Source organism: Schistocerca nitens, chromosome 3 (genome assembly GCF_023898315.1).
Source record: "Schistocerca nitens isolate TAMUIC-IGC-003100 chromosome 3, iqSchNite1.1, whole genome shotgun sequence".
Taxonomy (NCBI): domain Eukaryota; kingdom Metazoa; phylum Arthropoda; class Insecta; order Orthoptera; family Acrididae; genus Schistocerca; species Schistocerca nitens.
In genome coordinates this window covers 612,247,089-613,203,142 of record NC_064616.1, presented here as the reverse complement: position 1 = coordinate 613,203,142, position 956,054 = coordinate 612,247,089, and the positions used below count along the sequence as shown (strand labels likewise).

At 42.9% G+C, this 956,054-nt stretch overlaps 1 protein-coding gene, 2 non-coding genes and 2 pseudogenes across 3 annotated transcripts; 2 read left to right on the top strand and 3 right to left on the bottom strand.

Moving 5' to 3' along the window:
* Window positions 1-26,739: 26,739 nt before the first annotated feature.
* On the top strand, window positions 26,740-26,857 carry LOC126249968 (5S ribosomal RNA; annotated as a pseudogene).
* A 54,180-nt stretch (window positions 26,858-81,037) lies between these two features.
* LOC126249360 (monocarboxylate transporter 10) lies at window positions 81,038-560,292 on the top strand. Its single transcript, XM_049951013.1, has 7 exons — window positions 81,038-81,260; window positions 376,200-376,348; window positions 428,589-429,005; window positions 479,037-479,177; window positions 516,520-516,745; window positions 543,252-543,500; window positions 559,747-560,292. Exons 1-7 carry the CDS (start codon window positions 81,038-81,040, stop codon window positions 559,875-559,877), a joined length of 1,536 nt encoding a protein of 511 aa, XP_049806970.1. The 3' UTR covers window positions 559,878-560,292.
* On the bottom strand, window positions 427,578-427,661 carry Trnas-gga (transfer RNA serine (anticodon GGA)). The gene is given in 2 exon segments: window positions 427,578-427,612; window positions 427,622-427,661. It is a non-coding gene; the product is annotated as a tRNA-Ser (tRNA).
* On the bottom strand, window positions 533,103-533,220 carry LOC126250275 (5S ribosomal RNA; annotated as a pseudogene).
* A 113,864-nt stretch (window positions 560,293-674,156) lies between the features above and the next one.
* Trnas-uga (transfer RNA serine (anticodon UGA)) lies at window positions 674,157-674,231 on the bottom strand. The gene has a single exon. It is a non-coding gene; the product is annotated as a tRNA-Ser (tRNA).
* Between the last annotated feature and the right edge of the window lie 281,823 nt (window positions 674,232-956,054).

Sequence of the window (956,054 nt, the reverse complement as noted above, 5' to 3'; positions counted from 1 at the left end):
ATTCATCTTGAGCCCAGGTTCTTTTGGCTACCTTGGAATAAAAGTAGCAAGACCATTTAAAGTTGGGGAAAAATTCTGCATATTTTGATCTATGACACAACTTGTGATATCACTGAATTCAGTCAACAAGTGAAATTGTGAACGAACATTACAGTAGAAAATGGGTTTATCAGTGTTGATTGCAATCCAGTCAAGTGAGCAACCATTATTCCAACCCCACCATAACTCTGGCCATGTTCCTGTATTTTCCAAATCTTCCATCTCCTAGACCAACAGCTGTGACATAGTGAAGTATTGAGGAGATCTGTGAGAAATTACATGCAACAGTTACTTAATTCAGAGCAACTATCTTATTTTATTCATGAGTGTGTTTGAAACAGAAGCAATTAAGGCATTCTGTATTAGACTTTCGCTGCTGTAAACGTAAAAGAACGTTCTAAATTATGTTTCAGATTTTTTTTATATTCACAGAAAAGATGTACAAATTCAAGAATTGAGTTTATTCATCTTTTGCTTATTAGAGCATCCTAACAGCCACTTGTTGCTGTTGTAAAGATGCACATTGAAACGTCATATACAAGAGTTCTAGTTATGATACATGATTTGCCACTCAGCGGTACAATACCCAACGATCTCCGTTTCTTAGCTTCCTGACAGTAGTAGCATGCCTTTGTGATGGTTATTATAAGCTGTTAAGGCTGTTTACGGCATTGTAATAACATTAAACTAAGTATCAAGTGTGTCATTATTCATTTACCTTAACAACATGTACGTTTTCTGCAGCACCAGAAAATAAATTACAAAGTTTAGCCTTTATAACCTTACATCAGGGCCAGCAGTCGGCTCATGGGGGGACCTGATGGCTGGGGTTGATAAGTAGCCATGTTTCCCAGCGCTCCAGCTGCCAATTATACAGGCCATTCAGAGAATATCTCTCCTAGTCTGAATCGTAACTTACAGTGAATGAAAACTTACGATTTAGCTGAGAATTATGAAGTCAGCAGCGCTAATCCGAAAATGTTGCATAATATCGCTTTTGTCAAGACGTGTAAGGAATGTTTAACCGTTAATGTTTCCATTAGGTTAACTTTTGTTTCCAGTTCATGCTGTGTCTACCTTGCTTCCTCTGGATGGATCCCACTGAGAGCTATTGTTTTTGAGGCAATAGTTTATAAGTGATGTAAATGTTGCATTTGGGGAAACTGCTTTTAGAGCTGCGTGTTAGACTGTGTACCTATTAGCTCAAGCTTCATTGCATCTGCAGCCCTAGAGAGAGCTTTCTCAAAATTCAGTTGAGATTAGTCGTGAGTCATGTGAAGTTTTGGGACCTATTCGAAACACTTTATTAAGTATTTTAACTAGCATAGCTTATTCACTCATGCCTAGCCCACAAGTAAGTGCACTGAAGCTCAGAAAATGGTACATGGGATCCATAGGAACAGTTTTTATTTGAAATCGCATTTTCTGCAATACCTGTGATGAAATGGTTCTCTCTTTGCATCGAGAAATTTAGGGTTATCAAATGACTGATGCTGATCACAAAACCGGATCGAAGAGTCCTCTTAGAACCACAGACATGCTTGTACTCTTCCCTAGGTATCTATAGAAATGTTTTAATTTTGTGGCAGGGTAAGTGTTAGTAGTAATAGTAGTAGTTGTAGCAGTAGTAGTTTTATTCATATGTACATATCTTTTACACGGATGTTGGGCATGTCTTTGAATTACAATTTTACGTGTGGGACAGGTAGTCAGCTGTAGCCTTATAGTAGGAACCATCCCAGCATTTGCCTGAAGTAATTTAGGGAAACTATAGGAAACCTAAATCAGGACTGCTGGATGGGGACTGCAGCCTCAAATACAGGGTGCGACCTGGAACTTTCCCATGATGTCCCAAGTTGAAATTTTGTCGAAATAGACGCTGGGTAGCAATAACAGAGTTGTAATCCTTGAAATAAATTTCAACAGCAAAGGCACAATGCTGTGCACTCCACCGCTCCATATTACTGTCACACTCGGAATGGCAGCCCATTAGTACACGAATGCAGCATGAGCTGTTGCGCATTCCTGCAGTACGTCATTGTACTAAGCAAGTCAAATTACGCTATGAACGCTGCCGCACCCTGTACAAGACTACTCTGTTTAAAACTGTGCGGCCTCATTTGGTTTATTCCTACTGTTCAATAGTGCTATACAAACGAGTTATTTCAAATGGCTCTGAGCACTATGGGACTTAACTGCTGTGGTCATCAGTCCCCTAGAACTTAGAACTACTTAAACCTAACTAACCTAAGGACATCACACACATCCATGCCCGAGGCAGGATTCGAACCTGCGACCATAGTGGTCACGGGGTTCCAGACTGTGGCGCCTAGAACCGCACGGCCACTCCGGCCAGCGAGTGAAGTTACATTTACAGAATAAATCTGTATAATAAATTGATAAAGGAGATGAAAGAAATTTCTAAAACAAATATATTTAAAAACAGCTGTTGGAAAGTACCTGTTAAGTAATACATTCGATACATTGAAGGATTACTTTGACAACATAGAGTATGGGTTTGGTAAAAAATGTAAATCAAGTACATACTACTAAACTAAACTCCACCCCCATTGGTCATGAAGACCCAATGATAACGACCAGATGCCGTGTCATCCTCAGCCCACAAGTGTCACTAGATGCAGATATGGTGGCATGTGGTCAGCACACCAATCTATCAGTCGTATGTCAGTTTATGAGACCGGAGCCGCTACTTCTCAGTCAGTTATCTCCTCAGTTTGCCTCACAAGGACTGAGTGCACTCCACTTGCCAATAGCACTTGGCAGACGGGATGGTCATCCACCTAAGTGCTAGCCCAGCCTGACAGTGCAAAACTTCGGTGATCTAACGGGAACTGGTGTTACCACTGTGCCGAGGCCATTGCCAAACACATAATAATAACGATAATAAAACATACATCACTCCACATAATACTGTCACACGATATTTTACCCTTCTTTCCTTCATTTCTGGAAAAACATACTCTCAGAGCTATACAATCGAAACCTTATCCTCTTTTTGAGGTCAGCATCTCGTTCATTATAGAGGGAAGCTGGCTCAGTTTTTCAGGTTAGCAAAAGGGAAGTTGCAGAGCACGAAATGGTCCTGACATTAGCTGACAATGTGTGCAGTGCTATGAAACAATGTTTGCATAATGTGTTTAGTGCTGCAGTGACTGGAAGTGAGTAATGATAAGTGTAGCATTAGCCTTTTACTTTATGAAATAGTCGTTTGCTGGCCAGGGACTGATGACCTCAGATGTTAAGTCCCATAGTGTTCAGAGGCATTTGCACCATTTTGTAACTTCACTCCAGATTTTTAACTAACATAGTGCAATTAAAATACACAGTGTTTTGAACAGATCTTTACAGTGAGCTTCACTACGATTTTTGGTTATTATTCCTGTGGCCGTTTTCTGGAGTTTGAAATTTGTGTTAATATTTCATGCATCTGTTACCCAGAAAAGAATGGCACACCTAAGGACTGAGTGTACATATTAATGGGGTGTAACTAACAGATATTGGCTGTTACACACGGATTACGTGACTCTAAGGGCACAATATACTGATGACATGCAGTTTGCAGGTATCTGTATGTGTTCACACAACTTCAACTGAGAATTAATGTTTATTACCAGAAAATATACATTTGTTTCACACTCTATAGGGGTGCTATCTACATCTAATTTAATGGTGCCATTTCTTCTCTTCAAACTGGAATTCATGACATGAGATTTCTATATGTTCCATGTTACTACATTGCTTATTGGTCCACTGTAAACTTCTTTAAGGGTTTTATTTGCATTTTCTGCAAGGAGTCCCCTTGTTTTCTCAGTGACTATAATGTTGCTGTCATCAGCAAAGACAATTTTTTCCTCATAGCAAACACTACTGCAAAAGTCACTTGTGTATATCAGAAACAGTATTGGTCCTAATATGCTACCCTGAGGAACTACTATATTAATGTGTTTTGGTCCTGGAAAGTGTTTTACTAAAAGTTTAGACTTATTTGAGGTGGGTGTGATCTCTGCTCTTTGTACCTTATCTGCCAGGAATGGTGAGCACCAGTCATTAGCTACCCCTCTTGTTCCTAATAGTTGTAGCTTATTGAGTAGAATAGTATGGTCAACAGTACCAAAAACATTAGAAAGATTTTAAAATATGCCCATGACACACTCATTTTTGTCAAGAACACCAATTAGTTTTGCTCTGGCTGATTTCGTATTTCTACCACTTCAAATGCCAAACCGTAGTTCACTTAAAAGTTCACCTTTATTCAAGTTATTAACTAATCTGCCATTCATAATTGATTCTAATTTGTTACAATGGTGACAAGAGGGAAATGGTCCAGTAATTTTCTATGTCTTTGGGATTACCCTTATTCAGTAGTTGTACAAGTCTGGAAATTTCCTGATGTGAAGGATTCATCTATTATGTTTGTAAAGGAAGCATTTGTACTCTCTGTGCTTTGTTTCAGTACACACATTGGCTCTTTATATAAGCCTACTGACTTTTAATTTTTTAATTTTTGGACAGTTTTACTAACTTCATGTTCTGTGATTGGTGGTAACGCCATTGTACTTAGTTAATTACTATTAAAAACAGTCTTGATCACAATTTATTTAACAAGGTGACCGGTTTCAACCACTACTGTGGTCATCTTCAGACCATTGAGTAGGAACCTCTTTCTGTTGAAGAATCACTACTTGAGTAGTGATTCTTCAACAGAAAGAGGTTCCTACTCAATGGTCTGAAGATGACCACAGTAGTGGTTGAAACCGGTCACCTTGTTAAATAAATTGTGATCAAGACTGTTTTTAATAGTAATTATTTAAGAGACATTGATCACTGCTGTGCCCATATGTATTCAAAAGTAATTGTACTTAGTGTCTAATTATTTACAGGTGCTATATTTATTGTTAGCAATTCTTGTTGTAACTTCCCTGCATTGCTTGAAATATACTCATACACATAGGTTGCCAGTTGGTGAGCATCACATATTATGGTCTCCCCCTTCCTTATCAGGATATTATTATATCTTTGTTTGTCTCATCCTACTTCCTTTTTTATGACATACCAGATTGAGTATGCAAACAGTAACCTTACATATTGATTTATAATAACACTAATGCAAACAATGCACAGTGGCATGCTCAGTCAACAATAAGCAGTTGTGAGTTATCTGCGATAAGATTGGAAATTGGGATCTGCTGTGGTGAGCTATGGTTAGCCACAAAGCAAGGTGATCCTCATTAATGGCATACAGTATTGTGAATTAAAATGTAATATTAGATGTGAAATTGATTGAAAGTGAACTTGTATGAACAAATCTTCTTTAACCTGTACATACTGACTGATATGGTAGGTCTTGGAACCTGATTCTTTATAATTAATATTGTTGATCAACAAAACTCAGTACTACAATCAGAAGAAGTAAAATCAAATCATCTAGGATTGTTGCGGTGTCATGGGCAATATAGTTACAACTGTGATGCTTTTCTCCTCTATTTTGTATAATATTTTATTATTTGCAGCCGTCAGCATCTTCCTATAAACCTATTTTACCTGTGATAGTTTAAGAATCCTGGTGTTATTTTTATTCTTCTCCTCAGAACTAAAGTCCTTCTTTTTTTAGAAATACTTTTTGAAAGTTCAATTTCAGTAATGTTGATAATTTAGAGAAGTTCACTTTTACACTGGTTTCTCTATATTCTATACACTTTATCCCACATTTTATTTGCTAGTTCTGTAGAAAATTTCGTGTTTTGATTTCTGACAAATGTCTTTTGTAGGCCTGCAGTTTAGGAAATTTTTCCATACCGGATTTCACTGTTATTATTTGGCAGAAATGGTCTGATAGTCGAAGACATTTCGCAGTTGTATCACACTTTTCCCCATATTTGTGCCCACATGGTCAATTACTGATGGAGTAATCATAGTAGCCTTGTGCTGTTTACCAACAGATCTTGCCAAAACTGAAGGACATTTATGAATGTGCTATGGTACTAGTTTAATTTATGATATTTGTGTTTATGTTTATGCCTCTACACAAAATTATGTTGACTTTTGTACTTACAAATGTATTTAGCATTTACGTTATTGAAGAAAGAATCAACATTACCACTGGAAGATCAATACACACACAAAATTATTTATTTCTTGGTGATATCAAGCCCAGTTAATTCAACAGCTCATATTTTAAAGTGTTTGTCTTTACTTACTATATTGAGATAATTTCTTGACTTGAACTGTTTTCGTTTTCTGATATAAATGCGTGATTCTCCACTCTTTGAAGTAGTCCTACATTAAGAGTCTGTCATTTCATACAGTGATAATAGCCGGCTGCAGTGGCCATGCGGTTCTAGGCGCTTCAGTCTGGAACCGCGCGACCGCTACGGTCGCAGGTTCGTTCCTGCCTCGGGCATGGATGTGTGTGATGTCCTTAGGTTAGTTAGGTTTAAGTAGTTCTAAGTTCTAGGGGACTGATGACCTCAGATGTTGAGTCCCATAGTGCTCAGAGCCATTTGAACCATTTTTTGTCATTTCATACAGTGATAATGTTTCATACCAGTAGTATATAATAGTTGAATCCATGGACGATGGCGGGCCACGCACGTCCGTGCAGTGTAGAGGCATGGAGGGGAATTGCAGTGTTGCCAGTTGCCAACAACAGCTGCGATATGCCCATAGAGATGTAGACCCAAATAGTTGGTAAGCTTGTGTTTAAGGGGTAACTGGGAGTGGAGAAAGTTACTTAGTGAATTTTTATTCAGTTTGTTGCGATCTGTCAGAAAGTTAAGCTCCCACCACCACATGAGTACCACTGTGAGATATCCGGATCTAAAGGAGTAAGATGTGCAATGTCGTCTGGCACAGCAAGTTGCGATGCTTTGTTCCGAGCATCTATGTACAAAGAAGTTCGTATGCTTGTGTCCAATGACAAAACTGAAGTTTATCGATAATCATTTTAGTAAAACACTAAAAAACTGCTCCCATGTGCAGGGCTTAACTACTTCCAACATGGACAGTCTACCACAAATTACATGATATATAACATTCTGAGTGGAATAATTTTAATATTTTATGTAATATTGGAAAATGTTCCGTCTTTGCAACTGTGATAAACGTTTGATTAATACCAGACGCATTTCGCGTTTTTAAAAGTACCTCAATTAAAACAAAGTTGATAAAGTATACAAAGTCAGTTATGGACTCATAAATACATGAAGACTAAAATACTGTATACAGTGTGTCAGTGAAGAGCAATGTGGAATAAACGAAGTTATCTGAGTGTGTCTGTCACACACAAACAGCAACAATTTGCTAAAATGTAGATCAGTCGAGACAAACTTTGAATGCGATCTTACATTCTTAGTGTGGCAGCGTAGAAGCCAAAATACTGTCTGCTGAAGATGCTTTAAAATAAAGAAAAACGCGTTTAGTGTAAATAAAACTTTTATTACAGTCGTAAAAGACAGAACATATCTCAAAATTACAGGTAAAACAGCAACTGTGGGAAGAGAAGCTGTAGAAAAGAAAAGACAACATGAATATTGTACGTGTGGCTCATCTTTGATTGTTTTCTATAGCTGAGACCGTCGTCATGTACATCGCCACAGTTCGTGTCAGTGTCTGACTCTTCTGGACTTAGAGTGATCACGATGGGATCAAGCAGATTATGAGTTAAAATTTCCCTCTCCATGTCGTCCCTCTGTGGCTGTTCTGCATTCCGAACACATTCAGTCCATGCTGAAGGAGTGATGCTGTCAAGTGCTTTATGCAAAAGCCTCTGTGTGTCATCAATTTTAAATGTCGTGTTCCGTTCTGCGACTCACCCTTTCACTTGTGCCCATATGAGCTCCGTCAGATTGCACTGGCAATGTTGCAGTGGCAAACGCAAAACTGTATGTCCATGTTCCTGTGCAGTACAATCGATTTCATACGCTTTTAGACGAGACTTATGAAGCCCTACAAGATTTAACAATTCAGCCCGAGTTTGACTTGCAGTGTGCTGTATCTTTTTACCTGTGGGCCACAGCATGATACTGGCTTTTTTTGTACTTGTTGTGGGAGCCTTGTCAACAACAACTGAGTGATAACTCGCATTGTTCATAATAATCGCTGAGTTTTCATGCAAGTAAGGGAAAATCTGTTTCCTAAACCACAATGTAAATGTCTCTGAGTTAATTTCAGAATCGTAATCACCTGCATTACTCATTTTTGCCCAGTCCACTAATTTGCTTTCTGGAATGAATCCGGAAACAGCACCAGCTTGAAGCACAGCTATTTGTCCCCCTTTACAACTCGATACTTTAAAACCAGCTGAACCATCACCTGGTTTCCAACACGCTTTCCTTGTATGATTCTGGTTTACCCATGTTTCGTCCAAGTAAATCTGACTGCCAGGTTTCCTAATCACCTCGATGATGCTGGTACGTTAAATCAAATCTTCCCTCCTTCCTTGCACAGGTGAGCAGTGAACTAAGAGGAAAGCGACTGTAATGTGGTTATCAGTATCAAGTTTCGTTATTTGCTCATCAGCCATAATTTCCATATTTTCTGATATTTTCCAAATTTCTTACATGTATTATCATGCTGAAAAGTAATCCCTCTCAACTGCTTAAATAAAAACTGTTCATTATCATCAATGTTCTGCCTAAAGGGGGGTTTTCATACGGTAACTCTCCATGCTCTCCTGTCTTCTGCCATCCTCTTCAGTTCCATGTAATTTCCACGTCCCTTTATGTCGTCTATCATCTTGCATCTCCTCTTTCCTCTCAATCTCCTCCCACGAACTAGACCTTCCAAAGCGTATTTTAAGAGGTGTTGCGTCTCATTGAATGTTCCATCCAGTTGTTCTTCCTTTCTCATATAGCCTGCAGCAGCCTTCTCCTCTCACCAATATTTTTCAATACTCTTTCGCCACTCACTCTTTCCGTCCAGCTTATCCTCTCCATTCTCCTTCACATCTGCACCACAAATGCTTCTAGCCTTTTCTCATCCTCTCATTTCAGTGCCCATATTTCTGCCCCATAGAATGCTACACTCCAGAAAAAACACTCGCCAAGTCTTTTCCTTAGATCTTCATCTTGTTTGCTACATAATAATCTCCTCTTTATATTAAATGTCCCCCCCCCCCCCCCCACCCAAGAACCATGGACCTTGCCGTTGGTGGGGAGGCTTGCGTGCCTCAGCGATACAGATAGCTGTACCGTAGGTGCAACCACAACGGAAGGAAAATGTTGAGAGGCCAGACAAACGTGTGGTTCCTGAAGAGGGGCAGCAGCCTTTTCAGTAGTTTCAGGGGCAACAGTCTGGATGATTGACTGATTTGGCCTTGTAACACTAACCAAAACGGCCTTGCTGTGCTGGTACTGCGAACGGCTGAAAGCAAGGGGAAACTACGGCCGTAATTTTTCCCGAGGGCATGCAGCTTTACTGTATGGTTAAATGATGATGGCGTCCTCTTGGGTAAAATATTCTGGAGCTAAAATAGTCCCCTATTCGGATCTCCGGGCGGGGACTACTCAGGAGGACGTTGTTATCAGGAGAAAGAAAACTGGCGTTCTCCGGGTCAGAGCGTGGAATGTCAGATCCCATAATCGAGCAGGTAGATTAGAAAATTTAAAAAGGGAAATGGATAGGTTAAAATTAGATATAGTAGCAATTAACGAAGTTCGCTGGCAGGAGGAACAAGACTTTTGGTCAGGCGAATACAGGGTTATAAATACAAAAGCAAATAAGGGTAATGCAGGAGTTGGTTTAATAATGAATAAAAAAATAGGAGTGCGAGTAAGCTACTACAAACAACATAGTGAACGAATTATTGTGGCCAAAATAGACACGAAGCCCACGCCTACTACAGTAGTACAAGTTTATATGCCAACTAGCTCTGCAGATGATGAAGAAATAGATGAAATGTATGATGAAAGAAAAGAAATTATTCAGGTAGTGAAGGGAGACGAAAATTTAATAGTCATGGATGACTGGAATTCGTCAGTAGGAAAAGGGAGAGAAGGAAACATAGTAGGTGAATATGGATTGGGGCTAAGAAATGAAAGAGGAAGCCACCTGATAGAATTTTGCACAGAGCACAACTTAATCATAGCCAACACTTGGTTCAAGAATCATAAAAGAAGGTTGTATACATGGAAGAAGCCTGGAGATACTGACAGGTTTCAGATAGATTACATAATGGTAAGACAGAGATTTAGGAACCAGGTTTTAAATTGTAAGACATTTCCAGGGGCAGATGTGGACTCTGATCACAATCTATTGGTTATGAACTGTAGACTAAAACTGAAGAAACTGCAAAAAGGTGGGAATTTAAGGAGATGGGACCTGGATAAACTGACTAAACCAGAGGTTGTACAGAGTTTCAGGGAGAGCATAAGGGAACAATTGACAGGAATGGGGGAAAGAAATACAGTAGAAGAAGAATGGATAGCTTTGAGAGATGAAGTAGTGAAGGCAGCAGAGGACCCAGTAGGTAAAAAGACGAGGGCTAGTAGAAATCCTTGGGTAACAGAAGAGATATTGAACTTAATTGATGAAAGGAGAAAATATAAAAATGCAGTAAATGAAGCAGGCAAAACGGAATACAAACGTCTCAAAAATGAGATCAACAGGAAGTGCAAAATGGCTAAGCAGGGATGGCTAGAGGACAAATGTAAGGATGTAGAGGCTTGTCTCACTAGGGGTAAGATAGATACTGCCTACAGGAAAATTAAAGAGACCTTTGAAGAGAAGAGAACCACTTTTATGAATATCAAGAGCTCAGATGGCAACCCAGTTCTAAGCAAAGAAGGGAAGGCAGAAAGGTGGAAGGAGTATATAGAGGTTCTATACAAGGGCAATGTACTTGAGGACAATATTATGGAAATGGAAGAGGATGTAGATGAATATGAAATGGGAGATACGATACTGCGTGAAGAGTTTGACAGAGCACTGAAAGACCTGAGTCGAAACAAGGCCACGGGAGTAGACAACATTCCATTAGAACTACTGACGGCCTGGGGAGAGCCAGTCCTGACAAAACTCTACCATCTGGTGAGCAAGATGTATGAGACAGGCGAAATACCCTCAGACTTCAAGAAGAATATAATAATTCCAATTCCAAAGAAAGCAGGTGTTGACAGATGTGAAAATTACCGAACTATCAGTTTAATAAGTCACGGATGCAATTTACTAACGCTTATTCTCTACAGACGAATGGAAAAACTGGTAGAAGCTGATCTCGGGGAAGATCAGTTTGGATTCCGTAGAAATATTGGAACATGTGAGGCAATACTGATCCTACGACTTATCTTAGAAGATAGATTAAGGAAAGGCAAACCTACATTTCTAGCATTTGTAGACTTAGAGAAAGCTTTTGACAATATTGACTGGAATACTCTCTTTCAAATTCTGAAGGTGACAGGGGTAAAATACAGGGAGCAAAGGGCTATTTACAGTTTGTACAGAAACCAGATGGCAGTTATGAGAGTCGAGGGACATGAAAGAGAAGCAGTGGTTGGGAATGGAGTGAGACAGGGTTGTAGCCTATTCCTGATGTTATTCAGTCTGTATATTGAGCAAGCAGTGAAGGAAACAAAAGAAAAATTCGGAGTAGGTATTAAAATCCATAGAGAAGAAATAAAAACTTTTAGGTTCGCCGATGACATTGTAATTCTGTTAGGGGCAGCAAAGGACTTGGAAGATCAGTTGAATGGAATGGACAGTGTCATGAAAGGAGGGTATAAGATGAACATCAACAAAAGCAAAACGAGGATAATGGAATGTAGTCGAATTAAGTCGGGTGATGCTGAGGGAATTAGATTAGGAAATGAGACACTTAAAGTAGTAAAGGAGTTTTGCTATTTGGGGAGCAAAATAACTGATGATGGTCGAAGTAGAGAGGATATAAAATGTAGACTGGAAATGGCAAGAAAAGCGTTTCTGAAGAAGAGAAATTGGTTAACATCGAATATAGATTTAAGTGTCAGGAAGTCGTTTCTGAAAGTATTTGTATGGAGTGTAGCCATGTATGGAAGTGAAAGATGGACGATAACTAGTTTGGACCAGAAGAGAATAGAAGCTTTCGAAATGTGGTGTTACAGAAGAATGCTGAAGATTAGATGGGTAGATCACATAACTAATGAGGAGGTATTGAATAGGATTGGGGAGAAGAGGAGTTTGTGGCACAACTTGACTAGAAGAAGGGATCGGTTGTTAGGACATGTTCTGAGGCATCAAGGGATCACCAATTATCACTGGAGGGCAGCATGGAGGGTAAAAATCGTAGAGGGAGACCAAGAGATGAATACACTAAACAGATTCAGAATGATGTAGGTTGCAGTAGGTACTGGGAGATGAAGAAGCTTGCACAGGATAGAGTAGCATGGAGAGCTGCATCAAACCAGTGTCAGGACTGAAGACCACAACAGTAACAACAACATATTAAATGTCTCCTTCGTGACAGCAATGCTAGTTTTCACCTCTTGATGGCATCTCAAGACTTCAGTAATCGCACTTCCAAGAAACTTATATGCTCTTACTTGGCTAACAACACATTGTCCAATCTTAATATGTGCCAATCTTCTTCCTTTGTTGACCACAATACTCTTTGTTTTTTCTGTATTGATTTTCATCCCACATTCAACACGAGCATCATTCACATCTTTTAGCATTTCATTTATAGTTCTTTTACTTTATGCCACTAATAATATGTCACTAGCAAATTGTACAATAATCTCCTCTGGATATTAATTGAATAATAAAGGTGAGAGGCAACGCCCTTATCTAACACTCCTTCCAATGCTGCTTCCTTCCTTCAGATATTTCATTTCCAATCCTTACACTTACTTTTTTCTGTAAATATAAGTTCTGTAGCAATCGTCACATCTTGGAATCTACTCCTTTCTCCTTCAAAATATGTCAGCTTGTTTCATTGTACTCTGTTGAAAGCTTTTCCCAAATCAATAAAACAGCATAAATTTCTCTATTTTTTTCAATGTATCTTTTCTCTATGATGAGGATTATAGCATCCCTTGTTTCCAGAATGAGATTTTCACTCTGCAGCGGATATGGAACTTCCTGGCAGATTAAAACTATGTGCCGGTCCGAGACTTGGACTCGGGACCTTAGCCTTTCGCGGGCAAGTGTTCTACCATCTGAGCTACCCAAGCACGACTCACGCCTCCTCCTCACAGCTTTACTTCTGTCAGTACCTCGTCTCCTACCTTCCAAACTTTACAGAAGCTCTCCTGCGAACCTTGCAGAACTAGCACTCCTGAAAGAAAGGATATTGCGGATACATGGCGTATTCACAGCCTGGGGCTACCTCAGACGGTAGAGCACTTGCCCGCGAAGGGCAAAGGTCCCGAGTTCGAGTCTCGGTCCGGCACACAGTTTTAATCTGCCAGGAAGTTTGATATTAGCGCACACTCCGCTGCAGAGTGAAAATCTCATTCTGGAAACATTCCCCAGGCTGTGGCTAAGCCATGCCTCCGCAATATCCTTTTTTAGGAGTGCTAGTTCTGCAAGGTTCGCAGGAGAGCTTCTGTAAAGTTTGGAAGGTAGGAGACGAGGTACTGGCAGAAGTAAAGCTGTGAGGAGAGGGCGTGTGTGGTACTTTGGTAGCTCAGATGGTAGAGCACTTGCCTGCGAAAGGCAAAGGTACTTAGTTCGAGTCTCGGTCCAGCACTCAATTTTAATCTGCCAGGAAGTTTCAGCATCCCCTGTTCCTTTTCCTCTTCTAAATCCGAACTGCTCCTCCCCAGTCCATCTATCCAGCTTCCCACATAGCCTTTGGGTCAGCACTCTCAGCAGTACTTTAGCTGCATGAGAAATTAAACTGATAGTCCTGTGCTCTTTTCATTTTTTGGAATTTTTTTCCTCAGCTGATATCATTACCATTGCAAGGAAGTCATCAAGACATTCCCCTTTGTCACATATCTCATTACAGAGGTAGACTATTTCCTTTTTTCCCCTGCTTCCCAAGCTCTTCAACACTTCTGCTGTGAGGTTGTCGATTCCACATGCCTTCCGATTCTTCATCCCCTTTAGCTCCTTTTGTACTTCTGCTTCTGAGATATTATACCTCTTTCTATCTTCTGGCACAAGATCCTCCTGTTCAAGCTTGATTTCCCTTGGTATTTGATCCATATTATAGAGACATTCTATATATTTTGCCACCTGCTTATAACCTCCTGTGCTTCTACAGCTACTGTTCCATCCAGTCTCTCTGTTTCCATGTCAGTCTTCCTTCTTTTACTTTCAAAAACTCTCTAGCTAATCTGTACATCATTTCATACTTTCACTCTCTCTGCACGTTCTCTATTTCCTCACATTCACCTTTCATCCATCTTTCTCTTGCTTCTTCATTTCTCTTCTTAATTCATTATTCAGTTTCTTGAATCTCTTTTTGCCTTCTTCATTTGCCACATTTTTCCACTTTCTCTTTTCTTCCATCTTTTTCAACATGTTTTCGGCTACCCATCCTTGTCTGTTATTTTTGGACCCTTTAATTCCTAGTACTCCTTTGACAGAGTCCATGAATCCTTCCCTCAGTTTTACCCATTCGCCATTTATATATTCTTCCTTTCTATCTCTCTCCCATTTTTATGTAAACCTGTCTTCCACCTCTGAAGCTTTACCTACCTCCTGAAGTAGCTCCAAGTTTAATCTTTTTTTGGCTTTTTTTCTCCACACTTTCTTCAACATCGTTTGTATTTCTTCCACTATGAGGTTGTGGCCGGAATTTGTGTCGGCTCCTGGGTAAGCTTAACCTTTTTTGTATGAGAACGTAGTCCAGCTGATACCTTTCTCTACTCAGATTTGAGATCCATGTATAACACCTCCTTCCGTGATTTTCAAATAATGTGTTGCCCACTACTACTGAGTTTTCTTTGCAGAAGTTAATTAGTCATTCCTCCTCCTGTTCCTTATCCCTAATCAAAATTTTCCCACTGAATCTTTATCTCTTCCTTTGCCCACCACAACATTCCAGTCCCTCATAACGATAATTCTAGCATTTCTACTTTCTTTCCCGATAAACTCTTCAATCGTATAATAGTATTCTTCTACTCCTTCATCATATATGCTGGCTGGTCGACATGTATACCTGCATTAATACTGCATCTTTCGAACTACCATGCTGTCTTATTGTCATCAGTCTTCCATCAATATACTACAACTTTATTACCTTAGTTATTTAGTTTCTATCCTAACAGTATTCATACTCTGTTTTCACCATTCTTCATTTGATCTGAGTAGAAAATCTCCACTTTATACCTCTCCATTTGATCTCTTGCTTTACATTTTCCGGTTTTCCTGCTTGCAACAGTGTGTGGATATTCTATGTTCTAATCCTTTTTTTCCTTCCTTCATTATGGAGGGTCATACCATATACTGCTTGGGAAACTAATGTGGTAGTATCCTGTTACTTTCCACAAAGCCAGTAGGTTGCCCAGACTAAACCAGCTGCTCACTATGAGGCAGACACTGTCTGTAACCGCTCCTCTGGGGTACAGTCACTACTTGGTTCCATTTATCCGCCCAAAGAGTGAAGGTGCCTCTTCTGCAAGCTTCAAAGGCTCTTTCTCCGTGTCGCTGTCGTTAAGGTTTTCACCATTATCCTGGCAAGGGGCCCTTACATGGTTCTATCAACCGGAGCCCGTTGAACCAAGGTTTTTTGATCGGGTGTTGTATGTATTGTATTGTATGTTAACCGGGAACCTAGAAACGATGGAGAGGCTCCATCCCCGCCGCAGCCGCAGTGGTCCTCAACCCCACGACGACTACCGCAGTCCACTTCACCCCTCTGCCGCCCCACACCGAACCCAGGGTTATTGTGCGGTTCGGCCCCTGGTGGACCCCCCAGGGAACGTCTCACACCAGATGTGTGTAACCCCTATGTTTGCGTGGTAGAGTAATGGTGGTGTATGCATATGTGGAGAACTTGTTTGCGTAGCAGTCGCCGACATAGTGTAACTGAGGCGGAATAAGGGGAACCAGCCCGCATTCGCCGAGGCAGATGGAAAACCGCCTAAAAACCATCCACAGACTGGCTGGTTCACCGGACCTCGACACAAATCCGCCGGGCGGATTCGTGCCGCGGACCAGGTGCTCCTTCCCGCCCAGCAAGCCGTCCGCTAGACCGCACGGCCAACCGGGCGGGCTGATCAGGTGTTACTTCTCAGACTCCTCCTACCCCATTACTTGCAGAATGGGGTCCTGGGTAAGTGGAGTTTAAAAAAAAACTCTTAAAGCTTTTTAAATAAAACAAACGTTATTAACATTATACATCTTTATTCTTCATGTCTATATATTTATTTCTCAAACTAGTCACCCTGGTGTACAACACATTTCTCCCAATAAGAGACCAGATTGTTGATACTGTCACTGTATAATGTTTGACTTTGTTGACAGAGCCTTAAGCCCACCTCTCCTTACACTGCTTCATCCCTATCAAAGTGAAGACCTCGAAGGTGTTCTTTAAATTGTGGAAACAGATAAGAGTCTGATGAGGCCAAATTGGTACTGTATGGAGGAAGATAAATGACAGTGACCCTAAGGCATCAGATGTCGCAGTGCTCATGTGTGGTCTGGCGTTGTTATGTTGAAGGACAGGGTGTTCCATGTTTGCACGGACTCTTTGGGTTAGTGCTTTCAGTTTTCTGACGGTCTCTCATGCACTGACGTAGTTACCTTACACACCGCCATGTTATGCTCTACAATTTGGAGCTCTATAGCGGCAGAGGGCTGGAAATGTGTAGACAAGAAGAATAAAAACGTAGAATGTTAATAACGTTTATTTTATTTAAAAAACTTTGAGAGTTTTCACATTAAAAACTCTGAGCTTTACTTTTTAGCATGTCCTCATATTTTACTTATTTTTACCAAATTTTACATTTTTTTCCCATATTCTATCTACACTGAAGCGCCAAAGAAACTGGTATATGCATGCCTGTTCAAATACGGAGATATGTAACAGGCAGAATACGGCGCTGCGGCCCTCAACGACTATAGAAGACAACTTGTGGCACTGCTGCTACGATGGCAGGTTATCAAGGTTTAAGTGAGTTTTAACGTGGTGTTATAGTCGGCGCATGAGCGATGAGACACAGCATCTCCGAGGTAGCGATGAAGTGGAGATTTTCCTGTATGACCATTTCACGAGTGTACCGTGAGTATCAGGAATCCAGTGAAACATCATATATCTGATAGTGCTCCAGCCGGAAAAAGATCCTGCAAGAATGGGACCAAAGACAACTGAAGAGAATCGTTCAACGTGACAGAAGTGCAACCCTTCCGCAAATTGCTGCAGATTTCAATGCTAGGCCATCAACAAGTGTCAGCGTGTGAACCATTCAACGAAACATCATCGATATGGGCTTTCGGAGCCGAAGGCCCAACGCGTACCCTTGATGACTGCACGACGCAAAGCTTTACGCCTCGCCTGCGCCCGTCAACACCGACATTGGACTGTGGATGACAAGAAACATATTGCCTGGTCGGACAAGTCTCGTTTCAAATCGTATCGAGCGGATGGGTGTAGGCCTATATGGGTATGGAGACGACCTTATGAATCCATGGACCCTGCATCTGAGATTGTTCAAGCTGGTGATGGCTCTGTAATGGTATGGGGCTTGTGCAGTTGGTGTGATATGGGACCCCTCATACGTCTAGATATGACTTTGACGGTTGACATGTATTTAAGCATCCTGTCTGGTCACCTGCATACATTCATGTCCATTATGCATTCCGACAGACTTCGGCAATTCCAGCAGGACAATGTGACACCCCCACGTCCAGAATTGCTACGGAGTGACTTCGGAAACGCTCTTCTGAGTTTAAACACTTCCACTGGCCACCAAACTCCTCAGACATGAACATTATTGAGCATATCTGGGATGCCTTGCAACGTGCTGTTCAGAAGAGATCTCCACGCCCTCGTACTCTTACGGATTTATGAACGGCCCTGCAGGATTCATGGTGTCAGTTCCCTCCAGACGTTAGTCGAGTCCATGCCACGTCGTGTTGCGGCACTTCTGCGTGCTCGCTGGGCCCCACACGATATTATGCAGGTGTACCGGTATCTTTGGCTCTTCAGTGTATAAATGTACAGGAATATTTGTGCGCTTATTACCTTTATCACCAGTTCTATGTCATTCAGCAGTCATGGTAGGATGCACAGAGTCAAGTTTACAATAATATTGCAGGTTGAACTGTCGCATTAAAATGGATACTGTAAAACAAAAATAATAAGTCAGCCAATACTAGACCATATTACTATTACTATTGCTGTTGCTGTTACTGATACAATGTCGTTAGCTGGCAAAGATCAGACACACTGTGTCACATCTTAGCGATTATAAATTAAAACCATTACTAAAACTAAGATAACAGACAAGAAGCATTACCCAACACTGACTTAACAGCCAATGGTTATAAACAACAATTTGCATCTCTTAAATGTTTCCAGTTCATGGCTTCATATGTGATGGTATCATGTTGCCCAGTCTACAATTCCGCTTGCAGAAAAAAATTCATTTACAGAACACAGTGACTGTTGCTTGAGCACAAGCATCAAAAATGGTTCAAATGGCTCTGAGCACTATGGGACTTAACTGCTACGGTCATCAGTCCCCTAGAACTTAGAACTACTTAAACCTAACTAACCTAAGGACATCACACACTTCCATGCCCGAGGCAGGATTCGAACCTGCGACCGTAGCGGTCGCGCCGTTCCAGACTGTAGCGTCTAGAACCGCTTGACCAACCCGGCCGGCCCAATGTTGGTGTTGACGGTCCCAGGCGAGTGGTAAAGCTTTGTGTCGTGCAGTCATCAAGGGTACTTGAGTGGGCATTTGGCTCCAAAAGCATATATCGACGTCGTTTCGTTGAATGGTTCGCAAGTTGAGAAGGAGGGAGGAGATTAGTGTTTAACGTTCCGTCGTCAGCAAGCTGACACTTGTCGATGGCCGAGCACTGAAATCTGTAGCAATTTGCGGACGGGTTGCACTTGTGTCACTTTGAAAGATTCTCTTCAGTAGTCGTTGGTTCCAATACTGCAGGATCTTTTTCCGGCCGCAACGATGTCGGAGTTTTGATGTTTTACTGGATTCCTGATACTCACCGTACAATTGTGAAATGGTCGTACGGGATAATCCCCACTTCATCGCTACCTCGGAGATTCTGTGTCCCATCGCCCATGCGCCGACTATAACACCACGTTCAAACTCACTTAAATCTTGATAATCTGCCGTTATAGAAGCGGTAACCGATCTAACAACTGCGCCAGACACTTGTTGTCTTCTATAGTCATTGCCGACCGCAGCGCCGTATTCTGCCTGTTCACATATCTCTGTATTTGAATAGGCATGCCTATACTAGTTTCCTTGGCGCTTCAGTGTATATTGAGATTAAGGGCTGATCTGTTATCACACATTTGAGTTTCCGGAGGAGATAAATTAACCTCGAGAGCTTACACTTAAAACAAACATGAGCAGTGTGTTCATCCAATGTACACTATGGCTTACCCTTCGAAGTTTCTTTAGCATCCAACAGTGGTTTGGATTCCCCCACCAAGCCAGAGATAATCTACAAGGCATGTGCAAGATAATTTGTTCCTCTTCTTCTTCGTCCAAATGTCAACCCCGAAAAAAACATCTGTCAACACACAATACTAACTGCCGAAGTCAATGCATATATACACTGAAACTCACAGGAATCGCTGTGGAGTCGTAGTGCTGACTTTAGCTATCGTAAATACACATGCCACTGATTCTAACAAAAATTTCACTCCCTGGGCACCTAACAACGATGACATCAGTTTATACTTTCCCACATGCTAATAACACAGAATATAGTCCAGCTACAATTGTCAAACTTTGTACATACTCTGAAGATACAAAACGGAAATAATGTTCGGAATGCTGATCAACTGTATCTATCGAAACTTATATATAACTATACACTAAATATCCAGGATCTATGTATGTATCAGATGAAAATAATAATAATATTTGTGGAGCTGACTTTATCCTGTTGTAAATACGCGTAGCCCAACTGTGCCACATTCGGGAGGACGACGGTTCAATCCTCCGTCTGGGCATCCTGATTTAGGTTTTCCATGATTTTCCTAAATCGCTTCAGGCAAATGCCGGGATGGTTCCTTTCAAAGAGTACGGCCGAATTCCTTCCCCATTCTTCCCTAATCCGATGAGACCAATGACCTCGCTGTTTGGTCTCCTCCCCCAAACAACCCAACCCAACCCCCAACTGCGCTATATTGTATGTGTGCAAGTGACTGTTTCTCTTGGGGGCTCCCACTTTCCTGGGTAGGTTTGGGTAATATTCAGAAGTGGATCCATCCATGTTACGTGCAGTATAGCATTTAGAGGTGTATCCTCCCATGTTCTGGATCGAAAACTTAGTTGTGGTGCGATGTGTCCCAACAAGTGTATGTGCCTGCTGCTCTGTGCAAGCTAGTGTTCGATTCAGCACACAGTCTCGCTCATTTTGGTGGTAACAGCACGATTATAATGATCACAGACAGATATGTGCTGCCAAAGGTAATAAAAAAGACTCTTGCATGTGGGTTAGGGCATGTATGGCACGTGAGAAAGTAAGAATCAGCCGCCATGTACATAAACCAGTTGGTCGTTTCTCTGAGCCCTCACAGCGTTTTTCCTACATATATTGACTTAGTGGGCTTGCTACCTCTGGCAGAAGTTTTCTGAGATGTCTTCATGACAATCGATCGATATACACATTGGACTGAAGCTACTCCAATCACAGACATCTCTGCAGAGACTGCAGCTAAGACTTCCCTGACTTCTTGGCTCAATCACTTTGGATGGCTGGTATATGTTACAATTGATCAAGGTTGGCAGTTCGAGTCAGCATTATTTCACGAATTCGGCAGGCTGTGTGGTTTCCAGCACCACCACGTAACCATTTACGCTCCCTCTTGCAACAGGATGGTAGATTAGTGGCACGGGACACTTAAAGCGACACTCTTGTGCCACAATACTTCCTGGGTGACGGCACCACCATTAGTGCTGCACAGCCTCTACATCACAGTCAGTCTGGTTATCTGTGCCCCTTTGGTGGAGTTCATCTATGGAGAAACACTGAAGCTTCCATCAAAGCAACAACAGGAGCCTTCCAAACAAGACCTGTCATTTCTCCTACAGCAGATAGAATATCTAGTTTCTATCTTTTTGAAGTTTCATCCAGCACCAGCATCCCACAACAGAGATGCCAACATTTTTATTCATAAAAACTTGCAGAACTGTTCCCATGGAATGTTGAGGATGGACGCAGTTTGCACACAACTGCAACCACCTTACACCAGACCATATCATACTTTAGCATGCAATCAGCATATGGTGTAGATCCTTTTAAGTTATAAACCGATAACAGTTTTGCTTGAGCGGGTAAAACTCTCTTATCTGTTCCCCAAAGGCTACCTTTCAACTTAACACTGCTCCATTCGGACACCACCTGTGTTGAACGACGCCACTGACCTACAGATGGCAGCATAGCCTTCGCTACCATCGCCTGGTCTGGACATTGTTTGAGCTTCACTACAACCATTACTAGTTTCTACAAGTGTCAGTTGTCTGGTTCGCCATACATATTTCCGGAACTCCATTCTATTGGAGTGGAGGAGAGACTGTGTAGGAGTAAGAGTGTTTCGATTGTTGTATACAGTCATTGGCAGATACAGTGAATATGTCTGGAGTTCAGTACTCGGGTTAAGTGCTGTCTGAACATGTATGTTTCAGTAACACACACGTATTATAAATGCTTTTTATTAATTTACATTTCTGAAGTGGTCAATAAATATTACTACTACAGTAGCAGCATCATATGTGTGTCATTGGTAGTTGTTAAAATACAGTTTGTTTACTCACAGGCTCAACTTAGATAGACAATATAGCTGTTCACAGGTGCAATGATTAACAATTCCTGTAAAATTATTAAACAGCCACTGAGGGATTATTCTTAAATTCTTTTTTATCTACGAGGCAAATTGTATCTACTGAAAGAAGAAACCAGCAAAAGTACAGCTTGGAGGGGCAAGTAAATCCCATATCCTCTCAATCTGTTTTTAGTTGTTTCAACCACTGCCATCTCCCTCTCCATTCTTGAGTCGGCAAAAATTGGCAAAAATAGCACATTTTCGTCGGCACCCACTCGTCGACCTTTCAGATCCTACAACACCATAGCCAAGCAGCAGTAGCAAGCCAAGGGGTATGCAGGTCTGCCAGCGGCGTAATTGTGCAATTGGACACAGCAATGATGCTGCTGTAGCGTACTGAAATGCAGTGGTTTACCATAGCGATGGCTAGATTGCTACATTCTGTAGAAGAAGCATAGCCTCACAGCTAGCTACATGCTGAGAATCGAGCTCCTGTCACAACACACCCAGAACTGCAACAGTGTTTGCCCCCAGTCCACCTAATAGCTTCATTTCATCAGCACCGTGCGTTCTTCTGGGGCAGTCTCTGCCATTCATCAGTCTAATGTGCGGGCAAGCAGCTACAGCTTCATCTAGCGCCACTATCAGCTAGGAGAAGCTGCTGGTCTATGCCTGGTCAGCAAACCATGACGTTTCTGGGCTCTGATGTGGTACTGCTCAGGCGTGGCCTCTTATTGGGTGCCATCACTTGACACTATAGCCAGACTTTGGGAGTCCTGGTTCGACTCATGGCGTCGACATGTTCCTGCTATTCCCCCTGGGCTGTGGGCAAACTGTGGCAGTCCAGCAGTTCATTGTGAGGTGGAGCAGACACCCATCTCGCATCAGCAAAGCTGCAGTCGTCGCCAGTCACTATCACACAGTATCAGCATCCTACTGCCTCAGCAGACTCACACACACACACAATCAGCACCTGGGCTGCAACCAGTTAGCTACTGTAGGAGAAACGCCAGATGATAAATAAAGTTTTATTGAGCCAGTATTCTTGACTTTGCACTCACCTTGCTACTGGATGATACCATTCCCACAGCCTACCGCAAATGCCATTCTGGGTACAGAAGAGGCCGTCCTTCAACACTGGTGTCAGTGTAGCAGTCAACACAGACATTACACAATTAAATTGTTTTGGCTACCCTTTGTACTCAGGTAATTATAGTTGCTACAGCTTCCTCATGGTCGCTGACAGCAGTTTCATTGTAGACATTGTAATGATTCTGTGACTGGTGAACTAAAACTGGATATTAGGGAAAAGTGGTGCAAGCCTGTGTCATCCGATACTTCTACGACGTTTCCATGCCCATATATGGACATGGAAACGCCTGCTACAGGTTAGAGGACGTAATTGGCGGAACCGTCCCTGGCAAAACACTGTAGTTTGAAATTTAAATGTGATCATAATATTATATCATTCTATACATCTTAAATCTAACTGGAAGAGAAGTAGTAATTTATATTTGGTTAAGAAATATTGAAATGAAATATATTTCTGCATCTCAGGCCGTAATAAATGCCTAAATAAAGTAGGAGAGATACGATGCTGGCTAAGCGTAGGGAGCCAATGGGCTGCCTCGATTATGTCGCGGTAGAAAACTGTGTGGATGTAAAGCGGCCAAGATAGAGTTCTCCATACGTAAGTGCTCTACAATATATTAAAGCCAACGGCCTTGCCACTGTGGTAACAATGGTTCCCATTAAATCACCAAAGTTAAGTGCTGTTGGGCTTGGCTAACACTTGGATGGGTGACTGTCCAGTCTGCCGAGCGCTTTTGGCAAGTGGAATGCACTTAGCCTTTGCGAGGCAAGTAGATGACCTACTTGAATGACAAGTAGCGGCTCTGATCACGAAAGCTGACAACGCATGGGAAAGTGGTGTCCTGACCACATGCCCCTCCATACCTGCATCCAGAGATGTCTAATGGCTGAGGATGAGAAGGCAGTCGGTCTTTACCAGTGGACCTTCTGAGGCCTGTTTGGATGTAGTTTAAAGTTTTATGAGATATTCAAGCTATCTGGAATATGTTGATAATTCTTCATTTACAGAATTTTATGAGAGGTAAAGGTCTATATATTTTTAAAACTAGTTATGCAATATGTGAAAAATTAATCCATACTTCGTCAGCCATGAACCTTGGAACATGTGATACTTGCAATTTAACTTAGTTTTCTGATATAAGTTCGTAGGCTTCCATGGCCTGTGTCATTCTGAATAAAATAATTTTGGGTATTACAGCGTGTCATTGTAAGACGCTAATGCAACTAAACTGCCGACGTTTTGACCGACTGACTGTGGTCGTTTTCAGGGAAGTTAACTCCCAGATGCTGGTGAATGTCTTCTCCTGTGTACTGTCTATTCCGGTTATCTGGTAGCTGACGACGCCACATATCTAGTATGTCACTTGACAATCTGAAGAGAGGTTTGCTGTAGAGAGGAATGGCTGGCTGTATGGTGAACTACTGCCTGTGTTACTATGGTGGCCGATTGGAAGGCTAAATGGTTGTGTCCAACAACTTGGAGACCATTTGCAGCCATTCGTGGACTTCATATTTCCAAACAAAAATGGACTTTTATGGGTGACAATGCATCAAGTCACTGGGTCACAATTGTTTGAAGAACTTCCTGGGCAACGAAGCGAATAATTTGGCCATCCATGCTAACCGAGATAAAGCCCATCGAACATTTATGTGACATAATAAAGAGATAAATTCGTACACAAAATCGCTGTTGTGGACGGCTATAGAGGCAGCATGGCTCAATATTTCTGCAGGGGGCTTCCAACGACTTGTTGAGTCCATGTCACGCTCTAGTCGCTGCACTATGCCGGACAAAAGAAAATGTGACATTATATTAGGAAATATCCCATGACTTTTGTTACCTCAGAGTATGTTAGCTTGAAACATGTTTGCACATTTGGAAAAACCTCAATTTTACTGTGTAATTTTTGTAATTTCAGAAAAGGCTGCAGCACATAAGAAGAGAATGTCATGATTTAAAAATGGATTAAGAAAATATGTTGAACTTCTATTAAGGGGTGAACTTCTAGAGGTGAAATTTGCAAAATGTAAGGTACAACACTCTCCCCTCTATAGATAGTGTGAAACGATAAGGAAACGCATTTGTTAATGGGAAATAAGTTTGTGAATATAATTGTGAAGAAATGTAATTTACAAGCAGTTTGAAGATTGTGGAGCAATATGTGTATGGTAGCCATTAGTAGCACATGGTAAACGAATTTCTTTGTAGGCAGCTGTAAATAAAAGTTGGCTACTGTGCAAACTGAATGAAAAAAGGTGTGCAGATAAGCTGCATGAGTGTTCTTAGACTGAGGCGCCCATAAGTTCGTTGTATGTGAATTAATAACTCTGTTTAATGTGAGCGACTTTCATCATTTCAGAACAACTATTAAATGTATTTCTCTATACACTGAGGTGGCGAAAGTCATTGGATACTTCCTAATATAGTGTCGGACTTCCCTTTGTCCGACGTAGTGCAGCAACTCGACGTGGCATGAACTCAACAAGTCGTTGGAGGTCTGTTGGCATAAATACTGAGCCATGCTGCCTCCATATCTGTCCACAATTACGAAAGAGTTGCCCATGCAGGATTTTGTTCGTGAACTGACGTCTCGATTATGTCCCATAAATGTTTGATGGGATTCATGATGGGAGAGTTTGGTGGCCAAATCATTCGCTCGAATTAACCAGAACGTCCTTCAAACTAGTCACGAACTATTCTGGCCCAGTAACATGGCACATTTTCACCCATAAAAATTCCATTGCTTTTTGGGAACATGAAGTCCATGAACTGCAGCAAAAGGTCTCCAAGTTGCCGAACATAACCGTTTCCAGTCAATGATCGGTTCAGTTGGACCAGAGCATCCAGTCCATTCCATGTAAACGCAATCCACACCATTATGGAGCCACCAACAGTTTGCACAGTGCCTTGTTGACAACTTGGGTCCATTACCTTGTTGGGTCTGCGCCACACACTCTTCTCAACTGCAGTCGGGCTCATCTGTCCAGGCCATAAATTTCTAGTCGTCTAGGGTCGAAACGATATAGTCACGAGTCCTGGAGAGGCGCTGGAGGCGATGTCCCGATATTAGGAAAGACATTCACGTCGGTCGTCTGCTGCCATAGCCCATTAACGCCAAATTTCGACGCACTGTCCTATCGGATACGTTTTTCGTACGTACCACATTGATTTCTGCGGTTATTTCACGCAGTGTTGCTTGTCGATTAGTATTTACAACTCTACGCAAACGCCACTGCTCTCGGTCGTTAAGTGACGACTGTCGGCCACTGCATTGTCCGTGGTGAGATGTAACGCATGCAATTTGGTTTTCTCGCACAATCATGACACTGTGGAGCTTGGAATACTGAATTCCCTAACGATTTCCGAAAGGGAATGTCCTATATGTGTAGGCCCAACTACCATTCCGCGTTCAACATCTGTTAATTCCTATCGTGCAGCTGTAATCACCTCTGACACCTTTTCAAATGAATCACCTAAGTGCAAAGGACAGTTTTGCCAATGAACTGCCCTTTCATACCTTGTGTGCAAGATACTACCGCCATCTGTAAATGTGCATATCGCTATCCCACGATTTTTGTCACCTCAGTGTATGTCTAAGACGTTGTGCATAGGTTTGTTTACGAATGTGGTTAAATTCTACAGCTCCCTCCATATCTAATGTGACGAGCCCTTTTAACTCAACTGATTGCCATGAAGCGCCAACGGCCTTGTCGTAGAAGTAACACCGGTTCCCGTCAGATCACCGAAGTTAAGCGCTGTCGCGCTGGGCTAGCACTTCGATGGGTGACCATCCGGTCTGCCGAGTGCTGTTGGCAAGCTGGGTGCACTCAGCTCTTGTGAGGCAAATTGAGGAGCTACTTGATTGAGAAGTAGTGGCTCCGGTCTCGCAAAGTGACATACGGTCGGGAGAGCGGTGTGCTGACCACATGCCCCTCCATATCCGCATCCAGTGACGCCTGTGGGCTGAGGATGACACGGCAGTGGGTCTGTACAGTTGGGCCTTCATGGCCTGTTTGGGAGGAGTTTAGTTTTTTAGTTTTAGATTGCCATGAAGTAGAGTGAAAATTTTTATTAAAAATATGAATGAAGTGGGAGGGGGTGTTTACAATCTTTTTCTGTACAAAATCCGACAGGATAACCTCCAGCTTCCTTTTCAGTCAATGGTCATATTTTATCCAAGGGATTAGCGAAGCTTCTTTATAAGGCACACAACAGCAAGACACCCCTATCGTTGTTACAGTCCCTTTTTGCTCCGCGGCTTCCTTAATACATCAGAATTTTTCCATATGGCCCAAGTCAGAACAATGGTCAGTCTCATACAGTTGAAGTGCATAGTTCATGTGATTTGGTTAAATAATAAATTAAAAATGTATTTTAAAATCACAATCAATTTACAGAATTAATTTATCATTAATATATGCTGACAGAAATGGAAAGTGTAATACCATGAAGCACTATTTTCATATTTATTAAACATTGTGCAGATATTCATCATGTAATGGGTCCTAAATGATTAAACTCTCTTTTCATTTGGAAATGGTGCTCATTGTTAACTTTAATGTGAGGTGTGCTTCCCAGAGTTGAATATACTCTTGTATTCGTTATAATATGGAAGAAAACAACGTCTGAATGTCATCTTGGGGAATTTCGTGCTATGTGTGAAAAACACCGTGTGTCAGTTCACGAAGAATTCTGGCTGGAGGCTCACTTGACCATATATGCCTGGCAATGACATCCAAGACATGTCCTATGAGTAACAAATATACATTGTGTGATCAGAAGTATCCGGACACCTGGCTGAAAATGACTTACAGGTTCGTGGTGCCCTCCATCGGTAATACTGGAATTCAATATGGTGTTGGCCCACCATTAGTCTCGATGACAACTTGCATGGTAGCAGGCTTACGTTCAGTCAGGTGCTTGGAGGTTTCTTGGGGAATGGTAGCCCATTCTTCACCGAGTGCTGCACTGAGGAGAGATATCAGTGTCGGTCGGTGAGGCCTGGCACGAAGTCGGCGTTCCAAAACATCCCAAAGGTGTTCTATAGGATTCAGGTCAGGACTCTGTGCAGGCTACTCCATTACAGGGATGTTATTGTCATGTAACGACCCCGCCAAAGGCCGTGTGATTATGAACAGGTGCTCGATCGTGTTGAAAGATGCAATCGCCATCCCCGAATTGCTCTTCAACAGTGGGAAGCAAGAAGGTGCTTAGAATATCAAAGTAGGTCTGTGATGTGATAGTGCCACGCAAAACAACAAGGGGGGCAAGCCCCTCCATAAAAAACACTACCATACCATAACACCATAGCCTCCGAATTTTACTGTTGGCACTAAAAACGCTGGTAGATGACGTTCAATGGGCATTCGCCATACCCACACCCTGACGTCGGATCGCCACATTGTGTACCGTGATTCGTCACTCCACAAAATGTTTTTCCTCTGTTCAATCGTCCAATTTTTATGTTCCTTACACCAAACGAGGCTTCGTTTGGTATTTACTGGCGTGATGTGTGGCTTATGAGCAGCCGCTCGACCATGAAATCCAAGATTTTTCACCTCCCACCTAACTGCCGTAGTACTTGCAATGGATCCTGATGTAGTTTGGAATTCCTGTGTGATGGTCTGCATAGATGTCTGCCTATTACACATTACGACCCTCTTCAACTGTCGGCGGTCTCTGTCAGTCAACAGACGAGGTCGGCCTGAACGCTTTTGTTCTGTACGTGTCCCTTCACGTTTTCACTTCACTATCACATTGGAAACAATGGACCTAGAGATGTTTAAGAGTGTGGACTCTCGGGTGCAGACGTATGAGACAAGAGACACCTAGTCACCTGACCACGTTCGAAGTCTGTGAGTTCCGCAGAGCGACCCATTCTGCGCTTTCACGGTGTCTAATGACTACCGAGGTCGCTGATATGGAGTGCCTGGCAGTAGGTGCAGCACAATGTACCTAATATGAAAAACTTATGTTATTAGAGGTGTCCAGATACTTTTGATCACATAGTGTATATAGATTGTGCCACATTCACAGGGGTCTTCATACATACTGGACACACAAGGAGCTATGTTGTGTTTAACAGGGCACAGCATTTTGCGTATCTCGGTGGCAGGCTGAAAAATTGGTCTCAGTCAATGTCCCTGCAGCACACGTCCTAACTTGCTGCTCGTTTCCTCACAGTATGGCAGGGAAGCAGCTCGCTTAGCCTCTTCTGCTGATTCACAAGGGATCTTTCAGCAGTGGCATCTGAAAGCGTTTGCAATGTCTCTTTCTCTCTGAACATGCGTCTCAAGTGCGGAAATCCACACTGTAGGTGGTCAAGCCGGCTGCTTTCCAATCATACTATGGGCAACAAGTAGCAAGTTATGACTTGTGCTGCAAGGACATGGGTTAAGACCAGTGTTCTGGCCCGCCCCCCAAGATTAGTGATATGCTATATTCTGTTAAAGACGACATGGCTTTTTGTGTGCCGAATGTGTCTGGTGTCCCTTGTATATGTGACGGCATCTATATAGGTCAGGCACGTCACGTAGTTGCAGAACATTGTACCGAGCACAAGCGACACACCAAACAAAAGGAGTTCGAAAAGTTGACCACAGCAGAGCATTGCCAGGAAAACGGACACAAAATACAGTTTGAAAACACAAGAGTCTTAGCTCATGCATCAACATATTGGGATTCCATTATAAAGAAGGTGACTGAAATTAGAATAAACAGCAACAACTTTAACAGAGACAATGATTACACACTTAATAGGGTATGAGAACAGGCTTTGGATATCGAAAGGAAGCAAAGAAGGATGCTTGACGCCTGTAGGGAGCCGGGAGGCGCAATTTCAAACGTTCGAAGCCTCTCCACTTGGTCCTGCTGCGGGCCGAAGCTGCTATGAGCCGTCCGACTCATCTTCTGTGCATTTGTGCACACATCATTTCAGCCCCTATGTGACTGGTGCCAGAGGTTGTAATCGCGCCTATATAAGTGGAAAAAGGCGCTACCCCCGGCAGTGGGTGGTTTTTACTCCTGATGGCGATGTTGGAGAAGCAATCAAAAGCTCAAGAATTTTGCTCCAATTGATGCAGGTTGAAAACCAAGAAGATTTGATTCAAATATTGACTTTTTAAGTCACAACTTTTTGCATCACGTTACAGAAAGTGTAAATTCTTAAACTTTGTAGTTAATAAAACACAGGCGCGCGCGCGCACACACACACACACACACACACACACACACACACACTCACACACACACACACACACACACATACAATCACAAACACACACACACGTCTTAGTACTTATTGTATGCATCAGTGGAGCCACTTGCTGCTAGCGAACGAGAGAGAGATATACATACAGATTGATAGACAGAGAGAGAGAGAGAGAGAGAGAGAGAGAGAGCGAGAGAGAGCTTGTTGAGGCGAGTACAGAAGGTTGGGGCATCTCCTCATATCTCAGTTGCTAAATGAGAGACAATGATGTCTACTTGCTAATTTTGTGTTGCATGAAGCACAAACAATACATTACAGAGGAAATGGGAATGAAAAACAAAAAATACTCTACATACAAAATTGATTATAAAATGTTTTACATTTCCACACAATGTGTTTACATACAATGTTTTTACATTCAGTATTTTTAAGTTGTTCATATACTGTTTTTATATGCAGTGTTTTTACTTTTCAACAGTTATAAAAGAGTTTTTTTAAATGCAATATTTTCATTTACATTTGACTGATGAAGTGATCTGTTTTTAAGGTATGTGGCCATTCAGACTTGGCATGTATTAATTTCTTGGAAATGCCTTGTTCGCTAAATATTTATGATGCATTTCGAGTACTCATCATCATCTATCGGTGACCAGACTAAAGACAAAATAGGAAAGCTTTACATATTTACCACAAGATCAATGTAACATCACAACAAAAGTACACATTGAGTATAAGTACTTACAGGACGCTTAGGAAAGCTCATACAAGTGTACAATACAAGAACAATGTATACTCTCATGTACAATTACCGTTAAGCATATTTACAAATGATGTTACTTTGAGACATCACATGCCAGACGGGAGACAGCAGTCTCAAGAAACATATTACTTCAACTTGACGCCATAAGGCGTCGATCTCAAGGACTGAAACTTACCAGGAAATAGTGTTACAATTTACAAAATTTCGTGAATATTCCTTACCACATTACATATGTTTTTTACAATAAGTGTCACATCATAAATGAAAAAAATAACAACATAGCATACAGTATGAATAAAACTTACCTTGGCACATATACAAAGAATGTACAGCACAGTAGGCACAATGTCCAAATACTCCAACAACAAACACAATCTCAGGGCCATCATTATAAAGGAGGAAAATATGCAGTTAAAAAAATGTTTTTCAAACAAAGAAAGCAACTGTAACCTGTTGAGACCGCAAATGGATCTTGTGAAAACAAAAGAAATCTCATCATAAATAACAAACAAAAAAGAAAATAAACATGGTCACTAATAGAATTTTAAATATTTTTATGTTTATTGTATAACATTCAGTGATATGTATCATTGGTGTACAATTCAACCCCATTCCTTTTTTGTTCTGCCATGTCTCTTCATGCTACCCTTCCTTCCAGATCCTCATTCCTTCAAAGTCCCCCTCCTTTCCCATCCATCCATTTTCCTACTCTCTCCCTCCCCCCCCCCTTACCCCTGTCCCCCCAACCATATCCTACTTCCGATGCATCTGGCCCCTAACTGCCCATTGTGTCCCCCGCCCCCCTCCTCTGACTCTATCTATTCCCATTCAATCCTAACAGGTTAGAAAATTTGTTTTTTAATGTAAGATTTTATTTGTATCGACATGGCCCGTTGGTGGTCTCAGTAGGTTCACAGTTGCTTGCCTTGTTTGAAAAATAAGTAAAAAATGCGAATTGTCTTCCTTTATAATGATGGCCTTTACATTGCTGTTTCATATTGGAATATTTGGACATTGTGTCAACTGTGTGTATGTTCTTTGTATATGTGCCATGATAGGTCTTATTAACACTGTATGCTATGGTGTTATATTTTTTCATTGATGATATGATGCTTATTGTAAAAAACATGTGTAATGTGGTAAGGAATATTTACGAAGTTTTGTATATTATAATACTAAGTCCTCGTACGTTTCAGTCCTTGAGATGAAATTCATATGGCGTCAAGTTGAAGTAATATGATTCTCGAGTCTGCTACCTCCAGTCTGGCACGAGATGTCTCAACGTAACATCACTTGTAAATACACTTAACAGCAATTGTACATGTGAGCTTACACTTTTATTGTACTGATCACTTGTATGACCTTTCCTAAACATATTGAAGGTACTTATACTCAATGTGTACGTTCTTGTAGTATTTATATTAAAGCTTTTCTAATTTTGCCTTTGGGTTAATTTTGGTCACATGTAGCTGGCGATGATTACTCGAAATGCGTCATAAACGAAGTATTTAGCGATCAAGTCGTTTCCATGGAATTACTACATGCCGAAGTTTTTACATTTCCGCAAAGACCGTTGCATACACTCTAGCTACAAAACAGGATATTCAGACTTTAAATTTTTTAATATTGTTACGTATTTCACTGTCTGAGCAATGACGATAGGTCACAAACATACTAAATTTCCGCTGAAAGTAACACGTCTCACGAAGTCAAGATAATGAGAACATGAGTTTAATATGAAAGTAGTATGTGAATTCATATCAGCTATAACTGTGCTAGTGACCTCAAGCTATTATCTACAACTACAATCTACAATTTACAATTCTCAGGTTTTTGCAATAAAATCAGTCATCACCATTTTTGATGCAATATTGGTGCCAAGCAATTGTATTTATGTTATTTGTACATTTGAAACTTTTGTCATTCTATGTCGATAAAGCTAGTTTATGTTGTTTAGTAGTAGGAACAACACACCGCTTTGACAGAATTATGTACTGCAGAGTCATTTGTTCTTCCAAATCCTACGCACATTGTTATCTTCAATGGTTAACCTATTAACAGAAGACTGTTTTATACTTTTTCTCTGTATATTATATGTCCAGACTCAATCTAAAGACCGCACAATTTTGATTGTAGATAGACAAATTCTCAAATGGGTTCACGATTCAGTTTGGCCGACATTGATCCAAAAATTTTTTTATTCATCAGAAGAATATTGTACTGTTAATGGCAGGGAAATCATAAATATCAGACGTTGCATGAACAACATTCCTGATATTCTCAAAGATATTTGGAGTCCTAATATGATAGAATACGACATAGATACATGTGTGACACACTTTTACATTATTTGCCTTAAACTTTTTAAATCTGTATCCGTGAAAAAAGTCGATAAGAACGGTTTTAAAATATCCAGAATGGTCATTCCTACTGCAGCGGGTTTATCAAACACTATAAGGGGCGTTCAAAAAGAAATGTATGTTACAAGTATTGACGCTCGCTGTTGGAACACTTGTCCCACTGTGACACAAGGTGGTGAATGGCTATCTCATGAAATTCCCGGGGCTGTGATGTTAACCAGTTCCGCATGAACAACTGGACATCGTCGTTCGAGATGAATCGTTTCCCCTCAGAGCCTTTTTAAAGGAACTAAAAATGGCGTAATCACAGGGGCAGAGGTCATGACTGCATTGAGGGTGACTGGCAACATCCCATTTGAATTTTTTTATGTAATTTATTAATAATTTGCTCATGTATATTTAGAACTTAACATACAAAATTTATGGTTACTTTACTTTTTTTTACTTCCATACTTTACAAAGACCTTCAATACTCTGTATTCTATTTTCAGTTGTTAATCTATGTGGATTAAGTGTATCAGTAAATTTTTTACACTTAAAGCAGCAGATGTAATTATTATTGTTCATTAACATAGAAAAACAATTAAATTTTTTCATGAAATATACATAGCTTTACATCAACTGAGACAATTTTAAGAGAATGTTTTAATCTTACAGTTATAAAATTTGATTTGTGCACTCATTTGATGGACTGGAGATCAGGAGTTAGTTTTTAATGTTTGCCAAGAACACTCATCAAAATATCATAATCATTAAATGTTAAATCTCTGTTTATATTTTCACCACCAACAACAACATTTTTAAAATTAAAATAATATTCAAAAAAATTGTGCATGTTTCGGTCTCCTCCTGTCATAAAAGTAAATCCAACAAATTGTTTATCATATAGTTTGTGATAAAACTTTCTTAACTCTCTTAAGTATGAAGGTAAATCTATTTTTGAAATAACTTCTTTAATTTCCTTTTTTGTGAACTATTTACTTAGGTGTTTAGTAATATAATTATGGAACTGTGTTAGAATAATTGTGTGTTTGGGTTATGTAACAAGATTTGAAAACTCATTCCGCAAAAATTCTTTGTTCACTACATCTTTTGCATTTATTGGAACATTCAAATTCGGAATTGTTCTACCTTTAAACCAATATAACCTCTAGTTATACTGAAAATCGCATTTAAGTATTTCTGAAATTGTTTAATTTTTCTTTCTTCTGTTAATTGAATATTTTTGGTTTTTGAATGAATATCTTCAAATTTTGCAAGGGCCATGAGAAACTCTTCTCAGACTTCATTATTAATTTTTGATTCTAATGACTGAAAATCTTTAATATTTTCTAAGTTGTTATTCAGTTTAGCATGTAACTTTTTTCCAAAACTATCATCTATTAAATTTAAAATATCATTAAACTTATAATTCATACATTATAGTTTTAAAACAAATAGACACAAATGCCTACAAGATATTTCATTGAAATTTTGTATTCTCTCGATATAGAGTATTTGTTTCCCAAATAGTTATCTGGTTGTTTGGTATATTTTCTTCATATGATTACAAAAAACTTATATCTTTATTCTTATAATAATATCAGTGAATACAAGCAAGATCAAAATATCTAAAATACAATTTCACATTCTATATTTTTTGGTTCATCAGGTAATTCACCACTCATAAAAGCCCCACGAAAATATTTAATTTGTAATTGTTTAAGTAATTCTCCTATGTCAAAATTAGATAAAGGATTATTAAATTTTTCGATTACTTTGTTCAATGTGGATTACCTTTCTTTTCCATTGACAAATTGTGTCTGTTTTGTTCTTGTATTTCTGTATCGGTTATTTCCTTGTTTATAACTGTGGTAGCAATTACTGCAGAACCACCAGCTAGTGAACCAATAGCAGTAAAATATTGTAAAGCTGCCAATAATAATAAAATAAATCAACTTTCACGTTTTCTTTCTTTTTGAGATGATGCTCAATTATTTTTTCACAATGGGCATGGCTAATATTATGGGTAAATTTCCATCAGTTTTCTTTTCTCTCTTTCTTTTTTGAGCATCAGTTAAAGTTGATTAATACTATGTGATTGAGGCTTATGGGCTTTAATTTTCTTTTGCCTTAATTCTGCCAGTAGGTAGCAAGTATAATTGATTGTAAAGTCATTCAGTTATATAAATCAAAAATTAATAAAGAATGATTTACAAACTTCACTTTTCAAAACCCCATCCCAGTTTTCGTTTTCCATACATTATTCCCCTAACTGCAGTTGAAGCCATTATTTCTCTTAATGAAGCATAAGAAGCTTGCATTCTTTCTTTTGCAAATAATTGAACTTTTTTATCAGTTGCTTGTATTTTTCTAAATCTTTCTTACCTCTATATTATTTTCTTTACATGCTTCATGGAAGAGATCACCTCTACCAATTTTTTTTCTAATTTGGCCCCCAGATCACAAAATTAATAGCCTGGAAGATGCATTTCAAATGATGTGTGGTAAATTATTATATAATGAGATTAAATTAGAAATTCCTTTTTGTTCATTTACAATACAATACTAATTTTTAGTTAACATTTAAAAACATTGCAATTTTTTGATTATGATAATTTTTATTTGCAGCTAATTCTTCTCCATGGATTGCTGCCAAGCCATCGATTAATTGACAAGGAAGATCAATCCAAACATATTCAACTGGTTTTTCTGATTATTTTTGTACTAAACCACCAACTTTCCCAAATGAAGTGTCAAGATTTCTTTCTGAAAAAATACGGAAATGTTCTTCCACAATTGTTTTTAAGAAATAATTACAATTATTTCATCTACTTGATTTAATTTGATTTTGATTTTATTCATTATATACAACATCAGAGTAGAATAAAATTGTAGCATAATTCTGTAAATCAGAAGAATCAAATTCTGTTGCTAAACTATCCATAGTTATTTGTTTTTAAAGTTAAAAGGTTCATTAAAACCATCTGTACTTCATATTATTTTTAAACACCACCATTGACTTCTACTGTTAATTTCACAAGAAATTTAAATGCACCAAAAGTTCTTAATGCAAAACTGTATCTTCACTATGATTGGTAAATTTCAACATTCTTTCACATATATTATTATTTAAACATCTTTGTCTTTTAATTTCTTTCTTTTTTATAATCCTGTAACATTTTTTCTGTTTCCCTTTATGTAAAATCTCTTTTACCATAATCATATTGTTTAATTGGTTTTATATCGTTTAATTCTTATAAATAGTGTCGATTATAAGAAGCCATTTCTTTTCAACTTCTCTATTTTCTTCAATTGCTTTCTATACTTTTTCTCCTGATCTTTGAATTCCTTGGTTAACTATATCAATTGTATTGATAACTGTTTTATCTTCGTTTTTAAATTTTTCATATTCGGTTCTTTCAATTCTTCCATTACTCTTCGAATTTATCTGGATTTTTTAACTATTATATTTTTCAAATACTAATTAAGTATAAATAGTGTGACGTCATTCTTAATTTACACTCAATGGTTATGTTCAACATTTACACTCACTGTTCATGTTCAATGTTTACATTCAAGATTTATTTTTAACGTGTAATGAACTGTTTATCTTCTCTCTATATTATCCCCTTTATTAATGTTTCTCTTCATATCTATTGCAATAAAACCAAACTCTTCTTTATTCCAATGTTTAGTACATATTGTCTAGATTCATTAGTTTAAATCTCTGCAAACAAATTAACGAGACATATGATTTAAATTTGAATCATCTTGCCTAGAAATATAAAAATTATCTCTTACTAATCTTTTGGTGTTTTTATATATGTCGAGTTTAATAAAAGAATCTGTCCATGTATTTCTACATCTAGTAAACTATTATCAAGCTATATCTTGATTTTCAAGAATTAAGTCATAAAGAACTACATCTGAATTATCTAAACATTCATCTAATGAAATTGTATCATTAGTATTTTACATGAATCTAGCATATCATTCTTGATTTAATCCTCGATTTTTTCACCATTTTATAAATTGTTGATATTTTATTTGATCTAAACTTTTGGATTAAACAAACTAATGATTCAATTTCTCCAATTTAACCTTCTTGGAGCTATAATACAATTATCAATCATTAATGCTGTTTTTCCTTAACCACTTGCTCCTATGATTACATATGAAACAGAATTTTTTTTTTTTAAATTTCTATTCTGGAAATCTTATTTTCGATTCCCAATCTGTCGTTTATATACATAATTGTTATTAATGTAAATGAGTAGATTATTTCGAATGAGCGATAATTCATCTGTTCCAAAAATATTAACTATTCCAATAAGAAAAACCTAAGTCTTCCTAGCAAGAAAAAAGAAATTACTATTAATATTGGTGATGTCTGGATCATCCTAATTGTGCACATCTTTGTATGACATTTGCTGTTATTCATATAGATGGAACAGATTTTTCAGCAATCAGTGGTAAATCGAATATTAAACTAATTGATAATTATGTTTTAAAATTGTTTGATGTTATTGTAATTAAAAAAGGGAGTATGTTTGATCTAGAAAAGAATGACCATTTATTTCTTCATCAAATCTTATTCAATTAACTTCAACCCTATCAAATGAATTAAATATGGAAGGACATATTCTTAGGAATGGTAAAATTAAAACTTAACAAAATAAAGTTCTGTATCTTTTGGAATTATTTGGTTGATTTATTAAATATGATAAAGAAATTATGTGGAGAGTGGTTAAACCATAATTTTAACCTGGAGTTCTAGAAAAGATCAAGAAGATTGTATTCTTCATTGGACTACTGATAATGATAATAGTACACTTCCAAAGAAGGTAAAACTGTTGTGAAAAGTATGGAAATTCGTGTTGCTGTTGGTAAATATGTACCAGAATATTCAGTTGAAGTAGAACAAGAAAGACTGAAGAATTCAAAAATTCAACTTTTTTTCCTTGAACTATACTCATTGGAATTTGCTGGATAACATGGGAAAAGATATTTTGAACTAGATATTACTAATTTCCATAATTCTGCAGAATTTAATAATACCCTACTTTGTTTTTGGTGTTTTTCAAACTAATAGATAAAAAATCAATTAAAAGATTCTTCTTAATTCAGTAATGTTAAATTAGAAAATATCTGACATCTCGTGGAAATCGGGTTTTCTGCCAGATATCAGCGTCTTCCAAACACAATATTTCGACGTCATTACTTGACGTCTTCATCAGGTCACACGAAGCCAAAAAGCAGAAGCCCACTAGGGTACTCAATGGGCAAAGAGATTTTGTGCCCTACGCCTACTTTGCTTTGTTTCATAACGTACTAGGATAACCAAATATTTTTTTTTCCTATATTGTTATTTCATGCCTTAGATGAGGCGGGCCGGCAGCAGCCTACATACGCCGCTCTTCGGCCAAGAGACACAACAGATAAACATAGAAGACAGAGAGCATAAAAAGCATGGTAATACATGATGAACATTCCATTATATATTTAATGCTGTTTGACGGAAGGCACGGTACACAAAGGGTGTCACCAGTAGAGCAGATGAAGACATCCAGATTGGAGATGCGAACATAGGAGAACACTGATGAAAACACTGTAGCACACAACGGAGGAACACTGACGCACAGAAACACTGGTGACGATCATCGGCAAAGCACTCACAAACACACCGATGAAGGGAGAGCCTGCCTCCAGGTTGAAGAGAGAGGTAGGAGGGCAGGAACGAAGAGGGTGGAACCAGTGGGAGAAAGAAGGGAGAGTGGGGGGACGGGAGAGGGGAGGGGTTGGGAGCCCAGGGAGTGGCGTGGAAGTGGGAGATGTGGGAGAGAGGAGGGGGAAAAGGAAGGTGAGGTGGGAGAGAGGGAACAGTGGGGGAAAAGGGGGGATGGGAGGAGAGTCAGAGCTGGTAGGAGAGGTAGATGGATGGAACAAGGACATCATCATGGAGGGGGAGTTGGCAGAAATCACCTAGGGCAAGGGTATGGAGGGTGTGAAGATGGAGAGCAAGTGGGACGCAAGAATACAGGCGCGGCAGCTGGCTGGGATGGGCGAGGGTGGGAGAGACAGGCAGATGTGGGGGATTGAGATTGTGGGAGGTGTAAAGGATTTGTATTCGTTCAAGAAAAAGGAGAAGGTGCAGGAAGGGAATCAAGTAGTATAGGATCCATGGGGGGGATGGGAGACAGATGTGATAGGCGAAGCAGAGCGCGTGGCGTTCAAGGATTTGGAGGGACTTATAGTAGGAGGGAGGGGCGGAAATCCAGGCGGGATGCTCATAGCAGAGGATGGGGCGGATGAGAGATTTATAAATGTGGAGGACGGTGAAGGGGTCCAGACCCCATGTGCGGCATAACCAAATAATGCCTCATGTATTTATACCTAGCCTTGCATGATGATTTATGTCGAGAACAGTAGGCATTTGCCTTACTTCCATACATTAGTCGCTCTAATCCAGTAACTGATTATATCCTACCTATTCATGGAATGTATGACCAGACTATATAATTTTATTTATTGACTCTCAATATGTTGCTTAAATGGTTTCTGTGGGAGACATATCACGATGTATGTAAAGCCGTCTAATGGTTAAGTTGTTATGATCAGTGCGTGCCTAATAACATCCTGGCGGCTGACCCAACAGAGGGCGCTGATCATTGATCTGTCTTTTTTCAGCTGTCATATAGACATTTTATCGTTCATAGGTAATTTATAGGTTGCTACAGGAAATGTACACTCCTGGAAATGGAAAAAAGAACACATTGACACCGGTGTGTCAGACCCACCATACTTGCTCCGGACACTGCGAGAGGGCTGTACAAGCAATGATCACACGCACGGCACAGCGGACACACCAGGAACCGCGGTGTTGGCCGTCGAATGGCGCTAGCTGCGCAGCATTTGTGCACCGCCGCCGTCAGTGTCAGCCAGTTTGCCGTGGCATACGGAGCTCCATCGCAGTCTTTAACACTGGTAGCATGCCGCGACAGCGTGGACGTGAACCGTTTGTGCAGTTGACGGACTTTGAGCGAGGGCGTATAGTGGGCATGCGGGAGGCCGGGTGGACGTACCGCCGAGTTGCTCAACACGTGGGGCGTGAGGTCTCCACAGTACATCGATGTTGTCGCCAGTGGTCGGCGGAAGGTGCACGTGCCCGTCGACCTGGGACCGGACCGCAGCGACGCACGGATGCACGCCAAGACCGTAGGATCCTACGCAGTGCCGTAGGGGACCGCACCGCCACTTCCCAGCAAATTAGGGACACTGTTGCTCCTGGGGTATCGGCGAGGACCATTCGCAACCGTCTCCATGAAGCTGGGCTACGGTCCCGCACACCGTTAGGCCGTCTTCCGATCGCGCCCCAACATCGTGCAGCCCGCCTCCAGTGGTGTCGCGACAGGCGTGAATGGAGGGACGAATGGGGACGTGTCGTCTTCAGCGATGAGAGTCGCTTCTGCCTTGGTGCCAATGATGGTCGTATGCGTGTTTGGCGCCGTGCAGGTGAGCGCCACAATTAGGACTGCATACGACCGAGGCACACAGGGCCAACACCCGGCATCATGGTGTGGGGAGCGATCTCCTACACTGGCCGTACACCACTGGTGATCGTCGAGGGGACACTGAATAGTGCACGGTACATCCAAACCGTCATCGAACCCATCGTTCTACCATTCCTAGACCGGCAAGGGAACTTGCTGTTCCAACAGGACAATGCACGTCCGCATGTATCCCGTGCCACCCAACGTGCTCTAGAAGGTGTAAGTCAACTACCCTGGCCAGCAAGATCTCCGGATCTGTCCCCCATTGAGCATGTTTGGGACTGGATGAAGCGTCGTCTCACGCGGTCTGCACGTCCAGCACGAACGCTGGTCCAACTGAGGCGCCAGGTGGAAATGACATGGCAAGCCGTTCCACAGGACTACATCCAGCATCTCTACGATCGTCTCCATGGGAGAATAGCAGCCTGCATTGCTGCGAAAGGTGGATATACACTGTACTAGTGCCGACATTGTGCATGCTCTGTTGCCTGTGACTATGTGCCTGTGGTTCTGTCAGTGTGATCATGTGATGTATCTGACCCCAGGAATGTGTCAATAAAGTTTCCCCTTCCTGGGACAATGAATTCACGGTGTTCTTATTTCAATTTCCAGGAGTGTATTATGTATATTATTTTTTGACCATAAATGCACCATAAAAGGGTCGGACCTATTCTCTTCATATATTTCCTTTCAATAATTTGATATGGGTAACTGTATTTGTCTTTTAATGTAAAACAATTGGTTTCTATGATAGTTATCAATATTTAAAAGTCTGCTACATGTATTTTACCTAATGTGTTTTTATCAGATTATGTTTTTTGCGTAAATCATGACTACACATAAGCCCACAGTAACGACATCTTGTTAAGATGTAGGCAAACAGATTTTTGATAGCTACTGTACTTCAGTAGCCAGATGCAATACTGACTGTGTGGATGATGTGGCGTATTCTGCACCTTATTTTAGATCTATGTGACGATGCTGTGCTGATTATATTTATATGTTTTGACGACGCCATTATGGCCTTATAACTTTAGGACATGGTGTAGAAAAGATGCGTATTACCGTATTTTATCTGTACATTTCCCTGGTTGTATGATTGTATATTGTGAGACGTATTGCTATATTGTGTTGAAAGACGCACTGCGCATTAGGTGTATATATTTGTAATTTGTAGATCTGAGGATGGTCATTACGGTCTGAAATCGGTCACTGTCAAAAGAATTGATATTGTGATCAAAGACTGGAATAAAAAACATTTGAAATGCAATAGCATCTCTCACTGAAATTGACCGATATGAACTGAGGTGCTACACTAGCAATGAAGCAGTGTGGCGTACTTTATGATAGCCAACCCACAAACGAAATACAATAGTTGTTCATTTGCCAGCGCACCTTGAAATTGGAGTGTCGTCGTGACTGCCGTCTGCGTCACGTCTGCTGTGCAGCGAGCTACCTTAATTTAACTATCAACTGTATTTTTCTTACTTGTCACTTCTTCTTCCGCGTGTTTTTGCTTTTAGGAAGCTTTAATTTTCGAGTGCTACTAATGGTGTTCCATAGATTTCGTGTTTGTTTTGAATACAGTCAGAGAGAGTCCCTTTAGTCAGCTGCAGTGCCAGTAGTGCTAGTGTTTGTTTTGAATACAGTCCAGAGACAGGTAGTGATATTTTCATTGTTTTCAAAAACAAGTGTCTAGTAACCACAGTTTAGTTAGCTATCAGCCGCCTTTAGTGAATTAGCAGTCTAGTTAAAAGTTGATTAACTCTCTACAGTAAATTGTTGATTTCTCAGGATGGATAGGATGTGTGAGTACTGTGTGCGGACGCAGGAGGAGCTGGTCACTGTTCGCGAACAGCTGAACGTGTTGATGGCCGTGCTCAGCCGTCTTCAGGCTGCTGCCTCGGAGTGTAGCGGCAGTGGGGAGTCTGGTGCGTCGCATGGTACACCCCAGATGTTACATGCTTCACCCACGGTCCCTGCTGTCGAGACATCTTCGTGGGTACCGGGCGCGGTTGGGCCACCCTCTCCCCAAGGGGAGTGGCGGGTTCAGCGGCGTTCGCGGCGCATGAAGCGGAGGGTCAATGTGGAGGCTGGCCGCGTGGCATCGCCCACTCGGCCTGTGAGTGGACATGGGGCCGCTCCTTCAGCAAGGTCCGAGCAGGCACACGGGGGGAGGGGTTTATTAGTTATTGGGAGCTCCAACGTAAGGCGGGTGATGGATCCCCTTAGGGAAACAGCGGAAAGGTCGGGGAAGAAGGCCAGTGTTCACTCTGTCTGCTTGCCGGGGGGTCTCATCCGAGATGTGGAGGAGGCCCTGCCGGCGGCGATAGAGAGCACTGGGTGCACCCGACTGCTAATTGTTGCTCATGTCAGCACCAATGACTCCTGCTGTCTGGGTTCAGAGGTCATCCTCAGTTCATACAGGCGGTTGGCCGAGTTGGTGAAGGCGGGAAGCCTCGCAGGTTGGAATCTGAGCTAACTATTTGTAGTATCGTTCCCAGAACCGATCACGGTCCTCTGGTTTGGAGTCGAGTGGAAGGCTTAAACCAGAGGCTCAGACGATTCTGCGGAGATCTGGGGTGCAAGTTTCTCGACCTCCGCTATTGGTTGGAGAAATGTAGGGTCCCCCTGAATAGGTCAGGCGTGCACTCCACGCAGGAAGCGACTACAAGGGTAGCGGAGTACGTGTTGAGTGCACATGTGGGTTTCTTAGGTTAGAGAATTCCCTCCCTAGGCCCTACAAGACGCCTCCTGAGACGCGGCAAGGTAATAGTAGGCAAAACGCAACAGGGAATAACAATATTTATGTGGTAATAGTGAACTGCAGGGGCGTCTATAGAAAGGTCCCAGAACAGCTCTCATTAATAAACGTTCACAATGCCCACATAGTACTACGGACAGAAAGTTGGCTGCAACCAGTTGTAAACAGTAATGAAATTCCAAACTCAGATTGGGATGTATACCGCAGAGACAGGCTGGACAGTGAAGGGGGAGGCGTGTTTACAGCTATAAAAAGTGCGATAGTATCGAAGGAAATTGACGGAGATCCGAAATGTGAAATAATTTGGGTGAAGGTCACGGTTGAAGCAGGCTCAAACATAGTAATTGGATGTCTCTATAGGCCCACTGACTCAGCAGCCGTTGTGGCAGGGCACCTGCAGGAAAAATTGGAAAATATTTCGAGTAGATTTCCCCACCATGTTATAGTACTGGGTGAAGATTTTAATTTGCCGGATATAGACTTGGAGATTCAAACGTTTATAACGGGTGGCAGGGACAAAGAACCAAGTGAAATTTTTTTAAGTGCTTTATCTGAAAACTACCTTGAACAGTTAAACAGGGAACCGAATCGTGGTGATAACATATTATACCTTCTGGTGACAAACAGACCCGAACTATGTGAAACAGTTAATGCAGAACAGGGAATCAGCGATCATAAAGCGGTTACTGCATCGATGATTTCAGCCGTAAATAGAAATATTAAAAAAGGAAGGAAGATTTTTCTATTTAGCAAAAGTGACAAAAAGTAGATTTCATAGTACTTGGTGGCTCAACACAAAAGTTTTGTCTCAAGTAAACATAGTGTTGAGGATCAGTGGACAAAGTTCAAAACCATCGTACAATATGCATTAGATGGGTATGTGCCAAGCAAGATCGTAAGAGATGGAAAAGAGCCATCGTGGTACAACAACCGAGTTAGAAAACTGCTGCGGAAGCAAAGGGAACTTCACAGCAAACACAAATATAGCCAAAGCCTTGCAAACAAACAAAAATTCCGCGAAGCGAAATGCAGTGTGTGGAGGGCTATGCGATAGGCGTTCAATGAATTCGAAAGTAAAGTTCTATGTTCTGACTTGTCAGAAAATCCTAAGAAATTTTGGTCTTATGTCAAAACCGTAGGTGGATCAAAACAAAATGTCCAGACACTCTGTGACCAAAATGGTACTGAAACAGAGGATGACAGACTAAAGGCCGAAATACTAAATGTCTTTTCCAAAGCTGTTTCACAGAGGAAGACTGCACTGTAGTTCCTTCTCTAGATTGTCGCACAGATGACAAAATGGTAGATATCGAAATAGACGACAGAGGGATGGAGAAACAATTAAGATCGCTCAAAAGAGGAAAGGCCGCTGGACCTGATGGGATACCAGTTCGATTTTACACAGAGTACGCGAAGGAACTTGCACCCCTTCTTACAGCGGTGTACCGTAGGTCTCTAGAAGAGCGTAGCGTTCCAAAGGATTGGAAAAGGGCACAGGTCTTCCCCGTTTTCAAGAAGGGACGTTGAACAGATGTGCAGAACTATAGACCTATATCTCTAACGTCGATCAGTTGTAGAATTTTGGAACACGTATTATGTTCGAGTATAATGACTTTTCTGGAGACTAGAAATCTACTCTGTAGGAATCAGCATGGGTTTCGAAAAAGACGATCGTGTGAAACCCAGGTCGCGCTATTCGTCCACGAGACTCAGAGGGCCATAGACACGGGTTCACAGGTAGATGCTGTGTTTCGTGACTTCCGCAAGGCGTTCGATACAGTTCCCCACAGTCGTTTAATTGACTATCAGATCAATAGTGTGATTGGATTGAAGAGTTCCTAGATAACAGAACGCAGCATGTCATTCTCAATGGAGAGAAGTCTTCCGAAGTAAGAGTGATTTCAGGTGTGCCGCAGGGGAGTGTCGTAGGACCGTTGCTATTCACAACATACATAAATGACCTTGTGAATAACATCGGAAGCTCACTGAGGCTTTTTGCGGATGATGCTGTGGTATATCGAGAGGTTGTAACAATGGAAAATTGTACTGAAATGCAGGAGGATCTGCAGCCAATTGACGAATGGTGCAGGGAATGGCAACTGAATCTCGATGTAGACAAGTGTAATGTGCTGCGAATACAAAGAAAGAAAGATCCCTTATCATTGAGCTACAATATAACAGATCAGCAACTGGAAGCAATTAATTCCATAAATTATGTTGGAGTAGGCATTAGGAGTGATTTAAAATGGAATGATCATATAATGTGGATCGTCGGTAAAGCAGATGCCAGACTGAGATTCATCGGAAGAATCCTAAGGAAATGCAATCCGAAAACAAAGGAAGTAGGTTACAGTACACTTGTTCGCCCACTGCTTGAATACTGCTCGCCAGTGTGGGATCTGTACCAGATAGGGTTGGCAGAAGAGATAGAGAAGATCCAATGGAGAGCAGTGCGCTTCGTTACAGGATCATTTAGTAATCGCGAAAGCGTTACGGAGATGATAGATAAACTCCAGTGGAAGACTCTGCAGGAGAGACGCTCAGTAGCTCGGTGCGGGCTTATGTTGGAGTTTCGAGAACATACCTTCTCCGAGGAGTCAAACAGTGTATTGCTCCCTCCTACGTATATCTCGCGAAGAGACCATGAGGATAAAATCAGAGAGATTAGAGCCCACACAGTGGCTTACCGACAATCCTTCTTTCCACGAACAGTACGAGACTGGTACAGAAGGGAGAACCGATAGAGGTACTCAAGGTACCCTCCGCCACACACAGTCAGGTGGCTTGGGGAGTATGGATGTAGATGTAGATGTAGATGGATAGCACGTGTAGTTCACAACAGAAGATGCACATGCAAGAATAATGTCACCACCGCCAATGTTAACTGCATTTCCCGCATTGTGTAGGGATGATTGTTTGCTAAGACGCTACTTTTCTCTAAGGTGTCAAAATACTACACGTGGATTACCACATCAAACAAGTATCAACATGGCAAACAAGTTAAAGAAGCTACAGGACATCCCGATTTATATTCGACTGAAGCGTTAGGCCATCTGTACACAGTCACCCACATTATGCAGATTTCTTTTGTTTGCGATCACTATTAATTATTGTACATCGAATGACATCCTTCCAAGAATTAAGAACGGTAAACAGTCACATATATTTCAGTTATCGAGAAGCTTACTACGAATTAAATCTTATGGAAAACGTTGCAATTGAGCCACTTCACTCGCTGATGTACGGAATACTGCTCAAACACCGCAAATATTACGTTACTTGCAATTATACTGACAATGTGCTTCACATCCAATCCAAAAGACTTTCGGAAAAGAAAACAAAAGGATAACATTACGAACAATTGAAATTGGAACTATCACATTGAACTGTTGTGGGGAAGGCGAACCAAAAACTGCATTTTATTGGCAGAACACTTAAAAGACGCAACAAATCGGTTGAGGTGACTACCAAGACTGCTCTTTTCCGTCCTCTGCTGGAGTATTGCTGTGCAGTATGGAATCCTTACCACACAGGATTGACGGAGAACATCGAAAAAGTTAAGAGAAGTGAAATCGTTTTGTACTATAGCCAAACACAGGCGTGGGAAGGGTGGGGGATTTGTCACGGATGTGATAAGCGAGTTTGGGTGGCAATCATTAAAACAACGCCGTTTTCCGTAGCGTCAGCATCTTCTCATAAATTTTAGTCACCAAATTTCTCCTTCGAATGCAAAAATATTTTGTTAGCACCCACCTACATATGGAGAGATGATAACTGTAATAAAATACGAGAAAACAAGGTACCCCACGGAAGATTTAGGTGTCTCGGTTTTCCCGCACGCTGTTCGAAAATGGAACGGTAGAGAAATAGTGTGAAAGTGAATCGATGAATCGTCTGCCAGGCACTTAAGTGTGAATTGCTATGTCTCCATCGTGTAGATGGAAACATGAAAAACTACATAAGTGATGATATCCCAAATCATATGCGTGTTAGAAATCAAAATCCAGACATTCAGTGCATACTAAACGTACGTAAAGAAGCATTGGTTTCGATTGAGGACATACGTTTGGCAATCGCTTACAAACCGCTAGTAGACTCTACATTTGGGAATGGTTGCGCCGAACAGACCTATAAAGTACCTTTCGGCCGTGATTTGTTAGGAGAATCACACTTTGATGTCGACAAATTAGGTCATATGTTCAAAAGAATCTCCTGAAATTGTTTCAGGTACAGCGCATAGCGTGTGACGGAATTATGCGTGCAGTTACAAGCCAAAGTGGCGGATTGTATTTTCTGTATACGCCCGGAGACACAAGAAAACCTTCTGTCATTTTATTTATTTTGGTAACCATACGATCAGGAAAAAATATTGCACTAGCAATCGTATCACGTGGAATTTGCACAACGTTTTCGGACGGTAGCCAAACAGTGCATTCAGCACTGATATTTCCGTGAATATTCAGATCACTGGGACATCAACAAATGAGGTCTGTTCGAAAAATCCAGCAACATCCGTTATTTCGCGCCAATGGTGTGTTGGAGCGAAATGCGGTTGGCATCCCTGTGCACATCTGTGTTTAGTGTGTAACTGTCGGAAGTTTCATTATTGTTTGTCCGTTAGTTATTGTTAAGTGCTGTATTGAGTACAACGTTGTGTCGCACGGTTTGTGAATTTCAAGACGGCAGAGTTAGAGGAGCAACGCGTGTGCATGAAATATTGTGTGAAAATCAAGAAAACCTTTACACGGACACACCAAATGTTGAAGGAAGCCTAATGCTGAAGCCGTAGTCAGTGAACGTTTCACAAAGTTTAAAAATGGCCGGAAGGAAGTTAAAGATGATCCTCGTTCGGGATGCCCTATCTATCGACGACGCTCATGTCAAGAATAGCAGCGGAACTGTGCGTGCCAATCGACGAATAACTGTCAGAGAGATTGTAGAAGAACGTGACATTTCATTTGGATTATGGCATGAAATCCTGACACAGCTTCTTTGAATGCTTTGAGTTGCCGCTAAGTTTATCCAACGGTTCATGAGTCAAGACCAGAAAGACCTTCGCCTCGCAATCTGTGAAAGCTTTCGGATCGAGAAGGAGATGTTGCTTAAGAGAGTCATAACTGGTGATGAGACGTAGGTCTACGGTTACAATGTTGAGACTAAGGTTCAGTCTTCGCAGTGTGTCGGGAAAGACCAAAAAAAGCTCATCAGGTCAGATCAAATGTCAGAGCCATGCTAAGAGTTTTCTTTGACTTTGAAGGATTAGTTCATTATGAATTCATGCCACAAGGACAAAATGTCAGTTGATGGTACTATCGGGGCGTGTTACGAAGCCCGCGAGAAAATGTGAGAAGGAAACGGCCGGAAATTAGACGATTCATAGCTCTTGCATCACGATAAAGAACCTGCACATTCAACCCTGTTAGCGCGCGACTACTGAATAAAAAACGAAATCACTGTGCTGCCTCGATCTCCGTACTCTTCAGACCTGGCCCCTCCGGACTTTTTTATTTTGAAATTTGAAAACCCCGTTGAAAGGACGAAGATTTGCAACGATAGACGACATAAAAGAAAATTCACAGACGGTGCTTCGCGCGATCCAACAAGAGGCGTACCAAGACTGTTTCCAGAAATGGAAACGGCATTGGGAGTGGAGGAGAGTATTTCGAAGAAGACTATGCACAATAAGTAAAAGAAAAGAAATTGACGCGTTTCATCGTAACCTAAGAGATATGAGACGAAATAAACAGCTTTGTTTGTTGTTTTGTGATTTTCGACAAAACGTGCCAGTTATACCGCGTTCGACAGCCAATAATGAACCTAATGTTGTGTCTAACCCTATGTTTTATGGTGACATGTACAGAAATTGATTATGAAGACTAATATGAGCCGGAACAATTAGAGAATAGTTTTCCATACAAGCTACTTAGCATTATAGCGCCCCCCGCCCCCATCCTCTCCCCCCTCTCTGCCCTTTTCCCTCATACACATTCACCTTTCTATTTTCGCTACGAACTTCAGCTTCATCCAGTTTTTGAGCAGGACAGAGTGCAGTAGACTCGTAGGGACAACTTTAAGGCTAGGTAGGTACATGAGTCAAGTAGAAAGAAAAGAGTCCTGCTACTAGGTAATAATCATTGAGGGGTGTAGGCCAAATTCTTCAGGAAAATCTAGGTGTGGAATACCAGGTCACAAGCATCATCAAACCTAATGACTAGCTTAGCCAGGTGGCAAAGCAGATAAAAGTCTTGTGCAGGGATACTTACAATAGGAGGAGGAGGAAACACCCATGTTAGGAAATTAAGGGAGTTGTATTAAAGATGCCAGGAGAAGCACTACCACACACTCATGTGATGTTTTTGGAGGTTCTGCAGCGCCATGAACACCCATTGGTTAATGCAGCTGTCAGCTGTGTAAACAAAGATCCAAGTGGATTGCTTTTAACTGAAACAAAGTCTCATACCTTTGTTGTACATGTTGCTACAATTGGGAAATGGGGATACACAAATCATGGGTTGCACCTGAATAGGAGAGGGAAGGACGAATTAGCTGAGCATCTTGTATAAAATGTATGGGTGGGCGCATGAACACAAGAGGCTAATTTCATGTGGTTGGTGGAGTCAGTGGGGAACATGCTTTAGATTAGAATCAGGTTATGGATAGAAAGTCTTGAAAGAAATTAGAATGGAACCAGACGATAATACACATAACAGTTTCCAGAAAAGTAAAATTACATTGTTTCATCAGAACATTGGGGGCTGATAGATGAGCTTCTTGTGTGTCTATAAAATGTGGAAAATTCTGAAGTCACAGTTGTTCTCTCTCTGAACACCTTGTAACCACAGAGACAGACGAGTTTAGGGATTATAGACTAGCATCGTTTTCGTTGTAGGGCGAACATGGAAAAAGGAGAAGTTGCGACATATGTAAAAGTTGGACACAAAGTTAGAAATATTGATAAATGAAAGCTTTTCGTAGACTGTAAGCTAGAAACATGTGCTTGAGATATGTTAATTCAAAATATTTCTCTTGCAATAGTAAATGTCTCAGGTTTCCTACAGGAAACTTTCAGGTATTTATGAGACATGTAGATGCACCATTAAACTATCTGTCAGACGAGAATAAACAGTTATTGCTTTATGAAGATTTTTAACGTAGCTTTTTTAAAAGATTATGACAGAAAATACCAATTGGAATCATTATTTGGTTGTTTAAATCTGATTTCAGTGGCAAATATCCCAACGAACATGCAGAAAGATAGCAGGATCTTGACCAGTAACATTTATGTAGACAGTGCTTAGGTTGAAACAATTAATGTATACCCAGTTGTTAATGAACTACCTGATTATAATGCACAAACAGTGGAAATAAAGTGTAAACCTTACACGTCTGAGGCATTTTCATACACAGCAGTGAGACTTATTAATGAGCACAGCGTACAATGTTTTAAGAATAAGTTTGAAGCTGTAATGCGGGATGAGGTATAGACAGAAAAAGGTACTGATGTGCAATTCAGTACATTCGACAGTAAATGTGTGTCGATGTTTAAAAGTAGCTTTCCTAAATACACTCCTGGAAATTGAAATAAGAACACCGTGAATTCATTGTCCCAGGAAGGGGAAACTTTATTGACACATTCCTGGGGTCAGATACATCACATGATCACACTGACAGAACCACAGGCACATAGACACAGGCAACAGAGCATGCACAATGTCGGCACTAGTACAGTGTATATCCACCTTTCGCAGTAATGCAGGCTGCTATTCTCCCATGGAGACGATCGTAGAGATGCTGGATGTAGTCCTGTGGAAAGGCTTGCCATGCCATTTCCACCTGGCGCCTCAGTTGGACCAGCGTTCGTGCTGGACGTGCAGACCGCGTGAGACGACGCTTCATCCAGTCCCAAACATGCTCAATGGGGGACAGATCCGGAGATCTTGCTGGCCAGGGTAGTTGACTTACACCTTCTAGAGCACGTTGGGTGGCACGGGATACATGCGGACGTGCATTGTCCTGTTGGAACAGCAAGTTCCCTTGCCGGTCTAGGAATGGTAGAACAATGGGTTCGATGACGGTTTGGATGTACCGTGCACTATTCAGTGTCCCCTCGACGATCACCAATGGTGTACGGCCAGTGTAGGAGATCGCTCCCCACACCATGATGCCGGGTGTTGGCCCTGTGTGCCTCGGTCGTATGCAGTCCTGATTGTGGCGCTCACCTGCACGGCGCCAAACACGCATACGACCATCATTGGCACCAAGGCAGAAGCGACTCTCATCGCTGAAGATGACACGTCTCCATTCGTCCCTCCATTCACGCCTGTCGCGACACCACTGGAGGCGGGCTGCACGATGTTGGGGCGTGAGCGGAAGACGGCCTAACGGTGTGCGGGACCGTAGCCCAGCTTCATGGAGACGGTTGCGAATGGTCCTCGCTGATACCCCAGGAGCAACAGTGTCCCTAATTTGCTGGGAAGTGGCGGTGCGGTCCCCTATGGCACTGCGTAGGATCCTACGGTCTTGGCGTGCATCCGTGCGTCGCTGCGGTCCGGTCCCAGGTCGACGGGCACGTGCACCTTCCGCCGACCACTGGCGACAACATCGATGTACTGTGGAGACCTCACGCCCCACGTGTTGAGCAATTCGGCGGTACGTCCACCCGGCCTCCTGCATGCCCACTATACGCCCTCGCTCAAAGTCCGTCAACTGCACATACGGTTCATGTCCACGCTGTCGCGGCATGCTACCAGTGTTAAAGACTGCGATGGAGCTCCGTATGCCACGGCAAACTGGCTGACACTGACGGCGGCGGTGCACAAATGCTGCACAGCTAGCGCCATTCGACGGCCAACACCGCGGTTCCTGGTGTGTCCGCTGTGCCGTGCGTGTGATCATTGCTTGTACAGCCCTCTCGCAGTGTCCGGAGCAAGTATGGTGGGTCTGACACACCGGTGTCAATGTGTTCTTTTTTCCATTTCCAGGAGTGTAGTAATCTGGCAAGTTCATTAAGAAAACAAGTGAGACATAGATCACTAAATATATTAAAGTTTTGTGTAAGAGAAAAGGGAAATTTACACAGAAGCCAGAACAAGTCAATAACTGACATTATTTGAATTCTACAAAAAATACTGTAATACTTATGTTTTTAAGGAAGGCTGTGAATCGCCATGCCAAATGGACCGCTCAGGATTGGCATCACGTTCTCTTCATCGATGAATGTCGCATATGCCTTCAACCAGACAATCGTCGGAGACGTGTTTGAAGGCAACCCGGTCAGGCTGAGCGCCTTAGACACACTGTCCAGCGAGTGCAGCAAGGTGGAGGTCCCCTGCTGTTTTGGGGCTGCATTATGTGGGGCCGACGTACGTCACTGGTGGTCATGGAAGGTGCCGTAACGGCTGCACGATACGCGAATGCCATCCTCCGACCGATAGTGCAACCATATCGGCAGAATATTGGCGAGGCATTCGTCTTCATGGACGACAGTTCGCGCCCCCATCGTGCACATCTTGTGAACGACTTCCTTCAGGATAACGACATCGCTCGACTTGAGTGGCCAGCATGTTATCCAGGCATGAACCCTGTCGAACATGCCGGGGATAGATGGAAAAGAGCTGTTTATGGACGATGTGACCCACCAACCACTCTGAGGGATCTACGCCGAATCGCCGTTGAGGAGTGGGACAATCTAGACCAACAGTGCCTTGATGAACTTGTGATTAGTATGCCAAAACGAATACAGGCATGCATCGATGCAAGATGACGTGCTACTGGGTATTAGAGGTACCGGTGTGTACAGCAATCTGGACCACCACCTCTGAAGGTCTCGCTGTATGGTGGTACAACATGCAGTGTGTGGGTTTCATGAGCAATAAAATGGGTGGAAATGATATTTATGTTGATCTATATTCCAATTTTCTGCACGGGTTTCGGAACTCTCGGAACCGAGATCATGCAAAACCTTCTTTGTACAGTTCGCACCACAGAATAACATGAAGGCAGACTCGGCAGTTTTATGCAAGGAGCAATGGAGATGAGAAGGCAAGGGAAGCACAGCGGATATTGAAATTGCAGTTGAGCAGAAACTCAAGTCACTAGAACAACGAAATTGAGCAGAAATGAACGATGTTGTCGAGCTCCTGAGCAGACAAAAATAGGTTTTGTCAAACGAGCTGGAGCTGATAAAAATGGCAGAGTGCAAGCTGCAGGTGAGAGAACATGAACCGTCTTTTGTATGACAGTATGCGATCCCACAGTCACAACCTGAAGCAGTAGAAGAGGAGATACAGAAGGTACTAAGGATGAGAATTATCGAACGGTCGATCAGCCAGTATAATAATCTGTTATTTGTGGTAGAAAAACGAAATGGTTATCTCAGAATCGTACTGGATGCATACCCTTGAATAAGATAATAATTCCCAGAGGAACAGACCTGTAAATTTAGAATAAGTGGAGAGCTCTGATATATTAGCGAATCATGGAACATATTTCGGAAAGACTAATTAGAGGTCATAGGAGAGGGAGTGATTAATGCAACTGACAAAAACATTGGCTCTATTGAGGTCAGAGTTGAATGTGACAATGCAGTTATCTGTTCACGTGTAACAGATCTAGATGAAAGCAAGTTAATTGTGTAGTCCTCATCATTTCATCATTATAATTTGTGATAGTGGCTAGATTGGATTGTTTAAAAATTGGTCTGTGTAAAAATTGGGACTTTGCACGGGGGCTGATGACTGCGCAGTTGAGCGCCCCACAAACTAGACATCGTCATTGATACATGATGGTCCCCTGGACATTAGAAAAGGCGGGACATGGTTCTTAATACGGTGTGTAACCACCACGGACGGTAATGCATGCTCTGCAACGTTCTGCCCTGCGGGCCACAAGTTTCGTAAGGATTTCTTGTGGTAGGGCGTTCCATTCCTCTGCCTGCGCGTTCGACAACTGCTGAATAGTCGTTGGTGCTTGTGGATCTGCTGCAATACGTCTCCCCAACGCGTCCCACTCGTGCTCGATGGAATATAAGTTGGGGGAACAGTCAGGCCAGTCTATAAGCGGAATATCCTCTCGTTCCAAGAGTTCCCCACGTGCTCTGTCCGATGTGTTCGCACAGTGTCACCAATAAAAATGAAGTCAGGGCCAAATAACAAAGTTGACCGGTGAGTGAACCGTGTTCACAGAGTTGGAGGTCTGTACCTCCCATTCCATAACTCCTGGACCACGAAAACGATCATGTTCTACTCTGTTCCTCGATGCATCACATGTCCAATCGCTCACCATGTGAGGGTCCGTCCTGAATCACAATGCGGACAGGATCGGCTCTCATCCAAGGAGAGCACGTGACATCAGTCGTCGTTGGTCCAGTTCCTTTGCCCTTGGTATTATCGCAAACGTTGCCGCAGATGTGCGGGTGTGAACGAAGTACAACGCACTGATCTTCGGGGAAAGAGATGACTCCTGTGCAGCCGCTATCCCCTGTGGAACGTGAGACTGCGTACCACGCAGCTCTGTTAAATGTGGTTGTAATTGTACCCGCTGTTTGACGTGGATTCGTTCTTGCCTGTTGCGCAATGTAGCTGTCATTTGCTGCCGTAATAGACCGTGGACGTTCACCTTCTCTCCTTAGCGCCGCAGTTCCTTTGGTTTGGAACGCACCCCATTCACATGAAACAATGCTGTGAGAATATCAAACTCCTGGACTAACTCGTCACACTTCGTCCTTCGAAGCTTCCCGATGATTATTCCGCTGTGAAGTCACCCAAATGTTGTCTCCAGGCCATCTTGTAATGAATAACACTACCAAGGTACACTGTTAATACTCACTAATTGACACACACTGTCTTTTTCCCGTTCCTTCAACTGCCTCGTGTTGCAGATCGAGCCCCATTCGGCTCTGTAGTCATGCTGACCTCACGTCGTGTGATGTCCAACTTTCTGTGCACGACTGGGAGACCTCTGGCAACATGCTTCCGCACTTAATTTAATTTCATCGAGTAATTAATGATGTGTTGGCAGAAGAGCCAACACCGTATTACTAGTGGAGGCCGAAATGCACGTGTTTTAGCTCACGCAGGCTGGCGTGAGGAGGGAAGAACTATACTGATGTGAGGTCTGGAACAAGACAAGGAATTAGAATTCAGAAAGCGGACGTAATTAGTTTGATACTTAACTTTAATCCATTAATGATGAACGTCGCTCTTGACGGTACATGATTCACAATATTATCTGTTCAGATATAGTAATTATAGTAAGTGAATTTGGCGCCTTGCTAGGTCGTAGCAAATGCCGTAGCTGAAGGCTACGCTAAACTGTCGTCTCTGCAAATGAGAGCGTATGTAGACAGTGAACCATCGCTAGCAAAGTCGGCTGTACAACTGGGCCGAGTGCTAGGGAGTCTCTCTAGACCAGACCTGCCGTGTGGCGGCGCTCGGTCTGCAATCACTGATAGTGGCGACACGCGCGTCCGACTTCTACTAACGGACCGCGGCCGATTTAAATGCTACCACCTAGCAAGTGTGGTGTCTGGCGGTGACACCACACTTAATATGTTGTTTTAGTTCATCTATCTCGTCTTTAAATTTTTCAGAGCAGTGTATATAAATTGAAAAGTATGTTGCACTATAGGACTCATTACAATCATTCGACAGCTAATCGTTAAATGTAACACAATCATCCAACGAACAAAATGTTCGAAACCCATAATGACAAGAAACAATCAGATGTTTAAAAATGTGTCATGAATTCCAGTTTTTGGTGGATTTTACAGAAAATATTTTATCACGTAACCAAAGAACCATGGAAAAGTCGTCTACTGACAAAACAGCTTTGTATCTGCAATAAATTTTGAACCCGACACTTACACCAGGATCTTAACCACAAAGAAGATCCATAGATTTCCGTATGTTGTGCTTCACTCACTTACTCGTATCTTTCCTTTTTTAACCATTTCCAAGTCGGACACTACCACTCTACAGGGTGATTATAATTAAAGTTAAACTTTCAAACCGCCGTAGAAATAATACCACTGATCAGACTGACGTCAAATTGCGACGGAATATTATCGGAGAAGGGGGAAAACGTATGGCAGTAGAAAAATAAATAGTTACAAAATGTAGCAATAGATGGCGCTTTAAGCATCATAATTTAATAGCGGTCGACTACAAATGACAAATGAACCATACAACAATGCCTAAGTTGTACGTTTGACGTTAAACAAACTCTACTACTCAGTGTGCATGGGTGTACAGGTGTGATACTGTTAGTTACGTAAGCCCATCCACCACGCCGAGGTCATATCACATTGGATGGAAAAAAATCTGTTTTTGTCTTGAGGCCAAAAACCGCATAAAAAGCATCAATCAGAATCAAATCGGATTATTAATTTCCATGTGACTGGTGCAAAACGTGTTCAATATACTGACCACGGTTTTCTGCAACAAGTTGAAATCGAGAAACAGCGTGTTCCACAACTGATCGAAGTGTTTCTGGATTCACGTTCAAAATGTGTTACGCAATGCGTGCCTTCAATTCAGCTAAGTTTGCAAAGGTCTCTCTTGCTGGCAGGTCAACAGGAGGCAACTCGTGCACATGGGTAATTCTGAATGGATAGCAAAGAAGGATGTTTCGTAGGATTTTACGCACCGTGCTCACGGGTATGTCCAATGCCCGGGCAATTCTCTGTGCGCTACACGTTTGTCCACCACCACTCGCCTCCTCCTGTATTGCTGTGGCCACTGCTTCCACTGACGTCCAATCAATTCGCTTCCTCCCTGTACCAGGTTGCACACCAAAAGAACCCGTTTTTTCGAATTTCCGAATCATTTTCTCCAGACCCATGGCAGTCATCGGACCAACGCCTTTTTTTCAAACCCTTTAGCGTACGGAACTTCTGCAGAGCGAAGTGTGCACATTCATAATTTTTGTAATACAGCTTTAGAAACAGAGCGTGATCCTGCACTGTGACAGTCATGGCAAAATTCGCAGGTGCAAAAGAAGGAAAAGCCGTGTACTCGGTGCATTTATACCAACTTCAACGGGTCCTACGCATGACAGGTGTTTTCATTTACGTATTTTGACACATACAGCGCCATCTATTGATCAATTTTCACACTATTTTCTTTCTTCTGCCATACGTTTTCCACTTTCTCCGATAATATTCCGTTGCAATTTGACGTCATTCTGACAAGTTGTGTTATTTCTGCAGCGCTTTAAAAGAATTGTTTAAGCGCCTAAAGAAGTCTGTATTTGGAGTGTGAATGATGTCAGATGTACGAGATATAAATATTAAAAAACTTGCATACTTTGCTTACTTTCATTCTATTACGTCATATGGGATCATATTCTGGGGCAACTCATCAAACCGAGCAAAAGTTTTTAGGGTGCAAAAACGCGTGATAAGAATCATTTGTGGTGTAAATTCAAGAACATTTTGTAGAAACCTGTTCAAGGAACTTGGTATTATAACCACTGCTTCTCAGTATATTTATTCCTTAACGTAGTTTGTTGCAAGTAATACATCTCCTTTCCAACCAATAGCTCAATACATAGTATCAATACTAGGAATGAGAACAATCTACATAAAGACCAAAAATCACTTACCTTGGTCCAAAACCGGGTCCAATATTCAGGAATACACATTTTCAATAAATTTCCGGCAACCACTAAAACTTGGTTTCAGATAATGCATGGTTTAAACAGAGTTTGAAACACTTTTTAATAGGCAACCCTTTCTACTCCATACATGAATATCTTAACAGAGACTGTTAAGCCAGCTTAAGTAAAAATATCTGTTAGATTTCAGTTTTGATAACACTTGGTCACAACAGTCAAGATTAGGTACGTTGTCTACGATAAATTTATTAACAGTGCATAACAGTGTATCATTCTGACATCGTGTTAATTCTGGAAATATTAGCTTTTGCAGTTTACTGGATTATATTTACCTATTTCGACTATCTCCTGACAAATGATCAGGGTAGTAAGTATTATATTCAAATGTTTTATGTTCTTATGTTATACTTTCTGACATGTTCCACACCCATGAGATTCATCTCATTTTTTGGGTCTATGGAATGAAAACTGAATCTAATCTAATCTAATCTAATCTAACTTTAATTATAATCACCCCGTATTCCTGTGTACAGAAATTTTTTTGTAGAAAGAGGAATGAATAACTGCTAACTGCAGGAGTAAGCAGAGACTCACGTAGTAATGGCAAAAATCCACGGAGACCACATGATGTGTTCAGATGGTTACTATTCGAACATGTATAGCAGACCGCCTATGACACGATAGGTAAGGACCGCACTTCGCGAACGCACGATGCGACTTCCCGTGGCGACTTTCACACCTCAGGCATTACAAATAGCCGTGCACCTTGGAAGGCACGGCATCGAATTACATGGAACCGTTCACACGGGAGGGGTATCGTGCAACTTACAGAGTTGTTAAGGCTGTTTGCACACGGCTGCCACTTGTACTACGACCAGTACGCGATAGATCGATACCATACAAGTAGTGCGCTAATACAGTCGTGCGACTTCTCCTTCCGCACGGGTCACAGTAGCTGACACGCTGTGGTTTTGGCTAAAACAGATGGCATCGGTTGAAACTCATTCACTGAAACTGAAGCATTGCAGTCAACAGGAATGGGAACTATGACATGAAAACGGTTCAGAATTGGTGAATCACAACGTAACGAATATTTCGTGACAAATGGAAATTTGTGCCAGATCGGCATTCGCACCCAGATTTCTTGCTTGTCGCACACAATCGCCTTAAAAATTTAGAGCATCCGTGGAGATCTAATACTTTTCGGTACTACTGATTATAGCCTCCTATGGGATAACCTCTGCTTGTAGTTTTAGGACATGAGAGGACGAAAACATCAGTGACAGCGATGGTTTATTTCTATCCTGTCTAATTGGACTCTCTGCCTTTGGTAGTGGTAAAAATGGTTCAAATGTCTCTGAGCACTATGGGACTTAACTTCTCAGGTCATCAGCCCCCTAGAACTTAGAACTACTTAAACCTAACTAACCTAAGGACATCACACACATCCATGCCCGAGGCAGGATTCGAACCTGCGACCGTAGCGATCGCGCGGTTCCAGACTGTAGCGCCTAGAACCGCTCGGCCACTCCGGCCGGCTTTGGTAGTGATAGGATGATGACTTACTGAGCTCGGCTGTACATGTCAGTCAACGTCTGCGATGTGGTTAGTGGAAACACGTGAATTAGCTACGAGAAGGTACTGAACTTCACAGATATTGACATACAAGGTGGGTCACATAAGACTTAAAACCCGTTTTATTTCTTGAATATCGAAAGAGGATTTTCAGCAAATGACAGTAGGTAGAGAGACACGCAATTTTGTTACTCTGTTAATAATTGTAGCCGTCGTATCAAAAATGGTTCAAATGGCTCTGAGCACTATGGGACTTAACTTCTCAGGTCACCAGTCCCCTAGAACTTAGAACTACTTAAACCTAACTAACCTAAGGACATCACACACATCCATGCCCGAGGCAAGATACGAACCTGCGACGTAGCGGTCGCGCGGTTCCGGACTGAAGCGCCTAGAACCGCTCAGCCACTCCGGCCGGCAGCCGTCGTATCAACCAAGGCTCTGGAGCCAGTATTTTCGTAGTAATAGGGTATACATTTTTAACGGCGTACAAATGCTCTTGAAAAAACGAATACGATGATATAATAACTGTTAGTCTTGGCGATGAAACGTTCCGAAAAATAATCTGAGAAATGTGCCGACACTGCTGCAAGTCGGCTGAAATCCGTTATTGCTGTGTAAACACCGTCAAGTGTGGCTGTAATTCCAGGCTTCGTCGTTTCTTGCAGTTGTTTGCACCGCAATAGAAGACTCATGCTGCTTTACCTCATAATTACAGCACATTTTTAGATAATTTTGCAACGTGTTTCAACGACAGCAGTAACAAGCGCTTTATTATTGTACTCGTCCTTTCAGCAGCTTTCGATTGCCTTTAGAACCGTATACTTTACCATAAAAAGACGTACTTGTTTCAGTAGCTTCATTGATAGAAGAGCTACTATTATTAACCAAGTAAGAAAATTGATGACCCTTTGCGTACAGTCATTTGCCGAACACCTCGTCAATCCTTCACGATTTAGATGGGATGTTTCGTCCTATGAGAATCGCCCTGTATGATGCATAGATGTCACAGTAAAAAAAGTGTGAATGCATTCAATCTGTCTTTGTACATATCACTGTACAACCAAAACATCAAGATACTGAAATATGTTTAGAAGATCTAGTATATACGGTGCTTTGCAGTTTGCAAATATTGAAAACACATATACACCAACTTAAGCTGGCCAGTTGAGTATATTTTTTCTTTTTTTCTTTTTGTTGCCTGAGTAATATCAGCACATACTCATCTTCAGCAGTAAGTGGATCACAGGAGACATTATACCTTGTAGAATATGTTTACTCCAGCGTACAGTGTTACGTATGATCCCATGTGACGGCTATTTTTCCACATCCGATAATTTTACGTGCCATATATATATAAATTGCTGATGTTGTCCAGTTGGCAAAGGTGACGTACTTTAGAAAGAGAAAAATGAGATCAGGGTTTAACACCCCGTCGACATCGAGGTCATTAGGGACGGAGCACAAGCTCGGATGAGGCCAAGGATGGGGAAGAAAATTGGCCGTGTCCTTTCAAAGGAACCATCTCGGCATTTGCCTCGAGCGATTTAGGGAAATCACAGAAAACCTATATCTGGATGGCCAGACACTGGTTTGACCGTCACCTCCCGAATGCGAGTTCACTGTGCTAACCACTGCAGCACCTCGCTCGCTATGTGCTTTAGATTACGAAGATTGGAATATACCGTATGGTACATAATATTGTTTCGATTTTTTTATATGTGCCTTCGGAATATCTGGAACAAAGAATTGTGCTTATTGTCAAGAATACTGGCGAAATTTTCCACGATTATTTTCTTGTTCTTTTGGTCAGTCTGTTCATTCAAAATAATGGTTCAAAATGGTTCTAATGGCTCTAAGCACTATGGGACTTAACATCTATGGTCATCAGTCCCCTAGAACTTAGAACTACTTAAACCTAACTAACCTAAGGACATCACACAACACCCAGTCATCACGAGGCAGAGAAAATCCCCGACCCCGCCGGGAATCGAACCCGGGAACCCGGGCGCGGGAAGCGAGGACGCTACCGCACGACCTCGAGGTGCGGACTCAAAATAATGTCAAGATGTTTCGTCAAAGGTGTGAAAAGTTTTTGACGTGTGTGTTGAGAAACGAAAATGAACTACCACCATGAGCAGTTAAGCAAAGTCTTGAACTATTGAGCAATGCAGTAATGTATGAATAATTGTGTCCCAGAAAACATGTTAACAACGCGATATGACCACTAATCTTTAACAAAATAGTCACAAACACACATACTTACTTAATTTAGGCACGACGGTAATGACTTCTGCATAGCTAGATACCTAAACATCAAACAATAGGTAATTATTCATCAGAAACCTGTCCAAAATTTATATAATGTGTATGCTTTCAACTTATAGCCAAAATCTATGATGCCTCGTATCTGTAATCACTGAATTAGGCCCGAAAAGAATGTTTATTCAAACACTCTATTAAACCACATGATTCAGAATACAGTATAAGAACAGAATCACCATATAATATTGAAAGTAGGGAACCCCTCGATAGCATATGTTCCACAGAATATCTCACTTATATACCAGAACACTGTTTATTGTTTTCAGAGATCATAAGTCTTCCAGAACAGCATTTGACGAATTACCTTTCTCCACCTGTAGCCTTAAACCTTGTAAAGAACGTAATGTATATTTTTAATACTTTGCAATTGTACCATATCATAAATTCAGTTAATTATTCATGCCATATCTAAGCATATATGTGATGAGGCATACAGCAAAAAGTGTGAATAAGATGGCAGCAGATAGCTCCGTTACGTAACATAATAAATAAAATGACATGAGTTGACAAAACGTACGAAATATATCTATAAATATTATAAAAATGGATATATATTCCACATCTCCTCCTAAACCATTGGACCCATTTCAACCAAACTTGGTACACTTATCACTTACTGTCTAGAAAGAATCGCTGTACGGGTAAGAACCACTAACCTGTCAAGAGGATGTAGGTGTGAGTGAGAAAAGGAGTAGTCTATGAGGCGAGAATAGCCACACTTTACTTATCCAGTATCTGAGAATGACTAGACTTGGCTGCAACAAACTTTACTCATAATTTCTAATATTTACGGAACATTTTCTCACCAATCCCCCCAAAAAGATAAAAGGAGATAAGTTTATAACGAACTACACTTTTGCTGTTCACGCAGTAAAACTGTCGCGTAAGCATGACGTTTTAATTTATTACTTCTATACGACTTACTGTATTCGCAACACATTTTGCAGGGAATATCCAAATGTGTCACTGAATACACCTAGAAAAATATATCACTGTATGAAACATAGTTCAGTAGATGTGACGTCATAAACACTGATATGGGTGAAAAACAGCAGCATAGTGCATGACGTTTAAATGTATTACTTCTTTGATATTAACTCTATTCGCAACATATTTGTTATACAGTTTCCACATATACCACTGAATATACCTACAAAATTATATCATTGAGCGACACGTGAGCCAGGAGAGACTCAACTGGCCAGCTTAAGTTGGTGTATATGTGTTAATGAGACATGTTTTCAATATTTGCAAGCTGCAAAGCACCATATATACTAGATCTTCTAAACATATTTCAGTATCTTGATGTTTTGGTTGTACAGTGATATGTACAAAGACAGATTGAATGCATTCACACTTTTTTTACTGTGACATCTATGCATCATACAGGGCGATTCTCATAGGACGAAACATCCCATCTAAATCGTGAAGGATTGACGAGGTGTTCGGCAAATGACTGTACGCAAAGGGTCATCAATTTTCTTACTTGGTTAATAATAGTAGCTCTTCTATCAATGAAGCTACTGAAACAAGTACGTCTTTTTATGGTAAAGTATACGGTTCTAAAGGCAATCGAAAGCTGCTGAAAGGACGAGTACAATAATAAAGCGCTTGTTACTGCTGTCGTTGAAACACGTTGCAAAATTATCTAAAAATGTGCTGTAATTATGAGGTAAAGCAGCATGAGTCTTCTATTGCGGTGCAAACAACTGCAAGAAACGACGAAGCCTGGAATTACAGCCACACTTGACGGTGTTTACACAGCAATAACGGATTTCAGCCGACTTGCAGCAGTGTCGGCACATTTCTCAGATTATTTTTCGGAACGTTTCATCGCCAAGACTAACAGTTATTATATCATCGTATTCGTTTTTTCAAGAGCATTTGTACGCCGTTAAAAATGTATACCCTATTACTACGAAAATACTGGCTCCAGAGCCTTGGTTGATACGACGGCTGCCGGCCGGAGTGGCTGAGCGGTTCTAGGCGCTTCAGTCCGGAACCGCGCGACCGCTACGTCGCAGGTTCGTATCTTGCCTCGGGCATGGATGTGTGTGATGTCCTTAGGTTAGTTAGGTTTAAGTAGTTCTAAGTTCTAGGGGACTGGTGACCTGAGAAGTTAAGTCCCATAGTGCTCAGAGCCATTTGAACCATTTTTGATACGACGGCTACAATTATTAACAGAGTAACAAAATTGCGTGTCTCTCTACCTACTGTCATTTGCTGAAAATCCTCTTTCGATATTCAAGAAATAAAACGGGTTTTAAGTCTTATGTGACCCACCTTGTATGTCAATATCTGTGAAGTTCAGTACCTTCTCGTAGCTAATTCACGTGTTTCCACTAACCACATCGCAGACGTTGACTGACATGTACAGCCGAGCTCAGTAAGTCATCATCCTATCACTACCAAAGCCGGCCGGAGTGGCCGAGCGGTTCTAGGCGCTACAGTCTGGAACCGCGCGATCGCTACGGTCGCAGGTTCGAATCCTGCCTCGGGCATGGATGTGTGTGATGTCCTTAGGTTAGTTAGGTTTAAGTAGTTCTAAGTTCTAGGGGGCTGATGACCTGAGAAGTTAAGTCCCATAGTGCTCAGAGACATTTGAACCATTTTTACCACTACCAAAGGCAGAGAGTCCAATTAGACAGGATAGAAATAAACCATCGCTGTCACTGATGTTTTCGTCCTCTCATGTCCTAAAACTACAAGCAGAGGTTATCCCATAGGAGGCTATAATCAGTAGTACCGAAAAGTATTAGATCTCCACGGATGCTCTAAATTTTTAAGGCGATTGTGTGCGACAAGCAAGAAATCTGGGTGCGAATGCCGATCTGGCACAAATTTCCATTTGTCACGAAATATTCGTTACGTTGTGATTCACCAATTCTGAACCGTTTTCATGTCATAGTTCCCATTCCTGTTGACTGCAATGCTTCAGTTTCAGTGAATGAGTTTCAACCGATGCCATCTGTTTTAGCCAAAACCACAGCGTGTACTGGTCGTAGTACAAGTGGCAGCCGTGTGCAAACAGCCTTAACAACTCTGTAAGTTGCACGATACCCCTCCCGTGTGAACGGTTCCATGTAATTCGATGCCGTGCCTTCCAAGGTGCACGGCTATTTGTAATGCCTGAGGTGTGAAAGTCGCCACGGGAAGTCGCATCGTGCGTTCGCGAAGTGCGGTCCTTACCTATCGTGTCATAGGCGGTCTGCTATACATGTTCGAATAGTAACCATCTGAACACATCATGTGGTCTCCGTGGATTTTTGCCATTACTACGTGAGTCTCTGCTTACTCCTGCAGTTAGCAGTTATTCATTCCTCTTTCTACAAAAAAATTTCTGTACACAGGAATACGGGGTGATTATAATTAAAGTTAGATTAGATTAGATTAGATTAGATTCAGTTTTCATTCCATAGACCCAAAAAATGAGATGAATCTCATGGGTGTGGAACATGTCAGAAAGTATAACATAAGAACATAAAACATTTGAATATAATACTTACTACCCTGATCATTTGTCAGGAGATAGTCGAAATAGGTAAATATAATCCAGTAAACTGCAAAAGCTAATATTTCCAGAATTAACACGATGTCAGAATGATACACTGTTATGCACTGTTAATAAATTTATCGTAGACAACGTACCTAATCTTGACTGTTGTGACCAAGTGTTATCAAAACTGAAATCTAACAGATATTTTTACTTAAGCTGGCTTAACAGTCTCTGTTAAGATATTCATGTATGGAGTAGAAAGGGTTGCCTATTAAAAAGTGTTTCAAACTCTGTTTAAACCATGCATTATCTGAAACCAAGTTTTAGTGGTTGCCGGAAATTTATTGAAAATGTGTATTCCTGAATATTGGACCCGGTTTTGGACCAAGGTAAGTGATTTTTGGTCTTTATGTAGATTGTTCTCATTCCTAGTATTGATACTATGTATTGAGCTATTGGTTGGAAAGGAGATGTATTACTTGCAACAAACTACGTTAAGGAATAAATATACTGAGAAGCAGTGGTTATAATACCAAGTTCCTTGAACAGGTTTCTACAAAATGTTCTTGAATTTACACCACAAATGATTCTTATCACGCGTTTTTGCACCCTAAAAACTTTTGCTCGGTTTGATGAGTTGCCCCAGAATATGATCCCATATGACGTAATAGAATGAAAGTAAGCAAAGTATGCAAGTTTTTTAATATTTATATCTCGTACATCTGACATCATTCACACTCCAAATACAGACTTCTTTAGGCGCTTAAACAATTCTTTTAAAGCGCTGCAGAAATAACACAACTTGTCAGAATGACGTCAAATTGCAACGGAATATTATCGGAGAAAGTGGAAAACGTATGGCAGAAGAAAGAAAATAGTGTGAAAATTGATCAATAGATGGCGCTGTATGTGTCAAAATACGTAAATGAAAACACCTGTCATGCGTAGGACCCGTTGAAGTTGGTATAAATGCACCGAGTACACGGCTTTTCCTTCTTTTGCACCTGCGAATTTTGCCATGACTGTCACAGTGCAGGATCACGCTCTGTTTCTAAAGCTGTATTACAAAAATTATGAATGTGCACACTTCGCTCTGCAGAAGTTCCGTACGCTAAAGGGTTTGAAAAAAAGGCGTTGGTCCGATGACTGCCATGGGTCTGGAGAAAATGATTCGGAAATTCGAAAAAACGGGTTCTTTTGGTGTGCAACCTGGTACAGGGAGGAAGCGAATTGATTGGACGTCAGTGGAAGCAGTGGCCACAGCAATACAGGAGGAGGCGAGTGGTGGTGGACAAACGTGTAGCGCACAGAGAATTGCCCGGGCATTGGACATACCCGTGAGCACGGTGCGTAAAATCCTACGAAACATCCTTCTTTGCTATCCATTCAGAATTACCCATGTGCACGAGTTGCCTCCTGTTGACCTGCCAGCAAGAGAGACCTTTGCAAACTTAGCTGAATTGAAGGCACGCATTGCGTAACACATTTTGAACGTGAATCCAGAAACACTTCGATCAGTTGTGGAACACGCTGTTTCTCGATTTCAACTTGTTGCAGAAAACCGTGGTCAGTATATTGAACACGTTTTGCACCAGTCACATGGAAATTAATAATCCGATTTGATTCTGATTGATGCTTTTTATGCGGTTTTTGGCCTCAAGACAAAAACAGATTTTTTTCCATCCAATGTGATATGACCTCGGCGTGGTGGATGGGCTTACGTAACTAACAGTATCACACCTGTACACCCATGCACACTGAGTAGTAGAGTTTGTTTAACGTCAAACGTACAACTTAGGCATTGTTGTATGGTTCATTTGTCATTTGTAGTCGACCGCTATTAAATTATGATGCTTAAAGCGCCATCTATTGCTACATTTTGTAACTATTTATTTTTCTACTGCCATACGTTTTCCCCCTTCTCCGATAATATTCCGTCGCAATTTGACGTCAGTCTGATCAGTGGTATTATTTCTACGGCGGTTTGAAAGTTTAACTTTAATTATAATCACCCTGTAGAGTGGTAGTGTCCGACTTGGAAATGGTTAAAAAAGGAAAGATACGAGTAAGTGAGTGAAGCACAACATACGGAAATCTATGGATCTTCTTTGTGGTTAAGATCCTGGTGTAAGTGTCGGGTTCAAAATTTATTGCAGATACAAAGCTGTTTTGTCAGTAGACGACTTTTCCATGGTTCTTTGGTTACGTGATAAAATATTTTCTGTAAAATCCACCAAAAACTGGAATTCATGACACATTTTTAAACATCTGATTGTTTCTTGTCATTATGGGTTTCGAACATTTTGTTCGTTGGATGATTGTGTTACATTTAACGATTAGCTGTCGAATGATTGTAATGAGTCCTATAGTGCAACATACTTTTCAATTTATATACACTGCTCTGAAAAATTTAAAGACGAGATAGATGAACTAAAACAACATATTAAGTGTGGTGTCACCGCCAGACACCACACTTGCTAGGTGGTAGCATTTAAATCGGCCGCGGTCCGTTAGTAGAAGTCGGACGCGCGTGTCGCCACTATCAGTGATTGCAGACCGAGCGCCGCCACACGGCAGGTCTGGTCTAGAGAGACTCCCTAGCACTCGGCCCAGTTGTACAGCCGACTTTGCTAGCGATGGTTCACTGTCTACATACGCTCTCATTTGCAGAGACGACAGTTTAGCGTAGCCTTCAGCTACGGCATTTGCTACGACCTAGCAAGGCGCCAAATTCACTTACTATAATTACTATATCTGAACAGATAATATTGTGAATCATGTACCGTCAAGAGCGACGTTCATCATTAATGGATTAAAGTTAAGTATCAAACTAATTACGTCCGCTTTCTGAATTCTAATTCCTTGTCTTGTTCCAGACCTCACATCAGTATAGTTCTTCCCTCCTCACGCCAGCCTGCGTGAGCTAAAACACGTGCATTTCGGCCTCCACTAGTAATACGGTGTTGGCTCTTCTGCCAACACATCATTAATTACTCGATGAAATTAAATTAAGTGCGGAAGCATGTTGCCAGAGGTCTCCCAGTCGTGCACAGAAAGTTGGACATCACACGACGTGAGGTCAGCATGACTACAGAGCCGAATGGGGCTCGATCTGCAACACGAGGCAGTTGAAGGAACGGGAAAAAGACAGTGTGTGTCAATTAGTGAGTATTAACAGTGTACCTTGGTAGTGTTATTCATTACAAGATGGCCTGGAGACAACATTTGGGTGACTTCACAGCGGAATAATCATCGGGAAGCTTCGAAGGACGAAGTGTGACGAGTTAGTCCAGGAGTTTGATATTCTCACAGCATTGTTTCATGTGAATGGGGTGCGTTCCAAACCAAAGGAACTGCGGCGCTAAGGAGAGAAGGTGAACGTCCACGGTCTATTACGGCAGCAAATGACAGCTACATTGCGCAACAGGCAAGAACGAATCCACGTCAAACAGCGGGTACAATTACAACCACATTTAACAGAGCTGCGTGGTACGCAGTCTCACGTTCCACAGGGGATAGCGGCTGCACAGGAGTCATCTCTTTCCCCGAAGATCAGTGCGTTGTACTTCGTTCACACCCGCACATCTGCGGCAACGTTTGCGATAATACCAAGGGCAAAGGAACTGGACCAACGACGACTGATGTCACGTGCTCTCCTTGGATGAGAGCCGATCCTGTCCGCATTGTGATTCAGGACGGACCCTCACATGGTGAGCGATTGGACATGTGATGCATCGAGGAACAGAGTAGAACATGATCGTTTTCGTGGTCCAGGAGTTATGGAATGGGAGGTACAGACCTCCAACTCTGTGAACACGGTTCACTCACCGGTCAACTTTGTTATTTGGCCCTGACTTCATTTTTATTGGTGACACTGTGCGAACACATCGGACAGAGCACGTGGGGAACTCTTGGAACGAGAGGATATTCCGCTTATAGACTGGCCTGACTGTTCCCCCAACTTATATTCCATCGAGCACGAGTGGGACGCGTTGGGGAGACGTATTGCAGCAGATCCACAAGCACCAACGACTATTCAGCAGTTGTCGAACGCGCAGGCAGAGGAATGGAACGCCCTACCACAAGAAATCCTTACGAAACTTGTGGCCCGCAGGGCAGAACGTTGCAGAGCATGCATTACCGTCCGTGGTGGTTACACACCGTATTAAGAACCATGTCCCGCCTTTTCTAATGTCCAGGGGACCATCATGTATCAATGACGATGTCTAGTTTGTGGGGCGCTCAACTGCGCAGTCATCAGCCCCCGTGCAAAGTCCCAATTTTTACACAGACCAATTTTTAATCAATCCAATCTAGCCACTATCACAAATGATAATGATGAAATGATGAGGGCAACAGAAACACCCAGTCCTCGGGCAGAGAAAATCCCCAACCTGGCCGGCTCTGGCTCTGAGCACTATGGGACTTAACATCTGAGGTCATCAGTCCCCTAGAACTTAGAACTGCTTAAACCTAACTAACGTAAGGACATCACACACATCCATGCCCGAGGCAGGATTCGAACCTCCGATCGTAGCGGTCGCGCAGTTCCAGACTGAAGCGCCTAGAACCGCTCGGCCACAACGGCCGGCAACCCGGCCGGATATCGAACACGAGCCCTAATTTTTCTCGTTTTATCTCAATGTTTGTTGGCGGCGGCAGAATCGTTCTGCAGTTGACCTCAAACGCCGGTTCGCTTAAGTTCTGCAGTAGTACCTCTCGAAAACAGCGTCGTCTTCCCTCCAGGTATTCCAGTTTTAGTTGACGAAGCTTATCGGTGATACTTATGTGGTGACAGAATCTACCAGTAACAAATCTAGCGGCCACTCCCGCCAAGAGGTTTCGAGTCCTCCCTCTGGCATGGGTGTGAGTGTTTTCTTTAGCGTATGATAGTTTAATTAGTGTCTAAGTCTAGGGACCGATGACCTCAGCAGTTTGGTCCCATAGGAATTCACACACATTTTGAACAAATCTATCAGAACGCCTCTGAAATGCTGTTGTGTCTATTTTAATCCGACCTGGTGGGGATCACAAACATTCGAGCAGTACTCAAGAATGGGTCGCACTAACGTTCTATATCTCGTTCCTTTTATAGATGAGCTACTCTTTCCCAATATCCTTCCAATAAAAAAGTTGGCCATTCGCCTTCCCTATTACCAGCCTGACATACTCGTTCCGTTTGGTATCGCTTTGCAACGTTACGACTAGCTATTTAGCAGATGAGACTGTGTAAAACAGCACACTGCTAATGGTGTACTCGAACGTTACATGATTGTTTTTCCTACTCGTCTATATTAACTCACATTTATTTACGTTTAGAGCTTGCTGCCATTCATCGTACCAACTAGAAATACTGTTTAAGTCATCCTGCATCCTCCTACGGTCACTCAACGACGACACCACGGTGACGTAAACAAACAACCATAAATTGCTCCAGCTGCTCACCCTTCCGCCAGACTATATCTGGAAATTGAAATAAGAACACCATGAATTCATTGTCCCAGGAAGGGGAAACTTTATTGACACATTCCTGGGGTCAGATACATCACATGATCACACTGACAGAACCACAGGCACATAGACACAGGCAACAGAGCATGCACAATGTCGGCACTAGTACAGTGTATATCCACCTTTCGCAGCAATGCAGGCTGCTATTCTCCCATGGAGATGATCGTAGAGATGCTGGATGTAGTCCTGTGGAACGGCTTGCCATGCCATTTCCACCTGGCGCCTCAGTTGGACCAGCGTTCGTGCTGGACGTGCAGACCGCGTGAGACGACGCTTCATCCAGTCCCAAACATGCTCAATGGGGGACAGATCCGGAGATCTTGCTGGCCAGCGTAGTTGACTTACACCTTCTAGAGCACGTTGGGTGGCACGGGATACATGCGGACGTGCATTGTCCTGTTGGAACAGCAAGTTCCCTTGCCGGTCTAGGAATGGTAGAACGATGGGTTCGATGACGGTTTGGATGTACCGTGCACTATTCAGTGTCCCCTCGACGATCACCAGTGGTGTACGGCCAGTGTAGGAGATCGCTCCCCACACCATGATGCCGGGTGTTGGCCCTGTGTGCCTCGGTCGTATGCAGTCCTGATTGTGGCGCTCACCTGCACGGCGCCAAACACGCATACGACCATCATTGGCACCAAGGCAGAAGCGACTCTCATCGCTGAAGACGACACGTCTCCATTCGTCCCTCCATTCACGCCTGTCGCGACACCACTGGAGGCGGGCTGCACGATGTTGGGGCGTGAGCGGAAGACGGCCTAACGGTGTGCGGGACCGTAGCCCAGCTTCATGGAGACGGTTGCGAATGGTCCTCGCCGATACCCCAGGAGCAACAGTGTCCCTAATTTGCTGGGAAGTGGCGGTGCGGTCCCCTACGGCACTGCGTAGGATCCTACGGTCTTGGCGTGCATCCGTGCGTCGCTGCGGTCCGGTCCCAGGTCGACGGGCACGTGCACCTTCCGCCGACCACTGGCGACAACATCGATGTACTGTGGAGACCTCACGCCCCACGTGTTGAGCAATTCGGCGGTACGTCCACCCGGCCTCCCGCATGCCCACTATACGCCCTCGCTCAAAGTCCGTCAACTGCACATACGGTTCACGTCCACGCTGTCGCGGCATGCTACCAGTGTTAAAGACTGCGATGGAGCTCCGTATGCCACGGCAAACTGGCTGACACTGACGGCGGCGGTGCACAAATGCTGCGCAGCTAGCGCCGTTCGACGGCCAACACCGCGGTTCCTGGTGTGTCCGCTGTGCCGTGCGTGTGATCATTGCTTGTACAGCCCTCTCGCAGTGTCCGGAGCAAGTATGGTGGGTCTGACACACCGGTGTCAATGTGTTCTTTTTTCCATTCCCAGGAATATATATATATATATATATATATATATATATATATATATATATATATATATATAGAGAGAGAGAGAGAGAGAGAGAGAGAGAGAGAGAGAGAGAGAAAAATAAGAGCGGTTGGATCACACTTCCCTTGGGCACTCTTGAGGACATGCTTGGTCATGATGAACACTATCTGTCGAGGACAATGCACTAGGTATTATTACTTAAGAAGTCTTCGAGCCGCTAACGTATCTGGGAACCTATTCTGTATGCTCGGACCTTCGTTAACAGTTTGCAATGGGGCATTGTGTCAACCGCTTACCGGAAATCTAGAAATACATCTATGTTCGGGAAAGGTCAATCTCTGCGTAACGTTTTCCTTGGTGGAAGATCTTTCTCTTTCTGTCTTGCCCTGCTCAACTTGACTGAACGCAAGACCATGGAGGATTTGTTGTAGGCACCATGTGAATGGGCGCCTCCAGTGGCTGGAATTTTTCCTGCAGCCCGTCAGTCCGCCAGCGCATCTCTCAGGCAAGCAACTAAAAAGAGCAATTGGTTCAAATGGCTCTGAGCACTATGGGACTTAACTGCTGAGGTCATCAGTCCCCTAGAACTTAGAACTACTTAAACCTAATTAACCTCAGGACATCACACACATCCATGCCCGCGGCAGGATTCGAACCTGCGACCATAGCGGTCGCGCGGCTCCAGACTGTAGCGCCTAGAATCGCTCGGCTACCCCGGCTGGCTAAAAAGCGGAATTCCGTACCATTTGCGAGACAGTTATTTTTCATGCTACATTATTTACCAAAAATTGGTTTGTAAGTTTGGAAAATTACGAATTTAACGATATAAATGTGTTGGGTAAATTTTTCTCTGGAGGAGGGTAATGACCCAGCGCTTGGATCCGCGCCTGACTCCATATGCAAATAAAATGGGAAGAAGCCCTAATAAGTGCTAAAATGGGGAGTATTTATTTATATTTATTTAGTTATTTAATGCGATAGGATTAGGGTCTCGGGTCTCCAGGCTGGCTCTTACCTCGGACTTGGTTTCACTCATTCAGTATTTTTTTTATACAGTATCATTTTAACCTATAATACGTTAGTTATAACAACACTTTTAATATTCCAAATAGTAATAAAATAGAATTAAAATGGTTTTAATGTATGTAGAGACAATATGAATAAATTTTACTGACTAAGAACTAATAAAGTTGATACTAGTAGTGCTACTACTGCTGCTGCTGCAACTAATAATAATAATGATAATAACAATAGTTGTAGTGGCAGATACAAAATGTATTTATAGGTACACAAAAGAGATATTTTGTGCCATAGCGAGTTCTGCAGAAAATAAATGTAGGTAGACAGCACTAGCCAAGAGCAGTGGGAAATGAGGAAGATATGACTGGAAAGAAGGATGTAATGGAGTAACGAGTGCGTACAGGGACATAGGTAAACATTATTGTTGCTTCATTAGATATGTCATTAACTGACCTTTGAAGCTGGAGGAGATGTTATTCAGTTTTCTGATACAATGACAGAGGTCATTCCAGAGTCAGATACTAGAAAGGACTTCGAGAAAGCGGCTGATTGATAAAGGAGGAGGGAAAGGATTTTGCTCTGATGGAAACGAGTGGTTCTGCTATATTGCTAAGACAAGACTGTTGAGGTCGAGGAGAGATTTAAGGGACAGGGCACGTTGATAACACAGTAGACGAGACAGAGTGTATGGAAATGTCTGCGCTTTTTCTGTACATAGTCGGGATGGCTGTGCATAAATGATGGTGAAATATGATAAAGAGTTGGGTGTCACAGATATATCGAACGCAGCTGATCATCACCTGTTCCACCTACAGGTGCATACCAGCAACTGCTAGCAGCAGAAGAAACTGTATGCAGCAATTTAATTATTTTATAATTATTGATTATTGTTGTACAGTGCTAATGTCTTGACCGACAAGTTATTTAATTCCAGTGATGAAACCTGTAAAACTTACTGCAGTGAAAAACGATTGCCACTTTTAACATCCTCATCTGAAGAATAAGAATGTTTATATGTTTATGTTATTTGTAGTGGTTATTTGTAGCTAATAAATGTTGAGATTTATCGAAATTGCTTTATTAACAAAATAATTTTTATATAATTGTGATGTACAGGGTATATCAAAAGTTAAGGTCACTCCGTGATGAGATGATACACGACCTTATTTGCAACAAAAAAATTTAATAAAATTTCTCCGTATTCGTCACTCCAAAATGGGGAGTTTCTCTTTCTTTTGAATGCTAATATCAGTAAACGCTTTTCTCATCTTACTTGTGTGTATTGTCCTCGTACAGAAAAAGTGGTTAAGATATGGCTTGTTTGCACGCCATACTAAATGTCATACGTTGCCAGCCATCATGCCATCGCGTGATTTCCTTTAGCTGCCATTTGTGTACGCTTCTGTATCTAAGTACAGCATTAAATGTTACTAATGTTGTGTTTCTTTTGTTTAGCCTTGTGTGCTTCTGGACAAGACGACTGAAGCTATCATTTGCAAAAGTGAATTCCGTGTAGAACATCCACAACTTTTAGTAACGAGGAATACCGGAACTTGTACTTTGCTTACGGTTTCTGTAATGGGAATGCGGCTAAAACAGAATACCGAGAGAGATTTCCGCAACGACGCCATCCAAGGAGACGGGTATTTCAAGCGCTTCTTCAGCGCATGGTGGATACAGGACTGCTACAACCTACGCATCATGATGGTCGACCAAGAGATGTTCACGATCGTGAAGGAGAAATTCTTGATACTGTGGAAGCACGTCCATCTATCGGTATACAGAGGATCCTGGACTCCCTTAATCATCCGTTTGGCAAGAACTTCAGCGGCAAGGATTTCATCCGTACCATCTGAACACCGTGCAAGAATTAAAGCCACAAGATCATGGATATCGTCTCGCATATTATCAGCGGCTATTACAGCTGATTAATGACCAATCAGATTTCGTGAAGCACTTTTTTCGGACTGACGAGTCAAGACTAAAAAGAGATGGTCTTTCGAACGGGCATTACTTACACATCTATGTTGACGAGAATGGTCATGTAACTCGTTCCACCTCATTCCAAACAACATTCAGTGTTATGCGTGGGCAGGTACCTTCGGACGACAGATTGGGGTGCTGATTACCTGAATTTCTTAGAAGGTGTGCATCTGATAATACTGGTTGAAACGCCCCTTCCACAAGAAAACATCTATGGTGTCAACTAGACGGTGCTGCAGCACATTTCCAACTACAGGTACGACAGTGGCTGGACGACCAGTTTCCAGCTACATGAATTGGAAGGGGCGGTCCCATTTCTGGGCTAGCACGGTTCCCCGATCTGACACCAATGAACTTCTATCTCTGGGGTTTTACCAAAGAGCAAGCGTACAGATCGGAGATAACAAGTAAAGACGAGATCGTTGCAAAGATTCACACGGCGACAGAGGTGAATCGTCAGCAGGAATTTGGTTCAAAATGGTTCAAATGGCTCTGAGCACTATGGGACTTAACTGCTGTGGTCATTAGTCCCCTAGAGCTTAGAACTACTTAAATCTAACTAACCTAAGGACATCACATACATCCATGTCTGAGGCAGGATTCGAACCTGCGACCGTAGCGGTCGCGCGGTTCCAGACTGTAGCGCCTAGAACCGCTTGGCCACAGTAATCAGGCGGCCTGTGTTGCATACGTAACGCCAGAACAGTGACGAATACGGAAAATCTGTAGTAACATTTTTTGTAGATGATAAAGTTCTCTGTTATCTCATCAAGGATTGACCTTACCTTTTGATACATCCTGTTTTATATAACAATGTAATCGGCCAAATACCTGGGCAGCTCGAGACGAAATAAGCACAATAAAAAGAATCACTAGTTCTAGGCGCCGTGAGGTTTCATGAAAAATACGTTGCAAGATGTCATCGCAGTAATCAACAATAAGCCGCCGTATAAGTTTCTGTTTTACGTCAAAAGGAAAGAGCTATTTATATTTTTGTGGGGCACGGAGAGATGTTGATGCCTTCTCGGACATTCTACATCTACATCTACATCTATACTCCGCGAGCCACCTTACGGTGTGTGGCGGAGGGTACTTATTGTACCACTATCTGATCCCCCCTTCCCTGTTCCATTCACGAATTGTGCGTGGGAAGAACGACTGCTTGTAAGTCTCCGTATTTGCTCTAATTTCTCGGATCTTTTCGTTGTGATCATTACGCGAGATATATGTGGGCGGTAGTAATATGTTGCCCATCTCTTCCCGGAATGTGCTCTCTCGTAATTTCGATAATAAACCTCTCCGTATTGCGTAACGCCTTTCTTGAAGTGTCCGCCACTGGAGCTTGTTCAGCATCTCCGTAACGCTCTCGCGCTGACTAAATGTCCCCATGACGAATCGCGCTGCTTTTCGCTGGATCATGTCTATCTCTTCTATTAATCCAACCTGGTAAGGGTCCCATACTGATGAGCAATACTCAAGAATCGGACGAACAAGCGTTTTGTAAGCTACTTCTTTCGTCGATGAGTCACATTTTCTTAGAATTCTTCCTATGAATCTCAACCTGGCGCCTGCTTTTCCCACTATTTGTTTTATGTGATCATTCCACTTCAGATCGCTCCGGATAGTAACTCCTAAGTATTTTACGGTCGTTACCGCTTCCAATGATTTACCACCTATGGCATAATCGTACTGGAATGGATTTCTGCCCCTACGTATGCGCATTATATTACATTTATCTACGTTTAGGGAAAGCTGCCAGCTGTCGCACCATTCATTAATCCTCTGCAGGTCTTCCTGGAGTACGTACGAGTCTTCTGATGTTGCTACTTTCTTGTAGACAACCGTGTCATCTGCAAATAGCCTCACGGAGCTACCGATGTTGTCAACTAAGTCATTTATGTATATTGTAAACAATAAAGGTCCTATCACGCTTCCTTGCGGTACTCCCGAAATTACCTCTACATCTGCAGATTTTGAACCGTTAAGAATGACATGTTGTGTTCTTTCTTCTAGGAAATCCTGAATCCAATCACAAACCTGGTCCGATATTCCGTAAGCTCGTATTTTTTTCACTAAACGTAAGTGCGGAACCGTATCAAATGCCTTCCTGAAGTCCAGGAATACGGCATCAATCTGCTCGCCAGTGTCTACGGCACTGTGAATTTCTTGGACAAATAGGGCGAGCTGAGTTTCACATGATCTCTGTTTGCGGAATCCATGTTGGTTATGATGAAGGAGATTTGTATTATCTAAGAACGTCATAATACGAGAACATAAAACATGTTCCATTATTCTACAACAGATTGACGTAAGCGAAATAGGCCTATAATTATTCGCATCTGATTTATGACCCTTCTTGAAAATGGGAACGACCTGCGCTTTCTTCCAGTCGCTAGGTACTTTACGTTCTTCCAGAGATCTACGATAAATTGCTGATAGAAAGGGGGCAAGTTCTTTAGCATAATCACTGTAGAATCTTACGGGTATCTCGTCTGGTCCGGATGCTTTTCCGCTACTAAGTGATAGCAGTTGTTTTTCAATTCCGATATCGTTTATTTCAATATTTTCCATTTTGGCGTCCGTGCGACGGCTGAAGTCAGGGACCGTGTTACGATTTTCCGCAGTGAAACAGTTTCGGAACACTGAATTCAGTATTTCTGCCTTTCTTCGGTTGTCCTCTGTTTCGGTGCCATCGTGGTCAACGAGTGACTGAATAGGGGATTTAGATCCGCTTACCGATTTTACATATGACCAAAACTTATTAGGGTTCTTGTTTAGATTGTTTGCCAATGTTTTATGTTCGAATTCGTTGAATGCTTCTCTCATTGCTCTCTTTACGCTCTTTTTCGCTTCGTTCAGCTTTTCCTTATCATCTATGATTCGACTACTCTTAAACCTATGATGAAGCTTTCTTTGTTTCCGTAGTACCTTTCGTACATGATTGCAGCTATGTGTTCAGCCCAGTTTAGCGTTTCGCCTACTATTGCTCATGGACTCGTTGTTGAGGAAGAGCAGTTGATATTTATGTCATTCAGGATTAAAGATGGCACGGATTCCCGATATTTCAGGCTAATGAACATAGAATGACCAACCACGACCGCTTGGGCTTTGGCTGCCGTGCACTGAACAGTGATTCGCAGCGTTTAGATGTAGATATGTTGTTGTGGTCTTCAGTCCTGAGACTGGTTTGATGCAGCTCACCATGCTACTCTATCCTGTGCAAGCTTCTTCATTTCCCACTACCTACTGCCGCCTACATCCTTCTGAATCTGCTTAGTGTATTCATCTCTTGGTCTCCCTCTACGATTTTTACCCTCCATGCTGCCCTCCAGTGATAATTGGTGATCCCTTGATGCCTCAGAACATGTCCTACCAACCGATCCCTTCTTCTAGTCAAGTTGTGCCACAAACTCCTCTTCTCCCCAATTATATTCAATACCTCCTCATTAGTTATGTGATCTACCCATCTAAATTTCAGCATTCTTCTGTAGCACCACATTTCGAAAGCTTCTATTCTCTTCTTGTCTAAACTATTTATCGTCCATGTTTCACTTCCATACATGGCTACACTCCATACAAATATTTTCAGAAACGACTTCCTGACACTTAAATCTATACTCGATGTTAACAAATTTCTCGTCTTCAGAAACGCTTTTCTTGCCATTTCCAGTCTACATTTTATATCCTCTCTACTTCGACCATCATCAGTTATTTTGCTCCCCAAATAGCAAAACTCCTTTATTACTTTAATTGTCTCATTTCCTAATCTAATTCCCTCAGCATCACCCGACTTAATTCGACTACATTCCATTATCCTCGTTTTGCTTTTGTTGATGTTCATCTTATACCCTCCTTTCAAGACACTGTCCATTCCGTTCAACTGCTCTTCCAAGTCCTTTGCTGTCTCTGACAATTACAATGACATCGGCGAACCGCAAAGTTTTTATTTCTTCTCCATGGATTTTAATACCTACTACGAACTTTTCTTTTGTTTCCTTTACTGCTTGCTCAATATACAGATTGAATAGCATCAGGAATAGGCTACAACCCTGTCTCACTCCATTCCCAACCACTGCTTCCCTTTCGTGTCCCTCGACTCATACAACTGCCATCTGCTTTCTGTACAAATTGTAAATAGCCTTTCGCTCCCTGTATTTTACCCCTGCGCGTTAGTATTTTGCAGCTGTGACTTATTAAACTGATAGTTCGGTAATTTTCACATCTGTCAACACCTGCTTTCTTTGGGATTGGAATTATTATATTCTTCTTGAAGTCTAATGGAATTTCGCCTGTCTCATACATCTTGCTCACCAGATGGTAGAGTTTTGTCAGGACTGGCTCTCCCAAGGCTGTCAGTAGTACTAATGGAATGTTGTCTACTCCCGGGGCCTTGTTTCGACTTAGGTCTTTCAGTGCTCTTTCAAACTCTTCACGCAGTATCATATCTCCCATGTCATCTTCATATACATCCTCTTCCATGTCCATAATATTGTCCTCAAGAACATCGCCCCTGTATAGACCCTCTATATACACCTTCCACCTTTCTGCTTTCCCTTCTTTGCTTAGAACTGGGTTTCCATCTGAGCTCTTGATATTCATGCAATTGGTTCTCTTTTCTCCAAGGTTTCTTTAATTTTCCTGTAGGCAGTATCTATCTTACCCCTCGAGAGATAAGCCTCTACATCGTTACATTTGTCCTCTAGCCATCCCTGCTTAGCCATTTTGCACTTCCTGTCGATCTCATTTTTGAGACGTTTGTGTTCCTTTTTGCCTGCTTCACTTACTACATTTTTGTATTTTCTCCTTTCATCAATTAAATTCAGTATCTCTTCTGTTATCCATGTATTTCTACTAGCCCTCGTCTTTTTACCTACTTCATCCTCTATCCTCTGCTGCCTTCACTATTTCATTCCTCAAAGCTACCCATTCTTCTTCTACTGTATTTCTTTCCCCCATTGCTGTCAATTTTTCCCTTATGCTGTCCCTGAAACTCTGTACAACCTCTGGTTCTTTTGGTTTATCCAAGTCCCATCTCCTTAAATTCGCACCTTTTTGCAGTTTCTTCAGTTTTAATCTATAGTTCATAACCAATAGATTGTGGTCAGAGTCCACATCTGCCCCTGGAAATGTCTTACAATTTAAAACCTGGCTCCTAAATCTCTGTCTTACCATTATATAATCTACCTGAAACCGTCCAGATGTAGATATAAACATTGTGAATTGTTTCTTTTCTGAGAGTTCTATCTACAGCGCTAGGAGCTGTGGACGAATTTTTACCGAGTATCCAGTCACACATATTGTAGCGCTCGCAGGCAAGGAAGCGATGACCGGTACAGGTCGGCCAGTGGCGAGACGGCGTGCGGAAGGTCAGCCTCGCTGCCGCTCGATGCGCGCGCCGAGCGAGCCACGTGACCCGTTGGCGGGGGTGGGGCGAGAGGGACGGGGAGCCGACGGCCGGGAAGCGGCAGTGTGGTGCGCGATGGCGGCAAGGGAGCAGCTGCAGGTGGAGGCGCAGCAGCAGCCGCAGCACGTGCAGGCCGGCGCCGGCGAGTGCTCGCGCCCGCGCCCGCTCTTCATCGTCGCCGCCAGCTTCCTCTGCAATGGCATCATCTTCGGGGTCATCAACTCCTACAGCGTCTTCTACGTGCAGCTGCTCGCCAAGCTGGAGCGCAACGGCGTCTCCGAGGCGTCTTCCAAGGCCTGTGAGTATTCCCTCACTTCTGTCGTTCTTTTTCAGTTTTACCGTATTTCGAAGGCACAGCTGTAGTTGGTCGGCGGTATCAGGATCATTTCGTGCCTTCTCTCTACGTCGTCGCAATTTATCTCGTCTACTCGTTTATTTTTGATCCGGGCTCCTTTGTTTACGGTTCACCTAAATACACCGAAAAAACTGTCCGTTAGACAGGCAGGTCTGTGTTTATTTTATTATCTTATCGAGGAAGCATCCTCGTACACTCGTGACTATTTACACCAATTCTTTGGCTGACTTTCATCGCTTGCAAAACTACCGGCATACGCACACCTGTTACTCCGAATGTCTCCGTGCTGCTGTAAAAGTTCTCATTGTTTCAGTGTAACCAAAAACTTCCTATCGCGTGCTGCAGTTATGATTCAGTAAACTTCGTCGAGGAGAGATCACTCCGGCTGGCTTAAAATCTTGATATTTATGTACGTTGTCACCGGATTCTTCGCCAGTTAGGCGGGCCGGTGCGACCGAGCGGTTCTAGGCGCGTCAGTCTGGAACCGCGCGACCGCTACGGTCGCAGGTTCGAATCCTGCCTCGGGCATGGATGTGTGTCATGTCCTTAGGTTAGTTAGTTTTAAGTAGTTCTAGGGGACTGATGACCTCAGATGTTAAGTCTCATAGTGCTCAGAACCATTTTCTTCTTCGCCAGTTGTCGACAGTCTGTTTACATGTTTTACATCATAAGAATCTAGTCTGAGTACCATTCATGACATAACACATCTCTCTGTGCAAACTTAGTGTCTCTCCTGTTTAAAATATGTTTTCGTATATCTTGTTATATTACTACCTCATTTGCTTTTGTCTGTGGCATAAATGACTGGTTATTCTGTATACTAAAACATATGCTTCCCATTTGTGATAACTGAAAATTTCAGTAGGTTGTTAAGTAACGTACAGTGTGTTGACATCTTGATCAAATGATGGGCGACTAGTTTGATACTGGTGGGGGACATGAATGTATAAAATATTTTATCCTAAAGTTCTTATTGAATCGTATAATATTTCAGTATCATGCATTATAAGTAAAACTATTTATAGTGTTTTGTTAGAGGTCAGTAATGATGCACTATGAACAATAAAATGTTCATTCGTTTGAGAATCAGGCACCCTTATTTTTGTTAATTTTTCACCGTTCCAGAAGTGTAGAGCGCGTTAAGTATATCCATTACTGGCGCGTTGTGGCAAACAAGATATGGAGAATAGCCCAATATTGCCTATTACTCGGCGAGAAAATTCTGTATTAATGATGTAGGTTTGATTCTGCCGTCTTCGCGGTGCCATTTGAAGAATGCTTCTTAACGACAGTAATTATTTATTTATACGAGTCACAAACAGATAAAATACCTGGTAATTATCATCAAAACAAATGAAAGAAGGAATTATCAAGTTACACTACTGTTGACCAAATTCTTGCAACTTCAGTTGCGCTCAGAGCTGCAAGCAGATCTGCGCAAGATGCAAGGCATAGTTGACAATCCAGTAGAGAATTCCATTGACTGTGCTTCTCCGCAGTCTCAGAGTAGTGATATTTCTGGAGATAACTCCTGTAGCTTCCAACTTCAGAACGTTGGCGGACGATCCAGTTCTGTTCATGCCGAGGTGGGAGGATTTCCGAAGGGAGAGACGATGTAGAGTTATTCTCACGTCGAGAAATCCACTATTATTTCCTTGCCATTGCTGCTGTTGTTTGCAATGGCCTTGAGGAAACTACTTCTGGACCACAGCCTTGGGGCTGCTGGAATATGCTTGGCATGGATGGTTTTCCTGATGAGCCTGATTTGTTCTCTCCGCGATGGCAGCTACTTCACGATGAGTAGCTGGTGCTATGCTTAGGAGCTTGTAGAGTTTCGTTTAGCTCGTTGCAACTGTGTTTGATTGGGTGGATTTGCACCACACTGCGCACGCATACTCTGCAGCGCTGTAGCATGTCGCAGGCAAATCGACGATGGTGGCGACTCTGCAACCCACACAACAAAACGGCCATTAGGGCCCAGTAAGGCCTTTTTTAAACGTCAGCGATGGAGAACGGAGTATTTCAGCTATCTGTCGCTGTACCTATTTTTCTTCAGATAGATTTTAATCTACGTGGAAGCTAAGTCGAAATACCCGCGACAGAATATAAAGTAGTCTCCGCCAATTACGTAGATCGCAAACTCTTCTTAAAATCAGAATGAAGGTGAGGCTCGAATTTTTGCTGGAGCGAGTTATTCGATATCAGCCGGGACAAAAGAACCAGTTTACACAGGATGGGCGAAATTTAACTAGCGCAGAAAATTTTTACAATACGACTGACGCGAGATTAACCCTTGTTACTGTTCTGTGAGTTCGCATCCTCTGACAGGCATAACCAGGCCTCATCTGTAGAAACGAATAACTGAGGAACCCAAAATCCACATTCGACTTCCCTCACAACCACCGGGAGAACTGAACACGTGAACGCTCGTCCGGACATATTAACTCATGCACAAAATTTAATTTGTAAAAATACAGATGCTGGTCCATCTTGATTATGTTTCTACCCGACGATCTCTTAATTTCTACTTGCCACAAACAAATAGGATTGAGATTTCGTCGGACAGTATTACCGCTTTCCTTCACTCGTGCTGTGTTTTCTGGTGTTCGAACTCTTTTCGGATAGGTACGATTTCTATTCTCTACAGAGCCCGTTTCACGTTATTTTGCCACTAAGATTTGCCACAACACTTCCAGTCTTAAACCGTTGCGCCAACAGTTCCGCACACGTTTTCCACGATCTGTGCGTATCACGTAACACTGAAAACGAACACACGCTGTTTTATCGCTATCACCATTTGGCGTTGCGTTCGTCTGGTCACTAAACACGTCTGCTGCTCACACTCGCTCAAAAGTGATGGCACAGCCAAGCTCTCGGACAGATTATGCGGGTTGGTTCTAATGGCTCTGAGCACTATGGGACTTTAACATCTGAGGCCATCAGTCCCCTGACCTACTTAAACCTAACTAGCCTAAGGACATCACACACATCCATGCCCGAGGCAGGATTCGAACCTGCGACCGTAGCGGTCGCGCGGTTCCAGACTGAAGCGCCTAGAACCGCTCGGCCACTACGGCCGGCATTATGCGGTAAATGAGTCTGTGCAGACATGTGACAGCAACCGATTGGGGCACCGAGATCACGGTTTCCAGCATTTTCTGTGATTGGCATTTGTCTTGTTCATTATCAAAAGTCAGTTTCTCATGTCTCATAAACATTATCCTATTCAGCTTTATGTTCTCCTCCCTATAGATGGTAGTTGCACGACAAACGTCACATTGCATAACGCGCAGGTACGGCGCTATCCTCTCCCAGTACTTGTCCATGGATTGGGAAAAGAAACAGATGCAAAATCAGAGCAGGATAGGCAGCGTCAAATCGAGAAAAATTTGCCAAATATCAATGGTTGTAAGTGCACTTTTGCTGAGTTTCAGTTTAAAAAGGTACCAATTCTACGACGAGTGCACGGAAAAGTGTGTGCCTTTAAGCCAACTTGTCCACCGACCTGTTATGCTAAAGAGCGCAATTAATTATTCAATTAGCTCAAGAGAATATTATAATCTGAACAGTCAAAGCGAGGTAAAAATTAATTGCATGTCCCAGCTCCTTACATTACTCGCAGTATTCCTGCGATGTTTACCTTGACTATTAATTCAACTTCTGTGGAAGTAATGTAATGCCATTAATTTAAGACAGTAAGCTGCACTGCAGCAATGTACTGGCTTGTGAGACTGTAAGATGCCATGTTTCTAATCAAGGCATCTAAAGTCCACATGTTCCAGTTTTTGCTCTTGAACGGAGAGACTGAATAAATTTTCATCCTATCTGGTTGATCAGTAACTGGAAAGGAAGATTTTAATACAAGGGCTTGCTGAAAAGTAAAGCCGCCGATTTTTTTTTTTTCTGTTTCCAATATCGGTTTCCGTATGAAAAAAATGGTTCAAATGGCTCTGAGCACTATGGGACTTAACATCTATGGTCATCAGTCCCCTAGAACTTAGAACTACTTAAACCTAACGAACCTAAGGACAGCACACAACACCCAGTCATTACGTTTCCGTATGATATGTCGTGCATATTACTTGGTTGACTTTCCTGCTTCGCTGACGCAAGTAGCAACCCTCTGCCGCTAGAAGGCTCCGAGTTTTAGAGTGTAACGTGGTGGTGTGTAACGTAACTATGTCGGTGCGTGAGAACCCTCAGAAACCTGAAGGCACTAATTCGAAGCATGACAATGCCGGACCATACACGAGTGCTGCGACGTCTGCAACAATCCGACGCCTTGAGTTCACTTTCATAGATCATCCTTCATACAGTCCCGACTTGGCCCCATCCGATTTTCATCTGTTTCTAAAACTTGAAGAATCCTTTCGAGGACATCACTTTGATAGTGATGAAGTGGTGCAAGTAGATGTGAGGTTATGTCTCCGTCAACAAGTCAAACATTCTACTGAGATGGTATTAACAAACTGGTGTCTCGTTGGGAGAAATGTTTCAATCGCCAGAGTGATTATGATGAGAAATAAATACGTACACATGAAGAATAAAGACATAGAATGTCAATAACCTTCGTTTTATTTAAAATAGCTTTAACAGTTTTTGCAAAGAAATTCGAAGGCGTTGCTTTTCAGCACGCCCTCGTAAAAAAGACCTCAGATGATTTTAAATGTTATAGTTCTATCAAACAATAGTTTTTTTACAGTAAATGTTCGTAATTTTTGACTTCAACGCCACTACAAACTAGCCATTGTCGAAGAAATTATTGACCCACCCTCTCGAAAATACCTGGCGTGTTAGGAACGATTGCGAGGGGCCGAAAATTCTTGTAGCCTGCTCCTCACGGATGTTAATTGAAGTTTGGTAAATACTGTCCCTTAAAAAAAAAAATTGCTTCCGAAATGTGGACTAACACACTATGAACCACGTGCTCATAATATTTGGACCTATCGGTGTGTCGTGATTTGACAAGCTGTGCTCCATTCGTTGTCCCCTGTCCTGGTCTTCCCTTATCATCAGCTGTTGTTACATTCTATACGAGTATACTCCGTAACCGACTGTTCAGTGCACAGTGGAGGGCACTTCGTAGCGATGTTATCAAATATTCTATACATGTATGGAGACAGAAGAAATAATCTGTATGTGCCCTAATCTCTTACCTCATTTCCGTAGATACTATGCGCGATGCAAGATGTAGGCAGGAGAGGTGTTGCTCACTTTTACTTAGCATACTGGCTCTTGAAATATGCCAAGCAGGTAATCCCGGTTAGACTCTCTTTTCTTTCAAAGATACCTGTTCCACGCAAAGGCTGCATCGTGTCACACGAGGTAACAGTGACCCGTTTAATAATCTTATGAACAAACCTCAGTCTAAATCACGTTATTTTAACTGCTTTTTAAAAAATCGTGGTCTGGACTGGGTTTTAATAAAGGAAATACCATTCTATTTGCCTGAACTTCTCCGGTACACTTTAGAAATGACTGTTTTCAATCGATACGACCCTAGTAGCGCATTTCTGAAATCGTTCGGTGTCTGCCACGCTATTTGAATGGCACTTGTTGGGTTGATTTGGGGTTGTTGTTGTGGTCTTCAGTCCTAAGGCTGGTTTGATGCAGCTCTCCATGCTACTCTATCCTGTGCAAGCTTCATCATCTCCCAGTACTTACTGCAACCTACGTCCTTCTGAATCTGCTTAGTGTATTCATCTCTTGGTCTCCCTCTACGATTTTTACCCTCCACACTGCCCTCCAATGCTAACTTTGTGATCCCTTGATGCCTCAGAACATTTCCTACCTACCTGTCCCTTCTTCTTGTCAAGTTGTTCCACAAACTCCTCTTCTCCCCAATTCTATTCAATACTTCCTCATTAGTTATGTGGTCTACCCATCTAATCTTCAGCATTCTTCTGTAGCACCACATTTCGAAAGCTTCTATTCTCTTCTTGTCCAAACTATTTATCGTCCACGTTTCACTTCCATACATGGCTACACTCCATACAAATACTTTCAGAAACGACTTCCTGACACTTAAATCTATACTCGATGTTAACAAATTTCTCTTCTTCAGAAACGCTTTTCTTGCCATTGCCAGTCTACATTTTATATCCTCTCTACTTCGACCATCATCAGTTATTTTGCTCCCCAAATAGCAAAACTCCTTTACTACTTTAAGTGTCTCATTTCCTAATCTAATTCCCTCAGCATCACCCGACTTAATTCGACTACATTCCATTATCCTCGTTTTGATTTTGTTGGTGTTCATCTTATATCCTCCTTTCAAGACACCAAACTGCGAGGTCATCGGTCTTATCGGATTAGGGAAGGAAGTCGGCCGTGACCTTTCAAAGGAACCATCTCAGCATTTGCCTGAAGCGATTTAGGGAAATCACGGAAAACCTAAATCAGGATGGGCGGTCGAGGGATTGAACCGTCGTCCTCCCGAATGCGAGTCCAGTGTACTAAACACTGCGCCACCTCGCTCGGTTCAATGGCACTAGTGTCTTCTACGCCATTTACGCTTCTGCTGTACTTCACTTCCTCGGAATCCTCCCGATAAACATTTCTTCCATTCAGTTTCACTCCCACTGGCTTCATCGTCAGTGCTAGAATTTTTTCCTGCAGTATATTGTCACTCCTTTGTATGTGACTGAGCGTAATGGGGCAGTGGTAAAGCCTTCGGGAAGACGCCAGTTCAAATCCCCGTCCTATCATCAAAATTTAGTTTTCCATGGTGATCCTAAATCATTTAAGGCAAGTGTCCAGATTGTTCATTTCGAAAGGACACCGCCGATGTTCTTCGCAATCGCTCCCCTATCGAAGTTCATGCTGCGCGTCTAATGACATCGTCGACGACGGGACGTTAAATCCTAATCTTCCTTCTCCCCCTGTCTGTGTGAAATAGATGAATTTTTAACGTTAATCCATAAATTCTCCAACGGCTTCTACTCGAATATCTGCTCGAATCCGAGAAAGACAAGGGCCGTATTTAGACTGGAATGTCACAATGTGTTTACTTTCTCCGGACTGAAGACGAGTTAGCTTTTATGTCCATTTCTGGGAGAATCTAGGCTGGTTTACGACCTCTGCCTCCTTTAGTACAGATAATTCCACACACTACCACGTAATTCATTTGAGATATTGAGGTCAAGTTGAGTATCGCGACATATAAATCGTCACCAGGTCATACGGTTAGTAGGATTCGTGACAAGCGCCGACAATTTCTGCAGGAAATTTTCTGTAACTTATATTTATGGGGTCTTGTCGTCCTAACTCTACTGTTACACGTCCTTTAGTGACGCAACTTCCTCTCTTGTTAGTTATTTCTCGTTAATACTGGTGTTATTAGTGTTTCCTCTGTATATTTTATTTCACATCTCGACTGTGGAAAGGCCCTTTTGCTAACACAGATGCTGGATAACGACTTTTCGATTCCTGTATTGATTGTCTGTCAAGGATAAAGCGTCCATTCGTCGAGACCTTTTACACTATACACATTTTTCTCAACAAATAACAATTTTTTACATTAGCTTAGGTGCGTATGTAAAATATGCAATCGTTCGTTAGGAAAAATTCTTGCACATAGACAATGTTATTGCTGTTATTGTCTTCAGTGCGAAGACCGGTTTGATGAAACCCTCCACCATAGTCTTCTTCTTTTTTTTTGTGCCATTTTCCCACCTCGACGTAGGGTCGGCGTGGTTACTAACGGATTTGACATGGCCGGCCGCTGTGGTCGAGCGGTTCTAGGCGCTTCAGTCTGGAACCGCGCGCCTGCTACGGTCGCAGATTCGAATCCTGCTTCGGCCATGGATGTGATGTCCCTAGGTTAGTTAGGCTTAAGTAGTTTCTAAGCCTAGGGGACTGATGACCTCAGATGTTAAGTCTCATAGTATTTAGAGCCATTTGATTTGACATGGTTAGTTAAAGGGTAGTCGGATGACCCTCCTGCCGCCACCCCATTACCTCCTGAACAGAATATGTGTTCCCCAACTGTCAGTGTGTAGTGTTATTAATGTGGAAGTGATCGAAAGTTTTCGTAATGTTTGCGAATAGTGTAACTGAGGCGGGATTTTGGTACTAGCCCGGTATCCACCGAATGGGTGGGAAAAACCGCCTAAAAACCACACCCATGGTGGCTAGCATATCGGCCCTCGTCGTTAATCCGCTCGGTGGAACCAGTCCGGGGTCTGCGCATTTCCCCGTCTTGGAAACTGTGCTTTAACACCACGGCTATCTCTATCTTTTTTTTTCTCTCTCTCTCTCTCTTTTTACGGCTATCCGGATGGATCAACTCTCCTTTATAGTCTACGACATGTAAGTTTCTTTGACATTTAAGGCAAGGCCTATTTCCTGTCCTAACTTGTGTCTGTTTCTGGCGTCTTCTTCGTCGACGGGACGGTAAGCTCTATTCTTCTTTCCGTTTGAAAGATACAGCCAATTAATGCTACTTATTGTTAAGTCTCTCTTCGCCATTTTCACCCTCGCCCCTTTACCTATGTCTCGGGATATAATCTATCAATCTTTCTTACTTTTAGTAAAGCTGCATCATAAAGCTCGAAACTTAAGCTTCAAACAGCAGTTGGTTGTTTGTCGACTATACACAAAGAAAACACCGGCACAGTGAGAACAACGCCTTAGGTATACAACAGGTTATATTTTTATTTGTTGTTTGCCTAACCATGGATCTTGAAATCTAAGTCATGTCTGAGTATAACAGATTTTTATTTGCCCTTTATGACGCACACAATTCACATAAAATTGACAGAGTGACGTTCTTTAAAATCTCAATAGAAAGAACTCAAAATGACGCTAACAATGTGAGGGAGAGAGGGTTGGGAGGGGGTGGGGACCAAATTATACGGAAGAATGAGAAAACACAGCAAGATTTCATCTGGGCAGCTCGCGGATTTGTAATTAACAAGGAAAAAAAGAGACCAAAAACTATAATGAAATAGACAAGGCCGAGCGGTTCTAGGCGCTACAGTCTGGAACCGCGCGACTGTTACGGTCGCAGGTTCGAATCCTGCCTCGGGCATGGATGTGTGTGATGTCCTTAGGTTAGCTAGGTTTAAGTAGTTCTAAGTTCTAGGGGACTGATGACCTCAGATGTTAAGTCCCATAGTGCTCAGAGCCATTTTTTTGAAATAGACAACACAAGTTTTGTGGCAGAACTAAAGCTTCTCAGAATATGGATCGCATTATCGCAATTGGAACACATACATTTCTCCAAAAATCAGCACCAGATGGCGGCCGGGACAAAAATATCCCAGAATCTTCTTTTCCTGCCCTCAACTCGCAACATTAAAAAAAAAAATTTTTTTTCCTGCCCTCAACTCGCAACATTAAAAAAAAAAAAAAAAAAAAGCTCTGCTTTGCCAATGCTGTTGCCAATGTGCGAACCAGAATATCACTTATTTCAGGAAAAAAAAGGACTGCAGCAGAAATTTCCCACTCTTGGCATACAGAACGCACATTAAAACCAAAAGATTGGTATTCGCCTGGAGCAGTATCTCACCAATTGGTCAATCTCTTACGCACCAAGCGCAATGGTGCGGTTACTCATTCGATTGGAAACACCAAAAATTTTGAGCGAAAGCAACGAACTTTCTCATGCTGCTCGGGCGACACCACGGCATCCCATACTTAAATGTCCATACAGAAAGCCAGAAATGTCATGCTCAATTATTCTCTGGGGATGACAGTGGCGGCACAGCAGTCTCTGCTCTCAGGGAGGGCAGGCGCTGGCCCCAGCCAACAAAAGAAAGGAGTGGGCCACGAAACTGCTCAACTCCTTGGGGATGCCTGCCTCTAATGATATTCACTGACGGCCTTCTGCCGATAACAGCAATCAGAGACGACACTGAGGGCGCATTTTATCAACGAGAAAAATGGAAATCTTTCCTCTCAAGCAATGATGCCCTCTACTCTAAATTAAATAATCACGGAATTGTGGCAGCAAAGTGAAACAATATCATACAGCGATATGTGACAGTCATGCGACAATCTCGTTTTTCCTCCACTCGATTCAGTAAGTCTTTGTTAGCTATTCCTTTTCATCTTCAGCATTCTTCTGGAACACCACATTTCAAAAGCTTCTAACCTGTTCTTTAATCTACTCTACCATATAAGGCTACACCACAGACAAGTACTTTCGTAAACGAGTTCCTAACGCTTAAATTTATAGTAGATATTTTTCTTGCTGTTAACAGTCTGTATTTTGTATATCCATTCCTTTCGCCATCGTCAGTTGTGGTGCTGGTCAAATAGCGAATCTCGTCTATTACTGTTTGTGTCTTGTTTCTTAATCTACTTCCCCTGGCACCACTTACCTTTGTTCCAGTAGACCCCATTACCCTTGTTTTATTTTTATTAATTTTAATTTTTATTAATTTTTATTAATTTTTATTAATTTTAATTTTAATTTTAATCTCATGCCCTCTTCTCAAGACACTTTCAACTCCATTCAACTGATCATCCAAGCAAGATCTTTGCCCAGAACTGCTGTGCCATCGGTAGATCTATAACTTCTTTTTTTCTCCCAGAAGTTTAGTTCCTTTCCCAGATTTCCCATTGTTTTTCCTTACTGCTTTCTCAATGTACAGATTCAATAATGTTGTATGTAGGCTACATCCATATCTCACTCCCTTCTGAACTACTGACACTCTTTCGTGTCCTTCGCTGCTTATAACCGCAGTCTAGTTTCTGTACAAGTTCCAGATAACCTTTCGCTCCCTACGCCTGCTAGCTTTCAACAGATAGAGTAAGCACTAGAAACGTAAACACACAATGAACTTGACACGCAATTCTGATCGGACTAACAAATATTGTGTTGAATGTCCCGTTTCGTAGTATAACATTTAATGTGAGCACTGTATTCATTCCATAAAGAGTCACTGCCGGCATCGTGGTCGAAATTGGCAAGGACTGGGAATTTCGATATCGGGGAGCACGTTTCGTGAGATGCCAAGACAGGACTGTTTCACTGTACGAAACGAATGGATCTGTGAAAATTTATCAACCCAGTTGATTGATTCTTTCGTATGCCTTTGAGAGTACAGGTTTTTGTTCAGAAACAAAAAAGCGCAGTGACTGGAATACTCTACAAGTGTTCGTTTGTCTTATGGACTAGCTATGGCGTAAAATACGACAAAATGAAGCTATATTTGTTTCAGTCCACGGGAACTAGTGCAAAAGTTTATAAAATATAAAAAATACCAACACTTGTTTACCAAAGCACTATTATCAGTTGTGTGATTACACACGGAAGATACTTAAGTTTAATTGCAGCAGTAGAAAACATTCGAATAATGAGATTAGCTTACGCAGATAGCGATTCTGCAGTACACAGAAAACTGTGAGCTACATTTAACACGAAACTGCTCATACATACGCCATCTGCTTGTCTCCGTATTTTCACTTTTTGCGTGCCGTGTTTATGAGATAAAATCGGTAAATCAGTTCACCGTTTGTCTAAATGATTGTGCAGAACCGGCTAAACACCACACCACAGCCGGCATGATTGAGTATGTGTCGGCCATCATTACCGCCTCCATGCTTCGCACTAAACCAGAAGGCCAACAGCCAAGTAAGTAACCTACATGAAAATACGCAAGTATCATACCTGAGGCCATAACAACATATGTCCAAAACACTGTAGGCAACTGCTATCTATTGTTCGGAAAAATAAGCTGCCATATTTATTAACAAAAGTAGGATATGTTTTAAAGCTTTGTTTCACAAATTAAAAATAAGAGAATTACTATGTCAGTTAGATTTTTGTTCGAATCGAGAATCGTTTCAGGAACTTACACCACTCTCAAGTGCAGCAGTATCTAAACCTTCGCGCGCTTGCATCTGTGTGTGTGTGTGTGCGTTGTTATTTTGAGTTCTAGTGTAGTCGTTCTACATTTGTGCACTGCAGTCGGAATATAAGTGGCGGAGATCTTGATACTATGGGAAACTTGAAAAATGCAATTCTTAATGTTGATGGTCTATCCTATCTACAGCATAGTGAAGATGAATACACTATGCTATTTGTATTTTAAACAAACCAGCAACAACATATGATTTGAACATTTCTGACGACAAGACAAAAACAATGAAGGTTTGAAATAAGGTGGCTAGCAAGAATAATAATGATTACCGAAGTTAAAATTATAGAAGAAGTAAAACATTTTAAACGTATATGGTATTATTTTTCTATGATGACATAGACCTGGATGGAACACTGCACAGATTTAGAAGTATATGTGGTTGTATATCTGAAAACCTCAAAAATAAGACAGATGCATGAAATCTTTCAACACCGTCACTTTACAATTCTCATACGTGAAAATAAATGTAAAGTAGAAAGGGGAACTATCAAGACCAGAATTGAATTATTAAATGACACGCTAGGTTATATTTTATTGGACAGGCGAAGAACATTATAATGTACGTAAGAGCGGAGTAAAATAATGACGAAAAGCGTATGGCATGAACATTTGCGAAGTATGCTCGGATGCAGATACAAGAAGAGTGAGGAAGTAATGGGCACAGTAAAAAGATTTGTCCTGGCCAAATCCTTGAGGGGGAGGGGGAGGAGGAGGAGGAGGAAAAGAAGAAGAACTTAATGTTAAAACAGAAATTGTATCCTAATTTAGTTCTAGCTAAAAATCGTATAATCATTTCCTGGTTCAGAGACTGTCGAACAACCAGGATCATTCACGAACAGTTTTGCCACCGAATGGCAGGTCCAATATAAATAATTTTGATTGCTACTCCATGTAATGTGTTTTGAGATATAGTCGATTCTAAGCTATCTCGGACAACATGACATCCATACCAACCACCATGGATACTGAAAACAAACTCAGCTCGAGCTCATGTCGTATAATATCCGGAACGCAATGGGTCAAGGCAACGCAGTATTTCTTGACCACCGAAAAGAATTTGACTCAGTACAACATTGACACTTCTTAGCGAAAATACGATCGTACGGGGTAACGGGTTATCAAATCAAATTTGTGACTGAGTTAAAGATTTAATGCTGGGGAGAACATAGCATGTTATGAAATTTTTGTAAATGCCACGACAGTCACTGATCGCAGGTATTTGTTTATCCAGTTACCGGTTTCGACCACTTAATTATTTTTCACTAAATACAGATGTGTGCATATGTTACAAAAATGTACGTAATGGTAGGCTATCAACTGTAATGAGCAGTGTCGTAATATTCATAGACTGAAAATTGGCAAAATATACCTGCCTACATGAAGTTAATGGCGAAAGCATTTAAAATATGTAGCCATAAGTGGCATCGACCACATATGTTCCGTAATGTCGGGTTGTCGCTCGCGTACTGTTCTCACAACACCGGTACAAACAACTGAGGGGGCGTGATCGCAAGACGACGTTGGCTGAACGACGAAACGACGAAATGCAAAAATTGGAAATGCAATCTTAAACTACGTCTGCATACAACTGTATTGAATACATAAAATGTACTTAAAAGGAGGCTAGAGTTGTAAAGTAAGTGAAAGGGGAATTATTGGTTTACCTTCTGAAGGATAGCTGCAGATAAATGTATGTGCCATATGCAATACAGTTAAGTTAACAGACAGCAGCTTGTCAAACGATAAATAAGTCGCGGGCACAGTGGACATACTAAAAACAAATCTGAGGGACCACTGGCGGCAAGGGGCCAAAAGATAGTGAAAAACGACAGAGTGAGAAATAAAATTAATAAAAGCTTCAAGGCTAAACAAAAATATGGTAATGAACTATCGGTAAAATTATAAAAGATAGTGCCTAGAAGTAGTCTGTAACATGTGCAATACACAAATAAGCGAACTGAAAGCAGCATATCAAAACAGGATATAAAGGCTGCGGGCACAACAGACCCACCGAACCAGAAGCAAGAAATATGTGGGAGGTAGGGGGAGGCGAAAAGTTCTACCAGGATAAAAAATCTACAATAGCTTGTAACATAACGAAAACTAGGCATTGGGCTTAAAGTCATTCAGTTCATTAAGAAGTTTAGAGGGACAGCATTTCTTATTCCCATAAATCTCTATCTCCTCCAAAAGATTTAACAGACGTCCCGTAGGGGCAGTGTGTACAACATGCATATTGTGGTCTGAGTAATAGTATTTTTTTGCGCAGTGAAATGCTGTCCAAAAGCAGTTCTTTCTTAAGTACGTGCGTGCTCCTTGGACCCTATACCAAAATTCCTGCCAGTCTGTCCAAGATAAAACTTATTGCTATCGCTGCATTGTATTCTACAGATGACGAACTGTTACAGATTTCATTGACCCACGGGAGGGCGCCACGGAAATGATGAGAAATGAGAACTGGTCAATGCCTGAAGGTAGACATCAAGTATCCTACGAAATCCTACTTACGAAGTTTCAAGCAGTGAAGGATGAAGGAAGGGAATGCAGCCGCATACGTATCTTTCCCTTTGCGGTCGCGAAGACAAGATTCTTCTCTCACGCCACATGCGAATGCAAAGGAAAGAAACCCTAATATGTGGTACAATTGGGAATACCCACTTCCATCTACTTTACAAAGGTTTGGACAGTATGGCTGCAGATTTAGATTTCTTTCATGTTGTAAATACTGGTCTGAAACTTCCTGGCAGATTGAAACTGTGTGCCTGACCGAGACTCGAACTCGGGACCTTTGCCATTCGCGGGCAAGTGCTCGACCATCTGAGCTACCCAAGCACGACTCACGACCCGTCCTCACAGCTTTAGTTCTACCAGTACCTCGTCTCCTACTTTCCAAACTTCAGAGAAGCTCTTCTGCGAATCTTGCAGAATTAGCACTCCTGGAAGAAAGGACTGCTAGTTCTGCAAGATTCGCAGAAGATCTTATGTGAAGTTCGGAAAGTAGGAGGCGAGGTACTGGTAGAATTGAAGCTGTGAGGACGCGTCCTGAGTCGTGCTTGGGTAGTTCAGATCGTATAACACTTGCCCGCGGAGGGCAAAGGTCCCGAGTTCGAGTCTCGCTCTGGCCCACAGTTTTAATCTGCCAGGAAGTTTCATATTAGCGCACACTCCGCTGCAGAGTGAAAATCTCATTCTGGAATACTGGTCTGTCGTGTAACTTCAGTTTGTTACAGGTCGTAGACACTATTATTACATACAAAAGACAAGCTCATAGAAAAAAATAGATCAGTGTTAATCTACCTCACTGAAATTATATTTAAACAGCTGCAGGCTATGAGCATCTTCAATTGTGATGGGTTCAATTAAAAAAAAAAAAAAGATGCGTGCCAGCATAACGCAACGTCGACGTGTTGCAGTTCTGCTGACACACTTTCCAGTAGTTGAACAACAGGCTGCGGCTGGCTAAGCAATACTGCAGCATGGTCGCATTCCTGTGACATTGCAGTTCTGTAAAGGAGAAGCCAGAGACAGCATTACTGACAACGACTTGGGGGTGGTGGGGACTCGTTTCAAAATATCTGAACCGATGGACACAGGCTGGAACTAGGAGAACGACGGTTTTCTAGATAATATCGGGTGCCTTTGCTAATGGAGGTAACATCAAGCAGCCACCGTTTGTAGCGATGCCAGCAGACGATCTGTGACATACAGTTTAAAAAATGTTCCACGGAAGGGAAGACAGAGAAATCAGAGTGGAACTGAAAAACAGCTCAAGTCGCTCGAGAAAACAAAAGCCAGAGGACCTCATGGCGTGTCCGTTAGATTCCATACTGAATATACAGAAGAACTGGCGCCTCTTATAGCATCATGAAATAAATGAAATGTATTCGCAGTTGCAAATACGAGGAACCGTCAGCTGTATAAGGGAATGACGACAATGAAAATCTGTGCCGGATGGGGCCTCGAACCTGGATTTCCGGCTTTACGCGAGCGGCCGCATTAACCGCTTTGGCTGTCCGTGCTCGACTCACGGCCAGACCGATACTTCCATATGACATATTTGGTGCGTCGCCAACCTGTACTCGTACACACATTACTTTATGCCGGACAGTGGAGGAAATTTTAATTGAAAGTCGCTGCCTGGTGTTGGCGGATAAATATGTTACTGCAATGTCTGTGTCATGAGGAAGAACGATGCAATGTTATTTCGGACATGCTTGCATATCCGAATTTATGAATGATAGGCTCAAGTAATGGCCTAGAAGCACCCCTAAAAATGACAGAACCATCTCCGGCTTGAACTACGTCCTCCACAGACTGCGGATTAAACATCTCATTTGGCCATCGGTGCCCTCGACTTCTTCCATCATTTGAAAAGAGGCAAAATTGTGACTCCTCGGACCACCCTACACGTCTCGAGTCAGCTACTGCCCACTTTGTGTGCCGTCTGTCCATTAAGGGCGTGCGGCTTAATGTCCCGTTGTGAGCAAATACATTTTGCGAGGTACCCGACTCCATATGTCAACTTCACACATTTCAGTTCACAGTGTTTGCTCGGCAACTTGTTGAGATGGACCAGAATTCACTGACGGTGGCAGTTCCTGTCTGATTTGAAAACCGATTGTAACTCACAAGGCGTGACAATCGTCTCCGGCCCCTGTCGGTTGGGATGTTCCTACCACCACTATTATTTCACCGTGTTACATGGCTGCAAATAATACGCCATTCGTCGCAGACACGTTGCTCAGTCCACATAGATACGGCAGCAAATCTTCATCCACTGTAGGATCACGGCCACGCCAAACGCTGTAGCTGCTTTCTGCCATTTTTTCACATCTACGCGTCAACCCATCTTCCTGTGCTGATTCCATACAACCGACTGCCACATAAAAATCACTTCGCTGTCATGACTTACGTCAGAGGTGGAGTGGCACTGACCGCCTGATACTGTTCTGCACTACGTATAGCGCTCCAAAACGACCAGTCCGCTCTTTTAAAAAAATGGTTAATAGTATGTCCGTTGTGTTTATACTCTCTTCATGTGTAGTGACCAAGTTCCTTTTATGTAGAAATCAAAAAAGCTTCCGCAAGCACCAATCCTGTGAAACCCAGCTCATGAGATCCAGAAGGCGGTAGATAATAGAGCTCTAGTTGACTTCCAGAAAGCTTTCGATATAGTTCTGCGCCATCTCCTAGTAAACAAAGTACACGTATACAGGCAATCTGAAGAAATATTCCAATGGTATAAAAAGTTCTAAGCATCCAGAACTTAGTATGACGTCCTTAATGGGGAGGCAACGTCAGAAGCAAAGCTAGCCTCTGGAGCACCTCTAGATGGTGTAATTGAGCCACTGCCGATTACAATATGTTTATAAATGAACTGGTGAATACCATATGTGGTTCTAGATTCGCAGGCAACGCTGTTGTCTACTCTAAGGTGATTTCATGATACACTTTTTCTGAATGTAGAGATACTTCCATACCATCAGTACCTGGTGCCAAGTTTGGCATCTGACCCTTAACATAAATAAATGTAGCACTATGTAAGTAAATAAACGGAAACAGTCAGTATTTTTTAAGTTAGAGATCGCAAATTAGTTATTAGAATCGATCAAACTATTCAAGTAGCTAGGAATATCTATTTAGAGCAATTTAAGTTGCAACAAGCACAGAAATCTAGACGTGCTGGATGCTGATGTCAGACGTAGAAGAATCCCAAGAAACTGTAATTCACGCACGAAAGACATTGGTTACAAGAGCCTCGTTCGACCAATTCTTGAGTATTTTTCGTCAGTCTGGGCTCTTACCAAGTTGAATTACGAAACACATGGAAGATATTCAAAAAGGAGCAGCACGGTTTGTCACAGTTTTGTTTAGTAACTGTGATGGTGATAGTACTAAACAAAGTGTTTTGGGAGACGTTACAAGAAAGATGCTGTGCATCAGCGTTCCTTAATCCCGAAATTCTGAGGTCTATGTTCCAAAATAAGCCAAGAAAAATACTTCTCTCTCCAGCACACATCTCACGTAATGACCAGGACGATAAAAATGGAGAAATTCGAGTTCTTAGAGACGGGCACTGACCCTTCCACCCTGTGTCCCATTTGCAAATGAAACAGAAATGGGGGAAATGTTATCGATATACCAAATACCGTCCGCCACGCGCCGTGCAGTGTTTACTGAGTACAGACGTATATGTCAGGTAAAGGCTAAGCCGTTACCAAACCGAAGGTTAGTTTGAACACTACTCTGATAACCTTCCTCCGACCTTTGATCTGACTTACTAGCTATTAATGGAAAGACCTACAATTATAACATGGACTCTGAACCACAGTTTATCTTGTCATTTTTCTCGTTAACAAGTCATTGTCAGTGGTGAAAGAGGTGGTAACTTGCAAAAACAAACCCTTGAACTGACTGAGGATCGAACCTTTGATCTCTGGATTTGTGGTATAGCATACATCCACCGAGAAACCTAAGAAACAGATTTAAGAACGACAGAAGGAAATTTGCATAATAGCCTGCTAGGCCCAGCAAGGTACATTATACGGTAGAGTCTTAAGAATTTTATTGTTGAAAGTGTCTGATTTCCTTTATGCTTCTAGCCCAAACTGTAGAGCTGTTTGGAAAGTTACTATACAGTATAAAATTATAGCTTGGTTGCGTTGACTTTCATCCAGATTAGTCTGTTCAAGGGACTTCTTCCAATACATTATTAGTTTGTGTTGTATCATCAGTTTTCTCTGTTTCTGTCGATGCGGTGACGCATTTCAGGTAGGTAAGTTGCAGGAAGATAATCGGCCGTCGTCTAATTGCAGGAAGTCTGAGCGGAAACAATGGGAAACCGAAATATAGATGGGGCGATGGAGATTTGCAAACCGTTTCTCCCAAATTCGATTCCACTGCTTTAGAAACTGCACCATCTTGATAATAAACATGCAATATTACTGAACTGTATAATGTTCAGCGTAGGATAGCGTAACGCATTACTTACTATGTACAGGGTGACAATTATTGAACTATGTGAAAAAAAAACGTAAATTAGTTACAAACTACAGCGTGCACAGACTTTATTCAACATGTAAACGTTACTACAGATATTCGGATTTAGGTTATGACATGTTCGATATGCCTGCCATCATTGGCGATGATGTGGCGCGCACGAATAGCGAAATTCTGCATGACCCGCTGAAGTGTCGGAACATGGATGCTGTCGATGACCTCCTGAATGGCTGTTTTCAGCTCAGCAATAGTTTTGGGGCTATTGCTGTACAAATTGTCTTTAATACAGCCCCACAAAAAGGAGTCGCATGTGTTCACGTCCGGAGAATATGGCTGCCAATCGAGGCCCATGTCAGCGGCCTCTAGGGACCCCGTAGCCAGAATGCTGTCCCCAAAGTGCTCCTCCAGGACATCAGACACTCTCCTGCTTCGATGGAGTCGAGCTTCGTCTTGCATGAACCACATCTCGTCGAAATCAGGGTCACTTTGGATAATGGGGATGAAATTATCTTCCAAAACCTTCACGTAGCGTTCGGTAGTCACCGTGCCATCAAGGAATATCGCACCGATTGCTCTGTGACTGGACATTGCGCACCACATAGTCACCCGTTGAGGGTGAAGAGACTTCTCGATCGTGAAATGCGGATTCTCAGTCGCCCAGATGCTCCAGTTTTGCTTATTGACGAACCATCCAAATGAAAGTGCGCTTCGTTGCTAAACCAAGCCATACTGCGCATGCTAATTCCCATCATGTCCCGTGGCCAGCCGTGCAGTTTCAACGTCCTAACACAAACCGCTCAGAAGTTATGACGATTTTATTTCATATAGTTCAATAACTGTCACCCTGTATTTGCTCGTTTGTCTTCCTATTATCTAGCAGTGGCACTTGAGAAGCACTCGTTGAATTTGGGCACAGTAACAAAATGCTCTCTCCGTGTTTGGCAGAAGAACACAAAATATATTTCTGTGCAAAGTTGCAGTTGTGTACCTATGCGAGACTATGTTATTCCTACGCAAAAAAACTAGACGAAGCGTTAGAGCGAGCAGAGTGAGTAATAGAGTGCACAGAAAACTCTGAAAATTTGTCATGCAAGCTTGAACTGCAATGTTATTCAGAGGAACTTATATAATTAGTATGGGACTTTGACTGGGAAGGACGACAGAGACCCTAAGGACTTCGAGCACATATTCAGAGAATTGCAGCTAGCAACATCTTCGAATTGTCTGAAAAAGAGAATACACCTGGAGTACTTGTATAATCAGTGAAAGAGAAGAGGGTTAGGGATTTATTTTAATTTTACAATATTTTGCTCAACTTTACTTCTCCGGACCAATCATCTGACAATTTAAAGTAGTCTGTGATTTGACTTTTCTTGACATAAAGCTACAGAATTGACCTTCTTTGCTACTTACTTATTCAGTTATACGTCTGTTAAGTAAAATGGTCATCATTCCGAAGATTGTTTTAAATAGCACAGTACTTTAGTAGCCTTGGTCCTGTTGGAGGTGGTATACTGTTGCCTTCCTTCGACCTTTGAACTGACTTACCCAGCCAGTTATAGGGGGTCCTACAGTTTAAAAACTTGGATTCCGAACCACGGTGCAACTCGGCATTTTTCACATCAACACACATTGTCAGAGGTGAAAGACACATAAATATCCTAGAAATGACCGCGGATCGAATCCCAAACCTTTTGATTTGAGGCCTGACACTGTGCTACCGACCCAACGAGCCACTCCAGACATGTAAAGAAACAAATATAAAAGCCCTAGTTCATCGCTAGAACAATGGGATAAACCAAAAAAGTAGTATGTGGTAAATTAAAGCAAACTAAGACATGGGTTTGCAGCACTCACTCTGCATGATGGGGATGTGTTCTGGAAATGCACCAGGACTGCTCACAAGCTGGCAGTGGCTTTACCTGTAAGAATTATTGACTGTTCTGCCTCTAACGTTAATATTAGCTATTACTACCGGAAAGCTTCACCGTAATAACTCCCCGCATTGTTTCAAATTCTACAGTTTATCCCCACGTAACATTATGATCAAGGGCTTGCTTGATCGTATTCTACCGAAGTAAAATTCTTTTCTTATACTTATGATCGCTCTTGGTGACCATAGCTGTTACCGCAGATGTCAACGGAGCGACCAGATGTGGCAGGCGACGGTGTCGACAGAGCGGATGCCGTTTGACATTCGAGACCTGCGCTCTAGAGAGCTTCAACTAGTGCGACCTTTACCCAGCACACATCACAAATATCATTGTCACTCACATATTCCCAATGCTCCTGTTGCGACATTCGTCACTGCTTCTACTCGCATACAGCGCGAAGTCCTCAGGTGTCTACTGCTGCTACAGTTTTATCACTATCCCCATCATTCTAACCTAGTTATTCTCATATCGCCGCACTTTTCTTCTCGCCAGTAACCCCCGCAAGAAACAGCGTATCTGCTCTGTATCTTAATTTTTCCGCAGCTCCTTTATCAACCTTACCACCACGCCTAGCTTTTTTCTTTTAGAACTTTTCTATAGGCTCTTTGAGCCCTACACCGTTTCGAGACACAGAAATCATCAATGCAATGTTTTAAAGTTTAAAATATTTGATACAGTTTCTCAGTATCCTTCATTTCCAGAATGCACTGATATAGTTACGCACTGTTTCCTAATGAATTGAATATGAGCTAAGGGAATATCAGACCAGCTCTGTGACTGGGTTGAGGAGCTCCTAGCATATAGCGCACAATATGTTATTCTTAACGGAGAGACGTCTTCAGATATAAAAATAACTTTGGGCAAACACCAAGGGAGTGTTATGGGATTATTACTTTTCACAATATATATAAAGGATCTAATGGATAACGTCTGAAGTTCCATGTGGCTTTTCGGGGATGATTGTGTTATACAGAGAAGTTGCAACGCTAGAAAATTGTAGCGAAATGCCAGAAGACGGCAGGTGATTTACGTTTGGCACAGGGACTGACAGTTGGCCCTCGAGAGAAACAACTGTATCATGCTGAGCATTAACAGGCAAAAAGGCATATTTCTGTGTGATTATACGATTGCAGAACGATCACTGGAAGTGACCACGTTCATTAAATATCTAAGTGCACGTGCGTAGAGCGATTTAAGGTAGGACAACCACATCAAATAAATCGCTAGGAAGGCAGATGCCCGACTGTAACTCTAAGTGTAAGTGCAGTGTGCCCTTTTTTGGCAGAGGAAGTCTGACAAAAAATATTGGAATTAAAAAGGAACCAATCATCGGGTGCAGAAAGGATTCCAGAGGATGTTCTGCAGAGTCTTCCAGCGCCGACCAGTCCATACTTCTGTCAGCTACGTCTCTTACAGGTCAGAATATCAACATTATGGAAAAAGGCAAACGTGGCTGTTTTAAAGAAGGAAATAGAGTTATATATCAATACCTTCACCTACTGACCGGCGGTGTTATATATCAACAGGGACAGGTGAAAATGTGTGCCCCAACCGGGACTGGAACCCGGGATCTCCTGCTTACATGGCAGATACTCTATCCATCTCTCTCTCTCTCTCTTTTTTTTTTTTTAAATCTCATTTTGTTCGTTTTCGTTTGTTGTATGTGCTCGGGGCGGACGTCGCAAGACACCCGTTTCAGTTCGCCGTTGATCCTTTAACTAAGTGTTTTTATTACAGAGGATAGCTAACCCTCTGACCGAACACGCAGAGTTACCGTGCCGGCATCGATAGCAGAGAAGATAGTGCGACTGCAGGGGCTATCTCGCGCACGCCTCCCGCGAGACCCACGTTCTCATATGTCCGCACACTACATTCGTAGTGTCCCTATCCAACACACTCATTACTTGTGGAAGACATTCTTACCAAGTCCCGTAAGAGTTCGGGTAATATGTGTGCATCAGCACAGAAGAGGAAGGTCATGGCCGGTATTGCCAGAACTATATACTTATATGGATATGGATTTTGGACATGTCCGAAAGAACAGACACCATATCCATATAAGTATATTTTAAAGAAGGGTTAGGACAAAGATCGTATAAATCGTACGACCTACAGATCTATTTGCCTGCTAGACACCTTATCCAAAGGGCTGGAAGGATTGCTAGATAGCAGGTTGGTTGGTTGGTTGGTTCGGGGAAGACTAGACAGCTTGGTCATCGGTGTCATCGGATTAGGGAAGGATGGCGAAGGAAGTCGGCCGTGCCCTTTCAGAGGAACCATCCCGGCATTTGCGTGGAGTGATTTAGGGAAATCACGGAAAACCTAAATCAGGATGGCCGGACGCGGGATTGAACCGTCGTCCTTCCGAATGCGAGTCCAGTGTCTAACCACTGCGCCACCTCGCTCGGTCTAGATAGCAGGCTGCAAGAGTAAAGACTGCTGTATGGAATCAGTCTTACTCAGATTGGCTTTCGAGTCAACGGAGGATGTTGTAAACGAGGCAATAACTGTAGCAAGAACCTCTCAATGGAAATACGTAGCGGCCATAGTGATCGACATTGCCAGGGCGTTCGGCCACATTTGGTGTCCACCGCTGTTCGACCGCCTGAAGAAGTTATGTTGCCCCTAAGCTCTACACAACAGTCTGAAAGACTATTTGCAAGTCACAGGGGCAAGGTTCGCATACTCATGGGAACAATTAGACAAAAATATATCTAAAGGCTGCCTGCAAGAATCCTGTGTTCTGGAATTTCATGCTGGGTCTCCTACCAGGAAAGCTGCAAGAAAAGTGATTGCCAGGTCTGGTGGCGTATGCAGATGACGTAACGATTTTTGTGAAGGGAAGCAATTCAGTTCTTCAAGAGGTGCATAATTGTTGCTAAAGACTAAAATTATCAGTAGCACCCCAAAAAACTACATACATCTTGTTAAGAAGCCGCCTACTAAGAGGTACACACAAACGCGACTTAATATCACGTTCATAAAAAGAAAAACTGTATCCAGATATTTAGGTGTCTCTCTGGACGAGTGGTTCAGTTTCAGTGCACGTATAGAAAAAGTACATAAGAGATGCAGCAAAGTAATAGTAATAACAATGAAAACCTTAGTAAGCCGCGATTATAAACTGCCAATAGAGACAAATGGTTGTAGCACGAGGCTATTTTTACTGCTATTGTGAACTACTGTGCAAGTTTCTGTGCTTACAAGCCGATACTTGTCACACCAGGACAAGCAAAAAATAGAGTACAACGAGAAGCTGTCAGGTGCTGTTGGCAGTTTATCAGTGGAGACACTTCAGATGATACTTGGAATATGTCCACTTGACCTGCAAATGCAGCTATGTACTAGTTGAAGAGAAATGACTTTATAAATCGGGTCCTCTTCTGGCAGGAGTGCTGATATGACGTCAACAAACGAAAATGAACCTACAATCTCTTCCGAACCATGAGCAAAGTCTCCGACTACGACTTCTAACACACTCAAGGGGGACGATACACTCTCTGACGGCCCTCACTCCACATACCCCTTACGTATCAAAAGGACAGAAACAAATATGTGCTTGCAGAGAAGAAGGCACTACAGAGCACTACTGGGAATATCTTTTGTATGCGGACGTGACTACTGCTGGGTTTCAACGACTGACTTACTATTTATAAGTCTGGCAGATCTTCGACAACACTGATGACACTGTGTCCAAAATGGCTTGGGAGGCACGTTATCCGAACTACTACGCCCCCTTTAATCCTGGAACTGTAGCAGCGTTGCAGCACTGGTCTGCGCACCCCCATAATCTGCGATACCAGGATGTCATTGATCGTCATATGGGGACGGTCGAAACTGAATATCGCAATGCGTCCTTGGACCAGGGAGTGTCCCTCCGCAGGCTGCACAAGAAAAATGTGTGCTGCTGTCTAAGCTGAAATGGACGAAGAATTCAGATTACTTTACAGTTTCCTCTGCAATGCCCACGAAGGCTGCTAACCAGAGAGAACTGAGTGAATATAAGGAATCTCTGATGCAAAACTGTTAACTAAATAGTTTTCTGTGATTATACATCGTAGCAGTTGTAGATACAACAATGGTAGAAGCAGCATAAACAAAAACAAAAACATCAGGATCGCTGCCCACATACGAGATTGAATGCCACCTGGTGCCATAGCGGGCATGTGACGCAGCGGGGAAAGTATATAAGCGGAGCAGAGACATACGGAATCATTCATCATCTTCGCACCGCGAATGGCAAAATTCACTGACATAAGCGACCTTCAGAAATGGTAGATTATTATGACCCGGCCGGCCGATGTGACCGAGCGGTTCTAGGCGCTACAGTCCGGAACCGCGCGACCGCTACGTCGCAGGTTCGAATCCTGCCTCGGGCATGGATGTGTGTGATGTCCTTAGATTAGTTAGGTTTAAGCAGTTCTAAGTTCTAGGCGACTGATGACCTCAGAAGTTAAGTCCCATAGTGCTCAGAGCTATTTGAACCATTATGACTCGAGCCGGCCGGTGTGACCGAGCAGTTCTAGGCGCTTCAGTCTGTAATCGCGCGACCGCTACGGTCGCAGGTTCGAATCCTGCCTCGGGCATGGGTGAGTGTGATGTCCTTAGGTTTAAGTAGTTCTAAGTGCTAGGGGACTGATGACCTCAGATGTTAAGTCCCATAGTGCCCAGAGCTATTATGACACGGCACCTAGGAACTACCATCTCGGAACCACCAAAGTGGCTGTTGGGGTGCTACTGCCGTGACCACCAGTGGAAAGTGGTTGAAGGACGGCGAAACCACAAATAGGCGACAAGTTGTTGCGCGTCCACGCCTCACCACAGAACATGCTCTGTAAGGCAGGGTAGGTGACGGTATGTGGCAGATCTGACGTCAGAGTACAAAACTGATGCAGACACAAGTGTTTCGCAGCACAGCGTTCAGCACACTTTGTCGAAAATTGGGTTCCACAGCAGAAGTCCCCCATATTTTCCCCCGTTCACACGACGACTCAGTCATTTTCGATTTCCGTAAGCACGGGATCATCCCAATTGATCAGTGGATAAGTGCAAACGTTTCGTCCCGTCCGATGAATCGCGTTTCTTCTTACACCAGATCGATGGTCGTGTCCGGATACGCCGTCATCCAGGTGGATGTGTGCTCGAAACATGCGCTGCACCATTAACTCAGCCTACTGGGGGCAGTATTATGTTACTGGGAACCTTCGCCTGGGCTTTCGTGGGACCTGTCGTAGTAATCGAAGGCACCGTGACACGTGTGGATTACGTGAAAATTATTGCGGACCACCCGCATCCCTTCGTGTTCATTGTCTTCCTTGAGAGCGATGGCGTCTTCAAGAAGGATAAATGCCCCTGTCATAGGGTCAGAATCATGCTGCAGTGGTTTGAGGAGCGTGCTAATGAACAAATTTGCTGACCTAAAAGCGATAGGACACATCTGGCTCGCTAGGGGGCGGCAGCCACGCGCTCACAAACCACCGGCCCGTAATTAACGGGAATTGCGTTACCTGTGCATAGACATCTGGTACCACATACCTCCGGAATCCTGCGGAGGGCTTGATGAATGTCTGCCACGCAGGATCGCTGTTGTACTTGTTTTCCAAAGGTAGACCCATACGCTATTAAGCAGGTAGTCATAATGTTTCGATTCATCAGTGTATGCATACATATCAGCAGAAATATCGACAGTGTTCGTAATGGTATTAGCAGTAGTATTTATGACAGTAATAGTAATATTACATTTGCTGGATTTTTAACTGTGGCGGCATTATTAGTTATCTTAAAATGGATGCGGAAATGTAACTGCAGACAAACAATACGGATATTTGTAGAATACTAGGTAACAGGCTATATTTTAGAGCAAATAAATAAATGAATGATCCAACTGGCTCTAAAAGCTGACGACATGACGCTCTTCTCTAGTGGCCTGGGCACCATTAATTCCGTCTCCGTTTGCAGTCGGCCTGCGACAGTTTGTCACGCTAGGCAACACCGAAGCGCTTTCGCTTCACTAGAGGGAAGACACTAGCTATCGTCGTTGCCAGACTACCAGTACGTGCGGAACAATCACAAGTGAACGTCTAGAAAACCGCTTTGCTGTGTGGCAGCACAACCAAGTACGTGAGCGTTACTATCTTCCGTCGCCTATCATGGAGGTAACATGTTGAGCTGCTCTTCATGAGAGTAACAGGAAGGCTGCGAGTGCTGTAACCCTTCCCGAAACCGCTGTCCATTCTACCACCACAGCACATTATTCTCTACTTGGTGCATGGAGGCGGACGTCAGATGTCTGCAGTGCTGCTCTGTTCATCCTACACCACACTGGTGCGAGACTACTCACCAATTCACTTACAGGGAACCAGCCAGGTGCCTCTCCTTCATGAGAGAAATCCACAGATAGCGGGAGGTCTTGTACCAGATGACCGCGCAATCAGGAGACACGCACTAGCACACTAGGATCCGCTTGCGTCGCCTTGTCTCCAACCATTTCCGCAGCTGAAGACCTACCAGCAACCAGCGGAAAAGGCTTTGTAAATTGTTCAGTAACGGAGAACGTAACCTATGTGATGATAAAAAAAAGCAACAAACAAACAACAAGTTAAGATTGGAGGCACAGCCATAAATGCTTGAACTGCGCTACAAGTCGGGTAAGAGGGCCACCTCATAATAGATGTTGCGAGCGAGGAGCTCGCCTCGCTTGTGACTAATTTGTCTAGAACACAACAGACCTTCGGCAGACGACAGTGATAACATCTTCAACTTCATCTGAACTACGCTTACCATCCATACCTGGACTTCTGCTGTAGGCTTAGATTGATTTCGCCTATATAATGCAATACACGGTCTGGCCCAGATGGTGAACTGTGCTAAAGAGTCTCATGTCCTTCAACAGTAAATAACTGTCAGTTCATTCAGCGCAACACCGACGAAGTATTTTGTGGTATCGACATTGGCGGATACAGCTTTAGTGAAGAGTTAAACGAAATCTTTTGCTTGTGTAAACAAAACATTTAGGAAGTAACAAGGCCATATCTGTGACCAGGCAATGTTTTTGACTGGAGAACACTGACAAATTCCACTCGATTTCCGACGACTAAATTGTTTGGCAGCGCAACTGACGCAGATTGAAGCCAGAAATCCTTTGCTTAGTCGTAGATGTTTCCTCTCTTAGACCCTTTAGAGACGTATCGTTCGTTGAAATTTTGACTTGGTAAGAGCATGTTTCTACCGTCTGGTACATATCTTTGTGCTTTCATCACTTCTGATCATTAAAATTGCAACACCATGAAAGCGGGATGAAACAAAAATCAAATCGCTATTAAGTATATTTCATGCTTGGATATGAAAATTATTAGGATTTCAGAGCAACCACACAAAGTAGGCAGAGTAACGTCATTTACATTTTGTGTGTACCGAGTGAGGTGGCGCCGTGAACAGCACACTAGACTCGCATTCGGGAGGACGGCGCTTCAAATCTTAAATCGCTCCAGGCCAATGGCGGAGTGGTTCCTTTGGAAAGTGTAAGGCCGATTTCTCGCCCCACCCTCTCGTAATCCGAGTTTGCTCTCCGTCTCTAATGATCTCGCTGTCAATGAGTCGTTAAACTTCTCCTTCCTACATTTGGAATGTAATAAAAGACTGCCCAGCGGGTTTCTCATACGCAATCGCATGCGAACTTTGGTTGTTTGTGAGAAGATCACGTTATGCCTCGTGTATGGAGGAGAAACTTCTATCAAATTGTGTCACAAGTTGACAATGGCCGGATCGTGGCATATCGAAACTGCGGGTTTTCGGGTTAGTCGGGATACTGCGACTGTCATGTGAATATCGAATTCATGGGTTCAGTCTGAACGTACTCAACGTCATACAGGATCTAAACTGCCCCACACGACTAGGGCTCGAAAGGAAAGATGTTTTGTTCGATCGGCCCGGCAGGATCGTACAGTCACGTCACGTCACGTATCGGGTTTGATTGCACCAAGGCAAATAACCTCACGAACAGTACGGACAGTTCAGAAAGAAGAAATGAGACCTTAAATTTTTTCCAATGACATAACTGTGTCAGAGGCCGAAGAGGCCTTGGGAATTCGGTTGAACAGATTGGATAGTGTCTTGAAAAGAGGTTATTAGATGAACATCAACAAAAGTAAATAAAGGGCAACAAACTGCAAGGAAATTAGATTAGGAACTTAGAAGCAATCTAAGTGACGGGGTCAAAGTAAATACGAGATAAAATAAAGACTGGCGATAGTTAGAAACAATTTTTATCGAAAAAAATAAATATGTTCACATAAAATATGAATTTAAGTGTTACGAAATTTCCTTTGAAAGCAAAACGGGCAGTCAAATGAAAACGAGACAGATGGAAAAAAGTAAGTCAGCTGCTTATTAATTATAAAGTAATGACCATAACTGTTAATACACTTATCCCATGTCAGACAAGACGGTCACTGCCGTCATGGAAAAATTTTTGCGGTTGCATCTGGAACAAGTGTACCCATGCGTGCACCTCTTCGTCCAAAGCAAATCGACGGCTACGAACGTCTTTCTTCAGGGTACAAAAAAATATGGAAATCGCACGAGGAGAGATCAGGAGTGTACGCAGGATGTGTAAGGGTTTCCCAGCGAAACTTCTGCAGCTTAGTCGGAACAACGTAGGCAACGTGTGGGCCCACCTACATGGTGTCAAGGCTGTTTCGACTGCGCGGCAGAAGTTTCGATGGGAATACTCCAAACAGTCACGACCTCTCCCAATGCTACTTCAATATTTACATACAAATTTAGGTACAAGTCAACTGGGAGCAAAAAACGTAATGACAGAACTATCAAAAGAGAAGACCATGTCTGTCATTCTTTGTAAATATCAAGTGCTTCAGATTAAACGATTAGTTGAGAAGTGCAAAGGACATGGATTTTTAGCAGAAGCATCGTATCTGGTAACCTAAGTGCATTTTTTTAAAAAGAGGTGGAGCCCTCCACGCCCACACCGGCATGATGGCTAACTGAAAAGGTCTACTGCCATATCTGCATAAGGGTTAGTTTTCACTAAAGTGAGGTGTCGCAGGATGTGGGTACTGTGATGTTTGCGTACGTCTGGTTAAGGCCATTTATACGCGCTCATCTGGAGATAGATTGGGTCGAAAGTCGAACGAAGGGTAGCGATTTGAAGGGCAGAGCAAAAAAAGTGACAAGGTAAGAGCCCAGGGAAAAAACATCTGCGATAGTTAGGTCGGGTAGTAAGAGCAGTAGCGGATGGATGTCTTGCTGCCTGCGACAGGTCATGCAAGGGTTGGCTTTGTTAGTAGTGGGTATCGTGCATGTCGATACCTTTGTCGTTGTGCGGTGCTGTTACTCGGCGGCTGCCGCTGGGTGCCGGTGATGATCTCTCGGTCAGTGTCAGCATACCTATAACAGGTTCGTCATCGTTTTGTGTCCGATAGGTCATATGTCAGATGCACAGTTTAGGGTGATGTTGGCGATTAAGTGCAGAAACGGCTCGAGTTTTTATACAGTATACACACGCTCACCGTTTTCCTATTGAACAAAACAATGCGTGAGACATATTTTTTGCCTTAATACATTTGCCTCAGTTACAGTCTCTCTAGAAAACAATGCCGCATCCAGAACCACCATACACACTCTTCCTCACGTTAGATAACACTGTGCAGTCCAGAAAGTTCTCATTTGCTGTCACAGTATTACATACCAATTGCAAAATTTTAGTGCCTGGCCAGAAATGTAATTACACTTCCACAACGCAAACGCAATGCGTACCGTAAAATTGGACAGCTTTGTGACTTCGGTATTACTCTGTGACAACAGAAAACTGTACCTTTCCATTCGCAAGTGCTGTAACTCGGACCAACATTCAACAAGTGGCTCTGTTGCAGTGTGTGTTCTTGCATAGTGCTGTCATTAGTGATGGAAGCTACAAGTACATGCATTACACTTGATTTGGTCACAAAGTAGTTTTGTTTGCAGCTGCAAAAACGTGTTTGTCGATTTCTTGGAAACTTCCTATAAATTCGAGGGGCTGGCTAACCGAATGTATGATGATATTAATAAGTCATAGGTGCAAGACATTCTGTAAAAGAGATAAATTTTAGAAAAAATTTCTTCTTCCATTGAAAAGCAAAAATGTTACACCCGTAGATTATAGGGGTAACTTGTTGTGATAGCACACATATCTGCAGAAACACTACTGAAATGAGGGGTATTTGTGAATAGCTTAGTAGGAAAGACTAAGCTTTATTTTGCATTGCCACTTTGTTTCTAAATATAATTTACAGTTGCTCAGAATACTGGATTACATTACTTCTTACTGTCGTTATTTATAGATCCCCAGACTCCGATTTCACAACATTTTTGCTAAAGCTAGAGGAGGTTCTTGGTTCACTTTATAGGAAATACAAAAAGTTAGTTATATGTGGTGACTTCAATATTAATTGTATAAGTGATTGTGCAAGGAAAAGAATGCTGGTAGACCTCCTTAATTCATATAATCTTATGCAAACCGTATTCTTTCCAACGAGAGTGCAAGGGAACAGTAGAACAACCATAGACAATATTTTTGTTCATTCGTCATTATTAGAAGGGCATTCTGTTAGCAAAAAGGTGAATGGCCTTTCAGATCATGATGCACAAATTTTAAGTCTAAAAGATTTTTGTGCTGCAACACATGCTAAATATAGTTACCAACTTTTTAGGAAAGCTGATCCAGTTGCTGTACAGACTTTTGTAAACCTTATCAAGGAACAAGAGTGGCAAGATGTTTATAGTGCTGATACAGTAGACGATAAATATAATGCTTTCCTCAAGACTTTTGTCGTGCTCTTTGAAAGTTGCTTTCCGTTAGAACGTTCAAAACAGGGTACTAGCACAAACAGGCAGCCTGGGTGGCTGACTAATGGGATAAGAATATCTTGTAGAACAAAGTGGCAATTATATCAAAACGTTAGAAACAGTCAAAATCTAAATGCAGCAGCCCATTACAAACAGTATTGTAAGGTGCTTAAAAAAGTTATTAGGAAGGCAAAAAGTATGTGGTATGCAGATAGAATAGCTAAGTCTCAGGATAAAATTAAAACCATATGGTCAGTCGTAAAGGAAGTGGCTGGTCTGCAGAGACAGGTCGAGAATATAGAATCAGTGCATAGTGGGGATGTCCGTGTTACTGATAAGTCGCATATATGTACAGTACTTAATAATCACTTTCTGAATATAGCAGGTGAACTAAATAGAAACCTAGTCCCAACAGGGAATCATATAGCGCTCTTAGAAAAAAGTGTTCCGAGACTGTTATCTGAAATGCTCCTCCATGATACTGACAAGAGGGAGATTGAGTTAATAATTAAATCACTAAAGACCAAGAACTCTCATGGATATGACGGGATATCTAGCAGAATACTGAAATATTGTTCCACGTATGTTAGCTCAGTACTTAGCCATATCTGTAACTTTTCCTTTAGGAGTGGTCGGTTTCCTGACCGATTAAAGTACTCGGTAGTGAAGCCACTTTATAAAAATGGAGACAGGGATAATGTTGACAATTATAGACCTATTTCTATGCCATCGGTGTTTGCTAAAGTTATCGAGAGGGTTGTATATACAAGGTTACTGCAGCATTTAAATTCACATAATTTGCTGTCAAATGTACAGTTTGGTTTTAGAAATGGCTTAACAACTGAAAATGCTATAGTCTCTTTTCTCTGTGAGGTTTTGGACGGATTAAATAAAAGGTTGCGAACGTTAGGTGTTTTCTTTGATTTAACGAAGGCTTTTGACTGTGTTGACCACAAAATATTACTGCAGAAGTTGGAACATTATGGAGTAAGGGGAGTAGCTTACAATTGGTTCGCCTCCTACTTTAAGAACAGAAAGCAGAAGGTAATCCTCCGCAATATTGAGAGTGGTAATGATGTTCAGTCCCAATGGGGCACTGTTAAATGGGGCGTTCCCCAGGGGTCGGTGCTGGGGCCACTGCTGTTTCTTGTTTATATAAATGATATGCCTTCTAGTATTACAGGTGATTCAAAAATATTTCTGTTTGCTGATGACACCACCTTGTAGTGAAGGATCTTGTGTGTAATATTGAAACATTATAAAATAATGTAGTTCATGATATAAGTTCGTGGCTTGTGGAAAATAATTTGATGCTAAATCACAGTAAGACTCAGTTTTTACAGTTTCTAACTCACAATTCAACAAGAACTGACATTTTAATCAGACAGAATGGGCATGTTATAAGCGAGACGGAACTGTTCAAGTTCCTAGGCGTACGGATAGATAGTAAGCTGTTGTGGAAAGCCCATGTTCAGGATCTTGTTCAGAAACTAAATGCCGCTTTATTTACCATTAGAACAGTATCTGAAATAAGTGACATTTCACCACGAAAAGTAGTATACTTCGCATATTTTCATACGCTTATGTCTTATGGTATTATTTTTTGGGGTAATTCTTCTGATTCAAAAAGGGTATTTTTGGCTCAAAAACGGGCTGTTCGAGCTATGTATGGTGTAAGTTCGAAAACCTCTTGTCGACCCCTATTCAATAGTCTGGGAATTTTGACATTGCCCTCACAGTATGTATTTTCTTTAATGTTGTTTGTTGTTAGCAATATTAGCTTATTCCCAAGAGTTAGCAGCTTTCACTCAGTTAATACTAGGCAGAAATCAAATCTGCATGTGGAATGCACTTCCTTGACTCTTGTGCAGAAAGGAGTGCAGTATTCTGCTGCATCCATTTTCAATAAGCTACCACAAGAACTCAAAAATCTTAGCAGTAGCCCAAACACTTTCAAGTCTAAACTGAAGAGTTTCCTCATGGCTCACTCCTTCTATTCTGTCGAGGAGCTCCTGGAAGAGCTAAAAAATTAAGCAAATTCCAGTGTTACATTCTTGATTTTCTTTATTTAAACTAACGACTTGTCGCCTAAATATGTTTCTTATATTTCATTCTATCTGTTTCTACAATCGTGTTATAATTTCATGTATTGACTCGTTCCATGACCATGGAGACTTCTCCTAAATGTGGTCCCACGGAACAATAAATAAATAAATAAATAAATGACTTCTTTATTATCTTATACCACTGCACTTGGAAGTGGCTAACAGCTTGAACTATTTTAAATGTAAGTGTTGTGACCATATTTTTTTTCACTCTATTTCACTGAAAGATGTGTAAATAAATGTGTGAAAGTTTTGTTTAACTACCTTGCTTAATGCAGATTAGTTTTTGTTTCATTCTTATTTTGTTTCAACGAGGATAGGCTTATAATTAATTGAATATTAAGAACATTAGAAAATATATATATCTCACCAAACTGGCAAACTTTGCAACAGATGTTTTTCTGTGAAAAACTCATAAAAATGAGCGAATTAGTAACAAAGTTAAAACTGTGTGTCATAAAGAAGCAGTAGGTCAGCCCATAATTTTGACAGATGAATTTAACTCTACTTTCCCTATCTTAGATTTCGTTTCACAATGTTGTTCTGAGCTGGGGGTATCTTCGTAGAAATTAACATTCCACATTTTGAATACCACATTGCACATAAAAACTTTACTGCCATCAAAATTAAAGGATAAACGTTCTAAAAGCATATATGTATAAATTAAATATCGCGGTACATAGTTGTATAAGGTTATGAACTAAAAAGTGCCAAAAGTGTCACAATGCTGCGCAGTTTTACTGTAACGGAATTCAACGTCTCATTCCAAACTCTCGCGTCTGCGTCAATCTGTGTAACGAAAACGAAAGTTTGTGATTCTATTGTTTCTGACGATATTTGTTTCACTTTGTTAATTCTGTTGTTGGTCGCTATTCGGTGCGTTTGCGTTCACACCGTATACGAGTACCGAGACAAACGTGCGTTTCATGTTCTCTTACCGTCTAAGTTCTCATGTTATGTTTGCACTGCATTGTGGACTGCGCCTAAATGTCCACGCAATTCGATATTTAAAATTCTACCATTCAAACTGTGGCAAAATAAAGCATAACCGTCATAACATACCTTCAACAAAATCTTAATTACCCAGATTCCTTTCTTATTCGGTTGCTTTTTTTTTTGTCTTTTGACACTTCATCAAACTATTAAAATTCAGATACAAGTATGTCTGTTTATTTACAAAACATTTAAGCCACGAAGTTATACCATGAATCTGTAAGGAGCGTAAAACAAGACTATTGTGGACTTGGTTCACTACAGCTCTGTAAAAAGCAAAGGTATTCTAAGGGAAAGAGATCTAATGTCATCTGGTGGATGAAAATTTAACTCTGGATATGGTTCAAATACTAAATTGCAACATAACATGTTTTTACTATACCGTGGTAGGTTTTGTTGAGAAATAGCCACAAACTCTCCATTTATTTCAGTCTTAAAAAAAATTAAACGACCAGTTTCACTGCAAGTCACACACTTCATCAAATACGCCGAATACAAACCATTAAGTGTCGTCACAGCTCATCCTATAATCGTTGACGATAGCATCCCTTTGTCATGGAAACTTTGTGGAGCATGGAAGCAGCAAAAGTCTCTAATTGAGGCGATGAGACAGGTAGAGCACCAACTGCTAGCGCGAGTAGTAAAAGCCGATGAGGAGACTGCCGGAATGGATCGGTAGACCAACCGAAATCGGACAGCACGCCAAAGTCGTCGCAGCCACAGTTAGAAACCCACATGCGTAAATCAAACAACAGATATGGGTAGAATAACAGATACCGAGATGTCGCATTGTGAGGAGCTATATTCGCTATACTGCAGTGCGGGATGGCGAGCTGCGCCGGCTATTTAAAGCAGCTCCCCAGAGACGTTAGCAGTTAGCTCCCTGCAACGCTGGCTCGCTAGAGGTCGCTCGCAGCGTACACTACACTGGCGCCTCGCGTGGACGGCAACGAGAAAACGACTCTGCGTACGTCGCTAACGTCTCTGCTTACAGCTCCGAATCGATATCGGTTGTAGGATACAAAACTGATACAGCTCAAGAAATAATGTGTCAGGTAATGTGCAGATGCACGCGGTAGCTATGCAGACCAAAACTTCATAATGACAGGTGTATGTGGTGTAAAGTAACACATAGAAACTTTCCTGGATCAAAAACTGAGATCAGTAATTTTTCCACTGCCGTCCATAAGCTTTAGAAAGATCGTATTGTTAACGCAGGCTTATTAATAAACATCCTTCACCATAACCACAATGTCATGTGGCTAAGTGGCCGGGTGCAAGTGTTTCAATTGGACGCCACTTAGGTGACTTGCGTGTCCCTAATCTACTGCCGGCCGGCGTGGCCGAGCGGTTCTAGGCGCTACAGTCGGGAACCGAGCGACCACTACGGTCGCAGGTTCGAATCCTTCCTCGGGCATGGATGTGTGTGATGTCCTTAGGTTAGTTAGGTTTAAGTAGTTCTAAGTTCTAGGGGACTGATGACCTTAGAAGTTAAGTCCTATAGTGCTCAGAGCCTAATCTACTGAAGTTATCCAATCAGGGAAAGGGAATCCACAGTTAAACGTGGAATCCGAGCCATATGTCGATCCTAGCGACTCCTCACGTTGTTCAAAGATGAAAGCAGACTGAAAATTTCCGTGGATCCTCCAGGATTCGATTCCGCGAGCTTTAGGTTTGTAGGCACGCTCATTTACCTCTAGCTCGCCATGCCCGACACTGGAGTCATAATCTATTGGTTTGTGGTCTCCAAATCGCAGACTGGTCTAACGCGTCTCTCCACGCTAGTCTATCCTGTGCAAGCCACTTTATCTCTGCATACCTTACGCAATTTACAACCATCTGAACCTGCTTAGTGTAGTCAAACATTGGTCTCCCCCTACAATTTTAAGCCCTCAAATCTCCTTCCGTTACAAATTGACGATTCGATGGTGCCTCAGGCTGTGTGCCATCAACTGATTCCTTATTTAAGTCAAGTAGTGCCACGAATTTCTTTATTCACCAATTCTATGAAGTAGCTCTTCATTATTTATTATGTCTACCCATCAAATTTTCAACGTTCTTCTACAGCACAACATTCGAAAAGTTTCTATTCTTTTCTTGGCTGAACTGCTTATCGCACACGTTTCACTGCCATACAAGGACACATTGCATACACATAAGTTTTAGAAAACGTATTCGATGTTAACAAATTGCTCCTTTTCAGGCTGTTTCCAGTCTGTATTTTATATCTTCTCTACTTCGTCCATCGTGATTTATTTTACTACTCAAATACCAAAACTCGTCTTCCACTTTTAGTATCTCATTTTCTGATCTCATTCTCTCGGCGTTCCCTGATTTAATTCAACTATATTCCATTACCTTTGTTTTACTTTTGCATATATTCATCGTATAAACTCTTTTCAAGGCACTATCCATTCTGTTCAGCTGCTCTTTCGGGATCATAGGCAAACTGCAAAGTTTTTATTACTTCTCCCTGAACTTAAATTCCCTTTTGGAACGTCTCCTTGTTTCCCCTTACTGCTTGCTCAGTGTGCAGACTAACTAACATCGGGGAGAGGCTACAGTCCTGTCTCACCTCCTCCTCTGGCGCTGCTTCACTCCAAGCCCTTCGAATCTTATGATTGCAGTTCGGTTTCTATACATGATATAGATAACTTTTGGCTCTCTGCATTTTCATTTACTACTGGCAGAATTTCACATTGTGTTTTCCAGTCAACATTATCAAACACTTTTTCTAAGTCTACAAATACTAAAAAGCTATATTTGTCTTTCTGCAGTCTGTCTTGTAAGATACGCCCTCAGGTTTTTATTGCCTCATGTGTTCCTATGAGGGGTGTTCAACAGGTACTGCAACACATTTTGTTTCCCAGCCAGTTTCCGTTGAAAATAAGTGGACTTTGTTGTGAGACATTGTGAATTATTCCCGCTTCAGTCTCTATGGTTTCATGAAGATCCAATGTGTGGAGGCGCTATACATAGCCTTCAAAATGGTGACTGCAATGGAGGTGCATTCCAAGAAGAGAGCTGTCACTGACTTTCTTTTGAGGGGAAACCAGAGCGTTGTAGATATTCACAAGCGCTTGCGGAATGTCTATGGAGGCCTGGAAGTGAACAAAATCACAGTGAGTCATTGGGAGAAGTGCCCATCATCGTCGCAACAAGGTCGTGCAAACCTGTCCAATCTCCCACATACCAGCCAGCTGCACACAGCTGTGACTCCTGCCATGTTGGAACGTGCAGACAATCTCATTCCTCTCATTCATGGTGATCGACAGATCTCAATCAAACACCGCGCTGCACAACTGAACGTCTCTGTTGGTAGTGCTGTCTTTGTATAGCAGTTCGGAGAGTGACTTTGGTCTGCCAAGGGCACTCTGGTCACATGTCGGAAGCAGATGACTTGTGGCCGTCGGCTGCGGGAAAACATCTAGTGCTTTGAGGAGTACATATGGTGTTGTCTGTCTTCACATTATATGTACGAGTGCCTGGCAGTCGACAGCTATATGCATGATGCAAAAGGGGCGATTTTGTGCGGCACAGATTACAAATTGTATGTTTACTACATCGACACGGTATGCAGTGATATATTGCTGGTTTGGAGATCGGTTTCACACTCTAACATTCAAGCTTCCATTCTCAGTGACAGAGCAGCATAATTGAGCAAGTGTCTTTCTGTATTAACGATCTGTTTGTCACTTTTGCAGGGTTTAACTGTAAGTGCAATATGGCAATCTGTACAAAACAGTTTTTCCGCTGAAAGTCTCGCCTGCAGAAAAAAAAAAAAAAACAGACTGTGCTTCCACAATGGCAGCAGCAGCAATTTGGCGGGTAAACTCAGTAAGAGCCGATCAGAATGCTCCATTCATTTGTAAGACATCCTTTGTGCTGGGATGTAGGAGCCTCTACATTGCAGCGAGAACTGTTTCTGATCCGTATGTTGAAAGCAGGACGTCGCGATTTCCAGGAAGAGTAACACGTGCCTCATTAGGACCATCAGGAACACTGCAATCGGTGTTATTCTGGGCTATTTTCGTAAACATCCCCTGTTAGGACAAGGATTTCCATACAGACAAGCTGAGACATCACGAAAGCTCCTACAAAAGTGACCGTTAACTATTTCTGCAGCACTTTACTATTCTCGAGAGGCAGACTTGGCTTTTATTTACATAGACTTGTGACAGTGTAACATTGGGAACCTTTTAGCTTCATCTTTTTAGCTGCGTCTGTGAGGGTGAGTCTCTTGGAAACTAGGTCTTTGCTGGACCACAGGTATAGAGGCATCACAATAGCAATGGTAAACACATGCGCATCCAGCGGATGACTTGGCTCTTATTTACGTAGACATGTGATGTCAATAACACTCGAAGAATTCTAACTGTATACCTGAAAATGGATACGAGTTTCATCTGCTTGCTGTAGGCAGCAGCGGTGAGCGATGGCTCACGCTCCGGCGCTAACTTGGATCCGGCAGTTGCTTGCGGCGGTGTCGGCACATGTGCATTGTGGTTGACGATAGTTCAAAAGCGTCTTTTACATGCAATGTGTGTTTTTGCGCTGCATTATTTTCGGCTGTTTAAGTGTTGTGAACGTGTTTGCAGTTCCTTTTACATGCATTATTTTTTGACAATTTACGAGTTGTTTGCGTGTCTGTATATCAGTGTGCTGCATTATTTATGAGTAGTTTGCATGTCTGTAGGCTATGTACTGCATTATTTCGACAATTTACAATTGGCAAGCGTGTCTGCAGAGCGTTTTACATTATTTGTTTTGACAATTTACGAGTTGTTTTCGTGTCTGTAGACAGTGCAATGCTTTATTTGACAGTGAGCATGTCTGCAGAGCGTTTTACATGCATCATTTCGTTGATATACGAGTAGTATGCAGCTCTGTAGGATGTGCAATGCATTATTTCGGTAATTTACGAGTTGTTTGCGTGTCTATACATCAGTGTACTGCATTATTTCGATAATATACGAGTAGTTTGCAGGTCTGTAGGCTATGTAGCATGATCTCAAGAAAGTCAGGACAAGTGTTTTGTATCAGTGTAATAAATGACCTACGTGAAATCCATCTGTAAGGAAATTGTTCCAAAATAAATAAAGTACCCTCCTTCCTCTCTCCAGCAGCCCAGCACAGGCTGAGTCCTTTTCCTGCCAATTCCCAGGAAGAGGTGGCAGTCGGATGACTTAGCTTAGTGGAGGTAGCCCAAGTAACCTTTTGTACTGCCATTTTCTTAGGTTAGTGGAGGTAGCCCAAGTGAACTTTTTTCCACCAAATTTTGAACTTCCCACCATTTTCTGGGGGAGGGGATGGGGAGAGGAGGGGAGGGTGTTAGGTTACTGGAGGTAGCCCAATTGACCTATTTTCCCACCAAAATTTGAAGTCCTCACCATGACATCACTGCGATGTTGCAAAATCTGTCACCGCCATCTTCAATAAATTTGGCAACAGTGGGAAGTGGCTCGACGCTGGCTTTGCCTTACTACTCCTATCTTCTTTGGAATAGGAATTATTACATTCTTCTTGAAGTCTGATGGTATGTAGCCTGTCTGTTTTTTTTAATTAATGCAGTCTGTTTTGTGGGGTCAAAACCCTTATCATCAAGCAATCATGAAAATTCAAGGACATTGAAATATACAATGGTTTTTTCTGTGGTTTTATTATCTTACCATAAGGCATTTAACACCTTTTGCGGGTGAAATGTAGAAAACGTCTCATAATGTGTAATTATGTTCATGGTATGATGTTAATTCAGTATTTAGGTAGGCACTTATTGTGCCAATATTGAGTGCATTCCTCTGGTATACTCTATTTCTTTCATTACTGTAAGTAACTTGATTTTGGGGATTACTGTTTGCCGTACGCTGTGGGCGAGCAGTTCTAGGCGCTTCAGTCCGGAACCGCACTGCTGCTTTTGTGCGAGCTAATAAATTAATTTTTTTTGTGTGCAATGGAGGGTAGCAAACCCGACCAACAAGTGGGCGCACATCATAAGTAGTGAGGACAGAAAACGCCAATAATACGATGTAGATGGTATGTATACACTTATATGATGAGTCTTGATGTAAAGTTATGTAAGATTGCATTCAGTGTTTACAAACTGAAGTTTACATATTATAATACCTACCGATGTGGCGTCATTCCTGGGTACAGAATTAGCAGACAAGATTTTGAGGAAAACAGAAACTTTAAGCAAGAGAACTGTTTGAATAAGATCAAGAAGCCACGTGAGAGACTTACGACACATACCGTATTTCGAAGACGAATCCAGCGGGTAAGGGAAGCAAAGCAAGATTTGCCACAATACAGCGACCAAAGAGGACAATGGACTCTACGGAATTTCGACTTGGAAGAGACGATGTTTGCTTGCGAGGATGACGAACTTTCAATCAGTACCACATCAGTTGCGCGTAAAATGGGTGTCAGCCTCTGCACCCCGTTGAAACTGAAATACCAGCTACAACGTACCATTTACAGAAAGTTCAGGCTTTCACTCTTGCTGACCTCGAACCTGGCTTCGTATTGAGCAAAGGTATGTTGCAGCATTGTATGGCCGATTCTCCTCAGATCTGCATTGAATTTGTAAGCGGTATGATCTGTGATTGGTTAAAAGGGCGTCTCTGCTTCCTTCACTTGTAACTTTTCCAGTGCACGCCGTTCTTGGAAGAGACATACTCCCCCAGTTGTTGGAAGATACACCACTTCTAAACGCCTTTCGTTTTATATCGGTATTATTTTGTTAGAATATTCCACCGCGTCGCCTATACCCGCATGGCACATTACAAAATGAAATGTATGTTCGTTAATGTCCAACCTTTCTATGGTACATACTTTGCGATCACTCACTGTTCACACTGCAGCAGGTTGTATGTGAAAATTATTCATTAAGTAGGTAGCAAGGTGAGTTTCGAATAACGTCCCACATGCTCAGAAATACTCTCACAATATTGGCTCTGAGCACTATGGGACTTAACTTCTGAGGTCATCAGTCGCCTAGAACTTAGAACTACTTAAACCTAACTAACTTAAGGACATCACACACATCTATGCCCGAGGCAGGATTCGAACCTGCGACCTAGAACCGCTCGGCCATCACACAATATTCTGAAATTTCTTCAGGAAATAACAAATTGCACTGTACATTTGAAAAAGGTTGGTTACATGCTGTGGTCGAAACTAATTCTTGATCGTTCATTACTTGATGAGTTAAGATCAGAAAATTTTACAACCTAGTACCGCAATAAAGTTTGTAAATACTGGTGTCGTACTGTCAGTTAACACGTGGCAACCCAAGAGCCACAGTTCAGTCTGGCTGTGTTACATAAGTTTTTCAGGGATACAGTGTCTAATATCTCGATAATAATGTTATAGGTTCGCGTGCAAAAAAATGGTTCAAATGGCTCTGAGCACTATGGGACTTAACATCTGTGGCCATCAGTCCCCTAGAACTTAGAACTACTTAAACCTAACTAGCCTAAGGACATCACACACATCCATGCCCGTGGCAGGATTCGAACCTGTGACCGTAGCGGTCACGCGGTTCCAGACTGAAGCGCCTAGAACCGCACGGCCACACCGGCCGGCGGTTCACGTGCACAAAAACACTGCAGGTGACAGTACTTTTCCAGTTATTGGTGGGTACAGCACACTTCTATGAAAGTAGTTCCGTTCGATTCTTCACAGCATCCAGGCCACTTTCAACAAAACTTGTAACATCAGTAGAAGCAGAACGATTTACATTCCGTTACTGCACTGTCTCGCTACGGATGTAGCTCCCAGCACCCACTGTCTGACTCCCTTCCGTGCTGGCCACGAAGCTCAGTTCCGGCGGCTATGATTCAATTCAAATTACTAGCGCCGGAGCGTTAGTTAAATGTTCAGATACTGAGTAAAGTGGGATGACAGTACGCTCAAACAATTACTTTGCTTATCAAGCGCAACAGGAATCAGGTTGCAGATTACCTCAGACAACATGAGTCATTCATCTTTAAGACCGAAGATGTGAAATATCAGTGGATAAAATTCAAAATTATTTTACAATATGCCTTAGACATCTATTTGATGAGTATGGATGAAAGGTATGGGAAAGATTTCAAGTGGTACACTAGACGTACTAAGATGTTGCTACCAGGGTGAGAGCTTCAACACAGGTTTAAGCGAAGTCGAAGCCTTGTTGGCAAACAAAACTGTTCGAAACCAAAATGAGTGTAAGGAGAAGAATTTTGTTGATAATCTCCTCCCTCCTCCCCGCTCCCCAACCTCACACACACACACTCACACACACACACACACACACACACACACACACACACACACACACTCACACACACACTTGGTCTTACGTGAAGTCACCCAGTTCCACTGTTCAAATGGTTCAAATGGCTCTGAGCACTATGGGACTCAACATATGTGGTCATAAGTCCCCTAGAACTTAGAACTACTTAAACCTAACTAACCTATGGACATCACACACATCCATGCCCGAGGCAGGATTCGAACCTGCGACCGTAGCAGTCGCGCGGTTCCTGACTGAGCGCCTAGAACCGCTAGACCACCGCGGCCGGCCCAGTTCCACTGTGATTATACTAACACCGAAGAGGAATATGACTGAGGGAAGGCAGAAATACTACATTTGATCTTCCGAAATCGTTTCATTGCCTAACATTATAATACGATGTCTAGGTGGGTAGAACGGACAACTGCTGAAGAGGTACTGAGTCTAATTGGGGAGAGAAGAAATTTATGGCACAATTTTACTGAAAGTCATGATTGATAGGACACAGCTTGAGGCATAAAGAAATCGTTAATCCGGTACTAGAGGGAAGTGTGGAGAGGGGAAGTGGTAGAAACTATAGAGAGAAAGCCAGGCATGGCTACAGTAAGCTAGTTCAGATAGATGAAGTTTACGTTAGTTTTGCAAAGATGAAGAGGCGTGCTCAGGTTAGACTAGCATGGAGGTCTGCATCAAACCGGTCTTCAGACTGGAAGACAACGACAACAACAACAACAACAACAACAACACTTTCAATCAAAATGATAGATGCTGTGACAGTGATTGCTGAATATAAATATGAATACACATGTTAAATGTACATCTTGTCATTCTGTACTTGAGTCCTTACTTCTGAAATCACACCACAGCTCATGTGTTCAGACTTTACTTACTGCTGTTAGCAAGTGGTTTCTAGAAAAGGATATGAATGTCGAACTTCACCCGACACTGTATTTAATGAGTGACAAAGCTTAGTTTGACCTTTATGGCCGTGTTAATAGACGCCGAAAACCCTCTCATCGAATTTTCTTCACATTGCAAAAAATGGAGTTTGGTGAACAGTTTCTGGTTGTCGTTAATATAGGGGTCTCGTTCCAGATTCCTATAGTCATCAGGAGAGAGCCAGACAGGCTGTATTAGTGAGGTTATAGTTACACTCAAGAGCACCGAGAAAACGTCGTTGACAATAACACGTTAATTAGGCAGTAATTCAGGATTGTCTACCAAAGCGCTGCCCCACAACTGGGCTGGTGAAACAGTGCCTCATCAGTGGAGGAAAGCCAGTGTGCACTTGACTCACAGCAATATGGCCAATGTCGCGAAGCATCGGGTAGCGGCTGCTATGTCACAGGTGGCCGTCAACTGCAAAATCCGGCGGCCTCCAGCTCTGCATATCTATCTCCAAAGTGCTCTCATGGACGTCGGAAGATTTGCGCTCAGGAGTCTCAACACAAGCCCAGTATTCACTGCCTCCAGGGGTCAGCTCTCAGGCCCCGTTTAGGAGTCAGGAGCCAGCAGCATCAGTGTCTGCGACAGGAAGAGGACGAGCAACAGCGGCACTTACTCACTCGAAGGTGGATGACGGACAGTGTCCATGTCACACAGGTCAAGTCTTCAGCAGACTCGCAATGGCCTCGGAAGCTGGCCGTGCTGCTGGCAGGAGAAGTGTCCTTCCATCCAGACTCGATGTTCCATAGATGAACAAAGACAGCTAGGAGGGCCGAGGGTCAACTTCCGTAGCCTCCCCTCTCTCTGGATAACTGAAACTGACACAAGGGCTGAGATTACACATTAGGCAGTCAGTAATCAGCACTCAGCAATCAGAAAAGACATTTGTTAAGAAGGTTGGGATGTGCTGGTGCTTCCAGTGTGCTCTGCGGCAGTGGGGATGCCTATGACATAATGTATCTTTGTACGACCTCACTGTCAGCTCTTCTAGTGACGTCAGGCTTTCGCAAGTTTACCTTTCAGAATCTCTTTTCTGTTTCTTGACAACCTGAATACCTAAAGTAGCGTTATACCCAGCTTTTCTTACTCTGTTTTGTCACTAGTATGAAGGAATCCCTTGGCTTCCATGATGTCATTACGCTTCGATGGTAGACTTGGGCGTGCAGTCGTTATCCTGTTTTGCGATAGCTTCCGTGTTTGCCGCAACTTGCCCAACATCTCTCTCTGGCTGGCAGTCTACTGGTCATTGATACAGGCGATTCTCCTTCTGGCAGCTGCCACGGTAGAACTTGGACGAATTTTTAGTGTCTACCAGGCATACTGTCATTCTTTGGAACCACCATAAATGAAGATACTTATGTTCAGATTTTTCGGAACTTCTACTCACAGTTAAAGAAATACGGAAAGCAGTACTGCTTTGAAGGAGCTACTGCCACATGTCTCGATTTCCGCTCTCTCATATTCATGAAGCCTTGACAGAAGAACGCACGTTAAACAAAGTTCTGTGGCCGGCTTGGTCACTGGACTCATTTGCTTCTGATTTACACTGAGGTCTCAGAAGTCTTGGGAGAGCGATACAACTCAATTGCACGTATGGATTCACAGTGTTCTTTATTTACTTGGAAAGAAAGCTACTTGTCTTTAACGGAGTCCATGTGTTGTGGCACAAGCACTTCCATAATAGTCCACGTTAGCTTCACTGCTGGTGAAGTACAAGACCCGCTATGCGATGAATGACAGACGCCAAGCAGGAGTTCGAGTTGGTGCATCAGTGACTGAACTAGTGACTGAGCGACTGCGCTGGTGCCTAAGACTGACTGAGGCTGGGCCCTCCGGTCCGCGGCGGCGATCTAAATATTTGCGGTAGAGGGCGTTGCGGCGCGTTGTCTTTGGCCTCTCTCCTGATAGACGCGCTTGATCCAGCACCTACTATCGATCTTCTTGCTATATCTTTGCCGACTGGTGTGCTGGCGACAGCTTACGTCAGCACAGTACACATGTACAGATGACGGTATTATCTTGTACACAAGGTATAAAAGGGCAGTGCATTGTCGGAGCTGTCCATTCGAGGGCTGGATTCCCTCACTTCCTCCTAGAGGACTCGCACTGCCTGGGCTACTCTCAGGGTGTATCTTCGACGTGGAAGAGCCCCACCATTTCCTTGCCGTGCCGTCTGCTCGCCGTCACTACTACTCGCCGTCCGGTCCTCCTCGCCGCCGCCTGCCGGTGCTCGCCGCCGCCTGGTCGCCGCCTGCCGGTGCTCGCCGCCGCCGCCGCCGCCGTTCGGTCGCTGCCTGCTGCCGCCGCCTGGGCGCCGCCGTCGCCGCCTGCCGCCGCGCCGCCGCCGCCGCTCGGTCGCCGCCTGCCGGTGCTTGCCGCCGTCTGCCGCCGCCGCCGCCACCGCCGCCGCCGCCCTTCTCGCGCGCCGCCACCATGTCCCAACCCACCACTACTATCATTTTCACCTCTCAGTCCGCTGCTCCAACCACCATCACATGGAGCTCATCCTCCACCCCCTTCCCGTCCTTCCTTCTCTCCCTGTCCACCCCACCCCTGCGCCACTTTTGGCTGTAACCACCCCCAACTCCCCCTCCCCTATCACTGTCGCCCCATCGACAGCTACTGACTTTCCGCTGCTCCCTGCACCGCCTCCGACGGGCTCCAAGCCAACACGGATTCGGCTCGACGTTACACAGTCTCTGTGACACCCACGCGCCCTCCCTCTGCGTCATCCGCTGCCCAGGGTGGTCCTGCCCCCCCGCCATCTCCCCCTGCAACCTATCCCCCAGCCCCCTCTCTGCCCGGTCGTGACCACGAAACCTTCAAAGCGCCCGAATGTTGACCCTTCCCCCGAAATCTCCTCCAAAAAAACCCCCGATCCCCGTGACCCACCCACCCCCGTGGATGCGACCCCGACCCCCGCCACCACCACACCTGCCACCCACACCTTTGTCCTCTCCAATCCTGATCATCAATTCCTTGATGCCCGCTCCCTCACCCTCGCCATCTGGAAATACTACCCCAATGCCGCCATCTCCCTCCTGATTCCTCGCAAGGACTCGGTCCTCATTAAATCCCCCAATGCTTCCTTCCACACCGATCACCTCTCCCGCATCCCCCGTATCCAATTTGGCCGACGTGCAACCCTCACCCCCTACCACACCCCATCCTCTCCCCATCAACCTCAACCACCCCAACGTCCGCCGACCTTCACCGCTGTGATCACGAAGCTTAGCCCCATGATCACAGAGGCTGAGGTGTTGGCGGAACTCAACTACCGGCACGACATTGAAATCCGCTTGGCCCGTCGCATCTTCAATGATGCCGGGCCGACTTTTCTCGTGCGGATATTCATCGAATCCTCCTCCATTGACTGCCTCCTCACCGAGGGAGCCCTCATCTACAATCGCCGTCATAAGGTGTACCCCTCCTGTTCCCCAGTCCAATCCTACCGCTGCCAATGCTGTCTCACGTACAACGACCACGATTTCCTGGCCCACATTGACCGCACCTTCTCCACCTACGTGATTGCCGCCGACCTCAGTATCCACAGCCATGATTCTGCCGACCTCCAGCGGTGGCGTCAGTTTCTCACCACCCTCCAGGGAGACCTGGTTCCCCTGCCTCAGCACACCCGACCCGAATCCAACACCACTCCCGATGTGGTCCTTGCCTCTCCCAACCTCCTTGGGCGCAACACTGCAGATGTCCTTGACCTCATTGGCAGTGACCATGCCCCTGTTCTCCTCACTATCTCTAATGGTCGCCATTCCCGCAACGCTCCTCGCCCCGACGTCCCTCCTAAACTTGTCCATGATTACTCCTGTGCCAACTGGGATGCCTACTGGTACTCCATTCACACCCAGGTTGACGGCCACGACCTTACCCTCCAATCTCCTGATGACATCTGTCGCACTGCTGCCTTCCTGCACCAGACCTTGTCCGACGCCGTCACCACCCATATCCCCACCAAAGCCATCCACCCTCACCGCCCCGCCCTGCCTCCACAGGCCGTCCTGCTCCTTCGAGAGTCCCGCCGCCTCTACCGCTCTTTTCTCCGCACTCATGACTGGGATACACTTACCCGCCACCAGCAATTACAATGACACATCCGCAACCTGCTTACTCCGAAGAAACGCCGTGCCTGGCGCCAGACATGTACACAACTCAACACCACGCTCCCCATAAACTCTTCCAAGTATTGGTCTGCTTTCCACCGCCTTACTGGGAACCGCCCCACCCCCCAGTACCCTCTCCTCCTTAATGACCGTCCCTTTCCTGACAACCTCAGTAAGGCCAACCACTTTGCCTCTCACCTCTCCAATGTTTTTTCCATCCCACATGATCCCCACTTTGATTATTCCCTCTTCCCTGACATCATGGACCATACGAATACCTCTGTTCCTCCCCTTGCTCCTAGCTTCCAGTACTTGGGCCACACACCACCATCTGAACTTAACACTCCCATCACTACACAGGACATCAGCCTCCCACTCCGCACCAAATGCAACACTGCTCCCAGCCACGACTGCATTACCTACTGCCACCTCAAACACTGCCCTCCCTCCTTCCTTTCAGTTCTTGCCACCCTCTACAATGTCATCCTTGCCACTGGCTTCTATCCCGACCTGTGGAAAACCTCCCATATCCGGATGTTCTTCAAACCCAACATGCCTCTTCCTATCGTCCTATCTGTCTCATATCGGTGTTCAGCAAGCTCTTGGAATCCATCCTTTCCCGGCAAATCCATCACCACCTCCGCCAAAACCACCTCCTCCCCAACACCCAATGTGGCTTTTGACCTTCCTTCTCTGCTGATGACCAACTCCTCCGCCTCACTCATCTCCTCTCCCTCCAGCTTAACTCCTGTCGCTCTGCCATTTGTGTCTCCCTTGACCTCGAAAAGGCCTACGACCATGTCTGGCATCCCGGTGTCCTGTTTAAACTCCAAACCTACACCCTTCCTATCACCTACATCCATCTGATGGCCTCCTTCCTCTCCCTCCGCACCTCCTATGTTACCATCCATAATGCCAATTCCCACACCTTCTACCCCTCTGCAAGTGTGCCTCAGGGCTCTGTCCTCTCCCCTCTCCTCTACCTCCTGTACACGGCAGATATGCCCCAACCCCCCCCCCCCTCCATTACACCTCTTGCAATATGCTGATGACACCGCATTCATCGCCCTCGCTCCTACCCTCCAACAGTCCCAACGCCTTCTCCAGAATCACCTTGACCTTTTTGCTGCATGGTGTAACCAGTGGCTCCTGAAAATCAATCCTTCCAAGACCCAGGCAATCATCGTAGGTCGTACCACTCGCTCCTTCCTGCTCCTGGATTTCTCCCTTACTGTCTGCACCCGTCCTGTCTGCCTCACCCCCACCCTCACCTACCTTGGTCTCACCATTGACCGTCACCTCACCTGGATCCCTCATCTCCGCTCCATTCAATCCAAAGCCCACAACTGCCTCCGACTCTTCAAACTCCTCTCTGGCCGGACATGGGGGTTGCACCCCTCTACCATCCTCCACACCTACAAATCCTTAATCCGTCCCATCCTCTGTTATGCCAGTCCTGCCTGGATATCTGCCCCCCCCCCCCCCCCTAAATTCTATAAGTCCCTCCAGATCCTTGAGCGTCATGCACTCCGCCTCGCCTTCCGTATACGCCTCCCGTCCCCCACGCAGATCCTGTATGATCTCATTCCTTTCCCCCATCTGCTCCTATTCCTCGAACATATCCGCATCCTCTACACCTCCCGCCGCCTTGATCCCCCCACCCCCTGGTTGCTCCTCTCCTCTCCCATCCCCGCCCCCTGCCACGTCTTCACTGTTGTGTTACCCTACCCTACATCTCTACACCCTTCATCTCCTTTCCCAAGGTGGCTTCCATCAACTCCCCCTCCTAGATGATGCCCTCTCTCCCTCCCTTTATCCCTCCTATCAACTGATCCTCCTCCTTTCCTCTGTCATTTTCCCGGGCTCCCTCTCCCCCCCTTCCATCCTCTTTTTTCCCCACCTCCCCTCTCTCTGCCCCCTTCTCTCCCCCGAGTCCTTTTGCATTTCCCTCCTCTCTCTCCCTCTCGCGTCTGCCATGTCCCTCTCCCCCTTTATTAGTCCTCTCCCTCCTTGGTTCCCCCCTTTTCGTTCTTTTTTCCTTCCTCCCTCCTTGTTCTTCCCCCTCCTCCAGGTCCCCCCCCCCCCCTTTGCTTTTGGCTCGGGAGTGTCATCTTTGTGCCGCCATTTTCGTGCAGTGTTTTACAGTGAGTGTTTTACAGTGACTGTTCCGTGTTGCGTTTTTTGGAAAGTGTTGCGAACGGCCATCATACTGTCGCTGGGTGTGCTTTTTATCTCTTGCGAACAGAAACCAGATTGTCGCCGTGTTTTTTAATTGTGTGTGTACTACGTTACTTGTCTGATTCCTGTGTCTTTTATTAACATTGCCAACCCCTTTTGCTTTCTGTTTTACCTTTCCGCATTTTTCCGCCATTTTACACTTTACGTCACCGTTTTATCGCTTGTTTTTCTTGTTTATTTTCTTCTTCCGTTTTTAAAATAAAAGTCTGTAGGCTGTAGAGCAGCGTACTAAGTTGCTGGCAGCCCGCCCCCTTCGGGGGGAATTGAAAATCAATAAAAGAAAAAAAAAGCGGAACTATCATTTGTACTCTGGTGATTCATGCGAAAAAGTATCCGATTTGATTATGGCCATACCACGGGAATTAACAGACTCTGAACGCAGAATTGTAGCTGGAGCTAGAAGCATGGGACATTCTATTTCGGAAACCGTTAGGGAATTCAATATTGCGGGATCCACAGTGTCAAGAGTGTGTCAAGAATACGATATTTCAGGCATTACCTCTCAGCGCTGATAATGCAGTGTAGATATGAAAATAATATAACTTATGAAAGGTTACTGATACATTCAGGGAAAGAGAAAAACTCTAAAACTGATCATTGAAGTGTACCGTATGTAATTACTTTCCAGTTGCGTGATGACTGACACCTCAACTCGTGAGCCTTTCTTAGGGACACTCTGTTACCTATTGGAGAGATGCAATTTGAATCAATTTTCCGATTTTTATGGGACATCGCAACACGTTAATTAAAAAATATTATTATTTATGCATTAAAAAATTTTTAAAAGCCACAGAAAATGTTGGTAACCTGTAATTTATTGCCTACCGAATTGTAAGAAATGGTTCAAATGGCTCTGAGCACTATGGGACTTAACAGCTGAGGTCATCAGTCCCCTAGAACTTAGAACTACTTAAACCTAACTAATCTAAGGACATCACACACATCCATGCCCGAGGCAGGATTCGAACCTGCGACTGTAGAGGTCGCGCGGTTCCAGACTGAAGCGCCTAGAACCGCTCGGCCACTCTGGCCGGCCGAATTGTAAGATTATGTATTTATGCTCGCAAGGGAAATTTCCCATCGCACCTCCTCAGATTCAGTGGTAAAATAGACAAATGTATGTATCCTCAAAAACTGAACACAGATCAAGAATGAAAACAGGAACAAGGTGTACTGAATTGTGAAAAGAGAAACAAACTAGCAGCAGTGAACGATCCAAGCTCAAGATGTGCAACATCGAGCGACTTGCACCACGCGTAGTGTCATGATTGTGTGGTCACGGTGCTGGACTGCGAGGCGGGAAATCTGTGTTCAGACCTCCCCCGTGACCCATTTTTTTCCACGAAATTATGAACTGTTCGTCCGTTGATTGACGTGTCTGTTCTCCTTCTGTAGTCTTGGCAATTGTGATACTATACATTGTTTATAGAATAAGAGTCATGTGTTTTGTTTCACCGTCGCAAGTAAATGTGACGAATAGTTCGAGCATGCGAGATGCCTCATAGACCTCCCACAGAAATGAAAACAACAAATAAACGGGTGCGAACTACGTTACAACGAAGATATTCAAGAGTCAAAACTTTCAAAACGCAAGGACCGCATGTTAACTCCTCTTGCGTAGAACAAATAGGAGGTGCGTCACTGTTGCAAAAGGACGTTACACCACGATACAGACACAGATTTGAATACAGCGAACAGACAAGTCAATGAACGGGAGGGCAGCTCCAAATTTTGCCGACAAAAAAGAGAGTGATACATGAGGGAGACTTGAACCTCCATATGCCGCTGGGCAGTCCAACAACGTGACCACATGACCACGACGCCACAGTCAGTTAAGGTCGCTCGCAATTGCACATGTTGACCTTTGAACGTTCATTGTTTCTATTTTGCTTCTTTTTTCCACAGTTCAGTAGACCCTCTTCCTGTTTTCATGCTTGATGCCGTCAGTTTCTGAGGGGCCATCCAATGGGCCACCTTACCGCAAAATTTGAGGGGGGATGCGATGGGGAGTTTCCCTTGTCAGTGTCGGTGAAAATACAGCCTTAGAAAACGGCCCTTAAATTATTATCCCGACACGTAATCGGGAGCTGCCTGAAATGTCTGACGCGTGAAGCCATCTGAGACAGCATATATGCTGTCTGTGTTCGTACTCGTAGTCGGTATTTATTGGAATTTAGCTTTTATCAGTTTCTGTCTGAATTTAACACAGATATACAGGGTGTAACAACTAAAAGCGATTAAACTTTCGAGGTACATCCTTCACGCAGACAAGAAGAATTTACACTGCCCTACAAAAAAGTAAAGCATTCCGAAGGGGAGGAGGAAAAGAAATGAAACTTCACTGACTGAGAAGCTACGTTATGTTATTATAGTGTTAAAATCGAATCAAATTTACTACTAAATTGGAGGTATGAGCCCACGTATTAGTATGAGGTTGCACCACTTCTGGTCTGTACGTAATCAGTGGTTCAGTTGAAATGGGTGTCATAAAGATGTTGTATCCTCTTCTGAGGCTAGCTGGCGCACACACAACTGTTGTAACTCGTCCCTGATTTTCCGGATACTGGCTTTGGGACGAAGTTGACGTCCGAGCTGGCCCCACAAATATTCTGTTGGGGACAGAATAGAGAACTTGCTGGCCACGGAAGTACCTCACTGTCACGCAGTCAGATCGTAGAAACACGTACCATCTGTGGACGTGCATTATCCTGTTGAAAAATTGTGACGCGATACTGTCACATGAGCGGTAACACCTGACGATAGAAGATGTCCATGACGTACCGTTGTTCCGTCAGAGTTACCTCAGTCACGACAAGCCGTAACCCGAAGTCATACCCGACGGTTTCGCACACCATGACGCTAGGAGTAACACCAATGTGCCCCTCCAAAGCATTAAAAATTGCACCTCTCCTCAGGACTTCGCCAGACTTGCCGAAGATGGTCATCCAGGTTAGTACAGTACCGCAATTCATCGCTCAACACAGTGCGACGTCATTCGTCAGCAGTCCATGCTTCCTGAAGCAGGCAAAAGGGAATACAGGAGTCTATGAAATGAGATAGACGGTAAGTTGAAAATGGCTAAGCCGGAATGGCTAGAGGACAAATATAAGGATTTAGAAGCATCTGCCACTAGGGGAAAGATAGACAACACCTACAGAAAAATTAAAGAGGTCTTTGGAGAAAAGAGGAGCAGCTGCATGAATGTCAAGAGCTCAGGTGTGAAACCAGTTCTAAGCAAAGAAGAGAAAACTGCAAATTGGAAGGAGTATATAGAGGGTCTGTACAAGGGGGATCTACTTGACAGCAGTCCTATAGAAATGGAAGAGGACGTAGATGAAGATGAGAAAGGAGATACACTGCGAGAAGCATTTTGACAGAGCACTGAATGATCTAACTCTAAACAACGCCCCTGGAGTAGACGACATGCCGTCCGAACCACTGATAGCCTTGGAAGAGCCAAGCATGACGAAACTCTTCCATCTGGTTTTCAAGATGTGTAGGACAGGTGATATTTATTTATTTATTTATTTATTTATTTATTGTTCCGTGGGACCACATTTAGGAGAAGTCTCCATGGTCATGGAACGAGTCAATACATGAAATTATAACACGATTGTAGAAACAGAATGAAATGAAATATAAGAAACATATTCAGGCGACAAGTCGTTAGTTTAAATAAAGAAAATCAAGAATGTAACACTGGAATTTGCTTATTTTTTAGCTCTTCCAGGAGCTCCTCGACAGAATAAAAGGAGTGAGCCATGAGGAAACTCTTCAGTTTAGACTTAAAAGTGTTTGGGCTACTGCTAAGGCTTTTGAGTTCTTGTGGTAGCTTATTGAAAATGGATGCAGCAGAATACTGCACTCCTTTCTGCACAAGAGTCAAGGAAGTGCATTCCACATGCAGATTTGATTTCTGCCTAGTATTAACTGAGTGAAAGCTGCTAACTCTTGGGAATAAGCTAATATTGCTAACAACAAACGACATTAAAGAAAATACATACTGTGAGGGCAATGTCAAAATTCCCAGACTATTGAATAGGGGTCGACAAGAGGTTTTCGAACTTACACCATACATAGCTCGAACAGCCCGTTTTTGAGCCAAAAATACCCTTTTTGAATCAGAAGAATTACCCCAAAAAATAATACCATATGACATAAGCGTATGAAAATATGCGAAGTATACTACTTTTCGTGTTGAAATGTCACTTATTTCAGATACTGTTCTAATGGTAAATAAAGCGGCATTTAGTTTCTGAACAAGATACTGAACATGGGCTTTCCACAACAACTTACTATCTATCCATACGCCTAGGAACTTGAACTGTTCCGTCTCGCTTATAACATGCCCATTCTGTCTGATTAAAATGTCAGTTCTTGTTGAATTGTGAGTTAGAAACTGTAAAAACTGAGTCTTACTGTGATTTAGCATCAAATTATTTTCCACAAGCCACGAACTTATATCATGAACTACATTATTTGATAATGTTTCAATATTACACACAAGATCCTTCACTACCAAGGTGGTGTCATCAGCAAACGGAAATATTTTTGAATCACCTGTAATACTAGAAGGCATATCATTTATATAAATAAGAAACAGCTGTGGCCCCAGCACCGACCCTTGGGGAACGCCCCATTTAACAGTGCCCCATTGGGACTGAACATCATTACCACTCTCAATATTGCGGAGGACTACCTTCTGCTTTCTGTTCTTAAAGTAGGAGGCGAACCAATTGTAAACTACTCCCCTTACTCCATAATGTTCCAACTTCTGCAGTAATATTTTGTGGTCAACACAGTCAAAAGCCTTCGTTAAATCAAAGAAAACACCTAACGTTCGCAACCTTTTATTTAATCCGTCCAAAACCTCACAGAGAAAAGAGACTATAGCATTTTCAGTTGTTAAGCCATTTCTAAAACCAAACTGTACATTTGACAGCAAATTATGTGAATTTAAAGGCTGCAGTAACCTTGTATATACAACCTTCTCGATAACTTTAGCAAACACCGATGGCATAGAAATAGGTCTATAATTGTCAACATTATCCCTGTCTCCCTTTTTATAAAGTGGCTTCACTACCGAGTACTTTAATCGGTCAGGAAACCGACCACTCCTAAAGGAAAAGTTACAGATATGGCTAAGTACTGAGCTAACATACGTGGAACAATACTTCAGTATTCTGCTAGATACCCCGTCATATCCAAGTGATTATTAAGTACTGTACATATATGCGACTTATCAGTAACACGGACATCCCCACTACGCACTGATTCTATATTCTCGACCTGTCTCTGCAGACCAGCCACTTCCTTTACGACTGACCATATGGTTTTAATTTTATCCTGAGACTTAGCTATTCTATCTGCATACCACAGACTTTTTGCCTTCCTAATAACTTTTTTAAGCACCTTACAATACTGTTTGTAATGAGCTGCTGCATTTAGATTGTGACTGTTTCTAACGTTTTGATATAATTGCCACTTTGTTCTACAAGATATTCTTATCCCTTTAGTCAGCCACCCAGGCTGCCTGTTTGTGCTAGTACCCTGTTTTGAACGTTCTAACGGAAAGCAACTTTCAAAGAGCACGAGAAAAGTCTTGAGGAAAGCATTATATTTATCGTCTACTGTATCAGCACTATAAACATCTTGCCACTCTTGTTCCTTGATAAGGTTTACAAAAGTCTGTACAGCAACTGGATCAGCTTTCCTAAAAAGTTGGTAACTATATTTAACATGTGTTGCAGCACAAAAATCTTTTAGACTTAAAATTTGTGCATCATGATCTGAAAGGCCATTCACCTTTTTGCTAACAGAATGCCCTTCTAATAATGACGAATGAACAAAAATATTGTCTATGGTTGTTCTACTGTTCCCTTGCACTCTCGTTGGAAAGAATACGGTTTGCATAAGATTATATGAATTAAGGAGGTCTACCAGCATCCTTTTCCTTGCACAATCACTTATACAATTAATATTGAAGTCACCACATATAACTAACTTTTTGTATTTCCTATAAAGTGAACCAAGAACCTCCTCTAGCTTTAGCAAAAATGTTGTGAAATCGGAGTCTGGGGATCTATAAATAACAACAGTAAGAAGTTTAGCTCCACTAAATTTAACCACACCTGCACAACATTCAAACACCTTTTCAGTGCAGTACTTTGAAACATCAATTGACTCAAATGGGATACCGTTTTTCACATACATGGCTACTCCCCCACACCGCAAAGAGCTCCTAGAAAAGCTGCCAGCCAACCTGTATCCTGGTAAAGGAAGCCTCTGAATTATCTCCTTATTTAAGAAGTGTTCAGATATACCAATAATTTCAGAGTCAACATCTATAAGCAGTTCACTAACTTTATCTCTAATACCTTGTATATTTTGATGAAATATACTAATTCCCTCATTAATCGGATACCCAAGCTTTGTAGAAAGTGGTTTCTTTGTTAGAGAGACTTCCCTTAAGCAGGAATACCTATCAGCTGACTTCAATCTAAAAAAGGTACAGCTCTAACACCCACAACTACCGGAATTTTCCCATGAGTGATCCCACCACCCCCACCTATGCTGTCACCTATAAGTTTTGCCAACCTCCCCTTCCCATACCTGTTGAGGTGTAGGCCATGTCTAGTGAAACCCGTCCTGCCGATAGACTCCACCGACACCACTGAAATGTGACTCATGCCTTCTGTCATCAGCGCACCCCCAAGTCTCATGTTATTACGCCTGACGGCTGTATTAAGATGAGGCCGATCGTGACGCTGAAACAGTTCCACGAAATGCACATTCGTGTTGCCAGTCTGAGTGGCTATCTTTTCCAGGTCACCATCTATGTCATACTCCCCATCCCTATCAATACTATTACCAGCCCCACCCACAATCACTACCTGATCCTCTTTAGTAAAATCCCTACATAACCCCCCTATGTTAAAAGTCACCTGAGCCAATCCTGCATTAGGCTTCACAATGCTGGTGACCTGGTATACCCACAGAATTCAAGAAGAATATAGTAATTCCAATTCCAAAGAAAGCAGGTGCTGACAGCTATGAATATTACCGACTATCGGTTTACTAAGTCATTGTTGCAAAATACTTACATGAATTCCTTACAGAAGAATGGGAAAACTGGCGGAAGCCGACCACGGGGAAAATCAATTTGGATTCAGGAGAAATGTAGGAACACGCGAGGCAATACTGACTCTACAACTCCCGTTTTAAGATAGATCAAGGAAAGGCAAACCTATATATATAGCATTTGAAGCCTTATAGAAGGTCTTTGACAATGTTACGTGGAATATTCTCTTTAGAATTCTCAAGTTAGCAGGGGTAAAATACAGAGAGTGGAAGGCTACTTATACTTGTACAGAAACCAGACGGCAGTTGTAAGACTCGAGGGGCATGAAAGGTAAGCAGTGGTTGAGAAGGGAGCGAGACGGTGCTGTAGCTTATCTCCGATGTTATTCAATCTGTACATTGAGCAAGCAGTAAAGGAAACTAAAGAAAAACTTGGAGTAGGAATTAAAGTCCGGAGAGATGAAACAAAAACTTTCCCAGTGACACTGTAATTCTGTCGAAGACAGCAAAAGACTTAGAAGAGCAGTTGAAAGGAATAGCAGTGTCTTGAAAGAAGGATAGCAGATAAACACCAACAAAAGCAAAATAAATATAATGCAGTAGTCGAATTAAATCAGGTGATGTCAAAGGAATTTGATTAGGAAACTAGACACTGAAAATAGAATATGAGTTTTGCTATTTGTGCAGCAAAATAACTGATGATGACCAAGGTAGAGACGATGTAAAATGTAGACTGGCAACGGAAAGAAAACCGTTTCTGAAGAAGAGAAATTTGTTAATGTCGAATATAGATTTAAGTGTTACGATGTCTTTTCTGAAAGTATTTGTGTGGAGTGTAGGCACGTATGGAAGTGAAACATGGACGATAAACAGTTTAGACAAGAAAAGAAAAGAAGCTTTTGAAACATGGTGCTACAGAAGAATGCTGAAGATTTGATGTGTAGATCACGTAATCAATGAGGAGGTACTGAATAGAATTTGGGAGAAAAGAAATTTGAGGCACATCCCGACTGGAAGGAGGGATCGGTTGATGGGACATATTCTGAGTCATGAAAAGATCACCAATTTAGTATTGGAAGGAGGTGTGTGTGTGTGGGGGGGGGGGGGGAGATGGGGCGGTTAAATCGTAGAGGGAGACCAAGAGATGAATACAGTAAGCATATTTAGAAGGATGTAGGTTGTAGTAGGTATTTGGAGATGAAGAGGTTTTCACGGGATAGAGTAGCATGGAGAGCTACATCAAACCAGTCATCGGACTGAAGACAACAACAAAAACAACAAACAGGATCTCGTGAGATGTATGGCTTCATTCTTCAATTATCTAGCAGTTTAGATTCTTAATTTTTGCTGTTACTCTCTATCGCCAGTCAAACACGCCTTCACTCATCCACACTGGCCTTCTCTGCATACGTTCGATGTCCTCTATTAGTCTGACCTGATAAGGGCCACAGAAAAGCTTTGTATGCAATCTCTTTTGTCGACAAGCTGCCGCTTTTCGGTACACAATCAATGAATCGTTTTCCCATTTTCTTCCCAACTTAACCCCTCAACTTCTATCTTAGCGAATTCGTATCATACCAATGCGACGCTAATAAATGGAAGAATAACTGTTTTTCAGCGCCTTTGCCGATAAGTCCAGATTGTGTATGAAGCTACCAACGCTTCTGAAGTATGTTTCCATATCCTGAATGTTTCGGGTACTTCTAGGGTGACATAATGTTTGATTTTTTTCTGCCACGTAGAAATTTATTCAGATATTAAGGGGTTAAGCTTCTGCTTCATTTCTAATGGCATTGTCGTTGATAGGCTGTTAAATCCGTAACCATCCCTTTTCTTCCCTGATTAGATTTCCTAGAGGAGCATTCTTTCTGTAGAAGGTGTCGATCTAAAGCTTTTCGAAAGTCTAGAAACATCATATGAATATGTTTTCCTCTAAAACGGCTTAACAGAATGTCTGCAGTCATACGTTCACGATATTCCAAGAAAAGAAGAAAAACTCACGATGCTTTACTTGTTAACAATCGATTACCGAAGTATACATCCCTAGGTCAATGTTATCTACGCTTTACACAACTGATATCTCTGAATTTACACATCGTACACTCCAACACGCAGACGGTTTTCCTGCTTCGTATCAGAGAAGCATCTGTCATTGGAGTGGGGCACATGGAACCAATATTCTGTACACACAATATTCAGGGTGTAACAAAAGGGCATGGCCAAATTTTCAGGAGGCGTTTGTCACACATAGAAGTTGAAAATGTGTTCGTTGGACACGTATTTAGAAACATTTTAATTCAGTGTTAGAACTTATTTCTATAAATCTTCACAGTATATTAATCTTAGGAAACGCACATGAACTGAATTTAACAGCACACAACATGAAATATTCATAATGCCATCTGTTAGCATTGATAGATGTAATCATGCAAAACGCGGTCGCATTGAATTTCGAATGGGCTGACATATCGTTAGAGAATTACGTACGGTTTCTCAGCCTTTCACAATAAGCACACGAAGACACCTTGTTTCTTGTACCGTGGCTCCATTCAAAATAACTTACAAATGCTCCTCCAAATTAAAGTGTGATGGGTTTAGGTCTGGAGACTGTAAAAGCTAGGTAACTGGTCCGCCTCTACATATCCATCACTGAATCAGTTATTTGGACATTAAAAAGGCACTAACACTGAAATGAAAACAGGCTCCATCGTGCATAATGTACAAGAGGGATTTTTAACAGTTCATATGAGAGGGAGTTTTTTGTGGTATGCTGATACGTTCTAATCCTATCTGTGCCCTCGATTAATGTACTATGAAGAGATGTATAGGAGTTTCGAGACCCATGTCCATTTAATATACTCTGCCTGAAAAAAAGTGAACCACCCAAAAGGCAAGATCAGATGTCAATGTAACTTTGTACATGTACACACCATCAATGGGTATGTAAATGATAGGAGTTGCAGTTATATCTTTCAGATAGAATGCCCACCAACGTGCCTTAGTGCTGTTCATAGTTAGTGTTGTTACGAGGCCTGTTAGGATATATAAGGGCCGTTAACAGCGTCAGATGATGAGTGATCACTGTGAAGGATATGGAGATGCCACGCACTCATATGAGACAGCTTTATCAGCATCTGGCAGAGTATGATAGGAGCCGCATTTTAGGTCTCAATTTGGCCGGCTGGTCGAATTGTGGAATATCTAGATTTGTGAGGCATTCAGATGTCACAGTGGCTCAACGCCTGACTGCAAGGGGAAGTGAGGACAGGGAATACTCGTCGTCAAGGTTCTGGTCCACGAAGTCCGAGCACCACAAAGGAGGATCGATGTAATGTGCGCCAATCACATTGTAATCCCTTCACATCTGCGTCTGAGATCAGAAAACAAGTAATGAACACCTTGCAGCATTGTGTGTTATTCCGCACCATTGATTAGAGAGAAGGAGCAGCTGGACTAGAGATACAACTTCCCGTGCGTCGACTGCCGTTAACATCACAACAAAAACGACTGCATTTGGAGTGGTGCAGGCGATTTGATTTTTTTAGGCGTTTGTATTCCCTTTTGACTGCTTCATTTACTGCATTTACATATATTCTCTCCATTTATCAGTTAAATTCAGTATCTCTTGTGCAGCGGCACCACCGTTTAAAATGGGAAAAGGTTAGCTTCGGTGCAATATTTCTGAGTGCAGAAGTTACAACCAGGCGCTGACCTGTTGACAGTAAGTTACGTTACCAGCAGTTGCGAAGTAAAATGGAGGCCACAGGGCCATAGATCCACTGAAAAGAGTAAACACAGCAGTGTGCATGGCCCAAGTTACAGGCAGAAGGGGCCCACTGGCCCAACCCAGGAGTTATGAGTAGATGACTTGAAACGGTGCGTTAGCAAAACAGAGACACACAGCCATGTATAAATAGGCGCCGGTTCACTAACAAGGTATTCAAGTGTGACAGCTCTCCTGGACAGCGGGCCATGTCACACCATCGGCTACACGCAGCAGCAGATGGGGCGCCAACATTCCAGTCCATGGCAGGTCGCTGGTTCGACCCTCTGAGGCCAATGCGGGGTCCGTAGCCAGCCAGCAGCGGGCCACGCCACGGCTCGCTACTGTGGGCAGTCTTGTTGGCTTCCAACGCATGCCGGAGGCATCCTGGGGCGAGGGCCACAAATTCAGACACTGGATCTCAGGCACTTGTTGTCGCCGTGATCTTAGCCATGCCAGCGAGGAAGCATGCTGCGGGCTACCTTCAAGCTCCCAGTGGGCGGTGCTGAGGTGGCAGGGCCGGAGACCGCTGAGTCGACTGCCGGTGCATCCTGACGTCACAACTCCGCAGCCGTACAAGGCCGACACACAGCAGTGCACTGCACGGGTCACTGAGGCAGCCATTCCATACTGAACTGTGTCGCAGACAGCGAATTGGTGTCCTCAGCATTGTGGGACCCAGTGATGCAGACCGAGAGGAATGGGGGCACTGTAGCTGGAAATAATAAATCACTTGGGAAACTCAGACTAGTTTTAATACGGCACATCCTGACAGTTTCCATTTTCATCCAACATTTCCTCTACACTTGTGTTATCCAAGGAACTCCACCAGACCATGTCTTTTATCGTATTTTATCATTTGCTGCATGCAAAACATCAAGTACCGACTCTCAGAGCTGAAACTGAATATTCTTAAGCTGTTTTACTATCCCGCAGAGATCTCCCAGAGGTTCAGACATGTTTTCCACGGGAAGCAACCGTACTCTATTGTACAATCAAACGTGCCCTCTTCCAAGAACTTTAAATGTTTTTCAGACTATAGAATTACATGTAGCACTACTATTTGGTACTTACAGAGTAGCTTTTCATGGCCCCTTGAATCACATGTAGATGACAGGTATGTGTAAGGGACGACTTTAACTATCATAGTTCACTTCACTGTAGCAGCTTCTAATGAAGCAAAAACGAACTTGATCTGCACGAACTGGCTTGGTAACAGCGTTTTATTTAGTTTACTAGCGTAGTTTACTTGGTTTCATGCTGTGAAGTGCAAATGTTGTTAAATATTGCTGCAGTTTGTTGCTCAGGTAAAAATTGTTAATAAGCTTTCGAAAAGTTAAAAATTGCAAAACCTTATCAATTACGAGTATTTTATGATGTTTAAAACATCTTGAAATCATTTCTTTCTGAAATAATACGATAGAAGACCTTAAATTCAGAACATATCGCATATGTCAGGCTTGAGCGTCCCAATATCTGCATTTTGACTCGTACCTTTATTTGTAGCTATTTTTGGCCTGTACAAAGCACACTTACATATCTTTCGACCAATGGTGCTGGTAGTAGTTAAATTTACTTTCTCCTCCGTTTCATCCCCTTCTTTCTTTCATCACCTTCCTCTCTTTACATTTGAGGTTATCCTACGAAGGCATTTGCCTTTCATTGTTATCCTACATCAGCTTTTTTGTAACATTCATCTTGAAGAAATAACACGACATTGTTTTAGTTCCTTTGCCATTTCCAGTCAAGTGTACCATTACATTATACTCAATGTAAAGTGGAAAAAGTTGCAATATTCTTGTTGTCAAATCATCCTAAGTTTAGGACAACGAAGAAGAGAGTTTACCGTATGCCATATGTCAACCGAACTGTTGTAGTGGCTACAGTTACTGGTTCACCATGTGCACGGCCGCTGCCTAGATTCCCACCTACCACATTTATTTCTTGTTTAAGATTTGTAATTTCCGGAAGCTCACTTATTTATGAAATATATTATTATTTACGAACTATATTAGTACGGCATTTTATGTATTCATTCTGTGGCAGGCATTTCAACTTCGTCTGTGCTTCCATGCTTGCATAACAATTGTGCTTTCAGTGTGTTGATTCTTGTTGATCCCGTTATCGAAACTGGTACTTGATTCCGATTCTATGTGCAATATGACAATGATAACAGCTAAGTAATTCTTGATTTCATTTGGGGCTGATGTTCAGTTATGTTCCACGCCTAGTTAAAGTGCTTTTATTTACGATTCTCGCACGTCGTATTCCATATCGTCAATTTCTGCGTCTATATCAAAACTATTAGCATCAAATACATAATCAATAAGTTACCCACTTTCTTACTGAGTTAGACCTTTCAACAATACATTTATTTAAACATTAAGACATAATATGAATTTCCTACAGACACAAACAAACGATTTGTTTCGTCCACGACACAAATAAAGCCAACAGAAAATACTAGTGGGAACAGTAACATCATCTGTATACAATGTGGTGCAAAAAACACAATAGGTAAGCTACACTGGGTTGCATATTATGCTACACACAAAAGTTACTTTCTGTGTGCTTGATATCCAGACTCATCTTCACAGAGCTTGTACACACATGTACAAGCAACGTTCACCTTAGAGAAGATGTTCAAAGCGACCACCTTACATTTGCAAACACTTCACCACTCGCTGGATCATACTTCGCTGGACGCTTCGCAACACATCTGCATCCACCATTGCCGAAGCGGAATGCATAGTAGCTATTTGGTTGTGTACATCTGTGGGTGGAGTACTATAAACTTGTCCCTCTAAGTGTCCCCACAAACAAAAATCTAGTGCCTTAAGGTCTGTGATATGTGGAGGCCAGAATATTGGACCTCCAGAACCAATCCATTTCCCTGGAAACGCTTCATTTAAAAAGTTACCCACATTCATTCCAAAGTGTGGCGGTGCACCATTATGCAGAAACCATAGCTGTCGTCGAACACCAAGTGGAACGATTTCTAATGCGTTAAGCAAAGTGTTGCAAAGAAACGTTCGATACAGTGGCGCATTCAACTTGTCTGGGAAAAGGTAAGGGCCCAAAAGTACTCCTCCCACGATTTGAGCTCACAGGTTTATGTCACAGCGTGGCTGAAATCTATGTACACACTTGACAAACAGGGTGTGTTCTGAGCAATAATGGCTGTTGTGGAGGTTAAAAATACCTTCATGAGTGAAGCTAGATTCATCACGCCATATCACATTATTTAGAAAATGTTCGTTTATCTTCCACTTGCTGCAAAAGCCATTCGAAAAACTGTACTCGTCGAATGCGGTCTTCTGGTCGCTGGTGTTAAGTTAATGTATCACGATATGGATGCAGTTTTCCGTCGTGCAACATTTCAACAACCAGCCTTTAAGATATCTGGAACTGCCTTGCAATATCATGGGTACTATGCCGAAGTGACTGATGAACGGTTTCAAAAATCGTGTGCTCTGTTTGGGGAGAACGTCTAGTACTTGGATGACCTCTGTCCATTACCTGTAGATGAAGATTATGTTTCCCGAAGGCGTTGCTCCAGGCGACGAAAAGCGTTCTTGTGAATCTCAATTTTTTTTCCCAGCTAAGTGAATGTACACACACATTTAGAGTTTGCAGACGGTTGTCGTTTAATTCATTGCACGGTATTTCGACTGGGCACCTGCCAGACATCTTCAGGTGAGCCACCAAAGACTGACGAATTGCTCCGTTCCGTCCTACACATAGTACGCTGCGAGTATTCCGTGCAGCTAGTAGGGTGAGGGCAGTACTGGCGCAATTTGTTTCAAATTGATACACAAATTAATTAAATTGATCAATTGCTCGTAAGTCAGAGGCAGCCTGAGATGACACAACCTGCGGCACATGCGCCACTTGGCTCAGTGTCCGGAGATCTGCACGGTGACCACCCGCACTTGCCCACCTTCCGCGCCCACGCTAGCGGTCCCCTCCGCTTCCACACCACATGGGGTGACACCAGCAGTTGTAAATCCGTTGATGATTGTAATGTACAAGGACGTTCTCAAGGCGTGCGGTGGTAAGCACATGCCATGAACAATAGATTTGTTTTTGGAGGTTAATGTCTTCCTCCCACAGCTGTGCCCATACGAAAACAACATTCATTTCGAGGGATGCAGCTAAAATGGGGCATACCAGGCTATCTATCTGTCTCGGAATGAATAAAGGGTGATTTTCTAAAGATAGCAGATGCGTCCACTTTTCCATCCACTTGCCGACAAACAAAGAATGTTTTCATAAAGGTAAGAAACGATTGTTGCTTTGCCTTCAGCTACCTAGTTTCAACTACTTTTCAGGGTGCTGCAACTATCCACATCCCATACAAGCGGATCATCATAAATAGCAGTCTCTTTGTTTGTATTTTTGGTAGGGCAGAGAGAATTTGAAAACAAATATTATTGTGCAAAATCTTTATTAGCTTCTACATGTACATTTATACACAGAAAACAACTCTTTCTTTATTTTTGCTTGGTGTGGTTTTAATTACATCCACCTTAATTTTTATCTTATAATTTAAATCTACATTGGACTCCTCCAGTTATTTCTCCAAGCTGTAATATGACAGGTACAAAGGAAGAATATGCTCGCCTTCCAAAACATGTCTCATTTTTACCTGTAAACTACGTCTTTTATGGCTTTAACTATTATCTCTATTCCCTCCATCAGTTTTTTTATGATGACAGTGTTCGGCCATTTTAATCTTGCCTCTTATTTGTTGAGTAATACTGTTGTTGTAACACTCCACACCTTCCTGGATGTACGTTACCGACTTCGCTCATAAACTATAGGGAAGAGGACTGTGCTCATGGAAAGAGGACATTTATTATTGTCATGGTTGTGGTTTGCTTTTTAAAAGATCCTTGATTATAAGAGATACTTTGAAGTTAAATGAAAGTATTCTCCATCCCACAATGGTGGTCGATTGCGTTGGGGTGGTGTGGGGGATGTTCCAGAGTGTGTGAGATTGCCGGTGCAGCTGTGCCCAACCATGGGGTTGGCTTTTGGGGAGGGGTGGTGTCGCTAAATTTTCCTTTTGTATTAGTGAAGAATCACCGAATTGGGCATCCAGCCACACGCTCTTCCCTGGAGGCTTATTCAGCTGCAGCTGGGGAAGACTCTGCTCTCACATACGGCAGGGCCTGTGGCTGGCAGAGGCGATTGAGGCAGTCTGCCTGTTCTCCAAGCAGCAAGTCTTATGGGATGACGATTTTCCCCAGTACATCTGTTGCATTATGGCCGTTTCATTAGTGCTGGTTTTTATAATGACAATTTTGATGTTTAATTAAATCAGCGATGCATTTTCCACCAGTTTCAGTGTCATGTATTGGCTTAGGTTACCTGGACTGCAAGGTGATTATTGAGCATGCCCCTGTAGCGAACTCTGACATCAAACAGCGATAGATACAGTCCTCAGCTATATGCTTACAGGTAATACAGTTATTAAACTCCTCTCTGTCCAACACCAGTAACTCGTTTTATTTTCTGATAGAAAAATAAAGATAGTACCTTTCACATCAGTCTTTTTCTAAACAGCTTGTTGGGGAAGGGTAGAGTTTGAGTGTGTCTGACACTAGTTTTGAGTGGTCTTGTGAAATCTTTTCCCAGCAAGATAAGACCAGTTGTATGGCATCACCAATTTTTGAGCTGTATTGCGATTTTAGGGAGTCCTTCAGTACCACTCTGCATTTAGTTGTGTAATTAGGACCGATCTGTATGATTAATTACCCCATTAGGACCGATCTTTACTTCAGTTTCCCAACCAAAATAAATAAAGTACACTAATCTAACCTTCCTCTCCTGCATCTGGGTATCATTTATAATTTCCTGCCAGTTCCAGGGTGGGACGTCAGCAGAGCCCTGCGACAAATAAATTCCCGCCAAAATTCGAAATTCCTGCCTGTGGGGTAGGTAGGGGGGAGGAGTTGGGGGAGCAGGTGGGGACCCACATGCCATCTGAAGAAAATACATGCATCATCTGGGGGTGTGGGGTTGGGGGTGGGCGTGGTTTCAATTAATAAATTTAATAATTTACATATCAATTTGATATCAGAATTGCGCCAGCACCGCCCTTACCCTCCTACTCACGCATGCTTCTGAGTTCAAGTGGACAGACCACTGTACTCCCAGAGGCAGCGCTCTCGCTGATGGAACTCTGTCGTCTTCGATTAGAAAAAATTATGGAGATGATGGGATTCCAAGCCCTGTCCTACTGGTAGTCGCTATCACGGTTCATTCAGATTTTTCACCAGGCATGTTTTGCGAGTTCTTTAATAATGGAGTGCCAAAAAGATGTTGTTGTGGCCAGATTCACAGTTCTGTCACACTCCATTCAATGTCCAGAGGAAATAGTATTCCGCAATAGCAGACTTGCTTGCTAGCAAAAGGCAGATGAAACGTTGGTTTTTCAGTGCAGCGTTTTTTCACAGTACGTGTGGTCTGTCGCATGTAAGCCATACCACATTGAAAGGTATTTTGTAAATTCCGGCCATCCGCAATAATAAGTCGTACTTCGCCGATCCCAAAAAGTCTACAATCTTAGATGGTGGGCGTAAAATCACTTTCGATTGAAACTTACAGAGAATTCTTGCTATTTAAAACGAAATGTTGCCCACAAAAGGTAGAAACGATGAAGTTTTTGCCGGCGTGTTCTCCCCTTCATCCACTTTCTACTGCTTGGTTTTAACTGACAGTGCCCTGTTGATCTGTTAGAAAGACTACCCGTTTTTTCTAGATATTGTCATTAGGTGGGCTAGCTCTTTAGGCAAACTATCTAGATCTGAGACAGTGTGAGCTGGATCCAAAAGAATACAAGTTTTCGGAAGATGTCAAAATTTTATAGTCTCTTGCCACAAGAGGTAACTGTGGGGCGTTTTTCGTTGTCAATTTCACGGAGAAAAATCTGGACGATGCGACGCTGTCTGTATTAAGCAAGGGACTAAATTTTGCACCTACACCTAGGGCACCACCTTTAATTAATTTTTGTGATTTGTGTTGAAGAAGCTGTACGATATCTTTCTTTGGACGCTGCTGAAGAAATAAGAAGGGAAACTTGTAGTGCTGTTTTGAAAGCTCCTTCTCAACATAGTAACTTAATCTCTGCAGAAAGGGCTGAACTCCGAAATGATGCAGTTGTACTGAAAGCCGACAAAGATAATGCAAGCGTTTTGTTACCTCATAGTGTGTATATAGAGGCAGAGTCACTGTTAAGTGGCTTTGCCTATAGGAGAATTGATTACGACCCTACTGGACGTGTGCAACGGAAAACTTCTACACAATTGAATTCCTCCTTCTTACCTGAAGAGATCATCAAGAGATTAAGACCACATGGTTGTGAACCGCCAAGACCGTACGGCCTTGCAAAACTTAATAAGGAAAATGTTCCATTACGTCCAATACTGAGCAACATTGGAGCGCTTACATACGATACAACCAAACATCTTGTTTCTTTGCTGAGACCGCTGGTGGAAACTGTCCGCATCACATCTGTAACTCAGCTGACTTTATCAATAGACTGGGTGCTCTCCGTCTAAACATTTCTGATGGTTTGATTAGCTTTGATGTGGTACTATTTTTTACAAACGTCACACTCGCAGATTCTTTGGCACTAACTGGCAAAAAGTTTCAGGATAACATCACTGCTTTATTTGGGCATGCTATATATTCAACCTATTTTACGTTCAATCAAAAATAGCCCTCCGTACACCTTGGTGGCTAATCTTTTTATGGAGGATTTCGAAGAGAGAGCGCCTGAATCAGCTACCCTTAAACCAACTGTATTTTGGAGGTATGTGGACGATACTTTCATAATGTGGCCTCATGGAGAAGATAAAGTGATTGAGTTTCTTTACCACCACAACTGCATTCATAACAACATTCGGTTCAACAGGAAAATAGAGAACGATAATTGCTTGCCTTTCTTGGATGTCTTGATTAGACGAAAGAATGGTGGCTCTCAGGGGCATTCAGTTTACCATAAGGTCATTCATACTGATTTCTATTTTCAAGCGTCAAATTGTCATCACCCGTCGCCAACTATGATTGTGCTTAAAACACTCATACACAGAGTTCATACTGTCTCAAATCTTGATACTTTACCCAAAGAGCTCACCCAGCTAAACACAGTATTTAAAAAATGGGTATTCCATCCAGCAGATTAACAGGGCACTATCAGTTAAAATCAAGAATTAGGTTGAAATGTTCAAATGTGTGTGAATTCCTATGGGACCAAACTGCTTAGGTCATTGGTCCCTAGACTTACACACTACTTAAACTAACTCAAACTAACTTATGCTAAGAACAACACACACACCCATGCCCGAGGGGGGACTCGAACCTCTGGCGGGAGGGGCCCAAGAATTAGGAAGTGGATAAAGAGGAGAACATGCCGGCAAAATCTTTAGCATTTCTTCCTTTCGTGGCAACATTTCGTTTAAAATAGCAATAATCCTCTGTAAATTTCAATTGAAAATGATCTAATGGCCACCGTCTAAGACTGCAGAAATTTTGGGGTCGGTGAATGACGACTCGTTATTGCGAAAGGCCGGAGGTTACAAAATACCTTTCAGCGTGGTATGGCTTACATACGACAGACCACACGTGCTGTGAAAAAACGCTGCGCTGAAAATCAGCGTTGCATCCGCCTTCTGCTAGCAAGCAAGTCCGCTATTGCCAAATACTATTTCCACTGGACATTCAATGGAGTATGACAGAACTGTGACTCTGACCACAGCAACATCTTTTTGGGACACCATTATTATTGAATCCGTGGGAATGCGCCTGGCGGAAAATCTGATGATCCTTGACAGCGGCTACCGTCTAGATAGTGCGTGGAACCCCATCATCTCCACCGTTTGTTCTAATCGAAGACGACACAGTGGGCTGGTGGCCGCGCGAGCGGTAACACAGAGCACAGCTAAGTTTCACAGTTCCACCAGTGAGGGCGTTGCTGCTGCTGGGATGTACGGTCGTCTGTCAGCTTGAATTTTGACTCGTGCGCGGAATACTAGCAGCTCGCTATATAGGGCACAACGGAGCAAGTCTTCATCATTCTTCAGTGGCTCAGCTGTAGACGACTGGCAGGTGCCCAGTCGAAATATCGTGCAATGAATTAAACGATGACCGGCTGCAAGGCCAAAATTTGTTTGAACAAGGAACTATCTTATCGGTATGGCGCCTTTGAGGGCACTGTGCAGCATACGCACGAACAGCAGCAGCAGCTTCGTTATCGGATGCATTCAGCACCAAAAGCATTCAGCAGCCGTTATATGTCCCAGCACTCTACTGAGTAAGCTACGATGACTGTTACAGTAGTCGTTGGTGATACACGTTCCTCTGCGCATTCCGACGCTGTGCACGATGTGACAGTATGTCTAGCTCCTCGTTTTCATACATGTGTTTCCGAAATGCAACCGATGTGATTTTGCTAGATAAACTTTTGTCTCGAATCTGGATAAGGAATCGCATATCAACCTCCAAGTGTGGCATTTTTTCTTCGCCCTGTATAGTCGCAGAGGACCCGACGTCTCAAATGTCATACATCTAACAGAACACGATTCTGAAGAACTAAAATCAAGTTTCATTTCGTTTTCTCTCGTAGGAGTGAAATCAGGAAGCTGCTAATACATTTTGGTTCTGTTGTGGAAGGAAATGAAGCTGTGCTCTACTGCTCGGAAATCAGTTGTTATTGATTGCTCCACACGCCTAGTGATTATTTTAAACCCTTGAAGACTAAATAGTTCAACTCACCAAACGCTACAAAAGATTCAGGAAATAACATTCACTATGCGGGTAAAACCGTTTCGTATCAACGTTCGTTTTACTCACTTACGGAAACAGGAACCCAAGATCAATCTAATTGCACTGGTAGTGGAGACATAGAAGTAATTGCTTTCTCAGAATTCTGTTTTGTACAGGTTTTGGTATAAAATTTTAACTGTGCTAAATACTTCAAAAACAGTGGTAAATGTCGATTTATTGATTCGTAGACTGTTTAAGCCTATAAGTAGCAAAACAGGTTCGTAGATATAGTGCCTTAACACTGTATTCGGACACTCCTAAGTAATGCGGAACTGACTGCTAAACGTCACGAGACGCGGACCTGCCTGTGTAGAAGGAAGTGGGGGGGGGGGGGGGGGAGTATTATGCTGTCACCAAAGAAGCAGTAATAGCAGAATGTGTCGGTCAAGAGAGCTCAGTGACTTCGAACGTGGACTGATCACTGGATGTCACCTGAGTAACAAATCCATCAGGGACATTTCATCCCTTCTAGAGCTCCACAAATCGATTGTTGGTGCTGTGCTTGTGAATTAAAAATACGAAGGAACAACCACAGTTAAACCAAAACCAGGCAGACCTCATTCATGCACTAATGGACAGGGACCGTCGAGCATTGTCGAGGGTGGTAGTAAAATATTGCATGAAATCAGCGGAAAGAATCACTTGTGGGTTCCACAGTGCTACCAGCGGTCCAGCTAGCACAAGGGAGTTATAAAGAATAAGGTATAGGGTCGAGCAGCTCCACATAAACCACACATTTCTGTGGTCAGTGCTAAGCAACACTTGGGATGGTGTAAGGTTCGACGCCACTGGACAGCGGATGACTATAAACTAGTTATTTCAATTGATGAATCATGTTCTGGCGTAACCACAAGCGCCGGAGCGAAGATGAAGAACGCAAGAGAAGAGAAGGCGGTGAAACGACATCGGCCAATGGTGCGCTGGTTTAGACCGCACCTCGACAGGAGCGGCCTCTACAAGAGAAGAATATAAGCGCCGCTCCTGCCAGCCTCGGCCGCTCAGTATTCGCTCAATATTGGGACTGTATACGGACACGCCTAGCAGAAAACGCTACGATAGCAGTTATTAGTGACCCACAAACTGTGTGTTAACTTGCGTGAACATTGTGTATAGCAAAGGACTCGTATTTATGTTGCATGTCGACCATCGCTTGCGGCACCATTGTAAATTCCAAGTTAAGTATTGTAAGTTTTCTTATTTGTAATAAAAACTACTAATGTTATTTGCTTGAATCGTTGTATAGCATTCCGAGAACGCAGCATCCCTTAGGCACCCTACACGTGACGAGTGGGCAGGACCCCACAAATCACACTAACCCTATGCCAATCCGATGGAGGGGTTTGGTTTGGCGAATACCTGGAGTTTTACTTGCCAACACGTCTATTGCTGAGAGTGAAGTATGGAGGAGGTGGTCTTACGGTATGGGGGATTTTTCTTAATAAAACGCAAAGCCGGCCGCAGTGGCCGAGCGGTTCTAGGCGCTTCAGTCTGGAATCGTGCGACCGCTACGTCGCAGGTTCGAATCCTGCCTCGGGCATGGATGTGTGTGATGTCCTTAGGTTAGTTAGGTTTAAGTAGTTCTAAGTTCTAGGGGACTGATGACCTCAGATGTTAAGTCCCATAGTGCTCAGAGCCATTTTTGAAAACGCAAAATGTGGAAGGCTATGAGCACATTTTACAGTACTGTGAGCTGCGTACAGCAGAGAAACAGTGAGAAGACGATTAATGTTTGTATCAGCATGACAATGCACCCTGTCATAAATCACCATCTATGAGGCAATAATTTGTGGACAATGACATTAGTGAAATAGACTGGCGCTCCCAGAGTCTCGACCTCATCCCAGTGGAACAACTTTGGGAAGAGTTAGGACTTCGATCCAGACCCCAGCTTCCAACATCACTAACTTATCTGGTTTCGGATCTTGAGGAAGAAGGGGTTTCCATCCCTCCACATGCATTCAGACACCTCATTGAAAGTGACCCCAGCAGAGTTCAAGTCGTCATAAAGGCGAAGGCTGGAAACACCCCATATTAATGTCCACTAACAGTAGACTTGTACCTTTTTTTAAAGAATTTCCGACACCAAGTCACGGAGATTTGACAAATCCCACGCATGTATTTGGAAATTCTGCGATCGTCGACCAACACAAAGACACGCGGCCTCCATCCGTGTACTTGTCAAATGGAAAACAGGTAAAAAATTTAAATAAGTAAAGCAATGTCATCTATAAATTTAAGACGATTCAGATACGATCTGTTGTTATCTACATTTGCGTTATCTCAGTTAGGTGAACTCAGAAAACCTTTCAAAGCCACGGGGAATAAATAGAGTAATCTTGTTTCGCATCTCAATCAAGTCCGAATAATCAAGGTAATGTGACGTAATTGAAACTGTTGCGTTATAAATAGCTTGTTTCTCAAGCTATTCCAGCACAGATTCCTCGAAAATAAAAATTCGTATTTGCTACTTCCGTAACCTCGCTAGTGCAATGTTAACTTTCAAACCATATTCTCTTTCACGCTTGAAGCCTAACGCCTTCTTCTGAGCGTTTGTGAGGATTTGATAAAAATTTTGTTCGTCTCTGACAAGAGTAATACGGCAGTTTACTGAAATTTTGTCTGTTACTAGGCTGCGTTTGTTAAAATTTTTGAACTGTCAAAATTATTTGTCATCATGCTTAAATTACTGTATTTGTGCAACGTGTTTCCAGGAATGACGTAGTCGTTAGACATTTACGCCAATATAAAAATATTTGACTTATATAAATGTAAGTTATGCCGTATAGTTTTGAAAATATCAGCTAGCGCTTTGAGGAAAGAGAGCGTTTACTTCGTTTGTTGGTCTGTTCGTCAGAATTATCTGTTATCTTGATACGCCTTCTTATTGTGGTTCTATGGATTTTGTTGTCCACTGTCTGTATGTAATTTACACTGACGACATGCGTTTTATTTTATAGACGGTTACTGTGCACTAGAACCAAGAATACGACCAGAACACAGCTTGTTTCCACTTCTCACGGATGTGTCGATGTTGCTGCTACGTCCCTTTGCCATACTTTGTTCACTTTCGAGCAAAGCATATTTGATGTTAGCTAATGAATTTATGACGATCAGAGAGAAAACGACTCTTTATTGCTTCTGAAGACAAACTTAAAATTACTCTAAAATTAGGAAGACAGGTTTAACGTTGTTAATCTGTAAATTCTCTCTTGCTCTTAATATGACATTAATAATTTTTTCAGCCATGTCTCTAAAAAATTAAAAAAATCGATTTACGTTGTGCCTGACCCACTTCACCTTAATTTATTTAAACAATTTCAATGACCTAAAATACGTTCATACTTTCATTTAAATGCAACACTTTTACAACACTTTTAACTTACCGCTTTTTCTAAGTTACAAGCGCTGATTTTAAGTGAAAAAGTGTATGTATTTCAGATCACTGAAATACCTCAGTAAATTACAGGGAAATGCGTTCGACGAAGCGAAAATCGGATTTATTCAGTTGCACGTTCACATAACCTAAAGGTCATTAATATCACAGGAAGATATAGTTTTTGAAAACACAAATCCATCGTACTACTAATCATTATGGTCTCAGTAATTTAATAGCACTAAATTAAAGTTAGTGAAGAACTGTGAGTTCTTGAAATTCTTCATTTTTTTCAAGACTTCATTTTACAGTTTTTGGTATTTATTGATAAAGATCCTCGCAAATGTTCATTTTCTATATCTTCTCTATAGTGTGTCGTTATCTACTGTACCAATGTGACTAGTTTCGCTGACGTGTGTTACCACAGCTGATTTATGATAATGTGTATACAATGAACAGTGTGTTGTTAGAGTGCTTTACGAGATTACAGGCAGAGGTCAACAAAATCCAGAGAGCCGTTGTGATAGAAGAAACCAAATACACAAGAGAACCGCTAATTACGGTAAACAGAGTGAGTCACTTCGTGTTAACAGTAGAGCAGCAAACGAAGTAAACATTATCTCAAACGTGTCTTCTCCGCAGCAAATGCGCAACGCAGCACGCCAAGGCTTAAAAAAAAAAAAAAAAACACTGTACCAAAATCTATGTTTAGGTTAAATGTTTTGTATTGCCATTTTCCCTGCGATGAGGTTAACAAGTTGCAGGAATAAAATAATTCAAACAGTATGACAAAGAACTGCGAATGATAGCGATTTTTTAAAAAAATAAATGCTGTTTATAAAAAAAATAATCGACCTTTGCCATTGTATCCAATGTCGCCACATGTTGGTCACGTTTTCCTTTCCATGTGACAAGGCAAAGAGCATCAGATCTAATCTCAGTCGCTTAAGTCTGCGTCAAAAACTGCTGAAGATTTACACTCGGTGGCGTTCCACTCGCTGTTACTACAGATGAATAACGCGACCGGCGAACGCATAGAGATAAGCGAGAACTGCAAGACTGCCTACGCGGCGACTTATCTGCTCTGTATTCCGACTGTTCTGCTCGCCCCACCTTTGCTGCCATTCCCTCCACTTTCAATTCACCTGCTCCACTGCTTCCACGGCAAGAACGTGCATCCTGACAACGCCCCTCAACACAGGAGTGGCCTTCAATAAGTAATGCACCACACTTTTAATCTGAAACCAGGTTAGTATTGTTTAGCATTCTAATACACTATATTATTTACCACACTTTTGACTAAAAATACCTTATTTTTCAACATAATCTCCGTTCAATGCGACGGCCTTAGGCCACCTTGCTGGGAGATTCTGAATGCCTATCGGAGCCAACGTCTTGCTGCGTCAATAACCTCCTTATCATCCACGTATTACTTTCCGCGGAGTGCATCCTTCATTCTCTACATCTACATCTACATCTACATTTATACTCCGCAAGCCACCCAACGGTGTGTGGCGGAGGGCACTTTACGTGCCACTGCCATTACCTCCCTTTCCTGTTCGAGTCGCGTATGGTTCGCGGGAAGAACGACTGTCTGAAAGCCTCCGTGCGCGCTCTAATCTCTCTAATTTTACATTCGTGATCTCCTCGGGAGGTATAAGTAGGAGGAAGCAATATATTCGATACCTCATCCAGAAACGCACCCTCTCGAAACCTGGCGAGCAAGCTACACCGCGATGCAGAGCGCCTCTCTTGCAGAGTCTGCCACTTGAGTTTATTAAACATCTCCGTGACGCTATCACGGTTACCAAATAACCCTGTGACGAAACGCGCCGCTCTTCTTTGGATCTTCTCTATCTCCTCCGTCAACCTGATCTGGTACGGATCCCACACTGATGAGCAATACTCAAGTATAGGTCGAACGAGTGTTTTGTAAGCCACCTCCTTTGTTGATGGACTACATTTTCTAAGCACTCTCCCAATGAATCTCAACCTGGTACCCGCCTTACCAACAATTAATTTTATATGATCATTCCACTTCAAATCGTTCCGCACGCATACTCCCAGATATTTTACAAAAGTAACTGCTACCAGTGTTTGTTCCGCTATCATATAATCATACAATAAAGGATCCTTCTTTCTATGTATTCGCAATACATTACGTTTGTCTATGTTAAGGGACAGTTGCCACTCCCTGCACCAAGTGCCTATCCGCTGCAGATCTTCCTGCATTTCGCTACAATTTTCTAATGCTGAAACTTCTCTGTATACTACAGCATCATCCGCGAAAAGCCGCATGGAACTTCCGACACTATCTACTAGGTCATTTATATATATTGTGAAAAGAAATGGTCCCATAACACTCCCCTGTGGCACAACAGATCGACGTCAGAGATATAGGTCTATAGTTTTGCGCATCTGCTCGACGACCCTTCTTGAAGACTGGGACTACCTGTGCTCTTTTCCAATCATTTGGAACCCTCCGTTCCTCTAGAGACTTGCGGTACACGGCTGTTAGAAGGGGGGCAAGTTCCTTCGCGTACTCTGTGTAGAATCGAATTGGTATCTCGTCAGGTCCAGTGGACTTTCCGCTGTTGAATGATTCCAGTTGCTTTTCTATTCCTTGGACACTTATTTCGATGTCAGCCATTTTTTCGTTTGTGCGAGGATTTAGAGAAGGAACTGCAGTGCGGTCTTCCTCTGTGAAACAGCTTTGGAAAAAGGTGTTTAGTATTTCAGCTTTACGCGTGTCATCCTCTGTTTCAATGCCATCATCATCCCGGAGTGTCTGGATATGCTGTTTCGAGCCACTTACTGCTTTAACGTAAGACCAGAACTTCCTAGGATTTTCTGTCAAGTCGGTACATAGAATTTTACTTTCGAATTCACTGAACGCTTCACGCATAGCCCTCCTTACGCTAACTTTGACATCGTTTAGCTTCTGTTTGTCTGAGAGGTTTTGGCTGCGTTTAAACTTGGAGTGAAGCTCTCTTTGCTTTCGCAGTAGTTTCCTAACTTTGTTGTTGTACCACGGTGGGTTTTTCCCGTCCCTCACAGTTTTACTCTGCACGTACCTGTCTAAAACGCATTTTACGATTGCCTTGAACTTTTTCCATAAACACTCAACATTGTCAGTGTCGGAACAGAAATTTTCGTTTTGATCTGTTAGGTAGTCTGAAATCTGCCTTCTATTACTCTTGCTAAACAGATAAACCTTCCTCCCTTTTTTTATATTCCCATTAACTTCCATATTCAGGGATGCTGCAACGGCCTTATGATCACTGATTCCCTGTTCTGCACATACAGAGTCGAAAAGTTCGGGTCTGTTTGTTATCAGTAGGTCCAAGATGTTATCTCCACGAGTCGGTTCTCTGTTTAATTGCTCGAGGTAATTTTCGGATAGTGCACTCAGTATAATGTCACTCGATGCTCTGTCCCTACCACCCGTCCTAAACATCTGAGTGTCCCAGTCTATATCTGGTAAATTGAAATCTCCACCTAAGACTATAACACGCTGAGAAAATTTATGTGAAATGTATTCCAGATTTTCTCTCAGTTGTTCTGCCACTAATGCTGCTGAGTCGGGAGGTCGGTAAAAGGAGCCAATTATTAACCTAGCTCGGTTGTTGAGTGTAACCTCCACCCATAATAATTTACAGGAACTATCCACTTCTACTTCACTACAGGATAAACTACTACTAACAGCGACGAACACTCCACCACCGGTTGCATGCAATCTATCCTTTCTAAACACCGTCTGTACCTTTATAAAAATTTCGGCAGAATTTATCTCTGGCTTCAGCCAGCTTTCTGTACCTATAACGATTTCAGCTTCGGTGCTTTCTATCAGCGCTTGAAGTTCCGGTACTTTACCAGCGCAGCTTCGACAGTTGACAATTACAATACCGATTGCTGCTTGGTACCCGCATGTCCTGACTTTGCCCCGCACTCGTTGAGGCTGTTGCCCTTTCTGTACTTGCCCAAGGCCATCTAACCTAAAAAACCGCCCAGCCCACGCCACACAACCCCTGCTACCCGTGTAGCCGCTTGTTGCGTGTAGTGGACTCCTGACCTATCCAGCGGAACCCGAAACCCCACCAGCCTATGGCGCAAGTCGAGGAATCTGCAGCCCACATGGTCGCAGAACCGTCTCAGCCTCTGATTCAGACCCTCCACTCGGCTCTGTACCAAAGGTCCGCAGTCAGTCCTGTCGATGATGCTGCAGATGGTGAGCTCTGCTTTCATCCCGCTAGCGGGACTGGCAGTCTTCACCAAATCAGATAGCCGCCGGAAGCCAAAGAGGATTTCCTCCGATCCATAGCGACATACATCATTGGTGCCGACATGAGCGACCACCTGCAGATGGGTGCACCCTGTACCCTTCATGGCATCCGGAAGGACCCTTTCCACATCTGGAATGACTCCCCCCGGTATGCACACGGAGTCAAACAGATGAAAGTCGGAAGTTGCGAGATCTGGGCTGTAGGGGGGGATAAGGAATAACAGTCCATTGAAGTTTTGTAAGCTCCTCTCGAGTGCACACACTTACGTGATGCCTTGCGTTCTGCTGGAAAAGGAGAAGTTCGTTTGAACTTTTGTGGCAACGAACATGTTGAAATCGTTTTTTCCGTTATCCGAGTGTAGTGCAATACACCTCCTAGATGATCGTTACATCAAAAGGGAGCACATCAAACAAAATAACACGTTCGGAGTCCCAGAAGACTGTCGCCGAGGCTTTACCGGCTGGAGGTGTGGTTTAAACTTTTCCTTCGGAGGAGAGGTGGTATGGCGCCACTCCAGGGGTTGCTGTTTTGTTTTCGGTTCGAACTGATAAACCCATGTTTCATCGCCTGTGACGATGTTCGACTTACTTTTGAGTAATCCAACTGGTGGGCGAGTGTGTCAGAACCACCAACAGAGACGTCAATATGAGTGTCCCCACGTTCTGACATTGTAGGAGTCATAGCTATGTGCGGCCGGCCGGCACGCAGAAGATCGAACAGGTTCGCACGACCTTGTTCCAAGGATGACAGACGCCTCGTCCAACGTCTCACCATGCTTTTGTTCACTGCCAGGTCACTGCAGACATTCTGCAAGCGCCTATGAATATCTGCGATGCTCTAGTTTTCCGCCAAAAGAAACTCAATGACAGCTCTCTGCACACCTCCGTTACAGACGCCATTTTGAAGGCAACGTATAACGCCGCCACCTATCGCAACTTTATGAAACTATTGGGGTGGAAAAAGGGAATACTCCACGATGTCCCACAACAAATTCAGCATTTTTTAAACCGAAATTGGTCTAGGAAGGAAATGTGTTGCTTTACTTATTGAACGCCTGTCGTGTAACTACCTTCTCTGTAATCGTTTAGATGAGGAGTAAGTTTCTTGTGATAGCAGCAATCGATGTTTCATAACTGTTGATGTATTCTGAATTAATGCCGAATATTTCAAATGAAAGTGATTTTTCGGTCACTTCCCATTAAAATTGTTATGAATATTAAGAACTCAGTACATGTTCTTAATAGAGAGAATCTCTCAGGGAAGAAGGTTAAGTCCAGGGTAAGTCAGTGTCATGATATATGGCTGTTGGTGTACGCGGTACATATTATTGACTTCGCCTTGGGGTCAATGGCATTGAATCGTATGTGCTTTCTTTTAGATACATAGATGAGACTTCTGTTGTTTGGCTTAATGGAAATTCATATGGTGCAAATGGCTCTAAGCACTATGGGACTTAACATCTGAGGTCATCAGTCCCCTAGGACTTAGAACTAATTAAACCGAACTAACCTAAGGACATCACACACATCCATGCCCGAGGCAGGATTCGAACTTGTGACCGTACCAGTCGCGTGGTCCCGGACTGAAGCGCCTAGAACCGCTCGGCCGCGGCGGCCGGCGGCTTAATGGAAGTGAGAGAATAAACAGCTGTTAAGAACGTCTGATTTCAATCCACCCGAATATTCACTTCACAACAGAGGTGGAAAGGGATGCCTACCATAATGGCTAAAACGAGACAGATCAGACGCGCGTTGGGTTGTCGTCCAATCGTGAATCGGATGAGTGCTGAAAATAACGAGGTGGCACCTACGTTTACGACCTTTTTTCCTTATACAGGTAGCATTTTCAATAGGATTTATCATATGCTACGGAAACACGTTGTGACGTGTGTCTTTACACCACCTTCTACGATTAGAACCCTTTAAGGGTCTATAAAGGATGGTACCGGTTTCCGCAAGGCGGGTATCCATCGTATTCGTTACAGTTGTTGCACGTCCTACATTACTCAGACCATCAGGACCGTGGATGACAGTGTATTGAGCATAAGCGTCACATAAACTTACAACCGCCGAGAAAATCTGCTATACAGGACGTTTCCTTGGCACTGGCCACCCTGTGGAAAATTGGAAAATATATTAAAAAAAGAGATTCTGACGTGCGTTTCCAGCTACTGGGACAACCAAAAATTCCTAACGTGAGTCTGTTGTAAAATTGCGGAGCTCGTTTTATTCTCGCATATTGCTGCATTTTTTGAGACCGCATATCTGGCCTGTAGAGACCAACATGTAAATCACAGTCAAACGCCGTCTTAAACTCAGTTGGTTCTGTTGGCCCATGATATTCAGAGGGCCGTAGATAACAGCGCCTAGGTTGATGTCCTTTTCCTTGACTTATGGAAGGTACTTGATTCGGTTTCGTACTAAAGCCCACTGCAAAAAATTTGAATGTTCAAAATGTTCAAATGTATGCGAATTCCTAAGGGACCAAACTGCGCTGAGAACAACATACACACTCATGCCCGAGGGAGGACTCGAACCTCCGACGGGAGGGGCCAACAAAACTTGACGTTACGGAATATAGTGCCAGGTTTGTGACTAGACTGGAGACTTCCTATATCGTTCTCAAGGGAGTGAAATCGTCAGCTGCGAAAATGATGCAGGCCTGTCCGAAGGAACTATAAAAGGGCCGTTGTTCACGATATGGATTAATGAACTGATCAGTGCAGTTGGTAATGTTGTGACGCAGTTCACATATAAATAGTTTCTACATGGGGAGGAACCACATCACAGAATTATATTTAACATTAGGAAGACCTCAGCAGAAAACAAATGCAATATAGTTCTGAGAAATTGAAAGAATCGTCATTGTTTTGTGACCCAATTGACGATCAATGAGAGCAAAAATTTACGGTCGTTATATTACGATCGTGCGTTGAAAAGTAATGCCTATGAATTTTTTTGTGAAAAATCTTAAGGCTTTTTAAGTAAAACAAATGTTATTAACATTTGTCATTTTATTCTGCATGTTTACATATTTATTTCTCAGCATAGTCATCATGACAACTAACACATTTCTCTCATCAAGAGACCAGTTAGTTGATAACATCACTGTAGAACGTCTGATTTTGTTGACGCAGCTACAACTTCAACTCTGCCTGAACCGTTTCATCACTATCAAAGTGAGGTCCTCGAAGCTGTTATTTATTTTTTGGAAACATGAAAATGAGATGTAGGGAAGCCGGTACTGTAAGGAGGACGATCGATGACACTGAACCCAAGGTGTCGCTCTGTTGCTGATGTCGCAGCGCTTATGTGTGGTCTGGTATTGCCATGTTGAACGAGATGATTCTCGATGTGGGACGAATTCTTCGAATTCCAAACTCGACTACTGCACGCGGTTTTTCAATCACCGACATAGTTACGTTACACACTATGTTACACGCTACAATTCGGAGCCCTCTAGCGGCAGAAGTCTGCCAATATGTAGACATAAAGAATAAAGATATAGAGGGTATTCGGAAATTCCTTTTACAAACTGCTAGGACTTGAGTACATAATATTTTGAATAGGAACCCATGTCTGGAAACGTTATCCAACAACGCTACAGAACGTGAAAGTTATGGGCGCCGGAACCTGTGAATGTGTTTATATACAGGGTGATTCCGTGATGATGTTACAAACTTTCAAGTATGATAGAGAATAAATGTATCAATTTGAGATGAGGGTCCCTGTACCGGAAACGAATGAGTCGAAAGTTATAAACAAAAACGTTCTGATGCCTTTGACAGCGGAACACATGTACCGGTAATGTTGTTGCTAGGACTGTAGGGTAGGACAGTTTCAGAGGTGGTAGTATGGACCAAAACAAGAAAAAAATGTCGAGTAAACTTGGGCACTAAAGTGCATACCTGAGGGGCTATGGGCGCTAGTATGAAACACGTCTGCCGGACGAAGTGGCCGTGCGGTTGAGGGCGCTGCAGTCTGGAACCGCAAGACCGCTACGGTCGCAGGTTCGAATCCTGCCTCGGGCATGGATGTTTGTGATGTCCTTAGGTTAGTTAGGTTTAACTAGTTCTAAGTTCTAGGGGACTAATGACCTCAGCAGTTGAGTCCCATAGTGCTCAGAGCCATTTGAAACACGTCTCCTCTATTGAACAAGTGGTCATAACTCTTAAGGTATCCTTTTTAGAGCCCATGTTTACTCGACTTTTGTTTTTGTTTTGGTCCATACTATCACCTCTGAATTTTGCCAACCCTACAGTCTTAGCAACAACAGTACCGGTACATGAATTCCACAGCCAGAGGTAACAGAACGGCTTTCGCTTATAACTTTCGACTCATTCGTTTCCGGCACAGGAACTCGTACCTCAAATTGATACATTTATCCGTCGCCATCGCCCTTGAAAGTTAGTAACATCATCACGGAATCACCTTACAGGATGACACAACCAGGGAAAATACATACATTTACAGGCACCGGCGCGTATAACTTTGACTCTCTATAGCGTCGTTGGATGACGTTTCCCACATGGCTTCCTACTCAAAATATTGTGTACTCACTCCCCTCTACAAATCCTAGAAGTTTGTAACGGGAATTGCCGAACACCATGTGTAGTGTTTATAGCATATGTTTTATTTAAAAAAACTTGGAGGCATCATTTTTCACCACGTCCTCATATTAGGGGTATGTGTCCGAAGCCATTTACAAAAAAGGAAGATGGAAGGACGATTATTGTTTGACGTCCCGTCAACGGCATCGTCATTAGAGACGAAACACAAGCTAGGATTGGGGAAAGGAAAGGGATGGAAATCATCCGTGTTCTTTTGAACGGAACCATCGCGACATTTTTCTAAAGCTATTAGGGTGACCAAGGAAGACGTAAGTCGCTATATTCGTTTCCCTCCTGAATATGATTCTAGTGAATTAACCACTGCACCAATTCGATCGGTGCAGCCATTTATAGTGGAACGACAACATAAAACCCTTTGCAGGAATGGCTTCTATCAGACTGAGAAAGGGGGAAGGAGGGGAGGGGGGGGCACGAAGTTCGGATCACGGATTTGCTTCAAACTTTTATTAGTCCATTAGGACAACATAATGTGCGATAACAAGGCATACTACTTAACGCGATTTCAAGCTTGTCGGCGCGCTAGCTCAGCGTATGAGTGAAGTATTCAATGACGAACTTGAAGGGGTGTCCTGTGACGTCTGCCCAGACCAAATGACAAGTCCAAGTCAAATGACGAAAAAAAAAAGGAAAGGAAAAAACGAAGCTCTGTAATCGACGGTTCGCTGGATCGAGTTCCGCTCATGTTCATTTTTTAATTTTTTTTTTTTTTTGCCACTAGTCATATTATTTCGCACATATTACATTTGAAAGATAATATGATGTAAAAAAGTGTATTAGCATGAACTTTTATTGATTTTCCAATATTATTTGGCTGTTTACTAATATTTATTATTATAACAAATATTATGCGACTTGAATTTCTATAAGCAACTTAAAAACTCTGTGAAGCGCCTTCAGATGTGTTCATAATTGACTGATAATGAACGAGAAATTGCTTCTCGTGAAGATGCTATTAAAGTGCATTCAATCGTATATCACCTGTTTTCGGGACCGATATTTACGAAAATGTTGCGTTACACAAGGTCTGCATCCGAACTATCGGAAGATAGAGAAATTTTTGAGAAGTCAACGATCTTCGTTTTCCTTAGAAACTCTCGAGATTCTTCGTGCATGAGGAAAAATAGCATTCATTCAATGTAGTAGATGCCATTTTGATTTATGTTTTTCGTGCCGTGCGGGGTGGCCGCGCGGTATAGGGCGTCTTGCCACTGTTCTCGCGGCTTCCCCCGTCGGAGGTTCGAGTTCTCCCTCTGGCATGGGTGTGTGTGTGTTGTCCTTAGCGTAAGTTAGATTAAGTAGTGTGTAGGCCTAGGGACCGATGACCTCAGCAGTTTGGTCCCATAGGAACTTACCACAAATTTAAAAATTTTATGTTTTTCGTATCTGTATGAAAAATATCATCCCGCGACTTGTAATGTCGAAAGAACATGCAACGATTAACAGTACATTAGCCTCATATTCTGGCGTATTGTAACTCATTGTATTACTGAATAAATTTATTTGCACCTTTATTTATCGGTGTTTGACTTAGGTTTTCCAAACCTGCCCCTCTTCCTTGAAAACTGTGTCTACAGATCGAAGCGCCCATGTACAAAGCAGTTCTCGGTACCTTACCCGATTGCAGGTATAAGGGATATCGAAAATCACGACAGGAATACATTTTCAGGAAAATTTTATGCGTCTGGTCGTTTACCTTTCGACAGTGATAAATATAATATTTGTTGTGACAGTACAATATAGCAAACAACCAAATAAAATTGGAAATTCAATAAAAGTTTATACAAATACCCGTGTCTTTTCATCATATTACCTTTCAAATGAAATATGTACGAAATAAAGTGACTAAGTGCTGAAAAAATATAAATTAAAAAAAGAAACTGAACAGGACTCGATCCAGCGATTTACGGGTTGCGCTAACGACACGGCCATCTCGTGCTCAGGGTCGCAAGGCACCGTACATCTCTCACGAGTAAACCTTCTCTTACGATTTTCTCGAAATCGCCTAAGTAGTACGCCTTTCTGCTTGCACTCTATGTTGTCCTAATGGACTACTAGAAGTGTGCAAGGTGTGAAATAAATCCGTGATCCGAAAGTGGTGGCCTCCTCTTGTGAGATGAATTGGAAGAATCCTACTGAAATGTAATTTATCTTCGCAGGAAGTAACTAACAAAAATCTAGCTTGAGTTCGCAGTAAAATACTGCACGTGCACCCTGGGTAACGCTAAATGAGCTAGAGTGTCTCAACAGTCAGACCTTTATTGGACTTCCTGGCTACAAGCATACAGATTAACCAAACACAAGCAAGGGGCGCTTATCAGGACCAGATGACTAAAAAACTGAGGCCTTCAGTCCTTGTTTTCCAACTAAATATGGAAGAAATTAGCCGAGCTAAAAGTGACTACTTGTCAAGATTTCATTTAAGTAATAATGTTGACGTGGTTTTAATCCAGGAAACTCATGGTTCAAATGGCTCTGAGCACTATGCGACTTAACTTCTGAGGTCATCAGTCGCCTAGAACTTAGAACTAATTAAACCTAACTAACCTAAGGACATCACACACATCCATGCCCGAGGCAGGATTCGAACCTGCGACCGTAGCGGTCACGCGGTTCCAGACTGAAGCGCCTTTAAACGCACGGCCACACCGGCCGGCAGGAAACTCATGCATCAGACGAAGAAGATCATCGTAAAAGATGAATGATATATGGCTATGAGCTTATTGGCTCAACTTACCACAACGTTTATGGTTTTGCTACTTAGGTCAGAGTTCTATTGGCAGAACACTTAGAAGAAGCAGCATATCCACTAACAAGGCTGCCTACACTACGCTCGTTCACCCTCTTCTGGAGTATTGCTGTGCGGTGTGGGATCTGCATCAGATAGGATTGACGGAGGACACGGAAAAAGTTCAAAGAAGGGCAACTCGTTTTGTACTGTTGTGAAATAGGGGAGAGAGTGTGCCACGGAGTGATTCGAAAACTGGATGGCAATCATTAAAACAAAGGCTTTCTCGTTGCAGCAGGATCTTCTCATGAAATTTCAATCACTAAGTTTCGCCTAAGAGAGTGAAAATATTTCATTGGCGTCCACCTACATAAGGAGGAATGATCATCGTAATAAAATAAATCACAGCTCAGACAGAATGATTTAAGTGTTAGTTTTTCCCACGCGCTGTTCGAGAGTGTAACTGTAGAGAAATAGCTTGGAAATGGTTCAATGAACCCTCTTCCAGGCACTTGATAGTGAATTGCAGAGTAATTATGTGGATGTAAATGTAGATGCAGAAGTCTGTCTAGACAAGGAAAGCAAGAAACACCGAAAACTTGGAAACAGATAGATGATGTGAGGGATTAATTGTCCGATGCACAGGGAAAAGTTAGAGACGCCCCCGTGTTATTGACATCACCAAACATCGACACTTGTATTTCGGTACCTAATGTTTCGGAACAGATACCAACTATTTAATAATTTCATAGTATAACGAGGAATATCTGATTATCGGTATCGAAGACATCGAATTGTGTGGGGAGACATAAATAATACACTGACGGAGGAAAAGCGGCAACACCAAAAAGTAATTAACGTAGATTGATGAAATTTCTGGAATATACTTGACTAGGTAACATATTTAAGTGATTAAAATTGCAAGATTATAGATTAATGTAAGCGCGAGATACGCCACTGCAAATGCGAAATGCTGGTACATTAATAATCAGTGTAACCGCCAGAGCGTCGAATGTAAGCAGGCAAACGTGCATGAATTGGCTTGTACAGGTGCCAGATGTAAGTTTTTGGGATGGGGTTCCATACCTCTTCCACTTGGCTATTCAACACAGGGACGGTTAATGCTGTTTGTGGATGACGCTGAAGTTGTCACCCGATGGTGTCCCATATGTGCCCGATTGGAGACAGGTCTGCTGATCGAGCAGGCCAAGGCAACATGTCCACACTCTGTAGAACATGTTCGGTTTCAACAGCAGTATGTGGGAAAGCGTTATCCTGTTGGAAAACACCCCTGGAGTGCTGTTCAAAATGGTTCAAATGGCTCTAAGCACTATGGGACTTAACATCTGAGGTCATCAGTCCCCTAGAACTTAGAACTACTTAAACCTAACTAACCTAAGGACATCACAAACATCCATGCCCGAGGCACGATTCGAACCTGCGACCGTAGCAGCAGCCCGGTTCCGGACTGAAGCGCCTAGAACCCCTCGGCCACAGCGGCCGGCGGAGTGCTGTTCATGAAGGCAGCACGACAGCTCGAATCACCAGACTGAAGTACAAATTGGCTGCCAGGGTGCGTGGGATAACAAAGAGAGGTGCTCCTGTTGTCATACGAAATCGTATCACAGGCCATAACTCCAGGTGTACGTCCAGTGTGTCTAGCACACAGACAGGGTTGTTGCAGGCCCATAACTAGCCTCCTTGTGACCAACACACGGCAATCACTGGCACCGAGGCAGAACCAGCTTTCATCAGAAAACAGAACATACCTCCACCCTGCCCCCCAATGAGCTTTTGCTTGACACCACTGAAGTCGCAAACGGCGGTGGTTTGGGGTCAATGTACGCTACAGCAATCATAAACAGTGACAACATTCCCGCTAAGTCTTCCTGCCATATCGCATAAGTAACATCCAGCTCCTCGTAGCCTTATTACACGACCTCCTTAAAGCTCAGTGATGTGTCGATAATGGCGTCTTGGTCGCCTTAAAGGCATTCTTGATTAATATCAACTCATCACGTCCAATCTCATAGGTAACGACCGTTACAGTGTGGAATTAAAGCCAACCTGATTTGCGTCCTCACAGTGCTGCCCCTAGTGCCACTCTTACGCGACTGTCGCGAAATTTGAATAACCACCTTTCAGAGGTAGAGACACGCCTACCAACTTTCATTAATGTCGCAAAACTTCTTCTTGGTGTTGCAATTGTTTTCCGTCAGTGTGTATTATATAAATGTGTTCCAATTACCGTGGAAAAGTGTTTCGAGTATACTCGGGGAGGTTCATGCAAACGTAGGTTATTCCGTTTTTCCTCGTATTCCCGTATTCAGAATAGAAAAGCGAAGGCTACATCTAAGTCAAGGCCTATATTTTGTATGAAATTGGAATACTTGTACTTTACTGCTTGCGTTTGTAATTTATTTTACGCTCGTATTGATTCATGAAGATATAACGTAGTTTCCATATTTCACCTGGAATTCTAAATAAGTCGTTTTTGTTCAAGAAAACGCTTGAAATGCATAAGCTATCGTTACCTGCATTATTGTCCGTAATGGTAGTTCTGTTCCGATATTATAGAAGTGTCGATACAATTGTAAACATTGCTATCACATTGTGTCACTTGTGCAATACCGTATCGAATCCGTTTTTGGAACACCAATAGGTATAGTTCGCTGGAGAGTAAATCTTATTTAATTCATGTGCTTGTAGCCTGTTTGCGGCTTCTAGCCTATTTGGGTGGCTTGAGGTTGATTCTGAGTTGCCTTTGAAGAGAAAATCAATAGAAACGGCACGGGTACGATATTTACACCTCAGTTCGCCATGCACTAGACAGCAGGCTGCAGAGTATCCATGTAGATGTAAACGCAGATGTTTTTGACCTGTTTCGTATAAATTCCTGAACTTAAAGTAATGTGGCAACCCTTTATTATAGCCCTCCTGCTGAGCTAATCTGACCTCAAAGAGCATATTCGCAAGTCGCAGACGTAAATGTGTCTAGCAAAATTAAAATCGCCGCTTCCCTAGACACTGATAGTGGCTAGGTGCCAGCTCATCTCCCATTCAGACCAGGAGCGATGTATTCGGGCCCAAAAATCCGTGACATATCATGCGATACCATAATTTGTCGTTCAGAACTGTTTCTTAGTATCCACACGCTCAGCTTTATGGTCTCTCCAGTGTTTTACGTTCCATTAAAATTTACGAGCAACTTTGTAATCTAGCACCAAATGGTATAACTTCCACATATTTTCATCTGGTAGGTAGACCAGGAAGTCCTTTGCTGGATACTAAGAGAGAGAAAATACCGAAAGTACAATCTAACTGAAGGTGTGTAGATGCTCCAGAAAATATCCAGAAGCAGCATTGATGTGTGTAGCTAATAGTCATAAAACGTAGCAAAATGTAGAGGAGGACTTTATCCAGAAACTAATTTCAAATTGATGATATATATATCTTGATGTGATGCACTTTCAGTCGCAGACACTAACACAAGAGAAGCAGCAGAAAGGTTTTAAATGCATAAGGCATAGATAGATGAGAGTAATGTCTCGTACCGTGCGAGTTGGCGCACTTGGTCAGCACACTAATTCTGTTCGCGAGGAGAGCGTTTCAAACCCTGTCCAAACCTCCCATTTGGGTTCTCCATGGTTTCCGTAAGCCACTTAAGACAAATGCGGGGATCTTTGAAAAGAATACTGCAGAATTCTTTCCCCATCTCTCCCCAGACCGAGTTTGTAATCCGTCCTTAATGGCCTTGTTATAGACGGGACGCTGAACTCTAAGCTACCTTCCAGCCTTGCATGTCTCGTGGGCATCGAGGTCATTAGAGATGGAACCGTAGCTCAGGATGGAAAATGAGGTAGCACATTGCCTTGTTGAAAGACACACACAGTCTGATCAAAAGTGTCCGGAAACTTATTAGTGGACACTTACATGGTGTGTGTCGACGGCTTAAACTCTGCTGAGCACACTTTCAATGGCATGTCTGAATGTCTGTGAAGGAATGGCAGCCCATTCTTACTCAGAAGCGTAAACCAGTGAACGTAGTGATATTGTATGCTGGGATTTGGAGCCAAGTCGACGCTCTAGCTCATCCCAAAGGTATTCCTTTGGGTGCAGGTCGGACTCGGGGCGCGCCAGTCCATTTCATGAATATTATTGTCCACAAACCACTGCCTGATAGATGCTGCTTTATGACAAGTTGCAATGTTATGCTGACACAAGCAGTTATCGTCTAAGAACTGTTCTTCTACTGTGCGCGGTACGGAATGATGTAAAATATGTTCACATCCTTCCGCATTTAGGACTTTCCTAAGCGCAATGAGAAGTCCACACACTAACAACGGAAAACAACCCCATTCCGTAAGACCATCCCCTCTGCACTTCACTGTTGGCACTACACATGGCGCCGGCCGGAGTGACCGAGCGGTTCTAGGCGCTACAGTCTGGAACCGCGCGACCCCTACGTTCTCACGTTCGAATCCTGCCTCGGGCATGGATGTGTATGATGTCCTTAGGTTAGTGAGGTTTAAGTAATTCTAAGTTCTAGGGGACTGATGACCTCCCATAGTGCTCAGAGCCATTTGAACCAACTACACATGGTGCCAGATAACGTTCTCCAGGCATTCGCAAAATCCAGACCCTGTCATCGGATTGCCACAGGGTTTAACATGATTTACCACTTCAGATCACTCGTTTCCAATCATACTCTGTCCAGTGGTGTCGCCCTTTACTCCGCCTCAAGCGTCGCTTAGCACTGACTACAGAAATGAATGGCTTACGAGGAGTTGCTTGATCATTGTACCCCATTGTTTTGATTCTGTACACACAGTCATTGCGCTAGCTGGACTGCTGGTAGCACTTTGGAACTCCCGAATGATTCTTTCTGCTGATTTCATCGGATTTTTTACAACCACCCGCTCCAATGCTCGACTATTCGTATCCGTTGATTGGTTGTTGGTTGATTCGGGAGAAGGGACCAAACAACGAGGTCGTCGGTTCCATCGTATTAGGGAAGGATGGGGAAGTAAGTCGGCCGTGCCCTTTCACAGGGATCATTCCGGCATTTGCCAGAAGCGATTTTGAGAAATTACGAAAAACCTAAATCTGAATGGCCGGACGGGGTATTGAACCGTCGTCCTCCCGAATGCGCCACTTCGCTCGGTCTTCTTGTCCGTCAGTACATAATGTCTGCATAGTGTTGATTTAGCTGTGGTTGTTCCTTCTCGTTTCCACTTCACACTCACGTCACCGACAGTTGACTTGAGCAGCTTTAGAACGGTTGAAATTTCTCTTGTGGATATGTTGCTCAGGTGACATCCACTGACCAGTCCACGATCGAAGTCACTGAACTTCCTTGACCGACCCATTCTGCTGTTACTGCGTATCTAATAAGAGCACGATACTCCCTGCTTCCTTTTATTCTGGCTGCTCCGCCTCTCGTGAGGTCTGGTGGTCAATTCCACAATACATAGGGATGTCCGGATACTTTTGATCCGATCGCGTAGTCCAATATTCTCCTCTAGCGATGCAGAAAAATCAAATAAAACATTAATGGACGGCTACTTGAACCGTATTTCACACGAATACTTAGAAGATGTTGACGGTGAACCTACTGCATGCCTTAAATCCGAATTTTGCGGACACAGTGCGAACTGCTGAGTGATGCCACGTGCATAGGCTGTGGGTTTCCTGCTTTTCCAAAACTTGAGGCAAGTCAGCTACGTATCCCGATTTAAAACCTTCCTTGAGGATGTAAGTGCCAACATTCGCGACCTACTTAACGCTCGTCGTCCACTCCTCATGGGAGCTCAAAATAAAGCCTTAGTTTACTTACAGTGTAGCCAGGTATAGGTACAGAGGTAATTCGAGAACCCAGCACTTTACATCGCTTAGCGAGCCAACTGCAGGAACGTAATCGCACAATCTCTTTAGTTTCTCCTTCTTATGCCGTGTGTGTCTAGTTCACTCGTATGATTCTCAGACTGATTTCATGCCGCGTTTCGGTAGCCATCAGTTTGCATGCTCTCAAACGTAAACACGAAGTATTTACGAAACACGGCGAAGATTGTTAGAAACTTATGCCTATTAAATTCTGCGCCCCGCTCATTGCCAAAGCTGCGACACGGATGACAGCATCACAACCGCTCGCGTTTATGACATTTCATTAAAGTCTTTGTTGGTGACTGAAAGAGTTGATACGCCTAGTACACTCTGCAGACGGATTGCCATTATTTAGAAAGCGGTTGCGTAAAAGCTTTGCTTGGACATCGTACCGCTTCCCTGCATATTGTCTTATCATATGTGGTATGCTCTTGCCTTCCTCCGGCCTTTCAACTGACTTTTCTAATCTCTCATATATGTCCGACAGTTTCACGTGAACTTTGACCCACTGAGGAACTTTACATTTTTCATGTGTGCAAATTATTTCCTAAGGTGCAAGAACTGAAATGTGGCGAAAAAATCTTACAAGTCACCTTTGTATTTATAATTCGCCGCTAACCCCCCCCCCCCCCCCTGCCCCCGATTTTTTTTACCCACTGAACTATCGACTCACTCAGTGAGTAGCGCCGCTGCACGACTATATATGAAACACCACTGCGCGGCCCAGCGCGCGAAGCAGGGCAAGTCGGGCAAGGAAGACGAATGAAGAGAGGAGATATCATACATTCTAAATAAAGTGTTGAATATCAAAATTTTCAGGAGAATTAAAAGCAATGTATCTCATTTTTGTATAAAATTATTTGATTCCTAAAAATTGAGCAGGTGTTGTGATACCACAGACCTGTGACGCTCACCTCATAATTGCAACAAAAAAAAAAACTGAGGCTCTACATTCTATTTGTGATAATAGAAGTACAGGAGTAATGTTTTAACTAGTACAACATCAGTCAACAAAAACCATTTGTCACATATTTTAAATTTTGTACAAGAGAATAAAGAAATTAAATTCAATAAAAATCTTTCAGTATTGACTTTCTTTTTCTTACACAAGTTCATTCTTGGGATCAGATGCTGCAAAGTTTACCGTAGAACTCCCTGCGCTAAAGACTACACTGTTGAGCGCCCATAACACCATATCCACCACCTAGAACTCCCTGTGGTAACATCCTCAACAGGTCTTTTAATTTTGCAGCTGATAAATAAAAAAAAATGGTTCAAATGGCTCTGAGCACTATGGGACTCAACTTCTGAGGTCATTAGTCCCCCAGAACTTAGAACTAGTTAAACCTAACTAACCTAAGGACATCACACACATCCATGCCCGACGTAGGATTCGAACCTACGACCGTAGCAGTCGCGCGGTTCCAGACTGCAGCGCCTAGAACCGCATGGTCGGCTGATAAATAAGGCTGCTCTTTCAGATGAAGTACGTTATGGCATACCTTGTTCGTTCAAAAAAGTCTCGAGACAACATTAATAAAAAACAGAAAAAGTAAAGATAGCGGTTTAAATTTTTCAGGTCTTCTAAATGGTCTGCCCCCACTTGAGTACAACGCACAGAATGTTCAACGAGTATGTGAAACGTCAGAAAATTACTTATTTGTGATGCTTTTCAATTCGTGAGTCACGTTGTCTTGAGTGTCGGTAATGTTGTCAAAGCGTTAATCGACGTGTGAATCTCTGCACTTTGTCGTAATGCGACAGGTTTGCATTGGAAACACGAAGAATCGTCACCAGTTATGATTGTTTTCCAGGAAAAAATGCCCGCGTTTTGCATTTCAGTCAGTTGGCGGCAGCCGTCCAAGAGTCGTTTTTTTTTGTTCGGGAGTCCAGGTGTGTGGGACAAAGTTTGTACGCATGGTTTTCTCTTCTTCAGAACATTCAGGAGAATATCTCGAGTACTTGATTTAGAGCTGTTGCTCCACTACGATTTGTGGCACAACAACGGAGACACTCTACGGCTGCACATACTCATAATGACTGGTCGAATTCACTTCTCGTCTTCATAGTTGTTAGTTCGAGCTGTCACTTCAGCTACTTCGCTGGTGTCTCTTATACACCAGGAATACAATTTCTCGGAATTCTTTGGACGTGGCCGTGCGGTTCTAGGCGCTTCAGTCTGGAACCACGAGACCGCTACGGTCGCAGGTTCGAATCCTGCCTCGGGCATGGATGTGTGTGATGTACTTAGGTTAGTTAGGTTTAAGTAGTTCTAAGTTCTAGGGGACTGATGACCTCAGATGTTAAGCCCCATAGTGCTTAGAGACATTTGAAACTTTTTTTTTTTTTTTTTTTTTTTTTTTTTTTTTTTTTTTTGACGGAAGATGTATGTGAGCTATGATCTTTCCACGTTTCGATACACTGACGTTTTACGATTCTTCTGCTTCAGAGAAAGAATTTTTAATAGGCTGTTTGGGAATAATAAGTATGAGACACTTTGGTCATAATGTATTTGGTGATCTTGTACGCTTGCATGCATAACACTGCTTGTTACTGAATCGTTAATAAGACTTACTGATCTCATTGTTCGGTGGCTGTTCATCAGGATATTTATCTCTTGTCTTTCTTTCTTCATAACATATTACAAACACCTGTTTTTTCGTTCGTTCACTTCTCCACTGTTTTTTACTATAATGACAGAAAAAAACTGTAACACCAAGAAAGAGTTGTGCGACATGAACGAAAGTTGGTAGGCCTGTTTCTATATCTGAAAGATGTTGTCTGCACAAATTTCGAGCCAGTCGCATAAGAGAGGTGCTAGTCGCGCCACTATGAGTATCCAAATCAGGTTTTTCTTTTAAATACAAACTGCAGCTGTCGTGAGCGTTATTTACCTTTGAGATTGGACGTAGTAAGTTGATGTTAGTCAAGAATACCTTTAAGGCGACAAAGACGCCATTATCGACACCCCACTGACCTTGAAGGAGATCGTGTAATAATGTTACGAGAAGTTGGATGTTACTCCTGCGATACTGCAGAAAGACTTGGCGGAAATGTAGCCACTGTACATGTTTGCCGACAGCGGTGGTCACCAGAATGTCCGTCGCAAGGAGACCGGGCTTTGGACGGCCACGTGGCACTACCGAGAGGGAAGACCATCGTGTCTGGCGTATACCTCTGGCGTATCGTAACTGCATCTGCAGCAGCAGTTTGAGCAGCAGTTGGTACCACAGTGACACAACGAACTATTGGAAATGGGTTACTTCAAGGACAGCTCCGAGCCACACGTCCTGTAGCGTACACTGACCCCAAACCACCGCCATTTGAGGCTTCAATGGTGTCAAACGAGAGTTCATTGGAGGGAAGGGTGGAGGTCAATTGCGTTTACTGATGAAAGTTGGTTTTGTCTGCGTACCAGTGAGAACCGTGTTTTGGTTAGAAGGAGGCCACTTGAGCGCCTGCAACTAGCCCGCCAGCGTGCTAGACAGCACATGTGGGACATCATAGGACGACAATTCCAGCGTCATCCACAAACAGCATTAACCGTCCCTGCACTGACCGACCAAGTGCAACAGGCACGGAACGCCATAACACGATCTGACATCTGGCACCCGTACAACACAATGCATGCACATTTGCATGTTTTTATTCGGTATTCTGCCGGGTACATCGTTATAATGTACCAGAAGTTCGCATTTGCAATGACTTATCTCGCACTTACAGTAACTTCAATCCTGCAATGTTAATCACTTAAATATGTTACCTAGACAAATGTATTCGCGAAACTTCGTTGCTCTAGATTAAGTATTTTTCGGTGTTGCGATTTTTTCCGTTTGCGTATTTTTGAAATCCAGATTGTCTCCTTGCATTACAAAGATGTTGTACTAATAAAAGGGCCAGTCAAATGAAAAAGAGACAGATAGAACGAACCTGTGTAAACTGTTTTATTTCAAAAGTAATTACTATAACTGTTAACACAGTGATCCCACTGTGAGACAAGTCGGTCGCTGTATTCACGCAAAAGTTTTTGCGATTGCCTACGGAAGCAGGATTGTACTCAGGCGTTCACCTCTTCGTCCGAAGCAAATGGACGGTCACGAATGTATTTCTTCAACGCTACAAAAATGTGGAAATCGCATGAGGACAGATCGGGTCTGTGTGGACGACTTGTAGGGGCTTCCCACCGAAACGTCTGCAGCGTAGTCGAAACAACCCTGTCAACATGTGGGCAAGCATTGTCCTGAAACGGAACGATGCCGTTCGTCAACATTTCTAGGCGTTTGGAATTCCTGGCACGCTTTAATTTTTGCGAGTGTCCACGTACCATTGTGCGTTAAATGCGGCGCCGTGTTCCAGAAAGTCAATGGGCAGTGGGCTGACTGACGCCATCGTTCTGTTGCACGATATTACCCGTCCCAATGTTTTTTTTTTCTTTTTTTAAATGTTATGGGACTTAACCGCTAAGGTCATCAGTCCCTAAGCTTACACACTACTGAACCTAAAATATCCTAACGACAAACACACACACACTCATGCCCGAGGGAGGACTCGATCCTCCGCCGGGACCAGCCGCACAGTCCATGAATGCAGCGCCCGAGACCGCTCGGCTAATCCCGCGCGGCTCCAAATGTTACAAAGGTTGCTTCGACTACATTGCAGACGTTTCGCTGGACCTTTCGCATCCTCCGCACAGTTCTGATTTTCCCCATGCTATTTCTATATCGCAGTACATATTGCACAGTTTGCACACCAAGTATGAAGAAACGAATGCTGCATCGAGCAGAAGACGATCCAGAAACAAGTGTGCGAACAACTGGAACAGCTGCAGGTGTAAACTATGCTTTTGTGTGGTCAGTTCTTTACAGGCTGTTAGTTACTTTATCCGCACCACTTACAGTGTTTGCTAGCTCTCTGGGCACAAGACCACCATGTCTGATTATGAACAATGAGGCTGGCACACGAGACGTGGGAAGTCGGGCAGGGAAGACGTGGCCCAACAAATCTTTACCTATAAGGTGAGTGTTCGAGGACACACAAGCTGGTTGTTTTCGTTAAAATTCAAAGTATGATAGAATACATTAAATATTATTGTGTCAGGAGTATGAATACTGAAACACCAGACAGATTTACGGAGACGTCTCGAAAGTGATATTGCCCCAGGCTTTAGGAGTATGACGACTCAGTGACATGCTCTCGATCAGCCTGTAATGCACTCGATAACAACAACATACACTGGAAACCGGTAAAATTCGAAGAGTGGAGATGTGAAACGTTGCAAAGCGATTTAGAAAAGATTGCTGTATGGTGTGGCAGGTGGCAGTTGACGCTAAATAACGAAAAGTGTGAGGTGATCCACATGAGTTCCAAAAGAAATCCGTTGGAATTCGATTACTCGATAAATAGCACAATTCTCAAGGCTGTCAATTCAACTAAGTACCTGGGTGTTAAAATTACGAACAACTTCAGTTGGAAAGACCACATAGATAATATTGTGGGGAAGGCGAGCCAAAAGTTGCGTTTCATTGGCAGGATACTTAGAAGATGCAACAAGTCCACTAAAGAGACAGCTTACACTGCACTCGTTCGTCCTCTGTTAGGATATTGCTGCGCGGTGTGGGATCCTTACCAGGTGGAATTGACGGAGGACATCGAAAGGGTGCAAAAAAGGGCAGCTCGTTTTGTATTATCACGTAGTAGGGGAGAGAGTGTGGCAGATATGATACGCGAATTGGGATGGAAGTCATTACAGCGAAGACGTTTTTCGTCTCGGCGAGATCTATTTACGAAATTTCAGTCACCAACTTTCTCTTCCGGATGCAAAAATATTTTGTTGAGTCCAACCTACATAGGTAGGAATGATCATCAAAATAAAATAAGAGAAATCAGAGCTCGAACAGAAAGGTTTAGGTGTTCGTTTTTGTGGTGTCACCGCCAGACACCACACTTGCTAGGTGGTAGCCTTTAAATCGGCCGCGGTCCATTAGTATACGTCGGACCCGCGTGTCGCCACTGTCAGTGATTGCAGACCGAGCGCCGCCACACGGCAGGTCTAGAGAGACGTCCTAGCACTCGCCCAAGTTGTACAGCAGTCTTTGCTAGCGATGCTATAATGACAAATACGCTCTCATTTGCCGAGACGATAGTTAGCATAGCCTTCAGCTACGTCATTTGCTACGACCTAGCAAGGCGCCATTACCAGTTTATATTGAGATTGTAATTCATGTATACCCAAGAGCGATGTTCTGCAATTATGGATTAAAGTTAAGTATTCCAGCAACTAAGTTCTTTTCTTACTAGACTCAACTACTTTACCTTGTTCCAGACCTCACGCCAGTCTGCGTGAGCTTAAACGCGTGCATTTCGGCCTCCTCTAGCAACACATTGTTGGCTCTTCTGCCAACACACCAGTTTTTCCCGCGCGCTGTTCGGGAGTGGAATGGTAGAGAGATAGTATGATTGTGGTTCGACGAACCCTCTGCCAAGCACTTAAATGTGAATTGCAGAGTAGTCATGTAGATGTAGATGTAACTGCCATTTGTTTCACAAAATAAGTTTTCAGTGCTATCGTGTTCTCGGTACTCCGTTGCAAGTCACTAGACTTGTTCCAAGTGTCAACTCACGGAAAAAATGTTTTAAATGTTCATTACTAGAGGGCGTATGGTCTTTGTTCCAAGTGGCGTTCGGCAAGGTCCCCTCCATTTGGATGTGGCGTAGTTTGTGTGTTAAGCTTTTGCCCTTATAAGGGCCAAATGAAGACAAGACAGACGGAAAGAAAGTAAGTAAACTGTTTATTATTCCAGAAGTAATCGCCGTAGCTGTTAATACATTTATCCCATTGCAAAACAAGACGGTCAGTCCTTCGTAGAAAATATTTGCGGTTGCCGACGGAACCATGATTGCACCAAAAAGTGCACCTATTCGTCCGTAGCAAATCGACGGCCGCAAATGTCTTTCTTCAGGTCTCGAAAAATATGGAAATCGCACGGGAGAAATCGGGATTGTGTGAACGATTTGTTTTGCGCTGTTATATATACTTTAAGCAGAGGGTTTTTGGCACTGTTCATTGAAAATGTAATGATACACTGACCTCATTGAAATACTTATAATTTCCCTACTGTCGTACTGATATCTTGTTACTTTGTTTCTCTCGATGATAGTGTTACTTGTGGTAGACTGCAGCGTTTTGCATGGAAATGACAGAGACCGTGGGCAGCAATTATAGACTCTTAAGGCCATATAGTTTACCAGAAAAATTAACAGGTGATCGTTATTGCTAATTTTTGCACGACAAATTAACCGCGATATTGCAGAAAGAAAACTGGGGTGATTTGTGACACCATCACATTCCAACGCCTCTTCCGACAGTACATAACATAAATGTATAATGAACGATTTAATGTTCAAGGAAATTCACTAGCATGGCGTCCCTGTTACCTGACGTTCATGGTGTATTACACACCCATTCTCAATGCGCACACGTTGCAAGAGCGTGTATAGCGTGCATATCACAAGATTCGAGGACAGGAATGATATCTACATCTAAATCTATAAGGATACCCTGCAAATTACATTTAAGTGCCTGGCAGAGGGTTCATCGAACCACCTTCACAATTCTCTGTTATTCCAAACTCATATAGGGCGCGGAAAGAACAAAGACCTATATATTTCCGTACGAGCTCTTATTTCCCTTATTTTATCATGGTGATCATTTCTGCCTATGTAGGTCGGCGTCAACAAAATATTTTCGTATACGGAGGAGAAAGTTGGTGATTGGAATTACGTGGATAGATTCCTTCGCAACAAAAAAAGCCTTTGTTTTAATGATGTCCACCCCAAATCCTGTATCATTTCAGTGACACTGTCTCCCCTATTCCGCGATAATACAAACCGTGCTGCCCTTCTTTGACCTTTTTCGATGTACCCTGTCAATCCTAGCCGGTAAGGATCCCACACCGAGCAGCAGTATTCTAAAAGATGACGGACAAGCGTAGTGTTGGCAGTCTCCTTAGTACATCTGATACATTTTCTAAGTGTCCTGCTAATAAAATTCAGTCTTAGGTTAGCCTTCCCCACAACATTTTCTATGTGTTCCTTCCAATTTAAGTTGTTCGTAATCGTAATTCATAGGTAATTACTTGAATTTAAGGCCTTTAGTTTTGACTGATTTATCGTGTAACCAAAGTTTAACGGATTCCTTTTAGCACTCATGTGGATAACGTCACACTTTTCGTTATTTAGGTCCAATTACCAGTTTTCGCACCATACAGATATATTTTCTAAATCGCTTTGCAATTTGTTTTGATCTTCTGGTAACTTTACTAGTCGATAAACGACAGCGTCATCTGCAAACAACCTAATACGGCTGCTCAGATTGTCTCCCAAATCGTCTATATAGATAACGAACAGCCAAGGGCCTATCACACTACCTTGGGAAACGCCAGAAATCACTTCTGTTTTACTCGATGACTTTCCGTCAGTTACTACGAACTGTGACCTCTATGACAGGAAATCACCAATCCAGTCTCATACAGTAACTGAGACGACATTCTATAAGCATGCAATTTCACTACAAGTCGCCTGTATGGTACAGTGAAAAAAAAAAAAAAAGCGTCGTGTGACTAGGGCCTCCCGTCGGGTAGACCGTTCGCCATGTGCAAGTCTTTCGATTTGACGCCACTTCGGCGCGTCGATGGGGATGAAATGATGATGATTAAGACATCACATCACTAGTCCCTGAGCGGAGAAAATCTCTGACCCAGTCGGGAATCGAACCCGGGCCCTTAGGATGGACATTCTGTCACGCTAACCACTCAGCTACCGGTGGCGGACTATAGTGTCACAAGCCTTCTGGAAATCCAGAAATACGGAATCAATTTGAAATCCCTTGTCAATAGCACTCAACACTTCGTGCGAATAAAGAGCTAGTTGCGTTTCACAAGAACGATGTTTTCTAAATTCGTGTTGGCTGTGTGTCAGTAGACCGTGTTCTTCGAGGAAATTCATAATGTTCGAACATAATATATGTTCCAAAATCCTGCTGCATATTGATGTTAATGAAAAAAAATGGCTCTGAGCACTATGGGACTTAACAACTGAGGTCATCAGTCCCCTAGAACTTAGAACTACTTAAATCAGATTAACCTAAGGATATCACACACATCCATGCCCGAGGCAGGATTCGAACCTGCGACCGTAGCGGTCGCGCGGTTCCAGACTGAAGCGCCTATAGTCGCTCGGCCACTGCGGCCGGCCGACGTTAATGATATGGCCCTGTAATTTAGTGGATTACTCCTATTACCTTCCTTGAAAATTGGTGTGACCTGTGCAACTTCCCTGTCTTTGAGTACGGATCCTTCGTCGAGCCAACGGTTATATATGATTGTTAAGCATGGAGCTATTGCATCAGCATACTCTGAAAGGAACCTAATTGGTATACAGTCTGGATCAGAATACTTGTTTTTATTAAGTGATTTGAGTTGGTTCACTACTCCGAGGTTATCTACTTCTACGTTACTCATGTTGGCAGCTGTTTTTGATTCGAAGTCTGTAATATTTACTTCGTCTTTTTTTGTGAAGGCATTTCGAAAGGCTGTGTTTAGTAACTCTGCTTTAATTGAAATAAACACAGACAGTCAGATAATGGAAGTGTAACTCTCGAAAAGGCTATCTGGATGTGTTAAACTTGTTTCACTGTATTCTGTACGCTAATTAAATACAATGTACGAGGACATTATATTCCAGAACTGAGGCACTGTGTGGTAAGAGATCAAGATTGTCACATAACGAATTCTGCAGAGGAAGGCGAAGTGGTAACCACACTATAATTTTTTGGATCATCGTAACCACCAAAACTTCATTATAGCTGTGTGCACTTGGTAAATATGAGTCTTCAAATAACAGAAATAACTGACCAAAGTGGAATTATCGGCACCCGGCGGCTTTCCGTATAGACGACCGGCTGTTTATGCGTCAGACATCTCGAGCGTAAACGTAAATCGATCTCAGGATAAACGAAATGAATTAAGGCAGTGTAAGAATTGAAGAGCAGGCATAATGTGCCATGATTGTATCTGGAAGTTTTTATCGCGGGCGGCGCAGCGAGGTGCGTAAGAGCAGCCGAAACGTGATGCGTGGAGTCCAGCCCGCCCCCGCACGGCTTGCCCGTGTGGGCGGGACGCAAATAGTTCGACCAACTCATCACTTTCACCAGACGGCGATGGCGAGGGTCGCTGCTGGGATATCGTCCGACTTCCGCTGTCTGGACCGCTGAGTATGTGCTTTTTTATCGCAGCTTTCTGTAGAATGAACTGATCAAGGCCTTACTCACTCATACGAATTAGGTATGCAAGTAGAATTCCTTCTCCGTACTCTATCCCACGGCATCCTTACGTTGCATTTCATTGTCTCTTTCTTCTGCATCATGCTCCTTTATTGCTTAACTCTGTGAAAAAAGTCGACCAGTCGACGAAAAGGTCATCAGAGACGGAGCACAAGCTCGCACAGGGGAAAGGAAATAGTCCGTATCGTTTTTGAAGATGCTATCGCGGAATTTGCCTTAAGGTATTTAGGTGAAACACGAAAATGCAAATCTGGATGGACGAATAAGTATTTGAGCCGATTTCCATCCCAATATGAATCCACTGTCTTACCATTGCTTCCGTGCAATACTACTGACATGGTAATTCGTGAGTCAATGCTATGCCATTTACGAGGGACAACACACCAGTAACACAATTTAAATTATTAGTTATAACACCACCTGTTTCGGCGTCAACATAGATGCAAATACTGACTGCCGTCTACCGTTAACAGTTATAGTTGTGTCTGCTTAAAACGATGCGTTTTCTTCGGTGCCAAAGCTCATCTACATCTGCATGGATACTCTGAAAATTACATTTAAGTGCCTGGCAGAGGGTTCATCGAACCACCTTCACAATTCTCGATTATTCCAATCTCACAAAACGTGCTGTCTTTCTTTGAACTTTTTCGATGTACTCCGTCAGTACTATCTGGTAAGGATCCCACACCGCGCAGCAGTATTCTAAAAGAAGACGGACAAGCGTAGTGTAGGCAGTCTCCTTAGTAGGTCTGTTACATTTTTTAAGTGTCCTGCCAATAAAACGCAGCCTTTGGTTAGCCCTCCCCACAATATTTTCTATGTGTTCTTTCCAGTTTAAGTTGTGCGTAATTGTAATACCTTGGTATTTAGTTGAAATTACGGCTTTTAGATTAGATTGATTTACTGTGTAACCGAAGTTTATCGAGTTCCTTTTAGCACTCATGTGGATGACCTCACACTTTTCGTTATTTAGGGTCAACTGCCACTTTTCGCACCATTCAGACATTTTTTCTAAATCGTTTTGCAGTTTGTTTTGATCTTCTGATGACTTTATTAGTCGATAAACGACAGCGTCATACGCAAACAACCGAAGACGGCTGCTCAGATTGTCTCTCAAATCGTTTATATAGATAAGGAACAGCAAAGGGCCTATAACACTACCTTGGGGAACGCCAGAAATCACTTCTGTTTTACTCGATGACTTTCAGTCAATTACTACGAACTGTGACCTCTCTGACAGGAAATCGCAAATCCAGTCACATAACTGAGACGATATTCCATAAGCACGCAATTTCACTAAGAGCCGCTTGTGTAGTACAGTGTCAAAATCCTTCCGGATATCCAGGAACTGTTTGGCTGAGCGGTTCTAGGCGCTTCAGTCTGGAACCGCGCAACCGCTAAGGTCGCAGGTTCGAATCCTGCTTCGGGCATGGATGTGTGTGATGTCCTTAGGTTAGTTAGGTTTAAGTAGTTCTAAGTTCTAGGGGACTGATGACCTCAGATGTTAAGTCCCATAGTGCTCAAAGCCAAATCCAGGATTACGGAATCGATCTGAAATTCCTTGTCAATAGTACTCAGCACTTCAAGTGAATAAAGAGCTAGTTGTGTTTCACAGGCACGGTGTTTTCTAAACCCATGTTGACTGTGTGTCAATAGACCGTTTCCTTCGAAGTAATTCATAATGTTCGAACACAATGTATGTTCTAAAATCCTGCTGCATATCGACGTTAACGATATGCGCCTGTAATTTAGTGGATTACTTGTACTACCTTTCTTGAATATTGGCGTGACCTGTGCAAATTTCCAGTCTTTGGGCACGGATCTTTCGTCGAGCGAACGGTTATATATGATTGTTAAGTATGGAGGTAATGCATCAGCATACTCCGAAAGCTCATTACTAATCGTCTTACATGTATAAACATTGTTTGCCATTCTGATTATTTATAAAGGCAATAATTCATTAAAAGCGTCTAAGACCACTGTGTTTTTCCGAATAATACCGCCTTTGTCGTTTTACGTGTTCTGAGTTGACACCCCGCTTCAGCATAGCTACTGAAACTCACACTGAATTTTGTTTCCAAGACTTTTAATATTGGATCAACCAAGACATGTAACTAATGTAATAAATAACAAAAATATAGCAAGCGATCTATTCGTAAAAGATAATTAAGATAAATCGTACATGATACTGCTTACAATAGTGGAAATTATGATTATTCGCTACTATATTTCACTTGCGGTGGATGATGGTATGTTTCTGCAAGTCCTATCTTTTGTTTACGTTGCTTGCATCGTATAAAATTTTCGTGCAATAGCAACAGCAACCTCTAGCAATCTACGTGTCAGAAAATATGTAGCGGTTGGCACATGCAATAACTACAGAAAATGATTGTCATTTAGTGAGGAAATAAAAGAACCGTTTTATCTAAGTTCTTAACACGTAACGCAAACTTGATACTAGATTGACTTACAGGTCACATTTTTAGTTGTCCCTCTCAGCAGGGGTTTTTTGTTCTCATTGTCTGCTCGTCCTCTTGTTAGCTTCTTTGCTACGTCGTTTTCACGGTGACATCAGAGTTTCCGAATGATGGTGTGTTTTCCGGTTTCTAAGCACGTTAACTGTTAATAAGGCACCGAGAATAGCTCAGTAAACGCACCAGTGTTGGTGGCTCTGTTTTTGTGTCCCTGATCTAATAGTTGCTTACATCGTGATACTGAACAAACGTTATCATTCATACCTGATGTGGTAGAGTACTATGACTTTTCCAATCTACAGACAATTCGTGGTATCCATTTTGAAATTAGCTGTCGTGTCACAGTATTGAATTGTTCTAGAAAGTCAACTGTTTTGTTTACGTAGGAAGTATCAAATCAACAGTATCAAAAGCTGGTTAATTTTGTTGTTTGTGGATACTCAGCCAAAGTAAACTTTTGAAAAAACAGCATTGTCCCACAGTAAACTGATGTTATAAACTCTTTCCATTTACTTTTACTCACTGTTTTAGGGGTGAAGTCATTATCAAGCACATAACTATGAGCTTCCACAAAGATTTGTCGAGGTGTAACATGCATAGTCATAGATTGCGTGTTGCATTATGGTATAATGACCGAAACAGTCAGTAACAATAAATAAATGGACATTATAAAATCAACTTTCTTTCACAGTTTAAGAAGCCTTGTTAAAACCATTGTAAAAATGTGCTTATTTTTATTTGAGACACAATCATATTTTTAATGTAATGATCAATATCATTTTCGGCCATATGTTTGCCACCTTCAAATTCTGTACATCAAATATGGCTTTTGGTAAAAAAATACCGCCCACGACGCATAGAATTTAAAGACAGTCAATTTATAACCGAAATCGGCAATGATTGTTAACAGTTTATAAATATGATTGTGTCTAAAGTAAAAAACAGTGTACAATACCGTGTCTGATATGTGCGTTTACTCTTCTTCATATGGGAAACATGTTTTTTTTTTTTTCAAAAAGTGTTAAATTGGTCGGTTCATATCTGTCCATGACATACCAGAATGAGATTTTCACTCTGCAGCGGAGTGTGCGCTGATATGAAACTTTCTGGCAGATTAAAACTGTGTGCCCGACCGAGACTCGAACTCATTTTGACTTATGCAGTTGCTGTGCTCTGGTTCAAAAAATGGTTCAAATGGCTCTGAGCACTATGGGACTCAACTGCTGTGGTCATCAGTCCCCTAGAACTTAGAACTACTTAAACCTAACTAACCTAAGGACATCACACACATCCATGCCCGAGGCAGGATTCGAACCTGCGACCGTAGCAGTCGCACGGTTCCGGACTGCGTGCCTAGAACCGCGAGGCCACCGCGGCCGGCCTGTGCTCTGGTGTTTCCGAAAGCGAGATTGATCTTCATCTCAGAAATCACAAGTTTTAAACTGGTCCTTCAGTTATTCATGAATAGTGTTTTCCAAGGCTTTAGATAATGCGCGTAATATGATGATCGACCTGTAGTCACATGGTGATTTCTTGTTACTGGCCACTAATTATGATCACATCATATTTCGTATCGTTGTGACGTCAGCGTTTGCGTTTTGCCGTGACACGGTTCACCATCAGAATTTGTATATCCAGTATGCCCGTCTAGTATAGGTCGTTTGCATTATCTGCTAATACTTTCTCATCCTGGATTTTGCCTCAAAATGAACATAGTCGACTACCGCGCGGCACCTGGACAACAGCAGAGATTTCCCACTTACAGTATTTCGTGGAATATACGTGTGGGTCACTGACAAATAGGATACGTACGAGAGTGAATGATTGTGCTTTTATCCAGAAAATAAATTGCTATCAATCACTTATGTGTCTTATCTCGATATGTGAAAAGTGCATGTGGAAAATGACTTCGCATCAGCTTAGCTAAAAAAGTGAATCTGTACAAAAAAAAGTCTAAAAAATGACGACAGAAGAGGGAGAGGTTTCTGATTACACGTTGAGTAAGGTAAGTCTTAGTGTGAAGGCGATTCAGATCCCCGTTAGAGCATCCAGACATATGTTTTCTGTAGCTTCCATAAATCGCTTGACGCAGATGTCCACTTTTTTTTTTTTTTTTTTCGAGCGAGGTTGCGCAGTGGTTTGACACTGGACTCGCATTCGGGAGGACGACGGTTCAATCCCGCGTCCGGCCATCCTGATTTAGGTTTTCCGTGATTTCCCTAAATCGCTCCAGGCAAATGCCGGGATGGTTCCTTTCAAAGGGCGCGGCCGACTTCCTTCCCCGTCCTTCCCTAATCCGATGAGACCGATGACCTCGATGTCTGGTCTCCTTCCCCAAACCAACCAACCACTTTTTTTTCTTTTTGAAATGGGCACGGTCGATTTCTTCCACATCCTTCGCCAATCCAAGCGTATGCTTTGTCTCTAATAACCTAGTCGGAACGTTAAACTTTAATGTTTCTTTCTTCTTTTACTTGGTGTGAAACGCAGTTTACCCGAGAATGAAAAACAAAATGAAAGGTAAAAAGTAACTTTTTTCCGAAATTCCACGAAACGTTGCGGAATAAACAGAGTAATACCTGAAATGTAACCGCAATTACGAATACGAACAACCATCAGCTGCATAAAGGAATAACGACAATGAAAATTTGTGTCAGACCGGGACTCGACCCCAGATATCCCTCTTTATACAAGCGGTCGCCTTAACCATTTGGTTATCTGTGCACGACTCAGCCACACCAAAATTTTCATATGTCGTCGTTCATGCGTCATAACCTGCACTCGTACACACATTATGTAATTCCCGTAAAGGGGAGGACATTTTAAATAAAAGTCGCTGCCTGGTATCGGCGGATAAAGACGATATTGTTGCGCCTATGTTTGTAAGAAGTACGATGCAATGCATGCATGTCCGAAGTAGCATCGCATCGCTATTCTTAATGCAGGCACTCCGATATCATGTTTCTCCGGCAACACCAGTCGGCTCATTTCAACTAAAATGTCCTCTTCTGTCCGGAATTACATAATGTGCGTACGAGAACAGGTTGTCACGCAGGAATAACGACATAGGGAAGTTTGCGTTTGGCCGTGAATAGTGCACGAATAGCCAAAGAGATTAATGCGACGGCTCGCGTGAAGTGGGAGATCTGGGTTCGAGTCCCGGACGGCACTGATTTTCATTGTCGTCACTCCCTTATACAGCTGGTGGTTGTTCATTCCGCAACTGTGAATACATTTCATGTATTTCAAAATGGCTGTATTTGCAGCAGTTCATGTCCTTCAGAAACCCATGCAAGTCTGAAAGAACGTTGCGTCGTCCTGCTTAACAACACACGCACTGCAATATCGTGTAAACAGAGTAAAGCTTTCCGATTTACCGAATATTCTCATTTGTGTCACATTCATTGCGATGTGGATTCGTAACCCAGTCATCGCATCTCAGTTTTAGAACGGAGTGCCGAATTATTCTCAACTTTTAGTAATCAAAATGTTCTGATTGTAGTTCATGTTAGTTTGGTAACTATTCTATTACAACAACGCCATAAAGAAGCACCAGGAAGGAAAAACGCCAATCAGCAAACAAAGGAACAGCAAAGCAAATATCCGAGCATCCTTTCTTCCTATACCTATTTCTCTTGCGGTTCTAGGCGCTACAGTCTGGAGCCGCGCGATCGCTACGGTCACAGGTTCGAATCCTGCCTCGGGCATGGATGTGTGTGATGTCCTTAGGTTAGTTAGGTTTAAGTAGGTCTAAGTTCTAGGGGACTGATGACCTTAGAAGTTAAGTCCCATAGTGTTCAGAGCCATTTGAACCTATTTCTTTTGTTTACTTACTTCTTAATTCTCATTATAAACATATTCTTGTTGTATTAGACGATTTACCGCGTCGATGTTTAGCTTTGCTACTATGGGTGCTTTAGTGTGGTGTATCGTTGAATCAGAATACAATTAGCCTTTGACATGATTGCACTGAAACGAAATTATACACACCGCTAAAAACACAGATATGGAACGTAGGAAGTGTTCCCTAACCGGAAATTGCTCCATTAAAACGGATAGCCAACACTGACGTATTGTTAGTCGAAGATACCTTGGTGTTGATTCGTGAAAGTAATTGGATCGCGATTCGCGTTAGGTGTCACAATTTCTGAATGATGAACTTAAGTCCACGTATCGTACTCTACTACAAGTTAACCATCATAATTTCATTTGTTACCCAAAAGTACGAGTAATGCACAATGAAAACGGAAAATAACTGCCAAACAATGTCGAGAAATGACAGTCTGTGGCGAAAACTTGGTGAGATGCCATGGACGTTGCAGGGGGACAGTTTGAGGTTTAGTGGAGATTCTTAGTGTTCCATGTTTCCAGTACAGTGGAAGGATTTTGACATTTGTCTAAATCCAATCGGATTTAGAGTTTTGGCTTTTCAAACTTATCTCACGTCTCAAATCGAGGCTGGCAACCCGTATCAGAAACCATTTCACTGCTGTAGTAGTGCAAAGAATTGATCCTGGTCCCCCGATTAACTGTTCCTTCGCTGACGATGATACAATTACGACACTTAGCAGGCTCCTTCGTCTAGGGAAGACCTGGAGTGTATGGACAATGGCACAGACGTACTTTCGCTACATCGCGCTATTCATGGGAGCAAAAGCAGAATTTTACGAGACAAATGGCGTGTATTGTAAAAGACGTGGGTTGCAGCACGAAATGACTAGGGCGAGGCTGTTTTAAGGCGAGGCAGAGCCCAGTCAGTTTCTGGGGACATTAAAGAGCCTCGTTTCACGTAGGCAAGACATCGTTTCTTTTGTGCGTGAGACAATGAAAACTTGTATTCGACTCACTTGTCGCGAGAAACAGAAATGCCGTAGCCTATCTCGAACAGTTGTTGCTGCTCTCAGCTATGCATGAATTTTCAGACGTCTTCGAAGAGTTCCAGTTTCACTTCCCTCATAAGCTTGTTCCTATATTGCCGTCACCGACAGTATAATTCCTTGTTACACCAGCGGCGACCACGTTTCGCAGCTATTTCACATGTAAAAACATGACTTACCTGTTCCGCGCAAAGTTTCACTATGTGTTAATGCAAGGGCGAGACAGTTCTTTTGCGAACTAGCCTTGCGCAGGAGTCTAACTTAGTGTAAACGCACATTAGGGTTAGCGTTGTTGGTGAATTTCCATAGCATTTTCAGTTTCCAAGTACACCTTAGAGGATTTTTTTCACAATTTGGCGGTTGATTTACCAACCACTCAGCAACAATAGCATATTATCGTCTTGAATAGATATGTAAACTGTAAACTGCGCCCACAGACCCTGACGGTCACATCGGTGCCCAGCGACCGCCGCGTCATCCTCCATCTGTTGTGTGATTGGACGCCGTATGGAGGGTACTTTCTCTGCTGTCATCACGAGGCTGAGTGCATCCTGTACCTGTCCTCCCGCCCAGGAAAAATCGATGGCAATACCCGGAATCGAACCCAGGTGCTTCACACAATTATCAGCCGCGCTAACCATTCAGATACGCAAACGGACCTTTCATCGCTGTGCGTGTATAGTGAAGTAATATCACGGTTAGATTATAATCACTATTAATCCTCCAACAGTCTTCTGCTTGATTTCACTGGCCGCGCTGGGTGTGTACCCCTGAACGAAGAGCGACCAAAAACAGATACGAGCTTCGTGTTTGCAACCTACTATTTATTTTCCCATTTCGATGTACGAGTATGACGGTGCAGTAGTTAATGTGTGATCAATCACCCAACCTTCAGCTAGGATGGAGTAGTAGCTTCGTATTTTTCTTCTGTGATGAAAATATATCGTGAGACTTGGAATGAAAAAACTTGTCTGAGGGATGCTCGTTCATCCGTACGGATAGATTCGCATGCCTACTGACGAAGCTTAGCGACTACTTTGGTTTTCCCTTATCCTCAGCCGGCCGCGGTGGTCTAGCGGTTCTAGGCGCTCAGTCTGGAACCGCGCGACTGCTACGGTCGCAGGTTCGAATCCTGCCTCGGGCATGGATGTGTGTGATGTCCTTAGGTTAGTTAGGTTTAAGTAGTTCTAAGTTCTAGGGGACTGATGACCACAGATGTTAAGTCCCATAGTGCTCAGAGCCATTTGAACCATTTGAACCTTATCCTCACAATAGTCTCAGTCTAGTGTTCAGTGAAATCGTATTCATTCCTGATCAACGAATGAAGGTTTCGAGTGAGTCTTGATGACACAGAACTAAGCAATTTTTATAGTTGTGAAGAAATTCTTATAATAGAGTTATTAGGCAACTTTAAAAAAATACACTCAATTTCTGTCATATTTCGCAAAAACCAAAAAGAACTCAGAAAAAGAATAAGAAATCAGTATTTATGATTTTCGTGTCCCCGCAGAGCAGTGATGCGGAAAAAGAATCATTTGAAGGTCCTTATCCACATTTCTCCTTTCTCAAAAACAGTACACAGCATAAATATGACACTAGAAAAAAACTTTACAAAGACTTCCAGACATGTACAAGGGTACACACGTATTCACCAACCTATCATAGCATAAAAAGTCTAATAGCGCGGTGTTTAACACTGAATTAAAGAACTAATTCTGATCTCAGAGAAACTTCATAAATTAATGCTTTGGGTTATTTTATAATTAATTTTAGCACTTTAATAAAGTAATATTCAGAATATTAACTAAGTTCATTGCACTGTATTTAAATAAAACGTACATCTTTAGTTTCTGTATACGTCCCACAGACCTCTCACTGCGGGATCCATAGAATACGACTAACTTAATGTCAAAAAGGAAACACAAAGTGATGTTGAAGTATCGCACGGGAATGTTTTCTCCCTGAAAATTTGCGTGTTTTGAAATTTTGAGATACAATGGTCAGTAGATTGGAAACCACAGCTCGTATTTTTCATTTCTTTTGTATATTATTATTAATGGCCCGCAGCATAAAATGGAGCATGTACTGCCTCACTCCCCAGCCCTGAAATACCATCCGTTATTTTATCAGTTGGTTTGCTTCCTCCGTTGCATTCCACAAAGATTTTAATTCACGGGTCATTTATGACATACTGAGGTTGTCTGGCACGTGTAAAACATGTCTGACAACGTATAATGATCCCTCTGTCACAAGACTCGCAATTCGGTCAAAACGAAAGTAGAATTCTATACTGCAAGCTAAATTTATTCGCCTCTGAAGCCGAACTCGTTAACGCACGCCTATGCGGTGGCCTTGGACTCGGAGATTAACTAATTAGAACCATGTCAGTGGAAGAAATTTTCATCGCTAGAAATTGATTGGCAAGGGGAGAATAGTGCCAATGTCCTAGGTTACATCCCATACTGGTGACGGCGATCCGTCCATCGGATTGGGACTTTAAGCTCGGCGGTCGGCTTAGTGCTATTCGGTCTGCTTAGTGCTATTCGAGGGCTGTAGGCTATGTGCCAGCACCGAATTTCACCCCCTCCCTTCCCGTGTGCGTGCGTGTGTGTGTGTGTGTGTGTGTGTGTGTGTGTGTGTGTGTGTGTGTGTGTGTAGGTGGGTGGATGGGTGTGCGTGTGCGTGAATTTGAGGTTTACGGGCGCTCAACGTCTATCTTATCAGCGCCCATACCAAAATTAGTGGAAACGAATGAGGTTAAAATGGCTAGAAAGGTCGTAAAACAAGGAGAAGTAAGTCCTACAGAATTACTCCCACTTACTTCCAACTACTCTCACGGTCACCTGCATAATCACACTATCTCATATCCCTTAAGATAATGGAAAGTAGTTGACATGTGCTAAAACTGGTAATTAAAACACAAGTAATAATACAGAAGAGCTAAAATAACTACATGGGGAAATGAGAATGGCTGACCCTATCCCTTCCCTTCATCCATAAAATTACAAACACAACATTATACTGTACAAGCACACGATCACAGACATCCGCATGGCATTCATATACGCGTTGATATTCCCACCTGTTCAGAAGAAGGCAACGGCGAAAAAGCTCCATTGGGACCTTGTTCAGGACGCCAATATGGGATTTCCGTATCTGCCCCCAATGATCATTTCCTGAGTATAGGATTGACTTACCGCAAGCCTGCTACGTAATCGCTTTGCGCTGTTTTTTAATTTCCTTTCCGACTCTGCCGCAGCTCTCAGATTCTCTCGGCGCTGGACTTTTTAGACTTCCTAGACTCCTTTCCCCAACAGCTAGATCGAAGTAGTCGTTTCATCTCAAATCATTCCAGATGGATACCTCTTGATACTCGATGATGGTGATTGATTTCAGTCATTGCTCAGAAACAGTGTAATCAAAAATATATCGCATCTTTACGCCTACTTATAACATGTATAAGGTGATAATTCTATCCATTCGTACAACTGTACTGCGACAGTCACTCTATAGTGCTGAGTGGACGTTACAAGAGTAGCAGTTTGATGATCATAGCTGATGCGAGTCCTGTTTGTTACCACTGAGCCACCTATCTCGTTTACACTGACGAAATAAATCGCAGTCGCGCAACTATCATCTCAATCATTCTGCTGTCTCTGTCGTGAATTCATCTGACCAGAATTGCGAATAGTATGCAAGAACCGGCCGGACGTAGGTTGTGCAAGCGATCTCGTTTGGGGATGAATTACGCTTCCTTAGTATTCTTTCAATAAGTCCTCAGTCGCGCACTTATTTCCCCAACAGCTAGATCGAAGTAGTCGTTTCATCTCAAATAATTCCAGATGGATACCTCTTGATACTCGATGATGGTGATTGATTTCAGTCATTGCTCAGAAACAGTGTAATCAAAAATATATTGCATCTTTACGCCTACTAAACGTGTCATCTTACAATTTATTAAATCGGGGACCGGTATTCAGTCTTTGCAACAAACGTTGTTCACCTGAAGGCCTTTTTCAATCGTGCAACAATTTTCTAACGACGAAATGTCCTTTTATACAATTTTGCACCCGGTGAATGGCCTCAGAACGCTAACGATATTAACGACCAGTTTTCTTCTCGTATATAAAAAATTCTGTGTGCGTAGTTCGGTCTACGACGTAGATTTTTTGTGAGAACATCCGAATAAAATCATTACAAGTCTTTCGTATTAATATGCAATTTAGTTACCAATCAGTTTAATACAATGGATCCCAACTTTGTACTGTTGCTGGACGCTGTATGCCAGACTAGCCTGCTACGTAATCGCTTTGCGCTGTTTTTTAATTTCCTTTACGACTCTGCCGCAGTTCTCGGATTCTCTCGGCGCTGGACTTTTTAGACTTCCTAGACTCCTTTCAAAATGAGCTTTCTTCTGACTTGCGTTTTTATAATTCCGAGCATATCTACGAGATTTTTCGTTATTTTGTAATTTTCAATTTTTTACCGATTTTCACTTATATTCCAGCAAGTATTTTTATTGTCTCGCTTGGGGTCCTAGTAGTAATCTGCAAACTCTTCGCAATGACACGAACCAATGTCACGGATAGCGCGTCTCCAGGCTACAGCAATTTACAGCTTTACACAAAGCTAATTCATACCAATTATGCACATGCGCCTACGCTGGTCACAGACAAAACAAATGCGTACAGACATCATCTACCTGTAGCGGGCTTAGCCACTGTTCACGCATTATTAGTCTTGTAATTATGAGCGAGTCCTAGGTGAAGGTATTTCGTCACACAAGAAGGTTCGACCGACGAGCGAATTGACGTTTTCACGTCAAAATAAACTAAGACGACCAAAAAATACGCACCACGAAGGAATTATTCGAATAGGACGGGAATCTGTATATGTGATGTACATCTACAGAAAAACAAAGGATTAAAATTTGAGAAAAAATAGACGATTTAGTCAAGAGAAATGGCTTCACAAATTGAGCAAGTCAGTAACGCTTTGGTCCCCTTCTGCACCTAAGGTGCAAGCAGTTATTCGGCTTGGCACTGATTAATAGAATTGTTGGATGTCATCCTGCGGGATTTCGTGCCAAATTCTGTCCAACTGGCTCGTTAGATCTCCAAAATCACGAACTGACAGGAGGGCGCTGCCCATAATGCTTCAAACGTTCTCAGTTTGGGCGTGATCCGTCGAACTTGCTGGTCAAGATAGGGTTTGGCACGCACGAAGACAAGCAGTAGAAACTCGCCATGGACAGTTCGGATTGGAACTCATCACTGAAGACAATTCTACTCTAGTCCATGAAAATCCAGGTCGAAGACATGTCTGGAGACGCTCTGGGCATCAGTGGGACACCAAATTGACTGTCGTCCGCCATACGGTCCGACAACCAGGAGTCATGGAGAGGGGCACCATTTCATTCAAAGCAGGGCCCCTTTGGTTGTCATCCGCGGTATCCTTACAGGACAATGGTACGTGGATGGTATTGTACGCCCCATTTTGTTGCCTTTCGTAGCAAGCCAACCTGGGCTTACATTTCAGCAAGATAATGCCTTTCTGCACATGGCGAGAGTTTCTAATGCTTGACTTCGTGCCTGCCAAACCCTACCGAGGCCAACAAAGCAGTCGGATCTCTTCCCCAGATGAGAACGTTTGGAGTATTATGGGCAAGGCCCTTGAATCATCTAGGGATTCTGACGATCTAACGCGCCAGTTGGACAGAATCTGGCACGATACCCCTCAGGAGGTCATCCAACAACTCCATCAATCAACGCCAAGCTGAATAACTGCTTGCATAAGGGTCAGAGATGGACCAATGCGTTATTGGCTTGCTCAATATGTGAAGCTCTTTCTCTCGAATAAATCATCCAACTTTTTCTGGAATTATAATCATTTGTTTCTCTGTAGAAATGCACTGCCATCACATCTGCCGATTTCCGCTCCTTTCGAATGATTCCTTCGTGGTGCGTCTTTTTTGTTTGTCTTTGTGTGTAAAAACGTTTCTGTCGCACTCTCTGTGGTATGCCTCATTCTACACTGATGTCGTTCCTCACAGACTCACTCGAGAGTTCTGCTTGCTGAGAACTTTCCAGCAGCAAAAGAGCGAAATACCGCAGTGAGAGGACGGCCGTTCAGATCTCCTCCGTGCAGCAATCCTCATTTGAATTTTCCGTGGATTCCCTAAATCGCTAAGGCAAATAGCGGCATGGCTCTTATTAAAAGACTCGGCCAACTTACTTACACATCCTTCCGCAATCCGAGCTTGTGCTCCGTCTCCAATGACCTCGTCGACGTGACCTTAAACCCCCTAATCTTCCTTCCTTATATGCAATAACATTTCTGGTATAGCACGCATTTGTTTACAAGGCAGTGGCGTGGAACTGTATCGGAGACTTTTCGAAGCACAGTAACGCTATATCGCCCTTGACCGCTCTATCTAGATCCTCCTGGGTGTCGTCAAGAGAATAAGCGGAATGGGTATGACACGATCGGCGCGTACGAAATTAAAATATTTGGTAACAGCCGTCTTCCTTTATAAAAACTGATACATTTGCTACACAAGTTCTAGTTTGAACACTAGTAATTTTTGAAATTTTATCGAAAACTAACACAGAGAACGTGGTTATCTGTAAATTCAGGCAATTTTTAGCGGAATTTCAAGTAACGTGCAGACACAAAAATTTACTGCCTATGACTGCGATTAAGGTGAGTGAACTGCATTGCAGCTTCGCAACTCAATTCGTCAAATGCTATAGAAATCCGGAATTAGGAACCTGGTTTGCACTTATAAAACTTACCATCAGAGCACATAACTCGTCTTTGTATACGTGAGTACGTGAGACGCCGATTTCTACTCGGAAGGGCAAGGAATGTACATTACATAAATTATTGATTATAAGGCTGGAGAGACGTCATTTAAAGTCCAAGCCTTGCGCAAAGACCGCTGCTGATAGCATAGTGAGGTTATGCTCCCTGGTGGTCTCGGTACTTTTCACATGATCAGATTATGCACTAACGCTCTTGTGTCCTTTAGCTGAAGTTTCACTAACAGTTATCACAGTCTTGCACACTATCAAAGCATAAGCTCTACATACATGTATGAGGTGCGTTCAGTAAGGGATGCAAACATCTTTGCTGATAGCAGAGAGGTTTGATTCAGGATTGCAGTACGCCATATTATTCCCCACTCTTTTGGCTACAAAACCATATTTTTCAACATAATCTCCGTTCAGTGCGATGGCCTTATGCCATCTTACTGGGAGGGTCTGTATGCCCGCATAGTAACACACTAGTGGTCGACGTCGGAGCCAACGCCTTGCTACATCAATAACTTATCCATCATCCACGTACTGCTTCCCGCGAATTGCATCATTTGTTGGGCCAAACAGATGGAAGTCAGAAGATTCGAGCTTCAGGCTGCAGGAAGGATGAGGAAGAACAGTTCATTGAAGTTTTGTGAGCTCCTTTCGGGTCCGCAGACTTGTCTGAGGTCTTGCTTTGTCATGGAAAAGAAGAAGTTCGTTTTTTATTTTTTTTGTGTGTATGCGAAAACGCTGAAGTTGTTTCTTCAGTTTCCTGAGGGAAGCACAGTACACTTCGGAGCTGATGGTTGCACCATGATGGAGGACATCAAACAGAAAAACAGCTACAAAATCCCAAAAGACAGTCCTCATGACTTGAGCCGCTAAGGGTGCGGCTTTAAAGTTTTTCTTCGGAGGAATGGTTGTGTGGCGCCACTCCATGGATTGCCGTTTTGGTTCCGGTTCGAAAAGGTGAACCAATGTTTTATGGCCTCAGGCGATGTTTGACAAACAACTGTCAAGATCCGGTCTCGTGATGCAAAAGCAATTTTGCACACATAGTCCCTCGTTGCTCTTTATGGTCTTCTGTTAGGCGGCGAGGAACCCAGCGGGAGGTAACACCTTTGAGTACCTCACCTGGTGGACGAATGTGGCAACACTACCAACAGAGACGTCCAGTTGCGCAGCGAAGTATTTGATTGTGATCCGTTGATCACCTCGAATGAGAGTGTCCGTACGTTCCAACGTAACAGGAGTCACAGCTGGGTACGTCCGGCTGATATGTGGGGGATCGGACCACCTTGTTGCAATGATGACAGACGAGGCGCCTGACGCCCAATGATTCACCGTGCCTTTGTTCACTGCCAGATCTCTATAGACATCGTCTATCAATATGTACGATGCTCTGGTTTTTCATCAAAAGAAGCTTAATGACAGCTCTCTGCTTGGAACGAACCTCCGTTAGAGACACCATTTTATCGGAACTTCATGAGACTATAGGGGTTGAAGCTCGAATATTCCACGATGCCCCACAACTAATTCCACATTTCTTCAACCGAAACTAGCTGAGAAAAAAATGTGTTGCGTAGCTTTTGGAACGCCCCTCGTGCATGAGGGGAGAATGCCAGATGACAACAGGGGTCATTTTACAGCTGCTCGTATGGTTTAGCACGAAGCGCGTTGGCTGACGAGGCTAGGATGTTACCGAAAACACGATCGAATCCTCGCGCTCGCTTAAAAACCATAGGTCTAGAACGCCGCCCAGCCCGACTGTGGTTTTCCAAACTTTTTTAGACTGGTCACCAATCATCGCTTCAGAAACACGATTTTTTGCAGTTAAGATAAGATATCACAGGACTGTGTTCATACAAAATGTTATAAATCGTTATTTCGATGGAGACTGAACAGCGGTCAGTGTACACTCCTGGAAATTGAAATAAGAACACCGTGAATTCATTGTCCCAGGAAGGGGAAACTTTATTGACACATTCCTGGGGTCAGATACATCACATGATCACACTGACAGAACCACAGGCACATAGACACAGGCAACAGAGCATGCACAATGTCGACACTAGTACAGTGTATATCCACCTTTCGCAGCAATGCAGGCTGCTATTCTCCCATGGAGACGATCATAGAGATGCTGGATGTAGTCCTGTGGAACGGCTTGCCATGCCATTTCCACCTGGCGCCTCAGTTGGACCAGCGTTCGTGCAGGACGTGCAGACCGCGTGAGACGACGCTTCATCCAGTACCAAACATGTTCAATGGGGGACAGATCCGGAGATCTTGCTGGCCAGGGTAGTTGACTTACACCTTCTAGAGCACGTTGGGTGGCACGGGATACATGCGGACGTGCATTGTCCTGTTGGAACAGCAAGTTCCCTTGCCGGTCTAGGAATGGTAGAACGATGGGTTCGATGACGGTTTGGATGTACCGTGCACTATTCAGTGTCCCCTCGACGATCACCAGTGGTGTACGGCCAGTGTAGGAGATCGCTCCCCACACCATGACGCCGGGTGTTGGCCCTGTGTGCCTCGGTCGTATGCAGTCCTGATTGTGGCGCTCACCTGCATGGCGCCAAACACGCATACGACCATCATTGGCACCAAGGCAGAAGCGACTCTCATCGCTGAAGACGACACGTCTCCATTCGTCCCTCCATTCACGCCTGTCGCGACACCACTGGAGGCGGGCTGCACGATGTTGGGGCGTGAGCGGAAGACGGCCTAACGGTGTGCGGGACCGTAGCCCAGCTTCATGGAGACGGTTGCGAATGGTCCTCGCCGATACCCCAGGAGCAACAGTGTCCCTAATTTGCTGGGAAGTGGCGGTGCGGTCCCCTACGGCACTGCGTAGGATCCTACGGTCTTGGCGTGCATCCGTGCGTCGCTGCGGTCCGGTCCCAGGTCGACGGGCACGTGCACCTTCCGCCGACCACTGGCGACAACATCGATGTACTGTGGAGACCTCACGCCCCACGTGTTGAGCAATTCGGCGGTACGTCCACCCGGCCTCCCGCATGCCCACTATACGCCCTCGCTCAGTCCGTCAACTGCACATACGGTTCACGTCCACGCTGTCGCGGCATGCTACCAGTGTTAAAGACTGCGATGGAGCTCCGTATGCCACGGCAAACTGGCTGACACTGACGGCGGCGGTGCACAAATGCTGCGCAGCTAGCGCCATTCGACGGCCAACACCGCGGTTCCTGGTGTGTCCGCTGTGTCGTGCGTGTGATCATTGCTTGTACAGCCCTCTCGCAGTGTCCGGAGCAAGTATGGTGGGTCTGACACACCGGTGTCAATGTGTTCTATTTTCCATTTCCAGGAGTGTAAATATTAAAATTCTGTAAAACAGTTTTGAGCAGAACAGATGTTTATTTTTATTAGCAAGCGGTTTCGATCTATAATTTAGACCATCTTCAAGCCGTAGACACCGTAATGGCGGTTGGTGGCGGCAGACGGACCAAGATCCGTAAGAATACGGGCTTCAGCTGCTCAAGCGGTAGTCGTGCGTGTTCTTACGGCTCTTGCTTCGTCCACCGCCACCAGCTGCCATCATGGGGCCTGAAGATGGTGTGTATTACAGACCGAAACCGTTTTTCAACCAAAATAAACATTTTTTGCGTCCAAGACTGTTTTACTGAATTTTAAAGTTTATACAATTCACGGCCAGGACATTTCACATTAAGTTAATTAACTACTGTGGCGAGAGGATGAGAGTTTTTAAAATAAACTACTGCTCAACTATGAAGTAAAATTTGGCAACGGGTAATGCTAGGAAGAAAAACAGGATTCATATTTTTGACATAATTTTCAGTCCGGACGTAGGTCTGATGTAGCTGTCCACGCTAATCTTGGTCTCCCTTCAAATGTTTTACCCACCGAACGTCCCCCATTACAAAATTAACTATTCATTGATACTTCAGGTGGTGTCTCATCAACTGATCCCCAGTTTGTCGGCAGCTTAGTGGTCTTGTGTATAGCGTCGCTGCTCCTGATCGCTCGGGGACTGGGTGTTTGTGTTGTCCTCGTTGTTTCACCTCGTCTTCATTGACGCGGAAGTCGCCTAAGAGCATGAAATAGAAAGAGCTACACAAGGCGGCCAAACAAACCCTCTTCAGACCAATAATGAGATACGATCATTTCACCCCCTCTTATAGTCAAGTTGTGCCATAAGCCCTTTTCTCTCCGATTCAATTCAGTATCTTCCCATGTTACCCGATTTACTTATTTTACTGTAAGTATTCATTTGTGACATACTTGAAAAGTTTATATTCTCATCTCGTCTTTACTCAATGTCGTCAACGTTTCATCTCCAATAACGTTACACATAAGAAAAATGCACTGGTCTGCAAAACTCAAGGACGGAAGTCACTTCGGAGAGGTGTGTCACTGCCAAGTAGCAAAGCTTGATGAAACTTGGACCATCCGTAGAAAGAACTGCTACTGTTTAATGTAGAGGATAATTGAAAGAAACACTCAATGAGTAGAACTGAAATGACACTTTGATTCCAATACAATAATTACAGTGAAATCAACGTGATTCATGATCGTCTCCTGAACTTTTCGGCCGGCCGCTGGTGGCCGAGCGGTTCTGGCGCTACAGTCTGGAACCGCGCGACCGCTACGGTCGCAGGTTCGAATCCTGCCTCGGGCATGGATGTTTTTGTTGTCCTTAGGTTAGTTAGGTTTAAGTAGTTCTAAGTTCTAGGGGACTTATGACCTCAGCAGTTGAGTCCCATAGTGCTCAGAACCATTTTTTTGAACTTTTCGAACAACGGGAAACGGTTCTGAATAGGGTATGTGATCACCAACGATGGAAATGCATGCTCTGCAACGTGCTCCCACGCTCGCCACAAAGCTGATAACGAGTTCATGTTTTAGGGCCTTCCATTCGTCCACCAGCGCTGTTGACAGCTGCTTGACGATCGTTGGTACATGTGGACATGCTGCAATACGTCCCCCAACGCATCTCACACGTTCGCGATGGGTTTTAACTCGGGGGAACGGGTAGACCAGTCCATTCGCCGAATATCCTCTCGTTCCAAGAGCTCCTCCACCTGTGCAGTTCGATACGGTCGCACGTAGTCATCCATGAACATGAAGTCAAGGGCGAATGCCCTCTTAAAAGACTCACATGGAGAAGCAGTGCTGTGTCATAATAACGTTGACCGGTGAGTCTACCTGGACCACCGCCAAAACGATCACGGCCGACATTGCTGTACGCACCCTCATATGGCGAGAGGTGGGAACACATAATGAACCCAGGAGTAAATCGCGGTGACTTCAGTGTAATTATTGCCTTTGAATTATTGTGTCATTTCTGTTCGTCTCATTGCAAATTACTTTCAGTTACCTACTGTACCATACTGTAGCTGTTCTTTCTATGTATGGTCCAAGTTTCATCGGGCTATGTTACTTGGCAGTGACACATCATGCGAAAGTTACTTACGTTCTTAAGTTTTGCACACTAGTGTACTTTCAGAGATGACTGCCTAATACTTAAATTGTATGTTCACTATCGACATATTCCTTTTTTCTGTGATTCTAACTCATAACAATAACGGAAATAGTAACGGTGGATGTTGATATTCGAAGAATAAGTAGTAGTAGTAACAATGGTAAAATTAAAAAACTTAGAAAGATGAGATTTGGTTGGACGAGGATTTGAATGTTAGCAGTAATAATCGTAATGTTTTTCCGTTTGTAAGTTATAGCGTCGTTATTATTTACTCTGAAGTGAATGTGAAATTAACTTGTAGAAAGATTCAGTGGAAGATTCATTGGAAAAATCCTAAGGTAATGAAGTCCGAAAACAAAGGAAGTAGGTTACAGTACACTTGTTCGTACACTGTTTGAATACTGCTCACCGGTGTGAGATCTGTACCAGGTAGGGTTGATAGAAGAGAGAGAGAGAGCAGCGCCCTCCGTTACAGGATCATTTAGTAATCGCGAAAGCGTTACGGAGATGATAGATAGACTCCAGTGGAAGACTCTGTAAGAGTGACGCTCAGTAGCTCGGTACGGGCTTTTGTTGAAGTTTCGAGAAGATACCTTCACCGAGGAGTCAAGCAGTATATTGCTCCCTCCTACGTGTATCTCGCGAAGAGACCATGAGGATAAAATCAGAGAGATTAGAGCCCACACAGAGGCATACCGACAATCTTTCTTTCCACGAACAATACGAGACTGGAATAGAAGGGAGAACCGATAGAGGTACTCAAGGTACCCTCCACCACACACCGTCAGGTGGCTTGCAGAGTATAGATGTAGATGTAGAAAGAAACACAACTCATAGTAGCATACTATATGGTGGAGTAAAATGTAAAATATATAAATAAAGTAAATAGATTGTCTCTGAAACCTTTACTTTCGAAGCGACTGGTTAAGGCACATGTTATTGATGTATGTTAGGATGCGTCTGGCCAAAGTCCGGTCGGGAAACTTTGATCTCCAGGGGGTGGCGGTAGCTTACAACGAGTTAACAGCTGTGTTCTAGCGATAAACGCACTTCATTGATTGACCAATAATGCAAAAAAATCAAAAAAATGGTGAAAACTACGTGGAGTGGTGTGTGGCGTTTGGAAGGGAAGTTTTAAAGCGTCTTGAACCTGGCGGTGAAGACGGCCCGAGGTCAGATTGTTGGGAGCCCGCGGGTCGGGCGCTAACTGTCAGAAGAAAGGCGCTTAAGTGGCGCACTTACTCCCCCGCACCGACGCCGTGGGCCCAAGCCTTACGCACCGGCCGCGTACTCTGCCTTCCTGGACAAAGCGTGGCTAATTGCCGTCCCATCTGCGTCTGCTGCAGCCAGTGTCCCTTCCCTGTCGACGAGACTTTCAATTCTAACACGTCACTGCAGTTTGTACACTGACTTTTATTATTTACTAGCCGATCCAGCAGACGTTGTCCTGTTCAAATTTCAATAAATTTGTTTGTAATCGTTTTGTGGGTTTGTGAGAAGCTATTGGAGGTGTGTACGCAAAGTAAAAATGAGAAAATTTTTTGAACGGTCATTGTATGTATTAACGATTGTGGCCATTGACATTCAGTTTGAGGAGTACATTCAGAAACACGTCAATGGGGAATTTTAAATGCCAGATGAATTCCAGCCGTATTACAACCCTTAAGTGCTGGAAGTGTGTGATGTGCCTAGAATGTGATCAACTTAGAGTCATGCGGTTTTGTTCCAGAATTTAAGTCTCAACTGAATTAAGTCAGAATTTCATATCAATCAAATGATTTATTTTCTTCCAATAAACTTGATATCACAATGAATCTCAAGATGTTTTATTTACATTTCGATTTAGACTGCAAAATCGACGTTCAAATAATCAGTCAAAATCAGTCAAAACAAAGAAATGTTGTATTTCGATTGATTTGCTGTGACACCACCACTTCGTTATTTGCAATGCTTTATGGTCCACGACATTTTTTTTTTTTTTTTGTTTGGTGCGTAAACAAACAAATCTGTTGGTTTGCGATACGGGAACGGGCGACATACAACTGACCATGCAAGGCTAATGCCGCCAACACTCAACGACTGCCCTTGTGTTCTGTTTACTGTCATTGCGAATGCAAGCCGCACTGGTAGCTGCAAGCGTTCGAACGCAATGTCGGCTGGAATCATTGGGATGCGTGGTATCAAGTCGATTACCATTACAAAGACGTGGGTGTTGATATTCCGCAACGTTATGATCAGCGATCTGACTTTCAATTGGAGATTGTGAAACGGCAATTCAGGCAATTACAGCAAGTTTAAAAATTCGGTTGTATAGTTGAAGACATCATGTTTGCTAGATGACCTAAAGTGGTCGGTCTTATTGACAGCATTGCAATGCGATTACATAGTGTCAATTCAATTCAGTTGTGTCAATTTCGGCACAGAGTGAATGTAGGTTGCGAATAATCACAAATCAACTGAAAATGAACTATTGATTCACTCTGTTGTTGATGTAAAACTGTTTGTCACTTTAAAACTCCCAGTATTTCGTAGGTAAATCTGTACATTTGTTTGGGCTAAAACGACGATTCTAATTCATTTTATGAAACGACTACGATGAAATAGCAAGACAATTATAATTCGACGGAAAGTAAACTACTGAATCAGTTTTTCGTCACTGTGTAAACCGATTGGCTTCATTCACAATTTGACAATCAGCTGTCAATCGACATTTATACACACAGTAGCGAAAAAAATTGTAATTGGAATAGAATTAAAATAACTGCAATTGTTGGACACATCGCGAAACAATATAAGAGTAAGACTAAATGTAATTTTATTTTAATTTAGGCTGGATTGCGCTTTTTCAGATTCTACTCCGGGTCTTCAATTTGTTTCCGTTGAAAAGAGTCAACTGAATTATTTCCAACCAGTGAGCATAACGAACAAAGCAACAAAAGTATCGACCAAACATGTCGTTCCTTATCGTAAGTTATGATCGAGAGTGCATACAAAAATTGAGACTTTTGCCGTTTATCAGATTTTTCCAACTTTATTTTGTAATTGTCCCGAATGTTTTTCAAAATGGTTCAAATGGCTCTGAGCACTATGGGACTTAACTGCTGTGGTCATCAGTCCCCTAGAACTTAGAACTACTTAAACCTAACTAACCTAAGGACATCACACACATCCATGCCCGAGGCAGGATTCGAACCTGCGACAGCAGCGGTCGCATGGTTCCAGACTGTAGCGCCTAGAACCGCTCGGCCACTCCGGCCGGCGAATGTTTTTCCTTAAAGCTTTTACAGGACCATAACTAATAAAACAAAAACACATTTACGCATATCCATTTTCGAATCGTAAGTTGTGGCCATGAGTTGATGCGAAATTCCTATAAACAAAAAAACCCTTCCCGGTTTTCCAGAATTTTCCAATTTTCTGAAGAACTTTTCCAAGTTTTCTTTCCCTATAAATATTATTCGGGCTATTATCAATTTTTTTTTAAATTAGCCAAATCGGTCCAGCCGTTCACAATTGATGCGCTGACCAACGAACAGCATTTCAGTTTTATACATGTAGATAAGTACGACGTCATCTTCTTTTCCTTCTTCCACTTCTAAGTATGGGTTCCGCTGTACTCAAGTTCTGGCAAATTTATTTCAGTTAACTTTGCTGTTGGATGCGCTTCCTATCGCCACAGTCGTCTGTTGCCTAAAGGAGGGAAGTCTTGTGGACCACCTGTCTATAATTGCATAAGCTTTGTTCCCTATATGATCGTAATTTAACTCTTTGTGTATCGTGCTTTCCGAGGCGGAAAGTAGAGCCCAGCATGTACCTACATGAACGTGGGAAACGGCCTAAAAATCGAAAGTACGCTGAATTGTGCACCAGTCATGGTCGAGAATCCGCGGCGCGGATTCGATGCGGGTCTGGTTCAACTGTCTCCCATGCTAGTGCGCTCCCCGTTATACTATGCGGACAGGTATTTATGAGTATGTCGCAATTCATGAAAATTTGTGATGGATTAGAACCGGACACAGATTTCCTGTTTTATGTAATTAATCACAAGGAGTATGCTTGTGCTGTGATAATTTATTCCGCTATCGATTTCTGTGTGCAGTCATTTTTAAATGCCTTTGCGCATCTCACAGACTAAAACGGAACAACGGATGCAAATGTTTGATATATTTGACAATTTTTTTGTACGGCTATGTGTGTTGATTACGTCAGATGCCTGGCGTAATAGTTGTCCCGTTTTACTTTAATCAAAATATTGTCGTTCATAAAACAGGATTGTTATAATTAAATGTTCGCTACTTGAGAGGACCCTCATGAAAACGAGTGAGCCGGCCACTGTGACCGAGCGGTTCTAGGCGCTTCAGTCTGGAACCATGCAACTGCTACGGTCGCAGGTTCGAATCCTGCCTCAGGCATGGATGTGTGTGATGTCCTTAACTTAATTAGGTTTAAGTAGTTCTAAGTTCTAGGGGACTGATGACCATAGCTGTTAAGTCCCATAGTGCTCAGAGCCATTTGAGCCATTTTTTGAACCATATTTACGTTCCAGGGTACAAACGATGTCAGGTGGGATGTTGGCTATCTCCCTTGCTATGCTCATCTTCAACCTCTTACGTGTGGTAGTAACCCTATGATAAACCCTGTCGTTCAGGTAACCCTATAGCCAGGGTTCAAATCTGGTGACCACACACTCTGGAACGATCAGCCAATGATTCGATTTTCTACAAATGTCTTACTGAGGAACTGAGCATCTTCACGAACAATGTGAGGTGGAGCACCATGGAGCATCGAAACAGTTGAGTCCAAGGCAACTGTCTCCCTTTAGGGCAAGGATCACTTGTTGGCGAAGCAGACACAGTAACATGTGCCGCTCAAGTTGCATGTCCTTGGTTCTGGGGTCCGAGACCGTCCCCGCTAAAAAAAAGCACCAAACATAAAATGTGCCGTGAAGCCACACCACATGGTGAGGTTTTCACTGTGCAGGGTTATTTCAAAGGTTCAAATGGCTCTGAGCACTATGGGACTCAACTGCTGAGGTCATCAGTCCCCTAGAACTTAGAACTAGTTAAACCTAACTAACCTAAGGACATCACAAACATCCATGCCCGAGGCAGGATTCGAACCTGCGACCGTAGCGGTCTTGCGGTTCCAGACTGCAGCGCCTTTAACCGCACGGGGGTTATTTCATGAACGTCCGTTGACGGTGACGATCCGCAAATGCGACAATTGTCAGTGTGCACTGTCCTAGTTAGCCTAAAGTGTGGTTCATCATTCCACAAAATGTTCCAAGGCCACATGTCGTCAACGTCAGCACCTGCAAGAAACGCAAGGCCAGAGTCGACTCGAATAACTTCACTACGTGGCAAAGATTGATGAGTATTGTGAAATTTGTACGGATACCATTTCATAATGGGTCGCAGCATTTCTCGAACGGTGGATCATGGAATATTCATCTGTCGTGACACAGCTCGTGCACTGCCTGAAGATCGCACATTGCATCCAGCATTCTCACCCTTGGCAACAGAGACTTCTTCAATAATTTTTGACGCAATTGGCCGTCAACATATTCCAGGAGCAATTGTCAAACTGCCAGTTACATCGAACTTCCGAATTATGTCCTTAAATCCTGATATGAAAAGAGGGCCTCTGTAACGCATCGATACTCTAGAAGGGCAGCAACACTGTTCCTCTTCTTTTGACAAAACAGCTTTACCAGTAAAGCCCTGCTCACCCTGTGCAGATCCATGTTGGCTGTCTGCAGCTGTAATGCACAATGATTCTTGTGTTTCAACAATACGTCGCCGTACCAGAACCGGAGCCTAAGTGCAAGTTACGACACTAACACTACTGACAACGCAAATCCTGCAGCACACAATCTGAACGTCATTTCTATGAAGTTCTGTGCCCTTACGTTAAGTAGTTTTCCGTTTACACTGGCTCAAGAAGCGAAGAGAGAGAGAGAGAGAGAGAGAGAGAGATGGTTCAAATGGCTCTGAGCAATATGGGACTTAACATCTGAGGTCATCAGTCCCCTAGAACTTAGAACTGCTTAAACCTAACTAACCTAAGGACATCACACACATCCATGCCCAAGACAGGATTCGAACCTGTGACTGTAGTGGTCGCACGGTTCCAGACTGAAGCGCCTAGAACCACTCTGCCACACCGGCCGGCATAGAGAGAGAGATGATGATGGTGATGATGATGTTTGGTTTGTGGGGCGCTCAACTGCGCGGTTATCAGCGCCCGTACGAATTCCCAACCTTTGCTCAGTTCAATCTCGCCACTTTCATGAATAATGACGAAATAATGAGGACAACACAAACACCCAGTCATCTCGAGGCAGGGGAAAATCCCTGACCCGCTGGGAATCGAACCCGGGACCCCGAGCTCGGGAAGCGAGAACGCGACAGTGAGACAACGAGCTGCTGCGGACAGAGAGAGAGAGAGTGAGAGAGAGAGAGAGAGAGAGAGAGGGAGAGCGCTTTTGGTTCGTAAGTAACAGGAAAGATCAGTGTCAATGATGAATCACGATCGGACGCATGCCCAGCTAGCCTAATCCCTAGTGATTAAGGCAAGTGTTCCCGAAAAGCAGGAGTACCAGGTTCGAATCCTGGTCTGCTAGAACTTTTCATTTATTGTGACATATTTACTATAATAAGCGCGTGGTGCTCAATGGCCGAGTGCTAGTCTTTCAACTGGACGCCACTTCGGCGGCTTGAAGGTCCCAAGGCTACCCCTGTTATCCGGCCGGGGGAAGGGGGACCTACAGTTTAACGTGGAATCTGGACTCTTCCCATAGTTGAGAGACGAATGTTTGAGTAAAAGCTGACTGAAAATTTCCAGGGTGCGCCTTGATTCGATCCCGCGACCTCTCTGTTTGCATCCTCCCGTTTTATCACTTGACCACCACACCCGACGAGGTATTATTTGTTAATGGAAATCAGTGTACAAACTAGTATGCCGGCATAGAACGGAACGCCTCGTGGTCAGAGTGGAAACACTTGCTCTGATAGACATAGATGGGAAAGCTGTCATCAGCGTCATTATGTGGTGGGTTTGTGCATGACATTACAGTCCTGTATTTTCTGAGCGTACTTACGTGATATCACATAACGTCATGTCACTGCATTTCATTAAATTCATACTCGATGATTCGGTTAATTTTATTTCAGTGAAATTAATTCAGTTCTGTTATTTTGTGCACAACTCGAAAACCAAAACCAAAACTTGTATGTGTATTACCACATCAGCGCCGCATAAAACTACACCGTGATTAACTAAGGCGAACGTCCGCGTGGGTATTATGGAAAGTAAGGGTAATTTCCTTCTCCATCCTTCCCCAGTCCGAGCTTGTGCTTCCTCTCTTACGATCTCGCCGTCTGGAGAGCTACACAACAATACTGCAACGAATATAGGCGAACGTACTCCTGAGGCTTACGAGTACCTTTCGCACTACACCTGCCGAGGGTTTACCGGTGATTCCCGGGATTCATCAGACGGATATAGTACGCTACACGGCAGCGATGTATTGGTTGCGGTGGTGATGGTAAGTTCCTATGGGACCAAACTGCTGAGGTCATTGGTCCCGAGACTTACACACTACTTAATCTAACGTAAACTAACTTACGCTAAGGGCAAAACACACACACACACACACACACACACACACACACACACACATGCCCGAGGGAGGACTCGAACCTCCGACAGAGGGAACCGCGCGAACCGTGCAAGGCGCCTCAGACAGCACGGCAACCCCGCGCGGCAGGTTACAGCTTAGACAATATGATCGCGAGTACGAGATCACGGAAGCTCATATTTCTAGTAAAAGATGCTCACGACCCTAGAAGTTAGACGAATGGCAGCCTGACTGGGACGCTATAAGCACTGCAAGACAGGTACACAGCATATTCCCAAACTTTTAGGAACAGGCTCTGTATGTGCGACATTATTCCTCTCCGATATATGTTGCACATATTAACACCTGTTAACAGGTGATGGTCCATTCGCAAACAGCTACATCGAGTGGGGCAGAGTATCATACCAGCCTGTGAATGTGGAGAGGAAAACTCCGCTGATCATATAGTTTTCAGTTGTCCATGTTTACAGGTAGAGAGAGAATGCAGACAAATATGCTGCTATCAGCAAACAGCTGGAAATGACTACGGTTAATATGGCTGCACATCGTATATCTAAAAAGCATCTGCTCTGCTTCCGGTCTTTAAGACTAAGTAGTTGTTCTGAATATTAAAATAACACCAATAGATCAGAAGAACAGAGTGAATGACTGACAAGAAGTCTTCCCACCTTTAATAAGAAATTATACGCTCTAATAAAAATATAATTAAATAGTAATTATAGTAATTAAAGAAAAAGAAAAATAAAACGGAAATAAATGAAAAAAGCAATGGCTACCAACGGGTACGTGTGGACTCGAGGATTGCCGAGGCATATCCATACCGGTGATGGCAGTGTACAATGGTATAGTAACAACAGGTCTAGGTGTAGGTATAGTTTTAGTTAGTCAGCCTATCTCGAGATGTTCCGAGGCTGCCAGTAACAGATCTAGCACTATAACCTGGCAGTAACTCACTTATTTAATTAAATTCTTTTTGTTTTGTTTGACTTGATTTTCAACATTCTGTTTTATTTCTACATTAATACATGTTCCACGCATGTTCTTACCAACACAGACACTGCAGTACCGCAAAATGGAGAGTCTATACGACCAGGCGTAGTTCACTTTGCGCCGCAGGTACGGCCACGCAGAAAACATCAGATCGATCGTTAACTTTGTGACATGTTTGTTGGAAGATTGCTCGACGCAGAGAGAGAGAGAGAGAGAGAGAGAGAGAGAGAGAGAGAGAAAAAAAGAAGTGATGTGTGTGCGTATTAAGATACTACATATTAAAATAGCTATACTTATACCCGCTACACCCTGTATATAAAATATTTTTTGTTATCATGGATATCGAATAGGTACGACCTGTTTACACACGACAATTGGCGGGCAACAATGAACAGTCTAGTATTTGTAGCCGGTTTTCCCTGTGTCAGGATACTTTCACGATAACAGGTTTAAAACTGATGGCAATAAATTGAATCGAATTCAGCTGAACTGAATAGCCGTCGACACCCTAATCTTTCTTTTCTGCGGATGTCACGCGTGCAGGCATCATTTCTTCCCTTCCTGAAAGGAATTATGGAAGGCACATATTTTGAAGACATCCAGGACACCAGTACTTTGACAAATTCCAAAAGAAGTGTTCGTTGGCATTTTTCAGCGGATTCTTCAACAGGCGCTTACTGTGTGTTGAGGAGATCACAATGTACGTGAATAACGGAAATTTCTTGGTGTCTTCCTGTTTTCTGTCCTTTATAGTAGCATTCATCGATCGTTTCAGATTCGTTTGGTATGCATTTTGACGATGCTTAGGCCAGCAACATTCGATATGCTACGCTTATTTGTTCTGTAGCAAGCAGAGGCTATAACACTTTTTCACTTCAAATATGGCCCAATTTAAAACGTATATTATTTTATTTTGATTGATTGTTTTTGTTCTTCTTGTTATGCCATGTGTTTTACATCGTGGCTTAGTTTCATCACATTTGAAACATAAATTTCCTGACTGTTTATTTTTTATTTTTCCTTGTCTTGTGGATACCGATATTAGAGGAGGAAAGAAGAAACAACGCAAGAGATGTGACAGAAAAGTTATTTTATGACAAGGACGGAGTTATAAAGCTATCGACACGGTGTGTAACACCACTCTCGTATTTTTACTGAGATAACAATGTTGACTGGCATACTTCCAAAAGATATAGCCGTGGATCTGAAAGAATGTTTATTAATACCATGTTACCGAAGCGAAGAGTTCTTGCTTGCGAGGTCATCAAGCAGACGCTTGTGAAAGGAGCTGGTCATCTTATCCTGAGAACTTTGCTTCCAAAGTCCACCTTTGTGATCGCAGTGACATTATGAGAAGGCATAGAGATGCGTTTACACGGGCCATATATTACGGCATTATCTGGTCACAAGGCGTTACCTTCAACATTGTTGCAACGTGGCTGCAACATACGCCAATTTTGCGGCATCGCCGGGAAATATTGCTGATGCTGCAGGCTGTTCTACATCTACATCTACATTTATTCTCCGCAAGCCACCCAACGGTGTGTGGCGGAGGGCACTTTACGTGCCACTGTCATTACCTCCCTTTCCTGTTCCAGTCGCGTATGGTTCGCGGGAAGAACGACTGTCTGAAAGCCTCCGTGCGCGCTCTAATCTCTCTAATTTTACATTCGTGATCTCCTCGGGAGGTATAAGTAGGGGGAAGCAATATATTCGATACCTCATCCAGAAACGCACCCTCTCGAAACCTGGCGAGCAAGCTTCACCGCGCTGCAGAGCGCCTCTCTTGCAGAGTCTGCCACTTGAGTTTGTTAAACATCTCCGTAACGCTATCACGGTTACCAAATAACCCTGTGACGAAACGCGCCGCTCTTCTTTGGATAGGTAGTAGCCGACGTATTGGCAAGGGGTAGCCCGTGTTGTCCATCAAGAGTGGAGAATATTTCGTATTGCAGGGCAATGTCTATCTCTGTTCATGTCTAGGAATGCTTCGGTCTCGCTCTCACAGTCATGAAAGAACAGACTGGTTTTTACAATCGATTGACCAGTCGATTAATTTTTCGTTCAGTCGGTTTATTTCAGTCGAATGATGCTACCGAATGAAACTAGTCTCTGAATCCATGTCAGATATATGAATGTTTGTTATACACACGCAGGATTCGAGTGGTTTCAGCTACGATGAAACAACGACTGACATAAGTATCTGACGGTTATATCAATTCTGTGAATGTTTCTACTCAGTCTCCGGGTAGGTGTCTTTTCACTTATGCACTTGTTCAGCCTTTCCTGTTATGTATGAGCCATGATTGGGGAAAACTGTCGTAATTTTCTTCAAGGAGAGATAAATAAGAAGTACACTTCTATAAATCAAATACTTTTAAATTTTATTTATTTGCGTCCTTAAATACTGCCCACCTCCGTAGGTGACTGTTCAGCGCCGTTGACTGCCCTGTGGAGGACCCGGGTTCGACTCCCGGGATTACCGTGGCTGTTTTCCTTGGCGGAAGGACTGAACGGGGTGCACTCACGCTCGTGAGGCGAACTGAGGAACTACTTGACCGATCAGTAGCGGTTCCAAAATCAAGAAATCCGGCGAAGACCGGGCGAGCGGTATGCTGGTCACATGCCTCTCCACACCGCATCCGATGACGCCATTGGCAGAGGTCGACGTGGTAGTCGATTGGACCCGATTATCCCCTCTAGGACCAGAACGTGGAACTTTACCTTCAGCTTCTTTAAATACGGGTATTTCGTACTCCTGGCGCAAAATATCAATTTTGGTTGGTTTTAAAAGTTTACTAACTGGCGCTACATTGTAAACTCTATGTTTAGGTAAATGAACAATTACTTTTGTAATTTAAGTTACTGAAGTGCTATCTGTCTCTTCCCGACGGTTTGCACCCATCACCGCTAATTCTCTTTCGGTAAATGGTGAGGTGACGTGAACAGAAAGCATACACGACACAATTTTTTAAATTGTTTGGTGACTTAATCGCTTGCTTTTTAAGCATATACTGGCACTTTTCGGAAGTATTTATCCACGAAAAATATTTTGTCATCATTTGCTAATATTCTTTGGATGGTTAACCAGCCCAGCATTCACCCAGGCGATTGCGGGGAAACAACGTAAAAACCCGGACTGAGTGACTTTTCATTCGGTTTCACTCAAAAGAATGAATGAACAATTCAATCGATAGGTAAAGCTACAACCGAATGAGTCAATGTTTTTCCAACAACCAACTTAATCGATTGTTTTCATTCGGTTGTCCCCACCACTGTTCGCTGTCCTCTCACTGACAGAGCTACAGTCGTGCGAAAAAAAAAAAAAACTTTTCGCTTTTGTTCGAAAGTTGGCGCGATTTGGTTTGTTTGGTTGTCTGTTGCTGTGAAGTTGTGGTGCACAGCAATGGAGAAGTCTGCAAACGAGAGAACTATGAGCAGAGCTGTGGGACGTCGAAAGTTAATGTATACAAAGATCACTATCTGACGAGGAGAGTTGACAAACTGTTACCGATGAGGTCGGAATCACGTTTGATTTTGTTGCGAGCTTCATCACATGTGTTTCCGTGTGTTGGGATACAGAAAGGAAATAGAAATAAAATTTGTTTCCTGTTTCAAATTTACCTTAATGAACTCCTTCAGTTCTTCTACCAAAGCATTCCACATGTCTGTTAGCAAGAAGCTTATTGAAGAACAGTGCAGTTTAAAAAGGTGCATTAAACTATTATGGTAGTCAAAAGGGTGGTTACCAATCGGATTGTAACTAGTGTAGATTTTTATATATTTGCATCTGTTTTAGCATTTCTCGAACGAGTTGCCTATACGACATAATCAAAATCGTGTTTCGACAGCCTGGTAACATCAAGGAAAACATAAATATCAACCACCAGTTCACGACCGAAGTTTTCTGAAGATTCCGCTTACTTAAAACAGAACGGCCCCACTAAGCCCAATTTCTCTTATTTTTACTCACCTTATTCCTTTTGTGACGTAAAAGCAGTAGAATCGCACTGTGTTAAACTCGCGTTCGTCCATTTTGTAGCAATAATGTGGACTCGTGTAAACACTTCTGGCACGGAAATATATTGCCACAAACATAGCCGGGTAATAATAGCCGGTAAAGTTGCACCACATGTGGCTGCAATTCGTGTGGCCGCAATGTTGCCGTACAGCATTGTCGGAATGTGTTGTTCACAAAGTGAAATTTTTATGGCTCGTGTAAACGTACCTTCGGAAGTCCCATAGTGCTCAGAGCCATTCAAACAGCCATTCGGAAGTTCGAGTCTGTGCGGTCATCTCTGACAGATGGCATCACCAAGTCGTCAAATAGTCCGTTAGGAGCAGCTTCAGGAGAGGAGGAGGCTATATTCCGACGTCGGGTGTTGCTTCTTAGCTTCACTCGATACCCAGTGACAAAAGCTTAAGAAAACCGTCACCATGCGTACTTTCGCTGTAGCGCCACAGATATGTCACATCGGAAGAAGGTAAGTTTTACTTGTTCTCTGTGGCTAATGCGGGCTGCTTGAAACAGAATTGCCAGAAACGGTAAGGTGACTTACGGAGCATACACTCATTATCAGTGGAAGTAGAGGTTATGGTTGTGGTGAAGAGAGGGAACTTCTGTTGCCAAGTCGAACTGAATAGTTTGGCCAAGTCACGTGTCGGCTTTTTTTCTCTCTTCCATTATCGGTGAACTTAAATTTTCTGAAAGGCAACGCTGTTACACAGCTGGCTGATTTTATTATGTCCTTTTATTTGTTGTTACTGTCAGTTTCGGCCATTAAGCTGTCAGGAAACATGTAAAATACGTATCAGAAAACAAAAGTAAATTTGTAAATATATTAAAAATCTACAAAGTTAACAAGTAATAGTGTGGGAATGGATATCGCTTTCATGAGTAACCAAGTCCCTCTATGACGAACCTCCTATGTAGAGCCATATAACTGTCAAAAGTTATATGATAATGACAGTGGTAGTAGCTCTCGTGATTATTATCAACAATAGGCGTTTCATTTGATGATGTTGTAAAGATAAAGAAACACCGTGTACGAATAACGCCTGTTCCAACTAACCAACTGCTACCTAGAATACATACAAGGAGCGATCTATGATCGCCGGGCATGGGACCAGTATGTCGACAATTTCTCCGGCCATTACTGCCAGCTGCAAGCAGCTCCTGATTTCGCTTTAGAAGGACAGAGTGGACCCACTATCAGACCTCCCTATCTCTGAAAAAAAAACTGGCCAGGTACCGGGAATCGAACCTGGGTCCTTCCGCACTGAAGGAAGCGACGTTAACCACTTTTTATTTATTTATTTTTTTACGTCCTTCTTTCGATTTGTTTCTTCTTAGTTGTTCGCCAGCAGTTCTAGGTGGATGTCTCATGACATATTCCTAATTCCATCGACGAGAACTTCACTCAGTTATTTTTATTTCACAGCGTGGGATGTCCCCTGACCGAAAACGCTGAGCTGCCATGCCGGCTACCAATCGGCTACGAATTTTGAAGATTCGTGGCTAATACTCGAAGGTACAAACACGATACATAAAAGATGGTGTGTATAATTACAGCCGTGGTAGCAACACGGAGCAATAAATTAGCGCTGAGCCATGCAACTGAACAGGCGGTAATGGTATGGGTGAAGCTATCTTTCAACACTCATGGGCAAACACGCAGGAGCGATGCTTAATGGCTATAAGATGCACTAAGCTATATCAAAGCATCAAATATAAGAAGATATACAGGGTGGTCAGAAAATGTGTGAAATGCTTGTAGGGATGTTACAGGGCAGGTTGTACTGACAAGGGGAGGCCGCCAATTGTGAAATTCAGATTCAATTCATACTGCGCATAATAAAAGCTCATGGCCAGAGGTGTAATGTGGCAAAGCACCACGATGCACTTCTCAGCCGTTGTCGAGAAAATCGACAGTTAAAATAAACCGTTGCGGCGAAATACTCTCTACGATTACTAATTTTCTACAGCGTCGTGGCGCAGCGGTAAGCGCTCGGGTTCGTAATCCAAAGGTCGCCGGATCGAATCTCGCGCCATGCAACTTTTTTTTTTTAGTATTTGTTTTTTGTAATTCAAATGTGTGTATACACACACACACACACACACACACACACACATATATATATCTCATTTGCAACAATTATGCATATAATAAGTTGTTGAAAGTCGTTTGTCGTGGAAAAACTGGCGACTTCGAACATCATTATGTTTTCCGCAAACAAAGTTGTATATTTGCTGTGGCAGGTATGAAATATAAACTCCGTTACTCTATCGTTACACTTGAGGGACAGATGTTGAATGGGCCGAAACGAGCCGCCGCTTAACAGCGTAGTTGCCTGCTAACTTCGAAAGAATGTAGATGCGGTCCCTAGCGCAACTTATAGCATCGTCGAAAATCAGTGCGGACGTGAGAGCTTTGGTATACCCTGTTAAACAAACGGAAAAATGGAGGCGGTACAATTGGAGAGCGATCCGCCTTCACCAACATGCATAAGCAATTCATTAATAGTATATATATATATATATATATATATATATATATATATATATATATATATATATGAATTACAAAAAACTAATAATAAAAAAATGTTGCATGGCACGAGATTCGATCCGGCGACCTTTGGATTACGAACCCGAGCGCTTACCGCTGCGCCACGAAGCTGTAGAATATTATTACTCGCAAAGAGTATTTCACCGCAACGGTTTCTTTTAAATGTCGATTTTCTCGACAACGGCTGAGAAGTGCATCTTGGTGCTTTGCCACATTACACCTCTGGCCATGAGCTTTTATTATGCGCAGTATGAATCGAATCTGAATTTCACAATTGGCGGCCTCCCCTTGTGAGACATAAATGTTAAGAAAGAAATTCGATACGTTGCGCCGTTTCCGAGTTATTTAGCATTGAAGTTAGCCAGTCAGATCGTCGCGCGCGTAAATTCAAGTTTCAGCTAACGAGACAAAGCACTCGTTGGGCAACACCGCCCCTGGCAGGCCGCTTGAATGCGAGCGCGCGACGCCCCGATTGGCTAAATTCTATGCTAAATAACACGGAAACGGAGCAACGACTCGAATTTCTTTCTTAACATTTATGTCTCAGTACAACCTGCCCTGTAACATCTCTACAAGCATTTCACACATTTTCTGACCACCCTGTATATTGGCGGTGTGCTTTAAGGTGTTGATTAATGGAATTAGTTAATGGATCAATAACGCTGCTGGACGCCCGAAAGCACACCAAGAAAACCAGAGATATTACAGGTATACACTAGCCTAGGAAAATTTCTGTCGAAATATTAGTGTCGATTTCATCTGTTTAAAACGTGATTTACATTTTATATGTTATATACTCATTCACAAGGTATGTATATTTATTATAGTTGACTATAACTTTGTCCGCTAATCTTAAATGTCCCCTTCCTCCTCCCTCCGCCGGCCTTGGTGGCCGAGCGATTGTAGGCGCTATAGTCTGGAACCGCGAGACCGCTACGATCACAGGTTCGAATCCTGCCTCGGGCATGGATGTGTGCGATGTCCTTAGGTTAGTAAGGTTTAAGTAGTTCTAAGTTCTAGGGGACTGATGACCTTAGAAGTTAAGTCCCATAGTGCTCAGAGCCATTTTTTGAACCTCATCCCTCCTTTTCTCTTTCCCTGCTACCCACTCCATCTCTTTCTAATGTTGATTCCACTTCATCTTTATGTTCTATGGCCCTTTTTTAAATTTATGCTTCTAAAACGCGTAATACAAATTATCAGTTACTGATGATAAATTGTAACGTTCTTCTTCTTTTACTCAGTTTTATAACTCAGCGCTATTTATGTTCACAGAGATATTACTACGCTAAAATATACCTTCTTTGATATTACCTGTTGCGGGTCGCGGCTGCAAGTGGTCCTTCTGCGTGTCTGATTACTGAATGATTTAAGAAAGCGCCGTTCACCTCATTAACTTGTGTTCAGTTGTATGTATCAGTGTCAATTCACTGCTTTGTGTAGCTGCTGCGGATTATACAGGATGAGTCAGGAGGAAAGGTACATGCTTTGAGGGGTGATAGTATTAGTGATTCTGAACAAGAAACTTCATATGGACGTATGTCCTATTCCGAATGGTTTCCGAGATAGAACAGATTTAATATCACTTTTGTAAGTTTTTCTTGAATAACTCGAAAACCGCACCCTCCAGCGAAAACGTGTCGCGGTACAAAATTAAACTGTATTAAATTTCCTACAAAGAAGGTCCTATTCATTTTTCTCTCTAGAACTAATGGTTTGTGCGTAGAGAGCGCGAGAACGTTGAAAAACTAGCTCGACGCGCGTGAGCTGTAGGTTATATAGTTTTTGTAGGGCATATTGAGGTAGCATATTGAGGTAGCAAGCTGAGACGAACAGTTTGATAATGGGACACTTGTGATCTATCAAGTCGGGTATCTAAACTGGCCTAAAAAAGTACTAAAGCTACAGCGCATGCGCATCGAGCCAGTTTTTCAACATTCTCGCATTCTCTTCGCACAAACCATTAGTTCTAGAGAGAAAAATGAATAGGGCCATTTTGTAAGAAATTCGAGTCCCGGTCGGGGCACACATTTTCAACATGTCCCCAATGAACTGTATCAACGCCTGCTTGCAGCTAGGGTGTCTATTTAATTATCATTTCAAATTTAATACAGTTTAATTCTGTACTGTCACATGTTTTCGTTGGAGGGTGCGGTTTTCGAGTTATTCAAGAAAATCGTACAGAAGTGATATTAAATGTGTTATATCTCGGACACCATACGGAATAGAGCATACGTCCATATGAAGTTTTTTGTTCAGCATCACTAATACTATCACCCTTCAAAGCATGTACCTTTCCTCCTGACTCACCCTGTATATAGTGGTTGTACCTTCGCTTCTTCGTCAAGAATTTTCAACATGACGTCAAACGGTATCCCAGTCAGTTCAAAATATTTGAAGACGGGATAATCAAAAATAGAGATAAGTTAATATGGCGGTTTTAATGCTACGGGTCTTCTACCCGGTCCACCCCTACTTGCGTACAATGCACAGAATGTTTGTACAATCATGTGAAACTGTCAGAAAAGTCCTTCTTTGGGATGTTGTTCAACTCAGGCATCACATTGGCTTGAATATTGGTTATGTCGTAAAAGCGTTGAATCTTCATATGAATTTCTGCATTACGTCTCTTTGTGGCAAGTTCGTATTGATAACACCAAGTATATTGTCTCGTGGTGACTTTCTCCAGAAGAAAGTCTTCATTTTGTATTTCAATCAAGTAACTCCAGGCGTCCACGCGCCGTTGGTTTTGATAGGGAGTCAAGGTGTGCGGGAAAAACGTCGCACACACTTTTCCTGTGAATCTTTTGAACACTTTAATTATAAATGTCGCTCCACTGCGATTTATGACACAGCAGCTTTAACACAATACAACCATACATCCAGTACTCAACACTGCCTGCCCACAAGTGATTGGCAGAATGCTCATCTGTTGTTTATGGTTGCTAGTTCAAGCTGCCCCCATAGTTACTGCGCTGACGTCACATACACGCCAGAAATACGAGTATAAGGGGCGGTCAAATAACAACAGGACAGATAGAAAAAAATGTAAGTTAACTGTTTATTATCCCAAAAGTAATCGCCAAATTGTTGATGCATTTATCCCATTGTGAGACAAGACGGTCAATGCCTTCACTGCGAACTGTTTGTCCGCAGCTCGTGGTCGTCCGGTAGCGTTGTCGCTTCCCACGCCCGGGTTCCCGGGTTCGATTCCCGGCGGGGTCAGGGATTTTCTCTGCCTCGTGATGACTGGGTGTTGTGTGCTGTCCTTAGGTTAGTTAGGTTTAAGTAGTTCTAAGTTCTAGGGGACTGATGACTATAGATGTTAAGTCCCATAGTGCTCAGAGCCATTTGAACCATTTTTTTGCAAACTGTTTGCGGTGGCCTACGGAGCCATGATTGTGCCCAGACGTGCTCCTCTTCATTCGAAGCAAAACGACGGCCATGAAATGTCTTTCTTCAGAGCTCCAAAAATATGGAAATCGCATGGAGATAGATTGGGGCTGTGTAGAGGATGTTTAAGGCATTCCCAGCGAAACTTCTGCAGAGTAGTCGAAACAATCTTGGTAACACGTGGACCTTCCGTTCTGCTCTTCTTACATACGTAATTTTCGTATCGTCGCTAAAAGTTTCTAAAAAACCTTACTTCCGTGCAGTAGAGGATTTACTTCCACTTTTCATACCTGACATACTAGCTGCCTTATATAACAACATACCGACGCAAAATGAGTGAATTATGGATATGGAAACTTCTATTTATGTTTAAAAAAATTTTCTTTTTAAAATTCAGTCTTGATCGCACCACGTATGTTACAAGAACATAGGTAACCAGTTTCGGTCATATCACATGACCATCATCAGACCCATGGCATCCTTCGAAGATGGTTGGTGGAGCACTCTTCTCAATTGACATCACAGCAGCTGAGAAGAGTGCTCCACCTACCATCTTCGAAGGATGCCATGGGTCTGATGATGGTCATGTGATATGACCGAAACCGGTAAAAAAAAAAAAAAAATTGTTCAAATGGCTCTGAGCACTACGGGACTTAACATCTGTGGTCATCAGTCCCCTAGAACTTAGAACTACTTAAACCTAACTAACCTAAGGACATCACACACATCCATGCCTGAGGCAGGATTCGAACCTGCGACCGTAGCGGTCACGCGGTTCCAGACTGAAGCGCCTAGAACCGCACGGCCACACCGGCCGGCAAACCGGTCACCTATGTTCTTGTAGCCTACGTGGTGTGATCAAGACTGAATTTTAAAAAGAAAAATTTTAAAAAATTTTTTTGATCGCTGTTCCAAAAACGTTTATTAAAATTGTTCTATTTATGTGATTATCTAGGCAGATCCGTAATGAACATTAGAGCAATAAATCATTCAGTCGAAACCATTTTTGAATCCTGCTAGTTACATTTGAGGGGAACACTCATCTCTTGTTTCTTTCTTTCTTTTTTTTTAAGCACTATGGGACTCAACTTCTGAGGTCATCAGTCCCCTAGAACTTAGAACTACTTAAACCTAACTAACCTAAGGACATCACACACATCCATGCCCGAGGCAGGATTCGAACCTGCGACCGTAGCGGTTGTGCGGTTCCAGACTGTAGCGCCTTTAACCGCGCGGCACTCATCTCTCTATATCTAAAGAAAAACAATATCTGTAGGCGTCATTAGGCAACAAAAGTGATCAACGAATGCTTACTTTGTTCCTCATTTTCGATATTAAATCAAAATAACTACACAAAAATAAAAAAATGAACTTTATTATGAAACACTTTTTTGCAAAAATATGTTGATGTTTTGTTGGCAACAGTTTTCGGGAACGAAGGAGGCTCTGAAATCAGTAACATTATCACTAAAACATTTTCCTCCTGTATTAATTTTTTTATCTCATCGAAATAGATAAGTATTTTAAAAATATGTCATACTTTGGCAAATAAAAGTAGCTCACGTGGTTCTGATGTTTTAAGTAGTTGAGAAAACAGAATAAACTCAGTACAGCGTCGCCTTTCAGCAGCTATATGCTAGATCATTATCGTAACATCTAGCTGTCTCTCGAAAAATTGTCGTCACAATTGACGCCGTATGTCAATGGTTTCTAGTATCCAATGTGTACAGCGTGCACTCATTCCTTTGGAAATTCAGGATCTGACTAAAGGAGTACAAAAACTTTTTACAAATCTTAGGAATGTTACTTGTGTTTCTCGAACATAACTTTCTTTCAGTTATATAACATACTTAATTTAATTATGGAATGGAACGGCGTTTCCTATCGTCCATCGTTTACTACATCTGTATGCAACACAACACTTGAGCATTCTGTTTCGAAATATAAGTAAAAACATTGTTGGAAAAGCACAAAGTAAGCTCTGGCAACGTCTCCGAACGGCTCTCGCCAGTGTGGCGGCCTCAGCAAAGCACTTCACGCTTTTCCATTTATAAGCGCTTGGGACTGTTTCCCTGCTTTAGAATCAGCTAACTAGTCATGAATCGTGATGTTTTCCTTATATATTTAGTGTCTCGAGAATACCGTGCCTGGGCATGAGCATGACAACGGTGCTACACTCTCCTCTTAGGTATGTCATTTACTTGCACATGAGTGCTGGAGCTAAGCACTTTCCGTTTACTTTAATGACTGTAATCGCCGATCCGATATAGGTTCAGTTCTCGCGCGCACATTCCAGACCCGTTCTAGTATGATTCCTTACGTAATGCCAGAGCCGATTACTTTCTCCTTCCTTTTTAAATTCGAATAATAGTTACGGCACTGACTTGGTCCGACTAGTCGATGAACCCCAAAAAGTGTTGTTAACTGTACGATTACTGTCTACATTCGAATTCAGTGCTTTCCTCAATTTATTTAACTTGCATTACTGTGGCAACCATTTACATGGGCAGATTATGAAAGCTTGATTATCAAATAGTTTGACTCATGGGGCCTAACAAGACCATCGTATGACAGACCTTAATAAGATTACCGTGAACATCAGTTACTCGCTACAGTGCCACAGGGTGTTGTAATCAGACTGGTACTACTATCGAGTATCACAGATGACGTCTCAATGTACTCGCCATTCGTTGGTAATGTTACCTTCGCTACTCCGTCACCAGAAAGCAATGCTTGTGAGAAAAACAAGAGTTGGACTCTAGAGTCCAGTTGACATTTATTTCGTTTAGCGACGAAATCTTAGCCCAAGCTGAAAATCCATGCAGATGTGTGCCCCGTTCTTTCCAAATACGAGACTGAACTCAACTGGGTAAAATCGAAGTGACGTCCTCACGTGAACATTTGTGTCCAGACGTAAAAACGCAACTGCCTACTTTGTTTTCCACTAACGAAGACACTTGCTAGGCTCATCTGTGTAGATTTTTCTCACATTGTTGTTGGATAAGGGAGGCATAATTTCAAGCGTTGCTTTGTCTCGTCCTAGACTTCAGCTCATCGCTGTTATTGGGATATGCAGAACAAGTGGCGGCTCCTGAGTATACATTCTGGGTGTTCGCAAAATTTTAGTCAGATAAATCTGAGAGTGTGAAATTAATAGCGTCTGCTGTATAACAGTCATCCTTTTCAACGAGTTTATACAACTACAGCCACTGCAATTACTACTACTACTACTACTACTGCTACTACTACTACTACTAATAATAATAATAATAACAACAATAAGATGCATAACTTATCTGACAAAAGAAAAGATTGTTTTTGTGGAATCTTGTTGTTTTGTATATGATTAAGCGGAGTGTGTGCTGATATGAAACTTCCTGGCAGATTAAAACTATGTACTCGACCGATACTCGAACTCGGGACTTTTGCGTTTTGCGGGCAAATGCTTTATCGATTTTTTTAGTCTCATTTTGTTCCTTATTGTTCGTTCGGTGCGGACGCCCCATTATTCTTGGTTAAGTTCATCACTGACCCATTAACTCAGTTTTTTGTTACAGAGGGCCGCTGACCCTCTGACCGAACACGCTGAGCTACCGTGCCGGCATCGACTGAACTACCCAAGCACGACTCACGACTCGTCCTCACAGCTTTACTTTTCTGTTAGCATTTAGAATAGATTCAACATAGTCCATGTTTACACTGCACAAGAAAGCCGATTCCCGCACAGTGAACAACTAACTCCAATCACAAAGTGCCGTTTGTGGGAATGATTAAACTCAAATAGTGATGTCTACCAAAATGGTCACTTGACTAGAATACAAATGAGGCACTGAGATCCATATTGGCCTAAAGCACACCGCCGTTGATCCTAAATTCATGAGAGTATCAGAGAAACCAGTGATGCAGCTTTCCGCGGGCCTACAGCTCACCATAAGATCAACAGATTTCAGAAGCGTGAATGAATGCTACAATCTCACAATCGCCTGTGATGTGCTTTAGGCCCTTATGATCCTCAGTGTCAGCGTCTCTAATGGATTATTGTATGATAAAATTCATAACTTAATGCACTATAAATCATTCAGAGACCCACAAAATAGGTTTGTCGTCAGTACAGCTTTAACATGTATTGACGTCCAATCGAAAATTATTATAGTATATGGCGATTGAATTAGCATATCTGAGGAGTGTGCTATCATCTAGCAGGATTTATGCCAAGCGAACGGGGATAAAAGTCTGCCGCAGTGTGCTGCTGCCTGGCGACGCTGACGTATACTTCAAGGGCTACTTGTGCACACCGTGAACCGTGCACGTTGTTTATCAAATACGTGTGTTTGGCCCATAAGGCAATTGCTCACGACCCTGATGCCAAGTCTCACGGAGTCTAGAGGAGCGGTAGTGCGATAGACTTAAGTGCCATATCTTTCAGGTTGCAGCATCTATGTTACGTTTAACAGCATTCAAAGAAAAATAACCAATAAATCCGCAAGGTGTCGAAAGTGAGGATGTTCCATGCTCTTGCGCCCTTACACAGCACCCACCAATGTGCAGAACTACTGACGTAGCTTATCTCCATCATTATGCTAATTGTGTATACATATTCCAGGGATGACTGTGACAAGTGTTTGTGCAGTACATCGTAGCGCTTGTTGTTATGAACGATTCTGGAAATGAAAGGAAGGGACTGGATTAAACATAGGTGTGTTCATAATCTTTTCCTCACCATAGCAGCAAGGGAGTTTCTGAGCTTCATGTCCCTACATGATGAAAGGATCACGACAGAAAGGCAATGGAGTTTCTGGACCAAATATACACAGTGGCTGTTCCTCGGACAGTTACAGGTGGAAACGAGAGCAGGGTTTGGCTACATGCATGGGCAGGTCAATGATTTCGAATCGTTGCCGCAATCGCATGATGTCTTCATGCCTATAACCCCCATATTCCATCTCCTCCATCCTCTCCCTTTTCCTCCAATTACAGCCCAGTATTTAACTGCCCATTAAAGAAACTGACAATCAGCATGCATCACAGAGGTGCCATCTTCTTCTGTGATGTTACTTGGCACCATGCTCAAAAGTATGCCACACACATGGCGATGTAGGTGTAATGATCTCCTATCCTTTTTAAGTAATGTGGTTTCCCAGATTACACTCTGCAGAAATCGGAGAGTTTGGGGGGGGGGGGGGGGAGGGGCACTCAGGGTAGCACCCAGCAGCCTTCTAATTTTGACGATATAACTGGATATGGCATCATGATTATGTGACTGGAAGTAGTACTATCTTGAATAACCAAACAAAAATGAAGAAAGAGTTGTTTTCTCTATGTAAATGTATATTCATAAATTTTAAAAAATGTGCAAGAATAGTTTTTTTTATTCGCTATGTTACCAAAAATCCTAATAAAGTCTCCTATTTACAATGATCTACACGTATCTTTGGGAACAGTGGGCTTCTTGTTACACAAAGCAGTATTTTAAATGTGAATTTTGAATGAACTTCTGTTAGCAATGCACTTGTTTCCCAGTAGATGGTAGCACCTGATAGTATAATTACCATGCTAATCACTTGAGGGCATGCTGTCAGTATTAGAAAGATTGGGAGAGGGAATGTTTTCCTCTAACCGTTCTTAATTTTTTCATCTCAGAGTATTTTTTTAATAACAACATTGCCTTTCTGAATATCAGTACAAGTGCTGTATCGTGCGAAAGTCTTAACTTAAGCTGAGTGGTAACATATTTAAAACTTCTCTACAATTGAAAATTGATGCTTATCTGCAACCAAATCTAAAGTGGTGACATATGGAGCAATATGATTCAATTTCGATGAGGCTACTTTTAACACTAACAACCTTCCCCGTGTCATCAAATGTGTATTTAGTTTGGATGTTAACACTACTGTTCAGTATGTTATTTCGCCAAAGTGTCATGTTGTCTCCACTATGCAACAGCATAAGTTAGCATCATCAGCATAAGATGACAGACGCCTTGTACTGCAAAATAACGTTTTTACGCTAGCATGGGTCATTATAATGCTTGGTTGACTTAGGAAACTTGGTAGCTGAAGCATAACAATCCTTATTTTTTACATGTATGTATGTGTATTAAAATCAGATTTAAAAATTACTGATCACGATGTTTCTTTTTACTGAAGTGTCATGTAGTTTTCACTGTGGAACAGCATAAGTGAGTATCACTGGTGGTGACTTACAGACGTCTGTGTATGTGCATTGACAGAATCTCTTAGCGTGTCATATTCTGCTGAGTCAGCATAAAGCAGGTGAACTTAAATTGAAATGAAATGAAGGTAAATCTTTAATATTTTGCTAAATAGTATCGACCTTTCTGAAAAGTACTTTTTGGGCACCAGCCATGATGTCACATTAATCTTAACTTATAAATTACACTAGTGGTGTCATTATTTTTATATATTTTTGTTACATAATACAGACAATTTATAAATATGAAAATAACATTGTGACACTTAATTTGAGAGTCAAGAGTCGTATTTTAATGTATCCTAGCCCTTAAGTTACAAAATAATTGCACTCCTCCAGTAGTTGACAATCACAATCAAGTAATACCATACATAATGTCAGCTTCAAGTATTAAATAGTTGGTAAAACACTGGCTGTGATTAGAGGGGAAGGGATGTGGAGGGGCACATGAGTCTTGCATGCAAGAGCACAGTCCAAGGTCATTGACTTGCCCCTGCATGTACGCAACTCCTGTCCACAATTACACTTGGCACAGCCTGAGGAATGCCTGGTATGCATATTTGGTCGAGAAACCCCATTGCCTTTCCGCTAATCAGCATGGACAGTAACACACCTTCAGGGTGACCCATTTATCTTCACCACACCCAACAATTTTTTTTTCAGAAACGAAATAGAATGTTGTTTACGTACTAGGGGACATAAACCAGCAAGACACCCTTTCCAGTAACATTGTTCGTTGCGAAGATATGAAGAGCAGTGTGTCTTTCTTAAATTGCACTCTGTAGTTTTTATTTGGTAATCCGCTTCCTCTCCTCAAGAGCTGTTCAGAAACGTATCGCAGTGTATCATTCACACAAGCTTACTTTGACTCTCCTGTACTAACACACAGTGCAGGTACCGGGAGCAACATTACTCGACCACTTGCTATAGTTAACAGTAAACAAACGGAAACACGAGACAAACCTGTTCGACGTCTTGAGCCGTTCTCGAAATAAGTGGGTGTTATGTCTTACGCCACTCTCCCTGTGTACTCTGCAAGCCACTACGGCAGAGGGTGTATCGTGTATTAAACCAGCGACCTAGAAACGACGTAGAGGCTTCGCTCCGACGTAGCCCGCAGATGGCAGAGGGTACTTTGTACCTCTGTAGCCATTCCCTAGCGTTTACAGTTTGCGTTTAATGGGCAGCGGTCTGGATTTTGACTCTAAGCCTGTTGTCTAAAAAATGTACGCCACCACATTTCTCCTTTTACGTCCAAATGATGGGGGTCCAAAATTTGTTCTCCCACAAATGTGGCAGTATACATGTGATGTGTTACGACAGCAAAAGGAACCTGTGACCACTGGAGGCAGTGCCACAACTTCCTCCAAAAATCGTAACACAACACACACACAAATGTAATACTAACTAATGTAAATCCACCCGATGATGGAGGTTTAAATCTTCGAAACGCGTCGTGGAAATAAATAAAACGGCGACTGGTAACAGTGAACTTGTTGTTTCATTTAATGTCAGTAACAGTCACGGTAAAGCCTAACCTAAAAATGTTCGCATTTAAAGAAGATTGCTAATTACTTTGAAATAAGTCATTTCTGGATAAAGGTTTGAGTCACTTAACAACTGTTTGTGTTTCATAACACTGCAGCATTAAGACATTACAAATGAGAAGGAAAAGTTGCTGGCTCAGTTGAACGCTGAACTGAAATGAAACAAATAATCGCGGTAAAAATGACAGACACAAGAAGAAACTAGATGAAAGCGCTATTTATTGTTACTGAAGGGGCACCGACCTGGAGAGAATAAAAATGATGAGGAAATATGATACTGGTTGGCTAAATATTTATAGTTATTCGGTAAAAAAAGACGAAAATACATATGTTTACAGAGAAGAGTGATTGACGTGCTATGTACAGTATCTTATTTTAGACACAATAAAATTTATAATACGATAACGGTCATCGACGGCTACAACCATACCCTGGTCATCTTCAGATTTTATACATTCACCAAATGGCACCTATGACGTATAGAATTTGAAGATGGTTAATATACTGCCGAAACCAGTGATGCTTGTTATCATATTAAAAATTTGATCGTGTCTAAAATAAGAAAGAATGGTATAAATATAATGTTATTTTTAGCGGAGTCTTAAACACCTGGTTTGATGGTAACCAGTATGAAGAATACTATAATAGCAATGTGCTGCAGCTGTTGATACTAATAGCGATATTTTGACGAGCAATGCTCTCTTTTCCTGAGCTAGTTGCTTCTTATGTCCTGCTTGCTTCGTCCAACATTTGTTTGCTTACTGTCAAGGCAGCAGAATCCCGAACTTCGTCTCCTATATATCCACCGATTTTTATTTAAACTTTGTCGCTGATCTCATTTGTGCCGTTCTCCCCGACGCTTTCGCCTTTCTTTGGTTTGTTGCACTCGGTGTTCTGTGCTCAGTAGACCGGACATATGTCTTGTTATTTTTACTCACTTTCAAACTTTCAAAGAGGACACTAATTCGTCGGTAAGTCGTATCGTTGATACTCATTCACCTCCACCTCTGAATTTTTCTTTAATTGCCTTCTTTTTTCTGAAAATGTTTATTGCTGTCAGTATATTCAGAAGCTTTTGAAACTGAATTAAATAAAATAGAAACTACGCCAATGGGAAACAACACAGTTAAATCTTCGAAAAGCCATTAATTTTCTTTAAATTACGAAAACTAATTCTCGCTGGTACATTACAACACAGATTTGTAGCATTACGCACAAGTACCTTCTCACTGAGTGATCAAACCTGTATTTCATGACACAGGTTAGAGACTGCAATATCACAAATAAGGGTGAGATTGAACGGCAGTTTCATGTGACACACATTACATATCAATGTTCATCAAACAACTCTTTTTCCACAGCTGCGCAGTTTAATGCAGCTACCTGAGTAATTTTTCAGACTGACTGGAGAGCGGCTGTTTGGTCTATCAGCCACGCTCTAGTCGACAGCCGGCGTGTGTCTGTATCTGGCCGCACCGTTACTGTGGAGGCGGACCAGTACGTTTATCCTCCGTTTCTGGTTTCGTCTCATTGCAGCATTTTACATTAACCGGATTTAAGAAGCAAAGGGGCGGAAGTTCTTAAAATTAACAGAGTTTATATTAAAGATCAGAAAAATGTAGACAGGGAACAGTGAGGATTAGAAGAGAGCCTGACCAGGGGCGAGGTGCTCAGTATGGCGGTTCACTTCGCACAGTTGATCATAGACAGTTAGTAACTCAAATTACGCGTAATTTCAAATCAGGAATATCTCCTTTGAATGCTAGCGTCGGTGAAAAATTAAACTGACGATGAGATAATGATGTGAGAAACATGCCTTCCATGAAGGATCCGCGTTGAAGGCAATTAGTGTCACAGGCGACGTCTACTGTTCCGCAGAACGAGCTGGAGCCCCATTATGTATGTGCCACGTGTTCGAATGATGGTCAGGAACTTCCATCAATAATTTCTCATGTCAGTCTTGATGGTTACACTTGTGGTCTTACGAGGCAGAGATTTATGGTGCCTGCGGCCACTAAACCCTAGAAGAGCCACACTCTCGGAGGCGTCTATTCACTAAGTAAAATTTTTGTTGATGGGTGACGTCTGTTGGGAAGTGTTGTGTAATGCAGAGATTTTACAACGTTTACTATTCCATATTCAAGATTAAAAAGGAAGTGCATGTCAGTGTATTTCGCGTTCGTGAAAATACCCATGTAAGTAACACTGCAAAACATCTTTAGCAGCTGCTGACGCGGCACGTATCAGATAAGCGAACGGTGCTAGTTTGCAGTAAATAGCTAAAGGACGCTCTTCCGCTTCATGCCTAAAACTCTCCGTACAGCAGACTAAACAACATTACTGTGGCAGCTTTGTTTGAGTAGTTGTTATACGGGGTTTCTGCGCTACCTCCCGAGCGTTGGCCGAGTCAAATAGGAACACTGGTGTGCCGTGTATGGTGAAGGTGTATACTGTGTCTAAATCTTGCGGTTCTTCAGTGCCTTGTTCAAGATTAAAATTTTTTCTTCATATTTTGTAGGCCAAGGGAAGAAAGTAGCAACGGTTCTTGACTCGTTGTTCGAAACAGCATCCGATCCTCTGAATATTTTATCTCATAGACAAGGGGCTATCAAAAAGTTTGCGTTCGAATGACTTACAATCCAGAATCGATATGCCAATCAGGCAAATTCGCTGTGACCACTGTGGCACTCATTCCGCCGACGTACCAAGTTGAAGACAACCGTTTGGTAAAAAGCCATGCCCTGCTGGTGAAGAAGACCGTAACTACTTGCTGTACAGCCTCGTCCTACAGGAATCATCGATCCTTCAAGGCTTTTTTTAAGGGACCGAAGGCGTGATAATGGCTTGAAGAGACGGGTGCTCGAGCGTCTCCTGCTTGAATTGGGGTAGCTTCTGCGTTACATTTGCAATACGGGGACGTGCGTTATCATGAAGCGGCAGCATCCCTTGGCACACCATCCCACAACGGTGGTTTTCGTCAGACATGCTGTCCCACACACATTTTTCATTCTCCAATGGATAACTACAGGTGTTTATCCTTCGGCAGCCAATAAAAGAATAACAGCATTTGGTCAGTGTGGTTGAATTTGGTAATAATTTCGCCCTAGTTCACGTTTCCGCATTTACCATACGCAGGTCGGAAAGACACGAATGCTATTATAATTCCTTGCTTACAGCCGGCCGCGGTGGTCTCGCGGTTCTAGGCGCGCTGTCCGGAACCGTGCGACTGCTACGGTCGCAGGTTCGAATCCTGCCTCGGGCATGGATGTGTGTGATGTCCTTAGGTTAGTTATGTTTAAGTAGTTCTAAGTTCTAGGGGACTTCTGACCACAGCATTTGAGTCCCATAGTGCTCAGAGCCATTTGCACCATTTTTGAACCTTGCTTACACGTCGGTGCTTATACACCTGCATCGGAGTCGCGCTACGTTGCAAATGGACTGCAGCAGCACCCTCAGATGGAAGCTTTGTGGTCGTCCCTTATATTATTCACCTTATCCATTGTTAACAATTTGTCCCACTTTACGTGCATGTAAGCAAACAAATATCAGCTTTCTGGATCTATGGAAATCCAAACATTTTTAACGAAAAGCTCCTCCATAGAAAATATTTCTAAAGTCTGCGTTGAGGACGTTCTTTTATAAGTGAAACGGTGACTGTCGGTATGTTACTCGAGATTTGACATTCTTAGTGCTAGCGGGTGGCTGTTGCGCTTCCCGTCGCCAGCGATAAAGGCCTATAGCTGCACACTTGTCTATCCGACAGTTCTTTTTCAAAACAAGAACGACCAACGCTGCACCTTTTTGCTTCATTGCCTCAGCAATGTATGAAAGGTCTTTCGCATAATCTGTATGTCGATCACAAAAGATCGAGTCCAGTTGTTAGCTGTCTGCACAGTGATTTTAGTCGCTTTATTTTCTGTAATTGATTATTTCAGTTGTGCGCAGCTTGTGGTATAGCGTTTAGCGTTGCTGCCTCTAGAGCCTGAGGTCTCAGGTTCAATACCCGTCTCTGCTCGGAGACTAGGTGTTTGTAGCATCCTCGCCATTTCATATCATCACCATCGACGCCAGTTGCTTATGTGACATGAAATAGAGCGACCTATCACAAACGGGGTGGGGGGGGGGGTCTCACGTAAACTAGTGCCATGCGGTCATTTCACTTTTCACTCGTTTTAGATCTATTATTTCGAAGATTCTGGAACAATTTGAAAACGGAACAGTAGGAAGGTGTTCCGCAGTCAAACTATTTCGATAGATCGATTTCACCTTTTCGGGGCATGTATAATCAGAAATCGAGTGATTCATTTACTGACTTAAAACCAAAACTTGTCAGTATTTTTTTTTTTTCAGATCGCTACGCAAAGTTTGACTGTCGAATTTGTTGAACGCGTCTCACGATTTCTCCTTACGCTACTATTTTCTCCTTTCAGTTTTTGTTGTAACGTGAAAGAAAATGCTAACTAAAGTTTTGCAGACTAATTGAAGAATGTGAGGACATCTCTGTTGCTACAGATCCGAGTACATAGATGTGGGACTGAGTAGTGGAATAACAGGGGCGCCACCACTCACTCCATTGTTGCCAAATGTATTCAAGATGGCGGCGGTAGATATGGCATGATGTCATGGTGGGAAGTTCAAATTTTGGCGGGAAGATAGGTCAATTGGGCTACCTCCACTAACCTAACGCCCCTCTCCCCAACCCCTCACCTCTCCTCCCCCATTCCCTCCCTCAGAAAATGGTGGGAAGTTCAAATTCCAGCAGGACAATGCAACACACCATGGATACTTCCACTAACTTAAGAAAATGGTGGGAGAATAGGTCACTTGGGCAACCTTCACTAACCTAAGTCACCCAACTACCAGCTCGTTCTAACAATTGGTGGTTAGGATGGACATAAGTCTTTATTTTGCAGACATTCTTTATTTAAACAATTTGAGGCAGTTGCTCCATTCAGTGTGTTCACCATGAGGCCTGGAGTCCAACTGACCTAGTACACAGTACTGTCACCAGACGGCACCATCATCCCTCCTGTGGCGTAATCCAAGATGGCGGTCTGGAGGGGAAAAATGGAAGGATAAGGACGCAGTCTGTTCTGGGCTGCTGGAGAGAGAAAGGAGTGTACTTTATTTATTTTGGAAAAATTTATTTAGGGATGGATTTCATGTAGTTCATTTATTACACTACTACAAAGCACTCGCCCTGACATGCTTGGGGTCATGCTACATAGCATACAGACCTGCAAACTATTCGTAAATCACCGAAATAATGGAGTGCACTGATGTACATACACACAGACAACTCGTAAATTACCGAAATAATGCAGTACACAGGATACAGACCTGCAAACTACTCGTAAATCACCGAAATAATGCAGTACACTGATGTACAGATACACAAACAAGTCTTAAATTACCGAAATTATGCATTACACAACATACAGACCCGCAAAATTCTTGTAAATCACCGAAATACTGCAGTACACTCATGTGCAGACACGAGAACGATTCGCAAATTCTCAAAAAATAATTCATGTATAACGCTATGCAAACATGCTGACAACGCTTAAACAGCCAAAAGTAATACACTGCACAAACACTCATTGCACGTAAGAAACGATTTCAAACCATATCAACCACAACTATCAGAGGTTCCAATGTGTGCACGCACTCTGCAGGTCCAGCCGGACACAAGCCAGAGCCGGAGCTCGAACCATCGCTCTCACACGGCTGCAGACGGCAGGTGAAAGCCACGTCTACAGTTAGAGTTCTTAAAGTGTTATACTGACGTCACATGTCTATGTAAATAAGCACCAAGTCACCCACTGGGCTGTGCACATGTGTTTACCATTACTGGAGCAAAACCTCTCATATGTGGATACTGAAGTCACAGGCCGCGCTATAGAAATCTGTTCCAATGCTTCCCAGAATAGCACAGGGTGCATTGTTCCTGGCGATCCTAACAGGACACATGAGACGCCTCTGGCTATGTATATGCTTATCCTGCCACCATGTGTACTTGCCGGTCCAACGCCTACGGTCGCAGGTTCGAATCCTGCCTCGGGCATGGATGTGTGTGATGTCCTTAGGTTAGTTAGGTTTAAGTAGTTCTAAGTTCTAGGGGACTGATGACCACAGATGTTAAGTCCCATAGTGCTCAGAGCCATTTTTTTTTAACCGGTCCAACGCGGGCCTAATTGCCAAGTAAGAGATGTCTGCGTAGCGACTCACCCACACAGGTGCAGCTAAATGCTCTTAATGTTATACTAATGTTTCATGTATAGGTAAATAACAGCCAACGCCCCTCTGGATGCGCTATAGAAATCTTCTGCAATGCTTTCAGAAACAGTTAACGAAAACAGGAACATCAGGAAGAATGTATTTTGTGTTATTGTCGACTAACGGCAGAGCCCGTCCATCACATATCAGCCCCTCACAGAAATTGTAAAGCGTCCCATAAATAGTTAACGGTTGCTTTTGTAGGAGCTTTCGTGATGTCTCAGCTTATCTGCATGGAAATTGTAGCCATAACAAGAGCTGTTCACGAAAATAGCCCAGAAAAACACCGATTGCATTCTTCCTGAATGTCCTAACGAGTTCCCTGTCCATCACATGTTACCCTTCCTGGAAATCGTTAAGTCCTGCTTTCAGCATACGTCTCCGAAACACAAACGTTCTCACCGCTATGTAGAGGCTCCTATGCCCCTGCACACAGGATGTCTTGTGAATGAATGGAGCATTCTGATTGGCTCTTACTGAATTTACCCGCCAAATTACTGATGCTGCCGGTGTGGAATCACTGTCCGCCTTTTTATTTCTGCAAATGATACTTTCAGCGGCAAAAAACTATTTTGTACAGATCGCCATATTGCACTGACAGTTAAACCCTGCAAAGTTGCCTACAGATTGTCAAATACATCCCACGTATTCACCATGTTGCAGTGCAGCGCCGATGGAGGAAATTGGCACCGTAAACGTGGCCCATGACCGCAGCTGCAAAAGCGCGTGTCAGCCAGAGAGAGGCGAGCCAACCATGGATGACCCCTTACCCCAGGAGAATCTGAGTAGTAGTAGTTCGAGTACTGTCAATACTCCCAGTGCAAACACTCGTATTGAATCTTCTCAAATTTCCACAGAGTGTACACGCAACACATGCGGTCCCGAAGACAACTCAGCGTAAACTAGGTATTAGTTCACTATTTACCCATCCAGGTGGAGCCGTGAGCCTAATAATCATAAGCTGAAAGCTTTCGCGGACTCTCTGAACCAGTGTACAAAGGATGGTATGCTTGCTTGCTGCTATGCTTTCTACGGTCATCTCCGGACTCACAAGAATATTGGGAATCAGACACATATTTATCAGTGTAACTACAATTAAATATTAGGATTGTTGCTGCATTCTGACATTGAGCAATGTACTGGATATGTCTCCTATTTACGACCATGGCTCTGGAAGTAATCTCAGTATCTATAGCGCACACAACTGATGCATCCTGACAGAACATCAGGAAAAAATGGTCAATTGAATTGACCTACAGCAACTTGCCCCCCCCCCTCTAGAATGAATCATCAGTCTATCATTAAAACGTACATCGTTACAACTCCATCTCAAAAAACCACTCCATCCACTCTGTCATCCTTTAACGCAGATGCAAGTAAGTTTAGAGACAGATGGTTCTCTGTCTTCCTGAAAAGCCTCAAATACAGTAGTCAACTTGCGTGTATCACTGTTTCCTCAATAGACATACAGTAGAATGCTGCCTCGATGGAAAAAAGTGACTGTTTCCCTGGTTCCCTTCGCTTCCATGTTGACGTTTTCTGAGATTCGTTTTGCTGTCGGGTACTAGTTCCCATGTACAAGAACTGTTCTGCACCAACCAGAAGACACGCAAGTACTTCCTCAATTTCACCGCATTTTGGTGTATATTCCCTCAATTTATACGTATTTTCCATAATTCTATCGATTTTTTATGTCAGTTCTACCAATGCGATCTTGACAAACTCTGATTCTGTGTTCTAAAATTGCTTGTAAATGTAGTACATCTGCCAACACCTAGTGCAAATGCATTGATCTGGAGGCGTAGTATAACGCTGTACTCGATTGTATCCAGCTGCCTCCACGCTGCATATTACACATTTGCAGAGTGTCTACTCTGTTTTCTGTATGTCTGTGTATGTGCATGTGTCATGGACGGCGTTGCATATTGTTACACATGCATTATTTTTGAGAATTTACAAGTTGTTTTCGTGTCTGCACATGAGTGTAGTGCATTATTTCGGTGATTTACGAGTAGTTTGCAGTTCTGTATGCTGTGTACTGCATTATTTCGGTGATTTACGAGTAGTTTGCAGGACTGTATGCTGTGTAGCGTGGCCCCAAGCATGTCAGGGCGAGTGTTTTGCTTCAGTGTAATGGCTCTGAGCACTATGGGACTTAACATCTGTGGTCATCAGTCCCCTAGAACTACTTAAACCTAACTAACCTAAGGACAACACACACATCCATGCCCGAGGCAGGATTCGAATCTGCGACCGTAGCAGTCGCGCGGTTCCGGACTGAGTGCCTAGAACCGCTAGACCACCGCGGCGGGCGCATCAGTGTAATAATTAAACTACAAGAAATCCGCCCCTAAATAAATCGTTCCAAAATACATAAAGTACACTCCTTTCTCTCTCCAGCAGCCCAGAACAAACTGAGTCCTTTTCCCTTCATTTTCCCCCTCCAGACCACCTGGTTGGATTACGTTTCATTTTATACCGCAGTGCCTTCTCATATCTAACTACACTCTGCTAGCATTTGCAAGATTCATTATCATAATATTATCTGCTCAGATCTGTGTGTACAAGGTACAACCTTCAGTGACTTGGTACAAGGATCGCTGAAAGACGTTAGTGACCTGATGGCACAGTGGTCATTTGTATTCCTCCCGAATGCGGGTCCAGTGTCTTACCACCATTCCACCTCGAATAGCGGTGGTGAGCTTGCCAGTATTATTACTTTGTCAGGCACAAAAATTTACGAAAAATGTAGAAATGGATAACGTGCACCTCCTCCCGTTTCCGCTTATTTTAAGTAACAGTGTGTCGATGTAAAATAATATAAAATACTTTAATTGTCATTTTATTTCTAAGCGGTAGAAAGTAGAATTTTGGACAGCAGGTAAAATATGTTATTGTAAATATGGAAAAAATACAGATTATATCAAACATATTTCTCTGCAGTTTCCAGTGAGGATCCTGTGACCACTTTTAATGTAGCTAAAACAAGCCGTAACTATTAGTATTACATTAATGAAAATATCAGTACGAATAACAACACTCAATTTAGCCATCATCTATGAAATACTAAGTATACAGCAGGTAACTACGAAATTCTGCACATTGAGAATAAGTGAATGAAATTGAACATGCTAAATAATGGTGCATATAGAAAAGAAAGTCAAAGGACAAACATAAAAAAATTAAATATTAGTATGGATTTAAATACAGTAGTTTCTGTTTTACTATTTCAAATATATACCGCTCCAAAACACAGGTGTTAATAGTAATTTGTACATAATACGTTTTGTGATTGTAACTTAAAATCATAATAAATACTGTCAAAACACTATGTGAACTGTCCCTACTGTAACGAAAAAATTGTATATTAAGCTAAAATAGATTCTGTTTTCAAATGTTCATTCTTATGTATTCAAGATCTCAAAGAGTAAATATTACAGTCATTGTTTAAACACGAACTCTTATCATCTTGTGTTCCCGAATTTTTATATAGGAGTACTGTAAGAATCATTAGCAGAGACACACTAGCTCTGTACTGTGAGACACACATGAATACACATCGAAAACAAGCTAGTTACTAATAAATTTGAGTCTAAACCCATCTACGACAGAAAATAAAAAGAGTTAAGTCAGTGATAACTGCCGAGCCTTCCTCCAGCGTCATGTTGAAACGCACTAAATAAATTGATGTTAAAAACAGGATTAAAAAAAGAAGCAGTCCTTGCGCCACAACCAGAGCGGAAGAAGTAGGCTTCCATGGCACAACGTGCTTTCAAGTAACGCCTTGGAGGTGGCAGAGTTGTGATTTCAGTGGGATATCACACATCAATTGGTGCAGTTATTCGTGCGGGCGACGTGAATTGACCTGCCGACAGCGAGTAGACAGACGTCGGCGCAGTACGAGCTGCCGTATCTGCTGATACAGCTAGAGCCGCAACAATATGCGCAAGTTCCGCACCATTGCCTTTTGTCATATATAGCCTGCACTGTATTTTACATCTGATAAACGGAGCAGTTTAATTCAACTCGTATATTCTATCGGTCCTTGATGGATTTGTTACTCGGGTGAGCCGGCCGGTGTGGCCGTGCGGTTCTAGGCGCTTCAGTCTGGAACCGCGTGACCGCTACGGTCGCAGGTTCGAATCCTGCCTCGGGCATGGATGTTTGTGATGTCCTTAGGTTAGTTAGGTTTAAGTAGTTCTAAGTTCTAGGGGACTGATGACCACAGATGTTAAGTCCCATAATGCTCAGAGCCATTTTTGAACTCGGGTGACATCCAATGAATAGTCCACGTTCGAAGTCTTTGAGCTCTCCTGGCCGACACATTTTGCTCTTACCGTTTCTCTGCTGTCAACACAATACTGTACTCCACACCTTTTTATATTGGCGGTCCGCCTCTCGTGACATCTGGTAGTCAATTCCGCATTACATACAGGTGTCTAGATAGTTTTGATCAGATAGTGTTGGTTGGAGGATCGTTTCTCGATACTGTTCAGGCTTCAGATTACTGTTGATAGCAATGAGAGGCGTCCGATACCGTATATGGTACCGACGCAGAACATGTCTGACCGATCATCTGCTGAATGCGTGCCACTGCATGCCTGATACATCCATTGGTAGCTGGACACTTCCGGACTCATCTACGACGATCATCGGGCGTCAGACGAATCTGAGTTCGCCTGTAAACAGAATTCGGCCTTACTTATCCGAAGTTCCCTTGACCACCTTCGTAGTGCATCACTATGCTAGGGGATTTGTACTGTTGTTATTAATCGACGGGTAGAGGCAAAAGCTGATTGTAAGGAGACGGTTGCGTACTGTCTGGATCGACACAGCCCTCTCAGATGCCGCCGAAAAGGCAGCGTGCAGTATTGTCGCATTCTCCTGGCAGTACGTGCTAGCAATAATTTGTTGGCAGTGATCAGTCAGCTGGTGTTATTGATAGCAAGCGACCACTAAGAGGCAGGTCGTCAGTGGTTTGTCTGTCACGATAGCGGTTAAATATTTGAATGACATCGACGTGGAGTACCCTAATACGACAGATTACTTTCCGTTTTGACAGCCTTTCTTGCCATAAAAACGCGCGCTCTTTCTGAGCTTGAAATAATTCTTCGACGCTTGTTCACACACTTAACAGCAGAATATAAATGTCGTATGCCGTTGTTGCCCGGGATATCCTATGAGGTGAGTCCATCCTCCTGTAGGGAATCGTGTTCTTCCTCAGTGCAAATTGGCCCTTTTCCTTGCTGATATGAGAGAATTGTGTAATATGTGAATTTGTAGAGCGCAGGTGAGCATCATGGGTGCGTGTAGTGTTACGGGTGCATTGTGTGCCGGCGATGAGAGGAGGGAGAGGGTGAAACCCTGTGCCTGCACATATTCTTCTCGAATAGCACCAAAGAGGCCATCGAGCTAAATGTACCCATCTATCGGATGGCCTCACGTCATGAGATAAAGCGCAGAGGTTTGAAATTTAATCCAGGCCCATTAGCGTAAAGACTGTTGATCAGAAACTTTACGCCACCACCTCTCCTCGTTTTGCCAGTCAAGTACTGGCAGTGAAAATTTACCATCACTAGGATACGAACCGGCTTACTTGCGAGGCGAGCACAACCGCGTAGGCTTGCGTTAGCTACCTCGTCTGCGGAGGCAGGTGCAGACTGAAGAGCTTGCAATAGCATCATTGCCCGTTCGCGACTGGAGACATCACGCCCAACTAAACCACACTGAGCCTGCAAGTTTAGTTTCAACTCCATTTCTAGTTGGCTGCACGAGTATCTATGGTTAACGAACTAATGGGAAAGATGTTGCCGATCCATAAAAAAGAAGAAGAAGAAGAAGAGAGAGAGGGAGAGAATAGCACAAACTGTGCAAGTTATGAGAGTAACGCAAACTGCCGTAGCAAATTTTTCGACAAAAGTTTATAAAATCCAACGTACACCGGATTGTGAATGGTTTGAACTGAAATTCGCTTACTTTCGATACGAGGTCTTCAAAACACGAACACTGTGTCTCGCGCGTGCATTGTTATCACTTAGATGTTCCGTTACCGAAGGCTGAAATCAAGTAATCGCCACAGAGTAGCAGCGCCAGCTGCTTGCTGACGTTGCCTCACTAAGAGTGCAGATGTCAGTCTGTAAGGAAGGGCAGTTGCGCTGACTAATGCAAGGATGAAAAAGTGCTGAACATCCTGCTACTCCACGTATTGCAGACAAGGAGTTGCTTTACCATTATGAGAACGCAGCACAAACGGCGTCCAGCTGCAGATAGGACGCAACGGACAGCTGTCGGAGCGTCACAGCTGGCACATCAGATAATCAATCTCGCCGGTAAAACGTATCATTGCGATGGAGCTCCGGGCGCCTTCTGCGTCAGTATGAATCACTGTTAAGTCTGTGACGAGGGTTACTCCTTAACAGACGAACAACAGTTTCTTAGCAACCTACCAACGAAACGTAGACTGCCATTTGCGTTATCTACAACTGAGCTGCTATCGTCGTTTCACTTCACATTTCTACACATAGTTACTCAAAATGTTCAAATGTGTGTGAATTCCTGAGGGACCAAACTGCTGAGGTCATTGGTCCCTACACATAGTTACTCCCAAAGGTTGGTATGCATGGATATTCTAATTGTTACACATTATCTTTTAGTCAAAGGCAACAACGCTTACAGGTTTCGCAAGGTGCGCAACTTGGCATTGTCCTGCATTAAGACCTACATGCCAGTCGGTTTACCAGGTTGAGATTTTGGAGGAGGAGGGGAGGAGATTAGTGTTTAACGTCCCGTCGAGAACGAGGTCATAAGAGCTGGAGCGCAAGCTCGGATTAGGGAAGGGTGGGGAGGGAAATCGGCCGTGCCCTTTCAAAGGAACCAACCCGGCATTTGCCTGAAGTGATCTAGGGAAATCACGGAAAACCTAAATCGGGATGGTCGGACGCGGGATTGAACCGTCGTCCTCCCGAATGCGAGTCCAGTGTGCTAACCACTGCGCCACCTCGCTCGGTCCAGGTTGACATTTTCACAACATATAACTGGATATTACTTTAATTATTACAAGATATAATGTCTTAATCAAAGACATGAGCAAAATGACTAGAACTGCAGCCGGCCAGTGTGACCGAGCGGTTCTAGGCGCTTCAGTCTGGAACCGCGCTGCTGCTACGGTCGCAGGTTCGAATCCTGCCTCGGGCATGGATGTGTGTGATGTCCTTAGGTTAGTTAGGTTTAAGTAGTTCTAAGTCTAGGGGACTGATGACCTCAGATGTTAAGTCCCATAGTGCTCAAAGCCATTTGGATCATTTGAACTAGAACTGCAAATAATACGAAGGGCGTTCAGTAAATAATGCAGCACATTTTTTTCTCGGCCAGTTCACGTTGGAAAAAGACGGAATTTGTTCAGGACATCGCGGAATATTCCCGCTTCAGCCATCGTGATTTCATGAAGTTCCGATAGATGGCAGCGCTATACGTAACCTTCAAATTGGTGTATGGAATGGAGGTGTGTTCCAAGGAGAGAGCTGTCATTGAGTTTATTTTGGCGGAAGACCAGAGCATCGCAGACATTCATACTCGTTTGCAGAATGTCTATAGAGACCTGGAAGTTAACAAAAGCACGGTGAGTCGTTGGCAGAAGTGTCTGTCATCATTGCAACAAGGTCGCGCAAACCTGCACGATCTCACGCATGCCGGCCAGTCGCTCACACCAGTGAATCCTCCAATGTTGAAATGTGCGGGCACTCTCATTCGAGGTGATCGGCGGATTACAATCAAACACCTGCCTTCACAACTGGACGTCTCTGTTTGTGGTGCTGACACACTTGTCCACCAGTCTGTATACTCAAAGGTTTGTGCCCGTTGGACTACAAAGAGCAACAAAGGACCATATGTGCGGAATTGCTCCCGCGTTATTACAAGGCTAATCTTGACAATTTTTGGTCGAAAATCGTCATAGGCTATGCAAGATGGGTTCATCACTACGTACCGGTACAAAACGACAATCCATGGAGTTGCGCCACACAACTTCTCCTCCGAGGGAAAAGTTCAAAGTCCAACCGTCAGCCGGTCGTCTGGGACTCTGAAAGAGTTATTGTGCTTGATGTGCTCCCTCGTGGCGCAGCAACCAACTCTGAAGTGTACTGTGATATCCTCAGGAAACTGAAGAAACAAGTTCAGCGTGTTCAGCGTCATGAAAATGAAAACGAACCTTTCCTTCCCCAAGACAACGCGAGGCCTTACTAAAGTCTGTGCACCCGGGAGGAGCTCACAAAAGGTCATTGGATTAGTCTTCCTCATGCACCATCTCGCACCTTCCGACTTCCATGTTTCGCCCAATGAAGGATGCACTCGGCGGGAAGTAGTACGTGGATGACGGGGAGGTTATTGAAATTTTTATTACTAATGACTGTTGAAACGTTATAGGCTATACCCTTGATATATCGGATAGTAAAAAGATAGCGGGCAATATGACCAATTTCTAAAACAAATAGAAAGCCTTTTTGCAAGAGGACCATTATTGTGTGTGTGGGTTGTGTTTTGGGAAAGGAGACCAGACTGCGAGGTCATCGGTCTCATCGGATTAAGGAAGGACGGGGAAGGAAGTCGGCCGTGCCCTTTCAAAGAAACCATCCCGGCATTTGCCTGGAGCGATTTAGAGAAATCACGGAAAACCTAAATCAGGATGGCCAGACGCGGGATTGAACCGTCGTCGTCTCGAATGCCAGTCCAGTGTCTAACCACTGCGTCACCTCGCTCGGTGGACCATTAGTACAGAGAAAATTTTGAACGTACGGGGCCGTGCTAAAAAGTAATGCCTTCGAATGTTTCATTCTGTTCTCAGTATCGGTTGAGGTATAACATCTCATGCATATATTAGGTCGAATTCCCCGTTTCGCTGGCGCAAGCTGCAAGACTCTGCTGCCAGGGGGCTCCGAATTGTAGCATGTAACATGACTGTGTGTAACGTAACTACGTGCGTCAAACAGAGTGCTGTAACCGAGTTTCTGAACGCAGAGGTCACGACTCCAGTTGAAATCCATAGAAGAATGAAAGCTGTGTACGGTGATGAACGTATCAGTATCAGTAATGTACAACACTGGGTTGTTCAAATGGTTCAAATGGCTCTGAGCACTAACATCTGAAGTCATCAGTCCCCTAGAAAATCGTTAAAATGGCTCTGAGCACTATGGGACTTAACATCTGAGGTCATCAGTCCCCTAGAGCTTAGAACTACTTAAACCTAACTAACCTAAGGACATCACACACATCCATGCCCGAGGCAGGATTCGAACCTGCGACCGTAGCGGTCGCGCGGTTCCAGACTGAAGCGCCTAGAACCGCTCGACCACAGCGGCCGACTGGGTTGTTCATGCTCGTAATGAGGGAAACGGTGATGCTAACCTCACCTTGGCCTCATCCGCTATTCATCTGTTTCCAAAAGTAAAGAACATCTTCGAGGACTTCAGTTTCATAGAGATGAAGTTGTGCAAGCAGAGACGAGGTTGTAGCTCAGTCAACAAAGTCAAACATTCTACAGTGACGGTATCACATACTGGTCTCTCGATGGGAGAACTGTGTTCGTCGTCAGGGTGACTGTGTTGCGAAATACAGATGTAGACATGAAGAATAAATATGCAGAATGTATATGAAGTCAGTTTTATTTAAAAAGCTTTGAGAGTTTTCGCATAACAAGCCCTCGTGTAATAGATTCATGTGTGGGGGGAGGGGCTCAGTTACTTTAAACACTGACTAAATATAACATTCACGGAGAAAATTTATTATTTTTGTAAACGCCACTTCATAGCGAGATATCGAGGACAAAATCGTGGGCACTGGTAAATAACTGCTGAAGTAACAATATAATTCATAATGTGGAAGTTCTGTTTTAACAGCATGTGAGATAGCCCCACTACAGTAATAAACACATCGTACAAAAATTTGGTCACTCCAGGACATATCACGCTAATATTGTGTATCACTGCTCTAGCCTTGATAATAATCTCAGTTCAGCGAGAAAGAGTGTCTTAAAATTTCTTCAGATATTTCACATCCAGCTGAAGCCATCCACTGAAGATTATATCACGTAGAGCTACCAAACTGCAGGCACATTGACTGCTAAATTTCACCCATTGTTCCAAATAGCCTCAGATACACTATCCAGTCACATTCATGTGATCCCTGCATATATTCGACGTCAACGTGTAATAACGACTCTCAGACGGTTGGTGCCAACACTAACAGTGGAGTGCATATAAATCGTGTCGGTGTGACACGGCAAACAGTGCAGCCATTGTAATAATGCGGAAACGGAGCGGTTTATCTGACGTCTAAAAGGCGATGATCTTTGGTTTTCGGCCAAGGGTGGAAGCATTTCCGAAACGGCTAAGTTTCGCTATGGTTAAAGTATACCATGCATGGTAAAATGGAGCTATCCAAAACTAACGACGGAACAATTGTGGTGCATCATTGGCCATAGATGACAGGGGTGAACGACGACTCTTGAGCAGCCGACGGTCCAGATGAACCAAGGGGCTACCAACAATGTCTCCTCAACGATTGTTCAGCGAACTTTGCTGCCTATGCGCTTCCGCAGCAGGGTCCGGTTCACGCACCCATGGCGACTGTGATTTATTGGCAACGAAGGCTGGAATTTGCACACCAATACCACAAATGGGCGTCTTCTGAGAGGCGACATATATCCTTTTTAGATGAATCACATTTTATGCCCCATCGGACATGCAGATGATGCTGCCATTTACCGCCTTTTAAAGTCAAATGTTCAAATGTGTGTGAAATCTTATGGGACTTAACTGCTAAGGTCATCAGTCCCTAAGCTTACACACTATTTAACCTAAATCATCCTAAGGGCAAACACACACACACACCCATGCCCGAGGGAGGACTCGAACCTCCGCCGGGAGCAGCCGCACACAGTCCATGACTGTAGCGCCTTAGATTTAAAAGTCATCAGATGACCAAAACGAATTGAAAAATGATTTAAATAAGATATCTGTATGGTGTGAAAAGTGGCAGTTGACCCTGAATAAAGAAAAGTGTGAAGTTATTTACACGAGCACTAAAAGAAATCCGCTAAATTTCGATTACGTGATAAGTCACACAAATTTAAGGCTGTAAATTAAACTAGATACTTAAGGATTACAATTATAAATAACCTAAATTGGAGCGATCACGCAGATAATGTTGTGGGCGGAGGAAACCGAAGACTGCGATTCATTGGCAGAACACTTAGAAGGTGCAACAGGTCTACTATTGAGACTGCTTACACCACGCTTGTCCGCCCTGTTCTGGAGTACTGATGTGCGGTGTGGGATCCGCATCAGATGGGACTGACGGATGACATCGAAAAAGTACAAAGAAGGGCAGCTCGATTTGTGTTATCGTGAAGTAGGGGAGATAGTGCCACAGACATGATAGGTGAATTGGATTGACAATCATTAAAACAAAGGCGTTTTTCGTTGCGAGGGGATCTTCTCATGAAATTCCAATAACCAGTTTTCTCCTCCGATTGCGAGAACATCCTGTTGGCACCAACCTACATAGGGAGAAATGATCATCACGATAAAATAAGAGAAATCAGGGCTCGCACAGAAAAATTTAAGCGCTCGTTTTTCCCGCGCGCCGTTATATTGCGGAACGGTAGAGAGACAGCTTGAAGGTGGTTCATTGAACCCTCTGCCAGGCACTTAATTGTGAATAGCAGAGTAACCACGTAGATTTAGAAGTAGCCGTTGGCGTGTATGGCGTGAAATGTTTGAAAAACAAAAAATAGCAAGAGGGAGGGGAAGCTTTATTGTCTGGGGAATGTTTCGGTGACATCTCTGGATGATTTCGTCATTCGGGAAGGCACAATGAATCAACACAAGTATGCATTTATCCTTGGGCACCACGTCCATCCCAACATGTAGGTGGCATCTACCAGCAGAACAATGCGTCGTGTCACACAGCTTGCAGTGCAGGTGCTTGTCTCGAAGGGCACCAGGATGAGTTAATCGCAGTCCTCTGGCCACCAAACTCTCCAGGTTCAAACCCAATCGAGAATCTGTGGGATCACCTCGATCGGTCATTTCGCGCCATGATCCTCAACCAACCTGGTGCAGCTGGCCACGGCACTGGAGTCAGCATGACTCTACATCCCTGTCGGTACCTTCCAGAACCTCACTGACTCTCTTCCTGTACGTCTTGCAGCGCTCCAAGCTGCAAAAGGTAGTTAGTCAGGCTCCTGACAGCTGGTCATAGTAATGTGACTGAACAGTGTATATTCTATGAGATTAAAGTCGGATGATTTAGCCGACCAATCGAGGTCCCAGACTGTTTGTCAAACCAATAACAAGGGCATGGATCCCTGGGAACAAAGCTGTTGTCATCTTGCTTAATGGGAGCGTTCGTGGGCTACACATGGTGACGAGAATGTTGAAATAATTATCCTGATTCACGTACACGGCAACTTGGATGAGTGGACCCAAATAAATGCACTAGAAACACCAAAAAATATCGTAGAACCACCTCCGATCGCAGCTAGGCCCTCGCCTCAGCCTTTAGTGCACTTGACGGCTTTCACAATTTGAATAGAGGCGAAATCGTAACTCCTCAGTCCACACTACTAGCCCCCAGTCAGCTATTGTCCAGTTTCAGTGTCGTTTGGCACATTGAAGAGGTGCAGATTCATGTGCTGCTATGAGCAGCGGGCTTTTGCGAAGTATTCTACTCGAAATACCCATTGCAAGTACAGTACTTCACAGTGTTTGCTTGGATTCTGTTGAGGTGGACGTGTACTCACTGAAAACAGCATTACTTATCGGGTTTAGACCAACTGTCATTGACAAGGCGTGACACTCGTGTCGGGACCATGTCGGGAGGGTTTTCTTACAATCATTGTTCTTAGGCCGTGTTACATTTCCGCTAAGGGTACAACAGCGACCAGTGCGCTTTTTTAAAGGGGTGATTAATATTTTGCCTGGTGAGAATGTTATCCTCAGCACAGCCCACAACAGCCGATGAACACCATATCTTGAAACGAATACAATTACAACTTAATAAATAGAGTTCTCGTTCCTCATGAGTAACCCACGAAAATATTGTATTCTAGTTACTGAGCTACGTTTAAACATGTCGGGCACGGCAGTTCAGAACAGAAACGGAGAATGTTTAAATCCAATCCTCAAATCTGCTATTGAATTCTGCTCATTCCCCACCGTGCGTATATGAAATATCTTTTCCTGCGTTTCGTCCTGTGGATCCCTCAGATACAACAAGCATCTGTGAAATATACGTACTCTTCTGATCCACTCCCGCCGATCATGCAAGTCTTATTTAATAAGAAAGGTATTTCTAATGTTCAGATCAACAGCATGCGAAAGCGAATGCTACCTGTGCTGTTCACGTCAAGACGGAGAAACCGAAAACGAACCAAACACATCTGAACGTTTTTCTCTCGTGCTCAGCTATCTTTTATACCAGAGATAATGCTTATTCGTTGATGCTCGTTCGATTGCGTTCGCTCCGGAATAAACTAGGCTTGACATTGACTGCTTTCTTCCGATCCTGTGCTACAGGAGGACGTTTTTGAACTGGAAGTATCAGCTACATCTAAATTAAGCTCTTCACATTACTAAACAACTAGAGCAAGTCTTCAGCCTCCTGACTATGAAAAACTATTGAAGCACGACGCTTAGGGTGGCCAGCACGCGTGCTCGCAGACAGGTTTGGTACTAGTGGAGTGGTTGCGCGCCAGTAGTTGCAAGAAAAGCGCAGCGGCAAACCTGTTGGCTACATAGACCGGAATGCGGTTGCAGCGCGACCGATAGCCGCTCATGCTATACGCTTACATGTATTCTCCTTAAATCTGTTTTTATACACTGCTCAAAGATTTAAGGGAATATGACATTGGGCGTCTGCCATATTCTACTGAACAACGATCGAGGACTGGGTACATTACCACATTATATATCTATCTTTCACAAATTAAGTACACAACGAAACAATATTACATCCTTGTTCATTCACATAACAAGAATTGAAATGCCCAGCAGATGTCGAAACAATGTGGAAACAATCATTCATCCCGTCATCCTCGGTACTTTTCATTGGACTTTGATAGCTTCAGTAAAATGTATGCCCTCCGTGACCGTGAAGTCACCCTCTTGTATCCGTTCCTGTTCTTCAATGAGAACCCTTGAGAGTTCTTGGAGAGACTGGTGGAACAGACGACCACGAACACATCTGTCAAGCATGTCACACACCTGCTCGATGGGGTTTAAATCGGAATACACCGCTGGTTATTCCATTACTTCAATGTCCGGGCTTCACACGATATCTCTGGTGATTCTGAACTGAGAACCACTACCATATGCAGCAGCCACTACATGATCCAACAGGATCTGTTCGACGAATTGCCTGTTGGTAAGGTGACCATGGACAAGATACGTACACTTGTCAACAGTCATGCCTCCCCACATCATTGCTGAACCTTAGCCGAATCTGTCGACTTCGTGGACAACATTTGGTAGGCATCATTGAAGAAGGCTAGCTGCGAGTTGTTACCGTGTCAATCAGGGTACTCGATCAGGACGTCTGCGTGGCAAGGTCTTTTCTCGTAACCAGTTCCTTGCAGTTTCATCGGTTACAGCTGCTCCAGTGGTCTCTCCGAGATCGTCATGTAATGCCCTGGCGGTAGCCGAAGGACGCCGCAGCGCAGAGATGGCTAGATATCGGTCTTCAAGTGGGAACGCAATGCGTCGGTGCCTTGTCTACCTCGCCATGTGTAATGACCTGCCTTCCTGTAATGTGTCCACAACATACAGATGACAGCTGCAGAGACATTAGCATCTCCAGCAACGCGATGGAACTTCATCCTTACTGGATCAAATACGTAGATTGCTCTTGCAACTTCCACCGCATTAAGATGTAGCATTATATGTGTTTCGTTGAATACAACGTCCACAAATGACAACTTCCGTCTGTGAACGTCATTAGAGAACACTGGGACACCTGTACCCACTTCCTTCTGAAGGGTCACCTCATGCTGTAATGCTTAACACAGCCGATAGTAACTCTCCAGAGATGGTGTCGGCAAACGCGTGATCGTTTGGTTTCCTAAAACCGAACAAGAGAGCTATAGAAAAATTGGACATGGGACTATAGTAAGGATGGAACGCGAGCGAAAGGCTGAGCAGTCTCGCGAGTTATTATCTACGCCATGAGAACAACCGACATTAATTGTATCTGGCGGGCCGCTTGAATTTGCGCGTGCAAAGGCCCGATTGGCTAACTTCAATGCTAATGAAATCGGAAACGGTGCAATGAATCGAATTTTTTTCTCAACAGTTGTTTCTCAGCACAGCCTATCCTGTAATACCTTGACAAACTTTTCAGACTGTTTCTGACTGCACTGTATGTGACATGTGCATACACGGGCAAAGCCACAGGTAAAAGGCTCCTCCTAAGCCCTTCGATAGATTTCAACTAAACTTGGTACACTTACTACTTACCATCTGGAACGAAATACTATGGGGTTAAAAACCAGTAACCTCCTATTGGCATAGGGGTGATAACGTGAAGAGAGAAGAGGTTAGGAGGAGATGGACAGACAGAGTGGCAAGGAGGAGTGCACAGAGAGTGGAGGAGCAGGAAATGTATAGTGAGAGGGGGACGGAGGAGATGGACAGAGAAAGGAAAGAGGAGGATATGGAAAGAGGGAGGAAGAGGTGGTGGTGGAGATGGACAGGGCGAGGTGGTAGGGAACAGAGAGAGGAGTAGAAAGATATGGACAGAGTAGGGGGGGGGGGGAGGAAATGGTCAGAGAGAGTAGGGAGGAGGATATGGACAGAGAGAGGGGGATGGACTTGGAGGGGGCGGAGGAGATGGATAGACAAGGGCGAGAAGGAGATGGATAGAGTGGGGGGAAGGAAGAAATGAATAGGAAGGGGGCAGGATAAGATGGATGGAGAGTGGGGGAAAGGAGATAGACAGAGAGAGGAGAAGAAGAAGATGGAACTAATAGAAGATTGGAATAAATACATACCTGGGGTCAACCCCGATTACTCAGCTGGCAGAAAAGATAAAGAAGATCCAGCGATGAGCAGCGCATTTCCTCATGGGACCATTTAGTCCGGAGACGCTCAACAGACTGCAGTGGCAGACGTTACAAGGAGGTAGTGTGCATTACGACGAGGTTTGCTGTTGAAATTTCGAGAGGATTCTTTCCAGGAAGGGTCGGGCAGCATTTTACTTCTTCCCATATACGCCTCAGGAAACGGCCACTATGAGAATTTCAGAGCAGTTGGAGGTAATACGGACTTTTACTGGCAATAATTCTTTCTAGAACTGATTTGCTGCGCTGGGTTATGTGGGAGTGAGATTGAACAAGGCTATTAGGACAGGAGAAAGTGAAATGGGAGTACTTACAGGGGTACGTGGCGGTGAAATTTAGGTGAAATACAGAACGGGCAGCTAGTGTGTTTTGTTAGAGAGTATGCGTTCGCTCAAAGTAACAGATATTTTCGAGGTCAACGGTTACGAAACGGATTATATGCCCGTGCTAGTTTCAGGACGTACGGAGTTGTTTGGATGGAGTGGTATCTCGATAGAGTATTGGGAGCGGTTATTTCAGGTTTGTTTTAACCTTACAGTTATACGTATGAGTAGGTTATGGGGAAAAGTAGGAGGATTCTGTTAATCTTCAGTAGGTGGTCGTTGAGGGTTAGGCATTTGGGGGTATCGGTATTATTGGGCTTGTGAACTGAAGAATCAATGCGCTGTTTATGGTGGTAGATGATGACGCCACTGGTAATGAGATGATCTGTGGTTGAAAGGAAATACGAGAATATGCGGTCTTGTAATGTGAGATGGAAGTTGTTAAGTATGCGAAGGGCTTTGTCAATATGGAAATCAGAATTAACTCTGTGTCTACGATAATACGAGAAAGGTCTATACTGTCTTATTAATTATCCACAAAACTTATGAGAGGAAGGTGAATATTTCTCGGTCTTGCACAGATATGGTTTCAATGAAAATTAGATTTTAATTTTGGCCTGTTTGCACACATTGTCCAGTCAATTAAGGTCAGTGTCAACTTCTTTTGAAGAATAATTTTGTTTGTATGGATTTTTAAGGTGGTCGTGTTACTTATCATTTATTAAAATGGGTAGTCTAAAATACCGTGTCGACATAAAATTCCTTGTTTTGGACATTCATACATTCATCCAAAGTTTCTGAACGTTCATTAGTTTTCAGTAGTTAAGAAATAGGTGTATGGATTCAATCGGGCTATAATAAGAGTGAGTATATTTTTACTAGTGCAGTTGTCAGGCCTGGTCATCTTGTTTTGAAAACATGCCCCGAAATCGGAAGGTTTGGGGATCGAACCCCGGTCGGGCTACGGACCTTTAACCTAGACTTTATCTCTCAGTGTTATAAAGATTGCTAGGAATGACATGGTTCGGATTCCACGTTAAACAGTTGTTCGCCTTTCCCCTGTAAAAATACTGAACAGGTTAGGGACATGCAAGTCACCGAACTGGCGTCCAGTTGAGAGACTTACACATTCTACTAGTGCCGTTTTATCTGGAAAATAAATGTATTTATGGAATGTGTTACCTGCCTTCTGCACTTTAATTTACAACCACACGACAAGAATTAGAAAACGTGTATCGTTGAAGATAACTTTGGTACGTTTGTAAAGTTTCCGGCGAAACGAATACCATTCCAACATTTTACTGAGAAAAGATTCTTTCCCTCTGCTAATAATTTTCTACTCTGACTTCATAAAGTAAGGTAAAGAGAAAATTGTAGTTTTCAATGTCACCTAAAATGAAGAAATTCCTTGGAGACGACCTACAAAGTAGATATTTAAGAATGGCAAGTAATTAAAAATTGAATTGTTATCTAGGACAGCGAATAAGAATTTTTTGAGTTGAGACGAGACGGCAGTGGGCATAAAACAATATCTAGCGGCCAGAATGGGAGCGTGGGCGGGCAGTATGATAACGCCGGCTCAGTGGCACTTCACGTAAACACGGCAACCACTGGCCACAGATGGCATGTGTTTGCTAAGTAAGAATAGCTCCAAAGCTGCGTTGTATGAGGCTCGCTATCTAACCCACATCATATGTCGCGTCTTTTCAATCACGCATTTGTGCTTACCTTACAATCTTCTGGGAACAAAAAAGTAAAAATTTGACAAAATTTCGTACTAGAGTGGAGTCAGAGATACTGTGAACAACTACACAACATTAGTGTAGGCGAATGAGTACAAAACGTATTTATGAGAAGATGACAGCATGACAATTCTCTGTGGTAAATTTGACATAGTGTCACTGTCCTGGTGCGCCCAGGTAAGAGACACAGCTAATCATTACATTTCATATGGCGCAAATTACCTGCATACCCATTTACAGACTTCCACAGTGTATTAGTTTTGAGTAGATTAGTTCTGAAAATGTTTCCTTAAGTGAGCTTAAGCTGTACTAACAAAATCTCTTATATAAAAAATGTTGAGCAGAAATTGTTCTCGATGCATTTCATTTATTCCATTTTTCCTCGGGAGAGCGAATCAGTTCCAGAGCCGCAAGCTGAGAGATCATGTAGCTTGAATAGACGAAAAAGTGATGATACTGATAATTCCAAACAGAAACGGACACCCTAGTAATATCATCGGCTTGGCCTAGTAGAACACCCTTGCCTAACCCAACTACTTGATTTAGTATAAATTGCATCACTTTACATTTTCATTCTAGTCACATTATATAAACTTTCAATAACTAGGAAAGATGACAGGATATCTCACTTTCTTCCATTACTTTCCGTAGTCTGCCCTTATTGACATAGTAATAAGCTTTTTCAGGGTTTACAAATACATTATAATTTCTAGTTGATAGTCTCTCCTCTTCTAAATAAGTTGCTGGAGCGTAAACCATTATCTACGCAAAAATCTCCTGCACGAAAAACACATTGTTGTTCTGCACAAATTAAATCTACTATCCTCTGCAATATGTTTACAATCGTTTTAGTCTGCAGTTGATATCCTGAGTTCAACAAACTTATTCCATAATAGTTGGAACAACTGTTCCGTCTTCTTTTTCTCAGCCATGCATGTGGGATCTGAGTTTTATCCCAGCATAAATTTAAGAAGATAAGTAAACTCAGTTTCATCTAAGACCTACATATTTAAACATCTTTGGTAGTACGCTATTTGTAAAAGGAGCCTTTCTATTATTTGTATTCCTTAGTGCTGCACCTAGTTCCTCATCGCAGTAGTGTCAATCATAGTTAATATTCTTGTCTCCCTCTTATTTATCTACTTCATCTGCATTATATCACAGATTTTCATCAAAAGAGAGCAGTTGTGGGCTAGCGTACTATTTACAAGTATACCATTTTTCTCTTTTTGCTATACTTTCATTTATTTCTCTATAGCACACATAGTGAACTTCTTTTGTGTAATGTTCTTACCTGCCGCTTTTATGAACTGCATGAAAGACACAACTATTCCTTCAGAGCTGGAATTCTTGTTACTTTCGCTACTAGTTTCAGCTGTACTCATTGTTAAGCTTTATAGCGCGAAGCTCTCAAATCAAATGTTCAACTGTGTGTGAATTCCTAAGCTACCAAACTGCTGAGGTCATCGGTCGATAGACTTACACGCTACTTAAACTAACTTAAACTGACTTATGCTAAGAACAACACACACACCCATGCCTGAGGGAGGACTCGAACCTGCGGCGGGAGGGACCACGCAATCCGTGACATAGAGCCTTACACTGCGCGGCCAGCAGACTGGACTCGCATTCGGGAGGACGACGGGCCAATCCCGCGTCCGGCCATCCTGATTTAGGTTTTCCGTTCAAAATGGTTCAAATGGCTCTGAGCACTATGGGACTCAACTGCTGTGGTCATAAGTCCCCTAGAACTTAGAACTACTTAAACCTAACTAACCTAAGGACAGCACACAACACCCAGCCATCACGAGGCAGAGAAAATCCCTGACCCCGCCGGGAATCGAACCCGGGAACTCTGGCGTGGGAAGCGAGAACGCTACCGCACGACCACGAGATGCAGGCAGGTTTTCCGTGATTTCCCCATCCTTCCCTAATCCGATGAGACCGATGACCTCGCTGTTTGGTCTCTTCCCCCAAACAACCCAACCCCAACTGCGCGGTCTCTCCGGGCGGCTTGAAGCTCTCACGACTGTTGAAACCAGCATGTATTTTCCAAACATACCCAGTACGTGAAAAAAAACTTCGATGCAGTTTAAAGTTAACTAAAAATATAGTCCTTCAAAATTATTTGTCAGTTGCAAGGGACTGCGAGGTACATTTGTAGCGGGGTAACCGCGCGGTTTCAGGCGTCTTGCCACGATTCGCGTGGCTCCCCCCGTCGGAGGTTCGAGTCCTCCCTCGGGCATGGGTGTGTGTGTTTTCCTTAGCGTAAGTTAGTTTATGTTAGATTACGAAGTGTGTAAGCCTAGCGACCGATGACATCCGCAGTTTGGCTCATAGGAACTTACCACAAATTTCTAAATACATTTGCAAGACACCGTATTTCAAAGAAGATCTTGTAGGAGTGCTACGTAGATATGCGAGTGGAAATAAAAAACTCAGGAGACGAACTGAGGAGTGTGTAAATCGAACATAAATAAAACAATAACTTTAAATACTGCACTGCAGTACATCAGAACTTTGACTGTAACGTATTACTTATACTGTTGTAAATTTTTTGTTTTCCTTAATTTTGATGGTCTTCCTTTTTGGTTATTGAATTTCCTTATTAGCTCTCAATTAATTACGCAGTGACTAGTTCCATGACCGAATTAATTTGGCTCATATAGTAATTAAACTAAAAATTAAATAACACTGTAACGTAATATTTTAAGAGACACTATTAAACAGGGATGGAGATAATAGGGCTTTTAAAAACATTGAGCTCTGTAATATTGCTATGTGGTCATAGAAGAAATACTCACACATAAAGGATGCCCCGATCCGAGGCCAGAGAACTGAAACACTGACTGAAGGAAGGACAGGAAATTTGAGCCTAGACGTGACGACTACAACGGAAATAGATTTTACGACCGTTCCACGATTCGTAAACAGTCGTCTTGCGGTCGCCAAGAAAAACTGCCGGTCCTGGAGCAACGGCCATTCGACTCGCGGTCAGCTGATAAGTGTTCAGTCAGAGGAGCAGCATTCCCCTGTAGACGCCTGTTACTGCTTGTGCCCATCCCACGTTGTTCCAGCACGTAATACTTCTAGATAATGTAACAAATACGGAATAAACTGAACTGTAAGCCCGCTCCCAAAATATAAAAGGAAAAAAATGTTTAATACACTTTTTCAATTTCTTAAGTTGTCAAGTATAAAATACATGCAGCGAAAGCCTATCTACAGACAGTAAAGAAACAGACTTCAGTTATGTGATTCGAACGCCATAAAATGTAGGCAGTAATTAAGAAGGGAGTGAGACAGGTTTGCAATCTACCCCGAGTTATTTAATCTGTACATAGCTTAGAGCACGCAGTAAAGAAGCCAGGAGAAATTTGCCGTTGACGCTGAAATCCTGTCAGAGATGGCCAAATACATGGAAGATCAGTTGAACGGAATGGATTGTGTTTGGAAAAGAGGGAATATGATGAACATCAACAAAAGTAAAACGTGAGTAATGGAAAGTATTCGAATTGAATCAGGCGATGCTGAGGGAGAACGATTAGGGAATGCAACACTAAAAGCAGAACATGCGCTTTGCCAGTTGCACGGCAAAATTACTGACGATAGCGAAAGTAAAGAGGACAGGACATGCACACGTACAGTAGCAAGAAAAGTGTTTCCGAGAAAGAGAAGTTAATTAGGATAGAAGACCAGTTTATTTGTTAGGGAGTCTTTTCGAAATATATTTGTCTGGAGTATAACCCCATATGGAACTGAAACGTGGACGATAAACAGTAGACACAGGAGCAGAATAGAAGCTTTTTTTTACACTCCTGGAAATGGAAAAAAGAACACATTGACACCGGTGTGTCAGACCCACCATACTTGCTCCGGACACTGCGAGAGGGCTGTACAAGCAATGATCACACGCACGGCACAGCGGACACACCAGGAACCGCGGTGTTGGCCGTCGAATGGCGCTAGCTGCGCAGCATTTGTGCACCGCCGCCGTCAGTGTCAGCCAGTTTGCCGTGGCATACGGAGCTCCATCGCAGTCTTTAACACTGGTAGCATGCCGCGACAGCGTGGACGTGAACCGTATGTGCAGCTGACGGACTTTGAGCGAGGGCGTATAGTGGGCATGCGGGAGGCCGGGTGGACGTACCGCCGAATTACTCAACACGTGGGACGTGAGGTCTCCACAGTACATCGATGTTGTCGCCAGTGGTCGGCGGAAGGTGCACGTGCCCGTCGACCTGGGACCGGACCGCAGCGACGCACGGATGCACGCCAAGACCGTAGGATCCTACGCAGTGCCGTAGGGGACCGCACCGCCACTTCCCAGCAAATTAGGGACACTGTTGCTCCTGGGGTATCGGCGAGGACCATTCGCAACCGTCTCCATGAAGCTGGGCTACGGTCCCGCACACCGTTAGGCCGTCTTCCGCTCACGCCCCAACATCGTGCAGCCCGCCTCCAGTGGTGTCGCGACAGGCGTGAATGGAGGGACGAATGGAGACGTGTCGTCTTCAGCGATGAGAGTCGCTTCTGCCTTGGTGCCAATGATGGTCGTATGCGTGTTTGGCGCCGTGCAGGTGAACGCCACAATCAGGACTGCATACGACCGAGGCACACAGGGCCAACACCCGGCATCATGGTGTGGGGAGCGATCTCCTACACTGGCCGTACACCACTGGTGATCGTCGAGGGGACACTGAATAGTGCACGGTACATCCAAACCGTCATCGAACCCATCGTTCTACCATTCCTAGACCGGCAAGGGAACTTGCTGTTCCAACAGGACAATGCACGTCCGCATGTATCCCGTGCCACCCAACGTGCTCTAGAAGGTGTAAGTCAACTACCCTGGCCAGCAAGATCTCCGGATCTGTCCCCCATTGAGCATGTTTGGGACTGGATGAAGCGTCGTCTCACGCGGTCTGCACGTCCAGCACGAACGCTGGTCCAACTGAGGCGCCAGGTGGAAATGGCATGGCAAGCCGTTCCACAGGACTACATCCAGCATCTCTACGATCGTCTCCATGGGAGAATAGCAGCCTGCATTGCTGCGAAAGGTGGATATACACTGTACTAGTGCCGACATTGTGCATGCTCTGTTGCCTGTGTCTATGTGCCTGTGGTTCTGTCAGTGTGATCATGTGATGTATCTGACCCCAGGAATGTGTCAATAAAGTTTCCCCTTCCTGGGACAATGAATTCACGGTGTTCTTATTTCAATTTCCAGGAGTGTATTTTTGCTTGATTTGTGGCTCTAAGCCCGCATCTCGTGGTCGTGCGGTAGCGTTCTCGCTTCCCACGCCCGGGTTCCCGGGTTCGATTCCCGGCGGGGTCAGGGATTTTCTCTGCCTCGTGATGGCTGGGTGTTGTGTGCTGTCCTTAGGTTAGTTAGGTTTAAGTAGTTCTAAGTTCTAGGGGACTTATGACCACAGCAGTTGAGTCCCATAGTGCTCAGAGCCATTTGAACCATTTTTTGTGGCTCTAACTCTAGAAAACTTGCCAGTAGGTATATACACAGGAAACATTTTCTCTATGAAAACATGGCCACATGCTGCCAGTTAACATGACTTTCTTTCTAAAATTTTAATCTACAATTACTAGATCTGACAAATGTAATAGAACCGCAAACACACCATTTACTCAGAAATTCATCAATGGGGCAGGAGGAGGAATTTGGTGTTAACGAAGAGTGTTGAAGAACAGAGGACAGATCGAGTAACTACTGAACAGAATTTCAGAGAAAAGAGTATTTTGGTACAGCTCGACTAAAAGAAGATGTAGTAAGTTCCCAGAGCACGTCCTGAAACATCAAGGAATGGTGAATTTGGTAATGGAGGAAAGCAGAGAGTAAAATTTGTACAGGGAGACCTAGACGTGGCTATAGGAAACAGTCACTGGTGGACGTAGGTTGCTGCAGTGATGAGAGGACTTGCACAGGATACACTAGCGTGAAGAGCTGAATCAAAACACTCTCCTGACTGAAGACGACAACTACATCGTCAGCTTACGTTCGTAAATGTAATATTTTGCGGGACAAACGGTTGGACTGTCCTTATAATTCTTACAATGGTTTTTTTTTTTTTTTTTTTTTTTTTTTTTGTAGATTGTCGTTGGACTGAACGTAGTCAGGTGTAACTATTTTGTAGTTCAATACTACCTGTCGAATTCACTCCTCAAGTTAACGATACAGTGTACTATAGCCCGAAGAAAACAGCAGCTTCGTTAGTGATCTGATGAGTGGAACAAAATGTAATAACGCAACTCATCCGGAAAAGAGTGGCAACGCGATGTAAAAATAAAGACTGAAACTACGAGCACCCGTCGTAGCTGTGTTGATTGCACCAGCAGTTACGTAGTTTCCGTTACTTCTTCCGTAACTATCTGATATACAAGGTGAGACCATGAAATAAAAGAAAAATGACTTTCCAGTAGACTTAATAGCCAAGAACTTAAAAAAAATATGGTTGAAATGAAATTTCCTGGCAGACTAAAACTGTGATCCGGCTCGAGACTTGTACCTACGACCCTTGCCTTTCGCGGGCTGGTGTTCTACCGACTTAGCTATCCAAAGACGACTCAGGACCCGCTCTCACGGCTTTAGGCCTACTTCTGGTAGTACCTCATCTCCTGTCTTCCAAACTTCACAGAATTTCTCCTGCATATCTTGAGGGATGAGCACTCGTGGAAGAAAGGATATTGTAGAGGCATGGCTTAACCACAGAGAATGAATTTTCACTCTGAAGTACAGTGTGTGCTGATTTGTTGCTACCCGGTGGAGTAAAACTTGCTGTGGCTAACGCATATCTCCGCAATATCCTTTCTTCCAGGAGTGCTACTCTCACAAGGAAAGCAGGAGAACTTCTGTGGAATTTGAAGAGTAGGAGTTGAGGTACTGACGGAAGTAAAACACATCGCAGAAATGATAAGCAAAGAAGTTCGGAGGACTTCAAACCCATGTCCTCTCATCCTGATTCATGTTTTTCGTGGTTTCTTTCTTTAACTTCAGCAAAAACCAAAATGGTTTTCAGCAGTAATGTCGATAGCGCTAATACATTAAACTCAGTATTTCTACTACTCCTTATCCAACTACTGTAACTCGAAATCTCAGAAGAAAGAATGGAGTTTTGGTATTTGGTTGGTTAGTTAGCGCCATGTACTTTAGACCATCTGCACGACCTTCATGGAAATGATATGGAAGGTGTCAGTTTACAGGCTGCTTCTTCATGATTTGTTACAGTGTATGGCTACATTTGACCCTTTACTAGTTACTAAATAGGAAATTATCTTAAACCTAATGAGAATGAACATATCAGTCTTTAATACTACCAATATATGTAGTGATACACAAAGATTTAATTTTTTTGGAATCACTTGCTGCAAGTTATTAATTAAAACTTCGCCTATAGGTTAGAATGAGTTGTTCAGGGAAAATGATTTTAGGTCGGATTTAAAATACCATAAGACATCAGTGACTCGACATATTCAAAATACGTGAAGAAGCTATATTTTCCAGAATTATAAATTATACTAAGAACAAAATTTGGCAGACTTAGTTGTTTGTGTAGGTCAGTAATATGTTTCTTCCAGATCGAGTTTTCGTCAATATGAGTATCCAGAAACTTGACACATTTAATGCATTTACTGGTCTGTTCATCAACTACATTGCCTGGTGTTACTCTATTTGTTTTAGAGAAATGAATATACTTTGTAATTTTTCTTCAAAATCAAAGGAGAGTCCAGTTTCAGATAATCACTAATTAATGCCTTTGGAAACATTTTTAACTGCTTTTCCGGATATATGCTTTTGTTGTCGGCAAAAATTATTAACCTTTCATGATGTATTTTAAGCGGAAGGTCAATCATTTATAACTGAAACAATGCATTCAGCTAATGACAGCCGCACACTCAATAACAGAACATTTAAAGGCCCGGTTTTGATTTAAGGGATTGTTTAGTTCGATATCTTACGTACCAGAAGGTAATTTTATATGTAATTAGAAAATAATTATGTCTCTCACTTTTTACGACCCCAGCGGAGCTACCACAAGCAACGTACTCCTTCGAAAACAGCAGTAGATTTTATAGTTTACTTTGCGGAACACACCTTGAACGTCCCGGTACGATAGCGGTTTACGTATACAAAGTCTATAGTTTAGCATCATCAACGGAAAGAAACTAAGCAGTCCCGTCGTCACTCGATATTGTGAAGCTGGATTATTACCAGATCATTTTAGAAACACTTAAACGTTCCTCTATCTAAAATAACGTAACTGGTATCAGTACCCGGAACGCATCAGGTTGAGATAAACTTATCTGTCTTGGTGAACTGAGCAAAACAGCGTTATCACACTTGGTTTTGAATTAAAAAGATAAGTTCTTAGTGCTCAAGCAGTTGTAAACAAACGAAACTGTAAAAAAGCAATTCACTTGTAAGCTACAAGTTAGTTTTATTTCATGTACTGTGTCACTCTTCCACTGTCTGGGAACGGATCGCTTTCATCACACCTTTAATTTACTTTGATATTTTATAACAATCGTAATTGTACGCTACGTACTACTCGCTGCTCTTGCTATTTCCATAACATTAAAACCAATGTTTATAACGTGACATGTGTCTCGCCTCCCATTGTCGGAAAAAATCACAGATACATACATTTGAATACATTGCAGAAATTATTACAAAAACATAAAAAAAAGTGACAAAAGTGCAGCAGCTGAAGTCAGAGTTGAATGTGCTGTTATCTTAAAGGTGCCGAACAACTCTTTTACAAGTAAACAAGCGACGCTGAAGTTCACTTGCGTCATTTGCTAACGGCTAGTCCTGTGTAATGAGAGAAGACATGAGGGATAGCCAGTACTATCGAATGACGTAGAGGCGTCACTTGCAGGACTAACTCTGATAACAGATCAGTAGCAGATTGTAGAAAGGTCCAAAGCGGTTAAATATCCTACCGCGAGTTGTTCATACATTGTAACAACACTTTCTGACCACTGGTTCTTTATCGAGAAAGATTAGTCAAAGACAGCTGAAAGAGAAATAACGTCGTAGAGCTTACACACATAATCTGTAACTGCGTTACACATCACCGTGTGATTTGTTGCGCGCCGGCCGATGTGACCGAGCGGTTCTATGCGCTTCAGTCCGGAACCGCGCTGCTGCTACGGTCGCAGGATCGAATCCTGCCTCGGGCATGACTTGTGTGTGATGTTCTTAGGTTAGTTAGGTTTAAGTAGTTCTAAGTCTAGGGGACTGATGACCTCAGATGTTAAGTCCCATAGTGTTTAGAGCCATTTGAACCATTTTTTTGATTTGTTGCGGCTTGCATAGGGTTACTCACGTACTTGTTGTTAGTTACACTACACCAAGCCCACATGATTATTCTGTAAATTTAAACCAAGCTTCCATACAAATGTAAATTACGTTTCCGGAACTGCTGTGTTGCATTGTGTTTTTTGTTAATTTATGGAAAGTAGCTATTTAAGACGAGTATTTTTTTTATATGGCAGTCGTTTGAACAAATTTCTGCCCAGGCTTCATCAGTTGTGACTCCTAACCATTCGCCGAGTGAGGCGGCGAAGTGGTTAGCATAGTTTACTCACTTTCGGGAGGACAACGGTTCAAACCCGCGTCCGGCCATACAGTGTTAGGTGTTGCGTGATTTCCCTAAACCGCTTAAGGCAGATGCCCGAAAGTTTCCTTTGAAAGGGCAAGGACGACTTCTTTCACCATCCTTGAAACGTTCCGGGCTAGTGCTCCATCTCTGATGACCTCACTGTCGACGGGATGTTAAACTTTAATCGTCCTTCATTCTTTTTTTTCCCAGCCACTCTTCACTCTTGAAGAATGAACTGATGAAATACAGCAACATGTCAAAGACTGTATGGCTTGATTTGCTGCCATTTTATACCTGTCTTCAACGTTCTACGCTCTAGAGTGTCCGATACGCTCTAGTAGATGTTGATACTGATACGTAGACATGGCAGGTGACCTAATTTCCCATTAGTTCTGGTACCTCTTCCATAGTGACCCATCTTCATAAACACTGAAACATAAATCTGTGTAACCGCGGAAGCAATGGCGTAATGTCCCGCTAGATTGGTCTAGAACCTGTCTGGGTCCTATATGGTGGAATACCTCTCCACAAAGAGTCTGCGACCGAGCGACGTGGCGCAGTGGTTAGCACACTGGACTCGCATTCGGGAGGACGACGGTTGAATCCCGTCTCCAGCCATCCTGATTTAGGTTTTCCGTGATTTCCCTAAATCGTTTCAGGCAAATGCCGGGATGGTTCCTTTGAAAGGGCACGGCCGATTTCCTTCCCCATCCTTCCCTAACCCGAGCTTGCGCTCCGTCTCTAATGACCTCGTTGTCGACGGGACGTTAAACAACACTAACCCCCCCAAAGAGTCTGCTATATAAAAAACATCAAATGAAATTCATATGTCATCATCCTCATTAGGTCACGTATGTACAGGTCAGCTGTACGGTGTATGCCCGTAAAAATGACACGAGGTAACATTTACTCATTCATCACATCACCTAAAAGGGAATACAAACGTCTAAAAAAATGAAATTGACAGGAAGTGCAAAATAGCTAACAGGAATGACTAGGAGACAAATGGAAGGGTTCAGAAGCATATATCATTAAAAGAAAGATGGATACCTTCTATAGGAGAATTAAACAGGCTTTTGGAGAAAATGGAAGCACCTGTATAAATATCAAGAGCTCAGAAGGAAAATCAGTACTAAGCAAAGAAGGGAAAGCTGAAAGGTGGAGGGGGTATATGGAGGGACTATACTAGTGAGATAAACTTTAGGGCAAACGCACACTAGCCTGCCGGAGTGGCCGAGCGCTTCTAGGCGCTTCAGTCTGGAACCGCGTTACCACTACGGTCGCAGGTTCGAATCCTGCCTCGGGCATGGATGTGTGTGATGTCCTTAGGTTAGTTAGGTTTAAGTAGTTCTAAGTTCTAGGAGACTGATGACCTCAGAAGATAAGTCCCATAGTGCCCAGAGCCAAACGCACACTACGTCTTCACTGTAGAAGCCACGGAAATCTCACAAGTGCCCAAGTCGGCACTCCGAAATATTTCTATCTGCCGTGACCACGAGCAAACCGCTCCACACTCTCCAAGTCTCTCTCGCGACTGTGTATCCGTCGCGCCGTACTGTCCCCGACTCCTCGTGACCTGTGCAACCGTCCCTCGCGCCGCACTGTTCCAAACTGCCTCCTGTCCTCTCCCGTACCCCCTCACTTCCATACAGTCTCTCCACGTGTCCGTTTTGGAACGATCGCTGTAAATGGCTAGAGCGCTCCCGCCCTGTCTTCAAGCCAACGCACACGCACAAACATGTTGAACACATTCGAACTACTGGATTTACATTTAAATAACTTGAAATTAAATGAAAATCCCTACGGCTGGACCATAAACACACTCTAACACACATTATTAAATACATAAACAAATTAAATAGACATATATCAAAGGAATAGCAAGCAAAAGCAGGGCAGTAGCCTAACGTCTCTGTGCTTTCTAAAACACAGTAAATAATTGACCAATTTCTTCATGAATAGCATATATCCGATATAAACAAAGACACAGATGAATAAATATATTTATAAGCATGCTGCTACCGTTTTTTCGTGTAACTGTGGAGTACTTATGGCTTGACTCGATCGATAGTAATCGGCCACTTTGACCTCCAGTAACTTATGTACTATACCAGTTACATGCCTGTAATTCATACCAATTTAGGTTTACACTAATAGCTTTCTAAAGACGCGTCGATCGACGAAATCGGATGAACAGTTTAGATTTTGGAAATTCGTTGCTGGTTGTTACTTGTTTAATGTACCGTCACATACTAAACTTTAAACTAGCAAAGATATTGAAAATCTGATTACACCATCAGAATCGTCGTGCAAATAATAGTAATGTGCATGTTTCTTTTTGAGGCATCATGATTCATCTGGCTACTATTAATTTCTATAGGAATTGTGAAATGTCTGCCATGATGGTTTCACAAAGTCCGCCATCTTTGGCACTCTCGGCATACAAGTCTCTTTCATCGACACAGCGTCACCATGGAATTCCCAGCCACGCGCTCGGGCTGGACTCCTCTTACTTTGGCCAACGTCCGGCACCACATGGTCAGCCTGCCGAGCAGCCCATGCGGCTATGCCAAATCCAAACTCAGAATTTTTCCAAGGCGCCACAGCTCGCCCGTTACCTCACAAGGGTAAACGTTTGAGTGGAACAGAAAGAGTGCATATTGGATAACTGCTGTTAGAGTCTCAAGATTTATTCTTTCCATGGGGGCTGTTGCCTCCAACGTTCGTGACACAGATGTTCAAATGCGTGTGAATTCCTATGGGACCAAACTGCTGAGATTATCGGTCCCTAGACTTACGCACTACTTAAACTGACTTATGCTAAGAACAACACAGACACCCATGCCCGAGGGAGGACTCGAACCTCCAGTGGGAGAGACCGCGCCATCAGTGACATGGCGCCTCTAACCGCGCAGTCGTGACACAACACAGGCTTCCTGCAGGGAAAGAAGCGCCTGTATACCAGAGGTTTTGCAGGGTCCCTGCAGCCAATTATAGAAGAATTTAGGAATCAGCATTTAGCCGGCGGTGTGACAGAAGCATCTCATGGCGGACGGGGTGGGGGGTGGGAGGGGTGGGGGGAGGGAGCAGCTGTTGTAATCGTACTGATAAAGTCTATGGACGTTTCAAGGAATTATCAATTCTGCTGCGACTACCGCCATTTGAACAGTAAGACGACCGCAGATGCTTACCTCAGGTGTGGCGGGTTGTTAAGTAAGGAGACTAGATTAGGACCATGAATGGTAGTACCAGTTAAGCTAAGGGAAGGATGCATGATCATGTTTGTCTGGCCATGGAGGATGTGGAGCAACATATCGGATGGTGTCAGAGAAGTACTGGTGGAAATGAAGAAAAAGTAATGTCAGGCAGTACGTCAAGAATTGTGTGCAGTGTGCGGATTTACGTCGAAAACGGGAACTGTCGCAGAGATTGCCAGAAGTGACAGAACAATTTCGGTTTATCGGGGTGCATGTGTTCGGACCGTTTAACTTAGCCCCAGCAGGGAATCGCTTCGTGCTGAATATAACAGACCATTTCTGTCGTTATACTGAGGTGGTGCTAATGCCAGACCAGGAGGCAGTCACAGTGACACAAGCCTTGGTAAATAGATGGGTGTTGTAGTTTGGAGTGCCGGAGACAATAACACCGGATCAAGGGACGAACTTCATGTCACACCTGATGAAACAGTTGTGTCGGTTATTGAGAGTGAAAAAATTAAGAACTAGTCCACTACATCTACAGTCCGGTTCAACAAATGATCAAGAGAACGCTTTGTTATCATGTCAACTCATGCCATATGAACTGGGATACGTATTTATCTTTTGTGGTTAGTGTGTACAGTTTGAAAGTACACACCGGCACAGGGTTGTCGCCATTCGAGGTGGTGTATGGTAAAAAGATACTGCCACCAGTCGATATGATTAAGAGGAAACGGAGCACAAACGGAGAGACAGTCCGAGAGTTTGTGAGAACTGTGACAGAAGTGTCGAAAAGGGTACAAAAACCAAACACCAAGGCATTCGAGAGAAAAGAGGAGACAGTGAAGCACACAGTAACTTTACCTCAATACAGTGTGGGCTAGAGAGTGATGATGTCGGGTCCATATACTCTGAAATGAAAACAAAGAGTCGGCCGGTGTGGCCGAGCGGTTCTAGGCGCTTCAGTCTGGAACCGCGTTACCACTACGGTCGCAGGTTCGAATACTGCCTCGGGCGTGGATGTGTGTGATGTCCTTAGGTTAGTTAGGTTTAAGTAATTCTAAGTTCTAGGGGACTGATGACCTCAGATGTTAAGTCGCATAGTGCTCAGAGCCATTTGAACAATTTTTTTTTTTTTGAAAACAAAGAAATTTGTGACACAATCCCAGAGCCCATATCAAGTAACTGACACCGCGTCTCCTGTAAATGTGAAGCTACAGTTGCCAATGAGGTCAACGATCGTAAATGTCAGACGGTTAAGACCGTTCAAGGGTGCGCCGGAATTGAACCCAGGAGGAGTATCGGTAGACCCAAAGAAGAGAGCGAAAAATAAGTAGTGGAAGAGTGAGCAGCAGGAGGAGGAGACCATGTACCTCGTATGCTGTATTCTTTAAGACCAAGGATGTGGTCAGTGTGTTTTATATTTTATTATATTTCTTGCGATTTTGTTGTGTGGATTGTTGAAGCTGTGTTGGAGAGGATCATATGTATATGTTAGGGCAAGTACTGGCTTTAATTATAGGGTGAGAGATGCTGACTGGATACAGCAGGAGTCTGGGGTAGCGGAGATGCTAATGGTCTCTGTTCTCAGGTTGTCATTCAGTGTGGACAAGGAAGAAAGGAGAGTAGTTTTGGCGGTGCTGTACCTCTTCGCATGGGGCAGAGTAGATGTGATGCAAGATCATCACCTAGACAGAGGAGTTTTGATTTCCAGGTAGCAGTATGTAGTCACATGTGGACGCTAAGTTTCGTATTTAATGAATGGGAACTACAGAACGAGGTAAAAAGATTGGAAGAGATATTTTCAGGCCTACGACATCTGGCGAGCAGTAATGTAGTACTTAGGGAGGTGTCAGAGTAGCACAAAAGCTGCTTGTAGGTATGCGTGATTGAAGGAGCAGTTGCAAGAAGTGATAGGAGTGGTGCCAAGAGAACGCTGAGGAAGAAAAGGGGGTGGATCGACGCTGGAGGAAGGATATTCAAGACAATATTTCGGACAGCGGTTGCAAACGACGTGAGTGAACTAAATAGGATAACGGAAGCCTCGAGAGAGTTGGCAGAAAGGACTTCAGGGACTGCAGAGTGGCATTCCACATGGATTGCGAACATGGAGAGCGGTATCCTGAACAACACATTCATGCTTCCGCAACTAATTCTGGAAGAGCATCAACTAGCACTCTAAATAGGGATTTAGAACCAGTTCAAAAACAAAGGAAAATATTTGACACGAGAATAACGCTAACAAAACTATTGAAATCTCTCGGATATAATGTCTGGGATGCAAGAGTGGAGTTAATGAATTTTAAGGAAGCTGTTCATCTGGCACTGTATGGGCAATTGAATGTAAAGGGACTGAGAAAGGGGCAGAAAGATCTACCGCCGGAACTACAATAAATAGCAGAGCCTAACAGTCAAAACTTGGCTTTATACTACCATGGGGCAGCTGTGCAAGTGCATGGTTGAAGAATCAACAGTTCATGGTTGTATATGTCATTGAAATCACCTGTGGCGGACAAACACCCATTGTTTAGGTGTTACACGGTACACACCTAACCAGTAAGCTTAGAAAGAATGGGGAAGTTTGTTCAGATAAAGGAGGACGGTGTGTTACTAACAGCTGTGATGGCGATTAGCATCGGGTAGTTACAGAAGGAGTTGCGAGATCCAGATGGGACGAAACGCATGTGCAATGCAACTGTGCAGGGACAATGCACACGGTCAGCCATGCCAAAAGGAGGTGATGGAATCGAAGCCATACTTTCAACTAACTGATCTACATTGGATATACCGGCGTACGACGATGTAATAGTTGTGGCGAGCTATTATGATCAAGGGAAGCTCATGGGAGTGAACACATGGAGCTAAGAGGCAGCGCGTTGTTAATTAATGGAACCATGTGTGATATTATGGGAACAACGTTACATTTACCAGCTATGATGATGGGAATTATTCACTAAATATAATGTTACCACAGCTATATTGTGTGAATGAGCACTTGCCTATGTTTTCTAACAAAATCTTACCTTCCTAAATGCGAGGGGCGTTTGAGAAGTCCGAGCAAAAATAAAAACTACTTACGTGTTTGGGGTAAGCCTTTTTTATTTTTCGACATAGTCTCCTTTTAGACTTATACACGTCGTCGAACGCTGTTCTAATTTGTTGATCCCTCCCAAATAATAAGAATTGTCAAAGTCTGCAAAATAGCTATTAGTTGCTGCAATCACCCTCTCGTTTGGATAAAATCTTTGTCCCGCCAGCCATTTCTTCAAATTGGGCAACAAATAGTAGTCCAAGGGAGCCAGGTCTGGAGAATAGGGAGAATGTGAAACGGGTTGGAATCCTATTTCAATTAATTTTGCGACCACAACTGCTCAGGTGTGTGCTGGTGCATTGTCGTGATGGAAAAGGACTTTTTTGCGGTCCAATCGCCGGCCTTTTTCTTGCAGCTCGGTTTTCAAACGGTCCAATAACGATGAATAGTATGCACCTGTAGCACTTTTACCTTTTTCTAGATAGTCGATGAAGATTATCCCTTGCGAATCCGAAAAGACAGTCACCATAACCTTTCCGGCCGAAGGATTGGTCTTCGCCTTTTTTTGGTGCAGATTCTCCCTTGGTAACCCATTGTTTAGATTGTTGTTTGTTCACAGGAGTATAGTAATGTATCCATGTTTCGTCCACAGCGACGAAACGACGCTTAAAGTCCTGCGGATTCTTCCTGAGCAGCTGCAAACCATCGTTGCAACACTTCGCACGATTCCGTTTTTGGTCAAGTGTAAGCACTCGCGGAACACATCTTGCGGATATCTTTCTCATGTCCAAATGTTTATGCAAAATGTTATATACTCATTCATTCAAGATGCCCACAGCACTAGCAGTCTCACACACCTTAACTCTTCTGTCATCATGGATTTTATCAATGATTTCTGGAGTCGAAACCTCCACAGGCCGTCTAGAACATTCAGTATCACTTGTGCCCATGTGGCCACTCCGAAAATTTTGAAACCACTTATAACTGTTCTAATCGAAAGTGTAGAGTCACCGTAATGTTTATCAAGCTTCTCTTTAGTCTCCTGAGGCGTTTTGCCTTTCATAAAGTATTGTTTAATCGCCATACGAAATTCTTCTTCGTTCGTTTTTTGACAATCACTCGACTTCCTTGATTCACACGAATGCCAAACACAAAGAAATAGACCAATATGGCTGAAACCTGGTGTGCGTTCTTTCCAAAGATGCTACTAACTAAGCATGACCTCGATACGCGCCGGTGATGCCACCTCTCGGACTTTGCACGGACTTCTCAAACGCCCTTGTAATACCAGGGAACCAAACCTCGTTCATTTCTGAATCAGATGATAAACACACAAGAAGGGCAGATCAGTGCAGAGCACGTCGAGTAGTGTCTGTTCTGTTATACAGACCCGGATTTACCACTCCTCATGAGCACTTGTCCTAACCGCTTCAGCCATCAGGAGACGGTCCCTGACCAACTCAAATTTCCAATTTATGACGCGCTGCTATGCAACGTCCCTCGTTCATTAACCCCTTACTCGCAAATTATTAATCCCCATAGGAGTTCGGACGATTTTAGTGCATCCGCACTGAAACAGACGTCAAGGAGCCGTCGCGCTCCTACAAAAATGTATATATTTGAATAGTGCCTGTGTAAGGTGTCAGGCAAATCCAACACCTTCCATGAAAACCCTGACATGATAAGCAAATCCAGTAGTTTGTCACGTAGCTCCGAATAAATCGTGACGTTAAATTAACCAAAGTAATACGAGTAACGAGTGAGCAAATGGAATACCACAGACTAACACAAGAATGCCTAAATGCATGTCATACCTTCCCACCATGAGACAGACGCAGTTCCGAGGGGAAAAACGAGAACAGAAGCCGAGAGCAGAACCGTGTCAAGTTAGAAGGCCCTACGATAAGGGACGGACACCCACGTCGCCAGCTAACCGCTAAGACCACCCCCCATCCCATGTTAAAAGCTAGAGCCCTCCAGAAGAACAGTATAGATCTTACGATAACACAAAAAGGGCCACCCTTTTAGCGTTCGCATCTCTGTTACGTCAGGACCACCCCCCAGCCCATGTTAAAAGATAGAGCCCTCCAGAAGAACAGTATAGATCATAGGATAACACTAAAAGGACCACACCAGCTGCAAGTTTTAGCGTGAGACTTTCTCGCGTCTCTGTTACATTGCAAACTTTAAAAACATTGCCCCACCACGAAAAGTATAACGTTTCTCATTGGATAGACAGAATTTTTGTAGCTTAAGGTTAACATTGAGACCCTGATTGGTCAGATGAAAACACAGCCAGATAGTTTTTTTAAACCAACTTCGGTAAATTGTAGTAAGGAGAAGTTAAGAGAGAGTTGCTTCCGAGACGGCGAGGTGAGCGGAGCTGTGCTGTCTGCCGCCCCCTGACGAACGCCGACAAGGTAATGAACGCATGTGATGCCGCACAACAGTGCATAAAGCTTCACTCAGAACTGCAGAAGTCTCATCTGTTACACCCCCTTTTTGCGTAATACTAGTGTCGATCGTCAATTAAAGCTCATGGTGTTCACATTTGCCACTTGAAGTAAAAATCTGAAACGCGATGATTTTTCTGTTATATAGTTATTGAGAAGCCACATCAGCCTCTGTAATTTACGACAAGTTAGGTAAGTAATTAAAGATAATTGAGGGTCACTATAGACCATTTTGATAGTTTTCTCTTTTGTGAAACTTAATTTAAACCTAGATTATAGATGTGATATGGCATAGGTCATCCTTCGATCCATTGTAGAACTTGGAAACCCATTCAGGGAATATTCGTTCACATTTTTGTTGAACGCAGTTGGTTTTAACCATCCTGTATTAAAACATTTCCTTTTATCAATAGTGCAATTTATAAACAATGTATTGTGAGTAGAATAAAATTTCCAATGGTAAACTTAACTGCTTTTTCGACGTTATTTTACCAGCTAACTAAAAATAGGAAAGCGTTGAACCCCTTCCACTAAATTTAGTTAGTATTAAGATTCTTTTACAGGGAGTGCAGTGGCGCTGACGCTGAAATAATTAAGTATTTGGTTATATCATCGCTAGTCTCACTGAACTCTTCTGAACTCTACATGTCATGTGTGGTCCGACGTCTCCTTACCAGCAACAGGTCCCAGGTTCAAACTAGTCAATTCCCTAAAAAGCACGCTCAGAGCGTCGTTGCGCGAAAGTGGTAGGGAGACACGATATACAACAAACTGACACCATGCAGAATGTTAGACCTGTTCTGTTAGACGTAAATCTGGTTGAGTCTCAGTCCAGCACAAATTTTCAGCTTTCGCCGTTGCGTTACCACAGTGCCCTGTGTTGTTGGAAATCACGAATTCTTGCCTATTCCTTCTCTCTGTTTCCTCATTCTCTACTTCCTATAAGCATTGAACGGTACCGAGATGGTGGATGACGGGTAACCGTAACCCTCAATGCCGCAATTCCTAGCGCCAATGTGACTGTCATTTTGTTTTACATAGTTTTTATTTATTTGAGATGGCAAGCCATTCAATGAGTAATACAGGTTCCAGTGGACTGGATCCACCAGGGGTGACATGTGGAATATTTTTTACAGAACACGAATCTGTTACTCTTAAGGAAGATTAGAAGCATGCAGAAAGCCATGTGATAAAGTTATTACAAGAATGCAGCCATAAAGTTTAATGTAGTAAAAGAAATGTGTAGTTAGCCTAGGATAATCTTTGGAGTGTGTTACTTGTTTTGCAAATCGACGTGAAAAGTAATAATGGTGGGGAGCCGGTCCTGAGCAAGAACCAAGGGTCTGAGTGCTGACCCTGGCAAGGGGAAATGTAGCGTTGCTACCTAGACTTAAGAGTAGCTTGTAAGAATTTGTAACAGAGCTCTACCACTGGCCTGTATGTGCAGTGTGGGAACATACAGGTTACAGCAACAGGTACACCAAAGAATTTTGAGATGGGATAGCCATACTCTGCGAAACTTACACCGTGCAGCAGTAATAGCCAGAGTGGGAAGTATGAGGGTCACTTCAAAAGAAATGCACACTATTTTTTTTTAAATCCATCTTTTATTCTACATGTTTCAAAGTTTTACAGTGTGTAGATACATCCTTTAGGAACAATATTTTCATTTCTCCACATAATTTCCATCCCTCTCAACTGCCTACGCCATCTTGGAACCAGCGCCTGTGTACCTGCACGGTAAAATTCTGGACCAACCTGTTGGAGTCACAGTTTGGCAGCGTGCACGAGGGAGACATCATCTTCAAACCTTGTTCCACGAAGAGAGTCAATCAGTTTCCCAATGAGATGATAGTCACATGGAGCCAGGTCGGGACTGTAAGGCAGGTGTTTCAATGTTGTCCATCCGAGTTTTGTGATCGCTTCCATGGTTTTTTGACTGACATGTGGCCGTGCATTTTCGTGCAACAGCAAAACATCCTGCTTTTGCTGATGTGGTCGAACATGACTCAGTCGAGCTTGAAGTTTCTTCAGTGTTGTCACATATGCATCAGAATTTATGGTGGTTTCACTTGGCATGATCTCCACAAGCAAGAGTCCTTCGGAATCGAAAAACACTGTAGCCATAACTTTTCCAGCAGAAGGTGTGGTTTTGAATTCTTTTTTTCTTGGGTGAACTTGCATGATGCCACTCCATTGATTGCCTCTTCGTCTCTGGTGAAAAATGATGGAGCCATGTTTCATCACCTGTCACAATTCTTCCAAGAAATTCATCTCCACCATTCTCGTACTGTTACAAAATTTCGCTGCATACCGTTTTTCTTGTTTCTTTGTTAGCCACTGTCAACATCCTGGGAACCCACCTGGCACAAAACTTTTTTAACGCCAACACTTTCAGTATTCTGCAGACACTTCCTTCCCCCAACGTAGCGTGACAATTCGTTCACTGTGATGCGTCTGTCAGCAGTCACCAATTCGTTAACTCTCTGCACATTGTCTGGAGCGTGTGCAGTACGAGGCCTGCCACTGCGAGGACAATCCTCAATATTGCCGGCCCGCTTTCATCACGTAACCTGCTAGCCCACCGACTAACTGTACTGCGATCGACAGCAGCATCTCCATACACCTTTTTCAACCTCTTGTGGATGTTTCCCACTGTCTCGTTTTCACAGCACACGAATTCTATGACAGCACGTTGCTTCTGACGAACGTCAGGTGTAGCAGCCATCCTGAAGACATGCTGTGACGGCGCCACTCACGGGGACAGGTAGAACTAAGTTTGAAAACAAGCGGGAAGGGTGTATCTACACACTGTAAAACTTCCGCACATGCAGAATGAAAACTGTATTTTTACAAAAATAGTGTACATTTCTTTTGGAGTGACTCTCGTATGATGCCACCACAGCAGGGCTAGAACCATGGTAGAAGCTATGTGTCAGGGTGCCGGGCGACTGCCGTGGGAGCCGGCCGCGGTGGCCGTGCGGTTCTAGGCGCTCCAGTCCGGAGCCGCGCTGCTGCTACGGTCGCAGGTTCGAATCCTGCCTCGGGCATGGGTGTGTGTGATGTCCTTAGGTTAGTTAGGTTTAAGTAGTTCTAAGTTCTAGGGGACTGATGACCACAGCAGTTGAGTCCCTTAGTGCTCAGAACCATTTGAACCATTTTTTTTTTGACTGCCGTGGAGCACTATAAATAAATTTGAATTTCGAGACTGATTCATTCGGAGCCCAGCAGTACTACGACGACGCCATGGCTGCATTACACGTTGAGATGACAGGGCAGCAGGTCGGCCGTCTGCGACAGGTGACGCCACACTCCTGCCAGGGGAGACCGTGTCATGCCCCTCATCACCGCGGAAGACGCGAGTAGTGCCTGTGTCGCCTGTGCATGAGCGACCGCGCGAGATGGCACGTTGGTTACCACATTGGATTCGCATTCTGGAGAATGACAATTCAAACCTGCCTCCGGCCATCCAGATTCAGATTTTACGTGATTTCCCGAAATTGCTGCAGGCAAACGCCAGGATGGTTCCTTCGAAAGGGCACAGCTGATTTCCTACGGATCCTTGACAAAATCCGAGCTCGTGTTACATCTCTAATGACCACGATGTCGACTAGACGTTAAACCTAATCTTCTTTCCTTCCACCCGGCCGTTGTGGCCGAGTGGTTCTAGGCGCTTCAGTCCGGGACCGCACTGCTGCTACGGTCGCAGGTTCGAACGCTGCCTCGGGCATGGATATGTGTGATGTCGTTAGGTTAGTTAGGTTTAAGTAGTTCTAAGTTTAGGGGACTGATGACCTCAGATGTTAAGTCCCATAGTGCTTAGAGCCATTTGAACCTTCCTTCCGTTTTTGGGCATGAGCGTTCAACAGCAGAAGGCAGATGCAGCAAGAAGAAGAAGCATGCCAGTGACGTCAGAATCGCAGGGCGCCGGCACGTGTAACGTCCCACTGGGCAGAGGCCAGTTATCTGCTGACCATCACCATCGGGACTCACTGAAGTGGGGCGTATCTGCCTTACACTGACGATGGAGAAATGTGTAATAGAGAAGTAATAAAGTATTCATCTCGATCAACCGTGTATTATTGTGCGCCACCAGCGTGTCACTCAGCCCGCTTGCGCCCCTCCCCCCACAGGCTGCAACAGAGCGGTGCCTGAGGTCGTGCTATCCTCGACAACTAATATGATGAACGATGGGATCACGACTACATTAGTTTTATGTTATAACGTATAAAATCTTAATAACATCATGGAATTATAGCATACAGTGTGTATTTTAGTATTACGGAATTCAAAATAAGCAGCTTAAGGCATCATTATATTGACAGCAGCCGTTTTTATAATCCAACCACTTTTAGTTATGGGATAACTCCTCCTGGCACTGAGAGTCTTGCAACTCAAAATTAGTGACTTTTTGTAAACAGCTGTAGATAGCAGGTGGGATTCTTTGACTAACTAGAAATTTTAACACTTACTGACAGATGAGATAAACTATCCAGACATCCTAAAACCACTTCTTATGTATGTGCGTGATAGTTCCCTCTGCACTTATCCTGTCAATAGGTTAAAGCAAAAAAGCCAAATTTGGATAAGTCATTTAACGACAACACATGTAAGAAAAATAATTGAAATATAAAAATGCCAAACGAACTGTTAAGAAGCAGTATTAAATGTTCTTGTTCAAAGTCGTTCATTCATCATTGCCATCCAATTTTTACCCCTTAGTATTATTCTGCGGGGAATATGACTCGTTGTATACTGATGAAACTATCGATATGTCAGGTGGTGAAGGCAACAGTGTTGTCAACTATAGGCGAATAGACACCATGCAGCCTTCTCAGATCTGACATTCTTTGCGCCTTTTGCCGATGGAATATGAGCGACGATGTTGTCAGCAACAATACATCTCCGAAGAACAGATGATCATTTATTTCCTCGACAATATCCTCAGTTGTGTTCTCTGCCTGTGCGTCTGAAAATTCCTCAACATACTTAAAACTTTAGGCATGTCAAAATCTTCTGCAGGGACGTCATCATTCCCTGAATCGGTATCATCAGGAAAATCACCTCACCCGCGTTAACGCACGCAGCTAAGTTAATTTAATATCACTACCTCTATTTGATTTTATGTTGTTAAAATATGATTTCTACCAACGAAACCGTTCAAACACTGACACAAAACAGTTATATAATATGTAGACCTAGGTCGCACTTCCCCTTCAATAGATGTTTCCATAGAATTCATGACAATATATGGCCACAGAGCGTCGAGCGTCCTCTCTCTATTAGACCTCACTCGACACTGAATTTACTTTGGTAGGAGCTACACCAGAGCATCAGACAGCTCATATTCAATTAAAAAATAAAACTTGTAACACTGTTAAGTCACCACTATCTTTCTTAGTGTTTCAACTGAGCGACGTGGCCCACTGGTAAGACAGTGAACTCGCATTCGGGTGAGTCGCGGTTCGTTTCCCTTTTTGGCCATTTAGATTTAGGGGTCCGTAGTTTCCCTAAATCGTTTAAGGCGAACGCTGGGATGATTTTTTGAAAGAGCGCTGCCAATTTCTTTCCCTATCCTTCACCAATCCGAGTTTGTCTTTCGCCTCTAATGACTTCGTTGTCAGCGGGACGTTAAACGGAATTCCTTCCTTTCTTCATGTTGCAGTTTTCAGAAAAACTGCCGTACATTAGAAAGAAAAAAATGAGAGCATTTCATTTTCTGGATATTATTTATTCCATCTTTTTACTCAGCGAGCTTCCCGTGTGAGCAACGCGAAAAATCCACGCTGCACTAACAAGGGGAAGGCCTCAACAAGACCTACCGATTCGCCTCATATTTGCACGACCTAAAATGAAAGATTTTACTATATTTTGGGACAACACCCCCCAGGTTTTGAGAAAACCGTCCCTCAACATCATGACATATAATCGACTCAAAACTGCCGGAGTCGATAGGTAATTGAAGACTGAGTATTTTTCGTCATCATGTATGGGGTCCACAAAAGAATATTTTCCTAGAAATCGAGGAAAGAAACTTCTAAAACTACCGCTTATGTTCCCATGATATGAACGCTGTTTAATGAATGCGCTGGTGGCTTAGCGACCAATGAATCTGGCTGCGAAGCGCAGAACATTTGGTCGATTCTCACATGCATTCTGCAGTTTTTCGTTTGTATTTTTCTCCCTATCGAAACTGGTAGAAATGGGAGGGTTAATAAGGCAGTCGACATAGAAAAAGGTAAGCAAATAAATTCCTCTGACGACTTAGATTATTAAAGAATTAAAATTTTAAGCCTTGTTGTATGAAAATAATTCCGAGTAACACTGCTGCGAATTCATCACGAGACTCCACGGACAGCAGACCGCGTGATGGCTGTTTACGACGAGGCGCGGTACAGAGCGTTATTTGGAGGTTTCAGAATTGCGGTGTGCTTCTGGAAACACAGCGGGAATTGCACAACCGCGAGGATGCAAACTAGACTCTAGCATAAGTCAAGAACAATTTACAACACCGACTTTTCAGGCCATGTTATCGTACGTGTGGTGCTCATTAAAACTAAGTCCGAAAAGTAAACATTTTTTAATGTAAACCGAGATCATTTGGCGCCAAATCTTCTGAAGGAATGATGTATTTCCTTGAAGATAGTAATCATTAATGTTCTTGGTGCTATGAGCATTTTTGCTTCGAATGTTTATATGGCAAGTACCATTCATTCAGTTGTTCGAAGGAAAATGAGGACATGTAACAGAGTTCGTGAAAGAGCATTTGTAAGGCTGCCACGGTTAAAATTATAATTCTATTCCACTTAACTGTGTCGCAATGGAAAAGGGAGGAGTGGCTCATTGAGTAGGGACAACATTAACGCTTTAAACGTTTATTTTAAAATTAAAATTACGAAGTCGCACCAACTTAGTCTCTGATGACCCAACAAAAATACTCAATACAGTTATCCAAAATAGCGTAAACACTACCCAGAAAGTTATTTCTTTAACGGAAACAATATTTAGAAAAACATGTTACAGCAATACCAATAAAATTTACAATTTAATATCTTAAAAACTGAACCTTTTATACAAGCCTTTCAATTATTGTTCTTCCTTATGAACTTCAATTACCTTAATCTTACTTAAATCAGAAATCAACTGCCTCCTTTCCACATTAACTCATGGGGCGCAATAAGCATAATCAAACCAACTATCAAATCTTTAAACTCACGAGAAAATACAAGAGAATGTACAAATTTTATTTAGGACATACAGAAGACTCAGTGGTAACCAAATGATCCTAATGTACCCTAACATTAGTTTTGATACAACTATAATCGAACATTGCTTCCGTTTTAGTAATACCTAATTGTGTCACGACCGCTGCTCCATCACACACCTTGACCAGCGCCATGCTCCATCCGCCTACCTCAGTCCACATAAATAAAAGACAAAATGAGCTAAATTTAGAAGGCAAATAGCTTCACCTGAAGTCACTTAAAGTCATAGTCCCCTCATGCAGCCTTATACCAGCGTTATTAATAAACAACCAGACACAAGTGAGCCGGCAAGAGTGGCCGTGCGGTTCTAGGCGCTACAGTCTGGCGCCGCGAGACCACTACGGTCGCAGGTTCGACTCCTGCCTCGGGCATGGATGTGTGTGATGGCCCTAGGTTCGTTAGGTTTAAGTAGTTCTAAGTTCTAGGGGACTGATGACCTCAGATGTTAAGTCCCATAGTGCTCAGAGCCATTTTTTTTTAACACCGGTGACTCGCATGACGCCCCGCTTTCCACACACGCCCAGGTTCCTTCCGTCTCTGTGTCTCCTCGCTCTACCTCCACAAACACCGATCTTCCTCTCTTCAAAACCTGCCAGTTCCACAGATAAACCCTTTTTTCTCCTCAGAGGAGTTCCACATACAGAGGCAGGCAGTCCGGCCAACGCAGATCAGCTAGTGCCAACCTAAATACCGTGTCGTGCGCGGCACAGTTTTTTACTAACCCAAGTCGTTTGAGAAATTTGTTTGCCTACATTTTTAATTACACCTTATTGACTACCCTATTAACCCTCATATTGCTACAAATTTAGATATGGGAAAAATACAAATAAAAAACTGCAGAATAGATCTGAGAATCGAACACAGGTTCTCTGTTCTTGAGGTCGATGTCTTGGTCGTTACGCCAGCGACGTTTTCGTTGAATAGTATTTAACCTATGGGTACGTAAGCGGCAGTCATAAAAGTTTCTTTCCTCAATTCATAGGAAAACAAGAGTTTGTGGACACCACATATGATGATGAGAAATGCTCAGTTTTCAATTACCTATCGATTCCGTCAAGTCTGAGTCGATTACGCGTCATGAACTTCGGGTTTTGACCCAAAATACCTTAAAATCTTTCATTTTAGGTTGTACTCAAGCCACCTTCAAATACGAGGCGAATCGGCTGGTCGTGTCTGAGGCCTTCCCCTTGTAAGTACCAACACACAACATGGTGCGTGTGGGACTTTGGCTGCGTAACGTAGTAGTAGACGAAAAGTGCCGGAATGTTTTGAGAGATTCTCTGCTGCTCTGTCTCGGCAGATCGTCTGGAATAATTTGGCAGGGTTAAATAGCCCCATAAGTGCTATCTTGTAACTAATTATTATATTTTCCCTGGCTGCCAAGGTCAATTCCTGGGTCAGGGCCTGACAAGTGGCCGGCAATGTCAACACGTGTGTCGGAGCCACTTACGGTATATAGGCGAAGCCAAGTCGCCGCTTCATCGCCTCCCTATGTGGCCAATTAGGCCTCAATTAGCGTGCGGTTCCTCTGCTTTGAACCCTGACACGTGGCTATCAGCGGGCGAACTATGACCCAAGCTATCTTCCTGCAAGGTCGACGAACCATTAAGAGCGTGTAGTTACGGGTAAATACGACGGCGACAATAGAGTCGACCGCTGCTATAGCTGGCCGTGCTCTTCTGGCCGTCCGAAATTAGATACGCAGGCCGAAGCAGGCATCCTAGCGATCACCACCTCTCTTGATACCGTCTCGTCCTACAGTTTACGAACTTAACGTTTATTTGACCAAATCTCTGACTGGATTCAGAACTTTCTAGAAGGTGGAACTCCGCATGGTGTTCTCAACGGGAAGAAATAGACAGATGTGAATGTAGCAGCTGGAATACCTCAAGGGAATGTTACAGTGCCTGTAAAGTTTACTGTGCGTATAAATAATATTGTGGACAACGTTAGAAGTTTCATGAGGCTTTTTGCAGACGATGATGATGTCTGTAGGAAGGTTCCAACGCCAGAAGACCTGCAGAGAACCGATGACTGGTGCAGGGACTGGCAGTTGACCTTAAGGTTAAATAAATTTAGCGTATTGTGCGTAAACATATCTACATGTTTATTCTGCAGTTCACAAACGCCTGGCAGAGGTTCATCGAACCTACATCAAGCTATTTCTCTTCCGTTCCACTCTCGAAGAGCGCGCTGGAAAAAAAGAGACTTAAATCTTTCCGTGCGACCTCTGATTTCTCGTATTTTATTATGATGGTCGTTTCTTTCTATGTAGGTGGGAGGCAACAAAATATTTTTGCACTTGGAGGAGAAAGTTGGTGATTGAAATTTCGTGAGAAGATCCTGCCGCAACGAAAAACGCCTTTGTTTTAACCCTAGAACACTAAATGGGGAAAATGTTACATTACTACTAACCCGTCGTAAATTTTACTACTTTATATTTTATTCGAAGAAAGTCATAATTTATAGTTTGTGCACTAGTTAATTAAACTTATAAGGTCTCCAGTGGTACGTCACGTACAAAATAAGGAGGATGAGATTAGTGTTTAACGTTCGTCAACAACGAGGTCATTAGAGACGGAGCACAAGCTCAGATTAGGGAACGATTGGGAAGGAAATCGGCACTGCCCTTTCAAAGGAACCATCCCAGCATTTGTCTGAAACGATTTAGGGAAATCATGGAAAACCTAAATCAGGATGGCCGGAGACGGATTTGAACCGTCGTCCTCCCGACTGCGAGTCCAGCGTGCTAACCACTGCGCCACCTCGATCGGCACAAAGTAAGTACAAAATGTCCTGTTTTACACCCTGTACTGACAATACCACACTGACGGGAACCGGGACTTGCTACCAACTAAAGTCGCAAATTTTACGAGAGATCAGTAATATAGGGTTAATGACTGTTACCCCAATTCGCTTATCATATCCCTGGCACTCTCACCCCTACATCGCGATAATACAAAATTATCTGCCCTTGTTGAACTTTTTCGATGTCATCCGACAGTTCTATCTGATGATGATCCCATGCTGCGATGCAATACTAGGCAGTAGCTTCAGTGGACCTTTTGCATTTTCTAAGTGCTTTGTTAATAAATCGGAGTCTTTGGTTTGCTTTCGACACAGCATTATCTATGTGATCGTTGCTCTAAAGTTATTCGTAATTGTAATCCCTAAGTATTTAGTTGAATTTACAGTCTTTAGATTTATGTGATTCATCATGTAACCGAAATTTAGCGGGTTACTCTTAGTATTCATATGAATAACTTCACACTTGTAATTATTTACAATCAATTGCCTCTTTTAGCACCATACAAATGTCTTGGTACAAATGGCTCTGAGCACTATGGGACTTAACATCTATGGTCATCAGTCCCCCAGAACTTAGAACTACTTAAACCTAACTAACCTAAGGACATCACACACATCCATGCCCGAGGCAGGATTCGAACCTGCGACCGTAGGCGTTGGACCGGCAAGTACACATGGTGGCAGGATAAGCATATACATAGCCAGAGGCGTCTCATGTGTCCTGTTAGGATCGCCAGGAACAATGCACCCTGTGCTATTCTGGGAAGCATTGGAACAGATTTCTATAGCGCGACCTGTGACTTCAGTATCCACATCACGAGGCAGAGAAAATCCCTGACCCCGCCGGGAATCAAACCCGGGTACCCGGGCGTGGGAATACAAATGTCTTGTCTAAATAATTTTGCAATTGGTTTTCTTCATCTGATGACGTTACAAGACGGTAAATGACATCATCATCCTCAAACAATCCAAGGTGGGTGCTCAGATTGCCTCCCAGATCGTTTATGTATATCAGGAACAGTAAAGGACCTTTTACACGTCCTTGGAAAACGCCAGATGTTACTTCTGTTTTACTCGATAGCTTTCCGTCAGTTCCTTCGAACTGTGCCCTTCCGACAGGAAATCACGAATCCAGTCGCACAACTGAGACGATACTCCATAGGCACCCAGTTCGACTGTAAGTCGCTTGCGTGGAACCGTGTCAAAAGCCTTCTGGAAATCTGGATATATGGAATCAAAATGACATCATCTGTCCATAGCACTCGTTACTTCGTGAGAATTAAAAGCTAGTTGAGTTTCTTAAGAAAGATGTTTACGGCCGCGCATGGTAGCCGTGCGGTTTAAGGCGCCTCGCCTCGGTTCGCGGGGCTCTCCCCGTCGGAGGTTCGACTCCTCCCTCCGGCGTGGGTGTGTGTGTTGTCCTTAGTAAGTTAGTATAAGTTACATTATGTAGTGTGTAAGCCTAGGGACCATTGACCTCAACAGTTTGGTCCCATAGGAACTTACCACCAATTTCCATTTTTAAAAATGTTTTCTGAATCCGCGTTGACTACTTGTCAATAAATCGTTTTCTTCGCAGTAATTCACAATGTTCGACCACAGTATATGTTCCAAAATCATACTACGTATCGACATTAGTGGTATGGGTCTTCAATTCAGCAGATTACTCCTGTTTCCTGTCTTGGGTTCATAGTCATTCACGAATAAATACACTCCTTTTCGGTTATATTATCGATGGCAAATCACTGGACACAATAACAAACGTAAAATACACAAGAGTAACCTTCTGGTGTGACCTAAGTTGGAATGGTTACATACAACTAGTCGTAGGAAAATTAAATACCAAGCTGAGGTTAATTGGAAGAATAACACGCAGTCATCCACGAAATAAGTGGCTTGAAAACGCTAGATCAACAGATTTAGTAATGCTCGTCAGTATGGGACGCTTACTAAGTCAGATTAATAGAAATAATAGAGAAGATCGAATGAGGGGTGGCGCGTTTCGTTAAGCGTTCGTTAACTAAGCACGGGTGCTTTACGGAGACGCCCAACAAACTACAGTAGCAGACGCTGTAATACCAGTCAAAGGATAGCTTACAGAACCCTCGTTTGACCAATTCTTCAGTTTTTCTCCTTTGTGTGTGTCCCATATCAGGTAGGCTCAATAAAAGAGATCGGTAACATCCTAAGAAGCAGCGTCTTTCGTCACAGGTTTGTTTAACAAGCGCGACGGTATCACGGAGATGCTTATCAAACTCCTGTGGCAGACGCTACAAAAGAGACGTTGTATATCGCGGAGAGGTTTACTGTTAAAATAACGAGAGCTCACTTTCCAAGAAGAGTCAGGCGGCATGTTTCTTTCATGTACATGATGTAAAATGACCATAACAAGGAATTCAGATAAATTACAACGAATACGGAGCTTTCTGTTAGTCACTTTTCCCACCCTTTATTCGCGATAAGAACAGGTAAGGGGTTTAATCATCTGCTACCTCAAGTACCCTCTCCCCTACTTCGAAAAGTGACTTGCGGAGTGCTGACAGTAAATAAAATTTTTCTGGGTATGTGACCGCATTTTCAGTGTATAAGACTTTTCGACGTTTCGGTCACTGTTGCAAATAGCCTTCCGCAGGATGTTTTTGCTGACTGCTAGTTTCTAAGTAACAGTTAGCAAAAACAAGCTGATTGGTTCAAATGGCTCTGAGCACTATGGGACTTAACATCTATGGTCATCAGTCCCCTAGAACTTAGAACTACTTAAACCTAACTAACCTAAGGACAGCACACAACACCCAGCCGTCACGAGGCAGAGAAAATCCCTGACCCCGCCGGGAATCGAACCCGGGAACCAGGGCGTGGGAAGCGAGAACGCTAACGCACGACCACGAGATGCGGGCAAAAACAAGCTGAGGAATACCATTTGTAACAGTGGCCGAAACTTCAGAGTACAGGGAGCATCAGAAGAATCAGCCGATTTAAAAAAAGTCATAACTGATATGTTGTTTGAGATATGTGCCTGAACAACGTAGTGTTGGAAAGAGCAAACTCTCAAGTTTTACATGGTTTACTTGGATCCCGCTAGGTGCGGGAATTTTAAATCAAAGGATTACTGAACGATGGATCGGTCGCATTGGACCAAATGTTTCAGCCTTACATCACTGGCCTCCAAAGTCACCGGACCTGACTGTATATGATTATTTCTTGTTGGGGTTTATAAAAGACTGTTTATATGGCTCCATTACCAACAGCAATGAATGAACCAAGACATCGTATAACAGCAGCTGTGGAAGCTGTAACTAAAGACATTCTCGTTGCAGTGTGGAGACAATCTGAGTACCGCATGACATATGCCGTGCATCTCAAGGGGGCATATTGAACACCTATGAAAAGGTATGAAAAAAACTTTTTTGAGTTTCCCGTTCATCAAAAACAAAATTCATTATGTATGTTTATTACTTTCAGAAATATAGACGTGCCAAATTCGGATGATTCTTTTTGATACGCCCTGTATTTTACACACTGACAATGCCGTCACATACCCAGGAGAATTTTATTGACTGTGACTATACGGCCGCGGAAGCCTACGCTTGCACAGATGTAGATAGTTTATTGCGATTCACATAACTGGAAAAGTGTCTGAACTAAAGAAAGTAAAGACAGTTAATACTCCTCAATAGCTATTTTCCAAATTAGATACGGTGTAGTAAAATAGTTGTGATACTCCTTCTTTTTCCTGGCATTATCCCCCATCTTCATCCACTCGGAATGTTAATCTTGATTTGCCAATGTTAGTCGTAGACGGTGATCGGATACCTTTCCTGTCTCCACTCATTCTTCCCTGGGACGAGATTCGTGTAACCCACCTGTCTGCGTCAAGGGTTATCTCATGTGAAACTGTGTGAACGTTTTCGAAGTGCTAGGCAATGGCGTAACGTTGGTACCAGTGCGGTGTTCATTTATTAGGGTATGAGAAATGGCCTAGAAGCCACGTCCAGTCTGACCAGCACATCCTCCCTCTTCGTTAATCTGCCGGGCGGATTCGATGCAGGGTCTGCGCGCCTGATCGAATCCTGGAAGCGGTTACAGTGCGGGTAATGGCTGTGTTTACTATTCTCTCAAACATCGTCAGTGAAAATTTCAGCTATATACGAACAGAGACGTGCCACGTGGGTCTTTTTAAATATATTACCCAAACTGATGTGCCTGCATTTTGGCGCAAACATCAAACGTAGAAAGTTTATTTCGAAAACAAACTACCAATTCTTATACACAGTAACAAGTTTATCGTTAGAAATGTGAAATGATAAATTTCCAGACTTTCGAGGGTGTGTTTAAATAAGACATAAAGATAGTTATGACCGTAGAAATTTTCTGTATCGAAGGCTTGTGCAATGTGCCTGCGATGTGAGCAATGTGAACGGCAGGGAAATCCTTTTTGTAACATCACAGCACGACATGTTGGAAACGATCTCTGACTCTGCCCTTGGCGGCAGTCCATCGTAGTACAGCAAAAGCTATCGAATCACAGAAACTGACATCGTTAGAGCTGCTTCCTGATTCTCACACACAGTTCCGATTTCGAGGTAATTGCTGTCTACTGTATGCCCTCTCGTAGGTGACTTTCCACAGAAATAAAAACGTAACCATCCACGATGTGAGATATGGGGCATTTATTTCAGTGGTGGCACGTGCGTTTCTTTTTGCCCCTACTTCTTCTGAGCAGGTGAACGAAATATGTCAGATCATATCTCATCGGGTTTCTCGCGATGAATTATGGAATATAAAAAAAAATTCTGGAACATACCCAAAGCAAAATTTTGCTTTAGGAAAATATACTCGTATACCACTGTCGTTTACTCACTTTCCTGATCCATTTGTGAATGGTCGTTAAGCCTCTGTATCTACATCTACATAGATACTCCACCATCCACCGTACGGCGCGTGGCGGGGGTTACCCCGTACCACTACTAGTCATTTCCTTTCTATATCTACATCTACATTTATACTCCGCAAACCACCCAACGGTGTGTGGCGGAGGGCACTTTACGTGCCACTGTCATTACCTCCCTTTTCTGTTCCAGCAGCGTATGGTTCGCGGGAAGAACGACTGTCTGAAAGCCTCCGTGCGCGCTCGAATCTCTCTAATTTTACATTCGTGATCTCCTCGGGAGGTATAAGTAGGGGGAAGCAATAAATTCGATACCTCATCCAAAAACGCACCCTCTTGAAACCTGGCAAGCAAGCTACACCGCGATGCAGAGCGCCTCTCTTGGAGAGTCTGCCACTTGAGTTTGCTAAACATCTCCGTAACGCTATCACGGTTACCAAATAACCCTGTGACCCTTTGGATCTTCTCTATCTCCTCCGTCAACCCGATCTGGTACGGATTCCACATTGATGAGCAATACTCAAGTATAGGTCGAACGAGTGTTTTGTAAGCTACCTCCTTTGTTCAAATGGCTCTGAGCACTATGGGACTTAACATCTATGGTCATCAGTCCCCTAGAACTTAGAACTATTTAAACCTAACTAACCTAAGGACAGCACACAACACCCAGTCATCACGAGGCAGAGAAAATCCCTGACCCCGCCGGGAATCGAATCCGGGAACCCGGGCGTGGGAAGCGAGTACGCTACCGCACGACCACGAGCTGCGGACCCTCCTTTGTTGATGGACTACATTTTCTAAGGACTCTCCCAATGAATCTCAACCTGGTACCCGCCTTACCAACAATTAATTTTATATGATCATTCCACTTCAAATCGTTCCGCACGCATACTCCCAGATATTTTACAGAAGTAACTGCTACCAGTGTTTGTTCCGCTATCATATAATCATACAATAAAGGATCCTTCTTTCTATGTATTCGCAATACATTACATTTGTCCATGTTAAGGGTCAGTTGCCACTCCCTGCACCAAGTGCCTATCCGCTGCAGATCTTCCTGCATTTCGCTACAATTTTCTAATGCTGCAAGTAGAGCGAGGGAAAAACGACTATCTATATGCGTCCGTATGAGGCCTAATTTATCATATATTCGTGGTCCTTACGCGCAATGTATGATGGAGACAGTAGAATCGTTCTGTAGTCAGCTTCAAATGCCAGTTCTCTAAATTTTCTGAATAGCGTTCCTCGGAAAGAATGTCACCTTCCCTTCAGGGATTCCCATTTGAGTTCCCGAAGTATGCCCTTAACATTTGCGTTTTATTCGAACCTACCAGTAACAAATCTAGCAGCCTGCCTTTGAATTGCTTCGATGTCTTTCTTTAATCAGATCCTAAAAACATGTGTAGTAGTTAAGAATAGGTCGAACTAGCCTTCTATATGCGGTCTCCTTTATAGATGAACCACACTTTCCTAGAATTCTCCCAATAAACCGGAGTCGACTAGACGCCTTCACTACCACAATCCTCACATGCTCGTTCCATTTCACATCACTTTGTATGATGTCGGAATTATCAAATATTCCCCGTCATTTTGTAAGATGGATTTGGGAGGTACAAACAGTAGGCATCGTAGGATAATACAAGAAAAAGCATGATAGGTTTTATTACCTACGCTACCTCGAACAAATCGCTTTAGCTGAGAATGCTCTGGAGAAAGGTCACCAGATAAAACGTAACGAAACCGCTATCGTGGCTCGCAGTAACGCTTTCCGGTACTGTATACTTTAAATGAAATGAAATGAGCGTTTGTCATCATTGGCCGGGAGGCCGCTTGCGGGGCAGGTCCGGCCGCCTTGGTGCATTACATTCAACGCCACATTGGGTTACCTGCGCGCTGGATGGGGATGAAATGATGATGAAGACAGCACAACTCCCAGTCCCTGAGCGGAGAAAATCCCCGACCCAGCCGGGAATCGAACGCGAGCCCGTAGGACGGCAATCCGTCGCGCTGACCACTCAGCTATCGGGGTGGACTGTATGCTTAAAGAAGGTGAAACTTCCTGGCAGATTAAAACTGTGCCGGACCGAGACTCGAACTCGGGACCTTTGCCTTTCGCGGGCAAGTGCTCTACCAACTGAGCTACCCAAGCACGACTCACGACCCGTCCTCACAGTTTCATTTCTACCAGTACCTCGTCTACGACCTTCCAAACTTCACAGAAGCTCTCCTGCGAACCTTTCAGAACTAGCACTCCTGGAAGAAAGGATATTGCGGAGACATGGCTTAGCCACAGCCTGGGGGATGTTTGCAGACTGAAATGGCTCTGAGCACTATGCGACTTAACTTCTGAGGTCATCAGTCGCCTAGAACTTAGAACTAATTAAATCTAACTAACCTAAGGACATCACACACATCCATGCCCGAGGCAGGATTCGAACCTGCGACCGGAGCGGTCGCTCGGCTCCAGATTGTAGCGCCTAGAACCGCACGGCCACTCCGGCCGGCTTTCCAGACTGAACCTATCGAAATAAAAATCACCGGCAACGTACTTAATAGGGACCGAGGCCATCAGCTCAGCGAGGCCTGGGATCCAATGATCGCGAGACGCAGTAAATGCGGATTTAACGTATGTACAGGGTGGTCACTAACAGCCACAAAAGCTTGTAATGGTGTTGCAGGGTAGGTTGTGCTGAGAAATAATTCAGATTAAAATCGATACGTTGCGCCGTTTTCAGGTTAATTAGCACTGAAGTTTGCCAATCAGGTCGTCGCGAGCGCAAATTCAAGCGGCCCACCAGAGACGGTATCGCCAAATGTGTGCTTACATGGGATGGCAGTAAGCATCGAACCCGAGATAAAGACTGAGCAGTCTCATGTGCTATCATCTACACTATGAGAACAACTGACACTAATTGTATCTGACTGGCCGCTTGACTTTGCACGCACGACTTGATGCTAATTAACTAGTAAACGGTGCAACGTACCGAATTTTTTGTTAACAATTATTTTTCGGCACAACCTATTACAAGCTTTTTAGACTGTTTCTGATCAACCCGTATATGGCGATGCTGCTAACACGTGTCGTCACAGCGCTCAGCTACAGTATACAAGGCTGTACCAGCTGCCCATTAGTAGTTATTCCTTTGACAATGGCCGAAAAGTGCACTGTCGAAAGCTCTTGGCAATTTGTTCCCTAACGTACTATTCCTGAGCTGCAGAAATGCTGTAGGTGAGGCTCTCTCGTAGCACCTTGCACCTTGGAGAGCATCTGTGTGACGCACACGCTTGCTGTACAAATTCGTCATGATAGGCGCTGTATTGAAGAGATGAGAAATACTGACAACCGCCCCCAGAGCCAATAAAGTTCCGCAAACGTCAGAGATGTTGTTTATATTGCTCTGCGAGATTTTTGTCAAATTATGAACGTAATTCTTTCTCCTCAATTGTATTTTCCTCACTTAATACTTTCTGTACGTGTTTCAGGCTATTATTTTTACTTTAAACATTACATGCAACCTTGTCAACGTCCATCATCAGCGAGAGTCTACGATAATATTTCGGTTTGTGCGCACATATATAACTTTCTTTTGAGTGAGAGTGGTAGATTGTTACTGGCTCCATGACAAGAATTGGCTTCATTATTTGTACATGAAATAATGCCTCTACGCTTCATCAAACCGCAATATATCTACTGTGAGACATGGGCAAATGCGGATCCAGGGTTCGTTTCTGGGTGGTGGCGGTGGGGAAGGGTGGTGATGGGGGATGGGACGCTGTCTCTTAGCCCCTCTCCAAAATATTATTTATCTTAACCTCCACATTTAACGTTCCACAGACGTCTAAAATTTTAATAGTAATAATAAATAGATGATATGTTTTTATATAATAATAATAATAATTTGTTTATGTTATTGATCCTTAATATTCCCTTGCTTTTGGGGGTGGGAAGGGGTGTCATAAACCCTCTCCCCCGTTTTAATTCACGCCTGGACATGGGACCATAGTAAAGAACTAGAACGTATATGTTTCCAATGGCGTTCAAACAGAGAAAAAACTTAGTCCAGTTGACCTTAACTGCCGATATCCTCTTCCACGTCATGCTGTTCTGTAACCAATATTTGTCCGAGTAGCCTGCACTACAATCCCATTGACAAAACAGTGTTGGCAATTACACCTCCGCGTGCTCTGCTGACGGAAATAACACAGGCCATTGTCCCCACGGCTTAAGTTAACAAGCTCCGAACGCGGAAGCAACGCTCGAAGACAGCCTGGAATTGGCAGCGGTGAGGCATCAGTTGCATTACAGACACGTATTACAAACTTCTATGTTACTGTTCCGAGCGAGTATACTCTTTTCGTGTATTTCGATTTATAGGTTAGGGGTGTAAGGTGCTTCCACTTTCGTATGAAAGGTCACGGTATCTTTGAGTGAAAATCTGGATGAGGTTAAAAGTTTGTTATGAGTACACTGGTGCAAAGTTATGAAGTCCTTGCGCGTTTGCCATGAATCGCTGTTTGTACGATGTAATTAACTGCTTTGTTGCATGCGTATTTGCTAATAGTCGGAGTTAACGATGAAGTCTGCAATGGCGTACGAGGCAGAGGTGACAAGGCGACCACCATTACGACTCTCAGAACTGAAGCAGCAGTCCTGTGTTTGTGGGTTACAACACAGAGGAGCTTCATCTTGTAGGAAAGTAACAGTTAAAGTAACAATTTCTCCATTTAGTCGCTGTAAGGGTAAGTCAAGAAGATTGGTACAACTGTTGTTATGATACCTGCAGGTGTGGGCGGGAGGACGTCAATGGCTACAGTTCCGAAAATGGAAACTACATTATATTTCGTTAGTACACGTAGTTCTGTGCTAAAATTATCTTGATGGGTTCCTCCTGGGTAAAATATTCTGGAGGTAAAATAGAGGCCCATCCCGATCTGATTTTCGGGTCGGGGGGCAAGCTATTCAGGAGGAATATTTTGAATCAGAAAAGGAAAATTATTCAAACTAAGTCAGCAAGAGTAGGAATAATAACGGAGAGGGATACTCGAAATAAAGTTTAGAGTTATCTGCAGCAAACAGAAAGTACATTGATAGTCAACCTGGTATCCAATAGACAGTACAATCGTACAAGTATTCATGCCAACCACAGATGCGGAGTCTACCGAAACTGAAGAAGTGTAAAATATATCAAAGCCGACGACAATATAATCGTAATGGGAGTCTGAAATGCAGTCGCGGGTGAAGGCTGGGAACAGAAAAAAACAGGAGAGCTTTGCCTCTGCGAACGAAATAAGCGGAGAGAAAGATCAACAGAATTCTGAGGTCGGCACAGCAACAAATACTTTTTGAGAATCCCTTAAGAAAGACTTACTGATGGAAGGTACTAGGGGATAAAAGAAGATGCCAGACTGACTATATTTGGTAAACAGGAATTCTAGAATGTCTGTTGACTTGCCTTTTCTCAGTCCATATTGGTGACGGCTGATGCCATGTACTACATACACTAAGGGCCTGCAATCTTTTGTGCGACATTTTCTCGAATATCTTACCTAGTACTTTCAAGTGACAAATGTATCTGTAAGATTTAGGTATCACCGGATCTTTCTGCTGCCTCCTGCTGACAATTACCATCTCAGCACTCTTCCACTGTGCGGATACGGTTTTGTAGGAGGTACGCGTTACACACGTCAGTGAGCTACATATCTATTTGACCACTTGGGGCCTGTAACACTTCTGAAGGCCCCACCTGGTCTTGGACATATTTTGCTTCATTTGTAATCGAAAATTGTTTCTCTGAGTTTCTTCTTGGGTGAAATGATACGCCGGCCGTTGTGGCGGAGCGGTTCTAGGCGCTTCAGTCTGGAACCGCGCGGCCGCTACGTTTGCAGGTTCGAATCCTGCCTAGGGGATGGATGTGTGTGATGTCCTTAGGTTAGTTAGGTTTAAGTAGTTCTAAGCTCTAGGGGACTGATAACCTCAGATGTTAAGTCCCATAGCGCTCAGAGCCATTTGAACCATTTTGAAATGATACACAACTAGTACTGTGCCTATAGCCATCCCCATAACCTAGTTCGTAACCTCGCCAGCCTTCTCGCCTTCCTCTCAATTGTAAGAAAGCTGTAATTCCATCAACACAGTAGCTGATTGTTCTTAGCTTTCTGTAACTGTATCATTATTTCGTTTGAGTGTGGACAACATTGTTAGTGATTGTAATTTCTCGCTATTTTACGCAGTATTCTGTATCTAGGTTAGCTCCCACGAATATTCCCCATCGTACAATTTTTTTTCTCTTCTTATTTAAACGGTCTTTAAGGCTCCTGCATCTATATAGGTTTCGGATTCTTTTTTTCATGGGTCGTACTACTATGATAAAGTTTTCTAGTTCTTCATGTTTCTTATCGTAATTTTTGCAGTGTCTCGATCCAGATCACAGTTATTCCTCCTGAAGAGAATCTCATATGTGTTTCAATGTATCCATTGCTCTACCTATGACCTTTGTAAGTACTAGCACTTCCTATCTATGTCATCTCCAAGTGATGGACTTTCCGAACAATGAAACACTTGTCATATTTCTTTACAATTACTCTTCTTGATGTCGTAATTTGTCACAAGTCCCACATTTTCCGTGGTTTGTCGCCTTTTCCTCCTTCTCATGGTATAATATATACGAGTATTATGATCTCTTGATGTTGTCATTCCATGCTCAGGCTTTCCAGCCTTTGAAACGGCCTGCCGCTGCCATATTTGCTATAGTAACGTCTTTGTTAAATTGCTCCGGCACGCCCTTCGTTAGATGTCAAATTTGGAGGTTTTATCAACACCTATAGAGTGAGTTCCTTGATGGTTTCGTCTAGTTGCCTTCGAAAGTCACAAATTTTGTACCACAGTTCAGATTTCTCGTTTGCAAAGGTGACACACTCAAGAGACTTAATCCCTCCTATGTGACTAACGTCCTTTAGCGTCATTATTACTCATGACTATCTTCGTTAAAATTAAATCATTCCTCATGGAAATAAGGAGAGATAAAAGTGGGATAATGAGAACTGCCGGTGCTTTCTATAAGTTTCGGAAAGTGACAGAAAACTGAATTTAATATGCAGTGTCTCCAAGAACCTTATATTAAGGAAAGGAAATATGCCAGTAACTGCTCAGATAGCTACCCACGAACGATATCATATGGTTAGACTGTCCGAAAGAACAGACACCACGCGGAATCCGCAACTGTGATACTTGTTACGTAAATTGAAGGTGGACGGCGGGGCGAGGGCGGGGGACGAAAGGAAAGGAAAGGAACTACTGATGTCATCTGCATCGGGACCTTAATGTGGAATCAGCGGTGACGAATGAAAGTGTATGCGGCAGCGGGATTCGAACCCCGGATCTCACGCTTGTTAGACAGATGCGTTAACCACTGCGCCACCCGCACACAGTGGTCATCGCCATTGCACGGACTTCATCGCCACGCCTCTCAGCCAATCCACATTCCTACCTAGCGCCACCGTGTCCGTGTGACGCAGTCGTTAACGCAACTGCCTAGTAAGCACGAGATACCGTATCCGAGTCCTTGCCGGCACACATTTTCACTCGTCGCCGCTTATTCCGCATAAAAGTCCCGGTATAGCTCACATCAATAGTTCCTTTCCTTTCGTTTCTTCCCCTCCAACGGATTCCACATGGTGTCTATCTTTCAGACATGCCGGAAAGAACAGACACTAGCATTCTTACAATATGATATTGTTGATGGATAACCATCTGAGCAGTTATTGGCATACTTCCTTGCCTTAATATAAGGTTACTGGAGCCGGCCTGGGTGGCCGAGCGGTTCTAGGCGCTACAGTCTGGAACCGCGCGACCGCTACGGTCGCAGGTTCGAATCCTGCCTCGGGCATGGGTCTGTGTGATGTCCTTAGGTTAGTTAGGTTTGAGTAGTTCTGAGTTCTAGGGGACTAATGACCTCAGAAGTTAGAGCCATTTGAACCATTTCACGGTTACTGGAGACACTGCATATAAAGTTCAGTTTTTCTTCCACTTTCCGAACGCTATAGATTGCATTGGCACTTGTCACTACACTTCTTTTATCTCTCCTTATTTCCACGAGGAATGGTGAAACAGTTTTAGACAATCTGCCCGTTCCAGTCGGTAACCTAATAATGTTCGTGCATGCATGAAATAATTTAATTTCTTCTATCAGAAAGATGTTTCAAACGTTTTATCAGCTTGTCTTTATCTTTAGGTAGGTAATTTACTTTGAGATGGATTCTGTCAAAGAAATAGGCTACAAAAGAAGTTATGTATCCTACTTTCGCCGGCCGCTGTGGCCGAGCGTTTCTAGGCGCTTTAGTCCGGAACCGCGCTGCTGCTACGGTCGCAGGTTCGAATCCTACCTCGGGCATGGATGTGTGTGATGTTCTTAGGTTAGTTAGTTTTAAGTAGTTCTTCGTCTAGGTGCTGATGACCTCAGATGTTAAGTCCCATAGTGCTTAGAGCCATTTGAACCATTTTGAACTCCACTTTCGAGTGAATATTTCTTACTACGTGACTTAACGCTATAATAAATCACGTTTTCCTTGTCTTCATACATCAGTCGCAAATATATTCTTTCTCGTATTCTGCAGTTTACTTTCTTACACTCCGTCTTAGTTTATTAACGAATTGGTTGATCGAGCCTCATGCTCATTTTCTTGCTGAGTCATGTCTTGTACTGGCACTTTAAAACTGTAACATGCAGGATGCAAAAGATACGTATACAAAATTGTAGGGTGTTTAATAGATAAAAAGAAACACTTTTTATGCGACAGGAATGCCACATGTTTCTGCTTGGGGTCCCTGAAGGTTTTGATGTTAGTGAAGTTCATTGACGGTGTTCATGATGCCGTTTGACGAATATTGTTGCTGAAAATGTCTCTATATGTTAATTCACAGCTGACATCTGCGTACTAATGATTTTCCCACATGCTCAGAACAAGCAGATGTTACACGAATAATGACCGAGTGATTTGGCGCAGTGGTTACCACACTGGACTCGCATTCGGGAGGACGACGGTTCACACCCGCGTCCAGCCATCCTGATTTAGGTTTTCCGTGATTTCCTAAATCGTTTCAGGAAAATGCCGGGATGGTTCATTTGAAAGGACACGATCGACTTCCTTCCCCAACCTTTCCTAATCCGGTGGGACTGATGACCTGGCTGCTTCATCCCCTCCCCCAAATCAACCAACCACGAATAATTCTGATGTGCCTATCGGTGTCTCGTACACGATAATCATCATACCCACCCACACCCACACACACACACACACACACACACACACACACGCACACACACACACAAAAGAAATAGAGGAGAAAGGTCTGGAGAACGTGATGGCCACATTACTGGCCTGTCTCTCCCAAACCACCAACTGGGGAAAACGTTGCCTAAGTGTTCTCTGACATCAACGGCAAAGTATGGTGAAGCTCCATCATATTGGAATCACAATTATTGACTGACTGCGTCAGCCTGGTCTAAGGGGTACTGTTTCTCGAAGACGGCCATTAAGTCTTTGAAACTTTACTTGCTTTGACAACCTCCTCCTTCGAAATATATCTGCATACAAACGTCTTACTGCTCCACTGTTGTATTGTGCTTACCAATAAATAATATACATGTCAGCTAGCGCAGTTAGAATCTAATAAGCTGTCAATAATCTACAGGTACAAACATCAGAAGAAACTGTCATGTAAACTCAACATAACATAAATAATAATAATAGTGTAATGTTTTTCCAGGGACGTGGAAAATGCTAGCAGGAATGAAAACATACTCTTTCTAGCAGGAAGATGTAACGGAGTTGCAGATCAGATTGTAATGTCCACCTGTTGCATACGGAGCAGCCAAAACATCTATGAACGTTGGGCTAAGGGAAGTCAAGTGTCAAACCATTCAAGCACCCGTAGCGAGGAAAGGGAGCACCTGTGGGATTTTTGTGTCACGTAAAAAAAGCGTTTCTTTTTCTTCTCTAATAAGTCTACAAATTTATATACGTAATTTTTTTACACCTACCCAGAACTTGTTCTGTGATTGCCACATTATCGCTCTCTTCTGTACCGTGTTGGCATTTCTACCTTCACATGTAAGCTTACATCCCTAAACCTTCGTCAAAAACTTCTTTCCAGTTTATTCGATAGTGCGGGATTCTTTACTTTCACTTTCTCACATGCTCTCCTTTGTGTGTTACCCCATGTTCAGTCTCTGCCACACGTTGTTCGATCTTTCGGCGTCCATGTTCGTCCTCGATTCTAATTAGTGTTTTGTGCACAGATGGTCTGTAACTATTTTATTAGGATCCTCGGTGCTTTCTAGTGCTATCAGTAGCTTACCAGTAACCAGTTCCGAAAACTTGCCTCGTATAGAAAATTTGATACATACTCACACCACATTCGTTTTGATGCCTTGTGCCTTTGCACTAAGACTCATTGCGTATTGCCTTCTTTGGTTGCAATCTTGCTCTCCTTCCTCAGAGTGTCCATACGTCATTTAATGCCTGTCAAAACATTATGTCACTAGGTAAAGCTCTTGACATTGATCGAGATGCCTCATTCGTAGGTAATATTTTATTGTCATAGAATAAAAATCAAGTCACACCTCTTGTCATTTCATTTGAATAAAAATCAAGTCACATTCTTGTCATTTCATTTCAGTTACTGTAATGTCAGGGATCATTTCAATAACTTGGTAGATAACTTTCCTTTTCTTTGATGTTGTGATGGATCTTACTTTGAAGCTTTCGCTGGTTACTTCACTGTAAAGGTTTCTTCATATCATTGCATTTGTATTCTGTGGAATGTCGTAGATTCGTAATCAAAGATCGCATTTTCTTAGTTACTTCTCAGACCAGTCTCTGTAGCACCTTTTTGTTTTTGATTATCTTCTCCATGTCATTTTGAGAAGCATTTTACAGGATGACTATATTTAAATTTTTGCTTGGCTATCTTACAAAAATTTTCTGTTTAATGTGGTTAATTGAGATAGTTAATTTTTGCGGCACTACCTTCTCCTTTTCATTTGTTGCCGACTTAATAAACAAAGTAATTTGCTGTCTCATTCGCGAAGCCACGATGTTGTCAGCATTTCTGATACACGTCACCTTTCACTGCTCTTGGTTATCCTTTTCTCGGTTTTCTGTAAGTTTTTTGTGTTGTTAAAATGGCTCGCGGTAACGCTTCGAGAGATATTTTCTCCTTTAGTTCCACTCTTAATTCATTCACTCTTGCCTATGTCTAGGACTGTCAACACTCTACGATTTCTCTCAGACATTTCAGTTTTTCAGACCCAAGTGGCCGCTGTATTCGTACATCCATTCGATTCAATCTCTGCGATCGGCCCGTTGACTGTCGATCCAGGCGACAGCTATCATCTTCACGGCTGACAGCCAAACCATAACTGTTTTTTTTTTTTTTTTGTCATTAGTCTACTGACTGGTTTGATGCGGCCCGCCACGAATTCCTTTCCTGTGCTAACCTCTTCATCTCAGAGTAGCACTTGCAACCTACGTCCTCAATTATTTGCTTGACGTATTCCAATCTCTGTCTTCCTCTACAGTTTTTGCCCTCTACAGCTCCCTCTAGTACCATGGAAGTCATTCCCTCATGTCTTAGCAGATGTCCTATCATCCTGTCCCTTCTCCTTATCAGTGTTTTCCACATATTCCTTTCCTCTCTGCGTAGAACCTCCTCATTCCTTACCTTATCAGTCCACCTAATTTTCAATATTCGTCTATAGCACATCTCAAATGTTTGATTCTCTTCTGTTCCGGTTTTCCCACAGTCCGTGTTTCACTACTGTACTCCAGACGTACATCCTCAGAAATTTCTTCCTCAAATTAAAGCCGGTATTTGATATTAGTAGACTTCTCTTGGCCAGAAATGCCTTTTTTTGCCATAGCGAGTCTGCTTTTGATGTCCTCCTTGCTCCGTCCGTCATTGGTTATTTTACTGCCTAGGTAGCAGAATTCCTTAACTTCATTGACTTCGTGACCATCAATCCTGATGTTAAGTTTCTCGCTGTTCTCATTTCTACTACTTCTCATTACCTTCGTCTTTCTCCGATTTACTCTCAAACCATACTGTGTACTCTTTAGACTGTTCATTCCGTTCAGCAGATCATTTAATTCTTCTTCACTTTCGCTCAGGATAGCAATGTCATCAGCGAATCGTATCATTGATATCCTTTCACCTTGTATTTTAATTCCACTCCTGAACCTTTCTTTTATTTCCATCATTGCTTCCTCGATGTACAGATTGAAGAGTAGGGGCGAAAGGCTACAGCCTTGTCTTACACCCTTCTTAATACGAGCACTTCGTTCCTGATCGTCCACTCTTATTATTCCCTCTTGGTTGTTGTACATGTTGTATATGACCCGTCTCTCCCTATAGCTTACCCCTACTTTTTTCAGAATCTCGAACAGCTTGCACCATTTTATATTGTCGAACGCTTTTTCCAGGTCGACAAATCCTATGAAAGTGTCTTGATTTTTCTTTAGCCTTGCTTCCATTATTAGCCGTAACGTCAGAGTTGCCTCTCTCGTCCCTTTACTTTTCCTAAAGCTAAACTGATCGTCACCTAGCGCATTCTCAATTTTCTTTTCCATTCTTCTGTATATTATTCTTGTAAGCAGCTTCAATGCATGAGCTGTTAAGCTGATTGTGCGATAATTCTCGTACTTGTCAGCTCTTGCCGTCTTCGAAATTGTGTGGATGATGCTTTTCCGAAAGTCAGATGGTATGTCGCCAGACTCATATATTCTACACACCAACGTGAATAGTCGTTTTGTTGCCACTTCCCCCAATGATTTTAGAAATTCTGATGGAATGTTATCTATCCCTTCTGCCTTATTTGACCGTAAGTCCTCCAAAGCTCTTTTAAATTACGATTCTAATACTGGGTCCCCTATCTCTTCTAAATCGACTCCTGTTTTTTTCTTCTATCACATCAGATAAATCTTCACCCTCATAGAGGCTTTCCATGTATTCTTTCCACCTATATGCTCTCTCCTCTGCATTTAACAGTGGAATTCCCGTTGCACTCTTAATGTTACCACCGTTGCTTTTAATGTCACCAAAGGTTGTTTTGACTTTCCTGTATGCTGAGTCTGTCCTTCCGACAATCATATCTTTTTCGATGTCTTCACATTTTTCCTGCAGCCATTTCGTCTTAGTTTCCCTGCACTTCCTATTTATTTCATTCCTCAGCGACTTTTACTTCTGTATTCCTGATTTTCCCGGAACATGTTTGTACTTCCTCCTTTCATCAATCAACTGAAGTATTTCTTCTGTTACCCATGGTTTCTTCGCAGCTACCTTCTTTGTACCTATGTTTTCCTTCCCAACTTCTGTGATGGCCCTTTTTAGAGATGTCCATTCCTCTTCAACTGTACTGCCTACTGCGCTATTCCTTATTGCTGTATCTATAGCGTTAGAGAACTTCAAACGTATCTCGTCATTCCTTAGTACTTCCGTATCCCACTTCTTTGCGTATTGATTCCTCCTGACTAATGTCTTGAACTTCAGCCTACTCTTCATCACTACTATATTGTGATCTGAGTCTATATCTGATCCTGGGTACGCCTTACAATCCAGTATCTGATTTCGGAATCTGTCTGACCATGATGTAATCTAATTGAAATCTTCCCGTATCTCCCGGCCTTTTCCAAGTATACCTCCTCCTCTTGTGATTCTTGAACAGGGTATTCGCTATTACTAGCTGAAACTTGTTACAGAACTCAATTAGTCTTTCTCCTCTTTCATTCCTTGTCCCAAGCCCACATTCTCCTGTAACCTTTTCTTCTACTCCTTCCCCTACAACTGCATTCCAGTCGCCCATGACTATTAGATTTTCGTCCCCCTTTACATACTGCATTACCCTTTCAATATCCTCATACACTTTCTCTATCTGTTCATCTTCAGCTTGCGACGTCGGCATGTATACCTTAACTATCGTTGTCGGTGTTGGTCTGCTGTCGATTCTGATTAGAACAATCCGGTCACTGAACTGTTCACAGTAACACACCCTCTGCCCTACCTTCCTATTCATAACGAATCCTACACCTGTTATACCATTTTCTGCTGCTGTTGATATTACCCGATACTAATCTGACCAGAAATCCTTGTCTTCCTTCCACTTCACTTCACTGACCCCTACTATATCTAGATTGAGCCTTTGCATTTTCATTTTCAGATTTTCTAGTTTCCCTACCACGTTCAAGCTTCTGATATTCCACGCCCCGACTCGTAGAACGTTATCCTTTCGTTGATTATTCAATCTTTTTCTCATGGTAACCTCCCCCTTGGCAGTCCCCTCCCGGAAATCCGAATGGGGGACTATTCCGGAATATTTTGCCAATGGAGAGATCATCATGACACCTCTTCAGTTACAGGCCACATGTCCTGTGGATACACGTTACGTGTCTTTAATGCAGTGGTTTCCATTGCCTTCTGCATCCTCATGTCGTTGATCATTGCTGATTCTTCCGCCTTTAGGGGCAATTTCCCACCCCTAGGACAAGAGAGTGCCCTGAACCTCTATCCGCTCCTCCGCCCTCTTTGACAAGGCTGTTGGCAGAATGAGGCTGACTTCTTATGCCGGAAGTCTTCGACCGCCAATGCTGATTATTTATCAAAAACCTAACTCAACCTGATTACTTTTCTCTTGAGAAGACATCTGAGCCGACGACTCAACAGTCCTCAGAACAGTATCTGTCCTAAAGGAACCCTAGCATCTTGCAGAGAAAGCACTCCATCTTCAGGCCACATGGAGCCCATCGGGACCATCGGACCACCGTGTCATCCTCAGATAAAGATGCGGATAGGAGGTGCGTGTGGTCAGCACACCGCTCTCCCGGTCGTTACGATGGTTATCTTTGACCGGAGCCGCTACTGTTCGGTCAAGTAGCTCCTCAATTGGCATCACGAGGCTGAGTGCATCCCGAAAAATGGCAACAGCGCACGGCGGCCGGGATGGTCACCCATCCAAGTGCCGGCCACGCCCGACAGCGCTTAACTTCGGTGATCTGACGGGAAACGGTGGATCCACTGCGCCAAGGCCGTTGCCCCCTAGACTCGAAAAACGAAGGTATCTATGGCAAAATACGAGGGGCATTCAGTACATAATGCAACACATTTTTTTCTGAGAGCAGGTTGGTTTTTTCAGAAATCCAGTACACCATATTTCCCGACTCTTTGGCTACAAAACCCTATTTTTCGACATAATCTCCGTTCAATACGGTGACCTTGCGCCATCTTACAGGGGGGGGGGGGGAGGGGCTGTATGCTCGCATGGTATCAGTCCACTGGGCGACGTCGAAATCAATGAGTTGCACCATCAATAACCTCCCATCATCCACGTACTGTTACCCACAGTGCATTCTTCATTGGGCCAAACAGTTGGTAGTCGGAAGGTGCGAGATCCGGGTTATAGTTTTGTGAGCTCCTCTTGGGTGCCCAAATATGTGTGAGGCCTTGAGTTGTCATGGAGAAGGAGAAGTTAGTTTGCTCTTTATGGCCCTCTGTTAGGCGGCGAGGAACTCAGCAGGCACACACCTTTGAGTACCCCATCTGCTGGACTGGTATGTCAGCACTACCAACAGAGACGTCCAGTTGAGCAGCGAGATCCGTTGATCACCTCGAATAACGTGTACACAGGTTTCATCGCTGCAGGAGTCACAACTATGTGCGGCCGGTCGGCACGCAGAGATCGAACAGGTTTGCGCGGCCTTGTTGCGGCGATGACAGACGCCTTGCCCAGCGACTCAATGTGCTTTTGTTCACTGCCAGGTTTCCGTAGACATTCTGCAAGCGCCTATGAATATCTTCGATGCTCTGGTTTTCCGCCAAAACAAACCCAATGACGGCTCTCTGCTTGGAACGCACCTCAGCTACAGACGCCATTTCGAAGGCTACGTATAGCATCTCCACCTGTTGGAACTTCATGAAACTATAGAGTCCGAAGTGGGAATATTCCACAATGTCCTACAACAAATTCCACATTTTTCCACCGTAACTGACTGAGAGAAAAAAGGTGTTGCATTACTTATTGAACGCCCTTCGTACTTTTGGGACCAAACCCATCTGTGAATCTGTAGAGTACCATAAACTATCCATCACTTGTTCCCCTTCCTATTGTGTCTGACAACACGTAGACTGGAAAACCACCAGACTAAAGACAATGCTATCGACAATGCAAATTTCTAGATTGGACAAATTTAATAATTCTTCCCAGACTGATTAATCCCAAACCTTTGTATGTACTGTTGTTGCTAACCAGTTTCTTTACTGTTTTCTAGATATTGTTTAAGCACTTTGGTACGTATATAACATATAACTGAAATTGTTGTATTGTGTTACCACAAAAATGTAATTTGAATGGGTATCGTATGAAAAAGAAAAGAAAACAAAAAACGAACAAAAGATTGGACCATTCCTCGACCAGCTGACGCCGATCGCACTTAAAACTGTAAACGCAAGCATACGAGCGCTGCTTAACTTGTACGGCTACTTACACTCCCCCAACCCCACCCAATCCCCCCTCTCCCTTCCACCCCTTCATCCAAGAAAGGTGACTAGTTAGTTAATTAGTTACATTTTATTAAATTGAAATTCATCCACGGAATAGAAAGAGTAGTCCAGGAGAAACTATTTTAGGTTAGATTTAAAACTTAACTTGGTTTGCTACCTGTCAGACTTTTATAGTATTGGACAAATGATAAAAAAAATTGTTGCTGCATATTGAACTCTTTTCTTAACCACTGACAGCTTTAATAATGGGTAACGAAGGTCATTTTTTCTTCTAGTGTTGTTGGTATGGATATTATTATTATTCTCAAATTGTACTTTGCCTACAAGGTGGATTGGAAGGATGTTAACTTCAAGATTAACAACAAGGTGGGGTGGAATCCCAATCGAGTAGTACACTCTTTGACATAAAACTTGACCGGCGGCCGGCCGCTTCAGAGGCTAAGTCCGCGCCGATCGCGACATGAGACAAAAAAACTGGCCAACTCGCTAATTCTCTAAGTCCGGTTATCTGCACAATCTGGCAACACTGTAGACTGCGGCACTTCCTGGAGGAAAACTTGTCCCGTGATAGAGAAACTCTAGGCCGATTACGCCTGTGGTCTAGCGGTAGCGTGCGTTGTTTCTGTTAATAATGTCAGTGGATCGAGAGCAGCTGGCATAAAATATTTTTATAGCCTCTTCTGTCTGAATGCTGAAGATGTGAATGTAATGGTAGCGCAGATTCAATCTATTTCGCTTTGTGACACACCGATATCAAAATTTTATCCAGTAACGATTTTGCGGCAGATTTCCTGCAGTCTGTCCTCTTCTGGACGCCGTATGCGGCAAAGCTCCGGGATCCATTTGCTGGCTACTGGCAGCGGCCGTGGCGACAGCAGCGGCGCTGCACTCCCCCGTTCTTTATCGAAAGCGCCTGCTACCGCTCATCGCTTTTGATTATTTAAAACGCTTTATTATTAAATGTTGCTCCACAGAAAATTTCTACAATTTCCATTCACGCTCAAAAGCAACGGAGACAGACGCCCTGATCAGTAGGTGGGTATTATATTACATTAATCGGCAAGAGCTGAGTATGGCCCGAAATTAATTTTATAGACTGGGACGAAATTAAACCACCTCACTACATTCGATGAATTTATAAATGCTTCATACCTCGTTTCTTTTCCTTTCAAACTCAATTATTTGTGCAACTTTTGGTCAATGTTTGGATGTTTTCGTCAAGCCAGATTGAGCGTCTGTGGTGTAAAGTGTATTACAGTTCTTGTTTCATTCCTTATGGTAAGTCTATGCGATAAACTGTGTGAATACCTTGCAATGCATGCTCTGTAGCAGTGCAGGAACACTGCACATTTGGAGTTCCATGTATGGGTTCATGAAGTATTTATTGTTGATCGGAAGTGATAGTTAAGGTCATCAGATTTAAACCAGAAAAATTTGTCGTTTTGAAGGTTTCAGAGAACGGAAAGGAATTGCTAACGCCGGTGTTAGAAAACGTCTACAGTTAAATGCTATTGCAAAAATTTAGAAGAAAGGAACTACATTAATGAACATGTGCACTTCATAAACAACCTTCTGACATGTTAGACCTATATGACGAACAAAGCTCAAATTTATATCGTTGACAGTCAGTTTGAATCTTTTCAGGGTCTATTTTACAGTGAAGCACCTTGGAATTTGCAAAGCAGAAATCCATGATATTAACTTAATTTACTAAGTCGAAATCGTACGAAGATTGATGTTTAAAGGCATTCTTCAGATTTCGCATAAGAAATTTTTACTAGCAGTTTGCAACTCCATTAATTAAAATGGAAAATAAAAGGTTGTAGTCAGCGGCTTCTACCGTGATTCGAACTGCTATGTCTTATAGTACAAGCAATGCAGCGCACGAGGGAACCTCTGAGCTAACGACACACTGGCGGCCAGAGGCGGAATATAGTCACTGCGATGTTGCCTGAGCCTCAAAACGCAACCTTAAACACCCGAACAGAGGGGTGGAGATTACTGTTTTAACGTCCCGTCGACAACGATGTCATTAGAGACGGAACACAAGCTCGAATTAGGGAAGGATGGGGAAGGAAATCGGCCGTGCCCTTCCTAAGGAACCATCCCGGCATTTGCCTGAAGAGATTTAGGGAAATCATTGAAAACCTAACTCAGGATGGCCGGGCGCGGGATTGCACCGTCGTCCTCCCGAATGCACACACAAACAGGTGTTACTTATGTGAAGAACGCCGTTCTTGGAGTCCAGAAATTAAATATACTTTCTAATTGTGTCATCTTGCAGTGGATTATATCGTACGAGTCTTCGATGTGGAAAACGAATGTCAAGTGAATTTAGCGAGGTAACGCCGACCTACACCCGGAAGTAAATGCACTATCAGAGTGTTGACAAATACTTGCTACGACGCTGCCATTTCTAGGCTCTCTGACGAGGCAGCTCTTCAGCGAAATGCTTGCCGTGATTCTCCGATACGGTTCTTCAGAGTGGAGACGCGCGCGCACGTTTGGTTTTTATGCGGCGTTCTCCCCTGATGGTTTCTGACGTCGCCTTGTGGGCTATGTATACATATGAGACATTCAATTATCATTAATCCAGAATGATACAAGTTTCAGCTTCCGGCGTGGAAGAAGGCTGTTGACGCCGACATTATATCATTTCAACGTAGGGAAAGCAAAACGGATCATTCAATGTTTCTCATTCAACATAAAGCATGTGAGATAATTTTCCGTAACGTTCATAATCATCTAAAAATACAAACGAAGTAAAAATACACCGGAAGCTTATTCGAATTGAATATAACGCTTTGCACCTCGATGTCGAATTTGTCCACTTGCAATCTTTTGCAGCATACACATAGAATGTCATGATTACCACGAGAATGAAGAAATATGTTGGTAAGGATGAAAGCAAGAAGAGACGCAGTCAACAAATATTCTATTCCTCATGGCATTCATTTCATTTGACACGTAAGAAGAGGTAAAGCGGGAATTTACTTTCGTTAACACGAAAGATATGCCGCACATATTGATAACGAGGAAGTCTGCGTCTTCATACGTTTCCTCCTTGAAATCTGTGTGCTCTATTATATACTAAGTAGCCCGATCATTGTTTCAGTAATGTTACCCTCTTGTTTGACCCCGTAACGATGAACAGATTCCAAATGCATGTCTCCCTTCCTGGGTTGTTTTTTGTGTTTTATTGCTTGGAATTCCTGAAGCAGACCACTGTGCCTTCCCCCCTCGTGGGTTAGGTCTCAAAACTAAACCGCTTTGTATCCAATGGCATAATTTATTCAGACAGCATCAGCGTAAGACTATCAAACAAAGCCTTCCATTTACAGTTGCAGCACTCTAACCAGCACTGACCAAAGTTTAATCCACGGTCATGGTCCTAAATTACCAGCTGTCTGCTACTGTGGCAAAGTCCGTACTACACTTTCGATTCCGCAGCACCATTTTATCTGGTAACACTGTGTAGTTGCACAGTTGTGCTACCAGGTCTGTCCTCACACTGTCAACTTTATGTATCTCACTTCTCCTGTAGCGTAGATCACGAGGAGCCGAAGTAAATGAGTGTATTCTGCATGACGTAACATTCAGTATTCCCTTCTTTCATAGCCACTCTTCATGTGCATCGATACCAAATAGGAATGTGAAAACTCTTGCGAGTGAGAGAATGACAATAACAATCGTAACAAGAACAAGCAAATAATGAATTATGTTTATTCCAACGCAGAACGAGAATGGCTTTAAATATAAAAATCTGTATCTATATCTATATCCATATCTATTGATCTTTGAGTTGGCACAATGCAAATATATTCTTAGCATTTAGATACTGAATTTAGTTCTGGATGTTTGCAGAGAAAAGGAAAAGTCGGTACTTCTCGCTAGTGTAATATAATGTGAACCAGCAACTACCCTTTCCTTAGAACACGACTCAAGCAGGTCCTCAAGTAGGTAGCAAGGCACTGCTGCATTCTGTTCCCTGACATTGCTCTGATGACGGTTAATGCAGATAGTTCCGATTATGAAATACAAAACGTATTGCAGGTTAGTTCCTAGGATAGTAACATTAAATTTGCGTTGTAGACGGCACATGAACGTGACGACTATCCATATTACTCATCAATATAAAAAGACAATATTTTGGGAATTTAGCAGGATTACTCAAAATGAATTCTGAAATTGGGTGACTGACTGCACAGGTGCTAAACGTCGTCAAGAGTATACGATGTCCTAATCGCATTAGGAATATGAAGATCGTCTTCGACAGCTCGCAACTTTCACATTGCTATCTCCACCCTACTCCAGACAGCCCTCGGTGGAGTTGCACTACGTTGCCGATGTTATGGAAGGCCTTCAAACCGACAACAGACCACATATTGAAAAATACAAGCGAATTCTCTTGCAGCGTAAGCTTATTGTAACTAATCTAAAAATTATTGGAGAGGAACATTGTCCTATTCAAAAAAAGTAAAATGTTACACACTGTTGACGTCAAACGGACATTATCTATGTCCTGTCTTGTGTCCTACTCATCTATAATATCAAGTGTACTATGAAAATGATTATATATAATGGATGATAGGGTAATGCATTGATACCAGATGGTGGGGGCCGGCCGGTGTGGCCGTGCGGTTCTAGGCGCTTCAGTCTGGAACCGCGTGACCGCTACGGTCGCAGGTTCGAATCCTGCCTCGGGCATGGATGTGAGTGATGTCCTTAGGTTAGTTAGGTTTAAGTAGTTCTAAGTTCTAGGGGACTGATGACCTTAGAAGTTAAGTTAAGCCGAGCTGTATTGCCACGAAGGGATCAAATTCCGCGTTAAGGGCGGTCTGAGTTGCATTCCCAGTTTAGAACCAATTTTATCGACATACAGAAGCTCAAATAAAAGATGGAATAAGTGTCCTGTGACCATACATAGCGTTTGTGTCGTCACTTGAAATAAATAACTAGTATAAGAAAGGTTACTGGTGATAGAGTTTCTACATGTCGCCACTCCAGACTTTATTGTGGTTCAACCTACCGTCTACTTGGTAAAGAAGGAATATCATCTTTAATGTGAATTTTCAGACCACGCAGCCATTATATCTCCTTCACTTGGTGTAGCCAGGAGAGAATGGAATCTGTCTCTCCCTACCTAAAATCATTGACGGAAGTGGGAATCGAACCCAGACCATAGGTATAACAACCTACCATTCGTCCAACAGACCACGAAATCCTCTTCTCTGCGAGTCATTTTTCTATCGTAACGCAGTTGCGCAACACTGGATGAGAATTCTGACACACAGGCTCCCTGTAGTAATTTGCAGCATGTCAGTAAATTCATTTACTTGGTTGACCGAATCACCATGAACTAGCTGCCTCGGCTACCCAGTGCATACATTCGACTATTTTGTAATCACAGAAATAAAATCACGTAACTGCCACCTACACACAACTGCCAACAGTGTAGGATGCAGAAGTTTAAATAGGAAGTGTTCCTTTCCACTTGAGCTATTCTATTGCGCTATCTGTTACTAGAAAACGTCGTTCAGTCCAAAAGAAAAGCTGTAACTGTTTGTCTCTCAAAAGTCAAGACCTGGCCATATGCATAATCTCACAGTGCTGTGGAATCCAAAAGTTCTGGAGGAATAGTTGCCGAGCTCTGGAGCTGCTGTAGCTACGTGTCAGCTTGTAGCATAGATAAGATGTCGCGAGTTCGAATACATTCAGTGCTACATTTTTTAAAACGCAATTCTGCTCTCTGCTGATGGTATCAATCTAATGGAACTTTGAACATAATTCCCTTCACTTCTCAACCCAAAGTAGTCGCATGTGGAAAAAGGGCTAACTACTGTGACATTTTGTTCTATTCAGGTTTAATAGACAGCAGGCAGCAGATGCATCTCGAAGATGTGCAGGGAGAGCGCATCGTGCCATAATATGTCAGAAAAGTATTTTCTACATTAGCCGTCGTGTGGTAGTGATATTTTATTCTTCTTCAAACTTTGTTTGACAGCTTTAACTCAGAACAAGTTTTCTACATGCATGTAATCAATAAACTGCATGTGCATTGTCAGACTGTCATAGGTAACATCAGAGAATTCGCATATATCGTTGATGATTAATTTCTCTCTCATGTTTACTATTGTTTTAACAACACTAAAGGAAACCTTACGAAAATTGTGCACTGTATTATAAGAAATGAAATAAAACTAACCATGATAACCTTACGACGAAAGTATCTGTACACAAGCATGCCTCTATCGACACGAATTAGTAAAATACTACTCACTTAGATTTTGATTGGGTCTGTGTTTAATTGGTATGCTGTGTCATACTCAAGAGGTATGCAAATGTGGCATTTCATAAATATAGTTACGTATTCCTAGAAACCCAAAATTCGCTTGTCAGCAGCGGAAAGAGGCCTTACCTGTTGTGCAGCATTGTAAGTTTTTCAACATTGCACTATGAGCTGATAGCATTTTCTTGCGATTTCCTTATTGATGTTTGATCTGACTGCTTGTAGCTCTTTCACAGAAGGGATAAAAACGTTACAGTCAGTGAGACTGGAACTGCGAACCGTAACAGACGCTTTTTCACAGGTCAGCACGTTACCACAGAGCTGGCGAGGAGGTATGGGTCTTAGCTTCCTATTACGAGGGCAACCGAGCATCATAAATCAGTAACTCTCATTGTTGTTTTTATATTTCTTTCGTAAGTGTACTCAAAACTAAGAAAGTCATTCACAGGCGTTTTCGTGCCTCGCCGATAGTCGAGCACAACATACAAATAAAAATAAAAAAGAATGTGTGTGTGTGTGTGCGTGTGTGTGTGTGTGTGTGTTTGTGAGAGAGAGAGTGTAAAAAATTGTTGTAAAGAAATTGAATCATGGTATTTAAAGAAATCTTTCATTAAAATGACACGTTCCACATCATTACGAAATGTCGTATTCATGATCTATGGATAAGAGTTAATCTAATGTAATCTAATCTAATCTAATCACATCATATTGATGATTAGCCGTGAAGAGTCATGAATTACCGAAATTTTGGCCAATACCAGTAACCAAATCTAAACTTGAAAATAAAAGACGACAATTTTTGTAATAAACCGTGACTCCTATCAAGACCCTTTCGTCCCTGTTATCTAACCACGAAAGATGTCTGATATAACTCCATTCTGAAGTAACAAAGTGTGCATGCATTTAAAGATGAAGTGCATGATGTGAAGTTCTGTGACGGAGATACGAACCCAACACGTAATCCGATTGTTAACTAAGAAAAATCAAATGTTACGTATCGGTTTTTCTTACGAGCCGCTAGGTGTCTGAATCTAAAATAAGGATACAAACTTTTGTGCCTAAGCGACAATCGAACTGCACACCTACCGTGCATCCACGAATATAGCTTAAGTATCAGTTGCTTACTCATGAACAGTAAGATGTGTGCGTGTTTGACCAGAAATAACGACACCTGTTGCGATTGTTGGAAACACATGAACAGACATTGAAATTGCGCGTTAATTTTCACTAGCAGGTGGGTGTGCACTTGATAAAGCTAGAAATGAAATTATGAATATTTTTGTACTGGATCAGGTTTCAGACCCACATACTTACCTTTGGAGGAGACCTGGAGAAGATTGCAGTCTTGGGAAAAGGAACGAAATGACTGAACTATACTGTTCCGAGAGATTCAGATCCTCGAAAGAGGAGATACGAATTCGAATCACAGTCCAGCACCAAATTTTTAAACGTCTCTAGTTCAATCAAGCACAAGTAAAATAAGAGCCCTGTCCCTTTAAATGGCTATCGGTTCATCAAATAAAATAAAATTTTCTAATGTAAGTAAGCTTACTGGCGACTGTACTTCTGTTTACCATGACTTCCGCTGTGTCATTTCCCAACGTAAACCGGCTCTGCCCAGTTGGTAATGAAGGAACGTGATGTTTAATGCGGATTCTGAATTATAACGTCTTTCTCTTGAGGTTACCAGAGGTAAAATAAATCTGTTTGTGCCTCTTAAAAGTAAATGCCTGAACCCACGCACTGCACCTGTGATAGCTCGTTCCACCATACCATTGTGGCCACATTACCCAGCCCCAAGAGTGTGCTGTAACGGATGATGTGCTTAGCTTACAAAATTAGTCACGGTGGAAAAAATGCGAGTCTATTAAATGGTCAAGTAGAAGCAAGCTTCTGACGCAGAGATTATGCTATTCTCATGTCAGCAGGATGTAAAGACTCTTCTAGGCATCATAGGCTGGATGTGAAGTACACTTACGAAAGAAATATAAAAACAACAATGAGAGTTACTGATTTATGATGCTCGGTTGCAGTCAGTTCTGAGTATTATTAGTAACTACGCTACAGTCCCTAAACCTAGTTACAGAAAGCGAACCAGACGCATTACGTATTCCAGGCCGTAGCAGCCGCGACTTGGAGACACCAGCTATGGTCACTTCCCAGACCGCTGTAGGATCACATCGGTTCGTCTTCTTCCTGCTGGTACTGTAACTGAGATTTGGCAACAAGGCAACGTATGTTTGGCAACTCTGTGATCGACGAGTTACTTCCTGGTGTGCACGGAATTAAGCCTCAAAGTTCACTTGATTTCACCTGTCATTTCCATTGAATAATCTGAGTTATTATCGCTTGAAGGGTAACAAAAGATTGAAAATTTACGGTTTTCAGCCCAGGAAAGTCGTTGCAGGTGGAAACCGCAACTAATCTCGACCTTCAATTAGCGGTTTACGAGTTCTAGTTCCTATTACCCTCGTAATAGGAAGCTAAGACCCATACCTCCTCGCCAGCTCTGTGGTAACGTGCTGACCTGTGAAAAAGCGTCTGTTACGGTTCGCAGTTCCAGTCTCACTGACTGTAACGTTTTTATCCCTTCTGTGAAAGAGCTACAAGCAGTCAGATCAAACATCAATAAGGAAATCGCAAGAAAATGCTATCAGCTCATAGTGCAATGTTGAAAAACTTACAATGCTGCACAACAGGTAAGGCCTCTTTCCGCTGCTGACAAGCGAATTTTGGGTTTCTAGGAATACGTAACTATATTTATGAAATGCCACATTTGCATACCTCTTGAGTATGACACAGCATACCAATTAAACACAGACCCAATCAAAATCTAAGTGAGTAGTATTTTACTAATTCGTGTCGATAGAGGCATGCTTGTGTACAGATACTTTCGTCGTAAGGTTATCATGGTTAGTTTTATTTCATTTCTTATAATACAGTGCACAATTTTCGTAAGGTTTCCTTTAGTGTTGTTAAAACAATAGTAAACATGAGAGAGAAATTAATCATCAACGATATATGCGAATTCTCTGATGTTACCTATGACAGTCTGACAATGCACATGCAGTTTATTGATTACATGCATGTAGAAAACTTGTTCTGAGTTAAAGCTGTCAAACAAAGTTTGAAGAAGAATAAAATATCACTACCACACGACGGCTAATGTAGAAAATACTTTTCTGACATATTATGGCACGATGCGCTCTCCCTGCACATCTTCGAGATGCATCTGCTGCCTGCTGTCTATTAAACCTGAATAGAACAAAATGTCACAGTAGTTAGCCCTTTTTCCACATGCGACTACTTTGGGTTGAGAAGTGAAGGGAATTATGTTCAAAGTTCCATTAGATTGATACCATCAGCAGAGAGCAGAATTGCGTTTTAAAAAATGTAGCACTGAATGTATTCGAACTCGCGACATCTTATCTATGCTACAAGCTGACACGTAGCTACAGCAGCTCCAGAGCTCGGCAACTATTCCTCCAGAACTTTTGGATTCCACAGCACTGTGAGATTATGCATATGGCCAGGTCTTGACTTTTGAGAGACAAACAGTTACAGCTTTTCTTTTGGACTGAACGACGTTTTCTAGTAACAGATAGCGCAATAGAATAGCTCAAGTGGAAAGGAACACTTCCTATTTAAACTTCTGCATCCTACACTGTTGGCAGTTGTGTGTAGGTGGCAGTTACGTGATTTTATTTCTGTGATTACAAAATAGTCGAATGTATGCACTGGGTAGCCGAGGCAGCTAGTTCATGGTGATTCGGTCAACCAAGTAAATGAATTTACTGACATGCTGCAAATTACTACAGGGAGCCTGTGTGTCAGAATTCTCATCCAGTGTTGCGCAACTGCGTTACGATAGAAAAATGACTCGCAGAGAAGAGGATTTCGTGGTCTGTTGGACGAATGGTAGGTTGTTATACCTATGGTCTGGGTTCGATTCCCACTTCCGTCAATGATTTTAGGTAGGGAGAGACAGATTCCATTCTCTCCTGGCTACACCAAGTGAAGGAGATATAATGGCTGCGTGGTCTGAAAATTCACATTAAAGATGATATTCCTTCTTTACCAAGTAGACGGTAGGTTGAACCACAATAAAGTCTGGAGTGGCGACATGTAGAAACTCTATCACCAGTAACCTTTCTTATACTAGTTATTTATTTCAAGTGACGACACAAACGCTATGTATGGTCACAGGACACTTATTCCATCTTTTATTTGAGCTTCTGTATGTCGATAAAATTGGTTCTAAACTGGGAATGCAACTCAGACCGCCCTTAACGCGGAATTTGATCCCTTCGTGGCAATACAGCTCGGCTTAACTTAACTTCTAAGGTCATCAGTCCCCTAGAACTTAGAACTACTTAAACCTAACTAACCTAAGGACATCACTCACATCCATGCCCGAGGCAGGATTCGAACCTGCGACCGTAGCGGTCACGCGGTTCCAGACTGAAGCGCCTAGAACCGCACGGCCACACCGGCCGGCCCCCACCATCTGGTATCAATGCATTACCCTATCATCCATTATATATAATCATTTTCATAGTACACTTGATATTATAGATGAGTAGGACACAAGACAGGACATAGATAATGTCCGTTTGACGTCAACAGTGTGTAACATTTTACTTTTTTTGAATAGGACAATGTTCCTCTCCAATAATTTTTAGATTAGTTACAATAAGCTTACGCTGCAAGAGAATTCGCTTGTATTTTTCAATATGTGGTCTGTTGTCGGTTTGAAGGCCTTCCATAACATCGGCAACGTAGTGCAACTCCACCGAGGGCTGTCTGGAGTAGGGTGGAGATAGCAATGTGAAAGTTGCGAGCTGTCGAAGACGATCTTCATATTCCTAATGCGATTAGGACATCGTATACTCTTGACGACGTTTAGCACCTGTGCAGTCAGTCACCCAATTTCAGAATTCATTTTGAGTAATCCTGCTAAATTCCCAAAATATTGTCTTTTTATATTGATGAGTAATATGGATAGTCGTCACGTTCATGTGCCGTCTACAACGCAAATTTAATGTTACTATCCTAGGAACTAACCTGCAATACGTTTTGTATTTCATAATCGGAACTATCTGCATTAACCGTCATCAGAGCAATGTCAGGGAACAGAATGCAGCAGTGCCTTGCTACCTACTTGAGGACCTGCTTGAGTCGTGTTCTAAGGAAAGGGTAGTTGCTGGTTCACATTATATTACACTAGCGAGAAGTACCGACTTTTCCTTTTCTCTGCAAACATCCAGAACTAAATTCAGTATCTAAATGCTAAGAATATATTTGCATTGTGCCAACTCAAAGATCAATAGATATGGATATAGATATAGATACAGATTTTTATATTTAAAGCCATTCTCGTTCTGCGTTGGAATAAACATAATTCATTATTTGCTTGTTCTTGTTACGATTGTTATTGTCATTCTCTCACTCGCAAGAGTTTTCACATTCCTATTTGGTATCGATGCACATGAAGAGTGGCTATGAAAGAAGGGAATACTGAATGTTACGTCATGCAGAATACACTCATTTACTTCGGCTCCTCGTGATCTACGCTACAGGAGAAGTGAGATACATAAAGTTGACAGTGTGAGGACAGACCTGGTAGCACAACTGTGCAACTACACAGTGTTACCAGATAAAATGGTGCTGCGGAATCGAAAGTGTAGTACGGACTTTGCCACAGTAGCAGACAGCTGGTAATTTAGGACCATGACCGTGGATTAAACTTTGGTCAGTGCTGGTTAGAGTGCTGCAACTGTAAATGGAAGGCTTTGTTTGATAGTCTTACGCTGATGCTGTCTGAATAAATTATGCCATTGGATACAAAGCGGTTTAGTTTTGAGACCTAACCCACGAGGGGGGAAGGCACAGTGGTCTGCTTCAGGAATTCCAAGCAATAAAACACAAAAAACAACCCAGGAAGGGAGACATGCATTTGGAATCTGTTCATCGTTACGGGGTCAAACAAGAGGGTAACATTACTGAAACAATGATCGGGCTACTTAGTATATAATAGAGCACACAGATTTCAAGGAGGAAACGTATGAAGACGCAGACTTCCTCGTCATCAATATGTGCGGCATATCTTTCGTGTTAACGAAAGTAAATTCCCGCTTTACCTCTTCTTACGTGTCAAATGAAATGAATGCCATGAGGAATAGAATATTTGTTGACTGCGTCTCTTCTTGCTTCCATCCTTACCAACATATTTCTTCATTCTCGTGGTAATCATGACATTCTATGTGTATGCTGCAAAAGATTGCAAGTGGACAAATTCGACATCGAGGTGCAAAGCGTTATATTCAATTCGAATAAGCTTCCGGTGTATTTTTACTTCGTTTGTATTTTTAGATGATTATGAACGTTACGGAAAATTATCTCACATGCTTTATGTTGAATGAGAAACATTGAATGATCCGTTTTGCTTTCCCTACGTTGAAATGATATAATGTCGGCGTCAACAGCCTTCTTCCACGCCGGAAGCTGAAACTTGTATCATTCTGGATTAATGATAATTGAATGTCTCATATGTATACATAGCCCACAAGGCGACGTCAGAAACCATCAGGGGAGAACGCCGCATAAAAACCAAACGTGCGCGCGCGTCTCCACTCTGAAGAACCGTATCGGAGAATCACGGCAAGCATTTCGCTGAAGAGCTGCCTCGTCAGAGAGCCTAGAAATGGCAGCGTCGTAGCAAGTATTTGTCAACACTCTGATAGTGCATTTACTTCCGGGTGTAGGTCGGCGTTACCTCGCTAAATTCACTTGACATTCGTTTTCCACATCGAAGACTCGTACGATATAATCCACTGCAAGATGACACAATTAGAAAGTATATTTAATTTCTGGACTCCAAGAACGGCGTTCTTCACATAAGTAACACCTGTTTGTGTGTGCATTCGGGAGGACGACGGTGCAATCCCGCGCCCGGCCATCCTGAGTTAGGTTTTCAATGATTTCCCTAAATCGCTTCAGGCAAATGCCGGGATGGTTCCTTAGGAAGGGCACGGCCGATTTCCTTCCCCATCCTTCCCTAATTCGAGCTTGTGCTCCGTCTCTAATGACATCGTTGTCGACGGGACGTTAAAACAGTAATCTCCACCTCCTCTGTTCGGGTGTTTAAGGTTGCGTTTGAGGCTCAGGCAACATCGCAGTGACTACATTCCGCCTCTGGCCGCCAGTGTGTCGTTAGCTCAGAGGTTCCCTTGTGCGTTGCATTGCTTGTACTATAAGACATAGCAGTTCGAATCACGGTAGAAGCCGCTGACTACAACCTTTTATTTTCCATTTTAATTAATGGAGTTGCAAACTGCTAGTAAAAATTTCTTATGCGAAATCTGAAGAATGCCTTTAAACATCAATCTTCGTACGATTTCGACTTAGTAAATTAAGTTAATATCATGGATTTCTGCTTTGCAAATTCCAAGGTGCTTCACTGTAAAATAGACCCTGAAAAGATTCAAACTGACTGTCAACGATATAAATTTGAGCTTTGTTCGTCATATAGGTCTAACATGTCAGAAGGTTGTTTATGAAGTGCACATGTTCATTAATGTAGTTCCTTTCTTCTAAATTTTTGCAATAGCATTTAACTGTAGACGTTTTCTAACACCGGCGTTAGCAATTCCTTTCCGTTCTCTGAAACCTTCAAAACGACAAATTTTTCTGGTTTAAATCTGATGACCTTAACTATCACTTCCGATCAACAATAAATACTTCATGAACCCATACATGGAACTCCAAATGTGCAGTGTTCCTGCACTGCTACAGAGCATGCATTGCAAGGTATTCACACAGTTTATCGCATAGACTTACCATAAGGAATGAAACAAGAACTGTAATACACTTTACACCACAGACGCTCACTCTGGCTTGACGAAAACATCCAAACATTGACCAAAAGTTGCACAAATAATTGAGTTTGAAAGGAAAAGAAACGAGGTATGAAGCATTTATAAATTCATCGAATGTAGTGAGGTGGTTTAATTTCGTCCCAGTCTATAAAATTAATTTCGGGCCATACTCAGCTCTTGCCGATTAATGTAATATAATACCCGCCTACTAATCAGGGCGTCTGTCTCCGTTGCTTTTGAGCGTGAATTGAAATTGTAGAAATTTTCTGTGGAGCAACATTTAATAATAAAGCGTTTTAAATCATCAAAAGCGATGAGCGGTAGCAGGCGCTTTCGATAAAGAACGGGGGAGTGCAGCGCCGCTGCTGTCGCCACGGCCGCTGCCAGTAGCCAGCAAATGGATCCCGGAGCTTTGCCGCATACGGCGTCCAGAGGAGGACAGTCTGCAGGAAATCTGCCGCAAAATCGTTACTGGATAAAATTTTGATATCGGTGTGTCACAAAGCGAAATAGATTGAATCTGCGCTACCATTACATTCACGTCTTCAGCATTCAGACAGAAGAGGCTATAAAAATATTTTATGCCAGCTGCTCTCGATCCACTGACATTATTAACAGAAACAACGCACGCTACCGCTAGACCACAGGCGTAATCGGCCTAGAGTTTCTCTATCATGGGACAAGTTTTCCTCCAGGAAGTGCCGCAGTCTACAGTGTTGCCAGATTGTGCAGATAACCGGACTTAGAGAATTAGCGAGTTGGCCAGTTTTTTTGTCCCATGTCGCGATCGGCGCAGACTTAGCCTCTGAAGCGGCCGGCCGCCGGTCAAGTTTTATGTCAAAGAGTGTACGTACCACAGAGGAGGCAACCCCTCCAATACTGTGAGCTTGACGAAGTAGAAGGATACATTAGCTGAGGATAGCACCTGAGCTACATCGCGCGTGTACGCTAAGGCAAATAGGACGAGCGGGTGGTTTTGTATCCCATCTTGTGGATAGAGGGTTGAAATAGCTAATTCCTTGAAGAGGTACCTACATGACAACCGCAGGTGAACACTATGTATTATTTTTACTGCTTGGTGTTGTGCACTCAATACTTTCTTTCTAGATGATGAGTTACTGCAGAAAATTATTGTACAAGACATTACTGAGTAGAAATAAGCAAAATATATCAGGGGGTTGATTCGTCTGTTTCCCAGGCTAGTAATTACAGGAAGAGTAAAAGTAGCTGAATTTAACTGTCTGACAAGTTCAGTAATATGCTTCTTCCATTTCAAGTTTCCATCAATATGTACACCCAAAAATTTGGAGTATTTTGCCCTATTTACTTCTCCCGACTACTTCAATTGTTGGTATGACTCTATTCGTTAACAGAATTGAATATCGAGTGTTTTCTCTCAAAATTTAGGGATAGCCCATTTTCAGAGAACCACTTAATAATAATTTGTAAAACATCATTAACGATCTCTTCCTTTGCTTCTTCTCTAATGGTAATTAGTATAACACTAGTATCGTCTGCAAAAAGTAGAAATTCTGCTTCTTGAATGTGAAGTGGAAGGTCATTCGCATATATAATGAACAGGAGTAAAGGCAAAATTGAACCCTATGTGATTACTCCCCAATCACTAAAATAGTCTACCTTTCCAAAACCATCTGAATTATTCAGCACATCTTTTTGCATGCTGTTAGGTTTGAATCAAACCGTTTGTGCGTAAAGTCACCGTACAACTGTAGTAATTTTACGAACAGATGATACTCAAGAAGGAAACGTTCTATTAAATATAGCTGGCCGGTGTGGCCTAGCCGTTCTAGGCGCTTCAGTCTGGAACCACGCGACCGCTACGGTCGCAGGTGCGAATCCTGCCTCGGGCATGGATGTGTGTGATGTCCTTAGGTTAGTTAGATTTAAGTAGTTCTAAGTTCTAGGGGACTGATGACCTCAGATGTTAAGTCCCATAGTGCTCAGAGCCATTTGAACCATTTTATTAAATATATGAGATATGCATGGTGTTAACGATCTTATATCGCATCAAGTCACTGGTGAATCCTGACAGATAGCACTGATATTTAAAATTCAAAAACTCTTACGTTCTTGGAACTAAAGGTCGTAAAACATAATGTATTATCTAAAAGTTCAAGGGCATAAGTTAGCACGCATTGCCACTTTACAGTTCAGCATTAGTGGATCGTATTCACATTCTTGACTAAAAGTGAAATTTCGAACTATCAGTAAATAGTTATTTATGACGATGTTTCCTATCACATGTAAAATAATCAGGTATATCAATTAACTACTTTTTTAAAAATTTCGGGTAAGCAACATTCCTGTGAATGAAGGAAAAGTACAGTTTCCTGTTTTTCATTTGAAAACTGAAGCGTTTATTTAAAAAAAAAACCAAGAATAGAAATACGTGTCGTACACTGTTCAGCGTTAAAACATGTCATTGAAGCTATACGTTTTTTGCAATTAATCTGCTGCAGCAAGGGAGTCGGCCTAAGCAAACACACCGATCTGCATTCCGCCGACCACCACCCGATGTAAATTCCGGCGCTTAAAGCCGGTTGCACTCCGACCGGGCACATGTTATCACACACGTTTGAAAAGATTGATCGTCTCCAACCGACGTCGGAAGAATGGTCCGATATAGACATAACTGTATCTGCTGTCCAACAGGGAAGGGATTGGAACTTGGTTTTGCTTAAGGAACTGTCTCTGTGTTCATCTGAATTCAGGGAGACCACAGAAAGACAACAGAATACTTAAATGTGCTCTGAGGTTCAGTGACAAAACATTAACTAATGAAATCTTAGCAGGGGTATAGTGTTAGTATTAGTAGCAAAAGTTTTAGTAACTGTTGTTACTCTAGTGTATTCAAGGCGACATCAGTTGTAATAGGACCGACTAACACTCCTATTAGTAGTAGTACAAGGGTTGACCAGAAAGTAATGCACCGATTTTTTTTTCTCAGCCGATAACAATGCTACGACTGGGAAACTTTACGTATGTATAGTATTACTTGAAGTCTCCTGAGTGAGCGCATCAAGTTTCCGTCGCGTCCGGCAGATAGCGTAGCTGCAGGACAGTTTCAAAATGGCGTCTGTAGGTGATATACGTTACAAGCAACGTGCCGTCATTGAATTTCTTATTGTAGAGAAAAAACCTGTCGGAAATATTCACAAACGCTTGTGCAAAGTCTCTGGAGCATCTGATGTGGACAGAAGTACAGTTAGTCGCTGGGTAAGGAGGGTGAGGTCATCAGAACACGGTTCGGCGGAGCTCCACGATTTTCAGCGGTCAGGGAGGGCTGACACACCTGACCTAGCCCCCTCGGACTTCCACTTGTTTAGGCCATTAAAGGATGTCATTCGTGGAAGACATTTTGAGAACGACGAGGAGGTGATTCACAGACTGAAGCACTGACTCCACCCCCAGGACAAGGATTGGTACAGACAGGGCATACACACCCTTGTTTCGCGCTGGAGGAAGGCCATAGAACAGTATTGAGATTACGTAGAAAAGTAGGGTGTGAAGATAAAACACCATTCTTTCGTGTATGTAATTCTCATTATGTTCAATAAAGAATTTTTGAAGATTGCATTACTTTCTGGGCAACCGTTGTGGTAGTAGTAGAATGATGATAGTGGTAATAGCAGTTGTCGCCATACTTGTTGTAATATAACCAATAGCAGCAGGTGACAGAGATAACAGGAAAACTTAAAAGTGACTAAACATAAGGTAAATCTAGGACTTTTTTCTATAATGGGGAAGGAACTCTGACTGAGCATGAGACCATATATTTACAGGAGGAATACTTGTTTGATAAATACTGACGTTGTTCGGTGAACAGTACGTCAGGGAAGCATCTGGTTACTATTGACTTCTGGAACGACTGTGACACAAAAATGATTGAATGAAATATCAGTCCAAGGTCACTAGTGTGTGTGTTGCAGCCCAGCTGTCGCCAACAGGTGAAGACGTGAGCAGACAACAGCCGCAGGGACAGGATAGTGCCCTTTAGCTGACATATGGTGGTATCCAGTAATACTGGCAGTGCGGGCTGTTTAAAGTAGAAAGGCATTCATATGCCGAATATCATCAATAAGACACGAATTTAATAAAGGAGAATTTCAATTTATCATTTTTTAAAGATTCTATGAGTTGACGCACTATCGTAGAATATGAATGCTTGATTAAAAAAAATATTTTATTAATCTACGTGTATTAAGGTTATTTAAATTTTGGCAGATTATTGTGTTCTTATTTCTACCTAATGGATTCTAAACTTCTTTGTAATACATTTAGAAGGTACACGTATGATATCAAGATGATCGATCATCATTAATGGAGGTAAAGCAGCCGTAAACCCTAATAATGAAAATCCCGAGGTTTTTATGACTAGGCCAGCAAAATAAGACTCAGACGGAACGCAACTAAGTATCAGGCAATCCTCGTAGCTCATCAATGACTCAGCAGTCCACATATGCGCAAATACCTTGCACATGTCTTTCTAATTAATACAACAATCCTTTTCAGAACCTCCGTTAGAAAGATTTGTGTAATACTAAAAGACTACTTCAATTTAAGATGAAAACTGTATCTGTGTACCAGAAACTACATGCGTCATTTCGTTGTTGTGGTCTTCAGTCCAGAGATTGGTTTGATGCAGCTCTCCATGCTACCCTATACTGTGCAAGCTTCTTCATCTCTAAGTACCTACTGCAACCTAGCTCCTTCTGAATCTGCTTAATGTATTTATCTCTTGGTCTCCCTCTACGATTTTTACCCTCCACGCTGCCCTCCAACGTTAAATTGGTGATCCCTTGATGCCTTAGAACATGTCCTACCAACCGATCCCTTCTTCTAATCAAGTTGTGCCACAAATTCCTCTTCTCCCCAATTCTATTCAGTAACTCCTCATTAGTTACGTGATCTACCCATCTAATCTTCAGCATTCTTCTGTAGCATCACATTTCGAAAGCTTCTATTCTCTTCTTGTCTAAACTATTTATGGTCCATGTTTCACTTCCATATATGGCTATACTCCATACAAATACTTTCAGAAAAGACTTCCTGACACTTAAATCTATACTCGATGTTAACAAACCTCTCTTCTTCAGAAACGCTTTCCTTGCCATTGCCAGTCTCTACTTCGACCATCATAAGTAATTTTGCGTCATTTCATATTGTATAAAAACAGAAAAAACACATTTTCTAGAGGCACGGAAAGGGATGTGGTTCAGATGCTCGTTTTGTCCATGTTTATTATTATGTAATTCTACAAAAATTTCCAATGAGTACCCCTGAGATTGCCTTGAGATTGCCGTATATTCCTGTTACACAGCGCACACCCACTGAATGAACACGATACCTTCCTACATAGCATTATCCAGGTCACTTATACAGGGTAGAGACTGATCGATGAGAGGATACAGAACAAAAAAGATCTAATGAACCTATGTCCGGAAATGTATGGTTCCCATGCTAGAGACCATTTATTCAGTCATGCGGTCTAATACGCTCTCTACCATGCAGCCACAGTTACAATATTTGTTGAAAATGGTTTCCATGTGCCTCAACTCAGGCGTGTACGCGCTGTAGCATGTTCTGTCTCACACGTTCACATTGGCCAGGCTGCATCCGAACACTGTCAAAGGCAGCATGAATACAATGCTCCGGAGTCTCCACATCTGGAATGGGCTCTGCATAAACGATACTTTTGAGATGGGCCCATAACCAGATATTGCGCGGGTTGAGATCCGGTGAACGAGCAGGCCATGCAACTGGACCGCCTCGTCCGATCTATCGACCAGGGAAGACACGATTGAGATGCATCAGGGCGTTAACGGCTAAGTGGTCTGGAGCACCATCATGTAGTAGCTACATAACCCTTCGAATTATCAATGGCACTTCTTCCAGCTAGGGAAGCAAAGCCACCAGCAAAAAACGCCGATAGTTCCGGCCTGTTAGGCGACGTGGAAGGAAGACTGTTCCCAAAATACGGTCGCCAAGTATCCCGGCCCACATATTCCAGCTGCACTGATGCTGATAATTCGCTGTCACCATGCCACGGGGGTTCTGCAGATGGCTGTTATGAAAGTTGAAGATATCACTCCGTTTAAAGGTGACCTCATCTGTGAATAGGATGGATGACACAAATCCCGGAATCGTGGTTTCCTGTAGAAGAAACCAGTGACAAAACTGCTCTCTATGTGGAAAGTGTCGCTAGTAAGCCCTGCACACGCTGTAAGTTACAAGGGTAGTAACAGTTGTATAGGATAATGTTCCACACGGTCGTCTGGCTTATCCTGTACTGGCAGGCCAACTGCCTGATTCTGACACGGCCGTCGCCTTTCACATTGATAATCACATTTTCCACCAAGTCTGGTGTCCGAACATTTACAGTAAGTCCTTCATGGTTTCCTGCTTCCTGAAACGACCCTGTCTGAGACAAACGGCGAAACACTGTTGCAAACATTGAATGCTATGGGTGTTGTCGGCGGGGATGGGTCTCCTGATACAGCCTTGCTGCCCGCCGCCCGTTGCCATTTGCAAGGTCTCGATTCGAATACGGAACCATTACGTACAACGCTCTGTCATATCCACTACAAGCTGAGTCAGCAAGAGAAATGAATCGGACTCAACATTACCAGTTACTATGGCAGCAGAGGGCGCAAGGGCATGTCGTATGACCCTCTAGGAGGAAACCATGGATACTGTAACAGTGGCTGCGTGGGACAGGGTGCATTAGACAGCAGTCTCTGTAACAAAGTATGATTGAATAAATGGGCTCTAGCATGGGAACCATGCATTTCCGAACATAAGTTCATCAGACCTTTTTTGTTCCGTACCTTCTCATCGATCAATCCCTAGAGTTTGTAAACGGTGGAAAAAATCACCCCCAAAGGCACATCACACTTTGTTTGACTTATCGGCTCCTTTGTATCAACAACCGAAAATATGACACTCTTACACTAGCAACATTCGCGAAACATCACATCCTTACATACTGAAATACACTCCCTGTCAGGAAAGTGAAGCACCCAGAAGGGAAGGAGGAAACGAAATGAAATGTCACGGTTTGAAAGGGTACGTTATTTAATTCAGTGACTACTAAAACAATTTACAAAGATCTTTGTAGCATTAGTCTTCTTATCAGAAAGACGTTGCACCCCCTATAACCTGGATGCATGCACTGATTCGGTTGAGAAGAGTGTCAGAAAGTGGTTGTTCCTCTCTTGAGACAAGTTGGCCCACAACTGTTCTAACAGATCCTTGATATTCTGGATCCTGGCACTGGAACGGAGTTGACGCCCGAATCGGTCCCACACACGTTCGTTTAGGGACATAGCTGGGTACACTGCTGGCCACGGGAGTACCTCAGAGTCACGAAGACAGTTCATAGAGGCATGTACCATGTGTGAACGAGCATTGTCCTGGTGAAAAATGGCACCACGATATTGTCGCATGACAGGTTGGTTGGTTGATTTTGGGGTGGGGGGATGAGATCAAACATTGATGTCATCGGTCCCATAGTGTTAGGGAAGGATGGGGAAGGAAGTCGACTGTCCCCTTTCAAAGGAACCAGCCAGGGATTTGCCTGAAGCGATTTAGGGAAATCACGGAAAACCTAAATCAGGATGGCCGGACTCGGGCTTGAACCATAGTCCTCCCGAATGCGAGTCCAGTGTGCTAACCACTACACCACCTCGCTCGGTCACATGAAAGGTAACGTACGATGATACAGGACGTCCGTGATGTATCAGTGTTTCCTCAGTCACTACCAGCCGTGACTGAATGTCACACCTGACGATTCCCCACACTGGGAGTAACACCGCACTGAAAGAATTGGATCTCTCCGAAGTTCGCCAGCATAATCACCGAAGATGGTCATTCGGGGTAGTGCACAACAGCGATTTGTCACTGAACACAGTGTGACGCTATTCATCAGCAATCCACCGTCCTAGTCGGAGAATCACTTCAAACGCACCCGTTCAAATGTGTTAACGGCAGTCAGCATATGAAATGGTAATTTCCTAGTCCGGCTGCTACTAGTCTCTGTTGCGATGCGCTTGGTGCACAATAAGGCTATCCTCCACGGTACAACCTGTGGAGACGGAGGAATTTACGGAGGAAGAGGCATCCACGGCCTTTATCCCGTACACCGGCGCACTATTGAAAAAAATCGGACGCATATTGAAAAAATGGCTCTGAGCACTATGGGACTTAACGTCTGAGGTCATCAGTGCCCTAGAACTTAGAACAACTTAAACCTAACTAACCTAAGGACATCACACACACCCATGCCCGAGGCAGGATTCGAACCTGCGACCATAGCGGTCACTCGGTTCCAGACAAACGCCTAGAACCGCTCGGTCACACCGGCCAGCGGACGCATATTGAAGAAGCACCGACTAAAAACTATCTTTAGCCCACCCAATAAAACACAAGCTTTATTGGAAAGCGTTAACGATGATCTTGGCAGGTGGGCGTATACCAGATTCCATGTCAGTGTGGGCAGACATATATTGGATAGACAGTGCGCGCCGTCTAAGATCGTTGCCGAGAACACCAGAGGCACACCCAACTGATGTATTCCAGCAAGTCAGCGGTCGCAGAGCACTCTTTGCCCGGGAATCATGCGATGGAGTACGAACCTACGAGGATATTGGCACAGACTTAGTTAGAGTCCATAGAAATTCGCACCAGAGACGATCTCATCAACCGTAGCTGTGGCGTGGGGAAAGGTCATAGATTCGCACATCGCAATGCTGCACTGGATCCAGAACCGGGCTCTGAAGACCGCTCTACGTCTTCCGAGGGAATACTCCACTGGTCTGCTGCACGAGTACACAGGCATCCCGCTCCTGCAGGACAGATTCAGGTTCTTCGCAACATCCTTCTACCAGGAGACGGGACAATCCAGCAATCGGCTCGTCCATGAAGTAGGCCACCAACCACACCACTGACCAACCACACGTTGGCCTGACCTGCTGCGAGAATAATTTTCTCCCAGAAGACACAGGATATCATAACCACATCACCGAATGACAATTCGTATAAGTAAGATTTTTCTTTTCTTCCTCACAGGAACAGCATTTTTATGCTTACGTTTTTCAGCATGCCGAGCAAAGAAAGCTCTCCAACGGAGCACCAACGTCAGAATCATTGTCAGAAGTTCAGTTCGTCAGCGCAGCTGACGATGGCGACATGTCTGATCGTCGAAATATTGTGCCAATTCGACAGTATGAACAGCTAGTACAAACGCGGACGGTTCGAGCAACAAATACTCCGGGAGAAATTGAAGAATCACAAATTCCACTTTAATCTGTCAGCCTATTCAAGTGATCAGAAACCCGTGGGTCACCAAACGTTTTTGGTACGGCCAGCAAAGCCGTATTTGTTGTGGCCATGATACAAAGAGCAGATCTATCAGAGATTTTATTTGTTTCTCGTCCAAGAAAATACGTTTAAAATAACCAGTTTCAAAGAAGACCGACAGTTGCAACGCAGTGTACTTTAGTGTTAACAATTAAGCCGGGTGGGAACATCGGTTTTGTCGTGGCCTGTACAGTGACAGGACTACAATAGCTAGTCCGGCTCTAACTTTGTTCAGCTTTCGTCATGTAGCACACATGTAGGAACCTACAGAAGTTTCCGTTCTTAAGGTAGAGGCGTCTTTCCACTCATTACTCTATGGTCATCATAGACACTAGGTCAGTTTGAAGCATTACTGTTACTGTTATTCTGTATCTATAACGTTACAGTGAACAGTCATTTCATCGATAAAGATAGTTGAAATATTGGTGTTAAGTAGGTCAGGACAGTACCGGCTCACGCATAACCTTATTGGAACGTAACGTCATGGAGACCTCGAAAATAGGTTAGAGCTAACGACTGTAACTTGTCAGAAGAGTAACACCTGCTGTACAAATCACCAGCTATCCGAACCAGAGGTGGTCGTGTTGTGTATCCAATGGCAGTCGGTACCATGGCGCCAAGTATGACGCTGATGAAAGCAATCTGACAACGTTAGCTCTCTTCGGGATCTCCACACACAGACACGACCATCGTGATGCTGTACATTTACATCATACTCCGCAAGCCACTTAACGGTGTGTGGCGGAGGGTACTTATGATCCCCCCTTCCTGTTCCACTAGCGAATGGCTCGCGGGAAGGATGATTGTCGGTAAGCTCTAATTCCTTGAATTTTCTTGTTGTGGTCGTTTCGTCAGATGAATGTAGGAGGAAGTAATATGTTGTTCAGACCTTCCTGGAAAAACACACTCGAAATTTCAATAGTAAACCTATCCGTGATACACAACGCTGCGCCGGTCGCGGTGGCCAAGCGGTTCTAGGCGCTTCAGTCCGGAACCGCGCGACCACTACGGTCGCAGGTTCGAATCTCGCCTCGGGCATGGATGTGTGTGATGTCCTTAGGTTAGTTAGGTTTAAGTAGTTCTAAGTTCTAGGGGACTGATGACCTCAGATGTTAAGTCCCATAGTGCTCAGTGCCATTTTGAACACAATGCTGCTTTTGTAACGTCTGCCAGTGGAGTTTGTTGAGCGTCTCTGTAACGCCCTCGTGACACTAAACGAACCCGTGACGAAACGCGCCTCTCTTCGTTTAATCTTCTCGTTCTCCCTCCCTCTCCCTCTCTCTCTCTCTCTCTCTCTCTCTCTTCTGTCAGTCCTACCTAGCAAGGGTTTTCGGCAACTAGTCATCAATAGAGTAGTTGTAAAGTAGTGGATTTTTTCCGTATTTATGTGGAACATGTTACATTTATTTACGTTCAGGGTCACCTGCCAGAGCCTGCACCATTCATCCATTCATCAATGCTTTGCAGGACATTCTACAAATCGATATTTTCTTATAGACAACCGCACCATCCGTGAACAGTCATGAAGAGCTTCCGACGCTTTCTCTAGATTTTTTATATTACTGCAAACAGTAACAGTCCTGTCGCTACTTCTTGTGGTCCTCCAGGAATAACCTTTACATCTGTCGATTTTGTTCCGTTAAGAGTGTCGTGTTGAGTTCTATCTGGTAGGAAGTCTTGAATCCAGTCGAAAAGCTGGTCCGATAGTCGGTAAGCTCGTAGTTTTTCCCTATACGGTAGTTCTGGACGGTGACAAATGCCTTCTTGTAGTCAAGGAACACGACATCAACATGAGCACCGTCGTCTACAGCGATATGGGACTCATGGAGGAACAGAGCGAACTGGGTTGCACACGATCTCTGTTTGATGAATCCATGTTGATTTTTTTGAAGAACATTTTCATTGTCCAAGGACCTCCTTGATCATAAAACATTTTCCATAATCCCACAACAGACTGTCGTCAACGATATAGGCCTATAATTATGTGCATCTGTCCTGCGACCCTTCTTGAAAATGGGAATGATTTGCGCTTTTTTTTTTTTTTTTTTTTTTTTTTTTTTTTTTTTTTTTTTTTTTTTTTTTGCAGTCGCTAGGTACCCTTGGTTTCTCCATCGATCTACGATAAACTGCTGCTAGTAGGGGATCAAGTTCTTTCGCCTAATCTTTGCAGAATCTTACACGTATCTCATTTGGTCCTGACGCCTTTCCACTACTAAGCGTTTGCAGTTGCGTTTCCGTTCCGCGATCAGTTATCTCAATATCTGCCATTTAGACATTCGTCCGATGACTGAAAGGAGGGACCGTGTCACAATCTTCCGCGGTGAATATGGTCTCGCCTGAAAAGCGACACGGTGTCATTCTGTGCCCAGCGTTGTCGTAGGCGCCTCTCATTCCTGCAATGTCAAGGGAAGTCGCAACAATGGTCGCCTTGTTAAGAGTCTATAGTGCTTCAGAAGTCGTTCCACTGTCGGTGTCGGTACTTGTATTTCAGCAAAGAAGCCATTTCCTGCTTCTGGGTGCGTGACGTGGTTGCACACTCGAGCGAACAGTATGTCCGCTCTCTAAGGCGCAAGTCGTGTGGGGCCGTTGAAATCCTGAACCCATAGATTATATAGACTAGTGACAGTCGTGGGATCTAGACCGAAGTGGGCATCAACATCGCAGAATAAAAAGACTTTAGCTTTAAAAGGTCACGAACCTGCTGCTGTCGAACTGCAATATGTGCTGGTCGAAGTTCCTCCTTCTTACACGACCCATAACGCGATCTCCTCACAAACAATGTTGAAATACGATCTGTGAATAAGAAACTTAATCTTTCCTCTTATATGGAATTTATATGGCGTGACTCCTACCTGCTTGGGGCGATTGCCCTGAAATGCCAACCATTTACACATCCATACAGTAGTACACTTCTCGCCAGTTATACCAGTATGTTTGTAGCATGCCTCCTTCACGGTGTTCTCATTTTAACGAACAGCAGTGTATAATGTGATTGCTGTAAATTAGAGATTTCTAACGAGACAATTACTTATCGTAAAGGTTGTTCCACGCCATCATAGGCTGACTGGTATAGCTACTGTTTTTCGTGATTGTATAAAAAAAAACTGTCTCATTTGCAAAGTTATTTTTACTACAAATAACGCGTTTCGCCTGATTAAAGGTTCATCAGATTTTATCTAAAAAGAAAATAAAAGAAAAGTAAGAGCATAGTCATACAAGAGTATAATCGTAGGGTATAGTTGTAAGCTGCGCTAAAAACTATTTAAAAATTCTTCAAGAAAGAGGGAACAAATAAACACTCACGGAAAGCTATCAAGAGCGCTTCATATCGCCGGCTGTAAAGGCAGTTGATCAGATCTGACGGTGAAAACACTCTAAAAGACGTTTCTGTCGGACCAGATCCACTGGAGCAAGACTATACGTAAGTCTGCTATAGGAATAAGCCGCTGATAAATATATGAAAGTAAAGGAGAGGTCTTTGCAAAACGACTGTGGTAACGGAGAATTACCTTGAATTTAATGGACACTACCGAGTCAAGCACTGCGGAGAGCCTCGCGTATATCATATAAATCTGAAGATCACGTAAGTAAACCGTCTACAAGGCGGCCACATTGTGTTATCGATAGCTACGATGCCACGGCGTATGTGCAAGTTCTTAGGTTGGCACTACGACACCGACACCGACGACAGCGCCCTCTAGCCGGCGCTGTGCAGCTCTACGAGCGCCGCTCCAGATTCTACCCATTTGATTCCGAGTAGACGACCAAGTAACATTGTTACTATTTCAAAGTGGGCGAGCCACTACAGATTTTGCCTTTGTAACTTCTAGCCGATGTTAGATTTGACTGATGAACGGCTTCGCACCTACGTGCTCGTCTGTACGCAGACTTAAGTAATAATATCAGTGAATATGTTCATACCCCAGTAAAAGAGTTTTAACCTATACCCAGTACCGAAGAATTTCACCTTTTCCTGCTCCTACTCACTTCCTACATTCGGCCTACCCTTCAGTTTACAGGAGCAGACTCACGCGCCGCCTACCAGGCGGGATACAAAACACATGAAATAGAAATAAACACATGTGGGCTGCGATAGCAGAGCGGGACGATCACAGACGGCGCAAGTGTAGGAAAATCTTCTTTTAAGCTGGGCATAAATGTATAGAAGAAAGTGACTAGAAGTAAGAAATAAAATTCATTAAAAATATCTTATCATAAAATGACAAGTCTGTAAAAAGCACAACAGGCAAGTGAGATACGTGAGTAGATAGCACTATTTCAGGAGCTAAAGAATAGCGCCTAATTAAAAAATATGACAAAACAAATGTTGGTTTGAAAAAGAGTAGCACAGGTCGTAAAAGGTTACAAATTGCGTATCCATGATCAATTATAATAAAAATTCGGGTATGAAATACAGCTGCAGAAGAATACATTATGGAAACAAGAGAGGGAAACCAGCTAGTAACATAAGAAATCGACTTTGTAACAGGTAATATTAGGTCATAAAAAGCCTGATTCTTACTGGCGAGCTCATCATTTAGACGTATTTTCAAATTATTTGAGATCGGACCTAGAACCGTGCCCTAGGATTATATTCAAGTACAATTATGATCTTGCTTTTCGTTTCCTTTTAGATAATATCTGATGAAGCCTTAACCAGGCGAAACACATTATTTGCAACAAAAATAACTTTTCAACTCGAATTGTTTCTTTATACAATTATTTATCTGTTTAAGTAAGTACCTGTGACACAAAACAACCACTGCAGCTATCAATTCTGCTGACATAAACTAGATATGACACTAGGGCTTGTATTTGTACATAGAGCGAATTACAACTCCCACATAGAAATGTGCAGTTTTGTATTTGTATGCTGAGATGATCTCTTTACCTGTCATATTAACTACAAACACTGTTGTCTGAACATTTCTTGAAACCGAGCTGTATAGTGAAGCATCTGACGCTTCAAAAACATTATTCGAATTCCACGTCGGTTATCCTGATATGGCTTTTCTGCAGTATCGATAGGAGGATTCCTTCAGTAAGACAATGACTATTATTCTACACCACACCTGTTCGGTAGAGTTGCGCTCAGTCTTCAAACATAATCTGGACGTTAATTTGTAACAGGAATACTCTGGCGGTAGAAATACAGGCGGTAGAAATACAGGAACAGAGCATTTCAAGATCATGAGTAATTATTGCAATTGTGAAACACACAGTTAAATATGTCTTTTATGCTCCGAGGATGGTCAGATTTGGTTCGAGTCCTCCCTCGGGCATGGGTGTGTGTGTTTGTCCTTAGGATAACTTGGGTTAAGTAGTGTATAACCTTAGGGACTGATGACCTTAGCAGTTAAGTCCCTTAAGATTTCACACACATTTGAACTTTTTTTTTCTTGTTTTGATGGTCAGATTGTGACGAAAATCGATTGTCAAAATAAAATAAGTATAGCTGTGTACTTCGCGATTCAGTTACTAACTTGCGTTAAAGCTATTCAACACCACCTACACAAAATATTACAAAAGTTTTATACTGCACAAATTAGCCCAATTAGCTACACTCATGAAGTTGTGAATGAGGCTCTATGAGGAAGTTACGTCTGCCTGTCATTCAGCAGTGGGATTGACAAGGAAATGAATTCATACTTTATGTCGAATTGCCGAGAGAATTAACACTAATCCTTTAAAAACTGTAACACAAAGCCAGAAACAGTTTAATGAAGAAGGGCAGTAGAACCATTTGCAAGTCTTCACAATAAACATACACAATCGAGAGTGTGAATGGATGGTTGGATTGTTTGGGGGAGGAGACCAGACAGCGAGGTCATCGATCTCATCGGATTAGGGAAGGAAGTCGGCCGTGCCCTTTCAAAGGAACCATCCCGGAAACGAGAGTGTGCAGAAATGTAATGCCTCCTAATTTTCTCTGTGGAAGCTCTTAAATCTTTTTAAATAAAAAACCTTTTAACATTCTACCTCTTTATTCTTTATGTCTACGTGTTTTCAGCCCTGTGACGCTAGATGGCTCCGAATTGTAAAGTGTAACATGGTGGCGTGTAACGCAACAAAGTCCGTGCGCCAGAAACAGCGTGCTGTTATCGAGTTTTGAATTCGATGAGTTGGTCCACCCATGCGACACCCTCTCCTTCGGCGTGACAATGTCAGACCACACCCAAGCGCTGCGACTTCTGCAACAATCCGACGCCTTAAGCTGACTGTCATCGGTCATTCTCCATACAGCTCCGATTTGGTCCCATCAGATTTTCATCTTTTTGCAAAACTTAAAGAACAGCTTCGATGACTTCACTTCGATTGTGATGAAGCGGTGCAAACAGAGGTGATGTTGTTAACAAAGTCAAACATTCTCCAGTGACAGTATCAACAAACTTTTCTCTCGTTGGCAGAAATATGTTCGTCGCCAGGGTGAGAAACAAAAGTTTAACGGGATTCACATAAAAAATTCGGAAGCATTACTTTAAACTACGCCCTCGTACAACTGGAAAAATAAAAAATCTTCGTTGACCCTGTACCTAATGTATTTGACGTCACGGTAATTCGCGGGAAACAGCGTCACAGTTGTGTCTTAAGCTTACTGTACGCGGCTTGTCAATGCAACGGGGATTGTGCTTTTACTGTGATCATTTTTAAGGGATAATAGCAGAATGCTTAATGGCAATTTTAAATTAAGAAACTACAGTTGGGAGTAAACCACCACAGTATTGTTGTTAGCGCACGATTCCGCGATGCCTCTTCACCGTGTTAAACGGTTCCATACATGAAAAACATGTAAACTACAGCCAGGACAACGGAGGAGCATATTCATAAGATCACAATTTTCTCTTAACATTCAAGATAGTAATAATTAAACTTTCACTACTTCAGAGGGCTCCCTTGAAAAACGAGTGATCGCTGGACAATGAAACTTTGTGGTACCATTTATAAGGACGTGCGAAAGAGAAATAACGAATAAAGCATTGACAGAAACACACTTTAATTCCTACATGAGAGGGTAACATTTGTTAATTGTGTACCATGTTTACGTTCCATGTTACGGAAGCTACATTTCCTGAGATGCTGCAGCCAGGACAGCTTGGAACTGCACTAGAAGAACCATTTAACAATTAGAATGAAATTTTCATTCTACAGCGGAGTGTGCGCCGATATGAAACTTCCTGGCAGATTAAAACTGTGTGCCGGACCGAGACTCGAACTCGGGACCTTTGCCTTTCGCGGGCAAGTGCTCTACCAACTGAGCTACCCAAGCACGACTCACGCCCCGTCCTCACAGGTTTACTTCTGCCAGTACCTCGTCTCCTACCTTTCAAACTTTACAGAAGCTCTCCTGCGAACCTTGCAGAACTAGCACTCCTGAAAGAAAGGATAATGCGGAGACATGGCTTAGCCACAGCCTGGGGGATATTTCTAGAATGAAATTTTCACTCTACAGCGGAATGTGCGCTGATATGAAACTTCCTGGCAGATTAAAACTGTGTTCAGTTGGTAGAGCACTTGCCCGCGAAAGGCAAAGGTCCCGAGTTCGAGTCTCGGCCCGGCACACAGTTTTAATCTGCCAGGAAGTTTCATTTAACAATTGTTTGCAACTCTTTCCGAACGGTGGACCATGCAACGTTCCGCTGTCGTGAAACAGCTCGTGCACTCCTTGGACATCACGAACTGGGCCCAGCATTCTCAGCCATGGCAACTGTAACTTCTTCAACAATTTATGGCGCAAATTTTTGACCGTTGTCCTCTCTCAGGAGTAATTTCCAAACTGTCACTTAATTCAAACTTACAAATCATGTTCTTAAACCCCGGTGCAGAAGGATAACCTCTTCACATTCCTTTAATGCGTCGATACTAGCGAAGAGCAGCATCACTACGAGGGGCGTTTGAAAAGTCCGGGCAAAAATAAAAACTACTTACGTGTTTGGGGTAAGCCTTTTTTATTTTTCGACATAGTCTTCTTTTAGACTTATAGACGTCGTCGAACGCTGTTCTAATTTGTTGATCCCTTCCGAATTAGGAATTGTCCAAATCTGCAAAATAGCTACTAGTTGCTGCAATCACCTCCTCGTTTGAATAAAATCTTTGTCCTGCCAGCTATTTCTTCAAATTGGGGAACAAATGTAGTCCGAGGGAGCCAAGTCCGGAGAATAGAGGGGATGTAAAACAAGTTAGAATCCTCTTTCCATCAATTTTGCGACCACAACTGCTGAGGTGTCTGCTGGTGCACTGTCGTGATGGAAAAGGACTTTTTTGCGGCCCAATCGCCGGCGTTTCCCTTGCAGCTCGGTTTTCAAACGGTCCAATAACGATGAATAGTATGCACCTGTAATAGTTTTGTATATGGCTCTGAGCACTACGGGACTTAACTTCTGAGGTCATTAGTCCCCTAGAACTTAGAACTACTTAAACCTAACTAACCTAAGGACATCACACACATCCATGCCCGAGGCAGTATTCGAACCTGCGACCGTAGCGGTCGCGCGTTTCCAGACTGTAATAGTTTTAACCTTTTCCAGATAGTCGATGAGGATTATCCCTTTCTAATCCCAAAAGACAGTCTTCATAAACTTTCCGGCTGAAGGAATGATCTTCGCCTTTTTTGGTGCAGATTTTCCCTTGGTAACCCATTGTTTAGATTGTTGTTTGGTCTCAGGAGTATAGTAATGTATCCATATTTCATTCACAGTGGCGAAACGACGCTTAAAGTCCTGCGGATTCTTCCTGAACAGCTGAAAACCATCCTTGCAACACTTCACACGATTCCGTTTTTGGTCTAGCGTGAACAATCGCGGAACCCATCTTGCGAATAGCTTTCTCATGTCCAAATGTTTATGCAAAATATTATGGACCCGTTCATTCGAGATGCCCACAGCACTAGCAATCTCACGCACCTTAACTCTTCTGTAATTCATCACCATATCATGGATTTTATCAATGATTTCTGGAGTCGTAACCTCCACAGGGCATCCAGAACGTTCAGCATCACTTATGCCCATACGGCCACTCCAGATATTTTGAAACCACTTATAAACTGTTCTAATCGAAGGTGCAGAGTCACCGTAATGTTTATCAAGCTTCTCTTTAGTCTCGTGAGGCGTTTTGCCTTTCATAAAGTAATGTTTGGTCACCACACGAAAATCTTTTTCGTCCATTTTTCAACAATCACTCGACTTCCTTGATTCACACGAATACCAAACACAAAGAAATTGACCAATATGGCTGAATCTTGGTGTGCGTTTTTTCCAAAGATGCTACTAACTAAGTACGACCTCGATACACGCCGGTGGTGCCATCTCTCAGACTTTGCACGTACTTTTCAAACGCCCCTCGTATTGCTACAGTTTTGATAAAACAGCTCAGCTTGTCCAGATCCATGTTGATAGTCTGCAACTGTAATGCACACTGATTTTTGTGTTTCAACCCTACTTTTCCGTACCAGTAATGGCGCCTAACGGCAAGTCATGAAACTAACACTACTAACAACACAAATCCTTGCAGCGCACAGTCTGCACATACGGTAAATCGTTTTCCGTCTACATTGGCTCAAGTAGCGAAAGTTTTATTGCAACCACTCTGTATATGAATAATCATCTGCTTGACAGATTAGACCAGTGGTTTGTTGCTATGTCTTCATCTACATGTGCATCCATACTCTGAACAACACTGTTAACTGCGTACAGAGTTTACTTTCCATTGTACCGTATTTTAGAGTTTTTCCCGTCATCGAAGCCTGGAATCTCATTGACTGTCTAATGGTCTATAGTGATGAGTCTCGCTTCGAGCCGGCCGCGGTGGTCTCGCGGTACTAGGCGCGCAGTCCGGAACCGTGCGACTGCTGCGGTCGCAGGTTCGAATCCTGCCTCGGGCATGGATGTGTGTGATGTCCTTAGGTTAGTTAGGTTTAAGTAGTTCTAAGTTCTAGGGGACTGATGACCGCAGCAGTTGAGTCCCATAGTGCTCAGAGCCATTTGAACCATTTTCTCGCTTCGAACTGAGCCCCAATGATCAGCGAAGACATATCTGGAGACGCCGTGGAGAGCTGTGGGATACCAACCTGGCTGTCACCCACCATCTACATCTACATTTACGTGATTACTCTGCTATTCACAATAAAGTGCCTGGCAGAGAGTTCAGTGAACCACCTTCAAGCTGTCTCTCTACCGTTCCACTCTCGAACGGCACGCGGGAGAAACGAGCACTTAAATTTTTCTGTGCGAGCCCTGATTTCTCTCATTTTATCGTGATGACAGTTTCTCCCTATGTAGGTAGGTGCCAACAGAATGTTTTCGCAATCGGAGGAGAAAACTGGTGATTGAAATTTCCTGAGAAGATCTCGTCGCAATGAAAAACGCCATTGTTTTAACGATTGCCACTCCAATTCGCGTATCATGTCTGTTTTATTTATTTGGTATGCGTATTCCATAGATCCGTACACGCGAGTGATTCGCCTGGATGTGGAACGTGTCAATAGAATTGTACAAATAGAATTAATGCTACAGAATAGTAATATAATACAATTATATAGATATTAATAAGTATCACTTTTTCTCATTTACAAGCTTTCATTTAACGAGTATAGCAATTCACAATATAACATTATAACTATAACATTAACACTATAACATTAACATAATATTGTATCGTCCATCTAATAACTAAGAGACTAAATACATCTATTATTAAGGGAGGGCATTACTTCTGGAAAAGAATTCATCTAAGGAGTACAGTGGATGGTCAAGCAGATATTTTTTTAACGTACCTTTGAACAGCGTTTCATTTTCTCTTGTACATTTAATATAATTAGGCAGTGCATTAAAAGTCTTTATAGCAGCATACTTTACCCCCTTCTGTACAAGTGATAAATTTTTTAGTTCAACATGCAGATCATCTTTACCTCTTAGTATTGTAGTTATGGTATGAACAATTTGTTTCATACTGCGTGTGGTGTCACCGCCAGACACCACACTTGCTGGGTGGTAGCCTTTAAATCGGCCGCGGTCCGTTAGTATACGTCGGACCCGCGTGTCGCCACTATCAGTGATTGCAGACCGAGCGCCCCCACACGGCAGGTCTAGAGAGACTTCCTAGCACTCGCCCCAGTTGTATAGCCGACTTTGCTAGCGATGGTTCACTGACAAATTACGCTCTCATTTGCCGAGACGATAGTTAGCATAGCCTTCAGCTACGTCATTTGCTACGACCTAGCAAGGCGCCATTATCATTTGCTATTTATCTTGTGATGCATGTACCGTCAGATCGATGTTTACCAATTACGGATTAAAGTTAAGTATTCCAGAAGCTACGTACTTTTTTACTAGACTCAACTCCTTTAACTGTTCCAGACCTCACGCCAGCCTGCGTGAGCTTAAACGCGTGCCTTTCGGCTATCTCATAGTGACTTGGCTGTCTTGCCAAGTCACAACACTGAGCATAGTCTTTATTAACTACATTCATCAGAGAGTATATGTACTGACATGTTGTGGTCAGAATACCTAACTGTGTGAAAAATTTTCTACATGAGATTCGTGGAGGAACATGATTCTGACTGCTCTCTTCTGAACAGTTAAGTTTTTTTTTTTTGAGGTTGGTGAATTACCCCAGAATATTATTCCGTAACTCATTAATGAGTGAAAGTACCCAAAGTAAGCTGATTTTAAAATGTTAATGTCCCCAAAATGAGTAATGATTCTTAGAGCAAAAGTTGCTGATGAAAGGCTTTTTAGAGTAAGGGACACATGCTGTCCCCAGTTGAGCCTACTGTCAATGTGAACCTCCAGGAATTTAGTGGATTGCACCTGTTCTAGTTCCTGGTTGTCATGAGCAATTACTATATTTTCTAGAGTTTTATTTTTTGTGTGGAACTGTATAAAATTAGTTTTTTAATATTAACTGAAAGAGAATTAATTGAAAACCAAGCTGTAATTTCTCTGAGTATATCATTAACATCAGTCTCCAGATCAGCAGTAGACTTAGAATCTACGACAATGCTTGTATCATCAGCAAACATTGTGAATTCACAATTTTTACTAATGAACAGGGATAAATCATTAACATATATTAAAAACAGCAAGGGTCCGAGGACAAATCCCTGGGGAACTCCATGCTGAATTTTGCCCCATTCAGAATCCACTAGATTAGAAGATCCTTTGTTGCAGCCGTTTAGAACCACCTTTTGTTTCCTGTCTTCAAGATATGATTTTAGCCAGTTACCTGTAGGCCCTTTGATTCCGTAATGATAGGCCTTCTCCAAGAGTATCTTGTGGTTTACACAATCAAAGGCCTTGGAAATATCACAGAAGACACCAACTGGTGACTTCTTACTATTAACAGACTCCAAGATATCATTTGTGAGTGAATATATGGCACGCTCTATGGAAACCCCTTTTTGAAAACCAAACTGTCTGTGGTTAATAATGTTAAATTTATCAAGATGTGCCACAATCCTGTTATACACTGCCTTTTCAAGAACCTTTGAAAATGTTGTTAAGAGAGAGACAGGACGATAATTTTTGACATCTGTAGCATCATCAGACTTGAAAAGAGGTCTCACAGTGGCATATTTCATTCTCTCTGGAACAACTCCCTCATAAAGAGATGTGTTGCAAATGTGAGCAAGTACTACACTTACATCATTACTGCAGGCTTTCAACAGTTTACTAGAGATGTTATTTATACCTGAAGATCCTTTACTTTTCAATGAGTGAATTATTTTTTTTTATTTCATTAACAGTTATGGTTGTTACATTTATATCATTAAAACATTGTGGGAGGTTAAGTTTCAGAATATCTGCAGCTTCCCTTAGGTCACCACTGTAACCTATTTGAGATGTGACACTTAGAAAGTGTTTGTTAAATGTGTCTGCTATCGGTTTACTATCAATTATTTCCAAATCGTTAATTTTTAGGACAGCAGTTTTTTCATTGTCAGATGGTGCAGTACCTGTTTCCCTCATTATTACATTCCAAATAGTTCTGATTTTATTATTTGAACAGTTAATTTCAGATTGTAAGCACATACTTTTAGATTTTTTAATGACTTTAGTTAAGATTTTGCAGTATGTCCTATAATATTTCATCTGGAGGGGATTATTGGATTGTCTGGATATTATATACAGTTCTCTTTTTCTCTGGCATGATACTTTTATGCCCTTGGTGAGCCATGGTTTTTTCCTTGATTGCCTGTTCTTTAGTCTACAGACCTTTTTTGGAAAGACACTTTCAAATATACCTGATAATTCATCAGTAAATAAATTATATTTTGTATTAACATCATTTGCAAGATAAGCATACCTCCAGTCAGTCTCCCGAATGCATAATTTGAATTTTTGGATGTTTTCCTCATTCATATTTCTAATGGTTTTCCGCTGTGCACTAGCTTTGTTCTGATTTGTATTAAAGTTGTCAATTGTGAGTATTTGCCCATCATGATCAGAGAGACCATTTATGACTTTTTCAACTTTGATGTGATGAGTTTTACTCATATCTACAAAGATATTGTCTATTAGAGTGCTGGAAGTGCCAGTAGTTCTTGTGGGAAAACTGACAGTGGAGGCAAGGTTGTAGGTATGCATTAAATATGCAAACTCTGTCTTAGAAGATGAGCTTTCTAGGAAGTCTACATTAAAATCTCCAGTCACTATAATGTCCCTATTTTTTCTTGTGAGATACAATAGCACAGAATCTAATTGTTTCATCAATACTTTAAAATTACCAGATGGACACTATTTTCGCGATAATACAAAACGAGCTGCCCTTCTTTGTACTTTTTCGATGTCATCCGTCAGTCCCACCTGATTCGGATCCCATATTACGCAGAAATACTCCAGAATAGGGCGGACAAGCGTGGCGTAAGCAGTCTCTTTAGTAGACCTGTTGCACCTTCTAAGTATTCTGCCAATGAATCTCAGTCTTTGGTTTGTTCTACCCACAATATCATCTATGTGATCGTTCCAGTTTAGGTTATTTGTAACTGTAATCCCTAAGTATTTAGTTGAATTTACAGCCTTCAGGTTTGTGTCATATCGCGTAATCGAAATTTAGCTGATTTCTTTTAGTACTCATGTGAATAACTTCGCACTTTTCCTTATTCAGGGTCAATTGCCACTTTTCGCACTATACAGATATCTTATCTAAATCATTTTGCAAGTCGTTTTGATCATTTGATGACTTTACTAAACGGTAAATGACAGCATCATCTGCAAACAATCTATGACGGCTACTCAGATTGTCTCCTATGCCGTTAATATTGATCAGGAACCATACGGCCCGGCAGCCAGCAGTGAAGGTATGGGACCCCATTTCATTTCATAGCAGGACCCCCTTTAGTTGTCATCCACGGAACCCTTACAGCATAGCGGTACGCCTCGTTTTGTTGCCGTTCATGCCAAGTCATCCTAGGCCTATATTTCAGCAAGATAAATCCGCCCGCACGCATTGAGATTTTCTATTGTTTGTCTTCGTGTTTGTCAAACCTTGCCTTCGCCAGCAACGTCGCTGGATCTCTCCCCAATTGAGAATGTTTGTAGCATTATGGGTGGGGTCACCCAAACAGCTCGGTACTCTGACGATCTGACGCACCAGTTGGTCAGAATGTGGCACGATATCCCTCAAGAGGACATCCAGCAAGTCTATGAATCAATGCCAAGCTGAATAACTGATTGCATAAGGGCCAGAGATGGACCAACGAGTTACTGACTTGCTCAATTTGTGAAGCAATTTCTCGAGTAAACCATCAAATACATCTACCAGTTTCCGTGCCATTCGGATAATTCCTTTGTGGTGCGTCGCTTTTTTTTGTCTCAGAGTGTAGATAACTGTATCATCCGAAAAAGGTCTGAGTTACTATTAATGTTGACTGGCAGGTCATTGATATGAAACTTGAACAGCAAGGGTCGCAACAAACTGTCCTGGGGCATGCTTGAAGTTATCCCTAGATCTGTCGATGACTCTCCATTCAATGCTGCGTCCTCCCTACCAATAAATCCTCAATCCATACACAAATTTTGCTCGATACCCCATACGATCGTACTTTAGTTAGTAAGCGTTGGTATGGTACTGAGTCAAATGCTTTTCGGAAGTCCAGAAGTAGATAGTTATCTAGTTGCCGTGATCCCCGGCTTTCAGAATCTGACGTGGGAAAAACGCGAGTTGGGTTTCGCATGATCGATGTTTACCTCATTTTATTTGAGATCATTGCAGGTATGATCCAGTCTGCTACAAATTTGACTCTTCTCAGAATCAGATTTTTGTTGATTATTCTCAGACACTTGATCTCTGTGCCTGAATTCGACACTTTTTTATCTTATGCGTCCATACTTCACTGTCATACAGAAGAACCAGAACCATCATTATCTATAAGGATTTCATGTGGGTCTCCGTGCAGCATTTTTCGCTTGTGTTCTTCTGATTGTGCCCCACATCCGCGAGAAGCAAGATCACATTCCATATCTCGGTAGTAGTCGTATGTGATAGTGCAGTTAGGATTATTAAAGTTTGATATTTCTCCAATACAGCTGTTATCTAAAAATATTTCTTTTCCCTGTAAGATCTCAACTTTAGATCTGCTTTTTGAGATTTCATAACTGCATATTTCGGCTGTTACGCAAAAAGTAGCCTGTTTCATTTCAATTAACTTTCCGGGGGCGGGGGGTCGATAGCAGCTTTGTCATGGAAAAAGAGTTATATGCTATTTGCTTATGTTGCCGGGCCTGAACAGATGTTGATTTGCATTGTTTCACCTTGTTTTGAAAGGGTATGTAGAGGGTGGTGGCTTCTAATAAAGTAAAGAATTAATTTTTAAGTTTAAGAGAATCTAAAATTGTGTGGTTCCCTAAAAGACAGAGTCTAATATTTTTATAAGGAAATTCTAAGTAACAGACTGAACAGGCGTTCTTTGCCGTGAAATCTCCATGTACGCCGCTGGGCCACAGGTCAACTTACATATGGGCGAATACAAAAAAATTATCAACGACTGGCTACTCCTTTTCAGCCACAAAAGAGGCCGCTGCTTCGAAGCCAACCGCAGTTGCCTATTAAAAAGGAATGACAGTTAGATCGCCATTTGATTAAAGTCATGGCTCTCCCTAATGAACGCCCAAGATGACGTCATAAACAAGCACGTGGATCGGCCCTCAAGCGTTACGTTCCGTTTGTTTTGCCAACTACGACCTGATGTTCACGACTTCCTGCGTAATAGTTACAGTTTTGTTCGAGTAAAATAGGGCTTAGACAATATTTCTACTTCGTGTAACGAATGGCAGTTCTTTTTAAATGCAGGTAAATGCAAGATAATTCCCACAACAATGAGGAAGAAATTTATAGTATCTGATTAGTGGTGAACATAAGAAACACATCACTTCCATTAAATATTTAGGGGTAATACTAAGAAGCGATATAAAATGGGATAAATGCGTAAAATCAATAATAAGTAATGCAAGATCCGTAGACATCCTATGAGAAAGCAGTACTGGCATTCTTCAATAATTGTCAAGTATAGAGCATGATTTCACTTTAGAAATGTACCAGTACGAAAAACATTAGACGCCAAAACTTCATCTAGACGTGAAACGCTTTTATATTTGCTTCAGAATAACCAAAGTTTCTTTTAATTACGTGCATAATCTTGTTAAACATACAGAAAAAAATACGAATTATCATGAATGGATAGCCCCAAAAGAGTCATTGATAATTCCCTTATTATACCCAACATCAAAACAAGATGTGATTAAATACTTGTTTTATTGATTGAGTTGCGAATTAAATGTTCAGAACTACATAATGAAAAACTTAAAAGGGGAACTGGGACTTTCTGTTAGACTGAGCAAGACTGATTATTATTTTTTAGTAATCTAGGTTGCCTGTACACACAATGCAACAGGCACCATACTAATTTCCTCTGTAATTTAATACACTTAATGGTTAACAATGATAGAGTTCTTTGCCGATTGACTGCAGCATCGTTTGAGGTTGACCCGGTTGTGTTGTTATTGTTATGTGATACAATTGTTTCGATTTCCTCCAACCGTAAAAAAACATCGCATGTTCATTTATGAGCTGTACAATTTTTAGCTTCTCAAATACTTGGCTTCGAGAGGAAAGTTTGTTTGTACATAGCGTTTCCCAAAAAAATACTGTTTAATTTAACAGAAGTGTTTTTAGTCTTAATTTGTGTTCTTAAGTAGTATTTGCGTCACTTATGTAAGAGAGCTATTCTACGGGAACTCCTAATTTTCTTGAACTTATATTCTATCTTTTAGTCACAAACCAAACTTATTTCACATAAATCATGTCAATGAAAGGAACTGTCCCTCTCTTTCAATGTCACTAAAAGATAGAGGATAGCAGCTGTTCATCTGGAATTGAACATTGCATGGACTGTAATTTATTGAACTAGTCCTTAGTCTATTGCTTTAAGAGATTATTGTCAGTGTCAATTACTCGACGTCCTTTCCTTAATAAATCTTTCACGCTGAAGACAACTAGATGGAATGACGTAGCTATGTGCAGAGTGTTTGACTATTAATTGCACAAACGAAAGGTTCGAGTAGCGGACACTGAGACAAGAATGTAAACGTAATAAACAAATTTCCGGAAACCAATGGTTTCCCCCATATGACGTATTAAGACTGTCTACTTGAGCACCTTATAACACAGTCCACGAGGATACATGCTGTAGACATGCACTCGAGGAAAATTGCATTACAATGAGAGTTCCACATGGCCAGCGTTCATGTGAAGACAGCCTCCAGCACACCTCCTCATCGATAATCGTACACTTTCTAAAATCCCAGGCGTGATTCGAATGCATTGTCAAACATACACAACGCGTTGGCGGAGTTCACTGACTCTATTAACAGGTCTGAAATACAATAAAACTTAGAAACATCTCTGCGCAAAAAGCCAACGCGTTCAGGCCGGGGTACCTGCGAGGATATGGTATCGGCGAGCCACTTGTTGTCGACATGCTGTTTATCAGCGCTGAAGTATCCGGAATGATGACAAAATTAGACGAGGACTGTTCAGCACTGTGTAATTTACGCCTCACATGTGGTATTTAGAAATAAACGTAGCCTTGGACATTGTGTTCTAACATTGGCACGACTGCATCCGACGTATCGGGAAACCACTGGTTTCCAGACCTCCTCTACGTTTGTATCTATAAAAGGCAAAGTCAGTAGACACTGATGGAATGTATGTATCTACATGGGTCCTAGAAAGAATGGTCAGTATTCAGGGACACGACTGGACAGTTCATTCGAAGCAAAAGGCATAGTAAACAAGAGCTCTGATGTGCTTACTTTAAAAACCATAAGCGCTTCATCATCTTCTGTGCTGTGAAACAAATCTCGTTTACTGCAAGCTCCTTGCTTTCCTTTTTTAGGTAGTATTGACCAAAACAAGAAAAAATTGTCTAGTAAACATGGGTTCTGAAATGGATACTTTAAGAGCACTTGTTCAAGAGACGTGTTTCACAGCAGCGAAGATGAACGTGTCATATCACTGAATATTGACTATTTTTCCTGGACACCTTGGTGGATTGGTATTACGTATGTCGATATGGAGAGTGTGTAGCGCCCTTAAGGTATTCAGTGAACGCAGCTAGTATCGATTGATCACCGCAGGCGTCACATCCACGCTAGGTGGGCGGTGTAACGTTGCTAAGCGACAACAGCGTCAACGACGTCTTTTGATAGAGCAGACAGACCGGCGAGTACACTTGGACGAGGCTGGCGTCGGTTGCTACGCAACCGCTGTTTCGTTGGGCCGCAGAGCATTGATGGGCAACGACAGTATGTTCGTGGTTATGCGGAGGAGGAATAATTTGCATTAACAATGTAAAACGACCGATTCAAACGACAGTTGTGCGATATAATGGATTCTGATAATAACAATAATAATAATAATAATAATACAGTCAGTCACTCGTTCGAACAGGAAAAATACAGATCTCACAGCAGTACTCGCGAAGCTGAAAATCCAAACTCTCGCACAAGTTTCACAAATTCAGAAACAATAGACTACAACAATTACATAATCTTCAAAAGTGGAACAAACACGAAAATTAGCAAAGGAGCTACACTACTTGGCACGACCTTCATTGTAGACGAAAACGTTTTGCATTGAGTAAAAGATATGAGACACATCAACGACCGATTTATGACCTAGGGAATCAAACACACAAACAAAAACTACAGCTACATTAACGTGCATGCACCAACAAATGGTGACAATAAAAAAGAGCACGAAAAAGCAGAAAGACTCTGCGAAGAACTTGAAACAGAGATGGCCAGAATATCAAAAGATGACGGGAAAATCCATTCGGTGATTTTAATGCCCAAATTGGCACAGTACGCAAATACAAGAGGACAGTGGGAGACTATCCTGCACACCTATTCACCAATAAGAATGGTACACGACTCGTTGAGTTATGCCAACAAAAGAACCTAAAAATTATGGCAACCTCACAGGTTAAAGAGTCCAAAAAATAGAACAAGATACATGGTGATCACCCATCGACCATGTAGGAGAATTTCGGACTGATAATGTGGCAATATCGTACGACTACCAAAAAGAAATTCACGATGTGCAATTACGCAGACGTGAAAATATCGTTTCGGATCATTATTTAACGAGAATCAAAATTAAATTCACAACGAAAAGAAAATTCAACAGGAAAACACCGGTGGCCCCAAAATTTGATATATACAAATCAAAGACTCTAAAATTACAGAAGAATGGGAAGAACATCCTGCAGAAGATTGAGAGAAATTTGAAACTAAAATCATGAAAACAGCGAAATATCTGATCCCTCTTCACAAAAAACCCATACACCCTTGGTGGAATAAGAATGTAAGAAAGCACTAGATGTAAGAAAAATGGCATTTCAAAATTACAATTGTAAAAAATCAGAACAAATGCAGAAGAAATCCCTGGAAGTTCGCAAACAAACATCCGAGATTTTAGAAGAAAATAAACGAAAATATGTCAATGGCCAATTGGAGCCCGTTCAAGACAACTTCAAAAATCACAACACACGTGATTTCTACAAGACGTTTGCGAACAAAATCTAAGGCTAATCACCACAGAACCTACGCTTTGGAAAAAAAAGATATTAAAATAGTTTTGACGAATAAAGAAAATTGTCAAGAATTAGCCACATACTTTTCACTCCTTTTAAATTGTCCAGAACCCAAAGAGAGAATCCCGAAAATACATCCATAAATCACAACAGAAAGTTCTTCACACTAACACAAGAAGAAATTTATTTACACATCAAGAAACTTAAAAACCACAAAGCATCAGAGAAAGCAGGAATTGTTGCTGAACTCTCGAAAAACTCAGGCCCAAACTCACTTGAAGAAATTACTCAAATAATCCGAAACATTTGGCAAACCGAAAAAAATCTAAGATGATTGGAAGATTGTTCTAATCCACCCACTACATAAAGAAGCCGACTAACAAGTTGTAAACAACTATAGAGGAATCTCCCTCTTACCGGTCATCTACAAAATCCTCTCAGTTTTTCTCTCGAATAGAGCACAAAAGCAATAAGAACCCAAATTAGCAGAATATCAAGCAGGATTCACACCGAGCAGTATGCACAGCTGTAATTTCAAAAAGGCGGGCGGTTCGATAGACAGACCCTCACAGTTCCAAATTTTAGAAGAGATGGGACTAACTCCCAAAACACAAGAACTCATAAAGCAAACGCTAACTGGCACGAGAACTAAAATAGGATTTATGGAGGAAATCTCAGAACACTTTGACATTCAAACAGGTATGAGACAAGGAGGTGTATTATTTCCTATTTTGTTCAGCGTCGTCCTAGACAAGGTAATGGAAGAATGGGAAAAAGAACTCAAGAAAAGTGGGTTTTGGAAGCCATTCCTACTGGGCTTTCCCTAAAACGACCTCTACATTCCATACCTCGCGGGAGGAGACTGCCGTCAAACAGCTCGAGATACTTAAAGAATGTGCAGAAAAAGTAGGTTTAAAAAATGAACACATACACATATTCCTCTACGCAAGCAGAGCGCTGACATTTAACAGAAAACATGAACTTGGAAAAAAGAGAGAGAGATCACGGAAGACGGTTACAGCCTACGCTCAATCAAAACAATAGAAAAGTTTTCAAATATCGAAACTGACATTCAGAAAAGGCGAATGACATTGTTTGATCATTTCAACCAACTACCAGAAAAGCGATTGACAAAAAGAATGATAGACTATGTAACATCACTCAAAAACTCAGCATCACGTATGATCAAATTCGAAAGGAGCTCAACAACGCAAAGATAAGACCAACCGACATTCTAAAAAGAGACACTTCCAGACACAGAGTGGACATCGGAGCAAGGAAAACAAAAACACTAAAGACCAAAGTGGTCGGAAGAACACAAGCAAGCAAGAATAAAAGCTATTGGAACAACAAGAATAACCTTAAGAAAAACTGATTGAGTTATTTGCTTCACGTGTTCCATTTATTGGGAGGAATTCGCTAGTAATACTACTACTACTAATAATAATAATGAAAGTAAAACATAAACAGTCTTCGATTTGTGAAAATAAATAAGTCACTGACGTGTAAAACCACGAATTCTAGAAGAGCTGACTGTTAACAATGAGGATACCTTCCACTATCTGTACAATGACATTGAGCTGTGTATTCATATGTGCAAGTGTTCCAGGTAGACTTCAACAGCATAATAATGAAGAAGGGAAGCAGTTTGAATATAAAAAGAAATGATGTATACTGAAATTTGTTTGTAGGCCTGTATCATGTATTGAAGTATTAAAAATTAACACAAATTAAAGAAATGTGTAAGGATTTTTGCTCCCCCCTTTATACCGGTAGATATACAATAGTCTGTCTCTACAGCTTTTGGTGAGTTGCGGCGTAGCACACAGCCACTGCGTGAATACAATTAGGTATGGCTCTTCTTTTAACTTTAAAAATAATTTAGATACGTAGGCCGCACTGCATATACAGCAATATGTGGCCTTAAATGCTCAAATGTAAAGTACCAAGCGACTGCATTGTAAACTCTTCACCGAAGCAAAATAATATCTGTTACCATTTATGATAAGAAACTAGCTTATTAACAAATAGTAATGTGAGGCTGTATAACATTTTCCCCTCATAATAGCTTGAGAATATACTCGTTTCCCTGTGTACTTCATTAATACATGAATTTCACAATGAATATTTCAATCTGCGTCGGGGTATGCGCAGTGTTGAAACTTCTTGATGGAGTAAAACTGCGTGTCATTTTGGGATTTGAACCTGGATCGTTGGATTTCGCGTCTGAGCTAGCCAGGCACGACGCACGACCCGTTAGTAAAGCTTCAGTCCTGCTAGGCACCCTCTCCTATTCTCCAAACTTCGCAGAAGCTATCTAGGCTACCTTGCTGGACTAACAATCCTGCGAAAAAAAAAAAAATATTGTGGAGTAATAGCTGAGCCACAGCACTCTTCCAGAAGTGCCAATCCATGAACGTATGCAGAAGAGCTTACGTGAAGTTTGGCGTGCAGGAGAGAGGCACTGGAAGAACTGAAGCTAGAGGGGGGGAGGAGGTGGGGTGGGGGGGGAGCGGACCGTGGTGAATTGTCCACTTTACTTCAACCGGTAAGAACAGTGACCGCCGCGAAACGCATGACTCTGGGTTCGAATCCAGCGCTGGTACACAGTTTTAATTTGTGAAGTTTCAATACACGCATTGTAAGACGTGATTCTGCGACGGCGGGGTAAGAGAAATATGGCTTGCAACGAACTGGTGTCTGAAAAAGAAGGGGGAAAAACATTGCACCGTCCAACGAAGATCAGCTTAAGTGTGCGTTGCATCATTTGATGGCATGTATTACGAGACAGAGGTGATTTCATCTCACGTGATTATCATCGCGCGGTTTTTAGCGTGCTGGTGCTAACGGCGCTTAAAATGACTATTTCAGTGCTTATTGAATGAAAGTAACGTGAAAGAGTTAGATTGATAAATAGTCTGGAAAACCAAAAATTTGGCACCACAATGTCTGCAAAATTTCTGCTTGAATTTCTCTCCGTAAAACTGCAGAATTTAGAGTAAATGGCACTAACAGGTCGCATCCGAATTTTTGTACTTCATTAAAAATGACAGATTTGATATGAATTTTATACTCCACACCGCAGTACTTAATTTTTTACGTATATCTTCCATTAACTAGCATTCTGTACAAGTTTTCTCGTCAGTCACATTTCCAGAGATTGTACAGTTCATTTGATTTTGCGTCGACATGGCATGGACGTTTTTATGTTCTTACAGCCTTGTATATGAATGCATAGTGTCTATTCTTTCGGGCATGTTCGAAAGAACGGGCACCATGCATTCACATAACTGATTCGCCTAGATGCGCAATGGACCCACCTCCTTCAGTGTGGGAATCTCAGAGAAAATGGAGCGGACAGGTGGCGTTTGGTGTGAGGCCTGCCGAGATAGTCCACCTAGTTGTGCTGAACACTATGTACCGGGTGGCGCAGACGTTAACGCACCTCCCTAATAAGCAGGAGATCCTGGGTTCGAATCCTCGTCTGGCACAGTTTCACTTGTCACCGCTGATCCCACGTAATGTCCCGATACAGTTGACATCAGTAACCCCTTTCCTTTCTCCTCCATCCACCTTCAATTTAGTTATAACTTAGAGTCTCTTTCACTCGAATATTTTACACTCGTAGCTCCCATACAGCCCATATTATAATGAGGTTAGTATTGCGGCTAGCCGTCTTCGGTAAACAACAAAACGCGCACGTATGTGACGGAAATAAAGATCAGAATCAAAGCTGTATGCACGAACCTTGGTAACATTCCGCTCTAGTCGGTATAGTACTTAAAATCACACCGAGCGAGGTGGCGCAGTGGACTCGCATTCGGGAGGACGACGGTTCAATCCCGCGTCCGGCCATCCTGATTTAGGTTTTCCGTGATTTCCGTAAATCGCTCCAGGCAAATGCCGGGATGGTTCCTTTCAAAGGGCACGGCCGACTTCCTTCCCCGTCCTTCCCTAATCCGATGAGACTGATGACCTCGCTGTCTGGTCTCCTTCCCTCAAACCAACCAACCAACCAACTTAAAATCAGTGAGAGGAACTGACCTAATGGTAAAACATCGACAGCCGACGGAGCAAATATCCGTCCAACGATCCCGCGTTAGATTTTCCTTTATTTTCCCTAAGTCTCTTTAGTGACTGTCGGGATGGTTCGTTAGAGGGAGCATCGTCAATTTCCTTTCCTAATACGAGTTTAATGACATTTTCGTGGACTGAACGTTAATCATAATCTTCCTTCAGTAGATGCCTTCAAAATGAATCGCAGACAAGCTTTTACGTGTAACTTCGACAACGTGTATTATTAGAAAGAGCATGCACGGAAATCAAGAGGAGCAACAAACTGAAATCTCTTGCTGGGACGTCATCCACTCCTTTATAAAATTACCAAGATGTACGCGATCAGTCTGGAGCCTATTGGTAGCGACCATCTCCCTGTCCTCCTCACCGTTTCAGACGGTCGTCGCCCTCGCCCCGACCCTCGTACTGACCCTCCCCCTAAGTATGTCCTCGACTATTCCCGCGCCGACTGGAATGCCTACCGGGATACCCTTTCCACCCAGGTCGATAGCCACCCTCTCACCTACCACCACCCGGACGATGTCACCCAAGCCGCCTCCTTTCTCCAGCAGACCTTGTCTGAGGCCGTGGAGGCCCACGTCCCTACTGTCGCCATCCACCCCCACCGTCCTACCTTGCACCCACAGGCCGATCTCCTCCTCCGTGAATCCCGTCGTCTCTACCGTGCCTTCCTCCGCACGCGTGACCCGGACACACTACGACGCCACCGGCAACTCCAGCGACACATTCGTAATTTGCTCGCGGCTAAGAAACGCCGGGACTGGCGGCAGACATGCACCCGTTTAAATGCTACCCTACCAATCAACTCGTCCAAGTTCTGGTCGGCCTTCCGTCGCCTTACCGGAACTAAACCCTCCCCCTATTATCCTCTTCTCCATGATGATCACCCTTTCCCTGACTCCCTTAGTAAGGCCAATCACTTTGCCTCCTACCTCTCCGATGTATTTTCCATCCCCGATGATCCCCAGTTCGATTACTCCCTCTTCCCGGATATCCGCGATCGAACTGACACCTCTTCCCCTCCCCTCGCTCCTGGTTTCCAGTACTTGGACAACATTGCACACACGGAACTCAATGCCCCTATCACTACACAGGATCTCCTTGCTACACTCCGCACGAAACGCAACACCGCTCCTGGTCACGATCGTGTCACCTACCGCCACCTTCGTGAAGCTCCTATCTCTTTCCTCTCCACCCTGGCCAGGCTCTACAATGTAGTCCTGTCCACCGGTTACTACCCCGACCTGTGGAAAACCTCCCGTATCCTCATGTTCCTTAAACCCGGCAAACCACCGTCCGCCGTCTCCTCCTACCGCCCCATCAGCCTTACCTCGGTCTTCAGCAAGGTCCTGGAATCTATCCTCACCCGCCGCATCCACCAGCATCTCCGCCAGCACCGCCTTCTTCCCGTTACCCAGTGTGGCTTTCGGCCGTCCTTCTCTTCCAACGACCTTCTCCTTCACCTCACTCATCTCCTTTCCGAACAGCTTAATTCCCGTCGCTCCGCAATCTTCCTCTCCCTGGACCTCGAACGTGCCTATGACCGCGTATGGCATTCCGGTCTCCTCTTCAAGCTCCAAACCTTCGCCCTTCCCATTAACTACGTCCGTCTGATCGGCTCCTTTCTCTCCCGCCGTCCTTCCTATGTCACCATCCATACCGCAGATTCCTACACCTTTTTCCCCTCTGCCGGTGTGCCCCAAGGCTCCGTCCTCTCCCCCCTTCTGTACCTCTTGTACACGGCGGACATGCCGCCGCCGCCAGCCCCCGTCCACCTTCTCCAGTTTGCCGATGACACCGCCTTCCTTGCCCTTGCCCCCACCCTGCAGCGCTCCCAACACCTTCTCCAATCCCATCTTGACCGGTTCACTGCTTGGTGCAACCAGTGGTTGCTCAAGGTCAATCCCTCCAAAACCCAGGCGATCATTGTAGGCAACACCACCCCTTCCTTCCGCCTCCTTGATTTCTACATCACCATCTATGGCCGTCCTATCGCCCTCACTCCCACCCTTAAGTACCTTGGCGTCACCCTCGACCGTCGCCTCTCCTGGACTCCCCACCTCCGGACAATCCAAGCCAAGGCACGCTCCCGACTCAGTCTCCTCAAGCTCCTCTCCGGCCGTACGTGGGGTCTGGACCCCTCCACCATCCTCCACACCTATAAATCCCTCATCCGCCCTATCCTTTGTTATGCCCATCCGGCTTGGATCTCCGCCCCCCCTCCCTTTTATAAATCCCTCCAAATCCTTGAACGCCATGCTCTCCGCCTCGCCTATCGCATCCGTCTCCCCTCCCCCACGCGGATCCTGTATGATCTCATCCCCTTCCCCCACCTCCTCCTTTTCCTTGAAAGGATACGTATCCTGTACACCTCCCGTAAACTCGACCCTCCTCACCCGCTCGTCTCCCCGATCCTCTCCCACCCCCGCCCGCTGCCGCGCCTGTATTCCCACGTCCCGCCCGGTCTCCATCTGTCCACCCTCCTTACCCTCTCCCAAGGTGGCTTCCGCCAGCTCCCCCTCCCTGATGATGCCCTCCTCCCCTCCATCTACCCCTCCTACCAACTTTGATTCTCCCGCCCTCCTCCTGTGCCTGCTCCTCTGGGCACCCTCCCTCCCTTCTCTCCCTTTTTCCCTCCCTCCTCCTTTTCTCTCCTCTCCTCCCCCGGGCCTCCCCTCCCCTGCCCCTCTCCTCCTGCCCCAGTCTCCTCCGCCATTGCCATCCTTTTTCTCCCCTCTCCCCCACCTCACCCCTGTTCCCCTCTTGGCAGGTCCCCGGACTCGCACACGGTAAGTGGACATTCGCGCGCCGGAGATCACCGCCATCAGTGTTTCGTGTGTGCCGTCATGTTTAGTGTTCCGTGTTCACCGTCGCACTCCCTCGTTCACCAGTGCCATCGTCATCTTCAGTGTTTGTGCGTCGTCTCATCTGTTAGCAGTATGGATTCTCGACGAGTGTGAACGGCTCCGTGTGTGTCTCTCTGTGTCTCCGTTTTTCTTGCCCACCTTTTGTAACTTCTATGTTTTCTCCTGTTTCTACTGCTTGTCTATTCTATGGCTGAAGAGCAGCATAGTGTGCTGCTGACAGCCTGCCTGTTGTACAGGCTTTAAAATAACAATAAAGTAAAAAAAAAAAAAAAAAACGCGATCAGAATGTCCCGCTCGCTGCATTTGATTGTGACGGCCGCACTTAATACATTATATTTTGTAAGGTTCCTTTCAGTGTGCTGTTCTCGCCATCCGCGGTCAACGTTGAAATGACAATGGATATAACTTAAGTCTAATTATTTTCTTACTTCGCGATGTAAAAACGGAAGTGTCAATAACCGAGATATGCAGTATGAGATCACATCGGTGGATGCGCTCAGAGCAATGAAAGTGAGGGATGCTGACACCTGGTGGGATTCGCCGCAACTATGCAGACTACGACCTCCAAATACTAATCCAGTATGCTTTGAGAACTTAGTGAAGCTAGTCATTATAAAGAAATATGCATATGCAATAAAGTCTGACATTATTGTAAACGGGAAGAAGCGATGCTCCTTTGCTCTTTGAGTGAAACTATGAGTCTTATTTTACCTATCGTCCAGAACTGACGCATGTTCAGAGAAAAGGCGTCTTTTACTGATATTACACGCAACGGCGCTTTCCATGCCGAAGTGGTGTGGATGGCGTCTGAGCATTTGATGTATAGAAAACAGTTTATAGTTTTGGGATGACAATTACATGAAACGGATCAGATTTAACTTTTGTTTGTTAGGAATAAAGTAACACATTCGGGTATAAAAATTTTTTTCGTAATTTCTTTCTAGGGAGTCGCTGAGGCAAAGCTCGTAGGTAACGTGATGAGAAGTTTTTCTGCAACTTAGGAACTCCTCAAACTACGCCGCTCGTATAAGCAATATTCACAAAGAAACGTTCTGTTTTGTTTTAGAAGAAAATCCTACATGGAAATTATAGTTTGACTACCTGCACTGTGAGGATTATTTAATAAATTTTCATGCTCTGTTGAATAAAAAAAATTAAAATTTTAATTGAGAGCCTTGCCATGAAGTAATTAAGGAGAAAATTAATATATAAAGTGTAATTTAAACACAAATTGTGTAGAAAGAATGAACAAAAGGCTACACAAAAGAAAGAATATAAATTTGATTACCCGTTAGTATACAATAATTAAATAAGCAGACCAACTGAGAGTTGTATGACCCAACCAGGAACAATTCGCTCGTATTTCTGTTTGCAGGGAAGGTATCAGCCGTAGAAAGTGCAATACCTTCATCGTCAGTTCGTAAGTTTATTTCCTCCGTTAGTACTCACGTGAAAGAACTGGAAGGAAACTGCCATCTTTCTTTTACATCTTTTGGGTGTGTAAATTAACTGTGCGTCAAAGCGTCCCACTAGCTGTGCGAGATGTGATGATTTGTCGGAAAAAACACTAATTCCGACACGAGAGCTGAGAAACTGGATGAGAAAATTAGAAACTTCGTATCATCAATCAAACCAACAATAAAAACATACTGATTTTCCAATTAACTACCATTTTCCTTGGAAATACACCATTTCACTGTCTTTCGTGCTCCAGAGGATATTCATCACGTAGGACGTGCGGTGAGTGCTATTTCTTACTTGAAAATGTTTATTAAGTAAAGATTATCGCAAGAAGAACATAATACAGTTTGCGATATTTGCATTTTACTCGACAGCGCGTACATCGAAACGTGGTTCTGTTCTTCTTCTGCAGCCAAAATACCTTGTTTGGATTTCACAATTCTTTCAAAATTAGATAAATGTAAATCGTGGTATTCTTCGAGTAGCTTCACAAAAAATGACAGATCATTTGTGGTGACTGTCTCCTTAAACTGTCTCCTTGGTATTAGTTGTAGGTTACTAACTCTCTCAATGAAAAGTAGAAACCTTTGCTTTGGTACGAAAAATGAATATTTCGCAGACGACCTACATGTAGTTCATAAATTGAAAGTGTTAAGTGATTCGGCAGAGCGTTTCGTCATGTTCATGGAGGACTACAATAAGTTATTTACCAAAAACGAGAAACAAGAGCAGTATGTGCTTCAGGTTGTACCTGAGTACTGCGACAAGTTTCCAGGGAATAAAACAGAAATTTTATCAAAGAATAAGTACTGTTAACAGAAAATGTTATTTATCCTAATATTAACCTGACCTACCCTTGTGTAAACATAGGAGGATGACTCAGTGCGCAACGGGGAAGAGTTTAAGATACTGGATCAGTATTCAGGAGAAGCGGATTAAATATTGTCCCCGATGCGTTCCCTCACGCGTTTCGAATCTGGACTGTTGCGCAGTTTGTAATGGCCTCGAAGTTGGCGGACATTAAGCTCTAATCTACTTTCGTCCCTTTTCTTGAAATGTGCAGTAAGCCGCAGGAAGTGGCCGTTTAGACACTTAGGTAGCTGGAGACTATTGGGCCGTGCTACTCTAAAGTGGAACTCACAGGCTGCCTCACACGGCGCATTCCGCAAGTTTGCGGGGAAAAAACGTGCCAGAAGTTCGCCACTAACGAGATGACGCCACTATAATTGCTACAATATCTCAACTACATCACTGAAGGGTTGCAGATGACTTTGGGGTTGCTTTTGCTCTTGTGATTACTTTGAGACTTGGGAAGCTAGGGAAGATTGGATCTCCTATAGATCACCCACTGTGTAATAACCAAAATTTCTGTGTACACGTTTTCCAAACATTCAATAAAATATATCCAGAGCGAGTTGCACAAATTGTAACATATCTTTTAATATGTGAATTGTTCATGATATGGAAACGAGGTTTTCTGCATATGAGAGTACGCAGAGGAGCACATAATTTTGTAAATGGTAAACACTCTTAACTCTTTTATAAACTAAGATACTGAAGCAAGGAAGATTTTTTCAATAGAAAGGTATATTAAAAAACTATAAAATGGCTCTGAGCACTATGGGACTTAACATCTGAGGTCATCAGTCCCCTAAAACTTAGAACTACTTAAACCTCACTAACCTAAGGACATCGCACACATCCATGCCAGAGGCAGGATTCGAACCTGCGACCGTAGCGGTCGCGCGGTTCCAGACTGTAGCGTCTAGAACCGCTCGGTCACTCCGGCCGGCTAAAAAAATTAGATGCACTGCTTCAGTCACTTTTATCTTTATTTTTAACGCCACTTGGTGTTTCGATGGTCATGCCGTCGTCAGCAAGTAGATTGAGATAGTTTTACATCGTTGAATGTGTTTGTGAGATATACATGCGTTGTCCATTTGTGAGATAGCACTGTGGCATGGAGTTTATGTGTCGTCTTGCGCTGGTGGAGAAATGTTAGCGTTGTTTACAGCACTAAGAAGATTTACGCACTTTCCTACATGTATGTGAAAGCTGTATTTACTGCTTATCTCGGCGGATATATCTGCTGCATGTTGCCATAGCGAACTCACCTACTCACTTTGAAAGTTTTACAGTTCATAAATATTAACGTTCACCAAGATTACTTTTTCACTCTTTGTTGAAATTAACACTTGCAGTAGTTTTAAAAAGTCTCCTCTCTGATTCTTGCCTTTACCTTTATAACGAACAGAAGTCGAAAACTCTTGAAACGACAAGTACAGTAAGTAATATAACGATTGCTAATGTTGGAGTCGCAGCGTTTCACGAAAGTTGTCGACAACTGTGCTAAATGTTGAGGTAAGACTATAACGGTTGGACGTGTTCCAGCGGAGCTTTTAAACCCCTTCTGTTACGCTACAGTTTGGAATATAATTTCATTAAAAAAAAAAAAACAACTGCGCCTGTATCTCTGTCGTACACATTTAGATCGCAATTACGGATTACAGCAGCCTTGCCTCTCAAATTTAATACATTGCTCAAACATTTCTCACAGGAGTTTCAACGTCGATATTAACAAGCTCTAAATCACTATTACCGGCGTTTCAAGAGCCTTCGAATGCCGTTATATATAAGCATACCGTTCCATAAAAAGAATCACACTCGTTTCAGTATTTTGGTTGATACAAGAGTTAAGAATATTGGCTATTTATAAAGTATTATGCGGCCTTCTGCATATTAACATTAACGGAAACCTCGCTTTGTGTTTTGAAGTGTTCACGAAATAAAAGATGTGTTACGACTTACTCGATTCGCTCTGTGTATACACACACTCTCTCTCTCTCTCCGTCCATTCCTCCCTCCCTCCCTCTCTCTCTCTCTCTCTCTCTCTCTCTCTCTCTCTCTATCCCTCCATTCCTCCCCCCTTCTCTCTCTCTTTCTCGCACACACACACACACACACACACACACACACACACACACACACACACGGAAATGTTTCTTAGTACGATTCTCAGAGCGCAGTGAGGTATGGATCTCTAATGAAAAGTATATCCTTCTTCCACTAGGAATGTGTACGGTTTTGATCTGTGCTTGTATTGAGTCCAAAGTAAGAGAAAAAACAGTATAACGCAGCCTTTTGTTAGTTGCCCTCTTGTTTTAGAATTTCTTTGAGTGAAACAGTACAATATGTATGGTAAAAGTAAGGATTATGATAAAAGTAGTTAGAACTCACTGTTACAAGTTTCAGGACTTCTGGCGACACTTTTCATTTGTACTGATATACATAACGTATAGCCTCCGATGACTACCATGCGAGGTGGAGCCGCGGTTAAGTGATGAAGCCGACAGTGCTCATAGTTATCCCTACAGACGAATGCCACGTCAATCTCCCACCCCAGTGCTACGTCTGTATTGATTTCGATGCCGACGGAGAGTTTATATTAGACCTTCCATCCTCCTACGTCGCCACGACGACGTGTTTTGAGAAGAAAGTGCGATTCAAAATCAGACTGATTCTATGTCATTTGTTCTATAAATCGGTTTCTTGTCCTGTGGACATGCGGTTTGGAAACTAATTTCACGAAAAAGTATGTATTTTTGTCTATGGACGCTAATTACGAACGTATATGAAGCATTTTCTGACCTGACTATCATAATAACTTAACCATGCAATAAGTGTGAGAGCCTCTCACGCTTGTATAAGCACAGTATCTATTCAGTCGTCATTGACGTATGTTATGACTAAATTACTACACATTTCTTAATTTTGTAATTCCAATTTATTGAGAATGTTATGTTGGTTTAATATGATTAATATGTCTCATACAGTTTATGATAGAATATGTTATAAATATACAGAAGTATTGTAGATTCATTGTTTTCTGGATTTCTTTATGTTACCTAACACATTTGTCAATATGTTTCTTATCTAGCGAATTTATGCAATAATACTCTCACAAACTGTAATAAATTGTGATTGCTCTTAATTTACTCCTATTTGAAAACTAAATTGGTTATGTTTTATGTCCATGACCCTCCAGCTATAGATTTCCTTGTACTATGGTCTCCTGTTTAGCACTGCATAGGTTGCTGTATTTTATCTTTTGCACTTTTCTTTAACAACAGAGTTACTCTTTGTGTGACTACTGATATATCCACAGACAACATCTTTGGGATAACTTCTACAATCTTTCAACCTGTGTTTGTGATACGAAAGCAAAGACCACTTAAATGTATCCATTTACTTTGCCCTGTTAACTTAGTGCCTTATGTACAAATTAGGTACTTTCCTGACTTCTTCAAGTTTGGGCCAATTAACGTTTAATGTTGATATACATCTGCAATCACATGATTAGTCTGCAGCTCACACAGAAGTATTTGGGACAGTGTTCATAGATACAAAGGATCACCGTGGGACGTATTTGCTGTGATTAATATCGTTTTTTAAAAGTACAATTTATGTGACAGCAATGTAAAGGATATACAATTATTGTTTCCGGTTTTTGGTTTGTGATCACTCTGTCTATTTATGGTCTTTTTCAACGTATATAGATACCTGAGGATGGCCTATTGTTGACCTAAACTGGTTGTTTTAATAAACTGCCATATAATAATAATAATAATAATAAACTGCCATATAATAATTATAATAATAATAATAATCATAAGAGAGGGCATCTAAAAACGAACTAATTGCGGTTTACCAGTATTTTATTTATCATTTATTCTGTTATTTCAATGATTTTAGTACAGAATCATTAACAAAATAATTTTTGACGAACAACATTTATGAAAATCAGATACTTTCAAGTTAAAACTTAAAGTTGATCAATTTTAAATAGTTACCATTTTCATAATGAACACAACTGATTTATCTAAGTACAGAAATTTTACAGTAATTAAGTAATTAAAGATCTTGAAGAACCATACGGTAGTTTCTTTCCAGGTTTAGCCTCGTTTTGCCTTTTAGTACCGCACATTTGTAAACTCACCCTTTTAGTATGGCACTTTATTTTGCTATGGAAAGAAGTGAGATTTTACCAAACAAATTATTTTATGGTGAATTTTTATATTTATGCTTACAAAATATAGGTTCTCTGCTGAAGGCGTTAATGAGGGTTGCAGTAGAATTGCTGTTGAGATTAGAATTTAACACATATATATTACAATAAATTTAAATTGATTCTGTGTGAACCAGCGATCAATCGTAACACTATTTAGCTTATGACAACTAAGTTTTTCGAGACGATCCTATTGTATAAAATATTCTCGTACTTCTTGCCATGTCAGTTCTGGGTAAGACCTTGATTTACCCCTGATAGTTACCACTGACGAAGACAATGGTGGCAACAATCAAAACCTAATGTTTTACCCAGAACTGGCGCTGCATGAAATCTGACAATAGTTTATTCACTATTTAGTTTGACTGATATAGTGTGTTTCCATCATACTGCGCAATGAATAAGTCATGGCAAATTAAAATTAATACCTGGCCGTGAGTCGAACCATGACACAGGTTACCGCAAGCGGTGACCTTAACTATTAAGCTATCTGAAAATGCTGTCAGGCGTGATTCGAAGCTTAATTGTTACTGATGTTTCCTCCTATTGCTTCCGAGCACTACTAACCCACCGAGCGAGGTGGCGCAGTGGTTAGCACACTGGACTCGCATTCGGGAGGACGACGGTTCAATCCCGTCTCCGGCCATCCTGATTTAGGTTTTCCGTGGTTTCCCTAAATCATTTCAGGCAAATGCCGGGATGGTTCCTTTGAAAGGGCACGGCCGATTTCCTTCCCAATCCTTCCCTAACCCGAGCTTGCGCTCCGTCTCTAATGACCTCGTTGTCGACGGGACGTTAAACACTAACCACCACCACCACCACTACTAACCTCAGGTATATGAGAGTAGTACAAGTGGATAACGGATTTGGTGGTGGAGCACATAATCCATGACAGGACCTCTGATTGTAAAGTTCAGAAGTAATGGCAGAAACCAGCAGTGATGACTATTTGAGTGGGACATGCAGGCGAACAGAGAAATCTTAATGGTTATGACAATTGCTTTCAATAAGTAGGAAATACGAATTTACATGTTGGTCTGGTTAACATTCTCATTCCATGGGTCAGTATTTCTGAACGTATTTCACTGATAACATTTCGTATCACTGATTTCAAACCTCACTGAGTTCTTTTATTTCAATTAATTTAATTCGATTGGTACTGTATAATGTTTCTAATGCACAATGATTGAGCAATACACTTCAGGTAGTGTTTAATTCGATAAAGTACATTGTTACCTATTTTCTGTATTATTTAATACGTTATTAGGTTTACACACGTGCACGTGTACGATAGCTACTAAACATTACAGTACGCGATTTACAAAGCATGAATTGAAAAATACTTATTTTTAACACATTCACCTCTAAGCAATATAGTTCACATCACATTGCAGCTGTTGTAAAGTTCACAGTAAATGTTTGCATATCTCAATTTAACTTCAATACATTTGTGCACTCTTAGAAGGACATGTTGAGTAGCTTGTCTGAGTGCGTCTGTAGGCTCCCTAATTAGGGAAGCAGCGTCCATGATGTGACCCAGAGTTTCATGTAGCACTTATTCATCTTTTGTTTGTACACCTCAGACTTTATCCAAGCCCATAAACAAAAATCCAGTGGCATAACGTCTGGCGATCTTGGTGGTCAGTTAATTGTACTATTACGACTAATCCAGTGATTAGGATAAGTGCAGTTGAGATATTGCCTCACATGTTTGGTAAAATGTGAAGGGGCTCTGTCACGTTGGAATTATATTGCTGTCCTTGTGGCCAAAGGAGTGTCTTCCAGGTGTTAAACAAACGATTTTTTCTCGAACTTCAAGTAATTCTGTCCTGTTATCCGCTCTTCTAAAATGACTGGATCTGTCAACAAGTTACCAATCATGCCGCACTAACCATTGATCGAAAAAATGTTTTCCAGTGTAGCTTGTTCATTTTCCTGCGACCATCAATTATTACGTGTGTTGTTGATGCCATTCCATATAGACGTAGCTCCATTAGTGAATAGTATTAAAGGAAACAAATGACGATTGTCATTTAACCAATGAGAAAATTCAAGTGGTGTGGGTTAGTCGCCAATGTGAAGGCTGTGAACACTCTGCATGTGATACGGGTACAAGCTTTACCCATGTAATATTCGCCATACAGGTGTTCATTCGACACTGGTAAGTGCAGAAAGTCGCAGCGTGCCAGTAGTAGGACTAGGCTTCGACGTTTCAGCGATGTGTTGCTGAACCTGCACAGGTTGTTGAATTACACGTTCGGAAGAATACGTCCTGTTTTATGCAAGGTGCTGAAAAGTCTGATAAACACTCTACGATCACGAATTCGAAGTGTCGGAAAGCGCCGACGGTATTCTTCGACAGCAGCAGGAGCACTTCTCTCGCAGGAGCCGTAAACATACGCCATATATGCATATTTTTCGTTAGTGGTGTTGTGTGGCATTTTAGTCAGCGCGTGTACAAATACAATTACCTGATGCTTCTCTCTGATACTCTCTCTCTCTCTCTCTCTCTCCTTCTCACTACGTCACTCACAACATTCCATGGATAACAGCGCTGGCTTAATGGCGGAAACACGTCCCTAGCACAGACGTTGAAAGCAACGAGGTAAGTTAAGTTGCGCTGAAATAAAACGTCAAAGATGTTGGATGGGTAAGACACACATGTGCGCGCCACTAGACGAAAAGCAAATGTACATTAAATGCGCTCTATCTCGGAAACCATTCGGAATAAGGAATATGTCCATATGAAGCTTTTTGCTTCAAATGAACGTTCCTGTCATATCCCTGAGTATTGCTTCTGGGGCACCCTGTGTTGACAAATATAGCTTTTGTCATATATTTTGTTTTTGTACTGTCTGAAAGTCCGCCTGCTCAGCTGACAGTTAACGTGCTTGCGTACCATGTCGAAGGCCCGAGTTAGATTCCCGACCGGGTTGGAGATCTTCTCCGCCCCAGGATTGGGTGTTGTGTTGTCCTCATCATGAGGTCACCCATTGGGGCATCACCTGAAATAGGACTAGCACCCGGCGGCCGAACTTCCCCGGACGGGTCCTCCCGGTCAACAATGCCACACGATTATTTCATTTTTTTTTTTACTGTCTCCAAAAAGTGATGCACCTAGAAGACATGATCGGATGTCTATACAACATCGCACTCGTTTACACCATCGGCGGGTATGTAAATAATTCGACCGCTCCGGTCGCAGGTTCGAATCCTGCCTCGGGCATGGATGTGTGTGATGTCCTTAGGTTAGTTAGGTTTAATTAGTGCTAAGTTCTAGGCGACTGATGACCTCAGAAGTTAAGTCGCATAGTGCTCAGAGCCATTTGAACCATTTTTGTAAATTATTAGAGTTGCAGTTCTCTGTGTCAGGCAGGAGGGCCAAGAGAGTATACTAGCGCTGGTCGTGCTTTGTGTTGTTATAATGTCCGGTAAAGTATGCAAGAGGCATTAACAGCGACAGATATTGAGTTTTCACTGTGGAGGACATGGAGATGCCACATACTCGTGTCAGACACTGTTACTAGCACCCGACAGAGTTTGAAATGGACCTCATTGTGAGTCTCCATTTGGTCAGCTGGTCGAATCGTGTAATATCTATATGTGTGGGGTATTCAGATGTGACAGCGGTCCGCCGTTGAATTGCATGGAGACGTGAGAGCAGGCATATTCTTCGTCAAGGTGTCAGTGACGACGTCTGACCGCCACAAGGGTGGATCGCTGTGCTGTGCACCGAGCATATCGTAACCAATTCACATCTGAGCCTGACATCCGATAACAAGTAATGAACTCCCTGAAATATCCCGTATCATCCCGCACTATTGCTCGCAGACTAGCAGCAGCAGCTGGACCAGGACATTACTCTTCCATGCGTAGGCTGCCGTTAACGCAATGATACAAACAGTTGCATATGGTGTGGTGCCGTGACTGGGGATCATGGATTGTAGATAATGGCGTTGCACTGCCTTCAGCGATGAAGCGTGGTAATGCACTACCCTGCATGACCATCATTGGTGAGACTGGCGGCGACCTTGGGAGCAGACCCAATCTTCCATTGGTTTGGGCTCCTGGTTTAATGGTGTGGGGAGCCAACGGACATGAAGTGTGGTCACGGCTGGTAGTGATTGAAGGAACTCTTGACAGCGCAGTGGTGCGTCACGAATATCCTGCATCCTCATGTGTTACCTCTCACGCGACAGTATCATGGAGTCATTTTACAATTGCTCATCCACACATGGCACGTATCTCTAAGAACTGTCTGTTGAGATACTCCTATCGCCAGCCAGATCCCCAGATATGTCCCGATACAACGTGTGGGTCCTGCTCGGGCGTCAGATCCGTCCAAGTGGCAGTGTCCAAGGTATCAAGGACCAGTTACAACACATCTACATCTCCATCTACACCCACATAGATACTCCACAAGCCACCATACGGTGCGTGGCGGAGAGTACACTGTACTAGGTATGGGCCTGCTTGCCTCTGAACCGAATAAGTGCATACGTCCAGACCGGAGTTGATGCAACTGTATACTGCTAAGTGAGGTCAAACTGCCATGTTCCTTGTAAATTTGACTCGGTTTAGAAGTCACTGAAATACCATCGCATACAACCTTAACCCACGAAGTTTCATTTCGTTTCCTCCTTCGGTTCTACATGCTTCACTTTTTTTGTCAAGCAATGTACGCTACTGGCCATTAAAATTGCTACACCACGAAGATGACGTGCTACAGACGCGAAATTTAACCGACAGGAAGAAGATGCTGTGATATGCAAACGATTAGCTTTTTAGAGCATTCACAAAAGGCTGGCGCCGGTGGCAACACCTACAACGTGCTGACATGAGGAACGTTTCCAACCGATTTCTAATACACAAATCAGGACGGCTGGAGACGGGATTGAACCGTCGTCCTCCCGAATGCGAGTCCAGTGTGCGAACCACTGCGCCACCTCGCTCGGTACCGTTATTACGGCCAGAGGTGGTTGTTCTGGGTACTGATTTCTCAGGATCTATGCACCCAAATTGCGTGAAAATGTAATCACATGTCAGTTCTAGTACAATATATTTGTCCAATGAATACCCGTTTATCATCTGCATTTCTTCTTGGTGTGGCAATTTTAATGGCCGGTAGTGTTTATAAAATGCTTCACGAAGTTTATACCGAGCGAGGTGGCGCAGTGGTTAGCACACTGGACTCGCATTCGGGAGGACGACGGTTCAATCCCGTCTCCGGCCATCCTGATTTAGGTTTTCCGTGATTTCCCTAAATCGTTTCAGGCAAATGCCGGGATGGTTCCTTTGAAAGGGCACGGCCGATTTCCTTCCCCATCCTTCCCTAAACAGAGCTTGCGCTCCGTCTCTAATGACCTCGTTGTCGACGGGACGTTAAACACTACTAACCTAACGAAGTTTATCCGTTTCAAAAAACTTTTATTCTTTCTAACACTCCTCCTTCAACATACCCATTCGCTGGCAGACGTATCCCTTTTCCAACACACTGGCTACCAGTATCTTCAAGGTCGTGAAAGAAAAACGCCCGAAGGGTAAGAGAGACATACCTGCCATCTAAATGATAGAGCGAGTTAATAATAGAAACAAATAAAGATAAGGAAAAATAGTAAGGTAGACGCTACAAACTTAGTTCATTATTCGGATTAGAAATAAAAGAAATAGAAACAGGAGGGGATTTTATAATAAACATTCACATAAATCTAATTCTAAATGTATCGGTCTACTGTTGTCATCAAGAAAGTGGACTACAATAAGTAAATAAATAAATAAATACAAAAAACTTTGCTACAGTGTCGGACACCTCATAGAAAGATCAATCTCCTAGAAGGACTACCTGCAGAACGGGGCTCAGGATCTCGATAGAGAAGTCTAAATTCATGACGAATAACAAACATCGACCGAAATTCCTTGAATCAAAGATGGAGTAGATTATAATGGTATGGAAAGGCTAGTACTTCTGTGACTACAGATTTGAAAATGGGCTGGGGAAAAGCGGGGCTCGCCGGTGGTGGTTAGTTCCTATAGGACCAAACTGCTGGGGTCATCGGTCCCTAGGGTTACACACTACTTAATCTAATTTAAACTAACTTTCGCTAAGGACAACACAAACACCCATGCCCATGCCCGAGGGAGGACTCGAGCCTCCAACGTGGCGAGCCGCGTGAACGGTGGCAAGGCGCCCTAGACCGCGTGGGTACCCCGCGCGGCGGGGTTTAGGCGATAGTATCTCAAAGATGGAGAGAGCATGTGGTCTGACTAAAAGCGTTTACAACAAAAAGGGGCATCTCTTAGAATGCCATACTAAAACCATGGTCAAAAAAATTCCTGTGCGGCAGTGAAGCTAGAGAAGTAGTAGATCCTGGAAAGGAGAAAAGGAGAATCCTACGAAAAATGATGGGTGCGATCCAGACTGAGACCGGGTGGAAGCTTCAAAGTGACAAAGAAGTCTTCCAGAACGTGGAAAGGATCTCGGAGCTCATGAGGGAAAGGAGGCTGGTATTTCTTAGCGACTGTACAGAATGTACAAAAATAGTCTATTCAAATAAATATTTGATTAACTCTGGCACAAGAACACATTCCCGAAGTGAATTAAAGAGGTTCGGGGAGATCTTGAGAGGCTCAATACCCTGTAAGCCCTCATGTTAGAATGGGACGTGTTTCGAAACAGAATACGTAGTTTGAAAGAGTTTCAGGTTGAAAGAAGAGCTACAAAGACCGAAAGAACATGGATAGAAAACAAAAGCAACAGTAAAGCGACCATGTGAAGGGCTACTGGAAACACTTTAAATCCGGCCAAAGAGGACAAAATGAAGTTGTAACGTGGTCAGTTCGAAAGAAAAAAATAGTCTTTTACTATTTATTCACTAGTGTTACAAAAATGGGCTCCTTAGTGAAACGTGACATTAGTTTGCTTACAGAATAAGCTGTCTCACTACGGGAGGAAGAAATGGTAACTAGTAGACCTCCTTTCGAAGAGACTCTAAGTGACATACAGTTAGCAGGCGTGCATATCGCGGTCTGCACATTTAATGACATATGCTACAGTTGCTGCTCATAGAACGCATGAATTGCTCGTTTGATTTATCTGCGCTTGTATCAACTTGCATCTGACGACAACGTTACGCGTCGCAGATCCCAGTCGATACATCTTTTCATATACAGGGTAGTAGACATGCATTTAAAATGGCAGTAGAATGTCTGAATATCTAGGATAGGATTTAAAATATTTCCCGTTGCACATAGAATAGTGTTGAGGCAGTTCAGTCTCGTAAGACCAGCTTCATTACGTTAATACTCTGTATCTATGAAGTCCCAAAGGCTGGCTGTGTGTTAATAATCAAGCACACACAAAAAGTGAATAGAAATAAAATAAAATCGGAAAGATACGGAAAGAGCCGTCTTCCTGTGACATTTTATCAAACTCCGTACTACCACCGAGCGAGGTGGCACAGTGGTTAGCTCAGTGGACTCGCATGCGGGAGGACGACAGTTCAAACTCGCGTCCGGCCATCCAGATTTAGGTTCTCCGTGAATTCCCTAACTCTCTCCAGGTAAATTCCGGGTTGCTTCCTTTTAAAGAGCTTGTGGTCCGTCTCTAATGACCTCGCTGTCGACGGCACGTTAAACACTAATCTCCTCCTCCTCCGTACTCCCACAGTCACCTCTTTTTCGGAGGTTCTGGCGAGATGCTTACATTAAATGTGGGGAAACGCAACGGATTTGATGTCAAGTCTAATACTTAGTACTCCTGCTGTATTTGTTAAAACAGTCACGAACGAAAAATAGGGGAAAAATAATTCGTATACTCGCAAATTTTTGTACAGTGGTAGGACGAAGTACCATGAGCAACATACTAAAAATAATGACCGGGAGGGGATGGGGGAGGATTGAGGGGGATAGAAGTCACGTTTTTATGTTTTTCTTACATAACTCGAAAGATGGAGTCTCTAGCGAAAACATGTTGCAGTACAAAATGAAACTACGTTAAATTTCCTATAAAATGTGCTATTAACGTTTTCTCTAGGGCTAACAGTTTGCGCATAGAGGGGTTGGAAAAACTGCAGGTTATTGACAAAACATATTTTTATTATTTTTTAATGTCAACTGAACTTAGAAAGTAACAAAATCTGTATTACTTATTATCAACAAACATGTTGTCTTGAATGTATCCATTTCAAAAATCAGCAGTTGAATCTCTCGCATCATCTTCTTACAGATCGAGTAACGTTTGCCATTTGCATACGTACTTCGGCACTTGACGCACACCATGGAGCATGGAGTGCTTGCTTTTCGACATCCATATAGTCCGTCACGCCCAGCAGTACATTGGCAAAACATGTTGTTCTGTACAATAAACGTTTTGTTCTCGATGTATAATGACTGGCCGAAAGTAACAAATCAAATTATAGTAGCTTTGTGTTGGCTATCGTGGTAAGCGTGTTGTAAAGCCGTGTACACCGTCTTGGAGTCACTTACTGATTAATTAATGAATGGTAGGGAAGGTACTTCACTTATTTCACCACTAATTGTACTGCTCGCGGACTGCATAAATCACTTCCATTCAGGCACTGTTGTTACGTGTAGACTTGGCTGCTCGGAATGGAGCCATTACCACATGTTTACAGCATATCTTGCAAGGTGGCTGTGAATATGTAGGTTAGAATGGGACGGATCATATCCAGTCTTTTTACTATAAATTTCCAGTTCTTTCAGTACCTCGAGCAACCGCCCCACGAGTGCAGTGTGCTGCACTTCATGCATTATGATTAATATCTTGAGTAGAATGCTTTTCTATAGCAATATGCTCGTCGAAGATGTTAACCACAATATGTAAGTGCTGTACACCGGACCCAAGCGAAGGTTTTAATAAATAGAAATTTATAATAAGAACAGAAATTCTCCAGAAATAATACTCAATAAGCAACGCGAGTAATATTTTTGGTGACCTACTTTGCATAGTGGATTGTGGTTTCATATCATTAATGTGCCGACACAGAGTAAAATCCAAGTCTAGAACGTTTTCTACATGGAGAACTGCCAACACAGATTCTCCGTCTTCCCCACTGCTCGCTTCTCTCTTGGTTTAACACCGGCTCTGTTACCACTCTTGCAAGAAGGTGTTGCCTCATCCACAGGGGACAACCATTGTCAGTTAACACCAGTTTTAATGTCAGACCGGAGCACAGTTTACATCTAAATCATACTCCGAAAGCCACCTAATGGTGTTTAGCGGAGGGTACTTTCGTTACTAGTATCTGATCCCTCCAACCCTGTTCCACTCGCGAATAGTGCGTGGGAAGAATGATTGTCGGTAAGCTGTATTAGCTCTAATTTCTCGAATTTCCTCCTCGTGGTCAATGTGGGGGGAAGCAATATGTTGGTTAACTCCTCCTGAAAAGTGCTGTCCCGAAATTTCAATAGCAAATCTCTCCGTGATGCACGTCTCTCTTGTAACGTCTGCCAGTTGAGTTTGCTTAGCATCTCGGCAACGCTCTCTCGCTCTTCGTTGGATCTTCTCTATCTCCTCTATCAGCCCTACCTGATAGGGATCCCAGATAGATGGACAATACTCAAGAATCGGGTGAACAAGCGCCTTATAAGCCACTTCCTTCGTGGATGAGTTGCGTTTCCTTAAGGTTCTTCCGATGAATCTGTCTTGTGTCTACTTTTCCCACTATCTGTTTTATATAGTCATTCCACTTAAGGTCGCTCTGGATAGTTATGCCTAAATATTTTACGGCAGTTAGATCCCGTTTATTCAAAATATAGAAATTAAATTTCTTGGTATACTCTTTGTTTCAATTGGATACCGTCTGATAATTTAGTTTCTGTTCTTATGTAACATTGACATAGTTTTGTGGATGTTATATTTGTATTGGGATAACGAATTTCGTGTACGTTTTTGAACTTGTCTCCAAAATTTTATAAGTGTCATGATAATGTTCGCGTTTCCTTCTGTTTGTTTCTCAAAACTGTAACTGGACGTCCTTGTGCGCCACCTGCCAGTTATAACTGGTAAACAACTTTGGTCGCGGGCGAGGACGCGAAGCGATTAATGTGCTGCGGGTTGTACACGCTAACAGCCATGCTTCGACAAGCCTTTGGATATTGGGCAGTTACGCTTAGTAACGTTGTTGTTATCTTTCACATTGTTCTTAGCTACTACTTATAGTGTTAGCATGTAGATTTTTTACTATTTGTAATATTTTAATATTTTTATAAAAATGATTTTTAAAATGTGGTTTTACCCCACATCATTTAACAATAAACATAAATTCCATACCACTGAAACACTATTTTTATAATCTATGATTTTTCAGTTCCCTGCTTTCCGCAAGCTACTAGTACTAGAGAAAAAAATGAGTAAGATATTTTGTACAGATAATTTAATGTAGTTTACTTTTGAACTGAAAACGCGAAAAAGCGCCTATCAGTTTCCCCCCCCGCCCCCCATATTCTCAGGCTAACCCCTAATGGGTCAGAATTTTTAATACGTTGTTCATGTCACTACCTCCCACCACCATACAAAAATTTGCAACTACACGAGTTATATCCCACATTACATCTTCTTTTGGTCTTCGTTGACTGTGCTATATATTTAACTAGGTTCACTGGTTGAATAAAAATTAATATGGGCATTACAAATCCAATTGCTTCTGCTCCTATTCATTTAGGGTCAATACATTGCAGAGCCTCAGAATAAGAAAGTAAATTAGTGGTTTTGAAACAAGAGTTAAGTAACATAACATGAGATATAGTAGGGATATCGTGAGGAAAGCCCAAACAGAATTAAAAACAGGACAGGTTTTATTGTAAAGGAATAGGCCAGGGCAGAAATTAGGGTGTAGGTTCAAATGGCTCTGAGCACTATGGGACTCAACTTCTGAGGTCATCAGTCCCCTAGAACTTAGAACTACTTAAACCTAACTAACCTAAGGACATCACACACATCCATGCCCGAGGCAGGATTCGAACCTGCGACCGTAGCGGTCTCGCGGTTCCAGACTGCAGCGCCTAGAAACGCACGGCCACTCCGGCCGGCAGGGTTTAGGTTTTACTACAAAACAAGATAACTAAAAACTCTATTAGATGCAACGAATATATCCTCACCAGGATAGCAAAATTAGTTCCAAAAAGAAAAAAATATATTGCATGGAAGTCATTCAAGTCTATGGATCAATCTGCTCACGCTCTGGTGTGAATGTAGAAAATCTCGATGCCGTGTTGGAGAAACCGATTAGTGTCAGCAAATCGCACTGCAGTATGATAGTGGAGAACTTTGTATAAGATACGATAAACGACGTTAGTAGAATGTCCTGACATGAACAACACGTCTGTGCTTATCTCGTTCTTCGAAAAGAAAACAAATAGAAAGTGGACTCCCCATATACCAACTGAAACTAAAAATAAGACTGGCTACAAGAAATAATAAGTCCACATTTCGTGGTCTAGTGGTTAGCGTCGTTGCTTCTAGATTGCGAGGTCCCGGGTTCGTTTCCAAACCACGTTGGAGATTTTCTTCCCTTGGGGACTGGGCATTTGAGTTGTCCTAATCATATTATTTCATGTTCATCGAAACGCAAGTCGCCGAAGTGGCCTCAAATAGAAAGACTTGCACGTGACCGCCGAACAACCTCAGATGGTAGTCATCAAAGAATAATGAGACTTGTAAAGCTCCTAAACCACTTTCGAAATGTAAGTGATCATAGGCTCGTAAGATGAAGAGTGGCAACGGATACGAAGATAGAAAGAAACAGACTCTCCGGTTAGAAAGCCTGAAATATGGCTGATGGGAATATAAGGACAATGTTATAACAAATTAAATTAAGCAACAAGTGCAGCATCTTAGGAAATGAAAATTACACTGACGTAGACGATAGGTGGCAATTATGTAACTAAGTTAGTTAGGCAAACAGCCAAAGACATTGCAAGCATGAAGAAAGCAGAATCTCAATTAGAATAGGGCATCTATTAAAGAGAGAGATCGTTTCGAGCTACGGTAATAGGAACATGATAGGATGTGCTGAATTAAACCAAACTATTCACAAAGGTAAGAATTATTATTTTTTATTTTAAGTGCACTGCACTTTACAAAAGGTTAATTCTTTCCTAAACTGCAGTATACTTAAGGAAGGGAGTAAACAAACAAATAGTTTGCAGAATATGGCCATCCAAACAAACCTATTATGATTAAATGCCTTCAAGAGGATGTCGGACTATATATGAAAAGTTTGTAAGAGAAACGATTGAAAATAAAGAGTAGGAAGAAAAACAAAATATATTGGGTAGACATCAACGTCTGTCTATTGAAATGGTAGATGGCGCAGTGACTAACAACACAGAGAAAATCTTACGTCATTTGAAGATTTCTTAACATGTTTCTGTCCTTCAAAAGATGAAGCAGGGTCACAGATAAATAATAACGGAAATAATAAAATTCTGGAAGTAATGCCAAACGAGGTTTATAAAGCCTTTTGTAGTATGAAGAACGTGGAGGTACCGTGTCATGTAGAAGTTTCAGTACAAATTATTAAAACTAGAGGAATAGTTATACAAAAGAATTTTTAAAATTATGCATAGAATGCTTGCGAAAGAAAATAATTCCCTGGAACTGGAGCAACGCTGCAATTATTCTATTTGCAAAGGAAGGGAGCAAATGTTATACAAAATATCCAAGAAATTCTAAATAACAATAATGCAAAGGAGTAAGTTAGCTTTAGAAGTGTTTACAGCACAGCTAGTCAGAAATCAGGGACAATATAACAGATCAGAGAAATGAGTATCAGTTACCACCGTGTCTGGCATTTAGAGATTTTGAGAAAGTTTTGACTCAGTTTCAACAAACACTGTACTCACATCCAGAGACAAACAAGGCGTTGTTTCAGCCTATATTAATACACTGAAGAATACATACGTCAGTGCTAGTGTCTCCATTAGACCTTACCCTGATAGTGAGAAACTCAAAATTGTTGGAGGAGTCACGTAATACCATATCACTAAACTATTCTCAGCAGTCTTAGAAGAAGTTATTAGTTCCTTAAACAAGAAAAACATAACCCCCATGTGTCAGTGGCGTATCTGAAGCAGCCTCGTTTTGATGGTGACATTTTGCTACTAGGCTTTAGCACTGTTAAAGTTTATAAATTGAAACAGTGTAGCGACATAACCAACTCTTTTTTCCGAGAATCTCTGTCTTCCCCTGCTGTTTTTATCACCAAGGAACATGGAAGGTATTCCTTGATGCATTAACACATGTATTATCATCCTGCCCCCTTCTTCTTGTCAAAGTTTTTCACGTGTTTCTCTCTTTGCCGATTTAGCGGAGAACTTCCTCATTTCTTATCAGTATGCCTAATTTTTAAAATCGTTCCGTATAACCATATCACAAACTCTTCGACACTCCTCTTTCTCAGTTCTCCCGTAGCCCATGATTTCACTTACATCCAATGCTTTGCTCCAGTCGTACAGTCTCAGAAATTTCTTCCTCGACCAACGTATCGAATTTTAAATAGTAGAAATTAACAATGTACTCAGTTAACAAAAGGGTGAACTGATGTAATTTGAACAGCTGTAGAGAGACGAATACAAATGGCCTGCAGTGTTTTCGGGAAATGGAATAGGTTCTTCTAAAGTAATTTCATGATGTACTTGTGAAGGATAGATTACGGTCAATGAGTTTTACCAGTTTGCAATGAGACATAGACTTTTGATCTGAAAACCATTCGAAAACTGAGGTTTGCTCAGCGAATTATGGAGTTTTACCTTTTTGGTAACTAGTAGTAGAGACCGGAAAACAAACAAATACATCAGGTAATAGTCCGCCCCCGGTAGCTGAGTGGTCAGCGCGAGAGAATGTCAATCCTAAGAGTCCGGTTTGGATTCCCGGCTGGGTCGGAGATTTTCTCTGCTCAGGGGCTGGATGTTGTGCCGTCCTAATCATCATCATTTCATCCCCATCGACGCGCAAGTCGCCGAAGTGGCGTCAAATCGAAAGACTTGCACCTGGCGAACGATCAACCAGACGGGAGGCCCTAGTCACACGACATTTACATTTATTTTTATAAGGCAATAAACTTCAGAGAATGATGTAAATATCAAATTGAAGGTGGGCCGCACATGTGGCCAGGGGAATCACCGATGGTAGATGAACCAAAGAAATTCTTTGCTGGATTCCAAGAGAGAGCAAAAGACCCAGACGACGATCTAATGGAAGATGGGTAGGTGGCATTAAAAAAACAGCAGGATTAACGGTCAATAGCACATCAGGTTCTTGCTACTGCTTCTCTGTACCTTTAAAGCAGAAATAACAGAAAATGTGAAATTGACTATAGCGTAACCATAAACATACTAAAATTGATAACCATGCAAGAGTGTTCAAAATGGTTCAAATGGCTCTGAGCACTATGGGACTTAACTTCTGAGGTCATCAGTCCCCTAGAACTTAGAACTACTTAAACCTAACTAACCTAAGGACATCACACACATCCATGCCCGAGGCAGGATTCGAACCTGTGACCGTAGCGCGGTTCCGGACTGAAGCGCTTAGAACCGCACGGCCACACCGGCCGGCCTGCAAGAGTGTATAATGTTCGTTACGAACACGAGCTCATTAACATTAGCTTTAACTAAGAAAACGGTAACATTGTATGATGCGTCCTTGTCATTACAGATACTAATTTCTCATTACCAATGTATCTTACAAGATTTTTCAGAGTTTATATCACGGGAAAGGGGGCCTACCTCTCGACTCTTGGAATTTCAAATAACACTGTACTTATAATATCAAATTTTGGTTTGTGTAACATCATTAGTCAATACGTGTATCCACCGCAAAATGTTTTGCAATACAACACTACAAGGTCCTTAAAATCTAAGTTTGTGCATTAAACATACCTGTAGGTCCCAGTCAGCGGCCATATTGTTTTTTTAATAGTCAAGTATAGTCAGGAAAAGTATCAAGTACCAAACTTTATTATCATCATCGGGCTTAAAAGTCATAAACAGAAACTTATAGAAGTACAAGTAAGTTTATCTATAATTATGTAACCGTGTACGATAAAACATGAGCCAATCTCACCATTCGTAATTTTTATACTTCTTGGTAATAATAGAAGAAATCATATGTGCGTGTTATCTACAACTATATAACTGTGTACGATAAAACTTGAGCCACCCTTACTACTCTTAATCTGTAATACTTCTTGGTAATGATAGAATAAATCATATGTGTGCGTTATGTACTTCATATATGCAGTGACTTAGATGTAAGCCATGGGACACAGAAATAGACGAAATAGTGACGAAGTACTTGCATGCATGTTGCAGCCCTCGTTGGTGCCCTGGCCATGGGAACAACTTTCATCCTCTCTCCTGTTGCGGGCGTCCTCACCGACCGCTTTGGAATCCGCCTGACAACGTTCGTTGGCGGCGCGCTGGCCTCGGGTGGAATGTTCCTCTCCTCTTTGGTGGAACCAGTACGTAAGCATTAAATCATACTGTTTACACACGTGGCAGAGGCTACAGGTGAATCCTCACTGGATGGCTTAGCCCATTATTTGCCTGTGGCCACGTGCGAGAGCCCCTGCTTTATGTCGACTATCTAGCTTATCTGTGGCTTGATAGCGAGTAGTGGCGTATACTTGTAGCTAATGACTTCTAGCGGTCACCTCTAGCACCCGGTTTTGGAATAGCACGCATCGCCCGCCTTTCTGAGCTTTGAGCTTACCGATTTAGCTCAGCTTTCAACGTGCACTGTCTGTAAGTTGTTTCTTGTTTCTGATTATACCAGTTTTTGGTGATGTTTTATTATGTTTAAGTAAGTCATTACTACTAGTCATCTCATACTAAACAAAAGAACGATGTGTAGTGTCAGTCCGTAACCATCGTCAGGTTAGGGTCCACTCATCTCCTCTTCACCGCTTGTAACCACGGAACCTGCAAGCTGTTGACCTGAGAAAAGCTATATCAGCTGCTGGATGAATTACGAAATGATCAGAAGTCAGCAACCTCCGACAGTGACAATGAAAGTGAAATAGTCGCACCGCGTAATGCTGCATTTCCTTTATGTGGATGTAGTCAGAGTCCAGAATAATCTTCAGCTGCTCAAGATACACTGTGTATGAAGGAGTCAGAGTTGCGGCGATTGCAGGGGTTGTGGGGACATCAAAGTGCTCGCCAAAAAGAAGAGCAAAAAGAAAGCACTATACATCAATTGTCCCAAACCTTGAGAACCACATGTTAAGTGGGTAAATGAAACAACACGTACAATTGTTAACGGAACATAAGGAATGTTTGCACTGTGCAGCACAATGAGATATTCCCTTTCTACATCTACGTGGTTACTCTGCTGTTCACAATAAAGTGCCTGACAGAGGGTTCAATGAACTACCTTCATGCTGTCTCTCTACCGTTCCACTCTCGAACGGCACGCGGGAAAAACGAGCACTTAAATTTTTCTGTGCGAGCCCTGATTTCTCTTATTTTGTCGTGATGATTATTTCTCCCTATGTAGGTTGGTGCCAACAGAATGTTTTCGCAATCGGAGGAGAGAACTGGTGATTGAAATTTCATAAGAAGATCCCGTCGCAACGAGAAACGCCTTTGTTTTAATGAATGCCACTCCAATTCACGTATCATGTCTGTGACACTAATTCCCCTATTTCGCGATAATACAAAGCGAGCTGCCCTTCCCTGTACTTTTTCGGTGTCATCCGTCAGTCCCACCTGATGCGGATCCCACACCGCACAGCAATACTCCGGAATAGGGCGGACAAGCGTAGCGTAATCAGTCTCTTTGGTAGGCCTGTTGCACCTTCTAAGTGTTCTGCCAATGAATCGCAGTCTTTGGTTTGTTCTACCCACAATACTATCTATGTGATCGTTCCAATTTAGATTATTTGTAATTGTAATCCCTAAGTATTTGTACCAACTAATGTGTCATACGTGTGGTGTTACGCTCTGCATCGTCTTCTTCTTGTGCCCTTGTCCTACATCGGTGCAGGGTCAGTATGGTTACTGACGGATTTGGCATGATTAGTTTAAGGGGTGGCCGGATGCCCTTCTTGTCACCACCCCCTTACCCCCTGGGACGGAATGCGTGTACCCACCGACTGTCTGCGTCTAATATTATCCATGTGAAAGTTGACGAAGTTTTCGAAATATTTGCGAATTGTGTAACGGAGGCGAGACGTGGGTATCAGTCCGGTATTCGCCGTGGCCAGCGGGATGTACGGACCCTGCAACGAAATTGTGACGTCACACTAGGCGGCCAATTCACCACTCTTCGCGAACAGTCGGCTCCGTGCAGGACCCACGGAAAATCAATATTTAATTGCAAAGGTACCCTCTAAAGGTCTTAATTTTGCGCGTGATATCGAGACCTTGGAGCACAGTCAAGAATTATTAAACTCGTCTGAAATAGCTGTGGTTACTCCCTCTCCGCTGGAGACGGCTGCTGGCACTCGTAAGACCTGTAGTACAACGTGCTGTGACGTACGCGCCACTCCCTGTCTTTCTCGTGGGCCTCGTATTCGCCTGTGGCATGTGGGAAACCGCCTAAAAACCACTGTCGTCGTTAATCCGCGCGGGCTGATTCGATCCGGAGCCGGCGCATTTCCCTCTCCCGGAAATGGTTCTTTAACGCGCACGGCTATCCGGGCAGGCTGGTGTTACACTTCGCATGACTGATAACAACTGTTTTGCAGATTACCGCAAAAATTAAACAAGCGCTCGTTTACCGGTAATTTCACTGTGAAAACTTATTCACAAAAATACTGTCACTTTTTCCTGGAAATTCTTGTACTTACGCTAATTTGATAAGATACTTAGCGATACCTGCGTTAAGAAAATAATAAATAAAAGATTTTACTGCAGGTAAACAACGAGTTAAAAGAGAGCCATGTTAACTGTAAAAGCCTTGTGTTAGTTTTGTGTGATAGAACTTTCTGAATTTTAAGGTACGGTACATTCTTTGACATACTTGTAGAAAAGCTAATTTAACGGTTGCGTTATGAGCATGCCGTAAGGTCTGCAGGTCATCTCTTTTCTTACGACCTGGCATATAAGAGAGACGAAGCATTTTATTGCAGACAGACCTAGTACATAAGATATAATGGCCATAAACATCGACCCATACGTGAGGAGGTAATAAAGAATGTTGAAGAAGAAGGATGGCACATGGAATTTCTGCATCAACTACAGACGAGAGAACAAAATCATCTGTTGCCGCGCATTGATGACACCCTAGACTGCTTGACAGGAGCAAAGTATTTCTCAGCCATAGGCAGGTCATCTATTCTGTTACTACCTGATGTATGAGAGAATACGGTATTTTATGGCAGTCAGAACTGTCGGATCTAGTGCACTAGCAATAGTGGCCATAAACACCGACTCAGTATGTGAGGAGAGTGTAGAGAATGTTTGGACCATCACAAAGTTGCAGCCGTATTTGCTTGGCAAACCATTCATTGCTGTTACTGATCACCATTCTCTGTGCTGACTGACTAGCGTCAAGGATTCGCCGGGTGACAGATGAGATGGACACTGAGGGTGCAGGAGTATGAGGTCACAGCGATATACAAAAATGGACGCAAAGGCAAAGATACCGACTGCCTTTCAAGGACTCTTTTATTAGAACACAGCAGCGTAGATGAAATCTCAGTCATCGCCACATTTAATAATATCGCCACTGAAGAGCCTAGATCCAGTATTTCAGAAAACCATAGAAGTCTTAAAGGAGGAGAAACCGACCAGAGAAGAATTCCAATTAATGAACAGAGCATTGTATGAGAGGAACTACGATCCAATGGGGCTCGAATACCTGCTCGTCATCCCAGCTCATCTGTGTCCAGCCATCCAGAAATACTTCCACGACACTCCAGTATCTGATCCCCTGGGATTCGTGATGAAGACTCTAGACGGAGTTACACACAGGTATAAAAAAAATGGTTCAAATGGCTCTGAGCACTATGGGACTTAACATCTATGGTCATCAGTCCCCTAGAACTTAGAACTACTTAAACCTAACTAACCTAAGGACAGCACACAACACCCAGTCATCACGGGGCAGAGAAAATCCCTGACCCCGCCGGGAATCGAACCCGGGAACCCGGGCGTGGGAAGCGAGAACGCTACCGCACGACCACACACAGGTATCACTGGACAGTTCTCACTCGATCCGTTAGACAGTATTTGAGTGACTGTAAGGAATGCCAGTTGCGGAAGCATATTCTGGAATTATTTCAGCAGCAGCGCCACTCGACCGAATTGAAATCGACTTCTTGGGGAGTTTCCTGAAGTCGACAAATGGGAATCGATGGATGATAGTCTGACCACCTCACCCGCTATGCTGTCACCAAAGCTGTGTGACTGCCGAAGCTCATGAAATTGCGAAGTTCCTTGTAGAAGACATCATTTTGAATCATGGAGAACCCCGTGTTATGATCTGTGATCGTGGAGAAGTTCTCCAGTCGGGACTAGTATCAGGCTAAATTCCCCAAAGGATGACAACTGCCTACCATCAACAGAAAATGGCCTCAGAAAATGCCTTAATAAGACGTTGGCAGATATACTCTCGATGTACGCTGTTGTCAAATACAGATACCGGAATTAATACTGCCTGTCGTGAAATTCGCATACAAGATAGCGAAGCAAGACAATAACAGGCTTCACGCCGTTCTTTTTGCTCCACGGCCGAGAGGCCGAAACGACAATGGATACACTGTTCCCGTTTCAACCAGACGATACTCAGGATGACTATGTGAAACGTCACCAGCACGAAACGAGAAGGCAACTGGCGTGAAAAGGGGTCCTGGACTCCCAGGAGAAAGACCGGGAGCGCTGTAATACCATGCACCGACACGTGAGATACAGTCCGGGAAACTTGGTATGGATTTTTACGCCTGTGCGGAAAGTTGGATTACCGAAAAAGTTACTAAAACGCTACTTTGGGTCATATGGTATCCTTGGTCGCTTGTTGGATGTCTCTATGAAGTCGTGGTTTATGACCCTTCATCAAGAAGACAAAAACGGAAAGACGTCGTCCACGTCCTCTGTATGAAGCCGTACTACAGTCCAGAAGCGCAGATCACCGGTCGGAGGTTCAAGGAAGCCAAAGGGCCAGTATACGATAGCGAAACTTCGATGGGAGATCATCTTAGTGAAAAGTATGTAACAACGCGACCAGGACGAGTGGAGCCGCCAGCGCCACCATACACGAGACATTTGACAAGATCTAGATTCAGGTCTCCGTAGTAGGCTCGGCTGAAACAGGTGATCGCTGTTGGGGAAACATTGCCACGGACTGCGATACACTCTGTGAGCAGCAATTCTTTGTTATTTAGTATTTTATCGGTTCTGTTTTGGCTGTACGTTGGTGTTCGTAATCCACGTACTTTCAGTGATACGTCATATATTTCATTGGCGTTCCTGTTTCGGATTTGGGTTTGATTCTGGCTACGAAATGAAAATATATTTGCTTGTACAATCTCTTCCGGCTCTACCTCCTGCTCCGTACGACCTCACTGAGATCATAAGGAAATCATATTCTCTCTTACTTTATTAAAAATATTAAAAAAGTACTAATAACTTCGCTTCATCTTACGAATTTGGAACAGCTGGATTACAGACACTACTTGTGTAAAGCAGCTGAAGCTCGGAAAACCGATATGTGATCGGGCTAGCAAACGATTCACGCATACCATTTAAAAACGACAGCGGAAAACAGTTTCTGGAATTCCCCAAGTTGTGTCGTATGTAAACATGCGTGGTATTTAATATGCATATGTGCGGTTTCCTGCCGTTGCCCCTTTGTTCTCACCAGCACACGTGACGTCACGTCCCCTATCGGCCTCTGCGATACCGCTCTGTCTGTAGCGACTTCCGGTGCCGCCTGCGTCACCGCCAACTGTCGCCTTTTCGCGCGGAACCTACACACTTCTCGGCGCTGCCGTGTCATCTCGCCTAATCAAAAATATGATAGTATGAGAGCTTACATGCAAAACTTAGTGTTATTCTATGCTTCTGCACGTGGCAACAGATATAGTTTGTCAAATGCGCTTCCTCAGATTATACATTATTTAGGAACTGAGAAAATCTCAAAAAGTTAAACGCGTAATCCTGTTTGAGAAGAAGCTCGTGACAGAAATTACAGTTAGCGTTTTCGGAATAGAAACACACACACACACACACACACACACACACACACACACACACACACACAGCCACACACACACACCACGCAACACTGAACAGCAACAGCAGCAGCAGAGTCTAGTTTTGTATATTTCAAAAGTATAAACTAAGTGATAAAATATGCAAATTAACTTTCAGTTAATCTAAAGCAAATTGCTGGTAAGCCATGACTTTATATTCAACCTTATTTAAATCATACTTACATGGTAGCTGAAACCGAGCGAAATGTTGCAGTGGTTCCCACACTGGATCCGCATTCGGCAAGAGTAGGGCTCGAATCTCTATCTAGCCATCCATATTTAGGTCTTCTCTTACTGCTTTAACAGGGAAGTCCGGGACGGGACGCATCCTTTAAAAACGGCTCGACTGATTCCTTTCCCATTCTTATCATATCGATGTTTCTTCTCTGACTCTAATTACATCGTCGTCGACGGGACATTAAACTGGATTCTTCCTACATTCAACTATTTCGGTAAAGAATCAAATTCTGGAGTTAGTAATATTAACTGTTTATTTCCCGACAACCGTGGTTCTTTTCGTATCAATTCTGAAAAAGCTGTTCCGCAGCAGGTCTGTGTATAAATGCAGGCTCATCAGATGTACAAGCTGGAATCAACTGTATGAGACAGAAAATACAGTGTCAGTAAAATACTACGCCGTTTAGCGACATCAGCTCAGCTTTAATCTGTTGACATTTTCACAGCCACGATTGATGTATTGTTAGGAAGTGTCTGTTTTGGATTCTTCGTCCGATGGGATTTTGAATGGTAATATCACGTTTTGCCAGTATGAGTGGCTGGCATTCTCAGAAAACTTCCTCCATTGGTCCCTGAAGTCAAGCTGGTAGTCGATGTCTATACAGTGTCTTATCAAAAGTATCCAGACACTATTAGTGGACATAAATGTGGGGTGTTTCCACTCTTCGCCGTTATGACGATTTGAACTCTCCTAGAAATACTTTAAATGAGGTATTTGAAGGTCTATGGAGGAATGGCAGCTCATTCTTCCTCAAGATCCCAAACTAGATAAGGTAGTAAGATTGGACGCTGGGATCTGAAGCGAAATCGACGTTCTAACTCATCCCAAAAGTGTTCCGTTGGATTCAGGCCGAGAATCTGGGCAGGCCAGTCCATTTCAGGAATATTATTGCCCACAATCCATTGCCTGACATATGTCACTTTATGATAGGGTGCACTGTCATGCTGATGCAATCATCGTCTCCGAACTGTTCGTGTACTGTACGCAGTATACAATGCAGTAAAATGTCCTCATACCCTTTCACATTTAGCCTCTTTTAAGCGCAATAAAAGGACCACACCATGACTACGAATAGTACCCCCATACTGTAACAATATCACCTCCTCCGAACTTCACTGTTGACGCTATACATGATGGCAAGTAACATGCTTCAGGCAATAAACAAACCCAAACCCTTCCATTGGATTGCCGCAAGGTATAGCGTGATTCACCAAAAATCACTTGTGTCCAATCATCCACTAGCGTCGCTCTTTATACCACACAAAGCGTCGCTTAGCACTGATTGCAGAAAAGTGATTTCATGCGGTTTTCACCCTCTTCGATGCACGACGGTCACTGTCCGTCAGTACGTGAGGTCTGCCTGATCTTGATTCAGCTGCAGTTGTGCTTTCGCGTTTCCACTTCACAATAATATCACCAACAGTCGAATTTGGCAGTTTTAAAAGCGTTGTAAGGTCCCTGTTGGATCTCGTACTCAGGTGACATCCAATGAGCAGTCCACATTCGAAGTCACTGAGCTCTCTTGACCGACCCTTTCTGCTGTTACTGCTTCCATACTGTCAACGCTATACACATCATCTCCCTTTATACTGGCAGATCGGCCTCTCGGGACATCTAGTGGTCGCTTCCACATTAGATTGAAGTCAGCTGATAGGTATACCTGTTCAAAGGAAGTCCTTCTAACTAAGGACTCACCTTCAGAGGATGTCATGTTTCCAAGTAGAGAAGGAATTAGCATATTTCATCAACATATAAAGTTAATTAACTGCTTATAGATGTTGACTCTGAAATTATTGGTATATCGGAGCACCACTTAAATAATTTGACAATTCAGAGGCTTCCTTTACCAGGATACAGATTAGCTGTCTGTGTTTCAAGGAGTTCCTTGGGGGGTGGGGGAGTGGCTATGTACGTAAAAAACAGTATTCCATTTGAGTCCATAGATATATCTCGGCACTGCACTGAACAGATATTTGAATGTTGTGCAGGGGCAGTAGAATTCAGTGAAACTAAACTTCTAATTTTGGTTGTTTATAGATCCCCTAACTCTGACTTCAGAGAATTTCTGCCCAGTCCAGAGAGGGTTCTTGATTCACTTTGTGGGAGTACTAGAAATTAGTTATATGTGGTGACTTCAATACATATAACTCAGTATAAATTTGAAAATTAATAAACTACGGAATAATATAGATAGAGAGGTAAAAATTGACACACATGCTTGGAATGACATGGGGTCTTATTAGAACAAAAAAAAAAGTATTGCTAGACGCGTGAAAGATCTCTTGCGCGCGTCGTTGGGTGATGATCGTGTGCTCAGCCGCCACTTTCGTCATGCTTGGCCTCCCAGGTCCCCAGACCTCAGTCCGTACGATTATTTACCTGAAGTCGCAAGTGTATCGTGATCGACCGTCATCTCTAGGGATGTTGAAAGACAACGTCCGATGCCAATGCCTCACCATAACTCCAGACATGCTTTACAGTGCTGTTAACAACATTATTCCTCGACAACAGCTATTGTTGATGAATGATGGTGGACATAATGAGCATTTCCTGTAAAGAACATCATCTTTGCTTTGTCTTACTTTGTTATGCTAATTATTGCTATTCTGATCAGATGAAGCGCCATCTGTCGGAAATTTTTTGAACGTTTGTGTTATTTTGGTTCTAATAAAACCCCATGTCATTTCAAGCATGTGTGTCAATTTGTACCTCTCTATCTACATTATTCAGTGATTTATTCAGTTTTCAAATTTATACTGACTTTTTGATCACCCGGTATAATTTGTATATGATGGTGCAAGAAAAAGGATGTTGGTAATCTCATAAATTCATATGATCTGATGCTCAGAGCCATTTGCTCATATGATCTGATGCAGACTGTGTTTTTTCCAACTAGGGTGCAGGGGAACAGTAGCACAGCCATAGACAGTAGTTTTATTCATTCTTCATTACGAAATGGGCATTCTGTTAGTAAAATGGTGAATGGCCTTTCAGACCATGATTCACAAATTTAGACACTAAAAGGCTTTTGTACTCAAACAAATGTCACATATAATTACAAACTATGTAGGAAAGTTAATCCAACAGCAATAGAGAGTTTTTTTAAACCTTGCCAAGGAACAAGAGTGGCAGGATGTTTATAGTGCCGATAACATAGATAACAAGTATAGGACTTTCCTCAACACATTTCTCATGCTCTTTGAGAGTTGCTTTCCATAAGTACGTTCTAAATGTGGTACTAGCAGTAATAGGCAGGTCGGGTTGCAGACTAGTGGGATGAGGATATCATGTAGAACGAAGCGGGAATTATATCAAAATGTTAGAAGTAGTCACAATCAAGCTACAGTAGCCCATTACAAACAATATTGTAAGGTGCTTAAAAATTTTATTAGGAAAGCAAAGAGTATGTGCTATGCACGTAGATTAGCTAATTCACAAGATAAAATTAAAACCATATGGTCAGTTGTGAAGGAAGTGTCTGGTCAGCAGCACAAGGTCGACGATATAAAGTCAGTTCGTAGTAAAAATATTTCTGTTACTGATAAATCAGATATATGTACAGTATTTAACAATCATTCTCTGAGCATTACTGGTGAATTAAATAAAAATCTAGTTTCTACAGGGAATCATATAACTTTCTTGGCAAATGTCTTTCCGAGATTGATGTCTGAAATACTCCTCTGTGATACAGACAAGAGGGAGACTGAGTCAGTTATTAAATCACTGAAGACTAAGGACTCTCATGGATATGATGGAGTGCCTAGCAGAATATTAAAATACTGTGCGGCATATGTTAGCCCTGTATTTAGCCATATTTGTAGTTTTTCCCTTAGGAATGGTCAGTTTCCTGAACAATTAAAGTATTCAGAAGTAAAGCCGCTTTATAAAAAGGGAGAAAGGGATAATGTAGACAATTTTAGGCCTATTTCTATGCCGCCAGTGTTTGCTAAAGTTATAGAAAAGACTGTGTGTGTAAGAACAATTGATCATTTATATCACAAGATTTGCTATCAAATGTGCAGTTCGGCCTTAGAAGTCGTTTAACAACTGAAAATGCTATATTCTCTTTTCTCTGTGAGGTACTAGATGGGTTAAACAGAAGGTTTCGAACGCTAGGTATATTATTAGATTTAACTAAGGCGCTTGATTGTGTTGATCACAAAATATTGCAGCATAAGTTGGACTATTAGTGATTACGGGGAGTTCACCTCTCATTTTAGCAACAGACAGCAAAACGTCACTATTCACAATTTGAAAATGACTTTGATGATGCGTCTGAGTGCGGTACAGGTGCCACAGGGATCAGTGTTGGGGTCACTCCTGCTATTTATTTATATAAATGATATGCCCTCTAGTATTACAGGTAACTCTAAAATATTTCTGTTTGCTGATGACACTAGCTTGGTAGTAAAGGATGTTGTGTGCAACAGTGGCTTGGTTTCAAATAGTGCAATTCATGACGTAAGTTCACGGCTTTTAGAACATAAACTAATGCTAAATACAGTAAGACTCGGTTTTTATAGGTTCTAACACACAATTCAATAAAACCTGACGTTTTAATTTTACAGAATGGGCATATGATTAATGAAACTGAACAGTTCAAATTTCTAGGTGTTCAGATAGGTAGTAGACTGTCATGGAAAGCCCACGTTCACGATCTTGTTCAAAGACTTAATGCTGAAATTTTTACTATTCGAACGGTATCTGAAGTGAGTGATCGTTCGACATGAAAATTAGTCTACTTTTCTTATTTTCATTCGCTTATGTCGTATGGTATTATATTTTGGGGTAGCTCTTCCCTTTCTAAACGGATATTTTTGGCTCAGAAACGAGAAGTTCAGGCAGTAAGTGGTGTAAGTTCACGAACCTCTTGTCGACCCCTGTTCATGAGTCTGGGTATTTCGCATTGACCTCTCAGTATATATATTCCTTACTGTCATTTCTTGTCAACAATATTAGCTTATTCCCAAGAATAATCAGCTTTCAATCAATTAATACTCGGCAGAAATCAAACCTGCATTTGGCTCAGACTTCCTTAACTCCTGTGCAGAAAGGTGTGCAGTATGCTGCTGTATCCATTTTCAATAAGCTACCACTCTAATTCAAAAATCTTAGCAGCAATCCACGCCCTTTCAAATCGAAACTGAAGAGTTTCCTCATGGGTTACTCCTTCTATTCTGTGAGGAGTTCCTTGAAAAAATAAGCTGATTCTTGTTGGTTTGTTGACTGCGTTTACTTAAACTTATGGATTGACTTTTTTCGGGTTCATTAACATTTTATTTTTATCTCTTATTACTTTTATGTTGTAATTTCAAGTACTGATACGTTCCATGACCTTGGAGATTTGCTCCTCAATTTGGTCCTCTGGAACTTGAAGTGTAAATAAAAAATAAAAATAAAAAAAATTACCGTACATAAGAGCGTTGGGAAAATTGTGATCAGAGAGTGTATGCACTCTTGATAGCATTGTCCGAACGATTTCTGTGGCCACTACCGGCATGCCTTTCCACATGTTGCTTGTGGTCGTCATTGCTAAGAGACTCGAATTGAACTACTACTTACATTAAGGCTTTGCTCCTCCGTATTGAAGCTAATATCGTGTTCATAGATCTCGATGGCTTCTTGGAATAAACAGGTATAGTAATTCCTTTCCACTGATAGAATCTGAATTTTATATACACTACATCTACATCTACATCTACATCCGTACTCCGCAAGCCACCTGACGGTGTGTGGCGGAGGGTACCTTGAGCACCTGTATCGGTTCTCCCTTCTATTCCAGTCTCGTATTGTTCGTGGAAAGAAGGATTGTCGGTATGCTTCTGTGTGGGCTCTAATCTCTCTGATTTTGTCCTCATGGTCTCTTCGCGAGATATACGTAGGAGGGAGCAATATACTGCTTGACTCTTCGGTGAAGGTATGTTCTCGAAACTTTAACAAAAGCCCGTACCAAGCTACTGAGCGTCTCTCCTGCAGAGTCTTCCACTGGAGTTTATCTATCATCTCCGTAACGCTTTCGCGATTACTAAATGATCCTGTAACGAAGCTCGCTGCTCTCCGTTGGATCTTCTCTATCTCTTCTATCAACCCTATCTGGTACGGATCCCACACTGGCGAGCAGTATTCAAGCAGTGGGCGAACAAGCGTACTGTAACCTACTTCCTTTGTTTTCGGATTGCATTTCCTTAGGATTCTTCCAATGAATCTCAGTCTGGCATCTGCTTTACCAACGATCAACTTTATATGATCATTCCATTTTAAATCACTCGTAATGCGTTCTCAAAGATAATTTATGGAATTAACTGCTTCCAGTTGCTGACCTGCTATTTTGTAGCTAAATGATAAGGGATCTATCTTTCTATGTATTCGCAGCACATTACATTGTCTACAATGAGATTCAATTGCCAGTCCCTGCACCATGCGTCAATTCGCTGCAGATCCTCCTGCATTTCAGTACAATTTTCCACTGTTACAACCTCTCGACACACCACAGCATCATCTGCAAAAAGCCTCAGTGAACTTCCGATGTCATCCACAAGGTCATTTATGTATATTGTGAATAGCAACGGTCCTATGACACTCCCCTGCGGAACACCTGAAATCACTCTTACTTCGGAAGACTTCTCTCCATTGAGAATGACATGCTGCGTTCTGTTATCTAGGAACTCTTCAATCCAATCACACAATTGGTCTGATAGTCCATATGCTCTTACTTTGCTCATTAAACGACTGTGGGGAACTGTATCGAACGCCTTGCGGAAGTCAAGAAACACGGCATCTACCTGTGAACCCGTGTCTATGGCCCTCTGCGTCTCATGGACGAATAGCGCGAGCTGGGTTTCACACGACCGTCTTTTTCGAAACCCATGCTGATTCCTACAGAGTAGATTTCTAGTCTCCAGAAAAGTCATTATACTCGAACATAATACGTGTTCCAAAATTCTACAAGTGATCGACGTTAGAGATATAGGTCTATAGTTTTGCACATCTGTTCGACGTCCCTTCTTGAAAACGGGGATGACCTGTGCCCTTTTCCAATCCTTTGGAACGCTACGCTCTTCTAGAGACCTACGGTACACCGCTGCAAGAAGGGGGGCAAGTTCCTTCGCGTACTCTGTGTAAAATCGAACTGGTATCCTATCAGGTCCAGCGGCCTTTCGTCTTTTGAGCGATTTTAATTGTTTCTCTATCCCTCTGTCGTCTATTTAGATATCTACAATTTTGTCATCTTCGCGACAATCTAGAGAAGGAACTACAGTGCAGTATTCCTCTGTGAAACAGCTTTGGAAAAAGACATTTAGTATTTCAAAATGGTTCAAAAATGGCTCTGAGCACTATGGGACTCAACATCTTAGGTCATAAGTCCCCTAGAACTTAGAACTACTTAAACCTAATTAACCTAAGGACATCACACGCACCCATGCCCGAGGCAGGATTCGAACCTGCGACCGTAGCAGCCCCGCGGTTCCGGACTGCAGCGCCAGAACCGCACTGCCACCGCGGCCGGCTTTTTGTATTTCGGCCTTTAGTCTGTCATCCTCTGTTTCAGTACCATTTTGGTCACAGAGTGTCTGGACATTTTGTTTTTATCCACCTACCGCTTTGACATAAGACCAAAATTTCTTAGGATTTTCTGCCAAGTCAGTTCATAGAACTTTACTTTCGAATTCATTGAACGCCTCTCGCATAGCCCTCCTCACACTACATTTCGCTTCGCGTAATTTTTGTTTGTCTGCAAAGCTTTGGCTATGTTTATGTTTGCTGTGAAGTACCCTTTGCTTCCGCAGCAGTTTTCTAACTCGGTTGTTGTACCACGGTGGCTCTTTTGCATCTCTTACGATCTTGCTTGGCACATACTCATCTAACGCATATTGTACGATGGTTTTGAACTTTGTCCACTGATCCTCAACACTATCTGTACTTGAGACAAAACTTTTGTGTTGAGCCGACAGGTACTCTGTAATCTGCTTTTTGTCACTTTTGCTAAACAGAAAACTCTTCCTACCTTTTTTAATATTTCTATTAACGGCTGAAATCATCGATGCAGTTACAGCTTTATGATCGCTGATTCCCTTTTCTGCGTTAACTGTTTCAAATAGTTCGGGTCTGTTTGTCACGAGAAGGTCTGATATGTATGTTATCGCCACGAGTCGGTTCTCTGTTTAACTGCTCAAGGTAGTTTTCAGATAAAGCACATAAAAAAATTTCACTGGATTCTTTGTCGCTGCCACCGTTATGAACGTTTGAGTCTCCCAGTCTATATCAGGCAAATTAAAATCTCCACCCAGAACTATAATATGGTGGGGAAATTACTCGAAATATCTTACAAATTATCCTTCAGGTGCTCAGCCACAACAGCTGCTGAGCCAGAGGGCCTATAGAGACATCCAATTACCATGTCCGAGCCTGTTTTAACCGTGACCTTCACCCAAATTATTTCACATTTCGAATCTCCGTCTATTTCCTTCGATACTATTGCACTCCTTATCGCTATAAACACGCCTCCTCCTTCACTGTCCAGCCTGTCTCTGCGGTATACATTCCAATCTGAGTTTAGGATTTCGTTACTGTTTACATCTGGTTTCAGCCAACTTTCTGTCCCTAGTACTATATGGGCATTGTGACCGTTTATTAATGAGAGCAGTTCTGGGACCTTTCTATAGACGCTCCTGCAGTTTACTATTAGCACATTAATATTGTTATTCCCATTTGCATTTTGCCTACTCTTACCTTGCCGCGTCTCAGGAGGTGTCTTGTCGGGCCTAGGGAGGGAATTCTCTAACCTAAAAAACCCACAAGTGCACTCCACACGTACTCCGCTACCCTTGTAGCCACTTCCGGCGTGTAGTGCACGCCTGACCTATTCAGGGGGACCACCCGATAGCGGAGGTCGAGAAACTTGCACCCCAGATCTCCGCAGAATCGTCTGAGCCTCTGGTTTAAGCCATCTACTCGGCTCCAAACCAGAGGACCGCGATCGGTTCTGGGAACGATACTACAAATAGTTAGCTCAGATTCCACCCCGTGAGCGAGGCTTTCCGCCTTCACCAATTCCGCCAACCGCCTGTACGAACTGAGGATGACCTCTGAACCCAGACGGCAGGAGTCATTGGTGCCGATATGAGCAACAATTTGCAGTCGGGTGCTCCCAGTGCTCTCTATCGCCGCCGGCAGGGCCTCCTCCACATCTCGGATGAGACCACCCGGCAAGCAGACGCTATTTCCCTAAGGGGCTCTATCACCCGCCTAACGTTGGAGCTCCCAATAACTAATAAACCCCTCCCCTCCCCCCCCCCCCCCCCCCCCGTGTTCCTGCTCGGACCTTGCTGAAGGAGCGGCCACGGCCGGCCGGTGTGGCCGTGCGGTTAAAGGCGCTTCAGTCTGGAACCGCGTGACCGCTACGGTCGCAGGTTCGAATCCTGCCTCGGGCATGGATGTGTGTGATGTCCTTAGGTTAGTTAGGTTTAATTAGTTCTAAGTTCTAGGCGACTGATGACCTCAGAAGTTAAGTCGCATAGTGCTCAGAGCCATTTGAACCATTTTTGAGCGGCCACGTGTCCACTCACCGCTGAACCCGACACTCCCCTTGGGGAGAGGGTGGCCCAACCGCGCCCGGTACCCGCGAAGATGTCTCGACAGCAGGGTGAAGCATGCAACACCTAGGGTGTACCATGCGACGCACCAGACTCCCCACTGCCGCTACGCTCCGAGGCAGCAGCCTGAAGACGGCTGAACGCGGCTATCAACACGTTCAGCTGTTCGCGAACAGTGGCCAGCTCCTCCTGCGTCCGTACACAGCAGTCACACATCCTATCCATCCTAAGAAATCAGTTTACTGTAGAGAGTTAATCAACTTTTAACTAGACTGCTAATTCACTAAAGGCGGCTGATTGTTGACTAAACTGTGGTTGCTAGACACTTCTTGTGGAAACCAGTGAAAATAGCACTACCTGTCTCTGGACTGTATTGAAAACAAACACTAGCACTACTGGCACTATGGTTGACTAAAGGGACTCTCTCTGACTGTATTCAAAACAAACACGAAATCTATGGAACACTATTACTAGCACTCGACAATTAAAGCTTCCTAAAAGCAAAAACACACGGAAGAAGAAGTGACAAGTAATAAAAATACAGTTAATACTTAAATTAACGTAGCTTGCTGCACAGCAGACGTGAAGCTGGCGGCAGTTACGACGACTACTGGCCATTAAAATTGCTACATCAAGAAGAAATGCAGATGATAAACGGATATCCATTGGACAAAAATATTATACTAGAACTGACATGTGATTACATTTTCACGCAATTTGGGTACATAGATCCTGAGAAGTACCCAGAACAACCACCTCTGGCCGTAATAACGGCCTTGATACGCCTGGGAACTGACTCCAACAGTGCTTGGATGGCGTGTACAGGTACATCTGCCCATGCAGCTTCAAAACGATACCACAGTTCATCAAGAGTAGTGACTGGCGTATTGTGATGAGCCAGTTGCTCGGCCACCATTGACCAGACGTTTTCAACTGGTGTAGCCGGCCGCGGTGGTCTCGCGGTTCTAGGCGCGCAGTCCGGAACCGTGCGACTGCTACGGTCGCAGGTTCGAATCCTGCCTCGGGCATGGATGTGTGTGATGTCCTTAGGTTAGTTAGGTTTAAGTAGTTCTAAGTTCTAGGGGACTAATGACCACAGCAGTTGAGTCCCATAGTGCTCAGAGCCATTTGAACCATTTTTTCAACTGGTGTGATATCTGGAGAATGTGCTGGCCAGGGCAGCAGTCGAACACTTCCTGTATCCAGAAAGGTCCGTACAAGACCTGCAACATGCGGTCGTGCATTATCCTGCTGAAATGTAGGGTTTCGCAGGGATCGAATGAAGAGTAGAGCCACGGGTAGTAACACATCTGAAATGTAATGTTCACTGTTCAAAGTGCCGTCAATGCGAACAAGAGGTAACCGAGACGTGTAACCAATGGCACCCCCTACAATCACGCCAGGCGATACGCCAGTGTGGCGATGACGAATACACGCTTCCAATGTGCGTTCATCGCGATGTCGCCAAACACGAATGCGACCATCATGATGCTGTAAACAGAACCTGGATTCACCCGAAAAAATGAAGTTTTGCCATTCGTGCACCCAGGTTCGTCGTTGATTACACCATCGCAGGCGCTCCTGTCTGTAATGCAGCGTCAAGGGTAACCGCAGCCATGGTCTCTGAGCTGATAGTCCATGCTGCTGCAAACGTCGTCGAACTGTTCGTGCAGATGTTTGTTGTCTTCAAACGTCCCCATCTGTTGACTGAGGGATCGAGATGTGGCTGCACGATCCGTTACAGCCATGCGGATAAGATGCCTATCATCTCGACTGCTAGTGATACGAGGCCGTTGGGATCCAGCACGGTGTTCCGTATTACCCTCCTGAACCCACCGATTCCATATTCTGCTAACAGTCATTGGATATCGACCAACGCGAGCAGCAGTGTCGCGATACGATAAACCGCACCGCGATAGGCTACAATCCGACCTTTATCAAAGTCGGAAACGTGATGGTACGCATTTCTCCTCCTTACACGAGGCATCATAACAACGTTTTACCAGGCAACGCCGGTCAACTGCTGTTTGTGTATGAGAAATCGGTTGGAAACTTTCCTCATGTCAGCACGTTGTAGGTGTCGCCACTGGCGCCAACCTTGTGTGAATGCTCTAAAAAGCTAATCAGTTGCATGTCACAGCATCTTCTTCCTGTCGGTTAAATTTCGCGTCTGTAGCACGTCATCTTCGTGGTGTAGCAATTTTAATGGTCAGTAGTGTAATTTTCCCCGTCACTCAGCTCGTAAGTAGTAGGCAGTTCTGGATACTGAAATACTCCAACAGTACTCAAGAAAGCGGCACTGATAACGCTGTAAATGGTAAGTAGTAGCAGGGTGGTACGAGCCAGTTACCAATGTTATCTCACAGTCACTGATAAGAACTTCAGGTGTTGCATTACATTGAGAGGCAATTGGGCTAGTTATATTCACGTCACCCACCAACTGTCTCCCCCTGGGGACACCTGGCCAACCTATGCATCTGAGACAATTGTGCAAGGTTACCCAGAGGAACTCTTACCCCACACACACACCTGAGGAAGTGCAGCACATAACCCCATACTGGCCATGTTGCCGTTGGACACTTGTATGAATAAAACTTGGCAGTAAACCCCTATCTCCCTATTTTCCTCAGTCAGTGGGAACACATTAAAAAGGTAGGAACCCCCCCCCCCCACACACACACACACAGACCAATAAGTTTCAAGTTCCCCCACGCCCTCCTCATCATTTACAGCTAGTTCAGGTGCATGGAGGGTGTCAGCCTTGTGCTGAGCACCATTGGGAGAAGATCAGCTTTGTTATAATCATATTATTACTAACAATAATTCTACAGTTCATTAGTGAAAGGTTCAGGAAATAGTAACAATGATATAACAAAGTAACACATTGTTCAAAAATGAAAATTTCTATTGTCGTTTATGAACAATATTTTTCAATCTTTTTTTATGGATATATTTACAAATGTAATGGTTCAAATGGTTCAAATGGCTCTGAGCACTATGGGACTCAACTGCTGAGGTCATTAGTCCCCTAGAACGTAGAACTAGTTAAACCTAACTAACCTAAGGACATCACAAACATCCATGCCCGAGGCAGGATTCGAACCTGCGACCGTAGCGGCCTTGCGGTTACAGACTGCAGCGCCTTTAACCGCACGGCTACTTCGGCCGGCACAAATGCAATGTACAATAATTTTGTTTTAATGGAAGAACTTAAATTGTACATTTCCCATTTAATGATTTTCTTTCTGATTTGCTTGACCATTCTATATGTGGTATCTAAATTTTAATCATTTTTCTACACTCCTGGAAATTGAAATAAGAACACCGTGAATTCATTGTCCCAGGAAGGGGAAACTTTATTGACACATTCCTGGGGTCAGATACATCACATGATCACACTGACAGAACCACAGGCACATAGACACAGGCAACAGAGCATGCACAATGTCGGCACTAGTAGAGTGTATATCCACCTTTCGCAGCAATGCAGGCTGCTATTCTCCCATGGAGACGATCGTAGAGATGCTGGATGTAGTCCTGTGGAACGGCTTGCCATGCCATTTCCACCTGGCGCCTCAGTTGGACCAGCGTTCGTGCTGGACGTGCAGACCGCGTGAGACGACGCTTCATCCAGTCCCAAACATGCTCAATGGGGGACAGATCCGGAGATCTTGCTGGCCAGGGTAGTTGACTTACACCTTCTAGAGCACGTTGGGTGGCACGGGATACATGCGGACGTGCATTGTCCTGTTGGAACAGCAAGTTCCCTTGCCGGTCTAGGAATGGTAGAACGATGGGTTCGATGACGGTTTGGATGTACCGTGCACTATTCAGTGTCCCCTCGACGATCACCAGTGGTGTACGGCCAGTGTAGGAGATCGCTCCCCACACCATGATGCCGGGTGTTGGCCCTGTGTGCCTCCGTCGTATGCAGTCCTGATTGTGCCGCTCACCTGCACGGCGCCAAACACGCATACGACCATCATTGGCACCAAGGCAGAAGCGACTCTCATCGCTGAAGACGACACGTCTGCATTCATCCCTCCATTCACGCCTGTTGCGACACCACTGGAGGCGGGCTGCACGATGTTGGGGCGCCGGCCGAAGTGGCCGCGCGGTTCTGGCGCTGCAGTCTGGAACCGCGAGACCGCTACGGTCGCAGGTTCGAATCCTGCCTCGGGCATGGGTGTGTGTGATGTCCTTAGGTTAGTTAGGTTTAACTAGTTCTAAGTTCTAGGGGACTAATGACCTCAGCAGTTGAGTCCCATAGTGCTCAGAGCCATTTTTTTTATGTTGGGGCGTGAGCGGAAGACGGCCTAACGGTGTGCGGGACCGTAGCCCAGCTTCATGGAGACGGTTGCGAATGGTCCTCGCCGATACCCCAGGAGCAACAGTGTCCCTAATTTGCTGGGAAGTGGCGGTGCGGTCCCCTACGGCACTGCTTAGGATCCTACGGTCTTGGCGTGCATCCGTGCGTCGCTGCGGTCCGGTCCCAGGTCGACGGGCACGTGCACCTTCCGCCGACCACTGGCGACAACATCGATGTACTGTGGAGACCTCACGCCCCACGTGTTGAGCAATTCGTCGGTACGTCCACCCGGCCTCCCGCATGCCCACTGTACGCCCTCGCTCAAAGTCCGTCAACTGCACATACGGTTCACGTCCACGCTGTCGCGGCATGCTACCAGTGTTAAAGACTGCGATGGAGCTCCGTATGCCACGGCAAACTGGCTGACACTGACGGCGGCGGTGCACAAATGCTGCGCAGCTAGCGCCATTCGACGGCCAACACCGCGGTTCCTGGTGTGTCCGCTGTGCCGTGCGTGTGATCATTGCTTGTACAGCCCTCTCGCAGTGTCCGGAGCAAGTATGGCGGGTCTGACACACCGGTGTCAATGTGTTCTTTTTTCCATTTCCAGGAGTGTATATGCAGTATGTGGGAAATGGGGACTACCAGCAGCATGTGAAGAAAAACCATACATGCATAGAAATATACACAATATTTACAAGCATGTGTAGGGTAAATAATTCGCATGCACCCGTAGCATGCAGTCACTCACACACTCTACACAAAACTATAAGAATTAGATCATCCAACTATTTCACATACACAACCACTACTTACAAATAAGTAAATACTCAGCCACAAACTCATTCACTCAATGAATCATGTGAGTATGGTAGGGTTCCAATCCTAGTTCCACAAATGAACTATTTGTCATCATGATGCAACAGTCCCGCTTTTAGTTGCAGTGCAGTATATACTACATGGCCATGTGATCGAAAGACTGCTTGGTGCCCCATACGCAGAACAATGCCAGTTCCCTCAAGCAAATCCTCGACCGTGAGGGCCTTTAATACCATATGATCCACACCCTTAGCCCACCTCTGGGTTACATCTGCATCTGCATGGTATGCATAAATTTTCGACCTGAGGCCTATAGACTCCTCAGTCTGCAAATCATTTACCTCATCTTTCATCAGACCTATAATCCTCTTGTTATTTGGTGTTACCCCATGAAGATTATCAGCCACATATTCAAGTGTGTCGAATGCTTTGGGATTGTGCCCAATTAATTCATAAGGATCATAGCGTTTCACTCAGGAGATGAAACTCTGACATGTGTAGAAACATGATATAGACCCGAATGGTGTGCCAATAGTACACTGCGAGGGAAAAAATGGCGAATCATCCTAAAAATAATTCTCTGCTTCCTGGATTCGCTACATTTCGTGCAAACGTCTCTTTAAAAACTTTCTGAGGCAATGCATTAGGAGGATGAGCTACATATCCCAATGATGCAAAGCTTTGGCTTGTGACTAAGCAGGGAGTCTTTCCATATTACGTCTACATATATAGCTACACTTACATGGCTACCCTGCAAATCATACTAAGTGCCTGGCAGAGCGTGCATCGAACCATCTACAAAATAAACCTCTGTTATTCAACTTTCGAACAGCGCACAGAAAAAGCGAACTCTTAAATCTTTCAGTGCGGACTCTGATTTCCCTTATTTTATTATGATGATCGTTTCTCCCTATTTGGGTCGGCGTCAACAAAATATTTTCGCATCCGGAGGAGAAAGTTGGTGATTGAAATTTCATAAAAGATTCCTCCGCAACGGATAACGCCTTTGTTTTAATGACGTCCACCCCAAATCCTGTATCATATCCGTGACACTCTCTTCCCTATTTCTCGATAATACAAAACATGCTGACTTTTTTTGAAATTTCTTGATGTACTTTGTTAATCCTATTTCGTAAGGATCCCACACCCCACAGCAGTACTGCAAAAGCGGACAGACAGGCGTAGGTGAGGTAGCCCCCTTAGTAGATCTGTTGTATCTTCTTAGTGTTTTGCCTTCCCACGACATTTTCTATGTGTTCTTTCCAATTTAAGTTTTTCGTAATTGCAATTCATAGATATTCAGTTGAATTTACAGCCTTTAAATTTGTGTGATTTATCGTGTAACCGAAGTTTAACGGATTCCTATTAGCACTTATGTGTATAACCTCACACTTGTCATCATTTAAGGTGAACTGCCATTTTTCGCCCCGTACAGCTGTATTATCTAAATCGTTTTCAATAGATTTTGATCTCCTGATGACTTTACTAGACGGTAAACGACAGCATCATCTGCAAACACGCGAAGACGGCTGCTCAGACTATCTCCTAAATCATTATATAGATAAAGAACAACGGAGTGCCTATGACACTACCTTGAGGAAGACTAAAATCACTTCTGTTTTACTCGATGACTTTCTGTCAGTTACTACGAACTGTAATCTGTCTGACAGAAAATCTTAAATACAGTCGTATATCAGACACAATATTCCATAAGCACACAATTTGATTACAAGCCGCTTGTGAGGTACGGTGTCAAAAGCCTTCTGGGGATCTAAAAATACAGAATCAGTTTGAAATCCTTTGTCGATAGCATTTAACACTCTGTGTGAGTAAAGAGCTAGTTGTGTTTCACAAGAACGATGTTTTCTAAATCCGTGTTGACTATGTGTCAATACTTGGATTCAATGGGGGGACTCCACGACCCACATTTCCCGACATAACTGCATTCTCCAGTAACCATAGAGGCACTGCCGTAACAGACATAGAGAACGAACACTTGGTGAATCGTTGATAGGAGTTCAGCATTCCTGATTTAGGGGATTTGCTGGATTGTACATGAACACCGATATACACATGCTGGCAGACATTTTTGGGAAATTCTGCATGCATGCCTGGGCACATACTCTCTGGATCCTGTCTTCTGTTACACCAGGCTAGGGCTTTTTTCGGATGCAGTGTTAAGAAGAACACAGGTCAGCATCGAATAGTTGGCTGATGTTGACTTGCTGCTCTTCTTCGAACATGGGATTCATGGAGGACTTTGCTATTTACCTGGAGATGTTTCTCACCAGAATCAGCAGACATATTTGGATCTCATGTTCCAGTCTAACAATTTCGTGTTTGCACAGCCATCGGCGCCCTCCAAATGGCAAATATTGTTGCATGACTTGACCATAGAGGTTGTTTACATACAAGTAAAGGATGTAACTTTAATCATCAAATACGTGAGGAGGAGTAAAGGTCATTTTATATTTAAGTTACATCCTTTACTTGTATGTAAACAACCTCTATGGTCAAGTCATGCAACAATATCTGCCATTTGGAGGGCTCCGATGGCTGTGCAAAGAGGAAGTCGTTAGACTGGAACATGAGATCCAGATGTGTCTACTGATTCTGGTGAGAAACATCTCCTGGAGGCAGAACTAACTCAGTCCACCCATTTGCATGAGATATAAAACGACTTTCTGCTGTGTCTGGAGCATCTAGTCCTTCAAATGACTCCCTCCCCAAGCTGATGACAACGCTTGTGAATAAACAGAGATATAATCTGCACTGCATAAACCTTCAGTAATGTCTCAGTTTTTGGATGGATCTTGTTAGATTCACCTGCAGCATCTCTTTCAAGCAGTATCACTGGCTGCAGAAGTACATTGATGTAAACACAGAACAGAGGGCTTTCGAGATGTGGATCTTCGACAAACATTTTTGTAAATGAATGAATAATTCAGTTTTTGAGAAACGATGGAGAATTCATTTAGTCTATGGCTGGGGGGGGGGGGCTATTTTATAGCAAGAGATTACATCAACAGGCTAAATTTTAAGCAGGGCGCAATCTTCAATGTAGATATAGTCGCTGTGGAGATGACTACGGCTTCAGGACCGCTCACGAAGCTTGTCTATGTCAATCTGTGTGTTCTGGGCCTCTCCAAACTTCACATGTAGCGATTGCATTATGATTTTGTGAAACCAGGTTTCGCCCACCCCAAGTTACTTTATATACATACAGATGGTTTCATCTTCTGGGCGAATGGCTGCGATCCACATGAAGTAATTAGGTAAATCACGAAGAGTTCAACAAGTATGGATACGCAACTGATAATCTTTATGGAGAAACACCATAAAAGAAGGCCTATCAGCCTGATGGAAGATGATTTAGATGGTTCGCACATTGTGGACATTTTGGGCACAGTTCGAAAATGTATGCATATTGCATAGATGCAGGTGCCACCCAGAGGCGGGCTGAGGGCGTGCATTGTGCAGGCTCAAAGGCTCCCATGATCAGGATTACAAGAGGTGTCTGCTCGAGGACGGTGGCGCCATTCTGCATGTGGAATGTCAGGTAGTCTTTCGATCATGAGATTATGAGATACATACTGCACAGCAGCTAAAAGCTGGGCTGTCGCGTCATGGCAACAAATGTGAGATCCTCCGCCATACTTCCCGAGAAATAAAGTAAAACAATCCTTAAAACTTCAACCATACAGTTAAAATTAATTAACAGCTGCTAAACATTTTAAAGACACTTGCCGGCCGCGGTGGTCTAGCGGTTCTAGGCGCTCAGTCCGGAACCGCGCGACTGCTACGGTCGCAGGTTCGAATCCTGCCTCGGGCATGGATGTGTGTGATGTCCTTAGATTAGTTAGGTTTAAGTAGTTCTAAGTTCTAGGTGACTGATGACCACAGATGTTAAGTCCCATAGTGCTCAGAGCCATTTGAAAGACACTTGAGTAAACAACTGAAAAAAAAAAAACAGAAGAACAAATTGTTGAAATCAAGAGGTGCCAGGGCCACAACCCAGAAACCTAAAGTTTAACAATATACACTCTTTATTATAAAGTTATAATAAAATTAATAATCAGTCCACATTCGCATGTATGCAAGCATTAAGTTTCAAATTCATATATTTCTTTTCTTACAAATGAGCGCAACATGCCCCAGTGCGAAGATGACGCCAACAGCAGCCGCCCTCAGGCAAATAACACTGAGAAACGCTAATCAGCTGGCGCTCTAAAACAGAACAAACAGAGCTTTAACAGCCAAACAATTATAAAACACCTACACCAAACCCATGCCATACACGAGATAACTTCAAAGCTTATTTAAAAAAGAAAGAAACTTCAAAACCTTAATAAAATTTAAATAACACCAGCAAGACAGCTAGAAGATCAGTCAAATCAATGAATGTTTCATGTTCATGATCGTGCAACAGAAATCAAATTTACTCAGTACCACAAAACCACGAATTAGATTTAGATAACACTAATTCAATTCAGAACCACAAAGGTCCACCAAGGTTAAACATTCTGAGCTTAAAATTTAAAAACATTTAAAAGCCTTAAAACATCCAAATAACATCATTAGCGATAGATTAATATGGTTACTCAAACAGTAGCCACCAAACACATTCCCAGTACCAGCAAGTCTGATACTTGCATTCTGTCAGTATGTAAGGATAAGTGCTCAACATTATCAGTCGTGCTGTGAGGTACGACTCAAATGACTCCACCAATCTCGCTCTTCATCCATCCTGAAGCCAAGGTGAAATCAATGAAGTGCCGTGACCTACTCAGAATAGCACCTTTTCTGCAGCACAGCGGCAAGATAGCCCCATGTAAGTGACTGCGATGATTACTTCCTTACAAACGCACGGACTCCAGATAGGGCCGAAACAACAGCCGTGATCGCTTCTCGTTATATAAGGTACACTGCAACAGGTTCACGTAACTTCACTAGAAAAGCTAGTCACATGCCCGTTTCCACACAGCGTTATCTACAGCATGTATCGCCATGCACGAGTACTCTCCCGGAAAAGCCACCTTCAGGCTCGCCTGATGGTCCGAACACAGCTCGTCGAGACGGTCTGTAAGCACTCTTCAAACCTCTGCGGCCCCGCCCCGTCCACTAACGGCGAGCCTCACCTCGTGCGTAAGCAAATTATCGCTGCCATTGACCACAGACCGTCGCAAAATGATTCGTCCGTGGAAATGGAATAGGAACCAACCGAACTCACACTATTCGTTGAGTGTGTGGCAGTATATTTATTTATTCATAAATAGTGGTTGTGTGTGCGATTTCTTTAGTTCCTCGAAGGGATGGGCGCTATAGCGCAAGAGATTACACCGCTAGGCTAAATTTTAAGCGGGCCACCACTTTCAATGAAGGACTATAGTTGAATTCTTTTATCTTGGCGGTTCGCGCATGCCCGCCCAGACGCGGGAGATTGCTGCGTTGCCAGTTGCACACGACGCACGCGCCAATAGGAGCAGCGCCATAGTATAGCATAGTTCGCAAGCTTACGTTTAGGGGGGAGCGCGCAGTTCATGAAGTAAAGCCACCACGGCCGCATTAACCCTTTCGCTGCTACAGATACGAGCTCCCCGCATTCCGCGCTGTGCGCGATTTTGTCACTGCACTGCTCGCCTGTGCTGACACATGGTGTTTCCGACTGCTTTGACACACTTATCATTCGATTCCACAAAAACTATTTGCCCAAAAAATTAGACTTTTTCACATCTTCTTGACTGATACCTTACCTCCACTTCCTTTGACTGACTGAAGTGCTTTAAAATAAAGCCAAACGCGCCCGGTGTAAATAAAACTTTTATTACAGTCGCGAAAGACGGAATATTTCTCAATATTACATACGACACCTAGTAAATTTGATATGAAATTTAGGTACCTTGTCCACATTTCATTCTCAACATTGTGGCAACTAAAATCGACCATACGGAAAGTATACGCTATGGACTTTTACCTCTGCAAACTCTTCAAAATTTCGTGCAATGGTTTACTACATTTAATGCTGCACAATAACTGGGTTGAACATCGAAACAAAATTAAGTCATTTATGGGGCGAAGGTATCAGTCAAGAAGATGTGTAAAAATCTAATTTTTGGGCCAAATAGTTTTTATGAAATCGAATGATAAGTGTGTCAAAGCAGTGGGAACAACATGTGTCTGCACAGGCGAGCAGTGCAGTGATGACAAAATCACACTGTGCGGGGAGCACGTGACTGCAGCAGCGAAAGGGTTAATGAAGAGACAAAGCACTAGAAATTTCAAAAAATTGCATTCAAACGAATAAAATTCGTGAAGTAAGACAGTTCGATATTGTTTTTAAATAAAGAAAATATTTAGCATCGCACAAGGTTTGAACTCTTTACCTTACTAACCCAACACCTTAACCATTACACTAGCGAAGCTCATTCTGCTATGTTTCTCCATAAGGACTATAACCGGTCACGCAAAATTCTGACAAACACTGTTGGTATGCCTATGAATTACTCGCACTTCGTCGAAGTACAATAGGAAATAAACAATTACCGCTGTTCTTTATTGCGAAAAAGCGGTTCGTGAAATTGATATAAACACCTTTCCTTGCTATCGCCTGAATTAAGAGTCTTATTGCTTGTTTGGTTTAATTAATTAATAGAAAATGAAGCAATTGGTATAAATAATGGTTTTTCCAAACTTTAAAAAAACAAAGTCTGCTATCAAGACATTGCTTTTGTTCTGTTACTTTATTTATGACTGAACGTTTCTAAAACTGAAGACACTCGTCCGTGCTCTGCTCTGCAGTCGAGATCTGGCAACGTAGTTCTCTGTTCATTGGCTGACTGTATTTTTTGACGTCAGATGCGCAGAACGAACCTAAACTCGGCCGCCAACATAAATGACGCGCACTTTAGTCGCTGTGGAGGTGGCCGAGATTTCAGTGCAGTTCGCGAAGCCTGTCTATATCGGTATGTTCGTTATGGACCTCTCCAACCTTCATATGAACCAATTCCAATACGAGATTCCGAAGCCAAACTTCACCGATCCCAAATTACTTTATATGAAGGCAGACAGTTTCGTGTACTGTGTGGAAGGGTGTCATCCATACGAAGTTATTACGTACAATTCTGGAACATTCAACACGTCTGGATCAGCAGCCGATAATTCTTATCTAATAAAACCACAAAACAAGGAGGATATACATGGTCCAGTCACATTAATGTGGGAACCGCGCTGGTGCTACGGTCGCAGGTTCGAATCCTGCCTCGGGCATGGATGTGTGTAATGTCCTTCGGTTAGTTAGGTTTAAGTAGTTCTAAATCTAGGGTACTGATGACATCAGATGTTAATTCCCAAATTGCTTACAGCCATTTGAACCATTTTAGAACATTAATGTGACTACAGCCTATGTTAGACGCCAACGTGCAGTAATCTCTCACAGTCGGCACTTAGCCGTCACGTTAATGTGACTACAGCCTATGTTAGACGCTAACGTGCAGTAATCTCTCACAGTCTGCAGTTGACAGCACTAGCAGCGGAGGATATATACAAAGCGAGTAGGGGGGGGGGGGGGGACGCGGAAAACCAGTGCAGTCGTTGTCGCAGTGGTCTCGTGCTAAGGGTGGAAGTACTTTCCAAACGGCCTAGTTTGTAAACTGTTCGCGTTCCGGTACGGTGGAAGTAAACCATGCACGCATGGCAAAATAACGGTTTCCAGAACCAGCGCCGAGGCAACTGTGGTGCACCACGGGCCATAGATGATAGGGGTGAACGGCGTCTGCGGAGATGTGTACGGGCGAACAGATGTGAAGCTGTTGAGCAACTGACAACGCAGATGAACCTAGGGGTTACGAACAGGGACTACCAACAACGACCGTTCAACGAGGGTTGCTGAGTACGGTAAGCAGTGCCTGGTGTAAGTACCCATGCTGACTGCTGTTCATTGGCGATGAAGGCTGGAATTTGCATGTCAGTACCGCAACTGGATACCCACTGAGTGGCGAAAGGTGGCCTTTTCACATGAATTATTTTTTTTCATTTATTTTTTAAGGCCGTTTGCATGTACAGCCTTCAGTCTAAAAAGTGAGTACTCCACGATAGACTATCCTGTGCAAATCTTTTCATAACAACTGCAGCCTACATTAAAAAATCAAATGGTTCAAATGGCTCTGAGCACTATGGGACTTAACATCTGAGGTCATCAGTCCTTAGAACTTACAACTACTTAAACCTAACTACCCTAAGGACATCACACACATCCATGCCCGAGGCAGGATTCGAACCTGCGACCGTAGCAGTCGCGCGGTTCCGGACTGAAGCGCCTAGAACCGCTTGGCGCAGCCTACATTCGTTTGAACCTATTTACTGTAGTCAAGCCCTGATCGACCTCAAAAATTCGTATCCCCCCGACTTTCTCTCATTTTCAGATTTACTATAACTTGATGCTCATGTTATGTCCTGGCAACTTACCTCTCCCTTCCCCTTTTCCCCCCGATCCTATTTAATTTCTCTGTACCATCACATTTAAAAATTTTTCATTCTCTTCCTGTTTTTAGTCTACTGTTTACTGTCCATGTACCGCTACCATATAAAGCTACACTCTAGATGAATACTTTCAGAATAGGCTTCTAAACACTTCATTTTACCCATTAAAGTGTACCTCTTTTTCTGAATTTTTCTTGCTATTGCTAGTCTGTATTTTATATCCTCTCTAGTTCAGCCATCGTGAGTTATTTCTCTGCTCAAATAGGGAAACTCGTCTACTACTTTTAGTGTCGTATTTCCTAATCTTATTCCCTGAGCACTACATAATTTAATTCGACTACACTCCACAACAGTTGTTTTACTTGTGCTCATCTTAAATCTCTTTTTAAAATACTATCCATTCTGTTGAACTGAGCTTGCAATTTCATTTCCATACTGCCGTATCTGCCCGAATTTTAATGTCATTGGCAAATTTTAAGAACTTTATTTTTTAAACTTTAATTATTACCTTTCTAAATTTCTCCACAGCTGTCTTTGCTGCTTTCTGAATGTACAGACTGAATTACACGCCTGTCCCACTCCCTTCTGAATTGATGCCTTCCTTTCGTGTTCTTAGACTTCCACGACTGTCATCTGGTTTCTGTACAAGATGTGCTTAACCTTTCTCTCCTTGTATTCTATCCCTGGAAATTTGAAAATTTCTGAGACGTTGGCATATTTCATTTTCAGTTGTTGTCGTCGTTACAGTAACGACTGATACCCAGGCGTTGAAGTTATGTCGAACATGAGTGGTCTTGCGTGAAGTGCAAAGATCTGCAAAGATTTGGAAAAAGTGCTCTGGAAAAGCAAGACTAAAATCTAAAACCCACAACTTGCATATTTCGTAGACATGGGATCGTCATTAGGGTATACAGGACATAACAAAGGGGTGGTCAATATTTCAGGACACATTCTTCACACACAGAAGAATACAGTATGTGATACGGACATCGATCCAGAAAGAACTAGCTGCTAAGGCACTGATCTCGCATTCAGGAGGAGTGCGGTTCACATTCGCGTCCGGTTATATGGCTATATGGCTATCCAGATTTAGGTTTTCCGTAGTTCACATAATTCGCGTAGGCCAAATGCCGGGATGGTTCCTTTGAAAAGGCCACGGCCTATTTATTTCTCCAATCTTTCCCTATCCGAGTTCGTATTCGATCTCTAATTACCTTGTCGGCGACTGGACGTTAAACCCTAATCTTCCTTCTCCCTTCATGTTGTAGATGTATCCTGCACGGTTCAGTGGTCACCCAACCAATGGGGGAGTTCTATGGAGGTTGTAATTGGTGGCTCCCCATACGATAAAGGCTTGATGCCAAACGTTTTTCCTCTATGTCGTTGCATCAGATATTAGGCTGCTGTCTCTTGTGATACAGCGGGCGTTCCGCAAAATGTTCAAATGTGTGTCTAATCTTATGGGACTTAACTGTTAAGGTCATCAGTCCCTAAGCTTACACACTACTTATCCTAAATTATCCTACGGACAAACACACACACACATGCCCGAGGCAGGACTCGAACTTCCGCCGGGACCAGCCGCACAGTCCATGACTGCAGCGCCTGAGACCCCCGGCTAATCCCGCGCGGCGGCATTCAGCAGTCTTTACTAGTGAGGTAATCACTGGAGTCGATCGCATTGGCCCAAAATGTATTTGCGGGCATCAGAATTGTATCATATCAAATTTACGAAGTGCCGTTTGGCAGAGATTAGGTATAAGAAGAAGGATCCATAATCGACGACTGAGCGGAACAGACGCTTGTGCATCATAAAGAGAATTAAGGGTCGTTACATTAATGCTGTTTTCTGTTTTCTTGATTGTGTAAGATACGTGATCATCTCCAAACAAAAGGAGTGAGCTGATCGACCACATCATCTTGAGGCTGAAATGAACTACAGATGATTTCTCAACTGACACTGTTAGGCTCTTGACAACCAAACATGGGATTAGAACGTAAATTGCACTGTCTGAAGGTAGGCAAAGAGATTCAAAATGTGGATCCGTAGAAAAAGGCATAGATCATCTCTATACTGGAGATTTTTAACTGCCGGTGAAAAGATTTCCATACCTCTCGTATAGATTAAAAATCAAAGTGGGCTAAGAACTGAGCCTTGGGGCTGTCCTCATGACACTGTAAGAAGGCCACGTAATTCATGCTGGAATCTTACTATACAGTTCTGTGCGCTAGGAAGGTTTGAATGCTAAACACAAAATATTTTGAAATTCCAACATCGCTTAATTTTTGAAGCTGAATCGAATTTGCACATTATCACATGCACTCTCAATGCCAATAAATGCTGCGGTGAGTTTTTGCCTATTGCTAAATGTCCAAAGAATCCAAAGAATTTCAGAGTCCAAACAAGAAAGATTATGAAGGGTTCCTTTACGCTTTCCAAATCCTAAATGGCCTCCTGAGAGTAAATCTCGGATTCCAGCCATCATTCTAAACTGGCCTTAATAAATCTTTCAAGTGTTTTCTACGCACACAAGGACAACGAGATGGGCCATTATAACATTAGAGTACTAGACGTTGCTTCAGGTTTGAGAACTGGAACATTTGTTTGAGTAGTAGAGTCAGGATGTCGTTAAAACTTCGGAAAGTGTCGTCAGTGCGTGATCTGGCAGGTTAGACAGCATAGAATTTTGAACATAATCGATTTCATGGACAGATTTCGTCGAGAAATTCAGTGCTTTCTTTATCCCTTTAAAATGAAACTCTGGACTTTGAAAATAGTCGGATACTCTGCCTACTGGGGGAATAGCGAGGCTACAGACATAAGATGATGTAAAGTTGTCAAGCATACTTCCGAACAGTTGTCATCTGTTTCATCTTGGTCCGGGTTCCAGTTACTGTTTCTGATTTCCTTACTGTATTCCACACATCAAACATCTTGGCATCTATCTCTTCAAAATACTGTATCCTCTTAAGAAGTTTTTGCTTCTTTAAGTACCTCTTAGTTCGAGCATCTATCTTCAGTATTGCAGAAAGTCTTCCAGAGACGCGGAGACCTTATTCCATTTAAGTGCTAAATTAGACACTGTTGACAAATCTTGATTACACCACATCACGGAGTTTCTAACACGAAATGAACTTGCGTGTCATTTGGGATAGAGAGGCCTGTAGCCTTATTCAATACGTTGAGGAATGCGTGGTGGTAAGATGACCGAAGTGTATTAATTTCCCAACAGACATTGGATGCATCTTGCTAATACAGTATATTTTATTTGCGATAGGAACATAGTAAGGGCGATAGTCGTTTCACCTGTTGTTTTTTAACTACAGAATATCTTTCCTTAGCTCACAGCAACACTGTCATTTTGCCCATCAGACCGCATAGAGTTCTTTTGAGCGGAAACAGCTTCTGTTACGATGCCTGAGGAACTGTTTTCTGTAACAATCTATTCCTCAGTAACAAGCAGATCGTTTACCTCACGACTCCTTTCCTGTTTTCTTGTAGTTGCTGAACTTCCATATTGATTACATCCTCAGAATAACTACTGGCTGGCTCTGAGCACTATTGGACTTAACATCTATGGTCATCAGTCCGCTAGAACTTAGAACTACTTAAACCTAACTAACCTAAGGACAGCACACAACACCCAGTCAACACGAGGCAGAGAAAATCCCTGACCCCGCCGGGAATGACTACTCACAGAGTAAAGCGCACTGGCAACTGCCACAGCAGCAATACGAAAGTATATACACTGCGAGACGTGTGGCTCTCCTCTTTCTCTGTATAAGGCGCTACATATGATTTATCACAAAGAACAATTGTGAAATGGCAATAAGCGGCCGAAAACCCTGACGGCAGCACAACATACTGTATATGCAAACATCGAAGCAATACTTGAGCAACCGGGTCGACTGACTGCGTTATTCAGCATAAACAAGGAAGTGCTACTAGAGCTCGACTCAAGGTCCTAACAATAAACACACAAACCGTACTTAGGTTAAGTGGTTGCTTACATTTGGTGCAGCAGAGCAGACGTTTCTGCGGCCTCTTCTCCTGACAGCGGCAGAGAGGCAGACTGCACTGTTTTCTTGTTCCTATTTGATCAAGTGCCACGTCTGTTGTGTTGCTGAGGTAGTGTTCGAAGGCTCTTTCCAATGTCAAAGAAAAAGTGTATAGTTGCAGTTGATAAGAAATTAAGACGATGACGTAATTCGGTGGCTGTAAAGTTAAGAAATATTTGCGTATGTCGGCAAATTTGCCACAACTTAGCGAAACCCATATCGACATTATTAAAATCCTTTTGAATGTACTGCAGAGTAATTCTTTTTAAGATACTTAAAATTCTGAAACGCTAAAATAACAGATTTTTTGGCCGTGTTGTAGCGTCCTTCGTCAGGGTACAGACTAATTTACGCGGGAAGTGGGCGTTCCCATATACATCGCATTCTTACGATGATATAAGACCACCGACATCAAGTTTAATGGGGTTTGTTGACCCTAAAATACCACTGGTCGGTGATAGGAGAAACGGAAAGCGTTTGTGGCAGACTCTTCGTGGGTTACACGGCTTGCTGGTAATTGATAATCCACAATGAATCGATGACAGGCTTATGAGACTCGAGTTTATCTGCTGTTAGTGGCGGAAAAACGACGCCAGTTCTGCATGCGCCGTTTGTTTAGCCGGTCGCGGCAGTGCTCTTTGAGGATTCTGCCCTGCGATCACACTCAGCCCGTCGTGCCTGGATTATAGACAACTGAGTCGTTGGGAGCCTGTAGGCTTCCTCTGTACGAATATTCTTCCGTTGCTTCTGGATTTCAGTTGCCTTTCCTATTTTGCGTGTGCGCATCCATGTCTGTCTCGCAAGAACTCGGATTTCCTGAAACTTCATAGGCTGCCCGCAATCGCGATGATGGTGCACCGCTAGTGAAGACCTGTTATGCTACACCAGAAGAACATAGCACTCATGTTGATGTTAACATGCCTTACAGATTCCACGTAGTAGGTGGCATCGCATTCACAATATATTTTGTATACTGGAGTGACCGAGCGGTTCTAGGCGCTACAGTCTGGAACCGCGCGACCGCTAAGGTCGCAGGGTCGAATCCTGCCTCGGGCATGGATGTGTGTGATGTCCTTAGGTTAGTTAGGTTTAAGTAGTTCTAAGTTCTAGGGGACTGATGACCACAGCAGTTAAGTCCCATAGTGCTCAGAGCCATTTGAACCATTTTTGGTTCAAATGGCTCTGAGCACTATGGGACTCAACTGCTGAGGTCATTAGTCCCCTAGAACTTAGAACTAGTTAAACCTAACTAACCTAAGGACATCACAAACATCCATGCCCGAGGCAGGATTCGAACCTGCGACCGTAGCGGTCACGAGTTTCCAGACTTAAGCGCCTAGAACCGCTCGGCCACAGCGGCCGGCCCATGTAAGTATTCGATTACAATGCCTACCCCAGTTTTCTCACTTACCTGTAGCCAGATTATTCCGGATCTGCAGTCTGTAGTAACATCTCTGCTAAGATCACTACATTTTATCGAGTTCTTATCGGCAGCCTATGCGATATGTACGGCTATTCTACCCGGAATTCAAGATTTCACTGGTACTCACTTCCAGTTCCCGACATCTTTCTGTTCCTAATGATATGTGCGCACTTCACCGTTAATGAATGAGACTGATGCTGTGACCTAACCATGGACACTTCTGGAGTTAATTAATGACATATTAATATTTTCGTTTTCTGCCCGTCAACAACAAATGTTCCTCCTGTATAAGATATGCTCATCTACAATCAAAGGTTTTCATACTGACAGTTGTAAAACAGATCGACACAGTACAAAGAAGTACAAGTAATAGCACCCATCTACGTAGTCGACGTCGCTAAAGCACTCCTGTGTGGTGACGATCGACTCCGAGATGACCGGTTTGAATCCTGGTGGTGGAGGAAATTTTCACCATCAGTATTTCTAGATGACAGGAGAGGATGCAGTGTTCCACGCTACGACACTTTGTGCCAAAGTCCTGGACTAGTTTCTAAACCTCTCTGCAGCATCTAATGGAGTGAGCCAAAATCGGCAGCCACATTGGTGTTACGTGAGAGCAGTAGGCTACGTGCCGGTATCGGGTTTCATCCTCTCCCTTCCCTTCGTACACTACGCTGATTATAAGCCCTCATCATAGTCATTCACATGACATAAATACACCCGTTATGGGAACGCAACGGCAAACCACCGCCGCAAGGAACTTATACAAGATGATAATGCAGGATACCAACATCTGTCATCAACGCCCTTTCCCTGAAAATGGGACTGAGTTTTAACAAGTAACATTATAAAAAGTCGCTCGTGAGTTTCGTGATATCACTGTCTCAGATGTTTTGGCTGCCCGTGTATGTCTTAATAAAAACGTATGTGCGCTGTCAAACAAAAATGGAAAATGGAAAATAAAAACATCTAAAGGCATAACCGAGGAACATTACAGCGTGTGACACGGATACAGTTCACTAAAGACAGTGATTCAAACGCCGTACTGCAGACGTAATAGCAACCATAAAAACAACGCGAGAACGCTAAGCCCGTATCAAGTGGAAGCACATCAGACAAGAAACCGATTACCTCCAGGACAAGTCGCACTAATACCTTGTAAAACCACTTCCAGCCTTGATAGTGGACTCAGTTCGGTGAAAAAAATACTGCAAATGTTTCATCAGGTACGCCCTATCCACCTGAAGTGACTCATTGTTGGTTTGACCCACTACAGCTACCTAATTTCGGGGATGACTGCTAAGTTTCGCACACAGTTCCAAACTGTCCAGACTTTTGTAGGGGATTGAGATCGGCTAATTTAGCGGACTGGTCTTCGTTAAACCAGGATGTATGCGTGCAGTCCTATGAACACGGCTGTTGTCATCTTGGAAGACGTCAGCGTTTACAGCATACTCATCATGAAGATGTAGAAGGAGGAGCAACACTTAGTCACCTAGAATGGTACATATTCGTGGACGAAAACCAGCCCAAAAATCACAGAACCGCCACTGGCTTGAACTACATCATCCACACAGTGAGCGTTAAACGCCTCATTGGGCACTCGACGTCTTGCACCAGTTCAAAGGACGCAAAATCGTGACACGCCAGACCACACGACACGCTTGCAGCCAGCTGTTGTCCAGTTTCTATGTTGTTTGGTCCATTGAAGTCGTGCAGCTTTGTGTGGCTTTGTAAGCAACGGTCTTTTGCGAGGTACCCGATTCCAGATGTTCATTCCTTGCTGTTCCCTTCGTAATGTTCGCTTGGAAACTAGTTGAGTTGGACATGCATACACTGACAGCGGAAATTCCTCTCGGAATTGAAACCGATTTTCATTGCCGAGGGGTGACACTAGTCATTGACCCCTGCTAGTTAAAATCTTTTTATGATCACTGTTTTTACGCCGTGTTACATGGCTGCGAGTGGTACGCTATTCCCTGTAGGCATAGTGGATCGTCCACGTTGATATATCAGTAAATCAAGCAGCTTCATTCACGGTGTGGTCATGGGTATGTCCAAACACGATTACTCCATTCTGCCATTCTCCACATCGATGCATCTTACTGAGTTGATCCCATATAATCGACTGCCACGACTTATGTCAGCGGTGGAAGGTCAAATGACAGCCTCGTCAGTATCTGCAGTGCTCCAAAGCGACCAAGGTGCTCATTAAGTGTGTGACTAATATTTTGTACGGTGAGCTTACTTGGCTGTCTGAATGAGTAGTCTGCTGTTTCGAACACCACAAACATTGCATACTTTCGAGAATGGCATCACTAAACAAAGTTCATCTTTTATCTTTTTTTGTACTGAACACCACAGCCATAAATTTTTTAAATGAAGGCCAAATTTTTCCCTACAAGCATGTAATTTTAATTGTACTAGGGCTTGTTGTTGGTTATGTTATACAGGATAGTTCAGCTAAGCTGTTTGCCACAAATAAACGGTCCATTCACATTAATGTGACCACTTGGGAAAAGCCTGAATAATCACCTTTTGGAGCGCAAACATTCAGGTAGAGGGCCAATGAGGTTCTGGAAGGTACGGAGCCGGCCGGAGTGGCCGAGCGGTTCTAGGCACTACAGTCTGGAACCGCGCGACCGCTACGGTCGCAGGTTCGAATCCTGCCTCGGGCATGGATGTGTGTGATGTCCTTAGGTTAGTTAGGTTTAATTAGTTCTAAGTTCTAGGGGACTGATGACCTCAGAAGTCCCATAGTGCTCAGAGCCATTTGAACTATTTGAAGGTACCGACAGGAATGTGGAATCATGCTGACTCCACAGGCAGTAGATTTGTCGATTGAGGATCCATGGCACGAATAGGACTATCGACGGATTCTCAATTGAATTCAAATCGGCAGAGTGTGGTGACCAGCGGTAAACTCATTCTGATGCTCCTCGAAACACGAATGTACACTGCGAGCTGTGTGACACGTTGCATTGTATTGCTGGTAGATACCATCGTGCCTAGGAAGAAACAGACTGCATGTAGGGATGGATATGGCCCCCAAGGATAGGTGCATACTTGTGTTGATCCATTCCGGCCTTCCAGAACGACGAGATCACCCAGGGAATGCCACGAAAACATTCTCCAGGCCATAACGCTCCCTCCTGGTTGCAGGGTGTTTGATTTTAGACGTTTAACGCTGTACACTCCAATGGCCACCTGTCTGATGGAGCATAAAACGTGGTTCATCTGGAAACGCCATCTGTCACCCCTCAGTGGACGTCCAGTTGCGGTACTGGAGCGCAAATTCCAGCCTTCGTCGCCAATAAACAGCAGTCAGCGTGGGTGCATGAACAAGGCACCAGCTGCGCAGGCCCATGTGCAGCAGCGTTCCCTGAACGGTTGGGTTGGGTTGTTTGGGGAAAGAGACCAGACAGCGAGGTCATCGGTCACATCGGTTTAGGGAAGGACGGGGAAGGAAGTCGGCCGTGCCCTTTCAAAGAAACCATCCCGGCGTTTGCCTGGAACGATTTAGGGAAATCACGGAAAACCTAAATCAGGATGGCCGGACGCGGGACTGAACCGTCGTCCTCCCGAATGCGAGTCCAGTGTCTAACCACTGCGTCACCTCGCTCGGTCCCTGAACGGTCTTTGAGGAGACATTGTTAGTATCCCCTTCATTCATATGGGCAGCACCCTGCTCATCAGTTCCACGCCTATTCGCCCGTACACATCTCCACATCCGTCGGTTATCCCTGTCATCCATTGTCTCTGGTGCATCACAACTGCCTCATCGCCGGCTCAGGATAGCGCCATTTTGCCATGCACCGTACACTTTAACCATGATGGCACGTTACCAGTTTACAAATTTAGCGTTTACGGAAATGCTTCCATCCTTGGTCCGAAAGCCAACGATCATACCCTCTTGGGCGTCACATAAATCGCACAATTTCCACATTACGACAACGAAAGCATTGTTTTCTGCGTCCCCCCGACAAGCTTTATGAACCCTGCACTGTTAGTGCTGTCACATGCCATCTGTGAGTGGTTACTGTACATTGACTTCGAACTTAGGTGGAGGTCACATTAATGTGACTGAACGGTGTATTATACAGAGATAATCAAGGTTAAAGTTTATTAGCACTAGCTGAATCCTAAAGTGATATGGGGATGATTTTCTTTTTATTGCTATAGTATGGAGACTAAATATAGCGCATAATCTGAAAACACAAAAATAATAATTAAAGTGGTAATTCATATTTCAGTCAGAATTTACTGGACTTGATCCACTTTGGCCATGAGATGTTTTTCACATAAGGTCAATCAGTTGAATACAACACAGTGAAAATGGAAACATTTTATTGCTTTTTAATAGCTGTAGCATAAAGTAATCTAAAAAATTTGAGATTAAGCCTTAAAGGCAATCATCAAGGAGAGGTTCGTCATTACCTCATTTTCTAGTTTCCTCATTAAGTGGGGACGACAGGGTGATGGTCGAAAAACTCGAAATTTGTTTGTTGCGGAATTATAATGTATATAAATTGAAGAATTATTCCCCAAAATATTTTGAGCGAACTCAAAAAAGTCACGATTCGGCGAGCGTTGGAAGCCGAGCGTGCACGGCACGCCTCGGCGTTAGAGAACAGGTTCCGCTTTTTTTTTCTTTATTGTTATTTTCAAACCCGTACAAACAGGCAGGTTGTCAGCAGCATGTTACGCCGCTCTTCAGCCATAGAGTAGATAAATAAACAACAGAAAACATACACATAAGTGACATAACGGTGGGTAATAAAACAGTAGACACAAAGACAAACACGGAGCCGTTCACACTCGACGATAATCCACACTACAAACTGTTGACACGACGCACAAACACTGAAGATGGCGATGGCACAGGTGAACGATGGAGTGCGACGGTGAACACTGAACACTAAACACGACGGCACACACGAGACACTAATGGCGATGATCTCCGGCGCGCGAATGTCCACGTAGCGTGTGCGAGTCCGGGGACCTACAAGAGGGGAGGAAGGGTGAAGGGGGGGAGAGGGAAGAACAAAGATGCCAATGGCTGAGAAGATGTGGGGAGGAGTAGAGGGACAGGGGAGGCGAAGCCCGGGGGAGGAGTGGGGAGAAATGGAGGAGGGAGGGAAGAGGGAGAGAAGGGAGAGAGGGAGCCCAAAGGAGCAAACACAGGGAGAGGGAGGGAGTGTGGTGTCACAGCCAGATACCACACGTCCTAGGTGGTAGCTTAAATCGGCCGCGGTCCTGTAGTACATGTCGGACCCGCGTGTCGCCACTGTGTGATCGCAAACCTAGCGCCACCACAAGGCAGGTCTCGAGAGACTGACTCGAACTCAGCCCAGTTGTACGGACGACAGAGCTAGCGACTAGACGTACGAAGCCTTTCTCTCTCATTAGCTGAGAGACAGAATAGCCTTCAGCTAAGTTAATGGCTACGAACTAGCAAGGTGCCATTAGCCTTACAGTGATTGTAATTAGAGTCTCACTTGTGTTCACCATAGAGATGTACAAGAAGAAATTAAAGATAAGTATATGAGAAACTCCGTTCTTTTCTTCATAGCATTAATTACGTATCCTGTTCCAGTACTTCACGCCCGTCTGCGTTAGTCTAGCGTGCATTAAGCCACCTCTATCTACAAGGTGTTGGCCCAGCTGCCGACACATCAGGGAGGATCAAAGTTGGTAGGAGGGGTAGATGGAGAGGAGGAGGGCATCATCAGGGAGAGGGAGCTGGCGGAAGCCACCTTGGGAGAGGGTAAGGAGGGTGGAGAGATGGAGACCGGGTGGGACATGGGAAAACAGGCGCAGCAGTGGGTGGGGGTGGGAGAGGATGGGGGAGACAAACGGGTGAGGAGGATCGAGTTTTCGGGAGGTGTACAGGATCCGTATCCGTTCAAGGAAAAGCAGGAGGTGGGGGAATGGAATGAGGTCGTACAAGATCCGCGTAGGGGAGGGGAGACGGATGCGATAGGCGAGGCGGAGAGCATGGCGTTCAAGGATCTGAAGGGATTTGTAAAAGGTAGGAGGGACGGAGATCCAGGCAGGATGGGTGTAACAGAGGATAGGACCGATGAGGGATTTATAGGTGTGGAGTATGGTGGAGGGGTCCAGACCCCACGTACGGCAGGAAAGGAGCTTGAGGAGATGGAGTCGGGAGCATGCCTTGGCTTGGATTGTCCGGAGATGGGGGGTCCAGGAGGGGCGACGGTCGAGGGTGATGCCAAGGTACTTATGGGTGGGGGTGAGGGCGATAGGACGGCCATAGATGGTGAGATAGAAATCAAGGAGGCGGAAGGAAGGGGTGGTTTTGCCTACAATGATCGCCTGGGTTTTGGAGGGACTGACTTTGAGCAACCACTGGTTGCACCAAGCGGTGAACCGGTCAAGATGGGATTGGAGAAGGTATTGGGAACGCTGCAGGGTGGGGGCGAGGGCAAGGAAGGCGGTGTCATCGGCAAACTGGAAAAGGTGGACGGGGGGTGACGGCGGCGGCATGTCCGCCGTATACAAAAGGTACAGAAGGGGGGAGAGGACGGAGCCTTGGGGCACACCAACGGAGGGAAAAAAGGTATAGGAATCTGTGTTATGGATGGTGATGTAGGAAGGACGGTGGGAGAGAAAGGAGCCAATCAGACGGATGTAGTTAATGGGAAGAGCGAAGGTTTGGAGCTTGAAGAGGAGACCGGAATGCCATATGCGGTCATAGGCACGTTCGAGGTCCAGGGAGAGGAAGATTGCGGAGCGACGGGAATTTAGCTCTTGGGAAAGCAGATTAGTGAGGCGGAGGAGAAGGTCATCGGAAGAGCAGGACGGTCGAAAGCCACACTGGGTAACGGGAAGGAGGCGGTGCTGGCGGCGATGCTGGTGGATGCGTCGGGTGAGGATGGATTCCAGGACCTTGCTGAAGACCGAGGTAAGGCTGATGGGACGGTAGGAAGAGACGGCGGATGGCGGTTTACCAGGTTTAAGGAACATCAAGATACGAGAGGTTTTCCACAGATCAGGGTAGTAGCCGGTGGACAGGACTACAATGTAGAGCCTGGCCAGGGTGGAGAGGAAAGAGACAGGAGCTTCACGAAGGTGGCAGTAGGTGACACGATCGTGACCAGGAGCGGTGTTGCGTTTTGTGCGGAGTGTAGCAATGAGATCCTGTGTAGTGATGGGGGCATTGAGTTCTGTGTGTGCAATGTTGTCCAAGTACTGGAAACCAGGAGTGAGGGGAGGGACAGAGGTGTCAGTTCGATCGCGGACATCCGGGAAGAGGGAGTAATCGAACTGGGGATCGTCGGGGATGGAAAAGACATCGGATAGGTAGGAGGCAAAGTGATTGGCCTTACTAAGGGTGTCAGGGAAGTGGTGATCATCATGGAGAAGAGGATAGGAGGGGGAGGGTTTAGTTCCGGTAAGGCGATGGAAGGCTGACCAGAACTTGGACGAGTTTATAGGTAGGGTAGCATTCAAACGGGTGCATGTCTGTCGCCAGTACCGGCGTTTCTTAGCCGTGAGCAAATTTCGGATGTGTCGCTGGAGTTGCCGGTGGCGTCGTAGTGTGTCCGGTTCATGCGTGTGGAGGAAGGCACGGTAGAGACGGTAGGATTCATGAAGGAGGAGGAAGGCCTGTGGGGGTAAGGTAGGACGGTGGGGGTGGATGGCGACAGTAGGGACGTGGGCCTCCACGGCCTCAGACAAGGTCTGCTGGAGAAAGGAGGCAGCATGGGTAACGTGTCAGTTAGACCGTCAGCGAGAGCGCATCGCTAGCTCCTGCTACTACTAAGGCGAGTACACCGTTTGCTTCTTACATATTTTACAAACAGCAGCGACTTATTTTCAGTTATCTGTGTAATTACTAGTTTATTTTTGTAATTTCTTGCGTGTTCGAGTGCTTACTAGGTAGAACCTTTTATTTCAATAACAGTGTTTTTGTACTTATTTGCTGCGCTTAGCTTTTAAATAGTTTTTCTGGGAAAACCTAGCGTAGTTTTCGCGTCTCGTATTTCAGTGAGTGTTTCTTGATTATCAGAGTAGCTCATCAGAAGATTATCTTGGGAATTTGTCACCGTATAGAGTAGGGTAAACATAGTCATGTGTAGGGACTGTGGTTGTTGTGAGCGGACGCAAGGAGAATTGGCCACTCTTCGGGGACAGGTGGAGGCTTTGTCTGTTAGGCTCATCGAGCTCGAGGCGCAGGCGTCGGCTCGTAGTGGCGTTGGGGCAACTGTGGTGAGACCTATGCCTACTTCGGTGGCCTTGGAATCACATGGAACCCCTGATGTCGCTGCGTCTTCCGGCAGTGAGCATCTTACCGGTCAGCCATCACTCCAGGGTGAATGGCGGACAGTGGTGGGCTCGCGCGTGCCTGGCCGAAAGGCGAAGGTGGGATCTGGCCGCGTGGCGGCTGCCTTACCCCTTTCCAACAGGTACGGGGTGCTTCCTAGTGGTGATGACATCGTTTCCGAGCCACCACAGGATGCCTCGCCTGTTGGGCCAGTGGCCGATTCTCCGGCAAGGTCCCGACAGTCACAGAGGGCGGGCCTATTAGTTATAGGGAGCTCCAACGTTAGGCGGGTTATGGAGCCCCTCAGGAAAATAGCGGGTAGGTCGGGGAAGAATGCCAGTGTGCACTCGGTGTGCTTGCCGGGGGGTCTCGTCCGTAATGTGGAGGAGGCCCTTCCGGCAGCTATTGAACGCACTGGGTGTGACCGGCTGCAGATAGTAGCACATGTCGGAACGAATGACGCCTGCCGCTTGGGTTCTGAGGCCATCCTTGGTTCCTTCCGGCGGCTGGCTGATTTGGTGAAGACAACCAGCATCGCACGCGGAGTGCAAGCTGAGCTTAATATCTGCAGCATAGTGCCCAGAGTCGATCGCGGTCCTCTGGTTTGGAGCCGTGTGGAGGGTCTAAACCAGAGGCTCAGACGACTCTGCGACTATAATGGTTGCAAATTCATCGACCTCCGTTATTGGGTGGAGAACTGTAGGGCCCCCCTAGACAGGTCAGGCGTGCACTACACACCGGAAGCAGCTACTAGGGTAGCAGAGTACGTGTGGCGTGCACACGGGGGTTTTTTAGGTTAGAGGGACCCCCCTTGGGCGAAACGATAAAATACCTGACGGCTTACCAGAGAGAACATTATCATCGTTGATAAAGAACGTCCGTCCTCAGAGACCAAAAACAGGAAAAGTTAACGTAATATTGGTAAACTGCAGGAGTATCCAGGGCAAGGTTCCTGAATTAGTATCTCTTATTGAAGGAAATAGTGCGCATATAGTATTAGGAACGGAAAGTTGGTTAAAACCGGAAGTGAACAGTAACGAAATCCTAGACACAGAATGGAATATATACCGCAAGGATAGGATAAACGCCAATGGTGGAGGAGTATTTATAGCAGTAAAGAATTCAATAATATCCAGTGAAGTTATTAGCGAATGCGAATGTGAAATAATCTGGGTTAAGTTAAGTATCAAAGGTGGGTCAGATATGATAGTCGGATGCTTCTATAGGCCACCTGCATCAGCAACCGTAGTAGTTGAGCGCCTCAGAGAGAACCTGCAGAACGTCGTGAAGAAGTTTCGTGATCATACTATTGTAATAGGGGGAGACTTCAATCTACCAGGTATAGAATGGGATAGTCACACAATCAGAACTGGAGCCAGGGACAGAGACTCTTGTGACATTATCCTGACTGCCTTGTCCGAGAATTACTTCGAGCAGATAGTTAGAGAACCAACTCGTGAAGCTAACGTTTTAGACCTCATAGCAACAAATAGACCGGAACTTTTCGACTCCGTGAATGTAGAAGAGGGTATCAGTGATCATAAGTCAGTGGTTGCATCAATGACTACAAGTGTAATAAGAAATGCCAAGAAAGGAAGGAAAATCTATTTGCTTAACAAGAGTGATAGGGCACAAATCGCAGAATATCTGAGTGACCACCATCAAACGTTCATTTCTGAGGAAGAGGATGTGGAACAAAAATGGAAAAAATTCAGAAACATCGTCCAGTACGCCTTAGATAAGTTCGTACCGACTAAGGTCCAAAGCGAGGGGAAAGATCCACCGTGGTATAACAATCATGTACGAAAGGTACTACGGAAACAAAGAAAGCTTCACCATAGGTTTAAGAGTAGTCGAATCATAGCTGATAAGGAAAAGCTGAACGAAGCGAAAAAGAGCGTAAAGAGAGCAATGAGAGAAGCATTCAACGAATTCGAACATAAAACATTGGCAAACAATCTAAACAAGAACCCTAAAAAGTTTTGGTCATATGTAAAATCGGTAAGCGGATCTAAATCCCCTATTCAGTCACTCGTTGACCACGATGGCACCGAAACAGAGGACGACCGAAGAAAGGCAGAAATACTGAATTCAGTGTTCCGAAACTGTTTCACTGCGGAAAATCGTAACACGGTCCCTGACTTCAGCCGTCGCACGGACGCCAAAATGGAAAATATTGAAATAAACGATATCGGAATTGAAAAACAACTGCTATCACTTAGTAGCGGAAAAGCATCCGGACCAGACGAGATACCCTTAAGATTCTACAGTGATTATGCTAAAGAACTTGCCCCCTTTCTATCAGCAATTTATCGTAGATCTCTGGAAGAACGTAAAGTACCTAGCGACTGGAAGAAAGCACAGGTCGTTCCCATTTTCAAGAAGGGTCATAAATCAGATGCGAATAATTATAGGCCTATTTCACTTACGTCAATCTGTTGTAGAATAATGGAACATGTTTTGTGTTCTCGTATTATGACGTTCTTAGATAATACAAATCTCCTTCATCATAACCAACATGGATTCCGCAAACAGAGATCATGTGAAACCCAGCTCGCCCTATTTGCCCAAGAAATTCACAGTGCCGTAGACACTGGCGAGCAGATTGATGCCGTATTCCTGGACTTCAGGAAGGCATTTGATACGGTTCCGCACTTACGTTTAGTGAAAAAAATACGTGCTTACGGAATATCGGACCAGGTTTGTGATTGGATTCAGGATTTCCTAGAAGAAAGAACACAACATGTCATTCTTAACGGTTCAAAATCTGCAGATGTCGAGGTAATTTCGGGAGTACCGCAAGGAAGCGTGATAGGACCTTTATTGTTTACAATATACATAAATGACTTAGTTGACAACATCGGTAGCTCCGTGAGGCTATTTGCAGATGACACGGTTGTCTACAAGAAAGTAGCAACATCAGAAGACTCGTACGTACTCCAGGAAGACCTGCAGAGGATTAATGAATGGTGCGACAGCTGGCAGCTTTCCCTAAATGTAGATAAATGTAATATAATGCGCATACATAGGGGCAGAAATCCATTCCAGTACGATTATGCCATAGGTGGTAAATCATTGGAAGCGGTAACGACCGTAAAATACTTAGGAGTTACTATCCGGAGCGATCTGAAGTGGAATGATCACATAAAACAAATAGTGGGAAAAGCAGGCGCCAGGTTGAGATTCATAGGAAGAATTCTAAGAAAATGTGACTCATCGACGAAAGAAGTAGCTTACAAAACGCTTGTTCGTCCGATTCTTGAGTATTGCTCATCAGTATGGGACCCTTACCAGGTTGGATTAATAGAAGAGATAGACATGATCCAGCGAAAAGCAGCGCGATTCGTCATGGGGACATTTAGTCAGCGCGAGAGCGTTACGGAGATGCTGAACAAGCTCCAGTGGCAGACACTTCAAGAAAGGCGTTACGCAATACGGAGAGGTTTATTATCGAAATTACGAGAGAGCACATTCCGGGAAGAGATGGGCAACATATTACTACCGCCCACATATATCTCGCGTAATGATCACAACGAAAAGATCCGAGAAATTAGAGCAAATACGGAGACTTACAAGCAGTCGTTCTTCCCACGCACAATTCGTGAATGGAACAGGGAAGGGGGGATCAGATAGTGGTACAATAAGTACCCTCCGCCACACACCGTAAGGTGGCTCGCGGAGTATAGATGTAGATGTAGATGTAGATCGTCAGGGTGGTGGTAGGTGAAGGGGTGGCCTTCGACAGGGGTGGAGAGGGTATCCCGGTAGGCATTCCAGTTGGCACGGGAATAATCATGGAAGTACTTCGGGGGAGGGTCATTACGAGGGTCAGGGCGGGGGCGACGACCGTCTGAAACGGTGAGGAGGACAGGGAGATGGTCGCTACCAATGGGGTCCAGGACATCCACCGCTATGCGGCCAACGAGGTTGGGGGAGGAGAGGATGACATCGGGAGTGGAGTTGGATTCAGAGTGGGTGTGCTGGGGAATGGGGACGAGGTCGGCTTGGAGGGTGGAGAGGAACCGATGCCACCGCGGTAACTGGGTGGCGGAGCGACTATGGATGTTGAGGTCGGCGGCGATCACGTAGGAGGAGAAGGTACGATCAATGTGGGAGAGGAAGTCGAAAGGAATAGGGGCGTTAGGGTGGACATAGATGGTGGCGCAGGTGACAGTAAGGCCGGGGAAGACATTCATGGCATCCTGGGGGGGGGGGGGGGAGGAGGATGGGGCGGAGTCTTTTTGGGAGCGGAAGAGGGGGTGGCGCCACTAGGACGTTTAACGGCGGCAGAAGGGTGGGTGGTGACATGGGGGACGGGAGCTATAGGGAGGTGGCGGGAAGTGGCAGGTCCCGGCGTGGGCGCAGTAGGCGGCGTCGGAGATGGCGACGGCGACGGCGACGGCGATGGTGGTGGCGTTGGCGGTGATGGCGAAGGCGATGGGGAGAGCTGGGCGTGGGCAGTGGCCCGACGGGCCACCACCCTAGCTGGAGCTGCAGTGATAGGCTGGGGGAGTGGGGGGATAGGATCAGAGGGAGAGGAGCGGGAGGAAGAAGCTGGGGAGGGGGCGACAAAGAGCGAGGGCGAAGGGAGAGTTAGAAGAGGAGGGATGGAAAGAGGGGGGAGGGGTGACTGGGCACACCATGTAATTGTGGTGGTGGTGGTGGCGGATGGCGAAGTGTACACAATGGCAGTGGTGGTAGTGGTGGCAGTGGTGGTGGGGGCTGACATGATGACAAGGATGAACGAAAACAGCACAGGACGAAAAGGAGAGGAAAAAACTGGGGACGGACGAAGAAGGACGAAGACGAGGACCAGTCCCACGCTGCTGGCGCTGGCGCTGGCGACGGCTTGCAGGAACGCCGCAGCTGCTGCTGCTGCCGCGGACGGGGCCGGGGCTGCTGCTGCTGCTGCTGCTGCTGGAGAGCTGGCTGGCTGGACCGCTGCCGCTGGCCGGGAGCGCTGCCGCTGCCGCTGCTGCTGCTGGCCGGGACTGCTACTGCTGCTCTGCTGCTCGGCTGGACCGCTGCTGCTCGGCTCGCCGGCTGGCTGGCTGGCTGGCACATGAAACCCTAACGCTTCGATTAGTGCTGGAAAGGCACAATCGAAGGGCGTTATGCTTCCAAATTACCGCCGGAGATGGCAGGTTCCGCGGTCATGCTCCCTATTTATACCGATTTGAGTAAACTTGATTTGCTGGAGCGTTGCTGGGCTGCTTTACTCAAAATGTGAACGAAAGTTTCAATAGTTTCGTTTCAAGGTACGCTCCAAAAATAATATCCAGCCGAAGCGAGCCGGCCTTTGTGGCCGAGCGGTTCTAGGCGCTACAGTCTGGAACCGCGCGACCGTTAAGGTCGCAGGTTCGAATCCTGCCTCGGGCATGGGTGTGTGTGATGTCCTTAGGTTAGTTAGGTTTAAGTCGTTCTAAGTTCTAGGGGACTGATGACCTCAGAAGTTATGTCCCATAGTGCTCAGAGCCATTTGAACCATTTGAACCAGCCGAAGCGGAACTGTCAACATTGCTTCAAATTTGGCCGTATGTCTATTCAATGTCGTCCATACTGTAGTAATGCACGTGGCAAATGCCTTTCAAATCAAAATGTGCGATGAAATGCGCCTATTCTGTGACGATAGAGACGCCAGCGGCGACGCGCTGTGCAACGAAAAGGGCTATGAGGACGAAAATGAGGGCTTATGAGGGTTTTCGGCGTAGTTGTTGGTGCCCACGCCATGATTTTTCGGTGTCCCTTGAAGCAAATTGAATTCTTCTCGGTTCATCGTAGCCGAATTTTTTTGTTGATAGTATCTTTTCGGCGAAAAAAGAGGGGTCCAAAAAATGGCCATTTTTTTCAAATATCTAAAATTTCGCCAAAAAAATTTTTTTGCAATTCCCTACGATGAACTAAAATTACATCCGTAAGGATCTGGGCGATACGTTAATTTCCTGTTTCAGATAACCACAACCGGAGTTACACCGCCAACCGTCGATCTTCCAAACTTCAGAGCTGCCTCGGGAAAATCCCAATTACACAGTGGAGATATTAATATTTTTCAATTAAAAAATATCAATAAAAACTTCAATCTATGATTTATTCATTGCAGTAAATTCCATTTGTCTACTGCATTCCAGTAACGAGAAAAAAATCCTGAATTTGAGCAATATTTTCGTCCGTGACCCTGTCGTTGCCCCTTAAACCTGTAGTGCATGATTTTCACCGCAGTGGACAACTTTTAAAGAACACGTCTCTGGTGTTTTCAGTCAGTCATGAGGCCGCAAATGCATGCAGGGGACAACACCAGCAGGGAGTGCCAACTGCAGTGGACTGTGTTTATTTGCAGCCTCAGAAATGGTTTAAAACTCCAAAACTTAAGAGCTGTACACGGTAGTGGACGCTATGCATCACAAAGGACGTTTGTGATCTAATGGCAGTTTCTGTCTATAGGCTTTTGCAATGGACGCGGCTATTTGGGGGAAGAAATAGTAAAAATAAAGGCAGGATTTATCCTTTCGCTTTCCTTTTTCAGTGACCATTCTTGGAGTTTTGTAAAGTGGTTTTGCTTCTCAAAATATTAAATATTTTTGTTGACATAGTTACTTTCGAGACGCCAATATTTACATTGAAGGCATTTTAGACTGCAGTGTACAAGAGACCTCTCGCTCAAACCTCATTCAGCTCACCTCTAAGCACTTGATGGGAAGGCCTTCGTGAGTTTTTTTCTGTTGACACGGGGTTTGGTGGTTCAAATTTCAGTTGTTGTTTCTTTGAGAAGTACGAAAGGCTTAGTAGTCTTGGCTTTCATCGCAAGATGAATCCAGTCTCCAGGAAGAAAGATTTGAATATACTTTTGTGACGCTGAGTCAATTATTCTGAAATCTAGATCATTAGGCAAAAATGAGTGGCCTGAAACAAAAATATTATGATTAATTTTTTTTATGCTTTACTAAGGTTCAAAAAATGGTTCAAATGACTCTGAGCACTATGGGACTTAACATCTGTGATCATCAGTCCCCTAGAACTTAGAACTACTTAAACCTAACTAACCTAAGGACATCACACACATCCATGCCCGAGGCAGGATTCGAACCTGCGACCGTAGCGGTCACGCGGTTCCAAACTGAAGCGCCTAGAACCGCACGGCCACACCGTCCGGCGCTTAACTAAGGATGTAAGGTCAAGTTAGTTACTGTAGATGCGACTTTAATATTTCGATTTTTGCCAGTACATCAGTCACAGTGGAGACTAATAGGTGTTTGGCTTTTAGCATCTTGCCTAATATGTTCAGAAAACACAGATGCTATTTCATGGCCGGCCGAAGTGGCCGTGCGGTTAAAGGCGCTGCAGTCTGGAACCGCGAGACCGCTAAGGTCGCAGGTTCGAATCCTGCCTCGGGCATGGATGTTTGTGATGTCCTTAGGTTAGTTAGGTTTAACTAGTTCTAAGTTCTAGGGGACTAATGACCTCAGCAGTTGAGTCCCATAGTGCTCAGAGCCATTTTTGCTATTTCATGGGATGCTCTCGCTCCATCTGTCTGTATCGTTCCATGTATGCTTGTACCTATTATCATTGTTAAATAATTGATTTCCGGAATTATGCACATGCATATCTCGCTTGTAGTGTGCAATAGATGTTATCCATTTTGGAAATGGCATGATATAACATGCACTTGACTTCCTCATTTTTAAGAGACCGTGTAGCGTACTAAGCTTTGACCAAATGCTATTTCTTTTCCAGTTCAAATTTACCACGCCATTCCTGGTAATTCCGTTCAGTTACTATCTTCAACTTAAGTTCGTCCCATGGACTAAACACATCTTTTGTAGGAACTTTAAAATACAAGTTAGGGGAGGCTGGGGTAAAATGACGAACTTCAGCTCCAGAATTTTTCCGAGAGTTTAGTAAGTGTTTTAAAAACCCGAAATTTAAAGGAACAGTCATTTTAACGTTTTATGGTCAATAAGAAATATTTAAATGCTGTTATCACTCCTCGATTTATGAAAAACATTTTTCAAAAACAAAAAAATTATAATTTTCGTCGTCTTTCCCCACCTAAGGCATGAAACACCAAAAATTCAATAACAGATTGCTCATCATGAAACTCAGTTGTGAAATATTAGTCGCAACAAAAATTTAGAATAAGATTAATTAGATAGGTAGTAGACTTTATACACAAAAATTGCTCTTCCAAAAATGGCTCTGAGCACTATGGGACTTAACTGCTGAGGTCATCAGTCCCCTAGAACTTAGAACTACTTAAACCTAACTAACCTAAGGACATCACACACAGCGATGCCCGAGGCAGGATTCGAACCTGCGACCACAGCGGTCGCGCGGTTCCAGACTGTAGCGCCTAGAACCGCTCGGCCACCCAGGCCGGCAATTGCTCTTCCAGGGCATGTCTTTCGCTTCACCATCATCGCAGCCAGAAAATGCAGCATCTGCCTAAGATCTGCGCATGAAGCACTGATACCACAACACGTCCTTTCCATGTCCTCCGCAATTAATGCAGTCTTCTTCATCTTCCTCTAATATTGTTTCAATATCAGAGTTGTTCTCGTTTTTATAAGGAATCTCTTAGAATGACTCATCCTCACAGAAAGACATACCAATTCAATATCAGTTTGAAGAATTTCAGGACATGTAGAACATTTTCCAAGGCTAACCAGAGCCATTTCACATGAAACTTACCTCTGTTTTTCCATTTGTTGGTATTTACCTAGCAGCAGATAGTGTTCAACCTTCAATTAGTGATATTTTTCTTGTTTTGTGGCACACTGTCAGAAACTACTAAAATGTAAATATAGAAAGTATTGCTTCTAACTGAACTTTAGCTGCCTGACAGAAAATGTTATGCAAAAATGTTATGTATGTCTGAAATAAGAAAAGTGGTAGTAATAGTCTATTTCGTGATAAATACACGTAGTTTTTCAATCGTTCTGAGTTTTATTCTATAAGAAATTGTACTTCGTCTTCTCCACGCCTCTATCTTGCACAAAATTAGTATGAGCTGCCTTCTCTCCTTGCTATCCCTTCAGATCTCGTACACTTCTTATCACAGAGACCCCTGTTTGTTTGCTGTATAGAATATGATTCATGTAATGTAATGTATTATTACAGCTTTTCTTGGAGTATATTTTGTTCTCTTACGTTTCTATATCGTTTTAATGAATGAGTAATGCATTTTCAGCTTGTGCAGAATTGTTTCATTTTTTATGTTAATGTCAGTGGCAGATATAATGTGTAGATAATATTTAATATTTTTGAAAATTTAACCTCAATATGGTTTCATCCTTTGTTTCAGATAGAACTTCTCTGTTTCACATATGGAATCATGTTTGGAACAGGAGCCTCCCTGGTCTACACTCCTTCCCTTGTAATTCTGGGCCATTACTTCAAGAAATACATGGGCATTGTGAATGGATTTGTAACTGCTGGGAGCTCTGTATTCACTATAGTGATGCCTTTTGTTATCGAAGGCCTGCTGACTGCCGTGTCAATGGAGTCATGTATGCAGTTTCTTGCTGGTCTAATGGCGCTCATGATGCTATGCGCAGTGCTGTTTAAGCCCGTAAAACCAGCCAGTGACGCGTCTAACAACGTAAAAACTGGTTTCAAATCACTGCTGAATGTGGACATATGGAAGAAAAAGAAGTATGTTATTTGGGCAATTGCTGTTCCTTCAGCGCTTTTTGGGTACTTTGTTCCATACATACACATGGTAATTTAACTATCAATTTTGTTTTCTGTAGTTAAGTATCACAGTATGTTAACAAAGATAGAGTTTAATGCATGCAGTTTCTCATCAGACTTGCATAGCGAACTGATAACAATATGGGGAAGTCAAATGAAAATGAGACAGACGGAAACAATACAAGTAAGTTTTAAATAGAAACTTCCTGGCAGATTAAAACTGTGTGCCGGACCGAGACTCGAACTCGGGACCTTTGCCTTTCGCGGGCAAGTGCTCTACCAACTGAGCGACCCAAGCACGACTCACGCCCTGTACTCAAAGCTTTACTTCTGCCAGTACCGCGTCTCCTACCTTCCAGACTTAACAGAAGCTCTCCTGCGAACCTTGCAGAACTAGCACTCCTGAAAGAAAGGATATTGCGGAGACATGGCTTAGCCACAGCCTGGGGGATGTTTCCAGAATGAGATTTTCACTCCGCAATATCCCAATGTGAGACGAGACGGTCAGTCCCCTCCTGCATAAACGTTTGCGGTTGCCTACAGAACCACGATTGGACTCACGTGGGCACCTCTTCGTCCGAAGCAAATCGAAATCCACGAATGTCTTTCTTCAGAGCACCAAAAATAAAGCCGGCCAGTGTGGCCGAGCGGTTCTAGGCGCTTCAGTCTGGAACCGCGCGACTGCTACAGTCGCAGGTTCGAATCCTGCCTCGGGCATGGATGTGTGTGATGTCCTTAGGTTAGTTAGGTTTAAGTAGCTCTAAGTTCTAGGAGACTGATGACCTCAGATGTTAAGTCCCATATTGCTAAGAGCCATTTGAACCATTTTGAACCAAAAATAAAATCATATGGGAGAGATCGGGACTGCATAGAGGATGTGTTAGCGCTTCCCAGCTATACTTCTGCAGCGGAGTCGAAACAAGCTTGGCAACGTGTGGGTAGGCATTTTCCTGCTACAGAATGATGCCATTTATCAGCATTCCTGGGGTTTTGGACTTAATGGCACGCTCCTATTTTTCCAAAGTGTCCACGTACCGCTTTGCATTAACTATGGCGCCGTGTTCCAGAAAGTCAACGAGAAGTGGGCTCTGTGAAAAAAGAAAGGTTCATCATGACTTTGGCGGAGCTGCTTTGCACGACTTTGAATTTTTTCGATGGGGGTGAATTCGTATGCTTCCATTGTTGATTACGATGCTTGCTCCCCGGCTCAAAATGACAAAATGATGACACCATATTTCATCTCCCGCGACCCTACAGCACAGGAAACGATAGTCTTCATCGTGACACTGTTCCGGGTGCTGCAGTTATGTTGACCTGCTCAGTTTCTGCTCCTCCATCAGGCTGTGCGGAACCCACTGGGCACAGATTTTCCGGAACTCTCTGTTATAATTACGTGAGCACCGTGACTGATTCCCAAAATGAGCCTTATGTCTTCCAATGTCCGCCGGCGGTCATTTCTGACGGCAGCATCCACCGCAGCAATGATTTGATGAGCCTGCCCTGGTCAACTGCTACCTTTCAGTAACACCTCATAGCCTCGAAATTGCTTATTCCGTGCAAACACTCGCGCACGAGAAATACTCAGCAGACATTCGGGCAGGAATTTCACTCTCTGACACTCCTTCTGCAGTCAAAAACAGTACTACACCTCGCTGTTCCTTTTTCCCGGCCTCCGTGGTGAAGTGGGACGCACACACGATTCGCTGACCTCACGTCGAGCACGCCTAGAGACAAATGCCACAGCGCTAAACGCTCGCGCTGTTTCTTCCAAATTCTCAACAGAGGTAACTTCTGTACACATACCTACCTGCATTACCAACGTCGGCGCCATGCTCGTGACATAGACTGTCTCGTTTTCATTTGACCGCCCCTTATACGAAAAGTAGAATGTGTGAGTAAATTCAGATGTATGACAACATTAACGTAGTAGTTCTAATATAGCACCCCGGACCTACGATATTTCCGAACCGGAGAAAAAATTTGATAGTTTCTGAGACAGTATTTCTTTTGCTAGCTAGCATGTGATAAGAACTAGAGAAATTATGTCTAATGCATGTCATTGTTTAAATCTACATGAAAACAATAAATAAAGTTGATGGCTTTATAAGGTACAACAAGAAATCAGTTTGCTTCACATGGAAATAATAGGAAGCCGTCAGGCAGTTTTTATGCCACTGGCACAAAATTGAGTCTGGTCCGGTTCTTGCTAAGGAAAAAAAAATCTCCCTTCCTGATGGAGTAAATATAATTCTCTGTGCTACTAATGGTAGTGTACTAGATATGTACCAACAGAAGGAATCATAAATCGAATTTTTACAAAAACTGTTGACTGGTTTTCTATGAATGGTCTCTACTAAGTATAAAAAACTGTTACTTTATTTATTTACAATGGAAAATATATAATAATTGATAACAGTAGAGCAAGATGGAAGGAAATACCTATACTGAACGTTTGGTGTGCATATTAATAAGAATTTGCACATATTACAGGTCATCTCAAACCCTTACATTCAAAATTTATTCTTAATTTGATTGCTGATTTTAATGAGAAGAGCATTAGAAAGTTTGCTGGCTTTGATCTTTAAAGTGTTGATATCACATGGAATAATACTCTGGGACATTTTTATACTTGGATATAAAGTATTAACTGTAAAAAACTGTGTAATGAGAATTTTATGTGACATACCACCTCAGGCCTCATATATGAAGCTGTTTAAGAAATTATGCTTTTTGCCACCAGCTGCACAATTCATTTATGGTCTTGTTAGATTTGTTTTCAAGACGCAATCATGATTAAAAAATAATAGTGGTATCCATAAATAAATTACCAATAATGAAAATGACTTCTACTGTTCTCAACTTCACCCCATTCTAATTGAAAAAAAAGAAAAAAAAACAACTTTACCATCTTGTCTTAGGAACTGAAGATACTGATAGATAGTGAACATGCTTTCTAAAACAAATTAAATTCTGTTTTGATTGCTAAATTCTTGTACTCCAGAGATGAATCTGTGAATACTCACAGTAACTCAATCAACATTTAAATAAAGATTAACATGAAAACAAATCAATGAGATATAAACTTCCTATTATGGAGCACTGGGCTCTACTCTTAAAATGTGTTACACTAGCGTCTTTTATATGATTTACTTTGCTGATGCACAATACTTTCCCAGAATATTTCCTACAAAGATGTCTTCCAGTCACCTTCTGTACAACTGAGTTGCAGTTTTCACTATACACTGAAGTGCTGAAGATATTGATATAGGCTTGTGTATTCAAATACAGAGATATGTAAACAGGCAGAATATGGCACTGAGGCTGCCAGCACCTATATAAGGCAACAAGTGTCTGGTGCAGTTGTTACATCAGTTACTGCTGCTACAATACCAGATCATCAAGAATTAAGAGAGATTGAACATGATGTTATAGTCAGCACATGAGCGATGGAACACAGCATCTCCAAGATAATGATGAAGTGAGGATTTTCACGAGTGACCACGAATATCAGGAATCCAGTAAAATATCAAATCTCTGACATCACTGCAGCCAGAAAAAGATTCTGCAAGAATGGAACCAATGACAACTGAAGAGAATTGTCCAACATGACAGAAATGCAACCCTTCTGCAAATTGCTGCAGATTTCAATGCTGGGTCACCAACAAGTGTCAGCGTGTGAACCATTCAAGGAAATATAATCGATTTGGGCTTTCAGAGCCAAAGACCCACTCGTGTACCCTTCATGAGAGTATGACACAAAGCTTTACACCTCACCTAGGCCCATCAACAACACCATTGAACTGCTGATGACTGGAAACATGTTGCCTGGTCGGGCGAGTCTCATTTCAAATTGCATTGAGCAAATGGATGTCTACAGGTATGGAGACAACCTCATGAATCCATGGAGCTGCATGTCAACAGTATATACTGTTCAAGCTGGTGGAGGCCTTGTAATCATGTGGGGCATGTGCAGTTGGAGTAATATGGGACCCCAGATACATCTAAATATGACTCTGGCAGGTGACACATAGATAAGCATCCTGTCTGGTCACCTGCATCCATTCATGTCCATTATACATTCTGATGGACTTAGGCAATTCCAGCAGGACACGTGGAACCCCATACGTCCAGAATTGCTACAGAATGGCTCCAGGAACACTTTTCTGACTTAACACTTCTGCTGGCTACCAAACTTCCCAGACATGCACATTGCTGAGCATATCTGGGTGCTTTGCAACATTCTGTTCAGATGAGATCTACAGCCACTCGTACTATTGCAGATTTATGGAAAGCCCTTCAGGATTTATGGTGTCATTTCCCTCCAGCACTATTTCAGACATTAGTCAAGTCCATACCATGTTGTGTTGCGTCATTTCTGAGTGCTCATGGGGGTCCTACACGATATTAGGCAGGTGTACCAGTTTCTTTGGCTCTTCAGTGTATGTTATATGTTGGAATCAGACACTATTGGGCCCTGTGCATTGTTTATAGGGGCTACCTTGCATAAACTCACATTTAAAGAGGCTTACCATTCTGTACTCTAAATGGAATTATTTTCTTATTCATGCTGTATGTTTATTGGGAATGTTAGTGATTTAGTTAGGTCCTCAGCTTCCTTGTGGAAAATTATTTAGTACAAAGAAAACATTATGAAAACATTTATCCTATCTGACTCATGCTTCTGAACTGTACTTATATTGTACAATACTGCAGTCCCTGTGTTATCCCAAATTACAATGCAGTCAATGTTCCTTCAGACATGTAGGCATGTCTGAAGAAACAGGCACTGTGGCGACTACAACCATTATGAAATACATGAAATGTATTCATAGTTGCAAATACAGGCAACCATCAGCTGTATAATGGAATGATGACAATGAAAATTAGTGCTGAATCAGGACTTGAACACGGATTTCTTGCTTATTGTGAGTGGTTGCCATACCATTAGGCTATCTGAGTATGTCACATGGCCAAACACTAACATCCTTATGTCATTAATCATGTGTCTACAACCCGCACTCATACATTCATTTTGTGTATTTCCATACAGGAAAGACATTTTAATTGAAAGTTGCTTGCTCACTGTACAGAAATAAACATAATAAATCTAAAATGCATATTGTAGACACTTAGTTGATAGCATATGGAAGTTTGGGTCTGGCCATGAGATGTGCTCAGACAGCCTAATGGTTAGACAGCTGATTACGATAAGTGGAAAATTGAGGTTCGAGTCCTGGTCCAACACAAATTTTCATTTTTGTCAATCTATTCTACAGCTGATAGTTGTTCATATTTGCAACTGCACCTACATTTCATGTATTTACATTATCTTTCCTGGAGAGAGAGAGAGAGAGAGAGAGAGAGAGAGAGAGAGAGAGAGAGAAAGAGAGAGTATGTGTTTCTTTGTGTGTGTGTGTGTGTGTGTGTGTGTGTGTGTGTGTGTGTGTATGTGCGTGTGTGTGTGAATTTAGTGTATGCCTACCCTGCATTAGTTGTACATAGTTACTAGATATACCATAACACTAATTAGTCAATAAATATTAAGACATTTAGTGTGTCCATACTGTGAATAGTACTAGAGCCTACCACATGCAGCAATATCTCCGTGTGTAGCTTAGTTAATTAAATACAAAACAATTCATTTAAATGATTTCATTCTTTTCCACAATTAGCATGTGAGAGCTGTTGAATATTGTTCATGTAACTGTATTACATGGTTAAATGGCAGTTGTGTAACACCTAATTTGTAAATCTCACATATAGTGTTCACAAGTAATCCTTGAAATACAGTATTTATTTTTTAGAAGTATTTAACATTCTATAGTTCCTCTACTTATAGAGATACATATTAGACTGATGTGTCTATAGGACTACCCTTCAGTTATCTTTAAAATGATATTCTCATATCAAAAATACCTGGCATCACACACTCCACTGTAGAGTGAAAATTCATTCTTGATATTTTCATATCATTTGCGGCAGCTGTGGATATGTGTGATTACTTAGCTTCTGTCCAGTTTCCAGTGGATTCTAGGATCTGCAATTTTATTGTTTCCAGTCATCACTGGCCACAGGAAATAGGTCTGCTGTATGTAATTAGATGCACGCAAAATAGTCAAAACATTTGAAGATCTGGAAATACCTTTGTACTGTAAGCCATACTGCAAAATACTAAGAAAAGCTGTAAAAGATCAAGAACTATGCATGCGTAGTCTGAAATTGGCAGCTCAGGCAGTAAAATGAAATCAGTATGAACAATTGTTAAAAGAGAGTATAGAAGAAGCCAAAGAGGAGAGCTCAATTTCTGTTTAAGAGATTGGGAATATTATGAAAGAAAATTCATGTATAGCAGGTATTTTATTAATAATTAATTGTAATAGCATAGGAGGAAAGTTGATTCAATTAGTTGAGATACTGTTTCAGTGTTTGTAGCCCACTTAAAGTAATCATGGTAGCTGACACCAATTTCAGAGATGCACTACCAGGGTCATAAGAGATTGATAAGGTTCATCCAAAAGGGCAACAGTGGTGCTTGAGGAACTTAAATGAGGACCTTTGGAAGAAAGATGACATTTTTCTCATGAAACCCAGTGAAACAGTTAGCAAGGAAGACTGTATAACAATTCTGCTGCCACCATCATATGTATTTCACACAAAAATCAAGAGAATGAAGTAAGAGAGTTTAGGGTACATACAGAGGCTCATAGACAGTAATTTTGACCTTGGTTAATATCTGAATGGAATACGAAAGAAAATTGTCAATACTGATATGAAGTACCGTCCACCATGTACTGTACAGTGAATTCTGGTGTATAGTTGTCCATTTGCACAGATTCTATCTCACATGTGTAAAAATAGGGATATATGAGTAGCCACAGCTTGAATTTCAAAGGGAATGTTCTAAATGACAGCCATTTGTACATTTACTAAATACATTATTAATTGAAGGGACACATGTCTTTCATGACGTTAGCATCACATACAATGAAACTGATGCCATCATTTTCATGTAATATAAATTTATTAAGAGTTTATCAGTTCAGATGTTCTTGGTGCATATTTATTAGAATTAAGTGAGGCACATAGATATACATACATACTACACAAGTTGCTCTACATTATGCAGCAGAAGGTATGTCATGCCAATATTAGTGTCTGTGATCTGTTCTGTTTGTGTATCATTTGAGAGAGACTTACTCTATACACTTCTGTTTGTGTGCTAATCTCTCATCTTATAACTGTAGTCCTTCAGTGTCATACATGTGGATATGGAGGCAATTGAACTGTTGCACACTCTTTCTCAAATACTGATTCTATAGATGTATTCAGTATGAGAACAAAATTCTCTTTCTTCCAGAGAGTCACATTTAAATTAGTGAAGTACCTTTGTTGCAATTTCCTGTGTTTTTAACTGACTTTTCATGGTCCAACCAGAGTATTTATTATTTCAGTTGCCATATCTACACTACAAGGACTCTGAAGAGGAAATTTTTTAGAATAGACTACATTAGTGTTTTGCCTGTAGTTTACTACATAGATTATGCACTGTACATCCTTAAAAGTCCCCCAACAACTATCTCCATTTTTTGTATTAACACTGGATATTTAAATTATGTGACAGTCACCAGAAATGTAGTAATAAACTTGAAACGATCCAACACTGTCCAGTTACAACACAAGGGGAGATTATATTTCCTTGACAAGAGCTTGAGACCGAGGTGGGTGATGTGATTGCCAGTCTGTATAAATGAATTGGTCCATAATCTGTGATGGTGGCCCAAAGCCAGTCCTGTAGCTCAGGTTTAGAAGGGGTGTGCTCCAGTTACCATATTGGCATGAGTTAGTGGTAGAGAGTTTCATACGACAAACATAAATCCTGCCATCAAATTCTGAGACAGGCTTCAATTTCAGTTTACACATTTAATCGGATAAATAAGCTGCCACAGTAAATAATGTGATGCTCACATATTTCTGGGTGCAGTCATGAAGTGATTCCTCAATGGGTTGCAGTCAACAGACAAATAAGGGTTGACAGTGTACTCCTTTTGCTGAGAATCAGAATCTGCCTTCAGTTTCAATGCAGTGAAATGCAATCAATGTCAATGGCTCTTTTCTAGTCACTTAGGATTTTATGCTGCATGACAGATTCACTATAAATGCTTCGAAGTAGGGAACCAATGCCATGGTTTACTCCCTGTAAACTGAACTGTGATCCCATCTGCACCTGTTGACTTATTTGTTTTCAACTTTTCAGATACATTTCAACACCAGGGACGCCAATTTCTATGTCCTACATATGGGAGTTTGTGTGAGGGTCAAACACTGGTATGTCTGTATAATACTTTTGCGTGAGGGATTTTTTAAAAGCCCAATTTAAAACTTCAGCTTTCCTTTTGTGTCTTCTCTTACCACACCAGACTGCTTAGTCATTTTATGTGGGACCATAATTTTCTTAGGCTCTTGGCAAGATCCTTTGCTAAGAAATAACAGTGGAAGATGTGTGCTTCATACATCAGTCTTTAACAGACACAAGAATTGTTACTAGTGTTTCCTTTTGATGTTTCCACATTCTTTTCTGACTTGAGAGTGCCACAATCTCTGGTTCCAATGCATTCTCTGAATTTTGTTACTAAATTATAGTGTCTCATGGCCATCCTTAATTCATTTAAACAGCACATTCTTCTCTAGAGTGCCATTTACAATCAGTTTAAGTTTTGCCCATAATTCCTCTACATCCATGATAATGAACCTAAATGGTGTCTGTTCACTATATAAGCATAATGCTAACAACTGCTTATCTGCTCTTTCTAGCTTAAATAATCTCTTAACCTTCATGATGGTTTCATTAACTTTAGTAACCATCATTGCTACAATAACATCATAAGCCTAAACTCATTAGGTTAAAGTCACCTGCAACCAACATGGTGTGATTGGGCACTGGTAAGTGAAACAGCATACCATGGAATGGACTGATGCATTGATAGTGAAGTGGTTGCTGGTCATAACAGTCTCACATGAAAACTGTATTTGGCCGTGCAGTAAGATGTATTGTATGGATATATAGGTTTATGACAGTCAGTATCTTCAGCTTGGAAAAGAGGGGTCAGCAGACTTCCTTACCATTCACTTTACTCATTATTCTGATTTCTTTCTTGAAATTTTTGAGTTTCACTGATACAAAAGGTATGTCACTATATTAGTATACTGTATGAGATATGTGACTAGAAGAGATCAAAGTATGTCATCTTCAGATGCTCATTTATGATGGTGTTTGCCAGTTTTCACATGAGGAAGCATACTCTTGCAGACATAAATAATATGTTCTCCTCAGTATAATTTAGACTCAGTGTCAAAGACTATGATCCATTTTCAACATCTTTAGGTAATCCCAGAATTAGTTCTCAGGTTCTGTCAGGCTTGTATAGGAGGTCATTACAAGAAAACAAATTCATTGCTAATTTTCATGAGTTGCCAGGTATAACACTGTGGCATCTTGGTATGCATAATATACTACTGAATTAATGCTCATGTAGGAAGCTAAATTTTTAGTAGCAATGACGAAAAGAAAATTCTCAGTTACTTTCAGCAAAGAGCATACTTTGTAAACTGAGATCCTTACAGGATGTTAAAGGTTACACAGTCTAATGCTTTACTGAGATCATAAAGTACATCAGATTCCAGATTCTTATTTTCAAATGCAGTTAGCATCTAGTTAACAGCTTCAGTGGCACCATAAGTAGTATTTTTACCTTGTTGAAAACCAAATCATCTGGTGGAAAGAAAATCACACTGTTTGAAATACTAGTAGTTATCTAGGCAGTTGTATGTGTGAGATATGAAGAATTTGGACTAGAGGGGAACGACAGGAACCGGTCAGTAGCTTCTGCATAGATGCTTATGCCTCTGTTTAATGATATCTTTAGTTGCCAGAAGCTCATCAACATTTCTTGTAGTATTGCTAAATTGATGCAGGTGGATGTGTTTTGTTTATTTGCTGCAGTGCTGTGAGAACATTGTTGTAGGGCTCTACAATTTTTAGTGACCACCAGACTAAGCTATTCTATACATACAGATTCTGTATGTCCCATTTGTGCACAGAGCATGAAATTTCAATGCAAGCAGTATGAAAACTGGCACAGACCACTTTTACACCTATGAGGGGCAGTCAAATAAAAATGAGAGAGATGGGGAAAAAAGTAAGTGAACTGTTTATTACATCAAAAATAGAGTTGCACTCTACCAAAACTAAGGTTTGGTATTTTTGGTACAGTACATAAATGACCTGGTAAATCATACGATTACCAGTAGCATTGGTAGGGAAAGAAACATAAATGATTGTTGTGAGAAACTGGAAGCTGACGAATTCTCTCTTTTTTTTTTTTTTTTTTTTTTTTTTTTTCTTTGACCATAATCAAAACAGCAAATCAGCAAATCATTTATTGTTAGTCCATTAGGTATTTTACATCCTTACAAAATATAAACTGCTTCATTGGTTAATGGGCATCAGATATATATAAATTGTATTTTGTAAGCAATAAAAATTAGTTGATCACATAACTTCTGCATTTTTCTGTAACCAAAGCAATTATTTTTGTTGCAAGTACAGTTTACATGCACAAACATAAGAGATCTCTTACATTAAATACGAATGATTTCTGAATAAAACCTGAATTAAACATCGACAATTGTAATTTTGCTATAGGCATTTCTTTTTTGAATAACAGAGAGGAGGATATTATGTAGAACAAAAATGTTGCAGCCATTTAAATATCATCACTCAATTTATAGATGGTTCACAGCTAGAAAAACTACCATTGTCTACCCTTACTTATGGTAGTCTATGGTAGCCTGCAGTAGTTCTACAACTCTATTCAGAACTAATCACCAAAACTGTTAAAACACTTATTCCACTTGAAACAACCTCAGAAACAAGTGGCAAGCCACATGATACCCAGGTTGTTTCAACTATACTGCAGAAATTTCACTGGGAACACTTGACACATCCTCCACATCATCAGGTGTATCACAAACAACTCTCATATCCCCAGGGGATTTCAGGTGATGACCTAATTTGATCAAATATTTTCTTTGTACAAAATATTCATGGTTTGCTTGTCATTTCAGATTAGAATAAAATTTTTAGTTTCCAATAATAACCTGCATGACTTCATCAGAAACAACTGGCTGTCATGATTTTTGCTGTGGAGGCCTTATAATTGGCGTGTAATTGATAGATTGATTCATCATGACATCATGCTGCCAAAGATTGTGTCAATGTCTACAATGTTAATAGTGGCTGTTGGAATGTATAAAAACTCAGCAAATTTCTTCATAGTCTCTCAACGTTGAGAGACCACTTGCATGTGTTGTTAAGTCTATAACTACTGTCCCAGTTAAAGTTACTGATGCATAGTCTAATTCTAATGACCTCTTTGATTTCAGAGCCACACTAGATTGATGCATGGGACGACAGTTTTCTTTCATCAGACATAATCTTGTGTTTATTCATGAGACAGTGCACTTCAACAGCTGATGTTCCTAAATTGTGGTTTATAATGTGCAACTGATGTTCTGTATAATATTTAGAAACTGTACTGATTGACTGACTGATATAGTTGCTTCTGCACTGTCAAACAATGTTGTAAATTCCATAGCCCTGAGGCCAAGACTGTCCTTAACCAAGTGCAGTATCTCTTTTCTACTTGTGTAGCCAGAAAATGGGTCTCATGTTGTCTGCTCTGGAGCACACCAATTCTACTGGATATAGTTCAACATAAAATTGTGTTTGATGAAACAAACATGTTCTCCCACATAGCAGCATACTGTGACTCTGTTGTAATTTTTAAAGTGTGTGGTTCATATTGAGATGTCTATGACAATAGGGTGGTCGAATTATAACACACACATTCTCACTGTTAGTAAATATGTTGCAGATAAACACACACTTGCAATGTATAGAATGGCACTACCTACCATAGTATTATCATCTTTATGCAGAGATATTTTGGCACAAACTACGAAGCTGAATCAAAGAAAAGAGAAATATAAGTTGGAAGTCTCTTGGTTTCCAAGTGCTCCAGGAAAGTGCTGAATTCAAATAATGGTCACCACATTAACTAAACAGTACTGCAACACCTTCCATTGGAGGACATCATAAGAGAATAACTTAATAGTGTCACACTACTAAATTTCAATATTAAACATAAGAACACAAATGAGACAAAACTTAACTGGCAGGCAATCCGACAGGAAATAATTTTAATCCTAACATGTCTGAATTTCACAGATGAGACCGATAGTTAAAATTTCGGCTGCAGTGTCATCAGTTGAGCCTGTCTAACTTCATGATAGCACACCATGAAATGTCTGGTCCATTCTGACACATCCTTTTTCTTGGTAATCTCAATGGCACCTGTGTTTTCAGCATTGACCTGTAGGTGTAGTCTAACAAATTTACAACACTTTGTCTTTTTTAGAAAATCTACAAAAAATTCTGTATGATTACATTTCTGAAACATGGCAATGTCTGCAGTTTCTACTGTGGAGATCACTACAATGGATTGCTTTTTACCCTTCCAGCTGACTACTGCTCCAGCTAACAAAATTATGTGCCATGTTACAGTTTTACTATCAGCTGGGTCGTTTGCCCAGTCAGAATTACTTGTGATGAAGCAAGCTGGGATAATTTTAATTCCCCTCTTGTTTTACCATCTGCCTCCTTAAATTCGTTTTTTTCATTTTTGAACTAATTACCATTAACATACGAGAGTATTATCTCCAGTTTCATAAAAGAGAAAGATTGGCCATCAGTTTTAAAGAATATAACACCAAATCTAATTTTGGGATTAGTTTTATGTACCTATTTAATTGATTTTCTAATTTATTTTGACTATTCTTAGTTAGTATATTTTATTGTAGGACAAAATCAGTAATTTTTTCGTAACTTAAATTCTGTTGTTGATGTATAAACAAATATAAATTCTGTAATAATTGCAAACATTTGGAAGATGAAATGCTAATATTCTTGAAGTATCTATTTGGCTCTAGTTGGAAACATGTTAGCAAAACCAGCCCTTAATTAATTCGAAAGTAATTTCCAGTTTTGTCAAAAGTATTGTTTGCGTAACTATATTTGTTAATTTCATGATTTAAACAAATAATTCAGCCTAGCCCTTGTAGTAAAAGAAACTGTTGAAAAGAACCAATTTTTCAATGTATTCAGTTAATTGAATGGGTTAAGTTTTAATTGTAATATCAGTAAATTTAACTTCAAACAATGTGTAGTTTCAGCACCTATTATTGTGATGATATATACAGGCCCAGTTTTTGGTCACGAGACAGTCAGTCCACAGTTGAGTTTCAGACGAGAAACATGTGTTGATTAGAACAACAACAATGCTTCAGCTTAACCGTGAAATAAGTGTTAAACAATTAGGTCATGTGTAAAAACAAGGACAGTATCTGCTTCATACATACCTTTCTATTCTTCAAGAACTGTGAACTTTGTGGTTATGTTTTTACTGCTTGTAGGTGTTCAATAGTAAACTATTGTAGCAGTATGTGGAGGCTTGCCTGCACACTATTAATGGTTGTCATGGTGTAGCTATGTCCTAAAAGTCATGTGTTTTAAATTCCCTTTGCATCTCCTGAATGTCACTACTTTGCTTTAATTTCATCTGCCCTTGACACTGTTCAGTCTCAAGTCCTAGAATAAACAACATGCCAGCCATTTCTTTAATGTTAATGTGAGATTTCAAAACAGTAACAGTCCTCTCTTCCTCACCTATTATAACAATGTCATTGACATGAATCCCAATGATCAAATCATTAGAGTGGAATACACAAGGATTTCACATTGTTTCAAACCAAACTTTCTCACCACAAGAGCAGAAAAAATTATTTCAATTCTTACCTGCCTTGTGAAGCCCATTCAAACTCTTATTCAATGAACACACTGTATTCCCCATACTAAACAATTTTGATTGCTCCATGAAAACAGTGCCACTTATGGGGCTATTCAGGTAAACAATTTCTATATCAATGAGTTCAGTTTTCCATCCCCTTAGTACCACTATTGCTGTCAGCATCCTCAAGCTACTTCATCTCATCACTTTGCTGTAGCTTTCCCAATAATCTACTCCAGTCATCTGACTATAACCCAGAACTACTAATATTTCTTTAAATGTAGTAATATCATCTTCTCTATTTTGATTTGTTGTACATATCCACTTACTTTGTATAAAACTATTAGCTTTTGATCTGTCAACAAGTTGCCATGTATTGTAGAGTTTTAGCTTACTCATCTCCAACAACATGGCTGTATGTCATTAGTCCCTGTGAACTGAGGTTAAAGCCTATTCTACTAATGTTGGATTAGATGGGTGCACTTGATGCATGATAGCTAAAGAACATGAAGAGAGACATGAACCACACTTCTCTGGTTTTGCCACATGTGGTGACCATTATAACCCTATTTTGCTATGGGACTTTCACTTTCTAACACCATATCACACTCTTCACACACATCACTACCTGCTCTGTTGGTGACTGCACCATCTTCTGTATCATATCTATCTTCTTCTCTGACCCTAAATTGGCTGCCATCTCCTCAAACAGCTGTACAATCAGCTGCATCTGCTACTCGTTCTGGTTTCCTTGGTGGTGTGTTGTTGCCATCTGTTGATAGATCTGGAAAGCTGAACTGCACTGTATTGACATTGTTTGCTGTCACCTCGTTGCTATGTGGATCAGCTGCTGTAGTCTACTCTCCTGACATTTACTTCCCCTGTAAGACACAATTCCTTGTTTACTGTAGCCTTGTCAAAGACGAAATCTTAGAAGCATTTTTCTCTGTCCAGTTCTCTGCAGATGATATCCTTTTGATCTTGCTTCAGCTCCAAGATAAATACACTCTTCTGCTCATTCCATGAATTTGTCAGATATCAACATGTTGTCTAAGGTCTGCAGCCAAAAACTTTGAGTATTTTCAAATCTTTTTAATGAATTCTTTCTTCTTCCAGACCTGAAATGGGATTTTTCCACCAAGGGATCTAGTTGGCCATATATTTCGGATGTAGCGGGCTAATGTCAGAGCTTGCCCCCCAAAGGGTGTTTGGTGCAGCACCTTGAAACAGTAGACACCTAACGATGGGTATAGGTGTGTAATTAAGGAACTCAGCTCTTCTGTTGGATGGAGGAGACTAAACTGTGCTTTTCTGATATAACAACTCGGATTGAACAAGTCTTAAAATTTGATGTTGAAGTACTCTGTCCCATTGTCTACTGGAAACTTTGCAGTTTCATCACTGTCTGACACTCTGCACATCCATTAAGCTCCACAAAAGACTAACACATCACTTCTACGCTTTAGCACTATCAACACTGAATATCTTGAGTGACCATTGCTCAATGAAGGAGATCTGTTTAATATAATCTACATCACTATGTACCAGTTCTACAACATTTTCAACAGTAGTTTGTCTTGGTTTCAAAGGGTGTCTTTTCATTTTGCCTTGCTGACACACCTCACATTTTTCTTTGTTCTTAATAGTTCTGCATACTTTAGGTAAAACTTCCCTGTGTCCAAGTGTTTGGTGCTGCAAAGCTTCTGCTTGTCTGGCTGTTGCTTCACTTTCCACTTGTTAATGTATTATTTCGCAGTGGGGCATCACTGTACTGTCATTAAATTTGTAATATTTGCAGTGCTTGATGATCTTCCACTCAATACTTCCTCCTCGCCAACAGATGCACTGATGTCACCATTTTTAAATCTAATACACATTTCTTCCTTGTCCAGCTGTTTAACAGACAACATATTGCTATCCAGTTCTTTCACCAGAAGCACTTCTATTAAATGGATTGACTTATCACCAGATAGTTTTAATGTTCTCATTATAACACTTCTCTTACCAGTCACATTAGATACTTTTCCATCAGCCAGTTTCACTTTTCCAAAGTTACCCATCTCTAAGTCTTGTACTATCTCTTGGTAACTAGTCATTTGATATGATGTTTCTGAATCCAGAACGAACACCTTTTCATCAGCACCTCCTCCACTTCGGGTCACTGTCATAGCCACTATTCCATCACCTTCATTCACACTTGTACTTGATGAGGCTTTTCTGTTTCAGTCATTTTTAGCACTGTTGAGCTTGCACTTCCTTCTCCTGTATGCTGACTTCTTGGGAATATCTTGCTTGCTCCGAGCAGCCACTGGTTGTTTTTCATGAAAATGTGGGCACTCCCTGGTGATATGGTCTGCTTCACTGCAGAAGAAACAGTCTGTTTCTGCTGAATGTGTTCTATTTACCTTCTTGGTTTTGTTTTGATGTTTGTAGTGTCTCCAGACAAACTTGTGTTGCTTCTGATCTCCACCTTGTGCTGCATGTGATTTGTCTTCTCCTCAGCTCTTTGTGAACTTGGGAACTGGTTCCAGCATCTTCTCTTCTAATTCTGTTTTCGTTTATTATAATATCTGTGGTCAATCTGTCTTAATTTCTTTCTAAACTTCTGATGAGGCCTTCATACTTCCTCAGAGGCAGCCCAAGAAGCATGAGGCTTCCAACTGGTTTTTCATCATATTTGAAGCCCCCCTTGCTTCACTAATTATTTGAAAGCCAGTATCTTCATTACATAGTCTTCATTCTTTATATTTACAAAGTCTCTCATCTTGGATATAATGTGGAGTAGGTTGTTGTTGCGATGTATCTTCTTGAACTTCTCTCACACTTCCTATGTGAGTGTAGTAGTATCAATAATCTGTAGGTAGTGGTCTTTGAACAGCATTGGAATGGTGGACAATGCCATCTCATTTTTCTTCCTTTCCTCTGCATCCAGCTGATCATAATATGTTCCAAAGCCAGGTTCTGTGGTACCTCATGCCCCATATTCCTGTATCAGTAAATGAACACAGATTGAATATGCAAAATACCTATTACTCTGCAGATGATCCATCTTCATAGATGGTTCCATCATTCTGAATCGTTTTCTTCATTGTCAGCTATTTTAGAGTGTCAGATACATCATCTTCATCAGTTCTGGTACGTATTGTTTTTGTTCTCATTGATCCCAAACTTGCTGACCACTATTATGCACTGGATCCATAACCTGTAGTAATTTTTAAAATGCGTGATGGATATTGAAACATTTGTCACTGGTAATCAATATATATTACAAATAAACACATACTTGCAATTTATAGAATGGTGCTACCATCATATTATCATCTTTACACAGAGATTGTTTGGAGTGAACTGCCAAGATGCACTTAAGGTCATGCACAGAAAAAAGAAATGTACGCTGGAAATCCCTTGGTTTCTGAATGCTCTGGAAATGGCGCTTAATTCAAACAATGGTCAGGACATTAACCAAACAGAATTTCAAGAGACTGTGTCAGCAGAAATGCCATAGAGATTAAATGTGCCACATAAATTAAAAAGGGACAGTAGGTACAATATTAGTGGTATGTGGAGGCAGATACACTATAGATCCAGTCACTGAATCTTTTACAATCCAATAGCCTTCACTAGTATCACAGATATCGAGATCAACTCTGGCTGCATGATGTCATATTGATGTCGGCCAGTGAGTCTGCCAGGAAGTTTCAAAACAGTGCACATGAAACTTGAGAGTGAAAAATTCATTAAGGAAACCATCCCCTAGACTGTGGCTAAGCCATTTGTTCAGGGTCTCCTTTCTTCCAGTAGTGCTAGTCCAGCACAATATGCAGAATATTGTTTGTGAATTTTGGGACATAGGAAAGAAACATTAGCAGAAATTAAGCTGTCAGGGCGCATTGTAAGTCATTCCTCAAGGATTCAGTTGGTAAGAGCATTTCAGGCAAAAGAAAGTAGCAGTGCAGCATACAGTTTTAATCTGCCAGGAAGTTTCCAAACAATTCTCACTCCATTGAAGAGGGAAAGAATCAGTCTAGAAACACTTACATATCTCATTAGCCCCAGCCGCAGTATTTCTCTAAATGTCAACGATGATAGCTGCTTGTTTTTTCAGAACTCCTTCCTTCATTATAGTTCTTTATTTAGACTATAATTATCTTGCAAGATATTGTTCTAGTCTGTCAAAATGAAGAAAAGTGGTGTAGTAATTAAGAAACCAGCCTAATGCATAGAAAGAATGTGGATTAAATTACCACATTGGCTTGTTAATTTCTTGCACTGAATGCTTTTATTCTTGTTTCCATAAGCTATGATCAGTTGCCACCACATGATTGTCCCACATTCAACTCTAATGACTATGATGAAATGTTAAATTTTAGCCTTCCTTCTTCTAGTCTTTCTTCAAATCATTTTTATTTTCATTTATTTATTTACTTTTTTTTTTTTTGCTTCAACTTCTTAACATTGATTCGTTACAATAAACATTATACTCCCCATTTTCTATGGTTTCCATGCACTGACTTATCCAACACTGCACAATATTTAATGACATTTAATTGTTGTGTAAGATTTACTTGTCATTGTAAGACCCTCCAACAAGACTGTAACATTACTTCAGTCCTTAGTTTGCACTTTAGTTGAACATTACAACTAATCAGCCCGGTCATAAGCATAAATATTATCCTATGTTTTGCCTATGTACCTGAAAGCAAGGGGAAACTACAGCCGTAATTTTTCCCGAGGACATGCAGCTTTACTGTATGATTAAATGATGATGGCGTCCTCTTGGGTAAAATATTCCGGAGGTAAAATAGTCCCCCATTCGGATCTCCGGGTGGGGACTACTCAAGAGGACGTCGTTATCAGGAGAAAGAAAACTGGCATTCTATGGATCGGAGCGTGGAATGTCAGATCCCTTAATCGGGCAGGTAGGTTAGAAAATTTAAAAAGGGAAATGGATAGGTTAAAGTTAGATATAGTGGGAATTAGTGAAGTTCAGTGGCAGGAGGAACAAGACTTTTGGTCAGGTGATTACAGGGTTATAAATACAAAATCATATAGGGGTAATGCAGGAGTAGGTTTAATAATGAATAAAAAAATAGGAGTGCAGGTTAGCTACTACAAACAGCATAGTGAACACATTATTGTGGCCAAGATAGACACAAAGTCCATGCCTGCTACAGTAGTACAAGTTTATATGCCAACTAGCTCTGCAGATGATGAAGAAATTGATGAAATGTATGACGAGATAAAAGAAATTATTCAGGTAGTGAAGGGAGACGAAAATTTAATAGTCATGGGTGACTGGAATTCGTCAGTAGGAAAAGGGAGAGAAGGAAACGTAGTAGGTGAATATGGATTGGGGGGAAGAAATGAAAGAGGAAGCCGCCTTGTAGAATTTTGCACAGAGCATAACTTAATCATAGCTAACACTTGGTTCAAGAATCATAAAAGAAGGTTGTATACCTGGAAGAATCCTGGAGATACTAAAAGGTATCAGATAGATTATATAATGGTAAGACAGAGATTTAGGAACCAGGTTTTAAATTGTAAGACATTTCCAGGGGCAGATGTGGATTCTGACCACAATCTATTGGTTATGAACTGCAGATTGAAACTGAAGAAACTGCAAAAAGGTGGGAATTTAAGGAGATGGGGCTTGGATAAACTGAAAGAACCAGAGGTTGTAGAGAATTTCAGGGAGAGCATAAAGGAACAATTGACTGGAATGGGGGAAAGAAATACGGTAGAAGAAGAATGGGTAGCTCTGAGGGATGAAGTAGTGAAGGCAGCAGAGGATGAAGTAGGTAAAAAGACAGCTAATAGAAATCCTTGGGTAACAGAAGAAATATTGAATTTAATTGATGAAAGGAGAAAATATAAAAATGCAGTAAATGAAGCAGGCAAAAAGGAATATAAACATCTCAAAAATGAGATCGACAGGAAGTGCAAAATGGCTAAGCAGGGATGGCTAGAGGACAAATGTAAGGATGTAGAGGCTTGTCTCACTAGGGGTAAGATAGATACTGCCTACAGGAAAATTAAAGAGACCTTTGAAGAGAAGAGAACCACTTGTATGAATATCAAGAGCTAATTTACCTCCTGACTGAAATAAGATGGCATATCATTAATATAAAGCAATAATAGTAATGGACCAATGATCAAACCTTGTGGGACCTCCATGCAAATAATGTGACATCTCACTTTGCATTACTCAAACAGCCTAGGGTAACTTTCCACATTCTGTTTCTTAACTAAGAACTAAACCAGGAATTTGCTGAACCATATATTCCATAAAAGCTTAACTTCTCTAATAGAGTATTATGTTTGGCACAATCAAATGCTATGTCACTGAAGATGCCAACTGGTGATATTTGATCAGTTAAAAGATTTTATTACACTCTCACTTAATTTATAAGTACCTAACTCACAAGGAAACATCACAAACTTGACCTCATAATGTAAAGAGAAAAAAACATGTTTGCAAGATGTAAGCCCCTGCAATTAATGCAGCATGAAAGTTTCAGCCATAATTCTCAATGTATACCATTATGACCTTCTGAAAGTACAGCTTTTAAACTTTTGCATGCACCATTTGTTTGTCACTTGCTCCACCCTGCTGCAGCTGCCATAGTGAAAGGGTTTGTTGAGCTGAGGGCTGGGGGTGAATACAATAAAACACTTAGCAAACACAAAAAATTATATTTATTATTGCTAGTCGCAGCTATCAACATATTTTTTTACCTTTGATTTTTTGGTAAAAGTCACTGCATGTTGCAAACTTCAGACTACAATGAATTCATAAATCATTGTAATTGTAATCATTCCAAGTCCCGAGTTCGAGTCTCGGCCTGGCACACAGTTTTAATCTGTCAGAAAGTTTCATATCAGCGCACACTCTGCTGCAGAGTGAAAATCTCATTCTCATTCCAAAGTTTTATTTAGTAGTAATGTCTTCTTCAATACCCACCACCTTTGATGCCTGTACACATTTTTCTTATGCAGGGGTTATTTTTCCTACATACATGTAAATGAAAATCTTAAAATGAGAGTCTTCATAGTCAAACCACTTTTTAAGAGTATCCTTGGCTCTTTAGTAGGTTAAAATAACTTGATTCCTGAATTTATTTTGATTAACCTCATTTAGTTTCAACATTTTCTGATTAGCTTTTGCCCTGAAGAAATAATTATTCTTACATGCTTCAGTATCCTCTTTCAGTGAGTCCATAATATTATACAATTCTACAGGATTTACATATTTGGGTTCCAGAACTTAATTGCATTTCTGAAAAAAAATTAAGAAATAAGGTCTGCAGGAGAGCTTCTGTGAAGTTTGGAAGGTAGGAGATGAGGTAGTGGTGGAATTAAAGTTGTGAGGATGGGTTGTGAATTGTGCTTGGGTAGCTCAGATGGTAGAGTACTTGCCTGCAAAAGGCAAAGGTCCTGAGTTTGAGTCTCGGTCCGGCACACAGTTTTAATCTGCCAGGAAGTTTAAAATCAGTGCACAGCCCACTGCAGAGTGGGAATTTCATTCTGGAATCTTATTGAACTCATTCACACCTTCTTCATTCTTAAAGCATTTCCTGTCATTTAGCACTGATAGAACATGCACTAAAAACCTTTAGCACAAGACTTTCAACATCAAAAGATAATAATTTCATACAGTGTTCAACTGCATTACACAAGATACGGCAATTGCAGTTAGCTTTAAGAATATTCAGATTCAGATTTTGTAACCTCTAAAACATCAAGCAGATGCAACTACATTGACCAAAGGATTCTCAGCACTATAAGCAAAAACATTAGTAAGCTCCAAATGAAGTTTTGGTAGTGCTACAGTTATCACATTCATAACAGGCTCTGATGTCTAAACTGGTTCTTTGCAAAAATCTAATAGATAATTTACTATTCCAACTTCATCATCAAAGAATGTTACTACCGTTGGGAAAACTTTTCTGTTGCCTTTATTACTAGATATTTAAAATCATTGTTCTGATCATTTATTTTTTTACAATAGTTTTTATACAAGATGGTGCAGAAAAATTATCTGTGAGAGCCTCCATTTTTGTTATACCTAAATACACTTTTGAACCCAAATCACAGCTGTTATAGCATATGAAATCTAATTTAGTACCACAGTCAGAGGAACTATAACTACGTCCATGTTGTATCATGTGACAGATTTAAATGAGCTCAACTGTAGCTATTTTCTATTTTAAATCTCCAGAAGTTTGAAAAATAAATTTACTAATGCTTCTTGAAACAGATTTTGAGCATACTTATAAAAGGTATTTCTTGACATTACTGTAATGAATAAGATCCTTTACCCCATCCTTCTGTAGACCAAAAGAAAATGAAAAACCAAACATCTTGTCTAGTGTTTGTTGTCTGTTTGGCTAATGCAATTGGAGAATCTTTCATCTTATAGCCATTCCTGTTTAAAATCACAAAAAGCATCTAGATTATTTATTCCTATTCAAGAATTTATCTATGGTATATATAGAAGGAGTTGTCAAGAAGATATGATTTCAATTTATTTTTTAAGCTATTACTGCTGTCTGTCAGATATTTTATTTCATCTGGTAATTTGTTCAAAAATTTTATAGCAGCATATTTTACCCCTTTCTGTGCCAAAGATAGGTTGAGTAAAGGATAGTGTAAGTCTTTCTTTCTTCTGGTATTATAATCATGAATGTCACTATTGTTTTTAAACTGGTCCATATTGTTGAGAACAGGTTTGTTAGTGAGTAAATGTACTGTGAGGCTTTTGTAAGAATTCCCAATCTTTTAAAAAGATGCCTACAAGATGTGCAACTATGAACTCCATACATTATTCTAACTGCTTTTTTTTGAGCAGTGAATACTTTTTGTCTAAATGTTGAGTGAAAGTATGCAAAGTATGTTGGCTTACTGATTTCTATATCCTCAAAATTACCAATTATTCTGATTGCAAAAGTTGCTGAACCTAGTTGCTTTAGAAGATCCAAAATATGAATTTTTCTATTAAGATTCTCATCTATATGTTCACCCAAAAACTTAGTATGCTTTACCCTGTCTACTGACTTCTGTTGATGTGTTATATTTATTGAAGGAACTGTACTTTTTGCAGCAGAAAATTGGATGTACTGCGTTTTTTTCAAAGTTTAGAGCAAGCCCATTTGCAGAAAACCAACCAATGACTTTTCCAAAGACCTTATTTGTATTATTTTCAATTGGAGTTTCTTTTACTGGATTAATAATGATGCTTGTATCATCAGCAGTGTCAGTTCAGCTTGCTGTTTCAGATAGGAAGGGAGGTCATTCACATATATCAAGAACAGAAAGGAACACATGATTGAACCCTGTGGAACACCTAATGTAATTTCACCCCAGTTAGATGAAGTGGCAAACTTATTTAAATCACTTGACCCATATAAGGAAACTTTTTGATACCTGTTCTGTAGGTATGACTTAAACCACTCATATGCTATTCCATTTATACTGTAGAATTGTAATTTCTGTAACATAATGTCATGGTTCACACAGTCAAGTGCTTTGGACAAGGTGCAGAAAATTCCTATTGGTGACATTTTACTATTTAAAGACTCTATTATGTGGACAGTGAAATTGTATATTGCTGTCTCAGTGGAACAGCATTTTTGAAATCTGAACTGTGATTTACTAAGTATCCCATTACTGTTGAGATGGCTAACCGCTCTTGAGTGCATTACTTTCTTGAAGATTTCTGAAAATGCTGTAAGCAAGGATACTGGCCGATAATTATTGACATCTGTGATGTCCCTCTGTTTGTCGAGAGGCTTGTCAATGGCATATTTTAACCTGTCTGGAAAAATACCTTGAGTTAGTGATGCGCTACATATATGACTCAGAACATCAGTTGTAATTGCTCCACATTGTTGTAATATCTTATTAGAGATGTCATCTACTCCAACAGAACATTTATTCTTCAAAGATGTAATAATTTTACATATTTCACAAGTGGTTGTTAGGTGAAACTTAATCTGACTAATTTTTTTCAAAACAGACTCTTCCACATTCTGCCTAGCTTTTTCTTTTGAACTGTTCTCACAATTTTTACTCCTACACTTAAGAAATGGTTGTTAAATACATTAGCTACTTGTGTACTGTTGGTTGGGATGGTCTCGTTCTCTGTAATAGTAGTACTACCTACCCCAGTGGTTACTTTTCCTGTCTCCCTTCTGACAACATTCCATATTGATTTTATTTTGTTGCCAGAGCTGTTAATTTCTTCTCTAACATACATATTTCTTGATTTCCTTACAACTTTTTTCAGTGCTTTGGAAATAAGTATAGAGCACTGTGGGTTGGGAGTCCCCATTCAAGGAAGTTCAGCCGCTGATGGCAAGTACTTAATTGCATTCGACGCCCCATTGGGCCACTTGTGTGTCAGAGATGGGGATGAAATGATGATGAGGACAACACAACACCCAGTCCATGAGAGGAAAAAATCTCCTACCCCAGCCGGGAACCGAACCCAGCCCCCTTGGCATGGCATTCTGCCATGTTGACCCCTCAGCTAAAGGGGGCGGACTGTGCTGTATAAAAAGCTGCAGAATATCACTACAAGAATATTGTTAAGAAAATATTGAACACATATGTGCATGAGGTTGACATACTAAGTACTCATATTATTTACTATTTTCTGTGTAGAATAAGATGATCCCAAAAAATATTTCGAAACATGTGTCCACCTCTTGCCTCCTAATCTCTCACCTTCAGCATCCCATGAATAAGAGGGCTCTGGTTGTCACTCCTCTGTAGAGTACTTCATGTTTGGGCATTAGGTGGTTTCAGTGGGCCAGAGCAAGTGACAAACAATTGGAGTGCACAAAGGTTTAAAATATGTGTTTTCAGAAGATGATAACTATGTACTGTCAGAATTGAGGCCCAAACCTTCATGTGGGATTAATTGCTATGGTTAATATCTTGCAAGTTTGCTTTTTCTCTTTAGAATATGATGTCAATTTGATGATGTTTCCTTGTCAGTAGAATGGCCCTTTTGAAATCCAAACTGTGGTTAGCTAAGTTTCCCTTTACTACACATGTGAGTGAAAACCATGGAGTACATTACCTTCTGAAAAATTGCAGAAAATGGTACTAGTTATTGACATCTGTGGAGCCAAACTTTTTATTTGTCAAGGTTTAACAATAGCATATTTCATTTTTACTCAGAAAACCCCTCAGTTAATAATGTGTTACATAAATGACTTAAAACATTACGTGCTGTAGGCCTACAACTTTTTGGTGGCTTATTGAAAATATTATCCACTACATATGAGCTTTTACTTTTTAGAGTCATGATGATCTTCTCTATTTCAGATGGATATGCAAGATCAGTTTTTAATTCACTAAATGTCCTGTGTATTACTTCTTCAGCATACTACTTTTCCTTTCATTCTGAGCTATTTGGACCAATTGTCTCAGCTATTTCTAAAAAACAATTATTAAAAATATTTGCTACACATGAACTGTCCTCTACAGTATTCCCATTCTCTTTAACAGAAATAGTCTGATCTATGGCTTCTCTCCCTGTCCCTCTTGTAACAATATTCCATAGTGATTTTGTTTTATTATCTGATCTGTCAGTTCAGACAAGCTGTGCATACACCGGGATTTTGTACAACTTTTCTTAATATGTAACAGTACTGTTTATGATAAGAAAGTATATCTAGGTCATTACTTATTTTGACTATTTTGTACAAGTCCTTTTTTCATTGTGAAGAGACTCTGATACCTGTAGTAATCCAAGGTTTCTTTTATAATTTGCCGTTATGACATTTAATTATTGTTTTAGAAAAGCTACTTTCAATAATTATTCAGATAAAACTAAATTTTTAATATCAGACATTTAAAGCAACCAAAATTGTATAAAGTAATTTCTACTAGCCCCAAACTGGTTTCTGACTCAAGACAGGTAACCTGAAAACTTGTGATTGTGAATTTTTGATAGTTATGACAATACTTCTAAGATTTATAATGAAAAATGTGGGGTGTGTGCAATACATAACTGATGCATAAATTGTTCACTTCCTAACCATTATCTATTGCATGGACCCTACATTTTTTATTACATATCTTAGAAGTATTGTCACAGCTGTTAAAAATTCACAAGCAAAAATTTTCAAAACTATCAGTATGGGGCTAGGGGAAATTATGTTTTACTTTTAAGTCAGATATAAAGACATGTTTCATAAAAAATTTGTTTTTAGTTAAATAATTATTTTTTGATTTTCAGTCTTTTTGGTGAAATTCCTTGAGTTCCTCTACCCCTCCCTTCCCTCTGTTCAGCCATACCTGCTGATCACATACAGCCTGGAATGCATTATGATACCGCCTACACAACATGCCAGTCCTGCACAGCAGCTGATATGTCAGGCATTACCAAACTATTTTATCCACATCCACAATCCATAGCCAACAGATCAATAAGAAAATGTTTAAATTTTGTATTGTAACACATTTCTCAGCTATACTTAAAATTTCGCGTCTATTGGTTACTGGAAATTTAGTTTAAAATAAACTGCAGAAGTTTTTACAAACAGACAGACAGACAAGAAAGCAACCTAATAAAACATGTTAAAAATTGATACAAATTCATTACAAAACAAGCAGAATTTAGAGTTAGTATTAGGTTCAGTGTAAACTTCACCCCAGTCTACATTTTTTGTTTTTCCAAACTGTATATAGAGATTTTACTTATTTCTGCATTTCTGTATTTATATACCTTTTTATGAATGTGACAACTCCTCCTTAATCAATACTGACTCTACATGAATATGCAGCTAACTTATAACCACTTACATAAAGTTTTTCTATCATTGTAGTTATATAGTGTTCAGGCAGACAAATGACATCAGCTTCTCTCCAGCTACTAGGAGCTTACAAATAAATTAACAACTCATTTAATACAATTTTTAGCTCTCCCTCCCCACCGCCCCCCACCCCCTCAATATTTTGATGATGTAAGCTGATCTAATTTATTCCTCTAGTATTGTAATATGAACTGGGAGTGTCTGTCATTTTGATGTCCTTCAATGCTGTTATTTTGAATTTCTCCTAATGTAATGGAGTCACTTGATGCCTATAACCACTGGTATTTGCCTTTGTGAGCTGGTAACCACACACACACACACACACACACACACACACACACACACACACTGTTACCTCCCGATGTTGCAATTAACTTGGACATATGCTGTAAAAGTTGTCAGGTTTGGAAAAAATGAAATCAATATCTTAACATATTTTGCATAGTTCCACTCATTAGTTACTTATAGCATAATTTCATCGGGTACCCCTTCACTTAGAAAAAAAAAGTTTGGATGGTAAAAAAGCAAACAGTGGGGATAACAATCATACTGTAATGGCTCTTCAAGAACATAGGCATTTTATTCACTCCTTCACAATTAACAAACTTCATCATAAATAATTCAACACCATTTGAGAAGAGGATAATGTAAGTGTATCATTAGTTATTATCTTTAAGCCAATGTGCTATTTTGTAACGTGTAATTGGCCAATAGGTATGTCGTGTTCACACTCAATCATATTGTAAATGTATGTTCAAAAAACAAAGGCATTTTGTTCATACATACCACATCATTTTAATAAAAGTCATGTGAAATATCTTCAAAACATGTCACAAATTAACTAAGTAACTGTAAATTGGGCGGACTTTTTAAAATTGTATCTGGGAAAGTTGCAGCATATTATAAAGGGCTTCTAGCTACATTATCTTGGATTTATTGTTTATTACACTCTGTACACAAACAGCAGTCAAAAGGTTGCTATAATTTCACAGCTGCAAGTTAAAGGTCTCTGCTGCACTACCCTTCATTCGACACTTGCTTTATCCATGCATCTTCATACCCACCAAACTGTTACGAGATGTTTTATGAGTTGTTTGATATATTTTTACCAACTACTTACCATGGGATATTTAATTAAACCTTCACTATGTAGTATGTAGGCCTATTATTTAAGAAGTAGCCTTTTTTAAATTTATTGGTATTATTTGTCTATGCAATATGCTTGGAAAGTTGATTGTAACTCTAATACATTATTAGAAATCTAGTTTTGAGTTTTCAATTTATTTGTTGTTGTTGAGTTTAAGTTAAGTACATTTGTTGTTCCATGATCATGGCCAGAGCCGTTAGTGCAATGATTATTAATATTTTTTTAATGCTCATAATGGATAGGCAGATGTAATCAGACAGTGTCTTTGGAACCCATCATCATCACCAGTGTTGTGGCCTAGGGCAAGTTCTCACATGTAGCTCTCCATCCAGTCCTATCATTTACTATCATATTTGTTTTCTCATAATTGTTTTCAATCCTTATACATTCCATTATCTGCTATCTTCTGCATCCTCCTCTTCTTCTTCTTCTTCTTCTTCTTCTTCCATTCACAGTTCCTTCCATTGCAACCGTCAGTAAACAATATCTTCTCATCCAGTGCACAAGAAAATTGCATTTCCTATTCCTGAGTACCTTTAAAATTTCTCTCTCTTCCCCAAATCTTCTCAACACCCCCTCATTTTTCAATTTGTCTACCCATTTTATTCCTGCCATCCTCCTACAAATCTATATCTCAGATGTTTCTATTCTTCTTTCTTCCTCTTTCCTCAGCATCCATGTCTCAGCTCCATATAAGCTCTTTTATGGGTATTTTCAGTGAGACAAGTTGTTATTTTAAGCTATTACTTTCTGTAGTTTGAAAATTTTATTCATATTTTGTGCATATGATTTTCCCAAAAATGAATCTGTAGCTAAGGACAAAGAGTAAATAGAGGTAGTTTGTAATTGAGAAACATTCACTGTTATACACTTGTAACAGGTCCTTGATGGATTAAAATGCTGATGACACTCTCTCACATACTGCAGTTGTGTACATAATCCACAACAACTGACACTTGGTACTCATCTTTAAAAATTTTGTATTTCTCCCACAGATTGTGGATTCATCCACAAGCCAAAATTTATTATTTTTGCTTACAGTTTGTACAATGTTAGTTGACTGCACATTGAACAATTGGAAGCATTTACTATGTCTTCCAAGAATTGTGGGGATTTATCTCCTTCTGCAGTGTTGCTATCATGAGAAAATTTTCCCCTTGTAGTAAACTGTCTGGAAAGTCACATATTTGTATTAAGAATAGTAATGATCCTAAGGTGTAGCCAAAGAAATTTCTATATAAATGTATTTTGTATATTATAAATTTTTCAGAAAAATTTTGCTTCATTTGGGATCTGTGATATCTCTGCTATATGCATCTTGTTTTGTAGACGAAGTCAAAACCTGTCATTCACTACACTTCTTATTCCTAAGTGAATGCAATGGTAAACATTGTTAAGGACTCTAGATGCACCTTAAAGTATACCTGTGACATCATCATTATTGTCTAGTGCATAAGTTCTGAAAACGAATAAAATGCACATCAGCTGCTTAATCAACGACCTTTAATTGTGTACACGACTAGTTTTGCAACACTTCAATTGACATCATCTAGTGTAAACTGTAATAATGGAAATATTGTGTTACACAATAGTGGGAGGGGATCCTCAATATCAGGTAAGGAACTAGTGGCTAAAATTTTTAAGATTAACTAAGATAAATTAAAAGAGAGAACAGGATGTTACTTACAAATAAAATATCTTAACCACCAGATGCTATCCTCACCCCAATGCTGTCATGGAATCAAAGGTTCCATGAAAAAATCATAAAAGGCCAATTGTGTAAGAGCAGTTGTATTGGTCAGACCGGCAGGAATTTCCATATGAAATTTAAATAATACACAGACTTAAAGAACATAAAGACCTGGTCAACTTTGACAATGCATATAATTGACAACTAACATCAGCCACAGCAGGTTAGCAATAACTCAATTGTCTTATACACTGCAGAGAAAGGTCAGATACTCAATGTCCTGGAAGACATTGAAATCTTAATAAATATTCATTCCCATCATGTTGATACAATTAATGAATGCATGGACTTGTATCACAAAAATATTTTATTTAGTTATGACATTATACAGGGAGGTTAACGTGTCCTTATAACATATTTATTTATTTATTTATTTTTGTACAGGTCGTATTTCCTCTTAATGTTGTGATGCTTCCATTTTCTTTTGCTGTTAATTTCTGCTTTTCCACTTTAAACAGTTTACTAATCACATGTCTGTTTCATACCATTCCGCTCTGTGGGTCTTGTGTGGCCTCAGTATCCATGGCTAGTACTAACTATTACATAGGTTTCCTGTTTGTGTTACTGGTTGCACAGCATTGCCAAACAGTTTTTATGGAATTTGTGTAAGTAATTCCATGCAACATGTAATCTCTCCTCTCCCCCCATACACACATATTTTACTGAATCTTACATGTTTCAAGATTCTGTTGACTTGTGGTGTCTGTTTATTTATTTCTTACTCCAGCAATCCAACTGTGATAAACTCACAAGCACACAGAGTGTGTCATTAAACAATCTATACATAGGTAGTATTAAAGCAGTCAATCATACAAAAGTAAAACTCCATGTTTGCACTACACTGAGTCCAGCTGTGATGTCTTTTTTTCAGATTTTTCTAGGCTCCTCTTATCCTTGTGGCATGGAACCTTCAGTTTCATGATATTACTGGGGTAAGATGCTTAAGTGATTTTATTCGTAAGTAACATCCTGTTATCTCTTTTAATTTATTTTAATTCATTTTAGCAATTTTAACCACATAGTTCCTTATCTACTGTTTCAAGCCTGAGAATCCCCTCCCATTCTCATGTAACACAATGTTTTCATTATTACAGTTTACACCAGATGATGGAACTTTAAAGGTTCTGAAACTAGTCATGTACACAATAAAAGACTGTGGATTAAACAACTGTTGTGCAGTTTTTTCATTGTACAAAATGAACTTATACTGCTGTGGCTGCCCCATAAGAAGAAATTTTTATAAGTTCCTAACCTTTTGTGGTATATCATCCCCCTTTCCTTTCTTAGATAAATCATTACCAACCTCTCAGAAAAAACTCACAATCACAGACACCTGTTCAGCTCAGTTCAATTCATTTCAATATCTTTATTCACCTTTTAATAATACGTGCTGTATGGATGCAGTCAATTGATAACCAGGGCTAGTTAGAAAAAATTTTCTTATATTTAGGTTGCTTACAAAATTACATATAAATATAATCATCTTATGTCAGTAAATGTAAGTAATTTTACTTCTTCATGTTAAGATATTATTCAATGTTATAAAAACTATGTGTTATTAATAATTGTTTTAGCTGTACTTTGAATTTATGGAATTCTTTAATTTTCTTTGTTGCTACAGGCAATGCACTAAAGAGTATTTTAGTTTGATAACATACACTTTTCAGGTAAAGGGCCTTTTTATGGGTGTGTCTGTAAAAATCTTCTCTGTTTCTTGTTTTGTGGTTATGGACCCAATTGTTCAAAACTGACATTTCCTGATGAGTTTGAGAAAGGACACACTTTCATAAACACATAAGCCAGGAAGAGTCATATTTCAAATACTTAAGTATTCCCTTGCATGGCTCTCTATGGGGAATTTCTTTCTTATTCTGGAATCCCTTTTTCAAAATTTGAAAATTTGTTTTGCCCTACTTGTATTTCCCCAGAAGATCACACGATATCTAAACAAGCTGTTCAAATAAGCATAATAGTAACACAACAATGATTCAATGTCGTAACAGTCCTGCAGCATTCTTAGCACATAACAGCATTTACTTAGTTTTTTATTAGAAACTTCTAGATGCTTCTCCCATCTGAAGTGCCCATCCATCCATATGCCTAGAAAGTTTGTGTATGGAGCTTAGCCAATAGCACAGTTCCCTAATTCAGTTCTTATGCTGCTTCTAGCTAATGTTACTGTTTTTCCTTATTTATGACCAAAGTGTTCTCCCTAAATCATTTTCCTGCCTCATTTATTGTCTTAGAGACTTTCTGCTGTAGATAATCCTCAGCATATCCTTTTATAAAAATGCTTGTATCAACAGCAAACATCAGTGTATCTGCTGCTGTCAAATGGTTTGACAAATCTTTTGTACATAGCAGGAACAACAGGGGCCTAACACAGAACCCTGGGCAGACCATAGCTAAATTTTTGTAATCTGACAGGAATTCCTTGTTGTTAATATTTGTACTCTCTGTGGTTTATCAGAGAAATAGGACGTGAACCATTTGGAGGCCATTCCCTGAACCTCATAACAATCAAGTATCATAAGCAATTAATCATGGCTGACTGGATCAAATGTTAAGGACAAATATACAGATATCCCACGGCTTACTTCATTCATTTCCAAGGCACTAAAGACCATTTTCATGAATTGAAAGCTGCTGTTTCTGTTGATCTCTATTACTCCTAAACCCATTTTGAGCATCAGTCAATATTTTATTTAGGAAATTGGTTCCCTTTCATACATGAATGACTCTTTCAATTACTTAGAAAAACCTGTCAGTAGGGTGGCTTTATCATGGACAGCTTTAGTTTTGATGGAAACAATCTTGTCCAGAAAGAAGTATTAATAACATTGGTTCTTGAAATCAATAAGACAACTCATAGTTTTCCAGCTTTGTTGGGTCATAGCACATGTTTCCATGCAGTGATTCAATATTGTGCTTCTACGTTAATCTTGTCATGACCATGGAAAAAATAAGTCTGAGTGACTGCCCCCCCCCCCCCCCCCAAGTATGAGTCCATTATCTTACCAAAGCACCACCTCACTTGGTGCTATTAGACCAAGCATCCAGTTCAGCTGTTGTCATGGCTTAAACCAAACTACATCATTGTTGGAGAAATGCCTTTGCGAGTTCAGATCAGCAATCTGCCTCCTAATTTTTTTTCTGTTGTTTGTATCTTTCTCAATGGATTTTGCCAAAGCTGCATTTGTTGTCTAGTTTGTTCCTTGTTTCCGTAATAAAAAGCACTTGAAAACTGATATTAGTCTTGACCTCCATATTTATTATTTTTATACTTCCTTATGCGTTTCAGCCTAACACCATTCTCAAAGGCTGAAATACCTATAACACATTCTTAGGTAAAATAAAATTGATTTGTCAAATATGGATACAAGGTATATGGTCTACATTATCTGGTGAGATCTGAGTAATGAATACAGTGGTCAAGTCTGACATCAGTTTTTGAGAACATTAAGAAATGGCCGCAACATGTGATAATGTATTTATGCATTTTGCTGCTGAATAATAAGATCAGAGCTACATTCACATGGAGCTTCCCTTAACCTTGCCGTAGTCATGCCAGTTTTCACACCATTAGTAGTCACTGTAGACTGTAAGTCCACATCTAGATAAATACAGATTTATAAACAAAAATCAACAAAGTTGTTGTGAATATATAATTTACTGTGTTTAAGTTTTCATGGCAGTACTGTGGTATGAATGGGACAGTGCTCAAATGGTTTAAATCATACCTAACTGGAAGAGTGCAGAAAGTTCAAATAAACAGTTCACATAATATGCAAAAAACTGGTGATTTCTCAAACTGGGGAACAATCAAGAATGCGGTTCCACAAGGTTCGGTCTTGGGTCCTCTGCTGTTCTTAATATATATTAATGACTTGCCATTCTATATTCACGAAGATGCAAAGCTGGTACTTTTTGCCGATGATACAAGTACAGCTATCACACCAGACAGACAAGAATTAACTGGTGAAATTCTAAACGATGTTTTTCAGAAAATCATTATGTGGTTCTCTGCAAATGGGCTCTCATTAAACTTTGACAAAACACAGTATATACAGTTCCACACAGTAAATGGAATGACCCCATTAATAAATATAGACTTCGATCAGAAATCGGTAGCTGAGGTAGAATATTCAAAATTTCTAGGTGTATGCATTGATGAGGGGTTGAACTGGAAAAAACACACTGAGGATCTGCTGAAATGTTTGAGTTAGCTACTTATGCTATTAGGGTCATTGCAAATTTTGACGATATACATCTGAGTAAATTAGCTTACTCCTATTTTCATTCTCTGCTTTCATATGACATCATATTCTGGGGTAACTCATCATTGAGTAAAAGAGTGTTCATTGCACACAAGTGTGTAATCAGAATAATTCCTGGAGCTCATTCAAGATCATCCTGCAGACACTTATTTAAAAAGCTAGAAATCTTCACTGTAGCCTCACAATATATATATATATATTCACTTATGAAATTTGTTATTAACAATCCGAACGAATTCAAAAGTAATAGCAGTGTACATGGCTACAACACTAGGGGAAAGTATGATCTTCACTACTCAAGGTTAAATCTAACTTTGGCTCAAAAGGTGGTGAATTATACTGCCACAAAAGTCTTTGGTCACTTACCTAATAGCATCAAAAGTCTGACAGATAGCCATATAGCATTTAAAAGGAAATCAAAAGAATTTCTTAATGGCAACTCCTTCTACTCATTAGATGAATTTTTGGATATGGTAAGTGGGTAATTTCCCAACCTCCAAAAACATTATTGAGTGTCATGTAATATTTTGTCTAATGTAATATCTTGTATAGACACCTTTTATTAACCTGACACATTCCACATCATTACGAAGTGTCGTATTCATGATCTATGGAACAAGTACTAATCTAATCTAATCTGTAATCTTAGACTTGGATGTGTTCTGAAACAAGTTGATCAGACAACAGGTTCAGAAAATCTCTTTGTTGAGTGAAGCTGTCTGGTTCCTAGCAGCATGAACTACTAAATAATTGATATCTTCAACACTCAGAAGGAAATAAAACCTGACCATAGGCCGTCAGGGAGTGTGTCTTGCACAATTATAAACAGCACAGAACTTGTCACAAATGCCTACATTCCCTTTCATCTTGTTATACATACCTTTCATTTCTGCTTTGCCTCTCTCTTCATGAATATTATCGTCATGGTGGAGACTGGATACGAGTTCACAATGTTCACCTTTCTTAGGAGTATGTGATACATGAGTAAAAAATTTTCTTATGAAAAACATGTTTGAAGCCTCTGAATGTTACTTGGCTTCATGAATTCCAGAGGCATTTTCATACCATGAAAGAATATAAACAGAGCAATTAACTAACCTGTACCTAACAATACAATGTAAGTAATAGAAAGTAACACTGCAATAATAAGCACTTGAGAATAAACTATAATATAGCTGAAACTTCCTGGCAGATTAAAACTGTGTGCCCGACCGAGACTTGAACTTGGGATCTTTGCCTTTCGCGGGCAAGTGCTCTACCATCTGAGCTACCGAAGCATGACTCACGCCCCGTCCTCACAGCTTTACTTCTGCCAGTATCTCATCTCCTACCTTCCAAACTTTACAGAAGCTCTCCTGCGAACCTTGCACAACTAGCACTCCTGAATGAAAGGATACTGCGGAGACATGGCTTAGCCACAGCCTGGGGGATGTTTCCAGAATGAGGTATTCACTCTGCAGCGGAGTGTGCGCTGATATGAAACTTCCTGGCAGATTAAATATAGCTATAATAGCTTCCATTTTATTATATCTCCTAAAGGCAACAACGCAAATTATATCAAATGCTGTTGCTCACATGGGACTGTCACTCCGTAATTGTCAACCACTCCACCACTGTATGACATTTGCCTGCTTTATTTCTTCGTTGATAGTCCTTGGTGTCGATGTCCTGCATTGTTATACTGGTTAAAAAGGCGAAAGTGGATGTTCAACACTGACCACTATAAATCATGTAGCTGAAAGTTGCACAACTGCATTTCACAATTCTTTACTTTCACTGTTTACAACCACCCAATATTACGCAGTTATATGGCCAGTTCACTGTTGTTAAATCAACATTAATAGGTTGCAGGCATGTCAGCATTCTGCTACAATAGTTTGCTGTTGAACATCTATGAGCAGCAAAAACCTAACTAAACAGTTCACAGTTCTTGCAGAATGATACGATATGTGTGACACTATTTTTCAAATAAATTAAACAGACATTGTCATTAATTGTTCTAAAACATGGCCTATTTGTGTTACACTTATTCCACTGTTAAGTTGATGCATTGTTGTTAATCTAACCAATACATGTTTCATGTCTGAAAATCGGCCATGAACTGACTGTATCAGAACCAAAAATCAGTCCTTTATACATCCTCACAATAATAGACGCTGAAACTATACATTGTTCAATGTTTAAGTTACAGAAATTACAATTAAAGCATAACTCATACAATTAACTGAATAAATCAAAAAATTTCTTCTTTTTAGCAGTTCCTTCTACCACAAAGGTTAGGCTGAATTATTTATTTAAATAATGAAATTAAAAGATATACAAACAAGACTCTTGAAAAACCTGGTAATTATTTTAGAATTAATTAAGGGCTGACATTGCTAATATGTTTTTGAACAGAGCCAAATAAATACTTTAAGAATCGTAGTAGTTCTCCTTCCAAATGTTTATAATTAGTACAGAATTTATATTTGTTTATAAGTCAACAATAGAATCTAAGTCATGAAACAATTATCAATTTCACCCTACAATGATCTGTAGCAAAAGATATTAACTAGGAATGGTCAAAATAAATTAGAAAATTAATTATGTACACAAAACTAAGCACAAAATTAGACCTGGTGCTATATTCCTTATGACTGAGAGCCAGCCTTTCTCTTTTATGCGAATTAGGCAAAAATGAAAATAAAATGAATTTAAGGAGGCAGATGGCAAAACAGAAGAGGAAATAAAGAGATCCCAGCTTGCTTTGTCACAACTTCTGCTCCAGTCCAAATGAAACAAAGCAGTAATGTAGTGCTGCTGATTGGAGGAAGTTACTCTGGTCAGGTGATTCCTAGGTGAAAAATATTAAATGGAAAGGAAAAAATACCTTTGTGCAGACTGTCAGTTTGCCATGCAACTACTGCAGGGTTAATACCATTTGTGAGGTGTAAGCTTCAGTATGGGCATTCTATGTACAGGGCATTAAATATAATGCTGAGTACTTTTAATACTATAATTACTGAAAATATTTCAGTTATAAATCCGAAAATAATACTCCATCTTTATAGAGACTATAATCAGGGCAAAAAAAGAGGAAGACAGTAAAGTGAACACATTGAAACAAACATTCAATCATTTTAGTATTCATGAAAATTTTTAGTGCATCATTGGGTTGATCCCCAATGCCTCCCAAATATACCATGGACTACGAATGCCCCTTAGATCTCAACAGCAAGAAATGGGCGATGCTGCCTTTGTTTGGAACCATTGGTCTAGTGCATTAAATATAAATTTTGTGAATTCTGTTGTCTCTAATTCTGTACCTCTCCTACGTCAGAAGCCAAACTTCACTTTGCTTTTAGTTAGTTAAATATCCTGCAAACTGCTTTCATGATACCAATTAACAATGTTACAGTCCTATCCCATATATAGCCAGCACCTGTAACTAATACAGTATAATGTTTGCATTGTTGGACACGCCCCATACACTTATGGGAAGCAACAAATGAATCACACAAGCATAATGTAAGCTGTTTGTTTCATAGATGACATGTTACTATCGAATACGCTATCGATGAACTGAAGTTTACAGTTTGCTCAATCTGAAATGGATATCATGAGATATTTCTATTTTGTGCTCATTTATTGCTCATGTGTAGCTGAAACAACACTTTTCGGAAGTTCACATGATGTCAGCTATATCTGTTCCCGACTCTCATTTCAGAACCTGCTCTGCTCTCCTACTTAACTTCATGTCTCCATACAAATTCAGTGGAATATAACATTATAACATATTTTCTTCATGCTTGTGGACTTTTTGTTGGAAGCACTCAGAAGTAAAATATTATTGATGCATTATCAATATAAAAATGAAATGAAAAAAAATTCAATAACATGCTGTAGGGAATTAGTACTAAAACAAACAATTTTTAGAAATTGGAGAAATCTTTCTGGCTTTCTCAAGTGTAGATTTTAATAGATTCATTGGTAAACAATTTTATATGTGAAATGACCACAAATTTTTATTGTGTTGACAGGAGGTAAATGTTGGTGCATTAATTTGAATTGTGGGATTCACTAGTATCCAAATACTTTTCAGGGCCATGACAAACCCCTTGGTTGGACCACATAGTGTTTGCTTCCAAAGTGGTCTGCTGATGGCGAAATACGACAAATGTAGGTAACAGGTATTACACACAAGCAGCAAAATATTTTGGTGAAAATAATGTTTTGAGACAAGCCTCGTTAACATGAGTGTAACAGGGCTGTGGGTAAACACTGGCAGAGTCATATGAAATGTTAGCATTCCTCAAATCCCAGGGCACTTTCAGGCCATGTCGAAGCCCACAGGAAAACTTCAAGGTGTTTATCTCTGATGTTGTCTTTGGACTGCCCATACCCCACTAGCAGCAGACATATGCAGCAGAGGCTTAGTTTCCAAGGTGGCAACCCATAAAACACACTAAGAGAAATCTCACGAGTACTGGCTGAAAGCTTATATAACTTGGTGTATTGAGTTATTGAGTCTTACATTGCTCAAATCTTGAATCCATATGGTAAGGAAGAATTGGTGGCACTGACCCCAATTGATTTCTCATGGGCAGTGTTTGGTGGTTTGATTACTGCTGGTCAGTGGTGGAAAGTGCTCCTTGTTGTGGTACTTTCTGAGATAAAAAGTGTTGCCTTTAGCGAGTTATTGTAGTTACTATTGACAAACTGCTTAATGACTGATAAAAGAAAGTCTTGTTTTGGCTATGAGCTGTTTAGTTTGTAGATACAGACAGGAATGGACTAGGGCTTAGAGAAATTGAAAAACAAGTGTTGCTATCAAAGATCTAGTCACAAAGTAATTCATCAAAGTTGTAAAGTGTGTCTATAAACTTCTTCATCTCATAGCAACAGTCAGTTGCTAAAATTTTGCAATGTTTTTCCTGTTTGATGTCCAAAATTAAAGAGAACATGCTATTCATGAGTGATAGTTGTTTGGGAATCACACTTACACAATAATTGTTTGTGTTTGTTGCTGTACCTCAAAGTTCATTTCACATCTTCGAAGATTCTCTTTCATGCTGACTCCTAGTACACACTGTTGATGTAGTATGTAAACAAGAGAGGATTTTGGTCTTCTTCAACTATTCTGTATGGCTTAGCATGGGGCACAAAATGGAGCTGAATGGAGCCATTACATAGCAGCTCCTAGAATGACCTCATTGGGTGATACCTCTACTAAGACAAAGATGCTGTGCAGTAAATAGTTTTTTTTGCCCTTTCTGTTAGAGATAATTGAAGGATGAAATGTTTTTGCCACATTATTTGTTATTGTTTGTTTGTGTGATTCCTGAAGAAATCTTACATTGTTCTTGTTGGCTGGGAAAGGAAAAAAATTAGGAGTTAAGACATTTAAAACACTATTAGTGGGTAGAGCCTAATGTTAGTTGTGGAGATAGAGAAATTAAAAAAAATTGCATTTCTACTAAAATACATTATGACAAAAGTCCTGGGATAGCGATATGCACATACAGGGTGTTACAAAAAGGCACGGCCAAACTTTCAGGAAACATTCCTCACACACAAATAAAGAAAAGATGTTATGTGGACAGGTGTCCGGAAACACTTAATTTCCATGTTAGAGCTCATTTTAGTTTCGTCAGTATGTACTGTACTTCCTCAATTCACCGCCAGTTGGCCCAATTGAAGGAAGGTAATGTTGACTTTGGTGCTTGTGTTGACATGCGACTCATTGCTCTACAGTACTAGCATCAAGCACATCAGTACGTAGCATCAACAAGTTAGTGTTCATCACGAACGTGGTTTTGCAGTCAGTGCAATGTTTACAAATGCGGAGTTGGCGGATGCCCATTTGATGTATGGATTAGCGCTGGGTAATAGCTGTGGCACGGTACATTTGTATCGAGACAGATTTCCAGAACGAAGGTGTCCCGACAGGAAGACGTTCGAAGCAATTGATCGGTGTCTTAGGGAGCACGGAACATTCCAGCCTATGACTCGCGACTGGGGAAGACCTAGAACGATGAGGACACCTGCAATGGACGAGGCAATTCTTCATGCAGTTGATGATAACCCTAATGTCAGCATCAGAGAAGTTGCTGCTGTACAAGGTAACGTTGACCACGTCACTGTATGGATAGTGCTACGGGAGAACCAGTTGTTTCTGTACCATGTACAGCATGTGCAGGCACTATCAGCAGCTGATTGGCCTCCACAGGTACACTTCTGCGAATGGTTCATCCAACAATGTGTCAATCCTCATTTCAGTGCAAATGTTCTCTTTACGGATGAGGCTTCATTCCAAGGTGATCAAATTGAAAATTTTCACAATCAACATGTGTGGGCTGACGAGAATCTGCACGCAATTGTGCAATCACGTCATCAACACAGATTTTCTGTGAATGTTTGGGCAGGCATTGTTGGTGATGTCTTGATTGGGCCCCATGTTCTTCCACCTACGTTCAATGGAGCATGTTATCATGATTTCATACGGGATACTCTACCTGTCCTGCTAGAACGTGTGCCTTTACAAGTACGACACAACATGTGGTTCATGCACGATGGAACTCCTGCACATTTCAGTTGAAGTGTTTGTATGCTTCTCAACAACAGATTCAGTGATCGATGGATTGGTAGAGGCAGACCAATTCCATGGCCTCCATGCTCTTCTGCCCTCAACCCTCTTGACTTTCATTTATGGGGGCATTTGAAAGCTCTTGTCTACGCAACCACCGTACCAAATGTAGAGACTCTTCGTGCTCGTATTGTGGATGGCTGTGATACAATACGCCATTCTCTAGGGCTGCATCAGTGCATCAGGGATTCCATGCGACAGAGGGTGGATGCATGTATCCTCGCTAATGGAGGACATTTTGAACATTTCCTGTAACAAAGTGTTTGAAGTACATTCTGTTGCTGTGTGTTTCCATTCCATGATTAATGTGATTTGAAGAGATGTATTAAAATGAGCTCTAACATGGAAAGTAAGCGTTTCCGGACACATGTCCACATAACATATTTTCTTTCTTTGTGTGTGAGGAATGTTTCCTTAAAGTTTGGCTGTTACCTTTTTGTAACACCCTGTATACAGATTGTGATAGTATCACATATTCAAGGTACAAAAGGACAGTGCACTGATGAAGCTGTCATTTGTACTCAGGTGATTTGTGTGAAAAGGTTTCTGACATGATTATGGCTGCATGATGGAAATTAACAGACTTTGAATGTGGAACAGTAATTGGAGCTAGACACACGTGACATTTCATTTAAGAAATCATTAGAAAATTCAATATCCCAAGAGTCGCAGTGTCAAGAGTGTGCCAAGGATACCCAGTTTCAGGCATTAACTCTCACCATGGACAGTTCAGTGGACAATGGTCTTCACTTAATGGCCAAGAGCAGTAGCATTAGTGTAGAGTTGTCAGTGCTAACAGATAAGCAATTACACTTGAAATAACTGCAGATATCAGTGTGGCATGTATGGAGAATGTATCTATTAGGAAAATGTGGTGAAATTTGGCATTAATGGGCTGTGGCAGCAGATGACTAATACGAGTGTCTTTGCTAACTTCTCGACATCAACTGCAGCACCTCTCCTGGGCTTGTGACCATATTTGTTGGACCCTAGGCAACTGGAAAACCATGATCCGGTGTGACGAGTCCCAATTTCAGTTGGTAACAGCTGATGGGAGGGTTCAGGTGTGGTGCAGACCCCACAGAGTCATGGACCAAAGGTGTCAAAAAGACACTGTGTAAGCTGGTTGTGTATCCATATTGGTGTGGGCTGTGTTAACATGGAATACTTTGGGTCTTGTGGTCCAGATGAACTGATCATTGACTGGAAATGGTTATGTTTGGCTACAAGGATACCATTCAAAGTAATTCATGGATTTAATGTTCTCAAACAATGATGAAATTTTTATGTAGGACAATGCACAATGTCACCAGGGTGCAACTGTTTGCAGTTCCTATGAGGAACATTCTGGATGACTTGAGCAAATGATTTGACCACCTATGGGACATTTATGGGACTTAATTGACAGGTCAGTTCATGCACAAAATTGTGCACCAGCATAACTTTCACAAATACTGACAGCTATAGAGGCAGAATGGCTTAATATGTATGCAGGGGACTTCCAACAACATGTTAAGTCCACGCCATGTCAAGTTGCTGCAGTATGCCAGGCAAAAGGAGCTCCAAAATAATATTAGGAGGTATCCCATGACTTTTGTCACCTCAGTGTATTCTTAAGTAGTTTTAAAGATGACAGAATTTCCTGAAACTTCACTCTGTATGCTTGAAAAGAGGAGTGTACTAAAGTGTTTTCTTTGTGACAGTTATGATATAGAAATCAGCTTTCTTCCAATGTGGTTTTTCAGAAAACTAATATAATGGTGCAGGGTGTTTCACTTGCTACTGAACCTGAAATTTAAGTAACAATTTTAACACTATACCTACTTATTGTAGCAAAACTAGAGCTAGTCAGCTAGTTTGTGACCACCTCTGTGTTTTCTGCATAATTCACCTCTACTATCCTTATTCTGAGTCGTGAATTTAGATGATATGAGTTACACAATGTAATAGTTTTCCCAACTTTTGGTTTCTGTTGTGGTAAAGAACTATACCAGGGTAATTATAAAAATGCATCTATATTTTGAGAAAACGTGAAAGTTTAATATTTGCCTCTCACAGAAATCAAAATTTTTAGTTTCACATCAGTAGCTTAACAAGTGTTGAGGCATCTAACATTTAATTCCATTTGTGTCTTTCTGGTAGCACTTTAAACTCAGGATTCTTGAAGGAATGAGCATGCAGAAGATGAAATGTTGCTTAAAGATTGAGCATACAAAGAACTGAAATCTGGAATCTTCTAACACATTGCTGCAACAAGCTTCATAGGATGCAGGATTACTACTAGTGCATGTTTTTGTGTTTAAAAAAAGTGAAATTTCATGTATACCACACAACTTTTTCCTTCAGTTAATAAAGTGTGATTAAATAGGAACTACTGATGATATCAGACATTTTTCCAGTAATGGTCAGGCAATGTGAATGAGATATGGTTTCACTTCTAGAGTGGGTTAGTTGTCAGACATTGTAAATTTGGACAAGTAAAACTTGAGCATGAAAATTAAAAGAAAAATCCCTCCATTCCAAGAAAATATGTGCTTGCTGAAGGTTTCTATAGCAGCTCATAGCTGTCCACCCACTCTCTTCACTACTTCTTTATTCAGTCATTAACAGAGTTGCATATATGAAAATCTGCAATGGCTTTCCAAATAAGTTTGATAATGAAGAACTCTTCATTGGATATTTCCTGCAGGATGGAGTGATAACCCACACATCATACTCTAGAATGGTTGAAATTCAGTTATTCCTTGGTGACCATATCATTTTGAAGCAACTTCGAACACCATCCTCATCTAGCCTGAAACCAATTAATTAATATCTGTGGGCTAGCTTAATGGGAGAGTTTATGCAAACAAACCGTGAAGCAGGGATGCACTGAAAGCACATGTAAATGGAAACATGTGAACAATGTCAGCAGATGTACTAACAGCAACATTTGATAATGTGGGTTCAGTGTGCCTGGATGCAGATATCAACCACACCCAGAACATGTTAAGATGCCACCACATTTCTTACTTTATGAGGTAAGCCTGTACGAGCTTCTGTTGTAGTATATTCATTGTTATCAACTTTTTCTTGACATATTGGGTTTAGTAGCAAACAAAACACCCTGTTCAATGTTAGTGAGTTAAAGATTACTTCTAGAAAGTGAAGCACTGTAAATTTATATGATAATACATAGTAATCTTCATATGTGAAACCTACAAAATATGAAGTTTATCTGATTGATATGGTATTAAAAGTACCTGGGAGGACACATGGTCACTTGTAATAACTGTTTATTTTCAACTTCTTTGTTAAATACAGAAATAATGCAAAGTTTGTACTGACTTGTAACATTCATTTGTTGTCTAACATTCATTCAAGTCTCTTGATGTACTTTACTTAAGGAAACAGTGAGAATGTGGAATGGGAAATGTTATTATACTTCAGAAGTTAGTTCCTGTTGCAGTATACAGTTTCAGACACTTGTAATAACATAGAATTAATAGAGAAACAGTGGGAATTATCAGAATTAGATGATGAACAAATGTTTTAAGTGAATAAAAACTTGATTTCATTTGATTTTTTGATTTGTTATAGATTTTTAATTGAATGGTATATTGATAAATCTGATTTCATTTGGGGAACAACAATGAGATGAAATCTAGTTTTTTGAGATCTGAGAAGTCATGAACATAAATCCATTGGCTACTGATAGCAAAATGTGAGGACAGTGTCATATTACAACTGTCTGTGTATATATTAACTATTAAATCGGAAAATATTTGGGCAACGATCAAATACACGAAAAGATCAGAAGACCAGGTATTATTACAACAACTTTGGATGAGTTTTTATAATCCACAATGTAAGCATTCACTCACATAGTGTTTACCTAAATTAATATGTATGGCAGAATAATACTGTATGCTGCACAGGCCCTCAACAAGAATATATACCTTTTACAAGTACTGTTCTACAAATCAACAACATGAGCATGTTTCATGCAACAATTGCAAGTATTGTTCTGTAACAATATATTTATTAGTTTCAAACACTCCAGAAACTCGTCCACAGTGTTAAACAACTTTTCCTTATTGTTCTATCAAAGGCTGCTAGTCCTGATGAAAATGTGTTGTTGCTAGAACAGACAGAAGCTTTTATTCATTGTGAGAGATGTGCTTGAGCAAGATGTTCAGGCTCTACTTGTGCAAGTCTGCAACTTAAGAGTGAATCCTGGTTCTACTCACACTTTTAGTCAAACACAAAGATGTATTTAAGTGCACACTATGTTTGAGAGATCAAAAATCACAATTTTTATTTAACCATAGGCTCTGTTAGAGCCAGTCTCTGTATCATAAATTGATATTGGTTTTAAAAGACAGTGGAAGAATGGTGTGTCAGATATTAAATTGGACTGGTTTGACTTTAATCACTAGAACACATCTAAGTGTTGTTGTAGCTTTTAGATTTATACTATTTATTTCAGGGTTGATGACAGTCATGTTCTGGAGAGTTGGTTTTGACACAGTTTTAGTACCATATGCCAACTAATACCAACATCTGAACAGGAGACAACAGTTGCCTATGTCCAGTAGGAGAGCAGTTGAAATCCATATGCTGTCATCTGCATTTAGATTTTTTATGCTTTTTCAAAATCAGATTAGTTGAATAATGGGGCTTTTGAATATTAGCTAATTCTTTCTTCAATCCACCTGTGGTTTAAGAAGTTTTCTGTCTACAGGGTGTCCAGAAATTCCTGTTAAAAACTTCTAGAACTTATACAGGGGAGAGAGTACATAATATTTTGAACGGGAACCCATGTCTGGTGGTTTCAGTTGAGATGTTTAACCAATCCACTTCTATCAGAAGAACTGCATTAGGTGTGACACAGTACAACTGTTAGGTAATAATTCAAAAGGAACCAGAACAAATCATCCACTGTACTGATGTATTGCAACAGTGGCTTGATGTGGCAACCAACAATATTGTTACAGACATTGTACCTACAAAGCATGTTCTGGTACACACTCTTCATCCCACTTGATGTCTCTTGTATTTCTAGTACTCATGTCAGCAGATCTTCCTGTGTTTCTACAGGAGTCTCATAAATTAAAGTTATGTGATAACAGGTGACCGTCTGACATAGTACACATCATGCTGTCTACGCTATTGCATACCAGATCAAGCAACTCTAAGACTTTTCTCTTTCCCTTGGCAGATGTGGATGCATTACACATCTGTCTTGAAACCATTGCAGAATGAAAACAGTATGTTTCCAGACGTAGGTTCCTATCCAAAAATTATATACTCACTTCCCTCTACAAGTCCTAGAAGTTTCTAATGGGAATTTCTGAACACCATGTATGTTGACCTCAATTCTACTTTCCTTCAACATTTCCATCAATAGCAAATAGCATCACAGACTCTGCAACTGGAAGCATTTTTTGGCATGATAGTGGGGACTGAAACGTTTCATTTTGTTGTATGACTTTTTAGCCCCAGCTTATGGCACCTAATAATATTTTTTGTAGTACCACATTGACTATTTATATATCATTATAACATGTATTAATGTTTCATCTCCCCAGTTTAAAGGCATAAAAACTTTCATTAGAAATGCTGGGAATAGTTTCACGGCTATAAAATCTCCTTCCTAAATTTTCTGCCATCCTCATAAGCACTGATGGAATCTGTGACACTGATTTATAGATTTTTCACTTAAGAAATATAAGTAGGATTAAAGCCTTGTCTCTCAGCTGGTGTCTTCCAATGGTTATTCTGTCCTAAGAATAATAAAAAAAAGGATATTTTCGCATTTTAACATGTTTATGTGTAATCTGGGACATCAAACAAAGTGTGTATGTTTCTAGAATTTATATAATAAAGTATGCTTAGCTAGTAAAGCTACTAAAACATTTAAATAGCATTTTCTTGCACTTTTGTGTTTAAGAAATCATTCATGCATTGGGTCATACAAATTTATGATCATTTGAACATCGCTGTGACACCATGTATGGAGGACATAGTAATAGGCATCCCTGCCATAAAAAAGCAACTGAGGGTTTAAAATAAGTAAGTTGTCACGTCCAGATAGACTCCCAATTTGGATTTAACAGGAAGAAATCTATGGCATAGACCCTTTATTTAATTTTCATTTATCAAAAATCTCTTGCTCAGCACAAAGTCCTAAGGGAATGGAAAAAAGTGTAGGTGACTCCTGTTCGTAAAAAAGATGAAAGACCAGACCCACAAAATTACAGTCTAATATCTTCAACACTGGTTTGTTGTAGAATTCTTGAACATATTCTGGGCCTGAATATAATAAATTTCCTTGAGATGGAAAAGCTTCTGTCCACAAATCAGTACAGATTTAGAAAGCATCACTCGTGCGAAACTCAGCTTGCCCTTCACTCACATGATATCCTGTGAACCATGGATAAAGGGCCACAGGCACTTTCCATATTCATAGAAAGCACTTGACACTGTGCCCAACTGCAGACTGTTAAGAAAGGTCAAAGCATACGGAATAGCTTCCTAGATATGTGAGTGACTCAAAGATTTCTTATGTAATAGAATCCAGTACATTGTCCTCAATGACAAGTGTTTGTCAGAGAAAGGATATCATCAGGAGTACTCTGGGGAAGCGTGATTGGACTGCTCATATTCTCTATATAATGTACAGTATATAGAGAGTAAGAGCAGTCTTCAATTATTTAATGAACAGGGTGAGCAACAACCTGTGGCTGTTTGCTTATGATGCTGCGGTACAGAGGAAGGTGTCATTCTTGAGTGACTATAGAAGGATATGAAATGACTTAGACAAAATTTATATTTGGTATGATGAATGAAAGCTTGATCTAAGTGAAGAAAAGTGTAAGTTAATGCAGATAAGTAGGAAAAACAATATTATAATGGTCTAATCCTGCACTAGTAGTTGCTGCTTGACACAGTCATTTCAATTAAATATCTAGCTATAACTTTTCAAAGCAATGTGAAATGGAATGAGCACATTAAGATGGTAATAGGGAAAGCAAATGGGCAACTTTGGTTTATTAGAAGAATTTTATGAAACTGTGATTCATCTGAAAAGGAGACCACATATAGAATACTAGTGCAACCCATCCTTGAGTACAGCTAGAGTGTTTGAGATCCCCAGCAGGTCAGATTAAAGGAAAACATTGAAGCAATTCAGAGGCAGACTGCTAGATTTGTTACCAGTAGATTTGAGAGTGTTACATAGATGCTTCATGAACTCAAATGGGAATCCCTTGAGAGAAGATGACATTATTTTCATGAAACACTGTTGGGAATATGTAGAGAACCAGCATCTGGTCTTGACTGCAGAATGTTTCTACTGCTACCAATGTACATTTTGTGTAAGGACCATGAATGTAAGATAAGATAAGAGAACTAAGTTTCCGTATGGAGGCATATAGACAATCATTTTTCCCTGGCTCTGTTTGTGAGTAGAGCAGGGAAGGAAATGACTAGTTGTAGTACAAGATACTATCTGCCATGCACCATGTGATGGCTTGCGGAGTATGTATGTGGATGTTGATGTAGATGAAAAACTCTTGGATTTCCAGCTGAATGGCAGTGTTGAGAATACTTTAACTTTTCAATGAGTGTCACACTCATTATCTTCAGGCAAAGTGTGACTTTATAGATGATGATTATGACATATGTCAAAACATCATACTATCACAAACCAGCCTCCTGGCTGGAAACCTGAGGGCTTTTCATCAGTAGTGTATACCGGTATGGGCGATTTGAGTACAATTTTCCACACAAGGGACATAATTATCTGCTGGCCCCTTCTCTTCCCCTCTTACTTTTGTCCATATACATGAAATACTATGTGGTGCCTCCATGTCTCTCTCCCCATCATTCATATACTTGCCACTTATGAGTTTTTGCCTTTAATTGTGATACAGCTGGTGTACAGATTTTGCACTTGTGTGCCTCTGGCTCATCTTGGCACCTTAAGAACCACCACTTCTGTTGTTTGGGCCTTAGACTACCTATAATCCAGGAAAGTCTACATTTGTTTGTGATTTCATACTGTTAATGAAGTATTGTATTTTTACATCACACTATGTGGTATGATATAACAATTTCATGTGTCATGTTGTTTATATTAAAGAATTTATGATATGTGTAACTTAAAATCCATTTTGCTATTAGTACTGTGCTTTTGAATATATTCTTATACTGACCTAGCACTTGGGGTGTTTTGAAACAAAGGCAGGACCATAATTTTTCTAGGTGTTGTGAATTTCTGTCAGATTAGCATATGACAAATCTTTCATGTATGCATACCCATTCTTCACGTTGTGGTGATATACTGACTTTGTTAAGGAATGCTTACTGAGAATTTCCATAAAATGAACTAAGCTGCTGGCTGCTACAGATGTATAATCTACAGACTGTTATATATTATTAATCTTTTCAAAATACTGTCTGCACAACTATTGTTTGGCAATTTCAGAAAAGCATCAAATACTGGCAACCTTTTTCTGTCATTTAAATATAGTTTTTGAATCAGTGAAAATAACCCACTGTAGAATATCATAAGTTGGTTGGGAAAGGAAGAAGTTAGTACAAATTAAGTATGCACTGGCAGTGTCTTATTGAGCTACCTCTGAATTTACGATATAGATAGGTCATACTTGAGAGCATGGTACATAGATTATCGGGGTGAACATTGCAGTTGAATCTCTCATCAAAAGCCAATAAATTAACTGATGCAATGTCTTGTTTGAAAATATACAAATGTAATGTCTTCATTTTTGTTACTCATGCATCCTGAATCAATGTAAATTATCTGAAAGATAACATTGCAGGTGATCCTAGATACACTGTATGCAGTTCATGTGAGTCACTCATTTGAAAACTGATTATGTTTCTGCATTAATCTTTATAAAACTACCTTGGAAAATATAACATAATTATCTTTGCTGTGTCTGTGGTGGATTTTACTCTACAGGATTATGTAAAATCATTCGTGTATGAAATTCTAGTGGAAATTTAAGAGGAACTGATTGGTAAAGTCACAATTGCCTGTTGCATTACAGAACAGACAACATGAATATCTGAAAGTGTGTGAAAAAATTGTATTTACTACTGTAGTGCATGCACTGAGGCTGACAGTCATCACTTTCAACAGTTTCTGTAAGATTAAGTCAGTGTTGTAAATTGTAAGTTGTTCACGTTAATAGAAAACTAGACATTTATCTCTTACCTTTGGTTCCTTACCACAATGTTCTCAGTTAATGGTTCACTAAAATGTTTATACTTTTGTTCATAAGGGTTTGGGATACTATGTATTATTTGGTTTTTTCTTATTATTAAGTTTTAACAGCATTCTGATTATGCTTTTAAATTTTGGGCACACTATGTTTTCAGTTTCTAAACCATAGCAACAGAAAAAAATGTAGCTTTAGTTTTGGCGTACAATTGACATTTTGACTTGATGAAACTGTGAGAATATGTAATATCCATTTTTCAGTTACATATATGTATATATACATAGTTTCTTTACTTATTTCAGCTGAAATTTGTGCAAGACTCTTTCCCTCAAGAAGATGGAAAGCTCTTGATAATGTGTCTTGGAGCTACTTCTGGATTAGGCAGATTAATTTTTGGAAAGATTGCAGACATTCCAAAAGTCAATCGAATATTTCTACAACAAGTAAGTATAAGGAAAAAAAGTACAAATAGCTACCATAGAATAATTAGTTTTTCATAACAATGACTGGTATCTATCAATGAATTTATAGCTATTACATTAACTTCTACAAGTTTTCTTTTTTGTCATGTCAAGAAATCATAACCACTTCATTGGCTCATGGGTGCGTGTCGGATAATGTTGTGGAAGCTGGACAGTATTTCAACAAGACAGCTGCTTGTCATCTTCAGGTGCTTACTGACGTGTTGGCTTTTTTGTTGTTTTTTTAATTGTGTGTGTGGTGTGGGGGTGGGGGTGTGTGTGGAGCCTTAACACCTTTTGAAATTTTTCTGCCTTTGTGTTAGGTAAGGGAGAGGCTTCAGACTTCATTTATTTCTCTTTATTTACAGGTGTTGAGCATACAAAGGGGTCCTTTTGTCTGTAGGCATGCTGGACACATGCTGGACACAATTTAATTTAATTATTTGTTTAATATTTTTTATTGTAATTTATACTTGAACGGAGGTTATTCAATGTCTTGCAGGTGCAACTCCATCATCTACCAGGATTGATTGTGTCAATTTATACTGGTGCCATCATTGGGGAAGGATTGTGCCTACTGTTGCTAATTGATGAGTGATGTGACGTAGTGAGATGATTTTGTCAAACAGATTTTGGGCCTTTTCCTACACTTTTTGGCACAGGTATTTTTTATGGAGTGTATCATCGAGTTCCTTTGTCCTTACCCTCCATTATGCTCTGAGTGTCCATTGGAGACATTTGTTTTGTTTGGTTTGGAGCTCCTTGAAATGGGTGTCACATGTTGTGCCCCGTGAAGTCATTCCATAGAGCAGTGTGGGCTCCATTGTGGCTTGGTATAGTGTCATCTTTGTGGCAACATTCAGATCCTTACTCCTGAAGAAGGGATTGAGAGGTCTCCACCTTCTTAGTTTGGATTTCTCCTTTTCTGGGATGTGATGGGTGAAGAGTAGTTTCCTGTCCAGGTAAACGCCTAGCTAATTTACCACAGGTGACTGAGCAACAAGTTGGTTTCTGATGTGTAGCCTTGTATGGATGATCAGTAGGCATTTTGTGAAACTAATGGCCACTGTTTTATCCAGGTTATGGTGATCTTGTGTAGTTGTGCCCATTGCTCCATGAGATCCAGTTGTCATTACAATCTCACAATGCATTGATCTAATTTTCTGTCTCTCGTTAAAAATGCTGTTTTGTTATCACAGGGGCCAACTGACACATGTGGAACTGTAGGTAAGTCATTGGTACAGATGTTGAAAAGTACTAGCGAGATTACAGATCCCTGTGCGATACCGGCATGGACTGGTTTCTCGACAGCATTTTTGTCATTGATGCACAGCTACAGTATCCTGTCTTCAACGATGTTAGCAAATAGTTTTACATACTGATCGTTTATTGTGTTGCTTTGGTTCAGCTTGACAATTAGGTTTTGAGGTCCAAGAACACTCCAGTTGGCGAATGTCGTGTATTAAAGTTGTCTTGTATGATTTCGGTAATTCGGAGGAGTTGAAGTTTGGCGAAGAGTTTACTTTGGAATCCAAACAGTTCTGGCCAGATCACGTTCTCCAGTACCATAGTGTCTTGCAGTCTTTTGAGTAATACCTATTCGACGCACTTCCCCAGCGCTAGTAGAAGACTGATAGGCCAATAATTATTCAGAAGGGAGAGATCCTTCCTGGGTGGCAGCAGTGGCACCACCCTCACCATCCTCCGTGCCTCTGGGAGGTATCCATGATGAAATCTGTTAAAAATTCTTATGCTTAGGACCAGCGGCTTCCTAGGAAGATGTTTCAAGTATTCATTGGTGTCCCAGCGAGTTGTTGGCCGTTTTATGGATGAGTTATTTAATTTACACTGGAGTGGCATACTGTGGACAGAAATGCCTTGGTGCATTCTGGAAGATCATAAGGGTTGTTCAGATCTTCTCCTGATAGCATAGGACTTCGTCATCTTGTGCCAGTGGAGTTGTCATCTGCTGCTGACATACTGTCGGCATACTGTTCCATTTATGTCAGTAGGTCGTACATCAGGCCGTCTGGAAAATGTACTGCTCTTTTTGGTGGTCTTTGGTGACACAGGTCCTTTATCACTTGCCACTAATCTCGCGTTCATACCAAGAAGTCAGACATCTTGGTTTCCCAGACTTCCTGACGCCGTTCTGTGACATATTTATGGTGTGCCCTGTTCAGTTGGTACATCTGCCTTCTATCCTCTATTCCTAAAGTGAAGCCAACGACTCCAGAAATAATTCCGTTGTGTTTTGATGGCTTGAAGACGTGGGACGTGGGAGAAACGCCTCAAAGTTGAAATATGTTTGAGAAATCCGTGTTGTTGACTAGCGTTTCGCGCTTTGGATTTTGGCCATTAACGTGTTTACTGCTGTGTTGATAATAGCCCTTGATGAGACGTCCTGTGCTGGATACCTTTGTTGTCCAGAAAACACTGAAAATGTGGCCGGTCGGTCTGCCTTGTGTTAAGTGGCCGCAGTGGGATATGTGCCCTCTCAGTATTCCTATTACTGGCTTGTGATCTGACGATAAGTAATTGATCAACCGGCGTTGGAGGTTGACACTGAAATTCTGGAGAGCCGCTATATCAAGGACGTCTGATTACTGATGGACAATAGGGGCCACTCTTGTGGGGTCTGTAAGAACGATCACATTAATGTTTAGGTCCTCTTCTAGACCGAATAATTGTTGACCCTTTGGATTCGTTTTTCTCGCGTTCCAAGCAGTGTGCTTGCTGTTGAGATCGCCTGCCAGCAGTACCCTGTCGAAACGATCGAAGAGTCTCGTAGGTCTTCAGGTAATAAGTGTCTGTTTGGACCGAGGTATGCAGCAACACACATGATGTTTCCTATGTCTGCGGTGATGGTAGCTCCGAATTGTCATAGCCATGGAAGTTGTTCCTGGTGATGACGTATTTCTTTTTTGACTAGGATAGCAGTCCTACCTCTTCTTTTACTGACCCGATCGGTATGATACACATGCACGATCTGTATGAAGAACTGTGTCGGCTTCTTTAAACACGTCTCTGAAATGAGCGCAACGTCAGTCTTGTGGCGTGTCAGGAAGTCCGTTAGTTCTGTCTTCTTTGTTTTGATACAATTCGCGTTTCGTATGTAGATCTTGAGGTGCATTGTAGGGCGTCTGTGGTCCATTCTAGGGCGAAATGAATGTTTTCATAAGTTTGTCTACTAGTGAAAGAATGGTGTTCAGTTTTTGATATAGTGAGGTCAGTAGCGAGACGATACACACGATGGCTGGTGTGATGGGGTCCTTGGCGAACGTCGCTGATTCTCCAGTGGGTAATAGGAGACGTGGGGCCGTCCCGTCGTCGTAAGTCCTTGAATGTTGTTGTCGTCGCGTATCATAAAGGGATGTTGTACTTGTCGCTGGATGTTGTGTTGCTCTTCCTGCCTGGCTTTTTTGAAGACAAAGGTCTTTTGTCATGGTGGCTGATTGGCGGGCTTCACTTTATACATCCTCACAATCGCTCGGTATGTTTCGCACCCGTGGTAGGTTGCAAGATGATCTTTTCCGCAGTTGGCGCATGTAGGTTTCTCTGTTTTTGGTACTTGGCCGCCCGCTGATTTATAATGGCCGCCACATCGGACACATCTCGGTGCGAGGCAGCAGTAATTGGCTGTGTGTTCCCACTGTTGGCATAGTTTGTACTGGACTGGACCGTCCTTGGACTTGTAGGATTCTACACGCACTCTCGTGTGGAGGAGATATTTCATATCATAAATCTTGTGATTATCTTTTCCCTTCGGTAGCCGTAAGCAATACGCCAATTGTTGGAGGAGCTTTTTTGTTTTATCGTCTCTCTTGTGGTACTGCTGTGCGTCGATGACGCTGTAGTCTTTTTCTGGTAGTACTTCGAGCACTTATTTCTCAGGAATCTGTTCTGGTAGGCGTTTAATGACGACTTTGAGCTCCTTATCCTTCGGAGGTTGATGAGTAAAAAAATGGATGTTGTGGTTGGCGAAAAAGGACATGGCTTTTTGCTGGTGTGTGAACGTGTCGAAGTGGTATTTTAATCAGTCCTGCTGATAAATGACCTTCAGACCAACGTCGAGGAGCGAGCTAAGAGCCTTGGTGAGTTCAAGGTAACCCTGTGTCTGGTAAATGGTCACCAGTGGTACCATGGGTGGTTTGAGGTGGTCAGTTTCTCGTCTTTTAGTCGCTGCTGGCCCTTTAGGTTCTTGGGATCCTCTGGGCAGTGCCTCTGGTAGCGCAATCGCTTGATATCTGTTGGTCATCTCTATTTCGTCAATGCGTCGTTTGCGTGGGTTGTGTAGTTCTTCTGCACTCTTCCTGTGGTGCCTCTTACTCTGGACGGTGGTAAAGTCGTCCTCTTCTTCCCAGAAGCATGTACCATCGTCGTCCGACAACTGTTGGTACATATCTACTTATTCTGTTGTGAGTGATTGGCGATCATCATCAGGGAATGGTTCCTCGTCTAGCTGCTCTTGTAAGTAGCTAGCGGGTGGCACAGAATATGGTTTCGAAGTGGAGCTGTGCAGTTTCCTTCGGCGGATGGCACCGAGGCCACTTCTATATTCCGTTGTGGAGTCCATTCTGTTGTCGTTTTCGGGTTGTGTTGTGTTGTCTTCCACCATGTGGAGGCTTAGATCGACGAAGCTGCGGCTAGCGACTGAGCTGTCTACTCGTCCGTGTCGGTCACAGGTTGTTTCGCTGGTATTGTTATTTTGTTGCTGATGAGAACTATCGCTGGCCGGTGTGGCCGAGCGGTCCTAGGCGCTTCAGTCTGGAACCACGCGACCTCTACAGTCGCAGGTTCGAATCCTGCCTCGGGATTGGATGTGTGTGATGTCCTTAGGTTAGTTAGGTTTAAGTAGTTCTGAGTTCTAGGGGACTGATGACCTCAGATGTTAAGTCCCATAGTGCTCAGAGCCACTTGAACCATTTTGAACTATCGTTAAGACGCCACCGGTGGCTGTAGGTGAGTGTGTTGTGGGCCTCTCAAAGACCATAGTCGTTGCCGGGGTTACCATATTCGATGGTCCTTCCTCCTCTGCTCTGATCGTCGTAATAGGAGCGGCCAATTAGGCGGACGGTGCGGCAAGTGATGTGTCGGCAGCTGGGCCAACACCTTGTAGATAGAGGTGGCTTAAAAGGCACGCTAGACTAACGCAGACGGGCGTGAAGTACTGGAACAGGATACGTAATTAATGCTATGAAGAAAAGTACGTAGCTGGTATAATACTTATCTTTAATCAATCATTGTGGTACATTGCACAAAGGAGACTTTAATTACAATCACTGTAAGGCTAATGGCGCCTTGCTAGTTCGTAGCCATTAACTTAGCTGAAGGCTATTCTGTCTCTCGGCTAATGAGAGAGAAAGGCTTCGTACGTCTAGTCGCTAGCTCTGTCGTCCGTACAACTGGGCTGAGTTCGAGTCAGTCTCTCGAGACCTGCCTTGTGGTGGCGCTAGGTTTGCGATCACACAGTGGCGACACGCGGGTCCGACATGTACTACAGGACCGCGGCCGATTTAAGCTACCACCTAGCACGTGTGGTGTCTGGCTGTGACACCACATTCCTCCCCCGCAAATCGGCGAACGGTCGTGAGATAAGGCTTCCGCCCACCGTGGGGAGGACCCCATGTTGACGTATGCGATGAGGTGGGGAGGCTAACAACAGGCGAGGCTGTGCCACCCGCACCCGGCCATTCGGTCCGAGGGGAGCTAGGAAACGCCTGAAAACCTAGTCCAGGGTGCACGTCAACATGCGGTGTATGCGCCCGTAAAGAGACAGGAGGGGCCGAAGGGTCGACCTCCATGTGGTCGGAGAATCCGACGCGCGATGACGACATCTGGTCCGGAGCGGGCAAGAGTTCCATGGCGGAGGACAGCTGGTCACGGGAAGCGATCGGCGGCGCGTGACCCAGGGAGGCGCGTGGCGGCTGCAGCGAAGCGTCCACTGCGGGCGGCGCCGGAGGCGGCTGCGGCGGCTGCGGCGGCGGCGCGACGCCATGAGGCAAAATGGAAGGCAGCGTCGGTAACACCTGGGGATGAGGCGAGCCAGTAGATGGGTCCCCAGGGTGCTGACCTGACGGCTCCGTCGCTGAAAGCAGACGGGGAGCGGCAGAACCCGGGCGACGACAGAGGCGCAGCTGATTGAGATGCCGACGCACCTCACCAGAGGCCCCCAAAACCAAATACAACGCGCGGCCGAGGCAGCGAAGAATGCGCCCTGCGAGCCAACGCCGTGAACCGCGATAGGTGCGATAGAAGACAACGTCGCCAGGAGCAAAAGCAGGAGTCTGCCGCTGCACAGGAACCTGATGCGGCGGATGCAGCAAAGACATCAAGGTTCGAAGAGAACGACCATGGAGCAACTCAGCCGGCGAGCGACCATCGCGGGGCTGAGAGCGATACGAGGACAAAAAGAGCAATAATGCGTCCTCCCGAGAATGCGACTCTTTCAATTTCAACATCTGTGACTTGAAAGTCCGGACCAATCGTTCCGCGGCACCGTTTGACTGAGGCGAAAACGGCGTGGACGTCAGATGTTGAATACCATTGGCCTTGCAGAAGGACTGAAATTCTGCGGACATGAATTGTGGGCCATTGTCGGAAACAATAGTCTGCGGAAGACCTTCAATGCAAAAGATAGCAGACAAGGCTTGGATTGTGGCAGAAGACGTCGTGGAAGACATCCGGACAACAAAAGGAAAATTACTGAAAGCATCGACCACAACCAACCAACGAGCATTCCAGAATGGACTAGCAAAACCGATGTGCAAGCGTTGCCAAGGGGAAGTGGCTTTCGGCCATGCAAAGAATTTCCGCGGTGGTGCGGATTGTTGTTCGGCACACGCCACGCAAGAGGAGCACATATTCGTAATCGCAGCATCGATTCCGAACCAAGTACAGTGCTGACGAGCAAGTTGTTTCGTACGCACTATACCCCAATGTCCGTGGTGAAGAAGCCGTAAGACAGAGGACTGTAACGAACGTGGGACCACGACTCGGGACTGATCATTATCAGAACACAACAACAAAACACCACGTCGTACAAAAAGTCTCTCCTTGTGAGCAAAAAATCGGCGAACCAGCGGATCCTCGATCCGTGACTTGGACAAGGGCCATGGCGTAGCAACAAAACGCAAAACGGGAGCAAGGACAGGGTCAGCAGCTGTGGCTGTAGCGACACGACGAAAATCAATCGGAAACGATGCGACCACGTCATCGGTTTCCGCATCAAGGAACATGCAAGCAAGTTCGGAAGAATCGAATGCTTTATCCTCAGCAACAGGCAAATGGGACAACGCATCAGCGTTTCCGTGCTTAGCAGTGGACCGATACAAGATATCGTAGCGGTACTGCGAGAGAAAAAGTGACCAGCGAATGAATTTCTGCGCTGTACGTGGAGGTACAGGCTTGTTCGGATGAAAAAGCGATGTCAAAGGTTTGTGGTCCATGATGATGGTAAAGTGACGACCATACAAGAAATCGTGAAACTTAGTAACACCAAACACGAGAGCTAAAGCCTCTTTCTCTATCTGTGAATAGTTTCTTTGCGCAGATGAGAGCAATTTTGACGCAAAGGCAATAGGGCGATCATGCGATCCATCTGTGTGCGCAAGCACAGCACCGATCCCGAAATCCGATGCATCTACCATCAACAAAAGGGGTTTCTGGGGAGCGAACGGCGTAAGGCAAGTATGTGAAAGCAACGCCGATTTCAACTGGCGAAAGGCGCGTTCGCATTCCGTCGTCCAGACGAACGGAACACCTTTACGGCGTAAGCGATGAAGCGGAGCTGAAATGGAAGAGGCATGGGGAACATATTTATGGTAGTAATTAAGTTTCCCCAACACACTCTGCAGCTGTTTCAAGTTCTGCGGTGACGGCAAATCCTGTATGGCACGGAGGTGCTCGGGACTCGGATGTATTCCTGGGGCATTGAGGACATGGCCCAGGTAGGGTAAATCCCGAGAAAAAAACACACATTTGTCCTTCCTCAAGCGAAGACCATTTTGTCGCAAGACCTGAAATAATGTTCGGAGATTTTGCAAATGTTCGGCTTCTGTCTTTCCGGAGATCACAATATCGTCCAGATAGTTCGCAGCAGTAGGGACCGACGCACAAATACTTTGTAAATATTGCTGAAACAATGCAGGGGCGGATGCACACCCGAAAGGCAGTCTTTTGAAGCGATACAAGCCAAGATGCGTGTTTACCACCAAGACGCGCTGGGATTCTTCGTCCACAGGTATTTGCAAGTACGCATCTGCTAGGTCCAACTTTGAAAAATATTTTCCCAGGCACAGTTTGTCAAAAAGATCTTCCGGGCGGGGCAAAGGAAAAGTAGCAGTTACTAGTTGTGGATTCACAGTTGCCTTGAAGTCCACACAAAGTCTCAATTTTCCGGAAGGTTTTGGCAAAATTACTAAGGGTGAGGCCCAGAGAGAAGCCTGCACACGTTCAATTACACCTTGAGATTCTAAATCGTTTAATGTTCTTGCGACCTCATCACGCAATGCGTGGGGAACATTGCGCGCTCTGAAAAACTTCGGTTGCGCGTTTGCTTTCAGTTCCAAATGTGCTTCATAGTTCTTAGCGCAACCAAGGCCCGGTGCAAAAATGTCCGCAAATTCTTCACATAGACTAGAAACACTGGCGGAAGGCACAGTCTGAATCACTGAGAGGACCTGATTTACTATAGACAAATTAAACAACTGAAATAAATCTAAACCAAACAAGTTCACTGCAGTAGAAGAACGAAGAACGTAAAATGACACAAGTTTTGTTTGTCCCTTGTATGTTGCAAGAAAGCTGCACTGTCCTAACACTGGTATTTTCTGGCCTGAGTAACTATTGAGCTGAACATTTGCGGCACGCAACGGAGGTTTGCCCAGTTGGTTGTACGTGTCGTGATTGAGCAATGAAACTGCAGCTCCGGTATCGAGCTGGAATGGTATCACTTTGCCTGCAAAGTCTAAGGCGACAAAAAGTTTATTGTCCTGCTGACGACAAAAGCGACTGTGTTGTGCAACTGGAACAGACACTGGGACAGAATCACGTGCGACGTGACGGGACTTCCGTCGACGTCGACGCACACTGTTTGTGGAATGAACACTGTCACCGGACGGGGTGGAATGAACTACATGAATATCCATGGGCGAAGGTTCACGAGCCTGAGTTTCCTTGGTTCGATTCCGGCGCGAAGCAAAGGGCCTGGAATTGGTGTGAGTGTCTGATCTGAGCTTTTTCTGGCAAACACTTTGGACATGTCCTTTCTTATGACAGTAAAAGCAAATAGCTTGGCGTGACGGGCAATTTTCACGCAAATGTCGAGTTGCACACCGCGGGCATGATTTCACTGCATTAGCTTGCTTACGCGGCGCACGTGTTTGCGAGCTAGGCTGCTGCTGCGCTGACGAGCGCGAGGGCCGCTGAGCGTCCCGTGCAGCGGGCCCGGCGGGCCGGTTAATGTGACACACTGCCGGCGAAGTTGCAAATGAGTCCTGAGCAAAGTCAAGTGTGTCTTGCCTATCCAATATGTCTATCACTTGTTGAAGGGAGGGATTAACTAGTTTCAAAATCTGTTCCCGTATGCGAACATCAGAAACGTTCTGTGCTATTGCATCACGCACCATAGTATCTGAATAAGGAAGTCCACATTCGCATTCAAACACACACTCCCTAGTAAGTCCTTGCAATGTCGCAACCCACTCCCTATTAGTCTGACCGGCCGTACGTTTTGTATGAAAGAACGTATACCTTTTTGCAACGACATTTACTGTTTCCTTGAAATAGGCATCTAAAGCAGACAAAAGTTCTTCGTAGGACAGAGTTGCTACGTCACGCCGGGGAAACAACTTCACTATCACACGGTAGGTGGACACACCGACACAAGAAAGCAAAAACGGCTGCCGCTCATTACCTTGAATTCTGTAGGCGGCGAGGTGGAAGGCGAATTGACGGGACCACTCTTGCCAGGACTCGTGGGTTGCATCAAAGGGCCTGAATTGAGGTGCAACAGCATGTTGTGGCTGCGGCAACGATGAAGCGGCGGCGGCCGCATCGGTGTGCAGCGCACGTTGACCCTGGACGAGCTGTACAAGAGCATCCAATAACGCCTGCGTCTGCTGATTCTGCAAGCGATAAAATTCGGACAGTACATCTGGAGATTGTGGCGAAGCCATGACACAAAGAAATTAGGGCAAAGTAAAACACAAGCTCCTTTGTAGACTCGTCGCCATGTGATGTGTCGGCAGCTGGGCCAACACCTTGTAGATAGAGGTGGCTTAAAAGGCACGCTAGACTAACGCAGACGGGCGTGAAGTACTGGAACAGGATACGTAATTAATGCTATGAAGAAAAGTACGTAGCTGGTATAATACTTATCTTTAATCAATCATTGTGGTACATCGCACAAAGGAGACTTTAATTACAATCACTGTAAGGCTAATGGCGCCTTGCTAGTTCGTAGCCATTAACTTAGCTGAAGGCTATTCTGTCTCTCGGCTAATGAGAGAGAAAGGCTTCGTACGTCTAGTCGCTAGCTCTGTCGTCCGTACAACTGGGCTGAGTTCGAGTCAGTCTCTCGAGACCTGCCTTGTGGTGGCGCTAGGTTTGCGACCACACAGTGGCGACACGCGGGTCCGACATGTACTACAGGACCGCGGCCGATTTAAGCTACCACCTAGCACGTGTGGTGTCTGGCTGTGACACCACAGCAAGCCCAGCCGATCGGTGATCGACCGAAGGGCAGGGGAGTGCTGGTAGCGGCACAACCCACAGCTCTTCAGCCGAGTGGAATTACAAAAAATAAAAATGAGAATTTAGACATAAGTAGGGGCGCAAAAGGGGGAATAAAAAAACACAGTGAACGGAGACAATGGAAGTTAGAATATACACTAACATGGGGACAGTTAAAAAGTCGACGTAAAGTTAAAATAACACAGTTGGCGATTTTGTGGCACTTAAAATACATTGGAGTCACACACACAAGTTAAATGTCGGCCACAGTATAAAAACACACAGAGCGAGAGACACTTAAAAAACCACTGTAAGTGATGGTGCACACACGAAGAATAAAAACTGCTGGTAGGGACCTGCCGAGGGATGGGAGACCTGAGAGGAGGGAAGGAGAGGAAGATGCAGTGGGGGAGGGGGGGGGGGCTCTGGGGTTGGAGAGGGTGGGAAGAAAGGAAAACAAGGGGGCGGGGTCGCACCAAGACGCAGGAGACAGGCGGGGCGGGAGATGAAGAGGGAAGGCAGGTCAGGAGGGAGTGTGGAAACACAGAAGGCAGGCATGGGAAAGGGGGGGCATAGGAGGCAGGAAAACCATACAAGGAAGGGAAGAGGAGGGGAGAGGGAATCCTGAGGAGGAGGAGGGGGAAGGGGGGGGGGTGAGATTTGGTGGCAAGGGTAGATATCAGGGCAAAGCTCATCATCCAGGAGAGGTAGGTGATGGAAGTTGCGTTGGGAAAGGAGGTGGAGATGGAGAGAGTACGGGACACAACGGTAAAGGTGCGGCAATGGCCTAGGCGTGGAGAGCAAGGGGAACACCAGGGGGTGGGGGGGATCGAGTTGGCAGACGATCTGCAGAATGTGGATGTGTTCGAGGAAAAGAAGAAGATGGGGGTAGGGGATGAGGTCGTAGAGGATTTGCATGAGGGACGGAAGTTGGATATGGAAGGCGAGGCAGTGTGCATGGCGTTCTAGGGTTTGGAGGGCTTTATAGAATCTGGGAAGGGCGGAAATCCAAGTGATGCTGGCATAACAAAGGGTGGGGTGGATCAAGGATTTGTAGGTGTGAAGGACGGTGGAAGGAAGCAGTCCCTCCGTCCGGCCAGACAGGAACTTCAGGAGGTGGAGTCTATTGTGAGCTTTGTGTTGGATCATAAGGAGATGGGGAGTCCAGGAGAGGTGACAATCGAGGGTGAGGCCGAGGTAGTTAAGGGTAGGAGTGAGGTGGATAGGACGACCATAAATGGTGAAGTAAAAATCGTGGAGACGGAAAGACCAGGTGGTACAACCTATGATGATTGCCTGGGTCTTGGAAGGGTTGATGTGAACGAGCCACTGGTTGCACCTGGTGGTGAACTGGTCAGGGTGGGTTTGAAGGGTATGTTGGGACCGTTGAAGGGTAGGATAGAGGGCCAGGAAGACGGTGTCATCAGCAAATTGGAGGAGGTGAACAGGTGGGGGAGGTTTGGGCATATTGGCAGTATACAGAAGATAGAGGAGAGGGGAAAGGATGGAGACTTGGGGCACACTGACAGTGGGATAGTAAGTACGAGAGTTGGAACTGTGGATAGTGACATAGGAGGGACGATGGGAGAGGAAGGAAGCAACGAGACGGACGAAACTGATGGTGAGAGCATAGATCTGGAGTTTGAAGCGGAGCCTGGGATTTCAGATGCGGTTGTAGGCATTCTGGAGGTCAAGGGAAACAAAGATAGCAGAGCAACAGGAGTTAAGTTGGAGGGGAAGAAGATTGGTAAGGTTAAGGAGCTGGTTGTTGGCTGACAAGGAGGGCCAGAAGCCACACTGAGTAAGGGGAAGGATGTGGTGCTGGTTAAGGTGGTGATGAATACAGTGAGAGAGGATGGACTCAAAGACCTTACCAAACACGGAGGTGAGGCAGATGGGACAATAGGAAGAGGCGTCAGGGAGGTTTGTTGGGGAACAGCAGGACACGGAAGTCTTCCACAGGTCAGCATAACAACCAGAGGAGAGGACACTGTACAGGGTAGCAAGGGCAGCCAGGAAGGATAGGAGAGATTCCTTGAGGTGGCGGTAGGTGAAACTGTTATGACTAGAAGCGGTGTTGCATTTCGAGTGGAGGACGAGTTTGATGTCATGTGTGGTAATGAGAGTGTTTACGACTGAAGGAGGTAACTGCTCCAAGTACCAGAAACTGGGGGCGAGTGGTGGGACAGAGGTATCAGTGCATTCAAGGGCGGTGGGGAAAAGGGAGTAATCAAAATGGTGATCGTCAGGAATGGAGAAGACCTTGGAGACGTGGGAAGCAAAATGGTTAGCCTTACTGAGGTTGTCAAGGAAGAGCCGGTTGTCATGGAGAGGTAATGCGGGGCTGGATGGCTACCAGCAAGGTGGTTGAAAGCAGACCAGTACTTGGAAGAGTTGACAGGCAGGGTGCAGTTGAGGCATGTACATGCGTGGCGCCAGTCCTGGCGTTTCTTTGCTGTGAGGAGGTTGTGGATGTGTCGTTGTAATTGCTGGTGGCGGATGAGTGTATCCCGGTCATGGGTGCGGAGGAAGGAGCGGTAGAGTCTGCAGGATGCACGGAGAAGAAGGATGGCCTGTGTGTGTTGCTGCAATGGCTCACCAATATATACGCTGACTCGCTAGAAAAGCACAGGCACCAAGCGCTGGGAGGAGGCTATAACGTCATCGTACACGAATAATAGAGCACGGCGACAGCCAGTGCCCCCAGCCGGGGAAACTGACAGCAGTCTTCGCATTCGCGACACGCGAAAAGCGTGGCCGCAAATCATGGCCCCCGCGCGCGCTGCCAGATTATTAGCGCCCAGTTTAAGTGTGCGAACTCCGATTCTCCTTCCGTGTTGACTCGGATTCATTTGTCTGCTGCTGATGATGCTTTAGTACCGCCAATGCTGGTTTCCATGCCTTGCTGAGTTGAATTCCGGTGACTCTATTGACCAGGTCATTACATATAAGTATTTCGACTGCTTCTTTAATTATAGGGTCCCAGTAGGTGGAAGCAGACGAAAGGATCTTTGTCTCTCCATAGCTCATGCTATGTTCCCTTTCAGGACAGTGTTCAGCCACAGCAGACTTTGGCTGTCACAATCTGGTGTGATGTCTATGTTCAGTGCATCTATCCTTAACAGTGTGACACGTCTGCATGCATCTGAGATGAATGATTTTATATATCCCTGGTCTCCTTAGACATAGGTTGTCCTTAACAAAACCCAGCATAGTTTGCACGCGTTCTGGAGTGCGGAAGACACATTTTATTTGATGTTTCTTGAACGGCCTGCCGACCTGGAAGGACATGGCACCAACACAGAGTGGAAAAACCATCCTTGTGGAATTCCCGATTTCTTCTGGCTGTTATTAGGCTTTAGTGGTTGCAAGTTAAAATACATTCCGGATCTGTGTATCAGAGTACCCGTTTTGTAGAATCACAGAGCGAAGATGGCTAAGCTCTGCTGATAGGCTGCATGCATCTGAGATGAATGAGAGTTCATAACACGCCACTGCACAGGTAGGAGATGCCAGCTCGTAGCTCATAGATATAGGTCAGTGCGAGTTGATTTACGAAACACACTGTGACCCAAGGAACTGTCTCGTTTTCTGCGGAGTAAGACATCTAAGGACGGGAGGTCTCCATTTTTCTCTACTTCTATGGTGAAGCAAATGCTCGAATGGAGGGAGTTGAGGTGTTTCATAAATGCAGGAAGCATTGCTACTCTATGTGGCCAAGCTACAAAGGTGCCATCCACATATTTCCAGAAACATTTAGGTTTCAACACCGCTGACTGAAGTGCTTTTTTCTCGAAGTATTCCATAAAAAGGTCAGTTACTCAGGGAGACAAACGGCTACCCATAGCAACACCATCCGTTTACTCAAAATATTGTACATTAAATAAAAATTAAGTTGAGATAAGCACATATTTGAATAGATACAAGATGTCCTCCACCAACTTAGTTCCTGTAAGTTGTAATGAATCCACCAGAGGTACTCGTGCGAACAAAGAGATCACATAGAAACTCACTAATACCTCAGCTGGTTCGAGAAACAAAGTCTTCAGTCGTTGTATAAAATCTTCCACGTTTCGAATATCATGTTCAAATTTTCCTACCAAAAGCTCAGAAGAGAAGCCAGATGTTTTGCTAGGTAATATGTTGCAGCTCTTATATTGCTCACAATGGGGAGAAGCGGAACCCCTTCATTATGGATCTTAGGCAACTCATGAAGTCGTGGTGACCCTGGCGCTTGTACTCGTAAGCTCTTTTTAAAATCTTCAGGAAACTAGCAGGATCTGAGGAGCGTAGATGTCTTCCGTTGAGCTGCTTCAGTTTGATTCTTCTGGAGACACGCGCTCGCGCATGCGCTCTGTGCCGCGGTTTGTGGTCGCACTTCTCCCGCGCCGCGAATGCGAAGACCATGGCCCGTTTCCCCTGTAGGGCGCACTGGATGTCGCTGTGCTCTATGATTCGTCTACGATGACGTTATAGTCCCACCACTTGGCGCCTGCGCTTTCCTAGCGAGTCTGAGTTTATATTGGCAAGCCAATGCAACAATACTTTCCGCCCCATCGTTGACCTCATCCACCCCAACAACTCACCGCCCATCCCCCTCTACTGCAGAGGACATCATCTGCTTTGTCACCACAGTTCTCCAAAACATCCACCCCTTCTAATGCCCCCACACCCTTTCCCAAATCGCCCTTGCCCATTCCGTCTTCCACCTCACCACCTATGCCACCAACTCCCACAACCAGGCCCACTTCACCTTCATCCCCCTCACCACCCTCGTCTAAATCTCCCCTACCATTGCATGACAACATTACAGCATCCTTTACCATAATATCCACTACCTGCCCACCCACAAACTCCTCTTCCTCCACACCCTCCATCGACACCGCATGGACGCCTTCATCTTAAATGAAACCTTACTTCAACCCCTATCTCTGTCTCCACAGCTCCTTACACCCTCCATCGCACCAATAACCCATACCACCTGGTGCGTGGTGGGGTTTCTATCGGCCACAAGCACCTCCATGTTTGGCCCCAACTTCTCCTCAAGAATCCTGCTGAGCATCTCACCCTCAGCCTCTTCTTCCCCATCCTTGCCATCACATGTGCCACCACCTACATCCACCCTGGTACCCCCATCCCATACGATTTCCTGGCCCACATTGACCGCACCTTCTCCATCTACGTGATTGCTACAGACCTCAATATCCACAGCCATGCTCCTGCTGAACTCCAGCGTTGGCATTGGTTTATCACCACCCTCCAGGGAGACCTGGTTCCCCTCCTCCAACACACCCAACCCAAATCCAACACCACCCTCTACGTGAACCTAGCCTCTTCCAACATCCTTGGGTGCATCACTGCAGAGTCCTTGAACTAATTGGCAGTGACCATGGCCCCAACTTCTCCTCAAGAATCCTGCTGAGCATCTCACCCTCAGCCTCTTCTTCCCCATCCTTGCCATCACATGTGCCACCACCTACATCCACCCTGGTACCCCCATCCCATACGATTTCCTGGCCCACATTGACCGCACCTTCTCCATCTACGTGATTGCTACAGACCTCAATATCCACAGCCATGCTCCTGCTGAACTCCAGCGTTGGCATTGGTTTATCACCACCCTCCAGGGAGACCTGGTTCCCCTCCTCCAACACACCCAACCCAAATCCAACACCACCCTCTACGTGAACCTAGCCTCTTCCAACATCCTTGGGTGCATCACTGCAGAGTCCTTGAACTAATTGGCAGTGACCATGGCCCCGTCCTCCTCACTGTCTCTGATGGTCGCCATCCCCACCCCATTCCTTGCCCTGACATTACACCTAAACTTGTCCATGACTACTCTCCCGCACCAACTGGGATGCCAACCGGGACTCCATACACACCCAGGTCGAATGCCACAACCCTGCCCTCCAATCTCCTGATGACATCTCCCGAACCGCTGTCTTCCTCCACCAGACCTCGTCTGACGCTGTCGCCCCCACATCTCTACCAAAGTCATCCATCTCACCACCCAGTGCTGCCCCCACAGGCAGTCCTTCTCCTTCGTGAATCTCGTAACTTCTACTGATCCTTCCTCCGCACTCGTGATCAGCACACACTCACCCACTACCTGCAATTACAACGCCGCATCCGCAACATGCTTACTGCGAAGAAATACCGTGCCTGGCGACAGACATGCACACAACTCAATGCCACACTCTCGATAAACTCTTCCAAGTATTGGTCTGCTTTCCACTTCTTTACTGGGAACCACCCTACCCCGCAGTACCCTCTCCTCCTTGATGATCATCCCTTTCCTGACAACCTAAGTAAGGTCAACCACTTTGCCTCCCACCTATCCAATGTCTTTTCCATTCCAGATGATCCCCAATTTGATTATTCTCTCTTCCCCAATGTCATCGAACATACAGATACCTCCACTCCTCTCCTTGCTCCTAGCTTCCAGTACTTGGACCACACACCACACACTTCCATCACTACACAGGACATTAGCCTCACACTCCGCACTAAACGCAATACCGCTCCTGGCCATGACTGCATTACCTACCACCATCTCAAGCACTGCCCTCCCTCCATCCTTGCAGTCCTTGGCACCCTCTACAACGTAATCCTTGCCACTGGCTTCTACCCCAACCTGTGGAAAATCTCCCGTACCCTGACGTTCTCCAAACCCAACAAGCCTCCATCTGATGCCTCTTCCTATCGCCCTATATGAGTCGCTTCAGTGTTCAGAAAGCTCTTGCAATCCATCCTTACCTGGCACATCCATCACCACCCCCTATCGATACCACCTCTTCCCCAACACCCAATGTGGCTTTCGACCTTCCTTCTCTGCCAATGACCAACTCCTATGCCCCACTCATCTTCCCTCCCTCCAGCTTAACTCCCGTCACCCCGCCATTTTTGTCTCTCTAGACCTCGAAAAGGCCTACAACTGTGTATGGCATCTTGTTCTCCTGTTTAAACTCCAGACCTACACCCTTCCTATCAACTATGTCCATCTGATTACCTCCTTCCTCTCCCGACGCCCCTCCTATATTACCATCCATAAGCTCGATTCCCACCCCTTATACGCCTCTGTGGGTGTGCCCCAGGGCTCTGTCCTCTCCCCTCTCCTCTACCTCCTGTACCTGACAGATATGCCCCGACCCCCCCTCCCTCTGGTCCACCACCTGCAGTATGCCAATGACACCAGCTTCCTTGCCCTCACTCCTACCCTTCAACGGTCCCAACGCTTTCTCCAGAATCACCTTGACCTTTTCACCACATGGCGTAACCAGTGGCTCCTCAAAATAAATTCTTCCAAGACCCAGGCAATCATCGTAGGTCACACGACTCACTCCTTCTGGCTCCTTGATTTTTCCCTTACCATCTGCGCTTGTCCTGTCTGCCTCTCCCCCACTCTCACCTACCTTGGACTCACCATTGATTGTCACCTCACCTGGATCCCTCATCTCTGTTCTATCCAATCCAAAGCCCACAACTGCCTCTGTCTCCTTAAACTCCTCTCTGGCCGGACATGGGGGTTGAACCACTGTACCATCCTCTACACCTACAACTCCTTAACCTGTCCCATCATCTGTTAGGCCAGTCCCACCTGGATATCTGACCCCACCCCACCCCCCAAAATTCTATAAGTCCCTCCAGATCCTCAAGCGCCATGCACTCCACCTCGCCTTCTGTATATGCCTCCCGTCCCCCACACAGATCCTCTATGACCTGATTCCTTTCCCCCATCTGCTCGTTTTCCTCGTAAATATCCAAGTCCTCTACACCTCCTGCTGACTTGATCCCCCCATCCCCCGGTTGCCCCTCTGCTCTCCAACCCCTGGCCGCTGCCGCACCTTCTCTGCTGTGTCCCCCCCTCTCCACCAATACACACTTCATCTCCTTTCCCAATGTGGCTTCCGTCAACTCCCCCTCCCGGATGATAACCCTCTCTCCCTCCATTTATCCTTCCTATCAACTCTGATCCTCACACCCCCCTCCCTCCCTCTGTCCTTTTCCCTGGCTCCCTCTCCTCCCGTTCCATCCTGTTTTTTCCCAGCCTACCCTCTCTTTGGATCCTTTCTCTCCTCCGAGTCCTTTTTCTTTCCCCTCCACTGCTTTTCCCACTCCATCTCACGTCCGCCCTGACCCCCTTTTTTCTGTGTCTTCTCTTTCCATCGGTTCCCCCCTTTTTTTGCTTTTCCTCTCCTCCCTCCCTTCTTTTTTCCCCCTCATGTGTTCTGGTCCCTCCCCCCCCCCCTCCCCCGCCCCCAATCTCCATTTGAACTCTATCATGCAGTGTTTTCTGTGAGTGTTCAGTGCTGTGTGATGCAAACATAAACCAGACTGTCGCCATGTTTTTTAATTGCGCCTGTCGAATTACTATGTGTTCTAATCAGCATCGGCCACCATTTGTTTTTTTATATTTTCTTCGCAAATTTTCACCATGTTCGTTTTAAGTAGTCACCGTTTTACCACCTGTTTTTATTGTTATATGTCCTCATTATGTTTTAAACTTTTTCTGTAGGCTGCAGAGCGGCGTATTACGCTGTTGCCCTTCCCCACCCCCCGCCCCTGACAGTAAGCACCTGAAGATGACGAGCAGCTGTCTCGTTGAAATATCGTGCAGCTTCCACAACATTATTCGATGCGACACCCTGAATCAATGGAAGAGTTGCTACCCTGGGAAAGTCTGAAACAGCACAAATCATAACCACTTTACAGATTTTGTACCAGTGCTGAGCTACACCACTGGAAAATTTATAGGGTTTGCCCACAAAAGACATAGCTTACAAAATCCTTGTTCACCTGACACTTGGACACTGCTCTCCAGTCTGAAGTCTGAGACTCTCTTTGTTTGATTCATGTATTTAACTTGGCAATATTAGGTCCATAAGCCCTCGCTTACATGTATTTCAGTATGTTACAGTACATTTAGAAATTAAACACTACAATAGTACAGATAAAGAAAAAGACACACCCACACAGATTATATTCGTACATGATAAGTACATCAACAGTTACAAACTATGGTAAGGCGGGTTTTTAGTTATGATTGCTACCATGAGAGAAATAGGTGGAGAAGGGAGGGAAAGAGAAACATGATAACACTCAGTTAAAAAATATAAGGGAAAAGAAGATAGCATGACATAAAGGAAACAAAAGAGAAAGGAGCGTAACTGGGAAGAGATAGGAGCATTGGATTTCCTATTTGACTGATGGGAAGTTGGCCGTGTACATTAGTTCGTGAGGAAGACATGATGAGGGTGACAGAATAAAGAGCTTCCGCTTCTTCTTAAAAACATTATATATTGAATTGTGTGCAGAGTATGGAGTAAGTTAATCCACAGATAAACAGCAGCAACAGCTAAGGAGTGTGAATGTTTTTGTTTTATGATTGGGCACAGCTAGGATATTGGGTAAATGGGACCTTGTTTTTAAATTATGATGACATGAAAGGCATTTCATCTCTGAAGCGAGGTAACGGTTGGCCTGAACACTGAGAAGCCGGTGAAGCAGACTTAGCATATGGTAATTGTGTAATTTCTCTGGCCTCAAACACCATAAGTGAGAATATTAAGCACTACAATGGTCATATCGATGGACACTGCAGGTTAACAAACACAAGCATTCATTGTAGTTATAACCGTCTTTTGTGTTCACTACTCTTGCCATGTTGAATTACATCGCAATAGTGGAATTAGTGATTGTACAAGTTTACATTTCACATCTGGTCGGAATATCTTCCAAAACTTTTTGAGGGCATAGAGACAAGTGAATGTCTTCTGGCTTTGCAGCAGTATTCTCTATCCAGTTAAGATGCTCATACAAAGTTAAATCCAAGTTCCTCATTATTTTCTGATATGATACTGGAACACTGTAAAGCTAAATAGGAGGTACGGTAACTGTTCATAGAATTCTGAAGTTATCAATTTCTGATGGGATATTAAGATAACAAAAGTGGACCTAGACTGACCCCCATGGCACTCCTGAAGGAACATATTTCCAGAAAGATTTTTTATTCCTACAGACAACACATTGCTGTCTATTTTTCAAGTTGCTTCCAAGCCATTTCAGCGTACTATCCGTGAAATTTTGCAATCGCATTTTTCTGAGGAGTATATCAAATTTGACAGTATCAGAAACCTTGCTAAAGTCTAATAGTGTCAATATTATTGCCTGTCAGTTGTCGATGGCATATGTCAGGACATCAGTTACCTTAATCAGTGCAGTGCTTACACTGTGGTGTTTACGAAAGCCGAACTGTTATTTGTCACATAGTTTTAATTCGTGCGAAGATTAGTGATTTTGTCATGAATAGTATGTTTCAGGGCTTTGAAAACAGCTGGTAAAGTGCTAATTGGCTGGTAATCACTAGGCAGTTGTGGGGTTTTGATTCTATGGATGCCGTCCGGTGTGGCCGAGCGGTTCTAGACGCTTCAGTCTGGAACCGCGCTTCCGCTACGGTCGCAGGTTCGAGTCCTGCCTCGGGCATGGATGTGTGTGATGTCCATAGGTTAGTTAGGTTTAAGTAGTTCTAAGTTCTAGGGGACTGATGACCTCAGATGTTAAGTCCCATAGTGCTCAGAGCCATTTTTATTTCTATGGATGGGCTACATTATGCTTCTTTTCCAAGGGGTGGCGTATATTCCATTCACGAGAGGACAATTAAATATGTCAGTAAAAACATGTACTAAGCTACTGTAGACATTCTCGATCATGCTGGTACTGCTGGTGGCTATCACTACAGGAGATACTCATTGTTTTTTTTTGTTTTTGGCTGCTGCCACTACAAAAGATTACACAGAACAGTACAACAAATTAATGTCTACGCTACATTGTAATCTAACGTGACTCTGAATAGTCTTGACCAAGTGTCCAAACCTTCTATAAATGTTACAGGCAACTCATGGCCTGATAAATTACAAAATTTGCACCTCACATTCTTTAAATACAGTTCGCTGTTGCTTCCTTTAAACAGTGACAAGTCTTGCAGGCTCCTGCGGTTTCACAAACGTCAGTCTGAGAGTGGAGTTAATGTCCCTACACTTTGACAGTGCCACAAACAAAAACGCAATGAGCAAGGTCAACAAAAAATTCTCACTCATCATGCTGCAATGTCTCGGTATGGAAGTCCTGACGGTGACAACGATGATGCTGCAGTCATGGTCCTGCAACAGCGTGGCTCTGCTGCCGCCGACTTAAACACTTCTGTTGCCAATTTTGTAGAAGCCTAGGTTGAGACCCTTACTGTGTCAGCATGATGGTGCGTGGAGTGTGGTGGAGCAGACCGTTAGGCTGGCTGGGCGCTAATGATACAATACTAGTGAAAGAGAATTTATTACATTGGGGTTTACAATTATGTATTCTTCTCTGTGTCGACGGCGGCAGTGCAGTGCATGGCCTTGGGACTTGCTGACACTATCTCAGCAAACTCTGACGGACGCTGCCTGCGTTGTCCGACTCGGGAGGGCGGCAGGTTGCGTTAGTGATCGACATAGCCTGTACAACAGGCCTTGCTGCCCAGGACCAAAACTGCGTTTTTACCATAGCACTCTCATAGACATCGAAGGGATGTAAGCAGGTGATCTCTCAGCAGCTTTAGTTGGTGCGGAGATGTGCAGCAGCATAGCTCTTCCAGCAACGAAGGCCGGGAATGTCGATGGCTGCTTAGAGATACTACTATTCGGGCGCAGCAGCAGTTAGCGCGCCTCCAAAATGCTGTTAAAGGTGGACTGTGTACCAGACACCTTCAGTTGAGCTCAATAAGCTGGATATAGTAGTCGCCAAGTCTTCTCATCAGTAGTTGCAAGGTTGGCAGCTCACAGCGGTCGAGAGCAGCTGAGCAGTTTCGACCTTGTAGTTGGTGTACTCCAACGTAAAGATCACTCAAGGCTCGGACTTCTGAGTATTTATTACTGCTTGTCTGAGACAATCACGTTATGTCTGGCTGGTAGTGACGAAATATGGCGTACTTTACTAGGCTCGTCAGCAGTCTTCACCACCCCACTATTTCGCAAGAATGACTTTCAAGGCTTAAGTTTACTACCTTTCCGCTCTGTCAGCAGACTGATTGTTGTTCTTATGAAAATTTTACTCCCTCTTACGAATTCAAACTGTGCTCTTAGAGTGACGTGATGTCTTCTCCTCGCTGAGGTCATGCAGCTGAGTTTACAATTTAAGCCTCTCTCTCGTGTGAGGTGAGGTAATATCATCCGGGTTTGCTCTGCTTTTCGCAGTGTCGACGTTGTGCATGTTTGTCGTATTGATTGCGAGATGGGGAGCTCGTTTGGCTTGCCTTGGCTTGGAGAGGACTTTGAGAAAATTTTACACTTGCCCGTAATACATTTCTGCTGTGTAGCAGAACTTTGGCAGTAACAGCTGTCCCTACAGCAGCATCAGCGGCTACAGCAGCAACCGTCTGCAGCTGAATAGCAACGGCTCAAACAGCAGCAGGCTGCTGTTTTCTGCTCGTGTTTCAACAGCAACAGACACAGTAATAGGTGGCTGTGGCTACGGCCCCACCCCTGTTCGCCGCGTTTGATGAGGCGTCAGAGAGATGTGAAGTCTACCTCCAGCATTTTATTTTGAACTCCACTGGTTTGCTTATAACATTTACGGTTGGGAGCAAAGTGCTTTGCTTTTGTCGGTGCAGAAATTTAAAACATTTTCGGACCATAGTGAATTGTCTTTCAGCAATATCTGTACTCTCTTAACCGTATACTACGCTCCTTAGCCCCATTTTGTTGCTGCTAGGCTCCAGTTTAATCAGTGCCATAAGCAACAATCATATGCAGCTTCAGCTTTTGACTTGCAGCGTCTCCCATGCAAGTGCAGTTTCACATGTCAGAACTGTACAGTTTCGTATGCAGAATCATTGATTCGAAATGTCGTTGTATACCTTATCCCTGATGGGGAGGTCGCCGAAAGAACTTCAGCCAAATCTGATCCTAGTCTTGGTGAGGTACTTCAGACTGTTAAATTTTTACAGGTTGCTTCTGAAGCTCAGCAAGAGTTTACAAATGCCACACAGGTTTCCCAAGTTGTTGCCAGAATAGGTCAACTGATGGTTCCGACTCATCATCTTTTATTTCTGCCCCTAAGTCTCACCTGAGTCCACAGGTATCAGGATTGCTAGCGTCTCGTGAGAGGCTTAAGTACGTTAGTTACATGTTGCACAGATCATTTAAATGATTCTTTTGTCTAAATGATGTGTAACGAGTCAGTTCACAGGATATGTATAAATGATTAGTGTTAACGTTACAGAACACATTATTATTTTAGTCCTGCTCATGCAGCTATACTTAAATTTTTTTACTGGCTCCAAGTTTTTAAGTAGAAATTCGTGAGTGGAATAGGAGTTGTCCAGGAGAAATGATTTTAAATTAGCCGAAAAACTTGCTTTTTTATTTGTCAGACATTTTATGTTACTGAAAAAATTATCAAACACATTTGTTACTGCATATTGAAATCCTTTTTGATCCTCTGATAGCTTTAATAATGGATATAAAGATAATGTTTTTCTCTAGTGTTGTAGGTATGGACATCACTGTTCTTCTTTAATTCTAATGGATTATTTATGACGAATTTCATTAGCAAGTACATGTATCGTGACGAAGCATTTAAAATGTCTGGCTCCATTTAAAATGTCTGGCTCCTTGAAGAGGTAACTACATGACGTCCGTGGGTGAATACCACATACTATTCTTACTGCTCGATTCGTGCAATCGATACTTCCTTCTGATTCGTGAGTTATCCCAGAAAATTATCAAATAAGACATTACTGAGTGGAAATATACAAAATATGTCAGGAGGTTGATTTGATTGTTTCCAAGAAAAATGTTGAACACAACTGAATATATTGTTTTTTTTTTCAAAATTTAGGTAGTCAGTTTTCTGAGAACCACTTTATAACTCCTTGGAAAATATCATTTCCCATCTCTTCTGTTGCTTTCTCTATAATGCGATTTATTATAATACTAATATCATCTGCAAAAAGTACCAATTCCATTTTTAGAATATTAAGTGGAATGTCATACACATACACAAAGAATAGGAATGGACGTGAAATTGAATTCTGTGGTGCTCTCTTTGCGATTTCTCCCTAGTAACTAAACTTTTCTACCTTTACAACATCGTCTGAATTATTCAGCACCACCTTCTGCATTCTGTTTGTTAAGTATGAGTCAAACCAGGAGTGTGTAAAGGCATCAGTTGCATAAAACTTGAATTTTTCCAAGAGAGTAACATGGTAATGCCTTGGAAAGATCATAAAAAATACCAGCTGGTAATATATTATTATTTAAGGCTTGTAGTATTGGATGAGTTAATGTATAAATAGTGTAATGCATTCGCAAATTGCGAATACGATTGTACAATGGCTGTAAGTTTTATTAGAAACATGAAAATTTATGCCGGACCGGGATTCGAACCCAGATTTCCCGCTTTATGCGAGCGGTCACCTTAACCGTCTCGGCCATCCGAGGACCAACCCAAACTTCCATATTTCCTGATGTCTACGGCCCACAGTGCTCTCATACAAATAGTATGATTCCCGCACAGCGAGAGAGATTGTTTTGTTCATGAGATTGATCTGCTTTTGCGTGAAGTACAGTAGGGCAGCATCTGTATTTTAAAGTGCCTCTGAAGTTTAATGCTCTGTTCCTTCGGACATGCATGCCCTTTGCATGCGAGCACTATGGGTGGTAGGCACTAGGATGTATGGAAGTTTGTATCGGTCCTGGAGGCGTAGTCCGATGGTCGAAACGTTTAAGATGACCGCTCGATTAAAGCAGGAAATCTGGGTTCGATTCCTGACCTGGTACAAGTTCTCATATGTTAATAGTAAACTATAAACCCATTGTACAATAGTATTCGCAATTTGCGAATACATTTCGTAATTTAATATAGCTGCCAATCGTTAGCATTGCATCGAACTGTGCAGACGCTGTAAAATAAATACACTGTTCTACTATAATATATAATAGGATTCGCAGTCTAGCAACCCTTCTGGAATCCAACCTGTGAGGTGATAAGTAAAGTTTTTTCCATTTGATTGTGAGACTATTCTTGAGTGCATTCCTTTTTCGAACATTTTGGTAAAAGGTGTCAGTAAGAAAACTGGACGATCATCGGTTAAGTCTGTCTTGCCACGTTTTCTATGAAGAGGTTTAACAACTGGATACTTAACCTGTCTGGAAAAATTCCCTGTGGCACTGATGCATTACATGTATCAGCAAAGACATAACTTTTTAAGTTGGAACAACTTTTCAGAATTGTGTCTGAAAATTCTATCAACCCAACAAGAGCTTTTATTTTTTAAATTTTCATAAATGTTTTAACTTCGGTGAAGGATATTTGTGCTACTTCTAGTTGCTTGAAGTTTTGTGGAATGACTTTTTAATATATTCTCTTGCTTCTTTAGCTGAAACTCTTAATTCTATTTTTGATGCTACATTTAAAAAATGATTGTTAAAACTACTTACAATTTCTGAACTATCAATCACAACATTGTCATTTAATTTAATTGCTATGATATCTTGTACACTGACTAGCCGTCCTGTCTCTCGTTTGACAATGTTCCATATAGTGTGAATCTGATAATCTGTATTATTTATTTCTGTCAGGATGCGCGTACTCCTGGATATTTTAATGACTTTTCTTAAAATACTACAGTATTTTTTGGGCTATGCAAGTAATGTCGGATCTACTCTGGCCTCCATATAAACTTCTCGCTTCCTTTTACATGACATTTTAATTCCCTTAGTTAACCACGGCTTACTTGTTTTCTTAATGGATCTTCTGTTTTTTTTTTATTTACTTTGAAATGAATGTGAATCTGACATTAGCATCTCTTTCTATATACAAGCTGAGTCACGTAAGACGTAACGCCCCTTTCATTTTGTGAACGGTTCCAGTATCGAAACGAGTTTTGTGGGGCACGTGATGTTTCGTATGGATAATGCTCTGAACTCTGGTATCAACCGAGATGCTGAAACAAGTATTTTTTTAATGGGACCGCGTACTTTTCATAGTTGCATTCAGTAGCTCTTGGATAGAGAATTACTGTGATATAGTACTTCATAATATGACGTTGAAACCTTTCACAAAAGAATCCGGAAAATGTCCTAAAATTTAAAATCAATGCGGCTAGAGCCGGCTATTGCTGCTGCGTACACACCGCCAAGCAGAGTTCTCATGCCAGGTTCCGTCGTTATATGCAGCAAGATAGACCTACGCTACTGAGATAACACCTCATTTCTTATGCGACATAGATAAAGAGTCAGCTATTATTTTTGTTTATGGATCTACGGCATATACTAGCATCTGGGGCATCAGATGGGGCTTGGGAAAAGTATTTCATATGTGTGAATTTTACCAGGTTTTTGTGGAAACAACTACAGTTTCATCAAACAGTTTTCCATTTAAACCCTCCTCGTTGCTGCTTACTTTTCAAAGCCAAAACAGAAACGTCTGTCGTTCATACTACATAATGATAAACAACCCTATTTATTGAAAAAATGAACTAGTTAATTAAGTTTCTTGAAGTCACAAAGATGATAACAATAGTGGACCTCCCTTTGCTTGGAGAGGCCTGAATACTTCTTATAGGTAAAACACCTACTGTCGGACAAAGGTGCTATAGATTCTACTGGAAATAGGAATTAGACGAAATACACCTTAAAAAAACTAAACATTTTATGCAGAAAGACCGACAACATGTCACTCACAAAATAAATACTTTTCTTAACGAAACGTGGTTTTGCATGTTACTTAAGCATGTACTCAGATCGTTTACCATCGACTACAAGGCACATCTGAAATCACCGTTCGAGAGATAGATGGACAGATGAAAGTACACTGGATCATAAGCAGTTGCGTGCTGTGATGATTCCACGGCGTATATCGTCTGGTGTAGTTGGGGCTTCATCATAGACTACATCTTTCAGTGCTTACCGTAGAAAGAAATAAAAGGGAGTCAAATCAAGGGATTTGGTCAATTTACTGAAGCATTCTGCCTCACACAACGGTCAGCAAAGAATATGTGTTGCAACACGGGGAGAGTGAGATGGACAGCCGTTAGTTATGTTGGAACCACGTACACTGTCTCCTACCCAGTGGTACGTATTCCCGAAGAACAGGTAGAATGGCCGTAGCTCGCCCGGTTAGCCGAGGGGTCTAACGCACGGCTTTCCGGAGCGGGAAGAAGCGCCTGGTCCCGGGCACGAATCCTCCCGGCGGACTTGTGTCGAAGTCCGGTGAGCCGGTCAGTCTGTGGGGGGTTTTTAGGTGGTTTTCCATCTGCCTCGGCCAATGCGGGCTGGTTCCCTTTATTCCGGAGGGGTGAAGTGGACTGCGGCAGTCGTCGTGGGCTTGTGGACTACTGCGGCTGCGGCGGGGACGGAGCCTCTCCGTCGTTTCTAAATGGTTCAAATGGCTCTGAGCACTATGGGACTTAACTTCTGAGGCCATCAGTCCCCTTGAGCTTAGAAAAATGGTTCAAATGGCTCTGAGCACTATGAGACTTAACATCTGTGGTCATCAGTCCCCTAGAACAGAACTACTTAAACCTAACTAACCTAAGGACATCACACACATCCATGCCCGAGGCAGGATTCGAACCTGCGACCGTAGCGGTCACGCGGTTCCAGACTGAAGCGCCTAGAACCGCACGGCCAAGAGCTTAGAACTACTTAAACCTAACTAAGCTAAGGACATCACACACATCCATGCCCGAGGCAGGATTCGAACCTGCGACCGTAGCGGTCGCGCGGTTCCTGCTGTAGCACCTAGAACCGCTCGGCCACTCCGGCCGGCCGTCGTTTATAGGTCCCCAGTTAACATACAACATGTCCGTATGAATGTATGCCTACGTATTTCCATTTAATATCTCTGGGATGAAATAAGCTCCCACAACGGAATTTCCTTTGATCCTACACCTTACGTTTACGCTCCACGGTCGTTCATGTTGTACGTGACGAAGCCTGTTTGGATTTCCAGCTTCCCAGCAGTGCTTGATGTGAAAATTTACATTGCCGTGGTTCGTAAACGTTACTTTGTCGGCAAGGAGCCAACGTGGGAAAATCATAGTGTCGTCTCCCAGGTGCTGCACACCAGACCAACAAAATTCTATACGACGTTCGAAATCAAGTCCCCCGAGGATTTTCTGATGTACTGACAGATGATAACGGCGGAATTTATGTCGATGGAAGATGCGAATAACACTCGTCTGGCTGATCCTACATTCCTTGGCAGTGCGTCTCGTGCCTCAGTGCGGACTGATAAACGTAGTAGCCATAACAGCTTCTTCATGTGTTTTGTCAGTTGTAACCTTCGTTCTTGTCTTCTATTTGACACTGAACCTGCCTGTTCACACTAGTGGCCTAATAATTTGGGCAACTGCGTGACGCAAAGGACAGCGACGATCAGGATACACCTCACTGTACAGTTGTACCTTTTCGACTGCATTTCTCCGACATTCTCCGTATAAAAGTAGAGTGTCTAACTTCTCCCCATTGGTGTAGATGTCTGCACGCCACGAATTTTGAAGCTGAAACGACTTGCCGAAGGACGACACAGTTCCTGCTAGTTCTGCAGTCAGACAAGTAACCAGTCGAAAGACTTGACTCAACAAAGTAGCCAGGCATAAGCTCTTCGCAGAAGAGCTTCTGTGAAGTCTGGAAGGTAGGAGACGAGGTACTGGCAGAATTGAAGCTGTGAGGACGGGTCGTGAGTCGTGTTTAGGTAGCTCAATTGATAGAGCACTTGCCAGTGAAAGGCAAAGGTCCCGAGTTCGAGTCTCGGTCCGGCACATAGTTTTAATCTGTCAGGAAGTTTCATATCAGCGGACACTCCGCTGCAGAGTGAAAATCTAATTCTGGATACCTCTGAGAGTTTATCTTCCACTAAATGTGTTAAAAAATACAGAATACAGAAATTTGTAACTAATTTAACTAAACCAGGAGACACAGATGACCAGAATCTACGTAAGTGACCCCACGCTGTAATGCACCTCTAGATTTAGTCGTCCTGTATAGCAGGCGAGGCGTTCTTCCAGGAAAGCCCACTTCCTCCACCACAACCGCTACCCGCTCTTCATTTTACAGACAGACTATACCATAAATCAGCCTGTTAAATCTAAATGTCTTATTTCATTGTTCGCTGGGATATCCCACTGCGTGGGTTCAGGCACCTGTCAGAAAGGATGTTCTTTCTCCATACACAGTAGCACTTTCCTTGCGAATGTGTGAGAGTTGTGTCGTACGTGTATCTGCAGAGTGTGAGTGAATGTTATGAATGTGTGTATAGTGTGGTGTAATGTTTGTGTGGTTTGATGATGATTATGATGACGATGACGACGAGAGAAGAGCGAGGGTGGAAACTACCGCCGGCACGCATCATACTCCTCTCGTGTAGCACCATGAGGGCTGCTGAGCTAAACGGACATGTCCAACGATATATCACCATCAACAATGTCACGTGCCCTCATTTCGTGAGACACTGCGGAGGGGTTTGAAATTTAACCCAATGAACTTGGTAGCACACACTGATTGTTAAGTTTCCTTTTCAGACGAACTGGGAGCTTAGTTTTGAAAACGCTGATCACTTTCCCAAAAGCACCCTAGCTCAGTTTTATTCTTCCACTTATTTCTTTTGCTGTCAATCCAGTCATCAACTGGTTATGTCATCTCGTTATTAATTTTCGATAAGCTAATTCTACAATATTTTTGTGCCATAGTAATTAATTTTCATGGCTACATTTACTTGCTGTATTAAGTTCTTCCATTAGTCGTTGAAGTTTATATGTAGTAGGCGGAAAAAGTATAGTATCAACAGCAAATCAAACGAGTTTCAGAAATGTGTCGTTAATACATTTTCCTTAAACGTTCTTCCAGTCTATGGATATGCAAAACATCCTCTACAGCTGCTGAGAATATTTTTGGCAGTATGTAATCTTTTTTTTTTCATACACCTGCTTCAATAAAGTATGTGTCACAATCCTGATGAATTCAAGTGAAAATAATGGCAGTAAAGAATATGATCTTCGCTGCACTAAGATAGGCTGGATTAATCCCTTACTTTTCCCGAGGTTTTGGTATAGATTGCTCACAAACTCCTGAACGAATTCTCAGCAGGGAGCCAAGAGCGGAGGAAGCGAACTCCGTCCACCAGCTCCCAGGAGTGGGCAGTCAAGAGGACAGAGGCGGTGCGGGGCAACCAGTCGCGCTTTCGTCACACAGATGTTCACTTCGTCTGATACGGCACGGCACCACCAATCAGTTTGCACACAGAGGTTCTCTACTGTGGTCCCAGCAACTGGACGTAAAACAGTATTCAGCCGACGTCGACCGACTTCTGACGATCCAGAAATACAGAGCCCTGGTTCTGGACTCTGTGAAGAAATAGTACACTGATATGCAAATCTTATGGACGAAACTAACTTTCGCATGTGTCACTGCCAAGTAAAATATACTACTGGCCATTAAAATTGCTACACCAAGAAGAAATGCAGTCATAAACGGGTGTTCATTGGACAAATATATTATACTAGAACTGACATGTGATAACATTTTCACGAAATTTGGGTGCATAGATCCTGAGAAGTCAGTACCCAGAACAACCACCTCTGGCCGTAATAACGGCCTTGATACACCTGGAAATTGAGTCAAACAGAGCTTGGATAGCGTGTGCAGGTACAGCTGCCCATGCAGCTTCAACACGATACCACAGTTCATCAAGAATAGTGACTGGCGTATTTTGACGAGGCAGTTGCTTAGTCACCATTGACCAGACGTTTTCAATTGGTGAGAGATCTGGAGAATGTGCTGGCCAGGTCAGCAGTCGAACATTTTCTGTATCCAGAAAGGCCCGTACAGGACCTGCAACATGCGGTCGTGCATTATGCTGCTGAAATGTAGGGTTTCGCAGAAAGGTAGAGCCACGGGTCGTAACTTTGTCATCTCGACAGCTAGTGATACGAGGCCGTTGGGATCCAGCACGGCGTTCCGTATTACACTCCTGGACCCACCGATTCCACATTCTGCTAACAGTCATTGGATCTAGACCAACGCGAGCAGCAGTGTCGCGATACGATAAACCGCAATCGTGATAGGCTACTATCCGACCTTTATCAAAGTCGGAAACGTGATGGTACGCATTTATCCTTCTTACACGAGGCATCACAACAACGTTTCACCAGGCAACGCCGGTCAACAGCTGTTTGTGTATGAGAAATCGGTTGGAAACTTTCCTCATGTCAGCACGTTGTAGGTGTCGCCATCGGCGCCAACCTTGTGTGAATGCTCTGAAAAGCTAATCATTTGCATATCACAGCGCCTTCTTCCTGTCGGTTAAATTTCGCGTCTGTAGCACGTCATCTTCGTGGTGTAGCAATATTAATGGCCAGCAGTGTAGCTCGATGAAACTTGGACCATACATAGAAAGAACTGCCACACTATACTGCAGAAAGCAACTGAGAGAAATACGCACTTAGACAAAGAGAAATGATACTATCATTCAAAGGAAATAATTATTTCGATTCATTGTGGTCCCACGGACATTACAGAATTCGGACATGGTTCCTAATAGGCCTATGCAACGTGCCTCCATGCTCAACACAAGGTTGCTAAAGAATTACGTGGCATGACGTTCCATTCCTCCATCAGCGCGGTTGACAACTGCTAACTGCTGGATAGTCGTTGGAGCATGTCGACGTTGTGCTATTACGTCACCCCCCCCCCCCCCCCCACCGCCCAATGCACCCAAGAAGTGCTTGATAGGATTTAAGTGGGGAGAATGGGCAAGCCGGTCCGTACGCCGAATTTCCTCTCGTTCCAAAAGCTCCTCCACCTTCGCTGTTCGGTTGTGTCATCTATGCAGTCTCGGAAAGACGCTCGTGGGGAAGGAGTACAGTGTTGCAATAACTTTGACCGGTGAGTGTGCCGCCTTCAAAGAGTTGGAGGTCAAAATGCCCATGCAACATTATGACTCCCCACAGAATGACACTTATACTGCGAAAAAGTTCATGTTCGACAATGCTGCACGCTCTCTCCTCCATAAGGCGAGAGGTGGGAACATGTAATGCAACCAGGAACAGGATATGTGGTGAAATGATTGGCATGCCCACCCTCACGACACCTCCTCTTACTCAAATACCACCGAGCACGTGTGGGATGCACTGGGGAGGCGATGCAGCACGTCCGCATGCAACAACGACCATACAGCAGTTGTTAACCGCTCTCATAGAGGAATGGAAAGCACTACCACAAGATCTCCTTACCAACCTTGTGATCAGCATGGGAGCAAGTTGCAGAGCATAGACTACCGTCCGTGGTGATCACGCATCTTATTAAGAACCATGTCCGCCAGGGGCCATTATGAATCACGATGACTGCAGTCTAATAATTGTCTTTGAATAAAAGTGTCATTTCTGTTCGCTTCACTGCGTATTTCTTCCAGTTGCTTTCTGTACTACACTGTAGCAGTTCTCTCCGTGTATTGCCCAAGATACTTCGAGTTATGTTACTTGGCAATGAAACATCAACCGAAAGTTATTTCCTTCCGTAAGTTTTGCACACCAGCACACATACACACATAAAAAAAAATTTGCATCACCACCGTTACCTGAACTCCTCAAGATAGACGTTGACTGTGGATATTGTATCGCAGACACAGTCCCTTTGACTGTTCAGCGATGTCATTAAACCCGCCCAAAGATGTAAACAACCATACATGAGCAGCGCCTATTAAACGGAGGGGTCCGACAGCCGATCAATTCCAGTCATTCCACCAGAAAGGAGGTACACGGCTCGTGTGGTCTGTAGCTCAGCCATGCCTTGACGGTCAATACCGCGATTAGATCGCGTCCGCATTGTTACTCTCAACAAGGGAAGTGTCCAGGCGTTTCGGAACGAACCAAAGCGATATTGTTCTCACATGGAGGAGATACAGAGAGACACGAACTGTCGATGGCATGCCTCACTCAGGCCGCCCAAGGACTACTACTGCAGTGGATGACCGCTACCTACGGATTATGACTCGGAGGAACCCTGACAGCAACGCCACCATGTTGAATAATGTTTTTCGTGCAGCCACAGGACGTCGTGTTACGACTCAAACTGTGCGCAGTAGGTTGCATGATATGTAACTTCACTCCTGACGTACATGGCGTGGTCCATCTTTGCAACCACGACACTATGCAGCACAGTACAGATGGGCACAACAACATGCCGAATGGACCGCTCAGGATTGGCATCACGTTCTCTTCACCGATGAGTGTCGCATATTCCTACAATCAGACAATCGTCGGAGACGTGTTTTGAGGCAACCCGTTCAGGCTGAACGCCTTAGACACACTGTCCAGCGATTGTATCAGGGTGGAGGTTGCCTGCTGTTTTGGAGTGGCATTATGTGGGACCGATGTACGCCGCTGGTGGTCATGGAAGGCGCCGTAACGGCTGTACGATACGTGAATGCCATCCTCTGACCGATAGTGCAACCATATCGACAGCATACCGGCGAACCATTCGTCTTCATGGACGATAATTCGCGCCCCCATCATGCACATCTTGTGAATGTTCCTTCAGGATAACGACATCTTTCGTCTAGAGTGGTCAGCATGTTCTTCAGACGTGAACCCTATCGACATGCCTGGTGTAGATTGAAAATGGGTGTTTATGAACGATGTGACCCACGAACCACTCTGAGGGATCTACGCCGAATCGCTGTTGAGGAGTGGGACAATCTGGACCAACAGTGCCTTGATGAACTTGTGGGTAGTATGCCTCGAAGAATACAGGCAGGTGCGGCTCCCTCCCGTCGGAGGTTCGAATCCTCCCTTAGGCATGGGTGTGTGTGTTGTCCTTAGTGTAAGTTAGTTTAAATTACATTAAGTAGTGCGTAAGCCTAGGGATCGATGACCTCAGCAAGTTGGCCCCGTAATCCTTACCACAAATTTCCAATTTTCCGAATACAGGCTTGCATCAATGGAAGGGGACGTGCTACTGGGTATTAGAGGTACTGGTGTGTACAGCAATCTGGACGATTCTGACTTTGCAACACAGACAGTTATCGTGTTCGAAGATGTCACCGCCATAGGGGGAGACTTAAAGCATGAAGTGATGCAGGTAGTCTGCAATAATGTTCATGTAGTTCACTACTGTCATGATGCCTTCGATTACCATCACAGGTCCCATGGAAGCTCAAAAAAATGGTTCAAATGGCTCTGAGCACTATGGGACTCAACTGCTGTGGTCATCAGTCCCCTAGAACTTAGAACTACTTAAACCTAACTATCCTAAGGACATCACACACATCCATGCCCGAGGCAGGATTCGAACCTGCGACCGTAGCAGTCGTACGGTTCCGGACTGCGCGCCTAGAACCGCGAGACCACCGCGGCCGGCTCATGGAAGCTCAACTCAGTGTACAGTTGTCGTGCTTCCATTTTATTTTGATTTCTCTATTCCTGTAAAATCGCTTGTTCTTTGCGTAAACGCCTTTCTAAAATAATTATACCCGCTATCTATGTCAGTATAATATTTATATTCTGACCTGCCTGACCTGTGTATACTTGTCTTTTTTTTAATAAAGTCCAAAAATCTACAAATACATATACCTCACCAAGTAAGATTATTATATTCCAAGCTACCTGACCTTTTCTGAATAAAGTCCAAAAATCTGCAAGTACATATGTGCTGCCAGGTAAAATTATTTCTTTGTAACTTTGTATTTAGTTTTCCTCAGCATTTTGATAGTTTGTGTTGACTTGAAATTGTAAAAAGGTTTAACACCACAACATCCTGTATATTTTATTCATAGTATGAGAAGATTTTGGTTAATTTTTTCAGACCCTTTCGGGCCTTCCCAAGTTACATTTCAAATTGCTTTCTTTTGGAAGAATGTGTTGACGGTGAACATGTTGTATGCTTAGGCCAGCTCTCTTAATACAAGACCTCCATCCACTACATTACCAAAACTAAAATTTTTCGGTGAAGAATAATTCCTTAGTTTTTGTCTACTTTTGCATAAAATCCCTTATTCACATGTTGTAGCGGGATGTGCTGTCATTTATTAGCTTCTATAAGTCTTTGTAGAGGCCTTCTAAATGTTCATCAAAGTAACTGCGAACATCTGTGGTTTTTGGGAACATGAAGTCCATGAATGGCTGAAAATGGTTTCCAAATAGCCGAGGATAAACATTTCTAGTCAATGACCGGTTATGCTGAACCCGAGAACCCTGTCCATTCCATGTAAACACAGCCCATACCATTATGGAGCCACCACCAGCTTGCACAGTACCTTGTTTACAACTGGAGTACGTGACTTCTTGGGGTCTGCGCCAAACTTGAGCCCTACCAGAAGCTCTTACCAACTAAGATCGTGACCCATTTGACCAGGCCACTGTTTTGCAGTAGTTTAGGGTCCAGTAGATATGGTCACGAGCCCAGGAGAGCCGTTGCAGGCGATGTCGTGCTTTTAGCAAAGGCACTCGCGTTGGTCGTCTACTGCCATAGCGTACTAAAGCCAAATTTCGCCGCTCTATCCTAGCTGATACGTACATCTAACGTCCATCATGGATTTCAGCGGTTTTTTGCGCAGTGTTGATCGTCTGCTAGCACAGTCAACCCTACGCCAACGCCGTTGCTCTTGGTTGTTAAGTGAAGGCCGTCGGCCACTGCGTCGTGCGTGGTGAGATATAATGCCTGAAATTTCATATTCTCGGCACACTCTTGACGCTGTGGATGTCGGAATAATGAATTTCCTAACGATTTCCGAAATGGAATATCCCTGCCGTCTAGCTCCAAATACCAGTCCGCGTTCAAAGTCTGTTAATTCCCGTTGTGTGGCCATAATCACCTGAACACAAATGATAGCTCAGCCAAAGCCCTGCCCTTTTATGCCTTGTGTACGCGGTACTGCCGCCATCCGTATATGTGCGTATCGCTATCCCATGAATTTTGTCATCTCACTGTATTGTCAGGGTGCAGTAACTTTGTCTGTCTGTGTAAAGTATTTCAATTTCAATTTCTATTAGTGAGCAGCCCACCCTTATTTTCTCCTTAAAACTATCCGCGTGTACTGACAGCAACACAACATGAACGCCTGGGTTGGACATTACGATCTATCTTTATACGTCTGATTAATCCTCACTAAAATACAACTAAGTGCTCTGTTCTCAGTTCTTAGTAGTGAGACCTTTTTCACTCACGGATATTTTCTTTAAATGTGAACCTGATATATGTGACAGTCCAAGTTAACAGCCATTCATTTCATGTATAAACGTGCTTCCGATATGTACATCACGTTAACGGTTTCAGATGCTTATTGTTACTTCCCACAAGTTGAAATTATTTATGGATATATACCGCAAATTAATTGTGTTATTTATCAACATATTCGACATCAGAAATTCTCGGATATGCATATTTTCTTACCAAATTCAGTTATGAAACGATTCTCCGCTTTCGAAAGATACAAATCATTTCGCTGTTGTTAGATGGACTGGCACCTCACGATATTGACTTATAGTGCTCAAGGATAATAGAATTTGATCTATCTAATTAGAAAATCTCATCTGTTTTTTTCTTTTTTGTTGCAGATATCGTTTGTAGCAATTGGCTGCCTTACCATGCTACTGCCAATAGTGAACAAGTTTGGCATTCTCGTGGTAATAGCGTTGTGCATGGGACTGTTCGACGGATGTTTCATCAGTCTTCTTGGTCCAATAGCTTTTGAAATATGTGGTCACAAAGGAGCTCCACAAGCAATTGGCTTCTTACTTGGAATGTGCTCAGTGCCATTAACAGTGGGGCCACCCGTCGCAGGTTAGAATCCACTTCAAAACGTTCAATTTATTTTCTACAGACAATATCAGTGGCCGATTTTTTAGCTATTAATGTATACGTTCTTTTCTTTAAACTATTCATTAGTATGAAAATAAGTTGACAATGCCGTCAATGTGGAGTAAAGCTGTTTGTAAACAATGACTAGGAGATATATCTTGTCTCTCAGTTATTTTCGCTTTGTTATAACTAGGTCATATTCTTACAAGGGAACCTCCCCATCGCACCCCCCTCAGATTTAGTTATAAGTTGGCACAGTGGATAGGCCTTGAAAAACTGAACACAGATCAATCGAAAAAACAGGAAGAAGTTGTGTGGAACTATGAAGAAAAAAGCAAAATATACAAACTGAGCAGTCCATGCAGCACAAATGCTGAACATGGAATATCGTTGCCACTGCATTTGTGCAAAGCAGTTAACACGTGCATCAAGATTGCTAGATTAAAATGCAGAGCACGGGTTGTATAGGAATAACAACTCTACTATAAGTATGTACTATTTTTCTATAATTAGAACGTAAGTAAAAGCTACTGAGGTTTCATATCATACCTACTAGTAAGAAAATTGCTAAGTTAAGCAAAATAATTATAGTAGTAAGATCTAATATAAATGATCATACAGATACAAATGCAGTCGGTAGCCTACGTAAGGATTTTATTGGAAATATGGTATTCTAGGTGCTAATCATATTTTGAAATCATGTTCAAAGCTGTCGATTTTTGTTTGAGATCAAAATAAAAATCACACTGTCGATTATTTCAACATTCATACACAGTCGATTATTATTTTTTTGTCTGTCATAATGTAAACTTCATACAGAATAATCCACGAATGAAATTCATAAGTGGAAAGTTGAACAGAGGAATGTTACGAGTTTCATATTATTTTTTAAGCTAATGTTTTTGCTGTTGTAATTTGTATATAATACAGCTATGATATTTTTACTGCTTTTTATACTAGATGGAGTTTTTCATCTGTAAATTATTTTCGTCCGTAAAATATTTTAGGTTACTTAAAAATATGGACTGCATCATATGCCTTTATTAAACAGTACCTGCCCTCTATTTGCGTGTCAGAAGGTGGTCATCTCACTCCCTTTGCTTTTGGAGGAAGTAATGAAATTTGCATTACTGCATCACAGTAGCGGAAATTTAATTAAAATGAGCATTTGCTGAGAAGGACACTGCTTTTGATGAAAATCTGGCAGGGATTCGCTTAAGTATGCGTCCCAATATCCAACGGAGGTAATTTAGACAGTCCACTGAAAAATTAATTCAGGATAGCCGGCCGGGGATTTAAGCGCTTCTACTCCTGAGTCATTATCAAAGGGTTCTAGCGCAATCAGTCCTGGAGTACTACTCCAGCATTTGAAGTCCTTATCAAGTAGGCATGATTGCAGAAAGCGAACGACGTCTGTTGCCTACTGTCGTATCTGTTGGAATCAAGATGCGCACTTATATGAAAAATAGGAACATAGGATAAAACCCATTCATTGGTAGCTCCGCTCAACAGGCAGTCAATAATGTTACAAACTAAGGCTATTAATTCTACGTTACATAGAACATTTGCAGGATTTCAATTGAAGTTATCAGCAACGAATCAGATCACAGGCTATGTCTATATGAATTGTTTACATGTGTGGTTGTATGCTGGCCATTTACCGAGTATTAAATACTATACCGACTAAACCAGAACGACAAAAATGAACCTCTATGACGTGCTCTCACTGTTAGTGAAAATTATGTAATTTATCAATAGTAGTAAATATTCAAATGTACTTACGCGACATACGCTACTATTGTCAAATGTACTTACGCGACATACGCTACTATTGAACACTTTTAGTAATATTTCGTAACTGAGGTGCAAAGCCTGTATAAAATTATTAAGTAAGCTCATGTCTCCTTTAATTAGGCTGAAGTTAAAACCGCATTTTAGTATTATCTGTACAGATTGATCATTTTGTAATGGCCTTAGAATTCGAAATAAGATGACTGTGGTAGTCGCATGGACTTCTGTCTAACATATACAACAAAGTAAAGAAAAAATTGCATTACTTAAGACACATATTTACATTTAACAACAAAAATGTGGAGTGTACCTCAGTTTATGTTTAATTTCTTTGAACTTTCAAATGCTTTATAAAATAGGACTCAAAAGGAAATATAAATTATAATGTAACAAAGCTTACCAAACAGTGGTTGAGACTGAGGAATAGAACTGTGTTTTACACGTATCGGACATACATGTTAGCAGCCCATGAGCTGACTTTAGCCTAAATGGTTCGCTAAATTTCGTTTCAGCTTTATATTCGATAGCAGATTCCACAATTAGTGCTTTGCCAAAGTTAATCTCAGTATCACCGATTTTGACGTGTGTTTAAGAAGAAGACCAATAAAATAAATTAGCAGTAGCACGTAATAACTTTTCCGAAAGCAGTTTTAGAAACTGTGTTAAATTGAGCATTTTCTTTGTAGTGCTTTAACTAGGAGACAGAAGGGCAGTGATCTTTTATAATATCCCTTTGCTTTCATATCCCACCTTATGAGTATGAGATAGGTTTTCCTATAATCATCTGAGAAGTGGTCAAATCAAAGGCCTTAGGTAAGGAACGTGTTTCAACAGAAGTGATTCATCCCCTAGGAAACGAAATACAAAGGAAATTTGCGAATTTATGAACAGAGGAAGAAACTTCTCCAAAACTGGAACAACGCCGTAATTTATTGTTTTGCTTCACAAGAAAGAAGGCAGATAAGACATGAAAGACCTTGTAGTTCTAGCAGCCTCCACCCCGTGTTGTAAAAGGTATACAATGGCACAGAAGAAAGCACTGGACTGAAATTTACGCAGAGTAAAAGGATAAAGCACAAGAAACCATTTCCGAATCGTAAATGAAATCGCAGTACAGAGCAAACAGTGTAATTTACAACATTCCTTGGGATTAAAAGATTTTAAGAAAGTTGTGGACCGCTTTTCGATTGATACAAAAAGCACTTATTCAGCCTATTCCAGTATACTGAAGCGTGTATGCATCAATGGTACTTTGTCAATGTAGTGGGAAATTCGGAATTCGAAGAGGAGCCATGTAAGGATATTCTGTATAACCAGAACTATTCTCACTATCACTAGCAAAAAAGGGGAAATAATACGCGGTAATGGAGTATATCTGAACCATTTTCACTTTGCTATTAACACTGTGCTGTTTTTCCCAAATGTAGTTACGCCGTAAACTTCAACGAATGATGAAACAACGCAATAGAACTACTTTGAAAGTAGATTTGAAAATCAGAAGTATGAAATAATGCGCGATTAAAGTAAAATACAGGATGTATCATAACTAATTACGCAAATGCATATAGTTAAAAGTACACGATATTAGAAGCAAAAAAGTGTCAGTAAGCTTAGGTCTGCAAAGGAACCGTTTGCGAGAAAATTGAGACTTCGTGGTTACCAGCAACCACTGACGTGATTCTGTGTAAACTCCGCATGCCACATCCTGATGTGGTCTTTGTTTACATTTTCGAGACGTAAAGTTGTAAACAGAATGGATACGACAGTATAGTACACAGTCAGAGTGCCACTCATATCAGCTGTTTACAGAGCGTCGATTGTATTGTGCGAGTGTTGGTGGTAACACGGAACATCACTGTAACGAGGAATAAACATTTCATATATGGCAGGCTAATGGCAATGCATGGGAGGCTGCACGCTTGTAGCAAGGGGCATACCATGCCTAAAAGTAGTCCGAGAGTCGAACGTTCACAAGGGTGCACAACGCCTCTTAGAAACTGGAAGCTTTGTTCATGCTGCGGTAACGGGTAGGTCTACCAAAATTACACCTCTGCGTGAAGATTTTCTGCTGGAACAGTCGAACGCTCTGCAGGAATCTCGTCATGGAGACTAGCCACACATATTTCTTTAATGAGCCACAGTGCTGGTTGGAGAATAATTAATGCATCGCAGTGTAATGTACGCGTATCACATCCAACGATTTCAGTATCTTAGTGAAGCGGATTTTGGTGCAAGTCTACGTATGGTAGTAACATTTTATTTACAGACGAAGGAGGTTTCACTTGTGACGGTGTGTTTAATTGTCACAATTCGCACGTTTGGAATCATCTAGGCTCCAACCCACATGCTGTGCTGTGCTGAGCACGTTTCTCATTGAATGTGTGGTTAGGGGTACTAGGTGATGGATGGTTTTATTGGGCCGTAAATATTACGAAATAAACTCAGTGGACGGAACTACCTTCGGTTTATGCGGCATCATCTTGCAGGATTGCTTGCGGATGTTCTCTTAGAGCAACGTCGGAGGATGTAGTACGTGCATGATTGAGCACTGGCAAATTTTGCTGTTTTGGTGAGGCGATATCTAACACGCCGATATTGCCAAAGATTGATTGGGGGAGGAGAAGCTGTGCAGTGGCCATCAACATTACCTGATCTGAACCTCATGAATTTCTTTGTTTGGGCACTTTCTAGGTGTAGCGTGCGCTACCGCGGTTAAGACGGTCGAAGAACTGGAGCAGAGACTCGTCAATGCTTGTCAGGAGATTCGAAATAATCCAGGCGTATTTGAAATGACTCGGAACTCATTACGGCGACGGGTACAGGCATACATACGGATACAAGGACACAGTTCGAACACCTCCCTTAACTATGAGTGCAGTCACGTAACTGTAGTCATGTTCATTCAGAACACCTGCACTTCTACCAAAGTATCTCCACTAACTTTTCTTAGTGTTGTATACTATTGTTATCTATTCTTAACTGGGATGACGTTTACATAGAATCTACATCGTTAACGTCAATAGTCCGCAAGCCACCTGACGGTGTGCGTCTGAGGTTACTTACGGTACCACTAACTGAACCCCCCTTGCCTGTTCCACTCGCGAACTGTGTATGGGAACAAAGATTATCGATAAGCCTTTGTATTAACTCTAATTTCTCGAACTTTCTCATCGCGGTCACTTCGCGAGATGTATATGGGAGTAAGTAATATATTGTCCGACTATTCGCACAAAGTACTCTCTCGAACTTTCTTCGTGATCCACAACGCCTCTCTTGTAACGTCTGCCACTCGAGTTTGTTGAGTATCTCTGTAACGCTCTCGCGACGAATAAACGATCACGTGACGAAACGCGCCATTCTTCTTCGGACCTTCTGTATCTCTCCTATCAGTTCTACCCAGTAAGGGTCCCAGATTGATGAACAGTACTCAAGAATCGGTCGAACAGGCGCCTTGTAGGCCACTTTTTGACTGGAAAGAATTACATTTCGTTAAGAGTTTTCCTACGACTCACAGTCTGGAATCAGATTTCCATACTGTTTGTTTTATGTTGTCATACCACTTGCGGTCGCTCAAGTCACTGGAGCCTGATAACTATCGCAATTATTTCGCAAGCGGTTTCCTTGCGAACCTCTGTTGCCTGAGACTTTTTTGCTTCTAGTATCGTGTCCAACGAGGTCATAGAACCTGGTGATGATTTTCTACAGCTAATTATGAAGTCCATGATACATCTTAAAATACCAATATAGGTAAATGGCTACACACAACTTAAAAAATGGTACAGTACGTGAAACATAAACTCTAAAAGCTTTATTTATTTATTTTTTTGCATGGTGCCGGAAGTTAGGTTGGAAGACAGCCGACAGGAGTGCCACTGATCGCAATGGCCGAAAATGGTATCACCTATCTCGAAATGCTGCAGTTGAGGGTCGTGCCACAACCTGAAACTGACTGCAAGGATTTCATCTTTCAACAAGATGGCACTTCTCGACTTTTCCACAGCGTTTATCGGAATGAGACGTTGTCAAGTCTCTGACCTGGCGCTACTCGAGTGGGCAGAACGGGCGCCAGACTGGATTTCTTGTCATTTTTTTTTCTTGTGCTGTTACATCAAGGATAATGTTTATACTCCAGCCGTACCACAGAACCTCGAAGACATTCAACACCGCGTCACAGCAGCTGTTCTTACCGTCACTCCTGATATCGGGTTTGGGCGGAACTGGACTACGTGTACCGCGTGATGGAGGGTGGACACGTAGTAAATTTATAAACAATCCATAAACCTTTGAGAGCTTGTCCTTCGCACACTACATAATTTGTTACGTTGTTCTTGACCTTATATCTCTAAGGATTTTTTTTTTCAAATGTTTCATGGCCTTTATACGAGAGCGTGCTGAAAATTAATAGCTCCGAAAGTCTTATGTGAAAACTCTTACAATTTTGTAAAGAAAATGAACTTTGTTAATATTTTACATCCTTATTCTTCATGTCTCTATATTTATTTCTCAACATGGACATCCTGGCGACGAACGCATTTCCGCCAACGAGAGATAAACTTGTAGATACCGTCACTGTAAATTGTTTGATTTTGTTGACGGAGCCACAACCTCACCTCTATTTCCACCGCTTCATAACTATCAAAGTGAAGTTCTGGAAGGTGTTCTGTAAATTCTGGAAACACGAAAATCGGATGGGGCCAAGTCGGGACTGAATAGAAGATGATCGTTAACAGTGAACCCAAGGCGTCGGATTGTTGCAGATGTCGAACCGCTCGTGTTTGGTCTGACATTGTCATAATGAAGGAGAGGGTGCTACACGTGTGGACGAACTCTTCGCATTCCTGCTTTCAGTTTTCTGATGGTCTCGGATCTCGCAGTACCTTGCAAAGTCTACCTTTATTCATGAATTCTATGTGCACAACACCTTGAAAACAGAGCACTGTGAGCATGACTTTGCTTCTTGATGGCATGGTGTTGAGCTTTACTGGTCTCGATGATCCTTTGTGGCAGAACTCCACTGATGCTCTCTTGTTTTCGGGGGAGGGGAATGGTGAACCCAACTTTTATCACCTCTCACACATTACTAATGTCCGACACGATCATCACAGTACATGGCTTTCATTCTTCTATGGATTTCGAATGGAGGCACGTTTTCTGCGTTTAGGAACTCGATTACAACACGCTGTTTCTCACGCACCGACATATCTACATCTACATGGATACTCTGCAAATCACATTTAAGTGCCTGGCAGAGGGTTCATCGAACCAACTTCACAACTCTCTATTATTCCAATCTCGTTAGCGTGCGGAAAGAATGAACACCTATATCTTTCCGTACGAGCTCTAATTTCCCTTATTTTATCTTGGTGATCGTTCCTCCCTATTTAAGTCGGTGTCAACAAAATATTTTCGCATTCGGAGGAGAAAGTTGGTGATTGGAATTTCGTGAGAAGATTCCGTCGCAACGAAAACGCCTTTCTTTTAATGATGTCCATCCCAAATCCTGTATCATTTCTGTGACAATCTCTCCCATATTTCGCGCTAATAGAAAACGTGCTGCCTTTCTTTGAACTTTTTCGATGTACTCCGTCAGTCCTATCTGGTAAGGATCCCACACCGCGGAACAGTATTCTAAAAGAGGACGGACAAGCGTAGTGTAGGCAGTCTCCTTAGTAGGTCTGTTACATTTTCTAAGTGTCCTGCTAATAAAATGCAGTTTTTGGTTAGCCTTCCCCCCAACATTTTCTATGTGTTCCTTCCAATTTAAATTGTTCGTAATTGTGATACCTAGGTATTTAGTTGAATTTGCGGCTTTTAGATTAGACTGATTTATCGTGTAACTGAAGTGTAACGCGTTCCTTTTAGCACTCATGTGGATGACCTCACACTTTTCGTTATTTAAGGTCAAATGCCACTTTTCGCACCATTCCGATATTTCTTCTAAATCGTTTTGCAGTTTGTTTTGATCTTCGATAAACGACAGCGTCATCTGCAAACAACCGAAGACGACTGCTCATATTGTCTCCCAAATCGTTTATATAGATAAATGTTCAAATGTGTGTGAAATCTTATGGGACTTAACTGCTAAGGTCATCAGTCCCTAAGCTTACACACTACTTAATCTAAATTATCCTAAGGACAAACACACACACCCATGCCCGAGGGAGGACTCGAACCTCCGCCGAGACCAGCCGTACAGTCCATGACTGCAGCGCCCCAGACCGCTCTGCTAATCCCGCGCGGCCGTTTATATAGATAAGGAACAGCAAAGGGCCTATAACACTACCTTGTGCCACGTTTTGGATAATGGACTCACAAAGTTCTCTGCTTGATTCATACAGGTTAGCCAAAGGTACGTTTACAAGTGCCACAGAAATTGCGTATTTCCGACAACGTAGCCTGCCAGAATTGGTGGCCATTAGAGTGGAAGCCTCATGTTCACAACACTTCTGGCCACTGTTGCCCGGAAAAGTTTGTGGCAATACATTTTTGGCCCAGAAGTGTTCACACGGACCACCATATCGTCCACGAAATGGAGGAAAGCGAACTGGTTCCAAAAGTTTAACCTATAAACCTATTATGGATACATACCTCCTTCAGAATGTTGAAATACAGTTTTGAATATATCGAAAAATCAACTGGTCTGAGAAATGGCAAGACCACCACCGTTAGTGAAGACTACATGCCAATTCACAACCAGATTCGCAGTGAACCATTGGATTTTGGCATAAAACGTGATTCGTCTGAAAAGGCACCCTGTCGCTACTCAGTGGACGTTCAGTTGCGGTATTGGCGTGGAAATTCCAGCTTTCGTCGCTGATGAACAGCAGTCAGCATGGGTGCATCAACCAGGGGCTTGCTGCGGATACCCATACACTACACGTTTGCTGAACGGTCGTTGGGGAGACACTTTTGGTAGCTTCTTGGTTCATCTGGACGTTCAGTTGGCCAACAGTTGCACGTCTGTTAGCCCGAAAACATCCCCACAGTCCTTCACCCATGTCACCTAAGGCCCATAGTGCACCACAGTTGCCTCGGCGCCGGTTTTGGATAGCGCCATTTTGCCCTACACAGTATACAGGGTGTCCCAACTATCTTCTCCACCCAAAATATCTCTGGAACAATAACAGCTATTGGAAAACGACTTTCACCGGTATCAATGTAGCGCTGGGGCCCATGAATGTACATATTTGGAAACATTCTAAAACGAAAGCATATGTGTTTTTTAACACAAACTTATGTTTTTCTAATGGACCTCCTATATTTTTTCTTCAGCAATCCATAGCATGACAAAGCACATACACAATGGCGTTGATTGCATCGCAATATTCCCATTACATCCCGACATATTGAGACGCGAAGTTGACGCTTGAAACACCCGACATGCGCTGCTGGCGCACGTCCTGAGGCTCAGTCGTGAACCCCATGCTGCCCGTAATCGCGATGTGATTGACATGTGTAATCACACTTCCATACTTATCAAGAGGTCCGAAACGAATAAAACGGTCTGCTGCGCGATTACGGGCAGCATGGGGTTCACGCCTGAGCCTCAGGACGTGCGCCAGCAGCGCATGTCGGGTGTTTCAAGCGTCAACTTCGCGTCTCAATATCTCGGGATGTAATGGGAATATTGCGATGCAATCAACGCCATTGTGTATGTGCTTTGTCATGCTATGGATTGCTGAAGAAAAAATATAAGAGGTCCATTTAAAAAAAAACATAAGTTTGTGTTAAAAAACACATATGCTTTCGTTTTAGAATGTTTCCAAATATGTACATTCATGGGCCCCAGCGCTACATTGATACCGGTGAAAGCCGTTTTCCAATAGCTGTTATAGTTCCAGAGATATTTTGGGTGGACAAGATAGCTGGGACACCCTGTATTTTAATCACGGTGCCCCCAGGGGCTCAGCATTCATTTGCTGGGTACGGGCTTGGCGACCCCGGGGTTCCTGAGCTGGGGACTGGTAAGCGCCGCCAGTCCCCTGTCACCGTAACCTCTGGGCATACTTCAACGACCACCGTGCGGCGCGGCGGTGGAACGTTGTGTGTCTCAGGGAATGGGGATCTTGGCTTGACCGCCCGGATCGCGAGGATGGAATAAACCTCTATAAAAAAAACCTCAATCTCAAGGTGTGCTGCGCGCCGATGAGATGCATGGCTGTTGAGGTGGAACAGTCGATAGCGGGCAACCTCTGGGGAACCTGCCGCACCTCAGTTGTATAAGGCTTACCTAGGCACGCGGGGCTCTGTCTAGGTGGACTTCTAGTTCCCTAGCTGCTCGTGGGACCGAGATGGATCCTTCTAAATCCTCTTTTCTTCCTCCCAGCGGAAAGGGTGGGCCGCTGGAAGGTTCTAACACCCAGTCTCTTAAGAGGGCCCGTGCAGTCAGTCCCCCTGACTCCGGCGCTTCTTTGAAAAGTCCAGTCTTAGGTAACAGAATGCATTCTGGTAATCCGAATGTGTTTCTCATTGTGAAACGGAAGGAGAGTAGTTTCGAGAAGGTTTCGCCCTTCTATATTCAAAAGGGATTGGAGGGAATCTGTGGCTCCTTAAAATCGGTGAAGCGCTTACGTAATGGGACCTTGCTAGTGGAAACTTCCACTTCTCAGCAAGCAACTAACCTCCAATCTGCTAAATGCCTTGGAGAGTATGCCATAGACACTGAACTGCACAGCACCTTGAACTATAGCAAAGGTGTTGTGACATGCCGGGATCTAGCTGATATTCCCACGGAAGAACTGCAACGTGAGTGGGCTCCGGAAGGTATCGTTGATGTCCAACACATCATGAAGAGGGTTGATGGCACTCTTGTCAAATCCGACTCCTTTATTCTGACCTTCAGTAGCACAAAACTTCCTGAACATGTTAAAGCTGGCTTCCTTCGCCTTAGTGTGAGGCCTTATTTCCCGGCCCCAATGCGCTGTTTCAAATGCCAGCGTTTTGGGCATACCACCTTAGGCTGTAAAGGCGAAGCGACTTGTGGAAACTGTGGTCAGGCTGCTCATGAAGGAGTTGGTTGCTCGTCTCCGGCTAAATGTATTAATTGCTCTGGGAACCACCCTGTTTGGAGTAGGGACTGCCGCATATTTTTAGAGGAACGCAAGGTCCAGGAAATAAAAACAACCAAGCGTATCCCCTATGGTGAGGCCAAGAAGATTTATAAGTCGATGCAACCTCCCACATTTGCTACATCTATTGCATCCCTGGTACAGAAGCCTACTCCAAAAGTCGATGCCTCAACGCAGACTGAGGTGGTGAGTGTTAGCACTAACACCTGTAGCTGTCAGTGCACTTGCAACGCAGCCAGTGTTCCAGAGCCAGTAGCCCCTCCTCGCACGGCAGACAAAGGTACAGTGGCGGACTTGGTCCAGCCCCTCGCGCCTCCAACAGCTGAGGTTGTCCCCAAGCCCAGTGCGCCAATTACCACTCCCACATCCGCTCCCCCAAAGTCCACCAAGCCACAGAAAGCTACTGTGCAGCAGCAACAGCGGGTCAAATCCCGTGGTAAACCATCTGACCATGCGGATGTTGTTTTACGCGAGGCTTCATCTGACTCTTCCCCAGAGTTGATGGAGTACGATGTATGTGGGGGGCAATCATCTCGTCCCACGCCTGCCCCTCCACCTGCTGCGGTCTCCCCACCCCGTCGGAGGGACAGGATGAAGGTGCTACCCCCAACATAGATGCCTCCCATACTCCAGTGGAACTTGCAAGGGTTCAGGACGCATGTGGAGGAACTTCGTCTACTTTCTCAGGGTAGACCACTGTGTCTCTGTCTCCAGGAGACGTATTTCCATCCATCATACTCCCCTGAGATACGAGGCTATACACTCCACAAAAAGGACGACCTGCGTGGAGAGAGAGCTAGAGGAGGCGTAGGTATTTTCGTCAGGACGGACTACCATTCCTCGCCTCTCTCACTTACGACGACTCTACAGGCCGTCGCTGTGTCCGTGCACGTGCGTCATCCATTGACTGTATGCTCACTTTACTTGCCCCCACATGATGCTCTTGATGAAGCGGCCCTCACCGACCTTCTTACACAGCTCCCCCAGCCATTCATTATTTGTGGTGATTTTAATGCCCACAATGTGCTTTGGGGCTCTGCAATTACCTGCCCCAGGGGTAGAGCAATTGAGAGGCTTCTCCTGTCATCCTGTGCCTACTTGCTCAATGGAGGACAGAGTACTCATTTCAGCACGGCGACTGGGTCGTTCTCTGCCATAGATCTCTCGCTTTGCTCTCCAGCTCTTGCCGCTAGTGCTCACTGGGAAGTGGTCGCTGACTTGCACGGCAGTGATCATTTCCCAATCTGGATTCACCTGCCAGATGGCGTGGGCCCCGAAAGGAGACCACCACGATGGGTGCTCGGTGGAGCTGACTGGACACTTTATAGCCAGTTGGCCCAATTCGAACACTGTGTGAATGTTGAGGTGTGGGTGGATCATATTACCAAAACGGTCCACCACGCCGCTGCAGCATCCATTCCACAGTCCACAGGCCACCGGAAAAGGCCACCTGTGCCCTGGTGGAGTGACGAATGCCGCTCTGCAATCAGGACCAGGCGTGCGGCCCTGCGGCGGTTCAAGTGTCGGCCGACTGCTGAGAATCTTGCAGCCTTTCGGGTGGCGAGGGCGAGATGTCGCCGCATTATTCGTGAGAGCAAGAAGAGGTCGTGGCAAAAGTTCCTGAACACCATTAATCGTTCCACCAAAAGTTCCATTGTGTGGGAGACCATTAGGAGAATTTCTGGCAGAGGAGGGAGGTGCCCCATAGCTGCTGTAATGAATAACGGCACTCTCCACACAGATCCGCGAGACATTGCCCAGACTATGGCAGCGTATTTTGCGACAGTTACTTCCACAACCAGTCAGGATCCAGGTTTCCAGCGCCATAGAGCGGTTGCTGAGAGGTGTAGTCTGAACTTCCAGCCCACCTCTCATGAAGTTTACAACTGCCCTTTTTCTATGTGGGAGCTGGATTCTGCATTGTCTGGAGCTCGTGACACTTCCCCTGGTCACGACAGGATCCATTACAGTATGCTATGGCACCTCACAATGCGCAACAAAGAAATCCTCCTTGCACTTTTTAATGCCATTTAGGCGTCGGGTCACTTTCCTGACGCGTGGCGTGAGGCAGTTTTAATCCCTTTTTTAAAACCTGGGAAAGACCGCACGAGCCCAAGTAGCTACCGTAGTATTGCCCTCACTAGTTGCATAGGGAAGACCTTGGAGCGGATGGTCAACCGCCGCCTTGTCTGGATGTTAGAATCCCGGCAACTACTTAGTCGCTTTCAGTGTGGTTTCAGGAGGTTTCGTTCCACCTTCGATAACCTTGCCCTCCTGGAGGCGGCTATCCAACAAGCTTTCCTACGCCGTCATCACCTTCTAGGTGTATTTTTCGACATCGAGAAGGCCTACGATACCACTTGGCGGCGTCTCATCCTGGAGCAGCTTCACGAATGGGGTTTTCGTGGTTGTCTTCCTCTTTTTATTCAGTCTTTCCTCTCGCCACGATATTTTAGATACCGAATTGGTGACGTCCTGTCTGATCGCTTTGAGCAGGAGAATGGTGTCCCTGAGGGTAGCGTTTTAAGTGTGACTCTCTTTGCCATCGCTATTAATAGCATTACGTCCATAGTGAAAAGTCCTGTCCAGTGTTCTTTGTTTGTGGATGATTTCTCTTTGTTCTGCTCTTCTTCAAGCCTTGCAACGACAACTCGTCAGTTGCAACTTACGATTAGGCGTTTAGATGACTGGGCGCTGAAGAGTGGCTTTAAGTTTTCCACCGAGAAGTCTGTATGTGTTCTTTTTAACCGTTCTCGTTCGATTTTCACCTTTCCTGAGTTGCGCTTGAGGGACACTATTCTGTCTTTTAAAGACACGGTGAGATTTCTGGGGCTCATTTTTGACTCGAGGCTCACGTGGTTACCTCATCTTAAAGACCTGAAACGGCGGTCGCTTCAGGCTTTAAGTATTTTAAAATGTCTTAGCCACAGTACATGGGGAGCTGACAGGACTTGTCTGCTCCAGTTTTACAGGGCGTTTGTGCGATCTCGGCTCGATTATGGGTGCACGGTGTATGGGTCCGCGAGGCCTTCTTACTTAAAGATTTTGGACGTTGTGCACCATGAAGGGCTTCGGTTGGCCACTGGGGCATTCCGAACTAGCCCCATACCAAGCCTCTGTGCAGAGGCTGGTGAACCGCCACTTCATATGCGGCGACGGCTACTTACGGTCCGCCAGGCGTATAAAACTTTGTCCACACCATACACCCCTGCATACCATACCGTTGCTCAGCCTCCTCTGGCACGGTTATTTCATAACCGGCAACGTGCGTCGCAACCCTATGGGATTCGCGCACAGGATTGCCTCGCTGCAATGTCTGTGGCTGGTCTTCGTGTTTTACGTCGCGGTTGGAGCAGATCTCCACCTTGGCTCCTCCGGAGACCCAAACTTATTTTAGATTTGACTCGTTTTAAGAAGAATGGCACGCCAGATTTTACATTCCAGTCACTGTTTTTTAACATTTTAGATGTGCATCACGGTTTCACTGTCGTTTATACTGATGGCTCCAAACAGGAGACTTTCCTTGGCTGTTCTGTAGTGTTCCCTGATCATGTTACCCGGATTCGCCTCCCTGCTGAAAATACCGTTTTCGCGGCGGAGCTCCACGCGATCCTGAAGGCACTGGAGCAGATGAATCGTGTTCGGGGCGATCGATTTCTTCTCTGCTCCGATTCTCTTAGTGCCTTACAATCACTGCAGAACCTATACCTGACTGAGGAGATGGTCCAGCTGATACATGACCAACTGTACTTGCTCCAACAGCGGGGTAAAGAGGTATCCTTCTGCTGGGTGCCTGGTCATGTCGGCATATGGGGCAATGAACAGGCTGATCGGGCTGCCAAGGAGGCCTGCAGAGAGCAGGATGTGGTCCAGTGTCCTATCCCCTTGCAGTCAGTAATCGCTGCACTCCACAGGAAGTGCATGGAGTTGGGGGAGGACGAATGGCTGGCGGTGACGGCCAATAAACTGCGGTCGGTAAAGTCAACGACTCGGCCGTGGCGTTCCTCCTGCCGGTTGCTCAGGCGGGAAGAGGTGGCCCTCACACGTCTTCGGATCGGGCACTGTCCTCTGACGCATAGCTATTTATTACGGCGGGAGGATCCTCCGTTTTGTGATGCCTGTGGTGTGCACATCTCTGTCCGGCACATTTTAACAGACTGCATTTTATACCGTGATGCAAGGGCAGCAGCACAAGTTGATGGGGATCTGCCTTGTGTTTTAGCAAACGATGAGACGTGTGTGTCTAGGGTTTTTAAGTTTTGTGATGTGTCTGGACTCTGGCCTAAACTTTTAGGCTGGAGGTTTTAGTGTATTGCAGAGTGGCTGACTCCTCCCTTTTTTTCCTTGCGGTCAGCCAGCCACTTCCATCTGCTACATTGTTTTAGCTCCCTCTCTCATTTTCTTCCTGTGTTGTCCATGTTTTACTGCTGACGCCCTGCTTCATCCCACGCTTCGGTGTGGGTGAGCACATATTTTCCAATGATTGTTCCCCGTGTTTTATGTTCCGTTTTATGTAAATGTTCTGAGGTTTTTTTTTTCTTTTCTTGACACCCGTCTCACTAGGATACTGAACGGGCGCTGAAGACCTTGCTGTCATGCGCCCACAAAACCACTCTACTACTACTACTACTTTAATCACGGTGGCATGTGAACAGTTTACAGATTTAGCCGTTTCGGAAATCCGCACACCCATTGCCCGAAATCCAATGATCACGCGCTTTTGTACGTTAGAAAGATCTCTCCGTATCTGTATTACGACAACGGCTGCACTGCTTCTCACGTCCCCTCCTCCTCCCCCCCCCCCCCTTGCCCAGACACACTTTATATACTGTCCACTGCCTGTGCTGCCATCTGCCGTCTGTGAGTGATTATTGCACATTGAATGAGCGTAGGGGGAGCAGATATAAGAATCCTCCACTGCTGCTCATGGCAGGGTCCTAGTGAAGGTGGTTTCCTGTTGCATTCTTCCGACCTGATATAAACTGTCAAGGGTGTATATGTGTCGTGTCGATGACTGTGATGAGTGGTTGTACAGTGCAGTGCTGCGTTTGTGTTGTTATGGATAAAGAGAAGGCAGAGGCTGAAACCCGGTGCCAGCACATAGCCTACTCCTCTCTAAAAGCTCCAAGGGAGCCTCAGAGCGTGACGTCCCCCGCGGACAGACGGAACAACACTAATAGTACCACACAGTCTCATTTCATGGAGCACTGCGGAGGGGTTGGTGCAAAGACTGGTGATCAGAAACCTACCACCACCGCCTCTCCTCCCCTTAAAAAAAGCACACCGTCTTCAGGCCACAAGTGGCCCATCGGGGCCATCCGACCGCCGTGTCATCCTCAGATGAGGATGCGGATAGGAGGGGCGTGTGGTCAGCACACCGCTCTCCCGGTCGTTATGATGGGTTTCTGTGACCGGAGCCGCTACTATTCGGTCGAGTAGTTCCTCAAGTGGCATCACGAGGCTGAGTGCACCCCGAAAAATGGCAACAGCGCATGGCGGCCGGGACGGTCACCCATCCAAGTGCCGGCCACGCCCGACAGCGTTTAACTTCGGTGACCTGACGGGAACCGGTGTATCCACTGCGGCAAGGCCGTTGCCACTCGCCTCTCCCTGCCGACCAATAATACTGGCAGTGAAAGTCTCACACACCTCCAGGATTGGAACCGCCGTACTTCCGAGTCGAGCGCCACCACGCAAGCGTGCGTCAGTGATCTCGGCTACCGAGGTGGGTCACTGCTAGTGTATACAAAGACTTTAATAAAAGATCAATGTAGCTGGCATGATGCTGATGATGAACGTGGAAACACACATGATGAGGTTTAAACAACGTGAAAGCCTTAATAACCTATTTAGACCACAATTACGGCTCAGTGCTACGACTGTAGCAGCGAGGAGCTCCTTATTCAGGTTTCGATATTTGTATATAGTATACAGGGTGATTCAAAAAGAATACCACAACTTTAGGAATTTAAAACTCTGCAACGACAAAAGGCAGAGCTAAGCACTATCTGTCGGCGAATTAAGGGAGCTATAAAGTTTCATTTAGTTGTACATTTGTTCGCTTGAGGCGCTGTTAACTAGGCGTCAGCGTCAGTTGATGCTAAGATGGCGACCGCTCAACAGAAAGCTTTTTGTGTTATTGAGTACGGCAGAAGTGAATCGACGACAGTTGTTCAGCGTGCATTTCGAACGAAGTATGGTGTTAAACCTCCTGATAGGTGGTGTATTAAACGTTGGTATAAACAGTTTACAGAGAATGGGTGTTTGTGCAAAGGGAAAAGTTCTGGACGGCCGAGAACGAGTGATGAAAATGTAGCACGCATCCAGCAAGCATTTGTTCGCAGCCCAGGAAAATCGACTCGCAGAGCTAGCAGAGAGCTGCAAATTCCACAATCAACTGTATGGAGAGTCCTACGAAAAAGTTTAGTTATGAAACCTGAACGTCAACTACCCGAGGCGATGGATCGGCCGCCAGGCAGCCCGTGACAGAGCACTTCATCACTGGCCTCCAAGAAGCCCTGATCTTACCCCCTGCGATTTTTTCTTATGGGGGTATGTTAAGGATATGGTGTTTCGGCCACCTCTCCCAGCCACCATTGATGATTTGAAACGAGAAATAACAGCAGCTATCCAAACTGTTACGCCTGATATGCTACAGAGAGTGTGGAACGAGTTGGAGTATCGGGTTGATATTGCTCGTGTGTCTGGAGGGGGCCATAATGAACATCTCTGAACTTGTTTTTGAGTGAAAAAAAAACCTTTTTAAATACTCTTTGTAATGATGTATAACAGAAGGTTATATTATGTTTCTTTCATTAAATACACATTTTTAAAGTTGTGGTATTCTTTTTGAATCACCCTGTACTTTCCACGCCCCGCAGCTGTAGCTGTAGATGTACAAACCATATTTGTGAAATTCGTGGTTTTCGCCTTCTGTATTCTTGTAGCTCTCTATGTACGGGAGCCAACTTTCAAACTGAAACAAAATAAATACTGCCGCGAGCTGTGCTGCATACGATGTGGAGTAGCTGTTAGAGTCGCTGTCTAGCGCTCTGTGGTCCGCCAGTTCACGTCCGATCAGGACGAAATATTTGTTATGTAGAATTATCATCTCTAGTAGGTTCTAGAAATTCCTTATGTTGCTAATGTTTCCATATTCTGGAATATATGACGGTTGAATCAACAGCAGCACTCTATGACCAAGAGGCAGTTTCGATCCGTCTGTGCGTTGGTGTCCCTAATAAACGTGATTTTAGTGCTAAGTGTTGTACGTAAATGATGACCCTGCTTTCGGATTTGGCCTTTACTGTGGTTATAACGTGACAATAATATTTCACCATTCAGATTACGCAGCTGAGCACTACAGCGCTGTCAGCGTGATGAAGTGGAAGCAGGGCTGAGAGTGAGAGGGAAGGCTGTGCAGACAATGACAGAGATATGTATGGCCCGACCACAAGAAATATTCGTCACCGCTGGTGAACAACACATCCACAGCTACTGCTCCATTGGCAATATTGCCGGGTCATACCGCGATAGAGCCGTTTATTGCAGCAAAATTTCGGCAGTGTTGACGGCAACACTATTACGACCACACATTGCCGTAAAATATGTTCCATGTAAACGCACCTTAAGATGGACGTGACAAACTATTGGGTGATGGTCGATGGCATTTGAAAGCATGCAAGGTCAATATGGACGCTGCAGACAGTAATGAATACACGGAGAAATCTGGACATTGGCTTTACCAACAGACGGTACCAAATAGCAGCAGCTGCTGCAGATGGTATTACTATAGTCAACAGCTACCACGACTATAATGGCTCCGAGGTCGGCGAGTTGTGAAACTGTATGTCTCCTTTCTCTTCGGAGGCTGTAGTGTGGCCAAAGATAGTACTATAGGTTATTTGTGTTACATCTACGTCTGTACCCTCAAGTACTTGGCAGAGGGTAGATTTTATTGTATTGCACATTAAACTTTATTTCGATATGTTAAATGAGTTTTCAAAAGTTAACAGATTTTGCATCTTTTTCGTTAAATTTTTCATCAAACGTTCGAGCTCTGAGTCTTCGTATATGCTCGATGTCCTGTGAGAGTGCTATCTGATGCTGCTACCATACTCTTCAGCATTATAGATGTAAGAGTGTTTCATAAGCACCTACATTTTACCTATGTTCAACCAATGAACTAGGCTTATTATTTACTTTAACTACGAATGAACATACGTGATCGTTCCACTTCACACCCCTGCGCACTCTTATTCGCAGGTGTTAGTATGATATGGCTGACTCTATTTGTCATCTGTAGATTATTAAGCCAAATTGTATTATTATTTCCTTTCTTTTGGAACTAATTGGCAGTTTTTTCATCATTGTGATAGTTTGCGTAACCGACTGGATATTGCTACAGTTTTTATCGGGATCCGCGATTTCCTCTCGAAAACTTACAGTACGTAGTAATCGAGTTAAGCAGAACTGATGACCAGAGTTCCCCAAAGAAGTGTTATTATAGGCCATCTGCTGTTCCTAATGTACATTAATGAGTTAAGAAATAATCTGAGCAGCCCCCTTGGATTACTTGCAGATGATGATATGATTTACCGTCTAGTAAAGTCATTAGAAGATCGGAACCAATTGCAAATGACGTAGAGACGATACCTGAATGGTGCCAAATGTGGCAAATACCTCTCAATAAGGAAAAGTGTGAGGTCATCAACATAAATACAAAATATATCCGCTAAATTTCGATCGATAAATCACACAAAGGTAAAGGTTGTCAATCTGACTAAATACCTAGGAATTTCTATTACGGAGGATTTAAGTTGTAACGATCGCATAAATAATGTTTTGGGGAAGACAAATCAAAGACTACGGTTTATTGGCAGCTCATTTACAAAATGTAACAGGTCCACTAAAGAGACTGCCTACACTACGGTTGTTCGTCCTCTGCTAGAGCATTGTTGTGCAATATGGGATTCTTACTAGATAAGATTGACAGATTGACGGAGGACATCGAAACAGTTCAGAGAAGGAGAGCTCCTTTTGTATTATCGCGAAATAGGGGAGCGACTGTCACGGATATGATAAGCGAGTTGGGATGACAAGCATTAAAACAAAGACGGTTTTCGTTGCGGCGAGATCTTTTCACGACATTTCAATCACCAACTTCCTCCTCCGAATGTGAAAATATTTTGTTGCCACCAACCTACATAGGGAACAATGATCATCATAAGAGAATCAGAGCTCGTACAGAAAGATTTAACTGTTCATTTTACCCACTCACTGTTCGAGAGTGGAAGAGTAGAGAAATAGTCTGAAGGTGGTTCGAAGAACCCTTTGCCAGGAGCTTAAGTGTTAGTTGCAGAATAATCATGCAGATGTAGATGTAGCACTCCTCCAGAAATGACAGTGCTATTTGCGAAAAGTGGGAGATGGCAATTTCATTACCCTCTTAGTCATTAATGTACGATGGTTGAATGCTAAGTGATGCTTCCATCAGCTCCATAACATGTGTCAGTATTGTTGTGTAACTGGTTTCAACAAATTGTGTAGAGTCTCTGCTACATCCTCAGCCGCAAGCTATTGCTGTGAATAGTTGCGTATATTATCGTGGCTGAAATGAGGGCGTATAAAGCAAAATCGTCACTGTGACTGAACCAACGTGCTCTCATCGAGTTCCTAACAGCAGAAAGTGGTGTTCCAGTCGAAATTTATCGAAGAATGAAAGTAGTTCGTAGTAATGGCAGCGCCAGGTAAACTAAACAGATGTAAAGCTGGTGTACTGGAACAACGGAATTGTTGATAAACTAACAAGGGGAGGCCGCCAATTGTGAAATTCAGATTCGATTCATACTGCGCATAATAAAAGCTCATGGCCAGAGGTGTAATGTGGCAAAGCACCAAGATGCACTTCTCAGCCGTTGTCGAGAAAATCGACAGTTAAAAGAAACCGTTGCCATGAAATACTCTCTACGGTTAACAATTTTCTACAGCGTCGTGGCGCAGCGGTAAGCGCTCGAGTTCGTAATCCGAAGGTCGCCGGATCGAATCTCGCGCCATGCAACTTTTTTTTTATTATTTATTTTTGTAATATATATATATATATATATATATATATATATATATATATATATATATAATTCCCGGCAATCAGTTGCAACAATTATGCAATAATAAGTTGTTGAAAGTCGTCTGTCGTGGAAAAACTGGCGACTTCGAACATCATTATGTTTTCCGCAAACAAAGTTGTATTTCACAAATGTTATTAATTGTCTTCATAATGTTATCCACGTATAGTTAACGGAAGACGTAGAAACGATATTCCGAAACGAATACGTATAGCGTAATTCAAACGTTCGAATTAGAATAGAGACCCCACGAACACAAATTTGCTGTGGCAGGTATGAAATATAAACTCCGTTACTCGCTCGTTACACTTGAAGGACAGATGTTGAATGGGCCGAAACGAGCCGCCGAAGAACAGCGTAGTTGCGTGCTAACTTCGAAAGAAGGTAGATGCGGTCCCTAGCGCAACTTATAACATCTTCGAAAATCAGTGCGGACGGGAGAGCTTTGGTACACCCTGTTTAAAAAAGGGAAAAATGGGGGCGGTACAATTGGAGAGCGATCCACCTTCACCAACATGCATATATATATATATATATATATATATATATATATATATATATATATATTACAAAAAACTAATAATAAAATAATTGCATGGCGCGAGGTTCGATCCGGCTACCTTCGGATTACGAACCCGAGCGCTTACCGCTGCGCCAGGACGCTGTAGAAATTAATTAATCGTAGAGAGTATTTCACCGCAACGGCTTCTTTTAACTGTCGATTTTCTCGACAACGGCTAAGAAGTGCATCTTGGTGCTTTGCCACATTACACCTCTGGCCATGAGCTTTTATTATGCGCAGTATGAATCGAATCTGAATTTCACAATTGGCGGCCTCCCCTTGTAAGAGTGGACCACAATTGTCAGCAGCCGGCGAGAGATGGCATTGCCAATTTTGGGTGCCGATGGAGTTACTCATATCGATTTCCTGGAACCAAACACAACCAATCACTCAAGAAGACACACTGATTCTTTGAGCTGTAAGCAAAGGCCTCAGGGGATTTGGAAACAGGGAAAGTTTTGTTGCAGCAAGACAACGCTAGGCCATACAACTCACCATGGAAGAGGTTAGGAGACTGCAACTTACGACGATGTTGCATCTTACCATTTAGTTCACGCTCTGTGATCTTCATCTGTTTCCTAAAATAAAGGCAGGACCATGTGAACATTGCAATGGCTTGAATTAAGAAATCCACACGGTGGCGATATGCTGGTTTCAGAAACAGCAGATAGAAATCTTCTTTGACTGATTCATGAAACTTGTTTATCGTTGCCAAAGGTGTACGGGTATTATCTGTCAACTACGTCGAAAAACGAGATTATTTTATGAAACAGGAACATCTAAGACAACTTTCATTTACCAAAATGTTCCTGTATTTCATATTTTCACATAATGTGAAAATCTTAAATTACTCGTCCGTGTGTGTCTACGGATGACTCTTCGTTAAGAGTAACATGCTGTGTATCACTAAGGCGTAAAACTAATCATAAACCTAGATATATATCTCAAATGAACGTATTTCCTTCAGCAGGCATCTTTTTGGCTCTAAATCGAAAGCTTTTCGAAATTATTGGAAGACCATATCGATCTGGTTACTTCTTTCCACGTCACTTAAAATAACATGTGTGAACTGCTTCTGCATATATACTCAGAAAGCCCGAGTTTTTTGCTTGGTGGAGCGTGCTTCTCACTACTGCTAGCTACTTTTCGTCCCCTTCCATTCGCGTGTAGAGCGAGGAAAAAATTACTGCCAGTCTGGTACCGTTCGGGTCCTATTTTGTCTTATATCATTCTCGTGACTCCTATGCGAAATATGCAATGGAACTGTTTTACAGTCTACGTCTAATAACAGTTCTCTAAGTTGGCGAATAAGGTTTCGCAAGAACAACGTGAGCTTTCCTCCAGAGAGTTTCATTTCATTTCCCTGAGAATCTGAGATACGCTTTCTTACGAGTTATGTCGACCTCTTAGGATTATAGCAGTGTGTCTTTGAATTTCTTCAGCATCTTCCATCTGGCCGACTTGGCTGTCACCCCAAACCCTGAAACAGAACAGTAGAACAGGTCGTATTATAATTGTAGTCTCTTAAATAGATGTACTGCAGTTTCCCAGAATCCTTCTGACAAATCCGTGTCTACCTTTCACCTTTCTTGTTATTTATTTCACATGTTCGTTCCATTTCAAAAGACTTGACAATAGTAGCTTTAGATTTCTAAGCGATGGTACAGACTCTTAAATGTTTACCAAGTATGTTCTGATCTGATGCCCAATGTGTTTTTACGAATTACATAGAACTTTCCACACTCAACCAAAGCTATAACTCACTATCCTGTGTGGAAATACTGGGTAATTCGCTCTGCTGATATTTATTTTGTCATCTGAACGGGACTCAAACAGCCATCATCATACACATAAAGTTTAACACACTGAGAAGCAATATACGCATTGTATTTGCCATATTGTACATCACCATAAACATAAAATCACGGTAGGATCATATCAGAAGTTAACCTGCTCTTCCAAGAAAAAGGCATTTAAAAGGCTATATACTCTCATGTCTTTCAAGCAGAGCTGTACGGTGGCACACGTCGGCAAACAGCAACCAGTGGCGACCAGGCATTATAGTAGGTGACTTGTAGCATCGTATCTGTTCGTGCAGCCAAGAACGATGTGGTTGACACCCTCTTCTTCACCACAATTGCACACTGGGGACGCGGGCAGACCAGTAATATGTAGATGCTTCCTGTAACAGCCGTCGTTGAATGTGAGGCACTTTATAGTGTCCATCAGTATTCTGAAGCATCGATGTTCCTCATGCCATAAGTTAGCAATCAGCATCGGAATCACTTCAGCCTGATCTTTGTATTTGTATTTCACTTATGTGTTCCACTTCTCTCTGGTTTCTTATCTAATAGCCTATAAAATATCTGCCGATGGCAATTCCATGTGTCATCTCTCTCCGTTATAGACTGCTACTGTAGCTACCTTGTTTACTGTTTCGTTGCCAAGAATGCCATAGTGTGCTTTGATCCACCACATGGTAACTTCCTGATTCCTGGTTGTGATCGTAATATCAGATTCATGATGTCATATGCTGTTGGATTGTTGGATCGTGTGCTGTGCAGATGTCTTAATACACTACTGGCCATTAAAATGGCTACACCAAGAAGAAATGCAGATGATAAACGGGTATTCATTGGACAAATATATTATACTAGAACTGACATGTGATTACATTTTCACACAGTTTGGGGACATAGATCCTGATAAATCAGCACCCATAACAACCACCTCTGGCCGCAATAACGGCCTTGATACGCCTGGACATTGAGTGAAACAGAGCTTGGATGGCGTGTACAGGTACAGTTGCCCATGCAGTTTCAACACGATACCACAGTTCATCAAGAGTAGTGACTGGCGTATTGTGACGAGCCAGTTGCTCGGCCACCATTGACCAGACGTTTTCAACTGGTGAGATATCTGGAGAATGTGCTGGCCAGGGCAGCAGTCGAACATTTTCTGTATCCAGAAAGGCCCGTACAGGACCTGCAACATGCAGTCGTGCATTATCCTGCTGAAATGTAGGGTTTCGCAGGGATCGAATGAAGGGTAGAGCCACGGGTCGTAACACATCTGAAATGTAACGTCCACTGTTCAAAGTGCCGTCATTGCGAACAAGAGGGGACCGAGAAGTGTAACCAATGGCACCCCATACCATCACGCCGGGTGATACGCCAGTATGGGGATGACGCAAACACGCTTCCAATGTGCGTTCACCGCGATGTCGCCAAACACGGATGCGACCATCATGATGCTGTAAACAGAACTCGGATTCATCCGAAAAAATGACATTTGCCATTCGTGCACCTCAGGTTTGTCGTTGAGTACACCATCGCAGGCGCTCCTGTCTGTGATGCAGCGTCGAGGGTAACCGCAGCCATGGTCCCCGAGCTGATAGTCCGTGCTACTGAAAACGTCGTTGAACTGTTCGTGCCGATGGTTTTTGTCTTGCAAACGTCCCCATCTGTTGACTCAGGGATCTAGACGTGGCTGCAAGATCCGTTACAGACATGCGGATAAGATGCCTGTCATCTCGACTGCTAGTGATACGAGGCCGTTGGGATCCAGCACGGCGTTCAGTATTACCCTCCTGAACCCACCGATTCCATATTCTGTTAACAGTCATTGGATCTCGACCAACGCGAGCAGCAATGTCGCGATACGATAAGCCTCAATCGCGATAGGCTACAATCCGACCTTTATCAAAGTCGGAAACGAGATGGTACGCATTTCTCCTCCTTACACGAGGTATCACAACAACGTTTCACCAGGCAACTCCGGTCAACTGCAGTTTATGTATGACAAATCTGTTGGAAATTTTCGTCATGTCATCACGTTGTAGGTGTCGCCACCGGCGCCAACCTTGTGTGAATGCTCTGAAAAGCTAATCATTTGCACATCACAGCATCTTCTTCCTGTCGGTTAAATTTCGCGTCTGTAGCACGTCATCTTCGTGGTGTAGCAATTTTAATGGCCAGTAGTGTAGTTCCCATAGCGTTCTAGAATCAGAAAGGATAACGTATTTGTAGCCCTAGCATACGCTAAGCGCTTTGTACTGACATTTATCTTACCGTATTAGATATGTTCTGGAACTGACCCAAATAAAGACAAGCACAATCCATGTGTGGACGTATCAAAGCACGATACATTCTTAGTCCCACGTCTGCATCCACACCCCAACTCACACCCATGATATCTCGCAGTAAATTAGTGTATTTTCTGCAGTTTACGACAACTTCTGCAATGTGTGTCTTCCACCGAAATTTTTGGTCTATATGGAGTCCAAAATATTTGACTACTGCCTTGACTGGTAGTTCATATGGCCCAAGCTTCAGCGTCTCCTTGGGGGGGAACGTACGCCTGGTGCTACATCTACGGTCGTTCAAGAATAATAGTTCCGTAAAGACAGCTCCATTGCAGAGAACAATCAAAGAGTAAATGAACAGAATTTCTTATGTAAGGCCGAAGGATGTATTTTAAAATATGTTATATTTTACTATTTGTATTCTCATCCAATGCTCTGTCGCAACTACTGAAAAATCCCGTACATCATGTATGCCCGACATCTACGGTGAATACATAGTTTTGTGTACTAAAAGTTATGGTACCTTTATTCGCATGTCCCCTAATTTCATAAATTAAGTTAAAATATATTTCTTTCCATTATTTATTGAAACCAACTTTCTGTCGTATGTGGTGGAGTTCCGGCCGTTGTGGCCGAGCGGTTCTAGGCACTTCAGTCCGGAACCGCGCTGCTGCTACGGTCGCAGGTTCGAATCCTCTCTCGGGCATGGATGTATGTGATGTCCTTAGGTTAGTTAGGTTTAAGTAGTTCTAAGTCTAGGGGACTGATGACCTCAGATGTTAAGTCCCATAGTGCTTAGAGCCATTTTAACCATTTTGAGGTGGAGGAAGAAACATTGCTTTGTTCTTTATGTTGACAGGTATTATATACGACCACACCAAATCGTACACAATACCTTTCCTGCTGGCTGGAGTGCCCCCAATTGTCGGAGGAATCGCGCTGTACTTGGTACAGTGCGTTACAGACGACGATGATGAAGACAGAGCTATGAGCGATGCCAAGTCTCTACAAGTAATAGACACTCCTACTGCAGTCGAAGACAATAAGCTGGGAGCTATAACTAACTGTAATTCACCGAGCCATCCATTAACACTCGAAAATGGAACAGGTATGTGGGTTGACATTATCGCTGCGAGAATTACGCCTCATTACAAGCCTGAATGTGAAAGATTAATCATAGAGCCTGTAAAATCATGCCCTCAAATTTGTGTTGGGGAGCAAAAACTCAGAAGGTACAGCTATTCAGTGCTGTGATCGTTTTATTTCTCATAACTTTAAGATTCATTTTAAATTGGCGGTGCTGCGATCATCATAAAATAAATATGATGAAGACTTAGAGAACAGAGAACAAACTGTCATAGTTCCTATAAAGTCGTTGTTAATATGTCTTCCGATTTACTGCCATACGGAACGCAATGTATTTATGTGCTGCGAAGATGTATTTACTGAAACCTATGGAGAGGCATGAATCTCAGGGATTTCTGTTAGAAGTGATTCACACTCCTTAGAATGTATGTGGACAGCTGAATTATAGTATTGCAGAAGTACTTATTTTGATTCCTATTTTTCTACTGTGTATTCAAATAAAATTTCTTTCGTTATACGTTAAACAGTTCTGATTTTTTAATTTACTACGACAATTTGAAAACTCCGAAGCACGACTGTGCAAATTATGTCCTATGAGTCCGCCTGGATCTTCCTAGTTCTCCTGAAATAACCTTGATTATCCAGAAATATCATCTATCAAAACAATAAAAATTTACGAGCGTCAGAATTAAGACACCAAGGCAAACAGGAAGGTAGTCCTGTATATCTAGTATTATGGATTCATATATATTGAGTGACTGAATATTTTCTCCATTGTTTTTGGATGCCACAGATGCTTATATTTAAAGACAAACATAAGCTTTTATCAGTGACAGATCACTGATGAAAACTAATGTCCTCAATTAAAATGTGTGAGATGATAACAGGCCCTCGGTTAGAGTGGAGAATTGATCATTGAGATAATGGGTAAGAGCTATGTCTATAATACCTGTTTTCCTGCAAGTGATTAACTGATACATTCATCTTATACTTTGTAATGAGCAATTTTGTTGTTGCTCCGCATTGGGAAGCTTCGATAATTTGAAAACTCTGAAGCACGACTGTGCAAATTATATCCTATGAGTCCGCCTGGATCTTCCTAGTTCTCCTAAAATAACCTTGATTATCCAGAAAGTAACGGGTGATGGGTTCATTTATACTGCCGAGCTCGTGAAGTTAATTTTTATGAATTATATTTACGAATTATAGAAACTGCATGTGAGTGTGACATTTGAAACCAATCTCGAATAAAAGAAATATGAACACCAGCTTAAGAACTATAACTGAAGTATATTAGTACACTTCAAAAAATTTATTTTTAGAAAATATATCTGATCTGAACCACAGCTGGATTTCTCATACTTAACCTTTAGAAACTTATCACGAACAATTTAATTTTTTTCTGACACATACAAAAAAGCAACAATTTCTCCACTGTATTGGTAATTACCTCAGAGTCGCTTTCCTTGTTGTTAGTTGTTACCGTCAGCCAAATGGAGCAATGAGAGGTGGACACCTGGATACATTTAATTATTGTACCAAGTGGTGTGTTGGTGACATGTACCATCGAATGGCTTCACATGAGAGTTGGCAAGCATTGTTGATGATTGTCTGTTTGCAGCTGTCGCTTGTGCTGGACGACCAAACCTCCAGTGTTAGCATCAATGTCTCCCACTGGCTTTGACTGGTTGCGCTCATGACCAGAGTCTTCAGTGACCTTCCAGCAGATGTGGAAATGCTTTTCATCAGTCCACACTGGACAGGACGAATCCTCACATATGATTTACCATCTTAGATTCTTTGTCTTGTTAATAGAATTATAGCAACTTTCGGTGCACTTGTGTAAGCCCTCATTTTCCACTCTAAAAATGCATACTTGCCAAGATTATTTCTTCTAAAAAGATTCCAATTGTGAGTGATGTTAGGTTTTCAATATCTGCATACCTCTGTGTCCTATTGGATCGTAAATCTTGTAAGGTCCTTAACATGTATCCTACATTGTACTATTAGGGGTCTCTCGCACAAATGAAACGAGCCGTGGATCCCTATCCGGCCTCTTTGGCCCTTCAGTAACTCCTCAGAAGGCATCTATTGCGTCATTATCTGGGGAAACATTTCCTTCCGTTTCTCCAGGGCACTCCACAGACAGATACATTACGCCTAACTTATCCTAATGGTGTAAAAGTGTATGCCATACTGTATCTGGTTTGTGCTGAAAGAGATGGCGCAAACCTGATGCAATAAGATTGAATTTCTTGTACGTGAAATACTTAAGCATGATAAGAATTAGAGACTAAATAAGTAATTCAATTCTCATTTTTATTGGAGAAAAAAGAAGTTGTAAAAGGACATTCATTGCACACTACCTACGTCATCTTAAGGAAGTCAACATGGTACGAAGGTAGACTGCTGTGAATGGGAAAGACATTCACAGAAGCAGTGTGTTCAGGTGATGGTGATGAAGGCAACAAATGGCAGTTTGCGAGGTCCCAGCAGCATGCACTGAACATCAAGTCAACGTGAACTATATCAGGTTTTTCCATGCTGTCATTTTTATAGTCTATCGAAGTTGGACGAGTTAACAGTGAAATTGAAAGCAGATGTAGAATGAGGGCCTCACAGACTTATCTGCTGCGTAAAGCAGAATATACAATTGGCAATGTATGCAAGGAAATGTACTGTCATTTTAGTGCATATTGTTAATTCCACGTTGGTGCACACGAGTCTTCGCAGCAGACAATATGTGTTCACTCGATGACATCGTCAGATACGGTTGCTGCAAGTATGGGAGCGTGATTGTCGATGTGAGGAGCAACATGTGGAAGTCGCTTATTCAGGTGAGTAATGCCTTAGGTTGCATTTCATCATTTGTCTTCTCTGGGTTTGCTATCTTCCGGGAGAAAGACACCTTCGGAATGCACACAAGCTAGATTACAGCAGCATCGTACTCAAAGGACATTCATGTGAGCCTCCCAGCGCTCTATGGTTGTTGCGACAGATCACCGTGCAAGGTGTGGATGATGTTAATATTATTGTTGTTGATTTGTGTGTCTCGACGACAGGATATTCCATTTTATAGCCGGTCGAGGAACATGTGAAGGCGTTACCTAAGAACTTGCAGAATAAATGACATCTGTTTTCCTGTAGAGAGAGAACTGTTAGCTGGATTCACAACTATCTCCTCCTTCATTAGCGCTGTAGTTGTTGCTTTAAAGGGCCCCATATTGGTAAACGATTATACTGTCACGCTCCTGACCTACCAGTCACTTTAATGCTAGCTGAGAACTACATTGGTGATCAAATTTTACAGAGTTGAGAACAGACGCCATGAAGGAGGTACTGCTAAAAGTGAGCTGTGTGCATTAAGACAAACAAATGCATTATTAATTTGTATTTTACGTGCAACTTAGAAATTAAACAATTAGACAATACAGCTAAGGATAACTAGCCCTAGGTGGGTGATAAATTGTATGTTAATTGTTCTATGTGGGGCCAAGAATTGAATTGCATTTATACATTAGAAATGTTCATGGAGCAGTTGAGTGAGGTGACGCACCGATGAGAAGCAGGAGTCCCCTGACAACTGCAACAGGGTTAGTCGGCTGGACTGAGAACCGAGGGAGGCACTTGTGATCCTTGTTGACGATAGACTTGGCCACATGAAGATCCTCATAAAGGTGTCAGAGGATGCTCCACTAAGCTTCTCGCTGTGATACCCGATCCTCAACGAGAGCAGAGAGCAGAAGTACACTAACGAATGATGCGATGGTACACTCATCAGATCAGCTATCAACACTGTAAGAAAAATAATAAATTTTTTTGTGTTTGTAGCCCCTTTTGATTGTTCGATCTTCCCTCTTCTGTACCTTCTAGGGCAACAACTGTCTTCCCTTTTTGTACCATTTTCCAGAAGCAATATATAATTTCGCCAATAGTAGAAGCTGTTACTGCTCGTTAAGATTTCTCACTTCCTCCCTGTTATTTGTGAATCTCTTGTGCTCCCATAATTTGTTAGTTTCATCTGGGCGTCCGAAATCTCCTCCCTGCATGGTTTCCACCGGTTACCTGGTGCATCTATTGTCTTGTACAGAAGATACGGGCTGCGTCCTGTGCCAGACTAGAATTGCATTTTACTCTGTATGCTTCCTGATGTGGGGAGGTATTGATAGCTGCCTTGCTGTAAACGGGTGTCACAATACAAGGCAAGCGTGACACACGCATTGCAGATCTCTCATGTTGATCCCCATTACCAATATTTGATGTAATGAAACTGAAGACTGCACCACAACAGTGTTCTCTTTCTCCTTTGTATCTTTTCATATTAGAGGAAGCGATATGTTCGCCAGTACTCTGTCATTTGAGACAGCGGTGCACACCTCAACTACTGACTCTCAGCTTCACATGTGTCAGGATCATCAAAATACTCTATAGTTGCCTTTTATTTAAGAACAATGCTTCTCGTTTTATTTCTAAGCACTGTTAGTCTATAACGTATTCATGGAATGCATGAAACATGCTAACTCATCTTTCCTTTCGCAAGTGACTTGTACTGTATGAAATTATCCGTTTCACAGTGCAGGCCAAAAGTCTACCTTCTTTTCAGGTTCTTTGACATAATTTCAAAAAAAAAGTTAAGATTTAATACATTATCATAACATTTTAACCTGTTTCCGCCATATGTCTGAGAAAAAAGTTCACGATTAATGCTAACTGGGTGTTTAGTATTTTACAAGGAAATGTATGTAAATTAACTGAGTAATCGGCGTTAGGTTTTAGTTAACTCACTCTGGGCTGCCACCGTTTCTGTAGCTGGACTGTTGCTATGATGTTGGCTGCAGGACATGAGGGTGTGACGCTTTCGTTGTGTATGTGTTTGGCCCCTACCAGGTGCTGTAGTTGTGTGAAGGACAGCTCCTTATGCAAGTTGTCACTCCTATTCGACGAGTGAGGGTACTCAGTATCGTGGACTACAAACATATTCCTAGACAGTTGCCGGCCGAAGTGGCCGTGCGGTTAAAGGCGCTGCAGTCTGGAACCGCGAGACCGCTACGGTCGCAGGTTCGAATCCTGCCTCGGGCATGGATGTTTGTGATGTCCTTAGGTTAGTTAGGTTTAACTAGTTCTAAGTTCTAGGGGACTAATGACCTCAGCAGTTGAGTCCCATAGTGCTCAGAGCCATTTGAACCTAGACAGTTCTCTAGTTTGGCTTCGGAACGATATTCCAGAAGGCACTTTTAAGCGTGTGGAATAATATTCGGTATTAATTGTTGCACCTTGCTCTAAACTTGACATTGTTTGACACCTTCATGTTTCTTAAAGTTCTTTGCCATTAGGCAATTTCCATGTGATTCCCTTGGGTGACGGGAAAGCATTACGGTTCCACTCCATACTATATGGCTTAGTCTCTCGAGTAAGGCAATGCGACTGTGTTTCATTACATGTGACAATTGCTTAAAGTAAAAAGTCACCTCAGTAGAGAAGATATTCACCAACTTTCTTACTGTTTGCTTCTGCTGCCAGGACATCCACCATCAACGCAGTTTGATGAAGAAAAGATAGTTTTTGAGACGATCAGTTGTGAATACGGACATTTGGATGGGAATTTAATGCACGGTTTGGTACTCGATGATCGCAAGGATGAATTAATGATTACGCTCCATACTGTGAATACATCGTCTCGTGGCTATATGAGATCAGAAAATCTTCTCGGGTTTCCCGCTACATCGAGTGTTAAATCCTCACTAGCTTTCAGCTGAATTGTTCTCGGCCAGAGTCAAGTGATAAGTCACTGCCGTGTCAAAGAAGACTGACGGCTGTGACGTCTTCGATCTTCCAGTGGCCACATTCCACGCTGTTCTAAACTGCAGAGCAGCGTACACTTTCTTTATTGAGGACGTTATCACAGATTTTAATTTCAATCAGTTCGGTTATTACGCTATCCCAGAAACCGTTCGGACTCCTAATGACCGATGTGTCACGGAATACATTTTGTGCCCCTTTTCTAAAGCATCGCCGGCCGGTGTGGCCGAGCGGTTCTGGGCGCTTCAGTCTAGAGCCGCGCGACTGCTACGGTCGCAGGTTCGAATCCTGCCTCGGGCATGGATGTGTGTGATGTCCTTAGGTTAGTTACGTTTAAGTAGTTCTAAGTTGTAGGGGATTGATAACCTCAGCTGTTAAGTCCCATAGTGCTCAGTGCCACTTTTTTCTAAAGCATCTGCTGTCACGGGTGATTTATCGGAATAGCAGTGTGCACTATTTGCTTGGCATTACAGCAGCCGCACTCATAAAGTATCTGAGTTCTATATATTCCTTGACAAGTCTCATGAATTGACTTATTTTTTCTGGGAACCTGGAATCTGATTTAATGTTATTTCTGTTCAGACGACGGCTAATATTCTCTGTCACTGAGTGACGAAAGGGAAGAAATGGAATCTTTCTCTTTTCGTCGTTGCTGATCTGCTTGCGCTTCTCACTAGAAATGGCCTGCAAAATCTGGCGGTGATTGTAGCCATTTGAACGGATGACGTTTTTGTAGGTGGGTGAGGCTTGTGGCAGATTTTCAGCCTATGAGACGGCCTTAGTTGGCGACTGAACACCAGTAACTTCATAGCTGACAGCACGGCTGTATAACGACGAGGCCATCGACGACAACCCAGTCACGTGCCATCTGACAATAGCTGAGCAAAACTGAAAGCTCGTGGTAATTTAATCACTTGACAGGGCTGGGAGGTCGACAAGATTTTATTAGCTTTCGATACTATTATCTTGAACATGCGTGCGTAACTCATTTGTCTCAATTTTATGATTTTCACGAAACTACACTGCTGGCCATCAAAACTGCAAACTACTAAATTTTACTTTTTGTTCGTTAGCAGTATAGTAGAGACAACATATTATTAAATGTATATGTGATTTGGGTATATAAAGAGTGCAAAAATTTAGTACACAGAGCTGCCTCCTCAGCAACAACGGCTCTAGCCCTTCTGGGCATCGAGTCGAAATGAATTTGGATACCAGTTAGTTTCCTTTCAGAGTATGCTGATACAATACCTCAATAATTAGCAACCACATACAACCGCTCGCTCGTGGAAAGATCCGTACCTAAAGACTGGAATGTTGCACACGTCACATCAATACCCAAACAAGGAAATAACAATAAGCTGATAAATTACAGACCCACGTCACTAATGTCGATTTGCAGACATTTTTGGAACATATGCTGTGTTCAAGCATCATGAAACACCTCGAAGAAACTGATTTATTGACAAACAGCCGACACGGATTCAGAAAGTATCTTTCTTGTGAAACACAGCTAGCTCTTTATTTTCACGAAGTCATGAGTGGTATCGACAGGTGGTCAAACTGATCCCATATTTTTAGATTTCCAGAAACTTTTCGACGCCGTTCCTCGCAAGCGACTTCTAATCAGATTGCGCGCATGTAGAGCATCGTCTCAGTTGTGCGATAGGATTTGTGATTTCTTATCATAAAGGCCACAGCGCGTAGTAACTTAGTAACTGACGAAAAGTCGTCGAGTAAAACAGGTGAAATATCTGGCGTTCCTCAAGGAAGTATCTGCTGTTCCTAATTTACATAAACGGTGTGGGAGACAATCTGAACAGCCGTCTTACATTGTTTGCAGACAGTACTGTCATTTACTGTCTTTTAAAGTCATCGGATGATGAAAACCAATTGCGGAAACATTTGGACGAGTTATCTGTATGGGGCGAAAAGTAGCAATTAACTCTAAATAATGAAATGCGTGGAGTCATCCACATGAGTACTGAAAGGAATCCACCGATTTCGGTTACACGATAAATCACAAAAATCTAAAGGCTGTGAATTCAGCTAAATACTTAGGTATTATAATTACAAATAACGTAAATTGGAACTGCTCAATACATAATGTAGTTGGGACAGCGAACCAAAAACTGCCATTTACTGGCAGAACACTTAGAAGATGCAACACGTCTACTAAAGAAACTGCGTACACTACACTTTTTCACGAGTACTGCAGTGCGGTATGGGATCCGGATCACATAGCATTAACGGAGGACGTGGAAAATGTTTAAAGAACGGCAGTTCGTTTTGTATCAAATGGCTCTGAGCACTATGGGACTTAACTTCTGAGGTCATCAGTCCCCTAGAACTTAGAACTACTTAAACCTAACTAACCTAAGGACATCACACACATCCATGCCCGAGGCAGGATTCGAACCTGCGACCGTAGCGGTCGCACGGTTCCAGACTGTGTAGCGCCTAGAACCGCTTGGCCACCCCGGCCGGCCGTTTTGTATAATCGCGAAATAGGGAGGGAGTATGATACGCGAAATGGGCTGACAATCATTAAAACAAAGGCGTTTTTCTTTGCTGCAGGATATTCTCATGAAATTTCAATCACCCAATTGCTCCTCCGTATACGAAAACATTTTGTTGTTGCCCACCTAAATAGGCAGAAATGCGCCTGGCAGACGCATAATTCTAATGAAGAACTGAGCACATACGCAAACAATTACATCGTGGTTCATGTGCTCCTAAGTTTTTTCAGTGTCCTACGTAGTGCCAGACTGGCTGTTATCTGAGGTACGGATCTCACCTTGTAGCTCTTGCGAGCTACGTTCCTTAATTATCGCGTTGTAGGCAGCCCGCAACACATTTCGATAGCCAAATTGTAGCAGTCTTTAGCGTCTGAATCTGGGCGGGTACTGGAAAACTGAGACTTCCAGTGCATATCCGGAGGCCAACTACGTGGATTTTCCACATAAGTACTCGAGTGCCTGTATATATTTGCAAGCGCAGTTCTTCATTTATTGCGTTTTTCTCTTTTAAGCAATTCCGCACTCATAAATACCGTAGTAATGCCAATGATGGACTTATTTAAAGCAGGTAACAACTCCATCCTAAAAAATGTAGAAGAGATACACTTAAGCGGGTGACATAAACATTTGTGGGCTTGATTTTTTATGCTTTAAGATATTTTTACAAAATATCGCGAGAAGAATCGATCAGCTCTAAACCTTTTGATATTTAGGACATGAGGAAGATTAATATTTTCTTTGACCTTCATTATTACAACAAATTTTTTTGAAATAAGAGCACAGCACATGAAGTTAACTGATGATAGATTCAAATATCTGCATAATTAAACTGTAAATGATTCACTTAATTTCTCATTTCATATTTCTCCAGTGGACATTGAACCTAGTCATTTTGACGTGGCTTTATGTTTTGGGGAATGAAGCTGCACTCTTCCTGCTGTTAGGCCAATAGCCCTGTCACGGGCTTGCGCCGCCTACTTTCCCTCTTTGAAGCTAGGTCTTCAGCGTATCACCACAGAATTTGTTATAACAAATCGTTTGCTCGGTAGTCACTTAAAAAAAAAAAAAAAAAAAAAAAGAACGGTGGCCACTCGCTCCAGCCAACCAATGTTGTATGCACCATTTCGCACTGCCTAGCCGTTACTGGGGAAATTAGGTACTGGACAGAGTTAGTCGGAGTTGTGCAGTGCTTGAGTGGCAAAGCATAAGCAGTGCAGGAGATATCGCCAACACTGCAGTGGCCCGCACACTACAGGACGTGGGCACTTGTCCTTCGCTGGTTGTTCTAGTTACACACTTTGTTTGGTAATATAGGGGAAGGCCACTCAGCGAAACTACAGTATCCTGGATTAGTCCTCAGTTACAGTCCCAAGAAGTTATCACCAGCAGTGCAAAATATGAAATTTGTATATTTTTGTCACAGGATGGTTCAAATGGTTCAAATGGCTCTGAGCACTATGGGACTTAACATCTGTGGTCATCAGTCCCCTAGAACTTAGAACTACTTAAACCTAACTAACCTAAGGACATCACACACATCCATGCCCGAGGCAGGATTCGAACCTGCGACCGTAGCAGTCCCGCGGTTCCGGACTGCGCGCCTAGAACCACTAGAATTGTCACAGGAACTTTTATCAAAATTTATATAGTAAAATATCTTTGCAATGAAATTGAATTACGATGTCTAAATACTAGTAAAATGGAAAGGATAGAACGATTGTCTATGTTTCCCTTTTAATTTATACAACCAATAACTTGAAGAAATATTTGTATCTAGTTACCATGATTTAATGTTTTCTTCCAGACAGCAAATTCTAAGGTAAGTTGTCCATGTACTATCCTGCTTTTCTGCTTTAATAATTACATACGGCAGACAGTCTTGCACAGATTTTAGAGCAGTTTTCAAGAAAATGACTTGAGTGTAAACCCTTAGGAAGAGGAATTCACTGGAAAACATTGTTTTTACCACTTAATGAAACATAATGTCATTCCATATTTCCATTCCATATAACTGTAATTCCATATTTGTTAGCGTCCTTGTAAAAGATTTCCTAGGTACATTATGCATTTATAGCTCAAAAGGTAATTTAGCTTCTAAAAGTAAAAACACCACATAAAACAATAATTTCTGTACATACGGAAAGAGTTGCAATCCCATAATAACATTGTATACTACATTAATTAAAACATGAATGGTTTAACGTCTCATTAGTTTTATAACTAGAGACAAAAGAAAAAAGGACAAGCAAGTTGACAATTTCGACGGGCCACACAGTTCTCCTGACTTGGAACCTTCATTCGAGACATCAGACATCCATTTTCCCCTTCAGTAACTCAGTTTGGGATTGTGTGTGGATGCGTGGGTGGTTTCCGTTTAATGTGGTGTGTGTGTGTAAGAAAGAGAGAGAGAGGGACCATGTACGCCATCGTTATTTGCTTAATATCATCATCGTTATAGCTACACAGAACAGGTTGTTTCGAGGTCATTTCGTCAAATGTGTAGGGGAACGACTTTTGTTAGAGATGAAATGTTCGCTAACGGTTCCCGGCGGTGCTAGACATCCTTTAGTATTCGCCGGCCCTGGGGCGATGCGATTTTACTGAACTTTAGAGTCTACTAACCAGGTGTGCTGCGTAATACTTATCTCGGTAAATTGCTAGAGTGATTTTCAACAAGTAAATCTTAAGAACGATTGCCTCTAAGAGGAGAAATACATCAGAAACTTTAATTGGCTCGGACTTTCAAGTAGGGCAGATGAATGGATTATACGAAACACACAATTCTCAGAATGCCTACGCCCTGACGCGCGTCTCAGGGGCATAACCAATACACAAGGACGCCTCTGTCACCAGGAACCGTCATCAGACAGTTTTGCTCTACCAAATCTTGCTTCCCACGATGCGATTTATCACCCCTAGACATTTGATGCAAGGTCTTTCATACAGCACGGATGACTGAGTAGTTTCTGGAAATGCATTCGAGACGCAAACAAATGGTTCAAATGGCTCTGAGCATTATGGGACTCAACTGCTGAGGTCATTAGTCCCCTAGAACTTAGAACTAGTTAAACCTAACTAACCTAAGGACATCACAAACATCCATGCCCGAGGCAGGATTCGAACCTGCGACCGTAGCGGTCTCGCGGTTCCAGACTGCAGCGCCTTTAACCGCACGGCCACTTCGGCCGGCGAGACGCAAACATACTAATTTCCTTCATACTACTAATATTTCGAGAGGCGGTCAAAAGACTTAGATTTCTCGATAGCTTCACATACATAGAGTAATATAAAGGTGCGATAAAGGTCTGGGGACACGTTTAGACAGGCCACATAGAAGAGGCTAATATCTTATTTCGTCATGGGTCGGGAAATCCTTTAGTTCCTTGTTAGAACTCATTTTACACTACAACTCATACTACGTTTACCAGGGCAAACATACAGGAACAGAACATACCTGTGTACCACATCAAGGTGTGTCTAGCCGGCCGGAGTGGCCGAGCGGTTCTAGGCGCTTCAGTCTGGAACCGCGCGACCGCTACGGTCGCAGGTTCGAATCCTGCCTCGGGCATGGATGTGTGTGATGTCCTTAGGTTAGTTAGCTTTAAGTAGTTCTAAGTTCTAGGGGACTGACGACCTCAGATGTTAAGTCCCATAGTGCTCAGAGCCATTTGAACCAAGGTGTGTCTAACATGAAGTATTCAGACTGTCCTCTTGGTTACGTGTATTTAACTTGCAATCCTTAGGTTCACCGCCAGTGTTTTCTGTTCCGTTTCACCGAAGATACTGTTGGCATGCGACTAACGTCATTGCCTTACTCACATGTAGCATGCATCGACGACTTACTCTCCACTTCTTCAACCTTTTAAGTTCACTGGCGTTCCAGAAGAAGTAAAGCCCGGTACCTCTTCTTCAGACTCTGAAATTAGCATTTCCTATATTCTTTCGTAATTACTTCTCTCGTCCCGCTCGTTTTCTAAATATCAACTTCTGAGGCTTCTCTAAATTAATTTTGGACATCTCTCTGTAGAATTAATATCATTGCATTATCGATATCTTGTACTATCCTCATATACTTTGTGCATTTCAGTATGAAATGCTATTAAATGCCGGCCGCGGTGGTCTCGCGGTTCTAGGCGCGCAGTCCGGAACCGCGCGACTGCTACGGTCGCAGGTTCGAATCCTGCCTAGGGCATGGATGTGTGTGATGTCCTTAGGTTAGTTAGGTTTAACTAGTTCTAAGTTCTAGGGGACTGATGACCTAAGATGTTAAGTCCCATAGTGCTCAGAGCCATTTTTTTGCTATTAAATTAAGTGTAAACAAAGGATTGTCTCAATGTGCCATTGCATTGGGTTTGGCACGCCACATATCAGCTTCGGTTTGTACTTAGTATTTCTGCCAGTGACAGTACTTCAAGTTTCTGAAAATGTCAACATTAGAACAGGCACAATATTCCCATGGTTACATTGGGAACAATGAAATTCTTTAAGTTCTTGAAGTACAGTATATGGAACAATAATTCACTTGTAATAAGAATGAATATATTCACCTTTATCGTGCAATGTGTAACATCTGTTGCCCCATGGGACTTCGTTGATTGCATACTGTGTTTACTGAAGAGATGATTTGGGATGTTAAATTATTTACTATGTTATTAGGACTGTGTTGTTTGTGTTATAAAACTTGTTTTTTCTAAAAAACATTATATGATACTAGTTTACTTACGAAAATAGCATTACATTGTTTTTCATCTGAGTCCTCTCAGGTAATGAGAGCGTAATTAGACCCACCTTGTACTTATGTCAAGAAGTTCCTCTGAAATGAGACTTTGAGTGGTGTATTAAGTCATAAAATTAGAAACAGAACTGTAAGCAGTAAGATGTAGTAAGAAAATAAACATTTGTTTTAAGCAAATTTTGGTACACAATACATACCACAGTACTACAAAATAATGTTACATTTTTTTATTTTTTTTTTTAATTTTGACAGCACCAGATGAAAGACATTTGTGTCTCACTAAAACCCTGTCACAACTGTCACAAGTACTTTGGTTATTCTGTATATTAATTGCTATATTGCAGTAATGATGTGATTCATATCTTTCAAAACACTTTTACACAGTGTTTATTAGAAAAAGGAATGAACAGAAATGGAAAACGTGGATAAGAAAAGGTGTGTTGTTACGTAACGCTCAATATTGGTCATGGAAGTATTGAGAAGGGACGTTACCTAAGGAAAAGGCAATTAGAAGCAGGCAGAAGCCTTTCTTCCAGAAAAATGAGACAAGATATTACACATTAATAACCTCAAAACCATCGTTATTGAAGAAAACCTATTACGTTTCTTCAGGATGACCAAGAGTAAAAGTGAGCCATATTGAAACTGCCAAATGTCACCAAGAAAGAATCTAGACACTGAGAATGACAGATGACGTACACTGCCATATAAAGTATTCCTCAAGGCTTATGTAGCAAAAAGTATGAAATTTTTTAATTAAAATTTAAATCAATTTATCGGTGGCAAAATAATGCAGTTATAAGAAACATGGATTGGGTATGTCACTTATGAACATAGGTATGAAGTGCAATATCTTCACATGCCATCCACTTTGACTGTTAAAACAAACTGTTTGGAGTGATATTGAGCTACGTTACTTTAATAGGTACACAAATGTGGTTTTTATCTTATGGTCATAAATAATCTGGCATACTCATCAGATCAGATATGGACACTCCTTGTTTTATGTGCTGGTGAATTACTACCCAAGAATTTAGGTGTTTGAGCTGATGCTATCAAACTATCTTCGAATATGAGCTACCATCAACTGAGCCATACAACATATGGCTCGAGATGACACATTACAGATGCACAAAATAACAACTAGCCCAAAATGCACTATTGTAAACTAGGCCACATGGTCTCATGTCATCTTTGCTTCATTTTAAGTGGTCTGTAAAATAATAAGTACCATGACATCTCATGAGAACTCATGCCGCCAGACCTTTGCAGACAAAAGAGCAACTTCATGGGCTCACACAATACCTACATTGTGGTACTGAATAAGACACTCTAGTAATTCTTCTGGTTCCAAATCCCATGCCAAGAGAGGTTGCATAACGCTAAAATACTGGCTTAACATTCAGAAAAATCGGGGATCAAATCATTGTCTGGTCATCTGCATGCAGCCTTTTTGTGATTTCCCTAAATTGCTTGAGCCAAACGTTAGAATGGTTCCTTTGAAAAGGAAATGGCCAATTTTTCTTCATACCAGTGTACAATCTAAACTTGCTGTATGCCTTGGATGACCTCCTTGATCTTCCTTCCATCAAATGTAAAACTTGTCCCATTGCTCTCTCAGGTGTGCAGGTAGTATTCTGTCAATTATTCTGTTTACAACTGCTGTAGCTGGATGTTATTGCCTCTACTCACAATAATAATGAAGAGGATGATGTTTTGGTTTATGGGGCACTCAACTGCATGGTCATCAGTGCTCATAAAAAGTCCCATTTTTTACACAGTCCAATTTGTTTTTCACAGTCCAATTTAGCCACTGTCACAAGTGATGATGATATTGATGATGATGATGATGATGATCATGATGATGATGAAGAAATGATGAGTACAACACAAACACTCAGTCCCCGGGTAGAGAAAATCCCCAACCTGGCCGGGAATTGAACCCGGGACCCAGACATAGAAATGCTAGCCACTAGACCACAATCCGTGGATGCTCACAATAATGCAGTAGCCAATGGGCACATTTTTACTACAAATTGTTGATGCTGATTCTGTTAGTGTAGTATTCCAACATAATGTGACACAATAGATCGAGGCTTGTTGAACGCTCACTTATCTACAAGGATGAAACATCCAATAACTATAGAAAGCTTGGTTTGTCTTGACTGAGTCTAAAACAAAATTAAATAAAATAAAAGACACTGATATGGTTTCTGACTTCTGAAATTTCAGTGTAGTTGGTCCTAGGTTTCACTAAACAGTCAAAGTTAAGTTAGTTTAATCTGCGCAAAAGGAGAGGTGCTACAGAAGATGTTATTGTAGTTAAACTGCTTCAATTCTTAGAAATGATGGCATTGTGTAACTCGTGTGTAATAAATTTTTTTACCAACTATTTTTTAATTATTTATTCTGTGTTAGTTATTAAATATTTCTCTTTCATAGATTACATGTTAAAACAAATAGTACATTTTGAACAGGTTTTTGTCAGTAAGACATAAAAATATGTTTTACGAAGTATTTGATACTGACATACCATCAGGAAATAGTTACAGGACTAAATCCTATATTAAAGATGCTTTGTAGACTTAAAGTACAGCTCATTTTTTCCTCTCATGCCCAAATTTTGATGTGTAATTCTTTCTCAGTGTAAATAAATAAAATTTTTCTCTTTGTCGTTTGTAAAATGTAATACGGAGAGTTGCAATATTTAGATCTTGCTTAACATCTGAGAGTGCTAACATCTATTAACAGTCTGAGTATGTTTAAGCATTCACAAATTTACACTGGTGACAGCTTTGGATGCCTGATGAAAAAATTGCTGATATGTATCATGAAAAATTTCTGTGAGGCATTCATAATCATGCAGGACCTTACTCTTGTAACTCACAGTCAAGCCTGCTTACTGGCTCCTATTTATTAAAAAAAGACGTTTCCTTCTCTTTTATGGCTTGGTAAGTTTTCTTCATTCCAGTTTCTGTTTTTTAATTTTTTAGAATAACTTTTACTTGCATGCTAAATTCAAAATAACAGTTGCCATCTATTTTTCATTATTTTTCTCAATAACATTTCAAATCCGTTACCTAAATGCATGTTTCGTATCTTCTCAAATAATAGGATATTTTAACCTGCACTAACTCCATTCAGGAGATGATAATTGAGAAAAATTTGGTGTTGCAAGTGAATTGTAACTGATTTCCCTGTAATTCTCTTTACAGTTGACAAACATATAAGTACTGGAAATGACTGTGATGATGATGATGTACTTGGGGAACTACCACACATAACCGAGGCAGAATCTCTTCTTGAGGAAGTGAACAGAGCAATGAATGGAAAAGTTGGAGTTTGACAGTGTTTTATGTAATGAAATGTAATTTTGTCTCTAAAGACTAAAAATAATCTACAGGGACTGATGTACAATTTTTACAGTGGTTTCCAACATACATTTTACAATAAAAGAAATATTAACTACAAATACAATTTGTAACTCTGTAAAACACACTTCATTCTTTTTCTTGTTCTCAATGTGATAAAGCTGAACATGACATGTTTATGCATTTCTTTTTATGTTTGCTTCTACTATGTCTTTTCATGGGAAGAAGTAGTGTTTAGTGTTCATCTTATTTCAATTCCAGTAGAAGCATTTACTGAGTGAAACAATCGAGCGTGAAATCACCAGTGTCTTACTTATTGCACATGCATTTGTACTTACATGGTTATGTCAACAATTTTAAGCATTATTGTCACAAGCATTTCCAAAATTCGCTGTTTTTTATATTCAGTTCATGATTAAGATCTGTAAAATATTTATTTGTAATAATTACAAATATTTATATTTTCTAATACAGCTTTAATTCCAAGAAGTGCAATTTTATTCGATAGTGAAGTTAGGTGATACACCATTCTTTTTTGAATATTTAATTTTGATGTAATGGACTTTATATATTTTCATTTTCCTTTTCCTGAGTTAATTGTTATTTTTTCCTTTGCGATTCCACACCTTCATAAATATGCATGAGTCCTTTTTTGCATCACTAGTCTAAGACCAGTGGATATATGAGACCGTAGTACTGATTTCCAATTTTTTTATTGCTGTTATTTAGCTGGAGAACTCTATATGTATAAAATGCTAAATGTTCCTAGTATAACAGTGCCAGTTGTGACACTGGATTGTGACAGTGATCTCCAAATTTGTGTTCTCCATATAACAGTTAAATTTCAAATGTTTTTGTTTTACTGGAAAAATTACAAAAATTTTGTTAAAGCAGTTTTCTATTTTGAAGTAATTATGTGTGTGAAAAATACATATTCATGAAAGTTTTTTTATGCCACTGTTTAATACAAGGGTGAATGACACTACCAGCTTGCTACAGGAAGTTGTAACCTTAAACAACTTAAATATCTTTGACATATCTTTCAATTCAATTAGTGGTATCAATATCATGACAAATGTAAGAAATGTACCATTTTAAAAACCGTTTTAACTATTTTTACCAAATCTTTATTAACCCTTATGCCACTCCTTTTGTTAAGGGTTACCCATATGACCTTTACCTCCTCTAAGGAAATCCTGTATGTCTTAATAATTTATGAAACTGCTGTAGCTACTTTACTGGGAAATTATTAATGGCTCTTTTCCTTTATTTGATTAAAAATTTTGTGAATTTGTTTTTTGTTGAGCCATAATGTATGAAATGTGTATCATCTATCTGTACTTAAGTGTTTAAAATATTCTGTTGAGCAGCAACCATATATTTGCAAGTTCTTTTGTTTTTTGACTATTATGCAAAAAACAATTTAAAACTATTTTAAGAAGGAATGGAGTGAAAATTGCTTTAGTAACTCAATTTAACATAGGTCTCATGCATTACAAAGATGCTTAATATATCTTAAATGTGCACTTTGTTTACAAAAGAAATATTTTGGAACTTCACATATAAATTTCCTAGGTTTACTGAAATAGATCAAACAACTTATCTGTCAGTACCATCAATACTTAACTCATAGAGGTCCTGGTATTTATCAACAAATCTTACAAAAGGGAATGCCAGCTGTGGGTAACAAGTATACCTAAATATGAACATATCTGTAAGAAATACCTGCCACAATTATATTGATAAACCTATTCGATTTTATTCCATATTAAGACAATAGTTGTTTGCTCAGCAGAAGTGTTATTATTTTGACGAATTATTATCCTGACAAGACGCAATTCCTAATAGAAATAATGTAGAAATTGAGAAGATGTACTTTTGAACCACAAGTTTCTGTTTTAGAGACAAAATAGGAATATTTTCACACAAATAAAAGAATAATAGCAGGTTACTCAGGACCTAGATTAAGACCATGGATAGAGGAAAGTTTATGAAGATTACCTAGTAAGGCTCCTTGAATGGATTACAGGTAGTGGACCAGTGCCACAGCTTAAATGGCATTCCCACATAGCATAAGTGTCTTTAATTTTCTGGAACATGAGCTGGTCATCATACACATCGTATCATCTCATCACATTTCTGCACCTAGCACCAGCTCTGTAATGTTTAGTGTCTGATCCTTTTTCCCCATTTCTTATCCTTAATCAAGCTTCATTCTTCCTTTGTGACAGTTTTGCTTGCACACCATACCACATACGGTATCCACAGACTCTCTGTCTCATATGCCCTCTCTCTTTCTTTCTTATGTCATCTCAACTTCTTTAGCCTCTGCTTCCAACACAGTTACCGGAACATCTATATACACCACCATCATTGTATCCCTTTGCTTCTGTCGTTTTATTCCATCTTCCATCATCTGTAATGTGGCACTAGCTCAGTAATGCTCCCTTATAATGTTACACAGCAAAACCTCATAGATGCCATTCCTCCACTATCCTTTATCCATACATCTACATAATGTTTGTCATTTTTTATCCCTCACCTCCTCTTCTCTAGCTGTTGTGAAGAAACTTGTGGTTATTATGTGTAAAAATTTACTGAGAAAGTTTTGACTGGCTTATATTTTTTATTTGATTAAAAATTTCTGTAATAGATTTTTATTGCTCCATAATATTTATTTAAAGTATGTTATTGCATTTTTCGACATCTTTCTAGAAAGCAGTCTGATGTAACACTGTGATTCATCAAATTAGTGTGACTGATTTTATACTGTTGACATTTTTGAGGCATTTTTCTTTGCAGTTAAGGATGCTATATGTGAGGATTAATATCATAAGATAAGAACATTATTTTTACTGTTCTATAAGGATATAGAAATTTTAAAGCTGTTTTTTGTCATTCTGATGAAGCATCTCAGTTCCGCCATTATTTAGTGATGTGGGGGCATCATTTCATACTTGATTATCTTCTGTAAGATCAGTGGAGCAAATGAGTCTCTGCAAGGAACTGTCGTAAGTTACCACAAAAATCTGCCAAAACAGCTGTGCACAAAGATTTTACTTCATAAATATGGTAAGGGAAGTTCTGACAGAATTTAAATTCAGAATTTAAATTCACCAAATAGCCGAAGTATTGAGTCGTTGACAGGCATAATCAAAAGAGAATGAAAACCTTCTAACAATTTTAATAAACGTTTTTGGAACAGCGATCAAAATCTTTTTTGAAAACTTGCTAGCTTTCAAAAGAAATACTATGACAAGCTAGGGTACAAAAAGCCACTCACACACACACAGACACACACCTGTGCCCCTCCACATTGTACCAGCTAAACACACAATGCTGAAGCTGCAGTTTGCAAATGGACTGGAGGGGAGAAGGGTAGGGCGTGAAACAGGCAGGAAGCAAGAAGTGAGGTTGTAGAAGAGTAGCTAGTTGCTCAGAGAGAGGCAAATGGTGTGCTGGAAAGGAATGTGGAGGGATAAGTGTCAGGTGTGTGGACTATGCGTGTGACACACAGGCACTGGAGTCAGTGATTTGTGATGAACAATGAAGATGATGTGAATGTGTGGGTTGCGAAGGGGTAACAGGACAGAAGAAAGAGAAGCTGTTGGGTAGAGGGTGTGGGACCACTGAGTTAGCAAAGATTCAGGCCAGAGAGTTGTGGAAGCGAAAGATGTTTTGCAGGACAACTCTCACCTACATAGTTTAGCAGAGCTGGTGCTGGAGTGAAGGATCCAGATGGCGTAGTTTATCAAGCAGCCACTGAGCTTGAATTCAGTATATGCTTCATAGCTCATGTCATCAGGATCCTTCTCTCCAGCACCAGCTTTTATAAACTATGTAGAGTAGAGTTATCATTATGAAACATCCTTCTCTCTCATAACCCACATGATCTCAGTCTCTGATAACCCACTGTCCCCACACCCTCTAGCTAACAGTTATCTCTTCCTCTGTTCTCTCATCCATTCTCAGTCCTTTGTTTCGTTTTCAATGTGTATTGCAGCTCATTGGCGCCAGTACTCATGTATCATATCCCAAGTCTGTGCATCCATCCCTCTCTCCTGAATTCACAGCTGGCACACCTTCTGCCTCCCTCCAAGCTGCTAACTACCCACCCCTAACCTCTTAGCCTGGTTTTTGCCTCTTTCTCCCTCTACCTACCACAGCTGACACATTGCCCATCCCACACTAGCCCACCTGCCAATTTGCAATCCTGGCATTGTGCATCTAGTAGTCTGTCAAATGATTTCTTCCAAAAACTAGCAAGTTCTCATTGCCTTTTGTGTGTGACTATCACTGACTCAACAATTCTGATTTGGTCAGTGTTTTCCTTTACTTCTAAAAGATTTTATTTTTCTTTACTTCACATGTTTACCAATAATTTAATGCATGCAAGATATGTTAATACGCAAAGTTACCAGTTGGTTGTTTTTTTGCATTGAATGTATCTCCATAGACAGGCTGCTGTCTTAGTTTCCCTTACTTTTTTTAACTATTATGTATTTCAAAAAGAAAGGCTGTTTCTGTCCTACAAACTTGAGTACTAGCATTAATTTTGTGAAAAGTATTTTATATATCATTAGAAACATTTGGGCTATCAAATAAACATAACACGTGGGAAGCTATGAGTATATTCGTAGTCTCATATTATGCCATATCTATTACTGATGTGGTTTCCTGCGTATTCCTTCATTTTGGTTCTGATAACTTGAGGGTATACAGTTTCCCAGTACAGAAGGAACAAGATTACAGTTTAGGAATAAAAATTTAACTTGTAACAAGGACTGATAAAGATAAGGAACAGTTCATTTATGACTATAATTAAAATTCTAGAATTGATGAGCTTTCCATTTTACCTGTTAATTAAACAAGGCTTACATGTTCCAACATTACATGAATTTCATCACTGTTTGATTAGAGGATGATTGTGTATGAATAGTAGATGGACTCGACTCAGCACTCGGATGTTTAGCCACACCATTATGTTATTCTGTACATGTGGTTAATAATTTATATTTTCTTATTAATCTGTCGAAGTGTATGTCATACATATACTTTCGTAAGCCACATGATATAGATTTATAAAAGAGCTCAAAACTGGTTATTACTACATTGTTGTATCTGCATTTAAATGAGTGAATGTTACTATTTATAGTCATTGTGCCGTTACAAAATATAGCACTTGTTGTTGCCAGAATGAAGTAGTTTTTAAACACTTCATTTGAATTGAGAAATGTACTCTGTTTTTAGGATTTAATGTTGGTAATTTTGAATTAAGTTTGCAGCTACAGGGTTTAAGCTATAACACTTACTTTCCAAGTAACTAAGTTGCAACTGTCTTATAAAATTTAACTTAATGATATGAGGATAACAGTGTGTATCACTGCTTATGAGAATATGCTCAAATTTTTATAGACAAATGTTGTGGAAAAACTTTTGCTGTTAATGTTCCTGTATTTAAAACAGACACACAGATGAAAGGAGATTAATAAAATTTTTCTATAAAAAAGTAGTGAAATTTCATTATTTTAATTTAATATGCCTTATTCATAATAGTGTGATATATAACTTATAGCATCACATTTGATAGGACTGTCTTGCTGCTAAGGCATAAGCTATCAGTATATGAAAATGTACCACAGATAATGTATCACAGGAATAATTTTCACATTCATCATCACCCACTTGCCACCTGATAATGGATAAGGGCTTCTTTCAGACTTAAGAATTCCAGGCTATTTTTGTTGTTCTTCTGTTTGTTTCTTTTCTGTCCATCCTGTTGTTGTGTTCATTTGCTGTAAATAGAAATACTAATCAATCAGTTCTGTGAATTAATAGATAATTCGTGCAATTAAGAACTTCTATTCATTTTTTAAGTTTATCTCCACTGTGACAAATAGTATAATGTCATTAGCAAAATGAAGGAGATCCAGGTATGTTACATTAAGGGGACATTGTATGTTCTATGCCACCAATGTTAAATTGTCGAATTTTGCGAACCGTTATCTTGGCAACTTTTTTAAGGGTCGACCGAAACGTCCGATCCCACCCGTCGGCTTTGACCCGTGACGTAAGGCTTTTGTGGTGTGTGACGTCACGATGGCGCGGAATTTAGTTTGTGAGAGTGGCGTGTTTGTAGGTGTCGTTTTGATGCGATCGGTGGTGCTCTCTGGTGGTGTGTTAGGTGATGTTTTTGGTTTAGTTTGCGAGTGTGGCGCCTTGTGTGAATTTTGGTAAATTGCTTTTTTTATGTCTTTGGTAGGTATGGATATGACTGACAGGGTCAACAGTTTTCGGTTGTCGGCTATGATGGGGGACAGTGGATTGTCTCTAATAAAATTTCTCCAACTATTCGAATTTTTGGATGAAGTCGTGAAGTGTTCAGTATGTCGTGCAGAAATGAGGCTTACTTAAAGTTCCGGCGTCTCGGACCAGGGACGGCTGTATGTGGAGATGTCGTAAGGATAACAGGTCAAGGGAAGTGTCGGTTTTTTTCGTCGTTTTGCGTGGTTTTGTATGGGGGGTGGGTGTCTAAATTTGTTTATATTTAGTTTGTCCCCACTCAAAAACCCCCTATTTCCCGCACTTGTCCCGTTAGTGTCATTAGGCTTTTTGTGGAGTATGTGTGGGTTTGTTTTTCGATGTATTTTCGTCCTCCATAATGTGTACGTAACGACTTTTTATGCGCCATATTGTAATCGTGGTTTATGGTCGTTTCCGCCATATTTGTGACGTCACGGGTCAAAGCAAACGGGCGAGATCGGACGCTTCCGTATTTCCATATTGTGTTGTGGGGCATGGTATCTTTTTTTCAAACACTCAATTTTTGAGAGAATTTTGTAAATAAATGAATATAAAACAAAACAACTCAGGATAGTTTAATTATTCTACTTCCATATGTGTTGAATCTCACACTAGGCATGCTGCGGAAATTTAAAGTCTCTACCATCAGTACTTTTTTAGAAAAGGGGTCATTTATTGCAAAAAAATGTAGTTAAGAGATATTGAGATTTAAAACTTTTTTTATTACTAATTCTCATACAGACTTACATTTCTGCGTCTTTTATGCACTCGAATTGCCGTGGCCCATAGTCTGTGTCCTCTTCAGTGTCACAACAGCTCAGTGCTTGCCTCCTCCTTTTCTTTCTTGCTTCTTTTGTCATTTGCTAAGCAGCTAACTCTGCTTTACATACGCACAGCTCATCCAGTTGCCACAGTCCTTGACCTGTGTTCTGTCCAAATCTTACCCTTAACTTCTCCAGAACCTTAAGTCTTTTATAGTTCCCACCATTAAAAGTATTACAGCATCAGACACTGCTAACTTTACAGTCATAAGGCCAACAAATACATTTTTAGGCACACGGCACCACACAACATTACTGAAGGACTCATTCACATTCTGGGTCCTCCCACGTAAACACTTCTTTAGTAACTCAGGATCTGCCAAATCTCTGTAAAAAGGTTTGATTGCCTCCATTTCTGCCAAAGGAAGAGACTGTTTATGTGTAAATTCATGCAGGGTGCCAGAAAATTGTTTCGTGGAGGTGGACACAGAGCATGACATACTTTTCATTGCTTGATATTCGATGAAAGAAAGTGCTCCACACAGCTGCTTTCATCTTCTCTAAATTGTCACAGTTATCTCTAATGGCCTATCCATAATATTTCTGTAATTCATCAATTACTTTGTCCATTAGTCTTCCAGCACATTTTATTGTCTTGCCATCAGACAGTTTTGTGTTACCCAGCTTGCTTTTTAGGTTACACAGACGTGTTCCTACACACTCATTTTTTTTTTGTATAGGAACATCACATGGCTTTCTGGTTTGTACTGCAATGAAAGCCTTGCTGTCTCCATCACCTAAGTAATTCACATATCTGACACCTCTCTCCTTCTGCGAACGCTGGAATATGTTAACTGCTCCTTTTAGCCCCATTCTTCCACTTGTGCCATCATAATTTTTCATACAGTGCTACTTATGAAGTAATCGGTTCTTCTGGTTCACTGTACAACCTTGGCAGTACTTACTGAGAAAGATACTCAACAAGCCACCATTAGGTGCGTGGTGGTGGTGGTGGTGGTGGGGGGGGGGGGGAAGGGGTTGCTGTACCACTACTAGTCATTACCTTTTCTGTTCAGCTCACAAACAAAGTGAGGGAAAAATGATTGAATATATGCCTTAAAATAAGCCCTAATTTCTCACATATTACCTTTGTGGTCCATACGCACAATGTATGTTAATGGTAGTAGAATCGTTTGGCAACCAGCTTCAAATGCCGGTTCTCTAAATTTTGTCGACAGTGTTCCTCATAAAGAACGTCACCTTCCCTCCAGGGATTCCCATTTGAGTTCCCAAAGCATCTCCATAACACATATTGTTCGAACCTACTGGTAACAAATTTAACATCCAGCCTCTGACCTGTTTTCTTGTTTTCTTTTAATCCAACTAGTACGAATCCCAAACACCCGAGCACTACTCAAGAACAGGTCGCACCAACATCCCATGTGCAGTCTCCCTTACAGATGAATCACACTTTCCTAAAATTCTCCCAATAAACTGAAGTCGACCATTCGCCTTCATTACAACAGCCCCCACATGTTTGCTCCATTTCACATTGCTTTGCAATGCTACGCCCAGATGTTTAAACGATGTAACTGTGTCAAACAGGAAACTCCTGATGCCGAATATGAACATTAAGGGTTTCTTTTTCCTACTCATTCTCATTAACTTACATTTTTCCATATTCAGAGATCATTGCCATTCATCACACCGATTAGAAATTTTGTGTAAGTAGTCTTGTATCCTGCTACAGTCACACAGCTTTGACACCTTACTGAACACCACAGCATCATCAGCAAACAACCCCAGATTGCTGCCCATCCTGTAATCCAAGTCATTTATGTATATAGAGAACAACAGCGATCCTCTCACACTTCCCTGGGACACTCCTGACGAGCCGGCCGCTGGTGGCCGAGCGGTTCTGGCGCTACAGTCTGGAACCGCGCGATCGCTACGGTCGCAGGTTCGAATCCTGCCTCGGGCATGGATGTGTGTGTTGTCCTTAGGTTAGTTAGGTTTAAGTAGTTCTAAGTTCTAGGGGACTTATGACCTCAGCAGTTGAGTCCCATAGTGCTCAGAGCCATTTGAACCATTTTGAACTCCTGACGATACACGTTGTCTCTGATGAACACTTGCTGTTGAGGAAAACATACTGGGTTCTACAACTTAAAAAGTCTTCGAGCCACTCACATATCTGTGAACCTATTCCATCAGCTCATACCTTTGTTAACAACCTGCAATGGGCACTGTGTCAAATGCTTTCCAGAAAGCTAGAAAGGTGGAATCTACCTGTTGCCCTTAATCTATAGTTCACAGTATGCTATGTGACAAAAGGTGCAATCTGAGTTTCGCACGGCTGATGCTTCCTAAAACCATGCTGATTGGTAGACATAAGCTTCTCAGTCTCAAGGATATTTAGGAAATTTATTAAATTCGAACTAAGAATATGTTCAAAGAGTCTGCAACAAACCGAAGTTAGCGATATTGGTCTGTAATTTTCCGGTTTTTTTCTTTTACCCTTCTTGTTTACAGGAGTCACCTGCGCTTTTTTCCAGTCGCTTGGGACTTTCCGCTGGACGAGAGATTCGCGATAAATGCAAGCTAGGTAAGGGGCCTATGGCGTAGAGTACTCATTGTAAAACCGTATTGGGACTAGTTGTTTCTCTACGCCAGGGATGTTCATTACTATGTCGTCCATAAAGGAGTCTGTCCTATAGTCAAATGACAGTATGTTTGTACGATTCTCCTGCGTGGCAGGTTTACTGAACGCGGAATGTAAAACTTCAGCTTTCGTTTTGCTGTCTTCAACTGTCACACCAGACTGGTCAATAAGTGAGCGGCTGGAAGCCTTAGATCCACTTAGCGATTTTACATAGGACCAGAATTTTCTCCGGCTCTCTGCCAGATCTTTCACTACGGTAGGACGGTGGTAGCTGTTGTATGCTTCACGCTAGGATCTTTCCACAGACGCACAAATCTCTACTAACCTTTGTTGCCGCCATTTTTGCCTTCTCTTTTGTAGTAAGAGTGCAACAGCTCTGTTTCCCCAGCATCTTCCCAGTCTCGTTACTAACCATGGGGGTCTTTTCCATTCTTAATCCACTTACATGGCAAGTAACTCTCCAGAGGATGATTTGCAATGTGCTTGAACGTTTCCCAAAATGCCTCTATATCCATGATATCAATTCACTAAGTGAGATGCTAACAACTACTTATCTCTTGCATCTAGCAGAAACACTCTCCTATCCTTCCTGCCTGATTTATTAACTTTTGTAACCATAGTTACTATAATGCTACCATTATTTCTAATACCCATTTCTGTACTGACGTTGTCGATACGGTCCGGCCTATTTGTGACTGCAAGGTCTGGGACATTTCCATTGCATGTGAACTGCTGAACTAGCTGCTAAAGACAATTTTCAGAAAACGTGATCAAAATCATTTCGCATGACTGTCTGTCTGTACCCCTCGTGGTGAATCCATAGACATCACAATCTATACTCGGGAGGTTAAAGTCGCCTCCAACCAGTTTTGCGTGATCTGGACATTTATGCACTGCTGACTGTAGACTTTCTGTGAATGACCCTAGAACTGTCACAGCGGAATTGGGTGGCCAGTAAAAACATCCAACGATTAATTTATTTTCACCTAGACCTGTTATACGCGACCAGATAACTTCGCTATCACACTCAACTTTGACCTCAATAGAGACAATATTTTTGTGAACTGCAATGAACACTCCTCCTCATATGACTTCTAATCTGTCTTTCCGATATACGTTCCATGACTCGCTAAATATCTCAAAGCTTTCCAATTTAGGTTTCAGCCAGCTCTTGAAACCAAGAATAATACGAGTGCGAGAACATTCCTGGAGGGCAGTAAATTTGGGAACTTCGTTATGAATACTTCGACCATTTGCTGATAAATGTTTGACAGTCGAAGTGTCTTTACTCTGAACACAGACTGACTTACTTTGTTGTGTATCGACTGGTGAGTGTTCATCTGGGTATTTTAAACTAATGTCTAGACTAAAAAACCCAAATGTGCGCTCCACAGGTACACTGCTACATGAGCAGCTGCTTCTTTTGTGTGTTGCACCCCTGACCTGTGGGTCCTACAAATACAAACACAATAACGCAGGTCTAGAAGTCTGCAGCCAAGACCATCACAGAGTTAACAAAACCTTTGGTTGGGGCCCTCCACTTGGCTCCAAACCAAAGGACCATGATCAATTCTGGGAACAATGCTGCGTATTGTGAGCTCTACTACACAGAAGACCAGCAGCCTTCACCGCCTCCTCCAGCTGTTTGTATGGACTAAGGAGGCCCTCAGAACCCATGTGACAGGCATCGTTGGTGTCGACGTAAGCCACAACTAGTAGACGACTGTATCCTGCACACTCATTAGCCACAGGCATGGCAGCTTCCACATCTCGGATGAGGCTCCCCAGCAGACATAACGAGTGCACATTGACTTTCTTTCCAGACCTGAACGCTATCTGTCTAAACATCTCCATAACTCACCTAACATTGGAGCTCCTGATAACTAGTAAACCCCCTCCCCTGTGTGCCTCCTCAGATCCTGCTGAAGCAGCGGCCACATGTCCAGTCACAAGGTGGATGGGCAAGGCCAGACGTCCACCCTCGTCACTGGCTCTTCACATCGAGTGATGTAAATGCATTACCACCAGCCACTCGCCCTGGTGTGAGGATGGAACCTCCATGCCAGATACAATAGGAGGTGTCTTGGCAGCAGAGCTCATGGGCGAAACAAGCGGCACCTGAAGTATCCCATGCAACATACCAGATTCTGCAACACCGATACACCCCGAGGCAGTAGCCTGAAGGTGACAGACTATAGCCGAAAGTGTTCAGCTGTTTGCGAACTGTGGCCAGCTCCTCCTGCATCTGCATACCGCATGCACGCGTCCTAACCATCCTAGAAAGTCTAACTGAAGAAGAAAGCTGTAAAAGCAGACAGAATCCTAGATATGCAACTTGTTATCCTCCTGATGTGTCACTAATGGACGTAGATGCGTTATTGAGCTTTCTAGCTGGCATTTCAGTGAGCAACTACTGCGCTACAGACTGGATGAATTCATACTTACAAAAACTTCCTTAAACAGGGAAATTTAAGAAATATACTATCAGGAAAACACAGGAAATAATAAACGCTTAACTTGCCACTCTGTTGATGTGCATCAGCCAGGGGCTGCGTCCTGACTGTCTGACTTACTAAACAATCAGACGCTTTCTGGTATAAACACCTGAAAATTGTTCTGTCTAATCAAAAGTATGAGACACTTCTATGTAATTCGAATCTGAGTGGCAGTTGTCACGAGAGCCAGACGCGCCAGTATAAAAGGAGGTACAGAGTATTGTGTTGTCAGTAGAGAAGCAGTAATAGCAGAATGGGTAAGTCAGGAGAGGTCAGACTGTTTGGACATGTCCTAGTGATATGATATCAGCTGAGTAACAGATCCATTAAGGATATTTCAAGCCTTCTGAAGCTGCCCAAGAAGACTGTTCGTTATGTGACTGTGGAGTAGAAATGCAGCTAAACCAAAACCTGGCACACCGCATGTACTGACAGAGAGAGACTGCCGAGGACTGATTAGGATGATTGTAAAATATCGCATGAAATCAGCGGAAGGAAGCATTGGAGATTTTCAAATTGCTAGCAACAGTCCAGCTAGCACAACGGCTGTGTGCAGGAGTTGAAAAGTATAGGGTACAATTGTCGAGCAGCTTTTCCTAAGCTGCATATTTCTGTACTTAGTGCTAAGCAGCGTCTGAGGTTTAGGAAGTCAGTTAGAGCGCAGCTCCTGGCTGATACACATCAACAAAGTGGCGAGTTAAGTGTTTATCTTTCCCTGTGAGTGACTCCACTGTGCAGTGCATGAATGGAAATGAATGATGTTATGTATCATGCTATACCCTGTGGCAATTTGATGAATGTGTTTCCCCGTTTGGCGAATACCTGGAGAACTTTATCTTCCATCAAGTGTAGCGCCACAATTGAAGTATGGAGGAGGTGGTGTTATGGTAAGGAGATGTTTTTCATGGTTATGGTGTTGTCCACTTATTGTGTTTAAGAAAATTGTAAATGCAGAAGGATGTAAACAGATTTTATAGCATTGTGTACTGCGCACAGTAGGGAAACAGTCCAGTGGCGATGCTTGTTTATATCAGCATGACAATGTTCAATATCATACAGTAGCATCTGTGAGGCAGTGGTTTGAGAACTACAAATTTTCTGAAATAGACGCATACACAGAGTTCTGTCCTAAACCTTTGGGATGAGTAAAAATGTCGAATTCGTTCAAGACCCCTGCGTCCAACGACACTACCATCTGTATTTCTGGTTTTTGAGGAATAATGGGCTCCCATTCCTCCACAGACATTCAGACATCTTATTGAAAGTGTCCCCAGCAGAGTTCAAGCAGTCATAAAGGTGAAGGATGGACACGCTACATAATACTGTCCCTCAATATGTGTCCAGATACTTTTAGTCATATTGTGTAGGGGAGACTTGCACACTATTGGGAATCTCAGGTTTTTTTTTTTTTTACACAAAAACGTTTTTAAACACATGTAGGAAATAGAAGTATAACAGCTGTAAAGTTCAAATGTTTATCACAAAAAGTAGTAATTTCTCAGAATGCAATACTTTAGCACAGCAAATAAAGAAATAAAGAAATGCTGAAAAATGATCACAGTGAAAAATCATTGACCAGTTTTTGGAAAATTTTTGGAAATCCTATGGAACCAATCTGCTGAGGTCATCAGTCCCTTACACACTATTTAATCTAACTTACGCTATGGACAACACACACAGCCATGCCCGAGGGAGGACTCGAACCTCCAATGGAGAGAGCCGCGCGAACCGTGACAAGGCGCCTAAGACTGCGTGGCTACCTCGCGCGGACGCATTGACCAGTAGTATCAAACACTCCACAAAGTCACTAATTACAAATTTAATTGTTCATTTTTGGCTAAAAAATGATCCTTTTCATTAATTTATAATTAAATCTGAACAAACGTAATTTAAAAAAGATAAATGGATAACGTTTACATATGGCAGTTATCACACTTACAGAAAGAATATTTTTTGTCCAACATATCTCTATAGCGGCTTTCAGGTAACATTCCACTTTTTTCACTTCTTCTCTATCCCCTGAAAATTTTCTTTCTCGCTTTCTGTGACACCGGAGAAATTTTGTCTGTGACTGCTCGGAATAAGGAAGAAAGGTAGCTTCCATGTTCGCTGAAGTACCCAGAAGTGCTTGTAGGAGAAGCAGGAGCAGAATCAATTGTTGAGGGACTTTTTGACGCAACAAAGGGCAAGGTGGCATCTGCAGAGCATAACGGCACTGGATCAGTTGTTGATGCAGAAGGAGTTGCAATTACGGCTCATGGTTCTTCTGAAGATGCATTAAGCCTAGAGCAGCAAAATCCGTCAGTCTTGAAACAACTAACGGAGCTTCCTCAGAGAAGTGAGTTGCAGCTAGGAAGTCCAAATCTCTACAGAAGTATTTCTTTAATGGCTGAATCTCAGTGCAGGAAAACCCACAAGTAGCAAGGTTCACCCTGCAAACAGCCTTGAAAGCAAACCCAAACAAACCAGCAATGTCCCTATGTCTTACTTTAAGAGGGCGATATTAGGTCATCCATCTAGCACGGGCTTAATTGTAAGGCACTTTTGAGGGTCTCATTATTGCGTGGTCTAGTGCCTGAAGTTTGTGCGTATATGAGGAGGAATGCTTATCATATGCACATTGTTGTTTCTTGCGTGCAAAATCACTTGCAGTTCCTTGTGTGAGCTGCGGCCATCTAAAATTACACACATCGAAAAAAGTTTTGCACCACCCCAGTTCCCAGGGCTACTGAAGATAGTCGTTGACTGTTGATATTGTGTCACAGACACAGTCCCTTTGACTGTTCAGAGATGTCACTAAACCCGCCCAAAGATGTAAACAACCATGCATGAGCAGCACCTATTAGACGGAAGGCGTCCGACAGCCGATCAACTCCAGTCATTCCACCAGGAAGGAGGTACACGGATCGTATTGTCTGTAGTTCAACCATGCCTAGACGGTCAATACCGCGATTAGATCGCGTCCGCATTGTTACTTTCAACAAGGGAAGTGTTCAGGCGTCTCGGAGTGAACCACGGCGATGTTGTTCGGACATGGCGGAGATGCAGAAAGACAGGAACTGTCGATGACATGCCTCGCTCAGGCCGCCCAAGGATTACTACTGCAGTGGATGACCGCTACCTACGGATTATGGTTGGAGGAACCCTGACAGCAACGCCACCATGTTGAATAATGCTTTTCGCGCAGCCACAGGACGTCGTGTTACAACTCAAACTGTGCACAGTAGGCTGCATGATGCGCAACTTCATTCCCAACGTCCATGGCGAGGTCCATCTTTGCAACCATGACACCATTTATCTTCGCGGTACAGATGGGCCCAACAACATGCGGAATGGACCGCTCAGGATTGGCATCACGTTCTCTTCAACGATGAGTGTCGCATATTCCGGCTGTATGATACGTGAATGCCATCCTCCGACCGATAGTGCACCCATATCGGCAGCTTACGGGCGAGGCATTCGTCTTCCTGGACGACAATTCGCACCCCATCGTACACATCTTGTGAATGACTTCCTTCAGGATAGCGACATCGCTCGTATAGAGTGGTCAGCATGTTCTCCAGACATGAACCTTATCGAACATCCCTGGGATAGATTGAAAAGGGCTGTTTATGGACGACGTGATCCACCAACCAGTCTGAGCGATCTACACCGAATCGCCGTTGAGGAGTGGGACAATCTGGACCAACAATGCCTTGATGAACTTGTGGATAGTGTGCCATGACGAATACAGGCATGCATGGAAGTGGACGTGCTACTGGTTATTAGAGGTACCGGTGTGTGCAGTAATCTCGACCACCACCTCTCAAGGTCTCGCTGTATGGTGGTACAACATGCAATATGTGGTTTTCATGAGCAATAAAAAGGGTGGAAATGATGTTTATGTTGATCTCTATTCCAATTTTCTGTACAGGTTCCGGAACTCTCGGATCCGAGGTGATGCAAAACTTTTTTCGATGTGTGTAGGCTATTAGAGCAGGACTTTTCTTTGTATGGTTCATACGAGCAACAAACATCTTTAGCTGAAGCAAAAATGAATTTGCAATGATCCACCCGCTTTGTTCTCAAGCTAAGATTCTCCCCTCTGGTGCATCTTTCTTACAAGGGAACCTCCCCATCGCACCCCCCTCAGATTTAGTTACAAGTTGACACAGTGGATAGGCCTTGAAAAACTGAACACAGATCAATCGAGAAAACAGGGAGAAGTTGTGTGGAACTATGAAAAAATAAGCAAAATATACAAACTGAGTAGTCCATGCGCAACATCAACATCAAGGGCAGTGTGAGCTCAGGAGTGCCGTGGTCCCGTGGTTAGCGTGAGCAGTTGCGGAACGAGAGGTCTCTCATTCAAGTCTTCCCTCGAGTGAAAAGTTTACTTTAATTTCGCAAAGTTATGGTCTGTCCGTCCCCATACTACGGCGCAGTTACCTCGCATCGAACAGACGGACGGACAGATAGTAATTGTCTTAAAATAAAAAATTAAACTGTTAATTCGAGGGAAGACTTGAACGAAGGTCCTCTCGTTCTGTAGCTGCTCACGCTAACCACGGGACCATTTTTTTTTACTATGAATTATACTGGTTTCTCCTTCCAGTAAACAAAAATGAGTCTCCTTCGTCTTGTTGGCGAAGAAGCAATCTTTTGTTTGGAACAAAAAAAATATTTTTTTTTCAAAGCCAAACTCAAATTTCTTTTTCCTTTAAGAACAAATTGTGAGGAATAAATAAAGAAAATTTTTTTTTCAAAAGAAAACAAAGACTCCAATTATACTGGTTTCTCCTTCCAGTAAACAAAAATGAGTCTCCTTCGTCTTGTTGGCGAAGAAGCAATCTTTTGGAACAAAAAAAAAGTTTCTCAAAGCCAAAATCAAATTTCTTTTTCCTTTAAGAACAAATTATGAGGAATAAATAAGGAAAAGCTTTTTAAGTCGTCGTGCGACTTGTAGTTAAAGTCCAGTTCTTACAGGAGCTCCTGAAGTGTATCCGCCTACATCATGCCAGCTCGTCCAAACGTGTCTTCTCATGGCGTAGGCGTGGGTTCTGGGTAGCAGATCTATTCAGTTCGGTTCGGTTTATACAGTTTTCAGCTTCTCAGGGCTTGGACGTTCCAGCTACTAGGTGGGTCATCGAAAGTGCTCCGTAAGAAATTGGAAAAATATTGTTTATAGCGTGCGTTGCGTATCAGGACGCAGTGTCGGTCGTTGAGATAAGTCCAATATCCTAGCGTAGACTTGTCGCCAGAAGTAAAAAGATAGGATCGTGTGGCCACAGATCCAATTCGCAGAGTTAGTTTTGGCGGAGGGGTAGAAAGTCTTATCGGGGTACAAAAGCATGTGGACGTCGATCTGAGCCGGTGTCTGGCGAGTAAGAAACGCCAAAATTCGCCGCGCAAGTGTCCAGACGTCTAGCGCTGTGCCACAGTGGAACCGGTGGACATCCGTGTCATCCACTCCACAGTGGGTGCAGAGGGATGAATCGGCGAGATGGATGCGGTGCAGACGATCTCGGTTAACTTGTTTGCCATTCACGGTGATTGAACGTCTGATTCGAGAAAACGCGCATGGATCGCCTTCCATATGTGTCGCCACACGTACTGTGGATACTTACGTTCGATGGGGTTGGACGGGCGGCACTGTTGTAGCAATTCGGAGACTGTTTTCGTGAGGTACAAACGGGTAAGTGGTAAGGACCGGTAGATATAACTGAACTCCAGGAAAAATCGTTGGATGCAATAAAAGGGGGTTGGAATGGTCGATACCAGTACTGGGGCGGACAAGGAGGCCGGTGCAAAGTTGTGAAGCAGGAGGCTAGTAAGGCTCTGCGGGCAACGATACCAAAGTTTTAGTTGGGAACTGACGTATAGTGCCTTGACACGAGTCGGCACGTGGATGAGTCCCACCCCGCCACGATCTCGTGGCAGTGCAAGGGATTCATACTGCACCTTGAATAACATCCCCGAGCTGACGAAGGAGCCGAAAGCCATCAACAGTCGTCGCGCCAGGAGACTTGGGACTGGTAGAACTTGAGCCACGTGTGGTATACGGGAAGCATGATACATGTTCACGTATTGCGCGCGTTGGATAACGTCGAGAGCTCGTAGCCGGTGATCTGCGAGATTTGCTCTGATTGTCTGTAGCAAGCGTCTACCATTGATAGTCGCTGAGCGGCGCAGGTCTGCTGTGAAATCAAGTCCAAGACACCGTATGGTGGCGGCGACACTAAGGGGGGCAGCGCATCTCTCCGGCAAGCCCTCACCAATGAGCAGGACCTTGGATTTTGACACGTTGAGGCAGCTCCCCGACGCTTCGCCGTAAGTCGCCACCCATGTCAGTGCAGCTCGTACTTCATCTTCACTGCGCAGATATAGTACTATGTCGTTTGCGTAGGCTGTACAACAAAAACGGTGGCCTTGCACAGCCATGCCTTCCAAACGTTGGCGCATGCCTTGGAGCAGGGGTTCCAAGGCGAAAGCATACAAAATCGTGGAAAGAGGGCATCCTTGTCGTACAGATCGTGCGATGACCAGGGACGGTGTAAGACGACCATTGTACATGATTTTAGAAGTTGCACTACTCAACAGGCGCATAACCGCTGTGACAATACCGTCAGGAAAACCCATATGCTGAAGAACTGTCCGTAAATAGAAGTGGTCAACACGGTCGAAAGCCTGGCTAAAGTCCAGTGAAGCCAAGGCGCCAGGGAGACACTGATGATGCGCTAATGCTATCATGTCTCTGTAACGGCAAAGGGCCGTACGGATGTTGTTGTCGCCTCCTAGGGAAGTCTGGTCGCAGGATGTGACGTAACGAGCGACCTTCTTGAGTCGCGATGCCAGTAGCCGTGTGAATATTTTCATGTCGCTGTTGAGCAAAGTAATTGGTCGATAGTCCTGGACCCTCGATAACCCGCGCGGTTTATGTACGGGGATAATAATTCCTTCTAGAAAGGCGCTCGGGACCACTGTCATCGGTGACATCAGCTCTTGTGCGATTGCCATCCACGTGGAAGCCAACAAATAGTGAAAACTTTTATAAAATTCGATGGGTATACCGTCATGTCCAGGAGATCTGTTATCGGAACCCGCCTTGATAGCGTCTACCACTTCATCTGTGGTGACATCGTCTTGGAGGTCATGCACTGCATCCTCCGGAAGAGTGTTCGTAGTAAGCTGAGCGACTTCTGTGATCAGTGCTGCAGAATGCGGTACGGCTGCGTATAGCCCGGCAAAATGAGCATGGAGAGCACGACCGATGCTTTGTTGGGTGTCGTGCCGGCGCCCTTCCACATCAGTGAGGACTTGGATCAGAGCTCGTCGTCGTCGTTGTCTTTCCTGAAGGAGGTGGTACATCGACGGACGTTCTTGAGGGATTCGATTAGAAGCTCGAGAACGGACTACAGTGCCTTCCAAGTTACGCCGCATGATCAAGGAGATCTGCGCCTTCGTGCGATGGACCATCGACTGCCGGGCTGGCGAGAAAGGCATCGTCGTCCAGTCACGTAGAATGGTGTAGTAGAAGTGCAGGGTATTAGTTTGCCACGCCTTTAATTCCTTCCCATAACTCATCAGAGTCTTCCTGAGGGTCGGCTTTGCACAGGAGAGCCATCATGATAAGGTGGAGTCATAGGCTTCTCGACGATGGTGGCAGCGTGCCCACGCTTCTTCGACCATACGGCGACGGTCTGAGGAGGTCAGCTGAACGACGTTGAGTTTCCACAGACCACGACTATGCCACACTTGCTGTCGGGCGAGAGTGACGTCACAGAGGTACGCATCATGGTCTGAAAAGGCCAAGGGCCAGACTTCCGCATGACGTGTGCCATCAGCAAGGGAGCGGGTAACGTAGATGCGATCTATGCGGCTTGACGAGTGAGAGGTGTAGAATGTATATCCCGGTTGAATTCCGCGGAGCTTCTTCCATGTCTCAACAAGTCGGTGACGGTCGATGACCACTGAGAGAGATGCACAAGGGGAATGTCGCGGGAGTTGGTCCGCGGGCTCTTGTGTCGAGTTAAAATCCCCACCGAGTACCAAATCGTCCTGCGGACCGGTGAAGAGGGGTGTGACGCTTTCGGCAAAAAAAGTTTGTCGGTCATGACGGCGGCCAGTGCCGGACGGAGCGTAGATATTAATAATACGCACGCCGAACAGTGTGAGGGCCATACCTCGCGCAGTGGGGAGGTAGATGACGTCCTCTGCAGGGAGTCCGTCGCGTAGCAGGATGGCGACGCCGCTACCGGTATCGGATGCGGGGGAAACATGAGCGTTGCATCCGGTGGGAACTAGGAAGTCAGCCACAAACACCTCTTGTAAGAGTGCTATATCCACATCCGCAGAGTAAATAGTGTCTCTGAACATGGCCAGTTTATGGGGGGCACGAATGGTGGCAAGATTCATCGTGGCGATACGATATTGCTGTGTACGGCCATCCTCAGTATTTGCAGAACGTGCGGTAGACGTAGTCGGCAGGTGGAGACCCGCCGGTGGTCCCGCCGTGGTGATAATTACTGGCGGGGCGCCAGCCCCAGTGTCGCCGAGGTGGACTCCTGTGCAGACACGCTGGCAGTCTGTTCCACTTCTTCTTCAACGTCATCGGCCCAGGAAGCTGACGACGTGGACATGTGACGGTCACGTACTTCCGGAACGGGTGTTGTGGATTCCGCAACATGAGTGGCAGGGGGACCGCCGTCATGATTCGTTGACAACGGCGAGGACACGTCCCTGGCTGGGAGAGTAGGCGTCACAGGAGGGCGCCTGTTGCTGCCACATCGCGTGACTGGACGCAATGTGGGAGATCACCGTCAGACATCAGGTCGACATCTCGTGGCGCCGTCTGAGAAAGGGCGTCATCGGAAGGCGTTCGTCGTCGTTTCCTGTGTTTGCGAGGAGACCGCTGTTTTCTGATGTGGCCTTCTGAATCAGAATGTGGTCACCCGTCGTCTGACGCCGAACCCGTCTGGACAAAGGCAGACGTCAGCACGACACCGAGGTCGACGTCCATGGTTCCAACAGGAACATCGGTTTCGGTCTGCAAACCGGACGGTCCTGAAGCGAGCACTGGAGGCGACACCGTGCTTGTGTCCTCGGCGCGTTGTGCTGCGGCGGGTGGCGTTGACGATGCTGCTGGCGCAATCGAGATTGGTACGACGGGGTCCTGTGCAACCTTGGCGTAGGTGATGGGTAAGGACGTGACCGTCGAAGCCTGGGTCTCTTCACGTAACGGCGTCTGAATTAAACGGCGGTGTAAGCATTCGGAACGTACATGTCCCTCCTGGCCACATCCTGCGCACGTTCGTAGCTGTCCATCATACATGACGATGGCCCTCACACCGCCAATCAGCAGGCACGATGGGACATGTTTCGTCAGCTCAATTTTTATTTGCCGGACGCCATTTAATACGGGGTAGGTCGTAAATGTTTGCCACTTCTCCGCGATGTGACCAAAGACGGTGCCATATGGTTGGAAAGCGGCAATGACCACATCCTGAGGCACCTCGAACGGGAGCTCAAACACCCGCAATGTCCGGAGACCGAATCCAGCATGGGCGACTGTCACAGCACCCATATGTCCATCAGAGTGTTTAAATTTCAGTCCGTTGGCATGACGGTGAATTATGTCATTGCAAATTTCCTCCGTCGACATCTTGATGTAGACAACACTTCCAGTGATGGAAAAATGTATGCCGATTACGTCCTGGGGGTTCAAACGTAGATCCTCGCGTATGAACTGTTCGACTTCGAAAGCTCTGGGTCGTGGATGTTCGGCCTGAAACGTTACTTTGATCGTTGCACGGCGGTACGAGTGCGCCATGGTGTACGTTAGTACTGGACTCAATAGACACAAACACCGCGACGCGGAAGTAAACACCGCCGAGAGCGGAGCGTCGGACGGCGCGCGGAGCAGCTCCGCACGCCTAGCACGGCTGCGAGCCGACTGGACCACGGCGCTCCTGCCCTCACACTGCCGTTGATGTTGCCTATCTTGCACATGGACTACTCCGTTTGTATATTTTGCTTATTTTTTCGTATTTCCACACAACTTCTTCCTGTTTTCTCGATTGATCTGTGTTCAGTTTTTCAAGGTCTATCCACTGTGCCAACTTATAACTACATCTGAGGGGAGTGCGATGGGGAGGTTCCCTTGTTAGCTCCTCAGCAATTTTCGTTATTCCAAATGCAAATAAAGGGTGTAGGAACACATCACCTGTAGTGCTGATTGTTAGCAACACAGAAACATGTCTTTCTCTTTCTCCTGACATGAATTTACTAACTTGTTTTTTGCCTTTTTGGGGCAAAATCATTGTGGACTTTTCAAGAACCACTGACACACAAGTTCGTCACAATTGAAGATTTTTGTGGGATCATACTTTTATTTTGTTAACACTGCTTCATACTTGTTATAAAACTAGTCAACGTGTTCTTTGTTGAAACAGACAGCACTTTGGATACTCGATGACTGAGGTTTTTGCAGAGAGTTCAGGATGGTGGCCTAATAATTCATAGTAAAATTTATCACCTGCTGTCTGTTTTTCTTTATTGAATTGGTGAAGAATTTTAAGACGCTCAGCCACTTCAAATTCAAATCTCAAAAATTCTTTTTTATTCATTGGCATCATTCTTTTATCTAGATCTACCAAATGCTCAACTAAGGTTTATTCTAACTCTCCTAAAAGGTCTGAGTGAAAAGACCAGTTTGGGGCTTCATGTCAACAACCACACCATGTTTTAAAAGCTTTACTCTGTTTGCCAAAATGCTTTTTGGGACAGAAAAATGAATCGAAGCCTGTCTTATTCCAATTTTGTCGGATAGAACTTGCTCAGTAGCCATCTTCAAGTTATCCTCGGACCAAAGTCCCCTTTTTCCTGTTCATCATGGCGTGGAATATGCCTAGAAAGGGAAAAATGGTATTAGTGTGCCTTACAGTCGTACTGCTACTGTAGTTCAGGTGTATGGTACTGAGCAATTGATGTCTGTCCGGTAACTGGCACATGATGTGAGAGAAGAATATAAATCTATCATCATGAATTAAAGTTTTAAACCGAAATTCAGTTACCTCCATTTATTCACAATGAAAGTGGTGTTACCACAAAAAAAATAGCTGAACACTTTCTACTTACTTAGTCTCGTTTAACGCAGGGTGAAACCTCACAAACGGCAGCCGCCAATCGAGCACAAACACATCTCCCACTCACTGCTCAGACAACACTGGCCCGAAATTGGTGAGAACCGTATTGTGACCTTCAGTGACAAAGAGCTTTACGCACAAGAGTGCATCTACCTGCCGTCTACCGGTGTTTTTGAGAAAAACGCTCTATCTGCTACTGGGCAGTGTTCCATTTTGTGCAAGCCTCCCCTATATCTAGGACTGATGACACTAGGTTTGATGATATGGAAACTCTCTGCGTGACTCAGCTTCCAGATCTTCCTCTCACTCTGCTTTACTGTAGTCCAGTGGAAACAGTAACTTTGAAATACAATGACGAAAAAAAAATCGCAGTACCAAGAAGAAGTTTCACGACATAAACGAAATTTGGTAGACATGTTTCTAAATCCGAAACATGATGTCTCTTCAGTTTTCGCGCCAATCGCATAAAAAGTGACGCGTCACTATGAGCATACAAATCAGATTTGAATTAACTACACACTGTAACGGTCATCAGCGTTAGTTACGTTTGAGATTGTACGTGACGAGTTGGTGTTTGTCACCAATGCTTTTAAGGCGACAAAGACGCCATTACCAGCGCCTCGCTGAGTTTGAACGACGTCGTATAATAGGGCTGGCTGTTCCTTCTGCGACATTGCCGAAAGACTTGGCAAGAATGTAGCCGCTCTACAGGATTGCTTGCAGCGATATTCACAACGAACTGTTACAAATTGGTTACTTCAAGGGCAGCTCCGAGCCTGACACCCTGTAGCGTGTAATCCACAGACCCAAAACCACTGCCATTTGCGGCTTCACAGGTGTCAAGCGAGAGCTAATTGGAGGGCAGGGTGGAGGTCTGTTGTGTTTTCTGAGGAAATCTGGTTGCGGCTGGGTGCCAGTGATGGCTGTGTGTTGGCTAGAAGGAGGCCCGTTGAGGGTGTGCAACCAACTTGTCTGTGTGCTGCACACTCTGGACCTAGGCCTGGAGCTGTGGTCTGGCGTGCGATCTGGTATGACAGCAGGAACACTTTCGTGGTTATCCCACGCACTATGACAGCAAATTCTTACGTCAGCCTGGTGATTCGACCAGTTGTGCTGCCATTCGTGAACTGTATTCCAGGGCATGTTTTACAGCAGGATAATGTTCAACCACATACCGGTACCGCTGTTGTAATTCAACATTCTCTACAGAGTGTGGATATGTTGCCTTGGCTGGCTCTATCACAAGATCTGTCTCCATTGGTTTCAAGATCTCCACCGATTGAGATCACAGGTATTTTCTTCGTCCGCTAAAAGAACTTATTTAAGAGGAAATAGTGTCAAATTTAAATTTTGTTTATTTTACATACTTGCTGTAGTGTCCGTTCTTGTCACACAACTGAATATTAGCATTCCAGCAGAGCTTGTTATTGGAAAAACTTCGTGTTATCTGAAGTCCCGATAATCGCGACATAACCAGATATAAACACAAAAAATTCTATTCAAGTTTTGTTGATAGTGCAAAATTCGTTACAAAAGACAGCTATTAGTTTCACCAGTGTGTACTGTCGCAATAAAAGTGTAATTAAAAGTTTCTAAATCGTATTTAACTAACATATTTCGTATTATTTTCTAGTTAGATAGACGCGGACTAGGCCTAAATTTTGCGATTTGTAAAAGTTTAAAAACCTGACCAAACACGCTTGATAACGTAAATTCTCTAGAAGCAAAGTAATTTATTGTTCTGTCAATGTATCTCAAAATCAGTACAGAAACAACAACAACCGTACATAAGACCTTTGTGCCGTTTTTTGTTTACATACAGCCAATCTCGCGTCCTTGACAAATTTAAAACATTCTTTAAACTTAATTATTCTTCCGAAACTGACCATGAGTGAGAAATGTGGCAGCTGCTATAGGGTAGTGAGTAGAGAGATTTGTTGCCAATCTTGTAGGAAATATTTTCACTGGGGGAGGATGCAGAATAGGGTCTGTCCTGAACTGCAGAGTATGCAATAGGAACATTTTGATTGGGGAACAGGAAAGGAAAATCTGTGCCCTTCAGGCACAGTTGGAGGAAGCAAGGTAGGAACTGATAAGGACTAACGAAGATAGGTGTAGGAGGGTGGTTGGGAACTGGCAGCTGGTAGGAGGATAGCAGTTGTCTTGTGACAGCCAGAGCGAGAGCACCAGCAGCAGCGAGTACTGTTTGTATAAAGCGTTTATTTTGCATTTTGTTTACGACCTTCCACTAAGGAAGGGATTCTATTAGTGTTTATCTGCTCTGCATAGTAACTAACAGTTCTTGATAAAACTTTACGTAGTTTTCGTGTTAGATTTCTTAGTGTTTTCTTGATCGTTTAGAACAGAAAGCGCCCTAAAACCGTCTTTTGTTTGTTTCGCGGCCGTTAGCCACTAGTCACTTGAATCAGCAGTTGTCTTGTGACAGCCAGAGCGAGAGCACCAGCAGCAGCGAGTACTGTTTGTATAAAGCGTTTATTTTGCGTTTTGTTTACGACCTTCCACTAAGGAAGGGATTCTATTAGTGTTTATCTGCTCTGCATAGAAACTAACAGTTCTTGATCGTTAGGAGAGAAATTTATTTTGTACTTATTTGCTGCGCTTAGCTTTTAAATAGTTTTTCTGGGAAAACCTAGCGTAGTTTTCGCGTCTCGTATTTCAGTGAGTGTTTCTTGATTATCAGAGTAGCTCATCAGAAGATTATCTTGGGAATTTGTCACCGTATAGAGTAGGGTAAACATAGTCATGTGTAGGGACTGTGGTTGTTGTGAGCGGACGCAAGGAGAATTGGCCACTCTTCGGGGGCAGGTGGAGGCTTTGTCTGTTAGGCTCATCGAGCTCGAGGCGCAGGCGTCGGCTCGTAGTGGCGTTGGGGCAACTGTGGTGAGACCTATGCCTACTTCGGTGGCCTTGGAATCACATGGAACCTCTGATGTCGCTGCGTCTTCCGGCAGTGAGCATCTTAACCGGTCAGCCATCACTCCAGGGTGGATGGCGGACAGTGGTGGGCTCGCGCGTGCCTGGCCGAAAGGCGAAGGTGGGATCTGGCCGCGTGGCAGCTGCCTTACCCCTTTCCAACAGGTACGGGGTGCTTCCTAGTGGTGATGACATCGTTTCCGAGCCACCACAGGATGCCTCGCCTGTTGGGCCAGTGGCCGATTCCCCGGCAAGGTCCCGACAGTCACAGAGGGCGGGCCTATTAGTTATAGGGAGCTCCAACGTTAGGCGGGTTATGGAGCCCCTCAGGAAAATAGCGGGTAGATCGGGGAAGAATGCCAGTGTGCACTCGGTGTGCTTGCCGGGGGGTCTCGTCCGTAATGTGGAGGAGGCCCTTCCGGCAGCTATTGAACGCACTGGGTGTGACCGGCTGCAGATAGTAGCACATGTCGGAACGAATGACGCCTGCCGCTTGGGTTCTGAGGCCATCCTTGGTTCCTTCCGGCGGCTGGCTGATTTGGTGAAGACAACCAGCATCGCACGCGGAGTGCAAGCTGAGCTTAATATCTGCAGCATAGTGCCCAGAGTCGATCGCGGTCCTCTGGTTTGGAGCCGTGTGGAGGGTCTAAACCAGAGGCTCAGACGACTCTGCGACTATAATGGTTGCAAATTCATCGACCTCCGTTATTGGGTGGAGAACTGTAGGGCCCCCCTAGACAGGTCAGGCGTGCACTACACACCGGAAGCAGCTACTAGGGTAGCAGAGTACGTGTGGCGTGCACACGGGGGTTTTTTAGGTTAGAGGGACCCCCCCCTTGGGCGAAACGATAAAATACCTGACGGCTTACCAGAGAGAACATCAGCATCGTTGATAAAGAACGTCCGTCCTCAGAGACCAAAAACAGGAAAAGTTAACGTAATATTGGTAAACTGCAGGAGTATCCAGGGCAAGGTTCCTGAATTAGTATCGCTTATTGAAGGAAATAGTGCGCATATAGTATTAGGAACGGAAAGTTGGTTAAAACCGGAAGTGAACAGTAACGAAATCCTAGACACAGAATGGAATATATACCGCAAGGATAGGATAAACGCCAATGGTGGAGGAGTATTTATAGCAGTAAAGAATTCAATAATATCCAGTGAAGTTATTAGCGAATGCGAATGTGAAATAATCTGGGTTAAGTTAAGTATCAAAGGTGGGTCAGATATGATAGTCGGATGCTTCTATAGACCACCTGCATCAGCAACCGTAGTAGTTGAGCGCCTCAGAGAGAACCTGCAGAACGTCGTGAAGAAGTTTCGTGATCATACTATTGTAATAGGGGGAGACTTCAATCTACCAGGTATAGAATGGGATAGTCACACAATCAGAACTGGAGCCAGGGACAGAGACTCTTGTGACATTATCCTGACTGCCTTGTCCGAGAATTACTTCGAGCAGATAGTTAGAGAACCAACTCGTGATGCTAACGTTTTAGACCTCATAGCAACAAATAGACCGGAACTTTTCGACTCCGTGAATGTAGAAGAGGGTATCAGTGATCATAAGTCAGTGGTTGCATCAATGACTACAAGTGTAATAAGAAATGCCAAGAAAGGAAGGAAAATATATTTGCTTAACAAGAGTGATAGGGCACAAATCGCAGAATATCTGAGTGACCACCATCAAACGTTCATTTCTGAGGAAGAGGATGTGGAACAAAAATGGAAAAAATTCAGAAACATCGTCCAGTACGCCTTAGATAAGTTCGTACCGACTAAGGTCCAAAGCGAGGGGAAAGATCCACCGTGGTATAACAATCATGTACGAAAGGTACTACGGAAACAAAGAAAGCTTCATCATAGGTTTAAGAGTAGTCGAATCATAGCTGATAAGGAAAAGCTGAACGAAGCGAAAAAGAGCGTAAAGAGAGCAATGAGAGAAGCATTCAACGAATTCGAACATAAAACACTGGCAAACAATCTAAACAAGAACCCTAAAAAGTTTTGGTCATATGTAAAATCGGTAAGCGGATCTAAATCCCCTATTCAGTCACTCGTTGACCACGATGGCACCGAAACAGAGGACGACCGAAGAAAGGCAGAAATACTGAATTCAGTGTTCCGAAACTGTTTCACTGCGGAAAATCGTAACACGGTCCCTGACTTCAGCCGTCGCACGGACGCCAAAATGGAAAATATTGAAATAAACGATATCGGAATTGAAAAACAACTGCTATCACTTAGTAGCGGAAAAGCATCCGGACCAGACGAGATACCCGTAAGATTCTACAGTGATTATGCTAAAGAACTTGCCCCCTTTCTATCAGCAATTTATCGTAGATCTCTGGAAGAACGTAAAGTACCTAGCGACTGGAAGAAAGCGCAGGTCGTTCCCATTTTCAAGAAGGGTCATAAATCAGATGCGAATAATTATAGGCCTATTTCGCTTACGTCAATCTGTTGTAGAATAATGGAACATGTTTTATGTTCTCGTATTATGACGTTCTTAGATAATACAAATCTCCTTCATCATAACCAACATGGATTCCGCAAACAGAGATCATGTGAAACTCAGCTCGCCCTATTTGTCCAAGAAATTCACAGTGCCGTAGACACTGGCGAGCAGATTGATGCCGTATTCCTGGACTTCAGGAAGGCATTTGATACGGTTCCGCACTTACGTTTAGTGAAAAAAATACGAGCTTACGGAATATCGGACCAGGTTTGTGATTGGATTCAGGATTTCCTAGAAGAAAGAACACAACATGTCATTCTTAACGGTTCAAAATCTGCAGATGTAGAGGTAATTTCGGGAGTACCGCAAGGAAGCGTGATAGGACCTTTATTGTTTACAATATACATAAATGACTTAGTTGACAACATCGGTAGCTCCGTGAGGCTATTTGCAGATGACACGGTTGTCTACAAGAAAGTAGCAACATCAGAAGACTCGTACGTACTCCAGGAAGACCTGCAGAGGATTAATGAATGGTGCGACAGCTGGCAGCTTTCCCTAAACGTAGATAAATGTAATATAATGCGCATACATAGGGGCAGAAATCAATTCCAGTACGATTATGCCATAGGTGGTAAATCATTGGAAGCGGTAACGACCGTAAAATACTTAGGAGTTACTATCCGGAGCGATCTGAAGTGGAATGATCACATAAAACAAATAGTGGGAAAAGCAGGCGCCAGGTTGAGATTCATAGGAAGAATTCTAAGAAAATGTGACTCATCGACGAAAGAAGTAGCATACAAAACGCTTGTTCGTCCGATTCTTGAGTATTGCTCATCAGTATGGGACCCTTACCAGGTTGGATTAATAGAAGAGATAGACATGATCCAGCGAAAAGCAGCGCGATTCGTCATGGGGACATTTAGTCAGCGCGAGAGCGTTACGGAGATGCTGAACAAGCTCCAGTGGCGGACACTTCAAGAAAGGCGTTACGCAATACGGAGAGGTTTATTATCGAAATTACGAGAGAGCACATTCCGGGAAGAGATGGGCAACATATTACTACCGCCCACATATATCTCGCGTAATGATCACAACGAAAAGATCCGAGAAATTAGAGTAAATACGGAGACTTACAAGCAGTCGTTCTTCCCACTCACAATTCGTGAATGGAACAGGGAAGGGGGGATCAGATAGTGGTACAATAAGTACCCTCCGCCACACACCGTAAGGTGGCTCGCGGAGTATAGATGTAGATGTAGAAAGAGAATGCGATCTGACAGTTTTATCATCAACACCAAAAACAGGTATCTACCACTGCCAGAGTTAAGTGGAGAAGAGCTTCAGGTAGAACGAGGAGCAGGAAATGTGCAGCACACTTTAGCCGAAGCCAAGAAGCCTGGGAATGTACAAAACGTTAGGAAGAAGAAAGTGCTGCTGCTAGGTACTAGCCATGGGCGAAGCGTAGACCCTCAGTTACAGGAAAGTTTAGGGGCAGCGTACCAGGCCACCAGTATCTTCAAGCCAAATGCAGGACTAAGTCATGTGATAGAGGACCCAGCGTGTTTATGTAAGGACTTCACAAAAGAAGACCATGTAGTGACAGTGGGTGGTGTGGGAAACAGCTTGGACAGGGATGGGGCATATGACGTAGGTGGTGACCTGGACAAGATAGCTTCCCTGACTCATGGCAAAAACGTACACTTTGTTGAGCTGTTCCGGCGTCATGCGCGACCACACCTTGATGGAGCTGTGAGGCGAATCAATGTGGGGCTAGGGATGTCTCTGAGGGCAGCCAACTTTACTCATGTTTTTCTGGTGCCCGTCGGGTCTATCGACAGATGGGGTTTCAGTAGGCATGGCCTACATCTAAACAGGACTGAAAAAGGAAGACTGGCACAACTGATTCAGAAAAGTATAGGGGGTGGATCTCGGGCCACACATGATCAAATAGCTGTTGTCGTGGCTAGAAAAAGTAAGTCCTTTTGAGGATAAATCCAGACAACAGGTTCCCCTGTCTAAAGACTATCTCCAACAGTTTAAAAAATACTGAAACAGTCACTAACAAGACAGACTTTAATATTCCAAATATCACACATACCAGATGTCACAAAGAAAAACAAACCATTGGAAAGAGTAACACGGGGCATTTCACAGACTTAAGAATCCTCCATCAAAACGTGAACTCAATAAAAAATAAAATACAGCTATTAGAAGTTGAGCTCCAATCTTTGAACTGCACAGTAGTTTATGTTACTGGGTACTGGTGTAGAGACACAGAAATCCAACACGTAGTATTATCATTGTGTGAAAGGGCAAACTGTTACTGCAGAACTTCTTCAAGGGATCGAGAATCATGAATTTATATCAGAAAAGGAACACAGTTCAAACTAAGACATGACCTCAGTACAGTAAGTGAAGACAAATACTTTGAAATATCAGCCGCTGAATTAACAGGGCTTGATATCACCAAGAAATTAATCATTTAGTGTGTGTATAGATAACCCAGTGGTAGTGTGGAGAATTTTTTTCAATAAATTTACAGAAGTTCTAGATAAAGTCTCAAGTACAAAGTTCAATGTAATTCTGTGTGGGGACATTAACATCAACACTAATATCCTAAATGAATCCAGAAGCATCCTCAGAAATATCATTCAAAGTTTTGGCATGTCCCTATTGGTCAATAGTGCAACAAGGATTACTACAATGACTGCATCGGTAATTGACCATGTAGCCACAAATATGGACAGGGAAAAATGTGATGTAGCTGTAAAAGATCTCAGACTATCAGATCATCTCTGTCAACTAACAGCAGTAAAATTAGGCATTGAATCATTCCTTAAACTACAAGCCTATAAACGACATCTATCAGAAATCAAAATAAAAGATTTTTCAAAAGAACCAACAAAAAAAGCTGGGTTTAAGTGTATAAGGAAACCAATATGAACATGAAATTCTCTAAATTCTCCACATTATTTAAATTGAACGTTGAAAAGGCATTTCCAAAAGTATGTATGTCTGTATCCACTTTTCACAATAACATATATATAACAGCAGGTATTAAGAAGTCCTCCTAAACACTTAAATATCTGAGTTCCATGAAAAAGAGTCGCAATGATCCAGAATTCTTAAATTTCTATCATAGATACAAAAATATCTATAGGAAGATGCTGATTGCTGGAAATAGTCATTTAATGAAAAAATAACATATAATGCAGAGAATAAAAGCAAACAAGTCTAGGATGCTATAAAATGGCTCTGAGCACTATGCGACTTAACTTCTGAGGTCATCAGTCGCCTAGAACTTAGAACTAATTAAACCTAACTAACCTAAGGACATCACACACATCCATGCCCGAGGCAGGATTCGAACCTGCGACCGTAGCGGTCACGCGGTTCCAGACTGAAGTGCCTTTAACCGCACGGCCACACCGGCCGGCCGCTATAAAAAAGGAAACAGGGAGAGGCAAACAAACACAGAATAATGTACTGCTAACGGAGGGGGATAAGGTAATAAATGATCTACCACACTTATCATACTACGTAAACGAGCATTTTTCAAGTATTGTAGGGAAGTTGCAGCAAAAATTCCCCAAAACAAATATAACACCTGTAAAATAATGTTGCACTAAAAGCAATGATGTTACTTCCAACAAAAGAGAATGAAGTCAATAAAAGTGTTAAAACCTAAAACATAAAAAGTCAGTAGCCTTAGATGAAGTACCAATGTGTATACTGAAGCAACGCATAGAGATTGTATACGGCCACTTAACAAACACAATAAATGAATCCTTCACATCAGGGACATTTCCAGAGCAGTTAAAACAGGAAAGAGTTGCAGCTTTGCTTAAGAAAGGTAACGAAAAAGACATAGAAAATTACCAGCCCATTTCCCTGCTGTCACCATTCTCAAAAATAATAGAAGCAATTATGAAACACAGATTAATGAATTACCTGAATAAATACAATCTTTTAATCGAATTACAGTTTGGTTTCCGAATTGGCAAAAATACTGAGTCAGCCACACTAGAATTCACAAATGTTGTACTTGATTCTCTTGACAAATGGGTGTGTCACAGGCATATTTTTGGATCTTTCTAAGGCGTTTGATACAGTCGGTATAAGATTCTATGAAATAAATTAGAAGCATTAGGAATAAGAGGGGTAGCTATTGACTGGTTTCGATCATACCTAGCAGATATGGTTCAAAGAGTAGAGATAACACATACTTCAAATAGATCTAAACATTTAGTAAAACACTTATCAGAACCACAATACGTTAATAAAGGGGTTCTGTAAGGTAGCATATTAGGACAAGACTACTCCTGATATACATCAATGACTCTACCAGCAGAGTAACTCATGGTGAAAAATTCTCTTCGCTGATGACAGCAGTATTATGGTCACTGAGAAAACAAGAGAACTCCTTGAAAAGAAAGCAAATGAGACTCTCAAGGAAGTTTACGATTGGTCAATAAGCAATACAGTGACACTGAACATAAAGAAAACTAATGCCATGAATTTCAGTTTGAAGAGGGAAAATGACAATGTTAAATTAAATGTAGATGCCACCTCTACAGACTGTGAACAAATGCAAAATTTCTAGGAATGAATATTGATTCTCAGGTGAAGTGGTGTGAACACACAAAGATAGCTGAAAACAGAATGTCATCAGCATGTTATGCCCTTAGAATCCTTTCATCAGTGTGTAATCTGCAGTGTCTTTTAGTTAAATAGTATTCATATGCACACTGAATTCATAGCTATGACGTTATTTTTTGGAGAACAAATGCACAAAATATGAACACAGTTTTCGAACACCAGAAAAGAGCCATAAGAATAATAATCAAAATTAGTAGTCGAGCTCATTGTAAGGATCTGTTCAAATAACTGGAGATTTTAACTGCTCCGTGTACACATCAAAAATAACATTGGTAATTACTGCACAAACAGCTCTGTCCATGACTATGGAACAAGAGCTCGACTCAACTTGCATTTACCAAGAAAAAAAACATAAAACTCAAAACAAAATTTTCTACCAAGGAATAAAACTGTACAATAAATTACCAAAAGAGATTAAATAAATTGCAAAAATACACTTATTTAAAAAGTCAGCTAAAGGTACCTGTTATGCAATACATTTTAAACATTGAAGGATTAGTTAGATAAAACAGAGTAGGGGTTTGGTAATAAAATGTTGTACAAGCAAATAACCGTAATGATTATAAAATATCCAACGTTCCACATAACACCTTCATACTATGATTTTTTCCTTCTTTTTTCCATTCCTAGAAAAAGTTACCCCCAAGCTATGCATAGCACAGTACTAACACCTCTTCCTGTTTCCGAGCTCAAGATCTCACTCATTATAGAGGGATGCTGACTCAGTTTTTCAGAATAGCAAATGGGAAGCTGCGGTACAGAAAATGACCCAGAGATCACCAGTGTGTGTGTGTTTGTGTGTGATGTGAGTGAAGTGTTACGAAACAATGCGTGTATAGTGTGTGCAGTGACTGACAATGAGATATGAGTAAACAGTGTGGCATTATATTATTTAATAAGTTATATGTAAAAAATAAGTATTGTGTACCAGAAGTGGCCGCAGCTCGTGGTCTTGCAATAGAGTTCTCGCTTCCTGAGCACGGGGTCCCGGGTTCAATTCCCGGCGGGGTCAGGGATTATCACCTGCCCCGAGATGACTGGGTGTTGTTGTGTCTTCTTCATCATCATCATTCATCGCCATTACGGTCGGAGGAAGGCAGGAGCAAATCACCTCCATTAGGATCTTGCCTAGTACATAGGTGCGGCGCGCCCGCATCGTTCCCCTATGCTCTGTCAAGCAGCATGGGACTTCATTCCCATACCAGGAGTAAATCTAATGATTGTCTCTAACTAGAAGTCTGCAAATGAATGTGTATACGAATTAGCTTATTTTAAATTGATCTAAACTTGTAAATACTTTGACATGTCCTATATCCTTGAAAAAGAGATCTACGGACGAATAATGCTACTGGTACTACTACAACTACTACTATTACCAATCGAGCACATATGGGACGTCATCGGTCGACAACTCGAGCGCTATCCGCAACCAGCATTAACCGTCCCTGTATTGTCTGACCAAGTGCTATAGGCATGGAACTCCATCCCACAAACTGACATCCGACACATGTGGTACACAATTCATGCGTGTCTGCATGCTCACGTTCAGCATTCTGGCAGTTATACTGGTTACTAAAGTACTAGCATTTCACATTTACAATGGCTTATCTCGCGAATACATTAACCTATGATCTTGCAATGTTAATCGCTTGAATATATCACGAAGACAAATGTACTTCCGAAATATCATTACTCTATATTAATTACTTTATGATTTTGCTATTTTTTCCGGCAGTGTAAATATTCTTTAGTACATCTCTATGGGTTGAATCTCGATTTAGTTTCTCAGAAGCTTTTGGTATAGAATGTCTTGAAATTTGCTCAAAATCATTTTCAAAATCTATGAATCCCCGCAGAATGGAAATTCAGACTCATCATTTCATTTTGTAATTTTTTTCATTACTTGCAGATTGTTCATTACGCTGTATCCACAACTACAGACCTTGCATGAAAAAAGTCGACGTATTCTCTTTGTGGTTGGTAGTTGTACTGAAGTCTTTTTATGTCCTACCTGTTTTCTTTCATTTGAAGTTAGACTATTCCAGCATGAATTCATTGTTGGGATATTTTCTTCCTCTCCTCACATTCGGTAAACAGTTTTGCAGCCTTTGTTTACATCAGTTTACCTCCAGAGTTTATCATTCTCCATGCTTCCGTCATCTGGAATGTTATTATTTTTATTATAAACCAGCTGTGATTTTTATTACTTGTCCTCTAGCTTTAACATTAACATCGTCTCCATGCTTTCTTCACACCTCGAGTGGATTTATACATTTCATTACATCTAGAATGTAATTCCTCATTGTGATTATGATTCATCTCCTGAACTACAGAAATATTTAAAGAAATCCTTCAATGCTTGTACAATTTTCTATCTGTTGTTAGTTTATATGACCTCAGCTGCATTAACTAATGATGTTTCATGTTTTCCCAGCAAAATGATCTTGGTTATTATCTTAACATTCTTATTATTTTTAATGATTGCTCTGATGAACGAATTCTATCATTCAACATCCTGTCGCAGAGATTACTGTATGGTTCTGAGTAATCCAGCATGTTCTCTTTATTATCTCCTTTAAACTCTCGCCTTCTCTTTAGTAGTTGACTTGTTCTGGTTAAGACATCACCTTCTTCAAAGATTTATCATCGCTTAATACTGGTTTAGGTATTATTGCTACATAATTACCTATTTAGTCTATTCTATTAATGAATGGTCTCCGTTATTTGTGATATCTTATCCACTCTATCCCACGGAAAAATTATTATTTAGTTCTTGTTTTATTTTTGCATTAAAACTCCCCATTGTCATAATGTAGAGGATACTCTACAGAGAACTAGGGAACGGCCCTTAATTGCATTTTAAGTGAGGATTAAGGGGATCGACCATGGTAGATCTCAATGTCTAATCCTGCACCGTCCAGCTGATGATACACATAAGGTCACCATCTAAATAAGATGGTTTATATAACACGAGGGTGGTTCAGGAACTAAGGCAATAAGTGCTCTCTGAGAAAAGGTTTAGTCGGGATATCAAAGAGATGTACAAAAATAGCCTACTGAGGCTCTGGTGTGTATAACTTTTCCACATTGCCGCCATGGTTGGCTAGGTATTTATTTCATCGGTAAACCAATCTGTAGAAACTGGAATAAAAGAATTTTGGTTCCTGTTTAGGAGCAACTTAACAACAGCCTAGAGAAGGTCCCATCGACAATGTTTCTGAAGCGATCATCGAACAGGTGCTTCTTCAACAGTCCGAAGAGATGAAAAGTTCTTTTTGCGAAATCTGGGCTATGTGGAAGATGACCCAGTTGTAGTCCATCGGAAACGGGTGGACAAAATTACTCCTAACCCAGGCCATATGCGAAAGTACTTTGTCGTGGGAGGACATGACGTGTTTAGAAAGCAGTCCCGTAATTCCCTTTGAATTACTTTCTGCAGCCGCTCCAACGTGGCACAATAACTGGCAGCGATCACAGCGTCTAGATGGGTGAGAAAATCAACCAGCAGCGCACTCTGCATGTCCCAAAAGAATGTGGCGTTAACGTTCTCCGCACATACCATTGTTTTCAACTTCTTATTAGAGATGAGGGGTGTTGGTTGTCTCCATGACATTGTCGTGTATTCGTCTCAGGTGTCACAACATAATGCACCCGTGTTTTGTTCCCTGTGACGATACAGTACGAGAATGGAACACCGTTCGCCTAATACAGCATTAAGTGTTGCTGAGATAACACCACCCTCTTGATTTCATTCCATTCTGAGTGTTGCCACATATCCAGCGACACATATTTTGGGTAGCCCAACATGTTGTACCCGATAAACACAACAAAGCCTATGGAGTATGTGAGCAGTCTGCCGCACAAGAGTGTGACGATCGGCTTGAACCAACCTTCCAACACGACACATGTCATTTGAATGCACGTGCTTGGCTGTTCGGATCTTGTTTTCGTGACATAACGCTCGCATCCTAAACCTGTACACACTTCAAAAAAAGTTTTGGATCACCCCAGTTCCCAGAACTTCTGAAGATAGACGTTGACTGTGGATGTTGTATCACAGACACAATCCCATTGACTGTTCAGAGATGTCACTAAACCCGTCCAGAGATGTAAACAACCACGCACTAGCAGCGCCTATTACACGAAGGGGTCCTACAGCCGATCAGTTCCAGTCATTCCACCAGAAAGTAGGTACACCATTCGTGTTGTCTGTAGTTCAACCATGCCTAGACGGTCAATACCGTAGTTCGACCGCGTCCGCATTGTTACTTCGTGCCAGGAAGGGCTCTCAACAAGGGAAGTGTCCCGGCGTCTCGGAGTGAACCAAAGAGATGTTGTTCACACATGGAGGAGATACAGAGACACAGGATTTGTCGATGACATGCCTCGCTCAGGCCGCCCACGTCGATGACAGCTATCTACGGATTATGACTCGGAAGAACCCTGACAGCAACGCCACCATGTTGAATAATGCTTTTCGTGCACCCACAGGACGTCGTGTTACGACTCAAACTGTGCGCAATAGACTTCATGATGCGCAACTTCACTCCCGACGTCCACGGTGAGATCAATTTTTGCAACCATCACACCATGCATCTGCACGGTACAGATGGGCCCAACAACATGTCGAATGGACCGCTCAGGGTTGGCATCACGTTCTCTTCACCGATGAGCGTCGCATATGTCTTCAACCAGACAATCGTCGGTGACGTGTTTGGAGGCAACCCGGTCAGGCTGAACGCCTTAGACACACTGTCCAGCGAGTGCAGCAAGGTGGAGGTTCCCTGCTGTTTTGCGGTGGCATTATGTGGGGATGACGTACGCCGCTGGTGGTCATGGAAGGTGCCATAACGGCTGTCAATAAGTGAATGCCATCCTCCGACTGATAGTGCAACGAAATCGGTAGCATATTGGCGAGGCATTCGTCTTCATGGACGACAATTCGCGCCCCCATCGTGCAGGATAACGAAATCACTTAACTAGTGTGGCCAGCATGTTCTCCAGACATAAATTCTATCGAACGTGCCTGAGATAGATTGGAAAGTGCTGTTTATGGACGAAGTGACCAACCAACCACTCTGAGGGATCTACGCCGAATCGCCGTTGAGGAGTGGGAGAATCTGGACCAACAGCGCCTTGATAAACTTGTGGATAGTATGCCACGACAAATACAGGCATGCATCAATGCAAGAGGACGTGCTGCTGGGTATTAGATGTACTGGTGTGTACAGAAATCTGGGCCACCACCTCTGAAGGTCTCACTTTATGGTGGTACAACATGCAATGTGTGGTTTTAATGAGCAATAAAAACGGCGGAAATGATGTTTATGTTGATCTCTATTACCGGCCGAAGTGGCCGTGTAGTTCTAGGCGCTGCAGTCTGGGACCGCGAGACCGCTACGGTCGCAGGTTCGAATCCTGCCTCGGGCATGGAAGTGTGTGATGTCCTTAGGTTAGTTAGGTTTAACTAGTACTAAGTTCCATGGGACTAATGACCTCAGAAGTTGAGTCCCATAGCGCTCAGAGCCATTTGAACCATTTTTTCATCTCTATTGCAATTTTCTGTACAGGTTCCAGAACTCTCAGAACCAAAGCGATGCAAAACTCTTTTTTGATGTGTGTATTAGTCGGTGGTGAGTTGCAGCTGCGGAAGTTTTCTTCCATCACAAAATCCTTATTACTCGTCGAACTTCAGTCGCCAACCATGCGACCGTCAACATCTCCATATAGATACTGTACTGACGTCTATCGGCGGCGTCTCATCTACCAAGATATGGAATTTAATTCACATGGGATATTCATACATCAGTGAGAGCTTTTGTTACCTTACTTATGAAACCATGCTGGTATCTGCATTATACTGGTGTGACTTCAGATTGTTAGCACTATTCTGTATCAGTATTTTCTCTTTCTGTGGACCACATTCATACTATATTAAATAGTCAAATTTGAATGTACGATGTTTTAGGGGAAATTAATAACAGTTTGAGCTAGATTTGTGCCGCATGCGTTTTGTAGATCAAGTCTCTAGGTCAAATTTGCTCCCCTCGAATGGGTGACTATCTGTAGATTTCTTGAGTGTGTTTCTCTGTGAACTTCCATGGTACGTACACCTTCAATGGAACATTTTCATGATTCGCAGGAAGACGACATCCACGACTTGCTTTCTCATCCTTAACATGCGAGATGAGAGCCAAACAGCCGGCCGAAGTGGCCGTGCGGTTAAAGGCGCTGCAGTCTGGAACCGCAAGACCGCTACGGTCGCAGGTTCGAATCCTGCCTCGGGCATGGATGTTTGTGATGTCCTTAGGTTAGTTAGGTTTAACTAGTTCTAAGTTCCAGGGGACTGATGACCTCAGCAGTTGAGTCCCATAGTGCTCAGAGCCATTTGAACCATATGAGAGCCAAACAAAATGAAACAGGGCTAAAATATTTATTTCAATAAAAGTGTCTCTTACCGACTAGCTTCTAAGATCTTAATTGCCCAACCTTAAAATTTGTATTTAGTTCTAGGTATTATTTTTAACTCTCAAAGGTTAATTTTATTTACAATCACATAGTTGACCGTCGTTTCTTGTCTAAGGATTGCTTTGCAACTCAATATAAGTTGCAGTAGAATTTGCGAAAATTGTGGTTTCATTAATAAAAACGGCGTGTGGCTTATTTAATCCATTTCCTCATGCGTTTGAAACAGTACGTACAAAGAAACCATCGGTAACGTTAATAGAAAATTAGTTACATATCAACGCTCACGCATGCGACTAGAACACGGCTATGAAGCATTGACACTCATATAGAAAAGGTTCTGACGTCTGACGTAAGATAGAGCTAATAGCTTCATTTACGGAGTATAAAGGGACTAGAGATATTAATATAATGAAATTACTAGGTAACAGTGAGCCGTGCTCTCCTTCCTCTGGCGCATCGCCAGACGGCGTCACGATGCTCAGCGTGCGATCGCTAGCGGCTTTCGGGAGAGAGGAAGTACTAGCGTACAGGCAGTTGGTGACAGGCGGCCCGCGTGGACGGCATTCTGGTAGAGCGACGCTGACCGTATGACACTTTGAATCTGCCTGCGGTCGCGTGTGTGTGTTCACCGTTAAATGGTATATTGTCACTTTGATCTGCAAGTCCGGATCTTGCGGATTCGTGTCGTGGCTTTCTTGTAGCGTTCCCCGAATTTTCCTGTTGTTAACGTGCACCGTTGAATGACAATTTGTTGAACGGCAAGTCACGAGAAGAGCCTTTCGACAGAGCGCCGTTGAGTGTTCTATCAGCGTAGACATGTCTCTTAATATTTAAAAGGTAAAATAATTCTGGGCATTTAATAGTCTTACCCGCAGCAGGTTTACCTGGTAGCTTATGGCCATCAGCTCTAGTATTCTGGGCTTGTTGCTTGGTTGATTACATTTTTCTAGTTTTATTAGTTTTGTATACATATGTACTGTTTAAATCTTATATATATATATATATATATATATATATATATATATATATATATATATATATATATATATATATATATATATATATAGCGGATGTCACACTAATCCTCGAACGAAAGCATCCAAGAAATTCCTGTCGAAACGAAGGTCTTTCTCTGTTGCTCCTCCTGTCCTGCCAGGCCTGCACACGCCGTCAGTCGCAGTCAGACCGCATTGCAAACTAAGCAGTGTTTACCTGGTAAATGCCTGTGGAATACCAACACACGCGAGAAGTCTGTCCTTCTAAGGCAAATGGCTGATTGGGAATGGATTCCGCCATGGGCTCTAAGCAACCATTACTGCTGGAGAGAAAGGATCTTAGGATAAGAAATTCAATCATAGAGCATAGGATATACTGATTGTTTATAAAATTCAATATGCAGGGGCTGGATCTCATTTTTATGTGGTGGGAAAAGCTCACAGCCAGCAACTACATGTCCTAATTACATCATTATACTGTGGCAGATTGAAAATGTCTTATTGAAAAATTTTCCTGTGTGCGCTTAGCTTGACGTCCAAGGATCGACTGAGCTAGTGCACAGTGCCATAACCAGAGGATATATGTTTGGTCGCAACAGGTCTGAGAATTAACCTATTATTATTGAGAATTGTGGCCCAGTTGTTGGTTTGGTTGCGTAATGGCCATAATTTTGGTATTTCCTTTTATATACATTCCTCAGACTTAAGGCTTGGGAAGACAATAAACGTCGGTATTTATGATCATTGCAGGGCCGACATTGGTTTCCGATGCTCCCCGCCCAACCGTGATCTTGTACCCTGTACCTTGGGCGCGTATTTGGGTTGAGGGAGTTGCCTATTCTGAGGCGCGCCACTCGCTATCTCTGTCGGAGCCTGTATTGCTCGATGCTCCGGAACTTGGCCAAGCCCTCCCACACCCATTCCTACTGAACGATAAATCCAGACTTGAGTAGGACCATATGAATGGTAGCAGAGCGTGGTTTTTCCCGGGTTACGAGCGGAGAGTGTCGGGTTTCATACGAGCATGGCAGCCAGGCGCTGTCCAGGGTTGTCATACTTAAAAATTGACCATCTGCGTTTGAGCCGGCCATTCGTCAACATTCAACCCTGTGGATCGTAACTGAGTTAGTAAATAGGTTGAGGGACACATTGCACAAGCCAATTGTCATTTCTCCTAGTATCCTGGGGAAGGTTGACCAAGTTATACATTTGATTGAGCAGGCAGTTGACCAGCTCGAGCAGAACTTGAATTTTTTGGAGAGTACTCAAGTCACTCCGAAACAAAGGGCAAGAATTCAGGCCCAACTTTGTCACTGACAGGCCAGATCGGGTGATCTTAGCTCTGTGCAAACCTATAAACGGTCCAAGGAAGAGATAGACGAGTTAGCTATCAGAATTACTCAGTTACAAGCCAAAGCCTGTACTATTGGGATAGAGGAAGAAGTTATGCATAACCAAACTCTCCAGCAGGCAGTCGCCAACAGCAAGGTGCTGGCGTACCAGAGGGAGAGGTGACGGTACAGTTTGCCAGATTGCCGAACCCAGTCATGCATTGCTGGCCGAGGTGGCCGAGCGGTTATAGGGGCTACAGTCTGGAACCGAGCGACCGCTACGGTCGCAGGTTCGAATCCTGCTTCGGACATAGATGTGTGTGATGTTCTTAGGTTAGTTAGGTTTAAGTAGTTCTAAGTTCTAGGGGACTGATGACCTCAGAAGTTAAGTCCCATAGTGCTCAGAGCCATTTGAACCATTTGAACCAGTCATGCATTTGCTTAGAGATGTCACCCAGCTCGCCATTGACGGTATTGACCAAATTCAAAATTTCTCTGGTTGGTCGTGCGTCTCCAGTTGCATGCTGATGCGTTGTGGGTGCCAGAAGCTACCTTTTTGCGTTTGTTGTATTCGCTGAGTGTGGGGACTTCGTCTGGGATCTTCTTGGAAGTACTGCGAGAACGACCTACCCTCGCCTACCTCCAATGGACTATTATTACATATAAGCTTTCACCTCGTGCCCGCAACGAATTGGAGCGCCGGTAGTATTGGCGCGTTCCGGGACCATCTGAACTGTTAGTACAATATATCGACCGATTTCGTACTGCTGAACGCCCCTAAGTATGGAGGTTGCCGAACAGCGTAGTGTGGAGGTTATTCTGCAGGAGATGAGACCTGAGGATCGATCAAGGGCGCAGCTCGCTGGGAAGCCTACTATCTACTCCCAGTTATCTGAGTTGGCTACCTCTATAGAGGCCCGTAGGGCTGCTGATGAGCTGAGAGGCCTTAGTAGTGCCACGACCAGGGCACCTGAATTTTCGTCTGAGATAGCACAATTGCCTCACTGGTCGTTCACTGACCGGAGGTGTTTCAGGTGCAGATCTGACACCCGTCTCGTCAGGAGTTGACCCGAGCAGCGTGAGGCTGAAAGTTGTCGACGACGCCAGAGGAAACAGGGGGAGGGGGGGGGGGACCGGGGGCTGTCGTTCTATGTTAACGAAAGGCTGTGCTCATGTCGGAACTACTAATTCCTCGAAACTTCCCTTTGTCTGTGCTCTACTCAATCAGGAGCCCGTTAGTGGTCTCTGTGGCTCCGGGAGCGCTGTCCCCTTCCTCGATCTGGACTGGTATCTTGAATTTCGTAGGATCTATGAGTTGCCACCACCATCTCCCAGTTTTCAGAGGTGTCGAACAGTTAACAGGCAGAGGCTGTCCTTGGCGGGAGAGGTAAGGGTCAAGTTGTCTGTGGCGGGTTTTTTCCAGGCAGGTACAGCTACTCTTGGTGAGAAAACTTCCCGTTACCCTGTTGCTTGGCTGCGATTTGATTCAGCACACTGGACTTTCACTGGCGTCAACAGCAGGACCTTTTCCTTTAAATTTCGCAGGGACCAGAAAAAAAGGGTTTTGTTCCTGTGAGATTAGTCAGCGGCGTCCCTTGCTGGTCAACGATGTTACATCTGAGTTTCAGCTCGGTCACCTCCAGAGACGCTAAGCTCAACAACTGTTCGAAGTGCTCCAACGTTATCCTCACGTTCTTACCGACAGATTGGGAGTAACCGATTGGACAGAGCATAGAATTCGCTTGGTTGATGATATCCCAGTGCGCCACGCCCCCTATCGGTTATCCCCTCCTAAAATGCGGATCCTACGCCAGTAGGTCGACGCTATGTTGCGTGAGGGGATTATCAGACCATCTACCTCCCCTTACGCGTCCCAGTGCTCTTAATCCCGAAGGCTCAGGGACGAGATCACCGGCCTGCTGTCAACTACTGGCAACTTAACCAGAAGGTGGTTCAGGAGTCCGTTCCCCTTCCTGACCTTTATAACTGCTTCACCTGTTTTGATGGCGCTAGGTATTTTACCGTCCTCGACTTGAATCAGGCATACCATCAGATTCTGTTGACGGAAGAATCCAAAAAGGCTACCGCGTTTTGTACCGACTGGAATCTTTTTGAATTTAACCGAGTCCCGTTCGGACTGTCGACTGGAGCCGCTGTTCTGTCTTTCCTGTTGGACAGTGTATTTGGTGATATCGAGTTTGAATTCCATTATAATTATTTGGAGGACGTAGTCATCTACAATAAGACCTTTGACCAACATTTAAATCATTTGGAATCCGTTCTAGAGAGATTGCAGGGTGCTGGTCTGACGGTTAAACCGTCCAAGATCGCTTTAGCCGGAGAACAAATTTCCTTCCTCGGGGATTTGGTTACTCATGACGGATTCCGCATCGATCAGGAGCGAACCACCAGTCTTAGAAATTTTCTCCCGCCCACCAGTAAGAAAGGCGTCGCAAGTTTCATCGAGATGGCCAATTATTTCAGGAAGTTTGTGCCGAATTTCGCTCAGCTGGCTGCCCAACTTAACAACTTACGCAAGAAAGCGATGAGCTTTATTTGGGGAGAGAACCAAGAAGCAGCCTTTGACGCCCTGAAAGCGCTGCTGCTACGGTCGCAGGTTCGAATCCTGCCTCGGGCATGGATGTGTGTGAGTCCTTAGGTTAGTTAGGTTTAAGTAGTTCTAAGTCTAGGGGACTGATGACCTCAAATATAAAGTACCATAGTGCTTAGAGCCATTTGAACCATTCGAACGCCCTGAAAATTGCCCTCACCAACCCCCCGGTCTTGGCCATCCCTGACTTCAATCACCGATTCATTGTCCAGACCAACGCGTCAAGCACCGACATTGCTGCCGTCCTCCTGCAGCAAATTGAAGGGGATAGACGCCCTGTTGCCTTCGTCTCTAGGTGTCTGTCCGAGGTCGAATTGAAGTACTGAGAGTACGAATGTGAAGCTCTCGCTGTTTTGTTCGCCCTCGAGAAGTTTAAATTTAATCTCCAGCATAGGGAGTTCAACCTCGAGACGGATAACCAGGCATTAAGCTGGGTATTAGCCAGGCCCAGAAAAACCGGGCGTATTGCTAGGTGGGCGGTACGCATATCGGCCTTTTCTTTTAAGGTTCACCATATTAAAGGGGCCGAAAACCAGGTCGCCGATGTGCTGAGTCGCATGTTTGAGGAGAAAGGGGAAGATCTTAAAATGGACTCCTGTCAGAACGCTATCCTCGTCGGAACTGTCCTGTCCGAGATCCCTGAACTATTTGTTAACCTCAAAGAGCAACAGTCGCAGGATCCCATCTTGGGGCCCAATAGGCGGGCCGTGTTGAACGAGGAGGAGGAGGTCCACGGTTATACCTTACACAGAGGAGTTCTATGTCGGCGGTTCGGCAGGTCCAATCAGGATATGTTTTGCTTGCCCCAGAGACTTGTTCAGTCCACCTTTTAAGTATTTTCATACTTCACTCCTAGGCGGACATTTAGGGGGTGGCCAAAACGGTCGCCAAAATATGCCAGTATGTCACCTGACCCGCGATGGATAAGGATGTCCGTCGATTAGTTAGGCAATGTGAGGCCTGTAAAATCGGGAAACCGGGAAATAATTCTGGTCAGGGATTATTGTAATCCGACCGAGAGTTTATCCCCATGGATAAAGCCTTCATTGATCACGTAGGACCCTTACCCAGGACCAAGAATGGGAACAGCTATATTTTGGTCATCGTGTATGCCTTTAGCCGCTTCAAGTGGCTCCTCCCTAGCAGGGAGATTACAACGCGCAGCACCATTAACCATCTTACTAAAGTTTTCACACTATTTGGCCAAACTAAGATCCTGGTTAGCGACAATGCACCCGGTTTTTTTGAAAAGGGTTTCGCAGGTTCTGCTTTAATAATGCCATCAAACATCTTACCACCAAACCTTACTATCCTCAGCCTTCGCTTTCTGAGCTTGTTAACCGGAGCCTGCCGAGGTGGCCGAGCAGTTTTAGGCGCTACAGTCTGGGACCGCGCAATCGCTACGGTCGCAGGTTCGAATCCTGCCTCGGGCATGGGTGTGTGTGATGTCTTTAGGTTAGTTTGGTTTAAGTGGTTCTAAGTTCTAGGGGACTGATGACCTCAGAAGTTTGATGACTGGGTGTTGCGTGCTGTCCTTAGGTTAGTTAGGTTTAAGTAGTTCTAAGTTCTAGGGGACTGATGACCATAGATGTTAAGTCCCATAGTGCTCAGAGCCATTTGAACCATTTTTTGACCTCAGAAGTTAAGTCCCTTAGTGATCAGAGCCATTTGAACCATTTTGTTAACCGGAACCTAAAGGCAGCCTTAATTATTTATCATGCCAACGCGCAAAACAAGTGGGATTCGTCATTGCCCTGGCTCAATCTTGCTTTAACACTGCGCAGCATGCGGCTTCTGGCGCGAGCCCCGCCTCCCTCATGCTTGCTTATCCTTTTAATACTCCCGTAGCCAATCTGTGGAATTTCGAAGACCTCTTACCAGCAAATTTGAATCCGCATCAAATTAAGCGAAATTGGGAGAACGCTAGGCGCAATACTAAGCGAGCACACCTCCGGCAAGCTCAGCGCTATAACCATGGTAGGGTCCCGGTCCAAATAAAGGTAGGGGATCGGGTTTTTGCATGAAACTTTAACGCCTATGTGACCAGGAGAGCACCTAGTGTTGGTAAGTTATCCTCCCGTTTTATTGGCCCATGCCAGGTCCGCAGGCGACTGGGTCCGGTCAACTTCCTAGTTAAAAAACTTGCTAACAATAGGTTCATTCGGGTGCATGTTAGTCAGATTAAAGCCTAAACTGTCTTGCTGACGTCCTTTGATATCCCCCCCCCCCCTCACTTCATCTTTGGAGGAGGAGGTTGAGCAGTGCTGTCCTTCCTCTGGCGCATCGCCAGAGGGGGTCACAGTGCTTAGCATGCGATTGCTGGCGGCTTTCGGGAGAGAGGTCGTACTAGCGTACGAGCAGCTGTTGGCAGGCGGCCCGCGTGGACGGCCTCCTGGTAGAGCGACGCTCACCGTTTGACAGTTTGAATGTGCCTGTGGTCGCGTGTATGTGTTTGCCGTTAAATTGTATATTGTCAACTTCATCTGCAAGTTCGGATCTTGGGATTCGTGTTGTGGCGTTCTTGTAGTGTTCCCCGAATTTTCATCTACATCTACATCCATACTCCGCAAGCCACCTGACGGTGTGTGGCGGAGGGTACCTTGAGTACCTCTACCGGTTCTCCCTTCTATTCCAGTCTCGTATTGTTCGTGGAAAGAAGGATTGTCGGTATGCCTCTGTGTGGGCTCTAATCTCTCTGATTTTATCCTCATGGTCTCTTCGCGAGGTATACGTAGGAGGGAGCAATATACTGCTTGACTCCTCGCTGAAGGTATGTTCTCGAAACTTCAACAAAAGCCCGTACCGAGCTTCTGAGCGTCTCTCCTGCAGAGTCTTCCACTGGGGTTTATCTATCATCTCCGTAACGCTTTCGGGATTACTAAATGATTCTGTAACGAAGCGCGCTGCTCTCCGTTGGATCTTCTCTATCTCTTCTATCAACCCTATCTGGAACGGATCCCACACTGCTGAGCAGTATTCAAGGAGTGGGCGAACAAGCGTACTGTAACCTACTTCCTTTGTTTTCGGATTGCATTTCCTTAGGATTCTTCCAATGAATCTCAGTCTGGTATCTGCTTTACCGACGATCAATTTTCCTGTTGTTGTTAACGTGCACCGTTGGATGACAATTTGTTTAACGGCAAACAACAAGAGAAGCCTTTCGACACAGCGACGTTGAGTGTTCAACCAGCATACAGTTGAAAATACTGTTTTACAGCCGCTAGCAGTTGTACTCTGTGCTTGTAACTTGGTTGATTACATAGTTTTAGTTTTTTAAATAGATATACGTATGTTGCGGTTTAATCCCCTTTTATGTACTGTATATGTGGGGTCGCAGCAGGTCTGGCGACTGATAATTGGCGTATTATTTTTAATGTAAGTATATGCTGGGTCGCAGCAGGTCTGGGGACTAAGTATTACTGTTGTCAGTAACACCTGTTACTTGTTGCTTCAACGATTATCGTGTTGTAGTCCTTTATCATGTCTGTTAATATTTAAAAGGTAAAATAATTCTGGGCATTTAATAGTCTTACCCGCAGCAGGTTCACCTGGTAGCTTATGGCCATCAGCTGTAGTATTCTGGGCTTGTTGCTTGGTTGATTACGTTTTTCTAATTTTATTAGTTTTATATACATATGTACTGTTTGCTCCCCACCCAACCGTGATCTTGTACCCTGTACCTTGGGCGCGCCTATTCTGAGGCGCACCACTCGCTATCTCTGTCGGAGCCTGTATTGCTCGATGCCCCGGAACTTGGCCTAGCCCTCCCACACCCATTCCTACTTAACGAATCCAGACCTGAGTAGAACCATATCAAACAGTCATATGTGTTGTTTATTTTTTCTGTACAAAACCTACGTATAAGTGTTAGGGCTTGGTTGCATATATTTTATCGACGAAATAAATTCAAGGAGGGTGTAAGAAACACTGTGGTACAGAAAAAGAAAGTATTCCTTCCCTACTGCTATCAAACGCAAGCTTGAATTTGATAAAGAAATATATGGGAACATACGTCTGAAGTACAGCACTCTATGGAAGTGAATCGTGGGCTATAGGAGACTCCGAAAAGTAGATATTCGAAGCGTGCAGCTATGGTGTTGTAAAAGGTTGCTGCAGGTTAACCGAAACTGTGAGATAATAAATGTCGTAGTTATCTACGTAATCGAAGAAGGAACAATAACTGGAAAACATTAACTAAAAGAAGGGACTGCATAATAGGACATGTGTTAAGACATCAGGGAATAGCTTTCCTGGTACTAGTGGGAGCTTACAGGACAAATATTATAGAGGAAGATGAAGAGATAAATACAGTGAGAGGTTGCTAAGACGGGCCACCCTATGTGTATCCATAATGAATATATCGGGGTGTGGTTTTCTCCAAAATATATCCGACAATATCGCGAAGTTGTTTTTATTGTTTATACCAGCCGAATTACGACTGACTTTGCTTTTTTTAAATTGAACTATACAGGGTGAGGCACTAACTATTGCTACCAAGAATAACTCCGAAAGTATGTTCGGAGCTGAAAAGTTTGTGGGACAAAAGTTGCATGGGACAACGGGGGCATAGTATTACGTTGGTTTTTTGTTGCTAGGTGGGGTCGCTTCAGAATGAAGGTCAACTTTTTTTTTTAATGGGATGTTACAGTTTTGTACTTATTTTCTGACAGCGGATATCGAGACGAATCCAATGATATGTAACAGTAAGGTCTTTGAAGGTCAACGAAGGTCACAACGGTTGGCATGAATGTCCATTTACAGAAGGTGTTCCTAGTGATTGCCATTGGTATCAGTGCAGTACTGCAATCTTCTTATTATGAATTAAGTGGTATTCCTTATCACTTCGGCAGTTATCGAAGCACATGCTCTGACAATTCTCTCTCGCCTATCTTCAGGTGTAGTTGGAACGTCTTTATAAACAATGTCTTTTACGAATCTCCACAAGAAAATATCCAGAGGCGTCAAATCTGGGGAACGAATCGGCCACGACACATCTCCTTGGCGTCCAGTCCACAGATTTAGGAATTGTCTCTGCTACTTATTTCTAGCCTTGAGCAAAAAATGTGCCGGACTCCCATCGTGTTGATACCACATTCTGTTCCTTGTTCCTAAAGGCATTTCCTCCAATAACAGACCTAAAATGTCTTGCAAGAATGTGGTGTACTTTCTACCACTAAGATTTCCTTCGATGAAATAGGGGCCTATAATTCTGTCCCCCAGAGTCCCACACCATACGTTCACCGACCACGGTTTTTGGTGTGCAACTTGCCGCAGCCAACATGGATTTTCAGCTGCCCAATAATGCATGTTATGCAAATTAACATTTCCATGGTTCGTGAATGTAGCCTCGACAGTAAATAAATTCAAATTAATAAATGTGTTGTCCCTCTGCTGATGTTGAGACCATCGGCAGAATTCAATGGAACGCATACAGTCCTGACCAGTTAATTCTTGGTGGAGACTGACATGGTAAGAATGATATTTATGGCTATGCAGAACATGAACAACACTACTGTGGCTCGTGCCAGATTCCCTTGCGATTTGATGCTAACTAACACAAGGATCTCGAACCACAGTGGCAAGAGTACCAATTTTCGTTTCCTCGTTAGTAACTTTCCTTTGCCGGGCTTGTTTCTGATGCGTTAAAGATCCAGTTGTTCTCAGTTTATCATATAAATACTTCGCTGTAGCTGTAGATACAGATGTAGGAACAAGGAGCCGGCCGTGGTGGCCGAGCGGTCCTAGGCGCTCAGTCCGGAACCGCGCGACTGATACCGTCGCAGGTTCGAATCCTGCCTTGGGCATGGATGTGTGTGATGTCCTTAGGTTAGTTAGGTTTAAGTAGTTCTAAGTTCTAGGGGACTGATGACCACAGCTGTTAAGTCCCATAGTGCTCAGAGCCATTTGAACCATTTTTAGGAACATGGAGCAGTCCTCAGCAGTTAGGAGGCCTAGGTCAGCTGCAAAGTTTAACAGAAATAAGAAGGTTCGGCTGCTAGGTAGTTCACATGGTAGTGGTGTGGGCCAGCAGTTGCAGGAGCTGTTGGGGAGTGTGTACCAGGACACCAGCATTGTGAAGCCTAGTGCAGGGTTGGCTCAGGTGACTGACAGCATAGGGGAGTTATGTAGGAATTTTACGAAGGAGGGTCAAGTAGTGATAGTGGATGGAGCAGGGGACAGTCTTGATAGGGGCGGGGAATATGATGCAGGTGGTGACCTGGTAAAGATACCTACTCAAGCTGGTGGCATTAATGTGCGTTTCGTGCAACTGTTTGAACGTCATGATCGGCCTCATCTTATTGCGGCTGTTAGGGTTGTTAAGATGGGGCTGGGGAGGGCACTGGTGTCAGAGAGCATGGGCCACATTTCAGTGGTGCCCGTTGTAGATCGGGTTTGGCTAGGCATGGCCTGCAGCTCAATAGGTACGGGAAGGGGAGGCTGGCAAAGCTCACAGGTGACAGTGTAGTGGCTGGTGGTGGGATCACTAAAGTGCGCGTCATATATCTTGACGGCCGAGTTTAGGTTCGTTCTGCGCATCTGACGTCAAAACATACAGTCAGCCAATGAACAGAGAACGACGTTGCCAGATCTCGACTGTAGTACAGAGCACGGTCGAGTGTCTTCAGTTTTAGAAACGTTCAGTCATAAATAAAGTAATAGAACAAAAGCAATGTCTTGATAGCAGACTTTGTTTTTTGAAAGTTTGGAAAAACCATTCTTTATGCCAATTGCTTCATTTTCTATTAATTAATTAAACCAAACAAGCAATAAGACTCTTAATTGAGGCGATAGCAAGGAAAGTTGTTTGTATCAATTTCACGAACCGCTTTTTCGCAATAAAGAACAGCGGTAATTGTTTATTTCCTATTGTACTTCGACGAAGTGCGAGTAATTCATAGGCATACCAACAGTGTTTGTCAGAATTTTGCGTGACGTGTTAGAGTCCTTACAGAGAAATATTGCAGGACGAGCTGCATTAGTGTAGTGGTTAAGGCGTTGGATTGCCGGCACGGTAGCTCAGCGTGCTCGGTCACAGGGTTAGCCGCCCTCTGTAATAAAAAAAACTGAGTTAATAGATCAACAACGAACTTAAAAGGGTGTCTTACGACGTCCGCCCCGATCATATACAACGAAAGAAAACGAACAAAATGAAATTAAAAAAAAAAAAAAGATTAGAATGCGATAGGTAACGAGTTCAAACCTTGTGTGATGCCAAATATTTTTTTTATTTTAAAACAATATCGAAGTGTCTTACTTCACGAATTTTATTCGTTTGAATGCAGTTTTTTGAAATTTCTAGTGCTTTGTCTCTTCATTAACCCTTTCGCTGCTGCAGTCACGTGCTGTGATGTGTAAAAATCTAATTTTTGGGCCAAATAGTTGTTGTGGAATCGAATGATAAGTGTGTCAAAGCAGTCGGAAACACCATGTGTCAGCACAGGCGATCAGTGCAGTGACAAAATCGCGCACAGCGCGGAATGCGGGGAGCACGTCTCTGTAGCAGCGATAGGGTTAATGCGGCCGTGGTGGCTAGATTTCATAAACTGCGCGCTCCCCCCTAAACGTAAGCTTGCGAACTATACTGTACTATGGCGCTGTTCCTCTTGGCGCGTGCGTCGTGTGCAACTGGCAACGCAGCAATCTCCCGCGTCTGGGCGGGCATGCGCGAGCTGCCAAGATAAAAGAATTCAACTATAATGGAAAAATTCCTGTTGTAATTGGTGTTAGAGCTGCACCTTTTTTAGATTGTAGTCAGCTGATAGGTACACCTACTTACAGGAAGTCCCTCTAACTAAGGGCTCACCTTAGAAGACATCATGTTTCCAAGTAGAAAAGGAATTAGCATATTTCATCAAAATATAAGAGGTATTAGACAAAGTTAGCGAACTGCTTATAGATGTTGGCTCTGAAGTTATTGGTATATCGGAGCACCATTTAAATAATTTGACAATTCAGAGGCTTCTTTTACCAGGATACAGATTAGCTGGCTGTTTTTCAAGGAGTTTCTTGCGGTGTGGGGGTGTGGCTATGTACGTAAAAAATGTGTGTGAAATCTCATTGGACTTAACTGCTAAGGTCATGAGTCCCTAAGCTTACACACTACTTAACCTAAATTATCCTAAGGACAAACACACACACCTGTGCCCGAGGGAAGACTCGAACCTCCGCCAGGACCTGCCGCACAGTCCAATGACTGCAGCGCCTGAGGCCGCTCGTCTAATCCCGCGCGGCGCTATGTACGTAAAAAAAACAGTATTCCTTTTCAATTCATAGACCTATCACGGTACTGCACTGAACAGATATTTGAATGTTGTGCAGGGGGAGTTGAATTTAGTGACACTAAACTTCTAATTGTTGTTTTAGGTCCCCTAACTCTGACTTCGGAGCATTTCTGCTCAAGTTAGAGGGGGTTCTTGATTCACTTTGTAGGAAGTACCAGAAATTAATTATATGTGGTGACTTCAATATAAATTTTGTATATGATGCTGCAAGAAAAAGGATATTCGTAGATCTCCTAAATTCATATGATCTGATGCCGATTGTGTTTTTTCCATTTAGGTTGCAGGGGAACAGTAGCGCAGTCATAGACATTCTTCATTACTAGATGGGAATTCTGTTAGTAAAAGGGTGAATGGCCTTTCAGACCATGATGCACAAATTTTAACACTAAAAGGCTTTTGTACTCAAACAAATGTCACATGGAATTACTAACTATGTAGGAAAGTTAATCCAACAGCAATAGAGAGTTTTTTAAACCTTGGCAAGCAACAAGAGTGGCAGGATGTTTATAGTGCCGATAACATAGATGATAAATATAATGTCTTCCTTAACACATTTCTCATGCTCTTTGAGAGTTGTTTTCCATTAGAACGTTCTAAACGGGGTACTAGTAGTAATAGGCAGCCCTGGTGGTTGACTAGTGGGATAATGATACCATGTAGAACAAAGCTGGAATTATATCAAAATGTTAGAAGTAGTCACAATCAAGCTACAGTAGTCCATTACAAACAGTCTGTAAGGTGCTTAAAATGTTTTTGGAAGGCAAAGAGTATGTGGTATGTAAATAGAATAGCTAATTAACAGGATAAAATTAAAATCAAATGGTCAGTTGTGAAGGAAGTGTCTGGTCAGCAACACAAGGTCGACGATATAAAGTCAGTTCGCAGTAAAAATATTTCTGTTACTGATAAATCGAATATATGAACAGTATTTAACAATCATTTTCTCAGTACTGCTGGTGAATGAAGTAAAAATTTAGTTTCTTCAGGAAATCATATAACTTTCTTGGCAAATGCCTTTCTGAGACTGATGTCTGAGATACTTCTCTGTGATACAGACAAGGGGGAGATCGAGTCAATAATTAAATCACTGAAGACTAAGGACTCTCATGGTTATGATGGAGTGCCTAGCAGAATATTAAAGCACTGTGCTGCACATGTTAGCCCTGTATTCAGCCATATTTGTAATTTTTCCCTTAGGAATGGTCAGTTTCCTGAACGACTAAAGTACCCAGTAGTAAAGCCGCTTTATAAAAAGTGAGAAAAGGAGAATGTAGACAATTTTAGACTTATTTCTATGCCATCAGTGTTTGCTAAAGTTATTGAAAAGGCTGTATACGTAAGGATAATTGATCATTTTATATCACACGATTTGCTATCAAACGTACAGTTCGGGTTCAGAAGTCGTTTAACAACTGAAAACGGTATATTCTCTTTTCTCTGTGAGGTACTGGATGGGTTAGACAAAAGTTTCGAATGCTAGGCATATTTTTTGGTTTAATAAGGCGTTTGATTGTGTTGATCACAAAATATTGCTCCAGAAGTTGGACTATTACAGAATACAGGGAGTAGCTCACAATTGGTTCACCTCTTAATTTAGTAACAGACAGCGAAAGGTCACTATTCACAATGTTGAGAATGGCTGTGATGTGGGGTCTGAGTGGTGTACAGTCAAGTGGGGGGTGCCCCAGGGATCAGTGCTGGGTCCACTCCTGTTCCTTATTTATATAAATGATATGCCCTCTAGCATTACGGTTATCTCTAAAATATTTCTGTTTGCTGATGACACTATATTGGTAGTAAAGGATGTTGTGTTCAACACTGGCCTGGTTTCAAATAGTGCAGTTCATGACCTAAGTTCGCTGGCCGGAGTGGCCGAGTGGCTCTCATACCAAGTACTCAAAATGTTGACCTCGAGCATTGCTGCATGGTACAAAATGATTACGGAGAAACACTACTGAACTTCGAATTTAATCTGGAGATAATGGCAGTACAGGCCTGTATTATAAGGCATTTCATGTAATCAGGAGTTGTCGGTGTTTGTTAATAGGCCTCTTCTTTTAATTTTCGCCACAGGTAAAAGTGGAGAAGTGTTAAGTTTGGTGAGTGTGCAGTACATTTTGCGTTTTTTGTACGACCGTTCCAATGCTCCCGAAATGTTCTCTTAAGAGGGTCTGTCATTACATGTGCGGAATGTTCATCAATCTGGGATCCCTACCAGGTAGGACTGATACAAGAGATGGAGAAGATTCGACGAATAATGGCACGTTTCGTCACAGGATCGTTTAGTCGGCGATAGAGAGTTACAGAGATGCTCAACAAACTCCAATGGCAGACGCTGCAAGAGAGCCGTTGTGCATCACCGAGAAGTTCACTATTTATGTTTCGATACAGTGGCTTGCCGACGATTATTCTTCACACGTGCCATTTGCTAGTGGAAAACGGATGGGGAGATCAGTTGGTGGTACCAGATGTACCTGCACCGCACACTGTTAGGTGGGTTGCGGAATACTGAAGTAGGTGTAGGAATGTCTTACAATAACTGTGGCAGCTGCATATCTTCGGAACTCGACATATTTGAGTGTATGTAGACTTCCATCAATAAAACAGGTGCCAATTATGCAAGTCTTGAGAAGCAAGCACCAAACGTTGATAGACCAATAGCGTTGTTTTTATCCACTTTTTGAGCCTGCGCGGATTTACAACTAACGATTAGTGCACATTACGATGATTGACTTGTCTTTGGTTCATAAGCAATGATTCTTCCAAAAACAAAGTTTTGCATAAACATGCCGCGTCACTTTAAACTTTTTGTAGATAACAGTCGGAGAACTGTTACAAATTTTGGAAGACACTGCCTTGAAGATGTAAATGCAATGAAACGTGAATAGTATGAAACACGGTGGAATAGTGTTCACAGAACAATCATTAGGTTCAAATGGCTCTGAGCACTATGGGACTCAACTGCTGTGGTCATAAGTCCCCTAGAACTTAGAACTACCTAAACCTAACTAACCTAAGGACAGCACACAACACCCAGCCATCACGAGGCAGAGAAAATCCCTGACCCCGCCGGGAATCGAACCCGGGAACCCGGGCGTGGGAAGCGAGAACGCTACCGCACGACCACGAGATGCGGGCAATCATTAGGTTGATTCCTCCCGTACTTACGAGACGCAAATTAGTGATAGTTGCATTGTGTGGTGTGTTACTGACAATAAAATAAAACAAGGTTCGCAGGAGAGCTTCTGTAAAGTTTGGAAGGTAGGAGACGAGATACTGGCAGAAGTAAAGCTGTGAGTACCGGCCGTGAGTCGTGCTTCGGTAGCTCAGATGGTAGAGCACTTGCCCGCGAAAGGCAAAGGTCCCGAGTTCGAGTCTCGGTCGGGCACACAGTTTAAATCTGCCAGGAAGTTTCATATCAGCGCACACTCCGCTGCAGAGTGAAAAATCTCATTCTGGAAGTTGCTACTCTTTTTACTTGACGTATTCGCTTCTCCATCCTTCCAGTTTCTAGAACTCTTTTCAAAATGATTGCGAAGACAGATCGCGAGTGCTTGGCACGATCTGGATACTCTTCAACATACAACTGCACCACTGCTCTAATAGTTTTGTAACATTCGTCATAAACAATATTAACTTTTTCGACTGTCGTATGCATTGTGAAAGTCTCAGTAGCTTTATGAGCAAGTTATCTTACTGCTACAAAAGCAGAACGCAGACTGATGTGCTTCAAGCGCACAAGTAAACAGGAGAACCATACCTGAGTTATGTGTTTGCTTACATGTGGTATAATAGAGCAGACATTTGCGGAACTTCTCCTCCTGATCACGGGACGGTAGGTTGCGGCGCTGTTCCACAATCATCATTTGATCAGGTCTCATACACGTTATGTAGTGGAAATTCTCTTAGAATCTTCTTTCAAATGCCACAGAAAAAAGTATGTGGTTCCGTTAGAAAAAAAGAAGTCGGTGTCGTAGTTCGACGACTATAAAATGCACCTTGATATACACTGTCCAGTCTGAATAGTGTATCCCTTGTCTAAAGCCTCAATAACCACCTTTTGCAGCCTAGATTTCTGTGAGACGTGCAGGAAGAGAATTTTTTGGAAATTTGTGGTAAGTTCCTATGGGACCAAACTGCTGAGATCATCGGTCCCTAAGCTTACACACTACTTAATCTAACTTAAACTAACTTACGCTAAGGACAACACACACACCCATGCCTGCAGGAGGACTCGAACCTCCGACGGGAGGAGACGCGCGAACCATGGCAAGGTGCTTTAGATCAAATGGTTCAAATGGCTCTGAGCACTATATGAGTGAACATCTGAGGTCATCAGTCCCCTAAAACTTAGAACTACTTAAACATAACTAACCTAAGGACAACACACACATCCATACCCGAGGCAGGATTCGAACCTGCGACGGTAGCGGTCTCGCGGTTCCGGACAGAAGCGCCTAGAACCGCTCTGCCACACCGGCTGGCTCGCTTTAGATCACGCGGATACCGCCACGTCCAACGTAAGCAGGGCGCTGATGACCTCGATGTTGAGCGCCCATAAACCCCAACACACACACACACACTCCAACGTAAGCGACAGAAGCGGGCGACAGCGCGCGACAGCTTCAAGCGACGAAACAATCGCAGGTATAGTTACGGAAGTGCCCTATGTGAGCGACATCTGTGTCGTTGGCTTTCTTCCGCTGCAACTGGCGACGGTAGAATTCAAACGTGTTTGAATCTTGTCGCTTCAGCACGCGCCACAGAGAGCGACAGCCACGTGTATTCTCGGCAAAGCAGTGGAAAGGCCGCGATGGCAGCTATGAAATAGTAATCGTCCTATTTTAAGAAAAATATTTGATGAAGAAATTTGATTCTTCCGCATCTTATAGCTTTGCCACCTAAAGGTTTCAATTTATTTTCGTTATTCGGCAGAGTTAGAACTACTATGCTGCACGAAATTGAGTACGTGGCTGCACGAAATTTTTAAGAATTTGTAGAGGTAAAATCACATTGCGTAGACTTCCCGAATAGCTCATTGAAGGCCAAAAATTTTTGCGTATGATATGCAATCAATATATCTAAATTGTATTTAAAGTTGAGACCGGAATGATGTCTCTTCTCATTTTAGAGATATTGGTTGTTATACCTGCGGATGGGTCGCTCGCGGCGCATCCGAATCTTTCCTGCGCTTCGGGAATCAAGTGGTCGTAAAAATCGTCGTATGTCATAAATGATTCAAGATATAGGAACGCCAATTTTTGGAAATGACAGCACGCAGAAAGGACAATTTTATCGTATGATTAACACTTGATACATTTTTGTAAACGCGCGAGCAGTGCGAAAACAAAACTCCCTATGAATTACACCATGAGGTTTTGTCTGAATTTTCATAGCTAAACAAAGAGAGAGAAACAGGTAAACAGGGTCTCAAAGTGACCATCGTGAGGTCTAGTTTTGCATGAAAATATTTATCTGCTTGAAGTAATAAGGGTAATTAACGAGAACTTAATTAATGAGTTGAGGGAAAATTGAAATATTTCACGAAAAACTGCTGCCAATCTATGTAAATGAAGTGTCAAAAATTTCATGCGTTTAAGGCCTAGCTATTTTGCACATAAAATGATACATTGGTGTGGTACTTAAATGTAAAAAAAGACTCTCTTTGAATCAAGTACCAAAGTTAGGATTCTCGAGTACAGAAAACGTTAGGACCGAAAACGAGTAGTCAGTAAGATCATGCTTTCTGAATAAAACTTGAAAATTAAAAAAATGAAAGAAACTGGTCAAATATTTTATGAAATGATTAGTGTAAGCCGGCCGCGGTGGTCTAGCGGTTCTAGGCGCTCAGTCCGGAACCGTGCGCCCGCTACGGTCGCAGGTTCGAATCCCGCCTCTGGCATGGATGTGTGTGATGTCCTTAGGTTAGTTAGGTTTAAGTAGTTATAAGTTCTAGGGGACTGATGACCTCATAAGTTAAGTCCCATAGTGCTCAGAGCCATTTTTTGATTAGTGTAAAAGAAATAAGTATATCAGAGAAATGTTCTATGTGCCTTTGAATGATGCTCGAAATCATGAACAGAAAATGAGGTGCACCAAACGTTTCCCGAATATTATTTATTTCGTACTTTTAGACAAATCATGTCACAAAGCGTTTGACTTTCTTTTCAAAAAAATTGTATGGTTTACTTTTACAGACTATTTAGATTAATTGAAACCCTTGGCCTTAACAGTGGCTGCTGATGAATTACGTTCGCAACATCAAATATCTGCAAAATGTCATGGTTCATTGTAATTTATTAGGAATTTAATGTGTGTGATATGCTGGGATAGGTGTGTATACACATAAAAAGATAATGTTCTTTGGCAAGACCTTAAAAATATACTTATCGAAGCAGTGTAAACAGTATACGAGTACATAAAATGCAGTATATAGAATTTTGACTTAGTTGAAATATGAAAATCACATGGGTTCGAACCGACCACCTTTCCGCGGTCATAACAACAATCTGCAACGTTATCGTTACACCCAACCTAGCTGTCATAAAGTGTTGTTAAATTATATCTATATTTAATATAGCCAGTCATGTATTCAGTCATTCTTCTGCTTTTATTGGGTGTTAAAAGTTCTTGATCACGTAAAAAACATTCGTCTTTAATTTATTGATGAGGTAATCGAATGCTCCTATGCTCATTCACGTGTATTCCAAGAATTTGTCTGGTGATCTTCGTAGTTGATATTTAAGAAATTCTCCATGGAGATGGCTGGCTCTGAGCACTATGGGACTTAACATCTATGGTCATCAGTCCCCTAGAACTTAGAACTACTTAAACCTAACTAACCTAAGGACAGCACACAACACCCAGCCATCACGAGGCAGAGAAAATCCCTGACCCCGCCGGGAATCGAACCCGGGAACCCGGGCGTGGGAAGCGAGAACGCTACCGCACGACCACGAGATGCGGGCTCCATGGAGATTCCTCCCTTCATAAAGTTCATGCACAGCATTCCTTTTCGCTTTATTTTCTTGGGTAATTTTTAGCTTTACTTTCCGGCTACAGTATTCTACAGTTTACAGGCGCCGTTTTATAGAAACAGCTGGTTGGCTCTGAGCAGCCATCTTGTAGCGCGACATGGTCGCTCGCACGCAGGACACCCGAGCGTTTTGACCGATGCTGGTGCATGTCGCTGGAGTGTCGCGTATCCAGAGGTCGCTCGCAGTCAGTCGCTCCTGTCGCTCATGTAGGACACGGTCTAAGTGAGATTCTAGAAGGTACCGACACAGATGTGAAGTCCTGCCAACTCCCGTGCTGTGGCCAGCTGCGCTAGGTTCCTCGGGTGAGAATCCATGGTGCGAACAGCCCAATCGAGGTGTCCCAAAGATTCTCGACTGGGTTTAAAAACAGGGAGTTTGGTGGCCAGGGGAGAACAGTAAACGCAGTCTGGTGCTCTTCGAACAACGCACGTAAACTGTGAGCTGTGTGACACGTTACATCGTCCTGCTGGTAGAAGTTATTTTGCTGGTGCAAAACAAATTGCTTGTTGGGACAGACATATTTCCCAAGGATGGATGAACACTTTCGTTCATCTAGTGTGCCTTCCAGAATGACGAGATTGCCCAGGGAGTGCCACGAAAACTCTCCCCAGGCCATAACTCTACTTCCTGGTTGCAGGGTGTTTGCTTTCAGGCTTTTCACGCTGTACATGCCAACGGCCATCTGTCCAATGGAGCATAAAACGCGATTTATCTGGAAAAGCCACCTGTCGCCACTTAGTGGACATCCAGTAGCGGTACTGGCGTGTAAATTCCAGCCTATGTCGCCGATGAACAGGAGGCAGCATAGGAGCATGAACCTTGCTCCTGCCGTGGAGACCCACGCATAGCTACGTTCGCTGGACAGTCTTGAGGAGACACTTTTGGTAGCCCCTTGGTTCATTTGGGCAGTCAGTTGCTCAACAGCTGCATGTCTATTTGCCTGAACACATCTCCGTAGCCATCATTCACCCATGTCATCTATGGCCCATCGTACGCAACAGTTGCCTCAGCTTTGGTTTTCGATATCACCATTTTGCCATGCACCAACGGCGGCAACGAACAGTTAACAAACTTAGCCATTTGGAAAGTGCTTCCACCCTTGGCCCGAAAGCCAAAGGTCATGCCCTTTTGGGTGTCAGAAAAAAATCGCTCCGTTCCTGCACTACCACAACGACTGCTCTGTTTCCCCCCCCCCCCCAACCATTCCCGCCCCAACACGTTTTATATAGTCCCCACTGCCACTGCCACCACCCCCCGTCTGTGAGTGTTTAATGCACCTCAACGTCGAACATCGACGAGGTAACATTTATATGATTGGACCGTGATATATTCATTCTGGATATATCTAGGATGCCGTGTCTTAGCTGCCTCACTCTGAAAGTGGAAAAAAAAATAGCTGAGGTCGTTAGATGTAAGTTGCTACTCTGAAATGAAGAGACTGGCACAGAGTGACCAATCCTGGCAGCACGATTCAAACCAGTCACAAGAGTGAATGGTATTAGCGAAACTTACTTTCCGCTTGCGTCAAGACAGTCACACGACGTAGCTGACCATTACAAATGGCAAGCATAGTCAACAGAGAAGAAAGTGTAATCCGTGGAACTGCACCTTTGTGGAGTCAGAACTATAAAACGACAGCGAATCAATTAACAGTTTTTCCGATGAGCAAATCTGTTTCTGTCTGTCTAGTAGCGCAGTTTTGTCCGAATAAGCCGGTATTGTAAGATGCTATGGTTATTATGCTCCACTTCACAGGCGCTTGTGTGCTGTATGTCACTGGTGTCACCACCAACAGCCACGCCAACAACCACCTAGCCGACATTCACATTGCTAACGGAGCAGCAGGATGTACCACAGTGGGTACGAGGAGACGATTTTCTTGGTATTTCCCAACCAGAAGACTACCATCAGTCATCACCTTTAGGGCTGTGGACTGTCACTTGAAAAAATAGGGACGTTTTCTCCCAATAGCGCCGACATAGGGCGCAAAGAACGTTGGAAAAATAATGCTTTAACAAGCTTTAGAGCAACAGCCCACGATCCCGATATCACGGTTCGGCTTGTTTGGAACGTCACAAAGGAAAATCGTTTACATATTTTCCATCCACAAAAGAGTCGAGCTTTAAATGTAGAAGACTATCCGAAGTAAGGAATTTTTCTGGCTGGTTTGTGTGCTACTTACAGAATTACTGAGATCAATAGTCACATCAGCGTCGCTAGCGATGCTTTTGTTTTGGCGACGAAAATAGTGGCGGTTGGCGCTAAGATATACAGAGTGGAGGATTCAATGAGCAGAGTGTAGCGTTGGCTGGCTATGAAAGAAACAGTGTAACGATAATGTGCTATGTTTGAGTTAAAACGGGATTACTGAAATGCATTCGTACGTGCGCATCACGTAATAATGAAGGCGGCTCGCAGAATACGTAAGATTAAGCGGAAACGTGTGTTATATGAGCTCACGTCATTGTACATGACACGCCCCGAATGAATGGAACTATTGGGTTAATTATCGCACTCAGGAACAGAAGTTTAGTAGCTTGGAGTGACTGATCGTGAACGTCAATTCAAGTAACGTATATTATCGAACGTGTAAACAGTGCTGCACTGCCAAGTGCATTCCTATCAATATACCGGGTGATCAAAAAGTCAGTATAAATTTGAAAACTTAACAAACAACGGAATAATGTAGATAGAGAGGTAAAAATTGACACACATGCTTGGAATGACATGGGGTTTTATTAGAACAAAAAAAAAGTTCACAAAATGTCCGGCAGATGACGCTAGACAGCAAAACGTCAGTGACTGCGCATGACAATCGTGTATACAAGGAGCTGTAATGAGAGAGAGAATCACATGCGCCAGCAGTCGCAGCATCTTGACGTTACCTGAAGAGGCGCTTTTAGTGAAGCTGTATTATCAGAATGGGGAATGTGCTAGTTCAGCGTTACGATCCTATCGCCATAGGAAAGGTCCGTTGACAAATGCAGCTGTGGCGAGAATGATTTCGAAGTTCGAAGTCACGGGTTGTTTAGACGATAGACCCCGTAGTGGCCGACCGAGCACAAGGCGTAATGCTGCTGAGACAGTTCAGGAAGAAATGGAGACTATAGCATCTTGAACTGTTACCTGGCGATTTAGTGAAGCGGAGGGCATTTGCGGTGTGGGCGTTTGAAAAGATGGCGGAAGATGACGATTGGTTGAGTAACGTGTTGTGGACCGATGAAGCTCATTTTACGCTCCGAGGGTCTGTCAACACCCACAACTTCAGAATCTGGGCTACCGAAAATCCTAGAACTGTCGTGGAAACTTCACTGCACGACGAGAGAGTCACGGTATGGGTTGGATTTACTACATCTACCGTTATCGGGCCTTTTTTCTTCGAGGAGATGCGTGACTCTGGTTTTGTAACTGCTACCGTGACGGGTGAGAGGTACGCTGATATGTTACAGAATCGCATCGTCCCCAGCCTGGCTGATGAACACCTGCTGGAACGTACGATGTTTATGCAGGATGGCGCTCCACTCCATTTTGCTAGACGTGTGAAAGATCTCTTGCGCGCGTCATTTGGTGATGATCGTGTGCTCAGCCGCCACTTTCGTCATGCTTGGCCTCCCAGGTCCCTAGAGCTCAGTCCGTGCAATTATTGGCTTTGGGGTTACCTGAAGTCGCAAGTGTATCGTGATCGACCGACATTTCTAGGGATGCTGAAAGACAATATCCGACGCCAATGCATCACCATAACTCCGGACATGCTTTACAGTGCTGTTCACAACATTATTCCTCGACTGCAGCTATTGTTGAGGAATGATGGTGGACATATTGAGCATTTCCTGTAAAGAACATCGGCCGGCCGAAGTGGCCGTGCGGTTAAAGGCGCTGCAGTCTGGAACCGCAAGACCGCTACGGTCGCAGGTTCGAATCCTGCCTCGGGCATGGATGTTTGTGATGTCCTTAGGTTAGTTAGGTTTAACTAGTTCTAAGTTCTAGGGGACTAATAACCTCAGCAGTTGAGTCCCATAGTGCTCAGAGCCATTTGAGCCATTTTAAAGAACATCATCTTTGCTTTGTCTTTGTTATGCTAATTGCCGGCCGCGGTGGTCTAGCGGTTCTAGGCGCTCAGTCAGGAACCGCGCGACTGCTACGGTCGCAGGTTCGAATCCTGCCTCGGGCATGGATGTGTGTGATGTCCTTAGGTTAGTTAGGTTTAAGTAGTTCTAAGTTCTAGGGGACTTATGACCACAGATGTTGAGTCCCATAGTGCTCAGAGCCATTTTTGGTATGCTAATTATTGCTATTCTAATCAGATGAAGCGCCATCTGTCGGACATTTTTTGAACTTTTGTATTTTTTCGTTCTAATAAAACCCCATGTCATTTTCAGCATGTGTGTGAATTTGCACCTCTCTGTCTACATTATTCCGTGATTTACTCAGTTTTCAAATTTATACTGACTTTTTGATCACCCGGTACACTGAGGTGGCAAATCATGGGATAACTGTATGCATATATACAGATGGCGGTAGTATCACGTACAGAAGGTATTAAAGGACAGTGCACTGGCGCAGCTGTCATTGGTACTCAGGTGATCCATGTGAAAAGGTTTCCGGCGTGATTATGGCCGCACGCCGGGAATTAATAGACTTTGAATGTGGGGTGGTAGTTGGAGCTAGACTCATGGAACATTCCATTTCGGAAATTGTTAGGGAATTCAGTATTCCAAGATCCCCAGTGTCAAGACTGTGCCGAGAATACCATGTTCCAGGTATTACCCCTCACCACGGACAACGCAGTGGCCGACGGCCATCACCTAACGACTGAGAGCAACGGCGTTTGCGTAGGGTTGTCAGTTCTAATAGACAAGCAAAACTGCATGAAATAACTTCAGAAATCAATCTGGAACGTACGACGAATGTATGCGTTAGGACAGTGCGGCGAAATTTGGGGTTAATGGGCTATGGCAGCAGACGACCTACGCGAGTGCCATTGCTAACAGCACCACATCGCCTACATCGCCTCTCCTGGGCTCGTGACAATAACGGTTGGACCCTAGGTGAGTGGAAAACCGTGGCCTCCTTGGATGAGTCACGGCTTCAGTTGGTAAGAGCTGATGGTAGGGTTCAAGTGTGGAGCAGACCCCACGAAACCATAGACCCAAGTTGTCAATAAGGCACTGTGCAAGCTGATGGTGGCACTGTAATAATGTAGGCTGTGTTTACATGGAATGGACAGGATCCTATGGTCCAACTCAAGCGGTCACTGACTGAAAATGGTTGTGTTCGGCTACTTGGAGACCATCTGCAGCTATTCGCGGACTTCATGTTCCCAAACAACGATGGAATATTTATGGATGACAATGGGCAATATCACCGGGCCACAGTCGTTCGCAGCTGGTTTGAAGAACTTTCTGGACAGTTCGAATGAATGATTTCGTCATCCAGATCGCCCGACATGAATCCGAACGAACATTTATGGGACATAATCGAGTGGTCAGTCGTGCACAAAATCCTGCACTAGCAACATTTTCGCAATTATGCACACCTATAGAGGCAGCATGGCTCAGTATTTCTGCAGAGAACTTCTAATGAGTTGCCGAGTCCATGCCACGTCGATCTGCTGCACTACACAGGGCAAAACGAAGTCCGACACGATATTAGGAGTTATCTCATGACTTTTGTCACCTCAGTGTACTGAAGTCTTAGCAGATTGGTGCTACATCATTCGGTAGTGTAGTGCCCACCAATTCTCACCGTAATAAACAGCATATTTAGTAGACACTTCAGCATGGCTGCAGTGTTATGATGGGCAGTTATCACCCTGTCTCCGCCCCCATTAGCTGAGTGGTCAGCGCGACAGAATGATAATCCGGCCCGGGTTCGATTCTCGGCTGGGTCGGAGATTTTTTCCGCTCAGGGACTGGGTGTTGTGTTGTTCTAATCATCATAATTTCATCCACATCGACGCGCAAGTCGCCGAAGTGGCGTCAAATCGAAAGACCTGCACCCGCCGGACGGTCTACCCGACGGAAGGCCCTAGTCACAAGACATTTATTTATTTGTCACCCTGTCTCACGAGTTTTCGCTTACGGGGTGTTAAAATGGCGCCAGTGACGCAGAAATCTGATTTTGTCTTACCTCATCCTGTGTACGGATGAATCTATTGTACTAGGGAAGCAGTATTCAACGTCCATAACCATCATTAGTAGGACTACAAAACTCCCCGTTATATTCAAGGAAATGGGCACCGGAAAAAGGTTTTGGTGTATGTCTGGGCATGAATTGTCAGTGAGAATTTGACTGGACTTCCATACTATCTCTCCGATAATATGGGTACAATTATTTACGGTTTTCGTAAGCAGAATTGTTCGAACTATTGGAAGACTTTCCTGTCTACTTATGCCGAAGGACATTATTCCAACAAGATAGTGTTTTTTCACATTCCACTCTGACGATCAGGCGACATGTGAATAAATCGTAAGGGCACAGGTGGGTTGTGTGCAGTGTTCCACGAGAGTGAACTCCCACATCGCCTGATTGAACACCACTGGACTGCCTTGTGTGGTAGTTTATGAAAGACTGTGTCTACCAGACACCAATCAACGCCAATGAAGATCAGGTCGCAAGAATTTTTGAGGTCGTGGCGATCATTCGCAACATACTAGGAATTTTAGAGAGGATCTGCCAATCGATTCTTCAGCAATATTAACTCTGTGGCGATGTTGGAATTATGAATTTCGAGACCTTGCTGTTATAAAATGTGACCTGAGAAAAAAGGGTGATTATTATTTAATTTTTTTCAGCGTTATCTCAGTTCAGATGTACTCATCTACTGTACATATCAGAATAAAAGTTCATTCATGGTGTAAATAGTCTTCACGGGTGTGCCGCCGGATGACGTTGTGCATATCCCACAATATTTTCTCGGAGCAACTGTCCGACATCATCAGGTGGTTGAACCTCGCTGGTGGCTAGGTACGACTGACAAGATCCGCATGTCGACGCCGCTGTATATAGAGCACGCGCGTGAAGATTGCGCAGGCGCGGGAACCACCCATGCGCAAAAATTTGCGCCATACTCAAACGCCCTCTGCCGGGAAACGCAGAGCGGCCGTTCTGCGCGTGCGCTGACGCTGTGTTTACTAGCATGCAGCCAAAGTTATGACGGGTCTATTATCGAAAGCTCTTTGCTTTCTCGTCGTGATTTAACAGCAGCCAATGCAGGGTTCCAGGCTGTACTCAATTGAAATCCCGCATCCCTGTTGATAAGGTTATCAGCTGTACTCATATGTATTGCTTTCTTAATGACGCAATCCCAGAAAAGGACGCTGGGGATAAAACTTCCGTCTTTTCATAAACCATGTGATGGTTCAAATGGTTCAAATGGCTCTGAGCACTATGGGACTTAACATCTATGGTCATCAGTCTCCTAGAACTTAGAACTACTTAAACCTAAGGACATCACACACATCCATGCCCGAGGCAGGATTCGAACCTGCGACCGTAGCAGTCGCGCGGCTCCGGACTGAGCGCCTAGAACCGCTAGACCACCGCGGCCAGCACCGTGTGATGTCCTGTGTTCAGATAGTGTTCTGCAATTGCGGACTTCTCCGGTTGGCGTAGGCGTGTATGACGCTGATGTTCATCGCAACGTTCTTGTACTGTGCGACATGTCTGACCTATATACGCCGCCCCACACTGACAAGGAATCTTGTACACACCACGTTTCCTCAGACCGAGATCATCCTTAACCGAACCTAACAGGTTCCTCAGTTTTGCAGATGGTCGGAAAACACACTTGATGTCATATCTTTCGAGGATTCTTCCGATTCTTGACGACATGGCACCAAAGTACGGCAAGAAGGCCAACGTGGTGGGTGTCTTCGTATCTTCATTCTGCTCCATAGATTGAACTCGCTTGGGTCTGAATGCATTACGTATCTGTCTCTCAGAATAACCGTTTTGACGGAAGACTGTCTTCAAATGTTGCATCTCACTCGGCAAGCTTTCAGAGTCAGATACCACATGCGCTCTATGAACTAGCGTACGTAATTCACTACCGCATTGTGCTGGATGATGGCAGCTTGTGGCCTGCAAATATAGATCTGTATGCGTTGGCTTGCGGTATACGCTGTGTCCCAAGTTTCCATCTGCTTTCCTTCGTACCAAAACATCAAGAAAAGGTAAAGTGCCATCTTTTTCCACTTCCATAGTGAAGTTAATATTCGGATGGAGCGAATTTAAATGTTGAAGAAACGTAGGTAGAGTATCCAGTCCGTGTGGCCACACCACAAACGTATCGTCAACATACCGCAGAAAACAAGAGGGTTTGAGAGTGGCTGACTGTAGTGCTTTATCTTCAAAGTCCTCCATAAAATAATTGGCCACCACAGGAGAAAGAGGGCTCCCCATGGCGACACCGTCAACTTGTTCAAAATATTGGTCTTGAAATAAAAAGTATGTTGAAGTAAGTACATGTGTAAATAGTGCCACTATGTCCTCCTCAAACTTGTTACTAATGAGCTCTAAAGAGTCCTGAAAGGGCACCTTTGTAAATAAGGACACAACATCGAAACTTACTAAGAGATCCGATGATTGCAGTCTAAGAGTTTTCAAGCGACCTATGAAATCCTCAGAGTTCCGAATGTGATGGTCGCACTTGCCTACGAAAGGTCCCAATAGTGACGTCAGATATTTGGCAACAAGATAAGTAGGTGCTCCAATGTTGCTCACGATAGGGCGCAGAGGCACCCCATTCTTATGGATCTTGGGTAGGCCATAGAGTCTAGGAGGAACTGCAGCTTGTTGACGTAAACCCTTAGCGACTTGCGCTGGGATCGAGCTCTTCCTTATGAGTTCCAAAGTCTTCCTCTGGATCCTACGGCGTCGACATGCGGATCTTGTCAGTCGTACCTAGCCACCAGCGAGGTTCAACCACCTGATGATGTCGGACAGTTGCTCCGAGGAAATATTGTGGGCACACCCGTGAATACTATTTACAACATATCCGCCGGGAAAGCCTGACGAGTCACATCTTCATTCATGGTCTTTTTACATTTTCAAAAGTTTCAACTTTTGGCCTTTAGATTCAGTTATCAAAAACGTTGTCTGTCAGAGTACCACGTGTCGGCTGTCTTAGTGCAGTTCTGTTTCTGCAATATATATTATTATTTTAGAAAATTAATGACATTACGATACTTTTAGCGTAGTTGATTTAATAATCAATCTCTACTCAGTAAACACCGAAGAAAAGTAGAGTCTGAATTAAAATGCCAAGAATAGAAATTTAAAGTTTCTCTAGTTCTGGTTGTCAAGTAAGAAAATTATCTTCAGTTAATTTTATTAATAACTTCCTTCTTTATCTTAACAGGTATTATCTGGGGCTCTTAGTGTTAATGTCCATCCTTCAGCACGCTCGTCATGATTTACTTTCGTTCTATGGCCGTAGGTCCACAACAGTGCATTTCAGACCTCTGGTTATCTGGAAAATTTTTCTCGATTCGCCGTTCCCTATCCTACTGTGACATTTTTATTGGGTCGTTTCTCACGACCTGTAAAATAGTACAAAATGAAATCTCTTGCTCGAACTCTTCTTAAGTTGTCGGAACAAAATAGAAATAGGCTGTGAGTTTGTTGTAGGGACCGGGCGAGTCGGCGCAGTGGTAAGACACAAGACTCATATTTGGGCCATCCGGATTTAGGCTGTCTGGTCTTTGCCTGAACCGCTTAGAAGTAAATCCTGGGATGATTGTTTTGGAAAGTCATGGACAATTTACTTCCGCAGCGCAAGCCTGGTTCTCATTTCTAATGAACTTGTTACTGACCGGAGATGAAACCCCAATTTTCCTTCCTTCCTTTTGTCTCAGGATGATTTTGCGTACTCTAGCACAGGACTCCATAAATGGTTCAAAGTGTATTTCTAGGTGCAACTGTACAGAAGTGTTAAAACGTAATGGAAACAGGCTGTAGGTTCGTTAGAAATAATTGTTACACACACTATCCAAAGACTTGAAGTTCATAAGTTCCAAAGCATAGACCAGATATGTTGCACAGTTGATTGAGAGCCAGATAGTCAGTACAACCAATAGATGGTGATTCTGCTAGACATGAACATGGTTGACCTTGCCCTTCTGGAAGCTTCTCCAGTCACGAAAGCGATAATGTTGGGTGGCCACAGTTGCCGGTGGCACTGAAGTACGTAATTCCATGAAGGTGTTAGCTGGTCGACACACCCCCTGGACGAAGTGTAGCCATCGTAACTGTCATACACGATGTTTACATACGACCCAACTTACTCAAGATGAAAACCGAATTCCGGAGTTTTTCGCTGTCGTGCTTATACATTAAGCCATACCACTTTTGTTGGCCTGATCAAATAGTTGTTTCTGAGTGTCAGTTGTTTTACACGAACGTTCTCTGTATATCAACAGTCCAGTTTCGTTTGCATGGTGAAGGGAGGTTTCAGTACCTTCGTAATCTGCAGGGTGATCAAAAAGTCAGTATAAATTTGAAAACTTAATAAACCACGGAATAATGTAGATAGAGAGGTAAAAATTGACACACATTCTTGGAATGACATGAGGTTTTATTAGAACCACCCCATATTGCTAGACGCGTGAAAGATCTCTTGCGCGCGTCGTTTGGTGATGATCGTGTGCTCAGCCGCCACTTTCGGCAAGCTTGGCCTCCCAGGTCCCCAGACCTCAGTCCGTGCGATTATTGACTTTGGGGTTACCTGAAGTCGCAAGTGTATCGTGATCGACCGACATCTCTAGGGATGCTGAAAGACAACACCCGACGCCAATGCCTCACCATAACCCCGGACATGCTTTACAGTGCTATTAACAACATTATTCCTCGACTACAGGTATTGTTGAGGAATGATGGTGGACATATTGAGCATTCCCTGTAAAGAATATCATCTTTCCTTTGTCTTACTTTGTTATGCTAATTGTTGCTATTCTGATCAGATGAAGCGCCATCTGTATTTTTTTTGGATCTAATAAAACACCGTGTCATTCCAAGCATGTGTGTCAATTTTTACCTCTATATCTACATTATTCCGTGATTTATTCAGTTTTCAAATTCATACTGACTTATTGATCACCCGGTATATACAGGGTGACCAGGAGGAATGTTCAATGTTCGGGGATATGACAGGAACCATCATTTGAAACAAAGAGGTCTAGTAAATGAGGGTTTTTAAATTCATGCCTTTGGAACAATGAGTACTGCTTCATTTCTTAGATACTGTGAAATGCGTGTCGTTTACTGAACAGGTACTCATAGCTCTTAAGCTATGCATTTGAGAGCCCATGTTCACGACAAGCTTGTTTTCGTCCACACTAAGTCCTCCCAAAAGCATGAAAAGCAAAGAGCTGTCAGTGGAAGAGATTTGTTGTACAGTACCGAGGATGAATAAGTGCTCAGAGCTCTTAGCACTTGATAACTAGACTTTTTTGTTCTCAATGATCGTTCCTGTCATGTACCTGAACACAAATCATTCCTTTTGGGACACCCTTTATGCACACTGATCAGCGATAAAATTATAACTGCCTTTGGCACGGACAATAGCGGTGACGCGTCGCAGCATGAAAGCAGTGAGGCTTTGATAGGTAGCTGGAGGGAGTTGGCACCACATTTGCACAGACAAGTCAGTGCAAACTGGGAGACGAATCTGTAAATTCCGGGAGGGGGCGATGAGCTCTGACGCCACGTTCAGTCACATCCCAGATGTGTCCGATTGGGTTCAGACCTGTCAAGCTGGGGCCAGAATATAAATTGGAACTCGCTGCTGTGTTCCTCGAACCACTCCATCATACTCCTGGCCTTGTGACATGGCGCATTATCTTGCTGAAAAATACCACGGCCGTCAGGAAACATGTTCGTCACGAAGGGGCATATGTGGTCTGCGACAAGCGTACGATACTCCTTGACCGTCATGGTGCCTTGCACGAGCTCCACTGGACCCATGTATGCCCATATGAATTTTCCCCAGAGTATAATGGAGCCGCAGCCAGCTTGTCTCCGCACTGCAGTACAGGTTCAAGGAGCTGTTTCCCTGGAAGACGACAGATACGCTGCCTCCCACTGTACTTAAGCACTGACCATCCTGGTTGTAAATTTTGTGAGGCTTACACATACTTCTAGACAAATGATGAGCTAGTTTCCCATCTATGCTGCAGGTAATGTAACACCCAAACAATTAAATACCGACGCACATAGATCAAAATGTCCACGAGTCACAGATGGATGACCTTGACGATTATCTTAACAACTGTAGTGCAGGAATAGTGATCAGTCACGGATATAACAACTTCATAAAAACCAAACGGTTTATGCACGATTCTCCAGTATTACAAGATTGTACCATGGTAGGAGAAGAGTTGAAGTAAGGGGAACAGTTCTTGTTTGAGCGACAAATCCGATCTGTGCTTTGTGTAGTGTTTACGCGATAAACCACCTTACATCTATAAATACCAGCTTCCATTCGCTATCTTCGCCTTGGATTCTCTGCACTATTCTGGTGACTGTGTAAGAATAGTGTACAACCCAAGCAAGCTTAGCCACAGTACCGTGATCACGAGATCCAACAGAAGCGAAGCTCACCCCGAAGCTTAGTCTATTATTTGCTTTCCCCACACAGATCCTTATATGTGATCTGTCTTTCTTTAAACATAGGAGTCGTTCCCGTGTCTTGACTGGATAACGGTAGAACGCTGTTACACACACACACACACACACACACACACACACACAACGCGCACGCGCGCATACACACACACATGCACGCACGCGCTCCGACAGATGAGGGAAAATATTTTGACCAAAACTCACCACGAGACTGAATGCCGCCTGGCGACGTTAAGGCAAGTGATGCGATAGGGAATGAATCTAAGTGAAGTAGAGACGAACAGGAAATCACTGGAGCGACGATACAGGCGTAAGATGGGAAATTCACTGACCTCGCCGTGGCAAGGTCAATAGTTTTTGAGGGGTGGCTTGCTTATGTATTATATAATGGTTCTCACAAACGATACACAAGTCCTGTCCAAGCTCTGGAAGCCAAAAATCTTTGCTTCCGATGCGAAGCGACTTCTAAGTAACTTACAGGACTAAATGATGCTACATTGTGATGGTTCCAGCCAGTGTCAGCGACAGTGATAATTATTGATTCTGATCCTTAAGTTTCACGATAAATAAGCTATTTGCACAGTAAAATACCGACGACGAAAACAGTAAAGAGGGTATACGGTACTGATTGGCAACAGCTAAAACCTTTACGAGAGAGAGAGAAGTATGTCACATCTAATGTAAGTCTGAGCGATGAGGAGCCTTTTCTGAAAGTGTTTGTCTGCAGTGTAGCCTTCTGTGGAAGTGAAACATAGCAGATAAACGGCACAGACAAGAATAAAATAGAAGCTTTTGAAATATGGTGCTATACAACACTGCTAAAGAGCAGTTGTGTAGACTGAACAACTTGTGAAGAAGTTCTGAAAAGATATTTTTGTCACAACATGAGCAATAGAACTGATAGTTTGATAGGACTTGTGCTAAGGCATCAAAAAATTAATTCGGTAATGGAGGGAAGTGTGAATACAAGTGTGTACATGGCATATCTTTGGCTTTCCGGTCTAGGGTGGAAGCATTTTCCAAACGGATAAGTTTATTGACTGTTCGTGTGCCGCCGTTGGTGCATTGCATAATGATATCCAAAACCACAAACGTAATACAACACTGATAGGCATGCGATAAAAAAAGAGACGCGCAGAATTGCTTTTACTTAACCCATGAAGGATTCGCCGTAGACACCCGACAGTTTATGGAACTGATATAGCGGCTACTGATTATTACTAGATGATTTCTTTTTCTCTAAGGGTAGCACTATGCCAAAATTATACTCCAAATGACTGTTGCCGTTTCTCATTGCCCGGAATACAAAGGAAATTGATGACTGTTGGCAGCACTCGTGAAATGATGTGGAACGAAACAGATGGACATAAACATCTTCGAGAGTAGCCCAAGGGAGTGTTATTGCGGACAAAGTAATAAGACCTTCAGAGGATCCGATCCTTGATACACAGGCTGGCAGTAAACTCTCAACGGGAGTATACATGATGTATTGCGTATAAATAGACGAAAAGGAGCATGAGTGTTCGATTAAAATTTTGTTGATGAATTATCGAAACACTAAAAACCGTAAAATACCTAGGAGCAACCAACCGAACCGACCGAAAGTGGAATGGCAACATAAAACTATTGTACAAGATGAAGATTCCGGGTTGAGTTGGAAGAATTTTCAGGAACTATAATTCAGCCATGAAAGAGGTGGCTCAGAAAACTGTCTTTCTATCGATTCTTGAATACTGTTTGTCATCATGACATCTTTATCACGTAGGATTACGAGAATCTAGAAATATCCAAAGAATAATAATGAAAACTTTGGGTACGGTCGTAGGTTCGAATCCTTCCTCGGGCATGGATGTGTGTGATGTCCTTAGGATAGTTAGGTTTAAATAGTTCTACGTTCTAGGGGAGTGATGACCTCAGAAGGTAAGTCCCATAGTGCTCAGAGCCATTTGAACCATTTGTGCCAAGACTTTGGTGCCTAGAGGAAGAAACTGAGAATACGAGCTATGAAACTATATATCAAAATCACAGGTGTATATGTCGTCGCCAGCATCATCGTCACCGACAACTTGACACCCACAGCTCGATAAGAGACTCTTCTAGATTTTTCCGAGCGTTTCTGTCTTCCTCCATTTATCACAACATCATTTACATACATTCCATTAGGTCGTCGTTACAGCATTTTCTTATCTCCTGGAATACAGGAAAGAAGTCCTTTGGTCCCTACACAGTTAATTCATCTGTCTACAGCACCCACCCCCCTATTCCCCTTTACAACTTTATTTTCATTATACTGGTAGTTACAACCGCCACTCAAGTCTGTTCCCAGATCCGTTTGTTTCCCAGTCTCTCCCAGTAATTCCCACCATGCATCTCTCTAATGCTAGTTGAACGACTTTCACTGTTTGGATCTTCCTCATACCAAAACCCTATATCTCACTGTGTCAAGTTAAAACTGCAATACACAATGACGGCTTGATCCAAAATTTTTACTATGTGTATTTTATAATTATATATTAGCGTATTGGGACCGAGCGAGGTGGCGCAGTGGTTAGGCACTGGACTCGCATTCGGGAGGACGACGGTTCAATCCCGCGTCCGGCCATCCTGATTTAGGTTTTCCGTGATTTCCCTAAATCACTCCAGGCAAATGCCGGGATGGTTCCTCTGAAAGGGCACGGCCGACTTCCTTCCCCATCCTTCCCTAATCCTATGAGACCGATGACCACGCTGTCTGGTCTCCTTCCCCAAACCAACCAACCAACCTATTAGCGTATTGGAGTTTTACTATAATATATTTAATAAGCATTTTCGAACTTACTTTATGAAGTACTTCGTTTCGTGCTGAAGTTCGTTTTCATTACAAACAGCACGCTGGACTCGCCTTCGGGAGGACGACGGTGCAACCCCGCGTCCGGCCATCCTGATTTAGGCTTCCCGTGATTTCTCTAAATCGCTCCAGGCAAATGCCGGGATGGTTCCTTTGAAAGGGCACGGCCGACTTCCATCCCCGTTCTTCCCTAATCCGATGAGACCGATGACCTCGCTGTCTGGTCTCCTCCCTCCACACCAACCCAACCAACCAACCAACAAACAGCACGATGTATTAGCAAAACCAAAATGGTTCAAATATGTTGCGTTAAACTGTTCTTGATCTTCGTTTTCCCAGTGTAATAATTTGAAAACTTACTTTCCTTATTTCTCAAGGACTATAAGTACAGATTTTAAGATTTTGTATCTGGGCAGTTAGCGTACAGACGTGTTGTCTTGAACGTTGGATAAAATCATATATTGATTCCAAACACGAAAATGTTGAAAACGATCGATTTTTATAGTATTTCTGTGTAATGCTAGATTTTATCTTTCCATGTGCATACAAGCATTTTCTCTTCCATATCTCTCCAATTATGTGTATTTTCATTCTTGTATCCTGTGTATTGTGCCAGTCATTCGTTAAGCATATTTGGTGGATGCAATACATGTGTAACCCTGTGGACGGGGGGTTCTTCCATCGAGCTCTGTGTTAACCACAGCGCACCATCCGACACTACTGCGGCTTTCTGACTGGTGTCCTGTTCCACTCGTATCGCTTTATCTGGATCTACTTGCAGCTGTGAACCAACTTTCCTTTCTGCGGAATGGCAGGACTGTGCGTTCGTCTGATGATTCCCTCCCTTTAATGTTGTCGCAACCATTAAGCTGCCACCACTGTTCGTGTGTAACGGACCAGTTCTTTTGGCTACGCTATCTATATTTCCTAAAGGTATTACACGCAGATGGAGACTGGAATGAGAACGTTTTGATGGATATTACACATCGTCAGACAGGTGATCCTATCAGCTACGATTGTACAAATGTTTCACCTCGCGATTTTCAGATTGCAAACGCAAAATGAATACAAAAACTATTTCGACATTAAATTTTTTTCTTGCCTTGGAGCGGGTCTTAAGATGAAACAGTATACTAAAGACACACAAACTGTGAGAATCAGATACCGTGACGCGAAGAAAAACAAAATTTAAAAAAAGGAACTCACATTGCTCCAAATAACAAACAGGTGTAAGTATATAACGTCCATAAAATGTTCATATTCGTACACAAACTATCCGTCATTCAGTCACATGAATCTTTGAATCGGGAAGCTGCGTTAGGACGAACTATCGTCCTTACATAATCGCAAAAAAAGATGCTGAACAAATCAGATTCTTCAGCAAATATATTTTTAGATAGATGTAAAAACTAAAATCATGGTGTTAGACAACACAAACAACTTTGTTTTGCATGCCTGTAAGAAAGTATGTGTGCGTGCGAATGTGTGTGTGTGTGTGTGTGTGTGTGTGTGTGTGTGAGAGAGAGAGAGAGAGAGAGAGAGAGGTGTTGGGTATGTCCTATACTGTCCCTTTTTTCTGACAATTTTACTGTACTTTCCAAAGGTTGTGTGTATTAAAAGGGTTTCTGAATTTCTTGCATGTGCTTTTTATTTCAAATTTCTTAAAGAAATGCATTTTAATGTATAGGAGCTAGCATCTCTGAGGCTGCTTTATTTTTCTGTGTCCTTTCATTGACCCTCCATGTAGAGTGTCTCAGGCAGCCGAACAAACAGAACTAGCAAAACTGAAAATAAGGGAAAAAATGATTGACAATGGCGGGAATAACAGGGTACAGAGGACTACGCTGACTGTTGATTATGCACGAATATCTGAGGAGGTAAAAAAGGGAGGTGATTTGGGAATCTCGAATGTTTATAAGAGACCAATGAAGAACAGAAAGGGAAGGAGGAGGCGGAAGACGAAGAAGCCAGGGAGTAATGCTGGAACAAGCAGCAAAAGAAGCTATGAACTGACCAAAACTAACGAATTCCACATACAGTTATACGCTGAAGAGCCAAAGAAATTGCTACACCTGCCTACTATCGTGTAGACCCCCCGCGAGCACGCAGAAGTGCCGCAACACGACATGGCATGGACTCGACTAATGTCTGAAGTAGTGCTGGAGGGAACTGACACCATGAATCCTGAAAAGACTATCAATAACTCCGTAAGAGTACGAGGGGGTGGAGATCTCTTCTGAACAGCACGTTGCAAGGCATCCCAGGTATGCTCAATAATGTCCATGTCTGGGGAGTTGGTGGACAGCAGAAGTGTTCAAACTGAGAAGAGTGTTCCTGGAGCAACTCTGTGGCAATTCTGGACGTGTGGGGTGTCGCGTTGTCCTGCTTGAATTGCCCACGTCAATCGGAATGCACAATACACATGACCAGACAGGATGCTTACGTACGTGTCACCTGTCAGAGTCGTATCTAGACGTATCAGTGGCCCCATATCACTCCAGCTGCACACACCTCACACCATTACAGAGCATCCACAAGCTTGAACAGACATGCAGGATCCATGGGATCAGGAGGTTGTCTCCATACCCGTACACGTCCATCTTCTTGATACAATTTGAAACAAGACTCGTCCGACCAGGCAACGTGTTTAGAGTCATCAAGAGTCTAACGTCGGTGTTGACGGATCCAGGTGAGGTGCAAAACTTTGCGTCGTGCAGACATCAAGGGTACACGAGTGGACCTTCAGCTACGAAAGCCAATATCGACGCTGTTTCTTTGAATGGTTCGCACGCTGACACTTGTTAATGGCTCAGCATTGAAATCTGCAGCAATTTGAGGAAGGGTTGCACTTCTATCACGTTGAACCATTCTCTTCAGTCGTCGCTGGTCCTGTTCTTGCAAGAGCTTTTTCTGGCCGCAGATTTGATGTTTTTCCGGATTCCTGATACTTACGGTACAGTCGTGAAATGGTCGTACAGGAAAATCCCCACATCATCGCTACCTCGGAGATGCTGTGTCCCATCGCTAGTGCGCCGAATATAACACCGTATTCAAACTCACTTAAATCTTGATAAGCTGCCGTTGTAGCAGCAGTAACCGATCTAACAACTGAACCAGACACATGTTGCCTTATACAGACCTTGCCGACCGCAGTGCCGTATTCTGTCTCTTTACGTATCTATGTATTTGAATACGCGTGCCTATACCAGTTTCTTTGGCGCTTCAGTGTATTAGACGTACAGTTCGTCCCCTCCTACCTTCAAATCCATAAAGGTTGAGTGACGGCACATATTTTGTAAATGTTGATGGTTACATTCAAGAAAATGAAATAACGTGATCCCAGAGTTAATATTTTTTGATAGCACATTTTTCGTACATTATATAGTGACATTTATTTCGTTTATGCAATGTATGTGTTACGGCTAAGAGACAAATATCTCAGTCCCTGAAATTTCCCATCTGTGTGCTTGGCAGCAAAACATGCAGCATTTTCTGGAGACGCTTTAGCGCCGTAACTGCTAGTGTCGTTTGTATTTGGAAACACTCTTCGTGCCTCCATTGTTAATGAAATACATAGCGTGTAACCAATAACTTTTTCAAATGGCTCTGAGCACTATGGGACTTAACTTCTGAGGTCATGAGTCCCCTAGAACTTAGAACTACTTAAACCTAACTAACCTAAGGACATCACACACATCCATGCCCGAGGCAGGATTCGAACCTGCGATCGTGGCGGTCGCGCGGTTCCAGACTGTAGCGCCTAGAACCGCTCGGCCACACCAGCCGGCAATAACTTTTTCCAATGTGACACAGTGGTGTAGGTGAAGTCGGTACGAAAATGTTGATATAGGACACTTGTGCTGAATCAAGTCAATCAAATTGACTTACAAATGTTACCTAAGCTGCAGCCACGCGCACTACGCGAGATTTTGGCTAAAATGTCTTCGAGTATTTCAAACCACTTGTTCTTGGACTTCCAAAATGTGGAATTGACGTTTGTATAAATTTTATCTCAAAATATTGTGGATTTCAGCAGCATAAAATGAACAGTTAAATCGTTTTGTTTGTCTGGTCTTCTTACTAAGAAGCTACTGTACCTGCAAGAGTTAAGTCTAGATTGAATTGTAGACCTAATTATTTTTTGTATAACGTTTACAAAAGTATTTTTTCTTTCATTATTCTCAGGGGAAGAGTCAAATTAATAACGTTAATGAAACAGCCGGCGTTAGAGAGCGGTTGGATATTGAAAATCTTGCGCGGCGCGCATGTGCCCTTAGCTTAGGTGGCTTTTGTAGGCCAGTTTGATATTTCCCAGCTTGACAGATAGTAGGTGTGCTGTATCAAATTGTTCGTCTCGGATTTCCCTACACCAACGTGGTACGTTGTAAACAGTTCCCGTTTACACACTGTATGTGCGGCAGGAGTTGGGCGAGAGAGGACTGCTAATATCGGATATATACGTTTCGAAGTCATTTTATTGAATCCGTGCGACACGGTTATAGGATGTAACTTGTAGCACCTCAAGCGGTTTGTAGGACTACTAGTGGTTTTTCTAATTAACTTATAAATAGGAGTAGCCCTGGTTCGAAACGGCGCTTTGTCTATCTCTTGATCTGCGCCGAGCGGTTCTAGGCGCTACAGTCTGGAGCCGCGCGACCGCTACGGTCGCAGGTTCGATTCCTGCCTAGGGCATGGATGTGTGTGATGTCCTTAGGTTAGTTAAGTTTAAGTAGTTCTAAGTTCTAGGGGACTGATAACCACAGCAGTTGAGTCCCATAGTGCTCAGAGCCATTTGAACCATTTTTGCTCAGAGCCATTTGAACCATTTTTCTCTTGATCTGCACTGAACTGTGCTCAACATCTCTGAAGATGTGTATGAGTGAACTGTTTTGGGGGAAAATCTTATAGAAAGTGATAGAGAGAGTTCTCCTTTCCTTTGCTGGAAACTTAAGAAAAATGGTTCAAATGGCTCTGAGCACTATGGGACTTAACAGCTGTGGTCATCAGTCCCCTAGAACTTAGAACTACTTAAACCTAACTAACCTAAGGACATCACACATATCCATGCCCGAGGCAGGATTCGAACCTGCGACCGTAGCAGTCGCGCGGTTCCGGACTGCGCGCCTAGAACCGGGAAACTTAAGACTCCGTACCTTTTGACGATTCTTGCCCTTCGGCATCACAGACAAAGGAAAGTTGTTTTCCTTTTTGTCATCACCTTTCGGAAGTGCGATCGTCAGCAATAAAAACGATGAAATGGCGTGCTTCAGTGAAAAAAGGCAAACCTGTGGAGAATTTTCAACAGGCCAGGAAAAAAAACGGAATACCAGAGTTCACGATTTTGATACAGAGCATTCGGTTGTGAACTTTATGCTTACGGAAAGCACTAGTAGGCTTATACTAGAACGTTTTCAGACCCTGTCGACGAAGAAATTACTTTCAGTTATTGTGGACTAGACTAAATAACTGCTACAGTGATATTGCTCAGAGAACTCCTGTTTGTGAGAAAAACCGTTTGAATGTCTGGAAAAATACATGTATAGTCTCTTGGCAGTAGCTCTTCTTATAGCAAGAACTAAAAACATAAATGTTATGAATATTGGTCAGGTGATCTCCCATCAACACTCCTGTCTTTGATGAAATAAAACCCAATGTAGATAATTATTGTTACTCAGCATGCTACATTTTTGCAATAATAGTGCTGTTTCTGTAGATGGCAGGCTGTACAAGATAAGATCAGTTGTTTCATACCTGAGAGAAAAGTTTAGAACAGCCTTCACCTCTAAAACATTTGCTTTGACGAAAGCATCATGTAGTCCAAGGAACTCTTGGCTTTCAGAAAGTACATTCCCTTTAAGAGAACTCGTTTTGTATGAATGCTTCGTGTCCATTCTTTCGCATCGATGGTCAATCAATCCTTAACGTTCAGTGCGAATACACATTTACGTTCGGCCTGCAGCGGCAATCCAAAATTAGCGAGCATGGGGGATATAGACGGCGACTGCAGATAGGGTGGCAGTGAGTCGGCCGGGAAGCATGCCGAGATACTCAACGTATTTACGATAATCTCTGTGTTTGGTTGGAGCACTTATCTAGTAAGTAGATTTGATTTTCGTTTTTATTTATTTATTTTTGAGATTAAACTTAGTTAGATAAGGAGATAGGTGCACCAACACAAAATAGAAGGGAGGCATAAAAAAAAAAATAAGCAGGAGATCTCAGGTTCGAATCCCGGTCCGGTACACTTTCTGACTGGTCGCCGCTAATTACGCATGAAGTCCCGATGCAGCTGATATCATTATTTCCTACCTTTTTATTTTCCTTCTCTCCGCACCCCCTCTGCACCTTCAATGTACATAATAGAACTCGTTTTGCCACCAAAGCTTTTCCCTGCGTGAGAGTGAAACGGGGTTAATACTGGAATGACAAGAGATATTGTGACAGCCCTTCTGGAATCTTATTCGGGAAGAGGACGTAGGCTGTATACTGAAAAGTGGTACAAAAAAAAAAAAAAAAAAAAAATGGTTCAAATGGCTCTGAGCACTATGGGACTTAACATCTGTGGTCATCAGTCCCCTAGAACTCAGAACTACTTAAACCTAACTCACCTAAGAACATCACACACATCCATGCCCGAGGCAGGATTCGAACCTGCGACCGTAGCAGTCGCGCGGTTCCGGACTGTGCGCCTGAACCGCTAGACCACCGCGGCCGGCGAAATGGGCCACCAAACTGATTCCGAAAACATTAATCCGAAATTTCTGTTGTATTAAAATAGGTAAGCACATTTCGTATGAAAAGAAAAAAATATGTCAAAATTTGAAGGAAATCTCCAAAGAGAATAGCCGGAATTTATCCCAAGAGAGACTGTGATTGCTTTAAATTGGCTTGACATAAGAGTTGCACATATACTGAACACATCCCATACATAGGAAACGATATTATCTGGGAAATGGGCCACCAAACTGATTCCGAAAGCAGTAACCCGAAATTTCTGTTGTATTAAAATCACCTATGAGTTCAATGGACAAATGCGAAATGATACTTAGTTCATGGAACGTGCTCGCAAAATAATGAAATGGAATAAAAACCTCTTTTTCCACACATTAAACATTAACTTACTAAATTACCATGTTATTTGAAACTTCCGTACCAGAAAGCGCTCTTTACTCTCCGAATTTCATCTAAGTTTCATTCGTGAGATATTGCAAATACACCTCCACGAAAGGAAATCACCAGGAGGTCGTCGATCAGACGAGGAAATTCCATTACGGCTTCGGGAAAGGCTCTTCCACAGAACTTCAATGAAACAAAACTGATCTATAAGAAGATACATTGTATGCAGTGGGAACAGAAAACGAAAGAAAAAGTAATCGCGTTACTACTGTCAAAAATGTAGTTTTTGTCTGTGTGTCGTTCCTTTTCTCGAAATGTGTCACACAGAAAATAAACTTTCTTAAATATGCTTCTTTGTAAAGTTATCTGACTTCAGAAATGTCCCAAATACATGATATCTGGAGTGTACTTTATTTTTAAAAACTTCCTGGTCGAGTAAATATCTAATAAAACCTGCAGTGATAACATCTAACTGCTCATACAGAATAACGCACAGAGCGTTACCTTGCGGGATAGGAAAATGAGCCAGACCCGAACTGAATCCGTGTGGAGGATAATCATGTGAGCAGATACACCGGCCAGCCTGACTTGTTTTTCGGCCGTTTCGGACGTTCTTTTAGATAAATGCTGAACAGGTCCACAAGTTCTGCCGCAGAATACACGATACACAAATAGTTAAAATACGATAACACATGTAACAAAGTTTATACGTTTTACAGAGAGATGGTGGACTCCCTCTCACAGATTAGCTTGACAAAAATGGCTCTGAGCACTATGTGACTTTATATCTGAGGTCAGCAGTCCCATAGAACTTAGAACTAATTAAACCTAACCAACCTAAGGACATCACACACATCCATGCCCGAGGCAGGATTCGAACCTGCGACCGTAGCAGTCGTGCTGTTGCGGACTGAAGCGCCTAGAACCGCTCGGCCACCACGGCCGGCGATTAGCTTGATAACGGAAGAGCAAAGTTAATAATAAAATGAAAATTGCCAAATCCAGGAAAAGCGAACCACGTAGCAGACGGGATGTATGCTAGGGAGAAGATGATGGTAGCTACAGTGCGCAGCGCCAGATCGGGCGGTCCCTGCCACGTGGAGCTACCACATCACACGTGGCATTTTGAGCTATTTCGGAGTCCCCAGCAGCGAAATAGTTAACTCAAAAATAATGAAGTGTCGCAATGCTCTTTACACTCATTGAAAATTTTATGTGTAAACAGCCAAGAGCGATTGAGGTGGCACAGTGATAAAATAGTGCTTCCTCATTTGGGAGGAAGAGGTTTCAAGTTTTCGTCCGAGTTTCCAGATTTAGGTTTCCCATGAATTCCCTGAGTCACATGAGGCAGATGAGTGGTTGGTTCCTCTGAAAAGGACACGTACAGTTTTCTTCCCACTTCTTCTTCAAATTTAATGCGTGCTCTATTTCTAATGGCCTCGTAGTAGACAGGACGTTGAATCTTAATCTTCATTTAAACGGCCAAACTATGCACCGAGTTAGTGAAAGAAAATAAAAAAATCGCCTACGGACTATACTGGGACGAAATGGGACGTAGCTTCGATGGAGAATGGCATTATTCGTTCAGTTTTCGACATAATGTTACCTTTACCTCTTCGCATTTTAGCTAGTCTTTGGACAAAGCGCAGCAGCCAACACAAAATGGACAAAAACAAATATCGTTGATTAACATTTTGCCGGCCTAAGTGGCCGTGCGGTTAAAGGCGATGCAGTCTGGGACCGCAAGACCGCTACGGTCGCAGGTTCGAATCCTGCCTCGGGCATGGATGTTTGTGATGTCCTTAGGTTAGTTACGTTTAACTAGTTCTAAGTTCTAGGGGACTCATGACCTCAGCAGTTGAGTCCCATAGTGCTCAGAACCATTTGAACCATTTTTGATTAACATTTTGGCTCTTTCGTCTATTTCTGTGAACAGGGCTACTTAAGGTTCGCTATCTCCGAAAGTTTATTTTGATATGTTGTGAGCGTCCAGGCTCTGTGATGAGACATATGTTCCACTAAGCATCTTCTGTTTTTTACTGTGATAAGGACATGACGTACAGGGTGGGAGTCGTATATGCATTTAGTCATCCTGGTTTATAATTTACCTCATTTCTACAGATAATTTAAGGTGAATGTGAGGATGATTAATTTGAAAAGAACTCCGCCTATTCATTGTTTAATCGTTGTCCAGTTCGAGCTTATACTCCATTCCTAATATTTTCACTGACGGAGGGATGTCAGACAATAATCCTCCCTCTTGCTTACGACGAAATGTTGAAATCTTGTAGTTTATGAATTATAGATTTGGTGATGTTACATATAGAATATATCGATGATCTTTATTTCGCAAAAGATCTTGGTCACAGTAGTTCATTCTTCTCGGCATTCAGATATGGATAACCAAACAGCTCGTTATTGAAACGATTCTTCGTGAAAAACATGAAATCCAAGGTTAGATTTCTATCTCCGGTATCAATTTTCATTTTTAAAAAACGTTTCCTTGAACTGGGCCCCAAAGACTGTACGTCATTTCACCTTTACTTGTTTCTAATGGTTAGAAAAATGCATAAAATCGCCTGATTTCGAGAGATCCTTAAAACAGAAGGGGCACAAAGCATTTAACTCTGGTAAAAGTTGTCTTGTAATGCAATGAATAAATATATCAACGATTGTAACAGCATACTAACAATACGTCACTAACAACTAAAAAATGCTCATAGATTCCAAATTACATCTTAATCGCTGCTAATTACAGCAAAATAACGGAAAAATGAACTTACTTGATAAAAGTCGCAGTTTCATAGTAACGAGATTGATGCATTAGCTAAAAATTCTCACGTAAATGTTTGCTTTCGCATTGTTCATACATTTACATATAACATGATCTTCTTGGGTACAATAAACGAATATTCCCTTCCTCCATTCCTTTGCAGTGATCCAAATGGTTCAAATGGCTCTGAGCACTATGGGACTTAACTTCTGGGGTCATCAGTCCCCTAGAACTTAGAACTACTTAAACCTAACTAACCTAAGGACAGCACACACATCCATGCTCGAGGCAAGATTCGAACCTGCGACCGTAGCGGTCGCGCGGTTCCAGACTGTAGTGCCTGGAACCGCTCGGCCACCACGGCCGGCTGCAGTGATCCCGTCCCTGTGATGGGAGAAACGCTACGTGTAAGTGCTCGATAAAGTGGAGGAAACATCGAGTGACAGTCAGAATCTGGTTCGGTCGGGTGAAACTCTTTAGTAACCTAATGGTAGGTGACTTTTCGCAGAAAGCGGGAAATCGGATTTGATTCCTGGAACTGGCACAAATTTTCATTTGTCAATCAGTGTGATACAAAAAGCATTAAATTATCCAAGATTCCTAGGCTGCTGTTGCCAAGCTTCATGGAGGAAATGTTTCCTGTCAAATATTCCAAACTGTTCAGAAATATCCGCAAAGGGTGTACATATGTGTCCATGCGTAGCCTCGAGCATGCATCACAGTTTCGCAACACTCGTGGCATGTCTCCGCATACTCTTTATCTACATCTAAATCTATATCTACGTCTTCATCTACATGGCAACTCTCCAATTCACAGTTAAGTGTCTGGCAGAGCATTCGTCGAACCACCTCTACCATATTTCTCTACCTCCCCACTGTAGAACAGCGCGGGAATAACGAACGCTTAAATCTTTTCGTGGGAGTTCTGATTTCTCTTGTTATGTTATGATGATCATTTCTCGATAAGTAGGTGTACATCAACAAAATATTTTCGTATCGGAGGTGAAAGCTGGTTATTGAAATTTCATGAAAAGACCCTGCCGCAACGAAAAACACCTTTGTTTTAATGATTACCGCCCCAATTCACGTATCATATCCGTGGTGCTCTCTCCCCTATTTCACGATAATACAAACCGACCTGCGTTCTTTGAACCTGTTCGATGTCCTCCGTCAGTCCTATTTTATGCGGATCCCACACCACCCAGCAGTACTCCAGAAGAGGACGGACAAGCGTAGTGTAGACAATGTCTTTGGTAGATCTGTTGTAGCTTCTTAGTTTTCTGCCAATAAAACGGCGTCTTTGGTTTACTTTCCTCGCATTCCCTATGTGATTGTTCCAATTTAAGTAATTCATAATTGTAATCTCTAAGCATTTGCTTCAGTTCATTTGTGTGATTTATCTTGTAACCGAAATTTAGCAGATTCCTTTTAGTAGTCATGTGGATATTAATTACAGTAAATTTCCGCTTTTCGCACCATACAGATATCTTATCTGAATCACTTTGCAACTGGTTTTGATTATCTGATGACGAGACAGTAAATTATTAAAGAAAAGAATTAGAGGATAACTTTTTCTAAACCTCTCACATTGGGATGCATAACTTAGAAATTTGGCTCTAAGGTGCATAAAACCTTCATTTTTAGTGGTGCAAAAGCGTGGCGCCCTGCGACGTCACCTTCGAGCTCGACCGCGCATCAAACAGCAAGATGTTGACATAAACCAAAAAAAAGCCACAGCTCAGAAGTTCTCGTGACTGTAACGTCGGTTAATGATGTCACATTAGCACCAAATTTCACCACAATTCTGCCCAAAGCTACCCCTGACAACGTCGTAGACTTGTCACATGATGGGAAGGTCGTCACAGCCCCACTTATCCACATTTCACTCCTTCTTTTGACGCGTTTTCGATGGAGGTCAGAACCGTGACACATATCTTTGAAATCAGGCATTTTTCTTACGAATGGCTTAGGAAAATATTCCAGACGCACTACCGTTCAGAATCAGCGGGTAAAGGCTTCAGGGGGTGGCATAAAGGGCGTCAATGAAACCACCACTTTTCCTGGGGCATTGATTGCTATACTTTTCGCCGTCGAAAACGATAGTTGGCAGTGCATTGAGCAACAGGTCAACGTTCTTGACAAATTTTGGCACTGTTGATAGCCTCGGGTGTTTCAACCCTTCTCTAAGGACATTGTGGGGCTGCATCCACGTCGAACGTGGAGTGCAGCGCGACCGCAGTTTTTGCTCTCTTATAAAGGATGGAATGAGAAGGGACCGTTCACAACCACTCGAGGAAATTTGAGTGACCCGAAGCAGCAAAGGGTGCTCATGGTTTTCTAGCATTTCTGTTTCGCGTTCTTCTGCGGCGCAATCACGGAGGAGTGTAACGTTGACACATGCGTGAATAAAACGGCAAAGAGTTCCTCTAAGACCCGCTAGTTCGGCAAGACCTTGGGTGACACCCACCCACCTTTATTGAGGATTTCAAAAATTCTCAACCTATAAAAAATTTCGAGTTGCCTGTGCCTTTGAGCCAAGTTTAATAGTATGCGTCGAAATGGGAGACAATTACAGGGATTCGAAAAAGTAATTGCTTGATTCTGTTGTGCAGTGTACTTACGAGTTATTCGAGTTGGCAGCTGTTCTTCATTCGAATTCTGGAACCCTTATTCACATTATTTGCTGATGGAATTTCGGAAATCCGTGTTTAAGAACTCTGCTATCGTGGCACTGTCATCGATAACGCTACCACTGCTATCACGCAGTTATGGTATCAATTGTGTCTTGCCCCTAGTGTGTGTATTTTACAAACAATCAGAATCTCTTTGGATTTCCTGCCAGATTTCGAGACAGTTTCGTTACGGAAATTATGAAAAGTATTTTTCATTGAATTTCATGCTAAGTTTCTGCTTTCAGTAAAACATCTTGGCGATCTTCCATTCACTTAAATTTGCCATAGCATTTTCTTTGCTTCTGCAACAGTGTTCTGGTCTGTTTTGTATATCAAGGGGGATCAGTATCAACTCTTACTAATTTATTTGGTATATATGTCTCAATTGCTTTCGATTCTGTTGCATGCCAACCTTGTACAGGGCAGTCAAATGTGTAAAATTTTCGAAGTCCCAGAGCGAAGCTATCTCGCTACATACGGCAATGTTGAAACAGCGTGGTGCCAATGAAAACATTTGGCCACTGAGACTGGCTCAAGGCTAAATACAACATCGACTTTCTGACGAGGCAGGGAGCAGACATCAGCAGAATTTAGTGGATCGGAGCAGCCGAACAAGGTCTCGTCATCTCCGTTATGTGACGAAAGAAAGACCAAGGCGAATGAAACAAACGGTATCAAAAGCTCTTACGAACCAGTTCTATACTGTAACAAACTCTTTAAGTAAGTACAGAAGAAGGAAAACCGCTGATACCTTCTTAATAGCAAGCCCTATGCAATCATAACGAATGACGTCTGGTAAACATTAGGCACAACTTCACTCCGTAAATAGCCCAGCAGTTTAGCTCGTTATGCAGTCTGTCAGACGGATCGATGGCGTACATGACATTCGCACTCGAGTCCCTGATTGCAGCGAAGTGACGTCTGGCACAAGTCTGTTGTAAATTTCCTACACGGACAACAGCTGGTACTGGGAGAGATGGTTACCTCGCCGTAATCACCAGTCGCAGAGTTCAACACCACAGTCGGGCTCTGTCGCTGTTGGGATAACCTGGAGGTCCTTCTGTCCCACCAGGATCAGAACACCAGCGTTCCTGGCATTCTGGCGGACTGAATGGGGCCTACCTGGACGGATACACGGCAACCGTATCGAGAGTACGACGGATGACGAAGAAGAGCGGTCAGCGGGAGGGGACAGAGCACCTCGCAAGTCAGCGTGTGCAAATTCAATACTCGCGCAGCCGTCACTCACTGTCGCCGCGTCGCAGTACAGCCAGAGCTGGGTATACGGCAAGAGGTGAACCGCAAGCGCAGCAGCCGGCTGGAACGAAGTGCATGGCGTCAGCTGCCGTGAGCGCGGGGAAGGCCGCTTGCGACGCGATTCCTCAACAGCCATTGACAGATGATGCCAACCACGAGTCCTGACGTTACCCGTATTTTAATGGAAATAAATAACTAATTCCGAATCTTATTTCACTGCGCCAACCGGCGACCACAGGTTACTACTATCTTTCTGAGGAAAACTGGCAAGGAGCGAACTGGGAGAGTGCTTCCTGACACAGAACCAACTCTACTGACGCTCTCCAATAGTTGCCTCTTGCGTGTTTAGTAACTTTGCTTCTGTAGCACTGTCATCAATAACATTGCCATTGCTATCATGTACTTTACTCACCGTCAGTACCTCTTTGGATTTTCTGGCAGATTTCGTGACCGAGTTTCGTTGTGGATACTATTAGAAACGTTTCTAATCTTTGAGCTGGCAAAGTTTCGAGCTTCAACAAAATGTCTTGGAGGTTTTCCGTTCCTTTAAATTTCTCACGCCTTTTTCGTTGCTTCCGCAGCAGAGTTCTGACCTGTTTTGTGTAGCAAGGGGGATCAGTACCAACACTTATTAATTTATTTGGTATATACCTCTCAACTGACGTCGATATTATTTCTTTCAATTTAAATCATATCTCGTCTACGCTTACATAGTGAGACTGAAAGGAGTTGAGGCAGTCTCCTAGGAAGGCGACAAGTGAATTTTTATCTGGTGTTTTAAATAGATACATTCTGCGTTTATTTTTTATATATTTGGATATTATGGTAATTAATCTTACTGTAACTAACTGTGATCACTAATCTCTGTATTCGTCATGAAGCTCTGCATTTGTTCAAAACTATTTGTGCGAAGAAGTCAAGTATGTTTTCGCAACCATTTACCCCTCGAATGGGCTCCTGAACCAGTGCTTCAAACTAATTTTCGGAGAAAGCATTCAGTGCGATTTTGGACGATGTTTTATCCCTACCTCCGACTTTAAACCTGTATTTTCGCCAACTTAACCAGTTTTAATTGAAGTGACCACCTACTATTATTGAATGAATGGGGTATCTATTTTAATTGAGACTCAAGTTTTCTGTTCGGCAACTGTATAATCTGAGTAGGTGGTCTGTAAAAAGACCCAGTTAATAATTTATTCTGGTTGTAAGGCACAACCTCTACCCATACTAATTCAAAGGGACTGTCTACTTCAATTCCACTACAAGGTAAACTACTTCTGACAGCAATAAACATTCCACCACCAACTGGATTTAATCTGCCCTATCTGAACACCGTTAGGTTCCTTGTAAAAAATTTTACCTGACTTATCTCCGCCCTTAGTCAACTTTCAGTAGCTATAACGACTTGAACTTCAGTGCTTTCTATTAGCGCTTGGAGTACCGATTCTCTGCAAACACAGCTACGATGATGTACAACTACAATACCAATTTTTAGTAGATCTACCCTCCTCGCGTGTTTGCTCTGCGCCCTTCTAGACTGATATCCTTCCTACAGTTTCCCGAAACCCTCTAACCTAAAAAATTTCCCAGTCCCCTCCACACAGCCCGAGATATCCCCGTAGCCGCTTCTTGTGTGTTTTCGGCCCCTGACCTACTAAGCGGAAACCGGTAACCCACCAACCTATGGCTCAAGCCGAGGAATCTGCAGCCTACACGTCGCAAAGCCGTCTGAGCGTCTGATTCAGATCCTCTCTCTCGGCTCTGCACCGAAGGTCCACAGTCGGTCATGTCGACGATGCTACAAATGGTGAGGTCCACCTCCTCGTAAGCAAGACTGACCGTCTTTACCACTTCAATTACCCGCCCAAAACCAGAGAATTTCTTCCGGTCCAAAGCGACACACGTCGTTATTACCGACATGAACCACAGCCTACAGTTGACTGCACCTAGTGCTCCTCATGGCGTCCGGAAGCACCTTTTCGACATCTGGCATGACTCCGCTGGGTATGTACACAGAGTGCACACTAGATTCCTTCCCCTCCTTGGCAGCCATATCCCTAAGAGACTCCATTACGCGCCCAACGTTGGAGCTCCCAACTACCAGTAATCCCATCCTCTGTGACTGCCCAGATCTGGCAGGCTGAGAGATTTCCCGTGTTATAACGTAGCTTGTAAGTTTACTGGCGTATGATGATACGGTTGATAGCGTTCTTTACAAGAGCAGCTTCTTCCATAAATGCAGGTATTCATACAGGAATACATCTTTTTGTGTAACTTGCCTGAATTTTTCATCATCGGTATATCGGACTCGGGAAAGATACATAACTTCGTGACGTAAAATCTGGGCCAGTTTCGGAATCTTGCAGACGCAGCGTAATATTTTTTAAACTTGCGACTTGCCGACCTGTGGTAGACATTATTTCACATGGTGTGATCAACGAACTGCTTGGCAATCGTCTAGAGATCGGTCGAGCAACGTATTGTCACTGCAATTAATTGTGGCTTATTTACTGGCAAGGGGTGGCTCTTTCACCCAAGGCCCCAAAAACTCAATTTTTGTCTGTCCCTCGTACTTCGCAATCCCACTCATTTGTTTCAACATGACTGCTTCTCTCCTTCACCGATCTTCCCCAAATTTTCTTTTACTCTTGTTTCCACACCTTAAATTTTAATATAAACTGCGTCTAACAAATTTCTTTTTTATTTAGACATCTCGTCTAATATGCCATTTTTCGTTTTCTTTAAATTATTCGCTTAAGACTCTGAGTTTATTACCCATGCTCCGTAATTTCGCTTTCATGCACTGAAATGCATTGCATATAGTCTTTTTAATTCTCCATTTTCGTTTCTCAGTGCTGTCAACGAACCTTTTAGCCGCTCGCCATGGATTTTGTCGTTCCCTCTCTTCTCTGACTTAGGACTACACAGATCACTGACAGCACATTCCGTTCAACATTTACTATTACACTTTTTCATTTTGTAAGCCATGGCTAACAAATCAGGAAACAACATCAGAACAGTCACACAACTCACTTTAACATGTTTGGTCGGATACTCTGAACTCCAGGTCTGCATGTGAGCAGAACCTGTCACTGATCGTTGCCTGTCATCATACCCCAACAGTAGCTATTCCCTAAGGCACGCGAGTTGGCTGTCCATATGCACCCTCATTAAATTCTTAATTTGTTTGGCCAGAGTGTCTATAGGTGCTTTAGATTTATAAAAGGTGTTTGTAATCAGTTTTGCCATTACTAAAGAATTCGTGTTTATGTTATGATAGCCCTTTCGGTTTATTGATTTAAAACATCGTCACTGGTCTGCAATGAAGCATATTTGTAACTGTAGCTCGCTTTCTAGATCTAAAAGCAGTTCGTAAGGAACTGTTCTTAGATCAAGAAGTTAACCAGAATTTGTAATATGTTTCATTCTAGACCAGTTACAACGTTTAAATCAATAAAAGGCAATCGTATGGGAATACAAATAAACAATTGTAGTAGGCACAAAGACGGATTATTCGGTGCAGTACCACTTGTATTTTGATCTCTGCGCGCTTTTGAACTATACACATGACCTAAATTTTCTCTTCTTGTGTCTACACAAAAAAAAAGGAAAAAAATCTCAAAATACGAACCCCCCCATTTACCAAGGAGAGGTCCCCATCACTGAGGTCGACTTTTTGAAATAATCTCTACAGTGATGGAATCACGCCCTACTGTCATTCACCCTGATGGGTCCTCGTTCGCAAGTAATCGAAGAAGAAATTTCAGAATTTCGAATAGTGCCCTGTGACTACTGAAAATAGCATCCATGTACAGACTGCTTGTATTGCGTAATTGTTAAGGTACTGGCTTCACATGCAGAAGTTTGTGAGACCGAATATTGTCAGGTATTTCAAATTCTGTTATTTTTAAATCTTTATCAAAATTATTTTGATTGGTTTAAATATAATTTTTTCTATTCCTTCGTCACGGCATAGCATTATCATATGAAATAATCATTTGCTCCATTTTTCTTTCCACTTGGAATCCTTGTTCATGTAATTTTGATTATGGTTATGTGTTAACTTCAATTTAATTTCTTCTATTTTAAAAATCTTACATTTTCATTCATGTTATTGCATTCATTATTTCTACTTCTCACTTTGTTTGAATTTCGTTTTACTTATAATCCTTGCTTTCGTTTAAATAATCATATCTGTTATTTTGTCTAGGTCCAATAAGAATTTCTGTTTTGAATGTTAATATGACGAATGCTGTCCAAAAAGGTGTCTATCTTGTAACGAAAAATACGTTCTTGACCCTGCTGCACAGTCTGTATAAATAGGTTATTTCATCTTTTGTTTTTTAACTCACAGATCGGCATTTTCAAATGTTTAAACATTATGATAAATAAATAAAACTAATTAAATCCACGAACATAAAGAATTCAAGAGGGAAAAGAATGTCAGTAAGAAAAAATAAGAGCAATTGAGGAAGTTATAAGAGCAATTGAGGAAGTTAATATCCTGATAAAAATAAACTGACCAAGGAACATAAATAAATCAATGCGCGTAAACTAATTAACTGAATAAAAATAGTGATCAGAGTAATGTCGATAAAGATTAAAGGAAATCGAACCATCTGACGAGAGTCGAAATTACAACCTTTTGCACTGAGATCAGTACGTTAACCATTACATTATGGCCGGCCGCGGTGGTCTGGCGGTTCTGGCGCTGCAGTCCGGAACCGCGGGACTGCTACGGTCGCAGGTTCGAATCCTGCCTCGGGCATGGGTGTGTGTGATGTCCTTAGGTTAGTTAGGTTTAAGTAGTTCTAAGTTCTAGGGGACTTATGACCTAAGATGTTGAGTCCCATAGTGCTCAGAGCCATTTGAACCATTACATTATGCACGCAACCCTACAAGCTGTACTGTTATTAAAGCAATACAGCAACACGCGAAATTCTGAAATTTTTTTCGTTGATTACTTGTAAACGGGGGCTCACTAGGATGAATGGCTGCAGGGTTTGATTCCTTAGATCTTAACCTACATCACTATATAGAGTGTTTCAAAAACCCGGTTCCACTGCTGGGGACCTCTCCTTGTAAGTGATAACCAGTGTTATAAATTATTTCGCTTCCTTAAATCAATCATCTTACTGGCAATTCCGAAAGATCTGTGGAAGATTAGGTGTGACTCTACGACTTGGCTATGTAGGGTGTGATTAGAATTACGGAAATATAGTATCCCAGGATGAAATGGCTTTCGGCGACACACAACTAATTAACCTTCAATAAGACAGTTTATCTGCACAGGACAAAATCATACAGTTTTACTGGTACAGCTTGATTGTGGTCACGGTGGCAAATAATTACGTGTTTGATTAAATGGACGCACATAAGTAATATTTCCAAATTAAGCGGCAGGTGGTCTAATAATTCAGGATTGTAGAATACCAATACGAATTTACAGCTAAATGAAAATATAGGTAGAAGTTGACCTCGAAGAAGATCAGTTTGGGTTGCGTGAAATGTAGCAGAAAGTGTAGGAATACTGACGTTACCATTTATCCATAAAGGAGATCATGTAAAGAACACTTGTTCGCCGACCATTAAGTACTGTCGAGTGTTTGGGACCTGCACCAGGTCGAATTAATGAAACACGTCGAAGCTAACCAGAGATATGTCATTACGTTCATTACCTCTAGGTTCGACCAACACGCGAGTATTAAGGAAATGCTACATGTACTCAAACGAATAACCCTAGGGGGAATAATTTCTTTTCGCGAAACACTAGACAGAAAGTTTAGTGAACCGACGTTTGCAACAAACTGTAAAACGATTCTACTGCTACCAACGTACATCTCGCATAGGAACCACGAAGACAAGATAAGAGCAATTAGGGCTCTCACGGAGGTATATAGACAATCGTTTTTTCCTCGCTCCGTTTGCGAATGGAACACGAAGGGGAATGAGTAGCAGTGGTGCAAGCTACCTCCGCCATGTATCGAATAATAACTTGCAGAGGATGGATTTCACGTCTCTCAGAAGGTAGAATGAAAAAAGACAAACCAACATTTATAGCACCTGTAGATTAAGGTAAAGCCTTCGATAATGCTGACCAGAATGCCCTCTTTGGAATTCTGAAAGTAGCAGGGATAAAATACAGTGGACGATGCAGTATTTGTAAACAGTACAGAAACCAGAGAGCAGTTATAATAGCCGAAGGACATGAAACGGAGGCAGTTGTTGAAAAGGTACTGAGAGAGAGTTGAAGCCTATGTCCGATGTTATTAATTTTGTACAATGTGCAAGCAATAAATGAAACTAAGGAAAAATTTGGAAAGGGGATCAAAGTTCAGTGAGAAGAAATAAAAATCAGCCCGGTATTCTAATGACACTGTAATTCAGTCTGAGACAGCGAAGGACTTGGAAGGTCAGCTGAAAGGAAATGACAATGTTTTGAAAAGAGGTTACAAGTCGAAAATCAACCACGGTAAAACAAGGTTAATATGCTGTTATCGAGATACGAACGTAATATCTGAGGGAATTAAATTTGGAAATGAGACATTGTAAGTAGTGAACGAGATATGCTATTCGGTGGGCAAAATAGCAGGTGATGGAGAAGTAGAGATTGTGGTATCGATAGCTACGATGCCACAACGTAGGTCCGCTCTGCTAGGTTGGCACTACGAGACACACCGACGACAGCGCCCTCTAGCCGGTGCTGTCGAGGTCTACGAGCTCCGCGACCGCTTCTGCCCATTTCATGAGGTGCAGCCAGCCAGGACACTTCGCTTCAGCATCGCACCTACGTACAAAGTTATGTGATCGTTTATCACCTTGTTTTTGCACCAGTAAACCACGTTCTTGCAGGACCGACTTGTATTACCGTTTCCCGTTCCTACCCACGCGCCGCCTCTCAGGCGGGATACAAAAGAGATGATATGAAATGCAGTCTGGCAATGTTAAAAAAGAATTCCTGAAAAACAAAAATGTATTAACATGAATATAAATTTAAGTGTTACGAAGTTTTTTCTGAATGTATTTGGAATGTAGTGTTGTGCAGAAATGAGATATGGCTGATAAACTGTTCAGACAAGATGAGAGTAGAAGGTTTTGAAACATTGTGCCAAAAAAAAAAAATGCTGAAGATTTAACGACTAGATCAGATAAATAACGAGGAGAACAGAAGGCAATAAAGACTGTTGAATACTTGCCCCGTGACAAGCATCGAGAGGAGTCGTATTACTTGCCTACATGCAGAGGGACAAGCCACACCTCCCTTATCTATGACGTCTTCATCATCACATCACAGATCACAACTCATTTTAAAACATTATCATGCTCCTCCACCTCCCCTTCCTCTCCTCCAGTCAGAGCCCATTATTTTACACCACCACTAAAACTACACAGCCAACCACAGCCTAGTATTCTAGCAGCCATAAAACTGTAATATCCGATAATAATATAGCCATGTTGGCTGTGCTCGAAAGTATCTGAACTACTTGCATTTTTTGTACCATTTTCAAAAGTATTTATCCCAAAAGAAAAGTTGTGCAAAGGATGTAATTTGCAGTGATGATGAGCTTACAGGGAAAGTAATTCACGAATTGTGTGTCTTTATGAAAGTTTTATTTCTTTTTCTTTGATTTGTACACACAAAACACACACACACACACACACACACACACACACACACACACACTGCATTACGTTTCACACATGTATTTCACATTCCTTTCTTTTAACGTCAAACACCTTGTACTGTCTTTTCATTAAATTTTGTCTCCTATGTGGGCACACAACATCAGAAGGTTATGTACCATACTTCAACATTTTCCTCATCATCATGATAATTAGTGAATTTCATCCCTCTGATTTATACACAACTAGATTAGTATACGTCAAATACTGTACTGGCACAGTAAATTTCCTCTCTCTGTCTGTCTGTCTCTCTGTAATGCTTTCTTCAATAAGGTAACAATATTACGTTATACTGCAGAGGGACTAGAAGGAAAAACGAAAAGCCAAAAAATACTACAGACATAAATTTTATTATACTATTTTTTTCCACTCTCATACAGGGTGTCTATAAGAGAATATCCAAGGTTTAATGGTGTATTAAGAGAGTTTAAAATTAAATTATTTGTAATAAATCATTTATAAAAGTGAAGGTAGACTAACATAGTTTCTCTTAGAAATTTTCAGCATGTGCGCCTACATTTATACGGCACAAATCGAGCTTAAAAGCCAGTTCTTCCTACACTTTGGTTAACAAGTCCAAAGTAATGGAAGCAATAGCGTCTTCACTCTTCATTCTGTGTCTCAACTCGAGTAAATCATTGGGCAGCCGCAGAACATAGACACAACCTGTTATAAAATCCCAAAGAAAAAAAAATCACGTGGCATGAGACCAGGTGAAAGAATAGGCCAGCATAAAAGAGATCTGTCGTACTGACCATTATGACCAATCCAATGGGGGGACTTCGACTCTCATACAAAGAGGATGGGGAGGGGCTCCAGCTTGTTGCCAAATAAAGTTTTCAGGCTCACCTAGTAATTTTGGAAAGCTCCATTCTTGCAACATATCCTGATAAGCCACCCTGTTGCTCTAGCTTCAGCGGAAAAAAAAATATATCTGTGAACTTGATGTGAGGACACGGCGCAGCAAACGCTTAATTTTGGCGAATTTCTTTGATACTGTACAGGTTCATGAGGATGTTCCGATCCCCCACCCTAGAATACGAAAATCTCGTCTTCTGCCGGTTGTTCACGTCGTTCTCGCACGATATTACGACTGCGTCGCAGGGGTTAGACACTGGACTCGCATTCGGGAGGACGACGGTTCAATCCCGCGTCCGGCCATCCTGATTTAGGTTTTCCGTGATTTCCCTAAATCGCTCCAGGCAAATGCCGGGATGGTTCCTTTCAAAGGGCACGGCCGACTTCCTTCCCCGTCCTTCCCTAATCCTATGAGACCGATGACCTCGCTGTCTGGTTGGTTGGTTGGTTGGTTTGGGGAAGGAGACCAGACAGCGAGGTCATCGGTCTCATCGGATTAGGGAAGGACGGGGAAGGAAGTCGGCCGTGCCCTTTGAAAGGAACCATCCCGGCATTTGCCTGGAGCGATTTAGGGAAATCACGGAAAACCTAAATCAGGATGGCCGGACGCGGGATTGAACCGTCGTCCTCCCGAATGCGAGTCCAGTGTCTAACCACTGCGCCACCTCGCTCGGTCGCTGTCTGGTCTCCTTCCCCAAAACAACCAACAACCAACCAACGACTGCGTGACTCGCTGTCTTCTTCAGGTGCTCCCTGGGGGACCCATCGAAATATCGTGCGAGAACGACGCATACAACCGACAGAAGACCCGATTATTCAACACGTCAACATATCGCCGGAAAGTCTGGAGTTACAACGTTATCGGTATTTGTCTTCCCCACGTAGATCAAAAGTTGCCTCATCATTGAACACCACGCGATCAAGAAAGTTATCTTTCTACTGCAACACTTCACTTGCAAAATTATAACTTGCACCATAGTATCTGTATTTTTCGTTAATAGAAATACTGTTTAGTGCATGCAAGACTTAAATTTTGGGTTCAAAAGAAGAAAACATTGAACAATGGTGATGAGTACGATGGCTGCGTCTATGATGGTCAAGCAACAATGACAAGCTACTCACAGTGTGTCTTCTGCTTTTATATTGCACTGTCATACTGGGCCAAAAAAGCTCAAGCAACAAAAAGTTGCGTGCGGCCACTGGCCTTTTTGTGGATGTCTTTCAGTGATTCCCATCCTGCAGTTGAGTTTTCCACTTTTGTATCGTGTAAAATATTGTCTGCCACTTTTGATTGTTAGATGCTACAGCGCAATTGTGAAGAATTACGTTCCATGTTGCAGCAAAACAGTAACAGCGGATATTAATACAGGGCATGTCCACCCTTCGTCTTTACACGGGTTTGAGCTCTGCTGGGGGGATGCTTTACACGGAATCTAGATGTAACCAGTTTTCCAGCTATAGATAACATCAGCCTTAATCTGAGTGCAGATAGCAGCAACATCAGAATTAGTTTGTCGTTAAGTGGAGTCATGTATGACGTGCCTTTTAATGCCAGGGATTTTGCACTACAGAAGATCGATTTGTCGCAAAGGAGCTATCATTTCGGATGCCGAATGATGCTTGATGTCGTGTGATTGCTTCTGGTGATTTTATTCTGGAGTTGACAGCGCCCCACTATGAATTGGATGTAATTTCTGCAAAATGGTTAATGGTGAATCACCACCGGCACAATATGCACTCATTTGGTATGTCATTTGAAACGTTGTTGAGTTGCATACGCTCAGTTATTCCATCCAAGTCGCATGTCTTCGTGAAGGGTTTGGAGAAAGTGAAGTGGGTTAACGAGTTGTTATCAGAATGTCCTGTCTATAATACTAAGGCCGAGAGGTGTCCCTTACTCCCTGAGATCCGACAGAAAATATGTGTTGGCCAAAATGGACCAGTGACTGCTGAAGTTGTTGGAACATTGGCGGTGTGAACATGATGATGTCATGGTAGCGTCGTTGGTTGGTAATGTTGAAAATTCTATCAAGAAGGATAGGGGTTTTTTATGTTGGAAAGTGCAAATCGTGAGATTTCTAATATGACAGAAACGTTATGTTTTTTATGTTAGAATAAAACATATTCTCGAAGATTGAAATTCTGTGTTTCTTTTCTGTGTGAAAATTACATATATAATGTATATTACTGTGGGACAGTGCACCGCACACTGATCCACCAACTGACATATTCTACAGAAATTTATAACAGCTGTTACTGTCATCTTTGAGAGGTTTAACTCCTAACAAAAGAAAATTGTTGCAATAAGTTCCAATAATAACTTCTGTGAGACTAAGATACACACAACTATTTTTAAAACAATGTAAGGTGGCCTCTGCACGAGGCACACAAACACACACACACACACACACACACACACACACACACACACACACACACACACACACGAGAGAGAGAGAGAGAGAGAGAGAGAGAGAGAGAGAGAGTGAAAGAGAGAGAGATCCCGCAACCGCGACAAGCCAGCGCACCACCTCTCCACAATTTAAGTAATATGCCAGGTACTCCACCAAAACTCCGTTGATGTCTGATTACTTTATTTGGTTTCGTGTACTGGGTGAAAGGCTGCGATCTATAAGGAGTAATTGTGCACAATCCGGAGGTATGCGACACGTCTGGACAAGAGGCCAATAATCCTTCCGGCATAACACCTCTGAACGAAGGTTATCAGCCTGGTGAAAGGCGAGGCGAATGGCTCGCAGATTGAGCAGTTTTTAAGGCTCATATCGAAGATGTGTGCGCACCGTACGAGATGCAGGCGTCATCCAGAGATGGGCTAAGGACGTGCATCGTGCAGCGCACAGGCTCTCACAGTCAAAGACTATAAGGAGTGTCTGCTAGGTGATGATGAATCTCCTCGTAAGGTGCAGCAAGTAGTCTTTCGGTCACAGGGATCTTATGGCTCGGAACAGAATGTATCGCGTGTTTTGACCCTATGCAAGACTCCATAAGTGTATTAAACACCATCAAAGAGTCTTTCCGATGTGTTCCACTCTACTCTGTGTCAATTGCTTTCATGAGATGACAATCAACGAATAACTTACAGAACAGCAACTGTATGGAGTTTAACATGGTTTCTGCTGTTTGTCTACTGGCGTACGGGTAAACTATCGACTGTACCCTGTCTATAGACAGCTTTAATAAGCTACTCTGACGTCTACAAATAGGACACAGAGATAGTTTATTAAAACAGTGGGAAATATTGTTCTCCACTGTAAGCGACACAGTCTGTCCTTCGTGATTGTGTCACACACAAATTGTGGAATTTACTATTAAATTATTGCGTTACATTGTTATTCGCAGCCGGCCAGTGTGGCCGAGCGGTTCTAGGCGCTACAGTCTGGAACCGCGCGACCGCTACGGTCGCAGTTTCGAATCCTGCCTCGGGCATGTATGTGTGTGATGTCCTTAGGTTAGTTAGGTTTAAGTAGTTCTAAGTTCTAGGGCACTGATGACCACAGATGTTAAGTCCCATTGTGCTCAGAGCCATTTGAACCATTTTTTGAACGGGTTTGAGACGCTGTCTATGATTCTTTATTGCCATGCAGCACTCATAGCCAGCAGCCTGCTTCGGTAGTTCTAGAAAGTTTCGTAAGTACAGCGTATTTTCAATTGGAGTCGACATGTCGCATATAAAACGACTCCTAGGCTTATACTATACGATAAGACGATTGGTGTTGCCTGGTTGATGTGTATAACCTCGAACTGTAGAATAAAACTTATATAATATAGGGTGTCAAATAAAACGCCTTTCAGACGTCTAATTTCCATACTGTTGTATTATTAGGCTACCAGTTTCGGTGCTTTACTACGCCATCTTCAGGCCCCCTGACCGGCGATTAGGAGGATTCCAACCTCGGTTCCGGTCAAAATACGGGCCAGAATTCAAATACTGGTATCTGTTGATTTCTGTTTGATACAACGATCACTCCAACCATCATATACCGACCGGACCGGAACCGAGGTTGGAATCTTCCTACACGCCGGTCAGGGGGCTTGAAGATGGCGTAGTAAAGCCGTGAAACTGTTACCCAAATAAAATAACAGATTGGAAATTAGAAGGCTGAAAGCTGTTTGATATGACATCCTGTACCGAACAGCTGAGTCCCGCAACGATCTCTGAAAAGACGGGCACACACAGTTATATATGTCAAATCGCAACCCCCTGAGGGAGCACAGCTACTGGTAACCACCTTACGAAATTTATAAGCTGTCCAGACATGCGCCTAGGGGAAACTTTTACGTCTTTCTTGTTTGAATTACCAAGCCGGAGACCACTACATCGTGTGTTTGGTCCCTGTGCAAGTCTGTTTACGTATTTATATGACGACTTATGGAATATAATTATGTTACTTAGACAATTATTGGCAATCCCCTACCGCTACCGCTGCTGTTATCACCTTATTTTATTTACATTTCCTGTGTATTACGACGTCGATCTTATCGCCTCTGGAAACAGTACCTGTCACGCTGCCACCCTTCAATGTTGGAGTACTATATCTCATAATAATTACAGACATGTTGTTTAAGCTTTGCTTACTGGGCGCCTGAACAGGAACAGTGTGGTTGAGAACTTTATATCACGCGTATATTTCGCCCGTAGCGTCATCAGGGGTTGGTAGAATCGCTGACGTCATTTCCTGTTGTGACCCACTAAATTTTTAATCACAACTTCTTCCGCTTATACATATCTATGCTTTATAGAGAATAACATCACTTTTATACGTGTTGCGGCATTTGTTCAGTATTTATAGCAATGGAGGTTTGTCATACATTGATGTACTAATAAGAAACGTCTTGCATTACACGTTACGCATATTTGTTGACTCATTGTGCTTGCATGGTGTGCCGATTCTTAGATATGATGCACTTTCATTTTGCTCGAATTTTCGTGGAGGAGTTTCATACATTACGATAAGCATGCATTTTAATAACTAATACAGACAATTTAGGAGCTGTAATATTTAATTTTTGGGGCTTCATTGTTCTTGCAAACTGTGAGACGTCTTACAATAAAAGTTGAGTAATGTTATTTATTTCCGACATATCGACTCTGGCATTGTCTTCAAAATGTCACATCTCTCAATGCATACATTACGTTAAGCATGAATTTTAATAACTAATTCAGACAATTGAGAAGCTGAAAGATTTAATTTCTGGAACTTCATTGTGCTTGCAAACTGAGGAGCGTCTCACAATAAAAGGTAAGTAATTTTATTTACTTCAGAGATATCGACTCTGACATTGTCTTTGAAAATGTCGCATCTCTTAATTACAATCTTTGGTAGTCTTTCTCGTGAGTGTCTGTTATAAACAATCCATGTAATTCTGACACTGAGGTGACAAAAGGCATGGAGTACCTCCTAACATAGTTTCGGATCCCCTTTTCCCCGGCGTAGAGCAGCAGCTCGACGTCACATGGATTCAGTAAGTCCTTGGAAGACATTTCCAGAAACATTGAGCTATGCTGTCTCCATAGCCGTCATAATTGCTTAAGTGTTGCCAGTGCACGATTTTGGATTTTGTGCACGAACTGTCCTCTCGAGGCCGTTGTGGCCGAACGGTTCTAGGCGCTTCAGTCTGGAACCGCGCGACCGCTACGGTCGCAGGTTCGAATCCTGCCTCGGGCATGGATGTGTGTGATGTCCTTAGGTTGGTTAGGTTTAAGTAGTTCTAAGTTCTAGGGGACTGATGACCTCAGATGTTAAGTCCCATAGTGCTCAGAGCCACTTGAACCATTTGTCCTCTCGATTATGTTCCATAAATGCTCAATGGGATTCATGTCGGGCGATCTGGGTGGCCTAATCATTCGCTGGAATTGTCCTGACTGTGCTTCTAACCAATCGCGAAGAATTGTGGTCCGGTGACAAAACATCATCGTTTGGGAATATGAAGTCCATGTATGGCTACACACGTTCTTCTAGTAGCCGAACATAATCTTTTCCAGTCAATGATCGGTTCAGTTGGACCAGAAGACCAGTGTATTTCATGTAAACACTGCGCACACCATTATGGAGCCATCAACATCTTGCATAGTGCCTTGGTGACAACTTTGGTCCATGGCTTCGCGGTATCTACGCCACACTCGAACCCTGCCATCAGCTATTACCAACTGTAATCCGGACTAATCTGACCAGGCCAAGGTTTTCCAGTGGTCTAGGGTGCAACCGACATCGCCCTGAGCTCTGGAGAGGCGCTGTGGGCGATGTCGTGCTGTTAGAAAAGGCATTCGTGTCGGTTATCCGCTTCCATAGCCCACCTCAGTGCCGTAACGGATACGTTCGTCGTACGTTCCACATTGATTTCTGTGGTTAATTCACGCAGTGCTGCTTGTCTATTAGCACAATCAAATCTACGTAAACACGGCTGTTCTTGGTCGTTAAGTGAAGGCCGTCAGGAACTGCGTTGCCCGTGATGATAAGTAATACCTGAAAATTCGTAATTTCAGCACACTCTTGACACTGTGGTTCGGGGAATATTTAATTCCCTAAGGATTTCCGAAATGGAATGTCCCACGCGTCTAACTCCAATTACCATACCACGTTCAAAGTCCGTTAATTCCCATCTAGCGGCCATAATCACGTCTGAACCTTTTCACATTAATCATGTGAGTAAAAATGACAACTCCGCCAGTGCGCTGCCCTACGCAGTACTACCGCCATCTGTATATGTGCATATCGATATCCCATAACTTTTTATCACCTATATGTAGTAAACTACATTATTCCTGCCTTCCCTAGTAGACAAATATGTTTTGTGTGTGTGTGTGTGGCAGCTGCACATTTGAATACACACTATACGTATTTAGATACTACTGCAACGTAACCATTACATTTTCTGATGCATTCTAGAATATTGTGACATCATAAATGTTGTAAAGTAGCTGATTTGAGCCTTACAGAACTTTTTCTTTTACTTAACTTCAACTATGTTCTAGATAATCGTTGTAAACATCGTACTTTTAGTACTGCCGACGTATTTTGCAGGAATTTTGCGATATTGTCACATCACAGATGTGGAAAATATTACTGGAAATGCAGTCTATAAAGCTTTTAGAGAGCCATGCCACCATATTTCTGACTGCAGACTTTGTCAAAAGATGTTTTTTGTACGTAGCGTCCAGTAGGCCCGTGTTATTTCTACTAATAGCAACAACTGTCAACCACTATCATCGATTATATTTTTCTAGTGAACAGCATAATGCATTATGTCTGTAACTCCTAAAATGGTGCTTGTGAACAATTTAAATGCAGAAATATTTAATTTGAGGGTTATTGTGACTTACATTAAAATTAGGCCTAATTAGATACATTCAGTCTCTCAATTGGTTCGCGTGCTTGCCTGCTTAGGGTAGTATTTTAGCTAACATCTCTTTTTATGCAGTTATAAGACTGCTAAGGTTAGTTTAGCGACATCTATTCCTTAAACCTACCTTTTAAAGTGTCAACTATTATTATGCATGGAAACCTACAATTGGAGTACATGCGTTAGAATTTTAGGCACTAATTTGGCGACCATGTGAATATGTGGAAATTAACATTGTGACACCTTCATTGTAGACGTATTTTTACAGACATATTAGAATATTGTGACACTTGACAAGCATCATTGATGTGGAGAATGGTTTGAAAGTATATTGTTGTATTTGAGAAGCGTCATGGATGTGAAAAATAATTAATTTACGACCCTGTTGCCTCTTAAACTCAGCGTTGTACTTAGAAAGGAGCAGTTACCGTTTTTACTTGAGCAAAGATCGTTTTATGTAAAACAGTCTTTTGTTGGTGACAGTATGAAGTCATGGTACAGAAGACAAGCAATTCACATTTTCGTAAGTACAGCCTTCTCTTGGTGACAGTGAGAAGCTGTGGTACAAACATACAACTAGGGTCGCCTTCTACAGTGCAGTCCTCTGCTGGAGACAGGAACAAATGGGATGTGAAACAGGACTAGATTTTATTTCGCGTTTTCGGGATTTATGGGATACCGTTAAAGGTGAAACTCATGTTCAGCAAATACGAATTCCTAATTCTCTATTTATATTTTATAGGAAACTCTTGGTTTTTAATTATTTAAAAGGAAATATGTTATCTACTCATTCCAAAATTCCATGGTGTATGACATACAGCTTCAGACGAATTTTTCTAATCTAACAAGGAGAGGCCGCCAATTGTGAAATTCAGATTCGATTCATACTGCGCACAATAAAAGCTCATGGCTAGAGGTGTAATGTGGCAAAGCACCAAGATGCACTTCTCAGCCGTTGTCGAGAAAATTGACAGTTAAAAGAAACCGTTGCGGTGAAATACTCTCTACGATTAATAATTTTCTACAGTGTCGTGGCACAGCGGTAAGCGCTCGGGTTCGTAATCCGAAGGTCGCCGGATCGAATATCGCGCCATGCAATTTTTTTTATTATTAGTTTTTTGTAATTCAAATATATATGAATTGCTTATGCATGTTGGTGAAGGCGGATCGCTCTCCAATCGTACCGCCTCCATTTTTCCGTTTGTTTAACAGGGTGTACCAAAGCTCTCCCGTCCGCACTGATTTTCGACGATGTTATAAGTTGCGCTACGGACCGCATCTACCTTCTTTCGAAGTTAGCAGGCAACTACGCTGTTATGCGGCGACTCGTTTCGGCTCATTCAACATCTGTCCTTCAAGTGTAACGAGCGAGTAACGGAATTTATATTTCATACCTGCCACAGCAAATTTGTGTTCGTGGGGTCTCTATTCTAATTCGAAGGTTTGACTTACGCTATACGTATTCGTTTCGGAATATCGTTTCTACGTCTTCCGTTAACTATACGTGGTTAACATTATGAAGACAATAACATTTGTGAAATACAACTTTGTTTGCGGTTTTTCCATGACAAACGACTTTCAACAACTTATTATATGCATAATTGTTGCAACTGATTGCCGGGAATTTTTGTGTGTGTGTGTGTGTGTGTGTGTGTGTGTGTGTGTGTGTGTGTGTGTATGTGTGTGTGTGTGTGTGTCTAACCCCTGCGCCACGACGCTGTAGAAAATTATTAATCGTAGAGAGTATTTCACCGCAACAGTTTCTTTTAACTGTCGATTTTCTCGGCAACGGCTGAGAAGTGCATCTTGGTGCTTTGCCACATTACACCTCTGGCCATGAGCTTCTATTATGCGCAGTATGAATCGAATCTGAATTTCACAATTGGCGGCCTCCCCTTGTAAGTGGTCAGCCAGTTCTTAAACGAAGTTTTAGAAGTCAGTAATGCAAACATAGCTGACGGAATGTTTGGCAGTTCAGATACTGCATTATACTGGGTGCTTATTAACCAACTTTGACTTCATAAGGCACCATTGTGCACAGCCACCGTAGACTGTAAGGAAGGAGTGTCACATAGCAATCAGCCGCTATCCCACTAATTTTCATTTTCTTGCAAATCTAGATTTAGGCTGTAAATAGCCATCTTCAGCGCATTTGAAGTACAATTCAACATACTGTAAGTGCATTTCATCATATGTTCTTACAGGTGCATAGACAGAAAGAAACTACGGTTCCCTTCTACCTATGCACCTATAAGAACATACGGTGGCATGTACTGCTGCAAGTCTGTTGAATTGTAGTTTAAATGCCTTGAAGATGGCTATTTACAGCCGAAATCTAGATTTTCAAGAACAATACAAACTTAAGGGATTGCGACCGATTGCTGTGTGGCTCTTCTCCCTTATTAAATTATTCTTTTGATATCACCAGATCACAGCTTGTAGGTGGCTGCTGAGCATAGGCATGTGGCCAGGTGCGCGTCAGCTTCTGGGTACTCTGCAGTACATGCAGGCATATCGTCGTATGTGTGTGTGTGTGTGTGTGTGTGTGTGTGTGTGTGTGTGTCCTCTCAGTAGGAGAAGCAGGATGTTAGTAGTTAACATCCCATCGACAATGAAGTCAATAGAGGCAGAACACAAGTTCGGATTAGGGAAGGGCGTAAAGGGAAATCGCCTGTGTCCATTCAAAGGAACCATTGGGGGAAATCACCGAAAACCTAAATGTGGATGGCCTGATGCGGATTTGAGCCGTCGTCCTACTAAATGTGATTCTAGTGTGTTAACCACTGTGGTACCTCACTTGGTCTAGTCGCTTCACACTCCCACGAAAAGTGCAAATGTAGAGGTAAGGACAGACGTGTGTTATATGTACGACTGTCGCTCCTACGAAGCGCATGAATGTAGCAGAACATTAAGATGTCAACTGCAGAGGAGCTTCTTCCTGGGCAGCATATGACAACACGTGTGAAGAGTGAAAAAACTGGATGTCTTTGGCTGCCAAGTGGGGGCACTGGGGCTGGGGGACGCAGGGCACACTCCTCTCCCTTCATGGCCTTGCCACATGGCTGGATGTAGTTCCCTGAATGATAAGGTACTGCTGTTACTGATGTAGGTGAGGTGTGACACACATGTGAACTACCACTGACTCTCACTCCGATGAACGTGTGAATGCAGTAATTACACCAGCACTGCTCTGGTTATGCATTAGAACAGGCGTGTGGATTGTGGGCAAGGTGGTGGAGGAGGAGGAGGAGGAGGAGGAGGAGGAGGAGGAGATTAGTGTTTAACGTCCCGTCGACAACGAGGTCATTAGAGACGGAGCGCAAGCTCGGGTGAGGGAAGGATGGGGAAGGAAATCGGCCGTGCCCTTTTAAAGGAACCATCCCGGCATTTGCCTGTAGTGATTTAGGGAAATCACGGAAAACCTAAATCAGGATGGCCGGAGACGGGATTGAACCGTCGTCCTCCTGAATGCGGGCAAGGTGGTGTTGTGGGATGCCTCATACTGGACAGCATATGACAGAATGTGGGCAAATTAAAAATTGCACGCCACTGGCTGCATAGTGGTGGTGTGTAAGACAGGGATTACAGAGCCCTCCCCTCTCCTGGTCAGATTCAGTTCCCAGTATGGCCTTGGAAATAAGGAAGTGTTGATCATGATATGACATGTGCAATTATCTTAGATGTAATATGAGACCACAGGTGAGAGATCGCTGATATTGGTGTCAGCACTTTTATGCCCAGAACGTACACTGCCCAACTACTGAGTATTGATGGAGATGTAGATATAGATGTGCATAATTTTTAGTTAACACATTCTGAATTTCCCAAAATTTATAAGTAGGACAAGTGACTCAGTTCCTCTGTCTAGAATTTTTTTGTATGGATATCCGTGTCATTTACGCCATCTGCATCTAAATGCGTACTTTATAAATCACTGTGTAGTGTATGGCAGAGGATAATTATCTTTTTACCTCTTAAAGAGTGATTCTTTAAATGCCTCTATGGGCGGTGTAGTTAATCTAATTGTGCTGGCGTACGCTGGCTTCAGCACACCATGTGGCACTGACGTTACGAGAGTATCGATAGAGGCCATCGACAAGACTCACTAGAAACGCGCCGCCAACGCCCTCTCCACCGCCAGTATTCAGGATCGCCACCGTGGACCGGAGGGCCAGTTCGTTCGAGTTTACCCAGTTAGTTCGAGCATTTTACGTCACTTAGTTTGAGTCTGTACGCCGTGGAGTTCCAGCATGTCACCAAGACAGAGCTGCAGACTTAGTCTCTAGCACAGAGACAGGCAGCACACAGCAGCATTGTAGTGAACACAGCTGACTTCTACTTCAACAGCAATGATGCTATGTGGACTATACAGAAGAGAGCTTGTACCACAGCACATGGTAACTTAAGTTAAGGAGCTCTTTGTTTATGAATAAAGAACCCAGCTACAAATTGCGTGCATTTTGTATGATACAACGAGGATACCAGCCACCAACCAACCTCCTCTCCTTGCTTCCCATAGTACAGCTCTGCAGAGACAATGAGGCGACATAAAATCGGCTAAGAGAACATAACAATAATCTTGTCTTTGGTATCCTTGTGAGAGCGATGCTAGGACATTACAGTGTATTTCAACATTTATCACTTAACCTTGGCTCTTAAAACGTACTATTTAGGCTCCCACAGGATATGAAACTTCCTGGCAGATTAAAACTGTGTGCCAGACCGAGACTCGAACTCGGGACCTTTGCCTTTCACGGGCAAGTGCTCTACCAACTGAGCTACCCAAGCACGACTCACGCCCCGTCCTCACAGCTTTACTCCTGCCAGTACCTCGTCTCCTACCTTCCAAACTTTACAGAAGCTCTCCTGCGAACCTTGCAGAACTAGCACTCCTGAAAGAAAGGATATTGCGGAGACATGGCTTACCCGCAGCCTGGGGGATGTTTCTAGAATGAAATTTTCACTCTACGGCGGAGTGTGCGCTGATATGAAACTTCCTGGTAGATTAAAACTGTCGTGGATTGGCAAGACAGCCAATCCACTAGGAGGAAGCCGAAAGGCACGCGTTTAAGCTCACGCAGGCTGGCGTGAGGTCTGGAACAGGACACGGAAATGAGAATAGCCGAAAACGAACGTAGCTGCTGGAATACTTAACTTTAATCCATAATTGGTGAACATCGCTCATGACGGTACATGTTTTACAGCATCAATAGTGACTGGTAATGGCGCCTTGCTAGGTCGTAGCAAATGACGTACCTGAAGGCTATGCTAACTATCGTCTCGGCAAATGAGAGCGTAATTTGTCAGTGAACCATCTCTAGCAAAGTCGGCTGTACAACTGGGCGAGTGCTAGGAAGTCTCTCTAGACCTGCCGTGTGGCGGCGCTCGGTCTGCAATCACTGATAGTGGCGACACGCGGGTCCGACGTATACTAACGGATCGCGGCCGATTTAGAGGCTACCACCTAGCAAGTGTGGTGTCTGGCGGTGACACCACATTCCTCCCCCGCAAATCGGCGTACGGTTGTGTTATAAGGCTTCCGCCCGCCGTGGGGAGGACCCCATGTTGACGTATGCGACGAGGTGGGGAGCCTAACAACAGGCGAGGCTGTGCCACCCGCACCCTGCCATTCGGACCGAGGGGAGCTAGGAAGCGCCTGAAAACCAGCTCCAGGGTGCACGCCAACATGCGGTGGATACGCCCGTAGAGAGACAGGAGGGGCCGAAGGGTCGACCTCCATCGGGCCGGGGCACGCGACGGGCGAAGGCGACGGATGGTCCGGATCGGGCAAGAGTTCCATGGCGGAGGACAACTGGTCACGGAAAGCGATCGGCGGCGCGTGACTCAGGGAGGCGCCCGGCGGTTGCAGCGACGCGTCCACTGCGGGCGGCGCCAGCGGGAGAACAGGCGGCGGCGGCTGCGGCGGCGCGTCGCCATGGGGGAAAATGGAAGGCATCGTCGGTAACACCTGGGGCTGAGACGAGCCAGTAGATGGGTCCCCAGGGCGCTGACCGGACGGCACCGTCGCTGAAAGCAGACGGGGAGTAATTGATTTTTCCCAGCACAGTCTGTAGCTGCTTCAAATTCTGCGGCAAAGGCAAGTCTTGTATGGCACGGAGGTGCTCTGGACTGGGATGTATGCCTTGGGTATTGAGCACATGTCCCAGATAGGGTGAGTCACGAGCAAAAAACACAAATTTGTCCTTCCGCAAGCGAAGACCATTTCGTCGCAAGACCTGAAATAATGTTCTGAGATTGGCTAAATGTTCTTCTTCCGTCTTTCCGGAGATCACAATATCGTCCAGATAGTTTGCTGCAGTAGGGACCGACGCACAAACAGTTTGGAGATATTGCTGAAACAATGCAGGGGCAGATGCACACCCGAATGGCAGTCGCTTGAATCGATACAAACCAAGATGTGTGTTAACCACCAAAACGCGCTGGGATTCCTCGTCCACCGGTATTTGCAAGTACGCATCTGCTAGGTCCAACTTCGAAAGCTATTTACCCGGGCACAGTTTGTCAAAAAGATCTTCCAGGCGGGGTAAAGGAAAAGTTGCAGTCACTAGTTGGGGATGCACTGTTGCCTTGAAGCCCACACAAAGTCTCAATTTTCCGGAAGGTTTTTGCAAAATTACTAAGGGTGATGCCCAGAGAGAAGCCTGCACACGTTCAATCACACCTTGTGATTCCAAATCGTGTAATGTTTTTGCGACCGCTTTACGCAATGCGTGGGGAACATTGCGCGCTCTGAAAAATTTCGGTTGCGCGTTTACTTTCAGTTCCAAATGTGCTTTATAGTTCTTAGCACAACCAAGGCCCGGTGCAAAAAGGTCGGCAAACTCTTCACATAGACGAGAAACACTGGCTGAAGGCACAGTCTGGTTCACTGAGAGGACCTGATTTACTATAGACAAGTTAAACAACTGAAATAAATCTAAACCAAACAAGTTCACAGCAGAAGAAGAACGAAGGAAGTAAGATGACACAAGTTTTGTTTGTCCCTTGTATGTTGCAAGAAGGCTGCACTGTCCTAACACAGGGATTGCTTGTCCTGAATAACTACTGAGCTTAACATTTGCGGCACACAACGGAGGTGTGCCCAGCTGTTTGTACGTGTCTTGATTGATCAGTGAAACTGCAGCTCCGGTATCGAGCTGGAACGGTATCACTTTGCCGTTAATGTCCAAATCCACAAAAAGTTTATTGTCCTGTTGACGACAAGAGCGACTGTCTCGTGCAACGTGAACTGACACTGGTACAGAATCACTTGCGGCCTGACGGGATTTCCAGCGATGTCGACGCACACTTTTTGTGGGACGAACACTGTCACTGGTAGAGAGAGTGGCACTGGGCGGAGTGGAATGAACTACATGAATTTTCATGGGCGAAGGTTCACGAGCCGGAGGATCCTTGGTTCGATTCCGGCGTGAAGCAAAGGGCCTGGAATGGCTGTGAGCGTCCGATCGGAGCTTTTTCTGGCAAACACTTTGAACATGTCCTTTTTTATTACAGAAAAAGCAAATAGCCTGTCATGATGGACAATTCTCACGCGAATGTCTAGTAGCACACCGCGGGCATGATTTCACTGCATTTGCTTGCTGGCGCGGTACACGTGGCTGAGAGCCAGGCGGCTTTGGCGCGGCCGGGCGCGAGGACTGTTGACTGTTCCGTGCAGCTCTCCCGGTGGGCCGGTTAACCTGACACACGGGTGGCAAAGTTTCAAATGATTCCTGAGCAAAGTCAAGTGCTTCCTGCCGATCCAATATGTCCAGCACTTGTTGAAGGGAGGGATTGACTAGTTTCAAAATCTGTGCCCTTATACGAACATCAGAAACGTTCTGTGCAATTGCATCACGTACCATAGTATCGGAATAAGGGAGTCCACATTCACACTCAAAAGCACAATCCCTAGTAAGGCCTTGCAAGGTTGCAACCCACTCCCGATTAGTCTGATCTGCACGTTTTGTACGAAAGAAGGTACACCTTTTTGCAACTACTTCGACTGATTCTTTGAAATATGCGTCTAATGCAGACAAAATGTCGTCGTAGGACAGAGTTGCTACGTCGCGTCGGGGAAATAATTTCACTATCACACGCCACGTTTGGACGCCGATGGACGAAAGGAGATAAGGCTGCCGCTCATTACCTTGAATTCTATAGGCGGCGAGATGGAATCCAAATTGGCGTGACCACTCCGTCCAGCTTTCCAGTGCCGCATCAAAAGGACGAAACGGTCGTGCAACTGCGTGTTGTGGCTGCGTGAGCGGTGGAGCGGCGGCTGCCGCATCGTTTTGCATTGCACGTTGACCCTGGACGAGCTGTCCAAGGGCATCCAGTAAGGCCTGCGTCTGCTGATTCTGTAAGCGATAAAATTCGGACAGTACATCTGGAGATTGTGGCAAAGCCATTACACAAGTAAATCAGGGCAGTATAGTTACGAACGCGGTGTGGCCTCGTCGCCACTTGTTGTGGATTGGCAAGACAGCCAATCCACTAGGAGGAAGCCGAAAGGCACGCGTTTAAGCTCACGCAGGCTGGCGTGAGGTCTGGAACAGGACACGGAAATGAGAATAGCCGAAAACGTACGTAGCTGCTGGAATACTCAACTTTAATCCATGATTGGTGAACATCGCTCTTGACGGTACATGTTTTACAGCATCAATAGTGACTGGTAATGGCGCCTTGCTAGGTCGTAGCAAATGACATACCTGAAGGCTATGCTAACTATCGTCTCGGCAAATGAGAGCGTAATTTGTCAGTGAACCATCTCTAGCAAACTCGGCTGTACAACTGGGCGAGTGCTAGGAAGTCTCTCTAGACCTGCCGTGTGGCGGCGCTCGGTCTGCAATCACTGATAGTGGCGACACGCGGGTCCGACGTATACTAACGGACCGCGGCCGATTTAAAGGCTACCACCTAGCAAGTGTGGTGTCTTGCGGTGACACCACAAAAACTGTGTGCCGGACCGAGACTCGAACTCGGGACCTTTGCCTTTCACGGGCAAGTGCTCTACCAACTGAGCTACCCAAGCACGACTCACGCCCCGTCCTCACAGCTTTACTTCTGCCAGTACCTCGTCTCCTACCTTCCAAACTTTACAGAAGCTTTCCTGCGAACCTTGCAGAACTAGCACTCCTGAAAGAAAGGATATTGCGGAGACATGGCTTAGCCGCAGCCTGGGGGATGTTTCTAGAATGAAATTTTCACTCTGCAGCGGAGTGTGCGCTGATATGAAACTTCCTGGCAGATTAAAACTGTGTGCCGGACCGAGACTCGAACTCGGGACCTTTGCCTTTCGCGGGCAAGTGCTCTACCAACTGAGCTACCCGAACACGAATCACATTCCGTCCTCACAGCTTTACTTTTAATCTTCCAGGAAGTTTCATATCAGCGCACACTCCGCTGTAGAGTGAAAATTTCATTCTTCCACAGGATAGTTTGCACCTGTCTTCAAGCGTTTGCCAGTTCAGTGTTTTCATCATCTTCGTAGGTCTCTCTCACAGGTCAAACAACATGTGACCATTCTGCGGCCCTTCATTGTTTATGTTCAACGTCCCCTCTTAGTCATATTTGGCATGGACCCCACACAAAAGAGCAATATTTTTAAAAAGTTCGCAAGACTGCTTTGCAAATAATCTCCTTTGTAGAACGATTGCATTTCTGTACTATCCTGATAATGACCCCAAGTCTGTAACCTGCTGTATTAACGACTGGGCATATGTGAGTGTTCAGTTTCATATCCCTACAAAGTTAATTTTGTGCATACTGGCTACATTTAGGAACCAAGACTGTGGGAAATAATGTTTTTCTATTTTTCTGCAACATCTGTAAGTAGCCTTTAGATCATCAGGCGTTTTACGCATACAGATACGAGTATGTTATTTAAAATGTCTTAAACTAAATCAATATAGAATCTTGTTTCGTTCATTGTCCCGCTGCTGGAGTGGCTATTGGGGTACATGGTGGAGGCCGGGCTATGGGTGGATGTAAATCTACGTCTTAGGGTGTCTTCTGCTGTGCCTCGTTGTTTGTTGTGACTGGCATCGGATGCATATAGTGAACCAGCAGTCATGTTCTGATAATCGTGTGACACGCTATTCATAATTATGTCGGTTATTCACTTACGATTTTGGCGTCTCGAAGCTTCATTCGCATCACTGGTACACTGGCGGAAGTGTCGCGTAACATTACATTTTTGCACTGCTTAGTCTGGCACTACTTGGACGTTTTTCACTGCACTCAATGTTTCTACATAGAAGATAACAGTATATGCTTAATACAATATTGCGACCTTTAAGTGTGTGGTTGAGTATCGACTACCATTTCTTTACAACGAATATCGCGAAATTACATTTTTTCCACACTGGTACATCTTAAATCTAATGCACTGGAACTGGCTTCAGGCAACTGAATATTTTTGAGTTTTTGAATTCAGCTATCTCATTGAGAATGTATCTCCGTTTTTTGTATTGTGAATGAGTATTTCAATTTCTTCCATGAAATCCATTCTTTTATTTTTACTGTTTTTGTGCAAAATTTCAAGTTGTCTTCAATTTTCAACGGGTGGTCTGTGTTTTTAATGTGTGTTACTACTGTTGACGTGTTATAGTTCTCCAGTCTGGAGCACTCTATATGCTCTTTGAACTGAGTTCTAAAATTTCTGGTAGTCTATCCTATATAATGTTTATTAGATTGGCTACAAGTAATTTTGTAAATGTCACCTTTTGTGATCTGCATCTGAGGATTTTATAGTGTGAATAAGCTTGCTTATTAGCTCATTGGTAGTGCTGAAGCTGATTTTTACATCTATGTTTTTCAATAACCTAGCTAATTTTTCAGACATTTGGCATTTTTACATGTTTAACTGCTGGTGTGCTGTCAGTTGTGAGTGTAATTTTTTGTTGTTTGTTCAGATTATTTTTTATCTTTTTTATCTTTTCGTACACTGTATTGAGTAGTAAGTGAAGGATCACATCCATTGTTTATTGCGATATATATTACGGCTTCTGTTCCTTGTTGGAGTTCTGATAACATTTATCAATACGCAGCTTTTGCGGGACGTGGGATATGTAGAAGAGTTTGATATAATCTTCTCATGAAATTTCAATCACCAGTTTTCTCCTCCGATTGCGAAAACATTCTGTTGGCACTCACCTACATAGGGAGAAATGATCATCACGATAAAATAAGAGAAATCAGGGCTCGCACAGAAAGATTTAAGTGCATGTTTTTCCCGCGTGCCGTTCGAGAGTGGAACGGTAGAGAGACAGCATGAAGGTGGTCCATTGAACCCTCTGCCAGGCCCTTTACTGTGAATAGCAGAGTAATCACGTCGATGTAGATGTAGATAATTGTGTCTGTAACAGAAGATTTTCTGTGAGCATTGGGAGACACCTGATGGTTCTGTTTTAATAATTTAATGTCGAGAAATGGTATGGTGTTCTGCTCATACTCAAGATGAACTGGATACTTTTTATGCAGAGTATTGAATTTATTAAAAAGGATTGTTACTTCACCATCTGCACCATTTAATAGAAAAGTGTGTCACCAGCATACCTCTTACAGAATTAAGCTTTGTGGTGATATCTTTTAATTTCAATGTTTTATTCTCTATAAGGTTCATAAACATTTCAGCTATTAGGCCACTAAGAGGGCTCCCCACTGCAAGCCGTTGGCATTGTTAGTAAATTTTTTTCCTGAAATAGAAGTAATTATATGAGAATACTAAATTAAGTAAGTCTATAAACTCCATTCTGGTCTGTTCATTACCTTCTTTTTCTTTATGTTCTTTATTATTATCACTACTGTTTCATTTACAGGTACATTAATGTATAGGTCTTCAGTTTCTAGGGACAGAAACTTAACAGTGCCACAGTCAGGTGATTCATACTATTAATTAGTTCATAGGTGTTCTTTAGAGAATGGGATTTTTCTGCTAGCAAGGTATGTAGTTCACTCAGTAATTTTTGGTCTATTCTATTAATTGAGTTCACAACAGGTCGGTACGTGTGTTGATCTTAACGAGTTTTTGGCTGTGCTTTGAGTCTACAGGCTGTGGGATTCATTACAACAAGGCTCTGTACTTCATTCTCAGTGAAGAAAAACTTGCTGCATTTGAGGCATTATCTTATTTTAACTTCGAAATTTGGTGGGCGCTAAACCTGAACTTCGTTTACGTGGCTGTATGCAAAAAATGCAACTGCTTATAATAACAACTGACGCAAAACTGTATTCATCCCACACAGGCTGTGAAGTCTGTCGGAACAAACAACGACAGTAGAAGACACCATTGGACACTGATTTCTATCCACCCACTGCCACCCTTCCCCCTCCCCCTCCCGCCACAACATACACCAATAGCAACTCCAGTGGTAAAATAAATAAATAAAAAAAAACAATAACCAATCTTAATTTAGATTGAGACATTTTATCTTTCTATATGTATATGAATAAACGCCTATTGATGAGGAAAACATGCTTGAAGCGTATTGTTGCGCATTGTTATATGTCACATTAAATATAAAATAATTAAATGTGACTGGCATTAGAAAATTACAAATAATTAGCCCATAAAATGCTACATACAGGTATTTGTATGAGATGACCGGTGATAACTGTCACTCATTGATGTTGCAGTCATACGAGACTATGATTTTTCGTTCTGTGAAATGCAAACTTTTACATTTCTGAGTATTTAAAGCAAATTACCAGTTTTTACAAAACTTTGAAACATTATCAAGATCTGATTTAGTATTTGTGATATTTTCTCAGGCAGCACTTCATTATAGATAATTGCTTTATCTGCGTAAAGGCTGATGCTACTACACTAAAACTTCTGAATGACGGACATCTATGGGGAAAATAAAAATGTCCTCTTTTAAGAGCCGGCCGAAGTGGCCGTGCGGTTAAAGGCGCTGCAGTCTGGAACCGCAAGACCGCTACGGTCGCAGGTTCGAATCCTGCCTCGGGCATGGATGTTTGTGATGTCCTTAGGTTAGTTAGGTTTAACTAGTTCTAAGTTCTAGGGGACTAATGACCTCGGCAGTTGAGTCCCATAGTGCTCAGAGCCATTTGAACCATTTGAACCTCTTTTAAGAAGTGTCCGCTATTCAGAAACGGATAAAATTACGTTATACGGTACAATACAGACAATGTGCTGTAGACAGAAAAGTACTGTACTGTTGTGAGGTGTAAAAGTACGTCAGTGAAAATTTACCTTTATTTAAGAACTGTGCTACATTAACAAATCCCCATACACTAGTATAATACAGCATTAAAATTTCTTTCATGCTTTCTGGACCGCTGGTTTGAAATAATAGCGTATCTTTTTCTGACCCAGAGAGTGATTTATAAATGTTAAACTGTGTCCCTTTCATCATTTTTCACTAAAAAGTAGTGTTTCACTTTTATTACCCCTCCAGCTGCCTGCTTACTTGAAAGTGGACTAAAGTCCGATTTAGTTATGTCGTCTTCACTTTCATCCTGCTGTCCTTTCTCGACATTGTCACCACACCTTTCTTAATGAAACTCTTGTATGAGCTGATGTACTTTATGAGAACAACGTATTGTCGATATTGGCATAAAACGCAGATCCACCAAATTCCTCTATTAAATTTTGAAGTTCATGCTCATGTTCCTTGACATCGTTTCCTTCGACACCGCAGTCAATCGCAGAAACACTGTCATTAAAAATGAACGCTGCCTCTTTGAAACCGTTGATGATTGTAGTGGATATCATTTGTTTTAAGCCGGCCGAAGTAGCCGTGCGGTTAAAGGCGCTGCAGTCTGGAACCACAAGACCGCTACGGTCGCAGGTTCGAATCCTGCCTCGGGCATGGATGTTTGTGATGTCCTTAGGTTAGTTAGGTTTAACTAGTTCTAAGTTCTAGGGGACTAATAACCTCAGCAGTTGAGTCCCATAGTGCTCAGAGCCATTTTTGAACTTGTTTTAAGGCCGAAGAAATCCACAGAATTACATTCAATACATTCATAAATTTTCCGAGCTTACATCCAGGTTCAACATTGTCTATTCGAGACAAAATATGTCTGAAAGGTTTTGCTTGTAAAACAGTTTGAAACTCTGAATAATCCCCTGATCCAGTGGTTGAGAACGTGAAGTTGAATTTACATTTTTTAGTGCAGTGGCGCAATGTGAAGTGGTATTATCCATAAAGAACATCACTTTCCTTCTTTGTCTTTTCATTTTTCTATCAAATTCCAGCAACCATTCAGTCATTATTGCCCTCATCATCCAAGATCGTTTATTAGCATACCACTCTAAGTTCAGTTTAGTCAAGTCAGTACCCATCAAATATCTAGGCTTTGCTGCCTCACCAGTAATTAAAGGCTTTTCAAATTTACCTATCATATTAACATAAAGTAAAACAGTAAGTTTGTTTTTTGAAATTACGTCTCCGGAACAGTTTTCACCTTTCAAGGCCATTGTTTTGCTTGGGAAGAATTCTGAAGAAAAGATCAGTCTTGTCACAGCTAAAAATGTTTCTTTCTTCACAGTCCTCACAAATTTCTGTTACCGTTCTTGCCCATCTGACACGACGTTTTCGTCTTTTGAACTGGGTTCTCCACAGACAGTGTGACAATTATTGAACTACATGAAATAAAATCGTCATAACTTCTGATCGGTTTGCGTTAGGACGTTCAAGCTGCACGGCTGGCCGCGGGGCAAGAAGGAAATCAATATGCGCATGCGTCTGGTTGTTGTCGGTCATTTTCGCGGTACAGCTTGCCTGAGCGTATAGCGCTTGTGAAGGCTTACTATGCGAGAAATAAAAGCCCTGAAGCCCGCCGGCTAGCCGGGCGGTCCTACGCATTGATTCGCTAGCGGATTAGTGTGTAGGTCCGGTGTGCCGGCCAGCCTGTGATGGTTTTTAAGGCGGTTTTCCATCTGCCTCGGCGAATGCGGGGGTTCCCCTTATTCCGCCTCAATTACACTATGTCGACGATTGCTGCGCAAACACTATCTCCACGTACGCGTACACCATAATTACTCTACCACGCAAACATTGGGGTTACACTCGTCTGGAATGAGACGTTTCGCGGGGAAGGGGGGTCCACTGGGAGACGAAACGCACAATGACCCTGGCTGGGTTCGGTGTGGGGTGGCGGTGGGGTGAGTGGACTGCTGTAGCCTGTTGTGGGGTTGTGTACCACTGAGGGCTACGGAGGGGACTCAGTCTCTCCGTCGTTTCTAGGTCCCCAGTTCAATAGATACATACATATAATAGCAGCCCAACTGCGGCTCAAAGGAAGTTTGCGACAGAGTTCAAGCTGAAGACAACCGGTCCAAGTGTGCTAACAATCAAGAATTTGATTCGCAAGTTTGGGAGAACGGGTAGTGTTCGTGATGACAGTGTTGGCAATGTCGGTCGCCTAAAAGGGTGAAAACGCCTGAAAACAACGAGAAGACACGCGCTATGTTTCAAACCAGCCCCAGGAAATCGATCAGACGAGCTCCACAACAGATGGGAATCAACAGGGAGACACTATGACAAATTGTTGCTGAAGATCTGCATTTTTTTCCCATACAAAATTAAAACCCATCAGCCATTATGCCCCGGGGCTATGGGACAGCGGTTGTGTTTCGCCAATACTATTGTCCACAGAACTGACGAACAGGACTTTGATGTGGATATGGTGTAGCGACGAAGCCCACTTTTGTTTGGATGGGTTCGTCAATAAGCAAAATTACACATTTGGGAACTGAGAATCGGCATTTCGCGATCAGGAAGTCTCTTCATCCTCAACTGGTGACTGTGTGGTGTGCAATATCGTCACGGAATAATCACTGCGATATTCCTTGATGGCACAGTGATTACTGAACGACATGTGAAGGTTTTGGAAGATGATTTCATCATAATCATCCAAAGTTATCCTGATTTAGTCAAGATGTGGTTCCTGCAAGACGGAGCTCGGCCCCATCGAAGCAGGAGAGTGTTTCATGTCCTGGATGAGCACTTTGGGAATAGCATTCTGGCTCTGGGGTACCCAGAGGCCACTGGCATGGGCCTCGATTGGCCGCTATATTCTCTGGATGTGAACACATGCGACTCCTTTTTGTGTGGCTATATTAAAGGCAAGGTGTACGGCAATAACCGCAAAACCATTTCTGAGCTGAAAACGACCATTCAGTTGGTCATCGACATCCGACGTTTCGACACCTCAGCGGGTCATGCAGAATTTTGCTATTCGTTTGTGCACATCATTGCCAATGATGGCAGGCATATTGAATATTTCATAACCTAAATCCGAATGTCTGTAGTGACGTTTATTTGTTGAATAAAGTTTGTGCACGCTGTAGTTTGTAACTAATTTACGTTTTACTCATATAGTTCAATAATTGACACCCTGTATGATTAGAAAATATGTTATATCTACTTCTAAATTTCACAAGCCAACTTACAGACGCCTTAAAATCGTGAAGTCCAAACTTCTATGCGGTTCTCGCTGGTCAGAGGTCCACTAACTCGGAAGTTGTTGGCGCGAGTACGGCAGAACCATTCAAAAGTCAAAGTGTGAACTTTTAAGCCTAATGTGTAGGGAAAAGAGCGTTTACTGGTAGGGTTATCATTTCTAGTACAATATTTCAGAATGTCCTTTTCGTTTCTTAAAATGTCACTGATCTGTGAGTTTCCAACAGAAAACCTCGCTGCCAAATACACTATCTGATCAAAAGTATCCGGACACCCTCAAAAACATACTGTTTTCGTATTAGGTGCATTGTGCTGCCAGGTACTCCATATCAACGACCTCAGCAGTCATTAAACACCGTGAGAAAGCAGAATGGGGCGCTCCGCGGAATTCACGGACTTGGAACGTGGTCAGGTGATTGGGTGTCACTTGTGTCATACGTTTGTACGCGAGATTTCCACACTCCTAAGCAATCCTAGGTCCACTGTTTCCGATATGATAGTGAAGTGGGAGCGTTAATGGACACGTACAGCACAAAAGCGTACAGGGCGACCTCGTCTGTTGACCGACAGAAACCGCCGACACTTGAAGAAGGTCGTAATGTGTAAAAGGCAGACATCTATCCAGAACCATCACACAGGAATTTAAAACTGCATCAGGATCCACTGCAAGTACAATGACAGTTGGGCGGGAGGTGAGGAAACTTGGATTCCATGGTCGAGCGGCTGCTCATAAGCCACACATCACGCCGGTAAATGCCAAACGACGCTTCGATTGGTGTAAGGAGCGTAAGCATTGGACGATTGAACAGTGGAAAAACGTTGCGTGGAGTGACGAATCACGGTACACAATGTGGCGATCCGATGACAGGGTGTGGGTATTGCGAATGCCCGGTGAACGTCATCTGCCAGCGTGTGTAGTGCCAACAGTGAAATTCGGAGGAGGTGGTGCTATGGTGTGGTCGTGTTTTTCATGGAGGGGCTTGCTCCCCTTGTTATTTTGCGTGGCACTATCACAGCACAGGTATACATTGTTGTTTTAAGCACTTCCTTGCTTCCCACTGTTGAAGAGCAATTCGGAGATGGCGAATGCATCTTTCAACACGATCGAGCATAATCCACGGCCTTTGTCGGAGTGGTTACACAGTAACATCCCTGTAATGGACTGGTCTGCATAGAGTCCTGACCTGAATCCTGTAGAACGCCTTTGGGATGTTTTGGAACATCGAGTTCGTGCCAGGCCTCGCCGACCGGCATTGATATCTCTCCTCAGTGCAGTACTTAGTGAAGAATGAGTTGCCATTACCCAAGAAACCTTCCAGCACCTGACTGAACGTATATCTGCGAGAGTTGAAGCTGTCCTCAAGGCTAAAGGTGGGCCAACACCATACTGAATTCCAGCATTACCGATGGAGGGTGCCACGAACTTGTAAGTCATTTGGAGCCATGTGTCCGGATACTTTTGATCACATAGTGTATCTAAAAGTAAGCCTTTCCTTTTCGTAGATATTCATGATCTCTACATTTTCATACAGCGTTAACCGTTTCCGTTTTAATACATCTTAGCAGTCCATTACATAAGCTCTCACATTTGAAGGCATAAACAGTATGCACTTTTAGCTAACAAAACGTTCAAATGATAATGGTTGTTACCGTTTAATTTACGACCTTCTTTTTCTTTCACGCTGTCCGATATTTGGAAGTTTAATTGTTATTGGTGGATACATTTCAGTGTCTGCGTCCGATATTGAGAATGTCCGCAATTGGAAAGAATTTTACCATAAGGCCTAATATTACATTGTATGCTAAAGTTTAATGCTTTTGACATGATGAAATAAATAAAACTGAGATAAGGCACTACTGCCTCTTTATTAAGTTTACTGAACATATAAATCCTTCTGCTTGTTTTACTTCTCCTTCGCATCTTTGCAGTCATTGTTCCTATAACTGCCTCATGTTAACTGATACCAGTCGATGTGAAAATACTCAAAGAAATCAGATATATTTGTTGCCTTTGGACCCATAATATTTCCATTTGAATGAGGTCATGAAAAATCTCATATAGGTAGTTTTCAGAGGAGGCATTCACTAATGTTTCACAGTATATCTTGCAATGCACACTACTAACAACACTGCAATTGTCGCAATTAATTGTTGAATGATTACAGCCTCCTCCGATGACTATAGTAAGATCATTTTTCTACCAGAAACCTGGCAATGTTGCATGGGGAAGCCGGAGGAGAGGAATGTGACAACAACGCGGACTGCGCCAGAATTGACAATATGCAAGTACTTGTGACAGCAATAGTTCACACCAGAGAATATTTGAGATCGCCTGAGGTCCGTTTCACTGATGATCTACCGGGCGCTTATACACCAGCACACACACTTTTTAAGATATTCTACATTCGTATAAAGTGTGAATGTAGCGTCTAATGAAATTTATCTCACTATTCTGTCTTTTACGGATAATAAGTCTCTCAATTGTAAAATGAAATAAAGTTGGTGGTCCACTATTTTCTTACTTCGCGTAGACTTGAAAAACGACCAAGTGACCAGGGGGTTCTTACTTTTGTTTCCATTAAGTAGCAACAGTAAGGCACTTTTTTAATGTTGTGATGGAGGGAATGAATAGCCAGTTAAAGATATAGTAAAAGAAAAAGACAAAAAGATGATTTTTTCAGATGATATGGTAATATGGGGTGATAAAGAGGTAGATGTACAGTTACAGCTTGATGCGTGGAAGGAAATAATGAAACGGTATGGATTAAAAATAAATAAAGATAAGAGTGAAGTGATGATATTTGGAAGAGAGAAAGGGATCAACGGAAATATTACCTTGAATGGAGAACCCCTCAAAGTGGTAGAAAGTTTCACTTATTTAGGGAGTGAAATATCTAGGGATGGAAGAATAACTAACGAAATTAATAGGAGGTTACAGAAGGGAGGCAATTTCTACCAAACAATAAAAACCTGATTTGGAATAATGAAGTTTCAGAAAGAGCAAAACTTATGTATAAGAACTATTACATCCCTATTGTCACCTATGGTGGAGAAACATGGACAATGACAGAAAGGGACTGGAGCAGACTGCAAGCAGGGGAAATGAAATTTCTCAGAGCAGTTAAGGGAAAAACAAGAATGGACAGAGTAAGGAATGTAGAGGTTAGAAAGGACCTGAAACAAGAAAGTATGAGAGAAGAAATTGAAAGAAAGAGATTAAGATGGTATGGGCATGTTAAGAGGATGCATGGGCAGAGACTCCCCAAAATTGTGGAAGAACTCAAGATGGATGGAAAAAGACCTAGAGGGCGCCCAAGAACACGGTGGAAAATTGGAGTGAAAATATTTGTAGAAAGGAGAGGTGTGACCTGGCAGCAAGTGGAGGAAGAAAAGTGGTGGGAGGACCGAGCCAAATGGAGAGGACTCATCAGCACCCAGACCCGGTAGTAGTTGGAGTGGGATTCGGATGTAGATAGATAGTAAGGCAATAATTGTGGCAAGACTGTACCTTCACTCGAATTACCGGAAAACAGAAGGGTTAGTTGCCCACTGTTGTAGGTGCAGATTTGTGCAGATTGTCTCGATCTGATTATAAATCATTACATCTTATGTGAAAAAGTAATATGCGCCACATTATAAACTAATAAAGTTTAAACTTCTGGATAGAACAAAATTCCTCAACACATTCCATAGGATTATGCCTCTCAGGAAAACATAGCGACACCACGCTTGGGAAAAGCAGATTTACGATGCACGTAAGGGCGGAAGTTGAAAACCTACGAAAGCTTCACACAGAAATAAGTTGAAACATGGTAGAAAAAGCTACTGTAAATCCACTCTGCGTGAATTTCAAGTTAATGAGTACGTGCAAGAGGGTTTCACAAACAACAAGTGAGCTGTGTTGTTATTAAACTCAATTCAAACAAATTCTGGTTGTCTGCTGTTTTGTTTGGCGACCTACGTCATTTGGTGCGCCAAATAGTAAGTCGCTCTTGTTAAAAAACCTTCTCGAACCGGCTCTGGTCGACACAACTGGCTAGTTAGGCGAGGTTGATTTTCGATTGTTGTGCGAAATCAATCTGCTATATGGCTCAGTATGAGTAATACTAAAGAGCAGCGACCTGAGCATAGCGTACACGCCATTCCTAATCTTCTTGATGTTATCAAAGCCCGAAAGGATATTAGGAAGCAAAGGAAATACTTTTAGAAATGTTTACTTTCAGAGAATGAGCTGCAAGGCAACTGCGACTGTAAGAATAAACTTTTCTTAAAATGTACGCAGTTGCGGTTCCTCTTTCGATAAAATGCCGTCCTTTATCAACGTAAATATGTTAGTGAGGAAAACCAATTGCAATAAGCCACAACATTTTTGAATGAATAATTTATTTCTTCATAACGAATTTCACGCCTAGGCCCATCATAAGTTGGCAGCTATGAGTCTTCGTACAAATTTGACATCTTTATCTTGAGTAAACATTTTTCTTTATACACTATCTGACCGAAAATGTGAAGCATCCAGCAGATGTGATGTTATGCCAATGCGCCTTCGTACACGTATTCAACATCTGTGGGGGTATAAATGATTATAGCTGCAATTTTTTTGTGTCTGGTAGAACGGCTACTAGTGTCTATTAGTGTTGTTCGTTTTAGCGTTGTTACCAGGCCTAGTAGGACATACAAGGGCCATGACCGGTGTTCGATGCCAAGTGGTAACTGTGAAGGACACGTAGACGCAGCGTAACCGTGTGAGGCAACATTATCAGCAACTGACAGAGTGTGAAAGGAGACTCATTGCAGGCTTCCATTTGGCCAGTTAGTCGTCGTGTAATTCCAGATTTGTATTACTTTCAGATGTGACAGTGGTCCGATGCTGCACTGATGGGAATGTACAGGCGGCCATACTCACTTCGAGGTTCTGATCCACCAGGTCCGACCACCACAAGTAGGATCGACGTATTGTATACCAGGCACATAGATCGCATCTGGTCCTGCCATCGGAAACAGGTGACTGCTTGCGACATTCTGTGTCGTCTCGTTGGACGCAGACTAGCATCAGCTGGACCAGGTCCCGTTCTTCCACTGTTATGGTTCAAATGGCTCTGAGCACTATGGGACTCAACATCTTAGGTCATAAGTCCCCTAGAACTTAGAACTACTTAAACCTAACTAACCTAAGGACATCACATACACCCATGCCCGAGGCAGGATTCGAACCTGCGACCGTAGCAGTCCCGCGGTTCCGGACTGCAGCGCCAGAACCGCACGGCCACCGCGGCCGGCCACTGTTATGGAGGCAATACGGTGTTACTCCATGCGTGGCGGTGTGGGGAGCCATCAGGTATTACTTCAGTTCATATCTGGTAGTGATTGAAGGAACGTTCACGTCACGACGGTACGTCACGAACATTCTGCATCCTCATGCAACGCGGCATCATTTTTCAACAAGCCAATGCTCGTCCACTCATGGCACGTGTCTCTACGAACTGTCTGCCTGACGCTGAGATCCTCCTGCGGCCAACTACATCACAAGATGTGTCCTCGATAGAACTGTCCTGAGACCGGCTCCGATGTCAACTCTGTCAAAAAAATGGTTCAAATGGCTCTGAGCACTATGGGACTTAACATCTGTGGTCATCAGTCCCCTAGAACTTAGAACTACTTAAACCTAACTAACCTAAGGACATCACACACATCCATGCCCGAGGCAGGATTCGAACCTGCGACCGTAGCAGTCGCGCGGTTCCGGACTGAGCGCCTAGAACCGCGAGACCACCGCGGCCGGCGTCAACTCTGTCCATTCCCTCCTTCCCGCTCTGTGTTCGTCTCCACTCTTCCTCTCCATCTCCCCCACTCCCTCTCTCTGTCGATTTCCTCCTCCACCCCTTGTCAGTCCATCTCCTCCTACCCTTCTCTGACTATCTCATCCTCTTTCCTCTCTGGCCATCGTGTCCTCCCCCTCTCTCTGTCCATCTCCTCCTTCGTCATAGCTGTGTCAATGTTCTCTTTCCCTCTCTCTGTCTGTCCATTTCTTCCTCCCCCTTTCGCTCTACACGTTTTCACCCCCAGCCCAACAAGAGGTTGCTAGTTTTTATCCCCACAGTATTTCTTTTTCAGATAACAGGTAACACATGTACCAAGTTTGGTTGAAATCGATCCAGGGGTTTAGAAGGAGTTTTTTATCCGGTGCTTTGTCCGCATACACGTATTTCACAAAGTATTTTAGATATATTTCATACATTTCACATATATTTGTACACGTGTTTTACCTGTATCTCTAGCGAATTTCGTCCTGCAATATTTTCACGCAGCTCATTGTTTATGACGCCATATTTTAAAACTACGTTTCATACAATGATACGATTTTGTAGGTACATTCAGCGGCGTATGTGGATACTTTATACGAAACTTTTTGCGAATAGAATTAGTAGGAAAAAAGTAATAAATTTAGACGTCATGCATGATGCGGTAAGTTTTTTCGGCTTCTCGGTGTCTATGACGTCATATCTGCTAAACTACGTGTCGCACAATGATACGTATAATTTTGCAGGTATGTTCAGTGTTGTTTGTGAATATTGTACGTGGATACAGTCTGCAACTTCGTCATGAATACAGTTATAGTAGAGAAGCAATAAATTAAAATGTCATGTCTGATGCGGTAGTTTTACTGCATGAGCAGTGAAAATGTAAGCGATAAAGTTTTCCCTTTCAACATTTTGTGACGGCTGTCAGCGAGAAGAAGTTTCTCAAAGGTATGGACTATGTGTAAAGTCTGTTGCAAGCCACAAAGAGCTCTCATTCCCAAATAACATATGAATAAAGTCTGGGTATTTACGTGACGTGGCCTACACTACGTTTTCACCCCCACACCCACTCCTTTGATATGTAGGTGGTTTTACCCCCGCAGCAATTCTTTCCAGACGGTAAGTGGTATGCGCATCAAATTTGACTGAAATCGGTCCAGTGGTTTAGGGGGAGATGTGGAACGTACATAAATGCATATATAGACATATACATACATACGTACATCCATTTCTATAATATATTGGTATTATTCCATATCCTTTTAGCATCGAGCGCCCTTATCCATGGATCATCATGGGCATATAGACGCGATCCCAATTAAAGTTATGTTGCACAATCTGAGCTCAGCGGGTTCTTTGATGACAGAAACCCCGTAGGCGGATACATGGGATAAGGTTTTCGTTTCATCAAGCCTCTGCCTTCTAACAGAATCAGCTTGACTATTAATATGCCTCCATCACAGACGACGGCATAATGTCATAAGGAAGTATCGTACTTCTTAACCTTTCCATTACGTAACTAGGCGAACTAAATACGAAAGTACGGCACTGTCTGTTAGAACGAAATTTAATTTCTGGCGATGACGACGGAGGAAGCTGTTGAAAGCTTGACTGTACAAATAAATTTGACTTGACACAAAACGAAAAACATTGACCCACGAATATCGCCACGAAAAATTACATTCTCATTTTCCTAACTACTTTCCCTGTGGAAGTTTCTACGAGGTAATATAGAACATGAAGTCCTTAGGGATATAATTTTTCCATCCTGACGCAAAATAATTTCAAACATCTTACAGAAGTTTTGATACTGAAAAACTTACAGGGTTTCACTATAAAATATGCCTGGAATATGTGTAAACCTTAAGGATGTTACAGGAATTTTTTTCAGTTTATATTTGTTAGTGGTTCAAGCCTTTTTCGACGCTTGACGTAAGATTTTGTTTGGGAGTTAGTATTAACATTAGTTTATATTGTTTTCATAACAATTATATGATAATTTCCTAATACAAAGTAGTCCATCACATTCTAGACAAAAATATTGACGCCTGACTTTTTTCGAATTTTTGGTAACTATTTGAAAACTGCTACAAGTATGGAACGGAGTAACTCGTGAGGAGAGCTGTTGGAGGTTATTCTTCGTAAGAGTCTACGTGTCTGTAGGCTGCAAGGGCTGATCAATAAAGACTGAGACAGATTTTCTCCTGTAGCTTCCGCGATAGTTTCCCATCTGTACCATGAATATTTGAAAGAGCGGATTTTTGTCTACAATGACCATAGGCGGCAGCACTCTCATATCGGCAGGTTGGTAGTAATGCTCTATTTTACAGAAGCGCAAACAATGGAGACGACACGAGACGAGCAGTACGGCACAATAAAACTGTGTGTTCGCTTAAACCATACAGCCACTGAAACTTAAGAAAAGCTGCAGAAAGCGTACTATCAAGATTGACTAGCTCGTGCAACACTGTTAAGATTGTTCAAGGACGTAAAAGAAGGCCGATATGTCTGTGTGAAGCAAGCTGGACCTGGAGTTTCGGCTTCTGTTGTGATTGAAGTCAACATCAACACGGCTGCTGTGATTAACCGTGAGGATCGGCGAATAACAATACGTAACCTCAGTGAAGTATTGAGAATTTCATTTGGCAGTGTCTTTACGGTTATGGATGATCATCTTTACAGGGTGGTCCATTGATCGCGACCGGGCCAAGTATCTCACGAAATAAGCGACAAACGAAAAAACTACACAGAACGAAACTTGTCCAGCTTGAAGGGGGAAACTAGATGGCGCTATGGTTGGCGCGTTAGTTGGCGCTGCCATAGGTCAAGCGGACATCAACTGCGTTTTTTTGAATAGGAAACCCCATTTTTTGTTACGTATTCGTGTAGTACGTAAAGAAATATGAATGTTTTAGTTGGACCACTTTTTTCGCTTTTTGATAGATGGCGCTGTAATAGTCACAAACATATGGCTCACAATTTTAGACGAATAGTTGGTAACAGGTAGGTTTTTTAAATTAAAATACAGAACGTAGGTACGTTTGAACATTTTATTTCGGTTGTTCCAATGTGATACATGTACCTTTGTGAACTTATCATTTCTGAGAACGCATGCTGCACAGCGTGATTACTTGTAAATACCACACTAATGCAATAAATGCTCAAAATTATGTCCGTCAACCTCAATGGTTCAAATGGCTCTGAGCACTATGGGACTTAACATCTGAGGTCATCAGTCCCCTAGAACTTAGAACTACTTAAACCTAAATAACCTAAGGACATCACACACATCCATGCCCGGGACAGGATTCGAACCTGCGACCGTAGCAGTCACACGGTTCCGGACTGAAGCGCCTAGAACCGCTCGGCCACTGCGGCCCGCCAACCTGGATGCATTTAGCAATACGTGTAACGAGATTCCTCTCAAAAGCAAGTAGTTCGCCTTCCGTAATGTTCGCACATGCATTGACAATGCGCTGACGCATGTTGTCAGGCGTTTTCGGTGGATCACGATAGCAAATATCCTTCAACTTTCCCAACAGAAAGAAATCCGGGGACGTCAGATCCGGTGAACATGCGGGCCATGGTATGGTGCGACGAACAATCCACCTGTCATGAAATATGCTATTCAATACCGCTTCAACCGCACGCGAGCTATGTGCCGGACATCCATCATGTTGGAAGTACATCGCCATTCTGTCATACAGTGAAACATCTTGTAGTATCATCGGTAGAACATTGGGTAGGAAATCAGCATACATTACACCATTTAGATTGCCATCGATAAAATCGGGGCCAATTATCCTTCTTCCCATAATGCCGCACCATACATTAACCCACCAAGGCCGCTGATGTTCCACTCGTCGCAGCCATCGTGGATTTTCCGCTGCCCAATAGTGCATATTATGCCGGTTTACGTCACCGCTGTTGGTGAATGACGCTTCGTCGCTAAATAGAACGCGTGTCATCGTCCCGTAATTTCTCTTGTGCCCAATGGCAGAACTGTACACAACGTTCAAAGTCGTCGACATGCAATTCGTGGTGCATAGAAATATGGTACGGGTGCAATTGATGTTGATGTAGCATTCTCAACACCGACGTTTTTGAGATTCCCGATTCTCGCTCAATTTGTCTGCTACTGATGTGCGGATTAGACGCGACAGCAGCTAAAACACCTGCTTGGGCATCATCATTTGTTGCAGGTCGTGGTTGACGTTTCACATGTGGCTGAACACTTCCTGTTTCCTTAAATAACGTAACTATCCGGCGAACGGTCCGGACACTTGGATGATGTCGTCCAGGATGCCGCGCAGCATACATAACACACTCCCGTTGGGCATTTTGATCACAATAGCCATACATCAACACGATATCGACCTTTTCCGCAATTGGTAAACGATCCATTTTAACACGGGTGATGTATCACGAAACAAATACCGTCCGCACAGGCGGAATGTTACGCGATACCACGTACTAATATATTTGTGATATTACAGTACCATCTATCACAAAGTGAAAAAAGTGGTCCAACTAAAACATTCATATTTCTTTACGTACTACACGAATATGTAATAAAAAATGAGGGTTCCTATTTTTAAAAAATGCAGTTGATATCCGTTTACCTATGGCAGCGCCATCTAGCGGGCCAACTATAGCGCCATCTGGTTTCCCCCTTCAAGCTAGACGAGTTTCGTTCTGAGTAGTTTTTTCGTTTGACGCTTCTTTCGTGAGATATTCGGCCCAGTCACTATCAGTGGACTACCCTGTATGTAACCCGTGTTTGTGCCCAATGGCTGAGACGTCTGTTGACTTCTGAACAAAAGGCTGTGTGAATAGAGACAAGCCGCGAGGAGCTGCGTCTCTTCACTGATGGGGGAGGATGCGTTTCTGGAATCGATTATCACCGACGAAGAGTCATGGCTGCACCATTATGATTCTGAAGGAAAACTAAGCAGCACAGTGTGGAAATGGCCAGGTTCTTCAACACCAAACAAGGCGAAAGTTGTTTCATTTGCAAGAAAAGGGATGGTGATCACATTTTTTGACTGTTATGCAAAATGATTTACCAGCATGCAGTTCTTCGTCACACCACGGTTACAGCAGCATCCACACGTCAGTACTGGCTAAACTGAAGAAGCACATTGCAAGGAAACGACCAAAACTTTCTCGGACTGGGTGGCGACTTCAACATGACAATGCCTGGACTCAACCTTATCTGTGTAGCGCATCCGCCTTACAACCCCGATTTTCCACCCTGTGATTTTTTTATTCTCATCACTAAAGGCAAAGCTTCAGCGCATTCGAGATGAGAACTCTGAAGAAACGTTCAAGAAAAGTAAGATGAATCTCAAGGACCTGACAAAAAATGGTCTGCACCATCTATTCAGGGACTGGCAGAGGCGCTATAAGAAATGATTTCAAGTAGGAGGACAGTAGTTTGAAAAATATAATATAAACATTGAAATTGACTAATAAACATCTGTGAAAAAAATCAGTCTCAGTTTTTGATGATCTACCCTCGTAGATCCTACGCAGGGTGTGTAATCCACTTGCGATGTTGTCGTTGGTTCGTCGAATACGCTACTAGCCATTAAAATTGCTACACCACGATGATGACGTGCTACAGACGCGAAATTTAACCGACAGGAAGAAGATGCTGTGATATGCAAATGATTAGCTTTTCAGAGCATTCACACAAGGTTGGCGCCGGTGGCGACACCTACAACGTGCTGACATGAGGAAAGTTTCCAATCGATTTCTCATACACAAGCAGCAGTTGACCGGCGTTGCCTGGTGAAACGTTGTTGTGGTGCCTCGTCTAAGGAGGAGAAATGCATATCATCACGTTTCCGACTTTGATAAAGGTCGCATTGTAGCCTATCGCGATTGCGGTTTATCGTATCGCGACATTGATGCTCGTGTTGGTCGAGATCCAACGACAGTTAGCAGAATATGGAATCGGTGGTTCAGGAGGGTAATACGGAACGCCGTGCTGGATCCCAACGGCCTCGTATCACTAGCAGTCGAGACGACAGGCATCTTATCCGCATGGCTGTAACGGATAGTGCAGTCACGTCTCGATCCCTGAGTCAACAGATCGGGACGTCTGCAAGAAAACAACCATCTGCACGAACAGTTCGACGACGTTTGCAGTAGCACGGACTATCAGCTCGGAGACCATGGCTGCGGTTACCCTTGACGCTGCATCAAGACAGTAGCGCCTGCGATTGTGTACTCAGCGACGAACCTTGGTGCACGAATGGCAAAACGTCATTTAGCCGGATGAATCCAGGTTCTGTTTACAGCATCATGATGGTCGCATCCGTGTTTGGTGACATTGCGGTGAACGCACATGTGAAGCGTGTATTCGTCATCGCTATACTGGCGTATCACCCGGCGTGATGGTATGGAGTGCCATTGGTTACACGTCTCGGTCACCTTTTGTTCGCACTGACGGCACTTTGAACAGTGGACGTTACATTTAAGATGTGTTACGACCCGTGACTCTATCCTTCATTCGATCCCTGCGAAACCCTACATTTCAGCAGGATAATGACGACCGTATGTTGCAGGTCCTGTTCGGGCGTTTCTGGATACAGAAAATGTTCGACTGCTGCCCTGGCCAGCACATTCTCCAGATCTCTGGTCAATGGTGACCGAGCAACTGGCTCTTCACAATACGCCAGTCACTACTCTTGATGAACTGTGGTATCGTGTTGAAGCTGCATGGGCAGCTGTACCTGTACACGCCATCTAAGCTTTGTTTGACTCAATGCCCAGGCGCATCAAGGCCGTTATTAAGGCCAGAGCTGGTTGTTCTGGGTACTGATTTCTCAGGATCTATGCACCCAAATTGCGTGAAAATGTGATCACATGTCAGTTCTGGTATAATATATTTGTCGAATGAATATCCGCTTATCAGCTGCATTTGTTCTCGGTGTATCATTTTTAATGGCCAGTAGTGTAATTTATGGGGTGGTTAGGAATCACGCTCGGTTCGAAGTCTGCGCATGCGCTGCGGACACCGGACGCAGCAGAGTGCGCATGCGCTGCGGTGGGCGGCGGCGGCGGCGGCGGCGGCGCGGGCGTCGCGGCCAGCTGGCAGTGCGCCGCGCGCCACGCGTGGATCGCCACGCCACGCAACATGGCTGGCCGCTCGTCGCCGCCGCCGCCGCCGCGCCTCGTCACCGTCAAGAAGGAGTCGCCCGACGACGAGATAAAGGTTAGTTCCGACACTTGCATATCTCTGATCACCGATCTTCCCTCGTCGCTCTTATTTCTTTCTGTTTTTTGATTCCTCAAAATTTTTACGTCGAAACTTAAAGGAGAGGGATCTCAGAGAGTGATGGTTGTAAATCATCTGGGAAAGAGTGATAGTACGATGATTAACAGATGTCTCTTGTTATCAGCGGTTCTTACTTCAGTCGAGCGGTCCTTGATCTCCAGGATGGCAAAGACATTTAATCGATTGTATGACACTTCTTTCATTTCCTTACCCAACTGAGTAATGTCGTAGCGCTAGCCATCTGACATTGTTCCGCGACACTTCGATGAGCGTTCATTATTTCACCTTCGAGCGCGTCGACGGAAGGAATTTAAACGTCTGAGATCCAGAACGAAATACATCGTATAATGAGTGCTCCATTCCCAATGCTTTCCTAGATACTGCTGGTCGAGACTGGCAGAAATGGAGGTAGTGCAGGTGCCAATACATTGGCGAATCGTTACTTGGAACGACTCATTTTCAGCTCACGTCCAAAAATACGAAACTCAATACATTTTTTAGCTTATGTAGGTTTATACCTTGTTGCTCATCGGAGCTGATCTCAAAATATTTCTAAACGTATATTAAATGCGCGAGCCATCATATCCTCCGGTATTTGGAGTTTTGGTCTGTAGATTTAACGTCTGTAGCCAACATCAATAACTATACTGTTTTGGTGTCGAAAGTGATGTGCTCATTCGATTGATCTACATGGCAGATGTAATTAGTTTCGAATATCTGTACGCCAGTAGTTTTTGAGAACAAAATATATGAACTGCGTTTTTTCTTCAGAACTGGCAATACTATCTCCCCTGCCTGTAACGTCGCTCAATCGTATTAGCAGCATTGTTCACCTCTGCCTCACTTCAGTACCATAGCTGAGCCTGTATATCGTCTCTAGTTGTAGCTGGATGATATGACATTGTACCTACGACAGAAAGTAACTGATAAATCAACATTTAAAATGAAATCTTCGGTCAAAACGAAATGTGATCCATTATGGAAGCTACCATCTCTTGTTACTGACTAGCATCCGCGATTCCATGAGTACCCGGCCGCGGTGGTCATGCGGTTCTAGGCGCTGCAGTCCGGAACCGCGGGACTGCTACGGTCGCAGGTTCGAATCCTGCCTCGGGCATGGATGTGTGTGATGTCCTTAGGTTAGTTAAGTTTAAGTAGTTCTAAGTTCTAGGAGACTGATGACCTAAGATGTTAAGTCCCATAGTGCTCAGAACCATTTGAACCATTTTTTTGATTCCATGAGTAAGTTAATGACATGTTAACTGCGTCTGTGGTTGTTGCACAAACTTCGTAGCGATAGCAACACACAATGTAGCAGAGCAAGACACAGGCTCTTTGTATATGTGTGTGTATTTATATGTGACTGTGTATCCAAACCGGGTTCAGTGATATGCTCTGAGTCAGCCTCCGGCTGCGTTTTACGATTTCTGCGCGCGGTACTCACACATCCCAAGTCGGCGTATTCTGGTTTCCATTGAGTGACTCGCGTAGCGATAAAAATAAAGCGTCACGGCTGTGGCTGAGCTCCCAGCATTACGCTTAGTTCGTTGTTCATTGCTGACACCGATACGTGCCTGCCCTATAGGTCGCAGATTCAGTGACGACGAAGGCTCCAGTATCTGTAAATGCACTATTTTATGGCAGATTATTCGTGTGGTATTTCATATGTACAGCTTTACACGTCCTCCGTCTTCGGTTCGTCACCCATTTATTTGGATACTTAGTAGTTCTGACTCGTATACAGCAGGGCTTTTAATTATTTTCTGATATCATTTCCGATGAGGTCTCTTTTGGAGCAGTTCTTAACTGTCAGTAGGAATCTTATTTCTGCTACTTGGATCATGGATTCATCTCTAAGTTTTATCACCTCTCTGACCAAACAAAAGAGTTTGGTTAGCTATTATTTTAGAAAATGTTATTTCTATTTCTTTTCTGCAGGGTCTTTCCAGCGTCCTGTGTGTTGTGCTGCACGTTTTAGAGAAAATTGCAACCTTATCGTCATTATCTCGCTCATACATGTTCTTGACGTTATAGTCAAAGTACAAGCTCTGTTTGACTTGTGCTGGTATCACAAGATTGATTGAATGGATTGAATTTTGATCGACTGGAGCCTTTCCTTAGGAGGGTATTACTGTATAGATTTCGCCCTTAAATCTTTCAGAAATTTTATTCAGCAGGTGAATTAATTTTTGAAGACGATCTACTGAGGTTGCTAAAATTACTTAGCTACCTGTGAAGAAGAGAGTATCCAATGTCTTCTACTAATTAATCTGATTCCCAGCAAGTACTTCGCCTTTCCATTCACCAACCACATCGTGAGTGTGTAAAGTGAATCATGCTGCTGACAGATGGCAAACTTCATTTATGTTTGTGGGTTCAGTAACCTACTCCACGTTGTTACCTATTAAAATAGCGATGTATTTGTACATACTTTTTATAGCTTCTTTGCTAAGGCCTGGAAAGCCCTCTGTAAGGGTCATGTAAACTACATTAAATGTTGAAGGTTTAACAAATAGCGTTATGTATTAGTTTTTATCTTACATTTTCCCCAGAAGATTTGGTTATCTGTGAAGAAGTTTTAGCCGATAGACTTAACATTAATATCTGGTCATATATCGGGAAAATATCGTCCTGTGCAAAGAGTGACAAATATGTGGATATGTGAAGTTGAACACAGAAATATTTGACTGGTAAAAGGATCTGACAGAAACGTTAAAAAATTGAACTGGCATGCACAAGAGGCAATACATGTAATATCTCGCAAGTGTATTGTTTAATAATCAAAAACCAGTTTTTGGCTAACAATCCACACTTAAATTTCAACACCATACGTGTTGCTTCCGTAGGGATAGTAGAGATGAGATTCGACTTATCATATCCAGAGAGGGATATCTGTTCGTGAATGGAACGGTACGAAGCACTATCAGCTCATTTTACGACTGTCTGCAGACTATGTAAATATATACTGAAATTATGCCTTCCTGTGCTTGTGTCTGTACACTAGTGACCAAAAGTATCCGGACCACTATTAGTAGACATTTTTATGGGGTGCGTACACAGTTCGCATTTATGTGGGTTTGACACTTATCGGGACACAAAGTTAGGTGTCTAAATGGAATGGCAGCCCATTCTTCCTCAAGAGCGAAACCGGAAAAAGTAGTTATGCTGGACACTCGGGCGAAGTCGGCGTTCTAACTTACCGCGAAGGTGTTCCACTACATTTAAGTCGGGACTCTGGAGAGGCCAGCTCTTTTCCGAAATATTATTGTCCACAAAGCATTGCCTGGCTGAAGTTGCTTACTGACAGGGTGCACTGTCGTGCTGATCCAAACAATCATCGCTTTCGAACTGTTCCTCTACTGTGCGCTGTACACAATGCCGTAAAATTTGTTCATAATCTTTCGCATTTTGCGTTTTCTAAAGCGCAATAAGGGGCCGTACACTAACCACTAAAAACACGCACATACCGTAAAACACACGATGGCAGGCAAAGTTTCGAGGCAGACGACAAACCCAAATCTTGCCATCGGTTTTGCCACAGGGTATAGCGTGCTTATTCACTCCAAATCGCTCGTTTCCAGTCATGCACTGTCTAGTAGCATCTGTCTTTACACCACCTCAGGCGCCGCTATGAAGTAACGACGGAAATGTGTGACTTATGAGCACTGCACCCCATTCTTTTTAATTCCCTACGCACAGTCATTGTGCCAGATGGATTGATGACAGCACTTTGTAACTCACGAGTGATTCCTTCTCAACGATCCCTGTACGTAAGTACACGAGGTATTGGTTTAGCTGTGGTTGCTCCTTCATGTGTCTACTTCACAATCACGTCGCCAACAGTCGACTTGGGCAGCTTCAGAAGGATTAAAGTATCAATAGGGGGTTTGATACTCAGGTGACATCCTATGACTAGTCTCCGTTTGAAGTCACGAAGCACTTCTGACTGAGCCACTCATCTGTTACTGCTTCTGTACCTACAACACAATACTCCCCGTCTCCTTTTTATACCGGTGGGTCGGCCTCTCGTGATATCTAACGGTCAGTTCAGCATTACATAGAAAAGTCCGTACACTTTTGTTATGATAGTGTATATAGTGCAGAAACGTGGAAGGCAGAACAGTTTAGAAAATAGTTTTCTATTTTGTATTAAGAAAAGTATGAAAGTGAAGTTACACTGATAAGGGGAAACAGGTAACGCTCCCACGAAAGAGCGCACAGAAAAAAAAAATAGAACGAACATTTTAAAATTTGATTAAACAAAAACTCCTGTAGAAAATAACTGAAATAAAATTTCTGAATGGTTCAAATGGCTCTGAGCACTTTGTGACTTAACTTCTGAGGTCATCAGTCCCCTTGAACTTAGAACTACTTAAACCTAACTAACCTAAGGACATCACACACATCCATGCCCGTAGCAGGATTCGAACCTGCGACCGTAGCGGCCACGCCGTTCCAGACTGACTTGCCTAGAACCGTTCGGCCACCCCGGCCGGCAAAATTTCCGAGAAAACACCATTAGGTGTTAAGGGGGGAAAGAGAGAATAAGTGGAAAAAAGGAGAAGGAAGCCCCTGAAGTAGATGGAGAAAGAACATCCGGCTTGAAGTACCCTGGATTAATTTAAACCCTGCATTGATAATCAGCACATTAGAGAGAAAGAGACGGGTGAATATTTTGGAGCCATATAATAGAAAATAAAGAAGAGTGTGCGTATTGCTTAATAACGTATTTTATAACAACATTACACAACAGAAAACGTATTTCTGGCAGTTTAATGTACTGCAATGTAATATTATAAGTTCTGAATGTTTTTTTTTTTTTACCCAGTATACAGACTTTTGCTTCCTATCAGTTCCATACTAACGGAACCGATCCACCAGGCAATTAAAAATCCGTTAAACTCATTTTTACTCAACAGAAAAAGAAGTCTGGTGTATTTCTTGGTATCACCTTGAATGTACATCTCACAAAAGCAAAGAGGAATATTCACGAAGCTGGGATAAATCCTCAATATTGCAGTGTTAAAACGTTTCTTAACTGACTTTGTACCATGAATATATTTTTCGACAAAATTAATGAATTTATTCTTTCTCGAAATTAGTGAGTGTACTGCAGTTTTTATCAAAAAAATATTTATATTATATTAGGTTTAGTAATATTCTCGAATTTATCACTCCTTTGTACATGTTTGTAGTCAAGAACGGACGCCAGAATGCTTACACAGCTGTTGCGATTTTGCACGAAAATTCAACGAGCGTTGCCGACCCTGCAAGATTCTCGGATTTAATGCGATTTATTTCGGTGCGGCGCTCCTGACGGGTTTTGTTATAGAAGAGCAAGTATATGTGTTCACGTTCATTCATTTTCGTTAGCGATCCTTAGCTCATGAAATTTGCAAAGGGAAAGCTTTTACTGCAACACGCTGGCGAATAATTAAGTCCATATAAATTTCTAGAGAATGGCATATTGAATTACCGCACAAAGCTACGTAATACACTGTGTTGAAACGTGATACAGTTACTTTGTTCTCAGACAGGCTGTCAACCATTAGTTTCGTTCAGTTTCGAGATTCTAAGATGGCGCTTGTCGATTAAGAAGCGTACATATAACGGTAGTTTAAAGTATGAGTTAAAGTGTACGAGAAATATATTTCATTATTTTTGAGAACATTATGACCATGCTCTGTATTCGCACTCATGATCATCGTACTTAAAAGATGAAGGTTGTAAGAAGGAAATTAATCGGTAGGGTTGTTAAGAGACGAAACAATAATTTTTCCATCCACTGGCTTGGTAAATAGAGCCAAGACGCGCAATGTAAACTACTAACGCTGTCTTGATTAGTTCCGACGTAAGAGCTAAATATCTCGGTCCTTTTTAGAACAGTCTTCAGTTATAACATGTCCGAAATAAAATGGAAAATTTAGAGAGAATTAACATCTGATAGATATAGCGATCGTGTGGAGAAACCTTTCGTAGTTTTAATAATGAGTTCGCCAGATTTTCTCGTTGATATGCAGGTTGCAGACACAGTTTCCTTAGTGGGGATGAAAATTGTGAAGTAAAAGTCGGGTCTATAGTAAACGACACTCCACCACTTCAAAATATCGAGACGCCGGCACTGAAAATTATTTGTCGAAAGCCAGTATACGGCGTCACTCTTAGATAACAAGTAATTTTTTTAGATAAGGACTGACAGGCTTAGGTACAGAATAAACTTGCTTGGTGTCTGTACCGAAGTTGTTCTTCGTTGAAACGAAGGAAACCTATTTTCTTCAGGAAACGATTATAAAAAGATGTTGTATAAAAATTAAGACAGAACGGCCAGAAGTGTGAGGCGTCTTAGTCTTCACTGATGTTATCCATAATGTGCTGAGATACTAAATATAGTTATATAACTGAGTCATGATTAAATAGAAAATGGTGTTCTGCATCACCCTTATGTAAATTTTAGGGTTCAACGTTTCTTCAGACTGCGGTGTGCTCACAACTCTTGGACAGAATACCATCTGCGACCATCAGTCTGCAGGCGTTTGGGGTAAACGCCTGCAGACCGATGGTCGCAGATGGTATTCCGTCCAAGGGATGTGAGCATACTTCAGTCTCAAGACACGTTGGACCCCTCCGTAGCCGACGAAGAACTAACAGTTGCACAGATAGCACTGCCATATTATTTTTAATTTTGTTTTAATATACATAAATACTTTTCTAAAGGGTGCCGGAGGTGGCCCTATTTTGACTTTGTTGTTATTTCCTGCTGCATGGTAGGACGGCAACGAGATTCCTTCCAGGACAGTTATAAGTTACAAGGACATACTATGGTTTTGTGAATAATAAACTTTCTGTTTCTTCTATCTTCCTCAAAAAAAGATAAAAAAGTGTCTCATGAAGTGGGGGCACGTGACACTATTATTGATGATGCGTCCGTCGGATATAGACAAGCTCTGCGGCCTCGTTAGTGCTTTTCGATGTGAGTAGATGTGCCGGCAACGCAAAAAATGGTTGAAATGGCTCTGAGCACTATGGGACTTAACATCTGAGGTTATCAGTCCCCTAGAACTAAGACCTACTTAAACCTAACCAACCTAAGGACATCACATACATCCATGCCCGAAGCAGGATTCGAACCTGCGACCGTAGCGGTCGTGCTGTTTCAAACTAAAGTGCCTAGAACCGCTCGGCCACCACGGCGGGCGCAGGCAACGCAAAAAAAAAAAGTTCAAATGTGTGTGAAATCTTATGGGACTTAACTGTTAAGGTCATCAGTCCCTAAGCTTACACACTACTTAACCTAAATTATCCTAAGGACAAACGCACACACCCATGCCCGAAGGAGGACTCGAACCTCCGCCGGGACAGGCAACGCATTTCACCCTTTTATCTTCTCTCATCACCAGCATTATACAACACGAACATGACTCTACACTTAACATGCATCCATTGCACTCGCCTACACTCTAAGAAATACACATGCGGCACAACTATTACTTATCTGCAAGGAAGGGATTCAATGTGCGGGGAGGAAGTACACGCCTTCCAACAGGGGCCTGGACTCACCCCGTGGGATAACCCAGCCGGCAAAGCCTTAAATTTATATTTTTCTTTACATGCGTTTAATTTTAGCTGGTGTAGTTATGAAGGTTTTGAATTTGAGAAATGTATTTCTTTTATTTGGCTCCTGACTGGAGTCTCTCGCACTTTCATCATTTTTTTGAGGTAATTACATATTACCTACTAGCCACTTAAATGTAGAGATAAATTAATGAAACTTGAGGTTTACACTGGCAACGGCTTTGCCGCAGGGGTAACACCGGTTCCCATCAGATTACCAAAGCTGACCGTTGTCGGGCTCGGCTAGCACCTGGCTGTGGGACCGTCTGGGTCTGCCGAGCGCTGTTGGCAAGCGGGATGCACTGAGCCCTTGTGAGGCCAACTGAGGAGCTACTTGACTGAGAAGTAGAGGCTCCGGTCACCAAAACTGACAACAGTCGGGAGAGCGGTGTGCTGACCACATATCCCTTCATATCTGCATCCAGTGACGCCAATCGGCTGGGGATGACACAGAGGTCGGTCGGTACCATTGGGCCTACCGAGGCCTGTTCGGAAGGAGTTTAGTTTAGTTGGAGTTTTTATCTTTTGGCTTACTTCTTTTCAGTTGATTTTTTACGCGTTTATGTTAGTTATGTGTTGTGACATATTTAGCACTGGACGTTGAGGTGCCACGTTGTCTGTTATGACTAACTCACCATGATGTCTTAAAGCCAATTTAAAATTGAATGAGAATTAACTTTGTTGATTACGACCTCGGACATGAAGGTGCTATTATTTTACAACATTCTTTCGGATATGTTTGCAACCTACACGAACGGCAGCATATCAAGAGAGTTCGCTGCCACTTTGATGAGTATGGTACCCTCATCAGGGTGAACACTCGAAATTGTCTTTTTAAGCAGAAACTGGTTGTGAAAATGGGAAAGAGTCTTAAGAAATGCACATCCGTAATGGAAGAAAGTCACCCTTACTCAACAAATTATTGATGACTGGTGCCCAATCCGGAAAAGAATTTGAAGTTACTAAAAATTATTACTAGCCTCCTTGCATCTGAGAGATGTCGCAAGAGTATTTCAAATTAACTGAAAAACTTCCGCACAAATTCCATCAGCAGTCTGTAAATGTAATACTGTTGGACACAATCGGTTCACTCCCAAGCTCCCATGCTCCCAAGCTCCCATGCTCCCAAGCTCCCATGGCTGAAACCAGATGTAAACAGTAATGAAATTCTAAACTCAGGTTGGAATGTATACCGCAGAGACAGCCTGGACAGTGAAGGGGGAGGCGTGTTTATAGCGATAAGAAGTGCAATAGTATCGAAGGAAATTGGCGGAGATCCGAAATGTGAAATAATTTGGGTGAAGGTCACAGTTAAAGCAGGCTCAGACATGGTAATTGGATGTCTCTATAGGCCCCCTGGCTCAGCAGCTGTTGTGGCTGAGCACCTGAAGGATAATTTGGAAAATATTTCGAGTAGATTTCCCCACCATGTTATTGTTCTGGGTGGAGATTTTAATTTGCCGGATATAGACTGGGAGACTCAAACGTTCATAACCGGTGGCAGGGACAAAGAATCCAGTGAATTTCTTTTAAGTGCTTTATCTGAAAACGACCTTGAGCAGTTAAACAGAGAACCGACTCGTGGCGATAACATATTAGACCTTCTGGTGACAAACAGACCCGAACTATTTGAAGCAGTTAACGCAGAACAGGGAATCAGCGATCATAAAGCGGTTACTGCATCGATGATTTCAGCCGTAAATAGGAATATTAAAAAAGGCAGGAAGATTTTTCTGTTTAGCAAAAGTGACAAAAAGCAGATTTAAGAGTACCTGTTGGCTCAACACAAAAGTTTTGTCTCAAGTACACATAGTGTTGAGGATCAGTGGACAAAGTTCAAAACCATCGTACAATATGTGTTAGATGAGTATGTGCCAAGCAAGATCGTAAGAGATGGAAAAGAGCCACCGTGGTACAACAACCGAGTTAGAAAACTGCTGCGGAAGCAAAGGGAACTTCACAGCAAACATAAACCCAGCCAAAGCCTCGCAGACAAACAAAAACACGAAGTGAAATGTTGTGTGAGCAGGGCTATGCGAGAGGCGTTCAATAAATTCGAAAGTAAAGTTCTATGTACTGACTTGGCAGAAAATCCTAAGAAATTTTGATCTTATGTCAAAGCGGTAGGTTGATCAAAACAAACTGGCCAGACACTCTGTGACCAAAATGGTACTGAAACAGAGGATGACAGACTAAAGGCTGAAATACTAAATGTCTTTTTCCAAAGCTGTTTCACACAGGAAGACTGCACTATAGTTCCTTCTCTAGAGTGTCGCACAGATGACAAAATGGTAGATATTGTAATAGACGACAGAGGGATAGAGAAACAATTAAAATCGTTCAAAAGAGGAAAGGCCGCTGGACCTGATGGGATACCAGTTCGATTTTACACAGAGTACGCGAAGGAACTTGCCCCCCCTTCTTGCAGCGGTGTACCGTAGGTCTCTAGAAGAGCGTAGCGTTCCAAAGGATTGGAAAAGGGCACAGCTCATCCCCGTTTTCAAGAAGGGACGTCGAACAGATGTGCATAACTATAGACCTATATCTCTAACGTCTGTCAGTTGTAGAATTTTGGAACACGTATTATGTTCGAGTATAATGACTTTTCTGGAGACTAGAAATCTACTCTGTAGGAATCAGCATGGGTTTCGAGAAAGACTATCGTGTGAAACCCAGCTCGCGCTATTCGTCCACGAGACTCAGAGGGCCATAGACACGGGTTCCCAGGTAGATGCCATGTTTCTTGACTTCCGCAAGGCATTCGATACAGTTCCCCACAGTCGTTTAATGAACAAAGTAAGAGCATATGAACTATCAGACCAATTGTGTGATTGGATTGAAGAGTTCCTAGATAACAGAACGCAGCATGTCATTCTCAATGGAGAGAAGTCTTCCGAAGTAAGAGTGATATCCGGTGTGCCGCAGGTAAGTGTCGTAGGACCGTTGCTATTCACAATATACATAAATGACCTTGTGGATGACATCGGAAGTTCACTGACGCTTTTTGCGGATGATGCTGTGGTATATCGAGAGGTTGTAACAATGGAAAATTGTACTGAAATGCAGGAAGATCTGCAGCGAATTGACGCATGGTGCAGGGAATGGCAATTGAATCTCAATGTAGACTAGTGTAATGTGCTGCGAATAAATAGAAAGAAAGATCCCTTATTATTTAGCGACAGTATAGCAGGTCAGCAACTGGAAGCAGTTAATTCCATAAATTATCTGGGAGAACGCATTAGGAGTGATTTAAAATGGAATGATCATATAAAGTTGATCGTCGGTAAAGCAGATGCCAGACTGAGATTCATTGGAAGAATCCTAAGGAAATGCAATCTGAAAACAAAGCAAGTAGGTTACAGTACGTTTGTTCGCCCACTGCTTGAATACTGCTCAGTAGTGTGGGATCCGTACCAGATAGGGATGATAGAAGAGATAGAGCAGATCCAACGGAGAGCAGCGCGCTTCGTTACAGGATCATTTAGTAATCGCGAAAGCGTTACGGAGATGATAGATAAACTCCAGTGGAAGACTCTGCAGGAGAGACGCTCAGTAGCTCGGTACGGGCTTTTGTTGAAGTTTCGAAAACATACCTTCACCGAGGGGTCAAGCAGTATATTGCTCCCTCCTACGTATATCTCGCGAAGAGACCATGAGGATAAAATCAGAGAGATTAGAGCCCACACAGATGCATACCGACAATCGTTCTTTCCACGAACAATACGAGACTGGAATAGAAAGGAGAACCGATAGAGGTACTCAAGGTACCCTCCGCCACACACCGTCAGGTGGCTTGCGCGGTATGGATTTAGATGTAGATGTAGATGTACTTTTCTACACTAAAAGTACCTGCACTATACTTTTGAATTTGTTGCGATTTTTTACATACATGACGATTTTCCATTTTCCACGTGCCTTCTGTAATAGATAGCGGTTAACATATAATCCTCAGAGTTTATTGTTTGTGCTTCTGTTTTTAAATATTGTTCTCACAGGTATTAAATTACTTTTTCACTTCTTAAAACTAAAAACTCGTGTTTTAGTGTTATTCGGGACTTAAATTCCGCGTAATTCTATCTCTCTCAGTGTTGCCTGTCTCACAGAAGAAGGATAACAATTGTAAATTCCTACGTACTGCGATAATGCTAGGAACAGATCTGAAACTGCCAACTACAGCCTGGGTGACACACCGTTTAGAACGGGAGACAATGACAAGCAGCGTTGTGACGCTGTATTTGGCGAGAGAACCCATCCATGCATGAGGGAAATCAGAACGACCAGGTTAGATATTTTCGAATGAGTGAACCAAGACAGGAATCAGTTAACAAAGGGGTATTATAGCATCACTCATCATTGGTGTCCAGCGCAAACCTGAGAATGATAGAGAGATATTTCTGCTTTATAGGTATGAAAGAAAAATTATTAGAAACTACTTGGGCAGTCATCAGTAAAAATTCAGTTTTGGAGAGGACAAGATGGAGGACATTCGACGGAAAGCCAGACATACTGCAAGCCATGTCCTAGGTAAGTTGGAACTGTGGAAATAGTGAGAAACGGGAAGGGCCCTCCATGTTTCAATAACAATATTAACAAACTAGTGTGAAAGCAGAGACAGCTGAGTAACAGATTTAAACGAAGACGAACCCTTTCTTACAATATAAAGTTGAACGAAGACAAAACAGGCGCAAGGACTGCTATGCGAGAAGCGTTCAATGACTTTTTGGAAGCATGGTTATAACTGCTGCCATATCACAAAATCCTAACAAGCTATGCTCCCGCATAAGATCAGCTAATAGTGCGAAATCGCCCGTATAAATGCTCGTTGACAGTGACGGCACCCCAACGGATTATGATTAAATAAAGGTAGAAGTACTAAATTCTGTCATTAGAAATTGCTTCTTCGAAGACAATCGCAACGCAGTTCGTACGTTCTACAGTTTTTCGGATGCGAGAAAGTGAAGGCCGGTGAGTGAACACGAATTTGAAACACAGTTCAGACCACGCAACAGGGAAAATGACATAGAACTTGATGAGGTACCCGTTAGATTATATTAAATATGCGTAAGACTCTCCTCTATAATAAATTAACCGTGGGTAGTGGAAATAACGGAGGTTGACACGTGACTGTAACAAAGCGCAGATCGTTCCAGTCTATAAAAAGGTTCACACTACCGGCGCACAGAACTATCAACCGAAGTCACTGGCGTCAGCTTTTTGCATAATTTTTTTTCAAGACCGAGCACGTTCTGTGTTTGAATTTACATAGTTTCCACAGTCACCGATCGCCTGAAATGCTGCTTGTTCTCTTCGTTCATGAGATTCAGAAAGCAGTAAGTAGCAGGGCTCAGGTTTATATCATATTTATTGATATTCATGAACTCATCGATACAGTTTCACACACTCACCCAAAAAAGAAAATCCGTACGAACATAATACACGAAAAACTATGCGATTAGTTTTCAGACTTTCTTACGAAAAAATATCTCAGCATGTCTTTCTTAATGACGAGATATTGTCAGAAGCGAAGGTAGCGTCGGGCGTCACGTAAGTAGTGTGAGAGTGCCATTCTGTTCATCATATACACACAATCCAGTTACATCAATGCGACCACTGCTTGTTTACGACGTCCGTCAACGTGCAGTAACCACTTACAAACGGAGGTGGCAGCACTAGCAGTTGCCGGGGGTGGGGGGTGGACACGGAAAAAAAAAAAGAGCAGCCGTTTCGCAATGGAGAAACGGAGTGATTTACCTCACGTCCAACAGGGCATGATCATTGGCTTTCGGGCCAAAAATAGAAGAATTTCCGAAACGGCGAAGTTTGTAAACTGTTCGCGTGGCCACATGGTTAAAATATACGGTGCACGGCAAAATGGTATTATTCAAAAATGGCGCCGTGGGAACTGTTTTGCACCAGCGGCCATAGATGACAGTGGCGAACGATGGCTGCGGAGATGTGTACGGGCGAATGGACTTGCAACTTTTTCTCTGCCTCGTGATTACTGGGTGTTGTGTGATGTCCTTAGGTTAGTTAGGTTTAAGTATTTCTAAGTTCTAGGGGACTGATGACCACAGATGTTAAGTCCCGTAGTGCTCAGAGCCATTTGAACTATTTTTTGAACTTGCAACTGTTGAGCAGCTGACTGCACAGGTGAACCAAGGGGCTAAGAACAGTGTCTCCTCAACGACCGTTTAGCAGACGTTGCTATGTATGGGTCTCCTCAGCAGGAGCCTGGGTCATGCACCCGTGATGACTGCTGTTCATCAACTACAAAGGCTGGGATTTGCATGGCAATAATGCAACTGGGCGACCACACAGCGGCGACAGGTGATTTTTCCAGATGAATCATGTTTTATGCTCCATCGGAAAGAGGGCCGTTGGCGAGTATGGCGTGAAACGTCTGAAAGCGAACATCCTGCATGCCTTATGGGCAGGGGAATGTTATTGCGGCATTCCTTGGGTGATCTCGTCATCCTGGAAGGCTCAGTGGATCAACACAAGTACGGATCTATCCTTAGGGACCATGTCCACTTCTACATGCAGTTTGTTTTTCCTCGACACTTTGACATCTAGCAGCAGGACAATGCAACGTGCCACACATATCGCAATGTACGTGCTTGGTTCGAAGACCACCAGTATGAGTTTACCGTACTCCCCTGGCCACCAGTCTCCCCGGACTGAAACTCAATCGAGAATATGTGGGACCATATCGATAGGGCGGTTCACGCCGTGGATCCTCAACCGTGAAACCTAGCGCAGCTGGCCATGCACTGCAGTCGGCATGACTCCACATCCCTGTCGGTACCTTTCAGAACCTCACCGACTCTCTTCCTGCATGTCTCGCAGCGTTGTGCGCTGCAGAAGGTGGTTACTCAGGCTTTTGACTGGTAGTCACATTAATGTCACTGGACAGTGTGCAAATGATTTGACAGATGAAATCAGTAGCCTTCTGACGTTCTTCACTGATCTGAGGAAAACTGGATGTGCAGGAAACCTCGACCTGATTTTCCGAGACTATTGCAGAAAAGGGAAAATTAAGAATGACCTCCCAAACACAGTAAATTAAAAACTTTACTTCAAGGGTATTCGCAGGGCTGTGTTTTTAGACCAGAGTTGTGAGATAGTGGCCTGGAAATTCTATTACAGAAAATAAGTGAACAACCTCGAGCAAAAGATACATCGTTTACGTCGACGGCTTTATGATAGTAATAACAGAGAATACCAGAGCAGAACCGGATGAAATTAGTCGTGATGTATGGAATTGCTTCACGTATGTGTTCGAAAAACGACATTTTTTTAATATCAAAAATAATAATTATTGTGCTGAAACGGAAAATGTAATGGACGAGAAATCCGACTAAAAAATAAATAACAATTCGATTAAGAGATGTGCCACAAAAAATTACTAGGGGATGCATTTTAATAAGAAGTAATATGTTCATACATACTTCGAAATTGTCTGCCGGAGTATTCTAAGTATGATGATCAATACATTATATGAACAAAAGTATCCACAAAAATATTAGTAGACATTAATACGGGATGTGTACACACTTCACCTATTATGAAGGCTTGAACTCTGCTGGGGAAGCTTTCAGTGAGTTGTCTGAATGGGTCGAAAAATGGCAGCCCATTCTTCCTCAAGACCCGAAACCAGAGAAGACAGTGATGTTGTACGTTGGGGTCTGGAGCGAGATCGACATTCCAATTTACTCCAAAGAGATTCCGTTGGGTTGAGATCGGGACCCTGAGCAGGCCAGTCCATTTGAGCATCATCGCTGTCAACAAAGCAATGCCTCACAGACGCTGCTTTATGACAGGATGCACTGTCATACCGATAAAAACAACTATTGTCTCCGAACGGTTCCTCTACTGTGCGAAGTACATGGTGCTGTAAAATGCGTTCATATCCTTCTGCGTTTATCGTTTTCTTAAGCACAACGAGGGGATCACACACTAACCACGAAAAACACGCCCATACTGTTACACCACCTACTCCATACTTCACTTGTGGCATTGCACATGGTGGCAGGCAATGTTCTCCAGGCATTCGCCAAAGCCAAACTATTCTTTTTAAACTCTTGTGCACACTTATTGTCCTAACTGGACTGTTGGGAGCGCTTTGGAACTCACGAGAGATTCCTTCCATTAATTTACAGCTGTTTTTTTCAACCACCTACCGCAATGCTCCAGCGTCCCAGCCCGTCAGTACATGAGTTCTGTCTAGTTTATGTTTAGCTGTGGTTGATCCTTCGCGTGTCCACTTCACAATCACATCACCAACTGTCGACGTGGGTACCTTTAGAAGGACACAATTGTCCCTGGTGGAGCTGTCACTCCCGTCACATCCGACAAATAGCTAACGATAGAATTCACTGAGTTCTCTTGACGGATCCATTTTGCTGTGGCTGCTTCTCTACTGACAATACAATACTCCTTGCCTCCTTTTATACCTAAAATGTATTTGCAGTTGCGAACAGTAACGCCCATCAGCTGTACAATGAAATTATTTTGTGCCGGACCGGGAATCGTAAACGAATTTCCTTTTTTTTACGCGAACGGTCGCCTTAGCCACTTTTTTCCAGCTTATCGCGAGCAGTCTACTTACCATTTTTCCACATGATTTACTCTTGACAAGAAAACATAGAATAAAAATAAAAGTAAAAAAAATCTATAATGAAGATTGGAACCAAAGACCCTTCCATTACGAGATCGCTTCGGTTATCCGTGCACGACTCACAGCCAGACCCAAACTTCCATATGTCGTCGTTCCTGTGTCACAATCCGTACTCGGACACACACTATGTAATTCCCATACAGGAGAGGACATTTTAACTGAAAGTCGCTGCCTGGTGTCAGCGGATATATACGATACTGCAGTGTCCGTGTTATTAAGAAGAACGATGCATTGTTCCTTAGGACATACATGCATATTATTGGAGTCAAGAGGTTGTGCCTATTATATTCTGTAATAATCTGCTAACCCCAAAAACGATTGTAATTTCTTGCCTCTCTAAGGGGCTGGAAAGCTCTGTATAGTGGTTATCAATCTTGGTTCTGCTTTTACTCTATCTTGGTTAATGGCATTCTCCAAATAATTTACCTCTTGTAGTGCAAAATGACATTTTTCCATGCTAAGAGTTAAGTGCACTGCACTTAATCTTTTAAAAACTCCCCTAAACCATTCTAAATGCTTTCTCATGTCTTGACTTGTACGCTTGAAAGAATGTGGACCCATGATGTATTTAACGCATCATGTAAATGTAAACACGTGCACAAATATGCACTGTTATACAGTACAAGATCTAACAAACGTCAGTGGAATGTTACGTGTGTGGACATACCTAGTTACACAAGGTGTGTCTAGTTGTATTGTTTTTATCTGTGACAAATTTTTAACAAACGTATGTAGAATGTGTTACATACCATCTACTATAATTTCAAAGTGGCATGTGAGATACAGTCATAATGGAATAGGACGTATAACAACAAGATTTTTTTCAAGATCAGAAAATGACAGTCTTAAATGTTGAAGCCAGTCATGAAGAATAAATGTTACTAAATGTGATAATGGCTATTAATGGTTTCTTAATTTTTTAGTAATTTTGAACTAGAATATGTTTAGATTATGCTGTAAAATGCTAACACACCATAAGCTATCGAATACGTGATTATTTTCTCTCTCTAGAGTTGGATGTAGCACTGGGTCCACGCTCGATGACCACCTATACTTTCACATTCACAAAAGGGAACGTAAGTGGAAGAGTAAGAGGAATGTGATGACAGAGATGATGCAGTTTTGATGAGAAAACGCCCTAGAGCACCATAACCCGTGCCGTCACCAATAAGAAGGATGTTCTACGTCACATATCTGCCTGAGATGACAAATAAAACGCAGGGAAGTCAGTTCAGATGTGGAATGGCAGAACGTAAGGGTTTCATATTTGCGCAGTGCACTAAATGCAAAACATATCTCTGCTTCAGTGAGAAGAGGAACTTTTTTTGCAATTCTATGAAAAACAGCAGAATTACGAAAATATTCAGATTATATTTTCAGATACAATAATTAAAATTAATTTTTTTGGTACATACATATTTAACTTCTCTGTTTATAAATTAAAGCCATTAAAGCAATCCCTGAGAACATGTTTAACAAAAACGTACTTGAGTCCTGGTATAATATATATGTTACATGCCCTAATATTTTGGTAAACAAACACTTTTTTAGGTTCCATTTCAAACTTTCGAATTGAAGGACCGACAGCAAAGTGTCGAAATTTGTCAGAAATTACTTCTTACTACCTCCTATGACAATGATATCATCTGAATACTTACAGTATAATGAAGTTTCCGCTAACGCTTGTGCGTCAGCTAGTTTAAAATCTCCGCATATCGAATCGAGCCGTCCGATTTTCTAACTAAGGGCAATAGAGATGACCACGAGCTTGAATAAACTGAGTCTGCAAAAGCTTCGTCTTCTACTCCGTAACAGACAAAGGTGGGAGATAGGAAGTGCACTAGCAAAGCGAGGTGTTGCTGTCGGTTTTCTGTAATATGCGTCTCCTTATCTTTTGAACACACTAACACCAGAGGGAAACATATGTGAAAAGGTTGTGCACATTACGTCTATGAACGGACAGATGTTCTCTAGAGAACAAACATCTCGATTTAAAACCCCATTGTGTCAAAGATATTCTGGAAACAAATATTACGATACTTTATTGGCAAAGCTAATAAGAGGAAGACGGAAAGTGCATTGTCCCATGTACGACGGGGTGATTTGAGATAGAGCACAAGCCAGAACTCGGAAAGGAAGTCGGTAGTGTCCTTTTCAAAGGAACCATTTTGGTATTTTCTCTAAGGGATTTAGTGAACCCACGGAGAAGATAAATGTGGATTGCAGGACTCGTATTTGAACCGCCGTTCTCCCGAATGCAAGTTCAATGTGTCACCACTGAACCACCTCGCCCGATAACAACTAACAAAAAACTCATTCTAGACACATTGTACGAGACTCGCGTGTCGAGACGACAGCAGTGAATGGCCTTCCAGATTTGAGTTACATTATGAGTCATATGTGACGTCTCGGACACGAGCGTATTAGTTCAAAATGGTTCTGAGCACTATGGGACTTAACATCCGAGGTCATCAGTCCCCTAGAACTTAGAACTACGTAAACCTAACTAACCTAAGGACAGAACACACATCCATGCCCGAGGCAGGATTCGAACCTGCGACCGTAGCGGTCGCGCGGTTCCAGACTGAAGCGCCTAGAACCGCTCGGCCACTATGGCCGGCGAGCGTATTAGTTATGGGTATTCTGAGTTCTGGAACTGTTTTCGGCGAAGGAGGCACAATCTGTGCTTTCATCCTTTACAGGTGTGACGGACATCGATATATCCATTCTGAAATTTCCTGTGATTTACACAGCCTCAATCAGAGTAGGAATACTCGTACCCACGAGAATTACTACAAGCTCCGATACGTACGCTCGATAGAGTGCGTTGTACTATTAACTAGAGATTTGAAAGAAGCGGAAAGCCATCTCCAGACCAACTGCATGAAGACCATCAGCAGTATGAACCTCCTGACAGCCATCAGATCTGTATGAAGTCACTGCAGTTAATTTTAACTGTATAAAACGCTAATGACTTAATGTTTTCAAAACGTCTGTGTCAGTTATGTAAGTCGGGACAGCAATGGATGGATATTCTTTTTCATGGTTAAACTGTGTAATGCAAAGGCCAAACGAATGTACGGAACTGGCCACAGCAGAACACGGCAAAGCTTTCTGTGCTCAGCCTCCGCCATGGTTCTCCCTGCGAAAACTTCCTGATGCACTGGTCGTTTTTCGTTGCCTGCCTGGCTTCGAAACTTTGTGCGGTTTTAAATACCTAATCGACTGATAAATTCAGGTATTTTAATGCATGAGAACGCAAATATTAAGTGGAATGGCATGAATTGCACGATCTCTAATTAAAGGGTTGGCGTATGACTAAGGATTTGAACTAATATAGTCCCAATATCAAGTTTCAAACTTTGAAGTCCATAGCCCAACTGTGAGACACAGCAGTGCTCCTGGAATTGTTTTAACTAAGAGGAAGTTTCCTAAGTTTAAAATTTAAGCACTGGACACTATTGCAGCCTTCTCTAAAATGTATACCCTGTGAGAGGATTTACCAATGTGCACACCTGAGTCTGGCTTGGAGCGTGCTGTGGATTCACGGCGATGGAAACTGCACACAGATGTTATCTCAGTGTTACTTATTTGTGAGCGCGTTAAGTTCAGCTAGAAGGAGCTTAGCGTTGTGTGTTAACTGGTTTTCATGTAGGAAAGGCCTGGCAAAAGTTCCTTAATCGTACATGGATGAAAACAGAAACGGTCAGGCGCGGACTGCTTAGCGCTAGCCTATTGTATCCGAAAGCGCTTATGGGAGCAGGTATTATATGAGAAATAATTGATTATTTATACGCTGTATAACAAATTTATGTGCGTTTTAGGGCAGTTCATATGAGGTGACATTCCATAAATCGGCTAACAGACTCGGAAACTGTAAATATTAATTGTCATAAGATATGTCTCTAGTAATGGCGCTGCTGGAAAATAAGCAGTAGTAAGCAACAACCAATGACAGGTTACACTGCCCGCTATCAGTGGGGGAAAAAGCAAGATGGAAGGTTTCGGCAGGTGTTCTTGTTGGGTAATAATAAATTCGCAAAATTTGAAGCAAACGTGACGTCATTTTGATGTCACACACTGTGTCGAAGGGCGCGAGAGTTGTCTCGAATTTCGTGGCCGTTCGGTTCACAGCGCGGGAGGCGAACGTGACGTTCAGAACAGCAGCTTTCGCTTCAATTAGAGTGAACTGGCGGTTACGCTTTTCTTTACTGCGGAGTATTTTAACCTCGAAACTACGCTGTTTATAAAAATTTTAAGTTCCGCATTGATGATGAGATGGCTGTTGATAAGGGAGATATTAAAGGGGGCCCATGAAAAATTCCGAAACTTACTGAAAATGTTGTACTAGCTATTTTTCCTAATATGGCTTCATCAACTTCTGAAGTGAGACGTCCTGCTGATCTACAAACAAAATACGAATTGTAGGCAGTCAAGATTGAACCCAATAACGTATATGTTCAACAGGGTTTGTTAAGTCATCTCGACAACATAATTTTATTTTTTGAAACTCTGGAGATTAATTACAGGAGTTGGCCTATAACTGGAAATGGTGGGTGCCCATTCTAGCAGATGAATTAAAGCAGCAGCTCATTACACCTGTATCTTCAGTTGGTCCATTCATTGCAATTTTGGATACTATTACAGCATTTTCTTTCTTTGAAAGTGAGAGCCTGCCAATTTCACTTATTTGCATATGTATTACGAAAAGTACTAAACGATAAGCTTCCCTAATGTTAGATACGTGTACTGGTTGTGTTAAGCATGTTCTAATTCGTGCAGAAATTACAGTTCTGTGAGAGAAAAATAAACTTCTTCCTTCGCAACTGAAAGTAACTGAAACAACGAGAAAAAACAGCGACAGGAACGTCCCTGTACCGGTACCAAAATACGTTTCGCATGTATATGTACATTAGAGTTCTAGTAGATGTTCCTGTTTGGAAAAGAAGCCTCCTAAAATAACTAGCTTGTAAATTTCCTTTTATTCTCTATAGACAGCTTATACTACGTTACCATTTATTTCTTCGTCAAACGTGTCAGCCTTTTCCACGATTTTTATTCTGAGTGGTAGTTTTTTTTACGAGATGATAAACATGTGTTGAATATTTAACTTCATTTGCGTCTTTCACTCTTGATTTATAAATGATTGACAGCGACAATTCACTCACTAAGGGACAGCATTGTTATTAGTACATAACATCGAACATTTTTTTAATATCGAATATTACAAACCATGATTGTATTAAATTAATAACAATGTTCCAGAATCTTTTAGGAAAGCGAAAATGAAGTAGAAAATTCTGGGAATAGCAAGACTCGAACTAACTTACTTAGTCTTCGTAACTTTACTCAGGTATTCACTATATCACGGTAAACTCCTGAAACATATGATCGTTTTCTTTATGTTTGAGCTCCCGAAGGCTTTAATCACTTGACTTTAACTGAGAGTTCATTATAACACACTGTACCATGAACGACGTGTTTTTGATGACTTCAACGCTCCGTTGTCTTGAAACGACATGCTGTCACAACACGCAAATCATAATACCGAATTACTCAAATACGAAAATTCTTTAATCATTAATAAGACGTTTTTCTTTGTTTTAATACAAGTAATTCTACCAATGCCGACGCGTTTTTGTATAACATAGGTGATAACATAAAACCTATCAAATACAAGCTTCAATTAAGAACGACGAAATCCAATGTGGCGTCTCCTAAGTTAGCACGAAAGTCGATAGACAGCTCTTTCCGTCTTCGATGCAGTGCGTGACGTCAAGATGACGTCACGTTTGCCTCACATGATGTGAACTTAGTGTTAACCGTTGTTGTTAGGCGATGAAAAAGCGCATTTCGTCCCGGGAGATAGTGGAGTGAGTAATTCACAGTGGGAGATAATTGAGTGAGGACCTCGTGTGAGGGTAGTACAGAAAATTTGTTCTTCTTACTTTCTGGCAGCCACATAGACGAAATAATTTCGCGAGGGAAGCCAGTGTGGGTCTTAAATGTTTTGGCATAGAATTTTATGTTGTGAACTCTGAAGCTTTCGTCAGGTATTGTGAAAACAGCAGAGTACTTGTGGAGTGCACGTAACTATTTCTTTTTTTTTAGGCTAGGTTGAAGTTTGAGGTCTTTTGAAGAAAGCTCACAAGTCGGAGAGTGAAATCAGATTGCTTATAAAGTAGAGTCAGTTCGACTGTCGAAATTTTGACAGTAAATTGTCGAATTATTCATAAAAAATTCTTGAACTTACTGCCTTCCAGGAAAATTGTCGAGCTCAAATTATTCTCGGAACCGAGAGCTTGCTGAAACCCGAAGCTAAAAGCTCCTAAGTATTTATCGAGGCATGGAACGTGTACTGAAAAGACAGACTATACACTATAGGAAGGGAGAGTTAATTGCTACCGGCAAAAGTATTGCGTGTATCGAGGTCAAAATTGGGTCTGACTATGAAGTGATCTGGACACGAGTAGCAGACGTAGGTGAGCTCACATTAATAATGTTTTTACCGGCCACTCGATTCCGCAGTAACCATCGTAGAAATAGTCAAGGAAAGTCTGCGCTCAGCAGTGTGAGAATACCCACATCAGGCAGTATTAGTTCAAAAAAAAAAAAAATGGTTCAAATGGCTCTGAGCAGTATGGGACTCAACTGCTGTGGCCATCAGTCCCCTAGAACTTAGAACTAATTAAACCTAACTAACCTAAGGACATCACACACATCCATGCCCGAGGCAGGATTCGAACCTGCGACTGTAGCAGCAGCGCGGCTCCGGACTGGAGCGCCTAGAACCGCACGACCACCGTGGCCGGCGCAGTATTAGTTCGAAGTGACTTTAACCTTATAACACTAAAGGGGGGAAAATGTTACATTGGTACTAAACCATCGTGAAGTTTACTACTCAACATTTTATTCGAAAGAAGTCATAATGTAAAGGTTATGCATTCGTTAATTACCAGCATTATACATCTAATGGTATGTTACATACTGAATTAATTACCCAATGTCCTGTTTTACACCCTACTGCAGTAGTAAATTTTACGAGTTTTTAGTAATCTAGGGTTAATGTGCCGAGTGTAGACTGGGACGTCCATGGATTCACTGGAGGTGGTACGGAAAGGCAGTCTTCTGAAGTACTTTTTGAACACGCTTTGCGAAAACTGTCGCGAGCTACTAGTTAGATAATCCGCACACAGTGGAAACATCTTATACCTTGTAACTACAAACAGGCCTGACGTCATCGACAGTGCCAGTATGGAGGCAGCGATTAGTGAACATGAAGTCATCACAGCGAAGATGGTCATAATAAATCATTCATTCAGGAGGATCGTACAAAATACGGTGTTTACATAAAATATATTCGCAGTTGCGAATACGAACAACCATCATCCATATAAGGGAATGATGACAGTGAAAATTTGTACCAGACCGGGCCTCGAACCTGGATTTCCCGCTTTACCCGAGCACGCCTTAAACGCTTAGGCTATCCGTGCACGACCCACAGCCACACCCAAACTTCCACACGTCATCGTTCCAGCATCACAAACTGTACGCGTACACACATTACGTAATTCCCATACTGGGGAGGACATTTTAGTTGAAAGACGCTGCCTGGTATCAGTGGATGAATACGATATTGCAGTGCCTGTGTTGTTAAGAAAAAAAATGGTTCAAATGGCTCTGAGCACTATGGGACTTAACATCTGAGGTCATTAGTCCCCTAGAACTTAGAACTACTTAAACCTAACCAACCTAAGGACATCACACACATCCATGCCCGAGGCAGGATTCGAACCTGCGACCGTAGCGGTCGCGCGGATCCAGACTGAAGCGCCTAGCACCGCTCGGTCACAACGGCCGGCTGTGTTGTTAAGAAGAACGATGCAATGTTCCTTCGGACATGCATGCATGTCTGAAGGAACGAGCACTTTGGTGACTACAGCCATTATGAAATACATGAAATTTATTTGCAGTTGCGAATATAAAAAACAACCATCAGCTGTATAAGGGAATGACGACAACGAAAATTTGTGTCCGACAGCGACTCGCGCCCGGATTCTCCACTTTAAGTGAGCGGTCGCCTTAATTGCTTCGGCTACCCGTACACGACTCACGGTCAGACCTAAAGTTCCACATGTCGTCGCTTCTGCATCACAACCTGAACTCGTACATAATTTATGTAATTCCCATACAAGGGAGGACATTTTTAATCGAAAGGGTGCTGCCTGGTATCGGCTGATAGCGACGATATTGCATTGCCTGTGTTGTTAAGAAGCGTAAGTAACACAACCTCTCGTGCACTTGTTAAAGAAGGGTATAATGCTCCACTGGGCTTTGTAGCGCCAAAGTGCGTTTAAGAAACTGAAGGAACTGCTGATAACTAGTGCAGTATTATTATTTTGGGTTATGAAAAACAATTCATGTGCAGTGATGCAATAGCATAATGGAGCCACCGTGCATTGTACGTGACGGTGTGTTGTGTGAGATAACAATGCTTAGGCCACGTGGTTTGGTTCCTCTCGCATTGTGAGACAAGATTTGTTTGCAAAAGATATGAACGAGCGTGTACAATGTTTGACGGTTCATTTTCACATATTATTCAGATGTGGGGGAGGGGCGGGAGGGGGCGGTTGACTTCGGTCACGCATCCGACCGTGTCTGCTAGGTTCGCAAGAGAGCTTTTTTAAAGTTTGGAAGGTAGGAGACGAGGTACTGGCAGAAGTAAAGTTGTGAGGAGGGGGCGTGAGTCGTGCTTGGGTAGCTCAGTTGGTAGAGCACTTGCCCACGAAAGGCAAAGGTCCCGAGTTCGAGTCTCGGTCCGGCACAAAGTTTTAATCTGCCAGGAAGTTTCGCGTCGATAATAGTTTTTTCTGTGCGGTCATGGAACGCATAGGCCTCCCTCACGTGTTTGTCGATCTAGTTTTGCGCTTGATTCACGGAGCATATTAGAGAGTAATGGTGAACCGTTATCGATCAGAACGCTTTGCTATCGAACGCTCCGTGAGGCAATGATGCCCCTTGTCCGCCGTTCTGTTTGCAGTAGCCCTCGAGCCCGTGCTGTACTGCCCTCGCCGACGCTTGGAAGGGATCTGTTTATGGAACGCGAAGTTCCGATGTTGTGCATATGTTGTCGCAATCCTGGCAAGGTCGGGGGATGACATACAGACGGCGCTACGATGGCTTCAACAGTACGGTACTGCGGCGGACTGTATCATCAATCTGCGGAAGACGAAGTGTGTGGTTGTGGGCAGAGGGGCTGGCCCCACGAACGACAGTTGGTTGGTTGGTGGGATTAAAGGGACCAGACTGCTACGGTCATCGGTCCCGAACGACAGTGCTCATCACTAAAGTAACTGTACTCAAATGTTTAGGGGTGCTCTTTCATGGACATTTTCAACATATTGCAGCGGTTGCATTTCGTTGGCTGTTACAACAAATACGTGTACTGGTGCGACTCCACACGCTACGCACGATCGCCATGTTCCAGCGTGCACCGTATGTTAATGACTACTTAGCTCCAAAATTAAACCATTGTGCCTATATGCTACCGACGCCGACTACTATTGCTACGAGACATTTTATGTATGCTGAACTTGTTTTTAAAATTCGTTACGACACCTTGACATTACTCTCACATGAAGATAGCGTAGGTTTGACTATTGTCAGAAACAGAGCGCGGGCACTGTTTCTTGGGACGATGCGCCGAATATGGCATTCTGAGTAAGTTAAACTGCCAGGTACCGTGATCGACGAAGTGGCGCCACCTTCGTTCCACCCTCCAGTCCCTGTCGGTCATATTTCACCGCCATGGAATCACATTAGGACATTCCTCATGGACTATAGTTATTTGCTGGATGACCTGCGCTCTACACGATCAAGCAAGACGGCGGACTATTACCGCCTATTGCAAAGACACCAACACACCAACGTGATTCAACGCTGCTATCCCGCCGTACGATGGAAGAGAGTATAGCGTGCGATCCATCTATCCTTTCTCCCCACGGAAGTTCGGACTTCGTGGTACGTGACAGCGAATGACAAATTCGCTAATAGCCAACGATTGCACTCCACTCATCAGATCGACTTGCCTTAGTGCCCACTTTGCGCAGTAACTGATTATGACGCACATCGTTTGACCAATGGTATAGTAGCTGCATGTTGGTTGCTGTCACAACGAATGTTAGCTCTACTCTTATGACGGTCGTCTGCGTCGGTTGATTCTGAAGATCTAGTCCACACTTTGGCGTCTGCTTCCCAGCCGTCTGGAAAAATACAGTCAATTGGATGAAAGGCATGTCACTGTACTACTTCTTCTGCGACAGTGACAAAGACGTGCTAGCTTATTCGTCCTTCCTGCTAGACAAACACTCCAACTTAAAATTCTGGGCGATATATCGGCCATGTTTTGCCAACTATCTGGGTTCGTTGGCCGGCCGGAGTGACCAAGCGGTTCTAGGGGCTACAGTCTGGAACCGCGCGACCGCTACGGTCACAGGTTCGAATCCTGCCTCGGGCATGGATGTGTGTGATGTCCTTAGGTTAGTTAAATTTAAGTAGTTCTAAGTTCTAGGGGACTGATGACCTCGGAAGTTAAGTCTCATAGTGCTCAGAGCCATTTGAACCTTTTTTTTTTTGGTTCGTTGTTCACGACCCTCCGGCTAACTGGGGTGTTCCAGGTGCGAGAAGAGATAGATAACGAAAGTCCACGATTCATGATCGATTTCAGACCGCGTACACAGGGGACAATACCCCTCATCATACGAGAAGACAACCTGGACAATCTTCGTGCTCAGTTGTTGTAAGGTTTTCTTTATCTAGTTAGTATGGTATTTACCTTGTCATTAAAACAAAAATAAATAAATAAAAAGAAGAACACTTGGTATGTTTCTCTTCGATCCCTTTTCCAGAACCGTGACCAAGGCGACACTGTGGCCAGGCCTCGAGTAGCAACCCCTGCCCTCTCTACCGCCATGATCCACCCAGAAAGCTAAGCATGTGACCTAGGTTCAGGTCACATCAGCGGCACAAATTTTAATTCATTTCTTCAGCTTCTATCCTTATCGAAGATAAAGCTGAGACACATGTATCTCCGGAAAAACATTATTCCATCAGATCAATATGAATTCATTATTAAGTTAAAAGAGAGCGAGCGAGCGAGCGAGCGAGAGAGAGAGGGAGAGAGAGACAGAGACAGAGCGGGGTAGCGCAGTGTTCATCACATTGGACTCGACTCGCATTCGGTAGGACAACGTTTCGAACCCGCGTTCGGCAATTCTGGTTTAGGTTTTCCGTGATTTCCCTAACTCGCTTAAGGCAAATGCCTGGATGGTTCCTAATCCGAGGTTGTGCTCGGTCTCTAATGACCTAGTTGTCGACGAGACGTTAAATACCAATCTTCTCCTCCTCCTCTTTATCGTCACGTACAGCTTTGCACGTCAATTATTAGCTTGTAAAACAACCATATTGTTTTCCTACATTTTTCTGCGAATGAAATTTTATTTTTGATTTTTACCCCGTGGGATCAGCTTGTACTTCATGTTCCATTTTCTTCTGAGTGCAAACACATCGCACCAGCTTCTTTCGAAAAACTAAAGGGATGTACACACGTTAACATGGCACCAGCAGACGACACAAAAGCAATTGACCTCCTGCAATTCAATAGCAGCGCAACACAGCGAAAAAGAAATTGGATTTGCAGCTCCTGTTCTTTCTTCCCGAGTTTGCAGTTAAATTATAGGATATGGGTTCGGCATTTTTGGCAAACACTCCTTTTTTCTAGGTAAAAAGAAAAAACACTGTGTTTGTAAAATGGCGGAATCGATATCCTATAAAGGATAATCTTTTCACTGCGTAATGTTCACTGCAGCGTCGCTCAGTAATACGTTGCTTAGTTTGACAGCAACTACAAGCAGTGAGAAACGTTCCAAAATCTGTCGTTCAGTCCTGTAGTGAAAGGGGCCGGGGGCATGGGGATGGTTCAGGGGTCAAGAAAAAGATAATAAAATATCAAATTTCCTGGTCACAAATACAACAGAGACACAAAGCAATCAGCAAAGAACACATGTATTTTCCTACTAAACATCTGTTAACTTAATACGTGCCACATTACAACAACAATAAAATTTTACCAGTCATTGCAGGAGCTCCATCTGTTGCAACGAAAGTTTTTCCCGACTAAGATCATATTTGTCAATAATGTTTCCTAAGCAAGAAAATGTGTTGTTGGCAGTAGTTTTATCGAGCACTGCATTAAATCTAGGATTTCGCCCATCAAGTTGAACTCAGCGTCAACACCTCTCACAAGTACAGCAATCTGAGCGACATCCGTTACATGAATGGTTTCATAAAAAAAAAGATCTTGGTCTTATCTTTCATTTGCTTTTCCACGCTCTTTTCCATTTCTTCGATACGTCTGCAAACGAGGAAGAGGAACTATTTCGAAACATGGAAGAGCCTCTGTACACAAGGTTCTGGCAGGATCAACAAGACACTTTACCATCGCTGAAGGAACGCGCGGTTTGGCTATTTTAAGATATAGGTGATAGCGCACTCTCAGTGCATCATTATTGTGAATGACATGATTCTCTCCGTATAGATACGTTGCAAGGAAGAAGTGAGATAACTATATGAACTTTCTTTTTTCTTTATTTCCTGCCTTAGCTCGACAAGCTAGGCCTTCTTTCCTCAGTATCCAAGGTGATCACGAATTTTTGGCCGGCCGTGGTGGCCAAGCGGTTAAAGGCGCTACAGTCTGGAACCGCGCGGCCGCTACGGTCGCAGGTTCGAATCCTGCCTCGGGCATGGATGTGTGTGATGTCCTTAGGTTAGTTAGGTTTAAGTAGTTCTAAGTTCTAGGGGACTGATGACCTTAGAAGTTAAGTCCCATAGTGCTCAGAGCCATTTGAACCATTTTTGAACGAATTTTTGACAAAGGAGTTGAAAATGTCGCTTCACAGTGTACTTCTTCTACGCCGATAAATTGCAACACAAAATGGACAGCCAAGCCCTGTGTTTTAATAAAAACGTAATCATATTCCCACTGTGGGCTGAAGTGCAGGGATTCGACCGGTTTTCATTTTGAGGACCTTAAATCCTTGTCAACCATTTTCCTCTCACTAATTTTGTATTCCTCAGAGCGCCAAAGACACTTCGACACCAACAACACTAATGACACGAAGTAAACAGGTCCGTCTTTCAGTGCAGTAACAAGCGGGGTATATTAGCAGAGAGGTAGAGGGGGAACTGCTGGCTGACAAGTGACCGCGGGCAAGCAGTGTGGGCACTCAGGGGCGCCCACACCCGCAATAGTGCATTTGCCATCTTTGGTTTAGAGCGATACAGGGCTGTGTTACAATACAGGGATGCACCGCAGACATATTGGCGGAGGTCGCCTTGCCGCAACATGAGTTAGTCGGTTAGTTCAGTGTGGTTAGTTTGCAAATGACACAAGAGTTAACTTCTTTCTGTGATAGTTGGAACGAAGTGCGTCAGTCCTCAGTAGTCTATTTGATCACTCGCAGATTGTTACGGCGTACTGTAGTTTGCCATCACGTCAGTACTGTACACTACAGAGAGGAAGAACGGATGCTCACAATTAAACAGTAATAGCGCTGATGTACGTGTACTACAGGATACTGTAGAATACTCTAAGTTCAAACATTATTACGTCCATGGAGTAAAAAATCAAGAATTCAAGACAAATCACTGGTATGAAACACAACCACGAAATCTTGCAGATTCTGTCTTTCTAGATTTCCGAAAGGCGTTTGAAAACTTCTGCATGTACGTCTGTACTCTGAAGGTCACATTATGATGTGTGGCGGAGAGTACTTTGTTCACTCCTACTTTTCCAATCGAGAATGGTCCGCGGGAAGAACGATTGTTAGTAAGCTTTTGTGTTATCTTGAATAGCTCTGTAATTTTACCTTCAGAATCTTTCCGCGAGACATGCGTAGGAGGAAGCAGAATATCAGATAATTCTCCTAGGAACGTACGCTCTCGCAGTTTTAACACGAAGCCACAACGCCTCTCTTGTATGCAATTATCAGTCGAATGAAGGTTTTGTAAGCTACCAGCTTCGCGTACGGGCTTCTGCGATCTGTTATATGTAGTCGTTCCACTTTAAATCGCTCCGAATCCGTACCTTTAGATATTTAATGGCTGTGACTCCTTCCAGTGATTTTTATGCAATACTGAAAGCATACAACAATGGGTCTTTCCGCCTATTAATGTGCAACAGCCGGCCGAAGTGGCCGAGCGGTTAAAGGCGCTACAGTCTGGAACCGCACGACCGCTACGGTCGCAGGTTCGAATCCTGCCTCGGACATGGATGTGTGTGATGTCCTTAGGTTAGTTAGGTTTAAGTGGTTCTAAGTTCTAGGGGACTTATGACCACAATAGTTGAGTCCCATAGTGCTCAGAGCCATTTGAACCATTTTTGAATGTGCAACAACTTACTCTGGTTTATGTTAATAGTCAGCTGCTAATCCTTGCACTAAACGTCGATCCTCTCCACGTATTGCTGCACTGTTTTTGTTCATCTGTTTGCAACATGCTCCACTACAATATTTGTAATACTACATGTATGTGTGTATTGTGTGAGCGTGTGTGTGTGAACACCAAGGGGGCCGCCAAGCTTAACTTCCACATCCGACGAACGGATCACCATCAACAGTACCACATGCCCTCACTTCATCAGACAGTGCGGACAGGTATGGTATGCAAATCAGGATACTGTAGCAAGTCTGGTGACCAGGAGCTTTACGCCACCACCTTTCCTCCACTTGATGGCAAAATACTGGCAAAATTTTTTCCACCACTAGGATTTGAACAAACTAGCCACTGGATTGAGAGCCAACACACAAGAGTGCGTTAGCGACCTTTTCCCTTTTAATTTTTTAGTCGCAAATGCTACTGGTTCTTTTATTTATTTTCTTTAGTGGAACATGAGAAGGAAGCACAAACTTTATTTCCAAAGAACAAAACAAAAAAATCAGCAGATAATGTCAGGAAATGCAAATGGAGAAAACTGACGGTTCCTTGTAAGCAGGAGGAAGGTAGAAATGATGGGAGATACGTACGTGCAGGTCTCCTCTGGCCTGATGGGCGGGGGGCGGAATGGCAGAGGTCGATCACACGAGGCTCGGCCACGACGCCGCAACACCACCAAGTCGACGAGAATGGACAGTCATGAAAGGAGATACTCAATTGTAATCTTGAAATTTCATCGTGTGACACAGTAGTGGTAGGTAGGGGAGAGGGGAAATGGAAAACAAGGACAGCGCGTTATCAGGCGCTGTGCCCGCCGGGGGCTTGAAGTAACGTGAGGAGGTGAGGAGGTGTTTTTGGTGCATCTCGACAGCAGTCGAGCCAACCGCGCCGGGCACATTCTGCTTAGTGGTGGATCGCGCAAAACCCCACGGATTCTCGGCCACAGAGGCGAATTCTTCGTGCATTTCGCTACAATTTTCTAGTGCTGCCAACATTTCTGTGTGTAATAGCATCTTCCGCGAAAAGCCTCAGCTAGGTCAGTTATATACACTCCTGGAAATGGAAAAAAGAACACATTGACACCGGTGTGTCAGACCCACCATACTTGCTCCGGACACTGCGAGAGGGCTGTACAAGCAATGATCACACGCACGGCACAGCGGACACACCAGGAACCGCGGTGTTGGCCGTCGAATGGCGCTAGCTGCGCAGCATTTGTGCACCGCCGCCGTCAGTGTCAGCCAGTTTGCCGTGGCATACGGAGCTCCATCGCAGTCTTTAACACTGGTAGCATGCCGCGACAGCGTGGACGTGAACCGTATGTGCAGTTGACGGACTTTGAGCGAGGGCGTATAGTGGGCATGCGGGAGGCCGGGTGGACGTACCGCCGAATTGCTCAACACGTGGGGCGTGAGGTCTCCACAGTACATCGATGTTGTCGCCAGTGGTCGGCGGAAGGTGCACGTGCCCGTCGACCTGGGACCGGACCGCAGCGACGCACGGATGCACGCCAAGACCGTAGGATCCTACGCAGTGCCGTAGGGGACCGCTCCGCCACTTCCCAGCAAATTAGGGACACTGTTGCTCCTGGGGTATCGGCGAGGACCATTCGCAACCGTCTCCATGAAGCTGGGCTACAGTCCCGCACACCGTTAGGCCGTCTTCCGCTCACGCCCCAACATCGTGCAGCCCGCCTCCAGTGGTGTCGCGACAGGCGTGAATGGAGGGACAAATGGAGATATGTCGTCTTCAGCGATGAGAGTCGCTTCTGCCTTGGTGCCAATGATGGTCGTATGCGTGTTTGGCGCCGTGCAGGTGAGCGCCACAATCAGGGCTGCATACAACCGAGGCACACAGGGCCAACACCCGGCATCATGGTGTGGGGAGCGATCTCCTACACTGGCCGTACACCACTGGTGATCGTCGAGGGGACACTGAATAGTGCACGGTACATCCAAACCGTCATCGTACCCATCGTTCTACCATTCCTAGACCGGCAAGGGAACTTGCTGTTCCAACAGGACAATGCACGTCCGCATGTATCCCGTGCCACCCAACGTGCTCTAGAAGGTGTAAGTCAACTACCCTGGCCAGCAAGATCTCCGGATCTGTCCCCCATTGAGCATGTTTGGGACTGGATGAAGCGTCGTCTCACGCGGTCTGCACGTCCAGCACGAACGCTGGTCCAACTGAGGCGCCAGGTGGAAATGGCATGGCAAGCCGTTCCACAGGACTACATCCAGCATCTCTACGATCGTCTCCATGGGAGAATAGCAGCCTGCATTGCTGCGAAAGGTGGATATACACTGTACTAGTGCCGACATTGTGCATGCTCTGTTGCCTGTGTCTATGTGCCTGTGGTTCTGTCAGTGTGATCATGTGATGTATCTGACCCCAGGAATGTGTCAATAAAGTTTCCCCTTCCTGGGACAATGAATTCACGGTGTTCTTATTTCAATTTCCAGGAGTGTATAATGTAAAACGTAATGGTCTTACAACAAATCCTTGGGATACGATAGGATTTACTCTTACGCTTGAAGATTTCTCTGCGTTGAGAAAGATATGCTGTGTTTTCTTTGCTAGGAACTCTGCAGTTCACTGATAAGGCTGTGATATTCCGTACAATCGTACGTTAGCGAGGTGGCGCGGGGGTTAGCACACTGAACTCGCATTCGGGGGGACGACGGTTCAAACCCGCGTCCGGACATCCTAATTTAGGTTTCGGGTGATTTTCCTAAATCGCTTCAGGCAAATTCCGGGATGGTTCCTTTGAATGGGCACGGCCAATTCCCTTCCACATCCTTCCCTAATGCGATGGGACCGATGACCTCGCAGTTTGGTCCCTTCCCCCAACCAACACTCGTACATTATTCATTAGACTGCAGTTTGGAATTTACAAAACTAACGTGCCGTGAAACACGCTAATGTTATCCTCTGAGAGGATTTCGAAGTTCGACCGCTCGTGTGTCTAATCGACAATGGGATCGGACTATAATTTCGGGTGTGGTGAAATTAACAGAAAAACCAAATGGGCTTTAACCTTGGGAGTTAACGAAAGTGGTATAATCATAAATAAATGAAAAAATGAACGGTCGTCAGCGCAATTAGGCACATTAATTTGGAAATATATATTTAAGAAAACTGAATATTAGTTATTGAAGTTACTTTTGTTGAGATTTCCCTTTGAACAGGAAACAGGATACAAACTGACACAGTGCACTCTGTACTGTGTAGCAGCAGTTACTAATGACACATTCACCAGTAAAATATGGGGAACAAATTAGCACCGAGGTCATACTAATGACAGCCACACTCAAGAGAATTACTTAATCAAATACTGAAACGTCACTGCCTGAAATGCACATCTAATTTTGGACATGAGGGGCATCTATCTTGACTGACTTGAAAAAACACAAAGACGAATAACATCTTAAATAAATTTTTTAGCTCCTCTACATATAGCAGTTTTCGTTAGTAACAGTCACAGCTCAATTTTTTCTTAATGGGTGAAGGATATGATGGGGACCCATAAACTAGTATAGTTTCACTAGTCAAAGATTTTTGGTTATTACAATAGTAAAGACTAACTCTAAAAGATAATCATTCGCTTAAATTGCTTTGTAAGACAATAAAATACAACACTGGGCTTAATTAACTTCAAAAAGGAACTTTTCATGATGGGTAACGAAACTACACCATCTTTGAAAATGTGCATAATTTTACTTCTGGCAGCACTACCGTAAATCTGTTCATTAAAGATTTATATGTGCTTGAACTTCAATTACCTGTGAAGCAGGTATTCTTTGCAATAATATTTACACAATCTTGCACTGTAATCCTAGAAAATTATATTTTATAATAAACTAAGGATGCCTTAGCAAGAGCCTATCCACTTCACTTTTGTAGTTTTTACTTTTAAATAATTATAGGTTTTCACTTTCCGATTAATTGATCATTGAATTTTTGTTCTTAAATTTCTTAGCTTAACAATTTCACTTGGAGTAGTTCATTAACAGAGCATCCAAATGTTACTCTTACTTTAACTTTTACTGCTCCTCTCACTTTAGACAAAAATCACTTTGAAACACACGAATGCAAGAATTATTCATTTAAATCAGGATACTCGGTTTTAGTAGCTCTTAGGTGAGGACCCTGCGTAGGTTCGTGATCAGGATTCAAATTATGGTCCCGGACACGAATTTATGTTTTATGTGATTGTTGTTGAAACAACACACAAATTAACTGAGCCATGCTCAAATAATAGACAAATACAAATCCGAGGCAAATCCCTTCTAATGCAGCTTCCAATTGCCTCTCTTAGCACCCTCGAGGTGTACCGTGCTGAGGCTAGCCACATAATGCGTGTCGTTCACACAGAGGAGCCACTCAGTTCGACCGCCAACCCCACCTTTTACATCGCGTCATGCCACTTCCGTTGCGGAGGGACTTCCCTACAGCGTTTACATGTTACAAATACAAGTGCCTTAAGCATTAACCAGCAGTATAACGTTAAAGTGCGTAACAAGTTTGAAGTATTGGCACCAGACCCGCTGAAGAAATGAGTGTTAACAAGCAATGGGAAGAAATAAGGACCTCTGTAACTGAAGCAGCTGAAGAAATTCTAGGAGAGAAAAAGCTAACAACGAAGAAGAAATGGTTCAATGAGACATGTGAACAAACTGTGAAGGCCAGGAGGAGAGCAAGGGTGGTGCGCATGCTGGACAGACAATTTGCGGTACAACAGGAAGCACTCAAGACCGTAAGAAGAGAAACAAATAGGAGTCTGAGAACAGAAAAAGAAAGTTCATGAACAATATGATTGATGAAATCGAAAAAGGAAATACAATATCACACAACAGGAAAATGTTTAAGATGTTGAAACACGTGAGGAATGGTCACAGAAACGAAGCTTTAGTTATTAATGATAAGGATGGAAATACTCTAACAGACAATAAAAAAATTCTGAACAGGTGGAGAGAATATTTTGAAGAGCTATTAACTGCTGAAGATCCAGAGAGTGTCTTTCCACATGACAATGATACAGAGGGTGAAGGAGAAGTCACAAACATTCAAGTGACTCAACAAGACGTAGAAAGAGCAATCAGGAAACTAAAGAACAATAAGGCACTAGGAGAGGATAGGATAACGGCGGAGATGTTGAAGGCAGGAGGAGAAACACTTCAGGAAGAGCTATAAAATCTCATAAAAGAAATATGAGAAAAAGAGGAAATCCCAGAAGAGTGGAAATCAGTCGTTATTATCCCACTGCATAAAAAAGAGCAGTAATAGGAATTGTAACAAATACAGAGGCATTTCTCTCCTAAGTGTACCTTATAAAGTTCTATCTTTAATAATACATGAAAAACTTAAGCCATTTGCAAAAGACATTGTAGGAGAGGAAGGCTTCCAGGGAGGAGGATCTACCACGGATCAAATTTTCACGATGAGGCAAATCTGGCAAAAGTGCTGGGAATTCAACCATTGGTTTCTGGTGACATTCGTGGACTTCTCAAAGGCTTATGACAGTATCCACAGATTAAGTATATACAACATCCTGAGAGAGCTTGGTATACGAATGAAGTTAATAAATGTGGTCAAGGTGTGCACAGCGGAGACGATAGCCGAAGTCAAATACCAAAATACCAAGGGGAGCTGTCCGAGGAATTCCATATCAAAACTAGTGTGAGACAAGATGGTGTTATTTCACCTCTGTTATTTAATCTGGTCCTAGAGAAAGCAATCAGAGAAATGGAAAGAAAAAACAAAGGGGTGACGCTAAATGGTAAGACAGATTTATTGGGTTATGCAGACGACATCGCAGTTCTAGCAGAATCAGAGGAAGAGATGGCAGAAACTGTAGAGGACCTAGCGCAAAATGCAAGTAAGATCGGGTTACGGATTAATGCAGAAAAGACCAAGGTAATGGAGGTATCAAGAGAAGCCCATAATGACATCCCATTACAGGTAGGGATATGGAAATTTGCTGAAGTAGAAAATTTTAAATATCTTGGTACATGGTTCAACAAGCAAAATAATTTAAAACAGGAAATAAACCAACGCATTGTGAACGGGTCTAAAACTTATTTCAGTTTAAAGCAGATAATGTCATCCAAGAATCTGTCATTTAAGACCAAACGTAAAGCATACTATGCCGTGATAGTGCCAGTATTGTTTTATGGGATAGAAACCCTAAGCACAACAAACAAGGATGAAAAAACTTGTTGGTCTTTGAAAGAAAAATTATGAGAAGGATATTTGGATGTGTCCAGGAAGCTCTTGAAGACGTGGAAAAAAACAAGAATTGTAGGAGCTGATGAGGCAACCGAACATCGTTCAAAAACTGAAAGCGTGGAGAATAAGCTTGGCAGGTCACATTACTAGGAGCCCGGACACCTCTTGGGCAAAAGCCGTACTTATGGGAAGACCTGATGGTACCCGTCTAATCGGAAGACCCAGGAAGCGATGGGAGGATGAGCTACAAAAGGACCTTTGCCAGCTAGGAGGTCGTGATAATTGGATCCAAAGTGCACAAGATCGCCATCTATGAAGGAGCATTGTGAGGTCGGCTCATGATCTACAGGGTCCTCGATCGTCGATTTGATGATGATGATGGCTAAGAATGAACCAGCTTTTAACAAACATACTTTTTCATAAACATATTCATATTATAGTAATTTAAATTTTCAACATATTCTTTTGATTTTTAATATATACATTACAAAACTCTGATTTTCTTGCCATCCATCAAGGAGTTTAAGCAACACAGAATACACACTTCATAAATTGCAGATACACAGTTACATAAAATAAACCTACTCCTAATCGATATAAGCGTTACACACTGTATCCAATGCGTTCTGAAAGTTAAGGAACACGGCATCAAACTCAATTCTGGGGTCACATTGAAAAACAGAATGATCTGACTTTCATAAGATCGTTATTTGCGAATACGCGTTGATTCCTACAGTCGAGATTTTTGGACTCCAGACGTTGTGTAGAATAGTGTAGGTATCCAATTAAGTGCAGTCGTCTTTCCCCTGGATTACGGTGGGTTATGTATTACTTATGTCGCTATTGCAGTGCCTGTGTTGTTCGGAATTACGATGCAATGTCCCTTTGGACATTCATGCATGTCCAAAGGAACAGGCACTGCTGCGACTACAGCTGTTATGAAATAAAACTGTATAACGGAATGACGATAACGAAAATTTGTTTCGGTCAGGGACTCGAACCCTTAATTTCCCGATTATCTCGAGCGGTCGCCTTACAGTTAGGCTAACCGAGCAAGACTCACGGTCCGACCGAAACTTCCGTACTGCATCGTAATTCGGAATAACACAGGTACTGAAATACGGTCTCTACCAGCCGATTCCGGAGAAGCGACTTTCAAGTAAAGTGTCTCACCTGTGCGGCACTGTACATAATAGATATACGAGTACAGGTTGTAGACACGTGGCTGACGACATAAGGAAATCTGGGTCTGGCTGTGAGGCGTGCTCGGATAATCTGAGTAAGGCAACCGCTCGCGATAAGCGAGAAATCCAGGTTCGAGTCCCGGTCCGACACATATCTTCATTGTCGTCATTCCATTACACAGCTGATGGTTCTCCATATCCGCAACTGTGAATATATTTCATATATTTCGATGTCTGTCATTCTGGCTTTCGGGCGACGATTAAAAGGAAGATCTGCAGTACAATCATACTCAGTGAAACAATTTTGGAAACAGGAATTTAGTATTTCGTCCATCACTCTGTCATTCTTCGTTTCGATGCCGTTATGGTTACAGGGATTCTGTACAGATGGTTTAATCCGTATACTGATTTAACATAAGGCCAAAATTTCTTAGGATTTTTTCTCACGTCGATAGAGAACTCGTCGAATGCTTCCCACATGACCCTAATTACTCCAGTTTTGGGTTCGTTCAGTTTTTGTTTGTTTATGGGCGTTAGCTAAGTTTAAACTTGCAATGAGGCTCTCTTTGATTCTGGAGCAACCATCTAACAGGCTGTCGTACCACGTGGGATCTTTCCGATTCCTCTCATCTTTGCTCAGTACATACCTGCCTAAGACCTGAACTTTAACCATTGATCCTCGAAATTTTCGAACCTCGAGACTAATTTTTCATGTTGACCACATACATAACTTGGAATCTGTTTCATGGCAGTCTTGATAAACAGAAATATTCCCCAGTATTTCTTTGCAGTCTTGTTTATAGTCGTACACTGTGATACTGTGACATCTTGTGCTGACTGATTCTCTGTTTTACGTTAAACGAGTCAAAAAAATTCCGGTCTACTTGTAACCTGGGTATGTAAAATGTTACCTTCGCGAGTAGGTTTTCTGATTAACTGCTCAAGGTAAATTGTTTTCCTGATCAACTGTAAATTTTGAATAAGGCAATTTAAACAATTTCACGCAATAGCTATCCTACTACCCGCCCTAATAATTTGAACCCCATTCTACAGCTGGTACGTTGATATCTCCCCAAATATTGTAACAGGACCAGGTTTCCCTGCGACGCAGCGTCGCTACTTCTCCTGTGGTAGAGGGTATAGGAAACAACTGATAAGCACGTTTTGTCTATCTTTAAAAACTCAGCTTCGCCCAAATTATTTAGCATTCGGAATGTATACTAATCCCACTAGGAATCATCGTATTATTTATGCTTATAAAGACGCCTCCTCCACCACTTTACTACATCGTTAACTAAAAAGGCTACCTTTACCGATTAAGATTGGTTGGACGAGATTTTGACTAACAGAATTCAGTACGCTATACTGGACGGCAGATCTTCAGCTACAGGGCGAAAGGTTAGGGAACCTCTTCTACTGACGGCTGGACTGTATTTTGAGACGCTATCATTATTATCTTATTATTATTTGAACAAATTTCACACATATTACGTCATTAAGTCCTCTTCGTAAGCTATTTCCAGTACCACAGACAAGCGTACATAGTTCCATTAAAAACAGGCAAAGTCGGTGTATTAATATGGCAACTATAAGCGTTAAAAATTAATTGCTTACATCAGAAAATTCGGCACAATGGCCGCCATAACTTAGCGAAAACCTCACGTCAATATATTTACTCGTTGTGGATATAGTTCAGGTTGTCTGTCTTAGTTGCCTTGCACTGTACGTAGGGACTCAGTTCTTGTAAGTGGGTAACAGCCATACCGTTGTGACATGGATGCGGCCAACTAGGGTAACGTTTTATACAGGATGTTTCAAAAATACTTTTAAAGTCTTTAAGAATAGGTTCCTTAACCAAAACAAGGAAAAAATGTCATAAACAAGGGCACTAACATGCACACCTTAAGAGCTATAAACACTTCTTCATCTTCGATACTGTGAAACGCAACTCGTCTACTGCATGCTCTTCGCTTTCAATATTTTGGGAGGAGGTAAGGCAGTAGGAACCAAAACAACAAAAAAGTCCATTAAACATTGACTCTAGGGTGCATACGATAAGAGCTATAAGCACTTGGTCAATAGAAGAGATGAGTTTCACAGTAGCGAAGATTAACAAGTGCTGACAACTCTTTTTATAGCCCGTGTTTACTAGAAATTTCTTTCTTGTTCAAAAATGTTCAAAGGTGTGTGAGCTATTAAGGGAACAAACTGCTGAGGTCATCGGTCCCTAGACTTATAGACTACTTAAACTAACTTACGCTGGCCGGCCGCGGTGGCCGAGCGGTTCTAGGCGCTTCAGTCCGGAAACGCGCGACTGCTACGGTCGCAGGTTCGAATCCTGCCTCAGGCATGGATGTGTGTGATGTCCTTAGGTTAGGTTTAAGTAGTTCTAAGTTCTAGGGAACTGATGACCTCAGATATTAAGTCCCATTGTGCTCAGAGCCATTTGAACCATTTAACTTACGCTAAGAACAGCACACACACCCATGCCCAAGGGACTCCAACCTCCGGCGGGAGGAGCCGCGCAGTTAGTGACATGGCGCCTCCAACCGCGCGGCCACTCTGCGCGGCTTCTTTCTTGTTTTAGTCCATGCAACCTCCTCCAAAAATATGGAAAGCAAAGAGCTTGCAGTAGAAGGGAAGTGTTCTTCAGTACTGTAGATGAACAAGTGCTCACAGCTGTTAAGGTACGCAATTTCAAACCCACTTTTACAAAAATTTTTTTCTTTTTTTGTTTTAAGGTAACAGTCCCTAATGTTTGTAAAAGCATTTTTGAAAAACTTGTATAAAAAGTACTTAAATCAGATTCTCCCATACTGTTACTTGATGACAGCCGTATATTTTACACACACACACAAATTTCTGGACCCGTATTTTGGAGCGCCAAGGTTCAGTTTCCAGTCTAGCCATATCGTAACGTTAAAGGATAGGTTCATTATTAGACAACACACAACGAGCAAGTAAGTTGCACTTTCACACTATCAGTGGAAAGTAGTCTTCAAGAAGCTCACAATGAACCACAACGCTCGGTTGGATTTGGCCTCTGTGGGATCAAGTATACTGGCCAAACACTGATGTTGAGTCGGCTCTGTTGCTCAGCAGTTAATTGGGTGCGCGAGGAATGGAGCTGCAAGTAGTAACTCAGGAACTTTATCTACAACTGCTAGAAGACGAGGGTTTACGATTTACAATGATCTGTCGTAGATATGCTATGAGATAATATCTTAATTGAGATTGTATAATAAAACTGTAACAGCTTACAACGTAATACAGAGTGCATCAAAAAGAATCATCTGATTTGGCACGTCTATATTTCTGAAACTAATAAACATATACTATGAATTTTGTTTTTTGATGAACGGGAAAGTCAAAAAGTTGTTTTTCATACGGGTTCGATAGGCCCTCCTTGAGATGTATGGCATATGTCAATACGGTATGCAAATTGTTCCCACATTTCAGCGAGCATGTCCTGAGTTTCAGCTTCCACATCTGCTGTTATGCGACATCTCAGTTCATTTATTGTTGTTGGTAACGAAGGCACATAAACAGAGTCTTTTATAAACCCCCACAAGAAATAATACCATACAGTGTCTGTGTGTGTGAATTCCTAAGGGACCAAACTGTTGAGGTCATCGGTTCCTAGACTACTGAGATCGTTGATATGGAGTACCTGGCAGTAGGTGGCAGCACAATGCACCTAATATGAAAAACTATGTTTCTGGGGGTGTCCGGATACTTTTGATCACATAGTGTATGTCATGGCACTCTCTCGGCAGTCAGATAATCCTGTGAACATTTGCACCGTCTTTTTATTTGTTTACGCTCGATGTCTCCTGATAGTTCCATTCGATATGAGTCCTTTATACCTCAGCGGTACTGTTGCTTGGAAGTAATCACTGGTAGTCAAGGGTGTATCCAACAAGTCAAGGGCGTATCCAACAAGGCAGGCGCAGCCCCTCCTCCACCTTTAGAAAAAAAAAAAGGATTTCGAAAAACGCTCTCACATCTTGCCCCGCCATGCAGACAGTCGTATCAATTCACTATCAGTTTGAAGAAAATTATAACATGTAACAGGTACTGGGTTTGACTAGTGGCAAGTCTACCTAGATCTATTTGTCCTGAAATATCAAAACTATTTCGTCCTCAGCCGGGAAATCCACGTAAGTGGCACGCCCCCTCTACCCCCCCCCCAATCACTCCCCTCCCCGCCCCCAGATCAGGTTCTAGCTGCATGCTAGTTGTTAAGTGACGGTAAAGAAACGCTCAAAACGTGATCCCATACAGGCCAAATCCTACTGAGCGTTTTGGTTCATTGTGAGCTTCTTGAAGACTACTTTCCACTGATAGTGTGCAAGTGCAACTTATTTGCTCGTTGTGTGCTGTCTAATAATGAACCTATCGTTTAACGTCACTATACGGCTACAATGGAAACTGAACGTTGGCTCTCCCATATACGGGTCCAGAAACTACTTAACTACCTCACTCTGTATGTTGTGTGTGTGCACCCTTGCAACGAAACGAAAATCAAACAATAAAAATATGGAATCCGCTAATTGATTTAATTAGTTGGGTTAGCGATGGTAATGTGAAATCAAATACAGCGGCTCGGTTCAGTTAATAACTGTTACGGAATTCAATTAATTCGGAATACCCAGCGGACTGAAGCGGCCCTGATTTCAGATATAGCGCTGAGGTTAAACAAGTCTACCAAGACATTTCATCAACCCTGATATGCAGCATTTTCTGTAAGTTCCACAGAACATTCACAGTCCACTACTACATTGAAAGACTACACAGTGATAATTCGAGGAAATTTAGTAATTCAAAAAGGTGTATCGTTGTGAAAAATGTTGGAAGCTCAAACCATAACTCTCCATGTCCATGACGTTTCCTGGGTGGCTTTTCCACTCTGGCTTAAAGACGTAGTCACACAAGCCGGCGACGAAATTCTAAAACCATAATATCCTGCCGGACTTAGTTCGTTTCCTTTTACATTGCAGCTGACCACATCTATTTTTAGTGGTACTAAAATGGTAGCTACTGAACATAGTACATGTAGTAACTTTTTAGACAATAACCTCACAAATTCTTGTTATGACGCATGGACCCTAGAATTCAGTGATCTTACAACGACAATGAAACTTAATATATAGTGCTGAATGTAATTAGTTAAAATCATGTCTGTCTATGATATTCAAGCATTTTTACCAAACGATGTCAAAGTTTATCACTATCGTAAGTGTAGCAGACGATTATACTGTCGTTTCGTCTGTGATCTGGTGCTGCCCTCTGATTTTACATTGGTGACTACCTCCTGTTGTAAATTAACTTTCCTTGCTTAGTTAGCAAATAAATTACAAGACCTGACTCAGTTACAAGGAAGTTCAAAACAGTAAATCACTGTATGTTGGATTCTGTGATTTGTCGGTAGGCATAACAGTTTTGGTAGCAGTTTTGGTGATGAATATTTATTTAGATGTTAAAGAACATGTTTGGAGTGTATTTTGAATCTAATGGCGCGTTTATTTCCACTTTTCTGGGGTAGAGCTACTGGTACTAACCGTTTTACAGTAATGGTTCGTGTCCTTGTTCCTATTAGTTGGACAATAACTTACCATCAACGACAAAGCTAGGAACACTGAAACATGAATAACTGAAACTTTTTAAAATAATCATTGTAATTCATACTGAAGTTACTTACGCGAAAAGTGTACCTTGGTTAGTAAAATGTGGAATTTTTTTTTCACTTGGAAAAACTAAATAAAATGTCAAATTACAACACAAATTGTGACATCTCTGCTTTCTTTTGTTCTACAGGATGATCAGAAACATTCACAAAAGCTTGTAAGGGTGCTGCAGGGTAGGTTGTGCTGAGAAATAGTTGTTAAGGAAAAAACTGGATATGTCGCGCCATTTACGATTTAATTAATGCTGAAGTCAGCCCAACAGGTCGTTGCGAGCGCAAACCCAAGAAGCCTGCCAGAAGCAGTGTTGCCATACATGTTCTTCGTTTGGTTTGCTGAAACCAAAAGAAAGAGAAAAAAGCACTGAAAACTATTGAAAGGTAGAAGATTGATGTTTCCTGTCATCCAATGTCCAATTTTAGTACTGCTCTCTTGTTAAGTTTGAGGAGGGCAAACGAAGAACACGTTTTGCAGCACTGTCTCTGGCACGTGGCTTGAATATGCACGCGCACGACCTGACTGGCTGACTTCAATGCTCATTAGATCGGAAACAGCGCAACGTATTGATTTTTTTAACAGTTATTTCTCAGCACAATCTATCTTACAACATCCTTAAAGTCTTCTAAAATAGTTTCTAGTCACCCTGTGTATACTCATAATAATAATAATGGAATATCGATCGATATTTTATTTTATTATATTTCATTTCTTCATCAAAATTTGAAAATACCAAGAAGTAGTTAGTGAAAAGTAATGAAATTCTGGTAATACATTTGTCTATGTAAAGATCTTAAGTGATTAACGTTGAAAGATCATAGCTTAATTTAAGCGCTAGTAAAGCCAATTCAAATGTGAAATGCTGGTGCATTAATAACCGGCGTAAGCACCAGAATGTCGAATGCAAGCATGCAGACGTGCATGCGTTGTGTTGTTCAGGTGCTGGCTGTCAGTTTGTGGGATGAACTTTCATGCCTGCTGCACTTGATCGGTCAATACAGGGACTGTTAATGCTGGTTGTGAATGATACTGGAGTTGTGGTCTGATGATGTCCCCTACGTGACAGAGTGGAGACGGATCTTGTGGTTGAGCAGGCCAAGGCAATATACCGACACTCTGTAGAGCATGTTGAGTTAGAACAGCAGTATGTGAGCGAGCGTTACCCTGTTGGAAAACCCCTGGAATGCTGCTCACGAATGGCAGCGGAACGGGTCGAATCACCAGACTGAATTACAAATTTGCAGTCAGGCTGCGTGGGATAACCACGAGAGTGCTCCTGCTGTTATACGAAATCGTATCCCAGACCATAACCCTAGGTATAGGTCCAGTGTGTTTAGGTGGCAGACAGGTTGGTTGCAGGAGCTCACCTGTCCTAACCAGCACAGGCCATCACTGGCACCAAGGCAGAACCGGATTTTATCAGAAAATACAACAGACCTCCACTCCGCCCTCCAGTGAGCTCTCGTTGGACACCATTTAAGTTGCAAATGGCGGTGGTCCTTGAAGTAAGCGATTTTTAACACTTCGTTGTGTCACTGTAGTGTCAACTGGTGCTCAGATTGCTGCTGCAGACGCAGTACGATGCGTCAGAGCCAAACGCCGAACATGATGGCCTTTTCTCTCGGTAGTGTCACGTAGCGGTTCGCAGCCCGATCTTGTTGCAACCATACCTTCCCGTCACCGCCACTGCCAGCAAACATGTACAGTGGCTACGTTCCTGTCAAGTCTTTCTGCGGTATCGCGGCAGGATCATCCAGCTACTCGTAGCCCTATCACACGAACTCGTTCAAACTCAGTAAGGTGCTGATAGTGGCGTCTTCCTCGTTTTAACGGTGTTCGTGACCAGCATCAACTCACTATGTCCGATGTCAAGGCTAGCTAACGCTCACGACCGTTATCTCGTGTATTTGAAGCAAACCTGATTTGCTTCCTCATCCTCCCACTAGCGCCACTCTTGTGCGAATAGAGCGAAATTTCAATAGACGTCACCTTTCAAATGTAGAAACACGTCTACCAAGTTTCGTTTACCTCGCACAACCCCTTCTTGGTGTTTTGGTTTTTTTCCGTAAGTCAAAAAATATTTAAAAGAAGGTCAAATATTTTGTGAAATGATTTATTTAAATATAAGAAGTGTAATAGATCAGAGAAACACTTGAAGTCTTTCATTTGCTGTACATTATTTCGAGCACGATTCAAAGCCACGTCAGTTTCTCTAATCCACTATATTTCTTCCTTTTAGACAAATCATTTCGCATAACATTGGACCTTTTCTTTCAATATTGTTTTTTTCTTAATGTATTTAATGATGACTTTGATGTAAACTTAGAAATTTTGGAGGTGATAGACAATTACTCGAGGAAGATAACTACATTTTGTTACCGGGCCGTGATTAGTGTGTGGTCGGAAAGTGAGTTGACGGTTCGGAAAGGCAGGCGCTTCTTGGAGGCTCGGACGAGACTTAGCAGTACCTACATTATTGTCATAGGCGTTGACAGTCAAAGTCTTGAGTTGAGTGCCTATGTGTTTAGCAAGAATTTTTGAGCAGAAATACAGTTGCAGATCTCCGTGGCAGAAGTCTTTAAAAAGAAACCTCCTATGAAAGGTTAACCATTTATTCGTTGCTGAATTTATTAAACTAGTTACCTTATTGTGTAAAAGGATTTTACTGTGCATAAAGAGTATTAAACGTGTACAATCTGTTTTTCTTTATTTCAGTCAGTTTAGAGCTAACCGTATTTTAAAAATTTAAGGCACTAAGGAATGTCTAAACAGAAACCAAAAACTAAGAACCAAATCTGATAATACAAAATGAACCACCCTATGACGAGAAACCGGAAAAAGAAGCTAACCTACATATCCCAGCTACCATCTTACTGGTTATGTGACTGTCCGAATAATGACATCAGGTCTGCTCACACACCAGAAGGAGTCTGCTACTTGTGCTAGTATTAGTTACTACATCTGTTAGAGAAAACTACGTACGTCTATTGCCACCGGTACATTCCAGTTAATAATTTCGTTAGCAAACTAATGTTCTAAACGTCATACAATCTACACAACTAATATTTTCTAGGTAAACGAATGTTATAGAGTACATTCAAAATCCTACGTTAATGTCCATATCTTAACATTTAGGAAAAGGTTCAGGTTCCACATGCTGTGCTGCCTATGGCTGATGACGCCTCAGCGGATCACAGCAATTTACCAAGAGATGATCACAACGAAGTAGATGAGCACGTAAAGTCTACTCCAACGCGCTGAGTCCTCGGGTGTTGCTGAAAGTGGCATTTCACTAATTCCATTAACAGTTGCATCAATCAGACTGTCATTAACACTTCAACTGTATGTATTGCATGCTCAGCGCATATTTTGCGAATTTCCTTGACGCCCACAGAAGTAGTTATTTTACAGCTGAAAGGAAACTGCATCTGAGATGCTTTTACAATGTTCTACAACTTTCAGTCCGTAACTACTACGCATAAGAACCCCTGTACCGTCGCTAGTCTGTTTAGGTTGTACAATTGACATTAGAATACAAACTGCTCTGGGAAGGCAACTATTTTGCATTCACATATTCCTCCCTGTCGGCATTGGATTCAGGACAGATGCAGAGGATACGAGCACAGAAGTGTCTATGGTGCGTCCTCGCACTGTATGTGATTTGTGTTCGACTGGTGAGCTTACTTTTAGTTCCGACAATCGAACCCACCAAACTACACTCGTCGGATGCATATAAAATGGCTTAGTATTTTATGTTTTGCCGTTCTGATGACTGCTCCTCACGGAAGCCTGTGCACGCTCACCACTGCTCCCATTGTGTCGCCTCCACCGAACATAACAGTCCACAGAGTCCACATTAAACTGTAGATGCCTTATAACTGGATGACCGTCTCTCATGACCTCACTATCGAAGGGATTTTAAACTCTAATCTCCCTTTCTTATAACTGGCTGAGTAAATCACTCCTCTGTCTCTCTCTTCTCCCGATCCTTTTTCGCTAGCCTGGAACAACCACGTGATCCGCACTTGGGACGTATCGAACACTCACGCAACGCGGAAAGACGGCAAAGCTACGGCCGAAGAGAGAAGCTTGGCGCACACGGCAACCGGTCGAGGAGACGTAAAGACACGAAACTGCCAGGTATCAGTGAGGCGCAGTCCCTCTCAGCTACCTGCTGGTATCACAACCGAAGCCAGGAGATACAGTCGATTAACGGTTCCTATATATGGATGAATGACCTTCCACTTAACATTCAACAAGCAAAATTGGTACTTTTACAGACGATATCTGTGTTACAATAACTCCCATTAGAGAGAAAGCAGCAGAGGAGTTAGTAAATGATATTTTCCAGGGAATTATTGAGTGGTACTCTGAAACCGGACTCTCCCGAAATTTTGAAGAAAACACGCTACATTCGGTTCTGCACAACAAACAGTCATAACAGCAATTGATGTAGCACATAGCTGGAGTCAGCAAGTAGGGTAGAATTCCCGAAATTTTTGGGTGTTCATATTGATGAAAACTTGAACTGGAAGAAGCATATTACTGAGCTTATCAAACAATGAAGTTCAGCTACTTTTGCTCTTCTAATAATTGCTAATGCTGGAATCAAACGTGTGAACCTCCTGACATATTTTGCATATTTCCACTCACAAATGTCGTACGGAATAATTTTCTGGGATGATTCATCACTTAGAAAGAAAGTATTCGTTGTACAAAAGCGAGCAGTAAGAATAATATGTGGTGTTCAACTACGGACGTCATGTAGGTACCTTTTCAAGGAGCAAGGCATTTTAACTGCAACCTCACAACATACATTTTCTCTAGTAAAATTCGTCATAAATAATATATCACAATTTGAGAAGAACAGTGATGCACATACCTACAGCACTAGAGGCGAAAAAAGACCTTTAATAAAAATTGTTAAACCTGCCAGTGCCTCAGAGGAGTTCAATATGCAGCAAAAAAAACTTTTGATCATTTGCCCAGTAACATAAAATATCTGACAGGTAGCGAAGCAAGTTTTGAATCTAATTTAAAATCATTTCTTCTGGACTTAACATATCGTGCAAACTGACTCGTCGCACATCATTTCGATCAAAGAATCGTTCAAATGGTCTATGGAACATGTAACTAACTAATTAACTCAATGGGTAAGAACCAGCAGGTTCTTTCACGCAGAGCATTCATGGCTGTCGCCGACCAAACCGCAGATAGAGTGGAAACTGACAGATTCGGAAAAACTGTTATTAAGTTTGTGAAGGTGTCATTACAGCCATGTAACATGCAAAATTACAATCAGACACAAAATTAAGCTGAATCAGATGGAATAGGGGCCTACCAGTACTGCAGAATGGATAATTAGTTATAGTTAATACTAGAGCGGAAAGTTCATTTAAATTATTGAAATCGGTAGCGCATAAATTAATTAATTTGGAACACTATGTGACTCAAATTTGGATCCGTCTGACCGAAGAATATTAAATGACGCTGTGTTATTTCATGGAATGATTTTATTTCGGTTACCAGTTATAGTTAATTAATATCCATCAACAAAATGTAACCAGCGATAATTACACACTTCCCAGACGCGCAGACGTATTATCCTATGATAGCGGTAGTACACACACAACGTACAGTGCTTATTTTGTTAAGATATTTGTCATTTCGGCAGTGCCACAGGCACTTTAAGTCAGGAAACCATGTTTTAAATAAATAAATCATAAACAATGCGAGATTCTGATAAAGATCAACATGTAGAGTACACAATTCCCGTTAAAATGGATACCATGTGTGTAAGTATAGATGCAATTGTTGAGATGGTATAGAGTAGAAACTGTCTGAAAAGACAAATTTTAACGTCATTATTAACCTGAAACTAATTCAGTAAAGTATGTCTAGTTTGAAGTCGACGGGTGCCAAAGTCAATCACGGGCACACGGATAATTTTAGTTTTCCTTTATATGTTGGAATTTAAGAATTATTTCATTCTGTGTGTATTTCAAAGTCTTCACATCAGACGTCTAGAGGTGATTGATCACAACAACTTTTGTTAGAGATGAAATGTTAGCTGAATGTTCAAATGTGTGTGAAATCTTATGGGACTTAACTGCTAAGGTCATCAGTCCCTAAGCTTACACACTACTTAACCTAAATTATCCTAAGGACAAACACACACACCAATGCCCGAGGGAGGACTCGAACCTCCGCCGAGACCAGCCGCACAGTCCATGATTGCAGCGCCTTAGACCGCTCGGAAATGTTAGCTGACAGTCATCGCTGACGCTAGGCGTCTTTTAATATTTGTCACCCTTAGGACGACGAGACTCATCTAATAACAGGGTCTACAAACCAGGTGTGCTGTACACTCTACTCCAGTGAATTTATAGAGTGACTTTCATCAAGAAAACCGTAAGAGAGAGTCGTATAAATGACGCATTTCTGTAAGTGGAGAAAGTTATTTTAGAAGTGAATCAGGAACTTTAAGTTTGCTCGGCCCAGCGCGGTTTACACGGAGCAGATGATTGGATTATTGCCAACACACGTTGCATACACACGTAGCGGAATGTGTACGCTTCTGTTTTTCAGGGCCATATGCGATACAAAATGACGCCTAACGCCACCAGGAAGTAGCAGCAAACGTTTTGTCTCTAACAAAAGTTGTTCCACATGACGTGATATATCACCCGTAGACGTTTAATGCAAAGAGTTTGAAGCTCCCTGCAAGAGGCTCAAGTGTGGAAGCATGTCACACTCATACTCTGGCATTGCAGAGAGACGCTTGATGTAGCAATTACGAGTGACTTTAGTTTTTATGGTAGTCTGTGTGGCATGTGGCCGCTCATTTCGGTTATAGAAAATGTTCGTTGATTTCTAACACCAAGAAAAGTTAGCGCGAATGATCCGATACACAGAAAATTTCGCCAAGCTGCGGGCTGAGATACTTCACCTTTTCTGGTAAATAGCTAAGATATACTTCGAAAATTTCGACCACAGTCTGAACTCGTAGAATTCAGTTAGCTGTAGCTCCAAACTTCGGCTATGACTGAGGATCGTTTTCGAACATTTTTGAAACTGTTAAACTGTTTCAAGATTCGTTGGAACTTGTGACGTTTTAGCTAGGCTGTTAATACACACATCAAAAAAAGTTTTGCATGACCTTGGTTTCGAGGATTCCGGAGCCTCTACAGGAAATTGGAAGAGAGATCAACATAAACATCAATTCCGCGCTTTTTATTGCTCATGAAAACCACACATTTCATGCTGTACCACCATACAGCGAGACCTTCAGAGGTGGTTGTCCAGATTGCTGTACACACCGGTACCTCTAATACTCAGAAGCACGTCCTCTTGCATTGGTGCATGGCTGCATTCGTCGTGACATACCATCCACAAGTTCATCAAGGCTCTATTGGTCCAGATTGTACCACTCGTCAACGGCGCTTCGGCGTAGATCCCTCAGAGTGTTGGTGGGTCACGTCGTCCTTAAACAGCCCTTTTCAATCCATCCCAGGCATGTTCGATAGGGTTCATGTCTGGAGAACATGCTGGCCACTCAAGTCGAGCAATGTCGTTATCCTAAAGGAAGTTATTCACAAGATGGGTACGATAGGGGCGTGAATTGTCCATGAAGAGGAATGCCTCGCTAATATGCTGTCGATATGATTGCACTATCGGTCGGAGGATGGCATTCACGTATCGTGCAGCCATTACGGCGCCTTCCATGACCATCAGCGGCGTACGTCGTCCCCACAAAATGCCACCCCAAAACAGCAGGGAATTTCCACTTGCTGCACTCTTTGGACAGTGTGTCTAAAGCATTTAGCCCTACCGGGTTGCCCCCAAACACGTCTCTGACGATTGTCTGGTTGAAGGCATATGCGACACTCATCGGTGAAGAGTACGTGATGCAAATCCTGAGCGGTCCATTCGGCATGTTGTTGGGCCCATCTGTACCGCATTGCATAGTGTCTTGGTTGCAAAGATGGACCTCGCCATGGACGTCGGGAATGAAGTTGCGCATCATGCAGCCTATTGCGCACAGTTTGAGTCGTGCACAAAAAGCATTATTCAACACGGTGGCGTTGCTGTCAAGGTTCCTCCGAGCCATAATCCGTAGGCCGGCCGAAGTGGCCGTGCGGTTAAAGGCGCTGCAGTCTGGAACCGCAAGACCGCTACGGTCGCAGGTTCGAATCCTGCCTCGGGCATGGATGTTTGTGATGTCGTTAGGTTAGTTAGGTTTAACTAGTTCTAAGTTCTAGGGGACTAATGACCTCAGCAGTTGAGTCCCATAGTGCTCAGAGCCATTTGAACCATAATCCGTAGGCAGCGGTCCTCCAATGCAGTAGTAGCCCTTGGGCGGCCTGAGCGAGGCATGACATCGATAGTTCCTGTGTCTCTGTATCTCCTCCATTTCCGAACAACATCGCTTTGGTTCACTACGAGACGTCTGGACACTTCCCTTATTGAGATCCCTTCCTGGCACAAAGTAACAATGCGGACGCGATCGAACCCCGGTATTGACCGTCTAGGCATGTTTGAACTGCAGACAACACGAGCTGTGTACCTGATTCCTGCTGCAATGACTGGAACTGATCGGCTGTCGGACCCCCTCCGTCTAATAGGTGCTGCTCATGCATGGTTGTTTTTTGGGCGGGTTTTGTGACACCTCTGAACAGTCCAAGAGGCTGGGCTGCGTCTGTTATACAATAGACGTTGACTGTGGATATCTTCAGGAGTTCTGGGAACCGGAGTGATGCAAAACTTTTTTTAATGTGTGTACTTAAATTAAATCATCATAGTCAGAACTGCTCTCAGTTGTGGTTCATCATCAAGTCCACAATATTTCTCATCCACTGACAAGGATTCAACGAAACTGTGGTGCTATTTCAGCATTGGAAGTAATGTATATTCCTGTAACAAACTTGATAAATACTTTGTGTATTTCATGGAATTTTAGGCCAGCCACGTAATTAATGTACCCTTACGTGCCACCATATCACACGCTAAACGAGCAGTGCAGTAACTGTCACTGACGATTAACGAAATCGTCAGCAGCACCGTACTGTGACGGAATGTGTATCCATTCAAATCGGCAGAAAAAGCGGAGGTCTGTATGTTGGCCGGTGGTGATTTCTGTCTACACCTTCAAACGTAACACATACGCATCCAGAGCGTCTGCAGATACTTACGTCTTTTTCAAGACTAAGAATGAGAAGGATGGTTTCACAGTGCTCTCAATGGGTCATGCAATGCGAGAATACCAACAACTTCTTCACTTGTCCATAACGGACTGTACAGCTTTACTCAGTGCAGTTTATACGTTGGAGCACTGTAATGGGTGGAACCCCAAGTGCAATAGTCTAGTTTCCAGTTTCTTCAGACACTGTGGTGTAGCGCTGTGAAATCACGAAGCCGACTGCAAGAAGATTGTGACATGCTCCTATTTACAGCCCTTTGCTGTACTTGTACATAGACGACTCGAAATCCATGTCGTCGATGAAAACTAGCCTACTTTCATTAGACTCTCGTATGGCGCCAGCATCTTTCGAAACTGACTGATATCCCCGTTCTGTCATGTAATAACAATTGGATTCGCAATCGCTTGTGCGACGGTACCTAACGCTTACTACTGTGTAATTGCTCTTCCAAACAGCAGTCCATACTAGCAAACCAGTTGCGTCTTTACCTCTGGTTACTCATACTTCAGGTACTTGGGCTATGCACGGCTCTGATTAAAAAGTGTAGTTCGATATAGTCATAATGTTGAGCCACACACGTCTGTTTTCATGCCCCGCAGCTAATTCGATGTAAATAATAACGTGTAGCTGTAATACCCTTCAGTCAAACACGCTACACATTGGTTAGAATTGCGATTTAATAAAATACACAGAAATACAAAATGATAATTAAATGAATAATTTAGTAACAGGAATTCTATTCTAATGTCTGTAATTGATGAAGACGACAGAGAATTACGTTGAATAATGTTTGTTCAAGAAACGACATCTCAAATAAACGGGAAGTGGTCCTACGATATACGTTGATTGGGTTACTAGAATGGTAGCAAACTCCCCAAACTAAATAGTCATCAGAGATATGCGGAAACTATGTCCATTTGGTAATCACAATGCAAGAACTATTCATCAGCTCAAAATAGTTCAGAGTTCACCATGATGATTCACAAATTAACACTCGCGATGCAAAAGATAGAAACTCATACTCAGTCTATTCTCAGTTCCGTTCTAGAAGTGGAAAAAGTTAGAGTCCTCGTCTGGAACACATTCAGACCTCTCAAAACTTAAATTTAAAATTCCTTTGGAAGTTAAAGTGCGGTAGCGGCCGTTCACCACCCAGAATCAGTCATCCAGTCCATCAAAACCCACACGATACTACAGGCGGGTCTGCCTCCTTCCAGACCTCGACATATAGTATCCAGAATCATTCCGTTGAGCTGTTCACTCCCAAAGTTCCAGTCTCCACTTGACTCCCGTAATGTTTCTCTAATGTTTGCTTTTCTATTGGTTTAAAGCCATCCCCACTAAAAATACATCGTTCTTATGTGCTACAGGCATGATGTAACTCATCTTGACCTCTTTCCATCACTAAGATAATATATTACAACAATATTTATATAAAGAAATGTTATAAACATTCTGTCACATCAAATAATTTTCAATAATTATAAATAAAGATTTGTCCATTAATAAATAAGCCAGTATTCTTGTGCAATCGCGCTCGTGATAAATTACAACATATTGTCGTTTTATATTATTAAAACACTTATTTATGCTTTCTTGACAAAGGCATCTTTTGGTTCACCTGCTAACACATGAGACTGACCACTTTTAAACTAACACAGTTTCTTAATAGCAGCATTCTACATTTAAATAAAGCTACTGACAAAACAGTAAACTGTTCATTAAACAAAAACCACATGCATGACAAAATAAGAGATGTTGACGCTGTGTTCATTTTCTATGTAAATGGGGAGAATACGATGTTCTGACGAACATTTGTGTAATGAAAAAGACACAATAAATCAAGAAATAAAATAGATACAGATACGTGGCTTTCAGGGATGATGGCTATAGTGCAGTGCTATCATCTGAGATATAGTACGCTGAAATCACCCCAAGCATTTAAAATTTGCTAATTCCGCAGGGCTTTGTTAAAATGTTTATTTGCTGTGAAATATTAACTTTTGTTGTTTCAAGGATATTGAAGTACTGTTGTGACATTGGATGTACCTCATTTTTCGGGGTCACCAACGTATTCTGATTTGCATTAATACGTGATTGTAAATTATTAAAGACTCTCAAAGAGCTGTAAGAAGCCATCTTTCCGTCTGTTCAAAAGTCCGCCATTGCTGGGAGCATAGTCGTCCCTCTTAAGCGATCGAAGCGTAATCCAAATTCCCCATAGCTGTAGTTTCCCCACATCTGGTCCTTTGCTGACGCCCTTGCTCCTGGTTCGCCTGGAGCGACCACGTGATATCCTCGTTCCACCGACTCGCACTCAGCCCAGCAAGCAAATTCAGCTTCCCTTGTACCATTCTAGGCGGTTGATTAGCTCGCCTACGTACGCCTAACGTTACACTTGGAAGAGAGAATAATTTGGGAGTACACATGATGTCTAACGAGCAAGTTCCAGTGACTATAAGTTACATGAAATAAATCTTTGTCTATGATAAGTTCCTGCTTAATGTTGAAGCCATAGTTTCCAGTGCTGTCAAATAAAGCGGTAACAAATTTACTAGCTGTCTCGTCAAAACACTTGTGCGAAAAGGCTTTTCATTCTTAAACTTGGACAAAAAATAAATACAGAAACAAACTTCTCAGCGAAAGTTATTTCAGACTGTCTTTAATTTCTGTGACTCCTGATTTTAAAGTTATGTGACATGCAAAGCAGGTGGATGCTCCTCACCGTATTCCATGCAACGAACGAGCCAGTTAATTCCATAACGATAACTTCTAGGTCAACAGAAAAATGTAAAATACTTTAACATTGCATACTACACTTCAAATGCAAAAGCCTTCATCAGCGCTTTCAATGTGGTGCAACTGAAATATAATGCGTTATACACGGAAGAGCCAAAGAAACTGGTACACCTACCTAATATAGTGTAGGGCCCCCGCGAGCACGCAGAAATGCCGCAACACGATGTGGCAGTGCGGTTACGTCCGTCCATTACCTGAACCTATTCGGTGCAACAGATCGCCCATAGGAAAGCCGAGCAGAAACCTACCGTACTGCAACTCGCACCAGGCTGGCATACAACGTACCTATTCAAAGAATCGGGAAAAGGTTTTAATTTTGAATGAAAGGTGGAAATACCGGCAAAACTTCGGTATATTCTGAACCTTGACATGTACACGTTCACTGCCAAGCCCGTGCTTATCTTAACCCAGTCATGCAGAAATCCTTTCAGTCAGGTTAGCAAGTTTATGGTAATGTATTTCCCGAAATCTGAACAGCTACTAAGCACGGATTGTTCTTAAATGAAAATGGTCTCCGTAGTATTAAATTTATCGGTGTCTAATGCACTCAAGTTTTTAGTCACCAATCTGCTCAATATGCCACGCGGATTTACTGTCTTTTCACATACACAAAATTACTTAAAAATCAGTACTTTCTAAAAAACACACCGTAATAAATATATGTTCACTTGAAAACACTTTTGAAACATGTAGCACAACTAAAATCGGCAAATTATAACTTCCTTCTGAGCTCATACTACACACGACCGAACCATTGAAAGGCTGGGCTCCGACTCCCTTAGACTGCTGTAAGCTTTCTATATCTCCAAGAGGAAAGACGTGTGAAGAATACTCCGTTCTGATTGGTCAGTTTTCTTTGAGGCCAATAGAAAAAGATTATTCTCCCGCGTTAGTCCGCGCTTTTCATGACTAACCAATCACTAAATAACACACATTTGAACTGTACTTTTTTCCCAAAATAACTATTTAAACTCTGATATTTTGTTCATACTTTCCGTTATTAATTATTTTCATTTGCACTCTAATTAGCTTTCCTTTTACCGTAAGCTTACTTAATATACTATGATAAAGAAAACTCCCCGTCGCCTGCATTCACACTGTCTTAAAACTTTCTCACACTTGTTCGTACAGCGTTCATCGGTAGAACAATGATCTACATATTTACTTTAGACCACATTCACTTTAATGAAAGCATATACAAAACTGTACAAACATAAATAAACAAAAAAGCTTTCTAAAAATAAACAGAACGATTCACAAATCATTCGCTTGACCTGTTTCTTGAATGTCTCGGTGCACTACTGGACTCTGGTGCTCAAAATTCTTAATTACATGATAATTCTTTCTGTTTAGTCCTGTTCTCTAGCAGATGAAAATTAGAACTAAGTACTCGACTGAACCCGTTTGAGACCATCTGTCATTGTGGACACATGAGCCATTCTCTCTATATAAAGGCTCTAGACAGGAGCAATATAACGACATGACATGGCCTCTACTAATGTCTGAAATAGTACTGGAGGGAACTGACATGAATTCTGCAGGGCTGTCCATGAAACCGTAAGAGGGGGGCTGGAGATCTCTTCTGAACAGCACGTTGCAAGGCATCCCATATATGATCAATAATGTTCATATCTGGGGAGTTTGGTGGCTAGCGAAAGTGTTTAAACTCAGAAGAGTGTTCCTGGAGCCACACTGTAGCAATTCTGGAAGTGTGGGGTGTCGCAATGTCCTGCTGGAATAGCTCAAGTCCGTCGGAATGCACAATGGACATGAATGGTTGCAGGTGATCAGACAGGATGCTTACGTATGTGTCACCTGTCACAGTCGTATCTAGACGTATCAGTGGTCCCATATGACTCCAACTGCACACGCCCCACACCATTACAGAGTCTCCAACAGCTTGAATAGTCCCCTGCTGACATGCAGGGTCCATGGTTTCATTAGGTTGTCTCCATACCCGTACACGTCCATCAGCTCGATACAATTTGAAACGAGACTCGTTCGACCAGGCAGCATGTTTCCAGTCATCAACAATCCAATGTTAGTGTTGACGGGCCCAGGCGAGTAATAAAGCTTTGTGTCATGCAGTCTTCAAGGGTACACGAGTGGACCTTCTGCTCCGAAAGCCAATATCGTTGCTGTTTCGTTGAATGGCTCGCACGATGACACTTGTTGATGGCCTAGCAGCTTTGAAATCTGCAGCAATTTGCGAAACGGTTGCACTTCTCTCAAGTTGAACGATTCGCTTCAGTCGCCATTGGTCCTGTTCTTGAAGGATCTTTTTCCGGCGGCAGCGATACAAAGATTTGATGTTTTACCGGATGCCTGATATTCACGGTACACACGTGATATGGTCGTATGGGAAAATCCCCACTTCATCGTTACCGCGGAGATGCTGTTCCCCATCGCACGTGCGCCGACTGTAGCACCACGTTGAAACTCAAATCTTGGTAACCAGCCACTGTAGCAGCAGTAACAGATCTAACAACTTCACCAGACACTTGTTGTCTTATATAAGCGTTGTCGACCGCAGAGCCGTGTTCTGCCTATTTGCATATCTCTGTATTTGAATACGCTTTCCTATACCAATTTCTTTGGCGCTTCAATGTAAAAGCATTAAGGCTATTAAACGATATGCCTCGAATTCAGTTAGCTTCGTGTCACAGTAAGTACCTTATTTTTTATAGGGTGGGGGTTAGTACATATCAGATTTTTGTGGATGGAGAGCACAGGTCCAGGAACCATCGCTCTTTGCTGTGTGCAAATATAGCTGTATGACATAACACTTGTATGATACAGCAACTACATTATCTGTTGGAAGCAAATATATTCATTAAAATTGAAAGTGTAAATGGTTGCAGAAACATACTTGACCTTTAGCAAGAAATAATCCTGACCTAATAAGGAACAACATGACACATACAGGGATTTGCAGCTAGACTGAACACCATAACGTCTAAACCCACCAAAAGTAATCGCAAAATACATATATTTAAAAATGCACATAGAAATTCGTTTGGCACCTTCCCAAGAGACAATTTCCAATCCACCCAATGTGACAATGTAACCGTAGACCAGATGTAGTTTAAATTCAAGGAAATAGTATCGACAACTATTGAGAGATGTATACCGAATAAATTAATAAGAGGTGGTACTGATCCCCTATGGTACACAAAACAGGCTAGAACATTATTGCAGAAGCAGCGAATAATACATACCAAATTTAAAACAACGCAAAATCCCCAAGGTTGGCGAAGTTTTACAGAAGCTCGAGATTTAGAGCGAATTTCCACAAGGAAATTCTGTCTCGAAATCTGGCAGAAAACTCAAACAGATTCTTGTCGTATGTAAAGTACACCAGTGGCAAGAGGCCGTCAGTATATTCATTGTGCGAAACAATGTTGGTGTTAATGATGACAGCGCCACTAAAGCAGAGATACTATTATGGTTTTCCAACATTCCTTCACAAAAGAAGACGAATTTTATATTCCAGAATTCTAATCAAGAACATCATCCAGTATGAGTAGCGATGCAGTTTAAAACACTTAAGAAAAGCAAGGCTTCCGGTCCACATTTTATACCAGTTAGGTTCCTTTCAGAGTAAGCTGATGCAATAGCTCCATACTTAGCAATCATACACAAGCGCTCGCTCGTACGAAGATCCGTTGCACAAGTCACACCAATACCTAAGAAAGGAGATGGGAATAATCCGCTGAATTGCAGGCCCCTATCACTAACGTGGATTAACAATAGGATTTTGGAACATGCACTCTGTTCGAACATTATGCATTACCTTGAAGAAAACGATTTATTAACAAATTTCCAACACGGATTCAGAAAATATCGTTCTTGTGAAACAGTACTAGCTCTTTATTCTCACGAAGTAATGAGTACTGTCAACACTGGTCATCAAGTTGATTCCATATTTTTAGACTTCAGAAGGGTTTTGACACGGTTTCTCACAAGTGGGACCGAGCGAGGTGGCGCAGTGGTTAGACACTGGACTCGCATTCGGGAGGACGAAGGTTCAATCCCGCGTCCGGCCATCCTGATTTAGGTTTTCCGTGATTTCCCTAAATCGCTCCAGGCAAATGCCGGGATGGTTCCTTTCAAAGGGTACGGCCGACTTCCTTCCCCGTCCTTCCCTAATCCGATGAGACCGATGACCTCGCTGTCTGGTCTCCTTCCCCAAACCAACCAACCAATCACAAGTGGGTTCTAGTTAAATTGCGTGTCTGTGGAGTGTCGTCTCAGTTGTGTGACTGGATTCATGATTTCCTCTTAGATAGGTCACAATTCGTAATAACTGACGGAAAGTCATCGAGTAAAACAGATATACTATCTGGCGTTCCCCAAGGAAGTGTTAAATGCCCTCCATGTTTCCTAATGTACGTGGTTGGGCAAATAAAAGTGGCTCAGACGTTCTGAAACCATTTATGGCGGCATTAACGGAGGAGGAAAAGACCTACATTTACTTCCAACAGGATATAGCAGCTGCCTATACATCAGCCGAACACTGTAGCACATTTACACAGTCTTCACGTCTGACTGAGATTTAGCAGAGGATGGACTGGTCGCAGCTCTAGCTGGCCACCCAGGTCACCTGATCTGTCAGTGTGCGATTTTCTTTGTGTTGGGAGCCCTCAAATCCAAGGTGTGTCGCAACAACCCTCATAGTCTTCAAGAACTACAGCAGAACATTATGATGAGACTGCAGCAATTCCGGCAGTCCAGCTTCGATCCGCCTTCAGAAACTTGCTGACAAGGGCCCAAAACTGCTAAGAGATGAATGGTGTTCACTTCCAACATCTGCTAGAGTCAGGTTAGCATTGTATTTTCTTTCCTCTGCTGTGTTTCTTTGTACCCTGGTACTCTGTTCTCCAGGCCACGTTTATTTGCCACGCCCAGTACGTAAACGATTTGAAGATAATCTGAGCAATCCTCTTCGATTGTTTGCAGACAGTGCTGTCATTCCCGTCATGTAATAACATTAGATGATCAAAACAAATTGCAAAATGACTTAGACAAGATATCTGTTCGGTACAAAAAGTGGAAATCGACTCTAAATAATGAAAAGGGTGAAGTCATACACATGAGCACTAAAAAAAATCGGGTAAATTTCCGTTACATAATAAATCAGCAAATAAAATGTCTGTAAATTCATATAATTACTTAGGCATTTCAGAGACTTAAACTGGAGCGATCACACAGAAAATTTTGTGAGGAAAGCAAACCAAAAACTGATTTATTGACAGAACACTTAGAAAATGTAACAGGTTTACTAAAGAGACTGCTTACAGTACACTTGTCCACCCTCTTCTGGAGTACTGCTGTACGGTGTGGGATCCGCATCAGATAGGATTGACGGAGGACATCTAAAAAGTTCAAAGAAGGGGAACTTATTTTGTATTATAACGAAACAGGGGAGAGAGCGCCACAGATATGAGACTCAAGCTGAGGTATCAGTCATGAAAAAAAAGGCGTCTGCCGTTGCAGCAGGACCTTCTCATGAAATTTCGATCCCCAACTTTCCCCTAAAAGTGAGAAAATATTCTGTTGGTGCCCACTTACATAGGGAGAAATGATCATCATAATAAAATAAGAGACATCAGTCCTCGCACGTTAAGATTTAAGTAATCGTTTTCAGCGCGCGCTGTTCGAGAGTGGAATGGTAGAGAAGTAACTTAAATGTGGTCCGATGAACCCTTTGCCAGGCACTTAATTATGGACTGCAGAGTAATCATGTAGATGTAGATGCAGAGTAAAGGAACACAAGCTGAAAATGAGAAAGACATATGAAAGTCACCGAAAACTTTCGTGCTTGAAGTAAATAACGAAATATTCTTCATCTCTTAACGCTGTAACGATCTTCTGCATGAATTTATTCGTGAAACAAGCTGTTAAGACGGTAGGTTTATGATAACGAAAACGGGATGCTTTGTAAATGTATGTGAAACTTGCAGTGGTGTTGCTGTGCACCATAAACAGATCATTCACATTTTCCGGAGATATTTCATTACGTTTATCCGCAATTATGAGCCCAAGTCACTAAATAACCTCTCGCTAGAGGCAGGTGTACGTAGAACTTCCTGTGCCACTTGCAACAGTCTGGGATAAGTTGTCGGCTTTGAGTTCCACCACTCTACAAGTGACTGTCCCTCATCTAGTTTTCGTACCAACAGATGAATGGAAACTTCACTGAGAATTCCCTCCTCCTGTGCCCATGAAGCAAAGACACTCTTCGCACGTTTTCAAGACGTCGATGCCGAGGCTTCGTTCTGACGTTCTGCAAATAATACAACATGCTTGCATGGAGGAAAAATGTTCTATCGCGTAGGTGTTAATAAACATGGTGTACTGTTCACACTAATTTACGCCTTTTCACTATTACACGATCAAACATCGAGAACGTGAGTACTGAAAAAATATTTACTTAGCACATCTAAATAACAATGCATTTACCTTGAAGTGCAGCATATCTCGAACGTGCTGCGGCATAAACTGCCTGTCTCTCAGTTATCGAGAGTTGCTTTATATGACGCGCCTGTGGTACTAGAAATAATGCAAGCAAATGCACTGGCTTTATTTCCATTTTTTCGCTTAAGAGACTTCGAGCGCTTGCTTTCAGCAATGCTATGTCCTACAAATGTTTGACAATATTGAGGCGCACAGGCTTCTTTAAATACCATATCGAGTCTGATTGTCTAAAATATTTAATAAATTTTGTTTGCTTATAAACGCGTCATTTTTACATGTACGAGAGTGATTACCTCACTGTCCGCCGCATTCTCACACCAATGGCACAAGTGACTGCAATGTTGGACCACTGTTAGCTTCCATAGCCTTGGTAGCCTCTTGAAATACGTCGATAAACTGAATTACAGTACCCAGACAAGAGTATTTTCACGAATTCACTTAAAACGTCAGCAATTTGTGTTGCATAAACACAAATTTTAGTACGACACACAGAGTATTCCAGAGAGAATCAACGTGCTGATTTACGGTAAGCTACAACTTAACAGCTGAGGTCATCAGTCCCCTAGAACTTAGAACTACTTAAACCTAACGAACCTAAGGACGTCACACACATCCATGCCCGAGACAGGATACGAACCTGCGACCGTAGCGGTCGCGCGGTTTCAGACTGAAGCGCCTAGAACCGCTCGGCCATGTCTTACTTGACTAAGCGCCTTGTTAGAGGTTGCTTCCTATCAGTTGAAGGCTGTGCTACATTCCTAGTTGATGTCGCGAGCAAGAGTGGGCGAGAGCTCGCTAGATACTTGTCACAAGCTGCGGGGCGGCGCTAGCAGCGCTAGTCGCGACTCGCGGGTCGATCGGTATCTATTACGGACCGCGGTCGATATCTGCAGCCCCTAACAAGTGTGGTATCGAACGTTAATACCACATTCCTTCCCCGCAAATCTGGGAACGGCCGTTGAAAATTGCCTACGACCGCCGCGTGGAGGACCCCATGCTGACGCAGTTGCCCAGGTCCGCACCCTGCCATTCGGATCGAGGATAGACAGGAAACGCCCGGACACCTGCTTCAGGGTGTACGTCAACATGAGGTGTCTGCGCTTCAACAACAATGGGAGGAGACGAAGGTCGTCCTCCATCGGGTCAGGGAACCCGACTGGCAACAACGACTGGAAACCAGGAAATGCAGACTGTTCTACGGCGGTGGACGGCGTTGTAACCGGAACGTCACTGTGCCGTATGACAGTCGAACGCAACTGGTCCATATGGTCATCCGGTCGGCGACTCAGGCCTGAGACATGGCGTTGCGCTGGCGCGTCGTCGCGTGGCAATGGCGAAGCTACGGGCGCTGGCACCCAGGGGCGGAAGAGCAAGGAAGGGGTCCCCGCGGGGGCAACCCCGTCGGCGCCGACACTGGGAACATAGGGCAAGCGGCAGAGACCCCAGCACTATAGAGGCGCATATGATTCTGATGCCTGCGCATCTCACCAGATGGACCTAATATGACAAACACAGATCGGCCAAGATGAAGAAGAATGCACCCTTCCAACCACCGGCGATTGCCGCGACGAAAATAGACAATATCATCATAGAATTTGTGGGTCTGCCGTGGCAAAGAAACGCGGTGTGGAAGGTTTTCGGCACACACAGAACAAGAAGAACAAATCTTGAAACTTCCTGGCAGATTAAAACTGTGTGCGGGACTGAGACTCGAACTCGGGACATTTGCGTTTCGCGGGCAAGTGCTCTATCATCTGAGCTACCCAAGCACGACTCACACCACCTTCCCCAGGCTATGGCTAAGCCATGTCTCCGCAATATCCTTTCTTTCAGGAGTGCTAGTTCTGCAAGGTTCGCAGGAGAGCTTCTGTAAAGTTTGGAAGGTAGGAGACGAGATACTGGCAGAAGTACAGCTGTGAGGACGGGGCGTGAGTGGTGCTTGGGTAGCTCAATTGGTAGAGCACTTGCCCGCGAAAGGCAAAGGTCCCGAGTTCGAGTTTTAATCTACCAGGAAGTTTCATATCAGCGCACACTCCGCTGCAGAGTGAAAATCTCATTCAAGAACAAATCTTGGTTATGTCAGCATCAATTCCAAATCAGGTACAGTGATGGCGAGCTAACTGTTTTGTCCGTACTACACCCCAATGACCTCGGTGAAGAAGTCGTAGCACAGCTGACTGCAACGAACGTGGAACAATAACACGAGACTCATGTTCTCCATGCGGAGCAAGAGGACACCGCGTTGTACAAAAAGTCGTTGTCGGTGCACAAAGAAACAACGAACCAACGGATCTTCAAGGCGATTTTTAGATAAAGACCATTTGCGTAGTGACATAACACAAAACAACACATAATACTGGGTCGTTAGCTGTTGCTGTGGCTATACGACGAAAATCAACAGGAAAACTTTCTACAACATCATCATTTTGCACATCGATGAACATACAAGCCTGTTAGGAAGAGTCCAACAGCGTGTCTTTAGCTATTGGCAATCAGGATAAAGCGTCGGCGTTACCGTGCTGAGCAGTAAGCCGATACAAGACGTCGTAACGGTACTGCGACAAAAACAGTGACCAACGAAGAAATTTTTGAGCCGTACGCGGAGGCACGGGCTTTGACGGGTGAAACAAAGACATCAAAGGCTTATTGTCTGTGATAACTATAAACTTGCGACCATATAAGAAGTCGTGGAATTTTGTAACTCCGAAAATCAATGCGAGAACTTCCTTCTCGATCTGCGAGTAGTTACGCTGCGCAGAGGAGAGTAGCTTCGATGGAAATGCGATAGGGCGATCGCGCAAACCAAATTTGTGAGCAAGAACAGCTCCGATCCCGAAATCAGAAGCGTCATCCACGAGGACAAGAGGTTTTGCAGGATCGAAGGGCGTAAGACATGTGCTAGATAACAATGCAGATTTAAGCTGCTGAAAGGCACGTTCGCATTCAGGCTACCAAATGAGCGGAACGTTCTTTCGACACAATCAAGAGATGCGTTAGGCAAAAACTTGTGATAATAATTGAACTTGCCTATAACTGATTGCAATTCTTTAACCGTCTTGGGTGCTGGTAGCTCCGGTCTTGGATGGATGCATTGAGAGTTTATCACATATCCCAAGTAGGATAACTGTTCTGAAAAAAATGGACACTTGTCTTTATTGAGTCTAAGTCCATTTCCAAGGTGCACTTCAAACAATTGTCTCAAAGTTTGCAAATGTTCTTGCTGCTTAGAACCAGAAACTACGACGTCATCTAGGTAATTACACACTGAAGGAATCGACGCACAAAGAGTCTGTAAGTACTGCTGAAATAGTGCATGTGCAGAGGCACATCCGAATGGAAGCCTATTAAATTTGTAGAGACCATAATGCGTATTCACGACGAGAATCTTCTAGGATTCTTCATTCACAGAAATCTGAAGATAGGTATCTTGCTAATCTAACTTAGAAAAATATTTTCCTAGACACAATTTGTCAAAGAAAGTCTTCTGGACGTGGCAAAAGGAAATGTTGCAACAACAAGTTAAGGGTTGACGGTGGCTTTAAAATCCACGCACAGTCGGAATTTGCCTGATGGTTTCGTTAAGATAACCAAAGGTGATGCCCATAGTGATGCTGTCACCGGTTCAATAACCCCTTGATCTTCAAGTTCATGCAATGTTTTAGCAACTTCGTCCCGAAGCGCGTGAGGCACTGTGCGACCGCGAAAAATTTAGGCTGTGCATTGTCCTTCAATTCAAAATGTGCCTGAAAATTGTTCGCGCAACCTAAACCTGACAAAAAAATGTCAGCAAACTCTGGACATAGTTCAGAAACACTGTTTGTGGGAACACTTTTAGTGACGGTTAGTACGTCATCGAGCACAGTTAAGGAGAATACATCAAACAAATCAAGACCAAAAATATTTACAAATGATGGTGAACACAGTACATGAAAAGAAACCACCTGAGTTTGTCCACGGAATGTTGCTGGCAAACTACACAGTCCTAATACCGGGATTCTTTGACCACTGTAGGTAGCTAACGTAACGTTTGCGTTACGCGATGGAGGTGAACCCAACAATGCTTAAGTTTTACGATTAATTAGTGAAACAGACGCTCCAGTGTCTAACTGAAAAGGAATCGTATGATTCTGAATGTGCAAGCCGACAAAAAGTTTGTTCTCCCCTCGGCGAAAAATGTCAATCTGAGAAGCAATGCTCACTGACAAATGTTGACGAGATCGGGCGTGGCGGAACTTCTTTCGTCGGCATGCACTGGCATCACAAGCAAAACTGTCACAATCAGGCAAAGTCACAGGTACTGGAGGCAAATTTACAACATTTATTTCCACTGCATGTGGCTCGTTGTGATAGGAAGCCTCATTGCGGGAACCATACCGGCGGAAGCTACTTTGTCCAGAAATGTGATACTATTTTTTCAGAGTTCTGTCTTTTTAAGCACACTGCCTGGATATGTCCTGCATTGTTGCAAAACTGACACATGGCCTTGCGCGATGTGCAATTCTGGCGCGAGTGCTTGGAATTACACTGCGGGCATAATCGCAACGCGGGCAGCTGCGGCTGGCGCTTAACAGGTGTCTGTTTCCTGGAAGTGAATTGTGCCGGCGTGCGCCGAGCCGGCACAGCGGCATGTATATGTGATGCACGCGCAGCTGGCTTGCTAGCCTCACAAACAGCTCGAGGCGATTCAAATGGTTCAAATGGCTCTGAGCACTATGCGACTTAACTTCTGAGGTCATCAGTCCCCTAGAACTTCTAACTACTTAAACCTAACTAACCTAAGGACATCACACACATCCATGCACCAGGCAGGATTCGAATCTGCGACCGTAGCGGTCGCGCGGTTCCAGACTGTAGCGCCTAGAACCGCTCGGCCACACCGGCCGGCGGAGGCGATTCGAAAGAATTTTGCAGCAAAGTCCAAAGTGATGTGTCGGCAGCTGGGCCAACACCTTGTAGATAGAGGTGGCTTAAAAGGCACGCTAGACTAACGCAGACGGGCGTGAAGTACTGGAACAGGATACGTAATTAATGCTATGAAGAAAAGTACGTAGCTGGTATAATACTTATCTTTAATCAATCATTGTGGTACATCGCACAAAGGAGACTTTAATTACAATCACTGTAAGGCTAATGGCGCCTTGCTAGTTCGTAGCCATTAACGTAGCTGAAGGCTATTCTGTCTCTCGGCTAATGAGAGAGAAAGGCTTCGTACGTCTAGTCGCTAGCTCTGTCGTCCGTACAACTGGGCTGAGTTCGAGTCAGTCTCTCGAGACCTGCCTTGTGGTGGCGCTAGGTTTGCGATCACACAGTGGCGACACGCGGGTCCGACATGTACTACTGGACCGCGGCCGATTTAAGCTACCACCTAGCACGTGTGGTGTCTGGCTGTGACACCACACAAAGTGTCCTGTCTGTCCAAAATGTTCTAAAGAGGGATAATTTAAGAATTTGCTCTCTAACGCGTGTGTCAGACACGTTTTGCACAATAGCGTCTGTAATGGACTGACAAGGCAGCCAGTCCACAGTGACGGGTAACCGAAAGGCACGCGTACACACACGCCGACTGGCGTTAAGTCTGAAACAGGATACGTGATGAAAGCTATAAAGAAAAGAACGGAGCTTCTCGTATACTTAACTTTAATTCATTGTGGTACATTTCTCTTGATAATACAAGTGAGACTCTCTCCAGATATGGTTAATGCGCCTTGCTAGGTCGTAGCCATGGACTTAGCTGAAGGCTATTCTAACTGTCTCTCGGCAATTGAGAGAAAGGCTTCGTACGTGTAGTCGCTAGCAATGTCGTCCGTACAACTGGGGCGAGTGCTAGTAAGTCTCTCGAGACCTGCCGTGTGGTGGCGCTCGATCTGCGATCCTGACAGTGGCGACACGCGGGTCCGACATGTACTAATGGACCGCGGCCGATTTAAGCTACCACCTAGCAAGTGTGGTGTCTGGCGGTGACACCACAGCGTCCCGTACCATGATGTCAGAATATGATATGCCTCAAGGACGGGCTGAGGTGCACGTTTTGTGCGGAAAAATGCGTACCTTTTTGCCACAATGTTTATAGTCTCCTTATAACAACTGGTCAACCAGTTTTTCATAACTGTGCTCTTCTGGCGAACTTGTCAGGAATAGTTTGAGGAGAATGCGGCACGAGGCCACGCCAACACAAGATAAAAGCGCATGCAGTCTCGGTTTCGCGGGATTAGCAAAGCAGTCTATGGCGCTGCAGTCATGAACTGTGGGGATGGTCCCGGCGGAGGTTCGAGTCCTCCCTCGGGCATGGGTGTGTGTGTTTGTCCTTAGAATAATTTAGGTTAAGTACTGTGTACGCTCAGGGACTGATGACCTTAGCAGTTAAGTCCCATAAGATTTCACACACATTTGAACATTTTTGACTCTCGGTTTACCTTGAACGTTGTATGCAGCCAGATGGTGTGAAAACTGCGCCTGCCACTCCTGCCAGCTCTGTATGCTGTCGTCGAAGGCGCGACACGGCGGTACCGTGGCCCACTGCACGGTCGCTGCCAGGACGTGTGGCACAGCTTGTTGTCCCTGGACGAGCTGTCCCAAGGCGTCCAGTAGTGCCTCGGGCTGCTGATTCTGCAATCGTAACAGTTCTGCGAGTACATTTTCATCCTCCGGAATTGCCATCACAAATAAATCAAAGAATCACAATCAGGCGTAGGAAGAAATTTAGTGCACACGTCATTCATACAAAGCGGAGAGGATGGGTGGCGCAGCCGGGTACATAGCCTAATAATGCTGCAAAAACAAACGAAATAAACGTCTTTTCCCATGTATCGCAGGTTCGAATCCTGCCTCGGGCATGGGTGTGTGTGATGTCCTTAGGTTAGTTAGGTTTAAGTAGTTCTAGGGGACTTATGACCTAAGATGTTGAGTCCCATAGTGCTCAGAGCCATTTGAACCATTTTGAACCCATGTATCGATGAATCAGCTCTGCTGTCACTGCTCAGCTTTCCTAAAAAAAATTGTACCATCATCCTCGTCGCCATTAGTTATGATTCCTCGTCGTCAGTTGTTATGACGACAGGTGGCCAATGCTAAACAGAAACATATTGCAGGTTGGGCAGTGAAGTCGGTAAGGAGATGGCTGCAGAGTCTGTATCTGCAACGACTGAAATAATTAGTGCCGGCCGGAGTGGCCGTGCGGTTCTAGGCGCTACAGTCTGGAGCCGAGCGACCGCTACGGTCGCAGGTTCGAATCCTGCCTCGGGCATGGATGTGTGTGATATCCTTAGGTTAGTTAGGTTTAATTAGTTCTAAGTTCTAGGCGACTGATGACCTCAGAAGTTAAGTCGCATAGTGCTCAGAGCCATTTGAAATAATTAGTAGTCGTTGGTAAAAAACAATATATATTGTACTTAACTTGTGTTACAGGCTTCTTCATATGCTGCATACATATAATTACAAACAGATATCTGGATAGGCATTACTTATGCCATACTTGACTAAGCACCTTGTTAGAGGTTGCTTCCTGTCATTTGAAGGCTATGCTACATTCCTAGTTGACGTCGCGAGCAAGAGTGGACGAGAGCTTGCTAGATACTTGTCACAAGCCGCGGATCGGCGTTAGCAGCGGTAGTCGCGACTCCCGGGTCCAGCGGTATCTATTACGGACCGCGGTTGATATCTGCAACCCCTAACACGTGTGGTATCGAACGTTGATACCGAAGTGTAAACCAATAAGAACTTGCTTGTACTACGTTCATTATTACGACTCTGAAGGGATGCAGACGAGTCAGAAAGCAAATTCACTCTTGGGTGGCCAGTCATTCCCGCCTTCCCTGCGGCTGGCCGGAGTGGCCGAGCGGTTCTAGGCGCTACAGTCTGGAACCGCGCGATCTCTACGGTCGCATGTTCGAATCCTGCCTCGGGCATGGATGTGTGTGATGTCCTTAGGTTAGTTAAGTTTAAGTAGTTCTAAGATCTAGGGGACTGATGACCACAGCAGTTAAGTCCCATAGTGCTCAGAGCCACTTTGAACCGCCTTCCCTGCGCTGTCTGTTGACATCCGGGCTCGGCCGGGTACCCGAACGAGCCGCGGGATGTTGAGTTCGACTACCCGCGGTGCGGACAACAGAACGGAACAGTTGGCAGCAGGCAGGCACGGCTCTGCTTCTAAGGGCTAAGTTCAACCACGTATTTGGCAAAATTTTCTTCCTTCGTGGACAAAAATACCTTTCACTCGCGAAATGGGAAATTTGATTTTAAATCGAGCTCATTTCTGTGAAAAATGTAATAAGTGTACGTAGTGTAGTGTTTGTATAGTTGATGGTTTCTAGAGGAACAGAGGACTAAACTCGTTGCTGGTAAAGGACTTATTTCTTTCCAGTAGCAACTATATGGTTGCTGTTATTAAGGAATCCCTCTTATTTGAGAAGCAATCATTTCACGTAACGCAGTAGATATTTTTCATATTTAAATATGACATTGATAGGAAGTCATCTATTGAAACTGAGCTATATCTGGTGCTCTCCAAGCAAGAGTTGTAGGCCCTCAGACATCCTTAATGTATATAAACGATTTGGGAGATAATCTAACCAGCTATCTATGACGGTTTTCAGAGGACGCCGTCGTTTACTGTCTAGTATAGTTATGAGAAGACCAAAGCAAACTACACAGTGATTTAGAGGAGATATCTGCATGTTGCGAAACGTGAAAATAGTCTATGAACAATAGAAATGATAGTTCCTCCTACTGCATACTAAAAAAAAAATCCGCTGAGTTTAGGTTACGCAACAAATTACGCATATTTAAAAGTTATCGATTCAGCTAAATACCTGTGTTACAAGCGACTTAAACTGGAATGATCACACAGAAAGTGCTGCGTTTTATTGGCGGAACACGTAGAAGAAACTAGAGATTTACTGCCTGCACTAAGCTTGTTTATCCTCTTCTGAACTATTCTTGCGAGGTATGGGATCCTTGCCATATAGGTTTGACGAACACGTCGATAGTTCAAGTAAGGGCAGCGTTTTGTATTAACGCGAAATAGAGGAGAGAGCATTATGGATATGATAAACGAGCTGGTGTGAGAATCCCTAAAACAAAGGCGGCACATGTTTTCCCGAAATTTAAGTGACTATCTTTCCAACTTTCTCCTCCGATTAGGGAGTTACCACTATCACGAAAAAAGAAGGAGAAACCAAAACTTGAAGGGAAAGATTTAGGTGTCCGTTTTTTCCAAGTGCTGTTCGAAGGTAGAACGGTAGAGAAATAGTCTGAAGTGCTTCTGCGCAGCATCTGCCAATCTGAATTATATAGTAAGTGAGTAGATGCAGAGGAAGATATCTTTGCTACCTTTGCTACCTATGCCAGCAAAATACTGGTGATTACAAATTATTCCTCTACCGGGATACCTAGCGTCAACCCCCTTAGCGAATGCTGTCCCACTACCCTGCGCGATAGCCACTTTAGTTACGGAGGCGGATATTTTGAGTCTGCGACGTGCGCTCTATCGCTTTTTATGACCATGAGTGCTGTAAGTGACAAGCACGAATATTACTTCGTAGTATACTGTGACAAACAGTTTCAACCTTTAACTTCCTAGCACATTAAAACTGTGTGTCGCTTCGGGACTTCGAACCAGGGACTTCTACATTTCGATTGTTTGTTGAATTTGTTCTGGGGCGGATGTCCAATGACACTCGTTCAGGTTCAAAAATGGTTCAAATGGCTCTGAGCACTATGGGACTTAACTTCTGAGGTCATCAGTCCCCTAGAACTTAGAACTACTTAAACTTAACTAACCTAAGGACACCACACACATCCATGCCCGAGGCAGGATTCGAACCTGCGACCGTAGCGATCGCGCGGTTCCAGACTGTAGCGCCTAGAGTCGCTCGGCCACACCGGCCGGCTCACTCGTTCAGGTTCTTCGTTGACTTGTTCACTCAGTTTTTTATTACATAGGGTAGCTAACCCTCTGACCGAACACACTGAGCTACCGTGCCGGCTCTGAGCTATCCAAGCACGTCGCACGACTCGCCCTCACCGCCGTAATTCCGCCAGCACCTCATAACCTACGTTCCATACGTCACCAGACGTTCTACTGCATACCTTGCGTGACTGGCACTCACAGAAGAAAGGGTACTGAGAAGCTGAAATAAGAAATATTGCCAAATTATGAAAACAGCGAATACCTTATGGCGATATTAACTGTAGGAAACATTGTGTGACCTGGCAAATGTCTGTAGCTCTGTGAATATGTTCACATAGACACTGTTGTGTATAGGGGCGACATGGTTAGAAACTTGTTCGAAATGCAGACACTGTCAGGTGATCAGTGCCCTGTGCGAAGATTGGGAAATGACTCTGAACATAAACAAATATAATGTAACGACTACGTGATCGATAATCAATCACCGGAATCAGTCACAATTTTCTAGAGTCTGTGAGTACCTTTCCTAAGCAATTTGAGGTGGAACGATTACATAAAATTAACCAAGGGAATGGCAGATCCTACACTCAGATTTATTGTAAGAAATGTTTGGAGATACAATTCCCGCACGAAAGAGGTCACCTCCAGAACCCATGAACGAACAATTTTACGATAGTTTTTCGGTCTGCAATTCTTGTCAAATTGGATAAACGGAAGACATAGTAAACATTCTCGGTAGATCTGTGCGATTCGTCATGTGTTTATTTAATGAGTGAAAATGTCACAAAAGTCCTTAACAAACAGATTGGAAGACGCTGCAAGGGAGAAGTTTTAATTTGCGGAGAGACGTACACCTAAATTTCCGAGAGCTCACGATGCAAAATGAGCCAAGAAACTTATTAATTACTCCGACGTACATCTCGCTTAATGATGTCGCCCGTTTAACTAGGGAAATGCAGACCCATACAAAAGGGTACCCACAGCCTTTCAACCCTCTTACCATCGGCGAGTGGAGAAGAAAGGGAACAAACTCACTATGCTACCCTTGCGTACCTTCCGCCACACACTGAATAATGTCTTGCGCAGCTATGGTGTAGATTTAAAGTGCGATTTCCTGTGTTTTCCCTAAGTCAATTAAGGCCAACTACGAGATTATTTCTTAGCGTACGGTAGCGATCCGTTTCTTTACCGTCCCTCTAATGAAGTTAACATTCAAAGGATGTAACCTTTCACCTTTGCCATCATTCCTTCCTAAGGTAACAAGTGTAGTTTGAACTGTGACAACACACCAGCCTGCAAGCTTCCTTGGCCGTTGTCATTGAAGATAAACTCATCTGGTTGAGTAGGCCGCGACATGTTCATCTCCGAACTTCTTCAAAACTCGTAGTTTAGGACCTCCTGTTGGGATATTCCTCAAGAGTCTTCTTGTAATCCCGGACGGCTGGATGCTGTTGAAAACCTGTGTCGCTTTCACTTATAAGAGGGTCATTTGATAACTCACCACAATTATTTTCTCAGAATATGTTAGCGAGACTGAATATTGTAACCCCCAAATCCTCCAAAAATAACCGAAAAATTAATGTATTCAAAAAAGCAGATAAAATTCACTTGACGCCTTCCTGAGAGACAATCTCCACTTCTTCCAAATTAATAATACAAGTGTGGACCAGATGTGGCTTGAATTCAAAGAAATAGTATCGGCAGCAAATGCAAGATTTATACCAAATAAATTAACAAACGACGGAGCTGATCCTCCTTGGTACACAAAACGGGTCAGAACACTGTTGCATAAACAACGAAACAAACATGCCAAATTTAAACAGACGCAAAATCCCAAAGATTGGTGATCTTTAACAGAAGATCGAAATTTAGTGCGGACTTCAATGCGAGATGCTTATAACAGTTTCCACAACGAAACTTTGTCTCGAAACCTGGCAGAAAATCCAAAGAGATTCTGGTCATATGTGAAGTATGTTATCGGCAAGAAACAATCAATGCCTTCTCTGTGCAGCAGCAATGGAGATACTATCAAAGACAGTGCTGCCAAAGCACAGTTACTAAACACAGCCTACCGAAATACCTTCACAAAAGAAGACGAGGTAAATATGCCAGAATTCGAATCAATAACAGTTGCCAACATGAGTAACGTAGAAGCAAATATCCTCGGAGTAGTGAAGCAACTTAAATCAATAAAAGCAAGTCTTCTAGTCCAGACTGTATACCAATCAGGTTCCTTTCAGAGTACGCTGATGCATTAGCTCCATACTTAACGAGTATATAAAACCGTTCGCTCGACGAAAGATCCGTAGCCAAAGACTGGAAAGTTGCACAGGCCATATCAATATTCAAAAAGGCAGTAGGAGTAATCCGCTTAATTACAGGTCGATATCATTAATGTCGACATGCAGCAGGATTTTGGAACATATACTGTGGTCGAACATTATGAATTACCTCGAAGGAAACTGTCTATTGACACACAGTCAACATGGGTTTAGAAAACATCGTTCTTGTGAAACACTAGTAGCTCTTTATTCGCATGAAGGAAAATGGAAATTTGTGGTAAGGACTATGGGACCAAACTGCTGAGGTCATCGGCCCCTAGGCTTACACACTAATTAAACTAACTTCAACTAACTTACGCTAAAGACAACACACACACCCATACCCGAGGGAGGACTCGAACGTCCAACGGGAGGATTCGCAAAAAGTGTTGAGTGCGATTGACGAGGGATTTCAGATCGACTACGTATTTCTGAATTTCCGGGAGGCTTTTGACACTGCAACACACAAGCGGCTTGTAGTGAAATTGCGAGCTTATGGAATATCGTCTCAGTTATGTGGATTTGAGATTTTCTGTCACAGAGGTCACAGTTCGTAGTAACTGACGGAAAGTCATCAAGTAAAACAAAAAGTTATTTCTGGCGGTCCCCAAGGTAGTGTTATAGGCCCTCTGCTGTTCCTTATCTATATAAACGATTTGGGAGACAATCTGAGCAGCCGTCTTAGGTTTTTTCTGATGACGCTGTCGTTTATCGACTAATAAAGTCATCAGAAGATCAAAACAAATTTGCAAAACGATTTAGAAAAGATATCTGAATGGTACGAAATTGGCAGTTGACCCTAAATAACGAAAAGTGTGAGGTCATCCACATGAGTGCTAAAAGTAATTCGTTAAACTTCGGTTACACGATAAATCAGTCAAATCTAAAGGCCGTAAATTCAACTAAATACCTAGGTATGAAATGATACAGGATTTGGGCTGGACATCATCGAAAGAAAGGCGTTTTTCGTTGCGACGGAATCTTTTCACGAAATTGCGATCACCAACTTTCTCCTCCGAAAGCGAAAATATTTTGTTGACACCGACCTACGTAGGGAGAAACGATCACCACGATAAAATAAGGGAAATCAGAGCTCGTCCGGAAAGATATAGATGTTGGTTCTTTCCGCGCGGTATACGAGATTGGAATAATAGAGAATCGTGAAGGTTGTTCGATGAACCCTCTGCCAGGCACTTACATGTGATTCGCAGAGTATCCATGTAGATGTAGATGTAGATTCTTAAGAGTCAGGATTTGGAGACAAATCAGTAAACATTACTTTTCCCTGTGCTATTTTCGTACATAACCTCCACCACCTTACGCTAGCGTTGTGTCAGAGCATGTATTCCCCGTTGTAAAATCTCGAAGAAATGCTCCCAGATATCGTCATCTGTAACTATCCGTTGCAGAAAGGAATCTGCAGTGGCCTCAAACTGCTCCAACAGTTCAGACGAAATGGTTTTCTTTTAGTGTGTTGTCTGTTGTGAATATTCGTGGAATTCGTCTTGAGCTCACTTTTGGGTATCCAAAAGTCTCGATCATTACATACGCACTTTCAATGCTCGCTGATAGCTGAGGAGCCAATTATTGAGTCTTGATGTGCCAGTGTGCACGAATAATGGCATCCGTTCGATTTACAATATCGGAAGCAGTGGCTGTGACAAGACGGCCCTAACGTGGTCGATCAAAGAGCTCAGTTTCCTCACTTGCTAACGCTTTAGCCCTCTTTATACCTCACGCAGCTGAACTCTCAACTGTATCACTACCAGACACGGGACATAAGCGTTTGTACATGTTCAGCGCGGTTTATTTCTCTGCAATCAAGAATTCAACTATGGAACGTTTCTTGCAACGCGTGTCTTGCGCAGACGTCATTTTGATAGTTCACTACGATGTTACCATGTGTTATAATTGTTGAAAACTTTTTACATGTGCAGAAAAACACCAAAATCGAAGTACATGAGAGGACGTTTGCCTATAAGGGTGTACATTAATAAAACTGATAAACTGCAGCGACGGATTCCTGACTGGAAATGGGGGAAAATAGGCCGTATGAAAATGTGTCCAGAAATGGACAGTTTGCGTGCATCGACAACAAATCGTCGCGGAACACAGTACAGAGCTGCATCGCATTCACGCCACAACAGATGTTCAAAGTGGCCTTCCAGGGATTGCAGGTGATAGGGATAGCAGCGGCTGTCATGCAGGGTACACTAATCGTACATTAACTTACACCATGTTGGCGGGGCACTCGCCTGGAGCTTGTGTTAGAGTTCGTCTCAATATCCTGTAGAACCTGGCCTTCTAAACACCAGACGTACGCCGGACGGGGTGGCCGAGCGGTTCTAGGCGCTACAGTCTGGAACCGCGCGACCGCTACGATCGCCGGTTCGAATCCTGCCTCGGGCATGGATGTGTGTGATGTCCTTACGTTAGTTAGGTTTAAGTAGTTCTATGTTCTAGGGGACTGATGACCTCAGCAGTTCAGTCCCATAGTGCTCAGAGCTATTTGAACCATTTTGAACCTGACGTACGCACAGTCCGCCGCCTCTCTGCACGTTCGTCTGTCTGAAAGGACCCATGATCACACAGTCGCCCAAAAAGGGCTTGAAATGTTGTGTGGTGTGGTTGGTGTCTGTGAGGTCCTTTTGGTATAGCCGTCCTGCCTTTCTACCACTTTCATCTGATTGGCCGTTCAAAAACACCATCTCGTCTTGTTTCAGACATGAATACCGGACCATTCTGCTGCTTACAGTACGCAGCGGCAATGACACAGACTGCACTAACAACACGATACGTGGTCAGAAGAACGTTCATTCGTGGCAACGATGCATTTTTGGGCACGTGTTAATAGGACGATTTCTCCTACATTTCGGGTCAGAAATCCGTCCCTGCAGGTTGAACGTTTTATTAATGTCCACCCTATATTTGTTAACGACTATAAAAAAGTGGGGCATTGTTTATTGTATGATTTTCGTAAAAGAATATTTCCTCTCTGTTTTCCATAAAAAGTGATTAGTGGATAGAACTGCTCGGCTACAATTGGCAGCCCATCGTCATGGGGTCGGTAGTTAATAATGTACGAGTGTTAGCCAATGATTGCAAAATTTATAGACAGTGAGTACGGGAAGCAGTTGAGATCTCTAAAAAGCAGTATAATTTCAGTAGAGATTACATCTGTAGGCTTCCGGTCTCACAGCTACGTACTATAAAGAAGTTACTATCCAGCCAATGGCTCGAGGAACATAAACAACTATCAGGAAGCCATCTCGAAGATGTTGTTGTTGTTGTGGTCTTCAGTCCTGAAACTGGTTTAATGCAGCTCTCCATGCTACTCTATCCCGTGCGAGCTTCTTCATCTCCCAGTACCTACTGCAGCCTACATCCTTCTGAATCTGCTTTGTGTATTCAAATGGTTCAAATGGCTCTGAGCACTATGGGACTCAACTGCTGAGGTCATTAGTCCCCTAGAACTTAGAACTAGTTAAACCTAACTAACCTAAGGACATCACAAACAACCATGCCCGAGGCAGGATTCGAACCTGCGACCGTAGCGGTCTCGCGGTTCCAGACTGCAGCACCTTTAACCGCACGGCCACTTCGGCCGGCCTTTGTGTATTCATCTCTTGGTCTCCCTCTACGATTTTTACCCTCCACCCTGCCCTCCAGTGCTAAATTGGTGATCCCTTGATGCCTCAGAACATGTCCTACCAACCGATCCCTTCTTCTAGTCAAGTTGTGCCACAAACTCCTCTTCTCCCCAATTCTGTTCAATACCTCCTCATTAGTTATGTGATCTACCCATCTAATCTTCAGCATTCTTCTGTAGCACCACATTTCGAAAGCTTCTATTCTCTTCTTGTCCAAGCTATTTATCGTCCATGCTACACTCCATACAAATACTTTCAGAAACGACTTCCTGACACTTAAATCAATACACGATGTTAACAAATTTCTCTTCTTCAGAAACGCTTTCATTGCCATTGCCAGTCTACATTTTATATCCTCTCTACTTCGACCATCATCAGTTATTTTGCTCCCCAAATAGCAAAACTCCTTTACTGCTTTAAGGCTCTCATTTACTAATCTAATTCCCTCAGCATCACCCGACTTAATTCGACTAAATTCCATTATCGTCGTTTTGCTTTTGTTGATGTTCATCTTATATCCTCCTTTCAAGACACTGTCCATTCCGCTGAACTGCTCTTCCAAGTCCTTTGCTGTCTCTGTCTCGATGATACGGCAACAAAAATATGTTGGTAACATTCCCCTCTCCTTCACAACCAGCTGTTCAGTACCTCCACAATGACGATAGCCCACCAGTGGCACTTCGAAGAATGTTACCCACTAGCTCCATATCTTCGAAAAAAGCGTGGGGAAATATTGTTTATTAAATGAACACGATACTGGTTGTCAAGAGTGTTCGAGCCACCCAGGAACACCAGTTTGATGATGAATACGACGTGGCTCAGTCATCCACAAAGTTTCACCTTCAAGTGTGAATACGTTTGCCGGCCGGGGTGGCCGAGCGGTTCTAGATGCTACAGTCTGGAACCGCGCGACCTCTACGGTCGCATGTTCAAATCCTACCTCGGGCATGGATGTCTGTGATTTCCTTAGGTTAGTTAGGTTTAAGTAGTTCTAAGTTCTAGGGGACTGATGACCTCAGAAGTTAAGTCCCATAGTGCTCAGAGCCATTTGAACCAATTTTGTGAACACGTTTCGGAGAGTGCACATCCTCTGTTTATAATTTGCGACGGTTAGCTGCTTTGGTACCGCTCATGGCACTATAAATTTGTCGCAATTCTTTGATTAAATTAGTTGCGATGAGTAAGTAAGTTTTCAGGATGACTGGTGGAAGGTAAGGCGCGGGTGGCGCAGCGGTAGCCGGCGGTAGCGCGAGGCGGGCCGAAGCCGACACCACGGCCGCAGCAGCCGCAGGGGCTGCGGTTTCATGGGGAATTGCGCCGCCGCCTTATGTAAGCCGTCGCTCACGTCACTCGCTCTTCCCTCTGCTGCCACCTGTTCCTCCGAGGGGTGCTGCTTCCGAGTTCACAGACCGCGGCTAAATCGGCGGGAAGCTGTTATGCAGTCGTTCTGTCCAGACTATTTGAAATTTACACAGATTTTTTTTTCACCGACCAGTTTTTTTGATCGTGTATGGTACGGGACCAGTGACGTACAGCACTCTCAACATGATCCCATACTTTTTGTCAGCGTCCTGGGTTACGTTCGAAACATCTCCGCTTTCAGGGTCAAAACTTAAACAAAAACATCTCTAAAAACTGCCCAGAGGGATCTGTCTGTGGTTCTGTGTTCTGGGATCGATTCCTAGGAAATCTAAAATGCAGAAATCAGTTACAGAACGTACATCATCGTAATTATCGTGAAAGATAACTCGATAAACAATCTAGAAACAGGTTGTAGCGTATTTATTCAAGAAATATACTAGTAGTGTTGTCATTAGTCCTCAAAAAACTAAAAATTAAATATATTTTGTTGAAAGGTCGTTCAATAACAATTAATTGACGCGACGTGGCTTTTCTTCCTATGCAGATTTTATTATCTATAGATAATCAGGAGTCTTTCTAGGCTAGCGATTATATTTTGGCGCTCATATACAGAGTTGGCCAAAAGTAAATCCGTGATTGAACATAAATGCAGATGCTAGCCAGGCCTGCAGGTTGCACTGTAGTATTTGGCCAGGAATGCACTTGTGCAGTGTCGTCAATACGTTCCAACTGCCAGTCGTGGTCAGGACAATATCCTGTGTAGTTGCGAGAGCGTTATATCGGAGCTAAGTGAATTGTGAATTTCAACGTGGACAAATTGTTTGAGCTTGCATGGGGGGGGGGGGGGGAGGGGAGTGGGTAGCCGAAGTCTTTGACGTGTCAAGAGGCGTCTTATCGAAGATGTATACCGCATACAGGTGTGGTGTGCGCACTGTAAGACCTTCAGTACACACAGTAGGCGAGTGTCAGCAATATATCTGGTGGTCTTATCGTGGCGTGTTTATCTTCTGCCGTTAGGTCAGACGATAGAAATGCCACTTGCACGCTTAGAGTAGCAGATTGACGGTGACCAACTTTAAACAGAACTTGATTAATTTCCACACACATTTATTAAAATAGTAACAAGCATAAAAATTACTTAACTTGGTTCTGGATGCTATTTACAATTGACAATCTGAAGTTCCTTTGGTATTGGTACGTTAATCTTATTCTCACATACATCTCTGATACTTGACAAAAGTGTCTATAGATTTATCTTCATGGCTATGTACAGGAGTATGGTAATCTTATTGGGCGCAGACTGAAACTTGACTATAGACTCGTACAGACAAATGTAGAACTCGTACAAACTGGTACAGACTAATGCAGACTGACTAATCGGAGGTCTGTACACTCGTTATAATACCTCGCACGTTCATGTATCACTGCGCGAGTGTGATCCGCGAGGAGAACAGGTTCTACGTTAGCCGCAATCTCATTGGCTGCGTTACATATTAATACGCGGATCGTCGGAAGCAGAATTTGGTCCGTCTCTATGGCAGCGCCATCTCGTAGTGCGGAGGCGGACGAGCGCTGCGCCTGCGCTGTTGTGCTTAGGGGGGGGGGGGGGGGGGCGCGCTCTAGTGGGAAAGTTGTGTACGCGCTGACTACGCGGTACTATGTACACAACAACAGGGAAAACATCATCCGCTGAGTCACAACGCGGAAGAGTTTGTGTTGAGTGACCCTGAGAAATGGTCAGTGAAGAGGACTGTGACGAAAACTAAGAGGACAACAGCTGCAAAAGTCCTGCAGAACTCAATCTCGCTCTCACGAACCCTGTCATCATCGAAACAATACGAACGGAGCTCCGTGACAGGCAAATGCAGGGCGAGCAGAAATGCCAGTAACAGGAATACGTGGTGCCGAAGCCATAAAGCCTGGGCTATGGAACTATGTAAGAAAGTCATTTGGTCGGATGGGATCGTTTCACACAGTTCACCTCTGTCCGAGTTTAAATCCCAAGAGCGAAATATGGTGGGGGTTCAACGTCGGCAATGGTTTGGGCAGTCACAACGCGGTAATCCATGTGCCTAGTGGTCACTCTTCATGTTCGAGTTATTGTCAGAAATTATAACACCATTTTGGCTGACCAGACCCATACCAAGATGCAATGTTTGTTCACCACTGATATGCTGTGCTTGAAGACGACAGGGTCTCTGATCGAACAGCTTGTGTCGTTCTTGAGTGATCTTGTAAATACGAGGATGGACTGTCGCATCTTTCCTGGACACTAAAATCACCACATCTCAATGTTATTGAGCCTTGTGGTCTACTTTGGAGAGGAGGATGCGTGAGCGCTATCCACCTCCTTCATCGTTACCTGCTCTTGCCACTATTGTGTAGGAAGAATGGTGTAAGATACACTAGAAAACCGTGGAGGGCCTTTATCTTTCCAGTCCGAGACGGCTGTAAGCTCTTTTGAATGCCAAAGGTTTTTCTTATTCGTAACATTGGTAATATATTGTCTTTTTGTTGTATCCGTATTTTTGCTTATCCCATGTAGAAGTTACATTACTTTTTCAACCACTCTTTGGTCAGGTACAATTACAAGGAACCAAAACGGACAATACAACTTTGTCACGATACCGTTTTAACTGTTGCTGTGGGCTACTTTACAAATGTCTGGGCTCACAAGCTGCGACTGGTAACACCAACACAATCGGTAACGAAATTACTGCACCGTGTACTCCTCATGTTGTCAGGGACTCTTGGCACCGTACCCATGGAGGCTCTTCAAGTAATACACTAAATATGACCCCTTAAATAATAATGTGGAAGAAAGCAGAATTTACTTGTTGTAAGTTAGTGTTTGACGTTTGCTGGCATTGAGGACACTAGGATACTGTGTCAAGAGGGATGGCTATTACCACGTTCGGTATCTCTTAACGTGTGCAGTTCGCATACCGAAAACAAGCAAGAAATAGGACTTCTTCGCTGGCAGGAATGCTGCAATGATACCGGAAAAGGAAGACAATCCAATAACTTCTTCGTAAGTATCAAAGGCCCCGTTTACGGCAGCGGAACGCCCCGGGAAGGCTGATCTAGTTTCTGACGTGCCGTGATCCTTACGAAACGTTGCTGCATCACCATCTGGGAATGCTCTCTGTATGCGAACCCGGATAGCGCTGGACGACAACAAATGATTCAACATGGAACAACAGGTGTTAAAGAGTTTCTGGAACTTTTCTGACTGCATTGGTGGCAGAGTGTTTAGAAAGGCTTGGAAGGTACATCACTATTTGAATCAACCACATGTCTCTGTATTACTGGACCAATAGCGCCACTAAAGTATGGGTCTGCACCATTAGAAACGGCGACGCACCCTCGTACCGTGGGAATCTACCGTGTACGAGTGAATACAAACAAAGATGTGCAGACAGGATTACCACTTACACAGAAATGGACATAGGATCAAGGTGCCCGCGTAACCGGCGGTCTGCCTACGGATCGGTGTGCCACTGACTGTGAGGAATCTCTGAAATAGTAATAGTAGTAGTAGTAGTATAGATAATATATCTCGATTTAATACGGCAAGGTTCAAATGGTTCAAATGGCTCTGAGCACTATGGGACTCAACTGCTGTGGTCATAAGTCCCCTAGAACTTAGAACTACTTAAACCTAACTAACCTAAGGACAGCACACAACACCCAGCCATCACGAGGCAGAGAAAATCCCTGACCCCGCCGGGAATCGAACCCGGGAACCCGGGCGTGGGAAGCGAGAACGCTACCGCACGACCACGAGATGCGGGCAATACGGCAAGGACAGATGATTTTTGTGATTATGCTTCTGAATAGGATGAGCAATAACGATTATGGAAGTAGACAGAGTTGTACATAGTAACAGCAGCAGCAGCATTAGTAGACGTAGTAGTAGTAGTAACAGCATGGTGATTCCACAAGTATTAATACAGTTGTAATATATTTATTTATTGCCAAATTATAAACTGTTACCTGATGTTTTATAAAACAGGTCGTACATCTTACAATTTTCGTTTTTCATCTTTTTGCAGTTTTCTTTTCTTTTGTTTTACCTACAACATTTACAAAGAATAATATTTTTCAAAATAACAATAATTTAAGGTTGAAATATAAATAAAATGTTGTTGTTTTTTTAAGAAGAATATAAAAAGATGATAGGATAGGGGAGAAATTTGTTAGTACCCTCACCGAATATGACTGACGGTGAATACCTGGGAATGTTTTCTTTGAACCGTTGACCACCAGTCACACACACAGAAGCACACACACACACACACACACACACACACACACACACACAAATGGTTATTAGTAGAGAAGTAGTTTTGCTTATCCTATGTACTAACTTTGGGTGCCCATCCGCGCACAGCATTTGGCGATTTCTTGGCTAGATCGCCAGCACCTTAAGCTTGTTTACTGTCACATCTCGGCTTCCTCCTCCTGTTCGTCCTCATTGTCACTGTTTCCGCTATCACTGTGGGTATCGCCGTCCACCTTCTGGAGATTGTTGTTACGTTGCACATAGGCATGTCTGTTATGTCGTGTCCGCATCTACTCTTCATGTGCTGTTTTTGAAATACTGTTTGTCAATACCTTTAATTGTGCACATTGTTCTTCTCTCTTATTGTATATACAGTATCTATGTCTGTTTCTGTGTAGTATAAGTGTAGTGTATGTCTATTGTTCGTGTATTTCCAGCAGAAAAAGATAGTGTGTTCTGGGGAACCTTCTTCCCCGCAGGTGCATGTAGGTGCCTGCTTCAGACTCAGGCGGTTATATGCGTGGGATAAGCTCCGTGACCGGTTAAGAAATGTACCATACCGCGGCTGGGATCGGTATGTTTCATTCTCAACCGCTCCCTTGTGTGACGGAGCAAGCTGTGCAGTCTGCATCCCTTATCACTTACTTCCCTCTCACCTTGCCATGTATCCAAACGCCAACTTTTAATTTGATGTATTGTCTCTATCGGCACACCAGTTATTGTGTGTACCTTGTCTAGTCTCCCCATCTTTAACCAGTACCTTGCAGCTTTGTAATTTGATCGTGATATCTATGGGGCATGTTCCGAGCATCACACACAGTGCACCCGCTGAGGTAGTGCCAAACACTCCAGGTAGCCTAAGTAGGAAACTTCTCTACCCTCGTCTGACCGATGCTTTGTTGATGATCAGGTTCAATCTATGTGCCAACGTGCTAGATGCGAAGCTAAGTACTGATTCGAAGAGCGCACAGTGGTATGTCCGTATGACTGGTAGTGATAATCTGTACTGTTTTGAATTTAGCCTCACCAGTTTATGCAGTATTTTTTTCTGCTTTGTCTGTTGTTAGCCTTACGTGTTCGTGGAAATTCAAGTTTTCATCTACGTGTACCCCAGGATAGCGCGTGACGTGTGCACGTTTGATGTTGTGTCACCAGTTTTAGCAGAAGGATTCCTTTGGAGTGATCCTTTAAGTAATGTGTATGTTTTCGACTATCCTGAGTTCATTGTTGTGACACCATTGTGTAATTGTTTGTATTATTCCACTGGCTTTCTCTTCTAACTTGGCTCTGTCGTTTGCAGTGATTGCAACTAATAGGTCATCTGCGTAAGCGACAATTCCGCCTGACCTGTCATCCACATCCTGAAGTTGTAGGAGGGGTTCGAGTGTTATGTCCCAGAAGATGGAGCCGCAGATCGATCCTTGAGGACAGCCTTTAGTAATTCTTTTAATTACTTTCCGGCTGTCCATTTTCCATTCGACTACTCGGTCTTTATAGTAGTCTAGGAAACTGTTGTACAGTGACTGCGGTACCTCCAGATGTCTTAACCTCTGAAACATTGCGGGCCAGCAGAGATTATCGAATGCTCCGGTAATGTCAATCATTATTGCCATGGCGTATTTCCGTGTTGTAGTATTAACTATGTGTGGGGCCTGGTTGACGGCATCATCTATTGATCTGCGAGTTCTGAAGCCGAATTGGTATTTTTCATATCCCTGAGAGCTCTGTGTGTTTGCAAGCGCTTACTCAATAGCTTCTCCTGAATCTTTGCTAGGGTGTTTATTACGCATATTGGCCTGTAAGTCTTTGGATCTGAAGAATCCCTGTCCGCTGATTTCTTAATAATGACTGCTTTGGAGGTTTTCCATACTGTAGGTACCCTGCCCATTCGTAAGGCATCGTTCAGTAACGTTGTTAGGAACGGGGTGATCTGCGTAGCTAGTTTTTTCAGTGTTTTCTAGTGGATACCATCTGGTCCAGGTGCTTCTTTGTTTTTGAGCTCTGCGCAAAAGGACAGGTGACAGTTGCAGCGTTGTACGGTGCGTGTAGGTTTTCTCTTTGTATTGTATGATATTGTGTGTCTGTATCGACAGCGTCGTCAGGGAGCAGTTTATATAGCAGAAAGTCCACTGTATTCTTCCATCCCCTCGTCATCGTGCGTCATCCTGCCTTAGCTTTCCCAGAACTAGTGGGCTTTTTATCTTCTCTGTCAGTATTTTGTATGGTTCCCCCCATATAGTTTGCTCAGTTTGTGTTGTTATAAATAGCTTCCATTGTTGTCTACGCGTGTTGTATAGGGTCTGTCTGTATAAGTATTGTGCATGCCTATATGCTTCAAGTGTTATGCGTCTGTCCCTATCTGCTATCGCAGTTTCATGTAATTTTCGTTTGCGTCTGGCATCTTGCTTGAGTCTCGTGAGCTCGTTGGTCCATGGTACTGGCGAGCATTTTGTGTTCTTTTCTGTCGGTATTGATGTGTTTTGTGCATGTTGTATTACCTGTGTTAGCTTGTGAGCTCTGTAATCGATACCTCCATTGATGTTTTATAGATCGTGTTTTTGTATAATTTCCTTTAATTTGTTCCAGTCTGCTTTGTGCAACAATAAGTGTCTGGTTTCTGATATGGTCGTTGTGTTCTGAGTGTGAGTTAGTGTGTATGTTATGACATTATGATCACTACTGGTTATGTTGTCGTGTACAGTCCAGTTTGTTACATATGCCATTGCTGCATTATTTGCTAGCGTAAAGTCGATATTACTGCTCGTACCCTGCATATGTCGGCATAGGTCCTTCCGTGTTCATTACACGTAATTGTGTTTCTTGTATTGGGTCGGTGATTATGCGTCCTCTGTCTCTGTTCTGTCTTAGTTCCAGAGGTTCGATCTGGAATTAATGTCAGCACTTATCACAAATTTTTTGCCTCTGGAATAGATTACTAGGTCTCTAATACTGTTGTAATACTTATATTTTGCTTTATTTTTGACAGCATCGTCGCTGTTATTCATCTTAATATGGATGTACAAATGGAATCGTAGGCAGGAAATGCAATCAAGAGTGGAACACCAGGTAACAGGCTATAAGGTAGAACAAATAAATTAGTAAATATTTTTTCAGTGACTGAAGTACTGAAGCTACCTTACAGTGGATGGTGTTCATTGCATTCGGTGAGATGTTGACGTAAAGTTCATCGCCCCGTACCTCTCCCCCTCCCTCCCCCCTCCTCTGCGGTCTGTGTTATTCTAGAGTAGGCTATGTGCCAGCACCGGGGTACAAGTTTTCCCTTCTTTCTCATTCTAATCAATAACACAAACAAACCACCACAATCTACCTGTTGAAGAACTGAATATCCTATACGAATCTCACATTTCGTGACGGAAAGATATTAATAAGAGTGAAAAAGGTTGTTTTTAACAGGTGGCTGAAATTATTTGTCAGTTTGACATCCATCAGCCCGTTTCTGTGGTCGTCACATTTATGGAATCGTAAGAGCGAAAAGTGAACGGTGTAGCAAGAGGCATCCTTTAGACTCTCGCCGAACGAATGTATACGACACGTTCGATACGTCCACCTTATACTAATGTAAATGGACTTCGATTTTTAATACGTTTTTTGACACACCTTTGGTTAGGGTTAAGGTGGGCTGAATGTGGTCAATATTTGTTAAAGTCTAATTATTGAACAATTACATTGACACAAAAAAACCGCGCAACATCGAGAAAGGATTGTGCGACATAAACGAAATTAGGTAGGAGTGTTTCTGAATCTGAAAGATGATGTATATTCAGATTTCGCACCAGTCGCATAAGAGTGGCAGCAGTAGCGCCACTATGAGGATGAAAATAAGGTCTGCTTTAAATACAAGCTCTAGCGATCGTGAATGTTAGTTACTTTGGGGTTGGACATGGTGAGTTGATGTTAGTCAAGAATGTTTTTAAGGCGACAAAGACGCCATCAACAACATCTCACTGAGTTTGAACGGGGATGTTCCTTTTGCGATATTGCAGAAAGACTTTGCAAGAATTTAGCTGGCGGTGTTCACTAGAATGTACGGTCGCAAGAAGACCTTGCTCACGACTGCCACGTGACAATACCGAGAGGGGAAGCATAGAGTTCGGCGTGTGGCCCTGACCCACCGCACTGTATGTGCAGCGGCAATTTGAGTATTGGAGATCGGTTACGTCTAGGAAAGCTCCTAGCTAGACGCCCTCTAGCGTGCATTCCACTGATCCCTGAACAGCACCGTTTGCAGCTTCAGTGGTGTCAGGTCTGGTGTGTTTTCTGATGAAAGCTGAATCTGCCATGGTGCCAGTGATGGCCGTGTATTGGTTGGAAGGAGGCAAGTTGAGGGCCTGCAATCAGTCCGTCTGCCTGATAGACACACTGGACCTACACCTGGAGTTATGATCTGGGGTGCAATTTCGTAAGACAGCAGCTGCACTCTCGTGGTCATCAAACGCATGCTGTTTGAAAATTAGTACGTCAGTCTGGTGATTCGTCCAAAAAAAAAGGCTCCGAGCACTATGGGACTCAACTGCTGTGGTCGTAAGTCCCCTAGAACTTAGAACTACTTAAACCTAACTAACCTAAGGACAGCACACAACACCCAGCCATCACGAGGCAGAGAAAATCCCTGACCCCGCCGGGAATCGAACCCGGGAACCCGGGCGTGGGAAGCGAGAACGCTACCGCACGACCACGAGATGCGGGCGGTGATTCGTCCTGTTGTGCATAACGCTCACTCACATACCGCTGTTGTAACCAAACATGCTCTAGAGAGTGTCGACTTGTTGCCTAGGCTGGCTTCGTCAGAAGAACTGTTCCCAGTCGAGCACATATGGAACGTCATCGGAAGACAGCTCCAATGTCGTCCACAACCAACATTAGCCATCCCTGTATTCACCGACCAAGCACAACAGACACGGAACATACCACAAACGGACATCCGGCAGCTGTACACCATAGTGCATGCACGCTTGCATGCTTGCATTCAACATTCTGGCAGTTATACCAATTAGTACTGTACCAGCATTTCACATTTGCAATGGCTTTTCTCGAGCTTACATTAACCTGTGATCTTGCAGTGTTAATCACATAAATATATTACCTAAACAAATATATTCCAGAAATTTGATTTCGCATTAGTTATTTTTTGGTTTTGCAATTTTTCCGTCGGTATATGTCCTTTTGCCTACAAATTCTAATACATAACACAACATTAATGTTATTAATAGTTTCACAAAATGTATCTGAAGAATGAGCTGCATGTCCCTATTCGCCTTCTTCAAATGAGGCTAATCGGGTCATGTCCGGCGAATAGGGTCAGTACAAAAATGTACGCGTCACATTAAAATAGCAACACAATTTCCACGAACAAACATCATATTCCCCACTGCATCAACACAGTACACATAGTACCTTTCTTTGCCATTGTCTTGACAATGAATCCAGTCACCAAGTTTCGCCGATATTGGATCGACGTATTTAATCTTGCAAAGTTCACAATATATCTCATTATTTTCATCTGTTTCTTCGGAGGATTCTGATGAATCTGATTCTGATGATTCATGCTGTAGATGTTTTTTTTTTGTTTTTTTTTTTTTTATATTTTCTGGGGCTGCACCAAGTCAGTGCTTTCAATTTCCTGGTCGTATATTTTACTGTAGTGTTCTCTGGAGATAGCAACCAGTCGTGAAAGTCTTTGGCATTCCATTGTTAGGCACGTCAAGATCTGGACTAGCGGGAGAAGGCACAGGCTTACGTTCAGTTTCCTTTGGTTTCTTTTCCTGGCTCGACGATGTACTAGCCACTGCGTTTTCATTCAACGGAAAAAAACCAGCTGAACGATATCAATTTTCTGCAATTGCTAGTACTCTGGTACAATGGAGCCTTGAAAATGTTTCCTAATGTGGGTTTGTTGATCTTCCTTGCTCCTTTTGTGGTACGAATGAAGTTCATACAATCATCGTCGTAATATGATACTAATGGCTGCAGGCGATGAGTTACGTGGCGTGATACGCATAGCATATAGATGTTACTTTCTTAGCAAAAATGAAGCGCTTGTAAAGTTTCGTGAGACGCATAACCACCTCCAAGTAACATGCAATACCCAGGAAACCGGTGAGATTCAAAATGTTTCAGCCATTTGGGGGATGCTTCTTCATTAACCCATCCGCAATCTGTCGTTATCAGGGACTCGTATGGAAAAACAGTCCCAAAATTCAGGTACATTTTTTTAATCTTTAAATATAGCCAATGGGGGGATAAAATTTTCGGCGACTTTAGCACAAGCTAAGATGATGACAAGTTCTCCTGTTTCTACAGAAGTCTGAGCATAAACGGCTTTTGTCCTTTTTCAGTAAAAAATTTTCTTGTTGGCTCGTTGTTGATTTGGCAGCCTGATGCATCTGCATTATAAATCTGCAGAGATTTGCCCAATAAATCAAGATCCTCCATAGTTCTCCAAGACAAGGAAAAGGAGTCAGCCACATCCTCTGCATTAAAGCCATTACATCTGGCTAGGGAACGCCCTTCATCTTTTCTCAAAGACAAATTTGAGTTTAGTTCCCTGAACCCTTTTAGCCATTCTTTATCTGCTATTTTGTTGGCTTCTCAAAAATGACACTGTATTTTGTTGGATTCTGCCAACTTGTAGGCAGCCCTCCTTACATTATTTGAATCTAACGAGAAGCAACATGCACTTAACTTCAGGATTCTTGAAACCAATTCTTTTTCTTGCCTCTTGTTTGGCCACCTTCTTACTTTGCTGCAGAATCTTTTCCACTCTGCATTTGTCTTTGTAGACACCAGTGTGATACCCAGAACAATTCCGCTGTGTAGCGCAGACTCGACAAAACAAAAGAATTGCTTTTTCCCCCATATCACTTTAAAAGACCACTGTGAAAAATTAATGATTTTTTTCCTCTGGGACAGATCAGCTTGTAGAGCGATTCCAGAAATTTCGTAGGTACTCAGTTTCATAATGACTACAGTTTCATTACACAACTTTCACAATATTTATTTTACACTATAGAAATTGTCGATTCAGATATGCCAAATACAAGAGATAACAGACGTAATGTAGAGTACAGAATTACAAAATATTTTACATGGAATGTGACTGAACAAGGAATGACCATGTCAGATACAGAGTGAGGTCGCTACGACATGCACCGAACATACGTCCATAGCAAGTGCGGTTTTCGCTAAGGTACAGCGGACAATGTCGTTGGTTTTATGACGGCCGCAATTAATTTTTAATTTTTATACTTGCGAATGATCATACTTTTTTCTTTATAATTCGAAATAGCCTTCAATGAGTAGTTCAATCACGTAACATCTGTGGAACGTGATGAAATGGTAACAAGATAACAGCGATGGAAATAGGATTGCAGGAGATGAAACTCCACAAACGCCCTTCATCTTTTCTCAAAGACAAATTTGAGTTTAGTTCCCTGAACCCTTTTAGCCATTCTTTATCTGCTATTTTGTTGGCTTCTCAAAAATGACACTGTATTTTGTTGGATTCTGCCAACTTGTAGGCAGCCCTCCTTACATTATTTGAATCTAACGAGAAGCAACATGCACTTAACTTCAGGATTCTTGAAACCAATTCTTTTTCTTGCCTCTTGTTTGGCCACCTTCTTACTTTGCTGCAGAATCTTTTCCACTCTGCATTTGTCTTTGTAGACACCAGTGTGATACCCAGAACAATTCCGCTGTGTAGCGCAGACTCGACAAAACAAAAGAATTGCTTTTTCCCCCATATCACTTTAAAAGACCACTGTGAAAAATTAATGATTTTTTTCCTCTGGGACAGATCAGCTTGTAGAGCGATTCCAGAAATTTCGTAGGTACTCAGTTTCATAATGACTACAGTTTCATTACACAACTTTCACAATATTTATTTTACACTATAGAAATTGTCGATTCAGATATGCCAAATACAAGAGATAACAGACGTAATGTAGAGTACAGAATTACAAAATATTTTACATGGAATGTGACTGAACAAGGAATGACCATGTCAGATATAGAGTGAGGTCGCTACGACATGCACCGAACATACGTCCATAGCAAGTGCGGTTTTCGCTAAGGTACAGCGGACAGTGTCGTTGGTTTTATGACGGCCGCAATTAATTTTTAATTTTTATACTTGCGAATGATCATACTTTTTTCTTTATAATTCGAAAGAGCCTTCAATGAGTAGTTCAATCACGTAACATCTGTGGAACGTGATGAAATGGTAACAAGATAACAGCGATGGAAATAGGATTGCAGGAGATGAAACTCCACAAACGTCCGCCCTAATGTACCAAGTGAAAGCAAACACATTACTCAGTTACGGTTTGGTTGCTTATTATTATGACTACCATATCAAGCACTCAACATGATGACCTTGAGCGTTGATACATGCCAGGCTATTCCAGGCAAACGACGCTGAACGTTGTATTTCTTCTGGACTTGTCGCAGCACAGATCCGTGTTACACGGTATTTCATGTCTTTGAATCGTCGATGTTTCCTTGTAGACTTCTTGGTTTAACATTCGGTATAGGGAAAAGCCCACAAATGCGACGTCTGGTGAGCGTACGAGCCATTTTATGTATCTCGAACGGCTGATCTAATGATAGACAAATGTTCTGTTAAAGTGGTCTGTAATTATTCTACGGTACCACACAGACTGGCATGTGTCTAGTGGAATGCCTTCGAATACTTGCAGCAGCATATTTGAAAGGAATTGTGAATATTTGTGGCTATTTAGAGTTCCATCAGTGAATCAAGGAATAAAAAAAAGCGTCACTTATATCTAAACAATGCTGTGACGGAAACACGTTAATGTATTTGGTTTGTATAAATTAAAAATACAGCTGTGATCACGGACTCATTATGCACGGATTTCATGTCGTATACTAACACGGCGGATATAAGCATTTGAGTCTGACCACAAGCAAATCTTTTGCTTGGAAATTTGTGCTTGATGGGAAACGTACACTGATATTCTTGTTGTAGAGCGACCATTTATTTGTCATTTATTTAGAGCTCATTCAGTATTAGAGAGACTCAGTTGTACTGAGACGTTTAGGACACCCGAATTGTCGGCAGACAAGACATATTTATTATGCACCTGATGTCTGAGTTGAGCTGGAAAGATTGTCCTAACTGAGAAACTTACCAAGTGCGTTGCGTATTTATTACGCTTACGAGAGCAAAAACGTGCCAACACCCCAGATGTTGGACATATGAAACCACGCAGGAATTTTTTCTCCGTTTCTCATGAGGCAAGACGAAACTGATAGCTGAAAATGAATGTTACATACAACCAGCAAGTCTCTTGATACGATACTTACATGTTTCTTCAGATTACTATATAAATCGTGACACTTCCTGTTCTGGATAGCTATTTAATTTGACATAGTTTCCGTTTGAATACCATGTCGCTGTTATGAGAGAATTATTTAACCATCCCGATTCTGTTCTGTTCTCACACTTTAGTAAATATATTGAGAAACAGCATTGTCCATTGTAGTAAGATTTCAATGAGGGGTACTCTCTTTTATTTACGTAACCTTGAGTCGAAGGCTATATGTTCCAAACAGAAGCTGATTACATGATACTATCACGATAAAAGATGATAAGACAATATATTCGCTACTAGGCGTACGTCCATGGATCATTATTTGGCGCTGAATGTGGCACTATGTACGACATCCCGGCTGAGTAATGCTGTGATACTGGCGGTTTTCCTGAATTGTTAATACTTGCCGAAGTGTATATGTGACAAATGTTAATAAATAAGCAAGTTCTGTAAATTTTACTTATATTTTGAACATAATTAATACAATTTGAGTCATTGTATTTGTCGTTGTTAGGTAAGAAAATTAATGTTTTGCAATACTAATCATTAATTGTGAAAGCTCAGAGATCAGTGTAATGTTACTGATTGAATCCATAGTGTACGCCAAGTTATAACTTTGTAGGAAACCAGATGAGACAGTCCGGAAATCAATGTCTCATACTTCGCGTCGTGTTTCTGGAAATTCCGCCATAGTTAATGCACGTATAATTGAAATTATCATGTGGTCTCTAAATCGTCTGAGCACCTCCAGGATAACATTCCTATGAGGGAAAATGACTTTCTGTATGCCTCTGTGTGCTTTCTATGCTCTTTCATTCTCGTGTAGGTGAGAGTGTAGCGTTTTGGAACACTTTTCAAACTTTAACTTGTAAGAGAATTTTAATATATTTTCTTCTACCATTTTAAAATTATAGCTTTTAATTCATGTGTGCTGCAGTCTTTTTCTGGAACTGCAGAAATTAGTCCGTAAAGGTAAGGTTTCTCCACTGTGAAAAATTGTTCCACGGTACAATGGTGATGCACTTAGGAACAAATATTGTTTTAAAATTTAAATGTGTTGCTGTCGACAATATCTTTTCAACACTGTTTTTAACGATCTATGTGTTACATTATTACTCTACTACCAACTAATTATCAGTAATTGAAATCAAGTTAAGGAGAAGTCTCATTAAGAATCAGTTGTAAGTTAAAAACGTTTTGAATTATAGGCTACGGGCAACTAACAAAAATTTCAATTTTCAAGACAGCAAGAAACGTTAACACATTAAAGTAACTTAGTTCATTTGTAATTATCGCGTGTTCGATAGTAGAATACCTTCTTCCGTTTTAAGGTACAAGATGCTGCACGGCCAACGATACATGCCTTAACCGTCCACACGTTATGTAACTAGTTCAAAACATATACGGAATTTTACTCGCAGTAAAACTGAGCAACTGAAGAATTACCAATAGCCTCGAAACATAATAATAATTACAAGCATTGCACGAAACACAAACTCAAGTCTCACAACAACAAAAAGAGTAGAAAATTCAGGAAATTTATTATGGTGGTTCCCAGTGCGCGTCCGTTCACGTGCTTCTAAATATCAGTCACTAGCTTGAAATAGCGACCAGAAAACATCCTACGTTCCCAGGTATACTATCCTCCCTTATCCTACACGAAATATACGACTGTCACACAGTCTTCCTCCAATAAAGTCACTCTAAATTTATCCAACTTCTTTTTAGGGAAAACGCCACTACTATTTCATATTCCCATTTGAGTTCCCTGAACAACTCTGATGTACTTTCTATGGCTTGGACCGATGTAATATGGTCTTAGTGTCGCGTTCTGAATATGTTCGCTGTTTCCTTTCATGCCTACTTGATAAGGGCTCTTAAACCCTGGAGCAATATTGCAGAAATGCTCACACTAGCAGCCTGCATGCGATTTTGTTCACAGATGAGCAGCTCTTTTTAATGAATCTATGTCTCATATTCACTAGCTCTACTAACATCTTACGTGTTCGTCCAAACTCATGTCGCTTCTTAGTATTAACCGTAAATACCTATGCGGTGTGTGGTGCTCGAGATGTTCACTACTAATTTTGTAACAGATACTAACAGGTTCTTTCAGTTTTTACGAGCGTTATTCCTAGTGACTGGGAAAGATCGCAGGTCATATCCGTTTTCAAAAAGGGTCGTCGAAGAGATGCACAAAAATGAAGGCCTACATCGCTGACGTCAGTATGTTGTAGAATTTCGGAATATGTTCCATGCACGCGTATTACGGCATTCCCAGTGACCACAAATCTCCCCTGCAGGAATCAACAAACATTCCGCAAACAACGATCGTTGAAACCCAGCTTGCTCTGTTCGTCTATGAGACCTACACAGCACTAAATAACGGCGCCAATGCAATGCCGTACTCTTTGTCTTCCTGAATGCGTTCGATACAGTTCAGCACTGTCGCCTAATGAATAAAATACGAGCGTACCGAATATCAGACCAGCTGCTTCGATTGAAGAGCTTCTAGCCATTCTCAACTCAGAGAAATATTGAGAGGTAAAAGTAACCTCAGGCACTCACCGGTGGAGTGTTAATGGTACATTACTTTATATAGGACTTAGTGGATATTGTCGGAAGTCTCATGAGGCTTTATGCAGGTAGAGCTGTTGTATACAGAGAAGTCATAACGCTAGGAAGTTGTAGCGAAATGCAGGAAGACCTGCAGAGAATCGACGCTTGGCGCATGGATTGGCAGTTGACGCTCAGCTTAAACAAATGTAATGTATTGCGCATAAAAATCCAATAAGACCCATTATGATTGCACGATTGCGGAACAATCGTTGGGAACAGTCACACCCAAAAAATATGTAGGAAAGTGCAGACGCAGCGCTTTTAAGTGGAAAGGCCACATAAAACTAATAGCAGGTGAGGCCGATGCCTGATAGATTCACCGGAAGAACACTCAGGAAACGTAGTGCGCCAAACAAGGGTCTGTCTTACAAAACCCTCTTGAATATTGCTCATCAGTCTGGGAGCCATACCAGTTAGTACGAATAGAGAGTATAGAAACTGACTCAAATGGCTCTGAGCACTATTGGACATAACATCTGAGGTCATCAGTCTCCTAGAACTTAGAACTACTTAAACCTAACTAACCTAAGTACATCATACACATTCATGCCCGAGGCAGGATTCAAACCTGCAACCGTAGCAGTCGCGCGGTTCCGGACTGAAGCGCCTAGTGCCGCTCGGCCACCGCAATAGAAACTGTCCACAGAAGAGAAGCGTATATCGTCCAACGTTAGTGGCAGTTCTTACAAGGCATTGTTCATCACAGTGTGGTTCACTGTCGAAATTCCCGAGAGCATACGTTCCTAGAAGAGTCAGTCGATACATTGCTCCCTCCTATGCACGAGGGCTATTCCGAAAGTAAGGTCCGATAGGTCGCGAAATGGAAACCACGGTAAAAATCAAAAATGTTTTATTTGCAACTGTTAGATACACCTTGCAGCTACTTATCTCCATAGTCGCCGACCCGACTTAGACGTGTATCGTAGCGTTGTACCAACTTTCCCATACCCTCGCTATAGAAGGCAGCCGCCAGTGCTCTCCGCCAATTCTCTACGCTGGCCTACGGCTCGTTGTCTTGTGCCGAAATGTTGTCTTCATAACCAGCGGTTCATGTGACCTGAGCTGAAACTCAGAGGGAGACAATTACGGGCTGTATTGTGGGTAATCTCACATTTCCATTTGAAAACGATGCAGGAGCATCTTCATTGCCCCTGCAGAATGCGGCTGAGAATTGTCTTGAAGACGAAACAGCACGACAGTTATGTAATGTTAGCTGCATAGCTTCAGGGGAAATTTCTCACCAGGCCCCCGTACTTGGCGGCAGACACTATTTTCTAGACATCTTTACGCACTCACTGCGAGCTCAGAAATGAGAAGAGCGACGTGATGCTAACTGGGGTTATACTAGAGACACTACCCAACACATCTGTGCAAAGCTTTATCGGATTTTCATAGTCGTTTCCATTTCGTGACCGATCGGACCTTACTTTCGGAATAGCCCTCGTATATCTCGCGAAAAGACCATGGAGGTGCAGTTTGAATGATTGGAGCTCACAAGTAGTCTTACCAACGATCGTACTTTTCGTGGATTATTCGTAACTATAACAGAAAATGGGGAAATGATAACGCTATATAAATTACCTTCCGCCATTCCCCACAATATGGCTTGCGCAGTATAGATGTACGTGTAGGTAGAAAGCACAAATAAAACAGTTGCTATAACCCTCACACTCAACCGTGCTTGTCTTTTCTGTTCTTTAAAGAGAGAGTCGAGATAGATATTAAAAAGCAACGGTGTTGGCCTATGCCATTGTCTAACTCACCTATTTCTTTAAATATAAGCTTTTCCATCTTTTATTTCCATTGTAATCCCTTCATATGAACTTTTGATAACCAAAACAAGATTATTATTGAGATGACAGATTTACTATGAGGGGCGTTCGATAAGTAATGCAACACACTCTTTTTTCTCGGCCAATTTTGATTGAGAAAGTGCTAAATTTTCTGTCGGGCATCGTAGAGTATCCCCGCTTCAGCCCCTATAGTTTCGTGAAGGTCCGATAGTTATGGTAGGTGTCGGCGCTATACGTAGCCTTGAAAATGGTGTCTGTAACGGAGGTGAGTTCCAGGCAGAGAACTGTCATTGAGTTTGTTTTGGCGGTAAACTAGAGCATTGTAGATATTCAGAGACGCTTGTAGAATGTCTTTGGAGACCTGGCAGCGAACGAAACCACTTTCAGTAGTTGGGCGAGACGTCTGTCATCATAGCAACAAGGTCGCGGAAACAAATCCGATCCCCCGCGTGCCAGCCGGTCGCACACACCCTCGGGAAATTGAATAAACGACTTCAACGTGCTCTTCGCGACAAAAATGCGAACGAACTTCTTCTCCATGACAATGTAAGTTCTCACCCAGGTTTGCGCACCCTAGAGGAGCTCATAAAACTACACTGGACTCTTCTCCCCCATCCACACCAAAGCTATGGTCTCGCACCTTCCGACTTCCATCTGCTTGGTCCAATGAAGGAGGCACTCCTTGGGAAGCAGTACGTGGATGATGGGGAGGTACTGATGCAGCAAGATTTTGACTTTGACGTCGACCAGTAGAACTGTACCATGCGGGCATACGGGCGCTCCCAGTGAGGTGGCGTAAAGCCATCGCCTTGAACGGAGATTATGTTGAAAACTGAGGTTTTGTAGCCAAAAGAGTGGGAAATTATGTGACACATTGGAATCCTGCATAAAATCATCCTACACTCCTGGAAATTGAAAAAAGAACACATTGACACCGGTGTGTCAGACCCACCATACTTGCTCCGGACACTGCGAGAGGGCTGTACAAGCAATGATCACACGCACGGCACAGCGGACACACCAGGAACCGCGGTGTTGGCCGTCGAATGGCGCTAGCTGCGCAGCATTTGTGCACCGCCGCCGTCAGTGTCAGCCAGTTTGCCGTGGCATACGGAGCTCCATCGCACTCTTTAACACTGGTAGCATGCCGCGACAGCGTGGACGTGAACCGTATGTGCAGTTGACGGACTTTGAGCCAGGGCGTATAGTGGGCATGCGGGAGGCCGGGTGGACGTACCGCCGAATTGCTCAACACGTGGGGCGTGAGGTCTCCACAGTACATCGATGTTGTCGCCAGTGGTCGGCGGAAGGTGCACGTGCCCGTCGACCTGGGACCGGACCGCAGCGACACACGGATGCACGCCAAGACCGTAGGATCCTACGCAGTGCCGTAGGGGACCGCACCGCCACTTCCCAGCAAATTAGGGACACTGTTGCTCCTGGGGTATCGGCGAGAACCATTCGCAACCGTCTCCATGAAGCTGGGCTACGGTCCCGCACACCGTTAGGCCGTCTTCCGCTCACGCCCCAACATCGTGCAGCCCGCCTCCAGTGGTGTCGCGACAGGCGTGAATGGAGGGACGAATGGAGACGTGTCGTCTTCAGCGATGAGAGTCGCTTCTGCCTTGGTGCCAATGATGGTCGTATGCGTGTTTGGCGCCGTGCAGGTGAGCGCCACAATCAGGACTGCATACGACCGAGGCACACAGGGCCAACACCCGGCATCATGGTGTGGGGAGCGATCTCCTACACTGGCCGTACACCACTGGTGATCGTCGAGGGGACACTGAATAGTGCACGGTACATCCAAACCGTCATCGAACCCATCGTTCTACCATTCCTAGACCGGCAAGGGAACTTGCTGTTCCAACAGGACAATGCACGTCCGCATGTATCCCGTGCCACCCAACGTGCTCTAGAAGGTGTAAGTCAACTACCCTGGCCAGCAAGATCTCCGGATCTGTCCCCCATTGAGCATGTTTGGGACTGGATGAAGCGTCGTCTCACGCGGTCTGCACGTCCAGCACGAACGCTGGTCCAACTCAGGCGCCAGGTGGAAATGGCATGGCAAGCCGTTCCACAGGACTACATCCAGCATCTCTACGATCGTCTCCATGGGAGAATAGCAGCCTGCATTGCTGCGAAAGGTGGATATACACTGTACTAGTGCCGACATTGTGCATGCTCTGTTGCCTGTGTCTATGTGCCTGTGGTTCTGTCAGTGTGATCATGTGATGTATCTGACCCCAGGAATGTGTCAATAAAGTTTCCCCTTCCTGGGACAATGAATTCACGGTGTTCTTATTTCAATTTCCAGGAGTGTATTTTCAGAAAAAAATTTGTTCCATTACTTATTGAACACCCCGTCGTACTAAAGGGAGAACGTCACTGATTTACAGTCGTTTGATATTCCATATAATTTTTAAGTAATATAAATTTCGTAGAATTTATAGCATGAAGTAAAACAAAAATTCTTTTCCTTGAGGCAGTTCCAAAAAAGTTAGAACAAACAGGAGAAAATTGGTTTCGTAGTTAGGAGGGGAGAGATCCAGGCGTACATGGGTAAATGAATTTAAAAGAATGCAACAGTATGGGCATAAATAATTGGTAGGAAGTTGCACAAGATAGAAGCGTCTGAAGGCACCATGTGAGAAGCTTCGATTCCTTACTAGCCAACAAGAAGAAGAGTTTAAATTCCCGTCTGGCTCTCATGGTGTAGGTTGTCCATTGTTCGCGTGAATCATTTGAAACGAATACTGGGGTGATTTCTCAAAAGAGCCCAGCCTGCTTCCTTCCCAAACATTCGTTCGCATCTATGGACGCCCAGTTTTATGAGGCGTTAAACTAGAACCTTTCTTCCTCTAGTTCACCCTTTGAATGAGGTGGAAAATTACAATACCGAAATACAGCTCAGTTCAATAAAATTTGATCTGTGTATGACTGACTACAAATTTTGTTTTAGAATGGTGAGTGTTTAGTTTCCGTACAACACACGTAAGCCTCTTCTCCCAAGAAGGCAGCGGTTATTGGCGGCTGGGTCCTTTGCTGAAGATAAATGGTCCGGACGCTGGTCCTCCATGTAATGGCCGTTCACGGGCTTAATTCATCGTCCGTTTTGCTCCACCCTTTAGTCGTATTTAAGACTTATAAATCAACGCGAGCATGGAGCGGGACGGAAATAATGCCAGAACGCTTTCTCACATGCAAGACTCGCTGCGGAAGAGCCCGCAGCTAGCAGAGCCAGAAACCTAATGATACAACGCCTTTCTTCACCTTGCGGCATCACTCATCGGAAGATGAGAAGAAAATTATTTGATGGAAATAGACAAACATTTCGTAAGTGACTGGTTGAAGTTATCTGTAACTATTCTATTAATGTATATTTACAAAATTCCGTAATATCCGTAGATAAAGCTACAAGTACTTCTACGCCAAACGTTGCTATGATAAATAATTGAGCTGAAACTGACAATACTGAAAGGAGAGAAAAATTTACTGACTGTAGAAATATTACGAATGGAATTCAGTTCTAATCAAGGGAGAAACCCCTTTCAGAGAATGCTTCAATGTTTTATTGACAGACAGGAATAGCAATTATGTCTATCGACTTCTCTCTAGCAAATTTAGTTACAACACAAGTGTCATCTACAAAAAGCACCTACCTTGCTTGATGTAAGTGAGGTGGTAGGCGATATATATATGGTCTATATTGAGACAATCACTTCGATAGACCGAGCGAGGTGGCGCAGTGGTTAGCACACTGGACTCCCATTCGGAAGGACGACGGTTCAATCCCGCGTCCGGCCATCCTGATTTAGGTATTCCGTGATTTCCCTAAATCGCTCCAGGCAAATGCCGGGATGGTTCCTTTGAAAGGGCACGGCCGACTTCCTTCCCCATCCTTCCCTAACCCTATGAGACCGATAACCTCGCTGTTTGGTCTTTTCCCCCAAGCAACCAACCAAACAACTTCGATAGTGTAGGGTATTTCAGCATATTATAGCATATTCTACTACAGCATATTCTAAACACATTCTAGTTGAAAATTCCTAAAAACAAACAGATATTACCATTATTTCTCGAAGACATGCTGACACTGCGAAAAAACAGCTTTCTTCAAGCATATACTGTCGTCTACTGGAAACACGCAGAAACAAAAACAAGTGATGCACAGAAAGTGCATGGTGCAATCAGACACAGAGAATATAGTTTCTTCCCTGAGCAAGAAAAAGTAGTTGTTGGATGTAGAGTATACGCTACGTAAGGACTAAGGAGGTTAATATATGGCCGCAAAACTGTTTGACAATTTTCCAAAATAATATAGCAGTGTGACAGATATTAAAGCAAATTTTTGAATTATAAAATGAAATGGTTTTTATTCTACATAAGATTACCTAATTGAAAAGTAGTTGAAGTGTAAAAAAGGAGGTCAAAGTGTTTATTTTTGTTGCTAAATATATACATGTCGTTCATAAAAGAAAGTGTTTCATATTCTTACAGGCAGACTGTATAGGTGAAAACTAGAAGAAAGTCCTAAAACATATGGAAACAACACATACTTGTTGAGATATGAGCTATTTTACTTGAGTCGTGAATGTTCAGGACTCAGCAATGTAACCTAGTAGTTGCCCATGGTGCGTTCTGGCCATGATAATGATGTTCAAAAGGACTACACTGATAAGATGCAGAGCCTGCTAAATGACGATTCCTACCGCTTCTCAAGGACGCAGATTTACCGGAGGGTGACGCTAAGAAATGGTTACCCCAAGGTCCGGTACCGCCTAGACCATATGGACTCCCAAAGGTTCACAAAGAGGGGGTACCATTACGACCTATTGTCAGCAACATCAGGGCACCTACATATTTGTTGGCCAAATACCTGAAGGGAATATTAAGTCCTTATGTGGGTAAATGCCCTCATCACATCCGTAATTCCATGGATTTTGCTAAACGCCTTGATAGCTTCAGGTTGGATGAGTCAGATATCATGGTGAGTTTTGACGTCGTTTCCTTGTTTACGAGGGTACCCCTGCGAGAGTCAATAGAATCGATTAGTCAGAAGTTTGACGAGAAGACCACTGAACTTTGTAGGTATGTCTTGACTTCCACGTATTTTCTTTTTAATGGAGAATACTACGAACAAACGGAGGGAGTCGCCATGGGTAGCCCACTCTCACCGGTGGTAGCGAATTTGTACATGGAGAACTTCGAGGAGGAAGCCCTGTCGTCATCCGAATGGAAACCTACTTGCTTTTTCCGTTACGTGGACGACACGTTCGTTATCTGGCCACATGGTATGGATAAACTCCTTGACTTCCTTACACATCTAAACTCCATACACCCCAACATCAAATTCACTATGGAGACTGAAACGGAGGGTAAATTACCTTTCCCTGACGTCTTTGTCAAGAGAAGGGCTGACGGCAACCCTAGATCATGGGGTGTATCGGAAGACAACGCACACTGATCTGTATTTGCACGCAGACAGCTGCCACCACCCTTCACAGGGGAATGGGGTACTCAAAACTCTTGTACATAGGGCGTGCACTATCTATGAGGCAGAGAGTCTACCCCAGGAATTGGAACATCTGAGAAGTGTATTTCGAAAAAATGGGTACTCAGAGTGGCAGATTCAACGTGCTCTCCGCCCAACTACTACAGCACAACCTGTGGAGATGGATGAAATCACGAGGGAGGAGGTAGGCACTGCGTTTATTCCATATACAGGCCCACTCTCGGGGAAAATCGCCCGCATTTTGAAGAAACGCCGGGTCGGAACTGTGTTTTGTCCTCCGAATAAAACTCGTGCACTGGTGGGGAGCGCCAAAGATGACCTCGGTTTGAGGAAGGCCGGCGTGTACCAGATTCCGTGTCAATGTCCGCCCCCGGTAGCTGAGTGGTCAGCGCGACAGGCTGTCAATCCAAAGGGCCCGGGTTCGATTCCCGGCTGGGTCGGAGATTTTCTCCGGTCAGGGACTGGGTGTTGTGTTGTCCTAATCATCATCATTTCATCCCCATCGACGCGTAAGTCGCCGAAGTGGCGTCAAATCGAAAGACTTGCACCAGGCGAACTGTCTACCCGACGGGAGGCCCTCGTCACACGACATTTCATTTCATTTCCGTGTCAATGTGACAAGTCGTATATTGGTCAGACGATGCGTACCGTCGAGGATCGATGCCGCGTGAACACCAGAGGCACACTCGACTGATGTATCCGAGCAAGTCGGCGGTCGCTGAACATTGTTTGTCGGAAAATCACGCTATGGAGTATGAACGCACGAGGATTCAGGTACAGACGTCGAGATACTGGGACAGCGTTGTTAGAGAGGCCATCGAAATTCGCACCAATGACGACCTCATAAACCGTGACTGTGACTATAATCTTAGCAAGGCTTGGGAACCAGCGATTGGGTTAATCAAGAGTAAATCGAGAAAACGTATAGTTGTGACGACCACGGAGGACAGAGCCATCACACCGACGTTATCACAGACGCCGTCGCAATCTGTTCAACCGCGTGACCGTGGCGCGGGGCGCGGACGGCGGAGGGAGTGCGCCGCGGGCGGAGGGTATTTAAAAGCGGCCGCCGCTGCGACCGAACCCAGTTCCCCCTGAGCAGCCATAGCGTACGGATCTCGTACCGGCACGTTCACAGGAGCTCAGTCCGTCAGTTCACCTGATGATGGCGACATGTATGATCGCCGAAATATTGTGCCCGTCGGACACTGTAGATCGGCAGTACACCCGTGGATATTTTGATTATCAAATACGCCGGGAGAAACTCAAGAATCACATAATGATGTTGTCTCAGGGTCATTGATAAGAACTTCCACTGTCAGGTTACACACTCGGGCTAGTTATATCCAAGTTCGCTCCCCACTCCTCTCCCCTTGGAAAACACTAGTATTTGTTAAAGGACACTGAGGGTAATCCTTGTCCTTCCCAAACACCACTTTCCTCCCCCCCCCCCCCCCTTTACCCTCCTGGACCAATCCAATTCAGTCACCCACTCCCACCTGCATTAATAACTAGAGCACTGGAGTGAGTGCCTTCACTTTTGAGTTTGGACTACAGGGAGAGAAGCAGGATGTGGCTATTTGTTAATAGCAAATTAATTTTATTGTAATCACATTAAGACAAGTCACTTGAGGTCTAGGAAAAGGATGATGGTGTGGGTATCTCTTAGTAACAAATTAAATTTATTATTATTATTATGGTTATTATTACACGAATTTCATCATTCGAGGTCCCAGGAGAGACCACCCTGGGCAGACCTGTAACCAGTCTAAAAAATAACTACTATTTTTTTCTATTTCAGTCTATATACGATATAAAACTTACTGTAATGTATTATTTAACAAAAAATACACTCCTCTTGTTGAAGAGAATTCACAACACATTTATAAACAAATCACATAACGAGTAACAACAAAGATTTTAAATGTTAAAGAAATATGATGATAGGCAAATTAACTATTCGTAAGTCACACCTATAGTATTAGAGTGTATGCCATCATAGTGTATGAGTTAAAATGAACGTATTCTCTTATTTTTATAAATAAATTTATGACATCATAACGAAATACTGAGGTTTTCCAGTTTCCAAGATATGCACAAATATAGTATTTACCTCCACAGGAGCTGCTACTAGTCAAACACGACACCTGTCTCGCAGGCACTGAATTTTTCCACTGACATAACCAAATGAACCCGAGCAGGCAGTGGCAAAGAAATACATTTTATTTAAATTTGTTTAAACCTCATCGTGCCAGGCACGGTCATCCTGGGTGCTGGCACTGAAGACGCTGGTATGAAAGCGTGCACTCAGGAATGGACATCCCGTCCGTGGTGATAAAGGCAAACAGGTCCTGACACGTCAGTAGCAATATGTGGGCGGCCACCAACTCCCATATCATCCGCCAAATCTCTCCTCTTGACCAATTAGAATCAAATTCCCCGAACTATCCTGCTTTTCAATACTGTAGAAAATGCATGCGCAGTGCCGTTCTTGGTCAGCCAGAATGAATAAAAGAGAGGAAGAAGAAGACCATTAACCTACCACTACAAAACATTTATACAAGTAAACCTTACATAAGTAATATGTGGCGGCACTATAAGACTTGTAAATAACCACAGGAAAAAATCCAAGTAGGAGCATCTCCATACAGTCATATAAATGATTACCAAAGCTCTTTATTTTAAGGAAAGATTGTGAACCATTTCTGCAATGCGTTATTTGACAGCAAATACCTACATGCCAAGTATATGTTGCCCCTACATTATTAGCAGGGACGACATATTGTTAAGAAACAGTGGCATAAACAATCCAAACACGCCAAGATAAATAAAACTAATGCCACATACAAAAGTGTTGGTATTCGTATACAACACACTGCCACTCTGCAGTCGGCGCAAATCTCAGTAGCACGGCGTTGCGCAGTGGATCCCAGAGAGGAAGTGGAGTCTCACGTATTAGATGATCCCATCTCTTTGTGAAACGCAATGGAACTGCATTTTGACCATATACGAGTGGCATAGCTAGGGAAGCACCTGCATGCATACAACGCCGCACTCATTGGCTCCAAGTAACTACACGTAAGAGATTTCCTGCCCTGTGTGTCACTCACGGTAACGGCCGAACGCCTCCTTCGAAGTCACATGTGCATCCTCCAGATACTAATTTCACAACTTCTTAAAGATACACGTCCGATAGTACTGTCCAGTCCTCAGATAGCGAGCCGTGCAACGATCTCTCTGTGTGTGGCTGCGTGCTGTGCTGGTGTTAGCTGTGGCGCGAAGTGTTGGTTCAAATGGCTCTGAGCACTATGGGACTCAACATCTTAGGTCATAAGTCCCCTAGAACTTAGAACTACTTAAACCTAACTAACCTAAGGACATCACACACACCCATGCCCGAGGCAGGATTCGAACCTGCGACCGTAGCAGTCTCGCGGTTCCGGACTGCAGCGCCAGAACCGCTAGACCACCGCGGCCGGCCCCGCGCGAAGTGTTCACTATAAGCATGGCGTGCAGGGCAACAAGAAGTGGATGGCTCGGACAGTACTCAGGCAGTCTAATCTTTTGTTGTTGTTGTTGTTGTTGTTGTGGTCTTCAGTCCTGAGACTGATTTGATGCAGCTCTCCATTCTACCCTGTCCTGTGCTAGTTTCTTCATCTCCCAGTACCTACTGGAACCTACATCCTTCTGAATCTGCTTAGTGTATTCATCTCTTGGTCTCCCTCTACGATTTTTACCTCCACGCTGCCCTCCAATGCTAAATTTGTGATCCCTTGATGCCTCAGAACATGTCCTACCAACCGGTCCCTTCTTCTCGTCAAGTTGTGCCACAAACTCCTCTTCTCCCCAATTCTATTCAATACCTCCTCATTAGTTATGTGATCTACCCATCTAATCTTCAGCATTCTTCTGTAGCACCAAATTTCGAAAGCTTCTATTCTCTTCTTGTCTAAACTATTTATCGTCCATGTTTCACTTCCATACAGGGCTACACTCCATACAAATACTTTCAGAAACGACTTCCTGCCACTTAAATCTATACTCGATGTTAACAAATTTCTCTTCTTCAGAAACGCTTTCCTTGCCATTGCCAGTCTTCATTTTATATCTTCTCTACTTCGACCATCATCAGTTATTTTGCTCCCAAAATAGCAAAACTCCTTTACTACTATAAGTGTCTCATTTCCTAATCTAATTCCCTCAGCATCATCAGACTTAATTCGACTACATTCCATTATCCTCGTTTTGGTTTTGTTGATGTTCATCTTATCCTCCTTTCAAGACACTGTCCATTCCGTTCAACTGCTCTTCCAAGTCCTTTGCTGTCTCTGACGGAATTACAATATTATCGGCGGACCTCAAAGTTTTTATTTCTTCTCCATGGATTTTAATACCTACTCCGAATTTTTCTTTTGTTTCCTTCACTGCTTGCTCAATATACAGATTGAATAACATCGGGGAGAGGCTATAACCCTGTCTCACTCCCTTCCCGACCACTGCTTCCCTTTCGTGCCCCTCGACTCTTATAACTTTTTTATGTCGCTCTAAATGCCAAGAATATTTCCAGTAATGACATATTATTAACAGTAGTAGACTAGTCCTGTAGAGTATGATTTTATTAAGAAGACTGTACTAAGAAAAAAGAAAGTTGAGAGACATTAGCAATGAAAAATATACGGTACTTGTGTCATGTTGATATCCTGGCAGTCATGATGGAATCATTAAATGAGCATTTTGTTTACGTATGCAGTGGTTAACCATGATCGCTGTATCAGGAGACTGATGCATCCTATGAAGGAAAAATAATAATTAGAAAATTACAGTCAGCCCATGCGGTTTGTAAGCCGTGCGGGATTAGCCGAGCGGTCTAGGGCGCTGCAGTCATGGACTGTGCGGCTGGTCCCGGCGGAGGTTCGAGTCCTCTCTCGGGCGTGGTGTTTGTGTTTGTCCTTAGGATAATTTAGGTTAAGTAGTGTGTAAGCTTAGGGACTGATGACCTTAGCAGTTAAGTCCCATAAGATTTCACACACATACATGCGGTTTGTAAGGTTGCTGGACGCAGTTCATAGCAGTAAATCTTTCACTGCTTGTGGAAATGCTGTAAACTACTTCTTACAAACGTTGTAGAAGGATTTCTCTAAAAACCATCATATTATGCCAGACTTATTACCGCTAAGTTCGATCCATCGAGTAGTTTCGAATCTATCAACTCGGTATGGTCAATCTGAGGAAACACGTAGCAGTTTTATTCAAACCTGAACAGGAATGACACACTGCGACTCTAGGACGAAATAAAACATGAAAAATAAATACCTTGCAAGATTAAATAAATACTTGGGATAACATTACGGGCAGAATCCATCAGTTCTAATCCCTTGCAGCACTGGAAGCAAGTCTTGGTGACCTTTGAGTGACAGTGTGGAAGAGTGATTAATGGTAAGTACCTATAGCTTGTGTGCAAGGCTGCGGTGTATAGAGGTAGGATCGTCGAAGTAAAATCAAGAATTTATCAGTTGCTAAATAAGTGATGCATTGCGAAATTTAGTATAATTAAACTCGGGATATAGGTGCATTTGTTAAAGTATCACTCTGTGCTAGTTGTTTAAAGCGGATTATCAATTTAATTTGTTTAAACGTAACTAACAGTCACCAGTTTTTATATGTGTCTTTAGAGAAAAGTGGTCAAAATTGTAAATAACAGTGAGATATGTATTGCTAATGCCATTATTTTTTAAACAAACTGCGACAACACACATTGCTAATAATATAGGAGTGGTCCTTTGTTATGCTCTCGTTCTTTCTTAACATGCTATATGTGACCGAAACATCATGCGGGCATCAATGGTGTGTACTTTCCTTGTGTTTCCATTTATTTACTGGCAACTCCAGCGAGTGAACCTGTTTCGCTGCCATGAATACCTGGTTTAAAATATCGTAACCGACCTACGTGTATTTATAACAGCAAAAACGTCCGTTCCTGGAACATTATTTTTATTTCTTTGTATCCAACGGTTAATTGCATCCTAGATCTAAGCTCTGATGGGTACAGTTGATTAGTATTCTGTACTTTATTTCTATCATGCATCTTTTGAGTATTTTTCGAGTCTTTGCCAGCAATAGCTGAACTGTCTTCTGCGTGCTGTTACTATACGAGGCGGAGTACAAATAGATATTATGTGGCCATAGAATGACAATTTGTAAAAATGAGTAGGCAAAAAACTGTGATTAAAATGTGACTAAAGGCAGCACTCCATCTCCACGGCAAACCATGTGCGTGTTTTAGTATATATTGAGTTGGCTTTGCCAGTTAGAATTCTGTTGGTTGACATTTCGAGAAAGTTTGCAGATTCTGCCATGTGGAGTAGATGTATTCTAAAAATATGTGTTACATGTTAATTATATACCATATCTGTTATTCCAACCTGGAAACAGTCTCAGGCTGACGGGCAAATCGCGGAACCTTACTTATTTTTTACGTAACATACAGCGAAAAACACTTGAAAATTCGAGCCCTTTCCTGAAACGTGGTAAGCAAGTGGTAAATGATTATAGATTAGATCGGTCATAACGAGTAACTGTGGGTATTTTTACGACAGCATATTGACATTAACGCAGTGGTGATGTGACACACTTCCAGATATAATGCTATCTGCTGCAGCGTTAGAGCAGCGCCTAACACACACACAAATCGGAAACATCACGAGCCAATGGAGTGCGTAATTAGATGTTTATCCGTAATATCAATTCGTACTCTAACGTTTTGGGAGTAATGACCGGAAGTGGCGTCATGGTTACGCGACCAACTTATAAGATATACACAGCGGCTTGTAAGGTTAGCGACAAAGTTGTATACGTAAGTCTACCACCTCGCAACTCACTCTTCATCTCGTCCTTAAACTACTTGAACTTTGCTTTCCCTATGGATTTTTTCACCATACGTCATTGCTGACACCTATGAAAAGTGCGTTTCATTTGCCAAGCGAATCACGCCAGAAATAACGCTCCGCTTCCTGGATTCGATACACATCATGCATACTTCTCTTCAGAAACTTTCAGCTTCTGACGAAGAAGGGATCTTTCCAAAAAAATAATACCTGGATCTTCTGGAGAGACTCCAGGAAAATACGTTGCCTAATGTAACCGCATTCTGCATTAAACTAATAGGCACTGCCATAACGGATGCGGAGTATGACCATATAGTGAGCATTTGGCAGGAGATCGGCATCTCTTATTTAGGGGATTATTCTGGACTATACATGAACATGAATGTACGACTGCTTGCAAACATTTTAGAGAAATTCTGGAGTAAATGCCAGGGAAAATACTCTCTGGTCCCAGCCTTCTATTGCCCTGCACCATGGATTTCCTTGGATGCAATGATAAGAAGGACACGTGTCAGCATCGAACTGTTCACCGATGGTGACATGCTGCCCTTCTTTGAATGTACGATTCGTAGCGGACTTTGGCAGTGTGTGCATAAGTATGCCAAGGTAAATAACCCACGAATGAATGAGGAATATTAAGGGTCATCCGACGATTGAAGTTACATCCTTTACTTAGATGTAAACAACCTCTACTGGCAAGACATGCGAAAAACTGTCCGATAAGGAAATCACCCGACTGTGGAAAGATATTCAAAATGTGTTTGTTGATTCTGGTGAAGAATGTGTTCTAGAGACAGAAATAACATATCCTGCCTATTTGCTTGAAGGATACAGCGGCTTGCCGCTGTGTCCAGAGTGCCTTGCCTCACAATATGGTTCCAAGCCAAAGCTGTTGACAGTGCTGGAGAATAAACAGCGATGTATTGTGCACTACAGAAACATCCAGCAATGTCTCGTATTGGGAAGGAACTTGTTAGAATCACGTGCGGCATCTCCTTCTATCAGCATCGCTGGTTGTTTTAGTGAAAGGGGTTACATCGACAGCCCAAATTTTGAGGGGGCCACCATCTTCAATGAATATATAGTCACTGTGGAGATGGCCAAGCTTTCAGTGCAGTTCACGAAGCCTGTCTATATTGGTATGTGTGTTCTGGGCCTCCCAAACTCCACATGTAGCGATTCCACTATGAGTTTGTGAACCCAAACTTCACTGATCTCAAGGTACTTTACATGAATACAAACGGTTTCATTTACTGGGTGAAAATCTAGGGTTCAGTCTTGTACTACACTGTAACTGTCATGATACGCTGACTCCACTGGAGAGCGAGACGTCTTGGCATGATACGAGCATATTAGTCCCCTAGGACCTAGAACCTAGAACTCAATATAAGGATGAGCTAGTGCCACAGATAACCTGGTACCCTTGTCAAGGTAACAACCTATGTTGGATAATCGAGCGTAAAGACAAGACGGTAAAGACTTTTTATGACAGAGGATGCGACTCGAACTATAAACATCGCGTGTATTAATTTACAGTGATTGTAGAAGTAATTGCTGCCTATGTCATTATAAGTCATGCTGCCCTCCTGAGGTAACCAGGAATGACCGTATCAGTGTACTGTTTCACATTTAGATTCGAGAAATGAAGTTCTTAGTAGATTTAAACCAAACGTTTGTGCTGAGAGCATAGTTCCTATTACTGCGGATACTAGATTCAGCGACGGACCTACAAAAGTCATGTACACTTGTCACTTTGTTCTTCTCTTAACGTAGCGAAATGCCTTGTCAGTGGGCGGTTCTGCTATTCGAAGCAGTCCTCGACGAATTTTTTGATCTTTAACTCACATAAGCCAGCTTTGTTCAGTGAATACATTGTATTCTTCGAATCTTGTGAAGATAAATTTCAGAAAGGAATCGTGGGACTGAATAAAGTAAGTTTGGAGATAGATGTGAAAAATAATTGTAATGACATTAAAATAATTCTGTATAAAACATGTACAAGAAAATATTAAAACTTAACAGTTAACTCATAAAAACAGGTTCAAATGGCTCTGAGCACTATGGGACTTAACATTTGAGGTCATCAGTCCCCTAGAACTTAGAACTACTTAAAACTAACTAACCTAAGGACATCACACACATCCATGCCCGAGGCAGGATTCGAACCTGCGACCGTAGCGGTCGTGCGGTTCCGGACTGAAGCGCCTACAACCGCTCGGCCACTTCGGCCGGCTATATAAGCAAGTTAATAGCTTTCGCATTTAGGACAGTTAATGACGACGTTTACATAATCAGCAAAATAAATAAGCAGAAGAATAAAGGAGGCCTATAGTTCTTTTCGTAAGCTGAGCTGATGATATAGAATAACCTTGATATGTGTCTTAAATGGCAAGTATGCGATCAGCGTGTGTTACCAGTATTGATTTACAGAAATGTGTCACGGACTCTTCATGCGAAAACAATTGAAAGGCTGTAGGCTGCTCAGCAAATAATGAAGAGATAAATATTGGGAAGTAGTAAGAGAGATAGAAAAACAGATCAATAGTGCATGGACCAAACGAGAGTAGAAGACATAACTGTGGTATTATTTTTTAATTATTTAAATATAATGGTCACGAAAATGAAACACAGTCAGCAAATGGATAGTAAATGGAATAAGGACGTTCATTGACAGATTGCAAAAGACAATTAAAATGAGTGCAGCTACGAGCGGAAGTTGGGTAGACAGCGTTAGAAAACATAGGGGAGCAGCCTTGAGGCGTGTTTCCGCAGGCCATAAAGTAACGTTTAGAAGAGACTTCACCCAGCACAGGATGTGTAGTGGCTAGTAATGATTATGTTGCTGATGATGATTGGCATTCATAGTATACAGTATATCTTGGGAAACATCTGGTTCAAATTAATTTATTTTATTGAAGCAACTGCTTTAATAACCATCTTGCAGCTGCGGAGCACCAACCATTCAAGATTTTTTTAATTTATTTTATTAGTTAGCGTGTAGCTTCATCCAAAAATATTTACAAAAGTTTCAAATTACAATTTAATGTCCAGGCCACCAATGTAATCTATTGATTCCTCCGTCAACACCAGGAACCCTGTTGGATTGCAAGGGAAAACTCTCAGAGAACATTCTTGAACTAAATCGTGGATAGTCTGTTTTTCAGCGCCACAGTCACAACTTGGAGAAATTACCTTTTTCCACTTGTACGGATAATCTACACACTACCAGACTTCCCATTGTTGGCTCTTATTCGGTTTAGGACCACCAGATTATGCGTGGCAATTCAAAATCAGGTGACTTGGTCGATATGCGCGGCATCTTTGTGGTTTCACATTAGCATCAATCTGTCATGTGCGTCTCCAGCAGTCATTAATATTAAAGCCGTTGTCAACGAACATCTTTGCGGTTTCCAGAGGTGGGTGACGAAAACAAAGCCTTCCTTTGCTAATGTTGGAATGTCTGCGTGAACAGGGGAGTGCACTTTCCCGCCGCAGAAATGGAGGTGGTATGTTGCTAAGTATCGGTAGCCGGAAAGTAGGTGTACATCTGATTGTACAAGTTGTAAGACGCATGGTACGGTTGGGCCGTATCAACAAGTCTTCTGTGAGTACTATTTATCCAAGCCGTGGAGCAATATTCTGCAACAGGGTAAATCAGTTCCAGAGCTGAAGTACGGTGTGTCTTTGTAAAAGATCCCCTGTAACGTGCCACAGAGTTTCTGGACAAGTTTGGGTTGACTTTTGATTTTCGAAGCTGCTCTTGACAGATGTTGTTTGTAGCTGAACGCTCTATCAAACGTGACCCCTAGATATTTCGGATTTCTGTTACGTCTTGGTAGCTTACCTCCATAGCAGACTGTAAGCTCTTTCTTGGCCACCTTATTATTTAGGTGAAACGAGGAGTCTTCTGTCTAGCGACACTTGGCTGCAGCCTCCATTTGCGGAAATCTTTCCCGACAGTTGATACATCGTTGGTCAACAAAGATTCAGTAACATAAATATCGCTTTGTCTCGTTACAAGGAACAGTCGTCGTCATACTCAAACGCTCTTAATGTGGTTTCAGACATACCTGATAAGTACAAGCTGAACAGGAAAGCTGTCAGAACAGATCCTTGTGGCAGCCTGTTGTTTAGCTTCATCTGTAAAAAGTCAGATTGCAGATTGTATCTCTAGGCTGTGTGGGGACAAGGGAGACTGGTTTTAGCGAGATGTGTGTTGCCTGGGGATGCATGCTGTTTTGGCGGAGTCCCGGAAGAATTCCTATTGTGAAGAAAACCGCAGGCAGTCATAATTCTCGAAATATACGCGCCTATAAGACAATCTCTGAGAGAGTGGAATAGACTTTGAAGATTTTGAGATACCGCCACCGCGTTCAGCCCGATGCAAAAGCCCGAATGTTTAACGAAAAGCAAAAACAGAGGCCATTGGCTAACGTGAATAATCTAGAAGTAGGAGTAAGAAACACGACTGTGTTTACAGAGGTTCAACCTAACTGGCCAATACCCAAATGTAGACAGACCGGGAGATATAACTCGCAAGGGGAGGCCACGACGTTGGGGTCACGGATTTACTTCAAACTTTGTACACATTTAGTAGGCCATTAAAACAACGTAATCGCAAGAGAAGTTTTATACGTCTATTACGAGACTCAGGTACCTGCGGCAAGTAGCTACCTGTAAGAAGTCTTTGCTGTGAACTGGTTACCGTTCGCGCTACGATAAAGGGCTGTGAACGAGGCGACAGTTGGAATATCGCCAATTCTTATTTTTTAATCTATTTTTTCATCGATGTTCACATTATTTAATTTATATTACATTTGAGAGGCAATATAATAGAAAAAAACCAAGCGCATTTTCATGAAGTTGTAGTGAATTTGTGATATTTGATTATTTACTATTTTTAATCAGATTTTCAAGGACGAGCGACAGGCTTGGAAGGCCCAAGTCATACCTCGATAAATAATGATGCGAATGACGCTTTTCAATAATATAGTAAGTCACAATGCGCCAGACCACAACAGTAATCTACAATTACTTGTCGGATGTGCTCTCGACATCACACGCTGCATAATGGTATTTTTCATACAGACTACTACATGGAATGAATGCATTTTCCCGGATTTACAGGGAATGTTGAAAGTTTATAAAGTTAAACACACCTCGCTGACATTTTGACAAATTTCTCTTTCTTCCTATGGCGTAGATTAAAAATTAAGTTTGAGCGGGAACCGAGGCATCGCTTCGTACACTTTCACTTTACGAAGCTCGAACGCAAACCATTTGATCACCATCAACTCCAACATCTGGCACCTACCAACAGTTACACATAGCACATAATAGACGCGTAAAACTTATCTTGCGATTTTCTTGGACCTGTCGCAGTAGTGCACCTTACCACTGGCACATTAAGTTGTTTTAATGGCTTACTAAGGTGTACAAAGTTTGACGTAAATATGCGATTCGAATGTCGTGGCCTCCTGTTGTCAGTTTTGGAGCGACAAATAAAATGACTTTCGTAACAGGTTAATCACCTTAAATCTACATCTACATCTACAGCTACATGGTTACTCTGTAATTCAAACTTAAGTTCCTGGCAGAGGGTTCATCGAACCCTTTTCATACTACTTCTCTACCATTCCCCTCTCGAACGGCGCGAGGGAAAAAGGAACACCTAAATCTTTACGTTCGAGCTCTGATTTCTCTTATTTTATTATGATGATCATTTCTCCCTACGTAGGTGGGTGTCAAAAAAATATTTTCGCACTCGGAAGAGAAAGATGGTGATTGAAATTTCGTAAATAGATCTCGCCGCAAAGAAAACAGCCTTTGTTTCAGTGACAGCCACTGATGAGAGTAAGGGAGGGAGACTAGTGTCTTAAGACAGTTTCTTACTGGTTAGCATTCATAGTAGTTATCATTCAACAAATGAAAATTATGCCATGCCAGAAAAACGCAAAGAACTGAATCTTCCTTGTCAGAAGCAGACTGCAGAAAGTTAATTGGGCAGTCCCAATGATAGATTTTGCAGCCACTTCAGCTGCCAGTTGCAGATTACGAGTTTGGTGAATCCAGTCGCAACCATGAGGCAAACTGTAGGGAAAATCGAGTAATTTTTAACGACGTTCTATAATTTAAACCTTCATGCTGAATTGATTGCAGTTACAGTTTCAACATGCTTTCAGCTTCGGCTATACATGCAAATGCATACCCTTCCATAGTATTTTCTATCTTTACGCACTAACCTTTGGTCGTCACGGTACAACTTTCGCGAATGTAAATGTTTTAATCAGACAACATGTCCATTTGAATCAAATCCTAGATCCCACGTCAAGATTTGCCGTGGCTTTAGGTTATTATTGTCAATGGCTGTTAACAATTTCTTTTGCATTTTCGTCTAATAAACTGATTTAATTGAGATCCTTGTTTAATTTAGTAATAAAAGAAAGCCGGCCGAGGTGCCCGAGCAGTTCTAGGCGCTACAGTCTGGAACCGCGCGACCGCTACTGTCGCAGCTCCGAATCCTGCCTCGGGCATGGCTGTGTGTGATGTCCTTAGGTTAGTTAGGTTTAAGTAGTTCTAAGTTCTAGGGTTTTGATGACCTCAGAAGTTGAGTCCCATAGTGCTGAGAGCCAATAAAAGAAACTCCTTTCTCATTGTAAGCATGCAGGCTTTTGTGGCCGTTCTCACTGAAGGTAAAATATTTTGGGTTGTTAGGCCGTGTCACATTTCCTCTATGGAATCTCTTCAGGATCTTGTGGTGCCCATGGTTGACTGTACACTGTCAGAGACCAGTGTCGCATTCACTTGGGTAAAAATCCTGTGGCTACCACTGTTGGGTCATCGTCATTCGACATCGTGATTTCTCTAGCGTTACCGCGGGAATACTTCGTTTACTATCCAATGATGAAAGCCCACAAATGGTAGCCACAGGAATTTTAACCAATAATTCTGAATTCACAAGCACAAGCTCGGGAAAACTCACCCTTTATAATAGAACACAACACTGGTTTCTGACATTGTTCAGTCAACCGTTAGCACTAAAAGATCATGAAGAAGGCCACAACACAGGGATCGAAACATCTGTCATATAGAGGAATATGACGCGGTCTAACAACACACGAGATTTTATCTTTCTTTATCATAGTTTTGGTTCGTAGCAATTCATTTTTGTCAGCTATCAGGGCGATTTTAGTGCGATCAATTAATTATTCACAATTTTAAACCAACACCACTAATTAATCTAAAACCGTCAGCTTACAAACTGTGCAGGTGTGGTTTGGTCTGAATCTTGCCTTTTCAACCAGCATATTTTGAAAAATCTTTTGACACTTTTTATTATACACTACTCTTTCCAGGATCTTATACAGCATAATAAGTAAGGCTGTGGGTCTTGGGTCTTGTCACTTGGTTTACCTGGTTTCAGTATGGCAATGACTTTCCCTCACGTTCGCAGGTTTAACCTATCAGTTACTCTGTACGTGTTCCCTGTGTGGTACTAAACGATCAACAGAGTGCTGGCGGTCAGATAAATCTGGCAAAATGAGATTTTCCCTCTGCAGCGGAGTATGCGCTGATATGAAACTTCCTGGCAGATTGAAACTGTGTGCCGGACCGAGACTCGAACTCGGGACCTTCGCCTTTCGTCGGCAAGTGCTCTCCCTTCTGAGCTACCCAAGCACGACTGACGCCCCGTCCTCACAGGAAGTTTCATATCAGCGCACACTCCGCTGCAGGGTGAAAATCTCATTCCGGAAACACCCCCCAGGCTGTGGCTAAGCCATGTCTCCGCAATATCCTTTCTTTCAGGAGTGCTAGTTCTGCTGGGTTCGCAGGAGAGCGTCTGTGAAGTTTGGAAGGTAGGAGACGAGGTACTGGCAGAAGTAAAGCTGTGAGGAGGGGCCGTGAGTCGTGCTTGGGTAACTCAGACGGTAGAGCACTTGCCCGCGAAAGGCAAAGGTCCCGAGTTCGAGTCTCGGTCCGGCACACAGTTTTAATCTGCCAGGAAGTTTCAAATCTGACAAATTTCACATCTCACACCACAACACGAATCTCGTGAAAATAAATTTCACTTACAAAAAAATCTGTAGAACATTGTCTAATACGTCTCAGAAAATGAAGCGACCCTATTTCACTTCGTGCTGCATTAGAAGAATTCATTATTTCGTTAATCACTTCTGTGGCTCACAGACAGAGAGAAGAATGTTACTTACATCCAGCGCAAAATTTGTTCAAAGGTCGAGTAGGAAACAGCCCACGAAAAAGTAATAAGTTTCCAATACACAAAAAAATTAATGTCTTTGGCTTATTCAGACGTCTTGAGATGCATGTTACGGGAAGTGATTTGAGCGAAGTGGCACTAGAAACTTTTACTAGTACTGTCTCATAGTCAGCATATCTCAGTATCTGGCACGAACTAAGAACTATTTATGAAAATTTTTGTCGTTGAGGTACGAGAAATTAAAATTCGTAGAGAGCAACTGAAACTTGCTATAGTATGCCCGAACAGCTGAAGGCTACCATACATGGCATACAATTATCTTCTTTCGCCTTCTGGTAGATGACAAAACTTGCATAAAGCCATTGCTTCTTTCGCTTACAAGTATCTTTGTCACTTGCCACTACTCGTCAGTAGTGAATATGTACTGAAATCACTGCCAATTGTTGTAAGTTACTGTTTCACACGTGTGGCCTTAAACGTGTGGAAACATCTCAGCAGTTTTTACGGAGCTGCAGGCTTACTGAAATGGACAGGCCTGTTAGGAGTCCCAGCCTGAACCCAATGGAAAACCTGTGGGGCGATTTAGAACGTCAGCTTCACTCCAGATCCAAGCGTCCAACGTCACTTCTGTATTTGGTTTCGGCCCTTGAGGAAAAATGGGTTGCAGTTCATCCACAGACATTGAGACAACTCATTGAAAGGGTCCCCAGCAAAGTTCAAGCCGTCATAAAGGCGAAAGGTGGCCACACTAATATTAATGTTTACCAGTAGGTGTTCGGATACTTCTGATCAGATAGTGTATATAAGAAAAATGCCAAGTGCCACCGTGGTTCGGAGTGCATCCCAAACAGTAAGGAAACAAGGAAATATCACTTCCAATAGATCCATACCTAGTAAATCACTTTGGTGTTCAACCCAGTCTTCGAAATGAGAGTAAAGTCAAGTCGTATGGCGTGGTTAGCTGACTGATCCCGAAGGTTAAGTTCAGCTGCCTAACTGGAAAGGTTGAGGGTGACTGTACCTCACGTTGACATGTGTGTCACCTTATGTGCTAGCATAAACGATTTTGTGTTAGATAATGATTAGAAATGTGACTGCAGTTTTCCAGAATCGAAAGTAACTCACAAGTCTTTCTAAAACACTTATTTACATTATTCAGCTATTTTCCAGACAACTCTGCAAACTTTTCTTTTTGTTCGTCAGTTAGAGCACACATTGCTTTTAACTGAACCCTTTCCACGAACTCCAGAAATGTGATGACATATTCACTGGAATCTCCCATGCTTTCAGGCCTGCTCGTATTTGCAGTCAGACCAAACATTCCTGTATATTAGATGCTGGATCGCTTTGCTGCTGATGTAGATTTATCACACACTAATTGACTTCTATTTTTTCGGTTTTAAAAACTGCAACTTTAAAATTGACTCTCATTGACGATATTCGATATATCACTCTTCAATAACGGTTGAGTACAATTTTAGGTTGCTGTGTAAAACTATTTTTTCTTGTGAGACTTATAATTTAAACGGCAACCTGCCACAAGTATGCTCTAAAGAAAAATCTAACCTTTTAAGTATACTACACCTTCGGGTCTCAATTAGTCAAATTTTTACAAGAGAATATTATTCCTTGCTGCTCGAAGGCGCACGTGTGCCTTTTTTAAATATTTCTCTTTTGTTTAAAATTATAAAGTTATCACAATAAAATACAGCGAACGAAAGAATATCTGCAACTTGCGTAGGAACTAGACTGTAATTATAAGACTTTAACCACATGGGCTGGAGGCAGGAGTTGAGAAAGGAGAGATACAACGTCGTGCCCCATCCCCCACGCCATTCAGTCCGTATAGTCAGCAAGCAGTAAAAAATACTATGCAGAAGTTTGGTAAGTAAATTTAAAGTTCAGGGTTTGACGATTTGTCTGTGATTTAGTCATAGATGGCAAAGGGCTTGGAAGATCCGTTGAATGGAATGTGTACCATCTTAAAAAGTGGTGCATTACTTTCTGTGCAACTCTCGTAAAAATAAATCTATTCATTTTCGTCAAGTTTCATACAAGTCCAAGAGACAGTAAGCTTGGTTTTCGCTTGTTATTTGTCGTATTTCCCTGAATGATACGAAGAAATAGAATAAAACTTGGCGGCATCATGTAGCCCTTCTCGCATGATACGTGGACAGTAATTCGGATTTAAATCAGCAGGCGCTTGTGCTGCAACAAACGATCATGTGATGTTCCCTAGATACAGCTGATGTTGGTAACTACTACCAAAATTCTGGTAGTGCAGTCTTTCTGTCTACGTCAACGTTCACAGAAATATGACGCTAAAATTCATAAGCTGCATGCAGTGCAGTTATTCTGAAATGTGACGGTCTCCACCTCCTCACGTGGAGCGTAGAAATAGAACCACACAAATAACTATAAGATTTCAGTTTATTATACAAAGCATGGTGGTATGTTTCTGCTGTTGTAGTGACGTGGGTTGTAGTGTCTGCTGTTGTAGTGTCCCTGGTGAAATATCTCCCATACCCTAATGCGAGGGCTATTCATATATTAAGGTCTGATCGGTCACGAAATGGAAGCCACAGTGAAAATTCGATCAAGCTTTGCACGGATGTGTTCGGCAATGCCTCTTGTATACCCGTCGATTGTGTCACGTTACTGTTTTCAGTTCTGGGCGCACAGTGAGCACATGAAGATGCCTAGAAAATAGAGTCTCCCGCAGAGAATCAGTGCCTGCTGATAGATTTCGCCTGATTTGATGCAACCCACGTAACGTAACTGTCATGCATTTCCTTGTTCATGAAAGTTCTAAGCCGTATACTGCAGGAGCAATGAAAACGCTTCTACAGTGTTTTCGGTGGGAAGTGTTCGATCACGCACCGTACATCCCGCACTTGGCTCCCTCTGAGTTTCATCTCTCACATGAACCGCTATGAGGTGACACTCCGGCACAGGCAACGAGCCGCAGACCAACATAGAGAACTGGCGGAAAGCACAGGTGGCTGCTTTCTATGACGAGGGTATTGAAAAGTTGGTACACCGCTACGACAAACGTCTAAGTCGGAACGACGACTACACAGAGAAGTAGCTGGAAGGTGTAGCTAGCTGTTGCAAACAAAACATCTTTGATTTTCATTGTGACTTCCATTTGGCGACCGATCTGACCTAAATAAACGAATAGCTCTCTTACTTTCGCCATCGGTCTACGTCAATGGCGTAGAGCATGTTCTCTGCAGTCGTTGGCCTGAATGACGTCGTATGCTCAAGCGACCAACGACCTTGTGGAACAAGAAACTTGAGTCATCGGATCAAGAAACACGTTTCCACTGATGCACAGTCCAGTCTCGATGATCCCGTGCCCACTGTAATCGTAACCGATAATGTCGTTGAATCAACATGGGGACACGCAGGAGTCGCTTGCTGCTGCCGAGTCAAAAATGGCTCTGAGCACTATGCGACTTAACTTCTGCGGTCATCAGTCGCCCAGAACTTATAAATAATTAAACCTAACTAACCTAAGGACATCACCCACATCCATGGCCGAGGCAGGATTCGAACCTGCGACCGTAGCGGTCACGCGGTTCCAGACTGTAGCGCCTAGTATCGCACGGCCACATCGGCCGGCGCCGAGTCCCTGAACGATCACTGAACTACGAGGTGTGGCTAGAAAAAAACCGGAATAGTACTGGTGAAACTATAAAACGAATGCAATAAGGCTGAAAGTCGCGTGGCCTGTCACGTGACTCTCGCTCCGCCTACTGCTCGAGTTTCAGCTGCCTCCTGCACTCAGTCTGCCCGTGGCGTCTGTTTTAAGTAGTTGACGTTTTGTCTGTGCGTCGGAAAATGTTGAGTGTACAGAAAGAACAGCGTGTTAACATCAAATTTTGTTTCAAACTAGGAAAATCTGCAAGTGAAACGTTTGTAATGTTACAACAAGTGTACGGCGATGATTGTTTATCGCGAACACAAGTGTTTGAGTGGTTTAAACGATTTAAAGATGGCCGCGAAGACACCAGTGATGACACTCGCACTGGCAGACCATTGTCAGCAAAAACTGATGCAAACATTGAAAAAATCGGTAAACTTGTTCGACAAGATCGTCGTTTAACAATCAGAGCAGTGTCTGAGTTAACAGGAGTTGACAAGGAAAGTGTTTTGTAAGCCACCTCCTTTGTTGATGGGCTACATTTTCTAAGGACTCTCCCAATGAATCTCAACCTGGTACCCGCCTTACCAACAATTGATTTTATGTGATCATTCCACTTCAAATCGTTCCGCACGCATTCTCCCAGATATTTTACAGAAGTAACTGCTACCAGTGTTTGTTCCGCTATCATATAATCATACAATAAAGGATCCTTCTTTCTATGTATTCGCAATACATTACGTACCGGCATAAGAGAAGTGATCGTAGAGCATAAACACAATCCTATAGTTACAAGGTTCTGCACCTAAAAAAATACTATATTGTTAATGCAATACGGTTTCCGAAGCATTAGGCGAACAGAATGCAACGATCTTAATACTATAATGCAGGATATACGCACATCAAAAAAAGTTTAGCATCACCTCGGTTCCGAGAGTTCCGGGACCTGTACAGAAAATTGGAATAGAGATCAACATAAACATCATTTCCGCCATTTTTATTGCTCAAGAGAACCACACATGGCATGTTGTACCACCATACAGCGAGACCTTTAGAGATGGTGGTCCAGACTGCTGTACACACAGGTACCTCTAATATCCAGTAGCACGTCCTCTTGCATTGATCCATGCCTGTATTCATCGTGGCATACTATCCACATGTTCATCAAGGCACAGTTAGTCCAGATTGTCCCACTTCTCAACGGCGATTCGATGTAGATCTCTGAGAGTGGTTGGTGGATCACGTCGTCCATAAACAGCCCTTTTCAATCTATTCCAGGCATGTTCGATAGGGTTCATGTCTGGAGAGCACGCTAGCCATTCTAGTCGAGCGATGTCGTTATCCTGAAGGAAGTCATTCACAAGATGTGTACGATGAGGGCGCGAATTGTCTTCCACGAAGACGAATGCCTCGCCAATATGCTGCCGATATGGTTGCACTATCCGTCGGAGGATGGCATTCATGTATCGTACAGCCGTTACGGCGCCTTCCATGACCACCAGCGGCGTACGTCGGGCCCCCATAATGCCACCCCAAAACATCAGGGAACCTCCACCTTGCTGCACTCGCTGGACAGTGTATCTAAGGCGTTCAGTCTGACCGGGTTGCCTCTCAACACGTCTTCGACGATTATCTGTTTGAAGCCATATGCGACACTCATTGGTGAAGAGAACGTGATGCCAATCCTGAGAGGTCTATTCGGCATGTTGTTGAACCCATCTGTACCGCGCTGCATAGTGTCGTGGTTGCAAAGATGGACCCCGCCCTGGACGTCGGGAGTGAAGTTGTGCATCATGCATCGTATTGCGCACAGTTTGAGTCGTAACACGACGTCCTGTGGCTGCACGGAAAGTATTATTCAACATGGTGGCGTTGCTGTCAGGGTTCCTCCGAGCCACAATCCGTAGGTAGCGGTCCTCCAATGCAGTAGTAACCTTTTGGCGGCCTGAGCGAGGCATGTCATCGACAGTTCCTGTCTCTCTGTATCTCCTCCATGTCCGAACAACATCGCTTTGGTTTACTCCAACACGCCTGGATACTTCCCTTGTTGATAGCCCTTCCGGGTACAAAATATCAATGCGGACGCGATCGAACTGCGGTATTGACCGTCTAGGCATGGTTGAACTACAGACAACACCAGCCGTGTACCTCCTTCCTGGTGGAATGACTGCAACAGATCGGCTGTCGGCCCCCTCCGTCTAATAGGCGCTGCTCATGCATCTTTGGGCGGGTTTAGTGACAGCTCTAAACAGTCCAAAGGGCTGTGTCTGTGATACAATATCCACAGTCAACGTCTATCTTCAGGAGTTCTGGGAACCGGGGTGATGCAAAACATTGTTTGATTTGTGTATTTGTTAAGTTTAATTGAAATTTTTCCATTCATTCCAGAGATATACATAATGTCTCTATTTTACATCAACAAACATCCTCTTCCCCCGTCCCCACCCCCACCCAAACCCTAAGAGGGCAAGAGCTGCCCTAGTTACACAACTATGTTTTATTTGAGGTAGCATGTTGACTGTGTGCCAAGTTTGGTTGAAATTGCACTAACAGTAACAGAGCACTGCCACTTAGCTCCAAACTAATAAAACTAATAATCTTTACCAGGGCTAATTCACGAAACAACTATTTTCGTAAGTCACAACCGTCGAATAAATATCGCTACAGTAGGCTGTCATCGAAAATGGTGCGCGCTTTCTCTAAATCACAAAAGTGGCTTGCGTGAATCAGAACTGCTGATAAATTCTGCGCCCCCTAAACGAGGTACAGCCTCGATTTTGTGCTTACACTCAGCTCTGGAAACGTATCTTTGCCTGTCTTTGCAGATAAAAAACGTTCCTGCTAATAAAATGAACTAGCGGAAAGCTTATAGCCTGCTCGGCCACTATTTATTCCTTTACACTCCTTATCGTATTGATCCACTGGTGCTACACTGACGCGCCAAACTTAAGGACGGATGTCCGCCACACACCGTCAGGCGGCTTGCGGAGTATGGATGTAGATGTAAGTTCTGCACGATGTGCCACTATTATGCAAAAAGTTCAAGCTAGGACCATCCATAGGAACAACTGCTATAGCACTATACAGAAGGCAACTGAAAGAAATACGCAATTAGAAGAACAGAAATGGCACCTATACTCAAAGAGAATATTTACCCTGAATTCACCGCGATATATGATAGCCCCCTGGACATTACAAAAGGTGGAACATTTTTTTAACAGGGTATGTGATCAACAAGGAAGGCAAGGCATGCTCTGCAACGTGCTCTCATGCTGGCCACAAAGTTGCTAAGTAGTTCCTGCGGTAGGGCGTTCCATTCCTCCACCAGTGACATTAGCAGCTGCTGGATGGTGGTCGGTACATGTGAACGTGCTGCAGCACATCGCGCCACCCGAGGGTGATTTTGATTCTCCGTGTAGCCCGACTATCAATGGAAAGAACACGTCAGAGATACACGGTTTCCAGGCGACAGCCGCTGCTTGGCGCGGCAAGCACGTGAGGTGGCGGCGTCCTCTGACGAGCGTTTACCGATATACCGCAGCCCGGCGATTGCAGCCAGTCTCTCGGTAGTCACTGAAACCTTAGTTAGGCGCCGCTGAATAGCAGAGTTCCGACGTTGGCTGATAGACGTTATTGACCGGATTTTTCTCCCTGGACGGTTATATACGCTTTAGATGACTTGGCTACGCTCTGAACTTGTGTTGGTTATTAGTCTAGTTCGCGGTCTCTGCTGTCATTCATTTCCAGAACCATTCGTTTTGTTCCACAGTGCTCTTCGATACCACCAGCGCGAATTCACAAACTCTGTTTTTACGTACGCAGAGTTGGATACAAAATCAACAGCACTGATGGAGGAATGGAACGCCGTACCATAAGAACTCTTTACCAACCTAGAGGCCAATATGGGAGCAAATTGCATATCATGCATTTCCGTCCGTGCTGGTCACACACCCAATTAAGGACCATGTCTCGTCGTTTGTATTGTCCAAGTGATGATCATGAATCGCGCGGACTTCAGTGCAATGATTGTCTTTGAATAAAAATGACATTCTTGTTTGTCTCACTGTGTAATTATTTCAGTTGCCTTCCATACTGTAGCAGTTCTCTCTATGTATGGTCTATGTTTCATCGAGTTCTATTAAGTGCCACTGATAAATATTGATGAAGTTACTTTCCTCCTCACGTATTACACACAAGTGTATTTTATTTTACTGACTACATGATTTTGAAAGTCTGTTTTTTCACGATAAATTCAAGGGAAGAGGATGGAGGGAAGCTGCCGATTGAATATAGATCTTCCCCTTCTCCCCATGTAGCGATATTATACAAGGCACGCAGAGCATCTATCTGGTTTTGCGTAATTTTGTTCTGCAGTAACTGAAATAGTTATCTTCTCTCAGAATGGAGAGATCAGTAGCCCTGTAGTTCTTTTAATCCTCAACAGTCAGTCGATAATCTATTTTCAATGTCATCAAGAACCCGTCTTTGTGCTGTCAAAGATGTTTCTCGACTTTCGCTTTTAAATTCCTACGTTCACAAAAACTGTCAAATGGTTTAAAATTTCAAGTGTCCCGGAATTTTATTAATAAAGAAAATAAATTCCTGGAATGGGCCCGCAAACATTATGATCTTGCAAATAATACCATCGTGAGCGCTTAATGGCTCCTTATTGTTCTATATAATGTTTCGGCTGCTGCCATCCTCAGATCGAACAAAATTTACAACTTGTGAAACAAAGTTGAGTGTCTGTTTCAACAAAACCCACGTGAAAGTGAGGCGGTCAGGAGCAAATCAAATATTACCCATTCATTTTGTAACTATTACATGCTCATGTTATGCCTATTACAGTCTGGATGCTAAATAAAAAAATAAATTTTTACCTGTTGACTGGCTTAGAAATGCCTTTAAGAGGTTGAGTAGTTGTTTTATTGAAACCACTTGCGTTGAAGAGACAAGACAGTCCGTACGCGGCTGTGGAGAGTGATGGACGTGATCCGTGCTTTGAGTTAACGGGGCGAGGTTTCGACAGATTTCAGTTGTTCAGTCAGATGGTGAGTAAGATGGGAATTGACCAATGGGACGTTGTGTGCGAGGCCAAGCTAAGCAACTAAGCGAAGGTCCACCAGTGTAACGCCAGGAACTAACTCAATGTATGTATCTGCCCTTAGATGCGCCAAGTATAGTTTTATGAAATTGCCTGAACTGAAAATCTGTTAAACACATGCAAACTTATCATTGTAAGCTAAGTTCCGATTCATTCAAAACAAATTTCTCATGTTGCTCTTCTGTCATTGAGTTATGAAACTTAGTTAGCACTAATAATTATTTTTATAATTGCATGGATGTAGATTAATTTAATAGCACATTCTCGGGTTTCAGGCCACGTCTGTTCGTTAACTGGTAAACGACACCGAACTGCATTCCATTAGACTTCTATTATTAAACGGACTAATGGCTTCTGCGATAACGTAATAAACGAAGCACTAGTGATCAAAATATCGGACAACAACCTCAGTAAAGACAGTGGATTGCAGCTGAGTACAGCCTGGGATCCTGTGATTGGAAGTTGAAGGGGGTGCGGCGGTAGCGCCACCAAAACGTTACCGTAGTATGTGGTATGGGTCTGGGCACCAGTAAGGTCACTGGCGCTGGCGCGACTGTGTAACCACGACAGTGGCATGCACACGACAGTCAACCACTTGACAATGGCAGCCGAAAGCTCGTAGGCAGATCACCACTTGACATGGCTTGAAACCCGAGAATATTTTATTAATGGATATTGCCGCGAGAGCATGCTTTCGTACGTAAATTAATTTGTTTATTTACAAGTATATGGTTCAAAAGTCATTTACGTTCTGGTAGATACATAAGAATCCGTTATGCTACCTCTCATGCATTGTATTTGGGCTGTATAAGTACGTAAATACATTGCCTGACAAAAAACTGAAGCTGCCAGAAGAGCCGGCCGGAGTGGCCGAGCGGTTCTAGGCGCTACAGTCTGGAACCGGGCGACCGCTACGGTCGCAGGTTCGAATCCTGCCTCGGGCATGGATGTGTGTGATGTCCTTAGGTTCGTTAGGTTTAAGTAGTTCCAAGTTCTAGGGGACTGATGACCACAGCAGTTAAGTCTCATAGTGATCAGAGCCTTTTTTTTATTTTTTATTTTTTTATTTATTTATTTATTTATTTTTTTTTTTTTTTGTGCCAGAAGAGGAGGAGGAACTTAAATGAAAATTCCTGGGTTGAGAGGGTACGTGATGTTATTTCAGTGACAACCGTTCTATCGGAGATAGATCTTATGACCCTCCTGGCCATGAGACTACCTCAGCATCACATAAAGGGTTCATAGAAAAACGAGCCATGTGTGGACGAGCTATGTCCTGTTGGAAAATAGCACAGCGATACCTTCGCATGACAGGTAACATATGAGGACGCACGATATGCGTGATGTACCGTTTTGCCGTCAGAATTCCCTCAATCACAACTAGCCGTGACCGTAAGTCATATCCTATGGTTCCTCACACCACCACGCCAGGAATAACTTCGCCGGCCGATGTGGCCGAGCGGTTCCCGGCGCTTCAGTCCGGAACCGCGCTGCTGCTACGGTCGCAGGTTCGAATCCTGCCTCGGGCATGGATGCGTGTGATGTCCTTAGGTTAGTTAGGTTTAAGTAGTTCTAAGTTCTAGGGGACTGATGACCTCAGACAAGTCCCATAGTGCTCAGAGCCATTTGAACCAGCCATTTAGGAATAACATCGCTGTGTCTCTCCAAGACAATGGAAAAACGGAACCTCTCCCCAGGTCCCCGCCATACTCTCTAACGACTGTCGTCCTCAGTACTGTAGAATCGTGATTCATTGCTGAACACAATGTGACGCCATTCATCGGCAGTACATGCTTCCTTCCCGGTCACGACACCACTCCAAGCGCAGCCATTTATGTTGTGTTATTAACGGCAGCCTCCGTGTGAGAAGGCAACTCGACAGCCCGGGTGCTGTTAGTCTCCGACCACTGGTGCAGGATGACAGAAATGTCACAGGGAGTCCATAACTTGCTATCGGAAGACAGGCGCAAAAATTGTTTAAATGTGTGTGAATTCCTAAGGGACCAAACTGCTGAGGTCATCGGTTCCTAACTTACACACTCCTTAAATTAACTTACGCTAAGAACAACACACACACCCAAGTCGTGCTGGCAAATTAGCGACCCGCAATGAGTCCACTCTGAAACTCTGTCAGATGAAGATAATGTTGTCTCACACGAATACGCGTTATCTTCGTATCCTTTACAGTGATCATGAAGCATCTAATGCTGTTCACACACCTAATCTCTTCCATCAGATCCGTTAACAACATTAAACACGAACAACGCCATTGCACTCTGGTGTCAGATCTACCTGTCACAGAGAACTTCAGCTCTAATCATCTACATACCCGCCGATCGTGTGAATGTGTGCGAAGTTACATTGACATCCGATAATGGCTTCTGTGTTTTTTCACTTCATTGTCAGGCAGTGTAGCTTGCACAGAGAAGCAGGCCGCTGTGGCCGAGATGTTCTAGGCGCTTCAGTCTTGAACCACGCGGCTGCTACGGTCGCAGGTTCGAATCCTGCCTCGGGCATGGATGTGTGTGATGTCCTTAGTTTAGATAGGTTTAAGTGGTTCTACGTATAGGGGACTGATGACCTCAGATGTTAGGTCCCACAGTGCTTAGAGCCATTTGGACCAATTGTGAACAGTGAAGGAGTACTTGTACGAACTTCTACCTGATTTCAAAACCTTCGTTCCGACAAACGTTGCCTTATTGCTGATACTGTGTCTTTCATGTAATGATGCGAGATAATGACGAAACAATGTCGGAAGTATTCTTTTGGTTCATACTGACTTAATTTGAATTCGACTTATTTCTTTTTGTAGTAAAGGTAAACGTTTCGTATCTTATAACTTGTTTATTTTTGATATCAAACTGAGTATACAGATAGCGTAAGGTGCAGTAAAAGTATAAAATAGTAATAATGAAGATGTTAATAAGGAAACTAGATCTAAGTAATTCGGAATGTTATTCTTAAGTCCTGTATGCTTTCATCATAAAAATCAGATGCATTGAGTAATTAACTTTTGTACGAGGTGCATTCAAGTTCTAAGGCCTCCGATTTTTTTTCTAATTAACTACTCACCCGAAATCGATGAAACTGGCGTTACTTCTCGACGTAATCGCCCTGCAGACGTACACATTTTTCACAACGCTGACACCATGATTCCATGGCAGCGGCGAAGGCTTCTTTAGGAGTCTGTTTTGACCACTGGAAAATCGCTGAGGCAATAGCAGCACGGCTGGTGAATGTGCGGCCACGGAGAGTGTCTTTCATTGTTGGAAAAAGCCAAAAGTCACTAGGAGCCAGGTCAGGTGAGTAGGGAGCATGAGGAATCACTTCAAAGTTGTTATCACGAAGAAACTGTTGCGTAACGTTAGCTCGATTTGCGGGTGCGTTGTCTTGGTGAAACAGCACACGAGCAGCCCTTCCCGGACGTTTTTGTTGCAGTGCAGGAAGGAATTTGTTCTTCAAAACATTTTCGTAGGATGCACCTGTTACCGTAGTGCCCTTTGGAACCCAATGGGTAAGGATTACGCCCTCGCTATCCCAGAACATGGACACCATCATTTTTTCAGCACTGGCGGTTACCCGAAATTTTTTTGGTGGCGGTGAATCTGTGTGCTTCCATTGAGCTGACTGGCGCTTTGTTTCTGGATTGAAAAATGGCATCCACGTCCCATCCATTGTCACAACCGACGAAAAGAAAGTCCCATTCATGCTGTTGTTGCGTGTCAACATTGCTTGGCAACATGCCACACAGGCAACCATGTGGTCGTCCGTCAGCATTCGTGGCACCCACCTGGATTACACTTTTCGCAATTTCAGGTCGTCACACAGGATTGTGTGCACAGAACCCACAGAAATGCCAACTCTGGAGGCGATCTGTTCAACAGTCATTCGGCGATCCCCCAAAACAATTCTCTCCACTTTCTCGATCATGTCGTCAGACCAGCTTGTGCGAGCCCGAGGTTGTTTCGGTTTGTTGTCACACGATGTTCTGCCTTCATTAAACTGTCGCACCCACGAACGCACTTTCGACACATCCATAACTCCATCACCACATGTCTCCTTCAACTGTCGATGAATTTCAATTGGTTTCACACCACGCAAATTCAGAAAACGAATGATTGCACACTGTTCAAGTAAGGAAAACGTCGCCATTTTAAGTATTTAAAACAGTTCTCATTCTCGCCGCTGGCGGTAAAATTCCATCTGCTGTACGGTGCTGCCATCTCTGGGACGTATTGACAATGAACGCGGCCTCATTTTAAAACAATGCGCATGTTTCTATCTCTTTCCAGTCCGGAGAAAAAAAATCGGAGGCCTTAGAACTTGAATGCACCTCGTACATTCAGTCCGATTGCTTTCATTAACTAAGTGATTCGGTTTCTACATTACGCGATTCAGTTTATACCAATGCATTGCAGATGTAGAATTTGGCATATATTCTATCCGAAAAGATTTACGGCACATTCATAACAATTTCACTCATAGATAATGTCTTATGACTAAGTACCATTCTGAACGGTTTCATTACAAGGAAAAGAGCTGTGAACAGTGAGAGAAGTTCACTTAATTAAGAAAAGACGTAAGTCTCCTTGGCAATACAGCAGCTCTCGGCTGACCATTATATCACACTTTCCGTGCCAAGCGGTCCTTACCATTTCTTGTATGGGTTCCTTCTGTAGTGCACATTGTAATGGTACTTGAATTGCGTAACCATTATGGTACCTCACCTGAACCTCTCGATACCAGTAATATTCTACTGTATTTCTGTTAACTACTTAACATATTTCTGAGGCAACATTCAGATTTGATTTCACTTTTGATACATCGATATGTTTATATTGTAATGATATTATTCTTATGTGTATTCTTTCTTTTGTCACTATGATATTTGACGTACTTGTAACTCTGATTTTTGGGCGCGTAAGCAATTATTAGATAGTTGTTAACGTGTTAGAGAGTCGGACGTTGAGAAGGTCAAGTCTTGGAAGTCATGTTGGAAAGACGCTTATTGTAGTCCGCTTATAAAATGTGAACTTTATCAGTGACTGTGAGGGAGATGTTTTCAAGTATGTTTTGTATTGTGAAGTGATGTTTGTGTGTCACGTGATATTGCAATTAAAAGGAAGTGTAACTTAAATTCGGAGTGCTGATTAATTTTTTACATCACCATTGTCCAGTAAAAGTGTAATCTTCAAGAATGGTTTGTGAAGCGCATCTACAAAACTTTTGAATATAGCAGAATAAAACCTAGGCCTCTTTGCATCCGAGCTTGGAATCATAACCACGTAGAGTTTCAACGATTGAGCCATGATTTTACGACGAGACCAGCGTGGGAAACACAAAAAGATGATTGCAAAATATGATTGATGTTGCCCGAAAATGCAGTATTTAGTAGCGTGAGCAACACCACAATTGTTATTAAAATTTTGACCTTTGTTGTGGTAGGGTTGTTAGAACATGCAATGCGAAACTACTGCTTTTGCAAAACCAGTTCAAGCTTTTTATTACAGGATGACATTTTGTGCTGACACCGCAACAATTTTTGTTGATTTCCGATTTCGACTATTCAAATGAAGAAGGTCGCTGCAAAATGGAGCTTAGTACTGTATGTCAAGTGTACATACTTGTGCGTTTTCCGGTGGCATCACGTCATTAAAAAAATCATTTTTTGTTGCTGTTGTTATTCAGCAATAACAAATGGTTGACACTTCATTTAACTAGCCAAAATAGGTGCTGTGGAGCGTTCCTGGTGGATTGGAGCCCTCCACTGAACAAGCTGTCGCATCGTAAGTAGCACGAGAGGAAACGTCTCACACATCATGCATGTACATTTAAAAAGGTTCACGCGAGTGCGATTTAAATACTTATAACGCATTCACAAATCGTCAGCAAAAGTTGATGCACTGTCATTAAAGTAGTGCAAAATTCGAAATTATTGTTGTAATGTGTAACTCAGACGCTTCACTTCGCAATCAGTCAGTCACATCTTACTGAAATTCGCTATTTCTTGTTTCCATGTAGTGGAAGGAAGGAAGGAAGGAAGACATCGTCGATAGCGACCGGACATTCATGTAGTTGAAGAGAGACCGAGAAAAATGCCGACCGTAGCCTTACCGAATGACCCATCCAGGCATTCGTCTCAAGTGATCCTGTGAACCCGCGGTTATCTGAGAGGGCGCTTCAGCTTACTGGGCTTTTCTCCAGATTGACTAACGAGCGCGGTAGCGCGAAGCTAGGAACTGGCCTCAAATTAGCGAGGATGGCAGTTTAATCCCAGTGCACCTATCCAAATTTATGTTTTCGGTAGTGTCGCTAAATCGCTGAATGTAAGTCTCAGGATGGATACTTTGAAAAGCACGCCGCCAATTTTATTCCTTCATGTTCCTCGTGTCTGAGACTGTGTTCCGTCAATGATGTCGTGGTCCACGTGACCAGAAAACCTGTCTTCCTTTCTCCCTTCCAAAGCGAACGAAAGAATGCGCCAAGCTGCCCGATTGTAGAAGTTTCGCAGTTAAGCATGTCAGATCCTATCACGAAAATGAAGTGAGGAACAATGAACAACATTTCGTTATTTCGCGAATGAGCAGACAGTAACAAAATTGTGGGAACCGTTTCCCCGGAAAGAATACGTAACAACTTGTCTAGCAGACAGGTCAAAATTCTATTGACGCTAATGACGTGCACTAGCAGAGACTATTCAAGGCCCCATGGATCTCGTAGCACTTATAATTTGAGGACCTCTATTCAGCAGTACTTAGATACTTTTATTTTAATATTATTTTACTTCCATACAGTACATGGAGGTATCAGCTAATAAGGGACTGATAACCTGGCAGTTTGGTCCGTTTAATCTACAAACCAACCAACCAGCCAGCTAATAAACTATTATTTGACTAATTTAAGAGCTAACAGATTTTAGGCACTTTGGTATTTCAACCATTACTTAACCAACATAACGATCGTTATTCAGGACATAAAGCTACTCGTTACAATAGAACTTTATTGTCTCTTTTCACATAGCAAGAAAAATCATTGTTCAGACAACTAAATATTTGTGTCGTGAACGCTGAAGAAATCCACAAATTTAGCTGAGTTTCCTTGTAGCTAGATTATCACTATCAAAATTCAGAACAGTTTTTGCAGCTTCTCGTTTACGGTTAAATCTGTCCAACATAAAAGTGATGGAAAATTTTGACAACTATCTATTTAGGAGACGTCTACATCAAAACCGACTAGTCTACCAGGGTATTTTGCTCTTGTAGAAACAGTAAGGCAGCTACAATTCAAGGTTTCTACTATCGTTCGACTTACCGGCAATCAGAACTGCCAGTTGGTCTCCGTTTCACGCGCTGATTTGCGCAGACAGTCCCTAAATTGTTTATAAATTATGACGTACCTCGTTAAAAAGTAAAATACGCCGTATTATGAAATTTAAGAGTCTGGATGGAGCAAAATTTCACAGGACATTGTGATGAAATCAAGCATAATACATAATATAAAATCTGCGATACCGGTCGGTATGGATCACCCCACGAGTAAATAGAACCGAAACTTTTTTTTTTTAAAAAAAAAAGGAAATAAAAAAGAAAAAAGCTATCTTTATAACTTCTGAACAACCGTTTTATTGTATAAAAATTTAACATTTGTGTAGTTAAATTAACATGCACATGAGCATCCCATTTTTTTATAAAGTAGTTTTCATAAATGTTTACTCAAACTTTTGTAATATTTGCGTACCAATTTATGTAACACTCTTTGAACATTCTGTTGAATATCTGTGTAATAGATTGAAATTTTCGGGTTACATGTGTACTATCTCTGTTCTTGTTCCTCGCACTAGGAGGGAAGAGCAGTTGAGAAAGAGAGTTTTGTGAAACATTTTGTGAGAAGAGACATGTTTTGTGCAGAAGTAACAAACATTTTGTGAACCTGTCATCTGAGTAATTAAGAATACAGAAGATATAACGATGAGAATCTTTTTATTTGGTAGTTATTGAGGCCTCGAACGTAAAAGTTCTGGAAGTAATACCATTTTTTTGTACAAGCAAGACCTGCGGACATTGCCACACCCTTGGGAAGAGACAACGAAGCCAACATCTAGAGAACCAACTAAGTACAATGTTAATAGTTCAATAATACGTGCACGTCCTTACAATTTCTCCCACAAATGACTTACGTCCATGTTTTGGATGACCCATTGCACAAATATTATTGAACGAGGCGTGTTACAACATTCCATCCGACTATGCCACACAGTGAAACGTCGTGAGACACTGGCTGTGGAAACCTAACCCTGTGACGTTCGGCTGCAGAGAACGAGCACACGGATGTATCTGAATGGATCAAACATTAAACCATGTATGAAAAAGTGCCTCGAAGCGTGGTAGACGATCATACTGTTAAGGCACACAGTAGCTAAATGTAAAATTAGTAAATGAAACATAAAACAGGATCCGAAACACAGCACTAAGCGAGCTGGATTATCACAAACCTTAACTAACATTAACAGGTGTCTGACTTGGGTGGTATTCTGATTGTCTGATATCACCACTTAATGGCCTACATCGTTGTGTGCAAAGGTATATGAAGAAGTGCTATTTAAATGAGATTTATCTTAACCATGGTAAGCAAACAACAATCTCTGATGACAATATCTCGGCGCAAGTTCTTAATAATGCACTATGAACAAGAGAACAGAATATGTAAATAAAAATCTTCTACCAAGTTGTAATACTTAAAATATGGTTTAATAAAGTAAAATTACGACGAATATATACTGTACTTTAAACGTTTGAAGATCTTTCAGTTCCTTAAAAACAGTGGACAATCATGCACGCATATTCCTAAAAGGTATTACTATTTTGATTTCAAAACTGCTTACGGTTAATTTTCTACTAAAAATGGGGCAGAGTGTCGCCGGTGCCTCGGATCGCGCGGGGCCCGTAGCACTATAGCGATAAACTGTCTTTGGGCTCCAGCAGTCTATTCCCTTATTTCCTTCGATTTGTCTTAATGAAAATGTTCAACTGGTCTGACATGATTTGGTAAAGAGGTCAAAATTTTCTGCAATTCATTCCACAGCTTGCGGTGGAGCGGTTCTTTCCGTCCCTTTACGACGGACCTGCACCTACCTGTGAACGTTCTCTCAGCATATCATCAGTAGGAAAGCCGAGTGAAACATACTATACTTCGACGTGAACCGGGCTGCAATTTAAGTCACTAATCTACGTTTTTGGAGAAAGTTTTCACACAAATGAAAGGTTGGAACTTTCGTCCTCAATTAATATTTTCTGCAACTTAGGTGAACAAGTATCACTGCCAAGCCCGTGCTAGTCTTAACACAGTCACTCACAGTCCCTTTCACTCACGTTAGCAAGTATATGGTGTTGCATTTCCCGGAAACGTAATAGCTACAAAAATACTGATTGTTTTTGATTGAGAATGCTCGCCAAATATAAGTCTGTCGGTGCCTAATGCAGTCACAGTTTTTAGCCACCGACCTGTTCAATACGCCACGTGGAATATATGTCTTTTCTCGTCACAAAATTCACTTAAAAATTCCGAAATTTCTACACACCCTTCGGAATAATTATGCCGTCACTTTACCACACTTTTGATGTATGAAACACTGCTAATCGGGCAATTTATCGTTTCCACCGGAACTACTACTACGTACGTCCGAACTGTTTCATGGCTAGGCTCCCACTCTTCTCTAGAATACTCTCAGTCTTCTCTACCAGCAGAGGAAGGCGCGCGAAGAATATTGCTTTACCATTGGTCAGTTCACTCAACAGCCAATAGCAAAACAACATTCTCCCGCGTCAATTCGCGCTTTTCATCAATAACCAATCGCAAAATAGTAAACCTAACGAATGCACTTTTTACCGACGTAATTATCTAATATGCTGCAGTTTTGTTTATGCATAACTTTATTTACTATTGTTATTTATACCTGAATTAACTTTCCCTTTACCATAAACTTACTTTACAAATCTATTCTACAAAAATCCCCTTTGTCCATATCCATACTTCTTCGAAATGTTCCCACACTAAATCCTACTACATAACTCGTTAAACAATTATCTTCATATTAACCTTAAACCATACTCACGCACCATTCATACTGCTAAAACACATTTATAACATTTTACATACACAAAAAGACATAATAACACTTTATGAAAATACTACAACAGTTTATAGAAAACATTCTATTACTTTAGTGCACTCTAGTGGGCACAATCGAAACTAAAATCACAGTCCCCCTATCCAGTATTGTCCACTATCGACTGATACATAAACTACGTGCGCCTCCAGTCTCGTGTCACTATCCAGCTCTGAGACACATCTCCCACTTAACCGCCTCCAAGGCAGGATCGGTATACGGCGCTACGCCTCAAGCTGGCATATCAGTGTATACACTCATGTATGCCACATATCGTATCAGGCGTATGAAGATTCGCCTCTTAGATGACGTTACAGTCACAGAAATTACACGTCGTAAAATATTTTTCTCACTTGTAAGGTGTTCACTTGTGTGTGTTCCCTCCAATCATTAATTCGATAAAATTAGAATTCCATTACGGAGGAACTTACGTCCAGGTACCATCAAAAGGCAAAAGAAAGCTAACGCTAAACAAACACATGCTCTTACAAAAACGATTTTCCATGCTGCTACACATGTACTTTACTGATAAACATGTTACTTGAATCATATCTGCCAGCCAGAAACGGGCAAACGATACTTCGCCTCTATATTTCCAAGCAGAACAAGTAAATGTTTTTTTTTCTGTACTAGCGGAGAAGACAACGATGGATTTTTATTTCATAATTTATCACAAAGCCGTTTACCTGTGGCACGAGCACTGTATCCCTCTATCGATTATTTGACTTATAGAATGGATACTTAAGTTCCACTATCCATATTACGGAAGAGGACAACATTCCTTCATACTCGTCGACAGAATGATAATAAGCCTCATTACAGAAGTATGGGAGAATATCTTTACGTTGTTTGTGTAGCTCCACATCGTTCGGTATTCAAAAGGACGAAGGTACGTGATTCAACGTCACTTTGACGGTGATGTCATTAGAGAATGGTTCGCTATTGAAAAGTCACAAGTGTTTGAAAAGTGATGCTGAGATCGCCGTACTTCTCATTCTGGATAATGTTAAATCTGCTGCAGTTTTGTTGTATGTGGGAAATGGATATTGCTGGCACTAGTGAAATATTTTCTTCTAATGCAAGTGTCTGCTAGTACTAAGGTCTGCAATTATCGTTGTGAATTTCGAACGGAAAGCGACAACCATAATTTTCAAACGTCGTAATTTTAGCACTAACTTTTCTTATAGAAATTATGGGGATACATCTTGCTACAGCATTGTGGTGTATCACAGGTATCAAATCGTTAGTGGAATTTTCTTGTTTTATCTACAGTGTCCTTCTTATAGAAATTATGGGGATACATCTTGCTACAGCTTTCTCGTGTATCACTGCTATCAAATCGTTAGTGGAATTTTCTTGTTTTATCTACAGTGTCTTTTAAAACAGGAAGCAGTTTTCGCACATGCACGGTCAACATCATGCGTTGAGACCTTAGTAAGGAGAGCAGTGAAGTAAAATGGGCATGAACAACGTTTCTAATCGGAGTGAAATACTATTAGTTCAACGCGCCAGCTAGTCAGTTAAGAGGCATTATGTACGCCCATTAAGGCGAATGCTGGAAAAGTTGCCAGCATATTTTTGAGATTTATGTGACTCAAATTGTGAAACATGAAGAAAAAGCGGAGCCAAGTCTATAGATGCAAGGCAGTGGCGGTTCTTGTAACACTGCAATTTAAAATCGGTTTTCGGATATCTGCTTACTGAAAAACATAAAAGGTTTTTCTTCTTTTGGTCATCCACACATGTGTCATATTTACTGGGCATCTACGCACATATTTATATAAATATGTAGTTAACTGAGCATGAATTCGACATAATTGCTGCTACTAATAATAATATGTATAAACTATTAGATGCATGTTTCTATTTTGTGATTCCTTACCTCAGTATTGTACCATAAAAGCCGCAGCTCACACCCTGAGACCGTTTCACACAGACACTGGGATATGGCAATATGTCACCAACAAACAGCTCTGAAATGGGCATCTGCAAAACAGATAAATCAGGAGATAGTTCTCTTAAAATGAGCAAACACAGGTGCGCTGACTTAGTTCTGAAAAATTATAACAATATGTTCTTCTTTTGTTCTCAATTCGTAGGCTGGTCAACAGCCATTCTCATCCTTTTGGTAACTATTCTTATGTCATGACCACACTTTTATTTTTCCAACAATCTGATGCATTTCGACTGTACATCATTTTCAAAGGCAGTTTGTCTCGTGATCGAGAATGCTGACGTGATATAATGTATCTAATGAAAAATTTTATATGACTTAAATAATACTGCCTTCGGAAATGACGTAAAGTCGAAATGCGTAAAGTTGTTAGACAAATAAAACTGTGCTCAAGACATGAGAAAAGTTATCAAAAGTGCATCCAAATGGCCTCATCGACTCACAACATTTTCATGCAAATTGAAACATTCTCATTCTCTAGTTTTCCCTGTCTTCCGCAAGTCTCTTCAGCAGAGAGTATGTTGTAAATTTCAGATTTCGTTTTATTAACTTGATTTACCGAAGTCATAGTTTTTCTCGTGCATCTTCTCAGGCGTTTTTCCTCCTATTTGTTTCATTATGAAGGGGCAATGTCGCTATAGGCGTCCAATCCATTGTTCCCGCCGTTCCTTGAGAGTCTTCCGCAACGATATTTTCTCTTCTATGTTGTTGAAAATTTCTTCATTGGTCATTCTCTCTGTCGATGGAATGTATAGGACTCTTCACCAACACCACGCGTCAGAAGCTCCCTGACTGCCCATGTCCCCGAGCCATATAAGCCAACGCTCCAAACAAAGCTTTTAAATACAGTTTCCTTCTATTTAGACTAATAATTTTGGATATTGGTAGCTTCTTCTTCTTCGTGAATGCTCTTTTAGCTAGTACAGTTATGAATTTAATCTCCTGAAATGAATCACCATCCTCTGCTATTCTATTACCCCTCTGCTTAAAGCTAGTGACATGCTTCAGATTCCCTCCATCCAGACTTAGGTTTGCTGCTGTTGGAAGTTTACCATATACAAGGATTTATGAAAATACCCTGTACGCAACTTCTACGGCCTTTTAGAAAATTTTTTCAGGTTCATCTAGCACTGCAATATCATCTGAAATTCTAAGAATATTTATGTTTCTCCAGAAATAGTTATTCCTGTTACATATGTATCTTTCCATTTGTTTATTGCAAACTGAATGTATATTTTGAAGACTAATAAGGAAGGCTACATCCCTGCCTAGTACCCTTGCTTGCAGTTGTAAATTTTGCATCGGTGTTTTTTATTTTGACTTCTACTGTTTTATTCCTATAAAGCTACTGAATTATTTTCCTGTCTCGATGATCCAGCTTAATGCACATCAAAATTTTCATCACTTTAGACTGATCACACCCCGTAGTAGGCCTATATGTTACAAGGAAGTTACCTCATGGGTTACGGGATAACTGGATCTCGCAAGCTGCAACGAATGTCCAGAAAATCACACTGAAAAACTTTTGAATAGGCAAGTGGGATGTTAAGGCTCAGTAAGAAAGAACTTGAAAACTATTGTGATGTAGTTGTGTGTTATGCATATTATGAAGATGTCTACATTGATTATCATTGTTATGAAAAATTACTCTAATAGAAAGCTCACGAAGTGAACACTTTTGACAAAACTTCCTGATAGAAGCAGTGCATTATAAAGAAAAGGATAAAGAGTTATGTGCTTTCCTGAGTTCACGTATATTATGAACTGCTTAAACCGACAATGTTCAAATAGTCCAAACACAAGTTACAATATTGAAAAAGCTTAACAGAAAACGCTCCATGAACACCACATTCGTTTGCTACAGTACCTGCGCCCACGAATGCATAGTCAGATATTACCTCATTTGACTTGTTTCAAGCTGCAACAACTGCATTCCAATTCAAGTTTCCTCACCAGCATGATCAAAACTATACAATAGATTCTGCCAACGCTCGACAAAAAAGTGCTAGCCAGCGCAGACTAACAACGTTACAATAATATAAACTTTGAAATCCAAGGAGTCTCGTCTACACATGTAGTCAGGAAATACTCTTTCTGTGGCAAATATTACAAACAGAGCTTCCACCTCTCATAATATATAAATCAAACAAAGTACAAAGGGCAACCAAAACAAGTAGAGAGATCTATACGTTCAGTAGACTAGACAAAGAAGCAGTAGCCTCATATCTCAATGACCAACTTGAAACTTTTAGCTCAGGCCAAGAGCATGTAGACTGTAGAGGAACTATGGCTCAAGTTTAAAATAATAGTTGACCATATGCTGGACAGGCATGTACTAGTAGAACAGTTATTGATGGGAGTGACCCACCATGGTATACAGGCACTGTGAAGAAACATTCAAAGAAACAGAGGTTACTGCATAATACGTATAGAACAAAGCATATACAATAGGTAGAGAAATGTTGAATGAAACGCGTTTGGTTATCAACAGAGGAATGCGTGAAGCCTTCAGTGACTACCGTAGCAGAATGCTGTCGAATGATCTTTCACAAAATCCAAGTGAATTCTGGTCGTGTGTAAAGGCTGTTAGTGGAAGCACAGGCAGTGTCCAGACACTCATGGTCGAGACAGGAACTGAAAATGTGCAGAGCATAACAAAATCAGAAATACTTCACTCCGTTGCAAAGGAAAACCGAGGAGTACTGCCCCAATTTAATTCTCGTACCACTGAAAAAGTGAATGATATAAATATTACTCTCAGTGGCGTTGAGGAACAACTGAAAACATTAAAATTGAGCTAAGCCCCATAGCCCTATGGAATCCCTACCAGATTCTATAAGCAATTTGCAGCTGAGTTAACCATTCTGTTAACTACAATGTCTCGTAGATCTCTTGAACGAAAAACCGTGCCCGGTAAGTGGAAGAAAACATTCTCATATACAAGAAGAGTAGCAGAAGTGATTCACAGAACTACCGTCCAATATCGCTGACATCCATTTGTTGTAGAATCTTAGAACATATGCTGAGCTCAAGCATAATGAGGAATCTTTAACAGAATTACCTTCTCCATGTCAAATAGCAATGCTTTCGGAGACATTATCATCTGAAAGCCACCTCGCACTTTTCTCACATGACATTCTGAAAGCCATTCATCAAGGCAGTCAGGAAGATGCAGTATTTCTCAGTTTTCGGAAAGCATTTGACTCAGTAACACACCTACGCATATTATTAAAAGTACAATACTATCAAGTGAAATTTGCGACTGAATGCAGGATTTCTTGGTAGAGAGAACACAACAAGTTGCCTTGGCTGGATGGTCATTGACAGACGTAGAAGAAACATTAGGTAGTCCCTAGGTATTCACGTTTTATATTAACGATCTTCCAGAGAGTGCTAATAGTAACATTCACAGAATGCGGTTATCTATAATGAATTATTGTCTGAAATAAGCTGCAAAAATATCCAGTAATCTCTTCATACGATTTCTAATTGGTGCAAAGACTATAAATTTGTTTCAAATGTTCAGAAATGTGAAGTTTTGCATTCCAGAAAACGAAAAAGCATCGCATCCTATGACTGCAAAATGAATGAGTTACAATTTGAACCGGTCAACTCATACAAATAATTCGGTGTAACAGTTTGTGGGATATGAAATGGACAGGTCACCTACACTCAGTTGCAGGTAAATCAGGTGGCAGACATCGGTTTATTGGTGGTACGCTAGGGAAGTGAAATCAATCTACAAGGGAGATTGCTTACAAGTCAATCGTGCGACCCATCCTAGAATATTGCTCAAGTATGTGGCGATACAAGCACAGAGGATGGCAGCGCGAATGGTCACAGGTTTCTTTGCTGTGCAGGGTAGCGTCACAGAGATATTGAAGGAACTAAACTGGCAGACTCTTCAAGCGAGACACGAACTGTTTCGAGAAAGCCTAATTATGAAGTTTTAAGAAACCAGCTTTGAAAGGTGACTAGGAATACACTACAACCCCCTGCATACTGCACCCATAGGGATCGTGAGGATAAAATCAGACTAAGTACAGCACGCCGAAAGACATTTAAACAATCATTCTTCCCGAGCTCAATAAGGGAATACAACGGGAGAAAGGACTAATAACAGGTACAATGGGATGTACTCTCTGCCACGCATTCTACAGTGTTTTGCTGAGTATGGATGTATATGGATGCGTAGATAGATGTAGGGCTTGAAGAAGCTAGTTTTAGTTGCGAAAATTGCTTAAAAGTGCATGACGGCTATGTGGAAAAGTGAAGTAGATTTGCTGGAAAGTAAAATAACAGATAAGAGCTTTACTGATCTTTTTTTTTTTTTTTAGTGGCAAAAAGGCCTTACTTTTCGAATATTCCTCGTATACGTGGTTCAATGAGTTCGTTGTGGGTATAATTAAACGTGCCAGGTGGATCTAGAAAACAGTGGAAATATAGAATTACGAATGACATGTGCACGTAGTACGATAAATATTTGTATTTGTAACCTGTAGTAATGTGCGCTCGACCTCGTTGCATCGGCCGGCGTGAAATGCTTTGTACGCGGCTGTCCACATGTCGAACGCGCGGGGACACAGAATAGCCGCCTGTGAGAGACGTCGGATATTAGAGTGAGGCGGCGTGGCGCGGCGGGCGCGGCGTCGGATTGCACACAGCGGCAGCGGCGGCGGCGTCGGCGGCAGCGGCGGCGCCCGGCGTCCTCTTTCGCTGCAACCCGAGCCCGGTCCCACGGCGTCACACGAGCGCCGCGCCGACATAGCCGACGCCACCGACGCCGACGCCTCCGCCCGATGCCTGACGCCCGGCGTCGAAATACAATAGCTTATCAAAAGAGTCGGCCGGACGGCCCGCCGACTATATGTAGAAACCCGAGCGCACGTCGCGCAGATTCCTCATTAGACTCGTCGGTAATTAGTCAGCTTAAGAGAGCCTACACCCCCTCCCCCTTTGCTTGGATAGAAAAAAAAATCTCGTAGAGTGTGAAAATAGTAGTCAGGCACTCGATGATCGCAACATGTTGCCGAAACACGTTGTTCCAATAAATATTGGATAATAAACGTGACTGAAGCTAAAAAGCGTTCCTTTACGAATTTTATAGTACAGTCACAGACCTCAGCCAAATCCATGCGACATAGACAAATTGAAGTACGTACGCTGAGATTTCGAGCTGCGATCTATTTTTGATATGAAGTCGCAGTAAAATTTTTCTAATTTTTTAAATGAATTATCTGTTTGCAACAAAATAGCTTACTTGAATTTCACAAATTAACATAAACATGTCTTCTGTCAGTGCAACTTACGTAGCAGAATCTTTTGCTCTTAGCCAATGGTGGCTATATGGTTGAATGTCAGATGAGAAATGCGACGGTTGGTGATTCAATCTTCAATCGGTGATGGGATTTATTTTCGTGATTGGTCGCTTATTTTACCTCTGGTAATGGATTTTTAATGTGGAAAAAGCCAACTTGCAGCGTGGTGTTGAGGTCAAACTAAACTTATGTGCCCTGTAACTGGCTAGCTGTAAGTCATTCCACTGGTGCATACCGTCTCCAACGCGAGCATACCTCGTTAGACAGTGTGATGCTCAAACCAAACTCCGGACTGAGGACTGCTTTACCTTTTTAGCTTACATTAGTATCTCTCGTATTGTTGCTCTACTAGAAACGCCGTTAGTTTAGTGCAACGAAGGACCTTGTAAGTGCAAACAATCGTGTCTCGTGTTGCTAAAAGTGTCAGTAAAGTCACCTATTTTTCATGAAATGTATGAAGCCACGCTGTTTTCTGTCGCCAACGATGAGAATCATTACGTCGTAGCCTGAAATGATTCCATAAAACTGCCGAAAATTCTCACAGTCAAGGAGGAGACGCATACAGTCACAGAGATATCACACTCTGACAGATGGCTCTATTTGAGAGAAACCAGTCGGACAGATTTTCTGATGGCAGAGACAGTGGTCTTCTTACACGCTGACAACTAAATGGGCGCTATAATATTGCCATTTGATTTGGCATGGCGTTCCATTTCTCCACCAGCGAGGTTGACAACTGCTGGCGGCCCTTGGTACATGTGGACGCGCTGCAATACGTCTCCCCAACGCATTCTATAGTAGTACGATGGCGTGTAAGTCGAGGGAACGGTCAAGCCAGTCCAAAAGCCGATACACTCTCGTTTCAAGAGCTCCTTCACCTAAGTTCTTCGATGCGGTCGCCCATTGTCATCCATAAAAATGCATTCCGAGCCAAATGCATCCCTGAAAAGACGCACATGGTGAACGAGTACAATGTCACAATAACAATGACCGCTGAGTGTACCGTTTTCAGAGATTTGGAGGTCGGTACGCCAATGCAGCATTATGCCTCCTCAAACATAATACCAGGACCACCAAAACGATCATGTCCGACAGTTTACGGATTTCCAGCATGCTGGAAAACAAAGAACTATTTTGCAAATTTGCCTTTTTGTCATATTGAAATGTCCGACAGTCTTCTGGGTGCATTACTTGTTCCCATCTCTCGCCTTAAGAGGATACGTAATACGGCCAGAAATACTGTCGACCGTGATCGGCTTCGTGTTGAAGTGCTATGGCGTTAGGTGACATAATGTTGCATGAGCGTGCTGATCTCAAATCTTTGAACACGGAACACTAACCGTTCAATGTTATTGTGACACTGTGTTCCTTGCCCATGTGCGTCTTTTCATGGGTTGCATTTGGCTCTGACATTATTTTTATGGATGACAATGCGCGACAGCATCTAACGTCACAGACGATATTCGGTGAATGGACTGGCCTGCCCGTTCCCCAACTTAAATTCCAGCGAGCACTTGTGGGATACATGGGGAGATACATTGCAGCGCATCCACAGGCACCAACGACCATCCAGTAGTTGTCAACCGTGCAGGTAGGAATGGAATGCCCCACCACAAGAACCCATTACCACCTTTGTGGCCAGCATGGGAACACATCGCAGATCATGCACTGCCGTCGGTGGTGATCACACAGCCTATTAAGGTCCATGATCTGCTATTTTGTAATATCCTGGGACCATCCTGAATAGCGGTGTCTTTGAATAAAAGAGTCATTTCTTTTCGTCTCACTGCGTATTTGCTTCAGTTACCTTTTGTACTATATTGTAGCAGTTCATGCTACGTATACTCGTATATCGCTGGTCATCGATGCCTCTTCTCAAGCTTCCTGGTGTTCGGCGGCATAACATCATTCATTTGCTAACAGTACGACTACCTGCTCCGTCAGATAATAATCCAGATCCCCATACTAGTATTTGGAATTTGGTGATTCCTAACAATATTTTGAGTATCTTACTGAAATGGTTTAACATAAAAGTAAACAAAGAAAAGCATGAAAATGATCCATATGTTTGGTATGAAGCTGATTTATGTGAACTACACTGAAGCGCCTAAGAAACTGGTGTAAGCATGCGTATACAAATACGAGGATATGTAAACAGGCAGAATATAGCGCTGCGATAGGCAACGCCTATATAAGACTAAAAGTGTCTGGCGCAGTTGTTAGATCGGTAACTGCTGCTAAAGTGGCAGGTTATCAAGATTTAAATGATTGTGAACGTGGTGTTATAGCCGGCGCACGGCCGGTGGAACACAGCATCTCCGAGGATGAAGTGAGGATTTCCCCGTACAACCATTTCACGAGTGTAGCGTGAATATCAGGAATCCGGTAAAACATCAAATCTCCGACATCGATGCTGCTGGAGAAAGATCCTGCAAGAACGGGACCAATAACGACTGAAGAGAATCGTTCAACGTGACAGAAGCGCAACCCTTTGGCTACTTGCTGCAGTTTCAATGTTGGGCCATCAACAAATGTCAGCGTGCGAACCATTCAACGAAACATCATCGATATGGGCATTCGGAGACGAAGACCCACTCGTGTAGCCTTCATGACTGCACGACACAAAGCTTAACGCCTCGCCTGGGCCCGTAAACACCGACATTGGGCCCGTAAACACCGACATTGGACTATTGATGACTGGAAACGTGTTGCCTGGTAGGCCGAGTGTCGTTTCAGTTTGTATCGAGCGGATGGACGTATGCGGGTTTGGACCCTGCATGTCAGCAGAGAAATGTTCAAGCTGTTGGAGGCTCTGTAATGGTGTGGGGCGTGTGCAGTTGGAGTAATATGGGACCCCTCATACGTCTAGATACGACTCTGACAGGTGACACGTACGTAAGCATCCTGTCTAATCACCAGTATCCATTCATGTTTGTTGTGCATTCCGACGGACTTGGGCAATACCAGCAGGACAATGCGAGACCCCACACGTCCAGAATTGCTACAGAATGGTCCCAGAGACACTCTTCTGAGTTTAAACTCTTCCGCTGACCACCGAACTCCACAGACATGAACATTATTGAGCATATCTGGGATGCCTTGCAACGTGCTATGTATTAGAGATCTCCACCCCCGCGTACTCTTACGGATTTGTTGACAGCCCTGCAGGAGTCACGATGTCAGTTCCCTACAGCGCCACTTCAGACATTAGTCGAGTCCATGCCACGTCCTGTTTTGTCACTACTTCTTGCTCATGGAGGCCCTGCACGATATTAGGCAAGTGTACCAATTTCTTCGGCTCTTCAGTGTAAATGTATTTTTGGGTTCACTATTTTATCCAGCTATTTTCAAATCCAGAAGAGATGATTAAAATCGTTTTATATCACAAGTGGTAGTAGAAGTGATACAAAGGGTGTTACAAAAAGGTACGGCCAAACTTTCAGGAAACATTCCTCACACACAAAGAAAGAAAATATGTTATGTGGACATGTGTCCGGAGACGCTTACTTTCCATGTTAGAGCTCATTTATTACTTCTCTTCAAATCACATTAATCATGGAATGCAAACACACAGCAACAGAACGTACCAGCGTGACTTCAAACACTTTGTTACAGGAAATGTTCAAAATGTCCTCCGTTAGCGAGGATACATGCATCCACCCTCCGTCGCACGGAATCCCTGATGCGCTGATGCAGCCCTAGAGAATGGCGTATTGTATCACAGCCGTCCACAATACGAGAACGAAGAGTCTCTACATTTGGTACCGGGGTTGCGTAGACAAGAGCTTTTAAATGCCCCCATAAATGAAAGTCAAGAGGGTTGAGGACAGGAGAGCGTGGAGGCCATGGAATTGGTCCGCCTCTACCAATCCATCGGTCACCGAATCTGTTGTCGAGAAGCGTACGAATACTTCGTCTGAAATGTGCAGGAACTCCATCGTGCATGAACCACATGTTGTGTCGTACTTGTAAAGGCGCATGTTCTAGCAGCACAGATAGAGTATCCCGTATGAAATCATGATAACGTGCTCCATTGAGCGTAGGTGGAAGAAACTAAAATGAGCTCTAACATGGAAAGTAAGCGTTTCCGGACACATGTCCACAAAACATCTTTTCTTTATTTGTGTGTGAGGAATGTTTCCTGAAAGTTTGGCCGTACCTTGTTGTAACACCCTGTATTTAGATGGGTTACACTCAAAAACACTTTTGGCTTACTTCTAACATGCTTGCAATTCGATGACTCTTATGCCCGTTTTGAACGCAACCAAAACGATCCCTAAGCTCCAAAGCCAGAAATTCTCACAAAATTTATTGACAACAATCAAATGTTGTACAGTATTGGAGAATGTGTTTGTATCGATGAAATGCTGGTATCACTTCCCGGTAAATGCAGATTGAAAATGTAAATGCCGAACATGCCATACAAGAATGGCTCAAAAGTCACGTGCCTTTACAGAGGAAGGAAATCAGATGTACAAAAGCAAAGTTCAGTAGAAAAAAGTTCCAGAAACCAACACAGGCTGTGAATAAACTACCTAAACCAAGTGAACAGACTAACCTCAGTATTACTGCAGACAGTTGGTTCAGCTCAATCGAATTACCAACATGTGTCAACTCAAAAGAATTGACGTCGTGTATGGTCGTTGAAGGAAAATCCAATGGAGTCCATACCTGTGAACAGCAGGAAAGTTGGCTATGCAATCTACACTTTCACGCATGATCTGAGTCTATCTTCATTTCTGTCAAATGTCCGCCCCTGGTGGCTGAGTGGTCAGCGCGACGGACAGTCTTACCTAACGGCCCGGGTTAGATTCCCGGCTGGGTCGGAGACTTTCTCTGCTCAGGGAGTGTGTGTTGTGTTGTCCTTATCACCATCGTTTCCTCCCCATCGACACGCAAGTCGCCGAAGTGGCGTCAACTCGAAAGACTTGCACCAGGCGAACTGTCTACCCGACGGGAGGCCCTAGCCACACGGCATTTCCATTTTCCATTTGTGCCAAATTAGGGTAGGGTTGTGATTCTGATTTTGATATAGGTAAACCAGAAATGGTTCCATACTATAACGACACTAAAGACAGAATTGATGCCTTAGATGAGAAATGTGCCGTGTATTCAACTGTGAGATATACGCAACGTTGGCCAACAGAATTGTTTTTCCGCATGTTGGACATAAGTGGGATGAACACGTCTGTCCTTCACAACTCCTTCAAAGATTGTTCTCAACTCAGGCGGTTTAATTTTTTGAAGAAGCTTGAAAATTCGTTGGTGCCATCAGAGATGGACTTACCCCGTGAACTTCGTTCATCCATTCGCCGTGTTTTTGGTGAAGCAGAACCAAGAGCATAAGTCGGAGAACGACTAGAAAAACGCAAAACATGCTCCACCTGTGACCCAAAGAAGAAGAGGAGGACACCTTACGATTGTCGTTGTTTGAAGAAGCCAGCCTGCCTTGAACGCTCTACAAAAATTTGCAGCAAGTTCAAAGAAAACTTCTGAAAATGAAACTAATAACCTAAAACGTACTAGTTTGATTTTTATTTTTTACTGCTTAGTGGGAGTTTCTTATGTTTTTTATTATTAGTTGTATTATAAACAATAAAAATATAGGAAAAAGGGAAAATTAGAGTGTAGGGTATTTGAGTTTTTATAGTATCAACGTTATCACATAATGATATGTTCATTTTGTGTAGTTTTCTGTTTAAATGCATTTTTTTCTAAAAAATAAATTTTAAAATTTATTCCAATATATTTTTGTGTGGTATTGCAGACAGCCTTGTAGGTGGGGCAGCCACAACTATGAGTACTCATCTTGGGTACTAATAAGCGTTTCAGCTGCATTTAGTCCTTTATTCCTGTATCACAACCGGTTTCGTGGCACCAAAAGCCACATCTTCAGATAAACATATGATTAAAACATTAGAGCGGAAAAGCTCGGAATCTTTTTATCCAACATTCGTTGCCCGACAAAACAAAACACCATTAAAAGACGTTATGTCATAGATTAAAAACTGCCAGATTCCTTTATAGCGGATGGGTCCAAAACAAATCGTACTTTAGTGATCGCTTCTCCGTACAGGCTACACCAAGAAGAAATGCAGATGACAAACGGATATTTATTGGACAAATATATTACACTAGAACTGACATGTGATTACATTTTCACGCAATTTGGGTACATAGATCCTGAGAAATCAGTACCCAGAACAACCACCTCTGGCCGTAATAACGGCCTTGATACGCATGGGCATTGAGTCAAACACAGCTTGGATGGCGTGTACGGGTACAGCTGCCCATGCAGCTTCAACACGATACCACAGTTCATTAAGAGTAGTGACTGGCGTATTGTGACGAGCCAGTTGCTCGGCCACCATTGACCAGACGTTTTCGATTGGTGAGAGATCTGGAGAATGTGCTGGTCATGGCAGCAGTCGAACATTTTCTGTATCCAGAAAGGCCCGTACAGGACCAGCAACATGCGGTCGTGCATTACCCGGCTGAAATGTAGGGTTTAGCAGGGATCGAATGAAGGGTAGAGCCACGGGTCGTAACACATCTGAAATGTAACGTCCACTGTTCAACGTGCCGTCAATTCGAACAAGAGGTGACCGAGACATGTAACCAGTGGCACCTCATACCATCACGCCGGATGATGCGCCAGTATGGCGACGACGAATACACACTTCCAATGTGCGTTCACGGCAATGTCGCCCAACACGGATGCGACCATCATGATGCTGTAAACAGAGCCTGGATTCATCCGAAAAAATGACGTTTTGCCATTCGTGCACCTAGGTTCGTCGTTGAGTACACCATCGCAGGCGCTCCTGTCTGTGATGCAGCGTCAAAGGTAACCGCAGCCATGGTCTCCGAGCTGATAGTCCACCGTCGTCGAACTGTTCGTGGAGTTGGTTGTTGTCTTGCAAACGTCCCCAACTGTTGACTCAGGGATCGAGACGTGGCTGCACGATCCGTTACAGCCATGCGGATAAGATGCCTGTCATCTCGACTGCTGGTGATATGAGGCCGTTGGGATCCAGCACGGCGTTCCGTATTACCCTCCTGAACCTGTTTTGGTTGGCAGGAGAGCCAACACCGTGTTACTAGAAGGAGGCCGAAAGGCACGCGTTTTAGCTCACGCAGGCTGACGTGAGGTCTGGAACAGGACAAGGAAATTAGAATTTAGAAAAACGGACGTAGCTGGTGGAATACTTAACTTTAATCCCTTAATGGTGAACGTCGGTCTTGACGGTACATTATTCAGTATCAATAGTAACTGATAATGGCGCCTTGCTAGGTCGTAGCAAATGACGCAGCTGAAGGTTATGCTAAACTATCGTCTCGGCAAATGAGAGCGTATTTTGTCAGTGAACCATCGCTAGCAAAGTCGGTTGTACAACTGGGGCGAGTGCTAGGAAGGCTCTCTAGACCTGCCGTGTGGCGGCGCTCGGTCTGCAATCACTGATAGTGGCGACACACGGGTCCGACGTATACTAACGGACCGCGGCCGATTTAAAGGCTACCACCTAGCAAGTGTGGTGTCTGGCGGTGACACCACAGAACCCACCGATTCCATATTCTGCTAACAGTCATTGGATCTCGACCAACGTGTGCAGCAATGTCGCGATACGATAAAGCGCAATCGCGATAGGTTAGAATCCGATCTTTATCAAAGTCGGAAATGCATTTCTCCTGCTTACTCGAGGCATCACAACAACGTTTCACCAGGCAACGCCATTCAACTGCTGTTTGTGTATGAGAAATCGGTTGGAAACTTTCCTCATGTCAGCACGTTGTAGGTGTCGCAATCCGCCGCCAACCTTGTGTGAATGCTCTGAAAAGCTAATCATTTGCATATCACAGCATCTTCCTCCTGTCGGTTAAATTTTGCGTCTGTAGCACGTCATCTTTTTGGTGTAGCAATTTTAATGGCCAGTAGTGAATGTGGAGGAAACTATACTTGGTCTCTCGTGTTCCATATCAGTCTGCTTGTGACTTTTATCTGAATAACATAACTGGAAACTCTTTTCAAAACAGATTTGTAAGTAATATTTATCGCACTTCTCTCTATACAAGATATTTACATGTTGTTTCCAGTTCATACTTGGAGTATTCTAAACACTTATTGCAAACAAACAAAAACAAGCTAACTCACAAGAACAGCTTATCATTGGGAATACTGTCCGCGAAAGCAATTTTAACTCAATGTCACTGACAACTATTTCCGGTAGGACTTATATTCATGTTCCCCTCTCCCCAACCAGCCCGTGGGGAACCACCAGCAATTGATAAACGTCATTCAGGGGAAACCACTCTCTGTACCCTCCCCCTCTGCCTGCCCACGAATCAATAGGACGGCTGCCCCAACAATAAGGAACGTGGTCTCCTAACCCCCCCCCCCCCCCCTTTATTATATTATGAATCCAGCTGTTCGAGTCGACCGAGTAGAGGTCCGGTATTTCCAGTTAAAAGATGATGAAATGTCAGCAGCAACAGCAAGGACCAGCTACCGCCTAAGGACACAAGAGGAATAAAATTGTTAGATTTGAAAGTAATTAGTTATATTGTTATTAACAAATATATATTCGAATATACAGGTTGATTCAGGTGCCCCTACGACGTCGTTTTATGCAGTCCACAATTCTGTGTCTGATCTTCAAAAACCAAGGGCGAGATTTTCATATTATGTCGCTCGCTGCACCCAAGCTATTAGTGTCACAGAAAAAATGAAGAGGACCTTTTTCTATGAAAGTTAATGTAGTTAAATTTTGTACGGCGATACGTTTTTGTCAGAGGCCGCGGTTTACGCGTTATTTTAGAAAAACGGAGAGAAGAGACCTTCATACACACCATCGGCCTCACGCTTGTGCCACACCAGTCAGGATTTCTAATATGTTGTTCGTGGCGCTCTCTCCTAACACTGCACAAAAATTTCCGACTACACGAACTTTTCCCGATATTTGACCTTTTTTGGTCTCTGTTGATTGGGTTATTACGCCACCAGCATAGGCTGCTGTTTCGTTAACATTGTTAATGTAAACATGCCCACGAGGGAAAGGCAAGGAAATCGACTTTTGTAAACGTTATGCGTAAAACTGATTATGTTGACAATTAGATCGAAACTTCACTCTTACAAACACAGTAGTTTCGTAGTCAGGAAGCCTGACGAATACAACTTTGTAATTATTTATTTTATTCTGTTATAATTCACAAATTTGCTAGGTAAACTATACACAAACATCGATTTTACAATTTTTAAGTGCTCGACTCAGCCAGTGGCGTACTAAGGCAAGTCAGTGAAGTCCAAAAATTTCGAATGTGAGCAGTAATTCGTGCGGTCGTATATTTTTGTACAGTGGTAGGAAGAAGTTTCATTAACAACATACGAGATATGCTGATCAGTGGGACTGAGTGTGCCTTTGAGGGTCACTTTTGTATTTTTTCTTGGATAACTCGAAAACTACGGCCCCTGGCGAAAACTTATCCCAGTAAAAAATTTAACTACATTAAATTTCCTACAAAAAGTTCCTGTTCAACTTTTCTGTAGGATTAATACTTAGCTTGTAGCAATCGAGAGAATATGAAAATCTCGCCCATGGTTTTGGAAGACCAGAAATAGAATTGCGGGTTGCATAAAACGACATCTTTAGGGGCAGCTGAATCACGGTGTATACTTGCGGTTTGTTACTTTTCCAGCAACACAACACGCCCCTGATCCGGTGGTAGCGGAAGTGGTGAACGTAAATACGCAAATACTATTGGCCGCATTGCCACAACAACAGTCAACACATGAGATTCCTGTTTTATCGGATCTGTTGTCGATCAACTACACTGTTCCACAACAGCCGCAGCCGCCCCCGTTGTTTAGCTATACTGTACGTCCGCCGCAGCCGCAGCAGCAACAGCAGTCGCCACCGTTGGCGCTACACAGTTCGCAGAACGGCAGGCTAGTCCTTCATCAAGAGTACTACTGTTCGCCAGCACATACAAAGATACTACGTGAGGATCTAAACGAGTAAATGAGAGTCTATCACCAGACAGTTACTTTACCGTCATGATTGAAATTGAAAAGGCAGAGCACTTCGGTACCAGAGTTCACATGGTACGAGTGGGAACAGAAAGTTGGTTTAAACCAGAAGTGAATATGTGAATAACAACTAAATCCTTAGTTTAAATTGGAATATTTACTGCAAGGATAAGGTTAGTCACCAGTGGTACCGACGTATTTATTGGAGTAAGGAATTTGATAACATCTAGCGAGGTATTCCTTCCGAATTTGAATTGATGTGTGTGAAGTCAAGCATCAAAGGTCAGTCAAAAATGGTAATCGGATGCGTCTATAGACCGCATTGGTCAGGATGTGTAGTGCTAGAGCGCTTAAGACAAAAATGGCTCTGAGCACTATGAGACTTAACTTCTGAGGTCATCAGTCCCCTAGAAGTTAGAACTACTTTAACCTAACTAACCTAAGGACATCACACACATCCATGCCCGAGGCAGGATTCGAACCTGCGACCGTAGCGGTCGCGCGGTTCCTGACTGTAGCCCCTAGAACCGCTCGGCCACTCCGGCCGGCAGGGCTTCAGAGAGATCTTTCAGAATATTGTTACTAACTTTCCTCATCATGCCGTTGCAACAGGGAGCCTTCAACTCATCAGGCATATATTGGGAGGTAACGTCTTAGACCTCATACTAACAAACAGACGTGAAGATATCGACTTAGCAAACGCAGGGAATGGTATCGGTGTTCATAACGGAGTGGTAGAAACTATGACTACGAATATTGCAAGGAGTGTTAAGAAAGGAAGGGAAATATTTTTGTTTAGCCAGAGTGACAGGATAGATATTGCTGAGGATCTGAGTAGTCGATATCAGACGTTCAGTACTGAGAATGACGATGAGGAGTACAAATGGAAAAAATTCAAAACCATAGTTTTTTTTAAGTTTTTGGGTTGTTGTTCGTTCCCATTCAGCCATCTCAACAATGGAAAGACGATACGACAGTGTCTGTTTTGACAACGCAGGATATATAGTACTTTAAAGTCGTACCCTGGTACGACGTTGCATATGCTTAAGACTGTTCATGCGCCGCCAGGCACAGGCACTGCCATAACGGATGCAGAGTTTGAGCACATGGTGTGTGTTTGCCAGGAGTAGGGCGTCTCTGATTTAGGAGAATATGTTAGATTAAATACGAACAGAGATGTACACTTGCTCGCAGACATTTTAAGAAAGTTCTGGATTGTAGGCCACGGCACTTACTGTCTAGATCCTGCTTCCTGTTTCACCGTGCCAGGGGTTTCGTGAAACACAGTGCTAAGGAAGACACGTGTCAGCATAGAATTGCTGACCGAGGTTGACATGCTGCTCTTCTTGGAATGCGTTATTCTCTGCGGATTTTGCCAGTGCATGCACATGTACGCCGAGGCGAATAACGTGTGAATGACTGAGGAGTACAGGCCATCTAACGATTTAAGCTACATCGTTTACATCCATGTAAAACTCCCTCTACGGGTATGCCACGCAACAAAGTCTACCTTTTGAAGTTTGCCAATGGTGCCTTAGTAGTGACTTGTCAGTTTGAAGGGAAAGATAAAAAAATGCGGCTGAATATGATGGTGAAAGGCAGAACTGGAATATCCCATCCACTTGCAAGATGAGCAAAGCAACTTGCCGCTACGTCTGGAACGCCTAGTCCTGTGAACTGATTCCATAGCGAAGCTGTTGACAACGTTGTAGAACAAACAACGTTATATTCTGCACTACAGAAAGCTCCACCAGAGTTTCAGGTTGGGGATGAAACTGGTTAGTAGCACCTGCAGAATCTCTTTCAATCAGCGCTGCTGGTTGAAGGAGTACAGTGATGTTATTGCCGAACAGAAGATTCTCACGACTTGTGATTTTTAAAAAAGATTTTTACAGGTTAATAAACAATTCAGTTTCCGGAGCAACCATGCAGAATGTTAAAGAATACCGCAAGAGATTAAATTACCAGACCAAATTTCAAACATATTAATATCTTCAATGAAGGACTAGTCGCTGTGCAGATGGCCAAGGTTTCAGTGCAGTTCACGAAGCCTGTCTATATCGGTATGTGTATACTGGGCATATCCAAACTACACAATAACCGTTTTCACTATGACCTTGCGGAGCCAAACTTCGTCGAGCCCAAATTAGTTGGTATGGATACAGACAGCCTCATCTACTGGGTGAAAGGCTGCGATCTATACGAAGTAATTAGGTACAATTCTGAGAAATTCTCCACGTCTGGATATGTCGCCAATAATTCTTACGGCATAACACATCAGAACAAGAACGTTATCGGCCTGATAAAAGACAATGCGAATGGGTTGCAGATTGTTGAGTATGCAGGACTCAAGTTTAAATGTGTATGGATACCATATACATACAGGGTGCCACACCGAGGCAGGCTAGGGGTGTGCACAGCGCGATCTCAAAGCTCTCACGGTGAGGATTACAAGAGGTACCTCATCGAGGGCTCTGGCGTAGTTACACAAATTGTGTGCCAAGTAATCTTTCGATCGAGAGGCCGTGAGGTACATATTCCACTGCAGCTGAAAGTAGGACCTACCCGTCGTGACGACAAATGGTTCATCTGTTGGGACAGGGCCAGCATCATACCATACTCAAACTAATCATTGGAGTGACTGTGTGTCTGACTGCGTATTCATTTGTAGATATTTGATGCGTATGTGCGGTTGTGTGCGGTATGGTTGGATGGTTCAAATGGCTCTGAGCACTATGGGACTCAACTTCTCAGGTCATCAGTCCCCTAGACTTAGAACTACTTAAACCTAATGACATCACAAACAACCATGCCCGAGGCAGGATTCGAACCTGCGACCGTAGCAGCAGCGCGGCTCCGGACTGGAGCGCCTAGAACCGCTCGGCCACCACGGCCGGCTATGGTTGGATGAATCGCTTGTCATCCTTATGTGTGTGAGTGTGAATGCCCAACTGCACACTATGTGTCCATATAGTATACAAAATTTACATATAGTGTACATAATTTGTACCAATCTACACAACTGCACACTGTGTGTGTATATAAACACACCTAGGTTGGAACTTAAATAGTGGCAACACTGCTGTGGCGACACTGTGCAATGGAATCTACTATTGTCGCTGATAGCACACGTTGTTGACATGCCTACCTTACTTCCGAGCAAATTGACTCGCCCATCCCACGTCACAGGCCTGCGCACAGTCGAGGGAAACACAGTCACTTTTGAGCGAGCGGTCTAAAGTAACGGTGTCACTATGTTTTCGAACAACGGAGTTGGATCAAGACTGAATGTGCCAGAGGTCGTACAGCACGACAGTGTCATCAAGGTCTTCAAGAGGCGTGCGGGGAATCGGCATTGCCGTACAGAACAGCGGCACGTTGGGTAAAAGCCTTCAACGAAGGCCGGCAAACTGTGGCAGACATGCATCGGGCAGGTCGTCCTAGCGTCTCTGAAGAAGTGCATGCTGTTACCGCGTTAGTGGACAGTGATCGACGCCATACGCTTCGTGAGCTCGCCCACGAAGTAGGATTAGCGCATACGACTGTGCTTCGCATCCTGAAGGAACGCCTGGGCATCACGATAGGTTCCGCATGACTTGACGGAAATGCAGAAATGTATGCGTTACGACGCTGCTCAGAGGCACTTGGAGCGATATGAGCGCGAAGGAGAGGCTTTCTTACGCCGTATCGTAACACTGGATGAGACGTGGGCCACATCGTACGAGCCAAAACTGAAACGCCAATCCAACGAATGGCGTCATTATGGGTCGCCGCGAAAGTCGATAGTGCGTCAGAGCCCCAGTGTAGTAAAAGTTATGGTGATTCTCGTGTACGACTGTGATGGTGTTATCCTAACGCATTACGTTCCTCCACGGCAGACCGTCAATGCACAGTATTACTGTTCGTTTTTGGAGCATCACCTGCGACCAGCTTTACGAAAGAAGCGGCGACACTTTCTGCGCAACCCACCCATCATTTTGCACGACAATGCGCGGGCGCGTACAGCGCAAGCTGTGGCTGCTCTGTTTGGTCGATGGGACTGGGAAGTACTGTACGATCCACCATACTCCCTAGACTTAAGTCCTTGCGACTCTGATTTGACTCCAAAGATGAAGGAACCACTTCGTGGCATTCGCTTCAGAACTGTTCCAGAGATTTGATAGGCAGTAGACCGCTCCATCCGCACCATCAACAGAACAGGCTCCGCTAACGGTATACTACGCCTTCCACATCGCTGTCAACGGGTTCTACACAACGCTGGTGACTACTTTGAAGGACAGTAACAGGTCCAAACACGTAGCTCTTTTGTATCGGTTGTGAATAAATAGTTGCTACTATTTAAGTTCCAACCATCGTATATTTGTGTGGCGTGTGAGTTTATCTTAACCTGATGCTGCTAGTCCTCATTTCCCATGTGTATACTGTATATTGCAAAGAAATGATTGAAATGTAAACAAAAAGAGATCATCGATTATATGTAAATAGTGTAGATTAAGAAAGAAATGTAAATACTGTATGTATTGAATGAAATGGTAGAACAAATAAGAAACTAATGATTATATAGGCAACATAGTGTATAGGTTCTTCTTCTTTTTTACCAGTTTTAGTGCAAATAGTATTTCTGTATATATGTACTTGACAGTATAAGTTTTAAAGATATATACATATGTACATAGAGACAATGTTTTAACAAAAAAATTAATTTATTTTAAAATAACCTTTCAAATATTTTGTAAATAAGACATTAATTAATAAAATGCTTTTGTCTAATAAAAATACGAAAAAAATTATTTTCAATAAACAGTCAGTTATTTTCAGTTATTTTTTATGTCAGTGGTATTATTTACAAACGAACCTGACCCCCTGACTACAGTCGACAATTGAACTATGTACAGAGAAAATCGGGTTTCAAGCTGCGTCGAGTCGTTTAATGCCCACGAGCTTTCGGAAGAGATCTCCTCTGTCATTGTCAAGTAGTTAGTTGACTGTCGTGTGAGTTGTCGATAATCCAGAACTTTATTTGCTATCATTTACAACCAACCTGAAACTCTCCCCCATGATGAACATACCTCGAATGAAGAGGCCTACACAGCTGTGATAGTTATAACGGACGATAAGGAGGAGAAGGGAGAGCTCTAATCTTACTGGACTACTGGGTTTCCCGCCGTTTTAATACTCTCACATTGGCCCAGGTGTTTCCCTCCAATTTTATATCATGATCGATTTACGTCATGCCCTTGATTATAACCTTGACTATGGCCTTTAATATACCTAAGGTGGATGGGTGCATCAGGGGTTCCCCTGGATGACCTGACTATAGCTTGCTCAATTGCATAAGTTGTGTGGTTGTTCCCCTGGATGACCTCGATCATTTCCCGATGGTTTCCCATGCGGAGGGGAGTGCAGAATGACTTTGTGTAACCTGATCCCAGAAGTCATTATTAGTGACACTCAGATAAGAACATTATCACAGGCAGCATGCCCACTGATAACCTACTAATAAGTATTACATTTTCTTGCGTTAAAGGTTATGTCGGCTAAGTTTACGGTAAATGATAACCTTAGGCTGAATTTGGAACATCTTAGCGTGCATAATTTTTTGATGATTAACTGTTTGTATCCATTTTCAGGCAAGTGGTGTTACTATCAGACGATGGCAAAGGCGGCGCTGACGGCGACCTACGGTTTGGTTCTGCTGACATCTGGTGAGCGATCATGCTGCTGCTTCTACAAAAGCATTTGCATCGAAGCTGGTTCCAGCATTATTTCCTAAACTCCCTATCGATATTTCAAGCCTTCTGCTTCTCATTTATAATTTCGTTAGCTGATTTTAATTACATGTGCTAAGATGTGGCTATGATCCGTCTCCATATCTGAGCAGTCATCATGTCTGACTATCATATGTATGACTCGGGTTCATTCTCCGCTAGTGCAAGGGATTTTTCATAGCTGGAAGAGGGCTCCTCCCAACGTCATGATGCCAGTCGAGGAGCTACCTTTGTGGGAAATAGCGGCTCCAACGTCTGGAAAGCTGACAACTGTCGGCAGACGAATAACCAGAGGACGACACAGTGGCGGGTCGGCATCGCGCTCTCCTCTGGGCGTGCTAGCGGAATTTAGCTCTTTTCTTACTGTGGCTATGCTTAAAGTTGTTTTGATATTCCTCGCCGCATCGGGTGAGTTCTCCAGCTGAAAATGATTATGCCCGAGCTAAGGAAATTTTCAGTGGTACCAATCAAATTCGTTTTTTTTCTAATTTTTTTTGGGACAGCATCGATACAGCAAGCTTATAATAGATGATAATCGAAAGCAGTATCTTACACAAAAGAGCTTCATAAATTGTGCAAGTCAACAACGCATTGGTCCACCCCTGGTCTTTATGTAAGTAGCTATTCGGATTGACATTCATTGATGATGTTGCTGATGTCATCCAGACGGATATCGTGCCAAATTCTGTCCAATTGGCGCTTTAGATCGTCATAATCCCGAGATGGTTGGAGGGCCATGCCTATAATGCTACAGACATTCTCAATTGAGGAAAGATCCGACAACCTTTTCGGCCAAGGTAGGGTTTGTAAATCACGAAGACAAGCAGTAGAAACTCTCACCATGTGTGTGCCAGCCGCAGTGGTCTAGCGGTTCAGGCGCTCAGTCCGGAACCGCGCGACTGCTACGGTCGCAGGTTCGAATCCTGCCTCGGGCATGGCTGTGTGTGATGTCCTTAGGTTAGTTAGGTTTAAGTAGTTCTAAGTTCTAGGGGACTGATGACCACAGATGTTAAGTCCCATAGTGCTCAGAACCATTTGAACCATTTTTTTCTCACCATGTGCGGGCGGACATTATCTCGCTGCAATGTAAGCCCGGGGTGAAGAATATCGTCGACGTACCGCTGTGATGTAAGAGTGCCGCGGCTGACTTCCAAAGTGGTCCTACTATGAAAAGAAATGTCAGCCCAGGGCGTCACTCCTGGTAGTCGGACCGTATGGCGGGCGACAGTCAGGTTGGTATCCCACCACTGTCTGCAATGTCTCCAGACGTATCTTCACTCGTCAGCAGGACTCAACTCGAAGCGGGACCCATCACTGAAAACAGTTCTACTATAGTCATTGAGATTATAGGCCGAAAACGCGCTAACGAGCCAACTGGCACGATATCCCTCAGGAGGACAGCTAACAACTCTGTCAATGAATGTCAAGCCGAATAACAGCTTACAGAAGAGCAAATGCGTTATTGACCTGTTCAATTTGTGAAGATCTTTTTCTTGAAGAAATCATCAATTATTCCTGAAACTGTAACCATCTGTTCGTCTGTACATGTACGTTACAGCTATTGATTTCTAACCCGATTTGGATAATTCGTACTTGGTGATCGTGTTGTTGTCTTATAGTGTATTATTTACTAATTGACAAAAAAGATGAATACATGCTTGTATACCATCATACCATTAGTTGCTAACAATGTCTTCATACTTCAGGCAAATTGTCTCCCCACTATACTAGAATAGTAGAAAAAGAGTTGTTTTTTATAATCGGAGAGGGCAGCCGATGATGATATTATTACTGTGCACATGTCTACCACATTCGCGCAGCGGTCGCTCGTTCCATCATAACGTAAGACTGTGCTGCCTAAATCTTCCGTGATTAAATCGGAGGTGGAACATTGTCAAGAGAAGATTCTTATGATATATTCCAAGGCAATACTACTATAGTGATGGAATATTACTGTACTTCCATATAGTGCCGTTCCTAGTATTGACATTGAAGGCTCAGATTGATGTTTCAATTGCCGTTAATTTGCGGCTGGAGAAAGTCTACGTGTTACATATTCCTCGCGTTTTCTCTTAGAAAAAACTGTGTAATTCATTGTCGTTGATAATACACACGAGTTTGTGAAAATGTATCAGTGTTTGAAATTAGCGCACTATATGACCAATTCTGATTCAGACTAAAATTATTGGATCAGTGGTATAAAATTACTATATTATGAAGTACTTCTATATCCTGCAACTGGTTCTATACTTTGCGACTTCAAATTGACAATGTATCTGGCGTTTTGTTCGTCAGACGTGCTTTAATCTGGCACTAGACGTTATTGTGTACTAACCCTAATACCTTTGGTGGCTGCCTGGGCAATATGTGAACTACAACAGAAATTACGAAACTTCCATATTATTTTGTTTAATATTGTATTGTATGTATTGTATGTTAACCGGGGACATAGAAACGACGGAGAGGCTCCGTCCCCGCCGCAGCCGCAGAGGTCCACAACCCCACGACGACTACCGCAGTCCACTTCACCCCTCCGCCGCCCCACACCGAACCCAGGGTTATTGTGCGGTTCGGCCCCCGGTGGACCCCCCAGGGAACGTCTCACACCAGACGAGTGTAACCCCTATGTTTGTGTGGTAGAGTAATGGTGGTGTACGCGTACGTGGAGAAGTTGTTTGCGCATCAATCGCCGACATAGTGTAACTGAGGCGGAATAAGGGGAACCAGCCCGCATTCGCCGAGGCAGATGGAAAACCGCCTAAAAACCACCCACAGACTGGCTGGTTCACCGGACCTCGACACAAATCCGCCGCGCTCCTTCCCGCCCGGCCAACCGGGGGGCTTGTTTAATATTGGCAATACATTCAACTTTTCACGGTCACAGCTGTCTCATCACGTTTCTTAAATTTAGAGCACCGTAGACGGTGATATGATGAAATTCTTTCTACCATGTTAAAGGTAGCCGCAGATGGGAAGTGGATCTTTGCGTCACTTTCGGTTATGTTAACTGTTCCTTCATCCATTCTATGTTACAGTTGTGGACATAAATCGTGTTGCCCGCCATCTTACGGACCGCCGTACGAGACGCCTTACAGACGAAGTCTCACTTTGACATGGACTGCAGCACACTAAAGGACAGCGCGGTGACCACCGAACTGAAGATTACTCCGAAAGGTGCCAGACGACACAGGAAGCGCTACCTTAAATGATTCATTATCATTATGCAGGAAGACCTGTAGCAGGTACTGAGCGAACTAAATTAAAACGTCCACATCAAACTACTCTGCTGGCTATTAAAACTGCAACTCATTGAAGGCGGCATGCAACAAATATCAATTTAACATTAAGATACTGCCTGTTCGGATATGCAAATTTAGCGGGACCGCTAAAGTAGTTAGGAGTAACACCGTCTACATGTTATTTACAAGGAAAGATTAGGCAGCAAATTTCTCATACAGAAAAATCATTTGAAAGTTACTTGATCGTACAATCGTGTAATCTCTCATGTCGTACGGAGAAGCGTCAACCATTAGTTCGACAGCGGCGGTATCATACCTTATCGAGACAGATTTATCGTACCGCTGTTTTGCCGCTCATTTTGGTCGGGATCCCACGACTGTGAAGGGAATATGGCATCGACGGTTTGGAGAGGGCCGTACTCAGGGCTGTGCAGGATGTCAGCGGTCTGGTACAACCATATAGCCTGAATGAGAGGCACATTTTTCACTCGGCCGTATAGGATTGTACAGCCACGGAACATACCTTGAATTGAGAAATAAACCTGTCTATTGCCAGACAAGTATCCACACAGACAGTGCGACCACGTCTAAAGCATCACAATCTGTCAGCAAGGCGACTTTTGGGGCTGTTCCTTCACGCGGCAATAGAGGGGCGGCGATAGTAGACATGTTCGAAATACGATTACAGCATCACGCTGAACGCACCCGTGTGAGCAGGCTCCGAAGAGAACGGTCGTTGACTGATTGCACTTCTCCTCGTCATTCATGACCAACAGTTGGCGTGGTGGCATGGGGGCAATTGGTTACACAACACGAATACATCTTCTCCTCAGAGGCGATAATGTGGACAGCAGCCGACGTATTTCTGACAATTTAAGGCTGGTAAATATTCCCTACTATCGAAATCTCTGTGACACTATTTTTGAACAAAATAACAAAATACTGCATATTGGTAGTGGTGTCCTCACAAATTGCGTTGCACAGGATGTCCCACTGTTGTCCTGGCCAGCCTGTTCGCATATATCTCATCCACTGAAATCTCATAATGGATTGCCTAGAGACTGATACGCTGCCACTGACGAACCCTGGCACAGAGCTTTACCAGCGTGGAATGAGGTACCCGTATCTGTGATCCAACCTCAATTCGGATTGGTGCGCAGCTGTGTTAGAACCATTGTTGCTACAGAAGGTGGCAACTCTGGGTACTAAATTTCTCATGCCTTACAGCCGGTGATCAACTACAAATTTAATGATGTATCCTTCTTATTATATTGTACACGCATAATACAAGGGGCGATAAACAAGTTTGCTTTCAAAGAGCGTACAGTCCAGATTCGGTATGCCAATCAGGCAATATCTCCGTGAACATCGTGGCAATCATCCCACCGACGCACCTGTTTGAAGGTACCCGTTTGCTAAAACACCGTGTCCTTTTGCACGAAGAACTCCGTAACTGCCTGCTGCACATCGTGACCCGACGGGAATCTTCCACCCTTCAAAGCCTTTTTAAGGCACCGAAGGAGTGATAATTGCATGGGAAGAGATAGGGACTATAGGGTTAGTGTTAGAGTGCTCGAGTGCCTCCCACTTGCGTAACATCTGCGCCACGACATTCACGATATGGGGACGTGAGTTATGATGAAACAGTAGCTGTCTTTTTCGTGATACGCCAAGCACACTCTTCATTCTCTGATGGATGTACATCGATGTTTGTCCATCTTTTTTTTTGATTTACTAGCTTTCGGGACGTGTCTATACAGCCAGCTCAATAGTGGAATGTCAGTTATGACGATACGAAGGTGAAGACAACACAACACCCAGCCCTGAGCAGAGAAAATCTCCAACCTGGCCAGGAGTCGAACCCAGACCCCTTCAGTTATCAATTCACCACAGTGACCGTGTTACCACGGAGCCGGACATAAAGTTGTCCTATGGCAGACAAGAATAGAATAACAACACGCTGGTCCTGTTTGAACACATGTGATAATAACGTCGTCATAGTTCATCTTTACGTATTTACCGCATGCTTGTCGGAAAGACACGAATGCCACACAGATACCCTGCCTACACGTCAATGCCCTCATAGGCATCGGACTTGGGCTACGTTGCATATACGCTGCAGGAAAATCCTAAAACGGAAACTTTTCGAGCGACCCTTATAAGCAAAATTTCGTAATTTGCTAATCTTTTTGGTGTTGCAGTTTCAGTGTCCTGTAGTGGAACTGTAGCTTTGAAAGGCTTAAGAAAATGTAACTCATACAGGAACCCAAAGCCTCGTCCAATCTATTCTTGAGTAGCCCTCGTCAGTCTGAGATCATTACCAGGTAGGGCTCATAAAAGAGGTAGAGAAGATTCAAAAAAGAGCGACGTGTTTCGTCATGGGTTCGTTCAGTAAGCGCGAGGGCATTTCATCTCGTCACACTCCAATGGCAGACACTACAAAAGATTTTTGTACATCACTGATAGGCTTACTTTGAAAGTTGGGAGAGTAAACATTCCACGAAGCATATTATTCCCTTCCACATACATCGCTTGAAACGATCACTATGAGAAAATCAGGGATGTTAGGGCTCATACGAAAGCTTACCAATCCCATCCTTCCCACGCCCTATGGAAGAATGGAACAGTAAAGTGTAGTAAAAGTAGTGGTACCAGAAGTACCCTCCACCACACACTATAAGTTGACTTGGGAAGTATTGATGTAGATACATGCCTTCGCTTACACGGGTAGTGTTGTCCACCAGTGAGTGCTAACGATTACGGCTACGTGAAATAGGCCAGAGCGTTACCACATGTATTGAATCACTCTTGTACTATGATACGATATAATGATTTCGCAAAAGACAAAAGAAATGCTAGAATTTACAGTTCTGTTAACAACGATGTCCTTAGAGAAGGTGCACTATCACATACGCTTTTTAACAGGACTGTCTCGGAATGCTCTCTACAATCCTCCCCCACATAGTTTGACCTTAAGAACCCTCACAATGGATGACTCGTCGAGTACTGGTACAGCATTTCAGGGTCCAGTTACGCACGTTTTTCTTTCCAGACACCGTCGTTTCGTTCAGACTACATCGACATCCTTATCCACAATGCTGGATGGCGTCGAAACAAAGCTATTTTATTTATGGACAAGTTAATTCCACGATACGTTTGACATTTGTCTTTTCTTCAGACCGCCTGTTAGTATTTCTTTCCACATTGTGGATCTGGCACATCATAGCTTTAGGACTGAAATTGCCAGTGTTCCTATCTTAGATAAGTGTTGTCAAGCTTATAAATTCGATTCCACACTCTGCCGCACGTTTACGGACCGAGAATCAAACGCAGATTTCTGAATTGAGAGGATCAGAAATTATCTGATTCTCGTAGTGCTAGCTGCGCACTAGAGGCAAACTTCGTACAGAATTGTAGTGTTAAAGTCGAATAATGCGAAGACAGCTTTCATGTTCACTGTGCGTACTGAAATAGCGCGTTTAGGTTAAATTGCCTGCAGTTGTATAGAAGGAACACCATAGCAGATATGACAGATACACTCCTGGAAATGGAAAAAAGAACACACTCACACCGGTGTGTCAGACCCACCATACTTGCTCCGGACACTGCGAGAGGGCTGTACAAGCAATGATTACACGCACGGCACAGCGGACACACCAGGAACCGCGGTGTTGGCCGTCGAATGGCGCTAGCTGCGCAGCATTTGTGCACCGCCGCCGTCAGTGTCAGCCAGTTTGCCGTGGCATACGGAGCTCCATCGCAGTCTTTAACACTGGTAGCATGCCGCGACAGCGTGGACGTGAACCGTATGTGCAGTTGACGAACTTTGAGCGAGGGCGTATAGTGGGCATGCGGGAGGCCGGGTGGACGTACCGCCGAATTGCTCAACACGTGGGGCGTGAGGTCTCCACAGTACATCGATGTTGTCGCCAGTGGTCGGCGGAAGGTGCACGTGCCCGTCGACCTGGGACCGGACCGCAGTGACGCACGGATGCACGCCAAGACCGTAGGATCCTACGCAGTGCCGTAGGGGACCGCACCGTCACTTCCCAGCAAATTAGGGACACTGTTGCTCCTGGGGTATCGGCGAGGACCATTCGCAACCGTCTCCATGAAGCTGGGCTACGGTCCCGCACACCGTTAGGCCGTCTTCCGCTCACGCCCCAACATCGTGCAGCCCGCCTCCAGTGGTGTCGCGACAGGCGTGAATGGAGGGACGAATGGAGACGTGTCGTCTTCAGCGATGAGAGTCGCTTCTGCCTTGGTGCCAATGATGGTCGTATGCGTGTTTGGCGCCGTGCAGGTGAGCGCCACAATCAGGACTGCATACGACCGAGGCACACAGGGCCAACACCCGGCATCATGGTGTGGGGAGCGATCTCCTACACTGGCCGTACACCACTGGTGATCGTCGAGGGGACACTGAATAGTGCACGGTACATCCAAACCGTCATCGAACCCATCGTTCTACCATTCCTAGACTGGCAAGGGAACTTGCTGTTCCAACAGGACAATGCACGTCCGCATGTATCCCGTGCCACCCAACGTGCTCTAGAAGGTGTAAGTCAACTACCCTGGCCAGCAAAATCTCCGGATCTGTCCCCCATTGAGCATGTTTGGGACTGGATGAAGCGTCGTCTCACGCGGTCTGCACGTCCAGCACGAACGCTGGTCCAACTGAGGCGCCAGGTGGAAATGGCATGGCAAGCCGTTCCACAGGACTACATCCAGCATCTCTACGATCGTCTCCATGGGATAATAGCAGCCTGCATTGCTGCGAAAGGTGGATATACACTGTACTAGTGCCGACATTGTGCATGCTCTGATGCCTGTGTCTATGTGCCTGTGGTTCTGTCAGTGTGATCATGTGATGTATCTGACCCCAGGAATGTGTCAATAAAGTTTCCCCTTCCTGGGACAATGAATTCACGGTGTTGTTATTTCAATTTCCAGGAGTGTATCTGTATGGTGCGAAAACTCAGCAATTGACCCTAAATAATGAAAAGTGTACTACCGCGCCGGCCAGAGTGGCCGAGCGGTTTTAGACACTACAGTCTGGAACCGCGTGACCGCTACGGTCGCAGGTTCGATTCCTGCCTCGGGCATGGATGTGTGTGATGTCCTTAGGTTAGTTAGGTTTAAGTAATTCTAAGTTCTAGGGGACTGATGACCTCATAAGTTAAGTCTCATAGTGCTCAGAGCCATTTGAACCATTTTTTTTGTGTGTGTGTGCTACCGCCATCTCTATATGTACTTTTTGTCAACTCAGTGTATACATCACGCTGTAAGTTTCCTAGCAGGCGTCAAAATCATGTTGATAGACAGACAATCAGGCAGCAGCGCTTACCTGGTGGAACTGCGAAATTCAGCTGTCCTCTGTGTTGTTGTTTACCGCGGTCGTAGGTGCACTCTCTCGTCTTCCATTTGAGCAAATCGTGGAGACAATAGGATTACACGCATTGTCCAGCTGGTAACCGCTGTCACGGTTCATGAACGATACTGCTGGGGCCAGAATCATTGTTTTATAATGCTCCACTGAATATCCGATGGATATACAATGTTGGGTAATAGCATACTTGCTTGGCTGTAAAGGGCGAGTCCAATGTTAATGTTTAGTGCTGAATTCTTTCACAGTGCGTGAGGTCTGACTTATTTAGGTCATACCACACTGGCAAAGTATTATGTAAATTCCGGCCTTTCGCAATAACAAATTGTCCTTCGCTGATTCCAGAAAGTCTACTATCTTAGATGGTGACCCGAAAACCACTTTCACCTAAAATCGACGGAGGACTCTTGCTATCTTAAACGAAGTGTTGTCACCAAAAGGAAGAAAAGGTAGTGATTTTGCCGGTGTGTTTTCCTCTTTATCCACTTTCTGGTTCTTGGCTTTAACTGATAGTGCACTGTTAATCTTCCAGGCAGAATACCCATTTTCGCTTAACACTGTATTTAGGTGGGCAAGCTGTTTAGACAAACTATCTAGATCTGGGACTGTGTGAGTTCTGCGTGCAACTGTTTTAAGTAGGCGATGACAACTCGATGCTTGTAGATACAAATGAATGTGAGTGAGCTTACGATAGACTGAATGCTCCAGAGAGCCGAGGCACCCAAGAAGGGAGGACAACCATCTTTCTCCGTTTTCATTGTGAAGCAGATGTTAGTATCAGTGGAGTTTCCACGTACGCGTACACCACCATTACTCTACCACGCACACATAGGGGTTACACTCGTCTGGTGTGAGACGTTCCCTGGAGGGTCCACCGGGGGCCGAACTGCACAATAACCCTGGGTTCGGTGTGGGGCGGCAGAGGGGTGAAGTGGACTGCGGTAGTCGTCGTGGGGTTGTGGACCACTGCGGCTGCGGCGGGGACGGAGCCTCTCCGTCGTTTCTATGTCCCCGGTTAACATACAATATAATACAATCAGTGGAGTTGACGTGATCCAGTTATGCACGTACACCTAGAGCTTCAGCTTTAATTCGTTTTGCCGTATGACGTCTTCTTTTGGATGTTGCAGAAGAAATGAGAAGGGAAATTAGCTGTGTTATTTGAAGGCTCTTCCTCAACGCAGTAACCTAACTTCTGAAGAAAGGGCTGCACTATGAACTCTACAAAAGGACCCTGTTGTAGTGATACTGAAAGCTGACAAAGGTAATGCAACCGTTTTGTTACCTCGGAGCACGGATACATGGTAGAGATCACGGAGTCTATGCGCAGTAGCAAGCAGCGGCGCTGGCGTCAGAGTGAACCCAGCCAGCGCTGAGTAGCCCGCAGTTACCATAACGTACTGAGTTTTAATTGCGTTTACGAGCCAATATAAGGTTGCTTACGGCAGTTAAAATTTTTATAATTCACTGTCGATTAAGTATAGAGTTACGCTGTAATTATTAGTGTATTGGGGAATTTTAGAGAAATTTTTTAAGCGAAAAGTAATGGTTTGCTGTAAGATCGCCAGTTGTGCTAACCACAGCAGACAAGTAAGTTAGGATTAACTTTCATATATTTCCTAAAAACAATGAGATAAAACAAAAGTGGTCAAATTCTTGTAAACTTGCAAATTCATTTTCAATTGAAAATGCTTATGTCTGCTCGATTTATTTTATTGATTCGGATTATGAAAGGGATTTGAAAAGTGAAATTTTGAATATTCCTTCGGAACGCAAGTTGAAGACCGATGCCGTTCCAAGTCTGAATCTGCTATCCTCTGGTGCTGATTTAGGGCTTAGTAATGAACCTAATAATGACACAAATATTCGGGCACAAAAACGAAGCTACTATAAAGAAGTAGAAAATATCTTCCTGGTAAATACATTACCAGCTAATGAAGAAATTACTACTAGACAAAACGTTAACTGCTGTGAATTCGACAATGCGTGCTAGCGCCAACAATTAGAAATTATGGAAACAGAAATAAAAGACTTTAAGCATAAGAATATGAATTTATTGTATGTCTCTCTCGATGTATCGCTAAGTTACTGAAATTACAGGTACTCTGGTCCATCTGTCAACATTATGCCGATGCATGGGAGCAATACTTGCCGCGGGCTGTAGAGAATGTCTCTCGTGAGAGTCGTCAGGTGCATTTTCTATAGTGTATTGGCAGATATCTGCACTTTTGTTTTTGCAACGGGTAGCTGCTGTCAGTCCAAACAACTACTGTTTTTCACGTCTTTTATGAGACGCCGAGCCTCGATGGAAAGTATCGGTTTGTTTCCCGTTACAAACAAAATTATTTTTAAAATGGATTTTACGAGACCATTGGGCGAGTGTTCCCAATTTAGTCTAGTGTGATAATCCTTTTACCGATACGTATTAACGGGGACAGCAAAATACGAGGAATAACGAGGAGAACTCTAGCAAAGACAGCACCACACTGGACTGAGGTGACTGTTACCGCCATGTAGTAGTTCGCTGCCGTAGTGTTTCACTGTACCTGTCAGTACATATCTGTCAGCAGAATTTTGCACTAGACTAATCTGGCAGCGCTCTATTGAGTGCGCACGGAACATTTCAATGTAAAATCATCTTGTCTGAAACGGAAAACAAACCGTCGCATTCCTTCGGGACTTGGCGTCTTATGAAAGACGTGATGAGCTGAATTTGTTTGCGCTGCCATCAGCTACACGTTGGAATAACGAAATTGCATTTATCTGCAGAAACAACAGAGAAAATGTACCTGAAGACCCAAAGGAGAGACATTTTGTATGTTGCAGGACGAAAGATGTCTTCGATGGCTCACCTGAGGATGACTGGCACGTGCCTAGTTGAAATACTGTAGAATTTTTTTAATGGCGACTGGTCGCGAGCCCGAAATTTGTTTGAACATTTAATTCACCGGGTAAATTTTAAAATTTACACTTTGTGTCTGCTGAAGCGGCTGACTTGCGTAAAAACTGTTCATGTCATTTATTGTTTTCGTGGTGTGCGGATGTATCGGGCGAGTAACTATACTAGATGACTAGTTAGTGCGTGCAAATGTCGGAGAAGGCGTAAGTTTCGAAATGTATTTATGAGGCTCCTTGTCTCTATGTTATGTCTCCTAATGACATTCACTGGTTAATTTTTCTCTGTCAGACAAATTCTGGACACACTCTCTAGAATTAATCGGATGCCCTTCTGAGCAGTGGACGCAAAATGCAGGTGTTTGTTAGTCACACTCGTTGATGTCTTGCGACCCAGAGGCGTGAGTGCAGTGTTGCATACTACAACATCGTTTACTGGAATGGCCGTAACACAGGGATTTAAAGCAATGCCGAACATGTCTCATGTACTGTTTACCGGAACAGCGTTCACCACGTATATACGCGGAGTCATGCCGTTTCTGCGCTTTGAAGGTTAAAAGACGCACTGGCCACTGCTTTTCCTTAATCGGTCCGTTTTTCAAGACTTTCTTAACATGCCTTTTGACTTGGGTATTGGTCATCGACGTGCGATGACAGCCATTATTTCTTCTTCTAACAATTTAGTCATTCAGTCTTTTATTATTGCCTGTTGCCTGGTACGGAAAGTTGGTATACGTACAGTGTCCCATCTAACAAGGGAACCTCCCCATCGCACCCCCCTCAGATTTAGTTATAAGTTGGCACAGTGGATATGTCTTGATAAACTGAACACAGATCAATTGAGAAAACAGGAAGAAGTTGTGTGGAACTGTGAAAAAATAAGCAAAATATACAAACTGAGTAGTCCATGGGCCACATAGGTAACATTATGGACACTGTAAGATCAGGCACGCTGTGGTCTCGTGGTAGCGTGAGCGGCTGCTGAACGAGAGGTCCTTGGTTCTAGTCTCCCTCGACTGAAAATTTTACTTTCTTCATTTTTGCATAGTTATTATCTGTCCGTTCGTTCATTGACGTCTCTGTTCGCTATAATAAGTTTAGTGTCTGTGTTTTGCGACCGCATCGCAAAACCGTGCGATTAGTAGACGAAAGGACGTGCCTCTCCAATGGGAACCGAAAACATTTGATCGCACGGTCATAGGTCAACCGATTCCTCCACAGGAAAACACATCTGATATATTCTATACGACACTGGTGACGGCATGTGCGTCACATGACAGGAATATGTTGTCGACCCACCTAACTTGTACACTTGGCGAATGGGTAAAAAGATTCTTCTACCTTGCCCGATTTAGGTTTTCTTGTGGATGTGATAATCACTCCCAAAAAAGTGATGAAAACATAAGAGTTTGTCACATAAACTGAAAATAAAAAGTTAAACTTTTCGCTCGATGGGAGATTTGAACAAAGGTCCTTTCGTTCCGCAGCTGCTCACGTTACCACTTTTTTTTTTTTTTTTTTTTAATCTCATTTTGTTCGCTTTTGTTCGTTGCATCTGCTCGGGGCGGACGTCGTAAGACAGCCGTTTTAGGTTCGTTGTTGATCGATTAGCTCAGTTTTTTCATTACAGAGGGCTGTTAACCCTCTGACCGAACACGCTGAGCTACCGTGCCGGCTCCACTAGACCACTGCGCTCCTGCGATGTCACTGTCCATGATGTTGCATATGTTCCCATGAACTACTCAGTTTGTATATTTTGCTTATTTTTTCACAGTTCCACACAACTTCTTCCTGTTTTCTCAATTAATCTGTTTTCAGTTTTTCAAGGCCTATCCACTGTGCCAATTTATAACTAAATCTGAGGGGGGTGCAATGGGGAGGTTCCCTTGTAAGAGTCGTCAGGCGCAGTTCCTCTGATGTTTCGGCTCATGTTTACAATGTCGTTTTTGTAACGTGTAGCTGAAGTCAGCCTAGAACAGATAATGCTCTTCACATGTTTCATCCGAAAATGGTTCAAATGGCTCTGAGCACTATGGGACTTAACAGCTGAGATCATGAGTCCCCTAGAACTTAGAACTACTTAAACCTAACTAACCTAAGGACATCACACACAGCCATGAGTGCCCGAGGAAGGATTAGAACCTGCGACCGTAGCAGTCGCGCGGTTCCAGAATGAAGCGCCTAGCACCGCTCGGCTGTTACAACATACCGCCGGCGTTTCATCCGACACCCAGCGTCGACGAAATGCAATGGTTTGTCTCACGTTTCAAATAAAATTATTTTTAAATTGGAGCCTTACGAGCTCATTCTATAGAGCGGCTCCAAACTAGTGTAGTGCGATGTTTTTTTGTGATCTGTATGTATCGACAGTGACAGTAAAACACGAAGAACAACAAGTATTTCACAAGAGAGTGAGCAGTAGCGGCAGTAGCAGTCAGCGCGAACCAGAGCGGTGCTGTCGCTGTTGCAGTACTGGCTATTTTTCCTTCTTTAACGTTGCTGTTACTACATACTGATAAAGCGAATATCACACTAGGCTAATTTGTAACCGCTCTATCGAATGGGCACGTATAATTCCGCTTTAAAAACATTTTGCTTGTAATGGGAAACAAAACGACGCTTTCCGTCGACATTGGGCGTCGAATGAAGGACATGATTAGCAATATTTGTTAGGGATGACTCCTGCTACAGCAAAACTGCAAATATGTGTCGAAACACAAGAGAAAATGCCCCTGACGGCTCTTAGGACGGACATTCCGTATATGTGGGCTAATTTGCAGTGAATTGTTCGTATCGGAACGGCGTCCCGAAATGACATACGATGGGTCTGAAAAGGATATATATATATATCCTCTGAGTATCACCTGTTTAGATCAAAGGCGCATGGCCTGGCTGACCAACACTTCCGATCTCATGGAGACGTCACAAAATGGATCGATTGGTGGAGCGCTTCAAAAGATGAACAATTTTTTCGACACGGGATTCGTACACTGCCCGAAAGACGGGAGAAAGTAGTGGCCAGCGATGGAAAATACTTTGAATGATACATGTATAAACAATTTGTTTCATCAAAGCCTCAAATGTTGGGGAAAAAAAGGTGGAAGCAAAGTTGTACACCTTATATATATATATATATATATATATATATATATATATATATATATATATATATACTCCTGGAAATGGAAAAAAGAACACATTGACACCGGTGTGTCAGACCCACCATACTTGCTCCGGACACTGCGAGAGGGCTGTACAAGCAATGATCACACGCACGGCACAGCGGACACACCAGGAACCGCGGTGTTGGCCGTCGAATGGCGCTAGCTGCGCAGCATTTGTGCACCGCCGCCGTCAGTGTCAGCCAGTTTGCCGTGGCATACGGAGCTCCATCGCAGTCTTTAACACTGGTAGCATGCCGCGACAGCGTGGACGTGAACCGTATGTGCAGTTGACGGACTTTGAGCGAGGGCGTATAGTGGGCATGCGGGAGGCCGGGTGGACGTACCGCCGAATTGCTCAACACGTGGGGCGTGAGGTCTCCACAGTACATCGATGTTGTCGCCAGTGGTCGGCGGAAGGTGCACGTGCCCGTCGACCTGGGACCGGACCGCAGCGACGCACGGATGCACGCCAAGACCGTAGGATCCTACTTAGTGTCGTAGGGGACCGCACCGCCACTTCCCAGCAAATTAGGGACACTGTTGCTCCTGAGGTATCGGCGAGGACCATTCGCAACCGTCTCCATGAAGCTGGGCTACGGTCCCGCACACCGTTAGGCCGTCTTCCGCTCACGCCCCAACATCGTGCAGCCCGCCTCCAGTGGTGTCGCGACAGGCGTGAATGGAGGGACGAATGGAGACGTGTCGTCTTCAGCGATGAGAGTCGCTTCTGCCTTGGTGCCAATGATGGTCGTATGCGTGTTTGGCGCCGTGCAGGTGAGCGCCACAATCAGGACTGCATACGACCGAGGCACACAGGGCCAACACCCGGCATCATGGTGTGGGGAGCGATCTCCTACACTGGCCGTACACCACTGGTGATCGTCGAGGGGACACTGAATAGTGCACGGTACATCCAAACCGTCATCGAACCCATCGTTCTACCATTCCTAGACCGGCAAGGGAACTTGCTGTTCCAACAGGACAATGCACGTCCGCATGTATCCCGTGCCACCCAACGTGCTCTAGAAGGTGTAAGTCAACTACCCTGGCCAGCAAGATCTCCGGATCTGTCCCCCATTGAGCATGTTTGGGACTGGATGAAGCGTCGTCTCACGCGGTCTGCACGTCCAGCACGAACGCTGGTCCAACTGAGGCGCCAGGTGGAAATGGCATGGCAAGCCGTTCCACAGGACTACATCCAGCATCTCTACGATCGTCTCCATGGGAGAATAGCAGCCTGCATTGCTGCGAAAGGTGGATATACACTGTACTAGTGCCGACATTGTGCATGCTCTGTTGCCTGTGTCTATGTGCCTGTGGTTCTGTCAGTGTGATCATGTGATGTATCTGACCCCAGGAATGTGTCAAATGTGTGTGAGGTTCTAAGGGACCAAAGTGAGATCGCAGACGTCAGGCAGTTGGCTTGGACCTTGGTCAATATACCCTCATTCAAACATTAGTCGATATGTGTCTGCATTATAAAGTTGTTCTTGATTGAAAATGTCAGTTTACGAGCCTAATTCTCGTCATTTGCGGGAGGTGTTACTGTTTTGTTTCAGTATGAAGAAAACAGCAGCTGAGTCTCATCGAATGCTCTGAAGTACGTATGGTAAGGACGCTATTAGTGAAAGAACGTGTCGTGAGTAGTTTCGACGCTTCAAGAACGGTCGTAGTCCGGCATGGTGATGGAAGAGAGAATGTTTTCGAAGATGCAGAATTGGAGACATTGTGAGTGAAGACTCACGTCAAACTCAAGAAGAATTCGCACGATTAGTGGGAGTGACACAGCAAGCCGTTTCAAAACGTCTCAAGGCGAAAACTCAAAATTTGACCCTAAATAATGAAAAGTGTACTACCACCATCTCTATATGTACTTTTTGTCAACTCAGTGTATACAGCGCGCTGTAAGTATTCAAAGCAGGCGTCAAACTTATGTTGACAGACAGACAACCAGGCAGCAGCGCACTACCTGACTAAACTGCGAAATTCAGCTGTCCTCTGTGTTGTTGCTTCCCGCGGTCGTCGGTGCACTCTCTCTTCTTCCATTTGAGCAAATCGTGGAGACGATAGGATTACACGCATTGTCCAGCTGGTAACCGCTGTCACCGCTGTTTCAAAACGTCTCAAGGCTATGGGCATGATTCAGAAAGGAGGAACTTGGGTCCCGTGTGAGCTTAACCAAGAGACGTTGGACGGCGTTTTTGTGTTTGTGAACAGTTGCTTCAGAGGCAAAAACGGAAGGGATTTCTGCATCGCATTGTGACCGGGGACGAAAAATGGGTTCATTACGATAACCCCAAACGCATAAAATCATGGCGATATCCTAGCCATTCTCCCACGTCGACGGCCAAACCCAATATTCACGGCTCTAAGATTTGGTGGGACCAGCTCGGCGTCGTGTACTATGAGGTGTTAAAACCAATTGAAATGATAACAGGTGCTAGTTATCGAACGCAATTAATGCGTTTGAGTAGAGCATTAAAACACAACGGCCGCAAGACAGCGAGAGGCACGATAAAGTGATTTTGCAGCTCGATAACGCTTGAACCCATGTTGCAAAAGAGGTCAAAACGTACTTGGAAACGTTAAAATGGGAAGTCCTACCCCACCCGCCTTATTCTCCATACATTGCTCCCTCTGACTATCACCTGTTTAGATCAATGGCGCATGGCCTGGCTGACCAACACTTCCGATCTCATGGAGACGTCACAAATTGGATCGATTCGTGGAGCGCTTCAAAAGATGAACAATTTTTTCGACGCGGGATTCGTACACTGCCCGAAAGATGGGAGAAAGTAGTGGCCAGCGATGGAAAATACTTTGAATGATACATGTGTAACCAATTTGTTTCATTAAAGCCTCAAATGTTGGGGAAAAACGGCGGAAGCAAAGTTGTACACCTTATATGTATATGTTCAAATGTGTGTGAGTTTCTAAGGGACCAAACTGATGAGGTCATCGGTCCGTAGACTTACACACTACTTAAAGTAACTTATGCTAAGAACAATACAAAGACCCATGCCCGAAGGAGGACTCGAACCTCCGGCGGGTGGGGCCGAATATATATACACTCCTGGAAATTGAAATAAGAACACCGTGAATTCATTGTCCCAGGAAGGGGAAACTTTATTGACACATTCCTGGGGTCAGATACATCACATGATCACACTGACAGAACCACAGGCACATAGACACAGGCAACAGAGCATGCACAATGTCGGCACTAGTACAGTGTATATCCACCTTTCGCAGCAATGCAGGCTGCTATTCTCCCATGGAGACGATCGTAGAGATGCTGGATGTAGTCCTGTGGAACGGCTTGCCATGCCATTTCCACCTGGCGCCTCAGTTGGACCAGCGTTCGTGCTGGACGTGCAGACCGCGTGAGACGACGCTTCATCCAGTCCCAAACATGCTCAATGGGGGACAGATCCGGAGATCTTGCTGGCCAGGGTAGTTGACTTACACCTTCTAGAGCACGTTGGGTGGCACGGGATACATGCGGACGTGCATTGTCCTGTTGGAACAGCAAGTTCCCTTGCCGGTCTAGGAATGGTAGAACGATGGGTTCGATGACGGTTTGGATGTACCGTGCACTATTCAGTGTCCCCTCGACGATCACCAGTGGTGTACGGCCAGTGTAGGAGATCGCTCCCCACACCATGATGCCGGGTGTTGGCCCTGTGTGCCTCGGTCGTATGCAGTCCTGATTGTGGCGCTCACCTGCACTGCGCCAAACACGCATACGACCATCATTGGCACCAAGGCAGAAGCGACTCTCATCGCTGAAGACGACACGTCTCCATTCGTCCCTCCATTCACGCCTGTCGCGACACCACTGGAGGCGGGCTGCACGATGTTGGGGCGTGAGCGGAAGACGGCCTAACGGTGTGCGGGACCGTAGCCCAGCTTCATGGAGACGGTTGCGAATGGTCCTCGCCGATACCCCAGGAGCAACAGTGTCCCTAATTTGCTGGGAAGTGGCGGTGCGGTCCCCTACGGCACTGCGTAGGATCTTACGGTCTTGGCGTGCATCCGTGCATCGCTGCGGTCCGGTCCCAAGTCGACGGGCACGTGCACCTTCCGCCGACCACTGGCGACAACATCGATGTACTGTGGAGACCTCACGCCCCACGTGTTGAGCAATTCGGCGGTACGTCCACCCGGCCTCCCGCATGCCCACTATACGCCCTCGCTCAAAGTCCGTCAACTGCACATACGGTTCACGTCCACGCTGTCGCGGCATGCTACCAGTGTTAAAGACTGCGATGGAGCTCCGTATGCCACGGCAAACTGGCTGACACTGACGGCGGCGGTGCACAAATGCTGCGCAGCAAGCGCCATTCGACGGCCAACACCGCGGTTCCTGGTGTGTCCGCTGTGCCGTGCGTGTGATCATTGCTTGTACAGCCCTCTCGCAGTGTCCGGAGCAAGTATGGTGGGTCTGACACACCGGTGTCAATGTGTTCTTTTTTCCATTTCCAGGAATATATATATATATATATATATATATATATATATATATATATATATATATATACGTGCGTTTCTGGTTCATATATCACGCTTCTCGTGGGTTATTTAACCGTGTTTTTTCCCAATTTGTGGGAGTTTCATATGTTACGAATGTTTCAACTAGTATGTAGTTCACTGAGAGAGAGCGAGAGAAAGAGAGAGTGAATTTTTCGGTTATCGCCGGTATTGTCCTGACCATGATCGTCATTCTGTATAAAATCCAGAAGGATCCTTTTTTCTCGCTGGAAAAATCATATGGAGAGTACTTCGTTTATTTTCCTATGCTGATATACAACATGGCCAGTGACAGGGATTGAACCTTATTCAGTTCTAGTATTGTATAATTATTTACGGAACTTGCACTATCTCTCCAGTAAACTCCGCCGCTTTTCAAACAGAAAGCTGTTCATTTTGTATAATTTTATATTCTGTTTAATCCGTGTTACGAGCACGTGATGTCATCGTGTATTATGTTCAACAGAAAATTCATAATTCAACCATTAGCTTTCCACAACTGCAGTAAGTTGTCAGCGTGATATAGGAAGTCACAGAAATCGTATTCTGGGAGGGGGGGGGGCATTGGGGTTAGAGGGGTGGTTTTGAGTACAGGGTCCTCCGACACGGTACGGCCAGTCTCCTCAGCTAGCGCTCCTTCTCTAACAAACACGATGTGGACGGGCAGCTGAGTTCCAGGCTTGCTTTCGCTTGGCCGGAGTCGTTAGTGGCAGTGTTATTTGCGCCTGAGTGCAGCTAGGAGGGTAGGCGGTAGGAGCTGTGGTTCCCATTTCTGAAGGCGTCCCGCTGCCGCTGCCGCTCCCCGCGTCGGCTCGGGTTACTGAGATATGACGGCCTGCCTTAGGCTCGCACCTCGCACCTCTCACCTCGCAACGCGCACCACGCCTCTGCCTCCTATGTGCTGTGAGGCACAACAATAGAGACATGTCTCTGTCAGCTGCCAACGCCACACTAGTCGAGCAAAACAGATTGCGTTATTTCGCATCTAAAGGGTCTGTAAGAAACAGGATAGAGTTCAGGACAAACAAGAACAAATTTCTATCGACACATATCCGGAGACAAATATTAGTTCTTTGACAGCTGTGTCTGTTCAGGCCATAGAAGATGCTCAACGTGTCTTAATACTCATCCGTACGCATTCTTCATCCCGCCTCCTCAAAGAATTATCAGTTCGTCCATGGGGCACAAGCTTCTGTAACATGTGCACGTTATCGATGGGCATGGAGTGCACCACTATCTTTAAGTGTCCCTATGGACTGAAATACAGGGGTTCGACAAAACTATGGAAACACCACAAATCATGCATAATACGGCGTGTAAACCATTAGCATTCAAAACAATTTCCAGTTTATGCTTATCCATTACGGATATTTTAGAACCGTGACTGTATATTAATGTAAATAAATTATACACAACTGCAACCAGTCACTTTTTTTCATTAGTAATGCTTTATTACATTAACCGGTTTTCGAACCCTTTCAGGTTCATCTTCAGATGATTTCGGGAGAATCCGGGAAGCTACATCATTATTGGTAGTAGCATAATGCTGGGTGCTGGTTTGCGACGGTATAGGCGGCTTTTTTCGTATCTGTCTGCATCCATTTTGAAGTCCAGAACACTTTCACACAAGCTATATTAGTTCACACTTTAACAGTGACACTTCACCAGCATCCAGCATGCGCTTTAACACGTAAAGCGCATGCTGGATGCTGGTGAAGTGTCACTGTTAAAGTGTGAACTAATATAGCTTGTGTGAAAGTGTTCTGGACTTCAAAATGGATGCAGACAGATACGAAAAAAGCCGCCTATACTGTCGCAAACCAGCACCCAGCATTATGCTACTACCAATAATGATGTAGCTTCCCGGATTCTCCCGAAATCATCTGAAGATGAACCTGAAAGGGTTCGAAAACCGGTTAATGTAATAAAGCATTACTAATGAAAAAAGTGACTGGTTGCAGTTGTGTATAATTTATTTACAATTTCCAGTTGTCTCGAAATGGATAAATATGGGTCCTACATGGTTTTCAGGGGAATCTTATACCATTTTTCGTGGAAAATAGTGGAAAGTTCAGGGATCGATGATGGAGGTGGATAGCAACATGCACCCTCCTCTCCAAAGTGGACCACAAAGACTCAATAATATTGAGATCTTGTGAAGTGGGGGCCAGAGAAGACGCGGCAATTCATCCTCGTACTCGCAAGACCAATCCTGGACGATGTGAATTATGTGAACTGGGGCCCTGTCGTCTTTTGACAGGGCATCACAACTGATGAACAAAAATTGTATGATGGGATGGACACGATAAGCGAAAATTGTCACATAATACGTAACAGCACTGAACCCCCGCCATGTTTCACTCTTGGGACGTAAACTCGCCCCGAAGTTGGAAACATTGGCTCATCCGATAAAATGATATTCGTCCAGTGCTCAATAATCAATGTTTTAAGGCTTCCTGTTAACTGGCATTTGCATAATTCATTTCATTGCTTATGGAGCTCTCTTCGCGTTGTTTCGGTGCTGGCAGGGTTCGTGAGTATGGCATTCAGTTTTGCAGTGAGTCTAACAGCTTTCGTCCACTTACTTTTCGTCACAGTCCTCTTCAGTGATCGTCTGTCACTATCATTCAACACACAATTTCGTCCGAGTTGTGACTTAGCGGATGTGTTTCCGCTTTCCCTGAATGTGGCACAAATCTTCGTTACGGTAGCTCGTCAAACACCAAACGCTTCTGCTACCTTGGTTACGGAAGCACCCCTCATACGAACACAAACTTTTCGCCTACGTTCAATTGGACTGAGCTCCTACATAATGCATTCACAACTACACAGGACACTGTTGGGAACACGGCTGACACTTGCAAGGTATTGAGGACATTGCTCTGGTACAGTTGGTGGTCAAATACAACACCGCAATAAGCAGGTTTGGTTAGCATCTGCATTAATGTTCAAGCAAGCGTTTCTCGCGGTGTTTCCATAGTGTTGTCCAACCTCTGTATAGATTAACGCCAGGTGAAAGGGTATTACTTTTTCGACAAATCAGTTCTTCGCACACAATTTCCGCCCGACATTGATACTCAAGTGAACCTAACCTAACACTTGACTTCCATGATGAAGAATTTGTGTCTTACATGTATAGTTATTGTAGTAATTTATTATCGTGCCCTGTGAGAATCTCGCCGCACCCACAAACGTCAGAGATCCGTCTTAGAATCCATTGACAAAACTATAATGTAGCACGGTGGTCTTGCGCTCTAAGAGCTTTCTAATACCGTTAACTGATACGGATAAAGAAACAGATCGTTTAGAACTTATCACACAAAAGCGTGGCTTACGCCATCAGCATTTCCAGGCCTTTGAAAACTAGTCTCCTACGCGCCGCAATATCCCACATGTGGCTTGCGAACAATGAGAGTACTGCCGCGATCACCTGCCCCTGTTGAGAGTGATCCTGTGTCTGCAAATCACTAAAACAACTTCCTCAATTCTTTTCTGGTGGAATGCGACGTTCAGAACATCATGTTTGCAATAATGGGACTCCATTTAACTGTTTACGTCGTTCACAGTCCACCATTAATGCTGCTCTAATGACGTCTCAGCCTGAAAACCATAAGTACGGAATGGATGATGTAATAGACGGTCTCAAAGTCTGACGATGGGGTACAGAGGCAAGTGACGAACGTCAACGGGCGTACACTACTGACGTTCCGACTAATCTCGACACAAGAGAAATGGATCACGTATCAACAAGTATTTAGTTTTCCAATTTTGGTGAGTAATGTCTTCTGTACGAATATGGGATCTTTTTCTTAAAAATCTTGTACACTCCGCAAGCCGTTTTACAGTGCGTGGCAGGGAATACTTAATTCCAGTATTGGCGAATTTCTGTCTTATTCCATTCGCGTCTTAAGCGTGGACAAAAAGACTGCATACACCGTCAGTCCAAAAAGTTTCGAGGCTAGATTAAGAAAATACAGAAAAGATAAGATGCTGGTTTTAATGCTTCAGGTAGGTATCCTACATAGCCTCCTCCATTTGTGTACAACATACAGAACATTCATACACCCACGTGAAACTGTCAGAAAAATACGTCTTTGGGATGTTGTTCAACTCGCGCGTCACATTAGGTTGAATTTCTGCACTTTGTCGGTTTGTGATAGGTTTGTGTTGATAACATCAGGTCTCGTCACCCGTGATGGCGTTTTCCAAAAAAGTACTGTTGCATTTAGCATTTCAATAAAGTCACGGCATGCATCCATGAGTCGTTGGTTTTGTTGGGGAGCCAAGATGTGCGGAACGAACTGAGCACAAAGTTCTCTCTTCTTCTAAACATTCTGAAGAATGTCTTTTGATTTTGATTTAGAGACGTTGCCCCACTGTGATTTTCGCCACAACAGCGTTGACATATTATGGCCACACGCCTAATACTTAACTGACAGATCGGATGTACACATATTGTTTGCAGACGTTAGTTCAAGTTGCCCCCCACTCGCCTTCCCTTCTAGTGTTTTTCAGCAGTCGTTCCATTTCATGTCACTTCTTTTTATTACCCCTAAGAATTTACACGTTGCAATGTGCTCCATTAATTCGGTACTAACCTTGTAATCTGACATCATCGGGATACTGCTCTTTGTTTTAGGCATTAGCCTACCTTTATCCACACCTAAACGGAAATTCTTTCAGACTCTTTCTGCAGTTCACTACGATCGTCTTACAATATTCCTTTTCTGTAAACTGCACTGAAGACCCAAAGAAACTGGTACACCTGCCTAATATCGTGTAGGGCCCCCGCGAACAAGCAGAACTGCTGCAATACGAGGTGGCATGGACTCAACTAATGTCTGAAGTAGTGCTGGAGGGAACTGACACCATGAGTCCGGCAGGGCTGTCCACAAATCCGTAAGATTACGAGGGAGTCGAGATATCTTCTGAAAAGCACGTTGCAAGGCCGAAGTGTTTAAGCTAAGAAGAGTGTTCCTGGAACCACTCTGTAGCAATTCTGGACGTGTGGCCTCTCGCAGTGTCTTGCTGGAATTGCCCAAGTCCGTCGGAATGCACAATGGACATGAATGGGTGCAGGTGATCAGACAGGATGCTTACGTGCATGTCACCTGTCAGAGTCGCATCTAGAAGTATCAGGAATCCTATATTACTCCAACTGCACGCGCCCCACACCATTACAGTGCCTCCACCAGTTTGAACAGTCCTCTGCTGACTTGCATAGATTTATGAGATTGTCACCATACCCTTTCACGTCCATCTGCTCGATACAATTTGAAACGAGACTCGCCCGACGAAGCAACATGTTTCCAGTCATCAACAGTCCATTGTTGGTGTTGATGGTCCCAGGCGAGGCGTAAAGCTTTGTGTCGTGCAGTCATCAAGGGTACACGAGTGGGCCTTCGGCTCGGAAAGCCCATATCGACGATGTTTTGTTGAATGATTCGCATGCTGACACTTGATGGCCCAGCACTGAAATATGCAGCAATTTTCGGAAGGTTGGCACTTCTGTCACGCTGAAGGATCTCTTCAGTGGTCGTTGGTCCCGTTCTTGCAGGATTTTTTCCGGCCGCAGCGATGTCGGATAGTTGATGTTTTACCGGATTCCTGACATTCACGGTATATTCGTGAAATGGTCGTACGGGAAAATCCCCACTTCATCGCTACCTCGTTGCCTCGGAGAAGCTGTGTCCCATCACTCATGCTCCGACTATAACACCACTTAAATCTTGAGAGCCTGCCATTGTAGCAGCAGTAACCGATCTAAGAACTGTGCCAAACACTTGTTGTCTTGCATAGGCCTTGCCGACCGCAGCGCCGTATTCTGCCTGTTTACATATATCTGTATTTGAATACGCATTCATATACCAGTTTCTTTGCTGCTTCAGAGTACATGATAAAGCTACACACTGATGGAGTTTGAAACATTTCACGTAAATCAACCGTGCTGTCAATTCTGAAGCATTATTCCACTATCTGGAGACAGCACTAGGAAGGTACCGGCATGAGACATAAACACACAATCCTATAGTTACAAGATTCTGCACCTAAAAAATGCTATTATGTTAATGCCATACGGTTTCCGAAGCATTAGGCATGCAGGATGCAACGCTCTTAATACTCTAGTGCAGTATACAGGGTGTTACAAAAAGGCACGGCCAAACTTTCAGGAAACATTCCTCACACACAAAGAAAGAAAATATGTTATGCGGACATGTGTCTGGAAACGCTTACTTTCCATGTTAGAGCTCATTTTATTACTTCTCTTCAAATCACATTAATCATGGAATGCAAACACACAGCAACAGAACGTACCAGCGTGACTTCAAACACTTTGTTACAGGAAATGTTCAAAATGTCCTCCGTTAGCGAGGATACATGCATCCACCCTCCGTCGCATGGAATCCCTGATGCGCTGATGCAGCCCTGGAGAATGGCGTATTGTATCACAGCCGTCCACAATACGAGAACGAAGAGTCTACATTTGGTACCGGGGTTGCGTAGACAAGAGCTTTCAAATGCCCCCATAAATGAAAGTCAAGAGGGTTGAGGTCAGGAGAGCGTGGAGGCCATGGAATTGGTCCGCCTCTACCAATCCATCGGTCACCTAATCTGTTGTTGAGAAGCGTACGAACACTTCGACTGAAATGTGCAGGAGCTCCATCGTGCATGAATCACATGTTGTGTCGTACTTGTAAAGGCACATGTTCTAGCAGCACAGGTAGAGTATCCCGTATGAAATCATGGCGGTGAATCGAGGAAGTACAGTACATACTGACGAAACTAAAATGAGTTCTAACATGGAAATTAAGCGTTTCCGGACACATGTCCACATAACATATTTTCTTTCTTTGTGTGTGAGGAATGTTTCCTGAAAGTTTGGCCGTACCTTTTTGTAACACCCTGTAGAATGAGGGCAAAACGACTGTCTTTATGCCTCCTTATGAGCCCTAATTTCTCGTGCTTATATTCGTGGTCCTTACGTGCAATGTATGTTGGAGGGCAACAAAACGTGGCTAGAATATCGTCGACGCACCGCTATGCTGTAAGGGAGCCACGGATGACAACCAAAGGAGTCCTACCATGAAATGAAACGGCACTCCAGACCATCACTACTGGCTGTCGGGCAATATGGGGATGACAATCAGGTTGGTATCTCACCGCTGTCTGGGGCGACTTTAGACACGTCTTTGTTGGTCGCCGGGGACTGGAATCTCATATCTCATTGACTAGAGTAGGATTGTCTTCAGTGATGAGTGCTGCTTCGAACTGAGTCCCTGTGACCAGCAAAGACGTGTCTGTTGACGCCCCAGACATAGGTGGGATACTGACCTGAGTGTCACCCACCGTAGAAAAAAAAAGAAAAAATGGCTCTGGGCATTATGGGACTTAACATCTGAGGTCATCAGTCCCCTAGAACTTAGAACTACTTAAACCTAACTAACCTAAGGACATCACACACATCCATGCCGGAGGCAGGATTAGAACCTGCGACCGTAGTGGTCGCGCGGTTCCAGACTGTAGCGCCTAGAACCTCTCGGCCATCCCGGCCGGTTCGAATCCTGCCTCGGGCATGGATGTGTGTGATGTCCTTAGGTTAGTTAGGTTTAAGTAGTTCTAAGTTCTAGGGGACTGATGACCTCAGCAGTTAAATCCCATAGTGCTCAGAGCCATTTGAACCATTTTAGCCATCCCAGCCGGCCACCCACCGTAGAGCCAGATAACCAGGAGTGATGGCACGGGGTGCCATTTCATTTCGCAGCAGGACCCTTTTGGTTTATACGCCCGCCCGTACACGACGGGAATGTCTACTGCTCGTCTTCGTGCTTGCCAAACCCTACTTTGGCCAGCAATGTTGCTGGATCTCGACCCAATTGAGAACATTAGGAGCATTATGGGCAGGGGCCTTCAACCAGCTCGGGAGTTTCATGATCTAACGCGCCAGTTGGATAGAATTTTGCACGATCCCCGTCAGGAGGAGATCTAGTAACTCTCTCAATATGTACAAATCCGAATAACTGCTTGCATGAGGGACAGAAGTTGACCTACGTGTTACTGACTTGCTCAATAAGTAAAGCTCTTTCTCTTGAATAAATCATCTAATTTTTCTGAAATCGCAACAATTTGTTTATCGGCAAATGTACATGACATATATCGATTTTCGCTCCGTTCGGATAATTCCTTCGTGGTCTATCGCCTTTTTTTTCTTAGAGTGTATTTTACTTGTGGTTCTTAGAAATTCCTCTACAATCTTTTGATAATTTTCTTTATTTGTTTTTAACTATTTTGTGTATCATTGTCGCAGTTTTCGTTGAATTTTTGAAATTCTGTGTATTATTTTTGTCGAATACCTTCTGTAGAACTACGAACCTGGTCTGCAACTGAACAGAGTTTTACATTTCTCGTCGTGGAATTGCAGCCTTCAAAACCTGTTAACTGCAATTCAACGAAAGGACACGAAAGCGTCCGGTAATTTGCAGGTTAGGTTCATAGCGCTGTAAAACACATTTGGCAATATAACGCATCGATTATGAAAATTGCTGCACTAAGAATCCATATTAATGAAATGATCCCCATACTAGTGACTATATGCGCTTTTTTTTGAGCCATCAGTCTTCTGACTGACTTGATGCGGCCCGCCACCAATTCCTGTCCTGCGCTAAACTCTTCATTTCAGAGTAGCACTTGCACCCTACGTCCTCAGTTATTCGCTAGATGTATTCCAATCTCGGTCTTCCCTTCAATTTTTTATCCTCTAAAATTCCCTCTAGTGCCGTGAATGTTATTCCCTGATGTCTTAACACATGTCCAGTCATCCTGTCCCTCCTTCTTGTCGGTGTTTTTCATATGTTCCTTTTTTTTTTTTTCTTTCGAATAACCCATTTGGAGGGTACGATGAATCAACTTTGGCTACTCTTCATTGTATTAGATTTCTTCAGTTTCCAAATTTCCTTCATCCTTTTAGAGTGTTGTTCCCTTTCTTCTTGAGTCCACTTTCGTCTAGTTATTTTCTTTCTCTCCTGAAATTCTGCCTTTTGAACTGCCTTTCTGAAATGTGTTCTGTTTTCTATTGTGTCTATTGTAACTCCAGCATTTTCAATGTCCTTTTCAGTCTCTATGAACCATGCTGGCTTGGATTTGTAGCTATTGAGTAATGTGAATATCCGCTTGGTTAGTCTGTTGTTATCCATTCTGAATATATGTCCAAAAAACTGTAGTCTCCTCTTCCTCATTACATCAGTTAGTTTCTCCGTTTTCAGATATAGCTCTCTGTTTGGTCTTAACCTGTATTCAGCATTATCGTTTCTTTTAGCTCCCAGTATTTTCCTTAAAATTCTTCTTTCGACCTTCTCTAGTTTCTCAAGATCTCCATTTCTTGTTAGTTTAAGTGTTTCTGCCGCATAGAGAGCTTCAGGTCTGGCCACTGTTTGGTAGTGTCTTAATTTCGTGTTCCAGGACAAGGATTTTTTATTATAAACGTTTTTGGTCATATGAAACACTCTTTCCATTTTATGCACTCTAGTTTCGATAGCTATCTTTTCTTTGGCATTGTATGTAATCCTCTCTCCTAGGTATTTAAAGGAATTTGTTTTGTGTATTTTGTTGTTGTCAACTGCAATATTTTGAGGAGCATCACAGATGTTTGTCATAAACTTTGTTTTTTCATAGGATACACTCCTGGAAATGGAAAGAAGAACACATTGACACCGGTGTGTCAGACCCACCATACTTGCTCCGGACACTGCGAGAGGGCTGTACAAGCAATGATCACACGCACGGCACAGCGGACACACCAGGAACCGCGGTGTTGGCCGTCGAATGGCGCTAGCTGCGCAGGATTTGTGCACCGCCGCCGTCAGTGTCAGCCAGTTTGCCGTGGCATACGGAGCTCCATCGCAGTCTTTAACACTGGTAGCATGCCGCGACAGCGTGGACGTGAACCGTATGTGCATTTGACGGACTTTGAGCGAGGGCGTATAGTGGGCATGCGGGAGGCCGGGTGGACGTACCGCCGAATTGCTCAACACGTGGGGCGTGAGGTCTCCACAGTACATCGATGTTGTCGCCAGTGGTCGGCGGAAGGTGCACGTGCCCGTCGACCTGGGACCGGACCGCAGCGACGCACGGATGCACGCCAAGACCGTAGGACCCTACGCAGGGCCGCAGGGGACCGCACCGCCACGTCCCAGCAAATTAGGGACACTGTTGCTCCTGGGGTATCGGCGAGGACCATTCGCAACCGTCTCCATGAAGCTGGGCTACGGTCCCGCACACCGTTAGGCCGTCTTCCGCTCACGCCCCAACATCGTGCAGCCCGCCTCCAGTGGTGTCGCGACAGGCGTGAATGGAGGGACGAATGGAGACGTGTCGTCTTCAGCGATGAGAGTCGCTTCTGCCTTGGTGCCAATGATGGTCGTATGCGTGTTTGGCGCCGTGCAGGTGAGCGCCACAATCAGGACTGCATACGACCGAGGCACACAGGGCCAACACCCGGCATCATGGTGTGGGGAGCGATCTCCTACACTGGCCGTACACCACTGGTGATCGTCGAGGGGACATCCAAACCGTCATCGAACCCATCGTTCTACCATTCCTAGACCGGCAAGGGAACTTGCTGTTCCAACAGGACAATGCACGTCCGCATGTATCCCGTGCCACCCAACGTGCTCTAGAAGGTGTAAGTCAACTACCCTGGCCAGCAAGATCTCCGGATCTGTCCCCCATTGAGCATGTTTGGGACTGGATGAAGCGTCGTCTCACGTGGTCTGCACGTCCAGCACGAACGCTGGTCCAACTGAGGCGCCAGGTGGAAATGGCATGGCAAGCCGTTCCACAGGACTACATCCAGCATCTCTACGATCGTCTCCATGGGAGAATAGCAGCCTGCATTGCTGCGAAAGGTGGATATACACTGTACTAGTGCCGACATTGTGCATGCTCTGTTGCCTGTGTCTATGTGCCTGTGGTTCTGTCAGTGTGATCATGTGATGTATCTGACCCCAGGAATGTGTCAATAAAGTTTCCCCTTCCTGGGACAATGAATTCACGGTGTTCTTATTTCAATTTCCAGGAGTGTATTTGTAGTCCTACTTTGGCTGCTTGTTTTTGTAGTTCTCTTATTTGTTCTTGGGCATTGTCTAGTGAATCTGTAATCAATGCCATGTCATCTGCGAAGGCTAAACAGTCGACAGTGATCTTGTTTGGATTTCTCCCTGGTTGAATTCCTTTAGTATTGATGGCCTTCCTCCATCCTCGAACTACCTTCTCCAAGACACAATTGAAAAGCAGAGGTGACAGACCATCTCCCTGTCGAACACCTGACTTTATTTCAAACGATTTTGAGAGCTCTCCCCTAAATTTTACTTTCGATTTTGTATTTGTCAAAGTACCTTTAATTATTGCATTTGTTTTAGCATCGAGTCCCAATTCTTTTAAGATATCAAGCAGTGTATTTCTATCAATTGAATCGTAGGCTTTTTTGAAATCCACAAAAGTAATTACATATTTTAAGTTCTTGATTTTCCTCATTTCTATTATGTTCTGTAAATTTAGTATTTGTTCTGCACATGACCTTCCCTTCCTAAATCCAGCCTGATACTCTCCTAGCTGTTTGTCAAGTATCTCTTATGCTCTTTTGAAAAGCGCCTTAGACAAGATCTTATAGGTCACTGGTAAGAGGGAGATTCCCCTATAATTGCTAGGATCTGTTTTCTTCCCTTTTTTATGTAGTGGATGTATTAATGCAGATGTCCAGTCTGGTGGTAATCTGTGTGTTGTCCAGATTTCTTTTAGTATTTCTGATAGACACTGTATCATGTTGTCACTAGAGTACTTCCATAGTTCAGCAACTATATTATCCTCTCCAGGGGCTTTATTATTTTTAAGCTCTTTTATGATTTCTTTTATTTCTTCTGTGGTTGGCGGCTTGGAGTCTGGTGGTTTTGGGTTTACAGTATTGAAATTAAATTTTTCTTTCGGTGGATAACAGTTATGTAGTTCTTCAAAATATTCAGCTAGTATTCTACAGTTCTCTATGCTATTGTATGCAGTTTTCTGCGTTTTTGGGTCCGTGAAAAATAGACTAGGAGGAGAGTATTTCTTTAAGTTGCTTTTGAAGGTTTTGTAAAAGTCCCTAGCATTGTTCTGTTTGAAGTTGGAGTCTATTGATGCTAGTTGGTCTTTTATGTATTGAACTTGGATCTTTTTAAGGCCTTTTGAAGCTTGCTTCCGGGCTTCTTTTAGGGAGTTCCTATTTTTATCATTTTTGTTGGCATTCCAAATGTTCCAAGCTCGTTGTCTTGTTAGGATTAGTTTGTCACACTCATCATTCCACCAGGCATGTTTCCAATTTTTGGTAAGGAGAATGGTTTCTTCTGCTGTCTGTACTATATCTTTTTGAAGTTGTTCCCATGTTTTAGGTGTTTTCCTTTCCAAAAGTGTCCTGAAATTGTGTTCCTTGGTTAATTTCTAAGTGTCAAACTTTTTAGGTTGATATTCGCTCTTTCTTTTATATATTGGTCTAATTTTGAATTTAACGACAGATAGATAGTGATCTGAATCTAAACTTGCACTCTTAGCAACTTTTACATTGAGTATCTCTGATGCAGGCAGTCTGCTTATAGCAACATGGTCAAGTTGTTTCTCCCCACAGACTGGATTCGGGGATACCCATGTAGTTTGTTTTCTAGGGAGTTTTTTGAAATATGTAGACTTTAGAACTATGTCATGTTCTCTGCATAAACTAATAAGTCTTTCTCCATTTGCATTGGTTCTTTTATGTGCAGGGAATTTGCCTACTATGGATTGGTGATGACGTTCTTTGCCGATTTGAGCATTAAAGTCTCCCAACAATATTATTGTGTTTTTGGATGAAATCTGGTCTAAGGCGTTTGACAGTTCCTGCCAAAAAATTTCTATTTGTTCTTTTTGTGTTCTGTTTTTCTCATTTGTTGGTGCATGTGAGTTTACAATGGTATACAGTTTGTTTACTGATTTGAAGGTTAATGTTGAAAGCCTTTCATTGACAGATTTAAATTCTACTATCGAGTTTAATATATTTTGGTTTACAATGAATCCTGTTCCAAATTGGGGTACATTCTTCATAACTCTTTTTCCTGGCTTCCTTTTGAAGATTCTGAATCCCTCTGAATCAAATGAATGTTCATCAGTATACCTTGTTTCTTGGAGTGCAGTTATCATTATATTTTTCTGTTTTATAAAATTTATTAGCGTTTTAAGTTTTCCTGTGTTTAGAAGTAAGTTTACGTTGAACGTTGCCAAGTAGTTTATATTTTTGTGTTTAATTTTATTTGTTGCTTGCTTAAGGCAGGTTTCAGGATGCTCCGACTCATCCTTCGCACATTGCTGTAGGCCCCCAGAATCCGAATGCCTACTTTTAATTTCCTTAGAAATTGGAGATTGGTTACTCCCTGGGGTAAAATCTCTTACAAGGTGCGTATCCATTGTTGATTGTTTGCTGGGTTAGGGGAACAAGTCCCCTAAGGATTCTACTCGAGGTTATTAGCTCCGAGGAATGGTTTTCAGCCGCACCACTGGTGGACAGACGCTGACCACTCAGCCGCTTGTTTCAAGACAGACGCCAAGTGGATTTTTTTTTCTTTGGTTGCCTCTTCCGTCAGTTCCGCCGTACCGAGAACTATTCCCTCCGCCTTCACTACCGTTGAGGTCTTCACTGTAGTCCTAGCAAAGAGCCCTTACAAGGTGCTATCACCCGGGCCAGGTGAACCTTGGTTTTTTAACGAGGTTGTTACTCCTCCCCCTCCTCCTTCCTCACCTCTTGTATGGTGAGGCCCCGGGCTTGGGACCGGCGTAGCGGAGTTATATGTTCCTTTATTCGCTGATTCTGAGAAGAAACTCCATATTTCTTATCTTATCAATCCACCTGTTTTTCAACGTTCTTCTCTAGCACCACATCTCAAATGCTTCGATTTTTTCTGTTCCAGTTTGCCTACTGTCCATGATTCATTACCCTACAATAGTCTTCTGGTTATGTTCTCCTTGCTTTGTCAGTCATGGATTATTTTGCTTCCAAGGTAGCAAAATTCCGTAACTTTGCCTACTTTGTGTCCACCAGTTTTGATGTAGAGTTTCTGCCTATTCTCATTTCCGCTAGTTCTTATTACTATTGTTTTTTTCGGGTTTACTCTGAATTTATATTCTGTACTCATTAGTCTCTTCATTCCGTGGAACATATCATGCAATTCTTCTTCACTTTCACTGGGTATAGCAACATCATCAGCAATTCTTATCCTTGATATCATTTCACCCAGAATTTCCAACTATTGAACCTTTCTTTCAATTTTGTCATTGTTTCTTCAATGCATATATTGAACAGAATGAGCGAAAGATTGCATAACGATACACAGATGGTTAGGATTACAGAACTGACATAATATCTGGCTCTGACAATTTTGGATGTTGTGCAGTCCCAGTGCTGCATGTGCTGTGGAGCGTGGAGGAAAGGCGCCAAGTACTTCTGAGGTACTTTTTACGTCGGGCTACCGCTGGAATGGTTTCTTCAAGAAAGCGACTCACTTCCTCCATTGTTGTTATCCAAGTAAGTATGTAGTCCGCATGTTATGACCTTGTCTGTCTGCGGAGCGGTAATCCTTAACCTTCCCTCCATTCTTTGGTCAGCTATACTACCCGACGCTGTTTACCCTATGTACAGATATGAAGATCATCATTTCTATTTAACTGCTTTAGTTGTTGGACTTTATTATGGATGAAAAACAGCTCAAGCCTCCAGTGCCTGTTTTGGTATATTTTACTTTCAGCCTCAATCAGTTATCTTGTTGTTATCGTTGTTTCAGTCCGAAGATTGGTTTCATGCAGATCTCTGCGCTATTCTGTCCTGTGGAAACGTCTTCATATCCGAATAACTACTGCAACCCACATCCATTTGAACCCGATTGCTGCACGAATCTCTTAGTCTCTCTCTGCTATCCCTCCCCTCCCTCTACTCATTCCCCCGTCACTAAACTGAAGATTCCTTGATGTCTCAAACCTGTCTCATGAACCTTTCTCTTCTTTTAGTCACGTTATGTCACAAATTTCTTTTTCCTCCTCATTAGCTACGCGATTGACGAATCTAATCTTCAGAATGCTTCTGTAGCACCACATTTCAAAAGCTTCTGTTCTCTTCTTGTCTGGACTTCTTATCGACCACGTTTCACTTCCATGCAAGTCTGCACTCTAGACAAATGCCTTCAGAAAAGACTTCCTAGCACTTAAATTTATGTTTAATGTTAACAAATTTCTCTTCCTCAGAAAATCGTTTCTTGCCATCACCAATCTACGTTTTATATTCTTCACTCATAAAAGTGAATAGTTTATACTCCTCAGGTGCAGTTCACGCTGTCCACGGGACCAGCACAAAATTCATGGTGACTGAGCGCTTGTTACTGTGGTATAGGAACTTATTGTTTTAAATGAAATTGCGTCTTTGATGTCCCTGTTTTTATTGATGACTGTTCACTTTTTACTATGTTGTCAACTGAACACATTGATTACTGAATGGTCAAGAGTTCCGATCTTAACATCGAGTGTAAACTAGTGTGCAAAAAGGAAAGACGAAAGTAGCTTTGCATGATGTGTCACTACCAAGTAACAAAGTTCGATTAAACTTGGACCGTACATACAAATAAAATCTGCAGTATAGAACAGAAGGGTAACTGAAAGAAATAGGCAAAGAGACAGACAGACATGTTCTTTTTTCAAAGACAGTAGTTACGTTGAAGTGACTACGAATCACATTTGTCCCTCGGACATTACAAAAGCCATGCCATGGCTCTCAGTAGGGGGTGTGACCATCACAGACAGCAATGTTTGCTCTGTAATGTACTTCAGTGCTTGCCAAAAGGTCGGTAAGAAATTTTTGTGACAGGCCTTTGCATTCCTTCATTAGCGGAGTTAACAAATGCTGGATGGTTGCTCCACACGTGCACGATGGGACTGAAGTCCGACGACGGGCAGGCCAGTCCAGTCGCTGAACAGCCTCTCGTTCCTAGAGCTCCTCCACCTGCGCACTTCGATACGGTCGCGCATTGTCATCCATAAAAGTGAAGGCAGTGCCACCACTGTGCACTTGCCGTGCCGCTATGTAGCGTGAGGTTGCAATTGCGCCAGCGTTTGAAGTGGATCCTTTCTTCACTGTTGCATAATGTAGAGTTATCTGCTGCTGCAGTTGACCCTGGTCGACTTGGTATCGAATACAAACGGAAGGACAGTAATATAAGTTTAAGATCCGTATGCAGAATAACTTGAAGACGAAGATTCCGTCCATTCACTACAGAACCACATCACATCATGTGCGAACCACAACTAATTCACTGGTAACATAAACCTACAGTCGGAAGTAATAATCATCTGTTCTAACTTTTGCCAAAGATAGCCTCAAACACAATATACAAATATATCGATTTTATATGACCATTGATATTAGATAGTTTCGTTTCCTGGCGTTCAGATTACTGATAGTTCAATATTACATTCTGAAATACCGGGTGATCAAAAAGTCAGTATAAATTTGAAAACTGAATAAATCACGGAATAATGTAGATAGACAGGTACAAATTGACATTCATGCTTGGAATGACATGGGGTTTTATTAGAACCAAAAAAAAATACAAAAATTCAAAAAATGTCCGACAGATGGCGCTTCATCTGATCAGAATAGCAATAATTAGCATGACAAAGTAAGACAAAGCAAAGATGATGTTCTTTACAGGAAATGCTCAATATGTCCACCATCATTCCTCAACAATAGCTGTAGTCGAGGAATAATGTTGTGAACATCACTGTAAAGCATGTCCGGAGTTGTGGTGAGGCATTGGCGTCGGATGTTGTCTTTCAGCATCCCTAGAGATGTCGGTCGATCACGATACACTTGCAACTTCAGGTAACCCCAAAGCCTACAATCGCACGGACCGAGGTCTGGGGACCTGGGAGGCCAAGCATGACGAAACTGGCGGCTGAGCACACGATCGTCACCAAACGACGAGCGCAAGAGATCTTTCACGCGTCTAGCTTTTTTTTTTTTTTTGTTCTAATAAAACCCCATGTCATTCCAAGCATGTGTGTCAATTTTTACCTCTCTATCTACATTATTCCGTGGTTTATTAAGTTTTCAAATTTATACTGACTTTTTGATCACCCGGTACGTTATATGTAACATCTGTCACAACCTCAAAATGGTATAAACCTAACTACATGACCGTGAAAAATATTTACATTTAGTGAGAAAACTGTGACCAGTGTACATTTCTATTAAGCAGTCCTGATTCTCGACAGTTCCTAGAACTACATAGCACATTAGTACTATGGAATATGCATCACATTATTGTAGCCAAATATGGAACGGGAAACAGGAAGGATTGGACATTATTAAACTGCTCGTCCAAGTTATAGTGAACATAACATTGGAATAGAGACGTGTCACCATAGTTCTAATAATACGAATTTCAATTGTGTCTGTTGCATACACTAACATATGTCACTTACTTATCCACGAAGTACAACTACAAGAGTAACCTATAACTGGAGGAATGATAATATATATCCCAGGGTTACAAAGAACGTCGTGGGTACAGCTGGGGAAGATAATTTCAGGCACAAATTACGAGTAACATTATCATAAATATATTCTCAAATTATGGTACACGCAATGTAAATATTGACTGCATATTACGTTACGGGTAAAAAACATCATTTTAACTTCAGTGGCCTGTGATCTCATGTACTGCATAAATCTTCAAGTATCGTTACATACGAGTATATGTCGGTGATGCAAAACGTATCAATGCATCCATCGCCTGGCTGGAAAGCATTATTGAACAGAAAAAGAGTGACTACAGCAACAAGTACAAATAACAAAATGGCTCAAATGGCTCTGAGCACTATGGGACTTAACATCTATGGTCATCAGTCCCCTAGAACTTAGAGCTACTTAAACCTAACTAACCTAAGGAAATCACACATACAAATAACAACTTCTATTCCCTTGCCTTAGTGCATATTTCTAGCTAAAATAAGTAGTACCTGAAGTGTAATTAATGGAAAATAGAGGAACATATAAATGAAATATGGAAACACACGTTAGGGTATCGTTACAGTTTACAAAGGTTAACAATAAGATGCGGATACTACATACCAAAATATTTCCGTTATGGACATCAAAAAGATAAATCTGTTAAATAACAATAGAGTAAGGCTATGGCCTTAATTCATCTTATAAAAGCCAAGAGCTCAATTCATATTCTATCTTGCCTGCTATGTAAACAAAGCACCCAAATAAGTTATAACGAGAATGTAATAACACTAATGTTAATTTTATCATTCGCACTCATAATTCCAGTAAGGAAGAGTGAGAGCAAACGAGGAATGTACTACACACCTGTCACAGCGAATACACAAATCACCGGTGTTTCAGGCTTGAACGTAATATATATTTCGGTTTGTTCTTTAAAACACACATTGGCTGTTTGTTGAGGCCTGTATAAAATTCGATTTCTTCGAAAATACTCGTTAACCTGCCTTTACTGAGCCTGTGCAGAACTTCCAGTGTATAAGTATTAGTAGCATTATACGTGGAATTGCGTAAAAGGCCATTAAATAATAACTTTTTATGTTCACTAGTATTTAGGTGTTCCCTTAATCTCGTGCCTAAGCTCCTAACCGTGTGTTGCGCATAGATCTTACTACAACCACTCAACTTAATCTCGCAAATACCAGGTTGCCTAAAGAGTTGTACCCTCTGTACGTAATGGTGAAGTATCTTACTGAGCTCACTGTGAGTGCACCTTAGTATTTCGAAACACTTTTGCGGTATTATCTGGTGTATGTCCATAATAGGGTAATACATTATATTTAGCCTTTTTGCTCAGTTGTTCCGTAACTACTGTGATTGGATCATCAGATCTCCCATTCCTGCTGTTCCTTTTATTAGTAGTGGGATGAAATATTTGGAGGCCGTGAATCCAAATATAAACAAAATTATCAGCTGAAATTTTGTGCAACTCGTTCGACTGATGGGTAATATAAGTTTCTGAAAATTATATCTGCTTATAACGTTGTCTTGGTTTTTGAATATCCGCCTGAAAAATCTACCATGTGGAAGCTTTCCCCCATAAATCCTACTATGACATTACGCTCGATGAGTGCTTCACACTTTCAATATATGATAGTAATCTTAGGGAGAATGTAGTAAAAAAAAACAGCAGTTGAAAATTTGATGCACGTATACAACAGGAATCGTAATTTTTTTTTGTGGGGGGGTGGGGGGGGGGTGGTTGACAGCAAAATACTCTCCAACTTAGCAGTAATCTAATTCTCATATCAGAAATATATATGTTCTGCAGCAAAAATTATCGATATTTACGAGGTAAACAATATAATGGAAGAACTCGATAGACCGAGATGTTCCAACCGGGTTTGAGGTTGTTGGTGAACGATTCGATACATACGTCGATCGACAGCGTGTTATCTATTTCGAAGAGCAGACGACTCTAATGCAATGGTTCCCAGTCATGCATACAATACATCGTAACTTAACAGTGTATTATTTGTATTTTGATGCCAGCGAAACTTGTTTTGTTTTGATTAATCTTGTTAGCTTTGACATAACTGAACTCCCACTCCCGCGGGTACGAGTGTGCAGTCACGTGTAAGCTTGTTATTGTACGAGTATCTACGCTGTGGCCCCTGGGACATCCATTACCTGCAGTCAGCGTCAGAAAAAGCCTGACAGCGTGAAACCCAACCTGAGGCGACAGCTGCCGCACTGACAGACAGACAACATCCCAGCACGTATCCGCTTACACCGACGGCAAAACACTCCCATGTCGGTTCAATGGAACTGCTTTCTGTACTCGTAATCACCACTGTGTGTAGTAACGTACACATCGGACACTGCGAATAAGCTAATTCCAAAAAATACAGGCAAATAGCAAGAAACGTTTCAGTAGGCTTCTCTAGTATGACTTCTGGTCTAAATAGTCGGCTGCAAAAGTAGTATATAGACAGACCAGCAAACTAATTGGCAGGCTTCTAGAACAGGTCAATCCGGATTCCTACACCCCTACCTCAATCAATTTATTAATAGTGCACCCCATTCTCGTACTTATATTTCAGTCGCTTGAAGTGTCTGTAGCGGTTGTTACAGATATTTTAGTTCGTAAATCCACAGAAAAAAGGATCAGTGATACATCCAGTAATGTTGTCGATTTCTTTGGTCTTTTATGTCATTCAGAAAACTCACTCCTTTCTTGCACAGTTGACGTTGTGTTTACACATCACCCATTACTTCAGTCAAACTTTTAGTAAGGAAGAGTTTCCACAAGCAATACGATACCTTAGAAATACGACATTTTAATGTGTATAATGACGTAAGATCCCGAGCAGACATTACTTTTGTTCATTTATTGCCGGATTAGCATCGGAGGATGCCCATTACATTCAGCATCTCCATTACAGAAGGCAAACTATCTTCCCGAATACTTTTATCTCTAGTACGTACTCTGATCTGATCCATTATAAATGGTTCAGATGCTTCCATGGTTGACACAATCCTAGACAAAGTGAAGAAAGACGCAGGTACAAACTGCACCACAGAAGAAAAAAGAGAAAAACAAATGTATATCTAGTATCCCATACATTGGCAATGTATCACAGAAGATTGCAAATATTTTCAAAAATCAAAAGTAAAAATTGGATTTTCTATGTCTAATAAACTGCAACAAAACCTAATACATAATATAAAGTGTAAGCATGATCCATATTCAGACTCTGGAATATACAAGGTAACCAGGAATGATCGATGTTCTACCTAGGACAAACAGGCCGAAATTTCAACACCACGTACACAGAGCACATAAAAGCCTACACACACACTACATCAGCCATAGCAACACATATCGAATACAGGACACCCATTTGGAAAAGTAGAGCAAACTGTCAAAGTACTCCGCCGACTAAATAAAGGACATAAAATGGATTTGCTAGAAGGACTGGAGATATATTCACATTACAGAAAATGTGAAGATAAAACTTTAAACGAAAAACTTGAAAGCGAATCAGATACTTCGATAGTATACTCAAATAAAAATAGTAACACATTGAAATAAGCTCAGTTGTAAAATCGATATAAGTAAATTATGATCCAAATTGTTAATATAAATAACCTCTGCACAAAAGCATATCATACTCTGTGGAAAACATATAATGTCATATCTGTTGGCTACTCATAGGAACATCTTTGTAACTGTTCTGTTTATGTAAGATATTTTGGATGTTTAAAGTGTACAGAAAGCTGTGTGTGATGTTTAGTTTCTGTGAGACTCTGCACAAATGGACCATAAGGAAACTTAAAGTCAACGAAATGAAACAGACTGTCGCACATTTACAACATCACATAAAAATGGCATAACCAACACAAAAAAACGCAATGGAAAATGGGAATCATTTCCCGAAACGCGTCGTGTGGAAAATAAAATAATGAAAATCGTGATTGGTAGCAGAAGAATTATTCACAAACAAACAGTAGGATGTACTGTTTCATAATGCTTACTGTGATAACTACCTTTAGGTATAATTTGACTTATTTAATATAATCGTCATTGATGCTGTACTAACCATGTGGTTTTGTTAGGATAATACTAACTATTGTTTTCTTTTCATTGGCATGTAGCTGAAAGAACAAAATCATACAGCCAGTGACATAACAAAATACAGTACCTCTCAATCCTCCACATGGTCGGAAACGGTATCATAAAGGATTCTGGGAGAAATAGAAATTACCATATATCTGTTGCACATAACTAACTAAACATTGAGACATTAGTTTGGAGGAAGAGAGCGACTTTAAAAAAAGCATGAAAATTACACCAGTCTCCCTTAAATCTTTTGTTTTGAAATAATTACTTTCTTTAAAAAAACCATTAAGACACATAATACAGTTTGGAAATTAATTGTTGTAATCTATGTAATTTGAAGCTCAATAAATAATTTTGGATGTTAAGGACCTCACCAATGACAAGTACGTAATATTTAAAATTATTACGTTGATTGAAACTATCGTATCATTAGATAATTGTTATTGGCAAATATATTTGGCATGTGCTAAGAAGGAAGTATCTAAACCAGATTCAATTATATGAAAAAGTAGCAGTCACATTAACTTATTTGAAACTGTGTACATTCTAGATAAATGTATTTTGAAAGCTATTTTGTTTTCTGCACTGCAGATGCCTCCGACAATGACTATACCACCATTGCTAATCCGGCAATAAATAAAAGTGATCTCTACTGGCCATCTTGTATATATGTGGAGAAGTTGAGAATTTGGGTCCAACAGAGTGCGAGCTAGTGTAGTCTGTGCAGCTGCGATGACCACTGTCTCTGGATGGCTCAATGGTGCCGGCACGGTAGCTCAGCGTGTTCGGTCAGAGGGTTAGCTACCCTCTGTAATAAAAAGAACTGAGTTATTCAATCAACAACGAACTTAAAACGGATGTCTTACAACGTCCGCCCCGAGCAGATGCAACGAACAAAAGCGAACAAAATGAGATTTAAAAAAAAAAAAAGTTGTCAGAGCGTCTGAGATGTAAGCTGAAGACCTGGGTTCGAATCCCAGTTCAGCACAAATTTTCAACTTTTCCCATTGATTTAAATTAATGCCCACTCACAGCCAACGTCTGTAATTCTTTTGCGTCTTAATTCATAGTGGCTGCGGTATAAAAATGGTGACTTTTCTCCCAGACACCATATATATATATATATATATATATATATATATATATATATATATATATATATATATATATATATATATTATGAAACGTCCCCTTTGAACAATTTTACAGGACTGTGCTTAAACTGACGCACAATATTTTTAGCGCAACGCAATCTGACTTTAAATAATCTCTACAAGAGAATGGCCCTGACTAACATTAACCTGTACTTTTCACAAATCACTTACCTCACAAAAATCTTGGTTACTCCCACTACTGCAATACAGCAAGCGCCACTACTGCCAGCTAAATAAAAGATTCAAACTATGGAAGGCACTAACTACTGATAGGGATAGTTAGCAAATGAAAGATATTAATAGAGAACAACCAATGTATTTACCTCAATAGTCATAATATATATAGCAGTTCATGACAAATTTCAAAACTCCGCCATCTCTCTCCCCACATCCACCACTGCTGGCGGCTCACCTCCAACTGCGCAACGCTAGCGCTGTTCACAGCCAGCTGCCTAACACTACAATGGCGAGTATTACAACAATGCAAAGCAGCCACAGACTGCACACAGCACAGCCAGTGATTTTCATACAGAGGTGGCGTTACCAATAAAAAAACCTAAACAGCCTACTTACATAGCCCCCATGCTACCCACAAAAAATTTTACAAATTTTTTTGGGCACTGGCCAATACATATTTGTTAAAATTTTTCATAATCGTAATTGCAATAACAAAGAAATCAAATGCACACACTTATTCATACAATGTTGGTCAAAAGCTAAAATTTTCTCACAGTCCATAAAGACAGTCCTGATCATTCATCACATTGCAGTGTTTTTCTCAAAGTCTGAGCAGTAAAAGAAAATGCACACGGAAGTAGTGGATTTCCATGCAGTCTTGAAGAAGTAGCGTTGTCCTTCCAATGGAAAGACAGTGCTGACTCTTGACATGCTGACAGTTAATGGGCCACAACAGAGCAAACCAACAGCAGAGTCAGTCGAAGTTTTGAAGAAGATTGGTAGGTAGGTCATCACAGAGCAGACCCACTGCTGTCCTGGTAGAGATTACGGTATTGGTGGGCCACCAGAGGTGCAGACCCACTGCAGTCCTTGTAGAAATAATGGTATTGATGGATCATCAAAGATGTAGACCCACTGTAGTCCTTGTAGAGATAATGGTACTGGTGGGCCACCAGAGGTGCAGACCCACTGCAGTCCTTGTAGAGATGGCCAGCAGCCATCTGTTGCGACTGTGCAGGTGCACAATCACCATCGAAGAGTCTTGTGGATAATGTAGCAAGTCCATAACCACCACTTGTGCACTCACAAAGTTTTTGGATTTGTCCTTAGAACCAGCAATGCTGTTATCCAGTCCCTTGCTGAATTATTAACACACGTGCAAACACTAACAGTCCCTACTTCTCACATATTGTCCATATACTATGACCAACAGAAATGTGTGCAGTGAAATGAATGCTTACAAGTTACTTAGTTTGATAAACTGGTGTCAATTACAATTTTATAACATGAGAATACAATTACAAAGGTACAAAATACATAATTAAAAACATAATAATACACATAACATTTGTAGTAATATGGGCTTTACAAAAGAATAGAAATAACATATACATCAGTGTCACAGGAATTATGACATAAGTACATACATGAAAGATCAGAATAACTTTTGGAATATCAACTTCACACATGAGCATTAAAACAAAACAAATAATGTTTAAACATCTTTACAAAGAAAATAACATATTATTAATGCAAATTATATTTGAGGATAACAGTATTCCTCATCATAGTGAATAGTATTAGAAAAAAAAATCTATGAAACTACACAGAGACAGGAAGAAAACAAATACACAAGGGTACACAAACATATAGTGGGAAAACACAAGGAAAGGACAGGGTTTCTTTTACTGCAGTATTTGGCAAACAAAACTTTCTTTACTTCTCGGAGATCTCCCTTCGTTCCTCATTATTTCCAAAAAGTCCTATCAATACCTGCTTTCTCTACTCTGTTCATATTTCTTTCAAAATAATTACGGATCATTGTACAATACTCATTTTGGCCCAAAACGTTTTCATATACCTTCAATGCATTTCTTTCCATTCATCACAACTTGTTACTTATATAGTCTACCCCCTCTTAAGCTAACTTAAATCTACTGACTCAGATGCTAAATTAAGGGACGAGGCAATGCAGCAGCACATAAAACAATTAACGCAAACAGCAATGACAAATAAGTGCAGATTTGCAAAGGAAGCAGCATTTTAGAAATTAGCGAAGCAATTGCAATATTACGACTAATATAAGGCAATGTCCAGCAAACAAGAAAAATAAATCTGGCTTAGCAGAGTAACACAAATTAAAATTCAGTAGCACTATGCCTGGCAAACAGCATAACTTATACCTAAACATGACAAAGTTCAAGCAGAAAAAGTATTACACTAAAAATGGCCATGTCTAATACCTATGTCACATCTTAACACTAGAGTGATGCATCACGATAACTTACTCTACCAAAAAAATTACCAAGTAGTTGAAAAGAAAATTATGTATGCAGTTCCTGTTACTAGTCCCTTCTTATTGTTCTTTCCATTCCAAGAGCTCCTTTTTCGAAGAATGTGGATCATAAAGTAATTATTTAATAGATCTGTTGACAGAAAGTGTTCACATTAGCAAATGCATTTAATTTTATTTTATGAAACCAATGCTGCAAGACAGCTGGAAACCAGATATCAAATGAAATAAGCAACTATGTACAAAGTAAAACATAAAATAATCATTGAGTAGTCATGAGGCATTTCATAAGTTAGTAGAAATTCTCTTAATTCTCGTAGATAGACACTTGTCCTAATCAGGTGTGCAGATGTAAGAATGTTTCCAAGTTATTATTAGCGTGTCGTATTTACGATGCTTTCTACAAAGGAATGTCAATAGCGAGGATAATGGCCTCCCCCTTTTTTTTTCTACCACCTAATGGCTTTTTCTCAAGGCGGCTGGCACACCTGGCCGCTCACAACGAATTACGTCACGGTCACTTACCTTTCATACCGAAATATTTGCGACAGCAGTTTTCGCTACAGTGACAGTCTCATATAAAAATATTTCACAGGTCAAGAATTAGCGTTGCAAATCTGTAGAAACAAAATCCTATAAATATAACTGTCCAAAAAAAATATTCGTCAGCATTGTGATACAGTCACACATTTACACACATTTCATAACTCTTAAAGTATGATTCTTGGTTTCCAACATACTTCTTATTCCTCATATATGGTAGCATTATCTTATTGATCATAAACATATCTCAACAGCATAGTACACATCGTCGTCGTAATAATATCATAACATCTCAGTCAATTCTCAAAATCGTCGTAGCTTCCTCCAATAATTTCAAAACCTAAAAAAAATTCTCTGCTCATTTCAATAGTGTCATCTACCTCAAATGTACTTTAAAAATCGTGATCCCAAACCAAATACATCATTCAAAGCTCTCATAGTATCACAATGGTTCCGAAAAAATATGAACAGTTTACAAAGTACGGACAAAATACAATTTCGTAAGTGTGAAATTATCCAACTGTGTAATTGCGTAAACATCTGTCACTGACGTAGTAAAAATAATGTTTGTTTCTCTGTCAAATAATCAGATAGCTGTGTAATTCTGTGTTAGAGAAATAAGGTACCGATGTGTAAAGTTGTATAAGCAAATACCATATTAGCTAGGGCTCCTTGTGCTCGCCAAACACATGGTACACAAAGTAAGCGGGTACCCCGCTGAGGATTAATGTAATTATACCCTCAGGTGTTACAGATTACAGCAATGGAATAAAATGTATCACGGAAAACCTTTGTATCATTGTACTCCAAATACCTTTAAAAATAAATATATTAAGTACAAAATCAATCACTCAAATACGTGTCCTGTAGCGCTAAATGTGCGTCTTGTTGCAACATAATCTCTGTGGAAATGTCGTAGTTATCGTCCTCCGAAAGCTAAGTTCTGCAGAAGTCAATGTACTTACCTCACGATACACAAAAATGAAATGCTTTGCGAATGGATATCTTAGTTATTACGCTTATTGTTGTGATGAAGAAAGTACTGTACTGTAACGTATTGTTGTGCTACGGAAAACCCTGTCGCATTGTAGCTATACTACAAAAGTTACTACTAAAACATGTTTTACTTTCCAGAACAATACAGAAAAACTGTGCAGATATAAAACAGAAACACTGCAACAGCAACGTTGTAAACTGTCACTCATTAGTAGCGTCGTGATAAAAATCGTGTAGCTGTCACAGAAACCAAATGCTAAGTCATCTTTAATCCCACAGAAAGTACTTCAAAAAGGATGTATTTTCAAGCAAACCAAAATGTTGCATTAAAATCTCATTAGCAGTACTGGTAAATGTTCTAAGTATGTGAGCCTTATAGTCGTTACGTAATCGTGCAACTAACAAGCAAGAATGTACAAATACAACAACACTGTGTCGTCTATTCACAATAACAATGCATTCGTAATTTTTGTTGAAATAAGTTCTCTTGGTTCTTGACTGGATATTTAACTTCAAACATTGTTGCATGTTAACAGATTCTAAATCTGACAAGCATACTAGTAATGTGAAGTGAAAAGTTTTATGGCAAAGACAAAGTTAAAAAGCAGATCATCTTTCAATAAACGGTTTTACATGTGAAATGTGGTGTAAACCTTTACTCTTCCTAGTGCTCAGACTTTCAACTGAAAAGCAATTGTCATGTTTTATACATCGGTAAAGAATGCTAAAATTTTTCTCAAGGCTAGCGTCTTATGTTGTTTTTCTCGGAGCCAGCGGGCGCACGCGGCTGCCTGCTGTGTGAGTCATTGTCTGTCTCTTTGTTGGCGCGCGCCGTTATTGGGATTAGGAGACCTAACTTCTACAAATTCACTCTGACGAGAAGGCCCTGCCCTGTTTAAATCCCGCCAGTTCTGATGCAATTCAGGTCTGTCGTTACGAATATATATCGTCTGTCGTCATGTCGGTAGGTTCCGTAGTTTCTTCCTTGTCCGTCACGTGGTGGAGAATTTCTCCCTGAATCGTAACTGCGCGCTGAACTGTTGCGTCTGAAATTATTCTGTCTCCCTTGATAATAATAGTTCTGATTCCCATATTGTCTGTTTCTATGGTTATTTCTGTCATATTCATTACTACGGAAATGCGATCTTTCTCTGTATCTATTATTGTGCCAGCGGTTGTCATAAGGGTGGTGTCTGTTTTGGTCACAATTTGTGTTGTGAGAATAGCCTTGTCGTGTCCAGTTATTATTTCTGTCATCACGGAAATGTGGCGGATGTGACCTGTAATTGTTGTTTTCATGTTTTCGCGTTCCGCGATTGTCAGTGTCAATTTCTAATTCTTGTAAGAGTCCCTGAAAAGTTTCAATGTCGTCTTTGCAACGTCCTGCTAAGATAATATGTCGTATATGTTCAGGCAGTTTGATTAAGCAAATGCGGATGAGTTCTGAGGGGCTGTATGGGTTTGAAAGATACTGATTCTTGTGTAACATGTCTTCAAAATATTTCACAAGACTGGAAAATTCAGATTGTTCGAAATGTTTCATCATTATGATGCTATGTTTTACTCGGTCTTGTGTGGCTTGAGACCAATATGCTGAGAGGAAGGCATGGTAAAATTCTCCTTCACTATGGCAATCGTGAATGACCGATCGCATTCTTACAGCTGGTTCATTCTCTAAATAGCCACACATAAATTCTAATCTGTGTTCTAACGACCAGTTGGGAGGAAAACAATGAGAGAATTGATGGAGCCACGCTTGTGGATGAATGTCGTTGGCAGAATTCTTAAATGTTTTGAATTTACGTGTAGTAATGAACCGCTGATAGTCAAAATCATCATGTCGGCGAGTCGCATATCGGTCATTGTTACGTCGTGTCGGCGGTTCCATCTCAAAATTCGGTGTTCCTTGCCAATTTCTTTCATAATTTCCGAAGTGTCCTGTGTTATTATTTTGTGGTTGTTCCGTACTTCTATGTCCCTCTTCCCGTATTGGGGCGCGAGTGTCCTCTGAAATATGTAATTCTTGTATTACTTGTGCCAAATGATCTTGTACTTCCCGGATTTCTCTTTTGTACTGTGTATTGATTTGATTTTGATTTTGTTTGAATTTTCTAATTTGTTCATACTCTTCTGTGTCAGTGAAGGCTACAGGTCTTGTGTCATTCAGATCATCATCTACCTTTGTAGATAAGTTAGTGACCTGATCCGAAAGTTCGGCTACTTTCTCCGATAGTGAACACATTTCCTCAGCGTGTTTTTCTGAACCAAGTTTCAGAGTGTCCATTTGTGTTAAAATCGAATCTACTGTGTCCTTTAAGTTTTCCTGAGTTTTTGCAAGTTGCGTAACCGAATCGGTAGATGCAGCTGAGTCAATTTTAGCCCACAAGGTCTCATGATGTTCATGAACAATGGTTTGCAGTTCTTTTATGGCTGCTTCGTGATTCTGTAATGCATTTTCATGCCGCGAAAAAATAGGTTGAAAATGCTCACAAATTTGTGTTTTTACGTCATTACAGACTTTTTGACATTTCGATTCAATGTTATGTAACTCAGTAGTTAAATCTTCACGTGTTTGTTCAAGCGTGGTGTGAAGATTTTGTTCCATTGCGTCTAACTGTTGCTGTGTTTGTCTCTAGTATTGTTCCATTGAATCTAACTGTTGCTGTGTTTGTCTCTGGTATTGTTCCATTGTGTCTAACTTTTGAAGATTTTGTTCCACTGTGTCTAACTTTTTAAGATTTTGTTCCACTGTGTCTAACTTTTTAAGATTTTGTCCCATTTGTCTCTGATTTTGTTCCATTTGTTGCATTAATTGCAATAATAATGTATTAGTGTCTGGAATCTGTTTCTCTATGCCTTTTGGCAGTGTATTTTCACCGGCAACATTCACATTTTGACAAGCAGAAAATGTGTCTTGACTCATTTGAGAAAACGGTGATGACCCAGAACCTGAATCTACAGTATTTGCGAAATTGTGTCCTGTCATTTCGGATTCCTGAGGCGAGCTGTTGCCGACCGACCGATCGATAATGCTTCCCTGCTCACTAATTGTTTCACTGTCTACGCCATTGTTTGCCGCCCGCTCCATTTCCCTATGCACAATTACCAAATTATTACTTTGAACATCAGTTAATTCATTACTCGGTGGCGCTAACACACTGCTTTCGTTTTCACTGTCATTTCGCAATTTACTTTGGAGCCTAGTATTACGTTTTTCACACGCCATTATTGTCACAGTATTTCACACGACAACACAGAAAAACACAATTTGAAGAGCAAAAATAAGAGAACACATTAACATAACACTGAAAATAATATCTAGTTAATTGCAGCTGCGAAATACTTGGTGCAAATCTACATGCATGCCACAACTGTTTTACTGTACAACAATGAAAAACTACAACTACAAAGGAGATTTTCTCTACAATTACGCGCTAGCAATAAACAAAAGCTACACTAATTACACAAACTACAAGAAAAAAATCAGAAGATTCCAGTGAGGTATCCTCGGCTAAGGGTCGACGTATGAAACGTCCCCTTTGAACAATTTTACAGGACTGTGCTTAAACTGACGCACAATATTTTTAGCGCAACGCAATCTGACTTTAAATAATCTCTACAAGAGAATGGCCCTGACTAACATTAACCTGTACTTTTCACAAATCACTTACCTCACAAAAATCTTGGTTACTCCCACTACTGCAATACAGCAAGCGCCACTACTGCCAGCTAAATAAAAGATTCAAACTATGGAAGGCACTAACTACTGATAGGGATAGTTAGCAAATGAAAGATATTAATAGAGAACAACCAATGTATTTACCTCAATAGTCATAATATATATAGCAGTTCATGACAAATTTCAAAACTCCGCCATCTCTCTCCCCACATCCACCACTGCTGGCGACTCACCTCCAACTGCGCAACGCTACGCGCTGTTCACAGCCAGCTGCCTAACACTACAATGGCGAGTATTACAACAATGCAAAGCAGCCACAGACTGCACACAGCACAGCCAGTGATTTTCATACAGAGGTGGCGTTACCAATAAAAAAACCTAAACAGCCTACTTACAATATATATATATATATATATATATATATATATATATATATATATATATATATATATATATGTGTGTGTGTGTGTGTGTGTGTGTGTGTGTGTGCGCGTGTGAAGAACCATTACCTGACTTTTGTTGTGTCTAGGGGACTACCATAAATCGATTTTTTAAATGGAACAATGGCTATTGGCGTTAACAGAGTAAAAGTAGGATAAATTAGAAATGTCAGTGGTGTTTGTTGAAGGATTCTAGCGCAAGTCATATACGAGATATCGTATTTTGAAATGTTCCCACACCGACAAACGTACAATATCTGTGGTAGCACATACTGAAGAACAACACAAGAGCGTACACTATTTATGTGGATTCTGACCAGTAACGACACAACTGAACATCACAGTTGAGTTCAAAATGACCACTGGTAGCGCCAATATACGCTTCCAATCCTGTACTCAACGATTGCTGCACACGTAGTAGCATTTCATTGGAGATGTCTCAGCAGGCTGCGGTAATATGTCGTTGCATATGATCGGGTGTATTTGGTATGTCATTGTAGACAGCGTCTTTGAGCCTTCCCCACAGAAAAAAGTGTACACACGTCAAATTTGGGAAACGGACAGGCCGATGTACACGTCCTCTGCGTCCAGTCTAACGATTTAGAACCAATTTTTGAGGACATGCCGTAGTACTTAGTAAACTCTGGACTAGACAACCATCATTTTGGTACCAGATGTTCCTCCGAGTCTGCTAGTCTGTTAGGAGGCTGCGAAACTCTTGAGCGTTAAGTGTTCCGTCTGTGAAAAGCGGGCCTATGAGCTGATGGTTCACCATCCACACCACACGTTTACAGTCCATGGATGCTGACATTGCACTTGATGAAGCCAACAGAGATTGTCAACAGACCAATAGTGCATATTTTGGCAGTTTACCTGCCCATGATTGGCAAATGTGGCTTCAGCAGTAAACAAGGTGCATAATGCTTCTGGAGTATCCTGTCTTAATGCCCATGTACAGAAGTTAACACGATACTCATAATCGTTTCACTGCAGCTCCTGATGGGGAGAGATATGATAAGAATGGAACCTGTGTCGATGAAAAATGCGTAGGACACTTGCTGACTCATGTCACTTCATCGTGCGACTGTGCGGAAGCTAACGTGCGGATCAACTGCAACACCAGGAACATTAATTTCCCCCTATTCTGTTGTCATTTATTTCCTTTTGTTACATTGTCTAGGTGTTACAATACCACTTTCACGTAACTGGTTGAAGAGGCTGATGAATAATTGCCGAGAGGGTTGACGTCTGTTGGGATGTCTATTCGCACACACTGTACGAGAACGAACTGCATTCTTTCTACACTCTCCACACATCGTGAGAAGGTCGGATATTTCTGAATTGGTAAATCTCATGATCTACTCACAACATACTGCTTGGACTGTCACACACTAACTAACAAGTGGCAATGTACTCAAGGAACAAACAAGAATGCTGTAAGCAAACATAATAACATCATATCTAGCAACTTCGGAGGTTGAATGATAACAAAATAGTGGTTTGGAAACTTTTCAAATACGATATCTCGCAAACGACTATCATTATAAGCCTACAAAACACACATATGACATTCTAATTTACCCTAATTTTAGTTTGTTAATGTCAGTAGGCATTGTTTGGAAATTTAGGAAATTTGTGGTAATGTCTTATGGGACCAAACTGCTGAGGTCCCTAAGCTTACGCACTACTTAATATAACTTACGAGTAAACTGACTTACGCTAAGGACAACAGACACAGCCATGCCCGAGGGACGATTCAAACCTCCGACGGAAGAAGCCGCGCGGACCGTGACAAGATACCTAAGACCGCGCGGCTACCCCGCGTGGCAGGCATTTTTCTATTAAAAAGTGTATGTTTGCACAAAAAGTACACTTTCTAAGTATTATTACAGTCTGTTGATTTGCTAACAGTATGATCACCTAACAACCATTTCATTCTGTGAAAGCCGCACATCAATAGCACTTTCAATTTCTGCAATATTTGCGGTGCAAGTTTTAGGTGATTATGTATATAAACTCTTAGATATAGATGAGGTAGAGCAAAATGTTTTAGATAAAAGTAGTAGGTGGCAAGGAGGGTCACGCACTGGTACTGTTGGCCGTGACCTTCAACGTGATTTTCAAAGTTATTTGGAGGTTAAAGTGATTTTTTAAATGGGGACCCTAATATTTTACTTAAGATTTGGGAAGAGAGCAAATTTTATGTATTACATGATACGTTATTCAAGGTCGTGACGATGTTCAATGAAGGTGAAATAAGCAAATATGTTTCTAATTCTAGAAGGGGGTAATTCGGAACAGAGGGGGGACAGCAAAATACAGTGTTAGATGCAAACTGGAAGGGACATCTCGAGGAATGAGAGGCGAGGGGACTCATTCAAAGACTTGTAAATCAATGATCTACGTTTTATTTATATTTCTTGCGTCTTGCAAATGTCAAAATAACATTTATACGTTGTGATGCATTTATTTCTGCCAATAAGCACGTTAATTAAAACTAAAAGTTCAAATCTCTCATTACTCTTTCCAAATCTGGTGTCAGAAATAGGGGTTCCCACAAAACAAAACTCAACCTTCAAATGACCTTTAACAATGAACTTTAAGATCATGGTTATTGGTAATGATACGTGACCCCTTATGCTCCTTCCAATGTGTATCTAACATTGTAGCTTGCTGCATCCCTCCTCTATTCCGAGTGAATCCCTACTAGAACTAAAAACATACTTGTTTATTTGACATTCACTGAACGTTGCCATGACCTTGAATAATACATTACATTTATCGCTTTTTTTTTTGTTAATAGGTAAAATTTCCCTCTCTTTTCAAATCTTAAATACTGTCATTCCCACTCCAAAAATTCACATTAACCTTCAAATCACCTTGAAAATCACATTCGAGATCACGAACATTAGTAACAATGACCCTCTTAGCCAACTACAACTTTCACCTAAAACATTATGCTATACCTCAACTCTATGCCGAGTTATTCGCCATTAATGATTAAAATGGTCCACACCGTATACGTCGAAAGCCTTCTGTGGAGCATATATATTTCATTATTGAGGATCTACAGAAGGCTTTCGACACGATTTTACAAAGTTTGCTACGCAAAAGTATGAGAAAAAGTAGAGTATGTCCAGTTTGTGTACATGCAGTAGGGAGGTTGTAAACAGACGGCAGGATTTTTTCACTTTTTCGACAGGCTTGATGCTGTCCGCCTTCATTTCCTATTTTATGCTAGTCTTGTATCTTAAATCACTATCTTCTACAATCCGTTTTTCGTATTCTAATCTATGTTTGTTCCTTAATTGTGCCCCTCTGTTGCTCCTTCAAGCGAGAACTTATATTTTCCTGTGTGCTTCAGCAGACCTCCCATTAAGCTGTTCCTTCTTCAAGTATTTCTAGTCAATAGATTTTATTCCTTACATGTTTTTTGTAGTCCGTTCCCAACTCGAACTTTTCTGTTCACTTAACTGTTAACATTCTTTGGTAGCATTACATTCAAAATTCTTGCAGTTAGGCTGTAGTTGTGTGGTGAAAATGGGGAAAACACCATCTTCTGAATTTCCTGTAAAGAACGCACTATAGTAAGTATGCAGTTTGGCAGCCACTGATAACCGTTTCGCTGTTATAGGATCTCCTTGCCCAAAGTCCTTGTCTTTTCGTTCTCTTCTGGAAGAGTTTATAATGGTCGAAGACGTTGTCTTCAGCAAAGTCTGCTAACTTATGGACCTCTGTCACGTCCCTTATTATAACCAAAACTTCCCACTCAAGAATCAGTCCTTAGTTTTTGTCTTATAGGCGGCGATCTAAGAGTTTCTATTCGAAGTCCACACTAACCCCTTGCCTACATGTCGGTGCTCATATACTAGCATCGAAGTCCGAACGCTGCAGTAACACTACGGAAACTTTCTGATCGCCCCTTATACTTTCACATCGACGTATTGGTAAGAAATAAATAGTGGAGTAATTGAAACTTTAAAAAATCGTAAATATTGTCTAAATCTTGAAGGAAAACATCCAACGTCGTTAATAATTCACAACACCACTTTAGATGACGGATGAACGTGCGACAGCATGAGCATTAACCCGGAATGGACTTATTACGGATGCTGGAGCATATTCTAAGCTCAAACATATCTCTTAAGTGATTCTTTATTCATATACGATATCTTTCAAACAGCAGATAGAGCTCAACAGGTAGATTCTTTCTCCATAGATTCCCAAAAGGCGTTCGACACTACACCACATCGTCACAAATGAACAAGATGCGATTATATGGAGTGTGCTCGCAGGTATACGACTGGCTCAGAGTACATGAATCATATATTGCACAGGTTCAGCTGCACAAGTAATTATTTTCTGACGATGTTGCTGTCTACAGCAAAGTATCGTCCTTGAACTGTCGTAAGGAAATGCAGAAGAACTGATAAAATTTGCACGTGGTGTAATGAACAGGCTAGAAGGTTTCTCTTTAAATGAGAAGAAAAACGAAGTAGCTTCTATGACAAAGAGAAAGAACGCCATAGGGTCCGATTAGAAGATTCTGTATCACATCACCCTGTGAAAATATTAATGGGCAGGACCAAGAAATGGCATGAAATGAGACGAACACATGAAATCTGTTTTGCGTAAGGCGAATGGTAGGTTCAGATTTCTTGGAGGTGTTTGAACGTGTAGTATAACTGTAAAAGAAACGGCTTACATGAACAAGAGTGACTACTTCTATAATGGGCGATCTAAAAAGTTTCCGTTTGAAGACGTTGCTGCAGCATATAAGCGACGTAGCGTGCGGACTCCGATGCGGGTATGTAAGAACCAACATGTATGCAAGGGATTAGTGTGGCATTCGTGCCTTTCCAACGTGTGTGCGCTAAATGCGGAAACGTGAACTATGGCGGCGTTATTACCAAATGCGTACAAAAGTATCAACGTGCTATTATTCTTTTGTTGGCTGCCAAAGGGCAAACACCAGTAAACATCCGTCGGAGAATGAAGAACGTGTATGGAGCAGCATATCTGTCGAAAACCACCGTTGTGGAATCGTTCGACAAGGGTGCTGCTGCTGCATGATGATGCACGTCCCCACATCGCAAATGTTGTAACGTAGAATTTATGCCAACTCAAATGGGAGGCACTCGAACACCCGCCCTGTAGTCCTGGTCACTCTCCATGCGATTATCACGCCTTTGTTCACTTAAAAAAGACCTTGAAGGGGCGACGATTTCTGTCGGCCGAGGAAGTGCAACAGGCAGTTACGGACTTCACGCAGCAGGACGTGGTGTTTTACCAAGCGGATATCTCCAATCTGGTGCGTTCGTGGCATCATTGTCTCAGTGCTCACGGCGATTGTGCCTGATTTACATACGGATTCTGGACTGTACAGTCTTCGAACGAAACCTTTTTGATCACCCCTTATAAAGTTTTTCTTTAGCGTTCGGCGTCCTTATCAAATAGGCATGACAGCAGACATCGAACGTATTCCGAGACGCGCCATCCTACCGCAGGAAGGCTGCATACTCCATACGTAAGCTAACAGAGATTGTCAGAAAATTGGAGGAGAATTTTTGGAAGAAATTCAAGGGATTTTTGCGAAATCATATCGGGTGAATGTTGCAGGAAAAAGAAAAAAAAACTTGTTAAAACAAAAAGTGAGTAGCTAAATACAGTTTTGTTTGTAGATGATATTTCACGTGGTTTCTCACTCACTGATATTGTCACATACATGACCTAAAACATTTTGATCGCTGAATAACACGAGGTTGAATGCCATCTGGTAGCGTTGCGGGCACGTGACACGGTAAGGAAAGAATATAAGCAGAGACGAATAGGAAATCTTCTTGGCGACGATACGGGATGCAAATGAGAAAAGCCGCTGATAACAGCGACTTTTACACAGGTCAGATTCTTAAGGAAAGGGAAACCACGAGTAGGTATTGTATTGTATTAAACAGGGGACGTAGAAACGACGGAGAGGCTTCGCCCCGCCGTAGCCCTCAGTAGTTCACAGCCCCACAACAGGCCACAGCAGTCCACCCACCCCACCGCCGCCCAACACCGAACCCAGGGTTATAGTACGGTTCGGGCCCCAGAGGACCCCCCCCCCCCCTCCCCTGGGAACGTCTCATATCAGACGAGTGTAACCCCAAATGTTTGCGTGGTAGAATAATTATGGCGTACACGTATATGGAAACGGTGTTTGCGCAGCAATCGCTGACACAGTGTAACTGAGGCGGAATAAGGGGAATCAGCCCGCATTCGCCGAGGAAGATGGAAAACCGCCTTAAAAACCATCCACAGTCTAGCCGGCACACCGGACCTCGACACTAATCCGCCGGGCGAATTCGTTCCAGGGACCGGCACGCCTTCCCGCTCGGGAAGCACCGCGTTACATCGCACGGCTAGCCCGGCGGGCACGAGTAGGTAAGAGGTGCTGGATTTCCAAGAGCAATCACAGGCTGTGCAGGAAGGCTTGTACAGCTTACTCGCTCTTCAAAGTAGAACAGACAGTGATCTGTGGCAATACAATACTGGAGCAGCACAAGTGTTTCAGAGCACATCATACAGTGCACATTGTTGAACATTGGGCTCCTCAGCAGATGACGCCAATGTTTTCCCATATTGGCCCAACGACATCATCAACTGCGGTTGCAGTAAGAATGAGATCACCGAGATTGGACACCGGTTCAATGGAAACGTGTCGCCTAGTCGCATGAATCACGCTTCTTGTTACCCCAGGTTGATAATCATGTACAGACACGCCGTCATCTACGCTGTAAGGAGAAAAAGTTGTAATGGGACTTGGAGCAGGCGATGCAGCGCCGGGACAGTAATAAAGTCACATTGGAATCAACCAATCACTGGTGAGCAACGCGTAAGCTGAGTGGACCAACGTCTCCTCCGCATCACAGCCTTCCACGTGACGAAACCATGGCCAGTCACCGTAAAGAACTACATCCGACCCGCTACCAGTTACGACAGCCGGTGATTGCCTCGTTTCCAGATAGTTCGGCGTGATCCACAAACACTGCGATTGGGACAGAACAGCAGGAGGCAGCAGCATTTAAGCAAGCCCAAACCATCCGTCAGCATTCGAACTGCTAGGCAGATATGCGGTATCGAGCCTGTGCTGCTCAACGCCGTACCGAAGACGCAGTGCATCTACTACCGCCGGGACACGAACCGCTGCATGCAGTCTAAGCATCTGTGTGCCAGGGCAGCCTCGCACTTTGTTGCCGTCCTGGGAGTACGGCACGAGGGTCCAGTAATCCGTGTCCTCGCAGGGGTATCAACAGAAGACCACCACGCTCTGGCCATTGGAGCGTTACGAAGCAACCGCAGCAACCACCGCTGTCGGCCACACCATCTCAGACCGGGAGATCCGGCAAGCAGCAGCAACAGCGACAGCAAGCACACTCAGTGAGCAGTCGGGGGCCGTCGCTCTGGTGAACGCCGTGATATTCATTTCGCCCACTATTGTTACTTGCAGTCCTAAGCCAATGATTGTAATCAAGCTGAACTAAAGAAGTTCTTGCATCTACGAACCATCTTCCCTGTGACACCTTTATAACTGGTGTCAGAAGGCATTTTGAAGATGAAGGTGAAGATTGGCAGATGGAAGACAGCAGCCAGTTCCATGGTTCCACTTCAGCACTTTTCCGAAATGGGAAGGGGAGTGAATGGTTGGAAGACAGAGTGCTGAAGAATTGCCTGTTACAGCAAGATATGCAAGAAGCAGTCTGAACTTTAATTTTCACCCGTGGGATTCCTCACATTATTTGGTATGACCTTTCCCTATTTTCTCATTATGTCGGGGTTAGATACCGCTGTAGTGTTCCGTAAGGGACCGAAGGCGGAACAGTTAACTTTTGTAATATGCATCCAGAGCAATTTACATGGGCATTCCTCTCCGTGGACTGAGTCACTCTCCCTTAGTTCGTTGGGTTTGGCATAAGAAAGGGCACTCCGCCTGTCAGTGCCGAGAGTACGCCTGGCTCAGGCGTGGGAAACCTTGGGTACCCCCGAAAGTCGAATTTCTATAGGATTTGCCAGAATAGGCATAAGGTTTTGCATTGTAAATAAATTTATAGAGTTAATAAAAATGGTTCAAATGGCTCTGAGCACTATGGGACTCAACTGCTGAGGTCATTAGTCCCCTAGAACTTAGAACTAGTTAAACCTAACTAACCTAAGGACATCACACACATCCATGCCCGAGGCAGGATTCGAACCTGCGACCGTAGCGGTCTCGCGGTTCCAGACTGCAGCGCCAGAACCGCGCGGCCACTTCGGCCGGCAGAGTTAATATTTTAGTATAAATAAGGACGACAGGAGTAACACGTATATTAGTAATTAAAAATAGGCATCATGTAGGATTTAAGGTCATGGCAAATCAGGAGTATTAGGAGAGGAAATCTGGGAAAATGTGACGCCCAGGGAAAATAGTTAACAGATACAACTTAGATCGTTAACATAGGTTCAAGTCGTGGTACCATGCAAATAAACTAGAACAGGAATAAAGAGTCGCAACTTATTGTTAGGTTTTACTGTCTTTACATCATACAGCATTGTCACAAAACACCTAAAGCGCTGAGATACCACCCGGATACTAGATGGTCCTTAGACACATGGTCATGAATTAAACTGCTCCCGGTTCCTCGAGAAGCAACGTTCATGATAGCGATAGATCCACCAGAAACAGCTGAGAAAGCAATAGTAGTATCATATCGGATAAATATATCAGCTGTTGGAAGATATGTGGAAGTAAAGAAATTAAAAGGATTATTTTTTATTGTATGACACAGATGGGCTGACACAGCGTATGTAGTCGGGGAAGAATTGCGATAAATGATACGACCGTTGTACAGCGCAGGTGTGGCTGGTACAGCGCCTGTAGCTCCGTCAGTGTTATCTCTGGCAAAATCTGTCAGAGGAAGAAGAATAAATAAGTAAGTAATAAAGAGTCAAAAGAGTAGTAGATTATAAGAGTTCGAGAAGATTACCCAGTCACGATGTCTAGAGAGCGCCACCAAAGCAAGGTAAACACGAATCTCCTACTGTTGTAAATAAACTTCACCGGATTTTAGTCACCTAGTTTTATCTACGCTATGTTTAGGGAATAGGTATGTATGAAGGGGAACAACATTTGTAGTTTTTGCCCCGAAAGCCGGTTCTTGATGTTTCCTAAGCAGTTTCTCGAGAGAAATATGGCGTCTTTCTTCAAGCGCCTACCAATTCGGATTTTCCAATGTATGTGTTACATTCTGTCACCAGTGAAACAAGCCTGTGACATTTCTCACCACCCTTCTTCATACACTGTCGAAGTCCCCAGTTACTTCGATATGATATTGGTCCCGTATCAATACTGAAGTATGTGCCGTAGAAGTATTTTGTATGCAGTCTGTTTTGAGGACACATTGCAGTTTCAGAATATCTTGCTAATGAGTCGATGTTAACCTACCAGACCATTTATACATGGGATTTTATTAAAAAAGTATTTCACATTCCTTCAAGAGGAAGTACGTGTCAAAACAAAACACAAAATCGTGTAAATATGAGGACGGAAATAAATATTTGTTGGGATATGGGCCATTTTACTTGTATTAACAACAGTTGTCTTGCAGACAGCCTTTCTGTTGAAATTAATTGCTCATTTCTTATGGGTTGCATTTGTCTACGCACTGTGATCTGGTGTCAAACATAACTCTTTCAACGGTCTATTGCATCAGCCATTCCGTTCTTATCGTTTTGATGTTGTGATGACATCAGAACATAATGAATGATTCTGTGGAATGTGAACAACGTAAACAGTAAAATGGAGTCTTATTATTACACAGGGGAAATGACAGATATGGTACTTTCCTACAATTTAGCCAACAGCATTAATCAACAGACACGTGTCATTTGCGATGAACGTCATCAACGTCGCATTCCAACTGATAAATTTTCAGCAAGTCGTTCCAGCAACTTTCAGGCATGGGATAATTCATAATTAAGATTAGGAACCGCGCTAGACGTCGCACAGTTCGGATATGGGATAAGTAGGAGCGAATTTTGTGACGAGTGAAATATGATCCTGAAATAAATGGGTGGAGAACTGGGGCTGCTGAAAGCATAAACCATGCTCTAGCGTAATCAACTTTTCACGAGCAGTTACTTTATCCTTACTACATACAGCGTTTGTAAGCTTCCAGGCCACAAGACCACCGTACCATATTACAGTTCTGCCAACGGACCCTACGACGGAGCACTTAAGATCTACAATATGTAGCCTTACGAATTAGGCGGGGTTCACAAAAAGTGGGATAATATATTACAATAATTATCATTGGGAAGATACAAATGCTAGAGCTATCACGGAAGCAAGACATCACGTTCGCTTTAGTATCAACGTGTGACACAATCATAGCGCCATGCACTTGAGCGGACAAATCAGCAGGTGATGTTGATTACCTTTTACTGCGATACGCGTTATCAGCGTTATTTTAGACCATTACCCTTTTATCGTGCATAAACCACGTCCACCTATATAACTGGTAATAGAAGGACTACTGAAGAAGGAGATGAAGATGGACAGCCGGAAGAGAGCAGCCTGTTCCATGGCGCCACTGCAGCACATTTACAAAGGCGGAGGAGAGTGAATGGTTGGAAGACAGAGTGATGATGAACCGTCTGTTACAGCAATGTATGTAAGCAGCAGCCTGAACTTTAACTTTAACTCCTGGAATCCCCTATATTATTTGATACGACTTTTCCCTGTTTTCCCATAATGTCGGGGGTTAGATACCACTAGAAGGGGAGCAACGTCTTTTACAAAATCAGTATAGAATCGTGCAGGACTTCCATTGGGTCGAGACTTTAAAGATTTAATTTAATTGTCCTTTTTGAGAAGACCTTATGACTTGCCGTGAGTTAATACACCATGTAATAAAGTGAAGTGTTTGAAAAATTGGCAGGTGGTCGGTGGAACAATGTACGCCCGCGATGTGACTTGCTGCTAGAGATCCACCAGAGCTGTGCAAAATATTTAATAATTACTCGGTCCTTAGCGAGAAAGTTAAATCAAAATATTGCTGGTGCTGGCAAATACGCTGAACTTTTCCGAGGCAAATACAACGCATCTATATACAGGAAACAACCTGAAATGAAATTGAATCAATATTTAAAACACTAAAGAGCAAATACTCCCACTGGTATGGTGAAATTTCACGTAGGATTATGAAGACTGGTACACCATACATTAATTCTGCACTCACAAAGAGTCCACACGGCAGTTGGATTTTTGTAATTTTTTATATGTATGGTACGTAAAGCTCAAAACTCAGAGACCCATCTCATAAAGCAGTTCCATGCAACTTCCAACAATTCTGAAAAAAAATCGACTTTGAAGTTTAACGATCATCTCTGAAAGCGTGAAGCAAGGTCAAATTTTCAATAGGCAGCATGGATCGTCGTTCGCCCGGGTTCAAATTCCAGCGGCTGCAAGTTTTTAAACAAAGTTTCATGTCCTACGAGCATTTCCGTGACTAAGTAAAGATGAAAAAAATCAGTAAGTTTCCAGACTGGTAATCGCTAGATAGCTGGTTCGCGTCTTATTTCAGTCGTTATTTGTTTCGTTTTTTTTTTTTCGTTCATATCGGATATCTACGTCATGTAAATATACTATTGTTCAAATATAGCTAATTAACTCGTATTTTATTGTCATATTTAAGAAAAATGCACATTTTCTTATTTCTAATCACCGTACACATCTCATACAAAAATCCTGTTTTCATTTCAAAAATGAATTCATAATTGCCGATATTTTTATAAAAGACTGCTAATAAAGGTAGTTTAAATTTAAAACGAACATTACAGATCGTTTTTTGTATCCTTGTGTATTTTACTCTACACAGCAATGCTCGTAGAACTTGCACCTTTGTTTGAAAATTTGCCACAACCGGGAATCGAACCGCGGCCGCCCACTAGCAGTCTACGACAGAGTCATTATAGCTATCGAAAAAATATTTTACTTTACAGTATTACGGAAGCCGGGAAAACTTCAAAGTCAGTTTTCTCGAGAATTTTTGAGAGTTGCATCGAATAGCTTTGTACGATTGTTAGTATTTTCACTTACCATAAAGATAAAAAATTACAAAAATGCGATTGCCATTTGGTCTCGTTGTCAGTCACCTGTGTAATGTGTCTTTCAGGTGTGATCAGTTTCGTCATAAAAACTCGTTTGGGTAACCATTTTGTGAAAAGGATGGAAGAGATAATGTATACAAGCGTACGGGTGTAGTGCCGCATCTCGGTACACCATTTACTGTGAGGCTCGCAGTTGGGCTTCAGGAAAGGAATGTCCACAGAAAAGGCAATTAATTCTTTGGAGTATGAGACATTAGCAGGGTTGAGGACATAGGCATACTCTTTGATTTAACAATAGCATTTGATTCCGGTGACCATGCAATACTTTTGAATAAATTAATGAAAAGCCGCTCCAGTTTCTTTTTTGAGAACTTCATTAAGTTCACCCGACCGGTTTCGGCATTTACATTAGGCCATTTTCAAATGCATCTGAAACTGCCACATGTTAATATGGAATTTGATGGGAATATAGATACTTTTGTTTCATTTTTAATGGGAGATGAGGGAGAATGGTTATAACTGTACAGTACAAGTCCAGATATAATGTACAACCTAGGTTATTCTGCAGAAAAGCAACTTCAAATAATAAAAATAGCAGAAGTTAAGTGTATTGAAAAAAGTTTCGCGCCCAGTGACGGTATGATTCGAAAAGGGCACAGGTCATCCCCGTTTTCAAGAAGGGACGTCGAAGACATGTGCAGAACTATAGACCTTTATCTCTAACGTCGATCAGTTGTAGAATTTTGGAACACGTATTATGTTCGAGTATAATGACTTTTCTGGAGACTAGAAATCTACTCTGTAGGAATCAGCGTGGGTTTCGAAAAAGACGATCGTGTGAAACCCAGCTCGCGCTATTCGTCCACGAGACTGAGAGGGCCATAGACACGGGTTCACAGGTAGATGCCGTGTTTCTTGACTTCCGCAAGGCGTTCGATACAGTTCCCCACAGTCGTTTAATGAACAAAGTAAGAGCATATGGACTATGAGACCAATTGTGTGATTGGATTGAAGAGTTCCTAGATAACACAACGCAGCATGTCATTCTCAATGAAGAGAAGTCTTCCGAAGTAAGAGTGATTTCAGGTGTGCCGCAGGGGAGTGTCATAGGACCGTTGCTATTCACAATATACATAAATGACCTTGTGGATGACATCGGAAATTCACTGAGGCTTTTTGCAGATAATGCTGTGGTGTATCGAGAGGTTGTAACAATGGAAAATTGTGCTGAAATGCAGGAGGATCTGCAGCGAATTGACGAATGGTGCAGGGAATGGCAATTGAATCTCAATGTAGACAAGTGTAATGTGCTGCGAATACATAGAAAGATAGATCCCTTATCATTTAGCTACAAAATAGGAGGTCAGCAACTGGAAGCAGTTAATTCCATAAATTATCTGGGAGTACGCATTAGGAGTGATTTAAAATGGAATGATCATATAAAGTTGATCGTCGGTAAAGCAGATGCCAGACTGAAATTCATTGGAAGAATCCTAAGGAAATGCAATCCGAAAACGAAGGAAGTAGGTTACAGTACGCTTGTTCGCGCACTGCTTGAATACTGCTCAGCAGTGTGGGATCCGTACCAGATAGGGTTGATAGAAGAGATAGAGAAGATCCAACGGAGAGCAGCGCGCTTCGTTACAGGATCATTTAGTAATCGCGAAAGCGTTACGGAAGTGATAGATAAACTCCAGTGGAAGACTCTGCAGGAGAGACGCGCAGTAGCTCGGTACGGGCTTTTGTTAAAGTTTCGAGAACATACCTTCACCGAAGAGTGAAGCAGTATATTGCTCCCTCCTACGTATATCTCGCGAAGAGACCGTGAGGATAAAATCAGACAGATTAGAGCCCACACAGAAGCATACCGACAATCCTTCTTTCCACGAACAATACGAGACTGGAATAGAAGGGAAAACCGATAGAGGTACTCAGGGTACCCTCCGCCACACACCGTCAGGTGGCTTGCGGAGTATGGATGTAGATGTAGATGTAGATGAGAAATGGGCGTGTCGTAATAATAAACTGTACATTCAGATACTTGAAACCTGTTAAAAGAGTTTACCTTAAGAAGTGTTACCTGATTGTTTTAAAATTACATATCACGTTTTTTAAGTTAAAATGATAAAAGTAAACGATAAAACAGCGAAGTCAAGTAGACTTAAAAAAGTTTTGCGCAATTGACGTGATCAGAAATTGGGTGTGTCGTAATTATAAAATAGTGCAATTCGAAAACCTGTTTGCTTTAAAAGATTTATATTCTGACGTGCTGCAGAATTACAACTGCATGTTTTCAAAAATAAAAGCTGAATGAAATTATCTGGAATTAATAAAAGTGTCAAATAACTGCAGTGGACGAGGTGTCCAAGTCGAGCGTAAAGGTACGACCTCTAACGAGTAAAAGTTGAACCATCGCGAACTATTGAAGGCTGTCGCATAGCTTGGACGCATCGTCGATTGCTTATAGAAGTGTGTTTACAAATAACTAGCTGCAGATGTGAACCTGTGGGAAATCTTTAAGGGAAGTTGTCAACAACTGGGCGGCAGATAAGCAAGAAACTGGTGTTCCTTAATGTGCATTGCTCGTTACGCTTCTTCTTGGCTTTTTTCAGGTGAGCGCATATTTCATAATGTCCATAAAGTAGCCCTTCTTCATAGCATGAAGTTTTTTTTTTTAATACTGTGTATCTTGTGAGAGTCTTGTACTAGGTGAGCTACGAATGGCCGGCCGAAGTGGCCGTGCGGTTAAAGGCGCTGCAGTCTGGAACCGCAAGACCGCTACGGTCGCAGGTTCGAATCCTGCCTCGGGCATGGATGTTTGTGATGTCCTTAGGTTAGTTAGGTTTAACTAGTTCTAAGTTCTAGGGGACTAATGACCTCAGCAGTTGAGTCCCATAGTGCTCAGAGCCATTTGAACCATTTGAGCTACGAATGTGTATTTGCATCGCAGGTTTTATTCATTTTAATGACACGTGTTCTTTCTATCGCGTTTAGAAATTTCTGCCGGTTTTCCCGATGTAACTAGCGTTACAGCCAGAGCAGTCAATTTTGTATGTTCTACTGCTTTGGTATGCGTCGTGGACGTACGACTCCTTATCGGTTGGGGCATTTTCAACGCTCGGCGACTGGGTGTTACGTGGTTCTTAAGTTCGTATCGTCGCAATTGACATTTCACGGTTGAGGTCGCTGTATGGAAACATTCATAAATCAAGAATCTGTAGCAGAAGATGACAGGAATGAGTAAATTTTCTTTGTACAAACGAAACTAGTGTTGCTATGAAAGACATGGAATGTAATGTAAGTAATGTAGCTTATGGGGTAATCCGTAACATCAGCACGTGCCATTTAGGAAACAGATAAACGCTTAAATGCCCACAAAACGCATCCCATACAGTTTGTAACGTGGAACTTTCGTAAAGGCGAATTTCTATTGCCCCTGGATCTACATCTACATGGATACTATGCAAATCACATTTAAGGGCCTGGCAGAGGGTTCATCTAACCACCTCCACAATTCTCTGTTATTCCAATCTCGTATATCGCGCGGAAAGTACGAACACCTATATCTTTCCGTACGAGCTCTGATTTCCCTGATTTTATCGTGGTGGTCGTATCTCCCTATGTAGGTCGGTGTCAACAAAATATTTTTGCATTCGGAGAAGAAAGTTGGTGACTGGAATTTCGTGAGAAGATTCCGTCGCTACGAAAAACGCCTTTGTTTTAATGCTGTCCAGCTCAAATCCTGTATCATTTCAGTGACACTCTCTCCCACATTTCACGGTAATACAAAATGTGCTACCCTTCTTTGAACTTCTTCGATGTACTCCGTCAGTCCTATCTGGTAACGATCCCACACTGCGCAGCAGTATTCTAAAAGAGGACGGACAAGCGTAGTGTAGGCAGTCTTATTAGTAGACCTGTTACATTTTGTGAGTGTCCTGCCAATAAAACGGTCTTGGTTGGTTAGCCTTCCCCACAACATTTTCTATGTGTTCCTTCCAATTTAAGTTGTTCATAATTGTAATTCCTTGGTATCTAGTTAAATTTAGGGCCTTTAGAATAGACTTATTTATCGTGTAACCGTTGTTTAACGAATTCCTTTTAGCACTCATGTGGATGACCTCACACTTTCCGTTATTTAGGGTCAACTGCCAATTTTCGCACCATAAAGATATCTTTTCTAAATCGTTTTGCAATTTGTTTTGATCTTCTGATGACTTTATTAGTCGATAAACGACAGCGTCATCTGCAAAAAACCTAAGACGGCTGCTCAGATTGTCATCCAAATCGTTTATCTACATAAGGAACAGCAAAAGGCCTATGACACTACCCTGGGGAAAGCCAGAAATCACTTCTGTTTTACTTGATGACTTTCCGTCAATTACTACGAACTGTGACCTGTCTGACAGAAAATCACAAATCCAGTCGCATAACTGAGACGATATTCCATAAGCACGCAATTTCAGTACAAGCCGCTTCTGTAGTACAGTGTCAAAAGCCTTCCGGATATCCAGAAATACGGAATCGATCTGAAATCCCTTGTCAATAGCATTCAACACTTCGTGCGAATAAAGAGTTAGTTATGTTTCAGAAGACCGATGTTTTCTAAACCCTTGTTGACTGTGTATCAATAGACCGTTTTCTTCGAGATAATTCATAATGTTCGAACACAATATATGTTACAAAATCATGCTGTATATGAACGTCAACGATATGGGCCTATAATTAAGTGGATTACTCGTACTACCTTTCTTCAATATTGGTGTGACCTGTGCAACTTTCCAGTCTTTGGGTACGGATCTTTCGTCGAGCGAACGGTTGTATATGATTGTTAGGTATGGAGCTAATGCATCAGCATACTCTGAAAGGAACCTAATTGGTATAGAGTCTGGACCAGAAAACTTGCTTTTATTAAGTGATTTGAGTTGCTTCACTACTCCGAGGATACCTACTTCTACGTTACGCATGTTGGCAGCTGTTCTTGATTCAAATTCTGGAATATTTACTTCGTCTTCTTTTGTGAAAGCATTTCGGTAGGCTGTGTTTAGTAACTCTGCTTTGGCAGCACTGTCTTTGATAGTATCTCCATTGCTGCTGCACAGAGAAGGCATTGATTGTTTCTTGCCGCTAACATACTTCACATACGTCCAGAATCTCTTTGGAATTTCTGCCAGGTTTCGAGACAAAGTTTCGTTGTGGAAACTGTTATAAGCATCTCGCATTGCAGTCCGCGCTAACTTTCGAGCTTCTGTAAAAGTTCACCAATATTGGGGATTTTTCGTTAGTTTAAATTTGGCGTGTTTGTTTCGTTGTTTCCGCAACAGCGTTCTGACCCCACGTTGTGTACCAAAGACGATCAGCTCCGTCGTTTGTTAATTTTTTTGGTATAAATATCTCAATTACTGCCTATACTATTTCTCTGAATTCAAGCCACATCTGGTCTAGACTTATATTATTAATTTGGAAGGAGTGGAGATTGCGTCTCAGGAAAGCGTCAAGTAAATTTTTATCTGCTTTTTTGAATAGGTAAGCTGTATTTTTCGTTTATTTTTGGAGGATTTGGGGGTTACAATATTCAGTCTAGCTACGACAACCCTGTGTTCATTAATCCATGAATCGGTTTTGATGTTCGTTATTAACTCAGGATTATTTGTTGCTAAGAGGTCAAGTGTGTTTTCACAAACGTTTACTATTCGCGTGGGCTCATGAACTAACTCCTCGAAATAATTTTCGGAGAATGCGTTTAGCACGATTTCGGATGATGTTTCATGCAGACCACGGGAATAAAACATGTATTTTCGCCAACATATGGTGAAACAGGAGTCCACTAATAAAATTATTAGGACTGAGGGTATGCGACTATACCTAAGGTTACTCCTGAGTAATTGGTCTCCTAACCAGCAATCGAGCCGTGCACGTCTGCTTTCATGCCCCGCAGCTAATTCGCTGCAAATAGTTTCCTGTAACTGTGATCCTGCAATCAAATAGTCTGTGCGTGGGCTAGAATTGCTAATTAATAAAATGCACAAATAAAAAAAGATAAATGAATAATTTTTAATAAAAAGGGTTGATTCTAAGTTCTGTAATTAAGAAAGACGACAGAGAATTATATCGGATAATGTTTATTCGAGAAAGGACATCTTAGATAAGCGGGAAGTGGTTCTATAATATTCATTTAAAATACAGAGGGAAAATACCCTTATCAAATGCAGTAAAGTTGCGTTGGGAGCGTTACGAAAATCGTAGCAAAATCCCCAAACTATATAGTCATCAAAGATTTGCGAAAACTAAGTCCATTTCGTTATCGTAATACATTAGACATTCATCAGCTCAAAATAGTTCAGAGTCCAACATGATGATTCAAAAATCAACACACACGATACGAAGAATAGTAACTAATAGTCTATCAGTTCTCAGTTCTGTAAATCAGGTGTTAAACGTTAGCGCATTCAAACCTCTTGAAATATATTTGTCTCCAGAAGTTAAAGCATGGTAGCGGCCGTTCACCGCCCAGAACCAAACACCTCAACAATCGAATACCACTCTTTACAATGGGCAGCTCTGCCTCCTAGAACTCGCTTAAAAGAGTCCAGAATCGCTCCCTTTATTTCTTCCCAGGAAAATCTCAATCTCCACTTGACTCCAGAAGTGTTCTGCCACTGTCCAACTCTCATTGGCAGAACAGGAAATCAGCGATCATAAAGCGGTTACGGCATCGATGACTTCAGCCGTAAATAGAAATATTAAAAAATGTAGGAAGATTTTTCTGTTTAGCAAAAGTGACAAAAAGCAGATTACAGAGTACCTGACGGCTCAACACAAAAGTTTTGTCTCAAGTACAGATAGGGTTGAGGATCAGTGGACAAAGTTCAAGACTATCGTACAATATGCGTTAGATGAGTATGTGCCAAGCAAGATCGTAAGAGATGGAAAAGAGCCACCGTGGTACAACAACCGAGTTAGAAAACTGCTGCGCATGCAAAGGGCACTTCACAGCAAACAAACATAGCCAAAGCCTTGCAGACAAACAAAAATTACGCGAAGTGAAATGTAGTGTGAGGAGGGCTATGCGAGAGGCGTTCAATGAATTGAAAGTAAAGTTCTATGTACTGACTTGGCAGAAAATCCTAAGAAATTTTGGTCTTATGTCAAAGCGGTGGGTGGATCAAAACAAAATGTCCAGACACTCTGTGACCAAAATGGTACTGAAACAGAGGATGACAGACAAAAGGCTGAAATACTAAATGTCTTTTTCCAAAGCTGTTTCACAGAGGAAGACTGCACTGTAGTTCCTTCTCTAGATTGTCGCACAGATGACAAAATGGTAGATATCGAAATAGACGACAGAGGGACAGAGGAACAATTAAAATCGCTCAAAAGAGGAAAGGCCGCTGGACCTGATGGGATACCAGTTCGATTTTACACAGAGTACGCGAAGGAACTTGCCCCCCTTCTTGCAGCGGTGTACCGTAGGTCTCTAGAAGAGCGTATCGTTTCAAAGGATTGAAAAGGGGACACGTCATCCCCGTTTTCAAAAAGGGACATCGAACAGATGTGCAGAACTATAGACCTATATCTCTAACGACGATCAGTTGTAGAATTTTGGAACACGTATTATGTTCGAGTATAATGACTTTCCTGGAGACTAGAAATCTACTCTGTAGGAATCAGCATGGGTTTCGATAAAGACGGTCGTGTGAAACCCAGCTCGCGCTATTCGTCCACGAGACTCAGAGGGACATTGACACGGGTTCACAGGTAGATGCTGTGTTTCTTGACTTCCGCAAGGCGTTTGATACAGTTCCCCACAGTCGTTTAGTGAACAAAGTAAGAGCATATGGACTATCAGATCAATTGTGTGATTGGATTGAGGAATTCCTAGATAACAGAACGCAGCATGTCATTCTCAATGGAGAAAAGTCTTCCGAAGTAAGAGTGATTTCAGGTGTGCCTCAGGGGAGTGTCATAGGACCGTTGTGTTGCGGATTGGCAGGAGACAACCCACGGAGTTTGAAGGAAGCCGAAAGGCACGCGTTTAAGCTCACGCAGGCTGGCGTGAGGTCTGGAACAGGACAAGGAAATGAGAACTTAGAAAAACGGAGGTGGAATACTAAACTTTAATCCATTAATGTTGAACGTAGCTCTTGTCTGTACATTCTTTACAATATCAATAGCAACTGATAATGGCGCCTTGCTAGGTCGTAGCAAATGACGTAGCTGAAGGCTATGCTAACTATCATCTCGGCAAATGAGAACGTATTTTGTCAGTGAACCATCGCTAGCAAAGTCGGTTGTACAACTGGGGCGAGTGCTAGGAAGTCTCTCTAGACCTGCCGTGTGGCGGCGCTCGGTCTGCAATCACTGATAGTGGCGACACGCGGGTGCGACGTATACTAACGGACCGCGGCCGATTTAAAGGATACCACCTAGCAAGTGTGGTGTCTGGCGGTGACACCACATTCCTCCCCCGCAAATCGGCGTACGGTTGTGTTATAAGGCTTCCGCCCGCCGTGGGGAGGACCCCATGTTGACGTATGCGACGAGATGGGGAGCCTAACAACAGGCGAGGCTGTGCCACCCGCACCCTGCCATTCGGTCCGAGGGGAGCTAGGAAACGCCTGAAAACCTGCTCCAGGGTGCACGCCAACATGCGGTGTATGCGCCCGCAGAGAGACAGGAGGGGCCGGGGCACCCGACGGGCGAAGACGCCATATGGTCCGGAGCGGGCAAGAGGTCCATGTCGGAGGACAACTGGTTACGGGAAGCGATCGGCGGCGCGTGACCCAGGGAGGCGCCCGGCGGTTGCAGCGACGCTTCCACTGCGGGCGTCGCCGGCGAGAGAACAGGCGGCGGCGCGTCACCATGGGGCAAAATGGAAGGCAGCGTCGGTAACACCTGGGGCTGAGGCGAGCCAGTAGATGGGTCCCCAGGGCGCTGACCGGACGTAACCGTCGCTGAAAGCAGACGGGGAGCGGCAGATCCCGTGCGACGACAGGGGCGCAGCTGGTTGAGATGCCGGCGCACCTAACCAGAGGCCCCCACAACCAGATACATAGCGCGGCCGAGGCAGCGAAGAATGCGTCCTTCGAGCCAACGCCGTGAACCTCGATAGTGACGATAGTAGACAACGTCGCCTGGAGCAAAAGCAGGTGTCTGCCGCTGCACAGGAACCTGATGCGGCGGATGTAGCAAAGACATCAAGGTTCGATGAGGACGACCGTGGAGCAACTCAGCCTGCGAGCGACCATCTCGGGGCTGAGAGCGATACGAGGACAAAAAGAGCAATAACACGTCCTCCCGAGAATGCGACTCTTTCAACTTCAACATCTGTGACTTGAACGTCCTGACCAATCGTTCAGCGGCACCGTTTGACTGTGGCGAACACGGTGCGGACGTCAGATGTTGAATACCATTGGCCTTGCAGAATGACTGAAATTCTGCGGACCGGAATTGTGGGCCATTGTCAGAAACAATAGTCTGCGGAAGACCTTCAATGCAAAAGATAGCAGATAACGCTTGGATGGTGGCAGATGACGTCGTGGAAGACAGCCGGGCAACAAAAGGAAAATTACCGAATGAATCTACCACAACCAACCATCGAGCATTCCAGAATGGACCAGCAAAATCGATGTGTAAGCGTTGCCAAGGGGAAGTGGCTGTTGGCCATGCAAAGAATTTCCGCGGTGGTGCGGATTGTTGTTAGGCACACGCCATGCAAGAAGAGCACATATTCGTAATCGCAGCATCGATTCCGAACCAAGTACAGTGCTGACGAGCAAGTTGTTTCGTTCTCACTATACCCCAATGTCCTTGATGGAGAAGCCGTAAGACTGAGGACTGCAACGAACGTGGGACCACGACCCTGGACTGATCATTATCTGAATGCAACAGCAAAACACCACGTCGAACAAAAAGTCTCTCCTTGTGAGCATAAAATCGGCGAACCAACGGATCCTCGATCCGTGACTTTGACAAGGGCCATTGTGTAGCAACAAAACGCAGAACGGTAGCAAGGACAGGGTCAGCAGCTGTGGCTGTAGCTACACGACGAAAATCAATCGGAAACGATTCGACCACGTCATCGGTTTCCGCATCAATGAACATGCAAGCAATTTCGGAAGAATCGAATGCTCTATCCTCAGCAACAGGCAAACGGGACAACGCATCGGCGTTTCCGTGCTTAGCAGTGGACCGATACAAGATATCTTAGCGGTACTGCGAGAGGAAAATAGACCAGCGAATGAATTTCTGCGCTGTACGTGGAGGTACAGGCTTGTTCGGATGAAAAAGCGATGTCAAAGGTTTGTGGTCTGTGATGATGGTAAAGTGACGACCATACAAGAAATCATGAAACTTTGTAACACCAAATACGAGAGCCAATGCTTGTTTCTCGATCTGTGAATAATTTCTTTGCGCAGATGAGAGCAATTTGGACGCAAAGGCAATAGGGCGATCATGCGATCCATCTGTGTGCGCAAGCACAGCACCTATCCCGAAATCCGATGCATCCATCATCAACAAAAGGGGCTTCTGGGGATCGAATGGCGTAAGGCAAGTATTGGAAAGCAACGCCGATTTCATCTGGCGAAAGGCGCGTCCGCATTCCGTCGTCCAGACGAACGGAACACCTTTACGGCGTAAGCGATGAAGCGAAGCTGAAAGGGAAGAGGCGTGGCGCACATAGCGATGATAATAATTGATTTTTGCCAGCACACTCTGTAGCTGTTTCAAATTCTGCGGCGAAGGCAAGTCTTATATGGCACGAAGGTGCTCGGGACTGGGATGTATGCCTTGGGCATTGAGTACATGTCCCAGGTAGGGTAAGTCACGAGCAAAAACACACATTAGTCCTTCCGCAAGCGAAGACCATTTTGTCGCAAGACCTGAAATAATGTTCTTAGATTGGCTAAATGTTCTGCTTCCGTCTTTCCGGAGATCACTATATCGTCCAGATAGTTTGCTGCAGTAGGGACCGACGCACAAACAGTTTGCAGATATTGCGGAAACAATGCAGGGGCGGATGCACACCCGAATGGCAGTCGTATGTATCGATACAAACCAAGATGCGAGTTAACCACCAAAACGCGCTGGGAGTCTTCGTCCACCGGTATTTGCAAGTACGCATCTGCTAGGTCCAACTTCGAAAAATATTTACCCGGGCACAGTTTGTCAAAAAGATCTTCCGGGTGGGGTAAAGGAAAAGTTGCAGTCACGAGTTGTGGATTCACTGTTGCCTTGAAGTCCACACAAAGTCTCAATTTTCCGGAAGGTTTTGGCAAAATTACTAAGGGTGATGCCCAGAGAGAAGCCTGCACACGTTCAATTACACCTCGCGATTCCAAATCGTGCAATGTTCTTGCGACCTCATCACGCAATGCGTGGGGAACATTGCGCACTCTGAAAAATTTCGGTTGCGCGTTTACTTTCAGTTCCAAATGTGCTTTATAGTTCTTAGCGCAACCAAGGCCCAGTACAAAAATGTCTGCAAACTCTTCACATAGACGAGAAACACTGTCTGAAGGCACAGTCTGGTTCACTGATAGGACCTGATTTACTATAGACAAGTTAAACAACTGAAATAAATCGAAACCAAACAAGTTCACTGCAGAAGAAGAACGAAGGACGTAAAATGACACAAGTTTTGTTTGTCCCTTGTATGTTGCAAGAAGACTGCACTGTCCTAACACAGGGATTGCTTGTCCTGAATAACTACCGAGCTTAACATTTGCGGCACGCAACGGAGGTGAGCCCAGTTGTTTGTACGTGTCTTTATTGATCAGTGAAACTGCAGCTCCGGTATCGAGCTGGAATGGTATCACGTTGCCGTTTATGTCCAAATTTACAAAATGTTTATTGTCCCGCGGACGACAAGAGCGACTGTCTCGTGCAACGTGAACTGACACTGGTACAAAATCACTTGTGACATGACGGGATTTCCGTCGATGTCGACGCACACTATTTGTGGGACGAACACATTCACTGTTATAGAGAGTGGCACTGGGCGGAGGGGAATGAACTGCATGAATTTCCATGGGCGAAGTTTCGCGAGCCTGAGTATCCTTGGTTCGATTCCGGCGCGAAGCAAAGGGCCTCGAATGGTTGTGAGTGCCCGATCTGAGCTTTTTCTGGCAAACACTCTGAACATGTCCTTTTTTATTACAGAAAAAGCAAATAGCCTGGCGTGACGGGCAATTCTCACGCGAATGTCTAGTAGCACACCGCGGGGATGATTGTAGCACTGCATTTGCCTGCCTACGCGTCACACGTGGCTGAGAGCCTGGTGGCAATTGCGCGGGCGCGAGGGCTGTTTACTGTTCCATGCAGCGCGCCCGGCAGGCCGGTTAATGTGACACACGGCTGGTGAAGTTTCAAATGATTCCTGAGCAAAGTCAAGTGTGTCCTGCCAATCCAATATGTCCATCACTTGTTGAAGGGAGGGATTGACTAGTTTCAAAATCTGTTCCCTTATACGAACATCAGAAACGTTCTGTGCAATTGCATCACGTACCATAGTATCTGAATAAGGGAGTCCACATTGACACTCAAAAGCACAATCCCTAGTAAGGCCTTGCAAGGTTGCAACCCACTCCCTATTAGTTTGACCTGCCATACGTTTTGTACGAAAGAAGGTATATCTTTTTGCAACTACATTGATTGATTCTTTGAAATATGCGTCTAATGCAGACAAAATGTTGTCGTAGGACAGAGTTGCTACGTCGTGTCAGGGAAATAATTTGACTATCACAGGGTATGTGTGCACCCCTACGGAGGAAAGGAGAAAAGGCTGCCGCTCATTACCTTGAATTCTGTAGGCGGCGAGATGGAATCCAAATTGGCGTGACCACTCCGTCCAGCTATCCAGTGCAGCATCAAAAGGACGAAAAGTTGGTGCAACAGCGTGTTGTGGCTGTGTTAGCGGTGGAGCGGCGGCTGCCGCATCGCTTTGCATTGCACCTTGACCCTGGACGAGCTGTCCAAGGGCATCCAATAAGGCCTGCATCTGCTGATTCTGCAAGCGATAAAATTCGGACATCACATCTGGAGATTGTGGCGAAGCCATTACACAAGTAAATCAGGGCAGTATAGGTATGAATGCGGTTTGGCCTTGTCGCCAAAATGTTGTGGATTGGCAGGAGCCAACCCACGGAATTTGGAGGAAGCCGAAAGGCACGCGTTTAAGCTGACGCAGGCTGGCGTGAGGTCTGGAACAGGACAAGGAAATGAGAACTTAGAAAAGCGGATGTACCTGGTGGAATACTTAACTTTAATCCATTAATGTTGTACATAGCTCTTATCTGTACGTTCTTTACAATATCAATAGCAACTGATAATGGCGCCTTGCTAGGTCGTAGCAAATGACGTAGCTGAAGGCTATGCTAACTATCGTCTCGGCAAATGAGAACGTATTTTGTCAGTGAACCATCGCTAGCAAAGTCGGTTGTACAACTGGGGCGAGTGCTAGGAAGTCTCTCTAGACCTGCCGTGTGGCGGCGCTCGGTCTGCAATCACTGATAGTGGCGACACGCGGGTCCGACGTATACTAACGGACCGCGGCCGATTTAAAGGATACCACCTAGCAAGTGTGGTGTCAGGCGGTGACACCACACGTTGCTATTCACAATATACATAAATGACCTTATGAACGACATCGGAAGTTCACTGAGGCTTTTTGCAGATGATGCTGTGGTGTATCGAGAGGTTGTAACAATGGAAAATTGTACTGAAATGCAGGAGGATCTACAGCGAATTGACGCATGGTGCAGGGAATGGCAATTGAATCTCAATGTAGACAAGTGTAATGTGCTGCGAATACATAGAAAGATAGATCCCTTATCATTTAGCTACAAAATAGAAGGTCAGCAACTAGAAGCAGTTAATTCCATAAATTATCTGGGAGAACGCATTAGGAGTGATTTAAAATGGAATGATCATACAAAGTTGATCGTCGGTAAAGCAGATGCCAGACTGAGATTCATTGGAAGAATCCTAAGGAAATGCAATCCGAAAACAAAGGAAGTAGATTACAGTACGCTTGTTTGCGCACTGCTTGAATACTGCTCAGCAGTGTGGGATCCGTACCAGATAGGGTTGATAGAAGAGATAGAGAAGATCCAACGGAGAGCAGCGCGCTTCGTTACAGGATCATTTAGTAATCGCGAAAGCGTTACGGAGATGACAGATAAACTCCAGTGGAAGACTCTGCAGGAGAGACGCTCAGTAGCTCTGTACGGGCTTTTGTTAAAGTTTCGAGAACATACCTTCACCGAAGAGTCAAGCAGTATATTGCTCCCTCCTACGTATATCTCGCGAATAGACCATGAAGATAAAATCAGAGAGATTAGAGCCCACACAGAAGCATACCGACAATCCTTCTTCCCACGAACAATACGAGACTGGAATAGAAGGGAGAACCGATAGAGGTACTCAGGGTACCCTCCGCCACACACCGTCAGGTGGCTTGCGGAATATGGATGTAGATGTAGATAATGTTCTCAGGCTCTAAAGTCATAATGTGATTCATGATGAGCACTTCCGGACTAACTAATATGTTACAACAATGTTTAAATAAGGAAGTATGATAAACATTCGGTCACATGCAGATTATTCACAATACTTACAAATAAAGGCCTGTTTTTTAATTAATAACCCAGCATTCCTGCACAAGTGCGCTTACATTAAATGTCAACTTATTGTCGCTCAAAACTGCTTAAACAGTTATTTATACCTGCTTGACGGAAGTGTCTTCTGGCACTCTTTTTTAGTTGTATCTGCTAACATATGCAGTTGACCACTTTCAAATGAGCGCAGTTTTTTTAATATCACTTACAATCAATATTTAAATAAAGTTATCGGCATAATACTAAACTCTTCATTAGAAAAAAAAGAAAAACGTAAGTCTAACAATATGTGAGTTACTGATGGTGTTTTACGCTCGGTATAGCACATAATGGAAATGAATTCTCTAAAGCAGCCGCAGTAAGGTGATAAGTTTTTTCATATTTTAGACGACAGGGCAGTTTCGGCTTATTGCCGTTATCACGTGACCTGCGAAATAACATTAACAAGATTATCTGTACATTAACTCTGGCTGTTTTACGTTTAAATTTACACTGGTACTTACGTCTAATTGGAAGTGAAGACCATTGGATCTATAGTGACGACCTTCTGACTATAGTAGTGCCCGCCCGGCTAGCCGCGTGGTGTAACGCGCTGCTTCCCAAGCGGGAAGTCATGTCGGTCTCCGGCAAGAATTCGCCTTTCGGATTAGTGCCGAGGTCCGGTGTGCCGACCAGCCTGTGGATGGTTTTTAAGGCGGTTTTCCATCTGCCCCGACGAATGCGGGCTGGTTCCCCTTATTCTACCACGCAAACATTGGGGTTACACTCGTCTGGTATGAAACGTTCCCAGGGATGTCCACTGGGGGCCTAACCGCACAATAACCCTGGGTTCGGTGTGGGGCGGCGGTGAGGTGGGTGTACAGCTGTGGCCTGTTGTGGGGTTGTGAACCACTGAGGGCTACGGCGGGACGAAGCCTCTCAGTCTTTTCTGGGTCCCTGGTTCAAAATGGTTCAAATGGCTCTGAGCACTATGGGACTTAACATCTGTGGTCATCAGTCCCCTAGAACTTAGAACTACTTAAACCTAACTAACCTAAGGACATCACACACATCCATGCCCGAGGCAGGATTCGAACCTGTGAGAGGTGGCATGAGCCCCCTCTCATATTTCTATCTTACGATTCTCCTCTCTAGTTGCATGCGGTGGAGGGTTGCTTTTCCTTAACACGCGTACTTCCCACGCAGCGTCTCTCGTCACCCGGGTGGGCCGGTGACAGGCGGGCTCTTTGGAACGGGAGAGAGTTAAGCCGACGTGTGTGAGGCAGTCGAGTGAATGCTTTTCAGACGCCGACATTGTCAAGAGACACGCCCGCTGGGGTGTGAAGTAGCGGCTGGGCTAGAGGTTCCGTTACTTCAGAGAAACTTTGCGAAAACACTTTCTGGCGGGCTACCAGCGAGGCGTGGGAATGACTTGTGTACCCACGCAGTTGCGGCGGGAAAATTCCCGCACTTTCTGCAAAATCAGCACAGAAATTGGCGCCAAGTATCTCCATTGGTGGAAAGGTAGTGCTCCGGCAATGGAGTGGAATTTCCGCCGGTTTTCGAGTTGCTGATTGGAACGTAACCATGGCCACTGTCGTGGGGGCGGGAATGTTCGGTGTTCGGCCTGTACGGGTGCTCTGGGGAGTCGGCAGTCGCCTTTCGGTCGAGGACGTCGGAGCAATCAGCCCTCGCCTGCGGTACGCCAGATCGTGTTCTGGGAGATAAGAAGACTGTTGGTAATGTACGTCCGCAGCACCGGCAGATAGGGATTTTCCTAGGTGATAATCAGAGCTCAGCAGAGCGCGCCTGTTCATCCTTTTCTAACTTTGTTCAGTTTCGAGTAGCAGCAATTACTATTGGGTTAGCTGTGTGTCTCTCTTGAGATTTGAGTGGAAAGGAATTGGCTCCACATACCACTTCGTCTTAAACCTCACGATCTAAGTTAGGGACAACTTCACCTTTACTGTGTTTGTATGAATCTCCAATTTTAGCCAATTTGATGTTTTATATTTCCTGTGTCTCTTTTACTATTCTGCGTTTAATCTTAATAAATCATATTGTTATTTTGGACAGAACTTTCTTTCTGTTAATCAATAGAGCAACCCTATCATTCCTCACTATGCTAATGAAACCTTTGTTTATTTAACTTATTTATCAAATTAAATTATTGCAGGTGCCAAACTCTCTTCTACTCCACTAGCAGGGTTGATTAGAGTCAGTTCGCGTATTTGTTTTATCCTTGTGCAACAGCAAAAGTCGGAGTTAGAATAGGGGGGGCTTAGAGCATGATTTACACATGTGGATTCTAGTAGAATTTAGTGATAAATACACTACTAGCCCCGGCACCTCGCACCTGCGACCGTAGCAGTCACGCGGTTCCGGACTGAGCGCCTAGAACCGCTAGACCACCGCGGCCGGCGGTCCCTGGTTCAGTACACAATTAAATTATAATATTTCTTGTTGCTATGAAACGTAAAATAGGTTTTTGTCAGATATTTTGACAGTTCAGTTCTGACAATCCTTTACTATGATGGCATATGTTTCCAAAATATATGCAGCTTACCAGAGGTGATGTTACTTATCGTTGTTCTTATTTCTCTTCAGTTTTTATCTATGGTTCGTGTAACTTTTGTTTGCCATTTCACTATGTCTATCCGTGTTCTGTTATGTCAATGAAGTTGTATAGATAGTATTTACGTTTAAAATCTGTGTGTTCATTTAGAATACTGTGTGTATATTTCCTCGTTTGAATATAAATTTCCAGTTCTTCGAGAATGTTCACAGTAAGTTGGTTGGTTAGTTGGTTGTTTTTGGGAAAGGAGACCAGACAGCGAGGTCATCGGTCTCATCGGATTAGGGAAGGACGGGGAAGGAAGTCGGCCGTGCCCTTTGAAAGGAACCAACCCGGCATTTGCCTGGAGCGATTTAGGGAAATCACGGAAAACCTAAATCAGGATGGCCGGACGCGGGATTGAACCGTCGTCCTCCCGAATGCGAGTCCAGTGTCTAACCACTGCGCCACCTCGCTCGGTCACAGTAAGTACTTTCAGTATTTTGTGTAATATTTCTAAAGCAGTTTCAGTTTTCTCCACCTTGGGGTGTTGAGTTTTCAGATGTAAATAGAAGCTTGAGGAATTACTATCACTGTTTCTATTGTGTTCTTTAAATCTGTTATTAAAATTTCGTCCGGTTTGGCCAATATAGAAATTGTTGCAATCGTCCAAGTTGGTTTCGTGTATTCGACAAATAGCATATTCTGTGATTTTGGCATTGCTTGGACATACTTTCGTTATAAGATTGTTGTTTATATGGAAAGACTGTGGTATATGTGTGGATTTAAATAGTGCATCTATCTTATTTCATATACGTCCTAGATAAATTGAAGGTATGCGGGTGGTTTTATGTATTGTTAAGGTTTCTCTTGTAAGATTTATGTCATTATATATCTTGACGGGTCCCGATTTTGTCTGTCTTTTATTCAATTTTATTACTATATCTGGATCAAAATCATTTTTGTAGGCTATGTAACAATATGTTACATAAGTAAATACCAGCTCAAATTGCGGGCCTCTTGCAAGGAATCAGTTGTCCTCTGCCGACTCCGCACTGGCCATGCTTCGGCGACCCACGGTTACCTCCTGCGCCGTGAAGACCCGCCTCAGTGTCGATGCGGCGCCCGATTGACAGTGGCCCATATTCTGGTGCATTGCCCCACGACGAAATCTTCGGTTACCGGACTCGTTGCCGTTCATTTTATCTGACAAGGACTCATTGGCTCATTGAGTTTTACGTTTTATTCTTGAGGGTGGGTTTTATCATTTGATCTAATTTTTGGCGCATGTCTTTTGTCCCTCTGTGTCCTCCACCCTACTTCTTTTATGGTGGAGGTTTTAGTGTGTTGCAGAGTGGCTGCCTTTTACTTTTTATTCTCGTGGTCTGCCAGTCACTGTAATCTTTCTTGTTTTACTCTCTTCTGTTTATAGCGTCTCTGTTTTCTTGTCCTCTTTTGTTCCTTTTAGTGTTAGTTGCCTTTCTTTCTTTCCGTTTTGTGTTATATGTCTCGTCTGTTTTATTGTAACACTTGTGGCATTGTTTTATTAGGAACAAGGGACCGATGACCTCGTCGTTTGGTCCCTCCCCCCCCCCCCCTCCCCTCTTTTAAACCAACCAACCAGAGCAAATGTAAGAGTAAAACAGCCACAGTTTGTGTACAGATGATCTTACTAATGTTATTTCGCAGGCCACTTGATAGTGGCAATAAGCCGAAACAGGACTGTCATGTAAAAGATTAGAAAACGTATTACATTATTGCAGCTGGTTTGTGGCATTAATTTCCATACTGATGCCGTGTAAGTGTGGAGAGTATGATGTTCCGACAAACATTTGCGCAATTAAAAATATACAAAAGACGTCGTAAATCAATAAATAAAATACACTCCTGGAAATCGAAATAAGAACACCGTGAATTCATTGTCCCAGGAAGGGGAAACTTTATTGACACATTCCTGGGGTCAGATACATCACATGATCACACTGACAGAACCACAGGCACATAGACACAGGCAACAGAGCATGCACAATGTCGGCACTAGTACAGTGTATATCCACCTTTCGCAGCAATGCAGGCTGCTATTCTCCCATGGAGACGATCGTAGAGATGCTGGATGTAGTCCTGTGGAACGGCTTGCCGTGCCATTTCCACCTGGCACCTCAGTTGGACCAGCGTTCGTGCTGGACGTGCAGACCGCGTGAGACGACGCTTCATCCAGTCCCAAACATGCTCAATGGGGGACAGATCCGGAGATCTTGCTGGCCAGGGTAGTTGACTTACACCTTCTAGAGCACGTTGGGTGGCACGGGATACATGCGGACGTGTATTGTCCTGTTGGAACAGCAAGTTCCCTTGCCGGTCTAGGAATGGTAGAACGATGGGTTCGATGACGGTTTGGATGTACCGTGCACTATTCAGTGTCCCCTCGACGATCACCAGTGGTGTACGGCCAGTGTAGGAGATCGCTCCCCACACCATGATGCCGGGTGTTGGCCCTGTGTGCCTCGGTCGTATGCAGTCCTGATTGTGGCGCTCACCTGCACCGCGCCAAACACGCATACGACCATCATTGGCACCAAGGCAGAAGCGACTCTCATCGCTGAAGACGACACGTCTCCATTCGTCCCTCCATTCACGCCTGTCGCGACACCACTGGAGGCGGGCTGCACGATGTTGGGGCGTGAGCGGAAGACGGCCTAACGGTGTGCGGGACCGTAGCCCAGCTTCATGGAGACGGTTGCGAATGGTCCTCGCCGATACCCCAGGAGCAACAGTGTCCCTAATTTGCCGGGAAGTGGCGGTGCGGTCCCCTACGGCACTGCGTAGGATCCTACGGTCTTGGCGTGCATCCGTGCGTCGCTGCGGTCCGGTCCCAGGTCGACGGGCACGTGCACCTTCCGCCGACCACTGGCGACAACATCGATGTACTGTGGAGACCTCACGCCCCACGTGTTGAGCAATTCGGCGGTACGTCCACCCGGCCTCCCGCATGCCCACTATACGCCCTCGCTCAAAGTCCGTCAACTGCCCATACGGTTCACGTCCACGCTGTCGCGGCATGCTACCAGTGTTAACGACTGCGATGGAGCTCCGTATGCCACGGCAAACTGGCTGACACTGACGGCGGCGGTGCACAAATGCTGCGCAGCTAGCGCCATTCGACGGCCAACACCGCGGTTCCTGGTGTGTCCGCTGTGCCGTGCGTGTGATCATTGCTTGTACAGCCCTCTCGCAGTGTCCGGAGCAAGTATGGTGGGTCTGACACACCGGTGTCAATGTGTTCTTTTTTCCATTTCCAGGAGTGTACATACATATACGTAGTATTTAGGGATGAAAGCTACAGTGCAGTTCTATCATCTGAGATAACTCTTGTTGAAATCGCAAGAAGCGATTGAAAGTTGTTAATTCAAAGGGTCGTTGTGAAAATGTTTATACGCTGTAAGATATTAACCTCTGTAGTTTTGAAGATATTGAGATATTGTCTCACTGCATGCGCCTCATATTTCTGAGATCGCAAATTTATTCAGATTTGCATTAATATTTGATGTGATTTATTGTCTAATGTCAAAGAACTGTAACTTGCCACCTTTAAGAGTGTCTGAGACCCCACCATTTTCTGGAGCATATTCTGCACAAAGGCAATGCGAGCATCAGCCGTCCGAATTTCCAGCTCTGGAATTTAGCTGTTTCCGGCGACGCGCTCATTGTCTCTGCACCTGGACTCGCTTGTACCGACCACCTAGTCGGAAGCCGGAACTGCCGCGATCCGCGCAGAGTCCTTGGGTGTGCTCTCTTTCAGCCATACAACAAATTCAAATTACCTTGTACCAGTTCTAGGCGGACGATTAGCTCGCCTAAATACAGGATGATAATTATTGAACTATATGGGAAAAAACGTAAATTAGTTACAAACTACAGCGTGCACACACTTTATTCAACATGTAAACGTCACTACAGATACTTGGATTTAGGTTATGGCACGTTCGATATGCCTGCCATCATTAGCGATGATGTGGCGTAGACGAATAGCGAAATTTTGCATGATCCGCTGAAGTGACGGAACTTCCATGATTTCGATGACCTCCTGAATGGCTGTTTCCAGCTCAGCAATGGTTTTGGGGTTATTGCTGTACACCTTGTCTTTAATATAGCCCCACGAAAAGGAGTCGCATATTTTCACATCCGGAGAATATAGCGGCCGGTCGAGGCCGCTGCCAGTGGCCTATAGGTGCCTCAGAGCCAGAATGCGGTCCCCAGAGTGCTCCTCCAGGGCATCAAACACTCTCCTGCTTCGATGGGGCCGAGCTCCGTCTTGCATGGACCATATCTTGTCGAAGTCAGGGTCACTATGGATAATTGGGATGAAATCATCTTCCTAAGCCTTCACATACTGTTCGGTAGTCACTGTGCCATCAAGGAATATTGCAGCAATAGTTCCGTGACAGGAAATTGTACAGTCACCCTCTGAGGGCGAAGATACTTCTCGATCGTGAAATGCGGAGTCTTAGCCCCCCAAGTGTGCCAATTTTACTTATTGACGAACCCATCCAAATGAAAGTGAGCTTCGTCGCTAAACCAATCCATATTCACATCAAAATACTTTTCGGCAGTTCTGTGGGCAATAGTGTTGGTGCCGCGCGGGATTAGCCGAGCGGTCTAGGGCACTGCAGTCATAGACTGTGCGGCTGGTTCCGGTGGAGGTTCGAGTCCTCCCTCGCGCATGGGTGGGTGTGTTCGTCCTTAGGATAATTTAGGTTAAGTAGTGTGAAGTAGTGTGTAAGCTTAGAGACACTGGTGACCTTAGCAGTTAAGTCCCATAAGATTTCACACACATTTGATCTCTTTTTTTTTTTTGAACAATAGTGTTGGTGAGACACAACCTCTGTTCCATGGTTCTGGGGCTTAATGGCTGATGGGTTTGAGTTTTGTATGGGAAGAGATGCAGGTCTTCAACAATTTGTCGTAGTGTCTCAAGATTGATTCCCACCTGTTGTGCAGCTCGTCTGATCGATTTTCTGGGGCTGGTTTGGAACGCAGCGGGTGTCTTGTTGATGTTTTCAGGCGTTTTCACTTTTTTTGGAAGACTGACATTGCCAACACTGTCATCACGAACACAACCCGTTCTTTCAAACTTGTGAATCATATTCTTGATTGTTAGGACACTTGGATCGGTTGTTTTCAGCTTGAACTCTGTCACAAACTTCCTTTGAGCAGCTGTAGGGCTGTTATTACTCGCATAGTAGGCCTTCACAAACGCTATACGCTCAGGCAAGCTGTCCCGTGACATTTGCAAGTGCAAATGGCCGACAACGACATGGTGCGTTGGCACGCGCTTACTGATTCCCAACATGCCCAGAGGAGAACCGTGCAGTTTGAACGTCCTAACACAAACCATTCAGATTTTTTGACGATTTTATTTCGTATAGTTCAATAACGGTCACCCTGTAAGTGTAATGTTACAGGTAGAAGGATGATTGACGATACTGACTCATTCAGAAGAACCTGGACATCCATTTAGAGAACATTAGAAAAAATAAAATTATGCAGTTGGATAAACACTACAAAGAAAGGTGTCCACTATTCAATGGTTTTCACTTTCAGTAGGCTTCGAGAAGAATTGAAAAATCTGAGTAATGAATCCCAGGTATTCACAACCACGTTGAAAGTTTTTCGTGGCACACCCCTATTCTTTAGTGGCGTTCCTCACAGTAATTAAGAACTTCTCTGTAATTTGTTATATATTTATACACTCTCTCACAACTGTTTTTTAGTTTTACTAATTTTTTTAAAATTCTTTTGTTTATAAATTTTCTAATCAGCTTCCTGTAAACTACGTACTGACTCATTCCATGACCAAATAGATTTGGATCTGGACGGTCCTACTGAACCGGATGAATAAATAAATAAATAAACTATTTAAATAAACTATTTATCGTCCATTTAAATTATTTACCGTCCATGTTTCACTTCCATACATGGCTACACTGCATACAAATACTTTCAGAAACGACTTCCTGGCACGTAAATGTATACTTGATGTCAACAAATTTCTCTTTTTTCAGAAACGCTTTCCTTGCCATTGCCAGTCTACATTTTATATCCTCCCTACTTCGTCCATCACCAGTTATTTTGAAACCCAAATAGCAAACCTCATCTACTTTGTGTCTCATTTCCTAATCTAATTCCCTCAGCATAACCTGATTTAATTCGACTACATTCCATTATCCTCGTTTTGCTTTTGTTGATCTTAATCTTATATCCTCCTTTCAAGACCACCATAGTATGTCACTGAAATTGTCTGCTGTTATCAAATTAAAAATATAGAAATGTAGGATCGTTGCTGAGCTAACTTTAGCTGGTGAATTAATCGTCAGTAAGAGAATTTGTTTCACGAATCACACTGCCCAGTCAGGATTCACGTTAAGTCCAGGTAAAACCTACGATTCTTGAACCATCCGGCATTGCAGAGATGCCTCTTTGTTCAACTAACGACATTGCTCTGCTCTGCTCTGTTCTGTTCTGTCTCTCGAGATGATTCTCTTGGCGGGAATCCTTGGCTACTGTTCCTTTGTGTGGGCTTAGCCCTGTGGACTGTATCTTCAGACGTTCTTATCGATCAGTTTTGACGTCCTTTCTTTAGGCTGTCTTCTGTGCTGTCGATCTGAGATTCCACCCATCTTTTAAACTGTACAGGCACTAAGCCTAGCATAAGTCTGGACACTCTACTGCTCTCTATATCAGTAAGTAACTGCAATTATAGAATTTAAATTTCAGGAATGGCTCTGAGCACTATGGGACTTAACATCTGAGGTCATCAGTCCCCTAGAACTTAGAACTACTTAAACCTAACTAACCTAAGGACATCACTCACATCCATGCCCGAGGCAGGATTCGAACCTGCGACCGTAGCAGTCGCGCGGTTCCGGACTGAAGCGCCTAGAACCGCTCGGCCACCGCGCGGCCACGTTAAATGTAAGTGCACCAGAATGAGTACGCTGATCGCTGGTCATAATATTACCAATCCCATTTAGTCTTACCATGCTTTGTGTTCTAAAGAAAGAAAGGAAAGTTAGAGTTTCACTATGCATCGTCGCAGAAGTTATCAGAGACGGAGCAAACACTCTTGTTGACAAAGGAGGGGGAGGGAAATCAGTCGTGCTGTTGTTAAGGGCATCATCGTAGCAGTTCCTTAAGTGAACTAGGGACAACACGAACAACCACAATCTTTTTGTCTGGAGTGAATTTTAACGTAATTTCTCCGGAAGACAAAACCACTGTCCCATCTCTAGGCCCCCGCAGGATTTTGTAGTACGTGGTTAATTACATGTCCTACATTAGCGAGATTTTTAACAAAAAAGGAAAAATGTTTTTAATTAACAGTAGACAGATATCCAGTTGTATATAGTGAAGAGATTTTTCAATGTCTTTTTTGTGGTGCATTCAGAATTTACCTATCTCACATTTTTTGCCAGTATTTAATATATGTCATAAAATTCCTGGAGTTGATATTAATACCAAACAAATACATCTCTATAAACATAAATTTCTGTTAATATCACTGTTTACCAGCCGTACCACATGTTGTTACGCATATTTGTTTCTCTGTTTATAATTACCTGTGAATTAATTACCTAAGTTCGTTAGCGGTGTGCAACATTCGGCGTATAATTGAGGTAATGTATCGCAGATATCTCCACATTATTTTGTACACCACGAAAAGTGTAATCAGTTGATCTACTGCTGGCCTGAGCACGAATTCATTTCTGGTAGCTTACATAATTATGTATTTTAAAACTAGAATAGCTCTTAAGGAGGTCATCGAATCATTCAAAAACTGCAATTTGAATTTTCCTTTCCATTGCTTTACCTTATGTTATCGCAACTCAACTGACATTCGTAACGATCTTCTTATAAATTTTGGGTATTGTTGATATTCCGCTATTCTCAGTGCTCAGTACGGGCCGCCATTGCTACTCCAGTCCACATCACTTAACTTTCGCTTACCTGTAGCAGCCGTCTGGTTTTCTTTTATCTCTTTGTATGTAGCTTTTCTGTCCAAATAACAACCGAAACGCAAGCACCGATGTCCAGCTCGCAACTGGTTTGGACCACTCGACATAAAGTGTCGTAATAAATACTTTTTCGGCGTTCGTACGACAATTGAAAGGAGGAACCGTATTACGAACGTCGTCAGTTAAACCGTTTCGGAAGACCGTATCAATATTTCTGACTTTTCTGTATCATCCTCCGTTTCAGTGGGATTTTACAGAGATTATGCTACGTGGGGGACAGTAGATGTACTGGTAATGGTGTCAACGTTGTCCGCCTACAGATAGCGTAGTGGCACAGCTACCAAAGTGCCATCTGTGTCTACCCTTTAATAGGGGACGCTCACAGCCAGAAGGCTCATTGTGGTGCAAAAGTGTGAAGCATGCAGAAGCACTCATGCTTCCTACACCCAACTGAGCGAGTTTGAAAGGTGTCAAATTTTGGCCTTCCTAGTGGCACGATAGTCGTTTCAGAGAAATGCGACACAAGTTGGACGTGCTGCGTCAGTAGTGCAACGCTGCTGCTATAAGTGGTCACATGAACATTCTCACTCCCGCAGAAGAGATTCTGGACGTCCATGCAGCACAGCCGGCCGCGAGTATCGTCGTATTGTAAGAGCAGAAGTGGCATTTCGTATAGCTGCCACAGCACTGATAAGAGCGCTTGGAGCCCACACATGTCAACACGAACTGTCACGAAACTCTTATTAGCAGTTGGAATACGGGCACGCCCATGTATAGCCCACTCACTCCACAGCATCGACGTGCACGCCTCGACTCGTGCCGTCAGAAGATGGAATGGCACGTCGTAGTCTGAAAGCAGATTCTGCCTGCACGCAAGTGTCGGTCGCCTGAGCATACGATGTACACCTGGTGAGTGCTGTCTCGTAGAGGGCACTCGTCCAAGACACACTGGTCCCATCCCAGGTGTTGTGGTCTGTGGTGTGATAAGCTAGTTCATCTTTGGTGTTTCTGGAGGGTACGACAACCAGCGCTCGGTACGTACAGAATGTTACTTGACCTGTTCTTTTGCCGTTCTTGCAGCAGGAAGATATGTTATTTCAACAGAATAATGCTCGCCCACGCACTGCCCGTGGAACTCATTGTGCTCTGCAAGGCATGTAGCCACTTCCCTGGCCAACACGATCTCCAGACGTGTCTCTAGTCGAGCACAAGTGGGATACGGTGGGATGAGAAGTGAGTCGTGCGACTCATAAACCAACATCCCTTACAGAACTAAGTGAACAAGTCAAACAGACGTGGCATAACTTATCCCAGGACAGTATTCACCATCTGTACGATCGACTGGCTGCCGGAGTCAGCGCCTACATTGCCGCCCGTGGAGGCTACACCACGTAGTAATATGGGTGTATCAGCACGGGTCGATACCTGGCAATTCAGGACCGCTTGTGCGCTTGATCTGTAAATGTAATCATTTCATGTGCTCCATATGCACTGTTGCAACAATAATGGGTGAATTGGGAACGTCTGAAAGAGTGTACTAATTTTTTTCCGACAATACATGTCAGTGCATGAGAAACGGAGGGCTGTAATCGAGTTTTTAATCGTCCTCATATGGAGCACCCCATCCTTCAGCATTACAGCGCCAGACCACACAGCAGCGCTCTGACATCTGCGGCAATCGGACGCCTTGCGTACACTGTCACTGGTCATCCTCCATACAGTCTCGACTTCACCCCGTCCGTTTTTCATCTGCTTCCAAAACTTGAACACCTTCGAGAACTTCACTTTGATAGTGATGAAACGGTGCAAGCAGAGGTGAAATTGTGGGTCCGTCAACAAAGTTAAACATTGTACAGTGACGGTATCAACAAACTGGTCTCTTGTTGGGAGGAACTTGTTCGTTGCCAGGGTGATTATGCTGAAAAATAATATGTAGGCGTGAAGAATGAAGATGTAGAATGTTAATACCGTTTATTTTATTTAAAAAGCTTTAAGAGTTTCCACATAAAGAATTCGGAGGTATTAGTTCTCGGGACGTCCTCCTAGTCCATATAATGAATGATTTCAAGCGACTGGAGTGTAACGTAGGCCCCTCCAGGTTTTAAGAAGGTTCCTCGGAACGATGTGAACTATTTTAGACTCGTGTCACTGAAGTCAATCTGTATCAGAATTATGGAACATGGTTTATATTCAGGCATTATGGCCGAGCGATGTGGCGCAGTGGTTAGCACACTGGACTCGCATTCGGGAAGCCGACAGTTCAAAACCCGTGCCCGGTCATCGTGATTTAGGTTTCCCATAATTTTCCTAAATCGTTTCAGGCAAATGCCGGGATGGTTCCCTCGAAAGGGCACCACTGACTTCCTTCCCAATCATTCCCTAATCCTATAGGACTGATGACCTCGTTGTTTGGTCCCCTCTCTCAAATCAGTCAACCAACCAGGCATAATGAAATTTTTGAAGAATAAAAATCTCCTCTGCAAAGATAAAAATGGATTCCCTAGGCAGAGATGTTGCAAAACACAGCTCGTTCTGGTCGGCCATGAACTCCAGAGTGCCGCAGACGAAGGCAACCAGGTTTATGCCGTGTTCCTTGGTTTTCGGAAGGGATTGTGTACGATTCTGCATTGTTGAATGTACAAAATACAAGCCTACCGAGTACCGCACAACATTTGTGGCTACATCCAGGAGCAGCGCGGGGCAGCCGCGCTGTCTAGGGCAACTTGTCACGGTCCGCGCGGCTCCCTCCGTCGGAGGTTCGAGCTCTCCCTCGGGCATGGGTGTGTGTGTTGTCCCTAGCATAAGTTAGTTTAACTTAGACTAAATAGTGTTTAAGCTTAGGGACTGATGACCTCATCAGTTTGGTCCCATAAGATCTTACCCCAATTTTCCAATTTTTTTCTTTACATCCAGGATTTTGTAACAGACAGTTTACACATTGTACTTAACGTGATGAAATCGACAGGTGTAAGATAATTTCGGGTCTATGCCAGAGGGGTATTATAGGACCATTGCTGTTTAAATGTACATGAATTATTTAGTGGATACTGTTAGAAGCACCATGAGGCTGCCCAAAGACGATGCTGTTGACTTTAGGAAGGTTTCAAAGCCAGATGACTGTAGCGAAATGTAAGAACAACTCCGGAAGATCGATAAATAGTGCAGGGACTGACAGCGACACCGAACGTAAGTAAGTGTCACATATTTAACATAAATAGAAGAAGAGACCAATCAATTTTCAATTAGGCTACAGGCGATAAACCACTGGCAGTAGTAACAATCAAAAGATACGTTGGTGGCAAAGAAAATGAAACTCCCTCAAGGGCTGTGTTCAGCGGTACTAGGGTATAAAATGTACATACTTAGGGGTTGTAGTGTTAGTGATTCATATTTTCACGGTCACCGGCGAGCAGGTGACTCCTAGGAGGCTTGTCTGTGGACCCTCTGTTTTGATTCTGCAGGCGGAAACTGTGCTGAGTTTAGAGGTGAACAGTTTTAGCAACATTGATCCTAAGGAACAACTATGCCCCACCGACTTCATTTGAAGCGGTTCATGTTGTGGATCTATATGCGGTAAGCTGGATAGAAGTATCGACGGACTGCTGCACATGTTGGGAAAAATGTGACGGCGGTGTGTCGCTGATTTCAATAGTGATGTGTGGAACATTTTCATACCTGCAGACTAGGTTCTGGGTGCCTGCGCAGTGCAGACGCACTTCAAGATCGACACACTGCGCGAGGAGCAGTGGCCTACCGCTCATCATCCCAGGGACGAAACCCAGGTACACGTTGGACGTCCTGTATTATCAGGGACCATGAGGAACGGTGTGCTTGCCGAAGGACTAAGACCACGCGTAACTCTGGCCAGGCTACCACTGACACAAAGAAACCGCGAATGATGGCTGCTCTGATGTCGTGAAAGGGTTGACTGGAGAGTGGAATAGTGCTTTTTTGTCTTCAATGATCAGAGTTAGGTCGGTCTGCATGTGAGTGATGGACTAAACTCTCATTTGAACGATTCCTTAGTATTATTCATCTCTGGTACCTTTATAAGATTGGATTAACAGTAGAGGTAGAGATGATCTAATGAAGAGCAGTGCCTTTCGTCATGAGATCGTCTAGTAAGCTCAGGAGCGTTACAGAGATGACCAACAAACTTCAGTTGTAAACACCACAAGAGAGTCGTTGTGTATCAGGGAGAGACTCAATGTTGAAGTTTCGGGAGCGGACGTTTCAAGAAGAGTCGGGCAACATATTACTTCCTCCCATATACGTTTCGGTGACTGATCATGAGAAGAAAATCAGAAAAATTGGATCTCATATGAATGTTTATCGACACTCGTTCATCCCACGCACCACTCGCGAATGGGTCGATGGTGAGGTGGCTAGCGGAGTATAGACGAGGATGTTTACTGAGCGCCTGGGGTGATATTTTAATAATTTTACTGATTTTACGCAGCACCGTGACTTCTAAAAAGTAACTCTCCTTATGTTCAATTTGACTTCGTTCAGCGTTTGATCTTCAAGACGGCTTTGATTTCATGTAATTTTGTAATGAAGCTCTCCTCATTTTCATCGCAGCTTCCCGACGCTGCTGTTGACCCACGTCAGGTCATTCACATCCGTCACAATCTTGCTCAGTACATACGTTTTAGTCTTAGATCCATTTATGATTTACTTTGCATTGTATATTAACTTTATAAATATCCCTGTTAATTCAGTTTTTAGCGAGGTAGTATTTAGTGTTTATCAGGTTTCCAGTAATCTGTCTTCCACTTACATAACAATTTCACTGACGGACGTGGGGCCCATGTTCATTTACTGGACTCGCATATCGCACTTTTCGGTTGATCCCTGACCCGTTAATCCATATTTGGGTTTCTCGTGGTTTCCTGAAATTGCTTAAGGTACAGTGACAAACATTTGGAAAATACTCTATCTACTGCTTGCCTTATCCTTGCCCAAACTACACCTCCAGTGACAGCGACGCTGACGAAAATTTAAAACCTAATCTTCCAAAATTGCTTTTTAATCAACATTACTTGGAAACGGAAAAGCACATCACACAAACAAGCAATTTTTTCTATAAAACGTCAGCTCTAATATCATGATCATAGAAATAAATAAAGACTTTCGTAGTCCTGTTAACATGAGTGACGCTTAAAGCTTGGATTTTACTGTCAATCTCATCAATCACGCGCTGAATCCCACTTAGTCTGTATCTCACTTGACTCCAGTTTTTTCATTCCTCTGAATTTTCACGCACTTTCGGGGATAAAAAAGACAAACAATTATCCCAGTCAGGGCTTAAACTCCAGTAAACAGCTTCCACAACGCAGTAATATCACCCATGCTGCAATTAAACCGCATTCTGGTACACCTTTTAACGAACTGATAATGGTTTCAACGTGGTTCGCCAACAGACAGCGTAGTGGCACAGCTACCAGAGCGCCATCTGTGTCTGCCGTTTTATAGGGCATGCTCACAGCCAGCAGGATCAGTATGGTGCGTACGTGTGAAGTAAACAGGCACCATGCTACGGAAATGCACTCATGCTTCCTACAGCTAACTGAGAGAGTTTGAAAGGGGTCAAATTGTGACCTTCCTAGTGGCGGGACGGTTATTTCGAAGAAATGTGACATAATTTGGACGGGTTGCATCAGTTGTGCAACGATCAGTGGTCACATGAACATTCTCACACCCGTAGGAGATGTTCTGGACGTCTGTGCAGCACAGACATCCTCCAGGATCATCGTATTATAAGGGCATCAATGTCAGATCGTTCAGCTACTACAGCATGGATAAGAGGGCTTGTGAGCCCAGATATGTCAAAACGAGCAGTTGCAAACTGGTTTTGGCAGTGGGACTATTTCCACGCACACCTCTGCCCGTCTCCACTCACGCAACAGCTTCGACCTACTGACCGGGGTAGCACAGTGGTTACCACAATGGACTCGTATTCTGAAGGACGACTGTTCAGACCCACGTACAAAAATCATGATTTAAGTTTTCCGTGATTCCCCTAAATCGCTTAGGCCAAATATGGGGGTGGTTCAGCCGGCCGAAGTGGCCGTGCGGTTAAAGGCGCTGCAGTCTGAAACCGCAAGACCGCTACGGTCGCAGGTTCGAATCCTGCCTCGGGCATGGATGTTTGTGATGTCCTTAGGTTAGTTAGGTTTAACTAGTTCTAAGTTCTAGGGGACTAATGACCTCAGCAGTTGAGTCCCATAGTGCTCAGAGCCATTTGAACCATTTTTTTGGGGGTGGTTCCTTCGAAAGGGCACGGCCGCATTGCTTCTCCATCCTTACCTAATTCCAGCTTGTGCTTCGTCTCTAATGATCTCGGTGTTGACGGGACGGTAAACACTAGTCTCCTCCTCCTCCTCCTCCTCCTCCTCCAGCATCGACGTGCACGGCTCGACTGGTGCCGTCAGAGGATCACTTGGAAGGCGGAATTGCGTGTCGTGATCTTCAGCGATGAAAGCAGATTCTGCCTGCAGGCAAGTAATGGTCGTTTGCTTGTACGACATAGATCTTGTGAACACTATCTCGTAGAGTGGATTTGTCCAAGACACATTGGCCCCATCCCGGGCGTTATGGTCTGGGATGCGATAATCTACAACTTTAGTTCATCTTTGGTGTTTCTGGAGGGTACGCCAACCAGCGCTCTGTATGTGCAGAATGTTATTAGACTCGTTCTTTTGCCGTTCATGTAACAGGAAGGTGATGTGATGCTCCAGCAGGATAATGCTCGCCCACACACTGCCCGTGAAACTCATCGTGCTCTGCGTGACGCGCTGCAACTTCCCTGGCCAGCACGACCTCCAGACGCATCGCCAATTGAGCACAAGTGGAATACGGTGGGATGAGAAGAACTACATGAACAAGTTGAACAGACGTGACATAACGTATCTCAGGACAAAAAAATGTGTGTATGAATTTCTAAGGAACCAAACTGCTGAGGTCATCGGTCCCTAGACTTACACACTACTTAAACTAACTTATGCTAAGAACAACACACACACACACACACACACACACACACACACACCCGCGCGAGGGAGAACTCGAACCTCCAGCGGGAGGGTCGCGCAATCCGTTACATTATCCCAGGACAGTATTCACCATCTGTACAATCGACTGGCTGCCGGAGTCAGCGCCTGCATTGTAGCCCGTGGAGGCTACACCACATACTAGTATGGGTGTTTCAGCATCGGTCGATACCTGGTGCCTCAGAACCGCTTGTGGTCTTTTTCTGTAAATGTAATCGTTTCATGTACTCCATATGCACCGTTGCAACAATAAATCTTGAATGACTTAGAAACCTCTGAAAGTGTGTTCTGTTTTTCTTTTCGGCACGGTACTTTTCAGTTTGGAAAACACAGGTTATTCGCTCATACTGCTCAGAAAACAGTTGCAGGCTCCGGATGCTTTCTGTCGCTTCATCAACATCCAGCAGTGTTCAGTTAGATGTTCTCAATGATTACTTGTGTTCCACGGTGAAAGCTTGATTAATCTAATTAAATCTGAAATATTTTACGACTTTTTCATGAACGCAAAAGCTTTCCACAAAACATTATACATCAATAAGGAAAAACTTGCTTTACTGTTTAAGGAGATATATGTCAGAGAAAAAAATATATAAATAGCAGCAACATGGTAGAATCTCAAATAAGTTGGCTAGCTTGCTGGTGTACCGACATAAAAAAGGTATTTCCGCTTCTTTTCAATCATCAGACCACTAGTGGCCGCAGCCCCATATACTATACTTCAAATAACGAACTCAATAAACCTTTCCTTAGAAAATTCCATTTACTTGTAGGGTGCACATAGTATAGCTCCAGCTTCTTATTGCCTGGAGCGTTACCAGCCCAACAGGCCACACCAGCCATCGTCTGAGACATAGCTACGAGCATAGTTCATCGACGCAAAATAATTGCGCTTTACAATGCGCACATTTGTGCAAACATATGATGATCCATCTTTCGTATGTTACCATTATTACTATACACATCATCCTTACCAGAACTGTTTAGCACACCATCTATTGTCTGTACGAATCTTAAACATACTCTTGACCTGCGACTCTTTCTCAACACACAAAGAAAGGTAAGGTAATGTTCCACATTCTGGTCCTAGACGGGCTAATCAGCTCCGATCGACCGCCGTGTCAACCTCTGCCAAGGATGTAATTGGAATCTGTACAGAGGGGCATGTAGCCGCTCTCACGGTCGTTGACGGGTTTTTGCACTTTGGAACCGATATTAACAGTCGAGTAACTCCTCCGATGACCTCATGAGTCTGAGTGCACCCTGTTCCAGCCTACCCACCAAGTAAAAATCCCTGACACTACCGGGAATTGAACCTGGTTCCCTCACGTGGCAGTCAGCCGCACCGGCCCCTCAGCTATGGAGGTGGATTTCCCCAACACACTACGTATCTTAACGCCTGTACGACGCTCCGTAATGCTACTTAACTACAGAGCATTCTTCTTGTAACACTTCTCCGTGTCCTAAATCCAACAGTTTTCTAAGTATACACATTCTCTACACCCACAACTTCTTGTGAATTTTATTATCTCTACTCATACGGTTGGTGGAACCCATCTTGCAATGTGACACCCGAAGGATCGGATATTTTAATTTATTATATGGCCCAGAATCGCATAAATTACTATTTGATACTCCCAAGACACTACTCTGTTCTGCCTGACATTATCTTACACTATGTGATCGACAGTAACCGGACACCTGCCTGAAAATGACTTAAAAGTTCGTGGCGCCCTCCATCGGTAATGCTGGAATTCAGTGTGGTGTTGGCCCACCCTTAGTCTTGATGACAGCTTCCACTCTCGCAGGCATACGTTCAAACAGGTGCTGGAAGGTTTCTTGGGGAACGGAGTCGGCGTTCCAAAACATCCCAAAGGTGTTCTATAGGATTCAGGTGCAGGCCATTCCATTACAGGGATGTTATTGTCGTGTAAGCACTCAGCCACAGGCCGTGCATTATGAACAGGTGCTCGATCGTGTTGAAAGATGCAGTCGCCATCCCCGAATTGCCCTTCAACTGCGAGAAGCAAGAAGGTGCTTAAAATATCAGTGTAGGCCTGTGGTGTGGTAGTGCCACGCAAAACAACAAGGGGTGCAAGCCCTCTCCATGAAAAACACGAGCACACCATAACACCACCGCCTTCGGGTTTTACTGTTAGCACTACATACACTGGCTGATGACGTTCACCAGGCATTCGCCATACCCACACCCTGCCACTGGATCGCCACAGTGCGTTCCGTGATTCTCACTCCATTCAACGTTTTACCACTGTTCAGTCGTCCAATATTTACGCTCCTTACACCAAACTAGACGTCGTTTGGCATTTACCGGCGTGATGTGTGGCTTATGAGTAGCTGCTCGACCATGAAATCCAAGTTTTCTCACCTCTCACCTCCCACCTAACTGTCAGAGTATTTGCAGTGGATCCTAATGCAGTTCGTATAATTCCTGTGTTATGGTTTGTATAGATGTCTGCCTATTACACATTACGACCCTCTTCAACTGTAGGCGGTCTCTGTCAGTCGACAGACGAGGTCGGCCTGTACGCTTTTGTGCTGTACGTGTCCCTTCACGTCTCCACTTCACTATCACATCGGAAATAGTGGACCTAGGGATGTTTAGGAGTGTGGCGTATAGACGTATGACCCAAGTGACACCCAATCACATTTGAAGTCTGTGAGATCCACGGAGCGCCCCATTCTGCTCTCTCACGATGTCACGACTGAGGTCTCTGATATGGAGTACCTGACAGTAGGTGGCAGCACAAATCACCTAATATGAAAAATGTATGTTTTTCGTGGTATCCGGTTACTTTAGATTATATAGTTTAAGTCTCGTCCCTCTACACGGTCCAGGCACATTAATGTGACAATCTTTCAAAAGCACTAACAACGACATTCTGCGGCGTGGGCCGCTGCGAGACGTGCAGAAGAGTCAGTCTGGTTCTGGAAGGCAGCAACAGGGACGTGGAGCCATGCCGACTCTAGTGCCATGGCCAGCTGCGCTCGGCTTCTTCAGGATCCATTCCACGAACAGCCCGATCGAGGTGGTCTCACAGAACCTCGATTGTGCTTAAGTCCGGGAAACTGGGTGGGCAGGGGAGTACGGTAAACTCATCTCGGTGCTCTCCCAATCACACACATATACTGCGAGCTGTGTGGCACGTTTCATTGTAGTGCTAGTAGATGCCATCCTCCGAGGAAGAACAAAATGTATGTAGCGGTGGACATGACCACCAAGGATAGATGCATACTTGTGTTGATCCACTGTGCCCCTCATGCTGCCTGGGCCCTTCTAACGATTGTTGCAGTGCCGTACGCGCCGACAGCCATCAGTCTGATGGAGCATAAAACCTGATTGATCTGAAAAGGGCAGCTGTAGCCTCTCAGTGGATGTCCATTTGCTGTATTGGATTACAAATTCCAGCCATCTTGGTCGATGAACGGCAGTCAGCTTGGTGTATGAACCACTTACCTGGGGCAGAGGCCGATATGCAGAACAGTCGTTGAGGAGACGCTGCTGATAGCCCCTTTGTTCATCTGGGTGATCAGTTGCTCAACAGTTGCACGTCTGTTCGCCTGTGCACCTCTCTGCAGCCGTATTTCATCCCTGTCATCTATGGTCTGTGGTGCAGCACAGTTGTCTCAGTGCCGGTTGTGGATAGCACCGTTTTGCCATGTTTGATGTACTTTAACGAAGGCGGGAAGTGAACAGTTTACAAACTTATCCATTTGGGTAATGTCTCCAGCCTTGGCCCAAAAGCTGACGATAATGGCCATATGGACGTCATGTAAATCGCTGCTAATGCTGCCATCTGCCATCGTGAGTAGTTATTGCATGTTGACATCGAACATGGGCGGTCGTCACATTAATGTGACTGGACCAAGCGTGGAGAATTAGCTATCTCGGCAGTTTATTCATACGTACTTGTTGCCCCATTCTAGCGACATTTCTTCTGGTTATCTAGGTTGGGCAGCGTGGAGGGTAAAAATCGTAGAGGGAGACCAAGAGATGAATACACTAAGCAGATTCAGAAGGATGTAGGTTGCAGTAGGTACCGGGAGATGAAGAAGCTTGCACAGGATAGAGTAGCATGGAGAGCTGCATCAAACCAGTCTCAGGACTGAAGACCACAACAACAACATCTAGGTTTAGGTACTAAATGATTAATTCTGGATAAAATAATTTTGAGTATTGGTCCACCTCATTGTAGCTACAGAAACAGCTAAATTGCCGACGTGTCGACCGACTTGCTCCGGTCCTCTTCAGGGTGGTTCACTAGTGTACACTAGTTAATGTCTTCCTTTATACAGGGTGTCACAAAAAGGTACGGCCAGACTTTCAGGAAACATCCCTCACACACAAATACAGAAAAGATGTTACGTGGACATGTGTCCGGAAACGCTTAATTTCCATGTTAGAGCTCCTTTTAGTTTCGTCAGTATGTACTGTACTTCCTCGATTCGCCGCCAGTTGGCCCAATTGAAGGAAGGTAATGTTGACTTCGATGCTTGTGTTGACATGCGACTCATTGCTCTACAGTACTAGCATCAAGCACATCAGTACGTAGCATCAACAGGTTAGTGTTCATCACGAACGTGGTTTTGCAGTCAGTGGAATGTTTACAAATGCGGAGTTGGCAGATGCCCATTTGATGTATGGATTAGCACAAGGCAATAGCCGTGGCGCGGTACGTTTGTATCGAGACAGATTTCCAGAACGAAGGTGTCCCGACAGGAAGACGTTCGAAGCAATTGATCGGCGTCTTAGGGATCACGGAACATTCCAGCCTATGACTCGCGACTGGTGAAGAGCTAGAACGACGAGGACACCTGCAATCGACGAGGCAATTCTTCGTGCAGTTGACGATAACCCTAATGTCAGCGTCAGAGAAGTTGCTGCTGAACGAGGTAACGTTGACCACGTCACTGTATGGAGAGTGCTACGGGAGAACCAGTTGTTTCCGTACCATGTACAGTGTGTGCAGGCACTATCAGCAGCTGATTGGCCTCCACGGGTACACTTCTGCGAATAGTTCATCCAACAATGTGTCAATCCTCATTTCAGTGCAAATGTTCTCTTTACGGATGAGGCTTCATTCCAACGTGATCAAATTGTAAATTTTCTCAATCAACATTTGTGGGCTGACGAGAATCCACACGCAATTGTGCAATCACGTCATCAACACAGATTTTCTGTGAACGTTTGGGCAGGCATTGTTGGTGATGACTTGATTGGGCCCCATGTTCTTCCACCTACGCTCAATGGAGCACGTTATCATGATTTCATACGGGATACTCTACCTGTGCTGATAGAACATGTGCCTTTACAAGTACGACACAACATGTGGTTCATGCACGATGGAGCTCCTGCATATTTCAGTCGAAGTTTTCGTACGCTTCTCAACAACAGATTCGGTGACCGATGGAGTGGTGGAGGCGGACCAATTCCATGGCCTCCACGCTCTCCTGACCTCAACCCTCTTGACTTTCATTTATGGGGGCATTTGAAAGCTCTTGTCTACGCAACCCCGGTACCAAATGTAGAGACGCTTCGTGCTCGTATTGTGGGCGGCTGTGGTACAATACGCCATTCTCCAGGGCTGCATCAGCGCATCAGGGATTCCATGCGACGGAGGGTGGATGCATGTATCCTCGCTAACGGAGGACATTTTGAACATTTCCTGTAACAAAGTGTTTGAAGTCACGCTGCTACGTTCTGTTGCTGTGTGTTTTCATTCCATGATTAATGTGATTTGAAGAGAAGTAATAAAATGAGCTCTGCCATGGAAAGTAAGCGTTTCCGGACACATGTCCACATAACATATTTTCTTTCTTTGTGTGTGAGGAATGTTTCCTGAAAGTTTGTCCGTACCTTTTTGTAACACCCTGTATACTACCATTTTCGGTTATCTGGTAGCTACCGACGTCACATACCTGAAATGTCACTGGACAACTAGAAGAGGTTGTTATGGAGGGGAGGCTGTAAGGTACACTATTGCCTGTGCTACCGTGGTGGCTGGTTGCAAGACAACTGTATTAGGTGACTGGTAGAAGGTAGCGTATTGGCTGTCTGTTGGCTGTGCCACTGTGGTAAGTGACTGGTGAGCATCTTGCGTTGGTGACTGGAAGGCAATAACAAATCGGCAGCTTGTATCCATTGGATGGTGTTTCCCTGCAGCGAGGCGCTAAGGCCTCACAGCTGTTCTCTCGCGGCCGCCGTCTACACTGTCAAACACGGGTCAAGTGGCATCGCGAACACGCGCGATTTGTAGGACTAGAATCGTCGGCAGCCATGCCGCAAGTAACTTGTAGCCATCCTCCCTCTTCATGTTGTTAGGTCGTTTAATTATTTCAGTAGCCTCTGTTCTTTGCTGTATCCACGACTGACGAGCAAGCACAAGAGGTTCTTGAATGTTGATAAGGCTTACCGACAGCCATTCTTCCCACGCACTATTCGCGAGTGGAACAGGGTTGGAGAGATCAGATAGTGGTACCGAAAGTACCCTCTGCCACATACCATTAGGTGGCTTGCATAGTATGATGTAGATGTAAGACGGGCACGTTCCTGGTGCTGTTCCGCTGCAGGTGACTTGTC

Excerpts from the sequence above, each read along its gene's own strand:
- LOC126249360 (XM_049951013.1), top strand. The coding sequence starts at position 81,038 with ATGGCGGCAAGGGAGCAGCTGCAGGTGGAGGCGCAGCAGCAGCCGCAG. Across the intron at positions 479,178-516,519 it reads ATCGAATATTTCTACAACAA|ATATCGTTTGTAGCAATTGG; the intron begins GTAAGTATAAGG and ends TTTTTGTTGCAG. Across the intron at positions 516,746-543,251 it reads AGTGGGGCCACCCGTCGCAG|GTATTATATACGACCACACC; the intron begins GTTAGAATCCAC and ends TTATGTTGACAG.